This window comes from Balaenoptera borealis, assembly GCF_965194805.1.
Source record: "Balaenoptera borealis genome assembly, chromosome: 8".
Classification (NCBI taxonomy): Eukaryota; Metazoa; Chordata; class Mammalia; order Artiodactyla; family Balaenopteridae; genus Balaenoptera; species Balaenoptera borealis.
The window spans coordinates 95,456,535-96,459,175 of record NC_138865.1 but is presented as its reverse complement, the minus strand read 5'-3'; the positions used below and the strand labels follow the sequence as shown (position 1 = coordinate 96,459,175).

Below are 1,002,641 nucleotides of genomic sequence, written 5' to 3'. Positions count from 1 at the left end.
TGGGGTCGGGGGGGTTCCTGACACAATTAGGTATGAGATCTGGGGTGTCCTGAAACTTGCGTTGGCCTGATAGTGGGCAGGGTCAGGGACCAGCTAGTCACAGGGTAGGGTCTGGCTTTCTGTAAGTGGGCTGGGTCCACATGCTGTGGGATTGTAGTTTTCTTGTGTTTGGTGTCTGCCCCCTGGTGGGTGATGCTGGTCTAGAGGCTAGTGCAGGCTTCCTGGAGGGCATGGCCATTGCCTGCCCACTGGTGGGTGGAGCTGGGTCTTGGCCTTCTGGTGGTCAGGGCCCTGTCCAGGGGCATGTCTAGAGGTGGCTGTAGGCTCAGGAAGATTTTAGGCAACCTGTTTGCTGATAGATGGGGCCATGTCCCTACCCAGTTTGTTGTTTGGCCTGAGGCCAGTACTGGTGCCTACAGGTTGTTGGGTGGGGTCATGTCTTGGCACTAATGAGCCAGTGGTACCTCCGGCATTGGCTTCCATGGTAGAGGAGCATTTAAGATACGGCTGCCACCAATGTCCATGTCCCCAGGGTGAGCGGCAGCCACCCACTGCCTCTCCAGGAGACCCTTCAAGACCAGTAGGTAGGTCTGGCCCAGGCTTCTATCATATTATTGCTTTTCCCTGGGTCCCAGTGCATGTGAGATTTTATGTGTGCCCTTTAAGAGTGAAATCTTTATTCCCAGTCCTTTGGGGCTCCTGAAATTAAGCACTGCTGGCCTTCAAAGCCAAATGCTCTGGAGGCTCATCTTCCCAGTCCCACACCACTGGGCTGGAGACTTGACTTGGGGCTCAGAACTCTCACTCCTGTGGATGAACCTCTGCAATATAATTATTCTCCAGTTTGTGGGTTGCTCACCCGGGGAGTATGGGATTTGATTATATCATGAAACTTCCCCTCCTATCCATCTCCTTGTGGTTCCTTCTTTATATCTTTAGTTGTAGGAGATCTTTTCTGGTAGTTCCTGGTCTTCTTCATCGATGGTTGTTCTGAGATAGTTGTGGTTTTGGTGTGCTTATGAGGGGAGGTGAGCTCAGGGTCTTTCTTCTCCACCATCTTGGCAGCTCTCTGATTGCACCCTTTTAAAACGGCCTGGGGTCCAGGCTTGGTGAGAGAGTTCTAGGTGCCGCTTCTGAGATAGCCTGTTGGACTGAAGATGTCATCAGATAGATAGGCTGGCAGGGAAACTGACAACCAAGACAACTCTCTAGGCTGACAGTTGAGTGCAACACAGAGAGGGGGATATTCTGCCACCCAGACATGCATCCCTGTTCTTGCTTTTTATCTTGGTGACTATGAACGAGAAAAGGAAGTAGCTAGAACTCTTCCAGCACAGGTGATATTGTACAATGTAGCAGGAGCTGCAGGAACAATAAGGTCGGCTCCAAATTCGGCATGACTCTGGAGAGACTCACCATAAAAGAGACAGAAGTGAGTCATGACTGTTCTGAGTCACTGCAGGAACCCCAAAATAGGAGGTAATGACTTGAGTGGGGGCTGGGATACTGGAGATTTTGCTCCAGGAAACTCCTTGCCCTTGCTTAGCACAGACTCTCCAGATTGGCTTTTGTGTTCCTTAAACCTACCAGCCTGTTCCTACCTCATGAACATGCTGCAGCTTTGCCCAGAACTCCACCTGGAGAGCTCCTTCTTGGTCTTCCCATCTTAGTTTTGAGGTCACCTCTTTAGGGTGGCACTGTGTCATCAAATCAGCAGCCTTTTCCCAAAGCCCATGAACTAGTCACTCTCAGCCACATAACCCTGATTTCTCTTCACACAGCACCTAAATCATCTTGTTCCATTTGTTTGTTTACATGTGTTAAGTATCTCTCCCCCTTCCTTGGAATGTAGGCTCCACTCTTTCAGAGACCTCATCTGCTTCACTCAAGGCTGTACTCTAGCACACAGAACCGTGACTCATTTAGTGAATTCTCAAGAACTACCTCTTGAATTAATGAATGAGTGAATGAATCAATGAGTAGAATATAGCTGTGTCATTATCATGATTATAATTTTTTATGCTACTAAGCCCTTGATGGTGGGAGGAAATGTGTGTTCCCAGATGGCTAAGGCCCAGACGATCTACTCAGAAACTGATTGAGAGGAAGAAAAGAAAAATCAGGTACAGCACCTTTCGTGGGCTAATGTCATCACACATGCTAAGTCATGTAGCTGCTGCAGGTGAAGAAATGTAGGCATAGGCTATATAGGCAGTAAGTGTAGAGAGCAGAGGTATTTACTCAGGTCTCTGGTTCCAATGCTTTTTCCATGCAAACAGAGGGCCAAGTAGAGTTCTAAGTATTCTGTTATTGACCCTATTTTGCAAATTGGGCACAGAAAGATTTGGTAATTGGCATAAAGTCATTTAGCTAAAAAGTAGAAGTTAGCTCCAAAATCCATGCTCCTAATCACTGGAGTATAACGACGTCTTCCAGATCAGATGAAGAAGAGTCTTCTTCTGACTCCCTTTTGCGAGAGCACTGAAATCACAGCTAACTGCTGAACAGTCATCAACAGGAAGACACTGGAACTCACCAAAAAAGATACCCCACATCCAGAGACAAAGGAGAAGCCTCAGTGAGCTGGTAACAGGAGTGCAATCACAATAAAATCAAATTCCATAACTGCTGGGTGGGTGACTCACAAACTGGAGAAAAATTATACCGCAGAAGTCCACCCACTGGAGTGAAGGTTCTGAGCCCCACATCAGGCTTCCCAACCTGGGGGTCCGGCAACAGGAGGAGGAATTCCCAGAGAATCAGACTTTGAAGGCTAGCAGGATTTGATTGCAGGACTTCAACAGGACTGGGGGAAACAGAGACTCCACTCTTGGAGGGCACACACAAAGTAGTGTGCACATCAGGACCCAGGGGGAAGGAGCAGTGACCCCCATAGGAGACTGAAACAGACCTACCTACTCGTGTTGGAGGGTCTCCTGCAGAGGCAGGGGGCGGCTGCAGCTCACTGCGGGGAGCAGGACACTGGCAGAAGTTCTGGGGAATACTCCTTGGTGTGAGCCCTCCTTGAGTCCACCATTAGCCCTACCAAAGAGCCTGTAGGCACAAGTGCTGGGTTGCCTCAGGACAAACAACCAACAGGGAGGGAACTCAGCCTCACCCATCAGCAGACAAGTGGATTAAAGTTTTACTGAGTGCTGCCAACCAGAGCAGCACCCAGCTCTACCCACCACCAGTCCCTCTCATCAGGAAGCTTGCACAAGCCTCTTAGATAGCCTCATCCACCAGAGGGCAGACAGCAGAAGCAAGAAGAACTACAATCCTGCAGCCTGTGGAACAAAAACCACATTCACAAAAAGACAGACAAAACGAAAAGGCAGAGGACTATGTACCAGATGAAGGACAAGATAAAACCCCAGAAAAACAACTAAATGCAGTTTAGATAGGCAACCTTCCAGAAAAAGAATTCAGAATAATGATAGTGAAGATGATCCAGGACCTTGGGAAAAGAATGGAGGCAAAGATCGAGAAGATGAAAGAAATGTTTAACAAAGACCTAGAAGAATTAAAGAACAAACAAACACCTAGAAGAATTAAAGAACAAACAAACAGAGATGAACAATACAATAACTGAAATGAAAAATACACTAAAAGGAATCAATAGCAGAATAACTGAGGCAGAAGAATGGATAAGTGACCTGGAAGACAGAATAGTGGAATTCACTGCCACGGAACAGAATAAACAAAAAAGAATGAAAAGAAATGAAGACAGCCTAAGAGACCTCTGGGACAACATTAAATACACGAACATTTGCATTACAGGGGTCCCAGAAGGAGAAGAGAGAGAGAAAGGACCTGAGAAAATATTTGAAGAGATTATAGTCGAAAACTTCCCTAACATGGGAAAGGAAATAGCCACCCAAGTCCAGGAAGTTCAGAGAGTCCCAGGCAGGATAAATCCAAGGAGAAACACACCAAGACACATAGTAATTAAACTGACAAAAATTAAAGACAAAGAAAAATTATTAAAAGCAACAAGGGAAAAATGCCAAATAACATACAAGGGAACTCCCATAATGTTAAAAGCTGATTTCTCAGCAGAAAATCTACATGCCAGAAGGGAGTGGCATGATATATTTAAAGTGATGAAAGGAAAGAACCTACAACCAAGATTACTCTAACTGGCAAGGATCTCATTCAGATTCAACTGAGAAATCAAAAGCTTTACAGACAAGCAAAAGCTAAGAGAATTCAGCACCACAAAACCAGCTCTACAACAAATGCTAAAGGAACTTCTCTAAGTAGGAAACAGAAGAGAAGAAAAGGACCTGCAAAAACAAGCCCATAAGAATTAAGAAAATGGTAATAGGGACATACATATCGATAATAAACTTAAACGTGAATGGATTAAATGCTCCAACCAAAAGACACAGGCTTGCTGAATGGATACAAAAACAAGACCCATATAAATGCTGTCTACAAGAGACCCACTTCAGACCTACGGACACATACAGACTGAAAATGAGGGGATGGAAAAAGATATTCCATGCAAATGGAAATCAGAAGAAAGCTGGAGTAGCAATAGTCATAACATACAAAATAGACTTTAAAATAAAGAATGTTACAAGAGATAAGGAAGGACACTACATAATGATCAAGGGATCAATCCAAGAAGAAGATATAACAATTATAAATATATATGCACCCAACATAGGAGCACCTCAATACATAAGGCAACTGCTAACAGCTATAAAAGAGGAAATCGACAGTAACACAATAATAGTGGGGGACTTTAACACCTCCCTTGCACCAATGGACAGTTCATCCAAAATGAAAATAAATAAGGAAACAGAAGCTTTAAATGACACAATAGACCAGATAGATTTAATTGATATTTATAGGACATTCCATCCAAAAACAGCAGGTTACACTTTCTTGTCAAGTGCACATGGAACATTCTCCAGGATATATCACATCTTGGGTCACAAATAAAGCCTCAGTAAATTTAAGAAAAATTGAAATCATATCAAGCATCTTTTCTGACCACAACGCTATGAGATTAGAAATGAATTACAGGGAAAAAAACGTAAAAAACACAAACACATGGAGGCTAAACAATATGGTACTAAATAACCAAGAGATCACTGAAGAAATCAAAGAGAAAATCAAAAAATACCTAGAGACAAATGACAATGAAAACATGACGATCCAAAACCTATGGGATGCAGCAAAAGCAGTTCTAAGAGGGAAGTTTATAGCTATACAAGCCTACCTCAAGAAACAAGAAAAATCTCAAATAAACAATCTAACCTTACACCTAAAGGAGCTAGAGAAAGAAGAACAAACAAAACCCAAACTCGGCAGAAGGAAAGAAATCATAAAGATCAGAGCAGTAATAAATGAAATAGAAACAAAGAAAACAATAGCAAAGATCAAGAAAACTAAAAGCTGGTTCTTTGAGAAGATAAACAAAATTGATAAACCATTAGCCAGACTCATCAAGAAAAAGAAGGAGAAGACTCAAATCAATAAAGTTAGAAATGAAAAAGGAGAAGTTACAACGACACTGCAGAAATACAAGGCATCATAAGAGACTACTACGAGCAACTCTATGCCAATAAAATGGACAACCTGGAAGAAATGGACAAGTTCTTAGAAAGCTATAACCTTCTGAGACTGAACCAGGAAGAAATAGAAAACATGAACAGACCAATCACAAGTAATGAAATTGAAACTGTGATTAAAAATCTTCCAACAAAAAAGTCCAGGACCAGATGCCTTCACAGGTGAATTCTATCAAACATTTAGAAAAGAGCTAACACCCATCCTTCTCAAACTCTTCCAAAAAAATTGCAGAGGAAGGAACACTCCCAAACTCATTCTATGAGGCCACCATCACCCTGATAACAAAACCAGACAGAGATACTACAAAAAAAAAATTACAGACCAATACCACTGATGAATATAGATGCAAAAATCCTCAACAAAATACTAGCAAACAGAATCCACCAACACATTTAAAGGATCATACAACATAATCAAGTGAGATTTATCCGAGGGATGCAAGGATTCTTCAGCATATGCAAATCAGTCAATGTGATACACCATATTAACAAACTGAAGAACTAAAAACCATGTGATCATCTCAATAGAGGCAGAAAAAGCTTGTGACAAAATTCAACACTCACTTACGATAAAAACTCTCCAGAAAGTGGGCATAGAGGGGACCTACCTCAACATAATAAAGGCCATATACGACAAACCCACAGCAAGCATCACTCTCAATGGTGAAAACTGGAAAGCATTTCCTCTAAGATAGGGAACAAGACAAGGATGTCCACTCGCACCACTATTATTTAACGTAGTTCTGGAAGTCCTAGCCACAGCAATCAGAGAAGAAAAAGAAATAAAAAGAATGCAAATTGGAAAAGAAGAGTAAAACTGTCCCTGTTTGCAGATGACATGATACTATACATAGAGAATCCTAAGGATACTACCAGAAAATGGCTAGAGCTAATCAGTGTATCTTGTAAAGTAGCAGGATACAAAATTAATGCACAGAAATCACTTGCATTCCTATACACTAACAACAAAATGTCTGAAAGAGAAATTAAGGAAACACTCCCATTTACCATTGCAATAAAAAGAATAAAAGACCTAGGAATAAACCTACCTAAGGAGGTAAAACACCTGTACTCAGAAAACTATAAGACACTGATGAAAGAAATCAAAGATGACACAAACAGATGGAGAAATATACCATGTTCTTGGATTGGAAGAATCAATATTGTGAAAATTACTATATTACCCAAAGCAAGCTACAGATTCAGTGCAATCCCTATCAAATTACCAATGGCATTTTTTTATAGAACTAGAACAAAAAATCTTAAAATTTGTAAGGAGACAAAAAAGACCCCGAATACCCAAAGCAATTCTGAGGGGAAAAAAACGGAGCTGGAGGAATCAGACTCTCTGACTTCAGACTATACTACAAAGCTGCAGTAATCAAGATAATATGGTACTGGCACAAAAACAGAAATATAGATCAATGGAACAGGATAGAAAGTCAGAAATAAACACACACACCTATGGTCAATTAATCTACAACAAAGGAGACAAGAACATATGATGGAGAAAAGACAGTCTCTTCAATAAGTGGTGCTGGGAAAACTGGACAGCTACATGTAAAAGAATGAAATTAGAACACTCCCGAATACCATACATAAAAATAAACTAAAAATGGATTAAAGACCTAAATGTAAGACCAGATACTATAAAACTCTTAGAGAAAAACATAGGAAGAACACTTTTTGACGTGAATCACAGAAAGATCTTTTTTGACCCACCTCAGTAGAGTAATGAAAATAAAAACAAAAATAAACAAATGGGACCTAATGAAATGTAAAAGCTTTTGCACAGCAAAGGAAACTATACACAAGACGAAAAGACAACCCTCAGAATGGGAGAAAATATTTGCAAATGAATCAATGGACAAAGGATTAATCTCCAAAATATATAAACAGCACATGCAGCTCAATATTAAAAAAACAAGCAACCCAATCCAAAAATGGGCAGAGACCTAAATAGACATTTCTCCACAGAAGACATCCAGATGGCCAAGAGGCACATGAAAAGATCCTCAACATTACCAATTATTAGCAAAATGCAAATCAAAACTACAATGAGGTATCTCCTCACACTGGTTAGAATGGGCATCATCAGAAAATCTACAAACAACAAATGCTGGAGAGGGTGTGGAAAAAAGGGAACCCTCTTGCACTGTTGGTGGGAATGTAAATTGATACAGCCCCTATGGAGAACAGTATGGAGGCTCCTTTAAAAAACCAAAAATAGAATTACCATATGACCCAGCAATCTCACTACTGGGCATATACCCAGAGAAAACCATAATTCCAAAAGACACATGCACCCCAATGTTCATTGCAGCACTATTTACAATAGCCAGGTCATGGAAACAACCTAAATGCCCATTGACAGAGGAATGGATAAAGAAGATGTGGTATATATATACAATGGAATATTACTCAGCCAAAAACAGGAACAAAACTGGGTCTTTTGTAGAGACGTGGATGGACCTAGAAACTGTCATACAGAGCGAAGTAAGTCAGAAAGAGAAAAGCAAATATCATATCATGTATGTGGAATCTAGAAAAACGGTACAGATGAACAGGTTTGCAAGGCAGAAATAGAGACACAGATGTAGAGAACAACTGTATGGGCACCAAGGGGGGAAAGCTGGGGGTGGTGGTGGTGGTGGTGGGATTAATTGGGAGATTGGGATTGACATATATCCAGTAATATGTATAAAATAGAAAACTAATAAGAACCTGCTGTATAAAAAAAGAAATAAAATTCAAAAAAAAATATATCAGTTGTTGAAAAAAAAAAAAAAAGAGTCTTACAAGGAGGAGACAGCCAATCTAGGACTATCACAATGTGAGGGGACTGATGGAAAGGCCTTCCAAGCCAAGGATATCTGTCTGAGCTATAGCCTGCTGTTTTCTTCCTTCCTGCCTCCTGACTTTCTTACTGATCTGCCTGAAATCCATATATTCGCGGAAATGTTGCTGCCTCTGATTTATGGGTAAATGACACAGTGGCGACTAGAGTAGACAGGTTTCATGAAGGCCATTGCTTCTCTTTGAACCATTCTATCTTTACTGTCTCTGAGCCAGGTTCATGGTGGTCCTAAGTGTTTGTTGTCTGAAGCATGCATGGCCAGGTGGTCCAGCCTGAAGGTTCTGCTCTGTAAAGGGTGGACATAGTGCCCACCGAGTGGGCACTGTGTTAGAGGTCCCCATTTGCCTTTCACGTGTAACAATTAAATAGCTTCACGGCAGCCTGGTTGCCAGCGGGCTCACACCCCGTTGCAGTATAATCACATCTAATCTCATTGAGCTCTGCTCAAAGTAGCTATAATTTGTGGTTTTATCCAAATCAATAAAGACAGTTTCTATACATTGATTATCATCCAGGGTATAAAATCATCATCAGTTACCTGGAAAACAGAAGCAGGCTGCCAAGGGAAATGGTCAGATATTCCAGTTGAACAGGGGAGGGAAGGGGGAGGTGGAACCAGTGAATTTTAAGGTAATAGTATCAAATTACCTGAAAATGCACACAGTATATTCTTGTAATTTGCAACAACAGAGAGCCCAGAAATAGGTCAATCATTTAAGTGAGTCTTCCAAGTTTTTCTCTCGGTGATGCACTGAGCCAGCTTGCAGTCTTAAAGGGGCTGGGGCCAACCAAGACAGAGAGGGCTGCGGAGCTCCTTCCTTCTTGCACTTTATAACCCATAGTGGTACCTTTTCAGTCAGAGATGGCTCCACCCAATTTCTTGTATCCAGTTAACGATCCACAGAGATTCTCAGCCACTGTCATGAGTGACTATGGGAAAAGTCATGAGCGGGAAGGTGACTGGACCAGTCCGTCTGATCCTGGGGCAGAGAGTGGAGATGTTCACCTCCAAAATGTGTTGGAAGGCATTTTTCCACAATGGCAAAGAAAGAAGGAAGGAATCTGCCCATTTCTAAAGGTTACATTTCTAACCACAGAATTGAAAATGAACTGGTTCTGTTATTTATTGCAAGATGAAGCTCATTATTCGATTCTTCTTTCTAGCAAATATTGAAACAAAAATTGCATTAAATGATTCAATATCATTCATGAAAAACACAGTACAAAGAAGACAATCCATTCATAGTCTTTTTATTGCAACATATTAAGACTGGTCTTGGGTAATTCTTGAGCCCAGTTTCCTCTTCTGTTAAACGGAGATGGCAGTGATGGCAACATCTTCCACATAGGGCTTTTTCGAGGAATTTAAATATATATATATAAAAGAATAAGAAGAAATAGATAGATGGTACTCAACAAATAAGTACAGAATTTCCCTTTAGAAATTGTTATTAGTATTTTTTTTAACATCTTTATTGGAGTATAATTGCTTTACAATGGTGTGTTAGTTTCTGCTCCACAACAAAGTGAATCAGTTATACATACACATATGCTCCCGTATCTCCTCCCTCTTGCATCTCCCTCCCTCCCACCCTCCCCATTCCACCCCTCTAGGTGGTCACAAACCACCTAGCTGATCTCCCTGTGCTATGCGGCTACTTCCCACTAGCTATCTATTTTACGTTTGGTAGTATATATATGTCCATGCCACTCTCTCACTTTGTCACAGCTTACCCTTCCCCTTCCCCGTATCCTCAAGTCCATGCTCTAGTAGGTCTGTGTCTTTATTCCCGTCTTACCCCTAGGTTCTTCATGACCTTTTTTTTTTTTTTCTTAGATTCCATATATATGTGTTAGCATACGGTATTTGTTTTTCTCTTTCTGACTTACTTCACTCTGTATGACAGACTCTAGGTCCATCCACCTTTAGAAATTATTTATATGAGTTCTCTTAAAGTTTTTATCCATATAACTATATCATTTTTATACAGCTATGAGTATTACAGAAATATCACTGGTATCTCCTTTAATTTTTCCCCCTAGTTCTTTCTTCATTAATATGCCATTGTAAGAGCTGCATAAAATTCTGTTAAATGGGTATTTATTTAATTCATCTCCTGTTGTGAGATATTATCTTTCTATGATAGATATTTCAATCAAAGTCTCTGCCACAAGGATTGTTCTTCCTTTTGGATTATTTTCTCAGTATAATGTGAAGTGGGGTTTTGGGGTCAAAGGTATTGTGATACCATAGGCACTGGAAATAGAAAGGCTTAACCTGGCAGGGAAACCATAACAATAGTCTTATTAGGGGAATAACAGTCAAAGCCAAAAAAGTTAGTTTGCAATGCAAGAGTATTAGATAGAAAATCAGTACAGTTTCCATTTCATAGGTGAAAAAACCCTGAAAATTTGGAGATGATATTTAAGAATAGACACATAAAACAGTCAAGAAATAGAGTAATGGCCTTCACCTACTATGATGTTGTTGAGGACAAGTAGGTTGGTCAGCAATATTCTTGCATGTTCTGAGCTGGACGGCTGTACCATAGCAGTGGAGGAGGGACCAAGGTGTGAGAGAGGAGGGAACACAGGTGGTGGCTTGATGGAATAGAATTTGTAACTGGCTGACTCTTAATGAAGATTAATTGTGGCATGTCCATTAATGATCCCCAGGTTTTTATCTCTAAAAGTGGAGGATCCCAGCGCTCCCATTTCATGTGATGGTTGCATGGGATTTCTGCTAGGTAAAGATTGACTTCCATTGTTCCTTTCAAGGAGGCAGAGATGGGGGACAGATTTTAACCTTCACCTGTTGGATTTTATTTAACTTAATTATTGCAATTATAATTATGCATGAGTTCCTAGGGAATTTTTGGTTTATGAATAATGACTAAAGTTTTAATATTTTGGAATAGCAAATAATAAACAGAACAAAATTAGCAGAATAAATGAAGAGAATAGAATGGGATCACCAAAAGCTAGGTTTTTTTTTTTTTTTTTTTTTTGCCTTTGATTACATTTGTCTTTATAAACTAAAGTTTTCCCCGAAGGCAGTGTTCAGTACAAAGCTAGAAATTGGGTAGTCTTCCAAGTATATGGTTACAAAGAAATAGGACAGAGCCACAGCTGCTGAATTGCTGCTACCAGGCCCGGGGGTCCATCCTTAGTCCCTACAGAGAAAGGAGTGTACATTTGGATTATGAATTATGTATTATGAAATCTACTGCCATGACTTCAATTATACTCTCTATATAAGTGACTCCAGTGTCCGCATCTCCAGCTAAGACCTCTCTCAAGTTCCAGACTGGTAGGGATGCCCATGTACCCGCTTCTCCATTTGGATATCCTTGAGCACCTGTAATTCAACTAAACTTTTTCTCCTCCTTCATATCTCATCTGCTGCCTCATCATACCCTTAACTTCATTCCAAGTACTTCTTCCCTATCTTTGAAGTTTCCATGAATGGCTCTATCATCCACCCAGTCACCCAGCCAGACCAGGGATTTATCCTTCTCTCCTTCCTCTCTCTTATGTTCAAGCCATCATCAATTTACCCACTTTTAACTGCCGAGTATCCCTGTGATTCACCCCCTCCTCTCAACCTCTGTAATGCCTCCTCTGGGTTATTCCCTTACCGTCTCTGGCCTGGGCCAGGCCAACAGCTTCTTCAGTGGCCTCCCTGTTTCCAAGCCTTGACTCCTTTCAATGTATCTTTGCTTTGCTGCTGAAATTAATATTGTAATAAACAAAGGTGACCGTGTCACTTCCTTGCTTAAACTTTTTCAATGATTTAACATATAATGCTAGGAAATCAGTACATAACATGCCCGTGTGTGTGTAAAGGAGTGAATGAGTATAAGATACTGACAGAACTCCTTAACTTACAGGACCCTTCATGAACTGCCTCTGCCTCCATTTCTAGCCATATTTCCTGTAATCTCTAACCCACTACTTTATGTACTAGTAGTTTCACAAATACACCATATTGCTTCACTTCTCTGGACAGGTCTGGAAAGCTCTTCCTCATTTTCGTCACTTGGATAACTTGTAGACTTCCTTTGGGACTCAGCTTATGTGTCACTTCCTCTGGCTCACCATTTATAATTCAGTTTTCCTCAAACACTTAATTATCCTACTGTGTGCTAGGAACCGTGTTAGGCACTGGGAACAAAATGGCAGATTAGATCATCTCTGCCCTCAAGAGAGTAGGGAACAGACAAGTGAGGAAACAGACATGGAAACAAATAAGCATCATTCATTCATTGAAAGAAGAACTATGAAGAATGCAAAGAAATGGTGAACAGGAAAAAGGAGAAATACAACACTTAGTTTATCAACTCTACCTGTAGAAATTGAGGGGTTGGTGGTAAAAAAATTCCAAGCAAATGGACCAATATGTGCAAAAACTTTTTTTTTTCTTTTTTAAAATAATGGTTTTATTTTGAAACAGTTATGCAAAAACTTAAAAGGGACTGGAAGGGTGATGTTATGGGTTGAATTGTGTCCCCCAAAATTCACGTGTTGAGGTCCAAATCCCCAGCACCTCAGAATGTGACCTTATTTGGAAACAGGATCTTTACAGAGGTGACCAAGTTAAACTGAGGTCACTAGAGTAGACCCTAATCCATATTGACTGGTGTCCTTCTAAGAAGAGGACATTTGGACACAGACACATAGAGAGGGATAACAGTGTAAAGACACAGGGAGAAGACAATCATCTACAAGCCAAGGAGAGAGGCCTGGAACAGATTCACCCCTCATGGCCCTCAGAAGGAATCAGTACCTTGATCTCGAACTTCTAGCCTCCAGAATTTGTAAGACAATACATTTCTGTTGTTTAGCCATCCAGTCTGTGGTCCCTTGTTACAGAGGCTTTAGTAAACTAATACAGATGGTAATTTCTTTGGGTTTGAAGATGGTAAGAATGGGCAGAGTTAAGAACAAGTTATGAGAAGTCTCATGTGACACAGTGAGGTTTCCTTTTCCAGTTAAAGTTTGGAAATTTATTCTGTCAGTGATGAGAGCAGTGAAGACAATTAAGCAATTTAAGACTGAGTTGGAGAAAACCCATTCTGGTGGCTGGGCAGGGGAGGGGTCAGGGGTGGAGAAGCATGGGGAATGGTTGACTACAAAACAGCTGTGGCAGTAGTTCAAATGGGAGGGCTGAGAGCTTGGCCCAAGGCAGTGGCTGAAGGTTGGAGAAAATGAAACAGTATGAAAAAATTTAGGAGGGAACATTGGCAGGACTCAGGGACTTGACCGGATGTGTGAGCGAGTGGCACTGCCAAATCTCTTTAATTGCATTTGTCTTTAAATTAATATTATATGGGACTAAAGAAGCCTATGCCTGAAAGTACAAATAAACAAGACAAGTCAAAGAAGAAGCTGATATAGACAATCATACGCTTCCCCCCGAAGAGTCTCCAGCCCTGATTCAGACATAATGGCACGCTCCAGACACTTGGAAGTCATAATCCTAATGCTTCAGTATTAAAGAACAATTGGAACTTATTAAAATTGATTATGTATAAAGCCTACAAACAGATGAAACTGTTAAAAGAAGCTACCAAGAGAATAAAGAAAACGTCATTGGACTTCCTTCTGGAGACAGCAAAGAACATTCCTCTTCCCTTTCTCCCTTCATTCATCCTTTCCTTCTTTTCCTCTTTCTTCCTTTCAACAAATAATTCCTGAGCTCCAACTTCATGCGAGGTGCTACATTAAATGCTGCGGTACATAGAGAACAAACAAAGCTTTGTCAGAGGAGCTTATGATTTACTGGAGGAGAGACGTATAAACCCAGAATCACAGTCTAGTGTAATAAGAGCTGTAGGCACTGTGAGCTGCTTGGCAATGCCTGCCGTGACTGAAGGAACTAGGAAAGACTTCCCAGAAGTGGTGACTCTTCAGCTAGATCTTGAAGGCAATAGGGAAGGGCTCAAAGTGTGGGAGAGTGTGGTATCTTCAAGGAAATGTGCACAGTTGTGTGACTGCTGATTTAGGCCATCTCAGGGCAGACAGAAGCCATGTGAAGTGGCTGGAAGGAAAGCCTACAGGTCTGAGCTTGCAAGCTTAATATTTTGCCACTGAAATCACCAGTGTGGACAACACCATGGCACCAGAAAACTTTTTTTTTTATTTGAATATAAGTTGATTTACAATGTTGTGTTAGTTTCTGATGTACAGCAAAGTGATTCACTTATGCACATATATATGTATATATATATTCCTTTTCATATTCTCTTCCATTATAGTTTAGCGCAAGATACTGAATATAGTTCCCTGTACTATATAGTAGGTCCTTGTTGTTTATTTTATAAACAGTAGTTTGTATCTGCTAATCCTAAACTCCTAATTTATACCCCTCCCTTCCCCCTTTGGTAATCAGAAGTTTGTTGTCTATGTCTATAGGTCAGGTTCGTAAATAAGTTCATTTGTATCATGTTTTAGAGTCCACGTATAAGTGATATCATATGATATTTGTCTTTCTCTGTTGGACTTACTTCACTTAGTATGGTAATCCCTGTGTGCATCCATGTTGCTGCAAATGGCATTATTTCATTCTTTTTTATGGCTGAGTAATATTCCATTGTATATATGCACCACATCTACTTTATCCATTCATCTGTTGATGGACATTTAGGTTGTTTCCATGTCTTAGTTATTGTGAATAGTGCTGCTATGAATATTGGGGTGCATGTATCTTCCTGAACTAGAGTTTTCTCTGGGTATATGCCCAGGAGTGGGATTGCTGACACCAGAAAACTATTTTTTGTTGTTAACATCTTTATTGGAATATAATTGCTTTACAATGTTGTGTTAGTTTCTGCTGTATAACAAAGTGAATCAGCTATATGCATATGTATATCCCCATATCCCCTCCCTCTTGCGTCTCCCCCCCACCCTCCTTATCCCACCTCTCTAGGTGGTCACAAAGCACCGAGCTGATCTCCCTGTGCTATGCAGCTGCTTCCCACTAGCTATCTATTTTACATTTGGTAGTGTATATATGTCAGTGTTACTCTTTCACTTCATCCCAGCTTACCCTTCCCCCTCCCCATGTCCTCAAGTCCATTCTGTATGTCTGAGTCTTTAGTCCCGTCCGGCCCCTAGGCTCATCAGAACCATTTTTTTTTCAGATTCCATATATATGTGTTAGCATAAGGTATTTGTTTTTCTCTTTCTGATTTACTTCACTCTGTATGACAGACTCTAGGTCCATCCACCTCACAACAAATAACTCAATTTCATTTCCCTTTATGGCTGAGTAATATTCCATTGTATATATGTGCCACATCTTCTTTATCCATTCATCTGTTGATGGACACTTAGGTTGCTTCCATGTCCTGGCTATTGTAAATAGAGCTGAAGTGAACATTGTGGTACATGACTCTTTTTGAATTATGGTTTTCTCAGGGTATATGCCCAGTAGTGAGATTGCTGGGTTGTATGGTAGTTCGATTTTTAGTTTTTTAAGGAACCTGAATACTGTTCTCCATAGTGGCTGTATCAATTTACATTCCCACTAACTGTGCAAGAGGGTTCCCTTTTCTCCATACCCTCTCTAGCATTTATTGTTTGTAGATTTTTTGATGATGGCCATTCTGACTGGTGTGAGGTGATACCTCATTGTAGTTTTGATTTGCATTTCTCTAATGATTAGTGATGTTGAGCATCCTTTCATGTGTTTGTTGGCAATCTGTATATCTTCTTTGGAGAAATGTCTGTTTAGGTCTTCTGTCCATTTTTGAATTGGGTTGTTTGTTTTTTTGATATTGAGCTGCATGAGCTGCTTGTATATTTTGGAGATTAATCCTTTGTCAGTTCCTTAATTTGCAAATATTTTCTCCCATTCTGAGGGTTGTCTTTTCATCTTGTTTATGGTTTCCTTTGCTGTACAGAAGCTTTTAAGTTTCATTAGGTACCATTTGTTTGTTTTTGTTTTATTTCCATTTCTCTAGGAGATGGGTCAAAAAGAATCTTGCTGTGGTTTATGTCATGGAGTGTTCTGCCTATGTTTTCCTCTAAGAGTTTTAGAGTGTCTGGCCTTACATTTAGGTCTCTAATCCATTTTGAGTTTATTTTTTGTATGGTGTTAGGGAGTGTTCTAATTTCATTCTTTTACATGTAGCTGTCCAGTTTTCCCTGCACCACTTACTGAAGAGGCTGTCTTTTCTCCATTGTATACTTTTGACTCCTTTATCAAAGATAAGGTGACCATATGTGCATGGGTTTATCTCTGGGCTTTCTATCCTGTTCCATTGATCTATAGTTCTGTTTTTGTGCCAGTACCATACTGTCTTGATTACTGTAGCTTTGTAGTATAGTCTGAAGTCAGGGAACCTGATTCCTCCAGCTCCGTTTGTCTTTCTCAAGATCTGAGCAACCTTCTTAAAGGCTCTGCTGTTAACTTTTGTGTAAGGCAGCATTACATGGTGGAGAAGCTGTAGAATTTGTATATTAGTTGTTGCCCAGTGATGCACCATCCTTGCATCCTGTTAAGTTGCTGTGTTTCTCTCAGCCTTCTTTGCTTCCTTAGAAGTCCTCATACTCTAGCCTTCGATTAACCTTTTCTTGGGAAAGCTGCAGCCACTGTGGACTCAGGGGTTCCACAGTAAAAGCACACATACAATGAGAGGGAAAGAGAGTGGACTCCAGTCTCTTCAGGGGTGGATGCCAGAGCCACCAGCTGGAGTTGCAATGAAAGCTTTGGGGGAATTAGAGCACGGCTACCACCAGCTTCCTGGATGAAGTAAAGGATTTAGCAAATCAAAGTTCTTCAGTCAGTAGCCTTTGGCTCCAACAGGGCCATTCTACTCAAAAGGCACACCCAGGCATGGAAAATCACAGACTAGAAGAATCATAGGGCACCAGTACAAGAAGGAACCTTGTAGATCATTGAGTCAAATTCCCACATTGCACGGAGGGGAAACCAGGACTGGAAGATTCTAGGGGGGCTCAGCTAATCAAGCATCATTAAGCACCTCTTTAATCCCCTTTGTTAGGAACTTTATTAGTGGAAACCTGGTATTGGAAAAAAGCTTATTTCACCTGAGCAATTGGTTTGTTCCTTATCTTTTGGGCATGAAAACATAATTACCGTTAGTATTACCAGGTAAGATACAGGAAGCCCAGATAAAGTTGAATTTCTGGTGAACAATAAATATTTTTTTGTATAAATATGTCTCAAATATCATATGGGACAACTTACACTAAAGTTATTCATTTTTTAAAAACAAATTCAAATTTAACTTGGCATCATATTATTATTATTTTTTTAGCAACCCTAATCATAGTGTCATTTCATGTATCACCATTGCCTCCTAATAGGACTTTATCGTATGCACTTAACTTTATCTTTCCTTCCCATTTGTTTATGTTCCCTTCACCTTCTTTTGTTTATTAAAAAAAATCAAATTGTTATAAGTATCTCAGTAAGCCATATCAAAAACTTCGCTTTTATATGATTAAAAAAAATAACAACACAAGATTAAGTAATTATTAAGGGCCAGACTTTGTACTGTATCCTGCAGATGTTAATATGAGTAATAATTGCTATTTGGTCTCAAAAACCCTAATCATGTGGAGGAGATAGTCATTCATGTAAGCAATCATAATGTAGAGAGATGAATGATGAATATGGCCCAAGGTCACACAGCTAGTTGGTGGCAGAGCCAAGATGTATTTCATCATGCTATATTCCATGTAGTTGACTAGCTGACAACTCTTTCTTACACATGTCTACCTAAATGCCTATAGGACAGTGCAGAGGACACTGAGTGTTTGGCTTTCTCAGCACTCATCCTTTTTCTGGAAGTAGCACCCCCTTTGGGGGCAAAATTGCTCCTCTTCTTACTTAAACTTTGTAATATGAATAGGAGTTAACAATCAGAGAACTTGTCCTCCACAGTCTTGGGTGACTGGTTCAGAGTGTGGACACATGATCCAAGCCAGGCCCGAGTCCTTCCCCAGGAATTTCCAAATCGGAAAAGGAAAAAAGGCAGTCCCTCTCTGGTGGCAAAAACGCAAATATAAGTATCAGCCATATTGTCTGCTGTGTCGAGGAAGCCTGGCTGAGCACATACAGGTAATATGCAGAGAGCAGCAGAGACAAGAGATGAGAAAGCTCTTGTAACAAGTGAGTTTTTAATTTCAGCTATTCTCAGAGCTCAGATGCAAATCTGCTTAATCCTTTTAGCCTAAAATAATTTGAATTGTGTTTCTGTCACTTGCAATCAAAAGGGCTGGAGTTAATAGAGATGGTTTGAGTTGAATAGCATTAGCATTTCCCCAACTCCTAAACCGTAAAGGGGCACCAGAGTGGCCTTTTGGAATTCTGTGGCTCAGAGCACAGTTTATGCACAAAGCTGCTGATTCTGCCTCCAAACAGTGAAGAAAACCTCCTGACCTTCTAAAGACTCTGCCAAAACCAGTGTTTTCCCGACCTGCTTCCATGATGCCCTCAAAATTCTTTCACTTATGACAAGGTTGTATCCAGCAAAATCAAACAGCACTGCAATGGAATGATGCTGAATAGCTAAGCTGACCTCAAGATCTCTAAACTAGCTTCATGCTGCTGTAATAACTGCTTTGATTTTAAAGATGGGGAAATTAAAACCCAGAGAGGAAAAGTAGGTTATTCAAATTCATACATATTTGGCGAGGTGTATTCTAGAATCTATGTCTTTTGCCAATTAGAACATTATATCTTTCCAAGATGCTCGCTCTTAATGGCTGGTATCATTCATTGAGGATCCTCAGTGTGGAAAGAAAGTGTTGATTGCGATGAACATAAAAAGAGCAAAAAACTTTTCAGGCTATATGGTTGTGTATTTAAATGAAACAGTCATTTGGGGGAAAAAAACTGGGAATGTTGTTAAGACATAATATTCATTTGAGCATCTCCATTTTGGGTACACATCACAGTCATTTGTGAAACTTTTCAAAAAGAAAGATTTTGGGGTTTCCTCTATTCCCACCAAGATCTACTGAGTCAGAGTGTTTGGGAGGTGGGTGTCAGATTTTATATATTTAAAGATCTCCAAAGATAATTTTGGATTGAACTGATCTAAGGACCAGCATTTGGCATTACTAATATAGATTTTTTGATCTACATCATCTGTTATTTTATTAACAACACTTAGGAAAAAAACTTCTGTTAGGTGTATTGATGTAAAATCAACACAACTGTTTATACAACCAATGTAGACCTGCTATTTAAGCAATGCTATAACCCACTCATTCAACAAATATTTACTACTTCCCTACAAGTTGCTGGGTTCTGTGCTAGGGTCTTGGATTCAAAGATGAGTCAGATGGAAACCCTGCCTTCAAGGAGCCTAGAGGTGGAGATAACACATGTTCAAATGAGGTTGGGATGTCAGAGCACCATGGGTGAGTGTTCCAGGGAGGAAGTTGGAGAGAATTAGGCAGAGCTTTGTGGAAGAATATTTGAACAGGGTCCTGGAAGCCAGGTAGGATTTGGATTAACAGATGAGAGGAAGCTTAAGTCAGGCAGAGGAAAAAGCATGAGCCTGGGAGCAGGGAGATAATAGCAATAATTATCATGATAGTTATAATAATAAAGCAGCAAGCAATTTTTGAGAGCTTGCCATATGTACCAGTTACTTTTATAAGTGCTTTACATGGTCATCTCTTAATCTTCACAACAAAGCAATGAAGTAGGTACTTCTGTTATTCCCACTATACAGCTGAGAAAACTGAGTTCATGGTAGATTTTGTAACTCGCCTAAGGTACTGCCTAAGGTCAAATAAATTAGGTGGTGGAAGAGGGACATTTCTATTTTGTTCTATATTTGTTTGTGGAATGAATGGATATTTTAATTCAACACCTTCATTTCACAGATGAGGAAACTGAGGCTCAGAGAGGTCAAGGGACCTCCCCAACGTCACCCAGCTGGTTAGTGGCAGAGCCAGGATGAGAGTCATTTTAGTGCGCTTTGTACTATGCCACGGTGCATGCATGTACTATGCATGCAGTGTGAGACTGAGTGAGGAGAAAGGGTTAGGATAGCATTTCCTTTTATCAAAAAAATTTGGAGGAAATGTGATATCTGGAAAGGTAACTAAATCCAGAGCTGACCCCTAACCAAGCTATAGCTTTTAAATGCAGGAGAACAAATACAAGGAAGAGGAAGTAAAGCACAGTAGAGTAGAACTCATTTTGGACAAACCTTACCTTTGTGTCCTCACCTGTAAAATGAGGAAATTAGATGGTTCTTCCATTTTGGCTATTCTGTGTGATCCTAGGAAGGGCTAGAAATAGAGATCATGTCCATGTATGTCTGTAGGTTTAATGGCCTGAAATATAGCCAGCAATGGATAATCATGGTCTGTGAAACCTACATCTGGGGGCCACAAGGCAGCTGCTAGATAAACGGAGAGAACAGCATTCTTTGGCTGAGATCTGATTCTACATGTATTGCCTCATGTGATGCTGAGAAAATCTCTTGATCCTTTTATGGAAACTTCCAGGACCCAATCAGTTTCCTCCTTCCCAACAAAGGGACTTAGCAAGAGAGAGCATCATTTTCTGTGATGGGAAAGCTGAAGAAAAGACAGAGCAGATCTTGGGTCGAGACCACCTGGCCTTTTCTGCTTGTTGTTTGTTTTAGCCCAGACAGCATGCCTCACTTGACCCCAGAATCAAAAGCTTTACTCCCTTTAAGTAACAACACAGGTTCACATGTATTCCTTGTGCTGTGCTGTATTTTTTTAATTAAAATAAAAAAAATTAAAAATATATGAGAGTTGAGGGTTGTTTATAATTCATTTTGATTTATGCCATTGCAACTGATGCCATCTGTAGCTGCTTTACCTCTTTAGCAGCCTGAGAACAGCAGGGATCCTGGAAAACATTTTTTCCACACAGAAGCAGTGATTACTCTTTGTATTTAAACAGCACCCATTTCTGGAGAGCCTCAGAGAGACCTTGAGAATATTTTTTCATTTCTCATTTTAAGAAGACTGTGAGGCTGATTAAAGAGGGTCTTTTGCCAGGTAGAGAGTTAGACAGTGAGGTAGACAACTAGCCTCCTGATTTCCTGAAAAGTTCTCCAGTGAGTCTTTTCATTGCTAAAGTCAAGGTTTTACATGACCCAAGCACTAAAGGACAGTGCTTATTTATTGAGTCCCTGTTCTCTGGTGAAATGCAAAGGCAAGGAAAGTCCTTGCTCTCAAGTTTTGTTTGTTTTGTTTTGTTTTTAATATCAGAGTCAATATTGAGCATAATCAGAGAAGAAATTTATAAATATGGAAAAGGGAAGTCTAGAAAGAAACCTGAGGTGTTAGTTTGTAATTGGAGATAGAGTAAATTCATAGCTTCGCTTTGAAATGTCTGTCTATCTATCTACATATAGAAATACACATAGATTTGTATACATGTATGTATATGCATGTGTGTTAACGTATGTATACATGTGCACAAGTTTCTTACCTCTGTCTGCTGAAAGGGCCTAGAAGCAATGCCATTCCCATAGCAATGAGCACACCAGGCCCCCATATCTTGCTTTTCAAGTAGAATTTTCCACTAAAAGGAGTCAAGGCCCCTTGGAAAAAAGGGTTGACTCCAGAGTTGGGGCATGAAAAGTGTAACATGAGCTTCCCAATTTTTGGCAACAGAAAGTAGGAAAGTGCTTGAAGAATATGGGGACAAGTCAAAAGGAATCAGGGGGTCCTGCTGACCAAATCTAGGACAATTTAAGAATTAAAAGAAATGGTTGTAGCAGATTGCCTCCTGTTGCAGAAAACAGGAATTACTGGGTCTGTCGTGAAGAGAGAGAGAAAGAGGAAGAGAGGGAGAGAAGAGAAAGCTCTTCCTTGTAGTAAAACACCAACTAATAAATGATAAATGTAGTGAGGATGAGGAAAATAGAAAGTCCTCATCAGGGTGGCGGCTGTTTCAGGCAGGAATTATTAATGAATGCCAAAGCAGGTGAGTGGAGGCTTGTTGAAGTACAAGATATTGGTTAGTTTGGAATATCTTGCTATAAAATATTTATTAGTCACAAAGATAAATGTGGGGATTCCAGAGTGGAGAAACCTGGCAGAAAGCAATTTGACCAGGTGATCAAGGTTTGGCATCAATTGGGGTTGGTTAGAGTGACATTAGGTACCTCCCCATGGAACGCATTATGAGGAACAGAGCAGCAAGTCTATGCTATTTTTGCCAAAAGTACATGCTGTGGGTCTGTTTATGAGGAGACATTGGATGAACCCAGATTGAGAGACATCCTATGGAATGAAAAGCTTATCATCCTGTCAAGTTCAAGAAAGACTGGAAAGGATGGAGGAACTCAAGAGACATAGCAACTAAGTGCAATTCATGATACTGAATTGGATTCTAGACCATAAAGTAAAAAAGGGACACTGTTTAGAGAGAGAAACAGCTGAATGGGGCCTGTAGATGATGGTGCCATATTGATGTTGATTACCTGAGTTGAATGGGGACACTGGATTTTGTTGGAAAGGGTCTGTCTCTGTTTTGGGGATATACATATTGCTCTCAAGAGATTAAAAAAAGAAGAAGAATATTTAGTGTGTGTGTGTGTGTGTGTGTGTGTGCGCGCGTGTATGTGTGTGTGTAGGGTGGGGAGCAAAAATACAGCCCAAGGTTGACAACTGAGAAATCTGGGTGAAGAAGATATAAGATCTCTTTGTACTGCTCTTGCAACATTTCTTTTTAATTTTTTTAATTTTTAAATTTGTTATCATATCTATTTTATTTAGTTTTTAAATTGAAGTATAGTTACTGTATAGTATTATATAAGTTACAGGTGTACAATATAGTGATTCACAACTTTTAAAGGTGATATTCCATTTATAGTTATTATAAAATATATCCTTGTAGCTTATTTTATACCTAATAATTTGTACCTCTTACTCCTCTACCCCTATATTGCCCCTCCCCCTTCCTCTCCCCATTGGTAGTTACTACTAATTTGTTCTTTAGATTTGTCATCTGCTTCTTTTTTAAATTATATTCAGTAGATTGCTGTATTTTTTAGATTTCACATACAAGTGATACACAGTATTTGTCTTTTTCTGTCTGACTTATCTCACTTAGCATAATGCCCTCCAAGCCCATCCATGTTGCTGCAAATAACAAAGTTTCATTCTTTTTAATGGCTGAGTAGTATTCCATTGTATGTAGACACCACATCTTCTTTATCCATTCATCTGTTAATGGACACTTAGGTTGCTTTCATATCTTGGCAATTATAAAAACTGCTGCTATGAACATTGGGCTGCATGTATCTTTTCAAATTAGTGTTTTTGGTTTTTTTGGATATATACCCAGGAGTGGAATTGTTGGATCATATGGTAGTTCTAATTTTAGTTTTTTGAGAAACCTCCATACTGCTTTCCACAGTGTGTTCTTGCAACATTTCTAAACATTTAATACTACTAAACAATCAGAGCTAGTTTTGTGAGTTCAGATGAAAGTATGCTTCAGTCTGAAGCCTTTCCCATGTCCCCACACCCTAATCTCAAATATAATCATTAAAAGAATCATTCTCTCCACACCAAGAATTTGTTTATTTATTTATTCAACAAACATTTTCATGTACTTAGTACAAGGTACAAAGTATGGTGGTAGATGATAAGAAAGGTAGAATTAAGCTATGGAGCTCAAAAGTAAGAGATTGTATTTCATTGGGAGGACAGACGAGATTTCATAGAAATGAGGTTTGAGATACGTCTTTAAAGCAGGATAAAATGCAGTCATGGAGAACCAGGAAGAAGGCATTCAAAGCAGAGGGAGGAGACAGAGCAATGACATATAGTTAGGGAAAGAGGAGGAGTGTTGACATCAGTACTATTTGGATTATAAGGGGCAGAAACCTATTCAAACTTCTCAAGAACAAAAAGAGACCTGATTGTTTCCTACAAATGAAAAGTATATAAGTAGTCTAGCGTCAGGTATAGTTTGAACCAGGCGCCTACAATATGCCATTGGGACCAGATTCTCCATCTAGAGTGGCTCTGCTTCCCTCTGTATTGACCTAATTCTCAAGTCACCTCTCCCTAGTACTAGTTGCAGTGGAAAGGTGCAAGAATCTTGGTGGAAAAAAGAGTTTTTATTTCCCAAGAGTTTGGGAAAGAATTATACACTAAATATGCCCCATTGGTGTAGCTTTAGTCTCATGCCTATTTCAGAATCAATCACAATAAAAAGAATGGAATACTCTAATTGCCAGGTCTTGTCATTATTCTTTACTGGGGTTAGGGGTGGGGTTAGCCCTGAAGAACCACAAGACTGAGAGTTGAAGAGGAGCAGTTTTCTAAAGGAAAGCTCAAGTGCTGTAACCAGAAAAAGAAAAAATGGACATGGAGCAATCTAACTCCACCATTGGGTGTTTGGGGAGCACTGACTGACCCAAACTGACTCTAACATGAGCCATGTTAAAAGAAGAATAGTAATTAAAGTGGGAAGCAATTGTTTGGAAGGTCTTAAATGCTAGACTGAGACCATGGTTCTTATTTGATGGGTTGGAGCAGGGATTAGCAAGCTCTTTCTATAAAAAACAGATGGAAAATGTTTTAGGCTGCAAAGGTGATATGGTCTCTACCACATCTACTCGTCTCTGCTGTTGTAGCGTGAAAGCAGCCATAGACAATACATAGAAAAAGAGCAAGTCTGTATTCCAGTAAAACTTTATTTCCAAAAATAGGTGGTGGTCTGGATCTGGCCTGTGGGCTGTAGTTTATAGATATGTGATTGGAGGAAAAGCCATCTAAAGTTTTGAGCATACACATGATATCATCAGAATTACGCCTTGGGAAGTTGCATCCAGGTCCTGGATGGAAAATGGATTAGAGGGAATAGATTGAAAGTGGGAATAAAAATTAGGAGGCTGTTGCAATGGTCCAGATGTTTGTACCGTGAAGAAACCACAGCTTTTATGAGCCAAATGTACCTGGGAGTTTGGCCTCACAGACTTTAGCTGGCGCACAGCTGGGTCTGTCTGTCCTTAGCTGACCTAGTTTCTCAACATCTTGCCAGTTCAGCCACCTCTGAAATCCTAGCCACCTCTGAAATCCTGTGTCGGAGTTTGTAAATCATCTTGGGAACTTGATTATTCCTTTTCTTTGCTCTACAGTGTTTTTGATTTTGAGGACTAAGTCTGTACTATTTGTATGAGAGGGAAAAATCAATAGAAAGAGAAAGTTTAATAAAAAAAAAATACATTCTCCATTGACTTTAATTAACTTGGCCTTAGGTTTACCACTCTGGCAAGTATGGAAAATAGAAAAAAAAAAAAACCCAACCTTACATCTCACCCTATACACCAAGCTTTTTAAGAATAAAATCTCAAATTAAAATTCATGTGTATCAGCAATTTATTTGCCAGCAATAAGTGGAAGAAAAAGAATAAGAAAGGAAAGAAAAGCAATTTTCTAGTAGGATCTGACAGAACAGGCTGGCACTTCTGATTCCCACGATAAATGACTGAGCACCAGAATCAGGTCAATGATTTATTGATGTCAGAGAACCTTGAATTTTTCTCAGATGCTCATGGCTTTGCTGTGTTCTTCAGTCTCATGAGTCAAGACTCATAGTCTTTAAGACCTGTCTGCTTGTCCCTTCAGCATGGCTGCTTTCTGCTTTAGGGCGGGGTTCTCTTGTGAGGGGGAATGACATGACATGGGTACCTGCCTTTGCCAGGTGCCTGCAGAGAAAGCCCATGAATTTGCAGACAGTTCATATAACTGTGAGATTTTCCTATCATTTACAGTGACACATGGCTATCTGTAGACATGTACGCTAGTGTAGTACATAAACACACACACACACACACACACACTCATGCATATGGGGTGCCACTGTAGTCCATAAACTCACATGTTCATTCAATTGCACGATAGGTACATGAATGAACCATTATACCATTATCATAGGTATAGCATATCTAGACATAATCAAAGAACTGCGTCACACAAATATATACATACTATTTCTATTTCTCTATATGTATATAACATATTTAGACAATAAAAATACACATAAGGCTAAATGCATTTAAGACTAAAAACATAAACATGTCTCTGTGTGTATTCCACATACATGCATAGCATCGTTGTATCGTACCCATATGCTTTATATGATCTGGTCCCCAGCATCTCTCTGACTGTACTCCCTATAATACTCTCCCTCCATCCTTAACATTCCAAGATACTCCTTGCTCTTCCGTAATGTCAGGTTACATACTCACCTCAGGGTCTTTGCACTGGTGGCAACTGGAAAACCCTAGCCAGCAGCTATCACATAGACTATTTTCTCACTTTCTATAAGTCTTTGTTCAAACGTCAGCTTCTCGATGAAATCTACATAACACTCTATCACTCTGTTTAAAATTGTAACCCACCCACTCCAGCCGCATTTCTCATCTCAGTCCACAGTAGCACTTACCTTCTAAGATATCATATAATTTATTTATTATGTTTACTCTTTAACATTGTGCCCCCCACACCCCAGAATGTAATTTCTAGAAGGGGCAGGGATATTTGTCTGGTGTGTTCACAGACATATTCCAAGCATCTAGAACAGAGCCTGATTCATAGGAGACATTTGGTATATTTGTTGAATGAATGAATGAATAGATATATTCATACATGAATATGTAAATATTTGTAAATCAACATATATGTATATATGCTTGCTGGACCGTATCCATATAACAAGAGTGGCAACATCCATCTCTATAAAAAATGTGCATTGTGGCATAATCTGAATACATGTATACATATATGTGTGTGTGTGTATGTTCAAAGAAACTGAGACACATTGGTAAGGGGTGTGTGTGTGTGTGTGTGTGTGGGGGTGGGTGTGTGTGTACTGAAAGTATTTGCTCCTGTTAACTGTGCTCAGCAAAATTCACATTAGGGTGTGGAAGGAGTTGGCTCTCATGACTCTCTGTGAGCCCAGCTACAGGAAGCTATCATTACAATCCATAGAGAGATAAGTTCAGGGTGATAAGAAGTTTTGGAAAAGAAACTTACTGGACACTGGGACACAGATTTTGGACTACGAGAACTATGTTAGTTCTTAGAACCTAAAGGTTACGCGTTAGCTCTGTCTTCTGTTAAACTTGATAACTAACACAGAATTTCAACTTTGAAAACTTCGCCATAAGGTGAGCTAGGGGAACAAGGCAGAACAGCTTTTACTGCTTTAGATCTGGGCTCAAACATATCTCTCTCTTTCAAGATTTCCATCATGTTCAACCTGGGGAATATGAACAAGATGGGAAGTTTAAGTCAGAAGCCTTGACTTTTGGAGATTAGAGAAAATAGAAAAAGTCACATACTTCTCTGCTTCCCTCATCACTAACTAACTCTGTGTGTGTGTGTGTTTGTGTGTATGTGTGTGCGTGTAAGCATGTGTATAATGGGGTAGGAAATGTTTAAGAGATAGTTTGATTTTTTCCGCTAATGTAACAAAGAAACCAAGTCCAGATCTGAACCTCCCACAAGCAGTTGGATAGATGCAGCCCATCGGAGACTCAAGGCACCCCCGAGGCTCCTTGAGAGTCTTCTGGAACTACCAGAGCTTGAATTGCCCTATCTGGCTTTCTGACTGCCTTGTGACTTCTCTAGAGACATGGCAAATTTCCAGGTCCTAATCTCTCTCACATCCCTTGCTCTTTGACCTAAAAATATCTATGAGACGTAGCTATGGTGACCATATAATTTATTGGCCAAACTGAGACCCTTTGGAGAGTAACGGGGACTATATAGTTAGTTATGTCTCTTCTGCCTGTTCTTCCTCCTCTTCGTCTTGCTTCCTTCCTTACGTATTCACATGATTGTTGAGTATGTATTTTGTGCCAGCTACTGTGTGGGTCCTTAGGCATACAATGATCTGCAAAAATAGTAGTGTATGTCCTCATGGAGCTTTCGAGTTTAGTGAAAGAGAGATGCTGACTCATTCTTTCAACAAATAGTTCTTGAGTATCTACTGTATATTTGGTGCTATTTTAGACACTGGGACACAGCAGTGATCAAAATAAATAAAGTCCCTGCCCTGCCCTTATGAAACTTAGAAACAAACATAAATGAATGTGTCATTATAAACTATAATTCCTTCTCTGAAGGAAAGAGGTACAACGCTAGGAAAATCAAACAACACCCAATTCTATTCTGGGGTCAGGAATGACTCCTCTCAGGAAATGACATTTGAATGAAGGGTTAACTAGATGAAGGAGAGCAAAAGGATAGAGAAAGAACCTTTGGGGCAGAGGAAAGAGCATGTGCAAAGGTCTTGAGGCAAGAAGAAACATGGTGTCTTCAAGGAACCAGGAGATTGGAGTACAGATGCAGGGTGGAGGTGGGTGGTGGGTGATATGAGGTGAGTCTGGAGGAAGCAGGAACAGACCTCATAGAAGTTTGTAGGCTGCGGTAAGGCCCTACTTTCCACCTGTTTGCCCAGGGAGGTGGTGTGTCCTGAGATAGTTCCTGGGGTATTGCAGCAGCTTCCCAAAGTGCTCAGGAAGATGAGCCTGAGTGTAACCCCACAGAGAGAGTCTAGGGCTCTGATAAGACACAGAGAACAGTCAGATGTCTTCCTGTGTGGTCACACACAGGACAGGAAGTAGCAGTGAGAACTGGTGGGGCAGAGGAAACCTGTGGTCATGATAAAAAGATGCAGTCTCAGATGAACTGGTAGAGACCATGCCTGGGGGTACTGTTTATATTCATGCATTTATTCAGTCATATTTACTGAGCCCCTAGAAACCTTGTTAGGCAGTGAAGAATCAACCATTTCCATGATAGATGCTATTTCTACCACCGAGGGAATTATATTCTACTTGACAGAATAGGTCTAGGCACCATATTTTAAGAAGGACAGTGAAAACTAGAGTCTGGGCCTTACAAAAATTATAAAGAATCTAGACATCAGAGCCCATAGAGAGTTGAAGATTAAAGGTCAACACGGTGATTGTCTTTCTGATCTCCACAGGAGAGGGTGCAGGAGTATTCTGTTTTATTTCAGGAAGTAGGAGTTGAAGCAGGGGATAAGAGTTCTGAAGAGGTCTGTTCCGGTAAAAAATAAGCAAGAAGACTGTTTTCACGGTAGAAGAGTTTTGGGATACAGTAAGGTTCCCTTTCACAGGAAATGCTTCAAGTTTGATCTAGTGACCATCCAGTATAGATACTGCTTCCAGGGCCAGAAGATGAGCTGAGAACTTGCAGTTTCCTAAGGGACCAAATGTACGCATATAATGTAGAAGAAGTAAACCCAAGGGTGGGGAGGTGAAATGAGGTGGTGAAGAGAAATGGTTAGTTGTGCAACATGGAAGGCTCAGGCTTCCTGGTTGTACCCTGAATCACTGGTGGTAGGTATTTCATTATTCAACGTGCCATCTCAGAGCTCTGGTAGGTAAAATGATGTCCTCTCAGGTTTGGGAACAGAAAAATTGTCTGGTGCGACACTGTGCTGCTCTATCAGCTCCTAGCCAAGTGGTCAATGGGAGGCAAATCTCTTGGATCTGGAATCTTTCAACCATAAAATTTTTTAGTTTTAAGTCTCGGATTCTATTAGGCAATGTTTAAGCAGTGGATTCTGATCCTTAATGAAACTCTGGTGATAAAGTTCATCGAAGATTTTTGTTATCCTTGAGACTGCTCTTAATCTAAAGCCAAACCTTGAAAGAAATGTGTTCTGAAGTCACTTTGAGAAGGTAAATTCCTCCATCCTTAGTAATGGATAATCTGGCAGGGACGACACTTGCCATTGTTAAAAGGATTTAGTGTTTATGTACTAATTTTAGACCCTTGGAAGAGCTGATGAGAGTAGCTATTATTATAGTTATCTCAATTTTAGAGATGAGAAACCTGTTGCTCACAGAAGCAAGAGTTTTGTTCAATCATCTACAGAAACGACTTGCATCAATCTGAATAGACTGGATTACATGGCAGTAACAGACAACCCCCAAATCTGTGGGATATCAAATAATACAAGTTTAATGCCCTCTCATGCGAAGTGTGGAATTGAGAGTCCACTAGGAGGCCTGCTCTACATCATCATGGTCCTCACTCTGGGACGCAGACTGACAGGGCAGCTGTAATTGGTGCATTGGCCATCACCATGACAACAAGAAATGAGAATTCACCAATTCTTAAATCTGCCATTGAGAAGTGACTCACCTGACTTGTGCTCGTGTTTCATTGGTCAGACTTAGACCACAGCTAACTTTAAGTGGGTGGAAAATTCAGTCCAGCCTGGGAGAGGAACTGGACTATTTGTAAACGGCCCTAGTGACTGCCAAAATGCTAGGGGTGGGATTCCAATTCATTTCCTCCATCCCAGCAAATCCATTTCCTTTTCTCTGAACTCATTGTCTCTTCATGCTAAGTGTGGAATCAAGACTGAGGTTGACATAAGCAGTCCAACTAGCTGGAAAAATCCATTACTTCCTTGCTTCTCAGTTTTGTCTCTTGGTTTCTTTTTTTTCCCCTAGACCACAGCCTTTTGGACGTTAACATATGTCAGGTTCCTCCTTCCATGTGACAGTGTGGTCTGGCTGGGAGACATTGGACTAGGCTCCTCTGAGAAAATTTAACTGTTATAAACCTTGTTATATTTTCTTAAGTGAATTGTTCAAAGATTTACCTGGAACACAAGTCCAAAGGAATGATAGCTATTCTCTCCATAGAGGAAACACATTTCATCTACTATTAAAGCATGCTTCCAGCTCTATCACCAGCCTTCTCAATACATACATACATACATACATAAAAATTCATAAATACATAAATATACAAATACATAAAATTATTGGGGGGGGAGACAGTGGAGGGAGTAATCCCAGAAACGTTGTTACTTATTGTTCCCAAATGCCATCTTTGATCCTGTGGACACTGTGTCTTCAAGAATCTCTAGCCTAGGCTACTATGTGTTGAGTTTTTTCAAATAACTTGAACTACTGCAGACAAGAGAATCCTAGAGTCCCTCATTTCTCCAATAAATTAATCCTAACATTCATAGAGGCATCAGCAGTGAGAGAAACAGTATCAGCTAAAAGAGAGAAATCAGATATTTATTAAGAATTCACACAACAAAAATAGTAAATAATCAGGTAAGCAGTAGTAAAAAGGAATCTCAGCAAAACCAAAAAATGTAAATGGTGATGATTTTTGACTGAAGTTTCTCTTCTCTGAACCCAGGGTATATAACTGGAGAGTTTTGAACCTATATCCTTTTTACTCTTTTGTGCCCTGGATGTTAAAGACATCTAGATAAAGTGGACATATAGACAGAATTGTCAAGTCGGTAGATGATGTGTGTCCTTGCTACACCTTGATTTATGGCCCCTTATGCCACAGAGCCCAATAGGTTGATAGGAAGAAGGAGAAAACAAACTGATCAGGATCAATGCTTGGTGGTCTTACATATATTAACTTATTTAATACTATGCAATCCCTGCAAGTTAAGTGTTACTATCCAGTGAGGAAGGGAAACAAGGATCAAAGAGATTTAAGAGCTTTCTTAGGAATACACAGTTGGCAGAGCAAAAATTCAAACCCAGATCTGGCTGACTCTCAAACGCAAGCTTTTTTTTTTTTTTAAAACATGCATTACTGCCTCCTGCTGACCATAGGGCTCATACCTGTGAGGACTAGCTAATGACTTAACCAAATTGTAATTCCCTAGAGAAATGCCAACAAGGGCTAAAACTGGGCAACCCCATCATGAAAGGTGGCACAATCCACTGGTTGTGGTTGGAGCATAGGTAGTATATGGTAGCATTCTGGGTGCAGCTGATCATTTGCCATGGAGGAGGGTGTTGGAACATACTTCTATTGTGAATGTATGCTGTACACAATTTGCACAGCTGTATATGGCAGTGTTTCCTGGATAAATGGTTTAGAAATGTGGGCAGCACTTAGCTTTCCATAGATGGGTGTAGGCAAGAGTTAGCACAGAATCCAGGGCCCAGCCAGGCCTGTTGAGCTGAGAGCTGGACTCCATTACCAACAAGTAGGAAAGTGCTAGTTAGGAAAGAGAGTCAAAATGTCTTCATATACACTAAGTAAACACATGTAATATAAGGACCCAACATTTCAAAGTCAATCAATCATTGCTAGAGATAGGCAGAATGTTTAATTACTTGGGATTGCAACTCTGTAGATGGGACAATGGCCAAAATAAATGACCTGCTAAGCTTCTTGAATATGGTGACGTCTGAGCTTAGTCTTGAAGGACATATGTGAGTTAGCTGTGAAAGGTCGGGAAGGACACTTCAGTAAAAGTGAGCGGTATGTGCAAAGGCAGAGAAACAAAAAGAAGGTACTCCCCATTCCAAGAATATGTATTTCAGTGTGGTTAAAAGACATAGCACTGAGATATGACCCTGAAAAGGAGACAGGAACCAGATCACGAAGGGCCTTTTATGCTATGCTAAAGAATTCCAACCTTATCCAAGGGCAAGAAGAGTCCACGAAGTGTTTTAAATAGAGGAATACCATAAGCAGATCTGTAGTTTAGGTAGACACCGTGGTCATAGAAAACAGATTGTTGGAGGCAAAGGAGGGGGACAGAGATTGGAACAGAAAGATCAGTTGGAAACTTGCAGAAATCCAGCCCCCAAATGGAGCAAGGCAGGAGGTTATGGGTAAGGAAGAAGGAAAAGGACAAAAGAATCTTTAAGTAATAGTCCCATAGAACTTGGTGATTTACAGGATGTGGGGTGGGGAGGGAGAATAGAAGTCAAGGATGAAGCCCTTACTTCTGGGAGTATGAGAGGGTGGTACATTCAAGCAAATGAGGAACGAAGGAGGAGGAGCAGGTTAGGGATTAGAAGAAGGGATGTGCTAAGTTTAGACTGGGGTACATCCCCCAATCTGAGATTCCTTGGGGGCATCCAGCAAAGACATGCCATGGGACGTCATGCGTATGAGTCTGTTGCCCAGGAGAGAGGTGTAGGATTTGTGTTCCCTGGATTGAGTTGGGACTCATCCAACCACGAGCCATGGTTGAAGCCACAGGGGTAGTGAGATCATTCAGAAAGAGCAAGCAAATTGAGAAGATAGCCAAGGACATGACCCTGGGGAATATCCGTGTGTGCAGTATGGGCAGAGAAGGAGAATTCTGGCGAAAGAGATATAGAGGAATGATCAGAGAAAGAGCAGAAAGGCCACGGAAGTGGAGTGTAATGTAATGCAAGGGAAGTGAGAGAGCCAAGGAAGCCATGTGCAACATAATTAGATGCTACGGAGAAGGCAATTCGTATAAGGACTAAATAATTTTAAGTGAAGTTGATGATGATAGAAGCCAGACAATAGGGAATTAAGTATGAGGTGCAGACAGGGAGTGTAGACTATTCTCCAACTTGAGTCTAAGGACATTTATTAAATACAAAATAAGTATGTAAATTCCCACATGATAGTAAACTATTCCTTTTTCAGCCAACAGTTGCCCCTTGCAAGTTCTCTGTCTGTTCCACCAGGACCCCAGATATTCCCAGCTCAGAGGCTTCAACTCCTAGGAGCTCTTTGAAGGAAGAGTCCATGTGAGGGGAAAGTGTAAGAAAGGTTGTCTCTAAAAGGTTGAATGTTTTCTGCCCCCCTCCCCCAAGATGGAAGAAAATGGAGCATGCTTCTATAATAGTAGCAATGAAATACTTTTGTTGTCATTAAAACCTGAGGTAGATTTACCTGTCATTCCTACAATTCTCATAGCTATGAGGGAAAGATATTATCACGCATATTCCTACTTCCTCATCTACCAAATTCAAGTGGGAAAATAGGTTTCCAAAATTATAATTTAATGTTAGTAACTATGTAAAATAAAAAGTTGACTTCTACTTCTATCAAAAACAATCATATTTATGTTTAAGAAGTGAAAAACTATTTGTAAGAAAGTTCTTTAATAAATAAAAAATTTAAAGCTACTTTTAAAGATTATTTAGTTATGAAGCTTCAACTGTTGATTTTGGAAAAAGATTATTATTCTTTTTCTCTGACCATGATTATCCTTGGCTAATCTAAAGAAATAGATTAAGAACCAGAAACAATTGCCTGTCCCCCTCCCTATCCTTATACATCCATCAGTGTTGTAGGGAATGTAGCTTAGGGAGAGATTCTCTTCTTGGGCAAAGTGTCAACCTACCAGAGTCTTGGTTTCTTCATCTTTAAATGGAGAGAATTATCTTTACCTTATGAGATTGTTATGAGTGTTAGAAAATTAACACAGTGCCCAGCACATAGGTGTTTCATAGAAGGCAGCTCTACTAAATGCTCATGTTGAGATTAATTGCTCACAATAAAGTGAAAATCTTAGCTTTATAATGGAGTGATCAAATTTAGCATCACTAATCACAGAACAGCCTGACATTATGTGCTTTCTGAAGGAATATGGAATACTCAACATCACCATTGAAATATTCTTGCAAAATACCGTATTTAACTTGAATCGAATCAAGTTTCTAGTCTTAGCTTCTAGGTTAGAGGAAACACAGGTAATTGAGGAAGCAGTTAAATGACACCACAAAGAAACCATGAGACAAATTCAGAATGTGGATATTTTAAAGACAACTGACATGGTATCTCCAAAACGTATGTCATGATACAAAGTTTGTGTGGGGACTTTTGTAGAGTAGAAGAGACAAAAGTGACCTAACAATCAAACAAAATGTAGGAGCCCTCATGGATCCTAATTTTTTAAAAATCCATAAAATATAATTTGGGATCAGTTTGGAAAATTTTTAATATAGACTAGTCATTAGATGAAGATTATTTTCTGGATGAAATGGTGGTATTGAGGTTATGTAGACTAATGCTTTTATTTTTAGGGGATGCAGGTTGGAATATTTAGGGGTAAAGAGTCATAATGTTTATGAATTATTTTCAGCAAAAAATAAACACATATATGTATAGATAGAGGTATAAAATAAATACAGCAAGATGTTAATTATTGAGTCTAGATGGTGAGTATATTAGTGCTCATACAATTCTTTCAACTTTTCTGTGTGCTTGAAAATTTGGTAGTAAATATTCGGAAGAGAAATGGAAAAGAAATTACTTAGTAAGATGATGACAGCCAAACTGACTTAATCAAAAGCAGCAAATTTAGCAACAGAATCTCAGCACACTATCCATAGCATGGAAGAAAAGTTTTTGTATATTTTTATATGAACATGGAATGCTAAAAATAAAATATAGATAAAATAAAAACAGTTTATTATATACTCTAAGCAATTTCATAAATTATTTAAATAAAAATACATTCAGCAAGCTAAGGGTTTTTCTGGCACTAACTTGAACTTCTTGAATTTGCTAATACAGAGAACTAACCAGGTGATAATAACTATTGCTCCCTCTTTTGGAGAGGAATATAGATCTGTCTCACTTTTATTTTTTTCTCTTTTGGGTTCTGACCATTGTAGCAAGGGTGGGCAGAAATTTTTCATCCATCCCTCTATCCATTTATCCATCATTCATTTATTCTAGTCACTGAGTTCTAGGGATACGGAGATGCAGAAGCCCACAGCATAGTGTGAAAAACAAGCATTTGCATGAATAATCACAATGCAGCATTATAGGGGGATTAGGAAAGGCTATAAAAAGTGCTTTAGGATATTAAAGAAGGGAATATCCAACTCTGGCAAGGAAAGTTTGAGAAAGTTGAATTTGAAAAGTTAGTTAATAGGAGAAAGCAAGGGACAAATCAAATGCACTTCTTTTTTAGAACTCTATTTGAATTTATCTACAGACTTTTAATTTATACCTATTAAAAAGTTTTGGTTCTTGTACCATTTCACAGAAAACAGAAGACTTAGTGAAAATTTCTAGAGGTCCTTCCCTATATAGCTCTCTTCTTTCTAGTACCTTGCCTTGCAAATTCTAGCTGCCATAGCAGCCCTGAATTCTGATCTACATTTCCTGTTGCCCAGGGAGACTGATGCTTTCTGTTTGGCTCCACTTCTGTGAGCAGAAGTTTAAAAAATACTCCCATGCAGAAACCTAGGATGAATGTGGAGCTCACCTTATGTATTTCCCTGCTCTCAGAATTAGAGTTCTGTACTCTGCTGTGCAATGCCTGAAAACAGTTACTTCATGTATTTGTCCTATTTTAGAGTTGCTTACAGTGGGACAGTGAGAATGATACCCATTAATTCATCATGGTTGAACTCCATGACTATTTAAAAGGTCACAGGAGAGTATTGTCAAGCCCATGTTATAAGGTACAGAGAAGATATGTATATATCTAAAATATATATACATACATATTATATGCATGTCACTGTATCACTGTATATCAATAAATATCTGTATAGAGTGATATATACAGAAAAATATATGTATATACCGTGTGTTATTTTACATTTCCCTCAATGCATTCTTTCAGAAAGATGTTTTAAAAGGGCCCTATTTATTCTTCACTCAATTTAAATCAGTTTGTAGACATAAAAGACCAACTTACCAATTTGGGAGAATTTGTCAGTGAGGCCTCCAGGACTATGGATAACATCTAAACCCCCAGTGGCGTTGTAGTTAAGCCTTCCTCACCCTCTGCCCTCATTTCCTGTTACTTCATATCCCATCCCAACCCCTGTACCATTTAAGGCCCCTAGAAATCTACTTGTGATTTCCTAAATATATCATACTCTTTCACACCTCCATGCCTTGCATATGCCATTGTCTCTGCTTGGTATGTCTTTCATTTCTTTTTTTTTAAAGATAACTGTTTCACCTTTTCTTCAAAAGCTATTTATTCTCCACCAGAAAAACTAATTATCCTTCCTTATTGCTGCCATAGCTTTAAATTCTTTCCTCTAATATGTCATTTATCTCAGTGTCTTGAAATTATATCTTTACGTATCCATCTCCCTACATCCCATCCCCATTAGACCATAAAATTAGAGTCGGATCATGTCTTATTAATTGGTGTACATTCCCATCACATTCGCAGTACCTGGAACATAGTAGATTCTCCATGAATGTTTGCTAATTAGATGAATTAATAAATATACATATGGTGAAATGAAAATAGACGTTGCTACTTTCTAATGATAATACTCCTAACCCCTGGACAGTAGGATCTAAAGACCAAGTCACATGCTTTCCAAGCTGTCCAACATTCACTCTTTTGTCTCCGGGTTGCAGATCTGAATTGTATCATTTCTCAAAGACCATTAAGAAGCCTTCAGAGAAAGCACGAAAAATTACCGCCAGTGCTGGTTTGCAATAATGTCCTTTTGTTCTCAGATAGTCTCCAGTTGACAGCTATCAAGGTTGTTCTAATTTGTGTCAAACGGGCCATCTACAGGGAACATTTTGGAATAGGGAAGGTTCAAGAGACAGAAAAAAAAGTAATGAATATAAAGTGTAAATGCCATAGTAAAGTAATAGAGACATATAATAACATCAAGGGAAATTTGACCTTCTGGCCAGAAACTCGATCGTGAACCAATTGGAGAACTTTAGAAAATTGGATCAGCCTCAATAGTCACAGAGTAAACATGGGAAGTGCAATCCAGTCTTATTAAACATAATGCACACTTAATGCATAATTTTATTGCAACCAATTTCATGCTACTGCTTTAAGTGAAGCTGGGTTTACTTCCATTGCACCAGTCCACTACCATTAGTGCCCCTTAAGAGAACAGCAAGGCCAATAAACTGTTACTGAGCTGATCTCTTCCTCAGCGCATACTTTCTGCTCCATAAATTCACCCTGCTCCCATTGCTTGTACTGAGATCTTGTCTCTGTTCAGAACATGGCTTTTGCAACACTACACTATTTTGGCAAGTTGTTTGCATATGGGAATGTTAGAGCATTTCCATTTTATGCCAGCATGGAAAGCAGTGAACCTTTGTCATGGTAGAATGTTTGTTGAATCCTAGACCCAAGACCTAGGGTTCCTATTATCTGTACATTCAGTCTGGGACAAAGGTAGCCTCTGCTCTGTGATAAGAAGGGAAATGTGATTATGAACGAAAAAAAAAAAGGAGAGAATAAAACCCACAATATGCCTCCTCTTCACATCTTGAGGCAAATTTTTTCCTGTCAATGTTAATTTTGGAAAATATGTCCTTAAATTGTTATGTTTGTCTTGCTCTGGGGTCTGGTCTTCATATGTCTAAGTATAATGGGATAAGGTGAGATGCTAAGTAGAGATTATAAAATCCAAAGCCTGATTACTGATTTTGGGGTCCCAGTTCCGCGGTTACCTGTGTGTGCACTCAGGAGATCATGACACTTCTCTCAGCCTCTTTCTTCATCTCTAAAATGAAGTCCATAATCATCTTGCGAGCGATAGTTGAGGGCAGCCTGCAAAAGTACTTTGTAAGCTTAAAAGTGGTTTGCACATGTTATTGGAATGAAAGAAAAAATATCAAATGTGATAAGTTATGAGCAAACAAAATCCTGGAAAAGCCACGCATCTTCCTATAACCTAATAGACATTAGATTTCTCAAGATACCTAAAAGCGTATTGGATGCCTTTTAATTCTTCCACAGAATTCTGAATTCACCTCTCCAAAACCAAAATCTAAATAAAATTTTTGTGTGGAAACAAAATTTCTGAAAATATTTTCCATCTGCTATGAGGTGAGAAAGCAGATAGTACCAAAGTCTATGAACATAGGCAACAGCAGCAGAAGAGCTTCAGAGATTTCCGGGGCTCTTTAAATCTTGTACAAAGCTTAGCTTTCCCCTTGAACAGCTCACTCACCACAGGACTCCCTTGAACGTGCCTCTCTGCAGGAGCCGTGGAGAGCTCTGGCACTGGGGTTTGCAGAGGTCTCGTAAGAAGTACTCTCAAGGAGGCCATGGGATCCAGAAAGAACAAGACTCATCTGCATTCTGAATTCTGGATTCATCTGTATTTCAAAGAACATCTATAGAGGAAGGCAACTGCTTCCGGATAGTTAAACATTAAGGCCAGTCAGAGTTTTCTACAATTTCCAAAATCTACCTAGTGTTGTAAAGGGAACAGTGTTCAGTTGTGCATCATGCTATGGCTGTTCAAAAACAATACGCGAAGCCGCTCCAACATAGCAGAGGATTGGGGCTGTGCCGCTGGGGAAACTGAGGCTGGTTTGGGGAAGGGCAGAGGCAGCATAGGCTACAAATTCCCTTTGCTTCTGAGATCACCAACATTCTTATGTTGTTTTGTTTGTTTTTTTAATTCTTTATATGTGTACTCTGTCCAATTCCAAATGGAATTGGAGGTTCATTGATTTGTTCACCAATAAACATCAGCAGAACCCAGGATACTGTTAGCTGGTCCTGTGCAAGGCTCCCAGGATACAGAGAGGATTCTTCACTGAAGGATTTATAATCTATCAAAGAAACAATCCAGACCTGAAAGTAGCATAACAGAAGATAGGGTACAATTAAGACCACAGAGAGAGAGATGAAATTCAAGGTTAGAGAAGTTCAGAGGAGAGATTGGTCATCCCAGCTGAAAAAATATTTATTTTGTACTATATCAAAATTAGTTATGATTACTCTATTATTATTATTAATATTATTATTATATAATCTTTAAAATCCTTTCCAGATTTAAAGCATAATGTTTTAAAAGTCTGGGCAGCACACATCACCTGCTGTAGGGCACATCTAGTTATCTACCAAATGTATGGCACCCATAGCATGATGTACAAAAGCTCAATGTTTAGTATGTTAGGAATGAAGTTGTAATTGGTGAGTACAGTTTAAGATGACCCCTGACATTAAGTGATGGGTTGAAAGGACCACGTGAGTCTGGCATTTCAATGAATCTAATCTTTATTGAAGAGGTGGCCAGCTTACCTTAGGGTCATTTTTTCTGCATTCTTGGACATCATTATCCTTCTTTACTACCATATGGTAACTCGACGTTTAACATTTGCTACCTTACTTCTCTCTCTCCTCCTCCGTTCCCTCCTCTTTATTCCCTTTCTTCTTCTCCTTTTCTTCCTTTTTCTCCCCCTCCTCCTTCTTTACATCTTTAAATTGAGATATAATTCAAATATCACCATTCACCATTTAAAGTGTACAACTCACTGGTTTTTAGTATATTCTTAAAGTTGTACAACCATCACCACTATCTAAATCCATCACCCCCCGAAAAGAAACCCGTAACTCTCAGCCATGACTTCCCTGCCTCCCACAAACTCCTCTTTGTGCTTCTCTACCCCCAGTCCTCAGCAACCACTAGAAACCTTTGTCTCTATGGGTTTGCCTTTTCCAGATATTTCATGTAAATGGAATCGTACAATATGTGGTCTTTTGTGCTGCCTCCTTTCATTTAGCATAATGTTTTCAGTGTTCATCCATGTCGTAACACGTATCCTTTGTATGGTTGAGTAATATTCCTTTGTATGAATATTGGTTATCCAATAACCAATATTGGTTATCCATTTTGGTTATCCATTCATCAATTGATTGACATTTGGGTCGTTTCCACTTCAGGTTATTATGAATAATGCTACTATAAATATTTGTAGACAGGTTTTCCTGTGGACATACATTTTTATTTCTCTTTGTTATATACGTAGCAGTGGAATTACTAGGTCATACGGCAAGTCTATGTTTAACATTTTGAGGAACTGTCAGATTGTTTCCCAAAACAGCTACACCGTTTTCCATTCCCACCAGCCATATGTGTAAGTTATAATTTCTGTTCATCCTGGTCAACATGTGCTCTTGTTTGCCATTTAGATTATAGCCACCCTAGTAGGTATGACGTGGTATCTCATTGTGGGTTTTATTTGCATTTCCCTAATGGCTAATGATACTGAGTAATCTTTCATGAGCTTATCGGCCATTTGTAAATCTTATTTGGAGAAAAGTTCTTTGCCCTCTTTTGATTATTGAGTGGTAAGAATTCTCAGTATATTCCAGATAAAAGTTTCTTATCAAATATATAATTTGTAAATATTTTCTTCCATTCTTTGTGTTGTCTTTTCACTTTCTTGATGTCCTTTGAAGCACTAATGTTTTTACTTTCAATGAAGTCCAATTTTTCTATTTTTTGCTTTAGTCACTGTGCTTTTGGTGGCATGCCTAAAAAAAAGGCTTTGCTTACCCCAAGGACACCAAGATTTACTTTAATGTTCTCTCCTAAGAGTTTTATAGTTTTAAGCTTCTACATTTAGGTCTCTGATCCATTTTGAGTTGATTTTTGTATGTGGTCTGAGGTAGAGGCCAACTTCATTTTCTGCCTGTGGATATCCAAATGTCCCAACATCATTTGTTGAAAAGACTACTGTCTTCCCATTGAATGGTCTTTGAACCTTTGTCAAAAATTCACTTCACTTCTTGATCAATACAAGACATCCACAGTGGAGACTTGAGAGAAAACTACCACATTATTCTAGACAAGGGAATAAAAGAAGTCTAGGCATCTAGATAACTCTGATAATTGTGTGTTGCTGTAAGATTGGAGGAAAAATGATTAATCCAGGAGTAATAAGCAAAAGAAAATATGGCAATATTATGTGAGTGAGTCCAATTGTTTTTCCTATCCTTCTCTACTAATACTAAGTGTGTGCTACAGGCTAGAGATTGGCAAAGATCTTAGAGATCTGATAGCAATATACAGAGTTAATTTTTCTGATGAGAAAGAATACTTGGAGTTTTTTGGGGGGGTGTATGTGCAAATCTGGGAGCAGTACACATTTCAGAGACATTGAATAAGGACACAGGAAGGAAGGAAACCTCTCTCTCTCCATCAGCATCCATGGGTGGACAATATGGGCATTCACAGACCCAGATGGCCTAGCATCTGTATGTAATTCACAGACCTAATGCTTTTTGTTTTGTTTTTTTACGTGTTTTTATATGTTTATTTGACATGTTTATTTGGCATGATGATTGCAACAAACATATCCTTTGTTTTTTTGGGTTTTTGTCAGCCATAGTTTATTCTTGAAAAGATGATTAAGGAAGGTAATATTATAATTTCTTATTTTAACAAAAAGAAATATCTTTGCCAAAAATAAAACTGCTACATTAACATTTTTAGATAATTCTACATTACAAAAGGAATGAGAATTATTTCATATTCTTTGTGTAATTTTACTTTTCTGGTCACACACAACTGGACAGGTACTATAATATGAAAAATTAGTTCTCCCTCAATAGAGTAGAGCAAAGGTAAAGAATATTGCTCAAGAGTGATCATCCCAAAAACATGACTTTGAGACCTACTTTTACATTTACATTTGAGTTAGGGTTATGGTTAATGATTGGGCACCTTTACATGCTAAAAGAAATATATTTTGCATCTTATGTAAAAGACCTAGTTCTTAAACATAATTAATTTAAGTAGTACTTTGAAAAACATGCAATACAATACAAACAACCTATTTAAAAATTAGTTTTGTTGAAAGAAATGTGTAATTTTTTAATATAGGAGGAAACCTAAAAATACTAACTCCTTTAGTCAAAGAAAATATGAGTCTTGGAATTTCTCATTTGGTACCTTTTGTAAGTACTTTAATTCTTTTCATTTCATTGATATATTTATCTCTGTTTAATTGTTTTATCGTTATTTTTTACTTTTTACTGTGAAAAAAATTTTTTTGATTTGAATTTTATTTATTTATTTTTATACAGCAGGTTCTTATCTATTTTATACACATCAGTGTATACATGTCAATCCCAAACTCCCAATTCATCACACCCCCACCCCCACCCCCCACACCCTGCTTTCCCGCCTTGGTGTCCATATGTTTGTTCTCTACATCTGGGTCTCTATTTCTGCCTTGCAAACCAGTTCATCTATACAATTTTTCTAGATTCCACATATATGCATTAATATATGTTACTTGTTTTTCTCTTTCTGACTTACTTCACTCTGTATGACAGTCTCTAGGTCCATCCACGTCTCTACAAATGACCCAGTTTCATTCCCTTTTATGGCTGAGTAACATTCCATTGTATATATGTACCACATCTTCTTTACCCATTCATCTGTCGATGGGCATTTAGGTTGCTTCCATGACATGGCTATTGTAAATAGTGCTGCAATGAACATTGAAGTGCATGTGTCTTTTTGAATTATGGTTTTCTCTGGGAATATTCCCAGTAGTGGGATTGCTGGGTCATATGCTAATTCTATTTTAGTTTTTTAAGGAACCTCCCTACTGTTCTCCATAGTGGCTGAATCAATTTACATTCCCACCAACAGTGCAGGAGGATTCCCTTTTCTCCACACCCTCTCCAACACTTGTTGCTTGTAGATTTACTGATGATGCCCATTCTAACCGGTGTGAGCTGACACCTCATTGTAGTTTTTTTTTTTTTAATTAATTAATTAATTAATTAATTTATTTATGGCTGTGTTGGGTCTTCGTTTCTGTGCGAGGGCTTTCTCTAGTTGTGGCAAGTGGGGGCCACTCTTCATTGCGGTGCGCGGGCCTCTCACTATCGCGGCCTCTCTTGTTGCGGAGCACAGGCTCCAGATGCGCGCAGGCTCAGCAATTGTGGCTCACGGGCCTAGTTGCTCCGCGGCATGTGGGATCTTCCCAGACCAGGGCTCGAACCCGTGTCCCCAGCATTGGCAGGCAGATTCTCAACCACTGCGCCACCAGGGAAGCCCTCATTGTAGTTTTGATTTGCATTTCTCTAATAATTAGTAATGTTGAGCATCTTTTCATGTGCCTCTTGGCCATCTGGATGTCTTCTGTGGAGAAATGTCTATTTAGGTCTTCTGCCCATTTTTGGATTGGATTGTTTGTTTTTTTAATATTGAGCTGGATGAGCTGTTTATATATTTTGGAGATTAATCCTTTGTCCATTGATTCATTTGCAAATATTTTCTCCCATTCTGAGGGTTGTCTTTTCGTCTTGTGTATAGTTTCCTTTGCTGTGCAAAAGCTTTTACATTTCATTAGGTCCCATTTGTTTATTTTTGTTTTTATTTTCATTACTCTAGGAGGTGGGTCAAAAAAAATCTTGCTGTGATTTATGTCAAAGAGTGTTCTTCCTATGTTTTCCTCTAAGAGTTTTATAGTGTCTGGCCTTACATTTAGGTCTTTAATCCATTTTGAGTTTATTTTTGTATATGGTGTTAAGGAGTGTTCTAATTTCATTCTTTTACATGTAGCTGTCCAGTTTTCCCAGCACCACTTGTTGAAGAGACTGTCTTTTCTCCATCATATGTTCTTGTCTCTTTGTTGTAGATTAATTGACCATAGGTGTGTGTGTTTATTTCTGACTTTCTATCCTGTTCCATTGATCTATATTTCTGTTTTTGTGCCAGTACCATACTGTCTTGATTACTGTAGCTTTGTAGTATAGTCTGAAGTCAGGGAGTCTGATTCCTCCAGCTCCATTTTTTTCCCCTCAGGTTTGCTTTTGGTATTCCAGGTCTTTTGTGTCTCCATACAAATTTTAAGATATTTTGTTCTACTTCTGTAAAAAAAAATTGCCATTGGTAGTTTGATAGGGATTGCACTGAATCTATAGCTTGCTTCAGGTAGTACAGTCATTTTCAGAATATTGATTCTTCCAATTCAAGAACATGGTATATCTCTCCATCTGTTTGTATCATCTTTAATTTCTTTCATCAGTGTCTTATAGTTTTCTGAGTACAGGTCTTTTACAGGTAGGTTTATTCCTAGGTATTTTATTCTTTTTGTTGCAATGGTGAATGGGATTTTTTTCCTTAACTTCTCTTTCGGATCTTTCATTGTTAGTGTATAGGAATGCAAGAGATTTCTGTGCATTAGTTTAATATCCTGCAACTTTACCAAATTCATTGATTAGCTCTAGTAGTTTTCTGGTGGCATCTTTAAGATTCTGTATGTATAATATCATGTCATCTGCAAACAGTGACAGCTTTACTTCTTCTTTTCCAATTTGTATTCCTTTTATTTCTTTTTCATCTCTTATTGCCGTGGCTAGGACTTCCAAAACTATGTTGAATAATAGTGGCAAGAGTGGACATCCTTGTCTTGTTCCTGATCTTAGAGGAAATGCTTTCAGTTTTTCAACATTGAGAATGATGTTTGCTGTGGCTTTGTCGTATATTGCCTTTATTATGTTGAGGTAGGTTCCCTCTACGCCCACTTTCTGGAGAGTTTTTTTTTTTATTATAAATGGGTGTTGAATTTTGTCAAAACTTTTTCTGCATCTATTGAGATGATCATATGGTATTTATCCTTCAATTTGTTAATATGGTATATCATGTTGATTGATTTGCATATAGTGAAGAATCCTTGCATCCCTGGGATAAATCCCACTTGATCATGTTGTATGGTTCTTTTCATATGTTGTTGGATTCTGTGTGCTAGTATTTTGTGGAGGATTTTTACATCTGTATTCATCAGCGATATTGGTCTGTAATTTTCCTTTTTTGTAGTATCTTTGTCTGGTTGTGGTATCAGGGTGATGGTGACCTCATAGAATGAGTTTGGGAGTGTTCCTTCCTCTGCAGTTTTTTGGAAGAGTTTGAGAAGGATGGGTGTTAGCTCTTCTCTAAATGTTTGATAGAATTCACTCATGAAGCCATCTGGTCCTGGACTTATGTTTGTTCGACGATTTTTAATCACAATCTCAATTTTAGTGTTTGTGATTGGTCTGTTTATATTTTCTATTTCTTCCTGGTTCAGTCTCAGAAGGTTGTGCTTTTCTAAGAATTTGTCCATTTCTACCAGTTGTCCATTTTATTGGCATAGAGTTGCTTGTAGTAGTCTCTTATGATACTTTGTATTTCTGCAGTGTCAGTTGTTACTTCTCCTTTTTCATTTCTAATTTTATTGATTTGAGTCCTCTCCCTCTTTTTCTTTACAAGTCTGCCTAAAGGTTTATCAATTTTGTTTATCTTCTCAAAGAACCAGCTTTTAGTTTTCTTGATCTTTGCTATTGCTTTCTTTGTTTCTCTTTCATTTATTTCTACTCTGATCTTTATGATTTTTTTCCTTCTGCTAACTTTGGGTTTTGTTTGTTGTTCTTTCTCTGGTTCCTTTAGGTGTAAGGTTAGATTGTTTTTTTGAGATTTTTCTTGTTTCTTGAGGTTGGATTGTATTGCCATAAAATTCCCTCTTAGAACTGCTTTTGCAGCATCACATAGGTTTTGGATCATTGTGTTTTTGTTATCATTTGCCTCTAGGTATTTTTTGATTTCCTCTTTGATTCCTTCAGTGATCTCTTGGTTATTTAGTAACGTATCATTTAGCCTCCATGTGTTTATGGTTTTTACATTTTTTCCCCTGTAATTGATTTCTAATGTCATAGCATTGTGCTTGGAAAAGATGTTTGGTGATTTAAATTTTCTTAAATTTACTGAGGCTTGATTTGTGACCCAAGATGTGATCTATCCTCGAGAATGTTCCATGCGCACTTGAGAAGAAAGTGTAATATGCTGTTTTCAGATGGAATGTCCTATAAATATCAATTAAATCTATCTGGTCTATTGTGTCATTTAAAGCTAGTGTTTCCTTATTAATTTTCTGTCTGGATGATTTTTCCCTTTGTATAAGTGAGGTATTAAAGTCCCCTAATATTATTGTGTTACTGTCGATTTTCTCTTTTATAGCTGTTAGCATTTGCCTTATGTATTGAGGTGCTCCTATGTTGGGTTCATATATATTTATAATTGTTATATCTTCTTCTTGGATTGATCCCTTGATCATTATGTAGTGTCCTTCCTTGTCTCTTGTAACATTCTTTATTTTAAAGTCTATTTTATATGTTATGACTATTGCTACTCCAGCTCTCTTTTGATTTCCATTTGCATGGAATATCTTTTCCATCCCCTCACTTTCAGTTTGTATGTGAAGTGGGTCTGAAGTGGGTCTCTTGTAGACAGCATATATACGGGTCTTGTTTTTGTATCCATTCAGCAAGCCTGTGTCTTTTGGTTGGAGCATATAATCCATTCACGTTTAAGTTTATTATCGATATGTATGTCCCTATTACCATTTTCTTAATTCTTATGGGCTTGTTTTTGTAGGTCCTTTTCTTCTTTTGTGTTTCCCACTTAGAGAAGTTCCTTTAGCATCTGTTGTAGAGCTGGTTTTGTGGTGCTGAATTCTCTTAGCTTTTGCTTGCCTGTAAAACTTTTGATTTCTCCATCGAATCTGAATGAGATCCTTGCCGTGTAGAGTAATCTTGGTTTTAGGTTCTTCCCTTTCATCACTTTAAATATATCGTGCCACTCCCTTATGGCTTGTAGATTTTCTGCTGAGAAATCAGCTTTTAACCTTATGGGAGTTCCCTTGTGTGTTATTTGGTGTTTTTCCCTTGTTGCTTTTAATAATTTTTCTTTGTCTTTAATTTTTGTTAGTTTGATTACTATGTGTCTTGGTGTGTTTCTCCTTGGGTTTATCCTGCCTTGGACTCTCTGCATTTCCTGGACTTGGGTGGTTATTTCCTTTCCCATGTTAGGGAAGTTTTCAACTATAATCTCTTTAAATATTTTTTTTGGGTCCTTTCTCTCTCTCTTGTCTTTCTGGGACCCCTATAATGCAAATGTTGGTGTGTTTAATGTTGTCCCAGGTCTCTTTGCCTGTCTTCATTTCTTTTCATTCTTTTTTCTTTATTTTGTTCCACAGCAGTGATTTCCACCATTCTGTCTTCCGTTCTTCTGCCTCAGTTATTCTGCTATTGATTCCTTCTAGTGTATTTTTCATATCAGTTATTGTATTGTTCATCTCTGTTTGTTTGTTCTTTAATTCTTCTAGGTCTTTACTAAACATTTCTTGCATCTTCTCACTCTTTGCCTCCATTCTTTTTCTGAGGTCCTGGATCATCTTCACTAACATTATTCTGAATTCTTTTTCTGGGAGGTTCCCTATCTCCACTTCATTTAATTGTTTTTCTGGAGTTTTATCTGGTTTCTTCATCTGGTTCATAGTCCTCTGCCTTTTCATTTTGTCTATCTATGAAGGTGGTTGTCGTTCCACAGGCTGCAGGGCTGTAGTTCTTCTTGCTTCTGCTGTCTGCCCTAACATATCCTTTTTAAATTAATTATCTATCTTTCTATATTCTTGTCCAAAGATTAACTATCAAGGGGGTATGGGCAAGACTCCACTTGTTCTGCCTAACAGACATTCCCGGGACTGCTGGAAGCAGCCTTCTGGAAGTGCGAAGTTTGTGTGTGTGTGGCTGACAAGAGCTTAAGACATGCACATGTTGTTCTTGAACTTTGGAAAAGCTGATTTCAAATGAAGACTAGCCATAATTCCACAACCTGCCTCTCAGAGTGGGGAAGGTGGCAAGAGAAAGTGAAGCAAATCTTAAACAGGCAGTTCTGACTGTAAATCTATGGGGCAGCCCAAGTGGGAGAGATTCTAAGAGCAAAGACGTCTGTAACAAAGAAAGAAAGAAAAAACAGCATGTTAACAGAAGACAGTAGGAGAAGGCATGGTAGAGAAAAGTTAGGATGTATCAAAACTGTTGGAAAGTATGTGGGCACTAGAAAAGGTGAATCAAACATGGTTAGAGGGAATCAAAGCCCAGCCATAGTTTCCATTATGTTTCATGTCATGTATCTTCTTTTACATCTTTACCTCCCACTTATGCATCATTCATCAACCATATGGTTCTGGCCCCTCCACCTTCTCTAAAATTGTTATATCCAATATCACCAGGGACCACTTAAATTCTAAATCTTATAGGCATCTTTTAGTGTTCATCATCTTCTGCTCATCTTCTCTAGAGTATTGAAGAGATCAACTGGTTCTTCCTTTTTGATATTCTCTCCTCTCTTGGCCCTTCGCTGTCCTCCTTCTTTCCTAATTTCTAGTTTATTTCCATCTACCAATCTTTTTTTTTACTGGAGTGTAATTGCTTTATGATGTGTTAGTTTCTGCTGTACAGTGAAGTGAATCAGCTATATGTATACATATATCCCCTCCCTCTTGGACCTGTCTCCACCCCCATCCCACCCATCTAGGTCATCACAGAGCACTGAGCTGAGCTCCCTGTGGTATACAGTAGGTCCCTACTAACTATCTATTTTACACATGGTACTGTATTTATGTTAAAGTTAATCTCCCAATTCATCCCACCCTCCCCTTCCCCACCGTATCCACATATTTGTTCTCTGCATCTGCCTTTCTATTCCTGCCCTGAAAATAGGTTCATCTGTACCATTTTTCTAGATTCCACATATATGAGTTAATATATGATATTTCTTTTTCTCTTTCTCACTTACTTCACTCTGTATGACATACTCTAGGTCCATCCATATCTCTACAAATGACCCAATTTCATTTCTTTTTATGGCTGAGTAATATTCTATTATATATATGTACCACATCTTCTTTATCCATTCATCTGTCAATGGACATTTAGGTTGTTTCCATGTCCTGGCTATTGTCAATAGTACTGCCAGGAGCACTGGGTAAATGTGTCTTTTTGAATTATGGTTGTCTTTGGGTATATGCCTAACAGTGGGATTGCTGGGTCATATGGTAGTTCTATTTTTAGTTTTTTAAGGAACCTCCATATTGTTCTCCACAGTGGCTGTATCAATTTACATTCCCACCAACAGTGCAAGAGTGTTCCCTTTTCTCCACACCCTCTCCAGCATTTATTGTTTGTAGATTTTTTGATGATGGCCATTCTGACTGGTGTGAGGTGATATACCTCATTGTAGTTTTGATTTGCATTTCTCTAATAATTAATGCTGTTGAGCATCTTTTCATGTGCTTCTTGGCCATCTGTATGTCTTCTTTGCTGAAATGTCTATTCAGGTCTTCTGTCATTTTAAAATAATTAATTAATTTTGACTACATTGGGTCTTCGTTGCTGTGTGTGAGATTTCTCTAATTGTGGCAAGCAGGGGTTACTCTTCGTTGTGGTGCATGGGCTTCTCACCGCAGTGGCTTCTCTTGTTGCGGAGCACAGGCTCTAGACGCATGGGCTTCAGTAGTTGTGGCACATGGGCTCAGTAGTTGTGGCTTGCAGGCTCTAGAGCGCAGGCTCAGTAGTTGTGGTGCATGGGCTTAGTTGCTCCACGGCATGTGTGATCTTCCTGGACCAGGGATTGAACCTGTGTTGCCTGCATTGGCAGGCGGATTCTTAACCACTGTGCCACCAGGGAAGTCCCCACCCATTTTTTGATTGGGTTGTTTGTTTTTTTGATATTGACCTGCATGAGCTGTTTGTATATTTTGGAGATTAATCCTTTGTCCGTTACTTTGTTTGCAAATATTTTCTCCCATTCTGTGAGTTGTCTTTTCATCTTGTTTATGGTTTCCTTTGCTGTGCAAAAGCTTTGAAGTTTCATTAGGTCCCATTTGCTTATTTTTGTTTTTATTTTCATTACTCTAGGAGGTGGGTCAAAAAAGATCTTGCTGTAATTTATGTCAGTGAGTGTTTTTCCTATGTTTTCCTCTAAGAGTTTTATAGTGTCTGGTCTAACATTTAGGTCTTTAATCCATTTTGAGTTTATTTTTGTGTATGGTGTTAGGTAGTGTTCTAATTTCATTCTTTTACATGTAGTTGTCCAGTTTCCCCAGCACCATTTATTGAAGATACTGTCTTGTCTCCATTGTATATTCTTGCCTCCTTTGTCATAGATTAGGTGACCATAGGTACGTGGGTTTATCTCTGGGCTTTCTATCCTGTTCCATTGATCTATATTTCTGTTTTTGTGCCAGTACCATACTGTCTTGATTACTGTAGCTTTGTAGTATAGTCTGAAGTTGGGGAGTCTGATTCCTCCAGCTCTGTTTTTCTTTCTCAAGATTGCTTTGGTTATTCAGGGTCTTTTGTGTTTCCATACAAATTGCGTAATTTTTTTGTTCTAATTCTGTGAAAAATGCCATTGGTAATTTGATAGGATTGCATTGAACCTGTAGATTGCTTTGGGTAGTATAATTATTTTCACAATATTGATTCATCCAATCCAGGAGCATGGTATATCTCTGCATCTGTTTGTGTCATCAGCATGCCCTGCAGTTCACTCACACTCTAAGAGTTTTGTATAATTTGTCCAATAATGAACAAATTATTTTTCTCAAAAATTATCATCATCCTCCAGCATAGACAGCTGCTATAAATGCCAAACTAGTCTCTCACACTCAGCTTCTCCCTTCTGCATTCACTAGGTACATTCTCCGTGACATCTTTCTCCATCACTCTCTAATACCTTCAATGAATCCCCGTCATTCACAAGTTCAAGCCTGACTATAAGGCTTCATTTCTGTTTCTTGGTCTTTAGACCAAGTTTCTTGGTCCCCTGGGTTCCAGGCCCCATCGTGGATGATGGCTTTGGGATTTTCTTTATGATTTCCCTACTCTGGTCCTGGTTGCTTGACCCTACTTCTTGGATTATGAATAAAACCATTGCCCCTTCACTCCATCTTTGCATATGAAATATTCTCCAATGTTCTCAAGTCATACTGCTATCATTTGACACAGGTGACTTTGTCAATATCCGATTTATCTTTACACACACATAAACACACATACTGCACCATTCAGTTGACCTGAACACCCATTATTTACTCAGATGCGTGCCTTTGTTCATGTTAAACATGCATGCATGTGCTCGTGCATGCACATATACAGCGACATGGATCGTGATAACTTAGCTCTAACAGGTGTGTAAAAGCCTTTGAAGTTATGGTGAACAAAAAGCTGAATATGAATTGATAGTGAAATGAATTTGTCAAAAAAATGTGCGTGCTATCTTGGTTTGAATGGAGGGAGGTAAATCATACATTCATCTAACAGTATTATTGATTGTCTATGCTGGATGTTCCAGATGTGATACAGTTCCTGCCTTTTTGAAGTTTAATGTCTATAGGGAAAATATACATTAAACAATTGTATCCGTAGAAATAAGTACAAAATTATAAATTGTGATAAATTCTGTAAGGAAGAAGAACAGAGTGCAGGTATAATGGAAAGCTAATTTAGATTAGGAGGTGAGAGTAGCTTCTCTGGGGAAGTGAATGAGAATTGAAGGGCAGAGCCAGGAGATGTGTGAGAGGAAGAGAATTCCAGGCAGAAGGAACCAGATGAGAAAGGCCATGTTAAGGAGCTGAATATTTTCATAGGTCTAATGGGCAATCATTGAAGCTGGGTTTTAGTGGATAGACATCATCTCTTTCACGGTGGTTATACCACCACAGTGTGGAGTAGACTCTTTATTCTATTTTGCAAAGTTAATGTTATTATAGATAGATTACAACTTTTAAAAACCAGTGTTGCAGATGAGAAGAGCCCCTGAAAGCCAGGAGGAAGCTAGCGGTGATTAATTTGGAGAAGACAAGATGCCAAGAAGAAGAAAGAAAAGAAAAATAGTATTTATTGAGCATTTGTTATATGGTAGTCACTGTGTTAGGAACTGTCACATATATTATCTCATCCGATCCTTACCACAACCCTGAAAGGTAGGCATTAGTTCCATTTTACAGATGGAGAAATTGACGTAGGGTAAGATTTAATTGTTTGCACAGTTAATAAATGGTAGAACCAGCTTTCAAACTTGATTTTACTTGATGTTGGTGCTCTTCTACGACACCATTTTCACAAGATAATTATTTTCAGATCTCCAAAGGGCTGTCAAGAGTCAGAAAGATAAGGCTCCTAGGTTTCCATAACAGACTAAGGCAGCACGTGCAGCTGAGGGTAGAAAGGGTTCAGCTGAAGCAGCATCAGTGGAAACAGTGGAGTTAGGAGCCCCATCAGTGAGGAAGTTAGGTGAGGCAAATAGACCTGGAAAGCCAGGGGTTAGCAGAGGAATGCAACCGAGCGTCTGGAAGATGCAAAGGAGAGTCTGAGAGTGGGGGGAACCTATTCAGTGAGTTCAAAGCTGTGGCAGCCATATGTTCACTCCTCGGACCACCCCTAAAGAATGAGCTGGGCAGTGAGCCGTGAGGTATACAGCCTTGGAACCACACTCTTCCTGGGCATTCTTCTCTGGCTTGTTACCAAACACAGTAGCCATACTAGGGCCTGACCACTTCTGCCCAGGGTGAGATTCCTCGAGCAGGCATTCTTTGCTCTGGAGCCTCTCAGTGGATTCTCTAAGACTTTGTCAGATGGGCATTGAAGTCTAAAGCTCTCCCTGCCCAATCCATCTGCTTCCCAGAAGACCTGAATTGACACAGAAGCAAAAAGTAGAGGGAAACTAGGATTCAGGCTGCTGGCTTGGACCATGATATTAATAACAAAGTTTTATATAGCACTTATTATGTGCCAGGCACTGTCCTAGAACCTTTATGTCTATTTACACAAATAATACATTTAATCCTCAAGACACTGTGAGTGAGGACTACTATTATTATCACTTATAGTTGGGGATTCTCAGAAAAATACATAAACTACTCTAAGATCTCACAGCTAGTAACTTGAAGATCCAGAATTTGTACCTGCGCAGTCTGACATAGAATTAAAGTTTATAACCCCTGAGTTCTCTTTGGGCAACCCACTTCAAGGCAGTTATAGATAAACTTGAAAGACACAGGATGAAGACCTTGTAAAGTATTTGCATTGGTGTGGGGTGGCCTTCCTGATCTCTCTCCCCCCTCTCACTCTTCTACACTTTGTTCCCCCCAAAATGGGCTTCCTTTCTTTTCCAGATTTCTCTGGGCCCTTTGTCTTCAGGGCCTTCACAAGAGCTATTGCCTTGGCTTGGTACCCTCCTCCTCACATTTGTCTAACTTCACTGGTCCAAAGTCTACCGATCCTCCAGGTCTCAGATTATCACCATGGCCTAGAGGAAATCTATCCTAACCACCAGCCTGTGTTCAGTCACCCCATTACACTCATTCATGGTGTCTGGTACTTTTCTTCCAGAACTCTTATTACAACTTCAATGATGTAACTAATTTGGTAATGACTTGTTTGATGGTCATGAATACATTGATTGGATGTGGCTCTACCCCAGCAGCTTGGGTCTCAGCCACAAAGGAGAGAGGGTAGACAGAGGCTTATAGTAGATGCACATCCTACTCAGGAGAAGAATATATGTTTGAAAAGTAGGTCGGGCTGGCATAGACAGGCATTGCATGTACCATCACCAGAGGTTGTGAAGAGGATAGTTGACACCTGGTGGGAATTTGGGAGAGGAGAAGCCACATTGCAGGTCTGATTACAGAGCCCATTTTAAACCTTCTGTCTCTGAGCATCCCTGTGTGAACTCTCTGATGTTGTACGTCCACAGGTGACCTTCCATCACCCAGAGGATGTGTATTTGATCCTCATAAAGTAAGGCAGCACAATGTGGTGAAACATCTAGAGGCAGAACATGGAGCGTTTTCTCTGGTTTGGGTTTGGTTTTTATTCCTGCACTGCTGAAAGCCAGGCCCCTCCTTCCCCACACCACCCACCCGGTTTCCTTAGCTGAGAAACGAAGAGATAGACTAGATGATCCCCAAGGTCCTTTAATTCTGAGAATTATAGGCTATATTTCTTAGGATGACTGTTTCACCCTTTCAGAGTCCAACCCTTTTTAATGTCATAGGCCTTTTTCCTGCCTTATCAGTGATTGACACAAGGAAAAAATGATCCTTGCCTAATACAGCTATAGCTTGAAAGAATTGTAATGAAAAAAAATTATTTTCTATAAGACTTTGAATTTCCTAAAGCTCTTACATAAATAAATTGTTTATCTAATTTCTCTCAAGAATGATGTGACACGGATGATATTATTTCCACTTTACGAATGATGAAACTAAGGTTCAAGGAGGAATGTAATATGCCCAGGGTCTCAGTGCTAGAAGCATTTCTGAGGCTTGAACCAGCTCTGAAGCTCAACAATGTTGTCATTATTGCATGTCATCAAGTAGGGTCAAGGAACAAAATTTAAGTAGTATTTGTACACGGTGAACGTGCATGTAAACTCGGTCACTGGCTTTGTATATGTAATCATAACTGAGAACTGAAAATGAATTATTTCATTCAGTGAATTATTTCACTGAAAATCAGTTCATTAAAGAAATATTTGTGGAAGTATTTAGCCAGTGAAAAATCCATATATTCTTGCTATGAGTGTACTTAATAAAGGAAAAAAACCCAAGGACACCTGTTTCAGTCATTTTTTTTCAGACTAAACATTCCAAGTATCTCAGCTTTTACAAGTGGTAACCAAGTAATATATCTAAGTAGTGGGGAAGAAAAAGAAATTTTAGGAAAAAATTATTTTGGTATCAATCTTTCAAAGAGTTATTGTTTGAAGGCAGATTTTAAAAAAAATTCTGAAAAGTACCTTTGTTTTTTTCTCTCTTGATGGCTGAATGGGCTTTATGTTGGAGTGGTTTGGGTGGGGGATGTTTTCTCCAGAAAGACAGCATGGTTGGGGGATACAGGCTGGGGTTGAGCGGATGTGGACGTGGTTCTCATCTCAAGTCATTGGTCTCTGGGAGATTCTGGATGAGCCAGTGTTACCTGTCTGGGCCTTCCATTCCCTAACTATAAACTGGGAGCAACTCGTCAAATGTTCAGACGTAATGGCCAACATAGACATAGTTACGTTAATCCTTGTGCGTAAGACTTTAGACAGCTTAAGTTCTTCCTTATTCATCATCTTATTTATTTTCTCCCCAATTCCTGTAACATAGGTAAGAAAGAGAAGTGCACATCCCCTTGGTAGACAAGGAAACTATTGCCCAGGTGAGGTAAATGAACTTGCCCAAAGTTGTAGTGCTAGGATGGTGGGGAGCCTGGACTTGACCTCAGGTCTGACGGTTCTAATCTGGGATGTTTTCTGCTCCACCATGAGGTGCTGACTTGGAGAGGCGAGCCAGCTGAACGAAAGTTCTGTGTTTCCTTTCTAACATGCAGCTCTGGAGAAGGATGTGTAAGGTGACTGAGGCTGGTGAGAAAGGAATTTATGTGGAAGAGGCATCTGTGCATTAATGCAGTGAGTGAGAAGTCGAACTAACATCTAATTTTAGTATGCAGCTAGTGTCGTGTTCCTGTTAATCGTATTCAGTTAGGCTGACTAAGGAGAAAAGAATAAAATAAACATTTCACTTAACCTTTACAATTTGTATATTTTGATGGTCCCACCAGCTTTAGAATACCATTCCCCCTGTAATTGCCAGCCATTGTCTATGCTCCCCACATACTCAACTGCTTCTCTGCTCTCAGTTCTTTCTCTTCTCCTCCTATTTCATCCTTAAGATGTTTCCTTCCCCTGCTTCCTACCTCCTGGCACCCCTCACACCCACCGCCTTCAGTCCCGAGTCCCTGTTTGTTCTCTCTTCTCCTCCTCTACTTGGAGACGTGAAGCTGGTGCAAGTGGAGTTGGAACAGAGGTCACTCAGAGGTGACCTATTAGATGTTCTGCACACAAGGATCTCCAGGAAGAGGAGGGGCATGAAACCCCATAAACCACAGAAGCAGGAATTTGACAACCTCTTCAGGGCACAGGAAACAAAGGAGGAGGAAAAGAAAATAAGCAAGTGAAAGAGTAAAGTAAAAGAATCTTTTTATCTTGACATTCTCATCCTACCTAGGAAAAAACCACCACCAGGAAAACATTATGAAGTGAAGGCTATGGAATGGAAGTACTCTTTGTGTTATTGTGTTCAACGTGGTAACTATGAATGCAAGAATTCAACAATAATAATACAAGGGATTGGGGTGGATGAGGCAGTGGAGTTTAATACAAAGGGATTATCATGGTACAACTCCTCAGTGGGAGTCGGAAGTTATTTTCAGGTTGATCTGAATCAGAAAGTTATGTATCCCAACAAAATGTGAGCAGGGTGCAACTCTCTCTTACCATAGCCAGCTGGACAGAACTCAAAGCCTCTAGAGTAGATTTGTGCTGGGCTATCCAATATGGTAGCCACTAGCCACATGTGCCCTTTGAACACATGCAATTTGACAAGGCCAGATCCAGATGTTCTGCAAGGTTGAAACACACACCAGATTTTCAAAACATAGTATAACAGAAAAAAATAAAAAAGAATGTGAAAGATCTCATTAATGATTTTTGAAACTTGATTACATGCTGAAATAATGTTTGATGATTTTTAATATATATGTAAAATTAAGTTTTTACTCTTTTTAATGTGGCTACTAGAAAATTTGAGAATACATATATGATTCATATTTGTCAGTCTCATTCTATTTCTATAAGACGGCTCTGGATTAGAATTCCAGAATTGCAATTAGGAGCAAACAGAAAGAGAAATCCTTTCCAGAATAATGATCAGTATGCCCAGTCTAGGCAACACTGGAGAGTATGTGAGGCAGCAAATTGTCTTAAGAGTGTTGTTGATAAAATCTAGGTACTCCAAGTGAACTTTGAACAACTGTGGGTAGAACTAGAGAAAACAGGCCGATGTTGGCAGCGTGTGGTAACAGAAACAACTTCTTGGAGAAGGCAGTGCATGGAGCGAGTGGAGTTAGGATCCCGCCAGGAGGGGAAGCCAGGCCAGATCAGCCAGAGACTTTTTATTTTCACTATATTTCCCTGAAGTTGTTTTTGGTTTTAGTGAGGAAGAATGGAAAGTTCTTAGGAGGAACATATTGTTACCTACATATTATTATATAAGACATTGTACATATTTGCATACAACTGGTTACACTTAATGGCAAATTGCAGTTAGTTCTGCACAGAGCATGAATTTTGTAATGCCCAATAAATCCTTTTGTGGGCTTCGTTAAGGTCCGTTTTAGGAACTGCTTTAGGTATTCTTGTGGCTCTCCATCTCAATTTGTTTTTTGTCTTTTTTTTTTTTTTTGGCATGCAGGATCTTAGTTCCCCAACCAGGGATCAAACCTGTGGCCCCTGCAGTGGAAGTGTGGATTCTTAACCACTGGACTGCCAGGGAGGTCCTTCCATCTCAATTTGGAACTACCTCAAACAAAATTCCAGCGACCAGAGGATCCAAAAAAAAAAGCAAGTGATCCTTCATAATGAATGTGACTTCAACCAGGCCCATCTTAGCAGGAGATGCTTCAAGTCCTGTTATTAACATTCCTGTTCACTGAAATCCAGTTTTTCAAAACCCACTGTAAAAAAGAGTCCTAACTTAAGATCTTTGTAAACCCAGTGATCCAAAAGGAAACGCACCCATCAAGCCATCAGTGTAACCATGTATGTGTGGGTCACTTCCACAGGGGGAATTCAATGAAGATGTCAACTGTTCCTTCTGTATCCTAAGGCCACTCTTCCCAGTGACTGTGGCTGTGGACCAAGCTGGGTCCCTTTGGGTTGTCTGTTAAAAATATAATATTGGTTTTTGAACTAATCAAGAAATCTAATACCAGAAACTATTTTTTTTCCTTTGTCTTTAGTCTTCTTTGGCTCTAAGTTGCAACGTAAGAATAGAAGAGGTGGCTGTTTTTAAACCTGAGAGATAATAGGTAACTGAGAGTCTTTGCTTGTCTAACATAAGCACAAACGAAAGGGAAGCCGCTGCAGGATGAAACCCAAAAGCCAGATTTTAACCCTCTAGCGGGAGATACAACAAAAAAAGACTGAGGTTTTTTGCATTCTCTTTAGAGACACCCCAGTCAAGAAGTCTTCTCTATTCCTTCTAGGTTCAGAAATACTCAAGGGAGAAGCTAGTCCCATCTTTAAACACTTGCCGTAAGCACGTGTCTTACAGCTGCCTGCTTCAGGCTTATCAACAGCCTTGCCTTCTGGGTTGACCATTAAGAACATCTGCAACTTACTGTTTCTATTCTTTGTTCTGTTTTTTAACAGTACAGGTACCAATATATAGTTTCTTGATTACGCTCATCAACATAGGTTGCCAAGCTTTATAAACTTTTCCATGTGGTAGTTTTTCACAGAATCAATATCATGTTCTGACCTTAGTATTCAAGATTCTAATTGTATCATGGACAATCAAGCTCCCGTTCTGTTCCTTAAAAGTTATAAGATCTTGGGCAGGTTATATAATCAGTCTGAGACTTAGTTTTCCTCATCTATAAAATAAGGATAATGATTTTTCCCTCATCTGGAGATTGAGTGAGATGTGATCTACAACAGCTATGCTCTCTGTGTCACATAGTAGGGAGGTAAATCATGGTTGCTGAATAGCTGCTTCTTAAACGTGGTTCTAAAAGGCTATTTTAAGAGACAGCTGCAAGCAACCTCAATTTTCTCCCACAATGATGCGTGGTGATCAACAATGCATTTCCGTTACTGCCACTCATTACAGCAGGAAGAGATGGAAACACTTGGAGCAGGGAAACAAGCTGAAGAAGGTTTTGGGCTCTTCCATTTAAGTTAATAATCAAAGAATAATTGTTGAGAAGTTCCCAGTTCTCAATGGGTGTGGTCTTACCCCAGAACCTCATTTCACAAGATGTTGGCTACCATTGTGATCCAGGTTAAATGCAAATCATGTTACCATATCTTGATATTGCTCAATTCATTCCTCATCCACTCATCAAAAAATGTATTGTGTTCCTAACAGGTGACAAGTACTGTTCTAGTTATTGGAAATACAGGTGTAAGCCAAGTAGGCAGTGTCCTGGCCCCCACAGAGCGTCCACTCTGGAAGGAAACTGGCATTTAAAAAAATCACCAAAAATAAATTCACAGAGAGGATCTATGTTAAGGACAACACAGAAAGCATATTGCCTTGGAACTTCATAACAGTAACCCACCATGGCAGCACAAATCACATCATGTTATATGGAAATGAGGCCGTAAGACACTGGGGAGCCAAGAGCAGAGGTGAGGCTGGGCTTTTCCAGCTCCACCACCCACCACAGGGAGCATGCTGGGGCCGAGGATGCAAAATAAATAAATCTTCAGTTTCCTCATTGTAAAAAGGGGAGGATTCCTCACTCTTGGGGTGGTGACAATTAAAGCAGCTATAGAAGAAAAGTGCTTAGAACAATACGTGACACTCAGGGTTCATTTTAAAAACACATGGTAGCGACCTTCAAGATGGCAGAGGAGTAAAACATGGAGATCACCTTCCTCCCCACAAATACATCTACATGTGGAACAGCTCCTACAGAACACCTACTGAATGCTGGCAGAAGACTTCAGACTTCCCAAAAGGCAAGAAACTCCCCATGTACCTGGGTAGGGCAAAAGAAAAAAGAAAAAACAGAGACAAAAGAATAGGGGCGGGACCTGCACCTCTGGGAGGGAGCTGTGAAGGAGGAAAAGTTCCATACACTAGGAAGCCCCTTCACTGGTGGAGATGGGGGGGTGGGCGGGGGTGAAGCTTTGGAGCCACGGAGGAGAGCGCAGCAACAGGGGTTCAGAGGGCAAAGTGGAGAGATTCCCGCACAGAGGATCGGTGCCGACCAGCACTCACCAGCCCGAGAGGCTTGTCTGCTCACCCGCCGGGATGGGTGGGGGCTGGGAGCTGAGGCTCGGGCTTTGGAGGTCGGGTCCGAGGGAGAGGACTGGGGTTGGTGGCGTGAACACAGCCTGAGGTGGCTAGTGTGCCATGGCTAGCCAGGAGGGTGTCCGGGAAAATGTCTGGAACTGCCTAAGAGGCAAGAGACCATTGCTTCGAGGTGCGTGAGGAGAGGGGATTCAGAGCACGCCCTAAATGAGCTCCAGAGACGGGCGCAAGCTGCAGCTATCAGCATGGACCCCAGAGACGGGCATGAGATGCTAAGGCTGCTGCTGCAGCCAGCAAGAAGCCTGTGTGCAAGCCCAAGTCACTATCCACACCTCCCCTCCCAAGAGCCTGTGCAACCTGCCACTGCCAGGGTCCCGTGATCCAGGGACAACTTCCCCGGGAGAACACATGGTGTGCCTCAGGCTGGTGCAACGTCATGTCGGCCTCTGCTGCCACAGGCTCGTGCCTCATTCCATACCCCTCCCTCCCCCCCGAGCCTGAGTGAGCCAGAGCTCCCAAATCAGCTGCTTCTTTAACCCTGTACTGTCTGAGTGAAGAACAGACACCCTCAGGCAACCTACATGCAGAGGCGGTTCCAAATCCAAAGCTGAACCCCAGGAGCTGTGCGAACAAAGAAGAGAAAGGGAAATCTCTCCCAGCAGCCTCAGGAGCAGCAGATTAAATCTCACAATGAACTTGATGTACCCCGCATCTGTGGAATACTTGAATAGACAACAAATCATCCCAAATTGAGGAGGTGGACTTTGGGAGCAACTGTAGACTTGGGGTTTGCTTTCTGCATCTAATTTGTTTCTGGTTTTATGTTTATCTTAGTTTAGTATTAAGAGTTTATTGTCACTGGTATATTTGTTTATTGATTTGGTTGCTCTCTTCCTTTTTTTTCATATATATATATTTTTTTCCTTTTTCTCTTTTTGTGAGTGTGTATGTGTATGCTTCTTTGTGTGATTTTGTCTGTATAGCTTTGCTGTTACCATTTCTCCTAGGGTTCTGTCTGTCCAGTTTTTTTTTGTTTGTTTGATTTTCTTAGTATAGTTTTTAGCACTTGTTGTCATTGATGGATTGGTTTTTTGGTTTGGTTGCTCTCTTCTTTCTTTCTTTTTTTATTACTTTTTAATTTTTAAATTTTTAATAATTTTTATATTTTATTTTAATAAAGTTTATTTATTTATTTTTCTTTCTTTCTTTCTTTCTTTTTTTCTCCCTTTTCTTCTGAGCTGTATGGCTGACAAGGTCTTGTTGCTCCAGCCAGGTGTCAGGCCTGTGCCTCTGAGGTGGGAGAGCCGAGTTCAGGACATTCATCCACCAGAGACCTCCTGACTCCACATAATATCAAACAGCAAAAGCTCTCCCAGAGATCTCCATCTCAACACTAAGACCAGCTCCACTCAATGACCAGCAGGCTACAGTGCTGGACACCCTATGCCAAACAACTAGCAAGACCAGAACACAACCCCACCCATAAGCAGAGAGGCTGCCAAAAAATCTTAATAAGGTCACAGACACCCCAAAACACACCACTGAATGTGGCCCTGCCCACCAAAAAGAGAAGATCCAGCCTCATCCACCGGAACACAGGCACCAGTCCCCTCCACCAAAAAGCCTCCACAACCCACTGAACCAACCTTAGACACTGGAGGCAGTGACCAAAAACAATGGAAACTACAAACCTGCAGACTCCAAAAAGGAGACCCCAAACACAGTAAGTTAAGCAAAATGAGAAGACAGAGAAACACACAGCAGATGAAGGAGGAAGGTAAAAACCCATCGGACCAAACAAATGAAGAGGAAATAGGCAGTCTACCTGAAAAAGAATTCAGAGTAATGATAGTAAAGATGATCCAAAATCTTGGAAATAGAATGGAGAAAATACAAGAAAAGTTTAACAAGGATCTAAAAGAACTAAAGAATAAACAAAAAATGATCAACACAATAAATGATATTAAAAATTCTCTAGAAGGAATCAATAGCAGTATAACTGAGGCAGAAGATGGATAAGTGACCTGGAAGATAAAATAGTGGAAATAACTATATTGAGGACAGTCTCAGAGACCTCTGGGACAACATTAAATACACCAACATTGGAATTATAGGGGTCTCAGAAGAAGAAGAGAAAAAGAAAGGGACTGAGAAAATATTTGAAGAGATTAGAGTTGAAAACATCTCTAATATGGGAAAGAAAATAGTCAATCAAGTCCAGCAAGTGTAGAGAGTCCCATACAGGATAAATCCAAGGAGAAACATGCCAAGACACATTAATCAAACTATCAAAAATTAAATACAAAGAAAAAATATTAAAGCAGCAAGGGAAAAGCAACAAATAACATACAAGGGAATCCCCATAAGGTTAACAGCTGATCTTTCAGCAGAAACTGCAAGCCAGAAGGGAGTGGCAGGACATATTTAAAGTGATGAAAGGGAAAAAGCAACAACCAAGATTACTCTACCCGACAAGGATCTCATTCAGATTTGATGGAGAAATTACAACCTTTACAGACAAACAAAAGTTAAGAGAATTCAGCACCACCAAACCAGCTTTACGACAAATGCTAAAGGAACTTCTCTAGGCAGGAAACACAAGAGAAGGAAAAGACCTACAAAAACAAACCAACCCAAAACAATTAAGAAAATGGTAATAGGAACATACATATAGATAATTACTTTAAATGAAAATGGATTCAATGCTCCAACCAAAAGACATAGACTGGCTGAATGGATACAAAAACAAGACCCGTATATATGCTGTCAACAAGAGACCCACTTCAGAGCTAGGGACACATACAGACTGAAAGTGAGGGGATGGAAAAAGGTATTCCAAGCAAATGGAAATCAAAAGAAAGCTGGAGTAGCAATTCTCATATCAGACAAAATAGACTTTAAGATAAAGTCTATAACAAGAGACAAAGAAGGATACTACATAATGATCAAGGGATCAATCCAAGAAGAAGATATAACGATTGTAAATATTTATGCACCCAACATAGGAGCACCTCAATATATAAGGCAAATGCTAACAGCCATAAAAGGGGAAATCAACAGTAACACAATCATAGTAGGGGACTTTAACACCCCACTTTCACCAATGGACAGATCATCCAAAATGAAAATAAATAAGGAAACACAAGCTTTAAATGACACATTAAAAAAGAAGGACTTAATTGATATTTATAGGACATTCCATCCAAAAACAACAGAATACACTTTATTCTCAAGTGCTCATGGAACATTCTCCAGGATAGATTATGTCTTGGGTCACAAATCAAGCCTTGGTAAATTCAAGAAAATTGAAATCGTATCAAGTATCTTTTCCGACCACAACGCTATGAGACTAGATATCAATTACAGGAAAAAAACTGTAAAAAATACAAACACATGGACCCTAAACAATACACTACTAAGTAACCAAGAGATCACTGAGGAAATCAAAAAATACCTAGAAACAAATGACAATGAGGACACAATGACCCAAAACCTATGGGATGCAGCAAAAGCAGTTCTAAGAGGGAAGTTTATAGCAAAACAATTCTACCTCAAGAAACAAGAAAAATCTCAAATAAACAACTTAACCTCACACCTATAACAATTAGAGAAAGAAGAACAAAAAAACCCCAAAGTTAGCAGAAGGAAAAAATCACAAGTTCAGATCAGAAATAAATGAAAAAGTAATGAAAGAAACAGTAACAAAGATCAATAAAACTAAATGCTGGTTCTTTGAGAAGATAAACAAAATTGATAAACCATTAACCAGACTCATCAAGAAAAAAAGGGAGAAGACTCAAATCAATGGAGTTAGAAATGAAAAAGGAGAAGTAACAACTGACACTGCAGAAATACAAAGCATCATAAGAGACTACTACAAACAACTCTATGCCAATAAAATGGACAACCTGGAAGAAATGGACAAATTCTTAGAAAAGCTCAACCTTCTGAGACTGAACCAGGAAAAAATAGAAAATATAAACAGACCAATCACAGGCACTGAAATTGAGACTGTGATTAAAAATCTTCCAACAAACAAAAGGCCAGGACCAGATGGCTTCACAGGTGAATTCTATCAAACATTCAGAGAACAGCTAACACCCATCCTTCTCAAACTCTTCCAAAATGTAGCAGAGGGAGGAACACTCCCAAACTCATTCTACGAGGCCACCATCACCCTGATACCAAAACCAGAGAAAGATGTCACAAACAAAGAAAACTACAGGCCAATATCACTGATGAACGTAGATGCAAAAATCTTCAGCAAAATACTAGCAAACAGAATCCAACAGCACATTAAAAGGATCATACACCATGATCAAGTGGGGTTTATCCCAGGAATGCAAGGATTCTTCAGTATATGCAAATCAATCAATGTGATACACCATATTAACAAATTGAAGGAGAAAAACCATATGATCATCTCAATAGATGCAGAAAAAGCTTTTGACAAAATTCAACCTCTATTTATGATAAAAACCCTCCAAAAATTAGGCATAGAGGGAACTTACCTCAACATAATAAAGGCCATATATGACAGACCCACAGCCAACATCGTTCTCAATGGTGAAAAACTGAAGCCATTTCCACTAAGATCAGGAACAAGACAAGGTTGTCCACTTTCACCACTATTATTCAACATAGTTTTGGAAGTTTTAGCCACAGCAATCAGAGAAGAAAAGGAAATAAAAGGAATCCAAACCAGAAAAGAAGAAGTAAAACTGTTGCTCTTTGCAGATGACATGACACTATACGTAGAGAATCCTAAAGATGCCACCAGAAAACTACTAGAGCTAATCAGTGAATTTGGTAAAGTAGCAAGATACAAAATTAATGCACAGAAATCTCTTGCATTCCTATACACTAATGGTGAAAAACCTGAAAGAGAAATTAAGGAAACACTCCCATTTACCATTGCAACAAAAAGAATAAAATACCTAGGAATAAACCTACCTAAGGAGACAAAAGACCTGTATGCAGATAAGTATAAGACACTGATGAAAGATATTAAAAGTGATACAGAGAGATGGAGGGATATACCATTTCTTGCATTGGAAGAATCAATATTGTGAAAATGACTATACTACCCAAAGCAATCTACAGATTCAATGCAATCCCTATGAAACTACCAATGACATTTTTCACAGAACTAGAACAAAAAAATTTCACAATTTGTATGGAAACACAAAAGACCCCGAATAGCCAAAGCAATCTTGAGAAAGAAAAATGGAGCTGGAGGAATCAGGCTCTTGGACTTCAGACTATACTACAAAACTACAGTAATCAAGACAGTATGGTACTGGCACAAAAACAGAAATATAGATCAATGGAACAGGATGGAAAGCCCAGAGATAAACCCACCCACATATGGTCACCTTATCTTTGATAAAGTAGGCAAGCATATACAGTGGAGAAAAGACAGCCTCTTCCATAAGTGGTGCTGGGAAAACTGCAAAGCTACATGTAAAAGGATGAAATTAGAACACTCCCTAACACCACACACAAAAATAAACTCAAAATGGATTAGAGACCTAAATGTAAGGCCAGACACTCTAAAACTCTTAGAGGAAAACATAGGCAGAACACTCCATGACATAAATCACAGCAAGATCCGTTTTGACCCACCTCCTAGAGTAATGGAAATAAAAACAAAAATAAACAAATGGGACCTAATGAAACTTAAAAGCTTTTGCACAACAAAGGCAAACATAAACAAGATGAAAAGACAACCCTCAGAATGGGAGAAAATATTTGCAAATGAAGCAACTGACAAAGGATTAATCTCCAAAATTTACAAGCAGCTCATGCAGCTCAATATCAAAAAAACAAACAACCCAATCCAAAAATGGGTGGAAGACCTAAATAGACATTTCTCCAAAGAAGATATACAGATTGCCAACAATCACATGAAAGGATGCTCAACATCACTAATTATTAAAGAAATGGAAATCAAAACTGCAATGAGGTATCACCTCACACCAGTCAGAATGGCCACCAGCAAAAAATCTACAAACAATAAATGCTGGAGAGGGTGTGGAGAAAAGGGAACCCTCTTTCACTGTTGATGGGAATGTAAATTGATACAGCCACTATGGAGAACAGTATGGATGTTCCTCAAAAAACTAAAAATAGAGCTACCATATGACTCAGCAATCTCACTACTGGGTATATACCCTGAGAAAACCATAATTCAAAAAGAGTCATGTACCACAATGTTCATTGCAGCTCTGTTTACGATAGCTAGGACGCGGAAGCAACCTAAGTGTCCATCGACAGATGAATGGATAAAGAAGATGTGGCACCTGTATACACTGGAATATTACTCAGCCATAAAAAGAAACAAAATTGAGTTTTTTGTAGTGAGGTGGATGGACCTAGAGTCTGTCATACAGAGTAAAGTAAGTCAGAAAGAGAAAAACAAATGCCATATGCTAACACATATATATGGAATCTAAAAAAAAAAAATGTTCTGAAGAACCTAGGGGCAGGACAGGAATAAAGACGCAGATGTAGAAAATGGGCTTGAGGACATGGGGAGGGGGAAGGGTAAGCTGGAACGAAGTGAGAGAATAGCACTGACTTATATACACTACCAAATGTAAAATAGCTAGCTAGTGGGAAGCAGCTGCATAGCACAGGGAGATCAGCTCAGTGCTTTGTTACCACCTAGAGGGGTGGGATAGGAGACGCAAGAGGGAGGGGATATGGGGATGTATGTATATTTATAGCTGATTCACTTTGTTATAAAGCAGAAACTGACACACCATTGTAAAGCAATTATACTCCAATAAAGATGTCAAAAAAAAAAAAAAAAGAAATGTAGAACTTGAACAGGCTTATTAAAAAAACCAAAAAACAAAAAACCCCATGGTAGCTGCTGTCAAAAAGTACCTAGAAGACGAATAATCATATAATGGTGTCCTAAAATTCTTAGGCAAAGGTGCTAGCCGCTTCCAGAAGAGAGATTGACTGTAGCAGAGTGAGCAGGAGCCTAGATGGGTTTCGAACATGAAATAGGAGAGTGAGGTGGGACCTGGGTGTGACGACATGAGGAAGTAGCGTGCCCCACACGTGGAAGAGCATGGCTCGTGGTGGAGGGTAGACTGTAATTGCTTCTTATCGTTGGAATATGAGTGCCCTGGAGGAGGGGCGAGAGATGGTCTGGCTGAGCCCAGAGAGTAATCCCCTTTTCCATGGCTGTCAGGAGCTCTGGAAGGTGATGAGAGGACAGAAGAGCCGGAGGAAACCTCCCAGACCCAGGCGCAGACGCAGTGGGCCATTTGGACCTCCATCATCTGAGAGGTGAATCCCCAATCGTGTGCCAAATTGCCTCTTCAGGCTCTGGTCTCTGCCCACAGTGGACTGTTTGCCTGTCTGGAATGAGATAATTTGTCAGACACCAGCTGCTGATCATCCTTTCCTCATGGGCACATTTATTATGATGTTAAAATGCGCATGAAGAATCTTTACCATCTCTCGAGTGAAAATTATTAAAAATTTTTTTTTTTGCAGAAATTCTCAAACCTTCCCTCTGCCAGAGACAGCATCGGTCGTAGACTGTGTCGAGGGAGCAGGCCGAGGGAGGGGATCCTTGTCCATAATGAACAAAACAGCAAGCAGAGAACCCCAGGGTGTGGGGCTGGGGAAGGAGGACCCTCCAGAGCTTTGTGAGTAGCCCAGGAGTTTGGGAGCGAGGAAGTTTGGGCTGTGCGTTTCTGAGAGAGTGCAGAGCATGGGCCGGCTGGCTGGCTAGCTTCTAGAACTGCACCATGTCTAATTATGTACCAGGAGGCAAGAAAAGGTGTAGGTCTGTCTTTCCAGTTCAGAGGGAGAAAAAAAAAGATGTGGTATCTCGCGTCTAAGAAACGAACAGGCTGACCTTTTCAGAGCGTCTGAAAGAAAAAACCAGATGTATTCCTCAAGAGTCACTGTGACTGAAGGCTTGCATTGTGCACTCACATAAAGGGAGAGCTAACCAGAAAACAGCAGCTGATGATCTGAAGCCAGGCTGTGCTATTGTCCGGCGCACAAATGTTCTACAAGGACCCAGACCACCATGCGGTTCTCTGTCCACAGACTATGGAGGTTGGAGGCGGGGCTGGGGAGTAAGGGCTTTTTTCCCCTGATTTTCTTTCTTCCCCTCCTGAAACCTTTTCCTTCCAATCCCTCTCCAACCACTCACATTCAACTGCTAGCAATTCTTCCCATTGACCCTCCTCGCTCTCCAAATGGGGTGTGGATCTCTGAAGGTTTTTCTCTTTGTACCTGACAATCCCATGTTGCAGGCAGGCTCCAAGGGAGGGGGTGAGGGGGGGGTCTCAGCTCCCTGGGGACAGTGATTGGGAACGGAGTGGCTGTGATTTATTTTCCATCGAGCAAAGTCATAGCCAGGCACATGTGGCTGGGAGGCAGCCAGGAGAATCCCCCCAACCTCCTCAAGGGCTGCTTCCCTATTGTCCTTGGGGAGGCTTGGGTGAGTGCGGGTGGTGTTGGAGGGGGGAGGGGGGAGGAGCAGCAGGGTGAAAAAGAGGAGGCAGCTGAGGGAGGTGAAGTGAGATCCCGTGTCCATTCCAGGTCAGTTCTTTTAGGTTTGCTCCATCAGCCTTCACCATCCTCAGCTTGAGTGGAAACACTGCAGCCTCCCTACAAACTGTAAAGTCCTTGAAGGGAGACCCTTGCCTTATCCTCCTTCTTGCCTTTCCATTGCCTTCACTCTTTTTTAAATTTCTTTTATTTATTTATTTATTTATTTATGGCTGTGTTGGGTCCTCGTTTCTGTGCGAGGGCTTTCTCCAGTTGCGGCGAGCGGGGGCCACTCTTCATCGCTGTGCGCGGGCCTCTCACTATCGCGGCCTCTCTTGTTGCGGAGCACAGGCTCCAGATGCGTAAACTCAGTAATTGTGGCTCACGGGCCCAGCTGCTCCGCGGCATGTGGGATCTTCCCAGACCAGGGCTCGAACCCGTGTCCCCTGCATTGGCAGGCAGGGTCTCAACCACTGCGCCACCAGGGAAGCCCTGCCTCCACTCTTATATTGGCTCCAAGCAGGTTCCCAGTGAATGTCTACTAAATGGCATTAACTCTGTGCCCCCAGACCTTTGGATCGTGTTCCTCCTTGTCATTCACAGAATATCTCCTCCCAGCAGCAGCTCCATTGACTGACTAATGTGAAGAGGCTCCTGTCCCAGAAATTCTTTATCACTTCATTCTGCTGGAGTTTTTAATTGGGGCGGGGCATGTCTGTAGACATTTACTAAACAACATTTATTGGCCAGCAGGCAAAAAGAAGTTCATCTAACAAAATGAAATCATAGCTCTGTGTCCTTTTAAGTGGTCTGACCACACTTTTCATAATCCACTTGAGGCAGACTCAACAATATTCCAGAAGCAGGATCTTATTACCTCTATAACTGAGATCAGAAATCCTACTACCTAGTGGTTGGACACTGGGACACTTTGGGTCGAGCCTCAGGTGCTGTCCCTAAAGTAACACGTTATACCCTGTTTTATATTTGCCATTGCACTTTGCATTGAAAATAATTCTGATCATACCTTTGTTTGTTTCTTGTCTCTTTCTCCCACTGGACTCTAAGTTCCAATGTAAAAACAGCAACAACAACGATTAATATTTATGGAATGTTTAGTGTGTGTCAGGTACTATTTTAAAAGCTTCCCAGGTATTATCTTATTCAACTTTTCGTTTTATGAAACTGTATTCCCAGTGTCAAGAAGAGTGATTGGCACATTTGGAATTTAATAAATACTTCTCGAACCAATAGAAGGAATGAATGCTAGACTCTTCCAAGATTGCAACAGCTAACAATCAAAGCAAAGTCCTAGAAAAAAAAAAAGATGTTATAAGGATGTGACCAAGTCAAAGGAATATCCTAATGCATCCTCGAAAGTACAGGTAAACCTTATTTTGTGTGATAAATTTCATGGCCCCTGGATTTTTCAGGATATAATCTTATTTAAAAAGCATCAAGGAGTTAGTTATTTTAAGAGAATTCTGTTGTGGATTCTTTTGTTAAGCAAAGACATGTTTTGTAATGAAAATAAATCATCCCCCTCCTCCAAAATAGTAATCACTGTCAAGAACATCACAGATTAGCATTCTTCAAAGTGCTTTGCTACATACATACACATATATTTACACATAGGCTTTTAGCATCACCAGAGAACTCAGGCATCTCTTCAGTGACAGTTCCTTTAAATACTAAGAAGCAAATGCAATACTCCATTGAACAGATAAGGAAACTGAGGTTCAGGGCAGCGACATAATTAGTCCAGAGAAAGTCCCTTTGACAACTTCTGCCTCTGAAGGGTCGTCTCAGGAATGTTGTCATTTTGAATCTTGACCTGGGATAATTCAAACTTAGGATTAGCCTCACTGGTTAGGTTGTTTCCTGATCAGAGATGCCTGTTTCATACCCAGATTTAATCATTTATTTTAAAAAATTCTTATTGAAGTCCTTTTATGTGGCTGGCATTGCTCTGGGATCTGGGAAATCTGAAAGGAAACAAAATAGAAAAAAATTCATGCTCTCAAAGACTTTTCTGGTAACTCACTGTCCAAAATGATAGTCACTAGCCGTATGTGGCTATTTGAATTTGAATTAAATTAATACATGTTTAAAAAATTAAAAATTCAGTTCATCATTTTCACTAGCAAATTTCAAGTTCTCAAATACTTGAGTTTTAAGTCAAGTATTAGTTGCTACATACGACTAGGGGCTCAGGTATGGGAGGGGGCACAGTTATAGAATGCCGCAGAAAGTTCTATTAGATAGTGCCACTATCTAAGGGACAACAGACAGACAATAAACAGATATCAATACATACAGTAATGTGTCTGGTGGTGGTGAGGGCTGTGGAGCTGATTAACGCAGCGTTAGAGGACAAACAGAGATGGGCAAGGAAGTGCTCATTTATACGGGGTAGGAAGGGAAGATCTCTGAACAAGGGCCTGAATGGAGATGAATCAGACCCCATGCGCAGCTGGGGGGGTAGAACATTCCAAGTAGGGAAGTACTTTAGTACACTGCCCAAGAGGTAGGATGCTTGTGAGGTCTTTCTGGTGGGAATGGGCGCATGAGGAATGATTGGGGATGAAATTAGAATGGAAGTCTGGACCAGATCACACAGGGCCTTGCAAGTCATGATAGACCTCGGATCTCCTTGAGGGCTGAGTGCCAGCCATTTGGAGATTTGTCTTTACCTTCCCTTTCCTCTTTTCCTCTCAAACCTTCCCTCATTCTCTTTCTCCCTGCACACCCCTGTGCCTTATAACAACTCATGTCTTTGTAAGAATAACAACTGGGAGAGTCACGCTTGGTTGACATTTTCACCTTCTGGCAGAGAGATACTGTGGGTAATAAACACTAGTCATCAGGGTAATCCACGTGAGTCCTAGACTTTACTATTCACCAAATCAAGGTGCTACACCATTTTTCTTCTTAATGCATCTAACTCCTTTATTCAGCACGTACTGTGTAACCAGTGGTTTGCCCAGGAATGAGGGGATTCCCAGGACACTGCACTTTTCATGCTGAAACCAGCCAAGTCCCAGGTCAATCGTGGTCTACTTGGGGTGGACATTGTGACTATAAAAACACAGTGCCATATATACACTAATATGTATAAAATGGATAACTAATAAGAACCTGCTGTATAAAGAAATAAAATAAAATTCAAAAGTTCAAAAACAAAAACAAAAACACAGGGCCTGCTTTCAAGATATCACAGCCTGGGAGAGAAAACAGACAATACAGAGATCTGAGTGCTTTGATGGAAAAGAACACAGGTGCTTTGGCAAGTCGTACACTTGCAAGGCCTCAATGCAGTGAGGGCAATGAGGGAGGACCTTGGCTTTAATTCTTTTTTTTCCCCTCTCTTTTCTTAAATTGAAGTGTAGCTGATTTACAATGTTGTGTTAATTTCTGCTGTACAGCAAAATGATTCAGTTATACATATATATACATTCTTTTTTAAAAATTCTTTTCCATCATGGTTTATCATAGGATACTGAATATAGTTACCTGTGCTATACAGTAGGACCTTATTGTTTATCCATTCTATATGTAATAGCTTACATCTGCTCACCCCAACCTCCCACTCCATCCCTCCCCCAACCCCCTCCCCTTTGGCAACCACCAGTCTGTTCTCTATGTCCGTGAGTCTGTTTCTGTTTTGTAGATAGGTTCATTTGTGCCATATTTTAGATTCCACATATAAGTGATATCATATGTTATTTGTCTTTCTCTTTCTGACTTACTTCACTTAGTATGATAATCTCTAGTTGCATCCATGTTGCTACAAATGGTATTATCTCATTCTTTTTTATGGCTGAGTAGTATTCCATTGTATATATGTACCAGATCTTCTTTATCCATTCATCTGCTGTTGGACATGTATGTTGTTTCCATGTCTCGGCTATTGTGAATAGTGCTGCTATGAACATAGGGGTGCATGTATCTTTTTGAATTATAGCTTTGTCTAGATATATTTGGCTTTAATTCTTGAAGCTGACTAAAGATGCCTACCTTGCTGCCTCAACTCCAATGTCTTTCTGGGCTCTCTGCAGAGATTTCATTAACAGGTAGACTGATGTGCACCCCCGTGGCCAACTATTTTCCAGTGTGCCTTCCCCATCAGAAGACCAGATAGCCACCTGACCTCGGAGATGTCACCAGCTCCCAGATGCTCCATTCCTATTGCTTTGTTTGATTAGGAAGTCCTAGAAGGGGAAGGAGTGACTACATATTTGTCCACGGGGGTATCAATATTTGGGCAAAAAAGGCTGTTGATCACATCTGTCATTCTTTGCTGGCATCAAGAGAACTCGAGGGCATCTTCAAGAATGCATATTCATCTAAATACGTGGGACAGAGGAGTCAGGCGGAAAGGCTTTTCTGAGGCATGCTGCATCTTGCTCGGTGAGTGCGCATTTCTCAATTCTTTCTCTGAAGCAGACGTTAAAACCTGCAGCACAGTCATTTAGAATTTCAAAGGTTTATTCTTCAGGGGGTGGGCCACAAAAGACACCACCATTATTCACATAATGCTGGGATGGTGGGGAGCAGCCGCACACCATTAACGAAGTCTGTGCAGCAAACCTTTATGGAGAAAGGCAAGAGCTATTCTGCCAGGATAAAGAAGATGCCTCATTACAGTTGCTTTAAGAAAAGATTATTATCATTATTGCTTTTTAAAATGCACTCCTGCATCCTACCTAGGTTGGGAGAGCTTAAGAGGAGAAAAGCCAATTTTTAAAAGTAGTTCATAGATCACTAAAGAGTCACAAAACACTCAACATTCAGTATACATCTCCCCGCTCCCCCACCCCATTCTCCTCTCAGAGTTGAGGATGTCAATCTGCTTTTAGAAAAAAAAATCCAACACCCCCATCAAGAGACCCTTCCTTTCTTCAGACAGACCACCTCTCAGTACTGCTCTGCCTGGTTTTAAATGGTGCCAGAATCCTAGCCAATGGTTCTAAGGACCAAATAAGATGGAGCTTCTCACACAGAAAGCTGCTGGTCCTTCAACATTATCTTGCTTGGCTTCACCTGTCGTCTCCGTTTCCTTTGTTTTGGAATCACAGGAGGCCAACGCCACAGATCTGAGTTGGAAAACCAGGAGCCCAGGCTGCAGAACAGCCAGCAGACAACATTGTCTCTGAACTGCTATTGTTTCTATTTTAGGAGCACATTGAGTGATTAGCTTGGGTAGCAGTAACATTGCATTACCTTGCACAGGCTGGAAATGTCTTTCAATAAGGAGGCAACACGGAGGCCATGTGACACAATCCCGTAGACAGAGCCAAGTGGAATACATCAAAGAGAGCCTTGATGCAGATGTTTCATGCAGAAGAAAATTAGGTCAGAGACCACTTCAATTTCAGCTTCTGCCAGCCTCGTTTGAGAGCTTCCAGTGAATTCGTAATGAATAGCTTCTAGGGCACTTTTCTCTCACTCAGTCACAGGCTGCCACAGCCAGATGAGCGTTCCATGTGGAATCTTCTCTCATTATTTAAAACCGCTACTTTGTGTTCTGAAATTCCAGAACCCTTCCAATGCACCACCACTCTGGCCTGAAACAAAAAGACTTGGAAAAGACAGACAGACAATAATCTGTATCATATTCTCTCTCTCTGTCTCTCTCCTATGCATCATATACATACATATTTTTTAATACATCCCAAGCCTCTTTTTCATCTGTCTGTGCAGGTACATAAACCTTTGCTGAGGAATATTGGAGATGTCAGGCTTTTTAAAATCTTACTCAACTTTGAAGAAGCTGAGTGGCCTATAGATGACCAAAATGCTTTGTCGGCTTCTTGCAGGGAGTGTGCATGCGTGAGTGAGTGCTGCATGCATGTATAAAAAAAAAAAAAAAAAAGCTTTTCTCTGAAAAGAGCAGAGAAGGGCAGTGTGACCTCCATGAAAGTGAATGATGCATCTTTTCCCTGCCCACCCCCAGCCCCATTGCACATGTTATTTATTATATTGGAGGGTGAGATTCTGGAGCACCCTGGGATCTTCCTGTCTCAGATGCTTTTTCTGCCTACCCTTTGCAGGGTTCACACTGACAAATCCTTGCTGATTGGACTGGGGGTGTGTGGAGGGATGACTTCAATTCATGGCAGGAGAAGAATCATTAGATTCTGAATGCATTTAGAAGAGAGGGGCAGAGAGACAGACACGGAGGATCACAGAGGCTGCTCAAAGCTGGTGACGCTCCCATTTCCCATGGGAAAGGAAAGGAAGTGGCGGCCCCAGCTCCAGCTCCCCATGACACAATTGCTTTGTCTTTGCAACCTCCAAAGCACCAGGGCATTCATTCAGGGTTTTTCTTAATTCTAGGGTTTGCACAGCGGTGGCAGAAAGCCTCGGAAAAGCCCTCAAAGGTCTGCTTCTGCTCCAGTCAAGGATGGAAAGGCACCATGAAGATGTTGCCTCTCTGGTCCTGTCATTTAAAATGCTTTCTCTGCCTTAAAAAGACACTAGTCTTTCTGCCATGCTTCCCCAACTTGGTCTCCTCCCTGCCAGCACTGTCCTGTGATCTCTTTCTGTCGATTTCACAGAGATGCACACACACACATACACACACACACACAGAGGCGCGCGAGCGCTCACATGGTTGCATGCTTACACTCACACTCAGTTAAAATTTCTGAGGAGGACAGAAGTGCAGCGGAGGCAGTTACAGTGAAATAAAAAGATGACCTGATAGAAAAGGAGAACTAGTTTAAGCTCCACCTATGTGTGAACGTGGACCAGCAGCTCTCTCCTCTGGGCTCAGGGTCCATATCTGGAAAATGTGGGTACCCATCCCTACATCCCTCGCAGCTTTGATGCTGACTCAGTAAATGATCTTTCTCATGTGTTATAAGCAATAGACATCATCTGGAAATGTTTGGCTGTGGTTGTAGCCCCAGATCTACCTACTGAGATGCTAACAAAGACCTGTGATGCTCATAGACTAGCAGCAAGGAATATGGGCTTGGTCATGCAGCAGTGAGACAGCGTGATTCCTTCCAGACACACTACAATGGGGCAGCTCAACACAGCAGAAATAACATTGCCTTTGGAATCAGCTAGACTTGAGTTTGAATTTCGGCTGTGTCACTTCCTGGCTGTGTGACCACAGGCGAGTCACTTAGGTTCTCTGATCCTGAGTTTCTTCCACAGTAATACTGGGATGATACTCACTATGAAAGGTTGTTACAAGATTAACTGAAATATATGAAATATATGTGCCTGATACATGGTAAGTACTCAGCAAATATTAGTGTTATTTTATTATTGCTATTAAAATTAATAATGGAGACATTCATGCATATATGCAGAAATGGCATGTATGACTTAAGGTAGTCAAAAATTAACACTTTCTTTGAATTGATTTTTCTTGCTCCGTGTGGAGAATCTAGACACATATATAGACCCGCACAACATACCACATGTGTGCACGCATGAATACACACATATGAAATTCAGTTTATAAAGGCAGTAGCAACCAATACTTATTTCAAATGCTTATTAGAGATTTTGGCAAATAAGTGCTCAGTAAGTGCTAATTACATTTATTTTTATTTACAACAATATCTTTTGGTGTGAGTTCCCAAGTTATCATGTACCCCTTGCCCATCCTCTTCTCTGAAAAGGCCTCTTCTTAAGAGGCAACTTGGTGCTGAGAAAATCTGTATAAGTAGGGGTCAAGAGCCATCAATATGATGCTGAGTTCTTGATCTCAAAATCGTAGCACTTCAGAGCTTGGCAGGTGAGAAACTGAAACACAAAGAGATTACATGACTTGACCAAGGTCATAGAGGAATCTCAGTTCTCATGGAGTCTTCCCCTATGTCCTTCACCATCATAAGGTTCAACGGAGGCCCTGAGCATGAAAATGCTTGGCAGCAATCAGGTGCTTTCCACCTGCCGGTGCCCCCTTCCCCAGCACCTGCCAGCTTTCCTACCGCAGCCCTGGCAGAAGGCCATCATCACTGCAGCGACTGCAGAGCTGTCTGCCACCAATGGCACCACTGTCCAACAGAGCATTGCCTGCCCAGAACTGGATTTGGTCCCTGTCAAGTTATGGGCCATGGAAGACAGCACAGCCTTGGGAAGGATATCCGTGGCCCACAACGCTGAGCAGCCTGGGCCAGTACCAAGACTGAGAGTCAAATATTGGTCTGCCAGGCTCTGGCTCTGTGTGCTGGTATGTGACCATGGGCATTTCCAGAAGCTAGAGAGGCCAAATCAGGGGAAGAGAAACATCCATTTGTTCTGTTCTACGCCTATTCATTCGCTCACTTGCTTACTCATTTTCTTATTCATTCATTTAGTTATTCTTTATTGAAACAGGGCTTCTACGATTTCATTATTTAGTGAAAGAGATTACATGGATAGAGATACAAACCAATTACAATACGATATGGCGAGTGTTATAATAGCGAAATACTGTGGCCGCACAGGAGAGGGAGGTGTTCAGTTTTCCTGCTTTACAAACACTAGTGGAAGTAGAGATTGCGTAATAATCAGAGTTGGATCATAGAAATAAAACAGCTGATAAATAAATGTCTATATACACACATTTCTATAGACATACACACATATGCATTATACATATGCCTATATTCATAGAGATTTGACCTTATACGATTGTGGGAGTTGGTTTAACAGTCTATACATGGCTGTTGTCTGTACCAGGGTTTGGGAAACTTTTTCTGCCAGATAGTAAATATTTTAGGCTTTGCAAGATATATGGTCTCTGTAGCAACTACTCAGCTCTGCCAGTGTAACACAGAAGTAGCCCTTAACAATTCATAAACAAATGGGCATAGCTATGTTCCAATAAAACTTTACACGCAAAAACAAGACAGGGGCCGGATTTGTCCTGTGGGCCGTAGTTTGCCAACCCCTGGTCTTTGAGACTGGGTGTGGAGGCCAGAGTCAGTAGGATGGACACTGGGGAAGGAAGGTGGATGTGAAGGGGAGGAGAGCAGGGCAAACTGGAGCCCATTGACCTGAGACTTGTGTCAGTCTCTCATTGCCTTCAAGTCTTCAGCTTCAGTGACGTATGTGTCTTGCAGGAGAAGTGGTGCCTTTCATCCTGGAGCTAAACCTACATGTGACCCAGGAATTGGAAAAACTGATAGAAGGTTCAGTGGGAACTGGAGTTGTTGCTGGTTTGGCTGCTGCCCCATGACAACAAGGAAAGTCAGCAGATAAATAACAATAGTGCCTGGTGCTCTTAAGTTGGTTGACCTTCTGAGTGTAAAATACATATGGCTTCTGCTTCAATTCAACCATCCAAAACTCATGCAAAATGACTCTTAGGACCCACTCTAACTTGGAACAATGTAGGGAAGGAAATTCTGGGACATCATTCTTGTCTAGCTAAGTGATTCAATCAAGTCCAGACAGATGAGAACATTTCAGAAGAGTTAACACTGAAACCGGATGTTAAGCATGGGTGAGGATTTTCCAGGCGGAGGGCATCTGTAGAATCCTCAGACAGTGCGTTTTGTGAGTGATCTGCTTTCAAGTGACCCCAATACAGAGCTCAAAAGGAAAAAGAAACAACCTGGTTTTTGCCTGCTAAACATTTGAAAAATTTATTTTCCTAATTTTTCGCTAATTAACCATTTCCATCAGAATCCAGATGTGAGCAGTAAATGCTCACAGACTTGACTCAAGTCCCCACCCCCAACTCCCCCATCCCTTGCAGAATGAAGATCAGTCTGCCTGTCCATCCCCAGCAGGCAAACCCACTCCTGGGACAAGGTGGCTGATCTGTCCATGTAGCTCTGGGCATCTAATGAGAATATTCACATTTAGCAATGTTTTAGCAGACAATTCCCATAAAGCTCTATTTTGAGTTACAGCACTGAATGTTTCCCCCTTTTTTAGTAACTTGTTCTTTCTTCCTGTGTTTTGTCTTCATTAATGCTGTCAGATTTTACTAGATGTTCTGGAACCAAGAGTTATATTTAATGCCTTATTCTTTCCAATTCTTTCACTATATTGACATTACCTCCACAATACTTCTGGCCACCATCCACTCATCCATTCTCTACCCATATGTCCATCCTTCCATCTGACTTTGCATTTATTTGTCCATCCATTCATCTCCTTTTCTTTTTCTGGCTACAATCCCATTTCAGTCTTCTAGCATCTTCTGCTTACGTGATTACAAGATCCAGTATATTTATTTTCCTGAAAGGCTGAGTGAATGAATAGGATGTAGAGCAACATAGGCTTAGATTTGAATTTGTGTCTGTCGTTTACTAACTGTACAACCTTAAGCACATAATTGAAACTAAGTCTGTTACTATTCATATCTCAGGGTTGTTGTGAGCATTAATTGAGATAAGGTGTATGTAGTAGGTGATAGAATACCCGGCACATAAGAGGTACACAGTAAGTGTTATTTTACCCCCTTCTCCCTATTTCTGCCACTACCTTTTTTCAGATATCTACCTTTTTTCAGATATCTTCTTCATAAATGCAACCAATTGTTACCAACATCCCGGCCTTTGCTGAAGCCATACTTCTTTCTAAAACTGTATCCTCAATTCCTAACTTACTATTGAGATTCACCACTATTTGTCTCTGGGTCTTTGATCATGGAAACTCTTCTTATCAAATTATCCATTGTCTTATTTTTTTCTTTGTAAGAAATTTATCTGATTTCTTGGATCTACCCATTCCCCAGATAAAATGCTACCTCTTCCATAACCCTTCCAGAATCCCCCAAATTTAAACTTTTACTTCCCCTGCATTATTATAAGACTTTACTTGATGGGAAGGGGAAAGGGAACTGCGTTTTTGAGTACTCTACTGAGTGTTGATACTTGCATCATATATTTTTTACAACCTTATAAAGTAGTTATTATCTTCATTTTTCAGCAGAACTTTCCCAAGGTCATTCAGCTAGTGAGGACCAGAGCAAAAATTCGAACCCCCATCCATCTGATTCCAAATGTCCTTTTCATTTCACTCTACCTTGCCTTCCATTTTCTACACAGTAATAGTGATAATTACATGTTGACATTTATGAAATATTTAAAAAAAACATGATTGGTTCCATTAATGAATTATATTAAAGGATAGGGATAGTATTTTATTTTTCCTTATATCACCTTAAATGTTCTTGTTTAACAATTTAAACATACCATTAAGGATGTGGTAAATGTTCAATTAAATAACCTTCAATGCGCATATAGAACTTTCACTAGAGCTCTTACTCTTGGGAGATTTTTCCCCAATTTCAAATGTGGTAAATTACCAAAAATCCTTCAACCATCATATTCTCAGGGTATGGTCAATTTCAGCTTTCTTTATTTTTAGTAAGGATGTCTAAAACAAAGAGAGAATTATTATTATTTTTATTTGGTTAAGTTCTTATCACAGTAAAAGACTCTTCATACTTTAAAGAGCCCTGGGCTATTTTGTGAAAATCCTTGGGCCGATCCCTGCAGCCAGCAGGCAGCCAGCCCACTTGTTTATCTCTCCATGGCGTTAGTAACCCTGTAAAAGTTAAATTTGTTTTATTTATAGGTTGGAAGAGACTTCACCCATGAGGAGTACTGAATAAATAGACTTTCGCCATCATTCTCCAAAGAGGTTGGGAAGGAACCACTCATGAGGAAAGCCTGGAGGGGACAAATTGTCAGAATGAAGTATGGTCCTTTGTTCAGAATCAGAAGAGTTACCCACTCGAATCATAAAATACCAGATGAAGCTTACTTCACTAAACATGGGTGAGCAAATGGAAAGAAGAAAGACATGGTGACAGTGAAAATGCCCAAGATGTAGTCTCTCCAGGTTAAATGAAGGCAAGTTCATTTGGGATCCCAGAGGTTATACTTTTGCCAAAGCATGCTTTGTGTTAGCACAGAAAAGAGTTAGAGCTTTATTCTTTCTTTCTTTCTTTTTTTTTTTAATAGAATGAGATTGATTGGGCAATGTAGAATAACCTGCCTCTGTTTATGTCTAGTTATTTTACTGGAGTGTAAGAAGAGCAACTCAAAGTTATTTAATTAGGGGAGTGCAAAGACCAACGCATCATTAAATATATTATGAATTGAATAAACATCAATTAAATAATCATGTTATATCTTAAGTCTGCTAACTCTTTGGAGAGGAATGAGATAGTTATGCTCTTTGAGAAACCCCCAAAGTCTGTGCTGTCCTCATAAAAGGAGAATGCTGCTCATTCACCATGAGCTTTGAGATCTTTTCCAAGAGAAAGAATGGGTTTTTGTTGCACAGTCCACATGAACTTGCCTGGTGCCCCTGCTGATTGATGGCATTTATTCCCCAGAGAGCTGCCTGAGGCTGAAGTCAGAGATATGACATTGAGACAGAGCTAACCTAACTGGCTCTCATGGGGATCAATCGCATGCCTGACTTTTCACTACAGTGTTCTAAGCATTTCAGTTAACTGGGTGTGTCTCCCCTTACAAATAAGTCTCAGCCAGTCCATAAAGGGGAAGATGGCATTCTCAGATATCAGGTTTCAGGCACTGTACCTTTAGGATGAGTGGAGGTTTGCTTTCAAAGCTGGGTGTGGGACCTTCTAAAGAGAAGCCCTGCATGGTCATAAACTATTCATGTAAGTTATCATGTTTCTAGTACTAGCTACTTTCTAGTTCCCTTCCCTTGTCTCATCACCCCCTGTCTCATCTGGGCATCTTGATCTGATCTCAGATCTGCCTTCCATTTATTTTTATTATATTCACTCTCTCATCCTGGAAATGACACCCAGTCTTGTCGATTTGATACCTGACCTTGACTTACCCTGACTCCACTTTCCCTACTTGTACTAGAGGTGGGTGTTGGCATCAGACACATTTGTCAGTATCTCTTCTTGATTCCATCCCCTGCCCCATTTTTGGCTTTGCTCTTTTTTTGAAAACACTGGTAACTCCCAGACATCTCACTCCACGGTGCAAAGCCAAAGGCAGGACAGGGGACTGAAAAGGCTCCCACAGATGAAGTCTGAAGTGTTGTAAGCCTGAGGGAACATACTCCATCATCCTTGGCACCCAAGCCACAAAAGGGGTAGTGCAGTTTCATATATCCAGAGAATTCTTAACTAAAGAGGTAGTTGCACCTATTTCAGACTGTACCTCAATGTGTCTGTGTCTTGAGAAAAACCAACTATGTCATTGTGCATCACCCAATGTGATACAATAGAATGTCAAGTGTTTTGGAGTCAGGCAGACTTGGGTTTGAATCCCGATTCTATTCTTTCCTCACTGAGTCATCTCAATTCAGCATCTTAACTTCTCCAAGCCTCAGTTTTTTCATCTATAAAATGGGAATACCTCCTTTATACTGTCATTGTGAGAAATAAAAGAGGTAGTGTACATAAAATACAGAATGTTGCATCTGGTATTTAATAAGTAGGGTTTATTATTATTTTTTTAATTATAGCCATGATAAGGTCCTAATGCCTAAATTCTGGCAAGAATGGAGAAATTTTTAAAGATTCAGGCAGCTCATTTACTGAGAGATGGGCCACAGGTTTCTTCAGGCACTAGACTGGTTGTTCACTGTTGTAAGTCACCAGCTGGCTTCCTGCCTGAACTTTTAATCTTGTCCCCATCTCAATTTAAAGAGGGTGAGAAAGCAGAGACATCAATCGTTTCCTTGTCAAGGACAACAGCCCCTTCCTTCTTCCTTAGTTCTCTCCTGGGGCCCCATCCACCCAGTGCCAAGGGAGGGCGCTGCCGCTGAATACAAATCACCACGTGGTGGGGAGGCTTTGTGCCTCCATGGGAGCCTGGAGCAACTTCACTGTCTCTGTGTAAGGCTCTGATGAGTCCCATCCAATCCTCCCACTCCTCCTGGGGTTAAGCACCCCACCGTGTTCCACAGTCTCCCTGGGTAGTGATGTAACCACGAGCATGGCAGTTACCCAAGGTACTGGGACACAGACTTTATTGATTTGTTCTTCTAATGCATTAGGAGGAAACAGGAAACCTCAGGAAGGTCACAAACGACAATTGTGCATTGACTGGCACAGACATTGACTTCATTCAGGAAAGAACAACTCAAGTGGCCTTGCTATCGGAGAGGAAAGGAGACCATAGATGCATGACTCAAAAATGAAGACGATAAGCATGGGCTGGATCCAAAGGAATCAGAAAGAACTGAAGCATGTAATGCTCAAGCTCGAACTTGAGGGAAAGTCTTTGTTCAGTGACTGGCAAGGCCAGATACTCAATCAATGTTGCTTAACAGTGGGATGAGGAAATAAACCAGGCAAGAGTGATCCCCTTAGGTCTTTGCCCTATTAAGTCCCTAAGCAGCTCTCTAGTGTTCTCCTACTTGATCCTGTGGTTACATGTCCTTCCATCCCACCTTCATGATCTGTAAAGTTGAGCACTTCAGACAGCTTCCCATGCACCCTCGCTGTTCTCCCTGGCTTCCTGCCCTCCATGAGCCACCTTGGAATCATTGATCATTAAAAACTCACAGCATGATTGAAATCACCCTAGGCTTTCTGCACCCTCTTTCTTTCCAGACCTGTGTTCTGAATGTTTGGGGTCTGTCTCCCATATGTCTAGGCCAGCCTTGTCTTCCCTGATGATTATAAGGGTTGAAATCTTCCTTTGAGGGTTCTGATTATTTCAATTTTATCAACCAATTCTTGTTTGCTGGTGAGAAATTATTCCAGAATGTCAACTCCCCATGTTAGTCCTTTATCTTCTAAGAAATGAAATCTTCTACGAAATCAAGCCTTTCCAGATGTTTGGCCTTTAATCATTTCAGGAGATTCTGGATAGGATGCTAAGGTCCCTTCTAATCCCATGAGTTTAGATAACTAAAGCCAAATCATTGGTCCAAGACTCGGTGGAATATTTACATTTTTCTGGAAACATTTCCATATTGATCACTAGAAATGGAAAAGTGACAGAGTACCAAGGAAAGATGGGCCTTCAGAATGTACTTGTGTTTAGGCTTTTGTGGGCTCTGTATTGACATTTAGTCTCTAATCCTGGTTTGAGTAGCCGTATGAAATACCATCTTGAAGCAACAGAGAAGCAACAGAGAAGTGGTATCTCTAACAAAAAACATTATGCTAGAGTTTACTCATAATCAGTGTGGAGACTGAGTAAGGACAGCCCAGGGCTTCTGTGGAGGTCAGATTCCAGCAAAGGGATATTGCTTGTCCCAACTCTGCCAGTCACTCTCTCTGTAACTTAGGTACAAGGCATAAATTTTGTGGGCCACAGTAGACTCATGTTTCAAAGGGATTGCTAATAGATTAATTTGGAGTTGCTTTGAAGATTAAATGAGACAGTGGATTGTAAATAGCTTAGCACATAGTAAATGCTCAATAAACATGTGTTTTTTCCCTAAGGGTCCATAAGAAGTCTAGTCATTGGAATGTAGTTTCACTCTTAGGAAAAAACAGCTACCATTTATTAACCACTAACTATATGCCAGGTAATGTGACAAGCAATTTCAAAGTAATATTTTATTTACCTAGATACAAGTTTTATACTTATTTTTCAAATAAGGAAAGTCAGGCTCAGAAGGATTAAATAACTTTCCTTACATTATACAGCTAATCACTAATAAAACCAAGATTCACATCTTAGACTTTCTCAGTCCAGAACCCATTCTCTCAATCACTTTGTTGTAAGGACATTTTAGAATGAGAAATCAGTGGTATGACTTTAATAAGCTAAAAAAGAAAAAAAAAAATATCCAGTGAACTGTAGAGTCCCTTGGGAAATAGAGGTTGGAGAGTAGAGGTGGAAAAGCACTAAAATAATAGATTCCAGTATCGATCTAGTGAGCTGGGCTAAGGAGAAGGAAATTAGTAGGATTTGTAAAGTTGTTATTAGTATTTGCCAAAGATGTTTGCCATCTCCCATGTTCTTCTTGGAAATGTTGCCTTTTGAATATATTTCTGGAAAACAAGATCACAAAAAAAAACCCCGTTCTTCTTTCCTTCTTATTCAGTCTTTTCAGCATTGGGTGCCATATTAGGTACGGAGAGTACAGAGGTTTGGAAAATGGGTCAAGATTTTTTTTAACATCTTTATTGCAGTAAAATTGCTTTACAATATTGTGTTAGGTTCTGCTGTATAACAAAGTGAATCAGCTACATGTATACACATATCCCCATATCCCCTCCCTCTTGCATCTCCCTCCCAACCTCCCTATCCCACCCCTCTAGGTGGTCACAGAGCACCAAGCTGATCTCCCTATGCTATGCGGCTGCTTCCCACTAGCTATCTATTTTACATTTGGTAGTGTATATATGTCAGTGCTACTCTCTCACTTCGTCCCAGCTTACCCTTCGCCCTCCCCATGTCCTCAAGTCCGTTCTCTACGTATGCATCTTTATTCCTGTCCTGCCACTAGGTTGATCAGAACCTTTTTTTGTTTTTTGTTTTGATTCCATGTATATGTGTTAGCATGCGGTATTTGTTTTTCTCTTTCTGGCTTACTTCACTCTGTATGACAGACTCTAGGTCCATCCACCTCACTACAAATAACTCAGTTTCGTTTCTTTTTATGACTGAGTAATATTCCATTGTATATATGTGCCACATCTTCTTTATCCATTCATCTTTTGATGGATACTTAGGTTGCTTCCATGTCCTGGCTATTGTAAATAGTGCTGCAATGAACACTGTGGTACATGACTCTTTCTGAATTATGGTTTTCTCAGGGTATATGCTCAGTAATGGGATTGCTGGGTCATATGGTAGTTCTATTTTTAGTTTTTGAGGAACCTCCATACTGTTCTCCATAGTGGCTTTATCAATTTACCTTCCCACCAAGAGTGGAAGAGAGTTCACTTTTCTCCACACCCTCTTCAGCATTTATTGTTTGTAGATATTTTGATGATGGCCATTCTGACTGGTGTGAGGTGATACCTCACTGTAGTTTTGATTTGCATTTCTCTAATGATTAGTGATGTTGAGCATCCTTTCATGTGTTTGTTGGCAATCTGTATATCTTCTCTGGAGAATTGTCTACTTAGGTCTTCTGCCCATTTTTGGATTAGATTGTTTGTTTTTTTGACATTGAGCTGCATGTGCTGCTGCTTGTATATTTTGGAGATTAATCCTTTGTCAGCTGCTTCATTTGCAAATATTTTCTCCCATTTTGAGGGTTGTCTTTTCATCTTGTGTATAGTTCCTTTGCTGTGCAAAAGCTTTTAAGTTTCATTAGGTCCCAATTGTTTATTTTTGTTTTTATTTCCATTTCTTTAGGAGGTGGGCCAAAAAGGATCTAGCTGTGATTTATGTCAAAGAGTGTTCTGCTTATGTTTTCCTCTAAGAGTTTTATAGTGTCTGGCCTTACATTTAGGTCTTTAATCCATTTTGAGTTTATTTTTGTGTATGGTGTTAGGAAGTGTTCTAATTTCATTCTTTTACGTGGAGCTGTCCAGTTTTCCCAGCACCACTTATTGAAGAGGCTGTCTTTTCTCCACTGTATATTCTTGCCTCCTTTATCAAAGATAAGGTGACCATATGTGCGTGAGTTTATCTCTGGCTTTCTATCCTGTTCCATTGATCTATATTTCTGTTTTTGTGCCAGTACCATGCTATCTTGATTACTGTAGCTTTGTAGTATAGTCTGAAGTCAGGGAGCCTGATTCCTCCAGCTCCATTTTTCTTTCTCAAGATTGCTTTGGCTATTTGGAGTTTTTTGTTTTTCCATACAAATTGTGAAAATTTTTGTTCTAGTTCTGTGAAAAATGCCATTGGTAGTTTGATAGGGATTACATTGAATCTGTAGATTGCTTTGGGTAATATAGTCATTTTCACAATGTTGATTCTTCCAATCCGAGAACATGATATATCTCTCCATCTGTTTGTATCATCTTTAATTTCTTTCATCAGTGTCTTATAGTTTTCTGCATACAGGTCTTTTGTCTCCTTAGGTAGGTTTAATCCTAAGTATTTTATTCTTTTTTTGCAATAGTAAATGGGAGTGTTTCCTTGATTTCTCTTTCAGATTTTTCATCATTTATGTATAGGAATGCAAGAGATTTCTGTGCATTAATTTTGTATCCTGCTACTTTACCAAATTCACTGATTAGCTCTAGTAGTTTTCTGGTAGCATCTTTAGGATTCTCTATGTATAGTATCATGTCATCTACAAACAGTGACAGCTTTACTTCTTTTCTGATTTGTATGCCTTTTATTTCTTTTTCTTCTCTGATTGCTGTGGCTAAAACTTCCAAAACTATGTTGAGTAACAGTGGTGAGAGTGGGCATCCTTGTCTTGTTCCTGATTTTAGAGAAAATGCTTTCAGGTTTTCACCATTGAGGATGATGTTGGCTGTGGGTTTGTCATATATGGCCTTTATTATGTTGAGGTAAGTTTCCTCTATCCCTACTTTCTGGAGAGTTTTTATCATAAATGCGTACTGAAATTTGTCAAAAGCTTTCTCTTCATCTATTGAGATTATCATATGGTTTTTATACTTCAGTTTGTTACTATGGTTTATCACATTGATTGATTTGTGTATACTGAAGAAACCTTGCATTCCTGGGATAAATCCCACTTGATCGTGGTGTATGAACCTTTTAATGTGCTGTTGGATTCTGTTTGCTGGTATTTTGTTGAGGATTTTTGCATCTATGTTCATCAGTGATATTGGCCTGTAATTTTCTTTCTTTGTGACATCTTTGTCTGGTTTTGGTATCAGGGTGATGGTGGCCTCATAGAATGAGTTTTGGAGTGTTCCTCCCTCTCCTACATTTTGGAAGAGTTTGAGAAGGATGAGTGTTTGCTCTTTTCTAAATGTTTGATAGAATTTGCCTGTGCAGCCATCTGGTCCTGGGCTTTGGTTTGTTGGAAGATTTTTAATCCCAGTTTCAATTTCAGTGCTTGTGATTGGTCTGTTCATATTTTCTATTTCTTCCTGGTTCAGTCTTGGCAGGTTGTGCTTTTCTAGGAATTTGCCCATTTCTTCCAGGTTGTCCATTTTATTGGCATATAGTTGCTTGTAGTAATCTCTCATGATTCTTTGTATTTCTGCAGTGTTAGTTGTTACTTCTCCTTTTTCATTTCTAATTCTGTTGATTTGAGTCTTCTCCCTTTCTTTCTTGATGAGTCTAATGGTTTTTCAATTTTGATTATCTCCTCAAAGAACCAGCTTTTAGTTTTATTGATTTTGCTACTGTTTCCTTCATTTCTTTTTCATTTATTTCTGATCTGATCTTTATAATTTCTTTCCCTCTGCTAACTTTGGGGTTTTTTTGTTCTTCTTTCTCTAATTGCTTTAGGTGTAAGGGTAGGTTGTTTATTTGAGATTTTTCTTGTTTCTTGAGGTAGGATTGTTTTGCTACAAACTTCTCTCTTAGAACTGCTTTTGCTGCATCCCATAGGTTTGAGCCATCGTGTTTTCATTGTCATTTGTTTCTAGGTATTTTTTGATTTCCTCAGTGATCTCTTGGTTATTTAGTAGTATATTGTTTAGGCTCCATGTGTTTGTATTTTTTACAGTTTTTCTTCCTGTAATTGATATCTAGTCTCACAGTGTTGTGGTCGGAAAAGATACTTGATACGATTTCAATTTTCTTAAATTTACCAAGGCTTGATTTGTGACCCAAGACATAATCTATCCTGGAGAATGTTCCATGAGCACTTGAGAAGAAATTGTATTGTGTTGTTTTGGATGGAATGTCCTATAAATATCAATTAAGTCCTTCTTTTTTACTGTGTCATTTAAAGCTTGTGTTTCCTTATTTATTTTCATTTTGGATGATCTGTCCATTGGTGAAAGTGGGGTGTTAAAGTCCCCTACTATTACTATATTACTGTTGATTTCCCTTTTTATGGCTGTTAGCATTTGCCTTATGTACTGAGGTGCTCCTATGTTGGGTGCATAAATATTTACAATTGTTATATCTTCTTCTTGGATTGATCCCTTGATCATTATGTAGTGTCCTTCTTTGTCTCTTGTAATAGACTTTATTTTAAAGTCTATTTTTTCTGATATGAGAATTGCTATTCCAGGTTTCTTTTGATTTCCATTTGCTTGGAATACCTTTTTCCATCCCCTCACTTTCAGTCTGTATGTGTCCCTAGGTCTGAAGTGGGTCTCTTGTAGACAGCATATATACGGGTCTTGTTTTTGTATCCATTCAGCCAGTCTATGTCTTTTGGTTGGAGCATTGAATCCATTTTCATTTAAAGTAATTATCTATATGTATGTTCCTATTACCATTTTCTTAATTGTTTTGGGTTTGGTTTTGTAGGTCTTTTCCTTCTCTTGTGTTTCCTGCCTAGAGAAGTTCCTTTAGCATTTGTCGTAAAAGTGGTTTGGTGGTGCTGAATTCTCTTAACTTTTGTTTGTCTGTAAAAGTTTTAATTTCTCCGTCGAATCTGAATGAGATCCTTGCTGGGTAGAGTAATCTTGGTTGTAGGTTTTTCCCTTTCATCACTTTAAATATGTCCTGCCACTCCCTTCTGGCTTGCAGAGTTTCTGCTGAAAGATCAACTGTTAACCTTATGGGGATTCCCTTGTATGTTATTTGTTGCTTTTCCCTTGCTGCTTTAATATTTTTTCTTTGTATTTAATTTTTGATAGTTTGATTACTGTGTCTTGGCATGTTTCTCCTCGGGGTTATCCTGTATGGGATTCTCTGCACTTCCTGGACTTGATTGACTAGTTCCTTTCCCATGTTAGGGAAGTTTTCAACTCTAATCTCTTCAAATATTTTCTCAGACCCTTTGTTTTTCACCTCTTTTTCTGGGACCCCTAAAATTCCAATGTTGGTGCATTTAATGTCCCAGAAGTCTGAGACTGTCCTCAAATCTTTTCTTTCTTTTTTCTTTATTCTGCTCTGCGGTAGTTATTTCTACTATTTTATCTTGCACGTCACTTATCTGTTCTTCTGCCTCAGTTATTCTGCTATTGATTCCTTCTAGGGAATTTTTAATTTCATTTATTGTGTTGTTCATTGTTGTTTGTTTGCTCTTTAGTTCTTCTAGGTCCTTGTTAAATGTTTCTTGTATTTCCTCCATTCTATTTCCAAGAATTTGAATCATCTTTACTCTCATTACTGTGAATTGTTTTTTGGGTAGACTGCCTGTTTCCTCTTCATTTGTTTGGTCTGGTGGGTTTTTACCTTGCTCCTTCATCTGCTGTGTATTTCTCTGTCTTCTCATTTTATTTAACTTACTGTGTTTGGGGTCTCCTTATCGCATGCTGCAGGTTTGTAGTTACCGTTGTTTTTGGTGTCTGCCCCCAGTGGCTAAGCTTGGTTCAGTGGGTTGTGTAAGTTTCCTGGTGGAGGGAACTGGTGCCTGTGTTCTGGTGGTTGGGGCTGGATCTTGTCTTTCCGGTGGGCAGGGCTGCATCCGTTGGTGCATTTTGGGGTGTCTGTGAACTTAGTATGATTTTAGGCAGCCCCTCTGTTAGTGGGTGGGGTTGTGTTCCTGTCTTGCTAGTTGTTTGGCATGGGGTGTCCAGCACTGTAGCTTGCTGGTCGTCGACTGGAGCTGGGTCTTAGCATTGAGATGGAGATCTCTAGGAGAGCTCTCGCCCATTGATATTATGTGGGGCTTGGAGGTCTCTGGTGCTTCAACGTCCTGAACTCGGCTCTCCCACCTCAGAGGCTTAGGTCTGACACCAGGCCGGAGCACCAAGGCCCTGTCAGCCACATGGCTCAAGAGCAAACTGCAAGCTGTGCAGGCCTGCCTTTGAGTTGGGAATTAGTTACCAAATCTTGTTTACCCCAAGTTACTGAATTTTTTTCAATTTTTTCACATTGCCTGCTGGTCTTGGAGGGTCTCCTGGAGAGGCGAGGGGGTGGGGGTGACTGTGGCTGTCTTGGGGTCATAAAAGCTGGTGCAGAAGCAGGGACCTACATCAACTCTGGCTGGAGGCAGAGACATATATTTTGGGTCCGTGGCACCGAGACCTGGCCCCACTCAACATCCAGGGAAAATTTTTATATTTGATATGGTTGAATTATAGGTGCAATACATTGGATGTGGCAAGACAATCTTAGGCAAGATTTGGATGAGCTTTGAATCTACACTGAGAAGTCTTGACTTGGCAACACCCTTACACGTGGAGTTATTTAGGAGGGGAATGCTGTAAGTGCTGCAATTTCTAAAACTCACTTTGGACCAGTGATGTTGCTAAAGTTTGTCACTTGGTGATGCCAAGAGGTTCATAGATGTGATGAGATGAATACCCTAAACTTGCAGCTGAAAGTTGCGTTTTATGTGCATATGAGTTTTTTCCTGAGGAGAGTGTCCATAGCGTTATTCTCAAAGAATAAGTGACACAGAATGATTAAGATCAAATACCATTTGAGTTGACTCAGAGGAAGAAAAGTTAGAGGAAAATATGTGAAAGTTGGTGAAGAAGATAGTCAAGAGATGAGGATGAGCTGAGGTAGTGTCCATGGGATGAATCCAGCCGATATAATGGCTGGTTAGCAGCTAGGAATGGTAACTGGAATTGACAGTCAGTCAGATGGACGGTGATAGAGAGAAAAGATTAATTCACCAAGAGAGGAAATATAAGCGAGGGTATAAGCTTGGTGGGGAGGGGGGGTGGGGAGTAATACATTTAGTATCGGTATTGGTATTGATTGCTCTTTGATTTGCAGTTATCATATTACTATTTTCTCTATGAAGCTTAGAACTTGCATCAGGAAGTGTAATTTAACTCATTGACATACCAGGCAAGTCAGGGAGAACATGATAATTTGAGATTTGTACTTCAAACATATAAAGGATTGTTTTTAATAAAGCTTGGATATATACTTAAAATTGAGGGGCATGACCTCATCTCCTATTTCCAGTCCTTCCACCCCTCCATAGTCTCAGAGACAAAGACAGGAATTCACAATGATCTAAGGCATGTTTATACAATGCTAGATGCTTCGATAAATTTGTAAGTATTGGCATAATCCAGATCTCTTCCAAACTGGGTATAGGAACACTCTAGTTATTGCCTGAATTTCCCCTTTTTATAAAGCTATTTGGCATTGGGTAGATACAGTTAAAGTCATATAAATGTCTTGACCATACAGAGGGTGAAATCTTAGAAGAAGATTTTGAGCAAATATCATGTGCTAGGACGTTATCTCATTGTAAATATTAAAAATTTAACAACATATTCTTATGGTATTAACCCTATAGGTAGATATTATTATCCTTGTTTCAGAAATGAGGAAAATGAGAGTGAGAAACTAAGAAACTTCCCCAAGTCTGTCAAAGTAGGAAGTGGCAGAACCCTCCCAATCCTCACTCCAAACGTTATTTGACCACATCTGGACCCAGTGATCCCATTCTTTCCCAGTGTCCCCATCCCCTTTATGCCTCTTCTTTTCACTCTGCACTCAGCTTCGATTCCAGAATTTGCAGCTCTAATCAGGTTCTTGCATACTCTCACATTCCTAGTCCCTCACACCTCCCATCATCCTCAACCAGCACACCGCAGCCCAGAAATCCCAGCCTGCCCAGTTTGTTCTTATACCAGAGTCACTGATGATGGGCTGGAGAAAAACAGTCAACCACGCTGACTGCTCTTACCTTCAATCTGTGACCTTGTCTGGCAACCTTGCCACATTTGTTTAGTCAATTGCTCTTTCATTTATTCCAGACAACCATGGTCTCGAGTCTTCTCATTTCTCAAATTTCCTACCCTTGTCCCCTTCTCCTTACCTTCTGATGAAGACTTTGCTTCTTGTTCGACTGAAGAAGTAGTCACAATCTGAAGATGAATATACCTATTCTTGTGACCAAATTTAACCAATGTATCTGCGTCTTAACTTAGAGACTCTGCTTTCCTCCTATTTAAATATTTACTCATAAGAACTGTTCATGCTCCTACTAAGACCAACACCTCCACTTGTGTACAAGACCTCATCCCTTTCCCCCCCTCCTACCTTGTTCCTGCAGTGGTCTTTCCTCTGTCCTCATGACCACTTTTCCCCCCTCACTACTGATCATTGCCATTAGCAGGCAAACATGCTCCACCATCACCCATCTTATGAAAACAAAACTCGCCCTCCACCTACATTCCCTGCCAGCTCTCACCATGTGTTTTCCTGTCTCTTTTAAAGCAAAACTCCTGTAAAGGACTGTCCATCCATACTTGCTCTCTCCACTTCCTCACCTCTAATTCCCTTTTTAACCTGTGCTAATCAGGCTTTGGCTCCCAGTCCTTCAAAAGCAATTTTGAAAAACCACATTTGTCAATGTCACCAAAAAACAACATGTCAAATTCAATGATGAATTCTCAGCACTACTTTTAAAGTCTTAGGAGCTCTGACAAAGTCGTTTACTTCTTCCTTCTTCAAACACTCTGTTCTCATGGCTTCTAGGGTAGTGTGTTCTGGATTTTCTTTTCCTTCACTGGTCACCCCTTCTTAGTATTTTTCTGACTTCTCCATCCCTGCTCTAACCTCTAATCCAAAGATTTGGTGTGGTGCTCTGTTGTTTTCTCTTCTCCACCTGCATTTACTTCTGAATGATCCCTTATAATCTGATAACTCCCAAATTTCAATCTCTTGTCCTAACCTCTTCCATGAGATCTGAGATAGCAAACTACGCATTAAATATTTAGTGTCTAAGATGGATATTATAATTAACATGACCAAAACAAAACTCTTGATTCTCTCTTTCCCCCTCGAAATAATCTGATCCTTCTAAGTCTTTATCAAAATTTAGAAATCATTCTTGACTTTTCCTTTCCCCTCGCTTCCTATATCCAAAACATCAGCAAATTTTGCTGGCTTTACCTTAATATTATCACTTCCCTCCAACGCCACCCAGTCTAACCCACTATTATCTCTTGCTTGGACTACAGAAGCCTACAAATCAATCTCATTGCCTGTTCTCTCCCCAGCAGTAAGTGTTCTTTTTTTAAAATCAATTGTGTTTTGTGCTCCTAAAAGTACTTCAATTACTTTTCATTTTACTGAGAATACAATTCAGACTACTTAATGGCCTATCAGGCATTACTTGATCTAGCCACTGCTTACCTTTCTGACCTTATTTTCTACCACTTTTTCCGTTGATCAATTGTGCTATATTTATGCTGGCTTTCCTTTAACACACTAAACTCATTACTGCCCCAGGGCCTTTGCACTTCTTAATCCCTGAACTGAGAATGCTCTCAGTCCAGATATTTACAGAATTCCTGCCATTGCGAAGTATAGAGCATCTTAAAAGCAGAGAATATCAGAGTTAGGAGAGTCTAAGGGATCTTCAAAACCCATCTCTGCATTTTCCAGCTGAGAAAAGTGAAGCCTAGAAAGATTGAGAGCTGCTCAAATCCACACAGTAAGGGACCAAGCTGAGACCACCTCTCTTGACCAATGCTTTCCTTTAAATTTTGTCGGATGAGCTAATTACTCTGTGTATAGCATTCTCATTTTTTTGGCTCCAAATCAACTGTGATTAGTTTTAAACCACAATGCAATTTGTCCACCAGAATAACACGCTTCTGAATTCTTTTGACGTATTCTTTACCAGGGCAGTTGGCTCCACTGGGTGAGCTGGGGTAGAGAAAAGAGGATGGGAATGCAGGGGTGACGATATTTTAATTACTTAGAAGTATTGGGTTGGCCAAAAAGTTCGTTTGGGTTTTTCCAGAAGATGTTATGGAAAAACCCGAACAGACTTTTGGGCCAACCCAATATTTGGCTTTTCTCTGTGAGATCAAAGTGCCTCACCCAGGTGTTAATTCAGTTCTCCTGCTAGTCTTCTGAAGCAACTTACAGAAATCAGTGCACAGATGAGAAACCTGCGTATGTTATCTCCTGTGTATATTACTCACATCAGAAGGACTTTTCTAAAATATAAAACTGGCTGTTTCATTCATCTGCTTAAAATCTTTGCATGGCCCCCTTTGCCCTTAGGGTAAATTCCAGTCTCTGTAACCGGGCTCCCCAGCCCTTCACAGCCCATGCTTTCATCATTAACCGCATCCTCTTCCACTCCCTTTCATAGACCCACTGCTATCGCCCAGCGGCTCTGCATGCTTCAGCCACATGTGTCATGCTCACCATCTTTCACCTCTCCAGGTCCTTGCCCGTGCCGTTTCTGCTCTGCACACCCTTATATACCTGTTGTTTGCTAAAGGAAGCAGGGGTTTCCACTTCTGAGCATCCTGTGAGGCCTTTCTTAGGCAGTGTCATTTGCTTCTCCAGGATCTTGAGTATCGTATGCTTGACCCTAGCATTTATCAGTGTGTGGTGATAGGATAGTAACTGAGAACATGCTGGATGAATGAGTGAACGAGTGAAAGTGTCTAGCATGCTGTCAAGGAGTGACAACAGCCTCCCCAAAGAATATTTTAATGGATTCTTATCCGCCGCCTCCTTGACCACGCCTCTTTCAATCCCACTTATATTTCACAGACTTTATGATAATCTCTCCCCAGGGTTAGAAAGACCAATTACTCTTGCAAGGCTCCTTCTGGCAGGCACTGCCCCTGGCTCTCTAAAGGGCCTCTTGAGCCATCTATGAGGTCCCAAATGTGAACACATGCTATGGGATTTCACATTCATTTGTTGATTGCAGGGCACTCACTGCTAGTGGTCTGCAAGATGATTTCTAGGTTGTCTGTGGATGCTGTGAATTTATTTATATATGATTTAGGAGGAACTCCTTTTACATTTATGATAACAAACTACACTGTTTCTGTTTAAAAAATTATTTAGGTTTAAAAAGTGAATTGATTTAAAGAGAAATATTAAAATGTATATAAACTGACATATGGCAAAAATAGTGAAGTGGTGCCTGAATGACTAATGTGATTTATTCATTTAAGCATTCATCTGTGTATTAAGACATCAGATGTTTATGGTACATCATTTGCCAGGCCCTGTCCTGTGTAAGGGGTATATAGATGGTGAGTGGTTTTGGTCTTGGTCCCTGTGTCCTTTAAATTTTAGACTCTTCCTGGACACTCTGCACATTCCCCTCCTGGATGCGGAGAACAATTTGTTAATATCCACATTGATGTGGGGTGACCGGATTGGGTGGAAGTAGAAAAAGAAAAATATAAACACATACACCTGTAAATATACATATGTGTGTGTACATGTGAGTGTGGGCTGGACTTACTGTTTTGTTTCTAATCAATGGAATATGTCTGGGGTCTATGCACACTCACCCACACACAACCCCTCAAATGTGAGAAGTGGAGAGCCATACTTCATGGGAAAATAACTTGCCGGGGGTGGAGCTGTAAAGTAGACAGTGAGTGATGGGAAGAGAATAGACAATGGCATCAGATCAGAAGTAAAACTTCACCCCTCTGAGATTCAGTTTTCCTCTGTAAAATGAGAGGATTGGACTGAATCAGTGACAGAAGATACATTTCCCTGATTGAGCATACGTTCCTGGAGGGCTTTGGTGAGAAGGCTTCTGAGGGCAGATCCTGCTTGAGTGGGAATGTAAGTGAGAGTGTGCCTGAGTGATGAGCGCTGTCTAGCACGGGTATGGGAAGGGAATCAGATGACTATTTACATGGACGTGGGTGTGAGAGGGGAGAATGGAAACAGCTGGCCACACTGCACTGAGTTTTTGAGCTGGATTACTTTGAAGAGAACTTCAAGGTCTGGCATTCTATGGTTCGGCAAAAGCCAGCTCCATGTTTTTCTTAACAGTAAGTAGTGAGTGGCAAAGATGCTGGTGAGGCTGGTGATGGTGTGGAACCACTTCGGTTTATCTCTGTGGAACTTTTGGTATTCAGCCTCCAAGATGGCACCCAGTGATCCCCACCCCCGGGTAGGTCATTGCCTCCCCTTGAGTGTGGGTTAGACTCGTTTTGCTTCTAACAAATAAATAGAGTAGAAGTGGTGTGATGCCATTTCTGAGACTAAGTTATAAAAAGACTGTGCTTCTCCCTTGGGTCATTCATTCTCTCTCTCTCCCCCCCCCCACCCCCCACCCCCACCCCTCGCTCTCTCTCTCTCTCTGTCTCGGAAACCAGCTGTCATGTTGTGAGCCACTCAAAGAAGAGGTCCCTGTGGCAGGGAACTCATGTCTCCAGCAAACAACCAAGGTGGACCTGAATCTGCCAACTGCCATATCAGTGAGCTTGGAAATGGATCCTTCCTGAGATGAGTCTTTTTTTGTTTTTCTGAGATGAGTCTTGAGATGACTGCAGCTTCAGCAGACACCTTGGTTGTAGCATTTTGGGAGATTCTAAGGCAAAGACACCTAGATAAGCTGAACCTGGATTCTTGACCCACAGAAACTGTGTGATAATAACTCTTGCTTTAAGCTGCAAAGTTTTAAGGCAATATGTTATGTTGCAATAGATAACTAATACAGAACTCTAAGTTTGGCAATCACAAAGGTCAGCCTTGATGAGTAGCATGCAGGTCCAAGTTTCACATTCTATAGAGTAAGAACCATGGGCTCAGATGTCGATATGGCCACAGAAACATCCTCTGCACATATAGGCACTTGGGGACCAGGGTCACACTTTATCCTAGCTCCAAACTTGTATTCCAACTTTCTACTGGATATTGTCAAAAGGATGTACCACTGGCACCTCCTATATAACATCTCTGAAATTCTCCTCTACTGTTCCCTATTTTCTGTTCAAGCCCTAAATTTTAGAATCATCAGTGATTCCCCCTTTGCCCTCACTCACTGTATCTTTTTTTTTTTTTTTTGGCAGCTTTTGTTCTCCGTTGCTGCGCGTGGGCTTTCTCTAGTTGCGGCGAGCGGGGGCTACTCTTCGTTGCAGTGTGCAGGCTTCTCATTACGGTGGCTTCTCTTGTGGAACACGGGCTCTAGGCACGAGAGCTTCAGTAGTTGCAGCTCGTGGGCTCTAGAGCGTAGGCTCAGTAGTTGTGCTGCACGGGTTTAGTTGCTCCGCAGCATATGGGATCTTCCCGGACCAGGGCTCAAACCCGTGTCTCCTGCATTGGCAGGTGGATTCTTAACCACTGCACCACCAGGGAAGCCCCTCACTCACTGTATCTTATCTCTAGCATTCCCCCAACTGCCACTGTCCAAGTTCACTACTAGGATCTCACATCTGATTGGCAAAAGCCTTCTACCTACAGGTATTCATTGCTTTCCAAAAGTTCACTTTACACCACTTCACTTTTACTGAAGACCTACGTTAGCACCTGTTTTCGCTAACCAAAAAGGTGACAACTGGAAATTGCCTTCAGCATTTGTTTCGCAGTGAGCCTTTATAGATGCAGTGCACGCCCGCTCAGTGGGGGTGGCGCCGCCAAGCGCCTTCCCCGGGAACTACGCTCAGCATCTCAGCATCCAGCCTCCAGAGCTTTGAACTGTGTGGGCATCCGTGCTTTATCTGGATTCATTTTGTGCATCCGCGACCAAGATGTGTTCCATGGTAATTGTTTCTTTGCTTTTCGCCATTTCAGCTTACGAATCGTTTCATAGGAATGCCTTATTTTCGGATAGTGGGGAAAGCCCGTATCTGCTTGCTTGTCTCCAGACTTCCTTCTGTGCTGCAACCGTTAAGTAAGCTGCAAAGCCTTGCCCTTTTATCACTGAAGGTTTAATATTTAGTGTGGAAAGGAGCAAGTGAAAATAAAACTATCCCTTATCCTATCATCATAAAACCTGACTTAATTTTTGTATGCCCTTCTAGCCTCTGTTCATGTGCAAAAGTGCATTTCACTTGAGGGTAATGATAATATATATATATGTGTATGTATATATATATATATAATTTTTGTGTTTTATTTTCCACACTTCATTAAATGATAAGTATTTTCCCAACTTGCTACATTATCTTTGAAATTATCACTTTTATTGGTGCTTATTATTCCAAGGAGGGGATATACCTTAAGATACTTAACTATTTCTCTATTGGACATTACAGTTGTTTCTAATATTTGTTGTTATAAGTAACACTGGATTAATCTTCCTGGGTAAAATTGTTTGCTTCTCTTCAATAAATTCACTATAGGAAATTTTCAGGAAGAGACTTCCTTGGTCAACTATTCTGAAGAATTTTTTGTACAGGATAAAAGTCCCTGATTGCTTTCTAGAAGGTTGACTCTAGGTGACAAGAGTGTGAAATGACATCTTTTTATTAAAAAAAATTTTTTTAATATACAACACAAGTTTTAAAAAATCCACATGGCAAGTAACTCATTTGAGAGCACCAGAAATTTCACATAGTAATATAGATAAATAAGAGGGTCTAGGAGGAAGAGAGGATTAGAGTCATTTAAAATTCAAGTTATTAAGACTGGAATTTTTTTCCTTCCCTATTCTAATAATCAAACAAATAACCCTCACTCTCTCTGTTTATTGACTTCTAGGAATGTAGGGGCCTATTAATTTCCATACGAACTTTGTAAACTTTTGTCCGACTATAGTGCTGTGCCCTTCCCTACAGGGTGAGGAATCTGCCGGGCATGGAGCCCATAGCCCTCTCCTGGATCAAGCTCCGGGCACCTGGGATGCCAGAGTCCCTGCCAGAATGACCCTGGGCCTGATGTTCACTATCATAAATGACGATACATTTAACATTTTTTTCTAAAGCTTCCTCCATCTCCGTTTCTTCCTTTTCCATGTGTTTCTCTTCCTCCTCTTCTTTCTTCTTCTTCTTCCTTTTATTAGCAAGCTTGGCACACTGAGGTAGCATTAATATAGAAGTCAAGAGTAGGGCCTGTGGAATCAGATTGCCTGGGCTCAGTTCAGCTTTTATACACTCAAGGAGCATGAACATAAACACAATTACCTCTCTGTTCCTTGGTTTCCTCATCTGCAAAATGAAGGTAATATTAATACATCCTTGTGGAGTTGTGACGGTGGTTAATAAGTCAATATGCATGCAACAATTAGAACAGTGTTGGCACATAGTAAGTGCTCGATAACTACCAGCCTCTATAACCAAATTCTTCCAGATTATTTCCTTAGAACAGATTCCCAGAAATAGAATTACAGAGAGACAGGAAAGAGTACCTCTTATTCTCGTTCTACGTATAACAGCTCCCAAATTTTTGCACTGATTTCCACTGAATGGAGGTGATATTTCCAAGGACTCTGCCTCACCGAGGGCTGAAGATGAAGGCGTGGAGGGTAAATGATTCACTGTGGGCATGATGCTGCCTCAGTCCTGAGCAGCCAGGCTTGCATCTGAGGAAAACGCAGCCAGGCTCACCGATGTTATGAAATTGGCTACGCAAGGGTGTCAGGCAACAAGCTGATACTGGAAAGAAGTTGAGGAGAAATATGATTGCCTCAGGATACGGACTGCTCTTGTCAGGAAAATTCCTAGGAACATGAAGAGAGACGTGCTTAAACGCTTCTGTGAGTCATATCCAGGAATTTGTAGAACAAAAGGGCGATCACACCATGGCCAAGCAGGGCTCCTGACAGAGAGCTTTTATGGAAGGACCAAGGAGGGCCAGAGAACACAGAACAGACCAAGTCATTACCACCCTGGTGATTCCTGACCCACATTCACAGGAGCTGGTTCCCCTTTCTTCTTCTTCTATGAGGGACATTAATAGTTCAGTTCTTTTCAGTAGACAGAGAGGTTCTGGGTATCTGAGGGGCTTGAGAATGACTGACAGAGAGGTCTGCAAGAAGCTCGGCACATGCTGACAAGACCTGACTTCCCAAAATAACTTACTCACCAGTTCCTTGTTGCCAGTAATTTAGCAGCAGTTGGGGTGTTTTCATGGTTGCCTTGGAAGTCAGGGGCACCGGCGGATGCTGTTGTTACCGACAATGATGAAGAAAAGGTGAGGGGTGACGATGATGATCATGATAATAATGAAAGGAAAGAGGAATGAATATTGACCGAGTGCACCAACGCTGGGTGCTTTTACATGCTTTATTTTAATTTATTCTCACGACCCGCCCCCACCCCCCCAGAGTTGGAGATAATTATTCCCATTGCACAGAAGTGCCTCACGGGGGTTAAGTTCCTTGCCCATGGTCACACAGCTGCTCAGTGGCCACCAGGGGGTTAAATTCCTGTCCTCCTGGGCTCTTTCCTCTACATTACATGCAGTAGATGAAAATGACACACACACACACACACAACTTACCTTGGGAAAAGACCCCTATGTAACCATTCCGAAGGGCACTGGAATTTTTGTAAGTATAACACTTACTTTGTTAACCGTCCTGTACTGTGTCTTCTGTTATAACAAAGCCCATCGAGCATGTTTTAATTGCCGGGGCTTTAGAATAGAAACCAGTTCCAGATTTGTGATAACAGTCTTGAGAGGTAGGGACTAGAGCAGACGGATCACAGTGGGTTAGACCATTGGAACGGCCAGCGGCCTTCACCCAGTGACCCTAGTGACTTGCATCCCTATGTGGGGCGGCTGTTAGATTTCTCAGCAGACCAGTTTTCCCAGTTGGTTTTCTTTCCTGAGCAGCCAGAGAGCCCTTTTGGTTTCACCCTGAGGTGAAAACCTGAGGCTGCCCAGCTTGTCAGGGTGCCCAGCAAGTTTGTTGACCTGATTAACCTATACTAATTATCTTCTGAAGCTATTCGGTGGGCAGAAGGGACTAGACAGACAGCCCTGTTGGCTCGGCCTTCACAGTTCATTTCCACAGGGCTTTCCCCTTTGGGTCCCTGGACATGAGCTAAGTTCATCCCCTCATATTTCTTTCCTTTCTCAGCTTGTCCTCTCCCCTGCCCTCTGTCATACACATGCCAGGGTCACCGATTTCCTTGTATCAAAAGATGCAGAGTGGAGAAGGGAAAGAAAGGTGAATTGCTCATCTCCAGGACCAGCTAAGCGGTGTAATGCATATTTAATATGAATGCCTTGCAAAGCAGTAGTTACGTCTCTCAAGAATTATGGAGTTTTTCAGGCAAACGAGAGAAGGGAATTTCCCAAAATGATCTTCACTGGGAAGCGCAGAATGTCAACTTTTCCTTGAATCGGCACAGCCTGGTGGAGTGGTGGTAAGAACATGGTTTGTATAGTTTCTAACCTGGTTTGGATCTTGGTCTTACACTTTCCTCGTCTTCTGAACTTGAGCTGATTTTTAAACTTCTCTGAGCCTTGGCTTCCTCATCTTTCAAGTGGGAATAATAATACCTAGTCCTAGGGTTGTTATAAAGATGAAATGAGAAAATGTGGATAAGAAGCTTAGCATGGTGTCTGGCATAGAGAAACATCCAGTAACTGGAAGCTATGGTGATGTTGTGTATTGTTACCTGGGGCGTCAAAGCCAAGGGAAAGCTCAAGAAACATATGACCATATAGGCCTGGTACCATGAAACAAGGGGGAGTCAGGAGCCCAGAAGGCATGGCATAAAGGGATTCCCAAGGGGATCCTCTTGAGAAGGCTTCTACCACAAAGGAAATGGACTGGGTCTTGCTTGCAGGAGATGGTGTATGGCAGGATGGTTTGCTTTAGCCCTAAGAGACTGGGAATAAGAGCTTCTTTTCATAAACCACGATGCCCCTTGAGCCTTATGACCTCATTCTTTTCTTGAAGTAAGGCTCAAAGAGCAGCTATCAAATGATACCCATCCACCTGAAAACACTGATCTGTCTCAGCAGGTTGCAGGCAGGGGAAGGTCACATCATGTTCTGGGCCAATGTTATTGAGGTCTGCTTTTCTGCTTTTTCATAATAATTCCGTTTTGCTCCTGCAAGGGGACCTAGTACCAAATTACCTGTTACTTACATTTTTTAAAAAGGAAAAATATAATGACACTAAATAAGATTTGGAAAAAGAAAACGAGTCATGATCATTATGGACTTTTAAAACGTTTGCTTCTTTCACCTACAATTTTATCGTGTCTTTTGTATCTTCTCATAGCCTTCATGGCTATCACCGTAGACTGCTCCGTAGTATTCCTGTCTCCTCTTGTTGGACCGTTAGGTTGTTTCACTTTTTTTTCTCATTCAGGTCAGTGCTGCAAAGAGTAGTATCCTCCATCCATGCATTTTATTCTTTTAAATGATTTTTGGGAGATAAATTCCTACCGAGTTTAGAGTGATTCATAGTTCTTTTTTCTTTATTAATTTTTTAATTGAGGTATAGTTGGTGTGCAATATTATATGTTTCACATGTACAACATAGTGATTCACAATTTTTAAAGGTTATATTCCATTTATAGTTATTATAACATGTTGGCTATATTCTCTGTGCTGTACAATATATCCTTGCAGCTTATTTATTTTATACATAGAAGTTTATGTCTCTTAATTCCCTGCCCCATCTTGCTCCTCCCCCCTTCCCTCTCCCCACTGGTAACCACTAGTTCGTTCTCTAGATCTGTGAGTCTGTTTCTTTTCTTTTCTTTTTTTTTAAGATTTTTTTCATGTGGACCATTTTTTGAAGTCTTTATTGAGTTTGTTACAATATTGCTTCTGTTTTATGTTTTGGTTTTTTGGCCACAAGGCATGTGGGATGTTAGCTCCCTGACCAGGGATTGAACCCGTACACCCTGCATGGGAAGGCGAAGTCTTAACAACTGGACCACCAGGGAAGTCCTAGTCTGTTTCTTTTTTTGTTATATTCACTAGTTTGTTTTATTTTTTAGATTGCCCATTCTTGATATGTATTACCAATTTCTCTCCAGAAGGCCTGTACTAATTTATCGCCCTTAGAACATATACGTACAGAACTGCCAGGCTTGGATGTTATTTATTTATTTTTAATTTGCTAATTCTTTGCCTGATGACTTGTGCACATAGCCATGGGTCCAAGGCTTATTAACTCTTTGTGTTTCCCCTCGAAATGGCCTGTTTTTACAGCCAAACCTAAGTTGAGAATCCTAAGCATGACTGAGACAGGTCAGCGCTGGATACCCTGAGGCGTCTTACTTCTCATTCCACCCTGGCCCTGGAAATCTGATCATCTTACCCTGGCGTCCTGCTTTCAGTCCACTCTCCAAGCACTACGCTGGGCACTAAGGGAAGAAAGAACGAGCAGGGTAGGGGTACACAGATTAGTGGGGGAGACCAACAAGGGACACACACAGTACAGGGTATGGGGCAGGGGAGTTCCCAGGACCCAGGTGGGGAGCTCAGGGATTGCTTCCCAGAGATAAAGCTTAGGCTGACATTGGAAGGATGAATAAGAGTGTATCAGGTCAACAGAAAGGAAAAAGTCATCCCCTCTGCCATTATCACCATCTCCCCTGGTCCCTCCACCTCTGCACCTTCTCCCAATACTTGAGTCACACTGAGCTGCTCACACTTTCATGCCCAGAGTTTGCTCAGACCGTTCCCTGCCTTGGAAGCTCTTCATCCCTATCCGCTTGCTCAAGTCTTACTTATTCTTCAAAGCACAGGTGAAATTCACTTCTCTCTAGCTTCCCTGTCCCAGTCTAGAGGCGGAGGTAACCCCAAAGGAGGCTTTCTCTTGCTCTGTGTAACGTCCCACAAAACTTAGCATATACGACAGCCACGACTTTCGTCACATTTTTTGCTCCTCCACTGAACCGTGAACTTGGACTCTGTGTGACTCCTCTTAGTGTTGCCTTGCTGAGCTCAGGGCCTGACTCAGGGGGTGCTGGGTGACCGCTGAGCCATGATGAACTCATTGAAAGATCACTTCTTGAAATGCAATCCCTAAGCCCCATTGCTGGAACTCAGTAGCTTCTCAATAAATAAATACACACTGAAGACATTTAAATATTCCCGTTCCATTTCCATTAGGTCTCCCTTCAGGAAATCACTATCTTTTTCCCAGTGGTCTTTGCAGGGATGTCCACCTCCTATTCCATGTGGTTTTCTCTCCTGCCCAAGAAACCTGAGCCTTCCTGAAGATCGTAGTCGACTTTACCAGCCCCACCCACCAGCAGGCAGGCCAAAGCTTGTCTCCTGTGTAACACAGAGCCCTTTTTTCTCCTTGTGAGAAAACCAAACCTCCTCTGCTATCTGAGATGAATAACCCCTGCTAAAATAGAACCCACTGAGTCTTCCAGCCAAGGAGGCGGCCGGCTGGCAGAGTTGGGGAGGTGAGCACATTTTGAAGCATAAAATTTCCCAGGATTAGAGCATTTCATTAGGAGACTTCTGGATGTGTTTTTCCCTCTAAAGACTTCAGTGAGAGTCCAGAGAATTTACCAACTACAGTGAAACATTCTTTACCACCAGGAGCTCAGTTGCCCATTAATTGTAAACAAGTTTGTGTGTTGATCTAACAAATGCCTATTTATTTTTTTCGGTTCATCCTGTTTCATTTTTAATTAAAATCGTTGCATTGATTTGTTTTTAAAATAATAGTGAAGACTCTGACTTTGTAGGTTGAGAAATAAATTATCATTTGAAGGATTAGAGTGGTTCTTCTTTTGATTTTAATAAAGATTAGAAGAAGAAAAAGAAGCACAAAGGAATGAATGCAGCTCCCCCAATATAATGAGTTAGACGGCTCCCTCCCCCACCTTGATCAAACAAAAGAACAAATGTATTAGACAAAGAGTATAGATTTGACAAACCATCTATGCTCTCGCAAAGGGTTTTCGAGGGGATTTGGAAAGTTGTAGCCTGCCCATGTTCTGTTATTTCTACGTATATTAAAGCCAGTATGCTTTAATATTGTTTTTGTGTGTGCTTTGCTTCCTGGCAATAGAGTCTTTCTTTAAGAAAAGCAATTGGGAGACACCCTAGTCCTGGTTAATCTGTTCCCCTTTTCATACACAGACCATTGTCTGGATGTGCTTCCCAAGAGGCGCAGGCTTTATGTCCCAGGCCCCCGCTCCCAAGTCGGCAGCGTGTACAAAGGGAATAGCACATCTTGGGAAGAGCCTGCTGGATTTCCATTTGACACTGGAGCTGTTTTGCTTTGTGCAAACCTCAATGCAAAATGTGCCGATTCCCAAGGAAAAACAAAAAACAAAGCGAGGAACAAATGTGGTGATTTGTCAGTTTGCCACCCAGACCCTCTACCCCAAAGGGGAAGAGATTGGGAAATTCCTGCTGTCTTCATGGGTGACCACAGGGCTCCGGGGGCTCAGTAAATGATTCATCCCTCTGGGGGTGCTGAGGGTCTGGCCACATCTCTAGAATAGGAACTTCTGGAACTGTCCCTTTGTCCCTGTATCTGCTGTGACTTTCCACCCAGATGCAAGAGACAGGGCCAGCTTATCTGTACTCCGATCAGTCAACTCTGATGACACACCCCAGGAGTTTCAACTGGGCTAACTTGATGGTTGCCCTTTTCATATTGATATTAAGTTACTACGTCTTCACTGTTTGTTTGTTTCTTTGAATTTATAAATATGGCCTTGGCCAAACACACACACACACACACACACACACACATACACTCCTCCGGATGACTCTGGATCTCCCTCTCTGTTTCCTTCCCTCTCTTTCTTCTTCTAAGTGTCTTAAGGCTGCTGTCTACTTCCTCTCTCTCCAACTCCGCCTCCCACTTACTCCTCAAGTCATGGAGCGTGAGTGCTGCCTTTCACCCCCATCTGTGATCCCATCCTGGCTGAGGTCACTAGCACCTGCCATGCTCTTAAGGTCTTGTTCGTTTCTTTACTCTCTCTTCTTCCAGACCATGAGCACTTTCAGAATTGGGGGGGTGTCATACTTTATTCATCTCTATGTTCATAGCCTCATGGTGCTCAGGACCTGTTTGACTCAAGGAGCTTATTCCAGAACTATCACATTGTCACAGCTTTTCTTCTTGAGTTATGGAAAGAAATTAACAGGTTCTGAGCATTTTGTCTTGTACCAGGCATGATGCTGGAAATAGCCACATACACTTTCTCCATCATCTTCACTCCAAAAAGGCATTTTTGCAGATAACACAATTCAGGCTCTGAGAGCCTAGACTACACAGCTAGTAAGTAGGAGATGGCAAATCTAGGGGGCTGTGTTTTAAAGGCATTTCTGTTCTCTGGGCTGGTTTGGATTGTGGTCCAAATGTTGCAGGCATTGAGAGCGCGCCATACAAATGGAAGACTCACCTGAGGTAAACGTGGGCTCCCCAAAAGCTCAGGAAGTGGGAAGCAATCTCCAAGCTGCCCTCCTGGCTGGAGAGGTTGATGCTATCCTTAGGAAGTGCATGAGTCTCATATTGGAGAAGTAGCAGCAAATATTTAATAGATGGTGAGATTTATGCTCTGCTATGGTAATAACTTGTGTTAAATTTATCTTCAAAATAATCCTACGTGGAAGCTACTATTATTCGTCCAATTCTATTGACGAGAACACTGAGACACAGAGAGGTTCGGTAACTTACTCAAGGTCATATAGCTGGTAAGTAGTAGAATTAGAATTTAAATCCAGACGGGTATCATTGCAGAGTGTAGTATTGTATCCCAGAGGTAATTCTCTTCTTTCTAAAAGTCCTGGAGTTTCCACATTTGCCTGGGGGTGAGAATATCTTGAATTCTTATCATGGATTCTTTAAATTAAACATGTTGAGTTGTTTCATTCTTTGACATGCTGCCATCATATTGACAGTTTACCATCTTGTTTGCTCTTTGGGGAACATCCTCCACTTCATCCGTCTTCCTCTTACAGCAAGAAACCCCAAACGGAGTAAGGTATCCTAGGAGGCATCTGCTGTAGCATAATTCCCTAATGGGTCAGTTTTTGTGGCCATGTCACATATATTAATTTATGCTCTTCTTCCTACTAGATCCCTCCTGAATCTTTCTTGCAATGAGCTGCTGGCACACTCTCCTATGCTTCTTTGATGGATAATTTGGGAATAAAGTCAGGAAGTTCCTTAAATTTATCCTTGATAAATTTCACGCTGTAAGATTCGTTTAACCCATTTTTGCAAGTGCTTTCTTCAAGTCAGCTACCAGTTTGGCACCAAGAGATTTTGCAAGGGTATAGGATTTAGAATCAGGGAACCTTGAAATCAGAGTCTAGCTTGTCACTTACGAGTTATTTGACCTTGGGTAATTCCCATTAACTACTCTTGCCTCAGTTTTCCCATCTGTAAATTAGAGCTAATGGTATTGACTCTAGAGAACTGGGGAACTCATTGAGAGATGGACTTGTAAAACTGTAATCCTATTATCATTACATTCATAAATATTTCTGTTACCGACCTGCCTCCTTGGACTGTTTAATCAGTAGAAACTGATAAGAGGCCAGATGAGAAATTCAGGCAAGTCTTTATTGGGACTCAGGCTACAGCATGAGGGAAGCAAGAACAAGAAACAGGTGCCCTTGCTTGCTCTCCGAGGAGGGTGGGGCTGGTTCCTTAAATAGGGTGAGGGTAGGGGCTGATTGGCGGATGAGACGGAGGGATGGCTGAGGTGGTCTGCCCACCTCCGTGGTGGTGCCGTGTGCAGGAATCACGCGTAGTACCCTGCTTTTGCTCTTGTCCCCTTTCATCCTGAAGACTCCCCGTTGGGTCACCTTTTCGTGACCCCCCAGTACTTTTCTGTTTTGTGTTCCCAACTCCGGCTGGTAGAAGGGCCAGTTGAGAGAGGAGCTGGGCTGAACCAAGTCCCTCCGGAGACCGCCTCATGGTAAGACCATCTCTTTGTTTCTCGTTCGTGACTTTAGTTTAAGTTTCTGTAGTTGGTACATGTTGAGTCTCGGTCAGTGAATTTAAAAGGATCTATGTTTTATGTGGTTTTGTCTATCCAAGTTCTCCTGCGAGTCTCCGCTGCAGTCGTGGGCATGGGTCGAGCACTTAAGCCTTGAAATGCAAACACAGCCCACACTGCCTGAGACTCTGGCCTTGGGTTACTTACTAGGACTTTAAAGAAGAGAGAGAAAAAAAGAGGAGCTTGCATTTCTCTCCCTGTGCCTTTAAAATGTAACTGTTCTGCCTGGGCTCTCAGGAACTTATCTGATCACTGTATTCCCTGCAGCTGAGGGAAAAAAGAGGAGGCCTTTTTAAACTACAGCAGGAAAACTATGAGATCTCTGGCTCTGTCTGTCTTTATGTAAAAAAATTAATTTGCAAATGAGCTCTATTTAACTGGCTTAAAGGAAATTAAGCACTTGTATAAATTCTCAGAAATATAGAAGAAATTGGCCAAATGAATTTATTAAATTAATATCTGCTATTAAAGCTAGCTTGAACTTGTGAGTTTGATTAATACAGACACGCCTTTAGAGTCATCAGTATTAGATATCATACTCTTATTGTACCTAGGGTTACTGCAAGTCAGTAAGTGCATATTGTTTCTGTTATTTATCAACAAGGAAAATGACATGATGAAACTTTTAAGCAAATGTAACTGAGATAAGAGCTTTCAGGTAAACACTCTAGGAATAATTATGTTTGGGGAATGTCTTTCAAAGTAGTCTCTCCAGATTTTGGTTACTTGAAACTTTTAGTTTTGCTAAATTAAATGAAATGATAGGAATTTATTGAATATTCAGGTCATTTCAAGTAAGATAAAATACTGGAACATTAATTGCCAAACAGCTTTAAATTCACCTACTTTTGTCTTATGAGAAACTGCAGATGTTTGGGTTTATTAGACACATGTCTTATATCACACTGAGGAAAGAGGCTACTCCCTTAAACGAATTTCAGATGGACATTTCAGGAGAAATTTCGAATCTAGGATCATCCCTGTGTTGATTAATAATCTAGGTCAGGGACTCTTGCCGCCGCCTCAACCTCTGCGAGTGGCACTTGTGCCTTCCAGAGGGCTTTTCCAGTGCTTCAACCTGAATTCCCCATACAGCTGGGCCCGAGGCGTGGGGTACACTAAACTAAAGTGCACAGACAGCACTTGCTTCACATGCCCCGGGATCACCCCCCACCCCCCTTCCCGGAGCTATAACTACACCAGATATCCTACCTGTTAACTAGGCAAAGTTTGTTACCAGCCCAGGTCCTGGGACTCTTTAATCAGTAGAAATTGATGAGGCCAGGAGAGAAATTTAGGCAAGGCTTTACTGGGACAGGTGCTGCAGCATGAGGGAGTGAGAACAAGAAACAGGTGCCTTTGCTTGCTCCCCGAGGGAGGACGGGGCTGGTTCCTTAAAGGGGAGGGTAGGGGTGGATCCGTAGGTTGATGGGTTGGGCTGGGGGGAAGGCTTGGGTGGTCTGACCGCTCCCTTGGTGGTGCTGTGTGCAGGGATCACGGGCAGTACCTTACTTTTGCACCCGGAACCTCCAAAATGGCAGTTTGTTTGTGGCCCTTTTGTATCTTATTTTTCTTAATTGCCCTGACTTGCATGTAGTTATTTTCGGTCCCTCACAGTTTCTTTGTATTCTGTTGCTGGAGGAGAAGTCTGTCCAGGTGCAAACACTCTGGTAGAAGGTCCCAGGACCCAGTCTATCTCATTTCAAGCCTTGCTAACTATCCAAAAGCCTATCTAAAAGTCGAGAAAACAAATTATGACAACGTACACTTTCTTAGCTTTGACTTTTGTTCATATGCATTACGTTAACATTACTAATGGAACCATTTTCTGCAAGGTCTCCAGCAATTTGCTTTTATTTCTTAGAAATGTTTAGTAATTGTTTACTGAGAAACTAGCAATGGAATCTAAAATACCTATCCCTAGAAGTGCTTCTAGTGAGCTTTAGTATTTGCCTAAAACTTCAGTAATACGGTCACCTGCGCAAAGTGTTAATAGGGGGTCATCACCTTCTGGAGATACAACCCTGGGCTGGGGCACACCAGGCAAAGAGTCTGATTTTATATGGCCTCTGTCTCTGGCATAGTCAGAGGCAAGGGTGATTTCTGCTTTTCAAGCTTCTTTTGGGGGCTCAGCTGCCAGCCCTTAGTTGGAAACATGAGAGACTAAAACAACAGGAAAAATAACTTTCATTCCTGATCCAGATCACAATTGCACCTTGATAATACTGATCTCTGTAATCATCTGAACTACCACATTTTGGAACCTTTTGCTAGCCTTGACTTTCAAAGTCATGCCAGTCCTCCAGCATTTTACAGACTTCTCAGACTCTTACATAACAGGCTCTGATCACTTTTATCTGCCTGAGCCTTGCAGACTTAGCGGACTTCTGGACTTGCCCTTTGCCTGTGCTGACACCGGATACCTGCCTAACCCTCAAGTCTCCCACAATCCTCTGGCCTACAGTTTGAGCTGTAAATCAAATTCTGCTGTTACCAGTGAGGAGAGAGCTGTGAACTATATTCTTGAAAGGCTCTACTAGGTCTTCAAGAGGAGGAAAGTTCATAATAAAATATTTTTCCTATGCTCAGGCACCACAAGCCTACACAGCTGATTTAAATTGAATTGGAAGCTAATGGGGCAGGCAGTAAAACTTAGCGGTTAGGACAATGGACTTTGGAGTGAGACAGACCTGGGTTTGAATCCTAGCTCTTTGAATTATTGGTATAATGTGGGGGCAAGATATTGTCTTCCTAAGTCTCAGTTTTATCATCTGTAAAATGGAGACAATAATGCCTATCTCATAGGGTAATTGTATTCCATGAAATAATGTATAATGTGTTTATCATAGTGCCTTGTGCATAATAAACACTTCATAAGTACTAGTTTTTATTTTGTAATTTTATGTGGCACCCCTTTTGCAAAATTCAGCCCAGCCCAGCCCATCTGACTATACTGGTCCATATTCTTTCTACTGTATCAAGTGGCTTCAGTTTATGCCCTCAGACCTATCAGTTGGTTCACAAGATCTCTCTTCAGTTACAGACTGCCTACTGGATTTTTTATTTCAATGACTATATTTTTCATTTCTAGAAGTTCTAGTTCATTCTTTTAAAAATAGCTATTTTTTCTGGGTGTCTCATTTTGGAGGGAGCTCTTTGATATACCTTTAAACTATTTAATATACTTGTTTTGTAGTATCTATGAAATGGATTATCTGAGTTCTTTAGGGGTTAATTCTACCATTTTTGTTTGTGCCGACACTCACGGTAGATCAATATTTGGATATGTTTCTACTTTGGATTGAGAGTTGTCTTGAGAAGGTCTTTATCTGTGGAAATCATGTTCATTTTTGATTGCAGATATTTGCCCATAAGAGTGGTGATATTTTCTTCTTATAGATGCTTCAGGGGTATTGGAAGTCTAGAACCTATTTTGTGTAATATTCCAGCTTGGTGGTTTCAGGATCATATGAGTGAAATCAATTAGGGCTTTAGATACACATGTGGTGCAAGTTGGTGGTTACAAACTTTTCCTAACTGCCAACTGTTTGAGGGAGACAAGGTTTCTTGTCATCTCTTTGGAGGTAGGCTGATTATTTCTAGTTTATCCTTTTATTGTATGTGTTATTCTTCATAGATCCTGTTGTTCTGCAAGTGACTAAGTTCTGACTCTCCCCACCTTGCATAAGCACAAGATCTCATGTCTTATTACAGCATGGGCATTAAAACTAAAGCCCTGAGATTACTGAGAAGGACCGTGCCTGACCCTGGTCACTTCAGGGTAGCTGCAGTATCAGCACACATGCCTACATCCTTGCTTTTGAGTTTCTTCTTCATTTCTGACCTCTGAGGATTTCTCTTTCTTATGATCTCAAATCATGCATCTAAATGAATGTTTGTTCATTTTATCTAGCATTTATAAACATTTGTGGAAGGAATTTTTTCAGAATATCTAGTGTGCATAATGTTGGAACCACAAGTCTTGTAATGGAAGACTTTCTCCCGTTGTTCGAGACATCCCATCCTTAACGCTTTCTTTACTGTGAATGTCTCTACTACAAAGCTGGTGCTCATGGGAGCTGCCTGGCCCTGGGATTGTTTTTTAACAACTGGAGGGGTCTCTTTCAAGCCTCTGTGGGTTAACTATTTCCTGCCCATTAGGCATGAGGAATCTTTAAAGTGGTCTTTGTCATTTTGACTGAAACTCTAAGGTATTAAGCAATATCCTAGATGATTTCCATTCCTCTCAATTTGTATGTTCCTGCTGTTGGCAACATTTCCCCCAAGAGAATAAGAGAAGTATCTGATTATATATGCATGTATTTCCTATGAAACCTTTACACTATTGAAATCTGAAGAGCAGAGAGAGACCTGCATTTTCTGGACCACATGAACCGTGGAAGGGAGACCCACTCTTACTGCTTTGGGTAACGACAACTAATTTCCCTTCAAGAAATGATTGGTCATCCCCATAGCTCAAGCCCACTAGGTCTTACCTCACCAAAGCCAAAAAAAAATTAGAATAATTTGCCTGAGTGGGAAGTAAACACACATCAGTTCAAATACACACTGTCACCTTCCTCCACCACTTTTTATACCGAAATGAGCTTCAGATCTTCTCAATAAAAGTCATCAGGTCTGTACAATCCAGACAGCCTCTCTTTGGCCTGGGACATGTGTCTGTTTTGTTTCATATCACCTCATTCTGCAGTAAATTGTGACTTCTGGGGCACAGGGGCAGCGCAATTACTGAGCTACTCTTTAAAGGGCTTAGGCTTCAAGAGTGAAGGAGCAAAATGTTTCCTGATTGGCAAGAAGCCACAGGATTATTATATTTTAACTAAAGATATATGAGGCATGGAGGAAAGCACATCAACTCTGGAATCAGTCAGAAATGAATTCCAGTCCCAGTTCTGTAACTCATGAACGGTGTGATACTTGACAAGCTACTAAGCCTCTTAAGAATCAATTTGCAAGGCATAGGAAGCTAATATTTGTGAAAGGTCCAATTTAGGGGCAGCATAATATCGTGGAGAAGATCTTAGAACCATCCAGGTGTAGGTTCAGATTTGGCCTCTGCCAGTTTCTTTTGTCTAAAATGGGGACAACAGTACCTCCTGCACAAAGTTGTTGTAAGGATTAAAGTCAATGAGAAAAATCTCTGTTAAGCAGTTGGTCCATGATGTGAGTTTCTTTCTTTGGTTAGACAGTCCTTGGCTCAGTACATACCAGTTCTGGTCCCTTGCTCCAGACTGAGGGACTGAGCGATTCGACTCAGTTCTACACTTACAGTGCCCTCTATGCGGGAGGAGGCCATTTGTTCAGTTTTTCTCTCAAGTTAAGATGCCCCTTTCATTTCTCCTTCCTTCGATTTTTTTCCAGAGGGTTATTGGAAGCTGGGAATGGCTGCAGGCCAGTAGGCCACTTCCTGCCGACCACCTGGCCCTCCCACAGAGCTTTCTATCTTACAACCTCTGGGCCCAGGCAAGAGGCCACTGGCCGAGGCCTGGCCTTAGATTCCTGAGAGGCCTCTGGAATTTTCTGGAGACAGACTGGGCTGTGTCAGCAGCCCACAGCCTGGAACAGAGTGAACAGAGGTATATGGCAGGCTGTTCCTTTGAGCCTTCTCCCTCCCTGAGGCCTGTGGTTTTAAAGCTTTAATGGCTGAGATCAGAGCCGCTCTGTTTTAATGCAGTGCCAAAAAGGGCCATCCCAGCCTAGTGCAGGTGATGGCGGCTTCTTCCAGAGGCCCTCAGCCTGGCCTAGAGAAGTGGTGGCCGCAGGGCCCTGGAGCCTCCTGTGGGGCTTGTGTTTCCCTTCCTATTAAATCCTGCCTGTGCTCAGAAGGTCGCTCCACCTGCCCATCTCTCCAGCTTTGCCTCTGGTGTCTTTAAAAGCTTCAGCGTTTCCTCAAATTAAGAGACCCAGCTGCTCGAGGCCCTTTGTTCAGTGTCTCTGGGATGACCTTTCAGATGATTCGTCCCCACTTGCAGGGGCTGAGCTTTGCTGGTATTTAGACTCCGAGCTTCCTTGGCTAATCGGAATTTATTATCCTCTTTGTGAGGGGACTATGAGGTCCTTTCTCTCCAGGGAGGGCTGTCTTCTGGGTGAGTGATACATGGGCTGGCCCTGGCTCCCTAATCCTGGCAAGCCCCATTTCCAGGTTGTGTCTCCATGGGCCCCGGAGGCTCTGGGGCTGTGAGTGTGCATGCGCGTGCGCACACACGCTCACTTGGTCGTGGAAAATAAGGACTTTCAGATCTCAGGATTGTTCTGGGATAAAGGAATCAGATTAGAGTTGAAGGAACATGGAGTCTTCTTGGCTTCACTTTAACAGCTTTGCTAGAGCTGTTTAATTATCCTTGCAGATCCGATTAAGTCTTGTTGATGGAATTTTTATTGTAGTAAAATATACATAACATATACCATTTTAGTCATTTTTAAGTGGACAGTTCAGTGTCATTAAGCACCCTCACATTGTTGTGCAGTCATCACCTCCATCTGTCTCCAGACCTTTTCCATCTTCCCAAATGGAAACTCTGTACCCATTAAGCACTAACTCCCCATTCCCCACTCCTCCCAGCCCCAGAAAATCACAATTCTACCTTCTGTCCTATGAATTTGATTACTTGAGTTATCTCATATAAGTGGAATCATACAGTATTTGTTGAATACTATTCCATTGTATAGGTATGCACATATTGTTTATCCAGTCACCCATTGATAGACATTTGGGTGGTTTTCACCTTTTGGCTATTGTGAATAATGTTGCAAAGACCATCTGTGTACAAATATCTGTTCAGGTCAACTACTTTCAGTTCTTTTTGGGTATATACCTAGAAGTGGAATTGCTGGAGCATATGGTATTTTTATGTTTAATTTTTTGAGGAGTTGCCATGAGGTTTTCCACAGCAGCTGTACCATTACTTCCTGTCTTGTTTTGTTTTTTATAGTAGCTATCCTACTGGGTGTGTGGTGTATGTTCGTTGAACTTTGAGGGTGATAAAAACGAGAACTGCCATGTTGATCATTTATTAAATTCATACTATGTACTAAATATTTGACACAAATCATCTCACCGAATCTTCAAGACAATCCTGTGTGGTTTGTTGTTATTTCTATTTTACAGAAGGGCAAACTGAAACTCAGAAAAGTTATGTAACTTGCTCAAAATCAAACAACTGAAAATGAGCAGAGCAGGGAGTCCAATGCAGGGGTCAGAGTCCCATGTCCATGCTCTTTGCACTACACAGCTTGTCTTCTAACCACAGAGTCGTGCTTAGATGAAAACTTAGGATTTCCCCCACTGCCAGGGGACAGCTAATTACAGAAGGCTTCAAAATGTAAAGCAAAGACTTTCCATAAATGTGGGGAATTGGGATGTTGGCAGATTTTCTGGGAAAATGTCTCCCCCTCCCACCCACACAGTGAAAATATAGTCACCCAGGAAACAGTCCAAGCCTACCTTGAACCCTTACTAGGTGTGACACTGCTGTTCTAGATCCTAAGGCCCTTCCTTCAGGGAGCACACCATCTAGTTGGGGAAACACCTCCTAGGGTAATCATGGTACAGGGCACTGTGAGCTGGGGCAGAGGAGGTAACTACAGAACAGTGTGCAGGGTGTTGTGACTAGGGAATAGAGAGAGGGTCTTAGGAGCACAGACGATGAGAATAATTGACTCCATCCTTCAGCATGAGGACCAGGAAAGGATTCATATCAGAATCATCACTGGAATTGAATGCTGAAGGCTGAGCTACAACATGATAGTTGGAAGCATGGTGACAACAGAGGGCAAAGGTATTTTGTGCATAAGAACAAAGGCTCAGAGGATGGAGAGAATGTGGTCTATGTGAAGTGGTGCAAATATGTCAGGACATCTATAGCATAAGAGACGTGTTAAGGAGTGGCAGAAATAGGATTGGAAATATAGATACAGGCTATCTCATTGAAGAGCCTTATCTAACAAAATGTTTCTATTGGTCTTGTAGTTGATGGAGAGGCATGGAAAATCTGTTTTAAGCATGACAGTGACCTGGTCAAACTTGTGTTTTAGAAAATCACTTTTACACAACCTGAGGTGAGTTGGAAGGTGAGATCTGAGGCTAGCAGTAGGGAGACTAAAGCATAATAATAGCTTACATAAATTAACTGCTTGCTATGTGACTGCACTGTACAAAAACATTACATGCATTATTCATTCAGTTTCCATAACAACTCTGTGAAAAATGTATTATCCCATTTTACAGATGGGGAAACTGAGGTTAAATAACTTGTATAAGGTCACATTGCACTAAAGGTGTGGCTAACATCTTAATCAGAGCTGTCTTAGTTCACAGCCCAAGGAAGAAATGGCCCCTGAAATTAAGGCTGCCATTTAGGAAGAAAAAGCTGACTGATATCCAAGGTATTTAGAAGGTGGAAATAACTGAAAATGATACTGACTAGATTTAGAGAAGAAAGGAGAGTGAGGTGTCAGTGAAGAGTCTTTGGTGTCTAGTTTGGAGGACTGTGTGTTTGGCTATGACTTCTACTCAGAGGAGGAGTATAGGAGGGTGGAGGAAAAACATGGTGGGTTCTTTTCTGGACAGGTTGTAAAGCCTGTAGAAATCAAATGTTGATCAAAGATATCTTTTGAAATATGAATTTATGTCATTATCATTAGTGATGAATCTTCCCTTGAGATGCCAGTGACAGTTGCACACATATGTAATATACAAATAAATTAGTAAGTATATAGTTATTGGAGGTGCATTCAAATTTTTTTACTGATATAGATGAATGATAAAAAATAGTTTGGGAATTGGGAGTATGGGATTAACAGATGCATACTACCATACATAAAATAGATAAACAACAAGGATTTACTGTATAGCACAGGGAGCTATATTCGCTATCATGTAATAAACTACAATGGAAAATAATTTTAAAAAAGAATATAGATATATACACATATATGTAAAACCAAATCACTTTGCTGTACGCCTGAAACTAATAAAATATTGTAAATCAACTATACTGCAATTAAAATTTAAAAAAAACCTAAAGAAGTTTGGAAACTACTAATTTTATAATAGATTCATAGAAATCAAGATTAAAAGTATATTCAATACCAAAGCATTGCCTAAAACATGCAGACAATATTTTTGTGATGTATGGTCTTCTTGACCACCAGGTCCCACTTATAAAAAGTCTGTGTTCTATTATTTGTTAGTATATTTAGTAGTTACATATATTCAACACTGGTGAATCTATTCCACCCTCTTAGTCCTCACTCCTAATATGTTATTTCAATCCCTGGTCACATTTTATTAATTTTACTTTATCTTGTTTTAGAATTAACCCTGCAAAACTATTCTCTGTAGAGTCTCTGGACAATGTTATTTCATTGTTTAAAATCTGTCAGTGGCTCCATATTGCCCGTATGGCACTCAAAGTCTTGGTCACCTGTGTCTTTTCCTTTTCTCTCACTGTCAGCTACAATGAGATATTTATGGAGATACAAGCAAGCCCTGCCACTTTCCAGTACTGTGTTTTTCACTCCCAATATACCCATACTCTTTCTTATTGATCTAGAAACCACCTATTTATCCATCCAAACCTTGTTCTTGTCTCCTCTAAGAACTCCCCTCCAGACCCCAGAAGAGGTGTTATTTCCCCTATGTCTACAATATACCAAATACATACCTGTTTAACATTGTAATAAACTTATGGGTTACCAGGGGATAAGGTGGGGAGGGATAAATTGGGAGATTGGGATTTGACATATCCACACTACTATATATAAAATAGATAACTAATAAGAACCTGTTGTATAGCACAGGGAACTCTACTCAATACTCTGTAATGGCCTATATGGGAAAAGAATCTAAAAAAAAAAAGTGGATATATGTATATAACTGATTCACTTTGCTGTACACCTGAAACTAACACAACATTGTAAATCAACTCTACTCCAAAAAAATTAAAAATACATTTGATGTGTCTGTTTCATGCCATAGACTGTGAGCTCCTTAAGGGTAAGGACTTGATTTGTATTGCTGTGTAGTCTCTCACCATCCCTTATAATATACCAAATACAAGAAAGGCTTCAACAGGTGTTGGTGAGCTAAATGAATGAATGATCATTTATTATCAAAATTACATAAGTTAACATGTATAAAGCCCTTAAAGAGTGCCCAAACCATAATTGGTGTTATGTAAGTATTTGCTACTACTATTTTTCTCCTGTATAATTTCTTTCAATATTTCTTTCCAATTGGTTTTGTCATCCAAGTAGATCAAAGGAAAGAAACATGGCTTCACATTACTTCATAAAACCACCTCTAAGCACTTAGTTAACTTCTCACACATTTATCAAGCATTTGTGATCCCCACTGTCCAAATTTCTGCTGATTTTCTTCCTTCCTAACCATGTGTGGTGGAGCCCTCTGAGTACATTCTAATACCCCACCCGTCTGTAGCATAGATGTGTTTACTTTCTTTTCCCCACCAACATTCTCCAATCCCTCTCACTTTTCTAGCTTTTGCAATGGTGCTTTCCATCTCTCTTGAATCTCAGGGATTGTTTGCAATAACATTAATCTTTATTGCAAAAGACTGCCACATTCTTTTGGTATGGATTTATCTTTGTGGATTTTGCCCCAGATAAATAAATAAAATGGAACACCACACTTCTGCAACTGAACATGGAAGTTTGTTTTTCTTTTGTGAGGCTGAACATTTATTGATGAATCCATATTGTACTGACAGCAACTTCTTCAATAATTTCATGCGTTGTATAGCAGTTGGTAATAGTGCATGCATGTGGGCAGGGAGAACTATGCAAATATCAATAATAATTATGCTTGGTGTATGCAAATTCCACTAGGTATTCTCAGAAATTAATCTTCCAAATTACTTTTGCACAATTCAGGAAAATTGAAATGTGCATTTAAATAATTGTAGAAAAATTTTCAAGCAATCTCCTCTCATTTAAGTCATCCAGTTAAGGTGCTGTTACAAACAAAAGGATCGTAGATATGTCAAGACACAGCAGCCATACTGTCAAAACAGAATTATAGAGATCATGAGAGTTACGCTTTGTTTGTAGACAATTTACCAGGGATGACATTGTTTGGATTATTTTGTTTGGTTGGACAATTTATTACTAATATTCCTCAAAAGTCATTACTAAAAAGCATGATTGTTTCACTTGTTCATGTGCTCATTTATCTATTCTTCATGTGTGAATATCTCCATTTATCAACACATCCACCTATCAAGTGCATGTTTATTAAGCATGACTCTGCATCAGGGGCTGAGCTAAGTTAAATTATAGGAGTAGAAAACCTTTTTGACTTGGGCCTCCAGCCTAACGTGAGCCACAAATTTACTTAGTTTGGGGTCTTTAAATTTCCTCCATGAGTTTAATATCAACTGTAACTTTGTATGAAAGCTAGATTTGGGGGGGGGGCAATAATTACTGCATTACATAGATAAAGTACTTTTAGTGTCTTCTTTTGCTTTCATGTAGTTTTAAGTAATCAAATTATGACCAGGGATTTAAATGCTGAAGATGACCCTAGGTTTCTCTGACTTCCTTGAATACTTGAAATAAGGTTCTCAGGGAGAAATATCATTGAATTAGTGGGTAAAGGATAGAAAGATACTCTAGCCCTGCGCTCAAGAAGCTGCTATCTCCTAGACATGTGGGACAAAGAACAAGAAGCCAATTATTAATCCTTGTGATTAGAGCACTAACCACAGACCAGGGACATCTTGAGGAGAGAGGGGTCTCTTCCTTTCAGGGGTGATGGAGATGTTTTCAGGAGGCTCTTGAGTTGTGGCATGGGAATGGGTTTCACAAAGAAGGTGGTGAAGACAGCTTTGGAAGAGGGATGCTCCAAAGCTTTCAATCTTGGCTCAACAGTTATGACTGAGGTCTTAATGATTAGCCTCATCTGTAAAATGGGGATGGGGACACCAGCCTCAAAGATTTTGGGGAGGATTTAGCTTATGTTTGCCAAGTGCATATTAAATTATATTAAGCAGGGAATTCTAGTAGAGGAGATGGTCTAGGGCAAAGAAGGCACAGAAGCAGGAGGAAGAAAGATATATTTGGAGACTGGTGGTAAGGCCAGTTTGCCTAAAACTTGGGGTTCTTCTATAGAGAACAAGAGGCAGTAACTGCAAATTTGCCGTTTGTCTGTTTAGTGACCTTGAATTGGTGACTTAACTGTCTGGATTTTTAATTGCTTATCTCTAAAACGGGTCAAGAAAACATGCTGCCCCCAGTGGTGGGAGGGAAGATGCAGAGATGTTGTCTGCAAGGAAGGCCTTTGTGTTTCTCTTCTGACTGATGTTCTCTATTCATCTGACTGATTCTTACCAGTTGCTGCCCAGGGGTGAATTCCTGGTAAAGATAAACACTTCTTTGGCCATATGTCCTAAGTCAGCTACGTTGTTCCTCATAATGAACACATTTCTGATCCAGAAGATGGGTTCCAAATATCCTCATTGTTTGTATTGTGGTATTTATTATAAGCCGGTATAGCATTCTAATTTGTTCGGTTTTTTTTTTTTTTTAAGAGCAACATTGATACTATTCCTTTAGCTAAATTGAAACTATTCCTTCAGTCAATCTTATCATTGACTCATTTGGTGGAAACAATTTTTTCTCATCCTAATTGGTGAGATCTGGGTTCTCAGATCAGACAATTTATTGCTGTGTTTTCCTACATTTTGGAGTGCTGGTTAGTTTTTCTTCTCTGGTCTCCCATGACTACATCTGCGATCGTACAAATGGCACACTGATTACAGAAGTCAAAGCAGGTAGAATGGTAGAGACGTCTTGTGAGAAACACAGAGAGCGAGGGCAGCGTCTTTCTCATCTCCCAATTATTCATTCAACAATCACCAAGTACCTGCTAGGTGGCTGGTGCTGTGTAGGAGCCAAAAGAAAGCGCAAAGAGATGTCATCTGTACCTTCAAGGGACTTGCCAGTTGTGGGGACGGTGGTTAATAACGCCAATAGCCAATTTTCTAATGAAGAAGTTCAGTTGCTCCAGAAGCATTGGGGCGGGATGACCAGTTCAGCCTGCTGGGAGAGCTGGGAAGGCCTCACAGAGGAGGTGATGTTAGACTGAACCACAAACACGAGAAAGAAAAGAGATGAAGGGCCTTCCAGGCAGATGAATTATTACTTCAGAGAAAGGTCAGGCCATAGAAAGGTAGAAAGCTCTAAGGGGTTCAGAGAAGGGAAACATAGCATTTCATAAAGGGGACAAAAGAGACACTTCAAGGAAGAAGCGGTATTTAAAATGGACCATGACGTTTCAGAAGGCACGGAGGGGGCTACCGAGAGCATTTCCAATAGCGGGAATAACATGAACAATGGTGTGGAAGTGGGAAAGTTCACGGGGGCGTTTAGCGAACACGGAGAGCTTCAAGTATGCTTAGAATGTAGGCTGGGTGTAGTTAAGACTGGAAAGGTCAGGTGCAGTTGGGTGATGGAGAGCGCCCAGTGTTGATGAGAGGGCTGGGGGCCTAATTCTGTTATATGGTAGGAGTCACCAAAACTTTGATTTGGGGAAATGAAAGCCCATTCAGTTTAATTCCACCAATATTTTCTGAGCTTTTGCTCTGAACCAGGTATTTTGATAGGATCTAAAGACACAACATGAATCACGCATGTTTCCTGACCTCTTGAATCTCCCCTTAAACTATATCTATGTATGTCTATACCTGCTCTTACACCTGTGACTATATCTCCATCCATCTCGGCCTGCGTCTGTATCCAGATCTATAGCTATGGAAAGATTAACCCGATGGTGGTGTGTAGAATGGTTTGAAGCAGAGGAGGTGAGATGGGGGTGGTGAGTAAGCATCAGACATTCAAGTGAGAAGGCCCTGCACTAGTCTGGATGGGAAGGCGTGAACTTGAGGACCGTGCAGTGTAGCAAGAAGAGCTCTGTCTTTGGAGCCCCAGGAACTTGGATCTGAATCCAGGCTATATTGTGAACTCTCATTCAGAATCTCTCCAAGTAACTTCCTCAGCCTCATTCTTTTCATCTATAAAACAAGATCATGACATTTACCTATGAGGAGGGGCGAGAAGGTTGAAGATGACGTAGTGGGCACGTGGCACTGGCTAGCATCAGGGGTTGGCAGTGACGATATCTGTGGTGGAGAGGCTGCGGTGGCTTTGGCGCGCGACTCCTACTCAGAAAGAAGTGGATACGTTATCCCAGGAATAGAGGCGGATTTGGTGGCTCCCGGCAGGGAATAACGATGCGGCTTTGACTCAGCCCACCCTTGGACCTCTATGTTCACCTTCCCAGGTAAGGAGCACAGATATTCCTTGCTTGGCTGGCAGAGCCAGGCTCAGCTTAGGAGGCCCTTTCGCGGGCTGCTCTTCCCACGTCCCCAGTGAACCCACTGACTCCAGAGCCTCTGGCAGTGAACGGGGCTGCAGGTCGCTCCATCTCCAGCAAACATTTACAGTGGCTCAGTGCCTGTGGCTTCCGCTCTGACACACAGGAAACTGAGAGCCGGGCCTGCGAGTGGTAGCCAAGAGCATATGCTGCCAGCGTGGCAGGCAGGAGCTGCAGAGGCCCCCGAGCAAGAGTGAGGGCTGCTTCTAGCTGCGGGGAGTCTCCTCCGCTGTCAGCCTCACAGCTGTGGCTGCAGCTTCTCCCGGGAGTTCAACTGAAGTCTTGAAGGAGCGGGACTGTCTCTTGGTTGCTGGTTCTTCCTGGCTGATGTCAGGTGGCTTCCAGGGGTGACAGTGCCCCCTGTGAACCAGGGGGAAGCTGCGACAGAGTGAGGAAACATGGCAGAATATTTCCAAAGGCAGATCCTCCCGGGGGTTCTTGTGTGTCCAGGACTGAGGCTTACCTCTGTGATCATTAGCATTTGTTAGCAGTTGGGTGCTAGTAGAGGTTGGACAGTCAGCTCTCTGGAGGTAGAAAGGAGAGAGGGAGGGAGGGAGGAAGGAAGGGGGAGAGAGGGAGAGAGAGAGGGAAGGAGGGAGGGAGGGCAGAAAAGGAAAGCTCTTTTCCAAGGTATAAAACCTTCCACTGCATGAAGTGTTAAAGTATCAACAGGATCCCGCTGAAGGTAAAGTTGAAAAAAGATGCTCGGTAACTCATTATTATGTGGTATTTTCACCATTGATACATGAGATACAAATAACCTCAAAAGCAGAGAGAAACAGTAATCAGGAAGTGAGGAATTTTGAGTACTTACTATCTTTGTTCTTAATATAATTGATCTCCTTATCATTTTATATAATTTAATTTTTAATAATGGCTCAGTTTAACAACTGGCTCACAAAATTCCTGATTTTTTTTTATAAAGAGCTTCTCTGTTTTACCTTCTCTGGAGAATAACTCTCCAGTCTCATGCTTTCATTTGAGAAGAAAAATGGCCTGGCTGATTGTATTGTAGGGGATATGGGGATCGGATTTTTGTTTTATGGTTTTTTTAAATTTATTGAGGTAAAATTCACGTAACATAAAATGAGCCATTTAAAAGTGAACGATTCAGTGGCATTTAGTACATTCACAAGGTTGTGCAACCACAACCTCTATCTAGTTACAGAACATTTCAGTCACACCAAAATAAAACCCTCGTATTTGTTTCCTTGGGCTGCCATCACAAAGTATCAGGAGTCCGGGTGTCTTAAACAACAAAAAGTTACTTTCTCAAGGTTCTGGAAGTTAAAAGTCTGAGATGAAGGTGTCAGCAGGATCGGTTTCTGCTGAGGGCTGTGAGGGCAGAGTCTGCTCCAGGCCTCTCTCCTTAGCTGTAGACGGCCATGTTCTTCTTGTGTCTTCTCATGTTCCTTCCCTCTGTCCGTATCTGTGTCCAAATTTCCTTTTCCCATAATGACACCAGGCATATCGGATTAGGGTCCACCTTAATAACCTCATTACCTCTTTATAGACCCTCTCTCCAAATACAGTTACATTCTGCCCTACTGGAGGCTCGGACTTCAATATATGAATTTGAAGGGGTCACAATTCGCCCCATAACAACTCTATGCCCATTAAACAGTTTCTCTCTGTACCATGCCCTGCCCCTCCCAACCCCCAGGCCCTGGCAACCAATAATCTGCATTCTGTCTCTCAAATTTAACGTATTCTGGATATTTCATATAAATGAAATCATACAATATGTGACCTTTTATGTCTGGCTTCTTTCACTCAGTGTAACGTTCTCATTTCCATGGGAGTGTGGGGCTCACAGGAATATCATTACTCATGTGTATTCTGGTTTTAAAAAAATGAGAACCAGTGGTCTAAAAAGCTACCAAGAACAACTGCTCCAAAGTTCAGGGATTCTCTTGGCGTCCACAAAACTGACCAATATTTGGCAGATAATCTTGCCTCCTTTTTATGAAACTAGAGGCAAGAAGACTGGTCAAGAGATCACTGAAATAGCTGAGGCAAGACAGTTTTAAGGCATGGATTAGGGAAAGGACAGTGCGAACGAAGAGAAGATTGATCAAAGTGATCAGAAAATGCACATCATTCCCCAAAGCTTAAGTATTACATATTTGAAAGTATAGGAAAGTATAAAGACAACTAAATATCACTTGTGATGTTACAACTCAGTGATAAATACTGTAAACATTTTGACATGCCTATGTTTTTATCAAAGAAAAACAAATACAAACAAAAGTGCACAAGTGATGTAATTTTAGAAAGTGAACATACCCATGTATCCACCATCCAGATCATGACGTGTAACATTGCCAGTACCCTAGAACCCTCTCCCATGCCATTCCTACCAAAGGTAATAATTACTAGGTGTGGCCTACTTTTGAGCTTTCTATAAAGAGAATCATATTATGTTGTTTTTCCTTTTTTGGCATTTTTTCCCTTACATTCTGTGAAGTTGATCTATGTAGTTATGTGAAATACTTGTGCTTTCATTTTCCTCCTATTGTATAAATACACCACAGATCATTAACTGATCTTATGATTGATGGGCATTTGGGATATTATAGCATTCTTGCCAGAAACATTCTTGTTTTTGTCTTTTGTGCTCGTGTGTACACCACATACTGACACATCTGTATCCGGTAGGATAAGTCCACCTGAGTTTTTCTCCTTGTGTTGAGTACACATCTAGGGGTGGCATTGCTGGTCATAAAGTTTATATGTTCAGGGTTGGGAAGTCCCTGTCAAAGAGTTTTCCACAGCTGTTGTACCACTTTACACTCTTACCGACAGTATATGAGGGATCAGGTTATTCCACATCCTCACTAATAGTTGGTAATGTCAGTTAACTTCACCATGCTGGTTGATTAGTGGTACAAAATTGGACTTTTAGTTTCCATTTCCCCTATGATTTATGATGGTGAGTTTTTCATATGCTTTTTCACCATTTGAAATCTTCTTTTGAGAAGTTCCTGATTTGCCTAGTTTTTTTTTAATAGGGTTCTTTCTTTTTCTTATTATTTGGTAAAAATTCTTTATATATTCTGGATATGAGTCCTTTATCATAGGTATATGACAAGATTTACATATCATATATATTGTATATATCTTTTATATCTACAAAGATTGATTGTAAATATGTCTCCCATTCTGAAACTTGTCTTTTCATGAGCAGAAGTTACAAATTGTATTATAGTCCAATTTATCAATTTTTTCTTTTGTGTCCAGTTTTAAAAATTTACCTATCCCATGAAAATAGTCTACATTATTGTCTAAAAGTTTTATTGCTTCAGCTTTCATATTAAGCCTATGATCTGTCTAGAACTGATCATTATGGTGCAAGGTAGAAGTCAAGTTTCGTTATCCTTATGAATGTCCAGTTGATCCAGCACCATTTATTGAGCAGACCATATTTTTCCTTGGCTATGGCACCTTTGTGTCATAAATCAAGAGACTGTATATGTGTGGTATTGTTTCTAAACTTTTTACTCTATTCCCTTCATCTATCTTTCTACCCTTAATACTAATAGTATATTGTCTTATAGCTCTATAAAGAAGTCTTGATATCTAGTAGAATAAATCCTTTAAAGTTTCTCTTCAAGATTATTTTTGCTAGTCCCAGCTATCTCCATTTCCAAGGAAACTTTAGATTGATTTTGTCAATTTCTTCAAGACTTGCTGGGACTTCACTAAAAACTAGTTTGTTTTTGTTGTTGTTTTCTTTTAAATTAATTAATTTATTTATTTATGGCTGTGTTGGGTCTTCGTTTCTGTGCGAGGGCTTTCTCTAGTTGCGGCGAGCGGGGGCCACTCTTCATGGCGGTGCGCGGGCCTCTCACTATCGCGGCCTCTCTCGTTGCGGAGCACAGGCTCCAGACGCACAGGCTCAGTAACTGTGGCTCACGGGCCTAGTTGCTCCGCAGCATGTGGGATCTTCCCAGACCAGGGCTCGAACCCGTGTCCCCTGCATTGGCAGGCAGATTCTCAACCACTGCGCCACCAGGGAAGCCCTGTTTTTGTTTTTTGTTTTAAAACTCATGAGCACGTTTTGAATTTTATCAAATGTTTCTTCTGCATTATATTGAGATAATGATATGGTTATTATCCTGATAGTGAACTGTACATATTGGTGTTTGAAAATTATACCGACCTTCCATTCCTGAAACAAACCCAATTTGATCATGATGCACTAGTCCTTTTATATAAATTTGCTGATCTTTTGTTTGGGTTTTTGCATATATGCTCATAAGAGAAATAGGCCTGTAATTTTACTTTCTTATGTTTTTATCAGATTTTGTGTCAGAATTATGCTGGACTCATAATGACTTGGAAGTATTTCCTCTATTTTCTAGTCTCTGAATTTTTAAAATATAAGATTGTGTTCTTCCTTAAATATTTGTAAAAATACACAAATGAGGTCACTTGGGTCTGGAGAAGTCCCTACAGGAAGGACTTTTTTACACATTCAATTTTTTAATAGACGTATAGGCTATTCAGTTTTTTTTAAAATTTTATTGGAATATAGTTGATTTACAATGTTGCGTTAGTTTCAGGTGTACAGCAAAGTGAATCAGTTATACATATACATATATCCACTCTCTTTTTTTTTTTTTTTTAGATACTTTTCCCATAAAGGCCATTACAGGGTATTGGGTAGAGTTCCCTGTGCTATATAGCAGGTTCTTATTAGTTACCAGTTTTATATATAGCAGTGTGTATATGTCAATCCCAATCTCCCAATTTATCTCCCCCCTCTCCCCACCTGGTTAAAAAACACTTTTCTTTATGCATATCCAATGGTTTTAGCTGGAATTGGTTTTCTTGCCCATGTTGAAGAGTTTTCTCTTGCTAAGGAAATTATCCCATTTACAGTTATATTCATAATTGTCCTGTTTTGTCTTACTTCTGTTATCTTGATTTATATTTTATATTCTAATAATTTTTTTCTGTACTATGCATATATATAGAATATCTTTTACTCTATTTTTATCTAATAATTTAGAAGTTTTAGAGCAAAATTCACACGACACTTCTGAAATTGCTGACTGGGATTGGGCCATTCTGGGTTATGTTCACAGATTGCTGGGGTGTAAGTTCACTTTTCTCTAATGTTAGGGATACTTATGTAGAAACACTTGAACATCTGTGTCCATTTTTTAAAATTACTTTTGATGACTGAAGCTATATTATCTAATTTTCAAAGTCAAAAATAAAATAGTATTTCTTAAATTTTTACTCTCTCAAATAAGGAAATTAACACATCTTAACTTCTCCCTCCCCCCTGCCATATTTTTTCAGTTTAGTTGATATAACCTAGAATTTTGGACCCAGATTATTATTCCAATTCAGATATGATTTTTAACAATTATTCAAAGTTTCTAATTCTTATTTACTGTGCAAACACTTTATGGTACCTTTATGGTTAAAGTTAGACAATACAGGTAAACATCCTTAACTTTCTATTATTTAAAAATATGAAGAAGGGGTAATAATTTTGTCATACTGGTGTGAGATAGGAATCAAATTGAAATGTTTTCCCATTTAGTTAGTTTATATAACATTGATCAATTTGGGTCACCACCTTTATCGTGTATATTTTATATGTGCTTTCCTTTGCCTAAATATTATATTGCGCTATATCACAGTAAAGTTAACTAAATAATACTAAATTATACTAAAACTAAAACTAGGTTCCTGTGAGCCTCTGGTCACAACATTTTCATCAGCTGATCAATACATAACCTTGCTTTATCTGTATTTCTGTTTAAAGACATACACACACACTTTTCACACACACACACACACACACACACACACACACACACACACACACGATTCATTAACATTAAACTTACCTTGTGCTGGGGAACACCAGACAACACCTCAACACTACTCTTGGGGGCCATTTTAAACAGTGAAATCACCAACAAAAAGCACACAGAAAAGTGAAAATGTGGCACTAAATGTACGGCAAAAGGACACGTTTACAGTATGAGAACTGAAAAAAGAAGGCAGAGCATTGCCTTGTTTGACCTCAGCTGGGGACATGCAAGTCAGACGACTCAGATTTTTTACCACCCTCTGAGTGACTGTGAAAAGCACTGTGAGTATTAATTTGGGGGTTACTAATAATTTTAGTGAGCAGGGGAATTTGTAAATAGAGGATCTGCAAATAATGAGGGTTGACTGTGTGTGTCTGTATATATATGATATATATATATATATACATATATATAAACTATTGGTAGGCTGGTCTTCTTTTGTCACGTTAAAATAATTCTTGGCTATTTTTGAGGGTTTATTTTTGGAAATATTCTTCCCTGACTCATCTCAGTTTTTTTATTCCGTGGGTTTCTTTTTTTTTTTTTTTAATGTTTCTCTTCTTTCACTTTACATGTACACTCAGACTAATCATCTCACTTTGGTTTGTGTCCGTCTCTTCCCTAGGGTATATGTTTACTTTTCCCAGCTCTTAGGAGTCTTTGGCATGAATGGGTCTAGAGATCAGAGATAATGGCTTGCCTTTGGTTCCCCTTCTGCCTTTTTGTATGGGTACAGTCCTTCCCCATGTCTGTCACTGGTAGGCAAGTTGATGGGCATGATTCCCTGTCTATTTCTCAGTTATTAACAGTTTTTCACCTATTACAATGGTTCCCAACTATAGCCATTAGACCAATGCACACTTGAGATGAAGTGTTCACTGGCCTACTGTGAATGGAGAAAAATGCCAGCATTGTATTGAGAATAAATTTACTTAAGGGACAATTCTTTATTTGAAATTATTTTTCCATGCTTTGGGAATTAAACTCCTTTTGTTCTTATTTTTTTTCATGTTTTTACTTATAAAATAAAGCAAATTGCAACCCAATATGATTCAAAAAATTTTATTTGATATTTTATTAATGTATGAAATCCAGAAGTCTAGACGCAGTACACTCTGTTCTAGCAGTGTTAGCTTTTCCTTCCCCAACCATCTTTCTCCTTGCAAAGATAGATAGGTAGGTAGATATAATAGGTCCTGGCATATTATTACTATTACTATCTAAACACTTGATATATATGAACTTCTTTAATCTATGTAATACCTCTGCTAAGTAGGTAGGTACTATTATCCCCATTTTACAGATGGAAGAATTAAGGCACAGAGGGACTCAGTTTGTGGCAGATTCAGTATTCGAACATGGGTGGTTTAGTTTGACGCCACTCTCCTAAGCACCACACTGAGTTCCCTAGACCAGCGTTCCCCCCTGCATTGTTGGGCTCTTCCTGTTCCCACTTCTGACTTGAGTGCTTTACTTGTACGGATTGCATTTCCCAGCATGCAGTGCTGCTATCACTCCTGCCCACCTCTCCTTTCCTGCCCTGTTCCTGACACATTCCTGCTTCCTTGGATGGACAGAGATGGCCAAGATTGGAGGTTGCAGGAACACAGAGGAAGAAATATAACAGTTGCCTGATTCTTAGTACAGAGGAAAGAGAGGCTATTTCCTGTTTTGCTGGAGATTCTGACTTTCTCATTCCAAATAAGACTACGGAGGAGACACAAAGTATCTTCCTATTTTTAGACTTTTTTTTTCTTTTTTTTTCTTTTTTTTTTGCTAAAAACAATCTGGTCTGTGCCATACACTTAAACCTGGATATGTTTTCCTTAATCCATCTCTTTGTGTCTTACACATTCAATATCTTTCGTATTTTGAGACATTATTCCTCAGCTTCAGCTTTTAAGGCTGTTTGGAGTTTCGTTTTTGTTTTTTGTCTTTATGAGTATATTGGCAGAAGCTATGTTAGTCAACATTTTAAATTCCAAGCAGGTTCTCCCTAACTATTTTTCTATTTGCTTTAGTAATGTTTTTCCAAAAATAAGTTCTTCTCCTGAAACTTGAGTGGTATGTTTTCCTCCTTTTCTTTTGCAGCATCTTTTCACTGCTTTCATTTGGGTTCTCTCTCTGTTCAGTCAAGTAGAAAGAGGACACATTGTACACAAGCCTGATATTTTCTCGTAAACAGGATGGGTGGGTCCTTCTTGATTTTCCCTCATCTATTTTTCCCTTCATCGCTTGACTTTTAGAAACCGTGTCTCAGATCCTTGACTAGAGGGCTGGCTGTTTTTCTAGTTCTCTGTATGGCTTCCTGAGCAGGGGAGGTGGGGATGTTGGCCTGGGCCGCCCCTTGGGGGACTTGTCTCTGTGTTTGATGCTTCTGCCACACCCAGTACACACTCAGTGTTTGTCTCCCTCTTTCCCTCTCTTAGCCGTTACAGAGGCACATGTGCTGGTCCTGCCTCCTGCTTTGTGCCATTGCCCATGACCATGAGGAAGCCTCACTGTCTGACTGTTCTCCTTGGTAGCACCTCTGCAAACCCACTTTGGAATGCAGTCAGTCTGCAGCTGTAGACGGGGCTCCTGGTGCAGTGTTTCCTTGCTACACTATCGCCTGACTGTGCCCTCAATCCTCCTCCCTCTAATCAAGAGAGCTTTGGCCAGAGTTTCCCATTGAGCCTCGTAACTTCCCTTGCTCTGGCCCAGCTCTACTCTTCCTATGAGAAATCCCTCGAAGGTTGAGGAATATAGCCAACAACTTTACTAAGTTCTCAATGCCAGTGCAGAATTGTTGGTATTTTTATATTCCTTTGGTCATGTCAATGGGATTTGGAGAGGGCCTTTTCAGAGACCTGTGCCCAAATCACCATCTTCCATTGACATCTTTAATATTTATTTTCTGGGCGGCAGGATTGTGCCAGCTACTTTCTCACTTACGTGGTCTTATTTAATCCACCAGATATCCCTTTAAGGTGTTTTATCATCAACCCCATTTTGCAGGCAAGTAAAGTGAGGTTCAGAAGGGCATGCTAATTTAAGTTTGTACAGCTATTTAGAACTGAACCCAGTAGGAAGTAGAGCCCAGTTTTTCTAATAAAGTGGGATGCTTTTTTACCACCCTGCTTTGCCTCCAGTTAATTATCATGCTTAGGAGAGGCACGCAGAAGCACAAGTACAGTCTTTGACCGCTTATGGTCTTGTTACTTTCTTGCTGTATGACCTTGGGCCAGTTATTCAAGTTTCTGCTTCAGTAAAATGGGAATAATAACATATGTCCTCTTAGAATTTGGAGAGACAGTGCATGTTAGGGCTTTCAAACTCAGATGCTTTTAGGAACATGGCAGGTGGCATAAATATGTGAGGTGGCTTCACGTAAGATTATCAGGATTAACAGGAACTATGAACCCTGAAGGGGGCCTATTCTGAAGACATCAAAGTCCATTTGTTAAAAGTCATTAGGCTGACCGTATGGCCACCAGAGAGGTTAAAATGAAAAAGAAAAATAGAAAAATGTCAAAGGTGGGGGGAAATTGAAATTCTCATAGATGGCTGGTGGCAATGTAAATTGTATAAACTCTTTGGAAAGCCACTTTGGAAAACACCCAGCATTTCAACTCATTGAGTGCACACACAAACCAAATGAGTACAGATGCCCACCAAAATTCTATATGTTCAAGAATGTGCAAAATAGCACTATTAATAATAGCCCCAAAGTGGAAACTACTGTCACTATGACAGTGGATCAATACATTCTGGAATGTTAGCACAATGGAATAATACAGAGCAACGAGAATGAAGAAACTACAACTATAGGCGACAATACGGACACATCTTATGACCATAAGGTTAAGCAACAGAAGCTACATAAGGAAGAATACATATTGTATGATTTCAAAGGTTGAAAAGTAGGAAAAATGAATCCATGCTGTAGGAACCAGGGTAGTATTTAGTGAGTGGAAAGGAGTTTGAGAGGGGTTTCTGGGGTACTTCTGCTGTTCTGGTTCCTGACCTTTTTACTGCTGTTCACTTTATGAAAATCAATGAGCTCCACACTCTGGATCTATTGTTTGTGTGAAAATATATTTATTCTTTAAGCCACTTCTATTCTGAAAGAAGCTTTACTGATATAAGATCTATTGAAGGGTTTCAATCAGAAGGTGAATATGACCAGGCTAAGGTATAAAGTGTGTTTGGAATGTGAGAGTGAGGGGCAGGAGACAGAGAGACCATTACGGAAGCTTGTAATAATCAGAGTGAAAGTAACAGAGAGCTGAACCCACACACTGAAAACCTACCATGTACTAAACCAGTGATCTGAAAGCATCAGTTATTCTCATATCATCTGTAACATTTTTACTCAATACTGCTTTCTTTAAATAGGTTCCTTTTCAAATAAAGGGGATTGTCCATCAAAATTTTTAGGTGCTAGTTATTTTTTCAAATACACATTAAATAAGTAAGAGATTGTCTCCATTTTAGATTATGACGAACTAGCTTTTATGGACTGATTCTCCTGTTGAAAATAACTAGTAATCTGGATAAAAATATTTCAAAATCAGCCCTTGAAGGTCCAGGATCCTAAAGAAAAGAGGAACATGGAGACATTCTGTGATGATTTTTGATTGGTGAGGGACGTACCAATTCACAGGTGGCAGGTGTGAGAGTGAGAAGCCGATCAGAACTTTCCACAGTCTCTCAGGCTGAGGAGACAGACAGGGTAAGTTTGGGGCCTTGCAAACAATGTGGATTTTCAGCTGGGACTGCTGAAGGGCTAGAGGCATAAGAGTAAACCAGAAATAAACCCACCCTCTCAATGACTGAAACCAGCATCGAATCAGCTTAATGTCTGATTGCAATAAAGTGCATTCCCAGTAGCCTACCTAATATTAGTTTAGACACTTATTATTCCTTTTCCTGGATCCCTGCAGCTCTGCTTTCTCCAGAGGTAGAAGTGTGGTGAGAAAAATCACCACAGTGATACCTACCGTTTATTAAGCATTTGCTATGTATCATTCTTACTCCTACGCTGTGAAAGAGATAACATTATAATCCCAATTATCTATTAAGAAAACTGAGTCTCAGAGTTAAGTAACTTGCCCAAGGTCACAGAACTAGTAAATAATAGAAATCAGATGTGACTCATTTGTGTCTGCAGAGCGTGTGTGCGTTCATTGTGCCAGCGATCTTTTGTTAGTTTCTAGCTGGCCTTATGTATACCACGGGCAGTACTGCCTTATTGACAGTGCAGTGGCACCTGGGTCTCATGGACATTGCATGTGCCCAGGTGGCAGGTCCAAGAGCTTCCCCTTTTAGGCAACAAGAGTCAAACGTAAGTTCCTGGAACTGGGTCATAATTCCCAGCTCCCCCACCCTCCGACTCTTGGTCCAGGTTCTTTATGAGGTTTCTTGGTACCTGGAGCTTTACCTCATCCCACTTCATCATTTGTTTTCTCCTACTATGGGGCTATGTTGCCAGCAATCTTTTACATATGACCTGACCTTTCCCTGCTTTTCAATAGACTGTTATCTTTCCTGAGTCCGTCCTGTTAATTTTTCTGACATTTATTTCAATAAAATTTAGTTCATCTGATTCCATTGTTCAGACTAAGCTCTAGGCCAAGGATAGCAAACTGTTTTTACTTCTGATGTTCTCTCCAGTCAATTGATAGTGGTTGCCTGGAGCACGATGGCAGAAGTACTGGGAGGCACACTCACATTGAGAGGTAGAGTGTGCCTGGCTTGATGAATGATGTCTGCTGTGAGCATTGGTTGTGAGGGAGGGAGAGTGATAGCTTCACACCACGTGTTGGTCTCTATTACTGTATGCTCTGGCCACTGTTCACCTTGCCAACTACCCCGATTTTGTTTCTAGAAGAAAGAGCTGAGTTTTTATTTTGAAATTCCCTTCTAGTGCAGTTCCATAAGGAAGAATGCCCCTCACGTTGAGGTCTTTTTAAACTCATTTCAGGTGATGTTTATAGAGGTTCAGCTGCTTGCTAGGAAATATCAGAACAGAGACATAAACCTAGGCTCCTAGGAGCAAATTCTCCACTCTTTCTGCTGTCCTCAGATGTCTCTCCATAGGCCTTTCTACAGCTGATTATGGTTTATGAACCAAGAATTTATACACTCGAGCTGGTAAGATTTTTTTTTCCTGAGCTGTGACTATTTTTACATGAGAAGCCTAGCAAGGTTATAAAAAGGAAATCACATTTAGTTACACATTTAATGAATCACCTTCTTTATTGAAAAGAATCAGGTTACATGGAATCAGGATGGTCCCTGAACGCCAAGACCATATCTTTTGCATAAAAAAGAAATGTGTGAAAGAGGAGAACTGACTTAGTCACTCACTGGGCAGTGGTTGTGGGCACCTTGGAGCAGGTTTTTCTTCTTTTTTGCCTTCGAGGTGCTTCTACACCTGTCTCCCTTTTTGCCTTCAAGTCCCTCTCTAACAAACTCCCCCATCCCTTTGGTTTTACTTTCTCTGCAACATCTATTACTTGTTGTCTCTCAGTGAGGAGTTTCAGCCAAATTAACCAATTCTAGTCCCAGAATTTCCAGAAAAGTAGCTTCATGTCTATAAACTGATTTCTACCTTTGAGCCAGGAAAATGTAGCTGTTCACTTACCTATATACCACGTGGTATTATATACGTTAATCCATGGGAAAATGAAGAGGTTTGTGCAGAGAGGGTATTATAAGCCAGCTGAAAATGCTGAAACCTTGGAAAGATGGAACTTGAAAGGAAGCATAGAGGTCATATAACCTACCCACTCACTTTAAATGAGAGCACAGAGGGACCCAGAGAGCTGGGCAGAATGTTAATGATCCCCCAGTGTTATGGGCTGAATAGTGTCCTCCCACAATTCATGTGTTCACGAACTAACAGCAAGACCTTACCTCCAGATACAGCCAGAATATGGTTATATTTGGAGATAAGGTCTTTCAAGAGGTAATTAAGTTAAAATGCAGTCTTGAGGATGGGCCCTAATCCAACCTGACTGGTGGTCCTTACGGAGGAAAGACCATGTGAGGACACCACGAGAAGAGAGGCTTCAGGAGAAGCCAAACCTGTTGACATCTTGACTTTGGACTCTCTAGCCTCCAGAACTGTGGGAAAATAAATTTTTGTTGTTTGTCACCTAGTCTGTGGTATTTTGTTATGGCAGCCCTAGCAAATGAATACACCCATTTAGTAAGTGGCAGGAACGGGATTCAAACCCAGGTCCCTGAATCAAATTCTAGGTCTTTTCCCTGTCTATTCTGTCTGTAATGATCCCTAACACTGTTCATGACAGAATATACAATACAAATCTGCCTTTCCTTTTGGTTTATGAAGACTGCTATGTCAGGATTAGGTTGAACTATGAGTAACATAAAACAAGAAGAGAGAGGGAGAAGAACACAAAATGGTCATTACTTGAAAATGATATTCTCATCTTTAGAAAATACAAGGAATCTACATATAAATTTTTTTTTTAATTTTATTTTATTTTTGGCTGTGTTGGGTCTTTATTTCTGTGCGAGGGCTTTCTCTAGTTGCGGCAAGCGGGGGCCACTCTTCATCGTGTGGTGCACGGGCCTCTCACTATCGCGGCCTCTCTTGTTGCGGAGCACAGTCTCCAGACGCGCAGGCTCAGTAGTTGTGGCTCACGGGCCCAGCCGCTCTGCGGCATGTGGGATCTTCCCAGACCAGGGCTCGAACCCATGTCCCCTGCATTGGCAGGCAGACTCTCAACCACTGCGCCACCAGGGAAGCCCCCTACATATGAATTTTTAGAACTAATAAAAGACTTAGCAAATGTATCTGGATAAAAGATCAATATAAAAAAATCTCATTCTGATCCACCAGAAATAATCAAATATAAAAAATAATATAAAATAGCAATTAGGTATCAAGGAAACATTTATATTGCTGAATTCTAATTACTAATACTTTCTAAAGATTTTTACATCTACATTCAGGAGGGATATTGGTCCGTAGTTTTCTTTTTTGGTATGATTATTGTCTGGTTTTTGTATCAGGGTAATACTAGCTTCATAAAATGGATTGGGAAGTATTCCTTCTATTTTCTGGAAGAGATTGTGTAGAACTCATAGTAATTCTTCTCTAAAACTTTGATAGAATCCCCCAGTGAAACCAACTACCAAATTTTTTGATACCTCCAGAGCTATTCAAATTATTTATTTCCTATTGAGTGATTTGTGGTAGTTTATGTATTTTGAGGAATTAGTCCATTTTATCTCAGATGTCAAATGTATAAATGTAGCTTTTTCCTGGTAGTCCCTTATTCTTTGGATAGGTGCAGGGCCTATAGTGATGTACACTGTTTCATTTCCTATATTGGTAATTTGTGTTTTCTTTTTTCCTTTGTTTAATCTTGCTAGAGGTTTGTCGATTTTATTGATCTTTTTAAGAAAAATCAGCTATTTGTTTCACTGTTTTTTCTATTTTTCTGTTTTTGTTTTCATTCATATCTGCTCTTACCTTTATTATTCCCTTCCTTCTGCTTGCTCTGTGTTTATTTTGTTCTTCTTTTCCTTGGTTATTGAAGTAGGAGCTTAAATAATTGGTTTAAGACATGTTTTCTTTCCTAATGTAAGTGTTTAGTGCTGTAAATTTTCCTCTCAGTACGCTTTATCTGTGTTACATAAATTTTAATATGTCATAGTTTCATTTTCATGCAGTTCAATATATTTTATTTTCCTTGAGACTTCCTCTTTGACCCATGGGTTATTTAGAAGTGTGTTGTTTAGTTTTCAAGTGCTTGGATATTTTCACTTAACTTTCTATTGATTTCTTATTTGATTCCAATGTATTCAGGGAACACACTCTGTATAATTTCAATTCTTTAAAATTTGTTGGGGTTTGTTTTATGCCCCAGGACATGGGCTATCTTGGTGAATGTTCCATGTGTGCTTGAAGAAAATATGTTCTGTACTGTTGTCAGTTAAATGTTTTATGTATGTCAGTTAGACCCTGTTGTTGATTGTGTTGTTCAGTTCTATATCCTTGCTGATTTACTGTTAGTTCTATCAATTTCTGAGAGTGGGGTTGAAGTCCCCAACTTTAACTGAGGATTGTTCTTTGGCTCCATCAGTTTTTGCTTCACGTATTTGAGGCTTAGTTCCTTGATGCGCACAGGTTTAGGATTGTTTTCTTCCTAGTGAACTGACTCTTTTATCACTATGTAATGTCCCTATTTGTCTCTAGCAATGTCTTTGTTCTGAAGTATACTCTACCTGATGTTAATACGGCACTTCATGTGTTTTTTAAAATTAATGTTTGCATGATATAATGTTTTCTACCCTTCTATTTTCATTCAACTTATATCATTGTATTTGAAGGGAGTTTCTTTTAGAAACCACATGGTTGGATCATGGTTCTTTTTTTTTTTGGTTTGTGTTTTTGTTTTAATTCACTGCACCAATCTCTGTATTTTAATTTGTGTATTTAGACCATTTATATTTAAGGTAACTATTGGTATATTAGGGCTTAAGTATGCCATTTTATTGTGTATTTTCTGTTTGTTTCTTTCTGGTTCCCTTGTTTCTCTGGGTTACTTAAACATTTTTTATGATTCTATCTTGATTTATTCATATAATTTGAATATATCATTTTGTAACATTTTCTCATGTAGGTATTGGAATTGGAATTTACATACATAAGTTATCAAAAACTGCTGGTATCATTTTATCACTTTAAAGTGTAGAAAACTTATTTCCACTTGTAATACTCTTTATATACATTAAGGATATTAGTTGCTAAATAGATGGGATTTATTTTTCTTATTTGTGAGTTTGAACTTGAGGTGTTATATATAGAAAAAAAATTTAAGTTCTTTGGTATCACTTCTCTTCCTTTATAGTTTTTCTGGTTGTTTAATGATCAAAATGTCCCCTTATAACTTTCTCTCTGTTAAATATTTCCCTAAGTTTAGAATTTTCTTGTCAATCTTGATATATAACACACACACACGTATATACATATACACTCATCATCTTTGGGATTTTGAGAAGGATGGTATTAACCTTATAACTTAATGTGCAAGAATTAAAATCTTAACAGTATTGGGAAACATGTACACTCTTCCCTGGATGGATGGATGGATGGATAGATAGATAGATAGATAGATAGATAGATAGATGATATTGATATAGATACTATCTCTTGGTAATATTTTGTCATTTTTCATTATGGAGACCCTGCAAATTTCTCCTTAAGACAACTTCTAAGCATTTTATATTTTATGATGTTCTTATGCATATCATCTTTTTATCTATTATAAGTTTTCACTGGCTGTCAGGAAAAAAAGCTGTTGATTTTGAATAATTATCTTCATTCTAAACTCTCTTTTTCACTTAATGTTTCAGGATATGTTCTTGAGGTTTCTAGATTTATAATTTGATACATTCTTAATAGTATGGAAATAGTTTAAATATAACTAGTTTATGAATTCAATGCTTTCAAAGAGAAGCAGCATATAAAAGAAAAAACATACATTTTAAAATTCATGCAGATCTTGATCCGAATTGCTTTTCTGCCATGGACTGTCTTTATGGCACTTCTCTGAACTTCTCAGTGTTCTTAGCTGTTAAAAATAGTTTACATCATAGGGTAGTAGTTGTGACAATTAAATAAGGTAATGAATGTAAAGTACCTAACATAGTATTGATAAAGAGTGACTATGCAATAAACTTTTATTATTTCTCTATTATTCAACGTTTACCTTCATACCTTTTGCTTGTGCTCTATTATAAAGAATCCTGGAATTGAAAGGTAGGAACATTGTGTATTTGTCTGTCCCTTTTCCTGGACCATAGGCTCCTAAAAGGCGGGATTATGTCAGGAATGGCAAATAATATCACCTGACACAACAACTCTGGCCGACTGTAATTTTCTGCTTAGGGATCAAGGTTGAGAAGGATGAGTGTTGGAATGATTAGTGTTGTCTGCCACTAGTGTGTATTGGGAAGGTTATAGGACATGTACCATATACATCATGGCTCTATGCTTTGTCTGATTCACCTCTAGCAAATGAAGAGCACAGAGACAGTCCCTAGGAATGAATGAATGAATCTTCTACTTTTTGTCATGAAACAAATAATAAAAATAAACTCATACATGATCAGTGTTAAAACGAGAGGCTAACCTTCAAATTTAACAAAGACTGTTTTCACATATGGACTTTATGAAAAACAGTGTCTTAAAAAGAATGTGAATTCTGGTATCAAACAAGTTTGGGTTCAAACTTCACTGCTTTCTAGCTGTGTGTCCTTCATACAAAATAACTCTTTGAACTTTAGTTTCTTCTTATTAAGAGAATAATGTTCAAATTCCCTTAGTTTTCCTTTATCTGAGAATGTCTTGATTTCTCTTCATTCCTGGAAGATACTTTCTTTAGATATAGGCTCCTGGATTGAAAGTCCCTTTCTCTCAGTCCATGTACCATTTCCTCTGGCCACCATGATTTCTGATCATAAATCTGCCCTTATGAAATTTTTTTTTTTTTTTTTTTTTTACTTAAAGGTAAGGTGCTATTTTTCTCTTGTTGCTTGAAAGATTTTTTTCTTTGACTTTAGTTTTCAGAAATTTTGATGATGGTGATGAATGTTGGGATGCATTTCTTTGGTTTTATCTTGTTTGGGGCTCACTCATCTTGGAACTATAGGTTTCTGACAGACTTTTAAATCTCTCTCTCTTTAATCTTTTTCTCCCTTCTGCTACTCTCTACTTTTCCAGCTTCTTGATTGTCCTGTCTGCTAGTTCAAGGCCAAAGTAAGCCCAAAGAGTTTATTCCAGTCCCTTCCTGTTCTTTCCACTTCCCTTTTGGTTAGTTCTTGAGATTGATGAGCTACTGTTTGAGAAGCTACAACAGCTATTTTTAGATTTTTGAAATTGTGTTTATGGTTGCCACCCATATATAGACACAGAGACCTGAGTGGATCTGTGCTGGTAGTGTAGAGGCTCTAGAAAACTCTTAGCTTATCCAGAAAGTCTTTGGCGAGCTGACATGCATGACGTGTAGAATCCATCACACCCTGTGGTTGCTATGCTTCTAAAGAGCTTGCACAGACCTTCTTCTCTACAGAAATCTAGTATTTCTGACTGCTGCAGTGCAGTGCAGTTGCACTGTTGAATGCCAAGCTCCAAGGCTGCATCAAGGACTGAGAATCAAAGAAGGAAGGGTTTTCTACTAGGATTGTCACACATCCGTGCCACTTCACTTGGCAATCAGTGCAGAAATCATCTCCATATTCTACACTTATGAGATGTTAGAGGAACCTCTATATCTAACCCAACCATCTCTTTTCACAAGGAGGATAATGAGTCTCAAACAAGGGGAAATGACATATTTCAGGTCACCTGATATGAAAATGGAAGGGGAACAGCACCCTGGGCTCCAAACTCCACCTCTGGAACTCTTCCATTGCACCATGACATGTACCTAACAGCCTCACCCTGATGAGTTCTTATCCCCGAAACGTGAAGCATATATGGCAAAGCTAAGATGCCCCAAGATGGAGGTTGGCAGATCTGGTCAGTGCTAGCTAAGACCAGCCAGCACAGAACTGGTGCCTACTTCACGTGTATGAGCCATATCACAGCCACCCTGGCCAACAAATGGGGATCAACACATCCCTTAGGCACCATACAGTGGAGAGGACATAGGCAAGTTCCATCCATTCTGTCACATACTTGACAGCGTGTGATGATAACATCTATTCATGGTCCAGTTGCACCAAGAGTTGGAATCTGCCCGGGACTGAGGCTCTAGAGTCCTGAGTCCTCATCTCAACTCTGCTACTTACATGCTTTGAGGCCTCAGGCAATACACTTCTCTTTTCGGGTTCTCAGAGTCTCCATCTGACGTAGGCAGAATAATGCCCACTGCCCGCCCCCCCCGCAAGGTGTCCACATCCTAATCACCAGAATCTGTGAATAGTTATCTTATCCAACAAAAGGAATTTTGCAGATGTGATTAAATGATTGGAGATATACATACAGCTGGACCTGATATAAGCATATGGGCCCTTGAAAACGGAAAACCTTCAGAATGACCATCACCAAAAAGTCTACAAATAATAAATGCTGGAGAGTGTGTGGAGGAAAGGGAACCCACATACACTGTTGGTGGGAATGTAAATTGGTGCAGCCACTATGAAAAGCAGTATGGAGTTTCCTTAAACTAAAAATAGAGGTACCATATGATCCTGCAGTCCCACTCCTGGGCATATATCCTGAAAAGACAGAAACTCTAATTCAAAAAGATATATGCACCCCAATGTTCATAGCAGCACTATTTACAATAGCCAAGACCTGGAAACAACCCAAGTGCCCATTAACAGATAATTGGCTTAAGAAGATGTGGTATATATACGATGGAATATTACTCAGCCATAAAAATGAATGAAATAATGCCATTTGCAGCAACATGGATGAACCTAGAGAATATCATAGTAAGTGAAGTAAGTCAGACAGAGAAAGACAAATATCATATGATATCACTTATATGTGGAACCTAAAAAATGACACAAATGAATCTATATACAAAACAAAAATAGACTCACAGACATAGAAAACAAACTTATAGTTACCAAAGGGGAAAGTGGGGGAGGGATAAATTAGGAGCATGGGATTTACAGATACAAACTATTATACATAAAATAGATAAGCAACAAGGATTTACTGTATAGCACAGGGAACTATATCCAATATCTTGTATTAACCAATAATGGAAAATAATCTGAAAAATATAGATATAACTGAATCACTGTGTTGTATACCTGAAACTAACACAATATTGTAAATCAACTATACTTCAATTTTAAAAAACAAAACAAAAATAAGCAAACAAACAAAAAACCAGAGAACCTTTCCTGGCTGTGGTCAGAAGGATCTGTGACTATGGAAGAACTGTCAAAGAGATGTGGTATTGCTGGCTTTGAAAGAAGAAGGGAGCCACAGGCCAAGAAGGGTGAATGGACTCTAGAAGCTGGAAAACAAAAGTAGATAATTCTCTAGAGCCTCTGGTAAGGAATGCAGCCCTGTCAACATCTTTAACTTAGCCCATTGACACTCATGTTGGACTTCTGAATAAATTTGTATTGTTTTACACCACTAAGTTTGTGATAATTTGTTACAGCCGCAATAGAAAACTCATGTACCAACTTCAAGCCTGGAAGTCATAATGAATCAACTATTTTAAAAGTCAGTTCTTTTTGGGACCTGTTCTCCAGCTCACTGGCAGTGTCATAGTTGTGGCTTCACTCTCTCTCACCTGGACGATTACAGGACTATCCTCCCCACCCCCCCATCTCCTTCCTCCAGCCTCACCCCCGTGTGTACTGTCCACACTGGTACCAGAAAGATCAGCCTTGAACATGTTTCTGATCTCACCACAACCTTCTTAAAATCCTTCACTAATTTATCATCTTCTGGACTGCTGGTTTTTAATGTTGTCTGTATTTAGGGAGGGCATGGTGTCAGGGATGCACCGAAGAATATGTAAATATGAAGATACGTGTCTCAGTAACATTTGTATATGCATAGACACACAGAAACTTACATGTAATTAACAGACCTGTGGATGCCTTGAAGCTCGTCCGTGGACTCTAGTGTAAGACATTTTGGTCACAAAGGTAAATATAAATTCTTTCATCTGAAATGATAAGGATTTTGCCTACCTCTTCATAGTATCCTTCTTAATACCCATCATGCCCTCTGCCACATCAAACTCCTTTTAGTTGCCCAAATGTGCCAAGCCGATTTTGGCTTCCATGTTGTTCATCTGCTAGAATAGTTCTCCCCCTCCACTCTCATGGCCTGACAGGCAAACAGCTTTTCATTTTTGCAGACCCCCTCTTAAAAGTCTGTTCTTTTCCTGACCAACTTCTTACTCTCTCCCCACCCGCCCCACAGGTATGACCAGCCACACCTTCCTCCATGTCCTTCACAGCCTTCTGCCCACAGTCTATCAGCCAGTCAACCCCTTCGGTGTGCTCTTCTGTTCAAGCATCTTACCTCTTCTTAACCAGATGATGCATCCCGGCTTGGGGAGGGCAGGGTACAGGAGCCGCACCTTACCCCCTGGACAGTCTAGCACCAATCAGGGCTCACAGTAAGAGCCTAAGTGAATGACTGGTTATGGACTCAACACCTACATCAGGGCATTTCTTTAGTTCATTCAACCCCTTCTCTTTGCAATGCCATGATTTACAGGCCACCCAGCTTTGCTAAGTTTCCTAAGTGTGTGTCTTGCTGAGCAAAGCCATTTGATTTCAGTGTGAGGCTGGGGCACATGGGAATCCATTTGTTGTTATTTGCGTTTGATTCATTCAGAGTAACTAATCACCATCTTGACCAATATTGTGCAGTTTTATTCTCGATTCATGGCTCCTTCTCACCAAGGATTATCTCCCCATTGACCACAGTGTCTATTTTCTGCCAGGAGCAGATCTATTATCTGGAACACCACAGTGTGCTCTAGATGATAAAATCATCCTGTGTTAACTGTGTCAATTTCATTTGAGGATCTGAAAATGTGGCATAAAGAACACTGAACTGGAGGTCAAAAGATCTGGATTCTGGTTCAGATGGCCACCCACATCCCCTCAGACACATCACACATATTTTCTTAGACTTAATCTCATCTGTACAGGGGAAGAATTTGGACTCAAACAGTATAGGGACTCTCTGGGTTGAAATTACATCATGTGTAAAGTCATATATCTAACCCTCACTGTATGTTTATTACTCTAATGTGTTATTCCTACTAGTGATTAGGAAAACAAGAGTTCTGAAAGTGGTGTGATTTTTCCAAAATTATTCAGAACACTGGAGGGAGGATAATTTAAATTTCTGCACGCAATTCATTCGTTCATATGATCAGTCTACTTGTATTTTGGGAGTGTCTGTTATATGACTGGCACCATGCCAGGGGCAGAAAATCCAAAAAAGAATAGGAAGAGACCCTTGCCTTCTAGTGGCTGACAGTATAATGTGAGAATTGGTCATATGAACAAATACCCTGCAGTGTGATAAATGTTATATTAGAGGGAAGCTCCAAGTGCTTTGGGAGGGGAGGAGGAGGAACTGACTGGCTGGGTGAGAAGCAGGTAGAGTCCACTGTTTACAAAACCCTTTCACATGCATCATCTCTTGATCAGGTAGAGAAGAGGTTTTGTTAGTTTCCTCTCATAAGTTTCCTTGCACATGAAAAGAAAAGTGACATCCTGAGTCCATGAGGCTGGTGAGCAGCAGATCCAAGGAATGCAGAAGGGATGCTTGGTGTGACTGCACTGAAAACTGCCTCTTTTTGGTCAGCAGCCCCAACCCTTAGACAAATTGTGACAAGACAGAAATTCATCTAGAAATTCATGCCTTGAGAGATGGGACCAGGTCTTATTTATCTTTGTATTGTGGAATTCTAGTGGGACCCCAGTGGTCTCTACCAGAAGAATTTGGGCGGGTCAAGGCATTTGTAATGGGCTGGTAACAATTTGCACAAGCGCTTTGAAGGAAGGACAGAGAAAAATAGGGGTGGTTGAGAAAGGCTATTAGGAGAGCATAAATTCTGTCCCAGAGGTTGGTCCTCCAACACTTCCTCATGGACGATTGCTAGAGCCCACCACAAGCAGGAGATGAAGGAGCTATTTTCAGTTAGAACTTCATGGGACTCCTGTGGGTCCTAGGTTACAAGGTATGGCCAAAGATGACTGTGAAGTGGGGGCCTTGTCCTCACTTTTATGTGGAAAACAGTGGCCTTGACATGCTGAAGGCTGCAGGGAACACCGGCCCCTTATGTAATTCAAGAGACATCACACATCACAAAGGAGATGGTGCTATTCAGGAGTGGTTATGTCCAAGTCTTGTGGGGTCACTCAGTGGTTGGCACTAGAAGGAAATATACTTCTTTCACAAGGTAGCAGGTGAAGGAGGCCTTGTCAAGGCATTTCACTGATCTGGGCCAAAATAAGACACATTCATGAGCCCCTGTGAGACCCTATCTGAGTTGTCCAGAAGGAATCATGGCAGAATCTCTGGCAACTAGAGGTGAGTGAAACATGGGTTTCATTTGCATCTTCAGCATCTACCATTGACCTGCCACATAGCAGGAACTCAATGTCTGCCCATCTGAATGGAGCTATTATACCTTTTCACCATGGCTCCTCCTCTCACTCCATTAATAGGCAACCACACTAGCCTCCCAGGGACCTTGCCCTTTCATGGGTGGTTCTGTACTTCATTCTCTTCTCATCTATCAGGTATTAGGACTCCCACCTCTCTTTATATTTCAGTTTAGAACTTTGAATTCAAAAGGCATTGGAGGCTCCGTAGTTAATTTTGAATAAAGTAAATGCATGACGATAAGTCAGTCTGACTTGCTACAGAGTTGAAATATGCTGAGTGCCACTGACACAGACTGACTTTATCATCGTCATGTCTCAACATTTTTCTTTGCTTCCTAAATCCGCAAACATAGAATACATGTACAGTTGTCTGAAGCAGAAGCCCTTTGAGCTTTTGAACAATCGCCTAGAGAAGGTTACTGAACATAAGGGTACCCAAGGGGCTTGATGACTTAGTGTCATTCATTCAACAAGCATTTATCAAGCCTCGGTAGAACACCTGCTGCTGGAATTTCTTCAGGGGCTTTGTACCTGCGGTGCCTTCTCCTGGCACTAGTAGATGCTTAGGTTCCTGACTTCCCTTATTCACAAGTGGCCAAGCTTTTGGAGAGGTCTTCAGATCTTTTCTGAGCCCTAAACTTTCCCTTTGTACTAAACCTGTGCATACCATGAATCACCTTTTATATTAGACACTGACCTTCAGAAAGTGTTTCAGTTCCACTTTTGATTTTGGTTCAAGAATTGTTTTACTTTCCCCCTCCCCCATTTGAGGTTCTAGGGATTAAAGAGGAAAGAACAGCTGCTTAAAGAAAGTTGGACTTTTTTATCAACCGACTGTTCCTAGTTGGTTCTTATCTAATAAATCTAATAGCTCATATAAATAATTATTTATTAAATTGGTTCTGAGCAATGACTATGAGAGCAGCCATGACCCGAGACAGAGGCATCAAAATCTGGAGCCAGGAAACCCGGGTTTGAATTCTGGTTCTGTCACTTAACAGCTGAGTGACTTTGAGCAATTTACGTGAACTTTTCCTGCCTTGTTTTCCTCAGCTGAAAACCAAAGGAGACAATCAAAGTGTAGTCCTCACAGGGAGGTTTTGAGGATTAAGCGAGTTCATACATGGAAAGTTATTAGTAAAGTACCTGAATGGTAGTAACTCCTATATCTGCTAGCTATAGTAGTATAGTAGTACTAGTAAAAGAAGATGTAGAAATAGGAGTGAAAATAAAACATTTGTACACTGATAATATGGAAAAAATTATATAGCTCATATCAGATACAAACTAAACTTTCTTCTGCCTAAGAGAATTCATTGTGGTGTGGCAATTTCTCCACAGATGAAAATGTCAAAACTAGCCATCTCCCTTCACTGAGTTTCTATACCCTCCAAGCCATCTTCCAAGGACTAATTCAACTTTCCACGTACCTTAGTATTGGGAGAGTGGTATGATGGAGAACAGGACTCTGGCCACTGGAAAGTGGTAAATTGGCATTTAAAAATCAATTTTGTGTAAAATTAGTATCAGCATGCCCCTGAAAATCTCTCCTCTCTAGGTGTTCTGATAAGATCATTTTCTGGACTTCCAAGACCCTAGACCATGATGAATTTGTGAAAATGACACTCCTCTGGGGGTTCATTTCCAGCCTTGCCTTGGGACTGTTGCTTCTGCTTCATCACATGCTATGCCCCTCATTGCATTTAGACTTCAATAGGCCATGCTTTAATCCTAGTGGAATCTCTAAGCTCTCCAATCCACAATGAAACAATACTTTTCTGTGGTAGGCATGCTCCAGAAAGCAGTACTGGAAGCTCCAGAAGATAGAGGCTGCGTATGTCTTACAGACCTAGCACAATGCCAGACAAGTAGTGTGTACTCAATATTTGTCATATAATTTCATGCACGCCCAATGATTTTAACACGGCCTCCCAGGAAGAATTGGCTTATCCCCCGTTTATAACAAATATGAGCAAAATGTACTTAAACAATCTACACATTCTAATACACTGCACATAACTCTATTCTGAAAACCCATTTAAACTCCCAGTATGCTTTAAAAAAGGGAGGGGGCACTTCTTTGAACATATCCCATTTCTAACACTTTCAAATCATTTTCATCTACCACTAGTGGTGGAGAAAGTCATGAAATATCTCATTCCACAAAGGCAATTTAAATGAAAGAAAAGTCAGATAGTACATTCCAAATGAGAGAGATTCTGATGTCTATTGTGAGGAGAAGGTCATCTCAAGGTCAGAAGACAATCTACAGAATTGCCAAAAATGAGAGACACTTCCTGTACTTTAGGGATTATGGCCAAAGTCTGACCTGTTTGAGATCCCCTTAGAAGTCTGGGGCCTCTGGTTGAGCTGATCAAGGGCAGTTTTCATGTAAAAGATGCCAATTTTCCAAAATGAAACCACAAAGGTACCCAGATTCCTCTGAGCCCCAGACTCCACTTGGGAAAACCAGCCAGAGAAACTACCAGTGGCATTAAGTGAGTTTTCTATTCTACTAATTTCTGCTTTTATCCTTTTTAACTCATTCATTACACATATTTGAAAACTTTTTTATTTGAATGTGTTTTATTGTTCTTTCCACACTACTTAAATTAAAAAGTTTCCATTTTGATTTCTCTTTAAACAAAAATTATATAGAAATATGAGTGTGCACATGTATATTTATATTTGGACACTTTTTTGATTTTGTTTATTTTTGTACATCTACCTCTTAGTTGTTAACTTCTAATTTTATTGCATAATAGTGAATTTTGCTTATAAAGTTAACTTTTTGGAATTCATTGAAATTTCATTTATGGCTTTGTTGATGGACGAATTTTATGACTAGCACGTGTGTTTCAAAGTAATGCAGAGTATCTCTTTATAAGTTACAAAGTTTTCTAAATATTATATCAAGCCTATTGATGTATTACTACTAAAATTCATCATATCTATAGTTTTTTGTCTACTTGATTTAGTTTCTGGAGGGGTTCAAGTTTTCAATAGCAATTTTTTATCTTTCAGTTGCCTCATAATTCTTCCAGTTTGGGCCTCAACTGTTTTGTAGCTACATTTTAGGTGCATAACAGTTAGTTTTTCTTGGCTGAATTTATCAGTATGAAGTGAACATCTGTTTCTTTCAATGATTTTTACCTTGAGTTTTATTTTATATGATATGAATGCAATTATATCTGCTTTATGTTTGGTAACCATTTCTAAACTAGTATTTTCCACCGCTTTATTTTCAGGGGAAATTTTGTTTTGTTTGTTTCTTGAAAACAAGTGGCTAGATTTTTCAAATACAACATAAGAGTCTGTCTCTTATAGATGAGTTCAACCCATTCGTATCCGTGGTGCTTATTAAGTATGGATTTGTTTCTGTTTCGTGCTTTATGCTCTCAATTCACCATTATTTCTTTTTCTTTTCATTTTTTTTTTTAAAGACATACAATTATCTTTATTTATTTATTTATGGCTGTGTTGGGTCTTTGTTTCTATGCGAGGGCTTTCTCTAGTTGCGGCAAGTGGGGGCCACTCTTCATCGCAGTGCGCGGGCCTCTCACCATCACGGCCTCTCTTGTTGCGGAGCACAGGCTCCAGACGCGCAGGCTCAGCAATTGTGGCTCATGGACCTAGTTGCTCCGTGGCATGTGGGATCCTCCCAGACCAGGGCTTGAACCCATGTCCCCTGCATTGGCAGACAGATTCTCAACCACTGCACCACCAGGGAAGCCCCTCAGTTCACCATTATTTCTAACTGCTTTTCCCTCTCTCCAATTCTTGCCTTCCTTTGTCTTTATCAAGTGTTCTTTACTCCTATTTTTTAAAAAATATGTTCTATTTGTTTGAATATGTTCATTTACTTGTCTTCTGGTAGTTAATATTAGATTCCTAATAGCGTTATTGATGTATAATTTACATACCCTAAATTTTATCCATTTAATGTATACAATTCAATGGTTTTTACTATCTTTATAAAGTTATGCAATAGCACCTGATAATTTAATTGTAGAATATTTTTACTACCACAGAAAGAAACCTTGTTCCCAATAGCAATCAGTCTCTCCCCTTTCCTAGCCCTAGGCAACCATTAATCTACCTTCTTTCTCTGTAGATTTGCCTATTCTGAGTATTTAATATAATAAATATCCAGTATAATGTTGAATAGAAATGGCAAGAGCGGCCACCCTTGTCTCATTCCTGATCTTAGGGATAAAGGATGGAGTCTCTTACCATTAAGTATGGTGTTAGCTGCTGGCTTTTCACAGATGCTCTATTAGATTGAGGAGGTTCTTTTCTATTCTTAGTTTTTTGAGCGTTTTCATCATGAAAGGGTGTTAGATTTTTTCAAATGCTTTTTTTCTGCATTTTTGGATATTATTACAAAATGTGTGTCCTTTATTTTATTAATATAGTGTATTCCATTGATTGATTTGGGGGTGTTAAACCAGTCTTGCATTGTTGGGATAAATCTCACTTGGTCGAGGTGTATAATCCTTTTTAAATGGTGCTGTAGTAAGTGTGCTAGTGTGTGTGTGTGTGCTAGTGTGTGTATGTGTATATATATATATATATATAGAGAGAGAGAGAGAGAGAGAGAGGGAAATTTTGCATGTATATTCATGAGGGATATTGGTCCGTAGATTTTTGGTGATGTCTCTAGCTAGATTTGGTGTTAGGCATTAAAATATTTTAAGATATTTTTACACATATTTCAATATATTTTCTATAAACTACCATATGAACATTTATATCCTGCCCTTTTGAAAACAAGAGTATTAATGTCATTTTTCTTCCTGTGCTCTCTTAACCCATGTGCCAGTCTACAATCTACATTGAAATAATCAACACATTAGGTTTAGCAGGAAGTTTTATTTCTTTATTTTACTCATCATTGCTTCATGCAGCTCACCTCTCCCTCCTGAATTAGTTTTTCTCCTTCCTGTAAAACAGCCTCTAGTGACCCTTTTTTTTTTTGAGAATGTGGACCATAAGTTTTTCTGAGGCCATGTATCAATGAAAGTATCATTTTGCCTTGACTCTAGAGTGAAATTTTGGCTGGCCATAGAATTCTAGACTTGAAGTAATTCTCAACTAGAACTTCTAATTTTTTACTTTTTTACTTTTTTGTAGCCAAAGCAATGGCTAATGGCAATTTGACTTCTTTTCCTGTATAGGTGAATTTCCTGTCCTTTTTCTGGATTTTTTTTTCTGGTTTTCTTTCCCCCTTGATGTTCTACAATTTGTATGGATGATGTTATTTGGTTCTTATTGAGCATTTTAAATCTGTGGAGTCTTACCTTTAGTTCTGGGGTCTTCTATAATTTCTTTAAATATTCATTTCTTCTGGAACACCTTTTAAATGGATGTTAGAAATTTTAAAATTTATTTCTCATGATTAATCTTTCTCTAACTGTCCTAAACTCTGTATTCCTTTTTTTGCATTTTTTCCAGTTTTATTAAGATATAATTGATATATAAGATTCTGTTAGTTTAAGGCATACAACATAATGATTTGATATATGTATATATTGCAAACTGATCACCACAATAAGTTTCATTAACATCCATCATCTCTATCCAACAAGGACCTACTGTATAGCACAGGAAACTATACTCAACATCTTGTAATAACCTATAATGGAAGGGAACGTAAAAAAAAAAAAGATCGTGTGTGTGTGCGTGTGTATATATATATCTGAATCACTTTGCTGTACACCTGAAACTAATACAACATTGTAAATCAACTGTATTTCAATAAAAATTTTTAAAAAATCCATCATCTCACATAGTGACACAAATTTTTTTTCTTGTGATGAAAACTTTTAAGATCTACACTCTTAGCAACTTTCAAATATACAATACCCTATTGTTAACTAGTCACCATGCTGTAAATTACATCCCCAGAACTTAATTTATCTTATAACCGTAAATAAGTACCGGTTTTGACCACCTTCACTCATTTCCCCCACCTTTTACCCCCTGCTCTGGCAATCACCAGTCTGATCTCTGTTTTTAATTCCACGTATCAATGAGATCATACAGCATTTGTCTTTCTCTGTCTCACTTATTTCACTTCCTTATTCCTTTTTGTTGCATTCTAAGAGAATTCCTGGGCTCAGTCTTCCAGCTCACTACTTCCCTTTTCAAATGTGTCCATTCTATCATTCAACTGATATGCTGGTTTTTTCCTTTTTGTTCACTGTCTAAATTTCTAATTTTCATGATCTCTAGCTGGTGTTTTATGGATATAAGTCCTTTCACTTCTCACTGTGATTTTAATTTTCCTTATTCTGTAGTACCGTTTAGCTTACTCCTATCCCTCCGAGTTGCTGGGTATAGGCTCTGGATTTAAATTTGCTGTTTTTTTTTTTTAAATTGATGTATTGTTGATTTACAATGTTGTCCCAATATTTGCTGTACAGCAAAGTGACTCAGTTATCCACATACGTACACTCTTTTTTGTATTCTTTTCCATTATGGTTTATCACAGGATAGTGAATATACTTTCCTGTGCTATGCATTAGGACCTTGTTGTTTATCCATTCTACATGTAATAGTTTGCATCTACCAACCCCAAACTCCCAGTCCCTCCCTCCCCCTCCCCCCCCCTTGGCAAACAAATGTCTGTTCTCTATGGCTATGAGTCTATTTCTGTTTTGTAAGCTTCATTTGTGCCATATTTTAGATTCCACATATAAGTGATATCATATGGTATTTGTCTTTCCCTTTCTGACTTGCTTCACTTAGTATGATAATCTCTAGTTGCATCCATGTTGCTGCAAATGGCATTATTTCGTTCTTTTTTATGGCTGAGTAGTATTCCATTGTATATATGTACCACATCTTCTTTATCCATTCATCTGTTGATGGACATTTAGGTTGTTTCCATGTCTTGGCTATTGTGAATAGTGCTGCTATGAACATAGGGGTGCATATATCTTTTTGAATTATAGTTCTGTCCAGGTATATTCCCAGGAGTGGTTTTGCTGGATCATATGGTAATTCTATTTTTAGTTTTCTGAGGAACCTCCATACTGTTTTCCATAGTGGCTGTACCATAAGTTTGCTGTTTTTCTATCATGGTGATGACATTCCTCGATTATTGGTGAGAGTGGATCGTGCATCCCTCTTTGCAGCTGAGTTTCTCTGTTTGGCTCTGCTCTGTGTGTTCACACAGACTGTCTGAGAGGAGGAGTAGGACACGCTTCCTGGATTGATCTTGCCCTTTGCAGTGAGGTTTGGAGAGTGGTGAGACCCGTCTCTGGAACACTTTGTGTGATTGTCTTCTGGGCGTGGAAACTCTCCTTCCTCCCGGGTGCTGTCAGCCACCTGTGGTCCTGCCTAATTTTCCAATCCAAATTCCCACAACATCACTTCTTCATGGAGGCAGACAACCCTGTAGTGGCCAGCTGCCCTGGGGGAGGGAATGGGCGTCAGACTGATGTGCCAGACACACCAGGTCCGTCACCCTGGTCTTCTCCTCTCCTCTGTTTCTGCCCCTTCTGCACAAGTAGAAAACTGTCAGTAGGACTTCACCTGTGCCTTTTGGATTATAGTGTCCATTTTTACACCAGTCCCACCTACTTCCTGCTTTCAAAGGATTCTTCATTGCTTCTGGACCCACTGAGGGCTTCACCATTTGGTTTGGGGCCTCATTTTGAATTGATTTTTTTCTTTTATATTTTTCCTATAATTTTTAGGGATCTGTTATGGGAGGGGAGGTGGTAGCAAAGTTGAGACTGTCATCTTGTAACCAAAACGAGCGGCACTTTATTAGAACACAGAATTCTGTGGCCATCACCATCCTCCTTGTTCAGTTGAATTCTCCGATTGAGAGAAAGAGACAGAGGGAGAGAGAGAGAAAGAAAGATAACTTGGAGAGTTGTTTGCAACTCATTTGAGGAAGGGGCATCACTTAAGGAGCTCAGGGCTGTTTATCCTATTTCCACGTCCTGTAATGACAGGTGCCACCTGCAGCAAGGGAACAAAGAGGGTATTCTTCAGAAGGATGTGATAGAATCAGAAGCTCAGCTATAGACAAACCCCAGCTGGCTTTTTTTACCCTGTCAATAAAAGGCCCTGTGCTTGCACTGTAGCTCCATTATCCCTCCAGCATCAAAGCCAGGACAGGCCCCTCCTATCTCAGATGCTGACTGCAGCTCCTCAGCTGAGCTCTTCTTCCTGGTGCAGATGCAGCTGCACACACTCCGCATGTTCTTTGAGTGTCTTCTTATTCTTTCTTCAGACTCACCAAGGGCAGCAAGACATTTCTTCCAAATGAGTCGTTTCAAAGCTGACACGGTGTCAGAACTTCAGCTTGCCACATTATTAATCTTTTCCTATAATCTCTATCTTGATTGTTTATTTTCCTTTCTTTGATATGCCAAAATAGCCACCAGTAAGCGTTCCTTGAAGAGATGTTAGGTACAAATCCCCCGGGATAAAGAGGTCAGGGAATCCCTGGTATTCCCAGAGAGTCAGCACAGTATCCCTGGAGGAGGGGAACCCACAAATGAAGTGGACTCTTTAGTGTTATCTGTTGAAAACCCTCTCCCCCTCTTCTGGTTACAGCAACCCTTCTCCCTTACTCTGTGTGATTTTGGAGAGACCAGCAATCCTAACTTCTGCCATAGTTATGCTACCCAGGCTTGCTCAAATATATCCTCCATAGTGGGGACCAGGGATTGGTCCTGGAGGTGGTCACATGACTCAAACTGGTCAGTCTGAGTTCTTCCTGGGGATTAACAAAGCAGTGAGAAAGATCTGCCTTCAGAGTTCCTTCAGCTGGGATGATGGAAGCCTGAAGCTGCCTCAATACGCACCACCTTCCTTCCCACCATTTTGTGTGGAAGATGCTCCTCCACATAAAAAACAAAAAATGAGGCCAGTGTCAGGGAAGAAGAGATGAGAGAGGGGCGATAGATAGGGACGGAAAGGGGAAGGGGCAGCGGGAGGGGGAGAAAGAGAGGTCTGATGACACTATGTGAGGTTCTACATCCACTCAAATCTCTTACCTGGCCCCCTCCCTCCCCACCCACTCTCTATTTAATTATACCTTACTTCCCAAACATTCCACAGCTGCCTTCTGTGAGTCTTTGAACCACATGGTTTATAATATGGGGAAAGCCTTTTCAGCTCCTTCTCTTCTTTTGTTCCTGGGAAATGTCTAATCCTCCACAAAGCCCAGATATTCCCAATTCCTCCTCATAGAGTTGGTCTCTGGCCCCCTTCCCTCTCCCCCTCCAGGCCACTTTGAACAGACTTCTAGAATAGCATTTAATTCCTTGTCATAATTTTGTTTCTACTACTCTTTCCTCCACCAGACTTTGAGTTCCTTGAAGGTGGGAACTGCATCCTGTCATGTCTAAGTTCCCGGAGCCTCAGAAGAGTCTGGGCAGAGAGCACAGTGCCTCAGTCACTGAGTGCTCCCTGGAATTGACTTTCCCTTGAGAGGAATGGGAGGTGCATGTGTAGGTTAGGAAGGAAGGTGGTTCTTCTAGAAAGAGGGCTCACTCCTGCCAGCAAAGCATCCACCTTTGTCTCCTGAATCTTTTCTTTGCCAGAGGTTCTCTGACCCACAGGATGAGTGAAAACAGAACCCCTCTTCTGGGGGAAATGGCTGCCTTTGGGCGTCAGGAAGGGGTTTAGGAAGGTCTTGTATGCCATCTGAGAAACAGGGGGCCACTGAAGGATTTTAATCAAGGGTATCTAAATTACGGTCAGGTAATTTAGAAAGACCACCAGATGGCCGTGTGGGGACCAGGCTGGGGACAGATTGAGGCTGAAGACAACAAAGCCAGGAAGGAACCAGCAGGGAGGCTTGGGTCCAGGAGAGAGCTGGTAAGGACTTGGATGGTGCCTTGGGGATAGAGAGGAGGGGATGCTGGCCTTCCTAATCATTCCTTCTCTCTTGATCCCCGCAGCTGAGCAGCTGAGACTTCCTCCCTGGTGGCCTTCATCCCTGGCATCTCTCATTCTTCTCTGTCTTGTCTGCAAGCCCCGGAATGCCTCTAAATAAGGAGAGAACGATGTTTTCTCCTTGCCCCATATAATCCTTGGGAGTTACATCTTTGTCAGCACTTCTGCTTCCAGCTCCCATCGGCTCGGTTAATGTTTCTTTTATGAAGCGAGGACACCTGATTTCTGTCAGTGCAGGGCTTAAGACTGCCTCGTCAGCACTGTCTTCCTGGCCGCCCATATCAAATAGACAGAGGAAGAAAGCAACCAAACCGGTGATCATATTCCAAGGCAGTGATGCCAGGGCTGCATGCTGCTTGTGAGAGTGGAGCTAGACAGAACTCAGGGGTCCCACGGAGGGAGGATGAGAGAGTTACAGCCAGTTGGGTTGCCTGTTCAGCTGGTGTGGGAAAAGCAGAGGACCAGCTGCTGGTCATTTGGCCATCTAGACAAGCACCTTCCTTGGTCTGGTCTCAGTTTCTCATCTGTAAGGAGTCAGTGATCAAGGAAGGTCTCTTCCAAGCTCTCCTAATCCAGACTAAGGGATGCAAGGGGTCTCTTCATTGTTACAACCTGTGGCAGTCCCAAGAGCTAAAGCAATCCTCACTCTACTTGGAACATTCTCTGTCTCTCTCTCTCATTCATTTATCAAATAAATCATTCATTCAGCAAATACCACTAAGCCCCTACTCTGTGCCAGGCCCTGAGCTCAGAGCTATGGATACAGAGATAAGTAAGAGACACTTTGACTCTTAAGGAGATTATAATTTAGAGATCCAGAGGTATAAGCAGATAATCACCATAAAGTGACAAAGTCAGGAGCAAAGGGAAGACGGTTACAAAGACCAGAGTTATTACCAAAGGATTCTGTTTTGTTCATCCTTCAAGTATTTGGCATTTTTCCTGGAATACAGATTAGGTCCTCAATAAATGAATGAAGTGACATGTTACCTGAGCCTATAGGATGAGTAAACGTTTCCCAGGTAGAGAAGGGAAGGGAAGAGAATTCCAAACAGAGGGAACTATATGGATTGAGACCTGAATGCATGAAAGAGACTGGCCGTCCTTGGAAATAAACAAGCAGTTCTATGTGCCTGGCCTGCAGGGCGCTGTAAATACCTGTTAGGAGAAGAGGTTGGCGAATCAGATAGAAGGAGCATTGTAGAGAGTCTTCAAGGCTGAGAACTTGGGCTTGGTTTGTAGCAACGAGGAACCATTAAATGTGCATGATAACAACTTCTGAAAGATTCTTCTGGGCTTGCTGTGGGTTGGTTGGGGCATCTGCCCTGGGTAGGGAGGCTGGTGAGATGGCCTTCTCCAAGCTAGTGCTACTCTTGGCTCAAAGCCCACAGGAATGAACAGGGCATCTCCAAATCTGGGTTCTTCTACATCTTAACAGACTAGGTTGAGTCATTGACTCATGGAGACCCTGAAGAGGGAGAATTAGATTATTTGGGGGACACATTGACCTAAGCAATAACCCTGCAGATTGAATATATCAATAGCAGGAACTCAACTGACATCCGGTCAGAGACCAAAGGAAACAAGAAAGCACTAAAAATTTGAAATTCCCTGACTCACCCTTCCCCAGCCTCTCCTAACCTAGACCTGATTGATCGACAGGAACCATGATATCGCCTTCGTTGCCATGTTAAATGTAAAAATTCATGTAGCATTTTGGCTAAAGACAAATTCAAGCGACCAGGTAGTACCAACCTCATAGAGAAGCACTGACTTGTTTAATCTCCTCGGTGTTTAGTGTGGGAAGCTGAGGACCAGAGAGAGGGGAGGCTCTGGCTGAGGTTCCTCAGTAAGTTAGTATTGTACCTGCAGCGGGATCAGAACCTGGGCCCGGCTGCCAGGCAACTGGTTTCCCCAGAGTGACACAGGATTTCTGGTCACGTGCACCAAAGGAAGAGTTAAACCAATTGTATCTTCCTAAGCACAGGTTGTCAGTCTTTCAGAGATGATGAAGCCAGAATTTCCCCGGAGACTCAGCCTACCAAGGCTTCACCATTATGCTGACTCATTTCCTATAAGTAGGGTCACTTCCCTTTTTGAAAACCTTGCATGCCCACAGGGAAAGTTCCGATTGCTTAGAGTGGCATCCGAGGCCTTTCCTCTTTGTGTCCTTCCTTACCCTCCAGCCTTATCTCTCACTCTAGCCCAGATGCACTCTGGGCAGCACACCAATGGTCCTCAATCCTGGCAACATTTTACCATCACCTGGGGAGATTTTTAAAAAAATACTGTGGTTCAGACTGTATGTACCTCCAGAGATTTGGGGAGCGGGCCCCAAGGCATCTGTATGATTTCAATCAACCCGTGAGCGGCCAGAGTGGAGAACCACTGTTCACCCAAGCTAGTTACTTTCTGTTGTCCAAATCTGCCTTGCCATCTCTGAGGCTTCAGGCAAGGATTCCTTACTCTGCCTTGTCCCCACTTCTTCACCTAGCTCTCCCACTAAACCACCAAGGTAGATCTCTCATTTTGCCATGGACCTTTGCACACACTTCGCACATCTCCACCACAACATTTATATTCCTTTTGTGTCTTTCATGCACCCTAAGGATACTGTGAACTCCACAAGGAAGATGCTGTTCTATTTATCTGTTTCTTCATTATCAAAATTACAGCACCTGACATATAGTAGGTGCTTAGTAAACAATTGTGGTCTGAATAAGAGTTTCTGAACCCCAGAATGACCTCTGTTCAGAAAGCCACCCACATTCCTAGGGTGTTGAGTCTCATGGGGCAGAGTTTCTGAAGATCTCCAGGGTGCTGTGTCCCAGCAATTGGTCTTTTACATCTTCTGTCTCCAAGGAAGGGAAATAATCAAAGAACTTCTACTCACTTGCTACTAAAAATGGAAGGGTTCTCTCACCTTTATGTGGCTGGGCAACCCTAAAACTAAAAAAAAAAGGGAGATGAGATTATTTAGACACAGAGAGGCCTTGGTTGGAAATGTATTCCCCTTACTAACTGTATGACAAGTTACAGAAAGTGTCTAAGCCTCTATGAAATAATATATAAAGAGCTCAGTACACTGCCTGCTGTTTTAGGGTTCTCTAGAGACACAGAAGATAGACTGTTTGATAGATAGATTGATAGATATAGATTTTTGAAAAGGAATTGGCTCATGTGATTACAGAGGCTGAGAAGTCTCAAGATCTGCAGTTGGCAAACTGGACACCCAGGAAAGCCAATGGTGTCAGTTCCAGTCTGAAAGCAAGCAGGCTTGAGAGTCAAGAAGCACTGATGTTTCAGTTTGAGTTCAAAGGTAGAAAAAGAATTATGTCCCAGCTCATACAGTCAGGTGGGAGGAGATCCTACTTACTCAGCCTTTTCTTTTTTTCTTCTTTTTAAAAAATTTTTATTGGAGTGTAGTTGATTTACAATGTTGTGTTAGTTTCAGGTGTACAGGAAAGTGAATCAGTTATACATATACATATATCCACTCTTTTTTAGATTCTTTTCTTAGATAGACCATTACAGAGGACTGAAAAGAGTTTCCTGTGCTAAGCCTTTTTGTTCTGTTCAGGTCTTCAGTTGATTGGATGAGGCCCACCCACATTAGGGAGGGCAATCTGCTTTACTCAGTCTTTGACTCAAATGTTAATCTCATTCAAAACACCCTCACAGACACACACAGAATTGTTTGACCAAATGTCTAGGCACCTTGTGGACCAGTCCAATTGACAGATAAAATTAACCATCATACCTGTCATATAGTAAATCCTCCATATGTGTGAATTCCTTTCTTTCCAGAAGATGTGGTTTCAGGTATGTTCCATCCTACTGTCGCCTCTTAAGTTCAGTCTTTGCTATCTTTCTCACCATCCCTCCCATCTTCCCTCTCTCTTTCCCTCCCTCTTTGTCTCTCCCCTGACCCTTTTCCTTTTTTCTGTCTCCTTCTCACTTTCTTACTCTGTCTCCCAACTGGTTCACTCAGGATTTCTCCCGGGAAAAGGTGTGAGTTCCTCTGGCACTCTTTCTTTCCATCTGTGTCTTTTGAGAACACGATGGGCACACCCAGCAGGATTAAAGCAAGTTGGGAGAAGAGTCTGATACCCACTTTGGCCACAGTCTAGCACCTGAGCAGCAAGGGCAGGCTCTCTCTGTGCTGGAGTGAAAGGCAGGGAAGGAGAGAAGTGAGGCCTCTGACATACATACTGCACAGTGTGTTTTTATTACCGCATAATCCATGCTTGTGCCACTTGTTCGCATACCGCCAGTTAATGGAAACCTCATGTTCTCCTGCTCTGGCCCGCCTGGTGGTTAACTCTTGCAGGGCCAGGTATGCACCCAGGCCAAAGGAAATCCTTTCCAGAAGGAAGCCGGGTTATCAGACAGGCAGGCGCTGCCTCACATGTTGAAGGAAGTCACCATGGAGTGCGGTTAATGATAAAGGCAGGAATGTGGCAGGCGGGCACTCGTCTGGACCTGTCTGAGGAGCTGCTGGTGAAATTCCACAGGGCATTCAGTGCGCTCATTGCTGGAAGCCTAGGCTACCTCTGGACTTATGCAACTGGCTGCTCCCCACTTGCTCACTCTCTTGGAGCTTCGATTCATCTGGGAGAAAGGACTAAGGAGGCTGTACACACCAGGCACAAAACGAATGCATGGCTCTGTGTTGCAATACAGCGTGTGCTGTGAGTTTGTGCAAGGGGTGTGGTGTTTCTCTTTCCAAGGAGAGAGCCTCTAACTCCGCCTGGGGTGCCGGGAGCAGCATTCAGAGAAGGGGATATATGATCTTGAAGGTCTTGATGAACAAAAGAGATGTTCTCAAAATCAGGCAAATAAAGAGAGAGGCCAATTCTCTGCCTCTGATGCTGAGAAAGAAATGTGTGTAGGGTCTGGAGGTCTTTCCTCATGCAGAAAAGGAGGCGGGGATGCTGAAGTGGTTAAAGGCTGACCCTGGAGTCATATTGCCTTCCAATCCCAACCTTCTTGACAGCTTCTGACCCAGTTTTATAACCTCTGCTTTTGTTTCCTCGTCTTTAAACTGGGGACCCTAATAGTGTCTTCCTCAGAGACTGCTCTGAAGAGTAAACGATGAAATTCTTCCAGCGCTTAGCCTAGTTCCTGGCATTTTAGATGCCTGGTTACATGTTAGCTATCATTAGCATCAGGAAACAAAGGGCAGTTTGGAATGGTCAGAACACATGTTGTTTGGGGACAATGGAAAGACCCAATGTTAGTCCAGGACCAGATGGTGGAGGAACTGGAGGCTGTACTAAGAATTTTAACTTGATTTGTGGGTCATGGGAAATCTCTGAAGGTTAATTCATTCAAATACTGTCCTCCAGTTGGTTTCCCTTCCTGGAAGATCCTTTCCAGGAAGTCTTCTTTATTTTCTCGCCAGGGCTACAAACAGTTCTGGGTAACTAATACCCATCACCCTCTAAAGAGAAGCATCAGCCCCTGTAGCTCAGCCTCTACTCGCCACACTGTCATCAGACCTCGTTCTGACACTTTAGCTCCAGGGCATCAGATTCAAGGCTTGCACCTGAATTTTCCTTCTCATCTTTGCCAGAGAAGGAACCAGGTCTGGCTCTCCCCAAAGTTCTAGGCCCCAAAGCAAAGTTTGTGAAACAGTGTCTCCTTGTCTTAGTTGGGACGAGTTGCTTGGCAGGTGAAAAACCCTGGAAATTTGCCACAGAGTGGAGATGTGACCTGCAAGTAACGCTGATGGGATTTGAGCAGCAGTTCACCAGTGGAGGCTGCCAGCCTTTTTTGGGGGGTTATCAGGGTAATGGATCCTGGCATTCTGCTCGCACCATCTTTACAGACGTCACTTTCACTTTATTGTACATTAACCCCAATCTCTTCACAAGCTCCAAAATAAAACTTCTTTGCAAACAACCGAGGTCCATCTGCTGCACTGGTAAAAATACCCTAGCATGAAAATACTCAAGCATTAGATAAATCCATGCTCAGAGATATTACGGTGGATCCACCTGAAAATGCCTGCCTTTGATTGGGAGAAATCAGTCTCCCTTTCTCCCTTAGGTGGGAGATTGATTCCCCCCACCCTGACTCCCATGGTAACAAAAGAACCCCAAATTCCCAAGACTGATTAGATTTCAAACATTGCATGCTAGTGTCCTTATGATCCCATGTATAGCCGTTACTATGTGCCCTAAAAGGAACTCAGCCTATCAGCTGCTGATAGGTTGATTCTCTAGTTGGGAATGAATGAATGAACCAATGAGTGATTAGCAGATAAAGGTTCTGTATCCCCATTTAGTGCACATACATTTTATTCATGTCTGTTTCTATTCCTTGCTCAATTACTCTCCGTTGAGAGAAATAACATTTTGCCGGGTTGTTGCAAACAATCTCTACGTTGGGTCTTACTTCCTCCTCTAAAAGAGCAACCCCCAACAGCAAGTATTTAAATGAATCCACTTCTGCTGCCATCCTGCACAGCCCATCTATCACAGCAATTTGTGCAAATGCCACTCTAGCATCCAGCTCTATGTATCAGGTATTTTGAGATTGCACAGTTCCTGAGGCCTCTGTAAAGCAAACCTTTCATGAATAAATCAGGAAATACCCTGATGCATGCTTTATGTAGAGGAAGATATTCTATTTAGGTCACGCAGGGAAGTTCTGCCAAGGTTGCTAAAATGAACAAATCCCCTGAGTGCAGTCTACCTCTACGCAATTCCGCAATTCCAAAACACAAGCAAGTATCTTCCAGGCCCCCGTGGCTGTGCTCTGTAGACACTGAGGACTCCGGGTCTATAAAGTATTAGTGTGATCACCTGAGGCTCCAAACACTTTCAAGTCAGGAGCCAGGCAAGGAGTTCTGCTAGTCCTCGGGAAGAACTTTGCAAATGCAAAATTTGTCTACTGTGGTGCCTGGGGCAATGGGACTTCTGCAAGCGAAGGAGGAAGGAACTAGAAAAATTACAGTGAGCTTGTTGTCCTGGCTTGTCTTTTGAACCCACTTAAGAAAGTCCCTGACTTTGTTTGAGTCCAAAGCATTGCAATTGACTCTTGTGAGCCTCTCCCCGAACACAGGATGTGGCCTAGTGCGCCCTCCCCTTTAGCAGTGGAAATTCTCCTGATAAGAATAAGGATTTCCAGATTGCCAGCCAACATCGAATTAGAGAGGGTTATCTGGGGTAGAAGAATGCGGAACAAAATGTTGAGTGATTCCCTTCCTTTTAATTAGGGCAGGCAGGCCCACCCCCTTTGCCCAGAAAAAGCTGTATGAGATTAGAAGACCAAGTTTGAAGAAGAGATGGAGCATTGCCTTGGATTCTGGGTGTTTAGAACGTGGAGAAGTCACGATGTCATTAAGAAGGTGGGCAGGATGTCTGGACAGGGTCTAAGCTCGTAGGACCTTGTTTGGATAGGGTCTGATGTTTGCTTTCTGGGTTCCCAAATTTGTCTTGGGCAGTACAGTTAACACCAGTCAGACACTTAGGGACTGATTCCTTCTAACAAAAGTCAAAGGAAACAAAACAAAATTTTTCATGTTAAGAATGTTGCTAGCAGCATATCAGCCCATACCCCGATTCTTTCGGAAGTCAAAAGATATTCCAAAGGTTACCTGTGAGTAGATTCTGAACAAAGGAATTTTGTCCTTATTGATGCCCCTAATCTGAGAAGTTGCATTTTCTGCAGCACTGTCCCTTTGATTGTGTTGAATATAGAAAGACCATATCCTCTTTCGTACTTTCTCTTTCCAGTACTGTCTTCCAAACATCTGTCTTTCGTTGAAGCTTTTTTCCTTAGATTCGATGATGCCCAGCTTTAGAAAGTTGGACTATCCTGAGGACAGTCTTTAAGGATCTCATGTGGTGCCCCCAAATCTCTTTAGCTTCCATTGCCATTTGTTGCCAAGGTAGAGATTGTACGTATAGTTGGTCACAGTCATTTACAGCTTGATGTCCTAATATTTACCCCTGAAAGTGTCACTGATTTCCAAGTTCTTAGGAATGCTGCTTTCATCCTGTTAAACCACTCACATGATTCTGAAGTTTGAGTCTAACCTCATTCCTAATAAGCTGAGTGAACTCGGGCAAGTTTCTTCATAAAATGTCGACTGAAATATACACTTTCCCTCATCTAGGGAGAGGGACCATTTGAGAGAATTTATATCAATGCACCGTGTGAACTATAAATTGCTATACAAAGAGGAAGTGATTTTGCTGAAGAGTTTTCAAATAATGTGTCTGGGTTCTCCTTTTGTTTCCTGCCACTTTCTGCAGTCTGGCATATAGTTGGAAATCAGTAAAAGTTTGTTGCTTGGTGGTTACCTTATAAATAGGAGCCTGAGTATGGGAACCAGTTTCTAAGGAAGAGGAAACGGGAGAGAGCTTAGAAGAGAATGTACTTGCTTTACTCATTATAAAAGTCAGGTAAGCTCAAAAGATAAAATTTAGAAAATGCATGAAAATAGCAAGAAGAAAATTAAAATACTTCATATTTGCAACTTGTTAGCATTTTGCTGGGCCTGAAGCCTTTCTCTCTGATTTGCACATATGCTCGTGTGTCCTCAAAATAGTACTGTCCCTTTAAGTGAGGACTACAGCTCAGACCTGGAAATATATTTTCTCAGCAGGCAAAGGGATAGGAGATTAGTTCCCCAGCAAATCTATTAGTTCATTAATTAATAGAAATCTGAAAAATGTCAGTGAGGGCCTGTGAAGCCTCATTCTCTCTTGGTTTTACTCTTTAAGGTAATACAAGTAATAATAGCTAATATTTATTCAGTGCTTACTATATGCTAGGCATTGGTCTAAGCCCTTTATACACATTAACTTATTTTACCTTCATGACTACCCTAAATGGCAGGTACTACAGGTCCATAATCCCTTACCTACAATTCCACAGTCCGAAAAGCAATGAAAATGGGAATTTCGGGCAAGTTTGATACAAACTCCTTTGGCAGCAAAACCGTATCTGATCTACCATGAGGCTTTTCGTGGCCTTTATTTATCCCACTTATGAACAGTCAAGTTTCACTGAAAAAACATGAATGTGTTTGATGATAGAGTGTTGTTCCAGAACCTTCTGAGGGTTTCATGAAGTAGACAGTATACACATTTTGTTACTGTTATAAAATATGAAAAATTCTACATTCTAAACCATATTCCAATCCAAAGATTTCAAGTCTATGATTATGAATATGTATTATCATCCTCATGTCACAGATGAAAAAACTGAATCATAACGGCATTAAGGAACTTGCCCAAGCTAGGTCAGGATTCCAACCCAGATGGACTGGCTTTAGAATCTGCATTAAAACTCTTCACATTTGTATAGTTCTCAAAAGCTTTACAGTCCTTTCCAGCACACTAACTTTATAAGTTAAACTTAAGAGATCTTATTCTATTTCATAGTCAAGACAGTGCGATTTAGGGAAGTTACATGACTTGCCCAAGGTCCCACCACTAATGGAGCAGAATTAGGACTCAAGTGCAAGTCTGCTGGTTCTAATCTGAGTGCCCTCATTGCTGCCCCGGGAATTACCTGGATAGCCACCAAACTCATGCCATAACACAGCCTTGCTTTCTCACTTATGCCAGCGTGGCTACTCAGGCAGGCTGCACAAAGACCCTCCTACCTCATTCAAGCCACCCATGATCAGAAAATGTGTGAGAAAGCTTGGAGCCATCAAAGGTAACTATCCACACGTCACCCCAGGTCAGAAGCCTGAGTTGCTGCCCTAGACCCTGTGGGCTCCCAGAAGCCAGAGTTCACTCTCTGCTTCTGGCTTCCAGTGGTCCATCCCATGCACAGCACTTGGGCCAGAGTGAATGCCCCGACATCTGGCCGGGCGTCTGGCATGAGGCACCTGCACTGACTCTGACTGTGGAGGGATGGAGGAGTTCTCAAACACTGGGGATTGCATGATCGGTGGTGTAAACCAAACTCCTTACAGACGAGTCTGGAAGGAGGGGTCTTTGCCACCAGGGCATCCGGGTGTTTCTCATCCCAGGACTCCCCTGTTGCCCCATAGATCTCCTGAGATCCCTCCAGGTCGGGCTTCCTACGGGAAGTGTGGTCCCGGCTGCAGCATCTCTGGCCAGATTCCACCATTGTCTGAGCCTCCCCTGGTACTCAGCACATTACAGCCCATCGTGTCTCTGCTCCTCCATCAGGATCCACCCTTGCTCCCCTACACACCCAAGTCACATAGTGAACCGTGTGGGCTTCAAATGCACCCTGTTTGCCCTCATGGGAAACTCCACACCCCACCCACCTGGACCAGCCACTCCAGAAATCAAAGAATGGATTCTAAAGCTAACAGGCTATCTCTCTAGAACAAGGTCAACATGGTAATGAAAAGGGCACTAGAACATAAGTCCAGAGATCTGAGACCTAGTTCTGGCTTTGTGGCTTTGGACAAGTCATGACCTCTCTGAACCTCTCTGGGGACATATACCTGTCCTATAAATTACACATGAATATCGTGTGGATCCAGAAGAAGTTGCATGTAAAGAAGTCCAGAGACACAATGGTACTGTTGTGAAATATAACAACATGAAAATCAGCTGGGGCTCAGGACTTATCTGGCCATAGGATAGTCTAATCTTGTAAATGCCGCTGAACAGTAATTGATGAAAGGGCATTGTCTGGGTGCTAAGTCTAGAATGTGGAAGGAAGGGACAGTCCTGCTCATCTGTGCTTGACTCAAACACACCTGTGGTTACCAGTTTTGGGCCTCATGTTCTAAGACAGAGGTAAAGCTGATGAAGCCCAGATCCTTGACAGTGAAATACCTTGACACCATATTGACACTTTGATAGTAAATCCTAGACTGAGTTCATGCTGTTTCTTCTGCTTGGATTGCTCCTCTCAGGACAGAGACAGTGACCCCCCACCCCCAGATGAGCTTAGGACATTGCAGTCTGCCCTTTGGCAAAAGTTCTTTGCTTCTGCTTTGCTCCTAGCACCTGGTTCCATTTCTCCTTGGTCCTGGCTCCTAACCTTGGCTTCACCTCTACCCCAGGCCATACTTGCAGCCAGTGAGGGATGCAGCATCTCTGGTTTTGACCTCTATGCTGTCTTTTTGTGCTATGGCCTTCCCTAGCCCTCTGTCCATTCATTCATGTTTGCCTTTTCAAGGTAATGAAAGGCATTCCAGCCCTGGGCTGCAGAAGAGCATTCCAGCCCTGGGCTGCTGAAGCCCCCCACGAGGCCCAGGAGAGAGTGACCCATCCCAAAGGGTTTACCCATAAGCCTCCAGTACTCCAGAAGGTTATTTCCCTTCCTCCCATCCCCAATCCCCCAGTGGGGTGAGGAGCTGCATCCCTGTGGCTTCCTTCATGGTGGGACCCTAGAAAGGGACTCAGGCCCACAACCAGCTCTGCTCCTTCTGTGGAATACCTGAGATACCTACTCCTCTGAGGCAATAATGGTTAGCTACAAACACTTTGTGGGCGGGATTTATGGCACCGGGGTAAGAGAGGAGATGAGGATGGTGAGGGAGCCTTTCGGAGTGCCTTACAGATTTCTGCAACCACCATATCTCCCTCCCGATACTAACTATATTGAACCCTAGTCCTTTGCTTTCGTGCCTCCCTCTTTCATTAGACTTTGAGCACCTTGAAGGTCAGCACTGCTCCTCTGAATTACCTGCTTCTAATTCCCCCTTGCTCTTGATAGGAGCTCAGAGGGCTTGCTGATTGAAAGAATGGCCAACTAAATGAATGAATGGGAGTTATGCATGGAAATAAATGGTGTATCAGAAGTACCCAACCCAGACCTGCTGGGGAGGGTTGACAGAATTATCTTATCAGAGCAATTTCACGAAGTTGGGATGTTCTGTCCCCAAATCTGGACAAGATAAACCTGGAACTCATGAGCTATGTTAAGATATAAAATTCTACCTGCACTGCCGCATTGCCTGAAGTCAGGAGTTCTCATCCCTGGTTGCACATGGCATCACGTGAGGCTTTTAAAAACTATCACTGGGTCCCACTTGAGACTGAGCCTAAATCTGAGGGTGGGGTCCGGGCATTGGCATTTTTAAAAGCTCCACAGGTGGTACTCCTGTGCAGCCATAGTTGAGAACCACTGTCTGAGTGACAGCTAAGCACTAGGATTATGTCTGAAATCTTATTCACTCACTGCCAGCTGTGTACCTCAATTTCCTCATCTGCAAAAGGGGATAATTGTATCTACCTTCAGAGTTTTTTTTTTTAAAAGATTTGATTGATTGATTGATTGATTGCTATGTTGGGTCTTCATTTCTGTGCTAGGGCTTTCTCTAGTTGCGGCAAGTGGGGGCCACTCTTCATCGCGGCGCGCGGGCCTCTCACTGTCGCGGCCTCCCTTGTTGCGGAGCACAGGCTCCAGACGTGCAGGCTCAGTAGTTGTGGCTCACGGGCCTAGTTGCTCCGCGGCATGTGGGATCTTCCCAGACCAGGGCTCGAACCTGTGTCTCCTGCATTAACAGTCAGATTCTCAACCACTGAGCTACCAGGGAAGCCCCAGAGTTTTTAATGAAGATAAAATAATACATGCCTTTGTGATAAGATAAAGCCTCTGTGTACTAGTGCTTGCTACTGTTTCCCTTGGCATCATTGATTTTATTATTTGATATCAATGCCTTAGAATGACGAAGTAGAAAATATGTTCTATTTACTTTAGTTAATTAAGATTCATCTCATGCCTAAAATGGGTGAGCAATTGTACAAAATACAATACAAAGAGGAATCGGACTCAGGCTCTGGGCCAAGGAAGCCCTATGTACTGAATTACCTACTATGTGCGAGGCTCTTTACATACATTATCTCATTAAATACGCCCATTCATCTCATGAAGGGGTTATTACATGTTTACAGATGAGAAAACTGAGGCTTGGGGAGGCTACCTCCAAAGTCTCGCAGCTCCAGTGTGGGAGAGCCTGATTTGGACTCAGGCCCCACTGCTTCCTGGTTGGTGGTCCTTCTACTGTATCATCATTGAGCACCTGGCATATATGTGTCGGGCATAGCCTCCCTTCTCTCAAAAAACTTACGGGTCAGAGGACGGAATGACTTGTGCTGAGTGGGGAAAAATCCGAGAAGGATTTTTGAAGGAAGTGAAAATTCAGTTGGGACTGGGAAGATGAAAAGGATTTCACCAGAAATGTGAAATGGGAGGGTGAGGACATTCCTGGTGGGGGGGACCACCAAGAGCAAAACCAAAAGAATGAGGGCACACGCAGACGATTTGGGGTGGGTGCATTTTTACACTTGGCTGCATTAGCTTTATTCCTCACCTCTTGCGTGACTTTCTTTTTTTGTTTTTCTTTTTTGCTTGACTTTTTAAAGACGGACTTCCCTTCTCTGAAGGGCTCCTGGAGGGATTGGAAAGTAGTCTCAGTAACACTTTCCTCTCTGTCTTCTTATCAACAGCAAAAATCTCATGCATTCTGAGCTACTGTCCTATTGATGTCTGTGGGAGATTTACATGTCAGTCAAATGCCAAATATGCGACAGGGCACGAACAAGGGCACTCCAGGGCATGTCAGACACAGCATGTGTGCGTGTATATGCACATGCAAAAGCACGCGTGCACGCACACGCGCGCGCGCGCGCACACACACACACACACACACACACACAGCGGTGAGGAAGGAGACTGAAGAATTCTGCTGGGTCCAGCTCTTGTTCTTCAAACACTACCGAGGAGGCTTGATTCATTTTTCTTTGCTAACCAGACTCCAGGTCCCATCTGCTCCTTGCAAAGCAACAAGGTCAATGCCAATTTCCATTTCATCACCCATGTCTGTGGCTGAGCCGTCTCTGGTGGCAGAAATGAACGTTCTCCATAGCTTGCAGCTCCGGGGTGGCCACTTCCAGCCTGCCGACAAAATGCAATTGTGCTACATCACAGCCAAGCAAAATACACACTGCTGGTGTCAGTGTCCTTTGCATGGCAAGGCCACAGAAGGGGAGAGCCTCCTTTGGAGGAAGCTATTCCATCATCCAAGGTCTGCTCGAGCCTGTTGAGAATTGAAGCTCGGGAAGAAAAAAAAGCCTAATATATGTAATATGAACTCCATGGTTTCCTCTGGTGCTTGGCATAGCTGAGGCTGTCATATTTTAGGTCTCCAGTTCTACAGAAACAAAAGGACCATGTGTGTTAAAACCGTGCAGTCCCAGAGATTAGATCAAAATTCTGATTGGAGAACAGGGTTAATCATGGGTTCATCACACTGTGACCTTTGCAGGCAGGGCTGCAACCCAATGAGGTTGCTATTATGCAAAGACCAGATTCAGAAGGCGCCCTATAGGCTTCTGAAGCTCCCAGGGCTTGGATTCCAAGGGGAGGGGGCTTCAAGCTCCAAGCTGATGCCTGCAAGGGAATGGGGGAGGGGTGGGGAATGTCGCAGGAAGTGAGGTTTATAAACTCCGTCTCCATAGAACGTCTGGTCAGTCAAATTTAGCAATGGGAAGCAGAAAAGATCTCTTAGGAAGTTGGCCTGGGGGCTTGCTGTTGCAGAAAAGAAACCTGGTGTCTCCTCTTTGGCTGAAAGGCTCCAGGTCCTCTTGGAAGGGCACAAAGAAACACGACCTTGTAATGCAGGGTTAAGAGGCTCACGATCCGAGATCGAGGTAGAAAAATACTTCCGGAAGCTGGCCTGGTGGAGGTGAAAATGAACTCTGCTGCTTTGTTTAAAATTATCTGAGGGTCACATGACTTTCACTACCTACTGAAGCACAGCCCTAGTTTAACCTGGTCCTTTCTGGAGCGTCAGCATCTGTAATTCTTCTAGAGTCAGGTATGAATCCCAGGCTCCTCAATTTATGAGTGCTGTGATCTTGGGCTAGTCATTTAACCTCACTTGACCTGTTTCTTCATCTGTAAAAGGAGCTAATAATAAAAGGGACCATGTTTTGTGAGACAGTGCAGGGAAAAGCCTGTTACATAGTAAATACTCATTATGTATGAGCTAGTAATATTTTTCCCAACCTCTCAGCCAAACTCTCCTTGCCCCTCCTGCCCATCTACCTCTCTTGCCCTTATTTTCTTCTGTAACCACAGAGAACTGCTCAGGGTTGCCTGCCCCGTTCTCTGGTCAACATATACAGGGACAGGGACACACACACACACACAGAAGATGCTGGTCCAAGGTTGCAGGGGTTCTATGCCTTCACGTATACTGTTTCCTCTGCCTGGCAAGCCCTCTCCTATTCCAGCATGCCTTTGAAACACCGAAACACCTCTCAGACTTCCTCCCCATGAGTTTTCCTTGAGTCAAACAGTATCCTCCCCTGACACAACAGAGTTCACCAGTCCTGTTGCGTGCTCTTTCTTCTGGGCAATGGTAATGTCTGTCTATTACTGCATGAACCACACTCTGTGTACTTACCTGTGCGTGTGTCTGTCTCTCCCGCTGGATGGTGAAGAGCCTGAGGGTGGGGTCTATATCTATCCTGTATCCCAGGTTCTTTGCATATTGTCTGAAATGTAGGAAGTGCTCATGGAACATTTATTAAATTGAAGTGAATTTAGGTCAGTGGAGCAACTGAGAAGAGAATGGTTTTGATGAAAACATTCATAGAATATTTTCAGCTGAACAAAATCTTCATCGACTGCTTCATTTAATTCTCACAACAAGCCTCTGAGATCAGGAAGGCTTGAGGTATTATTGTCATTTTTGGAGTTGAAGGGGCTGAGGTTCCTGGTGCAAAAGCTGCATGCAGGGTCATACCACTAGTAAATTGCACGGGCAGGACTAGAATTAAGGTCTATTTCTAAGGTGTTTTCCTCCACCGAGATTTATTGACCCGAATAGCAATCAGGGCACACTACTGCCTTTTCCATAGCTCTTGGTCCATTCCTCTATCAGGTCATGCACAGTGCTGTACATCTTCGTGTTTCTCCCCCAGTAGGCCGTAAGTTCTTTTTTTTTTAATATTTATTGGAGTATGGTTGCTTTACAATGTTGTGTTAGCCTCCACTGCACAACAAAATGAATCAGCCATACACATACCGTTACCCCCTCCCTTTTGGACTTCCTTCCCATTTAGGTTACCACAGTGCATTAGGTAGAGTTCCCTGTGCTATACAGTATGTTCCAATCAGTAGTCTATTTTATACATAGTATCAGTAGTGTATATGTGTCAATCCCAGTCTCCCAATTCCTCTCACCCCACCCCTTTCCCCCTTGGTATCCATACATTTGTTCTCTACATCTGTGTCTCTGTTTCTGCTTTGCAAATAAGATCATCCATACTATTTTTCTAGATTCCACATAAGTGCGTTATTATACGATATTTGCTTTTTCTTTCTGACTACTTCACTCTGTATGAACTCTCTAGGTCCATCCACATGTCTACAAATGACCCAATTTCATTCTTTTTTATGGCTGAGTAATACTGTATGTATGTACCACGTCTTCTTTATCCATTCCTCTGTCGATGGACATTTAGGTTTTTTCCATTTCTTGGCTATTGTAAATAGTGCTGCTATGAACACTGGGGTGCGTGTGTCTTTTTGAATTATGGTTTTCTCTGGGTATATGCCCGGTAGTGGGATTGCTGGGTCAGGCCATCAGTTCTTAACCTGCAGTGTCCCATGATGTGCAGGAAAGGTGAAGTTCACGTCGATGAGTAAGGATAAGATGGGACATACACAAGCTAAGTTGTAGATTATGCACAATTCTCCCGGCACCAGGTGAAATTTCACCTATTTTACTCCATTTTAAAAATTATAAGGGAATTCCCTGGAGGTCAAGTGGTTAGAACTCTGTGATTTCACTGCCAAGGGCCCGTGTTCAATCCCTGGTCGGGGAACTAAGATCCCGCAAGCTGCGCGGCATGGCCAAAAAAATAAATAAATAAAAAATAAAATAAAAACTATAAATGAATACAACCCAGAGTAATATTTGTTATAAGGATACACTTAGTTCCTCTTAATTTAAATTCAAAGCCGTATAAATAAAATATTCATTTTAATTTATTAATAACAAATGATTTTCCATTCACCTTACAATTACATCAATGTAGCATGGAATTGAAGTTGAGAATTGCTGAACTTTCATACATATTTGCAGAGCCCAGAGCTGTATAGATGGCTGGGGACAAGTGTTGAAACAAGATGGACAAGTGTTTCTGTCATTGTGGAGGATGTAAACAAAACCCAAATTACCATATTAATAAATAATTGGAAATGCATAAATAATTATAAATATATAATATTTATACAATATGTATGTATAACTTTCATAGTAATTATAAAGGAAGCTCATGGGGCAGGCAGGGATAATGGGACCTTCTTTAGGTAGGTGGTCTTGGAAGGCACTTAGAAGAGGTGATAACTAAAGTAGTGGTCTCTAGGATGAGGACCACAGCCAAAATGCTGTGCCAGAGATCTATTCAGATATAGAAAAAATATTAACCTCTATTGATATTTTTTAAATCTAAAAACAAGAAGTTATATTCTATTTATATCTACTGGTTCCCTCACTGTCTCCACCCCTCCTGCTCTCTCTGCCCACCCCCCACCCCCCCCAATTTGTCAGATAACCACATGTCACACACAGTAGGTTGGATTTCTTGAGAGGGAAAATGGAATCCTACAATGTTGAGGGGCAGACAGTGGCACCTCACTTGCTCTTTCCCTTCCCGTGGGTAGTAGTGCATTACAGCCCACCAGTGCCGGCTTAAGTGGATTTTCAGGTTATATTATCTAGTTTCAGATAAATGAACATTGACAGAATTGACAAGTGGCTTTAGAAGCTTTCTGCAAAGAAACCATGGATAGAAAATAACAGTAATAAAGTAAATGCAGGCAACATTAAGAAAACAGCAACTGATCCATCTATTCCTTGTGCAGAGCCTTTGTTTGCATCATTATGGAGTTAAATATAATCATAATGAAGAAACAAACATAACAAAAATTCTCCCCAAAATAGAAATTATTAAGATGACTTGAAATATAGATTTATATCAATTATCTTTTAAAATGCCCTATTCAGTAGTTGGGAGGTGGGGAGATATTGGTCACAGTGTATAAACTTCCAGTTGTAAGCTCAACAAGTTCTAAGGATCTATTGTACAGCATGGTGATTATAGCTAATAATACTGTGTTGTATACTTGAATATTGCTTAGAGGGTAAACGTTCTCACCACAAAAAAGAAATGGTAATTATGTGCTGGGATGGAGGTGTTAGCTAATGCTATGGTCATAATCACTTTGCAATATATAAGTATATCAAATCAATATGTTTCACACTTTAAACTTACATAATGTTATATGTCAATTATATCTCAGTAAAGCTGGCGGGGGGCGGAGAGAAAATGCCATATTCATAAAATGACATGATTGTTTACTTAAAATACCTTTTATCTTTAACATTTCCCTTATAGATCTATATTTGTATATATTTCATAATGTACATAATATAGTATAAATTATATACAAGTATATATAGTATAAGTACTACTTGTATATAATTTATAACTAAATAAATATACCTATATTGGGAGTTTAGGTTCAATGTTTTTCCTGCATGATAGAGTAACAGAAACATTTGAAGACCATGGATATAAGGGATGAGAAGTAATTAGCCATGTAACAAGTAGGGAAGTAAACAATTCAGGCAGTTGGAGTAGTATCTGCAAAGTCCTGTTTGGAGGACTGAGGAAAGGCCAGTGTAGCTGGAGTGTAAACTGTGGAGAAGAAAAAGCAATGTGAGAAAGAGGCAAGTACAAGGTCATGGAGGACCCTGGAGACCATGGTGGTAAAGAGTTTATATTTTATTCTAGTGAAATTATCATGACCTGTAAGTGTTTAAAGCCGTGGAATGATGAAATACGGTATAAGTTTTAAGAAAATTGCTTTAGCTGTTTTTGGATGCTGGAATCATGCTGGGCAGGCACAGAAGTGAAGCAGCCAGTTAGGAGGCTGTCCCAGTAATACAAGCAAGAGCTTATGGTGGCCTGAACTAATGTGGTAACCATATAGATAGAGAGAGGTAAACAGATTTTAAAGGCATGTTGGATATAAACTCAATGGTACTTGCAGATGGATGGGATAAGTGAGATTTGTGAGTGGGATGGAAAAAATCAACAATTTCCAGTTTTCTTGCTTGAGTAACATAGTGAAAGTTGGTGGCATTGGTTAAGATGGGCAGTGGTTGGATGAGAGAATCAAGATGTCTATTTCAGACTTATAAAATTTGATATTTCAGTGAGAAATCTGAGAGAAGATGCTGATCAGATGGTTGAATGGATATGCTGTATAGAGCTCGCAGGAGAAATATCATTGGTTGTCCTTAGATGTTAGTATCTTCAAGGCAGGATCCACCATTTATAAAGCCTCGGGATTTACCTCTTTATAGGTGTAGGGGCTTAGAAAATATGTTTTACATCTAGAAGTTTAGGATAAAGGGAGTAAAGGGAAGAGCACTTGACTAGAATTTGTCGGTCAGGACAGCAGCCATAGTCCCAGCACACACTAGACCTTCCATGACTGGTGGTCCAGTCATTCTCAATTGAGAAAGACCAGTAAGTCTGGTCAAGGTCAATAGTAGAAAAGAAAAGGAATTTAGTCATCTCTGGGGCCAGCTCTGAGGAATACCAAGACAAAAGTACCTCTCCTCCATGGACAAGATATATTTCATCAGCCAGAATTTCCACAACATGACATGAAACGGAACAATGAGGGAGGGAAATTATTTTTTTATTTCTGCTACAGTCTGAGCATTAACTGAAAAAATTAAGATACATTAGGAAGTTTAACAAAGTTGCTGAATATAAGATTTTTTAAAAATGCAATTGCCTTCTTACGTACCAAGAAAATATCAATTAAAAATATAAATACACAAAGTACTCAATTCATCATAAGCCAAAACAAAAAAGAATTATCTGAATCAGAAATGTTTAGGATAAAAATAAAGAAAAACTGTAAAACTATACTGAGAAATACAAATTAAGATTTGAATAAATGGGGAGGCAGATTGTGTTCTTCTATGAGAAAGTCAAGTATTTTAAGACTATAAATTCTTCCAAGTTAGTGCATGGGACTAAGAAGATGTCAATCAAAATTACAGTGGAATTTTCTTTTGGAACTTGATGAAATCATTCAAAAGTTTATTTTGAAGAATATATGTGTGAGCACAGCAAAGGAAACCATCGACAAAATGAAAAGACAACCTACTGAATGGGAGAAAATGTTTGCTAATGATATGACCAATAAGGGATTAATATCCAAAATATATAAACAGTTCATACAACTCAACATCAAAAAAAAACCTTATTGGAAAATGGACAGAAGACCTGAATAGACATTTTTCCAAAGAGGATATGCAGATGACCACAGTCACATGAAAAGATGCTCAACATCACTAATCACGAGGGAAATGCAAATCAAAACTACGATGAGGTACCACCTTACACCTGTCAGAATGGCTATCATCAAAAAGAACACAAATAATAAATGTTGGCGAGCATGTGGAGAAAAGGGAACCCTTGTACACTGCTGATGGAAATGTAAATTGGTGCAGCCACTACGAAAAACATAGTTTCTCAAAAAACTAAAAATAGAACTACCATATGACCCAGCAATTCCACTCCGGGGTATATATCTGAAAAAAACAAAAACATTAATTTGAAAAGATACACGCATCCCAATGTCCTGAGCAGCATTATTTACAGTTACCAAGATATGGAAGCAACCTAAGTGTCCATCAACAGATGAATGGATAAAGAAGATGTGGTGTATATATATATATATATATATATATATATATATATACATATATATACAATGGAATACTATTCAGCCATAAAAAAGAATGAAAATTTTGCCATTTGGAACAACGTGGATGGACTTGGAAGGTATTATGCTAAGTGAAATAAGTCAGAGAAAGACAAATATTGTATGATATCACTTATATGTGGAATCTAAAAAATACAACAAACTAGTGAATATTAAAAAAAGAAACAGATTTCATGAATATAGAGAACAAACTAGTGGTTACCAGTGGGGAGAGGGAAGGGAGGAGGGGCAATATAAGTGTAGGGGGTTAAGAGGTACAAACTTATTTTATACATTATTTTATTATGTATAAATAAGCTATAAGGATGTATTGTACAACACAGGGAATATAGCCAATATTTTCTAATAACTATAAATGGAGTGTATCCTTTAAAAATTGTGAATCACTATATTGTACACCTGTAACTTATATAATATTGTATAGCAACTCTACTTCAATTAAAAAATATATATGAGAATAACTAGTAAGTGGGTAAGGAAGGATGAGAGGGTAAGAGCAGAGTCTGTGGCCCAAGGCGAACTCAGAGGGGTTAGGTTAAGATAAGCTCTCTTCATACAACGCAAGTAACTACTCTCTCCGTCAGTGATCAATACTGCCCATCTTGAAAAGTACCCAAAGCCAATTCCAGAACCTCCGTTTAATTGTACCTCCACACTCTCTATTATAATGGAATGTTTCATTCCAACACTTTTCCCATTGTTTTAACAATTTTAAAAAAATGGTTGATTCCCTCACTAAATTGTTCTCATGTTTATTTTCCCACTATCTAACACAGGGTCGAATATATTTATATATTATATAAATTGTTTGATGATATTTTTGTGAACAAATAAATATTCTGCGATCCTAGTGCTTTTCTGCTCTATTATCGGATCAGGATTTTATTCACTCAATATTTATTATGCACTGACTGTGGCAGATACTAGAGAAGCCAGCAACCATTCCATTGATAAGAATCATCAAGTCTACTAGGAGGATAATTTCTAGTACCTCTCAGTATAGATTATCTATTACCAAACACCTGCATGCCTGTTTCTCAACCTTCTGACGTTTTACAGAGGCCACTTAAGAACAGCCACACATGGTATCCAACCTAATCCCTCTGGAGATCAAAGATACTCAGTGTTTAATGTCACAGACATGCCAAAACTTAAAAGAGACTTTCAAGTTTGCTATCTCCCATGTTTTCCAGATTTAAAACAAAAAAGCTTCCTTGTTTTAGTTCACAAAAGTGCTTAATGTCATGAGAGTTTGAAAATTTGAAATAACAAAAAATGTTCTAGTATTTCTTCTCAGCTAGAAATTGGATCAGGGTTTTACTACCAACCCTGGTCTTCTTGCTTAGACACAAGGATGAAGAACTGTGGCTGTGTATTGCAGTTGGTTCTCCAGGCAGTCAATTTTAAAGCCATAATGGATGGATATTGATTGATGCTCTTTTTTCAAAATCGTTTTGAAAATCCTGAGACTGCACTGTCTACCTGTGAACTCAAAATGCTTTTCAATGAACCTCGATTAACTGTAAAATTAGTTTGTCTCTGCTTTGTGCTATACTGATTGGTGAATTCATAATTCCAAAGCAGACATTTTGAGACTGTTGCACATTCCCTAATCCAAATGTTCTTTTTTTTTTTTTTTAAATGACAATTGTTCACAATTATGCACCAGACAGTGTGTTGAGTGCAGGGGATTTAAGATAAAGAAGACTGCAATAGCCCTTGTTTCCACACTGGTCCCTATTGACTAGTCTTCATACAGAAGCCAAAATGAATGTTTGAATGAAAAAATATGTCCCCCTGATCAAACTCTCCAATGGTTTCCCATCAGTCATGGTCAGAATGGCCCTACTTGAATTGGCCCCTGCCTACCTCTGTGTCCTCACTCTTGGCATTCTCATTCATTCCATTCCCATCACACTGACTTTCTATATGCTTAATAAACCCATTGAGCTCCTCCAGTCTAGGCATTTGCACTACTGTTTTCTCTATCTGGAAATCTTTTACCCACATTTCCAAATGTCTTGCTTTCTTATTTCATACATTTGAGCTCAACATTATCTACTTAGAGAGAATTCTCCTGTAAGCATTTCAAATTAACAGCATCACAACCATGCCTTTCTAGCTTTTATCCTTCTTTACTTTTCTTCATAGCACTAGTAACTACCCAAAGGTACTGATTTATTTATTGTCAGTCTCAACCCCTGTATAATGTAAACTTAATGTGAGCATAGATTTATTTGACTTGTCCACAGTTGTAGCCCCAATGCCCCATGCCATAAATGCTCAGTAAATATTTTTGAATGAGTGAATAAAATGAGAGTCTGAACCTTGTTCTTGAGGGAGCTTCTGGTGTATATATACACATACATAGATAACTATTTCTTTTAAAAAATTACAACTGTCTGGTGGATAATATTATCTGTCTTCAAAAAGTGAGGAAACAGACTCAGCAAGGCTAAGTAAATTTGCCCAGGGTCATCCAGCTAGTAAAGTGATAAAACTCAGATTTAAACCCATAACTGTTTCACTCATAGTGAATTCACTATTTTTTTCTGAATAAGAGATTAATCTTTCAAGTAAGATCATGTAAAATTTGCTTATCTCACATAGCCTTCCTATTTATTTCCTTGTCACACAATTTTTAGCAGTTGCTCATGTATACACATTATATCATATACCAGAAGCAATCTTATACACAGAAAACATAAACATCATGTCTAGGGAAACATATCAAAAGTCTCCCTAGTAAAAACATGAAATGGTGAGAAATTGCAAGTAGCCTGAAGGTGCATAATATCAGAGAACTGGTGTAGTCAATAGTGATACATGCATTATAGTGGCATATCATGTAGCCCCTGAAAGTTATATTTAAAAATTTTTCAATAACATAGAAAAATGTTCCTGACACATACTTTGGTGGTAAGTGTATATTATAAAATTAAATACAAGATTTGTACTTCTGGCTATGAAGGAGTAGCTTGTATCAGACTAACCCTCCCATGATGAACAACTATAAAAGCTATATAACATATGAAAAGCAGCTGTTTGAAGGAGAGCAACAAAAGCACCCAGGACTTGAGAGACCAAGATTCCAAAGAGAAAGGAAAAGAACTGAGGTAAACTATATGTACTACATGTCACTACTTTTCCCCCTTGGACCATTTGCCAATTTGCAGTGAGGACATAGCATTAAAAAAGAAACTGGAAGTTCGATCCCTTGTCGGGGAACTAAGATTCCACATGCCATGGGGCAACTAAGCCCGCGCACTCTAGAGCCCTTGTGCCAGAACTAGAGAGCCTGCATGCCGCAGCTACTGAGCCCGCGCACTCTTGAGCCCTCGTGCCACAACTAGAGAGAAGCCCGCGCGCCGCAACGAAAGATCCCGTATGCTGCAACGAAGATCCCGACACAGCTAAATTAATTAATTAAAAAACAGTTAAAAAAAAAAAAAAGAAACTGGAAGAGTAAGTATTATGGGAGTATTAATGAGTTCGAGAAATAAAACTGAAGTTCGAGCCTACCAATGCAGCCAGCAGTTGATGGGACAAGATTCTAGTGGAAAGAGAAAACTGAACACAACATTCTGAGCACAATTTCTTCTAGAGGTATTTGCCAATGCCAAAGTAGTGTATACACATTTAAAACAGCTTCTAAGGAGCTAGAAAGCTAAGTGGAGATTTTATGAGTCTCATGAGTCTGGTGAAATAAAAATTAACTTCAAGGAGAAGGGGTCTTGGTAGACCAGCCACATCCTCAAATCATTGTATTCCCTGATTGGACTGAGATAACCTGTCAATGGTCAAAGAAGAAAAATAATTTCTGGAGGAGAATAAAATCATCCAATGCCTCCTTAATATTTCAAATAAAATGTCTAACATTCAATCCAAAATTTTGAGGTGGGCCAGGAAACAGGATCAAATGACTCAAAGAAAAAAATAGACAATAGTACGAAATTTACAAGTAATCTAGCTATAGATTAGATTTATAGCTGACTTTTCAGTAGAAATGATGGAAGGCAGAAGGCAATGGAACAAAATTTTTAATAGACTGAAAAATAATGTCCTAAAATTTTATGTCCAATAAAAATATCTCTCAGAAATTAAGGTGAAATGAAGGTGGTTTCAGATGAAAATATTGGAAGACTTGATCGCCAGCCAAACTGTACTAAAAGAAATACTAAAAAGAGTTCCTCAGGAAAAAGAAATGTTATTCCAGACAGAAGCAGGTAAACTCAGGAAAAATGAAAATAAACATATATATATATGAGTATAGTACAAGGATCAGAATGGAATAAATGTAGCTAAAATTTTGTACAATCTTTCCATTGTTCAGGAAGTTACAAAAGTTAATCAATGATGCATATTGAAATCTGGAGTTAACCAGTAAAAATGAATAAAAGAAAGTATATATATGCAAAAAGAAGAGAAATAAAATAACTTTAAAAATAATTAGTACATAGAAATTTTTTTTTATAAATTTATTTGTTTTTATTTATTTATTTTTGGCTGCATTGGGTCTTTGTTGCTACGTGCGGGCTTCCTCTAGTTGCGGCGAGCAGGGGCTACTCTTCGTTGCGGTGCACAGGCTTCTCATTGCAGTGGCTTCTTTTGTTGTGGAGCATGGGCTCTAGGTGCACGGGCTTCAGTAGTTGTGGTTTGTGGGCTCTAGAGCGCAGGCTCAGTAGTTGTGGCACACAGGCTTAAGTTGCTCTGCGGCATGTGGGATCTTCCTGGACCAGGGCTCAAACCCGAGTCCCCTGCATTGGCAGGCGGATTCTTAACCACTGCACCACTGGGGAAGCCCCATAGGAAATTTTTTTAAAGGAAACTAAAGGAACACAAACTAAAGGGGACAAATAGAAGATAGTATATTTAAACTCAAATATATCAGTAGTTATGCTACATATAAGTATACTAAATATTACAATTAAACACCAAAATTTGTCTTACTACATAGAGAAAATAAGTCAATTAGATGCAAATTATGAGACAAACCTTAAATATAAAGACACAGAAATTTAATATACCTATACTAACAGCAAATAAAGTACTTTTGAAAGCAAGAAGTGTTAATAAAGTCGGATATTTCACTAAAAATTTTTGATTCAAAAAAAAAATTTTTTTGATTCAAATGGAAAATATAACAATTCTAAATTTATATGCATCTAATAACATTAGGTCAAAAGATATAAAGTGATAACTAACATACTTCTTAGTAACTGATAAAAAATAAAATAAAAACAGAGAAGGAAAAAACTCTAGGTCCACATGGCTTTCTACACGAATTTTTCTAATCCATTAAGTAAAAATAACACAAAATTATAAAGTCTTCCAGAGAACAGAAAAAGAAAAACTTATTTTATTAAGTTAGTATATTCTTGATACGAAAACCTGACAAGTACATTACAATAAAATAAAATTGTTGACCATTTTCTCCCATGAGCATAATTGCAAACACCTTAACTAAAATATTTGTAAATCAAAATCAGTGATGTATAAAAAAAGTAATACATCACGACCAAACTGAGTTCATTTCAGGAATTAAAGATTGGTTTAACCTTAAAAAAAAAATCAGAGTAATTAACCTCATTAGCTGCATAAATAAGGAAAAAAATTTCAACCAAAAAGATAAGAAGCATTTGATAAAATTCAATACAAGTTCATGATAAGCAATGGATTTGTATCCATAAATATCAAGAAATCAATAAGAAAAAGAGAGACAGTCCAATTTTTTAAATGACTCAAAATTTGAAATGGGTACTCCACAAAAGGAGATATCCAAATGGTCAATAATTATAGCATAAATCACTCCACATAATTAGTGTTGTGAATTGAATTGTGTCCCTCGGAAAGATATGCTAAAGTCTTAAACCCTGGAAGCTGTGAATGTGATCTTATTTGAAAATAGGGTGTTAGTGAAATAGAGCTTTATTCCTCAAAGTTTACTCTGTTGAGATAGGCTGGATATTGCACCAGGGCTCTGTCAAGAACCTGCCACTCAGAAGTAGCCAGATCTCTGCTTCTTTAATCTGATAGTAATTTGTCCATGCTGCCCTGACTTTTAAAAAGGTCTCTCACCCAGAGGGAATACTGCTAGGACTTTCCCAATACCCTTGAGATGAGATGTCTATCCCCTTATTATCAACAGTTATATACAGAAAAGGCACAGGCTTTGGAGTGAGTCTTATCTGAGTTTAACTATGAGATTGACCACTCGGCAGCTATGCAAGCCTGGGCTTCCTCCAAGCCCCTCTTGACCTTCTGTCCATTCAGTTCAACTTAATTTAATACATCAAACATTAACTGAGGATCTTGAGGGCATTAAAAAAAATTGCGCTTAATCCTGTAGATAAAAAGTATGAAAAAATAGTCTCAATCCTCAAGGTGCTGTAAAATGGAAATACCACACTCATCTCACAGTTATTTTTTTTGTTTTGAGAATTAATGTGATACTATTTAAATGAGTATAGTGCAATTTGTCTATATGTTAAGTGTCAGTGTTATTTCCCTTTTCCTATCTCCTCTACACTGCCAATCTTTCCTTGGCTGTGTGCTTTGAACCAGTTATCTTACCTCATTGCAATTCTGTTTCTCCACTTACAAAATGGGGAAAACAATAAGACTTTTTTTACTGTATCCATTAGAATGTATAACTTATGCTGGCAGTAACAACTTCAAAACTTAAATAGAGTTGTTCCAGTTAGCTATTGCCTTGTGATGAACCCGCCCACCCCCATCAAAAAACAAAACAAAACAAAGTAAAAAAAAAAATGTAGTGGCTTAAAACAACTACATTTATTTTGCCCACAAACCTGTACTTTGGGCAGAGCTTGGTGGAAACAACTTATCTCTGCTCCAGCCAGCATCCAGTGGGGACTGGATCATATGAAAGTTCATACACTCATGTGTCTGGTGGTTCAGGCTGGCTGTTGGTTGGGACCTCAGCTGGGAATGTGGCTGTTTCATGTGTCTGCTTAGTTTCCTCACAGCATGGAGGTGTATTCCATGGGCAGGTATCTCAAGAGGAACAGACAAAAGCTGTACTGCAATTTATGACTTTGACTCAGAAGTTGTATAGTGTCACTTCTGCCATGTTCTCAGGCTGACCCAGGTTGAGGGGAACATAGACCCTACTTGTCAGCGGAGGAGTGTCAATGTCACAATGTAAGAAGAGCATGGGTAATGGAATATTTGATGTCGCCATCTATAGAACAATCTGCCTCAGGTTTGAAACAACAAAAGTTGAATTTTTACCCTCACTATATTGTCACTGAAAGTCAGCATGGGAACCCTAGTCACCTTAGTCACTGGGGGATCCAGACTGATGGAGATTCCATTTTGATGTATATTACCACAATTGGTGAGACAGGAAAAACGAATGTAGTTTGTCTCATAAAGCTTCTATCCCAAAGTGATACTTGTCAATTCATCTCACAGTATATTGACAAAAAAGTCACAAGGCTGAGCCTCAACTTCAAAGAGGATAAGGAAGGGCAATTCTACCACATGCCTGGAAGGAAAGAACTGGATTATTTACAAACAGTCCTAATGACTAACCTACCCACCGCATAGGGTTGCCATGAGGAGTGAGTGGGATAAAGAACATGAGGTGCTTAGTACAGTATTAAATTATTGAACATGTTCAATAAATCATAGCTATAATACTTACAAATATGTAGTTTGTGTAATGGCATGGCATTTTTCTAGCCTTTTCCAACATCGTGGATGAGCCCTTGAGGTTCCTACTATTCTTCCCTGGGAGTCTGTAGTCAGGGGCTTAGAATGTAGGATCGTTAGCTTTCTCAAGGATGGATACAACTTAAAAAGGTTTGTTATCTCACTGAGACTCAGAAAATGTACACTGGAGATTGATTTTTGGCATGGGGATCTGGAGAAAATAGGCCATGCACAGCTTTTATAGGGACCCAGAATTTAAACTTTTATCTTTCATTACTGACACTGACTTAGCACTATCACAGGGAGACAGTTGGGTACCAGGCATTAGCTATTTAAACACAACAACTTGACAGACTTACAGGAAGCCGACTTAGCCTTGGGAGAGAGAGTGTGAAATTTCAAAAGATGCCCACATGCAAAGAATGATGTTCCCGTGAATATGTCTCTCCAGAGTTGTCATTTTTTCTTCTCACAGAGTGGTGTTTCTGAATTAGTGACCTCTTTTCCCAATCTGTCCTTTGCCCAACTTTGATGCCTTGGTGGCCTTTTGAAAATGTTTGAGGGTAGGCAAGCGTGTCTTCAAAATCAGTTTCCACCATTAACTACTGTTGTGATCTTTGAGCAAGTTACCTGAAGTGTGAGTCTAACTTCTCATCTGCCCAAATGGAGATGAAAAGATCTAATTTATGGTGGTTTGGGAAGACTTTAAAGACAATACATATAAATCTTGTGGCTTGATTTCCTATCCTGGAGTGGACGCTGAAATGTTACCTCCTTCTTGCTGTGGCCAGCTTCCCAGGTTTGCTTAGAAGAATTTAAATAATCATGCCCCTTCCACTTCTCCCTCCTCTCTTCTCTTATTTTTCTCATTACGTTCATTGCTAATGTCCCTCCTGGTTTATGAGTCCTAAGAAGGGGATGGATTGGGATCTAGGCTTGGTTCATCTCACTTTTTCATGTAAAAGAGTCAACTCTTAAGCTAGCTATTATATTAATGAGTATTCCAAATTTTAAACCAACCGTACTTAGAGAAGGCAAATTATTCTCTTTATTCTTAAATTTATTCTTTGTTCTAGAATAATTTACATGAGATGGGAATTGTCATCTTTGAAAGAATCAAAGAATTCATCAAACTTCTTTCAGTGTGGAGATAATTTTGTTCTTTAGTAAAATTTTCAATAGCTACCTTGGTTATTTATTGCTTAATCCACCTTTTTACTTCTTTAACCAATTTGGTATTTTCCTCCAAATCCTTCCATTTCACTGATAACCTCGAATTTTATTAGAGTAGAATGTATTCATATATTCTTTTTTTAAAAAAAAACCAAAATCTCTACCATGGAGATTTTAATAGGATTTTTCTTATTTCTAATATTAATTATTTTGTTTTTCTCTATTTACTGGTTAGATTTTTCAAAGACTTCTCCATTTAAATGTTTTTCAAAAGAATAGGGCTTTGATTTATATATAATTTTAAATATTTCATAAAATAAATGTTTTCTGCTTTCATTGTTATTTATTTCCTTCAGTTCACCTTAGTATTAATTCTTTAATTCTTTAATATTTATGAAAAAAAGCATTTAGTACTTTACATTTCTTTTTGAGAATAGCTTTGGCTGTACTTATTAAGTTTTTTTGTTTAGATAATCTTGTTTTAAACACTTTAAAAATAGTTTATGGTTTGTCAGATTTATCTTTGTCCTAATAGTAACTTAGAGCAATGTTACTTAAATTTTCAATCTTGAGGAATATTTAAAATTCATATTTATAAAAGCATTTCTAGTTATTTGTCATCATGGACAGAATATGTGGCCTCTTCAATGTCTGGCTATTGGAATATTCATTTATATACATGTGTTCATAGCCTAGTTAATAATCATATTTTCTAATTATTCCATTAGGCATTCAAAGCAAGTGTATTTTCTCTTGGTGAACTGTATAACTGACTATATGTACATATGTATAATTAATCTTAATACTTATCCTATTTAAATCATCACTATTTTTTTTTCCTCCATAATAGATCTGTGACTGGGAGACTGCTTAAAGTATCCTAAAACAATCAAATCATTCCATTTATCTTCTTTCTTATATAATATGCTCTAAAAAACTTGAATTCTATATTGTCTGAAATTATCACTAACTCCGCTGTTTTTTTTTTTTACACTTTATTTCTATATCTTCACCACCCAATGATTTCATTCTTATTTTCATACCTTTCAAGTTGTCCCTTGACATTGTGTAGGTTTACATTAGGAATGTTTGACTTAAATGAGGCAGTTTAACCTACATATGCAGAATGTCATGACTGAAATATATACTCATTCTTCAATCATCTGCATTTGTGCCTTCTGTTTTTATGCTGCTTTGAAGTTTATTTTACGTCTTCTATTGTTAGGACTGTGTTTTATTTGTTTTATATTTCCTACTAATTTACTCAACAAACATGAACTTCCTCCTATGTGGCAGGCATTCTACCAGACTTTAGGCACAAAAATAAAGAGGAAAAAACACAGCTCCAGTCCCTGATGGGGTGAGGCAGCAGTGGGGGACATAGATATAAATAAAAGAATTGTATTAGTTAATAGGTGCAAATAATTGCATTACAAATCATGATTATACACTGATAAATCCGCCAAAAGAAAGGAATGCAGTTCTATGAGAGGCCATGACAAAGGGAGTTGACTTAGGCCTGAAGGTCTTGGAAAATTCCTTGAGAAATTAAATATGACCTAAAACATGAAGAATAAGTAGGAGGTAACTTGTTAAATGGAGGGTGGTGACCAAGGTGGAAACATTCCATCCAGAGGGAATAGATGAAAAGGACCAGTGATAGAAGGAAGCCATTAAAAATCCTAAAAACAACCCAACAGCAACATTTAAAAAAAAATTACACTGTAGCTGGAGCTTAGAGAGCTATCAAGATCTTGGTGTGAGATGAGATTTATAGGAATTTGATCAGCATTCATCAATTCCTGTCTCTTTAAATCTCGAAGTTAGAAATGAAATTAGACATTCTGATTCCTCCACAACCAAGCAGTTTAGATGAGGAATCAAGTGAGAGTTTTTCTTCCTCCTTAACACTTCTCAGTCTTAAAATATAATTTTAGATTTGGCACACCAGACTGTGTTTATTAAATTATTCTTTTGTGTGTCATATATCTTCCATGTCAAAAATTTTAATTGGCATTTGCGTTCAGTTTTGAAACAATATTTTCAACAGTCAGTTTAGGTTAAACTCCAAGACTCTATGTTTACCTGCTTTCCTACTTATCATTAACCTCCTTTTGCCACAAATTCCCCATGCTCAAGCTTTTAACTTTGATTAATCTTCTGGTCATTTAGAATAGGGGTGTGTCTTCCACTTATTCTTTCAAGAAGGGTGTGTGGTGGCGTATATTTTCTGAACCTGCTCTTTCATGGAATGTATTTGACTTCACAGATGAGCAACAATCTGGCTGTTTATAAAATTCTTGGTCCGTAACCAGCTTTCCTCAAACCTCCGTAGGATGATTTCATTGTCGTTTGGCATTTAGCATTTCAGAGGAGAGGTCTCAGAATGGCTTGATTATTGCCCCTCCAAAAGTAACTCTTTTGTTCTGTTTTGTTTTGTTTTCAGGTTAAATGTTTGTAAAATCATTGTTGGTCTATTCCAATATTTGTCTTTTCAAATATTTTCAGGAAATTTTTTGGGTGTGGCTGTCTTTTCATTGATGTGGCCTCGATGTAATCAAGTAAAGTCTAAAAATTTGCATCTACAAATTTTGACGGGTTCTTTCTCTAGATAAATCCCATGAGGCTTTGGAATTAAGAGCATTCACTATAGAGGCAGGCTGGCTGGGTTCAAGTGCCAGCTTTGTCCTTCACTAGGTCTATGACTTTGAACAAAATTAAAAGAAAGCCCCAAATTAAAAACTTCTCTCTGTTTCAGTTTCCCTATTTGTAAAATGGGGCTGATATAGTACCTATCTCAGAGGGTAGTTGTGAGGATAGACTGGCCCCTAAGTCCAGAATGGTATCACTGTAAGAAAAGGGCAAGAGGCCCAGACACAGTGGCAGACAGAGGAGAAGGCCACGTGGAGACAGAGGCAGAGATCGGAGTGATGCAACTACAAGCCATGGAATAGCAAGGATTGTCGGCAACCACCAGAAGCTAGGAGGAAGCAAGGAAAGATCCTCCCCTAGAGCATTCAGAGGGACCAGGGCCCTGCCAGCACCTTGGTTGTGAACTTCTAGCCTCCATAACTGTGAGATGATAAATTTCCATTGTTTCAGATTAAAAAAAAAAAAAAGTTAACATTGGTAAAGCATCTAGAAGGGCATTTAGCCCATCCTGAGTGTTTTGCAAGTACCTGCTAGACCACAATCTTTTTTTTCCCTCTCTCTCTGTTTTTAAGCTTCAGAAAGTTTTTCTTTTTCTTTTTGAAAATGTCTATTTACTTTTTATTAGGTATTTTAAGTTGCTGAACTGAAAAGTATAACAATAAAATTTTTGACTAATTCTGTTGCCATAATGAATAATCCCAAAAGTTTAGCTTAACATGGTTATATAAATTCACAAGGTGTCTAAGAATTAAATGAGAATTAAATTAGACAATATATAATATATAAAACATTAAAAATTTCTAGTATTCCAGCACAAGTGTGAATTATTTTTTTCTGTCATCATTGATATCTATTTTGTGCCTGTGTATTAGGTTTCTAAGCTTTACTGAGGCATAATTGACAAATAAAAATGTAATATATTTAAAGTATTCAATGGGATGATTTTATATATGTATATATTGTGACAGGATTCCCACCATCAAGTTAATTAACACAACCATAACCTCACATATTTATCTTTTTTTGTGTGAGAACATTTAAGTTCTACTCTCTTAGCTAATTTTAATTATATAATACAGCATTATCAATTATAATCACCACATTATACATTAGATCTTCAGGGCTTATTCATCTCATAACTGAAAGTGTGTACAATTTTACCAACCTCTCCCTATTTCCCCCTGACAGCCACCATTCTATTCTTTAAGAATCTGACTTTTCTTTTTCAGATTCCACATATAGGTGATACCATGCAGTATCTGTCTTTCTCTGTCTGGCTTATTTAATTTGTCATAATGCCCTCCAGGTTCATCTGTGTTGTCACAAATAGCAGGATTTTTTTTAAGGCTGAATAATATTCCATGGTATATACATACACTACATTATCTTTATCTGTTCATCGGTTGACGGACATTTTGGTTGTTTCAGTATCTTGGCTATTGTGAATATTGCTGCAATTAACATGGAAGTACAGCTATTTCTTTGAAATAATGATTTCATTTCTTTGAGTGTCTATTCAGAAGTGGAATTACTGAATAATATATTCTATTTTTAATTTCTTGAGGCATCTCCATGCTGGTTTCCACAGTGGTTGTACCAGTTTACACTCCCACTGACAGTGCACAAGTGTTCCCTTTTCTCTGCGTCCTCACCAGCATTTGCTATTTCTTGTCTTTCTGATAATAGGCATCCTAACAGGTGTTAGGTGATATTGTGGTTTTGATTTGCATTTCCCTGAGAATTAGTGATGTTGAACACATTATCATGTACCTGTTGGTCATTTGAATATCTTCTTTGGAATATCTATTCAGGTCCTTTGCACACTTTTAATTGGATTTTTTTGGGGGGTTGCTATTGAGTTAGTTCAGTTCCTTATACATTTTAGATATTAACCTTATATCAGATATGTGATTTGTAAATGTCTTCTCCCATTCCATAGATTGCCTTTTCATTTTGTTGATGGTTTCCTTTGTGTGCAGAAGCTTTTCGTTTGATGTAGTCCCATTTGTTTATTTTTGCTTTCATTGCTTTTGCTTTAGGTGTCAAATCCAAAAAAATATTACCAAGGGAATTCCCTGGTGGTCCAGTGGTTAGGACTCAGCACTTTCACTGCTGTGGGCCCGAGTTCAATCCCTGGTCTGGGAACTAAGATTCCACAAGCCGTGTGGCACGGCCAAACAAGCAAACAAAACCCCCTCAAATCATTACCAAGACCAATGTTAACGTCAAGGAGCTTTTTCCATACGTTTTTTTCCCTAGAAGTTAAAAGTTATGTTCAAGTCTTTAATCCACTTTGAGTTGTTTTTTGTGTGTGATGTAAGATATAGGGTCCAATTTCATTCTTTTTTGCATGTGGATATCCAACTTTCCCAACACCATTTATTTATTTATTTATAAAATTAATTTTTATTGGAGTAGAGTTGCTTTACAATGTGTGAGTTTCTGCTGTACAACAAAGTGAATTGGTTATACGTACACATATATCCCCTTTTTTTTTTTTTAGATTTCCTTCCCATTACATCACCACAGAGCCCTGAGTAGAGTTCTCTGTGCTCTACAGTAGGTTCTCATTAGTTATCTATTTTATACGTAGTAGTGTATATATGTCAATCCCAATCTCCCAGTTCATCCCACCACCCCTTCCCCCCTTGGTATCCATAGGTTTGTTCTCTACATCTGTGTCTCTATTTCTGCTTTGCAAATAAGTTCATCTAAAAATATGGAATGCTTCATGAATTTGCGTGCCATCCTTGCACAGGGGACATGCTAATCTTCTCTGTATCATTCCAAATTTAGTATATGTGCTGCTGAAGCGAGCACTCCCAACACTATTTATTGAAGAGACTCTTCTTTCCCCAGTGTATATGATTGGCTCCTTTGCTAAAAATTAATTGATCATGTATTCATGGGCTTATTTCTAGGGTCTCTATTCTGTTCCATTGATGTGTGTGTCTATTTTTAGACCACAAACATAATTGTTTTGATTCTTATAACTTTGTAATATATAGTTTAAAATCAGGAAGTGTGATGCTTCTAGCTTTGTTCTTCTTTCTAAAGATTGCTTTGGCTATTTGGGACCTTTTGTTGTTTCAATAAAGTTTAGGATTGTTTTTTTCTCCTTCCATGAAAAATGCCATTGCAATTTCGATAAGTATTGCATTGAATATGTAGATTGCTTTGGGTGGTATGGACATTTTAACAATGTTCTCCCAATCCATGGACATGGAACGTCTTTCCATTTATTTATGTCTTCTTCAATTTCTTTCATCAATTTTTATAGTTTTCAGTGTACTGATCTTCCACTTCTTTGTATAAATTTATTCCTACATATTGTATTCTTTTTAATGCAATTGTAACTGGGCTTATTTCTTAATTTCTCTTTCTGACAGTTCATTAATATATAGAAACATGACTGACTTTTGTGTGTTGATTTTATATTTTGCAACTTCATTGAATTTTTTTATTCTAACAGTTTTTTTGGTGGAGTCTTTTGGGTTATCATGTCAACTATAAACAGAAAAATTTACTTCTTCCTTTCCAATTTGTGTGCTTCTTATTTCTTTTTCTTGCCTAATTGTTCTGGCTAGGACTTCGTGTACTATGTTGAATAAAAGAGGTAAGGGTGGGCATTGTTGTCTTGTTCCTGATTTTAGAGGAAAAGCTTTCAACCTTTCACCATTGAGTATGAGGTTAGCTGTGGCATTTATTGTGGAATTTATTGTGTTGAGGTACGTTCTATCTATGCCTAATTTGTTGAGAGTTTTTATCATGAAAGTCTGTTGAATTTTGTCAAATGCTTTTTCTGCATCTTTTCGGATGATAATGTGATTTTTATTCATTTTGTTAATGTGGTGTATCACAATTATTGATTTGCCTATATCAAACCATCCTTGCATCCCAGGGATAAATCCCACTTGATCATGGTGTATACTCCTTTTTAATGTACTTTTGAATGGTTTACTCATATTTTTTTGAGGAAATTTGCATCTATATTCACCAGGGATAATTGCCTATAATTATCTTTACTTGTAGTGTCCTTGTCTGGCTTTGGTATCAGGGTAATGCTGGCCTCATAAAATGAGTTTGGAAGTGTTTATTGCTCTTCTATCCTTTGGAAGAGTTTGAGAAAAGTTGGTATTAATTCTTCTTTAAATGTTTGGTAGAATTCACCTGTGAAGCCATGTAATTCTGGACATTTCTTTGTTGGGAGATTTTTGATCACCGATTCAGTCTCCTTACTAGTAATTGCTCTGTTCAGGTTTTCTATTACTTCATGATTCAGTCTTGGTAGGTTATATGTTTCTAGGAATTTATCCATTTTTTCTAGGTTATCTAATTTGTTGGCATATCATTGTTCATAGTAGTTTCCTGTGATCCTTAGTTTTTCTGTTTTCAGTTTGTAATGTCTCATTTTTCATTTCTGATTATATTTGAGTCTTCTCTTTTATTTCTTAGTTGGTCTAGCTAAAGGTTTGTCATCTTGTTTCTCTTTTTTTAAAAAACTAAATTTTAGTTTCATTAATTTTATGTATTGTCTTTATAGTCTGTATTTTATTTCCAATGTGATCTTTGTTATTTCCTTCCCTCTACTAACTCTAGGCTTAGTTTTTTCTTCTTTTTCTAGGTCCTTGAGGTTTAAAGTTGGGTTGCTTATTTGAGATAAACAATTTCTTTTTCCAAATGTAGGCATTTATTGCTATATACTTTTCTTTTAGGACTGCTTTTGCTGCATCTCATAATTTGTGGTAGGCTGTGTTTCCATTTTCATTGGTCTCAAGATTTTTAAAAATTTCCCTTTTGCTTTCTTTTTTTAATTCATTGATTATGCAGATGTGTGCTGTTTGGTCTCAATATATTTGTGAATTTTGAAGTTTTCTTTTGTAACTGATGTCTAGTTTCATACCATTGTATTCAGAAAAGATGCTTGATATGACTTCAGTCTTGTTAAATTTATTAAGATTTGCTTTGTGGCCTAATATATGATCTATCCTGGAGAATCTTCCCTATGTGCTTGAGAAGAACGTGTGTTCTGCTGCTGTTGCATGAAATTTTCTGGATATGTCTGTCAGGCCCATCTGGTTTAACATGTCATTTAAGTCCAATGTTTTCTTATTGATGATCTGTCCCTTGATGAAAGTGGGGGATTGAAGTCCCCTACTACTATTGCATTCTTGTCTATTTCTCCCTTCAGATCTGTTAGTATTTGCTTTATATAATTAGGTGCTCCAGTGTTGTGTGCATAAATATTTACAGTTGTTATATTCTCTTGATGACTTGACCCCTTTATCATGATATAAGAACCTTCTGTGTTTCTTATTACAGTTTTGGCTTTAAGGCTATTTTGTCTGCTATAAACATAGTTACTTCTGCTTTCTTTTTGTCTGCATTTGCGTGGAATATCTTTCTCCATCCCTTCTCTTTCAATTTGTATGTGTCCTTAGAGCTGGAGTGAGCCTCCTGTAGGCAGCATATATTTGGGTCTCTTTAAAAAAATCCATTCAGCCACTCTGTCTTTTGATTGGAGAAGGTAATCCATTTATTTTTAAAGTAATTATTGATAGATATGGACTTACTATTGCCATTTCCTTAATTGTTTTCTGTTTTGCAGTTCTTTTGTTCCTTTCTTCCTCTCTTTCCCTCTTCCTTTGTGATTTTCTGTAGCAGTATGCTTTGATTTCTTTCTTTTTATCTTTTGTGCATCTACTATAGGATTTGTTTTCTGGTTACCATGAGGCTTACATAAAATACATTATAATTATAACAGTCTGTTTTAAGCTGATAACTTTGAATGTATACAAAAGCTCTATATTTTTATACCCCCCTCAACATTTATGGTTTTTGTGTCAAAATTTATGTCTTTGTATATTGTGTATCCATTAATGTGTCTCAGTGTGGGACTCGTGGAATCATCTTATTTAGTACTTTTGGGGCTTCCTGAATATGGATATCTGTTTCTTTCCCCAGGTTAAGAAAGTTTTTAGCCATTATTTCTTTGAATAAGCTTTCTGGCCCTTTCTCACACTCTCTTCCTCCTGGGACCCTTATAATGCACATATTTATCCATTTGATGATGTTCCATAAGTCCCTTAATCTATCTTCATTCATTTTCATTCTTTTATCTTTTTGCTCCTCTAATTGGATGAATTCCACTGCCCTGTCTTCAAGTTGCTAATTCTTTCTTCCACTTGATCTAGCGTGCTGTCGTACTCCTCTATTAAAATTTTCAGTTACTGTATTCTTCGGTTCTATGATTTATGTATGGTGCTATTTCATATTTTCTATCTTTCTGTTAAAATTCTCTCTTTGTTCATGCATTGCTTTTCTGACCTAGGTGAGCATCTTTATGACTGTTATTTCAAACTCTCCATTGGGTAAATCACTTATCTCCATTTCATTAAGATCAGTTTCTGGAGATTTATTTTGTTCTTTTGTTTTGAACATAGTCCCCTGTTCCCTCACTTTCCTTAACTCTCTGTGTTGGTTTCCATGCACTAGATAAAACAGCCACCTCTCCCAGTTTTGACACTTTGGTCTCATGTAGGAGGTCAACCTTATTAATCAGCCTGGACCAGTTCTTGATATTCTCTCAAACCTTTGTGATTGTTCAAGCTGCTGTATTTGTTCTTAGTGGCTCCCAGTAGTTGAAGATGTGTCAAACCCATCAGTGTCCCAAATAGGAGGATTGCAGTCAACACCTAGTTGCAGGATGATTAGAAGCCAGACCCTCAGGCAGCAGCTAGGAAAATATGCAGTTAAAACTCTTTGAGGAAGAAACTGGTAGATGGGCATTCATTTTTGCTTGCTGCCTCTGTCAAGCCTTCATGTATATCCATGGAGGTGAGGAGTATTCCTGCACCTATTTGCTATAGTCCTGTGGGATTCTGGAATGCAATCCTCATTGGCTATCATTTGATTTGGGGCCTGTCCCTTAGGTGGCAGCCATAAAATTTTAGGTACTAGCTATTTGGACAGCTTCTTCCAAGGAGATACCAATAACTTGCTTTTATTGTTGGGATGAGTCAGAGGAGAAGGCAGGGGAAGTGCCCACCAGCTCTTTTGGGCTTCAAGGAGGATCACAGAAAGCACCTAGATGCCTGCTAATTAGAAGCCAGACCCTCAAGAAGCAGCTTGTAAAGTATGCAGTCAAACCCTTTCCAGGAAAGACTGGAAGATAAGCAATTTTGCCTACTTCCTTTGCACTGACCTCTGGGGGAATAGCCTCAGTGAGTTCTTGTGTGCCCAGTAACAACTGATTCTTTGTTTGCTATAGTTCTGTGGGATTGTGAATGTAAGTCCCAATTGCTTTCAGAGCCAGTTGATTTGGGGGCCTATCTCTTGTGTGGTAGTCTTAAAATTTGGTGCACTAAATGTATGGCTCAAGCCCAACACTTCTGAAGGAGAAGCTGGGCATTGGGGGTTCCCTCCCAATTGTATGGCACTGTGCCAGTGGAAGGGGGGTGGTTATGGTGAGAGTGTGTCTCAGCCTTTCCTGTTTTTATTATTATATTTTCTCAGTTGTCTTATGCATGCAGTCATTCCTCTAGTTTCTGGATATCTCTCAAACGGAATTATTACATATGTGGCTGAATACTTGGTTCATCCATTGGAGGAGGGAAATTCAGGAGGCTCCAATGTCACTATCTTGGTCTGGAGTTGAGAATGTTTTCATTGAGTGTTTTCTTTTGCTTGTACTGTAATTATTCTGATTTCATATGGTTTGAGATCTGATCTCCATTCTCTGTGTCTCATACCTATCTTTCTCTTTTCCTAATTTCACCTCCATGCTCTTCCTCTAAGGATGGAGATGCTTCTCCAGTCTCAACCCCATTTCCTGATTTGTTTTACTGCAGCATCAATTCTGCTCCTTACTGCCCCTAAAACTGATTGTTTAAATTTCGTTCTTCACATTTTACCTTCTTTGGAATTCTGCCTTGCTGTCTTTTCTATTATCTATTGCATTTCACTTTGTTAATATTATTTGTAAACTTCTCTCCTTTAAAATTTTCTGTTCCTCATCAAAAATGCAAGCCTTCTGGGAGATACTAAACAATTTCTAAACCTTTCTACTGCCTTTTGTAGTTAATATTTTCAAAGTTCTATTGCACGAATCTTCAGAATTACTTTCTTCCCTTCTCCTCCATTGATTGGCCCTCTGTTGTTGCTGTTGTTGTGTTTTCTATTTATTCATTTTAAGAGGAGGAGAGACCCAGACTCAATTAGCATTTACCAAGTGTCAGAGTGTGTGCATTTCCTGTGGCTTCATTCACTCTCCATTTCATTGCAAGTCAAGCCTCTTCCTAATAACTGCAGCCAGAGGGTAAATTTGAGTCTTTAGATTTAACAAATAAAAATACAGGATGCCCAGTTAAATTTGAACTTTAGGTAAATGATGAAAATTTTTTACGTCAATACATTCCAAAATATTGTATGGGATATACTTATGATAAAATAATTTAAAAATCATCCAATATCCAAATTTAATTTGGCTCCCTGTTTTATCTGACAACCCTTGACTTGGCTGACAAGCATTCAAACCCAGCTCAGTTTCCTCTGTGTGTCAGGTTTTTATCTGATGAAGATCTACTTAGGGAAGTTCTTTTCCTATTCTGCCCACTGGTTCTCTGCAAAGGCTGCACTACTCCGGAAGACCTGCTGTTCCTCTTTCCTCCCCTCTCTACAGTGTTGGAGGGGACTCCATATCCTAGGGTCTTATGTGTGATTGCCCTTCCTCCTTCCACTTCCTTTTCACCACCTTGGGAAACTTCCTGTTCTCTGGGAGGTCAAGCTTCCAAAAGGATGGAGTAAAAATAATAAGTATTTGTTGAATGTTTACTATGTTCCAAACACTATGCTTAGTGTTTTGTATGAATTAGTTCTTCTAATTTAATCATCATGGCTACTCTTTAAGGAAAGTACTATATGAATACCATTTTGCAGATGATGAAACCAAGGCTCAGGAAAGTTAAGGACTTGGCCAAATACTAAGTCGACAGCGTGGAGTTCAATTCATAGCCATTTGTCCCTCAGTACAAGCTTTCAACTTCTATCTGATGCCCACATCTCTGGGCCAGGAGGCAGCTGTGCAGTAGACACATGTGTCTTCCTACCTTTGTTCTGCCTTTTTGTGAGGTCACACATAGACAGCCCATGACTTTTCCTTTCCTAATCCAGATCCAAAAGCTGTTGTACAAGTGAAATTTCTACCAGGTTGTAGAAATATATTTTCTTTCCATTTTTGTTTTGTTGTGAGTTTTTATGTTGTGAGTATTTTCATGGGGATTTTGGTAGATATTTGGGACAGGCTGGGACAAGACTTACATCCAGTTTCCGTATTAATTTGTAGAACAGAATTTCATTTTTGCCTCTTTCATTTTTCAGATGACAAGCTCTACTTTTTAAACTTTTTCGAAAAGCCTATTTCAAGCCTAGAGGGTGTGACTATATCAAGTGTCCCTAAAAACTCACTTTTCCCAATTCGTTATCCACTTTGATATTAATGTTTCCCTTCTTGCTCCCAACTGAGTCTGATGTCATTATTTCCTTCGTTACTTCCTTGGCCTTTCGGGAGATGATGTCCAAGAAAGTTAAGTATGATGTTCAGCTTTTCAAAAATGGAGATTCCCAGAAGAGATGAGAAATATTGGAGCCCCCCAGGCTTCAAAGTCCTGGGCCAGCTTTGCAGGAGAGCATCATAAATTTCCTCCCTATCACCAGGTGGTAGGTGCTAGTTCTATGGCAGTATCACATCAGTTCCTCTCTCCTTTGCTCTTTCATTTTATCCCACTTTAGGTTCTCAATTACCTTACTACTCATTGCTGTCCAGACATACTCTCCTACTTCATTTCCTCTTCTATTTTTTCTATATTTCTATTTCTTTTAAATACACTTAACTTTCAATTGTCATTTTTCGTCCTTGATACCTACTCCATCAAGCTGCACTGATACCTCTGAAATTTTATTTGACAATTTTGTGCTTTATTCCTTCTCTTGATTGATCCTTGTCCTGAATGTGTTGGCATGTCCACAAGGTAGCTATAAGACATATTTCTGAACATATTTTTATCTGAGTGTTCCTGTGATACTTCATACCACGTTGCTTCTTTTTCTCATATCTATTGTCCTCTGTGACATCTGCTTTTGCAGTTTTATCTGGGATTTCCTTTCCTCTCCTTAAAAATCAGCTACTCAGGCCAGGGACTCTCTGGCCAAATACATTCTTTCCAATCTGTGTGAAGCTCCTCCAGGCCTGTAGGATTCCTCCTTCAACTGACTAGAAAGGTGGTTTTTTTTTTTTCCTGAAACTTGAAAAACAAACTGCTGTCTGATTTCCTTGGCTCTCCCAGGTTGAGGTCATATGTGAAGATTTCATATTACTTGTGACCTTGACCTTACCCTGAAAACATCTACTATATGCCTTTCAGTTAGGGAACCATTTATATACCATTCTGCTTGGGGATGAAGGGGGAAATAGCTGTCTCATAGGGCTGAAAATTAAGAGGAAACAAATCAAGATAAACTTAAGAAAAATTATATTCACAACACTGTATTGTATATTTAGACTTTATTAAGAAGGTAGGTCTCAAGTTAAATGTCTTACCACAATACAAAATAAATAATTAGCAGCTTAAAATATAAAAGGAATTCAAGCAACATAGTATGGTGGTTAAGAGCACCAGGTCTTACATTAGAGAGAATTGAATTTGAGTATGTGATTTGCCTTTTACTAGCCAAGTGACCTTAGACAAAGTACTTTGCCTTTCTGAGCCTCAATTACATCCTCTTTTAAATAGATACAATGATAGCGACAATATAATAGAGTTGTCATGAAAAATATTCTAAATAGTACATGACAAGTGCTTTGTGCGTGGCAGAGATAATATCTGAAATATGGTATGTTCAATAAATGTTACCTGCAATTAAAAAAAGAAAAGAAAAATTATATTATAAATGCAGTGTCTACCTCTATACACAACAAAAGCAACTTTTCTCCTTTTGACCTTTTCCATCCTGCATATATATTGATACCATATTTATATGATTTTAATTAAACATAAATAACATCTTTTTCTCATATTTCCACAAAGATTTCATTATATTTTAAAATGCATGCATCACAAGTTCATTGAGCATATGTGCCATAATTCAATTAAACATTCCCCTATATGTTGAATGTTCATATGTTAAAACCTAATCCCCAGTGTGATGGTATTTGGAGGTGGAGACTTTGAGGCAGTTAGGGCATGAGGGTGGAGAGCCCTCATGAAAGGCCTGTGTATCCTTATAAAAAAGGCCCCAAAGAGTTCCTTCACCCCTTTCTGCCAAGTGAAGAAACATAGCCATCTATGAGCCAGGAAGTGGGCGCTCACCAGACACCGAACCTGCGGGTGCCTTGATGTTGAACTCCCCAGGCGCCACAACTGCTAGAAATAAATTTCTGTTGTTTATAAGCTGTGGTAATTTGTTACAGCAGTCCAAATGGACTAAGATGAGGTCAGTTTGGAAAGGTGCATCAAGAACTGTAGAAATGATTTCTGCCTTTATTGGGAATTAGTTTTCTAGGAGTCTAATTTAATTTTTATAATATTAAATATTTGAAGAACTCAAGTGTCCGGCAGAAAGCAAATTATTAATGAGTTGTGGCACAGACGTATGATAGACTATGATAGTCATATGTCATGCTTAGGAAGAACATTTTAACAACATGGTAAATGGGGGAAGGGAAAAAGTAACATCACATCCTAGGTGCAATATGATCTCCATTATGAAGGAAAAAGTGCAAAGAAAAAGTTCTGGAAAGCAATGTGCCTAAATTGTAATAATAGGTTGCTGCTGAGTGGTGAGCTTGACTTATATTTGTCCTGCCTTTTAACATTTTCTAAATTATTCAGAATGCCGGTCTACTACATCAACAATCATAAATTAAAAAAAAAAGAGAGAGAGAAAAGGCAAGACTCTTTGGTGTCAAAGTCCCAATGTGCTCATATGGAATTTGAGTCCAGTAACTTCTAGATGCAGCCTGAACTCAACATTGTCTCCTCCTTCATCCGCCTTTGTTCCATTGTATTAACCGTATGCATATTCAGCTTCCCCACTTGACATCAGTCTTTTTAGGAACATGGGGGATCTCTTCCTCATTTGTAGATTCCATCTCCTACTCCATCCAGTGTCTAATACAAAAATAGTGATTACTCTTCATTCATTTATTCATTTAGTCAGTCATTTCAGAAACATTTAGTTAGTGTATGGTGTCCCAGGCACTGTGCTACACTCTGGGGAAACAAACATAAACAAGGTAGGATTTTTCTCCTCAAGTTGCTTAAGTAAAATCTAAAGGTGTCACTAGGAGGTTATAGTTTCAGGAAAGAGAGAGTGACAAAGGGGACTTTTCTGGCCATACCAGTCAAGTAACTAGAATGCCAGCTTCCATTCCCTAAGGCCTGCTGCTCTCTGGTATTAGAAGTCCTCCCAAACTCAGCCTTGTTGACCGTATTCAGGCCAGACTCACCCTTCCTGGCATTGAGGCCTGGGCACCCCTGCAGGGCACCCCTGCATCCTCTGATACTGCCTTCCCTTCCCATCACCACCACCTAGCCCACACTCCAGGGCTTTGCCTCTCTAACAAGCCAAGACTGCCATTGCCCCACCAGATGCTCTTTCTCACCCTTCAGTCTCTCTTTGTTCTTTTCTTTTTCTCACACAAGCCGGGGAAAGCCTGAGATCCTAGAAATAGGTGGAGGTGCTCTCCCCTGCCTCTGGGGTTAGAGCCATCATCCTTAATTCTGATACCTCTACAGAAGGGCAGAATTTCCTCACAAAGTTCGATCCCACCAGCCAGCGTGGGATTCCCCTTCATTTCTTCCATCTCTCCTCTGCTGGAGGTTTTTCCCTCTGCCTGTCTCTTCTCCCCTCAAAACAGGCCCACTGTAGGGGTGCCCATTTCTATTTCTCCCTGTTACCATTTCACAGAAGCCCACCACTCCCAGGAAAGTCACCTCCAGTGTAGGTGGTGGAAATGAGGAGCCTCAAGGGTAGAAGAAAACTGGGGCAGAATCAGTCCCTTAAAGAGAAAGGTCCTCATAGTAAGTTCTTTCAATTAGCTTATTTCCATCTGCCTGTTCTCTTCGATTTGATAGATAAATCCTCACAAACGTTGCTCTTCCATAAACTTAGACTTTCAGTTACACCAACAGGAAAATTAAAAAATATTGCTTCATCTGTTCCAATTTTAGTTCTTTCCCTTTCCCCTTCCTTTTTCTATTTCATAGACTCATATGACTTCTGGATGGAAAAGAGCTCCAAGGTCATCCAATAAAATGCCTCATTAGATCATTAAAATTTCTCTGCAACATCTCATCCAGTGGCCCTTCAGCCTCTGCTTGCACACCCCCCAGGAATGGGGATCTCATCCCCTTACTGGGCAGCCCATGCCCTCTTTATACAGCTCTGGAAGAGAAATTGTTTTAATTCCCAGTGAGTAAAAACTATTTCCCTGATACTTTCTTCCCTTGGCCCTAATTCAAGCTCTTGACACGAGACCAAACAAACCTAATTCCTCATCCATGTGGAAAGGCTTCCAGTGCTTTCACCCTTCTGATTTATGCTAGACTCCTTTCTATTTTGAACTCTCTCATTAGAAAAAAATGCACAAATCTAATTTTCCTAACAACGTCTAGGAGATAAGAGAAATAATCTATAATGAAGTAAATTTATTCATTCATTCTTTTCATACAACAAACGTCCACCAACTTCTCATTGTTCCAAATCTAGTGCAAAGATCTGGGAACATATAGATGAATGAGGTTCACTCCTTGCCCTCAAGAAGTTCACAGTCTAGTGCAATGGTTAAGAGTAGGGATTTCAGTGTCAGATAGTTTGGTTCAAATTCCTGGTCTATCTCTTGCTATATGTGTGACCTTGGACAAGTCACACTAGGTCTTAACTTTGTCACATGTGAAATACAATATTGATAGTACCTTCTTCATAGGGTTGTTGTGAGAATTATATGAGATGACACACGTAAAGCTCATTAAAGGGTCAATGAATGTTGGCTGTCACTATTAGGAGGAGTCGTGTGGGAAAGAGATGAGGTCAGTTTCAATATAGTAGGTAGATTAGGCAAAACCAGAATGTGATGCAATGGCACAGAGGGGCACCTAACCAAGACTCTGTGAAGGCCTAAGAGAGCAGGTGATTTTTATCTGAGTCTGGAGAGATGGAGGAAGGTGCGTGAAGTTGGAGAGAGATTCCAGGCAGAGAGATCAGGTCATGCAAATGCAGGAATCTGTGAGATCCCAAGAGGTATTCAGGGAACTATGAACAATACAGAATGGCTGGAGTACATCTGTATTGTGGCAAAGGATGAGACCAGGAAATTTCCAGGGATCATAAAATGGAAAACCTTGTAAGCCAGGCTAAGGAGAATGAACTTTGTCCTATAGGTCATGAAGAGCCAATGAAGGATTTCACGTGAAAAGATTGCATCTGTATGTTAGTATCACTCTGGAAGAGGGTGAACTGGAGAGAGGCAAGCCTGGAGGAATAATAAATTCCTCAGTAGGTGGGTTAAGCTCATGCTTAGGGTGCCAATAATGCATGGGTGAATGAGCCTGTGTCTGCTACATGATTTATCCAGAATTTTGCAAGCAGTGAAATACAGAGACAAGTTCTTTTAATATCAGCATATGCATAAGCTCTGGTTTTACTGTTTGGTGTTGTTTTGTTTTTGATTTACAGATAGCAGCAAAGGGATTATGGTGCATAGAGCCCTTAAAAATTGCATTAGAATAAGTGAGGCATAATAAAGGCTGGAATTAAGGCAACAGCATGAGAGACAAAAAGGGCAAGTCTCAAGGAAACAACAGTCAGAGTGGAATTCTCTTCCCAAAAATGGCAGAGCAGGGACTATGGTTTTTTCAGCCTAAAGTCTCTCCCTGATAGTGACAGAGCATGGCAATATAGTTGCTTCCAACAAATTAACTTCCAATGACATGAATATATTCTAAATGCAACTTTATCATTTTCCCAAAAATAGTTGTTCAAGATATTCCCTAAATCCTTATTTACTCATTTTTATTCATTTACTTATCAAATATTACTAAGATTAACCATGAATTGAGAAGTGTGAAAGTTCTTGAATATGCAGAAGTAAACAAGAAAGATGTTATTGCCTGATCTTAAGAAGTTTACAGCCCAGCAATGTGGATAGATATTGAATAAAAAACCAAAATTCATCACTTAAGCACATTTACGATAGAAACTACTTTCTTTCACAGCCAGCTCTTCAAAAAAGTGGTAACGTGGTATCTAGACATGCTCACCTACCATCCACTCTTCAACCCATTCTATCCATCTAGCTCCTTTAGAATTGCCTTTGATAAGGTGATCAATAACCACCTTGTTGCAAATCCAATGGACAGTCTTCAGCCAGCACCGTATTTGAAATCTCCGCAGCACTCAACACTCCTTCCTCCCTGAAACTTTCTCCTTCCTTAGCCTCTGGAACATTACAATCTCCTCTTTTACCCCTTTGCTTCTGCTTCTGTCTCCTTTGATGACTCCTCTTCATGTTGGAGTTCTTTGGGACTTTTCTCATCTTCTCCGTCTTTCCCTAGGTGAACTCATCCATTCCCATAGCTTCATGTACTCTCTCCATATTTCAAGATTCCTAGACTTACATTTCCAGCTCCAATCTGTTGTGAACTGTAGATTCATATAACCTAACTGATTACTTGATACCTCCACTCTGATGCCTCATAAGCATCTCAACCATGACATGTCCAAAACTTTATTCTTGGACTGCTGACTCTTCCAATTCCAAATATGTTCCTCTCCTGGTGTCATTGCTCTCACTGAGTGGCATAATCAACTACCCAAATGCAAGACAGAAATGTAGGTGTCAACCCTGACATCTCCTAATGCTCCTCTTCATTTTTCCTTGCCCCATCCAAGTCTAGGCCACCATTGTCTCTCACCTGAACTACTGGGATAGCTTCCTAATTTATCTCTTCAGAGTTACTACTGTTCCCTTCCCAACAATTTTCTACACAGCAACCAGATATTTAAAACACACACATATCCTTCTAATCAGGCCACTTCCTATTTAAAACACATCAGTGATTTTTCTTGCCCTGAGGATGTAATACAAATTCGACATGACCCAGGCTTAGCATGATCTGAGACCTGACTAATCATCTCTGGTCTCTTCTGGGGACACTCTCATCTCCATGTTCCAATCATAGAAATCTTTTGGGTCCTCAAACCTTCTATGCTCCTCCTTTGCTCTTGTCTATGCTCTTTGTACTTCTTGGACTACTCCCTTCTCTTTGCCAGTTCATGTCTATTATCCCTCTCCAAAATAGCATCTAGTTCATCATGTATTTATTGTCTCTTCCCTCCCATTAACATGTAAGGTCCACACAGCAGGGACTTAGACTGTTTACTTACTGTTATGTACTCAGCACTTAGGAGAGTCACTGGCACATAGTATTTAGTCAATGAATATTTATTTAATGATTAATTAGCTCCTCATCAGAGTGCTGATTCGGTTAGTTTCCTTTATTGCATCGTAGGCTCTTGTTGTGTCTACCTTCTTCTCAGCAGCATAGATCACGGCCGTAACTCTACATTTACTTAGGATGATAATCGTGGTTATGACTGAGCAGGATGTTGAAGGATGAATGAGGTGTCAAGTCACTTGACCACTTCTAGCTCTTAATTATCTACTAAGAAGAGAAAATAGGAGGATCGGGTAGGATGAATCTTCTTTTAGGTTTGCTTGAGCTGTAGAATTCTAAATCTAGGCAATTCAGGATTCGAGAAGCAATGGGTACTTCGTCACTGAAAGGTGCCAAAGGACATGAATGAGCACTAGGGTAGGAAAAGGGGATTCCAAATTCAGTTTTAAAGGTTAGCGTTAGCTGTGTGATATTTGCCTTTTGGTGTCACGGTAGCTCCTTCTGTAAAATTAAAGAAAATAACACCTTGCCGAGTGTATTAGTCAGGGTTCTCCAGAAAAACAGAACCAATCGGATACATATATCCTATTTATTTATACTACAGTTATTATAAGGTATTGATTCCTTGTGACCATGGAGGCAAAGACTCTCACAATCTGTTGTCTGCAAGCTAGAGACCCAGGAGAGGTGGTAATGCAGTTCAGAAGCTGAGAGCTGGAGAGACAGTGGTGAGGTTCCAGTCTGAATCTGAAGGCCTGAGAGGCAGAAGTGCTGAAGGCAGGAGAAGACCTTTGACTCAGCTCATGCAACCAGGCAGAGAAAGAATTCAACCTTCCTCCACCTCTTTGTTCTTTCGAGCCCCTCAGTGGATTGGATGATGCCCGCCTACATTGGAGGGGGTCATCTACTTTACTCAGGCCACCAATTCAAATGCTCATCTCTTCCAGAAACGCTCTCACAGATGCACTTGGAAATCATTTTTAGCCAGCTATCTCAGCAGCCGTTGGTCCAGTCAAGTTGACACACAAAATTAATCATCCCATCAAGGTTGGAAAGAGAATCCTGGAATGTATCTACTTTGTAGACGCATTTCCATCTTCCATCAATCCATCCATCCGTCCGTCCGTCCATCCATCCATCCATCCATCCATCCATCCATCCATCCATCCATCTCACCTGATACTTTTGCAACTAACAGTCACTGTGTGCAGCACTGTGCCAGGCATTGTGCTCGACATTAGAGGGTCACAGATACAAACAATCAAGTACCTGACCTTGAGGAGGTTACAGTTTACAGACGGATTCGTAGAAGCAGGTAGTTTAGAATACAATGGTCTAAGGACGAGATAGACATATGGGCACCACTCTGAGACTAGTGCAGTCAAGGAGGGTTTCTGAAGGAAATAAGAACTTAGCTGAGTCTTTAAAAGAAGTGGGAGGGGGGCTGTTACCTGGGCAAGAAGATTGAGAAAGACATTATAGACCTGTGAGAGAAAGAGCGAGAGAGAGGTGGAGGGAGGGGTGCGGGAAAGGGGGCAGGGTTCAGCGAAGCAATGTGAACAGGTGGATGTGTGCAGGAGCTGCAAACAGCCCACTGTGGCTGGACCATAAAGTGTGACATGGGGAATGTGGAGACTAAAGCTGGAGAAGTGAGCTGAGGCCAGGTCATGGCAAGTCTTGGGTGGCTTGGGCTTCATCCTCTAGATAACTGTGGGGGGGCATTGAAGGTTTCTAAGCAAGAAAGGGAGGGTGATGTGGTCAGATTTATGTTTTGGAAGTGCCACTCTGGTAGCTGCGTGGTATTTGGAATGCGTATGATCAAGACAAGGGGTAAAATGAGGACCTTCCTCTTGACTCTACATACACTTAAGCATCATTTCATGGTGTGCATCTGTCCATATATACAGAGTCATATAATCTGAGATTTAAGAAGGGCCCTTAGCATCTGTCCAACCCTGATTCAAATCAAAAATCCCCCTGCCCCGTGGCTCCTGTACACATGCAAACAAACTGGCCTATTATTGTGCTGCAGGCAGACAGCTCCCCGGCACGCAGACATTGGCAATTGCCCGTGGTTTCATTTCCCCAGGTACCCGGCATAACACAGCCACTGCCTGACAGATCTAATCACAGGCAGGGTCTCTTTTGCAGTCACCCCAGAGTGAAAGCTCAGCGTGTTCCTGAGGAAAAGACTGAAACATACAAATCAATTGCCCTTTTCTTCTCTTCTTTTTTGACCCCATTTTAAATGCAAGTATGAGGTTTGATAACAGTACCAGGAGATGAGGTGGATTTCCCATGGCCAGGGGCTCATCAAAAGGAAAAAGTCTGCACAGAGATAGAAAGCCTCAGCCTTGCACCAGCCTTGAAGACTGCCACAGCCGTTCCTGAGAATAGCCGGGAACCCAATCAAACTCTCAAATGTCAGTGTCAGAATGGGGAAAAACATCCAGCACCTGAGTCTCACCGCCTTTGGCTGGGGCCTCAGCATCGCTACACTGCTACTTGCTGTTCCCTGCCCACCCATGCTCCTGATTACCAGCCTCTGGGCCTCCATTTATACTTTTCCCCACCTGGGACACCTTACACCAATGCCATACATTGAATTTCAGTGTATCCTTCCAGCCCAGCCCAAATGTCTTTTTACCCACGAAGTTTTCCTTGGATGATCTCTTCTAAAATTTCCATATCACTCCAGATGTATCTTTAACATGATACTATGTTTGCCTTGCATCGTGATTATTTATACCCATGTCTCCTCTCTTCTATGCTGAGAGCTCCTTGAGGGCAGGGTCAGCCTTGATATAGCCTGTAGCATGGCCTAGGGCTTGGCATATGGAAGGCACTGGATTAAAGTTTGTTAATTAAATAGGTGAAGTGGAACTGGAACTCACAGATACAAGTGACCTAATTTGGGGCCTTTAGGGATACAATTTAATCATGAAAAGAACTTGAGGAAGACCTACTTGTTCCAGAAAGAGGCTAGTTAGAGACTATATTGGGGGCTTCCTGTTTTCTTGCCAGGAAGCAAAATGTTATTCCAAGAGGGGTGGTCCCAAAGCTAGTCATCCCTGCATGCTAGGTCAAACAGCGTCTCGCAGAAGCCGGGACAAGCTTGTATTTTCAAGACAGATATACCTGTTTGGAATCTTGAATCCTATGTTAACAGCCACATAACTGTGGGAAATTTACCTCTCTCCATCTATAAAGCAGGAAGAATTGTTCTACCTCAGGGGAAAGGTCACAAGCAACAGATGTGCAAAGTGCCTTGCACAATGGCCACCTTTTAACAAATGTTAATTTCCTTCCATTTCACTTTTCTTCTTCCTCCTGTGCTATGCTTAGAACCCAATTCCTATTTCATATGCAGATGTTTACTAAAGAAAACGTGCCATACTTCCATTTTCTGAATACCCCATTACCTGGAAATAGGTCTGGATTGCCACATTAATATCTGGTAAACCCATCTTCTGGCCTCAAATAAATATAAAGCAGGTATTCTTTGACACTTCAGTTCCTTGCCAATAGAAATTTGGAACTGGAGCCTTGAAACAGAGTCAATTGACTAGGAGTAGCTTAGACATCAAGTTATAGAGAACCAGGTTAGAAAGAGTTTCCATGGTTGACCAAAGCCACTTCTAACCTGAAATGTTAAAGCGTCTTCATACCTTTAATATATTTTCCACTCATATTCAGGTTCTGAGCTCTGGTTCTCATGATTTCTCACCTGGACAACTGACCACATCAGTTGAATCCATGTCTCAATTTTTACCCCGCCTCTCTCCATCAGTTTCCCTGCAGCAAGAATGAGTGACTGCTCTAGAATCAAATCTTGTGAGGCCTCTCTCTGGTCTGTACTCCTTCAGTGATTCCCATCTGCCTATGGCATTCTTTTCAAACTCTTCCAGAGAAATACTCCCAAGGATTGAAGCAGGTAAATACAACCATGTGGTACAAGATCAGAGACGGAAGGGATGGAAGGGAAGGGAACCATCTGAATTGTCCACTTGTCAATATCTTTCACTATCTCAGGGTGTATTAAGATTCTCCAGAGAAATAGAATATATATATTCTCTCTATATATGTGTGCGTATATATATATATAGAGAGAGAGAGAATATATATATTCTATATATGTGTGTGTGTGTGTATATATATATATATATCTCTATATATCTCTCTCTCTCTCTCTCTCTCTCTCTCTATATATATATATATATATATATATATATATATATATGGGGGTGGGGAGAGAGAGAGAGAAAGATATTGATTGATTATAAGAAAATGCCTAATGAGATTACTGAGGCTGAGAAACCCCACAATCTGCAGTCTGTAACCTGGAGGCCCAGGAAAGCCAGTGATATAGTTCCAGTCCGAGACCCTAGGCCTGAGAACCAGGGGAGCCAAAGGTATAATTCCTAGTCCAAGTGCAGGAAAAGACTGATGTCCCAGCTCAAACAGGCAGAGAGCCAGTTCTTCCTTCCTCCACCCTTCTGTGCTATTCAGACCCTCCACAACTTGGATGAGGTTCACTCACATTGGGGAGGGCAACTTGCTTTACTCAGTCTGCCAATTCAGATGCTAATCTCATCCAGAAACACCCTCACAGACACACCCATAAATAATGTTTAGCCAGATATCTGGGCACCCATGTCCTGGTCAAGTTGACACATAAAATTAACCATCATACAGGGAAATGGTGCTGTATTATATTTTCTTTTTCTTTTTTCCTTTTCATTCTTTTTTGTTGTTGTTTTTGGGGGTGAGATGTCTGGGGGTATAGGGCAAAATATATAGTGGCAGAATTTATTGGAGTACTTCAAAAGTCATGGTTTATGACATTGTCCTGGCATGTTACTAAATAGGGCCAAGTTTCAGTCTCAAGTCATAGGACCCATTTCCATTACTGATTTGGATGATAAAGTATACGGTCTCTCCAGAGAAGCATGACGGGGAGTGTTCTTCATTTTCCTATTACTCTTGTAACTTTCATCACATGTAAGTGGAATAAGATTCTCAAAAACAAAATTCCCAAATTAATCCTCATCGTTCAATTGCCAAACGTCAATAAATCTTCAGTTTTGTTTTTCATTTGTTCATAGAATGTTTGAACATGTTTGTACATCCAGAGAACCAAAATTTGTGGACCACTATCTAATCATGGAGGAAAACAATGAAATCCTTCACTTTATACAGGTTCCCACTCTCTGTTATATTTCTCCCCTTCTATGACAAAAAGACCCATTTAGTCCTTCATTAGAAAATCACGCCTCAATTATTTCTTGGGTTAAACAAATATACATTTTGCAGAGTAGAGTAGGTTTTCAAAGCTACATCTCATTTCATTTTGGCTTTATCTTGAGATGAATATTCACACCACTTTCTTTATTAAATAAGATTTGTCAGTTTTCTACTCCATCGAACATACTGTGAAATTCACGAGATGTATTTTTTGGGTGATGCATTCTCAGAGAATAATACAAACGTGACTAATGTATTCGAGGGTGCATGGTGGTTTTGATCTGAGCACACAACTCATATGTGTATGTGTGTATGTATATATTTTATATGTATACAAACTTATTTTTAAATTTATATATTATTTTGAAAATGTTTATATCATGTCACTCTTTGCAAACAAATATTTTAATCCAAATATTTTCAATCTAAAAATAATATAGGAAAAGCAAATAAAAGGACCACAAAACCAGCATCAGTGTCTTATATAGTTAGACATTAAAGAATCAAATTAATTTCAGTTTTTCAACCACTTGTTCAAGAATATATTTCTGAGCACCTTAAAAAACAGTGTGTGATAGTATCATTCAATAGTGACACTTTTTCAGCATGGTTGCCTCTTTTTGACCTTAACTTGATTTGGCCGTATCTTTCCCCCTGTTACTTGTGTTTCATCTTTCAAAATGATTTTTTTTTTTTTTTTGGTCAGTTGATTTTCTTTTTTTTTAAATTAATTAATTAATTTCTTCGCTTATTTATTTATTTTTGGCTGCTTTGGTCTTCATTGCTGTGTGGGCGTTCTCTAGTTGCAGCGAGTGGGGGCTACTTTTCATTGTGGTGCACAGGCTTCTCATTGCGGTGACATCTCTTGTTGTGGAGCATGGGCTCTAGGCACGCGGACTCAGTAGTTGTGGCTCGCAGCCTCGGTAGTTGTGACGCACGGGCTTAGTTGCTCTGTAGCATGTGGGATCTTCCCGGATCAGGGCTCGAACCCGTGTCGCCTGCATTGGCAGGCGGATTCTTAACCACTGCGCCACCAGAGAAGTCCCCCAAGATGATTTTTGATATTGAACTCAAAAGAAATGTTAAGCATATTTTGTTTGCTTGATTTTTTTCATCATATTGGTCCCATCTAAAATATGCTTCGTGGTTCAAAAAGTTCAGATAATTATCCTACAAAAGTTGCAGTAATAAAAAAAAATTAATGCCAAATACATATGTAGTTATGCTTTTATGGCTGAAAGTTTTCTTAACACAAGATACATCAAAGTTTAAGCCCTTGAAGTGAGAAAATCATGCAACAGCAAGGTACATATTTTAAGAAGCATTTAAGCACAGACTTTTAAAGCTATCTTCTGAAATAAACTATCTGTTCATTAAGTGTCATTGATTAGTGCTACCATTTTCCTCCTATGAAGTATGTAGTGAGGCAGGGCCATGGCTTTCTTGGTCAGTGATTTCAGGTTATTTCTAGATTTTGCTCATTTTGCAGAGTTTTTACCACTTTCAAGTTAATGCTTAAAACTTCCAGTTTTTAATGGCTGATAAATATTCTCAAACTCAAGATCATTCACTTTAAAATAAATGAAAATAATAAGCCCCAAATCACATACACATACACACAGAGAACAATTTTCTGTACTTTTGCATTATCAGGGAATTCATTAGTAAGAAATAGAATTAAGCATATTTTGTTTTGTAAACCCTGTGTAATAAACAAAACATTGGATCGAATGCAGCTTGTAGGATCAAGTAGCTGACTGTTGTTGCTTTTGTGTGGTGTGTCAACAAAATAATTTTAGAGTACAAACTTGAGATATTTTTCTATACATTTATACTTACAAAATAATGGATGATGGCTTGTCATGTCCCCTGACCAATCATCACATACCCTTGGCAATATCTGCACCCCTATTTGAGAAATAAGGACTTAGTATAGTATACAAAGTCCCTGCTCCTCCTTTCATACTTCATTGTTCATTCTCTGCTTTCTGGCTCCAGATTTGAGATTTTTATCATTGTAGTAGAGGCCATAGAGGGAACAGGCTAAGAACATGGTCTGCAGAACCAAACCGTCTGGGTGAAAATCTGAGGCATGCCATTCTCATGGCCTTAGCCAAACTCCTTAACATCCCTGAGTCTTGGTTTCTTTAGCTATAAAGCGAGGATGATAATTATATACTACCTCATAGGGTTACTGTGAGGATAAAATGAGTTAGTACATACTAAGTGCTCGAAACAGTGCCTTCTTAAAAACACTATGTGAGGGTCAGCTATTAATTCCTCTAGTGATCTAAATGACATTTCTCCTCCAAACCATTGTCCTTGGCTGTGACTCTTCTGGGATTCTCGTGCTGTGCTAGACCCCAGAGAAAGCCTTCTCACACCCTGCCTACCAGAACAGCTGGACCAGTATCCCCTGTGTTTTCCCCATCTCTCTGAAATGTAATTGTCAGTTGATTCATTTGTCTCCCTAGCAGATTAAGGGCAATGCAATATGGAACCCTCACCTCTCCAGGGTGTATGTATTCCAGACACCTGAATATTCTACGAATTCATGAAATGATAGTTGAGTTAATGCATCTTAGAAACAGCAAAGGAAGCCATAGAAGAAAATGGGATTCCTTTTAGATAACACTGGATGAAAGATGGGTTTTCAAGGTTACCATTTTGGGGGTAGACAATGGGGCAAACCGATAGGTCCTTTGGAAGATTCGTTTTCTCTTCCTTGAGTTATAGGCCTTGGCCACACGAAACTCACCCATATCCATCCAGTGTCTCTCGGAGGATGGTTCACACTTGCCTCTTTCTATGACCCTAGTTGTCTTTCCTGGGGTTGGGTGACACATTGCACCTCCTCGGGACAGTGCCATGTTCCCTGAGGTCTGATTGCACTTACTAATGGAGGGGTTGTGGGCTTCTTGTTGCTTTGGGCTAAGGAGGTGCTCTCGGTATTTTGGACCTCCAAGTAGAAAGGAAGGGGCCTCTGAGAGCCAAATAAATTAGATTGTAGCCCACCTGGGATTATAAGCAGCATGTAGCTGTGTAAGGCCCCTCCCAAGAAGCTTGACTAGGAAGGGGTTGGATTTGAGGCACTGCTGGGCGAGACTGACCTCTGCTCTAACTAAATATGTGGCACAGTAGCAAGCACCCTGTCCCCTAAGGCGCTGCCCCTGTCGAGCCCTAGGACTCACATGAGCAGGTATTCTGAGCAGCCCATCCTCAGCTGAAGGGCCTGGGAAGAGGGAGCTCGGAGCTTCTGCTGAGAGGAGATGGGACCACATGTTGGTGCCTCCAGGATCTGGAGGTCTGCTCTGAGCTTCTCACACACAAAGGAGGCTTGAAGGGCGATTCCATGCCTGATAGTTCCTCTTTCCACTTCTTTAAAGTCGAGAGGTCTCAACTATTGTACCCAAGTCTAACTTACTTCTTGAAAAGGCAGCCAATGATCAGTCAGGGGATTAGATTAAAGCCTACGTGTTTGCGGCCAAGTTTTATGCTGATTTCATCAGGGACTTGGTGTCTACAGGTTTCTCTTTCTACCTGTGGGAACCTGGGCGAAGGCAGAAATGCTGGTAGGGGTGTGATTGGTAGGATAGTGTCGTTTTGTCCACTAGGCTCACTTTCTAGTCTAACCATCACCCTGAACCCCTTTTCTTTCATGTAACCTGCCCTCAATCTCTGCATTTGCAAGGGAAGATGGGCGGGGGGATCTGCTGTGAGAGGAGAGTGCTTGCAGAGTGGGGACCTGCTGGTGGGCATCACATTAGCCCAAGCCCACCCTCAGAGTACGCTGTGAAGAGCTCCCCTGTTCTCCCTCCCAGGAAGGTCTCTGCTCTCCTGAGACTGGGGGATATTTGGGAGCATTTCCTTGGCTCCCTCTTTGGAAGGGGTGACCAACACTGGATTTCCTTCTCCTCTCCAAGTAGATGGGAGAGAGGATGGCTGTCTCAGGAATGAGCTAGCAGCTTTTGCAAGTTTTATGAGATTACATGAAAGCTCTTGCTCTGAGTAGCAGAAGCCTTGAGTTACCATGCTACTTTGCTTTCAGCATTCTCTATATCAGGTGTCCTGGGAGCCAGATGTCGGAGCTGAATAGACGGAAAGGTTCCACAAAACAACTGACTACTGTCCCTGGGTAACACAACCCCTATCACTGTAAAGAAGACCTCTTGAAAGTTACACTTGATGTTTTAACAGGTCAGGCTTGATTGTCTACCTGCTCTAATCCAGATGTTTCAGACTCAGCGAGTCCATTCACAAAAAATCAGGGCCTCGCTCAAAGCTAACACATAATAAGAAATCAGAAAATACTGGAGAACAGAGCTGAATTTGGGCATTTGAATACAAAAACAAACAAAAATGACTTAAGAGTCTTTGCAATATTCCAAGAGGTATCTGCACACACATCTGTTTCAGGCCTAGGTTGGAATATGCACTGATTGAACTTTTGTACTTTTAATCTGCCTTGGAACTGGACTGAGTCAGGGGACCCTGATTTATGTCCCAACACTGCTGTGTAACTCTAAATAATTCACTTACCCACTCTGAGCCACACAGAGTTATTGTGAGACTCAAATGGGATCATGTATGTGAAATCCCTTTGTAAATGGTAAACAACTATACAAGCAAAACACGAGGACTGTTATTATTAAAGTAATTAATGTGCGGCATATGCATGAAGAAATTTTCATTAGAAACTAGAGCTAGAAAAACATGAGTCTAGAGAGAGGAAGTATTTCATATTTGGACATCACGTGCATATAGATTATAATCCTGAATTATTATGACCCTCAATTTACAAATGAGACACAGGCAAGTTACAAGGATAGGAAGTGACAGAGCCTGAATCTAATTTTAGACATGAAGTATTCTAGTTGCCTCTAGAATAATTAAATGGAGAAGTCCAGGAGGCAGTTATTTCTGCAGTCTAGAGAGAGGAAGTATTTCATATTTGGACATCACACGCATATAGATTATATATGCATAGAAACAGTGGCAGTGGATGAGATATCCAGGGATCTGTGTGCAGAGTGAGAAGAGACGATAGCCCAGAAGAGATGCCTGAGAAACACTAACATTTAATGATGAGTGGGGGAACAGAGTCCATAGGAGACATAGAAGAAGCATCCAAGAGGTACCAGGATGAGTGATGGCTTACAGAAACCATGGGAGGGAGCTTCTCAAAAAGGGAGTGATCAACAGGGTCAAATGCTTTCAAGAGGCCAAGTGAGATAAGAACTGCAGGATGCCCTTGGCAGTTGCAGCAGGAAGATCATCAGTGACTTTGACCAGCAGTGTCAGGGTAGTGGGAGGGGTGGGGAAGACAAACATCAGTGGGATGGATGGAAAGGGAGTGGGTTCAAGAAGAAGGAACAGTGAATTCAGCCAAGAAGTGTGGCTGTGAAAGGGGAGGAGGAGACAGTACAACTCTGGATGGAGGTTGAATGAATATTTAATTTTGTAAAGATGGGGGATATATGAACTTATTTAAGGTCTGAAGGAGCTGGAAGAGAAGGAGGGATGTGAAGATGTCTGGGAGAGGGCATAATGGTGGAATAAGGCCCTGAAGGGCAGAAGGGAGGAACTGTAGGTCCCGGTGGAATATCTCAATTTAACAGAAAGGAAGGAACAAATGGTGGACACGTAGGCTGGTAAGTCTGCTGGGCTGCTGTGGGCACTAGGGAGTTTTTGCTTTTTTCTTTCTGTATAAATGAGAAGCAAGGACATCCCTTAAGAGTAACGGAGGTGATGGCTCAGATGAATAGAGATGATTTGGTTTTGTTTTTTGATTGTTTATTTTTTAAGCTTCAATATGTTTTATTTATTTTCTATTGAAGTATAGTTGATTTACAATGCTGTGTTAGTTTCAGGTGTATAGCACAGTGATTCAGTTACAAACACACACATATATATATTCTTTTACAGATTCTTTTCCCTTATAGATTATTATAAAATATTGAGTAGAGTTCCCTGTGCTTTACAATAGGACCTTGTTGGTTATCTGTTTTATATATAGTAGTGTATATCTGTTAATCCCAAACTCCTAATTTATCCTTCTTCCCTTTCCCCTTTGGTAACCATAAGTTTTCTATGTCTGTGGGTCTATTTCTGTTTTGTAAATAAGTTCATATTTTTCAATTCCTCATATAAGCAATATCACGTGATATTTTCTTTCTCTGACTTACTTCACTTAGTATGATAATCTCTAGCTCCACCCATGTTGCTGCAAATGGCATCATTTCATTCTTTTTTATGGCTGAGTAATATTTCATTGTATTTATGTACCACATCTTCTTTATTCATTCCTCTGTTGATAGACATTTAGGTTGCTTCCATGTCTTGGCTATTGTAAATAGTGCTGCGATGAACGTTGGGGTGCACGTATCTTTTAGAATTAGAGTTCTCTCTGAATATATATGCCCAGGAATGGGATTGTTGGATCATATGTAGCTCTATTTTTAGTTTTTTTAAGAAAACTCCATACTGTTTTCCATAATGGCTGCACCAATTTACATTCCCACCAACAGTGTAGGAGGGTTCCTTTTTCTCCACACCCTCTCCAGCCTTCATTGTTTGTAGACTTTTTGATGATGGCCATTTGGACCGGTGTGAGTGATAGCTCATTGTAGTTGTGATTTGCATTTCTGTAATAATTAGCGATGTTGAGAATTTTTTCATGTGCCTGTTGGCCATTTGTATGTCTTCTTTGCAGAAATGTCTATTTAGATCTTCTGATTTGGCTTTGTTTTTGAAAGCGCCCACTGCCATCCCTGCCATCCCATTGCCCAGTGTCTACATCCTTTACTTCACTCTTTAACTCGTTTATTCATTCACTCGTCCATTCATTCAACAATTGTGAATGAATAGCTATGTGGCAGGCCGTGGGAAATGGGATGGAAGTATCAAAGTAAAAACCATGCTGGGCATGGTAGACATAGGGTGACTGCCTGTGGCTGCAGAGGAAAGTCAACCTCACTTGACCTGTAATAGAACAGGCCCAGGCACCTTGGCCCCTGGAATCTTTACATTAACAAATTGAGCCAGAGAGCTACATCCTAATTAATCTGATTATTGGACATAAACACATTTCATGATCCATGGGGGTAACAATCTTCCTTTCTCCACCCCTACAGAACCTAAATCTCTCTTCAAGCGTATGGTTCTAATTGAGTTTCTGGCACAATTCCCTGTAATCCCCCAGCCTCCTTTAGAAAGGACAGCTAATTATTCCCCAATATCTACGTCCCCTTCCTCCATGGTAAGGGAATTTAACTAGGTCCATGGCTACCCAGGTAAAGGACACTTTTCCCAGTCCCCTTCATGAGTAGGTAGGGCTGGCTACCTGACGAAGTTCTGACCAGAATGTGAAGGAAAGGATGCAGGTCATTTCCAGGTTGGTCCTTAAAGGGAAGGGGCGTGCCCTATTTTTCCCATTTTCCCTTCGGCTGGCTGGAATGGGGACAAAGTGGTTGTTGGCTAATTTGGATGCCGCACAGCAGGGAGCGTGGAGCAATACCACGGGGAGAACCTGGCCTCCTTGTTAAGTTCTTCATTCACTACCCAGGACTTTAGCAACAGCTGAACCTCCATGTGGGGTCAGCAGGGGACTTAGCGGAGGAGAGCTAGAGGAGGACAGGGGTCCATGATGCAGTTCCATTTGGGACAGTGGTGCTCATGAATCCACGAAGCTGCCGGTTAGGAGTTTCAGCTGGAAGAGCTAGGTGCCTTCACACACACAGTCTCATTCAGCCCTCACCCCAGCCTTATGGAATACATATTATCACCTTCGTTTTATAGACTGTAAAACTCAGAGGGGAAAACGGGGGTGAGCAAACGTCCAGCTCTTGAGCCACACGCTGGGGTAGGCATGTCTGCAGTGTTTGCCTCTGTTCTTTCCCGCTCACCATGAGGCTTCTTCTTGCTCCTGTGAGGGCCCCAGGCTACCAGGAGCTCAGACACTTTCATCAGCCCTGTGGCTTAGCAGGAGTGAGAACTCCGTCTTCCCGTCCAGACCACAACATCCTGTGGCCATGTGTCCATCACGCACTGATGGCTTTGAGCCCCTCCGTGTACAAGTGTTGATAGGGCCAAGGTGGGTAGGGGCACAAAGAGAAACTCCCCCAGGCTAAGAACCCTTTACAGTGGAGCCAGGTGCTATAAATTTCTCTAAATGCACGGCCCTTCCCCACACGCGCACATCTGGAAGGCCATATACTTCCCTCTCCAGCCCCCTCCGCAATGACGACTTCCTGGAGCATTTTAATGACTTGCCATTATAAATAATACACTCTACCCTTTCTTGTAAAAAAAAAAAAAAAAAAAAGCCAGAGGTTTCTGCAAAACCAGCAAATTACTCCAAATCATAATTTCATCGAAAACACTGGGAAAAACAAAAAAAAAACCTTCATACCCTGAGGTAGGAAAGGTTTGGGAGATTTATGTCTTTCCTTGAACACACAGATTTATAACAGTGGATAATGTACATTCATTTCATCCATATTTATACCTGAATTGATGCGGAGTCTGGTATCCATTACTTTAATCTATGTAACTTGATCATCAGAAATCTGAACCGTAATTTTAACACGTATTACAAAGAGTTTCTTTTGGGCTTAAAGGAAAATGACGGCAGAGAAGAAAAGCCATTAAGAGCCAGCTGCAGTCACTTACTTGCGCTGCACTTCCTTCTGCAGTAGTGTGGGTCCCCTGCCCCATTTCCCATCCCTTACCTTCCTGGACACACATTCACTCCCGTGTTGAGTCCTCAGCACTCACTGTACCATGACTGGAGCGGGGAGAGAGAAGCATGTGCAGGGCGATTCCGGGGAAATTTATGTAAATAAATCTCTGATGTCACGGCCAACCCAGAGCTCACACGGAGGCAGTGGTAATGGGCTGGTAGTAGCCTCTAGTCACTTAGGAGAAGTGAAAAAATGCAGGGTCTGATCAAAGCTTCCCTCTGACAGACAGTGGAAATTAAACCCAGATACCGGTGCTCAGACAGCATTGCTGGCACTCAGCACGCGGTTCCTGTGCAACTTCTGAGCACCAAACACTGGCCTGGCTTAAATACCAAATGCCTGTCCCTGGACTGAAGCCAAGTAGTGGATTTTTGAGAGATCAGGGCCCCACGATTATATTGGGCAGAAGATGAGGAAAACAAGAGCCCGGGGCCTCACTGTGTCAGAGGACTCTCACAAGTCACCATCCCTGCGATTTCTAAAAGTCAGAGAAGCACCATCTTTCTGCCTGTTTTGCTCACTGGTGTGATCAGGGCTGGCACTTAGTAGGTGCTTGATAAATATTTGTTGAATGAAAGGCCTTCATTACAGACCGTTCCGAGCTATAAATTGCAGTCTGAGTAGATATTGTACAACAGCAAAGGATGAAACCTAGGGGATTTTATGAAATTAGTCTTAGGAATATGGTTAGAAGGAAGTAATAAGCAATTAAATCTTTTACCTTCCATTCTTGTATCTTCTAAATGCTCTTCCATTTTTCATTATGTGTATGTCTTAATAATGTTTCATATTTTAGAAATACTTCAAGATTTTAAAGCATGATGTCATTCTGTATTCATGGCAATCCTGTCACATAATTATAACTAATGCCATTCCCATTTCACAGATGAGGGAGTTGAGAAGCAGAGTTTCCATAACCTGCCTTGTACTACCGGCTAGGAGCAGGAAACACTAGGCTGTGAGCATTGCCATCTTTTGATTCCTGGCCCCATGTTCTTTCTTAGACTCTACACCACAGTAGAGTGGCGTAAAGAGGGCATATTAGGAGTGGCTGGAGGCAGCTGATCTGGTCCCAGTTAGGACCCAGGAAGAGGCTGCCAACCCACAAATCACTAGAGCTGATAAGTGCATTTCTCTAGAGCCTGTTGAGGATGGTTTTCGATTTGACTGTGCCTCAAGGGAACAAATTCCAGCTGTCTGATCCTTGAAGTCAGATAGGACAATAGTTTGGCTTCATGTTTCACTGGTGAAAACTGATTTTTTAAAAAGGAAACCTATTCTCTCAAAAGGGGATTAATAGAGCTTTTGCTTTATTGGTTTTGTTTTATGTAAGAATGTAAGGGTGTTTATATATATGTATATATGCATATGTACAAACACATATACATATAACATATAAAATTATATGTAATTATAATAAGTCTTTAAAAATTATAATCAGAATAAATAATTATTGCCTTTTAGGAAGAGGAGACTTCCAAGTGTAATCTGTCCTCTAGACAACTGGGCTTCTTGAGAGGGCCCCATGAAACGGGAGGAGGCCAAGTTTTCGCATTCCACTTTGCAGGCACTGTTAGAAGGAAACAGTGAAAGTTCATTAACTGTCAGTCCTGCATTATCCAGATCATCACTCCTGTTTGTAGAAAAGGACACCTAGTGTCAGAGAAGTTGTGTCTTGGCTGAGGTTCCACATATAGTGAGTGAATACATTTGGGATTTGAGTCCAGGTGTCAGTAACTTCACAGCCCATGCCCTATCCAATCCGTGTTCACCATTAACACATTTCTACCAGTTGCAAGAATCCTGAACAACTTAAAAGAAAATTTCTTTAGCTACTACCCTTAGATAGCTTCTTCAAAAAGTTTTTTCTCCCCAGCCAGACCTGAGCTTTTCCCTCCCTTGAACCCCAAATTATTACTTGATTTCAAATTCTTGGAAAACTTTCATACTCATTGGACTTGACTGTGGCACTCATCCTGGGAGACTGACACAGCAGATACTTCTCTCACTCCATCGCCGCTAAACAGATGAACTGACACTAAGAAAGACCGGCAAACTAGCCGAGATCGAACCATGAGCCCGAGCTCACCAGGCACTAGTTCTGTGGTCCCAACTCTGGCCTCAGGGCCCTGCTTTCAGCAACCACATTATTTTCCACTTACTGCAATCAAAAGGAGGACAGAATGTGTGACATTTCTTTTCATTTTTTTTTATGTGACTCTCACGGACAAATGAAAGAGCCAGGCTTTCCTGGGCATTTGCTGTGTGCCCAGAACTGAGCTGGGGAGTCAGATGACAGAGAACCATGAGCCGTACAGCCCCTGACCTCAGGAGATGGACAAGGGGATGAACGTCGGAGCTGGGAGGTGTGGCTGAAAACACCTGCGTTATCTGGGCACGGGCTGGCCCATCGCGCTCTTAAGTGTCTGTGAAGCCGACCAGGTTTCCTAGGTCTACACATCTCCTGAGGCTTGGCTCAGAGGACGGTGTTCAGCAGGCCAGAGCCCCTGCACACAGCTGTACCCAACTCTGCCACACCTGCCGGGCAGGTGCGAAACGATGTACCTCTGGCCCAGCCACAGCCCTGAGTGTCTTCGCTGACCCCCTGCCTAGCCACTCACTGTCCTCTGTTCCCACCCCCACTGCATTTCCACTTCATTCTTCCATTCCATTCTTTGGATTTGGACTTGACCTGTAGTACTATAAACTTTTCATTTATGAAGTCATGATTGCAGGCCAGGCATTGTGCGAGATACTTTCTATTTGCTGCCTCTAATCCCAACAGCAACTATGGGAAAGAGGAGACTTGGGGTCCCTATTTTATTAACATGGCAAAGGAGGCTGGAACAAGGTTAAGGAAATGGCCTGAGGTCACAGCAGGCACCCTGAGCCTAAGAGCTTAATCGGTGAGGACCGATTAAGTGTTTTAATGTTATGAAAAAGACTTTTACAAAACAATCTTGCTTTTCCCAAGATGTCAGTGATCTGACATATATTTAAGTATGGCTCCCACATTAGAACACACTTTGAGACACATAGGCCCAGAAAAATACAAAATTGGAAAATAAACACATTTAAAAAATTTTTTTAGTTGAAATATAGTTGATTTACAATGTTGTGTTAGTTTCGGGTATACAGCCAAGTGATTCAATTATATAAATATATACATATATATATATTTTAGATTCTTTTCTGCTATAGGTTATTATAAGATATTGAGTAGAGTTCCCTGTGCTATACAGTAGGTCCTTGTTGGTTATCTATTTTGTATATAGTAGTGTGTATATTTTAATCCGAAACTCCTAATTTATCCTTCTTCCCCTTTCCCCTTTGGTAACCTTAAGTTTGTTTTCTGTCTGTGAGTCTATTTCTGTTTTGTAAATAAGTTCATTTGTATCATTTTTCTTAGATTCCACATATAAGCCATAATATATGACATTTGTCTTTCTCTGTCCGACTTACTTCATTTAATATGATAATCTCTAGGTTCATTCATGCTGCTGCAAATGGAATTAATTCATTCTTTTTTATGGCTGAGTAGCATTTCATTGTAAACACATTTTTTGATGTTGCCAGAGAAGGATTGTAAAAAATATCTTCAGTAGCTCTCAACTACTTATACTAAAATAACTTTCATTACATGCATTTACTCTCTGCTAGACGCTTTTACACGTAAAACCTCACAAATAACTTCCCATTTCACAGAAGGGCTGTTTGTGTGTGCATATGTATATATACATGTATACGTTTATATTTTATAGACACAAATATATGTGTCCATGTGCACTTAATATGTGGGTGAAATAAACTGAGCTCAATCTTGAAATGATAGAAGTGGAATTTGAACCCAGCTTTCTTGACTCCAAACACTGTTGGGGGTTCTATCCACTAAATCATTGCTTCTCAGCTTTGCTTGTGCATTGAAATCACCAGGGAGTTTATAAAATTCTGATTTTGGGGTCCCACTCCCAGAGATTCTGACATGACTGCTCTGGGGCATGGCCCCAGCCTGAGGACTTTTAAAAGCTCCCCAGCTGATTTTAATGCACTCTAAAGCTAAGAACCACAGCTCAAGCCAGAACTCCACTTATCAGTTTCTTACTGCTGCTATGACAAATGAACACAACATGTAGCTCCAAACAAGACATTATTCTATTAGTATCTGTAGTTCAGAGTTCCAACCTGGGTCACACTGGGCTAAAATCAAGGTGTGGGCTGGGCTTTGTTCCTCTCTGGAGCTTCTAGGGGAGATCTGTTTCTTGCCCTTTGCAGCTTCTAGAAGCTGCCCACATTCCTTGTCTAGCGGACCTCTTCCTCCATCTTCAAAACCAGCAACAGCAGGTCAAGTCCTCACATACTATTACTCTGACATTTCCTGCCTCCTTTTCCTCATTTAAGGACCCCTGTGATTACACTGGGCCCACCCAGTTTATCCAGAATAATCTCCCTATTTGCAAGGCAGATGATTAGCGACCTTAAGTCCATCTGCTATCTAATTCTGCTTTGCCACGTGAGATAACATAGTCACAGGGTCAGGGGATTCGAAGTTGGATCTCTTTCGGGGCCGTAATTCTGCCTACTACCATCGACAAGCAGTTTAAAAAAAAAATCGAGGTTTCCCTTCTAATGCATCTGCTCACAGTGGGGAAAGCCAGTGTGCGGTGTGTTCTTTTACAGAAGAGTCAAGTCAGAGCTGCTGGGTATCTGAAAACATCTCCCTTCTGTTCCCCTCGCTCTTCTTTCCCACTGGTAAGAAGCGCAGTGGGAACCTGTCATCCTCTGGGCTTCCCACAGCTGCTTTCACACCACTTGAAAACAGAGCCTAGGTGACCAGCGTTCCCAATCCATCCTGGGACAAGGCAATATGTGAGCTGCCATATGCTCTGGTGGGTTTTGGCTGACACTGAGCAGGTGTATGGCATTCAGGCCAAGCATGTGGAGGGTGGTAGATTCACAGAGGGGAGGTACCGTTTTCAATTTACCGGAGGAAGACCTAGGAAATAACAGAGCGCTGGGTGTATTTGCCTCTCTCCTGCTTCCTGCTCATTTCCTAAGAAATACAAGATGGTTCCGGTTTTCATTCTCAAAATCCAAGGAAACACTTTGAACACGACACTTGCGCTGATTTAAAAATCATTCTCCAACATTCAGAATCCATCAATTATCAAGATGCAGAAAACCTCCAAATATTTATAATGACAGCACTATCATTATGTTATTATGACAAGAAGGGGAGGAGAACAGTTTAACCTTAGTCAAGGTGTGTGTGTCTGGGTGTGTGTGTTTTCTGTGCAGCAATTTAGAATTCCGATAACAAGTTTGCCATATACAGTCGTGTCTCAATAACCATTTATTTTTTACAGAGACCACAGCGTTTATATACCTGAGCAACTTTATTCCTAAATACATTTACATCTACAAACACCTTTTTGAATTAAATGTATCATTTCTGATGGTGTGTGAGGGGAAGAGAAGAAAAGCCAAAGTTAAATGAATGGGACTCCACGAACAACCCAAGTCGAGTTCGCTGATGTTGGCTCCGAAGTATTCATCTTAATCAATGAGATTGCTTCTGCTCCCGTAAAAATGAGTGATTGGGACACATAAAATACGCTATCAACTTTTGCCCAAAACTAAGCAGTTTAGATCATTTATTTCCATAAAATGAGACTGCCTCGTATGTCAAGCTGGCGCATTTTCTGTGTGACTGACTTGAGAGTCTGAGTTGACAATTTAAGTTCTAATTATTTGCACCCTTCTCAGTCTGCTATTACAGGAGGACACGGGACTCTCCCAGAGGAGTGCCGGAAAGGACGTTATGTGGGCTGACGGGAAGCAGCTGAGAAAGATCCATGGGGCTTTTTAATGCAGATGATGTACGGCTGCGGAGAGGAGCCGAAGGGGATCGAAGAACCCTGATTGGAAGGTTCAAGTGTGTTCCATCTGTTACTCCCCTAGCCTTTTCATTAATGCTGTGTAAAGGCAAGCAGAGTCCCAGCTGGTGAAAAGGTATCTGTTTGACAGGCCCACGGCCTGAATCTCCTCTCCCCTGGCAGGGTCAGGTGCTCGTAGGGGCCTTGCAACTGTCCACCTTCAATTTCAGGTCAAAACGCAGTTCAGCTCTTTGGTGTGGTCAGAGAATAAGCATGACCTTGGTCGGTTGGGTGGGCTTGGGTTTATATCACAGCACTCCCACGTCCTCACTGTGGGTCCATCAGAACATTAGTTAACCTAAAGTTTAGTGTCCTCGTCTAAAATAAAATGGAAATTTAATCATGTAAATTCCAGGGCTCTAGTGAAATGTATCTGTGAGACTGCAGTAAATATGAAGTTTCCTTCTTTCTCCACATTATCTACACTGTATGTGGATGAAGAAAAGAAAATGATAAAGAGGCAGCTGGTTTCATATTTCGGATGATTTACAAAAATGGAATATACATGCAAAAAAGACCTCAACTAGCATTTTCAAATGTATTGGGTCTTTTTTTTTTTTTTTTTTTTCCAGCCTATCTTTCTTAATGGTTTAAAGAGCACAGATCTGGAGCCAGACTGCCTGGATTGGAATTCCAGTGCTACCACTTACTACCTGTGCAACCTTGGGCCGGTAATTTAACCTCTCTGTGCCTCAGTTTCATGATCTACATCATGGAGGTAATAGTAATTCATAGGGTTGTTATGAGGAGCCAATGAATTAATACTTAGAATTATTAGAATACAAGAATAGTGCTTGCCACTTAATGTTTGTTGCTGTTACTATTTTCAAAAATATGTTAGTATTATTATCATTACCTTCCCTTCCCTTGCCTAGCTCTACACTTAGGCAGCCCATTCATTCCCATAGGGAAGGGGTTGTTTCAGAAAGGATATAAGAGTCTAATTTTGGTCTTTGAATTTCAAATGCCTAGCTCTCAGGGAAATAGAAATGACTCAGAGCAGATTAAAAAATACAAACAAGGCTTCCTGCTTCTGAGACTAGAATGGTGTTCTTGAGATGGCAAAGAGAAGAAAGTGAAGGGAAAGGTAGGTGCAGTCGACATTAGTAGGTGCCTGGAAGACATCCTGCCCCCTGACTTCACTGACCATGTGTGGGACTGAGGGCCAGTGGTGGAAGGAATGATACGAAACCCCAGAAAATCTGTGGAATGCAAGAGCACAGGAGATGCGTGCTTCCTTTCAGGGTAGAGTACTTGGGAGAGGCAAGACCCCAAAGAAGGAGTAGCTGTGCTGTGTATCTAGGCAGACAGGGCTGGGAGAACCTCACAAAAATTCTCTATACCACAGCCTGGTGGAGTCACAATGATTCCTTTGCATCTGAGAGGGAGACCAAATTATCAACTAGAAAAAGCCAGGCCTGAAGGAGCCCTGAGGATTGGAAAAGGGATGATTCCCGGTGATCTGCATGTACTGAAGATCAAGGATCAGATGGCATGATAGATGTTTCCACAGATGTCAGCATGGACAAATGACACTGAGGACCAGATACCCCTTAATCCCAGACCATAGCAATATGGTAAGTCCGTTGAATTTGGATGCACCCCAGGGAAAAATAGGGGGTAAAACTCAATTGACTGAAATTAAATTTCCACATATTTCCACTCTTTGGATCTTTAAATAGAACCTAAATTGAGTTTCAGGAAAAGTTTTGAAGAAGTTCTTTCTCTTACATACCGGAGTTTATAGACCAAGATTCATACCCATTACATGTAAAAGGATTTGTGGAAGAACAGTTTTAAATTGATGACTGGATGAGCTCTTTGTTTTTAATTTAAAACAATTTTCTTAAATTATATAAATCTCTGAACCCTTCACATGTGGAATTTGGCAATCCCATCTGTTGAAACACATTTTTAAAACCTTATTGTGTAACAGTCCAAATATATATGTAAAGAGAAATATAATGAAATCTACTCCCCACATACCCATTTCCCATCTTCAACAAATAACAATTAAGAGTAACTTCTGTTCTGTCAACCCTCCCACATAACTCCAACCCCCAAACCCCTTTATTATTTTGAATCAAATCACAGACATCTTATTTCTTTAGTTAAGTAAGTATCCCTAAAAGTAAGGATTCTATTGAAGAACATAACTATAATATCATTAATCTACATAAATATTTGTAGTAATTTAATATAAAAAATCCAGTGTCAAATATTCCTAATTATCTCATAAATTTGTTTTTAAAGTTTGCTTTTTTTTTAAGATCCAAACAATATCCACACATTACATTTTTATGGATTTCTCAGATCTTTTTTAAACTATAGCTTCTCCTCCCTCTTTTGTTTTCCTTACAATTTATTCGTGAAGAAATCGAGTTATTAGTGATGTTCTGTAGTATTTCTCACATTCTGGATTTTGTTGATTGCCAACTCTATGGTAATATTTAATATGTTCTTCTACCACTGTATTTCCCATAAACTGATAGTTATATCCAGAAGCTTGATTTGACTTATGTATGTCAATGCTTTGGCAAAAAAATACTTCCTAGAATGTATTTCATAATTCCAACAGGAGGCACGTGGTGTCCGCTCTCCTCTCTTTGTGTGATGTTAATAGCCATTGATTATAGTTACCTAGATCCACTATTTTATTCGAGGTTTGCAAAATGGTAATCTTCTAATTCTTTCTCTGTTATTTGTTAGCTGGGATACTTTTATAAAAATAAACCTCAGGTATTTGGTTATCCTGAGGTTGTATAGGAAAAGCAGGTAGGACACTTGATTCTTTCTCTAATTACCAGCTTTCAGAAAAAAATTGAAAATTCGTTCTTTAGCATACTTCAAGTTTGTCACTGACTTTTCCCCCTTCTTTTTTAATTGAAGTATAGTTGGTTTAAAATATTATATTAGTTTTAGGTGTACAACATCCCGGGTCAATGTTTTTATAGATTATACTCCATTTAAAGTTATTACAAAATAATGGCTATATTTCCCTGTGCTGTACAATATATCCTTGTTGTTTATCTATTTTATACACAGTAGTTTGTACCTCTTAATCCCATACTCCCCCTTCCCTCTCCCTACTGGCAACCACTAGTCTGTTCCTGTATTTGTGAGTCTGTTTCTGTTTTGTTATATACATTTGTTTTTATTTTTTAGATTCCATGTATAAGTGATAGAGTATTTGTCTTTCTCTGTCTGACTTATTTCACTAAGCGTAATACTCTCTAGGTCCATCCATGTTGTTGCAAATGGCAGTGCTTCATTCTTTTTTATGGCTGAGTAATATTCCTGTGTGTGTGTGTGTGTGTGTGTGTGTGTGTGTGTGTGTGTGTGTGTATAAATATATATATCTCACATCTTCTTTACCCATTTATCTGTTGATGGACACTTAGGTTGCTTCCATATCTTGGCTATTATAAATAATGCTGCTATGAACATTGGGATGCATGTAACTTTTCGAAGTAGTGTTTTCATTTTCTTCTGAAATATACCCAGGCGTGGAATTGCTGAATCATATGGTAGCTCTATTTTTAGTCTTTTGAGGAAACTTCATACTGTTTTCCATAGTGATTCCACCAGTTTACATACCCACCAACATAATATGAGGGTTACCTTTTCTCTACATTTTCATCAACATTTGTTAATTGTGGTCTTTTTGATGATTGCCACTCTTGACAGGTGTGAGGTGATATCTCATTGTGGTTTTGATTTGCGTTTCTCTGATGATTAGCAGTGTTGAGCATCTTTTCATGTGCCTGTTGGTCATTGTATGTCTTCTTTGGAAAACTGTCTATTCAGGTCTTCTGCCCATTTTTTAATTGGGGTTTTTTTTTTTTTTTTTGGATAGTGAGTTGTAGGAGCTATTTACATATTTTGGCTATTAACCTCTTATCGGTCATATCATTTGCAGATATTTTCTTTCATTCTGTAGATTGTCTTTTTTGCTTTGTCCATCATTTCCTTTGCTTTTAAGTTTAATTAGGTCCCATTTGTGTTTTTTTCTTTTTAAATGGCACATGTTATCATTGATTTTTCACATTTTTGATGTGTTTTAACCCATAAATTTCATTATGCCTTTAGATGCATAAAATGTTTCATCTTGGTCCAGTGGGAGTCTCTTTACATTGCCTCCTGAGTCCTTTTGGCATGGCCCCAATAGTTTCTGATAGCTTTTTTACTTTCTGGTATAATAAAGTGTTTTAAGCTCATCTTGTACATTTTCTGTCATAGATAGAATCTGTCATTTCTCCAATCTGTCTCCTCTAGTAGGAAAAGATATTCAGATAACAATGTGTATGCTGGTGGTGTTTCTTGGTACCAGTTTGTTATATTATTTTTAAGTCTTTTAAGTGTACAGTGCTATATGTTATAAATATGTACTGATATTTCCATTTCCAGTGATAATATAGAGGTTTTATTTAAATTCTTCGATTTTATATGCATATTTCTTTTTCTACTATACTAAAAATCTTAGGTCCTAATGACAGTGATTATGTTCAAGTGATATTACTTTACTGTATTATATCATATTAATTATGTATACAAAATACATTGTATGTATAGTAGTTTCAGAATAACAATATCAATATTATTACTTATAATTTTATTACACCAAACAGTTTCAGAATTTCTTTTTACAGTTTTGGGCAGTTTTGTCCTTGGGGTACATCCCTGTAAAGATGTACAGATAAACTACTCTGTTTTAAATCACTTGAAAATGTTCCTCTCTATTAGGCTGTGCCCACAAATTTATATCAAATTAAAAGTTTTTTTCTTCTGTTTCGGGGGAATTTAAAGGTTTTTTTCATTATTTTATTTTGCTTTATAATTGTAGGGACAAGGTTTATTCAGAGAAGTCTAGCTTCTGTCCCTAACGCTTTTACTTTGTTCATTCTCCTTCTATTCTTCACTTTCAAATTTTCTCTCTATATGATTGATATGCAGATGAATTAATTTAATGCATAGAAAGTGAATAGCCTATATTTTAAATATTCAGTAAATGGCAGCTATCATTATGGGGAAGGCATATGACTAGTTATTGTCTTTGAAGTTTCCAAATTTAAATACGCTCTACCATACTCTTGAGTGGTAATTTTGGTCTTGATTGAACCCTGGTTTGTATATATAAGTAATCCAAAACTGCTTCTTCAGAAACATTAAGCTTCTGCTTCAGTGCAGAAGTGTTATGGCTTTCCTGTGGTGACATATAAAGTGGGCAGGAAAATTGCAAAACTGAAGAAAGTCCAAGATTCGATGTTAGAAAATGCTGCATTGGAATCTCAGATTTGTTATTTACTGGCTGTTTTATAGTATAAATTTCTTAGCCTCTCTGAGCCTTAATTTCCCACATATGTAACGGTGATGATTATATCCAATGTTATTATTGCAAGAAGTAAATGAGCAGACCTATAGAAAGTGACCTACACAGTACATGGAATGTACTGGTGTTCAAGAAATGTTTTTCTTTTTTCCCTTTTTTAACTTAATCTATATGAAAACCATCCCAGCTGTGATTGAGAGCAGATAGGTCTTTCTCTGATCAGCATTTACCAAATTTCTGTTCTGTTTGCTTCTTCCAGAGAACTCATTCCTATACCAATGTCCACCCATTTTCATGCTTGTGTGCACCTCCAGATTCACCCTCCACCGTTCTCCACCCTGCTCTTTGCCTCTGAACACTGACCTATATGGAATGTATCAAAGGGCTCCCATGTCCTCTAGCTTTCTGTTGAGGTCGTTCAATGGGAGTCCCAGCAGGAGATTGGTGAATTGATCAAAGAATTTGTTCCTCTAGCTCCCTTCCTGTAGGGGAGCTATTCCTTGACTGGTTCCTCTCTGGAAGTCCTGCACTGCTCCATGTTGATTTCCCTAAATTCTGCCCACTCCTTTGTAAAGAGTCCTTTCATTCAACTTCAATTACTCAGTTTGAGTGGTGCCATCTCTTTCCTGCAGGGACCCTGATTGACACAATTTCCAATCAAGAAAATAATAGTGAGTTTGTTAGTCTGAGGAGTACATCTTGCCTCAATTCCTTCAGTTATTCTGAAGTCCTAAACTCACATAAATTTGAATTATTGAAAAGCAGAGTACCTAGACTTCAGTAAATTACCCAAAACAGCAAGTCACTCAATGAATTTTGCTTTAACCTCTATGCCCTCAGCTTTTAACCAAGGGTCAATACAGGAAATGGTCATATGCTATCTATCTCCATTCCTGCATCTTCAATAAATGTACTGTTGAAAACAGCATCCATTATTGTGGCCAATGTCTCTGACATGGTGATGTGAAAAGAACACAAGATTTGGAGTTAAAAGATATAGGCTGGAATTCCCACTCTGTAATTTACTGGTTACCAAAACATACTTCTCTGAGCTTCAATCTATTCTTCTGTAAAATGAGACAAAAATACTTATATACTTGTATTAGTGGGGAAAAAAAAAAGAAGAGAGCTTTTTAAACTAAAGAGTACCATAAATATTCACGCATAGTATGAATATATTAAATTTCTTTAAAAATTTAGCACAGGCAAAGGTTTTCTTTACTAAAGAGCTATTTTGCTTTATCCTGTTAAAAAGGAGTATGTGACTCATTTTTTTTGCATTAGCTTATAAGAAATGCACAATTAACTGTAATATTTTATTATAATAAGTATATTTTACTAGTATTTTTATACCTGTATTTACTTCTCTCTCCATGATTTTTATTCCCATTTTGAGAATATTATGGTATATGTATGTTATATTCTAAGGTACATCCAATTATTTGGGGGAAGAAGATAGGATCTAAACAAACAAGAATTTGTCCATAACTGTATTGCCTCTGGGGTGAAGACTCTCATTCATCTTTCTGCAACATTCCTCTTTAATTCTGTACCCGAGCAGTGTTCACGGTGATGGTTCCAGCCTCCTGTGTTCATGATTCATTATTTGAAAATCAGCAAGATTGACATCTGCCTACCTATAAAAAGATGTAATATAAATATTATATATAATACATATTATATATAGCAATCCATATCCTATAGTTTATGGGCACAAGAAGAATAGGAGAAAGGGATGGAAGAAAAGAAGGAAGAAACGAGGTAAGAAGGGGAGGAGAAGGTAGATGTGAAGGAGGAAATTACCTTCTTCCTAGGACTTATAATATCCATTTCAAACTTTTTTCAATTTTCGTTCCCAAGTAAGGGTCTAAAATTATTACCATCAGTACAGTATAGAGTCTGTTCATGAATATTCTGTTCTTATTCTACAGAGAGAGGGGCTCAGTTCAGATCCCTCCCAGATAATCACCACTATTTCCAGGAGACCACAACATTTCTCCAAGCCAAATCAAATCCAGGACTTGTGAGACACCATCGCCTAATTTTCAAATCAACAGGACAGAAGCTAGAAAATAAACTTTATCTCTTAGAATAAAGTGAAATTCTTGAACTATAGAACTACTACCTTATTTCAGGCAAAAGAAAGATTTTGGGTGAAGAACAGGTATAAATGTGTCTGTCATCAGAAAGAAAAATAGAACTGTCTGAGACAGCTGTAAGTCCAAGTGGAGTTGGTAGATTTTTAAACACACTCTCCAGGCCAAACAAAGAACTTATTTGTGTATGGTGAAGTATGATTTACCAAGGAAGGGGGCTCACTGTCCTATCTGAAACATCCTTTTGAAAGACACCTGCAGCACTATTATGCAACGTAAAGCACCGGGTCATTAAGGGCTCCGTCAATCAAGTTACTGATTCTTCCAGATACGGCTGGTGAATAAAGAAGGCACTTCTCCGTTTCAGACTGAAAGTCACACTCCACCTGCTCCAAGCCCTGGGGTTTTGAAAAAAAGAGAAGTTAACCTAATCTACTTCCATACTAAAAGAAACATTTGGTTCTCAAAGCCAGACCTTAGGAGTTCTTTCATCCAAGCAGAAGCTGATTCTTCAGGTATGTCCGAAAACACTTCTGGATTCCTTTATCTCTTCCTTGTAGGATGACTATTGGTAGAAAAATATGGTACCTACTACCATATTTAATTTTTATTTTGGGGTACAGTTGATTTACAATGTTGTATTAGTTTCAGGTGTACAGCAAAGCAATTCGGTTATACACATATATATCCATTCTTTTTCAGATTCTTTTCCCATATAGGTTATTACAGAATATTGAGTAGAGTTCCCTGTGCTATACAGTAGGTCCTTGATGATGATCTATTTCATACATAGTAGCGTGTATATGTTAATCCCAAACTTCTAATTTATCCCTCCCCCGCACGTTTCCCCTTGGTAACCATACATTTGTTTTCGAAGTCTGTGAGTCTGTTTCTGTTTTGTAAGTAAGTTCATTTGTATCATTTTTTTTAAGATTCCACATATAAGTGATAACATGATATTTGTCTTTCTCTGTCTGACTTCATGTAGCATGATAATCCCTAGGCCAGTCCATGTTGCTGCAAATGACATTATTTCATTCTTTTTTATGGCTGAAAAATATTCCATTGTAAATATGTACCACATCTTCTTTATCCATTCCTCTGTTGATGGACATTTAGGTTGCTTCCATGTCTTGGCTATTGTAAATAGTGCTGCATGTATCTTTTAGAATTATGGTTTTCTCCAGATATATGCCCAGGAGTGGGATCATTGGATCATATGGTAGTCTATTTTTAGTTATTTAAGGAACCTCCACACTGTTCTCCATAGTGGCTGCACCAGTTTACATTCCCACCAACAGTGTAGGGGGGTTCCCTTTTCTCCACCCTCTCTCCAGCATTTATTGTTTGTTGACTTTTTGATGATGGCCATTCTAACTGGTGTGAGGTGATGCCTCATTGTAGTTTTGATTTGCATTTCTCTAATAATTAGTCATGTTCAGTATCTTTTCATGTGCTTTTTGGCCATCTGTATGTCTTCCTCAGAGAAATGTCTGTTTAGGTCTTCTGCCCATTTTTTGATTGGGTTGTTTGTTTGCTTTGATATAGAGCTGCATGAGCTGTTTGTATATTTTGGAGATTAATCCCTTGTCGGTTGCTTCGTTTGCAAATGTTTTCTCCCATTCTGTGGGTTTTTTCATTTTATTTATGGTTTCCTTTGCTGTGCAGAAGCTTTTAAGTTTAATTAGATCCCATTTATTTTTGTTTTTATTTTTATTACTCTAGGAGGTGGGTCCAAAAAGATCTTGCTGCTATTTATGTCAGAGAGTGTTCTGCCTGTGTTTTCCTCTAAGAGTTTTATAGTATTTGGCCTTACATTTAGGTCTTTAATCCATTTTGAGTTTATTTTTGTGTATGGTGTTAGAGAATGTTCTAATTTCATTCTTTTACATATAGCTATCCAGTTTTCCCAGCACCACTTATTGAAGAAACGATCTTTTCTCCATTGTGTAGTCTTGCCTCCTTTGTTGTAGATTAATTGATCAGAGGTGCATGGGTTATTTGTGGGCTTTCTATCTTGTTCCATTGATCTATATTTCTGTTTTTGTGCCAGTACCATACATTACTGTAGCTTTGAAATATAGTCTGAAGTCAGGGAGTCTATTCCTCCAGCTCCATTTTTATTTCTCAGGATTGCTTTGGCCCAGTACCATATTTTAAAATAAATAATAAAACACATTTCTGAAACTATAGCTAAACAATCAAACCCTAAAAATTTGATTGCTTGCTTATCCATTTATTTCTCCCCACCATTTATTATAAAAATTTTCAGTCAGGCAGCAAATTGAAAGAACCATACAGTCAACATCTGTATACAAATCACCTAAATTCTATCATTAACCTTTACTAGACTTGCATTCATTACATACCTAGCTACCCATCCCTCTGTACTACATATATCATCCTGTTTTTAAGGCATTTTAAAGCAAATTGCAGACCCTTATTATTTCCCTCTAAATACTTCACCATGCACATCATTAATAGAGTTCAAAAGTTGTTTGATAGTTATTTTCTTTGGATGTAAAATTTACATACAATGAAATACACAAATCTTTACTTTTGTTGAGTTTTGATAATACGTACATCTGTTGTAACCCAAGCTCCTATCAAGATATAGAATATTACCATAACCCCAGATAGTTAGCTTTTTCCCCTTTCAGTCAATCACTATCCCTACTACTCTGGAGATAAACTTTGTTCTGATATTCTTTTCTGACAAAAATTAGATTTGCTTGTTCTAGAATATCATATAAACAGAATCATGCAGTATGTATCCTTTGTATAAGACTCTTTCACTTAGCATAGTGTTGTGGATTAGCCAAGTCAATGCATGCACAAGCAGTAAGTCTTTCCACTTTATTGTTGAGTAGTATGCTATTGTGCGAATATCAATTTGCTTATCCATTCTCCTATGGATTGACACCTGGGCTCTCCAGACTGTGCTGTTATGTTTCTTTTAATTTATTTTGGGTAAATAACTAGGACTGGGATTGCTGGGTCTTAGCTGTAAGTCATTTTTTTGGTCATTGCTTTATGGATGACAATATTCATTCTTTTTCAAAGTCTACTTTAGAAAATTTGCAACTGTAAAAGTCCCTTTGATTCCTAAGCCTATAGTTTTCATAAACATTACATCTACACACATTATACAACCTGCAAAACAATATGTTTTGCTTTAAATATTCATATACATTTTAAAGAAATTAAGAGGAAAGAAAAAGAACTTTTATATTTACCCCCATAGTTATCATTCTCAATAACTTTCACTTCCTTTCGAGGAACCAAGTATCATTTTCTATCAATCAGCTGAAGAACTTCCTTTTGCACTCCTTGTAGTGCAAGTCTGAAGCTGATGAACTCAATTTCATTTTCTCTAAAAATGTATTTACTTTTACTTTGAAGATTATTTTTTCTGGATACAGAATTCTATTTTTTCCAGATGTATTGAAGTATGATTGACAATTATATATGTTTAAAGTATATGTTTGCTATTCATATACATTGTGAAATTATTACCACAATCAAGCTAATTAACATATCCATCATTGCACATAGTTCCCATGTTTGTATATCTCTGTGTGGTGAGGATACTTGAGGTCTACCTCTTTATAAATTTCAAGTTTACAACACGTTATTATTAACATTAGTCATCGTGTTATGCATTAGATCTCTAGACCTTTTTCATCTAATAACTGAAAATTTTTGCCCTTTGATAAGTATCTCTCCTTTTCCCCCACCCCTAAGCCTTTGGTAACCATCATTCTTCTCTTTGTTACTGTGAGTTCAGCTTTTTTTTTTCCTTAGATTCCATATATAAGTGAGATAGTACAACAAGTATCTTTCTGTGTCTGGCTTACTTAACTCAGCATAATGTCCTCCAGGATTATACAGAATATTTTCACTGTGCCCTAAAAATCATCTGAGCTCTGCTTATCCATCTCTCCCACCAAACCCTGGCAACCACTGATCTTTTTACTCTCCCCATAGTTTTATCTTTTCCAAAATATCATATAGTTTTGGAATCATACAATATGTAGCCTTTTCAGATGGGCTTCTTTTGCTTAGTAATATGCATTTAGGTTCCTCCATGTCTTTCCATAGCTTGATAGCTCATTCATTTCTTTTTAGCAAAGAATACTATTCCATTGCCTAGATAGGTTATTTATCCCTTCACCCACTGAAGGACATTTTGGTTACTTCCAAATTTTGGCCATTGGAATAAAGCTGCTATAAACATCCCTGTTCATGCTTTTTGTGGATGTAAGTTTTCAGTTCATCTGGGTTAATATTAAGGATCATGACTGCTGAATCATAAGGTTAAGAGTATGTTTGTTTAGGTTTGTAAGAAATTGCCAAACTGTCTCCTAAGTTTCCATATTATTTTCCATACTGTTTTGCATTCCTATCAACAATGAGTGAGAGTTCTTGTTCTCCACATCCTTGCCAGCATCTGGTGTTGTCAGTGTTCTAGATTTTGGCTATTTTAATAGATGTGTAGTACTATCTCACTGTTGTTTTAATTTGCATTTCCTTGATGACATATACTGTGGAGCATCTTTTCATATGTTTATTTGCCATCTGTATATCTTCTTTGGTGAATAAATATATATTTTTATGTCTAGTATTACATTAGAATTTCCTTTTGGTTCTTCATAATAGTATCTCTCTTTCTCCACGGACATTTCCAATCTTTTCATTTGTTACAAGCATATTTTTCTTTACCTCATTTATTTTAGTCATAAACTCCTACTTTCAAGTCTTTGCAGCTGTTTCTGTTCACTCTCCAACAAAACAGAAATTTCATCTATTTAGTTTTGAAAGCAAATGCCTAAAGGCTTGTAGTATAAAAAGCAATGAATATATCCCTAAAATTATTTCTAGATATTTAATAGCTACTATATATGTGACTAATAAGGACAAAAATTTAATGACTGGCTCTATATCCCACAGTTAGATCCTTCTGCTACAGCTGCTTCCAAATATCTGAGAAGATTGTCCAAGATGGCAGAGTAAAAAGGCCCTGAGCTCACCTCCTCTCACATCAAAATCACAACTATCTGCAGAACAGCCATCAGTGAAAAGGACTGGAGCCTACCAGAAAAGATCTTCTACAACTAAAGACATAAAGAAGGAACCACAATGAAATGGGTAGGAGGGGCGGACTTGTGCTATCATCAAATCCTATACCCCTGGGTTGGCGACCACAAACTGGAGAATAATTATATTGCAGAGGTTCTCCCATAAGAGTGAGAGTTCTGAGCCCCAAATCAAGCTCCTCAGCCCAGGGGTCCTGGACTGGGAAGATGAGCCCCCAGAGTATGTGGTTTGAAGACAAGTGGGGCTTACTTTTTGAGAGCCCCCATAAGACTGGGAGAAATAAAAACTTCACTAGGGTGAAGTGCACACAAAATCTCACATGCACTGGGACCCAGGGCAAAAGGAGTAATTTGATAGGAACCTGGGCCAGACCTAACTGCTAATCTGTGGGGGAGGTGGGGGGGCACGGCAGCTGTGGCTCACCCTGGGGACATAGACTCTGGTGGCATTCATATTTGGGAGTGTTCTACCTTGTGGACACTGCTGTTGGCATCGTGGGATCCTCCTTCTAGCTCATTATCACCAAGAGCTGTTCCCACCCAAAAGCCTGTAGGCACTAGTACTGGGGACACATCAGGCCAAACAACTAACTGGGTGGGGACAGAGCCCCATGTGTCAACAGACAGGCTGCCTCTAGACACAGCCTTGCCCACCAGAGGACCAAGACAGCGCTACCCACCAGTGGGCAGGCACGAGCCCTGCTCTCCAGGAAGCCTGCACTAGCTTCTAGATCAGCCTCACCCACTATGAGGCAGACACGAGAAAACTACAATCCCTCAGAATATAGACCCAGCCCACCCACAGTAGGCCAGACCCTACCCTGGGCCCTGCCTACTAGCAGGCCAACACAAGCTTTGGGACACCCTGGACTCCATACCCAACTGTGTCAGGAATCAGCCCCCCCTCACCAGTGATCTGACACCAGCTCTGGGATCCCTGGGCCCTGCAGCCAGACTTTAGGACCTGGCTCTACCTGTCAGTAGTCCAGCACTAACCACAGGACCTGGCTTCACCCGTCAGGGGGTGGGCAACAGCCCTGGGGTCTTCTGGACCCTGAGTCTGCCCACCAGTGAGCCACCATAGCCCTGGGGTCCCCTAGAGTTCTGCAGCCAGTCACCTCATGACTAGACCCCAGCCAGCAGCATCTTCACAAGGCAGTGCCTTGCAACCAACTGGGCCAGGGGCCAAACAAGCCTACCAGACTGCTCACATAGTCAGCCCAGAGCAGTCAGAACTATCAGAAAGAGAAATTAAGGAGACAAAAGATGTGTACTCGGAAAACCATAAGACACTGCTGAAAGAAACTGAAGACAACACAAACAGATGGAAAGATAGATAGACTGTGTGTTCTTGGATTGGAAGCATTAGTACTATTAAAATCATTCTACCTAAGGCAATCTAGAGATTCAATGCAATCTCTGTCAATATACCAATGGCATTTTTCACAGAACTAGAACAAATAATTTTAAAATTTGTATGGAAACACAAAAGACCCTGAGTAGCCAAAAGAATCTTGAGAAAGAAGAACAGAGCTGGAGAAATCATGCACCCAACTTCAGACTATACTACAACGCTACAGTAATCAAGACAGACAGTATGGTACTTGCACAAAAACAGAAATATAGATCAATGGAGCAGGATAGAAAGCCCAGAGATAAACCCACACACTTATGGTCAACCTATGACAAAGGAGGCAAGAATATGCAATGGAGAAAAGACAGTCTCTTCAATAAGTGGTGCTGGGCAAAGTGGACAGCTATATGTAAAAGAATGAAATTAAACCATTCTCTAACAAACACCACAAAAAAATAAACTCAAAATGGATTAAAGACCTAACTAACTGTAAGACCAGATCCTACAAAACTCCTAGAGGAAAACACAGGCAGAACACTCTTTTGCATAAACCACAGCAATATTTTTTTTTGATCCATCTCCTAACGTAAAGGAAATAAAAGCAAAAATAAGCAAATGGGACCTAATTATATTTGAAAGCTTTTGCACAACAAAGGAAACCACTGAAAAAATAAAAAGACAACCAACTGAATGGGAGAAAATATTTGCAAACAATGTGACCAATAAGGGATTAATAACCAACATATGTAAACAGCTCATACAACATCAAAAAAACAACTTGATTAAAAAATGGAAAGAAGAACTGAATAGAAAATTTTCCAGAGAGAACATGCAGATAGCCAACAGGCATATGAAAAGATACTGAACATCACTAATTATCAGGGAAATGCAAATCAAACACGAGACAGCACCTCACACCTGTCAGAATGGGTATCATCAAAAAGAACACAAATAACAAATGTTGGCGAGAATGTGGAGAAAAGGGAACCCTCATACAGTGTTGGTGGGAATGTAAATTGGTGCAGCCACTCTGGAAAACAGTATGGACGTTTCTCAAAAAACTAAAAATAGAACTACCATATGACCCAGCAATTCCACTCCTGGGTATATATTGAAAAAAACAAAAACACTATTTTGTAAAAATACATGCATCCCAGTGTTCATAGCAGCATTATTTACAATTGCCAAGGTATGAAAGCAACCTAAGTGTCCAACAACAGATGAATGTATAAGGAAAATGTAAAATACACACACACACACACACACACACACACACACACACAATGGAATACTACTCAGCCACAAAAAATAATGAAAATTTTGCCATTTGCAGCAACATGGATGGACTTGGAGGGCATTATGCTAAGTGCAATAAGTCAGACAGGGAAAGATTGTATGATATCACTTATATGTGGAATCTAAAAAATACAACAAACTAGTGAATATAACGAAAAAGAAGCACACTCACAGATATAGAGAACAAACTAGTGGTTACCAGTGGGGGGAGGGAATGGAGGAGGGGCAATATAGGGGTAGGGGGATAAGAGGTACAAACTATTAGGTATAAAAGAAACTACAAAGATATATTGTACAACATGTGTAATATAGAGCCAATATTTTATAATAACTATAAATGGAGTATAACCGTTAAAAATTGTGAATCACTATATTGTATACCTGTGACATATAATATTGTACAGCAACTATACTTCAATGAAGTCTGTAAACAAACAAAAAAGCCAAATATTTGAAAACTTGCTTCTAATGGGATACCAATAAATATATTTTTCTGTGTTTACTAGTTTTGTGGGTCAACTTGGCTAGGATATAATACTCAGTTATTCAGTTAAACACTAATCTAGGTGATGCTGTAAAGATATTTTGTAGATATGGCTAACATCTACAATTACGTGACTTTAACTGATGTAAATTATCTTCAATAATTTTGGTGGGACTCATTAATTGGCCTAAAGCATTAAGAGTTAAACTGAAGTTTCACTAAAGAAAAAGAAATCCCACCTGTGGACTGCAGGTTCATCTCCTGCTCAAGATTTTCTAGCCGGCCAGCCTACCCTAGAAATATATTAACATTAAATAGACATATGTATAAAGAACATACGGAAGGGAGCCCTTATCTTTGACTGTAGGTGTTGAGGAAAGTGTCCAGGAAAGGTTACATTGAGATTTAAAGGGATTTGAAGGTTGTAGAGATGCTTTTCGGCAAAAGATGGTAGAAGGGCAATTTGCAACTAAGTACGTACATATGCAAGACAGAAGAAAGAGTGTGGAAAAAACCTCTTTGTTCAGGGAAAAGTCACTACACTGTGGCTGAAACATACAGCAAGATGAAAAGTGGCAAGAAATGGGACTGAAGTGATTGATAGATTAAAACTAGGTAACAAACTACCCTGAAGGTCCTGCTAAGGATTTTGAATTTTGTTCCCATGGTTATTAGGAAACCCTAGAAGACTGGAATAGGGTGATGATATGACCAGATCTGTGTTAATGGGTAATGGTTTGGCAGGGACAGAACAAAAGGTAGGGATATCTGTCATGCTGTTTTTATTCTCACTTTCCCTCTAGATTCAGTTTCAAGCACTTTTGACCAGTTTGGTCTCTCACCAAAGCCCAATTTCTCCATCTTTTAGAAACGCAGGGCAATAGGTTGAGCCCAGAGCAACCAACAAGACTGGATGAATGCTGTTCAGGTTAAGCTTAAATAGTAAGCAGAGGTGGTTTGAGCCAGGTAGGTCCCAGTGGTAGGTCTGGGCATGGAAATTCCAGCATTTGGACAGGTCAGGGCATCAGAGATAATGATGTTTGAGAGCAAGTCGTACAAAAGTAACCTCTGATCCTAGAGCAAAGGCTGTTCGCTCTCTGCCCTCTGCCCTCTGTTATGCTCCCAGAGCTGCATGGTAAGGACAAGGTTCTGGGGAATATGTCTGCAGTCAGAATTTCTAAATTGCACTTTGCCTTTTATCAATAAAGGTATAGAGTTATCAGGCCTTCTGGGTGGTTCTTACATTATTCATACTTACACAGAGCATCCTAGGTGACTCCAAGGCTGTGGAAATTATACCTGAGAAGAAAGATACAGAGCAGAGCACGTACCCTTTTGTGTGTTATCAACAATTATTGCATAGCCCAAATGAGAGTGTGAAGTGGTAAAACAAGAACACTTTGGACGTGGGACAGCATGGGAAGAAATTAAATGGAATTACACAGGAAGTGTCCAGATTTCAGTTATTGCCAATGAGGGGAATGAAGAAGGTGTCAATTTTCATTCTGAGTTCCAATGAGGAATTATTCTTCCTACTGAAAGCATCAAAACCCCTCAAAGAGAGACACAAGGTAAACCTGCTAAAGAGTGAAGAGCAGACATCTGAATACATACATCATAGGTAACATGCATACATAGAAATCAATTGATAAAGTCTATACCCAAAGTGAGCACTGAACAAGGGCTTAAGCAAAGATTGATAAAGAGATGATTGATATTTCATGGTTGAATGGCAAGGGAGAAGAACAGAAAGGGACACATGGAAGAAAAGGAGAAGAAAGTTGACCATACCAGGGGAAGAGAACTCAGTGCCCTCAGATAAAGCCTCTGTCTCTGTGCCAGTGGGAGGCTCCATCTGGCCCATAGCCCAGTCTCTGACCTTGAAGGGTTGTTCCTGCATCAGTCACTAGCGCAGACTGCCAAAATGCCAGCATTGCCAGATCTCAAAGACTACTACCTTATGCCAATGTTCTCTGTAAATCTTTGTAGCCAACACATTCTATCAGCTTCCCTTCAGTGGTTACTGTCAAAAATATAAAGCCCCACAGTTATCTCTGCTCACTCATATTTGCATCCCCTTACTGCTCTGATTTTCTCACTCCTGGTTTCAGTCTTACCGCTCCTCTGTCTTTCAAACGTTCCCAGTAAGACCTCTGGAATCCTCCATTATAAACAAATTCTCCCATATTCAGCTTATAATCTATTAATCCTTCCACCTTCCCCGCTGAAAATACGGTTTTCCTGTTAGCCCTCTGAAATGAGAGCTGCTCATTCATCCACATTTCACCTTGTTTGGTGTCAGGATGTAGGTTTGATGTTTTCTTTGATTCTCAATGCTACTTCCAGGTTTTTGTTCACCTATTGTAAAACTCCTATCCCTACAACCTCTGTCCTTACTCATCACTGTCTTCTTTTGGCTTCATGGGCCCTCCCCTTCATTCATTGTGGATTCTGGACCCACATAAATTTCTATGTCATGAGAGTGTCTTTAATTTCCATGTTGATGAGCCATCCAGCATCTCATATCATTAGTCCTGTGGCCTTCAACTCCACTCCATCTCACTTCAACCTAGTCATTCACTTTTGTGGCCATTCCTCAGACCTTGCCATCAAGTGGAATGCTCCTCCTCTGAAGTATAAAGCTTCAATTTCTCACATAAATCATCTTCCAGGTCCCTCAATATCTTATTCTGATCTCAAATGTCCTTCAACCTATTTGGTACCTTAAATCATTCACATCTTCCCATTCTATCAATTGTGTTCTTACCTCTCATCTTTTTCTGCCCAACCCAGGTCCCATAATGGACCATCAACTACTTCCTCAGTTTTCTCCCATCTTTCACTTTATCCATCTAATACATACCTACATTTGGTTTAGTATTTTTTCATTTTTTTTCTCCACTTCTATACTTTGTTTAGTGCTTCTAGAAAAAGCAGGCAATGATGCAGACTGAGAACTCTACAAATTCATGCTCTCCAAATTGACCCAAGAGTGGTTCATCAGTCTCCTTATCAGCTCTTGGTCATCTCCCCTTTCTGTTTCTCACTGATGCTCTTTTAAACCTCCACTCATCTCAAGTGCCCCACCCAACACCCACCTTCTTCATTCTTAGCAATGGTCTTGTGCCTTTCAAGAGTTCTAGAAAACGGAGTCTTCTCAATCCCTCTACCTACCTTATCTACACTCACACCAACTGCTCTCCTGCCATGTAAATGATTGAGTTGTCCTTCCTCTTGATCACAGCCAACCACTCATCTGAGTCCTGAGTACATCCTCCTCTAGTTCAACTTGCACTTGACTTTTTCAATCGTCCCACTTCCCTCCTGAATTAGTTTCATTCCTTCTCCCCAGCCAATAAACATTTTCAAGTTTTTCCCATTCAAAAAAAAGTGAGATTACCTCTTCAATCTTATAGATCCTTTTAATGACTGTCCAATCTGGCTCCTCCTCTTCTAAATCCAAACTGCTGAAACTCCTCAAAAAAAAAAAAAAAACGACTTCTACTTCCTCACTTTCCACTCACTCTTCAAGACACTGCCACGATGCTACTAAAACTAGCAAGAGCTAGTTATCAATATCTTTGAATTGTTAAATATCTTGTATATTTCTCAATAATTCCAGAATATGTGTGTGTGTGTATCTCCTATCCACACCTCTTCACAAAACTCCAAATTAATATTCAGTACTGGAAAAGTCCTTCAGCATGTCCCACAAGCACCTTGTGCAAAAGTGAACTTATCAGTTCCCTGTTTGAGCCACATCCTCCTTCAGCTTTGCCCATCACAGATGCCAGCACTGCCATTCACACAGTCTCTGAAGACTAAAACCTAGGAGGCACTTTGACTAACCCACAGTCAAGACGCCAATTTGCCATCCTCAATATTTCCATAATATGCTCTCTCTTTTCTACCTCAAATAGCTATTCAAGTTTGTATCCTCATTGTCTTTCACCTATAACACTTCAACAACCCATCTTTGGTTTCTTTGTCTCCAATCTTGCCTGCTACAGTCCATAGTGTAGAGTAACCTTGCTGAAAATGCAGATGTGATAACGCCATTTCCGTGATTAAACTCTTCAGTGGTTCCTACAGATATCCCTCATGATCTAGCCCTCGAACAGAATTTTCCCCCATTTCCAGCTTAGTACTTTATCATTCAACAACACCAAATTGCTTGTAGCTCCCCCTACACAGTGTTATATTTCTAACTTTGATTCTTTACTTGTACTGAGCTCTCTGCTGAAATGCTCTTCCCCAGCACTTGTCTTTGCCTGACTAACTTACTTTCAAACTTTTAATTCCAAATTCTGTATTACTTCCCTCAGAATGAATTTCCAAAATGATTTATCTGTTGTGTTTTCATATATCCTATACATACCTCCACTAAAATGGCCATGGTCAAGACAACTCTATTTTGCCAAATCCAGCAATCAACTACCCATTATCATGTTCATTAAACTCTGCAGCCTTTGGAAGAAAATGACCATTTTTCCTTTTTTGAGATACATTCTTCTCTTGGCTTTTGCAACATCAGTCTTTTGTTTTTCCCCTGACTGAAGCTGCTCAGTTTCTTTTGTAAGTCGCTCCTTATGGCCTCTAGTATGCATGTTGGAATGCCTCAGAGCTCAATCTTCAGCCCTCTTCTCTTCTATATCTAAAGCTATTTCTGAGCAATATCATTCACAACATTTAGATACCAAGTATATTTACTGCCTCTTACATCTATATCTCCTGTGTTGACCTCACCCCTGAGCTTCAGACCTGGATATTTAATTGCCATCTCAAACTTAACAAGTTCCTAAAAGCACTCTTGATTCATAATCTCCTTCTCCAGTCTTGCCTATCTAAGTTAATGGCTCAGCCCCAAACCTAGCGGCTGTCATTGGACATTCCACTTCTCTTACTCTTCTCTCCAAATATATCTTAAATCTGACCACTACGCATTATCTCCACTGCTACATACCAGTCCTGGTCGCCATCTTCTCTCATCTGCAATGGCCTCCTACCTGTCTCCTTGTTTCCATCTTGGCCCCTGCTTTCCATTCTCTGCCTTGCATAAAGTTAAATTAAATCATACATTAGGTTGTATAAAACCCTTGCATAAAACCCTCCAATAGCTTCTAATTGTACTTAGAATAAAAACCAAACTCCTTAATCATGACCTGTAAAGCCCCAGTGGCCTGGCCCCTTCCTCTGTCCTTGACCTCATTTCCCTGCACTAGTTTCCACATTTGCTAAGCTCTAACCACACTAGCCTTCTCTCTGTTCCTTTCCCCTCTCTTCCCATACCTTCCTACCTCAACTGCCTTCGCATTTGTGTTCCTTCTTTCTGGCATGTTTTTCCTTCTCATCATTGTATCCCTGTCCTAACTACTCTTTCTAAAATACCTCAACCCTCTACTCCATTCAGCCTCTATTCAACTATCACCATTTTTGTCTATATAACACCATTCTCTGAAATAATCATATTTCTAATCACATTTGTATGTTTCCCTATTTAATTTTCATTAAGATCTATGTGAGCAAGGACCTTATCTGTCTTGTCACTGCTGTATCTGCAGGGCCTAATGCCTGGAGTATTGTAAGCATAAGTGCTTTCCCCTCTGACCCTTCCCATGATAGATCCTGAGTTTCTTGAAGCCACCCTAGTGACTTTAGCACAATGCCTGGCACACAAGGGTTGCTAAAATGTTAATTAAATGAATGAGTGAATGAATACACAAACATGAGTAAACTTATGCTAGCTACACTGGCTTCATATTTTCACTTGTTACTCAGAGAAAGAAAATTGTGAGTTGACACCAGAACTCACTATGTTACTTATGGTATATCATATATAAGTATGCCCAAGTCAACTGTGAATTAGCCATATAGTTCCCATTCCAGGATGAGGATTTAATCACATTGAACTAATCCCTTTGTTGTCTGTTGTAAAACTCTGAATTAGAAAATGTTTGCAGACAGAGGGATAGAGAGACATCTGGTTTGGGAGGTGTACGCCTTGCCTTGGCTACTCTGGGTCCCAGAGGTGGCTAACCCCATAAACATCTTCCTCATAGAAGGCTGAGTGAAATCCATGCCTGCCACAGTGCCATGTCTTATCATTTCACTGAAGTTATCCATTTGTGAGTCCAATGAACTGGTTACATTCTTTTGTTACTCGTTTTCCCCTGGTTGATGCTTTTTAATCTAAAGAGCAACCATGAATAACCACTGTGGTGGTTCCACACCCATCGGAGAGGTTATCCAAGGAGATATTATTTGGAGAAAAAGAAATAATTTGGCACCTAGGTCCATCCCTTGGCTAGGGAAAAAGCAGTGGAAACATATGGAAAAATTGCCAGGAAAACCCCATTTTCCATAATCAACAAGTTGACCAAGAGTTTGCCTTGGGTTTACTAGAGCACTCTAATTTCACGACAAGGATTTGCTTCCTTATTAGTCTGAAGGGGAGGAAGAGAGTCCTTTTTCACAGCCCTTGGTGAATGTTTCATCCACACCATCCCTGCTTATGGACTTGAGAGAAGATTTCATCATTTTGTGGATTTTGCCCAGTTGGAAGGAGGCAGGGTCGTGTGGGGGAAAGCCTTGACGTGTGGGTGTCAGCGAGGTGCTAATTAGAACCTTCTTGAGTAGTCATCTCTGTCCCCATTAAAGGTAACTCTGTTCTTCCAGTTCCAGTTCCAAAAGCGTTGGAGTCATCCTTGCTTCCTCTCTTTTTCTCATACTGCTTATCCCATCCATCTGCAAATACTATCAGCTCTACCTTTCAAATACGTCACAAATCCAACCATTTTTTCTCTCTTAGCCGCCACTTAAGTCTAAGCAACCATCCTGTCTTACCTGGATTATTGCAAAAGGCTTGTACACAGTCTCCGTGCTCTTAGCAGACACAGTGATCTTTTTCAAGCACAAGTCAGATCATGTCACTCTTCTTAAAACCCTCCAGTGGCTTCTATCCCACTCAGAATAAAAGCCAACATCTTTACAATGGTCTACATGACCCTATATGTTCAGGCCCCTATAATCTCTTTGGTCTCATCTCCTACTTGTCTCTTGCTCATTCACTCCACTCCAGACACTCTGCCCCTTGTTGTTCTTCAAACACACCAGCCATACTCCTACCTCAGGGCCTTTGCACTTACTATTTATTTCTGCCAGAAATACTCTTCCCCAGAAGGTCAGCAAGGCTCACTCCCTCATCTCTTTTATGTATTTACTCAAAGCCTCTGCCTTAGTGAGACCCTTCCTATTGGATGGGGACAAATGCCCATTATCCTACAAACACTCCCCTTTCTATGCTTTTTTTTTTTTTCATAGAACTTCTCTCCATCTGGCATATATATTCTATTTATTGTTTATAACTCCCAAGAGAATGTTATTTTCCACAAAGGCATGGGTTATGTGTGTTTTGTTAGATTCTGTATCCTCAACACCCAGAACACTTGAAACAGACGAGGCACCCAATAACCCCTTATTGAATAAATGAACCCTCTGAGGATTGAATGGAATCATGTATGCAGCATACATGGCAAATGGTAAGGGTTCAAAAAATATTAATTTCTATCCTCATCCCCTCTCATATTGACTACAATATCTGCCATAGTGATTGTTTAGAATGGCATATCACTATGGAAACATAAAACAAATTCCCAAAGGAATTTGTATTAATCATAGATGAGTGATTTATATGGCATTATTTATAGAATCAAAGGCCATCCAGATATATTCTTTGGTCAAAATAATAAGACATTTGATAAATTTATATGTAATCCAGCCTGCATGAGTGCTAGCAGTGACAAATAATAAATAAAAAGTTCAAATATCTAGACTTTACTGAGAATGAGAGGAAAAAACTTATGGGTAATTTTCATACTACATGGTAAGAAGGAAAATACATGGGTTCAACCCCCAGCCTACCTCTCTGATTGGCTGTGTTCCTTGGGCAGGAAATTTTAGATTCTTAGAGCCTCAGCTTTTTCATTAAGAGGATGGGAGTATGATATTCTCCTTCTTGGGGTGTTTCAGGGATTACAGAAATAACACATGTGAAAGGATGTATCCCAGAGTTTACTGATGGAAAACAACAGAAGTTAATTTTCACTAACCAAAAGTCTTATCCTGATCCTATTTTTTCTTCATCTATAGACAACAACTGAAGGGAAGTATGGTCACCTGGAAGAGGGCTTGCCCTGTGTGTGCATGTTATACCCTCCCTCTACAGTAAAAACAGCTGAGCGCTTACTCTTGACCAGATGCTGATTCTCTCTTCTGATATCTTTAACAAGTGTAGGAGGTGTACATAGTTACCACTGTCTAGATGCAGAAACCAAGGGCCAGAGTGATTAAGTCCCTCAACCAATATCACACACAGACAGTAATTGGCTGAGCCTAGGCTCCTGATACTGTGCCCTGAGCTGTGTCCACTACACTACAGAGTGGTCAGTGTAGGAGCTAGAACCATCCAGAAGCCTCACAAGGCTGCTCTGCTTGTGGTTTGGTTTATTTCCCAGAGTATAAGCACCTCCAAGTAGCATCTCAGAATGATTCCTCCCTGTACACACAGCACCTAGCACTGGGTATGGCACATGGTAAATGCTTGAGAATTGTTTGCAGATTGACGGAATGAACACGACCTGAATTATTCATCAGAAGACAGGGATTATTGAACCCCTACAATGGGCTCAGGACAAGCCTCTTCAGGTTGCACTAGAGCAGCCTGGGCATCTGGACACCCAGCTAACCTGAAAAGCCTTCATGACATGGTCTGGGGGTCCAACTAACATCAACCTATCACCTCCCCTCGGCCAACTCAGCACTTACAGCCCAGGGCCAGGCCCTCAACCTGAGAACATTGCACAGATGATCCCATCCCTGGTAAATCCAATAGACCATTTAAAGGTACAAGAAGCTATTTCAGCTCAGATTCTGGACACATGGCTTTTACATGATACCAGTTATTATGAACAACCATCATCATAAAATAGAGCTTCCATAGAGCAAATTATAGTTTTCAAAGTGCTTTCACATCCATCGCTTCTAATTCTCACAATAACTGTTCAAGGTAGTTCTGATTCACCCCCTTTCACATCTGAGTGGACTGAGTCTCAGAGAGACAAAGTATCTTGCCAAAGAAGACACAGATGAAAACGGTAACTTTGCTTATTCAGAGCCTGCTCTGGGCCATACACTCTGAGGAGCACATCACTTACATTATCCCTTTTAACCTTCGCAGTGGCCTTATGACGTAGGTAACACCGTGTTTCATATATTTCATAGGAGAAATAAATTTCTCAAGGTTGCACAATTGCTAAGAGATGAGGCCAAGATTAACACTCAGACCAGAGCCTGCCCTTTTTCCCACTTTGCTCTGCTGCCCAATGTGGTGCAGTAGTAGCCTAAGAAAGGAAAGATCCCAACTCACAGGTCCTGACTCTACAAGCAGGAGAAGTCTGGAAATCCGTGGATTAATCTCAAGTACTGCACTCCTTGATTTTTCTCCTCTTAGTTGAATCTTGCATTTGAAACTTCCTTTGGTAACTCCGGGTGGAATTTCTCCAAGTGATTTTTCTTAAAAATAAATGGCTAATTTCACACTCCTCTAATTCATCTTATGTCATGATGACAAACTCACCTTCCTCAATACAGTTTTCACTATGTCACTTTCTAGTTCAAGACAATTAATGGCTCCTTATTCCTTCCTATGTGAAATCCAAGTTCCCTACCTGGCTTTACCTAACCGTCTCAGTGTATCATCCACCTGTTCCCATCACACCCCCTCTTCGTCAGCGGGCTCCTCCTTCCCCTAAGAAGTCTTCTCTTACTGCCTCTTCCTGCCTTAAACCAGTGACTCTCAGGGACCATCAGCATTAAAAAGAAAACAAAAGTTTTGGCAAACCACACACTTAGTTTTTCAAATTATGGAACTGGAAGAAACAGTGGCTTTATGGTCTCACAATCATTTCACAAAATAAAGAAAAAATTAAAGAAAAACATTAAAGGACAAATAATAGGATCAAAATAAAGAACTGTCAAAAGGAAAGATAGAGGAGGAGCTTCAAGATGGCAGAAGAGTAAGACGCAGAGATCACCTTCCTCCCCACAAATACATTAGAAATACATCTACACATGGAACAACTCCTATAGAACACCCACTGAATGCTGGCAGAAGACGTCAGACCTCCCAAAAGGCAAGAAACTCCCCATGTACCTGGGTAGGGCAAAAGAAAAAAAAAAAACGGAGGCAAAAGAATAGGGACGGGACCTGCACCAGTGGGAGGGAACTGTGAAGGAGGAAAGGTTTCCGCACACTAGGAAGCCCCTTCCTGGGCGGAGACTGCGGGTGGCGGAGGGGGGAAGCTTCGGAGCCGCGGAGGAGAGCGCAGCCATAGGGATGCGGAGGGCAGAGTGGAGAGGTTCCCGCACAGAGGATCGGTGCCGACCAGCACTCACCAGCCCGAGAGGTTTGTCTGCTCACCCGCCGGGGCAGGCGGGGGCCGGGAGCTGAGGCTCGGGCTTCGGTCGGATCCCAGGGAGAGGACTGGGGTTGGCGGTGTGAACACAGCCTGAAGGGGGCTAGTGCGCCACAGCTGGCCGGGAGGGAGTCCGGGAAAAGTCTGGAGCTGCCGAAGAGACAGGAGACTTTTTCTTGCCTCTTTGTTTCCTGGTGCACATGGAGAGAGGATTCAGAGTGCTGCCTAAACGAGCTCCAGAGACGGGCGCGAGCCGCGGCTATCAGCGCGGATCCCAGAGACGGGCATGAGACACTAAGGCTGCTGCTGCCGCCACCAAGAAGCCTGTGTGCAAGCACAGGTCACTCTCCACACCTCCCCTCCCGGGAGTCTGTGCAGCCCACCACTGCCAGGGTCCTGTGATCCAGGGACAACTTCCCCAGGAGAACGCACGAAATGCCTCAGGCTGGTGCAACGTCACGCCGGCCTCTGCCACCGCAGGCTCACCCCGCATCCGTACCCCTCCCTCCCCCCGGCCTAGTGAGCCAGAGCCCCCGAATCAGCTGCTCCTTTAACCCCGTCCTGTCTGAGCGAAGAACAGACGCCCTCAGGCGACCTACACACAGAGGCGGGTCCAAATCCAAAGCTGAAACACCCCCCGCACCCCCCACCCCTGGGAGCTGTGTGAACAAAGAAGAGAAAGGAAAATCTCTCCCAGCAGCCTCAGGAGCAGCGGATTAAATCTCCACAACCAACTTGATGTACCTGCATCTGTGGAATACCTGAATAGACAACGAATCATCCCAAATTGAGGAGGTGGACTTTGGGAGCAACGATATATATATACATTTTTTTCCCTTTTTCTCTTTTTGTGAGTGTGTATGTGTATGCTTCTGTGTGTGATTTTGTCTGTATAGCTTTGCTTTTACCATTTGTCCTAGGGTTCTGTCTGTCCATTTTTTTGTTCCTTTTTTTTAGTATAGATTTTAGCACTTGTTATCATTGGTGGATTTGTTTTTTTGGTTTGGTTGCTCTCTTCTTTCTTTCTTTCTTTTTTTTTATTACTTAAAAAAATTTTTTAATAACTATTTTTTATTTTAATAACTTTATTTTCTTTTATTTTACTTTATTTTATCTTCCTCTTTCTTTCTTTCTCTTTTTTTCTCCCTTTTATTCTGAACCGTGTGGATGACAGGCTCTTGGTGGTCCAGCCAGGCATCAGGGCTGTGCCTCTGAGGTGGGAGAGCCAAGTTCAGGACACTGGTCCACAAGAGACCTCCCAGCTCCACGTCATATCAAATGGTGAAAATCCCCAGAGATCTCCATCTCAACGCCAAGACTCAGCTCCACTCAACGACCAGGAAGCTACAGTGCTGGACACCCTATGCCAAACAACTAGCAAGACAGGAACACAACACCACCCATTAGCAGAGAGGCTGCCTCAAATCATAATAAGGTCACAGACACCCCAAAACACACAACCAGACGTGGACCTGTCCACCAGAAAGACAAGATCCAGCCTCATCCACCAGAACACAGGCACTAGTCCCCTCCACTGGGAAGCCTACACAACCCACTGAACCAAACTTATCCACTGGGGACAGACACCAAAAACAACAGGAACTACGAACCAGCAGCCTGCAAAAAGGAGACACCAAACACAGTAAGTTAAGCAAAATGAGAAGACAGAAAAACACAGAGCAGATGAAGGAGAAAGGCAAAAACCCACCAGGCCTAACAAATGAAGAGGAAATAGGCAGTCTACCTGAAAAAGAATTCAGAATAATGATAGTTAAGAAGACCCAAAATCTTGGAAATAGAATGGAGAAAATACAAGAAACATTTAACAAGGACCTAGAAGAACTAAAGAGCAAACAAACAGTGATGAACAACACAATAAATGAAATTAAAAATTCTCTAGAAGGGATCAATAGCAGAATAACTGAGGCAGAAGAACGGATAAGTGACCTGGAAGATAAAATAGTGGAAATAACTACTGCAGAGCAGAATAAAGAAAAAAGAATGAAAAGAATTGAGGACAGTCTCAGAGACCTCTGGCACAACATTAAACACACCAACATTCGAATTATAGGGGTCCCAGAAGAAGAAGAGGAAAAGAAAGGGACTGAGAAAATATTTGAAGAGATTATAGTTGAAAACTTCCCTAATATGGGAAAGGAAATAGTCAATCAAGTGCAGGAAGCACAGAGAGTCCCATATAGGACAAATACAGGAGAAACATGCCAAGACACATATTAATCAAATTATCAAAAATTAAATACAAAGAAAAAATATTAAAAGCAGCAAGGGGAAAACAACAAGTAACACACAAGGGAATCCCCATAAGGTTAACAGCTGATCTTTCAGCAGAAGCTCTGCAGGCCAGAAGGGAGTGGCAGGACATATTTAAAGTGATGAAGGGAAAAAACTTACAACCAAGATTACTCTACACAGCAAGGGTCTCATTCAGATTTGACAGAGAAATTAAAACCTTTACAGACAAGCAAAAGCTAAGACAATTCAGGACCACCAAACAAGCTTTACAACAAATGCTAAAGGAACTTCTCTAGGCAGGAAACACGAGGGAAGAAAAGACCTACAATAACAAACCCAAAACAATTAAGAAAATAGTAATAGGAACATACATATTGATAATCACCTTAAACGTAAATGGATTAAATGCTCCAACCAAAAGACAGACTGGCTGAATGGATACAAAAACAAGACCCGTATATACACTGTCTACAAGAGACCCATTTCAGACGTAGGGGCACACCCAGACTGAAAGTGAGGGGATGGAAAAAGATATTCCATGCAAATGAAAATCAAAAGAAAGCTGGAATACCAATTCTCATATCAGACAAAATAGACTTTAAAACAAAGACTATTACAAGAGACAAAGAAGGACACTACATAATGATCAAGGGATCAATCCAAGAAGAGGATATAACAATTGTAAATATTTATGCACCCAACATAGGAGCAGCTCAATACATAAGGCAAATACTAACAGCCATAAAAGGGGAAATCGACAGTAACACAATCATAGTAGGGGACTTTAACACCCCACTTTTGCCAATGGACAGATCATCCAAAATAAAAATAAATAAGGAAACACAAGCTTTAAATGATACATGAAACAAGATGGACTTAACTGATATTTATAGGACATTCCATCCAAAAACAACAGAATACAGATTCTTCTCAAGTGTTTATGGAACATTCTCCAGGATAGATCATATCTTGGGTCCAAAATCAAGCCTTGGTAAATTTAAGAAAATTGAAATCATATCAAGTATCATTCCCAACCACAACGCTATGAGACTAGCTATCAATTACAGAAAAAAAATCTGTAAAAAAATACAAACATATGGAGGCTAGAGAATACACTACTTAATAACCAAGAGATCACTGAAGAAATCAAAGAGGAAATCAAAAAATACCTAGAAACAAATGACAATGAAAACACAACGACCCAAAACCTATGGGATGCAGCAAAAGCAGTTCTAAAAGGGAAGTTTATAGCAATACAATCCGACCTTAAGAAACAAGAAACAGCTCAAATAAACAACCTAACCTTACACCTAAAGCAATTAGAGAAAGAAGAACAAAAAAACCCCAAAGTTAGCAGAAGGAAAGAAATCATAAAGATCAGATCAGAAATAAATGAAAAAGAAATGAAGGAAACGATACCAAAGATCAATAAAACTAAAAGCTGGTTCTTTGAGAAGATAAACAAAGTTGATAAACCATTAGCCAGACTCATCAAGTAAAAAAAGGGAGAAGACTCAAATCAATAGAATTAGAAATGAAAAAGGGGAAGTAACAACTGACCCTGCAGATATACAAAGGATCATGAGAGATTACTACAAGCAACTCTATGCCAATAAAATGGACAACCTGGAAGAAATGGACAAATTCTTAGAAATACACAACCTGCCGAGACTGATCCAGGAAGAAACAGAAAATATGAACAGACAAATCACAAGCACTGAAATTGAAACTGTGATTAAAAATCTTCCAACAAACAAAAGCCCAGGACCAGATGGCTTCACAGGCGAATTCTAACAAAAATTTAGAGAAGAGCTAACACCTATCCTTCTCAAACTCTTCCAAAATATAGCAGAGGGAGGAACACTCCAAAACTCATTCTATGAGGCCACCATCACCCTGATACCAAAACCAGACGAAGGTGTCACAAAGAAAGAAAACTACAGTCCAATATCACTGATGAACATAGATGCAAAAATCCTCAACAAAATACTAGCAAACAGAATCCAACAGCACATTTAAAGGATCATACACCATAATCAAGTGGGGTTTATCCCAGAAATGCAAGGATCCTTCAATATATGCAAATCAATCAATGTGATACACTATATTAACAAATTGAAAGAGAAAAACCATATGATCATCTCAATAGATGCAGAGAAAGCTTTCAACAAAATTCAACACCCATTTATGATAAAAACCCTACAGAAAGCAGGCATAGAGGGAACTTAACTCAACATAATAAAGGCCACATATGACAAACCCACAGCCAACATCGTCCTCAATGGTGAAAAACTGAAACCATTTCCACTAAGATCAGGAACAAGACAAGGTTGCCCACTCTCACCACTATTATTCAACATAGTTTTGGAAGTTTTAGCTACATCAATCAGAGAAGAAAAAGAAAAAAAAGGAATCCAAATCGGAGAAGAAGAAGTAAAGCTGTCACTGTTTGCAGATGACATGAAACTATATATAGAGTATCCTAAAGATGCTACCAGAAAACTACTAGAGCTAATCAATGAATTTGGTAAAGTAGTAGGATACAAAATTAATGCACAGAAATCTCTTGCATTCCTATACACTAATGATGCACAATCTGGAAGTGAAATTAAGAAAACACTCCCATTTCCCACTGCAACAAAAAGAATAAAATACCTAGGAATAAACCTACCTAAGGAGACAAAGACTTGTATGCAGAAAATTATAAGACACTGATGAAAGAAATTAAAGATGATACAAATAGATGGAGAGATATACCATGTTCTTGGATTGGAAGAATCAACATTGTGAAAATGACTATAGTACCTAAAGCAATCTACAGATTCAATGCAATCCCTATCAAACTACCAATGGCATTTTTCACAGAACTAGAACAAAAAATTTCACAATTTGTATGGAATCACAAAAGACCCCGAATAGCCAAAGCAATCTTGAGAAAGAAAAATGGAGCTGGAGGAATCAGGCTCCTGGACTTCAGACTATACCTCAAAGCTATAGTAATCAAGACAGTATGGTACTGGCACAAAAACAGAAATATATATCAATGGAACAGGATAGAAAGCCCAGAGATAAACCCACGCACATATGGTCACCTTATCTTTGATAAAGGAGGCAAGAATATACAGTGGAGAAAAGACAGCCTCTTCAGTAAGTGCTGCTGGGAAAACTGGACAACTACATGTAAAAGAATGAAATTAGAACACTCCCTAACTCCATACACAAAAATAAACTCAAAATGGATTAAAGACCTGAATGTAAGGCCAGACACTATCAAACTCTTAGAGGAAAACATAGGCAGAACACTCTATGACATAAATTACAGCAAGATTCTTTTTGACCCACCTCCTAGAGAAATAGAAATAAAAACAAAAATAAACAAATGGGACCTAATGAAACTTCAAAGCTTTTGCACAGCAAGGGAAACCATAAACAAGACGAAAAGACAACCCTCAGAATGGGAGAAAATATTTGCAAATGAAGCAACTGACAAAGGACTAATCTCCAAAATTTACAAGCAGGTCATGCAGCTCAATATCAAAAAAACAAACAACCCAATCCAAAAATGGGCAGAAGACCTAAATAGACATTTCTCCAAAGAAGATATACAGATTGCCAACAAACACATGAAAGAATGCTCAACATCATTAATCATTAGAGAAATGCAAATCAAAACTACAATGCAATAGCATCTCACACCGGTCAGAATGGCCATCATCAAAAATTCTACAAACAATAAATGCTGGAGAGGGTGTGGAGAAAGGGGAACCCTCTTGCACTGTTGGTGGGAATATAAATTGATACAGCCACTATGGAGAACAGTATGGAGGTTCCTTAAAAAACTGAAAATAGAACTCCCATACAACCCAGCAATCCCACTACTGGGCATATACCCTGAAAAAACCATAATTCAAAAACAGTCACGTACCACAATGTTCATTGCAGCACTATTTACAACAGCCAGGACACGGAAGCAACCTAAGTGTCCATCGAGAGATGAATGGAAAAAGAAGGTGTGGCACGTGTATACAATGGACTATTACTCAGCCATAAAAAGAAACGAAATTGAGTTATTTGTAGTGAGGTGGATTGACCTAGAGTCTGTCATACAGAGTGAAGTAAGTCAGAAAGAGAAAAACAAATACCATATGCTAACACATATGTATGGAATCTAAAAAAAAAAAAAAGGAAAGATAGTTAGATACATACATATGTAATAGATATAACATGGAAATTAAATATAGTATAATGGTCAGATTATATATGTTCTATAACACACACTTCTATACTGATGTTAAAATATCATTCTTATTTTCTGTCCATTTTGAGATGGTTTGATGAATATTTCATCAGTGATCAGCACCAGCCAGAACAGAAGAATCTGGTCTCTATTCCACTGGTATTCAGGATGAAGAGCATACTGAATACATCTGATATTATTTCTTAGTCTTCCATCCTCTCGTTTTAGCTAAATAAGGTTCTCGAGAACAGAGACCACATCTTGTGATTTCTCTGCATTCTGCACAGGACTTAACTAGGCCAGGGCCACTCAGAGGAGAGAGTGCAATATAAGTGAGTTTGTATATAATCAAGACAACCTGAAATATTGCAGGCAATGCATTTGGGGGAACAATTACCTCTGGGGTGAAATAAGAACAACCCGTCACCCCATATTAGCTTTCTAGAATGCAGACTTCCAGTCTGACCTTTTAGTGACCTCCGACTTCGCAGAGCTTGTTGATCACCTGAAGCCTCTTTCACTTACTTCCCAGTAAATCATTTCACTCACTGTCCCCACCACCCTTTCAGGGAGGGCGGGAGAGGTGTCCTAAAAGAGGCACATCAAAGCATGAAGATACTTTAACCACAATCATCAGTTTGTCTTCTCTGTCAGAGCAAGCAGGTAGATTTTCCAGCAAGCCTTGAGTCTGTGTCTCTGCACAGTGAGAAAGGCATTTAGAGAAAGAATAAAATACTGCATGAGGTTCCTGGCTGTGTGTGGAAACCCACAAAATATTCTCACCCAATTAAACATTTAATGAGGCCATCTTGGAAAAGCTGCTGTCTTCAGTTATAGTTAGTGTTTTCCCCTCATCAGAGCCTTCATTTAGGGGTCATAATGCCTGGAAACATCTTGACCACTCACCCTTTCCCTCGTCTTAATGGGCCATGGCTCACAGAGCTCTCCACCCCAACTCTCGCTTTCTCCCTCTTGCTGACCATCCAATATCTCCAGTGCCCTTACCAGACACTATCCTTGCGACTAGAGGTTATCATACTAAGTGAAGTAAGTCAGAAAGAGAAAGAAAAATACCATATGATATCACTTATATATGGAATCTAAAATATGGCACAAATGAACCTATCTACAAAACAGAAACAGAATCAGGGACATAGAGAACAGACTGGTGGGTGCCAAGGGGGAGGGGCGGGGAGAGGGTTGGATTGGGAGTTTGGTATTAGCAGAGGCAAACTGCTATATATAGAATGGATAAACAGCAAGGTCCTCCTGTATAGCACAGGGAACTATATTCAGTATCCTGTGATAAACCATAATGGAAAAGAATATGAAAAAAAATGTATATATATGTATAACTGAGTCACTTTGCTGTACAGCAGTAATTAACACAACATTGTGGTTCAACAATACTGCAATAAAAAATAAATTTAAAAAATTATATTCATTTCCCAAATATGAAAACCAATATTCCTGAAATTCTGGCTGATATCTTTTAGACTCATCAATATCATTATTATTTGCATACACTTGGAATAAAGGCAAAGGGCGCATCACACACACACACAAACCAGACATTATCTGATTTAACTCCCACAACCAGCCAGTGAGATAGGTTTTCTCATCTTCATGTTACAGATAAGTAAACTGAGCCCCAGAGAAGTAAAGTGACTTGCTCAATGCAACACAGCGATGATGAGGTATGGTTGGGATTCCAACCCTGGTCTGTCTGACTCCAAATGATCTGGTCTTTTTATCTAGCCCACCACGCTGTATCAGGTGGCTTGTTATATTTCAGATACATAGAAGATTCCAGTCTGAAGAAGAAATGAGCAAATAACCCCCCATCCCTTTGCTGACAGCCAACATAAAGACAATAGAGATTAGTGGACCTGCCAGTGAAAAATGTTCCATGAGGATCCGTTGTCTTTAAAACTGGTTCACACAGGAACTGGTTCAGGCTGATTAGGAGGCTAAGTTACAGATGGCAGTAAAGCAGTTCAGTTCTGGTTTGAGTTAAGCCAGATCTAGGTTAGTCTTTATTCTACCACCCTCTTAGGAGAGTGACTGTGACAATTAAAAGAAAGACCATGGGTAAAAAAGTACACAGCTCAGTGCCTGACCCATGGCTGAAGCTTATTACATAGTCCTTTAATCTCACTGACATTCAGATACAGTCGCTCACACAGAACTGCATATATTTGCCCTGTTCTATCTTTTAGATGCCATGTTGATACCACATTGATTCCCATAAAATCACAGCTATTTGATTGTCTGGAAAGGTAGAAACCAGGAAGCTTGCATCCGTGGTAGAGTCATGAGAGGGTCCAGAAAGTTATGTGTGTCTTCTGCTGTAACCCACTTTGGGACCACATCGTCAAGAAAGAGCCGAAGAAAAACACCTGCCGTGTCCAGTAGAAACGGTCTGTTACAATTGCCCTCCATAAAGTATTTGCTCCTACTACAGAGGGAGTCAGGAGGCAGCCTCTGAACTGAGAAGAAACAGGTCTACCTGGGATTTATGGTTCGGCATCCTCTCATCTTTTAGTCAGAGAGCTAACTGACTCACGTTTTCCTCCCACATAAATTGCCTTTGTTCTCTCTCTCTTAGGAGGCCTGGATCGATCAGGTAATGAGATTTGAAATGTCTGTCTGTTTCCCGTGAAGCGTCATGAAGGACAGCATCATTCCCAAAGACGTGTTCCTTGTGCAAGGAAATAAGCAGGGAACTTTGAAACCTAGTTGGTGAAAATGGCCTCAGTGGGACCGTTTAAATAAACAGCCACTGTGCCTCATTTTAAGACTGTTTCTCCTGTTATTTCTGTAAAAGAGCACCCTGCATGCCCAGGTAGCATGACATTTACTGATTCCACCAAATCACCGATAGAATTGCATCCTTCAAAGTGAGAAGCAACATGGTCCAGGAAGAAGAATTATAGGAGAATTGATGAGAGAAAAGTTGCTACTGCTAAGAGATGAGGAAAAATGATCGGGAACGTCATGAAGAAAAAGTGTGGGATTTGGGGCTTGAGACAAGTTACAACTCAATTCTCCAACAGTTACATAACGTTGAGCAAATTGCTTGACCTCCCTGGAGCTTGGTTTTGGAATCCCGTTCTGTAAAAATGAATAGGATAATACCTATGGAAAAACATTTATGTGAGCTCTTATACATATATTTAAAAATCTAATAAAAATTCAGCAACTGAAACATATCAGCCTATTTGACCTAAGTAAACTGCTATTTCAAAACACAGAGTTTATGGCAAGGATCTGCTACAATAGCAGAAAACAGTTGTTCTGTCTCAGAAGGTTCTGGTTAAAAAATAGTTAGAAGGGAGCAGGTGGCATAATCTAACAAGATATTGGTAGACCAGTTCAGAAGATAACACTCAGCCCTAGTTAACAATACTGTATTGTATATTTGAAAATTGCAAAGAGAATAGATTTTAAACGTTCCCATCACAAGAAAAATAAAATTTGTAACTATGTCAGGTGATGGGTGTTAACTAAACTTACTGTGGCGATCATTTTGTAATGGGTACATATATCAAGTCATTATGTTGTATACCTTAAACTAATACAATGTTACATGTCAATTATATCTCAATAAAACTGGGGAGAAAAAAAATAATGCTCAGTTTCTCCTTTTGACTAGTTTGACTCTATTTTGATGTGGGGGGGGGATTATGTGTGATGTATTTTTATACTATAAGAGAGCAAATAAGAGGGTGGGTTATTTTTCACAACTTATGCAATTGATTTCCTGTAGTATCTTGTTTTGTGCTCTCTCACATTTTGACGATAACAAACTTCTTTTTTTGTTTCACCCCTCTGGAATAACAGGATATTATCCTGGCATGTTAAAGAGGGACTTCATGATACGGGGTGCCTACATGTTTACACTCTTAAGAGTGCTAATTACCATTAGTATAGAATTATAATCAAATAGTTTTAATATATTTCTAGGGAGTATAGAGAAATACTTCCAATAGTAGGAAATAATAGATGAAAGCAATTAATATATCAATGCAAAAGTTCTGTTTACACATTAATATTACCATAGTGTTAAAGCAAAATATAAAGTAAACCGATCCCTCAGCTCTCTTCATACCTAGCAAAGAACAGAGATTTTACAGGAGATGGGGCATGAGACAGGTTTCCCATGAACCCTGGGGACAGGTCTAAAGGAGAATTACCCCTGCCACCTCCTATGGGGCTTTGTAGTTTTCAAAAGGTTTTATCATACCATCTTATTTGATCTTCACCACAATTTGGAAAGAAAGGTAATTCAATTTAAAGAGATGGAAACTGAGATACAGGGAGGTTGCCATTTGCCCACCTTCACCCAGACAAGTGACAGTCCCAGGACAAGCCTTCATCCCACCCCACCCCCTACACAGGAAAGCACAGAGGCAACAAAGTATCTATTGGTTGCTTATATAAGACTCAGGAACTACTTTGAAGGGTAATTATGTAGCAAACATAAATGAAGGGCTTCCTGGATATCACATTAAGGAAAGAGGAGATAATGTTATGGAAAAACTTCCCCCTCAAAATATGTAGAAACTCTAAAGAACTATAGGGATTTATAAATCTACACCCTTATCCAGTTACTGTTGGCATGAATCTTATGATAAAGTTGCTACTCTCAGAGTTTTTTTTCCAATTCTCCAAATCACAGAGTTCTAGACTGAAAAAAAAACTTCTCAAATTTCAGAAGAGAGGATAGCATTAAATATAGACTCATGCGTCACACGGGTTTGCAATGATTTTGAACAAAATCATTTTAAATAATGTTTATGGTGTTGTTTGAACGGATAGAATTTTAATGTTTTGCTTGGTGCTATCATTTGAAGTTAGAAGGGAATAAAAGGGAAGCAAGAATGTACAGAAAGACACAGGATAATAAACCCTGAATCTAATAATAAAATTCAAGTCCAGCATTTTTCACCATTAAATAAGCTACGTACATTTGAAATAATGGCTGAAAATTATTAAAAGTTGAGTCTTTTGCGGATAAAATTATGAGACTCTCAAAGCATGCCTTTGTTCTTCCAAGATGGCGGGAAGATGCACTCTGGGCCAACTACAAGGTGTGGCAATGAAGAGCACATCACTGCCCGACAGAGGAGCCAAGATGCACCGTGTACACTTATAGACAAGTAAATTAGGCATTGAGTTCTGCAACCAGAATAGTCCTTACAGATCAGGAGCTCAGTTCCCATCTTTTAGAGGAGAAAAATATAAGGCCTAAAGTGGGTAAACACCATGCTCAATGTCCCTCACCTCCTAAATGGCAGAGATAGGACTAGAATCTGGACATCCAGATTCTCAGTGAATGCCTCGTACACTAGACCATGTATCATGTTTTCCTTTTACACTTACCTCCATTCTCAAAGTCTTACAGAATGAGCATGTATTGCTTTCATGATCAGAAAAAAATTTAATGAAGGAAAAATATACCACAGGAAGCACATAGAAGGTGGACACCCTAGGTTGTGAAGCATTAAGGAAGGAGAGGAGTTTGGATTGAGAGATGGGGAGAGATGGTAGTGGAGATGGCATTTGAGGTGACGGAAAGGTGGGATGGAGTGAGTGGTGGGAACACGGTGGAGCAAAGACAATAGGGCCAGAGTATGTAGAAGGTACTGTGAACATTGGCAGAAGAATGGAGACTGGGGGTCTTTGAGGGATGACTCATTCCCCTTTGTGTCTCAAGACTTTGGTATATTGGGGATGTTTAATATCCTGGAAGGAAGGGAGAAAGGGTGGGAGATGGGAAGGCAGGGATGGGGAGAGGAAGAGAGGGAGGAAGGAAATGGTAAAAATATGAGGATAAGGGAAGTTGAAACCACATTGTGGAGATTTTGCATTGTCAATTCTTGGAATTTGGACTTCATTTATGAAATTAAATGAATGTACTGATATGACTTCTGATCAGGGAAGCTACTTGATTTGGATTATGTTTTAGAAAGACCATTATAGCAGCAATAAAAAAAAGATGAATTGGGAGGTGAAAAGACTGGAAATATGGAGGTTTGAGATTTTCAGAACTTCTCATACAGTTGTTTCTTTTCTCTTTAATTTTGATACTCTGGTTAAAGTTTCCAACACTCAATTAGCAAACTGTTTTGAACATAGGGGCTCAAAAGATATCTTGAATTGTTCTTTTTCCTGAGTGTTTTATAAGCCCTGAGCTGGTGAAATGTATTAGCTTAACTGATTATATTTAAATCTGAATCAAAATTGTGGATTTAAAAGCTGCAGTATGTTTGTTTTTCTTTACCATCTGGTCCTTTATTTTTCTATTTTTTTAATTTTTTAACATCTTTATTGGAGTATAATTGCTTTACAATGGTATGTTAGTTTCTGCTGTATAACAAAGTGAATCAGCTATACATAAACATATATCCCCATATCTCCTCCCTAACGCTGCAGTTTTTAAACAAAAATATAGGTTAAATAAAAATATCAAATTCTAAATATGATTAAAACTCACAGTCTTTAAGATAAAACCACCCTGAAATATTAAAAAAAAAACAGTATGCTATTATCAAAATATAGAGTTCATATAATTAGGAAAAAACCCACACATACACAAAATGTCTTCCTGCACAGAATTCTAAAAGACACATTTTTCCAAACAAAGTAATGAACATGAAGAACTTAAAGCAGACAAGTTCTCACTCCAGCCAGTGACTGGCAACTCTGCTCTCCATCTTTTAGGACACCACAGATCTCATGGAATGAGGTCTTCAGAGACAAAATCCCCATAAAGCCAAAGCTACAAATGACCAATGGAGTATGGAAGCACGCAATTCCTAGTCTATGCTTCAGTTAACAGGAGGGGGACTGATGGGCAGAATGTAGAGATGAAACCCTGGGCTCTTGGAGACTGAGCTGTAAAAAAGCTCTAAAGTTAAGGAGAAGAATAAGGAGTGGCCTGAATTGGGGATGGTAAATAAGATGGAGTAAAATCTCATGAAATAATGAAGTAACAGAAAAGGAAGGAGCAGACAAAAGCAAACCCGTGAGAGACAGATCTATAGAAATTACCAAATCAACCATGGGGCCTTTAGAATGAAGGGATCATTCATGTGCTGCAAAAGATTAAGCGAATCTGCAAGAGCCATAAAGCCTTACTTCTCTGGAAAGAGAATTCAAAGCTGCACAGGAATTCAACTAGCGCACAGACAAATATCCGGTGACACTACCAGGAGTTCAAAAAAGCTCTTTGCCTAGAGTCCAGTGCATTGGGGGAAAATAGCTTAGGAGGCTTTAGGAACAAGATACATAAGAGCAACCCCATAAATAAAACAAGGCAAGTGAAAGGTGAAGATCTTATAGGAGGGAAAAACACATCTGAACTAACACAAGTCATGGGAACATAAATCGTCCAGGGTAAGTAATGATGATTTCATACCACCTTATTGAGCTCTTCAGTAAGTTGACTCTTCAAAGCTATTGGAGAAGTTTTGCATGTGGTATTCTCCAGCCTAGGGGAATAATGTGTTACAGGATATCTCTCACCCCCTCTTTTTTCATCCAGTCAGTTTTCTCTTTCTATTCACATCAGGACTTATTGAGAACATCTGCTCCATTCATCACGACTCCACAGAAGCAAGGGCACTGTTCACCTCAGAACCCTGAGAACATCTTCTGTCTGTGTGCCTCAGATGGATGCCCTGAGCTTTCAGGGGGAGGCTACTCATGTACCAGGTCTTTCCTTAACCACTGGGAGATGCAAAAGAAATGGCACACAGAAAGTAAAACACGCGCACGCCCTGCCCCACCCCCCAACAGAAGTAAAAATCTACTGATGACATTAAAGGACTTTGAGTCTTCTTGTTTTGAGGATTCTGGAAGTATCTCTTCAGAAAAGTCACATTCAAAACTCATCCGCCAAGGCAAGTGACTAATTATTTTGGAACACAATGAATATAAACAGTAAAGCTGGAGTTCAGACTTAGGAAAGAGAGGAGATCGGTACATTTCTAATGGCAGGAGCAGGCAAGTAACTCAGCAAAAAACAAAAACAACGAGAAACCATAATGGCTACAATTAGCAGAGGCTACCCATGATGACACATCTGGAGAGGAGAAGTCAGATGATGTGAATAAAAAGTTCACTCAGGATGATGCTGAATGGTCAATGAGTTTGTATTTGAAAAGGATTTAAAGTTAGAGGAGTAAGAAAACCTAGGAACCTCCATAGCAGTTTGTGCTGTGGTCAGAGGCATTGCTCAGTGTGGTGGGGATTATGTTCATCCCCAAGTTTCTCCCCGAGCTGCACCCTCAGTGGGAGACACAGGGTACAAATTCATCATTACCATGACCGTTTTCTTGGTGCAGATGGGGCATGGTGAAGGGGTTCAGGAATGAGGATTCCATGCTCAGTTTTCTCCCCAACCTTCTCACTGTGGTGTCCCTCTCAGTTCAGCCAACAACAAGATGAGCAGACATGTCACATTCAGGAAATGCACAGAGGTTAGATAGCCTGCTGCCATCTGTCCCCCTTGGGGTAGAGCAACACCAAAAGTATTTCCCTAGGCTGGGCAGTGAATTCACTCATCTGACATGGTGAATAGCTGCTCTCCTGCCTGGGTCAAATCCTCGCTCAAGGTTCTTTTACACTGACATTCTTAAAGGAAGGACTCCACATCCCAGAGACAGACATAAACCAGGAGAGAAACCAGGAGTCATGCAAAAGGGGGATAAAGGTATTTTTCCAAAGACATACTTGGGCTGATGGACAAAAGGATCACCCAGTCTTGCACACTGCAGGCATGCAGGGCTGGGCTGATGACTGATGTCACAACTCAGACAGGAGGCAGGTGAGGCCTCAGCAACAAGAGCCTTCAAACAACCAGCTGATTGCTGTTCTCTCCCTCTGAAATTCCCTTCCTGTGTACTCATCCCTTATGGCCCGATATTACCCATCCTTCATGGTTTAGCTCAAGTGCTACCTCCTGCAGGAAGCCTTCCTAGCTTTATGCAGCCAAGTGACATTTCTCTCTCCTCTCAGTTCCCATGACCTGTGTTTCTCCTGCAACCCATGTGGTATCTTCACTAAACCCAGTAGTGTTTAAGAGCTCAGATCTGGAGCCAGACTGCCTGGGTTCATAATCTTAACCTATCTGTTGCCGTTTCATTATTTGTAAAATAGGATAACAGAATCTACTTCACTGGGCTATTGTGAGGACAAAGTGAAATAACTTTCTTAAGGTGCCCTTCCCCTGGGAAGAGCTATATAGGTGCTTACCATTACAATTACTATTACTAGTGGTTTAAATCTATACTACTCAACCGCTTCTAACAGATAGTAGCTCCTTGAGGCCAGGATCTGTGCTTGATTTGTTTTGTCCCCCACAAACTATAGCACACTGCTTAGGACACAATGACATGCATAAGTAATGAATATAACATTCATTAGTTTTTTTAGATGTTTGTATTTTAAGGGTAGAGTTCTTGGGCAGCAGGGAGGGGAGGCAGGCAAGACCAGGGCTGAAGGAACTGGCCATTCTCTATATCGGCCTCTGCCAAAGCTGCCAGGGGTTCAAGGAACAGAGTTAAATGCATTGGCCAAATTCAGACAAATGTCACCATCAAGGGGGCTTAATTCATTAGAAAGAGAGAGGTGGTGAAAGACTCGCTTCTTCAGAAAGAGAGACTCAATGTAAGATAGAACTAAGCTATTTTGGACCTATTTATTTCAAGTCAACACAATAGTATGTGTTTGCAGGGCCCAGAAGGCCAGTAATATCCAGAGTAGACTGAGGTTTTGTGGTCAGAAAAATACATATCAAAATCTTGCCTCCACATGTGGCTAGTTACGTGACCCTGGGCCAGGATGTAAGCTTTTCTGTAAAATGGGAATAAGCATACCTAACATTTGGGACTGGTGGAAGGATTAGCAATAAGTAGCCAGTCCAATTTGGACCCATAGCAGATGCTCAGCAATTGGCATTTATTCTTGTTCTTGTTATTGTTATACTTGGCAGGTTAGAGAGCAGCCTGTGAGCATAAGATTCAATTCCAAGTCCTAGGGATGGTGGGCCTGGCACAACCTGGGATGATGCTGGACTGGCCAAGGTTGGACCCAGTAACTAACGCTGGCAAGGATGGAGAAGGCAGAGGCAGGGGCTTTGCTCAGCCCTCCCATCTTAACATTTTTTTGCATACAAACTGACCACACACATATTCTGTGATCCATTCTCCAAGAATAGCTCCACCTTCATTACTGGCATCACCCAACCAGAAAACACAATCCTGTGGTACTTCCTTTGAAGGTAAGGTAAGCTGGGGGCTGAGGCAAGGATAGGACAGAATAAGGAAAGCCAGTTAAAGGGTAGAGATATTTGGGAGAATGAGAGACCATTGAGTTGAAGTGGTGTAATTCCACAACAGCTTGCTGAAAAATGAGAAAATCATTCAATATACTTTGCCAAACAGCTGCTTTGATTGATTTTTTTTTTTAAAGCATGAACCAACCAAGTTTTCCAGCTGTCAGAATTGTGTAGCCAAAGCCACAGACTATGTTGCTGTAAGAAATAAAGGATGGCTTGAGCAGGCATGTTTAATAGGCCAAAGAATGGTATTAAGAATTCTAAAGGGAAAGATGGAGGAAATACAAATAAGCAGATTTTCCAAAGCTATTTCTGCCTATAGTATATTAGTGGAGGAACCCCAAATTCTTTAAGATTTATGTAAAGATGACATGCATAGTCACAAACAAGGAGGGACCTCAAAGATTACACAATTATGAGTATTTTTCCAGAAATCAGATTGCACAGAGTTGGGGCTATTGAGAGGTTCTCAGAGCCAGTGATTTAAAGATATTATTCTTTTACTTTAGGTGTTAGTAATTCAAGGGCTTCTGGGCTTTTTTTCTCTACCTTTTCTTCTAAGAAGAAAGGGGGCCAGGATAGAAATTAGCTGAAGACAAAGGGAAGTTCATTGCTGCCTCTTGTTTTGTTTTTTTTGTGTGTTTTTTTTTGTTTTTCTTTTCTTCTTCTAAGTTACTTGTAAGCCTTTGCCTGTACATTAAAATACACCCTCATTTTTAACTGGTTGCTAAGAACTGAAACTGAAAGGGGAGGCCTAAGAGGGAAGACAAGCCTTTAGGGGCAGGATGTCCACAGAAAGCAACTTACCAAATTAGAGCTGTCTCCTCATTCATCTGCCAGGCCCTGAGGCCTTCGCATGCCCTAGCTTCACATGACTGCATATCCCAGGGATAATTTTAAAATACATAAATTTTACTTTTATCAAAGCAATTCATGTTCACATTTTAAAAATCAAATACAACTAAGAGGTCTGTAATGAAAAACTGCATTCCCCTGGCCCACCCCATGGTCTGGCCCCAGGCAACAACTTAAAACACTTGAATTGTTTCTTCTGGCATCTATCTCCACACCTCTCATCATATACTCCTGGTGCTCTTTTTCTTTTGAAAATATTATTTGTTAATTTCCTGGCATTTTAGTTGATGATTTAGCTCTCTTATATCACCTCACCTCTCCTTTCCATCCAATATAGATATTGTTTCAGTTATCTATTTGGGGATAACAAATCACCCCAAAATTAGTGGCTTAAGGAAATAACAAGTTATTATTTTTGGGGATGCTTTGCATCAGTTGGGTGTTCTTCTGGCTTCATTTATGTAACTGCATTCAGCTGGTGGACTGGCCAGGAGCTGGACTCAGCTGAGCTTTCATTCAGGGCTCCTTAGTCCTCTTCCACATGCCTCACTCGGGCTTCCTCAAAACATGGCAGTCTCAAGGCAGCATTCCAAGAGGAAGCATTCCTAAAGCTTGAAAACAGAAGCTACAAGATCTCTTAAACTCCAGCTTCACAAGCCTTCAGCATTCGCTTCTACCGCAGTGTATGGGTCCACGTAAGGGACAGGGCAAGCCTAAACTCTGAGGGAGGAGAAATCAACTCCACATCTTGATGGGAAGAGTGACAAATTCTCATTGCATAAGGCATACAGGATGGGAGATATTTGGAAATAAGTTACCACAGATATATCTAACTCTGTTTAATTAATAGCAGTATTTAAGTTATTGTTTAAATATTGAATAAGGCAGAGACAAATTCTACAGGTATAGTTCCATTTTGCACAACATATTTACTTTTCCTACAGTTAATGACTATTATTTTGTTTTTAATGTTTGCTTTTGACATGAGCGGTCTTCAGTGTACCTATCCTTAGTTTTTTTCCATCAGATCAATTATGTGTTCACTTTTCAAATGTAACAGACTGCCCGGAGAGCTTCTCTCCCAGAAGTTTCTATCTTCCATCCTCCTCCTGCAGTCTGAACTGGCTTTTCTCTAGAAAAAAGCTGTCATCTTATGACTTCACTTCACCGCTTTCACCCTTTGTTGGGTTTCTCTTTCCTGAATGCTTCTTTCTTAAAAAAAAAACAAAACAAAAAAACAAAAAAAACTTCTTTATTTTGCACATCTCTAATAGCTTGTTAATAAAGGTGGGGGAGGAATAAACATTTTAAGTCCTTCTTTTCAAAGCATCTTGAATCTCCAAAAGATCTCTGGGGACATCAGGCACACAAAATTGAAATTATGACTTTGCACCCTCAAGGTTTCATAATGCTGAAGAAGAGTGGGGATAGTTCCGTGAGGTCAGTATAACTGTACAGGGAGCTCTAATGCAGAGTTTCAAAGGATATGTATAGAGTGGGGAAATAATGAAGGTGACCAATTGGTCAGAAAATAATAATTAGATTTACATGATTCTTACAATAAGTTTGAGGGACAACCAAAAGGGCTTACTTAGTTTTGTAAGGTTCAAGAAGCAAGTGTTGGAACTAATGGCATAATTTTTATGTGAAAATATATAATGGTATAATTATAAGAAAATAGATAATGGTATAATTTTTTTTTAATTTTTTATTTATTTATTATTTATTTTTTTATTTTTTATTTTTGGCTGTGTTGGGTCTTCGTTTCTGTGCGAGGGCTTTCTCCAGTTGCGGCAAGTGGGGGCCACTCTTCATCGTGGCACGTGGGCCTCTCACCATCGTGGCCTCTCCTGCTGCGGAGCACAGGCTCCAGACGCGCAGGCTCAGTAGTTGTGGCTCACGGGCCTAGTTGCTCCGCGGTATGTGGGATCCTCCCAGACCAGAGTTCGAACCCGTGTCCCCTGCACCGGCAGGCAGACAGACTCTCAACCACTGCGCCACCAGGGAAGCCCCGATAATGGTATAATTTTTAATGAAAACTGAACTTCATTACCGATTCTCTTAAAAAAGAATATTTTTTATGTATGTACCACATCTTCTTTATCCATTTATCTGTTGGCGGACATTTAGGTTGCTTCCATGTCCTGGCTATTGTAAATAACATTGCAGTGAACATTGGGGGTGCATGTATCTTTTCAAATTATGGTTTTCTCCAGATATATGCCCAGGAGTGGGATTGCTGGATTATATGGTAGCTCTATTTTTAGTTTTTTAAGGAACCTCCATACTGTTCTGCATAGTGGCTCTGCCAGTTTACATTCCCACCAACAGTGTAGGAGGGTTCACTTTTCTCCACACCCTCTCCAGCATTTATTGTTTGTAGATATTTTGACAATGGCCATTCTGACTGGTGTGAGGTGATACCTCATTGTAGTTTTGATTTGCATTTCTCTGGTAGTTAGTGATGTTGAGCATCTTTTGATGTGCTTTTTAACCATCTGTATGTCTTCTTTGGAGAAATGTCTATTACTCAGCCATAAAAAAGGATGAAATAATGCCATTTGCAGCAACATGGATGGACCTAGAGATTGTCATACTGAGTGAAGTAAGTCAGACAGAGAAAGACAAATATCATATGATATCACTTATATGTGGAGTCAAAAAAAAAAAAAAGACTACAAATGAACTTACCTACAAAACAGAAATAGAGTTACAGATGTAGAAAACAAGCTTATGGCTACCAGGGGTTAAGGTGGGGGAGGGATAAACTGGAAGATTGGGATAGACACATACACACTACTATATATAAAATAAATAACTAATAAGGACTTACTGTATAGCACAGGGAATTCTACTCAGTACTCTCTAATGGCCTATATGGGAAAAGAATCTAAAAAAGAGTGGGTATACGTATATTTATAACAGATTCACTTTGCTGTACACCTGAAACTAACACAACATTGTAAATCAACTATACCCCAAGAAAAATTTTAAAAGTAGAGAGAATATTTTCAACTCTGAAAAGGGCAGAAAATACATGGATATGTGGAGACACTACCAGTGTCCACTGATAGCTTGTTCTCTCCTTCGTGATACAATGGAGGGCTGTGATTCCCTACCGCTTGAAGTTTGGCCATGATATGCCACTAGAAGTGATATGTATCATTTTGAGTTTAAAATAGTTAATTGCCTGTGCATGACTTTCCAGCATGATCTTCCAGTCATTGCAATCATGTAAAGGCATTTTGATACATAAGTGCAACACTAAAATATAATTGATGCTATTTGTCACTGCAGCATAACCTAGCCTAATCCAAATAAAACAAGAAAATTGAAGCCAAACACAGGTGAAGTGATCATAAGAAAAAATTAGGATGTTTTTAATGTGTTTCCTGGCCTTGAAAAGTTATAAAGGGCAACATATATACTCATTAAAAACACAATCTTTGGAATTTGAGACCTGGCTTTGAATCCTGATTACTACTTACCATATGGGTGACTTTGGGCAAATAGTTAGCTCTTTGGGTCTTGGATTCCTGATCTGTAAATTTCAGATATTCATGCCTACTTCATAGATTTGGGGGAAATTAAATTAGATAATGTAGGTCAGGTGTCTATGCAGTGTTTATACACGCAACTTTTGGAATAAATGGTTATTGCTGTTTTTGTTGTTAAGAGAAGTTCCCAAATGTAGCCTCAAAATTCTGCCAGAAATCTTATAAGAATTAAGATAGAAAATACTATCTTGCCTCACCAAAAAGAACATGCTGCAAAAATATATATTGCACTTAATGTCTATCCCAAGTAGTTTTCTGGGTCAAATGATAAAATTGAGTATTTGTGAACTCTAAGAGAAGAAAGAGGAGAAAAATAATATGTTCATGAAAAGCGAGATACATCTTAAGCTTTCCTTTTTGTAAAATAAGATTATCGGAATGGTAGATTTGGGGGAAACTATAGATATAGTGTAATTTGGGGGAAACTATAGTGTACCCGACCACACCAAAACATTTCACCATGTCTCCCTTTAGTAATTACAGATAAAAGTACAAAAATAAGGATATCTTAACAACAAAATCTAATAGATTTGTAACTGAAAGGGCCAATACTACTGTATGTCAAGGGAGACATGGCACAGGGCACCACATTATTCATTCAAAAGTCATTTATTGAACACCTACTACCTAATAGGTGTGCTAGGTGCCTGGGGTGTAGCAAGGAACAAACAAACTTGTGTTAATTTTTTTTTTTAATTGAAGACTTAGATAAAGGCATAGAATGTTGAACCAAATCCTCTTTGACACAAAATTGGGCCAGAGAGTAAATGCATTGAAAAGAATAATCCAAATGCAAAATGATGTTAAGAGATTATAGCAGGAGATCAATTCTAGCATTTTGTTGTGCTACTCTCAAGAATTTATTTGATCTCTCTAAGCCTCAGCTTTCTTGTGGATAAAATGGAGACAATGATATCAGCTGGTTGACTTGTTTTGAGCTTTTAAGATAATGTATGTAAAGAATATAGCACTGCGCCTGGAATATCCTAGATGCTTAAAATGTAATCACTTTTATTGCTATGGGAATTATCTTTCCACAAAGAGTCATTTGTTCATGCATGCAAGGATTCTCAAAATGTACCAGAAGGCAAAGAGAAGTAAGGTGAATGGTTCAAGGTCAAATAATGAGAAATTGATAGTATCAGAGCTTAAAGTAATTTTTCCCTATTTCTGATTAAAAATTTAATATTCTTGTAGTGACCAATATTTGATATTCAAACTCCTGTCATAAAGAATGCAGTTATTGAAACAATTTCAAGGTACAATAATTTGAGAGTGCCAGGAGATCCTTTGGAACTCAAAGGGAAATTTTGTTATCCACATAGGAATTTCTGTTTCTGTTATTTTAAGCTAGTTACAATTATTGGAAACCAATATTGCTTTAAAAAAAAATCGGTGATATTTCTTTCATGGGAAAATCAACCTACCCTAACAAGAAAGTCCTTTTCTGTAACTGCACACAAGTTAGATGAAGAAGAGAAGTTGGTAAAGCATGAGAAGCCTTTCTCTTGGCCATCACAAGGGTGAATAGGCTGGATGACATGAATCAAAGTAATACTGAGCATCTTACATGATCCTTATGGCAACCCAGTGATGAAAGTAGTTAGTGTCCTTATTTATGTAGTGAGAAAATAGGCTCAGAGGGTTTAAGTTACTTTTCAAGTCACCCGACTCGTAAATACTTGAAGAGAGACTCAAATCCAGGTCTTTGCGATTCCATCTCCCATGCTCTTTCTCCTCTTCCACATTGCCTCTGGCATATTTTTCTGCCTATGATGAGCTGCTGAGTCCTTAGCATTACCTCAAAATTACCTGCTCACAAGGTATGTCATACTTGGCTAATTCCCACTACCCAGAGAACAGCCCCTTCTATGGGGTCTTTTCTTTGTTATGTCAATATAAAAATAGTGCAAAGCTTGGGAAATAGATTTTTAAGCTATTAAAATCTTACCATCTTAACAATACTATTTTAATTGTGTTTACATGCATTCATATTTTTAAATAATTGTAATCATACTCTCTATATAATTTTGTATCATTTATTCACTCATTAAACGCATATTTACTGAGTATTTGTTATGTTCCAGGCACCATTCTACCAGTGAGAACAACAAAGTCCCTGATCTCTTTGAGATTACATGTGCTGGAGAAGACAGATAACAAACAATATAAATAAGTAAGACACATTGTACATTAGATGATAAGTGCTAAAGAAGAAATTAAAAACAAAAACAAAAACAGGCAAAGGGGGTAGAAGTTTGGGTGGGGATAAGAGGAGCAGTTGAAATTTTAGATAGATTCCAGGAAACACTTTGCTGAAAAGTTAACAACTGAGAAAAGACCTAAAGGAAGTGAGAGAGTGAGCCCAATCTGTGGCATGGCAGGCAGAATTTTAATATGACCCCATGGTACCCTTTGCTCCTTGGTTTGATTTCCATGATTATGTTATGTGGCAAAAGGGATTTTGCAGACATTGACCTTAAGACAGGTCAATGGGCCTAACCCATTGCAAATGGGCCTAACCTAATCACATGAGCCCAATAAAAGTAGAGTTTTCTCCAGTTGGTAGCAAAAGAGAAAGTGAGGAACAACATAAGGGAGGTTCTCTAATGCTCAGATGGAGGGGGCCACATGGAAGGGCCTCGGAGAAGCCTCTAGAGATGACAGTGAACCCACAAGCGAACAGCCAGAAAGAAGATGAAAATCTCAGTCCTGCAAATGCAAAATACTGAATTCTACCAACAACTTGAATGAGGCTGGAAGCAGATTCTTCCCAAAGTCCCGGGATAAGAGTCTAGTTGGTTGTACAACACAGGGAATATAGCCAATATTTCATAATAAATACAAATGGAATAAGCCCTTTAAAAATCATGAACAACTATGTTTTACACTTGAAACTTATATAATATTGTACATCAATGATACCTCAATTAAAAAAATAAAAAGAAAAAAGGAGTCCAGCTGGCCTTCACCTTAATTTCAGTGTGCGTGGAGCTGACTGAGCCAAGTGTAGAGAAGTGAGTACACAGAGGTATAGGCATTGTTTCATGCTTGTATTCCTGATGATAAGGATATTTTTGTTAGCTATACAATATTCTCATGTGTACCACAATTTACTTAGACCTTCTCCTCTGACTAAGTCTGTTGCTTCAAGTCTTTTTTCATTAGAAACTGCCACAACAAGTACCTTCATTCATATAGCATTTTTCCTTAGTTGGCTAGTTTGTCTTTCCAAAGATTGTTATTTTACAATAATATATGGGCCTCAATTTCCCTGGATTCTTGCAAGCACTGAGTATTATCATTCTTTTAATTTTCCCTATTTTAATAAGTAAAGAATAGCAACAATTAAAGTCTTTTCTGTGAATACTTACAAGAATGAAGATTTCTCCCAATTTGTTTCCTCATAGCATTTCCGTTCATTGATTTTTGAAAGAGGCAGTGTTGCTTATTGAGTTACTGACAGGTAAGGCAATCAATAGAAAGAGGTTTCAGACTTGATTTTGATCATGACTTGCTCTTCTTCAATCCTCTATGTCTCCAGTTCTTCACCTAGGAAATGAAGACGAAGTCTGGCATCGTATCAAAACAATACTTATAAAACATTTACAGAAGTATCCCTGCATTTCTTCCTATTAACCTAAATATATATTTTCTTTTAAAACAAAAGAAGTGTTGTATAGTGCAAATAACTCTATTGTATTAAGTAGTCCTCAATCATCTAATTAGCATGCTGTGTAACTTTGAGTAAGTCACTTCAACTCTTTGTAGCATAGTTTCTGCATCTATATAATGAGGAAATGGGAGTAATTTTCTAGCCAATTCCTGCATGCTATGAGTGTCTATGATCTTACATAGAAACTATCCACATAATTTACCAGACATGGGCTCTGGTAAAGCCTATCCTCTCTGCACAGATACAATGGGTCTACATTTGACCCCCAAATTAGTTATTTCTGATCAACTCCCTCAGATACACCTTTTACAGCTCCCTATTCCATTCCTGTTTACTCTGTTATCTCTTCAAATAGTTACATCTTAGCTTTTACTTTTAAGGTAAAAAATTAAACCCAGGTGTCGTCTTCTTCTCTACAATAAATATCAATGATCAAGGAATTATAGACATTGAAAAATGTATTTATACCACCAAAAAGCATAACCCCAAAAAATAGCCCTCTGAGAAATTGAACAAAGGTCCAAGGAGTGAAAACACAAATAAACGAGGATTGAGAGGGTGATGAAAATCACAGGTCTGGAAGATATTTTAAAACTCACAAATGAATAATAAATGCTGCTTTATTCCAATACATTTAATAAAATAGATGGATGATTTTCAAGGGAAAAGTATGTTCCCAAGTTGGTTCTTAAAAAAACAAGTAATGAGCAGATCAATAACCAAAGATAAAATTGAATAGGTGTCAAAGGGACATCATTAAAGAATAAATATGGCTAATTTTGTCTGTGTATTGTTTCAAACTCTCAAAGGCAAGAAAATTACTCTGCTTTTGAAAATATTTATTAAATAAATATGTCTTTAAAAACAGAGCTCTGGGAAACTTTCCCATTCACTTTGAGGTTAGCATAATTTTAATATCAAACTTCAAAAAGGATCACAGTAAAAGAAAACTATAGATCAATCTTTTTATTCCTAAAGATACAAGAATCCTAAATAAAACATTACTAGATTCTGTCAAGCAGGATAAAAATAGAACACTCAGAAATTACCAAGCGGGGTTTATACAGGAATTCAAGGATGGTTTAACATGTTAATTACATTAACAATTAAATGGGCTTTAATGAAATTCAACATTTCTGATTATAAACCTTTTATAAACAGAATGCAGAAGGAAAATTCCTTAACATGATAAAGTTTTCAAAAATCAGACTCTAGCAGCAAACATCACACCTAATGAGAAATATTAGACATATTTGTTCAAATGTTATAAATAAAAGAAAGATGAAGCTTATCCTTACTGTTTTTCAATATTGGATTGGAGATCTTAGTCAATTGATAGAATAATAAAAATAAGTACGAAAAATAATTGGAAAGGAAAATGTAATCATCATTTCAAAATGATATAATTATCTATCAAAGGGCAAGAACCATGTCTCTTCTTTTTTTTTTAACATTTTTATTGCAGTATAATTGCATTACAGTGTTGTGTTAGTTTCTGATGTATAACAAAGTGAATCAGCTATATATATACACATATCCCCATATGCTCTCCCTCCTGCACCTCCCTCCCACCCTCCCTATCCCACTTCTCTAGGTGGACACTAAGCACTGAGGTGATCTCCCTGTGCTATGCAGCTGCTTCCCACTAGCTATCTATTTTACATTTGGTAGTGTATATCTGATCATGCCACTCTCTCACTTCGTCCCAGCTTACCCTTCCCCCTCCCTGTGTCCTCAAGTCCATTCTCTACGTCTATGTCTCTACTCCTGTCCTGCCCCTAGGTTCTTCAGAACGATTTTTTTTTTTTTTTTTAGATTCCATATATATGTGTTAGCATACGGTATTTGTTTTTCTCTTTCTGACTTACTTAACTCTGTATGTCAGTCTCTAGGTCCATCCACCTCACTACAAATAACTCAATTTCGTTTCTCTTTATGGCTGAGTAATATTCCATTGTATATATGTGCCACGTCTTCTTTATCCATTCATCTGTCAATGGACACTTAGGTTGCTTCCATGTCCTGTCTATTGTAAATAGAGCTGCAATAAATATTTTGGTACATGACTCTTTTTGAATTATGGTTTTCTCAGGGTATATGCCCAGGAATGGGACTGCTGGGTCCTATGGTAGTTCTATTTTTAGTTTTCTAAGGAACCTCCATATTGTTCTCCATAGTGGCTGTATCAATTTACATTCCCACCAACAGCGCAAGAGGGTTCCCTTTTCTCCACACCCTCTCCAGCATTTATTGTTTCTAGATTTTTTGATGATGGCCATTCTGACCAGTGTGAGGTGATAACTCATTGTAGTTTTGATTTGCATTTCTCTAATGACTAGTGATGTTGAGCATCCTTTCATGTCTTTGTTGACAATCTGTATATCATCTTTGGAGAGATGTCTATTTAGGTCTTCTGCCTAAATTTTTGGATTCGGTTGTTTTGTTTTTTTGATATTGAGCTGCATGAGCTGCTTGTATATTTTGGAGATTAATCCATGGTCAGTTGCTTCGTTTGCAAATATTTTCTCACATTCTGATGGTTTTTTCATCTTGTTTATGGTTTCCTTTGCTGTGCAAAAGCTTTTAAGTTTCATTAGGTCCCATTTGTTTATTTTTATTTTTATTTCCATTTCTCTAGGAGGTGGGTCATAAAGGATCTTGCTGTGATTTATGCCATAGAATGTTCTGCCTATGTTTTCCTCTAAGAGTTTGATAGTGTCTGGCTTTACATTTAGGTCTTTAATCCATTTTGAGTTTATTTTTGTGTATGGTGTTAGGGAGTGTTCTAATTTCATTCTTTTACATGTAGCTGTGCAGTTTTCCCAGCACCACTTATTGAAGAGGATGTCTTTTCTTGATTGCATATTCTTGCCTCCTTTATCAAAGATAAGGTGACCATATGTGTGTGGGTTTATCTCTGGGCTTTCTATCCTGTTCCATTGATCTATATTTCTGTTTTTGTGCCAGTACCATACTGTTTTGATTACTGTACCTTTGTAGTATAGTCTGAAGTCAGGGAGCCTGATTCCTCCAGCTCTGTTTTCTTTCTCAAGATTGCTTTGGCTATTCGGGGTCTTTTGTGTTTCCATACAAATTATACAATGTTTTGTTCTACTTCTCTGACAAATGCCATTGGTAGTTTGATAGGGAATGATTTGAATCTGTAGATTGCTTTGGATAGTATACTCGTTTTCACAATGTTGATTCTTCCGATCCAAGAACATGGTATATCTCTCCATCTATTTGTATCATCTTTAATTTCTTTCATCAGTGTCTTATAGTTTTCTACATACAGGTATTTTGTCTCCTTAGGTAGGTTTAGCCCTAGGTATTTTACTTTTTTTGTTGCAATAGTAAATGGGAGTGTTTCCTGAATTTCTCTTTCAGATTTTTCATCATTAGTGTATAGAAATGTAAGAGATTTTTGTGCATTAATTTTTTTTTTAACATCTTTATTGAAGTATAATTGCTTTACAATGGTGTGTTAGTTTCTGCTTTAAAACAAAGTGAATCAGTTATACATATACATATGTTCCCATATCTCTTCCCCCTTGCATCTCCCTCCCTCCCACCCTCCCTATCCCACCCCTCTAGGTGGTCACAAAGCACCGAGCTGATCTCCCTGTGCTATGCGGCTGCTTCCCACTAGCTATCTATTTTACATTTGGTAGTGTATATATGTCCATGACACTCTCTCACCCTGTCACATCTCACCCCTCCCCCTCCCCATATCCTCAAGTCCATTCTTTCGTAGGTCTGCGTCTTTATTCCCATCTTGCCACTAGGTACTTCATGTCCTTTTTTTTTTTTTTTTCCTTAGATTCCATATATATGTGTTAGCATACTGTATTTGTTTTTCTCTTTCTGACTTACTTCACTCTGTATGACAGACTCTAACTCCATCCACCTCATTACAAATACCTCCATTTCATTTCTTTTTATGGCTGAGTAATATTCCATTGTATATATGTGCCACATCTTCTTTATCCATTCATCCGGTGATGGACACTTTGGTTGCTTCCATGTCCTGGCTATTGTAAATAGAGCTGCAATGAACATTTTGGTACATGACTCTTTTTGAATTATGGTTTTCTCAGGGTATATGCCCAGGAGTGGGATTGCTGGGTCGTATGGTAGTTCTATTTTTAGTTTTTGAAGGAACCTCCATACTGTTCTCCATAGTGGCTGTATCAATTTTCATTCCCACCAACAGTGCAAGAGTGTTCCCTTTTCTCCACACCCTCTCCAGCATTTATTGTTTCTAGATTTTTTGATGATGGCCATTCTGACCGGTGTGAGATGATACCTCATTGTAGTTTTGATTTGAATTTCTCTAATGATTAAGGATGTTGAGCATTCTTTCATGTGTCTGTTGGCCATCTGTATATCTTCTTTGGAGAAATGTCTGTTTAGGTCTTCTGCCCATTTTTGGATTGGGTTGTTTGTTTTTTTGTTATTGAGCTGTATGAGCTGCTTGTAAATCTTGGAGATTAATCCTTTGTCAGTTGCTTCATTTGCAAATATTTTCTCCCATTCTGAGGGTTGTCTTTTGGTCTTGTTTATGGTTTCCTTTGCTGTGCAAAAGCTTTGAAGTTTCATTAGGCCCCATTTGTTTATTTTTCTTTTTATTCCATTTCTCTAGGAGCTGGGTCAAAAGGATCTTGCTGCGATTTATGTCATAGTGTGTTCTGCCTATGTTTTCCTCTAAGAGTTTGATAGTGTCTGGCTTAACATTTAGGTCTTTAATCCATTTTGAGTTTATTTTTGTGTATGGTGTCAGGGAGTGTTCTAGTTTCATACTTTTACATGTACCTGTCCAATTTTCCCAGCACCACTTATTGAAGAGACTGTCTTTTCTCCACTGTATATGCTTGCCTCCTTTATCAAAGATAAGGTGACCATATGTGCGTGGGTTTATCTCTGGGCTTTCTATCCTGTTCCATTGATCTATGTTTCTGTTTTTGTGCCAGTACCAAACTGTCTTGATTACTGTAGCTTTGTAATATAGTCTGAAGTCAGGGAGCCTGATTCCTCCAGCTCCATTTTTCGTTCTCAAGATTGCTTTGGCTATTCGGGGTCTTTTGTGTCTCCAAACAAATTGTGAAATTTTTTGTTCTAGTTCTGTGAAAAATGCCAGTGGTAGTTTGATAGGGATTGCATTGAATCTGTAGATTGCTTTGGGTAGTAGAGTCATTTTCACAATGTTGATTCTTCCAATCCAAGAACATGGTATATCTCTCCATCTATTTGTATCATCTTTAATTTCTTTCATCAGTGTCCTATAATTTTCTGCATACAGGTTTTTGTCTCCTTAGGTAGGTTTATTCCTAGATATTTTATTCTTTTTGTTGCAATGGTAAATGGGAGCGTTTTCTTAATTTCACTCTCAGATTTTTCATCATTAGTGTATAGGAATGCAAGAGATTTCTGTGCATTAATTTTGTATCCTGCTACTTTACCAAATTCATTGATTAGCTCTAGTAGTTTTCTAGTGGCAGTTTTAGGATTCTCTATGTATAGTATCATGTCATCTGCAAACAGTGACAGCTTTACTTCTTCTTTTCCGATTTGGATTCCTTTTATTTCTTTTTCTTCTCTGATTGCTGTGGCTAAAACTTCCAAAACTATGTTGAATAATAGTGGTGAGAATGGGCAACCTTGTCTTGTTCCTGATGTTAGTGGAAATGGTTTCAGTTTTTCACCATTGAGAAAGATGTTGCCTGTGGGTCTGTCATATACGGCCTTTATTATGTTGATGTAAGTTCTCTCTATGCCTACTTTCTGGAGGGTTTTTATCATAAATAGGTGTTGAATTATGTCAAAAGCTTTTTCTGCCTCTATTGAGATGATCATATGGTTTTTCTCCTTCAATTTGTCAATATGGTGTATCACATTGATTGATTTGCATACACGGAAGAATCCTTGCATTCCTGGGATAGCCCCACTTGATCATGGTGTATGATCCTTCTAATGTGCTGCTGGATTCTGTTTGCTAGCATTTTGTTGAGGATTTTTGCACCTATATTCATCAGTGATATTGGCCTGTAGTTTTCTTTTTTTGTGACATCTTTATCTGTTTTTGGTATCAGGGTCATGGTGGCCTCGTAGAATGAACTTGGGTGTGTTCCTCCCTCTGCTATATTTTGGAAGAGTTTGAGAAGGATAGGTTTTAGCTCTTCTCTAAATGTTTGATAGAATTCGCCTGTGACGCCATCTGGTCCTGGGCTTTTGTTTGTTGGAAGATTTTAATCACAGTTTCATTTTCAGTGCTTGTGATTGGTCTATTTATATTTTCTATTTCTTCCTGGTTCAGTCTCAGAAGATTGTGCTTTTCTAAGAATTTGTCCATTTCTTCCAGGTTGTCCATTTTATTGGCATACAGTTGCTTGTAGTAATCTCTCATAATCCTTTGTATTTCTGCAGTGTCAGTTGTTACGTCTCCTTTTTCATTTCTAATTCAATTGATTTGAGTCTTCTCCCTTTTTTTCTCAATGAGTCTGGCTAATGGTTTGTCAATTTTGTTTATCTTCTCAAAGAACCAGCTTTTAGTTTTATTGATCTTTGTTATTGTTTCCTTCATTTCTTTTTCATTTATTTCTCATCGGGTCTTTATGATATCTTTCCTTCTGCTATCTTTGGGGTTTTTTTGTTCTTCTTTCTCTAAGTGCTTTAGGTATAAGCTTAGGTTGTTTATTTGAGATGTTTCTTGTTTCTTGAGGTAGGATTGTATTGCTATAAACTTCCCTGTTAGAACTGCTTTGGCTGCATCCCCTAGGTTTTGGGTCGTCGTGTTTTCATTGTCATTTGTTGCTAGGTATTTTTTGATTTCCTCTTTGATTTCTTCAGTGACCTCTTGGTTATTCAGTAGTGTATTGAATAGCCTCCATGTGTTAGTGATTTTTACAGATTTTTTTCCTTTAATTGATATCTAGTCTCATAGCATTGTGGTCAGAAATGATACTTGATACAATTTCAATTTTTTAAAATTTACCAAGGCTTGATTTGTTACCCAAATATGGTCTACTCTGGAGAATGTTCCATGAGCACTTGAGAAGAAAGTGTATTCTGTTGTTTTTGGATGGAATGTCCTATAAATATCAGTTAAGTCCATCTTGTTTAATGTATCATTTAAAGCATGTGTTTCCTTATTTATTTTCTTTTTTTTTTAACAGGAGGAAATCGAATTTAATTTCATACATACAGAAACCCCACACTTATTTATTTTCATTTTGGATGATCTGTCCATTGGTGAAAGTGGGGTGTTATAGTCCCCTATTATTATTGTGTTATGGTCGACTTCCCCTTTTATGGCTGTTAGAGTTTGCCTTATATATTGAGGTGCTCCTATGTTGGGTGCATAAATATTTAAAATTGTTATATCTTCTTCATGAATACATCCCTTGATCATTATGTTCTGTCCTTCTTTGTCTCTTGTAATAGTCTTTAAAGTCTATTTTGTCTGATATGAGAATTGCTACTCCAGCTTTCTTTTGATTTCCATTTGCATGGAATATCTTTTTCCATCCCATCACTTTCAGTCTGTATGTGTCCCTAGGTCTGAAGTGGGTCTCTCGTAGACAGCATATATTGGGTCTTTGTTTTGTATCCATTCAGCCAGTCTATATCTTTTGGTTGGAGCAGTTAATCCATTTACATTTAAGGTAATTATCAATATGTATATTCCTATTACCATTTTCTTAATTGTTTTGGGTTTGTTATTGTAGGTCTTTTCCTTCCCTTGTGTTTCCTGCCTAGAGAAGTTCCTTTAGCATTTGTTGTAAAGCTGGTTTGGTGGTGCTGAACTCTCTCAGCTTTTGCTTGTCTGTAAAGGTTTTAATTTCTCCATCACATCTGAATGAGATCCTTGTTGGGTAGAGTAATCTTGGTTGTAGGTTTTTGCCTTTCATCACTTTAAATACATCCTGCCACTCCCTTCTGGCTTGCAGAGTTTCTGCTGAAAGACAAGCTATTATCCTTATGGGGATTCCCTTGTGTGTTATTTGTTGCTTTTCCCTTGCTGCTTTTAATATTTTTTCTTTGTGTTTAATTTTTCATAGTTTGATTAATATGTCTTGGCATGTTTCTCCTTGGATTTATCCTGTATGGGACTCTCTGCGCTTCCTGGACTTGATTGACTATTTCCTTTCCCATGTTAGGGAAATTTTCAACTCTAATCTCTTCAGATATTTTCTCAGACCCTTTCTTTTTCCCTTCTTCTTCTGGGACCCCTATAATTCGAATGTTGGTGTGTTGAATGTCGTCCCAGAGGTCTCTGAGACTGTCCTCAGTTCTTTTCATTCTTTTTTCTTTATTCTGCTCTGTGGTAGTTATTTCCAGTATTTTATATTCCAGGTCACTTATCCGTTCTTCTGCCTCAGTTGTTCTACTATTGATTCCTTCCAGAGAATTTTTAATTTCATTTATTGTGTTGTTCATCACTGTTTGTTTGCTCTTTAGGTCCTTGTTAAGCGTTTCTTTTATTTTCTCCATTATATTTCCAAGATTTTGGATCATCTTTACTATCATTACTCTGAATTCTTTTTCAGGTAGACTGCCTATTTCCTCTTCATTTGTTTCATCTGGTGGGCTTTTACCTTGCTCCTTCATCTGCTGTGTGTTTCTTTGTCTTCTCATTTTGCTTATCTTACTGTGTTTGGGGTCTCCTTTTCATAGGCTGCAGGTTCATAGTTCCCATTGTTTTTGGTGTCTGCACCCAGTGGCTAACGTTTGTTCAGTGGGTTGTGGAGGCTTTCTGGTGGAGGGGACTGGTGCTTGTGTTCTGGTGAATGAGGATGGATCTTGTCTTTCTGGTGGGCAGGACCACATCCGGTGGTGTGTTTGGGGTGTCTGTGACCTTATTATGATCTTAGGCAGCCTCTCTGCTTATGGGTGGGGTTGTGTTACTGTCTTGCTAGTTGTTTGGCATAGGGTGTCCAGCACTGTTGCTTGCTGGTCTTTGAGTGGAGCTGGGTCTTGGCGTTGAGATCGAGATCTCTGGGAGAGCTTTCGCTGTTTGATATTACATGGGGCCAGGAGGCCTCTGTTGAACCACTGTCCTGAACTTGGCTCTCCCACCTCAGAGGCTCAGGCCTGACACCTGGCCGGAGCGCCAAGACCATGTCAGCGACATGGCTCAGAAGAAAAGTGAGAAAGAAAAATAAATAAATAAATTAAATTAAATTAAATACAGTTATTAAACTAAAAAATTTAAAAAATTATTAAAAATAAAAAAATAAAAAAGTAAAAAAAGAGAGAAAGAAAGAAAGAAAGAAAGAAAGAAGTGAGCATCCAAACCAAATAACAAATCCACCAATGATAACAAGCACTAAAAATTATACTAATAAAAAGAAAACAAAAAAACCCCCAGACAGACAGAACCCTAGGAGAAATGGTAAAAGCAAAGCTATACAGACAAAATCACACAAAAAAGCATACACATACACACTCACAAAAAGAGAAAAGGAAAAAAAATATATATATATTAAAAAAAGGAAGAGAGTAACCAAATCAATAAACAAATCTACCAATTATAATAAGCTCTAAATACTAAACTAAGATAAACATAAAACCAGAAACAAATTAGATGCAGAAAGCAAACCCCAAGTCTACAATTGCTCCCAAAGTCCACCGCCTCAATTTTGGGATGATTTGTTGTCTATTCAGGTATTCCACAGATGCAGGCACATCAAGTTCATTGTGGAGATTTAATCCACTGCTCCTGAGGCTGCTGGGAGAGATTTCCCTTTCTCTTCTTTGTTTGCACAACTCCTGGGGTTCATCTTTGGATTTGGCCCTGCCTCTGCGTGTAGGTCGCCTGAGGGCGTCCGTTCCCTGCCCAGACAGGACGGGGTTAAATTAGCAGCTGATTAGGGGCCTCTGGCTCACTCAGGCTGTGGGGAGGGAGGGGTATGGAATGCGGGGTGAGCCTGCGGCCACAGAGAGCAGCATTACATTGCACCAGCCTGAGGCGCACCGTGTGTTCTCCTGGGAACTTGTCCCTGGATCTCAGGACTCTGGCCATGGTGGGCTGCACAGGCTCCCGGGAGGGGAGGTTTGTATAGTGACCTGTGCTTGCATACAGGATTCTTGGTGGCTGCAGCAGCAACTTTAGTGTTTCATGCCCGTCTCTGGTGTGTGCACCGATATCCGCGGCTCACACCTGTCTCTCAAGCTCCTTTAGGCAGTGTTCTGAATCCCCTCTCCTCATGCACCTCGAAACAATGGTCTCTTGCCTCTTAGGCAGCTCCAGACTTTTCCCTGGACTCCCTCACAGCTAGCTGTGGCACACTAGCCCTCTTCAGACTGTGTTCACACAGCCAACCCCAGGCCTCTCCCTGGGATCTGACCTCCGAAGCAGGAGCCTCAGGTCCCAGCCCCCACCTGCCCCGGCAGGTGAGCAGACAAGCCTCTCGGGCTGGTGAGTGCTGGTTGGCATGAATCCTCTGTGCCAGAATCTCTCTGCTTTGCCCTCTGCACCCCTGTTGCTGCGCTCTCCTCCGTGGCTCCAAAGCTTCCCCCCCACCCACCCCCAGTCTCCACCAGTGAAGGGTCTTCCTAGTGTGTGGAACTTTTTCTGCTTCACAGCTCTCTCCCAGAGGTGCAGGTCCTGCCCCTATTCTTTTGTCTGTGTTTTTTCTTTTTCCTTTTGCCCTACCCAGGTACGTGGGGAGTTTCTTGCCTTCTGGGAAGTCTGAGGTCTTCTGCCCACGTTCAGTAGGTGTTCTGTAGGAGTTGTTCCACATGTAAATGTATTTGTCATGTATTTGTGGGGAGGACGGTGATCTCCACGTCTTACTCCTCTGCCATCTTGAAGGTCCCTCCACCATGTCTCTTCTTATTTAACATTATGTCCTGAATGGCTAATACTTTCTGGAACTTAGTAGGAGTTGAAATATTTATTGAATAATAAATAAAAATATGGAAAAATTAACTAAAATTGTTCAAAGATAATAGAATGATAGAATTCAAAAAGGTAAGCAAATTTCAAAATCTATGGTATTCATGTATAGAAATAATAGCTGGAATAAAATTACATCTTATGGAAAATATGTACAGAAACTCTATAAAGAAAACTGTGAAAGAAGACTTGAATATCCCTGAGACATTCATGTTTCTAGATAAGAAGACTCAAACAAGTAAGAGTGTGAATTTTCTCTTAAGTTAATCTAAAATTTTATACAGACTATTAAAAATTGCAATGAATTTTTTTCAAAGTGGAAAACTGACCCAAATTTCATTTCAAAAAATGTAGTTGGGAGCCATAAGAAGAATACATAATAGAGAAGAACAAGGAGTGGGGACATTTGCCATTGAAGATATCAAAATGCACTACCAAACGAGTATCTTTAAACTGTAATACAGATCTGGCAATGGGTGTGGCTATTACAGATATAAAATAGAGAACCTAGAAATGGATCCAAGATTTATGAGAATATAAAATATGATATAGATATACTATAAGAATGGTGAGAACAAATTGTCAGATATTGCTTTAGTTTCCATTTATTACAAAATAAACTGATACCCATATCACAACATAAACAAAATTACATTCAAAGTTAAAAATTTAATTAGGAAAATTATAAAATAAATAGAGGGACTTCCCTGGTGGCGCAGTGGTTAAGAATCTGCCTGCTAATGCTGGGGACACGGGTTCGAGCCCTGGTCCGGGAAGATCCCACATGCCACAGAGCAACTAAGCCCGTGCACCACAACTACTGAGCCTGAGCTCTAGAGCCCGTGATCCACAACTACTGAGCCTGCATGCCTTAGCTACTAAAGCCCGTGCACCTAGAGCCCATGCTCTGCAAAAAAAGACAAGCCATCACAATGGGAAGCCCACACACCACAATGAAGAGTAGCCTCCACTCACCACAACTAGAGGAAGCCCACGCGCAGCAACGAAGACCCAACACAGCCAAAAGTAAATAAATTTATTTTTTAAAAAATTAAAAGCCCAGCTTTAAAAAAAAAATAGAAAAACATATTGCAGAAAATTTTAGAATGAGGAATTTTTTTCTAGATATGATGATACACTTGAGAAATTTGACTATATAAGGATTAAAATTTTTTGTACAGAATATCAAATAATTAGGAGTAAATAAAAAATAAAATAAAACACATTTAAATAAATATTGTTACTATATATAGAATTATTAAAATGACAGGACACAGACGAACATCTCAATGGAAAAAAAAGTGGGTATAGATTTCCAGTTAAGCATCACAGCTTGAACACATACATTTATCTTGGTTCCCGCCAAGAAATCCACTATAATGACAACAAAGGAATGACAAAGTATGGACCTTAAGACAAAAAATACAACAGAAGAGACAACACAAATGGGAGATGTCAATAACATTTTAAAAAATCTTAGTATAGAGAACAGAAAGGTGAGTGACTCTGATGCTTTGGTAATGGCATTCTGCTCCATAAGCATACCAACCCTGTGCCTCTACTCATAGCTTTTAATTAGCATTCCAATGCCTGATTCCAAAATACAGATTGACAAGGGTCACAAGATTTATGTGGAAAGACTCCAGTATGAAAGACAGAAACCAAAATTAACAGAGAAGAAAAGCTATAACACAAGGAGAAGAAAGGTTAAAAATATAATACCTTTGTAACAATAAGAGAAGACATGGAATTCATGAAGAAAAAAGAACAAGACATTATAAAAAGAGAGCATGCGGGGAATTAAAAAAACCACCACAACATGACAATATGATTGCTAACATAAAATATCCAGTAGAAACTGGAAGGTCTTAGAGTCTAGAAAGTCTAGAAATTTTTCTAGAAAACAGAACAATCAGCCAATGAGAGAAAATGGGAGCTAAAATATGAGAAATTAGAGGATTAATTCAAGAGGTCTAACCAATAGGAGTTCCAGAAAGAATGAGTACATGTGTGTGTCTGAAAGACAGAAAACAGGGAGAAATTATCAAAGAAATAATACCAAAATTTCCTAAAACCAACAGACACAAATTTACCTAAAGTCTTCTCCTACCAATCAGCCCCAGTAATAGAAAAGAACTCGCAAGTACATCATGAAATTTTAGTGCTTTAAGAATAGAGAAGAGAGGGCTTCCCTGGTGGCACAGTGGCTAAGAATATGCCTGCCAATGCAGGGGACATGGGTTCGACCCCTGGTCCAGGAAGATCCCACATGCCGCGGAGCAACTAAGCCTGTGTGCCACAACTACTGAGCTTGTGCTCTAGAGCCCGTGAGCCACAACTACTGAAGCCTGTGCGCCTAGAGCCTGTGCTCTGCAACAAGAGAAGCCACCACAATGAGAAGCCCATGCACTGCAATGAAGAGTAGCCCCTGCCCACCGCAACTAGAGAAAAGCCTGCGTGCAGCAACAAAGACCCAAGCAGCCAAAAAAAAAAAAAAAAAAAGAATAGAGAAAAGATTCTGAAAACGTCCAGAAAGAAAGACAAAAACACAAGAGATCAAGAATCAGAACAGCGTTGGGCTTGTTAACAACACCATGGATGCTGCAAACAGTGGAGAAAAACGCCTTTAAAATTCTGAAGGAAAAAATAGTGTCCAACCTAGAGTTACATATACAAGCAAATTACCAAATCAAGTGTGAGGGTAGAAAAACATACTTTTAGACATATAAGTTTTCAAAAATAAAATGGTTCCATGTACCCTTTCTCAGTATTATACTGCAGTTATGTCCTATAACAAAATGAGGGAAAAGGAGGAAATGAGGTCCAGGAAAACAGAAGCTGAAACACAAGGCGGCTGTAAGGGGATTTCAATAATGGGGAGAGGAGGTCCTAGGAGGATATTTTTGCAATGGGCCCAAATATCAACTAGCTGAGATTGGAACACAATGATGGACACATTTTTTAAAAGGAAATTATAGATCACCTATAATGTTTAACTTATTAAGAGTTTTAGCACTCTCACAGAAATTTTGGTGATAGAGATTTGTGTACATGGACGATTAAGTGCAAGGCCCCAAACGAGATAATTATTAACTCCAGGCAAAACAAAAAGCTGAACCATAAAGAAAACCTAAACTATGTACTATACTTACTGAGCTATGAATAGTATTCATGTAATAATGATGTAAATAGTGAATTATACATTTAGCCCCAAATTATGATGTATCTGCATTGAAAGGATGGTCGAAGAGAACTGAATATGTCTGTATGGACAGGGTGGGATGGGAAGAACATGGAAAGAAAGCTAAATCCTCCTTTTACCTAGTAGGAAATCAAGAACTAATATCTGAAATTTAAAAATAAAAAAGGAACACAGAAGCAAATAATTTAGAAACATGAAGTTAAATATCAGAAGAAACCATTACAAGAGTTGAGCATGGTTACCTTTGGGTAGCAGAATTGGGAGGGTAAGAAATATGGGACAGACAAATGCTATTTTTTGCTAGTAATCCTTCTGTTCTAGTGGAACTTTTAAACTATGTATGTGTATTATTTTGCTAAAAAGTAAAATAAAGAGTCAAAAGATATGAAGAAGAAATACAGATGGCCAATAGGCACATGAAAAGATGCTCACCATTGCTAATTATTAGAAAAATGCAAATCAAAATTACAATGAGGTACCACCTCACACTGGTCAAAATGGTCATCATTAAGAAGTCTACAAATAACAAATGCTGGAGAGGGTATGGAGAAAACGGAACCCTCCTACACTGCTGGTAGGAATATAAGTTAGTGCAGCCACTGTGGAAAACGGTATGGATGTTCCTCAGAAAACTAAAAATAGAATTACCATATGATCCAGCAGTCCCACTCCTGGGCATATACCCAGACAAAACTATAATCCAAAAAGATACATGTACCCCTATGTTCATAGCAGCACTATTCACAATAGCTAAGACATGACAACTACCTAAATGTCCATCAACAGATGAATGGATAAAGAAGATGTGGCACATATATACAATGGAATATTACTCAGCCATAAAAAGGAACAAAACTGAGTTATTTGTAGTAAGGTGGATGGACCTAGAGACTGTCATTCAGAGTGAAGTAAGTCAGAAAGAGAAAAACAAATACTGTATGCTAACACATATATATGGAATCTAAAAAAAAAAAAAAAAAGGTCATGAAGAACCTAGGGGCAAAATGGGAATAAAGATGCAGACATACAAGAGAATGGACTTGAGGATACAGGGAGGGGGAAGGGTAAGCTGGAACAAAGTGAGAGAGTGGCATGGACATATATACACTACCAAACGTAAAATAGATAGCTAGTGGGAAGCAGCCGCATAGCACAGGGAGATCAGCTTGGTGCTTTGTGACCACGTAGAGGGCTGGGATTGGGAGGGCGGGAGGGAAGGAGATGCAGAGGGAAGAGATATGGGGACATATGTATATGTATAACTGATTCACTTTGTTAAAAAGCAGAAACTAACACACCATTGTAAAGCTATTATACTCCAATAAAGATGTTTAAAATAAAAACAAAACGACATAATGCCATTTGCAAGCAACATGAATGCAACTAGAGATTATCATACTAAGTGAAGTAAGTCAGAAATAGAAAGACCAATACCATATGATATCACTTATAGGTGGAATCTAAAATATGACACTACTGAACCTACCTATGAAACGGAAACAGAATCATGGACATAGAGAACAGACTGGTGGTTGCCAAGGTAGAGGGGATTGGGGGAGGGATGGAGTGGGAGGCTGGGGTCAGCAGATGTAAGCTATTATAAACAGAATGGATAAACAAGGTCCTACTGTACAGCACAGGGAACTATTTTCATTATCCTATTATAATCCATAATAGAAAAGAATATTAAAAAAGAATGTATATATATTTATAACTGAATCACTTTGCTGTATAGCAGAAATTAACACAATATTATAAATCAACTATACTTCAATAAAAAATATTGATAAAAAAGAGTCAAAAGATATGAACTGGAAAAATCAAAATAAATTTGAAAGATTAATAATAAGCATCTGAAAAGATGCAAAACTTCAATAAAGAATCAAGGATTCAAATTTAAAAAAGAAGATATTTTTCATCTATTAAATTGGCAACAATTTACAAAATTTATAATATCAAGAGTTTATAAAGAGGCAGAAAAATGAGGACTCTCACAAAATGCTAGTTGAAATATATGAATTATCCCACTTCTCCTGAAAAGAAAAATGGCAATTCACATCAAAATTTAAAACATGACTGATCCAGCAAATCTACTTCTAAGGAAATCATGAGAAAACCTTTCAAAAATATGTACAGAAAGACATTCATTAAAGCATATTTATTAAAATACCTGAAACAAGCTAAATATTCATTTTATAGAACATTTTCAAAACTAAGTAGAATATTAATAAAAAAGAAACCATGCTCAATTAAAATGATGTAGATTCACATTATCATGGAAAGATGTTGGTAATATACTAAATTATATGAAAATGTGGGTAAGCAATACCTCAATATTAAAATTTATTATAGTTCATTTTAGTTTCTGGAAGGCACCTTCCTCCTCCATTATATGTTCTTTTAAGAGTTTTTCCTGTGGAGAGGAGAAGATGGGGGAAGAGTAAGACGCGGAGATCACCTTCCTCCCCACAGATATATCAGAAATACATCTACACGTGGAACTGCTCCTATAGAACACCCACTGAACACTGGCAGAAGACCTCAGACCTCCCAAAAGGCAAGAAACCCCCCACATACCTGGGTAGGGCAAAAGAAAAAAGAAAAAACAGAGACAGAAGAATAGGGACGGGACCTGCACCAGTGGGAGGAAGCTGTGAAGGAGAAAAGGTTTCCACACACTAGGAAGCCCCTTCCTGGGCGGAGACTGCGGGTGGCAGAGGGGGGAAGCTTCGGAGCCACGGAGGAGAGCGCAGCCACAGGGGTGCGGAGGGCAAAGCGGAGAGATTCCCACACAGAGGATCGGTGCCGAGCAGCACTCACCAGCCCGAGAGGCTCGTCTGCTCACCCGCCGGGACAGGTGGGGGCTGGGAGCTGAGGCTTGGGCTTCGGAGGTCGGATCCCAGGGAGACGACTGGGGTTGGCTGCGTGAACACAGCCTGAAGGGGGCTAGTGCACCACAGCTAGCCGGGAGGGAGTCTGGGAAAAGTCTGGAGCTGCCGAAGAGGCAAGAGACTTTTTCTTGCCTCTTTGTTTCCTGGTACACGAAGAGAGGGGATTAAGAGCGCAGCTTAAAGGAGCTCCAGAGACAGGCGCGAGCCGGGGCTATCAGCGCGGACCCCAGAGACAGGCATGAGACGCTAAGGCTGCTGCTGCCGCCACCAAGAAGCCTGTGTGCAAGCACAGGTCACTCTCCACACCGCCCCTCCCGGGAGCCGGTGCAGCCCGCCACTGCCAGGCTCCCGTGATCCGGGGACAACTTCCCCAGGAGAATGCACGGTGCGCCTCAGGCTGCTGCAACGTCACGCTGGCCTCTGCCGCCGCAGGCTAACCCCTCATCCGTACCCCTCCCTCCCCCCGGCCTGAGTGAGCCAGAGCCCCCGAATCAGCTGCTCCTTTAACCCCGTCCTGTCTGAGCGAAGAACAGACGCCCTCAGGCGACCTACACACAGAGGCGGGGCCAAATCCAAAGCTGAACCCCAGGAGCGGTGCGAACAAAGAAGAGAAAGGGAAATTTCTCCCAGCAGCCTCAGAAGCAGCGGATTAAAGCTCCACAATCAACTTGATGTGCCTGCATCTGTGGAATACCTGAATAGACAACGAATCATCCTAAATTGAGGAGGTGGACTTCGGGAGCAACGATATATTATTTTTTCCCCTTTTCCTCTTTTGTGAGTGTGTATGTGTATGCTTCTGTGTGAGATTTTGTCTGTATAGCTTTGCTTTCACCATTTGTACTAGGGTTCTGTCCGTCCGTTTCTTTTTTGTTTGTTATTTTTTACTTAAAAAATTTTTTTTCTTAATAATTATTTTTTATTTTTTATTTTAATAACTTTATTTTATTTTATCTTACTTTATTTTATTTTATCCTCTTTCTTTCTTTCTTTCTATTTTTTCTCCCTTCTATTCTGAGCCGTGTGGATGAAAGCCTCTTGGTCCTCCATCCAGGAATCAGGGCTGTGCCTCTGAGGTGGGAGAGCCAAGTTCAGGACACTGGTCCACAAGAGACCTCCCAGCTCCACATAATACCAAATGGTGAAAATCTCCCAGAGATCTCCACCTCAACACCAAGACCCAGCTTCACTCAACAACCAGCAAACTACAGTGCTGGACACCCTATGCCAAACAACTAGCAAGACAGGAACACAGCCCCATCCATTAGCAGAGAGGCTGCCTCAAATCATAATAAGGCCACAGACACTCCAAAACGCACCACCAGATGTGGACCTGCCCACCAGAAAGACAAGATCCAGCCTCATCCACCAGAACACAGGCACTAGTCCCCTCCACCAGGAAGCCTACACAACCCACTGAACCAACCTTAGCCACTGGGGACAGACACCCAAAACAACAGTAACTACAAACCTGCAGCCTGCGAAAAGGAGACCCCAAACACAGTAAGATAAGCAAAATGAGAAGACAGAAAAACACACAGCAGATGAAGGAGCAAGGTAAAAACCCACAATACCTAACAAATGAAGAGGAAATAGGCAGTCTACCTGAAAAAGAATTCAGAATAATGATAGTAAAGATGATCCAAAATCTTGGAAATAGAATAGACAAAATGCAAGAAACATTTAACAAGGACCTAGAAGAACTAAAGAGGAAACAAGCAATGATGAACAACACAACAAATGAAATTAAAAATACTCCAGAAGGGATCAATAGCAGAATAACTGAAGCAGAAGAACAGATAAGTGACCTGGAAGATAAAATAGTGGAAATAACTACTGAAGAGCAGAATAAAGAAAAAAGAATGAAAAGAACTGAGGACAGTCTCAGAGACCTCTGGGACAACATTAAACGCACCAACATTCGAATTATAGGGGTCCCAGAAGAAGAAGAGAAAAAGAAAGGGACTGAGAAAATATTTGAAGAGATTATAGTTGAAAACTTCCCTAATATGGGAAAGGAAATAGTTAATCAAGTCCTGGAAGCACAGAGAGTCCCATACAGGATAAATCCAAGGAGAAACACGCCAAGACACATATTAATCAAACTATCAAAAATTAAATATAAAGAAAACATATTAAAAGCAGCAAGGGAAAAACAACAAATAACACACAAGGGAATCCCCATAAAGTTAACAGCTGATCTTTGAGCAGAAACACTGCAAGCCAGAAGGGAGTGGCAGGACATATTTAAAGTGATGAAGGAGAAAATCCTACAACCAAGATAACTCTACCCAGCAAGGATCTCATTCAGATGTGATGGAGAAATTAAAACCTTTACAGACAAGCAAAAGCTGAGAGAGTTCAGCACCACCAAACCAGCTTTACAACAAATGCTAAAGGAACTTCTCTAGGCAAGAAACACAAGAGAAGGAAAACACCTACAATAACAAACCCCAAACATTTAAGAAAATGGGAATAGGAACATACATATCGATAATTACCTTAAATGTAAATGGATTAAATGCTCCCACCAAAAGACACAGACTGGCTGAATGGATACAAAAACAAGACCCGTAAATATGCTGTCTACAAGAGACCCAATTCAGACCTAGGGAAACATACAGACTGGAAGTGAGGGGATGGAAAAAGATATTCCATGCAAATGGAAATCAAAAGAAAGCTGGAATACCAATTCTCATATCAGACAAAATAGACTTTAAAATAAAGACTATTACAAGAGACAAAAAAGGACACTACATAATGATCAAGGGATCAATCCAAGAAGAAGATATAACAATTGTAAATATTTATGCACCCAACATAGGAGCAGCTCAATACATAAGGCAAATACTAACAGCCATAAAAGGGGAAATCAACAGTAACACAATCATAGTAGGGAACTTTAAAACCCCACTTTCACCAATGGACAGATCATCCAAAATGAAAATAAATAAGGAAACACAAGCTTTAAATGATACATTAAACAAGATGGACTTAATTAATTGATATTCATAGGACATTCCACCCCAAAACAACAGAATACACATTTTTCTCAAGTGCTTATGGAACATTCTCCAGGATAGATCATATCTTGGGTTACAAATCAAGCCTTGGTAAATTTAAGAAAATTGAAACCATATCAAGTATCTTTTCCGACCACAATGCTATGAGACTAGATATCAATTACAGGAAAAGATCTGTAAAAACTACAAACACATGGAGGCTAAACAATACACTACTTAATAACGAAGTGATCACTGAAGAAATCAAAGGGGAAAATATAAAAATACCTAGAAACAAATGACAATGGAGACATGATGACCCAAAACCTATGGGATGCAGCAAAAGTAGTTCTAAGAGGGAAGTTTACAGCAATACAATCCTACCTTAAGAAACAGGAAACATCTCAAATAAACAACGTAACCTTGCACCTAAAGCAATTAGAGAAAGAAGAACAAAAAGAACCCAAAGTTAGCAGAAGGAAAGAAATCATAAAGATCAGATCAGAAATAAATGAAAAAGAAATGAAGGAAACAATAGCAAAGATCAATAAAACTAAAAGCTGGTTCTTTGAGAAGATAAACAAATAGCCAGACTCATCAAGAAAAAAAGGGAGAAGACTCAAATCAATAGAATTAGAAATGAAAAAGGAGAAGTAACAACTGACACTGCAGAACTACAAACGATCATGAGAGATTACTACAAGCAACTCTATGCCGATAAAATGGACAACCTGGAAGAAATGGACAAATTCTTAGAAATGCACAACCTGCCGAGACTGAACCAGGAAGAAATAGAAAATATGAACAGACCAATCACAAGCATTGAAATTGAAACTGTGATTAAAAATCTTCCAACCGACAAAAGCCCAGGACCAGATGGCTTCACAGGTGAATTCTATCAAACTTTTAGAGAAGAGCTAACACCTATCCTTCTCAAACTGTTCCAAAATATTGCAGAGGGAGGAACACTCCCCAACTCATTCTATGAGGCCACCATCTCCCTGATACCAAAACTAAAGATGTCACAAAGAAAGAAAACTACAGTGCAATATCACTGATGAACATAGATGCAAAAATCCTCAACAAAATACTAGCAAATAGAATCCAACAGCACATTAAAAGGATCATACACCATGATCAAGTGGGGTTTATCCCAGGGATGCAAGGATTCTTCAATATACGCAAATCAATCAACATGATACATCATATTAACAAATTGAAGGAGAAAACCATATGATCATCTCAATAGATGCGGAGAAAGCTTTCGACAAAATGCAACACCCATTTATGATAAAAGCCCTGCAGAAAGTAGGCATAGAGGGAACTTTCCTCAACATAATAAAGGCCATATATGACAAACCCACAGCCAACATCGTCCTCAATGGTGAAAAATTGAAACCATTTCCACTAAGATCAGGAACAAGACAAGGTTGTCCATTCTCACCACTATTATTCAACATAGTTTTGGAAGTTTTAGCCACAGCAATCAGAGGAAAAAAAAGAAATAAAAGGAATCCAAATCGGAGAAGAAGAAGTAAAGCTGTCACTGTTTGCAGATTACACGATACTATACATAGAGAATCCTAAAGGTGCTACCAGAAAATTACTAGAGCTAATCAATGAATTTGGTAAAGTAGCAGGATACAAAATTAATGCACAGAAATCTCTTGCATTCCTATACACTAATGATGAAAAATCTGAAAGTGAAATTAAGAAAACACTCCCATTTACCATTGCAACAAAAAGAATAAAATATCTAGGAATAAACCTACCTAAGGAGACAAAAACCTGTATGCAGAAAATTATAAGACACTGATGAAAGAAATTAAAGATGATACAAATAGATGGAGAGATATACCATGTTCTTGGATTGGAAGAATCAACATTGTGAAAATGACTATAGTACCTAAAGCAATCTACAGATTCAATGCAATCCCTATCAAACTACCACTGGCATTTTTCAGAGAACTAGAACAAAAAATTTCACAATTTGTATGGAAACACAAATGACCCTGAATAGCCAAAGCAATCTTGAGAACAAAAAATGGAGCTGGAGGAATCAGGCGCCCTGACCTCAGACTATACTACAAAGCTACAGTAATCAAGACAGTATGGTACTGGCACAAAAACAGAAACATAGATCAATGGAACAGGATAGAAAGCCCAGAGATAAACCCACGCACATATGGTCACCTTATCTTTGATAAAGGAGGCAAGCATATACAGTGGAGAAACCTCTTCAATAAGTGGTGCTGGGAAAACTGGACAGGTACATGTAAAAGTATGAAATGAGAACACTCCCTAACACCATACACAAAAATAAACTCAAAATGGATTAAAGACCTAAATGTAAGGCCAGACACTATGAAACTCTTAGAGGAAAACATAGGCAGAACATTCTATGACATAAATCACAGCAAGATCCTTTTTGACCCACGTCCTAGAGAAATGGAAATAAAAACAAAAATAAACAAATGGGACCTAATGAAACTTCAAAGCTTTTGCACAGCAAAGGAAACCATAAACAAGACCAAAAGACAACACTCAGAATGGGAGAAAATATTTGCAAATGAAGCAACTGACAAAGGATTAATCTCCAAGATTTACAAGCAGCTCATGCAGCTCGATAACAAAAAAACAAACAACCCAATCCAAAACTGGGCAGAAGACCTAAATAGACATTTCTCCAAAGAAGATATACAGATGGCCAACAAACACATGAAAGAATGCTCAATATCATTAATCATTAGAGAAATGCAAATCAAAACTTCAATGAGGTATCATCTCACACCGGTCAGAATGGCCATCATCAAAAAATCTAGAAACAATAAATGCTGGAGACGATGTGGAGAAAAGGGAACACTCTTGCACTGTTGGTGGGAATGTAAATTGATACAGCCACTATGGAGAACAGTATGGAGGTTCCTTAAAAAACTAAAAATAGGGCTTCCCTGGTGGTGCAGTGGTTGACAGTCTGCCTGCCAATGCAGGGGACACGAGTTCGAGCCGTGGTCTGGGAGGATCCCACATGCCGCGGAGCAACTAGGCCCGTGGGCCACAACTACTGAGCCTACACGTCTGGAGCAACAAGAGAGGCTGTGATGGTGAGAGGCCCGCGCACTGCAATGAGGAGTGGCCCCTGCTTGCCACAACTGGAGAAAGCCGTCGCACAGAAACGAAGACCGAACACAGCGAAAAAAAAAAAAAAACTAAACTAAAAATAGAACTACCATATGACCCAGCAATCCCACTACTGGGCATATACCCTGAGAAAACCATAATTCAAAAAGAGTCATGTACCAAAATGTTCATTGCAGCTCTATTTACAATAGCCAGGACATGGAAGCAACCTAAGTATCCATCATCGGATGAATGGATAAAGAAAATATGGCACATATATACAATGGAATATTACTCAGCCAAAAAAAGAAATGAAATTGAGTTATTTGTAGTGAGGTGGATGGAGTTAGAGTCTGTCATACAGAGTGAAGTAAGTCAGAAAGAGAAAAACAAATACAGTATGCTAACACATATATATGGAATCTAAGGAAAAAAAAAAACAAAGGTCATGAAGAACCTAGTGGCAAGACGGGAATAAAGACACAGACCTACTAGAGAATGGACTTGAGGATATGGGGAGGGGGAAGGGTAAGCTGGGACAAAGTTAGAGAGTGGCATGGACATATATACACTACCAAACGTAAAATAGATAGCTAGTGGGAAGCAACCGCATAGCACAGGGAGATCAGCTCGGTGCTTTGTGACCACCTAGAGGGGTGGTATAGGGAGGGTGAGAGGGAGGGAGATGCAAGAGGGAAGAGATATGGGAACATATGTATATGTATAACTGATTCACTTTGTTATAAAGCAGAAACTAACACACCATTGTAAAGCAATTATACTCCAATAAAGATGTTAAAAAATAAAAAAATAAATAAATTTAAAAAAAAAAGAGTTTTTCCTACCTATTCTGTTTATTCAAAAGAATAACGTTAGAATTATTTTTGTCATGGTCCCAAGCTGTAATGTGCGAGCCCATCCAACCCCAAGCTAGCTGTCCATTTATCCAGCAATCCATCCATCCATCCATGCTAATATAGATAGGTTGTACCAACCTATCCCCATACTAAAAGTAGTTAAAGAGTGTGGGATGATGTCTGAGTAGAGATAACGTAGAGATATTTGCTTTCTGTTTTCTAACTTCTACATTGTCTTAATTTTTCTTTTTACAATGAAAAAAATATCATGTTTGGAATCCTCTCAAAAAATTATTTCCACTTTACAAAATAAAACAAAACACAATGGGTATTTTTAAAACTGTTTTCGCAAGACCAGTGACTCAGACCATCTTGATTCCATTGACAATTTTGTAATGAACAGAGGGAGAGGCTGAAGATAGCAGAAGAGATCCAGATAACCAAGGAATTGGGACTTCCCTGGTGGTTCAGTGGTTAAGAGTCCATTTCTTCTACTGCAGGGGCTGTGGGTTAGGGTTAGGGTTAGTGTTAGATCCCTGGTTGGGGAACTAAGATCCCTCATGCCGAGTGGTACAGCCAAAAAACAAAGAAACAAAACAAATAACTAAGGAACTGAAGTCCCCATGAATGCAAGCCAGGAAGGAGCTGAAGCCCAGACAGAATGGCTGGTCTTTTTTTTTTTATTTTTAATAATTACTGTTTTGAGACATGGTCACAGGTCTTTTTTTTTTTTTTAAGAAATTCACGTTCTTTTATTTATTTATTTATGGCTGTGTTGGGTCTTCGTTTCTGTGCGAGGGCTTTCTCTAGTTGTGGCAAGTGGGGACCACTCTTCATCGCGGTGCGCGGGCCTCTCACCATCGTGGCCTCTCTTGTTGCAGAGCACAGGCTCCAGACGCGCAGGCTCAGTAATTGTGGCTCACGGGCCCAGCTGCTCCGTGGCATGTGGGATCTTCCCAGACCAGGGCTCGAACCCGTGTCCCCTGCATTGGCAGGCAGATTCTCAACCACTGCGCCACCAGGGAAGCCCAGAATGGCTGGTCTTGAAGAGGAATAGATATCCTCTGTGAGAGAAAAGGGTGACAGTAAGTGAACATGAATTAAAGTGTGTGGGGTTGGGAGAGGAGCAGGAGAGGAAGCTAAAGCAAAGTACCAACAGGTCAGCCAGATGAGCAACTTTGAAAATTTGTTTCGTTATACCTATAGCAGATATACATGGTTTTTAAAAAATCTTATTTCTTTAATATAAAAGGCATTCATGTTCTGTGTAGATAATTTGGGAAATATAGGAAAACATAAAAAAGAAAATTAAAATTACCTGTATGTTCCCTTTATACTCTCCCATTTTCTCTCAATATTATACCCTGAGAATTTCCCTATGTATTTAATGCTTGTAAATTATTCCATTATATTTGTTTTAACCATCCCTTTATTCTTAGATATTTAGATTATTTTTTTCATTCTATTATAAATATTTTAGGAATATCCTTGTATAAAATTCTTTGCACAGCTGGTAATTCTTTGGAATACGTTTTTACAAGTGGAATTGCTGGGTCAAAGGATATAAACTGTTTTAGGCATATATATCTAGCCTGATTGATTTTTAAGAAATTAATACTTCAAACAGCCTCAGATGAGGGTCCAAATATTCTATCCCTTGCTAACATAGAATATTTTTAAAACCTTTGCTAAGTTGATGAGTTAAAATTAATTAATTATTCATTTGGGCTTTTTTTTTTTAATGCCGGTGGAGATGAACTTGTTTTTATATTTTTACTGTCATCTCTATTTTCTCTACTCTTTCTTCACATACTAACGAATTTTGCATTATATCATGGATAATCTGATGTTATATTGTAGAGACTTTGGATTCTTTTATATTCCTTTAAAGACTATCGACTTCCTTAAGTAGGCAATTAACTTGGCCTCAAAATGCAAACTCTGTCTCTTGGATAGTAACTCAAATCTCAATTCAGTTATTAAGCTTTAACTATTCTGCTTGTAATCTGTTTTGTATATGCATGGTTCGAGGGTCAACCAGATATCTGGATAGAGTTATGCACAATATGCAGGGCTTCCTTCTCTGGTTCTTTCCTTTCCAATACCCACCCTACCCCTCACTTTCTAGCACCCACGGTTGCCCTGAACTCTGTTTACTGCTTCTCTAGGAAAGATCAATTCCAGATTTTATATCTGTGTTTTAGCGAACCTGAATGGTACAGACTAGGGCCTGCCTTCTGGCTAAAAATCACACACACAGGTGGTTGTGTGATGAATTGGGAGATTGGGATTGACATATACACACTAATATGTATAAAATGGATAACTAATAAGAACCTGCTGTTTAAAAAAATAAATAAAATAAAATTCAAAATAAATAAATAAATAAAAAATAAAAATGTATTCTAAAAAAAAAAAAATCACACACACAAATAGACAAACACACACAAACACATGTGGGAGAAAAATCACCAAGTGCTATTCCCTTTTTCCAAATACGGACTTTCCTTCAAAATGTGCTTGTGTCTGCTCACTCTTAAGCCTTTAGATTTTTATTTTTCATATTTTATTTTGAAGTTTACAGTTGTTATCTGCAGAAGAGTTAGTTTGATATGAGCTTATTTGATTACTACTGGGAAGAAAACCCCTGGGATTATAGATAATTAATTTTCACTTCCACAAAGGTTTTTTTTTTTTCTTTTTTTTTAAAGATGTAATTCCCAAGCACACCTCAAGGAAGATAAGTTTCTCAGAATTCCAGTCCTTTTCTTTGAACATATTTGGGGAATGTTTCCTACAGAAGTTGCTCCTGGTAACTAGAGCTGTCTAGTTAGCTCCAAGCATACACAGAAAACTGCACCTGAGCTCATATTGAACAAGATAACAATGGCACTGGGGGACTATAGTGCCCAGAAACCAATTAAGGCAGGGGTAAGGAAGGGATTTTCTTCAACTGGCTAATGGAGACCATAAACAGAGGCTCTGACCACAGAGAATTTGATGCTGGTCCCACACTTTCTTCTTGAATTTGAACAAGGATCAATGACTAGGAGGACTAATCTAATATGAGCCCTGGATGGCTTTTGTGTTTGCATTACCTCATGCTTAGCAACAATCGCTCATCTATGACTCCCTGGCACAAGGAAATACGATACTTTGCAGCTACAAGGTATTTGTTAAGATCCCTATGTTCCTTTTCATCTTAAAGGGACATGAGAACTTACCTATTTTAACCCATCATTTTAATTATCAGAAACCCACTGTCCAAAATAGGGAAGACCCACCCAAGATAACATAGGAAGGGGCAGAGCTGCAATTAGAATGCAGTTGAGCCAACTCTCATTCTTGCAACTCTCAGCTACACAATCAGTGTTTCAGAGACACTGCTATATGGCATGTCCCTAACCTTTCTTAAGGTTAGACTCGAAAGTGTTCTGAGAGGAAGAAAATAGTCTGCTCAGTGATGTGATCACAATCTCTTGAATTCAGCAATATGACAGTGTGACCACTGCATTTAATGGTTGGTTGTTCTCCAAAATCAGGTAGACAAGTAAGGGCATGTGGTCTCTCTTGTAATTCTGCTCTCCTCACTTCCCCACCTCTCTCCTTCCCGTTATCATCTCTGTGGCCCCGTGCTCTCCCTCCATGCATGTTCCATAGAATTCAGTTGCAAAAGGACGACTCAAGATATAAGTCAAATAGCAAAAAGGAACTGGCCAGGGCAAAGTTAGGTCAAGTCTGAATGATAAACTTCTTTTCCTGTGAAGTGTTTGGTTCTTCATATGTAATAATTTCAATTATTCACTCGTTACCTAACAACACAAGAACATGTTCTTACTCATCAGCCTTCCTCACTTAAGCTACAGGAACATGGAACTGAGCCATTCAGTTTGAAGAAAAAGCTTCTCCATGTTCAGAAATCCCTCCTTAAGACCTAGCTACCAGCTCAGGCAAATCTGGTGGGACATCAAAATCCTCAGCATGGAAAAGTAAGAGTAGATGTAGCTTCACATTATAAGAGTTGGGGAAAACACACACACACACACACACACACACACACACAACACAAAACCCTGCCTGTCTTCAGTAGTCTGTAAGATCTCTCTTGTCCCCAGGGCGGGAGAGATTCCTCAGGTGTTACCCACTTTATCATAGCATTCCTCATCTTTCTTTTTATCTTGTGCCCTTCTCCTCTTTCCAAGATCATAAATCAACAAAGACAGGTCTTCATTCTTCTTTCAAAGAGACAGGGGGAAGTCTAGACTTCTCCTATTCCATGGCAAAGTGAACAACCAGATAAATTTAACTACATGCTTCTCAGGTAAAAACGAACTATTTCAAAGCCCAAGTGGGAAATCTGTAGCCAGGAGCCTCTGTAGCATCAGTCCAGAGTCTTTTTTGAATTCCTCTCCACTGCAACACCAGGAAGGGGGCCCATGTGGGAAAATGGCAGATTGGTGCAAGAGACTTCAGATTCCGGAGAGGGGTCACAGTCAAATCCAAGAGTGTGTGACAGCTGAAATTGTCCATGATTTACAAATTGCTGAAGGCAGTGACCTCGCCATAAAGAGCAAAGGCCAAAGGGAAGGCTTGGTGCCCATTGCTGGCATTAGGTTTCTGTCTAGAGGAGGAGAAGATAGCAGAAAACTGAAGAACATTTGGAACTAATTAGCAGGAATGAGGAAACTTGAGGCTAAGAGGTGGGGGTGGGATCAGGGTTGCATTATTCCTTAAAATAAGAAATAGTTGATCAACTTCACCAAGGACTCTGCTTCTCCTTATCTTTCTTGTCCTCCACATAACTTAAACATAGCTGATTAAAGTACAGACTCAGCTTTCAGCTTCCTGCAATATTAAGGATTTTATCTGCAGAATAATACAACTTTAAAAAATGAAAGGAATCAGCAGATATTACTGTTTTCTTCAAGGATGGTCTGGACCTGGGAATGTGGGAGATGTCAGGGAAAGAACTGAACTTTAGAGTCAAACAGACATGAACTCAAATATTCGCTCCACTGCTTACAAGCTATGTGACCCTGAGAGAGTGAGGTATCTCCACTGAGCTTCTGTTTTCCCATCGGTAAGAGTCAGCCAGTACCACTTCCTTCACATGGCTGACAAGAGGATAAATGAGATCAAATATGAAAAGCCCCCCTCCCCTGCACTGTGCTTAGCACAGAGCTGAGCTCATTAATTAGAAGTCTCTTTTCTTTACGCCTCATAAAGAAATTATAAATACGATATGAGGCATTTTTATCATTCTGTCATTCTAGAAATCGAGGCATACAGCAGAGCCACAGTACTTAAAACGGTGTGGTATTCTTTCAAGAATAGGCATATAGATCAATGGTATAGATTGAGAATTCCCCAAAATTGTCTTATTCATAGGCAGAAATAAATTCAAGTTGAGTTAAAGACCCAGATTTGGGAAAATAAAACTAATTTTGTGCCAAGATAATAAAGGACAATAATAAGACCCTAGAGTTGGGAAGACTTTCTTAAAATCAGTTATGTAGCAAAAATAGAAAGGGGAAAAAAATAGAAATTTGAACACTAACTAAGGACAAAGAGAAGAGATAATCTGAGAGAAAATAGTCACAGTTGTAAAATACTGAGATACAGAACAGACCAGAGATAAGTACCTGAAGCTTTCAAATAATTCTTAGATATCTATTTAAAAAGTCAGAAGTCAATGAAAATATGACTTAAAGGATGTGAACAGGTAATCACAGAAGATGAAATCAGAACTGCCCTATGAAAAATGGCTCTGCCTCATTATTAATCAGAAAATGTAAATTAAAATAACAATGAACTACTATTCTGCTACCAGTTTGACAAAGATTTAAAAGTTTGATAGTATCAAGTATAGACAAGCAAGGGATGGGTGTGAGGGAACGGAGAGTTAAATTAAACACAGCTGCTCAGGACCTTGATATTAGTACAATCAATCTGAAGGGCAAAATGATGTATATATTAAATTACTCACCCTAGGCCCCAGCAATTTCTTTCTATATATCTGTCCTGGATAAAAACATATATACACACATAAAATATCTGATGCAGTATTGTATATGATATGAAAAAAATGTTTAAGTATTTAACCACAGAGGAAAGGATGAATACAATTCCATAAACGCAAAGAATTCCTATAAAATGTTCAAAGAATAAAGTAGATTACACATATCAACAAGGAACACTCACAAACAAAACCCAGAACCCAATATTTCATATTTCTCCCAATATATAGATATGTATGAGAAATACAAAGAGAAACTATTTCATCAGACAAATTGATCATACACTATGCTCTTAGTATTGATGGGAGGACATCCGTATGGAGATGTGAGTTATCTGGGGACTATGGTTTAATCTGTAATTTAAGTTATAACTGGTATATTTATTGCTTGTATAAACTTAAAAATAAATATGTACATATATTGAAGAAAGATAAGGTGAAAATATTCTGAAAATGTTGACAGTGATTTATTTTGGGGGGAATGAGGAAGGAGTATGGTTGATTATTTTTTCTTCTTTATACATCCCTATAATTAAAAAAAAAAAAAGTTTTCCAAAGAGAAAAATGATCATCGTTATTCAGTGATACTCATAAAACCTCAGGTTATGGCACAAGATACCAAGCTAAACATGTTCAGAAAAAATGTTCTTGCCCAGTTTCGCAAGCATGATCTCATTTAATTCTTATATTAACCCTATGAAATAGGTATTATTATCTCCATTGATAGATAAGGAAATTGAGCTTCCAAGAAACTAGGCAATTTGCCCAAGTTCACACAACTACAGAGTCACAGAGCTGACAGCTCAATATGTCTTTGGATACCAAAGTTAATACTTTTCTCACCATATGAGAGCTATCTCAATGCCAATGTTATATGTTACTTTTTTTTTTAAACAAACTATAAAGCTATCGGGTTTTTTTACAAATTATAAAGCTGCTTCACTGCTAAATAAATTTGAAATCTAAGAAAGTGATAAATTAAACAAGCTTTTAAAATATACAGACATTTTATGGACATATATGCATTTAAATATAGGAGTTAAAACAACCTATTTAAGAGAACAATATTACTGGTCCCAAATAAGGCTGGTGTGTAGAAAAGCCATTTGCACAGAAAGGAAAAATCCTTTGTTCAGACATAATATTCTTACGCAGTGCGATACAGCAGCATGGAGTTCCACAGAATCAATTGTTAGCTAGAACCGTATTAGCAGGATCCCAACTCAAACAAACCTAAGACGATGAGAATTTATTGCCTTACATAACTAGTTGCAGGCATATTTGCATCCAGGGGTTCAAAAGATGTTATTAGATCTCTCTCTCTCTGTCTCTCCCTCCCCCCATCTCCTCCCCATCCTCCTCTCTTGCTCTCTCCCTCTCTCTCCTTTTCTCTGTGTTGTCTTTATTTTTCAGTATACTCTAGGCAAGTGGTCATATATATAACTTTCAAGTTCTCCAAGTTTCCATGAATATACTTTCTTGCAACCTCAAGAAGAAAAGAGATCCTCTTTCCCTCAGTGTGGGTCCCTGAGGAATAAATCTTCCATACCATAATAATCTCTGCAGCTAGTGGGATTGGTCAACCCTGGGTCTTTATTACCATCCCTTTAGGCCCATTAAAATGGATTCAAGCCCACTCACACCAAAGGGATTGAATTGGATTATTACAAAATAGGTCAAGAAAGGTTAACCAAAGGGATTCTGGTCAAAGAACATATGACCACAATTCAGTTGCAGCTTTGACAGTATTACGTATGTGACCACTGGAAAGCCAGTGGGCTAACCTATGGAAGAGGGGAGACCTCACAGGGTTCTCTTGAAGATTAAATAGCTGGAGAGAAAATGCCTACCATAGCATCTGGCAGATACAAAGTATCTTATAAAGTTTGTTTCCTAATTGATTAATCAAAGGCAGAGGTAGTTCTGAACTACTTGTATCAATCACCTCATTGCAGAGACTTTATCAGTCAACAAGTCCAACTGAAGAATATAGCATTCCTATCAAATATGAAGTAGGATTGCAAGCCCATTTCAAGTTGTCCTTTCTAAGTCTATGGAAAGCCAGGGGACTGTGTGACCTGGGAGTCATAACAACCACAATAACAAAAACTGCAGTAACTAACATTTATTGCATGCCGACCATGTGCCAAGTAGTCTGCTAAGTGCTTAACATGCATTTTCTCAGGCAATCTTTCCCATAACTAACAAAGTCGATATTATTGTTTTCATTTCCATTTCACAGATTAAGAAACAGATGTAGCGAGGCCAAGTAATTTGCCCAAGGTCAAGCGAGTGACAAGACTTGGACTCCCACTTGGTTGTGTTTGACTTGGGAGCCTGAGCTCTTAACCGTGCATTGTTCTGTCTCGCATTGCCCTTCGGGGCCTCATAATACCCCGAGGAGAAGACTCAACATGAAATAGCATTTGGCTGCATTCCAGTCAGTCAACACATTCATCACTAGATGCACAAAGAGAGCAGGTAGGTTGGATTCCCTGTGCTGAACACAACAATTCAGGCCAATACAGGCACTGACCTCTCACTCGATTTGAAGATTTAGCATCTCCACCTTGAAGACTTCCCTAACATCTCAGCTGCTGTATTTAATGGGACCTTTTGTTGATGGGGTCAAGTGGGATCAAAGAGAATTTACCTTTATAGTTTCTTTTTCTTTCATTGAAAAAAAATTATTTAAGCATAATGATTATGGAATTATTTCTCATTGGCAAAATTGTGGAGCTGCGTATTGAATCAGAGAAGTGTTGGGACGCTGGGCACAGATGGCTTTAATTATTAGGGCAGCCATTGACAGATGTGACAGTCTAGGTTTCTGCTGCCTTGGACAGGTGTAAGCTATAGGATTTACCCAGAGGGAGTTGTGGAGAGCCAGAATTGGATAGAGCCCTGTGATGGCTCTTTATTTTGTCTTAATCCACCCCTAGGTACATAGTTATCATATTTCTTTGCCTCAAGGCATGGTCAAGTCAGTCAAAACCATCAAACCAAGTTTGTGTGCAGAAAGAAAATCTCAAAGAGAGAATACACTGTTAGCAATTGGTCCCAAACTCTGTTCACTGTTTTTACTTAGAAGCCTTTCTTCTCTTTAATTATGTCTTTATAATCAAAAGACATAAGATATATGTATGTCCTTCCTCTGGATCAAAACAAGCATGTTTACTTCTCCAATTAGAGTCCACACAAATAATTTCAAAAAATTGAATGTCAGCCTGTGAAATCCTTCATTATTTTGCTCAACAAATTTATTGAGAAAGTTATGGAGAGTAGGAAGAGAAAGCAGACATATTCCCTGCTCTTAGGAGCTGGTATTAGGAGGGAATTTTCAGACCTTTGATCTGATAAGAATATGATAGTCAGCACTTACCACGTCAAGGCACCATTCTAGGCTCTGAGGATGCAGTGGTGATCAAAATAGCCCTTTTCCCCATGGAGCTTCCATTGTGACATGGGACATGGACCATTAAAAACCCATTTCTCGCTCTCTTGCTCTCTCATGTATATATGTATACATGTATCCAAATATACATGTATATATGGACACACACATATATATATATACACACATATTGTATGCGTGTGTATATCTGTGTATGTATTAGAGGGGGTGGATATAGTATACTACTTGTTATAACAGCTTATATCTAAGGAATTGTGACTAGCTGTGTAGATGCGTTCAACAGTTCTGCAGAGGAAAAGATATTTAAACTGGGCTGAATATGAGAGAGATTACCAAGTGGAAAAGTAGAAGAAGAAGGTATCTCAGGTCCTACTACTCTTTGTTTGAAAAAGCAGAGTTTGACTTAGTACCTAAGCTGAATTTTGTCCCCCCAAATTCCTGTGTGGAAGTCCTAACCTCCCAGTACCTCAGAATGTAACTGTATCTGGAAATAAGATCTTTAAAGAAGTAATTAAGTTAAAATTAGACCATAGGGTAGGGGCCTAGTTCAATGTGACTTGTGCCCTTATAGAAGAGAAAGAGATGCCAGGGAAACTCGGCACAGGGAAAAGGCCATGTGAAGGCATGGTGACAAGGCGGCCGTCTGCAAGTCAAGGAGAGAGGCCTCAGGAGAAAGCAACCAGCCAACCCTGCTGGCACCTTGATCTTGGATTTCCAGCCTCTAGAACTGTGAGAAAATAAATTTCTGTTGTTTAAACTACCCAGTCTATGGTATTTTGTTACAGCAGCCCTACTAAATTAATACATATGCCTCCTGTTCAGTTTGGAAGGAGAACAGTATATACCTAGTGTGCAGAAAACTTTCAAAAAATATTTACTGAATTAAAATGTCTGAGAGTTAACACAGCTGACCTATACTGAGCACTGATCTAATTTAATCCACAACTCTCTGATGTAGATATTATTATTCCTGTTTTATTGATGAGGAAACTGAGGCTTGATGAGGTTAACTAAGGTACCCAGTGTCACTTGGCTGGTGAGTGAGCATGTATTTGAGCCCAGGCAGTCTGATTTGACAGCAAATGCTCATCACTGCAGGCCCGGGGAGGGGGAAGGAGTTGGTAAAGAAGGAGAGGAAAGGCCAACTCATGGAGGACCTTGGTTATAGCCATGAGGCTGAATTACCAGGGAACCAGAAACCTAAGTCAGTACCCAGAAAACCTGTGATGCCATTACCTATATTTACTCAGGCCAACTCTCAAAGCAATCGCAATCCATGCACACAACTCACCACCCTGTACCTCACATAGACACAGTCCTCCCAACCACTCATCTCCCCCCTTGTGCAACACACACACATACACACACACACACTCACACTCGCCCCAAACTCCTCAGACAATACAACTTTTTAGGAAGTCCTTTGAAGAATGCTTTAACGGATCTGAATCAATAATCTCCTCAGATCCTAAACTGGTGCTCCCCAGTTTGCTTTTTAATGATATCTCCCAACTCGGCAATCACAGCTGCTTCTTACTGCTCACTCCTAGCTGGTTTACTCTATTCTTCCCTCAGCCCATAGCACATGTGTTGTTTTTTTTTTTTAAAGAAAGAAACAGACATGGAGTTAAGTCTTGATGTCCCATGTGCTTCATTATCCTGCCTTGCTGGGAATGTGTTAAACATACAGTGTGAATTTTCATAAGTAGCAGAAAAGGATCAAAGGAACCCACTTTACCAAAGGTTTTTCTTCTCTCTCTCTCTCTCTCCCCCCGTTTTTTTGAAAACTGAGGTTTGGGTGATTCAAATCACACTAGGTAGTTGAGCTGATAAGATAGGGGAGGAGAGATCTTCAGCAGTAGTTTTTATTTCAGGAAAAGAAAACTTTTTAAGTCCTGAAATGGTCTTAGTTGTCTTTGTTTTTTTTTTTTTTTTTTTTTTCAGTTGAATTGCAAACCTGGAATTAGAAGACGTTTTCAAAAAATATGCTTGATGTTAACCCTAGGTAGTTATATAAATAGAGTGAATTGAAGGAAGTTACATAGCCCAAAGATTACACTTTGCTATGCTGCTGAGATTTTTACATACCAAAAACTTTAAAACTTAAAATGGGCTACTTAAAATTACATTCTTTACTGGAAATACACACACACACACACACACACACACACACACATACATATATCCCTTTATAATAACGTTTTCATATTGCTCTTCTGTAAAACTTTGAAGTGCTTGTTCCTAGGAGACATTAAGTAACAGTCCTTGGATTGGGAGGATTTGAATAAATTGCCCTGAGATGAGATATAATATGAAATATAAAGTTCATGGGAAAACAAATTTCCTCATTTAATCCTACCTGTGCAATACAGAGGGATATTTTTTTTTCCTTTTCATTTATTAAAAATTTAAGTATATTGACTTACACTATTATAATAGTTTGGGGTGTACAACATAGTGATTTGATATTTTCATAGATTATGCACCATACAAAGTTATTACAGTATTATTGACTATATTTCCTGTGCTGTACATGACATCCCTGTGACTTATTTTATAACTGGTAGCTATTTTTCCTTAACTTTTGGATGTCCCTAGGCTATTTGGGTTTCCAAAGACAAGACTGGAATACATAAGCTCTCAAACTGAGTCGAGAGCACACATTTATAATGACAATCCATTAGCATCTGGTTTATATACAGGACTCTAAGACATTTTCCTCAGTAATACTTTTTGAAAAACTGCCTTTCAGAATCCAATTTTGCTGAATAAAAATCTATTTCCTCTTTCCTTTAATTTTGCAGCTACTATTGTGGTATTATTTTCACCAAAAATGGTTCTGAATATTTGCAGATTCATGTCTTTGATGTGTATTCAGCAGATACTTTTTTTCCTTGTGTGACATCAGTGAAACGGTGAAAATTTCAAATGAAAGCTCAGTGAAAAATATTTGGGTATAAAAAAAGTCATATAAGCACCACCCTCAACAGATTTTTGTTGTATTTTCATTATTCTATGCATATTTTAAAAGCTGTAATCAGACTGTGCCCACAACTTTTGTATCTTGATTCTATTGCTTAAAGTGATTAAAATCTTTCACATTAAAATCATAAGAAAATATTTTACTAAGTCTTTATTAAGTGTAACTTATACTCAATGACTCATCACTATTTATACACTCACACAACCATCATTCAAGTCAAGATAGTCAACATTTAATTGACCCTCAAAATTACCCTCTGCTTCCTTATAGGCAATCTTTTCTGTTCCTAGCCTCAAATAACCACCACTATGCTTTCTTTATAAGTATATTTTTTTGCCTTTTCTAGAGTTTCACATGAATGGAATCATACAGTATGCACACAGCTGACTTTGGTGTCTGGCCTCTTTCATTCAGCATATGGGTTTTAAGATTTATCCTTATCATTGTGTGTATCACAGGTTTGCTACTTTTTATTGGTAGGTAGTATTCCATTGTATAATTATTCAACCATTTATTTATTCATTCACCTATTGATAATCATTTGGGTTGTATCCAGTCTGTAGCTGTCATTAATAAAGCTGTTATGAACCTTCTTATACACATTATTTTGTGGACATACGTTTTCATTTTTCTTGGGTAAATAACTAAGAGTGGAATTGCTGGGTGATAAGTGAATATTTAACTTTTTAGAAACTCTCAAATTGTTTTTTTAAAGTGACAGTACTATTTTGCATTCCCTTCAGCAACATATGACAGTTTAACTGCTTCATATTCTAGCCAACATTTGGTATTGTCAGTCCTTTAATTTTAGTCTTTCTGGGGCATGTGTAGTGATATGCTATTGTGGTTTTATTTACATTCCTTGATGACTCATGATGTTAAGCATATTTTCACATGCTTTGTGGACATTTATATATCTTGTGTGTGTGTGTGATCAAATATTTTACATTTTTTTAAATAAAAAATTGGGTTGTTTATCTTCCTATTATTGATTTGTAAGACCTTTTCATATATCATAAGTTCTTTGTCACATATATGCATTGTGAATGTTTTCGTTGAATCTGTGGCTTGCCTTTTCATAATCTTTATAATGAGTTTCAAAGAGTAGAACTTTTCCATCTTGATAAAGTCCTATTTATCATTTTTGTCTTTTATAGTTAGTACATCTTGCATCCTATGACATCTTTGCTTCAAGACTGTAAAGATTTTTCTCCTATGTTTTCTTCTGGAAATTATATAGTTTTCATTTTAAGGTACAGATTTTAGATCCACTTTCAGTTAATTTTGCATGTGATATAATGTAGGGATCAAGGTTCAGAATTGCTTTGGCTATTCTGTTTTATGCATTTCCATGTAAATTTAAAATCATCTTACTAATCTACTTTTTAAAAAGACTCCTAGGATTTTGACTGGGATTTCATTGAATCTACTGATCAACTTGGAGGAATTTACATAATAATAATATTTAATCTTCTGATACTGAGAAGTGTATATATACTATAGTATAACACTCCTTTCTTTGTCAATTTAATTTATCTCAGAAACGTTTTGTAGGTCTCAGTATGTAGATCTTGGACATATTTTGTCAATTTTATCCTTAAGTATTTCATGTATAAAATCCATTTTAATTGCTATATGATAGTCTACTGAGCTCAGCCATTCTACCTATTTTTTACTGAATAAGTTGTTTACAGTGTTTATTCTAATACAATTAATATGGTGATTGGTAATTTGTGCATGCATTTTTTTGTATTTAAAATTAGTTTACAGAAACTTCCAGAAGAGAAGTTACTAAGTCAAAGGGCATGAAAAATTTTCAGGTTCGTGATGCATATTGAGTAACTTTTTGTCTTGAAAAAGAATTACAGAAGTTTTTCCAGATATTCCACTCTTTCCTCCTCTGTAGCCAAGGTGAACAGAGTCACTGTTATATAATCTCCAAGAAAGATAGAGGAAGAGAGAAAAAAAATTTTAAATCCCTTTTAAAAGAGAAATAGAACACACCAATTTTTTTCTTGCTATACAGTTGAATATAAGAAAGACCAAGGCAAGCTGTTGCAGGTGATGTTTTTATATGTTAAAATGCATGGATTCTTTCTAGTAAGTAACTCTTCCTGGACCTCAGTTTCTTCATTTACAAAATAAGATTGTTAGAAGTATCAGTGGTTTTCAAAACCTGCTCTGAAAAACCTCAGGGTTTTGGAGGGGAAGGTTTGCGATGCAAGTCTGAGCTGGCCTGCTTTGCGTCCCCCAGTATTTCTTCATGCAGAAAAGCTTTTTTTTGTCAGCTTTGCATAACATGTTCTTTCTCAAATGTGTTTTAAAAATTGGCATCCACTAATAAAAACAATTTAGAAACCCACTGAACTAGATGGACTCTAAAGTATTTTTCAGTGAAGTCTTTGGTTTGAAGCTATGTTATCTTCTGGGAGCTTGTCTACATAAGAAGTCCTGGGGAAACTGGGATTAAACTGGGATTCCGTGCTGCCAAATATATCATAAAACACCCCTAGAGTACCTTCAGTTCACAGGACACAGTGGTTCTGGGCAGGTCCCAAAAGAAACTGGAATCAGAATTCAGATTCAAATTCAGATTTCTGGGTGCCTACTACCACAGGCCAGGTGCCCTGACTGCATTCTAACATACACAGTCTTATTGAATTCTCACAAGAGATCTGTGTTATTATCACCATTTTGCAAATAAGGAAATTAGAGCCCAGCTTAGTAAGCAATGGAGTTGTGACTCAAACTCAGGTCACCTGACTTTGCATCATCCCAAGGTATCCCAGATTTGTGAACAGAGCTTGGTCAGAGTCTGGGCACCAGACATGGATTGCTAAAATAGTCAAGGGATTAAAAACAGGTGAGAAGCTCATTGAGTCACAGGAAGAACCCAGGACTGGAACATGCTTTTATGTCTACTTACCCCCAAGAAAATCAAAGCCAAAGTAGACCATTTGAGATCCAGTTCTGCTTTTTACTAGCCTTGTAATCTCGGGACCATGCCTTAACTTCTCTGAGACTCAGTTTCCTTGTACATGAAGGAATAGCAGTGAACCTCATAGGGTATCTGTGAGAACTAAATGAGATGATGAATATGATAATATCTAGCTCAAAGTCTGCACAGGGAATGTGTCACACCCAAAGTGCCACATGAGCAGACCACAGACACATCATCAGATACAGCAGTTCTGAATCAGACCCTCGACAGACAGAGGAGAAGAGAAAAGAGTGAGGGCAAGGAAAATAAGATTATTATCGTTTCTAAGCAACCACAGAAAAAGAATAATATAAAGGCATTTCTCATAAGGGTGCTACACTGGCTACTTCACAGAAAGACTCGTCAGGTTTTAAAAGTAGGATACAATTATCAGTGACTGTAGAGAGACTTTTGATGATTTACAATTATTCAAAATTCTTCCTAGCCACACCCCCTCCACTTCCTCTCTCTCCCAGTTCTCAAAGTAGTCAGTGAGGAAAACCAGAAAGACGTTTTCATTTTAATTTTATAAATAATCAAACTGAGGCTCTGAGAAAGCTTAGAAAACTATACACAGTCATCTACTTTAGGCTCAAAGCCCCCCTGGGCTATAATCTTCTTGAGGCCAGGATCTATATCTTATTTTTCTTATATACCTTCCCAAAGTGTCCTCAGAAAATAACTATCGAGTGAAATACATTCGTTTAAGACCTGCTCATTCAGCCATTTTTCTCAGAAGCAGAATCTCAGATTAAATTTCAAGGTCACAGATGCTGTGGAAAGCATCTTCGGTTGGTACATATCCATTTAGGAATAACTTATTTTAAATGTCTTGGTGCATTGTCATGTCCCACTGCTAATCCATTCTTTCTTTTCTTTCTAATTTTTGAATAATGCATGTATTTTTTTTGAGAAACAGCATAGAAAAAAACACTGATTAAGGATAAATTTTCATTTTGAAAAAATCCTTGATGTTAGCTTATCCTCCTGATTGGCTTTAAGTTGCAAGGAAAATTAATTGACCTTGGACATAACATGTTTTAAAGCCAGAATGGGTGAAATTTTACTGAGGGCATATTTATCTGAAGTTGAGATGTAACTTGCTGTCTCTGGTATTATCTCTGATTGAAGGCAGGAAGTGTTGTCCTGCCTATTAAAAATGTACTTCATCTGGACCCAAAATAAAAATATGTCAAATGCAAAGAGACCCATATTTGAACCTTGACTCCCCAGATTTACAATGTTCCATTATGAATATCACTTAAAACTGCTCTGTGTCTCCAAATAAAATAACCACTTGCCCTTCTTCCCCAGCTCGTAAAAATTAATATAATGTTGCAGAGGACTGACATCCTTAGAAGAAAAGACTTGCTAGGTAAATGCGGAGACTCCCCCGGATTCTTAGAACCACAGGTCGTCACTATTAAAGCCATAAAAATAGGACAGAGAAGACATGTTTTGCTTCCGACAATTTGAGGATTGGATTTTCCAACCACCTTTGAACCTTTTGATGTTCAAATTCCTCACTGGCAAGCATTCCAAAGCCTTGCAGGGCTCCTGAAATCTGAGAAGTCTTCTCACCAGAGACATGTTGAGCTGAGCTGAAAGCTCACAGATGCGGCTGCAGCCTGGCTCCCGGAATGGGAAGAACCACAGTAAATTATTTAGATGATGCTTTCTCTCTGCTCTGCCCCTCTCAAGGTCCCCTTCTATTCCAGGCCACCTTCTTTTTCTTTGTGGGGAGAGGTTTTGGCAACCAAGAGGGATCTCTCCCCTCTAGCACTGCCTGACAGAGGGTACCTCTCCCTTGCCCCACCTCAGGGGCTGCACTGACAGCCTTTCTTTGACTGTGTCACTCACAGCTGGAGGAGAGTCCAGCCTGGAGATAAATCTCTCACAGCTCGCTCATTCTTCTCCACGGGGCTGTGAGGAGAATATTCAAGGCAGTGTGACAAGGCTAGTTTGCTCAGTGAACCACAGAGAGAGAGAGAGAGAGAGAGAGAGAGAGAGAGAGAGAGAGAGATTACAAAGAGCCCATTGAAATACCGAAGTCCCCTCTGCTCCCCCCTCCTAAGTCATGGCCTTGCTCTTACCATTTCAATGGGTGTATCTACAAACAGTGACCTCAGGGAGATGGCTGGCCAAAAATACCCCCTCAGGCGATGACCCCGGCAGCTCCCTGAAAATAAGGCCCTTGTACCTCTTTCGAAGAGGGTGCCTCTCCACCATCATTGCCTAAGCTGCCAGTTGTCCATCCGATGGAGAGCAAGCTCTGGGACAAACGAGACTGGGAGATTAGCAGGACACTATTGGGCCACTGACAGGTGCAAGGAGACAAACATTAATTTGCTAAGATTCTAAAGCCCTGCTACAGGCCCCAGGCTGGCAATAATGCGCTCTCTCCAAGAACCCGAAGGTATTTCTGGGGTGGCGGGTCATTTTCCACAAGCCAGAAGGCTTTGTTGGGTTTCTGTGTCGTGCCCTGCATTCACTGTGCATTCCAGGAGCCAGCCCGTCACTACGGCAACTGGTTACTGATCTGGCCGGCCTTTTCTCTCTTTTTAATAGGCTGTCTGGAAGTAAGGGTGCAAGTTCTCTCCTCTCTGAGCCCAGTGGCTCCATCACGCTGGAAACAACTTTCAGTAGGTACTTTTCTTACGTATCCTGTCCGTCACCCTTGGCACATGCCTTGTAATTGGTTCCACTGCAACCAGTTTCTTCCTCTTCCATTCATACTCTTTGCATCCTGGCATCAGAGTGATCACTTCAAGCTCAGACTTCACAATGTTATTCTCCTGCTTAAAAAAACTGGAAGGCTTTTGATCAATGACAGGACGGATCTCTATACTTGGTGGGCCCTACTCCATCATCCTGCATCTGGGCATGATGAGGATGTGGAGTCAAAGCCAACCCACGATGGACAAGCCTGCAAGAAACAGCCTTTTCTGCTGTCAACCGCCAAGGCGTCAAGCATTACTTCAGCCAAACTTAGCCTAAACTGCGTGAAACTGTGACTATGGTCATCTTATTTGAGACATCAAATGACATCAGGGAAACTATTGAAGACCAATTGTGTCTTCAGGAAGAAATGTTTTTAAACAATACACTCTTAAGTCCAAGCTCGTCCTAGGCCTTCATAGAACTAGGAAGTAGAGTAATGGAGCATGAAAAATTGACTCTTTCATCACGATCCAAAACACTTTAGTTTGAGAATTCCCCTATATCTGAGAGAAAGAAATGATTTGAAAATCTGAAAAACAATCCATGATCTCAGTGTATGATGTGGTTTCCAGGACAAGGAAAGATCTACATTTTAACCTTTCCACTGTGCACCAAACACTTTGGGAGCTTTAGATAGATAGATAGATAGATAGATAGATAGATAGATAGATAGATAGATAGATGATAGATAGATAGATAGATAGTTGGATAGACAGATAGATAGATAGATGATAGATAACATGGTCTCAGCCTGAGCCTAAATGTGGATATTCAGACATGCCCAGATGTGTCTGATGAGTATGAGGCCGGCCAGCCACATGCCTTTTTGCACCAGGGTCTGAGCGAGAGAACTCAGGGAAGGAGGAGCTGCCCAATGGGTACCATCATTCTGAGACTGGTGTGATGGCTTCTAGAGTCATTTCCAAGCACAGCCCACACAGGGTTCATCATATCTGAGTCCCATGGAACAAAGAGACTGAAGGAAACACCTAATGAACTGCCTTCATAAAAGTCTGTGAAACATCACGTCTCACGCAGCCCTGCACAGGGACCCCTGGAATGGAATGTGACACAGAGCTGGGACAGGGGCCTTCTTCTCTACCTTGTCCTAAAATATCTCACAGGCTCCAGGACCTATTCAGTGTTAGGAGTTCTTGGCTTATTGCTAGTAGCACTGAGCAAATGCCCTGCTGGAGACAGGGAAGCAAATATGGCACCAGGGAGGAGATACACGTGGAAATTGCCATAAACCCTTGAAAAGTAATTACACAGAGATGAGGTCATGTGCACAGAAAAGGCCCAAAGCTATAGAACCATAATTACTATTGCTGATACAACCCCATTAATATCAATCAACAATTATGTTTCCAGCACCTACTCTATGCAAATTACTTTGTTACATGCTGAGCAATAATCCTTGATCTTAAGGGGCTAGTCTCTAGCCCTCTGTGGCCTGACAATGCTGGAAGAAACTCCATCTAATCACACATTATCTCATTTAATCATCACAGTAACTCTATGAGGGAGATTTTATCATCTTTTTAAAACAAGGACCTGGCTTCCCTGGTGGCGCAGTGGTTAAGAATCTGCCTGCCTATGCAGGGGACATGGGTTTGAGTCCTGATTCAGGAAGATCCCACATGTCATGGAGCAACTAAGCCCGTGTGCCACAACTACTGAACCTGAGCTCTAGAGCCCACGAGCCACAACTACTGAGACCGAATGCCACAACTACTGAAGCCCACGTGTCTAGAGCCCATGCTCCACAACAAGAGAAGCCACTGCAATGAGAAGCCCGCGCACCGCAACGAAGAGCAGCCCCCGCTCGCTGCAACTAGAGAAAGCTCGCGTGCAGCAACAAAGACCTAACACAGCCAAAAATAAATAAATAAATAAATAAATAAAAATTTAAAAAATTTTTTAAAATTTAAAAGGAGGGCCCAGAGAGATTAGGTAACCTGTTGAAGGTAACACAGCTTTTAAGTGGTAGAGATAAGGCAAGTCAGATATGATGACACAAACAACTGATCATCAAGGCAAGGCAGAGTTCCTGCTTATTATTAACAAAACAAAAAGATGAAGAAACAAACAAAAGAAGTGCCACAGACCTTTTTTCTGTGATTCTTTGGTGGAACATGTCACCAGCTCTAACACCCCGGGGAGAAAACAGCAGCTGTCAGAGGCTGCCCACCTTGCTTTGCCTCTCGCTTGCTCTCTAGTAGCTTCCACGATTTCTCCCCTTACCAACCTGAGCCTCAGGAGTAATCAAATCAGTAACTGATATTCAGGAAGTAGGTACAGGCTTAGCTGAAGTGGATTTTGTATGTTAATTAAGTGTTTTATGGAACCTCTGAGAGCTCAGATGACACTCGGTAAATATTTCTCACTGAATCCACAGAATCTGTGAGCGGGTTCTGTATAATAAAGCAATTTCAATGTCCTGACAGATGGGCCATAGAAATTGACTGGGTGGCTATGATTCCAACAGATTATATACGATGAGAAATCTGGACAATAAGTGCTTTCTGTGATTGTTGCCTATGTCCTGGTCATTTTCTAGAAGGGAAGAACTCAACTGTTTTCAATTTGTATTACAGAGAGAGGAGGGGTTCTGAGATGCTTGCAGTTCTTTTGTCCTGGCATTAAGTAAAAAAGAAGAAGAAGAAAAAAAAAAGTACCTCCCAGTTCTGCTTCCTGGTTCTTGCATGAACAATGCAACCCGCTAAAAGTCATTTGTAAAGCATTTATCAAAAAGATAGAAGTGATAAATTCCCCCTTCTCCTCTTGAGTTAAGAGCCCTCTTTTTCCTACAGTTTCTCTGTAGAGAGCCTGATTGAGGTTCTGCTGTACCTTCAGCTCTTTCAGGTCAGGACTCCAAATTCTTGGAATGAGTTCGTGTACATAAACCCTCACCATGTGAATGTGCACACACACACAATCCAGGAATTGGCGAAGCTTGTGTTGTTAAACACGTTGATTCAGGCTAATAAATACCCACTAAGCAAAATATTTTAAAAACATTCACATAAAGATCTTTCTAATCTAAACAGAAAAAATTCTAGGCTTCTAATCTGTGGATTTTGCCTACCTTGGACAACCACATTAAAGAATAAAATTTCAAAATTGCCTAAGCCAGTCACAAAAAGATAAATACTGTATGATTCCACTTATATGAGATACTTAGAAGGGTCAGAATCATAGGGACAGAAAGTAGAATGGTGGTTGCCAGGGGCTGGGGGAAAGGGGAATGGAAACTACTGAGCTATTGTTTAATGGGGGAAAGTTTCAGTTTTACAAGAGGAAGTTTTATGGAGCTAGCTGGTGGTGATGTTTGCACAACACTATGAATATATTTATTACAACTGAATTGTACACTTAAAAATAGTTCAGGTGATAAATTTTATGTTATGTGTATTTTACCATAATAAAAAATTTTTTAAAAACCATAGTACAAAATTAAAAACAAAACAAAAAAATTTTTAATTTCCTTTGTTGCTACTTTACCTTCATCAGGAGGCATCGTCTTCTGCCTACACTGGCTGGTCTATGCTCAAATGATGAAAGGAATCTGGTGCAGCCCCACAATTAGATAAAGGCAAAATTGCCTATGGAAATGACTGAACCCTTAATTAGCTAATTGTAGGTGCAATTGGCCACTTGCACCATCAGATGAAGGGCAAGTGGTTAATTGAGCCCACAAGTGACCTACTCAATCAGAACTAACAAATGGCTCATAAGATGAGGTTCTGGCCAAAACGTATCTGCAAACAATAGCATGTGTGAAAACTGCACAAATCAGAAGCGGCAGTCGGGCTGCTATCTAAAAACAAAACCCACAAAACACGAGCTAATTATGGAAATGATCAAAATAAGGAAAATTCAATAATGAGCCATGATCATGGGGGAAGGGAGGGAGATGAGTGATGAAGCAATTTTGGGAACCAAAGGCTCTAGATATTGGAAAGAGCATCTGCTTGGAGCCATCCCTACTTGTTCTTATTTAAAACTTTCAGGAACACTTGTCATTTTCTTCCATTGTACATTCTTATTCATGGAAGGTATCGAGAGACCCCAGCACAAAATGTTATACCGATAGGGGGCTTGGGAAATGTGACTGAATGAATGAATGGGGGACACCATATTTGCACATAGAGGGCTAAGACACAAATACAGCCACTTCAGTAAATTGATGGTACTGAGAAGTTTCTGTTGGGTTTCCCCAATACTGAATATTTTGTTTGACTGTGTTGCTACCACATGCAAGTTAACTAGTAGGAGGAAACACTAACGATTATGAGGCTGTTGACAGAAACAATAATAATAGTTTGTACTCATCAGGTTAGGCCAGGTCTATGCTGAGGTAGAAATCCCAAAATCTCAGTGGCCCTAAACAACAAAAGTTTATTTCTTACACAAAATTCATTCTAGGTTGTTTCTCCTTATCACCGGTAAAGATTCTTTTATCCTGTGATTCTGCCATCTCAACAAAGGCCTCCACCTTTACCACTCAAGAGGACAAGAAGACCAAGAACTATGCAGTGAAATAGGGCTTTTCATCGCATCAGCCCGGATGTGTCACGTGTCACTTCTGCTCACATTTCTTTGGCCAGAATTAGTCATGTGGTCCCGGGGAGCACAGGCTCCCATTCGCTCAGGAAAGAGGAGAGATGAAATAGAGTTGGGTGAATCTGTGGCATTTTTTCTACCACTGAGGCCAAAAACAAAGAAGAATAAAAAATAATCTATCCATTTGGAAACTTAGAATACCTCTTGATATAATGCTATTTTAAAGAAGTACAGAAAATTAAATGTACAAATGAGTCAGAAACTTTCATGATAAAACATATAAGCTGAAGTGGTGTTCATAAGGAAATGCAAAGCCATGAAACTCCTTATAAGAGGAAAAGTAGACTGAAAATAAATGACCCATACTTTCACTCAAGAGTCTTAACGACAAGAAATAACAAGTGTTGGCGAGGATGTGGAAAAAGGGAACCCTTGTGCACCATTGGTGGGAATGTAAATTGGTGCAGCCACTATGGAAAGCAATATGGGGGTTCCTCAAGAAGTTAAAAATAGAACTACTATATGATCCAGTGATTTCACGTCTGGGTATTTACTTGAAGAAAACAAAAACACTAATTTGAAAATATATATGCATCCCTGTATTCATTGCAGCATTATTTACAACAGCCAAGATATAGAAACAACCTAAGTGTCCACTGATGCATGAATGAATGAAGAAGTGATGTGGTATATATATACACACACATACACATACTTACACACAGTGGAATACTATTCAGTCATAAAAAATGAAATCTTGCCATTTACGACTACATGGATGGACCATGAGGGCATATGAAGTGAAATAAGTCAGATAGAGAAAGACAAATATCATATGATCTCATTTATATGTGAAATCTAAAACAAAAAAAACAAACAAAACCAAGCTCATAGATACAGAGAACAGATTGGGGGTTGCCAGAGGTAGGGGGTGGGGGTAGGCAAAATGGGTGAAGGGGGTCAAAAAGTACAAACTTCCGGTTACAAAATAAACAAATCATGAGGACATAATGTACAGCGTGGTGACTATGGTTAATAATACCATATTGCATAGTTGAAAGCTGCTAAGGGAAGAGATCTTTAAAGTCCTCATCAAAAGAAAAAAAACTTTATCTATGGGGACCAATGTTAACTATGAAGTAGACTACTGTGGTGATCATTTCACAATATACACAAATATTGAATCATTATGTTGTACACCTGAAACTATTCAATAATATGTCAATTACATCTCAGTTAAAAAAAATCTTAAAGAAGCAGCAAAATAACACAAAAGAAATGTGATTAGGAATTACTGAAGATTTTTTAAATGATGAAATAAAAAATATTTTAGAAGTACATCATATTAATAAAAATTTTAAATGTGTCCTTTGTAAAGATTGATAAAGTAGAAAGATATTGGGCCAGTAGGATTATAGGGAATAAAGAATGGATTACTATGAACAATGTTATAAACAATATAGGAGACATAAATATAGATGTTGAGGAGCTAGCAAACATCTTAAGAGAACACACATAACAATTTCAACCAAAAAATTGGAAAATATAGAAAACTGATGAAAATCTAGGAAAACGATCATTATTAAACCTAGGAAAATTATTTATCCTTACTCAAAATTTTTTCTTTTCCTTATTTGCCTTCCTTAAAAATGAAATAACATTCTGGAGTTTGGGCTATGCTCTGGGGTATCAGTACCAGGATTCAAATCCTGACTCCACCCTACTAGCTGTGCCAAATTATTCCACCTCTCTGTGATTCAGCTTCTTAATTTACAGCTACTCACTAGATTATCGTGAGGATCAGGTAGGTAGCAAGCTATCAATGAACACTGATACTATTCTTTAAATGGGACTTCAAGCATGTGATTTTTAAGTGGGTTGAAAAAAATTTTTTAATAGATTATATTTACAGAGCAATTACATCAATTATTCCAGAGTATAGAAAATATCCTATAACATCGTGTTAATTTAAGGATGTAATCTAGGCACATGAACACAGATCACAGATACACAAATCAGTGGATCACAAATTCAGATGCTTTCAAGAGCCATGCAGCAATCTAAATGAGAAAAGTAGGCTTGGTTTAAGAAGGACCAGGCATGCATATTTTTTGGTCTATTTTGGTATTCTCAGTTTTAATAGCAACATGAGACTAAGAAGCAGTTCTCTCCTATAAGAGAAACAAATGGGCACTCATAGTTAAATCACCCCCCTGGCAAGCTGAGGTGACAGGGAGCAAAAGGGACCATGAGAACTAGTGGCCATGGGCCCCCATTAAATGGGGCATTTGCCTCTGAGCTACAGCCAAAGGCTAACGTGCAGAATTAAACTCCCAGTGTAACCTCATCATCTCAATTTTTTAAAGAAAAATTCTCTTTTATAAAAAAATGTAGATCTATATATTTACAAAAAAATTATAGTGTCGGATCCCTACTTTATACCTTTCACAAAGCTAAATTTCAGATGGTTTAAAGAGATAAACTAAACTTAAAATAATATTTTTATGATCATGGTGTAAGACAGCTTTTCTTAGCAAAGCACAAATAAGGAAAAAATTAACGTTAGACTACATAAAATTTTAAATATTTATATAACAAAATAGTCGTAAAATGCAAGTAACAGACTTGGAAAAGTATATGTAGAGTATAAAACCAAAGATTAAGATCTAGAACAGTGCTGCTTAGTAGAATTTTCTGTGGCGAGGGAAATGTTAACAATTTGGTATGTATTCTTCTGGATATTTCTCTCTATATTTATATGGATATTCAGGTGGGTACATATAAGTATGTAGTACTATTATGCTAATAATAACAATATTGCTTACTATGTCATGTACTGTTCTAACGGCTTTTCATATATTAATTGATTTAATCCTCATAACAACCCTATGAGATAAACACTACTGTTATCCCCATTTTACAGATGAGGAAACTGATGCATAGATGGGCTTAGTAAATTTTCCAAGGACAGAGAGCTAGCGAGTGTCAGAGACACGACTCAATCTTGGGCCGTCTGGATTCAACGCCTATACTCTTCAAATTTATACTAAATTTCCTCACATATAATTTTAATTTTCTTGATTGTTTTTAAGGTTGTTGTTTTTGTTAAGCATAAGGTGGATTTTATTGCACATGTAGCTCTACAAATGATATTTTTCATTAACAGTCTACCTGGCATATGTCTTCACTAGGACATATATCTCTACTTCATTCTTTTTACTGGTATGATATTTCATAGTGTGGATGTGATGTACCATAACTAATTTAACTATTCTGACATTGTATTAGGGTTTCCAAAGAGCATCACCCAGAGAGCACCATTCATAGAAACTACAAAGTGAAAGGCATCTACTGGACATGTGCAGTGCATTGCCCAAGTGGTCCTGCATTTAAGTGTTTCCACTTTTTTCAATAATACAAATGGTGTTGGAATAGACTTTCTTGTCCAGGTCTGTGCCAGTATCCCCACAAGCCAGATACCCAAAATTGGAGTTGTAAAGAAAAGAGTATGGATGGTTTAAATGGTGATAGACACTGCCAGAGTGATTCCAGAAAGACCCTATCATTATTCTCCCACCAAAAGTATAAGAGAGAACTCATTTTCTTCCACCCACACTAAAACCTACACTGCCAATATTTATGTTTCTTGTCAATCTGAAGAATGAAAACTGGTACCTGACTTTTGGTTGCTTCAGCATCTTTTCATATGTTTACTGACCTTCAGAATTTCTTCTATTGTTTTAAATTATTAATTTATAGGCACATATATAGTCTACATCTGCAGTGTCCAATACGGTAGAGACTAGCCACGTGGCTATTTGAATGTAAATTAATTAAAATTAAAGTTAAATATTTAATTCCTCAGTTGCACTAGCCACATTTCAAATGTGTATGTTGTCTGATGAAAGGAGACAGTAGAGAAGAGACTGAAGATAAAAGAGAATAAAGCGATAATTAGAAACTAAAGGGAAGATGGAGAAAGTAATATGATTACAGAAAAATAGCCATAAACGTAGACAGCTAGTACTGAAAGGAAACTTGGAGATGATCTGATCCCGTAGTTTTCAAATTCTATTTTGTGAAGTCCAGGAATTCTGTACAGACGCACAGATCTATATATTTTAAGATACGTTTCAATGTAATTTAAGGTTGTAAATAAAAACATAGACTCAAATTTCAGCACATCGTAGGCCATTGGAATTTTAACTTGTTTTACCATTTTAACTTGTTTTGGGGCAGACCTGAAAAGTTTTCTGGTGTGTGTGTGTGTGTGTGTGTGTGTGTGTGTGTGTGTGTGTGTGAGTGAGAGAGAGAGAGAGAGAGAGAGAGAGAAAGAGAGAGAAAGAGAGAGAGAGAGAGGACAAACTTATGGAAAGTATGTCATTGGGTAGGAAGGTTATAGCTCTATGTGGAAGTTTTTTTTAACAATTCAAGACAATATGTCAACACTCATAACTGTGACCAAAAGCAAGCATGCCACCTTAGCTCATGCACACAATACCCATGCAAGGCAGGTCTCTACTACATCTGCTTGACACATGCTCCCATCTTCAATGAATACTCAATAGTGCAATACGAAGGAAATGTCAATATATACAGTCAAAATAATATGTTATATAGATAGCTTTAGAGCTCATTTTAAATCTTAGAGGCTTCTGGTTTGACTTTTTATTGATAAACTTTCTGCAAATATTGAGTTATTCTTATTTCATTTTTGTATTTATAAACGTTCTCTTTTTTTTCAGGAGATGTAAAAAATACTCTTGAAGCAAGAAAGAGTTATCTGGTGAGAAAGAGAATATTAAAAGGGGACGTCAGATATGGCATATTAGCATGTATTGGTATATCCACTAATGTTAACTCATTGAGAATCATGTAAGGAATGAAGGCAAGTGCTGACAACTCTCACACAAATGCACTTAAAATTCACACAAGATCAAGAAACTACATGATGGAAGGAAAAACTGGAGGAATCTATGTTTATGATCATAACATCGTCCCCATCTGCAGCAGGTTTTAGGCAACCAACTACTTCAAAATAGTGTTATGGTCCCTGACAGGTTAGTCCTATCTAAATAGAAGACAATGAGCAATATAGTAAGTCTTTCTACTTGCTTTTTTCAATGTTAATTGAACAGTGTGAATGCTATCAAATTTGATGCAAATTGCTTGTTAGTGAACATGCACTTTCTCCCATGGCAGAGAATCAGATTCTATGAAGGGAAAGTTTTAAAACCCAGTACTTTTAAACAATCCTACTCAAATGTAAGAGAATGAAACTATTATAAATATATACATACAACTGTTTCCATTTTCTGATGATATGTCTAGAGAGGAGTGAAATTTTTTTAAATTAATTTTTATTGGAGTATAGTTGATTTATAATGTTGTATTAGTTTCTGCTGAACAGCAAAGTGAATCAGTTATACATATATCCACTCTTTTTTACATTCTATTCCCATATACATCATTACAGAGTACCGAGTAGAGTTCCCTGTGCTAGACAGTAGGTCCTTATTAGTTATCTATTTTATATATAGTAGTATGTATATGTCAATCCCAATCTCCCAATTTATCCCTTCCCCTCCCTTTCCCCCTTGGTAAACATAAGTTTGTTTTCTACATCTGTGACTCTATTTCTGTTTTGCAAATAGGTTCATTCGTATCATTTTTTTGATTTCACATATAAGTGATATCATATGATATTTGTCTTTCTCTGTCTGACTTACTTCGCTCAGTATGACAATCTCTAGGTCCATTATGTTGCTGCGAATGGCATTATTTTTTCTTTTTTATGGCTGAGTAATATCCCATTGTATATATATACCACATCTTTATGGATAAAGGAGTGAAATTTTTAACACCCAAAATACATGATGGATCAGTGAAGGTTGTCAGTTTTATGAACTCTATCATGAATTTTACTAATAATACTGTGGATTTCAGAATATTTCTTATTTTCTATGTTGGGTTCATGCAGATGAAAACAAAAAAATGCACCTTACACTGGCCAATGTGTAGTTAACATCTATACAGATGATGTGAAAATAATATCTAAGAAGAACACAGACGTAATGATTCTCTTAAAGCTCAGCACAATGTGTTCAAGCAGTCTAAAGACTCTTTAACAGAACTGTAGAGTCAAACATTAGGTGTTAACTTCTTACAGACATGCAAGCATCTTTCTAAATATTGTTGGAGCAAACCATATAAATAATCAATTACATTAAGATACAGCCTTAAAACTGCAATTTTTCAGAGTTATTGGTAATTATATTGGCAGTATATTACAGAATAGCCTTTTCTTTACAGGAGACTTACATGATGAACTGAAGGCAAGGAGCTAGTACAAATATTTCAAAGATTCTAAGGGAGAAAAAAAATTGTGCTTGCCAGTGAAGGAATTCCATTTATTAAGTAGCTAACAAAAATACAACAGCTTTTCAGAAATCCAGTATTTTCATGCTTATAATTGCAAATGAGGTGTCAGAAAGGGAAATGAAACTTCAAATTTCTACTGAATGGAAAAACAAAGTCGATTTTTATAGCCTTGAAAAATGACAGAGGTGTGCTAAGACATGTGAGATTTTTTTAAAATGAAATCACTGAGAAATCTTATATTGTTATCAGATATATTTGAAAAATATTTCCTGCCAAAGACATTTTAACCAGCTAGGTAGGAGTGAGTTTACCTACCCTCCCCAAATGAAACACTTACCAAGTAACCTAAGCAAGCGGCTATGAGATAATGTTAGTGATTCAGTCTCGAAATAAAAATACCCTATTGCTTCTCTTTCAGTCTTCTCTGATGGTTAATGGAAGAATAAGCTTAACCATTGAAAACCTGTTATCTTTTGTAAAAAACTTCTCTAAGTGAATCAGCATTTTTGTCCCATAAAAACCAAAACAAATCACTGGAATAATTGGATTCTGACTCTAGTTATTATCCATAACTCCTGATTTCAAAATTATGTTTAATGACACATAATTCTGATATTTCAGTTGCCTTTACAATAAATAATAAGCATGCATTAAATAAATATATGTGTATATATAAATATATATAAGTGAATACATACTGAAACTAAGAAAATTATACTAAATATTGCTTTTTCTCTTATTATATATTTGGGTTCTTCATATCATTTTGTTGAAAAGAAATACTGCTAGAAATGAAGCAGAGCTGATTGATTCAACTCCATTTTACAGAAAAGGGATTGCAACCAAGGAAGCAATGAGCACCATACTTCAGAGCATGGTCTCTAAGTTCTGACAGATTCGGGCTTAAATCCTGACTCCATCACTTATTTTCTGTGTGCCACTGGCTATATTTCTTAGTTTCTCACCAAGTTTTAGTTTCATCATTTGTTTGATGAAGGTAATAATCGTATTGACCCCCAAGGGTTCTTATTATGGTTAAATTCAATGTAGTGAATTCTCTTAAAAAAGAAAAAAAAAAAAAATAGAAAACAAAATGAAACATGCCCTGCATGGGAAAGTGATCCAGTATTACCCAGAAGTCAATAGTTAAGCCTGGACAACAAGCTAGTTGTCCTAGTTATAGGGTTCTCTCCATCATACTAGTCTGCAGTGAACCCAGTGGGAAAGTTCCTTCGGATGAAGACGCATATGGCTTCTTCCTCTGTAAGGAGGGGAAAGAGACAGAAGTCCAGAAATTCTGATCTGGAAGGTGGACAATGGCCAGGAATATTTCTTAAGTGGTGGTTAGTTTTTCTGTTGAAAATGTGGGTTTTGAGTGGCATCGGAAAAGGTGGAAAAAGTCTTTGTAGCAGAGAGTATGAGATTAATAAAATTTATTGAGCTGCAGTTTTGACTAAGTTTGGAGACTTTGGAAGAATATGAAGCTTTGAGTTCCAGTAGAATTGCTGCAAGCTCAAGATTTGCTACATAGCAAATGTGTGGTTTTGGCAAGTCTTTAACATCGCCATACCTTTCTGCTGAGGTTACTGTGGCAATTACATTATGTAACATTAGGTGAAATTCCAGGCCTGTTGCTGAGGCCCGCAGCACAGAAGGCAGACATGTGGCCCAGATCCTCCTAGACCATGGGCTCCTCGAGACCGGGAAGAGTGTCAGACTCAACGTTTGTTGAGTGTTGAACAAACCCTGAACTCTCGTTTCTTATACTCCTTGATCTGAATATTTGACCTTTGTTCTGCTGGTGGTAGCCCAATTTATTAAGACTTTTTCCTTCATCTTTCAGGCTATGTTACTACCCTCAGCCTCTGGTCCCTGGAAATAAAATGGGAATGATAACCACTTTGTACAGGTATTATGTGATTTAGCAGTAATTCATGTAAAGGCTTCAGCACAGTCCCAGCACATAGACACAAATTCAAGTTCCAGTATTTATTATCTTCTAAGTGTCCCCCCCCCCCCCGTGAAATGGGATAATAATGCAGTTTTCCTGAAGTCTAAATGAAATTTTTAGATGTGAAAAGACTTTTCAAATTATAAAGTGCTAAATGAATGTTGATTAACATCTTCAGTAGAGAAGAGTTAATTTGGGTATCTTCGATTAAAGACAAAACAAACATAAAGTGCTAGAACTTGAAGTTTTCCCACTAAGTTCTCAAACTGAAGGATATTCTTCCTATTAATGTGTTGGTTAAATGTGGTCCCTCCACCTGCATTCTTGAAATCATTCCCTCTACCCTTTCCAGGAAATTTGTTCTATCAGTCAATGAATTGCCACCTCTATAAGATCAAACTGCAGCTAGTAGCTTGCACACTTAACAAATCAGTGCTTGAAAAAAAATTGGCTAGAGGACTGCACTTTCCAAGGATGCTATAGAGGAAATGCCTGTGTTGGGTGGAAGACAGGACTAAAGCGATAGGAATGTTGAATTGGAAAGGGTTTATATTCCCGTTCTTACCACAGCAAGTGGATATTTATCTGCTTCTGCTGAAGCATTTCTAGCCATTTGATTTTCAGGGCACCTTCATTTTTAGAAAGCTCTTTAGATTGCATTAAATTCTACCTCTCCTTGGGCCACATTCTCTCCTCTGGAGCCATCAAAACCAGCCTCTTCCATCTTCAATGCGAGGTTGTCAAATATTTAGAGAAAGAGACCAAGCTTTTCATCATTTGAGCATGTTATTTGTCAGCACACAAGGGAGCTTGAGGGAAGGGTGGTCAGTGGGTTTGAGGAGCATCTCAGACAGGGTTTGGCAAACCCTCTTTAACCACAGTTTATATCTTGATTGGCCACATCAGATCCAAAGAAGCCACAGGATGTCACTAAACCATCCAAATCTGCCCCTTCTCTTGAAATTCTCTTGATCTTAGTCATACTTTTGGACCCCTTTCATTTTCTATAGCATATTAAGTAGCACTTTGGTAAAAGACATGCTTTATGTGGGAAAAAACCTCTTACATATTGCGTAGCTACAGGGATTACGAGTCCATCTCATTTTTTCCCCTCTCAGGCTCAAGTGTCTTTTTGTCAACCTTTTGGTATTCATCTCCAATCCCTTCACCATCCTCATTTTCTCACTGCATAATTTCTTCCTTCCTTTCTAATAAGCCATTTGAGAGGTTCCCAAACCATTTTACCTTTTCCTCAAATAGGGTGACAAAATGGCATGGAATATACACATAGTCAGGATGGCCTCAGGCAGGAAGAAAATTATAAGGGGACAGTAGAACCTCTCAACTTCCATGCCTCTTGATGATGGGAAGGCTATGGTTAGATTCTGCAGTGAACCACAATTCTGTTGTCTAACTCCAGGTACTTCTAACTAACTGCTACTTATAAGTAGACTATGGTTTCCTGTTACATTTAAGCCAGTGCGTCTATTCTTATTTTTTCACCTCACTGTTAGTTGCTTAGTCACTCATTCAATGAATAAAATATCAGTCATTTCCATAAGTCTCTGCAGACCTGTTTCTAGATATTCAGCAAGACACTGGCTTAGTCTGCTAGGATTTCTCATTAGTATTTGTAAACTGGTAGCAATAACACGCATCATGTGAATGAGCTGTTATTAAATATTTTATATACATCATGAAGATCCTTATGACACTTCCATGATGTATGCAGAAGAGAGATATTGTTAATAATTATCACTCTAAAGATGTAGGAACCAAGGTTCTGGAAGATTGCTTGCCTGCATAGATTGTATGTGGTGGGGCTAAGACTCCAATGCGGGTCTTCAGACCCACAGTCTCACTTTATTTACCTCACACTGTATTACTTGTGCTACTCTTTCCCAAAAAGAACAAAAAAAACATACCATGGAAAATATTATTAAGTACAAAAAGTTTCTCCTAAATTCTTCACCCTTGGCTTAAAAAAAGTAACACCCTGAAATCTCCCTAGAATACTTTAGTCTGAAGTTCTGTCTCTCCTTCTAAAACCAATGTATTGTACACTTCCTCTTTGACTTTAACTCATGTTCATTCATCCATTGTGCTTTGAGTGTCTTTCTTGTACCAAAGTGCCAAGCATTGGGAATTCAAAGTTGAGTAAGAGATGGTCCTTGCTTTTGAAGAGCTCACTGTGTAGTACAGGGCATAGGGAAATCTTTTAAATGGTACAAAAATAATGATGTTTATAACAATAACGGCTAACATTTATTGAGTACTTACTATGTGCCAGACACTTATAAGCACTTTACACATATGGTTAAAAAATGCACAGTGTAATATGATTTATATTTTCTTATGAATACATATTACTTGCCCAGCTGGTATGCAAACTCTTTGAGAACAAGAGCCTTCCTTCTCAGTGTTTTGCTTACATTATATATGTCCTCAGTTAAACCAAAATGAACCAGTTTATGGTAGCAACCTGGGAATTATAAACTAAACTGGAATACAATAAAAACTTTCCTACTTGTTTTAATGACAGCTGTTGCCAAGGGACACACATATTATTAGAAATCATTTTGAGTAGGTTGAAAGGGGACCACAAAAGGACAAGGTTTAATAGCACATGAACTGGATGATAGCTGTAAATACATAAAAAAGTTTGAAAATTGTTAGGATATGAAACACAATGTTTCACAGATCAAAAGCATATCTGGAGAATTAACCTTACAAGGGAAGGAGTAACAGATGAAAACAAGGGACTGGGGTATACAAGTCCTAGCTAGCTTATAAAGCAGTAAAGAATACAAATCTCAGTGGTTTAAGACAACAGTTCTCAACCAGGAGCAATTTTCTCCATAGGGGACATCTAATGATGTCTGGCCACAGCTTTGGTTGTCACAACTTGGGGAGGGGTGCTACTGATAGCTGGTAAGTAGAGATCAGGGATACCGTTCAGTATCCTTTAGTGCACCTGAGAGCTCTCCTCTCTACCCCCAAGAAAGAATTACTCAGCCACAATGTCACTAGCACTGAGTCAGAGAAACTCCAGATTAAAATAACAAAGGATCATTGCTCACTCCTACAACATGTCCACCACAGAGGAACTTAGAACTCTGCTCTGGGATCATCATCAACCTCAGTCCAGGATTCAGGCTAACAGAATAACATGGCTGAGAGAAGAGAGAGCTTTGGTGTTTCTCACAGTGGCAATTAGATCATCCAGCTCTGAAATGCCATGCATCACTACCGCTCAAACTCATTGGCCAGAACCAATCACATGGTCCCACCCAAGCCATAGGAGCCAGGAAGTGCAATTCTACTGTGTGCCCCAAACAGGGGAGAACTCGTATATATGATGAATAGCACAAATGTATAGTTTGAGGGATGGAGGGCAGGAAATAAGAATAGTATTGGGCAGAATTATCGCTGTTCTAATCACAGTTTAAAGTTCTGAAGTCAATGCAGTTTCCACTTTCAGAAAACCTTTACAGAGAAGGAAGTAGTATATTCACAACAAGTGTAATTCAGAGATTCTTCAGCTGGAAATGGTTAGAAATAATGCCTACCTCTCAATGTTATGTGAAAGCATAACCTCTCAATATATGAAAGCAATTGATATGGTGCTTAATTTCTAAGAAATACTCTTTAAATAATTTCCTCCCCTCTTTCCTTTGCAGAGTGGATAGAAGGGCAATAATGTAGCTGAAGAAAAAATTTATCAAAAATGGACTACTTCTTTTGCATTAGGGAAGAGAAGAACACACTGTATTATGTATGATGGCTGAGGCCTTTGCTCCTTCTTGCCAGGATTGCATCAATTACCTTATGGATTCCATAACTCCACTCTCACTCCTTTCCTCTTCTCCTTCCCTCCTTGACTTCAAAACTCCAAGTCAGTCTTTATTGTTTCCTTAATGAAAACCCTTCAGTGGCTTCTTATGACCCTCACTAGAAAACTCTTAATTCCTTAGCATGGCATCATTCCCTTTATGACTTTGTCTGCCCAACTCTCCATCCTCATCTTTCTCCCTGTTGCCCAATGATTTATATTTTCTCAAACACAATGCTGTTATCCATGTTTCATGCCTTCTTGCAAACTGACTTCTTCTATCCATTGGCTTGGAAAACCATACTTTGCCCACAAAAAGATCTCAACCATCACTGTCCTCAGGAACATATTCTCTGACTCTTCCCACCCCCATACTCATTTCTATGATAGCATTTATTAAGTTACATTATTTGACTGTCTAATTGCCTGTCTCCCCCATTCTATGTAAACTGCTTTTACCAGGGGCTGCATTTCATGTCTATAGCCACAGAATCTAGCCCAGGACCTGACATAGAATGGGAATTCAACAAGTGGTTTTTGAGTGAATCATTAAGATATAAATTTCATTTTGCTATGTCTTCATAATGATCATTTTAGCATATGCATATTATCCAGCCAAGATGATATCAAACTTTTCAAAACATTAAAACAAGGTAATATTTTCCTTTAATAAATTAGGAAAAATTTTTGTATAAAGAAGAAAAATGTCAATCCTCAGATATTTCCTGCAGCATTATATAAAAGCAAGATTATCACCTTCTTTTCTCAGCAGTAGCTCTTCGGAAGGGACTGAATAAGGTATCAATGACTGAATAAAGTTAGATAAATAAGTAAGAAAGGGGTTTCACCTTTTTTGTTCCTAGGAGTTTCCAACTCTTGCACCACAAATTCTACTTTTATTATCTGTCTTAGAACGGTCAGACTTGAACTTGAATCTCAAGTTTGCCTGGATCGTTACCTCTGAAGACTCTTCTAAGAAACCAGGGATTCTAAGCAGAGCACCACTGATTTAGTCCAAACCTGTCATTTCACACAATCCTGTAAGATGGAGACTATTATAATCCCATTTTACAGATGATAAAATGGAGGCATCAAAAGGCTAAATAAAACTGGGTAGTACATCAGGTTTGAACCAGGAAGCCTGATTCAGAGACTATACAATCCTTATACTATAATATCTTCTATAACAAAAGCTATATATTTTAATAGCTTGAAAAACTTTATCCCTAAAAGAATGGCTTTCATAAATGAGTGTGAAAAGTAACTGGGAAAGTAGAAGAGCTTCAGTGGACATTTGTCTATTATTTTGTTTACTTCCCAATCTGAGGACTTGTCTTTATCAGGAGAATTCCTCATCTTAAGAAACTTGGTGGGAGGCAAAGATTGCCTTCCATGACAGTGAAAATTGTCCCCTTTTCTTTCTAGGGCAGATGGAGGGCACAAAATGGAACAAGGTTCACCCTGGAAAAATGATCTGTCTAGTTTTCCAGGTATTTAAGCTTTCTGATTTTTATATACAGAGAGAAATAGCCATAAGTCAACAGAGATCACTCCTTTACAAGCATGACTCACATGCCATCCAAACCATAAGTTATGAAATTGAAATCTAAGAGGAAGTGACCAGCTTGTCAACTATACCTGAAGAAGAACCTCTCAGTAGGAACCATGCATGCATGCTTATTGCTGACTGAATCTTCTCTAAAGACCCAGCCTCTTTCTGTGAAACAGATTTAAATATTTAAATATGATATTTAAATATGATAATGGCAGACTTCCCTGGTGGTCCAGTGGGTAAGACTCCACACTCCCGATGCAGGGGGCCCGAGTTCCATCCTTGGTCAGGGAACTAGGTCCCACATGCATGCTGCAACTAAGAGTCCACATGCCGCAACTAAGAAGCCCGCATGCCACAACTAAAGATCCCGCAAGCCGGAACGAAGATCCCATGTGCTGCAATGAAGACCTGGCACAGCCAAAATAAATAAATAAATAAATAGATAGGTAGGTAGATAGATAGATAGACAGATACATAAAATATTTAAAAATAAATAAATAAATATGATAAGGGCTTCAATGGGGGCATAAGAGAACTCTCCTGAAACACCTTTTCTTTGTCATATTGGTTGTAAGAGTTTGCTAGTAACTAGCCGATCCTGGGGGAGAAATAAGCAAGAGAATAATAAAGATAGTTTTAGCTATGATGATTTCAGTGTCTTTCTCTGTTATCATTTTGGGGAAGGACGTACACTCTGGTGACTGCAGCCATGACAGTGTCAGGGAAGACTAAGCATAACACAACCTCCTGGAGGGATCACTTGACTCAATGATTATTATTTTAGGACAATATGTTTTATCTCAAACATATGAAAATAGATATATTATAGAAGAGCATAAAAAATTAGTGTGGGGGACTTCCCTGGCAGTCCAGTGGCTAAGACTCCATGTTGCCAGTGCAGGGGGCCCAGGTTTGATCCCTGTTCGGGGAACTAGATCCCACATGCCACAACTAAGAGTCTGCATGCCGCAACTAAAGATTCCTCATGTCACAACGAAGATCCCGCATGTGGCAAGGAAGATCCTGCATGCCACAACTAAGACCTGACTCAACCAATCAACTAACCAAGCAACTAACAAACTAAATAAATAAATAAATATTTTTAAAAAAATTAGTGTGAACTTTTAAGATTCATTGATTTATTCAACAAATATTTACTGAGTGTTGGTGTCCCAATAATGGGCAGAAAAGAAAAATGGCCCCTGATCTCAGGAAATTTAAAACCTAGTGAAGGAGGCAGATGAGTTAGTCACAAAAGCTGGGCTAAGGGGTTTTACCTTTCTTATTCCTAGAAGTTTCCAACTCTTTCACCACAAAACTCTACTTTTATTATTATCTGTCCTAGAATGGTCAGACTTGGACTCGAATCTCAAGTTTGCCTGGATCATTACCTCTGAAGACTCTTTTAGGAAACAAGGGATTCTAAGCAGAGCAGACAGGAAGACATCACAATTCTTAAAAAGCCAAGAACAGAGGCAAGGGAAGGATAATCTGAAGGATGAGAACAGCAAAGATGGTGAAAGGCAGGGAGTGATGGTAGCAGGGAGGTAGGTACAGATGGCCTTGAAATGTATGGGGATTACGATACACTGAAGAAATGGAAAAGAAGGCCAGTGAGACTGAAGCTCATAGGATAAGGGGGAGGGTGGTGGACCAGGCTGGAGATCCTGCTGGGGCCAGACAGGGCAAATCTTGTGAGTATGTTAGGTGTACAAACAACAAAGGTGAATACTTGCTTCACGCTGCTTTGCAGTTAATTTTCTGGTCCTTCCAGAGGACCTTCTCCCCTGATACTGGAGGGTACATGGATGGAAAATGTGAAGCATTGGCTTATTACATATCTTGCAAAGTCAACTGTACTGGCCCTAATTTGCAGATGAGGAAACTGAGGCACAGAGAGGCGAAGTGAACAAGGTAGTTTACGTTGTAATCAACAGACAGGATTTCAACTTTTGTCTATTGGACCCCATCCTGTGGTGAGACTTTAGAAACCAACTTTGTCTCCTCCATGATTTACCTGTGACCAGTCAGGGCTATGTATACTCATTCTGTGGGCAATAGTTTCCATTTTTATTGCTTTTTAAAATTGACCTCAACATGATTTCCTTTAGGCTCAACCTCTTTGTGGAATCCCTAATCTGGGATCAAAGCAGGTTTACATGGTTGTCTTAAAATGATCTCCTTCTGGTCACCCCCTCAGTCACAGGTACATTCAGCACTCAAATGCAGTCAGCTTTCCTTTGGCTCATCTGAGATGTGAATCACTTGTCCACGCCAGTTACATTTTGCTTAGTAAATTCATTGCTCTATCCTCAACAGGTTATTCTCATCCTACCTCACTTTCCTGGAATTTATAGGAAACTCAGAATTTGTCAGAGTTGAAATTGACTCACCGCAACTTCTCACTCGAAGAGATTTCGTTCAAATAAATCCTCGATGCATCCAAGATATTAATGAATCAGCACATTCACAAATATCGCTCTAATATAATTTCTCCCAGAAAAAGAAATAATGAAATACTGAAACAGTTAGGTTGTGCTTTGATGATTTACTTAATGAGCAGTATTTGCCCGGGGTAGAGTACTGCCTGAAGTGGAATCAGAAATATCTTCTTCTCGATGCTGTACAGAGTGTATGGGGGACTCGTTTATGTCATGGAACCCGAGCACTGCCAAATGTGACATTCCATTCCTTAATGAATCCAAGGGTTCAGCTTTTTGGCAAGGGACTATCACTTTCTTAGGCTTCTTATTTTCTATTCCCTTTCAGCACCAGCTCTTGCAATTGATGTTCTTCTCTTGTTTAGTTTTTTTCACAAAGAAATACAATTTATCACATTATGAGAATTGCTAAATTCTCGTCAAGGAGTGTGAAACCACAAAACTGATTAAGACACAAAAGCTGGACGGTTGGCTAGGTTCAGAGACAGAGTGGCGTGGTCGAAACGCGAGCTTTGAAAACCCATGTGATTTAACGTGCTGTTGCAGCAAAATGATAAATCACGCCATATCCTGGCCCTGCGAGGTCCCTTGTGAATAGCTGAATTCATGGATACCAAATTCACAAATGCTAATGGTCTCCTCTGTTCCCGTAAGTTTTCACCTAACTTGTGTTTTGCTTTTTATGTAATAATATCCAAAGTCCTAAGTCCTTTGTGTATACTCAGTCTGTTCTGGGTCTCTCTTTGAGCTTCTGCCTTTGACTGTGAACTTGCCACATGACTTTAGTCAATTCATCATTGACACTGACCTTATTTAGCACCCCAAAAGTCCCCATAGCCATTTCTGATTATTCTGTTCATCTGTTTCTACCAAACAGATTTTATCTGACAGAGGATATAAAGAAAAACCTAGATTGTCTAAGGATCTAGGTTATATTACTCTGGGTGAAACAAATGCTCACTGAAATAAACATTTTGAATTTTTTCAAGTGAGTCACAAATTCAATGAACTATTATATATTAGTGAAAATTATGAATAAATAGTGATATAGGGAAATGATTGTGATGTAGTACTAAGTGACAAAACAAGATACAAAATGACAAGTATAGTGAGATTTCAATGGTGTAAAAAAAGTATACTAAAAATACTAAATTTCAATATACCAAGAAATAGTAATCATATCTGGGTATGTGAATAATTTAAATTTTCCATTTATATACCTCAGATCTTCAATGTTTTTACAGTCCATAAAAAAGACTATTCAACAGCTCAGTAGTACCTATGAAGTACCTTAGTCTTAAAAGAATTGTAGACCAGCTCCTTAAAACACTGCTCAAATTCCTCCACAGTTTCAGAGGCTAAAAATCAGGGCCAGCAACTTGAGGAATTTAATAAAGAACAAGAAACAAATCCCAACTTCAATTCCCCTGCAAATATGACAGGATTTTAAAATGTGCCTGGAAAACTGCATCTGGGGTTTTGCCAATCCCATAACGTTTGGGACGTTTGCTGAACCCAAAACACAGCCGGGCCCACCCATCCATAATTAAAGCCCTCCCCCCAGATGAATTCATTGCTTTGTGGCACCATCTGTCTCATTCCCTTATTTACATAATAGGGAACCCTGCTCCGACTGCAGCAAATGAGAAGCGACAAAAGAATGGCGAGTGAAGATGAAATGTATACATGTATACATCAGATTATGTATAATATGGTCAAATCCTTCCAATTTAAAATTTTTTTAAAAATTCCAAAACCCATCACAATTTTCACTTGGGCCTCTTTCCAGCTCTCGGAACCTCCTTCCTCCTTCTGCTGTATCTGCAGCTCTCACTAATATGGCTTGTTTCACTCAAAGAGTTCATTTGTCACGTTTTATTTTATTAAATACTTTATTTTCCTCTTGTGGACCCATTAGAATGCCAGTTCGAGAAAATGACATAAATCAGTTGTGTTTGGTAGTCACTAAGGATGCAGAGGAGAAATAAGTAGTTTCATATTAACTTGAAATTTAAAAAGAAAAAAAAAATTGTCCCCCATGTAAAGCTTCCTTGAATCCTCATTTTCCTCTTGCCTGTCTCCTGGGAAGTTCCTGTCCTAATAATGGGAGCGTGAGGAGTGGATCTGTTCAAAGACAGACAAAGGGCTGATTTTTGAATATGCAGCAGTCACTCTAATCCCATGTTTTGTGTCCCTTCCTACAGGCTGGGGCAGGGACACCCTTCCAGTGCCCAAGGCAGCCGCAGGATTCCTCTCTGGGCTCTGCCACTAACTTTCAGCAAATCCACTTCTGAGAACTTCAAATTCACAGTCAGTGCTCTGCTGCCCCATAAATGCCTGCCTGGAAGCTGAGATGATGCTATTCTCTATGGATCTAGAGCCCCCCCTTTCCAAGCCCCCAGACACAGATGCAACTGGGTGGAGTGTTAGGGTGCCTGAGTTCCTTCAGCTTCGGTACTCACCTTTCGCCAGGACTGAGCACCGTCAGACCAGAGGGAGAAAGACGCCAAGGCTTAGAGGTATATATTGTCTTCTGCACCAAGCTGAGCTCTTTTGCAGTCAGGGATCAGGAGGGAGCCTCCTAGGGTCCAGCACTGACAGCCCACCTGTGGAAGCAGCCACACTTCAGGTTAAAATGTGAGAGGCTAGAGCAGAGTTCCCTGTGCTACAGAGTAGGTCCTTGTTAGTTATCTATTTTAAATAAAGCAGTGTGTACATGTCAATCCCAAACTCCCAATATATTTCTCCCTCTGCTCAATATTCTGTAATAACCTAAATGGGAAAAGAATTTGAAAAAGAATAGATACATGTATATATATAACTGAATCACTTTGCTGTACACCTGAAACTGACACGACATTGTTAATCAACTATACTTCAATATAAAATAAAAACTTTAAAAAAAGAAAAGATAAAAAAATGAAATAAAATGCTATGCAAAGTTTAAAAAAAAATGTGAGAGGCTACTGCTGGGAACAGTGGCTTTATCAGCATAGAGGGCTTGGGAATCCAGCTGATCTACAGAAAATGGATTCCTCAGCCCCTCTCCAGGTCTCTCAATCAGAATTTCCAAGGATGGGGTAGAGGAATCAATGTATTTATTATGTTCCCAGGTAATTCTGATTCATAGCCCAGGTTTGGGCCCTATTGGTTTCCATAACTCTTGTTGTGATAAAAGGAAGATTAGCTTCTCTTTAGGAGAAACAATTTCTTAGTTCTAAACTCCAGAAGGAATTTGCCACATGTGTGTCTTTATCCAGGGCTTACTGATCAGCAGAACAAGTAAAGCTAGCAGCAATTTTATTCCTCAGATGCAGAAATGTTCATGTGGACACATCTTACACCCACCTGCGATCAACCTGAGGCCAGAACCCTAGGCATTTCCCTGGTAAAAGCATTTCAGTCCTGGCTATACTGATGAGGTGCAGGCTGGGCTTCTAATCTCTGCCTGGCAACCCACTGAGGCTAAGAGCAGCCTCAACAAAGAGGCCAAACCCCCTCCCCCAACCCCACATTCTCATCTGGTGTCTGAAACCTCCTTCCAAAAAAAAGATGAGTACAATGATGATAGAATTTTTCAATATAGGCAACTTGGATTTTCTCAATCATATACGATGTATGAGATAAAAATAGCTTCAGAAGACATTACAATATTTACAATGATGTAGAACACAATCCAAACACAACCTCTGTCCTTGCCTTGCAAATGCAGCTTGAAGGCAAGTTGGTTAGACTTCTTTTCCAACCAGGTGCCCTCTGCTAAGCCCCTTCTGTCTACATGGGAAAAGCTGCCGCTGCTGTTGTAAACAGTAAAGAAGTGAATTAGCAAAGAGTGTATGGCAGTGGGGACACTTGGCTCGGACCTCTGGGCCTTCCATTTACTAACTGCACAACCTTGAAACGTTAGCTGAACCTGATCGTCATCTGTAAAATGGGATAATAGGGGCCTATCTGACAGGGTTGGAGGATCAATCAGACAAAGGACATGAAAGGTCTAAGTAAGCAGTAAAAACAAGGGGTGTATTATAAGACATGGTACGTGTTCTACTGAGCTGGCAGTTTAGGAGAGGAGATGATAAATTGGAAAATTAAGTGAAATTCAAGTTATTGCGAAAGCCCAAATGTGGAAAGGATTTATCTGGCCTAGAGATCGTCAGCCACTTTTCTTCACAAAGAAGATTCGAACTGAATCTTTAGGGGTGGGTGGAAGTCTTCTAGGAGGACAAAGGGAGGCAGTATAGCATATGTGAGGGGAAAAAAATGGATGCTCATTTCCGGAAATAGCCATGTCAGTTGACATGACTGGTTCATAAGGTGCATTTTGAGGGATAGGAATTACAGAAGTGGGAGGTAGGGAGCCTCTAATTAGGCTTTTGTTGCTTTGTGCTGAAAGGGAAGGCCTTTCTGTTGAACACACTGAAGGACCAATGGAGGCTTTATAAAGGATAGTGACATGAATAGATTTGGGTGTAGAAAGGTCACTCCGGAAATACTGATTAAGATGGGCAGGAGCAGAGTGAGACAGGAGGCAAGAAGGCCACAGTTGGAGGGGGTGTTGCAGGAATCCTGGTAAGGAGAGACAGAGGCAGCAGTGATGGAGTGGACATTACTTATTTGAAAGATGCTAAGAAGGCAAGAAAGGCAGGACTCAGGAACTGATTGGTTGGGGCAGATAAAGGGGAATAAGAAATCAAGGCTGTCTCCCAGCTTACAAATGCAGGTGAATGAGTAAATAATTTGCACACTGACCAAGAGAGAAAGAAAAGAAGAGGAGCAAATTTAAGAGTAAGCTGATGTGGGAGATAGTGAATTTGCTTTGAGACATGTTGAGTTGAAAACTACCTGTGAAAATCCAGAAGGAAAAGTCCAGTAACTATGGAAATGAACATCTCTAATTTATGCGGGGAAAAACTCAGGGGAAAACAATCTCATGATGTGGAAGCTAAGAGTAGTTACTTGATGGCAGGATGTTCTTAGAAGAAGTTTGCTAATAGCAAATACAGTGGTTATTTTCAGAAATTGAACTGCTTGGAGGATTGTGTTTCTTTCTCCATGAGCCAAGCTCTGGGTTCAGAGCCACACAACCAACAGTGCTCAACCATATTCTTGAGGTTCCAAACAAAACTCAAAGACTTTTCAGCTGTGCCATGTCCAAGGTGAGATAACCCTGGACAATGGTGAAGGTCATAGACTAGTCAAATGAGACAGTGTACATGAAATTGCTTTGAAGTCCCTCAAGAAACAGCAGTGTCTTATCTCTTCCCTCGTTTCCTCACAGAGGGGCAGCCCACAGCAATACGATCAGAAGTTGCGTCATGCCTGGCACATTATCTGACACACAGTAGTTATGCAGTTAATGCTTCGTGAATAAACTGCCGAAGGTAGGTACATGTCAATCAAACAGAATAAACATTCCAATGACTAATGATGAAAAATCTGAAAGAGAAATTAAGAAAACACTCCCATTTACATTGCAACAAATAGAATAAAATATCTAGGAATAAACCTACCTAAGGAGACAAAAGACCTGTATGCAGAAAATTATAAGACACTGATGAAAGAAATTAAAGATGATACAAATAGATGGAGAGATAAACCATGTTCTTGGATTGGAAGAATCAACATTGTGAAAATGACTCTACTACCCAAAGCAATCTACAGATTCAATGCAATCCCTATCAAACTACCAATGGCAATTTTCACAGAACTAGAACAAACAATTTCACAATTTGTATGGAAACACAAAAGACCCCGAATAGCCAAAGCAATCTTGAGAACGAAAAATGGAGCTGGAGGAATCAGGCTCCCGGACTTCAGACTATACTACAAAGCTACAGTAATCAAGACTGTATGGTACTGGCACAAAAACAGAAACATAGATCAATGGAACAGGATAGAAAGCCCAGAGATAAACCCACGCACATATGGTCACCTTATCTTTGACAAAGGAGGCAAGCATATACAGTGGAGAAAAGACAGTCTCTTCAGTAAGTGGTGCTGGGAAAACTGGACAGGTACATGTAAAAGTATGAAATTAGAACACTCCCTAACACCATACACACAAATAAACTCAAAATGGATTAAAGACGTAAATGTAAGGCCAGACACTATCAAACTCTTAGAGGAAAACATAGGCAGAACACTGTATGACATAAATCACAGCAAGGTAATTTTTGACCCAGCTCCTAGAGAAATGGAATAAAAACATAAATAAACAAATGGGACCTAATGAAACTTCAAAGCTTTTGCACAGCAAAGGAAACCATAAACAAGATGAAAAAACCATCAGAATGTGAGAAAATATTTGCAAATGAAGCAACTGACAAAGGATTAATCTCCAAGATTTACAAGCAGCTCATGCAGCTCAATAACAAAAAAACAAACAACCCAATCCAAAAATGGGCAGAAGACCTAGATAGACATTTCTCCAAAGAAGATATACAGATTGCCAACAAACACATGAAAGAAGGCTCAACATCATTAATCATTAGAGAAATGCAAATCAAAACTACAATGAGATATCATCTCACACTGGTCAGAATAGCCATCATCAAAAAATCTAGAAACAATAAATGCTGGAGAGGGTGTGGAGAAAAGGGAACACTCTTGCACTGTTGGTGGGAATGTAAATTGATACAGCCACTATGGAGAATAGTATGGAGGTTCCTTCAAAAACTAAAAATAAAACTATCATACAACCCAGCAATCCCACTACTGGGCATATACCCTGAGAAAACCGTAATTCAAAAAGAGTCATGTACCGAAATGTTCATTGCAGCTCTATTTACAATAGCCAGGACATGGAAGCAACCTAAATGTCCATCATCAGATGAATGGATAAAGATGTGGCACATATATACAATGGAATATTACTCAGCCATAAAAAGAAATGAAATGGAGGTATTTGTAATGAGGTGGATGGAGTTAGAGTCTGTCATACAGAGTGAAGTAAGTCAGAAAGAGAAAAACAAATACAGTATGCTAACACATATATACAGAATCTAAGGGAAAAAAAAAAAGGCCATGAAGAACCTAGTGGCAAGACGGGAATAAAGACACAGACCTACTAGAGAATGGACTTGAGGATATGGGGAGGGGGTGGGGTGAGATGTGACAGGGTAAGAGAGTGGCATGGACATATATACACTACCAAATGTAAAATAGATAACTAGTGGGAAGCAGCCGCATAGCACAGGGAGATCAGCTCGGTGCTTTGTGACCACCTAGAGGGGTGGGATGGGGAGGGTGGGAGGGAGGGAGATGCAAGAGGGAAGAGAAATGGGAACATATTGTATATGTATAACTGATTCACTTTGTTATAAAGCAGAAGCTAACACACCATTGTAAGGCAATTATACTTCAATGAAGATGTTAAAAAAAAAAAAAAAGAAACGAAATGGAGGTATTTGTAGTGAGGTGGATGGAATTAGAGTCTGTCATACAGAGTGAAGTAAGTCAGAAAGAGAAAAACAAATACAGTATGCTAACACATATATATGGAATCTAAGGGGGAAAAAAAAAAAAGGTCATGAAGAACCTAGTGGCAAGATGGGAATAAAGACACAGACCTACTAGAGAATGAACTTGAGGATATGGGGAGGGGGAAGGGTAAGATGGGACAAAGTGAGAGAGTGACATGGACATATATACACTACTAAACATAAAATAGATAGCTAGTGGGAAGCAACCGCATAGCACAGGGAGATCAGCTCGGTGCTTTGTGACCACCTAGAGGGGTGGGATAGGGAGGGTGAGAGGGAGGGAGATGCAAGAGGGAAGAGATATGGGAACATATGTATATGTATAACTGATTCACTTTGTTATAAAGCAGAAACTAACACACCATTGTAAAGCAATTATACTCCAATAAAGATGTTAAAAAAAAAAAACATTCCAATGGAACTGGAGGAGGCTGGACGAAGTTTGGGTTCCCCCCCGCCCCCAGGTAGAAGTGATGCCCGAAGTGAGTACATTCAGATTTTAATCAATGGTGGCATTTCACCCTGGCCACGTCTCAAGGGATCCGTTAGGGGGGTTGAAAGTGGGAAACTGAAATTTTCTTTCTTTCAAGGAGGAAATGAAAAGTTCCAAGAAGGGATGAGTGGGTGCGGCTTCTTTTTAAACAACGGTGAAATGTTACATCAGGTCATAAACCTGCGGTAGAGTTTAGTGACTGTGTTTAAATGGATGAGTCTCATTGCCTTATGAGATCCGGAAAAGCCATAAAAATTCATGGCCTACTTGTGGCTGAGCTCTAATAAAGGAATAATCGGTGCTTTAAGCGAGGGGTAATGGGAGGTACAGTGGGAGATTTACTGGAGCAATAAGGGCTGCAGAGAGAGAGTAGGTTTTTCATGCCAATTACACTGACAGACAACAGTGCAAGACTTCCCTGACACACACTTGCAATCCTGTTCTGTTAAGTGACAAGATGGGGTCCTTAGTTCTTCCTTCTCCTGCACTTGCAGGAATCAAGCCTTGGAGTTTTACTCAGGGCTCCTGTCATCAAGGTCAATAAATCTGCACTGAGGTTCCCATTAGAGATCACTTGTTATGGTAGAAAGAACTTGGAATGTGGATAAGGGAGGACTTTAGTTTTAAACCCAGCTCTGTCACTTACTAGATGGCTTTCTTATTGACCCTAATGATTCCTTCCCAATTATTCCTTCCTGTCCATTGCCATGGGACTTGGGATGTCTATCTATGGGAGAAGCCCTCACTGCTATCGCCTGGACTTCAAGCTTGGCCGTATGACTTGCTTTGGCCAATGGAATGTGAGTTGAAGTAATGTATGCCACAGTCCAAAGGAGCTTTAAGAGCCTTTGGGAGGGCAGCCATTGCTCTTTTTTCTCTGTCATGAGAATAATATACCCCAAATCAGGATTGTATTTTAGTCCGGGTTCTGGAATAAAGAAGACCCATAGGGCAGAGCCAAAGCTGCCCTCAGACACTGCACTAGGAATGTAATATGACTGAGAATTAAAGGCTTGTTCCACGACATTGAGACATTGGGGGTGTTTGTTACCTCAGTATAATATACTGAAAGCTGACTGATACACAGAGTGATTTTGGGAAAAGCTCTTAACCTGACTGAGCACTATTTTCCCTAAAATGGTGACCATACACCCACTTTTATGTTTGGGTGGACATCAAATGAGATTCTTGCGCCATGTATGACAGAGAAGATGTGCCATTAATGGTGGGTTTTGTTATTCTAATTTGCTACTCAATTAGAGAAATAAGGGAGGCTAAGTTGCTTTTTCAACAGGTGTGCTTCTGCTTAGCTATGTTTCAGTGACTTGTTGCTGTGGAGTCCCTGTGCCAATGCGGCAATCAGTGGCAAATTGGACATTTATGACACCCTTCTTCCAGGACTAGGGCAAAAGAGTTTCTCAGATCTTTTCATTACAGTCTTCACAAGCTGTGATAGAAATAGCAGCAGGTTCACTTTCACCCCATTACACGTCCAGTCAATGGAACGCTGCCTTTTCCTTACCTAGGGTGACGGTCAGGCAGCTAAGCACTGGCTCCTATGGCCCTGCGTACCTGGCCACACTGCTATGAGAGCCAGGGGACCGTGCTCATTGCAATCACAGTAATAGCCTCTTGCCCAGGCCCAGCCATACATGGTTCACAAAGCTTCCACAGTGTTCATTTTGATTTTCACAACAGCTCTATGAGCTTTTCATTCCCTCACTCATTCATTCAACCGAGTGCCAGCTACGTGGTTTCTGCCTTCTTGGAGGTCGGTATTATTGTATTAGTGCCAGTTTATGACTAGTTATTGTATTTATTCAGCAAATATTATTTTGCATCTACTGTGTGCTGGGCATTGTAAAGTCAATGAAGATACCCAAATGAACCAAGCCTGGTCCCAGCCCTCAAGGAGCTCACAACTGCAAAATGAGGATGCAGACACGTAAATCACCATGTCTGAAAGGTTATAGCAGAAGTGTGACCACAGAGATTGAACCAAGTGTGTGGGGCACAAAGAAGTGAGACAGTGAGTCTGCCTGGAGAATCAGGGAACCCAGGCCACAGGAAGGGACACAGGGGCTGGGTTCTGAGAGATGATTGGTAGTGTACCAGTTGGATGAAGCGGAACAGAGGAGCAAACAGTGGAAACAATGTAGAGATTAGGAAGACTGTCTGTGCGTGGCTAGAGCACAGCGTCAGCTGGGGTCATAGGGAGAGATGGAACTCAATAGGTAGGAAGAAGTGTGTTGTAAAGAACCTTGAGGTACAAAGGAGTTTATCTTTATTCTGTAGGCAATGGTGAGACTTCACATAAAGTGTTCTAAACAGAGGACTATCATGGTCACATTTTTTTAAAGAGATCACTCCGGCAACAATGTAGTCTATTGGAAATAAGAAAGACTTGGGTAAAGGAAACCAGTTAAGAGGTTAATTCCAAAATCCAGAGTCCTGAACTAATGTGTGCTCACTCCAAAGTCTTGTGTTTCTGCCAAGGACTTGTACTCATAGGGAGATGTCACCCCTATTTCATACCATCTCTGCCCTTCCTTTGGGAAAAGCACACACTTAACAAATGATCCACCCACTTATCCCTCTGATAAAAGACTATAATCATTAATTATAGTCTTTTATCAGAGGGATAATCGCTTCCCAGATACCTCACACACTCTCTCTGGATGGTGATCCCAAGATCAGGGTCACCAGGATAATCAGCTAGGGCTTGATGATGAATGGCAAACTAACATGTGCTCTGAGCACCAAAAAAGCAGGGATTTTTTAAAAAGTACGTGTAGACATTTTAAAATCATCATGGAAAAATGAGAACTTTGTTGGATTTGGATACACTTATTTTATAATTTACCTTTGTTTTCCATTGCATATAATGTGGGGAATAGTGGTGGCAGTGGAGGTGGGACACATATTTTTAGCATAGAAGTCTTCTAAAGGACTCGGTCTGGCCCTGATTATGCCCTCTTTTCTCTGGTCGCACTGCAGGTGGCCATAGCCATTTCCTTCCTTGGAACTCCTTTACAGAGAGAGTCTAGACAGCAGCAAGCAGGAAACTGCAATGAATTGGATTCATCATTCACAGCAATGCCGAGGACATCACCACTGCCCTTAGTAAGGCTACACAAGGGGACATGGCTAGCAACTCTCATTGCTTAACTCTTCCGGTTTGAACTCCATGTAAGTTTATTTGGGCAACAGAACTGGAACCAGAGTATTTCATACTTCGGTTACTCAACAGCAGTATTAAATTGAGATCCTCTATACTGTCAGGGCTTGAAAGTCTTGGTGATTATTGCAGGGCAGGTTTCTTAAGCTGTAGATAAACTACTCCAAACTACAGCAATCCCAACACTCTTCCAAGGGATCCTGATTGGAGGCCCATCTGTTTCAAGAAGGTCAGCTTAGAGGAATAAGCTGTTCTGTTAACAATATAAGTCATTGCTGTTCCCAAAATGGTTCCCAAACACTTGCACAACCCAGTAGGCTATACTCCACTAGAGAACCAAAATCTGAAAGGTCTATTCAGGCTTTCTAGGCTGGAGTCGTTCAAAATCACACTGTAAGCTTTCCCTACTAATTCTATCTTTATTCTTTGGTCACAAGCCACAAGCTTTCCAACAGAGTTCTCTTGAGATAATAAAGATACATATTGAGCACTTACTATGTGCCAGGCATATGCTAAGTGTTTTACATGCATTCTCTGATTTACTTTTCATATCTATGGGGCATAAACTATTATTATTATCCCTATTTAGCAGATAAGGAAACTGAGACACAATGATCTTTGGTAACTAGGTCAAAGTCATAGAGTAAGTAAGTTTTGGAGCCCAGGCTGGAATTTAGGAAGCCTAACTCTAGAGCCAACCTTCTTGACCATTTGCTTTCCTGCCTAAGAGTTTAACCTGATCTTTTATTCCAATTTACAAGCATTTGTTAACTTCATTTGTAGGGGAGAAAACGGAGGTGAGAGAGATTAAGTGACTTGCCTCAGGTCACATCGCTAGTGGTGGCAGAGCTGGAACAGGCATACAAAATCATTGTCTCCTTGATTTCTTAATTTGACATCCTCATTTTAACCTAAACTAGGCCTAAGACAATCTTATCCCCTCAAGGGAAAAAAACAAAGGGAGGTGGGAGTGGGGTGGCATTTATTGAGCTCTTTCTAAGCATCAAGTAATCTGCTAGGCACTTTATATCCAACATTCATTCATTCAAGCAACAACCTGGAAATGTTGGCATTATTGCTTCCATTTTCCAAATGAGAAAACAGAGGCTTCAGGAGGTCAGGGAAACCTTCCCAGGTACCAAGTGATGGAGCTGGGGCTCTAGACCCCATCTTTGTGAACATGATGCCCAGGTTCCTCTACCAAGAATTTAATAGTGGGTTTATCCCTTGCAGGTGTGGATTTTATTCTGTACCTGCTTTTACCAGGTCATCAAGGATGAAGGAGTAAAATGGGTCTTGAATCAACGCAGGCAATCTTCTTCCATCACCCCCTCACAAGATCCTGCCCACTATGATTTAAATTGAATTTGTAAGCAGTTTCTCCAAGGCTCTGGGTCAAATGGCTTGTGATGTTTGGGGAAGATTCCTCCCCCTGATTCTGTTTCCTGACTCTTCTGACTTGGGCCCAGCAATGAGAAGCCTCACAATTTATTTAAAGGTTACCCACCAGAGAAAACATCTTCTAGACCTTGGCTTGAAATTGCTAGGTGAGCCAAGTCATATTTTAGGTACAATGAATGTGTTATTTCCCAAGTATTTGGGGTTTAATACAGCAACAGAAGACTCTCACCAGAAACCGTCCCCCCTAACTTTGAAATATGTGTGTACAGCAGAGAAAATTTTCTGGTTTTGATGCCCTTGCAAAAATTGTCAACACACTGTATCTTTTTTCACAGCTCTTTGATGTACTTGAAGGGGTTTCTTCCTTGAACAAGAAGCCACAACTCCAAATGTGTTTAAAACAGAAGCCCCTAAACATTTGAAGTTCAGTTCAGAATTCCTAAGCAGAAACTTGGCAAGAAGTCCTAACTTAAATTAGGAAAAAGGAAAAAAAAAAAGAAACCCTTCTCTCATCCATAAAGTATCAAATGTATACTTCCCAATAGAAAACAGACTTTTCACATCCATGTCATGCTGGTCTATCTTTTTATTCACTGCATTTTCCCCACAGAACTTAGACTTTTCGACTCATATCAAAAGCACGGTAAAGACCGTTTGGATGTATTGCTTTCATCTCAAATTCAACAAGCCCAAGTTTTAACCTGTAATCTTTTCTCTACTCGGTGTCCTTTGCTTTCTTCTTTGTTTCCCCATCATATAGGCTCAAAATCTAGACAAGGACAGGAAATATGCCTTAATTATCTTTATATGTTTAGTACCCAGGCAGTGCTGGTACATAGAAGATGCTCAATAAATACTTGTTTAATAAATAGATTTAAAAGTCGTCTTCCCCTTTTCTCTCTCCTTCACCCATGCATCTTATCTCTTCAAAGCCCTTACCACTTGTGTTTTACAATATGGTACCCAACAGCCAAATATGGCCCATCTGATCAGGATGCAACCTGTTTAAGAATTTTATGGAAAAAACAAAAAACAAAAACATATAAAATCAGCCAGAAATAGAAACTAAGAGGCCAGTGGTTCCAAGTAATTATGGGTCTGAGTGCAGATTAGGGTCATTCTAAAAAGAAGTGGACCCAGTGTAACTGTCACTGAATCTATGAACAATTTTAACCTTACATATTAAATTACTTTATAAGATCAAGGTAAAGTTTAATGGATCATTCCAAAGGATTTCTTACCAAAAAATAAGTATGCACCATATCATTAACATAAACTTCTTAAGAGCAGAATCCATAAAGCCCCTTTGAAGTCACTATCATGCTTTGAACATGGAAACTACTTACTAAAGCTTCCATGTATCCTTGAATCTCACTTGAGTCATTGTGCCCAAACTGAACATCAGCTATTAGCCCTCTTTTAAACTAAAATGTATTATCTATAACGAATAGGCTTCATTACACTCTATTTCTGATTATGGGGTTCTCTATAAAAACCATATACCTTTACCTTTTGTTTTCCTTCAGTTATTTATCTCTCCCTATTCTTTTAATATATACTATGAATCTTATGGCTACTGCTGTAGTTCATACATTCCTGCTCCACTAGATCAGCTGTTCTTAACTTGAGGTCTACGGTATAGAAGAGAGACTGTGGAAGTAGAGATAAGGGCCCAGAAGCAAGAAAGCAGCATTGTCTTCAAGCTGGCATGAGTCTAGAGAAACCTCAGACACGCTGACGAGAATAAGCAGATTCTGGAGGAAGGACCCACAGGGTTTAATATGCACCAGGCATAGTTTTAGGTACTGGGGGGGAAAGCAGTGAACACAAATCCTGCCCTCCTGACCCTCCATTCTGATGGAACAAATGGCTAGCAAACAAATAAATATATATTATGAAAAACAGTCATGAGTGCTACGGAGACAAATGAAAGAGATAAGAATGGAGAGTTCTATAAATTGCCATTTTATATAGGGTGGTCAGAGAAGGCCTCCCTGAGCAGAGAGCTGATGGAAGACAGAAGAGGGATTTGCTGTTATCTGGGGAAGAGCCTGAAGGCAGGGGAAACAACTGAAGCAAATGCCCTAAGGCAGGAAAAGGCTTGGACCAGCTTCAGCAGCAGAAAGCAAGGTGGCCAGTATGGCTGGAGCAGAAGGTGGGAAACATCATGTACAGTCTCGTGCTGGTGAGAGGGCTCACACTTTCACTCCGAATGAGTGTCTACTTAAAAAGACAATCTTTCCCTGATTCTATTCCACCAGCACGCTGGTTGTCCGTCATGTTCCAAGCACTCTGATAAGCTCTGGGAACGTACACATAAATAAGATCCAGTCCCTCTTTAATAAGGAAACAGATATTTAGACAGATGAATCTAATGCCAGGCAGCAAACAGGCAAGTGCTGTTAAGAGAGCTGGGTGGTCTGCAGGAGAGCTGAGACCCCTCTCAGCTTCAGAGAGGAGGTAGTCAGGTTTGGCCCGTGGAAATAGTTCCGATGTGATGGACCTTGAAGGATGGGCTGGATTTGAATATGGGCATCACTGAACTACAGAACTTTCTAAGAAAACAAGTCAAGAGACAGAGGTGAAAATATGCCTGATATTTTCAGACAATTGTGAGAATTGCCTGAGATGGGAAATGCTTGAAGGTGAGTAATTGGAAATGGGTTTGGACAAAAGGTTTGAAATTATATGTTTGAGGTACATAGAGGCAAGACAGAGAATTAGTGAACCCTTATTAGCTCTGGGGTATAATATGCCTTCTACATCATTTCCAGATATGTATGTTTACATCTATATATGAAGATTTCATAGGAGAACAGTACATGCAATGAACATACAGGAATTAAATTGAACTCTCCTTTGGTGATTTGGTGAAAAATTTTAAATTAGATTCGCTGTTAGAGAGAATTTATTATAAACCCTTCCCTCACCCTCCAACATTGCAATGTCAAGGAGTATGAGTCCTAAAGGTTTAATAGGCAGTGAAAGGTCATGTTATTAATAACTGATGAATCAAGAATTGGACTAATGTCCCATTATTTTCCTACCACATTTTTCTACTCAGCTCTATCCGGCTTTTCCATTACTGTACCAAAGTAAGGTGAGGGTGACACATTTAGTGCTTCAAATCCAGATCTTGAGCTGTCCTATTGTAATACACAGATGATATTAATGACTCATCTGCTATTCCTCCCCCAGCTGAGTGCAATCTACCTCCTTACAACTCCTTCACACTGTCAACGGTGACTTAGCTGCACAGCTGTAGGCAAGGCCTTCCAAACACTCAACTATGGCATCTTCCACCCCTGCTTACTTCTCTGCAGGACAAAAAAAAAAAAAAAAAGGAATTCCCTCCACCCACCACTACCACACCATTAAGAAGTTTTGTTTCCATTTATTTGCTCAATATTCCTTACGAGAAGATCTTGACTTGTTCTTTTTCAATAATTGAGCTTAGCAACCAGATTAACACGCTTTTGGATGTTTCAAATTTATTTCTAATGAAAAGCAGAGTTGACAGAGCGCAAGAGAGAATGAGCCAGAGAGAATGAGCCAATTTAGCCACAAAAGTAAATTTTAGCTCTTTGCTCGTATCTTAAAGAAAGACTAGAAAATTTGGAAAAATCCTTCCAGAGCTTGATGTTTCATTTGAATCTTGAAAATAACAAACTAGCCTCAAGACTCCACCTAATGGCTAGCTGTTTCAGGAAACCCTCGGTGAACAAACCCCACTCCCCAAATCTGTGTGCCCTTGAAATTCCATACATACCTTTAAGATGATGGCACAGACCGTACTGTGTTGTGATAATTGCTCTACATGTCTCTTCTTTCTCACCAGGTTCACAGCACCTATCACAGTGGGGAAGAAAGAAGGAAGTTATCAAAGATGGGAGGGAGGAAGGAAATGTTCAATGTACATGTTTTCCAAACTAACTCAAGACACATGATCTGGCAAAGAATGTCTTGGCTGCTACTTAGTTAAGAGTAACTTGAAGAGAAATAGCTTGGGTGTCAATACTAGGATTCCATGCACACTGCTGGTTTCTGATGACACCAGGAAAGAATGTTCTAATTTGAGACTGAAAATCTATGATGCTCATATACTCTGCTCACATTACAACTCAAACCTGGACAAATGAAAATAAACATTTCTTGGATCTATGACTATTTTTATAAAAGCTTACACAGGCACTTCTTGGTCTAGATACATTTGTGTTTTACATATTTGATATATACATAATTTTATTTAGGCCTTTTAGTGAAATAATACAGTGATGCAATGTAACGTGTGGCAAATACCATGGTAGGTGGGCACCGCAGTACCTGAGACTGTAATTTCTGGTGAATGACAACGTTCTAGTATCCATCCTTTACACTGTTCATTTCTCCATTGCCTGACAAGTGAGATGCATTTGTGCTGTGTTTGTGCTTTTCTGCACTGTGGTTTTCTTTCTCACATTAACTGCTTTTGATTCCACAGCTACACAGAGCAACATGGCACATGCTTCACTTTTCGCAATTTTTAATTTATTTAAGCATAGAAAGAAAAATCCTAAGACATGATATGACCCATCGCCATCAACCCTGTGGCAGTACAAGGAAGCTGATTTATCACCTCCAAATCTTTCTCTGTTTACACCACCTCTCACCCTGTATACTTATTAAATGAGTCCAGCTTAAGTAACTATGGATTAAATAGAAATAATGATATCCCCCTAGAGTGGCTGAAATATCCTAAATCTCTTCTGTGCCATTACTCTATTGGAAAATTGCTTTGGGCATATCAGTTTTGGCTGGCATCCTTTGTAAGGAATTTAGCCACTGGTCATGTCAAGGGGTGTCTGTACACCTGAGTTTTTGATCTCCAATACTTGGGACATTGGAATTATATTTGTATGTTTGAGAAACATTAATCGATCATGAGCCTCACCTTGCCAAATGACTTAAAGAATATTGGTATAAAAAAATTAATATCAGAAGTTTGACTTAGGATATTAATTCTCACTAGTATTTTACTAAGACACTGAAAGGTTTTTGCAAAAGGAGATACAAACAAGGAATGTCCCAGGGCAGAAGTGCATATGATGAAGGCAGCATGAACTATTCAAGGGAGCAACAGAATTTAAATGATTCAGAACCTCAATCCATGAATATATTTTGAGCACCCATTATATGCAGGAACGTGTGCATATATAAAATCATATAGTAGTATATATAAATATAGGGTATAATTATGAGTTCTTTTAGCATAACTTAGAAGGTATGGGAGATCCAAAGGAACACTTGACCACCTCTTTGAAGAGATTGACTTGGCTGAACAACATCTTGCAGGAATCTTTTGGGTGGGGCTGGAAGAATCAGGAGCCTTTCACATTGACTGTATTTACCCAAATCATCTGTCTTTTTTGCAAAGGTTTAATTTTCACATGAAGCCACACTTATATTGAAGTATGAAACTTCCCATTATCTATGTTAAATATCATCCCTCTAGTTTGTTGAGTTTTTTGATATCTAATTTTGATATAAGACATGTTCTTTATGATTCCTTCCGGCTCCATATCATCTGCCACTTCAACAAATAAGTCTTCACCTATCTCAATAAAAAGATGTTGGCCTGGGCCACATCAATGACCTGAAGTTTCACCGTTTCTCCAGGGATCTCCCTTCTGACAGCCACTGCGACACTCTACCAATTACATATCCGCCAAATTGAAAACCATCAAGCTCCGTTTTCATCTTCACTTTAAGGTTTTATAAAGCACCCAGCTCAAATATCCTACTCTTGTGACTACAGGATTTTATAAATGGGCAAGATTTGATCCACAAAATGAAATGAAGATGTGAGGGCATAATTTATTCTTAGGGATTATTGCTAAGTCCCAGGGATCGCTATACCTTTTGTAATGGCTCAAAATTTTTCACTTAATCTATTTAAAAATCAGAAGCATCTTCAAGTTTTCTAAAGCTTTTGGAAATCAAGATATTGGCTCAGTCACCTAGTACCTCTTGGCTCCCCTCATACTGCAAACATGGCTGACAGCATCTCAACGATCTCATCTGCGTCTCTGCCCAGCTCAGCATCAGGCAGGCCTGCAATTCCATCTGGGCAGAGGGCTGCATCTCCTTTACAGAAAGGTAACACTCCTTTGGAATCACTTTGTCTTGATTGGGCTTCCAGATCCTCCCCTTAATGTTTGTTCCTCTCTTTCCTGACTTTTTTGACTACTGATCTGGGGAGAACTTAAGAGAGGCGTTTTATAATTTATTCAGTTGACAATGGACACCTTGCTCTTTAAAAACAAAAACAAAAAGAATACATGTCACCAAACATAATGTACCTAAAAACCAAAGGTGCTTCAATTAATCGAGCCTAAAACAACTGATATGAGTGAGAAGATGGAAAGGGGAATGTGTTTCTAGAGGGAGTGCTTTTATTTGTGGGAAATTCCCTCTACAGATGGTGAGCTTGTCAATATAACAAGAAGGGTGGAGGCCGCCCCTCTCAAGATGATTTGAGGAATAATGGTGAGCAACCAGGTAGCTGATGCACTGTGAGAAGGTCTGTCGTCCACGCCTCTACCTCCTCCGAGGGATCTGCCCTGTTCATCTGTCAGTTCAGCAGAAGCTCTGTCTGTGACAGCCAGAAGCCTGGCGGTAAGTCAATATGTTCCCCTTGAGACAAGGAAAATTCCGCAGGTCAGACTCACTAGGCAAGTAGACTACAAAAAGCACCTAGTGCATACAAATGCTGTAGTAAATTAAGATAATGATATTAGCTGTTTATTGTAGATAAAACCTAAATCTGTAATAGAAGCATCTAGGAGATTCCAACACCCAGTGTATCAACATCAGAAAGAGCAGTTATGATTGTTGTCAAGGAAAAAAAAAAAAAAATGCAGGACTGACTAACATTTAGAGATATAAAGCTTTCATATCCTTCAGTCTTCTTTCCTTTGTGATTTCCACAGGATTTTCATTTCCAGAGATATTATACTACTTGCTTTCAAAGGAATTCAATATTTTCATTCAGAAAAGTAATTTCACAGGAAAGTAACACAGAGTGATGTCCTGGGTATTCATTTTCAGAGCCAATATTACAAAGTCAATTTGTGCTGCACGGAGCTGGGGCGACATGAAAAGGTGCAGATCCTGTGTATCTGGGTTTCCAGGGTCCTCTTCTTCCTTCCCATTCCCCTCCTGCAGGACACCCCACAAGCCTTTGAAAAGAAGTGTCTGGCGGTGAAACAAAACAGGCTGTCTGATTCCCTTAATAACCTCACCCAGCGTCACCCAAAGACCTTGATCCCGAGCCCAGGACTTGATTACGGCTTCATCCCCTCTGCCCTGTAGTAAAAGTCCTATCTCCATAACCATCACAATCATCCTGTTTCTTTTCTTCATGTTGTTATAGAAATTAGAGGAGAAAGCAGCCAGCCTAAGGTGAAAGACGAGGAGATGAGTGACTTCCTCTGGTACTTCTGTGCAGATAAAAGCTAATTCTGATAAAACCAAGACTGAAATCCTTCCAGCCCACATAAAGTCAAGGTCAGGCAACATGAACCAATCAACTTGAAAGCTGACCGATTTTTTTCTTTTCGCAAGTAAGTCAGAGACTGACAGAGGAGCAGAGGTGGACGGAGGAAGGATGAGGGGGGAAGAGGGAAGAAAGGAGGAGAAAAGCCCCCCCATCGAGGTGAACAGATGGACTGACAGAGTGAACGAGAGACAGAGATGGAGGGGAAAAAAAGGAGTTCCTTTTGCTATTCCTGTTCCTTACATATTTCAGGATCACAAGGCATAAAAAAAAATCTTCAAGTTTTTCATCAGGCATTGGGGGTGACGGGACCACAAGGTCCAGCTGCCAACGGGTGTTTTTCCCGGGGTGTTACAAGTCGGGCCGCATGCCCTAACCTTGAGGATGATGTTTATTCCTGGGGGAGAGATAAGCCAGCAGCCCTGGCCCCAGCCCCATCGGAGCAGAGTGGGCATTACCAGCGAACAAAGGAAGAGCGCTGTACAGCAACAAGCATTTGGTTTTGATTAGAGGATATTCAGGGACTGTGCAAGTTCTATTAAAATAAGCACAAAACCATCTTAAAGGGCTTTTTCTTTTCTTTCTCTTTCCCCCCCTCGGTTTATATTGTTAATCTTTCTTCCTGGACGGCTCCTCACAAATGCCTTTTGTTTTCTTGTGTGATTCTACGTGCCAGGACTCTAAGAAGGCAGGACGGAGGTCCTGTTCTGGCATGCTTTCAAGTCTCTTCCATAGGAGATGAAGGCTTGTTGCTGTGCCTTCAAGGGTATAAATTTAGAGGCCGCCAATCCGTCCGGAGGTAATTCAAATGCTGGTAAATGGTGGAATCCACCCTGGCCCCCTGCTCCTATGAATACCCTGGCACTTACCCCACTCAGAGGAAACGAAACCAATTTGGGAAAGCGAGGAGAGAATAAACATGCAATTAAAATGGTCATTTCTCCTGGTTTCTTCCTTTAGTTCTTTTTTTAACACTGCATCCCATTCTATAATCTGATGATGAAACGGGCCTGGTTAATTATAACAACGTACAAAAGATCGCTGCCTTTTCCCCACAGTGACTAGGCTAGGTCTGAATATTTTTTTTTTGTGGTGGTGGCGAGGAATGGGGAGAGAGGTGGGTGAACTTCAAGTGAAGCCGTCATCTTGGAAGAGCCGCTATTTTTATATTGTTTCACACCCTTCGCCAGGGTGAGCATTACAGAAATGGCACTTTCCTTTCAATTTATCTATCTTCCTCCTTTATCCGTAGATAGACAAATAAAAATGAATTCTATCCAGAGGCAGCATGCATGCCGCTTCTATATGTTCTTCAGATAGCTTATTTTTATTCAGCTTAAAGCAGAACCTATAATTTTTATTCAAGATTCCATCCAGCCTCTCTCTCTCTCTACCTCCAAGCAAGTCTTCAAGAAGCCCTGCTGCCCTGCTTTGTTCCAAAGACTCTGCTAAAGGCCAAAAGATGGAGATAGCACACCCGTCTGGTCTGTTTTCGCATCCTAAGAGAAGGGCTTGAGAGAGCCCCCTCCAGTGGAGGGAACAAGATGGTCGGGAATAAGCATTGCTGTCTTTGTTTGTGATTAGCTTCTTGTGCTTATTCCAGGAAGACTCTTAATATCCATGGGGAAATAACACCACTAAATGAAGCTCACCCAGCAATCAGGAGACTTCGTTGCCAGGGCTCTGAAATACTTACACTTAAAGATTCCATTTCAGTGTCAAAAAAAACATAAGCATCTCACTTCCCCCTTCGTCCTTTTCTCTTGTTTTTCCCCTTACCCACCATCACCCACCCCACCCCGCCTAATTCTCAACAGTGTGTGAATTTTATATGGATCAACCTTAAAGCATCTGCTAGAAAATAACAGCCAACCTGTAAATGAAATAGGAATAGATTCCATGTCAGAGCAAAATTAAGATCTTGATGCCTCCTCATTTCCATAATATTACCCTTGCGCTTGGTGAATAAATACCACAGGAATACCAAACAGTGGTGGAGCAAAAATGAATATTGAAATTTAGAAAATGGCCAGTGTCCAAAATAGTAATATTCACGGGGAAGTGTTTTGACATCTGAGATAACCTCCATTTTCCTTCAGAGAGCTGAGCATGCTTGATTTGGTAACACGGATTTGAACAAACGCGTTATTACGATGCATTTCAAACTGCTCACCTCTTTTTTAACCCCTTCAATTCTGACAATCTCCCATCACCCCAGTTTTAGAATAAGAAGTGTATTAAAGCACAGAATTTTAAGTCAGATGATTTGGGGCTAGAATCCTTGTTCTGTCACTCTCCAAATGTTTAGCTTTGGGTACCTGAATGAATCTTTCTGAGCTTCAATTGACATCTGTAAAGTGAGGAAAGCAACAGACCCATTCTCACAGGGTAGTGGTGAGGACTAAATAATAACGTATATTACAGATGACATAAAAAGTCATGGTAATTATCACAACTAACATTTATTGCATACTTTAACATGTATCACCGTTTTAAGAGTCTTACACATACTAGCTTATTAACTATGAGATAGGGTTATTGGGAAGATTAAATGAGCTATTTCATGTAAATGAAGTAATACACTTCTGCCTGGCACGTGGTTAATGCACTATAAATAGTGATTACAGTGATAATAATATAATCCTCAAAACCTTCTAAAAATGGAATTGATATTAGGCTTTTTACACAGATGAGGAAACTGAGGCACAGAGATATTAAGGGACTTAACCCAATAGTACAGATTAGGAAATAGTGAAACAATTCAAACAGACAGTCTGGCCCTGAAGCCTATAATTTTAACCATTGTACTATATGTAAAAGCTCTTTATAAAATATGACACATATTAATATGTACATGTGTGTGTGTGTGTGTGTGTGTGTGTGTGTCTAGACACACACACACACACACACAATTGATTTCTCATATTAAAAAAGGAAATATTCTGGTTAAGTTTCTACCACACAGGCCAACCCCATAAGTAACGAAGGAAAGTTGTGCCTGGTGCCTGGCCTGATTTATATTCTGAAATCATCATATTTTCTTCTCAGTCCCCTTCCTGCCCATATTTTCCTTTCTGGCTGATGGGGGTTGCTCAGCTGGGCTTTGTGTGAGTTACAAAGCAGCAACAATTACATGAGGGAGTCCAGGAGCATGTTAACCACAAAAAAACAGTTGTCATAAACACTGTGCATCTTAATGCAGTACTTCCGTCTTTACGTAAGATTAATTAAAGAGCAGATGTTCTGTCATGCCCCACGTTAGGTATGGTTATCTTTGAGATTCCAGCTCCTCCATTTGCTGGGTTTTAATTTGCATCATTATGCATTTTGAGCCTGGGGCATGAGTAGTCAAGTGGTAAACATTAGCTATACTGCACTGTATTTCCAAATGCAACCTCACTATTAGGCTGACTAATAGAATTCAATTCTATTTTCAGCCGAATCCTCTCAATTTTCATTTGCTTTTGACACGTTACATGGCAGGGGGAGAGAGCAAGGGAAAATGAGGGAGAGAGCGGCAGCTACAGCACTGTTTGTGCACAGGCCTCGAGTCAGCAAGACAGCCCCCTTCCGGTGGGTTTTGACCATGCAGCTGAAGAGCTCCCACCCTTGCCTTCCTTTTGCACACAGCTGTGACAGCCCTGAAGTTTCCCCTCCCATCCTCATCTCCGAGGTTGACACTCCAGATATGGCAAGATGTCCCTGCTGTTGTTAAGAACTGGAGACGCTAAAGTGAATTCTGATTTCCTAAATGCAACTCCTAAAAACTGATGTCAAAAAAGTTTTCAGGCCACGATCAAAGTCCGCTATGAATTAATTTGTCATTATAACACAGCCCCGCTTGCCAGGCATTTCAGGCTATGGTCTGGGAAAGGCAGCAGATATCTGGGTTGACAATTTCATTTAAAGGACAGAAAGCTTTCTGCTTTCTTTTCATTGGTATCTTGATTTAATGAACACACAAACAGACCATGGCCATATGCTCCAAATACCAGCTTGCTGTTCTTCAAGAAGCAGCTTGGGAAAATGCCAAGGCAAGAAGCTTGGAAGAAACTTGAAAAGGCTTCAAGACATATCTGTGTAGCCTGGGATAGCAAATGCACCAGTGATTAATTACGCTGGGGTTGGACGTGAAAAGGAATGCCAATAAGGCGTTCGTAGCACAGCAATAGTGGGCACGTTGGCCTGATAATAGAATCCTTCCTGTTTTGATTTCCCCGAGTTTCCTTTCTGTTGGTAACACATTCACATGCAGGTCAGAGATATAAGATGGTAATGTCATGCTGCTTCTCATTACAGAATCATTAGCTCAGGTGTGACCACAACCAAAGAGGGGGTGGCCCTAGGAAATGGGAACTCCAGAATTTGTGCCAGAGAACTCTTGTCTGAAGAGAAATCAATGACTGCCTCTTCCTGCAGAAACCCTCCACTACATCCCCCAGAGATGCTCAAAAACAATGTAGGGGGTGGCTTGACTCTGCTGGCAACACAATCCATAGATTCTCCCCTAAAGGACTTTGAAAGTGATTCCCCTCCTTCAGAATCCACAGTAGGAATTTGCTGAAGTTGGAGAGCAAGGAAGTTCATCTTCTTTCTCTTCCTCTGTTAGCAGATGAAGGAAGAAGAGGAGAGGAAGAAGAAGAAAAGCTACCTTTTATCCAGAGCAGAAAGCTTAACTGAGCCTAATAAGAGGGAAGAACTTGTCTTGGTGGTAGAGTTTCAAGGATTAGGCTCATTGGAAAAGGACCATTTTGACTCCAGTCTTGGGGCCTGTGTCATCTACTTTAAGGACAACTTGTAGGTTTCTTCCATCCTGTATTTCCTGATCTAATAATCCGGCCACGTACATGTTGAATGGCTTCCCATCACCTACAAGACATAGTCTAGAATCCTTTATCTTTCATACATGGTCCTTTATGACCTGACCCTGCCTTACAGATCCAGTTGTGGCTCCTGTTTTTCCCCCCTTCACCCCCCATTCCTCTTATCACACTACTTGTAAAAGGCTTAAGGGTGCTGACCCTTTTAACTTCTAGGCTTTTGCACATTTGCTACCTCTACCTAAAATTCTCTTCTCCACATTGTCTTTCTAGGAAAAATTCTGCCTACATTCCTATCTCTTGAGATATTCTCCCAAATTTCTCACTAATTCTCCTTGAAAATCCCACCAACACCTCAAACCAAACACATTTAGGGCTTAACTCATCTTTCCCTTTAGACATACTCCACTTTGTAATCCCTGATGCCAATTAATGGTACCTACAGACCATAAGGACACTAACACTCAAAACATTGATTTTGTTTCCCTTCTAACTCCTTGATAGCCAGTCACTAAATCATTCCTGATGAGTTTACCTCCAGAATCACTCTTCTATCCAAAATCTTTATGCCCTACCTAAATTGTCTCCCAGGATTTTCCTTTCTATTGTCATTTCCCTACCCAAATACTGGTTTTATCTCACATGGCCTATTGTGATAATCACCTAATTGATCTCATTTCTTTCCAGTCTTTCTCTCTTTCTATCCATTTTACCTTGAGTCACAGGATTAAATTGTGATGCTTGAAGTATTTATTCAGTCATTCATTCGATATGTATAAGCATATGTGCCAGGTACCAGGAAGTACACCCCTTAAGAATAGAATTCCCATATCCATTGAAAGTGTCAGTCAGTGATTGGTACTTAGTCACTTTTAAATAAGTGGGTATTAAGTAAATGACTAAATGAATGGGCTTAAAGTTTAGTTGGAGAGAAGAGTTATCAGAAGCTAAAAATAATAAAATGCTTCTATGGAATACTTCAGGACAATCTGTAATTGATTGCCAGATGACAGATATTAGCATTCTAACTAATGTCATCAGAGAAACCCTTAGAGAAGGTAAGGGAGAAGAAAGAGAACCAAGATTTATTGAGTAACTATTATGCATCTAGCCCGATGCTATGTGAATTGTATACATTATTTTATTTATTCCTTACAACAACCCTATTAGCAAGCCCATTTTACAGATGAATCAGCAGAGGCTCATGGAGGTTAAGTAGCTTGCCCAGTCATCTAGCTAGAAAGGATTAGAACTGAGGTTTGAATCAAGAAGTGTGTTGTCCCAATGTCTCCCTTTTTCCACTGAACTAAGCTAGAAAAGAAGATGTGGCTGTAAAAACATTTCAAAGAGGACTAGATAGGTCTTTGGTTACTGATTTGACATGGTAGACCTCAGTAAAGGAGGGGTCAAAATTTACCCTCAAATTTTGAAACAGAATGTTTGGGAGGAATACTAGAAGTGTGAATTGGGTATGCTTTTACTCAGAAAGCAATTTATTTATAGACCTACTAAGTTAGTTTAGTGAGAAACTCTTACCTCTAACTCTGGGTTCCTTATACAGTTGACCCTTGAACCATGCAGGGGTTAGGGACACAGACTCTCCACGCAAAAATCCATAAATAACTTTACAGTCGGCCCTCAATATCTGCGGTTCCACATCCACAGATTCAACCAACCGCAGATGGTGTGGTACTGTGATACATATTCAGTGAAAAAAATACGCATATAAGTGGAACCCCTGTTGTTCAAGTGTTGACTGTGTATCATCCCTCGGTTTCTGCAGGGGATTGGTTGCAGGACCCCCATAGATACCAAAATCTGAGGATGCTCAAGTCCCTTATATAAAATGGCATAGTATTTGCATATAACCTACGCACAAACTCTTGCCTACTTTAACTAATCTCTAGGTCACTTATAATACCTAAAACAATGTAAATGCTACATAAATAGTTGCTGGCTTGCAGCAAATTCAAGTTTTGCTTTTTAGAACTTGCTGGAATTTTTTTTCTGAATATTTTCTATCCACAGTTGGTTGAATCCATGATGTGGAACCCTCCGACACGGAGAGCTGACTGTATTTGGTTAGGGTCTTCGTGGGTTCCACAGTGCCTGCAGGATATCAAATAAAGGCAACACTGAAAAATGAAAAATAGCCATGAACTTACTTTCTAAGGTTTGGGGGGATGCCTGGTCAGACTGTGGTGTGATATGATCAGTTTGGTTGCTAAGAACAAGCTTACGGAGGGTAAGGGTGGTATAACAAGATCACTAAGAGCTGGGCAGAACTTTCTACGGCACTTAGGATAATGTTCCATCCAGGGTTGGAACTTTGCCTCAGGAACCTCAAATCTGTTCAACTAGAGTCTGCTCACCACCTGAGGTAGCAAGAACCCCATTCTATCATCAGAAGGATCTAATAGTGAGAAATTGCTTCTTTTTTTGGGGAATCAAAATCTACTTTCTAGTTCATCTACTAGCCCTATTTCTGCTAGCCCTTTAGAATGTATATGATAGCTCTTCCTATATTTTCTGACAACCTTTGTATCTCCCTTCAGTCCTTTCTTTTCCAGGCTAGAATCCACACAGTAAATTTATTGTATATTTTTATCTGGCCTATTATATCCACTTTGTAAATGAAGACATTGAGTGTTAATCAAGGTCAGCAATAAGCCCAAGCTCATAAGGCTCACAAGCAGAGAAGCAAGAATTTGAACTCAGGCTTGTGTGCTACCCAAACCCCTATTCTTTCTATTACAAACTGCTGCTTTCACTTTCCCATTGGACATTTATTTACAGATAATCTCTTTCCCCTTCTAAATTTTTAAGTGATGCAAAGAAGAACACTAAAGTAAATTGGTTAGTCAAAAATAAATATATTTCAATAAAAGGATGACAAGAACAGCATATTTTTTAAAAAATTTATTGAAGTATAGTTGACATTCAATATTGTATTAGTTTCAGGTGCGCAACATAGTGATTCGACATTTATATACCCCACGAATTGATCAGCACATTAAGTCTAGTAACCATCTGTTACCATATGAAGTTATTGCACTGTTATTGACTATATTCCCTATGCTTTATATTACATCCTCATGACTTATCTATTTATAACTGGAAGTTTGTACCTCTTAGTCCCTTTCACCTGTTTCACCCAACTCCCCACCCGCCTCCCCTCTGACAACCTCCGGCTTGTTCTCTGTATCTATGAGTCAAAACCAGAATATTTTCAAGGAAGGAAGATAATTATGTCTGCCAACAATTGCAAGAGAAGTTTTACATTATGTTCAAGTATTTCATTTAGCTGTGAGCTTCCTGGCACTCAAGGCAAAAAGAGAAGTAAAACTACAGTTTCAAAGCTCTTGCCATAGGATAAAAGGAAACTAACCAGTTCCTGAGAAGACAGAAATGTTTTCCTGGCACTGCATTCTAAAAAGAATTCTCAAAAGCATTTATCACATAGCTGTAAGAAGAAATCATCACTTAGATGTTGAGTAAAACAACAGATGATGCCTTCAAAGTGGCTTTACAGAAGATAAAACAACAGTCTTCCCACAGCTATTGCTTGTAGAGATTCTTTATTAAAGCAAAGGGGAAAACATTAAATTGCTACTCAGTGAAGGCAATTCTAAAATCAGCAAAGGCAATGTAATTTGCAAGCATTCACGTAAGAACAGAGCCCAGAAAAAGTGAGGAATGGGCTTCTTTACTGGCCCAGACAGTTAGAACTTTGGAGAGGCTAACCCTGTTCTGGCCAGAGACTATATAAAAGAAATGTCCTCACATACATGCTTTGAGAATCTCATTTTCAGCTGGGTTTTATGTTTCCATTACCTGGCCTTTTAGTTTGGATGTCCACATGGTTCCTTCCAGCTCCTTCTCTTTATCATATTTTCCAAGCTCACAATTTCAACTCTTGGCACTGAATTTCTCAGAATGGATCTCCTCCCCAAAGACCCTTCCACTTGATGAGCCCAGGATCTTCCTTCTTCAGGTTCTGCTTTAGCCAGGGACACAGGCAGCCCAGTAGGCACCTGGTCAGCAAATCCCTTCGAGAATTTCTCAAAAAGCAATCACTTCAACTGTGCTCTGGGAGAGAACTAAAGCAATCAATTCCAGACTGAGCTTTCTGGCAGCACTGAAGGTGCAGTTCCTCTGTGTGGCTGAACGAAGCAAATTCCATCGGCTTTTGATATGAGACATTCCACTGGCACAATTGACATTCTGTTAGGGTAATTGTGGAATCTGACATACTTTTCCAGTTGAAGGGGCAAGGCAGGGTATGAAAGTGCTTGCAGATACAATCAAAATTTTCTTTAAAAGAAGATTTAAATCTGCTTAAGAGCTCAGCTAAATCTCTGGTTGACTTCAGAACATGGGAGGGATTTTTCCCCTCAGTTGCCTTTGTTTTTGTTTCAGTTGAAAAACACTAACAAAATTCTAAATAAAATTAAGGATTTATCTACAGTCCACCATCCATTCATCCCTATCAAACTGACTTCCTTTTACCAGGTTCTTTTCTAGCCTTTGCTCATATAAAGACATAATTTTTAAATTACAATTACTGCATAGGCATACTCTTGCATTCTGGGTTTTTGCCCCATTCAGCTTTATAAACACTTTTCCTACTACACAGTTACCACATGGTTTTCATAATTATCATTTATGATGAAGCCACACCTCCATTAAGTAACTGCATTATGAGTTAATTAACCATTTCACTACACAGACATTTAAGTTGTTTGAATTATTTGGGTTATTTCCACATGACAAGTTCAAAGGAGTTAAATTTTTAAACCAAACCATGTAAGTATGGTTCTTTACATCTTGTCAAACTGATTTTCGCAATGATAGTTCCCATTTACACGTTCATCGGTAACATATGAAAATATCATCATCACCACAGCCATGCCAACACCGGGGATTTGCATTTTTTAAACATTAATGTTAAAGGTAGAGAGTGGCAAACGTGCATGTATTTAGTGAAGTGGCCTAGAAATGTGTAACAATTGTTATAATAATAAGTGTAACAGACAGTGATGGTGCCAGTCAAATAGTCTTTCCCTCTCTTCCTTGTAAAAAGCCCAGATTTTGTCCTCATTTCCATCTTTCCTCCATGTCACTAAGAAATAAATACTTATTAGTCAAAGACAATCTTGAAAATCCCATTTCATTGCCAATGAGACTCAGGAAGGGGCCCCCAGAGCTTCTAGGAATGGTTTCTTTGCTCCTAAAAAAGGCAGATGAAACAACTGAACACAACTGGATACTCTATAACAAAATGATAGCATAACCACAATCATTATATCATGTAACTTTGAATATACTTCTCAGTGTATCCTTAGTGGCATATGCTCTAAAAACAAAAAGAACTACAAAGAAATCTTAAAATTTACTCAGTAGGTTTTTTTATCATAGTGATGTCAGTGTTCTAATTTTGTTATTTTATTTGTATTGTAATATATATAATAATTATATATAATCTATTATGTTTATATATTATATATAATCTGTTATATTATATAGCTATAGATATATAATCTGTTATTAGAAATACAGATATGCACTTTAAGGGAAAAAACGGCAAACATAAAGTAAAATAAGACAGTGTAACGTTAAATTTGAATTGCAGATATCAATATAAACTTATGATTATATAGATTATATATGTATGTGTGTGAATATATATATATATATATATGTTTCTCCTAGCTCTTTCCACTACAAGAAGACAGAAGGAATAATAAACCACCATCAATAAATACCCCGACAATGTATCTTGGTTTCTAAATGCCAGTCCCCACCTAAGGTAACAACAGCTTATAGAAATGGCTAATCTATGTCTGGGACAGAAAAGTGCAAGGTTAATATTAGATAACTTGTTGTGCCAGAAAGCAAAGGAACATTCGAAGACTAAAGGGATAATGTCAAAAGCACAGAGGAGCCAACTTGAAGGGGTTCCAACTGGCAAAATTTGGGACAATTTAAGCATCAGAGATAGTAATCACTGTAATTGATTATAACATTAAAAATAAATGTATGACTCCATAGTAACATGTAACATTTAAGTAAAAGAAGGGGTGCCTTTCTCTACAGAAAAAATACAAACTGATAAATGTGAAAGGAATGATAGAATATTGCTATTTTATAACCTGCAGTGCAATAAGCAATTCAATGGATCCTGAAGTCATTAGCTGAGAAAGGACAAGATGGCGAAGTACCACCCCCTACCCCAGATTAACTACTGAACTCTGCACGGAATATATACCTTTGTTATGGAGAGATATGACGGTCACCACTTTAACCAGGTAATCACACTTAATATCACCAATAGTAGGACATCCTGACATTGTGCCTGATATGCTGCAATGTGTTGTACATGGCATCACCCATGAAGTTGTCTTGCCTAAAATAACCTAAATCTACTCAAGGCTCTAGACCTGATGTCTGTGTGTACAGTTAATTGAGAAAAATTTAAATGACACCATTAGGAAACAATCATAAAAATCTAGAATGTGGTACTTATTACAAGACCTGAACTTTTCAAAACATCAGTGTCACAAAAAATTAAAAGGTATGGGGACTGTCCTAGATTAAGAAAGACTAAAGACTCATAAACAAATGCAATGGGCACATAATCATTGGTCCTAGATTGGGGGGGGGTTGCGGAAACAGATATAAAGGATATTTGGGAGCCGATGGAGAATTTGAATATGCTTTCGATTTGAAATAATATTATGGAATTTTTGTAAACCTTAAATCTGACGATTATACTATTCTTACACAGGATATTATCCTTATTCTTAGGAGATGCATGCTGAAGAATTTAGAATGAATTTAGAATTTAGAATGAATCTGCAACTTAATTTCAAAAGGTTTGGCTAGAAGGACTGTTCTTTCAATTTTCCTATATGCTTGAAAATTTTCAAAAGAAAAAGTTCATGAAAGAAAAGAGAGATGAATGAGAACAAACAGTCCTACTTCTTCCACTAGATGTTATCCCTTAGTTGCCATAATCAGGAGGATATACTGATAAATTGAGAAGAGAACAGCTAAAAACGAACGAAACAAAATGAAAAAATGAGTCCTGGACTTCTTGAGCCACTGAATTGACCAATTTTAGAAACGTCTTACCTAATGGTTTCTTCTTATATCAATTATTTTATTTTTTAAGCAGTTGAGGTTTTGTAACTTGCAGACAAAAGTATTCTAACTCATAGCATAAGTAGCAGACCACATAAACTTACCATGTGGCAGCTACCATAATAAATACTGTTATTTATAGTATATATTTTCAGCATTTTACATCCATATGAAGTAAGTACCACTATTGTACACATTTTCTTCAGATTTGGAGGCCAAAGTGTAGACAGGTAAGTCTTATTGAAGGTCACACAGCCATTAAGTAATCCATCTGGAACTCAAGCCTAAGCATCTAGCAATACCTTGCCACTGAGTCCCAGACACTTATGTTCAATTGCCAAGTCCATTTTGGTCTAGAATGTACTTCTTGAATTTAAATTAACATGGCTTATACAACATTCTTGATTCCCTCCACAAAACATGCCTCTCTACCCAATTCCTCAAGACTAAATCCTAGAGATATCCCTTTACTTGCCTCCCCACACCACATCCAGTCTATAAGCAAATCTCTTCTCCTTTACCTCAAAAATATACCCAAAATCTGTTTGCTTTTTTTTTTTTTTTGATCTGAAGCTTCAATCTGCTACAATTGGGACTGAAGCTTCCACTGTCTCTTATACAACTGCAGTAACCTCCTAACTGACCTCTATACATTCATTTTGCCCCCTGCATCTTCTCTTTACACAATAGCATGAGTGACCTTTCCTTGCCATGAATGATTGGATCATATCACTGCCATGGTTAATGACCTCAAGGACTTTCCATTAAACTTTAAATCCAAATGTATTACAAAGGTCAATGAGGCACTACAGAATCTTTTCCTGTCTTTCCCTCCAACCTCATCTGGAACCCCTCTCCCCCAGGTTCACTACACTATAGCACACACACCTTCTCCCTGTTCCTCAAATACAACAAGCACAGCCTTGGCACTGGTTGGTATTCTCTCTACCTGAAATACTCTGCCCCCAGATATTTGCATTGTTGGATCCTTCAGATCATTCAAGTCTTAGTTCAAGTGTCTCTTCAGGGAGGTCACTGAAACTCTATACAACACACTCTACACAAAGTGTTCACGATCACTCTCGATTGCCTTTGTAAAAGTTAATAATCTTTCAAATGATCTTGTTCATTAGTTTACTTAGTTTTTTTTTTTTTTTTTTTTTTTTACTTTCCTTTCCCTCTTCCCAACTAGGATGTACATTAAATAAGAGCAGGAATATTACTTGTCTTGTTTAGCACTTTATCCCTTGTTCCTAGAATAGTGCCTGGCACATAGTAAGATATTCAATAAATATTTTTTAATGAATGAATAAAAACAATATTCAATGGCTATTAACAACCACATTTTGCCATTTCTCCATAAAATATTGACCCAGGTTGCTTTTCCTTGAAAGCATACCCCCTGGTTTCTCAAAGTTTCCTTTATAATGCCGCAGTCAGACAGCAACAAAAAACAGTAACCTTTCTCACAAGTTTTTTTGTCATATACTTTGTTTTATTTTCTTTTTTTCTCCTATTACTTGGAAGATGAACATTCAATTTTAAGCTATACCAGTGGTTATTTTTAAGTTTCATAAAAATATGTTTTACTGCTATTGCTCTAATTTTCAGCATTAAGAATAAAATATATTTTGTACTGCATCAAAAAGAATAAAATATCTAGGAATAAACCTACCTAAGGAGGCAAAATACCTGTACTCCAAAAACTATAAGACGCTGATGAAAGAAATTGAAGATGACACAAACAGATGGAAAGATATACTTCATTCTTGGATTGGAAGACTCAATATCATCAAAATTACCATACTACTCAAGGCAATCTACAGATTCAATGCAATCCCTATCAAATTACCAATGACATTTTTCACAGAACTAGAACAAAAAATTCTAAAATTTATATGGAAAATACAGAAGACCCTGAATAGCCAAAGCAATCTTGAGAAAGAAGAACGAAGCTGGAGGAATCACGCTCCTTGACTTTAGACTATAATACAAAGCTACAGTAATCAAAACAGTATGGTACTGGCACAAAAAACAGACATACAGATCAATGGAACAGGATAGAAAGCCAAGAAATAAATCCTTGCACTTATGTCAATCTATGACAAAGAAGGCAAGAATATACAATGGAGAAAAGACAGTCTCTTCAATAAGTGGTGCTGGGAAAACTGGACAGGTACATGTAAAAGAATGAAATTAGAATATTCTCTAACACCAGATATGAAAATAAACTCAAAATGGATTAAAGACCTAAATGTAAGGCCGGACACTATAAGACCGAAAACATAGGCAGAACACTTTTTGACCTAAATCACAGCAATATTTTTTTGAATCCATCTCCTGAGTAATGGAAATAAAAACAAAAATAAACAAATGGGGCCTAATGAAACTTAAAAGCTTTTGCACAGCAAAGGAAACCATAAACAAAACAAAAAGACAACCTATGGACTGGGAGAAAATATTTTTAAACAATGCTACTGACAAGGAATTAATCTCCAAAATACATAAACAGTTCATACAGCTCAATATCAAAACAAAACAAAACAAAACAAAAAACCTGATAAAAAGATGGGTAGAAGACCTAAATAGACATTTCTCCAAAGAATACATACAGATGGCCAACAGGCAAATGAAAAGATGCTCAACATCACTAATTATTAGAGAAATACAAATCAAAACTATAATGAGGTATTATATCAGTCAGAATGGCCATCATTAAAAAGTCTACAAATAATAAATGCTGGAGAGAGTGTGGAGAAAAGGGGACCCTCCTACACTGTTGGTGGGAAGGTAAATTGGTGCAGCCACTGTGGGGAACAGTATGGAGGTTCCTTAATAAACTAAAGATAGAGTTACCATCTGGTCCTGCAATCCCACTCCTGGGCATATACTCAGAGAAAACTTTAATTCGAAAAGATACATGCAACCCAATGTTCATTGCAGCTCTATTTACAATAGCCAGGACATGGAAGCAACCTAAATGTCCACTGACAGATGAATGGATAAAGATGTGGTGTGTATGTATACACACACACACACACACACACACACACACACACACAATGGAATATTACTCAGCCATAAAAAAGAATGAGATAATGCCATCTGTAGCAACATGGATGGAATCAGAGATTATCATATTAAGTGAAGTAAATCAGACAGAGAAAGACAAATATCATATGATATCACTTATTTGTGGAATCTAAAAAAAAAAAAAGATACAAATGAACTTATTTACAAAACAGAAATAAACTCACAGACATAGAAACCAAAGGGGATAGCGGCAGGTGGGTGGGGGAGATAAATTAGGAGTTTGGGATTAACATATATACACTACTATATATAAAATAGGTAAACAATAAGGACCTACTGTATAGCAGAGCAAACTATACTCAATATCTTGTAATAACCTATAATGGAAAAGAATCTGAAAGAGAATAGATATATATTCATGTATAACTGGATCACTTTGCTGTACACTTGAAAGTAACACAACATTGTAAATTAACTATACCTTAATAAAAAAAAGAATAAAATACATATTATGTACATATACACAGGCATATGTACTCTGTAAATGATGAAGAAATCAGCATAATATGATATTCTCTTACTTATCAAATCCTATTTTTAGGTAGTATACAGAATTTTTGTCTTAGACTACTATTGTTATCTTACTATCATTATGTTATTATTTTTACTGTGTATTTACCCTTTCCAAGAATCATTTAAGATATTTACATTAGAGTTTTCCTTTCCACCATATGTCTAGCTGTGATTTAATATAATTTTATGTTTAAATTATTTTCATTTAAGCTACTAGTTCGTTCATTCATTCTGTGACTTCTCTTTTAATAACTTCTTTATTTTGATTCATCTCAGAGATATCAGGAATAGGTCTCCAAGTAATTTTTCAAGAAAGATAAATGGAAAAAATATATTCCATGTCCTTGCCTATTTGATAATGTCTTTCTACAGCTTTCACATAAGTGTCATAAACTGGCTAGGCCACAAACTTTTCTTACATAGTTATATAAATGTTCCTCTATTGTTGTAAGACATAAAGTGTTAAGACAACCTGGAATTTATTCCTTTTTGGATGACCTTTTATTTTGCATAAATATCTGTGGCATTTTTTTCTTTACTTGAAATTTTAAAACATTTCAAGAATGTGCCTACAGATTAGTTGCTTTTCATTAACTGCCTGATAACCATTCATTTGCTTTGATCTAGGGCAGACATCAGCAAATGTTTTCTGTAAGCGGCAAGACAGTAAATATTTTAGGCTCTGAGGGTCACATGGTCTGTCACAATGATTCAACCCTGCCATGTAGGGCCCTTCTTGGCAGCTGTTTTCTGGCTGGGATTGCTACAGGAATGAACAAAATGGGGAGGAGTCTATGACAATGAGGCTTGGAGAGGAAGTATTTGTTATTTCAACCTGCAGATGACACTAAAATCTAGCAACTTATAGCTAAGCAGGAAACTGAAGTCACTGAGTGAGGAAAGGGTATCCAAATGCGTTTGAAGAATCAAAGGGCTACAACACATTCCAGAGAGAGTTCAGAAAACCATGGATTTGAGGACAGAAAGCAGTGAGTAAGACAAATGCACAGTCAAGTGGTTCTGGAGGGGCATCTGAGACAAGGGTGCTTGGGTGAGGCTGGCTTTGATTCATTCCCCCACGGGGACTGAATAAAAACTATGTTTCCATCTTAAAGGATAGGACAGGTATACATCAATGGCCCCTACTCAAAGACCTTCCATGACTCCCCATAATTTATGCGATAAAGTTCAAATGACACAGCAGGAAATCAAAGCTTTAACCTATCTGATCCCAGCTACCTTTATCCTAATTCAGCATCTGCCTTTTTCTCCCCTCCATGTACCATATATTCCATTAAATAATCCATTTTCTTAATGTGTCAAACTCGTTTACAACTGCATGCCTTTTTATTCTTAAAGTGTTCTTTATTCTCCTCTCTGTCTTGTAAAATAAATATATTTATCTTTCAATGTTCAGCTTTAATGTTCCCTTGTATATGAATATTTCCCCACTATTCTCAACTATGTTAAAATATATTCATTCCCAATATCTCCCTGGAATTCCATCACCTGGCTTTCATCGTAATCCACTTACTTATGACAGTCTTCTAACTAATGGTTTGTCCCTAAGCCATTTCATTTCTTTGCTTGAAACTTAAAACATAAGTATTTCCACAAACTCAACCCTTTTCGATGTTGCATAATTGACCATCTAAATATAGAAAAAGACATGTGCCTAAATAATATAGCAGTATTATTTATAATAGCAAAAGAGAAATGCTAGCAACTGGTTAGACTTTTTTTTTTAACATCTTTATTGGAGTATAATTGCTTTAAAGTGTTGTATTAGTTTCTGCTGTATAACAAAATGAATCAGCTATGTGCATACATATATCCTCATATACCCTCTCTCTTGTGTCTCCCTCCCACCCTCCTTATCCCACCCCTCTAGGTGGTCACAAAGCACCGAGCTGATCTCCCTGTGCTATGCAGCTGCTTCCCACTAGCTATCTATTTTACATTTGGTACTGTATATATGTAAATGCTAGTCTCTCACTTCGTCCCAGCTTACACTTCCCCCTCCCCGTGTCCTCAAGTCCATTCTCTACATCTGTGTCTTTATTCCTGTCCTGGCCTTAGGTTCATTAGGACCTTTTTTTTTTTTTTTTTGATTCCATATATATGTGTTAGCATACAGTATTCGTTTTTCTCCTTCTGACTCACTTCATTCTGTATGACAGACTCTAGGTCCATCCACCTCACTACAAATAACTCAGTTTCGTTTCTTTTTATGACTGAGTAATATTCCATTGTATATATGTGCCACATCTTCTTTATCCATTCATCTGTTGATGGACACTTAGGTTGCTTCCATGTCCTGGCTATTGTAAATAGTGCTGCAATGAACACTGTGGTAAATGACTCTTTTTGAATTATGGATTTCTCAGGGTATATGCCCAGTAGTGGGATTGCAGGATCAGATGGTAACTATATTTTTAGTTTTTTAAGGAAACTCCATACTGTTCTCCATAGTGGCTGTATCAATTTACATTCCCACCAACAGTGCAAGAGGGTTTCCTTTTCTCCACACCCTCTCCAGCATTTATTGTTTGTAGATTGTTTTGATGATGCCCATTCTGACCGCTGTGAGGTGATACCTCATTGTAGTTTTCATTTGCATTTCTCTAATGATTAGTGATGTTGAGCATCTTTTCATGTGTTTGTTGGCAATCTGTGTATCTTCTTTGGAGAAATGTCTATTTAGGTCTTCTGCCCATTATGGATTGGGTTGTTTGCTTTTTTGATATTGAGCTGCATAAGCTGCTTGTATATTTTGGAGATTAATCCTTTGTCAGTTGCTTCATTTGCAAATATTTTCTCCCATTCTGAGGGTTGTCTTTTCGTCTTTTTTACGGTTTCCTTTGCTGTGCAAAAGCTTTTAAGTTTCATTAGGTCCCATTTGTTTATTTTTGATTTTATTTCCATTTAACTAGGAGGTGGGTCAAAAAGGTATCTTGCTGTGATTTATGTCATAGAGTGTTCTGCCTATGTTTTCCATGAAGAGTTTTATAGTGTCTTGCCTTACATTTAGGTCTTTAATCCATTTTATATTTGTGTATTGTGTTAGGAAGTGTTCTAATTTCATTCTTTTACATGTAGTTGTCCAGTTTTCCCAGCACCACTTATTGAAGAGGTTGTCTTTTCTCCATTGTAATTTCTTGCCTCCTTTACCAAAGATAAGGTGACCATATGTGCATGAGTTTATCTCTGGGCTTTCTATACTGTTCCATTGATCTATATGTCTGTTTTTGTGCCAGTACCATACTGTCTTGATTACTGTAGCTTTGTAGTATAGTCTGAAGTCCAGGAGCCTGATTCCTCCAGCTCCATTTTTCGTTCTCAAGATTGCTTTGGCTATTCGGGGTCTTTTGTGTTTCCATACAAATTGTGAAATTTTTTGCTCTAGTTCTGTGAAAAATGCCATTGGCAGTTTGATAGGGATTTCATTAAATCTGTAGATTGCTTTGGGTAGTATAGTCATTTTCACAATGTTGATTCTTCCAATCCAAGAACATAATATATCTCTCCATCTGTTTCTATCACCTTTAATTTCTTTCATCAGTGTCTTATAGTTTTCTGCATACAGGTCTTTTGTCTCCTTAGGTAGGTTTATTCCTAGGAATTTTATTCTTTTTGTTGCAATGGTAAATGGGAGTGTTTCCTTAATTTCTCTTTCAGATTTTTCATCATTAGTGTATAGGGATTCAAGAGATTTCCATGCATTAATTTTGTATCCTGCTACTTTACCGAATTCATTGATTAGCTCTAGTAGTTTTCTGGTAGCATCTTTAGGATTATCTATGTATATTGTCATGTCATCTGCAAACACTGACAGTTTTAATTCTTCTTTTCTGATTTGGATTCCTTTTATTTCTTTTCCTTCTCTGATCGCTGTGGCTAAAACTTCCAAAACCATGTTGAATGATAGTGGTGAGAATGGGCAACCCTGTCTTGTTCCTGATCTTAGAGGAAATGCTTTCAGTCTTTCACCATTGAGAACGATGTTGGCTGTGGGTTTGTCATATATGGCCTTTATTATGTTGAGGTAAGTTCCCTCTATGCCTACTTTCCAGAGAGTTTTTATAATAAATGGGTGTTGAATTTGTCAAAAGTTTTTCTGCATCTATTGAGATTATCATATGGTTTTACTCCTTCAATTTGTTAATATGGTATATCGCACTGACTGATTTGCATATATTGAAGGATCCTTGCATTCCTGGGATAAACCCCACTTGATCGTGGTGTATGATCCTTTTAATGTGTTGTTGGATTCTGTTTGCTAGTATTTTGTTGAGGATTTTTGCATCTATGTTCATCAGTGTTATTGGCCTGTAGTTTTCTTTTCTTGTGACATCTTTGTCTGGTTTTGGTATCAGGGTGATGGTGGCCTTATAGAATGAGTTTGGGTGTGTTCCTCCCTCTGCTATATTTTGGAAGAGTTTGAGAAGGATAGGTGTTAGCTCTTCTCTAAATGTTTGATAGAATTCACCTGTGAAGCCGTCGGGTCCTGGGCTTTTGTTTGTTGGAAGATTTTTAATCACAATTTCAATTTCAGTGCTTGTGATTGGTCTGTTCATATTTTCTATTTCTTCCTGGTTCAGTCTTGGAGGGTTGTACTTTTCTAAGTATTTGTCCATTTCTTCCAGGTTGTCCATTTTATTGCCATATGGTTGCTTGTAGTAATCTCTCATGATCCTTTGTATTTCTGCAGTGTCAATTGTTACTTCTCCTTTTTCATTTGTAATTCTGTTGATTTGCGTCTTCTCCCTTTTTTTCTTGATGAGTCTGGCTAATGGTTTATCAATTTTGTTTATCTTCTCAAAGAACCAGCTTTTAGTTTTATTGATCTTTGCTATCATTTCCTTCATTTCCTTTTCATTTATTTCTCATCTGATCTTTATGATGTCTTTCCTTCAGCTAACTTTGGGGATTTTTGTTCTTCTTTCTCTAATTGCTTTATGTGTAAGGTTAGGTTGTTTATTTGAGATGTTCCTTGTTTCTTGAGGTAGGATTGTATCGCTATAAACTTCCCTCTTAGAAATGCTTTTGATGCATCCCATAGGTTTTGGGTCATCGGGTTTTCATTGTCATTTATTTCTAAGTATTTTTTGATTTCCCCTTTGATTTCTTCAGTGCCCTCTTAGTTATTTAGTAGCGTATTGTTTAGCCTCCATGTGTTTGTGTTTTTTATAGTTTTTTTCCTGTAACTTATATCTAGTCTCATAGCATTATTGTCAGAAAAGATACTTGATATGATTTCAATTTTCTTAAGTTTACCCAGGCTAGATTTGTTACCCAAGATATGATCTATCCCAGAGAATGCTCCATGAGCACTTGAGAAGAAAGTGTATTCTTTTCTTTTTGGATTGAATATCCTATAAATATCAATCAAGACCATCTTGTTTAATGTGTCATTTAAAGCTTGTGTTTCCCTATTTATTTTCGTTTTGGATGATCTGTCCATTGGTGAAAGTGGGGTGTTAAAGTCCCCTACTATTACTATATTACTGTTGATTTCCCTTTTTTTGGCTGTTAGCATTTGCCTTATGTATTGAGGTGCTCCTATGTTGGGTGCATAAATACTTACAATTGTTATATCTTCTTCTTGGATTGATCCCTTGATCATTATGTAGTGTCCTTCTTTGTCTCTTATAATAGACTTTATTTTAAAGTCTATTTTGTCTGATATGAGAATTGTTACTCCATCTTTCTTTTGATTTCCATTTGCATGGAATATCTTTTTCCATCCCCTCACTTTCAGTCTGTATGTGTCCCTAGGCCTGAAGTGGGTCCCTTGTAGACAGCATATATATGGGTCTTGTTTTTGTATCCATTCAGCCAGTCTATGTCTTTTGGTTGGAGCATTTAATCCATTTACATTTAAGGTAATTATCGATATGTATGTTCCTATTACCATTTTCTTAATTGTTTTGTGTTTGTTTTTGTAGATCTTTTCCTTCCCTTGTGTTTCCTGCCAAGAGAAGTTCCTTTAGCATTTGTTGTAAAGCTGGTTTGGTGGTGCTGAATTCTCTTAGCTTTTGCTTATCTCCATCGAATCTGAATGAGATCCTTGCTGGCTAGAGTAATCTTGGTTGTAGGTTTTTCCCTTTCATCACTTTAAATATGTCCTGCCACTCCCTTCTGGCTTCCAGAGCTTCTGCTCAAAAATCAGCTGTTAACCTTATGGGGATGCCCTTGTATGTTATTTGTTGCTTTTCTCTTTCTGCTTTTAATATTTTTTCCTTGTATTGTATTTTGATAGTTTGATTAATATATGTCTTGGCATTTTTCTCTTTGGGTTTATCCTGTATAGTACTCTCTGTGCTTCCTGCACTTGACTGACTATTTCCTTTCCCATGTTAGGGAAGTTTTCGACTATAGTCTCTTCAAATATTTTCTCAGACCCTTTCTTTTTCTCTTCTTCTCTCAGACCCCTATAATTCGAATGTTGGTGTGTTTAATGTTGTTCCAGAAGTCTCTGAGACTGTCCTCAATTCTTTTCATTCTTTTTTCTTTATTCTGCTCCCTGGCAGTTATTTCCACAATTTTATCTTCCAGCTCACTTATCCGTTCTTCTGCCTCAGTTATTCTGTTATTGATTCCTTCTAGAGTATTTTTAATTTCATTTATTGTGTTGTTCATCATTGTTTGTTTGCTCTTTAGTTCTTCTAGATCCTGGTTAAATATTTCTTGTATTTTCTCCATTATGTTTCCAAGATTTTGAATCATCTTTAGTATCATTACTCTGAATGCTTTTTCAGGTATGTTGCCTATTTTGTCTTCATTTATTTGGTCTTGTAGGCTTTTACCTTGTTCCTTTGTCTGTAACATATTTTTTGTCTTTTAATTTTTTTTTTTTTTTGATGGGTAGTGCTGTATTCATGTCTTACTGGTTGTTTGGACTGAGAAGTCAAGTACTGGAGTTTGCAGGTAGTTGGATAGAGCTGGGTCTTGGTGCTGAGATGCGGGCCTACAGGAGGCCTCACTCCGATTGATATTCCTTGGGGTATGAGGTTCTCCCTTAGTCCAGTGGTTTGGAATTGGAGCTCCCACCACAGGAGCTCAGGTCCAACCTCCGGCCTGGGAACCAAGATCCCACAAGTTTGTGGCGCAAAAAAAAAAAAAAAAAGAGGAAGAAAGAGAGAAAAAAAGGAGCAGTACAGAGGGGAAGGTGACGTGGTGATAGCTTCAAATGTGCTTGGAAGCTGGAGGGAGGGGTTGCAAGCCAAGGCTTACTGACGGCCACTATAAGCTGAAAAAGGCATTTGCTGAACCAGACACCTTGAACTTCTTTCCTTTGCAAAATAAGATAAGACAGATACACAGCCCAGAACCAGCCCAAGATCCAATATATCATTTAAATCCAATGTCATGAAGGACTTCTATCAAATTTATCTTCCTCACAGAAGCTAGAACTCATGAATTACTTCCATTTTGGTTGACGGAATGATTTAAATGTTAACTACCAACCAAATTTTCATAAAGTTTCCTCACTCCAATTCCATTATGTAAACATTTGTACTAGAACACCAGAATCACAACTAGCTGCTGGACAATCATCGACAGGAAGACACTGGAACTCACCAAAAAAGATACCCCACATCCAAACACAAAGGAGAAGCCACAATGAGACAATAGAAGGGGCGCAATCAGAGTAAAATCAAATCCCATAACTGCTGGGTGGGTGACTCACAGACTGGAGAACACTTATACCACAGAAGTCTACCCAATGGAGTGAAGGTCCTGAGCCCCACGTCAGGCTTCCCAATCTGGGGTTCTGGCAATGGGAGGAGGAATTCATAGAGAATCAGACTTTGAAGCCTAGTGGGAATTGATTGCAGGACTTCAACAGGACTGGGGGAAACAGAGACCCCACTCTTGGAGGGCACACACAAAATAGTGTGCACATCGGGACCCAGGGGAAGGAGCAGTGACCACGGGGGAGACTGACCCAGACCTACCTGCTAGTGTTGGAAGGTCTCCTGCAGAGGCGGGGTGTGGTTCTGTTTCACCGTGGGGACAAGGACAGTGGCAGCAGAAGTTCTCGGAAGTACTCCTTGGGGTGAGCCCTCCCAGAGTCTGTCATTAGCCCCACCAAAGAGCCCAGGTAGGCTCCAGTGTTGGGTTGCATCAGGCCAAACAACCAACAGGGAGGGAACCCAGCCCCACCCATCAACAGTCAAGTGGATTAAAGTTTTACTGAGCTCTGACCACCACAGCAACAGTCAGCTCTACCCACCACCAGAGCCTCACATCAGGCCTCTTAGATAGCCTCAACCACCAGAGGGCAGACAGCAGAAGCAAGAAAAACTGCAATCCTGCAGCCTGTTGAACAAAAACCACATTCACAGAAAGATAGGCAAGATGAAAAGGCAGAGGGCTATACACCAGATGAAGGAACAAGAAAAAAACCCAGAAAAACAGCTAAATGAAGTGGAGATAGGCAACCTTCCAGAAAAAGAATTCAGAATAATGATAGTGAAGATGATCCAGCACCTCAGAATAAGAATGGAGGCAAAGATCGAGAAGATGCAAGAAATGTTTAACAAAGACCTAGAAGAATTAAAGAACAAACAAACAGAGATGAACAATACAATAACTGAAATGAAAACTACACTAGAAGGAATCAATAGCAGAATAACTGAGGCAGAAGAACGGATAAGTGACCTGGAAGACAGAATGGTGGAAGTCACTGTTGCGGAACAGAATAAAGAAAAAAGAATGAAAAGAAATGAAGACAGCCTAAGAGACCACTGGGACAACATTAAACGCAACAACATTCACATTATAGGGGTCCCAGAAGGAGAAGAGAGAGAGAAAGGACCAGAGAAAATATTTGAAGAGATTATAGTCGAAAACTTGGCAAACACGGGGAAGGAAATAGCCACCCAAGTCCAGGAAGCGCAGAGAGTCCCATACAGGATAAACCCAAGGAGAAACACGCCGAGACACATACTAATCAAATTGGCAAAAATTAAAGACAAAGAAAAATTACTGAAAGCATCAAGGGAAAAATGACAAATAACATACAAGGGAACTCCCATAAGGTTAACAGCTGATTTCTCAGCACAAACTCTACACGCCAGAAGGGAGTGGCATGATGTACTTAAAGTGATGAAAGGGAAGAATCTACAACCAAGATTACTCTACCTGGCAAGGATCTCATTTAGATTTGATGGAGAAATCAAAAGCTTTACAGACAAGCAAAAGCTAAGAGAATTCAGCACCACCAAACCAGCTCTACAACAAATGCTAAAGGAACTTCTCTACGTGGGAAACACAAAAGAAGAAAAGGACCTACAAAAACAAACCCAAAACAATTAAGAAAATGGTTATAGGAACATACATATCGATAATTACCTTAAACGTGAATGGATTAAATGCTCCAACCAAAAGACACAGGCTTGCTGAATGGATACAAAAATGAGACCCATCTATATGCTGTCTACAAGAGACTCACTTCAGACCTAGGGACACGTACAGACTGAAAGTGAGGGGATGGAAAAAGATATTCCATGCAAATGGAAATCAAAAGAAAGCTGGAGTAGCTATACTCATATCAGATAAAATAGACTTTAAAATAAAGAATGTTACAAGAGACAAGGAAGGACACTACATAATGATCCAGGGATCAATCCAAGAAGAAGATATAACAATTATAAATATATATGCACCCAACATAGGAGCACCTCAATACATAAGGCAACTGCTAACAGCTATAAAAGAGGAAATCGACAGTAACACAATAATAGTGGGGGACTTTAACACCTCACTTACACCAATGGACAGATCATGTAAAATGAAAATAAATAAGAAAACAGAAGCTTTAAATGACACAATAGACCTGATAGATTTAATTGATATTTATAGGACATTCCATCTAAAAACAGCGGATTACACTTTCTTCTGAAGTGCGCATGGAACATTCTCCAGGATAGATCACATCTTGGGTCACAAATCAAGCCTCAGTAAATTTAAGAAAATTGAAATCATATCAAGCATCTTTTCTGACCACAATGCTATGAGATTAGAAATGAATTACGGGAAAAAAACGTGAAAAGCACAAACACATGGCGACTAAACAATACGTTACTAAATAACCAAGAGATCACTGAAGAAATCAGAGAGGAAATCAAAAAATACCTAGAGACAAATGACAATGAAAACACGATGATCCAAAACCTACGGAATGCAGCAAAAGCAGTTCTAAGAGGGAAGTTTATAGCTATACAAGCCTACCTAAAGAAACAAGAAAAAGCTCAAGTCAACAATCTAACCTTACACCTAAAGGAACTAGAGAAAGAAAAACAAACAAAACCCAAAGTTAGCAGAAGAAAAGAAATCATAAAGATCAGAGGGGAAATAAATGAAATAGAAACAAAGAAAACAATAGCAAAGATCAATAAAACTAAAAGCTGGTTCTTTGAGAAGATAAACAAAATTGATAAGCCATTAGCCAGACTCATCAAGAAAAAGAGGGAGAGGACTCAAATCAATAAAATTAGAAATGAAAAAGGAGAAGTTACAATAGACACTGCAGAAATACAAAGCATCCTAAGAGACTACTACAAGCAACTCTATGCCAATAAAATGGACAACCAGGAAGAAATGGACAAATTCTTAGAAAGGTATAACCTTCCAAGACTGAACCAGGAAGAAACAGAAAATATGAACAGACCAATCACAAGTAATGAAATTGAAACTGTGATTAAAAATCTTCCAACAAACAAAAGTCCAGGACCAGATGGCTTCACAGGTGAATTCTATCAAACATTTAGAGAAGAGCTAACACCCATCCTTCTCAAACTCTTCCAAACTATTGCAGAGGAAGGGATCCTCCCAAACTCATTCTATGAGGCCACCATCACCCTGATACCAAAACCAGACAAAGAGAGTACAAAAAAAGAAAATTACAGACCAATATCACTGATGAACATAGATGCAAAAATCCGCAACAAAATACTAGCAAACAGAATCCAACAACACATTAAAAGGATCATACACCACGATCAAGTGGGATTTATCCCAGGGATACAAGGATTCTTCAATATACACAAATCAATCAATGTGATACACCATATTAACAAATTGAAGAAGAAAAACCATATGATCATCTCAATAGATGCACAAAAAGCTTTTGACAAAATTCAACACCCATTTATGAAAAAAACTCTCCAGAAAGTGGGCATAGAGGGAACCTACCTCAACATAATAAAGGCCATATATGACAAACCCACAGCAAACATCATTCTCAACGGTGAAAAACTGAAAGCATTTCCTGTAAGATCAGGAATGAGACAAGGATGTCCACTCTCACCACAATTATTCAACATAGTTTTGGAAGTCCTAGCCACGGCGATCAGAGAAGAAAAAGAAATAAAAGGAATACAAATCGGAAAAGAAGAAGTAAAACTGTCACTGTTTGCAGATGCCATGATACTATACATAGAGAATCCTAAAAATGCCACCAGAAAACTACTAGAGCTCATCAATGAATTTGGTAAAGTTGCAGGATACAAAATTAATGCACAGAAATCTCTTGCATTCCTATATACTAATGATGAAAAATCTGAAAGAGAAATTAAGAAAACACTCCCATTTACTATTGCAACAAAAAAAGTAAAATACCTAGGGTTAAACCTACCTAGGGAGACAAAAGACCTGTATGCAGCAAACTATAATACAATGATGAAAGAAATTAAAGATGATACCAACAGATGGAGAGATATACCAAGTTCTTGGATTGGAAGAATCAATATTGTGAAAATGACTATACAACCCAAAGCAATCTACAGATTCAATGCAATCCCTATCAAATTACCAATGGCATTTTTTATGGAACTAGAACAAATCATCTTAAAATTTGTATGGAAACACAAAAGACCCCAAATAGCCAAAGCAGTCTTGAGGGAAAAAAACGGAGCTGGAGGAATCAGACTCCCTGACTTCAGACTATACTACAAATCTACAGTAATCAAGACAATATGGTACTGGCACAAAAACAGAAACATAGATCAATGGAACAAGATAGAAAGCCCAGAGATAAACCCACGCACCTATGGTCAACTAATCTATGACAAAGGAGGCAAAGATATACAATGGAGAAAAGACAGTCTCTTCAATAAGTGGTGCTGGGAAAACTGGACAGCTACATGCAAAAGAATGAAATTAGAATACTCCCTAACACCATACACAAAAATAAACTCAAAATGGATTCGAGACCTAAATGTAAGACCAGACACTATAAAACTCTTAGAGGAAAACATAGGAAGGACACTCTTTGACATCACAGCAAGACCTTTTTTGATCCACCTCCTAGAGTAATGGAAATAAAAACAAAAATAAACAAAGGGGACCTAATGAAACTTCAAAGCTTCTGCACAGCAAAGGAAACCATAAACAAGACAAAAAGACAACCCTCAGAATGGGAGAAAATATTTGCAAACGAAGCAACTGACAAAGGATTAATCTCCAAAATTTACAAGCAGCTCATGCAGCTCAATATTAAAAAAACAAACAACCCAATCCAAAAATGGGCAGAAGACCTACATAGACATTTCTCCAAAGAAGACATACAGATGGCCAAGAAGCACATGAAAAGCTGCTCAACATCACTAATTATTAGAGAAATGCAAATCAAAACTACAATGAGGCATCACCTCACACCAGTTAGAATGGGCATCATCAGAAAATCTACAAACAACAAATGCTGGAGAGGGTGTGGAGAAAAGGGAACCCTCCTGCACTGTTGGTGGGAATGTAAATTGATACAGCCACTATGGAGAACAATATGGAGGTTCCTTAAAAAACTAAAAATAGAATTACCATATGATCCAGCAATCCCACTACTGGGCATATACCCAGAGAAAACCATAATTCAAAAAGACACATGCACCCCAATGTTCATTGCAGCACTATTTACAATAGCCAGGTCATGGAAGCAACCTAAATGCCCATCGACAGATGAATGGATAAAGAAGATGTGGTACATACATACAATGGAATATTCCTCAGCCATAAAAAGGAATGAAACTGAGTCATTTGTTGAGACGTGGATGGATCTAGAGACTGTCATACAGAGTGAAGTAAGCCAGAAAGAGAAAAACAAATATCGTATATTAACGCATGTATGTGGAACCTAGAAAAATAGTACAAATGAACCGGCTTGCAGGGCAGAAGTTGAGACACAGATGTAGAGAACAAACGTATGGACACCAAGGGGGGAAAACCGCGGTGGGGTGGGGATGGTGGTGTGCTGAATTGGGTGATTGGGATTGACATGTATACAATGATGTGTATAAAATTGATGACTGATTAAAAAAAACAAACAAAAAAGGAGCAGTACAATATCAAAGAATAAAAAACAAAATAGAATTAGAATGATAAAAATTATATTAGGAAAAATAAAACTATAACTGACACAACTGCAACAAGGTAGAATAAAATCACAACAGAAAAAAGAAAAAAACTGGGGTGGGGAACAAGCCAAAAGGGGAGAACAATAACAAACTATAAAGAATAAAATAAAATTAGAAAACTAAAAGATTTATTAGGAAGAATAAAAATATAAAAGAATCAATAACAATGAATCAACAAGGTAAAAGAGAACCCCAATCTAAAAGAGGAAAAAAGAAAAAAAAAAAAAAGAAAAACAAGCCTTGGCTATGGGGGTGGAATTTAGGCGGGGATGGAACTTAGGCAGGGTTGGGTTTCTGGGGGGCAGGACCTAGGGGGGTAGGGGGGTGATGTTTGAGCATGGGGCAGGGCCTACGCAGGGTGAGTTCAAGTGTGGGGCAGGGCCTCTGCTTAGGACCTGCGCTGAAGTGGAGGTGCCACACGTGGAAAGGGGGTTCTCCGGAGTTTGGGGTTCTACAGTCTGGAGGTAGGGCCCTGAGTGAGGGTGTGTGGGTGGGGTTTAGGGCCAGCGAGTTGGAGGGGGTCTCAGAGGTGGCCTCTGAGTGTAGAGATAGGGCCCTGGGTGGTGTTGTAAGGGTGGGGCTTGGGCTCTGCACAGCAGGAGGGAGGCTCCGAAGGCAGAGGATTAGGCCCGGGAGCCCAACAGGCTCCCCAGTGCCTAAGCGGACAGGGAAAGCACTGGCCTCGTACCCTTCTGTTCCTTCACGCCCCTCCCCTACCATCTCCCCAGGGTCTCCCCAGTCCCCACTGGACCCCTAACCATGGGTGGGTCCCACTGGGTGTAGCAACTCCTTCCCTCCCCCAACAGCCCCTCAGGGGCACCAGTCCCATCCTGCCTCCACTTCTCCTCCCCCTTCACTCCCCCCACACCCCACGTCCTACCCGGTCTATGGGGGTTCCTCCCATCCCCTTAGGTGTCCGTGGTCCCCCTCCAGTGCCTGGTAGGTGCCCTAGTTGTGAGGAGACGTGAATTCCGCATTATCCTAGTATGCCATCTTGACTCTGCCCTGGTTAGACTATTTAAATAAACTGCATGGAATAGTATGCAACCACTGAAAAAAACGATTTTTGACATATATATAACTTTTTTGAATACCGAAATCTTTAAAATGATTGTTTGCAGCTGATGAATTATGGCTGCAATATTTTCTTTTCACTTTTTTTCATATTTAAAATTGCCTGTAACAGTATATGTTATTTTTATAACAGAACAAAGTATTTTTAATGCCTAGTAGAAAAAAGGATCACAATCTGTAATGTCTAATTTTCTCTTTTGGCAATTCTCCATTGACCTGATGGAAGTATTGATTTACCTTAAAAAGCTCCATCACTTGTACATGTAACATGCCTAGATACTTATATGTTAACTCTGCTGCTCTCATTTTAGGGAGGTAGTCCTGGGTTGATGAACTGGTTGTCCTTGATCCAGGACTTGTGTAAGGAAGGGGAGGGGGAAGCTATTTTTGATCTAGGTGTTGTTCCCATTGCTTGTAGTTTTTATGGCCTGTTTGACCTACGGATTTTTTTAACTAGGGGAACTTTAATCTTAGTCAGCAGCTGCTCTTTCTGCCCTCAGAAACCTACTTGGAGATGCAGTGAGCAAATGTACTATATTGGATCCCTCTGATGCAGCACTTCAGATTCTCTGTGCCTCACCTCTATTTCCAGCAACTACTTTATCAACCAGCTTCCCCCAGGTGGAACCTGACAGCACCTTGCCCCTTTTACTTACTGCCTTGCAGTGTTCTGAGACTCACGAGAACCAACTTGGCACTCATGAACGTACAAACCAGAAGTATGGGCAATCCTCAACCAATAGGGATGGGAATGATGGATAAGTGTTCCTCCCTTTCTACCCCTGCATAGATGGTTCTCGAGGGATTCAAGAAGGTTTATCAGAAGAATCTGCAGCATCAATAAATCAGTTACTTATAGTGGTGGTCAAAACAATAACACATCCTACTATGGGGTTTTCCTTCTTCCATGTTTCATCCTCTCTGTCCCTCACTACTGCTCTCTGTGATCATATTCATTATTAGATTTTGGGGATCTTTTTATGATTTTCTATGTGCAAAATTACGTCATTTGCAGATAAAGACAGCTTTGTGTCTTCCTTTCAAGCCTGCGTGTCTTTTATTTCTCTCTCTGGTCTTACTGAATTGACTAGGACCTTCAGTATAATGTTGAATAGAAGTGACAGTAGACATCTTTGCCTTGTCCCTGATCTATGTTTCACATTAAACATGTTTGATGTGAGGATGTTAGGGTGTGGTCCTTATTCACACCCTAAAATGGGTGCATTTTAATGTAAATAAATTGTATTTCAGTAAGTTGTTTTTTTAAAAAGCTAACCCTCCTAAATAGATGAAGGTGAAATACAGGTAGTTTCAAACAAGCAAAAATGAAGAGATTATGTTACCAAGAAATCTGCACTAAAAGAAATAATAAAAGAACTTCCTGAAGGAAGACTGAAGGTAAATGATATCAGATGAAACTTAGATGTAGAAGAAGGAATGGAGAGCATTAGAAATACTAAATATGTGACTAAATATAAAATATTATTCTTTTTTCTTAATTTCCTTAAAAGACAACTGATTATTTAAAATAACAATGTAACATTGTATTGTCAGGTTTATAACATACATAACTAAAATAGATGACAAAACAGCACAATTCGTAGTCATAAATGGAATTATTTTAAATGGTTCTTATATTTTATGTGAGCGGCACAATATTAACTTAAAGTACACTGTGATAAGTTAAGGATATATAACGAAAACCCTAGGGTTACCACTAAAAACATAATACAAAGAAGTATGGCTAAAATGTTATTAGAGGAATTAAAGTGGTATGTTAGAAAAAATACAATTAACCAAAATAAGGCAGGAAAACAAGAGGAAAACCCACAAAACAGTGAGCAAATAGAAAACAAATCACAAGTGATAGGCCTAAACATAAACATTTCAATAATTTCATTAACTATAAATGGATAAAACATTTCAATTAAAAGGCAGAGGTTGTCAGACTGGATAAAAAAGTAAGATATAAGAATATACTGTTTATAAGAAACAAGCTATCAGTCCTAAGATACAGATATGTTCAAAGTAAAAACATGAAAAAATATGTATATGCAAATACTGAACATGATAAATCTTGGGTATGCAAATTTCTGTCTTAGGTTCTGTCTCTTGGGGAACCTGATCTAAGATGATTCCCAAATGAAGCTATAGCATCTATGAGTCATTCAAAATGTTCTGATCCTATAATTGCACCTAGTATTCATTGGATCATAAGCAACTTATTACAGTCATTTTCCAAGACTATGCATGTAGGATCTCCCTCATATTCAAGTGGTTCGTGTAAGCTTGAGGCACTTTCCAAAATCATGAGCATCCTTGACTGGCCCTTAACATAATGATATGATCAGGTACTGTCATTAAACTACACACCATGTCCCAGCACATGTGTGTGATTGGAGAGAACTTACACAGGTCCTGAGTCCTCTTGCAACTGTGATGAATTCCCAGACTGCATACTAATCCTTTCACCGCTCAACTCTGCCATCTTACAAGGAAGTTCAGAGCAGGTGGGACTGGCACACTGCCCATTTAGACTTTCTAGTCATAAATGGGGCTTTGGGATGCTATCAGAGAAAATCCCAAGTACCTTTACAAACTTAACTGGATCAAACCTTTCCCAGTTTTTCACAGGGAAAGTCTCCACTGGCAAATTGTATGTGAAACATGGACACATGACATATTCAGGTTGTCTTTCCCTAGAGAAATTTGGATTTATGACACAGTGTTTCATTTTTATCATTTAGGAATATTGCAGAGCCATACAATCACGCCATCCAGAAGGGGGGGAATTTCTTCATATTTGCCCACAAATTCAGCATTTCTAATGTTCCTCATTTCTTCCTATAAATCTGTGTTTTCATGAGTTGTCATTTATCCTCAGTCTGAAGAAGTCTTTTTAGCATTTCTTATTGAACAAGTCTATTGGCAACACATTCTCTCAGCTTTTGTCTATCTGAAAATGCCTTTATTTCACTTTCATTTGGTGGGGCTGGTTAGTTTTAAATCAACTTTATTGTGGTATAATTGAGTTCATGTGTTAATGTCTCTAGGTGATGCTCCATGAGGGCAAGACCCATGACTCATTCTGAAGGGACAGCAGAGCACAGCGATCCAGAACCCAAACTCTAAAGCCAAATGCCTGAATCTGAATCTCAGCTCCACAGTCAACTACTTGGGCAGGTGCCTTAGCCTTTCAGCACCTCAGTTTCCTCATATACCAAATGAGGAAAATATAAACTACCTGTTTCAGAGAATTGTTGCAGATATTATGTGAAATACTATGTAAAAAATCTTAGAACAATGTCCAATACATAGGAATCACTATACAAATGTTTTCTATTATTGTTGTTATTATTAATATCTATATCCCCATCAACTAATAGAATGTTTATATCTTAGTCAATACTTAAAACATGTTGAATAAACAAGATCTTCCTAGATTATTCAAAGACAATGAATCGAGAAGTCACAATCACTAAGAATTCTAAGATTATTCCTTTTGTCTACTGGGTGTAAGATAGGCTCAAGGATGTATTGTACAGCATGGGGAATATAGCCAATATTTTGTAATAACTGTAAATGGAAAGTTATTTTAACCTTTAAAAATTGTATAAAAATATTTTTTTTTTTTAAAAAAAGATTATTCCTTTTGTAATTTTCCTTTTGACAGTGACCTAACTGGACTATGTGGTCCTTGCCGTGGACTCCCCTCCCAATCCTATTTTGGACTTTGGCCTCCCTGTTCTTTCCCCTCCTCCATTAACTTTTCAAATTCAAATAAACAGGGGTCCTCTTTTCCATGAATCTTTCCCAAATATCCAAGTACAATGTGCTCACTCCCTTCCATAGGTCTTGGAGTTTTTGTCTGACCTTCTTTTTAAGCAGTCACCATAACTTATGCCAGACTATAATTTTTCAGATCTGAGTCATTCACTTGTATATTTCACCATAGTCATGAAGGATAAAAAGACCGCAGGATCAACCAACTCCAAGCCTGAGATACAGATATCCTGGCTGCTAATCTGCTGTTGTTTCATGCCTGAGGGCAGATATTTGGGCTTCTGCTTTGAACTCTGTATGTGAGTCCACAGGTTAGTAAACAGCCTACAATACTACAACTGGACTTGGCCCTGGTCTCCAGTCTGGATTGCAACATTGGCAACCTGACGCTGACTGTCTGCCCCACCACTAGGCAACACCCACCAGCCAAAACCCTGTGGCCAGACTTTACTCTTTGAAATAGACATATGATAATGAAAGTCACCTGTCCAAAAAGCATCCATGTCTCCCCTCTGAAAGAGGAGTACATCCCTAACTTGGTACCAAGGCACTTTTAGCCTTTCCTACTTCATCTTCCACCAATCCCTTTCCAAGCAACTTAAATTACAGCTACTCTGAATTCCTTAGAGTTCCCCTGGAAGTTTTTTTTTCTTTTTTTTCTTTTTTTTTTTTGAAAGATGTAGGGGTGGAGAATGGAGGGTACATGGTACATCTACGTAGAATACCTTCACCCTCATAACTAATTCCTACTTAGCCTTTAAAACCCTCACCAGTCATCATACTTAAATCAGCAAGGGTATGTCCAAAAGTTCAGCTAGTGGCTCTGCCTTATTGCAAATGCTCATTAGCTAGCAACTTTGCAAGTGAAAACCCTGTGCAAAGGGGAGATTTAGCCATGCAGGATTTAGCAGAGCAGGTGCACTCAGGCATGCCCAAAAGAACAAAGCAAGGAGCAGTGTTTCATTCTTAGTTCTCAAAAGCTGCTATTTCTTCTTGTAGATCAATGGGCTTTCTGTGCCTATGAACCATGTCAGTGTTCTAGATCTGCAAGCCCATGACTGTTGGCCAGAATATACGCATATGCTACCATGTCCAGAATCTAAACAAGTGATACTCTCAGAGAGGATGCGTCTCCTAGTGAAAAGCTACTGCCCCAAAGATGTAAAAGAACCAGGAGAGAGTGACTGCTCACAAGACATCTCATATCCAGCCCTGAGCAATACTTTTCCCTATTAAGGGAAGATTTGAGTTGCTACAATTCATCATAAACCTTTATAGACTCTTTTCTTCAAATATGCTCTGTTGCCCGGCACTATGTCTGACAGTTCCTCACTTTTTCAAGTGAGGGGCTCGATCATTTCTCCATTCCTGGCCTCGGCTTCAGTTAGTGTAAATGAGGCAAGCCTTTAAAAAGGCCTCAAGGAATGATGCTGTCCTCCTTTCCCTCACTGCATCCCCACATCCGGCTTCCATCATGATAATAAATATAACTCTTGGTGACCGAGCACACCTTGTGTAAGACCAGTTAAAATAAACCTCCCTGTTTCTATGGTGCCTGACACTTCAAAGTAGAGGGTGGCTATCAGTTGGTTAATACATTCATTGTCAGCTTGGGTTTAGATTCTTCTTAACCTACAGTTGGGAGAGAAATGACAATGACAGCCATCCTTTGGATGGCTGGGATTTATCTATGAGAAGATGCAGGAGCTGGGCCCAGGTAAAGGGACTTCTCTTGTGTTACTGTGCTGATCTTTTTAATTCACTCATCTGGTAAAGTTCCATGTCTTGCCCTTGGCCACTGTCATTAGCCAGGTGCAACAGCAGTTTTGAGCCACAGCTGCTCCTCCTCTATCAGGTGTTGCCCTTGATCCATCAGTAATGCCTTGTGACTGGAGGATGTTTAGACCTTCCTAATCCAGAGGTCGCAATTACTGCATGGAGTCAATGCCACTCAGGAATGTACGTGATTCTGAAATGCAATTTTACTCCACTGTCAGGTCTGAATAGGTGTCCCATATATGGTAACATCTCCTTATTTGTGGGCAGAAGCTCAGAGAAGAAACCTGTTCTGAACACCTACTGTATGGGTACTATGGACACTTTATATGTATAATTTCCTTTGACCCTCACAACAACCTTGTGAGGTCAATGATATCAGCTCCCTATTAGAAAAGTGATATCTGAGATTCTGAAATAGCAAATAACTTGCCCAGAGTCATACAGCTGCTATGTGATGACTTGGGTTTGAAACTGATGCCAAACTTGTGTTTTCCCGTAATTTAATTTATATTTGGATCGTAGAAACTTTACGGAGCTGCTGGGTAAAGCCTTTGGATCTTTAGGGTATGGAGGACTCAAGTTCCCCAGTTGTTGGATTTCTGGGTGGTGGTACAATTTATGAGATAGTAAATGCAGAAGGAGCAGGAGTTTGTGAGCATACACATGCCTCAATTATTCCAGGCCTTCACCCAGATCACCTCAACAGCATCTGAGATGTACACAAAATGGCACCTAAGTGATTAAATCAAAGCAGACTTGTCTGCCCAAGCAATAACTATAGAATAGATACAACATAGCCTGAAGGTTTAGGCATTCTCTCCTTTGCCTGTCTGCAGAGAAAGTACATTATCTGCAAAAATTCTCCATTCTTCCTTTTCTTTCTTCCTTTCTCTCCTCTCATTTCTTTTTCCTTTCTTGATTTCCTGCTCTTTTTTCTTTGCTTATTTACTTTTCCTCTAATTCATTCTTCAACAAGATTCTTATTAAACATCACATACACGTGGGAGCATTCTATTTACAGAGATGAATTATGCTCAATTATTGCCATCCATGAACTAGTACTCTGATTTGTGTAATAAGACATGTACATAAAAATATATAATACAAGATGAAAAGCATTACTGGTCTTAGGAGAAGTTTGGAAAAATACGTAGTGGGGGTAAAATGAAGGATCAGGTTACTTTTAACTGAAGATGAGCCTTCAAGGATGGATGAAATGAATGGATAGGATATAGGCATATAAAATAAAGGGGAAAGGGACCTGCCAAAAGTTCTGTGCTCTGCGGAATAATGCCCCCCACCCAAGGATGTCCACAACCTTTTAATGCCCCAGAACCTATGACAATGTTAGGTTACACGGCAGAGGGGAATTAAGGTTGAGGATGGAATTCAGGCTGCTAATAGAGTGACTTTAAAGTAAGGAGATGATCCTGGGTTATCTGGGTGGGCCCAATAATGGTCCTTAAAGGTGGAAGAGGGAGGCAGAAGGAGAGAATCAGAGGTGATGTGATAATAGAAACAAAGTTGTAGAGATGCTATATTTATGGCTTTGAGTATGGAAGGGATACGGTCATGAATCAAGGAATGAAGGTAGCCTCTAAAAGCTATAAAAGGCAAGGACTAGATTCTCTCCTAGAGCCTCCAGGAAGAAACACAGCCCTGCCAATATTTTGATTAGCCCAGGGAGACCTATGTCAGACTTCTGACCTCTAGAACTGAAGGATAATAAATGTGTGCTGTCTGAAGCCACTGAGTTGGTGGTGTTTTGTCACAGCAGCAAACGGAAAACTAATACAGGAGAAATCACATGGTAGAAGGGTGGAAGTTTAATTGTATTTTTTATGACACAACGCCCACAAAGGAGAAAGTAGGAGATGAGGCTTGGGAGGCAGGCAAGAGTCTAGCCATGAAGGGCAATAGGGCACCACTGAAGTTTTTAGAGAAGAGAGTGACAGGATCAGATCTGCATGTAAGAATGACCATTGTGGCAGTTGTGTGAAGGAGAAAATAGAGGGAGCAGGTCAGGAAAATCAGTTAGGAAGTTGCTGGAATGGTTTAGGCAAGAAGTGATGAGGCCTCAGGGAGAGCAGTGTAATGAGAAGAGATAAGAGTAGTCATTCATTCATTCGTTCATTCAAGAAATTGTTTTTGAGTGTCTGCTATGTACCAGGCACTGTTGTAGGTGTCAGGGATATGGGAAAGCCCATGGTTGATATTCTAACCCTCCTTCAGGACTTATAGTCTAATGGGTATAGGGAGGCAATAAAGAAATAAGTATATAATGTGTTAGGAGTGATAAGATCTCTGGAAAAAACTGGAGTTGGGAAAGATGCCTCGAGAGTGACAGATGTGCACAGGGGACTATTTCAATGGGACTTTGGGGAAGGTCTCTCTGAGAAGGAAGTATTTGAGCACAGATCTGAAAGAAGAGAAGAAAAGAATCAAGCAAGTATCTTGGGGTGACGCCTTCGTGGCAGACAGCAGTAAGGGAAGTACATTCACAGTAAAGTGCAGAGGCTGGTATGGCTGGAGGAAATGAACAAAGGTGTGAGTGGTGGGAGCTGAGGGCAGAGGTGTGGAGTACAAGCATCTCATGGGCAGCTTTGGTGATCACTGTGAAAACTCAGGCTACCCAATAAGATGAAGGCATTCTGCTTTTAGAAATGATAGGGCTAGGAAGCTGTTGAAATGGAGAGCCAGGGGTCTGAGAATAATGGACAGTCTTCTACTATGGCTTCAGTTGTAAAATTCATCCTGAGCCAATCAGACGTTCCCATCAGATGTACCCACCCGAAGGAAGCCCACTCAGAAGAACACGGGAAATGTGAGCTGGGATACACATCATCGCAGAATCATCCAAATCCAGCTTGACTGCGAAGTGGGTGCTTTGCATAAAGAAAATTTCCATCTTGCTTTCCATGCTTTCCTCAGGGGTCAAAACCAGATTGGAGGTACACCAACAGAGAAAATTTGGGTCCCTAATTTTTGTACATTAGCCTGGTTAGAGACAAGGCAAGAATTCTGTTCACCTTACAACCAGAAAATATCCCACAGCAATGATGGCACCAGGTGTGGTTTGGGATGTGTCCCTTAACCTTTCTAGGTCTCAGATTCCAAATGGAGGAACGGAGGATTGCTTAGTTTCCAAGAGATCATCTGATCTCTTCAAGGCCTTTTGATTATAGGACCCACAGTTCTACACCTGAAATAAAGGCCTCAAGTATATCCAATAAATAGGCTCACAGACAAAGGAGGAGAAATCAGGGGTCTTCAATCTTTGGGATTTTATGTGGCCTGGTATTTTGATATTATAGAGCAGGAAAGCATCCATTGCAGGGATAAGAGCACAGACCCATGTTTTGATTTCAATTGCATCTCTTACTGGTTGTGGTGTAGAATAAGCCAGAGTACAAATACACAAATGTATAGTAATAACCATAAGACTTTGAACTCATTATTTCCCCTCTCTGAGGCTCAGAACATCATCTGTAAATTGGGGATATTCATATCTACGCCATAGTGTTATTGTGAGGTTTAGAGAAAAGACAGGCAGGAAATGCTCATGAGGCCCTTTACCATTTAGAGGTGTTAAAATGGAAGAAAATACTGTTCCTGTTACTTTAAAAAGAAAATTAAAAGTAAGAATTCCATTAGAAGTTGAACACTGCAATAATCCCATTGAGGAACAGCACATTAAAGACACTAGCTCGGGGGGAAAGGAGAAAGGTAAGTCCAGGTTCTCCACAGTTGCTCCTAAAGCAGCAAAAGTTCTCAGATGCACCATCTCTGCGACAGTCAACCTAAGAATTGAGGGCGAGCACTTTTCTTGTTCTGTAATCCTTGACTCCTACTCAGACATCTTATTAGCTCACCAGGAGTTCCCTTAACACTGATTGAGAACCACAGCCCTAAGGGGAACTCAGGGACTGTTCAAAGTAACACTGATTTCATCTAGACTGTATACATCCCCAGCGATCTTGCTGAGAGAGGGGCAAAGTGGGCCAGCAGGATCTGTCCCTTGTCTTACCTGCTCTGTTCCCTAAGGCAGGGCTGTGGTGGGGGGCTGGCCCTGGAGCCTGCATTTCCCCAGCACCAGTGTGAGCTGCAATGGGCCAGTGGGAGGCCCTGGCAGGAAATGAAAGAGCAGGAGGAACGGACACACCACGGTACTTCCCCATTTCTCTCTCTGCTCAGGGAGGAATCTCTGAAATCATTGATGTCCTTTCCATGGCTCCAACCCCCACCTGGTGACCCCACACCCTGAACTCTGGCTTCCATCCTTTGTCACTTCTATCTACAGATGGAAGACATTTCCTTTGATGGAAGGTGGGTTGATTTGCTGTCCCCAGTTCGGCTTTGCAGCTTTTCTTTTACCTATGTAAGCAATTTGCTACATTAATTTCCCTCTGTTTTTAATGCTTAGAATGTTTTCCTTCCTGGGTGGACTCTAGCTGATAGAGCCACATTGAGAGTTGGCTGCACCCAGGGTGGGGTTGATGAGCTCAGGGGGGTCTCACAGAGCAGCAGCACCCTGGAGGCAGCAACACACTCTAGGGTTGGTCTATGGTCAAGTTGGTCCAGAAATTCATTCTTGTCTGTGGTCCTGAGCTGATTTAAACTCTAGGAAGTAGACTCATTGATTCTAAACTAGCAAGAGTTTAAAAAATAAATCACAAAATCATAATGTCCATTTAAAAATTCTGATGAGAAATGCAACTGCCACATGGACCAGAACAATCTTGTCAGCAGGACTCACGCAGTCCTTCATACAGAAGCCTGATAGAATCAGAGGGAAATTTGGAAGGACTAGAGACAGAGACCTTAGGTGTTTAAACGTTGAATCGCATCAGGCTCTGAGAGCCCACAGCATCCACTGCCACAACAGAGACGGCCTTGACAATCTGCCAATGTCATTTATCAGGAAATTCATACCAACAGGATAGACAGCTCCTACCCTCCTGGAACGTACAGTAAGTCTCCAAGTCCAGTGGCCATTCCCTGGGGAGAACTCTGACAGGCACTGCCCACATCCACCTCTGTGACCCCTTTACCTATACTTCCATGACTGACCATCCCCTGCTCCAATGAATACATTGTTGCTTTGGATCTCTGTTACCTGGAGAAAAAGTGTCAATCATTCTTCAGTAGGAAATGGTCATGGACTTAGGTGAGGCAGATCCCAGAACTGGTCCTCCCCAGACCTCCAGAGGGAGACAGGGCTCCTAGGGAAGTTACCATACAAGTGAATCTAAAGAGTGGCCTGCTGGAAAGTCAGGCCACACACGGAATGAAGCATCCTCTTCTAAGGTTAATAGTAAGTAAATGAGGTCATTCCCCCTCTGGGAACCTAAAGGAACCATCAGGAACTTAGGGCTCATGTGACTTCTGGTGACCACAGGCCAAGGCAACACTCACTCACACACAAGCACACTCATACACACACCCTGCAATAATAGCAGGGTCATCTCAACAGCAAACAAACCATTCAATATGATCTGTTGAGCAGCATCATACATGGCACTCACTAAATCTGGCATCGGAAAACTTGGCCTTCTGGAGGACTGATTATGTGCTCTACATCTCTCTCCATGAGGCACCTGGAAGCAGGAGAATTTTACCATCCTCTTTTTGGGATCCATAATCTAATAATCCATGCTTTAAGTCTCAAAAGACAACTTTATGACTTCAAGACCAAACTTTTGGAAGAGTAAGGAGGGCAGCACCCAAGGGGTGTGCTGGTAAACCAATTCTCAAAAAAAAAAAAATTGAATTTATAACTTTTGACAACTTCTTGATAAATCTTCCCACCATGGCTGATTTTAAACTACCCAAGTGAAACCAACCAACTGGCAAAATTCCTTTATATTTGACAAAATTCTCTCTCATGAGCTGGGACAAATACAAACACATGACTGGAATTTCTGTCCCTCAAAATGAACCATCATCCCTCAAAATGAACCACAGTAGGAACTCAAGAAAATCCATCTATGATTAAAATTTACTTATAGTTTTCTCTGCTACCTAGAGCTATGGAGAAAAATTCTTACCATCATAAGGATCTCAAGTCTATCTCTCACAGAGATTATGTTTGCTTATTTGCCTGTTTATTTATTTATACCTTCTTTTTTTCAATAAAGGATTTAAGGTGGATTACTTAAATACATTCAATATAAAAGTAGATAAAATTGAATTTAAAATAAGTAGATGAGAAAAGTGGGACAAAGAGAAAGTTTTAATAGTAATAGAGAAAAAAAAATGAAATCAGGAGTGAGTTTAGCACACAAAATACATGGTATAAGGCTTTCTGGGCCATTCAGAGTGCATGCGGGAACAAATAGACATTCAGTGATGAGCCACTCACAGGAGTTCCTGTGTCCAGATTTTAGTGGATCTGGCCATCTGTGCAGAGTAATGTGGCAACTGGGTCCCAGTGGGTCCATTTGGACATTAATGTTACACCCAGGACTTCTATGGAAAGGTGGTAAAGTGGTCTAGTGTCCTACTGTCTGCCTGCAGAGGCTCCTGCCAGTCTAATGATCTCCCATTGCCCTGCCGATTTGTCAGAACTGCTGTTCTGGAGCAAACCCCAGTCTCTAGGAACAAGCTCACTAGGGGCACTTTCTGGATGGTGAATTCATCAAGCCCCCTCTAAGTCAGACTGGCAGTCTATGAGAGCTTTGATCCAGCTCTGCACAGACAGTGCCTGTCAAGCAGAATAGTGGCCCATGCTTTCTCCAGGTGCCAATAACCCAGAAGAGCCAGAAAATCAGCTCTTGGGACATAAGTAAGCAAAGAGACCAGAGAAGAAGAGAATCATTCAAATGGACATATATCTGGGCTTCAGTTACATGTAGTCATTGAATGCCTAGGATAGGAACTTTGGCAGGCTTTTCATGTGTTATGATTAAGCTCCAATATTAGTCCTCACTTGGTTCCCCAGGGCCCCTGGGGAGACCTGCAAGTGTCTCCTCTATGCTGGGCTCATTCCCTGAGTTGGCTCCATTATTAGGGATGTGTTCCTGCTTAATAATAATAAAAAAAAGTATCAACATATGCCTGGCATAGTGCTTGGCATTGAGCAATGAGTTGAATGGAAGCACCATACCTAACTCTGCCAGGCATTCCAGGCCCCCCAAGGTTGTCAGTGGGGTCTTTATGGCAAGGTCTTGCTCTTCCTGGGGTCCTGCCTGGGTTAAAGCTCCTTTTCCCAAGATTACGACTATGGGACTCCTAGTGCCTCTCACCCCCATGCCCCATACTCTTGTGCTCAGCCAGGCCTGGTACATGTTGAGATTGCCAACCTCTCTGGGCTCTGTGCCTTCCTGCTTGGCTGTACCTCCAGAGCCCAACTCTGTAGCCAGGACAGTTTCCTCAATGGTCTTTATCTCATGCCAGGCCCAACCCACTTTCATGCCTTCTCTGAGTCTAAATCTGCAGATAAGACCCCTAGAGTGATGTTTTGGGGAGACTGCATTAATCTGGCATTGATCCATCAGCATTTAGGGGACCAGTTCATGGCAGGGGAACAAATATGCAGATCCTGAGAATTCCATATGCTGAATATCGGTGGGAATTGGCAGAACCTGCTCAGTGTTGCATGCCCAGCCCTCAGAGAAGACTTGCCCTCTCCAATCTCCAGTCAGTCACATCCAGCCACAAATATCCTATGAGCAGTTCATCAAAGCTATCCAGGCCTCAGCTATAGGCAAAGATTCCCTTTGGAGACAGCTTTGCTACTGTGAGAAAAACACAGAGCTTAGAATCAGCAGAACTGAGTTCAAAAGAAAATTTCAGTTATTAGATGCATGAACTTGCTTAAGATAGTGTCTCTGAATTTCAATGTTTTTATCTGCAAAATGGGAATAGTAAAAATATCTTTCTAACTAGATTGAGTCAAGGTCTAAAAAGGAAAATATATTTAAAAATTCTTCATAAACTAAAGCACAACATAATGTTATATATTATATTTATTTATAACTGACTTCTCAAAGAGTTTGTTAAAATTTTAAAAGGCAAAGTGAATTTAGGGAAGTTCCAGATTTCAGTAATGGCAAAGTAGCTTGGCCAGACTAACTCTTCTACAGATAACAATAATAAAATGTGTACAAAATATTTTTTAAGAGCATTGGAGAGTACCACAAACTGGCAGAAACTGAATGGGAGATCAATCTTTGTTAGATACGAAATGCACTGGTGAGATTTCTGAATTAGCAGCTTTTTACCTGAGGGCATATTCCAATCCCTGTAGCTCAGGATGGTAGAAAGCTACAGTCCTGCTATCTTAAGGTGACAAAAAAAATGGAGTTTTGAGCTGGCAAAACTACTGAAAAGTGAGTGTGTGTGTGTGTGTGTGTTTAGGGTGGGGGAAATATCCTGGAAAGGAGGCAGCAACAGAGGCAGTGAGTGCAAAAATCTGCAAATAGATTCTGCTAAAAGTATTGGTTGACTGCTGAAAAAGAAAGAATACAGAACCTGAAAGCTGAAATAACTGTGTTGATTATTTCCTTCCCAGAGAAGACACACTTTGGAGTTTAATTTCAGCCAGTTAATTAAACAAATGTAAACACTCTTCCAAAGAAGATAACAAAATCCAGAGTCTTTACAATATACCTTCCAAACTGTCCACATATAATTAAAAAATTACTAGACATTAAAAGAAATAAGAAGGTATAACCTGTACTTCACAGATAAGCAGTTTGTTCAAGAACTTCTAAGAAAATATGTCAGTGAATTAAGGACAAGGGATATCAGCAAAAAATAGCAACTATTTTAACAAAAGCAAATTTTAGAGCTGAAAACACAAAACAGAATATTAAAAATGTAAGGAGCTTCAAGATGACAGAAGAGTAAGATGTGGAAATCACCTTCTTTCCCCAAAATATATCAGAAATACATCTACATGTGGAACAACTCCTAGAGAACACCTACTGAACACTAGCAGAAGACCTCAGACCTCCCAAAAGGCAAGAAACTCCCCACGTACCTGGGTAGGGCAAAAGAAGAAAGAAAAAACAGAGACAAAAGAATAGGGAGGGGACCTGCACCAGTGGGAGGAAGCTGTAAAGGAGGAGAGGTTTCCACACACTAGGAACCCCTTCTCTGGTAGAGACTGTGGGTGGCGGAGGGGGGGACCTTCGGAGCCACGGAGGAGAGCGCAGCCACAGGGGTGCGGAGGGCAAAGTGGAGAGATTCCCGCACAGAGCATCGGTGCCGACCAGCACTCACCAGCCCGAGAGGCTTGTCTGCTCACCCGCCGGGGCGGGCGGGGGCTGGGAGCTGAGGCTCGGGCTTCGGAGGTCGGATCCCAGGGAGAGGACTGGGGTTGGCTGTGTGAACACAGGCTGAAGGGGGCTAGTGTGTCACAGCTAGACAGAAAGGAGTCCAGGAAAAAGTATGGAACTGCGAAGAGGCAAGAGCCTTTTTCTTGCCTCTTTGTTTCCTGGTGTGCAAGGAGAGGGGATTCAGAGCGCCGCTTAAAGGAGCTCCAGAGACAGGCGTGAGCCGCGGCTATCAGCGCAGACCCCAGAGATGGGCATGAGATGCTAAGGCTGCTGCTGCAGCCACCAAGAAGCCTGTGTGCAAGCACAGGTCACTATCCACACCTCCCCTCCTGGGAGCCTGTGCAGCCCTCCACTGCCAGGGTCCCATGATCCAGGGACAACTTCCCAGGAAAACACATGGCGCACCTCAGTCTGGTGCCATGTCATGGTGGCCTCTGCTGCCGCAGGCTCGCCCCACATCCGTACCCCTCCGTCTCCCCCTACCCCGGCCTGAGTGAGCCAGAGCCCCCCCTAATCATCTGCTCCTTTAACCCCGTCCTGTCTGAGCGAAGAACAGATGCCCTCAGGCGACCTACACACAGAGGCAGGGCCAAATCCAAGGCTGAATCCCAGGAGCTGTGCGAACAAAGAAGAGAAAGGGAAATCTCTCCCAGCAGCCTCAGGAGCAGCGGATTAAATCTCCACAGTCAAATGGATGTACCCTGCATCTGTGGAATACCTGAATAGACAATGAATCATCCCAAATTGAGGAGGTGGACTTTGGGAGCAATGATATATATATATTTTTTCCCTTTTTCTCTTATTGTGAGTGTGTATGCTTATGGTTCTGTGTGTGATTTTGTCTGTATAGCTTTGCTTTTACCATTTGTCCTAGGGCTCTTTCTGTCTGTTTTTTGTTGTTGTTTGTTTGTTTTTAGTATAGTTTTCAGCACTCGTTGTCATTGGTGAATTTGTTTCTTGTTTTGGTTGTTCTCTTCTTTCTTTCTATTTTTTTAAATTACTTAAAAATTTTTTTTAAATAATTATTTTATGTTTTTTATTTTAATAACTTTTTAAAAACCTTTTTCTTTCTTTCTTTCTTTCTTTTCTCCCTTTTATTCTGAGCCGTGTGGATGACAGGCTCTTGGTGCTCCAGCCAGGCATCGGGGCTGTGCCTCTGAGGTGGGAGAGCCAAGTTCAGGACATTAGTCCACCAGAAACCTCCCAGCTCCACATAATATCAAATGGCAAAAATCTCCCAGAGATCTCCATCTCAATGCCAAGACCCAGCTCCAACCAATGACCAGCAAGCTACAGTGATTGACACCCTATGCCAAACAACTAGCAGGACAGGAAAACAACACCACCCATTAGCAGAGAGGCTGCCTAAAATCATAACAAGGTCACAGACATCCCAAAACACACGACCAGACATGGACCTGCCCACCAGAAAGACAAGATACAGCCTCATCCACCAGAACACAGGCACTAGTCCCCTCCAACAGGAAGCCTACACAACCCTCTGAACCAACCTTAGCCACTGGGGGCAGACACCAAAAACAACGGGACCTACGAACATGAAGCCTGTGAAAAGGAGACCCAAACACAATAGGTTAAGCAAAATGAGAAGACAAAGAAACACACAGCAGATGAAAGAATAAGGTAAGAACCTTCCAGACCTAAAAAATGAAGAGGAAATAGGCAGTCTACCTGAAAAAGAATTCAGAATAATGATAGTAAAGATGATCCAAAATCTTGGAAATAGAATGGAGAAAATACAAAAAACGTTTAACAAGGACCTAGAAGAACTAAAGAGCAAACGAAAAATCATGAACAACACAATAAATGAAATTAAAAATTCTCTAGAAGGGATCAATAGCAGAATAACTGAGGCAGAAGAACGGATAAGTGACCTGGAAGATAAAATAGTGGAAATAACTACTGCAGAGCAGAATAAAGAAAAAAGAATGAAAAGAATTGAGGACAGTCTCAGAGACCTCTGGGACAACATTAAACACACCAACATTCGAATTATAGGGGTCCCAAAAGTAGAAGAGAAAAAGAAAGGGATTGAGAAAATATTTGAAGAGATTATAGTTGAAAACTTCCCTAATATGGGAAGGGAAATAGTTAATCAAGTCCAGCAAGCACAGAGAGTCCCATAGATGATAAATCCAAGGAGAAACATGCCAAGACACATATTAATCAAACTATCAAAAATTAAATACAAAGAAAAATATTAAGAGTGGCAAGGGAAAAACAAAAAATAGCATACAAGGGAACTCCCATAAGTTTAACAGCTGATCTTTCAGCAGAAACTCTGCAAGCCAGAAGGGAGTGGCAGGACATATTTAAAGTGATGAAAGGGAAAAACCTACAGCCAAGATTACTCTATCCAGCAAGGATATCATTCAGATTTGATGGAGAAATTAAAATCTTTACACACAAGCAAAAGCTAAGAGAATTCAGCACAACCAAGCCAGCTTTACAACAAATGTTAAAGGAACTTCTCTAGGCAGGATAAACAATAGAAGGAAAAGACCTACAATAACAAACCCAAACAATTAAGAAAATGGTAATAGGAACACACATATCGATAATTACCTTAAATGTAAATGGATTAAATGCTCCAACCAAAAGACATAGACTGGCTGAATGGATACAAAAACAAGACCCATATATATCATGTCTACAAGAGACTTACTTCAGACCTAGGGACACATACAGACTGAAAGTGAGGGGATGGAAAAAGATATTCCAAGCAAATGGAAATCAAAAGAAAGCTGGAGTAGCAATTCTTATATCAGACAAAATAGACTTTAAAACAAAGACTATTACAAGAGACAAAGAAGGACACTACATAATGATCAAGGGATCAATCCAAGAAGAAGATATAACAATTGTAAATATTTATGCACCCAACATAGGAGCATCTCAATACATAAGGTGAATGCTAACAGCATAAAAGGGGAAATTGACAGTAACACAATCATAGTAGGGGACTTTAACACCCCACTTTCACCAATGGACAGATCATCCAAAATGAAAATAAATAAGGAAACACAAGCTTTAAATGATACATTAAACAACATGGACTTAATTGATATTTATAGGACATTCCATCCAAAAACAACACAATACACTTTCTTCTCAAGTGCTCATGGAACATTCTCCAGGATAGATCGCATCTTGGGTCACAAATCAAGCCTTCATAAATTTAAGAAATTTGAAATCATATCAAGTATCTTTTCTGACCACAACGCTATAAGACTAGATATAAATTACAGGAAAAAACCTGTAAAAAATACAAACACATGGAGGCTAAACAATACACTACTTAATAACCAAGAGATCACTGAGGAAGTCAAAGAGGAAATCAAAAAATACCTAGAAACAAATGACAATGGAATCTCGACGACCGAAAACCAATGGGATGAGCAAAAGCAGTTCTAAGAGGGAAGTTTATAGCAATACAATCTTACCTTAAGAAACAAGAAACATCTCAAATAAACAACCTAACCTTACACCTAAAGCAATTAGAGAAAGAAGAACAAACAAAACCCCAACGTTGGCAGAAGGAAAGAAATCATAAAATCAGATCAGAAATAAATGAAAAAGAAATGAAGGAAATGATAGCAAAGCTCAATAAAACTAAAAGCTGGTTCTTAGAGAAGATAAACAAAATTGATAAACCATTAGCCAGACTCATCAAGAAAAAAAGGGAGAAGACTCAAATCAATAGAATTACAAATGAAAAAGGGGAAGTAACAATTGACACTGCAGAAATACAAAGGATCATGACAGATTACTACAAGCAACTATATGCCAATAAAATGGACAACCTGGAAGAAATGGACAAATTCTTAGAAATGCACAACCTTCTGAAACTGATCCAGGAAGAAATAGAAAATATGAACAGACCAATCACAAGCACTGAAATTGAAACTGTGATTAAAAATCTTCCAACAAACAAAAGCCCAGGACCAGATGGCTTCACAGGCGAATTCTATCAAACATTTAGAGAGGAGCTAACACCTATCCTTCTCAAACCCTTCCAAAATATAGCAGAGGAAGGAACACTCCCAAACTTATTCTACGAGGCCACCATCACCCTGATACCAAAACCAGACAAAGATATCACGAAAAACCAAAACTACAGGCCAGTATCACTGATGAACATAGATGCAAATATCCTCAACAAAATACTAGCAAATAGAATCCAACAGCACATTAAAAGGATCATACACCATGATCAAGTGGGGTTTATCCCAGGAATGCTGAGATTGTTTAATATACACAGATCAATCAATGTGATACAGCATATTAAAAAATTGAAAGAGAAAAACCATATGATCATCTCAATAGATGCAGAGAAAGCTTTCGACAAAATTCAACACCCATTTATGATAAAAACCCTCCAGAAAGTAGGCATAGAGGGAACTTTCCTCAACATAATAAAAGCCATATATGACAAATCCACAGCCAACATCGTCCCCAATGGTGAAAAACTGAAACCATTTCCACTAAGATCAGGAAGAAGAAAAGGTTGCCACTCTCACCACTATTATTCAACATAGTTTTGGAAGTTGTAGCCACAGCAATCAGAGAAGAAAAAGAAATGAAGGGAATCCAAAAGAGTCATGTACCAAAATATTTATTGCAGCTCTATTTACAATAGACAGGACATGGAAGCAACCTAAGTGTCCATCGACAGATGAATGGATAAAGAAGATGTGGTACATATATACAATGGAATATTATTCAGCCTTAAAAAGAAATGAAATTGAGTTATTTGTGGTGAGGTGGATGGACCTAGAGTCTGTCATACAGAGTGAAGTAAGTCAGAAAGAGAAAAACAAATACCGTATGCTAACACATATATATGGAATCTAAAAAAAAAATGGTCATGAAGAACCTAGGGGTAAGACAGGAATAAAGATGCAGACCTACTGGAGAATGGACTTGAGGACACGGGGAGGCGGAAGGGTAAGCTGGGACAAAGTGTGAGAGTGGTAGTGTATATATGGACATATATACACTACCAAATGTAAAATAGAGAGCTAGTGGGAAGCAGTCGCATAGCACAGGGAGATCAGCTCGGTGCTTTGTGACCAGCTAAAATGGTGGGATAGGGAGGGTGGGAGGGAGGGAGATGCAAGAGGGAAGAGATATGGGGATATATATATATATATATATATATATATATATAACTGATTCACTTTGTTATAAAGCAGAAACTAACACACCATTGTAAAGAAATTATACTCCAATAAAAATGTTAAAAAAAAATGTCAGAGGAAAGAAGCAGTAAACTCAAAGAAAGATGAATGGAAGTTATCCAAACTAAAGAACAGAGAGGAAGATTTTTTTAATCAAAATTAACAAAGCTTTAGTGACCTTTGAGACAATATCAAGCAATGTAATATATTTATAATTGGAACTCCAAAAGGAAGTCAGAGAGAACGGAGCAGAAAAAAATATAATGATCAAAAATTTCCCAAATTACTTAGAAAGTTCAATTTATAGATGCAGGAAGCCCAGTAAACACCAAGCAGAATAAATATAATCAGTACTGTATAACATCATATCAAATGCTTGAATCCAGAGCTAAAAAGAAAATATAAAAAGCAGCCACAAAAAATCATATATTATGTACAGAAACATAATGCCACAAATACAGCTGACTTCTTATCCAAAATCATGGAGGCCATAGGCAATGGAATGATGCCTTCAAAATAATGAAAGAATAAGACTGACAACCAAGAATCCTATATCTTGTAAAATTATTCTTAACATACAAAGGCAAAATAAAGACATTTTCAAATGAACAAAAAATGAGAGAATTTGTAGCCAGGATATTTACTGTGCAAAATATTCTGAAAGAAGTTCTTCTGGCTGAGGGGCAATAACACCAGATAGAAATTCAGACAGATCAACAAAAAAGAATGAGTGGCATGAAACATAATAAGTATTATATAAACTCGAAAGAGAGTTTTCCTTTCCTCTTTCCTTTTCTTCAAAAACATATAACTGTTTGAACAAAAACAACTGTAATAGTTTGTTGTGGTGTTTATAGTATATATAGATTGTAAAATGTATATATATGTTTATAATAACACAAAGGTTGATCATGTCAATAGAACCTTATCATTGCAAGTTTCCTAAATGTCATATGAAGCAGTAAAAAGTTACACTGTGAAGAGTTAAAAGTGTATATGGTAATCATCAGTTAGAAGCTGAACAATCAGTTAAAGAAATGAAAAGAGGTATGGTTAAAAAGCCATTGCTGTAGTTGGGGTAAAAGTGAATATTAAAAAGTGTTTGATTAACTCAAAACAAGGCAAGAAAGGTGGAATAGAGGAATGAAAAAATAGTCGGAACAAGTAGTAACATGACTGATCTAATACAAAAATATCAATAATTACAGTAATATAAATGGACTAAACCCTCAAATAAAAGGCAGAAATTGTTAGATTGTATTAAAAAATCAACAATATGTTATACACAAAAGACAAATTTTAAAGCCAACACAAATAGAGCAAAGCAAATCTCATGACCACACCTAACTTTAAGGTGAGTACAAAAGTGCAACGCAACCATGTGCTAAGATAGTGGAAAACCAAATATCTGAATATCAGCTCTCTCTCCTGTCCTGCAAAGACAGGTACCATCAGTGCTGGTAAAGAGAAGGGAAGAGTTGCATGTCTCTTAAACACCACATATCCACCATCCACGCAGCTGGCCACAGTGCCTAGTGAGCATTATGACCACGGTTCCTGTGCCATACCCAGTCCCCACTGATACCATGCCTGAACTGAGGGTGGCATTTTCAGGAACCTGTGGGGTCCAAAATAGAATGGACAATACCAAAGGAATAGGCAAGTGGCCAACCAAACCCTGTAGAATCCGGCATTAATGTTCATTACTCCCATAAGCATTTGAGAGAGAGATTTAGACAAGCAAAATCATCTCCTCTGTGGTTGGTATCTCACAGAAACAAATTACACCAGTTATTTTAACAGGAAGAATTTAATATAAAAATTGTAATGCAAGTAAAAGAATTGTTAACTAGATATCTGAAAAGACAAAAAGATGCACTGAGGTATCACAGAGATAGCTAATGCAGAAAGAGCTACTACCCCTAGGACTGGGGGAACAAAGAGAAAACATAGACATTAAACTCTAGAAGTGCGGATGAAGGTCCCATGAATGGGCTAAGATCCCTATGCAGCTGGAAATTTTGGCTTCAGCTGTTGCTGCAGAAACATCCCGCTGCCTAGGTAAAGAAGGAAGCCTGAGGTGACCCAAGAGAAGCCCACAGGAAGCTGAGAGGAAGGAGGAACTCCCTTCTCCCTCCTCCTCCTTCCTAGTCTGACTCTGGCTCCCCCCGTTGACAAAACCTATGATGGAACTGGAGACAAAGCAGAAATGAGGTATAAAGGCTCCAGTCCCAGCATCACAAATCTGAGTGTGGAAGGGTGAGTTTGGCGCCAACAGACAATAGTGTAATACCTGACTCAGCTGGGCTATGGCAAGTCCAAAAGTGACTGCTGGGGTGGGTTCCCTAAGCAGGGAATTTGACATAGGAATTGGAGAGAAGGTTTTCCTAGAAAAGGGTGACTGAGTCCAAGGGAGTATGCAGGACCACAAAGTGGGAAGTCAGACTGCATATTAGGATAAAGGGGACTGTAGAGCTGGTGTCGGGAGAGGAAAATGCAGGACGCTGGTAAATGGGGGAGCATAGCAAGGCATGAGGAGCACAGATGGGAAAGAAACAAGAAGGTCTAGAAATGTGCAGGGCCTAGATGTGGAAACTTCCTCTGGGATGGCTATATGCTGGTGGGAAGGTTAAAGACATGGTTTGGATAGGGTGCTATAAATTGAGACAGAGAGCAATAGCACTTATCCATCTGTTTATCAATCAGCCTGATTTTGTGTTTTAGAGGACAAGAGGTGTATAAATAAGTTTGTGTGTGAGTGTGTGCATGCATGCAAGTGCACGCGTACATGGATGCATATCCCAGGGGATTGTTCCAGAAGAACATTGTAACATTGACGCATGGGCAATATGATATGTATTTATTATGGCTGGTGACAAGAACTGTGTCTTAATGAAGAAGGTGATTGTTATTCATGATTTCCAAATGGTTAACTAGATCCAGAGGATTTGCATTAAACCAAGTCATTCCCCTTCCATGCTTGCCGGCCATGATCGATGGAAATGTCAAGTCCCATGAGATCTCTGAGCTCACATTCTCTTTCTACTAGAATTGGGGCATTTTTTTCCCCCTACCATTTCTGCTCTGCGTCTCATTTCCACAAACAGGGCTGGTGATATGTCTATGGATTTGATCTTCAATTTCTGACTTCTTTTAAAGGGCACTGTCAGCCTGCAACACAGTTTCTAAAGCAGATATTGTTCTGGCATCCAGGAAAAAAATAAAGATGAAAGAAAGCAGGTGACTCTGAATGTGAAATGCAAGATTTCACAGAATCATGGATTTTCAAGCTGGAAAGCACTGTAGAGATTACTGAGTTCAGTGTTTTCAAACTCTGTCTTAAACACAGGAGCTGTTTACACTAGATGTTGGAACTGGTAGTAATTTTTTGAATGAACAAATGAATGAACAAGGCAGAATATGTGATGGAGGACTTTTCAAGCAGAAGAAATTATAGGATCAAAGAGATAGGAGTCACAACATTGTCCAGGGTTTTCTGGAATTATAGAAGCCAAAGTGTAGGAGAGGGAGAGGGAACGGTGTAGGATGAACTCATTTCCTACATTTCAACTTAATCCGATGGCTAATGGTTGGAGAACTAGTGACAGATTTTAAGCAAAGGAGATACACAATCACATTTGAGTTTCAAATATATTAGATCAGAAAAAGGGGGGTATGGGGATTTTGTAATAATCAAAATAAGAAATGATAAACTCTGTATTAGAGTACTAGGATTGGGTAATTAGGACTAGGAAGAACAAATTCAAGAGACATTTAGAAGATAGCCGGTCTTAAGTGACTGAGTAGAGAGAGGACACACAGGGATTTGGAAGAGTCTGAGATGACCCCCAGGTCTCCAGCTTGTACTACTGAGCTAGTGATGGTCTTCCCTGAACTGAGGAGCCCAGGAAAAGCAGGGGTACAATTACTATGTTTGGTTTTAGACATGTTAAGTTAGGCTCAATGTGGGAATATTGAAGGCAAAACTAAAAAATGAAAGAGCCAAGATAAAATACTGGTAATCTTCTGGATGGGATAACAATCTAAATAGATTGAATGGGAGACAAGACATAAAGTATAGGCAGCACCAAATATGGCCACCTAAGTTCCACTGTCAACGCCAGCAAGGATGAATAAGAGGCAAGGCCTAGGAACGAGGGAACATCCCAGTAGGTTAGGAAGAATTTCCACAGAATATCCACACTATTGGCCTGGGCCTTCCTCCAATTCATTCCCTTGACAGGGTCTTAAAGACACAGTAGTCCATACGCAGCTTCTGAGGGAGGATACGAGCAAAGCTCGGCTTTGTCTATTCCAGTGCTTCTGCGTTCTACTTCCAAGGAAGCATATAACCATTAAGCTGGAAAAGGATGTCTCCATCTCAGGGGAGATGGAGCTGTGTGGGTAGTGACTTTGGCGAGCAGTCCAACCTCAGAGAGCGAGTGTGAATTACCGCCCGCACACACAGAGTGGCTCTCCGCGACTGCCTGCCAAGGAAGAGATGGTTCTCAACCAAATCAGTCTGTGGCTGCCAAAAGCTCTTGTGAGGGCCCAGTTTTCCAGCAGGAAACATAACCTGAATTGGAAAACATGAGTGTAAGCTGGAAAACAAACAGCTCAAAATATCCGTGTCCTGAAATGAACTGTAAGCCATTCTGTCTCCAGAACTGAATCCACTTAGTCAAAGGAGAAGAGGGTCAGAGGAGCCAGCAGAAGGGAGGGAGAGAGGAAGGAAAGACCAACTGGTGGAGGGAAGAAAAGAAAGAAGGAAATTCAGAACAAAAGGAACATTGAACTTCTGCTATATGCCAGGATCTGTGCAGGGAGTTCCACATTCATTTTCTAATGAAGTGTCTCAACAACATGATGCATGGAGAAGTTGGAGGTCCTGGGGTTAATTAACTGGCCCAAGATCACATAATTAGGATGCAGCAGAGTGGGAATTTGAACTCAGATTCAATGACTCAAATTAATATGCTTTCACTAGAATCTTTTACCCCCTGAAAAAGGGAAAGGAGGAAGTACTATTGGAAACTGCCTTGGAGAAGGCTTCCTGAGTCCCTATTAGATTTAAAAAAAAAAAAAAAGAAAGGTTGAGGGTTTGGAAGTGGCCAACATCACAGATTCCTAGTCTCTGAGTTGGACTTATGGAGAATGGCCTGAATAATTAACAAAAGCCTATAGGACCACTGTTCTTTCCTAGAAAAGCTTCCCTTCTCATGTCCCTTTTTTTCTGGATTTTTCCCTGCCCTCCGAGGCTCCACTTGAGCCATTTGTATACGCATTTTCACACGTGCTTATACATACCTGAAACTCTACAGGGTCAAAGGATTTAAGCAATGTTTCAAGGCACCTGAATGATAAATGACAGGATTGAGATTTAAACCCACGTCTTCCAACTCTTCATTCTAAGCAATTTCCACTGCATAATAGCTGTCTATATAACATGTGCCTAAAACAAGGAGATGCAAGATAAACACTGACCATTAATTTGTCAATTCCAGCTGCTGGGATATTTGAGTGACCAGTAATCCATCAGTAATTTAACAGAAAGAGTCAGAAGGATAGGCCAATGTCAATGAGGAAATGATTATTAAAGTAGGTTAAAACTGTAAAGTGATATGCAAGTGAAAGTAATTATTAGCATTTTAAGAACAGATTCTCCTTGCTCAGTTCCCAAAACCATACTTATTAGTATGTTCAAAGATGTTCAAACATGTTCAAAGTTGACCTTTGGAAAATATTACAAATGTAGGCTATTCAGTTACTCATTGAAGAAATGATTGCCTTTTCTAAAGCCTGTTTTAAATGTTAAGTGAGTTGTCCAAAGTCACAAACCTGGAAAATGGTGAAGCAGAAATACAAATTCCAGCAATTGGTCTCCAGCAACTACAATTAAAACCACTTTACAACAATCCAATGAAGTAGGTGACATCATTAGATATGTCTCCATTGCATAAACGAGTCAATAAGAAGCTACGTTCCTTGTTCAAAGGATCCATAACCAGTAAGCAGTGGAGCTTAAATTGGCATTCAGGTTGTCTGACCCCACAGTTGGTGGAATTAACCACAATTCTACAGGTGCTGCCTTAGATGGAAGATAAAGAGAAGACCGAAAAACATAGGACTAGTTTCTCTTTGTAATTTATAGAAGAGTAGAGCACTGAAAGGTGTTACCATCATGACCCATGACAATTATCAGCTATCTGTGCCTTAGACCCATCCCTATTACCATCTCCACTGAAAGCACCTTAATTCAGGGCCATCATGTCTCCCATAGACAGCCTCTTATGTTCCTGTCTTCAATCTTTCCCTCCTGTTGTCCCACATTGCCACAGGAGGAATCCTTTAGAAACATGGATTTGACCATGTTACTTCCCCCAGTGAAAACTCACTAGCTCTCTATTTTCTTTAGTAAAATGCACATGATTCTAGCACCATGTTCCCAGCCTCCACTCTGCCATGTGACCACCTCTTGGGTCTAGTCCCTTGCTGCTCTCCACCACCCTGCACAGATTCTGCTCCTGCCACCTGGGAGCACATCCAGTTCTGGGATTAAGCAATGCTGTTTCCTGCCTCTGTATCTATGCTCACAATGCTCTCTCTAGCTGGAATATTTCCTCTCCCTTGTGTATGTCTGAGGAACTCTGCAGCCAGGATACCCCCTCTTTAAGATTCCCTCTCTTTCCCATTACCCTAGGATTTCCCGTCCTTCCTCAGGCTGCTTTTGTACTAATCATACACCTCTGTCATTTTGCATATGTCCCCACAACCTAACTGATACAACCCGAAGGTAGAGACCCTGTCTTAATCATCTTTGGGTCCTCAGAGCCTAGCATATGGGTTCAGTAAGTGCTTGTCAAAATAAATTTAGCTGGCTTCTCTGTTTCTTCCTTGCTAGTCCCCAGTCAAAGTAATAAACTGCCCATCCATGCACAGAAAATGTGTTTTTCTTTACTGCTTTCCTCCCTGCCTCTCTTTCTCTCTCTCTGTATCCTCTCTTCTCCTCCATGGACTGTGAAGGGATGAGAAAGCAAGAGGCTGGATGAAAAAGTAAACTCAAAAGCCCTATCCTAATGCTCGTTTGTATTATTTCTTCTGTGTCTGTACAAGAGAGACAGAGAAGCAGAGAGAGAGGAATGGGGAGAGGGTGAGGGCTTGCAGCTGGCTGTGAGTGGGAGTGTCCCCACTGGGCAGCATCTCACACTGGATTTAATGGCAAGCCTACTTTGGGGGACAACGGAGACAGGGAGCAATAGATTGACTGCTGTGTGTACCAATTTCAAATTGCTAGCTATACCCTTAGCTAGCACTAGTGTTTCATGTTGCAAATCCAGTGTTACCACATGAATTAGTCAGCAAGTACACTTCTGCCAGAGATGGAGTAATTTGTTACTGGCTGGAGTGAGAAGCTGACACAGTTAGCTCACAGAGATGCTTTTATTGAGATGCACAGCCTTCCCCAAATTAACCATGAGTGTCCCAGGTCTCGGCGACATATGTTCTGAGCAGTAGCTCCTTGGCCAGTGCTGTTGCATTTTTGAAGAGGGTCCCCTATCTGCTATGCAAACAGTTTCTGATTTTCCTGTCTTAGCTGTTTCATGAGGATGGTACAGGAGGGTAAGTTGGAAAGGAATAGAATTCAGAGGCAGTTGGGAAAGACAGACTTCTGTCTCTGGTCTTGTCTCTCTTCAATCCATCCTCAAGCGTGTTTTGCTAAAACTCCGATCGGACCACGTCACCCTCATTGAAATCCCTTAATGATCCCTATTGTACTCAGGATGAAGTTCAAGCTTCTTAGACTAGTACGTGTGACTGTATAAAATCTGGCCCCTGCTTACTTGTCTACCAGCAAGTTTTGTCTCTGACTTTTGGATATGGTAACACCAAACTATTTGTCAGTTTCTGCACATATGGTTTTTGTCTCCACGCCCTCACTCAAGCAGTTTCTTCTGCTTGGAGTACCCTTTCCTGCACCCCTCACCTCTCACCCACTTTGCTTAGCAAACTTCCACTTACGGTTTAAGGCTTAGCTAAAGCATCAACTCCGCTAGCTTCTTCCAACCCTCTGGATTAATTAATTTCCTTCAGGCTCCCATAGTCCTTTTTCATTTCTCCCACTTGTGTTACAGTGATCAGGGAAGCAGTAGAATATAGTGGTTAAAAAAAGAGGAAGTACCAAGGGGAGTGGTAGGAGCGGTCTGCTAGGATGCAGGCAATAAAGGGTGCGTGATATGTAGAATATATTAAAAAAAGGAAAAAATGCACTAAAAGTTTTATGTACCTGCAATTCTAAACAATCTCAGTGATAAAATACTCTTCCTTACAAAGGCAGTCTATTCCCATCTCCACCCCTGGCTAATAATTCAGGGTCTGGAGTGAAAACACTTAGCTCCATCATTTTACATCATTACATCATGTGTGGCCTTGGGCACATGACTTATCTTTCTGTTCCTCAATTCCTGCCTCTGTAAAATGGAAACAAGAAAACTATCTGCCTGGTAAGTTTGTGTGATGATTACATGAGATGATTCATGTGAAGCACCTAGAACAGTAACTGGGATTAAGTAATCACTCCATAAATGTTAACTACTATTTGCTGATGAGTCTGTATTCCTCCCCTTGGGTTAAGCTCCCTCACTAGCTTAAAGCTCTTTGAGAATCTATCTTGCTCACTGTTGTATACACTCTGCCTAGCATAATAATCATTTGTTGAATGTATAAATGGGTCTTATTCATCTCTGTGTGCGAAGTGCATTGCTGAGGATGTGAATTGGTAATAGGTGCTCAGCAAATATTTGTTGGATGAATGGGTAGTTGAAGAAAAGAATAGCTCATAAGAGAAGAAGAAACTTGCAAAAGGAGCTGGATGGAAGTGCCCCTGAAGAGACACAGAAGTGGGGACAGAAAATGTAGAGAAAGTCAATGGTGAGAGTGAAAGAAAGAACCAAAGTTACCTCTCCTTGAACTATCCCAGAAGGTAGGGCCTAATGAAATGTAAGTCTATGAAAACTGGAGAGTCACACCTGTCAATTCCATGACTTGTAGAAGCCTAGAGGAGGGAGAGGAAAATCCATCCCATCATGGGCTCCAGGAAAATGGCAGCAGTAAATGAAAGCAACAGGAAGATTTTCCCACAGTCTAAGCCCCACATAAAGACCAGAAACCTGGCTGTAAAGAGGGAAATGGGGATCTGCCAGTTTCTTGTTCCAGTTACTGTGTGAATGTCAGATTTTTTTTAAAAAATTGGTTAACAACGCTCATTAGTATAATACTCTGTATCTAGTTCCTGAAAGATATATGACTAAAATAGGATCAGTATATGGATCACTCTCAGATTTTCCAGGGGGCCCCACCTCCTAAACCTAACGAGATATTCATGAAACTCTAGATTGGAACCATTAACAGGAGAGATGATGATTATACTCTCACGACTATCTCATAACAACGTTTAGAATTTCCCTCCGAGGTTTCAGTTCAAGATGGCAACATAGGAAGACCCTGAATGGACGCACCAAATCTACAGCTATATATGGAACAATGTCCTCTAAAGAAAATCTAAACACTGGCAGAGCAACCCCTTCACATCAGGCAAACAAGAGGGAAACCACGTTGAAGCAGGTAGGAAAGGCTGAGACACAAGCTCACCATAAACCCCACTCTTGGCACAGTGACTCACAATCAGGAGGGAACTCAAAAGCCAGAGCTTCTCCCTGAGGAGCAAAGAATTCATATGTCACACTGGGTACCCCAAGTTTTAACACCAGCACCTGAGAGATAAGGCCATAAAACACCTGGCTTTCAGGACCGATGGGGCTTATGCCCACGAGATTCACAGGGCTGTGGGGAGTTGAGGAATGGCTCTTAAAGCACCCATGTGCAGACTCACTTGCCCCGGGGTCCAACACAGAAGTAGCCCCTTGAAAAGTGCCCAGACACTATGTGAAAGAAGCAGGTGTTCTCAAGGAAGGTAAGCCAGGGGATGCCATCTTTGCACTTTCTCTCTGTCTCACTACAACTCACCAATATCTCCCAGAAAGAAAGCCTCATGGCAACCATCAAGGAAAAACCTATAGTTGATTCACAAAAGAGAGTGAGAATTTCCATCTAAAATATAATTCATTAAGTTTTAGCTTTAATAAGGAGGAGGAATGGGCCACTTCTGGGTTCTGGGCAAAGTCTGCTATGGCAGCTCTACAATCGTTAGGGATCCGGGTTATATCTCTCTTCCATTCTGCTATCTTGAAAATGCAGCTTCCATTTCAGGGTACAAAGTGGCTTTTCCAGATCCTTTTCTCACATGAGATTACATTTCCACTAGCAAGAAAGAGAGAGGAGGAAGGGGAGAGGCATAGACTTCCTTTTGAGGATCCAACCAGACCAGAAGTCATATATATATCATTCTTCCTCAATTCCAGTTGACCAGGACTCAGTTACATTCCATGCATGGCTAAAAGGAATTCTTTATTCTAGACCACCATAGGCTTATCCAAAAATCAAGATTCTACTAAAATTAAAAAAAAAAAGGATATTGGAGGACAACTGGCAGTTTCTGCCATAAAAGGTTCAAAAATCTCCCTAATATTTAGGTAAAATTGACTCTCTGTTGTTTTTGTAACTGAAAATAATTTGTTCTCTGGAGATAAAATAAGCAAAATTATGCTCGTCAAAAAATTAAATAGATTGGTTCAAGATGGCGGAATAGAAGGACATGCTCTCACTCCCTCTTGCGAGAGCCCCAGAATCAAAACTAACTGTTGAACAATCATCAACAGGAAGACACTGGAACTCACCAAAAGTACCCCACATACAAAGACAAAAGAGAAGCCTCAAGGAGATGGTAGGAGGGGCACAATCACAATAAAATCAAATCCCATAACCGCTGGGTGGGTGACTCACAAACTGGAGAACAATTATACCTCAGAAGTCCATCCACTGGAGTGAAGATTCTGAGGCCCACGTCAGGCATCCCAACCTGGGGGTCCAGCAATGGGAGGAGGAATTCCCAGAGAATCAGACTTTTAAGCCTAGCAGAATTTGATTGCAGAACTTAGGACTGGGGGAAACAGAGACTCACTCGTGGAGGGCACGCACAAAGTAGTATGCACCTGAGGACCCCGGGGAAAGGAGCAATGACACATAGGAGACTGAACAGGACCTACCAACTAGTGTTGGAGGGTCTCCTGCAGAGGCGGGGGGTAGCTGTGGCTCACCACAGGGATGAGGACACTGACAGTGGAAGTTCTGGGAAGCGCTCCTTGGCATGAGCTCTCCTGGAGTCTGCCATTAGCCCCACCAAAGAGCCGGGTAGGCTGCAGTGCTGGGTCACCTCAGGCCAAACAACCAACAGGAGGGAATTCAGCCCCACCTGTCAGCATACAAATGGATTAAAGTTTTACTGAGATCTGCCCACCAGAGCAACACACAGCTCTACCCACCACAAGTCTCTCCCACCAGGAAGCTTGCACAAACCTCTTAGATAGCCTTATCCACCAGAAGGCAGACAGCAGAAGCAAGAAGAACTACAATCCTGCAGCCTATGGAACAAAAACCATATTCACCGTAATATAGACAAAATGGAAAGGCAGAGGACTATGTACCAGATGAAGGAACAAGATAAAACCCCAGAAAAACAACTAAAAGAAGTGGAGATAGGCAACCTTCCAGAAAAAGAATACAGAATAATGATAGTGAAGATGATCCAGGACCTCAGAAAAAGAATGTAGGCAAAGATTGAGAAGATGCAAGAACTGTATAACAAAGACCTAGAAGAATTAAAGAACAAAACAACAGAGATGAACAATAGAGTAACTGAAATGAAAAATACACTAGATGGAATCAATGGCAGAATAACTGAGGCAGAAGAATGGATAAGTGACCTGGAAGACAGAAGGGTGGAATTCACTGGCATGGAACAGAATAAAGAAAAAAGATTGAAAAGAAATGAAGACAGCTGAAGAGACTTCTAGGACAACAAGTAACACACGAACATTCGCATTATAGGGGTCCCAAAAGGAGAAGAGAGAGACAAAAGACCCGAGAAAATATTTGAAGAGATTATACTCAAAAACTTCCTTAACATGGGAAAGGAAATAGCCACCCAAGTTCAGGAAGTGCAGAGAGTCCAAGGCAGGATGAACCCAAGGAGAAACACACCGAGACACATAGTAATCAAACTTACAAAAATTAAAGACAAAGAAACATTATTAAAAGCAACAAGGGAACTCCCATAAGGTTAACAACTGATTTCTACAAGCCAGAAGGGAGTGGCACGATATATTTAAAGTAATGAAAGGGAAGAACCTACAGCCAAGATTACTCTAACCGGCAAGGATCTCATTCAGATTCAATGGAGAAATTAAAACCTTTACAGACAAGCAAAAGCTAAGAGAATTCAGCACCACCAAACCAGCTCTACAACAAATGCTAAAGGAACTTCTCTAAGTGGGAAACACAAAAGAAGAAAAGGACCTACAAAAACAAACCCAAAACAATTAAGAAAATGGTAATAGGAACATACATATCATTAATGACCTTAAATGTGAATGGATTAAATGCTCCAACCAAAAGACACAGGCTCACTGAATGGATTTAAAAACAAGACCCATACATATGCTGTCTACAAGAGACCCACTTCACACCTAGGGACACATACAGACTGAAAGTGAGGGGATGGAAAAAGATATTCCATGCAAATGGAAATCAAAAGAAAGCTGGAGTAACAATACTCATATCAGATAAAATAGACTTTAAAATAAAGAATGTTACAAGAGACAAGGAAGGACACTACATAATGATCAAGGGATCAATCCAAGAAGAAGATATAACAATTATAAATATATATGCACCCAATGTAGGAGCACCTCAATACATAAGGCAACTGCTAACAGCTATAAAACAGGAAACCGACAGTGACACAATAATAATGGGGGACTTTAACACCTCACTCACACCAATGGACTGATCATCCAGACAGAAAATTAATAAGGAAACACAAGCTTTAAATGACACAATAGACCAGATAGATTTAATTGATATCTATAGGACATTCCATTAAAAAAAGCAGATTACACTTTCTACTCAAGTGCACACGGAACATTCTCCAGGATAGATCACATTGTAGGTCACAAATCAAGGCTCGGTACATTTGAGAATATTAAAATCATATGAAGCATCTTTTCCAACCACAACGCTATGAGATTAGAAATCAATTACTGGGGAAAAAAATGTAAAAAATACAAACACATGGAGGCTAAACAATACATTACTAAAGAACCAAGAGATCACTGAAGAAATCAAAGAGGAAATCAAAAAATACCTAGAGACAAATGACAATGAAAACACAACGATCCAAAACCTATGGGATGCAGCAAAAGCAGTTCTAAGACAGAAGTTTATAGCTATACAAGCCTACCTCAAGAAACAAGAAAAATCTGAACTAAACAATCTAACCTTACACCTAAAAGAACTAGAGAAAGAAGAACAAACAAAACACAAAGTTAGCAGAAGGAAAGAAATCATAAAGATCAGGGCAGAAATAAATGAAATAGAAACAAAGAAAACAATAGCAAAGATCAATAAAACTAAAAGCTGGTTCTTTGAGAAGATAAACAAAATTGATGAATCTTTAGCCAGACTCATCAAGAAAAGAGGGAGAGGACTCAAATCAATAAAATTAGAAATGAAAAGGAGAAGTTACAACAGACACCACAGAAATACAAAGCATCCTAAGAGACTACTACAAGCAACTCTATGCCAATAAAATGGACAACCTGGAAGAAATGGACAAATTCTTAGAAAGGTATAAACTTCTGAGACTGAACCTGGAAGAAACAGAAAATATAAACAGACCAATCACAAGGAATGAAATTGAAACTGTGATTAAAAATCTTCCAACAAACAAAAGTCCAGGACCAGATGGCTTCACAGGTGAACTCTATCAAACATTTAGAGAGGAGCTAACACCCATCCTTCTCAAACTCTTCCAAAAAATTGCAGAAGAAGGAACATTCCCAAACTCATTCTATGAGGCCACCATCACCCTGATACCAAAACCAGACAAAGATCCTAGAAAAAAAGAAAATTACAGACCAATATCACTGATGAATACAGATGCAAAAATCCTCAACAAAATACTAGCAAACAGAATCCAACAATATATTAAAAGGATCATACACCATGATCAAGTGGGATTTATCCCAGGGATGCAAGGATTCTTCAATATACACAAATCAATCAATGTGATACACCATATTAACAAATTAAAGAATAAAAACCATATGATCATTTCAGTAGATGCATAAAAAGCTTTCAACAAAATTCAACACCCATTTATGATAAAACTCTCCAGAAAGTGGGCATAGAGGGAACCTACCTCAACATAATAAAGGCCATATACGAGAAACCCACAGCAAACATCATTCTCAATGGTAAAAAACTGAAAGCATTTCCTCTAAGATCAGGAAAAAGACAAGGATGTCCACTCTCACCACTATTATTCAACATAGTTTTGGAAGTCCTAGCCAGGGCAATCAGAGAAGAAAAGGAAATAAAAAGAATTCAAATCAGAAAAGAAGAAGTAAAACTGTCGCTCTTTCCAGATGACATGACACTATACATAGAGAATCCTGAAGATGCCACCAGAAAACTACTAGAGCTAATCAATGGATTTGATAAAGTAGCAGGATACAAAATTAATGCACAGAAATCTCTTACATTCCTATACACTAATGATGGAAAATCTGAAGGAGAAATTAAGGAAACACTTCCATTTACCACTGCAACAGAAAGAATAAAATACCTAGGAATAAACCTACCTAAGGAGACAAAAGACTTTTATGCAGAAAACTATAAGACACTGATGAAAGAAATTAAACATGATACAAACAGATGGAGAGATATACTATGTTCTTGGAATGGAAGAATCAATATTGTGAAAATGACTATACTACCCAACAGACCCAAAGCAATCTACAGATTCAATGCAATCCCTATCAAACTACCAATGGCATATTTCACAGAACTAGAACAAAAATTGCACAATTTGTATGGAAACACAAAAGACTCTGAAGAGCCAAAGCAATCTTGAGAAAGTAAAACAGAGCTGGAGGAATCAGGCTCCTGGACTTCAGACTATACTACAACGCTACAGTAGTCAAGACAGTACGGTACTGGCACAAAAACAGAAATACAGATTAATGGAACAGGATAGAAAGCCCAGAGATAGACCCACACACATATGGTCACCTTATTTTTGATAAAGGAGGCAAGAATATACAATAGAAAAAGACAACCTCTTCATTAAGTGGTATTGGGAAAACTGGACAGCTACATGTAAAAGAATGAAATTAGAACACTCCCTAACACCATACACAAAAATAAACTCAAAATGGAGTAAAGACCTAAATGTAAGACTGGACTCTATAAAACTCTTAGAGGAAAACATAGGCAGAACACTCCATGACATAAATCACAGCAAGATCCTTTTTGACCCCCCTCCTAGAGAAATGGAAATAAAAACAAAAATAAAGAAATGGGACCTAATGAAACTTCAAAGCTTCTGCACAGCAAAGGAAACCATAATCAAGATGAAAAGACAACCCTCAAAATGGGAGAAAATATTTGCCAATGAAGCAACTGACAAAGGATTAATTTCCAAAATATACAAGCAGCTCATGTAGCTCAATATCAAAAAAACAAACAACCCAATCCAAAAATGGGCAGAAGACCTAAATAGACATCTCTCCAAAGAAGATATACACACTGCCAACAAATACATGAAAGGATGCTCAACATCACTCATCATAGAGAAATGCAAGTCAAAACTACAATGAGGTATCACCTGACACCAGTTAGAATGGGCATCATCAGAAAATCTACAAACAACAAATGCTGGAGAGGGTGTGGAAAAAAGGAAACCTCTTGCACTGTTGGTGAGAATGTAAATTGATGCAGCCAATATGGAGAACAGTATGGAGGTTCCTTAAAAAACTAAAAATAGAACTACCATACGACCCAGCAATCCCACTACTGGGCATATACCCTGAGAAAACCATAATTCAAAAAGTCATGTACCACAGTGTTCTTTGCAGCACTATTTACAATAGCCAGGTCATGGAAGCAACCTAAATGCCCATGGACAGACGAATGGATAAAGAAGTTGTGGTACATATATACAATGGAATATTACTCAGCCACAAAAAGGAACGAAATTGGGTCATTTGTAGACACGTGGATGGACCTAGAGACTGTCATACATTGTGAAGTAAGTCAGAAAGAGAAAAACAAATATCGTATATGAACGCATATATGTGGCACCTAGAAAATGGTACAGATGAACCTGTTTGCAAGGCAGAAATAGAGACACAGTTGTAGAGAACAAACGTATGGACACCAAGGGGGGAAAGCGGGGTAGGTGGGTTTGGAGGGGAGATTGGGATTGACATATATACACTAATATGTATAAAATAGATAACTAAGAAGAACCTGCTGTATAAAAAATAATAATAAAATAAAATTTAAAAAAAAATTAAATGCAACTGTCATGGAATGTCCCCTTACTGAATCTCACTTTGCCAAGGAAAGCAAGCCCCCATTCTTTGTTTTCTCTGTAATGTGGTTTCTGCAAACTTGCACAACCTCATCACATTCCCCTCGTCTTTTTACCAATGTTTCTCTCATCACTTTAGAATCTTTTTCTATACCTCTAGGATCACATTTAGCAATCCACCTTCCACAAATATGTATTTATTACTGATATTTTCCAAACACTATCTCAGCATTGGCAATAACTCAAAGAGGACATGATTTTTAAACTTAAGGAGCTTACAGTCTAGTGCCACATTAGACAACTGATTCATAATGACCTTACAGTCAGTTCAACCCTTGTATATATTTTTCACAAGAACAACAATTAAGTCATGCTATTCAAAACTTAGATAATTGACTTTTTCATTTAATTGAGGGACTTGATGCCCAGCTATGCTATACCTCACCTTGGTTTTCAGCCTCTTATTCTATCACTTGGAACCTTGATTCTGTCCTTGGATATTAAGCCACCACTCCCAATTTTATGGGTTTTGAAATTTTTCCTTTGGTAGACATGCTTGGAGGGATCACTGATACAAGTGATTTGCTGAAACCCAGATATAATTCTAAGTATAACATCCACTGCTTAGAAGAGAGTAGAAAAAGAAACCATGATTTTTTTTAATCAGATTTTTTTTTCTTTTTACATTTTTCATTTTTCTTCTGTTTAAGATGCTAGAAAATGATCCAGACAGCATGAATTGCTCTGCAGGTAATTTGCCAATGCCAACTGAATGCAGCCCAGAAGGTTCCTGAGCCCACTGGCAAGCTGGTGCCAGTGATAGATACTCCATATTACTAGCTGATAATGTTGGCACAACTCTAGGAATTATCCTGTTTTGTGAGTTTAATTCTCATCAACAGAGGCCTCCCCCATGCTCCACCTCCTTTTCTGAAGAGAAATGCAAATGAATGTGATTTAGAGTTTGGGGCATTTTCAGATTCTCAAAAAAAGTACATTTCCCCTGTTCTTAGGCCATGAATGATGAACCAACCAGAAGCTGAAAATTTCTTATCACAAGAGCTTCATGTCAGCCATGGGTCTATCTCTTTTCAACAGGAATCTGGAGCTTGCAGAGTGGGAGCCAAATAAAAGTCTTGTTCCACTGGCTCCACTTCTTCCTGTTGTCACAATCATTCCCTGCTTGTGTCATCCATATAACAGGGCGAAGGAAGTGGTTAAGTACAACCCTCACACACACCTGGAGTAAGTTAATCGTATATGCAGAAGAAGGATGGCAGCCATGGTTTCAACAGTGGGGGACATCCTTCATGAGTTCACATTTTCATAAGTAAATTGGTGACCCCACCCTCAGAAAGTAAGGAAAATAGATCTTCCATCATTCCTTTCTGGGGAAAAGACAGAACCCAAGAGGAGGATTATTAAGTATAAAGAGTATTAGGGGTGTGGGAGATCCACAGAGCTAGGCAAGTGAAGAAATCATCCATTCCTTGACTAATAAGAGAATGGGAAAGGCACTTGGCAGAGAGCATTCAAGGGAAAGTACATCTTTTCACTGCAGCTAATAAAAGCTCTCCATTTTAGGTGACCTTTGGGCAGTAACAGACACAGAGAGTGGAAAGTTCTTGCAAATAGAAATAAATGCCTCATAGAAGGAAGTTACATCTCAGAGCAGACCTATTTGGGGCAACTATTGCACAAATGAGGACACATAATATCCTTGATAAGGGCCTGCAGTCACCCTCATGTCCCTTGGGGCCACAGCCAGAAGAACCAGGATAACTCATTCACGTTGAACACCTACTGTGTACCAGGCATTGTGCAATAAAATCATCAATCCATCCTGGACCACAGCAGTAACAATTCTCTTTGCAGGCCATTTTGATAGAGGCCAACCAACAAAAGCAACTGAGACGGAGTCCCAAGGCAGACCAGCACTTAAAGAATATTGCTTTTTCAAGGCATGTTTGGGCAGGTTGCCTGCCAGTTACTTTCACATTACACTGTTGCTTATTTTTTTTAACTCCCTGAAGTATATTCACACACTGTCTATGAGAAACATTGAAATTAGTGAATAACATTTATGGATAATACAGAATTACCTCTCCATGACTTGAGGTTTCTAGCAGCAACAGAAATGTGAAGCAAAACTGAAACTGGATTAGGGGTCATGAGACAGCCTGAGACTTCATCGATTATTAAATGAGATACTTTATGCAAAACCTTAGCATGTTACATGGAGAAGAGGAATTACTCAAGATATCACAGCTATTGGTATTGTAATAACAAATGTTATCAATGATATTACTGCTGGTGTTATAATTATTATGACTACTGTTCTATATAATTTCTGAGGCCATTACATATCAATAGTTCTAAAATTATCCCTATTTTATAGGGGCTAATTTCCTAGGGATGAATTGGGGAAAATGAGGGAAGAGAACTTTCCTTCCTAACAAAAGGTATATAGGAAAAAATGCCTAGAAAGGTATAGTCTACACCCTTAGAATGAATGCTCGGGAAAGTCAGCAATTTTTACATACAAGTAACCTAAAATATCATCATGCCTGGACTGAGATTGTGCCACACATCAAAGGAGGTAGACGTGGGCTACATAATGACCTACAGTTTCGTGCTTTCATCAAGGAAGGAGAGAGAAGACGAGTCTGTGTAGGTAGGTGGAAGAATATTCTGGCTTTAAACTCATTAAATGTGTCAAGCCTAGCTAACTTAAAGGCTGCTTAGGTGCAGACAACAGAAGCCATTATATCTGGCTGAAGCGGAAAGGTCTATTATTAGAGGGTAGCAGATAGCTCACAGAACTTACTGGATGGCCAGGGCAATAAGACTGAATGCTACGCAGCCTGGAATTACATTGTCAGGAGAAATGTCCAACCACACTATTGAATCTCTGGAGCAGATACCCTATTGCTGTTGTCACCTGCTGCTTAGCAGTCATGCCAAAAGGTACCAGAAAGTAAAACTTTCACCACAGCTGCACCATAGGATCCAAATACTTCTCCAATGAGGTCTGATCTCACACATGCTCTCCAAGTCTCCAACAACTGTATCAATCTAGCAGAATCTAGGTAATCTAGGAACTTCTTAGCTGCGTGATCATTGCTGAGAATATAGATTTTCATGGAGATAAGAAAGTATGAGGAAAAGGTAAATAATCTGTAGCATCTACCACATCAGATTTGGAAACTAAACTTTTTAAGGCATCTGGTTATTAAATCCGGGAATCCCTTTTCGTGCTAAGTGGCCTGGAGCTGCTCCAGGACTGTGGAATGGTAACTAGTTTTACCATCAACTTGATGGACAGAAATCCAGACAAAAGCTTAGAAACCTGTCATTTTGCTGAACTCAGGAAGGCTCAGCACAGGCTCCACTGGTTACTTTCAATATTGAAAGTTGCTTATGTGCCTTCCCATTAATGGTAGTCTCAGGTTGGAGACATGGATGTAGATCAGTGTATCAAAATATATCCTACACAACACCTTCTTCAAAATCACTTGGGATGTTTGTTAAAATGAAATCCTTGGGGCCCACTCCAAACTCTGAAATAGAATCTCTGCATTAGTGGGAACTATATAGTTAGAGGACCACTGATCTATATTTTGATACATGCTCCTGTGCTCATAGAGCCTACACTCTGAGTGTAGTGAAATGCCCAGTTATTCCTATAAGAGTTTATTATTGAAGTCTAAAAGTTGTAAAGTAGGAAAGAAGTTGGAAACTCATTTTTGGCCTGGTGAACTTGAGGGCCACAAAAGAGCTGAGATTGGGAATATATTGAGACAATTAAAAATATATAATGTTTTAAAGCTACATTAGCATATCATCATATCCTAGATATCAAAAATATATAAATCAAAATTGAACTCATACTAATCCAAATGTTTGTGTGCAGAATCTCTTGCTCAGTTACAGGAATAAGGTCATAGGCCTGAAAAATTGTTTACAGGTGTCTCCAAGGAGATGGAATTAAAACATTTACACATGGTGTACCCTGTATTTATATGCAAGCTAGCCTCTCTGCTATGTTTTCCTATGAATGTGTTTAACTCTACAGAGAAATGTGAAGACCAACTCCTAGCATATGGAAGTATTTTCAAGTGGCAAATTATATGGGCACTAGAGAGAACAAGAAGGATTTGTAAATACTGCCAGTTTAAATGTACCTTTCAAATTCTATTAGGAGACTTAAATCTTCCTGTATTCAACTAAAATCAACCAACATTTACTGAAAACCTACTGAAAATTTTGTGTTCCAAAATCTAGGTGCTTTCTCATATGTTATCTCATTTAACTTTTAGAATAATCCTATGAGGTAAGTATTTTCAATCCTGTTTCACAGTTGAGAAAACCAAAGTTCCAAGAGATTGGGTAATGTGTCACAGAGCAAAGAAGAAGTGAAGCCAGGAGTTTCTGACAGCAAATCCCATGCTCTCTCTACTCTGCCACTCTCTATAATTAATGCTAATTAAGTATTATGTAATATTCAATTAATACTAACAACCCACTACATCTTATAGCACAATACACTTTTACTAAGGACATTATCTCATTTGATCCTAGTGACAGCACACAAGGCCTAGTAGAGAATGATGTTACCATTGCACAATGGAAAAACAGAAACTCCAGGAGACTCAATAATTCTTCATAGGTCACAAAGCTCAGAGCCTTTGAGCCTTATTCTTCTGATTCCAAAAATGTGTTCTATTAACTACCTCAGAGTTTAGGAAATGGGAATTAACATTATTGTGTACCCAGTTTATGGTAATCTGCTAAGCATTTTACATACATGAGTCCTAATCCTCACCACAACCCTGAAAACCAGGACGTAGACCCATTTCATAGATGTCTAAATAATGACTTGAAAGAAGCTGAAGTTAGTCAGTGTTAGAAGTGATTCAAACCCAAATCTGTGAGACACTGATATAATTACATATTACACATACACACACACACACACCCCATAATTTAAAGTGAATACTATGATGAAGAAAGTACAAACAGCTCTTAACAGAACTTTCTATTTGGAAATGCCTAGTTTTGATCACTAAAGTGTTCTAATTCACTAAACTTAAACGTGAAAGTAGAATGAGCAAATATAGACAAAAATCTCTCAACGGATTCCATATAGTCAAGATTGTACCTAAAGGAAGAAGAAATTGGTGGCTCATTCTGAAAGCACTTGGCCATGCCTATGAATGTCTACTGCCAGGATAACTTCAAATAGTTATGTCCTTCATGCCATTTACCCAGTGTCATTCTTGGAAGTGATGTCTTTGAGGATTAAGTTACGAACAGACACGTAGAGTCAATGAGTTCTTGTGCTTATAACTCCTTGCAAATGGGTAGAAAATTGGGTAAGTAGAACTTGTTTACTGAATGAGACCAGCAGGCCAGCCAGGACTTTCACAGACACTCTGTAAAGCACAGTTGCTATAAAATATATGCAATTTTACCTGAGAAGGAGCAATAAAGTATTTTCTTTGTTAACCAATAGCTCAGCAGGTAAGAATAATGGTAATTGAGACTTATGTATATTTTTGCAGGTTACAAAATATGTCACACAGAAAGCTCATTTGATTTTCTGATTACAAAACATTTAAATCCCATTATCTGGTCCATGGTAGGCTTTCAATAAATGTGGTTGCAATGAAAAAAATTGAACAGAGTTAAGAATTGTTATCCTTTTTAAACACATGAGACAATGGAGGCTCAGTAAAGGTAAGTGACTTGCCTAGTTTCAAATATAAGCTTTTATATGTCATTAAGATCTTTTACTCATTCATGAATCTTTTAGAAATTATCTAACTCCATATTGTTAGCAAGGAGTAACAGTAGACCATATGATATACATCAAAATTCGGTATTTTTCCATTAAGATGCCTCTCCATCTTAGTCAGAAAACCTGGATTTGATTAATTTTGGTTTCCAGAATAGAACCCCTGAAGAATTTAAATCCAGATTTTTTGAGTGATCCATATGTCTGAATCAGTTGTTTTTGTCAAACATCCATTACCTCATGGCCCAGATTTCCATAATTAAATGAGGTCAAATGAGAATATACAGAAAATGAAAAGCAATGTGTTAATATTAGCTGTTATCAGTGAGATGTATTTCTCTTATAAATATAGAAGACAGTAAAGTAAAGGAGTTCTTTTATAAAAGAAAGAAAGAAAGAATTACCCAGCCAGCACACAAAAAAGTGTGTTATTATATATCGTGGACACACAAATTCAAAGGCAAATATAATTGGTAATAACATTGTTATATTAGACTCTATTACAAAACAGGTTTAAAGTTTGGAGTTTGATGTTTGAAAGGACAGTCAAATGTTGTAGGCATGGAGAATTTTTAGGGATTCAGTCCATTCTGAAAATCAAAGATTTAGCCAGGCATAATCCTCTTAAAACATGATCATCTATGGTTTTCACACATTTACAAACTCAGCCTCTTTGATGTCTTCAATCATTAAAAAGCTACTAACTTAAAAAAAAAAGTTTTTTAAAGGCACTTGGAAGGAACATATAGTATATTGTATTCAAACATAGTCATTTATTGAATGCCTGCTAGGTGACTGATAATTGTAAAAAATTCATTACTATCTCCATTCTACAGATGAGAAAACTGAGATTTAGACTGTTAAGGCACTTATGATGAAGGTAATAATTAACAAAGACATGCATTAAGCTCAAGTATTCCAATGTTGTGTCCTATATTCATTTTTTTCTAAACTTTTCTGTAAGTTTCAAAATAGACCAATGTATAGATCCAGAATGGCAACACTAAATAGCCTTTTGTTCTTTTTCTTGTCTTTTATTAATGTAGTTATCTTTAACATTTGCTTCAACTTAATTTCATAATCACTCTCTATTTTGTATCTCTATTTAAGGATTAAACTATTAAAATCAACATAACAAAAAGACTTCTGGTGTTAAGATGCCCTCTTCTTTCAGACATCACTCCCAAAGCAACAAGAAACATGAACAACAGAATTCAGTCTTTTTTGGACAAAATTTAGAAACATCTATAATCCCAAACCACTGTATATGATTAAAAGATGTCAAGATATGAGATTAATGCAAGAAAAAAAGCCTGCAGGAGCAGATCTTAAACATGTCAAGAGAGCACAATCACCAAAACAGATGGTGCATTATAAGAAGCAAAACACAATAATCATATCTTTGGGAAAAAAAAAAGGAACATGATGCCCAGGCAATGAAGAGTACCAGGAAGTAAGCAAGGAAACAGACAGACATCCCTTTTTTGTAAGAAACAGTTCATTGATGAATCATGATGGAAAAAAAAGTCAAAGGCTAAAGAAATAAAAAAAATGTCCAAAGACTTAACTATCACATACACATAAACACACATATACACAGGGGAGTGGGGGTGGGGAGGAAGAGAGACAGAGAGAGAACTTTCACTTCATTGTGAAATAGGGAGACTCCTACTAGCCTGTAATATCTCTTGGTTCTTTTCCCATAAAGTTCCTACACATGCAATCCAAGAACTCGATAGTTCATTTTATTCAAAAGTAAGCAATATTCAAAAAGAACCAAAGATTTTTTAAGAAAAAAGGAAGAAATTGACAAAATTGCTTTCTCTCACACACCTATGCATACATGCACATAAATGCATATATAGAAGTAATGTTGTTCACTAGGAAATGTTAACAGGCAGAGGAAAATCATGACAAGTTATTGTGATGAATCAAAAAGCATTAAAAAAAATCAAAGAACCCAAAGTAAAAATACAAGAGTTCAGGGACTATGTGGTTGAATGATAGAAGAAAGTAAAATATAAGAGGTCAGATCTAAGAAAAGATGGAGAGTAAAGAGTAAAAGCATTAAATAATGAATACCATATTATAAGCAGTGCACACACACAAAAAAGAATGGAGTCTCATGAAAACATAGTAAAGAGTAAAGGATGATAAAATTGCAAAAAGTAAACAAAATTAAATCAAAACAAACAATTCATTAAAGTAGCTTAGAGAAAAATTATATTAATAAAAAATAGACTAAGGAGATCTTTCATGCATATGATCAATATTCCTAAAGAGAAAAAAACACAAGGAAAAAATTTAAGATATATTTCAGGAAAACTTCCAGAAAGAAAGTAATACCTGATACAAAGATTAAAATGGTCCATTCTGTCTGAGAAAATGAATATATTATAGGACAACCACCTAAAAACATATCTCAATAACGCTATCATATTTTAAGCAAAAAGATTACCTATAACAATAAAACAAAACAAGCTAATCATGGGTTTCTCAAGGGCAATCTTCAAGGATACAATAAAGTTATAGTAAACACTATGTTTAAAAAATCCTAGAGGAAGATTTTTAATAATTCAAGTATAAAGACAGGAGAAAATCATTTTGAACTTGCAAACCCCAGAAAATATAAATTATATAAAAAGGAAAAACCTAAGTAAATTAAGAAATGAATTGAATAACTATTTAAAAAAAAAAGTCTGGCAGTGACCACTCAGTTGAGGTAGCCACAAGCCTAAGTCTAAAATGACTGTGGGAATCCTAAGTATACAAATTTTATAAATCATATAATGTAGAAATAGTATAAAATATATATATATTTAAGCACATAATATGAAAAGCATACATATAAAGTACCAGAAGAACAAGAAAAGAAAAGAAAAAAGAAAAGAAGAAATAAGGGTAGAAAAAAATGAAGAATGTTACTTTCATCATTGCTTAATATACTGTCTTTAAAAAATAGAGAACTGAGTATGTCATATAAAGTTACAGTAATGAAGGTAACAAGAGAACTTAAAACAAAATATAAACTTAAACAATTATCAAAAAGAAAACAGATCATTTGTAAAAAAGATTTTTAAAAAGAATCAATAAAAAAGAATGTGTATTACAAGATGATATTGCAAAATTAAGACTAGCCTATCTATCAAAGCCATTAATAAAAACAGGATAAACTCACGTATTAAGTGGAAAAAATACTAAAACTAAAACTAAGTCAGAAAGAAAATCCGACTACATACCACACACAAAAAAGATATTATGTGCTAATTGTATACGTATACATGAACATATATATTCTCATATATAATCTTACAACTTAATAATAAACAACCCAAATGAAAATGGGCAAATGATCTGAAATACATTTCTCCAAAGAAGATACACAAATGGCCAGTAAATACTGGAAAGTGCCTAACATCATTAGCCATTAAGGGGAAATACAAATCAAAACCATGATCAGGTCTTAACTTCACACTCACTATCATGGTTATAATCAAAAAAGAGACACTAGCAAATGTTAAGAAGTATGTGAAGATATTGGAACACTCATGTATTGCTTGTGAGAATTTAATATGGTGCAGTCACTTTGGAAAACCGTTTAGCAGTTCCTCAAGATGCTAAATATAGAATTACCATATGATCAAGCAATTCCACTCCTAGGTATCTACTATCCAAGAGAAATGAAAACATATGTCCACAAAAAGACTTATACACAAATGTTCATAGTAGCATTATTTATAATATCTAACAAGTAGAAAAACCCCAAATTCCCATCCACTAAAGAATCGGCAAATAATATATGGTATATCCATAAAATGAATATTTGGCAACAAGAAGGAATGATGTAGTGACACGGTAGGACACGGATGAAACTTGAAAACATAATGCTAACTGGAAGAAGTCAGTCACAAAAAACCACGTAGTGCATTATTCTATTTACATGAAATGTCAAGAATGGACCAATTTTTATGGAGACAGAGAGTAGACTAGTGGTTACCTAGTGCTGGGGTGTGGGGTGGGGAGAGGCTGTGGATAAATGCGGAATGATGCTAATGAGTACGTAGTTTCTTTTTGAGAGGATGAAATGTCTTAAAATTGTGGTGAGGGTTGCACAACTATCTGAACACACTAAAAACTATTTGATTGTATATTTTAAATAGGCAGATTATATGATGTGTTGGTTATACCTTAATAAAGCCACTAAAAAATAAACTGTTAGTTAATTTAGGTTATAAAAGAGGGCAGGGAAAAGCACAAGTATATAAATGGGATATTAGAATGGGGAATTGACCAAATATAGAAGAATTTTAAAGATTACAAAAGACTATTTCACTTTGACTATAGAAATTAACTAGAAAACCTGAATTAAATGGATGATTTTCTAGGAAAATATTAATTACCAAAAAAAGACCCAAGAAATGTTAGAAAATCAAAAATAAATTATCACATGAGACATAGACAAAGTTGTCAAAAAACTACTCACCCCCTCTCCACCAGAGGATCAGAACCAAACCTTTAACAAATATATATCTCAAATACTGTTTAAACTGTTCCAGAGTAAAGAAAATATAAATGCTCCCAATTTTTTTTAACAAAGTCAGGAAAATATTAATAGCAAATCTGACAATGATAGCCCCAATCTCACTTATAAGACTTCATGAAAAAAATTCTAAATAAAATATAAACAAGAAGAATTCAGAAACACAAATGCAAAATAAACCACAACCAAATTGGGGTCATACCAAAGATAGTCCAATATTAGGAAATATTATCATATTAAAAGATTAAAGGAGAAAAATCACATGATAATCTCTGTTGATCCTAAAAAGGCACCTAATCAAATTCAAAACTATTTTTGATTGTTATAACTTTTACTAAAATATAAATTAATTGATACTTATAAGACATAATATATATGTGTGAGAGAAAAAGCAAGTAACCATCAAACTTACAAGTAAAACGCTAAAAGCATTCTTATTCAAGACAGAAAATAAGACAAGGATTATAGAATGTTATCAGTTGGATACATACAAAATTAATATCACAACATAATAGAAGAAAAGATCTTGTTTACAACAGCAAAAAAAACACAAACCCACAAACATAAAATATATAGAAATAAGCCTAATAAGATATATCCAAAATCTAAGCAACTTTAAAACTTACTGAAAAATCCAGAAGAAGGCTCAGATAAATGGAAGGAATATCCTATTCTTAGATAGAAAGACACAATATTTCAAATATGTATATTATTTCTAAACACCTATAAATTTGACCTAATAAAAATATCAACAGAGCTTTTATTTTTAGAATTAGACGAATTCTAAATTTCATGTGGGGGGAGAAACATGAAAGAATATACAAGAAAATTCTGAAAAGAAAAAGTAATAAGGGAGAACTCCTCCTAAAAGATATTAGAATATATTTTAAACCAGCATAATTAAATCAATGTGGTACTTGTGCGTGAATAGAGAGTCTAGAGAAATAGAAAAACCACGTACAGGAATTTAGTATATGATGATATGGTCATGTGGGAAAATGATGATTTGTTCAATAAATGAGTAACCTTCTAGAAAAAATAAAGATCCTTGCCACATAAATATTTTCATGGATCTTTACCATACATAAATTACAGATGGATAAATGGCTTAAATGTAAAAACTGAAACCACAAAATTCCACAAAGAAAACATGAAATTTTTTATAATCTTAAAGATAAATCTCAGTATGATATGAAACCCAGTAATTATAAAAGATTGTTCTATATTCCAAATTGTTATGCATGGTAAATAAAAATTTAAGTTAAAAGTCAAAAATTGGGGGGAAATAAATAACACATAGCAAGGCTATTTTTTGTGTGTATAAAGAGAGCTTGTGAAGATCAACAAAAAAAACGACCTATAGCCTTAGAGAAAAAGTGGCAAAGAACATGAATATGTTCACAGAAAAAGAAATAAAAAACGTTTAGACATGAAAAAATGCTCAAACTCATTCACAATAGAAGAAATGAAAATTAAAACTAAAATGAGATAACATTCAATTGGCAAAGACAAAACCCATTCTAAAATTCTGTATTTTTCAGGGGATGGGAAACAGGGAAACTCTCCTATTTTGTTGGTAGGAATTTAAGTTAGTACCAGGACAGTTCAAAAATAGATATTAAAAAGATACAATTAAAAAGACACAATACTGAAGAATAAATTTCAAAACTGAAAACTGCTAAACATTGCTGAAAGAAACTAAAGAAGACCTAAATGAATGACAAGATATACCCTATTAATAGATTGGAAGATGTTAATCCTACCTAAATTGATCTATAACTTTAATGCAGCAGACTTTATCTTATTTTTTAATTCAAAAATTTATATGGAAAAGGAAAAAACCTAGGTTAGCCAAAACAATCTCGAAGATAAAGAATAAAGTTGGGGGATTATAATCAAGACACTGTAGTACTCGCATAATGAGAGTTAAAGAGAAACGGAACAGACTGGAGTATCTAGATATAGACCCACTCATAAATGAACAGTCAATGATTTCAACAATGATGCCAAAGCAATTCAATGAGGAAAGGAATGGCTTTCAACAAATGATGCTGGAACAACTTTTAAAAGATGTGGGGATAAAAAAGTACTTCAAAACCTACCTCACATCATACAGAAAAATTTATTTGAGATGAATCATAAACCTAAATGTATAGCAAACTATAAGATATCTAGGAAAAAAACAAGATAATATGGTTGCAAATTTAGGGTATGAAAATATTTCTTAGAAAGAATACAACAGGCTATAATTATAAAAGAAAAAATATTGATAGACTAAACTTCACAAAAATAAAATCATCTGCTCATCAAAAGACATTGATAAGAAAATAAAAAGACAAGCCACAGACTGGGAGAAAATATTCACAAAACATATATCCGACAAAGGACTTGTTTCTAGACTATATTTTAAATCGCATACAAATCAGTAGCAAAAGATAAACAATCCCAATTTTTTTAATGGCAAAAGACTTAAACACTTTGCAAAAAGAAAAATATATGAATGGACAATAAGCACATAAAAAGGGATTCAATGCCATTAGCCACCAAGGAAACACAATTTAAAACCACAATGAGATACTATTTCATACTCCTTCAAATAAATAATATTTTTAAATGACAGCAACAAATACTGGTAGAGATATGGAAAAACTTGAACTCTCATACATTGCTAATGGGAATGTAGAAACTATGTGGCAGTTTCTAACAAAGTTCAACATACATCTAACCTATACCTAAAAGTTCTATTCTACATATTTACCCAAGAGAAATGAAAACATATATCCACTAAAAAATTGTTACAGAATGTTCTTAGTAACTTTATTCATAATAGCCTCAAATTATAAATGACTCATATGTCTATCGAAAAAGAATGGGTAGAGAGGACCTTCAAGATGGCAGAGGAGTAAGATGTGGAGATCACCTTCCTCCCCACAAATACATAAAAAATACATCTACATGTGGAACAACTCCTACAGAACATTTACTGAACACTGGTAGAAGACCTCAGACTTCCCAAAAGGCAAGAAACTCCCCAAGTACCTGGCCGTGTGGCTGACAGGGTCCTGGTGCTCTGACCAGGTGTCAGGCCTGAGCCTCGGAGGTGGGAGAGCCAAGATCAGGACATTGGAACACCAGAGACCTCCCGGCCCCACATAATATCAATCGGCAGGAGCTCTCCCAGAGATCTCTGTCTCAATGCTAAGACCCAGCTCCACTCAATGACCAGGAAGCTCCAGTGCTGGACACCCCATGTCAAACAACTAGCAAGACAGGAACACAACACCACCCATTAGCAGAGAGGATGCCTAAAATCATAGTAAGTTCACAGATACCCAAAAAAACACCACGGGACACGGTCCTGCCCACCAGAAAGACAAGATCCAGCCACATCCAAGAGAACATAGGCACCAGTCCCCTCCACCAGGAAGCATACACAACCCACTGAACCAACCTTACTCACTGGAGGCAGACACCAAAAACAATGGGAACTACGATCCTGCAGCCTGCGAAAAGGAGACCCCAAACAGAGTAAGTTAAGTGAAATGAGAAGACAGAGAAATACTCAGCAGATGAAGGAGCAAAGTAAAAACCCACCAGACCAAACAAATGAGAGAAAATAGGCAGATTACCTGAAAAAGAATTCAGAGTAATGAGAGTAAAGATGATCCAAAATCTTGGAAATAGAATGGAGAAAACACAAGAAACGTTTAACAAGGACCTAGAAGAACTAAGGAGCAAACAAACAATGATGAACAACACAATAAATGAAATTTAAAATTCTCTAGAAAGAATCAATAGCAGAACAACTGAGGCAGAAGAATGGATAAGTGACCTGGAAGATAAAATAGTGGAAATAACTACCACAGGGCAGTATAAAGAAAAAAGAATGAAAAGAATTGAGGACAGTCTCAGAGACTTCTGGGACAACATTAAACACACCAACATCTGAATTATAGGAGTCCCAGAAGAAGAAGAGAAAAAGAAAGGGACTGTGAAAATTTTTGAAGAGATTATAGTTGAAAACTTCCCTAATATGGGTAAGGAAATAGTCAATCAAGTCCAGGAAGCGCAGAGTCCTATACAGGATAAATCCAAGGAGAAACACGCCAAGACACATATTAATCAAACTATCAAAAATTAAAGACAAAGAAAAAAATATTAAAAGCAGCAAGGGGAAAGCAACAAATAACATACAAGGGAATCCCCATAAGGTTAACAGCTGATCTTTCAGCAGAAACTCTGCAATCCAGATGGGAGTGGCAGGACATATTTAAAGTGATGAAAGGGAAAAACCTACAACCAAGATTACTCGACCCAACAAGGATCTCATTCAGATTCGATGGAGAAATTAAAACCTTTACAGACAAGCAAAAGCTGAGAGAATTCAGCACCACCAAACTAGCTTTACAACAAATGCTAAAGGAACTTCTCTAGGCAGGAAACACAAGAAAAGGAAAAGACCTACAATAACAAACCCAAAACAATTAAGAAAATGATAATAGGAACATACATATCGATAATTAAATTCAATGTAAATGGATTAAATGCTCCAACCAAAACACATAGACTGGCTGAATGGATACAAAAACAAGAGCCATATATATGCTGTCTACAAGTGACCCACTTCAGACCGAGGGACAAATACTGACTGAAAGTGAGGGGATGGAAAAAGATATTCCATGCAAATGGAAATCAAAAGAAAGCAGGAGTAGCAATTCTCATACCAGACAAAATAGACTTTAAAATAAAGACTATTACAAGAGACAAAGAAAGACACTACATAATGATCAAGGGATCAATCCGAGAAGAAGATATAAAAATTATAAATATATATGCATCCAACATAGGAGCACCTCAATACATAAGGCAAATGCTAACAGCCATAACGGGAATTCGTCCATAACACAATCACAGTAGGGGACTTCAACACCCGATTTTCACCAATGGACAGATCAACCAAACTGAAAATAAATAAGGAAACATACTCTTTAAATGACACATTAAACAAGAGGGACTTAATTGATATTTATAGGACATTCCATCCAAAACAAGAGAATACACTTTCTTCTCAAGTGCTCATGGAACATTCTCCAGCATATATCATATCTTGGGTCACAAATCAAGCCTTGGTATATTTAAGAAAACTGAAATCATATCAAGTATCTTTTCCGACAACAATGCTATAAGACTAGATATCAATTACAGGAAAAAATCTGTAAAAAATACAAACACATGGAGGCAAACAATACACTACTAAATAACCAAGAGATCACTGAAGAAATCAAAGAGGAAATGAAAAAATACCTAGAAACAAATGACAATGAAAACAGGACAACCCAAAACCTATGGGATGCAGCAAAAGCAATTCTAATAGGGAAGTTTATAGCAATACAAGCCTACCTCAAGAAACAAGAAATATCTCAATTAAACAACCTAACCTCACACCTAAAGCAATTAGAGAAAGAAGAACAAAAAAACTAAAAAGTTAGCTGAAGGAAAGAAATCATAAAGATCAGATCCAAAATAAATGAAAAAGAAATGAAGGAAACAATAGCAAAGAAAAATAAAACTAAAAGCTGGTTCTTTGAGAAGATAAACAAAATTGATAAACCATTAGCCAGACTCATTAAGAAAAAAAGGGAGAAGACTCAAATCAACAAAATTAGAAATGTAAGAGGAGAAGTAACAACTGACACTGCAGAAATACAAAGGATCATGAGAGATTACTACACACAACTCTATGCCAATAAAATGGACAACCTGGAAGAAATGGACAAATTCTTAGAAAAGCACAACCTTCCAAGACTGAACCAGGAAGAAATGGAAAATATGAACAGACCAATCACAAGCACTGAAATTGAGACTGTGATTAAAAGTCTTCCAACAAACAAAAGCCCAGGACCAGATGGCTTCACAGGCGAATTCTATCAAACATTTAGAGAAGAGCTAACACTTATCCTTCTCAAACTCTTCCAAAATATAGCAGAGGGAGGAACACTCCCAAACTCATTCTACGAGGCCACCATCACCCTGATACCAAAACCAGACAAAGATGTCACAAAGAAAGAAAACAATAGGCCAATATCACTGATGAACATAGATGCAAAATCCTCAACAAAATACTAGCAAACAGAATCCAACAGCACATTTAAAGGATAATACACTATGATCAATTGGGGTTTATCCCAGGAATGCAAGGATTCTTCAATATACTCAATCAATCAACGTGATACACCATTTTAACAAACTGAATAATAAAAACCGTATGATCATATCAATAGATGCAGAGAAAGCTTTCAACAAAATTCAACATGCATTTATGATAAAAACCCTCCAGAAAGTAGGCATAGAGGGAACTTACCTCAACATAATAAAGGCTATATATAACAAACCTACAGCCAACATCATTCTCAATGGTGAAAAACTGAAACCATTTCCACTAAGATCAGGAACAAGACAAGGTTGCCCACGCTCACCACTATTATTCAACATAGTTTTGGAAGTTTTAGCCACAGCAATCAGAGAAGAAAACGAAATAAAAGGAATCCAAACAAGAAAAGAAGAAGTAAAACTGTCGCTCTTTGCAGATGACATGACACTATACATAGAGAATCCTAAAGATGCCACCAGAAAACTACTAGAGCTAATCAATGAATTTGATAAAGTAGCAGGATACAAAATTAATGCACAGAAATCTCTTACATTCCTATATATTAACAATGAAAAATCTGAAGGAGGAATTAAAGAAACACTTCCATTTACCATTGCAACAAAAAGAATAAAATACCTAGGAATAAACCTACCTAAGGAGACAAAAGACCTTTATGCAGAAAAAGATAAGACACTGATGAAAGAAATTAAAGATGATACAAACAGATGGAGAGATATAGCATGTTCTTGGATTGGAAGAATCAACACTGTGAAAATGACTATACTACCCAAAGCAATCTACAGATTCAATACAATCCCTATCAAACTACCAAAGGCATTTTTCACAGAACTAGAACAAAAAATTGCACAATTTGTATGGAAACACAAAAGACTCTGAAGAGCCAAAGCAATCTTGAGAAAGTAAAACAGAGCTGGAGGAATCAGGCTCCTGGACTTCAGATTATACTACAATGTTACAGTAATCAAGACAGTATGGTACTGGCACAAAAACAGAAATATAGATCAATGGAATAGGATAGAAAGCCCAGAGATAAACCCATGCACATATGGTCACCTTATTTTTGTTAAAGGAGGCAAGAATATACAATGGAGAAAAGACAACCTCTTCAATAAGTGGTGCTGGGAAAACTGGACAGCTACATGTAAAAGAATGAAATTAGAACACTCCCTAACACCATACACACAAATAAACTCAAAATGGATTAAAGACCGAAATGTAAGCCCAGACACTATCAAACTCTTAGAGGAAAACATAGGCAGAACACTGTATGACAGAAATCACAGCAAGAACCTTTTTGACCCACCTCCTAGAGAAATGGAAATAAAAACAAAAATAAACAAATGGGACCTAATGAAACTTCAAAGCTTTTGCACATCAAAGGAAACCATAAACAAGACCAAAAGACAACCCTCAGAATGGGAGAAAATATTTGCCAATGAAGCAACTGACAAAGGATTAATCTCCAAAATATACAAGCAGCTCATGTAGCTCAATATCAAAAAAGCAAACAACCCAATCCAAAAATGGGCAGAAGACCTAAATAGACATCTCTCCAAAGAAGATATACAGATTGCCAACAAACACATGAAAGGATGCTCAACATCACTAATCATTAGAGAAATGCAAATCAAAAGTAAAATGAGGTATCACTTCACACTAGTCAGAATGGCCATCATCAAAAAATGTACAAACAATAAATGCTGGAGAGGATGTGGAGAAAAAAGAACCCTCTTGCACTGTTGGTGGGAATGTAAATTGATACAGCCACTATGAAGAACAGTATGGAGGTTCCTTAAAAAACTAAAAATAGAACTACCATATGACCCAGCAATCCCACTACTGGTCATATATCCTGAGAAAACTATAATTCAAAAATAGTCATGTACCACAATGTTCAGTGCTGCACTATTTACAATAGCCAGGACATGGAAGCAACCGAAGTGTCCATCAACAGATGAATGGATAAAGAAGATGTGGCACATATATACAATGGAATATTACTCAGACACAAAAAAATGAAATTGAGTTATCTGTAGTGAGGTGGATGGACCTAGAGACTGTCATACAGAGTGAAGTAAGTCAGAAAGAGAAAAACAAATACCGTATGCTAACACATATATATGGAACCTAAAAAAAAAAAATGGTTCTGAAGAACCTATGGGCAGGACAGGAATAAAGATGCAGACACACAGAATGGATGTGAGGACATGGGGAGGGGGAAGGGTAAGTGAGAGAGTGGCATGGACATATATACACTACCAAATGTAAAATAGATGGCTAGTGGGAAGCAGCCACATAGCACAGGGAGATCAGCTCGGTGCTTTGTGACCACCTAGAGGGGTGGGATAGGGAGGGTGGGAGGGAGATGCAAGAGGGAGGGGAAATGCGGATATATGTATATGTATAGCTGATTCACTTTGTTATACAGCAGAAACTAACACAACAATGTTAAGTTATTATACTCCAATAAAGATGTTTAAAAAAAAACAGAGAGAATGGGTAAAAATCTGTTACATAGTCATAAAACTGAATACTACCCAGCAATAAAAAAACAAACTACTGAAATACCCAACAACATGGAATGAACCTCAAAAATATTATGTTGAGCAAAAATATGCATTCTGTATGATTCCATTTATATAAAGTTCAAGAGCATGTGACACTCAACTACCATTAGAAATAAGACATTGATTGTCTTTTGAGAAAATAGGAATTGACTAGGAAAAGCACAAGGAACTTTTGAGGTGATGGAAATGCTCTATACCTTGATTAGAATGGTGACTTACATGGGTATATACATTTATCATAACCCATCAAACTGTACACTTAATACAGATGAATTTCACTGTATATAAATTTTACCTCAATTAAAAAACAATTAAGGGAAAAAAAATACATACACTTTGATCTTGCAATTCTATTTCTCAGAATTTATCCTAAAGATAAAGCATAGTGTTCATCGCAATACACTGGAAACATTTTAAATATCCACCAACATCCACAATGGAAAAAAAAATGACACACCACAATTGATAAAGAATGAGCTTCAATATATAAAGTGCTACGTTTAAAAAGCAAGGAACAGAACTGTGCTTATAATATGCTACCATGTGTATTTAAAAACAAAACACAGAAAATATCTAAAAGGATACAAAAGAGATTAGTAACGCTTGTCTCCAAGGAACTGGATGACTGAGGGACTTGGAGTAGGAAGGACTTATTTTTCAATACTTATCCTTTTATCTCTTGAATTGTATATCACTCTGCATATGCGCTCTATTTTTTAAAGTAATAAATTATTTAACTATGTTTTTTAAAAAAATACATGTTACAAGACAATGCACTTACATAGTTTTTAGAAACAATACTGAATAAATGTCAAAGGAGAGGTTAGAACTAAGTGGTACCATGGATTTTCAGAGAGAAAGGGATGAGTTTATACATTGATGAAAAACCAAGGAAGATCAGATTGGAGGGAGGATGTGTAATGGATTTTTGAAGCAAGAGTCATATTTTGACAGGAATAAAACAAAGTGAGTCAGAGGCAGTATCTAAATAAAAGAAGAGACATGGCAAATACAGGGCCTTGGCAAATGCGGGGCATGTTTGGGAACAGGGGCTTCAGGAAGACATGTTTGAAAAAGTAAATGGGAGCCTTAGCCTGACTTCTGAAGGCTCATTCAACATACTTCACTGATTTGGTTATAATCCTCAACCTCGTTTCTTGTAAACTTACACCACTGACTCCTTTCTATCAGAGATAGAAAATCAAAGGGGATGGGGTAAAAAATGGAACAGAAGGGAAAAGGGAGGAGTAAAGAAGAACAAACATCAAGATAAAGAATCTGAGAAAAGTTAAAATGGAGTTTACTGGAAAGGAAAGTGAAGCAAATTTAAACATTGAGAAGAATAAAGATTTGGTTGATTTTGATTTTGTTGATACAGAAACAGAAAAGAAATACAAGGAGAAGGGCAGTTGCTTCCTTAGGACCCATGTTTGGTAGGTAGGTAACCAGACACTAGAGGATAAAAGGGCAGAAGACATATTAAATAACTGTTTTCCACCTGCAGTTACAATCGAAGAAAGTGGATCATCAGACAAACCAAGGATCAGGTTTCCAGGAATGAAAGATGAGGGGCAGATAAAAATCAGAGTGGAAATGAAAAGTCTTTGGAAATTAAGAAGACACCAGGATCTCACAAAAGCATGAAACCCGTGAAGGGAGGAGAATCCAACACGTGGGCGAGACTTGGCAGGCCAGTCCTTGAATTCATTCATCACAGCTCACTAGGTCTTGCAAAAGCTGCCTCCTTTCAAAATGAATTGTAGGGACAGAGATGATAACAGAGACCCAGGGGCTCCTCATTAGCTCATAGTGCTAAGGTTGCAGGCTCCCTCCTCTATCCCAGGAGAAGGCCTGTCTCAGGATCCGTGCCTTATCTTTAGTTAATATTTGCTCAGACTTAGAAAGGCTGTGGAACAGCTCTGCCTAGCATCTCCCTGGATGCTCAACCTCTGTGATGTGCTAGGAAGGTGTCTGAAGGGATAACAAAATCCATCTGTTCATTCATTCATTTCATTCATTCATTATTTGGACAAACATCTATTGGTTACCAACTATGGGCCTGGTACTCTGCTAAGTACTGATGAAATAAAAGTAAATTAGATTAATTATCATGAAGGCACCCCCGTCTAGCGGAAGAAGAGAAACAGTAATAGATAAAGCAGACATAGCAAAATGTTAATTGTAGACTCTAGAAGGTGGGAATGTTTGCTTTTGATGCACATTGCTTTCAATTTTTCTATAATTTTGAAAGCCTTTACAATAAAATGGTGAAAAAATAAAATTACAATACAACATGACAAGTGCTTATTGACACTTAATCCAAAGTGAGGAGGCTATCATTTTTCTAACAATTGTTAATGGGTGCAACATAAACAGAGGTCTGTGGTCAAGTAAGTTTGGAAAACATTGGGTTAAACAATAGTAAACATGTTCTTTACTGCTTCATTTATTGATATCTCCAAGGTGTTCTATGCCATAGGACTCTTTAAGATCAAATGTGTAGAATTTTCCAGGCGTATTTGACTGTAAGACATTTTTTCCCTATAAGGCATTTCTCAGAATTCATGTTCTAAGGAACAGACAGCGAGAAATGCCAGATTAACGATTAATTCCCCAGAACTACTGCTGTGCTGCAGAAATGTCGTGGGGTTACACAGGTAGTGTCATGGGTACTGTACGTGGGGATTCTTTTTTCAGCTCATAGTCTAAACAGGAATTTATTTTTCACATGTATAGTTGTTTAACACACACAAGCTAATATTATAGCACCATGATCACGCATAGAAACACTGAGTGATGGCCTTATATGGTATGAAGATCAGAAACACAAAAATGAATTGAAAACAAAAAACAAACATAATGACTTACTTCAAACAAATGCATAAGCAAAATTTAAGCGCTTTGAAACTATTTAGTTAAGGATCGTGAATTGAGAAAGGGGCATCTCAGTCCAGAATGACATACAGGGGAAGAAAAGAAGTACCAGAACAATGCAAGCAGCAAAGAAACATTTCTTGCCCCATGGGTTTAGAGTCCTTTCATGAAGGAGAACTGAAGACAAATATCAGAGCCTACAAAATAGTATTCAGAATGATCCCTGAATAGGACTGTGTCGTAAAATACACATAATTCTTAGACAAGATGACATTTTCAAATCCTTCTGGTTTTTTTTCCTCCAAGTCCCAAATGAAAGAGCCCTCCTAAGTACTGTGTAAGGTATGAATATGTCTACATTGGTAGGAACCTTCCAGACAATATCTGTTAAATTTTGCCTCACAGCGTGGGTAAACTAAACAGATGATTTCTGAGAATGTTCCCTTAACAAGCTGAACTTCTCTCTTGCAGTGCTACATCTTACATAATCATAGAAGTATAACAAAGATTACACTTTATTACAGTTATTTGTTTACATTTTCATATGAGAACATTCTGCATAGTGCATTAAAATGATTTGTGTATGCATTGGCCTCCCTAATCAAACTGTGAGCTCATCAAAGAGGAGACTGTACATTTTTTCAGTTTCATATCCCATGTGCAAATTCCGAAGGTCCTGGTACGCTGCTCTAAAGAGCTTGGATCTTATCCCAAGAGCAATTGGAAGCATTAGAGGCTTTTAAATAAGGTCAGTTTTTAATAGGACTAGATTTGCATTTAGAAAGCCCTTTGGCTGGATTGTAGAAAGTAGATTAGAGGCAAGAAGCCAGGTGGCAGAGAGGCCAGCGAGAAGGCTACTGCAGCAGTGCAGGTGAGGGATGGAGAGGGCTGAAACTAGGGCACTGCCATAGACCAGGGGACAGCCAGAGATTTTTAGGAGGTAGAATGGGCTAGATTTGGTAACTCATGAGATGTTAGAGATAAAGAAGAAGGTATAGCCTTAAATGACAGATGTTTCTAGCTTTGGTGATGCCAGTGACTGAAAACCGGGAATACTGGAGGGAGAACCAGGCTGGGAGAGAAGAAAATTATAATGTTCATCACAAACAGCCTTTTTTTGGAAAATTTTGTGCTGTGGAAACACTAAGGAATAGAAATGGTCTCTAACTCAGCACCAGGCTAGATTCCAACTGTTTACAAGTCAATTGCTTAGAAATTACAATGTATTTTCTGGAAAGAAGCAACACTATAGACCCTGATTGAGCCTAAAGCCTATTTATTCCCCATTGGGCACAGAGTATGGTATTATTTCTGTGGGAGGGAGGGTAATGTGGAGGGAAAAGCCTTGGTCACATGGGAAGAAGCCTTAGGACCCAGACCCAGGTTCATCATTGACTAATATTGTCATCTGCTTCCTTAGGTTCTCTATCAATAAAATGAAGATTCAAAATAATGCTCTGCTTACCAAGGAGGGCTGGAGAGACAGCCTATGGGAAAACATTTTGTATACTGTAATGTTTTTTAAATGTAACATTTGAAGGCAGCCATTTAGTTATCTGGACTCCTAAAGGGTAAATGATTCTGGATAGCTGGGTTTGAAACACAGGTTAGAGTTTATTCCTTTGAACATGAAAACGTTTTTCTAAAATATTAACCATTCTGTAGGTATAGAATGCTTTCCCAAATATAGCCTGTTACAGAGCACACTGAACATGAGTCTAGGACTTAATAATTACTTACTGAGTAAATTTGCAGAGTTAAGTTTATGGTCTTATCCTCATGTGGCCACTCTGCTTCTTCATCTTCTACCTACTCATCACCTTTGTATGTCAAGTAAGTATGTCACATTTAACATATCCAGAATGATTCTTAATTCTTACCCATGTCCCAACTAAAAAACCTGCTCCACTCTCAGACTACCTAATCTCAACAAATGGCAGCACCAGTTGGCTATGGGCTCTGATCAAAACCCTTGGAGTCAGCCTTGATTCCTCTCTTTCACTCCCAGTATTCAATCTATCAGCCAACACTGGCTGTCCTCCGTTCCAGGTCATTTCTTACTCCAATCACTTCTCATCATCTCTCCTGCTACCCCCCATGGCTGAACCACCATCATTTGTCCTATAGATAGTACAAGAGCCTCCTAACTTTCTTTCCTGTAATCTATTCCCCAAGGAGTGGCCAGTATGGCCACGTTTGTAATTCACGTCACTCCTTTGCTCAACACCCTCCAAAGGATCAGAATAAAGTCCAAACTTATTTTAATATTTATAGATCCTAGTAATCTGACCCATTTCTCCCATGCCCCCTACTCCTAGAACATAGCACAAATCTTGATCCAGGACCTTTGTGCTGATGATTTCCATCCCCTCAAACTCCCCCTTTGATATCTGCAAGGTTCACACTCTTACTTCATCCCATTCTCTGTTCAAACTTCATGTCACTAGAAAAGCCCCTCTGACTTCCTTCAATAAAGTGGCACCACCACCCTCCAGCTCTGTCACTCTCTATTCCACTGCTGGACTAAGTGTCTATAGCATTTTAACGACGCTTGCACATTATATGTGTATTTGTACATAACATTTCAAGTGGTATGTGTGGTCCACAGATTGCTGTCAGTCTGCAAGATTACCAGTCTGCAACAAGAAACAGAGAAAAAATGCTTTGAAACTTCTTTAGCAACTTGACAGAGGAAGTTCATGTCTGTAGAATCTAATAATAAAAAAATTAGGGCTTGTGCTTTATATGTGCTTTCAATTTTTTTCAAATATTTTCAAGATATCAGTCTACAAGAGATTGGAAAAAATTTTTAATTAAAATTAATTTTTTAAAATTTCTTTAATAAATTTATTTATTTTATTTATTTATTTTTGGCTGTGTTGGGTCTTCGTTGCTGCGCGTGGGCTTTCTCTAGTTGGGTGAGTGGGGGCTACTCTTCATTGTGGTGCGCGGGCTTCTCATTGCAGTGGCTTCTCTTGTTGCGGAGCATGGGCCCTAGGTGCGCGGGCTTCAGTAGTTGCAGCAGGTGGGCTCAGTAGTTGTGGCTCGTGGGCTCTAGAGTGCAGGCTCAGTAGTTGTGGTGCACAGGCTTAGTTGCTCCGCGGCAATGTGAGATCTTCCCGGACCAGGGCTCGAAACCGTGTCCCCTGCCTTGGCAGGCAGATTCTTTTTTTTTTTTTTTTTTTAAAGTAGAGGGAAGGATTTTTAATTTATTTATTTATTTATTTATTTATTTTTGGCTGTGTTGGGTCTTCGTTTCGTGCGAGGGCTTTCTCTAGTTGCGGCAAGCAGGGGCCACTCTTCATCGCGGTGTGCAGGCCTTTCACTATCACGGCCTCTCTTGTTGTGGGGCACAGGCTCCAGATGCACAGGCTCAGTAGTTGTGCCTCACGGGCCTAGCTGCTCCGCGGCATGTGGGATCTTCCCAGACCAGGGTTCGAACCCGTGTCTCCTGCATTGGCAGGCAGACTCCCAACCACTGCGCCACCAGGGAAGCCCGGCAGGCAGATTCTTAACCACTACACCACCAGGGAAGCTTCATGGAAAAAATTTTTAATTTTTAAGAGGAAAAAATCTGGTCCTTCACCAAAGATTATCCAAAAAGCACTGGTTTACTTCCCCCCTGGACTGTCAGATCCAGGAGAACAGAGTTATTTTTATCGAATGTTTACTGAACACCCACTATGTCCCTAGCTCTGTACTGGTCTCTGGGACTTAAACGTGAATTGGACATAGACAATGCCCTCTTGGAACTCACAGTTCAGTGGAGGAGAGAAACATGTATAAACAAACAGCAGTAGAGTGTGAAAGTCCAACAGCACAGACAAGGTACATACCACTCATGAGTTACAAGTTTTTATATTTGCATACCTGAAGATAAAACCAACAGTGCAAGTGTGTGATAAGCAGGAAATAAGTGGTCCCAGAGAGCTTGGGGAGAGTCCTTGGGCTACATTGGTATGTGTCTCCCTCCCAGTGAATGTGAGTACCTTTGTGCCTCTTCCATTAGCATCACCTTACATATTATATATCTGTTTGTTGATTGTTTACATCAATGGTATTCATAGTGTGGTCCACGAACCAGTGCCTATTTTTTTACCAGTCTCAAATGACATAACTCCCTTTCATCCTTTCTGCCCTTCACACACACCATATCTATGCTCCCTGTCTAGAGATGAGTCTTCTGCCTCCCATGTTGGTATGGCAGAGGGTGAGAGCTCCTGCTAAGTGGCAGGTTGTACGCAGGAAGTGGGAGGACAAATCACTCCTAAAGATCCAAAAGCTTACAAATACCTGATACTGCCAAACCGTAGGTGGAAAACCTTTGTTTACTTCACATTCTCTGGGCCAAAGTAAAAACATCACAGTTCCTCCTAGCACTGCCTCTAAACACAGGGCATCTCATTTCATTAAAAACAAAGTCACCTCACCCTCTCCACTGCAAGCCTGGAACTTTGAAGGTAGGCAGTATGGTTTTTATAATGGTTCCCATCCCCAAAGATACAACACACATTTGGTGCAGTGCCATGCAACCTGAGGGCCCTCAACACTGGGGTATTTTAATACTCATTTAAAACTTATTCCTTTCTAGAAAAATGATTTGAGATAGTTAACGATAAAGGAAGATGGAAACAAGGATTTATTGATCAAGGCCTGTTGCATAGCCCTTTGATTATTTACTCTTCACAGTGGACCTGGGAGGGAAGGAGGTTATGCCCCTTATACAAATGAGGAAACAGGCTCAGGGAAGACAAGTGGAGAGACCAGGCTTCAAATCATGTCTTATTACAGGGCTATGGACTTAAGTAGAGCCCTGGAAAAAAAAAAACAGGAAGAAATATGATAATGATAATGACTACTAGAGTTCCTACAACTGCATGATATTGGCTAAAAATGCTTTTGGTTTCAAAATTTCTAGTGGCTAAAGCATCAAAAAGAAGAAGGAGGAAGAAGAGAAGGAGAAGAAGAAGGAAGAGGAGGAAGAGAACAATGGAAGGGGGAGGAGGAGAAAGAGGAGGAGGCAAACGGGGCGGGCGAGGAGGGAGGAAGAGAAGAAAGAGGAAACTAACTTTCCTAACTTCTGTATCAGAAAAAGAGGAATCATCTCAATTTCTCAAAGGTAAATTTTCTCATGAGACTTTAGATAAAACGTAATGGGAAAAAATGTGGTTGTCAACAAATTTATTCATTTATTCAACAATACTGAGTGTCCTATATGTCTGGCATCAGGCCAGTGCTGAAGTTCTCCAGGATACAATGACAAACAAGGGTTCTTGGTTTCATGGAGCTTAGAGTTCTACAACAAACACAGATGGGGCTATGTCTTTTCTCAATAACAATGCTGTTATTTTCAAATAACAATTCTCAAAATAAAAATACTCAATTCTCTATAACATCCAGGGATTAATGATAAGTGGACTTCAGTCAAATCTCTTGGTAAGTTCCTAAGCTAACACAGCCCAAGGACATAACATTTTGGAGGAGCTAATTTGACCCAAAGATAAAATATAGAGCAGTGGATAGAAAATGTGTCCCTTTATCCTATTTTCCCCAGATACTCCATCTCACAGCCTGGCTTAATTGAGGTCATAGTCCTGACTCAGACCCATAAACAGGGTTTTCTGTGTTGCTGATGGAAGAAAGATCCATTTGTTTTAGATGCCAAGTTAGTGGATAGAAGAACTGTGATCAAGCTTTGAAAGCTGAGAATGCAAACCAATTTCATTCAAATGGTTCACAAGTAAATTCATATTAACTAAGATTCCTTTTTTCCTTTGCTGCTTTAGTCCTCTCCAGTTGCCCCCCTACACACGTACACACCCCCAAGACACACAACAGGACAAAAAATATTTCATAGTATCACACAAGAAACAGACGTATGATTGGATTGGGATGTTATGGTCATCACTTGCCTCATCTTAGTGGGATTCCTTCCTTCCATCATTCCAGACTTCAGAATACTATTAACTATAACCACTCATTCACTGAATAGTAAATGAGTACTTACTGTGTACTAGGCATTATACTAGTATGAGAGAGGCCTTCAGGAAGTTCACACTCTAACGGAGGAAAGGGGCAAATAAACAAAATATGAGAAGCACATTTCTGCAATAGAAATGGAACTAAGCTGTGGAGCCCAAAGAAAGAATGTAGTGATGATTATTACATAATGTGTTGTACAATGATAGTATAATCACAGTAAAAAATGGAAAGTAGAACAGACATTGCAAAATCTTACATTTTCAACAAAACAAAGCATTTGTATTCTCTTGTTCCCTTCTTGCCTTTATCTGTGTTCACGTTGATTTCCCCAGGATGCGTGTAATTTTGTGCTTTTTTTATATATTGAGAATGTCTATATATTGCTCTGTACTTTATAGTTATCACATAATAGTCTACTAAGTTTACTATAATTTTCATATCAAGTTCTCTATTGTTGAAAACTTAGACTGTTTCCAAACTCTCTCCCATATAAGTGACACTGTACTGTACATCTTCCTTTTTCCTTTTATCATATTTTTCCCCTAGGGTAAATTCACAGAAACAAAATTAAAAATATCAACATTTTATAATTATTCATTCACTTTTGCCATATTGCTTTCTAAAAGGTTTGTATTCATCTACCATGCCTTTATGGTAGCAGAAGAATTTTTGTTTTGTTTTCTTCTCCTCTAGTAGATGTCATTATCAATTCATTCTTCAATGTCTTATATTTTCCTGACCTGCAATAACTCGTTATATAGGCAGAAGTGATGGGTTTAAATGGCTTATCAGATTTCCTAGTTCAAGAGTACTCTCTTCCATTGCTATCGTGAAGTCAACTGCTTTAATCAGTCCCTTAGACAAAGGTTTCTTTTATTTGGATGGAGGCTGGAGATAAGAGTTGGTGTGACTTCTAATTTTATGATTATCTTTTGTTTCTGAAATATGCTTTATTTGCACAGCTTGCTTTCTTCTTTCCATTTACCACCAAGCCTCCAAAAGACATCTTCTCCCTCCAAATCAGCCTCCTCTTCCCCAAAAGCAGTGGCTTCTCAAACTGCTGCTTTTAGTCTTATATACTTTAAATTCTCTGTTTTGATTCTCTAGTAACCAGTGCTCCAATGCATATGTCTCAGAACCACTTTCAGTATTTCTCCATTAAGTGTAGGTCTCCTTCTTTATAAGGGTGATTTTATTTGATTCCACCAATGTTAGGATTACCCCCACCCCATTCTTCCTTCTTTTTGGGGAAATCTCTACATAACTCTTCTCCAGCCCAGACTTCAGAGTGTCCCTAGGAATTGGAATGTTTATTTCCCTATGTATTAGTTTCCTAGGGCTTCTGGAACAAATAACCAGAAACTTAGTGGCTTAAAACAACACGACTTTATTATCTTACAGTTCTTGAGGTTAGAAGTCCAAAATGGTTCTCAGCAGGCTGAATTCAAGGTGCTGACAGGACGGAGTTACTTCTGGAGGCTCTAGCAGACAATATATTTTCTTGCTTATTCCAGATTCTAGAGGCCATCCACATTCCTTGACGGGTGGCCACATTCCTCCATCTTCAAAGCCAACAAGGTCTTGCTGAGTCCTTCTCATATTCTCATCTCTCTGATTCTTTCCCTTCTTCCTCCTTCTGCCACTTATGGGGACCCTTGTGATCACATCGATCTCATCTGAATAATCTAGGATAATCTCCCCATCTCAAGATCATCTGACTAGCAACTTTAATTTTCTCTGCAATTTTAATTCCCCTTTGCCATGTAAGTAACATATTCACAGTTTCCAGAGATTAGGATGTGGAGATCTTGGGCAGGAGTGGAGGTGGGAGGGGTAATTATTCTGCCTACCATGCTCTACTTGCACAAAAATGGAGCTTGTAGTATTCTATGCCTTTTAGTATGCTGTAGGTATGGAGTATGGGTGATTTTATTCGCCCTTATTGATATGTATGGTTTTTGTAGGGGATATGCAGAAGTTTGGCTTTAGGCAACTACCACTACCCTACCAGAAAATGAAATGATTTGAAAATCATTTCAAATGCCAGAATATTTTTCATATCTTCATTCCTTTGTTTGTAGTGTACTTACTGACCAAAATGTCCTTTATTCTTTTTTTTTTTTTTCCAACTGTTAGGTTGTGTAAATTTTTTTCAGTCAACAAGGAGACACATGGATTATTCTATATTCTCAACACATGGGGAAGTTGAGGGGCATAGAAAAGAGGCATGGACTTGCCCAGGACCACAAAGCCCAAGCAGGCCTAGAGAAGCCCGACGGCTTTGGGGGAGGGGCTGTCGAGGAGGAAGACATTTTCCTCTACCCTCCATGCTTCTCTGGCTGATCTAAGAATTAAATCGACATGAGACAGATTAAGAGAAGAAGATCAAACAAAATGTCTAACCCGTCGACATGGGAGAGATCCAGGAAACCTGAGTGATTCTCATCTTAAATACCATCTTCAGCAGAAGACAAAGAGGATGTGGAGGGTGGGGACAGCCAGTTAGGGGAGATGACCAGAACAAAATGTCCTTTATTCTTTATAAAACCCTAACTCAGGTGGCACCTCTCCCATACTTCATAGGCAGAATCAATTATTTTTTTTCTTTGAGGCTTCTTTAAGACTTTGTACTTGATCTACCATTCCATTTGCCGTGTTGTATTAAAATCATTCCTTTATGTATTCCACTAGATCAGGGAATATTTGAGAGTAAAAGATTATTTCTTATTCACCGTTGTTTACTGCCGAGCATAGTATGCGGCATGTGCTCTGCTCTATTGTCGTTATTACCTATATTAATGATATCAATTTTACAGCTACCATTTATACTGAGCACTTGATGCATTATTATTAATGCTCTCTAAAATTCAATGGCATAAGTCTTATCATCCTTCCTTTACAGAAGAAAAGACTGAGTCTGAAATTGTGTCCAAAGTCACAGAGTCAATAAATAATGCTGCAAACTTTTATCTTAATCCAAGTCTATTTGACTACATGCAAGTCTTAAGCTGTTTTCACTTTGTCCCAATATGTTTTTGGAGAGACAAAGAGTGGAGCATCCTTGGGACAGTCAGCAAAAGAAAATTCCAGATGAAGTTTCCAGAACTCTATTGTTTCCTCTTCCTTCATGTTCCAATAAAATCACATGGTCTCCCCAGAGGCCAAGAACCTCTGCTAGGTGGACAAATATAAAACTTCTCAACTAAAGCATACTCTATTTTGGCACTTAACATTTTACTTAGAACAAAAGGAAGCAAGGCCTTGATCATTTTCCCAAGAAGAAAAACCCGATGAACTTTGGGAGTGGTGGAGATGGTGGACATATGCCAGAGGCACACAGAGGCTTTCAGGAAGAGCAGTCCTCCTAATACAGACAGCCGGAATGCTCTGAATAGTCACCGAAGTCCTCAGAACAGGCCTAGAGAAGGGATACAATTCCTTGTTTTCTAAAAAGCTAATGAAAATACTAGGCTTGGCTCAAAAAGACAGAAATTGAAATACAAAGTTGCTGTGTGAAAACTAATTTGCAAGTACACACCACCGGGAATCCACAGATTCCATTGTTAAGATGGGAAGACAGACCTAATAGGCAGAGTAACCAGAGAAATGAGTGCAAGGCTCACGCTGGCTAACTGGTTGTAGGCTGGGCTTGTATGCTAATTTTATAGACCTAGGGATGTGTTTCATAATTGCAGGTGGCCCCAAACTGGGAGAAGCCAGAGCAAAGCAAAATCATGAAACTAAAATGAAATCCTCTTCAGTTCTGCTTTCAAAAACTACCTTGACAACTGGTTGCACTTCTTAAGGGAAGTGATAGCTTGATAGGCCTAGAAAACAATCTTAAGGCAGATCTGATGCAAAGAAAGACATGGTTCATTCATGCTGACCATTGGTCCCTAAGATCTAATGTTGACTTCCAGTATAACAGAATGCAGACCTAAGTAAAATGATGTAAACCAGGAAGGAATTAGAATTCATAAGTCAGTGCCACCAAATACTGAGAGGACTGAGGAGTGCCAAATAATGTTACTCAAGAGGAAGGCTCTCAGACTGCTGGTACCAGAGAAGACTGGATGAGCCAGAATGATCTGAGAGAGATGGACTCTAAGTGCAACTTCTGCCTCTATTATTACATGACTTCATGGCTTTGAGGAAGGAACAAAACCAAGCCAAAATGGTTGAGTTAATGTATAAAGGGCTGTAGGATGTGAAGGCTCTGACTTGCATGACAGGTCCAGAACTTGAAAGGGCCTTTCTATTAGCACACAACAATGATGTAATATCTCCCACTTAAACTAACAAAGATAAAACCAAATGAAAACAAAACAGACATAAAGAAAAGAAAACCTCCCTTGCCCCACAGCTCTTTCTAATCACTCCCACATCATTATAAGAAGGACTGACTGTTCTCACTGTTTCTTTTTCTCTACCTTCTGTTCTTTAATGAAAATACTCCCATCAAGCCCTCATCTCCACCACTCCACCCAAATTGTCCTATAAGGGCCACCAGTGCCCTCCACCTTGATGAACACAATAGATGACTTTTAGTTTCAAGCATACTTGACTTCTCAGTAACCTTTGGCAGAGTTAATTTCCTTCTCCCTCTTGAAATACTTATCTCTCTTGTCTTCTGGAACAGTACACATCCTGTTTTGTTTCATTTTTGTTGATGGCTTGTTCATTGGTTTATTAGACTTTTCTCCTACTGTACTGACTGTTCCTTCTAAGACTTCTTTGCTGACTCTTCCTCATTCTACTCTCCACATGTTGGAATACCCAGGCACTCAGTCCTCAGCTCTTATTTCATCTCTTTTTATATGCACGTCCAAGGCACACTCATCCAGTTTCATAATTAAATATCATCTATTCTGTCACGGTGTCTAAAAGCGACTGTCCAGCCCCAGACTCTCCCTTGGTTCCACGTGTTGACTAATAAGCTTCTCAAAATTCCTACCTGGATATCTAAGAGGCTTCTCAAAATTAATGTGTCCAAAGGAGAATTTTTGATACCCATTCAGTCCTGCACCCTGTACCTTGCAAGCTGCCCCTTATCTGTTCCTCTTCAGTCTTTCCCAACTCAGTAAATGAGAACATTGCTTAGACCCTCCAATCCATATGCCGACTTGTATTTACTCAACTTTAAAAGATATCAGAACACTGACCATTTCTCACAAATCCATACCTAACACCCTAGTTCTAGTCTTCATCGCTCATGTGAATAAATAGGAGGCAACAGCTGACACCTTTGGTCCACCCTCACCATTGCTATACTGTCCAATTGTTCCCCACATGGCAGCCAGAGTGATGGTTTTCAAACGTATGTCAGATCATGGTATTCCCCTGACAAAAAGCACTTCAAAGTCTTCCCATCTCACTTAGACTAAACTCCAAATTTTTGGTCTTCGTGACCATAAAATCTGCATAACTAATGTTCTCACTACCTTTAAGTTTTTGCTCAAAAGCCACTTTTTAAATGATGCTTACACCAACCACCATGTTTTAAATTGTAGCCCTCTACTTCTGGTCTATTTTTTCTGATCTTACTCTGATCTCTTTTTTTTTTTTTTTCATAGCATTTATCACCATCTAAGACATTATATAATTAACTTATTACAGTTATTGTTAATGGTCTCTTGTTCTCCACTAAAATGGAAAGTCCTATATTCTTGTCTGTCTTATTCACTGATTTGTCCCGAGAGCCTAGACGAGTGCCTGGAATATGGTGGGCACTCAACAGACACCACTGGATGTGAGACAGGCTGGGACCTGGGACCCTTTGCTGCACTGCTGCAATGTTTGCACCTGGACACACCTCTCCTTGAGCAACAGAATACAAAGAAACTGTATGGGGCTAAAAACAGCTGCGTGCATGCGCAGTTGGGGCAAATTCTGGACCCAAAAGATACAAAGAGACCAAAAAAACCCAACTGCCACTTTTGAAGAGCCTGGGGCAAAAACAGGGTGTCAGGAGCAAAAGCAGCGTACTGCGCATGCCCCCTGCACACAACACCACCTAAGGGGTGGGCAAAACACCTAAGCCACCCCTCCGGCCCAACCCCTGGACACACCCCTACCCTCACCCCATATAAGGAACAATCTTGCCCCCCTCAGAGAGCGAGCAAGCAAGGGAACCTGTGGTTTGTTCTCGCTCCCCGCTGCTGCAACAGGGGCCCCAGTAAAGCCTTGCCTGAATTTCCTGTCTGGTCTCTAGTCAATTTCTATTGATTGGGGAAGGCTAAGAACCCTGGTCGGTAACAGATGGTGATGACGGCTCTATCTTGCCCTGGTGACTGTCCTCCTGCCTAGTTCCCTGGCCTCAGCCCTATCACTCCTCTGACGTTCTCTGTGCTCCAGCCACACTTGCCTTCTTGCTGTCCCTCAAACACAATCACCCTCCTGCCTCCCTCACACCCTTTGTGCTTGCTTTCCCTTTGCCTAGAAGAGGCTTTGCCCATATCTCCACATGGATTACTGCCTCACTTCATTCAGAGAATACTTTCTGGATTCCCAGCCCTGGCCCGATTGAATGTGTGCTCTCTGTTAGATTGTATCACCGTCCACCAAACACCCCTGTTTCCCTCCCCGCAGTGCCTCACTCAGTGGGAGGATAATATAAATCAGGCGTGGCCATATAATTTAGTTTGATTAATAAAATGTGGACACAGGTGATATGTGCCACTTCCAGGAAGGAGCTTTCACAGCTTGCAGCTGTGCTTTATTATCTCTCTTTCCTCTCTGCCACCATGACTGGAAGTGCTCCAGAGGGAGCCTGCTCTGTCAATCTGGATCCCAAACCGTAGCTCAGAGGTGCAGCTAACCTACGATAGACAAGGTGCAGCAAGGAATAAGCAAGGAATGCCTTGGATAGCAAGGAATAAGCTTGCTTATTGTAAACCACTGAGATTTAGAGCTTGTTTGCTACTGCAGCATAACTAGCCCTTTACCCATATGCTACTCCATAGCATTTGTCATCACCTGAAAATATAATATGCTTTTTATTTGATTACTTGTTCAATGTCTCCCACTGGAACACTGGGGATAGGGACTCTGTCTGTGTCGTTCAGTATATTGCTCTCACCTATAACAATACCTGTAGATGCTCAACAAATATTTATAGAATTGTTCATGAAGCTTTGTGCTTTAGGATAACTAGTGCTGGTGGCTTCAACCTGTGTATGTAGGTGTTCTGGAGCTGCTATGTGTCTCTTAAGGGAAAGAGTGTATTGAGAATGCTGACCCAAGAGCTACCCTGTTTAAGAATCAGCAATCCTTCCATCCCTCCTCTCCTGCCCCATCCAGGTGATAACAGAGGGGTGTATCTGGAAAAATTCAGCCCTGACAAGGGGCAGCCAAGAGAAAATCCCCATCCCACTCTGATCTACATGAACAGCAGAATGTGTAGCTCTCACACCTGAGAGGGTCCTTCTACCCAAGATCCTCATTTTTACTTAGCTAAGCTCTCCTCCTGCTTTAAGAAAAAAGTGGGACGGGGCTCTTTTTTTAATATATAGGGACACACGGATACCACAAGGGGCAGAGGGCATGGTATCTTTGCTTTGAGCCTGTTTTTATTATTATTATTATTATTACTATTTATGCTGGTGAATATTAAATTCTCTGTTCCTTCCTCATCTGCGGTAAGGCTAGGACTAGTTCTCAATGAAGTTGTTTGGATTCAAAAAAAAGAAGAAAAAGAAGGAAGGAAGGAAAAGAAAAACATCAGTTTTGTTTAATCCCAAACATGAACCAAAGAGAAAATCGCTTGTTTACTAAATGTGATTATAGAGATTAAACTCATAAAGTCTCAGGAGAGACAGTGAAAAATCATCTCGTTTTCCTCTCCTTCCCCACAAACCCCTGTCCCAGTTCAGAATGTTCTGCACTCTGCCTTCCAAGAGGCTGTCCAGCCTCTACCGCTCACTCCCAGTGATTGGGAAGTTGCTCTCCCACTCAATCTTTGGACAGCTAAACTGTTGGAAATGTCTCCCTTGAATTTAGCTAAAGTCTGTGCTTGATAGCTTTTTGTACTATATCCCTAGCTCTAATCCCTGACACCACAATCACTAATCCTTCCCTGTAGGCCAGTTGTTAGGAGTGCCAGAGGAGTCAACTGGATCTTCTCAGAGAAAGGCACCTCTAAGCAGATATTTTATAAAATAAGTAATAGTAAGTCACATGAAGAAGGGAGGAATCTTGAAGGAGGCAAAAGGAAAAGCACACGCTTTTGCCCAGAAGCAAGAAAAAGCAGGGCAAATTCCAAGGGCTGAAAGACATTTAATGTCGCAGGAGTACTAGTCCTGGTAGACCTTTGGGAAGAAAGAGGAATAAGCCTAGAGACGTAGGAATATGAAGGCACTTGTAGAGACTCTTAAGCAGTTTGGATTTCGCTCTAAGAACATCAAGGAACAGTGACCTGTGTCAAGCCAGGGAGTGGCTAGATATACATTTTACGAAGACCATCTTGACCATAGTGTGGAAAATGGATTGGATGGGGTGGGAAGTAAGAAAGAATTAAGGGAGACCTTCAGGAGGCTCTTGCAGTAATTAGGGTTCCAGATAATGGGAGCCCGTAAAAGAAAAATAGCAATGAGACAGATAGAGGTTGACAGAATTAAAGAATTAGGAGATAGAATGGACAGAACTTGGTGAATGATACCTTGTTTCATTCTCTGTGAGACTGTCTGATAGTCCCACAGAGCTTTAGTATGTTTTTTATTGGGCTAATAGCCTGGCATTCACTTTGCTTCTGCACCATCTCCTCACTTCTCTTGGGCTCCAGTACCCCCTGACTACTGTTTGCTCATTCTGTCAGCAACAGGCCAGATGCTTCTCCTTGGCAGGGAGGAAAAAACCTCAGGCGGGAAGTGAGAACTCTGCGCTGCCCTCTGAAGATGACGTGTCGCTATCAGTGTATTCGCATAATTGACAAAGAGCCAGAATAAGACTCTGTGTAGGAGGTGACAGTTGTCAACAATGACAGAACACAAAAGGGCAAAAGTATTTCATTTGTTTTCTTTTATGTTTTAAACAATGCTTCAGCAACAGATAAAAGATTATCAGATGTTACGTAAATTTAATGGTATTTATGTTACCATCATCTCTATTTTGGGAAGCAATCAAGGGACATGGTTAAGATAGACCTGGATTTGAATCTCAATAACATTTTCTTAAAAGCAGTGTGACCTTGGACAAGTCATGTAACGTCTTTGGCTCTCAGTTTTCTCATGGGAAAAGCAAGGTGAATAATACCCACCTGTCATCGGACAGATAGTTGGAGTCCAGTGCTCATAATGGCCTATAATTCACAACCCTTTTTCCATCCATAAGTTAAACATGATCTGACCTCTCTGAGGAAATGTCTATTGACTCTAAGTTCTGAAAGTTCTCTGTACCCCCGTCTCTGTAAAATCTCAAAGCAAGGGAACCAATGAATCCTAACCCCCAAACCACAGCAGCATGATGACAACTGTGTTTATGCTACAGCGGACAAAGCACTCGATCTTCTTGGAACCTCACCACCACTCTGAGTGAGAGACAGAGCAAATGTCACCATACCTACTTAGAAAGCAGGCCTAGAGAGGTTAGGTGACTTACCCAAGGTCACAGAGCCACAAAAAGACAGAACAAGGACTAGAGTGAAGATCTTATAACCCCTGGTAATACCTCTTTTAACTCCTAACTGAGCTTCTCCACTCAGAATCAGCCAACTGCTTGGCCCAGGACTTCTGGGTCTTATGGCCTCATAGAAAGTATACAGACCAATGGCTTGTATGCTGACAGCACTTGACCTCTGGTTATTCATACAAACCAGAGCAAAGAGGAGAGAAAGGGAAGGGAGCAAGGAATTTCAGAGCTCCGAAGACCTCAACATGCCAATTCCCTGTTCTGGATAAGAAAACCATCCCTCTCCTGACATCACACTGAATTCATAGCAGAGCCAATTCCAAATTGAAAAGGAGACAATTAATTTAGGAGTTGACTCGAAAAAATCCATGGAATCATCATGACTAGGTTTCATTACTGTCATTAATTTGATTAACATTTACTGAGCACCTACCATGTGCTAGAGTCTATACTAAATTCTGGGATTCAGAGAAGGAAAAGATGCAATTCTTATTTTGAAGACAATTACAATCTCTCTCTCTTTCTCACACACACACACATACACACACACACACACACACACACACTCATATTTATAAAAAAATATTGAGTAATTCACATGATCAGAGCGCTATAATTTACATATAAGCACTTTACATGTTAATTAACCCCATGAGGGTAGGCACTGATATTATCCCTATTTTACAGATGGAGAATGGAAGGTCCATTAAGGAATTTTCCCAAGGTCTAAGTAAATATAGCTAGGATTTGAAATCAGGCACTCAAATTCTAAATCCATCTAGTGGAAGGAGACAAACGCCTAAAAAAAAGTTTCCAAAATATTTCCAAGGGATGATAGGTCAGTTCTACCTCAGACGTAAGGGACCCTTGAGCTGAGGATGGAGCCCACAAGCACCTGAGAATGGTGTTCTCCTGAGTTATAGATCTAATAGAAAGTATGAAAGAAATTCATGGACAAAGCTGCTGGAATTCTACGTCCACTACCCAGGCAGTATCCTATCCCTTTTCTGAATTTTTTCATAGCACCACTTCTTGATGATTCTGCAGCAGCCCCAACCAGGGTGATTGCAGATAGAGCACTAAAAAAAGAAAACCAGGAGTGGGAGTTGGTGAGGGAAGGGAGGGGGTTACGTGACATGGAGAGACACTTTAGTCTCACTGCTATTGAATCTTTTTTTTATCTTTCAAAGCTGAAACAAGCAATTCAGTCCATACAGTCTTTCCCCCCTCCAATAAATTGCATTTAAAAAAAAAAATCAACTGGTGCAAGATTTATTGATCTCAATTGACAGTGAACCTCACAAATTCATACAAAAGAGTTTTCTCATTATAGAGTCATTTAAAGGACTTGTTAGTTCAGAGCATTCATCGTAATGTAATATTTTTTAAAAGGCCAGAAAATGTATAAAATGGAGCCCAGACTGGTTTTTTAAAAAATCAATTGTATTTTTTCAGTATATTCTTTCAGCCATGTTCTCTTCAATTTGGTAGATGAAACCAAGAGGTGTCACCTTGACAATTTTTTTCCAAGAGGCAGAAAGAGAAATCTTTCCAGGGGTTTTAGCCAGTCAAAACTTGAATCCAAGTGCTATCATTGATCAAAAGCTGATTCTAGGAAAAACTATGTTTTTTTCTGCAGGTTCCCCCATGGCCTCTTTCCATGTGGAAAGGAAGTGGTTTGTCATCAAGGGAGAATTGCTTGTTGGGGTTCTTGGCCTTCATATCAGCAACATCAGCCCTACTGTCTACTCCTTTGGCTTCCCCAATATAAAGATCTGTCTTCAGTCAAATACACGAAGCCTTATCAGACAGTATCAGTCTCATATGGCTTGTAGTCTGGCCTCTGACAGAAGCTCCTAAGTATTTAGGGAAGATATTCACACCACAAAACCATTCCTTTAGGCATTTTAACATAAGGTCATGAAACCAGCCATGGCTCTACAGTCAAACAATCACAGATTTGTCCTGAGTTGCCCTTTAATGACATGACCACTGTTTTCATGGAGGGATCATATCAGGAATATTCTATTTCTTGCTGTATTTGTCAGAAGAAGAGTTAAGGGCACGGGCTCCCTAGTCAAGCTGCCTGAATGTTATTACTGGCTCTCCCACACTGGCTCTCCCACACAAGTTATTTAATTTCTTAGGTTTCCGTTCCTCCATCTGTAAAGTGGGGATAATAAGAGCACCCATCACATAAAGTGAGAATTAAATGAGATGAACATATGCATATTTACAGCAGCTCCTGGCTCAAGAAATGCAAGTTATTAGATTTAATCATGCTTATAAAAACTATTGTGTAGGACACTGTATATTAAATCATCTGATGTCTCTGATGTTGGGTCTTCCATGAAAATTTTTCTTAAGAATTCAACCTAAAGAAAATAGAGTATCCACTAAGAATCACAGCATTCTCACATTGAAAAGCTCTGTAATCTAATCTGGTTCCCACTTTTCCTTTGCAGAAAATAATCTCAAATCCAAATGTGATGACAGCCTGTATTGGATTGACCATGTTGAACATATTCATTTCACCTCGTTAATACCAGGATTTTGATACCCTGCTCTAGAATGTTTCGAATTCATTCTGGAAAGAGTCTACCTGACTGTATGTTTCGTAGAAGCAACATGCCTGTCATTCCTGTTTGTTCCCTCACGTCTAACCATAGAGCACAAAGTAGCTGTTTATAAATATCTAGTGATTTGCATATTTGAGAGAATTTAAGAAAACAAAAGATACCCAAAAGATAGAGCCTAGAGTGTGGTTAGCAATGATATTGTCTGAGGTGCAATGAAAGAAATTTATGCCTTCATCAAAACCTTCTTGCTTACTGCCATTAAAAACACTCTTTCAATATAGTATAGTATCTGCTTAATCCCACGTAATGAGTTAATTGAGGGACTTGATCTTATTCATCTTCCTTTTCCTACATCTAGCCTTGTGGTTAGCACATTTGTGGTAAAGGTAGTAAACAGACATACAAATGAATACATGACTGTGAGTAACAGATGGTCAGAAGAGTCCTCAGAATGAAATGAAACTTAAACTTCACATCAAGCACATCACAGTTACAATGACTCAATGGTTGTAGTTAGAATGGGTTCAGGCCATTCTTAGTTAATCTAAAAGATAAAAAGGAAGAGGATAGGGAAAAGGGAGCAGGAAGCCTTCTCCAACCACATTCATTCAGTCAATAAACATTTCTTAAGCACCTGCCTTATGCCAAGCTCTGTTCTAAACATAGCATTATAAGAGTGATGAGTCAAGGGATCTGCTCTCACAGAGCTTGCATCCCAGTGGAGACACAATAAACAAGGAAATAACAGAATAAATAAGCTCAGAGAGCAAATGCTATGGGGGAAATGACACTGCGTAATGTGACAGAGAATAACTGGCTATGTAAAGGTGGGTAACCTTAGATAAGGTGTCTAGAAAGGTCTCCTTCTGGTCTCTATTTGATCACTTCTGTACTATAATCTTTATATCATTGGGTTATGATTGTCTGTTCCTACATTCATCTCCCAACTGCTCAACTGAAGTATAACATATCTCAGCCTCAAGTACAAAACACAGTGTCTGGTATCTATGAAGCCCTCAGTAATTTTTTGGCTGGATTAACTTTTTTTTAAAGGAAGCACTTTCTCTAACTTTGGAGACACAGAGGAAGGAAAACCAAAATCTTTTTTTTCCTAGGAAGGGCAGAGGTGTTGAAATCAGGAAAAGCTTCAGAAAGTGTATAAGAAGGGAGCAGGAAATTACATGCCATATCTGAGAAACAATGGTAATTCAGAAGTAGCACAGCAGGGAAGTAACTGCAAGGTTGATGGGTAGAGGCTGGTTGTGTCAAGGTCGAGAACAGCCATCGTTGCTGTGCTTGGACTTTCTCCCTTAGACAACGTGGGAGCCATCAGAGATTTTACAACAAAAGAGCCACACAACAAGGTCTAGAAGGTGGAAAAATCATTCTGAAAGAGCTAGAAGGAAGGGGAAGAGACAACAGGAGGGGAATCAAGTCAAAAGCAGCTACAGTGGTCTAGATGAGAAAAGCAGAGAGGATGAGCTGGGCAGTAGCAGTGTGGACAGATAGTCATGAAACAGAACCAATAGGTCGTGGGAGCAATTGCATCTGAGCCCAGAAGGAATTGGGCAGGGTGGCTTGGCAGCTGCCGGTTTGGTGAACTCTGTTTTCTCATGGTTTATCCATATGAAAGACTGAGATACAATAAAATGTCTTAAGAAAACAGATACCTGGAGCAGTTGGCAATTCTGTCAACAAATATGGAATCATTTTCCTTTGAGCCTAGATGAGAGTCTGAACGAAGAGGCATCCCAAACGTTTTTGGGGTCAGCAACCAGCATGAACTCTTACTCTCAGTTGGCCAGTTTGACATAGAGCCTTTTCACCTAAGGATGTCAGCCAGCGAACTGTGCAGGCTAACTCTCATCTTCCCAAGCAGACCTTGTCTGCACAGCAGTGGTTGGCAACTTAATATTTTGCATAAAAATTCATGAGGAGCAGTATCCATTTCAGCTATGTTATAAAGTAGTAAAAGGAAGAGAGAGGGAGGAAAAGAAAAAGTTCAGCCCTGCACTCAGATAGGGTTCATTTTGAGTGATGATTGCGAGCCATCCTTGGAAATTACAGATGCTGCTTGGTTCACTATTATTTTGCAGCATCTCCAGTAATCTTCTGTGATCATTTATAACAGCATGTCTGATGACTTTCAAAATGTAACGGGAAAGGATACTTCTGTGAAGCATGTCTACTCAAAGGAAAAATCAATCTTGGCTGCTAAGGCAGTGAACTTCGTACCACCACGATTAGACAGTTAGAGATTTCAACATATAAAAATAGGAATGGCAGGGGTCCAGTCTCCGAAGTATATGTGTGTATAACATGTGTTCCAGTTGCTTGAAAAGTTTAAGATTTCTCCTTTCATCCAAACAAAACACAACATGTGTCGGAAATCCAAATTGGCACACTCCAATAGAAAATAATCATGAACCACATAATAATAACTACTAATGTTTACGCACTGCCTTTACAGTTTGCTAAGTACTTGTCACACACCTGAGCTGCTAATCATCAAAAATACCTCACATTTTCCAACCTTCTTTTCTTCTCTGACAACCATTCCTATTACCTGGAATGTTCTCCCACAACATCTGTGCTCCCATCTTTCAAGGGCAAGCTTAAAATCTCCCTCCCTGTGGCATAGTCCCTGGTTATTTTAACCCTTTCAAGGGAATAATATTTTATCATGTATAAAGATCTCTGAAAGGCAGTGCAGTATGGTGGTAGCACCATTCAGAATCAGAAGACCTGGGTTCATGTACTAGTTTCACAATTTATTATAATAATTGTATGACCTGGGTTCATGTACTAGTGTCACAATTTATTATAATAATTGTATAATAATTGTATTATAATAACTGTATGACCTTTTAGCCTCAAAACTAGGGTAAATTATTACCTACCTTACATGATTTTTATGTAGATCAAAAGGGACACTATAGGTAAACCTCTTTTGTAATCTTAATTGATTAAATAAACATTAAGTATTAGTGTTCTACTGTGTTTATCTAGGAGGGTTATTTTCATGACTAATTTATGTAAACACCTAGCCCAGTGCCTGGCACATAAATGCTTAATTAATGAAAGTGATTATTATTATTAAAGTTTACTTATTAACACAGCAGATATGAATTAAGCACACGTTATGTGCAAAACACTGTAATAGATATAACACCTCACTCATCTTCTAAATAATTTATTATAGAAATATAAAAATATTGTTGTTGTGAATAAACAATATAATGTAGTGATTAGGAACACTGGCTCTGGAATCAGATCACCTAGACTCTAAGCCTAATTCCAATTCTTTAGAACTCTGTGATCTTGGGCAAGTTATTAACCTGTCTGTGCCTTCATTTTCTTATCTATAAAATGAGGAAAATAGTATATCCTTAAATACAGGGTTGTCAAAAAGATTAAGCAAATTAATCCATGGAAAGAGCCCAAATAGTTCTCGTCACATGGAAATAGTTCAATAGATGTGTAAAAATATTTTTGGTGTAACTACCTCAGAAACAGTTTTTCATGTGAATCAAGAAAAAACAGTTTTGTAGTCAAGCATGTAGTCAATTATTTATTCTTTGACTCCATCCCACTGCTGCTCCTAATTCACCTCTCTGCTTCCATTCTTGTCCTCTCTCAATGCTCCCTCCACACTCTAACCAGTCAACTTTCTAAGGCATCAAGCTGATCATGTTGAAACCTGCAATGGGTCCTTAACATGCTTTATGGTTTCTATCACCTGGATTCACCTTCCTCTGTGGCTGCTCTTCTGCAACTCATCTCAGCCGATTCTCCTGACTGTCCTGGTTGCAGAGCCATGGAGATGACTTGGGAGAGATTACCCATCCTCTTCAATAAACTCCAGGAGCCACACATCTTCATTTTAATATAGGCAATGGATAGCTTATCAATTTTGTGTTAAGAGGCAATGAAAATTCAGCTTCAGTGCAAGTTTCCTAGTTCTTTCTTCCAACCAGATCACTTCCCCCAAATCTCTCTTATGTAGGAATTCTGAAGTGATAAATAATTGCCTGTCTACTCAAAACAAGCCATTTCCAGATTGGTTCAAGATGGGGGAGTAGAAGGATGTGTGCTCACTCTCTCGTGCGAGAGCACCGGAATTCACAGCTAACTGCTGAACAATCATCAACAGGAAGACACTGGAACTCACCAAAAAAGATACCCCACATCCAAACACAAAGGAGAAGCCACAATGAGACGGTAGGAGGGGCACAATCACAATAAAATCAAATCCCATAACTGCTGGGTGAGTGACTCACAAACTGGAGAACACATATACCACATAAGTCCACCCACTGGAGTGAAGGTTCTCAGCCCCACATCAGGCTTCCCAACCTGAGGGTCCGGCAATGGGAGGAGGAATTCCTAGAGAATCAGACTTTGAAGGCTAGTGGGATTTGATTGCAGGACTTCAACAGGACTGGGGGAAACAGAGACTCCACTCTTGGAGGGCACACACAAAGTAGTGTGCACATCGGGACCCAGGGGAAGGAGCAGTAACCCCAAAGGAGACTGAACCAGACTTACATGCTAGTGTTGGAGGGTCTCCTGCAGAGGCAGGGGCTGGCTGTGGCTCACCATGAGGACAAGAACACTGGCAGCAGAAGTTCTGGGAAGTACCCTTTGGTGTGAGCCCTCCCAGAATCCACCATGATCCCCAACACAGAGCCGGGTAGGCTGCAGTGTTGGGTCACCTCAGGCCAAACAACCAACAGGGAGGTAAGCCAGCTCCATCCATTAACAGAGAAGAAGATTAAAGCTTTACTGAGCTTTGTCCACCAGAGCAACACCCAGCTCTACCCACCACCAGGACTTCCCATAAGGAAACTTGCACAAACCTCTTAGACAGCCTCATCCACCAGAGGGTAGACAGCAGAAGCAAGAAGAACTACAATCCTGCAGCCTGTGGAAAAAAAACCACATTCACAGAAAGACAGACAAAATGAAAAGGCAGAGGGCTATATACCAGGTGAAGGAACAAGATAAAACCCCAGAAAAACAACTAAAAGAAGTGGAGATAGGCAACCTTCCAGAAAAAGAAATCAGAATAATGATAATGAAGATGATCCAGGACCTTGGAAAAAGAATGGAGGCAAAGATTGAGAAGATGCAAGAAATGTTGAACAAACACTTAGAAGAATTAAAGAACAAACAAACAGAGATGAACAATACAGTAACTGAAATGAAAAATACACTAGAAGGAATCAATAGCAGAATAACTGAGGCAGAAGAATGGATGAGTGACCTGGAAGACAGAATGGTGGAATTCACTGCCATGGAACAGAATAAACAAAAAAGAATGAAAAAAAATGAAGACAGCCTAAGAGACCTCTGGAAAAACATTAAATGCAACAACATTCACATTACAGGGGTCCCAGAGGAGAAGAGAGAGAGAAAGGACCCAAGAAAATATTTGAAGAGATTATAGTTGAAAACATCCCTAATGTGGGAAAGGAAATAGCCACCCAAGTCCAGGAAGCACAGAGAGTCCCAGGCAGGATAAACCCAAGGAGAAACATGCCAAGACACACAGTAATCAACTTGACAAAAATTAAAGACAAAGAAAAATTATTGAAAGCAACAAAGGAAAAATGACAAATAACATACAAGGGAACTCCCATAAGGTTAATAGCTGATTTCTCAGCAGAAACTCTACAAGCCAGAAGGGAGTGGCATGATATATTTAAAGTGATGAAAGGGAAGAACCTACAACCAAGACTACTCTACTCAGCAAGGATCTCATTCAGATTCGACAGAGACATCAAAAGCTTTACAGACAAGCAAAAGCTAAGAGAATTCAGCACCACCAAATCAGCTCTACAACAAATGCTAAAGGAACTTCTCTAAGTGGGAAACACAAAAGAAGAAAAGAACCTACAAAAACAAGCCCATAAGAATTAAGAAAATGGTAATAGGGACATACATATCGATAATAAACTTAAACGTGAATGGATTATATGCTCCAACCAAAAGACACAGGCTTGCTGAATGGATACAAAAACAAGACCCGTATATATGCTGTCTACAAGAGACCCACTTCAGACCCACTTCACATACAAACTGAAAGTGAGGGGATGGAAAAGATATTCCATGCAAATGGAAATCAAAAGAAAGCTGGAGTAGCAACAGTCATAACATATAAAATAGACTTTAAAATAAAGAATGTTACAAGAGACAAGGAAGGACACCACATAATGATCAAGGGATCAATCCAAGAAGAAGATATAATAATTATAAATATATATGCACCCAACATAGGAGCACCTCAATACATAAGGCAACTGCTAACATCTATAAAAGAGGAAACTGACCGTACAAAATAATAATGAGGGACTTTAACACCTCACACACACCAATGGACAGATCATCCAAAATGAAAATAAATAAGGAAGAGAACCTTTAAATGACACAACAGACCAGATGGATTTAATTGATAATTATAGGATATTCCATCAAAAACAGCAGGTTACACTTTCTTCTCAAGTGCACATGGAACATTCTCCAGGATAGATTACATCTTGGGTCACAAATCAAGCCTCTAAGTTTAAGTTTAAGAAAACTGAAATCATATCAAGCATCTTTTCTGACCACAACGCTATGAGATTAGAAATCAATTACAGGAAAAAAACCATAAAAAACACAAACACATGGAGGCTAAACAATACGTTAAAATAAACAAGAGATCACTGAAGAAATCAAAGAGGAAATCAAAAAAATACCTAGAGACAAATGACAATGAAAACACGATGATCCAAAACCTATGGGATGCAGCAAAAGCAGTTTTAAGAGGGAAGTTCATAGCAATACAATCCTGCCTCAACAAAGAAGAAAAATGTCAAATAAAAAATCTAACCTTACACCTAAAGGAACTAGAGAAAGAAGAACAAACAAAACCCAAAGTTAGCAGAAGGAAAAAAATCATAAAAATCAGAGCAGAAATAAATGAAATAGAACCAAAGAAAACAATAGCAAAGATCAATAAAACTAAAAGCTGGTTCTTTGAGAAGATAAACAAAATTGATAAACCATTAGCCAGACTCATCAAGAAGAAAAGAGAGAGGACGTAAATCAATAAAATTAGAAATGAAAAAGGAGAAGTCACAACTGACACTGCAGAAATACAAAGCATCCTAAGAGACTACTACAAACAACTATATGCCAATAAAATAGACAACCACAAAGAAAATGACAAATTCTTAGAAAGGTATAACCTTCCAAGACTGAACCAGGAAGAAACAGACCAATCACAAGTAATGAAATTGAAACTGTGATTAAAAATCTTCCAACAAACAAAAGTCCAGGACCAGGTGGCTTCACAGGTGAATTCTATCAAATATTTAGAGAGGAGATAACAGCCATCCTTCTCAAACTCTTCCAAAAAATTGCAGAGGAAGGAACATTCCCAAACTCATTCTATGAGGCCACCATCACCCTGATCCCAGAACCAGACAAAGATCCTAGAAAAAAAGAAAATTACAGACCAATATCACTGATGAATATAGATGCAAAAATCCTCAACAAAATGCTAGCAAGCAGAATCCAACAATACATTAAAAGGATCATACACCATGATCAAGTGGGATTTACCCCAGGGATGCAAGGATTCTTCAATATACACAAATCAATCAATGTGATACACCATATTAACAAATTGAAGAATTTAAGGCATATGATCATCTCAATAGATGCAGAAAAAGCTTTCAACAAAATTCAACACCTATTTATGATAAAAACTCTCCAGAAAGTGGGCATAGAGGGAACCTACCTCAACATAATAAAGGCCATATACGAGAAACCCACAGCAAACATCATTCTCAATGGTGAAAAACTGAAAGCATTTCCTCTAAGATCAGGAACAAGACAAGGATGTCCACTCTCACCACTATTATTCAACATAGTTTTGGAAGTCCTAGCGACGGCAATCAGAGAAGAAAACGAAATAAAAGGAATCCAAATCGGAAAAGAAGTAAAACTGTCACTCTTTGCAGATGACATGACACTATACATAAAGAATCCTAAAGATGCCACCAGAAAACTACTAGAGCTAATCAATGAATTTGATAAAGTAGGAGGATACAAAATTAATGCACAGAAATCTCTTACATTCCTATACACTAATGATGAACAATCTGAAGGAGAAATTAAGGAAACACTTCCATTTACCATTTCAACAAAAAGAATAAAATACCTAGGAATAAACCTACCTAAGGAGACAAAACACCTGTATGCAGAAAACTATAAGACACTGATGAAAGAAATTAAAGATGATACAAACAGATGGAGAGATACACCATGTTCTTGGATTGGAAGAATCAATATTGTGAAAATGACTATACTACCCAAAGCAATCTACAGATTCAATGCAATCCCTATCAAATTACCAATGGCATTTTTTACAGAACTAGAACAAAATATCTGAAAATTAGTATGGAGACACAAAAGACCCCGAAGAGCCAAAGCAATCTTGAGGGGAGAAAACGGAGCTGGAGGAATCAGACTCCCTGACTTCAGACTATACTACAAATCTACAGTAATCAAGACAGTATGGTACTGGCACAAAAACAGAAATATAGATCAATGGAACAGGATAGAAAGCCCAGAGATAAATCCACGCACCTATGGTCAACTAATCTATGACAAAGGAAGCAAGGATGTACAATGGAGAAAAGACAGTCTCTTCAATAAGTGGTGTTGGGAAAACTGGACAGCTACATGTAAAAGAATGAAATTAGAACACTTCCTAACACCATACACAAAAATAAACTCAAAATGGATTAGAGACCTAAATGTAAGACTGGACATGATAAAACTCTTAGAGGAAAACGTAGGAAGAACACTCTTTGACATAAATCACAGCAAGATCTTTTTTGATCCACCTCCTAGAGTAATGGAAATAAAAACGAAAGTAAACAAATGGGACCTAGTGAAACTTAAAAGCTTTTGCAAAGCAAAGGAAACTACAAACAAGTCAAAAAGACAACCCTCAAAATGGGAGACAATATTTGCAAATGAATCAATGGACAAAGGATTAATCTCCAAAATATATAAACAGCTCATGCAGCTCAATATTAAAAAAAAAAACAACCCAATCATACAATGGGCAGAAGACCTAAATAGACATTTCTCCAAAGAAGATGTAGAGATGGCCAAGAAGCACATGAAAAGCTGCTCACCATCACTAATTATTAGAGAAATGCAAATCAAAACTACAATGAGATATCACCTCACACCAGTTAGAATGGGCATCATCAGAAAATCTACAAATGACAAATGCTGGAGAGGGTGTGGAGAAAAGGGAATCCTCTTGCACTGTTGGTGGGAATGTAAATTAATACAGCCACTATGGAGAACAGTATGGAGGTTCCTTAAAAAACTAAAAATAGAATTAGCGTATGATCCAGCAATCCCACTACTGGGCATATACCCAGAGAAAACCATAATTCAAAAAGACACATGCACCCCAATGTTCATCGCAGCACTATTTACAATAGCCAGGTCATGGAAGCAACCTAAATGCCCATCAACAGACGAATGGATAAAGAAGTTGTGGTACATATATACAATGGAATATTACTCAGCCATAAAAAGGAACAAAATTGGGTCATTTGTAGAGACGTGGATGGATCTAGAGACTGTCATACAGAGTGAAGTAAGTTAGAATGAGAAAAACAAATATTGTATATTAACGCATATATGTGGAACACAGAAAAATGGTACATATGAACCGGTTTGCAGGGCAGAAATAGAGACACAGATGTAGAGAACAAACGTATGGACACCAAGGGGGAAAGTGGTGGGGGTGTGTGTGTGAAGAATTGGGAGATTGGGATTGACATAAATACACTAATATGTATAAAATGGATAACTAATAAGAACCTGCTGTATAAAAAAATAAATAAAATAAAATTCAAAAATTCAAAACAAAAACAAGCCATTTCCTCTCAGATCTCCCTATCATTTGTCCAAGTGATTTCCTTTCCCTGGGATTCCACCCCCACCATCAACCACAAGGCCTGTTTATCATTTCTAGACTCAACTCCAACATCACCCCCTCTAAGAAGCCTCTTAGGACTCTCCAGGCAGATTCAGTCATTCTCATGTCACTTTATACTCGGTGGAATGTCCCTAAATAAGTGCTTCCCGAAGCAGGAGTTGACTCAGTATTTTTGGCACCTAGTATGACCAAGTACCTAGTAAATACTCAATGAAGATTAGTCTCAGTTATCCACATAGAAAGCTTTCGATAATAGAATCATAAAAATCAAAAAGCAATGATGTCATCAACTGTGGAATGTTGGCCAATGCTAGATTTTTTGGTTTACCATTTTCATAATAAAAATGAAGTATCCAACAATCAAGATAGCCATTTTAATAAATGTCAATAACATTGTATTACCCTTCGAAAAACATCGAGTTTGTAAAATACTCATCTCTATGTTGGGTCCTAGATATATACAAAGATGTTAAATTAAAGTAGTCATGTTTTCTGAACCAAAAGAAATCTACAGGATCTAAAAAGAAAAAGAACAATAATGATTAAAAAAATCTACCACTTACTGAGTACTATGATGTCTCAAGACTCTACCTGCAATAGTATGTGGATTATCTCACTTTAATCTTGCAAAAATTCTGTAGTTAGGTATTTTTACCTCCTTTTTATAAATGAAGAAACTGAGTTTTGGAGAAGTTAAATAACTTGCCCGAAGTTACAGCTTGGGAAACGGAAATCACAGTTTGAACCCACATCTATTTTCAGAACCTGTTATACTATCCATTTCAGGAATAATTTCTATCTTAATAAGATATAGTTTCAAGTCTTAAGTAACTCTTAGTCTAGATATATATGAGAAGTACTAAAACATGAGCAGGCAGCATTTAAGGACTTTCTGAATTGTCTCTTAGCCTCCAGCCCCTTTCATTTTATGAATCATGGGCTTTATTTCTAAGGCTAGCCTCAATGATAGTTGCTCCAGATCCAAGTCACAAATACCTCTCCTCACCAAGTCATCCTGTATATTATTTCCAAATAAATCACCTTAGCATACCATTTCAATTTGGTAAGGTTAAGGAGATAGACTGGAGCAAAGTGGTGGAGGCCCATGAAAATTTAGTTAAAAATTATCTTCCTATTCTGGAGGGTCCTATTACACTGAAAGTTTCTGAGCACAAAAATGATATATGTACAGCAAGGTTGTAGAATATAAAATATTAGAATGTAAGACAGAATGTAAAATATCTACCAGTAATGTAAAGATAGATAAGAAAGGCAGGGAGACCAGCTCAGAGAAAATATTGTGTTGTGACAGAAAACTAGAGAATTGGTAGCAGAATTAGAATGAATGGAGGAATGTAAAAGATGCTCTAAGTGTCTAGATAATAGGGGAGAAAGAAAAAGTGGAGACAGATTGACTTTGAGGCTGGGGTAAGGATTGTGAGTTGCTTTTAAACTATTTTTCCTAAGGTGATGAGAAGATAGCTAATTGCTACGTCTGCAAATAATTGGAGTTGTGACATAGGAAGCAGGAAGACAGATGGGTCAGTGGGTAGCAGCTGAGAGAGTAAGAGTGACTGAGATTTCTAGGGAAGTCAGGGTAGAGAAAGAATTTAAAGATTAAGCTTAAGGATAAAGCATTGAAGCAGAACTCCATTCAGAAGATTTAGTCATCCAGTCAATAAATGTCTGTGGAACACCAACTATATGCCAAGTACTATTCAAGGTCCTAGAGATATACCAGTGAACAAAGTCTCAGTCCTCCTGCAGCTCTCAGTAGAGTCTGAGAAAGAGCAGCCAGAGAGGTAGAGAGAAAACCAGGATGCTGTAATAATCAAGAGTTCATAAGAAGTTTCAAAAGGAACTGGTGGTCAACCACATCAACTTACAGTCTACCTTTCTGACCAGAAACTCGGAAAGATAAAACTATGTGTGTTCAAGATGTGACTTTACCCAAATGGTCTTCTCTAGAGCCCATACTTGGACTATTAGAAACATCTGTCAGAAAGGCTGAAAGTGATTGAAAATTAAAAAGCGGGTCTCTGAAACCTCTTTAGGATGGATAATTGCAGGCTCATCAAGGCATTACCTTTGGCCATTCAAATAAAGTTCCCAAAGTGGGACAGGACCCTAGCCAAAGGGGAGAAAATAGAGCAGTTGAGGAAATCTAAAATGTGACCTGTCTCAAGCAGTTTTTAAGAGGAATGTGTATATTTTAAGAGGAATTTAATCCATATGTCCCAGATTCTTTTACATTCTACAAAATGGTGGCGCATAAGAGCTCTTTGATGTTCAGCGATCTTTCCAATTCTTTTTATGAGACTTGTTAAGCCATATCACTGCCAAAATGGAAGTTGTGTTTTACCCAGAGTAAACAAGCTCACACACCAGCAAGCCAGAGTTTGGGTCAAAGAAGAAAAGACACAACCCTCATTAAACATGTAGAATGTAAAGATGATTTCCTTCATTGACTTCTGTAGTCTACATGCAAGGGGACATGAATCAGCTGAGCATAAAACCAGATATTAAGCAAGTACATAGTGTTTAAGACCAGCTGCTATAGGCAGAGACAGGGAGTGGGGAGAGTGGCCAGAGAAAACACACTTGATAGTGGGACCCAAGAAGCAATCATAGAACAAATTATTTTTTTTAATCTGAGGGGAAAAAATTATTTTAGCCAACACTCAGCCCAGAAGCTGTTTCATCCATCGAAAGCCAGAAAGAGCTGTAAAAACCCTCCCATCACAACAGTTCAGAGAAGGAGGCATTTTGTAACAAGAATTTTACAAAACAAGATTTCCTGAAAGGATATTCTGCCTCTAGCATTTTCATAGACTTGTTCAATAGCAAATAAAAACAGAAATCATTGGAGAAATAGAAATACAAGAAGAAATCTTTACTATATAGATTGAACTTAAGCAATTTCATTCATAAGGATTAAAAACTGTGAAATCGTATTGAGAATCTGCCAAGCAGCTTCTGTTTCTCCACGGAAACTGAAAACAGAAACAAACTGATGCAATTGCAAGATTGGCTCAGCCATCTACAGCATGAGTGTGGCAAGAGGCATTGGTGATGCATTATTTTTCATTATCATTTATATCATTTCCTTTAGAATAATTCTCTCTATAGGACACTAGATGAAATAAACTCTTTCATTGGTCATTTCTGAGATTTTATGTTTTATAAGAAAGAAGTGTTTATCATTTTTAACATCCTTCTACCGTCTATGGAGGGTGGGCTCTGACAAATGGAGGACCCATTAGTTGCCAAACCTGATACACAAACATTAGAGAGCTAGGACAGAATGAAACTGGTTAGCATAAGAGGGGAGAACATGAGGGAGAGAGAATATATATGGGAAAGGGAAGAAAGGAGACAATGAGATGGGGGGGAAAGTGGGCTGGAAGAAACCTCTTTGATAATAAATATGGAAAGATTTGAGAGAATGGATTTGAGACTTTACCTGAGTTATCTGCTGTGCACAATTCAGTATAGCCCCATGATTCTATTTCAAGTAGAATCTGACAAAAGAGTAGAATATGATGTCAAAATGGGTAGGGAATCAAAAAAAGAGTTAAGCCATGCAGATGTTAGGAACTGAGGCCATCTGGCTTGAATTTGGAAAGAATAATTTCTCTCCCTACCACTTGTTCCTGACCCAGTCCACTGCTCTGATAGGTAGAAAGATGCAGGGAAATATCAAACGTAGACCTCATGACCAGAGAGATCTGTCTCTATGGAGAATGCTGGGACTCATATCAATGACATTGAAATCCATGCCCATGACCTAACCCAGAATGTCACCTGTGACATATAATGCTAAACACAGTCCCTGACACATAGTAATGACTCAATGAATGTTGAAAGAATGAATGAGCATAAAAAGTATCAGTCTAATGTGAACTGATGAAGGGCAAGGGGATCCACATAGAATTAGATCTGCAGATGCAACAGAACAAGAGAAGGACAATAAAAAAGAGCAACCATTGCCTTGTTACTCAAAGTGTGGTGGCTGAGCAGGACTGGCACCTCCTGGAAGCTCTATCCCAGGCCCCTCAATCTGAGTTTACACTGTAATGAGGTTCCCAAGTGATTGGTAAGCCTGTTAAAGTAGGAAAAACACTGATCTAGACCATAACTGGGATAAGCAATACTAAAGGCACACGCGACTAAGGGTCATTACCATCACAGAGCGGTGGAACTGGTGGTTACCTCTAGACTACCCTGTGGTGATGCCTGTTCATTTTTACCTGTCACTCTAATGAGTGAACTCTGTCTGGCACCACAACTCTTTTTTCTCGTCTTCATAAATGCCCAGAGAAGAACGTATTTGGATACTGTTATAAGATAGACAGACAGACAGACAGATAGATAGATAGATAGATAGATAGAGTACTTTCCCCTTCTGTTGGACTCAATGCACATTTGCAGTAGTCAAATCAGCAGCCTAGGGAAAAAAACATGTATTTCCAGATATACCGCTTACATTATCTCTTGTGATAGTGATAACTGTAACAATAATAATAACAAGAGTTAACAGGCATTGAGTGCTCACAGACACGGGTCTCATGGTTTACACATTTGACCCTCTTAAGAGCCTGTGACACAGATTCTCTTTTACCCTCATTTTCTCCTTCAACACTGTGACATGCGCATTTTTATGCCCACATCATGGTTACAGATACACAAGGAAACAGCAAATAAATCATAAGCAGTTCCTAAATTCAAATCCAGACCTCCCTGTCTCCGATTCCTGCACTCTTCCCACTAGATGGTGTGGCCCCAGAGTAGCCAAAGTGGACGCAAAGTAACGGTAAGCAAAGCTTTACATACCATTAACGGATGCTTAAGTAACGGTACCGAGGGCCTCTAGCAACCCCCAATACTCTGCAACCAGACTCATTAGAGCTTGAGGTCGTTTTCCATGTCAGCTGTACAAGGTGATGGGAACAGAAGCCACCCTGAAGTGACTTTTGTCTCAAGATGACAGGAGCAGAAAGTGGGTTGTGCTTCACGTCAGCACATGGAACATCTCACCCACCACCTCTGGGTGCCCTTAACACATTTAGGTATCAGTTCCTTACTTTCCTCCCCTGGAGAGCATGCTCAGTTCTCCCTCTAAGTCTGAGGACTATACCTTCTAAGGATGAATCTTCTTTTAGAGTGTTGCTTCGTCCCAGGCAAGTTGCTCAGATCCTGGCAGTGCAGAAAAGTAGCAAAGCTGCTCCTGGGGTCTGGGGTGGAGGGGTAGGGGGTCAGAGAAGAAAAGCTTTGCACAAGGCTACCTCAGATGGCAGAGATGAGCAGAGTCCTGGCTCCTCATGCTGGATTCCTTAACTGTTCTATTTTCCTGTTTCCCTGCCTATGAAATAGGATCGATTTTACCTTAGCTGGAAGCAGTGTTAGCTACATCAATCAGAGTAAAGCCTACTAAGTACTAAAGAAGGAAATTCTTTTTATCCAAACCTGGTTGTTTTACATTCTTTGTGTCGGAGGCACTGATTGCTCAAGATACGCACGTCATTCTGAAAGCAAGTCATGCAAGCTACAGCTGGAGCTCCCAACTCAAACAATTCTGCAAGCTGGCGCCAAATGCCCCTCTTGTACAATCACTAGAGTCAGTAAAAGTTTTATTAAAGAAAAAAAAAACCCAACAATGGGTGTGTACTAGTCTCCTAGGGCTGTCATAACAAAATACCACAAAATGAGTGGCTTAAGAAAAAAGGAATTTATTGTCTCACTGGTCTGAAGACTAGAAGTTTGAAATCAAGGTTACATTATTACATTATTACATCCTCCTTTTAGAAGGAGCCAGGCCATGCTCCTTCTAAAACCTTAGGGGAATCCTTTCTTGCCTCTTCCTAGCTTCTGATGGTTTGCTGTCAATCTTTGGCATTCCCTGGCTTGCAGCTGCATCACTTCAAAATTCTGCCTCCGTCATCACATGATATTCTCCCTGTGTGTCTGTGTCTTCACATAGCCATCTTCTTAGAAGGACACCAGTCATACTGGATTAGGGACCCACCCTACCCTAAAATGTCCTCATCTTAATTAATTACATCCACAATAATCCTATTTCCAAGTAAGGCCACATTCTGAGTTACTAGGAGTTAGGGCTTCAACATATCTTTTTTGGAGGACAGAGTTGGATACCCGATACTATACTACAGAACAATTAAACTACACCAAACTCCCTAGTATCCTCAAAAGCTCATTCCTCCACATCCGTCCTCATCCTCAGACTAGGCTGAGTTCACACAGACTCACTAGTTCCTCCCCAGCCCGATGATGCAAGGAGTAGGCAAAGTTCAGATTTTGGAGTCAGAACAACCTGCATTCTAATGGCAGATCCAACATTTTACATACCAGGGATTCGGGGAAGGTCAGTTCACTTCTCTCAGCCTCAGTTTCCTGGTCCTTAAAATGTGGATAGTAATTAATTGCAGCAAACGCTGTAGGTTCCCCGACCATACTCCCTCAAATCTTCCACCTGCCAGCATCTGCACTTTTTTGCCTAAGGATTTCTCTGTCTTCAGGTGCCCGTGCAGCTCATCCACGGTAGGCCAGGAGCACTGGAAATTAACATGTCCCAGAGTGCAGACCTCAACAAATGAACGATTGGAATGGTGCATAAGACACCCCAGCTCCCTCCCATCTTGGTTGAGACAACTCCAAGACACTTGTCCACTATGGTTTCCAGAGTTGCCCCAGAGAAATAAGCCCAGTTGCCCCCAGTGTTAACTTGCTTGACAACACGCCCTTTACTGGCTGCTTCCCTTCCCCACTCACATCTCCAGTCCATCACCAATGTCTCCTGGATCACCTCCCAAATTAACTACTTGCGTGGGAACCTTGCCTTAGGGCCTGCTTCCAAGAAAACCAAATTATGACAATGGAATTTGCATTGCAGAATTATATTGAGTGTAAGAAATCATGCAGGTAAAGAACTTGGTATGTAGTAGGTACCCAGTAAATAGTGGCTATTGAAATAAACATGTTTCATTCAAGACTGATTAGAATATTTGTGAGGGACAGTGACACAACAAGCCTTGCCTGCTTCTAGAAATACACTCTTCCTATCTTCATACAGGAGGGTAATTAAACCCCATTCCAGTAGGGGTTAAAGTGAATTTTCCTTCTAGGAAAGAATAGGAAAAGGAAAGGAAAGGGAGGAAAGCATAAGAGAGGGGAAAGAAAAAAAAGGAAAAGAAAAGATAATTTTTTTTCTTGTTCAAATTCCAACTCCATCACTTGTGAAGAGCATGTCCTTGGACAGGTTTCTGAAGCTAATATTAACTACCGTAAAAAGTTGTAAGTGGTGGAGCTGTGAATCCCTGGGAAAGATTCATAAAATTGCTAAGCCTCAATTTCTTCTTCTGACTTGTTCAAGGTCACATGGGTATTATGGGATGGAGCCAACTGTTGAACCCCGGCAGCCTGGATCTAAAGCCTACATGTGTAACCACTACATTCTACTCCTTCCCCCATAGGAAGTGCATTTAATCACCCAGCTGGGACCTGCATTTAAATCAGTCAAACATGAAATTTTGAAGGAATAAGATGCCTTTGCATTGAAGTTAATGTACTTTCCGAGGTTTCCATAGCAACAAAAATCTAAAATCACCTCTGGTGGTATTACTTACAAAAGAAGAGAGCCGTTCCTGCTGACCTTTTATCAAAGAATTTGTTTCTTCCGGACAGGTCTAGCCACACAGAAGAGAACTGTGCAATGGATTCTCAAAGATGTGATTGCTCCACTTGACTGTGAGGGTTCGACATTAATCCAATCAACAAATATTTTTGAACACTTATGTGCTAGACCAAAGACATCAAAATATTGTTTATTTTCTACAGTCCAGTAGAAAAAACAGATGTATTACAGATGCCACAACAGCACGTGACCTGATTAGTGATATACAAGGGCTAAGCACAAAATGTAATGGGAGCAAACAAAGGTAAAAATCATAATTGGCTGGAGAAGCAAAGAAAACTTCGCAAAAGGTAAAAATTAAGTAGCTCTTCTCCAAATGGAGGGCAAACCAATCATTACCAAACACCTTTTGTTTTTCCTCTTTCCCTGTCTTACCTTCCCCATCCCCTCATTTGAGTTCCCTGGGATCACCTCTCAAATAAACTACCCGCACTCAAGGGCTTGTCTTGGGAATCTGCTTTCAAGGGAATCCAAACTAAGATGACATCAATCAGGTTGATTCATTCGGTTCCTTGGGGACACAATTTACAGTTAACTCAAGTTAATGGGCCAGGCCTTGAGCATCCATTAAACCAAGTTCACCTGCATTACAAGATTCAGGGTGACCATCTCCAGCACAGACAGCGGCCCGATGCTGGTCCCTGAACACTTTCCTTCCTCTAGGGGTTAAACTTGACTTCGTTTTGAATTCTTAGTGACCAAGTAGAAGTAGGTACAAAAGCAAAGCTCAAGAGCACATCTCCTACATCTCCAAGTGTCGCTCTGTCGGGAGCCACAGGATACATGCCTTCACCTTCGCAGACTGAGTTAGAGGTTGCTGTGGTCCCTCTGCTGTCATCCCAGGGTGCTACAGGGATAGCCATTAGGAATTTTCAATGCATATGTTGCTAAAAGCATTGCTCAGCACACCCTCCTTGCCCTATAGGGTTCCACACCTGTGAATTGCTCTTCCAAAATAGCGTCAGGAAAAGTTTTGCTTCTTGAGAGTGAGCGAAATACTTTTCTATTTCAGTCATAAGATCCATGAGGCCGATTATGTCTTCTTTTTCACTCTTGTCACCAAGAGCTCAGTATCAAATATGAAGTTCACCTACAGTCGAAATCCTTGGACTCGCACGGGAACTCAGCTAGCGTTCTTTCTGCCACCAAACTTCATGTTTTACTTCTTTTTATTTTTCTGCTTTCCTCATTCCAATTCCTTATTTCTATTTGATAATGTTTTATTGCAAGTGACCTTATAATCAACTGCCTCAAATTCGTTGTGGAATTCAGTCAAAAAATGTTTTGAATGTCTACAAATGCCAACACTATATTCAGAAAGAGGAATAGGACGGTGAACAAGACAGGCATGGTCCCTAGCACCACAGAGCTTGCTTTCAGAGGGAATGAGGTGGAATATAAATAAACAGATTTTATTATGTGGTAAATATTTCATAGAACAAAATTTGTCCACCAAATGAACACCCTTTCTTCTATCAGGAAAAAAAAGTCCAAATGACTTACTATGTCTTCATTTTTGTCTTTATTATTGGGACACTTGGACAGTGTTTAATGTTCAAGTCCAATAATTCACCTCTGACTCTTTGTGCAATTACCTCTTCTTTTTTTCCACATTGTTTTGGATATTTTTCTGGACTATCCTAGTTTGTATGGTTTAAGCTTGTAGTCCATCATAAATTTTTTTCTGCAAGAGTCAGAATACTTATCTTAATAAATAAGTGCTTTACTGGAAGCCCTGAAATTTCAGCCCCTATGTTGTATGGCGTTTTCTTTATAAAACCTATCAATTCAGTTTTAACAGCAAGTTCTGATAACCTGTAAACCCAAGGTTCTCAGTGTATTAATGCAGACTTGAGGTGAGACGTCATGGAAGGCAAAATAAGATGGCAACATCTCTTTCCTTCCCTATACCTGCAAAGTAAGTATCTCTTCAGGGAAAGCAATGAATTCAAGTCTGGGACCCATATCTTGAGTAGCCTCAGGTGACCAGAGAAAGAGCAGTCAGAATGGTGGAGACTCTCAAAACAACACCTTGGAAGGAACTGATGGAACAATTGTGGAAATTTAACTTGGAGAAGAGAACACTCAGCAGAGAAATCGAGTCTTTAAATATCTGAAGAGGCAATAGATTTGTAATACATGGCCTCAGTGGACCAAGGGTAAAATAATGGATGGAAGCTTCAACTATGAAGGTGGAAGAACTTTCTAATAGATGCGGTCATGCTGTTCCCTGCGACAAAGATGGGCTCCTATGCTAGCTTTTTGTTCCTTGCAACAAGATCCAGGAAACCACTCTGTTTTATATTCCTCTTTGAAATAATGCCATTTGCAGCAACATGGATGGACCTGGAGATTATCATGCTAACTGAAGTAAGTCAGACAGAGAGAGACAAATATCGTATGACATCACTTATATGTGGAATCTAGTTTTTAAAAAATGATACAAATGAACTTCTTTACAAAAGAGAAACAGACTCACAGATCTTGAAATCAAACTTATGGTTACCGAAGGGGAAAAGTAGGAGGAAGAGATAAATTAGGAGATCGGGATTAACATATACACACTACTGTATATAAAATAGATAACCAACAAGGACCTACTGTATAGCACAGGGAACTCTACTCGATATTCTTTAATAAACTATATGAGAAAAGAATCTGAAAAAGAATGTATGTGTGTGTATGTATATGTGTGTGTGTGTGTGTGTGTGTATATATATATACACACATCTGAGTCACTTTGCTGTATACCTGAAATTAACACAACATTGTAAATCAACTATACTCCAATAAAAATTAAATTAAAAAAAATTTTAAAAAGCTGCTCTAAGAGGTAATGTGTTCCTCATCACTGAAGGTAATCAAGTGAAAAATGAGACATTTACTTGGTGGGGATGTTGCTGACAAAAGCTAAGTCTTTCCCAGGTATCTCTCAAAGCTCTGGGATCTGAAAGTATGAGTGTCAAGTGGAGGGAAGCAAGCTCCTCCCAAGATTCTCAGCCTTTGATGAGAGCAAGACGTCTTCCCTCTCTTCTTGCACTCTGCAGAAGCCTTCCCAATTTTTGTAAGTGCATTCCTCTCACCCCCTATTCCAACACATTTCTCACACGAGGTGGAACAGATGCTGGGGTAACACTGGCTAAAAATAAAAGCAAGAAGAGGGAAAAAAAAACCCTATTTTACAATAAATATCTCAGCAGAAATTTTATATCCTGAATGGATTCGGCAGCAAAAGAGCAGCTGCTGCCTCTTTTGCGGTTCTTCCTTCTCTCACTTTTATAACCTGATTAATACGCCAATCAGAGTTTTATAATCAGGAGCAAAGGACATTAACCTCTTAAAGTGTATAAACTGTATCTTATCTGAATAAAGAAGGATGTATTTCATGAACTGGTCTCTTTGCGCTTTTTTTATTCCTAATTGCATTGAGAATCCAGCCTGCCAAAGAAGACTAAAGACCCCTGCCATCTGCCAGCCCTCCAGGCCCTTAAAGTAAACCCTGGTATGCTTACCCTTGCTCCAATAGGCCAGACAGTAGCATCGCAAAGGACCTCCACTGCACTAAGGGACAATGGTACCCACTAAAACTGTCTCAAAAGACCACAGCCCTGAAATGGATCTTGATCCTCTCTGGCTCTCTCTAGCCGTTCAAGCCAGAGACTGATACATTGGAAAGGCTGGTCCCGAGTGACCACACCAATTTCTGAACATTAATGAGCTAGGCCAGCATTATGGGGCCTTTGTTCATTCACATACAAGCAGTGATTAAGCACCACTAGGTGCAAGGCTTGCTGAGAAATATAAATCAATAAGGTGTGGCAGCTACTCTTTAGAAGCTTATAATCTAGAGGAAAAGATAGGTTATACACACAACTAAGTAAAAAAGGTAAAATGAAAAGAGGTAGGGGACACAGAAGCACCACTGATAAAATGAATGGGGGCTTGGGGTGGGGGAAATAATACTTCTATATTGGGGGGGAGAGGAGAGATACATTTAAAAAGGAGGAGGTGCATTCTGGAAGGAGGTGGCATTGGGTCAAGTCTTGGAAAATGAGTAAGCTTTGGACAAGCAGAGATAGGAGGAAGGTGGTGGTGAAGAGTGGGAGACGAAAAGGAACGATAAAATGAAGGAGAAATCCTGAACAAAGACAAGGGTAGGGAAGCACGGGACACGTTCTGATGGTCAAGTCAACAATTCAACTAAAGCCTAGAGGAGAGGAGAGAAAAAAGAGCAGAGGGAGGTTGGAGCCAGGGAATGGAACAGAATTCCAGGTTTTACTTTCGATGACTCCACGATGGAATGTTAAACCCACAGTCTTTACTCCACCCTGTTGGCTAATCAATGCCACTCATTCCTGAATATCTTCCCAACCCTGCCAAAAAAAAAAAAAAAGGGGGGGTGTACCCAAGGTCGGTTCTAGACAGTAGATCCTGCAACATGCTGCCCCATTTAAACCTTGATACACAGAATCTGTAGTTTCCTTTGAAATCATCCAGCAAATAAATGCGTATGTGTGTGTGTGACGAGCATATGTGTGTGTAAAGCATATTTGGCAAAATGTTGATAATTGTTGAATCTAAATGATGGACATATGTGCATTCATTATTCTCTTCTTCTTGCTCTTTGTCATTATGAAAAGGTTTTAAAAACAAAGTTTTTAAAAGGTTAAAAAATAAGTAATTAAATCCTGGGTTACTGGCCTAAGACTCAGTGGAGGACCTCATTTCCAGCAGTGTCTGGCCAGGTTCCCCTCAAGCCCGAATTTTGTGTATAAAAACCAACCGAAAGGCCATGCTGTGCTCAGACTGGGGGGTCACTGGGATCCTTGGTCACGTCTCTGTGATGCCCGTGATGCAACCGCAGAGTTAATAGGCAATGAAATATAATCATGTGTGGGAAGCAAAAAGAGCAGAGCAGTTTGCCATGTGTTCATTTTCACAAGTTGTAGGCGCTTTCAATGGCAAAAATATTCATGGGGTTAAGAATCAGCTTGTTTGGTAAACTGCAATTAGCATGAACTGGGTCTCCTCAGCTTCTGGAAAAGGGATAAATATAGATGTCGATATTTTCTGTGGGAAGACAGAGCCCCGAGCTTCTATTTTAGAATCTCAGGAGAAATGGTTTGGTGAGGCGCATCCCAGCCAGGAAGGCAGACCCACTCTGAAGACGGGGGTGGGGGGAATGCTGCTTGTTTGGGTCAGCCAGCTCAAGGGTCCAGGGCCCAGAAGTGTGCCCTGGACAATCCCTCAAAGAACTCTGGTACAGAGACAAAGCAGGGGAGTTAAACACGGACTCCAGGAAACAGACAGCCGGGGTTTGATCTCTGCTCTGCAGCTCACCAGGTGTGAGACTCTGGCCAAATACAGCTAAATCTGTCTGTGCCTGTCTGTGTAAAATAGAAATGGGATCGGGCACAAAGTAAGCAGTAGATATGTGTTAAACATTGTTCTTCCATCTTCCAAAGAGTAAAAGGGAAATTCACATGAATATTACCTAATGTACAGTTGTTACTTGAATGTCACCGATTTTTCCACTATTGTTCTTTTTCTCTGGTTTAGGATCCCGTATTACATTAAATCATCATGTTTCTTACACTTCTCCAAATCGGTAACAATTCCTCAGTCTTTGTCTTTCAGAACCTTGGCACTTTTTAAGGGAACTGGCCAGTCATTTTGCAGAATGCCTCTCAGTTTCGGTTTGTTCTGTTTTGATGATTAAATTGAGGTTGTGTACTTGGGGCAGGAATATTGCAGAAGTAATGCTGTGCCCTTCTCAGTACAACATACCAGGAGGTACATGACTTCAATATGTCTTATTACCAGAGGTGTTCAATTTTACTACTAGATTAAGGTGGTTCCTAACAAGTTTCTCTGCTTGGGAAAGCTACCATTTTTTCTCCATGCAATTAATAAGTATCTTCTAAGGAAATACTTTGAAGCTATGCAAATGTCCTGTTTCTCATCATATTTTTGCCCATCATACTTCTGCATTGCTCACCATACTTTTAATAGCAATGATTCTTGCTTTCCACAATTATCAATGTGGTGTTTGCCTAATGATGATCTTCTATATCCATCATTTCTACTGTATCTATTAATTGGAATTCTACTTTAAGAGCTGCCCTTTCTCTCTTATTTATTTATTCAATTATTTCTATAAATACAACTCATGGATATTTCTTTTATCCTATGGGTTAAAGGCTATTGTTTTGTTTATTTGTAGCTGTTGTTATTGTTGCTCAAATCATCCAAGTGTTGGCCCTTAGGAGCAAGTTCGAGTGGGTTCCTGTTTCTCTTTGATAATGTATTATGGTTAGCTCAGATGTTAACATTAGGAGAAAGAGAGTGAGGGATATACAGGAACTCTCTGTATTATTTTTTGCAAATTTTCTGTAAGTCTAAAACTATTTCAAAATTTAAAAAAAATTTTAAGGTTAAAAATAACTTGAAGGGAGCATGAAGATAGTTTCTGGAGACCTGGTAATGTTTTTTTTTTGTTTTTTTTTTTTAATTTTTATTTTTTATTTATTTGTTTATTTATTTATGGTTGTGTTGGGTCTTCGTTTCTGTGCGAGGGCTTTCTCTAGTTGTGGCAAGTGGGTGCCACTCTTCATCGCGGTGCGCGGGCCTCTCACTATCGCGGCCTCTCTTGCTGCGGAGCACAGGCTCCAGACGCACAGGCTCAGTAGTTGTGGCTCACGGGCCTAGTTGCTCCGCGGCATGTGGGATCTTCCCAGACCAGGGCTCGAACCCGTGTCCCCTGCATTGGCAGGCAGATTCTCAACCACTGCGCCACACGGAAGCCCCGGTAATGTTTTATATTTTATCCAGGTGCAGGTCACATGGGTGTAGTCGGTTTGTGAAAATTCATCAAGCTATACATTTATGATTTGCATATTTTTCTGTGTGTTTGTTTTGCTTTAGCAAAAAGTTTTCAAAAGGAGGTCATAGAGTTTATAAATATGGTTTGAGGAGAATTCAGCTGTAAAATACATGGTAACAGAAAATAACACGCAGGGATTTCTTCATGTTGTTGAGTTCCAAACCTTCCTTGATAACCTCTAGGGAAATTCTCAGCCAAGAGTAGCTTAGATCAGGGTTTCCACCTAAATCCTACTCAGACCCCTTCTTTGCTTCTTTTATGTTCTGTGTCATTTGCATTCCCCAAGGTGACCCATCTAGCTGGTCACTTCCTTAGACAAGAACTGACACATTATCAGGCTTCAGTCTATCTACAATTCCCTGATGCTCCATCTCTAGGCTATACAGATAGTCTGCTTTGCACTATATCATTTTCAGAAAACTTGCATTGATTATTGTAGTTACTGACATTATTTATTGATCATTTCAATTAATTACTCCTTACCTCTGTTGCCACAGCCCTTTGTATACACCTCTATTTTCCTAAAAAATCTAAAAATAGAACTACCATATGACCCAGCAATCCCACTACTGGGCATATACGCTGAGAAGAACCATAATTCAGAAAGAATCATGTATCACAATGTTCATTGCAGCACTATTTACAATAGCCAGGACATGGAAGCAACTTAAGTGTCCATTGACAGATGAATGGATAAAGAAGATGTGGTACATATATAAAATGGAATATTACTCAGCCATAAAAAGAAACAAAATTGAGTTATTTGTAGTGAGGTGGATGGACCTAGAGTCTGTCATACAGAGTGAAGTAAGTCAGAAAGAGAAAAACAAATATCATATGCTAACAAATATATATATGGAATCTAAAAAAAAAAAAAAAGGTTCTGAAGAACCTAGGGGCAGGACAGGAATAAAGACGCAGAAGTAGAGAATGGACTTGAGGCTACGGGGAGGGGGAAGGGTAAGCTGGGACGAAGTGAGAGAATGGCATGGACATATATACACTACCAAATGTAAAACAGATAGCTAGTGAGAAGCAGCCCCATAGCACAGGGAAGTCAGCTCAGTGCTTTGTGACCACCTAGAGGGGTGGGATCAGGAGGGTAGGAGAGAGACACAAGAGGGAAGGCATATGGGGATATATGTATACATACAGCTGATTCACTTTGTTATATAGCAGAAACTTAACACAACATTGTAAAGCAATTATACTCCAATAAAGATGTTAAAAAAAAAACATACACTATATTGTTTCTATAGACTATGAACTTCTCAAAAGAAGAGAATTAATCTTCCCCATGTATGCATCTCCAGTGCCATATTGAGGCCTCTCCTTATAGCACCTGACTTCACCAAGGGGAGCAAATGAGAGGGCCAGGAAGAGTGTGTTAACAAGATGAAAGTCACAATATTTTATAACCTAATATTGAAGATGACATATTACCCTTTTTGTCACAGTCTATTGATTAGAAGGAAGTCACTAGAACTAGGTCATACTCAAGAAGAGGGGATTACATGAGGACATGAGTCCTAAGAAGCAAGGATCATTGGGACCATGTCAGAGAGGCCTACTACAAATGACATTAAGAGATGGTGATCAAGTATAGGTAGCTTCAGAAATCTTTTCTAGAAACTGTTGGTTCCTCTACTTCATTTGTATCAGCACCTATGAGCACCCAAACATGGCTTATTGTTCACTTCTGATAGAAGAAGATAAGAAGTGTTTCCATGGCTCAGGATGCTTGCAAGCCATATAATAACTTTCTCAGAAGTTGTTTCTGTTAATTCCCTTCTTGATATGACATCATCTCGCAGCAGCCCACGTTTCATCTATTTATATTAATAATCATGTCAACAAAGATAATAAAAGATTATAATTCAAATTCATATCTATTTTAGGATATTTTACATATTTATATATTATATATTTATAACTGAGAATCATTTTTTCTCCTACTCTGCCCTCACCAAAGCACAGATAAAGGTGCAAAGCAATCCCTGATCTAAATACAAGACAGAAGTGTTTGCGTGCATTCTTTCATACCTCTAAAGACCATATTTATCTGAAGATGGAGAAAAGAATGAGAGGGCAGAGGAGAGGCTGAAACTGGAGAGGGAGGAGTAGAAGCAGTTAAATATCAGGGAAAAGAAGGACCCATCGACTTGAGGGCCAGGTGGGACTCAGCACTGATTTATTTTCCAGTATGAACACTCCAGGATCCATTTTCCAAGATATTTGTAAGCTCCCTGAATAGATGGTAGAGGCCTTGGACACCTTGTATGGGGGTAGGTCTTGAAAGGAAAGCCTTGTTCCTTGACCAAAGTGGAACCTAAACAAGTATTAATTAATTCATTCCTAATTAATAAACTACAAGTATCTAAGTTGAGGATTAATTCCTATGAGCTAAGGTAGCAGTGAAAGCATTACCTGTTTTTATAATTATAACGAAGTAATAGTAGTAACTATCATTTTCAAAGCTTCTGTTTGTTTTGTCCTGTATTTTCTAGATAGGATGATTATTTTCTTCCTGTACTCTCTGTTAGGATTATTTCTTGCTTATGCAAAGTTGGGTCAGTGGCCTTCATCCTGTAGCTATGCCATCTGAAACACATGGCATTCAATGTCAGCACGGTAGGAGAAAACAGACATAAAGAAGGTATGTAGGTTCTTAATGGCCTTGACCTAAAGGGACCAATATCAGTTCTGCTCACATTTCATTGGCCATAATTAGTCATATGGTCAGAACCTATCTGCAAGGGGATGTTGAATGTAGAGGAAGACATGGATATTTAGCACTAACGTATTGTCCTATATGGTACTTAGGGTAACATTGAGGCTCTGGGAGTTTAAACAACACATGCAAGATCATATAATAATGAGTGACTATTTTCCTAATTATTTTTCTATGTTCTGTACTTATGTATATCTCAAATTCTTTTTGAATCAGATTACCTTCTTTCTGTCTTACTAACCTCTATTCATCAGAAAACCAAAATGCTGGTCAGCACTACTGATAATGTCATTCTTACTCAAGCTCACACATGTAGTGCTTAGAAACCATTCTTATGAGCCCAAAGGAGGTCATATTTTGGTCTAAATATGGTACCATTTGTTTGTGGATAGAAAAGAACATTTATAACTGAAGACCCCAGTCTGTGTGAGAAATAAAAATATCCAAGATTTCAAAGGGAAGGAAACATTTTTTTCATGAAAAAAAATGTTAAAACATTTTCCTGGCCCATCAGTCACAATGACATAGGCTTTAATTATTCAAAAAGAAATTTTATTTCTGGAATCAAAGATTTGGATCTTTCTTCACAAGGTAAAATTTTTGAGGCATCCACTTCGTTGAGTGATCTGTAAGATTTTCTCTGACCTTATTAGAATTTAACACTCTGTAAGATAAATTGGTGCCCATGTCTCAGAATAGGAAGGCTCTCTCAATCTATTTTCCAGAAAGACCATCCTAAACCACAAATCAGACAATGTCATTCCTCTGCTTAAGAATCTCCTTACCTTCCTTGCTGGATACTTTTGGTTGACTATTCAATTTCCATTCTTTTCCAGCTAACCAAACCCAGATTTTACTCAAGCATCAGACAGATCTTACATCAGATATGTCTAGTGAGCACATCTCTCCCAAATTCCAGGATATGATTCAAAATGACCTATGTCAATCACTCCCCATTCAGATGGTTACTTTTCTAACCTCACTACAGCCAACTAAAGGTAAGCATATGGCATAGCTTTCATCAGGGAGATGTAAGGGGAAGTCACCTAGAAAATTTCCAGAAAAATTGGTATAAACCCAAAAGGAGAGGTTTCTGGCACTACACCTTCCCCTTTCTTCCTACTTGAAAGTTGTTTTGTAAGAGGTGATATTTAAAGCTGCATTATCCATATTGTAACACATGGCAGAGTTTGCTAGCTGAACAGCCAACATATCTCCTCTTCTTCCAAGGCTCACTGATCTCTTCATTTCCCATCTTCCCTTGCAGTTAGGTATAACTGAGTTCTAGTCAACAGAATATAGGGCAAACAAATGGGGCCTAATTGAAGTTGAAAGCTTTTGCACAGCAAAAGAAACCATAAACAAAATGAAAAGACAACCCTCAGAATGGGAGAAAATATTTGCAAATGAAGCAAATGACAAGGGATTAATTTCCAAAATATATAACAACAGCTCAAGCAGCTCCATATCAAAAAAACAAACAACCCAATCAAAACATGGGTAGAAGGGGATTGGGGGTCAAGATGGCGGAAGAGTAAGACATGGAGATCACCTTCCTCCCCACAAATAAATTAGAAATACATCTACATGTGGAACAACTCCTACAGAACACCTACTGAACGCTGGCAGAAGACCCCAGACCTCCCAAAAGGCAAGAAACTCCCCACGTACCTGGGTAGGGCAAGAGAAAAAAGAAAAAACAGAGACAAAAGAATAGGGACGGGACCTGCACCAGTGGGAGGGAGCTGTGAAGGGGGAAAGGTTTCCACACACTAGGAAGCCCCTTCGCGGGCAGAGACTGCGGGGGGTGGAAGGGGGAAGCTTCGGAGACACGGAGGAGAGCGCAGCAACAGTGGTGCGGAGGGCAAAGCAGAGAGACTCCCGCACAGAGGCTTGGCGCCGAGCAGCACTCACCAGCCCGAGAGGCTTGTCTGCTCCCCCGCCGGGGCGGGCGGGGCTGGGAGCTGAGGCTCGGGCTTCGGTCGGATCCCAGGGAGAGGACTGGGGTTGGCGGCGTGAACACAGGCTGAAGGGGGCTAGTGCGCCACAGCTAGACAGAAAGGAGTCCGGGAAAAAGTCTGGAGCTGCCAAAAGGCAAGAGTCTTTTTCTTCCCTCTTTGTTTCCTGGTGCGCAAGGAGAGGGGATTCAGAGCGCAGCTTAAAGGAGCTCCAGAGACGGGTGCGAGACACGGCTAACAGCGCGGACCCCAGAGACGGGCATGAGACGCTAAGGCTGCTGCTGCGGCCACCAAGAAGCCTGTGTGCGAGCACAGGTCACTCTCCACACCTCCCCTCCCGGGAGCCGGTGCAGCCCGCCACTGCCAGGGTCCCGTGATCCAGGGACAACTTCCCCAGGAGAATGCACGGCGCCTCAGGCTAGTGCAACGTCAAGTCAGCCTCTGCTGCCGCAGGCTCACCCCGCACTCCATACCCCTCTCTCCCCCGGCCTGAGTGAGCCAGAGCCCCCGAATCAGCTGCTACTTTAACCCCGTCCTGTCTGAGTGAAGAACAGATGCCCTCAGGTGACCTACACGCAGAGGTGGGTCCAAATCCAAAGCTGCCAGGAGCTGTGCAAAGAAAGAAGAGACAGGGAAATCTCTCCTAGCAGCCTCAGGAGCAGCAGATTAAATCTCCACGAGCAACTTGATGTACCCTGCATCTGTGGAATACCTGAATAGAAAATGAATCGTCCCAAATTGAGGAGGTGGACTATGGCAGCAACGATATATATTTTTTCCCCCTTTTTCTCTTTTTGTGAGTGTGTATGCGTATGCTTCTGTGTGTGATTTTGTCAATATAGCTTTGCTTTTACCATTTGTCTTAAGTTTCTGTCTGTCCGTTTTTGGGGTTTTTTTTTTTTTTTTTTAGTATAGTTTTCAGCACTTGTTATCACTGGTGGATTTGTTATTTGGTTTGGTTGTTCTCTCCTTTCTTTCATTTTTTTAATTACTTCAAAAAAAATTTTTAATAATTATTTTTTGTTTTTTATTTTAATAACTTTTTATTTTATTTTATCTTATTTTATTTTATCTTTTTCTTTCTCCCTTTTATTCTGAGCCATGCATGACAGGCTCTTGGTGCTCCAGCCAGGCATCATGGCTGTGCCTCTGAGGTGGGAGAGCCAAGTTCAGGACATTGGTCCACCACAGACCTCCCAGCTCCATGTAATATCAAACGGCGAAAATATCCCAGAGATCTCCATCTCAACGCCAAGACCCAGCTCCACTCAACGACCAGCAAGCTACAGTGCTGGACACCCTATGCCAAACAACTAGCAAGACAGTAACACAACCCCACCCATTAGCAGAAAGGCTGCCTAAAATCATAATAAGGTCACAGACACCCCAAAACACACCACCAGACGTGGACCTGCCCACCAGAAAGACAAGATCCAGCCTCATCCACCAGAACACAGGCACTAGTCCCCTCCACCAGGAAGCCTACACAACCCACTGAACCAAACTTAGCCACTGGGGGCAGACACCAAAAACAACGGGACATACAAACATGCAGCCTGTGAAAAGGAGACCCAAACACAGTAAGTTAAGCAAAATGAGAAGACAGAGAAACACAGAGCTGATGAAGGAACAAGGTAAAAACACACCAGACCTAACAAATGAAGAGGAAATAGGCAGTCTACCTGAAAAAGAATTCAGAATAATGATAGTAAAGATGATCCAAAATCTTGGAAATAGAATGGAGAAAAATACAAGAAACGTTTAACAAGGACCTAGAAGAACTAAAGAGCAAACAAAAAATCATGAACAACACAATGAATGAAATTAAAAATTCTCTAGAAGGGATCAATAGCAGAATAACTGAGGCAGAAGAACGGATAAGTGACCTGGAAGATAAAATAGTGGAAATAACTACCCCAGGGCAGAATAAAGAAAAAAGAATAAAAAGAATTGAGGACAGTCTCGGAGACCTCTGGGACAACATTAAACACACCAACATTCGAATTATAGGTGTCCCAGAAGAAGAAGAGAAAAAGAAAGGGACTGAGAAAATATTTTAAGAGATTATAGTTGAAAACTTCCCTAATATGGGAAGGGAAATAGTTAATCAAGTCCAGCAAGCACAGAGAGTCCCATAGACGATAAATCCTAGGAGAAACACGCCAAGACACATATTAATCAAACTATCAAAAATTAAATACAAAGAAAAAATATTAAAAGTGGCAAGAGAAAAACAACAAATAACATACAAGGGAATGCCCATAAGGTTAACAGCTGATCTGTCAGCAGAAACTCTGCAAGCCAGAAGGGAGTGGCAGGAAATATTTAAAGTGATGAAAGGGGAAAACCTAAAACCAAGATTACTCTAGCCAGCAAGGATATCATTCAGATTTGATGGAGAAATTAAAATCTTTACAGACAAGCAAAAGCTAACAGAATTCAGCACAACCAAGCCAGCTTTACAACAAATGCTAAAGGAACTCCTCTAGGCAGGATACACAAGAGAAGGAAAAGACCTACAATAACAAACCCAAAATAATTAAGAAAATGGTAATAGGAACAATCATATCGATAATTACCTTAAATGTAAATGGATTAAATGCTCCAACCAAAAGACACAGACAAGACCCGTATATATGATGTCTACAAGAGAGCCACTTCAAACCTAGGGACACATACAGACTGAAAGTATGGGGATGGAAAAAGATATTCCAAGCAAATGGAAATCAAAAGAAAGCTGGACTAGCAATTCTCATGTCAGACAAAATAGACTTTAAAACAGAGACTATTACAAGAGACAAAGAAGGACACTACGTAATGATCAATGGATCAATCCAAGAAGATATAACAATTGTAAATATTTATGCACCCAACATAGGAGCACCTCAATACATAAGGCAAATACTAACAGCCATAAAAGGGGAAAGCGACAGTAACACAATCATAGTAGGGGACTTTAACACGCCATTTTCACCAATGGACAGATCACCCAAAATGAAAATAAATAAGGAAACACAAGCTTTAAATGATACATTAAACAAGATGGACTTAATTGATATTTACAGAACATTCCATCCAAAAGCAACAGAATACACTTTCTTGTCAAGTGCTCATGGAACATTCTCCAGGATAGATCATATCTTGGGTCACAAGTCAAGCCTTGGTAAATTTAAGAAAATTGAAATTTTATCAAGTATCTTTTCTGACCACAATGCTATGAGACTAGATATAAATTACAGGGAAAAAATCTGTAAAAAATAGAAACACATGGAGACTAAAAAATACACTGCTTAATAACCAAGAGATCACTGAAGAAATCAAAGAGGAAATCAAAAAATACCTACTAACAAATGACAATGAAAACACGATGACCCAAAACCTATGGGATGCAGCAAAAGCAGTTCTAAGAGGGAAGTTTATAGCAATACAATCCTACCTTAAGAAACAAGAAACATCTCAAATAAACAACCTAACCTTACACCTAAAGCAATTAGAGAAAGAAAAACAAAAAAAACCCCAAAGTTAGCAGAAGGAAAGAAATCATAAAGATAAGATCAGAAATAAATGAAAAAGAAATGAAGGGAATGATAGCAAAGATCAATAAAACTAAAAGCTGGTTCTTTGAGAAGATATACAAAATTGATAAACCATTAGCCAGACTCATCAAGAATAAAAGGGAGAAGACTCAAATCAATAGAATTAGAAATGAAAATGGGTAAGTAACAACTGACACTGCAGAAATACAAAGGATCATGAGAGATTACTACAAGCAACCCTATGCCAATAAAATGGACAACCTGGAAGAAACGGACAAATTCTTAGAAATGTACAACCTTCTGAGACTGAACCAGGAAGAAATAGAAAATATGAACAGACCAATCACAAGCACTGAAATTGAAACTGTGATTAAATATCTTCCAACAAACAAAAGCCCAGGACTGGGTGGCTTCACAGGCGAATTCTATCAAACTTTTAGAGAAGGGCTAACACCTATCCTTCTCAAACTGTTCCAAAATATAGCAGAGGAAGGAACACTCCCAAACTCATTCTACGAGGCCACCATCACCCTAATACCAAAACCAGACAAAGATGTCACAAAGAAAGAAAACTACAAACCAATATCACTGATGAACATAGATGCAAAAATCCTCAACAAAATACTAGCAAACAGAATCCAACAGCACATTAAAAGGATCATACACTATGATCAGGTGGGGTTTATCCCAGGAATGCAAGGATTCTTCAATATACACAAATCAATCAATGTGATACACCATATTAACAAATTGAAGGAGGAAAACCATATGATTATCTAAACAGATGCAGAGAAAGGTTTTGACAAAATTCAACACCCATTTATGATAAAAACCCTCCAGAAAGTAGGCATAGAGGGAACTTACCTCAACATAATAAAGGCCATATATGACAAACCCACAGCCAACATCGTTCTCAATGGTGAAAAACTGAAACCATTTCCACTAAGATCAGGAACAAGACAAGGTTGCCCACTCTCACCACTATTATTCAACATAGTTTTGGAAGTGTTAGCCACAGCAGTCAGAGAAGAAAAAGAAATAAAAGGAATCCAAATCGGAAAAGAAGAAGTAAAGCTGTCACTGTTTGCAGATAACATGATACTATACATAGAGAATCCTAAAGATGCCACTAGAAAACTACTAGAGCTAATCAATGAATTTGGTAAAGTAGGAGGATACAAATTTAATGCACAGAAATCTCTTGCATTCCTATACACTAATGATGAAAAATCTGAAAGAGAAATTAAAGAAACGCTCCCATTTACCATTGCAACAAAAAGAATAAAATACCTAGGAATAAACCTACCTAAGGAGACAAAAGACCTGTATGCAGAAAACTATAAGACACTGATGAAAGAAATTAAAGATGATACAAACAGATGGAGAGATATACTGTGTTCTTGGATTGGAAGAATCAACATTGTGAAAAATGACTATACTACCCAAAGCAATCTACAGATTCAATACAATCCCTATCAAACTACCAATGGCATTTTTCACAAAACTAGAACAAAAAATTTCACAATTTGTATGGAGACACAAAAGACCCCGAATAGCCAAAGCAATCTTGAGAAAGAAAATCAGAGCTGGAGGAATCAGGCTCCCAGACTTTAGACTATACTACAAAGCTACAGTAATCAAGACAGTATGGTACTGGCACAAAAACAGAAATATAGATCAATAGACCAGGATAGAAAGCCCAGAGATAAACCTACGCACATATGGTCACCTTATCTTTGATAAAGGAAGCAAGAATATACAATGGAGAAAAGACAGCCTCTGCAATAAGTGGTGCTGGGAAAACTGGACAGCTACATGTAAAAGAAAGAAATTAGAACACTCCCTAACACCATACACAAAAATAAACTCAAAATGGATTAAAGACCTAAATGTAAGGCCAAACACTATGAAACTCTTTGAGCAAAACATAGACGAAGACTCTATGACATAAATCACAGCAAGATCCTTTTTGACCCACCTCCTAGAGAAATGGATATAAAAACAAAAATAAACAAATGGGACCTAATGAAACTTAAAAACTTTTGCACAGCAAAGGAAACCATAAACAAGACAAAAAGATAACCCTCAGAATGGGAGAAAATATTTGCAAATGAAGCAACTGACAAAGGATTAATCTCCAAAATTTACAAGCAGCTCATGCAGCTCAATATCAAAAAAACAAACAACGCAATCCAAAAATGGGCAGAAGACCTAAATAGACATTTCTCCAAAGAAGATATACAGATTGCCAACAAACACGTGAAAGAATGCTCAACATCATTAATCATTAGAAAAATGCAAATCAAAACTACAATGAGATATCATCTCACACTGGTCAGAATGGCCATCTTCAAAAAATCTACAAACAACACATGCTGGAGAGGGTGTGGAAAAAAGGGAACTCTCATACACTGTTGGTGGGAATGTAAATTGATACAGCCACTATGGAGAACAGTATGGTGGTTCCTTAAAAAACTAAAAATAGAACTACCATATGACCCAGCAATCCCACTACTGGGCATATACCCTGAGAAAACCATAATTCAAAAAGAGTCATGTACCACAATGTTCATTGCAGCTCTATTTACAATAGCCAGGACATGGAAGCAACCTAAATGTCCATCATTGGATGAACGGATAAAGAAGATGTGGCACATATATACAATGGAATATTACTCAGCCATAAAAAGGAACAAAGCTGAGTTATTTGTAGTGAGGTGGATGGACCTAGAGTCTGTCATACAGAGTGAAGTAAGTCAAGAAGAGAAAAACAAGTATCATATGCTAACACGTATATATGGAATCTAAAAAAAAAAAAAAGGTCATGAAGTACCTAGGGGCAAGACAGGAATAAAGATGCAGACCTACTGGAAAATGGACCTGAGGACACGGGGAGGGGGAAGGGTAAGCTGGGACAAAGTGAGAGAATGATGTGTATATATGGACATATATACACTACCAAATGTAAAATAGACAGCTAGTGGGAAGCAGTCACAAAGCACAGGGAGATCAGCTCGGTGCTTTGTGATCAGCTAGAAGGGTGGGATAGGGAGGGTGGGAGGGAGGGAGACACAAGAGGGAAGAGATATGGGGATATATGTATATGTATAACTGATTCACTTCTTTATAAAGCAGAAACTAACACACCATTGTAAAGCAATTATATCCAATAAAAACGTTAAAAAATAATAATAATAAAATAAATAAAAAATAATAATAAAAAAATAAAAGAAGGGACAATTCACTGTGCAATGTTACACAGCAATATATATAAATAAATACTGATCCAGGCTATAATATAGATAAACCTTGGAAACACTATTCCAAATGAAAGAAGCCAGTCATGAATGACCACATATTATAGTATTCCATTCAGAGGAAATATCCCGAATAGCAAATATATAAAGACATAAAGATGCAAAGCAGCTTTGTGGGGCTTAGGACTTGGAGTGGGAGAAGGCTGGGATGAAATGGGGAATGACTGTTAATGTGTACCGGTTTCTTATGGGGGGGTACAAAAATGTTCTAAAATTTGATTATTATGATTGGTGCACAACTCTGTGAATATACTAATAAACATTGAATTGTACACTTAAAAAAAAAATGGGTAGAAAGGACTTCCCTGGTGGTCCAGTGGTTAAGACTTTGCCTTCCAATGCAGGGGGTGCAGGTTCAATCCCTGGTCAGGGAGCTAATATCCCACATGCCTCGGGGCCAAAAAAAAACCAAAACATAAAGCAGAAGCAATACTGTAACAAATTCAATAAAGACTTTAAAAAAAAAATGGTCCACATCAAAAAAAAAAAAAAAACTAAACAAATAAATAAATAATGGGTGGAAGACCTAAATAGACATTTCACCAAAGAAGACATACAGATGGCCAAGAAATACATGAAAATATGTTCAACATCACTAATTATTAGAGAAATGCAAATCAAAACTACAATGAGGTATCACCTCACACCAGTTAGAATGGCCATCATTAAAAAGTCTACAAATAAGAAATGCTGTAGAGGGTGTGGAGAAAAGGGAACCCTCATACACTGTTGGTGGGAATGTAAATTGATACAGCCACTATGGAGAATAATATGGAGGTTCCTTAAAGAGCTAAAAATAGAATTACCATATGACCCAGCAATCCCACTACTGGGTATATACCCAGAGAAAACCATAATTCAAAAAGACACATGCACCCCAATGTTCATTGCAGCACTATTTACAATAGCCAGGTCATGGAAGCAACCTAAATGCCCATGGACAGATGAATGGATAAAGAACATGTGGTACATATATACAATGGAATTTTACTCAGCCATTAAAAGGAATGAAATTGGGTCATTTGTAGACACATGGATAGATCTAGAGACTGTCATACAGAGTGAAGTAAGTCAGAAAGAGAAAAACAAATATCATATATTAACACATATATGTGAAACCTAGAAAAATGGTGCAGATGAACCAGTTTGCAGGGCCAAAATAGAGACACAGATGTAAAGAACAAACGTATGGACACCAAGGGGGGGGAAAGTGGCGGAGGGGGGGAGTGGTGTGATGAATTGGGAGATTGGGGTTGACATATATATACTTATATGTATAAAATGGATAACTAGTAAGAACCTGCTGTATAAAAAAATAAATTAAAATGGGTGTTTTACAGAGAGGAAAAATAAAAATCCTCCCGGGGGCAGCAGGGGGACACACAATTTTGAGAGGCATGAGCCTGCTCTGTCCCCCTTTGCTTGGCAAAGCAATAAAGCTCTTCTTTTCTACTTCATCCCCCCCCCCAAAGAAAAAAAGAATCCGCCTGCCAATGCAGGGAACACGGGTTCGAGCGCTGGTCTGGGAAGATCCCACATGCCGTGGAGCAACTAAGCCCGTGCGCCAAAACTATTGAGCCCACGTGCCACAACTACTGAAGCCCGCATGCCTAGAGCCCATGCTCTGCAACAGGAGAAGCCACTGCAATGAGAAGCCTGTGCACCGCAATGAAGAGTAGCCCCTGCTCACCACAACTAGAGAAAGCCCACATGCAGCAACGAAGACTCAACGCGGCCAAAAATAAAATAAATAAAATAAAGTTATAAAAAAAAAAAGACGTGGTACATATATACAATGGAATATTACTCAGCCATAAAAAGGAATGAAATAGTGCCATTTGCAGAGATGTGGATGGACCTAGAGATTGTCATACTGAATGAATTGTCAGCCAGTGAAAGGCAAATATCATATGATATCACTTATATGTGGAATCTAGAAAAATGGTACAGATGAATTTATTTGCAAAGGGGAAATATAGTCACAGATGTAGAGAACAAACTTATGGTTACCAAGGGGGAAGGGTGAGTGGGAAAAATTGGGACATTGGGATTAACATATATACACTACTATGTATAAAACAGATAAGTAATGAGAACCTACTGTATAGCACAGGGAACTCTACTCAATGATCTGTGTTGACCTAAATGGGAAAGAAATCTTAAAAAGTGGATACATGTATACATATGTATAACTGATTCACCTTGCTGTACAGCAGAAACTAACACAATGTTGTAAAGCAAATATACTCTGATAAAAAAAAAAAATAGAACATAGGGCAAAATACTGTACAACACTTCCAGGGCTGGCACATTAAAAAGTGCCTTCATGGGGATATATGTATATGTATAGCTGAGTCACTTTGTTATAAAGCAGAAACTAACACACCATTGTAAAGCAATTATACTCCAATAAAGATGTTAAAAAAAAAATGGGGGTCCTTCATATTCTTTCCCTCTCCCAGCTTGATGCAAATCAGTACATTAGTCTTTGAAGATACACTGAAGCTGGTGAAGAAGATGAAAACTATTTGAATAAAAGCCACCTGCTTATTATGAAACCTGTTTTGGATTTTATAGAAGGAAGATATAAACTTTTGTTGTATTAAGACACTTAAAACTGGGGGAGTTTTCTATTATAACAGCTAACGTTATGTTGACTATACATGACCACGAGGCAAAAAGCCTAAGAATGGAAAGTCAGCATGCTGAGGACACAAAAGAAATAACAGGAAGATCCTGAGCCTTTGAAGACATTGTTGAGACGCTGCATCAAACTGCAATGATCTCTGGACTTCCGGTTCTCTATGAGAAAATTAAATGTCTTTATACTTAAACCACTGTGAGCTGGATAGTCTGTTACTTGTGGCCTAAAACATTCCTGATTAATAAACTACAAATATCCAAAGGAAAAAAGATGTTGGCCTTCAAGGTCTTTATCAATCTGACCCCAACCTATCCTTTCAGCCTTACCTCCAGCTACTATCTACATCTCATGAACCCATATCCCATAATGAATTAAAATCTGTTCCCTGATTTATCTGTGGACCATCATGTTTCTTCAATATTGCAAATGTTCATCCCTCTCCCAGGATTTTTCTTCCTCCCCTCTCCATCAAAGTCTTCCTTAAAAATCTCAACTCAAATGGTACTTCTTCCTGTATTTCCCCGACTCCAGTGGACAGAAGTAAGTGGTTCCTTCAACTATATTCCAGAGAGCCTCGTAAGAACCTCTAACACAGTCCTTAGCTGCTCATTTACCTGCCAGTTGACTTGCCTGCTTCCCTCACTAGACCAAAATCTTCTTAAGGGTGGAGATTTTATATATATATATATATATATTTTTTTTTTTTTTAAACTTCTGCTTACCCAGTACCTAGCACAGTCCCCATGGAGGACTCTTGACAAATACTGAATTGAAAAGAATCATCAAATACTGAATTGTTGATTGTTTTTCAGAATTGAGAGGATCTTTTAGGATTAAACTGTACTTCCTCCACATTTCACAGATGAAAAAAAAAGAAGAAGAAGAAACCTTGAAATTACCAACAATTTAGTGTTAGAACTGGTATGGAACATAAACCTTCTGACTTTCAGGCCACTGAGAATTTTTTCCACTTCCCAGTTTCTAGGCTGAAGCTATTTTTTAGTTTGACCACTTTATCCAACTCTGGTGACATGACCTTCCCCCAGCTCTAGCTTTACCAGTCATAGAAATAATTTTCCATAAATCCTACTTTGAGCACAAGGAAGAAGAGAGAAATGTCAGAAAGGAAAAAAAAAGAATACATCCTAGCTTGGAAATCAATCATCCCTAGGATCACACTAACCTAGGAAGCCCTGCCTTACCAAAGACTTCCTGGCTTGCAATCTAGACATACACACTGGGCCTAGAAGCCATCCTGGTCTCCAACAGGAATGGGTAGAGTTTGATATCCTGTATGACCCTGCCCAGTCAAAATCCTTTCCTGGAGGCAGCTGAATTCTTCCCTCTAGTCTAGCAACCACTGTCTGATCTCTTACTCCAGGCTGAAAAGAGCACACAGAAATAATACTGGCACATAATTCAGCATATTGTGCCTGGAGATGCCTGTTGCCCCACACACCCCAGAGTAGAGCCCTTAGATACTGAGCTCAGCCTGGATGCTCTTTTACCTTTCTGATTGGTCTGATACCAACTCCCAGCAAGCTGAGTTCATCCAAGATGAGGCAGGAAAAAGAAATGGCAGTAGCCTTCTTAGCAGGCTTTGTGCAGGATCAATATTCATTCATGAATTCAACAAAAATTTATATTTCTCAACATCACTAATCACTAGGGAAATGCAAGTCAAAATAATGAAATATCACATAACACCCATCAGGATGGCCACAATCAAAAGAACACAAAGTAAGTGTTGGCGAGGATGTATAGAATGTAAAATGGTGCAGCCACTGTGAAAAACAGTATGGAGGTTCCTCAAAAAATTTAAAATAGAATTACCATATGATTGAGTAATCCCACTTCTGGACATATATGCAAAAGAAATTCAAAACAAGATAGATACTTGCACACCCATGTTCATTGCAGCATTATTCACAATAGCCAAGAGTAGGAAGCAACTCATGTTTCCATCAACAGATGAATTATAAAGAAAATGTGGTATATACATACAAAGAAATATTATGCAGCCTTTGAAAAGAAGGAAATCCTGTCACATGTTACAACCTCAAGGATATTATGCTAAGCAAAATAAGCCAGTCACAAAAGGACAAACCCTGTATGATGTCACTTATATGAAGTACCTAAAGTAGTCGAAATCTTAAAAACGTAAAAGAGAAAGTTGGTTATCAAGGGTTGTTTTTACTTATTGTTTCTTCTCCATCTATACTTTTCCTTCTGCAACGTCATATATTTGTATGTTGGGTCTCTTTAATCCCTGCCCCAGTAACTTTTTTTTTTCAAGATTTCCTTATTTTTATCTTTCCACTGAAGTATTTGTAGCAGATATGACTGGTGCCCTGCTTCACATCCACTTGACCAATCTCTGACATCAATTACAGCTGCAGTGTACAGTTCCACATATGCTCAGACTTGCCTTGTGCTGACAGTTGTCTACTTCAACCACTGCCCACATCTTGAAATACAGTAGAGTTAATGTTCCCAGGGGCATCCCTCAATCAATGGGGAATGGGAGACAGTAGATAAATGCTCCAGTCTCCTATCCTTCAGGGGCTCAATTCCAGGAAGAATTCTGGATGCTTCTCAGGAGGGCCCAGTGAAAGTGAGCCTTGTTGCACATAGCAGTGGTTTCAAGAATGCTCCCTTACAATGGATTTTACTTGTTCCCTTTCTCATTCTCCATCCTCTAAGTCCTGCTTCAAGAAATCATCTCCAAAACACACTGTCTGCACCCAAATCCTTGTCTCAGTTTCTGGTTTTCGGTGACTGAGGTGGGGTAGGGGGAGACAAACCAAGAAAAAGGTTTAAGAGACTCTTGTATTTACTTCTCCAGAGCATTAATCTGGGTCTCAACATTAACCATCCTTTCCTTTAACTCAAATTTTTAGCTCAAAAATTAAGTTATTAAGCTTCAAGAAAGCTATATTTTATTTGGTCCCCTCTCTCATGTGTGTGCTCTCTCTCTCTCATTCAGATGGACACCCACCTCCTCCAGTAGAACTATTTCACCATTTTTGTGTCCTAATTGTTCAATCTGATTCTCTTCTCTTTTCTGGCTGTTGGGGCCTATCAAGCCTAAATGCCATTATATCCTTAATTATGGGAATCTGAAAGAAGGTAAAACCCCTGTGGGTCTGTGGTTTAAGAGTGGGATACCAGCCCCCACTGAGGCTACAGAGGGAAGACTGTCTACTCTCAGTTCTACCTGAACTCTTCCACCCTGAAGAGAAGAAAAGACTTGGCACACTCTTTCAACTCCCTCCTGCCTTTTTGTATGATGGAAAATGAGCATACTCCCAAGAGTTGGCACTGGATTTCTTCTAACATCCAAAGATCTCTGAAAACCAGTCTCTCCCCAGAACCAACAATCTTCTTTCCTAATCCTTGGTGTCCGATGCTCTCTCCAGGTGATTGCCCAGCAATTAGAAAAAGTCTCATCCAGTTCTCTCTCAGGAACCTCAGCAAAGCCCGAGGCCTTATCCACACCCAGTCACTGAGAGATCTTGATACCTAGTTGATGCAGAAGTAAGTTTCCTTGGAACTGGAGGAGAAGGAACTGGAGTTATTTTCAGGTCACCATGTTCCTACTACCCCCTTCTCTCAGTTATGGATGATAAGTAAGCCTTGGGACTACTTGAGATCATCTAGGAAGTGAATACATTAAAAAAAAAAGGGATGAGGACAGGGTTCTGGAGCATGAAAACATTTAGAGGACAGAGAGAGGAGAACTTATCAATAACACAATTTAAATAAACTTTTAAATAAAGTATTTCTAATAAAATTGTATTTTATTAATAAGAATGTAAAGGGGTAGCCATCGCATCAAAGCTAAAAGAGAAAAATCACATGATCATATCAATAAATGTAGAAAAAGTATTTGATAAAATCTAACACCCATTCATGATTTTGAAGAAAATTTTCAATAAACTACTAATAAAGAACTTCCTCAACTTGATTAAAAAAAAATCTACAAAAAACCTACAGCTAACATCCCACTTAATGGTAAGAAACTCTAAGCTTTCCCACTAAGATCAGGTAAGAGGCAAGGAACTCCCCTATCACCACTCCTTTTCAATATCATCCTGGAAGATGAGACAAGAAAAAATAATATGACAAGAAAAAGAAATAAAAGGTACACACATCAGGAAGGAAAACATAAAACTTATGACATTCACAGATGACATGATCATCTCTGTCGAAAAGTTAAAAAAAATTCTTCTGGAACTAATTAGTGCAGCATACAAGGTTAATACACAAAAGTCATTTGCTTTCTTATCTACCAGCAATGAACAAATGGAACTTAAAAGTAAAAATATAATATCATTTACATTAGCACCCCCTAAAAAATTAAATACTAATGTATAAACCTAACAAAATACATACAAAATCCACATAAGGAAAACTATAAAACTCTGATGAAAGAAATCAAAAAAGGGGCTTCCCTGGTGGCACAGTGGTTAAGAATATGCCTGCCAATGCAGGGGACATGGATTCAAGCTCTGGTCCAGGAAGATAACACATGCCGTGGAGCAACTAAGCCCATGTGCCACAACTACTGAGCCTGTGCTCTAGAGTCCATGAGCCACAACTGCAGAGTCCGTGAGCCACAACTGCTGAGCCCGTGTGCCACAACTACTGAAGCCTGAGTGCCTAGAGCCTGTGCTCTGCAACAAGAGAAGCCACTGCAGTGAGAAGCCTGCACACCACAATGAAGAGTAGCCCCCACTCACCGCAACTAGAGAAAGCCCCTGCACAGCAACAAAGACCCAATGTGGCCAAAAATAAATAATAAAATAAAATAAATTAATTTAAAAAAAAAGAAATCAAAGAAGAATTAAATAAGTGGAGAGATATTCCATATTCACAGGTAGGAAGAGTTATAATGTCAAGATATCAGTTCTTCCCAACTTGAACTATAGATTCAAAGCAATTTCAATCAAAATCCCAGCTAGTTATTTTGTGGATATTGACAAACTGATCCTAAAGTTTCTAGGGAAAGGCAAAAGACACAGAATAGCCAACACAATATTGAAGGAGACGACCATAGTTGAAATACTGACACCACTCGATATCACAACTTACTATAAATTTAGAGTTATCAAAACAATGTGGTATTGGTGGAAGAACAGGCAAATAGAGCAACGGAACAGAATACAACATCCAGAAATAGACAAATACAGTCAACTGATCTTTGACAAAGGAACAAAGGCTGTCTTTTTAACAAATGATGCTGAAACAACTAGATATCCACATGCAAAAAAAAAAAAAAAGAATCTAGACACAGACCTTATATCCTTCAAAAAAATTAACTCAAAACAGATTACAGATTAAAATGTAAGATGCAAAACTATAAAACTCCTAGAAGATAACATAGAAGAAAACCTAGATTACCTTGGGTATGGTGTTGACTTTTTAGATACAACACCAACTGCACAATGATTGAAGTAATTGATAAGCTGGGCTTAATTAAAATGAAAAACTTCTGTGCTGCAAAAAACTAATGTCAAGATAATGAAAAGACAACTCACAGACTAGGAGAAAATGTTTGCAAAAGATATATCTGATAAGGACTGTTATCCAAAATATACAAAAAACTCTTAAAGTTCAACAATAAGAAAACAAACAATCCAGTTAAAAAATGGGCCAAAGACCTTAACAGATACCTCACCAAAGAAGATATACAGATGCCAAATTAAGAAATGAAAAGATTCTCAACAGCATGTCATCAAGGAAATGCAAATTAAAGCAATGAGATATCACTATACACCTATTAGAATGGTCAAAATCTGTAACATTGACAACAGCAAATGCTGTATAAGATGTGGAGCAACAGGAAGTCTCATTCATAGCTGGTAGAAATGCAAAATGGTACAGCCAATTTGGAATACAGTTTGATGGTTTCTTACAAAATTAAAACATACTCTTACCATATGATTTAGCAATTATGCTCCTTGTTATTTACCCAAAGGAGTTGAAAGCCAGGTCTACACAAAAACCTGAACATGGATGTTTATAGCAAGTTTATTCATATTGCCAAAACTTGGAAGCAACCAAGATGTCCTTCAGTAGCTGAATGGACAAATACAATGGAATACTATTCAGGACTAAAAAGAATTGAGCTGTCCAGCCATGAAAAGATGCAAAGGAACCTTAAATGCACATTACTTAGTGAAAGAAGCCTGAAAAGGCTATATACTGTATGACTCCAACTATTTGATATTCTGGGAAAGGCAAAACTATGGGGACAGTAAAAATATCAGTGGTTTCCAGGGGTTGGGAGTGGAGGGAGGAATGAATAAGTAGAACACAAAGGATTTTTAGGGCAGTGAAAATACTCTGTATGATACTATACATACATGTCATTATACATTTGTCCAAACCCATAGAATATATAACACCAGTAGTTAAATTTGAAGTAAACTATAGATTTTGGATGATTACAATGTGTCAAGGTAGGTTCATCAATTATAACAAATGTACCACTCTAGTGGAGGAGGCTACACGTGTGCAGGGGCAGGGGGTATGGAGGAAATCTCTTTCCTCTCAATTTTGCTGTGAAGCTAAAATTGCTCTTAAAAAAAAAAAAAGTTGTTTGAACTATAGAGGGGTAGTACTGAGAATTGTGTTAACAAAGAGGCCCTTGGAGGATCCAATTAGGACAGTAAATGACTCGTCAACCTTAGATGGTACAAGACAGAAAAGAGGAGAAACAAAACGGCAATGATCAGTGAAATTAATTCAGCTACCTTCCCTTGGCAGAGAAAAACAAGTTGCAAAGGAACTAGCTTATGAATTCAAGAAGTGAAGGGTACATTGGCCAAGCAACTTGGGAGACAAAGCCTGTGTCCACACAGACAAGAGATGAGATGGGTGCTGGAGAGGCAATCTAGCCACTTGCAGCACTCAGTGAATACTGGCATGCCTCATTTAATTGCACTTCACAAATATTGAATTTTTTACAAATTGAAGGTTTGTGGCAACCCTGAGTCAAAGCAAGTCTATCTGTGCCATTTTTCCAATAGCATTTGCTCACTTCATGTCTCTCTGTGACCTGTTTTGGAAATTCTTGCAATATTTCAAACTTTTCCTTATTATCATATTTATTTTGGTGATCTGTGATCAGTGATCTTTGATGTTAGCCCAGGGAAATCCCAGTAAAGTTGGGAGGCCAAAGATAGGAATAAGGGTATATCCCCAAGGCTCTCACAGTTATCAGAAAAATGGACAGAGTCCCTGGTTGCAGAGTAGGGAAATAGTGTGTTTGTATGGAATTCTAACTTCTATAAGAAGTCTGCAGACCTAACACACCCTATATGGGATATATAATATTGTATATCTATTAAACTCCTATTAAGAGTCTTGTAAGAGTGCCTTCTCCATATCTCAGAGAATCACAGGCAACCTTGAAAAAACAAGTATGCTATCCAAAATTATCCGTGAAAATATTTACTTGGGTTAATTCATAAAAAATGTGAATGGCCAGGCATGCTACATAAAAAATATAAATACATATAGAACTTGCCAGTTTGAATCACTTTCACTTCTCTGCTTTAATGCCATTCTTAAAATAGTCCTGTGTGAAAGGGAGGGCAGATATCATTAATATCCCCATTTTATAAGTAAGGAAATTAAGGCTTATAGAAGTTAAATGACGCATTCCAGGTTGCATGCTAAGTGACAGAACTTGGACCACACCCCAGGGCTGGTGCCACACTGCTGAGGAAGGCCTGGAAGGAAGGGTAATGACTTGTAATTGAAACGTCTACCAGGAGTGCGATGAGCTCGTGTGGGTAACGGCTGCCCCGACTCGGGCTGGGTCGGCATCAGGCCAAGCGCAGCCTGTTTCCCAAGCATTCCTTCACTTGTTCAAGAGATCATGAAAATTAAATTGGGCTATAACCAGACCTTAATTCCCCACCCTTGATGTGGGAAGCCATATTTGTCTCATTAGCCTAAGTCATAAACTCCAGCAGGAGGGAGAAAAGGAGGCAGAGGATACAAGGGAGGGAGACAAAGGGAGACGACTGTACAAAGTGTGAGAGAGGAAGGTGCGAGAGTGAAGGGCTGGCACACCTTCTCAGGTTAGGTGCATCCTCCACCTGGAATAAGCATAATTACATTTTAAGTTTATGTTGCTTTTTGTAGTTTTCTAAACAAGTGTGTGCGCTCTCTCATTTGGTCCTCATTATCTTTCTGAGAGGCAGACAGGGAAGAGAGAACCAATCTCATTTTACCAGAGAAGGGATGAGGCTCTGAGAAACTGAGAGACTTATCGAGCGGGTGGCAGACCCAGGGCCAGTGAAACCCTTGTTTTTGGACTCCTACTCTGTCAACAGCAGGCTGTTGTCAAAATCCCCTTGAGCCATGCAGGGGCAGAGGGTAGAGCTCCAGCACTCTTTTGAACATATCATGCTGCGTCTCTTGTACCTTTCAAAATACAGAAATATATCAAAAGAGGATTTTTATTTCTACATAGCAGTCGGGGGTTGCATATGAAAGTTTTATTACCAAATACTTAAAAAGCCAATGGAATGTCCCTCTTCTTCAGCTATATTGGAATATGAATGAATCACCTATTGCTTAAGCTAGTGGATCAAGAGTAGAAACTTAGAATTATTTTTGTTTAGTTTACAGAGATCTACGCCATAATGGTGTGGATTAGAGAAACTTGATCTAAATCAAGCATGAAAGTCTTGACTTCAAATTACATCTCTCGGATGCTTGCCTTCCATATAAAAGAAATATAGCAATTGACTGTCTCCAAAGAATCAGAGAGCCAGAAGAGATACACTTTCAGAAAAGCAATGAGGTCTGGTACAATGATGTAGGCTGTTAAATCAGGGAAGCTGGGTTCAAGTCCAGTCTCTACCACTTAGTGTAACATGGATAATACAATAATTAAGAGTGTAGAATTGGGGTTCAAATAGATCCAGGTTCAAATCCTAGCCCTACTACCTTAGGAAAATTATACTGAACCCCTCAAAACTTCAAATTCCCCCATCTATAAAGTGGGGATAACTATGCTTGCTTGCTGGGTTATGCTTAAAAAATGGTAACTATTATTATTAAGAAATATCTATTCTTCAATGGAAATACATTTTATTGTATCTTTTGCCTAAATGGGACTTAAATAGCCCAGCTGTACCACGTAAGGTTTTTTCCAACAGAAATATTGATTGGGAGGAATGAAGATGGTGGAGTAGAAGGACGTGCTCTCATTCCCTCTAGCGAGGACACCAGAATCACAACTAGCTGCTGGACAATCATCGACAGGAAGACACTGGCACTCACCAAAAAAGATACCCCACATCCAAACACAAAGGAGAAGCCACAATGAAACAGTAGGAGGGGTGCAATCACAGTAAAATCAAATCCCATAACTGGTGGGTGGGTGACTCACAGACTGGAGAACACTTATACCACAGAAGTCCACCCACTGGAGTGAAGGTTCTGAGCCCCACGTCAGGCTTCCCAACCTGGGGGTCTGGCAACGGGAGGAGGAATTCCTAGAGAATCAGACTTTGAAGCCTAGTGGGAATTGACTGTAGGATTTCGACAGGACTGGGGGAAACTGAGACTCCACTCTTGGAGCGCACACACAAAGTAGTGTGTGCATCGGGACCCAGGGGAAGGAGCAGTGATGCCAGGAGAGATGAAGCAGAACTACCTGCTAGTGTTGGAGGGTCTCCTACAGAGGCAGGGGTGGGGGCTGTGGCTCACCATGCGGACAAGGACACTGGCAGCAGAAGTTCTGGGAAGTACTCCTTGGCGTGAGTCCTCCCAGAGTCTGTCATTAGCCCCACCAAAGAGCCCACATAGGCTCCAGTGTTGGGTTACCTCAGGCAAAACAACCAACAGGGAGGGAAACCAGCCCCACCCATCAGTAGACAAGTGGATTAAAGTTTTACTGAGCTCTTCCCACCAGAGGAACAGTCAGCTCTACCCAACACCAGTCCCTCCCATCAAGCCTTTTAGATAGCCTCATCCACCAGAGGGTAGATAGCAGAAGCAAGAACTACAATCCTGCAGCCTGTGGAACAAAAACTACATTCACACAAAGACAGACAAGATGAAAAGGCAGAGGGCTATGTACCAGATGAAGGAACAAGATAAAACCCCAGAAAAACAACTAAATAAAGTGGAGATAGGCAACCTTCCAGAAAAACAATTCAGAATAATGATAGTGAAGATGATCCAGGACCTCAGAAAAAGAATGGAGGCAAAGATCGAGAAGATGCAAGAAATGTTTAACAAAGACCTAGAAGAATTAAAGAACAAACAAACAGAGATGAACAATAAAATAACTGAAATGAAAACTACTAGAAGGAATCAATAGCAGAATAACTGAGGCAGAAGAACAGATAAGTGACCTGGAAGACAGAATGGTGGAAGTCACTGCTGCGGAACAGAATAAAGAAAAAAGAATGAAAAGAAATGAAGACAGCCTAAGAGACCACTGGGACAACATTAAACGCAACAACATTCGCATTATAGGGGTCCCAGAAGGAGAAGAGAGAAACGACCAGAGAAAATATTTGAAAAGATTATAGTCGAAAACTTCCCAAACATGGGAAAGGAAATAGCCACCCAAGTCCAGGAAGCTCAGCGAGTCCCATACAGGATAAACCCAAGGAGAAACATGCCGAGACACATAGTAATCAAATTGGCAAAAATTAAAGACAAAGAAAAATTATTGAAAGCAGCAAGGGAAAAATGACAAATAACATACAAGGGAACTTCCATAAGGTTAACAGCTGATTTTTCAGCAGAAGCTCTACAAGCCAGAAGGGAGTAGCATGATATACTTAAAGTGATGAAAGGGAAAAACCTACAACCAAGATTACTCTACCTGGCAAGGATCTCATTCAGACTCGATGGAGAAATCAAAAGCTTTACAGACAAGCAAAAGCTAAGAGAATTCAGCACGACCAAACCAGCTTTACAACAAATGCTAAAGGAACTCCTCTAAGTGGGAAACACAAGAGAAGAAAAGGACTTACAAAAACAAACCCAAAACAATTAAGAAACTGGTCATAGGAACATACACATCTATAATTACCTTAAACATGAATGGATTAAATGCTCCAACCAAAAGACACAGGCTTGCTGAATGGATACAAAAACAAGACCCATATATATGCTGTCTACAAGAGACCCACTTCACACCTAGGGACACAAGCAGACTGAAAGTGAGGGAATGGAAAAAGATATTCCATGCAAATGGAAATCAGAAGAAAGCTGGAGTAGCTATACTCATATCAGATAGACTTTAAAATAAAGAATGTTACAAGAGACAAGGAAGGACACTACATAATGATCAAGGGATCAATCCAAGAAGAAGATATAACAATTATAAATATATATGCACCCAACATAGGAGCACCTCAATACATAAGGCAACTGCTAACAGCTATAAAAAAGGAAATCGATAGTAACACAATAATAGTGGGGGACTTTAACACCTCACTTACACCAATGGACAGATCATCCAGACAGAAAATTAATAAGGAAACACAAGCTTTAAATGACACAATAGACCAGATAGATTTCATTGATATTTATAGGGCATTCCATCCAAAAACAGTGGATTACACTTTCTTCTCAAGTGCACATGGAACATTCTCCAGGATAGATCACATCTTGGGTCACAAATCAAGCCTCAGTAAATTTAAGAAAATTGAAATCATATCAAGCATCTTTTCTGACCACAATGCTATGAGATTAGAAATGAATTACAGGGAAAAAAACGTAAAAAACACAAACACACGGAGGCTAAACAATACGGTACTAAATAACCAAGAGATCACTGAAGAAATCAAAGAGGAAATCAAAAAATACCTAGAGACAAATGACAAGCAAAACACAATGATCAAAATCCTCTGGGATGCAGCAAAAGCAGTTCTAAGAAGGAAGTTTATAGCAATACAATCCTACCTCAAGAAACAAGAAAAATCTCAAGTAAACAATCTAATCTTACACCAAAAGGAACTAGAGAAAGAAAAACAAACAAAACCCAAAGTTAGCAGAAGGAAAGAAATCATAAAGACCAGAGCAGAAATAAATGAAATAGAAACAAAGAAAACAATAGTAAAGATCAATAAAACTAAAAGCTGGTTCTTTGAGAAGATAAACAAAATTGATAAACTTTTAGCCAGACTCATCAATAAAAAGAGGGAGAGGACTCAAATCAATAAAATTAGAAATGAAAAAGGAGAAGTTACAACAGACACTGCAGAAATACAAAGCATCCTAAGAGACTACTACAAGCAACTCTATGCCAATAAAATGGACAACCTGGAAGAAATGGACAAATTCTAAGAAAGGTATAACCTTCCAAGACTGAACCAGGAAGAAATAGAAAATATGAACAGACCAATCACAAGTAATGAAATTGAAACTGTGATTAAAAATCTTCCAACAAACAAAAGTCCAGGACCAGATGGCTTCACAGGTGAATTCTATCAAACATTTAGAGAAGAGCTAACACCCATGTTTCTCAAACTCTTCCAAAAATTTGCAGAGGAAGGAACACTCCCAAACTCATTCTATGAGGCCACCATCACCCTGATACCAAAACCAGAGAAAGGTAGTACAAAAAAAGAAAATTACAGACCAATATCACTGATGAATATAGATGCAAAAATCTTCAACAAAATACTAGCAAACAGAATCCAACAACACATTAAAAGGATCATACACCACGATCAAGTGGGATTTATCCCAGGGATGCAAGGATTCTTCAATATATGCAAATCAATCAATGTGATACACCATATTAACAAATTGAAGAAGAAAAACCACATGATCATCTCAGTAGATGCAGAAAAATCTTTTGACAAAATTCAACACCCATTTATGATAAAAACTCTCCAGAAAGTGGGCATAGAGGGAACCTACCTCAACATAATAAAGGCCATATACGACAAACCCACAGCAAACATCATTCTCAATGGTGAAAAACTGAAAGCATTTCCTCTAAGACCAGGAATGAGACAAGGATGTCCACTCCCACCACTATTATTCAACATAGTTTTGGAAGTCCTAGCCACGGCAATCAGAGAAGAAAAAGAAATAAAAGGAATACAAATTGGAAAAGAAGAAGTAAAACTGTCACTGTTTGCAGATGACATGATACTATACATAGAGAATCCTAAAAATGCCACCAGTAAACTACTAGAGCTCATCAATGAATCTGGTAAAGTTGCAGGATACAAAATTAATGCACAGAAATTTCTTGCATTCCTATACACTAATGACGTAAAATCTGAAGAAGAAATTAAGGAAACACTCCCATTTACCATTGAAACAAAAAGAATAAAATACTTAGGAATAAGCCTACCTAGGGAGACAAAAGGCCTGTATGCAGAAAACTCTAAGATGCTGATGAAAGAAATTAAAGATGATACCAACAGATGCAGAGATATACCATGTTCTTGGATTGGAAGAATCAATATTGTGAAAATGACTATACCACCCTAGCAATCTACAGATTCAATGCAATCCCTAACAAATTACCAATGGCATATTTTAAGGAACTAGGACAAATCATCTTAAAATTTGTATGGAGACACAAAATACCCCGAATAGCCAAAGCAGTCTTGAAGGAAAAAAACGGAGCTGGAGGACTCAGACTCCCTGACTTCAGACTATACTACTAAGCTACAGTAATCAAAACAATATGGTACTGGCACTAAAACAGAAACATAGATCAATGGAACAAGATAGAAAGCCCAGAGATAAACCCACGCACCTATGGTCAACTAATCTATGACAAAGGAGGCAAAGATATACAATGGAGAAAAGACAGTCTCTTCAATAAGTGGTGCTGGGAAAACTGGACAGCTACATGTAAAAGAATGAAATTAGAAAACTCCTTAACACCATACACAAAAATAAACTCAAAATGGATTCGAGACCTAAATGTAAGACCGGACACTATAAAACTCTTAGAGGAAAACATAGGAAGAACACTCTTTGACAGAAATCACAGCAAGATCTTTTTTGATCCACCTCCTAGAGTAATGGAAATAAAAACAAAAATAAACAAATGTGACCTAATGAAACTTCAAAGCTTTTGCACAGCAAAGGAAACCATAAACAAGACGAAAAGACAACCCTCAGAATGGGAGACAATATTCGCAAATGAATCAACGGACAAAGGATTAATCTCCAAAACATATAAACAGTTCATGCAGCTCAATATTGAAGAAACAAACAAAGCAATCCAAAAATGCGCAGAAGACCTAAATAGACATTTCTCCAAAGAAGACATACAGATGGCCAAGAAGCACATGAAAAGCTGCTCAACATCACTAATTATTAGAGAAATGCAAATCAACACTACAATGAGGTATCACCTCACACCAGTTAGAATGGGCATCATCAGAAAATCTACAAACAACAAATGCTGGAGAGGGTGTGGAGAAAAGGGAACCCTCTTGCACTGTTGGTGGGAATGTAAATTGACACAGCCACTATGGAGAACAGTATGGAGGTTCCTTAAAAAACTAAAAATAGAATTACCATATGATCCAGCAATCCCACTACTGGGCATATACCCAGAGAAAACCATAATTCAAAAAGACACATGCACCCCAATTTTCACTGCAGCACTATTTACAATAGCCAGGTCATGGAAGCAACTTAAATGCCCATCGACAGATGAATGGATAAAGAAGATGTGGTACATATATATAATGGAATATTCCTCAGCCATAAAAAGGAACGAAATTGAGTCATTTGTTGAGACGTGGATGGATCTAGAGACTGTCATACAGAGTGAAGTAAGTCAGAATGAGAAAAACAAATATCGTATATTAACGCATGTATGTGGAACCTAGAACAATGTTACAGATGAACCGGTTTGCAGGGCAGAAGTTGAGACACAGATGTAGAGAACAAACGTATGGACACCAAGGGGGGAAAACCGCGGTGGGGTGGGGATGGTGGTGTGCTGAATTGGGCAATTGGGATTGCCATGTATATACTGATGTGTATAAAATTGATGACTAATAAGAACCTGCAGTAGAAAAAAACAAACAAACAAACAAAAAAACAACTAATACTAAACTTTCTTTGGGTTATTTGTGTGGAAATATGTTAATATAAATGTTTCAGACATTACGTGAAGTTTCTAAAAATCTTATATGTTCTGTTATAATGTTATAAGTCATAATTCTAGTTACTACTTTAAAATGTATATCTCCGAAATAATTAAATTTCCTTGTCAATTGCATTATTATAAACTTTCATCAGGTCTTTAACCATGGTCATTTTTAAGTCTTTTGTCATTTACAGACAGTTCTGGGTGTACTCTGATACTTTTTCAAAAATGTTCCTATAAAAGGGTTTCATCTTCAAGGAATTCATGGAAAAGACTCTGACAAGTACAGGTTTCTGGTAACTGACTATACTGCTGAACTGAATGAATAAGCATTTTCAGAACTCTAATGGAAAACTGATGAATTCATAAAAGTGCTAACAAAAGATAAAGATGAAAAAAAAAATTAATTACATGGGACTGAGTGAACTGATGAGGATGATTATAATTTTCGTGACTTCCTGTTTGAATAAAAAGAAAATCCCAAAAAATAATAAAAAAAGAAATATTGATTGGACATCATTCTTATTTATTCTTATTTTTGGTATTGGTACTAATTTGATAAGTGCTTCTAAATTTGCCTACCCTAAATAATCAACATAGATTATATTTCCGCTTCAAGTAGGTAGAGTTCACTATACACTTGACACTAGTAAACTTCTGTTGAATTGTTTTGGAAAACAACAGGAGTTTTTTATTCAAAGAGGTTTCAAGGATTCAGAAGAAAGATAAAATATTTGATAAATGTCTTTTAAAAGGAATTCTTAAGGATTTAGTTGAAAACTTTAGTTGGAGGCAAAGTTTAAGCTTTCCATATGTAAATAGCTCTGCTATATTCTCTGAAGGTAATGCAGCATTTGCTGGGACTTTTTTGTTTGTAATGAAGAGACTGGCCCATGTTTATAATGCTGAACCTTCAAGGAAAAATCAGTTTGTCAACACATGGTCAACTACAATTTTGGAATCTCAAGGAAAAAATCTTTCAATAACTAGAGGGTAGATGACTGACAGAATTTTCATGTATCTTTCTAAGGAAATAAATTAAATGACCTCCGGACAGAGGAAATACAAACATGCTTAGGCCCCAAAGCCCCAATTCCTGGGGGAATTACAAAGGGTTAAAGAACACTACTCTACCTCCTGACATCTGGAGCATTACACGAGGCTCTCCATCGACTGAACTAGAACTAGACTGCCAAGCGCCAAGCCTTTGACTATGTGTTCTTTGGAAACTCAGCTCAAAGGTTACTGCCTTTGCCCCTGGAAGAATTATTTTTGGATTAGAGTAGCATAATAGTTCTATGGTCAGAGTGCCTGTATTTGAATCCCAGCTACTCGTAGCTGACATATGCAAGGCAGAATTCTAAGATATATATATAATATTATACATATACAAAAAATAAACATTTTGTATAGATACACATATAAAAATGCACAGGATCCTCATAACAACTCTATGAAGTAGATACTTGTATTATTCCCATTTTACAAGTGAGGAAACTGAGGCGTAGAAAAGTTGAGCAAGTTGCCCAGGATCACAAAGAAAATATTGGAGCTAGAATCCAACGCAGACAACCTGGCTCCACTCTGCTCTTCCCTCTCAAGGTCAACCACTTACCAGCTGTGTGGCTTTGGGCAAGGTACTCAGCCTCTCTATGCCTCGCTTGCTAAATGGAGATAATCATAGATCACTAAAGTGTAACAAACTTGTAGGGTTGTTAAAAAGATGAACAAAGATAACTCCTGTATTTTTCTCAGCATAGCACCTGGCACATAGTAAATGCTCAACAACGACTATGTATTATTTATAGTACTGTCTCCTTGGTGAGAACAGGGACTGCATTTTATTCATTTAACCATATTTGCTGATAAGTAAGTCACTTAACCTCTCTGAGACTTCATTTCTTCATCTGTAAAATGGGATAATATAATATTAACATCACAAAGTTATTTTGGCACATAAAAGTCACTTGATGAATTAGTGGAATCTCTTTATGTAGTACCTAACACAGTCCCACATAAAAATAGGTACTGCAATGAAAACTTCTTGATCAAAGCCATTCATAATATAAAAATGATAATATTGCCTCCTCTTCTTCGCTCGGGATCTGTGAGGATAAATGAGACAATCTTTAGGAGAGAGACTGTTAGGAGAAAGATGCTTTCTAAGTCTAAGGGGTTGCTATTAATGATCATGATCATCATCATCATAAATTTGGTATTGGAGAAATCATAACTCATCATGCATGACTCCTCAAGGGAAGCCTATGAAGGCCTCCTTCAATGACCCAGCGGCAGCTGGCGCCTGAGGCTTTGAATCTATGGAAATATGAAAGAGAAGATAGTGAAGTGACAGAGAAATCAGAAAGGCATTTGAGCTGGCCGTTTCGAGAGGGTCTTCCCTTCCATGCCCTCCTGCCCCCACCCTCCACATCTCTCACACCAAATCCCCTTGGGTGGGAACACCAAAGCTTGGGTTCTGGTCTTCTACTTCTCAAGCCCGGGAACACAAACATGTCCATACATCCAGAGCCCAACAGACTCTTGGAGATACTCCCCTATAGGAAAGTCTCAGAGAACCAGACAAGTTGGATGGAGTGCTTCCTTGTGGCAGCCTGATACAAAGTTGTCTATTCTCGGAGACACAGTTTTACACCAAAGGCAAAAGACTGGCCCAGATTGGAGAGGTGAAGTTAAGACAAAACTAGCATCACATCACAATGGCCGAGAGCATACAGGTCTGGACAGGAATCCAGCTGCCCTGCTCAGCTGCCCTGAGCCTGTTTCCAGTAAAACAGAAGGTATCTCTGAGGGGACCTGTAAAGATTAAAGGAAACAGAGTCCATGATGTGTCCAAGTGCAGCAAATGACACATGTAAAGCCCTCAGATAATGACAGCAATCATCATTGTAGTTACTGTGTTGCTAATATTTTGATTTCAATTGTTCAAAGGAAGACTGTGTAGCAAAGCCAGGCTAGTGTGAGGGGAAAGGAGCAGGCCAGACAGCTGATCACATGAAGGGTCTCCCCTATATGTTCCATAATCTGGTCATGAGTATGCTGAGTATGGGTGGGTCTACGGTGTCTTTAAAGGAATTGTGTCAGGCTGGACAAACTTCCTGAACTCAGGAGACACTGATACAGAAACCAGACACAAACACATTCACTTATAGATTCAGATTTGCATTTCTAGTAACCACGCCATATCAAGTACACAGGAAACCAAATTGGCCATTGGAAGATGACTTGGTGAGCCTGAGATCATAGAAATTGGAAGGTCCAGTGGGGTATTTATCCAGGTGTGTCAAAGCTAAATAGACTCTCTCCCCAGCAGACTCCACCTCCTAAGTGATCTGAATACTTGACATTCATGTCAAGTACATGACATTTAGATACTTCTGTTTTACTGGAAACAGAGGCTCAGAGAGGTTGCCACATGAGTCTACGCAGGGCAACTGGATTCCTGTCCAGACCTGTATGCTCTTGGTCATGACAATGCGAGGTACCAAATATGATGTCTCCTTCCAATGTACAGAGCTGAAGTCTTACTCCCCTTTGCCCCAGATCCACAGAGATCACTTCCTTTGATAAAGCAAAGGTTTTAAAGTAAAATAAAGCTGCTCCACCACTGACGAGCTGTGTGACTTTGGTAACATCACTCAAGCTCTCTGAACCTCAGTTTGCTGATCCATAAAGTAGTGCCAATAGCCCATTTCATAGACTGTGGTGAGGCTTAGCAAGAACGTACATAAACACTCAGCACAGTACTTGTATGATTATTGTTATAGTAGCTACCACTTTAATTCTATTAAACCAACCCTTTCTTCAATTTCTGTGATTCTGGTCCTAAAGACAAATCCTAAGCACACTGTTTGAATGTACAACTGTCCTGTGTCCACTTCCACACACACAAGTACAGAACATCTCACGGGCTGACCATGTCTGAAGATGGCTCAATTCACTGATTCTTTGCTGATCTGTGGATACTTCACCTTCAGAGGGTGACCTCATTACCTACTTCTGGGGACATCTAACTGTAGCTAACGTGTACAGGGAAAAGAAGAGGAATTCTGAAGGCCCAGAGGAATGCAAAGGACTGAATATTCTGCCAACACCAAGCAGCTCTGGATCTCATAAAGTGCAGTCATTTCTACTTTTCTGCCCAGAACATTTTATTCTTCCCTGAGACCAGCCCCACTCTCCAGGGACAATTTCTTCTCCTTGCTACTATTAGTCAAGCAGCCGGCATTAATGCGATGTTAGTGAGATCAGCTACAGTGATGTCACATTTTACTTCGGGCCATTCTTAATTTACTATAAATCTCAGGATAAAATGTCCCAGATAGCACTTTCCCCAGTGTCTTTGAACAGTCACTTTCTCTTTCTTTCCAAATACCCGCATGAGCCCTGTTCAATGAAGAAACACATTAACAGCAACCTCTCTATTCCCTCTAGGTTGCTTGCAAGTCTTCCTGTGTTTTTAATCTTCGCCAAGCTCCAAAACCAGCCGTGTTGAGTGATGTGAATACCAGGTTTCTCATTTCAGTAAGGAGATGGCTGGATTGGAGTCTGTGAAGATTAATAAAAAGAAAAAAAGTCCACACTCAGAAAAAAACCACCGGCTTGGGGGAAAACTGTAGATCACGATAAAGATTAAGAAGAAAAAAAAGGAAGATATAAAATATTCCCATTTTATCTAGAATGGTGAAAAACTACAGTACAAGTGGGGCAAGGCTGACCTGCTCCTTAATAACTCTGCTGATAAGGAACAGGGACTCAGAATGGGGAGCATATCTGTAGCCAAATACGAGGCTGGGGACTTGAGATTCGGATCACACAGAGACAGGGGTTGTTGATTTAAGTGATGTGGGAGGATGGAGAAGGTGCTGCTTAAAGCAGTAACCAATGTTGTTTATTTGGGATACAAGCGAGAGAATATTATTATGGCAGAGAAAAGAAGTTATCTCTTGTGAATTGTCTTGAATTATGGGGGGAGCGAGAGAGGCGTACCGCATATGACATTTAGAATTGCAATTTCTAAGCAGAGCGCCATGTCTGATATATCATTTATTGCCTCTGCCTCCATCCTTCTGAAGTTGCATTAAGGACAGATGCGCACCTCACTTCCCTGGGTCTCCACTTTCACACTGATTTGGAGGACATTTATTTTCCCTTCGCAACAGAATCATATTTTTTCCCCCTCTCGGAAGGTTTAGTTCATCACTAAACATTCAGGTCTAGGAAGCGATTTTCTTTTCTCTTTGTGCATGATTTGTCTCTCTCTGGAGCTGAGCCCCTTTGGTTGAAAGCAAGAATCTATACAAATCAAGGGCACAGGTGAAGAGAGAGAGTGGGTGGATGAGTAGAGGGAAGGTTTCTCTAGTCATGATGGAAATTTGCACTTGACTCTTCCTGGTTTAGCTGATTTTACAGGAAGGAGAAAACAATGCACATCTGATCAGGTATCAGATCCTGCTGGCTTGGAAGATTCAAAAGGCAGTTTCGATTACCATGCAGGGTACACCTCTTTCCTGCTGAAAAGCATTATGCATGTGTGCAGATTCTGGTGGTTGCTCTTTGAAAATGAAGTTTGCACTCCATCCTCCCTGCATTTCCGGTGGAAATGAAGTGATTCCAGAGACAGATGCTCCAATTTCGTAGATTCAGTGAAGTTTAGAACTGGGAGGGACTGATATATCCATTTTTTGGTAACTGGAGAAACTGAGGTCTTAGAAGGTAATTGACTCTGTCAAGATGACATATTCTCACAAGTGGCTATATATGTATATTTACGTGTTTTCTTAGCACTCTAAAATTCTTCTTCTTCTTCTTTTTTTGCATGTATGCTGAGAATCTCACATTTAGCATGGGGTATTTGCCAAGACTGGACACTGGAAGTACCATGGAGTTCTTCCTTACCATGGTCAACCTGCCTGGGGCTCTGTGAAGGTGTAGGAGCAGGTGCAGCTGCCCTTGAAAACCTAACCTGCAGCCCACATGTAGTCTCAGGGAAAATGGCTACTCTTCTGTTCTCACTATTCTGCATCCCCACAGAGACACTCGTCACTCCCTCTCTCCTTCCTATAACTCCCCCAAAAAGCTGAGGCTTCTGAAAACAAAAGCTAGCAAAGTCTGTTGTCTGCAAGCAACTTCTGCTTTCAGCCCTGCAGCTAAACCTCTGTAGAAAACAGATCACAAGACACAATTACTATCTTAGCAAATTATTCTGCCACACTTGCCTTGTATACGCCTGCCGCTGGGGCTTTGTTTCTGCTGTGTCTTCCCACCAGGAACATTCTTCCCCTTCTCCCCAAGCTATCCAAGCTTTGCTCTCCCCCTCTATCATCCAGGAAGCCCTCCTTGACCTCTTCACAGAACGTCTAAGGCATTCCCTGTCTCTGCCAATGGCTTTATCTATTATTTCCCATCTCTGGCCTATGTGACTTTTTTCTCCAATCAGATTGTTACTTCCCTGGTGGCTCTATTGTATCCCCCAGATTACCTAATAAGCCAGTCACATGCCTTCAGGTGAGATTTGGATTTGAATCCTGAGCAAATTATTTTTCCTCTTTGCGACATCATGATAACCTCAGAATGCTGCTGGTAGTATTTTTCCTCAATAGCTTTATTATAACTTTCTTGTTTTTCTTCTGACTATATAGATGATACATTCTCATTGTGAAAAATCCAAACACTACACAGTACTATAAAAAATGTAAAGTTCACATGAATTCCACCTTCCTGATGTAAGCACCATTAACATCTTCTTGGCTACCTTTCATGTATCTTTCTATGACTCACTACATAGGTGTGTGTGTATATCTATGATTTACCATTTCATATAAATGGGCTTATTTCATACATACTGGCTTTTTCTAAGTGGAGAATATTGATGATATGCAAAAGTATCAAGAAACGTTATTTAAATAAAAAATACTAGTTTAATCTGAGCTTCCATAGTTTTTCCCACAGAATGTACAGAAAGCGGAAGTTGTCCCCTAGATCATTTTCCTGTCTCTAGGTAGGACTTCACTGAAAATATTCCACTTAAATTAGCCCAGGGCCCAAAATATGTGGCACAGAGGACAAATGAACATTTTAACTGGAAGTTCTATACCCGACACTAAGATCAGATCTCTTCAGCCTAGAGCAGCTTTCGGACTTGGTCTGTATTCTGTTTACCAGCTGGAAGCACTGAATGGAATGGACAGAGCCTTACACCTGGAGTAAAATGGTTACCAAAGTTAAGACAAACCAGACCAGACTGATGTGTATCTTCCCTGGAGATCTTACAGAAGAGACTCCAGCCTGTAGAGCCCAGGGAAGAAACTTAACTTTCTTATCTTAAATCATCCTGTTTTCATTTAAGCCTGTTTCCTCTTGTTCTACCCCTAGTGAGGGAGAACACTTATTAAGTCAGCTCTCTTTCCCCTCCTCCCCTCACCCTGGCCACACACACATCTTTCTGCAGGCCTAATAATTTTGATTTCCCTTCCTCCCTGGGCCCTTTAATCATTTTTGTGGCTCTGCTCTGCATACCCCGACTCTCTACATCCTTTTAAGGGGGTATAAACTCCTGCTCCTCCTGCCTTCAAATGAACTGAAAGAGACAAACATTTTACAACCCAGATTACTCCTTCCTGAACATAAGAAATAAACATATCTCATCTATTAGCAATGGTGTTAAAATTTATGTTAAAAAACTGAAAGAACCAGCTCCTTTTAATAGTCCTCCTTTAAAGATAAATTTAGACCCATGAGAAATTGTGTTTGCATGATAAGCAAATGTGCTAATAGGATTTTTCCCACTCGATGACAACATCCCATTCTGGGCAGTGGCAAGCATCACATAGTTTCTCCTGTCCCGTGCAGAGAGGCTAGAGTCTGCATGTGAGTCAGACAATCTATCATCACCCATTTACGCCACCCGAAGTATGACTAATAGATTATAAATGTTTCTTCTTCTGTCGACTAATCGGCTGGAATATGATACCTGCTATGACACATAGTAGACACGTAGGTTGTGACCACCTCCTAGCAGGTGTGTGTTGGCAATAGAGACACTGATCAGCCAGATGGCCATGACTGTCAGCGGCCTCATGGAAGAGCCCAGATATCCAGGGCCAGGACCTTGAGTTTCTCATGCTATCCTATTTTCTACAAGGCATTTATCACTATTTGAAATTAAATGATTTATTTACTTATTGCCTGTCACTTCCACTAGATGGTAAAAGAGGTGCTTTGCTCATCACTAAAATGAACTACCTCACCTCCTTCCAGGCTCTCCCCTGCCCCTCACTTCCTCAATGAGAAATACATTAAACTGCAAAGTCCCCTACATACACTATCTCTGGCATTCCTGACCCCTTACTTTGATTTCCTTTTCTGTTTTTTTTTAAATTGCTTCTTTCATCTTCTAACATATTATGTAATTAACCATGATAAATATCATTTGTTTATCTCTCCTGCCCCTGTGAGAATGAAAGGTCCACCAGGGCTGAAATCCTTGTCTGAAACCTGGAAGAATAACTGGATCATAGCAGGTGTTCAATAAATATTTATCAAATGAATGAAAATAAATCATTCACTTTATTCTTAGCTCCTATAACAGTGTCTGGCATATAAGAGCTGCTTAATAACTGTTGAAATCTATTGCTTTCCTGTGGAAGCCCCTGAGTTTACAAATATTTTCTCCAGTGTCCAAGCACTCGCCCATCTAAATGCCTTTCACTCAACGTGTCCCTAGTTAATAGCATCTGATAGGAAATAAATGAACATCTGACAAATTAACTAACCAATTAATAAATAATTGAATCGATTGTACTCAATGCTCAATGCACAATGACTGACATCCACATCTGACACTCTTATCCGACTGCCTCTTCCCTCAACATCATCAGCACTAAACTATCCCTTTTGTAGTTCAATTCAACAAACATTTCCTGGATACCTACTGTATTAAGTCATTATGCTAGATTCTGAGTGGGACAGTCAGCAACAACAACAAACTAACAAGTGTTTATTGAGCACTTACTTGGTGCCAGATTCCATACTAAGCGCTTCACATGCATGACCTCATTTAATCCTCATAATAACAATATGAGGCAGGGATTACTGTTACGCCCACCTTACAGACAGAGAAACTGAAACCTCTAGAGGTAACTTGTCCAAAGTCAGGCAGACAGTCAGCCAAGACAGTAAGCAGACAAAGCCTGGACCCTCACCCAGACACCATCACCCCAGAGCTCATACTCTTAAGCTCGATGATGACCTAAAGATTGAAGAACAATCAGAAGAAATGTGTTTTCTCAAAGAAACTTGGATATATTGAAGGAGGTTAAAAAAAATTTTCAAAAGCTCTGAATCTCTCATCTTTTGGTCCCTAGTGACTACCATAGACTATAGTACAGAGTGGGTAATGAATACATTTTGGCTAAAAAAGAATGATACTACGCAATTAAAAGAATTAAAGCTACATGAATTCTAACTGGAGGAAACTGAGAACAACCCAGAACAACTGAAATATTTAAATCAAGAATATGTAGGATTCTAAAAGATTGAGAGGACAGCCATTCTTAGTGGAGAATGTATTGGTCATCTACTGCCACATAACAAACTTAGTAGATTAAAACAAAAGTAAACATTTACTATCCTTATGGTTTCTGTGGGTCTGGCATTCAGGAGCAGCCTCACTGGGTGATTTCAACTTGGGACCTCTCCTGAGGTTGCCATTAAGATGTTGGCTGGGGCTGCAGTCATTTGAAGACTTGACTGGCAAGAAGAGTCTCTTTCAAGGTGAGAAACACATGGCTGGAAAGTTGGAGCTAGTTGTTGGTGGAGGCCTCAGTTTCTCCCCACAAGGGCCTCTCCACAGGCTGCTTGAGTGTCTTCAGCAATACGGTGACAAGCTTTCCACAGAGTGAGTGATCCAAAAGAGAAAGAGAGATCCAGGCAGAAGCTATTTTTTGATGACCTACCCTTGAAAGTCATATAGCATCTCTTCTGCCACATTCTATTGTTAGAGGCAAGTCATTAAGTCTGACTCACCTTCAAGAGAGGAAGAATTAGGCTCTACCTTTTGAAGGGAGGAGTGTCAAGAATTTGCAGACATATTTTAAAACCACTAGAGAGGCAGCCCACAGGAAAGCATAGGGAAGATTCGGGAATGACAAGTTTTCCAGTGTCCCAGTTAATGGACTTCTGTAACCTGGTGACCTCTCTTATTTTTGCAATTTTCACATCACTCCATCTATTTCTTATACTTCGATCCTTTGGTCTTTGTCATTTTGTGGAGAGAATCTGTCAACATTTCTTATCCAATTTGTCCATTCCTCCACTTAATTTAAATATCATTCTATTCCATGTGCTTAGCACTGGAAACACAAAAGGGAAAAAGACATGACACTTGCTGTCAAGTAGTTTGCCATCCACTTGATAATCACATATGTAGTCCACATAATAATCACATACAATTTGCCAAGGGCCATAATAGAGGTATGTACAAAGTGCGTGGTAACATAGATGAGACAGTTTTCTTGTGAGAGTGACCTTGTTGCCCTGCTAAGGAGTTTGGACTTCATCTTCTCTGCAATAAAGGTTTTTAAGCAGGTATTTGCCAAGATTCAGATCTGTATTTTAGAAAGACAATTTTGAGGGCAGTAGAGAGGATGGAGTTGGTGGAGGCTATGTGAGCAATGGCATGTGGAATGGAAAGGATAAAATATACTTGAGAGGTGTTTATTAGAATTGACAGGGTCTAGTGATTGATTACACATGCAGAAAAAAAGATTGGGAATAACTTCTAGATTTCTGGAGGGCATGTGATGATCTCATTAACTAAGATAGGAAATACATGAAGAGGATCCAGGTGTTTTATGGGGAAAAGAATGAAATAAATTCAGTTTTAGACATACTGAGTTTGCATTGCCTTTAGTTACATTGTTGAAAGATGTACCACATAGGTGATAAGAAATTTGCAACCCAAATTCCAAGAGAGAAGTCCCAGCTGGAAACATAAACTTTGGAAATACTGGCATTCAGTATAACTGTGCTAGTTAAACTCATGGTACTGAAGGAGATCATCTAAAGAGCTTACAATGTAGAAAAGGCAGCCAAGAATGGGACCTTTGGGGATACCAACATATAAAGGGTAGTGGAGAAAGAAGAGACATTAAAATCAGTGAAAAGGAGAATCTAAAAGAGGATGAAGACTTTTAAGAGATTTCAGGGTCATGAAACACACAGAAGGAGAGATTTTCAAGGAGAGAGAACCAACAGAGGCAAAAAAAAAAAAAAATGCAGAGACATCAAATTAGAGGCAGACTGAAAGTTATGCTTCACATTTGTTAATTAGGAGATTATTAATCACATAAACGTTTCAGTAAGGTGATGTAGGATGGAATCCAGCTGCAGTAACTTAAGGGGTGAAAGAGAGGTGAGGGAGTGAATACAAAGGTAGACCACATTCACGAAAAGTTTCAAAGTGAAGAACAGCAAAGAGATTGAGTGCTACTATTATGAGGTGAGAAAGTGAAGCAGGATCCATATAATTCCATCCCATTAGGGTTGTGCTTTCAGGATTCTTTTTTATTCTCAATCTAGTCTCAAAAAAGAATATTCATTCTCCTTTTTTGCAACTGCTTCTACCAGATAATGTTATCAAAATGAAGATGCTTTAAGGGGCCAAGGAGAAGACCTAGAACAAACACAGGATGTCAACTTCAAGATAGAATGCCAGTAACCGAGAGAATCTGGATTTATCAGCCTGCTCATTACATTCAATGGAACAAATTCCCTCTCAATTCTCAGAGGGATTAGGTGGTCAAAATTTTATAACATTTTTCAAGGTAAGTGAAGGTCAACTAATTATTAATGAAGGCAACCAAAAAAGAGGGAAGTATGTGTTTATTTGATTTATGAAAACCTTCCCTTTCCTCTAAGGACACAGCATGTGCCTATGAATATAAAAATCTTAGATTCATAATATTTTTCATCTAAGCGATATTTCCATCATTTATCAAGACGTACATAAGAAGAATCAGAATCTAAACATAAATTTCCACACTGGTAGACTGAAGGGCAAAACTTGGAGATCCAAAAGGTAGAGGAGTGCCATTGAACGATTGTAATTAGTTCTCTGGTGGGTAAATCTGGGCATCTTAGCAGAGTTCACCAATCAATCTCAGTTATCAGAAAGAACACAGAAACAGAGGCAAACTCTAAAGAATATAAGACCCAGTTTAAAGAGGTCTTACCAAGCAAGAGTCAATTCTTTCTCTCTCAGTGAAAATAATATAAAAGTGTATAGGAAGCATGAAAAATAGAAGAGAATACTGCCCATAATCCCAATATGTCAGCATTATAATTGTTGTATTTGGGTGCTTCTTTTTAATAACAATAGAAATAACAATAATTGATTACAATCCTTTATTTCACAAACATTTACTAAACATTTATCTTGTGCCAGAGACTGTGTTAGGTGCTGGCAAACAAAGCAAACCTCTCCCTGGCCTTACGTACCTCATATTCTAAAGGGAAAGCAGACATTGAACAACTAAATATATACTTACTGGACAACAACTGGGATTGATAACATGAAAAAGGTCCTTAAAGGCATTATAAGGACCTGTGTCCTTTACCATCTGAATAAAACAACTCAAGCTCCTTTGTGCATTAGGCTGAAAATCCTGTCTCTGCATGAATATTCCCCAGAAGTCCTGGGGCAGGTGCTTACAAGTCATGGTTGTCTCCTACCAGCCCAAGTTTCCTCTGTATTCCCTTGGGCCTCCTCATCAGCTCTTCTAATGCTACTCCAGCTCTCTCTGGTTGATTTTGCAGTAACCACAAGAGGGGCCCTTTAGTCTTCAAGGCAGCATTTATAGTACAAGGCTAGCTAAATTAGTCACTAATATGCATCTATTAAAAATTTTACAATGAATGAAGAGAAGGAAGGAGAAAGAGGAAAATTAAAACACTAAGTACTGGGTATCAGACATGTTTGCATCAGCTACACATCCACACACCTTGTCAAAGGAATCTCTTGCTGGAACCCTCCTCTTTCATTAGTCTTTTATCTCCTGCCATCTTCCTAGGATCTGTGTTTACTGAGAACCAGGTCCTTCTTTCCATCTCCTCTCCTCTTCCCAATGCCAAGACTCCTTACAAACTACTGATCAGAGATGTACTCTGACGAAGGCAAATGTGACTGCACAGCATAAGAGCTTCTAACCCTCATTTTATTATAATACAGAAAAGCTTAGTATCCTTAATTGACACTTCTTCATCATATCATCTCACATCATCTTAACTTCACAGCAAAGTTCCATTAATATGTCTTCTAAATAAAATACCAGGTTTCTCCTTAAGAATAATTCCTCACCAACCTTAGAATGTAGAAGTGGTTCCAGTTGTTTTACTGTTGTTGTTTAATAGCAAGTTTTCCTTTCAGCTACAACAATTCATCAGTGGGGAAAAATGAGCTCTTTGTAAACTGGGGAGCACAAATTTAAAAGATCATTCTAATCTCAACCTTGGGCAAAGATTTAAGCATAAAAATTCCCAACCCAGAGTTATATTTCATTGTGAAAAAAAGTGGAAGCAATCTAAATGTCCAACAATAGAGAAATGATTGAATGAATTATGGTAAAATCATTTGATGAAATATTATATAGCCATTCAAATGGTGTTCCTTTAGACTTTTGGCAATAAAGGAAAATGCATGTTATAATAGTAAGTCAAAAATGCAGGATTCTGAATTTAATAGAGGACTTAATATCAAATATTCAAAATGTTTGTATTTCTAGGTCCTGAGAAAGTGGAAAAGTAACTAGTGTGACCGGTTCTCTCTCAGCCCCCGAAGATCAATCACACTGACAGTAAATAAGGGAGAGGAAAGCAAACATCTGGGAACTACCTAGTATTGTGAGAGCTCCCTGAAGAGCCTGAAGGATGTAGTAATCCCAGGAAGGAAGGAAGCGGGAGTACACTGACATATTATATTAGATGTTCCAGGTATAGCAGAGGATGAATTGAAAGATAGCTTTTACATTCTGCTCCTGACTCACTCTAATATTGTCTTGAAAGGATAATGGCTGCCCATTACCCCTGTGAGATAAAAACCATGGTGTCAGCGGGACAATAACAAGGAAGACCCAAAGCCCTGTTGGGGTGAAGGGCCAGAGAAAAAAGGTAGAGCTGAATCAGCAGCTTTCACCACTCTGACCTAAGGACTGATGGATTATAATCCAGGACAATGGCTTTCAAAATGTTTGATTTTGGTCCACAGTAAAGAATACATTTTTTCCCCCAGTACATATCTTTGTGTGTATTAGAGCCATAGATACAGAGATAGCGATAGAGCTGAAACAAAAGTTTCACTAAACAGTACCTATATTTATCAACTGTGAGGTACTCTGATATTTTCCAGTGTATTCAATTCTACTGCATTTTTAAAACAGTGGTTGTACTCTACTAAACATTTACCTTGAAAACCACTTGTCTGAGATTAACTCTACTCAGTGCTATTTTTACCAGATAGTTTAGAGAAGAATCCCTAACCAGAGATGTTGCCTGGTAGAGTAGTGGCAAAAAAAGGACAGTCAACAATTTCTCTCTCCTCTTTCCTATATTCACCTGGAACAATGTAACATAGAGGTTGAGTACTGGCCTCTTGCCCAATATACATTAGTAGACAGTAGTTAATGATCCAAAGAAAAAATAAGTAGACAGTTAAGGTGAATAATGACTATTTTAAAAAAACAAGCAAACTGAGCATCATATGCCACAGGAAACATAATTATAGGAACATAAATATTTTACGTTAAGCATAATAAATATTTTCAAAAGAATAAGGGAAGATATTGATTAAATGAAACAGAAATAAGAGTTCATAAAAAGAACCAAATGAAATATTAACTATGAAAAATATAACAGTTAAAGTAAAGAATGTATATAAATGAAATAAATTGTAAAGTGGATGTTGCTAATGAATGAATTAGTGAGCTGTAAGATATGAGTAAGGAGCTCTTCCAAAGGCAGCAAAGAATTATAACGACATAAAAAAATATGAAAGAAAAGCTAAGTCACATGGAGATGAGAGCTGAAAACACTAACTTCCAGATAATAGAAGTCCCAGCAAGATATGGAAAAAAATAAGGGAAGAAATAAAGAAGATAATAACTTTCAGACTGAAAAAAAAAGATGAAAAAGATGAAACATGTTTAACCTAAAGGCTCAACACAGTGCCACTCAGAATATAGAAAAACCCTCACTGATACATATCAAAACAAATTTTAGACCAAAGAGAATATGAGATACATTAATAAACTTCTTAAAAAAATTCCAAAAAGGGGCTGCAGATAACCTGCAGAAGACAAAGAATCATAACTTCACACTTCTCAAGAGCAAGCACTGGATGCAAGAAGGCAGTGGTTATTTTCTTACCATGGGAGGAAAAACTTTTGACCAAATTTTGCCCAGCCAAATGATCATTTAAAGGTGAAGGTGCAGAAGCTAGCTTCTGGCCATGACAGAGTAACAGGAACAAGATTTACCCTCTCAACTTAAACTAAAAAACTAGAGAAAATATATGAAACATGAGTTTTCAAACACTGGAAAACAATAAAATAGATATACCTCCAATCAGACTAACCAGCAAGAGAGAGAGAGAAAAAAGAATTTGCAACATCAGGAATGATGAGGATACATCACTACAAATCCTACAGATATTAAAAGGATAATAAGCAAAATACTGAGAACAGATTATGCCAGTAAATATGACACCTTAGATGAAATAGTAAAATACCTTGAAAGACACAAACTACCAAACCTCACTCTCTATTTATTAAAAAGTCTTTACTTTGCCTTTGTTTTTTAATAATATTTTCATTGGGTTTAGAAATCTAAGTTGACAATTTTTTCTTTCATTACTGTTATATGTTGAATAGTGTCACCTCCAAAAAGATATGCTGAAGTCCTAACCTTCAGTGCCTGTTAATGTGATGTTATTTGTAAATAGGGTCTTTGCCAATATAATCAAGCCATTACAGTGGATCCTAATGCATCATGACTGATGTCCTCAAAAGAAGGAGAATATGCCATGTAAAGACACAGAGACACAAGAGGAAAAAGCAATGTGATGCCGGAGGCAGAAATTGAAGTGCTATAGCCTCAAGCCAAGGATTGCCAAAGATCACTAACAAAGCATCAGAAGCTAGAAAGAGACAAGGAAGGATTCTCCCCTACAGGTTTCAGGGGATCCTGCCAACACCTAGATTTTGGACTTTTAGCCTACAAAACTATGAGACAATAAATTTCCATTGTTTAAACCACTCAACTTGTGGTACTTTGTTACATCTGTCCTAGGAAACTAATTCAAATCTATTAAGATGCTGCTCCACTGTCTTCTTGTTTGCATTCTTTCCAAAGAGAAATCTGCTATCACTCTCATTTTTTTCCCTCTGTATATATGTGTCCTTTTTCTCTTGTTGTTTTTAAAATTTTATCTTTATAACGGATTTTGACTAATTTGATTATTATGTTCATTGGTGAAGTTTTCTTCATTCTTTGTACTTCAAGTTTATTGAACTTTTTGGATCTGAACATCTTGCTTAGATCAAGACAAAATCTGGTCTTGCTTTTGTGGTTTGTTGGGCAGGCCAGAACCAGTGCTTAGTCTAGAGGTACTTATTCTCTACCACTGAGGCAAGAGCCTTCTGTGTAGTCTACCCAATGCCCCAGGAATCTTGAGTCTTCCTCATTTGTGTTTTCATGTCCTCTTCTTCTAACACTATCATCTGTGTCATTTCTGGGTTGTTTCCTATTGACTGATTTTTCTCTTCTTTATGAATAGTATTTTTCTGCTTCTTTGCATACCTGGTAATTTTTTAATCGAATATCAGACATTCTGAATTTTTGTTAAGTCCTGGATATTTTTGTAATATTAGAAATATTTTTTGAGCTTTTCTCTGGGATGCAGTTAAGTCTTTGGAAAGAGTGTGATATTTTTGAGGTTTTATTTTAAGCTTTGAGAAGAAAGAGCAGAGCAACCTTTAGTTGAGGGCTAATTATACTCCACTATTGAAGCAATACCCCTCTGAGTTCTCTACTTCCTGTTCATGAATCATGAGGTTTTTTTCCATTGGACTTGTGGAAGCATAAATTATTCCTGGTCTTGGCTGAGCTCTAGAGATTACTCCCTCTAATCTAGTCATTCTCAGCTGGAGGCAATCCCCCACCACCTCAGGAAACATCTGGCAATATCTGAAAACAGTTTTGGTTTTCACAACTGGGAAAAGGTACTGCTAGTGTTTAGTGATTAGACACCACAGATACTACTAAATATCCTACAATACACAGGACAACCCCCCCACCACCACCACCCACACACAGCAAATTATTTGGACTAAGACTTTAATAGTACCAAGGTTGAAAAATCCTATTCAAATACCTTTAGATGATTTCCTCCAAGTTTTGGGACAGGAAAATCTTCAAATAGATGAAACCAAAGAAATTTAGAATGTATAAAATCTCTCAAAATATAAAGACAAAAACACAATTGGTAACAAAAAGAGATGTCATACTCTTGTGAAACAAAGAGTAGAGCAATAAGATCTAACAATCATGAACCTATATGGATCTAACAGCGTAGTCTCAAACTATATAATGCAACAACTAATAGACCTACAGAGGGAAGCAGATAAATTGGTAATTGTGGTGGAAAATTTGGGAGACTGTAATACATGCCTTCAAAAGCTGGTAGATCAAAAAGCCAAAAAGTAATCAGATATACTGAAGACATAAATAATTCAAAAGTTTATATTATTAGATACATAGAGATCTTTTCACATTATAAAGGATATCCTTTCTTTTCAAACATATGGTCAACATTTACAGATTAACCATGTTCTGGGCTACAAAAAAAAAAAAAAGAAGTCAGTAAATTCCATATAATTAATACCATAGAGACCAATAGCAAAAAAAAAAAAAAAAAAAAATTGAAATCAATACAAAATATACAAAATTCCACATCACCCCAATCACCACTGCCTCTACTGTTTTCAGGATCCATAGACTAAAGGGGAAAAGGATTTTCAAAAATTGAGAAAAAAGAAAAAACAATGTATTCCTCCTAGAGAACAGTTAGGGAATTTACATTTTCCCCTCTTGAATTGCCACTGTAGTTTGTCTCACGGCGACCTGTACACATTCGCCTGTTTTCTGCCTGCACATAGTGTTTTTTGTTCAGAGAACTTCTATCTGTCATGATTCGATATATTTCTGCTTGAATCATATGCACTTCCCTCTTCTGACCTCACATGCTGCATGGCAGACTTTGTCCCTCTAACTTTACCCATTTTTGTAGAAGCCTGCATCTAGAAGCTTGCATGCTCCTATATGTCTTGTCTGCCCTTTATCCCACCACGTTCCTGTTTTCCTCATGCACCCTTGGAGCCTGGCATGTGAAGTGGACCTGATTCAAAGACCACCTGAGGCCCTAGAGAGTGGCAACTAACTAATATTCAAACTGCCAAGGACGTAAAACCTATAGTTATAGATATGATGATCATATAATTTGTTAGCCAAACCAAGACACTTCCAGATGAGAAGCCAGGATTGCAGAAATAATCCAGGATGTTCCTAAGAGACTGGAAACCTTCCTAATCACTCTAGTTAGAGAAATGGTGGCTGGAAAGCCTCTGTGGATGGCATTTGATTGCTCCTTAAAGAATTTTTGCAAACTTGAAGGAAATTTCCTGGCTAAATTTCTTTCATAATTTGATAATTTAAATAAGAATGGACTAAACTACAAATCCCCAGGCCAGACTAGATCTATTATTGAGGTTCTGTCGGAAGATTTTGATTAAATAAAGATGTGATCTCTCTGAATCTGATTTTCACAGCCTTTAGACATTCTGTTAAAAAACAGGATGATGATGTTTATGAGGAAAACTTAAGGAGTTTTTTTTTTTTTATTTGGATCAATAACTAGTGTTAAGATGATGCTGAAAGATGATAGAAACAAAGGATTTACATCTTCTCCCAGAGAGGCCTTCAAAGAAAGAAATGATCACATCATTAACCAGTATATCCAAGGATGGCAAGAATGAGAGAGCTACCTGACAAAGCAGTTCCATAGGCTCAGGAAAGACTTCCATAATCAACCAGTTCATGTGAGACCTAAACTCTGACGGTATAACCTAGGAGACTTCAAGCTTTCTAGGAAATATTAATGCCGTATACTAGTCTCAGCCATGACCAACCTTTTGCTCCCTGGATCCAACTGGTAATGTTATAGTCTCTGGGCCCCCCTGTACCCCCTCAGAGTGTCAGGGTTCCTATTATGTGCTGAACTTTGCAGCTCATGCCACGATAATTTCTGCTGCATCTGAAGATTCCACCTCCTACAAAGATGCCTTTAAAGTTAGCAGCGCATATCCCACTATACAGCATTTTTGGCTACCTCCACTTGAAGATTATGTGCAGGGATAGAAGGAAAAAATGTCCCCACAGGAGCTGTAGGAAATTAAAAAATAAATGTTTCTCCCATTTATCCAAATCTTACCCTCAAACACAGCTTAGAAGTTTGAGAGAATGCAGCTGGAGATTGGCAACTCTGGGCCTCCACCAAGACTGGAGCCTCTGAAGTCTCTCCCTCCAAAGTAGATGGGGTTGGGGCAAGAGCTACAACTTTATGTCCCCAGAAAGGAAGCTCCCCAGAGGCGGTCACTTTTGCTACTACCTGTTAGACCAGAAAAAAACAGATTCATGGATTCACGGATTCATTCATGGACCATGAGCACACGGTTTGAAAACTTCCTCACTGTCTTACAGTTATAAATACTAAAACCACAAGTTTCTTTTGCAAATATTTCTTAATAAGTTCAAGAGGTCAATTATTTCTTTTCAAAAAACCTGGAATTTCACAGTTATCAGAATCAATTTTTTAGATTTTTTTGTGAGTAGCCTAGGCAACAGTAACCTTCTTCCACTTATGTTTTTTTGGTTTGAGGTTTATTTTGAATTGTTTATATTTTGTGTATCCAATGTACATACCAAATGTCCTAAGAATAAAAATTGTCTCAATTACAAAATAAAGCCTTCAGTCAAAAAATCCCATATATCTGAAAGTTAACAATATAGTATTAAATAGCCCTTGAGTTTGAAGGATGTTAGAATAGAAATTAGAACTACTTAGAACTGAATGCAATGAAATATAATATGCCAATATTTACGTTACACAGCCAAAGAAGTATTTATAAGTATATGGGTTGAGATATATTTTATCAGCAAAGACAAAATAATTTAAGGAAAAAAAAGCTAAGCTTTTAGGGCAAGAAGTTGGATAAAAAAGTCCCAAGAGAACATGTATTCCAAGAAACACAAAGGCAGTTAAATAATAAAAGATAAGTACATAACTCAATAAAATAGACAAGAAAAGAAGAGGAGGAAATGAGTTTAACAAAACTAAATCTGGTTCTTTGAAAAAACTTAATAAGATAGTCCTTTAGCCAGACTGAGCAAAACAGGGAGAGGAGGATATAAATAATTAAATATAGAATTTAAAAGAATAACTACAGATACAATAAAAAAAAACTTTCAAAACTATATAAAATAATATTATGAACAACTGTCCATTAAGTCATTTGAAATCTAGACTAAATGAATACATTCCTGCAAAAAAAAAATCATAAAATGCTAAAATTGGTACAAGAAGAAATAGAATAGTTGACTAGACCAATAAGCATAAAGATGTTAAAATAACAGGGAAGTTAAAAAGACGTCTCCACTGGAAAAATCTCTAGGCCCACAAAGCTTTTTTGTTGACTCCTACCAAATTTTCAAGGAACAGATAATCCCTATTTTATACAAATTGTTCTAGAAAATAGGAAAAGTGAGAAAACTTTATTTTATAAGACTAGTGTCATTTTCCCCCCAAATAAAATAAATTTGGTGCCATAATCAAAGTTAGCATTTAGACAGAGCTTACTATGTGCCAGGTATTCTAAGTGTTTTCTCTATTTTAACTCATTTATTCATAAATACAAGTTATAAGTTAGGTATCATAAACATTAATTCCATTTTATAGATGGGGAAAATGAAACCAGAAAGAAGAAATCTGCTTCCTCAGATTACATATCTAGTAAGTGGCCAAGCTGGAATTGAAATCTAGGCAGTCTGGTTCCAGAGTCTGCATTCTTAAGCTTTATACCATACTTGTCCTAAAGAAAGAACTTAGAGGCCAAATTAATTTTATAGATGCAAAAATATTAGGTAACAACATCTAATAGTATATATAAAACAAAGTACATCATGATCAGGTAAGGTGTATCTCAAGAATGCAAAGATGGTTCAATAACAAAAAATATTCCAAGGAAATGCAACACATTAATAGTGAGAAAACTAAATGAGAAAAATCCTAGATACAGCAAAAAATATAAAGTTTATCTCCTATTTATGACAAAACTCCTAGCAAACCAGGGATTGAAGGGAACTTCATTAAAATGGAAAATATTATATCTGAAAATTCACTATATATATTTCTCTTATTAGAGAATGTTTAAGTACATAAACAAGACAAAGGTGGTTTTTACCATTTACCATAATACTAGGTCACGCCCAATAAAGTAAGAAAAGAAATAACAGATGTGAAGACTGTAAGGAAAGAAATAAAATACTTAAAAATAGTGTGATCATATACATAGAAGAAAAAGCAATGAAATTATCAAGCTATCAGAATAATTATAAGAGTTCAATGAGGTTTGTATGTACTAAATACAAGGTAAACATATTAAATATAAATAGCATTTTTCTTCCTGGACTAGCTAAACAGAAAATGTTATCAAGTATTAGATACCATTCAAAATAACACAAAAAATTATAATTACCTAAAATTAACTTAAGTGTATAAAGGCCTCCATGGAGTTATTTTTAATTTGTCTTTTGAGGAGCATAAAATAAGATCCATGTAAACGGAGAGAAAACTCATCATCTTAGATAATAATACTTTATATCATAAAATTATTAATTTCTCCCAAAATTAACCTAAAAATTAAATCTCATACTATATTTCAGTTAGGTCTTTAAGGAACTCAATTTATTCTAAAATTTATATGGAAGAAAAAATGCTTATGATTAGCTAAGTCAAGTTTGAAAAAGTTGAGTAAAGAGAGAGTGGAGACCTCTACTCAATATTCTGTAATAACCTATACGAGAAAAGAATGTAAAAAAGAATGAATATATATATGTATAACTGAATCATATTGCTGTACACCTGAAACTAACACAACATTGTAAATCAACTATACTCCAATAAAATTAAAAAATAAAGAGTGGAGACTTGTTTTCCAGATATTAAGATCTGTACAAACCCATTGCAATAAAATCAATATGTAACAAGAACAAACAAATCAGTGGAGGAGAGTAGACAGTTCTGAAACAGATCCATGAATTTACAGTAACCTGATATATAATAAAGGTAGCACTACAGAGCAGTATAGAAAAGGCTGATTCTTTATAGATGGTATTAGAAATAACTGGCCCAGTATGAAGAGCAACTAAACGTAGACCCCCTACTTTACACCATACACAACATTGGTTGCAGATGGACTAAAAATGTAGATGAGAAAGACAACAATGAGGTTGATATAAAATAATGTAGGAGAATATCTATATCCCCAGAGTAGGGAAGAACTTCTAAAACAAAACTCTGAAAGCTTAATCCATAAGGCAAAAAAATGATAGATTTATTACACAAAAATTATGGACATCCATTTCATGGAGAACACCTTTGACAATGTTAGCAGACAAATGACAGATGGAGGAAAATATTTCCATTATCTAAAAACAAGGGACTAATATCTAGAATTCATAGGATATGCAAGGAATTCCTAAAATCAATAATGAAAGAATACGAAATCTAGCCAGAAAATGGGACAAAGATATGAACTAGTAATACACAGAAGAGGAATTTCAACAGGCTAACAAACATATGAAAACATGCTTAGACTCATTTGTATTTATAGAAATGCATATTAAAACAACAATGAGGGATATGAAAAAAGGGGAAATCACTACAGATCCCATGGGTATTAAAAGGATAATATGGAAATGCTGTGAACAGTACTAGGCCTATAAATTTGATAACCTAGATGAAATAGACCAATTCCTTGAAAAACACAATTTGCCAAAACTCACACAAGAAGAGTATGTCATTATATCAATACAGTTGTCCAAACCCATAAAATGTATGATACCAATAGTTAACCTTAAGGTAAACTATAGACTTTGAGTGCTTATGACGTGTCAGTGTAGGTTCATCAACTGTAACAAATGTACCACTTTAGTGGGGGATGTTGATAATGGGGGAGGCCATTATGTGTGAGGGTAGGAGGAATACGGGAAATCTCTGTGCCTTCACTTCATTTTTGATGCGAGCCATAAAATGTTCTAAAAAACATAGTCTTAATTTTTTAAAAAGTTAGTCAATAAAATGACCAAAAAAACTTTCAAAAATTAGAAAGCTGGCTAGTACCAAGTATTAGAATGGATGAAGCAATACTGGACACCTCCTACAATGGTACTGGTGATGTTAACAAGTACAACCATTCTTGTGTGCAATTTGGCAATACTTCAATTAAATGTACATATATCTTTTGGTCCGGCAATTCCACTCCTGGGTTTATATCTACAAAAAGAATCACATAGGTAGAAAAGGGAACACGTTCAAGGATATTTCATTGAGTTATTAATAGTGATGAGTTGGAAACAATCTAGCTGTCCATCACCTTACAGAGAGATGAGTAAAACGTATTGGACGTAGAATATGAAATGCTAAGCATTATTTAGAAGCTACTAGGTATATATACACAAAACAACATGGATAGATCTAAAAACACAGTACTGAGCAAAAAGTAAGAGAAAACCTTGCAAGGATCATGGATGATGTTCCATGAATTGAGGAGTACAATTAACTCAACACTTTGTACCAGAGCCTAAATAAATAGCCAACGGTAGATTTTAAAATATGTGTTTTGGGGACTTCCCTGGTGGTGCCGTGGTTAAGAATCCGCCTGCCAATGCAGGGGACATGGGTTCGAGCCCTGGTCCAGGAAGATCCCACATGCCACGGAGCAACTAAGCCCGCACACCACAAGGGCCCGCAACCCACAACTACTGAGCCCGCGTGCCACAACTACTGAGCCTGTGCTCTAGAGCCTGCTGCCTCCTCCACCATCGTTAATCATGTACCCGAAGGAAGAGTAGAGATAGCGAGCTAACCAGGTATCATCAGAAGCAACAGTAGACCAAGCGATAAGCTTAGCCCACTGTGGCTGCTGCTTCTTCTCTTATCCAGCCAAAGCTTGAGCTGTTCTGATATCCTCCAGGAGTAAGGAAAGGTAAACTGAATACAGCACAGGACCACCAGCCACCCAGCATCCATGCAGTCTACCACTGGGTCGCCCATCTGTCCCTCTAGTGGCACCCAGCCTGTTCTTAATGGATCCCAGCCTTTAAACATCCATTTGACCTCCCTCTCCTTCAAGTCTTTTTCTTTCCATTTCTTTCTTTTCCATCTTCACTTTCTAGCTGCTCTCCAAGGCTTCACCTTTTTGAGTACCTTTTATGTGTTAAATATTGGACTCTGGTGCTGGGCTCCAGTGAATGTTGCTTAGAACCAAAAGTTAAGCAGAGAGCAACTGTATTGATTAAACATCCATTTTCTTTCCTTTTGTTTTTGTAAGAGCCTTTGATGTTGTCTCTGACTGACAACCCCACCTGTACACCTCTGGCCCCAGATTCCCCCTGGTAATGTCACTGAGAGCTACAGAGCACCTCACCTGCTCTACACAAGACACAGATCCTTCATGTACAGATTTCAAAGGAAATGTAGCTTTTGTCTCTTTTCCTTTCTTTCTCCATTCCTTAGACATATTTTATTTCCACAAGTCCCTGTTGAATGAAGAAAAGTGAAATGGGGAGAAGGGAGAGCTCTCGGCACTGACCCCTCCCTTTTATTCGAATGTCTTCAGCTAGCAAGCTTTTGAATATGCTTTCAAGAAGGTGACAACCTTGTTAAATTAGCTTTTCCTTCTTGCCTCTCACAGTGTGAATGACCTAAAGAATCCTTCCTGCAAGACTAACAAAATTACACCCATTAAAGAGCTCGGCATGAGAGGTATGGTATGATGGTTGCTTTGCCCTGTTGTTGGTTCATGATAATGACTACATCAGCTGCCTCTGCCTCTTCCTTGCTTGTCCCTAAAAGTGTAATATTGCAAATAATAGGGCATCACCTTGCCATTAGAGAAGAGGATAATCCTCTCAAGTATAGAAGCCAAATGTCCAGTTACTAATATGTACCTAACAATAAATGAAGTAAAATTCCAAAAATTCATCTCCTTCCCCACAAAACTACACTATCAGGTGAAGCCTATTCATAAGAATAGGGTCATGAGAATGATCATTAGAGCTGGCAGGACTGACTAGGGGGTCCAATGGTAAAAAGCACTGTTTTAGCAATTTGAACCTCTATGTGGCCCCTTCATTGGGTTTCACCCACATCCTCACCTCTGCTAGTTCACTTTAGACATTTTCAGGGAGAAAGTCTTACTTGGATCAGATTCTGCATCAGTGTCACTAGGACTTTAACTAGATGAAAGCTGGAGGACAAAGAAATGAGGTGCAAAGATCAAACTCCTGCCTTTCTCTTCCTACACTTATCAAGACCCATTAGGAACTAACTCAAACATCCAGAAATGTGATAGAGCCAGATTCTATCAATTTGCAAGAGCAGACTTTTAAATTTTCAGGAATTTTGCAATCCAGTTGTCAATCACAGTTATTATTAAAAATTAAATTATATACAAATGAAGTTATTTACAAAATAGAAACACACTCACAGACATAGAAAACAGACTTAGGGTTACCAAAGGGGAAAGGAAGGGGGGTAGGGATAAATTAGGAGCTTAGAATTAGCAGCTACAAACTACTATATATAGATAAACAACAAGGTCCTACTGTATAGCATAGGGAACTATATTCAATATCTTGTAATAAACTATAATAGAAAAGAATATGAAAAAGAATACATGTATATACATAACTGAATCACTTTGTTGTACACCAGAAACTAACACAACATTGCACATTAACTGTACTTCAATAAAATAAATATTTAAAAAATTAAATTATATAAACTTATTATTACATGTTATATTATAAACAAAGCTAAGAAATATTCAAAACTCATCACTTATTAATTATTTCACTACATTTTACTGTTATCTATGCTCTTATGGTTATTTAAATCTATTGATTCTGTATGGTTGAAATACTATACAAGGGTGTGCTATTAGGCATCTGTTCTAATTCCATGTTCAGTGATATCATGTTGGTAGCTGGAAATCAACCATATTGGGAGTATTTACACCACAGTAATTGGCAAACACTACAAATCAGGGCTTGATTTATTGTTCTGTAGATTGGCTAGACTGGGGCTCAGTGATCTATGTCTCAATGGACAAATCTAGCCCTTAGCTTATTTTTGTATGGGCCACAAGCTAAAAGCGTTTCTTATACCTTTAAAGGGTTATAAAGAAGAAAGAGGAAGAGAAGGAGGAGGAAGAGGAGAAGGGGAGAAGAAAAAGAGACAGAGACTCCCCTTTCTCTAAAGAACTAAATAATCAATATGCTTTGAGGCCTATATGGTCCCTGTTACAACTCCTCAACTCTGCCATTGTAGCACACGGCCATCATTGGGTATGGCTACGCTTCAGTAAAATTTTATTTATAAAAGTAGGTGGTGGGTCAGATTTGACCATTGTTTGCCCACCCCTGATCTAGACTTAGGAAAGCATTCTGAGAGAATCAATTAGCTATATGAGGTTGACAATGAAGGGTATTGTATATTTTATTATGATTTGTAAATGTGTGCTATACATCCTTCATATCAGTAAAATGTATAATAACAATACCACACACATACATTTTTATTAGCAGTGGTATACTGCTCAAAGCCCACTTCTTCACATCTGTAATCCATGCTGCTCTCTTCCTTCTCAACAAACTTTTGCTGAGTGCTTACCACATGCCAGACACAAAGGATAAAAGAATTAGAAAGACGAGGTCCATGTTCCCCAAGAGCTCACAATCCAGTGTGAGACCAACAGGTAACAGATCAATGGCACAGGACAGAGAAACAAGTGCAGAAACACAAACTACCCAAGTGCTGTGGGGCAGAGAGGATGAAGAAACCAGTGTTCGCTGTTCCAGGTGATTCCACAGTGAGAAGCTGACCTCATCCACCCAGCAACCCCATGAAGTACATGTTATTGTCTCCATAGTATATATGGGCAAACTGAGATGCAGAGATTTAGTTAATATGCCCAAGGACAAACAGCTGATAAGGATGGTTTGACACCAAGGTCACTGTTCTTTCACTCCACTCCCAATTAACCCCCTGTTTATAAAATACTCATATTCATACCTTGATCCTGTGCAAAATGTCTCTCCCATACTCTTCTCAATAGGTTCCCTCTCTCTCTAGTATGTCTGCCATCTGAGCTTATTAATTCCCCAAAAATGTTGAAAGTAAACGTTAATTACAAGTTTTAAAAGAACAAGTGTCAGTGCAGCTCTGAAGCTGTAACAGTAGTGAGTTGAACTGTGACCAAATTAAAACACTGGCATTAATTACCATTAACATGTTTAGGTATTTTCCCTTTATGGCAACAGTGAGCTCTTTGAGAGCAGGAGTCAACCATTCTTTCTACAGTGTCCAGTAGAGGGCTGGTCATACAGAAACTGTGTCAAAGCACTTGAGTAACTGGGGAGGCTGCAGTAGGGTCTGCAGAGTCAAAGTTCAAGCATATCACCAGTCGGACTTCCCACAGGGTAGTCTTTATCTCTAGAGGGACAAGGAAGCCCTAAAAGATAAACTACCTGCATTGTGATCTTAGCTACAGCAGGAGCCTGTTTGATGCAAAGTTGATACATTTATCAGTTCACAGAGATATAAAGAAAATCAACATTTTCTTAAATGTGTAGAGAAGAAGATTCACAATCTCCCTTGGAAATTTCTTCTAGAGCAGAGGTTCTTAAATTTTGATGTGAATCAGAGCCACCTGGGGAGCTTGTTAAAAGTATCTTTACCCAGTCTACTCCCAGATGGCCTGATTTAGTAGGTCTCCAACCAGATCTACACACCCCTGGTTAAGAAACTTCTAAAGTTTCTCAATTCCTATGGTGAATAATTTTTTCCATCACACCTAACAAATTGATATGCTACAGATCCACATACTCTTTAATCTGCAGTTCTGAAATCCAAAAGCTCTGAAATCTAAACATCTTGACCTAACTCCTCTAGCAGCCAAACCTGTTGTGAACTTAACTCATTTGGGGGTAAAACCTGACCTGAACTCACTAGAAACTATTTAAAATCTCAGTTTATCTAACTTTGTGTGGATACGCATACGCTTTGCTGCAGAAACATTAATCTGATGATTACAAGGTGCCACTCCAGACCCTCTGGGGGGTGTCACAAAATATAAAATGTATGCTCCATTTTACTTTGTCAAATCATACACATTTGATGTGCAAAATATATCTGGTTCCAAGCATCTCAGTTGGAAGACTATTGACCTCAATGAAATCCCTTGTAACTTTGGTTACTCCTCAAGGATGGGGGATTTAGGGAAATTAAGGAAGCAAATTCACCAACATTCATACTTTGAGCAGCCTCAGTTTTCCCAAGCTGTTTAATCTTCAGAAGCAAGAGGCAGAAATACAACAAATATGCATGTGAGTGAACATGGGATTCCTGGCCTCCTGTCTTTGGAAGTCCTGTCATCTCCAGGACTACACTCCAATAACTTATTACCCTAGTTCAGGTAAGACCAGCTCTTCATCCTTTTTGATGCTCAGTACAATTATCTCATAAAAACAGTCAAAACCACATCTTAAGTCCACGGGTATTTTAAAGGTTTCCATGGCTCTCAGCCGCTATTATCCAGTCCCTTTTCCCAGGGTAGACGCATTCAAGAATACCGAGAAAGTGTATAGATAATAGAGTTGGGTTCCAGGGACTGAGGTATAATCAAGCCAGCAGCGTTCTCAAAAAAAAATAAAAATAAAACAAGAAGGGCATGAGGGTCAAACCAAGAGAAGATGCCTAGATATCAGATGCTGAGTTAAGGCAAACTAATTAACATGATCTTCAAAGTCCTGCATTACCTTGTCCAATTTTCTGTCCTTTCACATCTTCACTCCATCTCTCTTAACTTTATTCAGTTCACTGGAAAACTCTGCTTTTTCTTACCCCTTTTGCATATGCTGTTCTTTCTGCCTGGAATACTCTTCACACCCCTTTCCCTTTCATCTTGAGTCTTCTCTGCACTGTCCCTCACCCCAGTCAGAGTTATTCACCTTCCACTGCCCAGTACTGTCTCTACCAGAGCCCGTATCCACTGCATTTTAATTGTCTGGTAACTAGTCTTCACTTCCCACCAGCCAGTGGTCACCATGAGGCTGGGAACTACACCTGTCTTCCATTATCACATTCCCAGCGCCTGACACCAGGCCCGGAAGTGTTTCCATGCTCAACAAATGTGTGTGCTAAAAGAATGAGTAACTGAACATATGAATGGAAAGGGGGCACGAAACAGGAGGGAAGGCAGGGAGTGGTCCAGAACTCTTTCTGGAAACATGGCTGGCACATGGGTGTCCTCTCTTGCTGGGTGGGCTTTGACTGGTGAGTGGTGGGTTCACTAAAGGTAAAGAGGCAAAACTTTTCTGAGTACTGCGATTTTTTTTGCTACCCCTAAGTCTATTGCATATAGTTTGCCAAATTTTCTTTATCTACAAAATGGGAATTCTGAGATCCACATCACTGACTTTTTATAAGAACTAAATAAGACCATGTAGTAAATATAAACAATAAAAGCCATATTAAAATATAGGTTCTGGGCAGTCCTTAGAGTTCACACACTTGATTGAAATTGATGTCCTGGCAAAATTACAGGTGACTACAGATCATTAGCCTCCAGACTCATTCTTGAAAAGCAGAAATATCAAATGTTAGAGCCATGCACACCAAGCATCTACCTCATGATTTTCTCCATCCCTCCAGCCCAGCCCCATCAAAAATAAACCATTTTGTACATGTTTATGGTTGATGTAAACTGAAGATTGATCTGGACAAAGGAGCTATCCCAACATGAGGAAATCTTGACCTGATTAATCAAGAACTGATTACCTGGAGATGTCTGCATTGGCCAGACAGCCACAATCTCAAAGAAGAAAAATACAGAAATAGTCAAGGGAAGAGACAGATACATGAAGAATGAGGTAGAGGAGAAAAGGGAAAGGTGAGCAAAATGAAATCCAGAAAGATTTCATGATTGTCCATTTTTTTGTGTGAGCATACAGAGAGAAAGTGTTGGACTTCTGCAACACTTAGAATGATAATAACAATCCCATATTTTTTTTCAATAGTAGATTCTTCGGGACTATAGAGACAAAAGAATTTGCACACAAATTATAATGCCAATTATTCAGAGTGATACGTTGTATAGATATGTATGCATGTTTATTAATAAATATCACATGGCCAAAATAACACACTGGGGAAAATTGTAAACAATGATCTATTTTAAAGAAATTCATTTTAAAAACTCAAAACATTCGAAATATATAAGCAGACTTAATTCCATATGAATATCCCCATCATCTTCAGTTGCTCAGCCAAGCAAATGCATGATTGGCAGTGGAGGGCTTGAATTTAAGTCTCAGCTACTCTCCTTATTTCCTCTGTGACTTTTGGCAAGATGCCCAGCTTCTCTGGTCCTGAATTTCTACAGTTGTAAAATGGGATAATGATAACACTTACCTCACAGTAAGTGTTGTGAATAGCAAATGAAGCAATCTAATAGTTCCAAAGTGCCAGAGTGTGACAATTATTTTACAATCTGCAGCAAAATGGGAGAAGAATGTATGGATTTTTGGTAAAGCTATGTATTCTATAATATGCCTATTCTTTATTTGGATATTATATCTTTCCTACTTTTTTGGTGGTAAAATCATCTTTCTATTATTAAACTAAAGAGCTGGCAAAGGTCCAGATCTTTCTCCCTGTATGGTTTTAGTAAATGGCTATTGTTTTGGTTTTTGTTCTGTTTGGTTATTTTCCTCAGTTGGCAAAATAAACAGTAGGCAATTCAATGTTATTTCTGCACATTGTTTCTGAACTGTTACTGATCTTTGAAATCCAAAAGTCAGAGTACCACTAAAATAATATGTGAATGGCAGAAGACCCTGCATGGGCCTGAGCTATGGTCACCAAAAGAATCAGTTGTGCTTGGAGACAAATAGGGACCACCAGAGGGTAGCTTATTTGCTTAAAGAACAAAGGAAGCTCAGAGGAAAAAATGTATTGAAAGATTAGAAATAGTCCCTCAGACACAGCAGTTAATGATCAGTGGAGTCAGAAGATGATTTTAAGGTCAGCATGTTACCTGTCCTTCAAATTTATCTTTTATAATTTATATCTCAATAACACCTATGAGGTTAATTTTATACGTGAACTTCACTGGACCGAGGGATATGCAAAAGGCTGGTAAAACATTATTTCTGGATGTGTCTGTGAGGGTGTTTCCAGAAGAGATTAGCATTTGAATCTATAGGCTGAGGAAAGAAGATCACCCTCACCAAGGCAGGTGGGCAACATTCAATCAGTTGAGAGCCCAAATAGAACAAAAAAAGAGGAAGAGTGAATCCATCCTCTTGGTTGGAGTTGGGACATTCATCTTCTGCCCTCAGACATCTGCACTCCTGGTTCTTGGGCATTTTGACTTGGACTCAAACTTATATCATTGGCTTCTCCAGTTCTCAGCCCTTTGAGCTTGGATTGGATCTACATCACCTGCTTTCCTGGGCCTCCAGACTGTAGATGGCAGATCATGGGACTTCTCAGTCTCCATAATAGCATGAACCTATCTCTCATAATAAAACTTTCTACCTAGCTAGCTACCTACCTACCTACCTATCTACCCTATTGGTTCTATTTCTCTGGAGAACCCTGACTAATAAAAGGCCTCACTGGGACTTTCGAGAGGACTATAATAAAACTAAAATTGCTGTTTTCACTAAACTTCATAAGCACTGGGGTAGGGGCAAGATAGTACTGCTTTGGGGCTTGAGGAATGGAGCCCCATTTGTGTCAAAACAGGGAGAGGGTTCCTCCCAACACAGAAGTTCTTACCACAGAGGCACCAGAAAACAAGGTCACTGAACTTAGGCAGTGTCAGCTGTGAGAAAAAACACCAGTGACTTTGGGAACACAATGAGACTGGGCCCTCAATTTAAGCTCCTTTGATGGCAGGCACCAGTAGCCATGGCAACAGGGAGGCACCTTCACAATGCTTCTTTTCAGGCGGCAGACCTCACCAAAGTAAATCCAACCTGAAAAGGAGGAAAATGGCCAACACCAAAGCAGTAACTATGAGGATGTGTTTGTGAGGACCTATGAAAGAGCCCCCAGGGACTCCCAGAAATACAAGGAACCAAGAGATAATAACAGCAAGGAGGTAGGGATATGATACAGAAGAGAGAGGTATGGTCAGTACCTGAAAACTACTATTTATTACTGTTAGGTCCACTGGGGAAAGCCATGCGCACTCCAGATTTCCAGCTGTGTGACTATGGCTGAGTCCCTGAACATTTCAGAGCCTTAATTTCCTCATGTAGAAAATGGAGTAACAACAGATACTAATAACTAGTTCAGAAAATAATTTTAAGAATTAAACAGGATGACATATTTGAAAGTGTTTCTTAAATGCTAAAGTGCTTTGTAAATATTAGGTTTCATATTTAAGAGTGGGTTATTATGTGATGTTCAGTGCTGGGGTCCCCTAAGGATTTAACCTGTAGTACATCCACTACAGAAATCATAGCTGAAAGTATGTCTTCAAGGAGAAAAAATGAGGAGGGAAGGATCAAACTTGATTATAAAGTGGGATGGAGGAGAAAACCCACCCAGTTATACCCGGAGGACCAATAAGCCATTAATGTAGGGTGAAATTGTGAAGGAGGGGAATATGCAACATATATTGTGATTATATAGATATTATTTATTTCCTATAAAGCTCTGTAAGGGACAGATTATCACTCCTGTTTTATAGATCAGGCAACTATGACTCAGAGATATGAAATGGCATAGCCAAGACCACATAGCAAATAGAAGACAAGCTAACATTTTTAACCCAGATATTTCTGGATCTAATATCAGATAGCATTGCTCTTCTTTTCTTTTCTTTCTTTTTCTTTTTTGACTATACAGAGAATCCACAATCATAGCAGTCGTGACCTAAATAAGATGACAAGTCACTAAGCACATTGCACCAGGCCCCATGCCTTCTACACTTTGCAAGCCCAAACCAAATCTTTTTTCATACCCAGTAGCCAGCTTTGCCTCCCCCTAGAAGGTTCTTCCAGATAGGCTTGTACTTGAACACTTTTTAAAATGTTCTTTGGGGTGGTAAATCATTTTATTTGTTTGCATGTATCCTGAAAGCACTACAGCAAGATCACTCAGATGAAAAATAAAATCCCTTCACTGTGTGTAAATGCAACACATGTAGCCTACGTGGGAATAAAACCTTAAATTCAAAGCACATGAGCCGGCTGAGAAAGAAGCAGGCAGTGAGTGAGGATGAGAACCCCGTGCAAGGAAAACCACAGGCTTGTGGTTTTCTGCTCTAGAATGCCATCATGCCAAGGGGATGATGTGGGACGGCACTCCTGGTAGAGGCAGTGTACCATTCTTCAGCCCTTTGTGAAATGAGGTATGCAGGGCAGTACATGTGGTAGTAATAGGAAAGATGCAATTCTCCTTGGCTGCTTTTCAAGCTTCACTATTTGGATAATTTGGGGACTTTTTGTTTTTTTTAACTGTGAGAAGTTCTCCCAGAACTGGACTGATTATAAGATGAGGGTATGTCTTGATCTCTGCCAACAGAGAAAACTTGGCTGAATTAGATGTTTTATTTTTTAAGTTGTGTGCACTTTTGCTAGGGACAGATTTGCTCCCTTCCGATCAACCTTCTCTTTTCAGAAAACAAACTCAGATGCTGCTGTGTAAGAGTTTAAATCTTTCCTTTATAGGATGAAGGACCTTCAGGGTTGTTCCCAAATAAAATCCCCAGTGTGCATTGTCAAGATGCCAAGCCAAATGTTGAAGACAATCTCATTTCTGCAATCTACAGTGCCCTGAACTGATGGGGTAACTTTCTTCCGATGAGTTAAAACCCTAAGCAGTTCATTTATTGTTTGCAGTTCATTAACTTGTGTCTGACTGCTATGGACCCTGGGTTCATGCTCAAGGACAAATAGTAGCCAAAATGAAGAACCTGCAACAATTTGTTTTTACCAAAGCCAAAGAGGCTTTAGAGAAGAAGCAAACCTAAAACATGACTTCAGTGAAGCCACGCCCATGCAAAAGAGATTTGGGGAGCATGGAGGAAAGAGGACTGAAGATGTTTTATTTTTTAAAATAAAAAGAGGCTTTGGCAAGTGGGAAGAGATATGGGAACATATGTATATGTATAACTGATTCACTTTGTTATAAAGCAGAAACTGGCACACCATTGTAAGGCAATTATACTTCAATAAAGATGTTTTAAAAAAAAGAGGCTTTGGTATGAGTGACTGTGCAGGTTACCTGTCACCAATTCTCTGAGCCACATCTGTAAAATAGGAATAAAGATACCTCTCTCCTAGGGTTGATGCATACCTGAAAGGACCATTGTGAAAGTTCCTGGCTTAGTCCCAGGCACAAAGTGATGCTCAGTTATTGCTGGTTTCATTCCTTCCTTTTTCATCTGCCTCACATGGTTAACGTGAAGATTGAATGCGATTATGTGGGATGGATTGGGGTCCCATTTACATGTGGGATGTTACAAGAAGAAAAAAGAAAATGTAAGAAACAAGGAATTTAAAGAACAAGGCCCTACCCACAGAGCCCACCAGGGTCCAGATGTGGGTATTGCCCAGATATCTGTGACAGGTTCAAATCCCTGGTGATCTCCTCAAGGAGCCATAACCATGCTCTTATATGTAGGCTTATCAGAGAATTCAAGGGAAATCAATGGAAAGAATGCCAAAATCATAGACTGTACCACTCACTCGATTAACAAATATTTATTGAATACCTACCAGCCACTGTCCCTGAAGCTGAGAATAAAGCAGTGAACAAATGATAAGTTCCTGCCCAAGATAAGCTTATGTTTCAGTGGGGAAATACAGACAAAATATTTAAATGAGCACAGTAAATACTATAATGGAGAAAAACAAAGTAGAAAAGGATTGGAAAAGTTGGGGTTTGTGATTTTTAAATAGGGTCACCAGGAAAGCTCCCATAGAATATGTGAAGGTCTGAAATAAATTGAGCCAACAGGATATTGGAGAGAGATGCCAGAAGAGCCTGCAGAGACCCTACGGCAAGAGAATGTCTGCCAAGTCCAAGGAATAGCAAGGCACTCAATATGGCTGGAGTAGAGGAATCAAAGAGAAGAGAAGAAGAAGTAAGGTCAGACAGGGGGTCAGATCATGGATGATCTTGTGGGCCTTCATAAGGGGTTTGGCTTTCACTTGGTAAGAAGTGGGAAGTCATTGGAGCGTTTTGAGCACAGGAGTAGAATTATCTAACTTACACTTTAACAGGATCACTCTGGTTGCTGTGTTTAGGAGGATGACAAGGGCAGAAACCAGAAGATAAATCAGGAATCCATTACCATTTGCCACTGATAGGAAAGCTGGAGCATAGGAATGATTTATTTGCCTCCTATTACAACACAGTCTATGGAGGAATTCATGAAGAAGACCTGCTTTGGAATAATTCCCTAAATTGATATCATCACCTAAAACACCATCATTCAAAAAACAGTGGGGAGAGGGAGGGAGCACTGCACAAAAGTCCATCATTTAATTGCTAGGTTCCTGTTTGCCCCTGAGATATCATATATATGTTACCCAAAAGGACATAATCTGTTTAACCTACCAGATCTTTTGAAATAGATACACCTTTGTAAGAGTAGAAATTTACCATCGAGTTTTTGCTATCAAGCATTGTATAATGTTTTTCATACATCACTGTAACTAAAAAGAAAAGAAAAAACAAACCATCTCCAACAATGGGGCAGTCTGATCTGTTTTCCAGTTGACTAAGTTCTCAAATGTAAAAACAGAGAATGGAGGAGCCAAATTCATCACTGGGAGAAGCTTGGGCAGCCTGAAGAGTGAAACTATTCTGCCGGGCAGGAGGGATACAGGGTGAAAGAAATCTTAGTTTAGAGAAATCATGTCTCAGAGATAGCAGAACTTTTTCCAGGTTGAAAGACCTCCGGACCAATCAACATACAGATGCATTCAGGAACTAACTGAACAGCTGGAAAGAACTTGGGAGCAGAGGACAGTCATTGTTGGGAAATCGTTTAAGTAGGAATGCCCAGGAAAGCGAAAGATTCAATAATGAAGTTTCTCTGTATGGGAAGCCAAGGGAGTTTCACTACTGAAGAGCATGGCGGCTGGTTGAGGGTAGTCCAATCTGAAACTGAGGGTAAGGCTGGAGAAACTAGGAGGGAAAAATTACTCGTTTCCTCCATGACTAGGAGAGCCATCAGGGAGAGCTGTCTTTTGTGGCTGAGGTTATACCATGCCAGTGGAGGACTGTGAAGTTAAACAGAGCTGACAGTTGAAGTCTGATATTCTTATCAGGCTGAACTGAATGCCTCAACTCCCCCTTCATACCCAGAATTCCTTTATCTGGTCACAAAACCATTTTTAGACTACCAGTAACTGACAAAGCAAGTACAACGCTTTTCTTTCTATGGAAAAAAGATACCAATGAGAAGTAAAGCATAAGCATCAGTGACCCAAAGGCATTTATGGCTAAATTATAAAACCTTTGATGCAAGTGGAGCTAGAGGTGATGGTAGAAAGTTACCAACAATGGAAGGGGAGAAGTAAAATACAGGAAGGTAGAAAGATTAGATAGAGTTTACAGTTTGGGTCTATGGGTTGGAAACCTAGATTGGCCACACATTAGTTTTGTGACCTTAGATGAGTCACTGAACTTCTCTGAATAAATTTTTTCAACTTTAGAATGGTATTAGTAACTTAAAAGAGGATAGTAATTATAATATAGAAAGCTCATAGCACATAGGTTGTGCTCTATTATCTTTGATTCTTTCTTTCATCTTAGTACATGTATAGAGATCTGATTATAATATTTTCAAAGATTAAAATTACAAAATTACAAATGACTATGTAATCTGGTTAATCACCATAGCTGATTTCATCAGCAATTACTTCACTTTGGGTCCCCTATTAATTCATCTTTAAATTAACCACAAAATTTCTCACAGTTCATTCATTAATTCAATAAACATTTGTTGAATTTGCCCTATAGGCCATGTATCACACGGAATATTATGGGACATGGAAAGAACACTGTTGTTGTTTCTGGTTTCTTCTTTTTTTATAATCCCACAGCCTATAGGTGTATAAACAAATAATCACCACATTGTGATAATCATTACTGTAAAAGAATGCACCATAAGAGTTCAGAAGAAGGAATGAGTAATTCTACCTAGAGAAAAATACTAGCCAACATTTATTGAGCACTTATTACACACCAAACAATGTTTTAAATACCTTACAGATGCCAACTCATTAAGTATCACAACAACACTCTGAAATAGTTACTAGGATTATTCCCATTTTGCCTATCAGGAAACTGAAGCACAGGCAAGTCAAGTCACTTGTCCAAGGTCACAGCTATCTACTTTGTTTCAGAGTAGATAAAACTTGAATTTGTTGTATAAGCTAAGGAAGACACCAGGAGAGGAAAACTTGAAGATACATGACAAAAGGAGAATAAGAAATTGAGCAACACCATAGAGAAGACAGGAAGGGTGGCTCGAAATCGGTGACTGAAGATGATACACGGGAATGGAGTTAGGAGATAACCTCCCCTGACACTAGGGGGAAAAAAGAAGATACATGGTAAATTCAGAGGTACAAGAAAGAGAGCTGAGGACTAGGCTGCCTGATGGCCTCCTCTGCCTGGTAAAAGGAAGGTAAAGTACCCTGGTGTGAATCAGAAACCTGAGACGCATCCTCATTTCTATCCCTCCCCTCACCCCCCATGAACACCCATCGCCTGGTCCTGCTGACCCTACCTCCAAAGAGTATCTACCGCAGAGCTATGCCCCTCCATCTCCAGAGCCACCACTGCAGCCTGAGTCACAACTATCTCTAGCCTGTTCCCTGCAAGAGCTTTCCAGCTGTTTTCCCCACTTTCTCTATTAGCTCCCAATCCATTCTCCATACAATTGCCAGAAAGAGATTCCAAAAGTAAAAGTTGGCTCTTTGAATACAATAAAAATCCCTTACTCTGCCAAAACTGTCTCGGATCACCTGGCCCAGCTCTCCTCTCCAGCCCAATCCTAGGCCAGTCTCTCCCCCTATCTGTAGTCCAGTCATACTGATATTCTTTCCATTTTTCAAATAAACCGTGCTCCTTATTACTCAGGGCTTTCTCCATGCTACTTGCTCTCACTGAAATGCTCTTTCCTAGCTCTTTCATATATTTACGACTGTGTTAAGGACTCCTTCTCTTTCCTGAAGCCTCAGGCTAAATGCTTGCTTCTCAAAAAGGCCCTCAGTGACCAGCTTGTCTAAGAAAATCCCCTAACTAAGGCCCTACAGCAGGGATTTAGCAGTTAAGATGGTGGAGTGTGGAAACTGCCTGATTTCAAGCCCCAGCTCCATCACTTGTGTGACCCCAGGCAAGAAACTTTAATTGTTCTCCAGTATAAAATGGGAATAATATAAAGTAGTTATTCAGAGGCTGCTTGTGATGATTCAATAAATTAATAATCATAAGAAACTTATAAGAGTCCCTGGTCCTTACAAATGCCCAGTACATATTTATTAACATCCCAGCACCTTGTCACTTCTCTCTGATACTTTAGTTTGTAATTTTATGTTTCATGTTAATTGTATGGTTCATCCACTATTTCATAAGCTCCAGGAGGGCAGAGAACTGGTCCATATCCCCAGTATAAAAATGCCAGCAGCTTAATCAGTACTTGATGAATGGAGAAATGAATGAATGAGTTAATATCATGTGTAATTCAGTGTGTAGGGTCTGAGAGAGTCCAAACTGTTGTTGAGAAGAAAGCTGAACTCATCAACCATAGACACCCAGCTAGGTAAGAATGTCTGAGAAGCCAAGAAGGGTCTGAGAGGCAGACAGTAGAGTGGTTCCCAAGATTAAAGGCATCATAAGGGTCAGTAGGAGGCTCACTGAGGGTGAGAGTGGATCAGGTGAAAGGATAGGAAGACGTGGGAGTAAAGGAAGCATCTCAGTTTTGGGTGAAGGTGAGATCAAAAAGTAGTTATTTCTACCCCAGTGACCATGGTTACAGGACAGATGAGGGTGATCAGAGTTGAGAGGCCAAGAAAGGGAGAGGACCAGTGTACTAGAAGAGTTCGTGTGAAATTGAATTCCCTGTGCATCAGGAGAGGGAGGTCAGGAAGTAAAATGGCAAGCCAGGTGCTAAGGTCACTGAGAAGAGTAGAAGAAGATCCCAAAGGTCACTTAATGACAGCAATGAAGATGGGAAAGAAATGGTCCAAGTGGTAACCTGAGTTTCTCAGAAAGAAGACTGAAGAGTGTTGACAGAAAAATCATCCAAAGCAGCAAGGAGCAGTGGAAAAAACTGCCAGCACTCCTTCTTGGTTCCACGAGTTAAAAGAAATGGGAGCATTCGGAAATAGGGAGGAGGAGCTGGATAGTCCAGAGGAATATATTAGTGAAGGGGGCAGGCAGAATGTGGAGAGTGTTTGAGTCTTGGATAGATCTGACCAGTGTCAAGGTTGAAGAGATGCAGTGATGGTGTGATGGTCAGACTCCCTGAGTTTTGCCCTCTGATCTAAAAGGGATGGGGAACCACGGCTGATTTTTAACATAATCCAGATACTATTTCGGGAGGAATGTGATGCATCCGCCCCACGGCAGAGAACCACCTTAATCTTGCTTAATCTCTCTTTCTCAATCTCAGCCTCTCTCCCCATTTTCCTCTGGCCCAGAGGTGACACAAATGTCCAGCTACAAATTGATTGAAGCATCCTTCCTGTAGGCCTCCCCAGCAGATACCAGGAGTGAAAGGACAGAAATCAAGTCCATATTTAGGTAGCAGAAAACACCAGAGGCTACTGACAGCATCATACCTCCCTAGGGGAAAATCTCAGGCTAGAATTTGTCTAAGCACATGCAGGAATTTGCCATCTTCCTCATCCTTCCTCACATGCCCTGCTTGACAGCCTCTTCAGATCAGAACCAAGACTGCAGCCTGCATCAGCCAGATCATGGGGAATACTTGGGTGAAATACTAGCGCTCAGCCCTCCCTCATTTTGAGCACTAGGTCAGGTGAATTACTTTAAATACATGCAAGGCCCTTCTGTTTCCATGGTAACTGCTCTAAGAACCGTAACAATGTCAATCATAGAAATGGTGAAATCATAACTTGAACCCATCTTGCTGACAAAGATATCTTGAGAAGTAGCCACTGCTCAGTATCAGACTTCTGCCTCTCATTTGGGGGAGAATGTTTTGTTTACGTCCAATCAGTTATGGGAAAAAGGGGAAACGGTAGTTAGTCATTTTCCTTCTGCTTCACCAGGTCCACCTCTGTCTCTATTTTGCTGATATGCTTGTAACTCATTTTCCCTGCTTGAAATTTACAGATGGAACAATTCGTTTTTCCACCTCCTTTTCCTGCATAGGTGTAAGCACCTGAAGACAAAGTATTGATGTTTTTCCCATGCACTTAAAAATAAAAAAGAACCGCTTGTTCATTTTCATTCCATTGTGCTCGTTGTTTTAACTTCTTAGTGCCTATTTTGATGAAGCAAACTCACAATATCTGGAGATGAAGTTCTAACCTGGGGATCCTGAAATAAGACCCAGTGTCTTTTGCCTGCCCTGAGAAATGGGGCAAACATCTCAGTTGACAGATCCTTACAGGAAGAGAGAAGGTAAGGAGTAATTCTCATTTCCTCCTTTCCTGTTCATGCAAAAATCTGCACTCTGGATTCTAAAGTGATCTCCCACAGAAGTAGTAAAATCACATATTCATAACATCTAGAACCTACATGACAATTCCCACCAAAAGGGTGTTTGGGCATATTAACCTTCAAAATCTGTTGACCATTTTATTTCCTTGGTTTCATTTTTTAATACATATTTTAGGACACTCTTGCCCTGTATAATATTTTTATCTTCCTTTCTACTCTGAAGAATTTCAAAGCCAGAACATTTCTGTGAGTTTATGAGAGGCTTCAGTTTGGATTCCGAATTGTTACAAAACCAATATTTTTTTTACATTTTTCTTCTTAATAACATTATTTGACCCAGAGAGAACTAAAAAAATAAGCTATTTGATGTCTAAAATTGCAGAGATAAACTGACATTGTGTTCTGAATGTGTCTTTTCATGAGAAAAATGGGATTTTTAAAAAATGTAATCAAGTTATACAGAGCCTCTCACCCTCAGGTCATCAATTCAGATTTGTCTGAGGTTGAAAGTTGCACAAAGTTGTGGTGGTCGCTGGGTTCTCAGTGCCCTCTGAGAAATGAGTTGGAGGTCCCAGAGGAGGTCACTGCTTTATAGTCACCACCACATAGTTGGCACCCATGGGCTTTTCAGGGAATAACCATTCCAACAGAAGCCCATAGATTTGGCCTTAGATTCATAAGTTGGTCCTACGCATCCTTATGTTCACAGGTGTATGTCCTCAAACGTTAAGCTCCATAAGAAATAGAAGTCTTTTTTTTTTTTTTTTTTTTAGTAACTCTGAAAAACCTTTACTCAGTGTCCTGCTTATGCAGGTGAGTGGTGACAATCCAAGAAGGATGAAGGTGAATAAGGAGAAAAAAAAGGGAGAGGAGGACAAAGAGAAGCAGGAGAATGAAAATCAACTAAATAAGAAAAAAAAAGTAGGGGAGAAATAAAGATGAAAAGAGGCAGAAAAAGTAAAGAATAAAAGGAGAAACAAAAAAGAAAAGAGAAAGGAAGAGGTAGGAGAAAGAAATGAAGGAGGAGTAGGAGATGTGAAATTCTTTCATGGCAATGAGTAGAAACCTCTCCATTCCAGTAGGGCTTTTGTCTGTTTGTTTTATATTCATTATTTTCACAACAGGGATCATTCTTGTATAGGAATTTCACTTTTATAAAAGCTAAATTTGGCCAAAAATCCAGACTTAATAATCACCCTCCAAAGAAAGGAAGTCACTGGGGAAGATTATTTTGCATTCCAATCCCATAGGGAAAGCATCCCTTCATCTCAGATTAGAAACCCAAGGCATGAGAAGTTGTAAGAACCCAGAGAAGGACCCATCCAACTGTGTACTACAGCCCAAGGAAAGAAGTCTCACATCAATATGGGGAGAGGGAGAAGACTGGATGTTTGATTTCTATTACCAAAGTGGACCTCTGTGGACCACACTCCCATCAAGGAAACAGCGATTTACAGAGCAGTTCTTGATTTGTCTGAAATTCTCCCTCTTGGCTAACTTGTTATGAATGAATTACTTTGGGGAAAAACAGTTCCTGCATTCTCTCCCTCAAGAAGTTAAAGAAGACAAAGAGATATATTTTAGGCTATGGGCAATATAAATTACAAAGAAATGAGAATCAGACAAAAATGTATATACAGAAATATTCAACAATGTTCTGAACGTGACAGGAACGCAATGTATGGCAGAGCATGGGATTTAGCCATTGTAATGTCAATAATTCTTTCAGGAGGGAACCTTTCTTCCTTTGTCCTTATCATTGAAGGGGATTTCCACTTCCCTCCCTATAGGACAGGCCTAAGAAGTGAATCTGGAGTAAATTCTTCCAGTTTCTCTTTTAACAGTTTAACTCGGTGTAGCACTAAGTTGGTTGGTGAGAGTCTGTCATCCAATGGGCCACAGTTCTACCAGAGGGTAGGTCAATGCATTCAGAGGCCACCACTGTCTGAGATGTCTCTTCTCTCCTGTTTCTTCTTGGACTTGCCTGTGTTTGGATGGACTGTGCTCAGATTCCAGAGAGGATAAAGACTCCAGACTCCAGACTCCAGAGAGGATAAAGATTCCTGGGCAGAGACTCTATAGAGCATGGAGGAAGTTAACTATTTCCTAGCTTCTCCACTTGCTTGCAATAAGGGAGGTAAGTTAACCTGCTTTCACTGGATATATGCAACCGCTCTCCATTCTAGTTGGAAAATAGGAGACCCTACACCATTCTCTAACCCAGTTGTTGTTAGAGAGTCTTGCATTTGAGAAGCATGGAGGGAGATTTACTTGACATTTCCCTGATACCACTAATAAAACCGACACTTGAATTGCCTTTTTGTTTCTCTTCCCCCCATCCCCAGTAAATAATAAATGGCACCTCTTTCCTTCAACAATAAAATAATAAAAGTTGCCACTTATTCAGTACTTATTATATATCAGTTTCTGAACTACATGCTTTACACACATGCTTCTAATTTTAACAACTCTGTAAGGTAGGTGTTATTATCCTTTTTTTTTTTTTTTTAACCTATGAGACCAAAAGAGGTTCAGTAACATGCCCAAGGCCACTCTGAACCAGGATTTAAAATTCAAGTTTTTGGCTCTGAAATCCTCCATTTCAATAAATAATAAATGTCTCCCAAATGTCCCTAACTATTTCTCTCAAAAACTTTCTACAGGACTTCTGATCAAACTGAAGACTCAACAGAAGTATTTTGCCATTTCTCCCTTCCAAAACAAAATCGCAATGATACAAAGGTACAAAAAGATATAACACCCAATGACAAGAGAATGGAAAAGAAGTTGACACGAACAAAATTTTGGAAACTAGAAAGCAGATGGAAAGGTAGTAACTTATTTATTAGATCCATGAAAGTTGAATCCTAAACTGATGATGAAGGCATGATGATGAAGGTATCCCAGAAACAAGCCTATGCAAGTTCAAGAACTCTAAGAGGCTCAGGAATTCACGGCTCAATGTACTTTTGAAAGTTGGGGTACCGATGGGACTGAAACAGGAGACTTAGTTGGAAGTCTGGATCAGAATCTGCAGCTGGGGAACCTCTCTCCTCCCATACCAGCAGAAGACTAGACGTATGCTTTATAAAGAGGTTGAACCAGAGATTATGGTCTTGGGGTCATTAAGCAGAACTGAAGTCTGATGTCAAACTGAAAACTGGAGGGGTAAATGGAGGTCTACTTACTGAACACTAAGAACATCAGTCTCCTTACCCAGTTCAGCAGCAGGAATGTTGGAAGCCAAGCATGTCTTCCCCAGGAAGGAGATTTGGAAGATTCATCTCTGGGGAAAGTGATCAACCCAATAAATAAAAAAGAGGTAAAGATACTCATAATTGCTTTTATCCTTGTACAACTCTGTCAGATCATTGTACAATGAAACCCACCATTTAACAATTTCTGTCCCTGCTCCCAGAATGTTCACTTCCCTAAGTTTTTAGTCTCTTGCTCTTTGAGCAAACAGCCCCACATCACCAGATACTTGAGGGAAAGCTTCTGAGGTGAAAGAAACCAAAACAACAAAAAGTAAAAGGATCTCAGAGGAAAGAAAAATCATACAAGAACCAGAAGAAAATACCTCCAAAAAACTGACCTCTTCACAGAAATAAGAAGGAGTATTGTAAGGATAAAGCAAGAGTATGCATCTATTAAAAGAAAAGAATCAATCTACATAAAATGAGATCTTTTGAAATTAAAAATAAGTGAGTAGAAATAAAATCAATAGACAGGTTGGAAGATAAAATTGAGAAAATCTCTCAGAAAGTATAAAATAAAGAAAAAGAGATGGAAACTAGGGGGGAAAGAGAAGGAAATTAGAGCCACACTTTGGAATTTCTAGACGAGAATAGAGAAACCAGAGCAGAGAAGAAAATTCAGGGTCATTCTTCCCTTTTCTTGAAGACTATAGCACAAGATTGCAGTCAAATATCTCCACTGTCCTATTCTGGAGAATCTAAGAAATCCTGACAGCCTTTCTTCATTTCATCCCATCTCCATGCCCTTCAGTTAAAACTGACAGTGTTTCTGTGGATATAATCCTATCTCCATTTCTGGCTTCTGCTGAAGTGGCTGAATTCATGGTTCACATCCATACTAATCTCCTTACCAAATGGTTATTCAACCACACCCTTCAGAACAAACTTTCTCATTTTTTGCAATAAGGAGAGGCTGAGAATTTTCTAAATCTTCAAGCTCTGTTTCCTTTCACTTAACAATTTCTTCTTCAATTCATTTTTCTCCTCTCACATTTTGTCATAGCAGTCAAGAGGACCCAGAATGTATCTTCAACATTTTGCTTAGAAATCTTCTCAAATACCTCATTTCATTTCTCACAAACTCCACCTTCCAAGATATGCTAGAACACAAGTTTTTTGCCACTTTATAACAAGGATCACCTTTTCCCTAGTTTCCAATAATGCATTCCTCATTTCCATCTGAGACTTCACCAGAATGACCTTTAACATCTGTATTTCTACCAACATTCTGTTCATGATTATTTACGCATTCTCCAAGAAAATGGAGACTTTCTCTCCAGCTCTCCTCTTTTCTGAGTCCTCACAAGAATCACCTTTAATGTCCATATTTCCACCAACAGTCCCTTTATAGCAATCTAGACTTTTTCAAACACGCACCTCAAAACTCTTCCAGCCTCTACCCATCACCCGGTTTCAAAGCTGCTTCCACATTTTTAGGTATTTGTTACAGCAGCACCCAACTCTTGATTCCAAAATCTTAGCTTAGGCTAACATAAGTAAATACCACAGACTGTTGGATGGCTTAACCAACAGAAATTTATTTTGTCACAGTTCTTGAGACTAGAAGTCTCCAATCTGACAGAGCTGGCTTCTGGTAAGACCTCTCTTGCTGGCTGCAGATGGCCACCTTCTCACTGTGTCTTCACATGGCAGAGAGAGAGAGAGAGAGAGAGAGAGAGAGCGAGCGAGCTCTTCCTCTCCTTATAAGGTCAATGGTCCTATTGGATTAGGGCTCCACTCTTAGGAGCTCATTTAACCTTAGTTACCTCCCAAAGACTCTATCTCCAAATACACTCACATTGGGGGTTAGGGCTTTAACATGAATTGTGGGGGAGGGGGCACAGTTCAGTCCATAGCAGAGGACAAAAACCTCCAAGAGGGACATCACCAAAAAAAGAAAATGTAAAACTGATAGATTATCTGAGGAATTTGAATATCAAGGGAAGAAATATATTCATTTGGCAAAGAGTTCAGGGATGAATTAGTGATATATGCACAGAAAACTAAACAAAAAATTTTTGGACCATTTTTAATTCCAGGAACATAAAATAAACTATACCTCCTCCTAGCCCCGAAAAGGGAAATATAATCATAAGACACTCCAAGACTCAGGTGTAAATAATGTTTATTTAGTCTTAATCGTGTAAACACTGAGTCTGTTTTTAGATCTCAAGTGCAGATGGTTGAATCAATCACACTCCTCACCAGCACTGGTCTTAGCACAGCCCCCCTCTTATTTATGCATTCCCCTTATTTCCATTTCCCCATATGCAACCATCTTGATATGATTGAAATGTATCATTTCATTTATATGAGTTCTTTTAAAATGTATATTAAATTATATGCATATATTTTCAATTTACACAAGTTTAATTTGCTAAATATCTTAGTCTTTTTCTTATCTCTTTCACTCAGCACTGTGTTTTAAGTCTATGCATATTTCTGTGTGTACATCTAACTCATTGCTTCCAACTCACACGTATTCCTTAAAACACATCCACCACATGTAGTTATCTGGCCCCTTATTGATCAACAGCTAGATTGTCTCCAACTTCCTGCTATCACAAATGATGGGGAATTTCTGTAGGATGTACATCCTGGAGTGTGACAGAGCTGCCTAAGCAGTGGCGTAGGTGGCAGAATCCTCTCCAGAACTGCTGCCCTGGTCCACACTTCCACCACTGGTACTTTGCAGTTCCTGTATTGCCACAGCCCTGCCAACCCTTAGCACCATCCAGCTTTCCAATGATAGCCAATCTGGTAGGAGAGAAGTAATATTTTGACGTTTCCATTTTTCTAATCACCAATGGGTTTGAGCATCTCTTGATCTGCTTGTTAACCACATGGGTTTTTTTTTTTTTCTTTTTTAAATTAACTCTTCATACCTTTCCCCATGTTTTTACTAATTTCTTATCTTTTTTGATTTGCAGAAATTCCTCTACAGTTTAGAACTTGGTCTCTTTTAACTTAGAAAACTAAGCAAACAAGAACACAAGACCATTAATAATTCCATGAAAACCAAAGAAAGAAAATTTAATCATACTCATTACATGACTCAGATGTAAATAATATTTTCACAGTCAGAACAATGTAAACACTGAATCTAACAAAAAACCATTACCATAAAGATGGAAGGACTAAAAGTGAGTGGAGAACTTCCCTGGTGGCGCAGGGGTTAAGAATCTGCCGGCCAATGCAGGGGACACGGGTTCATTCCCTGGTCCAGGAAGATCCCACATGCCGTGGAGCAACTAAGCCCGTGCGCCACAACTACTGAGCCTGTGCTCTAAAGCCTGCGAGCCACAGCTACTGAAGCTTGCATGCCCTAGAGTCGGTGCGCCGCAGCTACTGAGCCCACACACCACAACCACAGAAGCCCACGCACTCTAGGACCTGCATGCCACAACTACTGAGCCTGTGTGCCTAGAGCCCATGCTCCGCAACAAAAGAAGCCACCACAATGAGAAGCCCATGCACCGCAACAAAGAGTAGCCCCTGCTCTCCACAACTAGAGAAAGCCCACGTGGAGCAACAAAGACCCAACGCAGCCAAAAATTTAAAAAAAAAAAAAAAAAAGTGAGTGGAAGGAAGATGTGAAGCTGAGAGCCAAATCTCATCTTTTATGTTAGGAAGACAATAGATAATTCTTATGGGTTGAATTGTGCCCACCCTCCCAAAAAAATATGTTGAAGTCCTAACCCCTCGTACCTCAGAATGTGACCTTATTTGAAAATAGAGTCTTTACAAAAGTAATCAAGTAAAAAAGAGGTCATTAAGTTGTGCTCTAAGCCAATATGTTGAGTGTCCTCATAAAAGGGGGGAATTTGGACACAGAGACAAACATGCACAGAGAGAATGTCATGTGAAGATGAAGGCAGAGATTGGGGTGATGAACCTACAAGCCAAGCAACACCAAAGATGTCCAGCAATCCATCATAAATCAAAAGAGGCATGGGATAGATTCTCCCTCATAGCCCTCAGAAGGAACCAACCCTGTTGACACCTTGATCTCAGACTTCTAGCCTCAAGACTGTAGGACAATAAATTTCTGATATTTAAGCCACAAATTTGTGGCACTTTTTTATGGCAGTCCTAGGAAGCTAATGCAATAGGTAGGAAGGTACGTAGGTAGGTTGGTAGGTAGGTAAGTAAGTAAATAAGTAAGTAAGTAAGCAAGAAATGGCAGTATATCCATGATATCCTAAACATGGAGGCAACCATAAATGTAAGTGGTGGCCTCTGGGAAGTGGGAATAGGGATAGAGTGGGAGGAAGCTGCTGTTGTCCATTATAAACCATGGAAAACCACTTGATTTTTAAACACTATGTCCTTGCAACTTTTATAAACATATATCTTTAAAAAGCTATCTTGTCATGTTTTAAGCTTCTGCAGCATCTTAGGGAAGATAAGTTCTATATTTTTACTACTTTCACAGTGTCGAAGAAGATTTTGTTTTTGTTGTTCTAGTAAGAAAATGCTGGTCTTTAAGTTTTGAAGTACATTTGTATGGCTTCAAGGCCTTGTATATTATTGAACAAGTCTTGGGCTGAGGCCTAAATTCCAGCTGTCATTAACGGGCAAAAGTATTTATATTTCAGGAGTTTGGATGGTGAGCGGCAGAGTATTACAGAAAGAGTACAAGCTTTAGAAGGAGACAGCACTGGGTCCAAGTCCAAATGCCCCTGCCTATTGAGTTCTATGGCCTGACTTGAGTCCATTTAAATCTCCATACCTCAATTTCTTCATCTGTACAACTGGAAAATAAGACAGTACTTCATGGGAATTCTGATGGTTTTCATGAGAAACACTTAGCATAATGCCAAGTTCATGATAAGTACTTGATAAATGGTAGTCATATGGTTTCGATATCCATATTAAGAAGCCTTTCCATCCTTTGCAACTCTGTCTTCAGTCACTAGTTTGAAATTCTCCCTTCTACCCCCATCCTACAGTCTTGAATCACATCATTAGTCAATTTTGCTCCCTGGTTATACGATAATGTAGAACAAAACCTCTGGTTTAAGTCCTAGATCTGCAACCTACTTGACTTCTGGCAAGTCACTTAAAATTTTCTGAGCCTTGGGACTTCCCTGGCGGTGCAGTGGTTAAGAATCCGCCTGCCAATGCAGGGGACACAGATTCGAGCCCTGGTCTGGGTAAACCCCACATGCCATGGAGCAGCTAAGCCTGTGCACCACAACTACTGAGCCCATGCGCTTAGAGCCCGTGCTCTGCAACGAGAAGCCACTGCAATGAGAAGCCCGGGCACCACAAGGAAGTGTAGCCCCCGCTCACCGCAACTAGAGAAAGCCTGTGTGCAGCAACAAAGACCCAACGCAGCCAAAATAAAATAAAATAGATAATTAAAAAGAAAAAAAACCTCTGAGTCTCAGATTCCTCATCTGTAAAGTAGGTTAAATAATATCAATTGTAATGATTAGATGATCTAATGCACATGTAAGTGCCTATGGCAGGCACAGCATAGATGCTCAGTTTATGATGGCACAGGGTAAGCTGGTAAGCAGCCCCGTTTCCCAACATATAAAATTAAGTAGCATTATATACACACAACACCCCATATTCTTTAGCTATCTTGTAGAAACATTTCTTGAATATTTAAGAGCCAGCTCCCCTCTTCAAGAAGATACTTGAGAGGGACTTCCCTGGTGGTGCAGTGGTTAAGAATCACCTGCCAATGCAGGGGACACGGGTTCAAGCCCTGGTCCGGGAAGATCCCACATGCCGTGGAGCAACAAATCCTGTGTGCCACAATTACTGAGCTGCACTCTAGAGCCCGCGAGCCACAGCTACTGAAGCCCACGCGCCTAGAGCCCGTGCTCTGCAACAAGAGAAGCCACTGCAATGAGAAGACCAAGCGCCGCAACGATGAGTAGCGCCCCCTCGCCGCAACTAGAGAAAGCCTGCGCACAGCAACAAAGACCCAATGCAGCCAAAAATAAATAAATAAAAATAAATAAATTTTTTAAAAAAAGAATACTTGAGAGATATAAGTTGTAGACATAAGGAACATTCATGAATAGCCAACAGTTTTGCTTCATAAAATGCCAAAGAATTAGATTCACACAATGCTCCAAGCAGAGCAAAGTGTCCAGGTTACTTTAATTGAATTAATTTCCAATGAAATCCAGAACCCTGCATTATTTGACAATTCTATACAAATACAAGGTAATGTGAGCAAGCTGTAATATTTAAGAAATCCGTAGTAAATCTTAAAACAAGCACCTTTTTTGTCAGTTACAAGTATTGCCCACATTTCAAAAACAATGCAACTTACAAAACTTCAAATTTACAAAACGTCTAAAACTTACACCACAAAAAATTTTCTCAGACTTCCCAGTGAATTCCATCAAATAATGATCTGATTACAGAAAACTGCCTTGCACACAAAGCTCCAGGAACACAGCTCTTGCCCAAATGAGGGACACTCACAGTTAGAACAGGATTTCCCTTGCTTTGATGGCCATTATCCAAGTGAGTAGGGGCTGAGTTTAAATCACCTTGTCCCTGCCAGAATAGTCTCGTTCCCTCTCGTCCTCATCACTGCTGTGGTGTCCTGTCAGGGAGGAGATGTAGGGCTCTCTAAATAGTTGAGTTCAGCAATCTTCTAAAATGCTGATGCAGCTCCCTCGGCTAAGTGAACACAATATTTCTGTGACAACCTTCCATAATCCAAGGTAGAGCTCTCTTAGGTCAGCAGAGGTGATTATGGTTTCCTGTCAACCAGGAGAGATCACTCCAGGTTGTCCTTCATAGGTGGGAAGAATGTCTTCCCTTTTTATTTATTTATTTTTTAAAAATAAAATTTACACCCAGCACAAAGCACTGAAAGGCATCATTGAAATCTATCTTCTCTTGTGATTCTTCCAGGCCTAGGTCAAAACCCCACACCTGGGCTTGACGGCTAATCATACAATGTGGTAAGCCATTCAAGCACACGTGAATTTGTTTTGATGTTGTTGTTCAGACTGAATTCATCCTCATATTGGCCCATCGTAATAATAACAAAGAGATAGACATTTCTTTTTGGTTTATAAGGCACTTTGACATACATAATGTATCATTTATTCTTTCCAGAAATTAAGTAAGATTGCCGTCTTCATCGTACAGATAGGGAAATAAGTTTTTAAACGTAGTCCTTTTTGGCTATGATCCTCCCTAAATACTGCATCCAGAGGAATCAATGCTTTTTTACATAAGCAGAGCAAAGCAAGAACATGTGCCTTCTGTTGGGGCACATCCAGGTCCCAGTCTCTCCTGTGTCAGCCACTGAAGTGCAGTGGATGCTCTGCTCTTGCCCACAACACGTAAGCACACGTCTATTTAGGAGAAAGAAAGGCAACAACCCACAACAGAGAGCTGCCATAACTCTGAAAGCTAAGGAGATACATAGGCCTCCTGTGTGAAAATGAGGTTGCACTTTATGAGAAGAGATGACATTTGTTGAGCATTTACCACGTACCAGGCACTATACTTACTGCTTTCCATGTATTATCTCATTTAACTCTCAAAACAAACCAACGTGGTAGTTTCTATTATTATTCCAGTTTTTCAGGTGAAGAATATATTAGGGTTCTCCAGAGAAACAGAACCAATAGGACATGAGACTTAATTATGAAAGACTGGCTCACACAATCATGGAAGCTGAGCAGTCCCATAGTCTGCCATCTGCAAACTGGAGGCCCAGGAAAGCTGGTGTTGTAGTTTCAGTACAAACCCAAAAGCCTGAGAACCAGGGGGGCCAATGGTATCATAACCGAAGGCCCAAGAACCAGAAGCACCAATGTCTGAGGACAGGAGAAGACAGATGTGCCAACTCAACCAACAGAGCCAGTTTGCCTTTCCTCCACTTTTTTGTCCTATTCAGGCCCACAATGGATTGGATGATGCCTACTGGCATTGGTGAGGGTTATCTTCTTCACTCAGTCTACATATTCAAAAGCTAATCTCTTCCAGAGACCCCCTCACAGACACACCCAGGAATGTTTTACCAGCTACGTGGGCATCTCTTAGCCCAGTCAAGTTGACACACAAAATTAACCATCACAAGGGAACACAGAGATTAAATTGCTTACCCAGGCAGCTGATGCCACAGCCTGGGCTCCAAATCTCTCTGCTTTACTGTTCCCATCACTGCCCAATCTGCCTTGTTTCCTTTCCTTTCAGATAGCTCTTAAGAGTTCCCTAATATCCCAGTCTAGAGTCAATGTAGCCTTAGACTTGGAAAACAGGAGTTATCAGAGGAAATTGGGAGCATCCACCCATCACATTTGATAGTCACAAAATTAACAGCCCGTTTCAATGCTATTTCTTGGTATTTCATTTTTATCAACCTGGCCTTTGGTAGCACGAAATATTTTTAAGATACATATGGATTCTGAGAAAATTTTGTTCTCCACTCACAGGTCTCGAAATTCACCTTCCATTTACTTTGTGATTTAACGTCTTGAAGCTAGATGTACCTACAATGTGCTAGAGATTTAAAACTAAACAAAAGAGAGGTAACAGGCAGGAAGCAACCAAGTTCAATATAACACATCCAACATTAATGGTATGAAGCAAATGCTCTGATGACCAAGAGTAAGGAAAAAGTAATGTATTCATTTTAAATGGTAGGGCTATGACTTCATCAAGGTGGTGCTATTTGAGCTGGGTTTTAAAGGTTGTGTAGGAGTCTACCATGGACCCAAGGCAAGGAGAAGGGCATCCCAGGAATGGTCAAGGAATGACTGGAGCATAGGAGCTGCTAGTTATGGTGTTGTGAAATAAGATATCAAATGGTGGTGGGGAGACGACTGCAAAGAACCCTAATTCAGGAAGATAATGAGATTTGTGTAACTCCTCATACTCTACATAGCTCTTTCATCTTCATTTTCACTTGATACTTAAATTAACTCTGTAGAGTTGTTATTATTTTCCCCTCTGCAGAAAATGAGAGGTTAGGCCTAAGTCCTCACAGTTGGATCTAGAAACGTTATAGTCTTTGGCTTCTAAAATCCCATACTCTTTCTAGTACTGCAAAAAATCAGACTGCCCTACAAATAACAAATGTTGGTGAGGATGTGCAGAAAAAGGAAACCCCGTGCACTGTGGTGGGAATGTAAATTGGTGCAGCTGCTATGCAAAACAATATGGAGTTTCCTCAAAAAACTAATAATAGAACTACCATATGACCCAGCAATTCCACTCCTGGGTCTATATCAAAGAAAATGAAAACACTCATTCACAAAGATAACATGCACCCCGATGTTCATAGCAGTATTATTTACAGTAGCCAAGATATAGAAGAAAACTAAGTGTTCACCAACAAATGAATGGATAAAGATGATGTGATACACACACACACACTGGAATATTACTCAGCCATAAAAAAGAATGAAATTCTACCACTTGCAACAACATGGAGGGACCTAGAGGGTATTATGCTTAGTGAAGTAAGTCAGAGAAAGACAAATACTCTATGTTATCACTTATATGTGGAATCTAAAAAATAAAACAGAATGGAAACAGATTCACAGATACAGAGAACTAGTGGTTACCACTGGGGAGAAGGAAGTGGGGAGGGGCAAGATAGGGGTAGGGGATGAAGAGATACAAACTACTATGTATAAAATAAATAAGCAACAAGGATATATTGTACGGCACAAGGAATTACAGCCATTATTTTATAATGGAGTATACTTTAAATGGAGTATACTCTATAAAATGACTGAATCACTATGTTGTACACCTGAAACTAATATAATATCGTAAATCAACTATACTTCAATTTTTTAACAAATCGGACCACCATGGGAAGAACCCAGAGGAAGTTCTCTCTGAAATGTTCAAATTGAACTGTATGCCCTTAGGGTTTGGTGATCTGCAGAACAGCCACCCACCATAAGCCACTCCTGTTAGCCTCATCCTGAAAGTTCTCTCCATATCCACGGTGCCTCTCTCAAGACTGGTAGCAGCTGGGAATGAGGTGATGGAATTTGATGTAGATGAGGAAAAAAACCTGAAGTCAATTTCAGGATTTCCTTCCCTTGCTCCTTCATCCCCTTCATTTTTCTCATCCAAAGTTTGTTCCAGGAAGGTTTTTTTATGTGTATATTTACTTATTTACTTATATATTGCCTTATTCCACAAAGAATTTGAGGTCATTCATATAACATACATAGAATGGTAAAATATTCATTTTTAAAATCATAAAGAAAGAGGGAAAGGGAGAGAGGGAGAGAGAGAGAAAGAAAGAAAGGGAAAAGAAAGAAATTGCATTAGAATATGAGAGACAAGTCATGAGGTAAAAAAAATATGGTTAAGCTGGTGATGGTATCTCTACCAAAGCTCTGTTTGAGCTGTAATTTTTGTTCTAAGCTTCCTGGCAGACAAAGCAAGCTCGGAAACATAATGTGTGACACAGGTCTTTTCATCCATGAGGAGGAAATACACAAACTCTTCAGTAGAAGCAAGTATTTTTTAGTAATTAACTCTAAAATAAATTTTTCTTAAGAAGTATCCTACAGGTGACTCTGAGAAATGAAGTGAATAATATCATCCTAAGTGTCCATTGACAGATGAATGGATAAAGATGTGGCATGTATATACAAGGGAATATTACTCAGCCATAAAAAGAGAAAAAATTGAGCTATTTGTAGTGAGGTGGATGGACCTAGAGTCTGTCATACAGAGTGAAGTAAATCAGAAAGAGAAAAACAAATACCATATGCTAACACATATATATGGAATCTAAAAAAAATTTTTTTAAATGGTTCTGAAGAACCTAGGGGCAGGACAGGAATAAAGATGCAGATGTAGAGAATGGACTTGAGGACACGGGGAGTGGGAAGGGTAAGCTGGGACAAAGTGAGAGCGGCATGGACATATATATACTATCAAATGTAAAATAGCTAGCTAGTGGGAAGCAGCTGCATGGCACAGGGAGATCAGCTCAGTGCTTTGTGTCCACCTAGAGGGGTGGGATAGGGAGGGTGGGAGGGAGATGCAAGAGGGAGGAGAAATGGGGATATATGTATATGTATAGCTGATTCACTTTGTTATAAAGCAGAAACTAACACACCATTGTAAAGTAATTATACTCTAATAAAGATGTTAAAAAAAAAAAGTATCCTACAGGTGACTCTGAAAAATGCAACGAATAATATCAACAATAAGATTTGTGTAGTACCTTAAATGCAACGGAGGGTTTCATCCAGCCGCCCAAGATGTCACCAAGCTATAAGTGAGCTTCTGTCTTAGTCTCCATCAGTCGCTCCCATTTCTTCCTGCTGCTCAGAGAGCACGCAGCCGTGGTGCACGCGCGTGCGCTCTCTCTCTCTCTCTCTGGGAGTTCCTCCACGCCCTAGAGGGCATTTCACATCGGATGCCTGCTTTTCTCCCACTTGTCGGTAACATATTTTTCAAATTAGCACTTGGTAGCTTTGAGGGAAACCCAGACATTGTTGGGAAGAGAGTGAGAGGCCAGCTGAAAAAAAAAAAAAAGGAGAGGTCTGCTTTTTTCTCAGCTTGTTATAAATTTGCAATACAAGTAAAGAAAAATAAACAGATTCTGCCACTGATATAGAAGTTCCCTGGCTTGATGTGGCACCAAAGACTGGTCTTCCCCCAGATTCTCTGCTATTTACAAGCAGGGAGCTGTTTCTCATTGGGAAAAGCTGAGGCATAGCCTCCATTCCCACCTCCTCCCTGTCTTCATTCCCACGTTTCCCTGTGGAGATGGAGAGAGGTGGATGGACATCAGGTGAATAGCAGCCTGGGAGACTCCATCCTGCCCAGGAAGCCACATGGGTTCCTGGTTTTGCGAGAAATATCTGCTACTGAAGCCGCATTTTTAACTCAGTGAGACGCCTCCCTGCTCCTGTCAGAGGGAGGAAAACTCAAGAAGCTCAGCTGATCTTCATTAGCAAATGGGATGAGCTGGGCTCCGGCTAAGGCCTTCCACCTGGCCTCTCTCCTGCTCCTTAGGAGGACTGTTCCCACTGTGACTCAGGTCTAAAGAGGGGAAAGGGGCAAAAAGGAAGGTTTTCCCTGAGAAGCTGGGAATAGATCAAGAAAAGTGATTTCTTCATTTTGATTAGGGAGGCTGCATTAGGGTCTGGCAGGGTCGAGTGGTGGAGAGATTTTGTAGTCGAAGGACCCCTGCTTGAAACCCGACTCAGGCAATTGCCAACAGTACCCTTGGGCAAGTCCTTTTACCCCTTTGAATCTCAGTGTCGCCCTCCATAAAATGGGGATAATGCCTTCGTAATTGTAAAAATTGGGATGCTATTTGTGAACGTGCTTTAACTGCTTAGCACGTTGCAAATTCGAGGTGTTATTAGACAGCAGAAGATCTGGTTTCCATACCCTCCCAGATTCTCTGCTTCTAACATTTACTGGCTGGGTTGTTTTAACCAATCTCTTATCCTATCTGAGGCTCAGTAAAAATATTGTGAAAAAGGAAGTTACCACAGAGCACAGGGCTGTTGTGAGAATCAAGTGAGACTAAACATCAGGAAGTACTTTGACAACTGTAAAATGCTAGACAAATATTAGTTGTTAATATTATTAAGCAACAGCCTAAAGGCCTGTGCTCTGGTGCCAACTTCACATGTGTCTTCACCCTCGGCGCTTTCTCAGTTGAATTTATCACGTTCTCCTACAAGCTGTCTTTCCCCCTGACAATTATTTAATTCCTTTCTCAATAACCAAGTTCCCTGAGTGGAGCCCCAGAATCCATGGGGAAAATAAATCTATTCCTGTCTTTGGGGAACTTGTACTAGGCAACACAGAGAATAAATAACCAAGATAGTGGGAGGAAGATAAAGTGAAAGGGAAAGAATATGGTTGTTGAAAGGGAAGATTTGTTTCTGACGCCCAGTACTGGCTGAGTGATCCTGGGTGAGTCTCTTGGCTTCCCTGAGCTTTAGCTTCTTTTTCTGTAAAACGGGTCTGATAATAATAATAATAATAATACCTGCCCCATGCACTTGTAGTGAGGATTAAATGAGATACTGCCTACTCACAATGCTGTATAAATGCTGCTGTTATTTTAAAGGAAATGTTAATTGATGCCACTTACTGAGCATTTTCTCTGCCAGGCTGTGGGCTAAACCTCTTAAATATATCGTTACAATTAATCCTTACAACAACTTCTAAATTAGGTGTTATAATCCCTATTATAGAAATAAGGAAATTGAAGGACAAAGAGGCAAATTACTTGGCCCAATTCTAAACAAGAATTTCTGGAACAACCTCAGATCCATGATGCTAGTTAGTCCTCTTGATGGGTGGAGAATTATAGGGAGAATGGAATGATAGGAAAAGGAGGAAAGAAGAACCTTGGAATGTGGGAGAGCAGCAGTCTCTGTCTCAGAGCTACTTTCTCATGGAAACTGCCTGGTACCTTGCCTTCAAATTCCTCTAGCTACTACTCAATGAATACCCAATATGTGCAAGGCCCAGTGGAGAGCACTTAAATGTGTTATTGCATCGTCTCACACTGTGAGATGGGTATTATCTCCATTTTACAGTTGACAAGACTCAGGAAGGTAGGAAAGTAAGTTGTGGAGGAAATTCTGGAGCCCAGGTTTGTCTGATTTCAAACAAAGCCCCATGTTCTTTCCACTACCCATTTGATTTCTTTCTATACACTGATATCGGCAATAATACAACTTCTCAGGATTCACTTATTAGCCTAAGAGTGGACTTCCAGGCTGCTTTCTGCTCATGGTAGACTTACAATACATGTTTTCTTACTTGGCGTCCCACAGAAGCAGATCCTGAGACAAGGATTTGTGTGCAAGTAGGTTATTTGAGAGTGATCCCAGGAAACACCAGTAGGGGTGGGGAGACATGAGATAGTCACTGAAGGGTTTATTGCCAAACAAGGAGTTTGATTCCATTGGAAACAATGGGGATGTGGTGGAAGATACACTTCAGATATTGCTCTCCTTTGAGTGAGGGAATTGGGATATTTACACACAAACTCCTGTCTGGCATTAATGTTTTGGTACTTCTGCTCTGCTGTACAGCAGAGCAGCCCAAGACACACACACACACACACACACACACACACACACACACACACACACCACAGAAAAGAAGAAAACAAAACAAAATACCTCCCAAGCAAAAGATGCAGATGCTTGAAGTCACAACATCACTGAGTAAATAAATGAACCAAGACCAAGTGAATGATATGTTGGTGGTGAGGTGTAGGAATGGGGTGTCAGGGGTAGGCAGGCTGCATAAAGGAAAGACAAAGGGTAAGGAAAGGTCAAAAAAATTTACCCAAGTACTGGCTTGAGGATTTGTCAGGCTCTAATCCTTGTCACATGATGTCATGTACATCAAGAGACCTGAGGCAGACTAGATTATTGTTCCAACTTTTCATTACCTAGCCAGTAACGGGATTATAAATCTCCACCCTTTGCCATGTAACTTGTCAGTGTCTCCTGCTTTGGGTGGGGTATACCTCCTTACGCTTTGACTCTGGGCTTAACCACGTGACTAGGCTTGGCAAACGGGATGGTAGCAGACACGACACAAGCAAAGACTTGAAACAGGGTTGCTTATTTGGGTTTGCCAGAGCTATCATGCTGGTTGCAAAAGAAAGATGAGCTACCCCAACCAAGCCCAGCCTAGATCAGCTAACCCCAGCCAGTCACAGACACATGAGTGAACCCAGGTCAAACACCTAACTGAGCCCAGCCTAGAACTGAGTTGACCCACAGACACATGAGCTTAAAAAAATGCTAATTGTTGTATAGTGCTGAAATCTTTCTGATTATTAAATGCTCTGAAGCCAAAGATAATGGATACAAAGATTGTATTTCTTTCTTCTGTACTAGCACCAAACATTCATTCAAGAAATTTAGTTCATCCAACATTTTATAAGTGGCTGCCTTGGGTCACCATCTGAAATTATTTATTTGTTTACTACTCATTTATCATCCCTTCACTGAACTGTGAGTTTCAAGAAGTCAGGAACTTTGTCTTGTTCACCCATATATCCCAAGTACCTAGCACAGTGTTTGTCATAGAGTGGTTGCTTAATAAATATTTATTGACTGAATTAATATCAGCTATTATACTATATACTGTATACCTTCAAAATGACATTCTTCTAACACAATTTATTAGAGAAGACAATGTATCCACACAACTGTAATTGAGTCCTCTGATCATTATATCATGGAAGCATAGAAGAGCAAATAATCAATTCTAAGAGGAGAAATAATGGAAGACTTTGCTAAAACAATGGCATTGGAGTCACTATTTGTTGACTCAGGGTGAGTAGCGATTTTCCTGATGGAGATGAGAAAAGAAGGCATTCCAATCAGAAGGGGCAGCATGAACAAAGGTATAGAGGTGTAAAAGAATACCCAGAGTGGCTGAAGCATAGCATGTGTGTATAGGGAAACAATGAGTGGGGCCCAACTACAAAAAACCATAAGTGACATACTACAAAAATTGCACTGTGTCCTCTAGGAAATGGGAACTGTGGAAGACTTTTAATCATAAAACTTCTATAAAACAAAAATAACGGACTTCCCTGGTGGTCTAGTGGTTAAGACTCCATGCTTCCACTGCAGGGGGCACGGGTCCGATCCCTGGTCGAGGAAGTTCCACATGCCTCGCAGTGTGGCCAAAAAAAAACTATTACTATAATAAAAAAATTAAAAAACTAAAAGGAAAGGACAGAAGAGAAAAGTAAAAGGATAATAGTATGAGGTACAAGACAATTAGCTGAGATTAAAGCAGGAGCCAGGCAAAATTAGAAAGTAATAACAGAAATGATATCTCTATTAGAAAAAGAATTGACACTGAAAAACCAAGACACACATATGAAGGGAAACCTGAGGTCCCTAAGAACTCAAAGGAGAAGAGCAAAATGTTCTAACTTATTAGGGAAATAAAAAACAGAAGAAAATAACAATGTAATCTAGGAATATTGGATGCTTCCAGGAATCTTGAGTAAGAAAAAAATAATCAAAGACATAACTGAAGTAAACTTCCCAGAGCTAAAAAAAATTTTTGACTATTTTTTGAATATTTGGTCCAGCAAAATCAAGAAAAACAATCCTAAACCCAGATATCTGAAATTTTTTTGATTATATAGTTAATGGAGAAAGTCCTAAAACATCCAGGAGAAAAAAAAAGTAGTTATCTCTAATGGAACAAAATTCAAACTGGCCTCAGATTTTTACTCTGAAACACCAAAATGTCAGATGACAATAAAGCAATGTCTATAAAGATTTGAGGGGATATACTGTAATATGAGTATTTTTGAACCCAGGGAAACCATTCTTCATTTGAGATTCTTATGCTGTGTTGTGTGTAACTTAGGAAGTGACTCCTAATTGATCCCTTCCCACACATTTCTCTACCTCCAGTCTATCTTCCATACCCTTTGTATTGGTTCTGCTTCCTCCCTGAAAACCTTTCAGAGCTATGTGATTTTAAAAAATGTGATGATATGTTAATGACAGAATCTAGGTGGTGAGTATAGAAGTATTCAGTGTCAAATACTTTCAACTTTACTATATGTTTGGAATTTTTATTTTTATAATTAAAAAAAAGAAAAATATTTCAAATCATCCTAATTGTCTACTAGATAGAATCCAAATTGCCTGCAAAGAGACATGCAAACCTCCTCAATCTTCCCCAACCTACCTCTTCAGTAGCATCTTCTACCCATTATTCTCACCCCATTTCCCTCTTCCAGTCACCATGAACTCCAGCTGTTCTTGAAATGCACTCTTCTTTCATGACCTTCCATTTATACTCTTCCCTTGCCTGAAATTGCCCTCTCCAAGCTTTTCTACTTGTTTATTGCTATTCATTCTTGGAGACCAGAATAAACACTATATCTCCATGAAAAGCAGTTAATTGCTCCTCTTCTTCTCCCAGAACTTGGTTTACACTTGTCTTAGGGCACACATTCACCTTGTACCATATGTGTTTGTGTTCCTATCACTTCCCTCCAACATGAGTGGGCATCTTGAGAACGGTGACTGTGTCCTTCATCTCTGTCTCTAGCAAAAGCCAGAATCTTACAGAATACATGTCCATAAAGGACATGTGGTTTCTCTCCAGGGTACGTGGGGAGGGTGGGGGCCCAAAAGGAGAATTTTAACTGAGATAGCATTAAATTTGAATTTGTCCTGCAGCAGCTGGGCTTGAGAACAGACAAAGATGAATCTGACATCTCATACAAGTTAAGTTTTACAGTGATATGCAGTGAAAAATGAAAATGCAGGTCCCCTTGTTCAAAAATTATTAAGAATTTCACAATCATGACAGCATAGCATTAAACAAAGTGCAGGATCCTTTTGAGTATGGGTCCCTGTACACCTGTAAAGGTGACACGCCCATAAACCATTACCCTGTTTACTAAAGGATATCAACCTGATTGGGGTTTCCTGAGTCTCTACCAGTTTCCTTGAGTACAAGCAGTGGTTGTCTGCCTGTCCTTGGTGAGGTACAGACAGGGAGTAGAAACACCCAAGTGTGAGATCATCAAGTCTCTTATCTCTCCCTACGTCATTCTGAGACTTTATGTGGTTTCAAAAACTGTTGTTAGTAAGCCACATCTGAATCTGATGTCTGGGTCCTGAGTACAGATTCCTATTCTGCCTGCGGACTCACAGTGCTATATTGTCCATAAGTTATATTACAGTACTTGTATTGCAACAAGGTAATGATGACTAGTCTATGATCAGGCCTCACTATGTATCTCCTACTTGACAAGACTTAGGAAGAACTGAGCACAGTGTCTATGAGAAGATAAGACATTTTCGTACTAGTTGGTGTTCTCATTCAAGAATACAGAACACGCTATGTCTTTGCATTTATCCAAATATTCTTTATATTACTCCTATAATTTGTTATATAGTTCCTTCATGCTTTTTAAAATTGCTACTACTTGTATTGTTTTTGTTATACTTGTAAATTAGATATTTTTCTCTATCATATTGCCTAATATTTTGTCTGTTATATAGAGAAAATCTATTAATTTTATATATTTATTTCATATATAGATATTTTACTTAACTCATTACTTCTAGGAGTTTTTTATAGTTGACATTTTCAGGCTTTCTAGTAATATAAACATGTACAAATAGTGATGTCTTTGTGTCTTCCTTTGCAATAATCTTTTATTTCTGTTCAATGTCTTATTGTATGGCCCAGAACTTCCAGAAAAAAGTTATATAAATATATCTTGTTGCTGATTTTGGTGGCAATGAGCCTAATGTTTCATTATTAAGTATCATAGTGTTTATTTTTGAATAGTTCATTTTTGCCACATTGAAAAAAATTATTCTTAGTTTCTTAATATTTATATTTTTAAATCTAGAATAGCATGTTATTAAATGCCTTTTCACTATCTACTAAAATTATCATATAGCTCTTTGTTCTTTTACCTAGAGTTATGATGTATTATATTAATCAATTTCTTTCCATCCTGGAATTAATAAAAGAACGACCTTCATTTTCCCAGAATAAGCCATACTTAGTCATTATGAATGATTCTTTTGATGTATTATTGTATTCAGTTTGCTACCATTTCATTTAGGATTTTTGTATCAATTCATTAGTGAGAATGGCTACAGTTTTCTTTTGTCTACTGTAAGTATTACATTGCTCTAAAAATTTCACAAGATCTATTCATATTGTACATTGTTTATTTTAGGGAATTAAATGTAATATCATAGGAATTTCACCTCCATATTTTTACTTCTTTGATGAAAAAAACGAATCACTGCAAATTCCCTCCAAAGATGGAGTATTGCTTTGGATTAATTTTCTTAACAGAACGGGAGAATTTCAGGGGCTTCCATTTGTAAGCCTCTGTAAGTAAGGTAGTGGACAGTCCATAGGACTAATAACAAAGCTAGAAGACCAATCCTGTAAACCAAAGGAAGCTGGGTATACCAGACTATAGCCAGCGCCTTGCCATGGTCACTGACACTGCTATCATTGGACCCCAGGTGCCACTCCCAGCATTCCAGACTACTTATTCTAAACTGCCCCTGCTTCTTCGCGCCACTGATTCAGATTCAAAACTCTGGTATGGCTGCCTGTACAAGGCCCAGTTTCTGGGTCCAAGGAAGACAATTATATGTCCATTTCAGTTTATATTATGGGATGTGGGTCATGCCTCGTATGAGAACTCACACAAACATATGGAAGGAGTTTGGAGGATGTGCCTCCTCCCTTACAGCAAAAAATGCTTCCTATGCATTTCTATGCAATAGAAAATAATTTACATATCTGTCCATTTTAATTCTGAAATAACTCAGCACTAAAACCATCTGGTTCCAGAGCATTTTATCAATAATTCTATAAAACATCACCTATTCCTTTCATTATTATTAGTGTGTTGTAAGTGCTTGTATTTGGTATACCCAAAGATGAGTAAAACAAAGCCATTGCCCCAGGGAACTTACAGCCAATACTATGTGATTATAGTTCTCCTTGTACTCTAGCAACAAGCAGAATGCCTGCACACAACTGGCTCTTAGAAAGTTTTGTGAGAGAATGCTTTCCAAAATGTAAAATAAAATTTAAGAGATTCATTTAAAATATTGTTGTGTTTGTTTGGGGATTCTGATTTAGTGACTACATTAAGATTCTTCTAAAGAAATCAAACCCAGCAATTAGATAACTCGAATGGGCATTAAGGGTGATCCATGCATAGATAAATGAGACCACTAAATCTATGAATTATAAAGGAATTGGTGAAGCCAAGTGTAGGTATCAATGTCTTCCTCAAAAATGTGTAATTTGAATGTAACAGTGAGCCAAAAATAGTGAAAGTTAGCTACTGTTATACATAAAAGTACAATAAAAATTGCTAATCATTGTTCATGGGAGCCCCAGGAGGAATTTGGAAAACTGTAATAGTCAAAACTAAGCTAAACCATCTAATTTCACAAGCATAAGGAGTAACCACTGAAGGCAAGTCCATCCACCATTTGTCAGAGTAAACATGTTGAGATTTGGAACCTTCAAGAACTAAACCAGGGCTTCCCTGGTGGCGCAGTGGTTAGGAATCCTCCTGCCAATGCAGGAGACACGGGTTCATGCCCCGGTCCAGGAATATCCCACATGCCGCGGAGCAGCTAGACCCGTGAGCCACAACCACTGAGCCTGCGCATCTGGAGCTTGTGCTCCGCAACGGGAGAGGCTGCGACAGTGAGAGGCCCGCGCACCGCGATGAAGAGTGGCCCCCGCTCGCCGCAACTGGAGAAAGCCCTCGCACAGAAACGAAGACCCAACACAGCCAAAAATAAATAAATAAATTTATAAAAAAAAAAAAAACTAAACCATCCAATTCAGCCAATCCTTGAGATGAAAATTATAAATATTCTGGTAATCATAAGAATCCCTTTAGAAGTGAGCATATGTTTACAGAAGATATCATTATGGCCCTCTTTTCTTAACCAAGGATTCCTAACCCAGGCACCTGAATAAGGATGCAAGGCCAGAATTAGTCAGGAAGTGACCATTTCAGAAACCTCTCCCTAACTGTGGAGCATGGGAGTGTTTTCTTAAGGCTTTCTTTTACTGCTGCTTTTTAAACTTTTTTTTTCACTAACTGGTCCAGAAGGAAAATTACAAGATAGAATGAAAAAGAGATGAAAACTCCTAGCAAAATGATGATATGTCAGTCCTTTTAAAAGATGCTTGGAAGACTCTTTACAATGGCTCCTGTTGATTTTTGTGCAAATGTGCAAATCATTGCATTACTTTTCATCACACCAGAAAGTGTTTGCATTTTTACTTTCGTGGGGCAGGGGCAGATGAATTCCTGGAAAAGAAGCTGGCACCATGCCATCTCTCAGAAGTTGATGTGGGTGGGAATCCAGAATCTGGGCAGGAAGATGACTTACTATGTGTATTATGTTAGTGTTCACAAATAGCCCTTTTGACATCCGTTATCTTACCATAACCCTATAAGGTAAGGAATTAAGATCCCAATGTAACAAGTAAGAAAATTCAAAAAAAGTAAAGGACTTTCCAAACATCAGTTCAGTGTTACAAGATTTAACATCAACATTGATGCACCAAATTGATTTGGCTAATGTGATCACCCAGGCAGGTATCACCTTCCCCTATCTCTGCACTCTTTTGAAACTCCACGAATGACCAAACCTTCCCAGCTCAAAGACCACCCTTTAGTAAAAGGAAAAATAGCCACAGCTCCCACAGAAAACTCCAAACCAACTTTGGGAGTTCCCTGAATGTGGCCAGGAACTGTGACTTGCTTCTAACCCATAGAATAACTCAAAGGAGATGGGATGAGATTATATTACTTTATGAAAGACTCCACCTCGCCAGCCAGCTCACTCCAGCTCTCCTGCCGGCTTCAAAGAAATAAGCTGCTGTGCTGTGAATGGCCTATGGAAAGGGCCACTTGGCAGGGAACGGCAGGCGACCCCTAGGACCTTCGGGTGACCTCTAGCCAATAACCAGTGAGAAGCCAAGGCTTCCATAAACCACAAAGGAATGAATTCTGCCAACAATCTGAATGAGCTTGGAGGTGTCTTCTTCTCCAGCCAAGCATCCAGATGATAATATACCTTGGCAGGTACCTTGATGGCACCCTCTGAGACTCTGAGTAGAGCCCCCAACTCAGCCAGGCCTGGACGTCTGAGCTACAGAAACTATGAGATGATAAATGTGTACTGTTTTAAGCCATTAAGTTTAGATAACTAACACAAGTAGAGCTGGGTCTGAACCCAGGTTATCCTAACACAAACCTTTATTTCTTCAGTTGCACAAGTAAGAAAGAAGTTGTATAGCTAGAACAAGCTTATAAACTGTGAATTTAAGTGAGGCAGGGGCTCAGCAGCCCCAGTGAGGTGACCGTCCCTGCGCTGAGGCAGCAGCTACATCATTGACCATCTCTCCATGAGAATGAAAAAAACATGATGAACAGAATCTCATTCATCAACTCCTCCCTCTACCTACAGACACCCTGGCATCATGGAAAGAGCCATAATGCCCTAATTTTTATCACTTATTTTCTTATTTGGACGTATTTGGACATGTCACATCACCTCCCTCAGCCTACGTTTATCTCATCTTTAAACCAGGGGACATCATAACACATTCTGCAGGGACACAGAGGGATTTAGAGCTATAATACATACATGAAACCTATAATAATTAACAAGTGGAAGCTGTTACTATTGTATCATCTGGGTGACTTTCCCCATTTTACAGATGTAAAATCAGAAGGACTCATCCAAAGCCATACAGCTCTTATTAATCAGTGAAACTGAGAGAAGAGGCCAGGTTATCTGATTCTAATTCCAGAGCTTTTCCTACTGCATGTCCCTTCTAATTTTTAAAAAACGTTCAAAACACAATTTAATTTATGCTAATTTGAAAAATAAATATATTCCATTCAGCTCCTTGAGGAAAAGGGCTGTTGTGTAATGAAAAGAAATATCTGAGCTGTCTCAAATCCTTTGTGGAATAGATCGGGATAGAAATGCATTTCCAGAGAAGACAGGAATCCTTGGTTTAACTAATTACACCTAAAATAACTGCCACAATTATGCAGTTCCTTAGCATCAAGTTTCTGGGTTTTGGCAGAGGCAGCTGAGTTTCCCTTGAACTTTTCCATCCTAGTTACAAAACAGTATTAATTGAATCACTATGACCGAGTTCCTCTTGCAACTCTGGGGAAGACCAGAGACACGCGTAGACACGCAATACATCTGTAACTGAGTATTAAGGCTTTATCCACAAATCACCAAGGGACCACCAAGTCTCACTGACTGGCAAGAGTCAACACATTCTAATCTAACAAAAACAACAACAACAAAATCTGCTCTTCTGAAATTAGCACAACCGCAGACTTGTTCGCCAAAATGAAATCTGTCTCTTGAATTCAGCACCACAGTCCTCTCTTTTTTCTAGCCTGTCCAGAGCACACAAGCAGGTGAGAGGTTCTGATATCTCTATGTTGCCTAAGGAAGTCAAGCAAAGCATCAGATAGGGATTCGGCCTGGACCTCCTTTCATGTCCCATACACCCCTGGGAGCCCAGGATTCAAATGTACATTTTGCTATTCCAAGATATAAACTATATGAGTCCATGGAGAAAACTGGATTGATTACAAAACACACAGGTTCTATTGAAGTGCTGCCATTTTGAATCACAGAGCTAGAGAAGTTTGCTGAAGGCACTTATGGACCAGGTCAACCACAGGTCCACAGGCATTTCTATTTACCACCTTAAGAAGGAAGGGCGGGCTTCCCTGGTGGCACAGTGGTTAAGAATCCGCCTGCCAATGCAGGGGACACGGGTTCAATCCCTGGTCCGGGAAGATCCCACATGCCATGGAGCAACTAAGCCCCGTGCGTCACAACTACTGAACCTGTGCTCTAGAGCCCGCGAGCCACAACTACTGAGTCCACGTGCCGCAACTACTGAAGCCCACGCACCTAGAGCCCGTGCTCCGCAACAAGAGAAGCCACAGCAATGAGAAGCCCACACACCACAACGAAGAGGAGCCCCCACTCACCGCAACTAGAGAAAGCCCGCGTGCAGCAACGAAGACCCAACGCAGCCAAAAATAAATAAATAAATAAATAAATAAATAAATAAATAAATAAATAAATAAATTATTAAAAAAAAAAAAAGAAGGAAGGGCAAGAAGGGAAGAGCTATCAAACCAGGGAGAAACAGAGGTGATGTTTAACGACAAGCTAAAAGCATTTCAAGGTTTAAAGTAATCTGGAAATAGGAAACCAGCCCATTAAATTATAAACATTAGATGAAACACTAAGAAAAAATATCCACAAATATTAACTAAGATAATACCTTAATTAGCAGTAAATTGCATTATTAGAAAATATTCCCAGTAGAGAAATGGTAAGGGAAACCATCAGATCTCCTAGGAAAGCTTACACAGAACTGGAGACAGAGGAAAAGAAAAGGAAAAAGAGATATGGAACAATTATGCAGCATCTGTTTCTTACACATCAGCGGGGGGCACTTTTCCCTAAATCAGTTGAACAGTCAGTGATGTGAAAGATGAGAACTCGTTAGGCAGCCTGCAGACAGCACCTGAAATGGTTTGTCAAACAGTCGTGCCTCTGAAAATCAACAAGGAACCAGGAGGGGAAGCTTCTTTTACAGCGGGAAAGGCAAAAGCAATCTAGAGCCAGAGACAGGCTACTGGGCTTTCAACAGGCTCATTACGCTCAGCTCTGCCTAAAAATGACAAAGACACAGAATGCCAGAGTGGGAAACGAAACTTAAGGCGGCAACAAGGAAGGAAATATTTACTGGATATTTATCACAAATATTGAATATTTATTAATACAGATATTTACTGAATGCCTACTAAGTGCCCCGTACTGAATATCATCTCTTTTTCCTTCCCAGCAGTCCAAGAAGGTGGTGTTCATTCCACATTTAGAGATAATAAAACTAAGGCTCACAAAGGAGAATTTGCTCAAAGTCACATGGGACCGGATTCAAAGGCAGATATGTCCAACTTTATAACCAGATCTCTTGAACAGAGCAAGGCTGCTTTCTAGAGAGTATAAAACTTTAAGACTAATGTCCATTAATGAAAGAGCTTGAGAAAGAGTTTTCAGGAGATCAGCAAGGACAATAATTGTAGACCTGTGAATTAAGAGCTGATTGTGGATTCAGTTTATGCTTCTCACAAGTCAGGAAGCCTGGAGGATCCACAGCCCAACTGAGACAGGCTGGGACCCGGGACCCTTTGCTGCAGTGCTGCAATGCTTTTCCCTTGGACACACCTCTCCTTGAGCAACAAAATAGAAAGAAACTGTATGGGACTAAAAATAACTGTGTGCGTGCACAGGTGGGGCAAATTCTGGACCCAAAAGATACAAAGAGACCAAAAAAACCCAACTGCCGCTTTTGAAGAGCCTGCAGCAAAAACAGGGTGTCAGGAGCAAAAGCAGGGTACTGCGCATGCCCCCTGCACACAACACCACCTAAGGGGTGGGCAAAACACCTAAGCCACCCCTCTGGCCCGACCCCTGGACACACCCCTACCCTCGCCCCATATAAGGCATAATCTTGCCCCCCTCAGGGAGCGAGCAAGCAAGGGAACCTATTGTCTGTTCTTGCTCCCCGCTGCTGCAACAGGGGCCCCAATAAAGCCTTGCCTGAATTTCTTGTCTGGCCTCTGGTCAATTTCTACTGATTGGGGAAGGCCAAGAACCCTGGTCAGTAACACAACCAGGAGGGAAGGGAGAAAAGTAAGCCTTTGTGGGCAGTATCTTTCTGTGTCTTCCTTTCTCTGCAGTAGGAACCTTGCTGATGCACTGGTGGATCCAAATATTCTTCAGTAGGTCGTCTCCATGCTTCCAAGTATCCCTGCTTACAAGGACAACACTACAGACATCCTTCAGGCCAGGAGCCCAGTTCCTCAGACTGTGTGAATTGCCTGCTAGAGGGATTTCGGACTCTCTCTCCTCTTTGCCTAGAAAAGGCTGAAAGTAAGTAATACTGTTTGAACAAGGTAACTCTCAGATGCCCTTTTGACCCTGATTTTATAATTCAACATCCAGTCAGGAAGAGGGCTTTTATTTAACACATATTTAATGAGCCCCTACTATTTGCTGAGAGTTAAGTTTCTTTCACTCATCCATTGGAACTCAGTGTCAGAGAAACCCACGGAGCCCCTCAGGTCATCTTACCCAACTCCCACTGGGAAAAGAAGCCCACCCTTGAACTCAAGTCAACAGATTTTTCCTACAGTCAAATGTCATGGAAGATTCCAAGAAGCAAGAAGGCATGGCTTATTCTCCAGGAGACTTACGAGGCTGCAGCATGTAAATGCAGGACCACTTGCACATTTGCGAAAGAAGCCCTATCAGCTCAGTTTCTGCCTTCCCTAGCATTTCCACTATCAGCACCTCCACTGATGCAATGGCTTCCCTGGGGTTCCAGGACAACAAGGAGAAGAGCAAAGACCAGTCTGGTTCATGGACTCTTCAGAATTCTTATTGGTTTCATTATCCTCTTCAGCCTGAATGCAGCAGGTCGTGTCTGCCCTCCCATCTGGTTGCAAGGAGCAGCTGTAGCAAAGGTTTACAGAAGTTAAAACCCCCTCCCCACCACACTGCACCGTGAGGACAAAATTTTTCCCTTATCCTCCTTCAGCATCATAACAGTCATGCATGATAAAGGTACATTCTTAGGAGAAACAGGAAGAACACGGAGAGCCCTCTGCAGAGATGTCTGTCCTCAGTGGGACCCTCTAGGGATCTTAGCCTCTTTTAAATGGCATCCTTTCAAGACCCCCCCGAAAAGTCCCAAACTAAATTAAATTAGTAAATATATGCTAAGTGTTTAGAACTGTGCTTAGTCCATTGTAAACACTGTCAGTGTTTGTCATTATTATTACTCTTTTTTTTTTTCCTTCCCATCACAATCATTGCTCGTCACAGGCTATAAGAGGGGTTTCTGGCTTGGTTTCCCTCCTGAGCCCAGATCCTTGCCCGAAATCTCAGCCCATCTGACACGGTCCCAGACATGGCAAAGCTCTTGCTGGCTCCCTTTCCCAGTAAAGTTCAACTTGTTCTCTTTATTCTCAGCCCAGCATGGAGTTCTGCTATGAACCACACACAACACACTCTGATATCAAGAATCACCCTTGATTGGACCCACTCAGCTTCTCAGCTCTCTAGTTTTGACTCGTGTAGCTAAAACAAACCCCATGTGGTGGGCCACCCGCTGGCACCCAGAGGCATGTGTGTGAAGGTAACAGGTCTCAGGGCTCTGACCAAGCTGAGAATATTTTTTCAAAGGTTATATATACAGCCAGAAAGAGTCTGGGTCATATCAGTGAGGAAACTCCAGAGAAGCAGCGTTAGGTCTCTGCTATAAGGTTAGAAACAAATAGGCAAATAGCAAGGAAGTCAGAAATCAAGAATCCTGGGGACCGGTCAGGAAGGTACAAAATGGCCTAAAGCAGTTTGGGCCAAAGACTATGAATGCCATCTCCCTGAGGACAGAGATTTTGTTTCTTTTGTTCCCTGCTATGATCCTGCGCTTGGAAAACCCTCCAATATTCATTGAATGAAGAAATGGATGAATCATCAGGATGTAGTGGTCCTATTTCATACGGTGCTGGCTAATGGCACGGCAAGACTGGGAGAAGCATAGGCCTCAAAATGCAAAGAATTTGAAGAACTAGACACTAATCCCCCAAGGATCAACCCTAAATATTCCTCTAGCCTGTACAATGAGCTGCTGGTTTGCTGCTCCAGTTCCGTGGTTTGGGGTCCGTCCCTGCTGTTTGAGCCCCTGTACTTCCCCCTATCCAAGCACTTATTACCCTGCAGTAATAAGTGTACCTACCTTCCTCTTTACTATCTTCCCTACTGAACAGGACACACCACCTGGCACATAATAAAAACTCACGAATGTTGTTAAGTGACCCTGCCCTGAGGATTTACCCACAGAGATGAATGGGCAAAAAAAAGAGAATAATACAATTTGCTGTTTGGGGCCTTATTTCTCCTGGAAATCAGGGCAAGAATGGGGCTTCTGCTTTCACCTAAAGGTAACAGGATAAATTGAGAACCAACAGGACACTATCCAAGAGGGTTTGACTTTCTAGAGTGACCAAGATGGCAAGCGTGCTTAAAACTGAATTTAAAAACTTAAAATAATAACAAGGATAATAATGACTGACATAAAGAGAGGAGGTGGGGTTATGAGTAATGTGTCCACCACGAGAGCTGATGTGACCCTCAGCTGCACAGACACACGTGCACCCAAAAGAAGGGAAAAACAGCCCTGTCCCTCTCTGCACTAGTCAGGCCACTCCTTGAGTGTGAGTGGTGACTGCTCTCAGCTCTGGGCCCCACACCGTAAGAAGAGAATAGAAAACTCAGATGTGTTCAGGTGAAAGCATCCATAAGATAAGCGGACTCAAACTCACGGCACGAGAGGACCTGTCAAAGAAACCAGCTGGCTTGGAGGTGACTGGAAGTGACATAAGAGCTGTGATCAATATCAAAAGGCCTGTGAGACTAGAAACTGAGGCTCAAGGATGTTCAGTTCCCGGATCCAAATCACAATCACTTGGTGGTAGAGCTGAGAATCCAACTCTAGTCTTACCATTCTAAACCCGAAAATCATTATGCTTGAAACGGACAGGACTTGATGTCTTAGAAAAAGCCCTTTGGGTCTCAAGTCCCCATCAATATGAGGATGAAGCTACATCACTCCAGCCAGTGGTGCCTGGCAGCTTTTGGCATTGTACGTACATTAAGCAGAGGAAGGGAAATCGGAATGCCCTTAGCACCTTGGGTAAACTTTCTCACAGGGCCAGTAAGCTGACACCTACTTACGGTGACATATATGCGTTTTAGCCATCCTAGTCTGAAATATGCAGTAATGGAGACTGGGTCATAGTCACACGTCTCAAAGTCTGATCAGGGTGATGGCTGGAACCTCTGTATTCATTCAACAAATATGTTTGAGCACCTCCTCAAACCAAGCACCATGTGCAGTGCCGGGTACACAGTGGCTAACAAAATAGTAACGTAGTGGAACAGACAAGCATTAATCAATAAACCACAAATAAATTGTATATAATGAACAACTGTGATAAATATAATGAAGGCAAGTAACTGGATTTTCTAAGAGAAAATAACAGGAGGGCGGGGGTTATTAAACAGTGTAAGCTCTACGTTACCCTCCCCGCCCCCCCTCGGCCCCCACCGTGTTGTTCTCTCTGGGAAAAGCTGTGTTTTAGAACCAGGCTTGCCCTAAGGCCAAAATGGAGGACTTGCAAGTTCAGGCATACCTCCAGAGAACACTCTGGAGCTTCAGTGAAAAAGTCCATCGTAGGTCAAACAGAGAGGACGATGAGCATTGCCATAAAGGAGAGACGCTCCCTGAGAATGTGTTACCACCTGGGAATAAGAAATACAAGAGGAACCCTCTTAGCTCTGCTAAGTTAGTTGAAAGGTAAAAGGAAGCAGGAAGTAGGCAGGAAGAGATACAGCACATGAGCAGTAAGTAATCTTCAACACATGACACCACCCACTAGTCACAGTAGTAGCAGAAATGACATGTATCCACACAAACCCTTGTACATGGATGTTCACAGAAGCTTCATTCATAATGTCCCAGCACTGGAAACAACCATAATGTTCATCAACAGGTGAATGGATAAAGAAATTGTGGTATATTTGTGAAACGGAATAGTAGTCAACAGTAAGAAGGAATGCACTACTGATATCCACAAGGATACTGATGAATTTCACAGACACTATGCAAAGTGAAAGAAACGAGACACAAAAGAAGAACCCACATTATATGATTCCATTTATATGAAACACTAGCCAGACAACTAATCAGCAGTGATATAAGTCAAATCAGCATCTTCCTGGGGTGGGGGACAGGGAGGGGAGACAGGAGGCAGAGATTAACTGAAAAGAGAGAGACACTAAGAGAACCGTCGGAGGAGATGGAAATGATCTGTGTCTTCACTGGGGTGGGAGTTTCACGGGTCAGTAGCCTGTACGCTAGCATGCATAAATTTTATTGGATGCAAATTACACCTCAGTGAAGTTGATTTTTTTTTAAATTTCCTCATTCTTTTAGTCCGGTGCAATATTCTTTCAGAAAATGAAACAAGTTCCTTAGAGGGAAGGAGGTCGACAAAATTATAGTGCTGTATCTGAAATCACTCCACCATCCTGGTATTTAATTAATGGGGGGTGAATGCCAACCTTCACCAGTGTCCAGTCCGCTGCCTGAGACACTGAGGACATCTTCTTCTCCCCCGACAGGTAGCAGCCAGCCCCAGCACCTACGGTGACCGTTTCTGGGGCCAGAACGCCCCAGGTGATCACTGAGACTAGAGGACCCCTTTGGGGAAACTGCATTATAAGGCCAAGGCCTCTGCCTGTGAAACCCTTTGCTTTAATTACATAGCAAGTGTCGTGGAGGATATTGTTCACTACTTCATCCCGTCCCCAGTACAGAGAGACACGAGAGAAATTCTTCTCTGGTCTTAGTCCCAGGATTGACTGTGCTAAGTTGTTTGTCACTTACGAATACTAATACATAACTAATATGATTCCTCTTTTGGAATCATCTGCTCGGAAGTTAAATATGTGCCCCACATCCAGCAAGCGTGCAAAAATTTAAGGCACACATTTTAGCCATTAACCTCACCCAGGTTTCACATTTATTTCCCTGTCATTATTTTCCTTTTGCTCTAATTTCCTCAATTACACTTTTTAATAAACTTTATTTTATAGAGCAGTTTTAGGTTCACAGCAAAACTAAGCAGAAAGTAGAGAACGCCTATATACTCCCTTCCCCGGCTCAGGCACAATCTCCCCCATTATAAGCATCACTCGCCAGATTGCTACTGTCATCATCTATGAACCTACATTGACACCAGTTGACCTCAGCAGCACCCAAAATCCACAGTTTTACGTTGGGGTTCACTCTTAGTGTCGTATATTGTATGAGTGTGGATAAATGTGTAATGCCATGTATCCACCATTATAGTATCATACAGAATAGTATCAGTGACCTGTGCTCCCCTTGTGTTCCATCTTTTAATCCCTTCCCCCAATCCCAGCCCTTAGTAACCACTGATATTTTTACTGTGCTCATAGTTTTGCCTTTTCCAGAATGTCATATGGTTGGAGTCATACAGTATGTAGCTTTTCTGATTGGCTTCTTTCACTTAGTAATAGGCATTTAAGGCCTTTTCACGGCTTGATAGCGCATTTCTTTTTAGCACTGAATAATATTTCATTGCCTGGGTGTACCACAGTTTATCCGTTCACCTACTGAAGGGTATCTTGGTTGCTTCCAAGTTTTGGAAATTATGAATAAAGCTGCTATCTGTGTGCAGGTTTTTTGTGGACGTGAGGTTTCAACTCCTTTCGGTAAATACCAAGGAGTGCAATTGCTGGACTGTATGGTAAGAGTATATTTAGTTTTGTAAGAAATCTCCAAACTGTCTTCTAAAAGGACTGTACAATTTTGCATTCCCACCAGCAATAAACGAGAGTTCCTGTTGCTCTACGTCTTATCCAGTTTTTGATGTTGTCAGTCGTTTGGATTTTAGCCATTCTAATAGGCGTGTAGTGGTATCACATCGTTGTTTTAATTTGCATTTCCCTAATGACATGTGATGCTGAGCATCTTTTCATACAGTGTTTGCCATCTGTATAGTTTCTCTGGTGAGGTGTCTGTTCAGATCGCTTGCCCATTTTTTATTGGGTTGTTTTAGTTTCAAGAGTTCTTTGTATATTTTTGGCTAAGAGTCTTCTAATGATATGTCTTTTGCATATATTTTTCTCCCAATCTGTAGCTTGTCTTCTCATCTCAATTACTTTATAGAAATCTTTTTGTAGAGTATATTTTTAAAAGTCACCCTGATCCTTTTGGGGACAAATTAGTATATTGATAGTTTTTACACAAATTTTAAATATGAATAGAATAGTGAAGGTTGTATGGGGCGATTTTTTCTTTCTCTTGTTGCCTATCTTTTGTTGCTTTGTTTTGGCTCACTTACTGACTGCAAAGGCTTCAACAAATCCCTTCCTCTTTCAGGGCCTCAGTTTCTTCTTCTGCAAGATGAAAGAGCTGAATTAGACGATGCCTGGGGTTCCTTAAATATCTCACACTATACACCCTGATGGCACAGCCAGTGGAGGGCAGAACTCCAACTCATATCATAGCAACAGAGAGGCCCATACCCTAAGCAATCTGAAAAATGGATTTAACATGCTGACATAAGGTGAGATGCCTAGTGACTCTCTCCAATCTTCACTAACATCTCTTTGAAGAGATACACCAAAATTGGGTATTATTTGATATACTTCTTGGAGAAGGATCTGGGATAGAAATCTCTCCAGTGCTGAACTGTTGCCTGATAAAGTGGAAGAAACACCAATACTCTGGGTTAAAAATGAATGTAGGGGAGATTGGAAAAATGGAAGTGAAAATGCTTTATAAGTCTAAACCTGGAAATGCTTAGGGAAAAAAGCAAAGGAATAAGAAGAGTCATTTCAAGCCCATGGAATCCTAGCACCTCTGGGTGCTCTCGTAGCCATTAGCACCACTTCAGTGATGGTAAAGAGTCCTTGGAACCTCAAACTTTTTCCTATGATTCCCATCCCTTACCATTATTAAACTAATAGTTTTGGGTTTCTTTTTTTTAACAGATGAAGAAACTGAGGTTTAGAGAGATTAAATGATCCACCTAAGACTACACAAGAAGTGACAGAAAAGAGCTGAGGTTCCAAGTCTTCCACCTTCAGATCCAGGATTCTTTCCACCCCACATTCCGACCCCGCTGTGATTGGCTCAATTTCATCACTTTCCTGGGCAAATCTCTCCCTTCCTATGTCCATTGCCATTCTTCCTCTTCAGTCCCAGCTGCTGACCAATTTTATAGGGCTTTATGGACACATTTCAGATGATTCTAAGCCAGGAGAGATGATTAATATCACAGATGTTGGGTGAAGAACTGAAAACAACCCTAACAGGTTGGAATGCAGAGCAGAAACCAATATGATGAAATTTTACGGGTTTAATATAAAAACTTGAACAAGGTATGCCCCGACGCAGCTGGGTGCTGCTTTGTGTCTCCGCATTTCATGCTGGTTCCCTGCCTAGAATGCCTTCCACCCTAGCCTACCTATCCAGAATCTGCTCTTCATCCTGCAAATTCCACCTGAATTATCTTCTCCTCTTGGAAGCCTTACCTGGGACATCCAGGCAGAATTGTCAAATCTTTCTTTGGTGTCACAACTATACCTACAACACTTTTATTGATGCGTTGACCTCAGAGTACTGTGTAATTGTGTGTATATGTCTGTTTCCCCTCTGGAAGCCAAAAGTCAATCGAATCATCGCAAGAATCCTGTGCACATCGTCATTATTTGTTTACATGTCTGCAAACTCCTGGAGAGCAGGATCTGGGTCTCATTCATGCTGTATCCCCAGCCAGCACCAGACCAAAGCATATAAACTTTGATGCCAGCCAGTATGCTAGTGAACAAGACAGACAGAAGTCCTATCCCTGCAGTCTTATATTCTGGTAGAGGGAAGTCGATAACACACATCAAGTCAAAACAAAAGAATACGAACATTTCAGATAGTGGCAAGTGCTATGAAAAAATAAACAGGATTATTAGAAAGGGACCAACTGAGGGCTATCTTAGTCAGGTCAAGACAGGGCTTTGAAATTTGAGCTAAGGCTTGAATGATGCATAGGAACAAGCCGTGGGAAGATCTGGGGAAAGACCATTGCGGTCAGAAGAGCAGCAGGGTCAAATAAATCACTGAGCCATGAAGAAGCAGAGCACATTCAAGGGACAGAATCAAGCTATGTATTAAGTTTAGAATCATACTTCAATCTTCCATGGGGGCAGGAGAGGAGGACTAGCATTAGAAGGGCGTGACTAACATGTCTTGAATGCCTTCCAGATCCCTGGAACTCTACGTACGGGATCTCATATCATCCACACAACCAGAGAGTAGACTATCCCCATTCTACAGGCAAGGAAACTGAGGCCCAGAGAGGAGGTGTGGCAGAAGCCAGATCTGGCTGACCCGTGCCCTGGCTTTTCCCATCACACCACCCTGTCACCCTGCACCAGCTGCCTCCTGATACGGTAGAAAAAATGAAAGAAGAGACAACTCAGGTTTATGCCGGGTAAAAAGCAGTCAGTACCACAGTACCAAAGCTGTCTGCTTTTGGTATTTCAGGACATGAATGAACAGAGCCCGTCTCTCTTGCTCCTGCCCCTCTGTCATTGCCGCGGCATACCACCAGCACCCAGACAAGTCCTTCAAATACATTTTCTGAGTGTTGTGGTAAAGCTTCAGTTTGAAAAGAAACCTGGCTGTGAGAGCTGAGCTGCAGATAATTCCCTGAGCTCTCTCCCCCTAATTATGGTGCACACAGACAGCCAGAGAAACAAAGGCTTGGGCCTTCTGTTGATTCAATGTCGTCTCAGCTGAAGTCTAGGTATTTATTTTAATTCAGGACTTGGTTCCTTTAAAGGAAAAATCAAAGAGTCCCTGAAGAGATTCTCCTGCTAAGATTTCAATCTCCATTTCCTCCAAAATGGATGTCAAAGGCAAAAAACCCCGGGACCCTTGCGACAGTCCACTTTGGGTTTCTAATTTTGACAAGGAAACCATAATCTGGTGGTCTAAGCCCTGACAAAGAATGCAAGAAAAAAAAAATGAAAATCAAATTGAGGAATCGATCAAAAAACAAAAATGAGGCCTGAGCACAATGACATTCAGAGAAATAAAATCTCCTGAGGTTCTCAGCTAATAGGAGCAGCTGGTGAAGACCACCAAAGACAAGAGAGTGAGAAAGGGCTTCCAGTGAGAGAAAGCAGAGTGGCTTCTGAGGGACAATGGGGCAGAAATTAGCATTCCAATGAGCCAGCACAAAGGGACCCTGGCCAAGCCTGGGAAGGAGGCCCCTCTCGTCCTGGACCCTCCTTAAGGTCCATTTGTATCTCTCTGCAGCCTCCCCGCAAAATAGGCTGGCTTCCTACATGTTATCTTCTTGTGTATTTTTTAATAGAAGTGTGTTTGGGGGCTTCATTTAGCTAAAAATAAATCGCTCCTCTGCTTGGTATTTGGGCAGAATATGGCCCAGACATCCAAACACACACTTGTTGTCAGAACTTTGCTGTCTCCATTTCCCTTTCTTTTAATAAAAGTTTGAATTCCACTGAGCGTTCTTCCACTCTTAAGCTCCAAACATTTCAAACAGCACAAAAGATGGGACAAGATGAAAGGAAGAGTATCCACAAATAGACAGCTAGACAACTAGTTAGCAGCTGTCTGCTTTTCTTCAGGGGTTTTAAAAATTTTTTTTTCTGCAGGGGGGAAGAAGTTTATTTTTCATTCTTGAAGGAAGCTGACTACAGTCTCTCTCTTTCTCTCTCTCTCTCTCTCTCTCTCTCCCTCTTTCTCGCATTGGCCCTTTTCCAAGCCTGTTTAGTGTTAGAAGGAGAAAAACACTTACCATGCCATGTGTAACCCTGACCTTTAGAACTCGTTGTCCTTCTGGGGCAACGTGTGGAGAGCTGCGGAGTTTAAGTGGAATTGCTCATTCTCCATCTTTTATAGTCCGGTGTTTGCAATTTAATGAGGTTTTGGTGTTCCATCAAGTAAGGGCATTTCTTTAACAAAAGGAACCCCGAAGGCTGGGTTTTGATTTAAAGACCTGCCCTGGCTTCGTGGAGCTGCTTTGAATCTATTTCGGACCCAGATCAAGTGAGGTTTAATTCGGACTTACTCCTCTTCCCCCCTGACAGTCCTGGCAAGGGCCTGATTCTTTAATTCTTGATTTTAATTGCAGCTGCACTGCAAGCCTCTGCCCTCTTTCCCCCCACCCCCCACCCCCATTGCCTGAGCACACCTTAACTCGTGAGATGAGGGTCCAGCAGCATGAGGACACACATTTGGAGCGTAGCTGAGAATACCTCCTCCCTCGGGGCTGGTCCAGACCCATTCTCAGCGCTGCAGGTGATGCTGCAGGAGGGGAAGAGAGTCAAGGAGAGCTTCTCTGCCAGAGTTCCTTCAGGGCTGGAAAGGCGCGCCTCTGCTCACACCTCGCTCTGCAACACTGGGCTGCCATCCCCTCCTACCTGGCAAACACTGCCACGGGGCCCTGTAACTCACCTGGCCAGACCAGATTCATCCCCCACCCCTCATTCTCATGAGCGGCGGCAATGTCATCTTTGTCTAGGAAGGGTTGTCGGCCCAGAGGGTCTGTCGACTACCTCTCAAAGGTATCCACACCCTCTTTCCCAGCCTCTGATGGTGCCCGGGTGTAGGCCTTCTTCATTCCTAACTGATGTTACAGCCTGAAGTCTCATTTCCCTCTAATTCATCCTCCATGCTGCAGCATGAAAATGTGTGGGGTTTTTAAATTATTATTGTTATTACTATTCTGATCACCTTCATCACCATCCCCCAGTGATTCTCACCTGCCTCAGCATAAAGTCCTGAGCTGGTCTGGGCTCTAGGGCCCCTCACCATCTCATCTCTGTCCACCCCCACAGCCGCTTCTCCCATCACTCACCCCCATGCTCAACACCGGTCACATCACCTACCAACTCTCAGGTGTCCATGACTTTCTTCAAGCTGACCTCTCCGCCCAGTGTCCTTGCCCCACCCCAACCTGGCCAGCATCTCTGCCCACTACATGAAAGCTTTCCCTGACCCTGGTTTTGGTTAAGGGTCGCCTCTCTCCTGCCCCACAGCACTGCTGTCGGCCACTCGGTGGCACTAAGACTCATTCCCCCTTTCTCATCGTTCTGCATCCTAGCCAGCCAGGGAACAACTCACTTACCTCTCTCCCCTCAGCCTAGCCCAGGACGAGCCATCAATAAATAAAAACTGATGGGTGGATTAACTAATTCATTAAACATGTAAGAAACAAGTCAGAGGATTCTGCAGTCCTGGCAGCCGTGGTAGGAAAAGAGGCCAAGAGGTCTTTCATGAAATCTCCCCTAGGTCAGCTTGTCTGTCTAGGGCTGACTTTCCATAGGACGGAGGGATGGCATGTAAGGCACTGGGTGGGGAAAACATCTTGTCCCAGCCCTGTAGGCACCTCCTGGGCAGAGATACCTCAGTGCCACGGTTAGCCCTTCATATCCTGGAGCGGCAGCCTGAGGGTGCAGAACGAGACATGGACTGAAGTCCAAAGGTGTGGATCCTCTGCCACTTAGTTGCTTTGGACTCTGCGGAAGTCACATGACCTATCTACACCTTCATCTGCTAATTAGGATAATACCACCCACCCTGCCTGTTTCATAATCTGGGCATGCGGATAACATCACATGTAAGAGCACTCTGCCAACCAAGGGTGACAAGTTATCGTCCTTATTTGACTTTTTCAAGGGTCTACCGTCTGGTCAGCTTAGCAAATGTGCCTAAATTCTTTAAAAGTCTAACCCCTAGAAATGTTCTCCCGTTAAAACCTTGAACATATATTTACAAGCAAGTAGGATATAAGACACACCTATGTGGTACAAAATAATATTTTGGAGGAGCAATCAGTGTGTTTTGCCTTCATGACTGATTTTCTTCACTGCTCCTCCAAGGACATCTGCCTCATCATATGTGAGTCACCTAATGCTTGGAGGTAAAGGGGACACCAAGGAACAAGAAGACCAAGAGGGCATATTCTTAAATATTGAGTTCAACACCACTGGTCCAGGTGTCAGACGGAAAGACCTAGAGCGTACTCTCAGAGTGGGTTCTTCTTGCCACTAGACTGGACTAAAGGCTTGGGTTGAGAGAGGAAAAGAGGAGGGACCCCATGGACATAAACAGAGTGAGATGGAATGACCCCTGGCATCTGCCTGAGCAGGTGCCATCCATCACCATGGTCAACCTGGGAGCTGAGTCAAAACCTGGCTCCCTCACTGTCATCTGCTGATGACAACCAATCAATAGCAACCCTCACATCACCCAGGAGAGGAGGCATCCATCTCATCTCTGTCGCAAGAGTTTGCCCAGCTCCTCATCCAACCCACTCCATGTCAGAAATGGTCCAGGGCGCTTGAAGGGCCCCCTCTACACACACACACACACACACACACAACACACACCTGCATTAAGTAGAAAATAGTGCCCTGCAGACACAGGTGTCCCCACACTTGTCCAAGGTGAGACTAGATGGAACCAGCATAAGGCCTCCACACACACACACACACACACACACACACACACACACACACAACTCCATCTGCTCCCCTTACATGTGTATAAAGTACCCCTTAGACCTCACATAGAGCTTCAGAAACTAAACAGATAAATCAAAGGCAAATTTTCAGGGAGAAAAAAACTCAGCCTCTTAACAAATACAATAGAATATTTACTCTGAAGAGTTGACTTAGAATAATATCAAGGTCTTACCTAAAGCAGTTACTATAATAAAATTTCTCTCTGTGTGCATCACCCTTACTCATCAAGTGTCTGGCGCATTTTGCTCATATCAAGGAGCGCTCCTGGAGCCAGATGGTGCCGGGTACAGAAGCGTTAAACACTGACGCCCACTGAGTTGGTAGAGGAGGGAGGGATGCTGCACAGTGTTACACAGCCTCTGCGCATCCGTGTTCCTGCCCAAGAAGGGATCTGTTTTTTATTTATTCATACTCCGATCTTTCTGGCAAGAAGCAAACAGGATTAAACCCCTCTGCCATCTCTGTAGGAAGGGCTGGGCACAGTAACGGCTGACCGAAGCCTGGAACATAAAGATGAGGAAAAGACAGAGGGGCCAGAATCCTGCAAATAAATGAACAGCCCAAGTCCTAAGGGAGTAGCGAAAAAGTGGGCTCACAGCCACGCATGTTGGAGAATACAAACGTCCCTCGTTCATTTGACCATAAATTTTTAGGCACCCTTATGCTCCGGGCATACTGCACTGTGGGAACGGAAGTCACACCATCAATAGAGCTGCTGCCCTCGTGGAGGTTACTATCGACTACAACAGAAACAATCACCGAGGCAATAACAATACTGTGGAAGGGAAAAGCTATGGTAGGGAAAGCAGGCTTCCCTGGAGGGTCCCTGTCATGGAAATACCCTGGAGAGGGACAGGAAAGTTACTGTCAGAAGTAACTTTTAAGCTGAGGCCTAAAGGATGAGTAAGAGTTTTCCGGGTAAAGAGGAGGTAATGAGTGAATCAAGCAGTTGGAACAATCAGAGTTCTGACACTACAGGACCAACAGAAAAAGCAAACCCATGGATATATTTTGTGTGGCCCACAGTTTTGTGGATTTGACCTTGTTGCTGTTATTGCCGTTGTTGTTCATTACTGGCCAACAATGAAGGTTTCACATGAAAATTCAGATTTCTGATTTCTCTTGAAATTCCCTCATAGTGATGATCGGCTGGAATTGAGTAGTGATTGGCCCCTTTAAACACGGCCCGATTTGCCCCAGTGTCCACCACTCCTTCTTGTGCCCCTAGCAGTGAGGCTTAGGTCAGTTGCCATTCATCATGGAGCTTGTGGTGTTGTCTTTCTAATAGGAGAGTTCAAGAAAAAGCAAAATGTTTCTTACATCCGTGTTTCTACCAAAATGGACAAGGTAGGATGGAGCAAGGAAACCGTGTTTCACCCCGCTCTCTGCCCTCATTAGTATGGTTGGCCCAGCCCGGTTCACATTTGAATATTGAGACCCTGGTCTAGGTCTACATGAGGGTAGGAACCATGTCTTCTTCACCTCTGTGGATCTGGTACCACACACAGTGCCTGGCACTTAGTAGAGGAGAAATAAATGGTTTTTGAATGAATTAAAAATGTGTACAATGGCTACAATGCAAGAAAGAGCGTATATTTTTTCAGGGAGTTGGGGGGAAAAAATCAGGATGAATGTAAAGGAGGAGCCTGACAAAGGGTGGAGAGGTGGGCAGAGGCCGTCACAGGAAGGTCTGGCCAGAACTTTCTAGAGTTTAGTCTTTATCCTAAGGGCAATGGGAACTTTGTGAAGAATTGTAAGCAGAGGAGTGGACTTGACTAGCTTGGTGGTAGGAAAGATCTCTCAGCAGCATCGCAAAAGATGGGTCGGAAGAGAACACGTTAGAGTCTGGTCTAAGGAGACATCACAATGGTCAAGGTGATCAATGATGAAGGCCTGAACGGACAGTGATGGGGGGATGGTGGTAAAGAGTTTTTAGGTGACAGAATCACCGGGATTGGGTAACAGTTTGAGGGTAGAGAGAGGAGGGAAAGGGTCTGACTTAGGTCTTGGGGGTGGAACCATCCAGTACTGGAAACAAACAGGGCTCCCACGAATCCACTGAATCAGAATTAGTCCATATTCCCTGGTCTCTTCTTTTATTTTTCAATCCCTTGCCTTTCTAGAGGTTCAGCTACTGTTTCAGTGAGGCCTTGCCGGATAAAATACAGAACGCCCAGTTAAACTTGAATTTCAGAAAAACAATAATTTCTTTTTTTTAATCTAAGTATGTCCCATGAAACATCTGGGCATCCTGTATTTTTATTTGCTAAATCTGATGACCCTAGTTTCAGCCCACCCAGGGATCCCCACTGTGACCCTCCCCACGGCCCAGAGTGGGAATTTGAGGAAGCGTTATTTCCCTGCAGGGCAGGAGTCTGCAAACGCTGTTCTAGAGTGCTCCTCTCTTGGCAAATAAATGGGGTCGTTTTTCTGTAATGTATTCCTGTGGCTCATCAAGTTTTGACATAAAGAAATTACCACCATCCTCCACCAGAGTCATATCTGAAAGAACCCAGGGATTAGTCATAAAGCAGAGCTAATGAAACAAGATCACAGACACAAAGAGGGGCAGGAGAAGAGAAAGGGCAAATATGAGAAGAGGAAGAGGGGCAGGACAAAGGAAACCACCTCTATCATGGTTCAGACCCGAGATTCCAAGTCCTCGAGGAGTCTTATCGCGTACACACATGGGCGATGGAATTACTATTTTATTCCTCAATATTCATAGTTTTCCCAATTTTCAAAAGTGCTCCATTGACTATGTGCTACTTTTGAATCAGATTTTTTAAACTCGGTGAACGTCATTTTTAAATGGAAAAGTAGACAGGCTATTTGAAATGTTTGCCACGAAAGTTTTAGGATGTATCCTCAGACCTTTGATAGCAGTTAGCGCCCTTTGAGTTCATGGGGTGGATGCATTTGTAGCAAAATCGGTGGAAGAGACAAGGCTGTCTGATGACTCTGCATAAACGGTCATAAGCCAGAAGCACCTGAATTTAGGAGTGCCACTTACTGATGAAGAAGCTACTGGTCCAAAAACGTCTAAAATGTTAGAAGAACCCTATCCACATGCCATATCTTTTTAGCAGAACCTTTACAATCTGATGCCATCGTGCACCCAAAGTGTCCACCCAGAAAGGAAAAAGATAAAATGATATGTTTTCTTTGGTACAATGCCAATTTGCATTTTTTTTTAACCCACACGTGAATTCCACTTGGTGCAACTCTTCTCTCTAGGCAGGAGGGGGAAAGAGGTAATCATGACAAATTATCCTTTTTCCAAGTTATCATCATCTTGCTCTGTCTCTGTCAAATTGTTCCTCCAACACAGCAGCCTGCAAGCCCAGCTCACCCTCCCCCCTCGCGTGCTATTTATACCTTTTGGATCAAACCAGCACTTTTGCATATCTCAGCCATTTCAGGGGCTGAGATGAACTGCACTGCTTTCAGTCTTTTCCATCAGAGTTGCTCGTGGTCACGTCCCTGAATATCTTTAAGGACAATGCATTCCACAATCACTTCAATCTAAATCTGTCCATAATTATGATAGAAGGGGATAGGCTAAGTTTCACCCAGGAAGGAAGGGTTCATTTTTCAAGCCCACGTGTTGCTTCCACTGTATCTGTAAGCAGTAACACAACCTTGACCTGCAATCCTGCAAAGAGGTGGGTGTGAGCTTCTTTTTTTTCAATTCCCCCGAGGAAACGAATCCCTGTTTCTCCTAAGAAAAGACGGTCCTTTTTCTTCTTAAGCCATTTTCTTTCACAGCTGTTTGTTAGGTCTTGGTTTCTTTTGTTCCAGTGGGGACTCATGGAAAAGAAACACAGTATCCAAGGTGGTGGAGGACTAAAGAGAGGGGTAAAGGACGGGAAGAAAAGCAAAGGGAAGGGTTGCAAAGAAGAGAGAGAGGAGATGGGTGGGAAGTAGGAAGTTAAAGAGATGATGATGCTTTGTCTTGGAACAATCAGCTCAGCAGGACATCGCAGCTGGTTCTTTCCAACTAGTTTTTTCTGGATGCAAAGTAAGTGGGGCGGCTGCAGAATTCTTAAGCCTCCCCATGATGGTTGACAAGCTTCCCTTAGCACAGTCTCATTTCTTACACTGAGACTCCCCCCTTTCTTTAGTCAGCATCCCAGGAGTTTATGTCCAAAGTACTTAAAATTATGAGATGTGGTTATATTCAAAACAAATATTTTTTTTTTAATAGGACTGGGATTAGGGAGTTCTTGGCTATCTCTTTCTTTTTTAAAATATACTTATTTATTTATTTATTTTTGGCTGTGTTGGGTCCTCGTTTCTGTGCGAGGGCTTTCTCTAGTTGCGGCAAGCGGGGGCCACTCTTCATCGCGGTGTGTGGGCCTCTCACTATCGCGGCCTCTCTTGTTGTGGAGCACAGGCTCCAGATGCGCAGGCTCAGTAGTTGTGGCTCACGGGCCCAGTTGCTCTGCGGCACGTGGGATCCTCCCAGACCAGGGGTCGAACCCGTGTCCCCTGCATTAGCAGGCAGATTCTCAACCACTGCGCCACCAGGGAAGCCCCAAAACAAATTATTGATGCTACAAAATCAGGAGGCTTAAACAGGAAAACAATACTCTTGTAAAACTTAGAGTAAAGGATGAGGAGTTGAAGGAGAGGAGAAACAATTTTTAAGAACTCTAAGTCCACTTTTTCCAACCCACTAGGAGTCCACACATTTGGAAAATTCAAGGAAGCTTATGGTGTTTACTGGAAGCTTGTTGGACACTAGACAGTAAATTAGGCTGTGTTTCACCCATCTTCCCACTCAGGTTTAGGAAAATCTATAGGAAGGAGCTTCACGCTGGCCAGAGTTTCCCTTAATCCTCAAACAAGGAATGCAGTGAGTAGACAGCTTGGACCTCCATGACCTCAAAGGAAAAATTAGCTTGTCCACTTAATTTCTACCTGATGTGGGAGAGCGAAAAGAATACAAGATGTGGAATCAGGGGACCTGGATCAAGTCCTGCCTATTTAGGGATATGGATTAAGTCTCAGTTTTCTTGCCCTTAAAATCAGAATAATAACTAAAAATCTATAAGCATTATTAAGTGGATGGATTTACATATGGATGTAAAACACACCAGGTAAATGGGAAAGCTCTCGGTGTGTTGGTTATGGCCACCTTGGGTCCTGGCTCAAGGGGAGGGTCAGCCCCCATATCATCCTCATTGTTTGACTGTGGCATTTGCTTCCAAAAAAATCAGCCTCAGGAGTGCAGGGTTCTCCTTGCATGGCCCTGTAATCAACCTTTCTCTGCTCCAAAAAAAAAGAAACACTGCCTCAGAGATTTCTGTTTACCCTCTGAGTGTATTCAAGCTCTTTAAAAGGGCAAGGTGAAAGTTAAAGAGATGACTCTTCCCCCCATGATTAAAATATGTCTCTAGACCAAAATGCTCACATCTAAAACGAAATTTGAAGTGTTTCCTGCAGGTTTCTTACAATGGAAACATGGTGGTTTAAGAAGCAGAAAGGAAAACAGGACAGAAACAAATTAACGTGCCCTAATAATAATAATAGAAAACTTATAAACCCTTTTCCATGTTAGGAAGTAACTCACTTAACCCTCACTCTAGCCCTATGAGGTATGTACCATTAAAACCCCACTGTACAGATGAGGAAATTGAGGCCCAAGGCATGTGAATGACATACGCCCAGAGTCTCATAGCTAGTAAATGACAGTGTGGTGGAATTCTGGTTAATTTGAGCATGCAGTCTAGAATCAATGGGGGTAGAGTGTTGGCAATGCAGGTGACAGACACGTCTTTCAGTGTTTCTACTTTGCCTTCAGGATAAAGTTCAAGCCCTTTAGCAATACCCAGGAGGCCCTCCATGGGCTGGCCTTGGACGACCCCGCCACCTTCACATCCATCCTGCCATATCCTCACATACTCCAGCCATACTCACCTCTCTGCAGCTCCTTTAGGTGTCATGCCTTGCTCTTCACTCTTTCTTTTTTTGTTTTCACTGGAGTGTGGTTGCTTTACAATGTTGTGTTAGTTTCTTGCTGTACAGCAAAGTGAATCAGTTATACGTATACATATATCCCCTCTTTTTTAGACTTCCTTCTCATTGTCACCACGGAGCGTTAAATAGAGTTCCCTGTGCTATACAGCAGGCTCTCATTAGTTACCTATTTTATACATAGTAGTGTATATATGTCAATCCCAATCTCCCAATTCACCCCCTTCCCCCCTTGGTGTCCATAAGTTTTTTCTCTACATCTGTGTCTCTATTTCTGCTTTGCAAATAAGTTCCTCTGTACCATTTTTCTAGATTCCACATATAACCGATATTTTACAATATTTGTTTTTCTCTTTCTGACTTACTTCACTCTGTATGACAGTCTCTAGGTCCATCCATGTCTCTGCAGATGGCACTATTTCATTCCTTTTTATGGCTGAGTAATATTCCATTGTATATATATATGTACCACATCTTCTTTATCCATTTCTCTGTTGACAGACATTTAGGTTGCTTCCGTCCTGGCTATTATAACTTTTCACTCTTTCTTAATCCACATATATACTTTCTACATCCACTCCTTGTCTACGTACTGCAGCTTACTCATCTGGGAAACCTCAACTCCACCAAACCCAGTTAGTTCCATCTACTCCTCCTCCCCATCCTTCTTGCCACTCCCAGTATGCCTAATGCATATCCACTGTATCCACTGATAACAAATAAAACACAGGACCAAGTTCCTTGACTGTTTCTACAACTAGACCCTGACTTCCTTGAAGAGAGACAGCATCTTCTAACGGAATATAATGTCTACAAGGTATTAGTTGCCAATTAATATTGTGGACTGAATGAACGACCAGGAACAGAAAAGTGCGGAAAAAAATAATCATAATAATAATGCTTATACACCACAGTAGTGGATATCTTCAGCATTTTAAAAACATGTTCACAAATTTTCTTGTTTCACCCTCAGAGGGTTTTATAAAGTCAAATGCTTTGCCATAAAAATACATATTTGCAAATTATTTTCCCACCCCCAAACCAAAAAAAATCTACATAATTTCTGTGTCAATTTGTACAAACTCCCTGCTTTAAAATCTCCATGTTTTCCTTACCTCTCCTTTCTTCCTCTTATCCATAATAAGCTTCATTTGGGCCACATTTTTACATGTTTATAGGTTTCTCTGATGTCCTAGAGAGTTCATATCTTCCACTTAGGGGCCTTTGTTCTTCTTCCCCTTTCTTTCTAATAAAATTCCACAAGCTCTCTCTTTGTGACAATAACTAGCCACTCTTTTTTCTTTTTGCCTCATAATTAGTCCTCTGGCTCTAAAGCCTTTTGCTATGGGGCATGAAGAAGCCAGGAACTTTCTGTCTTTCACCAGCAGTCTGAAATGCATAATATTCTGGTAACTATCTCTTTTGTTCCTATTCTGTTCTTTTCTGCACCCTCTCACAGTTTAGCCTCCTTAGCTTCTATTCACTGTTTTTTCAGACGGTTCTCTGAGGATCAGTGGGAACGCCGAAGAACCCCAGCAGGGGGCACAGAGGGGGCAGCAGGCAGGGCGCCCCCTCCCCCAACCTCCAAGCAAAACCACTGCATCTGGCACTTATTGGGCTTTGGCTAAACCACCACGTGAAGAAAGGGTTCTGAGTCTGAAGCTTCAGTCAGTATGAAAATCACTGCTCCACCCGCTGGACTGTGTTGGAGACTTCCTCTGCTCTTACTTTTTATAATAAAACACTTGCCTCTGTTTGCTTTTTGGCTCTAGTCTTCTTTTCCTCAGCATTCCCAACGTACATGCAGTCCCTAACCTTTGGAGTTGGCCTGGACTCCACCCTTTTTCTCGTCCTAAATCACCCAGAATTCTTGGTTCTACCTCAGAAAAGATCCTTACATCTTGCTCCTCTTCAGTATTCCCCCTGCCTTGTCTTGGCTTGGAGTTCATCATCTCTCAAGAAGGCTCTTATACCTTACACTCTTCCATTGGGTCTCTCTCTCTCTCTCTATCCTTCTCTCTCTCTCAAGAATAACCTTCCTGGACTTCCCTGGTGGCGCAGTGGTTAAGAATCTGCCTGCCAATGCAGGGGACATGGATTCGAGCCCTGGTATGGGAAGATCCCTCATGCTGCCGAGCGACTAAGCCTGTGCACCACAACTACTGAGCCCGCGGGCCACAACTACTGAGCCCAAGAGCCACAACTACTGAGCCCACGAGCCACAACTACTGAGCCCACGAGCCACAACTACTGAAGCCCACACACCTAGAGCCCGTGCTCCACAACAAGAGAAGCCACCACAATAAGAAGCCTGTGCACCGCTAAGAAGAGCATCCCCTGCTCGCAGCAACTAGAGAAAGCCCGCACACAGCAACAAAGACCCAACACAGCCAAAAATAAAAAAATAAAAAATAAATAAATTTATACAAAACAAAAAAAGAATAACCTTCCTAACACACAAGTGTCCCCAAGGTCCTCTGTCCCCTGCATCTCCAGCTCCTCACTCCCATGCATGCTATCTCTATCAACCCAAACTAACCCAAATGCAGAACTGAACCCTCTTCGAGTTCCTTCCAATGACAACCGATGAGCAAGGTCACCTTGACTGAAGTTTTGTGGAGAAGATGGAGGAGGAGACTGACAATTTCCTCCCCATGCAAACCACGTAAGAATTCAGATTTAACTCTTGTCTCCTCCATGTCTCTTCTGGACCAGGCCACCCCTAGGGCTTTCTCTCCCTGAACTTTCCCCTGAGCAGTGCCTAATGTCTCTGGCTTCTCCCCCCTATAACCACAGATACATCTCTAAACTTCTCATTCCTCCTACAGGTGTAGAGCTTAAGCATGAGACCCCATGCGACCAGGCAGATCCAACTAGACTCCCAATTCTTCCACTTGCTCTGTGACCTTAGATAAGTTACTTTATCTCTCAGAGCCTCATTTTTTTTTTACATCTGTGAAATGGGATGATAATATTCCTCTCGACAAGGTTTATATAAGGATTAGGGATAATCCATGTAAATCATAGAACACATAATAGGCACCTAATAAATGGAACTAAAGATAATTTGGTGTCATTGCTGCTCCTGCTACCACATCTCCATCACGTTTGCTCTAAGGAAACAAGTTCCTCATCCATGAATCTTGTTCTATGACCATGGAGGTTACTCTGCTATAGGTTGTCACTGTTACCTGACTGAACCCTAAGAAAAGGTCTTCTCGCTCTGGATGTAACATCAAGATATAGAAATGGCTGTAGCTATTCTCCTGAAAGATGTGTGGTAGAAGGTGTCCCCTCTGTGACAGGGAAGAGACATCTAGGAAGGGAGGGAACCCTCTGGGAGCCTCAAGCTAGTAATATGGAACTGAAAGTTCTAGATTCACAACATCCTACCTTTACTTTCGACCACACAAGGTCAGCACAACTAACACCTGCATTATTCAAGGGTCAACTTACTGTTTCAGCCTAGGTATCCTTGGACATCATCGAAGATGGAGTTCAGGAAGGTGGCACTGCTCCTCAGATTGGTGCCAGGAGAGCTTTAGGCTCTTTAATAACAGCTGAGTCCTCAGTGTGCTTTAACCAGCATTGCTTTTACTTGTCTGGGACCAGTTCCCTCTCTATGCCCTTCAGTGACTGCTCCGAACCTCACCACTCACTTCAGGTCCCCCATGTCTTCCTTGTGTCCCTCTCCCTTAGATGATCTCACAGAAAATTATTTCACAGACAAAATAGGTGACCCAGCCTGGATTCCCTTATGCCCTGCCCTCTATACCAACAACCATCCTATACCATGTAATCCTGACCTTCTGCCTCCAATATCCGAGGAAGAAATGTTTCTCCTTCTGCTCTAAGCACAGTCCTCTTTATTGTTCTTGTCTTATCCTTTCCCATCAATTGTCCTTTAAATTTGGATGGTCCAAATCCTCCCTCTCTACTGAATCCTTCCCCCACCACTGAGAAATATGAACAAGTGTCTCCTAACCTTAATGTCCTCTCCCATTTCTATATCCTTACCTAGTAGCTACTCCGCTCATTTCCCTCTTTTCAAAGCCAAGTATCTAGAAAGTTGTCCACTTTCAGTGTATTTGGACTCCATCATTCACTTCTCAATTCAACCCCCTAAATGCTCTCACCAAGAATACCTGTGAGCTCCACATGATACAACCCAGTGAACACTCTTTAATCTTCACCCCTGTGACCCCTCACCTCTTGCCCCAGCACTATCACTAGCTCAATTATCTATTTATTTTACTTTTATAGTAAATTATTAATAATAGTAGCCAACTACAGAGCAGGAATTATAGTTGAAATTTCTCTAGATCTTAAACATATAAATAAACAAGTAATCTATTCTACTCAGACAAGAGTAGTTTTTCTTGTATTCACCTATCAAAGATACCAGATCTGAAATCTGTAAGAGCCATCGAGACTCACCATAACCACTGTCAGAAGGATAGTTTTACAAAGGTTACACTGACATTTGAAATATAACCAAATTGTGTTATTAATTTAAAAAATAGCAATAATAGTATTCATGATGCACTTTAGAGTTTATAAAACACTTGTGTTTTACTCGTGATGATACTGAGTCTCAGAGAGGTTAAGTAATTTGCCTAATGCTCCACAGTCCAATAAGCCAGGGGTGCTGAGGTTAGATTTGGGTAAACTAGATTTCCTAGTTTCCCATGGAATTAGTAAGAAAATTTCTGAAACACATATATAAATGCATAGACAAACCAATGCATGTGATAAATAAAACTGAAACTCTCCATGCTACATAGCTCATGAAAATTATTAGTGTCTGTATGTAAAATTTTCATTGCTTTAGAATGAAAAACCAGAGAGATGTGGCCCGAGTCAAACAGCAGTATCTGAAAACTCACTGAGTCCAACTTTGCAATCAGGAAGTTTACTCCCAGGCAGATGACAAACAAGGTTTCACTCTCCAAAGTCAGAGCGGGCAAGTGGACACCAGGAGAACAGGATACACACAAACACACACACACACACAAACACCCAGAGAAGCCATCCACCAAACCTTTAGGCCCTAATTGTACAAACACACAAATCAAAGGAAGTGCTTTCTGGAGATACTTCCTGGGATATGCAGCCTGCCTTCTATTTCACCAATACACCACTGTGTAAAATTACAGCATTCATGATATTCCTAACCCTATGAGTCCAAAAACTCATGAGAGGGTGGGAACCTCTCAGCTGCCACCTTTCATAAACTGATGAGGTCTACAGTGACAAGGTGGTGTATTGGAAGTTGAAGCTAAGAGGAACATTCAAAGGAAGACACTTGCTGACTTCCCCTTGATCCATGGGTAGATTTGAGGAGATTTGCACTGGGAATATAGCATCTACTCTGTCACTTTAATCAAGAATCTCACTTTTTTATTTCCTAAACCATTATAGTCACATCCTAACTGGAATCTGAGCCCCTAATCTCAGTTCTCTCCAATCCATCTCTTAAATGATAACCAGAGTGATCTTAGTAAAATGCCAATCTGACTATGTCACACCTCTTAATGTATATTTAAAAAAACAAACAAACAAACCAAAAAACACCTCCAATAAATCACAGCTGCCTTCAAGATAAAGGCTGAATCCCTCAATGCTGAATCTAAAGTTCCTCATCCTTTGGCTCCATTCTGTGTCTCACCCTCAATCCCACGTTTTGCCATGCCAGGTTAATTTCAGGCCATATTCCCATGGGTACCATATTCTCTCATGCCCCATGCTTATATTGAAGCCAGACGTTTTGCTTGAAATGTCCTTTCCCTTTGTCCATTAGGCAAACTCTTACAATGCTCCAAAGCTTCAGCTCAAATGCCACTGGGTCTAGACCACTCCACCTCCATCCCCAAGAAAATTAGCTGCTGTCTGCAACGTGCTCCTACAGCCCCCATGCTGACCTTCATTCTGCACTATCCTCCATATGTTACAACTGCCTCTTTTTTTTATCTGTTACCCCAACTAGACTGTGATGGCAGGGATGGTGTCTTATATACCTGTACATTCCTGGTTTTGTGAGGGACACAGAATAGATGTTCAATGCAGGTCTGTTGAAAAAAGCCCGTGGAGCATTTATGGACCTTCCTAAGTACATTGTAAAATGTATTGGAAAATGCATGTGTAATGTATAGGGATCTCTTTCCAACTATGTTAATACCAGGAGAACAAATCACTGGAGTGGTAAAGTGATCTCACTTGTCTGCTTCCAAACATTGGCCTAGAGACCACATCCAATCTTGGATAAAGTTTTTACTAGGTCACAATAAAATAAGAATAAAGAAACATAGTGACATTTTCTACAATTATTCCTTTCCTCCTAATTTTTTTTGGTGTTAAGACACCTTTATTTTAGTGAGATAAATGAAGCAGTAGTAAACAGCAGTTTCGTTCAAATTTTGCGTGTTTGTTTAGGCCTTTACTTGGCAAGCTAAAACTAAGCAAGTCAATACTGGTCTTTGTGACAGTCAGGGTCTCAGCAGGAAACAGAATTCACACCAGATGGTTCAAATAAGGAGACTTTAATGAAGGGACCACTCACAGAGCTGGGAGAGTTGGGAGAATAAACAAGGGGGGTGAGATGCCCAGAAGGGTCAAGGGGAGGAGACAGTGTCACGGGAGCCTGGTGGGAGCTAGAGCCCTGGAAAAAAGGCCACCCAGAAGAAGCCATAGCTTTGAGTGGACGTCACTACTCCTGACATGCAGCACTGAAGCAACGTTTCTCTCCTGTCACCCCTCAGTCTTCTGCCAGGGACTCCCATTGGCCACGCCCAACTGGCAGCCAGCCAGCAAAGGGGGTCAAATGGCAGAGCCCATGAGGGTCAGCCTCCTGGGCACAGAGAAGGTCAGAGTTGGGCACAGAATGGATTGGGGAAAGGAGAGAAATTAGTAATAACCTGCATTGTTCCCCTCCATTTTAAAAAAAATTTTATTGAAGTATAGTTGATTAACAATGTTGTGTTAAGTTCTGCTGTACAGCAAAGTGATTCGGTTATACATATATATCCTTTTTCATATTCCTTTCCATTATGGTTCATCACAGGGTATTGAATATAGTTCCCTGTGCTATACGGTAGGACCTTGTTGTTTATCCATTCTATATATAATAGTTTGCATCTGCTAATCCCAAACTCCCAATCCATCCCTCCCCACCCCCCTCCTCCTTGATAACCACCAGTCTGTTCTCTATGTCTGTGAGTCTGTTTCTGTTTTGTAGATAAGTTCATTTGTGTCATATTTTAGATTCCACATTTAAGTGATATCATATGGCATTTGTCTTTCTCTTTCTGACCTACTTCACTTAGTAAGATAATCTCTAGGTCCATCCATGTTGCTGCAAATGGCATCATTTCATTCCTTTTTGTGGCTAACATTCCATTGTATATATGTATCACATCTTCTGCATCCATTCATCTGTCGATGAACATTTAGGTTGCTTCCACGTCTTGGCTATTGTGAATAGTGCTGCTATGAACATAGGGGTTCATATATCCATTCCCTTCAATTTTTTAACTAGTCCATGAAAACTAAATCCTGGCCATCCCTGATCTAGTGGCCTGAGCACTCAAAACAAAAACAGATTCCAGGATTCTAGATTAATCCCTTCTAGTTATTAGCTGGATGACCTAAGCAAATTCGTTAACCTGTCTGGATGACATTTTCTTCATCTGTAAAGTGGGAGTAATAATCCCTGTCCTACCAAGCTCCAAGGTTGCTGCAAGAGAGATCGTTGTCAAAAGAGGCAACGCATATGAAAGGGCTTATAAGCTGCAAAGTCCTGTACAGTTGAATTTAACCAGCACTTACTTAGGCCTTACTGTGGGCCAGGCTCTGTTCTAAGGCCTTAACAAATAACATTCCCAGCCATCTTTCCTGCAGGTTTTCTCCATATATGGTGGGGCGTATCTTTTCCTCACAGGAGCAGAAAATGTTAAAGGATGAATGTTAGCCTCATCTTTACCATCAATGTTATAACAGGAATCAACTTCATTTATTCTGAAACAAGAATGCTAAGCTAACTTTATACACCATGTTAAGAGGTTTCGAGGTAACTTGATACTTTTATTCAAAATAAGATTGACTGATGAGTTAATACAGAAAATACGGTATATATACATAATACATACATACATACATACACACACACACACACACACACACACACACACACACTCAATAGAATATTACTCAGCCTTTAAAAAGAAGGAAACCTGCCATTTGTGACAACATGGATGAGCCCGGAGGACATTATGCTAAGTGAAACAAGCCAAACACAGAAAGACAAATATTGCATGATCTCACTTATATGTGGAATATTTTTTTAAATAGCCAAACTGCAGTTGCCAGGGGCTGGGAGGAGTGGCCATGAGTTATTATTTAAGGGGTTCAGAGTTTCAGTTTTACAAGATGAGAAGAGTTCTGGAGATGGATGGTGGTAATGGTTGCATAACAAAATGGTGACGCTTAATATCACTGAACTGTGCACTTAGACATGGCCACGATAAGCTGTATGTTATATGTATATTACCACAACATAAAAATAAATTTTAAATATAAAAATAAACAAAATAAGACTTCATTTACCTTGTTTTCATGTATTTCACTACTTGAGGAAAAGAAGAACTAGTGGCAGACTGTGGACATTTAGTACTGCCATTACTGTTATTACTGTTGTACCAGTCAACCAAAATTGAGACTCTGTGATGGCCTAGGGCTAAACACAGAACATTCTCCTGGGAACATAACCCATTTTTATGGCATTCCTTCAGTTTGTTTTTCCAAACACTCCAAAATGAATAAAAACAATAATCATGGATACCATAATTGTTTCCATCAACAACCAGTAACCCATGTGTTCCATCACCCATTCTCTGCTTTGCCAGTTGGCTGACCATGACCACCTACGTTTTGCCCTATGAGACATGCTACAAGAGTGGGTTGCTCCAAGCCTGTTCTGAACACCCTTCCTTGTGCCTGCAGCACCCATAAAACATGACCACAAATCATCACAGACAGAATTTCCAGGGAGGCTTTTGGAGGCCATGACTGAAGGTCAAAGTCTTTGAGTTTAGTGACATATTGTCATTAGAGACTTTCTTTCATCCTAGAGATGCACAGGTCTCAAGCAGCAGTAGGGTAGCAGAAGAAGACAGGCATTGAAGCCAGAGAGACTGGAAATCAAATCCTAACTCCCCCACTCACTAGGTGTGAGACTTTGGGGAAGTCACTTAATGTGTCTGGGCCTCAATAAAGTAGCAAAATAATTTCTGCCTCAAGGGATTGTTGTAGAAATCAATGAGATGGTGTGAAAAAAGCACCTGGTCTGGTGCCTTGCACATAGCAGGTGCTCACTAAATGAGTATGACGAGTAGAGATCAGACTTGGGGTTGCCAAGGGGGAGGGGGGGAGGGAGGGAGTGAGGGTGCTGGGGAGAGGGATGGACTGGGAGTTTGGGGTTGGTAGATGCTAACTATTACATATAGAATGGATAAACAACAAGGTCCTACTGTATAGCACAGGGAGCTATATTCAATCTCCTGGGATAAACCATAATGGAAAAGAATATTAAAAAAAAAGAATGTCTCTATGTGTATAACCGAGCCACTTTGCTGCACAGCAGAGATTGGCAGAACTTTGTAAATCAACTATACTTCAATTAAAAAATAAGTATGATGAGGAGGAGGAGGAGGAGGAGAGCCTAGGATGCCCCTAAACTGAAGGGGTGGCTGAGGATGAAAACATCTAAAGTGGATGAAGCTAAGACTTGGCTTTCTCATCAGACAGGAATCAAAGTTGATCAATGCTCCTTAGCTGTAGCAGAGCTACTCCTTGTCTGCCAGGCACACCTCCCTCTTTCCAGGAACAGCACTCCCCTTTCTAATAAGCATGGTGCCTCTCCTTTCTCCAACCAGCTACTCAAGTGAGTTGGTCAGTCATACTTCCCATCACACTACAGGCCACACAAGGGAATGCGTGACCCAGCCTGACTAATCAGAGTCCTTCCCCAGGATTTCCAAAATTGCAACTAAGATGAGAGAGTCTTTTCTACCCTGGAGTCCAAGCTAAAAAAATATGGCCTAGGACCTGCCCATGCCCTGGAATACATAAAGATAATTTAGACCTGCCTTCAAAGCAATATGACCCCTACAGAAAGTATCTGAAAGCGTTTGGTGCCCTAGTTGCCCTGAAAACTTCAGCTGTTTGCTTACCTGTTTCTCTTCCAGTAGCCCATGAGCTCCTCAAAACTGTGGACCTCATTTTATCTACATTTACCACACACTAAGGGCTCAATGAATGTTTGCTGAAATAAAATTAAGTAAACATCTGGAATGGATAAAGAAGATGTGGCACACATATACAATGGAATATTATTCAGCCATAAAAAGAAACGAAATTGAGTTATTTGTAGTGAGGTGGATGGACCTAGAGTCTGTCATACAGAGTGAAGTGAGTCAGAAAGAGAAAAACAAATACCATATGCTAACACATATATATGGAATCTAAAATAAAAAATAAAAAATGGTTCTGAAGAACCTAGGGGCAAGACGGGAATAAAGACACAGATGTAGAGAATGGACCTGAGGACACGGGGAGGGGGAAGGGTAAGCTGGGACTAAGTAAGAGAGTGGCATGGACATATATACACTACCAAGCATAAAACAGATAGCTAGTGGGAAGCAGTCACATAGCACAGGGAGATCAGCTCGGTGCTTTGTGACCACCTAGAGCGGTGGGATAGGGAGGGTGGGAGGGAGAGGCAAGAGGGAGGAGATATGGGGATATATGTATATGTATAGCTGATTCACTTTGTTATAAAGCAGCAACTAACACACCATTGTAAAGCAATTATACCCCAATAAAGATGTTTAAAAAAAATTAAACAAACATCTGGAACAAAAGAAAACTATGAAACATGTAATATAAAACTCACACACTCTTCACAGACACAGAATGGTTTGATTTAGTGTTACCCACCCCCCACTTAACTGAGTCTAAAACATGTGCAAATCACACTATTTACCCACAGAATAGTTACACTATGCCCCTCCCCCAAGGGCTCAATGAATTTATAAACCAATAAAAGGGCATTTTTATTTTTTCCTCTTCTCCTTTGTAAGAGTGTCTCCTGGCTTGGAAGGGAGAAGGAAGATAAACAGCAGTCTCTGAGCGCTTTTGAAGCTGGGCTATCAACAAAGGATCTTCTAAATCAATTCACCACCAGAAACGGAATGCAGGCGCTTCTCGGAAATGTCTCACAAAGAAGCACAGAGGAAGGCTCTCTGAAGGCGGAAGCAGGACATGTTTCCATCCTGGAGATGGAAATTGAGGATGGCGGGAAAGCCTGTGCCCCCAAACCTTTCCCAGGGTCCGCAGTGCCTTGTAGCTCCGTGGCCATTTCAGCGCAAACCATGCAAAAAGGGTCAGAACGCTTTCTCCGGGCCACACGGGTGAGTTGCCATTCCAAGCATGAAAGTCAGATTTCCCAGGTCCCCTCCCCTGGACTCCCTACCCGTTCTGCCAGCACCAGGCCCACCGCGCAGTTAACGCCAGCAGAGGAACAAGAAGCATTGAGAGGCACCAAGTTGAGCATCTGCCAGCACCATCTGCAAATTCCACAGACCGAGGGGACAGAGGCAGCCTCAAACCCCACTGAATCTAAAGTGCGGGGGTGTCAGAGGGAGACTGACAATGTCAGCTGGCTCTCCCCAGGGCCAGTGCCTAAGGGGGCTGGCTCAGTGTATCCACTTAGCTTTTCAGATCCAAAAATATGATTCTGCCCATGGACCTTGAGCAGATCAAGCTCTTAAGAACTCATGTTCTGGGACTTCCCTGGTGAAGCAGTGGTTAAGAATCCACCTGCCAATGCAGGGGACACGGGTTCGAGCCCTGATCCGGGAAGATCCCACATGTCGTGGAGCAGCTAAGCTCGTGTGCCACAACTGCTGAGCCTGCGGTCTAGAGCCCACGAGCCACAACTCCTGAGCCCGGGTGCTGCAACTACTGAAGCCCGCGCACCTAGAGCCTGTGCTCCGCAACAAGAGAAGCCACCGTGGTGAGAAGCCCGCTCACCGCAATGAAGAGTAGCCCCCGCTCGCCGCAACCAGAGAAAGCCCGTGCACAGCAACGAAGACCCAACGCAGCCAAAACTTAAATTAATTAATTAATTTTTTTAAAAAACTCATATTCCACCTAATCTCATGAGACTGATGTACAGAGCAAAATGGCTTTTTTTTTTCCCCCCAGTGGCCTATTTTTAGGGCAGTTTTAGGTTCACAGCAAAATTGAGTGGAAAAAAATGGCTATTTTTAAATTTATAACTGGGATCAATAAACATGCTTTGAGTTTCTACTATGAGCCATGTGCTATTTGGAAATGTAGCAAATCCGATTGCACTGCCCTGACACCAAGTTGCTCACAGTGGGTGAAAGGGAAGATAAACAGATGATTACAAGACAGGGTAATAAGCATTAAGACAGAGGTGAGCAGACAATGTTACAGTAACACAGAAGACAGGCTCCTAGAGCATGCTGAGGGATCAGGGAAGTTATTGGGGAGATGTAATGCCTGTGTTGGGTTTTGAAGAATGCATAGGAGTTTTCCAGGTGAGTGAGCAGCCCACGGGACACTCACTGACATCTGGTGTCATTATGAACACTCCTTGCCCAAGCTCAAGGCCAAAGGGGCCTTAACAAAAAGTCCCTGCATTTACCTTCTCTGAATCCAGGAAGTCCTCCACATCCTTCTTTAAAGTTCTGCCCCTTAGGAGCTTGGGATTAACATACACACACTACTATATATAAAACAGATAACCAACAAGGACATACTCTATAGCACAGGGAACTCTACTCAATATTCTATAAGAAGCTATATGGGAAAAGAATCTGAAAAAGAATGACTATATGTTATTCATATGAATCACTATGTTGTACACTTGAAACTAACACAACACTGTAAACCAACTAAACTCCAATAAAATTTTAAATATATATATATAATAAAGTTCTGCCCTAATTTTTTACTTTCTTCCTTTTTCTCCTGTTTCCATTGTAAATTCAACCTCTTTTCAGCCCTTTCAGATCGATGACCCATTGGATGGTTTCCAAACTTTGACTCAGTTTCTGCCTCATATGCTGCCTCTCTTGTCACCCCTTTCTGCCCGACCCACTGGAACATTTGGATGTGATGTGCTACATCCCAGGGCGTTATGCCTGAGTTCCAGGCTTCATGACCTTCGCTAGCTTAGCAATGGGGAGATTGGACCATTGCAGGCAGTGGGAGCAATGCGTAATGTCAAAATGGCCTCTATCAAGAGTCCTCTGCTCACCCAGACCCCCCAATCAGGTATAATCAGATGCCTAGAGGACACCAGCTCCAAGCCCACAGAATTTAAGATCCTAAGAGTGAGTCCTGCAAGTCGTAGCCAAAGCCCCACGAAGTATAACATCATCCCAAACAGGAAGGTGACAGGAGAGAGCATTCTCAACACACTTCAGGATGCACGCTGATCTTAATTCAATTTGAACATCTCTAATGATCGTTGAGTGAACAGATCTCAGGACCGCCCCTCAAGTTCTTTTCTTATGAAGACAGCCAAGCTCAGCCATTCTGCACCGATTTGCGTATAACTGTTCCCCTCAGAAGGGGACCTTTTTACAAATTTTGAGGACCTCCTACCATCATGTCCTACACCCCCTTCAACACAATTAAAATGAGGCATTTCACCAACAATCTCGGGAGCTTCCTTCCATTCTTTCTCATTTTCCCAGAGTGAAGTCCTTTCTCAAAGCCAGCCTTTGCCTCAGCCCACCCTTATGCCCACCTGTAAACACAAACTGACTTGTTCCATGAGTTAGAGTCTCCTTTCTCCTTCTGGACCATGAGCTCCAAAGGGGCAGGAACCACATCTTCAGACTTCTTGTGTGTGCTGTGCAATGTGGGGCGACTCACTTAGCCTCTCTGTAAAACTGGGGGAAATAATAGAACCAACCTCAGAGGGTCCCGGAGAACATTACATGAAATGATGTACAGAAAAGCCTCAGCATGGCATATAATAAGTATTCAAAACATGTTTGCTATTATTATTAATATTATAATTAATTATGTCTGGATGTTAGATCCTTCGTCAATTAAATAGTAACAAAGTAGGTACCCCACTGGGTTATAGTAAATAAATGAGATGATGCATGTAAGGACCTAGTATGGTGCCTGGCGCACACTAGGCTTTTTATCAATGGAGGCAATTAATACTAATGCCCTGAGTAATTGCTTCTTGGCTTGAACTCTGAAAGAAGTGAGTCTATACTTAGAAGTAGAAGATCTGAAACAAAGCATCAATCTTTTATTTCATGAAAACTCACTCCACAGAATACTCAGGGGCAGAGGGGGAGATAGAAAGCTATGCCCTGTAAGTTGAATCAGTCTCTTTCTTTGACTCAACAGACGTTAATGAGCACTTACTAAGCGTCAAGGTATAACCTGGTGATGTGATATATTTCTTTGTGGCAACAGCTTGAAATATCAAACTCCTTTTTTTTCTCTCTAGCTTATTTCCCACCCAGATTATCAAAGGCTAGATCCAGTGAAGACTTTACAGGGTGGTATAGACATGGGTAAAAGTACCAGAAGAAGTGACAGCCTAAGATAAAAAGCAAGTTGGGGAGGAGAAACTAGAAGGGGGTATGTTAGTTTCCTAGTGCTGCCATAACAAATTACCACAAACTGGGTGACTTAAAACAACAGAATGCATTCCCTCATAGTTCTCAAGGATAGAAGTCCAAAATCAAGGTATGAGGAGGGCCATGTTCCCTCTGAAGGCATTAGGGGAGAATCTCTCCTTGGCTCTTCAAGCTTCTGGGAGCTGCGGTGGGGTCCCTGGGCTTGTGGCAGCATCATTCCAATCTCTGCCTCCATCTTCACACGGTCTTCTTCCCTGTGTGTCCTCTCTTCTTCCCATAAGGACATCAGTCACTGGACTTAGGTCCCACCCTAATCCAATATACCCTCATCTTAACTAATTACATATGCAAAGACCCTCTTTCCAAATAAAGTCACATTCACAGGTACCAGGGTAATGTTAGGACTTGAACATATCTTTGGGGGACACAATTCAACTCATTACAGAGGGTGCCTTCAAAGCTAAAGCAGAAAAATAAAATAAGATAAAAATTTTATAAACAAAGCTAAAGCAGAGTGTGGTGATTTGGGGGATCAGACTTTGGCACTTGGTCCTACCCCTCCCTTCCTGTCCCCATCTCCACGCACAGAGAGGAGGCTTGATCTGGGTCCTCTGAATTTGGGTGCTGCCAAGAGGCTTGAGGGGGGGCTTTGGTCCATGAGGTGAGGACACTCTTTTCTCTAGAATTTCTGGGGGCTCTCAGAGGATGTTTGCCATAGCCCACCCCCTGGGTTCTGAGAATTTTGAAGTCAGGGCAAAGCGAACACTGCTGGAGAGCCTACTGGAAAGTCATGTATTCATCTGTTTATCTTTCCCTCCGTTCATCCAGCCACCTATTCATTTACAGCACAGAGGCTCTGGGAGACAGGCTTCCTGAGTTGAACCCTGACTCCATGACTTACTGTTGTGTGACTTAAACAAAGCACTTAATTCCTTAAGTCTCAATTTCCCCCTTCTGTAAAATGGGAATAATAGTGATGACCTCATAGGCTTGCTTTGTGGGAAAAAACGATCCCTGCGTATCGTGCCTGGCACAGAATGAGCATCACCACATGTTAGCTGCTACCACGATGAAGGTGACGACAATGGTGATGATAGGCTGTGGGAAACCTGCACAAAGGTGGGGGGTAGAGATGTACAAAGCAAACTGCACATGGAGTGCACCAGGCAATACAGTCAGAGCCAGCCCTGAATGATCTGGGCGAGGGCTACTGCTTCTGCTATGGGGCTATGCGAAGGTCTGTCGGGATCGCAAAGGGAGGAAGGTATGCTGCCACATCCCTTCCAGTCCCCAGTTTACGTGGGTCACCGGCACACCTGCAATTACACCTTGAAGAGACCTGGGGAGCCCTCATTTCAGCAGCCTTTTTTTTTTTTTTACCATCCTTCCCCAGGTTTGTTCCCTCAGTCACTTGTCAATGTGTCACTTCCCTTCAACCTTCCCTCTAATGCATTTGCTAAAAAACAATTTCCAAACTCTCCTTGTTACCAGGAGAGATGCTGAGACAGAAAGGAGAGAGAGCTAGAAAAGCTATAGACTCTCTTGCATTTCCCTTTCTTGATGCTCTGCCTTTGACTGACATCAGGGCCTGTTTATAAATCTTTAACGTGAGCCAGTGATCCTTTTCCAAAACCTCCACCTGCAGACCAGAATCAACCTCCGAATTGATTACAGTGGATTTGTTTTGGTTGCACCTTCTCGGGAGTTTTAATGAGCGACCTTTCAAGGGCTGCCCCTGGGAGGAGTCATGTCACGAGAGGGAGGATGAGAGAGAATAATGGCTTCCCAGACCCCCGCACCCACTCCCACTTTCCTGTTTGGATTATTTCCTTCTTCCTGCTACATTTTGAAGCTACCCATTCACTCTCATCTCCATCCTCTGCCCAGGCCAAGTATTGTTTCTCCTCGTGCCAAGTGACAACATGAAGGAAGAGCAGTGGGAAGAAAGACAGACTGAAAATCCTTAAATGAGTTTTGACAATTACGTAATTTTCTCAAATTACGTCAAGAGAACGTCAAGACACCGTGCACATGGAAAAAAATACAGAAAAGCAAATTATTTCTATAGAAGATCAACGCACGTTGATGTATACACGTCCGATGACCCCTCGTGTCTCATCGGAAACCACTGATGACATCAGATGCTAAATTATTAAAGTAACAGAAACTCAGGGTGGCCACAGCCCTTGCCAATGACTGAGAACAAACAACTGCATCTCTAATAAGACGCATCCTCAGGCATCAGGCCTTGAACCTGCTGAGCTCTCAGCAGCCCATTCTGCTCAGCGAGGCCTCCGCAGCTTGAAGGTGACAGAGTCCACAACTGCAAGGGCAGGGTCACCTCCGGCGGTCACCCTGGTCCCTCCAATTGGCTGAGCTCAGACGTGGCCTCCTTCCGTGGAGACAAGAAGCTACGTGGCCCTTTCCACTTGGTCACACCCCGGGGATGGAGCCTTCAACACAAGCGTGCTCGGAGACATGCCAGCCAGACAAGTTAACTAACAGGCAGGGAGAGCAGAGGCCATGGCCACCTGTGCGGGCAACCTGCCATGAGGCAGGCTCCTGACACATCAGAGCAGAGGGACCGTGTCATAAGGGGCAGGCCCATGTGCCCTGTCAGGCCTGAATCCACCCTGTCAGCCCACAGCCTGGGCATGGCTTCTGCTCCCACCAGCTTAAGCAGAGCTTGAGGAATTATAGGCACCTTCGTCACTGCTGGGAGTAACTGAGCAATAGCCTCTCAGCAGGCTGAATCACCATGTGTTCCTTCGGAAATTATATACTTTTGACCTCTAAAACAATATAATTTGAAGGTGAATGTATTTTTCCTCAAGAGTTACAGGGCCTCTTATTTCCTCTAAAGATGTGGGGTGGGAGGTTATTTTGTTGCCCCTCCATTTTATATTTAAAGAGATGCCTACAGTGAATTCACCTCCAAATGCAAGCTTTGGCAGAGGAGTATTTAGAATGCCTCTGAAAGTCATGCTTCTGTAAAGGATTTCATTTCTAATTAATCCAGTTTTGCAGCCAAAGTATATCTGCCCACCATGACCCGCCTACACTAATTTTTTTTTAATAACAACAGATTCTTCCCAGGCACCAAGACTGGAAAAGTTAAACTTGTCTTTGACTCACTATCCTCCTTCATGCCTCATATCATCTCATTCAATCAATCCATCGCTGAGCTGGTCAAGGATCCTGTATTAGGGCTCTCCACAGAAACAAAATCAATAGGATACATCATATATATATATATTATTATCATATGTGTGTATATATATAGAGAGAGAGCAGAGGCAGAGAGACAGAGACAGACAGACAGAGGCAGAGGCAGACAGAGAGACAGAGAGACTTATTATGAGGAATTAGCTCATGTGATTATGGATGCTGAGAAATTCTGAAATTTGCCATCTGCAAGCTAGAGACCGACCCAAGAAAGCCCATGGTGTAGGCTCCAGTCCAAGTCTGAAGGCCTGAGAACCAGGAGGGCCGGTGGTGCAAAGGCAGAAGACTGACGTTCCAGCTCCATCGGTCAAGCAGAGAGAGAATTCTCCCCTTCTCTGCCGTTTTGGTTCTATTCAGGCCCTCAGTGGACTGCAAGATGCCCACCCACATTGGGGAGGGCAATCTGAACTGGGTCCACAGAGTCAAATGCTAATCTTCTATAAACACCCTCATAGACACATCCAGAAATAATGTTTAACTAGATATTTAGGCATCTGATGGCCCAATTAAGTTGACACTTAAAATTAACCATCACACATTCAATCTGACATATTTCCCATTGAAATGGCTCTACTGTCCATTCCTATTCAGTTCCAATAACCCTACAGTAAGCAAGACTCTTCCATCCTCATCCTGGGATGACTGTGTCAATTCCAATGAAACCTCCCGGCTTCCAGCAGCTCTTCCATATTATGCATTCCTGAACACGGGATCATCCTCTTTCCATGCTGCTATTGCCAGATCACTCCTCTGCTCAAAACTCTCCAATGCCTTTTATCCTACCACAACACTCAGAGCCAACATTCTCTCCATCACCTTCAAGACTGTCCTACAAGCAAGCCCCACCCTGCCTGTCCCACTGCAATCTTGATAATCCCCAGCACATACTCACCCATTGCAGCCAAACCGATGCCTTTTGGGCCCACAAACACACCATGAGCTTAGACCTCATACCTTTGCTCATACTATTTCCATCCTTTGGAATTCTCTTTCGTCTTCTCCCATTGTGACTCAAGTCTAACCATCCTCCAAAGTCCAACTCTTTAATGAAGACTTTCTTGATTACTTCATGCCCTTCTGCTCTCCCATAAGTACATATGCTCTATGGCAAACAAGGTGCCTCATTATAGACTGTTTGTAACCAGGTCACTGTCACATGTTCTTTCACAAAGTGTCCCAATTTTTCAAAATTGCAAGAATTTGGATGTCACCAGTCATCTGTATCATTTGGGGACAAATTCTAGAACAAATTAGCAAAATAGGCAGCTTTTGCAGACTTGGAAAGAAATTGAAAGATGCCATGATGCCAACCTGAGCTCAGCAAGAACAAGTCACATCAGATGACTTATTTCCTTCTGTTTGGAAATCTTACAAAGGTAAAATGGAATAAATGCAACGCTTCTGCATTTCACTAAGTATTTAACAAAGTCTCTCCATACCACAAATTTAAGAGCAATAATAAGCTTGATGAACTTTCTAGATAATCCAATGACCACACCTAAAGGATGCCAATCATCGCATAGTTGTCAACTCACAAAGAGAGCTCCACTAGTGTGCTCACAGGTCCATCCTTAGGACATTTTTGTTAATGGCAGGATGGTAATAATTATGGTACTCTGATAAAAATATATAACTTGGATAAAAAATAATATTAAATGACAAAATTAAGTTATAACATTTTCTGAACTAGTTGGAAGAAGAGCCAACACTGGCAATAAGGCACTTGATAGAGACAAATTTAAGGTGCTTCACCCAGGTCCATTCATCCAACATGACAGGTAGGGAATCTCTGTCACTGAAGGTTTTCTAATAGAAGCTGGTTTTTTCGTTCTTAAAATATTATACAGAATATTCAGTATCCAGGAGAGGGTTGAACTATATGATGTCAAAAAACCCTCCTAACTTCAAGATTGTAATATTTCATGATTCTATATATCCCTATCTTGCACTGCAAGTAAATTATAAATCTATTGGCATGCACATCATGGCGTAATGAAAAGAATATGGAATTTAGAGTCAAGTAGACATGGGTTCAGTTCTTCCATTGACTAGGCGGATAACTTCCAAGCCTGTTCCTTTATCTACAAGCTAGAAATTGTGTAAGATGTAAGAGTTGACTCAGATAATGCTCCATGCAAATGGCCTTGTCCAGTGCCTGGCACATAGTGGGTGCTAAATAAATGTTAATTATAAATCTTTTTCTATATCCTACACAGCTAACAGAATATTAGGAACATAGTAGGATCGCAGTAAGAAATCATTTAGTTCTTTGATTTTGAGGGATAGCTTGGAGAGGTTACTTGCTCATTGGAAAAGCTTTAAAGACAGAAAAGAAGAAAAGCGTGCCAGGCAGGAGGAAAGGCATGGAGGTGAAAATGAGCAGAACATGGCTTGCTGAGGATGGTGAGGTCTCTGACCCACTGGGATTGGAGGCTGGCGACAAGGCTGGATGAGTAGAATGAACCAGATAGTATGAAACTTGAGATACCACTCAGCCAAATGATAAGAAATGGATGGCTTGTGATGCTAATACAATAACCCAGGCCTCACACCCTCTCTTTGGCATATGTTAAGAACATTAAACAATGATTGGAATCCAGAATTTTTCTCATTCTCTGAGAGCAATGTCATGCCAAATAGAGTTCACGAAAGATGCCTCTTCGAGCATCAACCAAACAATTTCATTCTCATTTTTCTGGTTTTCTTTCAATAGCCAAGGTTTACTAACTTGAACCAGGGTGCCCTACTGTACCCATGCAGCCTCTCTAGCTGGCAGAGGGTTTGAAGGCCTATTTTACCAGTTCTATTCCTTTTCTAACACTAGCATATTTAACAGGAATAGGAGTGGGTGGAAAACATAACGTTTCCAGTTGACGTTCACTAACAAGCCTCTAGTAGAGTCATTTTAGAGATTAAAGAAAGGATTATTTGGACACCTGAATTTGAATATAATTTATAGATTACTTATGAAACTTTACAGTTATTTATCTCTCAGACAGCTGTGAGAATAGACAGAAGTCATGCAGGAGGTAGGCAGCCCGTAGAATGGGGAAAACATTAAATCTGAAAGTGCCTGATACAGCAATTAATATTTCAACCTTCCTTGCACAAGAAAGAAAAAAATAAGATTACAGAGATGTTGGATTCCATGAATATTTGAAATCAGATTTGTGAGGGAATGGGGGAAAGGGGAAAGGGGAAAGGGGAAGTGGGAAAGGAGAGGGACCCCCTAAATATGTATTATAAACCTAACCCCTCGGGAATTAATGGGCTATTTTTAAGTGTTAAAAATATCATTGAAGCTAAAAAGCTTTGTTTTTATCAAGGTTTCAGTAGCATAGTTCTAGCACATTCCTAAGCAACGTTATGGAAGAGAAGCAATGCATAGGCAAGCTTCTTAAGAGAAGAGATTTTCTTTTTTTTTTTTTAACCTCATCAGTAAGTGTTTGGTAGCCATGCTCTGTGGGGCTAGCAGACCACACACTTTCACTCACTAAACCCTACCCCACTACCAGTGCACACACACTCTTATAAATATACAAGAATGAAGACACATGGTCAAGTCCTGAAGGGATTTTACCATCAGTTTAGGGGTTGAAAACAAACAGACAAAAGCTGTAAAAATGTCTTATGCATTTACCTCTCTGGCCATCACTTGAGGTGCTTCTAGAGTTCCAGATACAAAGACTCTAGGAGAGCTGGAGAAGTCAAAGGAAGCTTCAAGAGAAAATGCTAAGGCATCTGGGCTTGTGAGGTAGATGGCAAAGGAGGACAGGTCTACAGAGAAATGAAGAAACTATGTGTTTGGCCAAAGGAAAAAGGTAATATAGAGAAACACAGTGGACTTTAAGCGCCCTATACAAGCTTTCTCAGAAACTGTTCCACCTTCCATTTCTAGCTGGTAGACCACACACAACACCTCTCCATCTATGGGCTCATACTGATATATTGATATGATAGAAAAAAATTTTTCTTGATCAAACCAAATACAAGAAAGTGAGCCAGCTGTCACAGAAATATTGAAGAACTCCTGCAAATTGTACAGCTGCTAGGATAAGATCAATAAAGGATAAGAGTTGGGAAAATCACAGCCCAAAGACAAACAATCAAAGTAGGCCTTCTTAAGGGTGCAACATAGCCTGAATGAGCAGAGGGTGCATCATCAGGGCAAAAAACTACAAAACTGTAATAGGAATCACAGTGTTAATCATACCTTTGCTCTGTCCCCAGGCTTACAGAGCTTAAGAGACTGGCAGCAGAATGTTATGCCCCCAGGATAAACTAGGAATAATGGGGATGCGACTGGGAAAGGGAGTTAGTATAGGAAACAGGGCCTGAGTGAGTTTGAAAAAAATCACTGTCTACTTCCACAATAGACAAGGTGGAAAGAGGTATCGGAGGTCTTAGTCCCATTTAGGTGCAAAATAATTTAAAGTTCTCTAACTCTGGAGTAAAGTTCTGTTACTCTGGAGACTGTGGGAACATGCACCTTCCTTGCTTATGGACCCTATGGGAAAAATCTGTCCACGCATTTACATTTACAGGAGCCCTAAGTAAGACATCCCAATCAAAAGAGAAGCCTATTGAGGACACAGACTCTTAAAACCTGCAGAGAAAACTGCATATAAGGTACCCATATGAATCAAACCACTCCTCCATTTATAATCAGGATCACAAGACATCTGAGAAAAACAATTTTCATTAAAAGGATGAACCTAATATGACCCCAAAAGAAATAGAAATGATTAAAGAAAATGAGAATCGTTTTTAAATATTCTAATATTTAAAATTAGAATGAAAATATCTTTATTAGAATTAAAATATCTTTAGAGATATTTTAGTGGATGTTGAATATACATCAAAATAAATTAGTGATTATAACTGGAGGTGTGTACCTCTTTAAAAAAAACAAAAATTAATCAAAAATTAATTAATTAATGAAATGTAATTGTTGCTGTGATATAAGAGCAATCAGAATATAAGAAAAAATTCCTGGAAATTAATTAATTAATTAAATATGATTACCAAAATATTTTAAAAATTAATGTATGGAATAAATAATTACAATGGATAAGGTTAAAGGCTGGATAGATAAAGAAAATTTCGCATTAAAAAGAGCAAATATTAAAAGAGATAGAAAATACGAGATTACAGAAGACAGAGCCAGGAAGTCAGTGTATATCTAATATGACCCCTAGAAGCAAAAATTGAGACAATAGAGAGAAGAAAATAATCAAAGAAATAATGGGGATGAGGGGGAGAGAGGAAGTCCCAGAGGTAAATAAAGAGATAACTCTTTATAATGAAAAGACCTACCAAGATAAAAGCAAAGTGAATAGAAACAGAACACATCTGAACAAATTTTGGTGAAATTTCAGAACTCCAAAGGCAAAGACAAAAATCCTAAAAATCATCCTAGGGAAGAGGGTTACCTACAAAGTAACAAGGTCAGAGTGACAGCATATGTCTCAATAGCAATTCCTTCAAAGGTCTCAGGGAAATGTTTGAAATTAGAAATCTATACCCAGACAAACTATCCATCAAAAGTGAAATCAAAATAAAGACATTCTCAGACATACAAAGATATTTAAATGCTACCCCTTAAACTCCATATGAAAAAAAAAAGTTCAGATGAAGTGCTCCAGTAAAACAAAAATGCAATACAAGAAAACAAAATAAGAGAAATACATGAATAAAAATTATAGCTAAGCATGACCCAGAAGGAAAGAGAGTGCCAAAGAAATCAAGAGAGAAATCCCTGGGCCCTGTGACTCAGCATCTCTTGTGAGTAACTTATGATTACTTTCCTTCTCTTTGGATCCAGTCCCCTCACTTGGTTGAGTTCTATCATTCTTTGGTTAATATTTAGAATAAACCTGTGGAAAAGCACTACTAAATACAATTAGAGTGACAGAACAGAAAGTAAATGCTGTAAATTTTGACAACATAAAAATAAATATAACAGGGGCTTCCCTGGTGGCGCAGTGGTTGAGAATCTGCCTGCCAACGCAGGGGACACGGGTTCGAGCCCTGGTCTGGGAAGATCCCACATGCCATGGAGCAACTAGGCCCGTGAGCCACAACTACTGAGCCTGCGTGTCTGGAGCTTGTGCTCCACAACAAGAGAGGTCGCGATAGTGAGAGGCCTGTGCACCACGATGAAGAGTGGCCCCCGCTTGCCGCAACTAGAGAAAGCCCTCGCACAGAAATGAAGACCCAACACAGCCAAAAATAAAAATAAATAAATTTAAAATAAATAAATAAATAAAACAAAAATCAGTAGCAGAGGAGAGTTGTAGAAATAAATGTAAGTGGGGTTTATAGTGGGAATATTCCATAGATAATGACTAAATATAAGTCAACAAATAGAGAAGGGAGAATTTGTAAAGGCATAAAGCTGACCATTAGAATTACTGTGTCTCAGGAGGTAGAGAAGGAAAGGAAGATGGACAATGCTGAAAATGACCAATATCTCAACTTCCATAACAGGATGTCAAAATACACCCTCAAATTTTGATATACCAAAAACATTCTTTTATTTAGAATTTCAATTGTAGCCACCGAAAAAACTAAAAGCAGAAACTTTAATTTCAGAGGAATGAAACGGGGATATGGGAGGACATTAACGAGACAGATACTTTTCATTTTAGATCATGTGTAGTTTGAATGATTTGTTTTCTATTTGCCATATGTAGGTTTTACTTTTCATTTTAAAATTAATCTTTAAAATTTTTAAGAAAAAATAAGTTATATTCTCCCAGTTTATCAAATAATGAGTGGTACCCCCAAGGTGAGCTGGGTCATTTTGAGTATTAGGAATTTGTTATGGCAGCTAAGGCTAAGAAAAAGGACTTGGGATCCAGGATTTGAAGTTTAAAAATTCTAGACATGAGATACACAACAGGGCCAGACTAAAAAGGCACGTATGCTTTTAATTAACACAGAAAAATCATTAATTTATTCATGCATTTATTCACTCCCTCATGCCCCATTTACTCCCTCTGACTCATTTCTCCACTTATAAATCATTCATTCTCTCATTTATTCATTCATTCAGTGAATACTCAGAAAATATAAGGCAGGCTGTCTGGCTTCAAGGAGTTTAAAAATATACTTGGAGGTAAAGCAATAACCTAACACATTATACCCTAAAAGCACAGCTCATGCTGAGGAGAGAGATCTCAAGGGTAAAGTCTCATGAATGGGGTAACAAATGTACTGGGTCTTGAAGAATGAATAAGCTCCAACTCAGACGAAGGAATTTGTGCTCGCTTCATTTTAAACATTTGCAAACTTTTGTTTTAAAGTTTCACACCACCCCTTGAGACATTGAGGGGAGAGACAGTGAGTAAGCCTTCTCCAAACCAGCAATCAGTCCACTGATCCAAAATAGAGCAGGCGGTTAGTCCACATAAAACAAACAAACAAAAAACAAACAAACATAAACAAGATTTCCTTCAACCGTGGAGAAAGTTCCGTTACCCACTGGGGTCACTGTTTAAGCTGGGCTCTGAGTAGGATGACCAACCATCCCAGTTTTTCCAGTTTTAGCACTGAAAGTCCTGTGCCCCAAGCAACCCTCCACTCTTAGGTGAACTGGGACAGCTGGTCACCCTTGAGACAGCACTAAGTTTCCAACATGTTCACAGGCTTACTTCATCTGATTCATACAATAAACTACTGAGATTCAAGAAGTTGGTATCCCCACTTTCCAGATGATAAAACTGAGGCACCAAGAGGTCCAATGACTGCTAAAGCTCACATACATAAAGAAAGTGGCAGGGCCAGGATTCAATCCCAGACCTCTCTGCTTTGATCTAGAGCCACCTCCAATGACCCCACTACATGCCCTGTACTTCTTGGCATAGATGGTCACAAAAACAAAGGTAGTGGAGCAGGCATACTGGGAATTCAGGCTCTCTGTGCACAGAGTGACTGAAAAGAGAACAGGCAACCTTGAGTTTATTGATGCCCTGCTCCAACCCAATGAGCCAGGCAGCCCAATTATGAGTAGAAAGATGAAGCAACATCTACATGGGGTATTCAAGGTCTCATGGAACTGTTTGCAGGTTATGACGAAATTTCCATTTAATTACATAGGAGATTATAGATATAGATGTAGATACAGATACAGATATAGGTACACAGTCATTATAGACTTTTAACAAAACATATGCAATTCCTTACCAAGGATACTAAAGATTATTTACATATCCAGTACAAAGTAGAAACTTCTGAGGCCCCTTCCAACCCTGGAAGATGACACTTTTCAGACTCTGAAGAAATGACTGCTATTCCTAGAAAAATCTTTGAATATATGTGCCCTGCTAGGGTTTGGTTTGGTTCGGTTTTTTGTTTTTTTATGCATAGAGTCTACAAAAGAGAGAGAAAAACATGCCGAGACACATGGTAATCAAATTGGCAAAAATTAAAGACAAAGAAAAATTATTAAAAGCAGCAAGGGGAAAATGACAAATAACATACAAGGGAACTCCCATAAGGTTAACAGCTGATTTCTCAGCAGAAACTCTACAAGCCAGAAGGGAGTGGCATGATATACTTAAAGTGATGAAAGGGGAAAACCTACAACCAAGATTATTCTACCCAGCAAAGATCTCATTCAGATTTGGTGGAGAAATCAAAAGCTCTACAGACAAGCAAAAGCTAAGAGAATTCAGCACCACGAAACCAGCTCTACAACAAACGCTAAAGGAACTTCTCTAAGTGGGAAACACAAGAGAAGAAAAGGACCTACAAGAACAAACCCAAAACAATTAAGAAAATGGTCATAGGAGCATACATATCAATAATTACCTTAAACGTGAATGGATTATATGCTCGAGCCAAAAGACACAGGCTTACTGAATGGATACAAAAACAAGACCTATATATATATGCTGTCTACAAGAGACCCACTTCAGACCTAGGGACACATACAGACTGAAAGTGAGGGGATGGAAAAAGATATTCCATGCAAATGGAAATCAAAAGAAAGCTGGAGTAACAATACTCATATCACATAAAATAGACTTTAAAATAAAGAATGTTGCAAGAGACAGGAAGGACACTACATAATGATCAAGCAATCAATCCAAGAAGAAGATATAACCATTATAAATATATATGCACCAAACGTAGGAGCACCTCAATACATAAGGCAACTGCTAAAAGCTCTAAAAGAGGAAATCGACAGTAACACAGTAATAGTGGGGGGCTTTAACACCTCACTTACACCAATGGACAGATCATCCAAACAGAAAATTAATAAGGGAACAGAAGCTTTAAATGACACAATAGACCAGATAGATTCCATTGATATTTATAGGGCATTCCATCCAAAAACATCAGATTACGCTTTCTTCTCAAGTGTGCATAGAACATTCCCCAGGATAGACCACATCTTGGGTCACAAATCAAGCCTCAGTAAATTTAAGAAAATTGAAATCATATCAAGCATCTTTTCTGACCACAACACTATGAGATTAGAAATCAATTACAGGGAAAAAAACGTAAAAAACACAAACACATGGAGGCTAAATAATACGTTACTAAATAACCAAGCGATAACTGAAGAAATCAAAGAGGAAATCAAAAAATACCTAGAGACAAATGACAATGAAAACACGACGATCCAAAACCTATGGGATGCGGCAAAAACAGTTCTAAGAGGGAAGATTATAGCTATACAAGCCTACCTCAAGAAACAAGAAAAATATCAAACAACCTAACCTTACACCTAAAGGAACTAGAGAAGAAGAACAAACAAAACGCAGAGTTAACAGAATGAAAGAAATCATAAAGATCAGAGCAGAAATAAATGAAATAGAAACAAAGAAAACAGTAGCAAAGATCAATAAAACTAAAACCTGGTTCTTTGAGAAGATAAACAAAATTGATAAACCATTAGCCAGACTCATCAAGAAAAAGAGGGAGAGGACTCAAATCAATAAAATTACAAATGAAAAGGAGAAGTTACAACAGACACTGCAGAAATACAAAGCATCCTAAGAGACTACAAAAAGCAACCCTATGCCAATAAAATGGACAACCTGGAAGAAACGGACAAATTCTTAGAAAGGTATAACCTTCCAAGACTGAACCAGGAAGAAATAGAAAATATGAACAGACCAATCACAAGTAATGAAATTGAAACTGTGATTAAAAATCTTCCAACAAACAAAAGTCCAGGACCAGATGGCTTCACAGGTGAATTCTATCAAACATTTAGAGAAGAGCTAACACCCATCCTTCTCAAACTCTTCCAAAAACTTGCAGAGGAAGGAACACTCCCAAACTCATTCTATGAGGCCGCCATCACCCTGATACCAAAACCAGACAAAGATACTACAAAAAAAGAAAATTACAGACCAATATCACTGATGAACATAGATGCAAAAATCCTCAACAAAATACTACCAAACAGAACCCAACAACACATTAAAAGGATCATACACCATGAGCAAGTGGGATTTATCCCAGGGATGCAAGGATTCTTCAATATACGCAAATCAATCAGTGTGATACACCATATTAACAAATTGAAGAAGAAAAACCATATGATCATCTCAATAGATGCACAAAAAGCTTTTGACAAAACTCAACACCCATTTATGATAAAAACTCTCCAGAAAGTGGGCATAGAGGGAACCTACCTCAACATAATAAAGGCCATATATGACAAACCCACAGCAAACATCATTCTCAATGGTGAAAAACTGAAAGCATTTCCTCTAAGATCAGGAACAAGACAAGGATGTCCACTCTCACCACTATTATTCAACATAGTTTTGGAAGTCCTAGCCATGGCAATCAGAGAAGAAAAAGGAATAAAAGTAATACAAATTGGAAAACAAGAAGTAAAACTGTCACTGTTTGCAGACAACATGATACTATACATAGAGAGTGCTAAAGATGCCACCAGAAAACTACTAGAGCTAATTAATGAATTTGGTAAAGTTGCAGGATACAAAATGAATGAACAGAAATCTCTTGCATTCCTATACACTAATGATGAAAAATCTGAAAGAGAAATTAAGGAAACACTCCATTTATCATTTACCATTGCAACAAAAAGAATAAAATTCCTAGGAATAAACCTACCTAGGGAGACAAAAGACCTGTATGCAGAAAACTATGAGACACTGATGAAAGAAATTAAAGATGATACCAACAGATAGAGAGATATACCATGTTCTTGGATTGGAAGAATCAATATTGTGAAAATGACTATACTACCCAAAGCAATCTACAGATTCAATGCAATCCCTATCAAATTACCAATGGCATTTTTTATGGAACTAGAACAAAAAATCTTAAAATTTGTATGGAGACACAAAAGACCCCTCATAGCCACAGCAGTCTTGAGGGGAAAAAACGGACCTGGAGGAATCAGACTCCCTTACTTCAGACTATACTACCAAGCTACAGTAATCAAAACAATATGGTACTGACACAAAAACAGAAACATAAATCAATGGAACAAGATAGAAAGCCCAGAGATAAACCCACGCACCTATGGTCAACTAATCTATGACAAAGGAGGGAAGGATATACAATGGAGAAAAGACAGTCTCTTCAATAAGTGGAGCTGGGAAAACTGGACAGCTACATGTAAAAGAATAAAGTTAGATCACTCCCTAACACCATACACAAAAATAAATTCAAAATGGATTAGAGGCCTAAATGTAAGACCAGACACTATAAAACTCTTAGAGGAAAACACAGGAAGAACATTCTTTGACATAAATCACAGCAAGATCCTTTTTGACTCACCTCCTAGAGAAATGGAAATAAAAACAAAAATAAACAAATGGGACCTAATGAAACTTCAAAGCTTTTGCACAGCAAAGGAAACCATAAACAAGACGAAAAGACAACCGTCAAAATGGGTGAAAATATTTGCAAATGAATCAACGGACAAAGGATTAATCTCCAAAATATATAAACAGCTCATGCAGCTCAATATTAAAGAAACAAACAACCCAATCCAAAAATGGGCAGAAGACCTAAATAGACATTTCTCCAAAGAAGACATACAGATGGCCAAGAAGCACATGAAAAGCTGCTCAACATCACTAATTATTAGAGAAATGCAAATCAACACTACAATGAGGTATCACCTCACACCAGTTAGAATGGGCATCATCAGAAAATCTACAAACAACAAATGCTGGAGAGGGTGTGGAGAAAAGGGAACCCTCTTGCACTGTTGGTGGGAATGTAAATTGATACAGCCACTATGGAGAACAGTATGGAGGTTCCTTAAAAAACCAAAAATAGAATTATCATATGACCCAGCAATCCCACTACTGGGCGTATACCCAGAGAAAACCATAGTTCAAAAAGACACATGCACCTAATGTTCATTGCAGCACTATTTACAATAGCCAGGACATGGAAGCAACCTAAATGCCCATCAACAGACGAATGGATAAAGAAGATGTGGTACATATATACAATGGAATATTACTCAGCCATAAAAAGGAACGAAATTGGTTCATTTGTAGAGACGTGGATTCATCTAGAGACTGTCATACAGAGTGAAGTAAGTTAGAAAGAGAAAAACAAATATCGTATATTAACGCATGTATGTGGAACCTAGAAAAATGGTACAGATGAACCGGTTTGCAGGCAGAAATTGAGACACAGATGTAGAGAACAAACGTATGGACACCAAGGGGGGAAAGTGGCGGGGGGTGGTGGTGGTGGTGGGATGAATTGGGAGATGGGGATTGACATATATACACTAATATGTATAAAATAGATAACTAATAAGAACCTGCTGTATAAAAAAATAAATAAAATTCAAAACTTCAAAAAAAAAAAGAGAGAAAGAGCTGTGAGAGAAGGAAGCAAGAGGGAAACATGGGAGTGACAGACACAATGAAAGGGGGAAAGAAAGGAAGGAAAGAAAGAAAAAGGAGAGCTAGGCCTGCGTGTTGAGAAACGAGAACAGATAAATGAAGAACGACAGCACGGAAAGTCCTGGAGAGCTCAATTAATTAGCTATTGTCCATTTCCTTGAGAGACCTCTAACAAATCTGTCCTTGTCAGTGACAGGAAATCTTTCTGAATTCTTTGTAGAAAGATATTAATGGCAGTGGTGCTTCAGCACCCCTACACGGTGACACGGGGAGGTGGTAGGAGTTTCTGGAGGTCATCCCAGCGGCCAGCCTGGGTACACAAGCAACCCCTCTGCCTTGCACACAAAGAGTACTTCCCCAGCCCACAGATTGCCCACCCTCTCTCCTTGACTGGTACATCAGGAGGCTGACATTTAATACCCTAAGGATATAGATGTTTGAAAGCTGGTTATTGTAACAAAGGAAGCCATCCAAACTCTGCAAGACCAAATGGATCAGATAAAGCTGACACAGAGATAAATCTGTTTTACATCCATTCTTGCACAAGTTTTGCTAATCTATGTAGTTATAGCTTTCCCACTGAAGAGAAAGAAATAACCCACCACATGTCGGCAAGTCCACATTACATTCTTATTTTTAATCTCCGAGGTATAACATTTTAGGCAAAGACCATTTTTATGCTGACTTTTGTGTGAACTCCATTAACGTAGGATGACACAGGAAGAAAATGAGAAAGGAGGATAAGAAAGGGAGGGAGGGGAACAAAAGAGAGAAGGAGAGAGGATTTCTTCCTGAATGGCTGTAGAAATGCGGAATATTTTTTTTAAATGAATGAATTCTGCCCCATCATTGACACAGGATCCCTTCTCTCCAGTCAGTCAGACACCTACTCTTCATTAGCCAGTATTTATGCTGCCAGATTGGACTTTCATATGGGAGCCTGAAGCACGAATGGTGCAGATGGCAGGAAAGCTCTCATGAGATTGATAACGATGAAGAAAGATGCCACATTAAGTCAGAAGGTGCCACTGTTAACATCCCAGCTCAGAGGAGAATATTTCTAGCGAGCACTCCCCTCCAAGGACTGCTTTTCTTCTGGCTTCAAGTAAAATTCATTCCCCTCCCCAGAAGCTCTCCGCCCCACCGAATTGCTGGCGAGTGAGTGATACATTCGCTTTAGTCTCTTTTGTGTGTCAACTGATTTTGCCTCAGACACTTAACCTTTGCTTTCCAAAGGTGGTGGAGATCTTAGCAGTGAAAGGGGACTGGGGAGAGAAGGGAGGGAGGGGGAAGGCATTTTAGTCCGTGTTTCCTTCAACAAAGGCACCACTATAAGAAGTTCCGTAAGGGAAATCTGAATGGTATTTATTGTTTCCATTCAGGCCCTCATTGCATCTGTTGTCTTTCAGAAACAGACACTGTGTTCATAAAACCAGGGCCCTCAAAATCCTTGGAGAAAGGGTAATCTCCAGGGTGTAGGATTGAGGTTTAATGGGAAAGTCAACACCACTGGAAGATCACAGTGCCAGGCATTTGTTGCTGGGATGGAAGAGAGCTTTCTAACAACCCATTGTCAAAGGAGGCACCATGATTCATTTGGACCTTCAGCTGCTGGCTAAGCCAGTTGGTTCCTCACTCAAAGAAAACACAGGTCCTTATCCATGAAGTTTGAGCCTTTCCACTGCAAAGGTTTAAAGAATCCACTTTTCAGAAAAAAAGCAACAAAACAACAATATCTTGTCCCAGTTTTTCATCTCCAAGGTCCTAGTCACTGATTTTATCTTGCCAGAAATGTATCTTTGGCATCAAAGCTGGGAATGAGTTTTCTGGTTCCTCCAGACATCCCAGCCTCCCTGGATGGCAAGCCAACACCAGAACAGGAAAGGAGAGTGGGGAGGAGTTCTCTAGCCTGCAGCACAATCAGATCGGGAAAGTTTCTCCCTTATTCAGATAGAGTCACCCAGCAACCCAACCAACAGAGAGAATGGGATGTAATGGGACTTGCAAACTTAGCAAGTTCAGAAAATTGGGCAGCTCTCGCCCAACCTGAGTGATATATTACCAGAGTCCGTTCTAGAAAATGCAGGCTGGGAAACAAAGGGAGGCCACACCAAGGGCCCCAGTGCAGCAATCACAAACTCACGTTGGTGTGTAAGCATTTAATTAGTTTCCCGGATTTACAGGAACTCCAGTCAATTTAAGACACTCTAGGCAGCTCCTTCCAGACTCCAGCAACCCTCTTGGAAGCCTGGACCTAGAATGCCTACCACCCGGGAAGGGTATTTGGAGAGTCTTAATTGAAGGGAATTCCTATTTTTATTTCTATTTGATGTACCATCAGCATTTCCTCCTGTACAAAAATACACAGAGGGGCAACTAGTCCAAATAACTGGTTTAAATCTGTAAATTACAGCACTGCTTCAAGGAACTTTTAAGGTCATTTTGTGTCTACAGAAAAGTTAGATGGCATCATAAAATTTTTAGAGCTAATGGAATCTTTATATAGTGGTTGCAACTGAACTGATGAGATGGGTTTGAGGCACTACCTTTCTCTCCCTTTCTTTTGACCGTCCTGGAGTCCTGAGACAGAATTACCGCTCTGGAAGCCTTCATGCCATGACTACACCAAAACACCTTCCTTCACCCAGGTCTCAGAACCTAGGTCTTCATTTCACTCCCCTCCACCAAGAGAAGAGGGATTGCTAAATATGGTTAATTTTCTGAGTTGGTTGCATTTCTGCTGTGGAGTCTAATCCTCTTTTACATCTCCTGTGTGTATTTCTTCTTGGAGCTTCGGTCTTCGGTGACCTTCTCATACCGTTTCATTAAATGCCCTCCGCCTCGGTAAATTACAGTACTTTGAAACCTTGGAGTTTAGCATATAAAAAAGCAAGAGCCTCTGTATACTGCCCTGGGATAAGGTGTGATGAAAACCCCATACAAGCTGAACTGTACTTCCTAATCAAATGGGTGTAACAGATGGCTGCTGGAGCGAACCATCACAATGGAAATATCTGCAGTTCTCATGGTAACAGAATCTGCCAGGTCTGAGGGATTTGCTGTTTTTCAGGACATCTGAGCTGCAATCTCTTTCCAGCTGTCTAGCAGTCTCCGTCTCGCTCTCTCTCACTCTCTCAGCATGATGGAGATAGAGTTGAAAGGTGGAGCCCGATTTTGCATTCCAGCTGTGATTAAAGACACAGGCACACATCCTGGGAGATAATGCGCTGCATATTCATCACACTATCTAGAACCTCCTTAGGTACTGGGATATGACTGTCATGCAATTACAATATGCCTGCTTCAGGAGCAAGGAGGTGGGGGGGGTTGGGATGAAGAAGATCAGAGAACAGAAAGGGAGAATATGAGGAATTAAGATGCATGGGATGTACCTTGCAATAAAGATATGGAGCGATATTAAAACTAGCAGTTGTTTCCACTTCGTGGCAGCATGTCATGATGACTTAACATACCAGGATAAAACATCTGGCCTGGAGAAAAAAAAAATACATGATGTCGAACTTCCAAATCATAGACTTTGTGGAAGAAAAACAACAGATAAGCAACCGTGTACCTTCCCAATAAGTGAAAGCATGTGGAAGATTTCCTTATGCTCTGCAATCAGAAAGGAGATCCACCTCATAAGGCGGAGGTTAGTGTATAGACACTGAGCTTTCATTATAAATCGAAGGTTTGGGTTTAAAACCACAGGACTACATTAGAAACGGGTTTTTTTATTATTTTTTCCCTCATGCTATTCATAACCTTCTGATTTTACAGCAGTGCTTGGAAAGGGGGAGAATAATCAGTCACAATTCTATTTTATTAAAGTCTTTTCCTCCAAATCCCTATCGATTTAAAGAAATAAGGAAACGTATACTGTCTTCTTTGCTATAGTACCTGCCAGCTGACACACACACACACACACACACACACACACACACACACACACACACACGCACACACAGGGTTGATTCACAGCTGCCTGGTCCCTTGGGTATTTGAGCTTGAAGATCAGACAACATATAAGAATTCAGCCATGACTCAAAATGGAAACAAAGAAGACCATTCTTAGCAAAGCCTGCAATGTGAAATGAAAAACTACAGGCTGGAGGCTGGAGCCCCCTAGCACGCTTCCCCACCCCATTGTCCTTGAGGGCACTACTGTTAAATACATATGACAGCCAAAGAGATGAGGAGAATAGTTTGCAGAAAGCAATGATTGGATCTCCCTTTTCATGAGGTAGAACAGGCAGGACTATGTAAGCCTCTAAGCAGCACTTGAGAACAGGTCCTGTAAAGCAGCATTGTCTCCCCCTCATATGGCGCCTGAAGAACATATTATATTATATAACCTTTTTCCAAGCCCGCCCTGCTCTGCCTGAAACCCTCTTCCTTTAGAAGCCTGCTAATAACAACTTGTGGATGACAATCTCCATCTTAACAAGCTGGATTAGTTAGTTTAAAGCAATGGACTGAGGCCATTTTGCAGATGCTAATCAAAAAAGAAAAAGGAAAAAAATTAGAAAAGACCCATGTGTCTCCATCTCTTGTAAGTACAATATAGATAAAGAGGAGGCTGTCCCAGGGCCACATCTGTGAGCTGACCTCTAAGGCACACAAAGGTCTTCAGGACTGTGGGGTTAGAAAAGGAGGGAAGAGGGTTTGTATCAGGCCAGTAGCAGACAACAGAGGCTCTGAAAGGGCAGTGATCGGGGAACCGTCTGAAGCTTTTTTTCTTGGAAACTGTTCTTTCGTTGTCTTCCATGGGGGCTTTGCTTTTTGACAAACACTTCCCAGCTCCTAGCTCAGGGCCTGGCACTGAGTAGGGGTACACATCAAATGTTTGCTGGATGGAGGGATGAGGGATGGAGGAATGGATGTATAAGAAAAGACTCCCAAATGTCAAAATGTCAAAAACAAACAAATCCCACCAGTATATATTTGTCCTCTCTTTCCTCTCCACACCAAGAACATAAAATTGTATGAAACATCATAGTCAGCACATTTGGAAAGATACTCTGTGTCTTCAGAGATCAATGGCCAGACTATTAACATTCAACCACAACTAGCACTTTTAAAACATACACACAAAAAGGTAAGCTACTCAGCTGATGCTTCAGACTTAGTATATCACAGAACGTTTAAGCCCATTAACAAAAAAATAATCTGTCATTTCATCAGCTTCTCTGCCAGGTTGCCTTTTTCTACACCACAACTAGGAAACTGACTCATGAAGGAAGGAATGTTTAGTTTCCTTTAAAATAGTCTGAGAATAACATAATATACACTCTGTTACATATGGGATCTGAGTGTGTAATCAGGGTGAGAGGAAAAAAAACAAATTGTGAGGTAGAACACTAGCTCTCACATTCCAGAGAGTGCAACACATGCACGCGCGCTCACACACACACACACACACACACACACACACACACACAAAGCTTCCACTAACTTCTTGAATTTTAACTGCCTTTCAGAGTACATGTTTCTGTTTTAGGAATTCTCTAAGCCAAACGTTTGCTGGAATGCTAACCTCCTCAGAAGCTCAGGACGTCCTGCCAAGATCATTCAGTTAGAAGACACCCAACTGCCCTGCAAGTTAGAAAAGGGTGAGTTTGAGAACTGGAATTATGCTTTAAGAGTAAAACATAAAAGATGCCTCTCTGGGCAAGACTCATCTCTCACACTCATCACAAAGAATATTTTCGTACGAGAAGGTTGTAGTCAACCTCAAAAAGATCCCACTGTAACTCCAAAATGTTCCTTCTACAATTTATAGATATTTCAAATCCAAAAAATTAAGCCCTTTATATATATTCAGCTCATATCACCTCTCAGTCACAGAGATTTTTTTTGTTTTGCTGCCAAAGGATTGTCTCATTGTCTCATTTTCTCACGTCTCTGTCGCAAAGAGTGGAGGAAGGGAATTCTGTGGTATTGCTACTTCCAATAAGTTTTAGGATTAAGTTTGTTTCAGGCCTCATCTACTTCCCTGGAGTGTTCAAAGCCCTGGTAGGACAGACCTGTTCTTTCAGAGGACCATCTTTATTGCCAACCTTCTCTGGGGTAGATCCTCCAGAACTGAACCGGAATATTTTGTTGCAATTGAGTTCGATGAGCCTAAGTAGGAAACTACTACACACAACACCCTGCAAAGCACTCGGGGTGGGGGGGGGGGACTACAAAAATGAATCAGCACCTTCTTGTTCAAGGAGTTTGCAATCGAGCTGGGACAGTTAAGACCAGATTACTAATGGTTACGACATCCAGCCAGACAGCATAACGCCACAAAAAGAAGCATAATCCAAGTACCCAAGCAGAGTCAAAGGAGGGTTTATAAAAGGCTCTATGCAAAAATGGAAAGTTTGATGAGCCTTTAAGAGTTATATGTAAGATTTCAACAGACTGGGGCATGGACGAGGATATTCCAAATGCAGGAAATGACGCGAGCACTGATGCAGAAAAATGTTGCGACTAGTTTGGGCACACTGAAGGGACTTGCTTGTCTGAGAAGGCAAAAGTACAGGGAAATTTAGATGGAAGTCATATTAGAGGAGGTGATATGTGATCCCAGGAGCATTTGGGAGCCACTGACCTTCACTAGGCTCACAAAACACCTTGCTTTGTGAGAAGGCCAAGAATGCTCCAAGCAAGTAACACTCCCAAGGGTCTGTTATGAACAGGAAATCCGGGCAGGGGGCACTCAATTTGCATAAAGCACCCCAATTTTCATGAAGCATACTCTCTGCAAGTATGAACCTCTAAGAGTCAAAAACAGCAAGTTGTAAAACCTGTCCCTTCTGTGTGTCTTTGGAAATAACTAAACCTTTCTATTTCAATATTTGGCATCGTGACAAGACCTAAGAGGAACTAGAGAGATAATTAATAAGGGCATGAGGGGAAAGTGCAATTAAAAATGGCAAAGACTACTCCATAAATAAGTGCTTCATACTGAGAAAGATTATTACTGCGATCTCCAGCTTCAAACCTGAAATCAAGTCACTATGAATGGATAATTTGAGCATTATTAGGGGGGAAAAAGGCATTATGGTTCCTAGCCTCTAAATTACAGCAGAAAGAAGATTTTATTCTGACCTCACCTTTCTGTCAGTTTAAATCAACAAAATAATCACAGCTTAGTCCCAGATGGCATTACTCTCCATAACCTCAAGTTTTAATGTTGTCCTTCAGGTTCTTAACCAGAAGAGGAAGTTAGATTGAGAATGCCTCTAGAAGAGTCTTTTCCAGGGAACTTAAAAAAAAAAAGTTTCCTAGGAAACGAGGAAGGCAAACTCCCTTTATCTGAAAAAGTGTCTTTGTCAGAAATAAAAACTAGCTGGAGCAAATCTGAAAGCTCAAGCCCCACCAGGCCTGGAGATGTTTGAACCTCTGGCTCAGTCTACAGAGGCGTTTCCCATCTAAAAAAGCGGTCCACGTATCTGTCACTCCTAGGAGAACTTTTGGCTTCTGCCTTGTTGAATGGAATGGTTCAAAACTGAATCATTTCCTGCAATTTAATTTCAGAGCTGAATGCAAAGTATAAGAAGATAAGGTCACAAGGACATAGATCTTTCTCCAGAAAGCGATCACGCTACCTGGGCTGCTGAAAGTGGTGATTTAATTGGACACAGTAGGTTTTGCTATTGTTGCAACATGGAAATACATTATGTTAAAAAACGGCCAGTGACAAGTATGGCCATCAGCGGCACAGCGGTCAGAAAAAAGTTTGCCTTCCAATTATTGCTTGAGATGGAAACAACTGCTTATGCCAATTTCAGACGATTGTGAGTAGCTTCATTATTTCATAATTGTCATCATCGTTGTCATCCTGCCTTATATTTGTCTAGTAATCTTAAAAAAGGGCAATGACTAGAGAGGAAAACTATCATCCATGCTCTTTTGACCTTGGGTTAAGGCGGTCCACTGAAATGAAAACAAGATGAACAACTCTTGACTATCACTTCTACTCAAAATATTGGCGTCGCCTTCCTTGTAGTCAGGGGTTGGCAAATTACACCCACAGTCCAAATCTAGATCACTGCCTGTATTTGTAAACAAAGCTTTATTGGAACCCAGCCACACTCATTCACTGATGTATCAATATCATCTATGGCTGCATTTGCACTATAATGACAGAGTTCAGTACTTAGTGACAGAACCCTGTGGCCTACAAAGCTTAAAATATTTACTAGCTGGCCCCTTACTTTGCCAACCCATGCTTTAAAGCATCAGTATCCTTATCATCACCATCCCTTCCATCTGCAGAGAGCAGGGCTGTTGGAGGGTTCTAGAGCACTTCATTTGATAACACCTTTCCTATACATAAAGATGGAGACAATTGCAGTGACGAGAGACATCTCAGACCAGTTTCACCTCTCCGTGGGAGATTCAGACTTGGCACTGCCCTCACCATGGGACACTTGGGATAAGAATGCCACTTTATGTGTGAGAGTGAGGGCCAGTACTCCTGGTTTTCATCAAGAATGAGAGGCACTGGGCCTGACCCATAGACTGGGGTGGTTCATCGTGAAATGACAGCGAGGTTTGTTAAACTTGGAAATTGCTTATTAAACCACCGTGTATTAATACATTTATAACTGTACATATTCTCATCCATCTAAAGTGGAAATACGTATATGGAGAAACATAAAAGTTGAGAACATAAACCTGATTGGACTGTTGGAAACTGCAGCAGCAGGATGACATACTGGAAATAATTTAGAGTTTAAGCTATAATTTAGAGTTTAAACTCAAACCTGAGTTCAAATCCAGGCCCCCATTAGCTGACTATCTTTGAGCTCACCCTCTCTGAGCTTCAATTTCTTCATCTTCAAAATAAAAATGTTAATAGATAACACTTTTCAGCACTGTTGTAAGAATGGAACGCGATAATTCCTGAATGATGTCCGGCACAGCACAGTAAATGCTCAAGAAATGGCAAAGGTAATGACTATTACAGTATCTGGCTTCAATTAAGAAGGCAGGAAGGGCTTCCCTGGTGGCGCAGTGGTTGAGAATTTGCCTGCCAATGCAGGGGACATGGGTTCGAGCCCTGGTCTGGGAAGATCCCACATGCCGCGGAGCAACTAAGCCCGTGAGCCACAACTACTGAGCTTGTGCGTCTGGAGCCTGTGCTCCACCACGGGAGAGGCCACGACAGTGAGAGGCCCACGCACCGCGATGAAGAGTGGACCCCACTCGCTGCAACTGGAGAAAGCTCTCGCACAGAAACGAAGACCCAACACGGCCAAAAATAAATAAATAAATAAATTTATAAAAAAAAAAAAAGAAGGCAGGAAAGTTCCTAAGAAAGGCTTATTTAAATGTTCTTAGTAAATAGGACTAATACTCCCCAAATGACATAGTTCTGTACTCAGGTTGCTCTGAATATTATGCTTAAAAATATTATAGCTTGTATTTTCACATTGCTTCTACGCTCAAAGCTTCTTCAAATGAACTCAACATCACTGTGTGTAAAGTATGGCATAAGGTTCATTATCTGCCCATTTAACAGATGAAGAAATTAATGTTATACCTAGAGTCCTATAGTTAGTGAGTTAAGCTGAGACCCTGTCTCTCCTCCTCATGGCCCAGAGCACTTGGTACTACCCTGGACTTTATGTAATGGTCTTTTAAAAGTCAACTCTAACATCCTGGGGAAGGAAGAGTCCCAATTAGGAAGCTACAGTGGAAGGAATGAGAGCAAGGGCAAAAGATGCTGGGGAAGAAAACAAGAATCTAACAGAAGGATGGTGTTTCAGAGTGCATACAAATGCGGTGTGCCTTTAAAAAGGACCATGTCTATACCTCTATATTGCTTACTATCTGAAGCTAAGCCAGAGGGATGTACATAGTGAGATTTTTGTCTCATTTCAGGAAGGATACAGGATAAAGATTCTGTGCCAGTAATCTTCCTTGGATTAATGGTTTCTCTTTTATCTGCTGTATTTCTGCTCAGATGTCTCTTCTCTGAATGAGTCAGAGGAATGCAAATGCTGGGTGCAGTCCGCCTGAAATATTTAAATCCAGTTTTGCAATGTTTTGCAGGTTTGGAGGGAAAAATTACACACATACACACATACACACACACACACACACACACACACACAGACACACACACACAATGGAGGGATGGCAGATGAGAATTACAGATATATCAGCCAGAAATACAAAAATGTGGTATTTCAATTTGACAACAAACTCATTTTTCTTTTTCCATTTCTTTGTTTCTCCAGATCAATGTTTAGATGCTTGATGTGAGTGGAAGGAATCTGCCACATTCGTTTGTGAGACTCAAAATCCCATCAAGAATGTATCTGACTACATGGAAAACTGATTTTATTTTGGCTCCCAAATGACAAGACTTCATTATGCAATGAGTACCTCCCCGGTGGAAGCATTCTCTGCACACTGATAGAGAGAAGGTTGGACAGGGTAGACAGTTGGACATGACTTGTGTGCATTTTCTTGATCCCTCCTTTTATTGATACACTCTGGACTCTTTATTCTCACGTTCAGTCATAGACTTGCTGGCAATGTCTCACTATTGTGACTAAGAGGGCTTCTTCTAAAAGGAAACTCGAATGGCATTAATATTCAAATCCTCTGGCTGGGTCTGCAGTGGCCTGATGGAGCTTGCACAGAGCTTCTGTGCTGCCAGGGAACAAATCTTGGAAAATACAGCTGAGTAAATTGGGATTTAGCATCGACCCCATGTGCAATACTTAACATGAAACACTCATAATGAAAGTTCTCCTCCAAAGGCTTTTATTGCTGCCAGAAAGAGTTTCTACCATGTGAACCCAAGGACAGAGGGAGGCTTTCTTATTTTCCTTTCCACCTCATGTGAAAGAATAATCTCATGCCTTCAGGACAAAGGCTTCTTTAAACAACAAAGTGAAATGCTTTCAACATCCATGAACATCTCCCAACATCAATGAGATTGCCATTCACAGATGAAAAGTGGGGGGAAAACACTGGGCATGAACAATTGGTCAATACAGCATTACCCTCAAAAACCAGAAAGCCAGAATTTGAAATGTGAAACATCTCCCACTCCTAGTAAATTAGGATTGATGAGTTCCCAGGGACGTTCAACTTCCTTTGACTTTACTTGAGTGATTTATAACCCTTCTCCATGCCATGGTTTCTGCACTTTCTCCTAGCATGTACCTGAACTAAGGCTGGGAAAGGCTTGGCACAAGGGCACGAAATCATACTTCTTTTTCTCAAAACGTTTTCATAAATCGGTCAGCGGAATTCAATTCAACATTCACCAAGCACCTAGACTGTGCAGGTGCTACACTAGGTCCTGGGCCACAGAGATTAGCACAACCGGGCCCTTGCTCTCAGAGAGAAAAAAAAAATTAAGTCACTCGAGTGGAGGCTTAAAGATATTGTATTAACCGTTGGAGACAAGGACAAAAGGAAAAGAGGCCTGGTGAGGCCCCAGTCTCTAGACAAGCAAATAAATACACCTATACCTCCAGGAACACAAAAATATGTTGACTTTGCCAAATCAGTTTGTTGGGCTTCTACTACCCATGCTCCCTATTGATCAAGAATTGATTTATGTCACCCAAGGGTCTACTTTAGAAGTTTACACGTTGTGAGAATGGTCAGACTTCAGTCTCTCCGAGCGAGATTTCTGTGGCCCCGGCCTCTGCCCAGCAGTCAACTCTTCAGTTCATTCCCTCCTCAGAAAACCACTGAAAGAATCCAATTCTCTGAGGTCTCTGGCAGCTGCAGACATGATACAGGTCCTCTTTGGACCCCACTGAGTCCATCAGTAGACTATCAATTGTAGGGTCTAAATGAGAAGGGAGAAGCAGGGCAAGGACCCTTTCTCAAAGAGGTTCAGCAAAGTCTTTTCCTAGTGGGGAGCTACATGTTGCCTGGTACAAAAATGCAAACCACACTGTGAAACAACTAGCAATTTATATTCCCTTGGAAGGACTCCAAATGTTTCTGTCATCCTATGTGTGTTCTCCAGAACTGAATGATGATCAAGGTACATATTAGATACCTCTAATAAATAAATATATATATATATACACACACACACACATATGTATGTATATATATATAAAATGAATATATTTTATATATATTAGAATAGAATATATATGGATATATTTACTATGTATTAGAATAGAATATATGAATATATTTGATATATATTAGAATATTTTAATACATATATATAAATATATATATATACTAAAATCCCAATTTCACTCATTCCAAATTACCCGCGGAGTCCTCTTAGAGAACCAAAAGTAGTTCACCAAAATGCCTTTGCTCTCTTGACAGCAGAATTCAAACCATCATCTATGCTACGGAGAGAGAGATTTTATATCCAAAGACACATCTCAGCCCACCAAATTAACCTTCTCTGGCTAAGGGAGCATGTTGCTGAGAAGGGTTTTTACAGGGCTCCTTTAAACGAGATGGAAGCTAATTTACTCTCTTAAATGATATGGAGGCCCTGGGTGGCGCAATGTGAAAAATGACTAAGTCCACTCATGCATCAGACAGGATAATTCTGGCAAAGTTGGTGCTGACAGCATTAAAAAACAATGATGGAAGAGTCTGGCCTTGTTGTTGTCATTTTAATTGTCACTGGGAGTGACGAAAAATGCATTTCCTGCTCCTGCATCCTTACCGCTCAGCTTTGTAATGCCTTAACTGGGCCCGTGTCACTTGAAAGTGTGATTTAAAAAAAAAAAAAAAGGAAAAGAAGTATGTGTGTGAACGCATGAGAGATAGAGGAAGTGGGAAGAGAAAGAGAGAGAGAGAGACAGAAAGAGAGACAGAAAGGGACAAGAGAGCACTAGTATCAGAGAGAGATAATGAGACAAAGAGAAAAAAAATGATAACCAAACAAGGATTATTTCAGATGACTCTTCCTGAATATCAAACACAGAGTGCTGTTAGTAATCTCATGGAAAAGGCAAGTTTTTGCAAATCAAGGAACCTGCAGTGTTTCCAAGATCCACTCTGAGTTTTCGGGCAAGACAGCCCAGAATTTCTTGTTAAAAGCTTAAGGGCTCAATTTATGCTAAGCATTCAAGGAAATGTCTCATCCAAACAGGATATCGTTTTTCATATTAAAGAAGCAAACCGATCTCAGAGCATAAATGTTATTATTCACAGTCGCAAAGCAACATGACATTTACTTTCTCTTTCTTCATAGGGAGGGAAGGAGGAGGCTCTCCCTTCTTTGGGGCCAGAAGAGGACTCAGAAATCCTGTTTCTACTCCTGAAAGAAATACATTTATTTCTCCCAACCCCAGTAGGTGAGTCCACAAACTTCCTCCACAGCGTTGATTGCTTTGATGGGTCAGTGTACAGTATGTGCATGTTGCTTTTCAACATACATTTAGGGGAAAGAATCAAAGCTAATTTCAGTGTGTGAAAAGCTAGCAGATTCCATTAGTGATTGTGACTTCCCTTCAAAGTGATAAGGCTTACTGGATGCTGGTTCTCAGAACTGAATGTCCAAATGGGAATTTATGATGTAGAACTTCAGTTTTATCAACCACAGGCTTCAACACACATACAAAGGGAGAAAGACATATTTTTCCCCCTAGCAGAAATGTTAAAGTTAACCCAGAGAACCACTTGTGCATGTTTTCCTCATCCCTCACCTCCCCCGCCAACCCCACCCACATCATTTTTTCCTCTTCAAACAGGTGAGGGTGGAGAAGGGGGTCATTGGGATCATCATATCTGGTTTTCACATTGATGGATCTGAAGGAATGCACATTCCATGAACTCACAATGCCTCTTCTATAGACGACCACAGCAAATCCCGGAAGCAATTCAGATGGGACTAGACCACTGCCTGAATCTCTGAATTGCCCTTATAACATCTATATCGGGTAGTATTCTTAATTATCTTGGTCCCAAAGCCCACGAAGTCATTTCTCATCTTTATGGAGAGCAAGCCCAACTAGAGCTTTGAAAAAGATTTGGTCAGTGATACTTCATGGTTGTCATTACATTCAAGATGCACCTGACCCATAAATGTACATAAATAGACTACTCATGTGGCCAAAGGAAAAAAAAAAAAAGGCATGCACTGCTAAATTCTATTAGGATGGAGCACAGTTTATAAGAAAGTTTGTTATGAAACAGCATGTGGTATTTCCACCTATAAAACTGGGTGGTCTCCATTTAATGATATGTGATTTTATTTTCAAGACAAGATTTACATTACTCCAAATATGAAGAGTTCATAGCTGGGCCCACCAGTTTCACATATTAAAAAAAAAAAAAACAAGCCGGGATTCATGCCAGTTTAACATGATCTCAGGCAGAGTAACAATACCCTTCCCTGTTCCAGGTCCAGGAGAAGAAAAACAGAGTCCCTGAGAGTGATACTGGAACCCCTCCTTGTTTGATTTGGCCACAAATTCCTCTGCAGCTATTGTTTGCTGTGTGTTCAGGCATGAGATGCTATGGTCAGTGGAAGACATGAAGACACAGAGTGAAGCAAAAGATAACTAATGTTTACTGAGTGCTTACTATGTGCCAGGCACAACTGATTATCTCTTTCAATCCTCGGAGTTACCCTATGAGGTAAATATTCCAATACCCACTTTACAAATGATATAATGGAAGCACTAAGTCTTGCTCACAATCTTATAGCTGGGAGATTGTGGAACTGAGAATAAACTCAGACCCTATACCATCTGATTCCAAAGCCTATGTTCCAGAAGACTCTAGAGCAATGGTTTTCAAACTGTGTACCGGTATTTTAGGTGTTCTTCAAATGTTTGATTTGAATTTTTAAATATCTTTTGAAATATCTTAAAACTATGATTAAAAAAAAAAAAAAAAACAAGCGGTACATTCAAGTATTATATACTCAATGATAACCTTTTGGAGACTACCAGGATATTAACTCGTTTAATCGCTAGCTGACTTTACGATAGAACATGTTTATATAATTTAACATTTAAAGTACACATATACTACCAAAATGATGCTTTTATCAATTTCATATATTGAATTTGCATAGAATTTGTATAGGCTAAAAAAAGCAGTTTTGAAAATTCCAGCTCTAGGGCATGCATTCTCAAGGAGGGGATGGCAATATAACTCCCAAGGGGATAAAACTTGGTTCTTGAGGGCCCAAAATCTTAGCTACTGCAATCGTTTTCCCCACCTTCCCAAGGGTCATAGTACATAAACAAGCATCCAATATTTTTGCGGTATTAAAATTTCATGGGGGGAAGGGGACTAGGAAAAAAGTCTCAAAAGTGCTTTATGGAGGAGATAATGAAAAAAAGGTTGAGAAATACTGCTCTAGGGTATTAAGAATTTCAGAGAATCTGAAACAGAAAAGAGGAAGAGCTTAGTCCTCATTCAGCGTGAGCAGCCTACTTAACTTGAATTGTAACTGTGGGGCGCTCTCCTTGGAGAATAAGCCTGGCTTGTTTGCAACCTGAGGATTTGCTCTCCATAAAAGGCTTTTATGAGCAACAATCTCATTGCTTCTGAGAGGAGACTTAGCAACTTGAGCCAGCCCCCTCATTTTGCAGAAGGAAAAACTGAGGTCCAGAGAAGCAAAAGGCTCGCCCGAGGACATCGTACTGTTTATGGCAGTCTGAACTCAAACTCAGAACAGCACCCTGCACGGGGTAGGCGCCCAAATGGTGTTTTGTCATACGAATAAGGGAAGGGGAAAAGTGACTTTAATAAAGAGATTTCATTGGAAAGATCAGGTACAAGAATTTTTGAAACCAACTGTATGCTGACTGCCTATTCCACATCACCTACTGGTAGGGGAAAAGAGGGGAAAAAAAAATAGAATCTCACCACCTAAATTTGCCCGGTGGCTGGAGACCTCAAGGAGAAACGTCCCACCTCTCAGCCCCTGCTAAAGTGGAACAGCGTCAGCAGCCAACGCAAGTGAGTTCTTCCTCTAGCTGACCCAACCACACATCTTTCCTTGGTTTGTTTGTTTTCTTTTTTTAAAGCTCTTACAGTGCTCCTAGGGTAGTGCCATCTGCTGAAGCGGGATGAACAGGTAGCTTTAAAATGGTGATAGCTCTGGGAAATGATAATCACTAGGTCATAGAAAGTGGCACTGCAGTGTATAAATAAGATAAGTAAAAGTGCTGAGGATGGCATATTTGCTTTAATAAAATGTGGTTTCCCTCTGTGTGGAGAATGCCTTTCTCGAATGCCTGGGGAGAGAGGCTGAACTACAGACCAGAAACACACAGACGGTTCCAGAATCTGGCAATGAGGGTGGGATCAGAGGGGAGAGGGATGAAATATGACTTACCGAGACACAAAAGGAAAGGAGTTGGACCGGAGCCTTTGTGTTGAATTGCTGAAGCAATGGAATGAGATCAGAACTTCCAGGTCTGATTCCAATGCTCCCTTTGGTAGAGGCAATAACGCTGCAGTAAAAAGAGCAAGGGCTTGGGTTACAGCACAGCTCTCCCTTAACTCTGTGACCTTGGGAAACTCTATCTCTCTGAATCTTGATTTTCTCTTATATGAAAAGGGGATAATATCTCACAGGGTTATTGTAAGGTTTAAGTTAGAGATTTTATGCAAAGCACCAACCATAATACCTGATATACCTTTGGCATTTAATAAATAAATAGTAGTAACGATGATGAGGATGTAGGTGTCCGAGATGATGCTAGTGGCGATGATGATGGTAATGATCGTGATGAGCCACAGGCCTTTTCTAGAAAGTAGCTATACATACACACTGAGTCCCGAAGGTCACAAGCAGCTTAGAAGCTACCATGCCCTGTGAGATATGCCATTGGAAAGTATAACTCATAGAGCAAGAATTCCCTTTGCAAAGCATTCCAGTGAGCAAGAATTAAGTCTTGAAAACATGAGCAGCTTCTGAATTTTTGCAAATATATCATCTTACTTGGGCTTTCTGCAAATGCAAAGCATTTTCACTGATATTCTCTCATTGTATCCCCATACCAGCAATGTGAGGTTGCCGGGGCATGTACAAGATACCCATTTAACAGGTGAGAAAACCCGAAGCCTCAGGAGGTTTTAGTCATTTAGTTACTAGCTCAGTGTTGCACAGAGAGGTGGTACCTAGACCAAAAGCCTGGTTGTCTGCTTCCTATCCCCATGGTACACTGAGCCAACTACTTAAACATTTCCACCTGGAAACAAGCATGGAACTCACACAGGTCAGGTGCAGTTGCGCCCTTTCTGCTCTCTGCATCCTAATGTGTAGTCATCTATCCTCCACCTGACTCTTTCCATCTGAGTCAGCACGGCACTCTCCTTAGTCATCTACTTACTTCTGTGTCCTCCACTCCTGACTCAAAGTAGAAAATCCAGGAGAGACTCATGAAAGAATCTTTCCCTTTGGAAACCAACAAAGTGAGATGTCTATCAAACCTGGCACATAAATGGCATCATCTGACCACGTGTGATGGCTAGAGGAGCAAGCCTGAGAAAGCTCTGGAAGGCTTTGCTGTACCCCAGTAGACAGAAGAGAGCTGACTTCAGTCTTCAAGGTATCATCCCTTGCTGGGCATACTCTTTCCCTACCCTCAAATGCAACTCTGATCATATAAATGATGTATCCTCCTCCTCACAGCAATCCTGTGATGAAGATGAGGCAGTGTCCTTTCTTCAATCGGGAAAACTGAAGAATCACAAATAGGGCATCATATGCAGAAACACACAACTTCTTAGTTGGAAGACTATGTCTTAAACACAGATTTCCTCACTCCAGCCCCATGTTCTTTGAACTATACCAAAGTATACTATTGCCTGCATCAATTGGAAATCTTTTGATGGCAATAGCAGAAAATCCAATCCAAATCTTCTTAGACAAAAAGGTGAATTTTTTCTTCTCTCTCTCTCTCCCTCTTTTTTGTCTGTTTGTTTGTTTGTTTGTTTCAATAACTAAATAGTTCAGGGATAAGTCTGGTTTCAGATCTCAGGTTAAAGTCTGAGTTAGCCCCCTCCACATAGTGTGGTGCCCTAACAACCACAAGTTCTCTTCCCATTGTAGAGGCAGTTCCATTCCTCAAATCCTCATGGCACCATCCTCCCTGGGAATTGTCTCTGCAGTTCCATAGGCTGGTGACCTCCACTCTGATTGGACTAGCTTAAGTCGTGTCCATCCCTGAACCAACCGTAATAGGCAGAAGGAAGGGATACTTTGGTTAGTTTAGGCTAATCAGAGCCCACCACTCGAGTCAGGGGTGAGGTCAATCCCACTGAGTCCACATGAATGACTCTGGTGGAGAGGTACTTTCTTACAGGAAATTCAAGGTGCTCTTATCATGAAAGAGACTTAACAAAATCTGGGCAGAAACCCCACAATGACATCCAATCCTTTATTCTACAAATACCCTTTGAATTCCTATTGTGTGTCAATTTCAGGGAAGAGGTAAATTTTAATAAAGGAAAAATCAATGGCTAAGCAGAATTCAGTCTAGCGTATCTGGACCCAATCTTCAGCCGCTTCCCCATTTTAGCCTCTAACTCAGCCAAAATGCTCTTCTGTCCAGAGCCTGAGCCAGGCTGTTGAAAGGCACAGCAGAGTGGTGAGTTCAAATTGTTTTCTATTTGCAAGGCAACTAGAATCCTAGAATCATGTCTTATACAGCAGGAAGGGCAGTTACAGTGTACCAGTTAAGAGCACAGATTCTGGAGTCTGACTGCTTATGTTTGAACCTTGAGTCAGCCACTCCCTAACTGTATGACCTTGCAAGTTGTTTGACCTATCTGGACTTCAGGTTCTTCATCTGTAAAATAGGGATAATTATAGTCATCTAAGGATATTTGGAGATCCCAAATGAGTTAATACAGAGGTCAGCTAACTTTTTCTACAAAGGGCCAGATAGTAAATATTGTAGGCATTGTGGCCCATGTAGTCCTGTGGCAACCACTCTACTCTGCTATTACCGTGTGAAAACAGATACATGAACAAATGAGCGTGACTGTGTCAGTATAACTCTATTTACAAAAACAGGTAGCACCTAGAATCACCTGACACCAAGTAAGAGCTCAATAAAAGCTCAACAGATTTACAGCAAATAACATTTAACTGTTTCTTATTCTCTTTCACACACTGTCACTCTCTCTCAATGGACTCTACCCACCGTTCCTTGACTCTGCTGGTTGTAGATTTATTATTTCTCATATGTATGCATTAGTTGCTTATCTTTATTTATTGACTTAGTGACATAGAAGATCAAGAAAACTCTCCACTCCTCTAACTGAATGACTCATCACATGTTTAAATTGTCTTGTCCCTGTGACTTAAAGAGGAAACATTCAGCAAAAACCTTGGCATGTTGCACATGACCCAGTGCTGGGGTGATTTATAGCAAGTAAAGAATAATAACTGCTATTATCTGCTGTAAATAAGCTCTCAGCCTCATTAGTGAATGCTCACTTGCAGACATTCACTCCCATCAAAACGATTCCTTATGTTACAAGTCACCCCTCAAGTTTCCTCTTCTACAGCCTCGCTCCAGGTCCAGAAATCACTGCTCGGACTTCATGGTGCTCAGCCATGCTGAGAGGTCTCAAGAGACACAAAAACAATACCGGAGTTAAAAGTTAATTCTTCCTGCTGGGTTAATAATTAGGCAAAACCAGTCTGAAGCAAGGAGAAATCAGTGTGGCTGGAGTTCACAGTGAATTAGTGAGGAAGGAGGCAAAATAAAGAATTACAGAGCTGGAATATAACTGCTAAGAAATCCACCTTTCGCTGGGTGTGAAAGGAGAGATGACAAGGAAACCCATTCAGGAGCCTTCACTAATAAACAGCAAGGAATCCCCAAATTCAGACTCAGATCCCTGTCTGTGAGAAGGCTTTTTAGCTAATCCAAATGAATAACACTGCTGTTTATTGGTGAGACAGAGACAATGACTTAAAACTTGATAAATTATAAAATGCCTCCCCCCTTAGTACCTCTGCTGGCAGCCTAACTCACTTTATTTTATACCAAGGCATCTTTCCCTTAATTCAGCATCTTCCCCCAAATTTGTCTGATAAAACAAAAACTCTATATCTCACTTGTACATTTTGTTAGGATGGCTGCAACGCCCAATCAATATGCACCAATCTATATGCACGTTACCCAGAATGCCAAGTGACAACTCTGGGAAAAACAGGAAGGAAAAGAAGAGCTGATGATTCTCTGCTTATTGGCACAAAAACACACTGCCATACTTATGTCTTTCAAGAAAAAGGTACATAGGTGAGCCCAGTTATGACCCATGATTTTGTTACCAGGAAAGGAATCAGTGGAGTTGGGAATATTCCACATATTTGGGCAAAACTATACCAACCAGAATACCGTTCAGAATAAAGAAGCTCCCATCCGCTGTACTGCCCTGTACAGACGTAGACAAATACCCCCAAGGCACTTAGTGTAGTTAGTCGGAAATATACCAAGGCCAAGATTAAGTTTGTAAAGGGTGAAATGCCACAGATTCATTGGTCATGCTGCTGGTGCCGCCTACAGCCAGTCAACCTAGGAGATGCACACTCAATTAGCCACAAAATCCATAGCCCTTCTCTGCACTTTTTCTGCAAGTAGAGCTCCTGGCATCATCCAAATACATACAGCCTCTCCCATCCACCCATTTCCCCAGGACTAGGGTTGAGATTTTAGTGGAAGCTGCTAAGAAACCACAAAAGTCCCAATAGCCTAGAGAAAATTGCATGGGTTTTAAAGTAAGATAGGGTCAAGTATGCTTTTCAGCGCTGCCCTTACTAACTGTAGGACTCTGGGCAAGTTACGACTCTTGTTTCTTCATCTGTAAAATAGTGATAATGATAGCTACCTTCCAGTATAGCTATAAGAATTAGAGAAATACTTGTTAAGTATTTAACATACATTAAGGATTCAATAGATCATTTTTTTCTGGAAATACAAGTTATATGGGCCTGAAGTGTAATTCCTCCAGCCTTGCTGTCTGCTCCTCCCAATGTTGGCACATCTTTTGGTCATCTCAGGAACCAGAGGAAAGGCCAGGATCCAAAAGACGTAAGAAGAAGAAAGAGAAGGACAAATAAAAGAAGAGAGGGAGAACCAACAGCAGCAACTGATATTTACAGTGCTTACAGAGTACCAAGAATTGTTCTAAGCTGTTCATATTTATTAACTCATTTCGTATTCATAGCAACTCTGTAGGGTGGTACCATAATTATCCCCATTGCACAGATCAGAGGAATGAGACACAGAGCAAGGAGTATGTGATTTGCTCAAGGCTTCACAACTAGTAAGTGCCAGAGCCAGGATGCAAACCCAGACAGAATGGCTCCAGGGTGTGCCCTAGTGACTATGGCTCTAGGACCCAAAGAAGCAAATGGAACCTACTCAACTAAAGACATCAGAGAGCTTTAAGCCGTAGGCACTCCTTTTTCTCCCAGAGGCACTAGGATGTAATTTTGAATATAAAACAGGTAACCAAAGGGCTTAAAAATACTCTCTGACGTGAAGAATTCAGAAAGGGCTGTGATGGTACATCCACTCGTTCAAAAAGGTGCCCAAGTAAGCTTGTGCATGCTGCCATCTGTGTCTTTTCAGACCAACCAATTCCAAATCACTGGGGAAAGTGAGGAAGCTTAGCAGCACATTGGTTCTTGCCTTCCCTTCCATGTCCTCTTCTGTCTCTAAAATCAATTAGACATATGGTTGAGTGTTCTTATTGCTTGAGTGGTACCTTTGAATATTGAAGATGTATGGAAGTGACAGGTGAAGGCATCTTCATTGTCTAATCCTTGAGGGTGGAAATACAGGCAGACTTACTGGCCAAAACCAAGAGGGAGACTTGATTCAGATGTCAGGTTCTCCAAGGTTCCCTCCCAGAGAGGATTTGTTGTTGATGTTACAGGTGTAGGAGGTGAAAAGCAAGCATATTTCCATGTGTTCAACAATCTCCCAAACTAAAAAGCCCCACAGAATTTAAATACACTCTAAGGTTCACAACTACAACCAAAATATTAGCTTCTGTCCCATTTCTATGGTACAAATAATATGGATTTAAAAAGCACAAAGAGATTGAGAAGGGGAAACTCCAGAGGTGGCACAAAAGAAATGTCCCACAGCTGGGGACAGCCAGGGGAACCTTACAGGAGTTAACCATTAAGGTCCAACTCTTCCTGCCCAGGAATAAGAATAGAATGATGGAATAGTGTTGGCTACAGTGTGGGAAAAGCCAGGATACATGCCTTCCTACTGCAGTATTGGTGGGAATTACTCAGGAAGGGGGTTTGAAGGAGGGAAAGGGATTCTATTAAATGACAGAAGGACCAGAATCAGCCTGGTTATTCTCCTCTTAACTTTGCATGCTCCCATGCCCTCTGTGGTCTTCAAAAGTTCCAAGTGGACTCCCAGGACATCAGTGAGTCAAAGTTTGATACCTGGGATTCTTGTGTATCTCCAAATTCATCTCAGAACTATAAGACTGCCCCAGGTTAAAGGTTTTGGTAATGTCACTGAGGCATCTCTACAGCTTCAATATGACCAAGAACTGTGAAAGCCATGATAAGCAAACCAGCCACCTAGCAGTTTAGATTCCAGGCAGTTCAAAGCCAATTGCTAAGGGCAGACTAAGAAAGGAGGCTTATTTATGTGGATGAAGTGCTAACCACTTTCTTCTCTCTCTCTCTCCCTCCCTCTCTCTCTCTCTCTCTCTCCTTCCCCTCCCTTTTCTACTTCCTCCCTCTTTTTCTCCCTCTCTCTCCACTTGCTCTAGGAGGAGTCATGTTGTCAGCAGCCCTTTAGAGGCCCATGTGGCAAAGAACAGAAGCCTCCTGCCAAATGCCTCCTGCCAACACCGAGTGAGCTTAGAAATAGATTTTCCAGCCCCAGTCAAGTCTGTACCACAGCAGCCTTGTCTGACAACTTGATCGCAACCCCATGGGAGACTCTGAGCCATAGCCATCCATCTAAGTAGTTCCCAAATTCCTGACCCTCAGAATTTGTGTGAGATAATAAATGTTTCTGGTTTTAAGTTACTAAGTGTTCAGGTAATTTGTTATACAACAATAGATAATGAATGCAAATACTTGCTTAAGTCCTATAGCTGAAATTATAGTGCTATCTCTGTTTCCCAAACCTATGTCCTTGCCATTGCCCCACTCTGCCAAGTCTATAGCAGTTCTGCACTCCATAATTAATGACTTCTGTTATGGTTTTGAAAGAAAGAGAAATCCAGTCAAGCTAGCTCAAGTAAAGTGGGGATGAATGAAGGAAGTACTAAGCAAATCATAGACCAAGGATAGAAAACAAAGTACAGAGTTTTGCTTTGAACAAGAAGGAGTGAGTGTCTAATGACTTATCCTCCCATAAATAACATTTATAAATGTTGGAAGGAAAAAATAAACCCTAGAGGGCTCCAGGAACTCAAAAAAAGCAGGTATATTTTGGAAGGCAGTCAAAAATTGTAGCAAGAAACCAACATGAAGTGAATTCCAGTTTTTTCAGGTATGTCCTGAAGGCAGCTAGAATCATGGCCAAGGTAGCATGTCTGAAATTTAAAAAACAACAACATCAAAAAAGTCTGCTATTATTCTAGCTAGAAGAACCTGAATAAAAGCCTGAAAAGAACCTGAAAAGAAGCTGAAAAAAAGCCCAGGGAAACTGGACAACCAGAGAGTGAGGGGAGAAGAAAGCCAGGAAAGAAGAATACTAAATTTTGTGCTTAAATTCAGCCTAAGTCTCTGCCTGACCCCTGAACCATGTATTAGTGGGTCAAATGGAAATCAGCTAGCAGTTAAGGCTTAAAGAACTGATCTCAGGTCTGAAATTCCACTCACCATAGGCATTACAGTTTTCAGTTTAAGTCAAACCAAGTTAGTTGCCTGCTAAGATAAAACATCAACACTCTTTAGAGCAATATAACAAAATCCAGAGTCTCTAAAAGATAACATTCACAATGTCCAGGATATAATGTAAAAATACACAACGTATGACTCAGTCTAAAAGGAAAATGTAAATAATGGATGCCAACCTCAAGATGGTTCCTATTTTGGTTTATGAGAAAAGTATTTTATAATAGCTATTATAAGTGTATTCAGTGAGGTCAAGGAAAATACACTCATAATGAATGATAGAGACTTCAGCAGAGAAATAGAAAATATAAAAATGTAACAAATGGAAATTTTCAAACTAAAAAAATAGAACATCTGAAATTTAAAATTCAATTGATGGGCCTAATGGCAAAACAAAGATGAAAGGCAAAAGTGAATTTGAAAATGGTTCAATAGAAATCACATAATTTGATTAAGAGAGATGAAAAAAATTGAAAAGAATTAACAAAATCTCAGGGACTTGTGAAATAACTTCAAAATGCCTCACTGAGAGAGAGAATGGGGCAGGAAAAAAATTTTGAAGGGGAAAAGTACCAGAAACCACCTTAAATTTTTTGAAAGATATAAATTCATAGATTCGGGAAGCTCAAAAAATTTCAAACAAGATTAATTTGAAGAAAACCATGCCTCAATACATTATAGTCAAACTGCTGACCAGCAGAGATAAAGAGAAAATTTTGAAAGCAATCAGAGAAAAACATTGCATGATATATATGAGAACAAGAGAGAAATTATCATAGGCTTTTCACCAGAAACCATGGAGGCTAGGAAACAGTGGAACATCTTTAAGTGTTAAAGAAAATAGCTGCCAACACAGAATTTCAAATTCATCAAAATATCCTTCAAGAATAAAAGTGAAATAAAGACAGTTTTAGAACATGAAAAACCAGGAAATTTGTCACCACCAGATTTGTACTAAAAGTACATCAGAAAAAAATTTTTTAAATAAATAAAAGTACATCAGATTGAGAAAAATGATATCAAAGGGAATCTTAGACTTTCAGGAATGACTGAAGAGTAGCATATATAAATGATAAATATATGGGTAAATATAAAATACCTTTTATTTTGATTTCTGTACAACACATGTGACTATTCACAGCAAAAAGTATAACACTGTCTTGTGGGTTTTATAATGTAGGTAGGTATAATACATATAACCACTATAACTTAAAGTATGGTAAGATGGAGGGTAAATGGACCTATACATTACAGTATTTCTTCTTTTTATTATTTAATACTATATAGGCTGTGAAAAGTTAAGAATGGATAGAGAAAACTTAAAAAAAAAATGAACAGGAGTATAACTTTAAACCAATAAGTATACTAAAATGGAAATTAAAATATTAAAATAATCTAAATTGTGCTGAAACAACTAATTATGCCTAAGTGGGGAAAAGAACATTGACCCTTACCTTACACCATAAACAAAAACTAATCAAAATTGTCCATATACCTAAATGTGATGCAAACAAAAGAAAAAGAAGAAAATATGTGCAACCCTGGGGTTAGGAATAGTTTCTTAGATAGAATGCAAAAACTACAAACTATTACAAGAAATTGGCACATTGGATCTCATCAAAATTTCAAACTTTTGCTCACCAACAGGCAACTTTAAGAATATGAAAAGATAAGCCACAAAATGGGAGAAAATATTTGCAATCTGATAAAGGACTAGTATTTGAAATACGTAAAGAACTATAACAATGCAATAAGAAGAAAATGACAAAATTAAATTGTGGGTAAAAGACTTGAATAGACACCTCACAAAAGAATATAAACAAATACACACATGGGGGAAAAAATTGCTCAAATCACAAGTAATCAGGGAAATCCAAATTAAAACTAGTAAGTATTATCCAGTTTCTGGAGGCAATAATGACAGAGGTGGAAGCTATGGCACCAGTGATTGCCAAGACAGCAGGGAATGCCCCCGGATCAGTTCTGTGGTGTGATTTTGACAAGACTCTGGCCATGTCACCTCCAGGTCCAATTCTCCAGTGCACACTCTCCATCCCAGCAATTCCATAAACTACCCAGTATCTCTTTAATAAATTGTTTTCTACTTAAATCAGCCAAAGTCAGGTTCTTTTACATCAAACTAAGAACGCTGACTGATTCAAATAGTTGCTTTCTGAAAATTATTTATATAGAAGACTAAAGAAATGTAGAAAACATCCATCTTAGTTTTCAATTAGATTGAAGAAATTAAGGACACCATTAGGCAAATAAAAGTTGAGAATATCAGGTGTTAGGTGCAATAAGGAAAAAAACAGGTGAACGAAATACAGGCAGAAACATAAAAATACACTGGCTGGGAGGAGAAGGAAACTAAAAATGAAATAACAGAACAAAATCTACATTAGAATCAGAACATATAATGGTAGATACTGTAGAAAATCAAATTCATGGCATAAAAACAAATTTGAAAAGTAAAGGACAGAGAAGAGAGGAAAATATAAATTAAAAACAATAAAACACCTTTTTTAAAATCATCATTTTGCTGTATTAATTCCTTCCTAGCCCTTATTGCAATCTATGATGACTTGTTGGTTTATCGTCTCTCTCTGCCTACTAAAGAGTCAACTCCTTGAGGGCACTGTCTGTCTTTTTACAATTGTGTCCTTAGCACCAAACCCAATGCCTGGCATGCAGCTGTACCCAGTGAATGTTTATACAATAAGTAAATTAACAGATTTCTTTTTTCCCATTATTTATTTATTAATAAACACTTGTAACACTAATTGCCTGGCATAGTTCTAAGTGCTATACAAATGTCAACACATCATTCTAAGACCAACTTAACTGAAGTCTATTTTCATCACCAGTTTACAGACTAAGAAAGTATGACACAGATTCATGAAATAACTAACCAAGGTCATCCAGCTGGTAAATAATAGAATCAGGGTTTAAGCTGAGGCATTCTGATTCCAGTCTATACACTCTTCAGCACTGTACTTTCAGTCCAATATAATCAACATGTGATCCTTTTCAGCAACTTCATCTTTGATCTCTGGTTATTTCAAGAAAACGTTAGAGACCACAAATGAGTCATGCTATTTGGTACAGACCAGTAATGAGCAAATTTTAAAAAATGTATTAATAGTTACCTTTTTAACACTTCATTTGTTGTATTTGTGTTGTGTGTGTGCTTCATTTATTTTTTACTTTTTAATTAACTTATTTTAGAACAGCTTCGAATTTAGAGAAAATTGTGAAGATATACCACACACCACTAATATGGCAAATTTGATACAATTTGTTACTATTGATACATTATTATTAACTAAAGTTCATACTTTAGTCACATTTCCTTAGTTTTCTTTAATGGCTTTTTCCTGTTCCAGGGTCCCATGCAGGACACTACACTACATTCAATCATCATGTCTCCTTAGTCTCCTCTTGGCTATGACAGTTTCTCGGGCTTTCCTTGTTTTTGATGACTCTGACAGTTTTCAGAAGTACTGGTCAGGTATTTTGTAAAATGTTCTTCTACTGGGATCTGCCTGATGAATGATTATACTGGGTTTATGGGTTTAGAATAACATTTATTTTTAATGATTACGCTCAAGACTGACAAAGGTGCATCAAGAGAAGCATTCTCATATGGTGAGAGTAAAAATTGCTACACCTTTCCTAGAAAAAATTTTAATAATATGATGATCTTTAATACAACCAAGTGATTTCATTTCTAAGACTCCTAAAAAATATTATCAGAGATGAAGGCAAGGTCTGAGCTATCTCTCTGTTCCACATGTAAGAGAAATTGGATGAATACATCTATGTAAGACACATAACTAGGAAAAAAAATCTACAGGACGTTCTTCAAAGGGTTCACAATGCTTCTCTATGGGTAGAATATTATCTTTTAAAAATTCTTTTCTATATTTTTAAAATTTCCTACAATGAACACATATTACATTTATTACTAGAGAAAACAATGTGACTTTTTTAAAGAAAGTCACATAAATGCATTTTAACTCTGAATACCCTCTGTAGGCCAGGGTACAGGATGGTGCTGAGGATCTGATTTAAACCCTCCACAGGACACACAGGCCAGAGGTCTTTCTACCAGAGTTTCTATTTAATAGTTGACATTAGGACTCTCTCCTTTCTACATCTGTGACCTGGCTCATGGAATCCTTGCATTGTTATATCCGTGGTTCTTTCTTTATCCCCAATAGAATCAAGCCCAGGATCCTCACCCTGACAATTCTCCTAATATTTGGTCCACCAGTACTGCCCCAATCTCAGATTCCACTACTTTCCTTATGGTTGTTTGTCTGTTGAGTTTTCTGAGGACCAAGTTGTATCTAATTCATCTTTTCACCTTCTGCACCTAAGTCCTCACTGTGTTGAATTAAATTTTTTAAAGTAATTGTCCAGGGACTTCCCTGGTAGTCCAACGGTTAAGACTCTGCGCTCCCAATGCAGGGGGCCCAGGTTCGATCCCTGGTCGGGGAACTAGATCCCACATGCATACCGCAACTAAGAGAGCCTGCATGCCTCAACTAAAATATCTCACATGCCGCAACAAAGATCCTGAGTGCCGCAACTAAGACCTGGTGCAGCAAACAAATAAATAAATATTTTTTTTAAAAAGCTAATTGTCCAATATAATCAGACTAATTTTTTTCACTACTGCCCTGAACATGCCCCACTCACGTCTGCCTCTGCACCTGTCTTTGTACCATTCCCCCCGTGTAGTCTAGCTCTCTGGCCTTCACTTCCCGTTCACATCTTTGCCAGCCCTTCAGGTTCCAGCTAACTCTGTGTCCCTCCATTAACTTTCCCCTCCTAATTTGGCTAGTCCCTGCTTCTGATTTCCTAAGGCTTTATTTGTATATGGTTACACGGTATCTTACAGTGTCCTCTATTAATATCAAGTCTACCAGAGTCTCAGCCAGCATCAATTAGTGGAAAGTCCTAGAGTTTTAAAAAAGAGAGAGACCTAGAGTTGCAAACCAACATTGCTACTGCCATCTGGGATATTCCAGTCAAGTTATTTGTGCTCTTTGAGCCTCTGTTTACCATCTGCAAAATGGGGATAATAGCTCAAAGGGACTGTGCAAAGATCAAAAGAAATAATACGCAAAAAAAAGAAGCCAAAAGAAAAATAACCTTTATTACTATTGTTACCATTATTAAATCTTTTCTCCCCCAAAGAGTTCATAGTTTTCTGCTACCAAGGCACTACTCTGTATGTTCCAAGGCATCTCACCCAATATTTCCCATAGAGCACACTGACTTGAAAGTCAGAAGACATGCCTTATTTACTATTTGACCTTGAATAACTCACTTGAACTCTCTGAGTTTCCCTGTCTGATAAATAAGAGTCATATTACCATATCTCCCCTACTATTTTCACACTATTGTTGGAGACAGCAAATAGATGATGATGTACAGTACTTCATAATCTATAAAGCACCTGCAACCTGTAAAATGTGACTGTTAGCCTTAGTTATCATCAAATATTCTCAATACATAGGTATTGACTTCAATTACTCTTAGCCTCTTTTCAAATTTTGCTTAGTACATTCTACCCCCTTAGTCTTCCCAAGAGAAATTTTTAAAAAGCTCCCTCCCTGAACTATACGCATACCAACTCTGACCTATCAGACCCAACGTCAGACACTAGCTTCCTTCTCTCTTATGGGCACCATGGTTCACCAAACTGATCATGTTCACCTCTGTACCTTGGCTACTAGGAACCCAGATTCAAACATGCCCACCTCTAGCAACTATACAGGACTTCTAAGCATGCATTCTTACACTAACGGTGCCCCTGGCTTCATCTTTTTCTACTATTTTGATTTTCCCCATACTTTCATTTTCTCTTTTACCTTGTTACTTGTAACTCTAAAAGCCACCCCACCCAAATTCCTTCTGATGTGAAAAAGAACAAAAACCTGCAATCAAAGCTCCATTCAGTTGCTAAAGACAATGCCCTGTTTTCTTATTGCAGGGTGCTATGATTCCATAGCAACTGTGACAATCTCCATGGTCATTCATCAGCTCAGGGCCAACAGGAATGGCTGTGGTAGACTGTTCACAAAAATTGACACAATGGTTTTCTTCCCTGTGTGAATGCAACTTTGCAATGTGACTTTGCAGAGAGTCTCATCAAAAGGTGGAAGCTATTTCCCTATTCCTTGAATCTGGGTAGGTTTTGCTACTTGTTTGAATAAATAGAATGCAGCAGAAGTAAAGTTATAACAGTTCTGAGATTCAAGAGGACTTGAGAAGTTCCCCCCTCTCTCTTGGAATCCCATCCAGCCATCAGGTGAACAAGCCCAGGTTATCCTGCTGGATAATGAAAGACATGAGACCTAGTTGCTCCCATCTCCCACGTCAACTCCCCAAAAGACAGCCATCTAGCTAACTGGAAGTGGATGCAAGACGAAGGCCATCCAATACCAGAAGAACCACTCAGCTGAGCCTAGCCCCAGCTGCTGACCCACAGAATCATAATCTAAATATATGTTTGATGTTTTAAATCACCATATTTTAGGAGAATTTGTTAACAGTGAAAGCCAACTGAAACAGCAGGAATATTCACAGGGCTGGAAAACAATAATTCAGCCAAAGGAAAATAATCATTTGACAGTTGTGAATACTACGTAGATATGGAACATAATCAGAATCTCTTTAGGACCATTAGTAAGTTTGAGATTAGAGGACTAGAGATTTATTAAGACACATTGTCTCCTTTTTTTTTTTTTTTTTTTTTTTGAGCAAGTTAGCCTATCTATCTGACCTTCAGTGTCCTAACCTTTAAAATAGTTTTAATAAAACTCACTCCACAGCATTGCTCTGTATGTAAAGCACAAAGCACAGTGCAGACACATATTAGACACACAATAAACAGCAGCTAGTTGGAAAAATATTTGACTTTGCTGCTCAGACCATAGTTTTTCTGCTAGAATCCTACTGACAGCTTATTATTGAGAATTCTTGAATTTTCTACTACTGTAATGAGTCCTTTTTATTGAGAGTACCTAGAACTCAGGAAACTTTCTTTTTTTATTATATGTAAGCCACCAAATTAAAAAAGCACAGAATGTGAAAAAAGAAGAAAAAGGAATAGAATGTACCTTAGTAAACCTCTAGTCTCAAAACTACTAATTTTTGGGCTTCCCTGGTGGCGCAGTGGTTGAGAGTCTGCCTGCCAATGCAGGGGACACGGGTTCGAGCCCTGGTCTGGGAAGATCCCACATGCCACGGAGCAACTAGGCCCGTGAGCCACAACTACTGAGCCTGCGCGTCTGGAGCCTGTGCTCCGCAACAAGAGAGGCCGCGACAGTGAGAGGCCCGCGCACTGCGATGAAGAGTGGCCCCCGCTCGCCGCAACTAGAGAAAGCCCTCGCACAGAAACGAAGACCCAACACAGCCATAAATAAATAAATTAATTAATTTAATTAAAAAAAAATAGCAACACATTTAAAAAAAAAAGACTAAAATCAATTTCCAATTCTATTTACAAAAAAAAAAAAAACTACTAGTTTTCAAGACTGCAAAGAACAAAGCTCCTCATTTTGCAAATGATGAGAATGAGGCTCAGTGAATAAGTGGAAACTCTAGAAATAAACCTAGGTTTCCTAACTCCAAGTCCACTTCTCTTGCCACAGTTCAGAACATTACTATCTTTACCACAGGAAACTTTACAAATAGTTGACCATGGTAATAGCAAAAAGTATATATATTTAGGGACTTCCCTGGTGGTGCAGTGGTTAAGAATCTGCCTGCCAATTCAGGGAACATGGGTTCGAGCCCTGGTCCGGGAAGACCCCACATGCCTCAGAGCAACTAAGCCCGTGCACCACAATTACTGAGCCTGCGCTCTAGAGCCCACGAGCCACAAGTACTGAGACCACGTGACACAACTACTGAAGCCCGTGCACCTAGAGCCCATGCTCCACAGCAAGAGAAGCCACCACAATGAGAACTCCGCACACTGCAACGAAGAGTAGCCCCTGCTCGCCAAAACTACAGAAAGCCTGTGAGCAGCAACGAAGACCCAACGCAGCCAAAATAAATAATTTTTTTTTTAAAGTATGTATATTTATACATACACATACACACACACATATCTCCTAGAGGAAACATTCCTAAGTCATTTGTCATTTCTCATCCATCCTTTTGGCCAGAAATCCGGATTACCTTTTGCCACTGCCATATCATCAGGCCGGCTTCACTCAAGACCCACTTATTGTCTGCAAATGTTGCTATAATTAAATCCAAGTGGTCGCTGTGAGTTCATCACGTACCCTCTCCAGCCATTAGTCAGATTTCCAGGGCTGCAGTTCTTTCTAAAGAGATCACCCACTCTTCTCTTTCCCCTTGGCTATCCCAGCAGGTTTTTGTTTCCTTTTCTTGGGCAAGGAACTTTTAAGCCAAACTCATTTTCAGGCAACGGGCCAACCTTTGCATTTATCCCAGTGACCTTATAGCAGCCAGAGAGCCTCTCACCAGCATCTCTGCTGAGCTGGGGGTGGCAGTGGTGGAGAGGAGTGATGGGAGAGCTCTGAAGCAGCGTCTGTGACAGCAGAGGACTGGGGGCTGTTTCTAATAGAGAGCAAGACTGCCTTCATCATCACCATTGACATCAGAATCAGAAACCCCTGGTATTTATGTAGCACAATACCATACTTCAGCTCTCTGGATGTTTCCATTAATCCTTCCAGCTAGGGAAAAGGAAACTGTAGAACGTTTGAGCTGTATGGGATCATCAGAATCACTGGATCCAAACTCCTCCCCTTACAAATGAGGAATCTGAGACCCCCATGAGGGAAAGTGACCAGCCCACGGTCATTTAGTGAGTGAATGACAGAATGAGTCTAGACTCAGGCCTCTCTCCCACCTGAATTTCAGTTCAGGAAGCATCTCACTCTTTGCTCCTAGGATCCCGGAAGACTAATAAGCAACTGTAAAGGAATATATCTTGAGGCTATCCTCTAAGAAACCACACTGCCACCGTTTCTAGTCAACATGACTCACCAGGGGTTGACCTTACTTCCCAGCTCCAGGGAAAAGCACATGGCCCAGACCTGGATATTTTAGAACACACGCTCCTTGTGGCCACAGTTATTGGTTCAGGGATAATTATACAACCTAAATATGACCAAGGAGAATCATCCGCAGGATTTTTGCTAGAGCTTTTAGAAAAGAATCAATGTTCTCCGGGATTGTAAGCTGTAAGGACTATAAAAGCCTTGAGTTGCCAGAGGCCGTCTTTGCCACTAACTCAAAAAAGCCTTCCTTAGAATAAATCCAACACAGTAACATTACTTGACCTCCTGGGTTCAACCATGTCTGAAGACCTAGACTTTTCAAGTACGGGTCAATAAATTTTACCTTTTTTTTTAAAGATAGTCTGAGTTGTGTTGTCATTTGTAAGCAAATGAATCCCGACTAACACACCAACTTTTCTCAATTAGTTTCAATCATGAATGAAATTTGAAGACTCGTTTGGTGCAACACAGCTTTTAATATGATAACTGATAACATAAGCACCCCTTCCCCTACCCGCTTACACACCTATACCCAATAGACGCCCTAAATGGAATTGCTCCCTGAGTCTCCCATAGTACTAATCACATTAATGAGTTACTACTAGGCACTACTTTTTGCATTATTGCTGACTATGCTGCCATTAAATTCTTTCAAATTCCCATCAGGAAAAAATAAACATAAATGGAGCAAGTGGGCTTTTAGGACTCTGGTTTACCTAATAGGAAATGGCCCCATTGTGAGACAGTAAGCATCCAGTGCACCGTCCTATTGTCTTGGTACACACCCACCTCCCAGCCAAAGGGTATTAATGATGGGCATTCAGACGGTTCAACCCATTTAAAACAAAGCCTGCTACAGGGCACTCTGCTCAATATTCTCTAAGAACCTAAATGGGAAAAGAAGTTGAAAAAGAATGGATATAGATATACAGATAGATAGATAGAGAGATGTATAACTGAATCACTTTGCTGTACACCTGAAACTAACACAACATTGTAAATCAACTATAGTCCAATATAATATAAAATATTTTTAAAAGCCTGCTAAAAAGTCATGGCAGCATTTTTTTAATTCACTATAAAGAGCTTCTCTGAAGAAAGCAAAATGCTATTAGTAAAACCACCTTGGCAGTCACATCACCTTGGCCCTTTCCAAAAGACCTATCTTCTAGGTGATGGAAAAGATTCTCAGAGAAAGTTAATAAAGGTGCTTTAAGAGTCATCTTATGGGGCTTCCCTGGTGGCGCAGTGGTTAAGAATCTGCCTGCCATTGCAGGGGACACGGGTTCGAGCCCTGGTCTGGGAAGATCCCACATGCCGCAGAGCAACTAAGCCCACACGCCACAACTACTGAGCCTGCATGCCTGGAGCCCGTGCTCCTGCTCCGCAACAAGAGAAGCCACCGCAAGGAGAAGCCCGCGCACCACAACGAAGAGTAGCCCTCGCTCGCCGCAACTAGAGAAAGCCCGCGCGCAGCAACGAAGACCCAACAAAGCCAAATAAATAAATAAATTTATTTTTAAAAAAAAAGAGTCACCTTATGTTTATCATATACTGTGGTGTGGAAAGTGAAATTGCAACCAAACAAAATAATAATTATAAAAGTAATAATAATAATTAGAATTGCTGGTACAGAAACAGAATTGTGTGTTGAAAAGACAAAGCACCCAGTGCCAGCATACCACTTTTTTAATGAAAGCCTTACTAACAGTTGTGATTTGTGGACACTAAGAAAGCAGAAGCTTGGCTATCAAAGCAAATCAGGCAAAGAAGGCAAAGAAGCCATTCTTCCTATTATAAACATACCTGTTTCCCTGTGTACAGTGTGGTATCAAATGCTAATAAGTCCAAGGATTATTGTTCCAGTTTTGTATTAGAACCAAAATTATGCTGGATGGGATAGATGGATAGATAGATAGATAGATAGATAGATAGATAGATAGATAGATAGATAGATAGGTAAGGAAGGAGGGAGGGAGGGAGGGAGGAAGGGAGGGAGAAAAAGAAAGAAAGAAAAAGAGAGAGAGGTACTGCTTCTTAATTCATTTCAGACTGAGATAATGCTCAGCCTTTTGCCATCACCTCTCTGAGAAAATTGGGCATGGGATGGGTTCTAGTAAAAATATATACCCCTAACTTAAGGCAAATAGAATCTTTATCCTCAAAATTCATTGCATGCAAACAAGCAGAAGAATTTTATCATCAGGACACAGACACATGTTGGAGGAAAACGAAGGCGTGAACAAGAGAGTACACAAATAATTCAGGAGTCTGAGTAGAAGATCCACATTTGTTTTAGGCTAACTGTCTCTGTTCAACTTCAGTCATGGAACGTTCATTATTTAAATAAATATTTATTAAGTGCCTACTGTGTCTCCGTACTGGGCTAAGTGAGCACACAGTGTGAACAACAGGCATGGTCCCTGGGGTCCTCATGACGCTTACAGTCTAAAGGAGAAAATAGATATTAATAAATAAGTAAACTTTAATCAGTATTATTCCAGTCGTCTATTACTGCAAAACAAGCTACTCCAAAGTGTAATGGCTTAAAGCATCAACCACTGTATTATATCTCACAATACTGAGGGTCAGGAATTCAGGCAGGGTTCAACTAGGCAGTATATTCCATGTGGTATCAATGGAGTTCACATGACAGTATTCAACAGGCACACATGGTATAGTCTGCAGGGTCCAAAGCAGTTCACTCACATGTCAGATGCCTTGGCAGGAACGGCTGGAAAACTGGGCTCAGCTAGGACAGTTGACCAAGCGCCTCTATGGGGACCCTCTGGCCTGGCAGTGTCAGAGTAACCAGGCATCTTTCTTAGTGACCTGTGGCTCCCAGAAAGTGCTCCAAGAGACAGGAAGCAGAAGCTCCCAGTTTATTAAGGTCTGAGTCTAGAAACTCTCACATCATAATGTCTGCCATGTCCTATTGGCCTCATTGTCAGAGAGTCTGCCCAGATTCAACAGAAGGACACATGATCCCACCTCTTCCTGATGGAAGAAGAAAGAATCTGCAGCTGTAGTTAATCTACCACAAATATATAATTCACAATTGTGAAAAATACTGTGAAGGTTGAGAACAGGGTGCCATGAAGGGGACTGAAGGGGGAAACCTAATTTAGATTGGGTGAGTAGGTAGCTCTGGGCTCTCTCCAGCTCTGAAGGGTAAGTAGGCATAAGCTTTAAAGGGAAGCCCATATTCATCACACAACAAATGCATCCCATCTTCAACGTTATCTTCCCCCTCCCACCCCAAAAAAGAAAGCTATCTTTATATGCAGTAAAAAAAAATTCAATAGGGTGCTTTGTGTTTCTCTAACTCCCTGGAAGACAGGCACATGTTTCAAAACTACTGAATTCCTTCTATTCTCTGAGGAGTGAAATCAATTATATCCCTGAGAATTTGTTTAATGATATGGAACAGCAAATTCCACTCTAAACTCAAATACAACATCTGTAATAGTGCAACAAAATAATAAGCAATCAAGTAGAAAACTTTGTTGCTAAATATGAATATTTGGAAAGAACAGTCTGTCATCTTAAGACAGAGAACATCAGATGCTTCAAAAGTGCCATAATTCACATTTACTTTTTGTAATGAAAGTAAATACTTTAACTTAAAATTTCCAGGTGTGCATATTTATTATAAAAATTACAGAGCTGGTATAGGTAAGTGTGCATCTATATATAAATACCTAACTATATACGTAATACAATTCATCTGTATACTCAGCTTTCATTCACACATTAAGCATCTACTTTGTACCAGGACCTTTCCTTACACCATCTTTTTTTTTAATTGAAGTATAGTTGACTTACAATGTTTCAGGTGTACAGAAAAGTGTTTCAGATATATATAAACATTTTTTCAAGTTCTTTTCCATTACAGGTTGTTACAAGATATTGAATATAGTTCCCTGTGCTAGACAGTAGGACCTGGTCGTTTATCTATTTTATAAATAGTAGTGTATATCTGTTAATCCCAAACTCCTAATGTATCCCTCACCTGCCCCTTTCCCCTTTGGTAACCATACATTTGTTTTCTATGTCTGTGGGTCTATTTCTGTGTTGTAAATAAGTTCATTTTTTAATCATTTTTTTAGATTCCACATAAAAGTGATATCATATGGTATTTGTCCTTCTCTGTCTGACTCACTTTATTTAGTATGATAATCTGTAAGTTCATCCATGTTGCTGCAAATGGCATTATTTCATTCTTTTTTATGGCTGAGTAGTATTCCATTGTGTTTATAAACATACCACATTATACCATCTTAACATAAAAATCTGCCAAGAGTAGAATTCCTTACATGATTGAGTCTCCTCTTCTTGCCTACACTGCCACTGCCCTAGTTCAAGACTGCGTCAGTCTCACCTGAACTACCAGGACAACCTTCCTCTAGACTGTTCTCTCTATAGTACAGTCTCAGATGGCCCCCCAGAGGGATCTTTCTAGTTGTCAGAACAGGATGACATCTACGCTCCAAAGTCATACATGGAGGGCCCTTCACACTCAGGATGAATGGCTCTCTCCAGCCTCTTTCCTACTGCCCCCGACACTCCGTGTGTCCCACGGTTCTGTGGTTTTGCCTGCACTGTCTCCCCCATTTTGCTGGCTTATCCTTCAAGCCTCATTTCAAAATTTGCCTCCTCTAAGGAACTTTCTCTCCCCTGTTCCCAGAGACTCCTGTTCTCAGCACTGCAACAGCCTGAATCACAGCGTATTTAATTGTCCACTAACCTGTCTGTCCCCGACCTGCACCCTAGCCTGATCTCTCAAGGGCAGTGCTGCATCTTCGTCACTTCTTTATCTTCAGCGAGCAGCAGGGCCTGGCCCAATGTCACCATTCCATAAACACTGTTGAATAGCTTCTCTTTCAGCCCCCAGATAACTTTCTAGAAGGTTGATTTGCTGGCTCAAGAAAAATTTAGCTTTCCTGAAATACTCAAAAGCCATGATGCCAATAGGCATATAAAGAAAAATACACACTTCTTAAAGTTCACATCACTGCTTTAATTTTTTTCCCTCTTAAGCAGAGGATTCGTCTCCACAATTATTTGTCTCCACATGGACATCTGATGCAATTTGCCCAATTTTATTTTTCAAGTTATGAAGCTCAGTCGCTGGGACTTTGTTTGCCAGATCTAACCCCATACACTTGATCTACCACAGTGGCTTTTCAAACAGTCCCTGAAAACGGCTCCTTCTGTGGAGTTCAGGGTTCTCTGTGACACCAGACACTGACCAATGACCTGAGAGAGGAGCAGAGATCACAAAGAGCACTCCAGAACATTGCCACTTCCTAACACTGAGGCTTCAAGCAAGTTACTCAACCTCTCTCTGCGCCTCAGTGTCCCCATCTGGAAAATGGGGATAGTGTGGAAATAATAACTGCCTCACAGTGTTTGGTGAGGCAATGAACGTAGAGCCCTTAGCACAGCAAACAGCACCCATCTTGCTCTCTTCCTCCATCCCCAGATAAACACTGCAGGAGAAAGCAGGTTCCCACAAGCAGGGGGCACAGGACAGGCAGCCAACCCAGTGCAGATCCAGTTCACATGCAGGAACTCTCTCTGGCCTCAAGCCGCCTTTGCAGACTGGGATTCCTGGTGAGGAACTCAAGCTCTTGAGACGATGAGGTTGAGACACCAAAGACACTGGATACTATTCACACCAGTTTCTCTGTGCTTGTTCAGCCAGGTTGAGGTGTTACAAAACACAGTGTTTCTCCCCATCTTTGCAATGGCTGCCAGCAATAAATCCCATCTGCCTCTGTTGTGCAATGCTGCCCAGAAGGATCCCTTTTGCCCAGACATCATCACCTGACACCCCCTGTTAACACCACCCAAGAGTCTCCAAACAGAGGGGAAACACTGGGTCCACCTAAATAAATTGCAGGCTGCATCTCAACATAATGACTTAGTTAAAACCAAGTTGCTTCTGTTAAGCTTGCTTCAGGGGGACAGTAGTAGCAAAACTGGAAACAATCCGGGGTCAGGGCTCAGAGAGGATTTAAAGATCATCTGGAGAAGAATAATGACTTGCTTAAGGTCATACAGCAAATTAATGGCTGCAATGGGAGTATAGACCAGGGTTCTTAAAGTCAACTTCAATTTTTTTGCCCAGTGACACTGAAAAGATGATGGATTATTGAATAGACTTCGTGCTTTGGGGTAGGGAGGGGTTTTAAGAGCAGAAAGACCACTCAAGTATGGATTAATTTTTGCATCAAAGGTTTGTTGAGTGCCTACCATGGGTCAGGAACTGAGGTAACAGCAAAGCATGTGATAGGTGGGTTCCTGGTCGCATGTGACATAGTTTGAGCTGGGTGAGTAGCAGGGAAGGATAACAAACAAGTAAATACACCAAATATGTTAGTGACAAGCACCATGAAGAAAGCAAGCAAGGCACTGTGATGGCAAAGAACGTGGTGGAGGGAGCTTCTTTAATAGGGTGGTGAAAGAAGTTCTCACAGAGGAACTGGCCTTTAAACCAAGACCCGAAGGGCAAGACTCCAGTCATATGAAGAGCCAGGAGAAGAATATTCTAAGGAGAAAAAAAGAGCAAGAAGCAGGAAAGAGCTTGCTCTTTTCCAGAAATAGTCAAATGTGTATGGAGGAGTGGAGCTTGGAGAGCAAAGCAGAGAGTGCAGGAGATGAGAGGAGAGAGAAAGGCTGGGGCCATATTCCACCAGCTCTTACAAGCTAAGGTAAGAAATTCAAATGTTATTCTAGGTACAGTAGGAAATCTGCAGAGTTCCAAACAGAGAAGAGACATATTTTATCTTAATTTCTTGGAAGATGGTTCTGGCTGCTCTGAATGATGATGAGAGGTGAGCAAGCATGGAAGCAGGGAGCACATCCAGGAACCACGGACGGGGTCAGATGAGAAATGAGGGTGTCCAGGGCTCTGGTGATGACTGCAGTGACAACAGAAAGAAGGACATGCACTTGTGGTCAGTTTAGGAGTACAACTGAGAGGATTTGTCAATGGAGTCAATTTAACTGGAAGGAAGAATCAGATAATTTACCTAGCTTTGTCACTTATGAAACTGGCTGGCCATGTTGGAATTTAGAGAAATTCTAAAGACCTAGAAGGATTCTGAGGTGATGAGTAACAAACTCTGGTTCAGTCCAGGTAATCTGAAGTCTGAGCAAGTTGGTAGACCTCTGGAGGTCTTGGTTTTCTTATATGTAAAAAAAATGGGATAATAATACCTACATTGTCCAGTGATCAAAGGGATTTAATGAGTACAGTGCCTGGCACATCTCGGCCCTTGATAAATATTAGTTTCACTCTTCCTAAAAATAACAAATCTCATTTGGGATCAGACACAGTCCTCTGAAGACTTTTTTTAAAAATTTAGTCCACTTTAAAGCACAAAGCTTTTTAATATTCTAAATAAATATTTCCTAATACAAATTAGTTAGGTACATCACTATTTTATCATTAGGAAAAAACCATAAAGCCTTTTAGAAGATCTACTTTCATTTCTCTAGAGTTGTTTCTGACTCTCAAAGTTAATCTGTTTGGTTTTATTGTGATTTAGTCTAGATAAAGTCTTAAAATTCTTAAATTTATTGCTTCATAAGTAGGTCAACTTGATTAAGCGAACTAAGGAGCAACTGTGCATTTCTCAACCACCCGTTATGGTAAGTTTCAATTCTGGGTCCTCCAAACAATATTTGCAGAGCTGCTCGGTTAACAGACAGGAAAATAATCCTCCATTTGTGGATTCCTGGGGAGAAGTCACTTAGGAGGCAGAATGGAGCTAAAGAGGGTAGGTATTACAACTTGCATCCACTTAGCTCACTGGGAAGTTAGGCATCTTTTCCACACCAAACTCTGGAAGGGCAAGAAGCAGCTCTGGGGCTTCAGCTAAGACTCTAAGACAATGGGGAAGAGTCCTGTTTCTCATCCTGTTACAAATGCTTTCAATGTTGAGACACAGAGATTGACTATTTAAAGCAGAATAATCACTTTTACACTATCACCTAAGATTTTCCCCCAACACATATAAATATGTATGTGAAACATGCATAAACTTCTATACAAAGTCTCTGCCCTGTGATTTTGTTGGCTTGTTTGCTGGAAGAGCCAAATTTATATAAAAAGAGAGGATAATTACTGTGATTTCTGGCCTAACACATTCACTGGAGAATCACAATTGCACCTTAGGGAGAAAAATTATTTTTTCCTCAAGATAAGTAATTTGGAGGCTATCATAAGGGTTTGTTTCAGCTTTCCGTGGATATCAATTTCTTATTCAATTTTCCTAAACAAAGGCAGAGAATATGCATACAATTTCTTGGGAAGTATGTAGTACAATACAGGGGTGTACCCAGAAAATCTTCATCTACGTATTTGCTATTCTACTGAGCATTCCTATGAAAAAGAGGAATACTCAACAGCTGATAACCAAAGAACTTGCTATTCTAAGAGAAGGTGGCAATAGAATATGTTTCTAAGGCTAAATATCTCCTCTCACAGTGGCTGTCATTTAAATTCCTGCCTAGCAAAGGGATTTTTATGGAAGGTTAATGCCTCCTATAACATTTATCCTGGATGGTGGAGCTTTTCGCATAATTTTCTGGGTTTTATTCCTGCAGAGTTATAGAACCTTATCTTCCCTCTAATAGCTTGCCAGTAAAGAGTCAGTGCATATAAAGGCAGTCGTTATTTCTTAGTTCAAGCCCTGATTTAATGAAGTTCCAAATCTCTAGTAAAAGGAGGTTTGGGGTTAAGCCATGAAGAAAGGAGGGCAGGCTGAAAGCAAGCTGGCATGGCCCTGCCTGGGACTGGGCTGTCGAAGGTTACTCAGGACACACAGCTCTGGCCAGTGGAGGTCACCTGAGGCTGCAAAAAAGACCATAAGCCAGGCCAGTGGACTAAGTCAAGGGCGGCAATCACTCTTTTTTAGAAGGGTCTTCAGGTGGAGGAAGTGTTTTCAAATACTGCCCATTTGCATTTGAACTTCTTTGCCTTTCCATCATTTCCTAATTCCCCTTCACAATTTTGACATTTACTAAAGACCCTGACACTTTAATAAAACATTTCCTTCCCAGTTACCTATCCACCTTCCTTCCTTACAACATTGATAATGACCGTGGCAGACTGTCTTTTCCAAAAATGGCCACAGCAATATTTGTGGGTCCACTCGCCCTGCTGGAACCTTGCCACTTCCCATCAAGAGGCAGAGTCTATTTCACCTCCCCTTGATACAGGACTTTGTGACTACCTTGTTGAATCAAATGCATGAAATGCGTGGTGCATGACTTCCTGGGGCGAGGCAATGAGAAGCAGTGTGGATCTTGGCTGGTTCTAGCCTTTAGAACCCAGCCGCCACGCTGTGAGGAAGCCAGAACCAATCCACACAGCGAGATGACGTGGAAAGGCCAGGTGGAGAGGTCTGAGGCATCTAGTTGACAGCCGACCTCAACCAGCAGGTCTGCAAATAAACAAGTCTTTGGCTCTTTCCAGCCTTTAGCCTTCAAGTCTTCCAGCTGAGGCTGCACATGTCATGGAGCAGAGATAAGCCAGCTCCATTCTGCCCCAGATTCCTGGGGCAAATTCTTGACCAAATTCCTGACCCATGGAATTGTGAGCATATTAAGGGGTTGTTTTTTTTTTTTTTTTTAATTAATAGCTACTCTATTTATTTATTTATTTATTTATTTATTTATTTATTTTTAGCTGTGTTGGGTCTTCGTTTCTGTGCGAGGGCTTTCTCTAATTGCGGCAAGTGGGGACCACTCTTCACCTCGGTGCGCGGGCCTCTCACTATCGCGGCCTCTCTTGTTGCGGAGCACAGGCTCCAGACGCGCAGGCTCAGTAATTGTGGCTCACGGGCCCAGTTGCTCCACGGCATGTGGGATCTTCCCAGACCAGGGCTCGAACCCGTGTCCCCTGCATTAGCAGGCAGATTCTCAACCACTGCGCCACCAGGGAAGCCCTAAGGGGTTGTTTTATGCCATTTTGAGGTAATTCGTTTCACAGCGATAGTGACTGGAACGCGGAGGCACTATAACCATATCTTTTGTAAGAAATCACAAATATTTGCTGCAAAGACCTCTTGCTCTCTAGCAAAGTCTCCAGGTACACGCCAGCTGGTCCCCTGAGCCAGTCCTTAGCCACCAAGTATTCAAGGGCGGCCGTGAGACAATGGAAAGGGTAAGGCCATTGGAGACCCTAGACGTGGGTTCTTTCTTATAACCTCTCTGAGTGTCACTATTTCACCTATAAAACAAGGATAATAATGTCTACCTCAGGAAACAAGGCATGTGAAGATCTTACACACAGTAGGACCTCAATAAATCTATTGCCACTAATTGAGAATTCTTCCCAGAAAGTCTCTACATTTGAGCTGGGCTACTGCCTAAGGCTCAGATGCTGCTGGCCATTGCTAGGCGATATCCGTTCCCCATCATATCCTTGTGCACTTGGGTTACAGATTCCCACACATTCTTTGTATCCATAAATCCACACAGGAGAAGAGGAACCTCATGGAAGGATGAAAATAAAACTCTGAATCTCTTGCCCCCTTCTGATTGATGTTCAAGGATTAAAAACATTTTTCTCTGATAGTTTAGGGTGGCAGCAAAGCGGGAAAATAAGAGAGACTCCTGAAAGGGAATTCATTGTAAGGGAAACAGAGTCCAAATTGGTAAACCAGACACAATACTAGGTTAAAAAGAATAATTCTAGGCACTTGTAGTATACTGAATCCCCACAGACCCACTCAAGCTGGAGCCAGAAGTAGGTTTTAGGAAAAATAGTTGCACATGGGTATCAAGACCAATGCTCCTGAAGAGTTGTACCACTTGGAGCTCAGGTAGCTTTGTTCTGGAACCGTGCTGTTCCACGTAGTAGCCACTAGCCACAGGTGGTTACTGAGCACTTAAAAGGTGGTCTAGTCCAACTTCAGATGTGCTGTAAGCATAAAATATACACCAGGTTTTAAGACTTCATATGATAAAAATATCATGCAAATTATTGCATTAATAATTTTATATGTTTTATAGGTTCAAATAATAGATATATTGGGTTAAGTAACACATATTATGGAAATTAATTTTGGACTCCCCTGGTGGCACAGTGGTTAACAATCCACCTGCCAAAGCAGGGGGACACGAGTTCAAGCCCTGGTCCGGTAAGATCCCACATGTGCACAGCAATGAAGCCCATGCGCCACAACTACTGAGCCCATGTGCCACTACTACTGAAGCCCGCGTGCCTAGAGCCCGTGCTCCACAAGAGAAGCCACTGCAATGAGAAGCCCGCGCACCACAACGAAGAGTAGCCCCCGCTCGCCGCAACTAGAGAAAGCCTGTGGGCAGCAACAAAGACCCAACGCAGCCAAAAATAAATAAATAAAAAATAAATAAATTTATCTTTTGAAAAAGAAATTAATTTCATCTATTTCTTTAATATATTTTAATATGGCTGCTAGAAAATGTAAAATTATACATGTGGCTCACAGTATATTTCTTTTGGACAGTGCCACACTAAAATGTCTAAGAAAAAGAGCATCAGAAAACCAGGTTGGGGGCTTCCCAGGTGGCGCAGTGGTTGAGAGTCTGCCTGCCAATGCAGGGGACACGGGTTCGAGCCCTGGTCTGGGAAGATCCCACATGCCACGGAGCAATTAGGCCCGTGAGCCACAATTACTGAGCCTGCACGTCTGGAACCTGTGCTCCGCAACAAGAGAGGCTGCGATAGTGAGAGGCCGGCGCACCGTGATGAAGAGTGGCCCCCACTTGCCGTAACTAGAGAAAGCCCTCGCACAGAAACGAAGACCCAACACAGCCATAAATAAATAAATAAATAAATAAATAAATAAATAAATAAATAAACGGATCATCACATTTAAAAAAAAAAAAAAGAAAACCAGGTTGGCTCAGTCCTAAAGGATACATGCACCCCAATGTTCACTGCAACACTGTTTACAATAGCCAAGACATGGAAGCAACGTAAATGTCCATCAACAGATGAATGGATAAAGAAGATGTGGTACATATATACAATGGAATATTGCTCAGCCATTAAAAAGAATGAAATAATGCCATTTGCAGCTACATGGATGGACCTAGAGATTGTTACACTGAGTGAAGTTAAGTCAGACAGAGAAAGACAAATATCGTGTGATATCCCTTATATGCAAAATCTAAAAAAAAAAAAAAGATACAAATAAACTTACAAAACAGAAACAGCCTCACACTCTTACAGAACAAACTTATGGTTACCAGCGGGGAGGCGTGGGGTAGAGGGACAGTTAGGGAGTTCGGGATTGTACACACCGATATATTTAAAATGGATAACCAACAAGGACCTACTGTATAGCACAGGGAACTCTGCTCATTATTATGTAACAACCTAAATGGGAAGAGAATTTTAAAAAGAATAGATACATGTATATGTATAACTGAATCACTTTGCTGTACACCTGAAACTAACACAACATTGTTAATCACCTATACTCTGATATAAAATAAAAAGTTTAAAAATAAAAAGAGCATCAGAAAATCAGGTTGGCTTGAGCAAATCTGTAGATATATACTTGCAATGGATAACAAGCAAGTCCTGGGATTCTTGGAGGAGGAGCTTTATCAGATACTCCTGTGGATAAGTGCCAAGGCTGGGGCCCAGCTCTTGTCAACAGCTGCCCCCTCCACCAGCCGTGTGCTAGAGGCATCTGCGGCACAGACAGGGCAGCCGGGAGAGCCACTGCTGAGGAACTGTACCTTGAGGAATGCATCCTGGTCTCTGCTCTCCCTTTCCAGGCAGGGGATAGAAGGCGAGCATCAAGGGGAACCACTGATTCATGAACCTGGGAATTCTCAAGAATATTGAGAAAAAGGAAACCTCTATAAAGGCAAGAATTCTAGCTAATAGACTGAGCCGGGTTCCAAACCATGGTAACTTGGGTATAAAGTCACAAAGCTTTACTTATAGCCCTAGATTATCAAAGCCTCCTCATTCTGGTTCCATTTATGTTTCCCTTCTACTTATGTATTCATCTCACATAACAGTAATAATAATAGTTTCTACTGAATGGTTCTGCTAGACATTTGGTGTATATGTTGAATCATCACCAAATCCCTAGAACGTAGGCATTATTATCCACTTCTTACAGATAATAAAATTAAATCCTGCTCAAATTCTACTAAATGGCAGAATGTGAGTTCACACTCAGACCCATCTCATTCCAAATCTCATAGTCTTCAGTTTTTGGAACCAAAGAATTCTAACCAACAAAAGAAACGTATTACAATTTCTTTGCATTGATTAAATATGTATTTAAACTTGTGTATGTATATTCCTTTGCAAAGGTTATGATGCTAAAATAGATGATGCCATAGGTAGAAAGCTGAATAGGTTTCCACTTTAAATACTGAAGTCTTTGACCCTCAGTTTCCTCTTCTATGATAATGATCTCTACATTTCAGGACAACACGAGAGTGATGGCTTCATTTGGCTCTGAGCCTGCCGTGTCTTGTTTCCTCACTAGATTCTATGACCCTTGGACACAAGGTCTTATCAAGCTAAAACAGACTTTCAGTTATTCAAAAGTCACGTAGCAGACATAGTTTTGCCTTACATAGTTTAGTCTTTATTATGAAGGCAGCAGAGATCACTTTTAAACTGGGCATGAGATAATCAGATTTGCATTTTAGAAGGATCCCTGTGGGCTACTCTCACGCACACTGGTGGGAGTGTAAATTGATACAATCCTTTTGGAAAGCAATTTGATGAAGTGTACTAAGAGCTCTAAAATGTTTGACACAGTAATATCACTTTGGTGACTACTTGGAGGAAGTAATCCTAAAACTAGAAAAAGCTTTATGCACAAAGCAACTATTGTAGCATTATTCATTACAGCAGAAAAATGGCAATGACCTCGCTCCCCCAGCAATAGGGGAATGGTCATGCAAGGTGCAGCACATCCACTGGGTGACACATTACTCAGCCATCTAAATTATATTCATGACAAGCTACCAATAACATCAGAAATGATGATTTACCAATGTTAATATTAGCAACACATGTGTGGTAGATTCTAAAAACGGCCACAAATTCTTCTCCTGCCTATCTCCATACCCTTACTAAAAATGGCCACAAGTCCCTCTCCTGCTTATATCCACGCCCTTACAAAACGATGCTGCAGTTCCTTTGTCAAGAGGTAGAATCTATTTCTCCACCCCTTGTGTGTGAATTGACCCTGTGGCTTGCTTTGGCCAATAGAAATATTAGTAAGCTGCAACCAGAAGCTTGATAAAGCACTTATGCATTGGCACTTGCCTCTTGCTGCAGTTGGAAGCCTTCCATCACCATGTGAAGAAGCCCAGGGATAACCAGCTGGATGATGAGACAGACAGGCACCCAATCCCTCTTGTGGCCTCATGTGTCAGCCAGCCAATCCCAGAAGCAGAGCCATCTAGCTAAGTGGCAGCAAAACACAGATGCATGACTGAAGCGAGCCAAGACTAGCGAAAGAACTGCATAGCTGAGCGCAGCCCAAATCACTCCTCCAGAGAATTATGAATGAAATCAATGGTTACTCTTTTAAACTACTAAATTTTGAGGTCATTTGTTACATATCAGAAGTTCACTGATACAATGCTGATAATTTTTGAAACCAGGTGTTAGGTACACAGGATGAGTGGGTAGGTTCATTATAATACTGTCTTTGCTTTGTGAATATTTCATACTTTCCATAATAAAAGAAGTTTTAATACATATATTCATTTGGGCTAAAGGACAAATAAATGTTAAGTAAAGGATTTAATTTAAATATATTGATACATGTATACAGCTTGGTCACAACTATACAAAAGAAATTTTCCATAGAAAAATATCAGTACTAGGGCTTCCCTGGTGGCGCAGTGGTTGAGAATCCGCCTGCTAATGCAGGGGACACGGGTTCGAGCCCTGGTCTGGGAAGATCCCACATGCCACGGAGCAGCTGGGCCCGTGAGCCACAACTACTGAGCCTGCGCGTCTGGAGCCTGTGCCCCGCGACGGGAGGGGCCGCGATGGTGAGAGGCCCGCGCACCGCGATGAAGAGCGGTCCCCGCACCGCGATGAAGAGTGGCCCCCACTTGCCTCAACTAGAGAAAGCCCTCGCATGAACCGAAGACCCAACACAGCCAAAAATAAAATAAAATAAATAAATAAAGTAGCTATAAAAAAGAAAAGTGCTTTAAAAAAAAAAAAAAAAAGAGGGTTGGTCTTATATATCCTCATATTAGTCAAAAAAAAAAAAAATATATCAGTACTAGAAAAAAATATCTTTTGTTGCCTCTAGGTGTTGATACCATGGATTTTTTTTTAACTTGCATGTATTTTCCAAAGTATCTATAATAAGCCCAATTTACTTTATTCTGAAAATAAATATTTACAATTTTATTCATTTTATTTCACTTTCACCCCCCAATAATTTTTTTTTTCCATAGAATATGTGGAAAGCTGATTGGAGGGGTAAGAAACTAAAGGCAGAGAAAATTAAAATAGTCTAGGGGGAAATCAATAAGGGTTCAAAATTGAGGTAGCAACAATATAGAAGGAAAGAGGGGATAGACAGTGGGGCAAGAAGGAAGGGGGGTAGATAATGAAAGGGATATTGAGTGTCCATCATGTTGGACATTGCCTTGCGCTGGAAGGACATTTAACCTGGAACAATGGATGGGCTTCAGAGGCACCCACAAACCCAACCTAAAAATACACCCAAATTTGGGTTTAAGTGTGTAAATGCATCTCTCAAGTAGAAAATCCACAGATTTCATCAGATTCTCAAATGGTGACTATGATCCCAAAAGCTGAAGACCCATTAAGGCTTATTTCCCTGTAGACAGGGAAGAATTTATAGTTTTGTTTTTCAACCCTATTCAAATTTGACCAGCCATAAGACAACCTGAACAGGACATTGAAATGATCAGAACACCATCTGGGACTCTGGTCCCCAGAGCATGACCTCAGTGCAAGATGGCTCAGGTGATGTCAACAATTTTGAGCCACAGCTCATCATATGATGCCGTTCCCTGGAGTCTATTCCATTCTCCTTCAACTAGTGAACTTATCCTTCAGATCTCAACCTTAATCACTACTTCCCAGGCTGAGGAAATCCTCCTGATATATGCTCTCAGAGCACTAAGCACAACTGAAATGTTATATTTCTTTTTGTGATTATTGAATTAACATCTACCTACCCACCGTAATAATTATAATAAAAGCCAACATCATTTGAATGTTCACTAGGTGCCAGGCACTATAGGAATCTCTTGACATGTATTCATTTGTTCTACTAGTACAACAATCCTATGAGGAAAATGAGGTACCGAAGAGAAACAACTGGACTAAGCTTCTCTAGCAAGTAAGAGGCGGTAATGGGATATAATCCCAGGCAGCCTGCGGCTGGAACGGTTCCATGTCTGTTTTCACCGACTGTATCCCACGTCCAGCACAAGGTCTAGAAATTAATAGGAACTCCAGTAGCATTGACTAAATTGACTTGTCTTGCCCAGCCTGAAGCTGCTTTCACGCATGAAATCCAGACTTGGGGACAACCTTACAAATCACCTTCACTAACCTGAACAGAAGAAGAATGGGAGACCCAAAGAGGGAATGTGGTTTTCTTAAGGTCACACAGAACCAGGACCAGAAGCCAGATCTCCCTACACAGCCCAGTGCTCTTCCCACTTCACTAAATGAACACTTAAAATTAAAAATATTAAGTATATAATACTTAATAAATATTCTTAAACCAATAAAGAGGCATTACACTCCCTTCCCCTCTCCTAACTTTGCTACGGAATCAGATGGAAAGAAAGCTGGGTGGGTAAGGAAAGAAAACTATTTCTTCAGAAATGTGTGTTTGGAGAAAAGCACAAGGATTATAGAAAATTGCTATTCATGTAAATTGCTCCTTAAAAAATGATTTTCTTTTTTTTTTTTTTTTTCAATTTACTAGTGTTAAGCATTTTTTAACTCAAAATAACCTTGATTTAGCAAGCCTGTGTCTTAAACTTACGATTATTTCAACGTGGTCGTCTGTCATCAATTTCGTTTGTTAGCGCAATGGCAACCGAGCTTGTGCTGATATTGATTTATGCAGAGTTGCACCGTAATGGGGGTTCTGGGGGCCTGCAGTGACGCAGCCTGGCCATCAGCAAGACCTTCATCATGGCTGGGGAGGCACTTTGAATGTCTCTTTAGTTTGAATAGGGGAGGTCTGGGGATTGGTGAAAAGGATAGTGGGCTTTGAACTGTTTCTAGAGCCTCACCTCTATTCTTACAAAGACTTGAGTTGTAAGTCAAGTACAGTTGTTTTTAATTCCTCAAATAATTGGGTTGCCACCTGAATGATATCCAGCTGCTGACCCAGCCATCCAACTACAGTATCCTCAACTCACTTTTATATTAAGGAGATCTCCAACTAAGATGGAAATCAAAAGATTCCCATGTTCTAGATTTAGAGCTGTGTTTCTTTAGAATGTTTTTAGTACATCTTTCCACAATGGCTTCAGAAAGTTTTTCTTTCCCTCTGGGTACATAGTTTCATTTTAGCTTAGGGGAGAAGGCTTAAAAAATTTTTTTTCCTATCTGGCTCTGAATATCAGCCTCCAATTTGGCCAACTTCTGACCATAGAGATACTTACTTAAAAAATCATTTCAAATATCTTATCAGGTTTCATCCTGGACAAACAATAAACATTCCTGCCAGTACTGAATAACTCCATAGACACCTAAGAGTGTGCAAAAGATCTTACCCTCCCAAGATCCAAAGCCAGTCTCAAAGATAACCAAAAGAAAGAGACACTTCCCCTAAGAGCTGGCTATAGTCAATAGGACCCCAGCTGCAAATAGGGTGCAACCCACATTTCTGTCCAGCCTTATTTTGGGGGCCCCCAACCTGATGGTTGCCAACCACGTTCTTAGGGCACAACATGAGACAAACAAGAGGCTGTATCCATCCCTGGGAGGGAAAGGATCAATACCCAGTGTTCTTTTCCTGCCAATCAGAATTTAGAAAGGAATGAACAACATGAAATTTTACCTTCCTCTCTTGACCAGGCACCACAGATAGAGATCTAGGAGAATCGACTTTAGTAAGAATTCTCACCCTTTGCTGTTTTCCCGGGGTGCTGTCTAGAGGCTCCAGAGTGAGTGGGGTATCCCAGCGGGTCGTATCCTGGTCACCAGAAACCATAAAGAAGGAAAAATCATTTTCGCTCTGCAGTTTATAGTCAGCGCCTGGCTGAGACCCCTTTTTCTCTAGGGCATCTCCTAAATGGATAAGCTTATCTAGGTTAAAAGCTCTCCACTGCGGCCACCGTAATTCAAGATGATCTTTGGTAAGGTTAACCTACTTGTTCAACCTCGAAATAAACTTTTATTCACCTGAGGCCTCAAGCTGGCCCCAGTCCAGCATAAGTCAGACCCCGGACTCGGACCACGGACTCGGACCAATTTCCAGTCCAACACCGGCCAGGTTCCAGACCCAGTCTGGAAAAAGAAATGCTCAAATGAAGTCTGAAAGCTGTGGAGCTGGGATCCAGGACCGGAGAGGGACTCACCCACCACCTTCTGAAAACACAAGAAGGCAGCCATCTGGAGGGGCTATGCTAGTACCCACACCTGGTTGCTTGTTACTCCCGGGGGCTCTCGGGGGCCTCCTTCGGTTCCTCTTCTGACACCAGAACTGTTAAAAGATAAACTGCAGCATACTAAAAATTTTAAGAGTTTATTTCAGTAAAAATTGATCCCAAACAGGAGCACCAAACCCCACCAATGGGAGATGGGGAGAGCCTTTTATAGAGAAGACACAGAAGCAAAGTAAGGAAATTATTGATTGGCTGGAGCTTAGGGCCTGGTTGGCCTTTGTGATTGGTTGTCCTCAGTGTTTTGATTTCGTGGCTTTGAGGCATTTACAGGCTTAGATTTTGGTTTGCTGATGTAGGCGCCGTGGTATCCGAACTGCCTCAGTCTCATGTTCTCCTTGCTTAATTAATTTAACACTGTTAAGAAGACACTGATCTCTACTTTACTAAAGCCCAAAGAGGAAGAGGGATTTGCCCAAGGGCACACAGCAAGCCCGAGATTGCCTGATTCATAGTCAGAACTCACTCCATGAGAAATTCAACTCCAGAGTGTCAACAACATGATCACCTTTCAGAAGCCGGGAGGCTAATGCAGAGGGTCACGGGGACCTGCCAGTGAGCTGCGGAGAATCCAGGTCAGAGGCTGAGTTAGACCCAAGAGCAGCTGCCTCCCCCAGGACCCGGGAGGGACCACTGCGAACACCCTGCACGAAGGCTCCAAGTCCTTCACTCTGACATTGCCTTTCCCACCAGCAATGACATCGAAGCTCAACCCGGGCTTATTTTAATACTCTGGATTTTTTAAATGCCTTCTCCCTGAAAAGAGCTATGGAAAAAGTTCACCTTGTGCTCTTTGGAAAGCCTCCCTCTGCACCCAGAATAGATGCCTTCGTGGATCCCTGCCGCCAACGAAGCCCACGGTCTCCTAATAGAAGAAGGCAACAATGATAATGTTCCAAAGGAAAATGACACATGTTTTGAGAAGAGCATTGGTAAGCAGGAACGGGTCCAGAGGAACTCGCCAAACTGAGACAAAGGGCAATGTTTGGCATGGAATAGAAAAGAAAGGAAAACTGGGAGGCAGGTTGAGGGAGAGGAAAGCTGCCTCAAATGTTGGAAGGGCTACTGTGTGCAAGATTGGCAAGGTGTATTCCAAGTGTCCCCAAGGGAGAAAAAATAACAAGTGGGGCCGCTGATGATGGGACAGCCTGGGCCGAGGGGCGCAGGGGTTAAGAACACACACTCTTAATTCCTTTCTCTGCAACACACAAAGCCTCAGTTCCCCCATCTGTAAAGAGGTGGTGCAATTAGTTCTCATAAGGGTGTTGTGAGCATTAAATAAGATCATGACTCTTCAGGGTGTATCACAAGCCTGACACATAGTAAGTCCTCCCTATAATGTCATTGCTGTTGATGCCAAAAGCTCGGCCTCTCTGCACCAGTGCAGAATCAAATCTCAGAGACAGAGTTTTAGGTGAAGTAGAAAAGAACAGTTTTTTTGCTTTGCCAGGCAAAGGGGGACACAGTGGGCTCCTGCCCTTGAAAACGATGTGCCCCAACCCGGGAGGATTCAATGAAGAGTGTTATAGTAATAGTTCAAGGATGGAGTTGTTGATAAGATTCCGGTGTGTGCAGGGCTTGCACTCCCTTGATCTGGTCTCAGGTGGTTGGTCTTCTAATCTTGATGAGCTTCTCTGGTCCCTTTAATCTTGCCTCAGGTGGTTTCTTGGCTGTTCCTCCCTTGATTAGCAGCTGTTCCGAATCTGCCCTTTGGAACTCAGGGAAGGTCATGGAGACTGGAGTCTTGCCTATAAGAAACGGGGGACAAAAAGGCTTCCGTGACCAGAAGCCCCACGGGGTCCTTCTCGGTTTCACTGTCCTTGCTGTTTAGAGGAACTGAGTTCTTTGTTCTCAGAGGTATTCAAGCAGCAACTGATGATCAATGAGCTGCAAAGCTACGTTGGGAAAGAGACTCATGCTTTAGACAAAGGGTAGGATTAGGTGACCTTAAATTTCCTTCCATTCTTGGCTTTCAAATTCGTTGTCTCATTGAAACTGAGGTTAATGTGAAGTCCTCTACTGGATTACCCTTGCGGGCTCCAGCTTTGGGGGTTTTGTTTTTCCACCTTTGTACTTTCAAATCCTTGCTGTGGAGCAGATTCTGGAGAGTCTCTCGGAGGGCACAACCCAGGAAGGAAAGCTTCTTTTGCTTGGAGGATGCATTCCTGGAATTCCCAAGATTCCAGTCCCTTTTCCTCCTCACATTGTAAACATTAGGTTCTGGTGGAGAGGACAAAAAGGTCACTCTCCAAACTGCAGTTGCTCCCAGGCTCTGATCTGAATAATTCAACTCATCCTCCGTGAGAGCTCCAGTTGGGCTGATCTCAAGCCCATTTGACAAGGACAGTGCTGATTTAGGCTAACAGGAGGTCACTGTTTGAGCAGGAGACTGACCTCTTCACGTCTTGGTGAGCAAAACCAGGTATGAGAACATAAAGTAAATCCAAGGCACTCACTGCAGCGGAACCAGAGGCAGCCTTCCCCAAATTCCCTTCTTAGCAAGACCAAGCCCTAGAGGAGGAGGAGGCATTTACTGGGGATTGCTACCAATTCAGCTTTGCTGCCACTGCCTTTACAACCACAATGTAAAGTAACTCGCACAACACACTGAAGATAAGCTCTTTAAAGAAAATAGAAAAGCATTAGCTTGGCAATTCACCCAAAGCTCATCATGCACCATAGACATTTTTGAAGTTTAACAAAGAAAAGCACATCATTAAAGAACACTGCTCTATCACCATTCTTATGCAAATCCTTCCAGATAGTTGGGTGGAAAATTCCATCTAACACGCAGCAAGAAATGAATGTTGCAGGGTGGAAATTTCAGCTATACTGAGTGCGTCTATCACTTGTATAATCCAAACTACTGTATGTGCGCTGACTACAGAATTAGTATTGATCCATTCACCGTGTAAACATCAAGTACTTTCTATTATTACTTGAAATAGCATGCTATCACAATTTCTGTTTCCTCCTTCTATCTTAAATAGAAGTATTGCACATTAGCCCCTTCCTTCATGTACTTTCTTGCACAGCTATCTAACTACAGTGTTCGGTGTGGTGCTGAGTTTCCTGCAGACATCTGCAGTATTAGCTTTAAAGCACTTGATTTTCAAGTCATCTCTGATGGAAGACAATACAACTTTCGTTTACCCAGAAACCTGTTACCAGAGCTTCTCTCAGAAACAGGCACATTCTCTCTCCTCCTCCTCCTCCTCCTCCTCATCATCATCATCCTTTGTTGGATACTCATCCCCCTGCTGAGACCACCGTGCTCAGCAGGCACCTCCAGCACCAACCCCCCCCCAAGAGGACAGGACCCCCCCAGGTTTCTCCCTGAGGTCGTGAAAAATATATTTGCCAAAGCTGAGAACGGTATTTAATTTCAAGATAACTTGCTATGAAAGCTCAAGACTCGACTTTGTTGCACTGTTCAGATGTCTGAATGCATGAAGACACATTACTTTGGAGAATCAGTTCTGATGTTTGAGAGTATCTGAAAGCATCACAAGGGGTGAGACTTCTCCTCCCTTTCCTGCGTTGCCCAGCATAACAGCAGGAGGAAATTTGGACTGGGTTCCAGACCTGGAGGGTCAATTTTAGCTCAAATAGCTTGGAGGTACCTATGGCATAATTCATGTTCTCTGCTGCCTGCGGCATTCCCTGGGTACCACACACATCCCGACCAAGTGCACAGTGTTTCTCGTTACCCTTGCATGCTCTGAAAGACACTCACTGTGTGTGACTTAACTAGATTTCCAGTGTCTTCCGAGCCCAGCAGCCGCTCCAGTCAGAACACATACAATCTCATTTCTGTCGATGGGAATCTATACATTGCAACCTTAACCTATAACAGAACCAACTTTCACAGACGCCCGTAATACCCCTTGAGCACAACCCAAGTTGCACAGCCCCATTGTTCTCTTTAACCAACATGTGGAACCTGCACATTCTCACTGAAAAAACAAAAGCCGGGACTTTGTTTCACAGAGAGAAAATATCCGGAACCAGCTGAGCACTATTTAGCCACCATCCTCATGTCCAAACCCCTTTCAACCAATCGAAAAAATAATAATAATTAACTAATTCATTGCAATTCTTCTTAATAAATGGCAGCTTTGTTGCCAAACTAGACTGATGCAAACTCAAACAGATAAAATTCTGAAATTGGATAGTGTGTGTTCAATAAATATTCAAAGAAGAGAGAGTGAGGGCATTATAAAGGAACCATACGCGTAATTCTCTGCCTCCAATAAATTTCCAACTTTATTTCCTTTTTCTTTTTTTTTTTTTTTTGGCTTTATTTCTTGACACCAACCATTCAGTCTCTTAAATGCCCAGTTGTGTTCACAGCAAAAACGTTCTATTTGCCTCCCAACCAAGTGCCCCTTCCAGAAGTGGAACCAGATTTAAGACATGCACATATGTACTGTGTTTCTTATGTATTTGAATAATCATTTGAAGTGAACTGAAGAAAACCTCAAAAGAGTGGATCAGATTGCTCCAACAATAATAGTGCTAATGTTTTGGAAAAATTGAATTAATGAATTAATTAACTGATTAAAATAAAGGCAGTATCATAGCAACCACTCTTGATTGCTTCCTCATTCCCCTCTCCTTCTTAATGATACCCTCCCTGGTTTTGACCAGGCAACCACCACTCAAGAGAAGGCGACCCTCTCCCCAGCTCAGGTTCAGTCAATTAGTGAACAGGTAGTAATTGAATGAACTTATCTTGACAGTGACCGGTCCAGGAGCAGGCTTGTGCTTCAGTTCTGACCAACTGACATGAGTCAGGCAGGGGCCTTTGGGAAAAGGTTTCCTCACTCTTGAAAAGAGATTTGATGGAGAGTTCACCAGTAGTAAAAACATTGTACAACGTTGGATCTGCACATGACCCCTGAACCCCAGCAGCCATACTGGGCAAAATGCAACAATCTTGACCCTTGTTAAGCTGCTGACTTAACCAACCCCAAAGTAGCCCTACCTTGGACTTCCTATTTTAAAAGAGATAGGAGTTCCCGGCACTACAGTCCAAAGCATCCTAACTGCTGCAGGTAACTATCAGTCCTTATAAATTGATTGAGAAGCGACCCTCCACTCACTTCCTGTCTTGCTATACCCTTGCCCCAGATGAACTTCTGGGTTGAAATGGGAACATTCATCTATTCGAGCAGACACGGACTGATGTTATCTAAAAATAAGAGAGACAAATGAATCTTACCATTCAGTACCTTCACCAAGAAAGAATAATTCCACTATGGCCTATGAACCAAAATCTGCCCTGTACGCGCCCATGAGCATGCAGCCAGCGTGCTACTGCAGAACTTCAAGACGGCCTCATAGAAAGAGGGGAGGGGGCGATTAGAATATAAAAAGGATGCGCTCTGTGAAGCCCCTGGAGTTTCACGGCTTTTAGGAAATAAAAACCTCCCGGTACAGGAGCCGCTTCCAAGGTTGCTTAAACACAGAAACCACTGCTTTCATTAGAGGGAACCTCACGCAGAAGCACTTCAGGTTGAAGAAGGGCAGGAGCCGCTACTCCGCCCACACAGTCCACACCCACTGACAGCTCCTGAGTCACTTCCACCCAATCCCTAGGATACCCTGGAGTAGTGTTAGAAATGACCATCTGAACAAGGCTGAGGGGCCAGGCCATGTTTTGGGCAATAGAGCTTTTTAAGTAACACAAGCAACACGAAGTCCTAAAAGTTTAAACGAACAAACAAAAGCGCTTTTGTTTGCAGGAAAACATGCAGATCAGTGATGAAGTACCCCAGCAACACAGGAGAAACAGCAATGCAAGGCCAGTGAAAGATTCTTCCTCACCTCTAGGTCAGGATTCAACTGTGGTCCCCCAGAGTGGGATCACCTGAGAATCTTGGCTGAAAAGGGAGAAAACTACCTAAATCTAGGTTGATACTGCTGCAGGAAAACATCAGAGAAATGTGGTCTACACAGGAATTGCCGTGTTCTCCTCCATCAAAAAAGGTGGGGTTATACCATAACCAATACTAAAAGACTAAAGGTGGCCTGGTTGAAAATATTTGCAATTTAGAAATCAGTTTAAAGAGACAACTCAACATAAAAAAATGAGGAAAGAATATGGACAGACAATTCATAGAAGAAATACAGGTGACCAATGAATATACGAAAAGATTCTCGGCTTTACTCCTAATTAGGGAAGTGCAAAATAAAACAATGAAACACCACTCTCAGCACTAGATGTTTGCAAAAATGCTAAAGACATAATATCCGGGGTTGCAAATAAAGTAGAGAAATGGGCCCTCTCACACATTTCACGGAGTGTGAATTGGAACACAGTTTTGGAGGACAATTTGGCAATGTCTATCAACTTAAAATGCAATTCTATTTTAGGAGTCTGCCCTACAGATATATTTGCACATGGCTGCAAAGATATAGCTACAGAGATATTCACTACAACGTTGTTTGTAATTGCAAACACACAGGAACCAATGTAAATGTCTATCAATAAGGACCAGATTAAATATATTCTGGTATAGGCATAAAATAGAATAGTGAGCAAACATTAAAAAACAATGAGGTAAGCTGGGACAAAGTGAGAGAGTAGCACTGACATATATACACTACCAAATGTAAAATAGATAGCTAGTGGGAAGCAGCCGCATAGCACAGGGACATCAGCTCAGTGCTTTGTGACCACCTTCAGGGGTGGGATAGGGAGGGTAGGAGGGAGGCGCAAGAGGGAGGAGATATGGGGATATATGTATATGTATAGCTAATTCACTTTGTTATAAGGCAGAAACTAACACAACATTGTAAAGAAATTATACTCCAATAAAGATGTTAAAAAAAGAAAATGAGGTAGATATAGGTGCTGTTAATAGGAGCATCTGCAATGTAAAAAATGAATAAAGAAAAGCATATCTTCCAAAAAAATTTTTAATAAAAGATAATATGTATATATCCTCTTTTTAATATACCTAGTACAATGCCAGAAATATAGTAAATACTCAATAAACATTGGAAGAATAAGTGACTTGTAAATATTTGCTAGAAGAGTGAACTACTGATGAATAAATGAATGTGTATGTAAACATGAAAAATTTAGGCGAAAATATGCAAGGTTAACTCAGTGTCATGGGAGGGAGAATCACCTTTCATTTAATATCTTTCTACAGATTGTTTTTAAATGATTACAGGTATACATGCTATTTTCACAGTAACAGAAAAAGTTAAGGATCCACCTCTGTTTTTTTAAAAAGATGTTAATAGCTTAAACAATCTTGAAAGATTAACGAAAGACAAAGAGAGAATATTTGCAACATACTTAACAAAGTTAACTCCACAAAACATAAAGAGCATTACTAACTAATAAGATAGAGATAAACAGCCAGAAAAAGTAATAATAAATAGCCAAATTGATATGTGGCCGACAGTGGTAATCATCTACCTGTTGTCTAGTACAAACAGAACTGTATTAGGGAGAGGGGCCAGCACTGTGTTTATCACTCAAAGGAAAAGTAAAAATGACAAAAAAGCATGTGAAAAGATATTCAAGCTCACCTAATCAGGGAAATACAAATCGAAACAAAATAAAACACTTGATTTTTGCTCATAACATAGGCCAAAAAGAAGAAAAAGATTTCTATGATCCAGTGTTGACAAGGGCTTGGAAGAAGGCGTTCTTTGATAAAGTCAGTGTGAGTGTAAATTGGTACAGTAGTTTGGGCAGCGATTTGACATACTTATCAAATTTTAAAATACATCACCTCGGACCTAGAAATTCCACTTCTAAAAATGTGTCCCACAGAATCCCTTCCACAATTACATAAAGATGAATGTACAAGAATGTTCACTAGAGCCTTGCTCATTAGCAACAATCTGGAAACAATTTTATTTATCTATCAGTGGAGATGTGAACAAGAACATTAGTCAAGATCTCTGCCCTGATAGAGCCTGCATTCAGTTAGGGGCAGAGGAGACACGATAAACAAGGAAACAAACAAGCACGATGCCTTCCAATACCGTGAGTACTATAAAGGAAATAAAACGAGGTGACGGGATAGAGTGTGTTTGGGGTGTAGAGAGGGTCAGAGCAGGAGGGAAACTGTTGTACATGAAGCCAGAGGAGATGCCTCCCTGGAGGGTGACACTGAGTTAAGATCAGAATGATGACAAAGAACTAGCCCAGCAAATGCAAGCCCTGAGACACACAACAGGAGGGAGAGGAAGGATAATGAATAAGGAGGTGAAAGGGACACAATGAGATTGGAGAGGAGGACCCACAGCCCGGTATCATTTAGTCCTTGAACCTCAGCCTCAGATGAAGAGTCTGGGAAGCCACTGGGGTATAAGCAAGGAGTGACATGACCAGGTGTACCAGTTTTAAAAGATCACTCTGGCTGCTGGGTGAAGAACAAATTGGAGGAAATAACAATGGGAGGATGAAGAGCAGTTAGGAGGTCCTAGCAAGGTGTACTGGCGGCTTAGACCAGGTTGCTGACAGTGGAGAGCGTGACAAGTGTCCAGACAGGGGCATGTTTTGGAGGTAGAGCCTATAGGATTTGCTAGCAGACTGGAGCTGGGGTCCTACAGGGAAGCGGGAATCAAGGATGTCTCCCAGCCTCGGGGCCTGAACAGCTGGGTGGGATGGTGGTGTTATTTACAAAGAGGAGAAAGCCCGGGAGAAAGAAGTTTAGTGGAGAAAGTCCAAGTCCATTTTGGCCTTGTTAAGCTTGCATGTCCTATGACAGGGGTCCCCAACCCCCGGGCTGTGGACCAGTACCGGTCTGCAGCATGTTAGTAACTGGGCCATGGGGCAGGAGGTGAGCGCCAGGCGAGGCAGCAAAGCTTCATCTGCCGCTCTCCATCGCTCCCCATCGCTCGCGTTACTGCCTGAACCATCCCCCCGCAACCCCGTACGTGGAAAAACTGTCTTCCGCGAAACTGGTCCCTGGTACCAGAAAGGTTGGGGACCGCTGTCCTATGAGACAGGCAAGCAGAGATAAAGTTGGAAATTAACATATATATTTGCAATTGCACAGAGAAAAATCTGGGAGGTTATCCACCTAACCGATAAAGGGATTCTCTCCAGGAAGTGGAATTGGGGGTGGGGGAGGGGAGATGAAGAGGAAAGAAGCTCCTTCTACATTTGACTTTATATACATTAATAAGGTTTGAAATTGTTACAATGAATATGTATTACCTTTGAAATTTAAATAAATGAATACAAATAAAAGAAGACTGACTGAGGGATTTTCAAATTTTTCCACAGAGCTGCTTCTTCAAACAAAATCTTATCCACAATGTTCGTCCCACTGTCATCATTCAGGCCTCAGCTCACATATCACCTCCTTGGAGAGGCCATCCTTCACCACAGGATCTCAAGTAGCTCCACCCATCCTTCCCCCAAGTCCAACTATTGAACATCCTATTTTATTGACAGCACTTATAACCCCAAATTGACTTGTCTATTTGTTTACTTGTCTTCCCTACTAGAATATAATGGTCAAGAGAGCAGGGAGGGTGAATGTCTTGTTCTCCAAATATCTCTAGAATCTAGAGCAGTGAGTTGCATACAGTAGGCACTCAATAAATACTCCCTTGATTAAAAATGAACTCCAAGTTGTCCTCAAGATAAAAAGCTGAGCTGTTTCAATTGAACTGAAGCCAGGGGTCCAGAGTCCTGTCACCGTCACTCTCCACTCCCTTCCCCCAACCACTGACTGCCCTAAGGTACATCCAGGGCCTGGCAGGAAACAATGTAAAACCCAGATAGTCTGCAAGGGTCTGACCTGAGCCCTTCTTCTCAGGAAGTCTACTTCCCCCGGGTTCTAGCCAACACGACCAGAGCTGATCAGGTCCAGACTGAGCTTTAAGCTCTACCTACCTCTTTCCACATCACCTTCACCATCCGTACTGCCCCACCCAGGCAGTATCCATTCCCTCTCCAGCACTCCTGCTCACGCAGTCACCAGCAAGTGCCAGCCCCGACTCAGCCCTGTACTGGGCACAGTGGGTCCAGAGACAAGCAGACCGGGGCCCTATCCTGCAGGAGCAGCACGTGGAAGATAAGCCAGGCCAGAGTCAATTCCAGCAGAGACCCTGGCATTCTGGTGGCTCTCACAGGGACATGTCAAGTCCAGCTGGGTCCCTAGCTCTTTCTCGAGCCTTCCTGATTGTCCTGAGGCCGCACAGTCCGGACTGGCCGTCTTTGTGCACTCGGTTGCTGCCTTCATGAGATACAGATGATGCTACCGCCCACTTCCAAGAAAGGGAACCGACATCTGTCTGCCTTGCTCAGCCTCAGTGCCACTTCAAGAAGGGGTTCGCAGCCGTCTCTGGGCATTGTTTTCTGCCCCTTCTGTGGCCTAGAGGGAGCAGTCCTTGTCCTCAGACCACACCCCTCCCCAGCCTCCGCCCAGGCCAGGGGGCTCGCCTATGAGCCTGCTGTCTGCCTAGGTCCAGGGCCATCATCTCTCAGCAAGAGCCCAACACAGAACCAGCAGTGTGGCAGGTATTCAGCAATCCTACAGAAAGGTAAGCCCCTGCCACGGGTCAGGATCATCTTCCTAGGCCCAATGTCTCCCTTGGCCTCTGCTTCTGTGTGGGCTGAGGGCAGAAGCTAGGACTAAAGCCAGGAGGGACCAGAGCAGGGAGGAGGGCCCTTGCAGTCCTCACCACAGTGATTCAGGAAGGAGAAGGCCCGACAAACTCTGCGGGGTGGGGGTGGGGGTGGGGGGGCCCTTCCCCAGAGCCCAGCGCGCGGTGCTCAGGAGCCCCCTGCTGGCAGCTGGGGGCATGTGTGACTGGGGGCGGGGCTGCTCAGGCCCAGGGCTCCGTCCGGCAGGGACACACACACAGAGGCACCCCAGTCCATGGTGTGCACACCCCCTGCACCCACACAGGAATCTACATCCCACGTGTAGCCCAAGCAAGGATGTGCACACACAGAGAGCCATGCGTGCACAGACGTGCACCTGCAGACCCGAGCCCCAGCGTGCAAGCGCGGAGACGGAACGCATTCACGCGTGTGCTCCTAAGCAGGCACCTGCACACCTCCACAGGCACACAGGTGCACGCACACAGGTGTGCATACACATGGGCGTGGCCCGTCACTGAGCTCCCCCCTCCCCCGTGGCCCCTTCTGCAACTCCCTCCCTCCCTCCCTCCCAGCCATCACCTAGGGAAAGACGCTGGCTGGCATGGCCCGTGCCCCTCTGCTCTCCTGCTCTCGGGGGGCAGGCAGTGCTCACTCCATGGTTTAGGTGCCCCGGGGCCCCCCCGGGAACTCAGCTCCGCCTCCGCACAGGTTTCCCCTGCCTGCACACAGCCTGTCCTCACCTGTGGCCTGCGGGTCTGGACAGCAAGTACGTGGTGGCAGAGGTGTGCCTCCCCGGCAAGGACAAAGACTCAAGGGCGACAGTAATCTCCGTGTGGAGGGCGGCTGCCCACTAGGTCCCATCACGAGGCAGGCAACAGCAGCCCGGGGATGGGCTCGAGAAGGTGGGAGCTGACGCTCTTGAACTCTCCGAGAAGCTGAGGCTGTAGGCGGACATCCCTGAGGCTGGGGCAGGGGTCGGGGGCATCCGGGGCTGACAGAGCCTCAGAAACCCAGGTTCAAGGAGGAGGAAGGAAACAAATGTTCACTGAGTGCCTGCTGTACGCAGACATGGTCCCCACGTCATCTGGTTCCATCCTTGCTTCCCCAGAGGTGAGGAGTGTTACCAGTCTTCACAGGTCCCCGCGTAACAAGCCGTCACCAAGGCCCATTCTTTTCCTTCTTAAATATCCCTCAGATTGTTTTCACTGATGCACCAACAAGTCGAGGCTTCCCTTAGCTCTTGCCTGAGCCAGAAGCACAGCCTCCTAACCGGGCCCCTTCCCCGCTCTGTCCCATCCAGCCTGCTTCCATAAGTCAGACTGACCGGTTTTTAACAACATGAAGTTAAATTCTCTCAATGGTTTCAATGACTTCTTGTTCTAAGGACTGAGACCAAAATCTTAACCTCTGCTTTGCACCCTCACCTCCCTGTCCCGTCTCACTGATCACCTCTCACCCCTGATTTCCTCCATTCCACACGGTTGTTGTCAATTTCTCCAGTGCCCCGTGCTCCCTCCCATCTCAGGGGCTTTGCACGTGCTCTTCCCTCCCCTGCCCCATTCCCATCCCTTTGCCTGATAAACTCCTCCTTCAAACATCAATTCCTCCTGGACGCCTCTTTGCCCCCTGATCCTCTCTCCCTGTTAAACACACGCAACCCCCTGCAGTGTCCTATCATAACACACAGCAGTGCTGGTAATTACCTGTCTGTGCTTTTATGTGGTTTCCCTGCATCTGCTCCATCCCCTAGGCTCCCAGCTCTGTGACCATAGAGACCTTGCCTCTTGCTCACTCTCTGATGCTCAAGTTCCTAGAAAGTGTGCATCCTGGAGATGTTGGTATTCAAAACAGGCCCCTCTGCCTCCAAACACCATCCCCTAATTCAACGAGTCTCTCTGTGTCCCAGAGGGCAATGCCAGGAAGGAGGACTAGTCGCTTCTGGATCCCGGGACTCGACCTTCTAGGTTAGTCCCTGCTTTGAATGATCCAATCCAGCCCATCCTTCCACTAGCCCCAGCACTCAACAGGCCAGACTGTGCACTTATTTCTACCTGGGCAAGCCTGTACTATTACCTTTCTTTTTTTAAATTTATTTATTTAATTTATTTATTTTTGGCTGCATTGGGTCTTCGTTGCTGTGCGTGGGCTTTCTCTAGTTGCGGTGAGCGGGGACTACTCTTTGTTGCAGTGCGCAGGCTTCTTATTGCAGTGGCTTCTCTTATTGCAGAGCATGGGCTCTAGGTGCACGGGCTTCAGTAGTTGCAGCACACAGGCTCAGTAGTTGTGGCTCGCGGGCTCTAGAGCGCAGGCTCAGTGTTGTGGCACACGGGCTTAGTTGCTCCACGGCATGTGGGATCTTCCCAGACCAGGGCTTGAACCCGTGTCCCCTGCATTGGCAGGCGGATTCTTAACCACTGCGCCACCCGGGAAGTCCACTATTACCTTTCTTGGGCAAAACAATAACTGTCTGACTGGCAAAAGGCAGTGCTTACCTGCAATCTCTGGTTGGTGGATAAATGAAATTAAACCCAGTAATTAATGAGAAAGACCAGCAGACACATCGTCTTGGGAAGGCAGGGGGAAGCTCTCTAATCATGAAGCCAAGAGCATACACAATGAAGAAAACAGTGACCAAGTAAAAATATTCAACTTCTGTACATCTTTTTAGATATTCACCAGCCAAAGGACAAACCAGGCTTTTGGAGCTCCTGAGGGCTTGTGGTTGGAGAACTCTGAAGTAAATACGCCTCCTTCACAGGGACTCACAGAATTCATGGGGGCCCTTATTCAAAAATGATTACGAATTTCAAGCCAGGGACAGCTGAGAATTAAGCCAACCTCAGGGCCTCTCTAACTGGGCAACTACAAGGTCACCCACCCACGAAGCTGGCCCTGCTCCTTCACACTGGAATTTCCCACACACAAGTCAGTTCTGGAAACATTCAGTCACCAAACACCCCACCCGAGCCCAGCCCTTACAAAGCTTAGAGCCCAGTGATGGAAGAGCAATCAGTGCATAGCTGAGAAGATAACTCGGTGTATCTCTGCTCCCCTGAAGCCAGGCAAGATGCATGGGCTCCGCTCCAGATCCCAGAATCTCAGGGACACACAGTGAGCTGTCAAGGCGCATGTGACCTGGGGATGGTCTCGTGCACAGTGCCCTGTAAATTACTTTACTCACACTCTGCAAAATCCTGGGTGCATTTTGGAGGAAGAAGTTAAAGAAAATCTGGCTGAAGAGAGCTAGCCCTGGTGCTACAAGGAGGTGAGGGTCTTTGGAGAGACAGGTGTCTCCCGTGAGGTCCTCTGCAGTCACATGCCAGCACACTACCCTCCTTTAACAGGAAGTGTGAGTGACACAAAGTTGCCTCCTTTAATATCACCCAAGACAACTCTGCCTCTCTGTGCCAACTGGGGTGAGAAATTTGAGGGCTTCCTTTCCTGGAGCCCTGAGCTGCAATGTTTTTGCCAAAGAAGGGCCAGAGAAGAGATCAAGGCAACCTTCAACTCCCCACATATAATAAAAATAATAGTCACCATTTGTTGGTGAACCACTACGCTGAACCAAGCACTGCATTGGGGGCTTTTACATTTAACATGAGTTCCCTGAGGTGTGTCTTATCCCTGTCTTGAAACTCTAGGAATCTTGATGGGTTTTGTTTTCATTTTAACTTAACACTCATACAGCACTCACCATGTACCAGGCACTGTCCTAAAATCTTTACAAATAATAACTCATTAAATCCACATAGTCACCCTATAAAGTAGGTACTATGACGATCACTCCCATGTTACTAACGGGGAAACTGAGACCAGAGGGTGAAGTTACTTCCTCAATGTCACATAGACAGTAATTGGCAGAACAAGGATTCAGACCCAGACAGACTGGCTCCAGAATCCATGTCTTTAACTGTTGTTTGTGTTACTTCTCCAGACTCAAAAAGCAGACAGAATAGAGTACAAGCTTACCTCAAGGAGAAGCCCGCGCAGCGCAACAAAGAGTAGCCCCTGCTCACCGCAACTAGAGAAAGCCCGCGCACAGCAATGAAGACCCAACAAGGCAATAATTAATTAATTAATTAATTTAAAAAAATAAGTAAAACCAACAAGGAAAGTGTACTTATTAAAAAAAAAATTAACCAAAAAAAAAGAAGTCTACAAACATTAAATACTGAAGAGGGTGTGGAGAAAGGGAAATTTCCTACACTGTTGGTGGGAATGTAAATTGGTACAACCATTATGGAGAACAGTATGGAGGTTCCTTAATAAACTGAAAATAGAACTACCATATGATCCAGCAATCCCACTCCTGGGCATATATCCAGAGAAAACCATAATTTGAAAAAATACATGCACGCCAATGTTCATTGCAGCACTATTTACAATAGTCAAGACATGGAAGCAACCTAAATGTCTATCAACAGAGGAATGGATAAAGAAGATATGGTACATATATACAATGTAATATTACTCAGCCATAAAAAAAGAATGAAATAATGCCATTTGCAGCAACATGGATGAACCTAGAGATTATCATACTAAGTGAAGTAAGTCAGACAGAGAAAGACAAATATCATATGCTATCACTTATATGTGGATGCTAAAAAAAAATGATACAAATGAACTTATTTACAAAACAGAAACAGACTCACAGACTTCAAAAACAAACTTACGGTTACCAAAGGGGAAAGGTAGGGGGAGAGATAAATTAGGAGTTTGGGATTAACATATACACACTACTATATATAAAATAGATAAATCAACAAGGATCTACTGTATAGTACCGGGAGCGCTACTCAGTATTCTGTAATAACCTATGTGAGAAAAGAATCTGAAAAAAAATGGATATATGTATATGTATAACTGAACCACTTTGCTGTACACCTGAAACTAACACAACATTCTAAATCAACTATACTCCAATATAAAATAAAAATTAAATTAAAAAAAGAAAACCACATGTCTCAATCCTAACCCCCAGAACATGTGAGCACATCCTTTATTGGAAAAAGGGTCTTTGCAGATGTAATTAAGTTATGGATTTCAAGCTAAGATTTTCCTGGATTATCTGGGTGGCCTCTAAATCCAATGACAAGTGGCAGGAGAGGACTCAGAGAGAAGAAGTAGATTTGAGTTATGCTGCCACAGCCAAGGAATCCCTGGAGCCGCAAGAAGCCAGAAGCAGCAAGGAGGATTCCCCACCAGAAACATCCGAGGGCGTGTGACCCTGCCAACACCTTGATTTCGGACTTCTAGTTCCTGAAACTGTAAGAGAATAAATTTCTGTTGCTTTAAGCCACGAAGTGCATGGTAATTTGTTACGGTAGCCCTAGGAAACTAACTAATACACTGTCCCTGGGGAGAGAAAAGAAAGAAAACCCATGAGGAGGCTGCATTAGTTTGCTTGAGCGGCCATAACAAAATACCACAGACTGAGTGGCTTAAATAGTAGACGTTTATTTCTCACAGTTCTGGAGGCTAGAAGTCCATGATCAAGGTGCCAGCAAATTCGCTTTCTGGTGAGGACTCTCTTCCTGGCCTGTAGACACCCGCCGCCACTGGGTCCTCGCATGGCCTTTCCTCTGTGCTTACACAGAGAGAACTCTGGTGTGTCTTCCTCTTCTCATAAGGACACCAGTTCTATCAGATTACAGCCCACCTTTCTGGCCTCATTTAGCCTTCATTACCTACATATAGGCGCTCTCTCAAAATACAGTCACATTGGGGGTTGGAGCTTCAACATATGAATTTGGGGGGAACACAATTCAGTCCATAACAGAGGCTATGTGAAAAACGTGTGAACATCCAGAGCATGTAGATATGGCTCCTTCACAGCAAGTGGAGGCGTTCTGGAACACAAGCCAATTTCCCGGAACGGGGCCCCAAGGCTTTCCTCAGTGATGGCCCAAGAACAGGTAGCAGCAAAGGGAGGGCCAAGAGGAAAACCTCCTACCCTCGGCCACCTTCTCAAGTTGGCCTCATGTGCAGTTCATGCCATTATTATTCCCCTTTGCTTTATTAGTAAAGTGGCTGGTCTCCCCATAGGGAACAACCACAAAATTTCATTTTCAAAAAGTGAATTCTTAGAGTTGAAGTACTTCCAAAGAGAATCTGAATCCCTTCATACTGTATGAGAGAGTGTGTTTATAAATAAATATCTGGGTGGATTTGGGTTTTGAACAGCAAAGATGGCTGGAGTCATTTTATCAAAGAATTATTTAAAAAGCAGTTTATCCCCAAGTGGGCAGGAATACACATCAAATCCAAATGGCACAATTGTGAACAGGATTTGGGATTATACAGCAAAAGCATCCAAGGTAACTGCTCTGAAATCTCAAGAGTTTCAGCATGTTAAATTAAGTCCTCTGGCACCTTTTAAAATCTAAGGAAATCAGTCTTAGGTTGCTCTAACAGGTTAGGTTTTGGTAAAAATAAACAATACAAGCTATTTAAATCATCCTGGCTTTGAAAACAATTAACCGATCACCACCCATTCCTGTAACATCCTTTCCCTTGAATGTTTACAATTTATCTGTTTAATAAATATGTATTCAGCTCCTACTATGTGCCAGGCATAAGGCTGGGTCTCGGGGATTTAATCATAAACAAAAAGGACAATGCCCAACCCGAAGGTGGGTCCACTGTTGGCCCTGGAGGTCAGGCCAAGGGGACTGGAGCCGGGAGACAGGAAGGCAGCCTTACAAGCAGGGAGGCCTCCGCACAGGAACGTAGCAGGAGAACCAGAACACAGGCCAATCATAGGGAATCCATCAAGGTTTAGGGAAACTCAGGAAGAGTAAAACCACTGCCGGAAGCGGGCATCCTGATACAGGGACGGGGAGGCATGGGGCAGAGGCACATCTCAGGGAACAGTAGGGGGTCGCAGGGACCCAGGCTGGGTGCCCCTTCCCTACTCTAACAAGGAGGCTGACGCAACGCTGAGCCCACCCCCCTACCAGGAGGAGAGGCCCACTCCCTGCTTCAGCCGGGATGGGTGTGGGGCAGGGAGGAGAGAGCACGTGTAGAGGGACGTCAGTGCATCCCGTGAGGCGGGAACGGATTCAAACCCACCTGGGGAAAACTGGGTGGCAGGGACTCCCTTGAGCATTGGGATTTTTAAAAAATATTTATTTATTTATTTGGCTGCCCTGGGTCTTAGTTGTGGCACATGGGATCCTCGTTGCCGCATGCAGGATCTTTAGTTGCGGCATGCGGGATCTAGTTCCCTGACCAGGGATCGAACCCAGGCCCCCTGCATTGGGAGCGTGGAGTCTTAACCACTGGACCACCAGGGAAGTCCCAAGCACTGGGATTTTAAAGCCCACAAAGCAAACGCACACCAAAGGGTCCAAGCGCACAGTGAGTTTGGAGAGCCGCCCCCTCATTTCCTGGACCTGTGGTTCTCTCATTAAGGAGGCCCCTCTGGGCCTCTGATCGCTGTCTGGTGTGTCTCCTCGCCCCGTACCGTACGTGAGAAGATCAAGGAGAAGGGGGAGGAAGGAGAAAGTGCAGAGAGAAGGGAGATGGCTGCTCACCGCTCATCACGTAAAGTCCAATTCTGTTCTTTTTGGATTTGTTTCTACCTGGTCTTATCTTTTCTGGGAAGCTGCAATGGTTTCCGAACTTACATGGTGTCCAAAAAAACAAAAAAGTGGGGGGCAAATAGTCAGACTTATTTACCTGCCCTGTATTAAAGAGATCATGAAATCTTGATTTTGGAAAAGCCAGGGCCTCTCTAAGCCTCACTTTTCACCTCTGAAGAATGGGAATAAATGAGGATTAAAAGCCTAGCTCACAGAGGTAATGCGGAGATTAAGGAATTTTACATGACTTACACACGCTTGTACCTTAGCAATTATCATTACAGACACGCCAATCCACAAGGTAGAAGAGACTGGAAGCTCCCTCAGTCGGGCCCTCTCTTCCCTCCCTGGTGCCTGCGTGTCCCCTACAATAGGCCCATGCGGTTGTCGCCCTGGATCTGTCACCACGGATAAGGAACCAATCAAGCACACTAATACGCAGTGTTTATCAAGCACAAACTATGTATCGGGCACTGTGCTAAATGTTTCCCCTGCAGGGTCTCCTTTTATCTTCAAAATCAGTCAGTGAGGTGGGGACGGTACAATTCTGTGAACACACTAAAAACCATTGAACGGTTTGCCCTAAATAGTTGAATTGTGTGGTATGTGATCTGTATCTCAGTAAAGCTGTTATTTAGGGGAAAAAAAACCTTAGTGAGACAGGAACTGGTAGCATTCCCATCTTACAGATGAAGTACCCGAGGCTTAGACAGGTGCAGTAACTTGCCTGAAGTCACACAGCTAACAGGAAGCAGGGCCGAGACACCGTCTCCCAGACCCCAGGGCATAAACACCACTCCCCTGCCTCTAGAGGGAAGCTTCCACGTAAGGAGGGCTTGCTCTGTGGGAGCGTCTGGGTCCAGCATCCAGCATCGTTGCACTGACCCTCTCACAGCCCGTGAGGCAGGCCGCTCCTGTGTTGCACCGCGTGGGGCTGTAGCGAGTTTCCGCATGTGCTGAGCCAACTCTGCCTCTGTGGAGCTTCCACCCCTTCAAGCTGGTTCTCCCTTTGCAGCCGCATGGAGTAAGAATGCTCTTCACTCTCTGAGGTGCCTTCGGTATCAGAACGTAGCACTAGATCCCCCCTTTCTCCTTTTCCCCTGGGCCCAACAGATACATAGGCCCAGCAGAAGCTTGCAGACTGCAGAGCTGGGAGGCCAGGGATTCCCAAAGTCAGCCTGTGGATTCTGGCTGCACAAACGTCACCCAGAGCCTTTAAAAAATTCCAGTTCCATTGGGACAGCCCAAATCAGTGGATGTAAGCCTTTTTTGAAAAGCTACCAAGTGATTCCAGTCAGGAGGAAGGTAAAGAAACCTCACATTTTAAAGACAGGGAACTGCTATCTCAAAATCATACAGCCATACTCATATTCACATTTGGACAAGCCCACTTCAGTGTTGATGATTCTAAAAGACTAACATCAGTGTGTAGGTTATAATGCAAAGGGTAAAAGACAGGAAAATATAATCCGTACAAGAAGAGATGCTATTAATCAACAATTTTAATCCTAGTATCTATTTTTCAAACTGCAATCAAAACAACGTAAGGTGTTTTACAGCCATTAAATTTAAAACCAATAATACGCAATTCTGGTGAAGTTATACTGAAATTAGTTCATTTGCACATTGCTTGTAACAATTTAAATTGATATAATACTTTGAAAACCAATGCAGCACAATCAATCAAGAGTGTCAAGCTCAGTCCTTTACTGAGTGCCTACGTCGTGCCAGGCACTCAGGTGTTGGAAATACAGGTGTGAATAAGACTTGCTCACTGGGACTTCCCTGGTGGTGCAGTGGTTAAGAATCCTCCTGCCAATGCAAGGGACATGGGTTCGAGCCCTGGTCTGGGAGGATCCCACATGCTGCGGAGCAACTAAGTCCGTGCGCCACAACTACTGAGCCTGTGCTCTAGATCCCGTGAGCCACAACTACTGAGCCCGTGCGCCACAACTACTAAAGCCCGCGTGCCTAGAGCCCGTGCTCTGCAACAAGGGAAGCCACCGCAATGAGAAGCCCATGCAGCGCAACAAAGAGTAGCCCCCGCTCACCGCAACTAGAGAAAGCCCGTGTGCAGCAACAAAGACCCAATGCAGCCAAAAAATAATTAAATAAAATAAATTTATTTAAAAAAAAAAAAGAAAAAACTTGCTCACTGCTTTCAAAGGACTCACTGTTCATTGAATGAGACAGAGAAGTGAACACTCATTTCAATACTAAAGATAAGTGGTAAGCACTGGGGGTCATGAGACCTTCCATGGAGGACCTCTTGGCCCTACTCAGAGGTTCAGAAAAAGGAATCCTGAAAAGGATCACAACTGAGCTGCATCCAGAAGGATGAGCAAGAGTTAACCAGGTGAAGAAGGCTGTAAACAGCATTCCAGGCAGAGGGAATAGACTGAGCAAAACCTGGAAGCCTGCAGGAGGGAAGCCAGGACTACAGGTGCCCGGAGGCAGGTGGGTGCACGTCACAGAGCCTCCGGGGTTCACCTAAGAGTCTATGCTTTGTCCTATAAGGTTATAAAGAGGCACTGAAGGCTTTAAGCTAGGGAATGACACGCATATATGTGAGTTTTGGAATGCTCCCTCAGGCGGGGGTGTGGAAAAGCACATCAGAGGGACAAGAGCAGACAGGGAGGTCAGTTAGGGGGATGTGGCCACAGTCTAAGCAGGGAACAGACAATGGGGGCTCCTACAGAATAGCAATGGGGGAGGAGAGGAAGACATGGATGGGAGAGAAGGAAGGTTGGGAGCCTCGCTGCATATTCTAATCACCCAGTCACCAGAATTCTGTAATTCTTTGCAGAGGTTTAAGAGGGGAGAGAAGAGTTGAAAACAATCTTAGAGGAAGAGCTGGAAACTGACCTTACCAGGGGTCAGTGATGACCTGAGTGTAGCTCAGATCCCAGGCAGCGGCTCAGGGAAGGGGAGACATCCCACCTGCATCAGCATCCCTGACAGGGGCTGGCTGCTGTGGGAAGGGTGGAGCCCAGGCGGTAGGGACCAGGAGGTGTCACAGGTTGGATTTTTTAGGAAGCTGTCTCTGAGACAGAGATTAGCATATAGAAGGTTTACTAGGGTGTGTTCTTGGGACCACCACCCATGGAAGGAAGGGGAGGGAAGGAGGCGGAACTGGGCAGAGGGAGAAGTTGGGCTCTGATGGAGTCCCGATGGAGGCCTCAGCTCTGAGGCTGGGATGGCCCTTCAGAGTTGCCGGGGTTGCGTGGAGCCGACAAGGCCTTTATAGATCCCTGCCCCCGTCATGGAGGAGGCCCAGGGAAGGGCCCGTGGCTTTGGCAAGGCCGCTGTCTGCAGTGGAGCATTGCAGTTCCTGCAATGTCTGCAGGTAACGCTCCCGGCAGCCGGGGTACTACGAGCTGCATTTCTTAAAGGGGTCTGAGTGGCCATCCCAGCATATCCACCACAGCAGCATTAGTGAGGGTGCAAGAGCTGACCACAGGGACTGGGGCCAGGCTCCCCGTCAGGGGACTGGAAACCAGTACAAAAGCCCAGGTGTAAGATACAGCCACTCAGCGGGTGTCTTGTGGGCAGGAAGGAGCAGAGCCTTCCTCAAATTCTGTGGGTAGCAGGCTGAAGGCAGCAAGGCTCTTTGCAGACCCCCTGCAAAGGGAGTGTTCAAAGCCCTTGGCAGCCGCTGCTGGCCCGTGGGCCTGGGAGGGGTTGGCACTCAGTTGCACTCAATCCACGATCACCAGAAACCTGGGAACAACTGCCTGTCCAACAGTAGGAAATAGGTGAGTCAATCATCATGCTTCCACTCAAAGACCTGTCCTATAGCCACTGAAATAATTCCAGCAACTTTCAAGTGACAGGAAAAATAGGATTTACTGGGCAGAGAAAAGCTCATGAAATATCCACCTTACCGCTGTAACTATAAAAATGAGTTCTGCATACGGACAGACGTTGGCAGCAAACACAGCAAACGAAACCATTGATTTTTATGACTGAGGGAGAGCGTGGATGGTTCTTAATTCCTGTTATCATAGTTTGTAATAAATACTTTTTTTCCAGCTTTGACCGTCTCCCACCAGAGGAAGCTGCAGATGCGTTCATGTTGGCGGGCGGCCGGCAGACTCTCTATTGCATTTCACACTCACAGTGACAGCTGTGCGCAGCCCACACTCAGGCAGGCCTCCCAGCCCACGAGGACACTGCTCACGGGCAACCACCGGCGATGCCTCTAAGCAAAAGGGGTCCAAAAGTCGGCAACGAGAAAAATATTCTTAGGAGGGAAGAAAAGAGGGTTTTGTGCCTCCCTCACCCAACAGCCTGGAAGTGGGATGTTAAAGGAAGCAGAGTTTAGATCAATATGTAAGGAAAGTGTTTGTAATAGCAACTGATGGACTGTTTCCAGAGTGGTGAGGCCACTAGCTTCAAGCAGATGCTAAAAGATCACTGGTCAAGAATGCCATAGAAGCGTTTAGGGGGTCAACGATGCTGGCTTGATTTGTTTAATCAGAAGATTTTTATAGATGGTGATTAAAATAATTCAATACTTAACTCAGGGGAAGTGGGGTAGGGAACAGCTGGGTTGGATCTTCGTAGGTTCCTGGAGGGACAGAGGTCCCCGGTAGCCCACGGGGAAAGGGGGTGGAGTGCTTTCTCCGCCAGCGCCCTCTTGCGGTGACCCGCTCATCCGCATTTGGGCTGTAAAATAGCCCGCACCTTTGAAGGCTGAGTCAGTCATTCAAGAAGCCACAAACTCCCATCACTTCCTCATGCTCCGAAAGCCTTTCTAGAAGTATGGTGAAAAAAGTCCCACAGATAACCAAGTGGCCCTTATTTCAATCTTTGTGTTTTGCCTAGAAGTACTTTTTATTTTTACACTGAATTTAACCCCATGGCCAAAGGCATTTGAATGCAGGTGTGCAACAAATTTTCATTACAAACTGTCAAGTAGCCCTAAATACCATTTAGCACATCAAGTGGGCTTGGATTCTGCCCATAATTCCCAAAGATAATACTTTGTACCTTTCCTGGAGCCGTTCAGCAAACATTTAGTAAACTCATTGCGTGCCAGGAACTGTGTCAGGCACTGAGGACGCAGAGATGAACTAAGCAACAATTGAGAGACAGAGAGAGAGAGAGAGAGAGAGAGAGAGAGAGAGAGAGAGAGAGAGAGAGAGAGAGAGAGAGGTGCTCAAAGTAAAATTACGTATCAACTGTGAGAAGAGCCAAGAAAGAAGCACAGAGCATAATCCGTGGGATTCCACAATCCTTCAGAAATTGGTGATTGGGGGCTTCCCTGGTGGCGCAGTGGTTGAGAGTCTGCCTGCCAATGCAGGGGACACGGGTTCGAGCCCTGGTCTGGGAAGATCCCACATGCCGTGGAGCAACGGGGCCCGTGAGCCACAGCTACTGAGCCTGCGCGTCTGGAGCCTGTGCTCCGCAACAAGAGAGGCCGCAATAGTGAGAGGCCCGCGCACCGTGATGAAGAGTGGCCCCCGCTTGCCACAACTGGAGAAAGCCCTCGCACAGAAACGAAGACCCAACACAGCCAAAAATAAAAAATAAATAAATTAATGAAAAAAAAAGAAGAAGAAATAGGAGATATCTCACCTGGAAAAGGAACGTTAGAATTGCTCCAGATGGAGAAGGTGACACAGGATGTGACAGGAGCTGATATTTGTAGGGAAAGATGAAAGAGGTGAGTTTCCTAATGTGTCAGGAGGTTAAATTGAAAAGAGAGGTCTCCTGGAGAGGTAAGGAGAGTTCTGATCGTGAAAGGTTGTTAGCGCCAAGCCTTAGAGTTTGGGTTTTATCCTGAAAGTCACGGGGATCCATGGGGGTTTTCAAGCAAGGATCCACTGGAATTTGTGTTTTTTATTTTAATCTTTCTGGCATAGTGAGAGGATGGACCAGAGGCAAGAGGGACAAGTGACAGGAAATTATAACCATCTCATAATTTAATCTGTCTCATTTAATTCTGGTATCATCACCATGATTACCTGTCCTTCATCTGACAGATAACCCACTGTGATGCAGATCTGATTCTGTACTGGAAAGATTCCCTGGTGTAGTTGAAAGAGTATAAGGGCTGGAAACAGAAGTCCCGGATTAGAATTATGGCTCCTTTACCGACCAGCTGTGTAACCTTGAAAAAGCCACTTAACAACACTGATTCCTAGCTTGCTCAACTATAAAGAAGGAATACCTCCCTCCCAGGGATGTTGTGACCATCCTGAGACACAGATGTGAAAGCTCTTGGGAAATCACAGAGCTCTGTGAAAATGCTAATACCACTGCCCTCTTGCTATACTGGGATAAAGAGGTTATCATTCCTCTTGGCATTAACTTTGCAATGGGGATCCACCCAGATTTGGATTTCATTTTTGCATCATATTAAGAGAGTCTCAATAATGTGTCTTTTGATAAAACTGTACTACATGAAACAAAGTGCCTTGTCTTTCTATATTTACCTGTTTCCCCAAGCAAATGAGGTTGTTCCAAACCACACTCTGCCGCTAGAGGGAGCTCATCCTTTAGCATCAAAGAAGTCATTCAGCTCAAACTCAAAATAGAGATCATCTATTAGGGGAGACAAAAACCTGGAGAGGGTTGCTTGGCTTGGTGGTGGTGGTGGGGTGTGTGTGTGTATTCTAATCATTATTCATCATTAGTCCAAGAGTAAAATCTGTGCAGTTAGACAGACTAGAGTTCAAAATCCCAGGGCCACCATTTCTTAGCGTATGGACTTGGGCAACTGACTTAATTTCTCGGAGCCTTAAGTTCCTTCATCATGCCTACCTGATGGTGATGATTATATGAGATATTAGACACAGTGTCCAGCGAGTACCGAGCACGGAATTGGAACTCCATAAATTTTAGAATCCTTTCCTTTTCCCATTCTGTTACAAATAACAATAATTGAGAAATATATTTAAGTGACATTGAAAGGCAAACAGGAGAAAACAGAGTGGAGAGAGGCATGAAGGGATGGCAAATGCACTTGGTGTTAGACGTGGACGTCCCTCATCCTCACAGCTGCTGAGTGAAGGCATCCATAGATGTGGACACCGTTTTATAAGCCCCCTGGCTAGACTAGGCAGTCACAAACAGATGGGCAGCTCGGAGTAACTGCAAAATGAAGCAGGCATATGGACCGCAACTATGGCTCCGTCTCCTTCTGTTGGAGCCATTCCCCTCAATCCTGTAGTCATTACCCTGAGGTGGGAGGGGGGAAATGCTATTTAATCGATTTCATGTCACCCTATCTTATGTTTCCAAAATCACCATATCAATCCTGCCTTGTATTTCCACAGCGCCTCCTCTTTTAGTATTCTAGCAAATGGCTCTGACAAAGGTTAAGCCGAGACCCTGCCAACACAACTGGTGGAAAAAAGAAGACTTGAGTCAAACAACCGGGTTCCTTTGACCGAATTCCAAATATTTGATAGGGTGATTCTTCTTGTCTGAATTCACCTTTTTTTTCTTTTTTACTAAACCAACAGAATCAAATAGATCTTTTGGCTCCTCTTAGACAGAAGGAAGGGGAAATTCACATTTGTTAAGCACCTGCTGTGTGCCAGGCTCTGTGATGGGCATGTCACTAACACTGCCACATAACACTCACAACCCTGTGAGGAAGAAATGCTTGTCTCTGCTTTCCTGGTGTGGCACCTGAGGTTCAGAGAGGTTGAGTAACTTGCCTGAGGTCACACAGTTAAGTGTATGGGAAAACCAGGTCTGGAGCTTTTAGGTGCTAGACACAAAAGTCTGAGTTTTTCCAACAAGTACACACCAAATACGATAAAAAGTCTCTCTGAAAGCTTCCACTTTCAAATGTCCCTGTGTGATGTGCCCCTTTTTAGATCTCAACCATCTCAATTCTAAGTCTTTCTTGAGTTTTCCTTGTTATAAAATTTTCCCATTTAATCCACCCTCAAATGATCTTACCCTCTTTATTCTCTGTAACAATGCCCCACAAAAGATAAGAATAGCCTGTTTCACAAGCAAAGAAACTGAGGCTAGGAGTGACTTAACCATCTAAGGCCACTCAGTTGGGATGCCTGGAACCATAGGAAAACAACTTTCTCTCATGTAGAAACTGCCTCTAGGCTGAGCTGGAAGAGCTCCACAGTGTCTAGGACCTCTGAATACAGAATCCAGGAGTCTAGCTTGAAACTGGAGTGTCATCCTCAACGCTTTTCTGAGCCCTCATCTCAATACCAATTAAACATATCTTGAATTAGCCTCTGTCTCCACTGCCAGTGCCCCATGTCAGGCTCTCATCTGGATCCCTGCACAAGTCTGCCACCTGCTGGTCTAACCTCCAATCCTCCCTGGTCAACCCAACTCCTCACTGTCAAAGAGGACTCTTTAAAAAATTAACTCCGGGTTTCCCTGGTGGCGCAGTGGTTAAGAATCTGCCTGCCAATGCAGGGGACATGGGTTTGAGCCCTGGTCCGGGAAGAGCTGACATGCTGCGGAGCAACTAAGCCCCTGTGCCACAACTACTGAGCCTGCGCTCTAGAGCCCACGAGCTACAACTGCTGAGCCCGCGCACCTAGAGCCTGTGCTCCACAACAAGAGAAGCCACCGCAGTGAGAAGCCCCCACTCACCACAACTAGAGAAAGCCCACGCGCAGCAACAAAGACCCAATGCAGCCAAAAATAAATAAATAAAAAATTTTAAATTATATATATATATATATTTTTTTTTATATAGCAGGTTCTTATTAGTCATCCATTTTATACACATCAGTGTATACATGTCAATCCCAATCGCCCAATTCATCACACCACCACCACCACCACCCCGCCGCTTTCCCCACTTGGTATCCATACGTTTGTTCTCTACATCTGTGTCTCAATTTCTGCCCTGCAAACCAGTTCATCTGTACCATTTTTCTAGGTTCCACATATATGCATAAATATACGATATTTGTTTTTCTCTTTCTGACTTACTTCAGTCTGTGTGGCAGTCTCTAGATCCAGCCACGTCTCAACAAATGACCCAGTTTCGTTCCTTTTTATGGCTGAGGAATATTCCATTGTATATATGTACCACATCTTCTTTATCCATTCGTCGGTTGATGGGCATTTAGGTTGCTTCCATGACCTGGCTATTGTAAATAGTGCTGCAATGAACATTGGGGTGCATGTGTCTTTTTGAATTATGGTTTTCTCTGGGTATAGGCCCAGTAGTGGGGTTGCTGGATCATATGGTAATTCTATTTTTAGTTTTTTAAGGAACCTCCTTACTGTTCTCCATAGTGGCTGTATCAATTTACAATCCCAACAACAGTGCAAGAGGATTCCCTTTTCTCCACAACCTCTCCAGCATTTGTTGTTTGTAGATTTTCTGATGATGCCAATTCTAACTGGTGTGAGGTGATACCTCATTGTAGTTTTGATTTGCATTTCTCTAACAAAAAAATTAACTCCATCAAGTCAAATGTCTGATGAAAAAAATGACACCCCCATCATCACCAAGGAAAGCCATTATTCCTTAACCTGAAAAATAGCCTCCTTTATATTCTGACCCAGGCTGCCTCTCTAACCTCACCAGTTTCATCCAACACCACCAACCCCTCCCACTCAATTGCTTAATGAAGCAATATAGTATTGTGTCTATAGCTAATGCTAATCCATTTTCCACTTCTTCCTTTTAGTAATGGAACCCTTGAGTTTTCACTAGGTACAAGGTCTCCCTTGCAGATAGCTGTGACCAAGTAACCAGGCTGTGACCAACTGGATATAATGGAAAATGATGTGTGCTACTTCTGGGTTATGTCATTAAAAAGAAGATTCTTGCTCTTCACTTTCTATTTGTTCTCAGGGGTGAGAAAATGTATGTAATGGTAATAAACCAGCTTTGACCATGTAGATGAGGACAATACCCTGGGGGTTGATGCAGCAATAAGACAGAAGGAACTTGGGTCCCTGAGGGTCAGCAGAGTATACCACCATTGTGCTTGGTTTGGGCTTCCCTGGAGATAAGGATTCCACTGCATTTATTTCAGAGATGATTCCAAAAAACACCACTAGGGAGTGGGGAAGTGAAACAGAGAAGGGAAAGAAACCAGTGAAGTGTACTCATTACCATATGGGCCGCTGGAGCTCAATCACAGTGGGGAATACTGCGAGAATGAAGAATGTGACTCAGAGTTATCCTGCCCAAGGAGCGAGGGAGCTGGGGTATTTATATACCAACACTTGTGGAAATTGATTGAGGGATACTGGAGGAAGGGAGCATTCATTCCCTGGTACCTTGAGCTATCTCACTCCAGGCAGAGTGCTCTGGGGACAGAGAGAGCCCTCAGGCAGGCACAGGTATTAGAAGGTAGATGATCTGACTGGACAGAAATGGTAAGTCTTGAGGGGACTTGGCTACCTCACTGTACAGATGTGTCTGCTACACTCACCCACCTCTCCATCCCTTTGTTCTAGCTTGGAATTTTAAGAAAGAGAGAAATAAAACTATTTTCTTAAGTCACCATTATTTAGTTTCTGTTAATGCATACATCTCTGTTAATCAACAACCTACTTTACACAATAGTATGAGACTACCTGCATTCAAAGCCCATCTCTGCCACTTATTAGACACAAGGGACTGAACTTTTCTGGCCCCCAGTTTCTCCTTCTGGGAAATGGGTCTATGTATAATACTTCTTCGTGGGGCTGTTTTTTAAGGGTACATGGGATGATACATGCAAAGCACCCAGCACACGTCCTGGGCCAGAGTGAGCCAGCTGCTATTCTTGTTTCACTCCTAGGAGCGCTTTTCAAAAGCTGCCCTTGAATTTCCTTTGGTAGTCCACAGAGTGTCCGGGACTGGTCCTTCCAAAGACAGAACACAATAGGCTGTCCCAGACCAGCGCCAAAGAATGTTATCAGCAGAGGCTCAATCTGCTTAGATGCTGCTGCCCCAGAGCTAAAAAGAAACTGGGACCAAAAGCCAGAGCCCAAGATCAAAGCCAGGAAATGACAGCCAATCTAGGAAGAAAATGACAGGAAAAGAGACCAGGCCCCAGGGAAGCCAGGAGAGGAGGGAGGAGCTACCAGCACTTCTGGAGTTTACATCAGAGGTTCCCCAGGCTGCTGAGCTTCTGTGGCCCAAGCATCCAGCCAGGCAGCAAGGGGCCAGCGCCCCACAAGGGCTTGCGAATGAGCAAGCAGGTGGTCCTGGCGGTGGCCTGGCTGGTTCCCAGCTCTGCTCAGTTAGCACCTCCCTCATCATGCACCCTGGACATCTGCAGAGGGCTGGCCCTCACCCCCTCCTGTTTCCCTCTGCATTCCCCCAGCACCCATGGGAGCAGAGAACAGACCCCTGAAGCCCAGAAGCAGCAACTCCTGCCTTGCAAAGACCAGTCAATGGGGACCAGGAATCATTTACAATTGCAGGGTTGCCCAGGGTAAATATCTGATGCCTCCTGATGGCGTCGAGAGAGAAATGACTGCAAGCAAGTGCTCTGTCATTAAGATTAGTTGAAATTGAACCTAGGGGGTTATTGTTTTACCTGTTACTGTCCACGGGTGCTATCACAGACACAGAACTGGTCGTTAATATTAATTATTCAGCCCGCTTCTACGGAGCGCTTCCCTGAGCCAGGATCTGTATTAGCCCAGGGTCTCAGAGACTAGGAAACAGGCTCCAGGACTTTGATTAAATCATGTCCAACTGGGGAGCAGCCAAGCAACCAAGTGTATGATCAGCCAGTGATTTTTTAAACATTGAGTGATAGTAAGTACCTGGATCTACAAATTTGCAGCTTCCTGGGCCTCACTCCCAGTGACTTAATCCAGGACCTGCATTTTTGTTAAATAGACTTTATTTTTTGGAACAGTTTTAAATTTACAAAAAAAATTGAGAAGATAGTACAGGGAGTTCCTATACACCCTCTCCCCAGTTTCCTCTATCATTAACATCTTATGTTCCCATAATACATTTATTAAAAGTTATGAACCAATGTTGATACATTTTTATTTACCAAAGGCCAAAGTTTATTCAGATTTCCTCAGTTTTTACCTAGTGTCTCTTTCTGTTCCAGAATCCCATCAAGATACCACATCACATTTAGTCATCATGTCTCCTTAGGCTCCTCTTGGCTGTGACGGTTTCCTAGATTTTCCTATTTTTGATGACCTTGACAGTTGTGAGGGGAGCTGGGCAGGTGTTTTGTAGGTTGCCCCTCTATTGGAATGTATCTGATGCTTTTCTCATGATTAGACTGCAGCTACGGATGTGGGGAGGGAAACCACAGAGGTAAAGTGCCCTTCTCATCACATCATATCCAGGGTGCATACAGTCAACATGACTTATCACTGTTGATACTGACTTTGATCATCTGACGGAGGTAGTGTTTTTCAATTTTCTCCACTGTAAAGTTACTCTTTTTTTTCAATCATTTCCCTACTTTACTGTTTGGAAGGAAGTCATTATGTGCAGCCCCCACTTTAAAAATGGGGAGTTGTTGGCCCTACTACCCAAAGCAATCTACAGATTTAATGTGATCCCTATGAAATTACCCATGACATTTTTCACAGAACTAGAACAAATAATCCTAAAATTTATAAGGAACCATAAAAGACCCAGAATTGCCAAAGCAAACCTGAGGAAAAAGAACAAAGCAGGAGGCATAACCCTCCCAGACTTCAGACAATACTACAAAGCTACAGTAATCAAAACAGTGTGATATTGGCACAAAACCAGACATATGGATCAATGGAACAGAATGGAAATCCCAGAAATAAACCCACACACTTACGGTCAATTAATCTTCCACAAAGGGAGCAAGAGTATACAATGGAGAAAAGGGGAAAGAATGTACACTGGAGAAAAGACAGTCTCTTCAGCAAGTGGTGCTGGGAAAGTTGGACAGCCTCATGTAAATCAATGAACTTAGCACACACCCTCACACCATACACAAAAATAAACTCAAAATGGCTTAAAGACTTAAATACAAGACATGACACCATAAAACTCCTAGAAGAGAGCATAGGCAAAACATCCTCTGGCATAAATTGTACCGATGCCTTCTTTCTCCCAAGGCAATAGAAATAAAAGCAAAAATAAGCAAGTGGGACCTAGTCAAACTTACAAGCTTTTGTACAACAAAGGAAACCATAAATAAAACGAGAAGATAACCTACAGACTGGGAGAAATATTTGCAAATGAAGCAACTGACAAGGGCTTAATTTCCAAAATATACAAACAGCTCATACAACTCAACAACAACAACAAAAAACAAACAACCCAATCGAAAAGTGGGCAGATGTAAATATACATTTCTCCAAAGAAGACATACAGATGGCTAACAGGCACATGAAAAGATGTTCACCATTGCTAATTATTAGAGAAATGCAAACCAAAACTACAATGAGCTACCACCTCACACCAGTCAGAATGGCCATCATTAAAAAGTCTACAAATAACAAATGCTGGAGAGGGTGTGGAGAAGAGAACCCTCCTACACTGTTGGTGGGAATGTACGTTGGCGCAGCCACTATGGAGAACAGTATGGAGATTCCTTAAAAAACTAAAAATAGAGTTGCCATATGACCCAGCAATCCCATTCCTAGGCATACATCTGGACAAAACTATAATTCAAAAAGATACACGCACCCCAATGTTCACTGCAGCACTTTAACAATAGCCAAGACATGCAAGCAACCTAAATGTCCATGTACAGATGAATAGATAAAGAAGAGGTGGTACATACATATACAATGGAATATTACTCAGCCATTAAAAAGGATGAAATAATGCCATTTGCAGCAACATGGATGGACCTAGAGATTATCATACTAAGTGAAGTAAGTCAGACAAAGACAAATATCATATGATATCACTTATATGTGGTAGCTAAAAAAACGATACAAATAAACTTATTTATAAAACAGAAACAGACTCACAGTCTTTGAAAACAAATTTATGATTACCAAAGGAAAAAGGTCGGGGGGAGGGATAAATTAGGAGGTTGGGATTAACATATACACACTACTATATATAAAATAGATAATTAACAAGGACCTACTGTATAGCACAGGGAACTCTACTCAATACTCTGTAATAACTTATTTGGGAATAGAGTCTGGAAAAGAATAGATATATGTATATGTATAACTAAATCATATTGCTGTACACCTGAAACTAACACAACATTGTAAATCAACTATAAAATATTTTAAAATTTTTATATACAATAAGTATAAAATAAATAAAATTTTAATTAATATAAAATTAAAATTTAAATAAATAAAATAAAAAGGCAAAAATAAAGAAATGGACACATTTACAAAAGTTGCTAAATTGAATTCATTCATTAATTCCATATGTGTATTGAGTTTCTCTTGCCATCAGCCAGGCATTGGGCAGGTACTAGTGATGAAACACTGATGAAAGAAACAGACATGGCCCTGCCCTCAAGGGGCTTACAGTCTGATGGATGTCCATCACGACCCACATGCTGCATCTGAGTCACAGCTGAAGAGAGTAATGTCTCTTTGCAAGAACATAGGTTTCAGGGTGATGCAGGGGCAAGAGTCAAGCCTGGTCTTTACTCTTACTGGCAGTGTGAGCTCAAGAAAGTCAGTTCAGTCCATTTCCTCTTTTACAGATGCTAATAATGCCTTCCTCACAAGCTTGCTCAGTCATTCCTTTTTTCAACAAACATGACTGGATGTCTGCTATGTGGAGGAACTGGGGGTCATAAACATGAAAAATATAGTCTCTGGCTTTCCAGAGCTCATTGCAGGGGAGACAGACATATAATCTGCTGAGAAATTTCCTGCTCTATCTCCCCAGGACCTGTTTGGTACATAACAGGTATGCACAAGAAATATTTTCCAAATGGATAAATGTAAATAAAAACGCCATAAGGCTGTGTGGTAAGTGTATGCCAGCATAGATAGCCATTCATTTACTCAGTCATTGATTCAAAATTATTTACTGAGCATCTACTCTGTGCCAGTCACTATACTAGACTAGACCATAGGAAGACAGGAGTGGACAAAACAAAGACCCATGGAATCTTTGCCCTGATGCAGTTTTCATTCCACTGGAGCTAAATGGATGATAAACAAATAACTAAATCAATGCATAACTTTCTACCAGGTAGTATTGTGCTATGAAGAAAAATAGAGCAGGATAAGGAATCAGAGAATGGTAGGAGTGGAGGTGGTTGGACCAATCAGGACACATTGAGTTTGCACTGCAGAACCAAACAATGCCAGCATCGCAGGGGCTTTGCATGACATAAGTTTATATTTTGTTCTCATGGGGTCTGCTGTGGGTGTGGACGAGGAGGCTCGAATGCTGGGTTCCTGCTCAGCCTTCTGGACTTGCTTCCTCCGACCTTCCCTGTTCCACCACCTGGGTTGGAAGCTGCCGCTGTGTGCTGCCCCACAGTCCCGCTCAGGGTCCACCAATTTCCAGTGCTGTCAGCCTCAGTACGAGGATCCAGGGCCCACCAGGGCAGGTGAGGAGAGAACCCGAGAGGCAAGCACCCACAGCCCAGTGTCACATGTGGCACTTCTGCTCCAGGTTCACTGGCCGGAACAAGCCAGCAGCCATACCTAAATTCCAGAACTCAGAGAAACATGATCTTTTGAGCCCACAGAACTTGAGGAGAAACCAATATTCTTCTTTTTCCCCTAGCATTATTGAGCTAAATTAATCAATATTTGTGAACATTAGTAATAGTCTAATGTCTATGAAGGACTTCTTTTTAAACACATGGTCATGAAGGCCTCTTGGAGGAGGTGATTTTTTAGCAAAGTCTGAAATGAAATGATAAGTCACGCAGAAATCTGGGGAAAGAATGTTCCAACCTGAGAGAACAGCCAATGCAAAGGTCCTGAGCTGGGTATGCTTGGCATGTTCAAAGCTGTGAGAGTGGCAGAATGTTGGGAAGTTCAGAAGCCTCAAACAGAGGATATTTGATCTAGGGCTTACAGAATGAACAGGAGTTTGCCAGACCTAAAAGTGGTAGCGTGTTCCACATAGAAGCAGAGTAGGGGCAGTGACAGTGTGAGGACAAGATGAGATTATGTGGTCAAGAGTGCTTTATAAAGCAGAAAGTGCTCTTACTCACCAAGAAGCCATACAGAAGAGGTAGCAAAGCTACTAGAACAAACGGTAAAGAAAGCTGAAGAATCTGGGCGGTAGCTTTGTCAGGGAAAATAAACTTATGAGAGATTAAAGGAAATCAGTGACAAACATTGGCATTAGTAATAGAGATGTAGCCTTCATCTGAGAGGTCCTTTTGGTGCTCTAGAATCTTTGGAGAAAGTTGTGGAACCTGTACATACTTGATCAAAACCACTTCGTTGCTGGTTCTGCTGCCATTGCACCTGCTGCCACTTTACAAGAAAACTCAGGGGAAATCATGATAGGAGATTAAGCATCATACTAGAAACTAGTCTGATTAGATGCATATTAGTTCAGGTCCTCCAGAGACACAGAGCCAATGGGGGAGGGGGGAGAGAGAGAGAGAGAGGGAGAGAAGTGATGAGGAATTGGCTCATGTGATTATGGAGGCTGAGAAGCCCCACAACCTGCCGTCCACAAACTGAAGACCAACCTAGCAAAGCCAATGGTGTAAGTTCCAATCCAATTCCAAAGGTCTGAGAACTAAGAACACAGATGGTACAAGTCCCAGCCTGTAGGCAAAACACTGATGTCCCAGCTCAAGTAGTCAGGCAGAGGGAGAGAATTTCCCCCTTCTTCCACCTCTTTGCTCTGTTCAGGCTCTCAATGGACTGGATGATGCCCGGCCAAATTGGGGAGGGCAATCTGCCTTACTGAGTCCACTAATTCAAATGCTCATCACATCCAGAAACACTCTCACCAGACACACCCAGAAATTAGCGTCTATTCTGGACACCCCATGGTCTAGTCCAGTTGACACACAAGGTTAATCATCACAAGATGCCAGTTCCCAAAGAAAGACACGAACAAGTCAACCCATCCTTCAGAGCCAAAGTCGACAGTCCTGGGCTCAGGAATACCAGAGAACCGATATTGACCCCCCAGGGACCTATCTCTCCATACTAGGAAAAATTGGCAAGTGGTTACCTTTACGGAAGCAACAGAACATGGAGGTCAATAATACAAGGCAGATCTGGTCCCATCTCATCTCTGCCATTTACTACGTGTATGTCCTTGGACAATCACTTCCCTCTCTCAGCTTACTTCCTCATCTGTAAATTGAAAATGATAATAACAATACTATCTTCCTCAAAAAGCTGTGATGAGAATTCAAAGATAATGCATGTAAAACACTCAATAAATATTAGTTATTATGGATACATTTAAATACTATTCTTGGGCTTCCCTGGTGGCACAGTGGTTAAGAATCCGCCTGTCAATGCAGGGGACACGGGTTTGAGCCCTGGTCTGGGAAGATCCCACATGCCGTGGAACAACTAAGCCCGTGAGCCACAACTACTGAGCCTGCGCTCTAGAGCCCGTGAGCCACAACTACTGAGCTCATGAGTCTCAACAACTGAAGCCCACGCGCCTAGAGCTGGTGCTCCGCAACAAGAGAAGCCACCGCAATGAGAAACCCGTGCACCGCAACAAAGAGTAGCCCCGGCTCGCCGCGACTAGAGAAAGCCCGTGCACAGCAACGAAGACCCAACGCAGCCAAAAATAAATAAATTAATTAATTAAATAAATTATAAATAAATAAATATTATTCTTAAGAATCCTATTACAGTTAGAAAAGGGTTGGTAGAAAGTTTGAGAAGAAAATGTATAATGACAGGATTAAATAGCAGATAGTCAAATTGTGACAGAAGGAGGAAGGGAGAAAGAATTCAACTTTATTAAGCACTAACCATGTGACAGACACTCTTAGACCCTTTAAATCCGTAGTCTCATTCACTGCTCACAACTCTCTGAAGAGTGAATTAGGCACTTATTGTCTTCATTTTTCAGAGGCCAAATTTCAGGAAAGTTCAGTAACTTGTTCAAGGTCACAAAACTCCTAAATGGTATTTTTTTTTTCTGACTGCTAAAACCTGTTCTCTTTCCATTACAGCCAATATGTTCCTGTATGTTACCAATATTCTTGCTGTTATTCTCAATACTAAGGTTAATCATTAACCTCTCAAAAAACACATCCAAAGTCAACTCTCTAGCCTCAAGAGCAATTCATTTCAAGGATAAGTGTGATTCTTGGTAATGAGGTTTTCAAGAAAATCATAGCTCTTACTAGCAATGTAACTTGGGGGAGAATTCCCTAAACTCTCAGAGCCTTTATTTGTTCACCTGCAAAATGGTGATCATAATACTTCGCAAAGTTGTTATGTAGATTAAATGAGATTATACTGGGATATGGGAAAGCACCCAGCATAGTGCCTGTTTTTTTTTTTAATAAATTTATTTGTTTATTTATTTATGGCTGCATTGGGTCTTCGTTGTTGCGCGTGGGCTTTCTCTATTTGTGGTGAGCGGGGGCTACCCTTCATTGTGGTGGGCGGGCTTCTCATTGCAGTGGCTTCTCTTGTTGTGGAGCACAGGCTGTAGGCACGCAGCCTTCAGTAGTTGTGGCACGTAGGCTCTGTAATTGTGGCTTGTGGGCTCTAGAGCGCAAGCTCAGTAGTTGTGGCGCACGGGCTTAGTTGCTCCGCGACATGTGGGATCTTGCCAGACCAGCACTCGAACCCGTGTCCCCTGCATTGGCAGGAGGATTCTTAAACACTGCACCACCAGGGAAGTCCCAGTGACTGTTTTTAAATCTGAGTCTTCAAATCAGTCCTACTGAAATATTGGGCTGGCCAAAAAGTTCATTCGGGTTTTTCCGTTTGCAAATCCCTTACAGTGAGAAACGATTAAAATGATAACCTAACTTCTAATAGCCACGGTTACTTTTGTAGCTGTAAAAAAAATGTTTCCTTGAACAAATTCTTTTGGGGAATTAAGAAAGCAAGGGAGTTCATCTTTCCTTTTACAAGTTAAGAATAAACAGAAAGAATAAACAGTAGAAACTAAACTAAGTTCATAACCCAATATTATAAATTTCTTACTTTTACCTACCAGGGAATGTGTTTCACTTTTGCTGTGAGTATGTAGGGGATATCCAAAAAAAAAAAAAAAAATGCACACACTGGATTTGTTAAAATAATATCTATGTTGAACTTGTTAGCTTTTAAAATTGACTATTATTTGGGATTAAGGCAGGAATCCTAATACAGATATCAAAAATATCTCCCAGATGTACAAAATCAGTGCTTTCCAGAGTTGCCCGATGTTAAGAATCACCTGGAGAGCTGATTCATTCCCTCTAGTGTGGGAGCAAGAAATCCGTGCTTTCACGAGCACTCCAGATTATTCTTAAAACCAGACAAATTAGGAAAATACTATTCAAACCCAACTTGCGAATTTCAAGATGTATCACCTCCCCCATGAGTCTACTAATTTTGTCCTCAAGTATTTTCTGCAATGCAGCTACCAAATCATTAGACAATTCCCTAATGTGACTAACAATTAACTTCTAATAAAGAAAAGTACTGCTATAATTAATTTCAGAAAAGAAAGTACAAAATGAAAACTGTCTGTCTCTCTGAGCAGTGAAGAAAATCCTCTGACCGCGTTGGAGTGGAGAAGCCCACTTGGAGCAGAGAAAGTGATCCAGTGCGTCTCTTTGACCAGGTGATTTCAATCAGGTCCTACCTGCCACCCAGGTAAGTGTTTTGCAACATTAGTAACTCTTGTCATCGAGCCAGAAAGAAAGTATCACAAGAACAGGGCAGAAGGAGATGACTGAAGGGGAAGAAATTATGAACAACTGAACTAAATGAAGTTAATGAACATTCACACAATATCCTAGGATTTACAGAGCCCTTTGTACAAGCATCTTCTCATTTAACCTTTAGAACAATTCTGTGAGGTAAATGCTCCTCACTCTACAGTCACGGAAATCAAGGCTCAAGCTAATTATCAAATTGTCCCTGGACACTCGGTTTTTCAGATTCTAGTTTCCTGGCTCTTTCAACACTTGGAGCTGCTTTGACAGGCAAGATTGAACTAGAGGGAAGGGATTTCTAGGGAGGAATGCAATGAAGAGGGCAACTGGCATGAATCAAGCAGGATAAAATATAAGTAGAAGAAAAGGTTGAGGACTTTTTAGCAGACATCAAGAGAGAGGGCATTAGAGAATTCAGCAAGCGAAAGCGACCAGTGACTACAAATCAGCCTCATAAATCTTGAAGCTGTGCTAGGGTTAGAGCTTGTCAGGGCAGACCCAACACTGAAAGGTCCTCAGCAAGAGGGAGAATATGCCCATTATTCTCACCAGGTGCCAGCCCCAAGAGCACAAGTGGTGCAGCCGACCTACAGGGTCACCGAAGGGTCATCATTCTGAATGTGGTGCCCTGGGCCTGAAGACCATAAATCAGAGACAGACGTGCAGGGCTGTGGGGCCGGAAGGTCCCCTCCGGGGTCTCTGCTCCAGCCCCCTGGCCACTGTCCTGACCCAGTCCTCCTCAACTCTGCCCTGGTCTCTTGACTGGTCTCCCTGCCTCCAGCCTCTCACGCTGTCTGCGAGGTATCAGTATCATTTCAAACTGCAACCTGAGGACTCAACCGGATTCCTCCAGTAAAAGACATCTAGTCACTCACATGATGCCTGAGATATGGTTAAGTGTCGCAGTTAATAACTCCAGCACTAGAGTCAGAAGCCTGGGTTCAAATCCCAGGTCCCCTCCCACTAGCCATGGATCCTTAAGAATTTACTTATCCTCTCTGAGCTTCCTCTGTGAAAAGGGGATAATGGGGGTACCAGCAGTACCTGCCTCACGGTCTGTAGTGAAGCACTTTGCACAATGCCTGGTAAGTGGTACCTGATCAGTAAATGGCGGCTGTCATTACTGCCATCGAAAACAGTAACCCCAGGAAGATATATCTGGATTGTTTGCCCAGCACATCCTTAGCTAGCAATTGTCCCAGTACAGAATGAACTCCTGGCCACCACAAAATGACTCTGGGCCTCCATCTACCAGTGGTTCATTCATTCAGCAGTTTTTAAGGGCCTAGTAGCAGCCCGAAACTGTTGTCACTGCTAGGGAATCTCTATTTTTTAGTTTTGTTTTTCCATAAAAATTGTATATATTTAAAGTGTACAACATGATGTCTTGATATACACACACATTGTAAAATGATTACTACAGTCAAGCTAACTGACACATCACCTCACAGTTACCCTTTTTTTGTAGTGAGAACACTTAAGATCTACTCTGTTAAATTTCAAGTATATAATACAGTATCTTAACCATAGTTACCGTGCTGTACCTTAGATCGCTATAACTTATTCATCCCGCAAAACTGAAATTTCGTACCCTTTGACTGACATCTCCTCTTTTTCTCCACCCTTCCCCACTCTGGTAACCGCCATTCTACTCTCTGCTTCTATGAATTTGACTGTTTTGGATTCCACATATAAGTGAGATCATGTGGTATTTTTCTTTCACTGCTTATTTCCTTTAGCATAACGTCTTCTAGGTTCATCCATGTTGTTGGAAATGGCAAGATTCCTTCTTTTTTAAGGGTAAATAGTATTCCATTGTGTGTGTTGTGTGTATGTGTGTGTGTATCACAATTTCTTTATCCATTCGTCTATCAACAGACCATTAGGTTGTTATCATATCTTGGCTGTTGTGAATAATGCTGCAAAGAACATGGGATTGTGGATATCTCTTCAAGATTCTGATTTTATTTCCTTTGGATATGTGCATTGCTGGATCCTGAAATGCACTGCTGGATGATGTGGTAGTTTTATTTTTAATTCTTTGAGGAATCTCCATACTGTTTTCCATAATGGCTGTACCAATTTACACTTCCATCAACGGCGTAAAGGGTTCCTTTTCTCCACAGGAGAAAGAGAGCCAAGAACATTACAGAGAAGTTGTAATGGCCAGGCCTGGATGCGGCAATGTCATTTCCATCCATAGGGTTCCTAGGAAGAGCACATGCAATGGTAACCATGCAGCCAGGCCCTGCTAGAGAAGTAACTGGAAAAGTAGAAGGTGTTGCTTCCTAAGAGGTGAGTAGGGTGTGATTAAAAGAGTTAAGAGGAGGGCAGTTCCCTCCAGCCCAGCTGTCCGGGAGAAGAACGGGTGGCATTTCTCTCTTCGATGGTCAGTCCTGCATTTCCGAGCAGTGCAGTTCTCTACCCACAAGGGAGAGGGAAGGCTGGACAAGCTCAGCTTCAAGCAGAAGCCCGCCTTGCCCAAAGGCTTCTGCCCGTCATCAGACTGCTCTCCCGCAGGCAGGAGCCGAGCAACTACTAAAGTGGAAGGTTCTGGGTCCCTCCTTGTCTTCATGCTTTCAGGGCCCTGGCCTTCCTTCCACAGTGGTAGCTGCTGCAGAACAGGGCTGTTAATCTTCAGGATAAGAGTAACAGGCAGAAGGGCAGCCTCGGTGCAAAGGTTCCTGACTCTGATTCACAGCCAGGACTAATAGCAATAACTATAATGCCCAACACTTACAAAATAAGGCTTCGGTACTCACCTCTAATAAATTATTGACTGCCTCTCTTTTCCCACCCCCAGCTTCCATTCTCACTCTTATCTCCTCTGTGGATTCCCAGCACCTGAGGATTATATAACACCACAGAGCCCAGTTTCCCAAACCTGACTGCTGATATGAATCATCTGGAATGCTTGCTAAATATAAGATTACCGGGCCTCTCCCCTGGAAATGCTAGTTCTGGGAAGAAGCCCAGAAATCCGTATTTCTAAGCAGAGTTCCAGGTAATTCTTACCTTCGGGAAACGTTGAAAAACTCCGATAGAACACATAAGGCCATGACAAATAATTTCTGAAGGTTTCTTAGCTAGAAAACACAATTCTATGTAGCGTTTAACGCCATTGCCTTAGAGTTTTGTTAAACAGCTGATATTTCTGCATTACTTAGCAGCGATTTCATTTGACTCCTTTAATAATCACCAGGGGGGTTAAGTGGACATTGGAAGCAAAGAAGGTAAGTGACTTACTTAAACTTGTCCAGGAGAAAATGATGAAGTTGATGACAAAGTCAGGCTTTCTGACTCCAAAGTCAGCCATGCTCTTGCCCCTTCATTATCCTTCATTCCTTCATTTAGTGAATCTTCATCAAAGGTCTTCTATCTCCCAGTGGCGCACTGGGTAGAGACTACGGAAAGGATGGGAAGGCAGGCCACGCTGTCTAAAGCAGCGGTGAAGGTTCTTCGCCGACTTCCCATCCTCCTTGGGCGGGGACGGGGCGGGGACGGGGCGGGGACGGGGCGGGGACGGGGCGGGGGTAGGAGAGGGGAGGACAAAGATACAGCTGGGGTGGTGGCCGAGCGGCTGGGCAGAAGCTACCGGAGACTGTAACCCCGAGCGCTAATCGGGAGGGGCCGGGGCCTCGACTCCAACCACACAGGGTGGCTTAGAAATTATTAAAGGTCAAAGAAGGCAAGCAACCAAGTTCACAGAGGTCAGCCAAAGCATTGGTGACCCCCGACCCCTCGACCAAACTCTTGGCTTCTGTCCGGTCTGCGCTCCTGCTGGGTGTGAGGGTGTCTGTTTCCCACCACCTGCCCCCCACCGCAGCTGCAGCTCCCTCCTCCTGAAAGCCTCCTTCCCCATCACCACCTTCCCCAGTTCTTCTTCACACCCCAGGCCGAATACCTGCCCCTCCAGGAAGCCCTTGTCTGCACTTCCCTTGGAGTCGTTGGCACTGAACCCCTCCTATTAATGTTCTCTGCCACTTAGACTACGAGTCCCATGAGGGTGGGCGGGAGGCCGGATACAAGCCCGTAGCTCAGGACTGAGCAGTCAGTGAAGTGGCAGCACGCGCCCTTGACACCCGGGGCGAGGCCCACTCAGCCCCGCGAGGCGGCCAGAGCGCAGGTGGTCTTTACCTACTTTCTGGATCGCTTGCTCTGGTTTGCATTGTCCTTCTCTCTCCCTCACTCTCACGTGCTTTCTCTTCCCCCCACCTTCTCCTCTCTCCCTCCCCTCTCCCCTCCCCTCCTGACTCAAATCTCTTCCGGTGGGGTTTCTCTGAAGCACACTAGGTCTCGCCACGCACCCTCTCTCTCCAGCCCTCCCCTCCACACGCTCACGACCATCACAGGCTGAGGTTCCGGCAGGAGGTGAGGCCAATCCCACCACTGTCCCGTCTCCAGGTGGCACACGCGTTGCCAGTCACCACGACCAGCTTTTGTCAAGAGCCGGTTTCCTCTTTATTGTGGGTTTATGGACCACAGCGGACAGCGGGCATCGCTTTAATCCACCTCACAGCCTTTCCATTCGATCCCTGCTCTCCACTGGTTTCCCTCCGGATCCTATGGCTCAAAATGTGCTGATGGAGACTCATCGCAGCTGCAGGAAGCAGCCCAGGACACACCAGCTGCAGCTACAGGAGCTTCCCCGAGGAGGGAGGGGGTCTCAGTTCATGAGTCCAAACAGTTCAAGTTCACACAGATTGGCCTATTCCTGTCTGGTACATTTTCTCAAATGAAACAGTCCACAGCGTGTCTCTGTTAAATGGGAATTTTGCTAGTGTCTCAGAAGTTTCTTTGAAGCCTGAAGCTCACAGGTGACCACAAATGGGTCCTGGGTCCCTTTGGTCATCACCCACCTTCAGCCTAGACGAGCTTAGGAGAGTCAGAGTAAAAGGGTTTTTTGGACGAGAGTTGCCCATCTGGCAGGAAGTTGCCCATCCCCTCTGCATGAAGGAAGAAGCGGGGGGTGTGCTCACCCCACCTCAGCCCCCAGGGAGCTGCCTGTGGCTGCAGAGTAGAGGGAGAGCCCCCTCCTCGGAAGGTGAGGCACGGGTGAGTGTAGGTTTCCCATGGGTTATGTGGAATCCACCAAGAGGACAGAAGCAGGGGCCAGCTTGGAAGGACCTCCGCAGGAGGACTGCCTGCAGGCTGAAGAGAGGCCCACAGGAAGAGTCTGGAGGTGTTCCCTCTGAGCCAGAGGCTACATCATGCATGCCAGAAACCCCTGGGGGTTGGGGGCTCAGGGCTGGGGCTTCAGGGACTCACAGAATCTCTCCTTGAGCGTCTGGGCATCTGCCACACTGAGAACATCAAGACCCAATTAGGCCAGCAGCTGTCAAACAAGAATTGATCTTTCCCTCTAATTACCCCTCCACAGAAGCAGTAGGTGGATGGAGAGGAGGGAGCACGAGCTGGGAGTCAGGGTGAAAGAACAGACCTCCCCTCTCTTCTCCAAGGCAGGAGGCTGAGCCTGAGTCTGCCCTGAGCTGGGGATTGGAGGACAGAGAGAATTGGGTAAGAGAGTGAAATTTTAATTTAAATCAAAGTGAACTTTTTAATACTCTAAAAATGTGTCTGTTCTGATACCTGAAATTGCCAGAAAAGCTAATATCTCTTCTTGACATATTATCCACAGATAGGAAAGGGGTTCCTAATAGAGCTGGTTTAAAGAGTACTGGCTGGGGGGCTTCCCTGGTGGTGCAGTGGTTGAGAGTCTGCCTGCCAATGCAGGGGACACGGGTTCGAGCCCTGGTCTGGGAAGATCCCATATGCCGCGGAGCAACTGGGCCCGTGAGCCACGATTACTGAGCCTGCGCGTCTGGAGCCTGTGCTCCGCAACAAGAGAGGCCGCGATAGTGAGAGGCCCGCGCATCGCGATGAAGAGTGGCCCCCGCTTGCCGCAACTAGAGAAAGCCCTCGCACAGAAACGAAGACCCAACACAGCCAAAAAATAAATAAATACAATTTTTTTAAAAAAAGAGTACTGGCTGGGAAAAAAATGATGTGGGGATTTTACTCTACCACATCCAGCCCATTCAACATATAGGTGAGTTACACTTGTAGTTCGGTTGTGCTCAGATGTAAGGTATGCTAGAACCCTGCAAGAGATGGGGGTTAAATGTGGGGAGGAGAATCCAGAAGATGGGGCCGAAGAGAAGGGGTCTGGGGAAGCTAGCCTGGCTCGGGGCCAGGCTGGTGTGGATTGGTAGGTGGGCCCCAGCCCAGCTCCCAAAGTCTGGTTCTTCACATACCTGTGTTGGGCAGTCTGACTGCTCGGGAAGATGAGGCAGCAATGGGAGCCCAAGGCTCAGAGGTCAAACACTCAGGAGGCGGCGAACCTGGCTCTGGAAGGTCCCAGGCAATGGGTGGGGCAGGCACGTTCCATCACCTGGAGGGGCGAGGAGTGCCAATGGGAACTAAGCATGGTACCTGGGCTCTAGCCAAATTCACTGAGGTTCAGGGAGGGACTTCCAGCCAGTGGTGGGACTGGAGAACTAGAAAGGGTAACCAGTAAAGTACAAGGCAGAGAACTAAGGCAGAAAAGAGTCCCATGGATGGAGGCAGAAGGGCGTCATTGTGCAGATGGTTCCATGAATTTGCTTGCAGGGAAATGTCTCCGTACAGCCCCCTCTCTGCTCTCTGCTCAGCCCCTGACTGGGTTAAAAATCTCTTCTTTGCTTCATAGCATTCTGTGCTTCCCTCTAACTTAGACTTTATCATACTATTGTGTAAATGTCCCATAACTTTTCTGTCTCCTTCACAGGGCCTGGGAGAGAGTCTATCTAGAGCAGGAATCCAGCAAATGTTTCATAAGTGAATGAGTGAATGAATGAATGAAGAGCTACCTTCATAGGTACCTTGAACTAGCTCCTGGTGGTGCATAGGTCTGAAATTTGGTTACCAAAGAGACTTTAGTAGGCGGGTTAGGGGGCGGGTCAAAGAAGAAACAGAGTGGTGGCCAGCTGCTGGAGCCTGGACCTGGGGTAGAGGCTGAATTCCTTTTAAGGACCATGGTGTTAAGGGAAAGGAGTACAGGAGCTTTCTCAACCATGGTGAGCTCAGGACTTGAGGAAGGGGAATCCTGTAGGTGGAAGATGTCAGGGAACCCAGTGGGAAATTGTTGAGGAAGGCAGAGGTCAGGGAAGCAAGATGGCACCTAACATTGCAGTCTTTCTAGAGTGCTTCACAACTCACCCTGAAGTGTTTACAGCATAGGGGCCATAACAACGTGAGTACATCTTCTGTATTAAATAACACAAGGACCACCATTCGTCAATGATGCCCTGCACTGTGGCACTACATCTTGTAGGTAGAGGAATCACGTCCAAGGGGCAATAATCCAGCTCCTACTGAATCTAGTTCCCACTGAATTACAGCTACAGAAGAATAATGTCATTTGGGAACATATGCTAAGAACACCTTCCCAATAAAATTCTTTAAATTAAAAGGCAGTATTTAAATCAGAGTTAGCATATCAATATCAATGAGATGCAATTGGTTCCAACTGCCAGAGGGACACATCAAAGCCCATATCACCATGCATATCCATATTACCACGGAGAGTAAAGCTGGACAGACAAGGAGAGGATGGTCAGACATCACACCCAACATAATTTCAGATCTCTGAGTTCCATGCCAAGATTCTGCCAAACCTTATGGCATCCAAGAGATGGGAGTTAGATAGAAAAAGCATATGGCTAGGGTGGGAGGGGGCTGGGGATAAATTGCACAAGAAACAGACTTGCTTTTCCAGAGGAGGTCTGCTTCAGCATCAGACTGTTGAGACAAAAATATGCTGTTTGAAACCCCCCCAAAATGTCCTTAGTATTGCCTTTTAACACCAGGAATTGTGTCCTGGTGGATGGGGGCTGCATCCAGCCTACACCTTACACACTCAAAAAGTACAGACATGTGGACGGGTACACACGGGGAATGTAATTCCCAGAAATCTAGACCTTCTTGGGTGCTGTCAGAGGCATCTGGCAGGAGTAACTTGATTACTTGATTCAAGACCCACACTACATGTTTTGCAAGTATAATTTTTTTTTTATTATTTCTTAGGGGGTAAAAAAAGTACACACATAAAATTAAGGTTTGGCATATTTTTAGTGTCTTTGCCAACTGTTACATGGGGGAGGGGTGTTAGCTTCGGTTCTTTAAATTATGTATAAAAAAACAAGTGGTCATAAGTAATTTGAAAAGAAAAAAGGAAAAGTAAGCTATCACAGAAAGCCAAAAGGCTACTACTACTGAGTGAGGAAAAGCCACTGTAGAAATTTCAGAAGTGGATGAATATGGAGCTCAGAGAGAACTGGGTCAAGCATAGCACATCCAAGCAACAGCCTGTCTTTCTGTATTTAACATGAGACTAGGCCATAAATCTAACAACCGTTAGACATGGTGCCCAAGGGCATTCCTTGGTTCAATAAGATATGTGACATTGAGCAATCACTCTCTCTCAAAATTAATTAAGAGTTTTGGAGGACCTACCATACGTCTGCTACTATGCTAAATTTCCTAATCATGCACTTTTTAAAATCCTCATTACAACTGGAATGTAAAATTGTTATTCCCAACTTCCAAGAAAGGACACTGGAAGAAAGAAAAGTTTCATAACATTCCCAATGTCACACAGGGCCCTGACACATCAGGACTGGCCAGGGGATGGAGTGTCTGAGTTAGGGGGAGTAATCCCAAGCCAGGAAACCAGCAGAGGGAAGAGAGGAACCAGGGCAGAACAGCAGCAGGGACGTGTGATGTTCTGCCCAATCTGACCTCATTTCATCTCATCCACCTAAGCTTCTGACCCTCAGAAAAGCTGACTGAGGATTCAAACACAGGTCATGATGATCATAAAGAAGATTGATGAGGATGGGGATGATGGTAATGATCCATCATTAGGATGATGAGGATGACGACGTCAGTGACGATAAATAAAACAGTACCATTTACTGAGCCCTTTCTATGTGCTAGGCATTGTTAGGTATTTTAAAACCTTTATCTCATCTTATTCTCACTACAACCTTGTGAGGTAGAGATGATCGTTATACTCCACGTTACAGATGAAGAGACTGAGGCTCAGAGGGAAACGAGTTCCCCAAGGTAACACAGCTAGTAGGTAGTCAAGCTGAAAATCACACTCAGGCCTAGAGACTCCAAAGGCCGTGCTCTTAACCAGTACACTTACTTGATGGCCTTCCCATAGCAAGTTAGCCACAAGTCCAGAATGGATCTACTATCCCACACTGCGCCTAGGGAGGAAGGTGACCAAAGTAATTCCAAAGTTTCCATGCCAATATGAAATGCTACGATCATGACTTTGTCATTATCAACACAGATACATTCAAAGTATGTTTGCCTTTTAAATTTTGGTTATTTTTGTTGATGGACAGAAGTTTTCATTTTGTGGACCCAAACTTGAAACTCTTTCTTTTATGATTATTTTTCTGTGACCTCAATGCTTGGTAAGGTATTCTGCTGCAGGGAAAAAAATGATAACAACTGTATTTTACTTTAGTCTGTTTTCTTACTATACATTCTTAAAACTCTTGAATCCATCTGGAATTCATTTTGAGTATGGTAGTAATCAAATTTTAGATCTACTGGTCTATCTAACCCTATTTCTGACAAAAGTCTTCTTATTGCTTCTTCCCGCAATTACTATCATAAGATAAGGCATTCTTCTCTCAACGCTGAAGTTTTCCAAATGCTCTTCCAATTATTTGAATTCCTACCAATACATCCATGACTCTCAATCTCCCTAAATTGTGTAGAGGTAATTCAATATCAAAATTTTTAGCAGATAAATTTGACCAGAAAGGGAATTGGCTACTATAGCAGATATTTGATATCTTATAGCAGATATTTGATATCCCCACTCTCAAATTTCCATGAAAATGGCAACAAACTATAGTTAACAACACTCCATTAGCAATTTGTAGACTGACCCAGCGAAGACCACTAAGACTGGCATTACCCCAGGGGATGTACAACATTTAGCGAACAGTTAATTAGTGTTTATTGTGGAAGGACAGGCAGCGCTGAGTTTTGGAGATGGGATGCTCCAAGTGGAAACAGTAAAATCATATCTATGAAATAAATAATACTGAAGGTCAGAGGAAGAAAACATCTTTTTTAGATGTTTTTTAAAAAAACATTTTTAAAAAAAAAATCCTTTTATGAAAGAGATTTACTCCAAGTAGCAGGAGAAATTTTTAAGCATTTATGTCATACTCTCAGCAAGATTCAAGAATGTATTGCATCTATGAAACTAAAGCAAAGAGTCATGAAGAAGTAATAATTCGACACCAAGAAAGACTGGATAGAGATAAAAACAAAACTGTGGAATTAAAGCTGTAATTGAAGCAAATAGATACTGCAGAAACTCAGATTGCTGAAGTGGAAGAGGAAAGTAGAAAAATAAACTTTTTTTTAAACATAAGAAGACATGGAGGATATATTGAGGAGATTCAGACTATGTATGACCCTAATGTCTGCAATATTCTAACCTTTATAACAGCTTTATTGAGATATAATTCACCTACCATGTAATTCACCAATTAAAGTGCACAACTCAATGGTTTTTAGTATATGTACAGAGATGTGCAGCCATTATCACAGTCAATTTTAGACTATTTCATCAACCCAAAAAGAAACACCATACCCCTTAGGAATCCCTAAGCTCCTCATCCCTCACCAGCCACTAGTATAGGCAACTAATAATATACTTTCTGTCTCTATGGATTTGCCTATTTGGATATTTTATATAAATGGAATCATAAAATATGTGGTCATTTGTGGCTGGCTTCTTTCATATAGCATATTTTTGAGATTCATTTCATTCAATACTTTTCATGACCCAATAATGGCATTTGGATTGTTTTCACCTTTTGGCTATTATGAATAATGCTGTTATGAACAGTCATGTACAAGTTTGGTTTTTTTGTCTGTTTTTGGCAGAATTGCTGGGTCACATGATAAGTCTATGTTTAAATTTTGAGGGATTGACAGGCTGTTTCCAAGGCAACTGCACCATTTTACGTTCCTACTAACAGTATATGAGTGTTCTAACTTCTTTACATCCCTGCCAACACTTGTTATTATCTGTTTTTTTAATTATAGCCATCCTAGTGGGTATAAAGTGGCGTCGCATTGTGATTTTGATTTGCATTTTCTTTAATCAACTAATGATGTTGAGCATCGTTTCCTGTGCTTATTGGCCACTGGTATATAGTCTTTGAAGAAATACCTATTCAGTTCCTTTGTCCATTGTTGGTTACGTTGTCTTTTTATTATTGAATTGTAAGAATTCTTTAAATATTTTAGATATAAATCCTTTATAAAATATATGATTTGCAAATATTTTCTTTGACTCTGTGGATTATCTTTTCATTTTATTGATGGTGTTCTTTGAAAACTTTTGAAGGACAAAAGTTTTTAATTTTGATGAAGTCCAATTTACTATTTTTTCTTTTGAGGCTTGTGCTTCTGTTGCCATATATAAGAAACTATTACCACATCTGAAATCATGAAGATTTATGCCTATGTTTTCTTTAAGAATCCTATAGTAGTTCCTCTTACATTTAGGTCATTAATACACTTTGAGTTAATTTTCCTATATTGAGTGCAACAGGGGTCAGCTTCATTAGTTCACATTTGGATATCAAGTTGTCCCAGCACCACTTCTAGTCTTTTGAGTCACTGTGTTCTTTAATAGCCAAGAGAAATAACTCAAAACCTCAACCCACATAGCTGCAGGAAGTTCAGTACTATCACCACTATTTTTAAGGATTCCTGCATGGAGAAATGTGTCATGCTTCATCATCTCTCTTTCTAAACTCTTGCTCCTGGGTTTTTTCTATCATAGATGCTGTATGGCTCAGAAAGTAAACGCCCATGAACTGCACACATTGCAAAAGAAATCCAAAGAATGCCTTCCAGTTCACTTTCCTCCTGAGGAAAGGGATCCCAAGCAGGTCTCTCAAGCATACCCTGGCTGGAACCATATGTGTCACATATACAACCTTGCCACTCCAGCCATAGCTGATGGCACCAGGGAGCAGTTGCGCAGGTATGAAAAAGGCCACGAACTTTTAAGATGGCTTGATACAGACACTGCTTTAGAGGTATATTCCACATGCGTGAGGACAAACTGAACCCATCAAATACTCTATTTTGGAAAACGTATGTGCTCCCACTAGTACTGTGAGATTAATAGGAACTCTTGATCACTACAACTGATCACACCAAGGATGATTTTGGCTTAGACAGATACTCTTAATAATGCTAAATTGTCTAGTAAATGGGTGTAACATTTTATCTTTTATTAGGGATCTCACTGTGACTCTGTGGATATGATGTCTTATTACAATAAAGTCCTAAAAGTAATCCTTTCCTTGATGGAATAAACCCTATTTGGTTCTTTTATGTCATTTTCCACTCACTTTTTCTTTTTAAGATTTCAGATTCTTAAGAATGGTCTACAGATTTCCTTTTAATCCATCTCTGTTGAGACTAGATTATGCTACTTTTTGATTGGCTTTAAACTCATCAGGTTCCATATTCTAGAACAGTACAAGTGATATGGAAGTTTTCCAATTCTTGTCAACTGGGGAAAAATTATCCACAATTACCTCTAACCTAGAGTGTGTTTTCTTTTGAGATTTGAATCTCAAATTTCTTTTGAGATTTAATTCTTAAGCACTGTGCCACCAGGGAAGTCCTGAGCTATACTTTTATTTACATATTTTCTCTATTTCTTCTATTGTGATTAAAATTTTGAGAAGTTTGTCTTTTTTTAAAGAACCAGTTTTGATAATTATCGACAAATTCCACTGTCTTCTACTTTTAAGTGTATTTCTTTATAATTGCCCTATTTATGCTTTTTTTTTAAGTAGTTTTTGTCCTTTTTCTAGTTTCTATTAATTAAAAAATTAATACTGGGGCTTCCCTGGTGGCACAGTGGTTAAGAATCCACCTGCCAATGCAGGGGACACGGGTTTGAGCCCTGAACCAGGAAGATCCCACATGCTGCAGAGCAACTAAGCCCATGTGCCACAACTACTGAGCCTGCGCTCTAGAGCCCACGAGCCACAACTACTGAGCCCGCATGTCACAGCTACTGAAGCCAGCGCGCCTAGAGCCCATGCTCTGCAACAAGAGAAGCCACCGCAACGAGAAGCCCGTGAGCCACAACTACTGAGCCCACATGCCACAGCTACTGAAGCCAGCGCGCCTAGAGCCCATGCTCCACAACAAGAGAAGCCACCGCAATGAGAAGCCCATGCACCACAGCAAAGAGTAGCCCTCACTCACAGCAACTAGAGAAAGCCCAGGCACAGCAACAAAGACCCAACACAAACAAAGATAAATAAATAAAATATTTTTTTAATTAATAATTTTTCCAAAAGCTTTAATTATATATTTTTGTACCTCAATCTTTATAAATGGATTATTTATAAAGCTCTATAAAGGTACATTAATTTGTGGTTAAATCTAATATTCCATGGATCCTTGAAAGGACATGTTTTTTATTTGTATAGTATTAATATAATAATGTTAATTAAAATATTTAGATAATCTCGTCCCTTTTTAAATTACTTCTGTTTAAAATTAATAATGTGTTGAAATTTGTTATTTTTTCTTATATTTCCAATGTTTTTTGCTCTGTATATTTTGATGCTTCCTTAGCACATACATTCTCATTACTATTGAATCTCCACTCCCAGTCAGTGTTTCTCATCGACTAGCAGCACCAGCCTCACCTGGGAATTTGTCAGAAATGCAAATCCTCATGCCCCAACCCAAACTTAATGAATCAGAAACTCTGTGGGTGCAGCCCAGGGATCTGTTTATTAACAGGCCCTCCAGGTGATTCTGATACACCTTAGGCAGAGAACCACTGATCTATATCAGCTCTTCTAGCAGTACAAGATGATTCTAAATGACTCAGTTAATGATTACTATAACCACTCTGCTTTCTTTTTTGTTTCTGTTTTCCTGACATATTTTTGCCTTTTATTTTACTGTTGAACATAGCAAACAACTGAATTTTATTTTGTGATCAAATTTCAGATATTTTAAATTTTTTTAAACAGGAAAGTTTAAACCATTTACATTTATTCTCATACTTACTATGTTTGGTCTATCTAATGCCATTTTATGCTTTCTGGTTTTTATTTCTTTGATACTTCCTTTCTGTTCTAGTTTTCTATAGGTTAAACCTTATTTTACTCTTCTAAAAATATTTGAAATTCTGGTAGTAAAACTTCTAGCATGTAAAACTTCCAAAAGCACTCTCAAATCTGTTTTTATTTATCAAATACAAAGACTGTAATTTTTACTGTAATCTATTAAAAATATGAAAATTAGCAGTTGCATTTTCCTTTGGCCTCTATTCTTTCTTTTCTGCTTTCTTTTATTTTGAATTCAGATAATATTATTTTCTCTTTTAAATATATGTAATATGTATAATTTAATATACAGTCCTTTGCCTTCTGTGCAACTACATTTATCACTATTATTTAAATTAATATATTCAATATTCACCACAGTGAAATACCTGTCTCAACGATCTAGAACACCTTGTTACTAATTTGTTAAGCAATATTATGTGGGTGGTATATTTCTCCAGGTACCAAATATACTTGAAGTTGTCTTCCTATTCCCTTCATATGGGAGGCACAACCTTTCCCAGCAAGTTCTACATATACTACTACGTTGTTTTCTGGCCAAGAATTGGCCAGAAAGTGTTGCGAAGAATTCTAACATCAACCTACTTTTTGCTCATTTGTCAGAATTGGGTTTTTTCCTTTCTTATCAGGATGCTTGCAGGATTATTTCTTTTTCTTTGAAATCCAATGTTTTTAATTTTTTAAGTTTTTTAAATCCAGAAATCCTTTTTTTCATATTTTCCTTTATCTCGTCTACTCCATTTATTCTGGATTCTTTTTCTAGAATGCCTATTAATCATGAAGTTAATTTCTGCTTTCTATTGCTCATAGCTGTCATCTTCTTTGATACTGTTTTAATATCTTTGTCCCTTTCCTCTGCATTCTAAGGACATCTAAAGTTTATCTTCCACCTCACTCAGTTGCTTTTTCTTTATAGTATATGGTCTCCACTTTCTTGAGTCCTATATGGATTTTATTTTAGCTACTTTATTTGTTCATCTGTAGGCATCCTTTTATCTTCTTACTCCTTTCCTTCCCCATAACAGCCTGGTCAGTTAAATAGAAGCAAGTACCTTGTGTATCTTGTTAGGAATTGATATTTTTTTAAAGTATTTTCAGTTTCTTGTACAAAATCTATTTCAAAGGAAAGTGAATTTGCTTAGTCACAGTACATTACCATGCTTCTCTTGTTCTGAGAATTTTCCATAAATCTTATATTGATTTTTCTCTGTTCTCATCTTTGTGAAGGAGGAGGCATATACTTGTCCAGGATTGAAGCATTACCAAGAAAGAATTGCTTCAGGACTAGTCAGAGTTTGGGTGATGAGTAGTAAAAGAGGGTGCCCTTCCAACTCCTTCACTTTCCCAGGTTCAAATCCAAAGGAGAAAAAAGTTGCAACAGGTTATAAATGCAGGCATTAAACAACCTAGAGATTAAACAGGGCCACCTGTGGAATTAACATCTGTAACATCAAAGACAGGAAAAGACCTCATGCTGTGCCCTCATTAGGTACATTCCTGATCCCACAATATTTCAGAACCAGAAGGAAACTAAGATCCAGAGAAGTCAAGCCATCTCCCCAGCTGTGACATAGTCTACACTTGAATCTAGGTGCCTGACCTCCAAACTCAGCTTTTCTTCTTTCCCCTGAATTATCCCTGTTTTCTCTGGGGTCAGTTCAGTTAGTTCATTCTCATTTTTTGCTTCTAGTCTTCACGAGTCTGGCAATCAGTAGTTGTCCATTCATATCGCTGAAGAAAAGACTAGGTCGATTAATGGAGAGATGGGTGTATGTTTGCTCAGCTATGAGCAGCACCGCCCCTGAGTGAGAGGAGTGAATGTGGGCTCTCAGTCTGCAGGTGGAGTGTGTTCACTAGGAAGCGTCTCTTTAGGGTGTGAGAGTGGGGACTGGCAGGCGGCACCATCCCCAGTGCCCGCTTACCCCGATGTCTATATAAAGAAGACTGTATTCTGGGTTACAATAGTCCTTTTGTGGGGCCTGACCTCTTGCATAGAGATTTCTTGATTTCTTTAGAAAATATTCCTCTCTCTTAAGCTTTAGATGGAAAGGACACCCACTCTTCAGGGGAATTTGAGGAGGAGAATAAAGAGGGAAGCTTGAAAAGTTAAGCAAGGCAACCATCCCACAGACAGTTTGTTCATTATCTCCATACTGTTGACTTTGGGAGATGGGGAGGCTCCCCTTCCAATGAAACCTGCCTCTCCTCTGCTCTGCTGCTTTCTCCAGGGCAAGACTGAGTCCTGGCCCTCTCCACTCTGGCTTGCCCACGAGTTTAAACTCAATCTGCCTTCTATATTCTAGAAATTCTTTAAAATATTTGATGTTCTAATGTGCCACACCACTTTCTCATTGTAACGAATTGATTTATTTTATTACTTCTTTACATTGAACTAACTTATTCATGTTGATACTCTTAAGGGTGAAAGAGGTTGAATGCTTGTGCTCAGTCTGCCATCTTGAACTGAAAGCTAGGTAGAAAATTTCCAACAATTAACATAAGAGGTGGAGAGCTGCAGAGAATATTAAGAATATTGTTTTAATGTAACTTGGTGCAGCCACTATGGAGAACAGTATGGAGGTTCCTCAGAAAACCAAAAATAGAGTTGCCATATGATCCAGCAATCCCACTCCTGGGCATATATCTAAATAAAACTATAATTCAAAAAGATACATCCACCCCTATGTTCATCACAGCACTAATTACGATAGCCAAGACACGGAAACAACCTAAACGTCCATCGACAGAGGAATGGATAAAGAAGATGCGGTACATATTTACAATGGAATACTACTCAGCCATAAAAAAGAATGAAATAATGTCATTTGCAGCAACATGGATGGACCTAGAGATTATCATACTAAGTGAAGTAAGTCAGAAAGAGAAAGACAAATACCATATGATATCACTTATATGTGGAATCTAAAATATGACACAAATGAACTTATCCACAAACCAGAAACAGATTCACATAGAGAACAGACTTGGGGTTGCCAAGGGGGAGATGGGGTGGTGGAGGAATGGGTTGGGAGTTTGGGATTAGCAGATGCAAACCATTATATATAGAATGGATAACCAACAAGGTCCTACTGTATAGTACAGGGAACTATATTCCATACCTGTAATAAACTATAATGGAAAAGAATATGAAAAAGAATGTATATATATATATATATATATATATGTATAATTGAATCACTTTGCTGTACAGCAGAAATTAACACAACATTGTAAATATTCAATAAAATAATTTTTTTTAAAAAAGGAATCTTATTTTAAGATACTTTCTTTAAGTGCCTTAAAATAATATATTTTATCCTAAAATTTAAAAATTTATATTTATGTGTCATAATCCTAAATAGTCTATAAAATTCTATATGCTTGTTCTATAAATTCTATAAGTTTTATAATTTATACATTTTATACATTTTATACATTTATACATTTATACATGTTTATAATTTATATTTTATGTAAACTATTTAAAAGCCTATATTTTTTAAAGTACCATATATTTTTTCATAATGATAAAAGAATGTTTTAAGAGTGTGTTAGGAAAATATACTTATCAGAATAGTGGTTTAAAACTCTGTCCCCAAAATTCTGTAACTATGTATGGTGACAGATGTCAACTGGACTTATCGTAGTGATCATTTCACGCTATATACAAATACTGAATCATTATGTTGTACACTTGAAACTAATGTAATGTTGTATGTCAATTAAACCTCAATAAAAAATAAATTTTTATGTCAGACAGAGAAACACAAATACTGTATGATATCACTTACATGTAGAATCTAAAATAATACAACAAACTAGTGAATATAAACACGAAAGAAGCAGACTCAAAGATATGGAAAACAAACCAGTGGTTACCAGTGGGGAGAGGGGAAGGGAGGAGGGGCAATATAGGAGTGGGGTAAAAAAAGGGTTATTATAGAACACATTTAATAGATATAACCTGTAATTTATGCAAATAACCTGAGATATTGACTGAAATTTAAATGAAGCTATTTTCTTATAAAGAACCATTTGGTAAAAAGTAAATAAATAAATGTTTTAAATAATAATATAAAAAAATGAAACTCTGTCCCATGAAGCCCTGAGGTTCAGCAGAGGTGGCTCAAGGATGAAAGAGGAGGATGAGGGAACAGACTCCCAGTGTCCCTGCTCTACTTCAGAAAGACTACCACTCTTTCTGTCACTCTCATTTATTTCATGTATTTGAGGTTTTGTATAAGACTTCATCTGAAAAATGATCGCCGTTGCCTAAAAAACTGTTTGAAACACAGTTTTGTAAGCTTTATATTTGGTTTATTCAGGGACACTGTGATTTATAAATAAGCTTTTTTGTTTATTCAATTATCACTAAAGAGTTGGCTGCTCTTAACAATCACAATGTATTTCATTCTATCTCTTGGAATGTTTTTCCTCCTTGATTGCATCACAGGTTTCTCCTGCCACCTGGTGGCCACATATGTCTATTGCAGGGGCAATTTTTAAATTTTGCTGGTATCTGCTGAAGTTGCAAATACAACTCACAAAGCAATGAAGATTCGTAGAGGGCTTTTTTAACACCCAATTACAGGTTACAAGACAATTCTATTGTTTCTTAGGTTCCTTAGGCTCCTAGAACTCTGGAGCTGGATGGGCTTATGATAATTATTTGTCTTCCATTTCAGATGTAATCTCTGTGAGGACTCAATAAATATTTATTAAGCCGTTTATTAAATGATTTCTTAAATTAATTAATAAACAAATGGATGTGCAATGCTAACAAACGCACACACTTCTCACTGTATTCCCTGCCACCATCTCTATCATCTGGATTTCTGTGATAATTCTTAACTGTTCTCCTTATATCTGCCTCCTCTTCCGTCTTTCCTCCTTTTAAAACTTAAGACATAGTATTTATCACTCCTCTGCCCAGAGCTCTCTGGAGTAAAGCCAGAGCTTTATAATGGTTTACAAACTCCTGTATGGTCAGGGCTTCTGATCTCACACACCACACTTTGCCTCCATCACTCCACTCCAGCCACACTGGCCTCCTTGGTGTCCCGCAAACAAGCCCTAGCTCCAACTCTTCTGGGACTTTGCCCCAGACACCTGCCTGGCTCACCCCCTCACAGCCTTCCACTCTTTACTCCCATGACATTTTCTCATGGAGGGTTTCCCTGACCACCATATTTAAATTTTTCAACATGGAATTCCCTATCTCCCTCTCCAGCTTTACAATAGATGATGTGATTTACATATTGTATTTACTTTCTATGTCTTCTAATAAGCTCCATGAGGAGGGGTTTTTGGTCCATTTCATCCATTGCTGTATCCCCAGTAGTCAGCACTCAATATTTATGGAATGAAATCCCAGGTTCCCAAGTAGTTCGATTCCAACATGATGTCTCACTCAAGTAAGATAATCCAGCAGCCAAAAATAATTTGAACCTTTATTGTGGTCTTAAAAAAACTCTAAAGAAGACTGCAGTCATAATCCAAGTAAAATGTCTTAAAATTTTCCTTTCCACCCTTAATTCTTACATTCCAGCAGCTGCTTCCTCTAAAACCTTCACTTCCACATCTCTCCCTGAAACTTCCCCAAGTGTCCTGTCCATGTAGGTTCTTTATTTTCCTTCCTCATGGGCCAATTCGCCCACATCCTCACCAGGACTCACTGCCAGGACTTCTGCTTCCACCACCTCTGAGGCACACTAGGATGGCTCCCTATGGAGGGAAGTGGACCAAGTCCTCTAAGAAGCAAGGTTCCCTCACTCTGAGTGCTCTTCCCAAGGTAATTGTAATAAAGAAGTTTTTTGGTGATGATTTTGTCCATTTGTTACAAATGCAACCTCAGAGAGCAAACAGGTCAGGGACCCCAAAATTTTCCCAAGGAGTCACTATATGTGTTTGTTAGTTGAGGCACTTGTAATGCTGTTAACTTACCTATGACCAGTGGGGTAGAAGTTAGAGACTTCCCTTCCCTCTGAACTCTAGTCTGAGAATCTTGACTGTTCTGGAGAGTTTGGAGGCTGGGGGACTGGAGCGCCAGGGGTCACTCTAGAAGAGAAACTGAGTCAAGCCCTGACAGCCCCGTCCCTATACTCAGGTGCTCAGCTCTCTGCTAGGAAAGTCTGGCTACCTAGAGAAGCATATTCCAGGGACATCCAGGCTACAAAGCTCTCAGTTCCAGGGACCTGGTTATCGCAGTTGGTGGCCAAGACTCTAGCGTTAAGAGAAAAGACACTTATTTGGAGAAAAACCCAAGAGCGACAGGACCCCAGAGCTTCTGTCCTTGAATCAGGGGAACTAAAGAACGGGGACCAGAATTACCACCTGAGCCATCACCAGAAGGGAGAGGGAAGAGCTAGGACCAAAGGTGAGCCAAGCACCCAGGAATTCCCTTGGGAGCAAGTCTTATGCAGGAAAGGCAATCAGGGGAGCAATACTGGGATCAGTCAATGAGCCATGGTGGGGGTCACTTGGTCCCAATCTGGCCTGAGGGTCCTGACTCTAAGCACATGAGGCCCCTACAGCAAAGCCGTCCTTGGTCGAAATGGGCACAAGATCTGGAGCAGAATGAAGCCTGCAAGTGGGGCCATCAGAGGACACGGAGTAGTCAGAAAATTCATTCATTCATTCATCCCACAAATATTTATTGAGTGCCTACCATCGCCAGGTACTCTTGGGGCTGACATCCTAGTCAAGTGACAAATTTCTATTTGGGACAAGTCACAACCACAGAATGTCCCCAGTAACCACTCAGCTGGCTCCCCCATACACGCTCGGTCCAGGCCTGTGGTTAACTCTTACAACAAACTGCTTACACCAGATATTTATTTTAACCCTAGAAAAAGGTTAACGACCAAACCAAAATCATCGTGCCTTGAAAAATGAAACAACGTCCATAGCTGATTTTATTATTGTTATTTCCTAGAGATCTAGGCAGCCTACTCAGGATTCCAGGATTCCACAGAGCACAATTTAAAATCCTTTGTCCTCCGTCAGGCTGACCTTCCAAAAAACAGGTGGGCACAATCTCTATCCCCCAAGCAGCAATAGCAGGGAGATATATCAAAGTAGAGTGAGCCAGGCTTCGTTACCGGAGCTCTGAGGCCCGAACTGGGCCTCCCAGAGGGTCCAAGTGGACTTATAAATAGATGCAGTAAAAGACTAAGTAATGAATTTGTGCAATTGGAAGAAAAAGCTCTAAAGCGGTTCTGGCAATGCGGAGACAAACATTTAAAAAACAGTGCCTGCGTACGCATCTCACCCGGCAGATATAATGGCTTCATATACATTCATGAGCTTTGGTCTCCCAGCTCTTCCTCTTTCTCAATCACAATCATAAAAGACAAAGGAAAAGTGAGAGGGGAGAGAAAGATAAACTTTAAGGGTCCAAACTGCAAACACAACCTACAGTTTGTAAATTGCTTGGAGACCTTTGGAGGGAGAATCAAGGAAATGAAAAGTAGAACATACAGGAATATTGCTGTTTAGGGGAAAGTCTCTGCTCTGGGCATAAAAGTCTTGTCTGGAGAATGGTTGAGAGGCGCAATACTGACTGAACGTGAGATTGCTTTGTATAAAGGACGGGCCTCGTTCTTTACTCTGCATTCTTCTGCCTGTCTCCTGTGGCCACCTCCAAGGTCATTTACTTGTGGAAGAACCAAGGCTCTATGGTTTTTACTATATTAAACAAGCAAGGGCCCAGGAGCCCTGGCTATGCTTGTTGGCCCCCGCTACCCGCACCTTCCCAGGTAGATCTTTTTTTTTAAGTGAGGTATAGTTGATTTACAATATTACATTAGTTTCAGGTGTACCAGGTAGATCTTCTGAGAGGCCCACCTGCCACAAAGTTGCGGGGGTCTCAGAGCTCAGATCATGGAGTCAGATTTCCTGATTTTAAATCCCGGCTCAGCCACTTTTTGTTTAACCTGCACTTTCTTCCATAAAGGATTTAAGGTCATCTGCAAAAAGGCTTTTCAATTCTGTGCATTTGTGCACGTGTTGCCTGGTGATTTGGGTAGGGGAATTTGTTTTTAGAAATAAACATAAACACACACACACACACAGTGAGGAAGTCAGCCACCAGTAACTTGAGGTCAATTTATTGTTATGTGCTGGGGTCTTGTGTCCTCAAAGCCAAGTGCATGTTCTAACTTAAGCTGGAAGGAATGCAGCAGTGCGGCCGAAAGGAATGAACGAGTGATCACGGGCCAGCTTCCGTTTCCACACCAGGCTCTGTGCTTAGACCAAAGGCAGCGGAGAGCCAAGCAGCCAGCCCAGCGGGGTCACGGGTCTCGGCTGCCCCTTTCCTGTGAGTGAATCTGACCCCAGGCCCCGCAAGCTGTTAGGGGGCCCGGGGGTGCCGGAGGAGCAGCTCTTCAGAAGGGATGTAAGATGAAGGTCGTGCCCATTTGTGTTTAGCCCTGGCCTCGCTGCAGCGCTGAGAAGCCTTGGCCCAGGGCCAACTTGGATAATTACATTTCACCTGCCCAAACTCCCCCATGGCTTCCCCCGGGAGGCGTATTCCTCTTCCAAGGCTGCAGTGATCCAGAACATAAATACTCTCTCAGAGGCAGTAGTCTATGACCGGGCAGCTGAGGTTTTGTTCCTTAAAAGGAAAATCCTCTTATAATGACACACGTACTCTCGTTCCTCCATTCCTTTGGCAAATATTTATTAAGCAGCTACTTAATAAGTGCTAAGCATGGTGCAGAGTGCTGGAGTGCAAAGATGAATAAGACAATAAATTCTCTGGCCCTGAGGAAGCTCACAGTCTAGTAGGAAAACCATCAGTATGAGCGGTAAATGGCTTTTAAAATGGAGTCTAGCTGGAGAACCGAAAAGAAAGATTCCAGATCTCCTTAGAAGAGTCAAGGATGATTTCCGGAGTTGGCAATGTGGGAACTGAGCTGTTAAATAGAACCTCAATAAGCAGATAAGGAAGAAGAACATGCAAAGCAGGGGACAAATACATATGCAGAGCAAGGGGGTAGGAAAGAGCTTGGAATCGACAGAATAGAAGGCAGAGTGGCAAAAGTAGGTGGTACAAGAGGGGTAGGAAGTGGAGGAGGCTGGAAACGTAGCCTCTGGTCAGATTGTGAAGAGCCTGGAATATCATGGTAAGGATGTGTCTGCAGTGTTTGAAGATTTTGAAACCTTGGAACAACCGGTCCATCCGTTTTTTAGTAAAGTCACACTGTGGCAGCGTGGAGAGGAGAGTGGGGAAACTAAAGTGCAAAGGTCAGACACAAAAATATGGCACTATCATCCTAAACCCAAAAAGAGGTAGTGGGAGAGAGGAGCAGGCAGATATAAGCGTTCAGGAAGGGAAATCAACAGGTTCCTAGTACCTGGATGGATGAAAAGTGAGAGTAAAAGAATCGAGAAGAGTGGGCAACTGGGTGGATGATGGGACTATTAACCAGGATGCCACAGGAGGCAGGGGCTGAAGGGCTCGGGCAGTGACCACAGAAGGCAGCTGCAAATGCAGGTCTGGGCTCATTAACTCTGGTAAGTTCTCTGCAAGCACTGTCAGCTGCATTTTATCAACAAATGTATCCCTGGCGGCTCTACGCCGGGGGGCCACAAACCTGAGCTTACAAATCCCCTAGAGGGCTTGTTAAAACACAGATTTCTGGGCTCCGCCCCAGAGTTTCAGAGTTAGTAGTAGGTCTGGGGTCCCCGGCCCAAGAATTTGTATTTCTAGCAAATTTCCTGTGATGTTGCTGTGACTGACCTGGAGCTCACACCACGAAAACCTCTGCTCTAGACGTTTGTTTGGGCTGTTTTCCCCACTTGATCTGAGATTTTCTCTGAGTGGGTAACTAAAAGGACTGATACAGGTGGAGATGATCAAAAATGTTCCCTTTTACCAGCAGAATTTCAAGGATTCAGTTCTAACCATTAAAAACAAGTGTTTGTATTTGGTGGCTGATTTATCTCCCATTTTTTTCTTCCTCAAATGACAGGATTTTTAAAAACCTTAGCCTATAATATATTATTATATATTTTTTGAAGTAACATAATTTTTGAAGGCCAACTATATGCCAGGCATCATGCTAAGCATTTTTCCATACACTGTCTCACTTACTTAGTCCTATCAATAACCCTATGGAAGTCAGTACCATTAGAATTCTCATTTCTCATGTGAGGATACTTAGAAACTGAAGTATTTTAAATTAGCCCAAGGTCAAGTTGCCATTAAATGGCAGATTTACTAGAAACTACGCTCAAATACTATAGTATACAGCATCCTTTACCATCCCATATTTTGTAGGCCAGCTATTTCATAGAACAAGACCAGAATTTTCCACATCCTATTATGTCATTAGTCTACAGTGGTTTCCTGAATCTGTTTTCAAAAATCTGCCAGCACATAGCTGGCAACCACGATGGAGTGTAATAATCATCTTTCAGCTTCTTAATAACCCTTGTGCATTGAACAATCAAGAGAACAGAAGGGTCAAGTGGAAGGCAACGCCCTGTAGTGCTATGAATGTGTTTGAGGATTCTCTGTGATGATGCCTGGGGGATACGTGGGCATTCTCAGCATATTAGAGTGTAAGAGCCTTTCACAACATCTGTTCCAACAACATCTCTAGACAGTACATGCAGTATCATCCTTAAAAGACAATGTTCTGAAAACCCTGAGCAATTGTTGAGATTTTCTGCCCACCTCCAAAGAGGAAAGCAAACAAAGCAAGCAATTCATGTTCCAGCTCTCTATATACAATCATTTAGTATCTAGTAGTTATTTAGCCCCTAGGTTACATGCCTAAACTGTGAGACAGAATGTGTCCTGTGAGACCACAGGACATCAGAAATTTATGACTTGTGTCCCAGGGTTATTTTAACGTAAACTCCTAAAAGCTGGGGAGTACGAGTATGGCTGCTTGAGGAAGCCACATGTACCAGGACACCTTTCTTCTGAGGATATGAAGCTCTTTGAAGGGCATATGTGAGTGCCCTTCTGGAAAAGACAGTGCTAAAGAAAATCAGGAGGAGGACTCTCCCCAAACTATCCCAGAACCAAGCCTGACCCAAACAGTCCAAAGCCCAATAGCAGGGGGTACCTGGAATTAAGTTTTGCTGTCATAGGCAAAGAATCTACAAGGTAAGCCCTCACACGTAAGCCTTCTCCCAAATCTCTGTCCATATTACTGGACTTTAATATCACCACTAGAGCCTGGACTTGAATCTCAGTTGTTGCGGTTCAGGTCTGGGAATCTCACCCTACTCGATTCCTGGAGCCCCCTTTTTCCAGGGCCTGGACACTCGCATGCATAACCGTCCCAACACCAAAACCATTTCCACACCTGCAGCTGGCTAACATCTTACTTCAAACTGGGCAGAACAGTGCAAACAGAATGCTAGCTCCTGTCTAAATTCCAGCAAAATCTTGGCTTTAGCTCCTGCTGCCCTGCTCCAGACACCACAACACTGTCCCTTGGATACAGATGCTGTGTCCAACATTGCTAGTCTTCACCAAATTTATTTCCTCTTCTTGGGCTCGTAGCCCAGTCTCTCTTGCAGTTAGATGTGACTATATGGTTTAGTTTTACCAAAGGGAAGTAAGAAATGGTATTCCAAGTTTAGCCCATAAAAACCTCGTATGTGCCTCTTTCCCCTTCCAGGGCAACCTTGAAAGTCGTTTATTAAAAATGGCAAAGTCGGGCTTCCCTGGTGGCGCAGTGGTTAAGAATCCGCCTGCCAACGCAGGGGACACGGGTTCGAGCCCTGGTCTGGTAAGATCCCACATGCCACGGAGCAACTAAGCCCGTGCGCCACAACTACTGAGCCTGTGCTCTAGAGCCTGTGCGCCACAACTACTGAGCCCGCGTGCCACAACTACTGAGCCCACGTGCCTAGAGCCCATGCTCCACAACAAGAGAAGCCTCTGCAATGAGAAGCCCGTGCACCGCAACGAAGAGTAGCCCCCGCTCGCTGCAACTAGAGGATGCCCGCGTGCAGCAATGAAGACCCAATGTGGCCAAAAATAAATAATAAAATAAAATAAATTAATTTAAAAAAAAGGCAAAGTCGTGCTCACTTCAGCAGCACATATACTAAAATTGGACCAATACAGAGAAGATTAGCATGGCCCCCTGCACAAAGATGACATGCAAATTCGTGAAGCATTCCATTTTTTAATAACCTATAATGGAATATAATCTGAAAAAATAACTGAATCACTTTGCTGTACACCTGAAACTAACACAATATTGTAAATCAACTATACTTCAATTTTTTTAAATTGCAAAGCCTTTCAGCCTGGCTCCCTGAATGCCTGTGCAGGGCATAGTTCCCCACCAACTTGAAATGTCTTGAACTCTTCTTGTGAGTGAAAATAAACTTGAATGTATTTGAGCCATTATACATATGGAGACTTTGGTTACTACAGTTGGCCTATCCAACTAATACAAGTGGAGCAAGCCCCAATCCACAACACCCTTTAGAGAATCATCCACAAGGACCCTCCTCATTGATGAGTTAACCTCCTTGGCCCTGTACTCAGTCTTAGCTTGTTGGTTTCTCCCACTCAGCACGGCTGAGATCCCAGCTTCTTATCTGCCAATTCCATCTAAATAAGCACAGCAGTCTATGAACTCAGGATGGAAAAAGCTGGATTTATGGCAAGGAGATGAGGGAGTGTACACATGCACAGCCCTGAGCCTGTTTCTCTCAGTCTGCTCATCCAACGGTGGCTTGAATGGCATCCCTCAGTGAGGGAATGTAAGCCTGTAACTTCAGTGTCACTCTGTGAAGAGATGACAGGATCCAAAAGAATGCCAATCTATATTACTCACTTCCCTTGCTCTTCTAGAGTAGATTTTTTTTTCATTCGTTCTTGTGATAGTAGATGTGGAAGTTGCCTTCTTTGGGGTAATTAAGAACTTCTGAAACCAGGTGGAACTTCCGTTAACCCAGTTTATAAACAATGTTAGGGGTGTTCTGGGTCCCTATCTGATATGTGCTTTTCTTGCAATGCTTAAACAAGGCTTAGAACTTGAGTCCTTGAACCAGCAGAGGGCAGAGATGAGACACAAGAGAGAAGCATGGGGAACATAGTAAGACCAGGGAATTATCATGAGCATGGGCCAACTGTTGCACTTTATTTGCTGTGAAGGGAGTTCCTTTATCAGAAGAAATGCTATGTGGAAAACTATGATGGTATATAAGGCATTCTGTAAGCCCAAGGATGATAGTTTTAGCAGAAGCATTGCATTCAGGGAAGTCAAATCCATGTCCAAAGTGTCTATTCCAATAAGAACAAAGTGCTGCCTCTTCCATGATGGAAGCAGTCCAGTGTAATCAAACCAGTGCCATACTGGAGGCTCAGTATCACTCTCTACTGCTGGCAGATTGGGCACTCAGCAGCAGTATAGCCAAGTTGGCCTTGGTGAGAAGTCCATGTTGTTGAGCTCATACATAACCTCCATATGAATTTAGGACCAGCCTTTCCATTTTTTGCATAAAAAAATTATTGGAACTTCTATAGGGATTGCATTGAATTTGTAGATTGCTTTGGGACATACTGCCATCTTAACATTAAGTCTTCTAATGCATGATATCTTTCCATTTATTTGGGTCTCCTTTAATTTCTTTCAGCAATGTTTTGTATCTTCTTAAACTTGTTGAGACTTGTTTTGTGGCCTAACATGTGATCTATGATGGAGAATGTTCCATATGCCTTTGAGAAGGATGGTCTGCTGCTGTTAGATGGAATATTCTGTATACATCTGTTAGGCCCATTTTGTCTATAATGTTGTCCAAATCCACTGTTTTCTTATTGATTTTCTGTCTGGATGATCTATGCATTGTTGAAAGTACAGGATTGAAGTTCCTACTATTATTGTAGTGTTTCTTACTCCCTTCAGATCTGTTAGTATTTGCTTCATATATCTAGGTGCTCTGATGTTGGGTGCATATATATTTACAACTGCTATATACTCTTAATGAAATGACCCCTTTATCATTAGTTAATGACTTTCTTTGTCTCTTGTTGCTGTTTTTGACTTAAAGCTTAAAGCCTATTTTGTCTGATATGAGTATAGTTACCCCTGCTCTCTTGGTTTCCACTTACATGAAATATCTTTTCCCATCTCTTCACTTTCAGCATATGTGTATCCTTAAAGTTTAAGTGAATCTCTTGTAGGCAGATATAGATGGGTCTTGTTTTCTTATCCACCTAGCCACTCTATGACTTTCCATTGGAAAATTTAATCCATTTACAAGTAGAGTAATTTTTGATGACTTACTAATCAAGTGAGGACTTACTAATGACATCTTATTGTTTTCTGGCTATTTTGTAGTTCCCTTATTCCCTTCCTCTTCTCTTACTACCTTCCTTTGTGAACTGATGATTTTTCATTTTGATATGCTTTCTCTTCTCTTTACCTTTTGTGTACCTACTGTAGCTTTCTGTTTTATGGTTACCATGAGGTTCACATAAAACATTTTATAGATATAGCAGTCTATTTTACACATAATGACTTATCTTCAATCACATAAAAAACTCCACCCTTTTACTGCCCCTCTTTTATGTTTCTGACATCACAATTTATCCCTTTTTATATTGTGTATTCATAAATTATTATAGCTACAATTATTTTTAATATTTTTGCCCTTTAACATTTATACTAGAGTTAAGTGGTTAGCACACCACTATATTACAGTATTAGAGTAATCTGATTTCGACTATATACTTACCTTTTCCTGTATATTTTCAAGTTTTCATGCTACTAATTAACATCCTTTCATGTTTTCATGTTATTCATTAGCATCTTTTCATTTCAGCTTGAATAACTTCTTTCAGCATTTCTTACAAGGCAGGGCTAAGGGTGATCAACTCCATCCAGCTTTTGTTTGTCTGGGAAAATATTTATATCTCCTTGATTTTTGAAAGACAGCTTTGCCAGTTAGACAGTATTGGTTGGAAGTTTTTTCTTTCAGTTGTATATATTTCACTTTGAATATATCATTCTACTCTCTCCTAGCCTGCAAGGTTTCTGCTGAGAATTCTGCTGGCAGGCTTATGGGAGTTCCCTTGTAAGTTACAACTTTCTTCCCTCTTGCTGCTTTTAAGATTCTCTTTTTGTCTTTAATTTTTGACAGCTTTATTATAATGTGTCTTGGAGAATAATAACTTTTAATTTGAGATCGTTTGATGACCTATGAGCTTCATGAACTTGAATATCCATATTTCTCCCCAGATTTGGGACATTCTCATCCATTATCTCCTTAAATAAACTTTCTTCCCTCTTCTACCTTTCTTCTTCTACTGGGACTCCAATAATTCACAGATAGTTTCTTTTTATGGTTAATTTTGGTCAGTTTCAGCTCTTAGCACAGTAGCAGCTACCCATTCTCCCACCCCTAGCCCTCTGGCAGGCAGCTGTGCATGTATTGCAGGAACAACCTGCACATAACTTGCAGGAGCCAAGGTTGGCCAAAAAAAAAAAAAAAAGAGGGAGGGAGAGAGGGAGAGACCCTGTCCTCCAATTATCAGGGATCTGTGCTTTGATTGCTGATTGATGCTTTTGATCACAAAGGTGCAGACAAAGAGGTAGGGAGCCATTTTTGTTGCACCACCCCCCACTGTTGGAAGTCCCTCCCCCTATGGATTAAATGAATTCTAGGGGATATGAAGGTCCAGTGCCCTTTTTTCTCTCCTCATTTTTCTTTTTTTCCCCTATTGGGAGGCAGACATCAAAGACTAGGACATTCGAAAACAATTGCATCTGTGGAGGAAATGAGAAAGTGACTGTGCATGCCCAGGAAAGGGCACAGGCTGAAAACAGACGTGAGAAGACATTACATTTATTCCTCAGGCTAATCCTTGACACAAAAATAATCTGCAACAAACAAAAGACAAAACAAAGTAATAAACAAAAGACAAAACAAAGTAATAAACAAAAATATTTTTTTATAAGCCAGCAAACCCAAGGGAAGGGGGAGAACCTGATTTGCATTTACAACAGTATTAGAGTCAAATGTCCAGCTGTCAACAAAATTCACAAAAGAAAAAGAAAAGTATGACTCATTCAAAGGAAAAAATAAATAAACAGAAACTGTCCCTGAAAAAGACCTGGTGGCAGATCTACTAGATGAAGACTTTAAAGCAACAGTCTTAAAGATGCTCAAAAAACTAAAAGAAGATGTGGGGAAAGCCAAGACAACAATGTGTGAAAAAAATGGAAATATCAATAAAGAGATGGAAAACCTCAAAAACAGAAAAGAAATACTGGAGCAGAAAAGTACAATAAATGAAATTTTAAATTTACTAGAGAGGGTCAAAGACAAATTTGAGCAGGCAGAAGACATAATCAGCAAAACTGAAGATAGGACAATGAAATTATTAAATCAGAGGAACAAAAAGAAAAAAGATTGAAGAAAAGTGAACACTTACTTCAGGAAACAAGAAAAATCTCAAATAAAAACCTAACCTTACAATGAAAGCAACTAGAGAAAGAAGAACAAACAAAACCCAAAGTTAGTAGAAGGAAAGAAATCATAAAGATCACAGCAGAAATAAATGAAATAGAGATGCAGAAATAAATGAAATAGAGATGAAGAAAACAACAGAAAAGATCAATGAAATTAAAAGCTAGTTCACTGAAAAGATAAAGAAAATTGATAAACCTTTAGCTAGACTCATCAGGAAAAAAAGGGAGAGGGATCAAATCAATAAAACTAGAAATGAAAAAGGAGAAGTTAGAACTCACACCACAGATATACAAAGGATCATAAGAGACTACTACAAGCAACTATACGCCAATAAAATGTACAACCTAGAAGAAATGGACAAATACTTAGAAAAGTACAATTTTCCAAGAATGATCCAGGAAAAAATAGAAAATATAAACAGACTGATCGCAAGTACTGAAATTGAAACTGTGATTTAAAAACTTCCAACAAACAAAAGTCCAGAATCAGATGGCCTCACAGGCAAATTCTATCAAACAGTTAGAGAAGAGTTACCACCTATCCTTCTGAAACTCTTCCAGGGACTTCCCTCTGGTGAAGTGGTTAAGAATCTGCCTGCCAATGCAGGGGACACGGGTTCAATCCCTGGTCCGGGAAGATCCCATATGCCACGGAGCAACTAAGCCCATGCGCCACAACTACCGAGCCTGAGCTCTAGAGCCCACGAACCACAACTACTGAGCCTGCATGCTCTAGGGCCTGCATACTGCAACTGCTGAGCCAACTGCTTCTCCTGCATTGAGAAGCCCACGTACCACAACGAACAGTAGCCCCTGCTCATTGCAACTAGAGAAAGCCCGCACACAGCAACGAAGACACAACACAGCCAAAACAAACAAATAAATAAATAAAATTAAAAAAAAAAAAAACTCTTCCAAAAAACTGCAGAGGAAGGAACACTCCCAAGCTCATTCTATGAGGCCACCATCACCCTGATACCAAAACCAGAGAAAGATATCATAAAAAAGGAAACTTACAGGCCAGTACACTGATGAACATAGACGCAAAAATCCTCAACAAAATACTAGCAAACCAAATCCAACAACACATTAAAAGGATCATACACCATGATCAAGTGGAATTTATCCCAGGGATGCAAGGATTCTTCAATATGTGCAAATCAATCAGTGTGATACACATCAACAAACTGAAGAATAAAAAACATATGATCATCTCAATAGATGCAAAAAAAGCTTTTGAAAAAATTCAACATCCATTTATGACCAAAAGAAAAAAAAATCTCCAGAATGTGGGCATAGAGGAAACCTACCTCAACAAAATAAAGGCCATATATGACAAACCCACAGCTAACATCATTCTCAACAGTGAAAAACTGAAAGCATTTCCTCTAAGATCAGGAACAAGACAAGGATGTCCACTCTCACCACTTTTATTCAACATAATTTTGGAAGTTCTAGCCACGGCAATCAGAGAAGAAAAAGAAATAAAAGGAATGCAAATTGGAAAAGAAGAAGTAAAACTGTCACTGTTTGCAGATGACATGATACTAGACATAGAAAATCCTAAAGATGCTACCAGAAAATTACTAGAGCTCATCAATGAATTTGGTACAATTGCAGGATACAAAATTAATACACAAAAATCTCTTGCATTCCTATACACTAACAACAAAAGGTTAGAAAGAAAAAGAAACAATCCCATTTACCATCACATCAAAAAGAATAAAACACCTAGGAATAAACGTACCTAAGGAGGCAAAAGATCTGTACTCAGAAAACTATAAGGTGCTGAAGAAAGAAATCAAAGATGACACAAACAGATGGAGAGATATACCATATTCTTGGATTGGAAGAATCAATATTGTGAAAATGACTATACTACCCAAAGCAATCTACAAATTCAATGCAATGCCTATCAAATTACAATGGCATTTTTCACAGAATTTGAACAAAAAAATTTTACAGCTTGTATGGAAACACAAAAGACCCCCAAATAGCCAAAGCAATCTTGAGAAGAAAAATGGAGCTGGAGGAATTGGGCTCCCTGACTTCAGATTATACTACAAAGCTACAGTAATCAAAACAGTTTGGTACTGGCACAAAAACAGAAATATAGATCAATGGAACAAGATAGAAAGTCCAGAGATAAACCCACACACCTATGGTCAGCTAATCTATGATGAAGAAGGCAAGAATATATAATGGAGAAAAGACAGTCTCTGAAATAAGTGGTGCTGGGAAAACTGGATAGCTACATGTAAAAGAATGAAATTAGAACACTTTCTAACACCATACACAAAAATAAACTCAAAATGGATTAAAGACCTAAATGTAAGGCTGATACTATAAAACTCTTAGAGAAAAATATAGGTAGAACACTCTCTGACATAAATCACAGCAATATCATTTCTGATCCACCTTCTAGAGTAATGAAAATAAAAACAAAAATAAACAAATGGGACCTAATTAAACTTAAAACCCTTTGCACAGCAAAGGAAACCATAAACAAAATGAAAAGACAACCTACAGAATGGGAGAAGATATTTGCAAGTGAAGTGACAGACAAGGGATTAATCTCCAAAATATGCAAACAGCTCATGCAGCTCAATATCAAAAAAACAAACAACCCAATCAAAAAATGGGCAGAGTATCTAAATAGACACTTCTCCGAAGAAGATATACAGATGGACAAGAAGCACATGAAAAGATGCTCACCATCACTAATTAGAGAAATGCAAATCAAAACTACAATGAGGTGTCACCTTGCACCAGTCAGAATGGCCATCATCAAAAATCTACACACAGTAAATGCTGGAGAAGGTGTGAAGAAAAGGGGACCCTTCTAAACTGTTGGTGGGAATGTAAATTAGTACAGCCACTATGGAGAACAGTATAGAGCTTCCTTCAAAACCTAAAAATAGAGCTGCTATATGAATCAGCAATCCCACTCCTGGGCATATACCTGCAGAAAACCATAATTCAAAAAGATACATGCACCCCAATGTTCATTGCAGCTCTATTTACAATAGCCAGGACATGGGAGCAACCTAAAGGTCCATTGACAGAGGAATGGATAAAGAACATGTGGTACATATACACAATACAATGGAATTTTACTCAGCCATAAAAAAGAATGAAATAATGCCATTTGCAGCAACATGGATGGACTTAGAGATTGTCATACTGAGTGAAGTAAGTCAGACAGAGAAGGACAAATATTGTATGATATCACTTATACATGGAATCTAAAAAAATGGTACAAATGAACTTATTTACAAAACAGAGAGTCACAGATGTAGAAAACAATCTTATGGTTACTGGGGGGAAAGTGGGGGGGGATAAATTGGGAGATTGGAATCGACATATACACACTACTATATATAAAATAGATAACTAATAAGGACCTACTGTGTAGCACAGGGAACTCTACTCAGTACTCTGTAATGACCTACATGGAAAAAGAATCTAAAAAAGAGTGGATATATGTATATGTATAATGGATTCACTTTACTGTGCAGCAAAAACTAACACAGCATTGAAGATCAACTATACTCTAATAAAAAAATTTTAAATAACATAAAATATATGCTCAAGTAATTAATTAATTAAATTACTAGAGAGATTCAAAGACAAATTTGAGCAGGCAGAAGAAATAATCAGGAAAATTGAAGATAGGACAATGAAATTATTAAGTCAGAGGAACAGAAAGAAAAAAGATTGAAGAAAAGTTAACAGAGCCTAAGGGATCTGAAGACTATCATGTAGCAGAACACCATCCACACTGTAGGAGTCCCTGAAGGAAAAGAGAGCAAGAAAGAAGAAGAGAGAATATCTGAGGAAAAAATGGCTGAAAACTTCCCAAGTTTGATGAAAGACATAAATATAAACATCCAAGAAGCTTGATGAACTTCAAGTAAGATTAACTCAAAGAGACTCATACCAAGACACATTATAATCAAACTTTCAAAAGACAAAGAGAATCTTGAAAGCAGCAAGAGAGAAGTGACTCATCACATATAAGGGATACTCAATTATATTATCAGCAGATTTCTCATCAGAAATTTTGGAGGCCAGAAGGAAGTAGGTCAACATATTCCAAGTACTAAAAGAAAAAACTGTCAACCAAGAATTTTACACCCAGCAAAACTGTCCTTCAAAAGTGAGGGAGAGGGACTTCCCAGGTGGTCCAGTGGTTGAGACTTCACCTTCCAATGCAGGGGGTGTGGGTTCAATCCCTTGTCAGGGAGCTAGGACCCCACATGCCTTGTGGTCAAAAAAAGACCCCAAAACATAAAACAGAAGCAATATTGTAACAAATTCAATAAATACTTTAAAAAGGTTCCACATCAAAACAAAAATCTTTAAAAAAAAAAAAAAGTGAGGGAGAAATTAAGACATTCTCAAATAAACATAAGTTGAGAGAGTTCAACATCACAAAATCTTCCCTAAAAGAAATCTCAAGGGAGTTGCTGTGTGAAATGAAAGGACACTAGACAGTAACTTTAAGCAATATAAAGAAATAAAGATTTAATAAAGGTAAATACATGTACAATTATAAAACCTGGTATTATTGTAACAATGGTTGATAACTCCACATTTTGTTTTCCACATGATTTAAGAGACTAATACATTTTTTAAAAACAATTATTAGTTTAAAAGCTAGTATTACTGTAACTATGGTTTGTAACTCCACATTTTGTTTTCTTACATAACTTAAGAAGCTAATGCATTTAAAATAATTATTAGTTTATGTTTTGGGGGCACACAATGTATAAAGATATAATCTTGTGACATCAACAACCAAAAGGGGTGGGAACAGAACTGTTAAAAGAGCAGAATTTTTATGTCATTGAAGTTTAGATGGTATAAATTCAAATTAGAGTGTTATAACTTCAGGATGTTAAATGGAATTCTCATGATATCCAGAAAGAAAACAGCTGTAGAATATATACAAAAGGAAATGAGAAAGGAATTTAAATGCTTCACTATAAAAAATCAACTAAACACAAAAGAAGACAGTAATGCAGGAAATGAGGAACAAAAAAGCTATGTGGCATAGAGGAAACAAATCAAAAGTGACAAGAGTAAGTCCGTTTATATCACTAAATACAAGCATACCTCATTTCATTGCACTTCACAGATATTGTATTTTTTTACAAATTGAAGTTTGGTGGTAACTCTGCATAAACAAGTCTGTCAGCACATTTTTCCAAGAGCATTTGCTCACTTTGTGTCTCTGTGTCACATTTTGGTAATTCTCACAATATTTCAAACTTTTTCATTTTTATGTTATGGCGATCTGTGATCAGTGATCTATGATGTTACTATTGCAAAAATATTACAATTTCCTGAAGGTTCAGATGATGGTTAGCATTTTTTAGCAATAAAGTATTTTTTAATTAAAGTATGTTCATTATTTTTTAGACATAATGCTGTTGTACTTAATAGACTACAGTATAGTGTAAACATAACTTTTATGTGCACTGGGAAAACAAAAACTTCCTATGACTCACATTATTGTGATATTCACTTTATTGTGGTACTTTGGAACTGAACCCACAATATCTCTGAAGTATGCCTGTACTTTAAATGTAAATGGATTGAACTTCCCAATCAAAAGACAGAGATTGGTAGAATGGATTTAAAAAATGATCCAACCATATGCTCTCTATAATAGAATCACTTTAGATCCAAAGACACAAACAGATTCAAAGTGAAAGGATGGAAAAATATATGTAATGCAAATAATAATCAAAACAGAGCATGACAAAATAACTTTAAATCAAAAAGGTTACAAGAGATAAAGAAGGGCATTATACATTAATAATTACACATTAATGCAAGGTTCAATATAGCATGAAGATAAAACAATCATTATTGTGTTCATTATACTTACACACCTAATAACAGGCCATCAAATACATAAAGTAAAAACTGACAAAATTGAAGGGAGAAATAGACAGTTCTACAATAATTGCTGGAGACTTCAATACCCCACTCATAATAATAGATAGAATAACCAAAAAGAAGGTGAGTAAGGAAATAGAAGACTTAAACAGCACAATAAACCAACTAGATCTAACAGACAATACAGAATACTCTACCCAAAAATAGCATACACATTCTTCTCAAGTACACATAGAACATTTTCCAGGATAGACCATATCTTAAGCCACAAATTAAGTCTCAATAGAGTGAAAAAGATAGATATGCAATGTATCTTTTCCAACTACAACAGGCTGAAGTTAAAAATCTGTAACAGAATTAAATGGGAAAAACCATAAATTTGTGGAAATTAAACAACACATTCTTAAACAGCCAATGGATCAAAGACTAAACCACAAGAGAAATTAGAAAATACTTAGAAATAAATGAAAACAAAATACAACATACCAAAACTTATGAGACATAGTGAAAGTCATGCAAAGGGAAAATTTTATAGCTATAAATGCTTACATTCAAAACAAGAAAGATTTCAAATCAACAACCTAACTTTACAACTTAAGAAACTATAAAAAGAACAAACTAAATCCAAAACTAGCAGAAGGAAGGAAATAATAAAGACTGCAGTAGCAATAAATGAAAGAGAACAGAAAAACAATAACAAAAAGCAGTGAAAACAAATTGACAAGCCTTTAGCTAGATGAACTAAGAAAAAAAGAGAAGACTCAAATTACCAAAATCAGAAATGAAAGGGAGGACATTACCAACGATTCTAAAGGGATAAGAAAGAATTATAAGACAGTACTATAAGCAACTGTATATCAACAAATCGGATAACCTAAATGAAATGGACTAATTCCTAGAACACAAAACCTACCAAGACTAAATCACAAAACAATATAAAATCTGAGAACACCTGTAACTAGAAGAAGTAAAAACAAAATAAAAGAAAAAAAAAAAATCCCCCAACAAAGAAAGCCCTAGATCCAATGACTTCATTGGTGAATTCTACCAAACATTAAAAAAGAACTAATACTAATCCTTTTCACACTTTTCCAAAAAACTAAAGAGGAGGGAACACTTCCTAACTCATTCTATGAGGCCAGCATTATCCTGACACCAATGCTAGGCAACACTACAAGAAAAAAACAAAACAAAACAAAACTACAGACCAATATCCCTTATGAACACTGATGCAAAAATCTTCAATAAAATACTCCCAAACCAAATTCAACAGCATATTAAAATGATTATATACCATGACCAAGTGAGATTTATTCTTGGAATGCAAGGTGGTCGAACATATGAAATTGATCAATGTAATACACCATATTAACAGAATGAAGGAAAAAAACCCCACATGATCACCTCAACTGATGCAGAAAAAGCATTTGACAAAATTCAACACACTTTCATGATAAAAAATTCAATAAACTAGGAATAGGAAGAAACTACCTCAAATAATAAAAGCCATATATGAAAAACATACAGAGAACATCATACTCAATGGTGAAAGACTGAAAGTTTTCCCACCAAAGATCAGAAACAAGACAAAGATGTTTGCTTTTGACACTTCTTTCAAACAAAGTACTAGAAGTCCTAGCCAAAGCAATTAGGAAAGAAAAAGAAATAAAAGGCATTCATAACGGAAAGAAGTAAAATTGTCTCTGTTTGCTGATGGTGTTATATGTAGAAAACCCTAAGTATTACAACAAAAAAGTGAAAAATAATCAATGAATTCATCAAAAGAGCAGGATAAAAAGTAAACACACAAAAAATCAGTAGCATTTCTATACACTAAAAAGGAACAATCTGAAAAGGAAATCATGAAAACAATTTCATTTACTATAGTTAATGCTTAGGAATTAGCTTAACCAGGAAGGTGAAAGATGTGCACAACAAAAACTATAATATATTGCTGAAAGGAGTTAAAGAAGACATAAATAAATGGAAACACAATCTCCTGTTTATGGATTATAAGTTTTAGTATTGATTTCAATACTACCCAGTGATCTGCAAATTCAATGCAATCCCTGTCAAAATCTTGATTTTTTTTTTTTTTTTTTTTTTGCAAAAATAGAAAAACTCAGGACTTCCCTGGTGGTGCAGTGGTTAAGACTCCACACTCCCAATGCAGGGGGCCCGGGTTTGATCCCTGGTCAGGGAACTAGATTCCACATGCATGACACAACTAAGAGTTCACATGCCCAAACTAAGGAGCCCACGTGCTGCAACTAAGAAGCTGGTGAGCTGCAACTAAGGAGCCTGCCTGCCACAACTAAGACCTGGTGCAACCAAATAAATAAATAAATATTAAAAAGAAAAAAGAAAAACTCATCCTAAAATTTATATGGAATCTCAAGCAACCCCAAATAGCCAAAACAATTTTGAAAAAGAACAAAGCTGGAGTACTCACACTTACTGATTTCAAAACTTGCTACAAAGCTACAGTAATCAAAAGTGTGATACTAGCAGAAAGACAGACATATACACCAACTGGATAGAATTGAGAGCCCAGAAATTAAAACTTACATATATGGTCAAATGATTTTTGAGAAGGGTGTCAAGACCATTCAATGGGGAAGGAACAGTCTTCCCAACAAATGGTGCTGGGAAAACTGAATGGCCACATGCAATAGACAAAAGCTGGACCCTCCTAACCCTATATACAAATATTAACTAAAAGTGGATCCAAGGCCTAAATGTAACACCTAAAACTATAAAATTCTTAAAAGAAAACATAGGGCAAAAACTTCATGACACTGAATTTGGCAATTATTTCTTTAATAGGACACCAAAGGCAAAGGCAACAAAAGAAAAAATAAACAAACTGGACTTCATAATATTTTTTAAATGTGTGTATCAAAATATGAACAGAGTAAAAAGGCAACCCACAGAATGCGATAAAATATTGTAAGTCATATATCTGATAAAGGATTAATACACCGAATATATAGAGAACTCCTAAAAACTCAATGACAGAAAAAAAAAAAGAACAATCAAATTAAAACATGAACAAGTGCCTTGAATAAATATTTCTCCAAAGACGACATACAAATGGCCAATAAGCTCAGGAAAAGATGTTCAACATCACTAATCATTTGGGAAATGCAAATCAAAACTACAATGAGATGCTACATCACACTGATTAAGATGGCTACTATCAAAAAAATAAAAAAATAATCTGTTGAGTCAGCTCTACCCACCACCAGAGCCTCCCATCAAGCCTCTTAGATAGCCTCAACCACCAGAGGGCAGACAGCAGAAGCAAGAACAACTACAATCCTGCAGCCTGTGGACCAAAAACCACAGTTACAGAAAGATAGACAAGATGAAAAGGCAGAGGGCTATGTACCAGATGAAGGAACAAGAAAAAACCCCAGAAAAACAACTAAATGAAGTGGAGATAGGCAACCTTCCAGAAAAAGAATTCAGAATAATGAGAGTGAAGATGATCCAGGACCTCGGAATAAGAATGGAGGCAAAGATTGAGAAGATGCAAGAAATGATTAATAAAGACCTAGAAGAATTAAAGAACAAACAAACAGAGATGACCAATACAATAACTGAAATGAAAACTACACTAGAAGGAATCAATAGCAGAATATCTGAGGCAGAAGAACGGATAAGTGACCTGGAAGGCAGAATGGTGGAATTCACTGCTGCGGAACAGACTAAAGAAAAAAGAATGAAAAGAAATGAAGACAGCCTAAGAGACCTCTGGGACAACATTAAACGCAACAACATTCGCATTATAGGGGTCCCAGAAGGAGAAGAGAGAGAGAAAGGACCAGAGAAAATATTTGAAGAGATTATAGTCGAAAACTTCCCTAACATGGGAAAGGAAATAGCCACCCAAGTCCAGGAAGCACAGAGAGTCCCATACAGAATAAACCCAAGGAGAAACACGCCGAGACACATAGTAATCAAAATGGCAAAAATTAAAGACAAAGAAAAATTATTGAAAGCAGCAAGGGAAAAACGACAAATAACATACAAGGGAACTCCCATAAGGTTAACAGCTGATTTCTCAGCAGAAACTCTACAAGCCAGAAGGGAGTGGCATGATATACTTAAAGTGATGAAAGGGAAGAACCTACAACCAAGATTATACTACCCGGCAAGGATCTCATTTAGATTTGATGGAGAAATCAAAAGCTTTACAGACAAGCAAAAGCTAAGAGAATTCAGCACCACCAAACCAGCTCTACAACAAATGCTAAAGGAACTTCTCTAAGTGGGAATCACAAGAGAAGAAAAGGACCTACACAAACAAACCCAAAACAATTAAGAAAATGGTCATAGGAACATACATATCGATAATTACCTTAAACGTGAATGGATTAAATGCCCCAACCAAAAGACATAGACTGGCTGAATGGATACAAAAACAAGACCCATATATATGCTGTCTACAAGAGACCCACTTCAGACCTAGGGACACATACAGACTGAAAGTGAGGGGATGGAAAAAGATATTCCATGCAAATGGAAATCAAAAGAAAGCTGGAGTAGCTATACTCATATCAGATAAAATAGACTTTAAAATAAAGAATGTTACAAGAGACAAGGAAGGACACTACATAATGATCCAGGGATCAATCCAAGAAGAAGATATAACAATTATAAATATATATGCACCCAACATAGGAGCACCTCAATACATAAGGCAACTGCTAACAGGTATAAAAGAGGAAATCGACAGTAACACAATAATAGTGGGGGACTTTAACACCTCACTTACACCAATGGACAGATCATCCAAAATGAAAATAAATAAGGAAACAGAAGCTTTAAATGACACAATAGACCAGATAGATTTAATTGATATATATAGGGCATTCCATCCAAAAACAGCAGATTACACGTTCTTCTCAAGTGAGCACGGAACATTCTCCAGGATAGATCACATCTTGGGTCACAAATCAAGCCTCAGTAAATTTAAGAAAATTGAAATTGTATCAAGCATCTTTTCTGACCACAACGCTATGAGATTAGAAATTAATTACAGGGAAAAAAACGTAAAAAAGACAAACACATGGAGGCTAAACAATACGTTACTAAATAACCAAGAGATCACTGAAGAAATCAAAGAGGAAATAAAAAAATACCTAGAGACAAATGACAATGAAAACACGACGATCCAAAACCTATGGGATGCAGCAAAAGCAGTTCTAAGAGGGAAGTTTATAGCTATACAAGCCTACCTCAAGAAACAAGAAAAATCTCAAATAAACAATCTAACCTTACACCTAAAGAAACTAGAGAAAGAAGAACAAACAAAACCCAAAGTTAGCAGAAGGAAAGAAATCATAAAGATCAGAGCAGAAATAAATGAAATAGAAACAAAGAAAACAATAGCAAAGATCAATAAAACTAAAAGTTGGTTCTTTGAGAAGATAAACAAAATTGATAAGCCATTAGCCAGACTCATCAAGAAAAAGAGGGAGAGGACTCAAATCAATAAAATCAGAAATGAAAAAGGAGAAGTTACAACAGACACCGCAGAAATACAAAGCATCCTAAGAGACTACTACAAGCAACTTTATGCCAATAAAATGGACAACCTGGAAGAAATGGACAAATTCTTAGAAAGGTATAACCTTCCAAGACTGAACCAGGAAGAAACAGAAAATATGAACAGACCAATCACAAGTAATGAAATTGAAACTGTGATTAAAAATCTTCCAACAAACAAAAGTCCAGGACCAGATGGCCTCACAGGCGAATTCTATCAAACATTTAGAGAAGAGCTAACACCCATCCTTCTCAAACTCTTCCAAAAAATTGCAGAGGAAGGAACACTCCCAAACTCATTCTATGAGGCCACCATCACCCTGATACCAAAACCAGACAAAGACACTACAAAAAAAGAAAATTACAGACCAATATCACTGATGAATATAGATGCAAAAATCCTCAACAAAATACTAGCAAACAGAATCCAACAACACATTAAAAGGATCATACACCACGATCAAGTGGGATTTATCCCAGGGATGCAAGGATTCTTCAATATATGCAAATCAATCAATGTGATACACCATATTAACAAATTGAAGACTAAAAACCATATGATCATCTCAATAGATGCAGAAAAAGCTTTTGACAAAATTCAACACCGGTTTCTGATAAAAACTCTCCAGAAAGTGGGCATAGAGGGAACCTACCTCCACATAATAAAGGTCATATATGACAAACCCACAGCAAACATCATTCTCAATGGTGAAAAACTGAAAGCATTTCCTCTAAGATCAGGAACGAGACAAGGATGTCCACTCTCACCACTATTATTCAACATAGTTCTGGAAGTCCTAGCCACGGCAATCAGAGAAGAAAAAGAAATAAGAGGAATACAAATTGGAAAAGAAGAAGTAAAACTGTCACTGTTTGCGGATGACATGATACTATACATAAAGAATCCTAAAACTGCCACCAGAAAACTGCTAGAGCTAATTAATGAATATGGTAAAGTTGCAGGATACAAAATTAATGCACAGAAATCTCTTGCATTCCTATACACTAATGATGAAAAATCTGAAAGAGAAATTATGGAAACACTCCTATTTACCATTGCAACAAAAAGAATAAAATACCTAGGAATAAACCTACCTAGGGAGACAAAAGACCTGTATGCAGAAAACTATAAGACACTGATGAAAGAAATTAAAGATGATACCAACAGATGGAGAGATATACCATGTTCTTGGATTGGAAGAATCAACATTGTGAAAATGAGTATACTACCCAAAGCAATCTACAGATTCAATGCAATCCCTATCAAATTACCAATGGCATTTTTTACAGAGCTAGAACAAATCATCTTAAAATTTGTATGGAGACACAAAAGACCCCGAATAGCCAAAGCAGTCTTGAGGGAAAAAAATGGAGCTGGAGGAATCAGACTCCCTGACTTCAGACTATACTACAAAGCTACAGTAATCAAGACAATATGGTACTGACACAAAAACAGAAACATAGATCAATGGAACAAGATAGAAAGCCCAGAGATTAACCCACGCACCTATGGTCAACTAATCTATGACAAAGGAGGCAAAGATATACAGTGGAGAAAAGACAGTCTCTTCAATAAGTGGTGCTGGGAAAACTGGACAGCTACATGTAAAAGAATGAAATTAGAATACTCCCTAACACCATACACAAAAATAAACTCAAAATGGATTAGAGACCTAAATATAAGACTGGACACTATAAAACTCTTAGAGGAAAACATAGGAAGAACACTCTTTGACATAAATCACAGCAAGATCTTTTTTGATCCACCTCCTAGAGTAATGGAAATAAAAACAAAAATAAACAAGTGGGACCTAATGAAACTTCAAAGCTTTTGCACAGCAAAGGAAACCATAAACAAGACGAAAAGACAACCCTCAGAATGGGAGAAAATATTTGCAAATGAGCCAACGGACAAAGGATTAATCTCCAAAATATATAAACAGCTCATTCAGCTCAATATTAAAGAAACAAACACCCCAATCCAAAAATGGGCAGAAGACCTAAATAGACATTTCTCCAAAGAAGACATACAGATGGCCACGAAGCACATGAAAAGATGCTCAACATCACTAATTATTAGAGAAATGCAAATCAAAACTACAATGAGGTATCACCTCACTCCTTTTAGAATGGGCATCATCAGAAAATCTACAAACAACAAATGCTGGAGAGGGTGTGGAGAAAAGGGAAACCTCTTGCACTGTTGGTGGGAATGTAAATTGATACAGCCACTATGGAGAACAATATGGAGGTTCCTTAAAAAACTAAAAATAGAATTACCATATGACCCAGCAATCCCACTACTGGGCATATACCCAGAGAAAACCGTAATTCAAAAAGACATATGCACCCGAATGTTCATTGCAGCACTATTTACAATAGCCAGGTCATGGAAGCAACCTAAATGCCCATCAACAGATGAATGGATAAAGAAGTTGTGGTACATATATACAATGGAATATTACTCAGCCATAAAAAGGAACGAAATTGAGTCATTTGTTGAGACGTGGATGGATCTAGAGACTGTCATACAGAGTGAAGTAAGTCAGAAAGAGAAAAACAAATATCATATATTAATGCATGTATGTGGAACCTAGAAAAATGGTACAGATGAGCCAGTTTGCAGGGCAGAAGTTGAGACACAGATGTAGAGAATGGACATATGGACACCAAGGGGGGAAAACTGCGGTGAGGTGGGGATGGTGGTGTGCTGAATTGGGCGATTGGGATTGACATGTATACACTGATGTGTATAAAATTGATGCCTAATAAGAACCTGCAGTATAAAAAAACAAACAAAACAACTAATACTAAACTTTCTTTGGGTTATTTGTATGGAAATATGTTAATATAAATGTTTCAGACATTACATGAAATTTCTAAAAATCTTATATTTGTATTTGTATGGAAATATGTATGGAAATATGTTAATATAAATATTTCAGACATTACATGAAATTTCTAAAAATCTTAAAAAATAAAAAATAATAATCTGTTGATGAGGGTGTGGAGAAATTGGAACCCTTATGGACCATTGCTGGGAGTGTAAGGTGGTACAGGCAGTGTGGAAAACATTACGGCAGATCCTCAAAAAATTAAAAATAGAATTACCATATGACCCAGAAATTCCACTTCTGGGTATATACCCAAAAGAACTGACAGCAGGATCTCAAAGAGATATTTGTGCATCCATGTTCATAGCAGCACTCTTCACAATAGCTAAGATGTGGAAGAAACCCAAGTACCCACTGAGAGATGAATGGATAAGCAAACTGTGGTATATACACACAATGGAATATTATTCAGCCTTAGAAGGACAGGAAATTCTGACATATGCTTCAACATAGATGAACGTTGAGGACATTACGCTAAGTGAAAGAAGCCAGTCACAAAAAGACAAATAATGTATGATTCCATTTATATAAGGTACTTAGAGTAATCAAAATCATAGAGACAGAAAGTAGAGTCGTGGATGCCAGGGGCTAGGAAAGAGGGGAATAGGGAGTTATTGTTTAACGGGTATAGAATTTCAGTTTTACAAGTTATGAAGATGGATGGTGGTGATAATTGCACATTATTAATGTATTTAATACCACTGAACTGTACAATTAAAAATGACTAAGATGGTAAATATTATGTTTTGTGTACTTTACCACAATTTTTAAAAATGAGGGAATTCCAATTTCCTGTTCCACACGTAAGGAGCTTGAAAGTCACCACTCTGTTCTAACAACAAGCAAAAAGCTGAACAGACTGAAAAATCAAAAACTCTTCTGGGATCCATGAGAGGGGAAGGCACAGGGTAAACCACTGTTCACAAGAATGCAGAGACAGACAGGCGAATGGAGGGACCTGCAGTACACAGGAGCAGAGACTCACCAGCGGAAAACACCAATTAAACCAGTGCCAGCTGGGAAATCCTGAACTGTAACTGATGAATTGCCGAAGGCTGAGTGTAGACAATTCTGAGAGTTAAAAACTGCAGAGGGACACAGTCATAAGTTGTCCCCCACAATATTGTGAGACTTAACCTGCAGAACCTCGATTACGTTCCCATAGTAAATATTGGAGAAAAAATCCCCTTGGGCTTACAGCAAGGGGCTGAGGGGGAGGAACCATTTTGAAATAAGAGCACTCTTTCCTTAGCAAGATCTGCCCTAAGAGGAATATAACCAGAGCTTAAACTTATGGGGTATCATCAGAGCCTAACTGACCTGGGGAAGGGAGATACCCAATTTCAGCCCCCTCTAGCCATCTTATCAAACTGAGAAACACTTATGAAGTTCACAGTCCTGAGGCACAGGCTCACTAAAAGACTGAGATCTAATCATAAATCTACAAAATGCTTCCCCTCCCCCCGCCCCCACCTCACCACCACATTCCTAAAAGCCAATTTACAGCAGTTCCTTTTACTCAGTACATGATGTCTGGCTATTAAGAAAAAATTAGAAGGCATACCAAAAGTCAAAAAATACAATTTGAAGAAACAGAGCCAGCATAAAAACGAGACATGGAAGGGATGCAGGAATTATTAGACTGGGAATTTAAAATAACTATGATTAACATGTTAAGGGCTATAATGGATATGGATAAAGTTGACAAAATGCCAGAACTGATGGGCAAGCAATGTAAGCAGAGATATAAAAATCCTAAGAAAGAACAACAACAAAAAATGCTACAGATCAAAAACACTATAACAGAAATGAAGACTGCCTTTGAAGAGCCTATTTAGAAGACTCGGCATGGCTGAGGAAGGAATCTCTGAGTTAGTGAATATATCAATAGAATCCTCAAAAACCAAAAGACAAAGAGAATAAAGACTGAAAAAAAGGATCAGAATATCCAATGACTGTGGGAAAACAACAAAAGGTATAACACAGATGTAATGGGAATACCAGAAGGAGAAGAAAGAGAAAAAGGGACAGAAGAAATATTTGAAGTAATAATTACTGAGAATTTACCCAGGTTAATGTCAGACACCAAACCATAGACTCAGGAAGCTCAGAGAATATCAGTTAAATGCAAAAAAAAAAAAAAAAAAAAAAAAAAAAAATGCCCTCAAAAAAACAAACAAAAAAATCCCCCGAGTTAGGCCTATCATTTTCAAAATAAAGAAAATCAAAGATAAAGAAAGAATCCTCAAAGAGGCCAGTGGGAAAAAACACCTTAACTATAGAGGAATAAAGATAAGAATTACATCTGACTTCTCAGAAACCATGTATGCAAGAGAAATGGAGTGAAATATCTAAATGTTGAGAGAGGAAAGAAAACAAAACACCAACCTGGACTTCTGTACCCTGAAAAATTTCCTTCAGAAGTAAAGGAAAATAATTTCTCAGATAAACAAAAATTGAGGAAATTTGTTGTCAGTAGATCTGCCTTGCAAGAAATGTTAAGATAACTTCTCTAGGGAGAAGGAAATAATATAGGTCAGAAACTCAATCCATATAAAGAAAGGAAGAGCATTCAAGAAGGAATAGGTGAAAGTAAAATTTAAATCTCAATAAATTTGTTTAAATCCTAATTTTTTAAATTTCAATAAAGACTCCACCAAGTTATTTTTGTAGAAATTGACAAGATAATTCCAAAATTTATATGGAAGCAAATGGGGCCAAGGATAGACAAGAAAACTGTGAAAAAAGATCAAAGTGGAAGGATTTACTCTACTGGATATTAAGATTTATACAGCTACTGTAGTTAAGCCAATGCATGTATAGCACATATGCAGATAGAATAATATAACAAACAGGGTCCAAAGCATTTTAATGCATATATGGATCTCTGATTTATGACAAAGTGGCACTTTTCAATAAATGATGGTGGACCAACTTGATATCCATAAAGAAAAAGGAAAAAGAAAAAAAAAAGAAAAATTGACCCCTTGCTCACATCGTACAAAAAAATAAATTTTCAGGTGGAATATAGATCTTAGAATAAGATAAATACAGCTTCTAGAATATAGGAAAATATCTTCATGACCTTGGGATAGGGAAAGATTTCTTAAATAAGATAAAAAAGGCATTAATCAATCATAAAGGGAACATTGTTAAATTGGACTACATTAAAATTCATAATTTATGTTCATGGTACTAAACTATTAAGAGAGTGAAAATGCAAGCTGACAGAGTGGAAGAACATATTTGCAATCCAAGAAACCTCCAAGGAGTTCATATCCAAAGTACCCATTTACACACACACACAAGCACATACACATGACCCTATACCCAAACACAAGGACAGACAACCCAACAGAAAAAAATGGGCAAGAAACTGGAACACTTTGCAAAAGAGTATATCCAAATGGCCAATAAGCTTATTCAAAAAGTGTTCAACTTCATTAGTTACCAGGGAAAAACAAATTTTAAAACACAAGATACTACTATACCCTCACCAGAAATGTTAAATTTAAAAGATAGAGAATACCACACATTGGTAAGGAAGTGGGGGAACTGGAACTCTCATATACTGCTGGTGGGAGTGCAAATTAAGCCAACTATCTTGGAAAACTTTTTGGATCTACAAAAGGTGAATGTGTTCATACCCCATGACCCAGCACTTTAACTCCTAAGAATGTAAGGAACAAAAATATGTGTACCTGGGCACCAAGACATGCAAAAGAATATTTTCATAGCTTCAAACTAAGAACAATCTAAATTTCTATCAACACAATGGACTGGTTACACAAATTGAGTATATATAGTCATACAATGCAATACTGGCAATGAAAATGAGTGAATTATAAGTTATACAAAGTACCCTGGATGAATCTCACAAACAAAATATGTACAAAATAAGCCAGACACCAGGATAAACACAGTCTAATTCCAATTATATAAAATTCAAAAACAGTCAAAACCAACAACTAGTATTAGAAGTCAGGATATTGGTTACCTTTGAGGAGAAGGGAAGAATAGTGATTAGAAAAGGAAAAATGCTAATGTTTCATTTCTTGAGCTGGGTTGTGGTTGCATGGCTATGTCCTCTTTGTGATCATTTAACAAGACAAACGCATGATTTGTGCATTTTTCTAAATGGTGTATATCAATTAAAAAATTTAAATGCAAATCTGAGGTTATTTTGAAGAAATACGAGTTTCTAACAAAGGTTACTTGCCTTGCTGGTTTGCTTTCATCCCTGCCTGAACTTCTGTCTCCTTTAGGTAATGGAGCTCCTTCTGAGGGAAGTATCCAGTCAGAGTTTAAATGTGTGTTTTCATTTCTCTTCTACAGTGGGCGTCAGCTGCATTTTGATACGGTCAAGGACTAAAAGTCACCTTGAAGCAAATCTTCCTTTTTCTGCAAGGAATCTCTTCAGTGGGCTCCTGTCCTTGGATAGAGGCTTAGCAAAACTACCAGTATTTTGAATGACATTAAATATGATCTCTTGTGGAGGTAGTCAGTTACCAAGAAGGAAGCAGGAATAAGGGGGTCCAGGTTTGTGTGCTACAAGGCAGTATTAAGTGAAACAAAGAGAATCGATTACTGAGAAGTCTGTTAGAAATTAAAACACCTCAGTGGCATATGAAACAGGATGATTGTCCCTCTTTAAACAACTGCTGTGAAAGAACCTCACATTAGCAGTCTTGCTGGCAGCTAAAGATCTAGCCTCTGCCACCTTACTTCAGACCTGATTCTTGGGGGTAACTGTGCCAGCACAAAAAGCACTTGTTCCCCGTGGAGACTTTTTTGAGGAGTCTCATCTTCCAAGGAAATACTCAGCCTTATTCCTGCTGCCCACACTTCCTGCCCCAGCGTTTTGCCCCAACCTACTACCTGTTCACTCAGATCATGGCCACCTCTGAGGTGCGACCATCAACTCAACTTGTGCCATTCCCACTGCCCTGGGCTGGCCTAGAATCCCATGGATTTGGTTCCGACAGGGATTGGAAATGAAAGATTCTGGACAGTTTTGGCTTCAAGTCTCCTTTACAAAGAGCAACACATTGCTCAAGATAAGGAGGCAGGACCAAACCTGAAGACTCTTGAACACATAACCACTTTAGAGGGAGAGAGAAGGGTTTTAAAAGATTGTGTTCAAATGGATTTAATTACCACAAAGCTTATCATGATACATACTCTCAATCAGAGGGAAATATAATGTGAGCTTCTGAAAACTTGTATTCAACTGAGAACATGAAAGATCAGACACAGAAGGTGAATCCGATGCGGTGATAGCAATGATAGTTCCTTAAGTGCATGAGTCAGAATGCCATACAGAGTGACTCAGCTCCTCCATAATAATACCATTATATCACCACAGCATAACAATAAAATAAAACACAGTAACAGTGTAATGAGGAGAGTAGACTTCTGAACTTCCTGTCTTACTGGCTTGTGGTATTTAAATCTTATACATAAGAAATGACTGGGGCACATTCCTCTTCACTCCAAACTGCAGAACTCTGGTTTTATCTGTAAATTAACTAGACTCTTCTTTGTAAAATAATGTTTCAAACACATTTTCATATACATTATCTTATTTTCAAAACAGTCCTTTAAGGTCATGGCAAAGACAGCAATGTGTCCTCTAACATGAATTGCTCTCTCTTTCTCAGTAATGTAACCCCCAAAATATCAGCTGCTCAAAATAAAGACTACAACATGCTAATGTTTCATTAATTTTTGTTATTCATATTTTTACAAAATGCATGCATTTTTCCTTAGGTTTGGGCCTTATATAATTCTCCCCAGCTGTATAATTCAACATTTTTTAACTGAATAAATTGAATCATTTTCCAAGCATACCATTAGTCCTTTGAATTTTTCCTGTCACTTACACAGGCTTTCATTATACCGAATGTCCTTTGCAAATCTAATCAAGATATTATGTACTTCTTCTCACATCTCATTAAGATGTCAATAAAACAACGTTGCTTATCAGCCACTGTACCCTATTCCTTTCACTTCGTATTATTCTCAAGAAAGGTTTCAGTCTACAGTCTACTTTTACTGAGATTAGACTGAATTTTTAAGTCAAACTTTACATTACACAAAATATTTATAAAAATACAAATATTCACTATCAACTTCATTCTCTTTACTAATACAACTCTACAGGGGTAAAAAATACATCTGAAGTTACTTTGTCTGGCAGGAGTCCCCCACTTCCTCTTCCCCAGAGCAAACCATAATCCCACCATACAAACTGCTTATTTTTTTATCCCAATTAAATCTTAATTCTCTTTATCAAATGTAGGAAGAAAGCAATAGTTTTCAACTTCAATTCAGTGTGCCACTTTGTATTGTCACAGAATATCGGGCAGTGAGCCATGTAAATTAAGCTGTACTCATTTTCATACCAGATCACTGGTCCACATTTTGTCACCACAAAGATGCACTTGGATTATATATTTCAATATGGACCACTACCTTCCCAACCAATCCCACACCTAGACTGAGCTTAGAAGATTTTTTATTTCGTTCTAAATATATTTTGTTGTCACGTTCTTATTCACCATCTCTTTTAAACATCAGAGTTGTGATAAAACCAAGGACAAGCCTACATAAACTCCCTAAATAGACATACATTAAAAAAAGTCTTCAATTCCTATAATGTATTACCTTTAGCACAAGCACAGAAAAAATGACCACATATCTAAGATGTGCAGTGATTTTTTGAGAAGCAGAACAATAAATTAGGCCTGAGTGACTTGCTGAGTAACATAATCACTACTTTACATAGTAGCATAAAGTGTTTCTCTTTTCAGTGTTTCTCAGAATAAAACTAGGCACTCCTTTATTTGGGGTTCCTTGATGGGCAAATATATTTATGACTTGGAGGTAGGAAAAGGTTTCTTAAGACACAGAAAACAATAACTGTAAAATAAAATCCTGGGAAATTAGACTTCTTTGAAATGAAAAATGTGTGCTCATTAAACGACATCATTATAAAAATGAAGAGGTAGTCCACAGCCCAGAAAGAAAATATGTACAAAACACCTATTTAACAAAGAATGGATATCCAAGATACATGAAGAACTCCTACTACTTAATAATAAAAAGACAAATCCAATATAATATGGGCAAAGGTCTGAAGAGACACTTTACTGAGGGAGATACACAAATGGCCAATAAGAACACAAACAAAAAAGTGCTCTACACCACTAATCATTAGGGAAATGCAAATTAAAACCTTAAAAACTACAAACCACCCATTGAAAATGGACAAAATTAAAATGCTTGACAACAAAAATCCTTGATAAGAATGTAGAGCAACTGGAACTCTCATACATTGTTGTGAAGTATAAAATGGTACAAACACTTTGGAAAAGAGGTCTAGTGGTTTTTTTACAACTAAACATAATTCTACTCCTAGGTATTTGCTCAAGAGAAATAAAAAAACATACGTTCCCCAAAAGAACTGTACAAAAATATTCATAGTAGCTTATTCAGAATATCCCAAACTAGAAACGCCCTGATGTGCATCAATACGATAAACACACTGCAACATATTCATATAGTACAATGCTACCAAGCAATTAAAAAGGAATGAACTACTGATAAATACAACAAGATAAATTTCAAAAACATTATGTCGTTTGAAAGAAGTCTTACGCCGAAGAGAATATATTGCATGATTTTATTTCTATTCAGTTGGGGGGGAGGGTGTGAATTAACTAGAAAGGAATTTCCTGAGGCACTGGCAATGTTTTCTATCTCTTGATAGGACTTCAGGCTGTATGGTTGTATGTATTTGCCAACTCTTTAAATATACACTTACAACTTATGCATTTCATTGTATGTGAAATTTACCTTAAAAAAAGAACAAACTGTAGAAACAAAAATAAATTCTATCAAAGAAATACGTCTGTTAAAAACTACAAGTGTGAAACTGTACTAAATAAGAAAAAGAAATTGAGTAATTTTTGGAAAAAAGTACATAATCTAAGTCAAGTATATGAAGAAACAGAATGACCCTTGCACTTAACACAGATGTCTGCCCGGCCTGCCCCACCCACTTCCTTCAGGTCTCTGGTAAAATACAATTTTAACAGAAAGGCCTTTTCTAACTCCTAATTAACAAGTACCCCCAGTTCTCACTTTCTATCCTTGTGTCCTGCTTAATATATATTCATAACCTTTAGTATTACCACAAGAACACATCTGTTTGCTTATTGTATGTCTCACCACCAGTAAAATGTAAACACCAAGAAAGCAGTGGGGGAGAGAGGGTATTCTTGTACACGTTACTCCATTTCTAACATATCACTCAATTGCAATCAACTTGTGATCTGAGGTAGATTTTAATGGAATGATGTAGGCCTTACAGGAATAAGACCAAAAAAATACACTACAGAGGGAACGTCTCCCCTATTCTCTCCACTTTTTGGTCTCTGCCTACAGGAAACCTGGAATTTCCACTGAAATCCACTCACTCTACATTATCTGGTCCCTCTCCAGCCCTTGCACACTCAGCAAGGAAGAGTGACTAATCTGATAAATCAGAGTTTGATATTAATTTGGCCATATTTTACTAGAGGGTGAGATCACTGAGTTAGCCAGCCCATGTTCTTGCCACCTTCTTGTCTCCTTTTATTTAACGAGACCTACCAGATCTTGACTTTCTCAGTGCCACCTATGACTGTGTGAAGCAGGCCTACAGGCTTCATTCATGCTACAGGTTGGGTAAGGAGTCTAATAATCTGCTTCGCAAATCCAGTCAAGTCTCTGCAGGCAGCATGAATAGATGAAGGGTGGGAGGTTTCAAACCTAAGCCATGTCCTCCAGTACAGCTTTTTCCTAAAAACCTTGAATTAAAGGTTATAGGCTACTTGCACAGATTAATAAAGTTTCTTCCATAAAGGTTGTACATCTCTTTCGGACAGCAATCATTGATTATATACCATATATCAGTCGAAAGGCCAAAGGAGTTATAAACTCCTAAATCAAGAAAAATAGAAAAAACATAAAAATGATAAAATATTCCATTGGTGCTAAATAACTTATTTTAATAAACTTGTCTTTAATACAAGTGTAAAATAAGATTCCTAACATTTCAACTACAGTTAAACCCAAACTTCAAAACTAAGTCAGTAATTAGCAACATGTTAACTACAAGAGTGTCACATGCAATACAGAACTCTTAAATACTCAATGCCTTCTGTCAGAATATTAAAAATAAACTCCTTAGCATCCCAAGGCTATCAAAGGTCCTCCCCCCACAAAAAATTTTTTTAACAAAAGTATAATCCCTGCTGGTGTTTATATTTGTTAAAATTTTTTAAAATCAAGACTTCTAACTTGAATATGATTTGAGTAGTTCTATACCAGCCAAAGATGCCTGATACATACTAACTTTTTGCAGGCTCATGGTCTTGGTAGAAGAAATCATGTCAGTCACAAAGTTTTAAAATTATAACTGGGCTTTTAAACTACAAAATAAAATAGGAAAATCTAACATTATTTAGTACCTTTTCTTCTTCTTTTAATTATTTTTGCCAATAAGGTACCAAATTTCACTTCATCATTCTTCATTCAAATAGACTACTACCATACAAGATTTTAGTTTGTTTCTTCTTAATTAGGTGGTTGTTATCAAATGCCCGAGGACAATTCTCATTAGAGCTGAGCATTTTTACATAAGGGTAACTAGTTTTAATTTAAAATAAAACTAGAAATATATGTACATGTACATTAAAATATAACCTGTGTAAACTAGTAAGAGACATTCAACTAGAAAATTGAAAAGTACCCATTAAAAAGAAGACAAAGGTGAAATTTTTAAATTGAAATAATACTTAAGAATATATGAAATGCTGAGAAGAATAATTTCTCCTACAGTTAAAACAAATGTGTTTTAAGGAGAGAGAAAAAAATAAGCTCCTCAAAACTTGCAAAGCAGAACATGGACTTAGTAACTTATTAAAAACTATACCCCTGATTTTCTTTTTAGAAAAAAGAAATAGTTTAAACAAGGCATGAAACACACTTAAGATTAAGACTAATAATACTCTGCTCTCACTGAAAAATACTACTAGAAAAAAATTAAAATTTCAGATATTTCTATTTAATGTGGGCAAAATATACAATGTTTATTTCTGAAATATAAGCTAATAATTTATTTTCATTCATAATATAAAGTGACTTAGGTAAAGTTTACTTTTCCTAGTACTCAAAATTAAACAGGAATTGTTTTCCATATCTAAGAATTATAATGGTAATGTGTAATAAAAGTTTAATTTTGCTAAACTAAAGCTCAAATAGATTCAAATAAAAAACATGAAAATATCTAGATTAAACAATAAAACTTTAATTTTTGTTATTTTGCAATGACAGTAGGTTTACTTTTTCTAACATTCAAAAACACTAGCCTTTTATCAATATAAAACTATTTTAAAAATCACAATAGACTCTTTTATATATAACTTAGAAAAACCATTTCACATGATACACTCATAACACTCAGGAAATTTCAATCCAGAAAGGGACAGTCTCCCTGAAACAGAAAAAGTTCTTTCTTTTTGTCACCTCCAATCCTTATATATAATCTTTATTTTACATCATTTACATAGAAATATTTATCACAATCTGACAGGTAGATAAGAAAAAGAAAATTTTTTGCCTTCTAAAGCTCATCAAGTAAATTTACTCAGTCTTCTTAGTATGTTTCTTTTGAACTTTATCTGAAGCATCAGCTATAGGTTTTGAGGTCGATGAACCAGTACCATTGAGAGACGATTTTGTTTCACTTCTCTTTTCACATGATGAAAACTGCTGCTGCCAGCCAAACAGGATCCGATTCAATGTATCCTCAAAACAAGCAAAAGGCATAACAGCAGTCTCTGTAATCATCATGGTTATCTGAAAAAAAAAAAGTTCAATTTTGAATTTAAATACAAATGTTTTCTGTTTCCTAAAACTGAGAGGGGAAAGTGAAAAAGAAGAAAAGATTCAAAATGCTTTTTTTTTATTGAGGTATAATTGACATATAACATTATACTAGTTTCAGGTGTACAAAATGATTTGATATCTGCATATATTACGAAATAACCACCACAGTAAGTCTAGTTAACATCCGTCACCATACACAGCACACAAAAATTTTTTTATGTGATGAGACTTTTTAAGATCTACTCTCTTAGCAACTTTCAAATATGCAATACAGTATTACAACAGTTACCATGCTATACGTTACACACTGTTGACTTATTTGTTTATAACTGGAAGTTTGAACTTTTTGACTCCTTTTAACCCATTTCACCAAGCCTCGTCACTGCGCCCCCCCCACTCCACTTCTGGCAACCACTAATCTGTTCTATCTATGAGCTTGCGTTTTTTTAAATTTTAGATTCCACACATAAATGAGATCATACTGCATTTGTCTTTGTCTCATTTTTTTCACCAGGCATAATGCCCTGGCTATGATGTTAGTTGTGGGCTTGTCATATATAGCCTCTATTATGTTGAGGTACATTTCCTCTACACCCACTTTGTTAAGAGTTTTTATTGTAAATGGATGCTGAATTCTGTCAAATGCTTTTTCTGCATCTATTGAGATTATATGATTTTTATCCTTCATTTTGTTAATGTGATATATCACACTGATTGATTTGCAGATGATGAACCATCCTTGCATCCCTGGAATCAATCCCACTTGATCACAATGTATAATCTTTTTAATGTATTGTTGAATTTAGTTTGCTAATATTTTGTTGGGGGTTTTTGCATCTATGCCCATCAGGGATATTGTCCCATAATTTTCTTTTCTTCTGGCATCCTTGTCTGGTTTTGGTTTCATGGTAATGTTGGCCTTGTAAAATGAGTTTGGAAGCATTCCCTCATCTTTTATTTTTGTAAGAGTTTGAGAAGGATTGGTATTAATTCTTGTAATGTTTGGTAGAATTCACCAGCAAAACTGTCTGGTCCTGGATTTTTATTTGTTGGGAGGTTTCTGATCACTGATACAATCTCCTTACTGGTAACTGGTCTGTTCAGATTTTCTATTTCTTTGTGATTCAGTCTTGACAGGTTGTATGTTTCTAGAAATGTGTCCATTTCTTCTAGGTTGTCCACGTTGTTGGCATATAAGTGTTCATAGCAGTCTCAATCCCTTGTATTTTCGTGGTATCAGTTGTAACGTCTCCTCTTTCATTTCTGATTTTATCCACTTGAGTTATCTCGTTTTCTTTCTTGGTGAGTCTAACTAAGGATTTGTTAATTTTGTTTATCTTTTCAAAGAACCAACTCTTAGTTTGGTCTTTTCTATTGTCCTTTTAGTCTGTATTTCATTTATTTCTGCTCTATGTTATTTCCTTCCTTCCATTAACTTTGGGCTTCATTTGTTCTTTTTCTAGTTCCTTAAGGTATAAAGTTAGGTTATTTGAGATTTTTCTCATTTCTTGAGGTAGGCATTTATTGCTATGAACTTCCCTCTTAAAACTACTTTTGCTGCATCCCATAAGATTGGAATGTTGTATTTCCATTTTTGTCTCAAGGTATTTTTTTGATTTCTCTGTTATTTCTTCACTGACCCACTGGTTGTTCTATAGCATTATGTTTAATTCCCACATGTTTGTGATTTTTCCAGTTTTCTTCCTAGTAAACAATTTCCAGTTTCATACTATTCTAGCTGGAAAAGATTCTTGATATGATTTTCATCTTCTTAAATTTATTAAGACTTGTTTTATGATCTAACATATGATGAATCCTGGAGAATATTCCACGTGTGTTTGAGAAGAATATGTATTCTGTTGCTTTTGGATGGAATGTCCTGTCTATATCTTTAGTTAAGTCTACCTAGTCTAATATGTCCTTGGGGCAATGTTTCCTTCTTGATTCTCTGTCTAGTGATCTATCCATTGTTGTAAATGAGGGGACTTCAATAAGTCCCCTACTATTATTGTTTTGCTATTTCTCTCTTTAGGTCTGTTAATATTTGCTTTATATATTTATGTTGGTACATAAATATTTGCAAATGTTATATATACTCTTATTAGAAATGACCCCTTTATCATTATGTAATGCCCTTCTTTCTAATTAGTCTTTGTTTTAAAGTCTATTTTGTTTGATATAAGTATAGCTATCCCAACTTTCTTTGCGTTTCCATTTGCATGGAATATATTTTTCCATCCCTTCACTTTCAGTCTATTTCTCTCCTCACATCTGCAGTGAGTCTCTTGCAGGCAGCATATAGATGGGTCTTATTTTTTTTATCTATTCAGCTACTCTATGTCTTCCGAATAGAGAATTCAGTCAATTTACATTTAAAGTAATTAACAAGTATGTACTTACTGTCATTTTGTTAATTGTTTTCTGGCTGTTTTGTTGTTCCTCTCTGGTCCTTTCTTCTTCCCTTGCTCACTTCCATTATGGCTTGATGACTTTCTCTAGTGGTATGCTTAGATTACTTTCTTGTTATCTTTTGTGTACATACTACAGGTTTTTGCTCTGTAGTTATCATATTTTCATATAACAACTTATGTTAGTGACAGTCTATTTTAAGTTGATAATAAGTATAAATGCTTTATAGTTATCATATGTTCATATAACAACTTATGTTAGTGACAGTCTATTTTAAGTTGATAATAACTTAAGTATAAATGCATTTTAATGTTCTATATTTTTACTCTCCCCCTCAATGTTTTTTGTTTTTGATGTTACATTTTACATCTTTTTATCTTGTGTGTATCCCTTAATTATTATAGTTAGTTACTTTTACTACTTTTGTCTTTTAACATTCATACTAACTTTATAAGTGATTAATCCACTACCTTTACTATATATTAACCCTTACCAGTGAGATTTATATTGTCATATGTTTTCTTGTTACTAATTAGCATCCTTTCCTTTCAGCCTAAAGAAGTCCCTTTAATATTTTGTGTAAGGTCAATTTAGTGGTGATAAGCTCTAGCTTTTGCTTGTCTGGAAAAATTCTTTCTCTCTCCTCTAATTCTGGATGTAACTGCCAGGTGGAGTAATTTAGGTTGGGAGTTTTTTTCCTTCAGTGCTTTGAATATATCACGCCACTCCATTCTGGCCTGCAAAGTTTCTACTGGAAATATCTGCTCATAGTCTTATGGGGGTTCCTTTATACATAACACACTGTTTTTCCATTGCTACTTTTAAGAATCTCTCTTTGTCTTAAACTTTTGACATTTTAACTATCATGTGTCTTGGTGGGATCTCTTTGGGGTCCCCTTATGTGGAACTCTCTGGGCTTCTGGATCTGCATGTTTGTTTCCTTCCCCCAGATTAGGGAAGTTTTCAGCCATTCTTTCTTCAAATAATTTTTCTGCCCCTTTCTCTCTCCTCTTTCCTTCTGAGAGCCCTGTTATGTGAATGTCAGTCCTCCTGATGTTGTCCCGTAAATTCCTTAAGCTATCTTCACTTTCTTTCATTCTTTTTCCTTTTTGTAGCTATGATTGGGTGAGTTCCACTGCCTGGTCTTCAAGTTCACTGATCCTTTTTGCTTCTTCTAGTCTGCTGTTGAACCCCCCTAGTAAATTTTTTAGTTCAGTTATAATATTCTTCAGCTCTGTGACTTCTATCTAGTACTTTCTTATATTTCCTATTTTCTTTGTAGAAGTTCTCACTGTGTTCAATATGCATTCTTAATTTAATCTTCAGCAGAAGCAAATTAAGTTAGGTTCTGGAAAAAAAAATCTGTTCTCTATAAGTTTACACTTAATTAATGGAAAAGAACATAACTCATTAACAATAATACAAAATACCACATTTTTGAGTGCCAAATGAGCAGCATAAGCAAAAAAATACATTTAGTATTGAAAGGAAATAAGAAGATAAAATATCATTTACAGTCTACACCAAATGACCAAGAATACCTATTATTACTATGCACTTAACATGTGCCAGAACTGTGATAAGTGTTTTGTATTACCTTATTCTCTTTAAATGTAATCCAAAAACTACTCTATTATTACTCTCATCATAGAAAGGTGGAACTGAGGTTTTGACAGGTTAAGTAACTTGCTCAAAGTCACAGAGCTAATAAGTGGTTAAGCAGTTTGGAACACTCAGATTTTGAGTTTGATCACTAAATACACTGCAGTTTATCATTATCTAAAGTCACAGACTTCCAGTAAATTGTAGAATCCTGCCAGTATGAGGGACTATAGTAAGTCTCTAGCCATCCAATTTTTTCCATATATATTAATATATATAAGCAACTGAGACACTGAGAGATAGAATGGAGTGCTACCCAATCTTTTATCTGGCAAAATGTATAGTGTTCAGAGATGTTTAGATTTGCTCAAGAAATCATACTGGTGCCAAAATGAATCTGGGACAACGTTATGGACTAGAATGGTTCCCAAAAGCCCATAAATTTCCAAGGGGCAATTCCTCCAGCAGATCTCAGATAATGAATCAAACTAGATATTTTTGGAATTAAATTTTCACAGGAGGTCCCTACATAATCAGCTTTCCTGAGGACAATGGAAACAAGAGTAAATTCTTATTATCTGCAATATAGTCTAGGTAGTGGGGAGTTGGAGACAAAGTGGGTGTCTATCACAAGAGGAATGGATAAGTGAAATGTATACTGTGTAATTGTTAAAAATAATAAATTGTAAAGTTATATGGAAAAATTCTTAAAATATATTGTTAGGTGAAAATGAGACGAAGAACAAATGCTATAACGTACTATCATTTATATAAATTTAAAAATGCATGCACACAGCATTGTGAATGTACTAAACACCACTGAATTGTATAAACAGCTGATTTTGTTATGCCAATTTGACCACAATAAAAATAAACAAATAACAAATAAACCTTTTTTTAATGCATGCACATAAACTACAGGCCAGCTGTGACTAAAGAGCTTATATCAGACTCAGTATCTCAACAAAATCAATATAAAAGACACAAATACATAAAACAACTGTAAAAAGACACTGGAGAACAACCAATACAGGTATAACCTGGTGGGGTTATGATCCCTAAAAGAAAGGAAGTTGAACAAAGTGAACTCCACATTTATCCTGGCTTTTTCTTTTAAGGACATGTGTCAATTCACAGCATAGGGAAATGAAATGCAGAAGTCCCAAATGGGTTAAAGAGACAGAGGCTGGAGTCTGAGAAGGCCAAAGCGTCTAGCACTTGAGAGCAATAACAGCTCAAAGAGGAGTGAACCACATTAAGTAAGCCCCCAAGTCCATGTGTAGTCTGTGCTGGAGGAGTTTACCAATGCTAAACTGCAAACATAGAAACAGATTTCAAAAACCTAGCAGAGAACAACAGCTGGGAGGCCAAAGAGCTGAGCAGCCCACTGCTTGGTTCTGGGAAGACAGGTTGGAGTTCAAAGCCAGGCAAGGTGGACCTGCCCAGGGGTACACCTCGGGCTTAAATTGAGACCCCAAAAGGGTCACATTCTAGAAAGGCAAATCTGAAACAGAATAGCACTAACAAAGCCTAAAATCCACAGGATTAAAATAATCTGCTTGTGCGTTACACCTGGCTGCCAAAACAATGTTGAATGTAATCCCTGCCCTCAAAAATCTTACAGACTAGCCAGAGACAGCCAAGTAAATCAGTAATTACAAAACCATAAAGAGTAAGTGCAGTAATGGAGGTTTGCCCAGAAACATTAAGTAAGGGATATGGATTTGGAAGTCGTTACCATACAAGTTAAAGGTAAAGGCATGAATTAGAATGTAATCACCTGGAGAGAATATAGAGTGAGAAGAGTACAAATATAATGTTAACCTCCAAGTTTATACCATTACTGGTTAATATCTAAGAAGAATTTCTTTAGATTAAATTATTCTTTAGAATAAATAGTTACAATGAGGTGTATTGGCATTAATTATCCTGGTCATAGCTTGACTTCATGGACGGCCAACAAAAAACAAAAGAATTCAGGTCAAACAATGGTCCACTGTCAGGAAAACAGCAATGTCTTTTTACAAAATCCAAAAGAGATGAGTGTCAGGATCTAAAGTACTTCCTGAGAACATGAACTATACTAAGTATTTTTCAAAGTCGAGTTTTAATAGAATCTCCACTCCCAGTAGACTCATCACTCAGCTAAGGAGTACTGCTGGCATCATAAATTACTGCTGAGATAGACTTATGAGGTACATGGATGGATTTCTGTGAATTCAGCCTCTTCTTAGGGCTTAATTCAATAAGGTGACACAAATATAATGGTGACAAATGGAATGAACCCTTATTCTTCTATAAATAAAATATAAAACTCTCTCCCTATTTAGCAAACTATTAAAAGAAAAAGCATATTACCTAAATTAAACAGCATTTGACTTCATAGTCTCTTGCTTAAAAAGGGAAGTAAACCAAAGAATGTACAAGCCCTAATCTGATATTTAAACATATCCTAAAATACAAATTAATTCCAGTAAAGGAATTGTTTGTGCTCTGCCACATTCTTTTTTTTTTTTAACATCTTTATTGGAGTATAATTGCTTTACATTGTTGTGTTAGTTTCTGCTGTATAACAAAGTGAATCAGCTATACATATACTTAATATCCCCATATCCCCCTCTCTTGCATCTCCCTCCCATCCTCCCTATCCCACCTCTCTAGGTGGTCACAAAGCACCGAGGTGATCTCCCTGTGCTATGTGGCTGCTTCCCACTAGCTATCTATTTTACATTTGGTAGTGTATATATGTCCATGCCACTCTCTCACTTCATCCCAGCTTACCCTTCCCCATCCCCGTGTCCTTAAGTCCATTCTCTATGTCTGGGTCTTTATTCCTGTCCTGCCCCTAGGTTCTTCAGAACCATTTTTTTTTAGATTCCATATATATGTGTTAGCATACGGTATTTGTTTTTCTCTTTCTGACTTACTTCACTCTATATGACAGACTCTAGGTCCATCCACCTCACTACAAATACCTCAATTTCGTTTCTTTTTATGGCTGAGTAATATTCCATTGTATATATGTGCCACATCTTCTTTATCCATTCATCTGTCGATGGACACTTAGGTTGCTTCCATGTCCTGGCTATTGTAAATAGTGCTGCAATGAACATCGTGGCACATGTCTCTTTTTGAATTATGGTTTTCTCAGGGTATATGCTCAGTAGTCAGATTGCAGGTCATATGATAGTTCTATCTTTAGTTTTTTAAGGAACCTCCATACTGTTCTCCATAGTGGCTGTATCAATTTACATTCCCACCAACAGTGCAAGAGGGTTCCCTTTTCTCCACACCCTCTCCAGCATTTACTGTTTGTAGATTTTTTGATGCTGGCCATTCTGACAGGTGTGAGGTGATACCTCATTGTAGTTTTGATTAGCATTTCTCTAATGATTAGTGATGTTGAGCATCCTTTCATGTGTTTGCTGGCAATCTGTATATCTTCTTTGGAGAAATGTCTGTTTAGGTCTTCTGCCCATTTTGGGGTTGGGTTGTTTGTTTTTTTGATATTGAGCTGCATGAGCTGCTTGTATATTTTGGAGATTAATCCTTCGTCAGCTGCTTCATTTGCAAATATTTTCTCTCATTCTGATGGCTGTCTTTTCGTCTTGTTTATGGTTTCCTTTGCTGTGCAAAAGCTTTTAAGTTTCATTAGGTCCCATTTGTTTATTTTTTTTTTTATTTCCATTTCTCTAGGAGGTGAGTCAAAAAGGATCTTGCTGTGATTTATGTCATACAGTGTTCTGCCTATGTTTTCCTCTAAGAGTTTTATAGTGTCAGGTCTTACATTTAGGTTTAAGCCTAGGTTTATCTCTGGGCTTTCTATCCTGTTCCATTGATCTATATTTCTGTTTTTGAGTCAGTACCATACTGTCTTGATTACTGTAGCTTTGTAGTATAGTCTGAAGTCAGGGCGCCTGATTCCTCCAGTTCCATTTTTCTTTCTCAAGATTGCTTTGGCATATTCTTTATATAATATCTCATGTTATATGATTTCAAAATATGCCCAGAAAAATGTGACCTAAAATATAAGTTCCTCAAAGGCACAAACAGTACTCATGTAATTTAAATCCTCTATAGTGCATAGCAATGAGAGTATAATGAATGAAAATACTTCTACCTCATATGAATAATTCAAAGACTATTACAATATATCTATATAAGCAAAATTTGCATAATTAATCTTTCTCTCCACCCAGAACATACTTCTTCCTGCCTCCATCTGCCCAAATCCAAACAATCCTTTGCAGGGCAACTGCAAAGTGTCTACTCCATTAAACCTCCCCCAGTGCCCTCCAATGAAAATCACTTTGCCCTATAATTAACTTCTGGTACATGGCATATTCAGCCTGGTTTTCTGGTTACTCTATGCTTTCTTCATTGGTGATATCACTCACTCAGATATTAATAATTATTAACCTGAATGACTGTCAAATAAATCTTCAGATCTTCATTTTTATAAATCTCTTCAATAAGTTGGTTAAATAAACTGTTCATCTGGTAGTACAGTCTTAGATAAATAAGTATGAGAGAATTAAATACAGAGACACCTATGAAAGAGCATTTTAGTCATTTATCAGTCAACAAATATATATTAAAAATCTACTACATGCACCAGACACAATGCTAGGGATACAGTGATGAATAAAACAAACTTAGTCCGTATCCTCGTAAGTTTAAAAGTACGATGCCTCATATTTCTTTTTAGACAATAACATCTTGAAGACAGTGTCTTATTCAAAGTTTACATGTCCAATTGTATCCCCCGAAAGGGCCTAATACCATTGTCCCTCATTCATGTGTTCAACAAAATACTCTACTATCTGAATACACCTCTCAACAGCATGCAGCATAACTGACCAGTCCATCCTTCTTAATACCATCTCCTGGTTTCTAGCAGCTTCTTTCCCATTTCTCATTCTGGATATTCCTTCTCTAAATATTAGAAAACCTCATGACTCTGTCCTCTCTCCTGTCTCACTCTATGCTTTTGTCCCTATGTAATATAACTGCCACCCTAAGTTAATTTATAAACTGAATACAATCTCAATAAAAATACCAACAAATTTTATTATGGAGTTAGACAAACTGCCATTAAAGTTAGTGCCCAATTCTCTCTCTAAACAGGATATGCAGCCAGACTTTAATTTTTGCCAATCTGATGAGAAATGGTATCTGAGTGTAATTTTCATTAATATATTCCCAAATGAGTGTCACGTTTTCATATGTTTAAGGGACATCATATCTTTGTTGTGTGAATTGTCTGTTGATAGATTTCTTTCAATTATTTATTAGGCTTTTGATCCTTTATCCCTTAATTTTTCTTAACAGTTCAAGAATGTTCATGAACTGCTGAATATTCAGGGTTCTACTAGAGATGTTTTCTATTTTTTAAGGCTAAAATCTTGTTATGAAATATTTCTTAGAGATAAAAAGTATTTGGAATAGAGGGGTTTTTTTCAATTTTTTTTACTGAAGTATAGTTGACTATGTCATGTTAGCTTCAGGTGTACAGCACAGTGACTCAGTTTCTCATATTTATATATATATATGTGTGTGTATATATATGTGTGTGTGCGTGTGTGTGTGTATTCTTTTTCAGATTCTTTTCTCTTACAGGTATTACAAAGTATTGAGTATAGTTCCCTGTTCCATACAGTAGGTCCTTGATGGTTATCTTTTTTATATATAGCGGTGTGTATATGTTAAACTTAAAAGCTTTTGTGCAGCAAAGGAAACCATAAACAAAACAAAAAGACAACCTACGGACTGAGAGAAATTTGCAAACGAGGCACTAACAAGGGATTCATCTCCAAAATATACAAACAGCTCAATATCAGAAAAACAAACAACCCAATCAAAAAATGGGCAGATCTACACAGACATTTCTCCAAAGGGAACATACAGATGGCCAACAGGCATATGAAAAAATGCTCCATATTGCTAATTATCAGAGAAATGCAAATCAAAACCACAATGAGGTATCATCTCACACCAGTCAGAATGGCCATCATCAAAAAGTCTACAAACAATAAATGCTGGAGAGGGTGTGGCAAAAAAGGAACCGTCCTACACTGTTGGTGGGAATGTAAATTGGTACAGCCACTATAGAGAGCAGTATGGAGGTGCCTTAAAAACTAAAAATAGAGAGGAGCTTCAAGATGGCAGAAGAGTAAGACGCGGAGATCACCTTCCTCCCCACAAATACATCAGAAATACATCTACATGTGGAACAACTCCTACAGAACACCTACTGAACGCTGGCAAAAGACCTCAGACCTCCCAAAAGGCAAGAAACTCCCCACGTACCTGGGTAGGGTAAAAGAAAAAAGAAAAAACGGAGACAAAAGAATAGGGAAGGGACCTGCACCAGTGGGAGAGAGCGGTGAAGGAGGAAAGGTTTCCACACACTAGGAAGCCCCTTTGTGGGCGGAGACTGCCAGTGGCGGAAGGGGGGAGCTTCGGAGCCACGGAGGAGAGCGCAGCAACAGGGGTGTGGAGGGCAAAGCGGAGAGATTCCCACACAGAGGATCGGTACCGACCAGCACTCACCAGCCCGAGAGGCTTGTCTGCTCACCCGCCGGGACGGGTGGGGGCTGGGAGCTGAGGCTCGGGCTTCAGAGGTCGGATCCCAGGAGAGGACTGGGGTTGGCCGCGTGAACACAGCCTGAAGGGGGCTAGTGCGCCACAGCTGGCCCGGAGGGAGTCCGGGAAAAAGTCTGGAGCTGCCGAAGAGGCAAGAGACGTTTTCTTGCCTCTTTGTTTCCTGGTGCGCGAGGAGAGGGGATTAAGAGCGCCACATAAAGGAGCTCCAGAGACGGGCGAGGGCCACGGCTATCAGCGCGAACCCCAGAGACGGGCATGAGACACTAAGGCTGCTACTGCAGCCACCAAGAAGGCTGTGTGCAAGCACAGGTCACTCTCCACACCGCCCCTCCCGGGAGCCTGTGCAGCCTGCCACTGCCAGGGTCCCGTGATCCAGGGACAACTTCCCCGGGGGAGAACGCACGGTGCACCTCAGGCTGGTGCAACGTCCTGCTGGCCTCTGCCGCCACAGGCTCGCCCCGCATTCCGCACCCTTACCACCCCCCCTTCCCCCCCCACCACTCCCACCCCCCCCCCCCCCCCCCCCCGCCTGAGTGAGCCAGAGCCCATGAATCAGCTGCTCCTTTAATCCCGTCCTGTCTGAGTGAAGAACAGATGCCCTCAGGCAACCTACACGCAGAGGCGGGTCCAAATCCAAAGCTGCCAGGAGCTGTTCGAACAAAGAAGAGAAAGGGAAATTTCTCCCAGCAGGCTCAGGAGCAGTGGATTAAAGCTCCACAATCAACTTGATGTACCCTGCATCTGTGGAATACCTGAATAGACAACGAATCATCCCAAATTGAGGAGATGGACTTTGGGAGCAACGATATATATACTTTTTTCCCTTTTTCTCTTTTTTTGAGTGTGTATCTGTATGCTTCTATGTGTGATTTTATCTGTATACCTTTGCTTTTACCATTAGTCCTAGGGTTCTGTCTATCCTTTTTTTTTTATTACTTAAAAAAGTTTTTATTCTTAATAATTATTTTTTATTTTTTATTGTAATTATTTTATTTAATTTTATCTTCTTCATTCTTTCTTTTCTCCCTTTTATTCTGAGCCGTATGGAGGACAGGCTCTTGGTGCTCCAGCCAGGCGTCAAGGCTGTGTCACTGAGGTGGGAGAGCCAAGTTCAGGACACTGATCCACAAGAGACCTCCTAGCTCCACGTAAAATCAAACAACGAAAACTTCCCAGAGATCTCCATCTCAACGCCAAGACCCAGCTCCACTCAACGACCAGCAAGCTACAGTGCAGGACACCCTATGCCAAACAACTAGCAAGACAGGAACACAACCCCATCCATTAGCACAGAGGCTGCCTAAAATCATAATAAGGTCACAGACACCCCAAAACACACCACCACACGTGGACCTGCGACCAGAAAGACAAGATACAGCCTCATCCACCAGAACACAGGCACTAGTCCCCTCCACCAGGAAGCCTACACAACCCACTGAACCAAACTTAGCCACTGGGGACAGACACTAAAAACAACAGAAACTACGAACCTGCAGCCTGAGAAAAGGAGACCCCAAACACAGTAAGTTAAGCAAAATGAGAAGACAGAGAAACACAGGGCAGATGAAGGAGCAAGGCAAAAACCCAACAGACCAAACAAATGAAGAGGAAATAGGCAGTCTACCTGTACAAGAATTCAGAGTAATGAGAGTAAAGATGATCCAAAATCTTGGAAACAGAATGCAGAAAATACAAGAAACGTTTAACAAGGACCTAGAAGAACTAAAGAGCAAACAAACAGAGATGAACAACACAATAAATGAAATTAAAAATTCTCTAGAAGGTATCAATAGCAGAATAACTGAGGCAGAAGAACAGATAAGTGACCTGGAAGATAAAATAGGGGAAATAACTACTGCAGAGCAGAATAAAGAAAAAAGAATGAAAAGAATTGAGGACAGTCTCAGAGACCTCTGGGACATTAAATGCACCAACATTCGAATTATAGGGGTCCCAGAAGAAGAAGAGAAAAAGAAAGGGTCTGAGAAGATATTTCAAGAGATTATAGTTGAAAACTTCCTTAATATGGGAAAGGAAATAGTTAATCAAGTCCAGGAAGCACAGAGAGTCCCACACAGGATAAATCCAAGGAAAAACACGCCAAGACACATATTAACCAAACTATCAAAAATTAAATACAAAGAACAAATATTAAAAGCAGTAAGGGAAAAACAACAAGTAACACACAAGAGAATCCGCATAAGGCTAACAGCTGATCTTTCAGCAGAAACTCTGCAAGCCAGAAGGGAGTGGCAGGACATATTTAAAGTGATGAAGGAGAAAAACCTACAACCAAGATTACTCTACCCAGCAAGGATCTCATTCAGATTTGACGGAGAAATTAAAACCTTTACAGACAAGCAAAAGCTGAGAGAATTCAGCACCACCAAACCAGCTTTACAACAAATGCTAAAGGAACTTCTCTAGGCAGGAAACACAAGAGAAGGAAAAGACCTACAATAACAACCCAAAACAATTAAGAAAGTGGTAATAGGAACATACATATCAAGAATTACCTTAAACATAAATAGATTAAATGCTCCAACCAAAAGACACAGACTGGCTGAATGGATACAAAAACAAGACCCGTATATATGCTGTCTACAAGAGACCCACTTCAGACTAGGGACACATACAGACTGAAAGTGAGGGGATGGAAAAAGATATTCCATGCAAATGGAAATCAAAAGAAAGCTGGGATAACAACTCTCATATCAGACAAAATAGACTTTAAAATAAAGACTATTACAAGAGACAAAGAAGGACACTACATAATGATCAAGAGATCGATCCAAGAAGAAGATATAACAATTGTAAATATTTATGCAACCAACATAGGAGCACCTCAATACATAAGGCAAATACTAACAGCCATAAAAGGGGAAATCGACAGTAACAGAATCATAGTAGGGGACTTTAACACCCCACTTTCACCAATGGACAGATCATCCAAAACAAAAATAAATAAGGAAACACAAGCTTTAAATGATACATTAAACAAGATGGACTTAATTGATATTTATAGGACATTCCACCCAAAAAGTACAGAATACACATTTTTCTCAAGTGCTCATGGAACATTCTCCAGGATAGATCATATCTTGGGTCACAAATCAAGCCTTGGTAAATTTAAGAAAATTGAAATCATATCAAGTATCTTTTTCGACCACAACGCTATGAGACTATATATCAATTACAGGAAAAGATCTGTAAAAAATACAAACACATGGAAGCTAAACAATACACTACTTAATAACCAAGTGGTCACTGAAGAAATCAAAGGGGAAATCAAAAAATACCTAGAAACAAATGACAATGGAGACACGACGACCCAAAACCTATGGGATGCAGCAAAAGCAGTTCTAAGAGGGAAGTTTATAGCAATACAATCCTACCTTAAGAAACAGGAAACATTTCAAATAAACAACCTAACCTTGCACCTAAAGCAATTAGAGAAAGAAGAACAAAAAAACCCCAAAGTTAGCAGAAGGAAAGAAATCATAAAGATCAGATCAGAAATAAATGAAAAAGAAATGAAGGAAACAATAGCAAAGATCAATAAAACTAAAAGCTGGTTCTTTGAGAAGATAAACAAAATTGATAAACCATTAGCCAGACTCATCAAGAAAAAAATGGAGAAGACTCAAATCAATAGAATTAGAAATGAAAAAGGAGAAGTAACTACGGACACTGCAGAAATACAAACAATCATGAGAGATTACTACAAGCAACTCTATGCCAATAAAATGGACAACCTGGAAGAAATGGACAGATTCTTAGAAATGCACAACCTTCCGAGACTGAACCAGGAAGAAATAGAAAATATGAACAGACCAATCACAAGCACTGAAATTGAAACTGTGATTAAAAATTTTCCAACAAACAAAAGCCCAGGACCAGATGGCTTCACAGGCAAATTCTATCAAACATTTAGAGAAGAGCTAACACCTATCCTTCTCAAACTCTTCCAAAATATTGCAGAGGGAGGAACACTCCCAAACGCATTCTATGAGGCCACCATCACCCTGATACCAAAACCAGACAAAGATGTCACAAAGAAAGAAAACTACAGGCCAATATCACTGATGAACATAGGTGCAAAAATCCTCAACAAAATACTAGCAAACAGAATCCAACAGCACATTAAAAGGATCATACACCATGATCAAGTGGGGTTTATTCCAGGAATGCAAGGATTCTTCAACATACGCAAATCAATCAACGTGATACACCATATTAACAAACTGAAGGAGAAAAACCATATGATCATCTCAATAGATGCAGAGAAAGCTTTCGACAAAATTCAACACCCATTTATGATAAAAGCCCTGCAGAAAGTAGGCATAGAGGGAACTTTCCTCAACATAATAAAGGCCATATATGACAAACCCACAGCTAACATCGTCCTCCATGGTGAAAAACTGAAACCATTTCCACTAAGATCAGGAACAAGACAAGGTTGCCCACTCTCACCACTATTATTCAACATAGTTTTGGAAGTTTTAGCCACAGCAATCAGAGAAGAAAAAGAAATAAAAGGAATCCAAATCGGAAAAGAAGTAAAGCTGTCACTGTTTGCAGATGACATGATACTATACATAGAGAATCCTAAAGATGCTACCAGAAAACTCCTAGAGCTAATCAATGAATTTGCTAAAGTAGCAGGATACAAAATTAATGCACAGAAATCTCTTGCATTCCTATACAATAATGATGAAAATTTGAAAGTGAAATTAAGAAAACACTCCCATTTACCACTGCAACAAAAAGAATAAAATATCTAGGAATAAACCTACCTAAGGAGACAGAAGACCTGTATGCAGAAAATTATAAGACACTGATGAAAGAAATTAAAGATGATACAAATAGATGGAGAGATATACCATGTTCTTGGATTGGAAGAATCAACATTGTGAAAATGACTCTACTACCCAAAGCAATCTACAGATTCAATGCAATCCCTATCAAAGTACCACTGGCATTTTTCACAGAACTAGAACAAAAAATTTCACAATTTGTATGGAAACACAAAAGACCCCGAATAGCCAAAGCAATCTTGAGAACAAAAAATGGAGCTGGAGAAATCATTTTTTAAAAAAGGTTTTTTTAATGCTTGAAATTTCAAAACACAATTGTAAACATTTCTGTGTCAAAGAAGAAATTGTGAAGTAGGAGGAATTTAAACTGAATGACAATAAAAACATACACATCAAAACACGTGACGTGAGACAGCAATGTAAAACAATATGACTGAGAGGAACAACAAAACCAAAAGTTGGTCCTCTGACAAGATTAACTACAGACTGACAAACCCCTGACAAGATTGAGCAAGAAAGAACAGAGGAACTTCCTTCTTGCCTATAACAGAATAACTGTTTCTAGACTAGCCCTCCAGGCATAAAAATCATAAACTTGACAAAATACAGGAGGCAACTATTTTCAAGTGCTGGACAACAGACAGTATAAGACTGCTCCATGAGAAAAGGGAAACTGATGAAGTGATCCCCACACTTACCCTCACTTGTTTCAGGACAGTTTCTCAAGCAGAAAGCAGAGAGCTAGAACTGAAACTGAGACGGCAGAGACTGATGTTAGGTGCAGCTAAACTAAATGGAATCCTCAAGCAGGGTGTCAGGAGGAAGATAGGCAGGCGTGGGGCGGGGAGGAGACTTCATGTCTACATGGGATGGTGCCACAAGTCCATAGCTAGGCTGCACATTTCAAGAGTGAGACTACCTGAGTTTTACCACAGAGCAGCTTCTAGTGGGTGAGATGACAACAGAGATACTAGAGGTCGAGCAATACTGGTGGCACTTACTTTCTGTTACTATTTTTATACTTGTATTATAGATACCTGTGCCCTTGTCTTACTTGTGGGAGATATTCTCTTTGAAAAGAAAAATCATATTTATTAGCATCTTTGTATATGTCAAAACACTGGATTATTATCCAAAACAAACACACAATGCAAATTTCCTAACTATATAAATAATACAAGAAAAGCAAGGTAAAGAAAAATAATTAGTGCCAAATTTTTCTCTGTATATTCTGTCAATTCATCATTTTATACCTAAGAAATGAAAAACTATAGTAGCTACTCAAACAAATCACAAGCTATTTAAAAATCAGTATAAATCTAAAGGGAATCTGGGCAAAAGGATGAGCTAAAAATGAATATTCTGTTTAGAAGTTGGTGGATATTTAGTAAAATGCTGGGGAATATTATTCTAAATTATTAGAATATTATTCTAAAATGTTAGGGGAATAATATTCTAATTAGGAAGATTTGAGGAATACTATGAGAAAAGTTCAATACTGTATGTTATTCTACTTTAAAATATCTTTTTATTATCACTTTGCGATATGGTATTTAAGTTTAGGTGCTATAATAAACAACTATATGCCTGGCAGTAATTGTAAGAAAAGCTATCATTTTTATTCCACAAATTAGGCCTTCAACAAAAACTGATCCTTGCAATTCAAAAAATTTAACAGATACCAGTACCAGTTAATCTAACTAAACCCACAATACACATTCATTTTCTTTAACGATTAAAGTTAGAAACTCTCAAAAATTATATAGCTCCCAACATTACTTCATGATAAAAACACTCAACAAACGAGGAGGAGAAGGGAACTAACTTACTCAATCTGATAAAGGGAATCTATAAAACACCCTCAGCTAATATCATACTTGTTAGTGAAAAGACTGAATGCTTTCTCCCTAGGGTCAAAAAGAAGATAAGGATGTTCATTCTCTCTATTTCTATTCAACACTGTACTGGAAGTTCTAGACAGGGCAACTGGGCAAGAAAATGAGATAAAAGACATGGAGATTGAAAAGGAAGAAGGAAAATTATTTCTATGTGCAAATGACATGATCTTGTAGAAAACCCTAAGGACTCCATTAAAAAAAAAAACTATTAGAGCTAATAAATAAGTTCAGCTAGGTTACAATATACAAGATCATATAAAAAATCAATTTTATTTCTACACATTTTCAAGGTACAATCTGAAAATAAAACATTTAAAAAACAATCTCATTTACTATAGCATCAAAAAGAACAAAATACTTAGGAATAAAGTTAACAACAGAAGTCTAAGGCTTAATATACTGAAAACATCATTGAAAAAAATTAAAGAAGACCTAAATAAATTTTTTAAATCTATGTTGATGGATTATAAGACTTAATATTGTTAAGATGACAGTACTCCCCAAACTGATTTGCAGATTCAATGTAATCCCTATGAAAACATAAGCTGGCCTTCTTTGCAGAAATTGTCAAGTTAATTCTAAAATTCATATGGAAATTCAAGTGACCTAGAGTGGTCAAAACAATCCTGAGAAAGAAGAACAAACCTGGAAGACTCACAGTTCCCAATTTCAAAACTTACTGCAAAGCTGAAATAATTAAGATAGCATGGTACAAGCGTAAAAATAGGCATACAGATGAATGGAATAAAACTAAGAGTCCAGAAATAAACTCTTACATTTACAGTCAACTGATTTTCTACAAGGGTGCCAAGACAATTCAATGAGGGAAAGAGCAGTCTTTTCAATAAATGGTGCTTGAACAACTAGATATCCCATACACAAAAATTAACTCAAAACAGATCACAGAGCTAAATATAAGAGCTAAAACTATAAATCTCTTAGAAGGAAACATAGAGGTAAATCTTTTTGACCTTAGATTTGGCAATGGGTTCTTAGATATGACACCAGAAGCATACACAACAAAAGAGAAAATATGCAAATTGGACTTTATCAAAATTTAAAAATTTTGTGCTTCCAAGGACACTATGAAGAAAGTGAAAAGACACCTCACAGAATAGGAGAAAACATTTACAAACCAGAAATCTAATAAGGGTCCAGTATCCAGAGTACATAAAGAAATCTTACAACTCAACATTAAAAAGACAAATGCCATGATTAAAAAAGGGCAAATGATCTGAACAGATATTTTTCCAAAGAAAATATACAAATGGCCAACAAGCACATAAAAAATGCTCAACATCATTAGTCATCAGGGAAATAGAAATCAAAATAACAATGAATTGCTTCTTCACAACCACTAGGATGGCTATAAGAAAGATATGCATTGGTTAAGGATGTGGTGAACTTAGAACTCTCACATACATTGCTGGTGGGAATGTAAAATGATGAAGCCAGTTTGGAAAACAGTCTGTTAGTTCCTCAAAAGATTAAACGTTGAATTACTATATGATCTAATAATTCCATTCCTATATGCTATACCCAAGAGGAATGTAGTATATGTCCACACAAAAACGTGTACATGAATGTTCATAGCTCATTATTCATATTAGCCAAAAGGTAAAACAGCCCAAATTCCATCAACTGATAGAGAAATAAAATGTGGTATACCCATACAATGGAATATTATTTGGCAATTAAAAGGAATAACGTACTGATACATACTACAACATGGAAGAACATCAAAAACATCATGCAACAGAAAGAAACCGGTCACAGGCCACATATTGCATGATTCCACTTACATGAAATGTCAGAATAGGCAAATTTATAGACAGAAAGTAGATCAGTGGTCATCTACAGTTGAGGGGACTGAGGGAAAATGTGAAGTGACTGCTAACAGGTATGAGGTTTATTTTGGGGTGATGAAAATGTTCTAATATCAACTGTGGTAACAGCTGCACATCTCTGTGAATATACTAAAGACCACTGAATTGTACATTTTCAATGGATGAATTGTATGGTATGTAAAATATATCTCAGTAAAAATGTTATAAAAAAATGCAGCTCAAAATTTGATGACTGGAAGAAGTCGGCACATATGAAGAGATTCTGCCTCAGATATCTGAAGTACAACAACCACAGATCACCTCCACTGCAGAGACTACTGGAATAAAAACTAATGATCCCTACAGTGATTTGGTTCTTTCTAAGACATAAATTTATATAATATATACTGTTTTCCTTCTAAGCATCTCATAGGTAAGTTTTTAGCCAAAAATATCTAGGCTGAGATACAGACATCTATAAAATTTCTCTAGGCTTAAATAATAATATTTTAAAATCAATTGTCTACTCGTGAATAGTGAATATATAAAAATTTTAAGAAGAATAATCGGAATTAGTCTCATCATACAGCTGAAATAAAATTCGTAAGATGTGTCAGAGGGCTTCCCTGGTGGGAAGAATCCACCTGCCAATGCAGGGGACACGGGTTCGAGCCCTGGTCCAGGAAGATCCCACATGCTGCAGAGCAACTAAGCCTGTGCGCCACAACTACTGAGCATGTGCGCCACAACTAATGAGGCTGTGCTCTACAGCCCGCAAGCCACAACTACTGAGCACACGTGCCACAACTACTGAAGCCCGCACTCCACAAGAGAAGCCACCCCAATGAGAAGCCCGCGCACCACAAGAGCAGGCCCCGCTCGCCGCAACTAGAAAAAGCCCACATGCTGCAACGAAGACCCAACACAGCCAAAAATAAATAAATAAAAATAAATAAATAATTTAAAAAGATGTGTCGGACACAGTCATAGAATGGTATACGTCATCTCGAACCATATCAACAATCGGTACAATGAAGACGAGAAAATCAGGATTCAGAGACATTAAGTAACTTGCCTATTCAGGGATTAGACAGCGAAGCTAGGATTTGAATTTAAGACTGCCTGTCTCTGAAACCTATGATCTTATACCATCTTATACTATTTCCTAACTTCAAGAAGGGATAAAGCATCCAACCGGACAGCAGTAATTAAAGGGACTGACCACAAATATGTCCTAATATAAAAATATAAAAATTTTAAAGTTTAAAGGAACCTCAGAGAACATCTACTCCAAGAACCTCATTTTACAAATGACACAACACTTTGCAGTCTCCGATCAGCCTTGGCTATTTCCACTACTCTCTGGCCTCCAATGTAAATACTACAAGGTTATCTGCAAATCCTTCCTGATAGCCTCAGCATAAATCAAATGAGGAATCATCGAAGAGCTATGTTTCAGTAAGTCATGGATGTGCTGAATAACTCCCCAAAATTGATATTTTTAGACTATAATAAAAAATAAATTTTTCCGTTACTTGCCTTATGCAGAATTTTGGTTACACAGAATTTGTAATACTGCTTTATTGCTACCTTGAACTCTTACCTTTGTGACCACAAGAAACATAGTATAGAGGAACATAAGATTATGCCTTGATATTGCCAGATGCTTGGTTTGCTGGAATGTGAAGATAACTGACCCCAGCAGGGTTACCTTGGCAGGGCTGAAAATAAAACACATTTTAACTCAATAAGTAATAAATATTATTTATCTCTATATTTCTCAAACAGTATTCTCAAAATATTAATTTAATGAGTTATTAATAGATGTAACACAAAAATGAGTTCTGTACATATAAAGTTTTGGAAATGCTGAGTTACATAAAGTTAAATACCTTTCTTCACAGCATAAAGTATCAAAGTTTAGAATGTTCATACATACTGTGACTTTCTGATAAAGAGAGTACGTTTCTATATATAATATTTCTGAATTGACCACATAACACTTTTTCACAAAGGATTTGAAAGTCCCACGTTCCACGGCATGATTTGGGGAAAGGATGTTAGCCCTGAAAAACCTTATAGTGCTAACCAAGCTCCTTGGGTGGGATGGGGGATGGAAAAGAAAGCCCTGATTTGCAGCATTGCCTCATTTCCACGGTGTAAATACAGTCGCTCCGTGGTATTCGCAGGGAATTTGTTCCAGGAACCCCACACTTACCAAAATCCACTGATGCGCAAGTCCGCGATATAAAATGATGTAGTATTTGCATATAACCTATGCACATCCTCCCACATACTTTAAATCATCTCGATTATTTACAATACCTAATATAATGTAAATGCTATGTAAATAGTTGTAATTACAGTATAAGTACTATGTAAACAGTTATCAGTACATGGCAAATTCAAGGTTTGCTTTCTGGAACTTTCTGGAATTTTCTTTCTAATAGTTTTGATCCACAGTTGGTTAATCCACAGATGCAGAAACCATGGATACAGAGGACCAACTGTACTCCCACAGCCCACTTCAGGCTGCTGTGTGGAATGGCTCTCATAAAACAGTGTGAGCCAGCTCCAGCACATAACTTAGCTAACTCCAGCACAAAATATTAGCATTAGCCAATATATTAAAATTTAAAGTCTTTAATAAGATGTTTATCTATTAACATATAACAAGCACTACTTTCATGTCATATATTTGCCACATAAAGTATATCTCAGTAACAGATCATCTTCTAGCTCTTTATGCTTAAAACTAGAAAAAGATAAATAATAAACTCTTAGAATGCCATAGTATAAAATATGACAAATTTAAAAGCCCCTATAAACCACTTTATGAAAAAAAAGTAGTTTGTTTAATCAGTACAAGCTAAGGATTGAGTTCAAAACACTTAGGTTTGGGTAACAGGGGTTTGGATCTTGCCTACCAATAACTGGGCAGCATTCCTGTTTTAGAACAGTGGTCCACAAACTTTTTGACTGTGCATCTCTAGTGGTAAAAGTGTTTTAAGACACTCCTTAATATATATCAATTACTTTATAAATTATGTACATGTACAACTGTATCATAAAATGTACACCAAACTGACTTTTAAAAGGATGCGATAAAAAATAAATAGTTAATTCCATTAAGACACTGTCTTAATGTCCTTTTGCCACTCTGTTTCTAATAGTTTGGTTTCTGAACCATAGTGCCTCATCATGGGCATCTTAGCATACACATATTCTACTTTGGATTGTGTTCTCTTAGAGCATAAATTCAGAAGCAATGAATCTGAGGAGCACGGATTTTGTAAACAATAAATTGAAGCAGGGGATTGGAGCAGGCCTGGGATTTAGGAAAAAGTCAATGAGATTGGTTACGAAGATCAGAATGCATTCAGAAAATTCTTATACTTATTATATTAGTTTCCTGTGAACCTAGTAAATAAGCTATCTGCTTCCAAAATACAATGGTGGAATAAGCATAGGTAACAGCTACAGGCACTCCCACGCCAAAAGGGAGAAAACGGAAGGAAGAAAGTGATCACAGTCCTATGCAATTTCAAAATCCAGCAGGGCAAATTCCGGTAGGTTTCCAAACCCAGGAATAATCTTCTGTGGCCTGAGGCTCCATCCTCTGAGTTTACAGCTCTAATCTCTGCATTCATGGCTCTGGCTTTTGCACCTGTGACTCCAGCCTCAGGTCTGGCCTCAGGTTTCTAGGCCCGCAGCTCCCACCTTAAAGCCATTCTTCCTTTTCCTTGAATGGTAGTACATATCGACAGCTAAAAATTTTATCAGCCTGTTTCTACCTGTAGAATTTTGGGAGTCTGACTTCTTCTATTTCATCTTGTCTCTGTCCCTTTCAGTCCAACCTGGCAGTGTTTCTGCTGATACAACACTTTCAAAAATCTTTTGGGTTTCCTATGCATGACACAGGGGATCCACGCCATCAGTCAAGATGGTTCTTCACAGATCTTTCCTGGATAATCTCATCTCTATTCCAGGCTTCTGCTATGATAGCTGAATGGATCCATGAATCACACGCCTAATCTCCTTTAACACTAGCAAAAGTTGTCCAGCCACACCCTTAACTTTCTCTCCACAGCAGGCTTTTCCTAAGAATGACTCTCCTAATTGTATCATCTTTTGCAATCTGGATAGGCTGAGAATTTCCCAAATCATCAAGTCTTGGTTTCTTTGTTTAGCAGTTATTCCCTCCATTCAACTCTTTCCTCTCACACTTCACTGTAAGAAGCAAGAAGAAACCAGCTCAGATCGCCAACACTTTGCTTCTGAAACTCAACTGAATATCCAAGTTCAATGCTTACAGATTATGATTTCCACACAACTGCAGCACATATAACTAAATCACCTTTCTTCCAGTTTCCAGTATCATGTTCCTCAATTCCTCGAAGACCTCACCAGCAACTCTAACATTCATATTTTTACCAACATTCTGTTTATTACAATGTATGTATTCTCTAAGACCATACAGGCTTTTTCCACTATGCAAAAGTATTTGGTAATAAATATATGAAAACATATATATATATATGCATACACAAAATATCATAATGGATCCCAATGATCTCACCTGACAAATTGTTAATCATTCATTCATTCACATAATATTTACTGTCTACTATGTGATAGGTGTTTAGGATATAAGAGCAATCAAAAAAGACAAAATCCCTATACTTTGCTTCTTGTATTCTTTGAAGCATGGAGGAAAGCCAAAGGGAGAGAAAAATAAACATAATGAATAAGTAAATTATAAAATATGATAAATGCTGTGGGAGAAATAGAGGGAAGTGTAATTTTAAGCGGTAGCCCTCAATGAGAAGGCAAGCTTTGAGAAAATCCTTTGAGCAAAGTAGATAAGGGAGTTGGCCACCTGAGGAAACAGATTCTAGGCAGAGAGAGAACTTAGTTTTAAACCAGACAACACCTGGCTTGCTCAAGGACAGAGTGCAGTGAGCAAGGGAGAGAACAGTAAGAGCTGAAGTCAGAGCAAATTAGGTGCGGGAGAGACACAGATCTTGGAGGGTCTCATGGGCCATCTGGGGAGTCACTGCAAGGTTCTGAACACAGGAGAATCACAATTCGATTTCAGTTTTACAGTCCCAAGAAATGTTTCATGGAAGACGTTTCAAAGCACATACTTGAAATGAGAAAAATTTCCCCTGAATAACATTAATGCTTTATTTATAACTTATTATCGATCAAAGCTCCTTTGTTCTATTTCTAAACTACCTCATTCAAGCTTTAAGGGGTACATTCCAAGGTAAACATCCTGAAATCTACTGGTTCACTCAAACATATACTTCATCATTCATACTGCTTCTCAACCTTCATTTTTAATCCATTCTAATGAGTTTATTTTCACATGAAGACTTCCTCACCTTGCTTATTATGGCCACTAAATCCTAAGGCTTTCTTTATTGAATTGCGGGAATAGTAACTGTATTTCTCTATTTCATTTTCAGGTGCATCAGGGATACATTTGTGACTTATTTAAGACTGGGTCGGTGTCTTTAGAGAACACCTAATGATTAGATTCTCTTAAATGAGTGCAAAAGGTAGTCTGCATCGTACAAGCATAGAATGGGTTATTTCCTCTAATCTTTTTCTTATTTTTATTATGTATTGGGTTGGCCAAAAGGTTTGTTCAGTTTCTTCCGCAGATGGCTCTAGTAGCACTTAATTGTCTTTAACTTCATTCGAAACAATTTTGTTAGATTGTATGTGACAGCTGTCACATCAGCGTGCAGTTAAAAAAAGACTTATGAAAATTAGTGAATTTTTGTGTAGCCATTTTAACATTGAAGGTGGAAGAAAAAAAGCAACGTTTTCGGCATATTATGCTTTATTATTTCAAGATAGGTAAAACGCAACTGAAACACAAAAAAAGATTTGTGCAGTATATGGAGAAGGTGCTGTGACTGACTGAACATGTCAAAAGTGGACCATGAAGTTTCGTGCTGGAGATTTCTCGCTGGATGATGCTCCACAGTCGGGCAGACCAGTTGAAGTTGATAGAGACCAAATCGAAACATTAACTGAGAACAATCAACATTACACCATGCCGGAGACAGCTGACATACTCAAAATATCCAAATCAAGTGCTGAAAATCATTTGCACCAGCTTGGTTATGTTAATTGCTTTGGTGTTTGGGTTCCACATAAGTTAAGTGAAAAAAACCTTTTTGACCTTATTTCCGCAGGCAATTCTCTACTAAACGTAATGAAAATGTTCCATTTGTAAAACATATTGTGACGGGCGATGAAAAGTGGATACTGTACAATAATGTGGAACAGAAGAGATCGTGGGGCAAGTGAAATAAACCACCACCAACCACACCAAAGGCCAATCTTCATCCAAAGAAGCTGATGTTGTGTATATGGTGGGATTGGAAGGGAGTCCTCTATTATGAGCTCCTTCCGGAAAACCAAAAGATTAATTCCAAGAAGTACTGCTCCCAATTAGACCAACTGAGAGCAGCACTAGATGAAAAGTGTCCAGAATTAATCAACAGAAAATGCATAATCTTCCATCAGGATAACGCAAGACCGCATGTTTCTTTGATGACCAGGCAAAAACTGTTACAGCTTGGCTGGGAAGTTCTGATTCATCTGCCGTATTCACCAGACATTGCACCTTCGAATTTCCATTTACTTCGGTCTTTACAAAATTCTTTTAATGGAAAAAAATTTCAATTCCCTGGAAGACTGTAAAAGGCACCTGGAACAGTTCTTTGCTCAAAAACATAAAAAGTTTTTGGAAGATGAAATTACGAAATTGCCTGAAAAATGGCAGAAGGTAATGGAACAAAAGGGTGAATACATTGTTCAATAAAGTTCTTGGTAAAAATGAAAAAAGTGTCTGTTTTTTTAACTTAAAAACCGAAGGCACTTTTTGGCCAACCCAATAGTTAAATTCAACTCTCACTTTTAAAGCAACTAACAGGGCTTTATGATAACGTATTGACTGTTACCATAAGCTTGACATTTTACTACCAGGAACTATGAATAATTTGAAATCTGGGTGAAAATTAATGAAAATGCCAAGAGCCTGCAATTGATTCCAGAGAATTCTGTTCCTATGTAGTTCTTGTTCCATAAATACACACTCTTCCCACAGTTCTACAGTTTTTGTTTGGTTTTATTTTCTAAGAGGAGGAACCCACAGAAAAAGGAATCAATATTTATTTTAAAAGCTACATTTAAGAGAGCAGACTTCTTGAAAAACTTAGGTTTCCTGGTTTTCTTCCCATTATCCTTTTATTTATTTGTTTGTTTGTTTCACCCACATTTAGAGATCCCAAAATGTTTTTTAAAATAAATTGGTAAGATCTAAGGATAAAAGGCCAAGTCTCAGTACAGTCTATACCAACTCACTAGGACATCTTCAGCCATTCATCAGCTTCTGGTTTCCAACAGCCTTTTACCAACTGCTCAAAATTCGTGATAATGCTACCACCTGCACCTAAAAAGAACAAGATAAAACAAGAATACTTAACCAAATTTTCTTGAGAAAATATATGAAATAAAGCCATAATTCTATCTTTTGACTTAAAATTCCAAGAGGATCTCCAAAATATGATTCTTGGGAGGGAGAAAAATGTTGCCTTGTACATTTATGATACAGAGACAATTACAATTCTTTCATGGTAACTGTCTATTGTACTACAATTAAGGTTAAAATTGGGGCCTCAGACAGAGATGTGGCTAGAGGTTTGTTTCTGACCTGAAAAAGTAAACTCCTCTGCTTTATCATTTCCTTTTCTGATTTTAGTTTTAGGTGCAGTACACTGTAACAATAGATTGAGAAATTTATTCAGTTCCAACATACAATAAAGGTAGGTAATGCAGAGTGAACATGAACCCATAATCAATCACATTTACTATTTCAGGTTATTCAGGATGAAAAAAGCGAGAAAAAAATAAAAAACAGAGCAAAGTTTTTTAATTACACGTGCCACATAATTTTTTATGTAAACTTGTTTTATTTATGATGGTGTCTACACCTTAATTAACTATGAATCCCTCTGGTTATGGCTGCTAATCAAACCAATAATAAATATGCTATTTTTAAGACAATCAGGCTCAAAAGAATGGCTGATGACTAGTACTAGTGAATAGTGCCAGTTTTGAATTAACTTTACCAGCCAACAGAAACAAGGCTTCCATCTTCCAAAAACAGACCGTTATTAAAGTATGTGGTCCCCATTAACTTAACTAGAGAATTGTTCAGTAGTTGTAGTACACCAATAACAGAGTATTTATGAACACATATTGTTAATATTACCTCGGGCCCATCCAATAGCTATCATGACTATCCAGCCATTTTTGTAATAGCTATTAGCATGGGTGACTCCACCTACTATTTTCCAAGTTCTGGTCACTTCCTTCATTCCCGCAGCCAAGAGTTGAACAGGTAGGAATGAATATCCCTGGGAAACAAGGTCACAGGGGCAAAAAAAAATCATATACCTGAAATTAAAATTTAAATATTTTAATACATGAGTGGAATCAGAAGAACAAAAATAAAAATCCAGAATATCAGCAGTAACAATTTGATAAAACACAACACATGGAATTATCCATATAAACATGGAATTTGCCTGCAAGAAGACCACAGATTGGGTAAAGTCAATTTTTTTTTTTTTTTTGGCTACTCTGTGCAGCATGTGGGATCTTAGTTCTCTGACCAGGGATCAAACCCGTGCCCCCTGCAGGGGAAGCACAGAATGTTAACCACTAGACCACCAGGGAAGTCCCAAAGTCAATTTTTTAAAATCACATGAAGCACATAAAATAATCTGCCAAAAAGTCATAATTAAAGGGGAATATAAATTTTGTACTTCTGAGTACTCTATAAATGCAAAACGTATTCACTGAGTTCCTAATTTGTGACTACACTAGTCTAGAAGCTAAGTGCTGAATCCACCAACAAAATTAAGCAAGTGTATAATCACTTCTGGTTTGGGGCTTCTCTAGGTAGAGTGTGTTGTCTTTGGAAAAGGAATTAGAAAAGGGACCTTAGTAGCTGAGCAAGGGACACCATTTCAACCCCACTTACATCTTCACCTGTGCCCCTTTGTGCATAAACTGCAACCTATACAGAGAAAGGTCATTGCTCTCAAGGAGACAGATTCACTCATGTTAAGGAAAAACTTATTTTCATATGGCTAAAAGAATATGAAGCTTGTTCTTCAATTTAGTTGAGTAAGTTTAAGTTTTGACCAATTAAGTTGTGACGTTAGTTTAAGAATAATTCACTCCTCCTCAGGTGAATTATTTTTTGAAGGCTCATTTGTTCTAAACACCTGTTCAACAATTTAACAGTAGTGTTGATTGGAAAACACAGTACTTTTTCCCCCCATTCCTAAAATACTCTCTTGCAGACAATTTTGTGCTTAAAGCAGAACATTTATCTTGATACAGAATACACTGCAAGAAAGAAGTACTCTATCTCTTCTAAAAGAAGTTGTTAACCTTATCGTAATTCATGGCTCATAAAGTCCGAATTCCTAAAAGTATTCATGGAATATGAAATCCTGTTTGCCAAAACACTGCTTCAGAGACCCAATATAAGATGAAATGGTTTGTTCAGCCTGAAGCACCCTCTCTTCTTCAACTCCACTTACCAATTCCTTCCTATTCTTCAAGATGCCACTTAAATACTACCATATACATTGACTTTGGGAGTTTTGTTTTAGTTAATATTCTCAGTTCAGACTAAATTCTGATGGTTCTGTACAACTAAAACAATTGGTTCCTATACTTCAACATAGCTCTTTAGACATTTTTCTTTATAATATATAAAGGCTATAATACTCATATTATAACAGTCCTTAGATGGCAGGAATCATTCATCTTGTTACCCCCTGAAACTCAGCATAATAAAAAGTAGCCCTGGACTTCCCTGGTGGCACAGTGGTTAAGAATCCGCCTGCCAATGCAGGGGACACGGGTTCGAGCACTGGTCCGGGAAGATCCCACATGCCACAGAGAAACTAAACCTATGTGCCACAACTACTGAGCCTGCACTCTAGAGCCCACGAGCCACAACTACTGAGCCCACATGCCACAACTACTGAAGCCTGCGGGCCTAGAGGCTGTGCTCCGCAACAAGAGAAGCCACCACAATGAGAAGCCCATGCACCACAACGAAGAGTAGCCAGCCACTGCTCGGCACAACTAGAGAAAGCCCATGCGCAGCAATGAAGACCCTATGCAGCCAAAAATAAATAAATAAATAAATAAATGTATTTTTTAAAAAACAGTAGACTTGAGTTAAATCATTTATTAGCAGTTAAAAAATTAGCAGGAGGCAAAACAAAATATATCAAATCAAAGAATCATTTGATAATTAAAGAGTTTGAGACAAAGGAATAAATTATCTAAAAGTAGTAAAAAGCTTTTCAAAAATGACTGGTATTATATAAAATCTTTAATGTTCATATAACATTTTGAAAGCCCCTATACAAGTCTCTCTTCAAATATGGAACAAATTTCCAGGAAGTTGGCTAGGTGCCAGGGGCAAAAAAAAAGAGTTACGCCTAAGCAATTTTTAAATGTATTTTTAAATAAAATAAAAATATTTTGGTATCCACTCTAGATTAGATTAAGACAGGGAGATCTGGTTTCACTTTAGCAGCAATGAATGCTCAAAATACTCAAACAAAAAAACAACAAAACAAAAATAATACAAACGACCCCATTTTCATTCTCTACACCAAGACTATCTTCAACATGAGTTAAAAGGCTACACTATTACAAGAGCAATCTTGGACTTCTTTTTTTTTTTTTTGGCTGTGTCACGGGGCATGCGGGATCTTAGTTCTCCAACTAGGGTTAAACCCCGTGCCCCCTGCAGTGGAAGCACAGAGTCTTAACCACTGGACCACCAGGGAAGTCCCAATCTTGGACTTTTTATATTCAACTATGTGACATTATGGCATATGGTCTAAAATTTGTAATTATTGCTATTGCTAATAAATAAGTCTTTATTGCATCAATCAGATACAGTAAGTCCCCTACATCTGAACCTTCAAGTTGCGAACTTTCAAAGATGTGAACGTGCGTTCCCATGTCCAATCACATAAGGTAGTTCACGTGTCTGGCACACATTGTCACATGCATACGTCCTCTACAAGTGGTTGTGTTCTGTGTAATTTACTGCACAGTACTGTATAGAGTACAGTAGTACAGTATCTTTATTTCAAGCCCAGGATATCCGGGAGCAAGCGTTAAAAGCAGCAGTGATGTAGCTGGTACTGCTAAGAAGAGCCAAGCAATAAGGACGGAAACAAAAGTAAAACAATTGAGTGGAGTGAGGCGAAAAGATGGTAGATGTCGTTTGTTCTTATAACACGAATCGTTCAACCATCGGCCTGATTCTAAAGAACAAGGACAAGATCATGTAACACGAAGTCTGCTGTGCCGAAGATGTCGACAATAATATCGAAGAAGCGTGGAAAAGTGACAGAGGAGATGGAGAAACTTCTCAGTGTGTGGATGCAGGATCAGCATCAGCGTCAAGTCCCGCTCAGCTTAATGCTGATTCAAGAGAAAGCTAAAAGCCATCATGAAGACTTGAAGAAGAAACATGGCGAAGAATCAGAGGGCACACCTTTTAATGCCAGCCATGGCTGGTTTCATCAGTTTAAGGCAGAGCCAACCTTCACAACGTAAAAGTAAGTGGCGAGGCAGCAAGTGCAGATACGGTAGCTGCCCGAGAATTTCCTGAAACACTTAAAGAAATTATTGATGAAGGTGCATATTTACCCAAGCAGGTTTTTAATGTGGATGAGACAGGACTGTACTGGAAGAGGATGCCAAACTGAAGTTACATCAGTAAGGAGGAAGAGTTGATGTCAGGCTATAAAGCAGCAAAGTATAGGCCAACTCTGTTGTTTGGTGGCAATGCTTCCGGCAATATGAAGCTGAAGCCTCTCTTAGTTTATCATTCAGAGAACCCAAGAACCCTTAAACACATAGCCAAGGGCTCTCTTCCTGTTGTGTGGAAGAGTAATAACCCTAAGCCTGAGTAACACAGGCCATTTTCCAGGACTGGTTTTTCTAGCACCTTAGCCCAGAGGTAGAGAAATATTGCTTGGCAAAGGACATCCCATTCAACATTCTTTTGCTGCTCCGGGCCACCCCCCATTCATGGATGACTTTCATCCCAACCTCAAAGTAGTGCATCTGTCACCAAATACTATGTTGCTCATCCACCCTATGGACCAGGGAGTTATACCAACTTTCAAGAAATATTATTTACATCACACTTTTCATCAGGCAGTAAAGGCGAGTGATGGATCAGGAACAACCCTGCAACATTCTTGGAAGGACTATAACATCTACAAGGTCATAAAAAATATCAACTTTGCTTGGCGTGAGGTTATGGCCATCACCATGACTGGGGTTTGGAAGAACCTTTGCCCACAGTTTGTTCATGATTTTCGTGGATTTGAGAAGGTGGATGAGGAGTCCAAAGAGGTCTTCAGCAACTTAGTGACCCTCAGCAAGTAGCTGGCGCTAGATCTCCAAGAGGACGACTTCAATGAACTCATTGCTATGCAACATGAGGAGCTTACTAATGAAGACCTGATGGAACTGGAGGCCCAGAGAAAGGACAAAGAGAGACAAGAGGAAGAAAAAGTAACTGAAGAACTGAAGAGATTCATGACGCAGGAAATGGCAAGGGGATTTTCTTTATTTGAGGAGGCACTGTTAGTCCTACCCAGACATCACTGGATTGCTTTTTCAAGAGAGTAGATAGAACTGAATCCAGAAAGGAACCAGGACCTGTGCCATCAACGTCAGGCCTGAGTGAAATTGCAGCTTGCCCTCGTCTCCTATTGCTGATGATCCTTCAGCTCTGCCATCTCCCACCTCCTCTCCCTCTTCCAGTCGGTAACTCTTCTTGCTTGTTCACTCGGTGCCAACCCCTGTATGCCAGCTCTTGTACAGTACAACTGTACTTTTCAAGGTACTGTACTGTAAGATTTTAAATGTTTTCTTTATTTTTGTGTTTGTTTTTTATGTATTATTTGTGGAAAAGTATTATACACCTATTACAGTACAGTACTATATAGCCAATTGCTAGTTACATACCTAGGCTAATTTTGTTGGACTTACAAACAAGTTGCACTTAAGAACCAGCTCTCAGAACTGAACTCATTTGTATGTAGGGGACCTACTGTATTTCTAAAGTATACCTATAATACGCTAATATTTTAAACAGAAAACAGTTCTTGTTTCAATTGTTAAATAGCTACAGGGCAAAAGAACAACTGTTTATTGTGCTCAGTAGACTTACAAGTAAGCAGATCAGACCAGTGGTGCCCTAAATAGCCATTCCTGCTCTATAACACAAGTCACCTTTTTAAAATTCCTTCAATGACTCACTCAACACGCATTAAGAAATCATCATGTCCCTCCTTCTGTAAAGATTACAATTTCATCTTAAACTAAAATTGTAACATCTATGGAACTTTCAACTTGTAAAGTGCTTAAAGAAAACATATCAGAAATGAAGGACTAGAACGTATCAGACATGAAATGGAATGAGAAGGCAATTTATTTCTCATACATTTTTAAGTCTAAGTGACTTAATCTAAGTGATTAACATAGAGAAAAAAATGACAAAGAAGAGTGTTAAATAACAGAAGTTATTCTAAAACAAGATACAGGAATTCAGCTTGGTGGTTTGACAGAGGAATGTGCAGTCCCAGCTCTGCCCCTTCCTCCGGCCGTTTTCTTGTAAACAAGGTATCCTCGGGAAGCTCTGTGGGAGGCTTGCTTTAGGGTCTTGGTGTTCTGGCCATGTGTCAGGCCTAAGCCTCTTAGGTGGGAGAGCCAAGTTTAGAACACTGGACCACCAGAGACCTCCCAGCCCCACGTAATAACAATCGGCAAAAGCTCTCCAAGAGATCTCCATCTCAATGCAAAGACCTGGCTCCACTCAAAGATCAGCAAGCTCCAGTGCTGGACACGCCATGCCAAACAACTAGTAAGACAGGAACACAACCTCACCCATTAGCAGAGAGGTTGCCTAAAATCATAATAAGTTCACAGACACCCCAAAACACAACACCGGACATGGTCTTGCACACAAGAAAGACAAAATCCAGCCTCAACCACCAGAACACAGGTACCAGTCCCCTCCACCAGGAAGCCTACACAACCCACTGAACCAACCTTACCCACTGGAGGCAGACACCAAAAACAACGGCAACTACAAACCCAAAGACTGCTAAACGGAGACCCCACACACAGTAAGTGAAGCAAAATGAGAAGGCAGAGAAATACTCAGCAGATGAAGGAGCAAAGTAAAAACCCACCAGACCAAACAAATGAAGAGGAAATAGGCAGTCTACCTGAAAAAGAATTCAGAGTAATAATAGTAAAGATGATCCAAAATCTTGGAAATAGAATGGAAAAAATACAAGAAAAGTTTAACAAGGACCTAGAAGAACTAAAGAGCAAACAAACAATGATGAACAACACAATAAATGAAGTTAAAAATTCTCTAGAAGGAATCAATAGCAGAATAAGTGAGGCAGAAGAAAGGATAAGTGACCTGGAAGATAAAATAGTGGAAATAACTACCACAGAGCAGAATAAAGAAAAAAGAATGAAAAGAATTGAGGACATTCTCAGAGACCTCTGGGACAACATTAAACGCACCAACATTCGAATTATAGGGGTCCCAGAAGAAAAAGAGAAAAAGAAAGGGTCTGAGAAAATATTTCAAGAGATTATAGTTGAAAACTTCCCTAATATGGGAAAGGAAATAGTCAATCAAGTCCAGGAAGCACAGAAAGTTCCATACAGGATAAACCCAAGGAGAAACACGCCAAGACACATATTAATCAAACTATCAAAAATTAAATACAAAGAAAAAATATTAAAAGCAGCAAGGGAAAAGCAACCAATAACGTACAAGGGAATCCCCATAAGGTTAACAGCTGATCTTTCAGCAGAAACTCTGCAAGCCAGAAGGGAGTGGCAGGACATATTTAAAGTGATGAAAGGGAAAAACCTACAACCAAGATTACTCTACCAGGCAAGGATCTCATTCAGATTCAATGGAGAAATTAAAACCTTTACAGACAAGCAAAAGCTAAGACAATTCAGTACCACCAAACCAGCTTTACAACAAATGCTAAAGGAACTTCTCTAGGCAGCAAACACAAGAGACGGAAAAGACCTACAATAACAAACCCAAAACAATTAAGAAAATGGTAATAGGAACACACATAGATAATTACCTTAAATGTAAATGGTTTAAATGCTCCAAACAAAAGACACAGACTGGCTGAATGGATACAAAAACAAGACCCGTATATATGCTGCCTACAAAAGACCCACTTCAGACCTAGGGACACATACAGACTGAAAGTGAGGGGATGGAAAAAGATATTCCATGCAAATGGAAATCAAAAGAAAGCTGGGGTAACGATACTCATATCAGATAAAATAGACTTTAAAATAAAGACTATTACAACAGACAAAGAAGGACACTACATAACGATCAAGGGATCAATCCAAGAAGAAGATATAACAATTGTAAATGCGTATGAACCCAGAATAGGAGCACCTCAATACATAAGGCAAATGCTAACAGCCACAAAAGGGGAAATCGACAGTAGCACAATAATAGTAGGAGACTTTAACACCCCACTTTCACCAATGGACAGATCATCCAAAATGAAAATAAATAAGAAAATGCAAGCTTTAAATGACACATTAAACAAGATGGACTTAATTGATATTTATAGGACATTCCATCCAAAAACAACAGAGTAAACACTCTTCTCAAGTGCTCATGGAACATTCTCCAGGATAGATCATATCCTGGGCCACAAATCAAGCCTTGGTAAACTTAAGAAAATTGAAATCGCATCAAGTATCTTTTCTGACCACAACGCTATGAGACTAGATATCAATTACAGGAAATATCCTGTAAAAAAATACAAACACATGGAGGCTAAACAATACACTACTAAATAACCAAGAGATCACTGAAGAAATCAAAAAGGAAATCAAAAAATACCTAGAAACAAATGACAATGAAAACACGATGACCCAAAACCTATGGGATGCAGCAAAAGCAGTTCTAAGAGGGAAGCTTATAGCAATACAATCCTACCTCAAGAAGCAAGAAACATCTCAAATAAACGACCTAACCTTACACCTAAAGCAATTAGAGAAAGAAGAACAAAAAAAAAAAAAAAAACAAAGTTAGAAGAAGGAAAGAAATCGTAAAAATGAGATCAGAAATAAATGAAAAAGAAATGAAGGACATAAGAGCAAAGATCAGTAAAACCAAAAGCTGGTTCTTTGAGAAGATAAAATTGATAAACCATTGGCCAGACTCTTCAAGAAAAAAGGGAAAAGGCAAAATCAACACAATTACAAATGAAAACGGAGAAGTAACAACTGACACTGCAGAAATACAAAGGACCATGAGAGATTACTACAAGCAACTGTATGCCAATAAAATGGACAACCTGGAAGAAATGGGCAAACTCTTGGAAAAGCACAACCTTCCGACTGAACCAGGAAGAAATAGAAAATATAAACAGACCAGTCACAAGCACTGAAATTGAAACTGTGATTAAAAATCTTCCAACAAACAAAAGCTTAGGACCAGATGGCTTCACAGGCGAATTCTATCAAACATTTAGAGAAGAGCTAACACCTATCCTTCTCAAACTCTTCCAAAATATTGCAGATGGAGGAACACTCCCAAACGCATTCTACAAGGCCACCATCACCTAATACCAAAACCAGACAAAGATGTCACAAAGAAAGAAAACTACAGGCCAATATCACTGATGAACACAGATGTAAAAATCCTCAACAAAAAACTAGCAATCAGAATCCAACAGCACATTAAAAGGATCATACACCATGATCAAGTGGGGTTTATCCCAGGAATGCAAGGATTCTTCAATATATGCAAATCAATCAACATGATACACCATATTAACAAACTGAAGGAGAAACACCATATGATCATCTCAACAGATGCAGAAAAAGCTTTCAACAAAATTCAACACCCATTTATGATAAAAACCCTCCAGAAAGTAGGCATAGAGGCAACTTACCTCAACATAATAAAGGCTATATATGACAAACCTACAGCCAACATCGTTCTCAATGGTGAAAAACTAAAACCATTTCCACTAAGATCAGGAACAAGACAAGGTTGCCCACGCTCACCACTATTATTCAACATAGTTTTGGAAGTTTTAGCCATAGCAATCAGAGAAGGAAAAGAAATAAAAGGAATCCAAATCGGAAAAGAAGAAGTAAAGCTGTCACTGTTTGCAGATGACATGATACTATACATACAGAATCATAATGATGCCACCAGAAAACTACTAGAGCTAATCAATGAAGTTCGTAAAGTAGCAGGATACAAAATTAATGCACAGAAATCTCTTGCATTCCTATACACTAATGACAAAAATCTGAAAGAAAAATTAAGAAAACACTCCCATTTACCACTGCAATAAAAAGAATAAAATACCTAGGAATAAACCTACCTAAGGAGACAAAAAACCTGTATGCAGAAAACTATAAGACATTGATGAAAGAAACAGATGGAGAGACATACCATGCTCTTGGAATGGAAGAATCAACACTGTGAAAATGACTATACTACCCAAAGCGATCTACAGATTCAATACAATCCCTATCAAACTACCAATGGCATTTTTTACAGAACTAGAACAAAAAACTTCACAATTTGTATGGAAACACAAAAGACCCTGAATAGCCAAAGCAATATTGAGAAAGAAAAATGGAGCTGGAGGAATCAGGTTCCCTGACTTCAGACTATACTACAAAGCTACAGTAATCAAGACAGTATGGTACTGGCAGAAAAACAAAAATATAGATCAATGGAACAGGATAGAAAGCCCAGAGATAAACCCATGCACATATGGTCACCTTATCTTCGATAAAGGAGGCAAGAAAATACAATGGAAAAAAGATAGCCTCTTCAATAAGTGGTGCTGGGAAAACTGGACAGCTACACGCAAAAGAATGAAATTAGAACACTCCCTAACACCATACACAAAAATAAACTCAAAATGGATTAAAGACCTAAATGTAAGGTCAGACACTATAAAACTCGTACAGGAAAACATAGGCAGAACACTCCATGACATAAATCACAGCAAGATCCTTTTTTGGCCCACCTCCTAGAGAAATGGAAATAAAAACAAAAATAAACAAATGGGACCTAATGAAACGTAAAAGCTTTTGCACAGCAAAGGAAAACATAAAGAAGATGAAAAGACAACCCTCAGAATGGGAAAAAATATTTGCAAACAAAGCAACTGACAAAGGATTAATCTCCAAAACATACAAGCAAATCATGCAGCTCAATATCAAAAAAACAAGCAACCCAACCCAAAAATGGGCAGAAGACCTAAATAGACATTTCTCCAAAGAAGATATACAGATTGCCAACAAACACATGAAAGGATTCTCAACATCACTAATCATTAGAGAAATGCAAATCAAAACTACAATGAGGTATCACCTCACACCTGTCAGAATGGGCATCATCAAAAAATCTACAAACAGTAAGTGCTGGAGAGGGTGTGGAGAAAAGGGAACCCTCTTGCACTGTTGGTGGGAATGTCAGTTGATACAGCCACTATGGAGAACAGTATGCAGGTTCCTTAAGAAACTAAAAATAGAACTACCATACAACCCAGCAATCCTACTACTGGGCATATACCTTGAGAAAACCATAATTCAAAAAGAGACACATATCACAATGTTCACTGCAGCCCTTTTTACAGTAGCCAGGACATGGAAGCAATCTAAGTGTCCATCGACAGATAAATGGATAAAGATGTGGCAATATATAAATGGAATATTACTCAGCCATAAAAAGAAACAAAATTGAGGTATTTGTAGTGAGGTGGATGGACCTAGAGTCTGCCATACAGAGTGAAGTAAGTCAGAAAGAGAAAAACAAATACCATATGCTAACACATATATATGGAATCTAAAAAAAAAATGGTTCTGAAGAACCTGGGGGCGGGACAGGAATAAAGACGCAGACATACAGAATGGACTTGAGGACATGGCGAGTGGTAAGGGTAAGCTGGGGTGAAGTGAGAGAGTAGCACTGATATATATACACTACCAAATGTAAAACAGATAGCTAGTGGGAAGCAGCTGCATAGCACAGGGAGATCAGCTTGGTGTTTTGTGACCGCCTAGAGGGGTGCGATAGGGAAGGTGGGAGGCAGACGCAAGAGTGAGGAGATATAGGGATATATGTATACGTACAGCTGATTCACTTTGTTATACAGCAGCAACTAACACAACACTGTAAATCAATTATACTCCAATAAAGATGTTAAAAATAAAGTAAAACAGGATACAAGCAGGATGCGAGTTCACTGACAAAAGAAAGCTAACCCAGTTTAAGTAGGAAAGACGAAATTAGAATTTAGGTTAATACCAAGAGTTGAGCTTCCCACGGTTAGTCTCTGAGAACTGTTTTCACCCTCCCTTAATTTCCCTCCTCTGACTACCAAAACAGTATGACTTAACTAGGCTAAAACAGAACAGTAAGCTTAATACAGTTCATATTAGTTCAATACGAGAGCTTTGCTCTTGCCTTACTACTCTAACAAATTAATAATTTTATGTATATGCTTTGAAAAAGACTATTACAGAATGACAGACCTATAAAACTATACCTTTTGTTGTATTTTTCCTCATAAAAATGCAGTCTCAGTTATGCAAATGTGCAATATATAACTGATACTTGGAAGTTAAAGGAAAACAAAATGGGGCATAAAAATCAATACACAGAAAAATTACAAAATATTTATTTCCCCCCAGAAACAGTTTTCAAAAAGAAAAATCCTATGAAAGGGTACACTGTCTTCCAAACAATATTAAACATACTATGACATGCCAAGTTATTGTTTCCCTTTGCCAGTAGATGGTGCTAATCTCCAAATGTGAGCACTATGAGCTACTGCACTAAAGGTGACCTTGCCAATAAGTACATTCACATACTCCCTTAGTTTAGCTTGCTAGAGTTTAAAGTACATTACAAACATCAGTTTAATTTCCCAAATTAAAATCAAATGAAGCAAAGATTACACATTTGTTCTCAACAATAAAACCTTAAAAAAGAAAAGAGTAAACTATACTATGTCTTTAAGCAAGCATCATTTTTTATATTTAAGGGTCTGTGAGCACAAAGACAATGTCAGTATTTCCCAAGTCCAAAACAATACACGGCATAAGTGCAGACTAAAGGACTAGGTAGCCTAGGTTTGAATGCTGGCTCCAGCTACTAGATATCTGTGATTCCTTGGGCAAGTTATTTAACCCTTCTTGCCTCAGATTCCTCATTTATTAAATGAAAATAATAGAGAGCCTACCTCACCAGGTTCTTGTGAGGTTAAATGAGATAATAAATGTAAAGCACTTAGAAAAGTGTCTGTACTACATCAGTGGCTGCTCTTGTTGTTTTGTAATGCCCAACAACTAGAATCAATAAAAATGCTCATCAGAAGAATAAATAAAATACAGTTATTAATATAATAGATTATACAACAGTGAGAAGGAATGTACTATAGCTACTAGCAAAACACAGATGAATCTTAGTAATATAATGTTGAATGAAAAAAAGTCCTAGAGAACTATATAGAGTATAATACCCCATTTTAAAATAGGGCCAAAAACAAATAAAACTAAAAGAATCTATTGTTTAGATATTCATATATAAAATATACACCTTTTTAAAAAATACAAACACAAAGATAAACACAGGGTAGAGGTTAACTGTGGAAAAATTGCAGAGAGATGGGATTGGGGAGAGAAATATAAGTATATAAGTTATTGGTAAAGTCCAGTTCTTAGATTAAGTACAATACAGTGGTAATGTAAATTATTATAATCATTTTGGGAAATGATTTCTCATTATCTAGTAGAGCTTAAAAATCACTTTCCCTATAACCCAGTAAATCTACTATTAAGCTATATCAAGAGAAAATCTTACCCATGTACATCATGTTCTTAGCAATACTGTAATAGAAAAAATACTAGAAACAACTCTATGTCAACAGAGAAATGGATGAATATACGATGACGATTCATTCTGATAAGCTATACAGAAGTGAAAAGTAATAAATTACAAGCATACACAATAAGACTGAATCTCAGGAACAGAGGCTGAACAAAAAAAGCAAGTCACTGAAAAATACATACATATAATTCCATTTATAAAATTTTCAAAAACTATATTATTTAGAAAAATATATGTCAGAACTGCATAGAAAAGTAAAGGAATGAAAGGTACAAAATTAAGGGTAATTGTTACCTATGAGTAAGGAAGAGAAAAGATGGGATCGGGCTGAGGGTGGAGGGTCATATGGGGACATCAAAACTAATGGCAACTGTTCTGGGAAGATGGTGGCAGCAGTAGTTGCCTAGATTTTGATCTCTTCAAATCCCCTCATAAAAACAGGGCAACTAGATAGCAAAGCCAAAATCCCATCCGTAGCACTTACAACAAAACTATGTGACAAGGTATCCCTTTAAATCCCAAAATGCAAATGGGTAAAGGCAAATCACCAGCATCCATAGAACTAAACTGCTTGGCAGGAAGAAGAAAGCAGCAAGGTGGCAACTAATGGACCTAAGAACAAAACAGCTTCAAAATAGCTAATGGGAATTCACTAGAAAGCACAGCAGGCCAACCTGGAAAACAACAACAGCTGAAACTGGAAGGATTCTGACATTTCCAATACCAGGTGAGACAAAGGGTCCATGATAACGTCTGAAGGGGTTGGACCAATGTAGTTCCTGTGAACTTTGAAAACGATCCACCCAGGCTCCCTTCTAGAACAAGTCCAATAAGAAGAAGAAACTGCTGATGTAGAATCAAAACTGAGCAGGATAGAACAACAAAAGAAGGGGAAGGTCTAGACCAAACTGGGGAAGGGGAAAAGACCCAGGAAATCTCAGAAAGCAGGTCATCATCTTGTGAACACTACATAAAAACAACAGACACAGGACAAGAGCTCTATGAAGTCAGAAAATCTTTCCTGAATTCCACTTTATCTTGAAGGCTCAAGAAACCTGATTTCACATAAAAATTACCAACAGAAAAGTATCAAGGTCAAACCCCATACACATTTATTATAAGAGAAAAAAAATCCCTACAATGAAAGTATTCGGGAAAATGGGTCCACAAAACAGGTCAAAACTGCAACCTCCTATTTCAAAACAAGGTAAAGACATTAAGAAAAGCGATACAACATATAAAAGAACAATGTACATCAGAATTAGAAAAACTGAGAACTGGAGATACAATACTCAGGAAGAATAAAAAGATAAAGAAAGAAAGTTATTTTAGTAATGAAGACCAAACTAGAAGGAAAACAAAGAGAAATAAAATAACAGTGCCTTCAAAGAAATAGAAGGTAAAAAAGAAAATATTTTTTAAAAATTTTAAAGATATAAAAAGGTTCATTGAAGAAGGGCAAAAAAACAGCCAATAGGACTTCCTGGAGAAAACCAAAGCAGAGGAGTACAAATACTAAAATAACTTTCTCAGTTTAAAAAAACATATGTAGCTACTAAAAAGAACAGACCATGTACCTAAGAAGACAGACCCCAAATGACCAACACCTAGAAATATTTAAATTACTAGATGTTAATAAAAAAAAAAAAAAGAAAAGAAAAAAGAAAAGAAACTTTTGGGCATCTAGAAAAGAAGAGCATGTGACTCATAAGGGAAAGAAAATTAAATGATCATCAGAGTTTTTCACAGCAATGTTTTGTAACACAAGAAAACTGAGTAACATATTTAAAATACTCAAAGATAGAAAGTATGATCTTATGATTTTATATCCAATAAAACTGACTTTCAAGTAAAAAGACACAAACAAATTTATCAACACATGAGAATTCAGGGACTACTATTCCAGATGAACCTACTAGAGAAAAACCTTCAGAAAACCAAAATTACTAGTGACACAGACATAAGGACTGGTGATAAACATTAAATATACAGTTAGTTATAAAACTAAGGCTGAATGGGAATAAAAAGGTAAGAGTATAGTACATAATAGCTATTACTGTGACAGTGTAGAATAGTACATCTATTTAAAAAATAGGAAGAGAACGACAAGTGTATACCCAAAAAGTTAATATTTTCAGTAATCATATCAGTGGTGGTATTCCTACTATTACTTCAAAACTATTGTGTATTGCATGAACAATACAGAATAAATGAGCAGTGTTGGAATATCCTAATTCTATCATGTCTTGTGCCCTTAAGAATCAAAATTCTTAGTGTGGGAGAAAGAAGATACATATGTAATGGAGAAAAGTTAAATAAAAGTTCTATGATCTTGAATTTGAATTAGAAATATCAAATGAACTCATGAGTTATTTTATCCTTATTTTTCCTAGCTCTGTCCACTGAAAAGACCTAGAAACAACCAATTCAGGAATAATGAACATGTCTAGTGCTCAGATAGTGGTCTTGAAATACTATTTCTCACTAAAAGGAACCAGAGCTTCTTAGAGAAATGAGTAATTCCAGAAGAAAGTACAAGATGAATCTTATATTAAGTAGCAAGGATGCTAATCAAAGTCTCAAGAGCCAATCTGAAGAAATTCCCACTGGCCAACAAAGGAACAATTTGAGCTTCAATAATGAGAAAATTCCAATTTATTGAAATCCATAAAATATGCTTAAATTCATGAGTTCATATTTACTAAAAAAAAAAAAAATTAAACAAACAAACAAACAAAACTGGTCACCTCTGGAGAATAGCAGGGGACCAAATCAAAATCTTGAAAACTGGTAAATAAAGAGAAAGAATCAAGTATTTATCCTGCCTTTCCTATATGAACTATACAACTGGGTAAACAAATAATAAATGATTAGTAGTAAGTATTTATTTATAATACTATTCCAACTAATACACAGGAAGAAAAGACAGAATTCGACTATTGCCATTTTGTAATTCTCAGTTAACAGACGATAGTCATTAAGCGTAAGAGTGCTAATGTCAACAAAAAGAAAGCTAATCAGACATTTTGGGTCTCTTATGGTCTTGCTAAAATAAAAGGATCTAACCTGAATCTGATTTGGATTCTGGATCCATCTGCCAATTGTCAGGAAACACAGAGAACAGAGAATATAATGATCTGCACCATGAGAATGCAATCAACAAACTCATGACTATGGAAAAGTCTACATGTCAAATGACTCTGGTTCTTCAAGAGATAAACTATAAGGGAAAAAAGGAATGGAAGGGGAACCTATAAAATAAGAGAGACGTTAGATTTTTTAATGGGCATAACGAAATTATAGTGTCTTGGGATGAACATCTGGATGATAAAATTATAAAAATATCCAAAGAAGTGATTACCATAAAAGTCAGGATAATAGTGTGTTATCGTACTGATTAAGGTGGGAAGGGGGTTGTGATTGGAATATGACACCCAGAAGGAACTTCTGGGATAGATGGCAAAGCTTTATTTCTTGACTTGGGTCATGGTTTCAAGGATATACTTAACAATTCACTAGGCTATATATTTGGTTTTTGTGGTTTTCTGAATTTTCACTTTATAATAAAATATTTTTGTAAGTGGCAATTTTTTTCTTAATCTAAATGATGGATATACAAGTTTTTATTATATCATAATTCTTTATACTCTGCATATTTTTATAAATGTTCCTTTGTACCTACCCAATATTAATTAAAACTTTTAAATTAAAAAACACATATTGTTCATAATGAAAACTCTTCTTGGTTAAGATCATGCTAAGTTGAAATCCAGACCCTGTCATTTACCAACTCTTCAAGCCTCAATTTCCTCTTATGTAAAATGGGCATAATAAAAGATCTCAAGTTATCAAATAATTAAATACTATACTATTAATTCACTACATAAAAATGCACTTATTTTCCATTTCTAACATATCTTTTTGTTTCAGCCAAGGAAGTATATATTTACAGACAAGCACTTTTATTTCATTTAGTGTATCACTAACCAAGATCTGTAATTTCTTGCTACTAATTATAGAACTCCCATATAACAGAACACAAGCTGTCCGTTCCTTTAGCAATGTACTGGGAGAGGAGAGAAGATGGCGGAAGAGTAAGATGCGGAGATCACCTTCCTTCCCACAGATACAGTAGAAATACATCTACACGTGGAACTGCTCCTACAGAACACCCACTGAACGCTGGCAGAAAACGTCAGACCTCCCGAAAGGCAAGAAACTCCCCCGGTACTTGGGTAGGGCAAAAGAAAAAAGAAATAACAGACAAAAGAATAGGGACGGCACCTGCACCAGTGGGAGGGAGCTGTGAAGGAGGAAAGATTTCCACACACTAGGAAGCCCCTTCGCGGGCAGAGACTGCGGGTGGCAGAGGGGGGAAGCTTCGGAGCCACGGAGGAGAGCACAGCCACAGGGGTGCGGAGGGCAAAGCGGAGAGATTCCCGCACAGAGGCTCGGCGCCGACCAGCACTCACCAGCCCGAGAGGCTTGTCTGCTCCCCCGCTGGGGCGGGCGGGGCTGGGAGCTGAGGCTCCGGCTTCGTCAGATCGCAGGGAGAGGACGGGGGTTGGCTGCGTGAACACAGCCTGAAGGGGTTAGTGCACCACAGCTAGCCGGGAGGGAGTCCGGGAAAAAGTCTGCAGCTGCCGAAGAGGCAAGAGACTTTTTCTTCCCTCTTTGTTTCCTGGTGCGCGAGGAGAGGGGATTCAGAGCGCCGCCTAAACGAACTTCAGTGACGGGCGTGAGCCGCGGCTATCAGCGCAGATCCCACAGCATCAGGGGCGCAGAGGAAAAAACGGAGAGATTCCCGCACAGAGGCTCGGCGCCGAGCAGCACTCAGCAGCCCGAGAGGCTTGTCTGCTCACCCGCCGGGGCGGGCAGGGCTGGGAGCTGGGGCTCAGCTTCGGTTGGATCACAGGGAGAGGACTGGGGTTGGCAGCGTGAACACAGCCTGAAGGGGTTAGCGCACCACAGCTGGCTGGGAGGGAGACCGGGAAAAAGTCTGCAGCTGCTGAAGAGGCAAGAGACGTTTTCTTGCCTCTTTGTTTCGCGGCGCGCAAGGAGAGGGGATTCAGAGCGCCGCCTAAACGAACTCCAGAGACTGGCGCGAGCCGCGGCTATCAGCGCGGACCCCAGAGACGGGCGTGAGACGCTGGGGCTGCTGTTGCCGCCTCCAAAAAGCCTGTGTGCGAGCACAGGTCACTCTCCACACCGCCCCTCCCGGGAGCCCGTGCAGCCCGCCACTGCCAGCGTCCCGTGATCCAGGGACAACTTCCCCGGGAGAACGCACTGCGCACCTCAGGCTGGTGCAACGTCACGCCGGCCTCTGACACCGCAGGCTCGCCCCGCCTCCTCCGTACCCCTCCCTCCCCACGGCCTGGGTGAGCCAGAGCCCCTGAAGCAGCTGCTCCTTTAACCCCGTTCTGTCTGGGCGGGGAACAGACGCCCTCAGGCGACCTACACACAGAGGCGGGTCCAAATCCAAAGCTGATCCCCAGGAGCTGTGTGAACAGAGAAGAGAAGGGGAAATCTCTCCCAGCAGCTTCAGAAGCAGTGGATTAAAACTCCACAAACAACTTGATGTGCCTGCATCTGCTGAATACCTGAATAGACAACGAATCATCCCAAATTCAGGAGGTGGACTTTGGGAGCAGGATATATTAATTTTTCCCCTTTTCCTTTTTTTTGTGAGTGTATATGTATATGCTTCTGGGTGAGATTTTGTCTGTATAGCTTTGCTTTATAATAGCTTTATTTTACTTCACTATATTATAGCCTCTTTCTTTCTTTCTTTCTATTTTTTCTCCCTTTTACTCTGAGCCGTGTGGACGAAAGGCTCTTGGTGCTCCAGCCAGGCATCAGGGCCATACCTCTGAGGTGGGAGAGCCAACTTCAGGACACTGGTCCACAAGAGACCTCCCAGCTCCACGTAATACCAAATGGCAAAAATCTCTCAGAGATCTCCATCTCAACATCAAGACCCAGCATCACTCAATGACCAGCAAGCTACAGTGCTGAACACCCTATGCCAAACAACTAGCAAGACAGGAACACAGCCCCATCCATTAGCAGAGAGGCTGCCTCAAATCATAAAAAGGCCACAGACACCCCAAAATACACCACCAGACGTGGACGTGCCCACCAGAAAGACAAGATCCAGCCTCATCCACCAGAACTCAGTCACTAGTTCCCTCCACCAGGAAGCCTACACAACCCACTGAACCAACCTTAGCCACTGGGGACAGATACCAAAAACAAAGGGAACTACGAACCTGCAACCTGTGAAAAGGAGACCCCAAACACAGTAAGATAAGCAAAATGAGACGACAGAAAAACACACAGCAGATGAAGGAGCAGGGTCAAAACACACCAGACTTGGGCTTCCCTGGTGGCGCAGTGGTTGAGAGTCTGCCTGCCAATGCAGGGGACACGGGTTCGAGCCCTGGTCTGGGAAGATCCCACATGCCGCGGAGCAACTGGCCCCGTGAGCCACAATTGCTGAGCCTGCGCGTCTGGAGCCTGTGCTCCACAACAAGAGAGGCCGCGATAGTGAGAGGCCCGCGCACCGTGATGAAGAGTGGCCCCCGCTTGCCACAACTAGAGAAAGCCCTCACACAGAAACGAAGACCCAACACAGCCATAAATAAATAAATAAATATAAATAAAAATAAAAAATTTAAAAAAAAAAAAAAAAAAAAAAAACACACCAGACTTAACAAATGAAGAGGAAATAGGTAGTCTACCTGAAAAAGAATTCAGAATAATGATAGTAAGGATGATCCAAAATCTTGGAAATAGAATAGACAAAATGCAAGAAACATTTAACAAGGACGTAGAAGAACTAAAGAGGAACCAAGCAATGATGAAAAACACAATAAATGAAATTAAAAATACTCTAGATGGGATCAATAGCAGAATAACTGAGGCAGAAGAAAGGATAAGTGACCTGGAAGATAAAATGGTGGAAATAACTACTGCAGAGCAGGATAAAGAAAAAAGAATGAAAAGAACTGAGGACAGTCTCAGAGACCTCTGGGACAACATTAAACGCATCAACATTCGAATTATAGGGGTCCCAGAAGAAGAAGAGAAAAAGAAAGGGACTGAGAAAATATTTAAAGAGATCATAGTTGAAAACTTCCCTAATATGGGAAAGGAAATAGTTAATCAAGTCCTGGAAGCACAGAGAGTCCCATACAGGATAAACCCAAGGAGAAACACGCCAAGACACATATTAATCAAACTGTCAAAAATTAAATATAAGGAAAACATATTAAAGGCAGCAAGGGAAAAACAACAAATAACACACAAGGGAATCCCCATAAGGTTAACATCTGATCTTTCAGCAGAAACTCTGCAAGCCAGAAGGGAGTGGCAGGATATACTTAAAGTGATGAAGGAGAAAAACCTACAACCAAGATTACTCTACCCAGCAAGGATCTCATTCAGATGTGATGGAGAAATTAAAACCTTTACAGACAAGCAAAAGCTGAGAGAGTTCAGCACCACCAAACCAGCTTTAGCAATGTACTTACTGAACTTAGAACAATACTTGGCACACAGTTAACAAAACAAAGTCCCTTCTCTGATAGGCTGTTATTCTAGTGGAGTGAGACAAACCAACATGAGAAGAAATAAACAGACAACACATCAGACAGTAATAAATCTAGGGAAAAAAAAAAAAAGAAGTATGATATGATAGTCATGGGAGAGGAGGTGTTTTTTTCAGAGAGGATCTCTCCAAGCAAAGAAAATATGAGCCTTCTGGGAAAAGAACATCACAGAGAAAAGAGAGCAAGCACAAAGGCGCTGAGGCAGAAGAACATCTTTGTGTTCAAGAAATGGCAAAGCCAACGTGGCTAGCGCAGACTGAGCAGGCGTACAGTATAAAGACATTACAACAAAGAGAGTGGAAGGGAAGATTTTATAGGGTCTTATAGGCTACGTTGTTTTGAATTTTCCTCTTAGTAAGATAAGAAACTATTGAGCATAGAAGTAATATGTTCTAACATTTTAAAATAATCACTTTATCTACTATGTGAAGAAAAGACTCAGGGGGATAATGAAAGAAGCAGCTAGCCCACTTAGGAAGCTACTGCAACTGTCCAAGCAATAGCGGTAGTTAGTATACAGGAGCAGAAGTGGAAGTGACGAAAAGTGTCAGATTCTGGATATCCTACTTTTCATATAGTTTAAGCATCTACACACATAAAAAAAATTCTCCAAAATGTTAATATCCTTTTAAAATATTGCTATAGAAATAGAAGTCCTTGAGAAAGTGTTTTAAAACACATAGCAACTGGAAGAATATACTTTAAGAGATGGTTAAACAAATCAATGAGAGACAGTGGCTGTTAAGTGGCAAGGCTCTAAAGTGAAACTTCCTGGTTTTGGATCCTAGCTCAATCACTTACTAAATACGAAAATTTCAGCAAAGTTCCTCTATGCCTCAGTTTTCTCATTTTTCAAATGGAAATAATAATAGCTACTTCATTGGACTCTGGTGATTAAACATGACAATGAATATAAAGAATTTAGCTGACATATGGTAATAACTCAATAAATATTAGCTATCAAATTTATTGTTCTACTCTTAATAGTTTCTACTGCCACTAGTTTCCACTATTTGTACCATTGCTACTACTATTTATAATATTCCCTTTTATGACTGGTTACATATTCAATAAAATTATCACAATAAAAATTAACTTCAAGTGCTCCTAATGTTACGTATTTCATTGCTATGGTTTCTAATCAAAAGCACGGTTTTTGCTTTAGGTATAACAAAGCTCTCTGATTTGTATTACACTTTTTTTTTAACTTGATGTATCATTCATCTTAAAGATAACTGAAGCTGAACTTGCAAGAATCCAAAGCAATTCCTACTAACATTTTTTTCTTCACTTCAAAACTAAATTCAAAATAAAATTAATGTTAAATTTCATAAGGCTCTGAAAAATCAGATAGTATGACAATTACCAAAAACAATTACCATAAATATCATAATCACTTGGACTTTTTGTGTAGTTGGTCACATTCTTGATTATCATGTTGTATAACTGTGTGTATAGGTTAGGTTCACAAGATCAACTGTTGAGGGTCGAATATTTGATGCCCTTTCGTATTTGAAATGCTTCCACTAAAGATACATGAGACAACAATACCTACCTCTGGGAGAGGATAAGGGAGAAGGGTGAGAAAGAGACATACTTTGCACTTAAAACCTTTGGCATTATTTGGGTTCCTTCCCTTGCATATGCATTAACTTTTAAGAACATAAAATATTTTTTTAAGAAAAAAATTCCATTTACTAACAAGTTACAGAACAATTTTTTAAATGTCTCATAGTTCACCACAATGGCAGCTTACCAGATTGAAGATGCCAGTAATATATTAGTGTTGTTTGCAAGAAACCTCAATGGAGGCTCCGCAAGCAGTACACAAGATAAAATTCCTCCACCAAAGCAGTGGAGCATAGCAGTAAACCAGCTTGACAGAGGATTCTTCCATGCCATCGCCGCTGCTCCTGAAATGATAAAGTAAATATGTCATCTGAGATACTGTATATTAAACAAGTCCTGAGGTACCAGTGGCACTAAAGAAACACACTTCTTAATTTCATAATTTTCTAGAACATACTCATAAGTGTGACAATCATGATCATCATAAAACATATCTTTTGTTCTTTAAATCAACACTGGAAATATTTTGTTAAGACATGGGTGACTCGGGGCAACTTTAAAATACTCTGTTCAGGATCTTATTGCCAGTTTCCTAGTAGTACATTATTATAGACAATCTCCCCAACTACTGTCTCCTTTCATTCCCAACCCTACTGTAAGTATGCCAGTTAATATGTCAAAGTGATACATTAAGAAAATTTATAATCTTAAGTATGTAAGAAAATAAAGCCTGAAATAAATAAACTAAAATTTCAATATGACAGGCTTGAAATAGAATAACAAAATAAATCCAGAGGTGAAAGGCTGATGAGGAACAGGTATTTACATCATCTCAAATGTCTCCTAACAAATTATTTATTAATTACAGAGGGAAGTAATAACTTTAGAGTGGACAAACCTTGCAGACATCACTGTAAACAAACAATATCAGGTGATTCCTGATATTATGCACTAAGACCACATCATCACTTCCGTAGTATTTCTACCAAAATGTATAACCTGAACTAATTTAATTATACACGCTCAAATTGAGGGTTATTCTGAAAAAAACAACAACAAACACCTAGCCTATATTTTAACAATGTCAAGGTCAAGGAACACACACAAAAAAGGCTGATGGAATGTTCCAGATTAAATGACATTAAAGAGACAACTAAATGCAACACATTTCCTAGATCATATCCCCAAGTGAGAAAGAACATCTATAAAAGACCTTTTTGGACAACTGATGAAATCTCAATATGGATTGTGGCTTTGATTACAGTATTGTATCACTGTTAAACTTCCTGATTTTGATAACTGTAATGTGGTTCTTAAAATTAACACACTTAAGTAATCAGAAGTAACTGGGCAAAATGTCTCCAATTCACACTCAAGTGGTTCTGAAAAATTACTATGCACAGACAAAAACATTCAGAGAAATGGTAAAGTACAAACTTCTAGTTATAAGATGAATAAGTTCTTGGGATCTGATGTACAGCACAATGACTAGTTAATAATACTGTATAATACTATCTTATATACTTAAAATTTGTTGAGGGTAGATTTTTAAGTGTTGTCACCACACACACACACACGCGCGCGCACACACACAAAAGGTAACTGTGAGGTGATTAACGTGCTAATTAACTTGATTGTGGTAATCACAATGTATCTGTATATCAAATCATCACACTGCACACTTTAAATATATATAATTTTGTCAACTATATGTCAATAAAGCTGGGAAAAAAATAAAATAAATGGGGCAAAATGTCAGTAGTTGGTGATTCTGGGTAAAGTATATAGAAGTTCCCTGACCTAGTCTGGCAACTCTTCTGTAAGTGAAATTATTAAAGGAAAAAGTACAAAAAAAAAAAAATTTTTTTTTAACCCAGCCAGAGAAATAGAAGCAAACTGTAAAAATGAAAGTAGAAACTAATTAGATGCTAAAACAGGCAGATAGAGATAGGCAATCAATAAAGCCAACCCAAAGCTTTTCTTGGAAAAGACCAATAAAACAGAACATTCTTCAGCAAGTCTGAAAAATGGAGGGGAGAGGGGAAGGAATGAAAATAATACATAATATTAGAAGCAAAAAAAAAAAAAAAAAAGGAAATAATTTTAGAGTTTTTTTATTATAAGAAAACATGCATTTAATCTAATAAATGTGAAGATATAGTTGAAGTGGACAATTTTCCTAAAAAACAATATATTAGCAAAATTCCCTTACAAACAGGTAGAAACTTGAACAAACAAATAACTATGGAAAAAAGTTAGAGGGTAATCCAAGATCTATCTATCCTAAGAAAGGTGCTAGACCCAGATAAATTTATGCAAAACATTTACCAAATAATTTTTGATTGCTCATTTTTATGTTATATAACCATTATAGAGTTTAAAATCAGTCTATAAACAACATAACTGCAGCGTAAAAAATTATAGAGAAAAGAAAGAAGAGAGAAGGAGAGGGGAAGGAGGAAGGGAAAGAGTCAGGGAGGAAGGGAAGAGGGAAAAGAGGGAGGGAAGAAAAAAGAGAGGAAGAAGATACACTATAATTCTAACTTATGAGTATGGTGCACAAATACATCAATAACAAATTGAAATCTAGTTTTTCAAAAGGATAATATATCATAACCAAGTAGATTTTATCCAAAGAATTTAAGGAAGGTTCAATAGTTAGAAATTCATTAAAATCATTCACTATAGGGCTTCCCTGGTGGCGCAGTGGTTAAGGGTGCGCCTGCCAGTGCAGGGGACATGGGTTCAAGCCCTGGTCCGGGAAGATCCCACATGCCGCAGAGCAACTAAGCCCGTGCGCCACAACTACTGAGCCTGCGCTCTAGAGCCTGTGAGCCACAACTACTGAGCCCACGCTGCTAGAGCCCATGCTCCACAACAAGAGAAGCCACCACAATGAGAAGCCCGAGCACCACAATGAAGAGTGGTCCCCGCTCATGGCAACCGGAGAAAGCCCGTGCAGCAATGAGGACCCAACACAGCCAAAAATAAATAAATTAAATAAATACATTTTTTTTAAAAAGACGCTATTTCCAAATAAAGTCACGTTAAAAAAAAAAAAAAGTACCTACTTCGGTATACAAGTTACCTTTAAAAAAAAATTATGCACTATACTAACAAATTATTATGATCACTCCTTTAGACAGAAAGTAAAAAGTCATTTGATAAAAATTCAACATTCCCCTTTAAAAAATCTAGCAATCTAAGAACAGAAAAAAGCCATAAAGGAAAAGATTTACAAGTTTGACATCATCAAAATTTAAAACTTCTACATAACAAAAGACTGGGATAAAATTTTTTTTAACCAATAAGGCAAATTCCAACAAATCAATAGAAAAAGACAACAAACACAACAGAAAAATGGGCAAGTCACAAAGGAGAAACTATAAATGACTAATAAATATACCAAAAAACTAAACAAAGGAAAGTCCTCAACTCATCAGTAATCAAGGAAAAAGAAATTTTAAAAATATGTTATTTCATACACCTTCAATTGGCAAAATAATTTACAGCTTAATATTAATAAATTATCAAAGGTGTGAAGAAATTCATATACTCTTGTGAGAAAACAAGTAAAGCCATTCTGAAAAACAATTTGGCAGTTATCAATTAAAATTTTAAATTTAAAATTGACTCAAGTGCCCAAGGAGTGTCATACAAGAATATTAAAGCAGTGTTGTTTACAATGCTGTGAAAAAAATGAAAACAATCTAAACGACCATCATCAGAGGAACAGTTAAACCATGATCACTTGTACTATGGAATACTATACAAGAGCAATTCAAGAGTGTGGTAGATCAACATCAACATGGGAAGATCCCCAAGACATGCTGTTGAGTAAAAACAAGAAACCAAACACAATCATGTTGAAAAAAATTACAGCATGTAATTATTTATGGGCAAAAATGAAAACACTATTCATTTCTACAGGTACGTACATTTACATGGAATGCACAGTAAAGGGTCTGCAATACATCAAATGTTAACTGTTATTATCTCCTGAAAGAAGCTTAGGAGTAGGGAAGATGATCAAAGGGGCTTTAAATTTATTTAATTATATTGATTATATTATTTAATTATATCTGAATTCTTTAAAATAAAGTGTTTGTTAATTGTATAATTAAATTAAAATTTAGCAAATTATGTCATAACCAATCTGAGGAATACAATGCATCGATTCAAAACAATGTAGCAGCTTTACATGCACTGACATGACAAAAAGAAAACCATATTTATATGAATATGTACAGTAAGAAATCATTTACAGGGGGAAAACAGAAAAATACATATTTCTATAGGTACGTACACATGCAGCTAATGCATAAAAGAAGGTCTGCAAGAATACCCAACCAAACTGTTAACTGTTATTACCTCTTAGGGAGAGGCCCTTTTATGCAAAAACAAACAACAAAACAAACTATACAAATGTATGTGTGAATTCAGTAGGGTAATATCGTCATACTTGTACTAACATGGGAATTCATCTCTATGTGCTCATGGGGAAAAAAAAAAGAGAGATAAAAATTTAAATATTGCAACCCACCATTCCACACAATAAAATGTGCCCAGGAGTGAACATGAGTTGGAAGACGTAAATTTTCGATGGTGTGTATATATCGTCAAATGAAGTGATGCCAAGGTTTAATGGTATGCATCTGGTGATAACTCAAGACATGGTGACCTGTATCAATATGGAAGAAAAACTAGTTTTGAAAAACTTACTAAAAAACAGGATGTCTATCTCCAGTGCAGCAATTTCCCCTAAACTTAAGAATTATTCAAGAGTTATTTTGATGATACATGGCCACGCTGTCTTTATAGAGCCAAACCCCTATGTAAGATGTGACACCACTATGTCTCTCTCTACACATATATATTGCTATCCATCAAAATATGTATACGGGCACTGTTCAGTATTGCCCTGTACGATGATGACTGTTTAGAACATTGGCTAGTCAGCATAATATATGAATATGATCTTTTCTTTTAGTCAGTGGACACTAGCTGCCTTACTGAGCCATTCTCACATTGAGAGGCAATACAGAGTGCTTAAGAGTCCAGACTCTGGAGCTTAATTGCCAAGGTATAAATCATGGCTCCAGCACTTAATCTCTGTGTGAAGTGAACAAGGTAACTGCTTTCCCACATCTTAAAAAAAAAAAAATAGTAAGCAACAACTATTAGCTATCACTATTATTATAGAAGTAAATAGGAAAAAAAAGAAAATTACCCTTTCCTCTCTACTTCTACCCTTCAATCACATTCATTTTCTGTAGGGTGACAACTTCCAGACTTCTTTTTTCTGTGCTTATTTACACATGCACACCCCTTTTCCCCCTCAAGAACTTCTTCTCCCCCAACCTTGTCCTCGTGTGTGTGTGTTTGTCTCTGTGGGTGTGGGTGTGTCCCTCTCTCTCTCTCAGGCCATACCCTGGTTAGCTCTGCACACACATTCTGGAAATGGGAGCTCTAACTGAATGAGAGCTACAATGGGCCCATCATTACACAGTTACTATGAAGACACATTCCAAAGTAATTCATTACTTCTGGTAAATATACAATTAGGGAATATGTCTGTATCCTCTGTATCCCTTAGGGTTGTTCTAATGGAAGATTTAGCATTACTATCATCCATCTGACACAACAATTTGGCTTAGGCAAATTCAAATATACCAAAAAAGTTTTCCTTTGACCATTAAAACAATCCAAATCAAATTTACTAAATTTGATGCTTTCACACAAATTATTCACTCATGTAATATGCATTTCCGATTAAGTCTGTCAAAATAACTTTCCTTTTCCCTCAACTTTCACGGTATTTTACCCTTTCCTCTTAAAATATATCATTTTCTAGTTTTTGTTCACAAGTGTTAGCTCCACTATAAGACTGATACCCCCTGAGACTCTAAGAAACTTTAGTATAAAGTCGATGCTCTACAAATGTTTATTGTACAACAGAAAAACATATGTGCAATATTTCAAGAGTCTAAGTATGACAATTTTACTACCATTAATTTCCCTTAGTTTTATCACAAGTCACAGAGATAACTGTGATTACGTACCAGTTTTGTGACTCTTTGTAGGACCTCTAACCTCTCTTGGCTTAAAATTCAAGTTTCATAAAATGAGAATACATAACTTATAAGAACTTAAAATAAGAGAATATACATAAAAATACATATTTACTACCTAGTACATGTCAGACACTCTGTTGATTTGTGTGCTGAATGGATTGATCACTGACAAGAGAGAAAAGAGGCAAGGAGAATGCAACCCTTGGGCTGCTTCTGACTCAACTGTCTGAGCCCAAGATATAATCCTTTTGAGTTCTTACTGCAAAGCTGGGATGAGAATGACACATTATGGCACTGAAAAGGTACTCATAACCCCAACAGTCTTAAATCAATGAAACTAAGATTTTATTAGACCAAAAAAGAAAGGAAAAGAACAGAGTTGAAGGGAGGGTCTCTCTCATACCAGTCTTCTTTGCCTGATTTTCAAAATTATGTCAGCCAGAAATATTTCTCTAACTCAAACAGGCCTTTCTTTAAAGCTTTCTTCAGTACACACACTACCATAACACATTTTCCAGCATGAGGCAATCTTATGACAAAGTTCTTTGGGTATGATGTTCCTTTGTATATATCATACTGGCACCAGTTAGTTTAATGTGAAGTTAAATTATGAAAACACAGGGACTTTCCTGGTGGTCCAGTGGTTACGACTCTGTGCGTCTACCACAGGGGGTGCGGGATTAATCCCTGGTCAGGGAACTAAGATCCGGCATGCCATGAGACAGGGCCAAATAAATAAATAAATAAAAGTATGATGCTTTCAAAATTTATATTAAAAAAAAATACAGAAAGTTAACCAGAAACAGCTGTATATCTTTAGGGCACATAAATAATTTTCAGTAGGAAAAAAATAGTTAATATGATATCTTTAATTTCTTCTCAGTTTTAAACAAAGGTGTATTCCTTTAGCTAACGAATAAGCTGTGTTAATTTATACACATTATTTTTAACATACTGACATTTAAAAGAGAAAAAAAATTCTCCGTCCTACCTTGAGTTAAGATGTTTGTTACACGCTATCAATAGAATTCTTTCCCCCAAAACCCTTAGCAAAATTTGTCACATCGAGACCTGGATCTAATTCAAAGTATAAGATATTTGAAGTACATATAATCACCTGGGGACTTTAACATCAAAATATTTTCATTATGAAATGAAAGCTGAGAAATAAAGTCACATTCTACTCCCTTAAATTCATTTAAAATCACATCCACAAAATAATCCCATTCTCTGGCCAAATGAATTATTAGACTATGTTTAACATACTTTTAGTGACTTAGTTAAAACAAAGACTAGAAAGATATTCTTTAATGTACTGCACACATGACTTGTTTATTTTGATATACTCAGTCTACTTTAGTTCCGCAGTGTGTCTCCATTTTTAAGAACTAGTTACACTGTAGCTATTTCCAAACAGTTAGCATTCAGCTTGCTGGTGGTTAATATGACTTCCAGAAAGAAGCAGGGGAATGCTCTAGCCTTCTTAAAGCCTCATCTCCAGAGGTTAAGTATTTTTAAATTGCATATTAGTAAACCTTTACCTTAGTCTTTCCCATTTATAGATTTATCTCTTTAAAAAGAAAAATTAACAACATAATCTATCTCATATGCCTCAAGTATGCTTTTTCATCAAAATATTTTAAAATAATCATGGAGGCAACAATGGCTTAGAGATTATCTGTGACACAATTCAAGGAGTTTTATATCAAGTATGAATCATAGTGGGACAAGTAAATCCACAGCTGTGGTTATTTCCCCAGTTCCTTAATGTATAACTAGACTAGACATACTTAGCAACTGGCACACTCTGCATATTGATTCTCTGATCCTTGGAATAAGAATCATTATGATAGGAATGATCAGGTAGAAGCCCCTAGAGTTTCTTCTCCTCACCAAGATATTTTTACAAAGCAGTATTACAGAGATGACTACCATAACCAAAAACATGAAAGATGAAAGATGATGATAGCTATCACATTCCACTTAACTTGCTTGTTTGGGCTATATGTAAAGCAGATGGACCTTGAAAAATAATCGTGAACTATCTTAAATGTAGACCGGTAATGACTCCAACTGCAGCTGGTATTCAAAATATAGTATTTTTACTAGAACAAATCAGCATTAACCTCTGTAACCTAGTAAAGAAATGCTTTTTTCTCCATATAATTTGCAAAGAATCCCAGAAACACTTTGCTTTTACCTGGCAGGTTTAACAGTATGCTATCACAGTCTTGCCTCAGATCTATGTCAACTCTCCTGTTCTCCAAAAAAGTCCACAGAGATTTTGATCATATTGAGTCCACAGAACATCACACTGCCCTGCCACACTGAAGGCATTATACTGACTAGGTCTATGGACAGGAAATAGCCAGCACTTTAGATATCTTAATATTACATATGAAAACCAGAAAGCAAGTAGTTAAACCCCACTCCTAGGTTTCTGTACCAGAGTCCAGTCAGGAAACAGAAAATACAAAGTTTTATTAACAGAAAGGATTTAATATAAAGAAGTAAGTAGATATAAAATTGTCAAGTAGATTATTGAAAAAGTAAAAAGTAAGTACTATGGAGTCACAGAAGTATCAACTGTAGAAAGCTGTTACCACTCCTGGAGGAACAAAGGATAGGCTGAAATTATTAAAACTTAGAAGCTTGGAGGAAGAGCTCTTTAGAGTCAAAACTGAAGACTCCTGGAGAGGGGACACTGCTCAGGTGGTGTTCTGGTCCACCTCACTCACTGCATAAATAATGAGTTTTAAGTTCTTATCCCAAGCTACCTAGTTAGTGGTAGAGTTTGAACTAAACACTGGTCTTCTGACTTCTGACTTTATGAACGCTTTCTACTACAGCACACTCCCTGATCAATGTTTTGTCAGGTCACTCAAATATTCTAACTTTCCTTTACCTTAAAAAATATTAAAGAGAGGACCTTCAAGATGGCGGAGGAGTAAGACACGGAGATCACATTCCTCCCAACAAATACATTAAAAATACATGTACGTGTGGAACAATTCCTACAGAACACCAACTGAACGCTGGCAGAAGACCTCAGACTTCCCAAAAGGCAAGAAACTCCCCACCTGCCTGGGTAGGGTAAAAGAAAAAAGAAAAAACAGAGACAAAAGAATAGAGATAGGACCTGCAACTCAGGGAGGGAGCTGTGAAGGAGGAAAAGTTTCCACACACTAGAAGCCCCTTCACTGGCGGAGATGGGGAGTGGGTGGGAGGGGGAAGTCTCAGAGCCACGGAAGACAGAGCAGCAACAGGGGTGCGGAGGGCAAAGCGGAGAGATTCCCGCACAGAGGATCGGTGCAGACCAGCACTCACCAGCCCGAGAGTCTTGTCTGCTCACCCACCAGGACGGGTGGGGGCTGGGAGCTGAGGCTCAGGCTTCGGAGGTCAGATCCCAGGGAGAGGACTGGGGTTGGCTGAGTGAACACAGCCTGAAGGGGGCTAGTGTGCCACAACTAGCCGGGAGGGAGTCCGGGAAAAAGTCTGGAACTGCCTAAGAGGCAAGAGACCATTGTTTCGGGGTGTGCGAGGAGAGGAGATTCAGAACACCACCTAAACAAGCTTCAGAAACAGGCGCAAGCCGCAGCTATCAGCATGGACACCAGAGACAGGCATGAAATGCTAAGCCTGCTTCTGCAGCCACCAAGAAGCCTGTGTGCAAGCACAGGCCACTATCCACACCTCCCCTCTGGGAGCCTGTGCGGCCCACCACTGCCAGGGTTCCAAGATCCAGAGGCAACTTCCCTGGGAGAACACACGGTGCCTCAGGCTGTTGCAACGTCATGCTAGCCTCTGCTGCCGCAGGCTCACCCCGCATTCTGTACCCCTCCCGACCCCCGGGCTGAGTGAGCCAGAGCTCCCTAATCAGCTGCTTCTTTAACCCCGTCCTGTCTGGGCGAATAACAGACGCCAGAGGGCGACCTACATGCAGAGGTGGGGCCAAATCCAAAGCTGAACCCCAGGAGCTGTGCAAACAAAGAAGAGAAAGGGAAATCTCTCAGGAGCAGCAGATTAAATCTCCACAATCAACTAGATGTACCCTGCATTGTGGAATACCTGAATAGACAATGAATCATCCCAAAACTGAGGCAGTGGACTTTGCGATCAACTGTAGACTTCAGGTTTGCTGAATGCAACACCCTGGTTACTTATTCCTACGTTTATCATAGTATAGTTTTTAGTGCTTCTTATCATTGGTGGATTTGTTTACTGGTTTGCTTGCTCTCTTTTTTTTATTATTTATTTTTATTTTTAATTTTAATAACTACATTTATTTTATTTATTTATTTTTTCTTTCCTTTTTTTTCTCCCTTCTCTTCTGAGCTGGGTAGCAGACAGGGTCTTGGTGCTCCAGCCAGGTGTCAGGCCTGAGCCTCTGAGGTGGGAGAGCAGAGTTCAGGACGTTAGACCACCAAGACCTCCTGGACCCATGTAATATCAATCAGCGAGAGCTCTCCAAGAGATCTCCATCTCAACGCTATGACCCTGCTCCTCTCAACGACCAGCAAGCTCCAGTGCTGGACATCCCATGCCAAACAACTAACAAGACAAGAATACAACCCTACTCATTAGCAGAGAGGCTGCCTAAAATCATAAGTTCACAGACACCCCAAAACACAATACCAGACACAGTCCTGCCCACCAGAAAGACAAGATCCAGCCTCATCCACCAGAACACAGGCACCAGTCCCCTCCACCAGGAAAACTACACAACTCACTGAACCAACCTTACCCACTGGGGGCAGACACCAAAAACAACAGGAACTACGAACCAGCAGCCTGCAAAAGGGAGACCCCAAACACAGTAAGTTAAGCAAACTGAGAAGACAGAGAAATACTCAGCAGATGAAGAAGCAAAGTAAAAACCAAGCAGACCAAACAAATGAAGACGACATAGGCAGTCTACCTGAAAAAGAATTCAAAGTAATGATAGTAAATATGAACCAAAATCTTGGAAATAGAATGGAGAAAATACGAGATACGTTTGACAAAGAACTAGAAGAACTAAAGAGCAAACAAACAATGATGAACAACACAATAAATGAAATTTAAAATGCTCTAGAAGGAATCAATAACAGAATAACTGAGGCAGAAGAACGGATAAGTGACCTGGAAGATAAAAAAGTGGAAATAACTACCAGAGAGCAGAATAAAGAAAAAAGAATGAAAAGAATTGAGGACAGTCTCAGAGATCTCTGGGACAACATTCAACGCACCAACATTTGAATTATAGGGCTCCCATTAGAAGAAGAGAAAAAGAGTCTGAGAAAATATTTCAAGAGATAATAGTTGAAAACTTCCCTAATATGGGAAAGGAAATAGTCAATCAAGCCAAGGAAGTGTAGAGTCCCCTAGGGGACAAATCCAAGGAGAAACACACCAATAGACATATTAATCAAACTATCAAAAATTACATTCAAAGAAAAGATATTAAAAGCAGCATGGGAAAAGCAACAAATAACGTACAAGGGAATCCCCATAAGGTTAACAGCTGATCTTTCAGCAGAAACTCTGCAAGCCAGAAGGGAGTAGCAGGACATATTTAAAGTGATGAAAGGGAAAAACCTACAACCAAGATTACTCTACCCAGCAAGGATCTCATTCAGATTCAATGGAGAAATTAAAACCTTTACAGACAAGCAAAAGCTAAGAGAGTTCAGCACCACCAAACCAGCTTTACAACAAATGCTAAAGGAAGTTCTCTACGCAGGAAACACAAGGGAAGGAAAAGACCTACAATAACAAACCCGAAACAATTAAGAAAACAGTAATAGGAACATACATATCGATAATTACCCTAAATGTAAACGGATTAAATGCTCCAACCAAAAGACACAGACTGGCTGAATGGATACAAAAACAAGACCCATATATATGCTGTCTACAAGAGACCCACTTCAGACCTAGGGACACATACAGACTGAAAGTGAGAGGATGGAGAAAGATATTCCATGCAAATGGAAATCAAAAGAAAGCTGGAGTAGCAGTACTCATACCAGATAAAATAGACTTTAAAATAAAGACTATTACAACAGGCAAAGAAAGAGACTACATAATGACCAAGGGATCAATCCAAGAAGAACATATAACAATTGTAAATGCTTATGCACCCAACATAGGAGCACCTCAATATATACGGCAAATGTTAACAACCATAAAAGGGGAAATGAACAGTAACACAATAATAGTAGGGGACTTTAACACCCCACTTTCACCAATGGACAGATCATCCAAAATGAAAATAAATAAGGAAATGCAAGCTTTAAATGACACATTAAATGAGATGGACTTAATTGATATTTATAGGACATTCCATCCAAAAATAACAGAATACACTTTCTTCTCAAGTGCTCATGGAACATTCTGCAGAATAGATCATATCTTGGGTCACAAATCAAGCCTTGGTAAACTTAAGAAAATTCAAATCGTATCAAGTATGTTTTGCGACCGCAACGCTATGAGACTAGATATCAATTACAGGAAAAAACCTGTAAAAAATACAAACACATGGAGGCTAAACAATACACTACTTAATAACCAAGGGACCACTGAAGAAACCAAAGACGAAATTAAAAAAACCTAGAAACAAATGACAATGGAAATACGACGACCCAAGACCTATGGGATGCAGCAAAAGCAGTTCTAAGAGGAAAGATTATAGCAAAACAATCTTACCTCAAGAAACAAGAAACATCTCAAATGAACAATCAAACCTTACACCTAAAGCAATTAGAGAAAGAAGAACAACAACAAAAATATTAGCAGAAGGAAAGAAATCATAAAAACCAGATGAGATATAAATAAAAAAGAATTGAAGGACACAATAGCAAAGACCAATAAGACTAAAAGCTGGTTTTTTGAGAAGATAAGCAAAATTGATAAACCATTAGCCAGACTCATCAAGAAAAAAAGGGAAAAGGCTCAAATCAACAGAATTACAAATGAAAAAGGAGAAGTAACAACTGACACTGCAGAAATACAAAGGACCATGAGAGATTACTACAAGCAACTATATGCCAATAAAATGGACCACCTGGAAGAAATGGACAAACTCTTAGAAAAGCACAACTTTCCGAGACTGAATCAGGAAGGAATAGAAAATATAAACAGACCAATCACAAGCACTGAAATTGAAACTGTGATTAAAACTCTTCCAACAAACAAAAGTCCAGGACTAGATGGCTTCACAGGCGAATTCTATCAACATTTAGAGAAGAGCTAACACCTATCCTTCTCAAACTCTTCCAAAATATAGCAGATGGAGGAACACTCCCAAATGCATCCTACGAGGCCAGCATCACCTGATACCAAAACCAGACAAAGATGTCACAAAAAAAGAAAACTACAGGCCAATATCACTGATGAACATAGATGCAAAAATCCTCAACAAAATACTAGCAAACAGAATTCAACAGCACATTAAAAGCATCATACACCATGATCAAGTGGGGTTTATCCCAGGAATGCACGGATTCTTCAATATAGGCAAATCAATCAATGTGATACACCATATTAACAAACTGAACGAGAATATCATATGATCATCTCAATAGATGCAGAAAAAGCTTTCAACAAAATTCAACACCCATTTATGATAAAAACGCTCCAGAAAGTAGGCATAGAGGGAACTTACCTCAGCATAATAAAGGCCATATATGACAAACCCACAGCCAACATCGTTCTCAATGGTGAAAAACTAAAACCATTGCCACTAAGGTCAGGAACAAGATAAGGTTGCCCACTCTCTGGAAGTTGTAGCCACAGCAACCAGAGAAGAAAAAGAAAGAAAAGGAATCCAAATTGGAAAAGAAGAAGTAAAACTGTCACTGTTTGCAGATGACATGATACTATACATAGAGAATCCTAAAGATGCTACCAGAAGACTACTAGAGCTAATCAATGAATTTGGTAAAATAGCAGTATACAAAATGAATGCACAGAAATCTCTTGCATTCCTATACACTAATGACGAAAAATCTGAGAGAGAAATTAAGGAAACACTCCGATTTACCACTGCAACAAAAAGAGTAAAATACCTAGGAATAAACCTACCTAAGGAGACAAAAGACCTGTATGCAGAAAACTATGAGACACTGATGAAAGGAATTAAAGATGATACCAACAGATGGAGAGATATACCATATTCTTGGATTGGAAGAATCAACATTGTGAAAATGACTATACTACCTAAAGCAATCTATAGATTCAACGCAGTCCTTATCAAACTACCTGTGGCATTTTTCACCGAACTAGAACAAAAAATTTCACAATTTGTATGGAAACAAAAAGACCCTGAATAGCTAAAGCAATCTTGAGAAAGAAAAACAGAGCTGGAGGAACTGGGCTCCCTGACTTCAGACTACACTACAAAGCTACAGTAATCAAGACAGTATGGTACTGGTACCAAAACAGAAATATATATCAATGGAACAGGATAGAAAGCCCAGAGATAAACCCACACACATATGGTCACCTTGTCTTTGATAAAGGAGGTAAGAATATACAATGGAGAAAAGACAGCCTCTTCAATAAGTGGTGCTGGGAAAACTGGACAGCTACATGTAAAAGAATAAAATTAGAACACTCCCTAACACCATACACAAAAATAAACTCTTAACGCATTAAAGACCTAAATGTAAGGCCAGACACTATCAAACTCTTATAGGAAAACATAGGTAGAACACTCTACGACATAAATCACAGCAAGATCCTTTTTGACCCACCTCCTAGAGAAATGGAAATAAAACAAAAATAAACAAATGGGACCTAATGAAACTTAAAAGCTTTTGCGCAGCAACGGAAACCATAAACAAGATGAAAAGACAACCCTCAGAATAGGACAAAATATTTGCAAATGAAGCAGCCGACAAAGGATTAATCTCCAAAATATACAAGCAGCTCATGCAGCTCAGTATCAAAAAAAACAAACAACCCAATCCAAAAATGGGCAGAAGACCTAAACAGACATTTCTCCAAAGAAGATACACAGATTGCCAACAAACACATGAAAGGATGCTCAACATCACTAATCATTAGAGAAATGCAAATCAAAACTACAATGAGGTATCACCTCACACCTGTCAGAATGGCCATCATCAAAAAATCTATAAACAATAACTGCTAGAGAGGGTGTGGAGAAAAGGGAACCCTCCTGCACTGTTGGTGGGAATGTAAATTGATACAGCCACTATGGAGGACAGTATGGAGGTTCCTTAAAAAACTAAAAATAGAACTACCATACGACCCAGCAGTCCCACTCCTGGGCATATACCCTGAGAAAACCATAATTCAAAAAGAGTCATGTACCATAATGTTCACTGCAGCACTATTTACAATAGCCAGGACATGGAAGCAACCTAAGTGTCCATTGACAGATGAATGGATAAAGAAGATTTGGCACATGTATACAATGGAATATTACTCAGCCATAAAATGAAACGAAATTGAGGTATTTGTAGTGAGGTGGATGGACCTAGAGTCTGTCATACAGAGTGAAGTAAGTCAGAAAGAGAAAAACAAATACTGTATCCTAACACATATATATGGAATCTAAAAAAAAAAAAATGTTTCTGAGGAACCTAGCGGCAGGACAGGAATAAAGACGCAGACATAGAGAATGGACTTGAGTACACAGGGAGGGGGAAGGGTAAACTGGGACGAAGTGAGAGAGTGGCATGGACATACATACACTACCAAATGTAAAATAGATAGCTAGCGGGAAGCAGCCGCATAGCACAGGGAGATCAGCTCGGTGCTTTGTGACCACCTACAGGGGTGGGATAGGGAGGGTGAGATGGAGACTCAAGAAGGAGGGGATATGGGGATATATGTATATGTATAGCTGATTCACTTTGTTATAGAGCAGAAACTAACACAACATTGTAAAGCAGTTATACTCCAATAAAGATGTTAAAATATATATATTAAAGATATTTAAGTAAGATTCTGTGTACTCACATAAGTAAATTATGGACTGTCATTTCTGAGACATCCTTTTCCTCCCCACACTGGCCAGAATCTGCTCTTTTAAAAGCATGCTATAACAAAGGGGGGTTTGGGGGTATCATAGTTGTTCTATTTTTACCTGGATGTTGACTAACATAGTTGCGCTCATTCTGAAAATTCATTGAACTATACATTTACGATTACTTTTGCACTTTTTTGTATGTGTTCACGTCGGAATTCATAAAGATAGCAAAAGTATGCTGCCACCTTCCCAGAATCCCCAGAACTGATAAATTCTTGTTTTATTAATCTTTTCATCTCCCACAGATTAGAGGAAGGAACAATGACAAACTTTATTCCTGGATTTAATTCCTGAAAACAAATGAGAAACTGAGTAGTGATGTGCAAATGACTGAAATCATGGGAGAAAATAATGATGTCAAATGACAACTTATTGAGAAATTGCTAAATATTGAGAAACCTGGAACATTAAATGTATCTGCAAAGAGAGAGCACAGAATAGTTGAGAACTTTGAAATTAGCCCAAGAACTAGCTCCATAATTTACTAAACTATGTGACTTAAGTAAGGTTATTTTATTCCTGTAAGACTACTCATCTGTAAAATCTGTTCAATAACACCTACCTAAAGAGATGTATGGGGATTAGAATTAAGACACTGAAATGTTCTGCATGTATCTGAAATGAATGAATATTATTATTGTATAAAAAAGGTAGTGCAACCTTATGTGACACTGCAAGGAAAGAGAAAGAGGAGGAGGATGAGGAGGGGGAGGCAGAGGAGATGACAGTGACAACAGCACAGTTGAATTCTTTTAGAGCTATAACAGTAACTTTCATCTTGGTATCCTCAACATCTAATATAGTACCTACTACAGTGAATATTTGCTTAATTGAACTACATATGATTTGAGGGAAGTTAGCAAAATAGCAGTCAGAGAATTAAGAGTAAATTAATAGATTTTGTGTGTAAAAATCAAGTGGAGATCATTGTAGATTAAATTTTCAGGATGTCTTACAGAAAATAGCAATCGGATATGAATGTAGGATTAAAGAAATGTGTTTATTTTAATGAACATTTAAATAAGAAAAAAACAGAGAACACAGATTAAAAATGTAAGAGAGATTACAACTGACGACATAAACATTCTGTTGAAATGGTTTCTGACCAACAATTCCCAAAGCAGCATTTTCCAACTTCCTAATAAAATGCCCATGAAAATAGAAAAAACAAACAAAAAAAAACCCTACACTACTAGCCAAAACTAAAAGCTATAGACAATCAGATGCCAGAGCTCAGGAGGAACTAAGGTTAAGTATGAGGCAAATGGAAGTAAACTAAGAAATAAAAAAGAATCCAACATATTAAATACCCCCTGATGCTGTGGTAATCTAAATGGGAGGGGATATCTGTATGTGTATGGCTGATTCACTTTGTTGTGCAGTGGAGGCTAACACAACATTATAAAGCAACCATACTGCAATAAAAATTTTAAAATAAATAAAAAATTTTAAAAATACCCCCTGATGGTTTCACTTATGAAGCGCAAGTCACATGGAAAAGAGAGGGGGTAGGGGGGACAATCATCTTTCCTTGGATTTGAAGGCCTGCAACCTAAACCAAACACAAAAAAAGATGCCATCCTTATCAACACCACAGATAGAAAGAGTTAATCCCCTTTACCCACTTGCCCTCAGTAGTCTAGATCTAGGCATAGTCTGTAAGCCATAAGATGTAAACTATAGAAAGTGGGGAGTGAGGTACTGGCAGTGATAGAGTACATTCCAAAAGTCAAGAGTCTCAAGGAGTAACATGCTTGAGGAGATAAGGATAAGAAGAACCCAGGTAGCAGTACATAGATGAATTGTGGTTTTATTGTACTACAGGTCTGTGTTCTAAAGAATCAGTCCCTGGGGAACAGAAAAAAGTTGCCAGTTAAGTAAAGTTTTATATAAGTATTGGCAAATGAAAATCCCTAATGAATTAAACTAATACATCAAACAGTTTATTCCAAAAATGTAAGGATAATTCATTTTTTTAAATGTATTACATTTTAAATAGGAAAAACAATATGATCAACTCAATACATTTACATACGTGTAAATACAAATGGCCAGTAAACATTAGTAACTACGACAGATGCAAATGAAAACTATGTTTTCTGATCATCAGAATGACAAGATTATTTAGGACTGATAACAGCCAATACTGTGGAAGGACAGTCTAACACAATTCTGGTAAAAGCAGGTTCACTCTTTTGTGTGAATTCTATAATTTTTACATGTTTACAAGTACTGGTACTGGAATATAATATTTTTACACCATGTGTAATACTGTACTAGCGTCCAATTAGTCCAATGGTTCTCAAGGTTTTTGGTCTCAGGACTCCTCTGCACCCCCCAAAATTAGTGAGCAGATGAATGGTTGCCATGGGCTTCGGGAGGGCTGACTACAAAGGGGCAGGAGGGAGTCTGGGATGGGTGATGAAACTGTTTTCTATCTTGATTGTGGTGGTAGTTACAAGACTGTATGTGTTTGTCCAAAATCATAGAACTTTATATTAAAAAGGGTGAATATAATACAGGTAAATTAAACCTTTAAAAAGGCTGACTCCAAAACAAAATTCTTGAAGACCCCCTAAAAAGCTTTTCTTTATGTGGGTTATCAATATTTAGCTTATTAGAAATTATAAACGAGACAATTTTTGAATAGTTCTTTAGGTATTCATTTTTTAAATAATAAATGCACTAAATTAACAAATAATATATTCTTCATGAAAAATAACTATTTTCCAAAGCAAAAAATATTTGGTGAGAAAACTCACACTTTTTTAGTAAATCTCTTTCATGTCTGCTTCAAATAGAAAACAGATGGATTCTCATATCTGCTTCTGCATTCAACCTGTTACAGTACGGCAGGTCATGTGGCCTCTGGAAAACTCCACTGTATACTTGTGAGAAAATGAGTGTGAAAAAGATGACATCTGCATATTATTATGAAAATAATTTTGAGTTGGAAGTGTCAGGAATCCCAGGGGCTCCTGGACCACACTTTGAGAACCTCTGATTTAAGCTATACAAGAAAATACCAAATACTGAATATGGCATAATAATAAAATGTACTTACTTTAAATCAAGGAAGCAGGCTCTTATGCAGATTATCTGTCCCGATTTAATACTCTACTATTCCCCTTATCTAGGTCAAAACTGCTACCAAACAATGATTTAGGGTGAGCTACAAATTTCAATTTAAATGAAAAATATTTCTGAGGTCCAAGGGTTTTAAAGAAAACAAAAAAACCGAAAAAAACAGACCATAAGCGGTACAGCATCATCCTCAATCCCTCACTCATTGACTGTAGGACAAGGCAGATTAAAGGCAGCATGAACACAGAGAAAGTAAGGCAAAGAAAATGCCTGACCTCAGAAAAGGAAGAAAGCATAAAATGAAAAGGCAGGTAGAATAACGGCAAAAGTAAAGCAACAGGAGCAAATATATCCTGAATGTAAAATACAAGAAAAAACAAATATTGCTCCTTGTATGCATACTTGAAAGAACTCAAAACTCTGTATTAAGACCACATCCCCACTGTACAAAGAAGGGAAGCTATGCCAAATGGCTTTTCTTGTACAACGTCACTCATATGACCCAAAATGGGAATCCACTCCTCTTAGCAATCATTGTCTAACATGCTAAACAAGGTGGGAGACCTCTGCGTTAAGGGGAACTTGGAGGTGCCTACTTGAGGCTCTTTATTTCAGTGTTTAACCAACTTTCAAAACCGGAGAGCCGTCCAGAACCATTCACTACCCCAAGCGACGAAGTCAGACGTGCTGTCTCCGGAAGCTTTGTTCCCAGGTCATTTTAAAATACCTTCCAAGCAACTGGTGGCACCGCCGGGAGACGGTGCAACCCCTGGGCGGACGCGGGCAGTCCTGGGCTCCCAAAAGCGGCTGCGGCCGCCCTGTCACCTGTCCCGGGAGTCCCGCCCGCGGCGGTGGGGCGCCCCCGCACTCCCCCCAACCCCGCGCCTCCTTTGGCGAGGACCGCCCGGGCCTCATTTTCCCCACCTGTGCTCGAGGGGTCGGACGGGCCACCTCTCGGCGCCCCTCCAGCTCGACTATAGGACTCCGGGCGGGGGGGCAGCTCGGCCGCTACCCCGCTCAGGCCGTCCTCGCGGTGAGGGGCATCCCGAGGGGGCCGGTCCTCGGCGCCCCGCACTCACCCGGCTGATGCTTCAGTGCCATCACCGACACCAGGTAGTGGGCGATGTCAAAAAAGGGAAACATGGAAGTACGAGAAAAGGCAAGGGTCAGCTCATTCCACAGACTGTCCATCGCGACGACCGACCGCCGCAGCCGAAGCAGCCGCGGCGACGAGTTCCCTGCGTGCGCGACGAGGGGAGGGGGAAGGGACGGCCGCAGCCGCCCGCTCTTCGGCTGGGCCTCTCGGAGTTCTGCGCGTGCGCCTTGGCACCTGGCGCCGGCGCGCGGAGGGGGCGGGCCGCGTGTCCCAGGAGCCTCGGGCGCGCGGGCGGTTGGCCGCTGGGCGGGGTGAGGAGGGCGGGATCTTGTTCTCCTGGTAAGAGTCTAGCGTCTTCTGCGTGCTGGGAGTTGTGCAAGACGCGGAGAATGGTCAGATGAATACAACATATATAATGAATATGCATTATTTCTCTTAACATTTAATGCATTTATTATTTTTAGAAGGAATACATAAAGAACTATTTTAAATGTTTCTCAGTTATTTCTAATATGCTAAGTATTGATACATGAAACCCATAAAAGTCTTCAGGACTCTCTGGGATCCTCAAGAAAAAATTTTAAGTCGGCTTTTTCAAAGGTTTAATTTACATACATTTTATTCACCGTTTTTTAGTGTAAAGTTTTATGATTTTGGATAAACGCAGTCCACAAGGGGAGACGCTCAGAGCCGGATTTATTTCTGTGAATTGATTTCATTCACCTAACATTTCTCGAGGAACCACAGTATGCAAATCACACCGTGACCTATTGGAGATATAAAAAATAATATGATAATATCCTGCCCTCAAGAAACGTGTTTTCCCAAGGGAGATTACAAAGCGGGTAATAATAAGTATAGGTGCAGTGATAGGGCAAGTTCCAAGGAGAGGAAGGCTATTTCAGGGAAGTGGTAAGGCAAACTAGCCTCTAAAAGCTAAGGGAAAGATGGAGGGAAGTACTTTGGCTGGACTACGAAGTGAGAAATTAGCTCAGAAAAGAAGTCCTTGAATGGCAGACCATAAACCAAGTGGTTTGGCCCCAGAGTCTAAGCTCTTGATCACTACATTTTATGCTCAGACAAATCCGAGCCAGAATCCAGTCTCTCAACCATTATGCTAAACTGCGCTTTTCTTTTTTTTGCGGTGGGGGGGGGGGGGGGTGAGGTGGGAGGGAGGGTTGCAATCAAGCAACAAGATTAGGAAAGTTTGGTAAAAAGAGACTAAAGACAGGCGAAAATGGAGGATATTCACAGTTCCAAACAAAATGTAGTGGAGGCTGAGGACACTAGGAGCAGGGAACTGGATGGGGAAAGATGCAATAGAACCAGAATAGGCTGGGTGTCACCTCAACCTGTCAAAAAAGGATGTGGGGAATGGGTGAGTAGGAGAATTATGGTTACATTCAGAGAAATAGGAAACAAGAATGAGGAGCAGACTTGGGTAGAAAAAACAAGTTTAGTTTGGCACATTTTTTATTTGATGTGTCAACAGATCATGCGGACACCAGGAAACTGGAAATAACATAATGAGCTGCTAGATAGGTAAGAGCCGCGTGGGAGCAAGAACTGCAGACTTGCACTGATTTTTTTTATCTGAATATTTGTCTGTTCGTTTTAATTAGTTTAACAAGTGCTTTTTGCTATGTACCAGGCATTTTGCTGGATATCAGAGGCCCTGCCCTAAACCCTAAGTGTTCAAAATGTGGGGAAAATTGTAGTAAATCTCTACATTTCACTACTTATCAAGAAAGAATAGAGTTGCTAAGATACTTTTCATATGTGGTTTTCTAAGCAAGCACCTCTTATTAGAGAAAGGCTTTTAGACCTCTAGCCAAACTAAAGAAAAAAAAGCAACTGCTGTGAATATTTATACTTTGATGTTTCAGTTTGTTCTTTCATAATTTTTATACATTTCTTTAGCTTTCTGAATTTAGGGGCAGAACTTGGATGTTATTTCCCAAAAGATTTTACAGTTTTAAAGTCTTTAATTAGACTCCACAAAATATGTGTTTTGTCCTTGGACTTAAAAAAAAAATACTATAACATCTCTAAATCATATGTCTATGCCAGTATCATTCTGGGGTATAACTGGCAATAGTGAAAAGCATCAGAATTTTTTTTAAAAAAGATAAATCAAATATTTTGCTTTCCATAAACATATTAATTCCAACAGAAGAGAATTAATCATCTCAGACTCTACGAGTAATCTGAAATTTGTTTCATTTCCAAACTGTGAAAATAAGCTGGATCCCCATCTGCCTAGAGCCTAAAGAATACCTTTTTTTTCATCTAAGGGAAATGATATCACCTCACAAAAAGACAAGTTCTATCTAAACGTTAACTGTGCTCACTATATTTGCTTCTGGTCAGTGCTTCAGTTATTTAGTCTAAAGAAATGGGCCAAACAGAAGCAAGTGGGCAATAAAATGAGGGAAGGCTTTGAATTGATAACAGGGAGAGGCAAGATTTGGGGAAATTATGTGCGAAAATTAAAACCTGCCCTGACTTTTGGAAGCAGTTTACAAAGTTACATAATTATTGCAGATAAAACAAATCAAATTATAAAGTACTGCTTATCTATTAGAAAGCAAAAGTGGTCTAACTGTATGAATATCTGGAAAAGAGGGTTTTTTTGTTTTTATATCAAAATAAAATATATCATTACTTTATTTGGATATAAATTTATTTATTTATAAAGTAAATTTTGGATATCATTACTTTATTATAAAAGAAACAGGGAAATTATTTACATGATGAAAGATTTCAGAACTTCAGTGGCAGCTTCACGTGATGCCATTTCAATAGACTTATTTTAGTCTACGTAGTTTCCAAGAATGTCACCATCTCTAAGTAAGAAATAATCCTTGTCGTCTAGAACTACTTTGGTGCCTCCATATTTTGGGAGAAGAACTTTATCTCCAACTTTCACACTAACTGGTTGAATCTCTCCACCCTTTCCTTTAGAGCCTGATCTAACAGCTACTACCGTTGCTTGCAATACTTTTCCTTGTGATTTTTCTGGAAGCATAATGCCTCCTTTGGTTACAGTTTCGCCTGCACTTCTTTCAACTAATACTTGGTCAAATACGGGAAGAAACTTTCTAAATGCCTGTCCTGCCATGGCTCCGGTTGCCGCAGTTCGTACTCTTGCTGTTTGGCCGCCGCCGCAAAAGAGAGATCCGAAGTCTGAACCTCCGGCCACGTGAACTCGAGAAAAGACCTCCCAGCGCCCTCGCCCCCGGCCCCTCCCCGCGGAAGGAGGCGGCCGCACCAGCGCGCGCCATGATTCGTTTCCTGGGCTCCGCGCAGGCCACTGACTCGCGGACCGGCAGGCGGAAGAAAAGAGGAGGTTTTTCTAGGCTTTTCTAGGCCGCGGGCCCAGGTGAAAATACTTACCCTTAGCCCCCCTTCCGGAAATGGAAAAGAATTTTGACTAAACATATTTGAAGCATTTTGAGTACAAAAACATGTGAAAATAATTGTTATAAACCAGGTTTTTCAACCTCAATGCTATTGACATTTTGGGCTGAACAATTCTTAGTTGTCTTATGGGGTGTGTTATGGGATGTTTAACAGCATCCCTGGCCTCTACCCACTAGATGCCAGTAGCACGCGCACACACACACCAATTGTGACAACCAAAAATGTCTCCAGACATTTTTGTCTTGGGGGGGGGGGAATCGCCCCTAGTTCAGAACTACTTTATAAATGAATAAATTTTTTGGCAATATGTTCCTCTATTTGTACAAACATTATGGTTATGCATCTAATATTAATCATCAAGTTAATTCTACATAACCCTTCTTGGTCTCAGCTTGATCATCCTTCCCTTGGATCAAGTTGGCAACATCCCAAAACCCAGTACCACAAAGGTAATCCTAGCTATTTCTTCTCTGCAATACTGCCTTTCACTTTGGGAAGTCAATAACGTTTTAAAAACCATGAAGAGTCCATGATGAGGAAGTTTCATATTAGAGGAGCCAATTACACTTCTAAACTTTAGTATTCTGGTTAGGGATTTTCATTCTAAAGTTATTTTCATAGGGATTTGATAACTATGCCCTTTCCAGTTATAGTGTAGTAAAATATGACATTTAAGACAAAATGTTAAATTTAATTTCTATTTTTTTAATGGTCAGCATTATCAAGGAGGATTAACTAAAGAGCACCAATTGTCCTGAATTCAATCAGTACAGTGAGATCCTGGCACGTGAGATTTAAGTGATAAACCAATTCAATTATAAACTCAACTCTTTAGACTCTGTGTATCTAATAATACACACTTATATGGTGACTTGAAAAATATAACTTGGCTCACTTATTTCTTGCACTGGAAACTAAAATCTTTTTCTGTAAACATCACTTATACCTCTAATATGAACTATTAAACTAAAAATATTCTCCATGTGTAACAAGTACAAATTTACCTGCTTAAAATATCTGATGTTATGAAAAGGAATATCTCTAGTGCTCATCAGTATAAAGACTTCCAAAACTGCAGTCACCCACTGGTGCCATAGTTGCCAGGTGTCTATGGTTACTAGCACTCAAAGTTATAATTCATCTCTGTTCAAGAGTAACAGGTACCATTAAATCAAAGAATAAGAGAATTGTGGAAGTTGAATGGACCCTTTAAAAAAAGTAACATGGATTGCAAGTCATATAAAACAGTTCAGGGCGGCTTCAGCAAAGTGACGGATTTACTGAAAGGCTACCAGGGAATCAGCCATCAATCCCCCAAAAGAGCAAGAAGTTGGGCATTTCTGAGGCCAGCAGCAGTAGGTAGATGTGGGCTACCCTCAGTTACTAATGACAGTCAATGTTAATATTGTTCAGTCTCTGTGTCCCCCTATTCAGTACTGCCAGGAAAGATAGCCTGCCCTGGCCTGGGACAGATGTCCTCTCCTTGTTGATCAGCTCTGGAGGGATGCTGGGTCACATCCCTAGGTATCAGAGGCAATGTCTGAGAATGGAGGGAGCCACACAGCCATCACAAGAGGTATCTATTACAATCATTTTCTTTAGACCATTTGTTTCAGAGTAGGAAACTCAGAGCTAGAGAGAGATCACAAAGGCAGGCAGTGACAGACCAGGATTTGTTATTATCATGTTACAATCTCCCTACTGGGCTTTCTCTGGTCCCACACAACCCAAAATGTTCTCCTAAAGTTGCCTTTTACTGACAGATCCAGCATCCCCACAGCAATGAAAAGGCTACTGGATGAGAGCCAGAAAGACCTATTAGGAGTAAGGACTGTGGGTCAACAGCCAGGATTAAAGGAGTCTGTAGTTTCCAGCATAACCAGTTTGTTGAAGAGGCTGAAATCAGTGGGGCACAGTCAGGAAGTGGATCTATCATCCACCAGACAAAGCCCCCAACTATGATCCTATGTCAGATCTCCCCTTCCCATCCTTCAACTTTATCTCAGCAGATCCCATTACTTCCTCATCATTTAAGATACTAAAATATTAAAAGTCCAATCCAATTAAAATGTCAGTGTTGCATCTAATTCAGAGCTTTTCCCACTCCATCAGCTCAGGTCTGCCTGGCTCAGAGCCTTGCAGTGGGGGAAAGAGGCATGGGGTGGTCTTTCACCCTTTCCTCCTCTTCTGCCTCTTCCACCATCTGTGTCCTCCAGGGTCAAGGTAGTAGGTAGGGGAATTATAGAAAAGGAACAAAAGGCCTTCTAGTTCACAGGGGTTTGTTATGGTTTTTGTTTTTCTTTTTGCTATCGATATTCTTCTTTATAGCAGGCTCCCAGTGCTGACTCATTCATGGGGTACATTTGCGGGCTCCACAATGATGCCATGGACCTCTGCATAGCAAGGTTTCCTGACACCTGCAGTTGTCAGGAACTGCAGATACCATCAGATGGCTAACCAAAAAGGCATATCCAACTCTGCATGTTGAGTTAAAACATTAAATATGTTTTTCTCCAGCCTCTCAGCAAGCGGTGGCCATGTGTTAGAATATGGGCAAATGAAAATGAAGAAATCTGTTTGACACGCTTCCGAAAACTAAATGAAGAAGAACAAAGTTGAAGGACTGATACAACTCAGTCTTAAGACTTACTGTACATCTACAGTAATCAAGACAGTGTGGGATTGGTAAAAGAATAGACAAATAGAAGGATGAAAACAATGGGGCTTCTCTTATTAAAGTGACTATGCCCTTGAGATGGGCCCTTCTCCTTTTTTTCTGCCTTGAGCTGGGGCATGCCCTGTGACCATGGGAGAAGGGTCAAGAAAATAGCAGATAACTGAAGGTATCAGCTCTCTCAGACTTACTGCTATGTGAGAAAAAAATAATCCTTTGTCTATTCAAATAGAGTCTGAATTGGCTTGGGGAAGAGAAGCATCGCCTTCCTCATACAGAGAGGAGTAGAAAAAGCACTCTAACCTTTTGAATTCCCTTCTGTGAATTTCCTTTAAAATTTTTGATTTCTTGGGCTGTTGGGAGTGAAGTTCTCTGGACTAGTTGTTATCTTTAATTAAGTCCCACTTAGACAGCCTAGCTCCTCTCTTTACAGTGCGAAGGTAACATCTTTTGTCTTTGGAGCTCTACCTGGAATTCCAAGATAATCCCAATTAACATCTTGTTACACCAAAAGACAGGCAAAGGAAAGAAATTTAAAAAACAAGGTCGATGAGTGAGGTTTAAAAGAAAATTCATGTAGCTAAGGCTAGGAACTCACAAAATATCAGTGATCTATGTAGATGAGTTGAATAAACCAAAACATTAGCAGCAAGAAGACAATGTGCACCTGATGTTTGGGCAAACAAAAGGAATCTTACCTACCTAGAGGTTCATAAATATGTCCAAATAACAGTGAGCTCCATAAGTACAAATAGAGAGGTCAGATGCAGTTGCAGGTGGGTTCTGACCCATAACAATCACGGAGGGAAATCACTGCAATGTAAAGTCCATATATGACAACTGACAATAAATACATACTCCATTGCTTGAGCACTAAGTTGTCCAGACTTCATACAGAATGTATCTACATTACCTATCTCCTGCGTCTATTTTTTTAAAGTCAGTGTTCAATTAGTGGAATTGTATGTGTGTCTATAGATACAACATATATTCCAGGGACTGCATCAATCACTGTATGTTCCTTCAATGTCTATAAACCTGTGTAAGTCGTGGAAGATGTAAAGTCTCTAAAATATAAAAATCTCTTAGTATTTATTATCTATGAAGCCAAGTATTCTTACAGTTTTACATACAAAAATAGTAATATTTCTTTAGCTTAAAAAAGCTAAAGAGAATATTTTTAATATTAGTCCAACTTCTTATAGGCATTATAATTATTTTAGAATGGGATAATTTCTCAAAGTGCTTAACCATGGAAATCTATTTTTTCCCCTCCGAACAGTTCACCAAACTGGAAATCCAGCTTGAGAACCCTGCAGAAAGCTTTTCCTATCTCCACTATAGTCAGCTGCACCATCAGGTTATTTATAATGTTCATTCACTCAATAAATATGTATCTCATCTTTCAGCTGGGGCCCATCAGATCATAACAGCAAAGTCTTTCCCTCCACCTCTTCAGCTACCTCTCTGTTAGGCTTAGCCAGCCAGAGCAACATATCAAATTATATTTTTGACTTTATACCAAGGAGTTCATTTGAGAAACTTTCTCATCTTGGGAGGTGGTGTACACTAGTGGTAACAGAATGCACGGTCTCTAGAGTCAGACATTCTACTTATTGTGTAACCTTATAGAAAGCAGCTGCTAAATCTCTATAAGCCTGTGTCTTCATCTTTAACCTAGGAAGAATAGTACTTACTTCACAGTGTCGTTTTCAAAGTTAACAGAGCGTATCACAGATGTAGAGAACAAACTAGTGGTTACCAGTCAGGGGAGGGGCAATATAAGGGTGAGGAAGTGAGAGGTACAAACTACTGGGTGTAAGATAGGCTGCTAGGATATACTGTACAACACGGGGAATATGACCAATATTTTGTAATAACTATAAGTGGTGTGTAACCTTTGAAAAGTGTCAAAAAAATTTTTTAAGGGAAACAAACAAAAAAACCTGACCTGACAGATAAGCAGGACCTGAGGAAAAAACAATTCAGAGAGCATACGTATGAATTGCTTGGCACAGTGCCTGACACATGGTGCCTGCTTGATAAATTTTAGTTATGACTCTTCTCCTGTGATATTCAGATCTCTTAAAAGGAACTTAGAAGTTCCTTTCCTAGTGCTTTCTTAACTTCTAAAGTTTAGAGATTACACTAATTTTAGAGACATAGTGGTTAAGAGTGCCGTTGCTAAAGCCAGATGTCCTGCATCAAATCCTGGCTCTGGCCCTTGCTCCATGAATTACCTTCTGCAAGTTTCTCCATGCCTCAGTTTTCTCATCTCTAAAATGGTGAATATAATATACTGGACCTCATGGAGTTTTGTGAGGATTAAATATGTTAAGATGTGTAAAGAACAGTGCCTAGCGCATAGAAATCCCATCAATGTCAGTGATTATTACTCAGAATTTACTTACCCAACATAATAAGTACTTTAATTTTCTCTTATGAATAGAATTCAATCTGGACCTAATTTCATGGAAAATACCTACCACATAAAAGCATTCAAATTTGTGTTCTAGTGCATTGACCTAAATAATGAACAGAATGATCAGTGTGCAATAGAAAAAGGACGCAGAAGATGGCAGTGTGGGAAGACACCGAGTTAGCGTCTCCCCACCACTAGGGCACCTGTCAGCCGCTGGTGGGAGACCCTGACACCCAAAGAGACGGGAGGAACCCCCAAGTGAACCGGTAGGACACGGGGCAACACAGGGCGGAGGAGAAGTGGAGGCCAGACAGGATCAGCGCCCCTGAGGCCGGGGAGATCAGGAGAGGAAGGCAGAAGGGGCCCTCTGGGAGGAGTAGGAGAGAAGCGGAGGAAGTTTGCCCCACCCACTCGGGCCCAGGGAGCCTGCTGAGCTCCCAGGCTGGTGCCCTGCCCTCCAAGGCCCCTCCAGGCCTTGTGGGTCCTTGGAGGGATAGGAGGGAGGCCAGGGAGATCAGGAGAGGCAGGAGGGAGGAGCCATCTGGGAGGAGTGGGAGAGAAGCGGATGGCATTTGCCCCACCCACTCGGGCCTGGGGAGCCTGCTGAGCTCCCAGGCCAGTCCCCTGCCCTCCAAGTTCCCCCACACACACACATTGGTCCTGGGGGCATAGGAAGGAAGCCGAGGGGAGTTCAGGAGAGGCAGGCGAGAGGGGCCCTCCAGACCAGAGTAGCAGGAGAGGAGAGGAGGGCGTTTGCCCCCCCCCACATGAGCCCAGGAAGCCTGCTGGGCTCCCAGGTGAGGTCCCCCATCCTCTGAGACCAGGGGTGAGGGGCACGCCTGGGCCCCTTCTGTTCCTTGAGCCTAAGCCCCACCCCCACGGCCCCCAGGACATTTTCCAGCCCTGTGGGTCCTAATCATGGGCCCCACCCACAGCCCAAACCTCACCCTTGCTTAGGCCCTGCCCTCCACAGCCAAGGCCTTTCCCCCCTTTTTTTTCTTTTTTTCTCTTTTCCCCCATCTTCTTTTTTACTACTGTGGTACTGTTGTACCTTCAGGTTGTTGATTCATCTATATTTTTATTTTTATATTCTTTCTAACATATCTGTTAGTTTCCTTGTCTAATTTTATTTTTTACTTTGTTATTGTTCTCTCTTTTTTTTTCTTTTTGTCACCCCACGCGGCTTGTGAGACCTTGGTTCACAAGCAGGCGGTTGAGCCAAAGCTACTGTGGTGGGAGCTCTGTACCGGAACCACTGGACTCACAGAGAACCTCAGACCGCAGGGAATATTTATCAGAGTGAGTTCTCACAGAGGTCCACATCTCAGCACCAAGAGCCAGCTCTACCCAACAGCCTACAAACTCCAGTGTTGGAAGCCTCAGGCCAAACAAGCAGTAAGACAGGAACACAATCCCACTCATTAAAAAAAAAAAAAATGAGATGGCAAAAAAATATGTCACAGATGAAGGAGCAAGGTAAAAACCTATAAAACCAAATAAATGGAGAGGAAATAGGCAATCTACCTGAAAAAGAATTCAGAATAATGATAGTAAAGATGATCCAGAATCTTGGAAATAGAATGGAGGCACAGATTGAGAAAATACAAGAAATTTTAACAAAGATCTAGAAGAACTAAAGAACAAACAGGGCTTCCCTGGTGGCGCAGTGGTTGAGAATCTGCCTGCCAATGCAGGGGACACGGGTTCGAGCTCTGGTCTGGGAAGATCCCACATGCCGCGGAGCAACTGGGCCCGTGAGCCACAACTACTGAGCCTGCGCGTCTGGAGCCCGTGCTCTGCAACAAGAGAGGCCGCGATAATGAGAGGCCCACGCACCGCGATGAAGAGTGGCCCCCACTTGCCGCAACTAGAGAAAGCCCTTGCACAGAAACGAAGACCCGACACAGCCATAAGTAAATAAAAATAAATAAATAAAAATTAAAAAAAAAAAAAAAGAACAAACAAACAGAGATGAACAACAGAATAACTGAAATGAAAAATTCACTAGAAGGAATCAATAACAGAATAACTGAGGCAGAAAAACGAATAAGTGAGCTGAAAGACAAAATGGTGGAAATAAATGCCGAGGAGCAGGATAAAGAAAAAAGAATCAAAAGAATTGAAGACAATCTAAGAGACCTCTGGGACAACACTAAACACACCAACATTCAAATTATAGGGGTCCCAGAAGAAGAAGAGAAAAAGAAAGGGTCTGAGAAAATATTTGAAGAGATTATAGTTGAAAACTTTCCTAACATGGGAAAGGAAATAGTCACCCAAGTCCAGGAAGCAGAGAGAGTCCCATACAAGATAAACCCTGGGAAAAACACACCAAGACATATATTTATCAAACTAACAAAAATTAAATTCAAAGAAAAAATGTTAAAAGAAGCAAGGGAAAAACAAAAAATAACATACAAAGGAATCCCCATGAGGTTATCAGCTGATTTTTCAGCAGAAGCTCAGCAGGCCAGAAGGGAGTGGCAGGATATACTTAAAGTGATGAAAGAGAAAAACCTACAACCAAGATTACTGTACCCAGCAAAGATCTCATTCAGATTTGATGGAGAAATTAAAACCCTTACAGACAAGCAAAAGCTAAGAGAATTCAGCACCACCAAACCAGCTTTCCAACAAATGCTAAAGAAACTTCTCTAGACAGGAAACACAAGAGAAGAAAAAGACCTGCAAAAACAAACCCAAAACAATTAAGAAAATGGTAATAGGAACATACATATCGATAATAACCTTGAATGTGAGTGGATTAAATGCCCCAACCAAAAGACAGAGAGTGGCTGAATGGATACAAAAACAAGACCCATATATATGCTGTCTACAAGAGACCCACTTCAGACCTAGGGACAAATACAGACTGAAGGTGAAGGGATGGAAAAAGATATTCCATGCAAATGGAAATCAAAAGAAAGCTGGGGTAGCAATACTCGTATCTGATAAAATAGACTTTAAAGTAAAGACTGTTACAAGAGATAAGGAGGGACACTACCTAATGATCAAAGGATCAATCCAAGAAGAAGATATAACAATTATAAATGTTTATGCACCCAACATAGGCGCACCTCAATACATAAGGCAAATGCTAACAACCATGAAAGGACAAATCAACAGTAACACAATAATAGTAGCAGACTTTAACATGCCACTTACACCAATAGACAGATCATCCAAACAGAAAATAAGTAAGGAAACACAAGCTTTAAATGACACAATAAACCAGACAGATTTAATTGATATTTATAGAACATTCCACCCAAAAGTGGCAGAATACACTTTCTTCTCAGGTGCACATGGAACATTCTCCAGGATAGATCACATCTTGGGTCACAAATCAAGCCTCAGAAAACTTAAGAAAAATTGAAATTCTATCAAGCATCTTTTCTGACCACAATGCTATGAGATTGGAAATCAATTACAGGAAAAAAACTGAAAAAATAAACAAATACATGGCGGCTAAACAGTGCACTACTAAATAACCAAGAGATCACTGAAGAAATCAAAGAAAAAATAAAACATACATAGAAACAAATGACAATGAAAACATGATGACCCAAAACCTATGGGATGCAGCAAAAGCAGTTCTAAGAGGGAAGTTTATAGCAATTCAATCTCACCTCAAGAAACAAGAAAAATCTCAAGTTAAGAATCTAACCCTACACTTAAAACAACTAGAGAAAGAAGAACAAAAAAACCCAAAGTCAGTAGAAGGAACGAAATCATAAAAATCAGAGCAGAAATAAATGAAATAGAAATGAAGAAAACAATAGCAAAGATCAATAAAACCTTTAAGCTTGTTCTTTGAGAAGATAAACAAAATTGATAAACCCTTAGCCAGACTCATTAAGAAAAAAGGGGAGAAGATGCAAATCAATAAAATTAGAAATGAAAAAGGAGAAATCACAACTGACACTGCAGAAATACAAAGGATTATAGGAGACTACTACAAATAACTATATGCCAATAAAATGGACAACCACGAAGAAATGGACAAATTCTTGAAAAGGGACAATTTTCCAAGACTGAACCAGGAAGAATTAGAAAATATAAACAGACCTATCACAAGTACTGAAATTGAAACCGTAATGAAAAATCTTCCAACAAACAAAAGTCCAGGACTAGATGGCTTCACAGGCGAATTCTATCAAACATTTAGAGAAGAGCTAACACTGATCCTTCTCAAACTCTTCCAAACAACTGCAGAGGGAGAAACACTCCCAAATTCATTCTACAAAGCCACCATCACCCTGATACCAAAACCAGAAAAAGATATCACAAAAAAAGAAAATTATAGACCAATATCACTGATGAACATAGATACAAAAATCCTGAACAAAATACTAGCAAACAGAATCCAACAACACATTTAAAGGATCATACACCATGATCAAGTGGAATTTATCCCAGGGATGCAAGGATTCTTCAATATATGCAAACCAATGTGATACACCACATTAACAAATTAGGGAATAAAACCCATATGATCATCTCAATAGATGCAGAAAAAACTTTTGACAAAATTCAACACCTATTTATGATTAAAAACTCTCCAGAAAATGGGCATAGAGGGAACCTACCTCAACATGATAAATGCCATATATGACAAACCCACAATAAGCATCATACTCAATGGTGAAAAACTGAAAGCATTTCCACTAAGATCAGGAACATGTCCACTCTCACCACTCTTATTCAACACAGTTTTGGAAGTCCTAGCTATGGCAGTCAGAGAAGAAAAGAAATAAAAGGAATACAAATTGGAAAGGAAGAAGTAAAACTGTCAGTGTTTGCAGATGACATGATACTACACATAGAAAATCCTAAAGAGGCCACCAGAAAACTACTAGAACTAATCAATTAATTTAGTAAGGTTGCAGGATACAAAATTAATGCACAGAAATCTCTGGCATTCCTATACACCAACAACGAAAAATCAGAAAGAGAAATTAAGGAAACAATCCCATTTACCACTGCAACAAAAAGAATAAAATAACTAGGAATAGACCTGCCTAAGGAGGCGAAAGACTTGTACTCAGAAAATGATAAAACACTGGTCATAGAAATCAAAGATGACATAAACAGATGGAGAGATATACCATATTCTTGGATTGGAAGAATCAATATTGTGAAAATGAATATATTACCCAAAGCAATCTACAGATTCAATGCAATCCCTATCGAACTACCAATGGCATTCTTCACAGAATTAGAACAAAAAATTTTACAATTCATATGGAAACACAAAAGATGCTGAATAGCCAAAACAATCTTGAGAAAGAAAAACGGAGTTGGAGGAATCACACTCCCTGACTTCAAAGCTACAGTAATCAAGACAATAGGGTACTGGCACAAAAACAGAAATACAGATCAGTGGTACAGGATAGAATGCCCAGAGATAAACCCACGCACATATGGTCACCTAATTTACAACCAGGGAGGCAAGAACATGCAATGGAGAAAGGACAGCCTCTTCAACAAGTGATGCTGGGAAAACTGGACAGCTCCATGTAAAAGAATGAGATTAGGACACTACCTGACACCATACACAAAAATAAACTCCAAATGGATTAAAAACCTAAATGTAAGACCAGACACTATAAAACTCTTTGACATAAACCACAGCAAGATCTTTTTTGACCCACCTCCTAGAGTAACGGAAATAAAAACAAAAATAAACAAATGGGACTTAAAAGCTTTTGCACAGCAAAGGAAACCATAAACAAGACAAAAAGACAACCCTCAGAATAGGAGAAATATTTGCAAATGAGACAGCAGACAAAGGATTAATCTCCAAAATATACAAACAGCTCATGGAGCTCAACATCAAAAAAACAAACAATCCAATTAAAAAATGGGTGGAAGACCTAAATAGACATTTCACCAAGGAGGACATAAAGATGGGCAAGAGGCACATGAAAGCTGTTCAACATCACTAATTATTAGAGAAATGCAAATCAAAACTACAATGAGGTATCACCCTCACGCTGGTCAGAATGGCTATTATCAAAAAATCTAGAAACAATGCTGGAAAGTGTGTGGTGAAAAGGGAACCCTCCTGCACTGTTGGTGGGAATGTAAATTGATACAGCCACTATGGAGAACAGTATGCAGGTTCTTTTAAAAAACTAAAAATAGAACTACCATATGACCCAGCAATCCCAGTACTGGGCATATACCCTGAGAAAACCATAATTCAAAAAGAGACATGTACCACAATGTTCATTGCAGCACTATTTACAATAGCCAGGACATGGAAGCAACCTATGTGTCCATTAACAGATGAATGGATAAAGAAGATGTGGCACATATATACAATGGAATATTACTCAGCCATAAAAAGAAACGAAACTGAGTTATTTGTAGTGAGGTGGATGGACCTAGAGTCTGTCATACAGAGTGAAGTAAGTCAGAAAGAGAAAAAAATACCATATTCTAACACATATATATGGAATCTAAAAAAAAAAAAAATGTACTGATGAACCTAGTTGCAGGGCAGGGATAAAGATGTAGACATAGAGAATGGACTTGAGGACATGAGGTGGGAGGGGGAAGCTGGGGCGAAGTGAGAATAGCATCGACATATATACACTACTGAATGTAAAATAGTTAGCTAGTGGGAAGCAGCAGCATGACACAGGGAGATCACCTTGGTGCTTTGCGATGACGTAGAGGGTTGGGATAGGGAGGATGGGAGGGAGGCTCTAGAGGGAGGGGATATGGGGACATATGTATGCATATGGCTGATTCACTTTGGTGTACAACAGAAACTAACACAGTATTGTGAAGCAATTATACTCCAATAAAGATATATTAAAAAAAAAAGGATGAAGACTTACTAAAGTTCAGTAAAATTGTCTTTAGCATTCCAAGAACAGGTATAGGCATTTCTCGTTTATTTTTCTCCCTTTTGGCTTTGTGTTCTGTTTTTTTCTTCTTATTTCCTTCTCTTTAGCACTATACCTGGTAATAATGTGTGCCCAAATAAAAATAACAATAATGCTTCCCTGAATACATGAAGGTGATGCTATTGCTTTGACCAAAGGCATGTTCTTGAGGTCTTTGAGGAGTCCCCTTATCACATTCTCTCAGCCAGAAATCATCTACATTGAAATGTACTAGTTCAGTTCAGAAAAGTCTTTGGCAGGGCCTCCAATCCTCTAAATTCACCTAACTTTGACATATCAAAGTGAAAAAAAAGAAGAAGAAGAAGGGTTAGCCAGGGCATATTCTAAAGAAGAGCTGGGAACATTCCTTACCAGACAGAGGTTAGGACAACTGGGCCAACAGTTGTTGCAAATCCATAACCAGGAGTGAGGCTGAGGATAAAATTAGATGTAGGGATATTGAGACTAGCTAATTAGAGTGAGTAATTGGCAAGTTTGGTCAGTCAGATTGTAGCTGAGACTAAGAAATCCAACCTGAGGACCAGATGAGGTTTAGTCAGCAGGCTTAAGCAGGAACAAAGTCAAACATTACCAGAGCAAAAATGTCAGGTGAAAAAAGTCAAGCCAATGAACCAAGGAACACCTGGGTGACAGGGTATGGCTGACTAGCCACAGTAAAACTACTGATGTTAGCACTTGGCAGGAGCCAAACAAAAATTTCTCCCAGATAGGTGAAGAGTTGCACCAAAAAGGACTTGCTATTCAAAAGACACCTTCTCAGAAAAAGCTCTAACTATAAAAGAAAAAAAATAGATAAATAGGATCACACTAAAATTAAGAACTTCCAATTATCAAAGGCACTATTAAGAGAATAAAAGGGCAAGCACAAAGTGGAAGATACTTGCTACTTGTGTTTATCTCCAACACAGGAATCTTACCCAGAAAATATAAAGAACTCGTATAAATTAATAAGTAAAAGACAACTAGTATTTTTTTTTTAATTTTTTAAATTGGTATCTTTTTTTCTTTAATTAATTAATTAATTTATTTATTTATTTTTGGCTGTGTTTGGTCTTCGTTTCTGTGTGAGGGCTTTCTCTAGTTGTGGCAAGCGGGGGCCACTCTTCATCGCGGTGCGCGGGCCTCTCACTATCGCGGCCTCTCTTGTTGCGGAGCACAGGCTCCAGACGCGCAGGCTCAGTAGTTGTGGCTCACGGGCCTAGTTGCTCCGCGGCATGTGGGATCTTCCCAGACCAGGGCTCGAACCCGTGTCCCCTGCATTAGCAGGCAGATTCTCAACCACTACGCCACCAGGGAAGCCCACAACTAGTATTTTTTAAGTTCAGTACAAAACTGAGCAAAAACTTGAACAGGTAATTTACAAAAGAGGATATCCAAATAACCAATAAACATATGCAGAGTGCTCAACTTCAATAGTCATCACAGAAATGCAAATTACAACTACAGCAAGATACTACCATCTGCTCATTAAAATGGCTAAAATGAAAAAAAAGAAATAATACCAACTGCTGCTGAAGATGTTAAGCAGCTTGAACTCTCTTACACTGCTGGTAAGAGTATAAAGTGACACAACCTCTTTGGACAACTGGTGGTATGTGCTAAAAGTGAACACAGATAGCCTCAGACCCAGCAATTCCATTCCTAAGAGATCATATGTTTACCAAAAGACATGTACACAAATGTTCACAGAGGCATTATTTAAAATAGCCCAAACTGAAAATAACCCAAATGTTCATCAGAAGTAATATGAATGAATAAAATTAATAAATTGTGTTATATACTGACAATATATGTACATATATAATAATATATTTGCAATGAGAAGTATGAAATACTGCTACCTGCGTCAACATCAACGAATCTCAAATATAATGTTGAGAGAAAGAAACCAGAGATTAAAAAAAAGAAGACATTCTGCATGATTCCATTTATATGGAGTTTTAAAACAGGTAAAACTAATCTATCTACAGTTAGAAGTCAGGATTGTGGATGCTCTTCGAGGCATGGGGAGAGGGCTTCTGGAGTTTTGGTTCTGTTTTACGATGTTGGTGTGTTCACTGTGAAAATACATAGAGTTGCATTGGTATGATTTGTGCACTTTTTATACATATTTTATACTTCAAAAAATTTCAGTTAAAGAGGAGTAATGACCTCTTCTAACAAATTTACTAGGTAGCTTAGGGCTTGGTAGGCAGTCTGGCCCTGACTAGGTTTTCTGTCTCTCCAGAAGAAGCCCAATCTCTGCGGGAGCAGCATGGTGAGCCAAGGTATGAAAGCCTATCCTAATTCATGTTAAGTTTTTGGAGTCCAGTCAAAGGCATTGTTATGTCATCAGCTCCATCAGAGGTTTCTTCTGGAATCCTGAGACACAAGAGTTAAGCTCTATGCAATTCTCTTAGTTCCATACTCACCTTTTTCTAAAGAATTCCTTCCAGAGCAGATGAGGTTAATAACAATCATCCTGGAGTTAATCATTAGGTGCCAGTAATTTCAGGCCTTAAGAATGATCAGGGGCTTCCCTGGTGGTGCAGTGGTTAAGAATCCTCCTGTCAATGCAGGCGACATGGGTTCAAGCCCTGGTCCGGGAAGATCCCACATGCCGCGGAGCAACTAAGTCCGTGCGCCACAACTACTGAGCCTGCGCTCTAGAGCCTGTGGGCCACAACTGCTGATCCCACGTGCCACAACTACTGAAGCCCATGCGCCTAGAGCCCATGCTCCGCAATAAGAGAAGCCACCGCAATGAGAAGCCCGCGCACCGCAACAAAGAGTAGCCCCAGCTCACCGCAACTACAGAAAACCCATGCACAGCAACGAAGACCCAAGGCAGAAAGAAAGAAAGGAAGGAAGGAAGAAGGAAAGAAAGAAAGGAAGGAAGGAAGGAAGGAAGGAAGAAGGAAAGAAGGAAAGAAAGAGAATGACCGGCTCCTTGAATCATTTACTTTCTTTTTTTTTACACTGGGGACAGAGCTGCTTAAAAAGTAGGAGTTGGGGTGAGGGGTGGGGACGGTCACCAGACACCAAGTCTGCTGTGGGGCCCCTCAACTGTGTGCCTCTGCATGTTATAAGGGATCTCTTCTCCTCCCTGAAATGGAAGTAATTTTAGCTAAGTAGGGGTAAGAGTCTTGTCTTGTTGCTTGAAAAAATGTAATTTGGGCTCCAGGCATGCACATTTTGTTGGGTACTTCCAATTCAGAGCTGGGTGGCAAGGGAACCTGAAGTCAGGCTCAAAATTCATTAAACGGTTATTCTTCACCAGGCTGCTAAGTCATGAGAGTCAGTGAAGGTGGGGATGAGAACACAGCAACTTGCCCAAAGGTTGCCATTCAGAAGGGGAATGGTGAATGGTTCAATAGTTATATGAAAAATGACCATCATCACCACTCTCTACATTGGGCTCTTGTGAGATATTTGTGAGAAAACTCCAACAGGCTGGTTCATGCATCTTTATATGTAGGTGAACTACTTTATGTGTAGATGAAGCACACCTCCAGGCTCTCAGGAGCTTTGCTCTAATGGCACGCGGACCAATGAACAAAGATTACATGGCATGGTAAGTACTATAACAGCAGGAAGCACAAAGTACTATGAGAGGTCTTGGAGGAGGAGCCTCTAGTCCAGACTCAGAAGGTTGAGAAAGTCTGGGAAATAGTTGTTTAGCAAATGCACTAGAGTCCTAACCCCATTTTGTACACCACAGTGTTTTGCCTGCCATTCCTGGCTATGAAGCAGAGGATTCCTTTCAGGAGGCCCCTAGCCAATCACATGGCAGCAAATTAGGCCACTGAATAGTAGATATTCTCCCAGATCTTAACAGTAGATATTCTCCCAGATCTAGCTTCCAACTAAAAGAAGAGACTTGGAACTTGATCAGGACTCTGTTCTACAAGCTATTTGTAACAGCTGTCTCCTAGAAGCCCAAGTGCAAGTCCATGAACTCATGCAACAATTTCTGTTTAAAGTAGGTGGAAGAACAGTTGTCTTGCAGGCAAGTCACCATTATTTGATGCCTATTTTGTTGTAGAGCAATCTAATTCTCATGCTCCTGTTTATACATCCATGGGCCAAGCACTCCTCATATGCTCCCCCCACCTACCCCCAGCCTCATATTAAGAGCTCTGTAAGGCCCACTGCTATGTCTATTGGTACCGCATATGGCCCTTGTTCCATGACGTAGTCATCTACCAAAGACTAGGCTCAGAAAGCAGGTATCTTTTACATCCTACAGAATAGTGAGGAGCTCAAGGACTCCCGCTAGTAGCAGAGCGATTGCAGCATTTAGTGGATGGGAATTGGGAGTTGGGAAAATGGCCAAAGAGTGAAACTGAAAATTTGCTGCCAACTTCTGCAATACTTCAAATGTATGAGATTCTTCTACTACCACCTTCCCGCAAGTCCAAAGCCTAGCCACTACTTAGGCTGAAGAACTGGCATAGAGCTGCAGGAAAGAACACCATGGTCGGAAGCCAGTGTCACATACCAGTCCAGAGGGTTGGGTCTTAGGCACAGTGAAAGACAGTCACAGGGCTGGGACTTCATATCTTTATAAGAAGCCTGAATACACCGAACCACTAGATCTGACAACTATTGGATCGTTCCTATTTAAAAAAAATATAAGGTATGATTGACATACAAAAAGCTGTGCATATGTAATGAATACAACTTGATGAGCTTGGAGGTAAGTATACATCCATGAAACCATCACCACAATCTATGCCATAAATACATCCATCACCTCCAAAAGTTTCCTCCCACTCTATTTATTATTATTTGTGTGTGTGTGTGTGAGATAAGAACCCTTAACATTTACCCTCTTAGCAAATTTTTAAGTATAGTGCAATAAGTATTATTATTATAGGCTCTAAATTGTACAGTAGATCTCTAGGAGTTATTCATCTTGTATAAATGAAACTTTGTACTCTTTGACTAATACTTCTGTTTCCCCCTCCCCCCCAGCCCCCAGAAACCACCATTCTACTCTCTGCTTCTATGAGTGATTATTTTAGCCTCCTTGTGTTAGCAATATTATGTAGTATTTGTCCTCTATGTCTGGCTTATTTTACATGGCATAATGTCCTCAATGTCCATCCATGTTGTTTCAGGAGATGGCGGGATTTCTTTCTTTTTTAAAGCTGAATAATATTCCGTTGTACATATATACACCACCTTTTCTTTATCCATTCATCAATGGGTTCTCAGACATTATTCTTTAAGTAAGTTTTCTGCCCCTTTCTTTTTCTTCTCCTTCTGAGACTTCCACCATGCATACATTGGTTCTCTTAAAGATATGCCATAGGCCCTGTAGACTTTCCTCACTCTTTTCCTTTCTTTTTTCTTGCTGTTTCTCTAACTGGATAATTTCAAATGACATGTCTTTGAGCCTTCTGATTCTTATTGAGTCTACTATTGAAGCTCTCTGTTGAAATTTTCAGTTCAGTCGTATTCTTCAGCTCTAGAACTTCTGTTTGCTTCTTTTTTATGATTTCTCTTAGTTTACCTTTTTGTTTTGTTATGTATTGATTTCCAGATTTCATTTAGTTGTCTATCTGTGTTCTCTTGTGCTCACTGAGCTTCTTTAAGATGATTGTTTTGAATTCTTTGTCAGGTCATTCATAGATCTCCTTTTCTTTAGGGTCAGTTACCGGAGATTTATTTTGTTCCTTTGGTGGTGTTTGTTCATGATCCTTGTAGCCTTCCATTGGTGTCTGCACATATAAAGAAACCGTCACCTTTTCCAAATTTTACAGACTGGCTTTGTCAGGGAAAGCCCTCCACCGGTTAGCCCACCCAGAGATTCTGTGTGGGCTGGCTAGTGGGGTCTGCAGGTGGCCCAGCTGGCGGGGTCCACAGGCAGACGGGCCTGGTCCCAGAGATCAAGTGTGATCTGCTACTGGGGGTTGCAAGCCAGCTGTTGAGATCTGTGCACTGGTTGATGAGACCCTTCCACCCCTTTTCTTTGTTCTTAGCTACTCCCCAGAGATCTAGCCTTGCCAGTTCTCTCAGGGTTCTGGGTGAGGTGCGACAGAAGACGGCCTCCCAAGTAGAAGCCTGAAAGGCAGGGGAAATCGGGCTCTCACTTTGCCCTCTCTTTCCCCCATGGTGGACAAGGGATCTCTTTCAGTATTGTGCTGTGCTGGCCTGGGGGAGGGGTGACATGCATGAAGTAAAACTGTTATTCTTACCCTTTCACTGCATCTTTTCTATTGTCTGTGTTCCACTGGGATGCTGTGACCTCTCACTGGATTCCACAGCTCTAATAAAGGTATTCACGGATGGTTGTAAATTGATGTTTCTGTTGGGGAGGAGGACAAGGTCTGGAACCTGCTGTCTACCCTCTTGCTGATGTTACTCGTCTGATCTTTCCTATTAGTTAACTTTCTCTGGCTTTAATCCCAGATGTGACAATGGACTTTGTTTCTTATGTGGCATTTGCATTTGGTAATTTCCATTGTGACCTTAGAAACTTTGATCCTAGGCAAAACACTCAAAGGTATTTGGATTTTGTTTTGGTATCCTGTGTATTCTAACCTGATATAAAACTCCTTTCCCATATTTGCATTAGCATCTCTTAGAGAGTGCACTCTGCCAAGTAACTGGAGTGGAGAGGCTCATTCACATGGTATTCTACACTCAGAGATTTGCTGGGTTCTGGCTTTAGGAAATCCTGAGGGCTACACAAAACATAGGGGGGCTTCCCTGGTGGCGCAGTGGTTGAGAATCTGCCTGCTAATGCAGGGGACACGGGTTCGAGCCCTGGTCTGGGAAGATCCCACATGCCACGGAGCAGCTGGGCCCGTGAGCCACAACTACTGAGCCTGCGCGTCTGGAGCCTGTGCCCCGCAACGGGAGGGGCCGCGATAGTGAAAGGCCCGCGCACCGCGATGAAGAGCGGTCCCCGCACCGCGATGAAGAGTGGCCCCCACTTGCCGCAACTAGAGAAAGCCCTCGCACGAACCGAAGACCCAACACAGCCAAAAATAAATAAATAAATAAATAAAGTAGCTATTAAAAAAAAAAAAAAAAAAAACATAGGGAAAAAACTGCCAGCATGAACTCAGAAATAATTTTCTACCATAATAATAATAATGTATATTAGTATATCTTATGAAATATCCAGTTTTAAGCATTTCCTATTCATTGTTTTCTTAATGTTAGCCAAATTTTTTAATCTTCTAGGTTTAAAAAAAATCTATTATCCCTACAATTTTCATAAAGAAGTCATCTTTTTCACAAAGCTATGTCTGTGATACTTGATTTGAATGAGATCAAGGCAGTTGGCTTGGCAAAGTCCCAAGACTTCAGCCCACATCTACCCTAACCCCTAACCCTTAGTTCATTATAAGAATTTGATGAAAGAATATGGATGGAGCACTAAAAATCCAATAGGGCATTATTACAGTGGCAAAAGAAGGCCATCTGCAGCTAAATTAACACCAAGGTTAAGATGTTTAAATATTCATTATTGTTTAGGTTGCTGACTATTAAACTGCTAGCAAAAGGAAGTCTGAAATTGGCCTATAATATTCAACTGTATAAGAAAATTAATTCAAAACTACCGGTGGATACTTTTCAGACAAAAAAGATCTTAAATCAATTGTAAATTGAGTAAGAAAAACATTTTGGGGGTAAGAAATGATTTATTTAAACACACCTGAAATTTTCCACCTGTAACCCTCTGCCCTTCCACATTCCATCCTAACCAGGATCTGAGGCTATGAGATTATAAGAAAATTTTTTTAGCTTTTAAAAAACAGCAAAGAGAGACTTCCTTGATGGCTCAGTGGTTAAGAATCCACCTACCAATGCAGGAGACACGGGTTCAAGCCCTGGTCCAGGAAGATCCCACATGCCATGGAGCAACTAAGCCCGTGCACCACAACGACTGAGCCTGTGCTCTAGAGCCCGCAAGCCACAACTACTGAGCCTGTGTGCCACAACTACTGAGACCCGTGTGCCTAGAGCCCGTGCTCTGCAACAAGAGAAGCCACTGCAATGAGAAGACCACACACCTCAACGAAGAGTCGCCCCCATTCACCGCAACTAGAGAAAACCCGCGTGCATCAATGAAGACCCAACACAACCAAAAATAAATATAAAATAATAAATAAATTTATTAAAAAAAATAAAAAACAGCAAAGAGTGGCGGCGGAGGGAAGGAGGGAGGGGACAGCAGAGATGAAATATGCCTTGCTTTTCTTCTCTTGACAGAAACATTACTGCTGCATATTTAGGCTATCTTAGGGGTGATGGAGATGGAGGTGTGGTGAAGTGACTATGTGAACTGAGAAGGCTTCAATCATTCATTAATTTCAGGACAGTCCATCTTTTCATCTCTGTAAATGAATGTGAATTACAAGCATTTCTCGGGGACTTCCCTGGTGGTCCAGTGGTAAAAAATCCACCTTCCAGTGCAGGGAATCCCTGCATTGTTCAATCCCTGGTAGGGGAACTAAGATCCTACATGCCGTGGAGCAACTAAGCCTCAGTGCCACAACTACTGAGCTTGCGCGCCTCAATGAGAGAGCCCGCATGCCACAAACTACAGAGCCCACGTGCCCTGGAGTCCATGCGCCACAACTACAGAGCCCACATGCTCTGGAGGCCCCGCACCACAACTATAGAGAGAAAACCCACAGAACTAGAGAGAAGCCCATGCGCCCCAACAAAAGATTCCGCATGCCTCAAGGAAGATCCCATATGCTGCAACTATGACCTGACGCAGACTGAAAAAAAAAAACAAAACCCCAAGCATTTCTCAGATCAGATACAGGAACTCAGTGTGAGATCCCAGAGGGAATGAGGGCTTTGGAATAAGAGAAAGTTGTGACAGAGACAGGTATGTGGCAATCTCCAGGGAAGAAATCTGCAACTACTGGGGCTTCGTCACCCAAGGGTGTAACCAGTTTAGAAACTAACTAGCACAAGAACTGAGTGCTAACCACCTAGGGCAGCAAGAACCTGATGAGTGAAAGGGTCAGACTCCAGAATGGGTGGAAGAGACCAATTCAGGGAGCATTTGTCTATGTCTTGACCAAGAAAGGAGGAAAGTGAATGGTATAAATATACAAGAACTGTGGCAGGAAATTTAAGGGTTAAAAATGAGCTGAAGTTTACCAAAAACACTTGTCTAGATTATTCTAGAACAATTTCACTTACCTGTTTGAAAATTCAAATTGGCTTTTCCAATTTCACAATGCATGAAGCCTTTTTTTTTTTTAAACATCTTTATTGGAGTATAATTGCTTTACAATGGTGTGTTAGTTTCTGCTTTATAACAAAGTGAATCATCTATACATATACATATATCCCCATATCTCCTCCCTCTTGCGTCTCCCCCCCCACCTTCCCTATCCCACCCCTCTAGGTGGTCACAAAGCACTGAGCTGATCTCCCTGTGCTATGTGGCTGCTTCCCACTAGCTCTCTATTTTATATTTGGTAGTGTATATATGTCCATGCCACTCTCTCACTTCGTCCCAGCTTACCCTTCCCCCTCCCCACGCCCTCAAGCCCATTCTCTACATCTGCGTCTTTATTCCTGTCCTGCCCCTAGGTTCTTCAGAACCATTTTTTTTAAGATTCCATATATATGTGTTAACATACGGTATTTGTTTTTCTCTTTCTGACTTACTTCACTCTGTATGATAGTCTCTAGGTCCATCCACCTCACTACAAATAACTCAATTTCATTTCTTTTTATGGCTGAGTAATATTCCATTGTATATATGTGCCACATCTTCTTTATCCATTCATCTGTCAGTGGACACTTAGGTTGCTTCCATGTCCTGGCTATTGTAAACAGAGCTGCAATGAACATTGTGGTACATGACTCTTTTTGAATTATGGTCTTCTCAGGGTATATGCCCAGTAGTGGGATTGCTGGGTCGTATGATAGTTCTATTTTTAGTTTTTTAAGGAACCTCCATACTGTTCTCCACAGTGGCTGTATCAATATACATTCCCACCAACAGTGCAAGAGGGTTCCCTTTTCTCCACACCCTCTCCAGCATTTATTGTTTCTAGATTTTTTGATGAGGGCCATTCTAACCAGTGTCAGGTGATACCTCATTGTAGTTTTGATTTGCATTTCTCTAATGATTAGTGAGCATCTTTTCATGTATTTGTTGGCAATCTGTATATCTTCTTTGGAGAAATGTCTATTTAGGTCTTCTGCCCATTTTTGGATTGGGTTGTTTGTTTGTTTGATACTGAGCAGCGTGAGCTGCTTGTAAATTTTGGAGATTAATCCTTTGTCAGTTGCTTCATTTGCAAATATTTTCTCCCATTCTGAGGGTTGTCTTTTCATCTTGTTTATGGTTTCCTTTGCTGTGCAGAAGCTTTTAAGTTTCATTAGGTCCCATTTGTTTATTTTTGGTTTTATTTCCATTTCTGTAGGAGGTGGGTCAAAAAGGATCTTGCTGTGATTTATGTCATAGAGTGTTCTGCATGAAGGCTTTTTTGAAGCTATTAGCGTAAAATGTTAACATTTTGTGTACAGTCTTACTCACAGAATGGAGAAGTTGGCCTCCTAAGGTCCTGTCCTCTCAATGTGAGGCAGCATGCAGTGGGTGGGGGCAGGGAACACTGGATTTGGAATCAGAAGCTCAATCATTAACTGGAGGATTCTTCTTGGATGAGCCCTTTAACATTTCTTAAGTCTCAGTTTTGACACTTGAAAATGGGCTTGAAAATACCAGTTTTGTTGATCTCACTGTCCATTATGAAGATTAAGTTATACACTTACATATTCTGAATAAACATAAAGCTTTATATGAACATAAATTATTTTAAAAATCATGTGTGGAAGATTTTGGAAGATGCCCCCTAGCAGGGTCAGCAAACACGAGGCAGAGAACAAATAGAGGAATTGCAATCGCCTCATTGAGGTGTTTTCTAATTTCTGTACCTAGAATATCTTTCCCTACCAGAGTGCAAATTCTGAAGGGCAAGAATTAAGTTTTAGACACTTTTGCACCACCCGTACCCCCAACTGTCATCCTTAATGGGTAGTAGGTGCCAGTAAATGTTTGTTGAACTGTACCACCTGGCTTCAGCTTCCAGCCTTATATATTGAGTAGCCAAGAGGGTAAATGTGAGCAAGTTGGGAAGGAAGGAAAAGAGAAACCCTACTTTACAGTGGGGAAAACAGCCTTGTCATTGTGGTCCTTATTGTGCCTTCACTGTGCTGCCTTTTTTATTCTGAACACAGCCGGCTTCTGGACACTCTAAGTTGTCAAGAGCTTGGTGGGCTTTCCCGGACTAGCAGCTTTGTGTAGCTGAACACAGGACGTACTTTCTTTTGGTACTTTTGGGGGATAGGTTTACTGACAAAGTTGTTGTCCCTCTCTTCCTGGCCCTAGCTCTCTGCGGATCTAGTCATGCTGTTTAGGTTCATGAAGTACAAATTAGCATAATCCGATTAGATGAGCTGCTGAGGGGCGGTTTTTTTTTTTGGTCTGAAAAGCAGAGAAAAGAAAAGTGTCTCACAAAGAGGGGAGCCTGGAGCTTGGAAGGGGAGGGGCGACAATTGCTCCTGGGCTGCTGGCCTGAAAGCTTGCACCTGCACAAGCCCTCTTATAAATAAGGACTCTTAGATGGTATTAAACAGGGGACTGAGGAGTCCGGGGGAGCTTGGGGAGGTAAGCATGGGGAAGAGAAAGGCAAGACAGCAGCTCTGCATCCATTAATTGATTTATCTGGATCGCAAAGCGGGGCTTGCTGACAGAAGAGAAAGCCCGTTTGATTCCTACTCAGCATTGCGAGTGGGTCAGCCCCCTAATCAGGTCTATTGAGATAAGCGTTTTAGAATCTCTGCAAGAGACTGATAAGGGGTTTACTTGTAGGGAACAAAGTTCACTGGATGTTTGATTTCAGTACTTTCTGAATTGGACTTCTGTTTCTTTCCTTTATTTCCAGAAAAGAAAACAAACAAACAAACAAAAATGCTGGGAGGTGGTAGTTGCTTTAGGCCTGTGGGTGATGTGTGCTTAGAAACCACAAGAGAAAAACTCAACTATCAACTTGTTAAAATAGGGGAAGCCAGGGAATTTTTTGACTGAGTGCACCTTTCTCTGCTATAGACAGTTGATGGGTATAACTGAAATTTTCATTATTTTGAAAACTAAGAAGGACTCTAATCTATATGTGTGGTAAATGTTGAGTTTCAAGCAAGTGATTACTTCTATCCTTCTTACCTGGAAGAAAGATTTTTTTACCCTTAAAGATGAAGGAGTCCTGAGATGATGTCCATGTACTTGCTGGGGACCAACCATCATCTGCACCGGTTTACGTGATGCTCAGAGAACATCTAAATGTGTCTGACTATGGAAGTAAAAGGAAACCTTGTTTAAGCCTGACTTACAACATGATGAACATCGAAGGCCAGTTAGTGAAGGCTCATTTCTGTTGATACATCTTCTGCAATGCTGTTCAACATAATTTAAATGCTGAGAGGAATGGAACCTCCATCATTTCCTTTGGATAATTTATGGTCTATCAAAGAATTCTTCTGGATAGAAAACCTAGATCACCAATCAAATTACTCTGTGCTTTAAAAAGAAAAAATCCATTTCAATCATTGCCTACCTGCAGTGAGCATTTCTTTCATGGGAGGTTTCTATTCTTCAAGGTAGAAGAACACAGAGAAATTTGGCCTGTGCTGAAAGGCAGACGTGGATTCAGAGCCTAGCCTTGCTGCTTGCCCATTGCGTGAATCTCAAGTTGGTCTCCTAGAATCTTCTAAGCCACAATTGCCCCGACTGTAAACTAAAGCAAATACCTCCATTAAAAGGTTAGAAGTATCAAAGGTGGCATTTATAAAATGCCTGGCACGTAATAGGCACTCAGTGAATATTAATAACCCTTCCTTGAGGCATTTATATTTCCCGTCCCCATCCCCAACTTGCAGTATTCAGTTCTCTTTATATGTCCAAGTAGATGTATCCTGATACCCAAGAACAGTGCAGTTTTCTATTCCCAAGAGCTGTCTTTTCTCTGCTTTATCTCCTCTGTCTTTTCACCAGTACATCCATCCTTCTCAATTTCTGTGATGGAACATCTTTCCTCCTGGAGCCTAGAGTCATACAGCCTCTCAGAGAAGGACAAAGGAGACAGTGCAAGGCAGTTTTCAGAAGCTCTGGAGCTTAGGGAAGAAATTTAGTCTAGGGAGGCAGGTAAGAAAAGAATTTCTATCTGCCAGAAGCCAAAGTGAACATGCAAAATACCTTAAGTGTGATCTGGGGATCTGGAGGCCTGATATCCAGAGAAAGGGGTGAGAAGCAGATCAAGGAAGGCCTGAGAAACTGATTAGCTCTCATAGCCCCTGTCTCTCTTGGGCTGTGGGTTGAAACAGTTGCATTTCACACATCCTCTTACATAGAGTGATGGAGTGGCAGAAAAGGCAATGGCACAAGGTGTCCTTAGACAAGGTGCTCTGCATACCCACTTAGGTTTTAGTAAAGGCTCCTTTTGAAAAAGTCTGACTTTTTCAGAGATACCTTATATCATGGTCAAGATATAGATGGGGCACACAATTTGACAGTATATGAAAATACAATTATACCATGACCATGTAAAGATTTATTCCAGCAAGGCAAGGCAATGTATTAATATTATATATCTCATATCAATATCAGTAGATTTCAGAAAACCTTTCATTAAAATGTATTGCCTGGTCCTTCTTTGGGGGAGGGGGCAGTGGAGGTTTTGCCCTACTCTGTGTCCCAGGAAGCACACATCTCGGCCTCTACCACTCTGGCCTGTCAGGCATCCCCTCTTCATGGCCACACCTGAGCTGGGTTCCAGTTACACTGGGGAGACCAGGGGTCACAGGAGATGTTGACTCCACCTTAACTCAGCTGTCCGTTTCTGGAGCCCCCGTTTTTTTTTTTTTTAATAGATTTATTTATTTATTATTTATAGGCTGCGTTCGGTCTTCGTTGCTGTGCACGGGCTTTCTCTAGTTGCGGCGAGCGAGGGCTGCTCTTCGTTGCAGTGCGAGGGCTTCTCATTGCAGTGGCTTCTCTTGTTGCGGAGCACAGGCCCTAGGTGCGCAGGCTTCAGTAGTTGTGGCACACGGGCTTAGTTGCTCCACGGCATGTGGGATCTTCCTGGACGGGGGCGCGAACCCATGTCCCCTGCATTGGCAGGCGGATTCTTAACCACTGCACCACCAGGGAAACTCTGGGGCCCCCATTTTTGAGAAAGTTGTCCTTCTGAACTTTTATTATGTGTTTTTTCCTTCCTACCTTTTGGATGTTTTTCTTCCAGCCCAAGAGTGTGTGTGCTCTTAGCTCTGCCAGGTCAGGATTGTGGGTGCTAATCTGCCTCAGACCTGGTGGGCCCTGAGTTCCTCCCGTCCTCTTGTCAGAGTTCCAGGGAGTGAGTTTTTGAAATTTCTCTTTATTAGAGGAAAATTTAGAATTTGGTGAAGGAGCGATTTTTATCCAATTTGAATTTATTTGAAATATGTCATGTTAAACTTCTTAATAAGTCCTTCTTATTAAAAAGGAGGGAATATTCAGCACCCCCCCCCCATTTCTTACCCCAGAAACTTCAGAGATGAGGTCTCATGGCAAGATTTTAAAGAGAACCTAGAAGGATAAAACCTCAGAGTGAAGGAGGCTTTTCTAGCTGTGACTCAAAAACCCAGAACCATAAAATTGATAAACTGCACAACATAAAATTAAAGTTCTTATTACATGGCAAATAAGCACCATAAATAAAGTCATAAGACAAATGAAAATTTGGGGGGAAATACTTGTAATTCACATCACAGACAAAAGGTTGATCTCCTGTATATAAAAAGAACTTTTGAAAATTGGGAAGAAAAAAGCCTAACAACCCAATGGAAAAAAAGAAAATCTACAGACAGTCCACAGAAACAGAAATACAAATGACCCATAAACATGTGATGTCAGCCTCACTCATAAAAGAAAAACACAGGGACTTCCCTGGTGGCGCAGTGGTTAAGAATCCGCCTGCCAATGCAGGGGATATGGGTTTGATCCCTGGTCCAGGAAGATCCCACATGCCGTGGAGCAACTAAGGTCGTGCACCACAACAACTGAGCCTGTGCTCTAGAGCCCGCAAGCCACAACTATTGAGCCTGTGTGCCACAACTACTGAGACCCGTGTGCCTAGAGCCCGTGCTCCGCAACAAGAGAAGCCACTGCAATGAGAAGCCCACGCACCGCAACAAAGAGTAGCCCCTGCTCACTGCAACTAGAGAAAGCCTGCGTGCAGCAATGAAGACCCAACGCAGCCAAAAATAAATACATTAAATAAATAAAGAAAAATGAAAATTAAAACCACATTGAGATAGCATTTTCACCCATCAGACTGGTAAGTATCCCAGCAATTGTCAGCATACTCTGCAGGTGAATCCACAGGGAAACAAGAATTCCCATACAGATTGGGATTGACATATATACACTAATATGTATAAAATGGATAACTAATAAGAACCTGCTGTATAAAAAAATAAATAAAATTAAAAAAAAAAGAATTCCCATACATTGCTGCTGAGAATGCATTTATCCTACAGATACACCTGCAAAATTGGGAAATCATGTATGTTGAAGGCTATTCATCATGGGATTGTTAGTATCAGCAAAAGACTGGAAAAAACCTGTGTCCCTCATAAGGTACTGGTTAACTAAGGTATAGCCATATGATATAATACATGCAGATATTGAAAAGAATGAGAAAGTTCTCTGGTGTGGGAAGATCTCCGGAATATAGTGTTAAGAGAAAAAAGCAAGGTGATATAGGAAAGGAGGAAATAAGAATATATTTGCACAAAGACCCATTGAAAAATAATTAGCATTTACTCTTGGTGGTGTACATTTTAAGGGTTTCTATAAATGTATAGTGACATGTATCCATCATCATAGTATCATACAGGGTATTTTCACTGTTCTCTGTGCTCTACCTATTCATCCCTCCCGCCCCCCCCCCCCACCTCTGGCAATGCTGATCTTTTTATTGTCTCCATAGTTGTGCCTTTTTCCAGAACGTCATATTGTTGGAATCATACAGTATGTAGCCTTTTCATATTGGTTTCTTTCACTTAGTAATATGCATTTAAGGTTCCTCTATATCTTTTCATGGCTTGATAACTCATTTCTTTTTAGTGCTGAATAATATTCCATAGTCCGGATGTACCACAATTTATTTACCCATTCACCTACTGAAAGGACATCTTGGTTACTTCCAGATTTTGGCAATTACTAATAAAGCTGCTGTGAACATCCATGTAAAGGTTTTCGTGTGGACATAAGTTTTCATCTCCTCTGGGTAAATGCTAAAAAGCGCAATTCCTGGATCATATGGAAGAATATGTTTAGTTTTGTTAGACACTGCCAAACTGCCTTCCAAAGTGGTTGCACCATTTTGCATTTCCATCAGCAACAGATGAGAGTTCTTGTTGCTCCCCTTCCTCTCCAGCATTTAGTGTTGTCAGTGTTCCAGATATCAGCCATTCTAATAGGTGTGTTGTGGTATTTCATTGTTTCAATTTCCATTTCCCTGATGCCATATGATGAGGAGCATCTTTTCATAGGTGTATTTTCCATCTGCATATCTTCTTTGGTGAGGTATCTGTTAAAGTCTTTGGCCCATTTTTTAATCAGGTTGTTTGTTTTCCTCTTGTTGCGTGTTAAGGTTCTTTGTATATTTTGGATAACAGTCCTATGTCAGATGTGTCGTTTGCAAATATTTTCTCCCAGCCTGTGGCTTGCTTTCTCCTTCTCTTGACACTGTCTTTTGCAGAGCTCAAAAATATTTTTAAGAGAATAAACACTACTGTACTAACCCCACTTCCACTCTCCATTTTTTTCATTAAAAATAGTTCTGGAAAATAACTTTTTGATAACCATTTTCTGAGCATATTACCATATCCCCCATTATGTCAATCATATCTTTAAAAGCATTACTTCTGGAATACAAAAACTATAGATTTTAGAATACTTTATCAATTTATAAAAGCATGGCAGCTGAATTGAGTCCATTTAAATTTAGTATACTTATAACCACAGATGAGAAAATGTATAGCTTTTAAAATTTATACACATTTAGCACATTCACTTAAACATTTTATCTGACCATGTAACACTTACACATTTATTCTTTAAACAAAAGTGCTTAGGAAAAGAAAGAAGATGTTTACACCTTGGAAAATGTGTATTTTTAAACTTTTGCTTAGAAAGTTCTCTTTGCAAGTATATATGTGACTGTCTTCTAAAAACTAATTTTTACACCCAAGTATTTTACAATATATGGTAGAGGAGGGAAGGAGATGAGATGGGCTTTTGAATTGGCCTGAACTGGTCTTTTTATTCCTGAAAGACTGGAAAGGCATGGGCTCTGCCCAAATGCCATTATAGCATGGAAAAGGAAGATCAGGCAGAGCATGGTTGAAGGCAGTGTCAGCTGAAAAAAAAACAAAAAATGCACAGTGTGAGAGCTGTGACTTCAGTTTTATTGGGGGGCTTAATGAAGACTATAGCCCGGAAACAGCCTCTCAGATAGCTCTGAGGGACTTCTCCAAAGAGAAGGGGGGGAGGTCAATATATATGTGATTTTGGTGAAGCGGGTATGTGCAATCAAGCACACATCTCAGTAGAAGGTTGCTGCTGGGCTTAGCATATGTCTCCATTAATGATTTTAGTGCTTTTCTAGGTAAAAGAAGATGAAAGAAATTGGGTCCATAAAATTTTCTCCTGAAAATATCGAACTATCTGAAGGCCTGTTCTCCCAGTTCTTACCAAAGCACAGAGTGCCTCATTCCTGATCTCCACTCTGAACTCCTTTCAGGGTGTGTTAAAGGTCAGTGACTGCTGTGGCTAGTGACTTCATTCTTGTAGAACCAGATGGTGAGCGACATTCTTTAGTTTGCCACAGTGACTGAGAAAAAATGAAGCCAGCTCATGTTGACACCCCATCAAGTCCAGACTGTGGCACAGACCAGTTGCACTGTGGGCTCACATTCAATCCTGCCTCTATAGGACAGTCTACCTGCCGGGGACTTATTGTATTACCCCCAGCCTGGTGCTTCTGAACAGGAAGCTTGGTTTTTTTGGAGTTGTGTTTGTTTACCCAATAATGTTATTGGATAATATGCCTGGTCTGTGAGGTTCTATTAAGGTAGTTAGGCTCAAAAAGAATCAAGAACTCTGATGGAAAAAAAAAAAATCTGTCTGTGTAAAGCAGTGATTTTGAGTAAAAATGACAAGGGTTGAATTCTGGCTCCAACAGTGGAAACTTGGGCAAGTTAAATAATCTCCTAAAGAGAAATTAAAGAAACAATCCCATTTACCATCGCATCAAAAAGAATAAAATACCTAGGAATAAACCTACCTAAGGAGACAAAAACCTGTATTCCAAAAACCATAAGATGCTGATGAAAGAAATCGAAGATTACACAAACAGATGGAAAGATATACCATGTTCTTGGATTGGGGGACTCAATACTGTCAAAATGACTATACTACCCAAGGCAGTCTACAGATTCAATAAAATCCCTGTCAAACTACCAATGGCATTTTTCACAGAACCAGAACAAAAAATCTTAAAATTTGTATGGAGACACAAAAGACCCTGAATAGCCAAAGCAATCTTGATAGCCAAAGCAATCTTGAGAAAGAAAAACATAGCTGTAGGAATCAGGCTCCCTGACTTCAGACTATACTACAAAGCTACAGTAATCAAAACAGTATTGTACTGGCACAAAAACAGAAATATAGATCAATGTAACAGGATAGAAAGCCCAGACATGCGCCTATGGTCAATTAATCTACTGCAAAGGAGGCAAGATTATACAATGGAGAAAAGACAGTCTCTTCAATAAATGCTGCTGGGAAAACTGGACAGCTACATGTAAAAAAAATGAAATTAGAACATTCTTTAACACTACACACAAAAATAAACTCAAAATAGGTTAAAGATCTAAATGTAAGACCAGATACCATAAAACTCTTAGAGGAAAACATAGGCAGAACACTCTTTGACATAAATCGCAGCAATATCTTTTCCGAGCCATCTCCTAGAGTAATGGAAATAAAAACAAAAGTAAACAAATGGGAACTAATTAAACTCAAAAGCACAGCAAAGGAAACCATAAACAAAACGAAATGACAACACACAGTATGGGACAAAATATTTGCAAACAATGTGACCGACAAGGGATTAATCTCCAAAATTTACAAACAGCTCATGTAGCTCAAAATCAAAAAGAACAAACAACCCAATCAAAAAATGGGCAGAAGACCTAAACAGACATTTCTCCAAAGAAGGCATACAGATGGCCAACAGGCACATGAAAAAATGCTCCACATTGTTAATTATTAGAGAAATGCAAATCAAAATTGCAATGAGATATCACCTCACACCAGTCAGAATGGCCATCATCAAAAAGTCTACAAAAAATAAGTGCTGGAGAGGGTGTGGAGAAAAGGGAACACTCCTACCCTGTTGGTGGGAATGTAAATTGGTATAGCCACTATGGAGAACAGCATGGAGGTTCCTTAAAAAACTAAAAAGAGAGCTACCATATGATCCAGCAATCCCACTCCTGGGCATATATTCTGATAAAAACGCGGTTTGAGAGGATACATGCACCCCAACGTTCATTGTAGCACTGTTTACAATAGCCAAGACATGGAAGCAACCTAAATGTCTATCAACAGATGAATGGATAAAGGAGATGTGGTACATATATACAATGGAATATTACTCAGCCGTTAAAAAGAATAAAATAATGCCATTTGCAGCAACATGGATGGACATAGAGATGATCATATTAAGTGAAATAAGCCAGACAAAGACAAATATCATATGATATTGCTTATATGTGGAATCTTAAAAAAAAATGATACAAACAAACTTATTTACAAAACAGAAACAGACTCACAGACTTAGAGAACGAACTTATGGTTACCGGGGGGAAGTGGGGAGCGGGAAGGGATAGATTGGGAGTTTGGGATTGACATGTACACACTGCTATATGTAAAATCGATAACCAACAAGGACCTACTGTATAGCACAGGGAACTCTACTCAATACTCTGTAATAACCTAAATGGGAAAAGAATTTGAAAAAGAATAGATACATGTCCATGTATAACTGAATCACTTTGCTGTACACCTGAAACTAACAGAACAATATTAATCAAATATACTACAATATAAAATTTAAAAAAAATTTTTTAAATTCACCCTTTAAAAAAAAAAATCTCCTAAACTACAGTTCTGTCATCTGTGAAGTGAGAACAATACATATAATTGATATTATATTAGCAATATAATATTGTTATGAAGATTAGGTGAGCTGATATGCAGGAAGCTCTTGTCACAGTGCCTGGCATATCGTAAGCACTCAGCAAATCTTGGCTCTGACTTTTATTACCATACATTTACTTTATTTTTACTTACACTGTATTGTAAACCATTCTGAAATAGATACCCATATATATAATCCTTTGACCATAATTCTGATTATTTCTTTATGATAGCTTCCTCAAAGGAGAGTTACTTAGGTCCAAGTGTATGAACATATTGGATAACCCTGATTTTTAAAATTATCCAGAAAAGGCAAGTCTACAGCTTGCCTCATTCGACTACCCCCTTCAGCTCTGGAAATTATTAGAGTAAACATTATTTGGTAGATTACAAACCTAACTAAGGTTTATGTAAAAATCTAGTGCTTTTTAAAATCTAGGTTAAAAATCTTTTAAACCTAGTGATTTTTAATGCTAATGATAGGTCATTAGCAATAAAGAGAAAATAGAACAGAAATTTCCCTGTTTATAGTAAACTCCAATAGTCATAGAAGGGAGGGTGCGTTTAGGAGCCCACGCCCTGGCTTCTTATAATACTGAACCACACTCTCCCCTTGGCATTCCTTCCTAACACCTGCCACTTTAAATCCCCCACTTTGCATTGCCATTGAGCTTTTAGATTTCCTCCTTATCTTTGACCTTTTTATTTAAGGATATGACTCTTAGCTAACCTTTGGCCTGTGGGTCAGCAGTTAAGCTGTCCATTCTCCTGACCCCTTTCATCCTTTGGCCTTTTAAGGACAAAGCCTGTTGTGCGTAACTTATACATATTTGGGTCATCTCAAGCCATTCTTGGCTGGTGAAACCTCATCAGGCAGGTGTTGCAAGGGCCTTGGTGAATGGATATTTTGAGAAACAAACTTTTAAGAAAAGTTTTAGGGATAGACACATACACACTACTATATATAAAATAAATAACTGATGAGGACCTACTGTATAGCACAGGGAACTCTACTCAATGCTCTGTAATGGCCCAGATGGGAAAAGAATCTAAAAAAGAGTGGATATATGTATATGTATAACTGATTCACTTTGCTGTACACCTGAAACTAACACAACATTGTAAATCAACTATACTCCAATAAAAATTTAAAAAAAAAAAGAAGAGCTTTAGACTTGCGATTTCTCAGGAAAATTCAGCCTGTTCAAGTTGCATTTCAGTGTCATCTTTCAGGGGAGGCTAGAGGAGTATTCTTAATGGAGCTAGTCTTGATATAGTTTTCTCATTTTAAAAGTGAGGTCACTGGCAGGGCTGTTGTGAAGACTCAATGTTATAAACTGTCACTGCCCTCAAGGAGATCTTATCTTGTTGCTGGGGACAGAATATGCACAAGATGTATATAACACAGGGGAGAGGAAGTAAGGGTCTTGAAGCATATAAGAGGATTCTACAAAAGGAGACATTAGACTGAGTGGTGGAAATCTAGGAGGACTTCATGTAAGATGGTGTTTAAGATGAGTCAAGCTTCCTGAAGGAGTGGTACTTAAGATCAGTCATGAAGGATTTTAGCAAGTGGAATTTAGTGCAAGCAGATGGACTCACAAGAGTAAAGTCAGAGGTATTAGAGTTTGGCCTGTTGGACCAACAAGTGAAGTGGTTTCATTAGCATGCATAATATATTTAGGCAATTGTGGAAGGTAAAGGGAATAGTACATTGAGCCAGGCTGCAGAGGGCCTGGTTTGCTGGGGTATGGCATCTGTCTCAGTCTGGTGGACAAGACACTGAAGGTTTGATAGCAGGGGACGACCTGACCATAGCTGTGATTTGAGAAGGACAGTTAGGAAGCTGTGTGAAAGATGAAGCGAAGGGAGGGACTAATTAGGGGATGCTAGATTTTTTTAAAAAATAAATTTATTTATTTATTTATTTTTGGCTGTGTTGGGTCTTCGTTGCTGTGCACGGGCTTTCTCTAGTTGCAGTGACCAGGGGCTACTCTTCGTTGCAGTGCGTGGGCTTCTAGCTGTGGTGGCTTCTCTTGTTGCAGTGCATGGGCTTCAGTAGTTGTGGCATGCGGACGCAGTAGTTGTGGCTTGCGGGCTCTAGAGCTCAGGCTCAGTAGTTGTGGCACATGGGCTTAGTTGCTCCCCGGCATGTGGGATCTTCCCAGGCCAGGGCTCGAACCCGTGTCCCTTGCATTGGCAGGTAGATTCTTAACCACTGCACCACCAGGGAAGCCCTAGATTTTTTTTTTAGACTCAAGATAACAGGGGGAGTGGGGTTCAAAGGATGGATAGAATGGGTGGATGTGCTTAGTAAATTTGTGAAATACTTTCTAAAAAAAAAAAAACAATTTCTTTTCTTAAATAATTTATTTTCAATAAATTAATAGTTAAATAGCAATTTAGAATCAATGATTACAAACTCACAAAACACATCACCAAATAAAATCTTTGGTCAGTACCTCTAATCACATTCTACAAAGCACAATAATTCAATTTCAATTAAAAGGCATATGAAGATCACTAACACTATTGAAAAGAGATGAGCCTAATAATGAGGTGCTTGGCCATTTTCAATCCTAAAATCCTTAGTGGCTGAACAGGGCTGTAGAAAGGCTGGACGTGCTGGCTCAGAAGATCTCACACTATGTCCTGGGTTGCACTAATTGTCCATGTGACCTCTGGAAAGTCACTTCAAAACCCTCTGGACTGTTTTCTCCTCTGTAAAAGGAGGAGTAGAATTAGCCAATCTAATGATCTGTATAAATAAATGGGCCTGTTTATACTTGGCTTCCGGAAGTTTCCAGTGGTGCCCATAGTGGAACAAACACTTGTTTTCAAATAACAGAGTAGCATAAATGATATAACCTGTCTAAATTTTTCTTTTGGGTTCAAATGGTCCATAAAGAGATGTACCATCAGTGAACTAGAATTCATTTGAACCATAAATTCTTACTACTGTAATCACCAAGCCGTAAGTACAGGCCACCAAGAAGGCTGTGGAGTGATTTTAGAATTAGCTTCCAATCTCACAGATACCTTGGCAAGGTTTTGGTCCATATAACTGCAATTCCTTTTGACAGTCACTTTAACCTAACACAACTTGATAGGCCAAAATCCAACTCGCAAAAGAAATCATTTAAGAGATGAATTACATTAAGTAATATTTTAAATGTTTATTCATTTATCGTAGGAATTTCCTATAGGGTTTCTTTAAATAACTGTTCCCTCATTTAGTTTAATGATACTCAATCTCCTCACGACTTTTTGGTGGTACTCGGTTACTTTTCAGTGGAAAGGCCCTCTGTGCACAACAGACATGGCCCCAGCAGCAGAGAAGTGCACTCATTCTGAGAAGAGCAGTAAAATCCTGTGTTCAGGCAAAGAGGTCTTCTCTGCCTTCCTCAGCAACGTGAGGCTAATATAAAAATGCTGTCAAAAGTGTTACTTTGAGTTAATGCCAGATGAGAGAATAAGCAATGTTACTCAATTGAAAAACTGTCATCAAAGCTTTGAGATGTACTATCACCTGGTAGTTTGGGGACAAATTTAAGTCCACATAAGCTCATGAGAAAGAAATGCAAATTCGGGGGAAATCCCCTGGTCTCTGTGCTTATGTGTTTCCCAGGACTATTCTGGGTCTGTGGGGACATTTATTGAATGCAGTTTAAAGAAAGGACCTACACGGAAAATGCATTGTTTCTGATACATGTGTTGTTCTACAAGTGTCAATGCCGTGTAGAGTTTAAAGACATTATGACCTTGCTATTTTGGGAGAATGAGATTTTGAGGGCGCCTCATCCAGATTTCTTCTAATCACCAAACCAAAGAGGCTCATTTCAGCCTTTCATAAATCAAATACCTTCCTTCTAGAGTGGCAGAAAATTTAAATTCCTCTATTGTGTATACATAATCTCAAATCCATCTATTTCCTACCTGTAGTTCAGACGGTTTTAAAACCAATGTACCACCAAGAACTTTGGGGAAATAAAATGTCCCAGAGGCAATCAAATGACATTATTTGTATTCTGGGCTCAACTATGGGATTCATTTTTGAATCTAAGCATCATCAGGGTGGCACATGGTGGTGAGTTCTGCCAGATCCACGCTGTTTCACTCGTTTGTGGGTACCACCTCTCCCAGCGTAAGACTGAGCTAATGCTCCATAGCAGGGAAAACAAATCACATGTTCATTAATTCATTAGAGTCTGGTATTAACATTCCTATTGTCTACTCTAAATCTTTTGTTAAGCTCTCTGTTAAATGAGCTGTTAAATGGTAATATTTAGATTTTCATCATTATATTTGAATTTTACAGGTCTTAAGTCAGCAGAAACTCAGGCTAAATTAAAAGTTTTGATACCTGACATGTGAAACTAAGGGGTTAGAAAACCTATTTTAGCTAGCTGTTTTTCATAAGAAAACTATGAACTCTCATAAATTATCAAGTCCTTTCCTCTCACAGGTATAATCTACCATTTGACTTTAGAGATAACATATATATACACAGCCCTATGCAAGTGACACCTCACATGTCCATAGAGATAAAGGATGCAGAGCTCTTCCACAGGTATCTGCTGCCTTCCTGTGGTCCTCACATGTCAGGAGGGTCTTTTCTTCACAGATGTTCCTGCAAGTCTCCAGGATGGTTTCTGCAAGGGCTATCTTTTCATTTGTCTTAACGTTGTTCACCCTTGATCAAATATGCCTCATTTTTCAAAACAAACTTTAAAATATGTTCGCAGGGAAGCATTTTCTACTCATCCATCTGAGATCCATTTTGAGAAAACTTTCTTATAACTGAAAACATACTGAGTAAAACAGTGATTTTCAAACCAGTTTTTAACCTAAGGGTCTTTTTTTTTTTTTTCAAACAACATCTTATGCAGAGCCCAGATCTATAACATAGACAGAGACAGGCTGATCTTACTGAAGCCCTGGGGGTGGGGGGTGACAGACTCCCAAGCCACGTTCCTCATGGTCTCCTTTCAGCATCCTGAAGCCGACCCTGAGCCACCTCCTATGAAGCTTAAATTCATGCCTCACAAATTATTCATCAAGTTGACTCTGGAACATGCAAAAGGCTGTCGACAGCTAGTTACTTCTGAACCAGTGCTGCCTGGGGTGACCACAGCCAGAGCCCCACTACGGAATGTGGTGGCTTGGGCTGGATGATGGAACCTGGTAATCACCAAGGAGAGTCCTGTCCGGCAGGTGGGGTCCTTGGGGGAAGAGGCCCAGAATATTTCCTGGAGCAGCCACTCCCGTTTGCTGTAGGCTTTGCTCCCCCAAGACCTTCACCAGGAAGTTGATATACCTCATTGCCAGGCGAAGCGTTTCGTTTTTGCTCAGCTTCTTGTCGGGAGGGTGAGTGGGGATGAGCTTCCTCAGCTTGGCAAAGGCACTGTTGACGTTCTGCTGCCTCCACCGCTCCCTGGTGTTTGTGAAGATCTTTCTGGTCATGTTGGAGTTCCTGAGACGAGAAAGAGAAAGGGCACTGAGGGCCAATACCTTGTCAGAGGCCTGCTGGGTAGCACATGTCCTGCCAGGAACTTGAGATGTTAATCTTCTCCACCCAGATCTTAGGAAATGCATTGCCTCATTTCCAGGTGCTTTGAATCTTCCTTTGACAAGGGAAGAGAACATGGCAGAAGAAAGGGCAGGATAAGAACACCTTCCTTCAGCGTTCCTCTCCCTGGTTGTTTTGAAGCCTCCAGTTAAGAGGTGGTTTTATCCTAATACCCCTATTACTTCTTTTATAACCAACTCTTCCTAATTGTTCAGAATCAGGCACAGTGTAGGATTGAGTACATGTGTGAATAAAACATATATTTGCTAATAGAGAGTTGAATATGGATTCTTTAAAAAGGGGGGTGCTGAGACCCTAGGTTTCATTAACGAGATAATATTTGGAGTGAAGAAGGTGATAGCACAACTCTCCTCTTAGCCGGCCGACCTCATCTGCAGGATTGGGCCCGCTGTGTAAGAGCTAAAATATCTAGACTGGACCACATTTAGAGGAGGATGAACAGGGTGATGAAGAGCCTTGAAACCCGGCTGCGTGAGGAGCAGAAGTGGGGTTGTTTAGCGTGACAAAAGAAGAAAAGGGGCAGGTGGGGGTGACGATTTGGTGTGGATGCTGCAGAAGATACCCAGGCTCTCCAAGGTTGAATATGGATGACCTTTCCAACCCTGGGAGAGGTGATTATTATCGCATATTGCCAATTCTTAATTGTGCTCTTTTTAACTTTTAGAGGCATGGGCCCCTTTGTTCAGGTGGCTTGGATTAACCTACGTTAATGGGAACCTTTATGGCGCATCAGCAAACGAGCCAAAGCCCAGCACCCAACGTTTGGTGCCCTTGGCTCATGGCTATCAGTTTGCCGCCTGCTCCAGTCTCAGCAACCTGGTCAGAGGGCCCCTTCCTGTGCCCCCAAAGAGTAGTAAATATTCCTAACTCCACACCTTCACACATGCCATCTTCTGTCCCTTGAATTCCCTCCTCGCTGTCTTCTTGCCTATTTCTACACATTCTTTAAAGAGCAGATCAAATCCTCCTTTTCATTCCTATAAAGGCTTCCAGGCCATCCCAGAGCCCCCCATGCCCACAGCCACTGGTGGAAGACAAAGGCTATTAGGAGAATTAAATAAGTTAATATTTGTAAATCACTCTAACAGTGCCTGACACAGAGTAATGGCTATAAAATTGTTGGGGAATAAATATAACAAAATAATAAATATATTTATAAATAAAAATGACTTGTGAGGTACTGAATATTCCTGGGGGGGTGATATCTTGTTTTCCTATTTGGTTATATTTCCTATTTGGTTTCCTATAGGTTATAGCCTACTGTAATCTCTTCGCTCTTGCTGACTTTGTTGCTTTATTTTAACCCTTCCTGTAGACCTGTTCTGTTCCATGGGTTTGTGGACATGGTTGGACTGGGTACTGGTGCTCAAGGAGCTTATTGGATGGTCTGGTGGAGGAGGCGGCACATACATAAGCACTTAAAAATCACAGCAGAAGGTCCCACACACCAAGGGCCAAATCCAGAGCTACACTTGCTGACTAGAGAAAGGTGTAAAAGAACCATGTCAAGACCAAAATGATTGGGTCAACGCCATTGAACTTTTCCCTAAGTTCTACCTTTTTCCTATTTCTTTTTTTGAATTTTTGAATTTTATTTTATTTATGTTTTTATACAGCAGGTTCTTATTAGTTATCTATTTTATACATATTAGTGTATATATGTCAATCCCAATCTCCTATTTTTATTTGGGCTTTCCTGAGGATATGAGTTTGTAGGTAAACATCCCGAATATCTGAGAAAAGTTATATAAAGCGCCATGTAGAATGTCGGGCACTTGGTAGCTGCCTCTCAAAGTGCCAGTTTCCTTCCACACCTGTTGTTTGTGTTAACAGCCCACGTTGCAGGAAGGAGTTGGAGGGTTAAAAATTGGCATATATGGTACAAAAGGGTGGGCTGTGATGCAGACCTGGAAAAATGGCAGTCAACCCAACAGGGAGCTCTAGGGCAAGGAGTGACTGTAGAGGAGACCCCACTGGGCAGAAATCACCAGATCCGGGCAGCGCTGCCACGCTCACTCATAGGCTGGGGGCTGCCGGAAGAACGGAGGCCCCGTCCTGAGGGCACTGCCACTGAAGGCTGTCAGCTAACTGCACTCCCTGCAGCTGAACTGCAAGTTTTTTCTTGAAGTGAGGTCCAAGCAGCGCACCCCTGTGTGATCTCCGCGTGCACCCAATGCTGAGAACACTGCCGTACTCTCCAAACAGGAGTTCTGAGACCTAGCAAAGCTATGTTTGAGAAGGAAGCAGTATCTAGGGGATTAAGAGGTACAAACTATCATGTATAAAATAAGCTACAAGGAGATATGCCCCCCAGGACATTTCCCCATGCAGGTGCTTGTTGCCTTTCCCGCTTCTGCCTGGGTTGGAGAGGCCAGTGCTGTGCTGAGAAGCCAGTGGTGAGCAGAATCATGGCAGCTCAAGTTCACGGGCTGGCCTCAGGCTCCCTCCATCAGCCGCTTAAGTTTATTTCCTCGCTCTGTGGAGACACTCCTAGTTGGACCCATGATCCAAGACAGTCACATGCACTCTAAGCTTTACTATCAACACTTACTGACTCTACGTGCCAGACACTGTGCTCACTGCCGGACACTGAGGAGCCCACTGCCCTGTGACACAGAGAGGGAAGCACAGGGGCCGTAGGAGCAGAGAAACAGCACCTAACTCAGGCATTCTAGGGGGCTTCCAAACTGAAGGGGGTGATCCCCAAGGCCTCTTTCTATGCTGAAATGCCACAATGCCCTGCCCTTGCCTTTTATCTACCTAAGTTATTTCTAAATAACCTAGCCTTTGGATATACAATGAAAATATGAGCTTTGTCAGACCTGCATCCAACTCTACCTAAAATATGAAAGTTTGAACCTAAATCAAGGGGATTTAAAAAACTATTCAGTTTTGCTCACACCAAGGCTGGTTGCTTTGCAGCCAGGACTGTGGAAGCAAAGTCACTTTTAAGCTTCTCTTGTCAAAAGAGGCTTTAGCTCATTCACTAGTCCCATGGGGGGTCTTTTTCAAGCTGGGAAGAAAAGATTAGGCAGGATAAACTAACTGGTGTTCTCTTCTGAGAGGGCTCCATCCTACTGTGAGAAGCAGACAGAGGAAATGGGGAGAAGAGAAGGCTTCTGAAACGTAGCCTTGCCATCCTAGGACGTGCTTAATAATTACTTGTTGACTTATCCTCAAGTGTGTTACTCTCCTTCTCCACAGGGGGAAATAGAAATCAGTGATTTAACAAGCTGGAAAAACTCAAAGTAGAGGTCACTGGAAAATTGCTAAGGACTTATTAAATCAAAGGAAAATGGCATTTAGTGTTTTTCCTGTTGCAAGGACTGATGGTTGCTAATTCTTGATTCAGAGTAATTTAAGAACTTAAAAAGTACCCCAGATGCCAGAGAATCAGAGAACATCTGATAGATGTTGAAACAGGCGTGAAGTTTTTTTGTCCCAAGTCACACATCCCTGTGTGGCAGAGCCTGTGTCCCAAGCCTGAGTATTTATGCATCTATGTCACCACTGACTCCTGCTGAGTCAGGGTCCATAACCTTTTTTGTGCCATGGACCTTTTTGGCAGTCTGGGGAAGCCTAGGGACGGATTTCATCTCAGAACAATGATTTCAAATACATAAAGGAAAAAGCCTTTGGTTCCCTTCTCAGAATAAGAATTTTAAATGTATGAATTAAAATAGACACATAAAATAACCAATTATACTTCATAGGTATTAAAATAATTCTAAAAAGCAAGACAGTAATACCTGTGCTTCACTCTTAACACATTAAATAGATTTGTTATCATCATTTCTAAGTAGTGATATTTAAATGATTTTTTCAGAAGATCTGCAACATCTGTAACATGAGTTGAAAGTATGATTTTTATTGGTGACAAAGTCATCAGCACTACTAGTGCCAAAGTAGTTTATTACTCACATTCATAAATAAAGGAAATGCTAAATTTAAACTAAAGATCAGTAGACATAAAGATGTAATTTTTTCCCACCTAAATATATAGAACGCCTGAATTCTATCCACACACCCAAGTGGGTGTGTGTCATGGGCCCCAGGCTAAGAATGCCTGGATAGGAGGAATGTCACGGTAAACTGAGTAGGAATATAGGTGTGCACCAACTTCTACTTATACTGTCACCACAGAAGGTAACAGGTTACTGGAGAAAAGAACAATTATGCCCCCAGAAAAGGTGCTGCTTTTTCGTGTGGGTGTTTCCTGGACACAGAGCCCAGGTCAACTAGAAAGGTTGCAGCACAGAAGTACAGCTAACATTCCTATGGTGGCCTGTCCCAGGCATTCAGACTCACACTGCTCTTTTTTCATAAAACTTTAAATTTCTCTTTCTGGCCTTTGGTCCTGTGTATTTGTCTCTTTCATCTTTCTTTTAAAAGTAAGTGGAAACAATGTCCAGAAAGAGGGCGGTGAAGGGTGGTTTATACAATTGCGTTAGGGGAAGGTGCCTAACCTCCAATACGAGGCACAGCTTTGCCTTTTGAAGTTACTATAGAAATAACACATGATAACTTAAGAAAAAAAAAAATTCAAGCAGTACACAAGTGATAAAGCAAAAAATAAAAGACCACCCTTACCCATCTACCTATTCAAACTCATTCCCCAGCAGTAGCCAGTTTGGTGTGTGTATATATAATATATGTATATATATATACACACATATATATATATATATATCTTTTATATAAAATGTATGTATCCTTTAAAAATCAGAATACATACTATTATGCAATTACTTTTCTCACCAGACAACTCTTCTAAATAAGTACATTAACTATGAATGCGGGACTTTGGGTGCGCTCCCGGCGCACTGGGAGCGCCACCTGTTCCAAAACGCGCTCAACACCCGCGCCTCGCCGCCCACCCCGCCCAACCTGCTGCCCTTGACCGCTTCATTCCCGGCTTTTCCCTTTTTCTTTGTATAACTTTTGCTCCCCTTCGCCGGCAGCGCCTGCTTTGCGATGAAGTTCAGGCGTCCGGGAAAGCATCTCGGCTAAAGTTTCGCACCTGCCAGGTGTCCAGGAGTCGCTCATCCCGACGCAGAAGCTGCCTAAGCGGCCCTCGGAGACACATCCAGGGGTGCCCGGGCATCGCACACCAAGGCGCAGCAGCCCCGCCAACACGCGCTAGAGGACCCGCCAGGCTCCCCCGGAGCCGCACCACCGCCCCTGCTCCGCGAAAAGCCCCCAGGTTCTCTCACCGAGTCGCCTTGGTGGCTGCCACCAAGTCAACTCCACACCCCTGCCCTCCGCAGCGAGTGCGGCTCGGACTCGGGGAGCTGCGCCGGAGACCCGCTGGCCCACAAGCCCCGGCAGTGCCCACGTCCCTCTCGGAGTCCACGCACCTCCTCTCCAAGATCCAGGAGCCCGCGCCGTAGTCGTCGCCCTCGCCTGGGCGCCACGCCTCCGCTACCGTCTTTATAGGACACCGCCCTTTGTCTCGGGGACCCACGGGGCCCCTTTCTGACCCGGATTCCGCAGGTCCCTCCCTCCCCCCTCCCCCCACCGCGCGCCCGCTTCCCGGGACCAGCCTCCCTGTGTTCTAGAAACGGAGCAGAGGCGGAAGGAGAACCCTGCTTTGCGTAAGGCTTGGGGACGGGAGGCGTCCTGCCACCTACCCGGCCACGGCAAAGCTGGGCGTGTGACCTACCCACCCTCTTCTACGTCTACAAACCTCAGAAAGTCCATGCCACGTGGTTAACTCATCAGATGTCAATCATTTAAGGCCCAGTAAGTCTCCAACTGTAGTTCAAGAACCGCTTGCTTCAGAATCATGGGTGAGGGGAGGCAGATCTCAATACCCACAACCCAGACCACCAGATCAGGTTTTCTGGGGATGGGGTCCGAAATCTGCGTTTTTACTAAGTATCCCCGCAGATGAAGATGCACAAAGAAATTTAACAATCACTGCACTGGACAGATCCCCCGATTTATTCATCCCAGCTTCCAGAGTGCCCCAGGGACTTGGTATTTCAGAGCCTCCTCATTGGTCTTCCTGATTCTGTACTTTCCTCTTTCCGTCCATTCTCCAACATCACCCAGAATGATCCTATGAAAACCCAAGTCAGGTTCTTGTCACTTGTCACTCAAAGCCTTCCCCTGGCTCCCCATTTCACTCAGAGTTAAGCTGAAGTCTTAACAATGGCTCCCAGATTTTACCTGACCCCGTGTGTTCCTTTACTCCCCGGGGTGTACTCAGCTCTGGAACACTCCAGGCACCCTCCTGCCTCAGGGCCTTTGCACTGTCTGTTTCTACAGCCTGAAACACTCTTCCCACCAAGTTATCCAAATAGTTCCTTCCCTCACCTCCTTTCATTCATTCAGAAATTATTATTGAGTGTCTGCTATGGGCCAGTGCCTGTTATAGGCACTGGGGATACAACTTCAAACAAAACAGACACAAATTCTGCCCTCAAGGAGCTGACATTCTTCAGGTCTTTGCTCAAATGTCACCTTCTCAATGAGGATTCTCTGACCACAATATCTAAAATTGCACGTTCACACACACAGGACTCTTCATCCTCCTGCCCTGCTTTATTCTTCTCCTTAGCACTCACTCCCATTTAGTAATATTTTACCCATTTATCTTGTCTGTTTCCTCCTCAAACCCAGTGAACAGGCATTCTTCAAATGTTGGTTGATAAATGAATGGGTAAGTAATAAAATTCTAGGCTTCACACTCTCTGAAGGTACCAGCATAGGATTTGGCACAATAAATTCACAAATGCATTAAAGCTTAGTGGATAAGAGCAAAGGACTCTGGATTTGCATTACCCAGGTTGAAATCCCTGATGTAGCCATTTATGTGACCCTAGGTAAATCATGTAACTTCTCCCTACCTCAATTTCCTCATCTGTAAAATTTAGCACTGTACCTAGTACACAGTCAGACTACTATAAATTTTACTGTTGTAAATTGTATTATTGTTACAACTACTGGCTCCCTTCCTTGTGAGAGGATTATATAGCCCCTCCCATTGTCATGTGACTGGCAGTGCCTCCCTGTAGGTGAAGGGAGAGCAATTCCTCACTCCCTTCCAGGCTTGGCCATGTGACTTGCATCAGCCAATGGAATGTGAGCAGACTTGACATGGTGGTGATAGAACAGAAGCTTTAACAGCCAAATGTAAAACAGATAGCTAGTGGGAAGCAGCCGCAGCTGCACAGCACAGGGAGATCAGCTCAGTGCTTTGTGACCACCTAGAGGGGTGGGATAGGGAGGGTGGGAGGGAGGCGCAAGAGGGAGGGGATATGGGGATATATGTATACATATAGCTGATTCACTTTGTTATACAGCAGAAACTAATACAACATTGTAAAGCAATTATACTCCAATAAAGATGTTTAAAAAAAAAAGAGTGATTGCTGGTTGGGCTTAGTCATGAGAAAGTAATGTTTGGGGTTGCTCTCTCAGCCTGGAAGCCATAAAGCAAACCCATAGCCAACCACAGCCTTCACGTCACATGAGTGAGGAATAAATCTTTGCTGTTGTAAGCCACAGAGATTTTGGGGTTGTTTGTCTCCCTCCTCAAAAAAAAAATGCATACAGTTCTTATTATAAATAAAAAAGCTGTTGCACAAACTGCTAGTTCTCAGAGGGCAGGAAAGTGAAGAAAATTCTGTATCTGCCTTTAAGGACTTCACAGTCTTTGGGAGGAAGAGGATATGACAAAAATGACTAAATACAAGATAGACAGTCCTGAGTGCCAGAGAGTATGAAATTGGAGTTAAGGAGGCAAAGATTCTAGCTGGAGGATCAGCAATTGCTAGTGGGAGGGATGCCATTTAAACTAGGCCTTGAGGCGGGGCTGCCTCTGACATATGTGGGGCTCGGGAAAAGGGTACAAATGGAGACTCCTGACCCATCCCCATTCCCATTCTTTTCCCACCCCCTTCTCTGTGAAGGGTCTTGTGTATATGACGTGGAATCCCAGCCCACACGGACCTAAGGAAGAGCCCTGTGAAGGTTCTGAAAATCGACTCAGGGCCATTTGAGCAGAAATGCAGGGGTTCTGGATATACAGAGTGTGGTATAAATTCAGGGGTCCCTGATACCCTGAGTGTGGTCTAGAATGTGGAAAATGGGCACCTGGTGGGCACTGGAGGAGGACCAGAGCAGGTCCATCTAAAGCACAGAATCCAAGGCAGGGGCCCCGATCACCTGGGTGCAAAAGTGGGAAATGCTGGATAGGAACTACACACGTATGAGTGGAGGAGAGGGCAGTCCATATGAAGGCAACTGTGTGCCTTGAACATGGGAGTGATATGTTTTGATTTACAGTTACAAGGCTCATTCTGGTGGCAGTCAGTGGATGGATTAGAGGGTGGGTTGGAGAGAATGAATGGGTCAATTATGCATAGGCACAAAAGGGGCCTTTGGGAACATACTCTAATATTTGCAGTGAGCAGCCCTGATTTGTCCTTTCTGCCATCTGTCTCTGTGTGCCACTGAGGGGAACTGCTGCCTCATGGTGCCCATGTCTCCCACCCTACCTGTTGTACCTCAATCCTGATAGAGGGCATGTTGGAATTTAAACCAAGAACCTACATTACCCTTCCTCTCAGCCAAAAGCCTGCGAGGTAATATATTCTTAATGGCACATTCTACAGTTGTAAAAAAGAAGTGTACCAACTAGGAATCAAGATTGGAAATGTGTGAGGCTAAGGTAAGCAACAGTAAGTGTAAAATAGGATCTGTGTACAAGTGGACGCGGACTGAGAGACAGGACGAGGGGAAAGATGAGGACTGTGGAGAAGGGAGCACAGATGTGCTGGCACAGTGCAACCAGGGTCGACATTTGTTTTCTTCTTTGAAGTTTCTTTCATGTTATTGTTGGTTTTATAATTTTTGAAATGGGGGAAACCGTCTTGGTGCAGCATTCCACTAGCAGTGATGCTTCAGCGTGATGGGCCCTCTCCCATCCTGGTCTCCCAGTGTGGAGAGTTTAGGGGCGAGGTCTTGCAGGGGAAGGGGTTGAAGTAGGAATTTACATAATCCGATTATGGGGGGATTAGGTTTGGGCAGCTAAACGCCTCTGTGTGCTTGAGCTAAAACCCTTACTATTCATGGCTCTCACCACCCCCTGGAGAGACTGCACCTGCGGGCTCCTGGGGAGGGACCAGAGGGTTGGGGAGAGAAGAGCAGGTCCCTAGGAGGGCTGGGGCATTGTCAGCCTCTCTGGTTCTGCTGTCTTAATTGATCTGTCTGGATTAGCCTGTGAATGCTGGATCTCTAGTCCTGTGTGCTGGGGCTGTTAGCTTCAGAAAAGACGAACCTGAGGTTTTCAGAACGGACTCCTGTGAGCCCAGGTGGTTGTGGACCAAAGTCATTTTGGCTGGAGGTCAAGCATCAGCTCTATCTAGTCTTAAAACTCCCTTCTTCCCCGCTCATTCTCAACCCCCTTCCCAATCCCCAATTCTGCATATCCAGGCCCCAAAGCATCCATCTATTTCTCCATTTATCCAGTCATACATTCAGCCCCACTTCCATCCATCTATTGTTAAGCTTCCATCAATTTATTCATCACATGAATTAGCTGGTTCTTGATAGTTAAGAAAATTTACTAGTAAATCCTAGATAGATTTTGTTCCTTCAAGTGTGCTACCTTGCAAGGCAATTTTGGTACTTTGACATATGAACTTTGACATTTTCACATTCATTAGTAAAGTGTTATATACAGTTATTCAAAGTGAGACAGGCTGGGACCTGGGCCCCTTTGCTGCAGTGCTGCAATGCTTCCACGTGGGCACACCTCTCCTCCAGCAGCAAAATACAAAGAAACTGTCTGGGACTAAAAATAACTGTGTGCATGCGCAGTTGGGACAAATCCTGGACAAAAGATACAAAGAGACCAAAAAACCCAACTGCCACTTTTGAGGAGCCTGGAGCAAAAGCAGGGTACTGCTCATGCCCTCTGCACACTAATATGTATAAAATAGATAACTAATGAGAACCTGCTGTATAGCACAGGGAACTCCACTTCACTGTACAGTAGAAACTACACAGCATTGTAAAACAAATATACCCCAATAAAAAATAAATAAATTTAAAAAATAATTTAAAAAATTTAAAAAACCCACCACCTAAGGGGTGGGCAAAGCACCTAAGCCACCCCTCCGGCCCGACCCCTGGACACACCCCTACCCTCGCCCCATATAAGGAACAAGCTCGCTCTCCCCTCAGGGAGCGAGCAAACAAAGGAACCTGTGGTTTGTTCTCACTCCCTGCTGCTGCAGCAGGGGCCCCCATAAAACCTTGCCTAAATTTCTTCTCTGGCCTCTAGTCAATTTTCATTGATTGGGGAAGGCCAAGAACCCTGGTCGGTAACAAATGCTTTCAAAAATATCTCTGTATTTACATTATCAACTTTCTCATTCCTCATGTTATGTGTTTAGGACTTCTCTCTCCTTTATTAGCTTTGCAGAGCTTGTCCATTTTATTTTTCTCTTAAAAAACTACCTCGTGGTTCATCATTTTTCTGATTTTCTAATGTATTCATTTCTACTGTATCTTTATTTTTATTTTTTGGACTTTCTAGGTTTCATCTTTTTTTTTAATTGAGGCAACTGGTTTATAACACTATATAAGTTTCATGTGTACAACGTTCTATTTCAACTTCTGTATACACTACAGCGTGCTTACCACCGAAAGTTTAGTTTCCATCTGTCACCATACAGTTGACCCCCCTTTAGCCATTTAGCCCCCTCCCCTTCCCCTCTGGTAACCACTATTCCATTTTCTTCATCTAAGTTTTAGTTTTTGCTTGTTTAATGTTTCACATACGAGTGAAATCATACTGTATTTGTCTTTCTCTGTCTGACTTATTTCACTTTCTACCATATCTTTATTAAATCTGCTTTTTCATTTGCCTATGTTTATTTTGTTCTTTCTCCATCTCCCATTCTTAGATTGTTTATTAATTTTCATTCTTTCTTGTTTAATAAGAAAAGCATTTCAGGCTATGAATTTTCTTCTGATATACCTTTGGTGTCATCCTTCACTTCCATTTGCAGTATCTTTGCCATTAGCCTCTAACATCTGTTGTTTATTTTAATTTTTCTTTTTGAAACTTTAAAAAAATTTCCTTGTATTTTTTGGTAACCATGTGCTATTAACTTCTAATTTTATTGCAGTGTAGTCAAAGGTGTGCTCCATATTGTTTTTGCTTTGGGATATTTATTAAGAGCTTCTCTAGGTAAAACATATGATCAACTTCTATAAATGATCCCTAGGTAATAGAAAAGGAGATATATCCTTTGAAAAATAAAAAAAATTTTTATATACATCCATTAAATTGATCCTCTATATTCAAGGGAATTTGGGTCTATTTGATCTGTTAGAGAGAGTTATGTGAAAATCTCCCTCTACTGTTTTGTGTCTGTTCCTTCCTTTTGGTTTTTCCAAGAGTGTTTGCTTTAAATCTTTACACCTTGAGATACAATGCATTTTGCACATAAAGACTCTTGGAAGTTTTATTGACTTAAGAGAATTGTGCCCTGTGTCAACATAAAATGATCCTCTTTGCCTTGCTTCTTCTCATGAATTCCATTTTGTTTTGTGATATTACAACTCCTGTGTTTAAATTTGCATTTTCCAAATAAAACTGTGCCAATTCTTTTACAACTAAATTTGTCAGTATGCGGGTGTTACTTTCGGTCATAGGTTTTATCTTTCTGTGACATTTTATTTGGGAAATTTAAATTCCTTTGAATCCTCTGTTTTTTTAAAAGAGCCCCCATCTCCATGTTGAATTCTTTAAAGCAAGTCTCATTCTAGTTTACTTGCTTTTGATGAATGAATGCAAGACAGCACTGACTCATTTCTCCAAACAGCTGCCTTCAGCTTGCCCTGCTTTCCGTCAGAAGTCACATAGCTTGTTTCTGTGAAATGAATGCTTCTAAGGCCATGGAAGGAGTTTCTGGTGATTGCTTAATTTGTTTTTTAAGGTGATGAGAAGAACATTCTGGCTGCTGTATGGAGGGGGCCAAGAAATGATGTGGGGAGACTAGGAAGCTGTGACAGGAATACAGACGAAAGAGGATGATGGCTTGACCTAGGGGGTGGCATCGAGCACCAACTCTGGGCCACACACTGAATTCTCTACCCCTATTATGTAGCACTAAGTACTAGGTGTCACGCTAGGCATTTCACCCAATTTTCTCATTTAATATGAGAAATTATATATCTTCATTATAAAGTTACATAACAAGGTGTTATCCTAGACAAAACAAAATATCACTCCAGCACAATTTAGCTCCCAAATAAATTTAGTATTTACCTAAATTCTAAAATGTATGCCCAAAGAAACAGGCCTTCAAATGCAGCTGACTCTGTTTTACTAGCAAGTTTTACACAAACATCTTTTCAGAGCCAGCAGAGGCTATAAATTCTCATGGATGTTAATGTCACTCCATTCACAGGACCCACAGGGCAAACAACTGATTAGCTCACCTCCTCTTCCCGCCTCCCCTACTCTAACCTCCCCTGAATGAAAAAATAACAGAGCAAGTAGCTGCTCTATGATGAAAGCGGGTGATGTGGGAAACCAGGGAACGTGGAAGGGAGAAATACATTGATGTGGCCCACATCTTTACCCGAGCGTTGGGAGGGATGAGAGCTTTGGTCTTCTCTCCTAAGGAAAGAGAGATCTGGCTGTTTCATCATCATTTGGGGACTTCCCTGAGGTCATTCCCTAGGCATGACAGAAAAGTAAAGATGCTAGAATCTTTAGACCAGAGTCCCTGAGGCACACAGGTTTCATGGCCCTGGACACACTCATAGATAGGAACAACAAAGGAAAAAAATTATACAGATTTAGGAGGAAGCACACCTGCTGTCCACTGGGTTTTTCCCCCCTGCAGCACACTGTGACTTTCAGTGACAAAGGAGGAGAAACAATATTACTCTGTAAATAAGTTATGCTTACTTGGAAGCTTGCCATAGCCTGTTACCAAACATCCTCCATCTGAGAAGTAGCGAACGAACGTTGAATCTCAGGGATGGTCCTCAACTGGATCCACATGTAAGGAGCCCTGTTTGAATAAAGAAGGTGGGGGTGGGGAGAGTGATCCAACCACAATCCGGAATCAGCTTTGCAAAGGTTCCCTGTACTGTTGTTTAGCACTGTTCATCTGCCCCGTTGATGCCCTTTCTTCCTGTCTCCCCTCTTTTCTGTCTGCTAACCCAGTGCCTTGCCCGGGATAAGCACAATGATGAGGTTACTGGTTTGCATTTAAGTAGAGGAATTTGTTAATTGGTCTAGAGGCTCACTGCTGCATTGTAACTTTCTCAATTACACTTGCCACTTATTTAAGAAATAAAAAGCTGGTCAAATTGCAAAAACAAAAAAATTACTCTTCTGAGCCTGTTTTCTATAAAATGGGAGTAATAAATACTCATTGATGTGCTGTGGACTAAGTGGGAAAAGGTACTGAGAAATACCAAATGGAAAGCAGTTTTGTATAGAAGCTGAGAGGCTTTTCATTAGGCTTTGGAGGCAGACTGGTGTTTGAATTCCTGCTCTGACACCAGCTGCCATCCTGGGCAGGTTACTTAACTTCTCCCAGTCTCAATTTTCTCAGCTGTAAACTGGAAATAATATCAACTTCATGGATTATTGTAAAGACTCAGTGCACTAATGTACATGAAGTTAGTGACTGGGAGTAAATGCTTTAAAACGGTGGTAACAGGCATCTAATAAAATCATAGTTGCTCAATAAATAATCATTTTATTACCAGAAAACTCTATCCAAAAACGAGATGGGGAATATGAATACATGCCTCTAATTTTCCTCCAAAGGGTACTTTGATATTTTTCTTTCATTTGTCCAACTCAGTATCCTGGCTCTCATCTCTCTCCTTCCAGTTGCTTTGGGTCCTGTGCTACTAAGAAGCATTTATTTCCTTCCACTAATTGAAGCCAACATCCCAGGGCTGGATGGATTAAGGAGATATCAGAGAGGGGGGAAAGAAAAGCTTGCCTTGAGCATCAGGCTCTCTCTTCCAGTTAATTTTTGCTCTCCAGCTCCCAGACCCAGTACCCCTTGGTAACTGCCCCCCACCGCACACACACATTTCTCCACCAAGACACCTGGTGTTGAGGCCAGGCGGGTATTTCTGTCCAGAGCAAATGTTGACCGTCGCAGCAAAAACCAGGACACGTAACTGCCTCAAGTGAGTGGGCTTTTCTTCCCTTAGTTACCAGTTAGCAGGACGCACAGCCCTGGGTGTGCCCAGCTGCTGACACTCTCAAGACCAGGCTGGCTTGGCCTCAACTTTGTAGGCCTGGAGCTGTGAGTGCTTCTATTTCCAGCCAATAAACCAAAGTGCAGTGCGAAAGCAAGGGTGGTGAGGGTGGGCAGAACCAGGTACTGGAGAAAAGAAAGGGGTGGGATGCGACTCCCCTTTTCCACTTTACATTCTCTGCTCTTTGTGTATAAGAGACATGATTCATCAACGGGTCCCCTAGATGAGGATTTAGATGTTCTGTGGGCAGCAGATAAGAGTGCAGCCTTCTTGCAGAAAGTAAATTCATTGAATACTCCCCATAAAGTCAATAATGTCAGGCTTATCAGCTGTCCTCATTCCCCATGCAGCCCCGGGGGACCAGGACTTGAAATAAAGGCCAGAGCTCCAGGGGCTGGAGAGTGAAGGTACAGAATTGGGCTGGAGAGGGTCCTCTGTCTCCCTGGGCTGAGTTTTAGGCAGGTGGGGGAAATCTGCCAGGCCTGAGCTGCCCAGAGCCCTCAGCTTCCCAGACTGACAAATCCCAAACCAAACACATATACTGAGGGGATGAGGGAGGCACTCCCTGACCCTTCAAATCCAGCAGATGTTTTCAGGAGGCTCCCCTGGGGCATCTTAGGAAGATTAAAGGATGTTACTTTAAATCTAACCAATAAAAAACCTTCAGAGGAAACCTTGACTTCTCGCCACAGTTCTCACCTCTGCTTTTCATAACACAGATAATTCTGCACTACCCAAGAGCACATCCATCTCTTCTAGCTGGTGGAGATTTGGTTTCTTTGCAAATTGTCTGAAACAAGTGGGTTATCAGCTGAGGTTTCAGACCCGATTTTTGAGATTTACACTGTAGCTGAAGCAGACTGCTTGCTTAACAAGATACACATGTGCTTGGCTCCCCTCCATTCACCACCCCTATGATCCCAGCAGATGGGGTCCCAAGCTTTCCTGGGGGATAGGAGGTTGGGTGGAGAGGGTGATGTCAGTTGTTAGCAAAGCTGTGCTCCTAGTACAACTAGAATACCTCCTCTTCACCCTTTGGAGACCAGAGTCTTCAGAGATGAACAGACAATAGGGAAATGAGGACCAGGTTAAGACCCAGAATTGAACACCTCTACTGGGCCCATCTCCTTTCCTGGCTTCAGTTCCCCAGATCCCAGAGCTAGGCCTTGTGGTGTCCCCACAGGGAAAGCCCATCCTGTCCTGGCTTCTGACTGAAGCAGCAGGTGTAGAAATAGCTCCAGCCTCTTCCCCACAGCTCTCACATTGCCTGCACTGTGGTGCCCAGGCCTAACCCTGACTTCCCCAGAGCCTAAGACCTCACTACCGACTCTCCTGCCCCAATTCATCTAACTGAGCCTTGGTCCTCAAATGCCTGTTCTAATTCCTGGAGCCCCCTGGATAAGACCCTACCCTGGTCCCAGCGTGCTTTTCTGAGGCCGGCAGCACTGATCTTGAGCCCCATTTCCCAGAGCAACACCAAGTGCCCCTCAGCCTCAAGCACTTCCTGCCCCTGGACTCCCTGTGTCCGTGCCTGGCACTGGCTGGTAATTCCTAGGATTGGCCTTACCTGAGCCACCTGAGTGGCTTATGACCACCTGGTTAAGTCTCTGTCCTCTGTCCTGCAACTGTAGGGATCCCAGGGTTTTGGGGATGAGTCTGTTTGAACCTAAATTTCCACAAATCCCTACTCCACCCTTGAAGGAGCTTCATGAATGTTTGTTGAGTCAATGAATGAACCTCAGCCCTTAGCACTGTGGCTGTGAGTAGTAATCTAGTCAGAAGTGTTTATTGAAGGCATCATGCTCTGATTCGAATAAACCTTCTCCATTTTCTCTCATCCATACTTTACAGCAGGATATTTAGTGCCTTCCCAGTCTGCTCCTTGCCCACCTTTCTAGTTGTATTTTTTACTATTTATTCATATATAGACAGATGGTCTTTTTCAATGTCCCATAAAGCCCATTCTGTGACTGTACTGATTCCTTCTCTTCAAGAATGCTTTCTTCCCTTTCTTCATTTATTCAAATTTTCTGTCCGCTAAGTCTTAAGATCCACCTGAACTTCACTGTCCCTCTCCCTGTCCTCCTTCCTGGAGTTTTTTCTAGCCTCAGGCCACCTTCTATAAAGTATGGGATCTTTGGTTCCCCTACCTAAGCCTGGTCTTTGAAATTCAATTCCTTTAAGTGTTATGTTGTTGTTGTTTTTTAACATCTTTATTGGAGTATAATTACTTTACAATGGTGTGTTAGTTTCTGCTTTATAAAAAAGTGAATCAGCTATATATATACATATGTCCCCATGTCTCCCTCCCTCCCACCCTCCCTATCCCACCCCTCTAGGTGGTCACAAAGCACCGAGCTGATCTCCCTGTGCTATGCGGCTGCTTCCCACTAGCCATCTATTTTACATTTGGTAGTGTATATATGTCCATGCCACTCTCTCACTTCGTCCCAGCTTACCCTTCCCCCTCCCCATGTCCTCAAGCCCATTCTCTACATCTGCGTCTTTATTCCTGTCCTGTCCCTAGGTTCTTCAGAACCTTTTTTTTTTAGACTCCATATATATGTGTTAGCATACGGTATTTGTTTTTCTCTATCTGACTTACTTCACTCTGTATGACAGTCTCTATGTCCATCCACCTCACTACAAATAACTCAGTTTCGTTCCTTTTTATGGCTGACTAATATTCCATTGTATATATGTGCCACATCTTCTTTATCCATTCATCTGTCACTGGACACTTAGGTTGCTTCCATGTCCTGGCTATTGTAAATAGAGCTGCAATGAACATTTTGGTACATGACTCTTTTTGAATTATGGTTTTCTCAGGGTATATGCCCAGTAGTGGGATTGCTGGGTCCTATGGTAGTTTTATTTTTAGTTTTTTAAGGAACCTCCATACTGTTCTCCATAGTGGCTGTATCAATTTACATTCCCACCAACAGTGCAGGAGGGTTCCCTTTTCTCCACACCCTCTCCAGCATTTACTGTTTGTAAAGTTTTTGATAATGGCCATTCTGACCACTGTGAGGTGATACCTTGCTGTGTTTTTGATTTGCATTTCTCTAATGATTAATGATGTTGAGCATTCTTTCATGAGTTTGTTGGCAATCTGTATATCTTCTTTGGAGAAATGCCTATTTAGGTCTTCTGCCCATTTTTGGATTGGGTTGTTTGTTTTTTTCGTATTGAGCTGCATGAACTGCTTGTAAATTTTGGAGATTAATCCTTTGTCAGTTGCTTCATTTGCAAATATTTCTCGCATTCTGAGGGTTGTCTTTTCATCTTATTTATGGTTTCCTTTGCTGTGCAGAAGCTTTTAAGTTTCATTAGGTCCCATTTGTTTATTTTTGTTTTTACTTCCATTTCTCTAGGAGGTGGGTCAAAAAGGATCTTGCTGTGATTTATGTCATAGAGTGTTCTTCCTATGTTTTCTTCTAAGAGTTTGATAGTGTCTGGCTTTACATTTAGGTCTTTAATCCATTTTGACTTCATTTTTGTGTATGGTGTTAGGGAGTGTTCTAATTTCATTCTATTACATGTAGCTGTCCAGTTTTCCCAGCACCACTTATTGAAGAGGCTGTCTTTTCTCCATTGTATATTCTTGCCTCCTTTATCAAAGATAAGGTGACCATATGTGCGTGGGTTTATCTCTGGGCTTTCTATCCTGTTCCAGTGATGTATATTTCTGTTTTTGTGCCAGTACCATACTGTCTTGATGACTGTAGCTTTGTAGTTTAGTCTGAAGTCAGGGAGCCTGATTCCTCCAGCTCCGTTTTTCTTTCTCAAGATTGCTTTGGCTATTTGGGGTCGTTTGTGTTTCCATACAAATTGTGAAATTTTTTGTTCTAGTTCTGTGAAAAATACCAGTGGTAGTTTGATAGGGATTGTATTGAATCTGTAGATTGCTTTGGGTAGTATAGTCATTTTCACAATGTTGATTCTTCCAATTCAAGAATATGGTATATCTCTCCATCTATTTGTATCATCTTTAATTTCTTTCATCAGTGTCTTATAATTTTCTGCATACAGGTCTTTTGTCTCCTTAGGTAGGTTTATTCCTAGATATTTTATTCTTTTTGTTGCAGTGGTAAATGGGAGTGTTTTCTTAATTTCACTTTCAGATTTTTCATCATTACTGTATAGGAATGCAAGAGATTTCTGTGCATTAATTTTGTATCCTGCTACTTTAAAATGGAAATACCTTTTTCCATCCCCTCACTTTCAGTCTGTATGTGTCCCTAGGTCTGAAGTGGGTCTCTTGTAGACAGCATATATACGGGTCTTGTTTTTGTATCTATTCAGCCAGTCTATGTCTTTTGGTTGGAGCATTTAATCCATTTATGTTTAAGGTAATTCTCGATATGTATGTTCCTATTACCATTTTCTTAATTGTTTTGGGTTTGTTATTGTAGGTCTTTTCCTCCTCTTGTGTTTCCTGCCTAGAGAAGTTCCTTTAGCATTTGTTGTATAGCTGGTTTGGTAGTGCTGAATTGTCTTAGCTTTTGCTTGTCTGTAAAGGTTTTAATTTCTCTGTCAGATCTGAATGAGATCCTTGCAGGGTAGAGTAATCTTGGTTGTAGGTTTTTCTCCTTCATCACTTTAAATATGTCCTGCCACTCCCTTCTGGCTTGCAGAGTTTCTGCTGAAAGATCAGCTGTTAACCTTATGGGGATTCCCTTGTGTGTTATTTGTTGTTTTTCCCTTGCTGCTTTTAATATTTTTTCTTTGTATTTACTTTTTGATAGTTTGATCAATATGTGTCTTGGCGTGTTTCTCCTTGGATTTGTCCTGTATGGGACTCTCTGTGCTTCCTGGACTTGATTGATTATTTCCTTTCCCATATTAGGGACGTTTTCAACTATAATCTCTTCAAATATTTTCTCAGTCCCTTTCTTTTTCTCTTCTTCTTCTGGGTCCCCTATAATTCGAATGTTGGTGCGTTTAATGTTGTCCCAGAGGTCTCTGAGACTGTCCTCAATTCTTTTCATTCTTTTTTCTTTATTCTGCTCTGCAGTAGTTATTTCCACTATTTTATCTTCCAGGTCACTTATCCATTCTTCTGCCTCAGTTATTCTGCTATTGATCCCTTCTAGAGAATTTTTAATTTCATTTATTGTGTTGTTCATCTCTGTTTGTTTGCTCTTTAGTTCTTCTAGGTCCATGTTAAACGTTTCTTGTATTTTCTCCATTCTATTTCCAAGATTTTGGATCTTCTTTACTATCATTATTCTGAATTCTTTTTCAGGTAGACTGCCTATTTCCTCTTCATTTGTTAGGTCTGGTGGGTTTTTTGCCTTGCTCCTTCACCTGCTCTGTGTTTCTCTGTCTTCTCATTTTGCTTAACTTACCGTGTTTGGGGTCTCCTTTTCGCAGGCTGCAGGTTCGTAGTTCCCATTGTTTTTGGTGTCTGTCCCCAGTGGCTAAGGTTGGTTCAGTGGGTTGTGTAGGCTTCCTGGTGGAGGGGACTAGTTCCTGTATTCTGGTGGATGAGGCCGGATCTTGTCTTTCTGATGGGCAGGTCTATGTCTGGTGGTGTGTTTTGGGCTGTCTGTGGCCTTATTATGATTTTAGGCAGCCTCTGTGCTAATGGATGGGGTTGTGTTCCTGTCTTGCTAGTTGTTTGGCATAGGGTGTCCTGCACTGTAGCTTGCTGGTCGTTGAGTGGATCTGGGTCTTGGCGTTGAGATGGAGATCTCTGGGAGATTTTTGCCATTTGATATTACGTGGAGCTGGGAGGTCTCTTGTGGACCAGTGTCCTGAACTTGGCTCTCCCACCTCAGAGGCACAGCCCTGATGCCTGGCTTTTGGGAGGTCTGAGGCCTTCTGCCAGCGCTCAGTAGGTGTTCTGTAGGAGTTGTTCCACATGTAGATGTATCTGATGTATTTGTGGGGAGGAAGGTGATCTCCACGTCTTACTCCTCCGCCATCTTGAAGCCATACCCAAGTGTTATGTTTTAATCCTACCTCCTGTCTCCCCAAAGGACAGGCCTTGCACCTGTGCCCTTGAGGCCACTCTCACTTCTCATCACCAGTCCTCAGGACAGGGCCCTCTCACCAGGAATACTCTGAAATACAGAAAGGCTCTAATCTTACAGAAAAATTACTTGGGATTATCAGGAAAATACAAGTTCAAAGGTGGAAATAAAAGCAATTAAAGATAATAATATTAATAGCTATCATTTATTTAACTTCTACTCTGTACTAAGCAGTATACCAGAGTTCCTATAATTCTTATAATAACTCTTACAGGCAGGTATTAATTTTAGCCCCATTAGTTGAAAAAAAAAATTGGAACTCAGAAGTTAAATAACCAGCCTGAGGTCACAAACCTAGGAAGTGACACCCCTGGATTTGCGTCTAGATCTCTACAACTCCAAAGCTCTTGTTGGTCCCATCAAATCCTCTGGATCTGCATCGTCCAGTATGCTAGCTACTAGCTATATGATGCTATTTAATTTAATTAAAATCAAAGTAAACAGTGCAGAAAAGACAGCCTCTTCAATAAGTGGTGCTGGGAAAACTGGACAGCTACATGTAAAAGAATGAAATTAGAACACTCCTTAACACCATACACAAAAATAAACTCAAAATGGATTAAAGACCTAAATGTAAGGCCAGACACTGTAAAACTGTTAGAGGAAAACATAGGCAGAACACCCCATGACATAAATCACAGCAAGATCCTTTTTGACCCACCTCCTAGAGAAATGGAAATAAAAACAAAAATAAACAAATGGGACCTAATGAACCTGAAAAGCTTTTGCACAGCAAAGGAAACCATAAACAAGACGAAAAGACAACCCTCAGAATGGGAGAAAATATTTGCAAACAAAGCAACTGACAAAGGATTAATCTCCAAAATATACAAGCAGCTCATGCAGCTCAATATCAAAAAAACAAACAACCCAATCCAAAAATGGGCAGAAGATCTAAATAGACATTTCTCCAAAGAAGACATACAGCTTGCCAACAAACACATGAAAGGATGCTCAACATCACTAATCATTAGAGAAATGCAAATCAAAAACACAGCAAGGTATCACCTCACACTGGTCAGAATGGCCATTATCAAAAACTTTACAAACAGTAAATGCTGGAGAGGGTGTGGAGAAAAGGGAACCCTCCTGCACTGTTGGTGGGAATGTAAATTGATACAGCTACTATGGAGAACAGTATGGAGGTTCCTTAAAAAACTAAAAATAAAACTACCATAGGACCCAGCAATCCCACTACTGGGCATATACCCTGAGAAAACCATAATTCAAAAAGAGTCATGTACCAAAATGTTCATTGCAGCTCTATTTACAATAGCCAGGACATGGAAGCAACCTAAGTGTCCATCGACAGATGAATGGATAAAGAAGATGTGGCACATATATACAATGGAATATTAGTCAGCCATAAAAAGGAACGAAACTGAGTTATTTGTAGTGAGGTGGATGGACATAGAGACTGTCATACAGAGTGAAGTAAGTCAGAAAGAGAAAAACAAATACTGTATGCTAACACATATATATGGAATCTAGAAGAAAAAAAAAAGAAAAGAAAATGGTCAGAAGAACCTAGGGGCAAGATGGGAATAAAGATGCAGACCTACTAGAGAATGGACTTGAGGATATGGGGAGGGGGAAGGGTAAACTGGGCCAAAGTGAGAGAGTGGCATGGACATATATACACTACCAAACGTAAAATAGATGGCTAGTGGGAAGCAGCCGCATAGCACAGGGAGATCAGCTCGGTGCTTTGTGACCACCTAGAGGGGTGGGATAGGGAGGGTGCGAGGGAGGGAGATGCAAGAGGGAAGAGATATGGGGACATATGTATATGTATAACTGATTCACTTTGTTATAAAGCAGAAACTGACACACCATTGTAAAGCAATTATACTCTAATAAAGATGTTAAAAAAAAAATCAAAGTAAACATTCAGTTCCTCATTTGCACTTGCCACATTTCAAGTGCTCAAGATCACATGTGGCTCGTGGCTACTGTCTTGGACAGTGCAGGTAGAGTCATTTCTAGTATCAGAGAATGCTCTATTTGCCAGCACTGTTGTAGATATTCTCTGGTCTTCCACTAGGATACAGGGGAAACCTGGCTCCTAGCAAATTGTGACCACATGACATGAGGAGAGGACAGCTTCTTAAAAGCTAAACATTTTGCTTTGTGAGCTCACCCTTCGGTTTTTCTAAGCAGGATCTGGCTGGATTAAACAGTTGCACAGTTTAGGCTCCAAAACAAACTCATACACACTCCAACTATGAGACGATCGTTCTTCTAAGACACCTGAAAGACATTTGTTGGTAATACATTTTCAGAAAATTCGTCACCCAGTCACCTTTCCTGCAATATTCCCTAGAAAATATTTTCCAAAGTATTGAGACTAACTAGAAAAAAAATGAATTTAAATTAAAAAGAAACTGGTGATAAATATGAAATTAATTAAAGTTAGAGACCTAAGAACAATGACACCTGCTGCTAAAGGGCTTTTGCTGATAAATTTTCTTGGGGAAAAGTCAACTATAAAGGACACAAAAGAATAATGAGAAAATAAATTTTAAAGAGGGTTATTAAATTTACAGAGTAAATCAATAAAAATTGGAGCAGAAAAAGAGAAAAACAAAACAAAAAGCTAAAAATCTGTCTTTCAAAAACTGAGACAAGATTATTCCTTTTAATTTTATTATGGAGAGTGTTACATATTACGAACGTTTATAAAATGTTTAAGGACACTCTAGTAAAATCATAGTCAAACAATGGTGCAAAGAACACATTCAAAAAGAAACCATAAGAGAGACAACTACAGTATTTGGTGTTTTCACTATGTAAAATTTTAGCCATCCTAACAGCTGTGCAGTGATATCTCGTTGTGGTTGTAATTTGCATTTCCCTGATGGTTAACAATGTTGAACATTTTTTTTAAGCTTATTAGTTATCAGTACTGTAGTCCTCTATCTTTACTTCTCTATCATTAATGACAACTTTAACTCCTTCCAGAAAATGTTTTTACACTTACCACCTTTACTTAGCAGTTTATATATAGTTTTGGTATTTGTTACAGGGGGACTGGTAAGGGAAACTTTATTAAAGAGTAACTGGGAAAATACCAATTCAGATTAGAAATAAAAGGAGGAGGGAATTCCCTGGCTGTCCAGTGGTTAGACTCTGTGCTTTCACTGCTGGGGCTCGGGTTCAATCCCTGGTTGGGGAACTAAGATCCCACAAGCCGCATGGCACGGCCAAAAAAAAAAAAGAAAAAGAAATAAAAGGAGTAGTAATTTTCAGTAAAGGTGGACATTTTCACAAAATTTCTAGAAAATGATATATTAAGGAAGAGGAATATGTTGAGATTCAGCAGATTTTGTATTTTTGTGTCCAAAGAAAACAAATAAGAGCCCAAAACAGAAAGTATGATGTGGCAGAGCTGACACCAGCTGAACACCTGTAAGCTCATACCAGTGACAACACAGAAAATGGTTTCTAACTATTATCGGAGCAACATCTGGTTTATTAATATTTACTTCAGGAAGATCACATGATGTGTTCATGGGAGAAATTATGACAAAGAAAAATTGTAACTTCTTCCCCTTCCCCATTTTATTGAGATATAACTGACATATAACATTGTATAAGTTTAAGGTGTACAACAATGATTTGATATATGTACATATTGTGAAATGATTACCACCATAAGTCAACATCCATTACCTCACAGTTAGAAATTTTTGTTTTCTTGTGATGAGAACTTTTAAGATCTACTCTTTTAGCAGCTTTCAAACATACAATATAGTATTGCTAACTACAGTTATCATGCTGTACATTACATCCCCAGAACTTACTTATATCTGGCGGTTTGTATCTTTTGACCACCTTCAACTAATTACCCCAGCCCCTACTCCCTGCTTCTGGCAACCACCATCTGTTCTCTGAGTTTGTTTATTAGATTCTACATACGCAATCATACAGCATGTCTTTTTCTATCTGACTTTCTTTTCCTTAACATAATGCCCTCAAGGTCCACCTGTGTTGTCACAAATGGCAGGACTTCCTCTTTCTTGTGGCTGAATAATATTCCATTCTATATATATACCACATCTTCTTATCCATTCATCTGTTGATAGACACTTAGGTTATTTCCATACCTTGGCTATTGTAAATAAAGCTGCAGTGAACAGGGGGTGCAGATATTCCTTCAGGATAGTAATATCGTTTCCTTCGAATATATACCCAGAAGTGGAATTGCTGGATCGTATCGTTCTATTTTTAATTTTTTGAGGAAACTCCATACTGTTTTCCAGAGTGGCTGCACCAGTTTACAGTCCCACCAACAGTATACAAGGTTTTCCTTTCTCCACATCCTCACATGCCCTTGTTAGCGCTTGTCTTCTTTGATAATAGCCATTCTAATGGGTGTAAGGTGATATCTCACAGTGGTTTTGATCTCCATTTTCCTGATGATTAGTGATGTTGAGCAATTTTTCATGTATCTGTTAGCCATTAGAATTTCTTCTTTAGAAAAAAGTTTCAGTTCCTTTGCCCACTTTAAGAATTGGATGTTTTTTTGCTATTGAGTTGTATGAGTTCCTTATATATTTTGGATATTAACCCCTTATTATACATATGATTTGCAAATATTTATTTCCAACTCATAGGCTGCCTTTCATTTTGTTGTTTTCTGCTTAGAAGCTTTTTGGTTTGATGTAGTCCCACTTGTTTATTTTTGTTTTTGTTGACTATGCTTTTGGTGTCATATCACTGACAAGACCAATGTCAAGGAACTTTTTCCCTATGTGTTCTCCTAGGAGATCATGGTTTCAGGTCTCATATCTAGGTTTTCAATCCATGTTGAGTTAATTTTGACTGGTGTGATATAGGGATCTAGTTTCATTCTTTTGCACGTGATTATCCAAATTTTCCCAGCCCCACTTATTGAAGAGACTATATTTTCTCTATTGAGTATTCTTGGCTCCCTTGTCAAATATTAGTTGATTGTATATGCATGGGTTTATTTCTGGGCTCTCAATTCTATGCCATTGGTCTATGTGTCTTTTTAAATGCCAGTACCATACTGTTTTGATTACTACAGCATTGTATATGGTAATAATATAGCTTGAAATCAGGAAGTGTGATGCTTCCAGCTTTTTTCTTCTTTCTCAGGATTGCTTTGGCTATTGCTTTTGGCTATTTGGCTAACGATGCTGAACATCTTTTTAATGTGCTTATTTGTCATCTGTATAGCCTCTCCAGTGAAATGTCTGTTCATATCTCTTGCTCATTTTCTAATCGGATTTTTAAAAAACTGTTGAGTGTTCAGTTTCTTTAATACATTCTAGATACTAGTCTTCTTTCAGATATGTAGTTTGCAAATATTTCCTACTAGTCTGTAGCTTGACTTTTCATCCTCTTCTTGTAAGCTTTTGCAAAGCAGCAGTTTTCAATTTTGATGAAGTACAATTTAGCAATTTCTCCTTTTACTGATTGTGCTTTTGGTGTGAAGTCTAAGAAAGAACTCTTTGTCTAGCCCTAGATCATGAAAAATTTCTCCTTTTTTTCCCCTTAGAGTTTCATAGTTTTATATTTTACATTTAAGCACATGATACATTTTGAGTTCATTTTTATATAAAGCATGAGGGGTTTTTTGGGGTTTTTTTTTGCCTATGGCTGTCCAATTGCTCTCGTACCAATTGTTCAAAAGGCTATCCTTCCTCCATTGAATTGCTTTTGCACTTTTGTCAAAAATCAGTTGAGCATATTTGTATGCCAATTTCTAAGTTCTTTTTTTCTGTTCCATTGATCTGTGTGTCTATGCCTCTACCAATACCATTCTGCCTTGATTACTGCATTAGTTTGCTAGGGCTACCTAACAAAGTATGACAGACCAGATGGCTTAAAACAAATTTCTTTTCTCACAGTTCTGGAGGCTAGAAGTCCAAGATCAAGGTGTTGGCAGGATTGGTTTCTTCTGAGGGCCTCTTTCCTTGGCTTGTAGATGGCCATCTTCTCCCTAAATCTTCACCTGATCGTCCCTCTGTGCTTGTCTGTATCTTAAACTCTTCTTACAAGGATACCAATCATATTGGATTAGGGTCCACCCATACAACATATCTCACCTTAATTTAGAAGTACTGTACTGGTGGCAAGATTACTATTTTACTAGATTGCTTATGAATGTTAGTGGCTATTATTTCTACTGCAAGCTTCAAAAATAAACACAAAATATCTCAAGTGATTAGAAAAATTTTATTCATCGTCCCAAACTGGATTATATATTACAAATTCTGATCAAAATAATAATATTAAAGGTATTTTCAGTAGTACCACAAACTATCTGTACCTGAAGATAAAGTCAAATAGTAAACTGGTAAGCATACACTGAAATTTACTCATGTTTAAAATATCACTTTGTTTAGAAAATTCACAAACACGTTTTTCTGGTTATGATGTGGGATACATAAATAGCTACATATGATTTTCATTTAACAAACACATGAACTATTCCCCATGCTCTGAATGAGTCATCATAAGTCTGCATACTCTTGTAATTTTCTTAATGGTACATGAGACAGTAGTTTATTGTTTTATAGAACAAAATACAGCACTTCTAATTCTCCTCATACTGCCTTTCAACCCCACGGTGAGAGCTGTGCATAAGAACACAGCAGCTTGGGTGGCTCATGGGTTCCGACATAATCTCTGCATTGGTTGGGTTGGGGGATGGCAAGGAAGGCATTCTAAGATATAAGTTCTGAGAATATAGAAACAGATTTCTCATAGAAAACTGTATACTTGTCTACTTTAGCACAGGTACCGTACAAAAAGCATCACTATTGAATTGGTCTATTTGACTTATAAACTATAATTAGGATTTCAGTCTGATGTGGAGCAGCTTAAAATAGTATCACATACCCTGTTGATTCTTGCCTAGCTGAGACAGAAACACAAATTTGGGGGAAGAAGGTAGAAAAGAGTATTTTCAATTCCCCTTTATTAATACTGACATAAGCATTCGTCAGCACAGATAATTAAGTGAAACAAAGTATTCCAAATTCTTTCCCTCTCCAAATCATGGCTTATATCTGATTTTGGTTGGCAGAGATTTACTAACAAGAAGGTGAGGGTTCACCTCCATGAACAGCTAGAATACTGAAACAGAAGTCCAGGGCAGACCAGCCACCAAATCTAGGGAGGTGCAGAGAGTGACCTGCTTGGGACCCGGGAACTAGGTAGCATATGGGGATAGCACAAGGAGACCCTAGAGGACAACAGCTTCACCAATAAAATGAAAATATTTGTTCTATTTAGAGAAGGAGGTAACTTGGTCATGTCTCTGAATTCATCAACAATACAATTTGTCCTTTAATGCCTGGTTATAATGAAACGATTTTTTTTCCCTAAGCAAATTCAGTCATGCAACCTTCTGAGTAAGGTTTGGGTCCTACCACAGTTTCTTTAATCTCATTTGAAGAATAATTAGAAAAAGGATTGGAAACAAGAAATGGAACATTTCTTGAGTATTACCTAATTCTAGGCCTGATACGAAGCACTTTATATTTCACTTAATCCTAACTAAAAACCCTTAGAAGTATTCTTCATTTTGCCAATTCACTCATGTGGAAATTGAGGCTAAGAGGTCCCCACCATAAATCCCACGCAATGAAGCTGGGATTCAAACTCGGGCCTAATTCAAAACTTTGTGCCCTTTTATGCTAACATGGCACTTTCCCTAAGTGACATGTTAGAGGTGACTTAGCCCGGGTCTTAGTGACAGAGGAAGAGGAGGAGGAAAGAGAAGTAGCTGCTGGGGCATTTCTTCAGAGAAATCCTTCTGAATGGTCAAGAACTAGAGTTTTTCCCATGCTTTAAAGTTGTTACAAATGATGGCTATGTGTTAGAAGGTGGGAATGTGGCACTCTCTCTGACCGGGTTTTGAGGGGAAGTTTCCCCTGGGGATTTATAATACTAAGAATGAGAGAACTGTTCATTTTTCAGAAGGTGAAACTAGGTGGAGACTTAGAAACATTTGCAGCCTTAGGCTTGTGACATTGGGTGAGGGTTTATTGGAGTGTGGGAATTCATTCCAAGTGTGTTTCCCAGATGCAGCTCTGGTCCCCAATCTACCCCTGCTTTCCTGTGTAACACCTTGCTGTCCTATGTGCCATTTGAAGCTTTGTAGCCTGTAAGGCTAGACACAATGGTTTAGGGTCACAAAAAAAAAAAAAAAAGGAAATGAGCATAATCTATTCTCAATTTCTTGGATCCTCCATAAGAGAGTATCAATAAAGAGGAAGAGGAGGGAATCTTCAGAAATGGGCACTTAGTAGATTGGTGCTAATGGTTTCCTGGGGAAGTAGAGAGGTAAGCAGAAATGGAACACATCTTGAGCCTAAGGGAATCAGGTACTCCTGGATATTAAAAATATAATGACCAAAGGCTGATGCCTCCAAATATGAACTATTTCACCTTTTGGAGATAAGGCATGTTTTAGATAAAGGTATGAAGACAGTGTAAGCATTTTGGACAAAACACTCCTCCTCTGTCACCTCACACTCTAAATTTGAGCAGAAAGATAATAAGTGGGTGATGGCAAAAACATCTTGAAAACTTCTCTGTCAAGCATGTCAAGCAGGGCTAAAGATGTTGTGCTGTGATCAATGAAACAGGCATGTGCTGGGAGTCATGGCACCCTTAGAGCCTCAACTCTTTCTTGCTCAAATCACTACTTTCTGTGCTTATTTATTTAGCTATACAATAAAAGGGTTAGATTGAGTGTTGCAGTGAGGGCCCCTCTGGCTTTTAAGACTCAAGCGCAAGATGATTTTCACTTGAGTGTTAAGTTGTTTGGGGGGGAATGGTGGCACACATTCTGCCATCTAGTGGTCATATTTCAGGGTTTGCCCCACTGCCCAGCTTCTCAGGGATGCTCAATTTGGAGAACTGAGGTTTTATTCCAGGATCCAGATGTCAGCAGCTGCAGCAGAGGAGAGAAGGACAAGTGCTCCTTGCTTAGAGAAGGACTGAGTGGTCACCTGGTTGTCAAGTGAGAGGTTGTCAATCTTGACTCTTAGGACCTCTCTGGGGACATCCATGGGTGCTAAACAAGTTAATATAAGAGGTTTTCTCCTGGTAAGCCAGGCAAACTGTACCTGGAAGTGGACAGATTAGGAGAATTATTATTGGAACACTCAGGTGAGGAAAGAAAAGTGATCTGATGAGGTGTTGATGGTAGAGCCAAGGTCTCTGGACACTCAGCAGAGTGCAACAGTTAAGAAGTATAGGATGAAGTGTAGCTGAATCTGTAACAGAGCAAGCCTGGCTTTCAGAGTTTGGGAAGGGCTTTCATTCTCCCAAGTTAGGGTAGGACCCGAGATCTGAACTCTGTGAAACCAGAAGACAGTCAAAAAAGGTATTCTAGCAGCCAGTGGTCTATAGAGGGATGTATATGGAACCTCTGTCCATGCGGCCAAGACAGCTTAGATGTTTGAATGCTTCAAGACCTTGGACTCTGGGGACAGATAAAAAGAAATAACCTAAACAGGGGGTGGGTAAGACACCCCCTGGCAAACAGTGGGAGTCCCAATTTGAAATGGGCAGAAATGTGTAGTGTATGCACTTTTAGACACTAAGTACGAGCAAATGGTCCTCAATAAACAGGGTGGACTTTGCCTGGGAACACTATTATTACCTGTTACATTTTTTCAACCATAAAAAAAAAATTAGGTTCAGCTATTTAGAATTTGGGTATGATTTCCATGGGCTGATTTTCTAGCAAAAAGAAAGCTGGTTACAATGGCCTGTCATTTGGGGACAAGTTTACTAGTAATCTATAAAGGTTACCTGAAAACCTAAATTATGTTAGGTTTTTATAAGAAGACCCAGTGACTATGCACTGAAAGCTCATCCTAAGAGAGGAAGGTCATTGGTTATCACTTATCAAAAAAAAGTTTTTGTTGTTTTTAAAATTTGGAGTGGGGTGGTTGTAGGTTGTAGGTTTCCCCAACTTTGTTTTAGGGAAACTATCAGCCCGTTCTCTCAGACCTTCTGGTTTCCATTTCTGACATTCCTCTTATTCTCTAGTTTTCGCGAAAATCTGCCAATCTGGTCCAGAAAGTAGTCCTAAGCAACCTAGATAAAATGTAAGACTTAGCTTCCTATCCTGGACAAAGAAAAAGATAGCAATGCTCTGTGCCTAATATCCCTTTACCTGTCACTTACAATACATAATTAAAGTGACTCGTGATGGGGAGACACAGCCATCCCAGTCCACTCAGGGACATATCTTGAGGGGAAAAAGGAAACTGGAGGGTTTCAGAGTGGGTGGTACTTGACAAAGTAGGGATGTCTGAGTTCTTGCCCCATTGATATTCAATAGATAGGACAACTAGGAACCAATACAAACTTTACAAATACTATGATCTGGGGTGGAGAACAGCTCTCAGGTTTGCCACTTATCTGTATTTCGGAGTCCTGATGTAGTGCTGGAAGAGGAGAGTGAACAGGCAGGTTTACATACCATGGAAATTGGTTTATAGGCTATAAGTGAAAGATATGGAACTGTGATTGATGAATGAATACACTGAGGAGTACATTTAGAAAAAGTAGAGGTATTTCTATTAATATTTTAGGGTTAACATTAAAATTGGAGTACAAGGATTATAAATTCAGAAAATATTAAATGACCATGAGTTGCTCATACTTTACCTATTGACCGAGAATGAAATAAGGAAAATATGTTTTATGAAATCACCACCCTTTCGATATCATGCCTGGTAGCATGGTCTCACTTGAATGATTAGTCAAACAAGTACCATCAGGTCAGTGAAAATATTCTCACAATGGCTGGAAATTTAAGCATCACACAAGCATAAGCTTTCTTTTCACTTCAAATATGAAAATAGAAGGTGTATGAAAATTTATGTATCTTTGACAAGGCTAGAAATAAGCTGTCATTCTCTTATATAATGCTCTGTGCTCTAAGTCAATTCCACATCAGGTTGCTTGTAATAGGAATCTGCTAGCATCTTTTCTTGATGTCACCTGAAGTCTGATCACTTGAATATTAACTCAGCCTCCACACCTTAAAAGTAGCCCTAACATACAAGCTTACACAGGTTATTCTTTTTTACTAGTATATCCTTCCATAGCTGCACCTGGTAAGCCCATCGTCCAAAATGTTAATTATTTAACATTTTGAAAGCACTTACAGAACATATCGTATTCTATATAAGCTCTTCAAAGGGTGAGGGTGTTTCCCTCAAAGGAAAATTGGGGTGCTTACCAAAGGGAGGGGGAAAAGGCATCTGTCTCACTCATCTCTGCTTCTCCACTGTAACCTAGCATTGTACCTGGTACATGGAGACTTTAATAAATGTAAAATGAGAGAATTAAATCAGTTGGCTCAGGAGTTAGGACTCTCTCTGTATCTTCAAACTTGTCATTTTTCTTTGGCTCCTACGTACGTTTGACAAATAGACACGTATCTTTTTAAACAGTCATCTCCCTTTTGTGCAGGAGGGGAATTCTACCATTTCAACCTACTGTGTCAGTACAACTGGATAACCTCATCCCACTCAGAAACGGGCCAGACTCCATTGGGCTGCACATTGTGGGGAGAGCGCTTCCAGTCCCATGTCCTCACAGGAACCTTCCAGGTCTTACCATAGTTGGCTTCGATGTACTCGATGGTTTCACAGGGCACGCGAACCTTCATGTCTACAAACTCGGTCCAGCACAGTGTAAACTTGGGAAACAGGTATCTGTGGCAAAACAGGCAATGTGGAGAGGCGTTAGGCTCCAACAGCAGAAGTTTTAGCTAAAGAACCCACAACTAGTGTACTCTTGGCTAAAGGACAGTCCTCTTCCACTAAATAGCTTTGGGGATAGACACAGGGGACATTTTGCTGTTTCTGACTGTCCAGTATCTCTTTCTTCTTCTAATGGCAATAGCACCCCAATTTATCTCCCCTATTCCCAGTCCATATGGTTCAGGAGGGGCTGACCCCACCCCTAGGCCCCAGAGATGGGTAAAAAAGACTCAGGCCTAACCAGAAAATTATAGTGATTGGGTCAGGGATGGAAATTTACACAAATTAGGCAAATGAAAATCAGCCTTAGAATTTCTTTTGGAACTATCAGGGGAAGTAGTGTTCTTTTGCTGAGGTTTCTAAGCTGTAGGATGGAAACTGAGCACTGCTAGTGGCCATCTTTGCTGTTAGCAGGGAGAGCCAGTCTGAGAATGAAGTCAAAGCAAAAAGTTGCCAAAAGATGGAGGAAAATGATAGAGGTCAGAAAACCCTGGGGAAGTGCTTGGATTTGGCTGTGGCTATTCCTTAAATACCAATAAATATACAAATATTCTTTTTGACTACATTTCTAATACTTGGAATTCGTAATACATGGAGGGAGGCACATATAGCAGTGAGAGAGGAAATAAAACCCTCCTAGTTAGCCAGAGAACCTGAATCAATCCTGGCAATATATGACATTCTCCAACAATAGCATCATAAATGCTTGTGTGTTTGTGAGAGGACATGTTATTTCCTGTTTCCTGGGTTTCACTGTGGTCCCAGATGGCTTTTGATGACCTTAGATAGCTGAAGGAGAAATTCCCAGGATCAGACAGGATATTTCTCAAACTCCTTTCCTAACTCGCACAGTAGTGAGAATTTCATACCACAATACGTGAACATGGTAAGACCCACTATATGTTGGCTTTTTGAGCAAAGCTTCACACCCACCCCCTCGTCAGATGCAGGAATAGAGATCTAATGCTTGGATGTACTGTACTTCAACAATACTTCTCTTAAAGGAAACAGTTATACAAACCACCTTCTTCCTGCTCTGCCTTTTATTTTATCACCTCCCCTTTTTAATTTCTGTTCTCAGCCTCAAACTTACTTCTTTCTTGATTATTTTTAATAGGTTACACATCATTAAATCTCCATCTAATCCAAACTGCTACTAAAAGAACTTAACTAAAGAAAACCAAAATAAGCATCACATGTGTAAGGTGAATCTTCTTTTCCTTCACAGCACGGATTTTCTGGGGAAACAGAGCAAGCACAACTCCAAGATGCTGTCCCAGGCTTCTCCCTTGCTTCCTTCCCTCACGTGAACCCTTTTTTTTTTTTTGGCCTTTCTTTTTTTCATCTCAAATGTAAAAGAATATCTCTAAGCTAGCCCATTAGTTATAATGAATTTAACTCAACTTATAGCAGAATTATTTCAATTAGTAAGTTTCAGAAATTATACTAAAAAAACCATGTTTCTTAAAGGTACTTTGGATCAGTAAATGAAATTCTATATATTACAAAGGAAAGTTAAAACTAGCAGGTTCGTTAGATTTAAGTTTATATTTTAGTTCTATATTCTGTGTTGTTGCTTTCTGAGAAATGTTCCTTCTCTTCACAACATGGCAAGAACCTTCAGTAATGAGATTTAAAGTGGCAATAGCAGAGATTAAAGAAATTTAAAATATCAGAGGATTAAAGAAACAAGGAACAGAGAAAAAACCAGGTGTCAAAGTGTAATCAGATTATAGAAATGGGATCTAACTGGGATGTTCTCCAAGGAAAGGTCAGTTCTCAGATATTTTGCTTTTGAATATTATTTTACCACCAGATGAACATAAAGCCACAGATGAAAATGAGAGGCTGAACATTTCTAAAGAAAGCAACAAGTCCCTTCTACACAGACCAATAGGTGCTGGCAGTTAATAGACAATACCAGCTGGCTTCTGTGAAAAGAAGGCCACAGCAAATCTCAAAGCTGAGGAAGAAATAGGATACAGCACAGCTCCACCATCTGCTGGTCCCAATTTTACTCCGCATGCTCATATTCATGGACTTGCTTATTTTGTCATGAGACATATCCATCCATCATCAGCCTACACCCTCCCCAATCAAGATGCTGGTCAGCAGAATGTCCACCTGTCCCATCCTATCAAGTTGACAAACTGAAGCTGAAATGAGGCAGAAATCATGGTCTATCTAGTAACATAGGCCAGGAAACTTCCCTCTTAAATATAATCCTCTACAGTCTCATCAAAGAGATGAAAGAAAGAAAAACCATAAGTCCAGGATGATACAATGGATGAGAATACTACAAATTTTATAAAAGCTTTTATAAAATGAAATGTTCAAAGCTTTCATTGAACAATGAAAGGTTTATCAACAAAAACAAAACATTTAAAATATATAAGCAATCTTAAAATTACTCAAAGACAATTTAACTCAAATGTTAATTTTTGCCCTAAATAAAAAATCCCTAAACCATCTTTGTGGTTTTCTTTTCACCAAATAATTTTCAAGCCTTTCAGCAAAAAGAAAATTCCAGCTTCCTAGGAGAAGAGGGAAGATAAACAATAAAATGTGAAAACTGATTGTAAAATGGGATTGTGGAGAGGAAAAGGGGGGGTGAGTGACTCAGAACAGCACATGCCATGTACCCTGTCCAGGTTACCAGTAAATAATGACTAAGATTATAATTAGAGTCAATGTTCCCTTAGGTTTTAATGCCCATATTAAGTTCTCCTAAGCAGTTTGTACTTTAAAGCTCTGAGATAGGATCCAAAATGTGAACAGATTTAAATTCAGACTAAACAACCCCAAATCAGAATATAAATTCAAGGGATCTTATCACACACACACAAAATCCTTCCATTCATTTTCTAGTTCATACCACTTTTACTTCTTTTTATTTTTACAAAAAGCAGTAGTTAGAATTAAGAGTTAGTTGGAGAAGACCATTTTTTCCCTCACAGACATCCTTAAAATCTGTAAAACTACTTTTTGGTGGTTGGATAAAGTAATTTCATCAGTTTAACTGTACCACCTAAAAACATAATTGCTAAATGAAAAACACTGTTTTTACTGTTAATTAGTTAGCTAGGCTAAGTGAGAGAGACATCATCAATGACAACTGAATCTGACCTTTTTAAACATAAGTTTGCATTAAACTCTAGAGTTGGAACAGCAGAGCTTTTTTAAACAAGAATTTCCTGCAAAACAACACAATAGTTTATTCTCATTACCAATTTTGTCTCTTCTTCTAACTCTTAATTTCTTTTTCTTGTGTTATTCCAGTGCAATAGCCCTCCAGCATACTGCTTAATTAAAGCAGGGACAGCATGCATTCTTATGTTTTTTTCTGATTTTAACAGAAAGGCTTCTACAGTTTTACCATTAAATACAATTGCTCACTCTAGGTTTTTGGTATATTCCCTTTACTAGGTTAAAGAAATTTCAGATCCCCTTTACTCCAAGTTTACTAAAAGGCCTTTTGTTGTTGTTGTTAATTATGAAATGTATCAAATGTTTTTAATGTCATCTATTGAAACAATCATGTACTTTTTTCTCCCTTTAATCTTTTAAGTGTTGAGAATTACACTAATACACACACACTACAAAATTCTATTCATTTGTGTTTCATTCATGATATTTTCATCTGTGTCCACTAAGACAGTAATTTCCCTTAAAATTTTTTTTTTGGTACTGTCCGAGTCCAGTTTTGCTATCAGTCATAAAATGAATTGCTTAAAGCAGTTTTCTTTTTTTTTTTTCCCCAAAATAAGCTATATAATATAGGGAATAATCTATCCTGTGAAGGCATGGTAAAACTTTCCTGTAAACTTTCTAGGTCTTTTGGTAGGGAAAAAAAGGGGAAAGGAGGATTTTTGATTAGTAATTCAATTTCTTTAATGAGTATAAGTTATTTAGAACTTCTTGAGTTAAAATTTTGTCATTTTCACATTTTATCTGATACTGCATTTTAGACTGCTGTCTTAGTTGTCCATAGCATTTTCTTTTGAGTCAGTGTAACACAGTTGTTTTGGATCAATCTTGCTAGATGTCTACTTAGTTTACTACTTTTATAATTCGTTATCTTAAGAACTAGCATTTGGATTTGTTCATCTTTGAGAGTTTTTCTTTCTTTTTTTTCTTTTTTTGGCAGAGCCACATGTCTTGCAGGATCTAAGTTCCCCCACTCGGGATCAAACCCAGGCCCTCGGCAGCAAAAGCACGGAGTCCTAACCACTGGACTGCCAGGGAATTCCCATGATACTGTTTGTTTTTTATTTCATTAATTTTTTCTCTTGGTTTCCTTCCTTCACTTTCCTTAGACTGACTGTGCTGTTCTTTTAATCTCTTCAGTTGGTAGCTTAATTTTTTCAAACCTATTCTTTCACACTTTTTTTTTTCTCCTAGTCTCAGACCTTCCCAAGGGACATGGGATGGAGTGACTAAATGCACTCAGCTTGTGCCCCACCGATGAGCTTCCCTCCGCCCTACTTTTTAGAGGATGGGGTAGGGGGTGGGGGTGAGTCTGAATTGGGTTACGAGGCCCCCATACGGGGTACCTCACATCAGCTATTGAAATACTTATTGTTTTTAAGGCTACAAGTTTACCTCTATCCTCTTAACTGCACCCTATTTGAATCCTAAAACTTCTGTAATTTCCACTATGATCTCCTTTTTAATTCATTAGTTATTAAAGAGGGCATTTTAAAGTTTCCACACTTTTTAAAGATGTCTTTTAATTGTTGATTTCTAATTCAATTCCATTGCGGTCATACAATGCCATCTACTGAAATAACCATAGTTCTTTTTTCCCTTTAATCTGTTAATGTGGAGAATTACACTCATACACACACACCTCACAAGAATTTTATTAATGCTTTCAAATGTATTGAGATTGCCTTCATGTTGTAGTACATGATCAACTTTTGTAAATGCTCCATTTATAGTGGATAAGAAAGTACATGCACCATTTGCTGGATGAAGATTTATATATACATATATGTCAAATAGATCAAGCCTGTTGATTTTGTCCATATCTCCAATATTTTTACTAGTTTCTTTGCTTGACCCAGCAGTTTTTAAAATAAAAGTATACCAAAATACCCCACCAAAATTGTGGACATGTCAAATATTCATCAGAATTTCATCAGTTTTCGATTTATATATTTCAAGACTATATTGTTAGAGTCATAAAGGTCATGAATATTATTTCTTCTTGGTGAACTGTTCCTTTGTAAAATTATGTAGTGGGTCTTTTAATCCTTTAACATTCTCCCCCACCGCAACCCAATAAAATTCTATTTTGTCTGATAGTAAAATGACAGTAGAATTTTCTTTGGCTAATAATATTGGGGTATATTTTTTCCATTCCTCTAATTTTCAACCTTCCCATGTGATTTTGCTTCAGGTGTGCCTCTTCCAAGTATTTTATAGTTAAATGTTGTTTTCTATCTCATTTGATACTGTTTCTCTTTTTGTAGGTTACCTTAATCTGTGAATATTTATTGTAATAAATTATGTATTTGGACATATTTTGAACTCTAGAGCCAGACTGTCTCGCTCAAATCCTGGCTTCGCCAATTACTCTCGTGTGTGACCTTGGTCAATGTTTTTGCGCCTTAACCTCATTTATAAAATGAGCGTACTAGCAGTACCTCAGAGAGATGTTAGCATAGAATGAAAAATATTATAAATGTAAAGTGCTCAGAATAGTATCTAACACACATAGTAAGTGCTATAACAATGCTGACTAGTTTTATGATTATTTTTACATGTTTTCAGTTTACCATACTTTTTCTTTGCCCTACCTTTCCTACTTTCATTTAGAATGATAAAGGTTTATAAATTATCTTTTGTTCTGCTTGTTTAGAAGTTTTAAATAATATTTCTATCCAGTAGTAATTACTGTTTGTAATATTTACTGTTTATTTTTCAGCAAACATATTTCACTACAACATTTTCTAATAAAGACTAAATGTATACAGAATCTCTATCCTCTTCCTAAACATGGGACTTAGTATACTTTATTCCTTGAACACTTAACAAATCGCCTCCTCCTTAACTTTTTTTTTTTTTTAAGGTAAAGCTATTTTAATTTTTTATTTATTTATTTATGGCTGTGTTGGGTCTTCGTTTCTGTGTGAGGGCTTTCTCTAGTTGTGGCAAGCGGGGGCCACTCTTCATCGCGGTGCGCGGGCTTCTCACTATCGCGGCCTCTCTTGTTGTGGAGCACAGGCTCCAGGCACGCAGGCTCAGTAATTGTGGCTCACGGGCCTAGTTGCTCCGTGGCATGTGGGATCTTCCCAGACCAGGGCTCGAACCCGTGTCCCCTGCATTGGCAGGCAGATTCTCAACCACTGCGCCACCAGGGAAGCCCCTTAACTTATTTTTGACACGTCTTTTTTGTCTTTACACAGGTAATGGCTAACAAATTTACTGACATATTTTATCCATTTGTGTGTCCACCATTTTTTCACATATATCATATCTTCCTTCTGTGTTCTTTAATACAGTTTTAAGTGTGGATCTGTGAGACATAAATTTTCTTAGTCTTTGTACATATGCAAATGCCTTTATCTTGACCTCCCTCTTGAGTATTAGTTTTAAGTGTACGTAACATTCTTAGTTGACAGTTATTTCGCCTCAGCTTTTGGAAGATGTTACTCCATTATCTTCTGTCCTCTATTGTAGCCGAGGTGTATTTGCTATTCCTTTATGAGCAATCTATTTTCTCTGGTAGACTATAAAATTTTTTTGGTTTTGGTATTACTGTTTCCTTAAGAAGTATCTAGATGTAGATTTATTATTTATCCTGCCTGCCTGTCTTTAATTTGGAAATTCTCTTTATATACTCCTTCTTCATCATTTACTTCATTCTCTTTTAGCTCAGCTATGTCTTTTAGACATATTCATCAGTGATTTGTGTTTGGAGCAAAGGGAATATGGCAAGGTGAGGAATTATTGTGCCACATTAATTATATGTCATCAGCATCAATTTTGCCCATAGTTTTCTAAGCATTTCTAAGAAATCAACTCTTTGTTTTCTTTTGTTTTTGATTTTTTTTTTTTTTTTTTGGCCACGCCATGTGGCTTGCAGGGTCTTAGTTGCCGGACCAGAGACTGAACCTGGGCCCCCTGCAGTGGAAGCGTGGAGTCCTAACCACTGGATCTTCCCTAAAAACCAACTCTTGAAAACCAAAGTTACAGCATGCTGACTAGTATTTTTTTAACTATCTCTTCCACTAAACCTCTCACAATCCTACCACAGATTATACAGAAGCAAAAGGGGTAATAGAGGAATGGCTAACATACTTTTCAGAGACTGGACTGGAATATAGTCTCTCTGAGGTCTCTGTAGATCCCATACGCCAATCCTGTCCCAAACTTCTAACGTATAATCAATATACATATAGCATATACATGTTTTATAAGATAAAATTCTACCCATTGAACCTTGGTTTTCTTCTGACTTCCACTGTAAGTTGAGTGATTCCATCTATCTTACTGACAAACTCTCCTATGCAATCTCCATAGGACAGAACTAGTGAAGTAGAAGAAATTTATATCACCAATGAGTAGACAAATTAAAGCTTGTATGGATAGTTATCATTTAACACCTGAATGCACATACTTAATGACCATATCAAAAACTATTCATTTAAAGCATGCACAAGACTTTTCTTTAAGGCCAGAGGGAAAAACCTCGAGGCATTTTTATTTCTACTGCATAACTTCCAAAAACTATATCTATAGCTCATCAACAAGTAATTAGACTCCAGCTGTGCTTGCTTTGTCTCAGACAATTTTTATAGGATTCCTTTTTGGATATAATAGATAATGAAAAAAGGAGATTAAATTACGATTTCAAATTTCATACTAAATACAAAAAGCTTCGTTTATTTTGATCTCAGATTATCTAATTTGTCCAAGCAGATGCAAACGGCTCCAAGTTTATCACTGCAATTAGGTCTGCCTTGATCAAATTCATGGCTTCTGGTCCCAGATATCCTTCTGTTTCTACTTGTGATCTTGGGCTCTTTTCTCTTAGTATCAATTTTCTAAGTCACAGAATTTTTTTCTCTTTCAAACTCTTAAATCAATTTTTCAAGCTGCTATTTACACATAATGAAATGCACCCATTTTAAGTTTTGACAGGTGCATATACCTGGGTACTAAAATCAAGATGCAGAACATTTCTACCACCCTGCTTCCCAAAGCTCCCTGTGCTTTTTGGCAGGCATGCAGTCAGTCCACCCTGGCCCCTGGTGATCAATGACCTTTTCACATTCTTGATTGGTTTTGCCTGCTTTACAATTACAAATAAATGCAGTTACATAGTGCCTACTCTTCCTATTTGAATTCTTTCACGTAACATGACTTTTGGAGATTCATCCACGTTATTGCATATATTAGTAGTTGGTTCCTCTCTGTTGCTGAGTAGAATTCCACTGTTTGAACATACCATAATTTGTTTATTTGGTCACCAAAAGATGGGCATTTGGGTTGTTTCCATTTTTTGGCTACCATGAATAAAACTGCTGTGAACATTTGTGTAGAAGTCATTTAGTGAAAATTTGCTTTTATTTCTCTCAGAATACTACCATATAGAATCTCCTACAGAATTATATTCAAACAACAAAATATATCGCAGCCTTAAAAAACCAAATTTACTTCATATAAGTGAAAGGCCTGCTATTTATTCATTCTGAGGTAATCTTTTCTTAAAAAAACAAATAAAGCTCACTATATAAAGAACTGCCACTTCTATATATTGTATAAGAATACAATTACCATATAACATGCATTCAATGTTCTTCCCTCCATGGTTTGGAGGTGTTACTAAGGAGACCTAAGACATAATCTAAATGTTGTAAAATATGAAGGTATAAACAGAGTAGGAAATATGACACCATTTTTAGAAAAGCTAATGTTTTAAATGCACTCATTTAAAGAAATTATTCAAATTTGCCTTTTAGCTTCACAGCTATAAGTACTTAAAAGACAAATGTGTTTTTTGAGAGCTAGAACTATGGACGCATAGTATCAATCTATGGAGCTGAGAGAGTCTATGAGTGGGGATTCAACAACCGACACGAGTCTTTAACTTCTTTTGAAGCAGTGACTTAAAACAACTGCGGTGACTTAACTTTATGGCTTTGATTCTCCAAAGGTGCTACGTTGGATCAAGTCATCAGTCTGGTGTCACCCTTTCATCTTAACGAAACACTGTAAACTGTGCTTAAGTGGACCTGGTTTTAGTTTCAAGTAGGGTTCAGGTCTCACTCAGCCTGACAGATTTATCAGGACTGATTCTACATATAACTCAGAAAGGACAGAAAAATCAGCAGAAGTACCCAAATACAGCATGAGAGGTAAAGGGAAAAGAAAAATCTATGGGAATTCAGAGGAAGGGGAGATTATTTCCACTTAGAGGTACTGAGGAGCAACCTCAAAATGGAGGCAACTCAATGCCCTTGAATGGCAGAACTGGGACATGGGATGACGTCTAATAACCTGGCACTACTAGTGACATACTTAAAATCGCAGACTAAAATCAAGTTTCAAAAGGCTGGGGTCTAAATACACTGTGGTATCTAGGATTAGATCCTAGAGCAGAGAAAGGACATTAGAAAAACTGGTGAAGTACAGATAATATTGAGAGTTTAGTTAACTGTAATGCACCGAGGCTGGTTTCTTGGTTTTGACAAATGTACCATGGTAACGATATGTTAACATTAGGGGAAACTGGGTGACTGTATCCAGAAACTCATCTGTATTATCTTCTGTGAATCTAAAATTATCACAAAACTAGAAATTTATTTTTAAAAAATAGGGGGAAAAAAGGCAAGTAAAATAAAGCAAGCTGACAAAGATGACTGAGGAGGCCTGTACAGCTGCAAAGAGCCTTAAGGAGTCAAAGGAAATACAGGACACTGAGCAGTAAAATCTTGTACTTTTACTGTTATCAGAACACTGACCAATTACTCCTCTTTTTCTCAAATCGCACAATCAAACAATAATAATAATTCCAGTTCTGGGAATCTATTCAAAGAAACAACCCCTAATAAAGCTTTCACTTTATATATAAAGATGTTCACAGAATTTTTTAATAATAAAAAAATGGGAATAATCTAAATAGAATAATAGTTATATAAACCTATTATTAGACATTTCTCCATATTCCTCCTAAGTCTCCCTAACAAACTTCTCTATTTTTTATGCCACACTTCCTTGTCGCTGCTTCTAGATAGTTGATTTGTATCTCAACTATACATGACACCTATTTAAATCACATCCTGCTGACAGAGTACTTTAATATTTGTTTCATGGTCTAGATTATGAGATCCTTGAGAGCAGAAACTAAGTTATATTCACATCAGAATCCTTAGCACACAGCAGTTAGTAAATAAATTTTGCAGAAATGAAATGTTAAATTATATAGGAGTCACACTTGGATGAGTCTAGTCTCACAGAGGACAAATCCAAATTTTTTGAAGATCTATACACTAAGCAGAAGCTGCATATATCAGAAGGCCTAAGTAACCCACAGCTAGCCCTAGGGGTAGCAGATTTCCTATCAGAGGATACAGAGGTAGCTGTAATATTCTGACAATGTCGATAAATAGAAGGGCTACTTTCATGGAGGGAGTATTAACAATATGATAGAGATTGTGGTGACACTAACATTGTGTATGGGTAAGAATACGAGCTCTGAAGTGATATGGCCCTAGGTCTGAGGCTTAGCTCTGCCTTAATTTCCTCATCCATATCATGAGGTGACAGTAAATCTCCCTTATAAACTTGTGGTGAGGGTTAAATGAGATGATGCATATAAAAGCTTGGCATAGTGCCAAGCACATAGTAAATATTCAATAAAAGTTAATTTTTATTATTACCATTATTATTGCCTCTTAAACTTCTGGCCTCTACTTACATCAGTTGATTCAGATGTGAAGGAAAGAAATAACCCAAAGGAATCTGGGCAGCATCTGTAAGAACTGTGAAGTTCTGGAATGACAATTTCACATCTGGAGGCATAGTTAATATATTCATCACTTTTTATTATTGGCGATTGGAACTTGGAGAAGAAAAATAAATATTAAAAATCCAGACAATATTTAAGAATGGAATCTAGATTTTAGGTGAAAGTATGGGTTTAGAGTAAGAATTGGAGATGGAAGAAATATGAGACCTGGGAAGAAAATGCTTGCCCAAAGAGTAACTAATCCAGGTTACCACTGTGTTGAAAGTCCAATGTTTTGTACCAGTGCAACACATGAGTAGTAATAGTAATAGAATAATAATATGGTAATGATAGTTGCAGCCGTAGCTAATACTTACACAGTACTATGTGGCAGGTACTGTTCTAAATGCATTACTACATATATTAACTCATTTAACCTATTAACTCTTAGACGGAAGCATTTAGGCTTAAGAATCCAACAGGTCTGAAGTTAAATCTTGGCCCTACCATTAATGGCCAGAGAACCTTGGACAAGTTACTTCTCTTCTCTGGGCTCTAGTTTCCTCGTAACTAACTGGGAGTGAGAACACCTAACCCACAGGGATAATGTGAGGATGATCTGAGATTAAATAATAAATTACCTATCATAGTGCCTGATATCTAGCTGACACCTGGTAGCTACAGCTTTATCATTGCTATCAATATTGTAATTATTATTAAATCTTATGACCAAAAACATCATTCTGAAGGCATGCAGAATAAAGTTTTGAAAGGGGAAACTTTTTTCTTCCTTCCTCATTCCTCTTCACCTTTTTAAAAAATGGTAAGCATCCTATACTATTATTAAGCTTTTTCTCAGAATAAACTACACATGAATAAAACGTAGAATATTATAAAGATAAAAAGACCCTTAGACTAGCTTTAAAGATTTTTCCCTCTAGGAACAATAGTGGTGAAAATTCTACAGTTCCTTAAAGTAAATAGTACTGAAGAGTATGAAAATGGCATATGGCTGGGGGAATCTTCCAAAGAAACTACTCCACACAACCATCCCCTTTTCTCTTCTCTGCCTTTTAAGGTTACGGTAACATGATAGAAAATCTGAGACTCACACCATCTGTCCAGGCAGTTCTATCACTGCTCATTTCTCTCGTTAAATAATCAGAACACTTTCCACTTCCCAAACACTGCTACCATAAAGAGCAGTTAAAGCAGAATGAAAGAAGACTTTTCTAGCCAGAGATGTAGTGGTTAGAAGTGCATAGTTCTTTTGAGGTCTGACATGGGATTATGTCAGTGAGAAGAAAGAAATCCTTCTAAGAAAGCCTTAGAAGAAAAATTAAGACTAACATGATTATAATACAAGCTTCAGAAATTACTTTTCTTAGAACAAAGGTGACATTCTCATATGAGTTCTCTAAGAATAGGTGTGGTAGTTTAATATTGAGATAATTATATAGGTTTCTGATTCGTAAATTTCTTATAAGACTAAGAAGAGAAATACTACTGCTACAGAGAGTATTAATAATAGCAGCTAATAATTACTTAGCACTCAGGACATGCTTAATTCTCTTCAACACCCTTTTTGTGTATTAACTCACTTAGTTCTTAAAACCATCCTATGTAGGAATTTCTATTATTATTCCCATTTTACATTTGAGGAAACTTAGGTACAGATAATATAGCTGGTAAAACGGAGAGCTGGGATTCAAAAGCAAGCAGACTGGCTCCACGCCTTTAATTTCTATGCTACACTATCTCCCAGTTTAAAAAAAAGCCTCTAAATTATGTGTTAAATTTGGCATCATTATCATATTTGAATAAACAAACTATAGCTAAATGTCAAAAACACTTAGCTCCCTATTCACCTAGCCATAGTGAGAGTGTCAATTACAAATTCATTAACTTACTAATTTCTGTCTTATAATCTGAGCTTACTCAGCATGAAGGTGTTTGTTGTCATAAAGCAAAATAATTTTTTATAATAAATGAGTTTCGGGAATATGCTCCAGGATCAGGGTCAATTGGGATACTTTATGACTTTGAGAAAAAGGTTTGGATTACTCTCAAACCTCCAGAACAAGTTTAACCTTACATGGAGACTCCCTGCCTTCAAATAGATTCAGTGACCCCAGTAGGGTATGTCTAAGTACCCAGGAGAAACCAGTCCAAGTTTGGAATTCTTCTTCTATGCTATGTAGAACATTCCCCAATGCGCCCAATGGCTCAAATTTATTCAATGATAGGAGCCCCAATCTCAGCTAGTTGGTGAGGGAAATTTATGCTACTGGTCATATAACAACCATAAGAATGACAACAACAACAGCAATCACATTAACAATCATAATATTAATAACATTAAATAATAATAACAATGGTAACCACCACTTACTGATAACTTAATAAGTGCTAAGCATTCCGCTAAGTGCCTCATACTGTCAGGTGTATTGGAGAGGCAGTAGGGGGTAGTGATTAAAAGTATGAACTCTAGAGACAGGCTGCTGTCTGACTTATTCACTGTGATGTTGAACAAATGACTTAAATTCTCAGTGCCTCATAGACTATCTGTGGTTGTTATGAGGATTAGATGTGTTAATACATGAAAAATGTTCATAGTAGTGCCTGGTACACAGTAGTACTACTCAAATTTAATGGATGAGGAGATTAATGTTCAGAAAAGCTAAAGGCCGTAATTAGGGTGAAGCTGAGGCCTCCCGGGTCTGCCTGATTCCAGAGCCCTTGCTCTCTGGGTTCTCTTTCGCATTTGTTCTCTCTCTCTCAGAACCGTGAACAGGCCAACTGCATCATAAAGGGCACTCAGTTACTCTAACGTCATTTTTGTCTTTCGTCATCAAGGAGTTTGACTATGGCAGTATTAAAAGAAAAAATGTTCAAAATGCCAATCTAACATATTGCAGTCCATCAATTAATTCAGAATTGAGAGACTCTCCCCCTGCAATTTTCTATCTGAATCATGTGCCTTAAGATTATAGTTGGCAGTGTCTTTCCTTTCTTGGTAGCACATAAAATAATGGTACATCTTACAATGCATATCACCTTACATTTGACAAAATATGGTAGCTGTTAAGCCCGATCAGTATCCTTTAAGGATTAGCCCTCAGTCTGTGTTAAAGGCACATTCCAGAGGTTGCCCGGCATTCATGACCTCAGCTCCAGCCAAACCAAATCTCCTCACTTAAACTTCACTTGACCTTAACAATCTCCTTCTTACTGACCCTTACCCATTCTCATCAAATTATCAAGCTCCTATAGCTCTAACAGCCGATCAGTTTTTTGGCTCAGGCTCTGGGCCTAATTTTTCTGTTCCTTATTTTGGCTTTCCCTTTCTGATGACTCAAGGGCTTCCAATCACAATGACTCTATGGACTGACAAACCCAGGGGCACTTCCTCCTCAGGGACTGTCCTTATAGGTAGTCCTCACTTCTCAAGCATAACTGGGCTCTCTGGGAAAGCTGAGAAAGTATCAGCTAACAGTGAGACTTGACAGTCTTTTTTTCCCCCCATTTCCAGTTACTTCCTTATTTCTACCTTCTGCAGTTATTACTATAGCCCCTTTTGTAAGTACTTATCTGATTCATACTTAAATTTTTTTCCTGTTTTGGCCTGAGTGCCTCCATTCCACATATGGTCAGTCTCTTCATAGAAGAAAAAAATGTCAAGTTTTACATCATCTTTTCCCTGGAAAGATAGTTCCAAGCTGTCTTCTACCTAGGGAGAAGATGAAAATCTTCACAGACTGAAACAAAGGAAGTACATTTTTTAAAATTAAAAAAACAAAAGATTCTTATGTTTTATATATAGAGAGAGTATAGGTTTCAAGATACTGTTTTTCAAGTTGGAGCACTTCTGAAATTGGGATGCATCAGTAGCACACCATCGTTTGATTTCTTTTTTTTTTTTTAACATCTTTATTGGAGTATAATTGCTTTACATTGTTGTGTTAGTTGCTGCTCTATAACAAAGTGAATCAGCTATACGTATACATATATCCCCATATCCCCTCATTCTTGCGTCTCCCTCTCACCCTCCCTATTCTACCCCTCTACGTGGACACAAAGCACCGAGCTGATCTCCCTGTGCTATGCGGCTGCTTCCCACTAGCTATCGGTTTTACATTTGGTAGTGTATATATGTCCATGCCACTCTCACACTTCTTCCCAGCTTACCCTTCCCCCTCCCCGTGTCCTCAAGTCCATTCTCTACGTCTGCGTCTTTATTCCTGTCCTGCCCCTATGTTCTTCAGAACCATTTTTTTTTTTAAGATTCCATATACATGTGTTAGCATACAGTATTTTTCTCTTTCTGACTTACTTCACTCTGTATGACAGACTCTAGGTCCATCCACCTCACTAAAAATAACTCAATTTCATTTCTTTTTATGGCTGAGTAATATTCCATTGTATATATGTGCCACATCTTCTTTATCCATTCATCTGTCAATGGACACTTAGGCTGCAAAAATATGGAACGCTTCACGAATTTGCGTGTCATCCTTGCACAGGGGCCATGCTAATCTTCTCTGCATCATTCCAATTTTAGTATATGTGCTGCCGAAGCGAGCACTGATTTCTTTCTTAAATGCACATAAAATAATGTTGCTTCTTACAACTGATGACAACTCAGAGTAAATGACTTATAGTAGTTAAATGGTCACTCTGCAAAACATCCTGTTCCTGAGCCCCTCTCTGACTAAAGAAGGAAAGTAATCAAAGAATAATTATTCCCTTTAATAACCAAGTAAAACTATCAGGAAGTAAGTCTCTCATCACAATCAATAAATGAGTACTTATGTAAATGTGGCATAGAAACCCATATATCATTACATTATATACATGAAAAAAAGAAAAAAGAAGTTTAAAAGTACAAAGAATTCTGAGAGCATTTCCCTAAGAAACTTATCCTACAAATAATTATGTTCCCATTGGACTTGGTGCATCTGTCTGTGGCAGCACTAATCACTTAATTGTTTATGAATTTGTTTTCTGCCAATTAGACAGTGAACTCCTCAAGGATAAGGATGGATTGTACCTTATTCATCTTTGTGTTCTGGGTGCAGAGCTCAGTGCCAGGCAGAGACTGAGTGTTAAGGAAACAATTGCTGAATGACTAGAGTTCTATTGCTTTGCCTTTCACCTCAGGAAGATATTTTATTAAATTTTTAAATAAACTAGAATGATTATGATGAGAGAAGTAATTTTCCAGGAACTAAACATACTTCTACTTGCTTTCCAGGACAACACCTCCCTGGGAACAACCAAATTAAGAGTAAGGTCATTGCCAGGATCATAGGCTTAGGGCATAGGAATCAAATTGTCTAAAAGGAGATTTCATCTAAGCCACAATGACCTATTCCTAGTTGACCTGTGAGAAGACTGCTATGGCCTAGGACATGTGAAATAAATAAGAAACCCAAGTATTGTTTGAAATGATTCCATATTGCTTTTTTATTTAAGCTTTTTTTTTTTTTTTTTGACGTGGACCATTTTTTAAAGTCTTTATTGAATTTGTTACAACATTGCTTCTGTTTTGGTTTTTTTTGGCTGAGAGGCATGTGGGATCTTAGCTCCCCAACCAGGGATCGAACCCACACCACCTGCATTAGAAGGCAAAGTCTTAGCCACCAGACCGCCAGGGAAGTCCCTGTATTTCTAATTCTTAGCAATCAATGGAATGTTTCAAGTTGATAATAATATGATGCCTATGTGAACATAAAATTAAATGGCTCAAGAGAAACAACATAACTTCAGGTAGGGTATATGAGATTCTTACTTATTATATTAATTAATTATGTTATATTGTTGCCTAATATAATGGCAATAAATTCTTCTGCAAGAGTCCAAGCTCCTTTTTGCCTTCTCATGGTCAATAGAAAGCCAGATTTTCTAGTTTTCCTTAAATAGTGCAGAAGTCACAAGTGGTAATAATCTTCTGCTGAACTCATCCTGGCTGATAATGAGTGATAAAATGCTACATACAGTGCTTTTAAACATCTCTGAGCTGCTTAATATAAACTTTACTTTTGAGACATGTTACTAATGAAGTAAATCATATTTTTATTACTGACCTTCCCAAATTTGTGTTTGAGTGGGAGTCCTGCATCTTGAAATGCTGAAATAATATCAGATTTGTAATCTTGTATAAAAATTCCTAGGTCAACATCTTTACTATAAGGAATAATGCCACACTGCCGATACCATCCTAAAAAAAAGGAATGAGAAAACTTTTTTAAAAACTTAAGTTTGGAAAAAATTAGTCATTATTATAATGGAGAGTCTTTGTAACAGTGTATTTTATTTCACAGGATTAGACTTAGTGTGCTTTACCAAAATTAAAAAAAATTAGATCCCAACTTAATATCTATGATTATAGGAGCCACTTGTTGAAGAACATTTCTTTTATTCCTTCCTTCCTTCATTTTTACTGGTTTGAGCACTCAGCAGCCTCAAAAACTTTCATGATGTCCTGTAATTTCTGAATAAACTATTAGCTTTAATAATGTTAACTGGGCCATCCATTTAAAACATTAAGTTACTTTTTAAAATGTTTAATCATAAATCTCTTATGATGAAGGTTGCTTTTAAGATATGCTAAAAAATATAATTTAATTCTTTTGCTTAAGCAATATCCCTTTCCTGAGCAGTAATTTGTAGAACTTAACAGCTCTGAACAGCTCATGTCTGATGGGTCATATAAAAAAGAAGAGCAGTACCAGCCTCAATTTTCAGCATACTGTCAAAAGATATTTCTACATATTTACTATGTATCTACTTCTAAATTGGGTGCTATAATAATGTTCTAAAAAGGCAAAATTTATACCTTAATATTGCTAAGGGCTCTGAGTTTCTCTTATTATCCTTCTAATCCTTCCATTCAAAGTATTCAAAAAGTAAATAAATGTCTACGATTATCTTTGGGAAATACTGTTTGGAATTCTAAACTTTAATTTCATTTTAACATAGATCTTTAGAAGCCTAGCATGGGATCTCACCTCTAGTTTAAGAAAAATCTACAATCCACATCTAACAAAGAATCATGAACTACTAAAAATGGAAGGCTCCTTACCTATCATCTAATCCAACTCCCTCATTTTATAAATGCCCTTAAATTAAGAAAACCATGGGGCTAAGAACTCAAAAGATATCATGATAAATGATTACGAAATATTTTTGATGACAGTCTATAAAACAATCTTACTCCAGAAAGTTAAACCTTAAAGCATGTATCACATAAATGAGATGTACTCTTTTTTGGGGGGGTGGGGGTTACTCTAGCTGGAAGCTCCTTGACAGGAAGAACCATGGAAATTTTCCTCAAAGCCTAATTGACAGGATAACCATACATCCCTGTTTACACCTGTTGTACCAACATAATTAATAATGGCACTCCTTTCACTCTCAAAAAGTCTCTTGAAATGGACAATAAATTATATGGCAACCCTATAAAAGCAAGAGCAAAAATAATTTTTGTACAAATACAGTTATAATTAAAAAAGAACAAATATAGATAGAATCAACTACAGTTATAAACAAGAGGGAATAAAAACAAAAAAATGTTAAATTCTAAATAATTCTAAAATCCAAAGGAGTTTGAGCTAATGCACAATGGAAAGAGATCCAGAAATCTTTCTTGGATTCTACATTTCCCCATCTCAGAATGAACAGAATGTGGTAAGACAGTGACGTCCAATCATGATCTGGAAAAGATTTGTGGAAGACCTTATGACATTCCCTTTCCTCTCAGAAACTTTTGGTGCAATGCAAGTTATTTGTATTGTGTGTAAGTAAAGAGACAGAATACAGTTTTTTTTTCTAAGATAATAACAACCTTTGGGATAGAAATAATAAAATGCTAATCTAAAGATTACCTGAGAATCACATGTAGTCTACATGTTCTGATATAAATTTTATACAAATTACTTATAATTTTGGGACACACGACATGGCCTTCCTAATTCTGTTTTATGCTTCTGAAGTTATTTCTTTAAAAAAATCAATAAATCCTTGCTCCATGCACTATGTTTATTCTTTCTATAAATATGACGCTTCGAATACCACTGATGTTTTGTCATCTCAAGCAGTCATCCTTAGAGCCAAAGAGGATGAAATGTCAAAAAGACAAATGTAAAGCAACAAGAATTTTACCTAGACAAGTTCCACTGCTCAGCCAGAACCGTACTCCCAATTTCTTTAACGTTTTGGCTGCTAGTTGCAACAATTCCTTTGCACTCTTCCGAAAGGCCATAGCTTCCACAGTGTTATCATCAAGGTATTGCTACAGATATAATAAATAGTCAGCTATTACAGCCATTTCTAAGTTGCCAGAAATATTTCTGTGACATCCAAACTAAACTTGAAAATTAACCCCATGTTATATATTTTTTTATTATAAAAATCAAGTTTCAGAATTCCTTGTTAGTCACACATTAAAATAAGACTATTAAGAGTGGATTCTAGGAGAGACAAGTTAAAGGGGAAGGACCATAACCAGGATTCTCAAAGGATGAGATTTATACCTTTATCAACTCCCTCCTCTACATCACAATTTAGCAGATTGGGTAGTTAGGGGAAAAGAAGGTTAATTAAGAGAGCTACAGGCATATCTGAAGCACAATGCCTTCAGTGACGTTTTCATCATTCACTGGTGCAAATGGTCTTTAGGACAGAACAGTATAGTACAAAGAATGTGGGATTTTTGAATCAGATTGTGTTCAAGTCTAAACTCACTTCATTTTAGCTATGACCCTGGGCATAGCGCCTCAGAAGAATATAAGCTCTACGAGGAAAGTGACTTCATTTTGTTTATCACTATATCTCCAATGTCTAAAAGAGTACTTGAATGAATGAGAGAATCAAAGAACAAACCTCTCTCAGATATAATTTTCTCATCAATAATTAAAGAATAATAATTATACTTTGCAGGACTGCTGTGAAGATTTAATGAGATAATTGATGACAGAAAAATGTCTCACAAATTTTGAAATTCTATACAAATATTACTGTCATTTACTTATAGTCTTTTTGCTTTTCTGCTTTTCTTCATTTTTAGGGTGTTCTGGAACTGAAGAAAGCACTAAAAATTCTTCATTGATGCTTCACTACCTACGGGACAAAATCTAAACTTCTTGGCATGGCAGACAAGGACACCGTGTTTAGGGCCAGAGTACTGGTCCAGCCTTATCTCCACCCTTCTCATATTTCACTCCCCAAATATATCACAACTTTTCAAGCCTCTGTGTCAACATGTTTCTTCTGTCTGAAATGCCCTTGACTAACAAAATCTTTCAGGTCTCAGTTCCACCCTCTGAAAAACATTCCCTGATTTTCCCAGGAACACAAACGTATTTATTCTCCCAGGGCTCCTCTTCAGCTCAACATTTAAAGAGCAAGAAATTACCTTTGGTACTAGATATAGACAGAGACAAACAAAATAATCTGTTCAGTGAGCTTATAACAGTTACCATTTATATATATTTTCATTATAATTCTTATCATATTTAATTCTTTTTGTTCCAGAACAAAAGATCAAAGTCTTTTTTTTAAATTGAATTGTAATTGACATACAATATCATATTAGTTTCAGGTGTACAACATAGTGATTCGATATTTTTATACATTAGAAAATGATCACCATGATAACTCTAGCTACCATCTGTCATCATACAGAGTTATTACAATATTACTGACTATATTCCCTAGTCTGTATACTACATCCCCATGACGTATTCATTTTATACCTGGAAGTTTATATCTCTTAATCCCCTTCACCTATTTCACCCATCCCCCTTATCATATTTCATTCTAATTGCTGATTTTATTTATATTTCCTCCAATAGGCTGTAAACATGATTCCTTTAAGGCAGGTACTGAATCTCTCCAACACTGTATGTACAAATTGAAAATGGTGCCTGGTATATAATATGTGAGCAACACATATTGATAAATGCGTAAATGAGTAAATAACTGACTAATCCCCTCCCATCCCACAGTATCTTAAAATATCCTGGCATTCTTTTACAATATAGCAGGAGGAAATATAGTTCCTAGAAGGACCATATATCTCAAGCAAAAAGTATCCCTAGGAAAAAAGATGGATTCCTGAAGATAAGTTACATTCTCCAGAATACACAAAGTATGTGGGGTCTTTTCAATATGAAAACATCCTCAGAGCCATAATTCTCTTAGAACATATGATTGGCATGAGAGATGCATGTTCATATCCCTGTTGTAGGGCGAAAGCCTGGAGCTAGAAATTTGGAGACCCAGAATTTACTCCATGCTCAGCCAATAATGACTGTGTAACTTACATCTTGAAACCTCAGTTTTCTTATCAGTTCATGGTGAATCCTTGGCTTATTTCACAGAGTAACTGAAAGGATCAAATTAAGTAACAGAAATGAAAACTCTGTGTTCTACAAAAATATTACGCTGACAATTATGTCCAACTGAGGCTGCCCCTGCATTGACACACTCCCAGCTCTGACATACCTTTAATAAATAACATGACACTCCCAGAAATTCCATTTCTTAGAATTGACCCTCATATGCGTTAAAGTATAAACATGTATATACCTATGCACCTTATACATCTGTTATGGACTTTAAAAATTTTAGTTATACATACTTTTTTTTCATTTAAAAATGCCTCCTATAAATCTTGGGATTACCAGGCCTCTTAGAAAAAGACCAAATCCCAATTTAAATACCAGTCCATATGATCTTTCCCTGTTCAGGCAACCTCTCCCCAAATCTTTCCCCAAAATATAGATGAAAAATAATAAAATGACAGAAGGTGTCCACTCATTTCACAGATGAGGAAACTAAGGCTCAGAAATTTGCCCCAGGTCTCAGAGCAACTTAGTAGAAGAAAGAGGATATGAATGTGGCTTTCTAGATATTCCTGGGCCAGGGGTCCAGATATTTCCATACTCCCCTCTGGTTTTTTACTGGAACTCAACAAACTGAAGCTCATCAATTATTTTTTGATGGTTACTGCTGAAACAAAATCAAGTGCAGGAAAATGTGTATTATCCTAGTCCTAAACTTCTTGGTAGATTGAGAAAATAATTAAAGTAAATAAAGTAAGCCAGGAGAGCACTTTGCCTCTGTTCTCCTTCCCTCCCTGGACTCTTCTAAACTAGAGCCATTAGATGAGGCAGAGCAAGAAAGCGCACAGTGGTGGCCTGGCCTGGGTATCAGAGCCTGAGAAGGCGTCGAGGGCATCCACATGGAGGAGAGTCCAGTGTGGGGAGCCAGAGCCTGAGCAGGATGAGAAGTGTGTCTATATATGCAAGTAGCCCAGTGGGGGAGAGCAACACCCAAGCAGGATGAGGATAGCATCCATGTGGGAGAGGGAACAGCAGAAATAATGGGAGACTGAACAAATAAGTAAATATATTAAGGGTACTATAAGTCAGGCTTCTCACTGTTTGAGAGGGGAGTCATAAATATGGAAATGAACCCTATGCTGTTTAATTGAAATATAAATTAGACTGAAGACATCAATGTGGATTCATGGATCGTGATAGATAGACAGATACAGAAGTAAATACACACACACACACACACACACACACACTCTACTCCTGTCACTGAGAGGCCCTGCAGGCAAGCAAATCTGGCATCCAGGCTTGGCTTCTAAAAGGAATCAGTATCCAGAGAGATGGCTGATTCCAGGATTGTAGCAGGGAAATTACAAGATGAACCTAGAATATCTTGAGCCAAAAAGCAAGAAGGTGCTCAAAAGATGATGGAGACGTCAAAAAGACACAGAAGTCACGTGAAGGGGCTTCCACTGGCCAAATATGGAACAGTTTGAGGATCAAAATAAATGAAAATAGCGCACTATAACTCATTGAAGAAAATAGGAAATCATGAGTTCATACTGATATAAACAAATAAACTTGTAAGTTTGAGGAAGATATTGACAATATTTACAGACTTTTAAAGTACCTTCATGCCAAATACCTATTAATTACAAAGGGAAAAATAGAAACTTCACCAGGGTGAAGCCAGCAGACAGCACTTTAATCACGTAATCAATGTAAAAGTCAGTAGTAATGGGACAAATCAAAATCATGCAGCACCCGACAGGATGAAGTAAAAGCACAGAATCACTTCTGTGTTATTCCTACTAAAGGCATATAACCTAAATCTAACTTGAGGAAAAACCAAACAAACCCCAAACAAGGGACAATGTACAAAATATCTGGCCTGTAATCTTCAAAAGTAGCAAAGTCATAAAAGTTAAAAAGTGATTGTGAAACTGTTCCAGACTGAAGGAAACTAAAGAGACAGAAAAATTAAATGCAACATGTGATTCTGAACGGAATCCTTTTATTATAATAGTCATTATTGGGATAATTAGCAAAACTTGAATGAGGATTAAATGGTAATAATCTTTATATTAATTTCCTGATTTTTGTACTAAGACATGTAGGAGAATGTTCTTGTTTTCAAGAAATACTAAATTATTTGAAGTTGTGGGGCAGATGTTGACAACTTGCTTGCAAATGGTTCAGGAAAAAGAATTATTTGTATTGCATCTGTAACTTTTCTGAAAGTTTGAAAATGTATCCAAAAATTATTATAAAAAAAAAAAAGAAAGTTAGGACGCTGCTTTATGAGATCTAGTAGATTAGTTCATTGATTTTTTTTTTTAAAAAACACCAGGCATTGTATTTAAGACTGTTTGGCGCCATCAAGTGTTCAAAGTTATGTATGTTCACCTTAATTTGAAAACTGACCTTCCTGTGGTTATAACGTAAGAAATGATGAAGAATGAAACATTTACGAGGGTAAGGATTAAAAAAAGTTATCAATCCCATTAGGTACTCTATATCAGTAATAACAGTACATTAGCAGAAGAGGAAAACAAATTAGTAATCACGAGTCTGTCTTGCTACTAGTGAAGGACACAAATAACATGGTGAAGAATGAATACAAAGTTTGGGACTTCCCTGGTGACGCAGTGGTTAAGAATCCGCCTGCCAATGCAGGGGACACAGGTTCAAGCCCTGGTCCGGGAAGATCCCACATGCTGTGGAGAAACTAAGTCCGTGCGCCACAACGACTGAGTCTGCGTGCCACAACTACTAAAGCCTAGAGCCCGTGCTCCGTAACAAGAGAAGCCACCTCAATGAGAAGACCGCGCACCGCAACCAAGAGTAGCCCCAGCTCGCCGCAACTAGAGAAAGCCTGCGCACAGCAACGAAGGCCCAACACAGCCAAAAATAAAATAAATAAATAAAATTTAAAAAAAAAACAGATTTAGCATTAAAAAAAAAAAAGAATGAATGCAAAGTTCCACTTGATCCTGTTATGAAGAGAAACCTGTCAATAGCATTATAGCCTTGCTATGTGATGGCACTTTAAACACCAAAAGTATGAGGCTATGATACGCTGATTAGCCCTCGGAGCATCTGTCATCCATATTCTTTACTCTAATGCTGACTCAATGGTTGTCCTTAAAATCTAAGAAGCAAAAGTGAAAATATGCAATTAAAAAAATATAACACTATTCTCATGATTTCTCAGTATCTTGAAACATTTTACATCTTACACTGCCTTCTCACAAAGTTCAATAAAATGAGTCTGGGCAAATGCTTGCTAGGTAATGGAGTAGCCCTAATAAGTATCCTGGAAAAAAACCATTTGATTCGGATGAGCACCTAATTCTTCATGCATTTTTCCATCACTATAGGAGCTTTTCTTTGCGCCAGCTACTGTGCTAGATACTGGGGCTATAGAGGTGAGTAAAATAAGATGCCTGCCATCAAGGAGTTCACATAATCTTGTAGGGGGACAAGACTGACATTCACAATTAATTGTGATAATTGCTATGACAGAGGTGGCAACCAGAAATAAACTCCCCTGAGGCAGGAACAGTGAATGAATGGTCAAGTGCAAGCACCAGTCTGCATCTCTTCCGCTTCCTGCTACTCTGTGGTGGGGATATGATGGGCAGCACTTGCCTAATAATGCTGGCCCAGCCACACATGCAGTTTTCCAGCTTTTCATCCATGAGGCTGACTGGGTATGCTTCACAGTCACATAACCATAGATTTAAGGGAACAGGGCTAGGAAGGCCCACCCAGGCTGTCAGGTCTAGGCCCTGGGTGCCAGCACAGCCTACCAGAAAAAAACCTTGCATTTGTGGGTGCTGGGCATTTGGCCAATGATGATATAGCTGGTACTTCATTTTCCCATTCCACTCCTGTCCTTGTGTACACAGTTTTCTTGGAAGGGAACCCCAGAAAATAAAGGGCAAGTGGAAAAATTAGGGTACTAAAACCCCACCATAAATTTGACTGCTTTCACTGTATCTCTCTTTCATGTCATTTCTTACAGCTGAACTTTCATGTCCTTTAAAATCATCTTTATATCCCCAGGGTCAGGAGAGTTCCTGGGAAGCTGGCTTTTAATAAATGTTTATTGAATTGAAAGCTAAAGCAGCAGAATAAAGTAGAGTTCAAAAGCACTTGGTCTTTGTGTAGCATTTATCTTCAAAAACCTTCATAAACACAAAAAATTCATATTCAGTGCCAACCCTCTGAGAAAAACTGTATTTTCTATGAAGTCCTCTCTAAATCCGCATGGTCCATATTCTACATGGCTTCATCCTACTCGGATTGCTTCAAGAACAGAATGTACCATCTTTATAAAGTTCATGGGCTATCCTAACTAAAAGCGGAGGCCAATGCTGAACCTGTCAAAGTCTATCCAAATAAAACAAGGTCTCCATAGATATCAAACCATTCAACCGGGGAAGAAATTGTTCCTTAAGGTTAATGTTTAATCTACTTAAAAAAAATTGAAACCATCTAGAAGAAAACAGACAAATCAGAAAAGATGTTGTCTTACTTATTTTCCATAAGTTCCTTCATTTCCCGCCCCCCCCCCCAGAAATATTATAAATACACTTCCTTTAATTTGAAAAGTACAATATTTGGTTATCTCTAACCTGAAAGAATGCTCGAGCTTCTTTATACCTACACTCAATAAATCTAGAGTGTGGTATTTCTTCTAGAAAGTGCATTGGATCTTTTGGAATGAGAACTTCTAATCCATCAATAGTAATTTGTTGTAACTCTGGCCTGAAAACAAAAGTTAAGACTTATTATAAGGATTTAACTCAGAATATTGGCAGCCTCTTCAAAATATACAATATAAGCAAATAGTTAAACACCAAGCATATTTTCCTCAATTACCTCAGATATCATTTTTAAAGATCTACTCTCTGAGCAACTGTCAAATATACAATACAGCAGTGTTAACTATAGTCACCATGCTGTACATCAGATTTCCAGAACTTATTTATCTCATAATAATTGGAAGTTTGTACATTTTGAACACTTTCACTTGTAAGTATGTAAATCCACAAACATACTTTATCCTGTGTTTGAACTCTTTATATATCTAGAAAGATTTGTATTCTTTTATGCCTCATTTTTGTCACTCAACATTGTAGGATGCATCTCTGTTGTTGCACAGAGCGCGAGTTCAGGTTCCTTGTTTCCCTGCCCTACGATTCTTCGATTCTTCGCTGGGTGCACATATATTTTGTGTGGGGCATTAAGAACAATGTTGCTATGAACATTCTGATATATATTATATTTCCTGGGGCACATGTGCATGAGTTGCTTCCTGTTGAATATTTACATTTCAAAGCTGATTTACATGAATTACATTTTAGATTTAATTACTAAATGTAAAAGAAAGAGTAAGAGTTCATGACTGAACAAGATAGGTTTCACATCTCCCCTTTAGACCCTGAATTTACCTGTCAAAAGCTCCAGGATAACGACCAAACTGTAACTTTCGAAAAGGAACAAACTTCCTGTCAATGTGTCCTTTGAGCCGTAGATGGCCATGCCAAAGGTAGTTGCCGCTCCTCTCATGAAAGACCACCAAGTGGACAGCATGACTGGCCAATGTGCAGATGTAGTGCAGGGGGATTTCAGTTCCAGAAAGTGAGTCTATCCCATCTAGCCGGGGGTCCTTGCTCTCGATCTTTAGGCACTGAAATCCCATATTTTCAGCTATCCGAAACCAGCCTTCCTAAAACCAAAGAAACATCAAGCTTGAACATTTAAAACCAAATACTAGTAGTAAAACTAAAGTGATCCTTACACTGAATTAAGTCATACATATTTTTGTCCTAATCTGGTCTTTGCCTGAAGATTAAAAAATGAAGGTGGGGAAGGAAAGGTGAGTGGGAGAATAAAGGAAAGTACCAAAAAGAGAAACCACATAGCATGGAAGACATGTTCAAAGACTCTCTTTATGAAAATTAATACAAATTTCTTCTTTGGAACGAGAATGTCCACTCATTATAGTGTTCTTTGGTTAGTATCTATAAAGTAAATGTTAATATAAGGATAGCACTTAAAATTAAACCTGTAATTTTCAATTTAACTTCTAATAACCTTCAAAAATGCTTCATAGAAGCAGGGTTTTCATCTCATAGTTATATCCCAACACCTTAAACTGCTACTAAAATAGAAGCCTATCATAATGCACATCATTAGAAAATAGACTGAGATGTACTATAAAACAAGGTGCATTTTCCAACAGCATTAGTTATAACTCTCATGTAACAAGATTAATCTATAGGGTAGATTTTTAATCTTAATCTCGACACCAGTGCTTTAGATGATTAACTAGTATTAATTATTAAGAACACCTTATGTTTGAATAGAAATGTACAGTTTCCAAAGAACTTTTATAAACATTACTGCATTTACATATGACATCTATCTTATAGAGTAAGTAGCACAGATATTATAGATAAAGAAACAGACTCACAGAAGTCCAAAGAAACAAAATTAATAAGAGGCAAAGCCACTGCCAGCATTTAGGTCTTATCTAACCAAATACAAGGTTCTTTCTACTCTACAACACTATTTCTTTAAGTCTATATTTATATAATGTGTACAAAGCTCATTCACATTAATTATCTCATCTGATGTCCATAGAAATTATGTGAGGTTAGTAAGGAAGATATTATACCTAGTCTACAGTTAAGGAAAATAAAGTGGTAATACCAGACATTAAAGTTATTAAAGGATGGAAGTGCATCTGAAAGTCTTACGAGCCACAGCATTCATAAACATTTTTCAAGAGTACTTTATTTACATCAATTATTGTCTTTGAATGTTGTCATTTGGATTAGCTGTGTCCTCATTTATGCTCTTATAATACACACAAACCTTTATCATAGTATTGATTGTACTGTTTTTTAGTTGTTTAAACTCCATTAATAGACTGCAAGTTCCTCAACCTTAAGAATCAACAAAGTGGCTAGTACCAGCAGGTGCTCAATAGATACCTGTTGTTGTTGTTTATATTGTTAAACAAGAGAAAGTGACCATTCTGGTAAAGAATGCTAACCAGTATCAATAACAACTGTCTTCTCCTTTCTGGATATAGAGTGAAATCGTGTTTTGGTCAAAGGAATGTGGACGGAAGTATCAGATACCACTTCCAGGCCTGGCCTTACAATGTCCCATAAGACCTTCCCTGCTTCCCCTCCTCCATCTGTATGTAGGGAAGCAAAGAACTACAAGATGGGGAAGCCACACAAATGAAACAGCCTGCATCCCTAAGTCACTGCTTAGAGGAAAGTCATCCAGGAATATCGCTGACCAAGAATAACTACGCTGGATTTTGTCTAGAGACAATTACTCCTTTTTTGCCCTAAGCCAATGAGATTTTAGGGTTGCTTTTAGTAGCAACTAATGTAACTTAGCCTGGCTAATACAATTTCACCTTGGTACTCCTTATATTAGAATTATCAACTGTAGGATTCCCCTTTTTCATAAACCTAAGAGGTGGAAAGTACTGATGAGTGTAAGAGTGGCCAACTCAGAGAAGGAATCTATTGTATAGGATGAAAGAAAAGCATTATAATTTGGTAAATTTGGGAAAAATTTAAAAGGCCAGACAGAACTTGAAGAGGAATCACACCTTGGGTTGTGGGAAGAAAAACTGACAGACAAAATTGGCAGAACTATGCAATGGCTTGCCTTTTTATAATCATGACAGAGGAAAGTCAAGAACAAAGTAGTTGCTCTGATCAAACAGAGCAAAGGCCTAGGTCAAGACTATACTGCACAAATCTACTCCCAGTTGCCTTGGCAGTAGTTTGCTCACTTCATGGTAATGGTATTAACAAAGAAAAATCACAGGTAAATTAAGTCTATAGTAATTAGATCTGTTGATCTAATGAATTAGCTCTACCTTGGAAAAAGGTTTTGGGAGGACTATCCAAGGGCTCTGTATGATGTCATTTATATAAAATGATAACATGACCTTGTGTGCTTATTCTGGGTGTTGCTGACCTTTTGCTTCTGACTCTGGTCTTTCTGGTTTTGCCAATTATGGCATATTCTCTTTCTTCTAAAGTACTGGTTCTCAAGGCAAGTGGTACTGTAACCAAGAGACATTTTAGAAATTCGTGGAGATATTTTCAGTTATCATAATGATTGAGGACACAACTGGCATTTAGAGGTCTAGGCCAGGTACACTAGACATCCTAAAATCCAAAATATGAAAATCTATCCTGTGTCCTGCATAATTTCAAATGTTCTATCAGATAGTCACATAGTGAAAAACGTATTTGTAATTATGTGAGCCTCCATTTCTGAGGAATACAATTGCCATGTTAAAGGAGAGACAATTTTACTCTTCTGCTGTTTGAAACTTGTTTACTGTTTTGGAAAAATATATTACTAAAAACAGTGTCATTCATAATAGAGTCTATATTGGAAGTCATCACATTCAGTGCTCCTACTAAATAAGTAGGATAAGTGCAAGCATCCGACTTTCTTCCTTATGTCTTCCAGTGTAGTCATGCCTGGGTATTTACACACTGAAATATACATTTCCTTTCATTTCTACTTTATACTATAGTTGAGACATTACAGGATTTGGGAGATTATGTATGTAGGTAAGTTATAATTTCTATAGACTTCGTTTTGGGAAAATAAAGGAATGATAAAATACTTGTCGTAAAAAAGGTTTATAAGCTTTGTAGGCTTTTTCTATGAGAAACTCAAACAGTCCAATAGGAATGACCTACAAATACTGACATTTAGAAGTCTCTGCAGTGAAAAAGCTGGCATACTCTTATTACCCTATAGTGAAGTCCACCAGTTAATGAGGCCTGACCAGAAAAAAAAGCTTCCAATTGGTATTCAGTGCCTCATTCTTAAATATGAACAAAGATCAATGAACATTGTAGAAAACCTGTATCATGAAAAACAGACAAAATAAAATAACCATACCAAAAACCAAACACCCACAAAGAAGGGAATTACAAAAACAAAATGCAGTAGAGAGCAAAAGACTTTCTTTTAAAAACACCAAACCTTGGGGCTTCCCTGGTGGCGCAGTGGTTGAGAATCCGCCTGCCAATGCAGGGGACATGGGTTTGAGCCCTGGTCTTGGAAGATCTCACATGCCGTGGAGCAACTAAGCCTGTGCACCACAACTACTGAACCTGCACTCTAGGGCCCGCATACCACAACTACTGAGCCCGTGTGCCACAACTACTGAAGCCCACGCACCTAGAGCCCATGCTCCGCAACAAGAGAAGCCACCACAATGAGAAGCCTGCACACTGCAACAAAGAGTTGGCCCCCTCCTGATGCAACTAGAGAGAGCCTGCATGCAGCGACAAAGACCCAACACAGCCAAAAATAAATACATTAATTAATTAATTAAAAAAAAAAGTTTAAAAAAAGAAAAACACCAAACGTTTAAAATCTGCAGAGGGAAAAAGACAAAACTGCATCCATAAAATAAGAATGCTACTATAAGAAAGAGTGCACAGAGCTTTTAGAAAATAAAAATATTAAATTTCAAGCAAAAATATGAAAAAAATCAATGGCATTGTTAAAGATTTTGTTTAAAAGTAGAACAGTTAACAAAAGAGATGAAAAAAATCACAGCGCAAAGATAAGAAAATGAAATTTTGGAAGTCCAACATCCAAATAATAAAAAGTTCAGAAAGAAAGACACTTTTATTCAACATTATCCTGGGGGTCCTACCTAAACCAATAAGACAAGAAAAAGAAATTAGGCATAAGAGTTGGAAAGGAAGAGACCAAATTATCTTTTTGTGCAGAGAATACAATGACCTACACTCAAAGAGAGAGAAAATGAAAGAGAGGGAGGAAAAGGAGGTAGGGGATTGAGGGAGGAGAGAGAAACTATTGGAGTTTACCTATAGAGTTCAGAGTTCAGTACAGTTGCTGGAAAACAAGATCAAAACACAAAAGACAACAGCATTCTAATTCACCTATAATAATGAATTGGCAAAAGAAGAGGAAAAGTATCTACATTAACACCCCCCCCATGCACACAAAACTATAAGGTAGCAAGAAATAAATCTTACAAAGATGCACAAAATCTGTAAGAAAAATATAGAATACTCTATTAAAGAACACCAAAGGACACCTGAATTAAAGGAGATATATTTCATGTTCATGGATAAGAACTCTTCATATTTTAACAATGTAAAGAGGCCTTGCATGCTTTTGCTTTCTCTGACTAGCCTAGACTAACCTAGATAATGAAAGACACATGGCCCAGGCACCTCCACTGCCCCATCTGCCAGCCAGCCATCCTGAAGAAGCAGAGCTGCCTAGCTGACTGGCAGCTGTATAAGTGAACTTAGCTGAGACCAGAAGAACTGCCCAGCTGAATCCTACACAAATTGCTAAGTCACAGAATCATAACCTACATAAATGGTTGTTGTTTAAGCCACTAAATTTGGGGACAACTGTTATACAGCAGAAGCAAATTAGAAATCAAACGTGCAGGTAAAAAGAAACATTTTCAGATATGCAAGGTTTCAACCTCCCATTCAACCTTTCTCCAAAGAGAATTCCTAAAATGTTGTTAAGAGGAGTTACACAACAGTATCTGCAGAGCAGATCAGACTATTAGGGCAGAAAGACCACGAGATCTAGGAGGGCTGTCTCCAGGAAAAAAAAAAAGGAACTGAGAAATGATCTGATGTATTTGATCCTACTGAGAGTTTTATGTTTCTGTTGCAGAGTTCATACATGGATTATTGATAACTATATAGAAAACTAGCAAACAAAAAAAGAAAAAGAGAGTCATATACGAAAAGGAAAATATTCAGAGTAAACTAGGTAGCATTCATGTGATTATCTATATATTCATAGTAAGATAAACACTGACTATTGATTTAACTACAAAATGTGATACAGTCATGATAATGGGAGAAGAGAGTGTGTGTGTTTGTCTACATGAGACAAAATAGATATGACAGCTAAATTCTCATAATTCATAATCTAAATATGAAATATTAAAAAAATAGAAGCATAAACATTTCATTTATAAAGGAGAAGATAAACAAGGTAGAGAGAGTTGAAAGTGGTTGGCTCTAAGAGTGGGAATAAGGGGTGGGGAGGAAAGAAGAGTCAGATACTGATCTTTTTCATTATGAGCTTTGCCTTAATATCTGACTTTTTAAACCTAGTACTAATATTCTTTTGATTAAAATGCCATGTCCTAACTTTTCCATAAGTTTAAATATTTTCAAAATATCAATATAAAATTGGGAGGAAAGAGAAAACAAGCAAACAAACATTATGTTATATAAACATGTTATCTGTTTCATCACCTGCATCACTGCCTGGGAAGAACCATAGGCAGAAAAAAGTCAAAACTCACTCTCTTGAGACCTTGTCTAAGAGTCTGGGCAATCAAGGAAACATGCAGCTTATACTGCTTTGCCAGACCATACCATCACCCTGGAACATAAGCCCCACCTATCAGGGGTCAACACAACTAAAACAATCCACTGCAGAGCTAGTGCACATCTATCATGGGTGGCTGACTAAATAGTTGAGCTCATTTAATCTAATGCTAATTTTCTTACTCTTATTTGAATAACTCCTCAGAATGAAAAACAGTGAAACTGCAAAGTTAGAGGTATTCCAAATAAAGAAGTAAGCAAATTTTTGACATGTTTGGTTGAGATCTTTTTTTTTTTTTTTGACTACCGTCTAACCTTTGCTTTGTAACCATTTAGACAGGATGAAAATATAAGTTTGAATTTTTGGATACACCTAAGAAGCACTCCACTCGAGTATCAAACAAGTCCTATGCACTTACAAACTATCAAGAATAGTGCTACAGACGAGGAATACTACCCTCATGTATACCTTATGTGGCAGATACTGAAAATTCATCACCAAATCCCTTCCTACCTGCCTGCCTACACTGATGAAAATGCTAAATACCCGTTTTTTTAGCCTCCTTCACAGCACGGAGACATATGAATATAGTTCTAGACAGTGAGCTATAAGCAGTTTACCAGAAGCTCCTGAGAAAAATTTTCCTTCAAAAGATAGATAGTGACAATCCTGCAGCCTGTGGAACAAAAACCACATTCACAGAAAGATAGACAAGATGAAAAGGCAGAGGGCTATGCACCCGATGAAGGAACAAGATAAAACTCCAGAAAAACAACTAAATGAAGTGGAGACAGGCAACCTTCCAGAAAAACAATTCAGAATAATGATAGTGAAGATGATCCAGGACCTCGGAAAAAGAATGGAGGCAAAGATCAAGAAGATGCAAGAAATGTTTAACAAAGACCTAGAAGAATTAAAGAACAAACAAACAGAGATGAACAATACAATAACTGAAATGAAAACTACACTAGAAGGAATCAATAGCAGAATAACTGAGGCAGAAGAACGGATAAGTGACCTGGAAGACAGAATGGTGGAATTCACTGCTGCAGAACAGAATAAAGAAGACAGCCTAAGAGACCTCTGGGACAACATTAAACGCAACAACATTCGCATTATAGGGGTGCCAGAAGGAGAAGAGAGCGAGAAAGGACCAGAGAAAATATTTGAAGAGATTATAGTCGAAAACTTCCCTAACATGGTAAAGGAAATAGCCACCCAAGTCCAGGAAGCACAGAGAGTCCCATACAGGATAAAACCAAGGAGAAACACGCCGAGACACATAAGTAATCAAATTGGCAAAAATTAAAGACAAAGAAAAATTATTAAAAGCAGCAAGGGAAAAACGACAAACAACATACAAGGGAACTCCCATAAGGTTAACAGTTGATTTCTCAGCAGAAACTCTACAAGCCAGAAGGGAGTGGCATGATATACTTAAAGTGATGAAAGGGAAGAACCTACAACCAAGATTACTCTACCCGGCAAAGATCTCATTCAGATTCAATGGAGAAATCAAAAGCTTTACAGACAAGAAAAAGCTTAGAGAATTCAGCACCACCAAACCAGCTCTACAACAAATGCTAAAGGAACTTCTCTAAGTGGGAAATACAAGAGAAGAAAAGGACCTACAGAAACAAACCCAAAACGATTAAGAAAATGGTAATAGGAACATACATATTGATAACTACCCTAAACATGAATGGATTAAATGCTCCAACCAAAAGACACAGGCTTGCTGAATGGATACAAAAATAAGACCCATATATATGCTGTCTACAAGAGACCCACTTCAGACCTAGGGACACATTCACATTGAAAGTGAGGGGATGGAAAAAGATATTCCATGCAAATGGAAATCAAAAGAAAGCTGGAGTAGCAATACTCATATCAGATAAAATAGACTTTAAAATAAAGAATGTTACAAGAGACAAGGAAGGACACTACATAATGACCAGGGGATCAATCCAAGAAGAAGATATAACAATTATAAATATATATGCACCCAACATAGAAGCACCTCAATACATAAGGCAACTGCTAACAGCTATACACGAGGAAATCGACAGTAACACAATAATAGTGGGGAACTTTAACACCTCACTTACACCAGTGGACAGATCATCCAAAATGAAAATAAATAAGGAAACAGAAGCTTTAAATAACACAACAGACCAGATAGATTTAATTGATATTTATAGGACATTCCATCCAAAAACAGCAGATTACACTTTCTTCTCAAGTGCGCAAGGAATATTCTCCAGGATAGATCACATCTTGGGTCACAAATCAAGCCTCAGTAAATTTAACTGAAATCATATCAAGCATCTTTTCTGACCACAACGCTATGAGATTAGAAATGAATTACATGGAAAAAAACATAAAAAACACAAACACATGGAGGTTAAACAATGCGTTACTAAATAACCAAGAGATCACTGAAGAAATCAAAGAGGAAATCAAAAAATACCTAGAGACAAATGACAATGAAAACACGATAATCCAAAACCTATGGGATGTAGCAAAAGCAGTTCTAAGAGGGAAGTTTATAGCTATACAAGCCTACCTCAAGAAACAAGAAAAATCTCAAATAAACAATTTAACCTTACACCTAAAGGAACTAGAGAAAGAAGAACAAACAAAACCCAAAGTTAGCAGAAGGAAAGAAATCATAAAGAGCAGAGCAGAAATAAATGAAATAGAAACAAAGAAAACAATACCAAAGACCAATAAAACTAAAAGCTGGTTCTTTGAGAAGATAAACAAAATTCATAAACTATTAGCCAAACTCATCAAGAAAAAGAGGGAGAGGACTCAAATCAATAAAATTAGAAATGAAAAAGGAGAAGTAACAACTGACACTGCAGAAATACAAAGCATCCTAAGAGACTACTACAAGCAACTCTATGCCAATAAAATGGACAACCTGGAGGAAATGGACAAATTCTTAGAAATGCACAACCTGCCGAGACTGAACCAGGAAGAAATAGAAAATATGAACAGACAAATCACAAGCACTGAAATTGAAACTGTGATTAAATATCTTCCAACAAACAAAAGCCCAGGACCAGATGGCTTCACAGGTGAATTCTATCAAACATTTAGAGAAGACCTAACACCTATACCTTCTCAAACTCTTCCAAAATATTGCAGAGGGAGGAACACTCCCCAACTCATTCTATGAGGCCACCATCACCCTGATACCAAAACCAGACAAAGATGTCACAAAAAAGAAAACTACAGGCCAATATCACTGATGAACATAGATGCAAAAATCCTCAACAAAATACTAGCAAACAGAATCCAACAACACAATAAAAGGATCATACACCATGATCAAGTGGGGTTTATTCCAGGAACGCAAGGATTCTTCAATATATGCAAATCAATCAACGTGATACATCATATTAACAAACTGAAGGAGAAAAACCATATGATCATCTCAATAGATGCAGAGAAAGCTTTTGACAAAATTCAACACCCATTTATGATAAAAGCCCTGCAGAAAGTAGGCATAGAGGGAACTTTCCTCAACATAATAAAGGCCATATATGACAAACCCACAGCCAACATTGTCCTCAATGGTGAAAAACTGAAACCATTTCCACTAAGATCAGGAACAAGACAAGGTTGCCCACTCTCATCACTATTATTCAACATAGTTTTGGAAGTGTTAGCCACAGCAATCAGAGAAGAAAAAGAAATAAAAGGAATCCAAATTGGAAAAGAAGAAGTAAAGCTGTCACTGTTTGCAGATGACATGATATTATACATAGAGAATCCTAAAGATGTTTCCAGAAAACTACTAGAGCTAATCAATGAATTTGGTAAAGTAGCAGGATACAAAATTAATGCACAGAAATCTCTTGCATTCCTATACACTAATGATGAAAAATCTGAAAGAGAAATTAAGGAAACACTCCCATTTACCATTGCAACAAGAAGAATAATATACCGAGGAATACACCTACCTAGGGAGATAAAAGACCTGTATGCAGAAAACTATAAGACACTGATGAAAGAAATTAAAGATGATACCAACAGATGGAGAGATATACCATGTTCTTGGATTGGAAGAATCAATATTGTGAAAATGCCTATACGACCCAAAGCAACCTACAGATTCAATGCAATCCTTATCAAATTACCAATGGCATTTTTTACGGAACTAAACCAAAAAAATCTTAAAATTTGTATGGAGACACAAAAGACCCCGAATAGCCAAAGCAGTCTTGAGGGAAAAAAACGGAGCTGGAAGAATCAGACTTCCTGACTTCAGACTATACTATAAATCTACAGTCATCAAGACGATATGGTACTGGCACAAAAACAGAAACATAGATCAGTGGAACAAGATAGAAAGCCCAGAGATAAACTCACGCACCTATGGTCAACTAATCTATGACAAAGGCGGCAAGGATATACAATGCAGAAAAGACAGTCTCTTCAATAAGTGGTGCTGGGAAAACTGGACAGCTACATGTAAAAGAATGAAATTAGAACACTCCCTAACACCATACACAAAAATAAACTCAAAATGGATTAGAGACCTAAATGTAAGACCAGACACTATAAAACTCTTAGAGAAAAACATAGGCAGAACACCCCATGACATAAATCACAGCAAGATCTTTTTTGACCCAGCTCCTAGAGTAATGGAAATAAAAACAAAAATAAACAAATGGGACCTAATGAAACTTAAAAGCTTTTGCACAGCAAAGGAAACCATAAACAAGACGAAAAGACAACCCTCAGAATGGGAGAAAATATTTGCAAACGAAGCAACTGACAAAGGATTAATCTCCAAAATTTACAAGCAGCCCATGCAGCTCAATATTAAAAAAACAAACAACCCAATCCAAAAATGGGCAGAAGACCTAAATAGACATTTCTCCAAAGAAGACATACAGATGGCCAAGAAGCACATGAAAAGCTACTCAACATCACTAATTATTAGAGAAATGCAAATCAAAACTACAATGAGATATCACCTCACACCAGTTAGAATGGCCATCATCAGAAAATCTACAAACAAGAAATGCTGGAGAGGGTGTGGAGAAAAGGGAACCCTCTTGCACTGTTGGTGAGAATGTAAATTGATACAGCCACTATAGAGAACAGTATGGAGGGTCCTTAAAAAACTAAAAATAGAATTACCATATGATCCAGCAATCCCACTACTGGGCATATACCCTGAGAAAACCATAATTCAAAAAGACACATGTACCCCAATGTTCCTTGCAGCACTATTTACAATAGCCAGGTCATGGAAGCAACCTAAATGCCCATCGACAGACGAATGGATAAAGAAGATGTGGTACATATATACCATGGAATATTACTCAGCCATAAAAAGGAACGAAATTGAGTCTATTGTAGAGACGTGGATAGATCTAGAGACTGTCATACAGAGTGAAGTAAGTCCGAAAGAGAAAAGCAAATATCGTGTATTAACACATATATGTGGAACCTAGAAAAACGGTACAGAAGAACCAGTTTGCAGGGCAGAAATTGAGACACAGATGTAGAGAACAAATGTATGGACACCAAGTGGGGAATGCAGCGGGGTGGTGTGGGTGGTGGTGTGATGAATTGGGTGATTGGGATTGACACGTATACACTGATATGTATAAAATTGATGACTAATAAGAAATTTTAAAAAAAATGATTAGACATCCAAATTTTGGACAAAGTTTGGATGAGACACAATTGGCCTATTCATGTATATAACTTGACATAAAAGATGGCTCTTCATGCAATGGCTGAAAAAAGTCAGTTTTTAAAAAGGTACAAAAAAATGGTACTCTCATCTTTCTGTGGTGATAATAAACACCAGTATTAGTAATTAAAAAAAAAATAGACAGTGTCACTATGATACCCTGGCGCTACAACAGCTACCTTGTGAGGATGAGAGAAATGCAGAAAGAATTTCAGTGATGCACATGCTGACTTCAGTGGACAGCTCCACTAATACCAACAGCCACCAACATTTTAACCTCTTGTTATATCAGAAAAATAAGTCCCCTATTTGCTTAAGCCGCGATTGTGTTTTGTTACTTATTGCTGAAAGTATTCCTGATACAATTTATAAAAGTCTTTATGAAAATTTTAAAATATTTTACAGTTTAAATTGGTTTAATCCCATACTGTTTTGTAAAAGACACTCCATTATCTGAAAGCAAATCATCTTACCTCATTCTTCCATAGGTGATACTGTAGTGCAAATGCAGTAAAGTCTCTTGGAACACAGAAAAACTTGCATTCTGAAGCGGAGCCATGAGAAGCATTCTTGACTTGTTCAAAGTTTTTATTAATCAATTCCAGAATCAAAGGATCAATAAGGAACACAGGTACATTTTGACTGGATGTTAGCATAATAAATTTTTTAACTGTGCGCTGTTTGAGAGGAAAAGAATCCCCTTAATTCTTCTAAACCAATACAATAATCTATCTTATTAAATTTTTATTCATTAATTTTATAAGGATATCTAGACTGCTTACTCAGTAGATTGCATGCTTATTATTTTGCTAAAAAAAAACCCCACAAATAAATAATACATTGTCCCTGTTCTCAAGAAGTACAGAGTCTACTGAGGAAGAAGAACAAATATTTACAACACAATGTAAAATATGCTGTAGTAAAAATATATGCAACATATTATAAAGTACAGAACAATAGATACTAATTAACTGTACATCAAAAGGATAACAAAATCTTCATAGAGGAAGTAGTATCTGAAATGAGAACTTTGGGCTTACAAATTATTCCCTTGGTAGTAGCTAAATCTTTTCAAGCAAAAGTGGGACAGGAAATACCAGCCTTTTCAGTTTTTAAAAATCAGTCATGTCAACCTTTCTGAAACCAAAAATCAGTTGTATGTGCCACTTTCCTTCGTATTTGAAATACTGCTAAATAATCTTGCCAGTCAAAAGACAAACTAAAATACATCGCCTGCCTGACCATTCCTATCTACAGTTTGATTTTCTAATAATACTGTAATACTTAAAAACATAATTCTGTTGAGCAGTAAGCAGAACACCCTACTGAAAAAATAAATTTCAAAATTAGAATTGAAACAACAATCACACTTAGGAGTAAATAATACCTAAGAGTAGTCAAGATAAATAGAATAACTATAATACATTATTGCTTAAAAGCCTACTTTAGTGAAAGCAATAATGATTTCAAAGGGACGTATGCCATCAGAAAAAGATGTTTCAGGGAATTAAGGATAAATTCTTATTTACAGAATCTGAGGAAGCTTATAAAAACATATACAAGATAAACAAATAGATTAGAGTATCAAGAATTATAAAAATTTTAAAAATGAGATAAACGCAGGAATCAGTCTCTTATCCTTTGTTTTTACTGTAGAGTATTATGCAAATACCAAGAATATAATAATCTCTATTCTAGAGGAGTTTATCATCTCTTAGTGGGAAAGCCAACTAAGTAAAAAGTTAGAATAAACAATTATGCCCCAAAATTCAATAACAGATGAAATGGACAAATTTCTTTAAAAACATGATTAAGAAAACTACCACACGATGAAACAGGAAATCTGACTTGCCCTATAACTATTAACAAAACTGAATTTGTTATGTATTAAAAAAAAAAAACCTGCCATCAAAACAACAACAAGAAAAAACTCTATAGACTCAGATGGTTCACTGGTGAATTCTACCAAAGCTTTAAGAAGAAATAATACCAGTGCACAAAAACTCTTTCAGAAAACTGAGCAGGAGGACATCCTTCCTAACTCATTTTATGAGGCCAGTGTAATCCTAATAGCAAAACCTGACAAAGACATTACAAAAAAAGAAAATTATACACCACCATCCCTCATGGACACAGATGCAATAATACTTAACAAGATACTAAAAAATCAATTCCTGTAGTTTTTTAAAAAAGGACCAAAAAAAAAGGAAATATCATGACCAAGTAGGGTTTATGCCAGGAATGAAAGGCAGCATTTGAAAATCAATCAATAAAATTCACCATATCAACAGAATAAAGGGGAAAAACTCTATGATAATTTCAACACAAAAAAGTATTTGACAAAATTCAATATCTATTTATGATTAAAACCTCTTAGCAAATCAGGAATACAACACTTGTTGAATTTGATAAAGATTATGAACAAAAAAGTCTATTACTGAATTGTAGTTCTTCATTTATCCTTGATATCAATCTTTCATCACATATATGTTTTGCAAATATTTTATAATCTGTGGCATTAGCTATTCATTTTCTTAATGGTGGCTTTTGATGAGCAGAAGTTTTAAATTTTGAGAGTCTAATTTATCAAAATTTTTTTCTTTCATGGCTATTACTTTCTGTGGAATAAAAGAGGAAGAAAGGGTTTTGGAAGAAAGATGATGAGATGACAGATACTAGTACATATAAGGTGCTTAATAAATGTTTGTTGAATGAATCTCTTTCAGCTTGGTGTTTGTTGAATGAATCTCTTTCAGCTTGATGAACACACAGCTTCATTATGATTATTAATATAAATATAGATTAGGGCAGGGTCAAGGAGAGATTCTACAACTCACCTTCTAAATATGCCTTCCAGGTTGTTATCAATGCAATCATCAAGGTTCCCAGGACATAGATGTCCAATTGACTCTAAATCCAATTAATTCTTAATCAACATGACTATTATCATCTGACCTTCAGTAATTCATTTTGTTTACAAGAAAGAAAAACGTCTTGTTGAAAAAAGGATACAATGAGACTATAACAGTTCATTCTTCTACAAGGGCTTGGCAGGACATGTTCTTAGTGAAAGGCTAGTTCCTAATAATCATCTTATTTTCTCTTCTAAGCCCCTCAACTTATCTGTTTAATAACTCATTCTAGGATTTTATCAGGGTTCAGTATCACATCTACTGATCACACTTCACTTTTTTGTTCCTTCTAAAATATTAGAACAAAAGTATTTTAGTACTACTTCTCCCTTCCCTATGACTTTGCAAATATTATATGGAGTGATTTTCAGAACCCTGCAATGTAATTAACAAAGAGAACTCACTGAATGTAGTAAGCTGCTCCGTAATTTTTTGCTCATTTATCTTGGAAGTCAACCTTTTAAAAAAAAAATCTGTTATTTTCTCCCACCTCAAGGGTCATTCCCTGAATTAAAAAGATAGGGCTTCCCTTTCCCCTCAGACTACCCTAAGTTCACAAAGCAAAACTGCTACTTTTAATAAATTAAAAGTTTACATTGATACTTCTAGACCTGATAGTTGAGGAGCCTGATATAGGATATCCCAGACTTTACTTTTTAAACAATAGTTCAAATCCAATTGGTATCAGCACTGATCTAAAATTATCACTACTTTATAGCTGCTTGGTGATTTGAAAACTCACTTCTAATCTAAAGCCTCTCATGTCTCTGGTTAAAGAGAAGCCAAAGATTGAAGTGAATCCACAAGAAATAACTAGTCATATCCAATATGTATGCTAACAGGATAAATGTAATTTTTTAGCATTGTTTTTCATTCTAAATTTGATTAGAAAAAAGTAAGAAAATATATTTTATAAATTTTATAAATGTACAGGCTGTGAAACAGTGATTTATTGAACATATTGCTAGTTTTCCTTATCTTAGAAAGAAAGCATGGGATTCCCTGGTGGCCCAGTGGTTAGGACTCTGTGCTTCCACTGCCGGGGGGCTTGGGTTCGATACCTGGTTGGGGAACTAAGATCCCACAAGCCCTGCGGCACAGCCAAAAAAATAGAAAACATGTTGAATAGATTTTTACTCCTAAACTCCTATTTACTAGGTAAATTTACTAGGTAAATAGGTACTCCTATTTACCTTCATTCTTGGTTCAATTCTGATTCACATATTTATTCACTTGGGGAAGCACCACAGCTCAGTGAATGAGGATTTTGGAGGCAAGCAGTTAGAATCTGGACTCAGCCACTTATTAGCCAACCACCTTAATCTTTCTAAGTGAATTGAGCATAAACATATGTACTGACTTCTTAAAGTTTGCATAAGGACTAAATGAGATACTGCATGTAAAGCACTTGGCACAGGGTCTGCCTCTTCCTTTCTATCACCTACTACCTGTTTTCACAAAGCTAGCTATTATCACTGTCATCATTCAACAAATACTTATTAAGTATATAAATGAATGAACTAAATGAACACGGCAATTGAGGAATTTCTTGATTATCATACATACCCACTGTGTGCCATCAAATCCAATTCGGCTTCCTTTGGATTTTGATAAACCAGCTCCATTCTAGGAAGATTAAAAAAAAAAAAAATTGTAGTAAATTCAAAGCCCAGCATGCAACGTTACATTTAGGGTAGGTACGAGAGTCAACCTATATAAGTGGTTCATAATCATTAAAAAGCATTATCTAAATACCTATTTTCATACAGTCATGAGCTAAGAATTCTACAATTACATAATACAACTACCCAAGATGAAAAACACTGACAGATTGCTATAATTTAATTAAGTGCCATCACTTAATTAAATAAATATGGTCAACATCTCTGAACCAATTAACTTCCATCAATGAATAGTAAACTCTTTGCTATCTCTTTAGTGTTTATCCATTTAGCTCCATATCCCTAACTTCAGCTTACCTCCACACACTGAGTTAGTGTTTGCAGACCTTGGCAAAGTGATAAGAAAGTATAATAATAATTATTGAGCAGCTCCTAAGTGTACTTCCACATATGAATTATGTATTCTCATCTATCTCGCATAACTATCCTGCAAAGTAGGCATTATTATTTCTGTTCCACAGAGAGCTCCAATGCCCACACTTTTCATAACATACATCATACTTGCAAATGTTGAGTTATTTTTTAAAGAATATTTTTTAAAACATTCAGGTCTAGAGAATCAGAAGGAAAAAAGCATTATCAGTTTTTCATCTGTTAATCATCAAAACACTTTGAAAGTCACAGGAGAAAGAATGTCTGATGGTCTAGAGACAAAAGGAAGAATGTTTCAAGCTCAAAGAAGTTTCTTATGCCTTGAATGTGCTCTTTATCTGTTAGATGGAAGGATTTTGAAAAGCAGTAAGAATATCCTCACCCTGAAAATGAAGTGTGTTCCAAGTTCCTAAACAGGAGACTCATTTCCCCATTAAACTGTAAACTCAAGGGCAGGGACCAAATCCAATCCACCTTTGTATCACCAGTATCTAGCATAGTGCTTGACAACTAGTAAAGTGCTTAATAACAGTTTGCTAATTGGAGGGAAGGAAGGAAAAAAGATACACTGAGTGATTAAGGTAGAACCAGAACTGGTCTCTCCTCACAAGCTCTGCAACTTAAACAATAACATTTTAACACCAAGGAATATTTCTCTAGGATTCAGCAAGTGCAGTCCTGGTTATATGTCCAAAGAAAATGAAAACACTTATTCGAAAAGATACATACATCCCAATGTTCATAGCAGCATTACTTACAATAACCAAGATTTGGAAGCAGCCTAGGTGCCCATCAACAGATGAATGGAAAAAGATGATGTGGCACATACACATACACACACACACACACATACACACACACACTGGAATACTACTCAGCCATAAAAAGGAAATCCTGCCATTTGCAATATGGATGAACCTAGAGGGTATTATGCTTAGTGAAATAAGTCAGACAGAGAAAGTCAAATACTATATGATATCATTTATATGTGGAATCTAAAAAATAATGAATGAATATGACAAAACATAAACAGACTCATAAAGAACAAACTAGTGGTTAGCAGTGGGGAGAGGGAAGTGGGGAGGGGCAAGATACGGGTAGAGGATTAAGAAGCACAAACTACTATGTATAAAATAAATGAGTTATGAAGATATATTGTACAGCACAGGAAAATATTGCCAATATTTTTTAACAACTTTAAATGGAGTATAATCTACAAAAATATTGAATCACTATGTTGTACACCTGAAACAAATATAATACTGTAAATCAACTATATTTGAATAATAAATTAATTTTTTAAAAAGAAAATATACCAAGGATATTTATAAAACAACATCAGAGGCAGCTTTGCGATCCTCATCCTTGAAAAAAGATTGCAAATTCTATAATATAGCCACTTGTTGCTCACCATAGCCCTACATTAGTAGATAAGACTAAATTTCTGAGTTGTTTAATTTGTTTTCTCTGTTGGATCACTCCCATCAGTATACAAATATGATATTATTTCTCCTATCTTAAATAATTAAAACAAAAAACCCGTCTTGACTTCTCTTTTCCCAACTAACAATTTTCTGTCCCCCTTTACAGCAAAACTCTTAATGGGTAATCTGTTCTCACTCCCTCCAATTTCTCTCCTGTCATGTACTCACTTGAGCTTAAGTTCACTCTGCCAGGTATTCATCAAGTTCACCAGTAACCTCCATATTGCTAAATCCAATGGTCAACTATGAGTTCTTATCTTATTTGATCTATCAAGAATTATTTATCACCTCTGCCTCACCTAAACACTTCATTCGGGCTTCCCTGGTGGCGCAGTGGTTGAGAGTCTGCCTGCCAATGCAGGGGACACGGGTTCGAGCCCTGGTCTGGGAAGATCCCACATGCCGCAGAGCAACTAGGCCCGTGAGCCACAATTACTGAACCTGCGTGTCTGGAGCCTGTGCTCCACAACAAGAGAGGCCGCGATAATGAGAGGCCTGCGCACCGCGATGAAGAGTGGTCCCCACTTGCCACAACTAGAGAAAGCCCTCGCACAGAAATGAAGACCCAACACAGCCATAAATAAATTAAATAAATAAAAAAATAAATAAATAATTAAAAAAAAAAAACCCTCTTTAAAAAAAAAAAAAAAAAAAAACACTTCATTCGCTTGGCTCTCAGGATCCCCATACTTCTGGTTTCCTGCTATTTCTCTCCAGCTACTTCTTGGTCCCATTTGCTACTTCTTCTCAGCTCCCTGACATGTTGGAGGGTCCCAAAGCTCAGACCATGAGATTTTTCTCCTTCTCTTTTTACTCTATGTTTACTTCCTTGGTAACTCATCCACTCATAGCTTTAAATACAATCTATATGCTTACAACCCCCAGTTTATATTCCCAACCACGTCAGTCCTTTGTACTCCAGACTTATATATTCAAATGTCTATTCACCTTCTTCATTTGGATGTCAGATAGGCATCTCAAACTTAGTATGTACAAAAATACTCCTGATCTTCACCATTCCTCAAACTTGCTTCCTCTAGTCTTTCCCATCTCGTTAAACAGCAACTTCTCCCTTCCAATTACCTAGGTCAAAAATACTAGCGTTGGGGCTTCCCTGGTGGCGCAGTGGTTAAGAATCCACCTGCCAATGCAGAGGACACGGGTTTGATCCCTGGCCCGGGAAAATCCCACAGGCCGCGGAGCAACTAAGCCCGTGCTGCACAACTACTGAGCCTGAGCTCTAGAGCCCACAAGCCACAACTACTGAGCCCGTGTGCCACAACTACTGAAGCCCGCGTGCTTAGAGCCCGTGCTCTGCAACAAGAGAAGCCACAACAATGAGAAGCCTGCGCACCGCAAAGAAGAGTAGCCCCTGCTCACCACAACTAGAGAAAGCCCGCGCACAGTAACAAAGACCCAATGCAGCCACACACACACAAAAAAACCTAGCGTTATCCCTGACTCTTGTCTGTCTTTCATACCCCACATTTAGCCCATCAACAAATCCTGATAACTCTGCTTTCCATTTCTCACAAACTCCACCACTAGCTCCTGTGTCCAAGCCATCATCATCTCATGTAAATTACTAGAAAACCTTCTAACTGGTCTGTTTCAGCCCTTGCCCCTACAATCTGTTCTCAACAGAGCATCCGCACTACTTCTTTTTATTAAAAAATGTCAGATCGTGTCACATTTCATCTCAAAACCTTCCTAGAGTCCCCAATCTCATTCAGAATAAAAGCCAAAGCCTTTATAATGGCTTACAAGGCCATAAAAAATATAGAACTCTCTGACCTTACCTACTATTCTCCTCTCTCACTCCTCTACAGCCACAGTGATCTCTCTGCTGTTTTCAAAACTGCCAGGCAAGTTCCTGCCTCAGGACCTTTGTGCTTCCTTTGGTCTCTACTTAGTGTACTCCTCTTCTAAACATACACATAGCTCATTCTCTTTACACAGGCTGTTTCCTCTATTTGTAATGGCCCTCCCATCCTTCTTTACGTGGAGAACTCCTACTCATCCTATAAGACCAACCCAAAATATTATTTTATCCATGAAATATTTAATCATAACCTTCCCAAACAGGTTATTCAGCAGTTCCTCATTCCCTGAAAACTTTGCACTTATCTAAGCTCAAAGAGTCAAGGATAGGGACATAAGAGGATCCAGTTTTATAGAGCTTGAAGATTATACAATTTTGTTGGTCCTTTTTCAGAAAAAAAAAATGCAAAAAATTATCTATTGCAAACTTTACAAAAATACAGAGTTTTGTAACATATTCCTAAGGCTCCTCCAAGAGCCTTGGAAGTGAGGGGAGCTGCAGTTTAAATTTCATTATCTTAATGGTTAATCCACCTCGGAAGGAACAGTTAATGGTATGCAGTGGCTACAACTTTGCTGTATAGGAGGAATGCAGTCACTATCAACCGATGACCCTACAAATGGAGAACCAAGAGAATAAATAACCTGGCCTCTTTCCTTCTGGTCTCCAGTCTCCAGCTGATGCTTCCCATTGGCTGAACCCAAACAGAAAATAAAGAGCAAGGGAGCTCAGCTAACGTAGTCCACAGAGGTCAACCTCCCAAGGCACAGAGTATGGCGAGGAGAGGACCTGGAGAGGCAAACAGAGACTATCCACCACACCACGGTAAGAAGTTGGGATCTTATTCCATAGGTATTTTATGCAGAGAATAACTTGATCAGATCTGTATTTAAGAAAAATAACTCTGACGGCTGTTATTTTTGCCAGAAGAGCATTACAAAGGGTAGAGATAAAGAAGAGTTCTTAAGCTATAAGTAGTAAAGTAGGCAGAACAGTGTTTTATGATGTGTGATTTGAAGAAGTAACATATCACATTGATGCCATTTGTTTATATGTCTCTATATATTTCTTTTCCCCTTTCCCCTTCAACCCCAAACTCCCCCAATTTGTGGGTTCCTAGGCAGCAAGGACTGCACTTGATTCATCATTTTGTCTCATAGCCTAGTACTGTGCTTAGCACATAGTAAACCCTCAACAAATACTTGACAAATGAATGACTGAATGTTCTAAAAGAAAAGCCATAGGGTAAAAGTCAAGAGGTTAAAAATGTCTAAAGATATTCTGAAACACTACCTATGAGATATTTGTGTTGAAAACTTAAGTGAAATGAATAAATGAATGGAGAGATAGACTCAGATCCCAAATAGGACTGGTAGAAACAGTCTGGTGGCTACTGAACTCCACTGATAAATGAATCAAATTAAGATATGCCATCAAAGAAAAAGCATTCAGGAAACAGAAGTAAAGATTTAAATGATCCTGTCATTTTTTAAAGATAGTAGCCAACAATCAGTTTCTTACAGACACCAAAAAACAATTCTTAATTCAGCATGATAATTAACCATGCCTATTGGACCTAATGGTAATACTTTAAAGAAATTTTGTTAAGTCTTCAATAACTGGTGGGAAAGCGGTGTTTCTTAATAATCAAAGCTGCTTGGCCAGAAACTTATACAGCCTAAAGTCTGGGAATAAACGAAAAAAAAATTTAAATATCCTTTCATTCTAATGAAAGAAATTCTTTCACATCTCTCCTGGATAATGGCAGGAGTGGCGGGCTGGGGGGAAGGATGGGAAGGGGGAACAGTAGCATTTATCAAAGTTTACCATACTAGATCAGACTATCAAGCATGATATTCTTTCTCAGCAATGACCTAGACATTAGCCTTCAGAACAAAATGGAACTAGCCAGAAGTCAAAGAGGATCTAAGAAAAATCATGCTTCAGTAACTGATGAACTGAAAACACTTCAAAAACCTGTTACACATGATCTAAATGGTTATAAGATTAATTTCCATTTCTAATAATGGATTATGAAATTGTTCACTGTGAGTGACTACTGCCAAATTTGAAATCCAAATTCCCCTTTCAACTCCTTCCCCTGCCTTCTAACCAAACACACACAGGTTACTAAATATAATGCAAAGAACGATATCACAGCACAGAACACTGTAAGTGGCCTTCTAGGTAATAAGAATAACTGATTACTACAGGCAGCGGTGCAGCTTACGGTTGTAAGTCAAGAACATCATTAAGGTTTGGTTCACTCAGTGCTTTACACAAACATGGTTCATTGGCTTTGTCTTCTTTCCACTGAGGCATCAATATTTTACGACTTTCAATTGGGATGCAGAACTCCTTAAAGCTATCTCATTTCATATCTTCTTATCAATGTTATAGTATTCTGTTTGAACATACTTGTATTTACATGTTGGAATAGCCCTATGAGTGAAGACACAAGCTTTAGGAACTGAACTTAGCAATCTTTTTTTTAAAATGTATTCTTTTATTTATTTTATATTTTATTTTTATTTTTATTTTTTTTAAATTTTTGGCCGCGTTGGGTCTTCGTTGCTGTGCGCAGGCTTTCACTAGTTGCAGTGAGCGGGGGCTACTCTTCCGTTGCAGTGCGTGGGCTTCTCACTGTGGTGGCTTCTCTTGTGCAGCACGGGCTCTAGGCGTGCTGGGTTCAGTAGTTGTGGCACATGGGCTCAGTAGTTGTGGCTCATGGGCTCTAGAGTGCAGGCTCAGCCAAACAACTGAATGAGGGTTCAAACTCAGGACTATCTAGGCCCAAAACTCAAGAATTACTGCTGTTACCACTTCTATCAAATTTTGAGTTCCTTGAGATTAGGACCTGTGTTCTATTTATCTCTGTATTCCTACCAAGTGCCCTTTATGTAACACATAGTCAAGAAATACAGACTGAATGAGCAACACAGAATCATAATCACACTATCCTGTTAGACTCAGTAAAAAACAATGAACAACTGACATTCCCTAGAGGGTGCTAGAGACAAGTCCTTTCCTTTGAAGGACTGGAAGAGTTTGTATTTCAAAGACTTGGATGGTTGTTATGGAATCTGAAGAGTGAACTCTATCCATCAATGGAATTTTACCAGACCCAACAGATATAATCTGTTAGTTCCTATCTTCAATGCTATCAGATAACTGGATTATTCAGACCTCATTTAGGAGATCACTGAAAGACTAAACTTGCATAACCAGCTAGGGTCAAAAGGAATTCCATGGTGAGGCCCAAGAAATAGATAGACAGAAGTAGTCCTCCTTAACTCCAAGAAAGCAAATAGCCCTTCTTCCCTAACCAATGATAGATATTGTATTTCTCTCTATTGAAGAGCCTGAAAAACTCTGTAGTCCTAAACATTTACTACACTAGATATGGGTTGGGGATCAAAGATAAAACCCATTTTTCATCCCTGCCCTAGTTCTAATACATAATTTCAAGGGTCTCTCTAAATCACCTCAAAGTTCAAGGATGACCTAGAATCAAGGTTTTTATGTTGATGATTCTGACCTATTAGCTAGTATTGATCAAGGCTACTATTATGTACTCTTTTGCCAAATCAAACAAATTTGATTGAACTAAAAATCATTTTCGTGTGAACTTTCTTTATTTATCTACGATTATCCCCCCAAAATTTTGTTCACTGAACAAATGAGGAATACAATTCAGATACGATCAATAAACAAAGTTCACAAAATTCTGGGTTCTCCTCCTATGTCAGGACAATCTGTATTAGATTACTGAGGATGCATCTGTACTTCCTTAAAGTTTGAGTTCAAAAACATTGTATGTAAGTAAAATCTTGAAGTTTAATAAAAAGCCAAAAGTTAAAAGTTTTTCCACAACAAAACTAATAAATTTTTAAAAGTTGGTAGCTTCAGCAGTTAGTCTAACCCTATTTTTAAATAAAGCTTTTTTTTTCCTGTTAGTATAGAGAAACTACTTGTATTCCTTACAGAGTATCTTACCTTCACATTAATAATATATAGGAAACATTTATTGTCCCATTAGCATCTGTCCCCAATTAAATTATAAATATAGAGAGGAAAGAGACCACTTCCCAATCACTGTTTATCACCTTAGCAAAATGCCCAACACATGACTTTTAAATAAAAGTTTCTGAATGAATGAGTAAGTTTTAAAATTCCATCTTAAAGAATGCAAAATTACTTGCCTAGGAATAGTTTAATATAATTTCCATATTCTTCAATAAAATAAAAATAACCTTTGGTATTTAGAACTTAGATGTTGTAATTTCCACCTATCATTAAAATTAAACATAAAAAACAAGAACTCTAGTACAGATAATGCAAATTTCACAAATTTAATAGTATATAAAGGTTAACTGAACTTTATTTAATTTAACGCTTTATTTTGTTCAAAATATTCTATTTTGTTTAAAGAATATGGCACTTATTACTAAAGCAGTTTGTATGCCATGGACTCAATACAACAAATACTATTTTTCATTATAAAATTGAAGATAATAATAATAAAAATAATAGCTAATATGTACTGATCTCTTTCTATGTGACTTGTACTGTTCCACATGCTTTATGTATATTAATTCATATAAGTTTCACAAGTCTCATAGGTGGTACTGTTACTGTCCCAATTCCGTAGATGAGGAAGTAGAGGTCAAGTAACAGAAGTCAAGTAATTTACCCAACATCCCACAGCTAATAAGCAGGATAGATGAGGTTTAATCCTAGGCTGGAGATCATGCTCTTAACAACTATGCCACATTGCTTCCCAAGGAAGAAGGTCAAGACAGGAGTTATTTACATGAATTTAACATATAATTAAGATGGGATTTTTAAATTAATGAAGTCATTCAATAAGTGACATTGGAACAGCTGATTAACCATTTGGGTAAAACTGTAAATTAAATATCTAACTCATACCTCATACTAAAATAAATTATATTTTGTATAAAAATTTAAACATAAAATATATCTGATGAAAATACAGGTGAATATTTCCACAATCTTGGGCTACTTATGACATAAAAACCAGATGCCCTAAGGGAGAAAGATCTTGATACCTGTCTACTTAGAAATTAAATAGAACACTAGTGTATTAAGGGGGTACATTGTGAATATAAAGGTAAAAGGCAAATTAATAAACTGGGGAAAATATTTGAAATATATATGGTAAATGCTTAATATCCTTAAAACTATAAAGAACAGCTACAGAAAAAGTCAACAACATCAGAAAAATATGCAGATCGGAATAAAAAGAAATTATAATCAAGAAATAAAAAGAACCAAAAAGCATATGGAAAGATGTTTAACCTCATTAGAAAGAAATGGCCTCTAATGCAGTTTAATATCTTTCGGCTTTTGAACATCAAAAATACCAGAAATATAAAGAACAAGGGCTCTTGGGGTAGACTCCTCAGGTTTAAATTCTATCTCCCTCACTTAATAATTGTGTGACACTGGACAAATTTAGTAAGTTTCTCTAAACCTCAGTTTTTTCCGCTGGGAAAATGAGGACAACAGGATCTACTCAATTTATCGTTGTAAGAATTAAATATATGTAAAGTGCTTAGCATAGTGCCTAGCCTATAGGCACACCAAAAAAGCGTGAACTGCTATGGCAGACACGATAGGTAAGTTGACCTAACACCCACTCCCAAACCCCTTCCCCTTTGCGATCTCTATTATAAAGTCTGGAAAACCTAACTAACAACAGCATTAACACTAATAGTAAAATCTTGCTTTCCCAGATTTTCTTACAGCTGGGAATCTGCTGGCCATGTCACAAAAGAAGAAGCCTCCTAGAATGCACTATTTCCTCCTCCAGCCTGGACTGTAGCACCAGGGAAATGTCAAGAGAATTTTGGAAGCTCTGGACTGAAAGGTATAAGAGACAAATAACCCTCTATTTGTTTAAGCTACTATTAGCCAAAAGCATCTCAAAAGCATGACACAGATGCCATAATTATTGTTATTGTTGTTATTATTCCCATATTTGGAAAGGGTATAGGAAATCAGCCACACTACTTATCCTTAGGAAAGCTAACTTTGCAATATGTAACAAAATCTAGAACGTACATCTTAGACCCAGAAATTCCACTCTAGGACTTTATCCTAAGAAAATAATCAGCAAAGGGTTGAAGATGAAACACAAAGACATTCACTGGATCAACAGCCAAGACAGCTGGTAGTCTCAGTACTTGTCAATTATTTTAAAAATAATATAGCCTGGAAAGAATGGAGTTAGGTACACCTGTCAGGCCTGCATGTTAGAAACTGGGTAAGTGGGGTAGGTTATCTAACATCTCTGTCAGAGTTTTGGTTTTCGTATTTGTAAAATGAGGTCTAGGAACCTCATGTAATAATGCTGCATAATAAACCTCTCTCAATCTTAAAGGCTTAAGCATTTGTTTTCTCCCTCATAGATGTATGAGTCAGCTGGGCAACTATGTTTGGTCTGCTCCATACGTCTAATTCAGGGCTCAGGCTGGAGGTCAGCATCTACCCAGGGCGCACTCTTCTCCTGGCAGGTCAGGGGAGCACAAAGGGCAAGTCACATCATACGAGCCCATTTGAAATCTCTGCAAATGTCTATAACATTCCACAAGCCAAAGTAAGTCTCATGGTCAAGCTTAACTAGGGCAGGGAAGTATCATACCCTTTGGGAGGGAAAGGGAAGTAACTGGTTCTGAAGAATAGTTCTAACTATCAAATGACGATACAAACAAAAAACATATCCCCCCCCCAAAATGTTTTTAGGGTTAAATTAAGCACAGACAGTATCTAGCACAATTCTCAATAATGGTAGCTATTATTATAATTAACCCCAGTGGGAGTGTTTGGCAACTTTTCACAATTCAGCAATACCTTCTCAACTTTGGAATTTCTTATCTGGACTTCTGTATCATCTTCAGAAGCTACCAGATTCCAAATTATTGTCTCTACATCTTTATACCTATAGATTTATAATAAAGGTAAGTTATAATGCTACACTTCCCTGTTAGACACTATATTAAAATATACTCTGTACAAAAATAAACTAATTCTAATATTTTATCAAAATTATTTATCATTGAATTCTTTCCAATGAGTGATGATCTGTTTGGAAAAATAACAATTTCCACATAACTCTATCAGAAAATTTCAACATCACTGAAACGTGGCACCTCTGACTTTTAGCGTGTTATTACAATAACATTTAACTGTAATTTTGAATTGCTTGCCACACTCACGAGGATGAGAATCTCAAAGAACTATTTCTGCAAGGATTTTAAAAACTGTGATTAATTTTATGTACTGCAAAAGGGAAGTATGTTAGGAAAATATACAGCTAAAATGAAGTCTAATAATGAGAAAGGAAGAAAAAAATTACCTTTGCTGATAAATAGAGCTTGTAGTAGTACAACTGAAACAGCAGAAATGCAGAACTTGTCAAAGTTAAAAGCGCCAAAATCACGTTCTTATTGATCCTACTCATTAGTCTGCGGTGCTCACTTGGTTGTCTTTTGAAAGTAACCCAGTTGGTTTCATCTTTTTGGGTAAGAAGATAATCTTGTTTTCTGTGAACAAAAAGATATTTCTAAAGAGACAAAAACCTGTATTTAATTTTCACCTTTATTAACCAAGAAAAAGTTATCTAAAGTTCAACAGAACCTTCTTTGATTTGGTAATTTCCTATCCTAAAGAAATAATCAAATATGAGACCACACTTGAAAGAACAAAAAAGTTTATCATAGCATTCTTTACAGTTGCAAATAACAAAAAACATTAATGGGATATCTATAAAAACTGACCCAAAGAGACTGGGGGGCTTCTCCCCCAGGGTTTCTGATTCAAAAGAACTGGGGTGAGCCCTCTGAATTTGCATTTCTAATGAGTTCCCAGGCAATGCTGATGCTGCTGAACATACTAAGAACCACTTCCATAGAAAAAAATTAAGTTTTTGGTCAAGGAACATCATCTGTGTAATAGCTCTTTGTCTTTTGTTATGTAGGATGTGGTCAGTTTTTATAAATATCCCATATACATTTTCAGTTTTCTGCAAGTGTAAAAAAAGCCATGATAAAAATTTTTGTTCTTTCATCTTTGGTCCCATCTGACTATTTCTTTAGAACAAGAAATTTAATATAGTTCTACTTCTTCTTACCTCCTCTCCACTGTTTGATTTTGGTCAAACATATTAAATTCAGTTCTTCAAACATTTATCTTTATTCCTTTAAATATATTAACACCTCTATTACTTGATGTCTAAACTTTGTATGTCTTTAGTTCTCCAGCTAAAAAATAAGAGAAAATCTACCTTCTGCATCTCTCCTCTTTCAATCCTGACTTTTATTAGTTTACTTTGCTATCGTTCTATCGCATTCTGCAATACAAATCTCACAGCTTTTTCAGTCTTATTCCTACTATATTCCCTGCCAATCCTTTTGCTGTATCATCTCTGTTCAGCTACTGGATGGCTGGTATTCATCTTCTCCTTAGGACTTGTGGGCACTATTTACCTTGAGTTCCTGCATTGTTCAAAAACGGGTGTCGGGTTTCCCTGGTGGCGCAGTGGTTAAGAATCCACCTGCCAGTGCAGGGGACACAGGTTCGAGCCCTGGTCTGGGAAGATCCCACATGCCACAGAGCAACTAAGCCCATGTGCCACAACTACTGAGCCTGCGCTCTAGAGCCCGTGAGCCGCAACTACTGAGCCCGTGCGCCTAGAACATGTGCTCCACAACAAAAGAAGCCACTGTAATGAGAAGCCCGTGCACCGCAACGAAGAGTAGCCCCCTCTGGTCGCAACTAGAGAAAGCCCATGCACAGTAATGAAGACCCAATGCAGCCAAAAATAAATAAATAAATAAATTTATGAAAAAACAACAAAAAAACGGGTGTCAACTAATAGTTTGGCTTTGAGATCACACTTTCTTTCCTCTGATGACTTATAGAATTTGTACCACTGTCCTGCAATGCGAAATACTCCCTTGACAATATCTGATCCTTCCCCTGGCACTCCCCTATAGATAAGCTGATCTTTTTAATGGGATGAGCAAAGAACACATCCCTTATCTTTGCAATCCAATTTTTTAAAAACTAGGTTATGTAATGATGTTAATGACTGTATATTAGTTTTTCTTCATTATGTGCACCTTCAATCTGTAGAATCAAGATTTCTTTCTCTGCGGCAAGTTTTCTTAAGTTATATGTTTGAATACTTTTCTGTTCTAATGTTGTTCTCTATTTCCAGAACTACAATTAATCATGTGTTTCATCTCCTTTCACTCCCATTTCACTTTGCTCAACTTTCAAAAGCCTGTCGTCATGTCCCTTACTGAGTTTTCAACAGTGTTAATTCTCCTTTTTGCCTCTTATGTGGCGTTTTATTTTTTTTTTTTTTATAAGGGACCACTCCTTGATGTTCCCATTGACTCTTTATTTATTTATTTTTATTTTTGGCTGTGTTGGGTCTTCGTTGCTGAGCGCGGGCTTTCTCTAGTTGCAGAGAGCTGGGGCTACTCTTCATTGCAGTGCATGGGCTTCTCATTGTGGTGGCTTCTCTTGTTGCGGAGCATGGGCTCTAGGCATGCGGGCTTCAGTAGCTGTGGCACACAGGCTCAGTAGTTGTGGCTCGTGGGCTCTAGAGCGCAGGCTCAGTAGTTGTGGTGCACGGGCTTAGTTGCTCCACAGCATGTGGGATCTTCCCAGACCAGGGCTTGACCCTGTGTCCCCTGCATTGGCAGGCGGATTCTTAACCCACTGTGCCACAAGGGAAGTCCTGGCCTTTTATTTCTGATTTTATTTTTCTTTCTTTTCTTTCTTGAGTTCTGCCAAATTATTACTCACCATTTACTGTTGTCTTACTATTTCTTCCTAGCCAATGAACTTTGTTTATTACTTTAAAGAAGTGATGGTCTCCTTAAATTTGTTAGGCCAATACAGTTTTCTCATGGGTTCTTTGTCACTTGTTTTTCCGTTTCTTTTCGCTTTTCTTCTTGTAACATTTTTGTGTAGATGCTGTGCTCATTTCCTTTTTATTATTATTAATCTTTGAATGACATGAACTCCACTCAGGCCAACTATTTGCAAGAGGGTTGTGGAAGGAAGAAGCAAGGCTGTGTTCTGGACTAGAAGGTAGTCTCTTTAGTACACAAGAAAGCTCTTTATGATACAGGGTGCTCTGCGCATGTGTGTGCGTGAGAGAGACAGAGAGAATGTATGTGAGAACAAGCAAGAGAAAGTTGTTTAGCCGTTATTTCTTGCCTCACCAAGAGAGTGCTTCCTGCAAAGACTGTGTATCTGTGTGCAAAGATTGTGTATCTGTGTGCTTTCTCATTTGCTCTTCCTTTCCTGCTAGTTCATGTTGCCAAACATTCCAAGGAAGCTTCTCCCACTGCTTTTCTATGCCTCCTGACACCACTGTAAACGGAAGATCTATTTCTCGTTGCTCTGTCAGTTCTACCTGAGATCTCTTTCTGCCAGAATGCTCTTTTAATCTCTTTCTGCTTACATTTGACAAATATTTCTCAAATATTTCAATTTGGGGTACAGGACTCTAGTCCCATCAAAGATGTAATTACAGTTGACGTTTGAACAATGCAGGGGTTGGGGCACCAACCCTCTGCACAGTTAAAAATCTGCATATAACGTATAGTTGGCCCTCCATATACATACGTGGTTCCTCTGTATCTGCGGTTCCTTCATATATGCGGTTTTGCATCTGTGGATTCAACCACCCAGGGGTCATATAGTACTGCAGTATTCACTATTTAAAAAAATCTACATATAGCAGTTCAAACTCATGTTGTTCAAGGGTCAACTGTACATCTCTGTCTCTCATTCTCCTTGCTGTTTCAGGGTAATATCAGATAGAAGAAGGCACAAATGTCTTTACTCTGTCATCTTTAAATCAGAAGTCTTAGGGTTTTAAAACAATCCAAACGAGCTTCCAGTGTGGAAGCCTATATAAAGCAAACACTACATGATATTATATAAAGTCAACAAACTACTTAAGAGGAATATCACCAGTGACGTGAGTAATCTACTTGATTTACAGATAATGCATAAAGCAAAGATAACGGAATAAATCATGATCATGTTCTATCTCCTAAAACTGTAAAAACTAGCAACATAAAACAATATTGATGATGGCATTAGTTTTGCTGTCAGCTAAACCTTGCTAAAATAAAACAGTCAAATATGTATTCTGATAAGGACAGCTCACAAGATAACAAAAAGAATATTCTTCATTTTCAGTATTTCAGCTCAGTTTCTTGTAGTTGTAGTAAATAGTGCATCAACGTATTGTACACAGATTCCTAGTGAAATGTAAAGTAGCATTTGGAGTGTGCTATATAACCCAGCCTTTTCTGTGCCAGAATTAACAGGTGGAAAGAAAGGCCTATATAAACCACTACAGAAACATAAAGTCCAAATTAATATCTTGTTCTTTCTTTGGACATATCTCTAACTTACAGTTAATTCTTAAATGAAATAAACCTCCAGAATATATCATCAATCACAACTACATTTTTATTATCAAGATGATATCCAATTAACTTTACTTCATAACTTATTTTCTATAAATGCCAAGGCAGTTATTGCAAAGGAAGAATATTAGCCTGTCAAAACATTCCTATTTGCTAGCACCATCTCTTCATTAGGAATGGAGTTACCACTTTAAAATGAATAATGTGATACTTTAAAAAAGACAGGCCAAGGCTTGTTGAGTTTACCTCTAAAATCCCTCTGGCACCAACTCCCTCTTCTTTCTTCACTGTCATTCTAATTTAAACTCTAATTGTAAAAATGTCTTAATTGTAACTGATGTCCCAGGTTCCACTTTCTGCCTACTCATAATCTTACCTATACATTGACAGATATACCAAGTTGCTGATAAATGAATCAAATTACACCATAATCAAAATATTTCAGTGGTTCTCTACCACCTACAGATAAAGCTCAAATTCCACATACATTTGACCCTTGAACAACACGGGTTTGAACTACGCAGGTCCACTTATATGCAGATTTTTTTCAATAATAAATAGTATTACACAATCTGTTGTTGACTGAATCTTTTGTTGTGGGACTGCAGATACAGAGGGCTGACTCTGCTACATGCAGATTTTTGACTGCAGGGAGGTGTAAAATAAAGAATGGTGCCCACCATCCAGTTCTACAAGAATCAAGTCATTAGCCACTGCAGTTGCTGACTTACAGTACATCTGAAAGGAATTCAGGGTGAAGATCGGGATGAGGCACTCTGTGCTCCGGGAAAACAGGCAAAACAGGCCCTTAGATACTTAGAAATATTTCAGGAGAAACAGTTTATGAACCTGGACCCTTGCATCTTCCCATACTTAGAAAAGCACTAAAATCATTAACTGAGATATGTGCTCCTCGTGACTAGCAGCAACTTTCTACAGACATGTGTGCTTGAGTGTACGTACCCCTTTGCCAAAATCATGTATCTACTGACCTCCCCCACTACCTCTTCTTACTCAGAGCTATCTGAGAGACTGTCTCCCAGACTACAGTCCTCAGTAAGTCCCCAAATAAAACTGAAACTCACAGCTCTCATGTTGTGTGTTTTTATTTCAGTCGACAGAGGGTTGACACCTGCACTGTTCAAGGGTCAACTGTAATGGCATTCAAGGGTATTCACAATCTGACTGAACACACGCAAATTTTCTAGTCTTTCTCCCACTTCACACACTCTATGGTTTTTGCCCAGGTATTCCTGGAATACACATGACCTTTCCTGCCTCTTTGCTTTTACTCATTCCCTCCTGTCTGAAATGTTCTCATCCATTTCCACAGAACCAGTTCTACACCTCTTTTCATCACTCCTCTCAAGTGACCCTTCTTTTATGAAGTCTTTCATGCTCTTCAAAGTCAGAAGTGAACTCTCCTAGCTCTAAATTCCTAGTCTTACCTTCTTGAAGGGAATAAATATTTACTGTCTACCTTAACAGGCAGAGATGCCAATAAAATGCTAAGCTGGAGAGAAAATGATACAGTTCCCTATCTTCTAAGATGTTAGAGATGAGTATATAAGAGTTCTCAAAAGAAGAATGGTGATGGTAATGGTGGTAGAGGGTATGATGTGCTAAAGAACAGCATGGGAAGTTTTTTCCAAAATGCACAAGCACCATCCTTACCACCCTCACATCTATTAGGAACCACTGTTCTAGTTTGTCATAGACTCTATCAGAGATAAATATAGAGACAATATCAAGTGTAATGGTCATGGAGTAAATACAGGTTACTATGGAGCACAAGGAGAGGAAACTAACCCTAGGGATTTTACTACTTTCTATTTTGAATTATAGCTATTAGAATGCATGAATCATCTCCCCCACCAGCCTAAAACTGGTTGAATTATTATCAAGAAATAAGTATGCTAAGTATACTCAAAGACACTGCACAATGCTCAAGAGAACACAAAACTATTAAAAAAAAGTTTTTATTTAAAAAAGTTCTCTGTCCTACAGAAACTTTCATAATAAAACAGAATATGAAATACGAAAAAGTGATTTTTTTAGAGTTTAAAGCCTACACTTGGTTCCAACTCCTGAGCAATAAACATTTAAAAATAACATATGGAGAAATATAGCATAGAACCAAAATAAAAATATTATTTGTGTATACATTTCTCTTTATATGTGACATTTTAGCTATCATAATAAAAATGCTAGAGAAGACAAGTAATGTATTTTCTTACATATACTTAGGTAAAGCTTCCTAAAGAAAACAGTATAATGGCAAAGAAGAAAGAGTACTGCAGAGATGTAAATTTAAATGAGGGGGAGGGGAGATGTAATGGGGACTCTAAGGGGAGTTACCAGGTTTAAGTACCCAAGTATCTTCAAGTTCTAATGCAAATATGAGGTTAATATAAGTATGGTATATTACAGCATAGAATTAGTCTTAGATGACTTGGAAACAGGCTCTAGCTAGTGCATGAACTAGGATCTGGCAATGAAGAAGACAGGAATGGGCAGATCTGCTTCCCAGCTGAACCTTTAACGGGTTGTGGGTGTCTGAGCTATCAATCCTCTCAGTCTTTGAGCCTGGGGTAGCTAGAGTCCAAGACTGTCACCTCCAGCCAAGAACAAACACATTCTTTTACCCTTTCTTTCGTCCTTTATCAATTTTGCTTTGTGTCAAGGCATGAGAAAGGTGGAAAAACCCAGTGGTAGATAAAAGCCATATAGAAATTTGAAGGAAAAATGTACAGAATGGGAAGTTCAAGATAGCTCTCAGGCTCTTGCTACAGCCAAGAGCAGTATTTCACATTCTTTCAGCTTCCCATTTCCCTTTCACATTATCATTTGTTCTTTGATGGTAATGGCACAAAAAACTTTGGCACCTGGCTTAACCTGACATCCCCCCTCCAACTACTTTTTTAAGAATCATCTTGGTAGGGATCTGTTTGAAAGAATGTCAAACGGCCTGATTTTTTTATCCCACTTCTCCCCACTACTGCCTTCTGGATCATCTCTCGATATCAGAGGCCCTTGGACAAGAAATAATCAGCCCTGACACTGAACTTAGGCTCGTAAGATGATGTGTGCTAGCCTGGTCCCCTCAATGCTGCTAGATCCAATTTATTCAGGAACACTGGGGAGTGAGAGGAAGGTATAGGTGCTATGAATCAGACAGAACTGAGATTCAAATATGCCCTGCACTGCAAAATAAAACAGGAGGCTAAACTACAGAGAAGAAAGAGGGTAGTGTAAATAGGCAAAGGCACGTTTTGAGATAAGGCAGCAGACTGGAAAGCATAAAGAGAAAATGCTTCTGAAGACGTATTCAGAGTTAAGATGAAAAAACAAAAAAAATCAACATTTTCAGCTGCTCTAAGCCAAAAAAAAGCCCAGTAGCAACAGATGCTACCCATCTTCCTTAAATACTGCTGCTCTTTTTCCATTCCTTTCATTGCTAACTTTGCAAAAGAGTGTCAGTAGCCTGGAAGCAAAGGTTAGACTGTAAGGGTTTAAGAAGTGTCTTTATCTGCTTACCGCTCATTCACTTCTTAACCCTCTCTCAATATGCTGACACTTGAAGATTAAAAAATTAGTCTCTCCATTTGATACTCCAGAAAAATCATAAATATATAGTGACTCCTTCTGAAACGGCTATGGAATACTGAGTTTTTAGAGAGTGTCTGAAATGAAAGACCTAGATAAGAAAGAAAGTGAAGACAGGAAGGGACTGATATTACAGGGGCAAAGTAAAAGGGTGAAGGAAGTGGCATTGCCTAATATGCCTACTATTCTGTGTTTGATATGAAATCTGGATGGATGTTCTCTTTATATTCTCTTGCTCCTAATCATTTTATTAGATATACCTCCCATATCTACTGGCTAATTACTACTTATAAATATTTCACCAGACTGTTGGTGATGTCCTCTTGAACATTCCACCAGCACCTAAAACAAATCACTGTCTACCTTCAAACCAGATTTCTTTCATTACTCGCCCCTCTATTCTGTTAATGGTATCCCTATTTTCTTAATTATTTATGTTCAAAACAAAATAGTTTTTGTGGTTCTAATTCCACATCTGAGTCACCAAACTTACATTCTTCTTAGTGCCTCTAAAAGCTGTTATTTCTTTCCCATTTCCAGTATAGTTAGCCTAATTTAAAGGCCTTATTAACTCTGCCTAAATAGAAAGCCTCCTACATGAGTACAGATAGTCCCTGACTTACGATGGTTTGACTTATGGTTTTTGACTTTACAATGATGCAAAAGTGACAAGCATTCAGTAGGAACCGCACTTGAATTTTGATCTTTTCCTGGGCTAGCAATAAATGCCACATAATCCCTCATGATGCTGGGCAGCGGCAGCGAGGCACAGCTCCCAGCCAACCACGTGATCACAAGAGTAAGCAACCGACGCTTATAACCATTCTGCTTTTCATTTGCAGTATTCAATAAATTATATGAGACATTCAATACTTTATTATAAAGTAGGCTTTGTGTGAGATGATTTTGCCTACCTGTAGGCTAATGTAAGTGTCCTGAAGACGTTTAAGGTAGGCTAGGCTAAACTCTGATGATGTTTGGTAGGTTAGGTGTATTAACAGCATTTTCAACTTACGATGGGTTTATCAAATTGAGGAAGATCTGTACTCTACCACCAGGCTTTCCTCAAAATACCATCTTAGGGACCAAAGTCCAGTCATTTCTATAGTACCACTTTGTGTCACTTTCCCCTGCTTTAAGAACTTCTATGGCTTATTTAGTACTAATCCCCTAAATGAACCCATCGATACAGCGCTTGCTCACCTCGGTGCATTCATCTATGCTATTCCTTCTCTCTACAGTACTTTCTCCCCCACATCCTGCCCCCTCACTGCCTTTTGAGTAGTTAAGAGCATAGGCTCCGAAGACAGACTGCTATGTTCAAATCCTGCTCTGCCACTTGCAGCCTATATGTATGTCCTTAGGCAGGTTACTTAATCTTTCTATGCCCCATCTTTAAAGTGGATCTATAAATTGTACTTGACTCACAGGGCTGTTCTGACAGATTAATACATGGAAAGCACCAAACGGTACCTAGAACATGATAACTATACAATAAATGCCAGCAATAATTAATAACTGTCATCTTAAAAGCCTACTAGGAATTCCCTCTGCTCTCAGACAACTAAGGGCTCCCTCTTTTATATCCACACAGCTTTGTATATTTGTACTATTTTTGCAGTCAGTCTTAACTCGTTATAGTTCCTTTAGACAGGAGGCTATCATATGTTTCCATATTCCCCAGCATTCCATATTCTGTAGTCTTCCACAGTAGAATTCAAGCACAGACATAGATTTTAAAAGATTTATGATGGACCTCTGTTGCCCCAAGAGCTCTGTGTGCCCAGAAGAGTATACAAAAGTATTTGAGATAAGTGGTGAATGTGAGCAACTGCAGGTGAAGAGTGACAGCCAGAGTTTATGTCACACAAGTCAGTTTGGTTTGTTCCCTCATTCATTCATTTTTCCATTAAGTTCACAAATATCACTGAGCACTATGTACATCCTATAGACACCAGGCAACCTGCCAGCTGTTCCCTGTCACAAGACTCTACAGTACAAACAATAGATTATGTTTATTTCAAAGGCAGCAGAAAGTTGAGGAACCAAGGATTTCTTTTGACCCCAACATTATTTACATACATTATTTCATGGGTCATTTAAGAGCTACCTTAGTAGCATACACACCAGTGTAAAAACAGTGGCTGTCTTTAGGTTGGGAGGACTGTAGGTGCTTTTCTTTTTCCTTTTCATTTATCCTATGTGAATACCGATTGATTTCGTAATGAGGAAAAAAAAAATACTAAGTTTCAAAAAAACTTTTAAAAAATTCTCTCGGGCTTCCCTGGTGGCGCAGTGGTTGGGAATCTGCCTGCCAATGCAGGGCACACGGGTTCGAGCCCTGGTCTGGGAAGATCCCACATGCCGCGGAGCAACTAGGCCCGTGAGCCACAATTGCTGAGCCTGCGCGTCTGGAGCCTGTGCTCCGCAACAAGAGAGGCCGCGATAGTGAGAGGCCCACGCACCGCGATGAAGAGTGGCCCCCACTTGCTGCAACTGGAGAAAGCCCTCGCACAGAAACGAACACCCAACACAGCCATAAATAAAAATAAATAAATAAATAAATAAATAAATAAATATTTAAAATATATATATATTAAAAAATTCTCTCATTCTGTGGCTCAATTAACAAATTCTACAGCCCACACACATTATAAGCTTTAATCATCTTACTATCTTCCAATTTTTGGAGTAACAGAATAGTGTTAAACCAAGCTATTTTTAACTGAGTAAAGTCTTCCCCTCAAGAATGCAAGTACTTAACTGCTTGGTTGAGGACATCTGGGTGTTGATCTTAGTAAAACTATAAAGCTAACCAAACAAACAGAATCAAACATAGGGCTCAGCAAGCATCAAGTACTTAGTACAAAATATAAAGTGTGAATATACGTACATACATAAAATCTGGATGGATGTTCACCAATACATCAATAATGGTCATCTCTAGGTGTGGGGATTGGCATGATTTTTACATTGTTCTTTATGCTTTTTTAATATTGTCCCCAAATTTTTATAATGAGCATATATTATTTTCATAAAGACAATAAAATTATTAATAAAGACAGCTGATTAGTAGTAGCAGTGGCTTAATACCTGCTAGACAGGATCTAGATCTTTGCTACTTAAACGTACGGCCCTCAGACGAGCAGCACCAGCATCATGCTGGAGCGTGTGTCAAAATGCAGAATTTTCAGGCCATACTGCAGACCTACTGATTCAGAACCTACATTTAATCTACATTTTAAGATCCTCAGGTGATTCATATTTGCATTAAAATTTGAAAAGCACTGATTTGGACACTACAGCCTTTACATCCAGGGACGATAGGAACAACATCTGCCTTCTTCATTGTACATCCCTAGCACACAGCAGTGCCTGAAACACACAAGTATTTGTTGAATAAATAAGCATGTAAATGATATTACTTCTGAATAGACAATCAGAACGACAGTGGAGACTGTATCTGTTTGAATTATTTTCTGCTAGCGTTCCCAAAAATGATTGCTTAATATTAATATTTACTGTAAATACTGTTAAATTATTTTAATAAAAATGCTGGCCCCCAAAATGTAATCCTTTTTGAAAAGGAGTCCTAGCTCATAGCTCTGAGATCTACATGTCTCCTTCAATCATTTCTCTAGTCTCCTGTCTATGCGCACACCCTATAGTTACTCTTTACAATCTCTCCTTCAAAGAAAACTCATTTTCAAGATTTTAAATACCACCTGAGAGAAAACTTACTACTTAAGTTTCAGTCTATAAACCCCATCTGTCTATATATCCAACTCTATTTCCTACGCCTCAAAGTTAACAATTTTATTCTCCATCTACTATCTCCCTGCCCCTTCAAAGAGAATAGTTCTCCATCCTCACAGACTCATGTTTTACAGGTTTTAGAGAAGAGAGACCACCTAATCCAAGAACATCATTTTACAGAGGAGAATAGGATCTGGAAGAAATAAATGACAGCCCAAGAGGCTAGTTATTGGCAACGCAAAGCTACAATCTGCATCACCTTACTCCCAATACATTATCACATGCTAAAATTCTGATAGAATTCTCATTTTTATCAACAGCACTTAAACTCACTTTTGAGAAACACACGTTCAAAATAACAATCGCCTAGATCCAAGAAATCAAGTACTGTATATTGTTGACATTTCTGTCATTCCTTTTTTCTTCCTTTTCAGAACGTACTGCATTTTCTTTCCACTTGGGGTTCCTTCAACCTCTAGTGCCATACTTCTCAAATCCTCCATCCTCTCAAAGCCTACCTCCGCAAATATACTCTCAAATGCCTATTCCTGTCTTCTGTATCTTTATCTACGGTGCTCAGCAGAGATAGCTCCTGATGACTCAAACCCTATCCATCCTCAAAGTACAGCTCAATCCCAGCCTTTTCTACTTTTCCCAATTCCTAATGCACTGCTCCGTCACTCACTTTCATATTTGTTCATAGGCTGATGTTTATTCTTTGGAAACCTGCTATCTTCAAAAGTAGAAAGAACCTGTTGTTATCTAGGTCCTCTGTTTACATCTGAGAAAACTGAGGCCCAGAGAGAAGCAACTTCTCTCATGTTACTTGAGAAATTGGTGATGGTGATGAAATCTGAACTCAGTTCCCCAGATTCCTATCCAAAGCTTCGGTCATCTCTCTCTCTCTCTCTCTCTCTCTCTCTCTCTCTCTCTCTCTCTATATATATATATGTGTGTGTGTGTGTGTGTGTGTGTGTGTGTGTGTGTGTATCAGTCTTTCCCGACATCCCCCAGTTGATAGTGCAAGCAAAAGGCAGACGTCAAAGCCATATGAAACTTTATTTAGCATGGCTAGCTGTGTCCACCCCACTATTAGGCACAAAAAAGGGACGCTTCAGTAACTACTCCTCCAACTGAACTGAAAGCTGAACCCAGGGGGAAAGCATAAAAGAAAGGGATGGTTAATTAAATTACCCTCTCTCTAGAAAGCTGCTGTAGCTCCCCCACTGCACAAGGAAGCACTCCACACTCTCTCATGGGGCATCAAGGTTCGTTCCAGTTGAGACCCAACGGTAGCTCCCACCGCATTTCTGGCCCTCCCGTCTCCGCACCCATTCCTCCAGCCATTACCCTAACACGCAGTGCTGCCCAAACCTGGTAGTCCCTTTCATGCTTCTGCACCTTTGCACACACGGGCCCCACAGCCTGCAATGCTCTCCTCCCTCCCGCCGACCCCTGCCCCCGAGATCCTCTTGCAAATTCCGAGACAGCTCTCAGGACCCTACTCAAACGTCACTACCCCAGCCGGGTCCTACAAGGGTCTCGATCGGCCTCCAACACCGGACCTGTCCCGGGATGAGGATTTTACTTGCTGACAAGCCCAAGAGCGTGGGAGGGACGCCGAACCGCACATCTACTCCGAGGTGCTCGTGGACTGCCTGAGTATCCCCCGCCCGGAGCGCGCTCGACCTATGGCCCGCCTGGGCCGAGGCAAGTGCCCATTAGGCTAGGGGAATGCCCAGTGACAGTACCCTAGCCACCGGCGACACCCGGCTGAGGCGCCCACCCACCCCCGGAGGCCAAGCCTCGCCTCTCACACCTTACCTCCTCCAACGCCAGCGGCAACGCCGCTTTACGGCACTCACAGCAACCGCTGCAAAAGGGGCCGTCAAGCGCGGATCCTTTACGTACCGGTTGGGTTGGTGTCGCAGCCGTTGGCCCCGGCCTCCGCCTGGTCTACTGCCCACGCTGCTTCCTCACCGAAGTTTACGGAGCCCGGCGATTTCCTGGGTTTTGGGATTTAGACACGTAGGCAAAGCTTTTTTTATCTGTTGCCTAGGTAACAACTACAGCAGGGCACTGAGGCGATCTGAGATTTTAGGAATTGCTCCTGGAATTGGAGAGGCACCAGCTGAGCTGTGTTTCCCAAAGTGTGTCAGTTTGCCAGATAAAATATAGGATGCCAGTTAAATATGAATTTCAGATAAACAACGAATAATTTTTGAGTGTGCTTTGCAGAGGGATTCGGAATAACTCCCTGAACTCTGGTTTGGGTACCATTGGGTGAGATGGGAGATAGATTGGGTAACAGTAGCCGAGTTAATATTGCTCTTGAGGTTGAGGTGTCTGTGGGACGTGCAAGCTCCCGCGGACTGTTATACTCCTGTTAAGTACTGGAAATATACACACATTCAATTCCGGACCTGGTTGTTTAACTGTGTAATCCAAAGAATTATTGTTAAGGATCACAGACGAATCAATTTTGACATAATCTTGAAAACTATAAAGCACTAAACAAATTACTGTAATTTGAAGTTCTTTCTACAAAAATTACTATTATCAGCCCATGGTGAAAACTGAAAATACTCCCCTCATATATTTGAGTTGTTTTCTAAACTTTTTTTTTTTTTTGCATTTTGAAATCATTTTATCATAATAGTAGAGAATGCTGGTATACATAACATACATTTATTGTTGTAGTACATAATGTTGTATATACATTTTCTTACACCCTGAATTATTTTTAGTGGGCTAACTTGGTTTCCAACTTGATGCATGATATATACATTTTTGTGCCCTCTAGCACAACGCCACGTACCATTATGTATGCTCAATAAAGCACATGGAATCTAAACTGTTTTTTGGAAAAGTATAAAATGAAAAGTCCTTTTCCTTCTCATTTCCCAGGAGTTATGATCCTTATCAGTTTCTTGTTTTTCCTTCCAGAAGTTTTCTGTGTACATACAAGTTTATGCTGTATGTAACCAGACGAGGCCAGTACTCCAGAGACAAGTGTTAGTGGAAAAGGAAAAGTTGCTTTATTCAGGAGTCCAGCAACATGGGACGATGGTGGACTGATGTCCTAAGACCATCTCCAAGCTGCTAGTTAGGAGACAGAGGTTTTAAAGGCAGTGTGAGGGAGGGGGCAGTGTGCGTGATCAGCTTGTGCACAGTTCTTGGATTGGCTGGCATCAAGGTGAAGTTTCCAGCATCACCAATCTTCTGGTTTCGACCAGTATGTTGTCTATGTGCTTGTGGTCAGCAGTTTTCATCTGGTGGGGGTCTGCTTCCTGTTAAAATAACTTAGGACTGTGTGTCAGACCTTCATTTATCTCTTTCAGGGAAACGGGGAGTTTGATGATTCTATGTGGCTGGTTTATAGTCTAAATTGTTGCCAGTTTCCCAGCTCAACAGCTATTTCTTTGTTTCTACATCTTCCTACTTCCTAATCATTCACTCTTGAGCCAGCCTTCTGAGAATCAGGGGAGGCCTGGGAGACTAAAGCTTTTCTACAATCAAGAGGCAGGTGGAGGACATGGGGGTGGGGGGGAGTGTCTGTCCCAGGAAGGCCCCATAGGGTCCTGCTTGGTTACAATACCCCTTTTTCTTTGATACTCCTCAATCCTGAGGTGTGGAACAAGAAAGGAAGTAAGGTTTGGGATAGAGAGGTTAATCATAAACTCAGCAGAGGAACTCAGTTTTATGTAGAGTCCTCTTATTGCTTAGAACTGGTAGTTGGTAGGTTAATTTAAAAAGTAGGTAGAGAGTGGCACAGACTATATACTACCAAATGTAAAATAGATAGCTAGTGGGAAGCAGCCGCATAGCACAGGGAGATCAGCTCGGTGCTTTGTGACCACCTAGAGGGGTGGGATAGGGAGGGTGGGAGGGAGGGAGACGCAAGAGGGAAGAGATATGGGGATATATGTATATGTGTAGCTGATTCACTTTGTTATAAAGCAGACGCTAACACACCATTGTAAAGCAATTATTCTCCAATAAAGATGTTAAAAAAAAAAAAAGACATAGAAGAAGGAAAAGAAAAAAAGTAGGTAGCACCCAGAGGAAGGAAGTTACCAAAGACTAACAGGATCATTGGACACAGGTGCTAACCTGAGGGACCAAAGATGGTAAATTTTGAACATCAAAATGAAAAATTGCTATTGATTAAAACACATCAAATACATGAAAATTCTTGACTTCATGATTCCTTAAAAATGAAACTCATTAGTCATGATTGAAGATTGCCAGGGCACCACCTCACTATCCTGAAACTTGATAAAAATATCAAGCATTTATCCGGCCTTTCTTATTGGAACAGGATTTCAGTGTAACCAAAATGCTAATGAGAATTCCAGCTAATAAATGAAGAATGAATGATAGAACAATCATTGCTACTAATGAAGTATGAAGGACAGCCCTCATCAGTAGAGGCTAAAATTAAGTTGAAACGTTGATGGGGAACTTTTCAGTAGACGGATTAGGCTGGCACCACCTGAACCCACTGATCAATCTTTTTAAGTGGGACAACCTGCGATTATGCACTTTCGGATGTGATGCAACAGAAATTACACAGCACCACCTGTGAAGGATTCTTGCCTTAAAATTGAACCTGCATTTAACCATGACTCTAGATTTAACAAAGGCTATAGAGAATCGATCAGAATGTGGGACATTCTACAAGACAAATGCCCCAGTTTCTTTATCAATGGCATTTAAAAGGTGGGGGAGGGAACTAATACAAAATCAGAGACTTAAGAGACATAATAACCAAATGCAATGCATGGACCTTGTCTGGATCCTGATTTGAATAAAGCAACCATAAAAAGACATTTTTGAGACAACTGAAATTTTAATATGGGCTGGGCCATTAGACAATATTAATTTCGCCAGGAATGTTAAGGGAATGTGGCTGTGTTTAAAAGAAAAAGTCATCATTGATGCATATTACAGTACTACTTATGAGTGAAACTTTTTAAAACTTAAGAAAAATGACACAAACATGGCAAAATGTTAACAACTGATAAATCTAGGTGATGAGCATAAAGGTGTTCATTATAAATAGCCTCTCTACTCTTCTGTATGTTTCAAAATTGTCGTGATAAATTAACAAGAAAAGGGAAAAATTATCAGGTTCATAAATGTAAAGGGCACAACAAATCTTGTTCCATGTAAAGCTTTAAAAAAATGCAGTAATAGCAGAGGATTACATTAGCCATTTTTTTTTTTCTTATTTTTTTCTTTTGTCTGTGCTGCGTGGCATGCGAGATCTTAGTTCCCTGACCAGGGATCGAACCTATGCCCCCTGCAGTGGAAGCACAGAGCCCTCACCACTGGACCACCAGGGAATTCCCAACATTGGCCAATCTTTTGATTTGAACTATGGTCTTTTTAAGTGTGGATCAACTGATTAGTTTTTCTTACATAAGCCACAGACATAATAGATCACCTGTAGTTTCTGGTATGTTTCTTTAAAGTGGACCAGGAACTTACAGATACAAGTGAAGGAATCTCAACTCAGAGTCCTAGATTTGTATTTTTCTTTTTTGCAATCCTCTGTAATTTACAATTATCTTGGACACAACTAACTTGTCAGCCACTTGCTCTTCAACGCTAAAGTTCCCTCCACTTGAATTTCATTGGTTTATGTAATATTTAAATTATATAATTACAACAATGCCACTGGCCTAACAAGTTTGGGAACAAACAGCTAACTAGAGGTACACATACCATGCAACTGGTGGGAGCGGTACTCCTCCAGCATACAAGGGGAGCCCAGCTGTGAGCCTTCAACTCACCATGACTCCTAGTCAGTATGCTTTAACCTGGTTAGCCAGTACAGCTGGAGAAGGGGTACAAGGATTGGTAAAAACAGCCTCTAGTATAAGCAAACATCCATCTTTTAAAAATTATTCAGATGCTGAAGCACATACACATCCTGGCCCACCCTAACACTGCGGGGCCCGGGGCAAGAGTAGAAATGGAGGCCCAACTTGACATATATTTTAAGTGTCTAAATAGGTAAGAGTCAATCATATACACATATATACATACATACACACACTTCTATCTTGACAAATATTTATTCTCAAGGAACAGAAATCTAGGTTCAAAACTGAATTCTCAGACATGTGCTGGAAAGTGATAACATGAGAACAAGGTTGGCCTGTTCTCCCCACAAGTCCCTGGGTCTTTTTCCTTTTAACGTCTAGTTACAGCTTGCCACAAGGGTCCTGGTAAGCATGAAGGTGGACACCCCAGTCTGCACATCCAAGCCCCATCCACACTCCTCCCAAACTGCCTCCCCTTGAGTCTAGGGGTATACACCTGTAGTGCAGTGCAGGATGGATTTGGGCAAGAGGCCTGCATGTGCTGTGTAAGCAAGCTTTGGGCTGGTGGGACACGGAATTATCGGGTCCTAGCTATCTGGTTCATAGCCAGGAACACAGACTGCAAGTGGGCGTGATTTCTTGGCTCCTTCACTTTTTCATTCCATGGAGAGGTACAGCCAGAGAGTGAGGATCATGGCAGGGAACCCCTCTTGCCCAAGTCTAAGTATACACACACACCCCCATGGTACCATGCTATATATACTGTTGGACTTGCTTTTTCCATTTCATAGTATCATGAAAACCCATTAATAGCATATTCTGAATCAGCTGTGTAGGGTTACCTGGAAGCATCACAATCTAATCCCATGACCCTGTGCAAAATGGGCAGAAACATACTACTAGTACCATGGAGTATAAATGTAAAATGAGGTGTAGTAAGGGAAACACTCGGACAGAAAAGTAGAAGGCACAAAATTTCCTGAGCTCTCATCCCAGAGATCCAGTGAGGCACAGTAGGACTGGTATACCAAGGAAAATGTTCTCTAATTGAGGAAGCCAATTCCCATAATGGTCTACATAACAGTTTGGGAGGGAGGCATGCAGAATATATCTAGACAAGTATATAACAACTTGTGTAGCAACTTAGAAAACGGGAGCCTTCAGAATCCTGGTAAGCCCATTGTTCAGTTAACAATTAGGTTATTTGTATTTTGCTATCAAAATGCTGCAATGAGTACTTATTTGTGAGTATATATGTAAGAGAAATACCTAGAAATGGAATTCAACTTTTCAAAGGTATGTATATTTAATACCTTGATATTACTTAATTGTTCTCCAGAAATGTTGCACCCATTCACACACTCCATCTTCTATATGAGGGTACTGGTTTCTCAATATCTTTTTGTCACATTCTTCTCCCTGTGACTCAAGACTATCCAGTATCTCTTCATTCTTCTCTTGGTGAAAATGATCTTAGTTACAGGAGATCCAGTCTCGCCTGGTCATAGATTGGTTTTCTTTTTTCTCCTAAACTGGTTTCAAGTTAGAATATAAACTTTAAAAAATCTTAGGTTCTCGTTCTCTCTAGCTACCATCTACCAAAATGTAATGCAAGATGTGACAAGCTCCAAAGCCAGAAACTAAGTTCCTGGTTTATGTTATAGTTACTTATAGCATGTTTCATCTTCCATCTATAGCTGCACTGTACCAAACAGCAGCTATTAGCAAGATGTGGCTCTTTACATTTAAATTACAATAAAAATTTTAGTTCCTTAGCTGAACTAGCCACATACATAGAAAGTGCTCAACAGCTGCCTATGGCTAGTGGCTACTGTGTTGGACAGCTCAGATACAGAACATTCCATCATTGCATACAATTGTGTTGAACAGCACTGCTCTAAAATAAAAATCTTTGGGGGCAAAAGTACTATGACACTTTTATCTTCTCATGCTCAACAGCACATTGTAGATATCTAATGAGAGTGGATAAAAATGCAAGCACTGAAGCAAAAGATAGCAGGAAAAAAAGTTTAATTTTTAGATGAGATATTCCAGGTGCTTTTTAAAGAACTTAACTTGGTCATTCTATACACAACATACAATCATTTCAACATACAAGTTACTCCACTTTGAATACTCTATTTTAAAGTTTAAAAAAACATTTTAAAAGCTTTGTCTTGTTTCCAAGGAAAATGAGGCAAAATGCTTATTATAAAACACTAGTTTGCAGCAGCACTGTGTACATTATAAGTAGTCCATTAATGTTCTTCATCCTTAACTTAAAGGTTAAACCTGAGGAATTAGAATTTTTATTATCAGAACTGCATAGCAAAACCATGTCCAGATGATAGAAACACCAAACAATCTGTGGATCAAGACAACCTGTAAACCATTTCATCCAATTTAAAGCAAAACAAGTATGTTAGGAGAGATACTAAATGATATCCAGTTTGACAGAGTTTTGAAATGCCTCATCATGTTTTAAAAAAATGACAATGTAACAAACGTTGTCAAATGTTTTAAGTGGGCACATACACCTTCTATCATTTATCTGATGACAGCAAACTGCTGAACCATTCCAAAACTGTTGTTTTGGAAAGAATTATTTAGGCCAAATTCAGTCTTTGCATGTGGCACTCAGCAGTCATAAATTGAAAGTGCAAATGCCTGGATGGAAACATAGCTTAAATCATTTATTTATGCTACTATTCTACTCTGACACACTTTAATGCTGTGGGAAAAATTTTACAGTTCTGTAAGTCTTAATAGAGTAACAGGCTTGATGAGAAAATACAAAAAGGCCACAAGTCATGCATAAACTAAAAATGTTAAAGGATATTTTAATCAGGCTTTCTTCTTTTAAAAAAAAATCATGTTTCATGTCCTGGTGATACCACTTTAAACACATGCTTTGTCAAGGTAAATGGCATCTAGAGGTATCCAAACACTTAAGTCCATTATTAACTGAAAGTAATACCTTACATTTACATAGCATTTTACTGTTGTTGAAGCAATTTCACACACTCCATTTCATTTTATTCCTCACAACAGCCCTGTGAGGTAGGCTGAACAAGTTACAATATTTTAAGTAAGGCAATGGAAGCCCAAAGATGATAAATGATTTATGTAGAGATAACAGATCTAGTATATGGTAGAGCTAAGGTGATTAATTTTAAATACTTTAAAAGAAATTAAGCCAAAATATTTTTTGTTACATCCAGAAAATTTAAAGACTAGTGGTTTTTAATATAAATTACTCTAACTTTAGCTACTATTATCTTACAGTATGAATTAGTTATAAATTTGATTTTAAAGAGTCTCCCTTAAAAGGTAAATTAGACTCAATGCTTTGGTACCTTAGAGATACTGGAAATGTTTTAAAAAAAAAAAAAACGCATTTTCATAACACTTAGGCTCTCCAAAAAGTTCCAATACTAATAAAAATGCCTTTTACCAATCACTTACAATTTGACTTATTTTAAAACTGGCCCAAACTTAAGAAGCTCCAAGCCAAAGCAAACACATTTACCTACCTGCTGTCCTACATACTGTGAAATCCTCTATATGTCTCTTCCCAAGGACCAACTTACATTGAACGGGTACCATTAAGAAAATATATCAATTTAACATAGCTCAAATGATTACGAATCAAAAGTCAGTACCTTATATTGACCCAGAAATAACAAATACTGTTTTAATTTAATAAGTGAGTAGTCTGAGGAGAAAAGTACTATGACAATCTCTGATATCTATTCAATATTTATAAGCCAATACTAACCTTTATATGGCATACCCAACAATATCTTTTCAACAAAAACATATACCAAATATAATCCACTTAACCTCCAAATTACTCAAAACACTTAAAGTATTTACATTAATCAAATATTCCAGGTAACAAAGCTATCATATGTGACATATCAAGATCACAAATATTTGCATAATATGAATACTGTAAGATACACGCGAAACTAAAACTACGCTGAATATGAGATAATCTTTCTGCAATGATTAAGGAAACATTCATGATCTCTTATAAGTGCTCTAGTACTGGCATTATGAAATGTAAATTAAAAATAACAAATAACTTTATGGTTATTTGGATGTTGAGTAAATTTATGCTGACCATACACTTCCCTATATCCGGTGTAAAAATAAAATCAGGGAAGAAACTTCTCCAGACACATTTTATGTGACTACATATAAGTGAACCATTTTATATGCAGTTCATTAGAATTTTTTTTACAAACTCTAACATTTACTTTTTAAAATTTCTGACTTATTAGCAAAAACATAGTTTTTAAGATGCAAACTATGTCTTAGCACTCAAAAGCAGCAAAACTACTATACGCACAGAAAATCACACTTCACTAATTTGGGAAATCCAAATACAAAGTATGACTGTCATATCCCAGACACTTAAATATTTGTTGTATGAATTAGCTAATGAATGAACACTGACCTTACAAATATGGGTTTTTTTTTTTTTAAATATGGGGTTTTTTAAAAAGAATTATCATGATGATTTTTAAATATAGTCTGTAGTTTATTTAGCCTAGATTCACATATTTTATAGAAGTCTACACTGTCTCTTTAAAATTAATACTCTGAAACAATCATTTTCCATATATATCCTTTTCCAATTTTTTCCCATGTTTCCAAAAGACACTAAGTAACTTAATAATTTTATGGGGAAAGTATATATAGAAAAACTAATCATTCTAGGT

The 1,002,641-nt window shown here is 39.6% G+C and overlaps 3 protein-coding genes, 3 long non-coding RNA genes and 1 pseudogene across 20 annotated transcripts; 2 read left to right on the top strand and 5 right to left on the bottom strand.

Annotated features, from left to right (window-relative positions):
- The first annotated feature begins 100,993 nt into the window (after positions 1–100,993).
- On the top strand, positions 100,994–236,393 carry LOC309634334. Of its 2 annotated transcripts, none has more exons than XR_014247993.1 (2): positions 100,994–108,529; positions 232,317–236,393. It is a non-coding gene; the product is annotated as an uncharacterized lncRNA (long non-coding RNA). The 2 variants fall into 2 exon arrangements; XR_014247994.1 differs by lacking the exon at positions 100,994–108,529 and adding an exon at positions 226,112–226,140.
- Positions 185,688–700,507, bottom strand: LOC309634296. 3 transcript variants are annotated; one of them, XR_014247943.1, is made up of 7 exons: positions 689,632–700,507; positions 689,117–689,185; positions 574,783–575,079; positions 354,746–354,825; positions 340,886–341,029; positions 275,312–275,489; positions 185,688–200,358 (listed from the first exon to the last, which is right to left on the bottom strand). It is a non-coding gene; the product is annotated as an uncharacterized lncRNA (long non-coding RNA). The 3 variants fall into 3 exon arrangements; XR_014247944.1 differs by lacking the exon at positions 185,688–200,358 and adding an exon at positions 226,134–231,529; XR_014247945.1 differs by lacking the exon at positions 185,688–200,358 and having other exon boundaries at positions 273,905–275,489.
- LOC309634323 lies at positions 649,701–686,234 on the top strand. Its single transcript, XR_014247981.1, has 2 exons — positions 649,701–651,433; positions 660,864–686,234. It is a non-coding gene; the product is annotated as an uncharacterized lncRNA (long non-coding RNA).
- An 82,367-nt stretch (positions 700,508–782,874) lies between the features above and the next one.
- Positions 782,875–853,414, bottom strand: TMEM38B (transmembrane protein 38B). Its single transcript, XM_082404188.1, has 6 exons — positions 853,165–853,414; positions 833,076–833,232; positions 810,927–811,111; positions 810,017–810,104; positions 804,237–804,354; positions 782,875–783,445 (listed from the first exon to the last, which is right to left on the bottom strand). Exons 1-6 carry the CDS (start codon positions 853,274–853,276, stop codon positions 783,230–783,232), a joined length of 876 nt encoding a protein of 291 aa, XP_082260314.1. The 5' UTR covers positions 853,277–853,414; the 3' UTR covers positions 782,875–783,229.
- A 1,862-nt stretch (positions 853,415–855,276) lies between these two features.
- LOC309634276 (10 kDa heat shock protein, mitochondrial pseudogene) lies at positions 855,277–857,083 on the bottom strand (annotated as a pseudogene). Its single transcript has one exon. The product of its transcript is annotated as a 10 kDa heat shock protein, mitochondrial pseudogene (transcript).
- A 12,557-nt stretch (positions 857,084–869,640) lies between these two features.
- Positions 869,641–993,951, bottom strand: FKTN (fukutin). 10 transcript variants are annotated; one of them, XR_014247887.1, is made up of 13 exons: positions 980,620–980,806; positions 969,445–969,504; positions 965,440–965,643; positions 953,298–953,575; positions 952,479–952,611; positions 945,662–945,791; positions 943,585–943,718; positions 941,101–941,228; positions 926,396–926,493; positions 916,917–917,026; positions 907,420–907,525; positions 881,202–881,381; positions 877,823–880,937 (listed from the first exon to the last, which is right to left on the bottom strand). XR_014247887.1 is itself a non-coding variant. In XM_082404057.1 (11 exons), exons 3-11 carry the CDS (start codon positions 980,722–980,724, stop codon positions 926,280–926,282), a joined length of 1,386 nt encoding a protein of 461 aa, XP_082260183.1. In that variant the 5' UTR covers positions 980,725–980,806; positions 991,421–991,702; positions 993,908–993,924; the 3' UTR covers positions 920,962–926,279. The 10 variants fall into 10 exon arrangements, 6 of the variants coding, with proteins under 6 accessions (XP_082260183.1, XP_082260181.1, XP_082260182.1 ...); XR_014247885.1 differs by lacking the exons at positions 877,823–880,937; positions 881,202–881,381 and adding an exon at positions 869,641–870,674; XR_014247886.1 differs by having other exon boundaries at positions 877,823–881,381.
- On the bottom strand, positions 890,798–907,520 carry TAL2 (TAL bHLH transcription factor 2). Of its 2 annotated transcripts, none has more exons than XM_082404250.1 (2): positions 907,420–907,520; positions 890,798–894,389 (listed from the first exon to the last, which is right to left on the bottom strand). In XM_082404250.1, exons 1-2 carry the CDS (start codon positions 907,449–907,451, stop codon positions 894,038–894,040), a joined length of 384 nt encoding a protein of 127 aa, XP_082260376.1. In that variant the 5' UTR covers positions 907,452–907,520; the 3' UTR covers positions 890,798–894,037. The 2 variants fall into 2 exon arrangements, with proteins under 2 accessions (XP_082260376.1, XP_082260377.1); XM_082404251.1 differs by having other exon boundaries at positions 890,798–894,365; positions 907,420–907,507.
- Positions 993,952–1,002,641: the final 8,690 nt, after the last annotated feature.

Excerpts from the sequence above, each read along its gene's own strand:
- TMEM38B (XM_082404188.1), bottom strand. The coding sequence starts at position 853,276 with ATGGACAGTCTGTGGAATGAGCTGACCCTTGCCTTTTCTCGTACTTCC. Across the intron at positions 833,233-853,164 it reads GGCACTGAAGCATCAGCCGG|GAGCAGCGGCGATGGCATGG; the intron begins GTGAGTGCGGGG and ends TTATCATTTCAG. Across the intron at positions 811,112-833,075 it reads TTACTGGCATCTTCAATCTG|GTATATGATTTTTTTTTGCC; the intron begins GTAAGCTGCCAT and ends TTTTAATTTCAG.
- TAL2 (XM_082404250.1), bottom strand. The coding sequence starts at position 907,451 with ATGTTTGGTAACAGGCTATGGCAAGCTTCCAA. Across the intron at positions 894,390-907,419 it reads AGGCTATGGCAAGCTTCCAA|TGCCCTTTCTCTTTCTCGTC; the intron begins GTAAGCATAACT and ends ATTGGCCCTCAG.
- FKTN (XM_082404055.1), bottom strand. The coding sequence starts at position 980,724 with ATGAGTAGGATCAATAAGAACGTGATTTTGGCGCTTTTAACTTTGACA. Across the intron at positions 969,505-980,619 it reads AGCTCTATTTATCAGCAAAG|AATGGAGCTGGTTTATCAAA; the intron begins GTAATTTTTTTC and ends TAATCTTCCTAG. Across the intron at positions 952,612-953,297 it reads TATCCTGGAGCTTTTGACAG|GCCAGAGTTACAACAAATTA; the intron begins GTAAATTCAGGG and ends TTTTGTTTTCAG.